Source organism: Triturus cristatus, chromosome 6 (assembly GCF_964204655.1).
Source record: "Triturus cristatus chromosome 6, aTriCri1.1, whole genome shotgun sequence".
In the NCBI taxonomy this organism is placed as follows: domain Eukaryota; kingdom Metazoa; phylum Chordata; class Amphibia; order Caudata; family Salamandridae; genus Triturus; species Triturus cristatus.
In genome coordinates, this window is record NC_140589.1 from 1012220850 (window position 1) to 1013249216 (window position 1028367).

General features: G+C 44.1%; 2 protein-coding genes across 8 annotated transcripts in view; one reads left to right on the forward strand and one right to left on the reverse strand.

The window, feature by feature from the left end:
* Positions 1–379055, forward strand: part of RASGRP3 (RAS guanyl releasing protein 3) — a 540454-nt gene extending 161399 nt beyond the window's left edge. For 3 of the 4 annotated variants that reach the window (XM_085611793.1, XM_085611795.1, XM_085611796.1), the window contains 15 exons: positions 24851–24953; positions 26495–26557; positions 47176–47307; positions 102354–102501; positions 120412–120585; positions 120959–121075; positions 201620–201895; positions 228151–228228; positions 249095–249208; positions 258061–258176; positions 262867–263014; positions 320766–320802; positions 333796–333921; positions 365533–365900; positions 377936–379055. In XM_085611793.1, the coding sequence (XP_085467919.1) occupies positions 24851–24953; positions 26495–26557; positions 47176–47307; positions 102354–102501; positions 120412–120585; positions 120959–121075; positions 201620–201895; positions 228151–228228; positions 249095–249208; positions 258061–258176; positions 262867–263014; positions 320766–320802; positions 333796–333921; positions 365533–365900; positions 377936–377944 (2009 nt within the window). In that variant the 3' untranslated portion in view covers positions 377945–379055. The remainder of the gene's footprint in view (positions 1–24850; positions 24954–26494; positions 26558–47175; positions 47308–102353; positions 102502–120411; positions 120586–120958; positions 121076–201619; positions 201896–228150; positions 228229–249094; positions 249209–258060; positions 258177–262866; positions 263015–320765; positions 320803–333795; positions 333922–365532; positions 365901–377935) is intronic. The other variant, XM_085611797.1, reaches the window with a different exon arrangement.
* A 48849-nt stretch (positions 379056–427904) lies between these two features.
* On the reverse strand, positions 427905–945530 carry LOC146820926 (zinc finger protein PLAGL1-like). Of its 4 annotated transcripts, XM_085611798.1 has the most exons (7): positions 945310–945530; positions 621734–621889; positions 548868–548980; positions 533193–533342; positions 526017–526139; positions 439693–440183; positions 427905–437466 (listed from the first exon to the last, which is right to left on the reverse strand). In XM_085611798.1, exons 1-7 carry the CDS (start codon positions 945326–945328, stop codon positions 436191–436193), a joined length of 2328 nt encoding a protein of 775 aa, XP_085467924.1. In that variant the 5' UTR covers positions 945329–945530; the 3' UTR covers positions 427905–436190. The 4 variants fall into 4 exon arrangements, with proteins under 4 accessions (XP_085467924.1, XP_085467925.1, XP_085467927.1 ...); XM_085611799.1 differs by lacking the exon at positions 548868–548980; XM_085611801.1 differs by lacking the exons at positions 526017–526139; positions 533193–533342; positions 548868–548980; positions 621734–621889; positions 945310–945530 and adding exons at positions 461349–461457; positions 463617–463716; positions 465803–465824.
* Positions 945531–1028367: the final 82837 nt, after the last annotated feature.

Below are 1028367 nucleotides of genomic sequence, written 5' to 3' on the forward strand. Positions count from 1 at the left end.
ATGAGTGTTGATTAGAATGACAAATCGTGTGCCTCAAAGAGCATTGTCTGTACACAGGGAGGGACTGACGGACGTATTTCACATGGAGTGAGTCCCTATTGACAGCTCCACCTCTGTGAGCCAGACATTGTGATTGGGATAGTTGCTGGTAGACCTGTGTTCTTACGTGTCTTCAGCAATGAGAGTATGGTGTCCAACTTCTTACCATGTGGATCAATGTGATCCATCAAAACAGGCTGTGTCCGCACAGTTGAGTGTGAGTAGGTATGCGAACAGATGTCATGTTGTCACATGATGGGGCACACTACTTTGGGCCTGCTATCGAATTTAACATTTTTACACACATCCCTATTTAATACATGGACGTGGGGCTACGTTGGGGGGTTGCGAGATTGTTGTTCATGAGCAATGAGGCCACAGCTAGTTCACACCTTCACAGTCATCTGATTGGCCATGTGGGTCAAGGTCAAACATGCGCATTGATGTCATTTCCCAGTGTGTACCTTCTTGTGCAATCAATGTCCCTACATTCATCCATACTTTTATACTTGATTGAACATAGACATGACACATCTGTGTGATTTGGAATGTTTTATTCACATTGTGTGGAGTGTCGGCGCTGGAGCTGGAGCAGTACATGGCCATGCAAACCCCACATTACATGGTTGCCCAGTGGAGGGCCAACCAGAGTTCTTTGGGGAATAATACGTTAATCGGAAGAGGAAGAGTTCAGTAACCAGCCTGATTGCTGTGTCATTGGTAACCTGAGCAGATATGGCTGTCCATGTCGGGGTCCAGGTGAATGTCGCAGAGTTTTTCGGGGGACAGTGGAAGGTGTTGTTCCAGGGCATGATGCAGGGGGCTGAACCAAGCAGGAACAGGCCATATGGTGGGGATGAATGCTACAACCTCCTTTCACACACAGAGACATTGCTATCCACATCTTAGTCCTCTGATATGTCTTCTGTGTCAGGTGTGTGTGGTGGTGTTATGGCTGCATCACTGTGTGCCACTGACACATCAGGGGGCGGAAGTGGCATGGCTGCATCACTGTGTGCCACTGACACATGTGAGTTGAAGTTCCTGCAGTAGTCATCTGGATCAGGCTCTGTAGCAGCAATGGCAAGATGAGAATCTGCAGGGCATGGAAGATTCCAGCTATATCTCGCTGGTGTTCAGCCGTGGCAGCCATCCTTCCAGCCTGCATCCGCTACATGTTCTCCATTGTCCTCCGCAGCTGTGCCAACTTTGTGCTGTCATCGCTGGAGCCTGTCTGACTAGACAGTTCTTGTATCCGAGTAATAACTCCAGCGTGGTCAGCCAAGGATTGTTGTAGAGCATGGAACGGACTGTGGGTGTCTGTTAGGGACTGTAAGTGGTCCCTGATGGGACTTATACACCCATGTTTGGCATCTAGTTTGGCTGCCATGAGGTCAAAACCCACCCGCACCTGTTCAGCCAGCTCCTTCTGGCAGTCTAACACACGGCGTTGGAATGCCATGTGTCTTTCCGTGAGGTTGTGGGAGCCAGCCATGGTGGTGGGTGCTGTGTGGTCTGAGCAGGGGTTGGGGTCACCTCGATGCAGCTGTGCTGCACTTCTCCTGAGGTGGGGTACGGAGGCTGTCTGCAAGCTGTTGGAGGATGTTGGAGCAGATGGCCAGGGGGTCCTCTTCATCATCACTGATGAGATGACTGGTCTGCTCTGCAGGAGGTGTTGATTGTACCTCTACAATGTAAAGGGGAGATGCAGGTTAACAGTGTCTTCCATGTATGTTGACGCATTGTACATGTTTACAGACAAACAGCATGACAATGCACATTGTGACTGCTTTGGAGGAGCTGGCTTTTTGATGGGAGACAGTGGACATTTTGACTACATGATGGATATGAGGTTGTACTCGTACATTATCATCTCACAGTTTCCTGCTATGCCAGATGTGATTGGCCAGTTTCTACGCACAAGCGGCACCAGTTGTGTCCTCTGTTCTGTAGTGAAAGTGTTGCACTTTGTACCACATTGTCATCAATGTTGATGTGCTGTGATTGCTATGTGTGTGTGCTGTATTGTCAGAGAGTCTCCCCTGCAGCCCTGATTTAGTGGCCCCTTATCCCTTTGAGGTAGTGTGCCTTTGACTTGTGTGCTTTTACGGTGCTAAGATGTTGGTGACTTGGGTCATTTGCGCTGTTGGACGGTTTTTGTACTCTTGTGCATTGTTTGCCTGCAGTTGTGTTGTTGACGTCAGGGGTTGTATCTTGTATGTGCACGTGGATGTGTCAGAGTTAGGGTGACTAGGTGTCCCAGATTTGCCAGGACAGTCCCCGTTTTTCACCAGCTGTCCGGGCAGATTTCGAGAAATTTAGCTCATGTCCCGGTTTTTGGAGAGGGTTGACTAAAAACGGGGGGAGGTGTTTTTTATGTTTTACAATGCAGGGATAGTTAACAGTTGTTCCAAGAAAGCAATTTAGTTCACAGGCAAGCTACTGGGTTTAAAAATTGCATCCCATGTATGTTCTTACTGCCTGTTTTGTAATTCTCTGCTGAGGAGCGCTGTCATTCTGTGCGCTTGCTTGACGTACAATTATAGTCCTTCTTCTATTTTTGTGAAATGTCCAGTTTTTTTGCTTTAAAATTCTGGTCACCCTAGTCAGAGTGTGACCTGCTCCTTTGAGGATGTGATCCACACTGGGCCACCTCAGTGTCGTGTTGTGCACCATGTCATGTATTTTTACTGCAGCATGCTATCGGTCATGCAGTGTCACTTGCATTGTCAGTGTGGCTCACAGAGCATGGGTAGGTTGTGAGATTGGTAGTATAGAGGGGGCCCCTTTGTGCACATAGTGGATGGGGGCCTACTTGGTGTTTCTATGTGTGCTGCAGTGTGCCAAGGGTATCAGGGACATGTTCCACAATCATTCTGGGTGTGCAGTGTGCTACCCATAATTGTGCATGTGTGTCATTGTGCCCATCTCCCCCTGTCCCCCTAGTCCCTGGTCGTTACTCACCCTGTTGCTGTTGGATCAGGTCATATCGAGCTGTGTCCGGACTCCCAACTCCTTGCACCGTCTCCACACTGATGTCTGTGGCCACCATTTCCTCCAGCTCATCCAGCTCCTCCTGTGGTGCAGGACTCCCACCCCCAGTCGCCATTGCTGCCTTCCTGTTAGCAGCAAGTTTCTGCTTGGTTTGGCTTTTCACATCATGCCAGGGCCTCTTGACCTTCTCCATTGACCTCCTCAACACTTCGACTGCATTCACGTTGTTCACGATGGACTGACATATTTCTGTTTGTGTTGCCAATGACACAGTGAAGGTGACGAACAGTTGTTGGTAGTGTTCTATCACCTCCGTGACGATGATCTGGTTTTCCTGCCGACTGAACCCCGTCTTCCTCTTCCTCTTCTCCTTGCCCTTCCACGACCACAGGGTTCCTGGCTGGTCCTCATTGGGGCTTGTGGGGTTCGAGTTATCCTCTGCACTCGGTCCAGGTGCATCCATGGTGCTACGCAGTTTCTTTTGACTCTGGTGTGTTTTTTGTTGCTTTTATAGTGCATTTTCCCACATGACGCATTGGGAATTGCAGGCCTGTCGCTGGTTATCGCTGATTTTTGTATCGTGATTTGGGGCATCGCAAATTTTTTCGCATTTGTGTTTCGCATGTTTTTCGGCGTCGCAATAATTTTAATGTGGTCATTTGTCGTGTTATCGTTAGACTATCGCATGGTGCCGCCGGGTTGGGAATACAACGTTAACACGGTGTTATTTTGTCGCATTAGACTGCGATATGCAAAGTTGCGTTAAGCTAATTTTGCAATAATTATCACACGTTCTTGAGAATATGCCCCTATGTTCATTAGTAATTCATTATCAGATTAATTTGTATTTGTATTGTTGGCTATAATGGATTAAATAAAGCCTTTTAAACACACAAAACTCTATACCAAATGTCTTTACGGACAGTTTGGAAGATTCTCTACGATGGAGCTGGAAGTCATACATAGATCTGCCCTGGTTTGAATATATTAACATCTCCTTCTATGTCTTGCACTTCCCCCCACCTTGGACTGCTCAAGATGCAACAACAAAGGGATATTAAATACTTGTTAGGAAGATGATAAACGTGTTATACAAATGAACAAAATCATGATGACAGTGCAATACATGGGCTTTGAGTTTTTCAGTGGAGGGCGTGTATTTGAAAGTTACTTCACCCATATTTGAACTCACTCTATACCACACAGAGAGTGTATGATTCATCACTTGACCGTTAGTGAAATTGGATAAAAGTCACAACACAGATAATCCTATTCTTGTGTTGATCTAATATTTTTTCTTTAGGGAAAACAACCAATACTTCGTTGTTTTAACTCAGTTAGAGGCACGAGTATTTCGATAAGAGTTTACAGCACCAGAATGTCTTCACGGGAAATCACGCGCTTCAGAATTAGAATAAATAATTACATTATTTAATGAATTCATGAAAATTCATCAATGCAGAACACCTTGTTGCGCCTTTTTCGATCGGGCATTAGCCAAGACATTACTGGTGACAGCTTTGGAAGAGGATTGGTGTTGAAATGCTGTCTGATATAGCAGGAGTCTATATTGTGGGAGGTACATGTGTCTTCTTACACATCCACTATACATGGATGGATTTTGAGTCTAGGATTTACCAAAACCTTTTGATTTTACTAAAATGGTATGGATAATATAATTTGGAGCGTACAGCCCGCCCTCTTCATCTATTGGTGTGTTATTGTGTTTTTCACATTTTTCTTCCAACTACAATGGAAAACAGCTTGGGGGAAAGGGGCAACCCATTGAGCCATTGGCTAACTTCACTGTGTGGGAGGGCGTTCTGCCCTTTCACATGTGGCACATCAACACACAAAGTAGTTGCATTCAATGCAGGGACTACTACTGGAATGTGTGCTTTATGCAGCCAAAATATATATAGTCGTGCTGCTTCCTCAGGACTAATATGTTGCAAAAACCACGAAAAAACAAGCACTGACAAAACCAAAATGTTGGTTCCCAATGCCAGCTCAATTAGCTTTCTCAATGCTTGCTAAGGATTTTTGAAAGAAATCCGTTGATGCCATCTCCTGAAGTATAAAATATTACTGAAGTGATCGTCACCTTGTGCTTCAGCAGGATAGCATATAATACGAAAATTCGGTTTACCATCGCTATATCCAACTGGAAAGTATGAGGCAGCTGAAGGTAATTATGAACCTCAGATTAAAATAGGCAGAAAAAGATTAAATAAGTGCATTCTTCTGTTGAGAACAGGTGGACGAAAAATGAGGTTGGATCGTTTTTTGTCAGAAGTATTTGAATTTGCTATTGGTATTGGCAGTTCATATAACCTGATTTATTCTCCTGGTGTTCTCTTGGTGTTTGAATTTTTCGAAACTGCCTGATGTGCAGCCTTTTAAACTGCGTCTGCATTCACTAAAGGTCTGATGGAGTGGCATGAGATCTGGTGTTGTGCGCCTAATCTTTTTCTGGTCGAATAAAGGCCTAGCAGTCTGTTTTTTGTATTAGTTCGTAGGTCTCTCCTAGGCAGCGCGCATGTGCTGCCTAGGAGGACCTTTAGCCATCGGGCTTCACTTTTCAAGCACTGCACTCGTGCTTGTGGCGGCATCCACATTGCGGGAGCGAGCAGCGGCGTGCCACAAGCACAAGTGCAGTGCTTGAAAAGTGAAGACAGCTCTCCCAAGGGCACGGGCGCGCACCACTCGCGGGCTCACCTCCTGCTCCCCTTCTCTCTCACAACCTGGGCATCCGGTGCAGAGAACCGGCTCCTGTCCGCAGCCCATTTCCTAAATCTCTTGTTAGGCCCCTCCCTGTGTTTGGGGATACTGTCCCTCTCTTCCATCGACTTCCCACCCAAAGGGATGCTCCCTTACAAATCCCATCCAGGCAGGCTTAACGAGCAACCAGCTTCCCTGTGCTCCCATCCCCGAAGTGCTGACAGGCCCCGCCTCTGTGGGGTCAGATTAGTGGACACCCCCCCTCCCCCAAATAACTGCTGCAGCTGCTGACAGATCTACTGGGATTTCCTCCAGGCCCGGAGCTGCAGACTTGAAATAGCTTCAACTGATAGGTAAATCCCCTACTTACGGCAAATCCTGATTCCAGGGCCTGGTCTCACTGTGGGTGCCCCCTGCACACCGCAACACGACTTTACTAGCCAGACCCAGGCTGTGCCTGCAACTACTGATCACACTGTGACTATACTAGTCAGGTCACTCTATGAAGACAATACCCAGGCCAACCCGCATCTACACCAGTCAAAGCACACTGTGCACACAATACACAGCCAATGTTGCGCATGCAATGCAACTAAAGACCACACTGTGATTACAGCGTCCATACCCAACCTGAACCTATGTGTCCTGACCACACAGTTTACATTATGCAGGTCAAACTGTACATACAATAGCAAGACCAACCTGCACCTATACCACATAGAACACATTATGTATGCATTACACAGACTGGATCATTCTTACAAAATCCAAAACCACTCAGACCTCACTTAGACCAGACCGCTGTGCTTTTACGCTCTTACACAAACTAGCCATAGAGCAACTACACCACCCAGACTGCACAACTTTAGACTACTCTGGTCGCTTAGTGCCCACAAAAGTCATTTAACTGTACACCTGTAGAGTACAACATGCGCAGCTTTTCACCTGCACCACCCTAACCGCGCAGTGCCACACCTGCCAGGTCCCACTCCATCCCTTACCCTAGCACCACACTCCGTACACTAGCCAGCACTCTGTAAATACAACATTCAGACCAACCTGTATATACACCTTCCATACCATACCGAGTCCAAACCACCTGCACCACACTAATCAGGCCACTCTGAACAAATAATTGAGACCCACATGCACCTACATTTTCCATACCACACCAAAATCCCTACAAAACTGCTTTAGGTTACCCAAATCTAACTCGTTTCAACTACTCATAGACCACAGTGTGCCTGCACTGCCCATACTACACTGTTTCAAGACTTGTACCATTCTGCACTAAATACCACAACACACACCTAATTCCACTCACACGGCATTGCAACTATACCACACTTCGCCCACAGCAATAACACCACACTGCATTTACAATACACCATTTGGTGCCTACACACATAGTCTACACCGCACCTACAACACATTGTATCTTCATCACCAACCCCTCAGTGTGCCTGCAAAACAGATCACTAGGTGGTCAGAATACACAACTTTACAACACGCAGGTCACACTGCCCTTACAAAGCTAGGACTATTGTTCATTTGTACACCACAATTGCCCCACTGTGCACGTAGCTCACCCACTCCACAATGCTTTACTACCCATTTGACGCTATACCTACACTGAAGGCACTAAACTAAAATCAAAGTGTGTCTACAACACAAATTACAGTTTATACTTACGACAGAGACCATAGCGCCTACATGGAGGGAGGGATGAAGGAGTTATGTGGCAGTGCAGGACCCAATTATGCTACAGGGTTGATCGGCAAGAAAAAGCAAGTTATGCCAAAAGGAAAGACAAATTATGCAGTTTGTTTGAATACAATTGAAGGCAAATAATGCCGCACATTTTTTAGTCATTATAATCTGGTAAATGTTTAAATTTTAACATGCCCTGATAAACAAGCATTGGCATAGCCAAAAGGTCTCGCTTTTGGGACCTTGTATGTATTTAGTTATGCAGCACAATATCCTTGGTGCAACAACATCAACTGTTGCATGGCTAAACACTTATAAGGTCCCAAAGGCGAGACCTATTGGCCATGCCAATGCTTGTTTCATCTAGTTATCGAGTAAGCACTTACCAGACCCATGTTAAACATATTACAGTAATTTAAATGGACAATGAGGCAAGATGGCGGCTGAGTAGAGGCTGTCAGTGCGTCTCTCTCCCTCTCTCCCTCCTCCCAGACAGCCCTACAGTCCTACAGCCTAAACGGACCCAATAACCCGGAATGCCCGAGATGCCCATCAGCACGGTCGGGTGATTGAACTGAGAAGACTGGGAGCTGAGTGGTATCGAGTGGCCAGGGTCCCTCATGGGTCTCAATGAAGGAGAAACGGAACACAGCCCGACGGCCCAGCAGCCCAGCAGCCCAGCAGCCCAGCGGCCCGGCTCAACCTAGTCCAGCCCGCCCCGAGAGGATCGATGTCAGGCTGGTGAGCGTGCCAGGGTGTACACCGATTGTAGACAGTAAGAGGCGGTAGAAGACAGAGGAAGAGAACTAACGAGAGCATGCGAGAGCCAGTGTGAACATTAAGTTAAGTTCGTGTTGCACTTAATACATGTTTAAGATGCGTGTTTTTTTTGTTAAAGACGCCGATTAATGAAACAGAAACAAGAACAAGAAAGCACTATTCTGGTGACTGGAAAAGGGGGTAGCGAAGATCGAGTAAATATCGAGAGACACGCAAGTAGAGTAGTAAAATTGGTATAAGCAGATCTAGTTCTAGTCTCTTAACTGCTCCGCACGTCTGCCTGCCCACCCGCCCGCCATTGGGTATGCCGGGTATGCTTCATGCGCTGATGCCGGAATTCAAGCAGCAGTCTAAGCAACCCGTACAGATAGCGAAACCCCTCTATACTCTCTGGATTTTCTCAAATCCCCAGTTCTATTCCAGTAGCCAGGAACAATCTCTACATACTTACTGGACGCGGACGCGGACACGGAGACAGAAGCAGTGCCTACGTGCTCGTTTACTCGATCCACGAAACGGCTTGACTGTCACCATAGTAACCAGCGAGAAAGGCGGAAGAGAACGAAGAGCAAAAAAAAACGGCAGAGAACTTAATCGTGCCTTCAGTCTCAGTCTCAATGGGGGATATGAAGTGGCAAGATTAACTGGACCGTGCTTCACTGGGGAAATCAGAGCCTGGTTACCCTGTTACAGGGGTGTGACACAGAGAGAGCGCCGATTGGTCATGACGGGAAAAGAGCCAGGAAAGGCAGGCAAGCCTAAACCACAAGTGGGGGCCAGCCAATATTTACAGGAAGAGCAATCAACACACCTTGAGCCTGAATCATATTCACAACAGCCACAACAGCCACAACAGCCACGGCTACAACGGCAAACACAACAACCACAACAACCACAGTCAGATCCAGAGCTAGAGACAGAGTCAGAGTCCAGGCGACCTGAGACACGTGCCTCAAAGAGCAGAAGGGGAAATGATGGTCTGGACAGGAATAAAGCAGACGACAAAGAAGATCTAACGATCAAAAGAGCGAAGAGAGTGGAGATTATAAAGAACATGAAAAGTGCAACCCCCCGATCTACTACCGAACAGGGAAAGGTCAGACAAACCCTGATAACCAACATGTTTACACCACTGCATGGGAGGGAAACTTTGGCCCCTGAAGCTGGATCTAAAACCTGTAATAAGATAGCGGCTCAAGAGAGAGATACTAGTGAGGATCAATCGGCCTTAGCCATGGGAAGCGGTATAGACATCTCAAAGGGGACTGACAAGGATAGAGCCGCGCCGGCCACATCAAAGAAATCAAAGATAACTTCAAAGACTTCAAAGACAACATCAAAAATAACATCTACACGACCTGTACTACCTGAGGAGCTACAAGCAATAAACCAATCACACGGAGAGGAATCCTCTATCACCACTCCCAAGATACACGAGAGTTGTACTGGGACAGGAAAAAACACATCTATCAAGGCTGGAGAGGCTGGAGAGACCATTAACAGGATATCATCTAACTTAGAAATGAAGAGAAAAGATGAGGATGACAATGAAGATGACAATAAAGATGAGGGTGAGGATGAAGATGAGGATGGCACGGTCCTCTCTGTTAGTCCATCTGCTGATTCGCTAGCCCTTGATTTCGCCACAGTAATTGCCATATCAACCGATGACTCTGATTCTGAGAGATACGAGACAGGGATCTCCACGTCAAGTAACAGCCTCAATCACCACCATAACAACACGGACATAATTGCTAAAAATGATGGTTTAAGGTGGGAATCAAAACCTGAGGAGAGAGGCAGGAAATTGAAGAACAAGAATAAACGGAGGAAACAGAAAAAAAATAAGCACTGTCGGACAGAAGGGTCTGTTGGCAAAGAAAGCGAGAGTGAGAGCGATAGTAATAGAGATCATAGCCCTATATGGAATCACTCATCAACATCAACATCACAAATTATCACTACTACTCCCTCAGATCGGACCTTGTGCTCACAAAATAACTCAACCATAGAGAGACATCTAAGAGAAGAGAAAGAAGATCACACCAAAAAAAATGAACCCTCTATGACAGATATCTTGAATTCTATAAAAAGCCTTCATGGAGATATCAAATCTGATAGCAGGAAAAATCAGGAAGCAATTCGTAAAGTACAGGCTGAACTAAAGAAAGTGGGCAGTACTTGCACTGAAATATCGGAACGTATGGCTTTGATGGAAGAACGCACAGAGTCCATAGAAAAAGATGTTTCATCCCTTCAATCACAAAGTCAAGAACACGATGGCATAATTAAGGACATCATGCTCAAAGTGGAAGATCAGGAAAACAGGGCACGGCGGAACAATCTACGCCTGCTGGGAATCCCTGAAGGAGTAGAAGGGAACGACCCACGGACATATATTGTGACACTTCTTAAAGCAACATTCCCAGAGCTGCAAACATGGGAATGGGATCGGGAGATCCAACGGGCACATCGCTTCCCTCTAAATCTTCCAAAACGCCGACAAACATCAGAACAATATCCGCGAGCCATGCTAATTTATTTTGGCAATTTTTTATTACGCCAATCAGTTTTTGATCTTGCAAGACCAAATAAAAAGAGGGAATACAATGGCTATTCCTTCTTCAGTCGACCGGACTTTGCCCACGCATAGTTGAACGAAGGTGGCGGATGCGTCAGCTGTTTTCACCATTTCAACAAATAGGTGCGACAGTGTACCTACAAAATCCAGCACGACTAAAGATTATTATCAATGGCACCACACGGACATTTACTTCGGAAATCCAGGCTCAAACCTATTTAAACGAACTGAAAGATATCCACAAGGGTAACTATAAAGGTCCAACCAAAAATTGAAAAATACAGAACTATAATCCTAGAATGGACCTTGTAGACTGTTTATAGCGATATTCTATTAACACGTAAATTGATATATGTAAAACCTTGACCTAAATTGGAAGATATAGCTCAAAAGAATGAGAGGGTTAAGAAAAACGCTCTATATTATGTATACTTCAAACAAATCTAGTTGGGTTGATTGGGATTGAGGGGGGGAACGAGACGCGGGCTCGCGTCTGCACAGTCGTCATCACACTGGTTCCTTCTGAACCAGATTGCCACCATGGGTGGTGGGGGAGGTATGGGTGGGGGGGGGGATACGGGTGGAGGAGAATAATCTCAGACAGAATTGGGAAGTTAACTCTAAAGAGGGAAATAATACAAAGGTTTAAAGATGAACTATGCATTTTTATACATAAGCTTCTGAATACACAACTGAATATTACACCAGACAAATTACTAAAAAGGGAAAAAAGGAAACCATGTATATATGGCTAGGCTAAAGATTCTTTCTATGAATGTATGCGGTCTTAATGACCAAAATAAAAGACAAAGGGTGGCGATAGGACTACAAGCAACCGGGGCCAATATTATATGTCTTCAAGAGACACATATCGAAGGTTCACAACAGCACCTCCTAAATACACTAGGTTACAAATTAATCGTAGCCTCAATGCAAGGATCAAAAACACGAGGAGTGGCAATCCTATATAAAGGGGGCGAGATTCAGTTTTCCAAATCGATAGCTGATAATCTAGGATGCTGGGCAATTACAGAATGTACACAGGGGAATGGTAATAAAATAACTCTGTGTACTATTTATGGTAATATTAGTGACGATCCAAGTGTTTTGGAAACTGTCTCTAATGAATTGGTACAATGGCCACTGCCAATAATCATCTGTGGGGATTTCAACCTGAACCTTCCATGCAATTGGTCAACGGATCCCAGATATATCTATAAGGGTAGGAAACCGAAAGTATATAAGGCCTTTAATGAGATGTGTGAAACACATGGCTTAATAGACTGTTGGCAAATCAAACATCCAGATGACCCTGGCTTCACTTTTTTTTCTAATCCCCATCTAAAACATTCTAGATTAGATTATATGCTGATGTCTGGCTCTTTGATAGAAAATTGCCAAATAGACAAACTACCAAGAGTCCTGTCAGACCATAACCCCCTAATGCTTAAATTAGAGAAAGGAGAAATGGGTAGGGAGATACAAAAATGGACATTCGAAAGAGCACTGCTACTGAACAAAGAGTTTTGCCAGCATATGAACAGATGGATACCCGAATTTTTGGAGGACAACATTGGTAGTACCACGATTGAGGTAGTGTGGGATGCCCTGAAGGCTGGAATCAGGGGGGAAACTATTCGTTTTTCATTCAATAACAATAGGAGGGCAAAAGAACATATGGAGACTCTCCATAATATTCTAGCAAATGCTGAGGAACACCTAATAATGGCAGTACAAATAGGAGAAGATATTGAAGAGCAAATAAGAAGGGTAGCAATAGCTAAAAATGCTATCATAGATATTTATACCGAGAAAGCAATGATCAAAGCATCACTAAATAGAGAATCAGTATATGAATTAAGTGAGCAAGTAGGGCACCAATTGGCGATACAAGCCAGACAAAAAAACTCTGCCAATATAATAAAAGAAATAAATGATCCAAGAGAGGGACTCACAACGAATATAAATAAAATAAAACATGCATTGCAAATATATTATCAAGAGCTATATAAGGAAGAGGGTAAACAACAAGATAAGATCGATGAATATTTAGATCAACTCTCTATTACTAAGATAGAACAAGAGGATTTAGATAGCCTTAGTCACTTACCATTTTGGGATGAAATACTATTATCTATGAACAACTTGAAAAAAGGAAAGGCAGCTGGAACTGATGGAATCCCTACAGAATTCTACGTCACCTTTAGTGCACCCCTAAAGAAAATCTTAACCGATCTATTTATTCACGTCTTTCAAGGTGAACGGCCCCCTGAATCATGGTCCAATGCAAAAATTGTCGTTTTTTTGAAAAAAAATAAGGAGGCCCAAGAACTCGGATCATATCGCCCTATCACCTTGATCAATGGCGACTCCAAAATATACTCAAAGCTACTAGCTAGTCGCTTAGCTCCAATCATCAATAAGATTGTGTCCCTCCAACAGCATGGGTTTATACCCGGAAGATCCACCGTGGATCACATTCAAAGAGTAATTACCTTGTTTGACATGACCGAGGTATTGGGAGACCCTATGGCGCTCATACTGCTAGACGCTGAGAAGGCATTTGATAGGGTCTCCTGGACCTACCTCTGGTCAGTCATGTCAAGAGCTGGACTCGGGGCAACCTTTATCAAGGCAATCCAAATGATGTATATCAAACCCTGTGGGGTAGTCATGGTAAACGGATCTGCCTCTGGAAAATTCAATATAACTAGAGGGACAAGACAGGGGTGCCCATGCTCTCCGTTACTATTCGCACTATTTATCGATCCGTTTATCAACAAACTCGAAAATAACATTATAATCAACCCAATCAAGATAAGAGATATAGAAACTAAAACACTTGTCTTTGCAGATGACATAGCGGTGGTAACGACAAACCCTACAGCCTCTATTCAGGCCATAGAAAGGGAGGCGGAAATGTTTGGCAAGATCTCGGGATATAAGCTGAATCAAAACAAAACACAGATAGTACTGAACAATAATCTTAAAATAAATGATATTCGAGTAGTGGATAATGCCATATACTTAGGGGTTAATATTACAGCGAAACTAGACAATCTTGTTCAAATTAATCTTGAACCACTAATACAACAAACAGATAAAGATTTAAGAAGATTAAATAATCTTCATCTATCTATTATAGGTAGGTGCAACATGATTAAAATGATTTATCTGCCTAAATTCCTATATCTATTTAGAACCATCTGTCTTGATTTTCAACCACAATGGTTTAAATGCATTGAAAGTATGTTTTCGCAATTTATCTGGGGTTACAAGCGATCCCGTAGATCATCCAAATTTCTATCACTTTCAAAGGACAGGGGGGGACTTTCCCTGCCTAATATCCAACTCTACTATTGGACAACTATAATGACATACTGTAGAGAGCTACTATCCATTACCCAAGGGAATAGACCAACAAACGGAATTCCTACACCACAAGAATTAATATTAGGGGAAAAAACTAGAGGGTATCTCTGGCGACACTTATACGACAGCTACTATAAAAAAGTACGATTTAAAACTCTCTTAGGAATACATAAAGCATGGAGTAATATTCGTAAAATATTGGGGATCGGAAGGCTTTCCTACTATACATTATTATTTGATAACAATAACCTACCGGAGCTATTTAGAGACATATATACGAAAAGGTGGATAGAAGCAGGGATTACACACCTGGGTTGTTTTTTTACATCTACAGGAATAAAATCCTTCGAAGAAATTAGAAAAGAATATATGATGAGCTATAGAGACTTTTTCAAATATCTTCAAATCAGGGATTTTATTTCTAGAAAAGGAGGTGGCAGATCGAAATTTGAAAAAGTTCAATGTATAGAATTTGTGAATCAAGGAAAGTGGACTAAAATAGGAGAAATATATAACCACCTCCTGGGCCTATGTCCAGATGATATGGATAAATACTATACAAAATGGCAAGAAACCTTAGATATGCCGGTCTCCACAGTGATTAAATCATTCGAACTTTCTCAAATATTATTAATCTCCACCAGACTACAAGCACAATACTATAAAACATTTTTTATGTTATACTATACACCTAGTAGAATATCAAAATGGTGGACCGGAATGGGAACACGATGCCCTAGATGCAATCTTTACAAAGCAGACATTGTACATATATTTGCTACATGTAACACCCTACAGGGGTTGATCAAAGATATCTCTGATTTTTTATCTGAAATTCTTCATACTAAAATTGAAATCTCCGTGGGGGAAATCTTGCTGGGCATTGACGATAACAATCGACCAAATGAAACAAAAGGGCTAATATTTATCTCAATGTCAATTTTAAGACTATGTATTGCCTCGGCATGGTTAGACCCAACACCACCAGTGTTTCAACAATGGCGATATCGAATGTTAGCGACACATAGCCTTGAATTAGCTATATATAAAAGAAAGGGTAAAAATAAGAGATTAAAAGGATTAGAGATATGGGATCCTTTAACCCAATGGACAAAACTCTAACAACATTGAATTTAGTATTTAATATATATATGTATGTATAACACAATGAACTATTTTGTCTGAGAAGGGGTGGGGGGTGGGTTGGGGATATTTTTGTTTTAAAACAATAAAGAACTTTGAAAAAAAAAAAAGTAATTTAAATGGACATGGGTCATGATCTTTTAACCACAACTCAGTGATGAAATTTAAAAAATGGGGTCGGCATGGTTTATTTTATATGTGTTTGATTCCTGCGAATCCTTCGAAACTACAAGTACTTATCATCACCATTAAGTGGATACACAAAAACACATCTTATCTGCTATACGCCAGAAACCATTGCTCCTCTTAGTCCATCGAGGGGGACCCTTGGGAGGTTGAGAAACTTCAAATGCCATAATGGTATGGAAATACGTGTTTAAAAAATCACCCTTTTTCCATTTGTGGTTAATAAATGTTTCTGCTACCTGTTATCAATGGTACTAGCCATGCTGAAAACATTCTCTGAACTGGCACAGGTTGTGGGGATGCCAAGGGCTTCATTAGCAATTACTGGCAATTCACACTTTTTGGTCCTACTGAGGTTGTATTACAAATATAATGATGTGCCTACAAAACCAGATGTGCCATGCCCACTTCGCTAAGACATTCTTCCACCATGCCAAAGTCTGGACATGAAGTCTTTAAAGAAACACACATTTCAATTTCAATTCCTGCGAACATCTGCCTGAAGATGATGACCTGACATGCATTGTCAAGCCTATTTACTGAAGCAAGAGCCCATATTTGTGTGCAAGAATTGTTCATAAATAAATCTTCATGAAGTCTTAGTCGTTACCATGGATAAGCATGCCTATGTTCAACATATCCTGTAGATGATTCCCAATTTTACCAAAATCAACCACTCACCTATATTGATCAATGATGTGTTGCCCAATATCTCTATTACAAAACAGCAATTTTTTATTATATTAATTTTACAACAATGTTCGGTTAAAAGAAAACACAAAATCACTCTGAAAAGCAGACTCTGCTGGCACACCCAGGTCCAGCAGACTCAGGTGCAACTTTTGGCCTTCGAGGATCGGTATCTTAGGTTGCTCAGCGGTGGCCAGCAGTGATTCGAAGAATGTGGCAACTGACTTGCAGGAGTGGGCTTATTCAGCATTGATGGCCCTGGTGCTGGGTCCGGGGGGTCAGACGAATGACCCTTCGAGTGACTTTTTTTATCTGGGGCGCAGGAGTTACTTTTCCATGAGCCAGGAGCCATAGGAGCCAGAGTCCTCTCTTTGCTAGCCCAAGATGCAGCAGGTCTAGTACAGCAGATGATGAAGCGATTTACCAGGTCCAGGGGTTAGCAGGGCAGTCCTTCTTCTCTCCTTTCTCCAGTTCTACTGCGATATGAAGTTAAGGGTACCAAGGGCGCCATATTTATGCCCAGAAAGGGTCTTGGGGGGGATGATGTGGTCACGAGACAATAGGCTACCAGGATCCCTCCTGCCCTGTGACGATCTCTGACTATGTGCGGCATCTAGCTAGTGATCCCAGAGTACACTATTCTGCCCACTCCCAAGATGTCTGAACCCTTCCTTGGATGTTAGGAGCTTGGTAGCCCACACTATAGGTAAAACTGGTTTGGGCACTGGTCTCCCGTCTCTGTTCCCACTGCCAGCCTGGCTACCTGAACAAAGGGGTAGCCCTCCAGGAGTGCGATTGACATTTGCCCACCAAATGTGGCTTCACCTTTTAAGCTCCCCTTTTGAGCCAACTCCCTGAGAAGCTTCCTGCAAGGGGAGGCAATCCCTACCTCTGTAGCAGGCTACTATTGTTCCTGAGCGTTGGACTCATTCACACTCCTCCACTGGAGGACAGAAGGCTATCTGGTAGCCAGAAACCATGAGAGGCTCCTGAACAAACTGGACAAAAGAGTGGCAACTTTCTAAAATTTGTCTTTCTTTAAAAGTGACATTAAATTCGACTTGGGCATCAAATCGGGTCTAATGCCACAATTATTTTTGATACCTTGAAGTGTTGTGTAGTTCCTAAAATACATTGGCTTTGCGCGTTTAGACAACATAAACTAAGGGATTGGGGCTAGACTGATTCTAGACACCCCGAAAAGATAGGTTAGCTTTTAGACCAGCTAGCTCACAGTGCCACCATAAGCCCCTTAACCTTAACAAGGAGCGAATAGTTTTTGACAACTATTGAACATGACAACCCTTGATCCTGCAGGGATCGTGGAAACAGTGCAGTGCTTTTCACTCAGTCAATTGTGCTCACTTAGTCTCAAACAGATACACAGAATAAACGTTCAATAAGCTTTTATTGAACCAGCGTCATTCTAGTATAAAAAAATTTGCAGCGACAACCCTTAGACAGAAATAAATGTATAATGAGATTACAAGAACCAACAGAGTAAATAAAAGGTAGAATTCTAACATGGTGCTAAAACAGTGACTATATGCAGGCATATATATGCATGACAGTACTCAAGTGTACTCCTACGATGCAAACCCTACCTAAGTGTACATACGTGTCCCTAGCATGTATGTGGGTGGAAAACCAAGAATCCCCTAGGAAAGAGCGAACCCCATTAACTGATGGGAGAGAACAAAGGACCCCGTCTTGGTCTCGAGTTGGACACCCTGAAAGGGATGTCAGACCGCTGCGTGTTTTAGTTTCTGCTGGCAGGGACCTCAGCATCTTGTGTCAGCATGGAAGCTTCTCCTCTGTCTATCTAGTGTTTGTATGGTTCTTTTATACCATAAAGATAGCCTCAGGGTTCCCAACACAATCAATATGTTGTGAGTACAATTATGTAAATGAGCCTAAATCAATACTTGCAATTATGCAAAGTAGTTCTTTCGCCCTAGGAGGAAGATGACCATGACTTTTACACAGAGTATGTTAATCCTGTTATGTACACCATGTGCATGGACTTTTCTAAGAATACTCATGCATAGTAAATGAGGCTAGTTTCAAGGAAACCGATCAACATTTATTCAGCACATAACTGGGTAAAAGGTCAGTGCTAGAACTGTTATGCAGAGCAAGGTAGGACAAATGTAGGTGCAAAGTTGTGTAGCTACTTAGACCTAGATTGGGGTACACTGAGGCATATAACACCCGCTCCTCATCCAAATGTCGATATGGTAAAATAATGCTAAGAAATTGTCAAAAAGACCGCAGCAACAGTCCAAAACTGTAGGGGTGATCATGCAAAAAGAGGTATTTCCTTACATATGTGCAATAGTGATTGGTTTCACACGACACAGAAAAAAAATTAAGAGAAGTTGATGACTGCCAACACAAATCCAGTTCAGAAAAGTGGCAGGATATAGATGATGGGTTCTGATTTGTATTTTATGCCGCCTGATATTTCAGGAGCTAATAGAGTACATCTCATTCAATGTGTAAGAATGGGAAATGAGACGATGCAGATATAACGTCATGGTAAAGGAGTTATGAATAATTGTGGTGTAAATGCAAATATTAATTTTCTGAAGAGCTCTGCTTTTTTTTCTGTGGCACTGGAAGCACTAGTGTAGACAGCATCAAGACCAAATACAGATTGATTTTGTTCCCTAGATGCAGTGAAATGTGAATCAGATGCAGACCCAGTCAGTGACCCCAGCTCCTGTGCAAAATCAAAGGCAATTTCATATGAATGTGCCTGTAGCACCACTGCTGCAGCTAAGCATGAGGAAAAAAATGTCTTACAGTTCAGGGTACCAGCAGAATCCATTGATTCTAAATAATGACCCTTACGTAGATGATGAGGCGAATACCCACTCCATATTGTTTCTGATATACACTGGTGCTACCACTCTGGTTAGATCTGTGGAGGTTCTAAACGCACCCCTCTAAGGAAGAGAAGTCCAGGTTGTAGGCATCAGCAGTAAGCAGATTGTTAACCATGTTATAGCAGATGTTCCTTTTGAAATATGCCTAACAATCTCTATCAAGACAGACTGAGGGACTCATTTTAAAAATGAGACTCTTAACTTGATCTGTACAGCTCTCCGGATTAATCATAGGTTCCATATAGATATCATCCTCAGTATTCTGGTTTAGTGGAGAAGATGACTGGAGCCATTAAAAATAAAGTGGCTACAATACGCACATCCATTAGTCTGAAATGGCCAGATGCTCTTGTTCTGATGAGCATTAGAAGCACTGCTGACAAAAAGACTGGTCTCTCCCCCATGAAGTGCTAATGAGCAGAACAGCACTAGGAAATTGAACTACATTTCTTTAGCTTCACTTGTTTCAATAACTGATTACATTATTCTAGATTACTGCAAAGGTCTGGCTGATGTGGTAACATTTGCACCTCATCAGGTGAATTTTGGCAACAGCATAGTCAAAAGAAACTCAGTTTCATCCATTGCAGCCAGGTGACTGGATCCTCGTAAAGAAACATGTTGATAAAACCTGCCTGGAACACGTTTGGAAGGGTCCTTACCAGGTTGTACTTGTGATTAACACTGCTGTGAAGTGTGCCCGAGTCCCTCAGTGGATTCACGCTGCTCACATAAGAAGAGTGAAGGTAGCGGATGAAAAAGTAAAGCTTAAGTTCACAGCGTGGTTCCTGAGGGCGGTAGGATATTTTTTGAAACTGGTGAAGTTAATGAAAGTGAAGGTGAAGATCCGGGTGAAGGTACCAGTGGTATCCAGTTTTAAATTGTGGATCATATTGAAGACCTGCTGCAAAGGCATGAGTGACAGCAAGAAGTACTAGTCACTGATTCATCCACTGAATGGCTCAAGTGGAACATTCCAGTCTTGAGAATTCCCAGAGGGTAAAAGTGGTACACTGTAAGTTTAGTTGCTAATGCTGATCGAAGCACAAGTTCATCATTGAGTGACGAAGATTCAGCAGTAGTCACAATGGAAGATGCAAGAACTGAAACTCCCAAGGCAGTGAAAAGAGCCTGAAAGAGAAAGCGCATCCATAATGAAAGGTTATAAGAGATCAAGGAAGAACCAGACGTAGTTGAAATCAACAGTGAGAATAAATTGCCTGTTGCTAAAAGACCAGCAAGAAATAGAATTCCAAACAGAAAGTACACTTCACCTGAATGGGCGTCTCTTGCATATGTGTCTGAAGAAGAAGAAGAGCTAGATACAGAAATCTATAGTCCAATAAACTGTTGCCAATTTATCTCTGGAAATGAGTTGGAAGAAGAAGAGCCATCTTGAACTTTTGAGAATCCTGACAGCAGTGAAATAACTATGACCTTTGCAAAGAAACCACATGAAGAAATAAAGCTTGGAGATTGAGAGTATGGACTGAAAAAAGAGAGTTTAACTTTGAAGTTGAGTTTTGATTAATGTTTAAAAGAAGAAGATAAGATGATCTATTATTGTTTTATTGGTTTTTTGGTGTTCCACATCCCTTTTGATTTTGGTTTTGATCTCAATTGAGATGGTCTGCAGCAGATGCTGTAAAAATGTTAGCTTGATCTCCTGAATATTGATATTAGTAGTCTTAGTTGGTCTACTGTTTTGCATTATTTCTCCACAGAGGTTTGACTAACTACCGTACAAAGTGGGGTTGAACCTAACACACAGACACAAATGAATAGTTTAGTAAGTGAATTTAGTAGTTATATTTATATAAACATGTTGTGTGAATACATTGACATTATGGGGGGTTACAAATTGCATGGTGTGTACTTTTCTTCCTACTTCCGAAGGTAAGGGCATAACTTATGTACAGCTATGTTTCATGTGGACTATCATGCATTGCGTTTAGAGATATATTTAATAAACAGGAGTTTCTGTTTGAGAAACATGTAGGAATAGAATAACCTATGGTCAATATTTAAATACAGTTGAACAACCTAACCATAACACTGAAAAGATTAAACAGAAGTATGTGTGTAGTTTTAGTAAAGAGGAGCTTGCATTTGTTATGGAATACAATGGGAGGAGAGTGAACATTTTGAAGAGATTAGAAGGATGAGCAGAAAATAGGAGAGCAAATTGATATTGAAGAAAGATTTGGGTTTTTAAATATGCATTCAAGATTGACAATGCAGCATGAGAGAAAGGGAGAATTGTGGGTGGTGCACCACAAATCTACAGAAGTGAGGTCAACAAAATTTGTGGGTGAGTGTGAAAGAAGTTATGTTGTTAGTGGTGATTTTCTGATTGGTGTAGAACCAATTCTGAGAGGAATCTATTTTGTGTGTGGTAAGACTACGTATTTCAACCTAGCTCGCAATTGGTTGGGTTCTTGCTATTTAGCCTTAGTATTTCTTAGAGTATCATGTGAATGGAATAAATGAATGAATGCTTAAAGCTTATCTCAGAAAAAACAGAGGTCCTCTTCTTTGGAAAGGATACGTTATTTTGAAATCAAGTCTGGTGGCTACAGACCTTACGTTCCCCCCTCCAACAGTATCCAAAGTCAAGAGCCTCAGGGTAATTTTTGATGCTAAATTGTCCATCAAGGATCAGAATAGTAGATCACCTTGTTTCTTTCTGTTGAGAACGTTGAGGAAGGTTATACTGTTTTCCCTTTGACAAGAAAAAATTGGTAGTCATTGCACTGGTGTTATCCAGACTGGATTATTGCAACACCCTTTATCTAGTTATCTCTCAATGTCTCGAATTAAGCTTCAGATATTGAAGAATGCAGCTGGCCACCTTTTGAAAAAGCTGGCTAAATTGAAATCTGTCTCAGGTGCCCTGATGGAGCTCCATTGGCTCCCAATTAAAAAAATGGTGGCCTTTAATTCTTTATGCTTGGCACATAAAGTCCTGTATGGTAACGGACCAGATTATTTGAGAAGGAAAAGAGTATGGAATACTCTGAGTAGACTGTTGTGCTCAGCAGTGCCAAAATCAATAAAGCTTTTTGGGGCAGTAAAAGCTTTGTTCACCTAACCTGTCAGCTCTGGAACAAAATGCCTATGAACCTTAAATGTCAGGCCAACCTGTTGAATATCAGCAAGAAACTGATATCTCTGCTGTTTTCCCTTTTGTATTAGTTCTTCCCCTGAATACAGCAACATCATAACTAGATGAATGCTAGCGCCAAGACACCGTAGGGCATTTGTGCGCTCTAGAAATTCAACTTCATATTAAAATTCAATTGATGCTGTTGGTTTGAAAAGAGCCATGTGTGGGTTGGGGCAAATAGTATTAGATATTTTAGAAGCTATGATTCCATATATAGAAGTTGCTGTGTATGATTTGAAAATTAAAAGATTATCTAAGCTTGTGGACCGGCTTACTCCTAATACTGCTGAAACCCTAACACACATTAACTCTGAGATAATAGCTATGCTCACAATCATTATGCATAACCACTTAGCGCTAGATATCTTTTTCATGAAGGAGGGTAGCGTTTCCATGGTTCTGAAGGTGAGACACTGCTGTACCCTCATTCCCGAGAACAGTAGGGTTATTAATAGCAATTCCAATAATATCACTAATATATCTCTTGACCTCCAAGCTTTAGAAGAGCATGGCTTGTGAAAAGCAGAAGGTTCCTTGGTTATTATGACAGGAAAGGGGTTTCGTAAGGTTGGTGAATGGATCAATAGTTTGCGAAGTGGTATGTTTAGGTGGCTGAGAACCCCTGTAATTATTGTGTTGATTTGTGCAATTTTCATGTTTCTCTTATTCAAATTCTCAGAAATTATGTTTCTAAATTGTTGGTGTAAGGCAAAAAGAGATTTGTCAAAGAAATAATGAGATGACATTGAGACAGAGGATGGCAGAGATTGAGTTTATAATCAACCGAAGCTGTTGTATGAATCGAATCATATGAAGCAGAAAGTGATGCAGACTGTGTTATAACTGTTAGATTAATGGTGAGGTTTTAGTTATTATAGAATATTTGGGGGTTGTTGAAGTTTCTTTGCATTTTACATTTTTGTTTATTATTAAAAACGGGCAGAATGTGAATTTACTCTCTAATTCACATGTAAACACAGATTTAGTGCTAATGCATTTGAAACAATTTTGCTATGACATATAAAAGTGTGATCTTCAGTCTTGCACTAACTAGGCCTCAATTTAGGCCCTGACACCATCTGTTCAAAATGGATGTCTCCTTCTGCAGGTTTACTGTTGATTATTTCTGCAGCACTCAATCAAGCAGTCATGTTTGTTTATTTCCATTGACGTTGTGTTTACTGTTTTTGAAGAAAACTTTCCAGCATAGTCACAATAATGTTTCTTTTGTGAAAGCCCTCTGCTAGCTCCTGTACCCCATAATAGTTTGCTGTTGTTGTTCACATGACAAGTTTGACCTTCCATCTACGGATGACGTTAGCAGACAGTGGGTAGAATCTGTATTCATATAAAGGGATAGTGCTTAGATGCTAAAGCAATATGAATTTTTTAGAAACTGTGCTTTAATTTGCTAAGATGATGTCATTCTTTTGCTCACACCATAATGTTTTAGCAGAAATTGATTTTTTTTTTGCACGAAATTGATATATAAACCCTTCGTTTTTGGGGTGAGGCAAAACTTTCCTGAAGACTTTCCTGTACTACTAGGGATGCTGGCCATTTCTCTATTGGTTTTGCTGCTCGTTTGAGACTTGGAAATATTCTAATTTTGTATTTTATTTATTATATTCTATTGACTGGGAGTATTCAGGTCAGTGCCTTTATACATTTGCTTTTATGATTCTAGTACTGCACCTTTTGAATTGTTGTAATAAATCCTTACTATGTATTCCTGTTCTACACCTCAGGTATTGAATCTGTCCTTACTTTGACTGTATTTTTGATTTATTGTGAGGTGCCTTATCTGGGGGACACATTGCTTCATGAAATTGAGGTTTCATTAACAATGTCTCCGGTTCATTGATCTGTGGATGTACAGTTGAGATAATATTTTGGGTGTAAAAGGTTAAGGGGTTCCCCGCGCCCACATAGCTGATGTTAAGATTATTGATAGTCTGCAGTTCCTTAAAGTCAATTGTGAGGAGTGACACATTGTTTTTAGTGAATGACATGAAGGACTTCATTGTAACATGAGACCATTTCTAATGATCCTCATTTTTTTGCAGGGTGTTCTGTGTTATGGATGGATAAATGATGGACTTCTATATTATCAGGAAATGTACTTAATTTTCTGGTGCACTCTTTGAAGAATAGCTGTGCAAAAGTTTTAACGGTCTGTCATCTTCCTTGTACGAGGCATTTTTTGCCATCTCCAGATTTGCTTAGCCCGTGACCAATATTTTGGCCATCACTATGATGATGCCGCAAACCTATGACATGTGTGACGGAAACATATGAAATGTGTGTCAACACTTTTAATGCCACATTTTAGGGCAAAACTCGTAATAAATTATAGTTATCGTGCATGATCAATTCTGGACACGTCAGTATCGGTTTTTATTTGAACGATTTAACAAATTCCGGGTGTGTTATGTACTGTAGCTTAAAAAATGTTTTTCACATACACATGTGTGAATATCAATGACGATTTCTGGTTTTCTATTGAGTCCCCCCAGAACAATGAGTAAATTCTTCCCCAGCTGTTTATTTACAGGCTGTTTTTTTATCTGTTTTTCACAGATCACAAGGGGAAATTAGGCAGCAGCCAGTTGCCAAGAATAGTCCTGCTAATGCACAGATGGTATCTGTCTTCCAGTGAACTTGCAAGCAAACTTCTCTTCATATATCCTTTTGCACCTTGTGAACTTTAGTTCTTTAGCTGCTCGATATGAAATATCTCGAATACCATGAAAGTGTTTATTAAAGCATTAGGCCACATTCGATTGGTTAATGTCACGATGCCCCCACACAGTGCGGAAAACAGGCCCGAAGAGCTTGAGCTCTTTGTAATAGATTTTATTACAACAATGTTTTCGCTCATGTTCTGTTTTATGCCTGTAAATATTTTTAGCTCGGATGAAGTCAACATGTCTGCTGGGCATGATGCCTCTCATGCTATCCTCAGGCGATTCAAAGGCAGTTACGATGCCCTGACATCTAATCTCAGATCACAAATCTTTCAGTTGAATAGAAATATTTCGGGGCATATTTACAAGCTGGCGATAAAAAATTAGCGCCGCTTTTGCGGCCGTTTTCGGCCGAAAAGCGGCGATAATTTTATCGCCTAATTAGCAAGGCCTCGCTAACGCGTGAAACCTAGCTTTAGCGTGGGGATTCCTAACGTCCAGCTTTGCATCTCTAATGAGATGCAAAGTGGGCGTTCCTGACCTAACATGACAGGAGAAATGTCGCTAAGCGACATTTCTCCTATCATCAAGACCCACGCTATGAAGCATAGCGGCAGAAAAAGTGCGATAACCCCTGTTATCGCTACTTTCCTTACGCCTGCTTCAAGACTGACTTAGCCATGATATCCTATGGAAGGTGGATATCATGGCTAAGTTTGTGAGTCCCTGTCAGCAAGCTAACGCCACACTATGTGATATTATCACTGGGTTTCCAGCAATAATCTCACGTTAGGCTGTTAGCGTGAGGATTTTTATCGCTGAGGAGATAAGCGTTGCTAATAGCACGCTATCTCAGCGATAAAAATCCACGTTACCCGACGATAATTATCCTCACGCTAAGAGCGCTGAGCGATAATTATCGCCGGGTGTTGCTGATATGCCCCTTAGAGAGTCGTTCAAGAGGGCGTGATCTTTGCATGGCCAGTGTATTTAAGGAGCAAATGCTAGTGATCACAGTAGTTTTACTGTAATTGACACAGGCATTTCAAAGGTTGCCAGATTTGTTCTTGAAACATAAGTTGCAATGGTTAAATCAGTGGTCCTTTTCACCAATAAAAACATAAAAGTTGCGGGGGAAAGATTTAATCTCAGCCTGAACACATTTTGATGATTTTAGGTATTTCCAACATTCTGAGTAGTATGCTTGGACAGCTGCAGGCTTCAACATCAGGTGACTATTCCTGCAGGCTTCTATTCTGTTTGCAACATTTTGGGGCCCAACTGTGGAGAGTGCACTAACTGGTTTGAAAATGTTTGGAATACATGGGGACCAAAAATGTTAACTCCGCGGAAGCAGAGTTTTATGTCATAAACTACATAAAACACCTGATTTACATATTTCTCAACAACAAAACTGTTTGCATACAAAGTTAAATCTTCTGTGTAACACAAATGGCACAAAAACGACAAATACAACAGGTAAACTCCAGCGAGAACTTGTTATAAAAAAATATACATTTTTCTTAACACTTTACACTTATCAGAATGCCAGCGGGGAAAACTGTAGCGACCTTCGTCTGAAAATCTGTCACTTTATGAGGTATGGAATCCGATAATCTAATTCTTGTAGACTTTTTATTTTATTTAGAGATGACTGTGCGTGACAGGCGGTGCAGCAAAAGTTGTATTTTAATGTACATATAATTTACTGAAGGGTTAGACCATCTAGGTTGATTGAGAAAAGTGAAGGACTCTGTAGCCCACTGCCTAATACTCCCTTAAAAGACTTGTCACAAAGATCAGACACATACAACATTTTTAGAAATAGAAAGGCTTTATGTGTGGAACGCCAACAACATAACAAAACAACTTGAGGTAATGCATTGGAATTGATACCACTTACATTTCTGAATGCGGCTACCTGGTTGGCTCTAGATATGGCTGTCTCTTAAGGGGAAATGTTTCTGGCTACTTACTGGTAATCGTAATTATTCTTAAACTTGATTTGTAAAAAAAAAAAAGAGTAGGTGCCAGGGCCCTCATCAGGAGGCCACTGCAGCTTGCACCGCTCAATGCCCGTGCCAGTGCTGCCAATGACAGTACCTGTGTGTAAGCATGACAAATCAGACAATTCAAGGCCCTCAAAACTATTAGAATGGCATGGGTGGCAGTAAATTGTTGTTTTTATTGTTTAATGAATCAATAAATAACTGTTGTTCTGCTCATCTCCAAATGCTACTAACAGCGCCACCATGTGGCAACCCTAATAAGTGCTGGTGTTGACAATCAAGTGCCGGTGGCGACCACAGGAAACCACTGGCTCAAATTAAGCACTGCTACTTCCAGCATCCTCATACCATTCAATACTTCGGTGGTAATTACCTCAAGACAGGAGAAACAACCAGGAAAATGCTGTGAAACAAGTCCTTCCTATTTACTGCCCAACCAGGGCCAAGGGTGGTGGGCATTGTTCCTTTTTGCATTTGAGCCTATGTAACTCTTACTACGCCACTTTTTATTTGCCACCTAACTATGTCAAAACTTTACACATTTGGGGACATATAACATCGGAAGGATATCATATAAAACAACGGTGTTAAGTTTATAAGGATTAGTAGCAGGTAATTAATGTATCCTGGTTTATTTATGTATTACAGCAATATATTTGCCACACATTAAAATTGTTCCAAGGCAATTTAACTTTGACACTTATGGCATTTTACCTTTGAATTAATTCTTTAGATTAATTCCAGAGAGAAAATCTTGCCTAGCAACCTAGTGCAAAACGTAACTAGCAGCAAAGAATGCATAAGTGGAAATTGTGTGATATTTGTAAATTTAAAGTGCAATTTCTGTGAAATTCCACAATTTACGCTTGTATCCTCTTCCCGTTGTCATCATGTACACATTTGTGCACGACAAGTACCACTGTAATGCAAAACTCGGCTGTTTCTCTGTGGTGCAATGCTTAGCGTCACAGTAAAATGTCACATTTTGCACAAGCACAGTCTTTACCATCATCAACACTTTGTTATATAAAGCGCTGCATCTTTTTTTTACAGTTTAGCCAATAAAGTGCTACAGATTTTCACCCAGACCTGAGTAGCCTTTTAGTATAATCTGGAAAAAAGTTTTAGATTCATGGTTAAACCTTTCCCACTGGGTAGTTAAAGTTAGGTCGGCATTTCCATGGGAAAAGCCTTTTTGTTTTGCTTCTAACTTTAGCACTGTTTGATGAATCTTTACAAAACTTTCCACATAAGCACTTTTTTTTGCCTAGTTTGCACGTGGAATTTTGTAGGGTGATCTGTCAAGCAGGGGCTTATAAAAGGGGGACCCCAAAACACAAACTCCCCATTCATTTTCCATAGACTTCTTAAGGCAGGGCTGCAGGAAAAAATATGAATGTAATTACAACAAATTTAGCAAGAAGCTAGATCTTGGTCTGCAGATTGTGCTTTTTGTGATTGGGTGTAAATCTGTTTCGTAGTTTTTGAGAAATAAAGAAAAAAATAATTGCATATCTGGATAGTTGGGTCCTTGAGAGTCTCTCAAGACTTTACCAGGAGAGGCAATTTCTAAATTAGAGCATTCTGATTGGCCCAGAGTGCTTTTTCTTACCTTGGGCCATCCTGCTCCTGCAGGAGTCTGAATCCTGCGGGAGAAAGTGCTCTGATTGGCTGCAAGCAACATGAAAAAATGATGCAGGCAGTGATTAGAGGACTCAGGGACTTAATCCCCTGTCCTGAAGTAAAAAAAAACATAAGGGAGCAGGGTAGGAATACATTGGCCCCCAAGGCCCCATGGGGAGGACCTAGAAGAACCCCTCCTGTGGCCAAAATGCAAAAATATCAGCCGTTTTTGCAGTGATCCCAAGGGACTCCCGTGGGATCGCAGCAAAAAACTAAAAAACAAGATGGTGGCCATGGGCTGCATTCTGCAATTAAGGGACAGGGGGCACTCCCTGAGACATTATAGGCCACATGGAGCCCACTCCGGGAGCCGCATTCCTCCCTGAACTATTATTGTTAAAAAAAGAGGAAGGGGGCAGTGCAGCCCCCCCCATGAGCCTTCAAAGACCATGGGACCCCATTCCCCATGGTTTAATTAAGGGTACGGAGCACACGGCCCCCCTCCCTGAGCCTTCAGTAGCCCCGGGGACCCTATCCCCTGGGGCCGGCTCATATGGTGTGTCCCAGGGAGCTCACCCCTAGGACACAATGGTTTACCTGCCCGGCCCGGCGTGGGCAGGGAAACTTGTGTATGACCCCATCTGGCAGGAGCATTTCTGAATTTCCCAACAAATGGGAGCTAACACAAAGTCTGTTTCCAGCGAGTCAGAGCTTTAAAAAATGTTCCTGCTGGCTGGGAACAGTCTACAAATTTGTTTCCCTGCCCGCACTGTTGCGGGCAGGTATACAGATCAATAGATTGTTCCTGCCTGGAAGCATAAATAGCTGCTCCCTCCTGGCTGGAGCAATGCTGGCTCCTGCAGCATGTGGGGAGCCGGCTGGGGCTGGGGCTGAGTATGCAAAGGTGCCAAATTTTGCCCACCCCTTTTACGTTAGTAGTATGCAAAGATGCTCCCGCCATATTCCAGGCCATATTCCAGGCTAATGGACAGCTCAACTTACCAAAGTAACCCGAGGGCATTTCTCACTGTTTTTGATGGTGAGTTTGGCCCATTTAGTCCTGGCCCTTCCACTTTACTAATATGCAACAGTGGTTCTGCCATTTTTGAGGCTGATGAAGAGCTCAACTTACCAAAGTGACCCAAGTGCATTCCTGCCAATTTTGAAGGCGCGCTCTTAATGCAGAGGACTATGAGGACATTTCTACCAAACAAAGAAGCACTTACTCCATACAATGAAAAGGTGGAGATTCAACTGGTTGTTTGTAGTTTTGTAGCCTTCTCTATTCGAGGATTAATTTTGTCACTGATTTCTGTATATATACGCTTGAGTAACAATCACATTGCGAAAATTACATGTACACAAGGTCACTGGAGGCAATACCTTGTGGTCTTATACACAGCTGTAGTGTAGAGTATGCACTACACATTCAACCAACTAGGTAGCACTCACTAATTAACCTGTAGAAAGAATTCCAGTTGGGTAGCCCTTTTATTTAAATTTTGGCCCCAGGCAATGGGGTCTCCGGGGTCTAATTAGAGTCAGGGAGAGGAGGATGCAGGCTGCTCTTCCCCTATTTTTATTAGATTTGGCCCTAGGGAATGGAGTCCCCGGAATCCAAATAGGCTCAGAGAGGGGGGTGCATACCCCTCCCCCCTTTAATTACATTTTGGCACCAGGGGATGTGAACCATGGGGCCAAATTAGGGTACTCGGCTGCAGGGATGAGGTTCGCAAGGCCTACAAAGGCTCAGAAAGGTGGGCCTCACGCCCCTCCCCTTTTTCTTAAAACTGGACCTGGGGGATGGCACCCCCAGGGCGAATTAAGGGTTGGGGAGGGAGCTGAATGCCTCCTTCCCTTAATATATATTTTCTTGCCCCGGCGGATAGGGTGCCTGAGGCCCGAAGGCGAATCCCATGCTCGGCTTGCCAAAGGCTGTGCACGGTCTGGGGTTTGCAGCCTGCTAGGGGTTTGGGCACAGGCCCTGGCAGAAGGCCAAACCCTGTGGCCACCTCCCTGCTGGGCACAGCCAAAGGATGCGCACAGCATGGGGTCAGCTGTCTCCAGGGAGTTGGGAGCAGGGCCTAGCTGCAATTCTAACCCCACACCATGCACAACCAAAGGCAGTGCACAGCATGGTGGTGGCTGCCTCTGGGTGGCTGCTTGCAGCGAGTTGAACGCAGGTCCTGGCTGTAATTATGTGGCGAAAGGCTCTGTGCATCGTGGGATTGGCTGCCTGCAGGAGTGTTGGCTGCCTCTGGGTGGCTTACGCTCAGGGCAAGGACTGAAAAAACCATAGGTTTCAGGGGCTTTATAGTTAGTTGGACATTTCACTCGTACAAAACCATAGAAATTCCCCCGTTATAGTTAGTTCAGCTAACTATAACTCGCCCGCCCGCAATGCACTGCTGATGATATCACATATTACATCACTCATGACATGGTCAGTGACATCACTCATGACATCACTGATGACCTCTCAAATGACATCACTGATGATATCATCCTTGTGATTGTGAGTGGCAGACCTCCTCTCACCCTAATATAACCTTTGATACACACACTCAAAAATACAAACTAACATTTTCAAAACAATGGGCATACCAATACCAGTTACAACACACCTATTCAGTAATTCCAAGATCTACACACACATCCACTCCTTCACCAACAGTACCTATACAGTCACTCATACATGTACTCACTCATCATATGTACTCATACACCTATACATCCTGTTACACACTGCCACTCATCCATAGAGTTACTCACACACAAAGTCACACATGCAAACAAAGTATCAAACATCCATTTACTTGCATATACAGTTATACACACACTACCACACTTACCTCTACAGAAACTTACACATACTTACTCTCTTAAACAATCACTTATAGAAACACCTACTTATTTGTACAGGAACACTTTCAATCTCTCACTCTCACATAAACTCACTTATATACACCAATAGTCACATAAACTAGTTTAAAACATATGTAGTTACTCATAAAGACACTATTGAGACAGTCATTCACTCACTAACACACCCATGCACACACTCATCCACCCATACAGTCCTGCACACATGCTGTCTTCAACACATACAAACAGTGAGTCACTCATTCATGCACCTATGCACTACGTAATACCCCCACCGAACCATACAGACACTCAGACACTCATACTGATACTCAAAAAACCAACTAATAACCTATATAGACACTCATGTAGCTACTCACCAACCCATGCAGCCACTTATACACAAAGTGAGAGATTGATACAGATATTTACATATTTAAACATTACTCACTAATCCATGTATTCACTAAGATACACTTAATCAGTCAGTTATACAATCAATAAAATAAATCATCCATTTAGACACTTATATACCCATTTATTCTTTCATCGACATTGAGATATATATATATATATATAAAACATATTTAATTTTCAGAAAAACACACATTCACTGGATGATGTCATCAGTGATGTCATTTGAGATGTCATCAGTGATGTCATCAGTGATGTCACTGACCATGTCATGAGTGATGTAATATGTGACGTCATCAGCAGTGCATTGCGGTCGTGCAAGTTATAGTTAGCGGAACTAACTATAACAGGGGAATTTCTATGGTTTTGTACGAGTGAAATCTCCAACTAACTATAATGCCCCTGAAACCTATGGTTTTTTCAGTGAATTTCTAAGGTTTTTTATAATGCTAATTTCTAACTATAACATGCCTGAAACCTATGGTTTTTTCAGTGAATATATATATATTTATTATACTATGTATACATGTGAAAATGCCTCGGTCCGCCTGTTTGCCTCGGTGGCACAGTAAAAATGGGTGGAACTGACGTCATCACGCCGACGAGGTCCTCTTATGGCTCCAATGACGTCATACGGTGTTGCGAGTGGAGCTGTGCTATTATGACGTCCTCGTCAACGTGGGAGAGCTAGGAAAGAATTTCCGTGGAATGCTGGTGCAGGGGATATTCACCTATGTGTTCAGGCTAGTCCTTTGGGAGCAACTGTTTATGTTGCCACTCCAGAAACCGAAACCAGTGATCTGAGGGCAGAGGCCCTGCAGATGGCACTCAAGGTGGGATGCCCAGTTGTGTGCACCGGTGGGGTGGTGTTTGGGTAGTGTAGGGAGTCATGCTGGGGGTAGTGTTTTAGGGTAGAGGGTAGTGCAGCGGTGTTTGTGTAGTGTAGGGGGTTGTGCTGGGGTAGTGTTTTAGGGTTTATGGTAGTGCAGTGGTGTTTGTGAAGTGTAGGGGGTAGTGCTGGGGGTAGTGTTTTAGGGTTTAGGGTAGTGCAGTGGTGTTTGTGTAGTGTAGGGTGTAGTGTTTTAGGGTTTAGGGTAGTGCAGTGGTGTTTGTGTACTGTAGGGGGTCATGCTGGGTTCTAGTATTTTAGGGTTTAGGGTAGTGCAGTGGTGTTTGTGTAGTGTAGGGGGTTGTGTTTTAGGGTTTAGGGTCGTGCAGTGGTGTTTGGGTAGTGAAGGGGTCGTGCTGGGGGTAGTGTTTTAGGGTTTAGGGTAGTGCAGTTGTGTTTAGGTAGTGAAGGGGGTTGTGCTGGTGGTAGTGTTTTAGGGTTTAGGGTAGTGCAATGGTGTTTGTGTAGTGTAGGGGTTATGCTGGGGTAGATTTAGTGTTCAGGGTAGTGCAGTGGTGTTTGTGTAGTGAAGGGGTCGTGCTGGGGTATGTTTTATGTTTTAAGGCAGTGCAGTGGTGTTTGTGTAGTGAAGGGGGTCGTGCTGGGGGTAGATTTAGGGTTTAGGGTAGTGCAGTGGTGTTTGGGTAGTGTAGGGAGTTGTGCTGGTGGTAGTGTTTTAGGGTTTAGGGTAGTGCAGTTATGTTTGGGTAGTGTAGGGTGTTGTGCTGTGGTAGTGTTTTAGGGTTTAGGGTAGTGCACCCGTCCAGCCACAATATCCGTGGACAAAGGAGATTCTGACTCTTTTGAACGCTCCGCCAATTGAATAATTTGGGTCAAGGGCCCTACCACGTCCAAGACCTATCAATTCCTTTCTTGGAATCCCTCATATACTTGGAGAAAAAGGTACATCGTTTCTTATCAATTTCAGGCGTGTGTGCCACCTTCCCCTTCAGTGAGGGCCTGGGGTATTCTCCCCTCATCCTATTCCTGACCTCCCTTTCAAGGGGTTGATGGATTTTTCCCACCGCATACTCTGCCACTTTGGTGTTAGGGGTCCACTCCGCCGACCTAGGATGGTAAATTTGGGTAGGCTCAAACATGTCCGAGTAGACCCCGTCCCCAACCCGGGACTGAGAGGAGTGGGACTCTGGATGCCAGGGACGCCCGAGTCCTTATCCTCATCGGAGGAGAAATCGTCCTCCGATACACCCTCTCCCTCTAAGGGAAAACTGCCGTCGGGGTCTACAATAGTGGTGACAGTGTCGCAATTTTCTCCGGACTCCTCCTCCCCCCGGCAGGGTGCATGTTTTAGCGTTCATGCATTCTTGAGGAAGGTCTCTGTAAGTTTATCAAATCTTTCCAAGTGCCCCGTGTTATGCTTAACGGCCCTTTTATTCCACATCTGGGAGCTACTGGGACACACCACCACCAGATCTTGGTCACTGAACACCCCAGGGATGCTTTTTGCCAGCTTATCAACCTGATCCCTAAGAGGAGCCAGCGCCCTAGAAATAGCCAGATAGAGGGCTTGGCCCACTGCTGGAGAGAGAAATTGGGGGGCCATTCCTCCTCCACTTCCTGGTAGGAGGAGTAAAAATGGTCTTCTGGAGAAGACATGATAGCAGTGGGTGTGAGTACAGAACAAATGCCCTTAAAATCCTTAAGGCAGGCTCCGCACCGGTGCTCCAACAGCTGGGCTTTCCCCAAAGCTGTTATAAGAATAGACTGAGGCGCAAAACCAATCACCACCTCCAGGTGGTGCTGGTCACTAACGTGGCTGTGTGAGGAAATCACCGCGTAGCGGTGTCAAAATCAGGCATGGGTTGGTCGGGAATTAAGCGGACACTAAAGGAGTGACCGGATTCCCAAACGCGCGTAAAGACCAGCGGGAGCGCTCGACAGAGCTGCCTCGCTCGGACCAGACGCGCCTGACAGGATCTCACCGTGCGCAGAGCGCACAGCAGGAGAAACTGCGAGGGGGAGAACGCTCTCGGGCAAGAGCCTGCTGCGCAGGGAATATGAAACAATACCAAGGCAATAATGCTAATAACGTGCACAAGAAACTGCTATACAAACAGCAACAACATCAGATTGTAAGGCATGCACTTAACTGACGAGCAGTGAAGAAAGAGGAAGCGGAAGGGACATCACGATATTATATACGATGGACTGTGATATGATTGGACTATAGTTGCCTTGGAGACTACCCCCCCCTAATGGTTTATGGGTTGTGTAGACTTTTGTTTAGTGATTGTTGTGTTATGTTTTCTTTGAACTGCTATGCAAATAAAGTGAGGAAAGATATGCATAATCCTCGCCTCCGTCCTGCCATAGAATTCATTAAAATTTATTCGATCTGATTTAGAAACATAGATTATAAAAGTGCACATAAAAACAGTAAATTCTCTTTCCTAATACAATACAGTGAGAATTAATTAAAACCAGTAGGTAAAAACGGGTGTTACAAAGCCCGGTTCAGAGCAACTTCAGGTTAACAGAATCGTAAAGTTCAATGTTTCGCAAGATCAATCTCATGTACTTCGTGCAAAATATGCAATAAGGGGTCCAACTAAGATGTAACGCTCCAATACCTGACCAGTCTGCACCATATAAAACTGCAGAAAAAATAAAAATAAAAAGTGTCTTACACACTTCTGTCATTGGGCTATATGTGGGCTACATCTGGGTGATATTTTTGCTACATTTGGGCTCTTTTTTCTCTGGTGACCATCTTGGGAGACTTATTTGTTATGAAGTTTCCTAATTTCCTCATTTACTGCAGTCTCCTCAGTAGGAAATGCTTTCAGTTTTTTACTTTGATTCCATCAAGAAGGCATTCAGATGTGTCACACATTTGCTATAAATTCAGAATGTTAGCACTCTAGTTGTTCATTAGATCACTGTAGTAAAGCTACTGCTCACCAGAGAGTTAACTGGAAATCTACTGCTGGCATTGAAAGTGATTGTTTCAGTCCGCATGTCAGAATTTTCTAATGAAATAGAAGAGGAATTGAGATCTCACTTAAAACATGCCCTACATTTTCTTTCTGCGGCACTAACCATAATTGCTATGGCAAAATGAAAATGAACCCCCTAATTTTGTTCCTTTTTAAATTAAATGTTTTAAGTGTTACCAGTCTATTCCAATCAAGATGGCTTCAGGTGTGCCATAATTTTGTCATAAGTAAGACTGTTAGCTCTCTAGTTGTTCTTTAGAACACTCTGGGAAGCTGCAGTAGAACACAAAGGCATCAACTGACAGGCTGCTCCTGTTGAAATATAAAAGGAAGATATTTGAGATATCACTTAAAACATGTCCTAATTTTTCTTTCTAAAGCACTAACCATAATTTCTATGGCAAAATGAACCCTCTCATTTTGTTCCTTTTTAAATTAAATGTTTTAAGTGTCACCAGTTTATCCCAATCAAGATGGCTTCAGGTGTGCGATATTTTTGTCATAAGTAAGACTGTTAGCACTCTAGTTGTTCTTTAGAACACTCTGGGAAGCTGCAGTAGAACACAAAGGCATCAACTGACAGGCTGCTCCTGTTGAAATATAACAGGAAGATATTTGAGATCACACTTGAAACATGTCCTAATGTTTCTTTCTACAGCACAAACCATATTTCTATGACAAAATGAACGCCATCATTTTGTTCCTTTTTAAATTAAATGTTTTAAGTGTTACCAGTGTATTCCAATCAAGATGGCTTCAGGTGTGCCATACTTTTGTCATAAGTAAGGCTGTTAGCGCTCTAGTTGTTCTTTAGAACACTCTGGGAAGCTGCAGTAGAAGACAAAGGCATCAACTGACAGGCTGCTCCTGTTGAAATATATCAGGAAGATATTTGAGATCACACTTGAAACATGTCCTAATTTTTCTTTCTACAGCACTAACCATAATTGCTATGACAAAATGAACCCCATCATTTTGTTCCTTTTTAAATTAAATGTTTTAAGTGTTACCAGTTTATTCCAATCAAGATGGCTTCAGGTGTGCCGCACTTTTGTCATAAGTAAGGCTGTTAGCGCTCTAGTTGTTCTTTAGAACACTCTGGGAAGCTGCAGTAGAACACAAAGGAATCAACTGACAGTTTCTGCCCTTGTTGGATGTACATGATTTACTGAGAATGACAGACTTCATTCTCACATGACTGAGAAATATAATGTGAATTTACAGAAAATATGCTCTCATTTTAACTTCAGTTTTCTCTCAAACATGATATATGATATCTCAGCAGAAGGTTTTTCACAGGATAAAATCACCTTAGAACACACCACAATTCCTAAAATTAGTATGATACCATCAACAAATGAATTCTAATGTAACTAAAGTCTGTTATCACCCTTTATAGTTCTCCTTTTGGTAACCCTCAAAATCTTTGATTCACTACAATGCATTTCAATGGAGTACTATCATGTATATTGGTCCCAAGATGGCTGCCAGCAATTCCAGGATGAAGTGCTGACAGCCAATCAGAACTCACGATGAGATGTGTCGTTAGGCTCCAGATATTGAAACTTTTTCTTTTTCTAATTTCTCATGAACTACTGAACGGATTTACACAATTTAACAACAAGCATTTGCAATGCAATAGGTCTCGCATTTACGTGAGTTTGAGCTATTCACAATGCAAATGACAATGCCTTTTATATTTGTTTGCATTTTAAAAACATAAATTAAAGGCATTGTCATTTACAATGCCAATAGCTTTAACTTGTGTAACTGCGAGACCTATTGCATTGCAAATGCTTGTTTCTTGTGTACTGTTAGTGAGAGACCAAAAGCCGAACCGAACTCTGTAACATTATCCACCTTGTCCAAAAGGATATAGGTTTATTTTGCACAGCAAATGAAATCATAACTTTTGCACGTACCATACAAAAGCATGGTTACATTTAAAAACATTTAAGGAACCCCTTGCTAACTTACAAAAAAATCCTCTTATAACACTGGAGCATGTCTGTCTGCATGATGTTAATCTGCTCCTCGTTTCTTGAATCCACTTGGCAACCCCCCTTTCTGTGTCGTTCATATTAGGAATACTATGCTACATAACGTACTGCTGCACTCCATTGTTATGTATTCAAAATTAATAAAAAGATTTTCAACAAGAACAACAAAACTTTTCTTATGTGATCTTCACTAGTTGCAAATCCGTTCCTATATGAAACTTTGTATCAACTGTTTATATGTTAACCGCTTTGTGCAGGTTGGTAAAGATCTTTTGTTACAGTGCTCAAATACCGATTGATACAATGATCCTGATAAAAAGTAAGCTGTAGGAATTTGAAAAGCAGAAGCGTAACAACAACTGGAACCTGAAGCCTTTCTGTCAACTGTGCCCAACGACACAAGGAAGGTCATTTAGCAGGTCAGCTGTGACTTCAGTTAACCACGGAACAGCAAGAGAGTAAACCCATGGGTGAGGTTGTAGCTTCATTGGTGATATTAACCAGTAAATTGGAGAAATAGCTGACATTTTGAACACGTTCTAGTTTGAGGGCTGCTCTTAATGGTGACAGTAGTATTAGGACTCCAGTTGAGAACAATTAGTAACACCAACCAGACCACACTGCTGTCAAGTCTCATCCATTTAACATGCGGTCAGTGCAGTATGGATGAAGACTGTAGACCATATCACATTTCCTTACCAATCAGCAGATGCGAAAACGTTCATATGAATTTTTGGATGAAGTGGAAGATGCGTAAATGCATGGAACGTCTTATGCATTGCTGCTGCACTGTCCTACTACCTACTCAAGCCAAAACACATTCCTGCCTATTGCCAGGCCGCTCACCCACAGTAACACATAACCCAGAAAGCCGATATGAAAGGCCTGGAACACCGTTTACATTTCAGCTCTCTCAGGCAACCAGGCCTTCGCCTTCATAAGATATCAGGCTGCTCGTGCCACTCCCTTTACCTTGATGCCCACTGTCTCCTTGCCAAAATAAATTCACGTTCTGTCCATTTAGCAATGTTACTCCTCTTATGGCTTCTTCACGTCTGACCGCTCTACCTTAATAGCAAACCACACACACAGTATCCACCACGCTCGTGCCAGCTTCCTTCTCCTCACCTGTTGCTCATGGGCTCAACACGGGTCTCCCCAACCGTTCACAATTTCCTGCGGCTGCTGCTGTTGCTGATGGTAGCAGAGGACGGGAACCTGCTGCCCCCAGTGCTGAAGAGGATCTTGCACCCCGGCCTGGTGCTTGGCTGCCTAATGGCTCCACTTCATAATATCCGTAGCTGAGCCTGGCCTCTCCGCCACAAGCTCCCGGCCTCCGCAGCACAAACATGAAGTACCACGCAGTGCCCAGCTAACTGCACTCGCAGCCTCCGCCTCTTTAATATTTTCTTAGGCACTCTGCAGCCAACACTGGGAGGACAGACCGCATCTGCATTACCTGCCTGGGCACGTACACTCGGAGATGACATCCACCCACACTTCAGCAAATCGGCACTCATTCAGTTCTTGTGCATGCGTTCCAAGCCTCGACACAAGGTGAAAGAAAATTAACCTGGAAACAGTAACTGGCCTAACGTTCCCGTCTCCTACTTTCCTCCATTGCAGGCAGTCATGCCAAGGTCAGGCACAGCAATTAGGCTGGTAAATTGTTAATTTCGTGAACCATCTATCATTCCATGTCAGGTAATTATGCTTCTCTTTCTTTACTTCAAGAAACTACAGCAGTTGATCAAGTTATTATAAACAAAACAAGTGGCACTGAAAGCGATCGCGAAAGTGATCGCTATTGTAAAAGAAAAAACACACCCGCTAGTGGTGCGTGTGCCACAGTGAGCCATATGTTTTTAATTATCGTGCTCGTGTCTGGGCACGATAATCGAAACCACATGGGTTTTGGTGCACGTAACAGACACCAATAGGCCATGGGTGGAGCAATGCGCCCGCCATTGGCCTATTGCGTGCTCTGTTTTAAAAAAACACCCACTCAAAGCCCAATAACAAAAGCCAAAACTAAAAACGCACGCACAGGCGTGTACGATTCCAGGGTCCGTTTCGAAACCCCGGACAAGAGGTCTCTCGCTGCGCGAGCAGTGCTGCGCACTGCATCTCTAGGCGTGAGACCTAAAAAGGGATCTTTCTGAACCAAAGGCTACCTTTTAGCCAAATTTGGTGTAATTCCGTTCAGCAGTTCGGGCTGTAGCCGTGCCTAAAGTTTCCTATGGTAATTACCATGGAGAAAACATGTTTTGGGACCCTCCTTTTTTCTCGGCCCCTGCTTGCCGAATCACCCCGTAACTTTTAAGATAGAAGCTGGCCAGAGCATCCCAAAGTTATTGTGTAAAGAATGTTACGATTTTCCTATGGATAATAGGTCATAGCTATAACTACCTACTGGCGCCCATTCCCAATTCAACTCCGAATTAGGTATCCACGCCGGCAAAGACACCACTCCACTTTTCTTGTGATTTGCGTTTTTTATTAATTGCTTCTGTAACGCGTTTTGGCGACAAGCGCCTTGCACACATCAAGCGCCAATTTCAATAGCCATTATTTAAATAAAACAATACTCAGTTTCTTCCGGTCACAAGGTTCACAGTCCACAATGCCTCTGAGGAAAGACTCTATTTACATCCCCCTGGTTTTGTTTGAAGTACAACTCATGCAGCAAATGTTCTGCGCTTGACCATTTGCAACTGTTTTATAGCATTAATTCATTTTGTTAAATGTCACAAATTTTAAAATTAATTTGCAGTTGACTTCAAGCTGATTCAAGAAATTAACCACAGTGGCCTATGTTGTAACATGATTATTCATTTTTTTTTTTAAATTAACCATAATTTGTGGTGAGCAGTGATACATATTATGGTGTCATGCAATTCTTTAATTTCCTCAATTCTTTACATATTAACAGAGGCAGCAAAATTGGAAAACTTGATGTGTTTATATAAATTCATCTGTATGTGCACACATGTCTGGTACAGGTAGGGTAACTACTTAACTTTTTGCTCATGCTCTGGGCATCCTGCCCCTGTGGGCTTGTGATGTCATATCTATTTCACAGGTTTTTTCACTGTAATTCAGTAGTTGCCCCCGACCAATTGGCTGTCAACAACCATTACTTAGCACCGTTATCTCATTGTACCCACTTTTATGGCTAATTGTGTGAAAAGGGCTAGTGCCCCATATTTCAACACTTCTTATGCCTCTTTGTTGCTTTTTTTATACTGCTTATTACCACAACTCTTGTTTTATATAAGTGACCTACTCTTTTCCACCACATTAAAAGCATCAAAAATACCGAGGGTTCCTACTATGATGGATTACATTCATAAATGCACAGACAAATCCTCATTGGAATTAAGACCAAACGGGATTTTGGTGTTAAAAAGGATTATGTACCTGGATTCGAGTTGGTGTAGCCTTCTCTCATGATTTCCACCTCTCCTACTCTTTGGTATCTGGTCAATTACAAAATAAGATAGATCCTGAATGTTACCATTATGTATCTCATTGATGTGCCTTGCCCCTGGGTAACTCTTGTCATTATTAGTCACAGCCCTCATATGCTGCAAAATTCGGACATACACCATATGGATGGTGCTGCCCACATAGTATTTCTGGCAGGTACATTGGAGCATATAAATTGCAAAGTCGTTTCTGCAGGTTAGATGGTTTCGGATCGTCCAAGGGCTCTTGAGTAATGGGGACTTAACTCGCTTGGTGTTCTGTCCTATAGTGCAGGCCTTGCATTTTATGCATCTAAAAAGTCTCGCACTTGCCCGCAACCATTCTTCTGTCGTCTTCAGTTCTGGAGTTTTGTTAACCAAGTCCTGCCTCATCGACTGGGCTTACCTGAAAGTTACTAGCGGTTTTCGTGTAACCACTTCTCTCATAATCGGATCCCTCCTTACCAAATACCAATGTCTATTCAGGCAGTCTTTCACCCTGCTCTGATAGGCATTGTAGGTGGTAATCATCCTTATTTCATTCTTGTTTTTACTTGTCTTCCTCCCTTTTGCCATTTCATTTGGGTGTAGAAGGATAGATCTAACTATTGTATTTTCTTTGCTTAGTGCTTGGTCCAACACAGACGGTTGGTATCCTCTCTGCCTGAATCTTTCATTTAGATCTTTCTGTGCAATTTCTAGGACACATGGTTTGCTGCAATTCCTTTTTATCTTTAGATGTTCACCATAGTGAATACAGTTTTTCATATATATATATATATATATATATATATATATATATATCCACCAAAGAAGAAAGCCAAAATGTGGAGACGCCACACAACAGAAGGTTAACAGCCTTTAATCTGAGGAAACTTGTTGCGAAAATGACAGTCCCTTCTCAATTCATGCAGAGCCCAACGCGTTTCGAGCACTCCTGTGCTCTTGATCATGGGCAGAGAATGCGACAAACACCACAGCGATGAAAGGTACCCATGATAAGTTGTAGCAAGTCCCGCCCAGGTGGGTGTGCGCTTCAAGCATGCTGGTACTTGATGTTCCTTTCAGCATAATGTCACAGTGGATGCCATGGTGTGCCCAAATTATGAAACAAAGTGTTCCCCCAGTGGGTCGAGTACAGGCTGCCAATTCCATCAAACAGTCCATAAAGCTTAACTCACACTGGCCCTTCTGTTCCACGGTGCTTGAAACTTCAAAGCACCCGGTCCGCACCACTCGCGGCAGGGCGTCTCCGCGACCTAGGCTAGGCCGCTAAACATCCATCAAAGAAGAAATATATATATGTAGTTTCCATAGAAAGTTCTTTTTTTCATCTGCCAATAACTTTGACTTCATTTAACAAATCCTTCTGAAATTTTCACCAATTTTACCACTCACTTCAACTGCTGTCTTGAAAATTTCAGGGTGATCCGTCCAGCAGGGGCTGAGAAAAAGGGGAGTTCCTAAACATTTTTTTCCCATGTTAAATTTTCATAGGAAACTTTAGACACAGCTGCAGCCCGAACTGCTAAACGGAATTGCACCAAATTTGTCAGAAAGGTAGCTGTTGGTCCAGAAAGTGCTCTTTTTGTTAAATGGTGTAAATCCGTTCAGCAGTGGAGAAATTTGCTGAAATTTTCAGTTGTATATCTTAGGACACGGAGGATCTGCGACCTCATCCTATCTCGTGCTGAGATCTGAATGGCTGCCAACATTTCCAACCAGGAAGTGTTGGCAGCCATCTTGTGACTAGGGTGAACCGAGTCACAGGAAAAAAACTAAAAAAAAGAAAAGGGGGCAGGGTAGAAACACCCCTACCCCCTAGGCCTCTTTGGGGGTCCCACAGGGACCAGAGAGGCAAAAAGCATTTTTGTAAAGAAATTTCAGCTGGACTCATGCTGGATCCGTGAATCCCATCTGAAAAAAAAGTGAAGCTCGGTCTCTCATTCTTTGTTAATTATTTACCCCCGGGTGGCCCAGGTCCCGGGGATATTATGCAAAAAGAAAGGAGGGGAGACACATGGGCCCCCCTCCTGTGGCTTATTATGCCCCGGGGGCCACCACCTCCCAGGGGCTTCTTTACTAATTAATGTGGGGGAGTCCCATACGGCACCTCCTCCCAGGGGCAAAATTGAAGCCACAAGGGGTGCCTTGCGGCCACCCTCCTGGAGCCATAGATGGCCCTGGGGACTGCCCCCTTCCAGGACCAGCTCCTGTTGTGTCCCAGGGATGATATGGCTTGGCAGGAGCTTTACCGCTCCTACCAATCCAAATCAAACTGTGCTCCGCTTGCTCAAAGCGGAGCCCAATTGCTTTGATAGAAAGGAGCTGCATGTTAGCAGCTCCCTCTTTGTCAAAGCAATTCCAACTTCCGTTGGAGGCGGGGACCAGCAAGGACTGTGGGGGCCTTGAGGCTACCCCACAGTCCCCAACATTGCTGAGTGGGTGGGTGGGTCAAACCAGGGCACCCACACTAGAGGCCAGGCCCCAGGGGGTGCCCAGGGCCGAAATAGGCCTGCGGAGGGGGCAACGCGGCCCTCCTCCCCAAATAAATAAATCGTTAAAAAAAGACAAAATGACCGGCATGTCTCCAGAGGCCACGTCCCCTTTCTCCATCACTCTGCAAATGCACCTCCTAGCACAGTGCTGGTGGAGGATGAAGTCCCTTTGGCTCCAGAGGGTCCTTGGGGGCAAACAAGCCCTCCTGTTACCTTCAGAATGTCCCACACTGTATGACTGCTGAAAGCTCTTCAGAGGCCACATCCCCATTCTCCACCACTCTGCAAACGCGCCTCCTGGAGGGGTGATGAAGTCCCTTTGTATGTTCAGGATCCTTGGGGGCCAACAAGTCCTCCTGTTACCTCCAGTAAGTCCCCAAAGCGCAATTGCTGAGAGGACTTTGGAGGCCACACCTCTTTCTTCACCACTCTGCAAACGCTCTTCCTGGTGCTCTGCTGGTTGGGGGATGAAGTACCCTTGGATGCTAAGCGTCCTTGGGGGCCAACACGTCCTCCTGTTCCCTCCAGTAAGCACCCCAGAGCGCGATAGCTGAGAGGACTTTGGAAGCCACACCCCTTTCTCCACCACTCTGCAAGCATCCCTCCTGGTGCACTGCTGGTTGGGGTATGAAGTCCCCTTGGCTCTAGAGTGTCCTTAGGGGCCAACAAGGCCTCCTGTTATCTTCAGCAAGTCCCACACAGCAGAATTGCTGAGGGGTCTTCGGAGGCTACGCCCCCTTTCTCCAACACTCTGAAAATGCACCTCCTGGTGCACTCCTGGTTTGGGGATCGAATCCTCTTGTATGCTGAGGTTTCTTGGGGGCTCAGAAGCCCTCCTTTTACCTCCAGTAAGTCAGACACAGCAGAATTCCTGAGAGCTGGTCAGAGGCCCTGCCCCCTTTCTCCACCACTCTGCAAATGCGACAACTATTTTTTTTAAAACATAGAAATACACTTGGAAAAAACAAAGGTTACAGGGTTGTTATAGTTAGGACATAGAATTTAAAAAAACCTTAGAAATTATCTGAAAAAACCAAAGGTTACAAGAAGGTAGTTAGGATCAGATTTGACTTGTACAAAACCAATGAAATTTGGCAGTTATAGTTACCTGACTTAACTATAACATATGCCCTTGCAATGCACTCCTTATGACCTCAAATATTACGTCACTCATGATTGCTGAAAAGTCACAAAAGCCTTTTACCACTCCAGGCACAGTAATACAACTTTGAATTGGCATAATACAATCCAAGCGAGCCTGAAATTAATAAATGCAGTCTCCGACACATGTTTCACTCTCATTAGAGCTCATCAGAAAGACGTAGCTTTGTCCAGACACAAGGAAGCACCAAATATAAGTCTAAGCAATTCCCTTTCAGGCTGAGAGTAGGGGTGGATGACTGTGGTAAGTGAAGTTGCAGGGTAGCCAGTAGTTTAGGTGAAACAGGATCAGGTTAATTCTTAACGTAGGAGTCACAAATAACAGGTAAAGTAGGTATGGAGGAAGCCATACCTGAACAGCATCCTTGCTGGTCAGCCCAAGCACTCAACTGACACTCTCTCAAACCATGCACACACCAGCATTCTAATTACATCATATTCCCTCTGTCAGAGCAGCAGGGGACAAAACACTAAGCGAAGACTGCATGGCATAGATGAAGATACCCCAGCGGCACTTGCAGAATTTGACTCCGCAGTTACATAAAAACTACGCAAGATTTTGCAGAGTTCCACCGACAGGTGGAAAGAAGTATGTTGCACTGCTCATGCAGGGATTTAGAGCCAGTAGCACATTCTGCACTTGAAAATCGGCACAAATGGCACCATGTTGTGCCATTATAATTGATTTTGGTGCCACTCGAGTAGATTTTCTACTCAAGCGGCTGCCTTCTGACTGCAAACGGTTGGGACCACATATGACTGCCCGCAGTAGAAAAATCTCACCGGATGTCCTCCAAACTACTTGAAATTGGGCTTGGGGATGCCAAATCTCACTCATGCTTGCCAACTTCCCTTACAGGAGCTGCGTGTGAGAAACAATTCTGCCACGCAGTGATTGGCGGGATTCGGTCAGGACTCCCCATTGCAAGATTAACGCAGAGTCACCAAAATTCCGTCAATTTCACTGCCAGAAGGGAGCCCTGGATAGTTGCCTTGTTTTAGGTACAGAACAACTCTTTTCATAGGGAGTGCTCTACAACACCACTGACACTCTAAAACTGCTCAACTCAAACACCTGATTTTCTAGCAGAATTTTAAGCACAGGATTAGCCTAGTGCCATCCACGCCAAGTTAGAAAAGCGACAAAGTATTTTGCCATTTTTACAGCAAACATTTTAAGCATTGGATTACCTAGTGCCATCCATGCTGAGCTGAAGAATGACCAAAACCGTTAACCTCCTTCAGGCAAGGTTTCACAGCTTAGGATTGCTAAAATATCATCCAAGCCAGCATGTAATAAATAAAATCAGACCCTGACTCGTGTTTCGCTCTTTATAGTGTGTCTCATTTAGGTGTCTTCTTTAGGGAAATCTCTTAAACCTGATTTTACCAAATATCATTCATGCGGTATGTCGGAAAACAAACAGAGTTTGAGATTCCTTAACTAATACTGCAGGGAAAAAAATATGTTGTGATAAGAAGTAAATACTGCTACTTATCACTTAGTCTCATTTACAATAAGCAGAGATCTCTTAAGCTAAGAAGATGAGCCTCCAATGTAGCTCATTAGTTTGAAGACTTTGGACCTGATTTATAGTTTGGCAGACAGGTTACTCCATCACAAATGTAACAGACATCCCTTCCACCAAATTTAAATGTGCATTATATCCTATGACATTTGTAATAAGGTAGATGGGGTATTCATCACATTTGTGACAGAGTAACCATGTCAGCAAATGCTAAATCAGGCTCTTATTTCTTTATATTTTCAAAACTCACAAAATGTACTCAATGAAAGGCCCCAAGATACCTACTTCAAATTGATGAGTGAGTACTGGCAGGAAACGCATGATGTTAGTTCCAGAGTTTTATATACTATTTCTTCCAGAACTGCTAGAGAGCATATTCCCACCCAGAAGAAAAGGTGAAATGGCCATAATATTCCTCATCTACCACCTTGGATAATCGTACTAAGCATTCTATAAGTTATCATTAATTAGAGGCCAAGGTTACAGTTTGAGTAATGACAAGGAATCTAAAAATAAATTAAATACATTTGAAATGTGATGCCTTGGTTTTAAATATAAAAAGTATTTTTATGTTAATTAAGTATGCAGTATGCATGAATGTGGAGGAGGGTGTGGCCCCTAGGTGGAGAAAATGTGTTCCTTAAGGTGAAATTCACAGGCGGCTATACATAGGAGAGTTGTCTCCTGTTAAAGCTAACACTATGAAAATTGACTAAATATCTGCACCAAATCATCTTTGACCTGAACACACTCCAGTTTTTACAGCTTTTAATATTTTGTTAATATTTTGGGTATTGTTTGGATTTTAGATACTGGATACTGGAGTTCCCAGCTGAATTCAATCTGGACCTTGGTTTAATAGGCCTGACTGAAGAGTTTCGTGAAGTGGCCAGCCAGCTGGGATGTGAAGAACATATCAAGCTGATTGACATCTCAAGCATGTAAGCTCTCAGCTTGTTATGTTGTGGTATGAAAGCCTGATGAACTATAAAGAAGGGTCCCCATTCCTTACCTGTTTTGTACTCCAAACTATGCCTGTGAATCATATAACCATCCCAAAAACATTAATTCATCTTGTTTTTTGACACTCCATGAACACATCACAGAGCCAATATTACAGTTGACTATTTAATGGCACTGGATGGTGCAAGTCTATGGTGAGAGCCTAATTGAGGTGTTCAAATAAAGCTAAATAAACTGCTTACTTCTTCCGTTCAACTATTTTGGAATACTTACTTACAGATGGGTAATCACTTAATTTGAAGGCATAAGCCACTTCTAACATTTTCTGTTTTGTGTATTCATAAAGCATTGAATTCATAACAGTGTTACTGAGCAAACACTATAACAAGATCAGTGTGCAGCTTTTTGACTCAGTCTGTTGAATTTAGAGGCAGCTATGATTTCTCGTGAAGGCATGTATTGCATTCTTATTATCAAAAGGAATGTAGGAGTATGCCATTGACCACATATTGTTCTATAAAAACGAACCTGTACAAATAGGGTCTTTCATGGACCCTTTAATTTACTCAGAATCCAGCCTCATTGCTATCTTTCTATTTGTGATTATTTTGTTGATGCAAATATGCCACATGCCTTCAGTCACATGCAGCAGCTTGCTACCCTCATGGGTGACAAACAGCGCTCTACAAATTGACTGATTGATTTATTGATTTTATTATAATACCGTTTGTATATGTGGGTTACTATCTCCACCTTTACTTCAATGAGTGCTGGTGGAACAATGGCCACTGGCAGAGAAGGCTAGTGTGGTCCCACCACCTAAAGGTCGCTTCTGTGGTCTGTGTCAACATCCCAAGGGAGGATTGAGTTTTCTGGAAAATGCAGAAACTCCAATTGACTGCTCCCTGAGTGCAAACTCAAGATAATGATTTCTCATGTTTGTGGTTTAATTTAATGTTTCTCACCACCGGTAAAATAATGTGTTACCAGCAATTATCACAGCCTATGTGTGACATGGCCTAAACGATCTTGCATATGCATTCCCCCATGCAAATTTGGGCAAATCTGAATGACAACCAACTAGCAAATGGCGATGGGTAGAGAACCCCAGCGGTGAGAACTTTCTGCTGGGAGAAGTGCATACTCGTCACAACAGGCCTTTGTGTATAGGGTAATAGCTCTCATCCAATTGTAGCCCCGCCTGCTGTCAGTAGGGAGATACTTCCTCTTGCTTTTTTAAGGACCATGAATTCACCTGCAATATACAGGCACACTGCACAGTCAAACTGAAATTCTTGTGGAACGATCAGGTAAGGTTTTACATTTGCAGATGTTCCTGGCATTATTATTCAATTTACGCCGATATTCCAAATCATAGCACATCTGTTTACTCGCCCCTTGTCCTCAAGGAGCATAGGCAAAGGTTCAGGCTGTTATTTCTGCACCACAGTTATGCATTCTGGGAATGGCAGGTTCACCTTTGCTTTATAAAATAAATATTGACCGACATACCCAAGCTTGCAATTGAAAGAAAACTAGCAGTAGCTGCATTTTACATTTTGAAAATATTTCATTTCATTTATTTTATTTATTAAGCGCACCATTGCCACAGAGGGTCCAAGGCACTGGGGCCAGCCTGACATGAAGCCAGAAGTTTGAGAAAGATTCTTGATTTAAGAGAAGATAAATATATTTAAATGATCAGAAGGGCAATATTTATAGAACCAAGTAAGAGCTCTGAAAATGTACAATTTCTATCACTCTGTTATAAATTGTTCCCTTTGCTCACTAAAGTAGCATATTCATCTGGCAAATTTATGTAGAGATAACAATAACAAAACAAAATGATCTTTCTAAAAAAGAGCTCTACTCACTGGGGCACTTCAAAAAAGTGTATGCATTTTATTCTTAGCATCAATACACCGTATCTAACACCTATAAATATATGTTTTAAAACTCATGTTGTGCAATTTGTTACCTCCTACCCTATTTTCCCTATCTTTACACTGTAATTTTAATGATCTTACTGGAATATTGTTATGGTTTTTATTAACTTAAACAATAAAGTGTTGATTGATTGATTGACTATCTTTACACTCTTGTCAAGTGAGCACTACATTTTATTTTCGTTTCTAAAAACCTTCCATTTGAAATTCTTGGTTGTAATGCCTTTATCAAACGCGTTTGTTCAACATGATGTCACTAGTAAAGTCTGTTGATGATTGTCTATGTAGCAGTTTGGCTACATATCAACTGTATATATATCCTTCTTCAGAACAAAATCTTTTCACCTCCATTATGTTTTTCCCTGGGGTGGGTTTATCACCTAATGTACATAGAATAGCCAATTGATCTACAATATTTACTTATGTACATGTTAACCTACAATTCTCCATTTCTTTCAAATACGCTGTTACAAAAATCTTGTGGAGACCTCATGGTATATATACATTTTTGATAAGACACTGTATTCTGACATATCTTACTTAAGGATAAACTTGGATTATCATAATAGCTCTAGTAGATTTAAAATAATCCCTCCAACAGATGAGTGCTAATTAGAGCCACAGAAGAAAAAAGATGAGGCGTAGGTGTAGAATTAAGGAGCCAAATAAACGTGTCCACTCTTAAGAAACATTTACAGCATTCCTTATCTTAGATACCTTTCATGAGCATCTTCCAATATCTGTCATGATGTTACATTCTATCAGCATCTCAAATATCTATCATGATGTTTGACCAAGCCATCATACTGGAATTGCTGATCGCTTGAAAAGCTTCCTAACGGCACTGCATGAAAGGGAATTTTAAATCAATTCCACCACTCTCTATAGCATGCCATTAGATTAAAACTTTATAGAGAAATGGGCATTGGTAACTCCTGTTTCTGTGTCATGCACAGCGGATTCAAAACGCATCTCTGATTCTATTTCTCATAACTCTACACAACGGGAGATTCAGTGCCTTTTCATCCAATCATTTCCAATCATGTAAGTCCTCTTTGTACTGGCTCTTTTTCTTTGAACCTTCTACTTCACATATCAGGCAATAAGACATCATTTTCAACACTATTCCACTGTTTACACAGCTTCTTTTCAGAGCACTGTATAACAAAGTAAAGATATGAATTATATATGCCAAATAGGGGTTCTGAAAATCCAGAGCGCCTACTACATTTCTTACCATTCTCATCATGTCATTCACTTCAGCTGGTATTTGATTAGATTTCTTTCACCAGCTCTATTGAGTTATGAGTGAATTAGCGGGACAAGGGTATAATCTGGTATTATTGCCATCATCTATTGTATCTCCAACTTGAATATATTTGTGAAATCTGTCTTTTCTAAAATGTATAAATACATCTCCCATCAGCTCAAATGCATTGAGATGTTCATTGGAATTGAAAGTAAAACATTCTCTTGGAATGGCTCTTTTCTGGTTGGAGACTATGTTTAGAGATATCAACTAATTGAAATGTTTGTACCTGTTCTGCTGTGCCTTTGCCTCCTTGTTAGTAGCTATTTCCTCGAAGGTTCCTGGAGTTAATTCTAGTTATCACCACATCCCCTCCTTCTTTTCCTGTATTTAACCCTTTTTGACCATTTAAATGTAGTAATCTTTGTTCCATACTTTAAATTGTCTTGCTGTGTCTCCATCAGAGTTGTTGCTGCTTATAGAGGATTCAGAGATGCTGCAAATTTTCTTGGTCTAAACCATTTCTCTGATTGTCAATGCCAGGCTCCAAATTGATTAAACATCTTATAATGATCTTATTTTGTACATAGTATGCTCTCTCTTTTGAAAAGATGTTTACATTCTCTTTTAACTTCTATATTTCTTTTGTTTAGCAAATCTTCCTCCAATGCTGATATTTCACAATATAATGTTTCTAATTTCCTTCTACTATCTCTTAATGTAGTGTTGCTGAGTATTTTCTTTTCCAGTTTTTCTGTCTCTTTTATAAGCACTGCTAGAATCTCTTCTTTTGTTTCATTTATTGAGACCATCCAATCTCTAGAGCATTTATTGGCTATGTATGTACACCACTCTTTAAACCGTCTATTCTCCACAATCAGACCTGGATCATGTTTAACTGGTAAACCTAAATGCTTCTGCCCTGCAGTACTCTGTCAGATATATTAGCTAAGATTAGGTTCTTCCCTTTTTTCTTTTTTTTAGATTGACAAATTCTTTCCATTGTTCGTTTTTTTTTAAATTCTCTGAACCCTTATCATCTAATAGTGATAGACAACCCATCTGTTTTTCAAACTCTTCATCGTGAATGCAAAATATTTGTCTACATAACACCTAAATACATACTATTCTGAAAACCATGACATCCTTTTACATCAAATCACTAATCTTTCTAAAAGCTTTCCCAGCAGCAAAGCTGTAAAATTATATATATGGCAGACATTATGCCTGTGTAATCCTGTGGTTCATTTGGGATTAAACTGCACTGCTTTTTCCACGACATTTCGTCAAAAACCTTTCTTGAGTCTGGTCTAGGTCCGTGCCTGTTGGTTCTGCCGCGGATTGGCAGACAGGAAGTCTACGTGAATATATATATATTCACTGAAAAAACCAAAGGTTCAGGGGCGTTATAGTTAGGAATTAGCATTTAAAAAACCTTAGAAATTCACTGAAAAAACCATAGGTTTCATGGGTGTTATAGATAGCTGGACATTTCCTTCGTACAATACCCTAGAAATTCCCCTGTTATAGTTAGTTCAGCGAACTATAACTCGCGCCCCCACAATGCACTGCTGATGACATCACATATTACATCACTCATGACATGGTCAGTGACATCACTGATGACATCACTGATGACATCTCAAATGACATCACTGATGACATCACTGATGACGTCATCCAGTGAGTACGTGTTTCTGTAAAGTTTTAATATGTTTACTATATATAGGGAAAGACCTGTTGAAGAATGAATGGGTGTACAAGTGTGTGAATGGATGATTTTGTAGGTGTGTAACTGACTCTATAAGTGAGTCATTAAATGTATCTTACTACAGACTAGTGACTAAACTGTGTGAATGTCTGTATGTGTCTGTGTGTTGTTGTATAAGTGGCTGCATGGTTTTGTGAATAGCTATATGAGTGTCTATATGGGTTATTGATTGGTTGTCTGAGTATCTGTATGGGTGCCTGAGTGTTTGTGTGCGTAGGCTGTGTGTGACTCTGTGCATAGATGTGTGAGTGGGTGATTCTATGGGTGCATGGTTTTAAGAGTGCATCTGTGATGAACTGTGTGGTTGAGTGAGTGTACGTATGGGTGTGTTAGGGATTGAATGTATATCTCAGTGGTACATTTGTGACTAACTACATATGTGAAAGGCAGTATATATGCGTGTAAGAGTATATAAGTGGTTATATGTGAGAGTGTGTGATTGTGAGAGTGGCTGTATGGATGAGTGTGTGCTTGTATCAATGATTGTATAAGAGCATAAGAATGTGGTACTATTTTTATGAGTAAGTGAACTTGAGTGTGTATAACTGTATAGGTGAGTAAATGGGAGTGTAAATAATTATTTGCATGACTGACTAGGTGTGAGAGTACCTCTATGGATGATTGGTGGTGTGTGAGTGTCTATGTAGGTGTATAAATGCATATGATAGTCTTGTACGGAGTGACTGTAAGTATGAGTGACTGTACAAGTGAATGAGTGGAGGTGTATGTAGACCTAAGAGTTAATAAGTTGGTATGTAGTTATTGGTATTGGAGTATCTATGGTTTTGAGAATGGACGTCTGAAATTTTGAGTTGGTGTATCAACGGTTAAATTAGGGTGTGAGAAGATGCAGTAATTTATCACATGGAGGACGTCATCAGTAATGTCATCTGTGATGTCATTTGAGATATCATCAGTGATGTCATCAGTGATGTCACTGACCATGTCATGAGTGATGTAATATGTGACGTCATCAGCAGTGCATTGCGGGGGCGCGAGTTGTAGTTAGCTGAACTAACTATAACAGGGGAATTTCTAGGGTTTTGTACGAGGGAAATGTCCAGCTAACTATAACACCCCTGAAACCTATGGTTTTTTCAGTGAATTTCTAAGGTTTTTTAAATTCCAATTCCTAACGATAACGCCCCTGAAACCTTTGGTTTTTTCAGTGAATTTCAAAGGTTTTTTAAATGCCAATTCCTAACTATAATGTGCATGAAACCTATGGTTTTTTCAGTGAATTGCAAAGGTTTTTTAAATGCTAATTCCTATCTATAACTTATCTCTGAAGATATCATGTTTAATGATTTTGATTGGATTTGTATATTTTTCAAATTCAGTGTGTCAATTTTATTAATTAATTTTTTTTTAAAATACTTTTTTATCACCATTTCTTAAACTTATTTTTTCAATTAATTCTTTTAAAAATTAAAAAATATTATTTGAACTTAATGTGTTTTTCAAACATATTTTTTTATATTTTTCAAAATATTTTTTTAACTATATGTGCAAAATTTTATTTTATATATTTTTTCAATGTTTTTGGATCCGCGCACCCTAAGCGCACCGTTCCCGATCCCTACGCGATAGCATCCGCGAATGGTATGTGTTGGGTACGTGTTTAGTGCGCGATCGCAATGCGACCGGTACGCGACTCCCAGCGTATACGCGACACGTTCGATGTACGTAATGCGACGTTTACGTGCTTCCGCGATGCGTCATCTGCGTCTATGACGCAGTAGGTGCGCGGATCCCGCAAAATATTTAACATTTAAAAACATATATATATATGTATTTCATGTGAATATTAATTGAAGACAAACTCTAAACTAGTCTTAAAACTGATATATTTTTACATCTAATCCTATAATTTTTTTTAATTCAATTTCGCGGATGCGCGCTGGGTGCGTGCTGCGTAAGCGCAGGGTGCGCAGATCCCATGTGACCTGCAAAAAAAGAGATTTGATTGGTTCATTACACTTCCTCTTCTAACTATTGAAAGACCCCACCCATTTCAATCATTCTTCTTTGACCTTCTTTTGAGCACCATCTCTTTGGAGAGAAGAATATTTTTTAGACTAAGTTTACACTTAGCAACCAAAAATGGCTTCAGGGCAGCAGGCATCACCTGCATCACCTCATTCTTCTGAGGATGAATTTTTGGCGGAGGCACCACCCAAAGAACGTTTTTCTTCAGTGGTGTGGAATTTTTTTTTACTTTTCCCGAGGGGTAGAATAAGACCAATGCCACCTTGGTCACGTGCAAGATTTGCAAAAGAGTCCTGTCGCGAGGGGATCCTAACATGAAATACTCTTGCGGCACGGCAAGTATGATGAAGCACATGAGGACCCTTCATCCAAACAATCTTGCACGAGAAGAGTGCCGATGGATGAGAAACACTCCTGCTCCTGCGCCATCCACCTCATCGCAGCTGAGCACATCAAGAGTGCATCCGTCAGCCCAAACCTTGGACATCCGTCCTCAATTTCAATTTTTAAAAGTGCTCTGCACTAAGTGCAATGCGACTTTGTGCTATGGTGAGCAGTCGATCGATCTGATCTGCCGCCGCCGCCAAGAAAGTCACATTTGCAAGGTTTTTTTTTTTTTTTTTTTATTGTTCCCTGAAGTTCATTGTTTGGTTTCTCCTGTTTTGTTTTTTTTTTTTTTTTTTTGCAGAAAAACCCCCCAAATTTAAAAATTGTTCAGAAAACCCCAAAAAAATTATAAAAGAAGAAAGAAGAAAAAAAAAAGTTCTTGTAAGAACTAACTTTCCTGGTTTAAAAAAAGAGCTACATTTCTTTGTTAGTGTTAGTTTAGATGAATCTATGTGTGGTACGTAATTGACTGAATGAATGCATTAGTAACGTATGGTGAATGTATAAGTGCAGAAGTATGAGGAAGTGCTGCAGCATCCCACAGTAACCTCTTTAACTGCAGTGTGCTGTTGTACATCCGAAGCACAGGGATGCAACATATGTACATAAATATGTTGCAAATCTATGCTTCTGTCTGCACGGCTACTTAAACTGCAGCCATCTGGTGACCCAGGCACCCTTGCACCATAGTGGAAGGATATCTGTGTCATGTGCTGTTTGTTTTTCTGCACAAAAACAATGAGAAAATGCATTTTTCTCCTTCAATGTATGCTGAACACACATTGCAGAGAGGTACCTGGTGGGCTAGTTGGCCCCCAGGGACCCTCAGGATTGACAAGGAATTAATTCCCCAACTTACAACTCGCCAGGGGGCACGTTTTCACAGTGGTGAAGGAAGGGGGTGGGTCCTGAGGTGACATGTGTGCAAACACGCCCTATGGCGCGTTTTAAGTTGAGGAATTAATTCCTCTTCAATCCTGAGGGTCCCTTGGGCCAACTAGCTCACCAGGTACCTCCAGTATGCACCAGGGAGCAGCGTTGCAGAGAGGTGTTCAGAGGGTACGCCCCTTTCTACACCTCTCTGCAACGCAGCTCTGTGGCGCTTCTCAGGGCTATCACAGGCTCCAGGTGGGGCCGCGCGGCCCCCTCCCAATCTGTGCAAAGCCCCGGGGAGGTGGTGGTCCCCGGGGCTCCTTAACAGACCCCCAAATTTACATATTAGTGCCCCGGGGGGGGGTGGCAGTCCCCAGGGCTGCGGTGGGGCAGTGTACCCCCCACAAATAATTAAAGCCCCAGGGGGTGGCAGTCCCCAGGGCTGCAGGGGTCCCCCTGGGCCCAGCAATAATTTTTTGTGCATGCCCACCCGGGGGCTAACTAATAACGAAGCACGGGAGTCCACGCTTCGTTTTTTATATTTTTGCGGCCGGATCTGCGGATCCTCCATGCATCTCACAATTTATTTATTTTTAAATGCTTTTTTGGGCCCTGAGCAGGCCTAGGGGGTCAGGGGGTTTCTACCCTGCCCCCTTTTCTTGTTTTGCACCTTATTTTTTCTGTTTTCTTGTGCCTCGGTTACCGAGGCACAAGATGGCTGCCAACACTTCCTGGTTTGGAGTGTTGACAGCCAATTAGAATAAACTTAAATTTTTTGATTTTCTCAGCAACTACTGAACGGATTTACACCATTTAAAAAGAGCACTTTCTGAACCAAGCACTACCTTTTTGCCAAATTTGGTGTAAATCCGTTCAGCAGTTTTGGCTGTAACCGTGTCTAAAGTTTCCTATGGGAAATTGATTTTTTACCTTTATTTTTTTATTTTCTCCGCAACTACTGAACGGATTTACACCATTTAAAAATAAAGGGCGCTTTCTGAACCAAGCACTACCATTTTCCCAAATTTGGTGTCATTCCGTTCAACAGTTCGGGCTGCAGCCGTGTCTAAAGTTTCCTATGGGAATTAACATGGAGAAAACATGTTTTGGGACCCCCCTTTTTTCTCGGCCCCCGCTTGCCGAATCTCCCCGAAACTTTCAAGATAGGAGCTGACCATAACTGGCCATAAGTTTTAAAAATTTCGCAAAGATTCGTCCAATCGGCCAAAGTTATTGCAAAAACAAAAAACAAGTTTCTTATGGAAGCTAGGTTCTAACTATAACTACCTACTGGCGACCGCCAGTAGGTAATACAAATATATATATATTCATTTGTAAACTTTAAGGGCTTCTCATGGTGAGGGTGAAAAAGAGAAAAAAAGTAAAAAAGAGAATGAAAAGGAAAGAAGAACAGGATGAATAAAAGTAAAAAAGAAAAAAGAAAATTATCAATATATGCAAATGAAAAAGAAGGAATGGTAGGAAAGAATTATGAAAGCTTAAAACAGAAAAGGAGGAAAATGATAAACGAGCGTGAGTTCGAATCTGGCCTCCGATAAAGAAAGGTGTTAAAATACAGGACAGAAGAAGTAACAAATGGATTATTTCCTACTGGAGGAAAAAGAAACAAACAAAAGGATAAAGGGCCATATGTAGGTAGCTAAATACCGGTCGGTAACGGCCGAAATTCGGTAAATATCCCGTTACCGACCGGTATTTAGTCAAGTGAGATGTAGGAGGCCAAAAACCAATTTTCGGTAAATATGAAGCGGTAAATACCGATTCATATTTACCGATTTCTAAAATACCTATTCATATTTACCGAATACATATTTTCCGATTCGGTAAATATGAAGTGGTAAATATGAAGTGGTAAATATGAAGTGGTAAATATGAAGTGGTAAAACGGAAAAAGACATGTAGGTAAATTCGGTAATTAAGAAATCCATGAAATTCGGTAATTAAGAGTCAGTAATTAACACAGATTGAAAGCAGGTGGTAAGCATCAACAGTGCATATAAGCAATCCCAAAATGCAACAGCGTGGACAACATGGCCGCTCTGTATGTCATTGCAAGGCGCCTACGTCTACAGGCAGCAGGTCTGAGGATTTGGAGACGGGAGGAACGCATCTACAGACAGCGCATCACACTCTTTCAACAGACTGACGCAGAGATACATGAAAGGTACAGGCTACACCCACAAACCATCATGGACCTGATAAGGGACCTGCACCCACTCCTGGACCAGCCAACAAGAAGGGCGCATGCCATACCACCACATGTGCAGGTGCTCTGCAGCCTACATCTACTCGCATCTGGCAGTTACCAGGGGGTGATAGCTGCGGTGGGCTGTGTATCCCAGAGTTGCCTGTCCCGTTTCTTCAGGAAGTTCCTGGATGCCATGATGCAGAGAATGCACCACTACATCAGCTTCCCAAACACACAGGCTGAACTGCAGAAAACTAAAACTGACTTTTATCACATGGCACAGTTCCCCCATGTCATTGGCTGTATTGATGGCACACACATCCCAATCTGCCCACCAGCTGCCACTGAGCACATCTACAGGAACAGAAAGTCCACCCACTCCATCAATGTGCAGGTAATCTGCGATGCAGGGAACATCATCACTGATATTGTTGCGAAGTTTCCTGGGAGCACCCACGACTCCTACATCTTCCAGAACAGTGGGATCTACACACGACTGCTTGCCGGAGAATTTGGAGAAGGATACCTGCTAGGTAAGTAACAGTGACGCCCCATGATACTTGCAAATCATAGTGTATTGAGGCATGTGACTGATGGTTCCCTTTTACTCACCTAGGCGACAGTGCATATGCCGTGCGGTCATTCATCCTCACTCCCTACCTACACCCATCAACCCAGAGTGAGAGACGATATAACGTGGCACACAAATCTACACGCAACGTGGTGGAGCGCACGTTTGGACTATTGAAAAGCAGGTTCCGCTGCCTCCACAAGAGCGGAGGCGCACACCAGTACACACCCATCATCTGTTGCAAGATCAATGCCACTTGTGCAATGCTGCACAACCTTGCCACGAAGAGAGGTACAGAGGTGGAACTAACAGATTTTGAGGACAATGAGGATGAGTCAGGTCAGCCAGAGGCCAACGCAGCTGGAGTGCCAACAGCAACAGATGGGAGAGAGAGACGGGCAGAGATCACATGCAACTATTTCTGAGTAAGTAAGGGGACACAGCCAGTTGTTGGATGTCATGACGTAGTTTAATAATGCGGCACTACGCCACAACACCAAGAAAATGCCATTCTGGCAACATTGCGTAATGACTGCTAGCAAGTCCAGGGTTACTTCACCCAATTGTCTTAGGCTATGCCGTGCAGCATTACTGTTTGCGGCCACGCGCTACAGTGTGGGATGCCACGGATTGTGCCTCCTCACTAGTGGCAGCCCCATGCCGCCTGCTGCTCCTGCCGGGGGGGTTATGCTGCTCCTGCTGCTGGTTTCGATGCTTTCCGCAGCATCCCCAGCACCAGTTGTGGCCGCCTGGCTTGTCAATAGCACTTCCAGTGCACTGGTGACCTGCACCATCCCCCTAGAAACGTCGCTGCTGCAGTGTGTCAGGCCCTCCTGCATAGCCACTGAGCGCCTGCAGAGTAGTGACGTGGCAGTTGCCAGCCGGTTGAGTGCCCTGGTGTGACTGTCTCTCCTCTGCCGTTCCCGGCGCCGTGCAGCTCTGTCTGCATCATACTTGCTGCACAACAGCTTGATGGACTGGGACATGTCCCGCATGCCCGCTGCCATGTCACTCATCCCCACCGCCATAGCGCTGATGCCCCTGTCCATGTTGACAAAAGTGGCTTTCAGTCCCCGCATTTGCCGCTGAACTGACATCACTGCCTTTGTTTGTAGGTGCTGGATTTTCAACATGTTGCCCTCGAGCCCCGAGAACACCCCATGGCTGTCAACGTGTGCTGGTGGACTCTGCACCCGCGACCTGCGGCGCCGTCTGGCACCCGTGTGTGCTCCCTCTGAGGTGGAGGGCACAGTGGCATGGCTCATATCCTGGGGCATGGTGTTTGGATCCGGGCCCCTGCTGTCGTCAGATGAGGTCTCCAACACTCGCAACCTGGCAGCTGCACGCCTCCTCGACCTCACAAATGCAGGCGGTGATGTGGCCTGTGACTCAAGCATGAGTGGTGATGCTGGCTGTGGTAGTGGTGATGCTGGCTGTGGTAGTGGTGATGCTGGCTGTGGCAATGATATCTGGGCAGAACTTGTGCTGGCCAGCCCTGTACTGTCTTGCCGGTGTGCCCTCTCTCCTGTTGCATGTGCAGTCCTGCGCGATGTTACATCTGTGGACAGAAATGCAACATCAGCTCAGTGTACCTGAAGGCCTGCATTGCAAGCATCACAATACATTTCTGTAACACTCTCACATTGTCCTCTGCCTGCTTTTGGCTAATGTGTGTACCATGCCTTGTTGTTCTGTGCTATTCAGTTCATGGTTGGGGTTTCCCTGACTACATCTCCCATAATGCATTGCAAGTCTGCACTAACACATGGACTGGAGTGGGATACTCATTTCACAATGGGGGATGTGGGATAGGGGTAGGGGGGGCTACATTGCTGTGCATTCGTCTTACCTTGTTGGGTGGCGGCTCTGGCAGAGCTGTCGGCATCCCCAAGACCCACGACACTCTTGTGCTCTATTGTGGACTGCACCAGCTCCTCCAGTTCGGTAAGGGCAGGTGCCCTGTTACTCCCACCTCCTTCTGCAGTTCCCCCATCTTCCTCTTTGTGACGATCCTCAGGTCGTACCAGCGCTTTTTAAGTACCTCAATGTCCCTGGGGGTCACTCCAACAGCATTGACCTGCGCCTGGATTCCCAGCCATATATTCCGCTTCTCCGACTCTGGCACTTGCAGGGACTGCCTCCCAAACAGCTTCTGGTGCTGCTTCACCACCTCCTCCACTAGTACCTGGAGTTCCTTGGGGCTAAATGTTTGCTTTCTCCTCCTTTCCCCTCCATCTCTCTGTGTCTCCTGGCTGGACATTGTGATTTTGAGCTGCACAATCAGGCACTGGCTCCCTGAATCTCCTCTGCACTCCCAGCCTCTCCAGAGTCTGTTGATTGTGTGCACCTGCCTGGGTGTGGCCACTTCCTGGGTGGGTGGGGTTTGGTTGCACAGGATTGGCTGTTTCATCCAGTCATGTGATTTCGTTTTTCCGATTCGGTAAATACCGATTCGGTATTTACCGAATCGGTAAATGCCACTTCGAAATTTACCGATTCGGTAAATACCACCTCGGAATTCACCGATTCGGTAAATACCACCTCGGTATTTACCGATTCGGTAAATTCCGATTCTTGTATACCGAATGTTACCGAATCGGTAAATATTACCGAATGATTACCTACATATAACTTTCCGATTCATAAATACCGATTCGGTAAAGTTCGGTATTTAAGAATCGGTAAATTATATTTACCTACATATGGCCCTAAGTGTCTTCGTTTCTAGAAAGAAAAAGAAATGGATCGAAACTGTATAAATAATCATCCGTGTAAACTTTTTTGACTTTAAAAATATGCATTATTTTGTTTATTTAATGTCACCTTCATGTTTTAATATAAAAAGGACAAAAAACTACATCCTCCAGAAGGCATAGGGGCACATTGAATTGTGGCAGAAATGATGTAACAGCTTGTTTGAATATATGTATGGGTGTGCCCAAAAGCCAGGTTGATTGTGAGCAAGGAATCATGGCATTCCGAAACACGTAGATCTTGCTTTGCCTAAAACAGCTCGCTATTTTGAAGGAATAAAAAAAGTGCAAAAGAAATGAATACGAGAGTTCATCCCATCTGTACCTCTCCGGCTGGAGAGATCATTGTATGTATATTGAGCGGCATGGTTCTGCCACAGGGAAACAAACCCATGAGGAGCGCTGCATGTCCTGGTAAAAGTGGAACCAAGGAAAAGATTAAATGGACCGGGAGCAGTGGCCGCTGGAAGTAATAATAGATAATTGGCATTGCACACCGCTCGAAGAAACAGATCGAGGTAAGCGTGTGAATACGGAAGTTAACAGTGTGGCAAAATAATCGCATGAAAGTGAACAGCCAGTTAAGTGTCGGGTGTGTAACTACAGTCTTGGAAACCGCAATAGTGTTTCAATGAGGGAACAAGCAGTATATAAATACTGATTAGAAAAAGTAACATAAATCCACGGTCGTATTCCAGCACACTCTAAAGGACATTGGGATATATAACCAAGGGGCTTGTTTGAAAGGCAAAGAGGATGCAGAAACGAGAAGCTAAACGGAATGAACTGTTAAGCTCGATGTTTGAGAAAGGCAATGGAGAAAAAAACGCAGGACCAGTCAACTCTACAGCAAAACAGATACTAAGTCGAAATTACGCACATGGGAGAAGTTAAGTCGCAAAGAAATAAATAAATCTTGGGAACTTATAACACTCAAAAAATACTTTGAAGTACAAAGGGTACCTAGGGGGCTGAGAATCATGCTAATGCCCAGTCACCAAGATACATCAAATGAGTTATTGCAGGAATGGGGCGACTTCCTTCTGAAATCTTCTTTAGGTTTAATTGAAATCCTGGTAAAACATATTGAGATTGGTTTGGATAAAATAAAAGAACAGTTACATGAAACGGAAAAGGAACTTTCAACAATAAAAATGACGAGCGAGATGACTAAATTCAAGGAAGATCTAGAAAAACAAATAGAAAAACATGAGGATGTGGTCAGGGGACGAAAGCATTCGAAGTTTATACGAGATTCAAATGACTATGCGGAAGGTCGCATATTTACGTTTGCGCGGAAATTTGACGCAGTCAAAGAACACATAACATGGAGCAGCACCACAAGTATTTCGAGTAACGCATCGTCCCTGATATCCAATGAGGCAGCGGACAAGGAATGGGAGGCAATAAGTGAAAGCTATCTTTTTTAGGGGACATGCAACAGAGACAGTGGGAGCAGAACCGGCCCACATATCAACAACAAGGACGAAGAGGAAAAGGGCGCCAATGGACACCAAAAAACCAAAGAGAAGGGGAAACAGCCGCAAACGTAAATACGGAGAAGACAGGAACAAAAACGAGAAGCATGCGTCGGAGGAACAAATAACGGATGAATTGCAAGTAGTGAATCTATCAAACAGACCCATTTCGGAAATTGAAACATCATTATTAAAAAGAGGCATACATTTTTACCCAATGAGAAATATGGATATGGCACAAGTAAGGATAGATTTATACCTTTACATCCGCAAAATAAAACTGGCTAAATTCTTCCTGGAAAAACAGCAAAAAATTAAAATGACCACACCAGGGGAACAAACAAGGGGTTTGAAAGTTAAAGACTCAGAACGTTTCCTGACATTATTGAACTTAGACACTGAAGATGGTGAAGAGATTCCCCTCAACAAAGCCTGTGAACAGGGAGGTGCAGGGTTAAGTGGAAAAAAATCGAAGTCTAAATTTTATCCGCAGTTGGCGCCTGGTAACAAAATAGATCTGTTTCAGGAAGCCGTCATTGAAGATCTATACAAAGTGAAAAGCCTGAATTTCAAAGATAACCTGACAAAACAGGAGAGAGACGCATTGACAAACCTAACAACTGACACCCAGATTGAAATTAAAATGGCGGATAAGGGTGGGAACGTAGTTATATTGGAAAAAGGAGCATATGTCCTGGAAGCACACCGTCAATTACGGAATACCATTTACTAGGAGAAGTTAAAGAAAAATCCAACTTTGGAAATAAAAGAAATAGTTGATGCTAAACTACAAGAATGGACTGGAAAAGGTCTTATAAGTGAAGAGGAACGTAAATATTTGACAGTGTCCCACCCAATAACAGCCACAATATATTTCTTACCTAAACTGCATAAAGATCATAAAAGGCCACCTGGCAGACTAATTATAGCTGCAAAAGGATCTTTATTAGAACCCATGGCAAATTTTATTGACTATTTCCTAATGCCTTACGTGACACAATTGAGCTCATATATAAAGGACACAGCGAATTTACTAAGGCTAATACAAAATACTCCTTGGCAAGAGACATACTTATTGATAACGATGGATGTCATATCCTTATACACCACCATAGGAAATGATTTCGGCCTGGAGGCTTGTAATTTTTTCTTACAAGAACGTAACATGGAATATAGTGAACATAACATCATGCTCCTGGAAATGATAACAATCTGCCTCAATAAAAACATTTCTTTCTTTGGTGAAGAAGTTTATCGACAAAGAAACGGTACTGCTATGGGCTTTCCTTTTAGTCCACGTTATGCCTGTTTGGCTATGGGATACTGGGAGAAAGCAGTAGCGTGGAGCGTGGGAAATGACAGAATGCTGAATAAAGTAGTCAGTTGGAAACAATTCATCGATGACCTACTGATTATATGGGACGGCACAGTAGAGGAATTCCAGGAATACTTTGAAATTTTAAACAACAGTACAACACATTTGAAATTTACTTATGAGATAAGTAATAAACGAGTAATTTTCCTGGATACGGAAATTTATATATAAGATAATCAGATTCATACCACCCTTCACAGAAAAAATACAGCAACTAATGCAACTTTGGAAGCGTCAAACTTCCATCAGAAATCTCTGATCTCAAGTATCCCATATGGGGAATTTTTGAGGATCAGACGAATTTGCAGTGAGGAGACAGAATGGAAGAAACATGGGAGCAACACAATTGAACGTTTCAAGAGAAGAAATTACAATGTCAAGACAGTCCAGAAATGCTGGGAAAGACCAAACAGCAAATCACAAGAAGAATGTTTGGCTGTGAAACAAAAAGGTGTAGAGGCAGAAAAAGAACCAATCCGGCTGATAACAGATTACTCGCTGGAAAATAAACAAATAACGAGAATCCTTAGAAAAACTGGAAAATTTTACAGCTGGACAGCACAGTGAAACAAATAGTGGGGAAACATCCAACAGTGACGTACAGAAGAGCCAAAAATCTAAAAGATCATTTGATCCATAGCCATTTCAAAGGGAAGAAAAAGGAAGGTACGTGGCTCAATACGAAAGGCTTTGTGAAATGTCACATGTGTAAAGCTTGCCAAATTGCAAAACAGACAAAGGAAATAAAGATGACTAACAACAGAGCATGGCAAATTCGTTAACTAATAACATGTAAAACTCAATACACAGTATACATTGTGGAATGTCCGTGCCCCCTAAGATATGTGGGGAGCACCATATTTCAACTAAAAAAGCGAATTTTGGAACACGTAAGGGCGACAATACATAAGGATAGAACAAATGCTGTAGCAAAACATATGGAGGACCATCACAATGGAGACTGGAAAAAACTAAGATTTTATGGCATTGATACAATCCCAAAGAAAGAACGGGGTGGAGATCGTCCAAAGCAACTACGCCAGAAAGAATCGCGTTACATTTTACAACTGCGAACATTGCATCCACATGGGCTTAATCAGTCGGAAGAACTTTACATTCATTTGTAAACTTTAAGGGCTTCTCATGGTGAGGGTGAAAAAAAGAAAAAAAGTAAAAAAGAGAATGAAAAGGAAAAAAGAACAGGATGAATAAAAGTAAAAAAGAAAAAAAGAAAATTATCAATATATACAAATGAAAAAGAAGGAATGGTAGGAAAGAATCATGAAAGCTTAAAACAGAAAAGGAGGTAAATGATAAACGAGCGTGAGTTCGAATCTGGCCTCCGATAAAGAAAGGTGTTAAAATACAGGACAGAAGAAGTAACAAATGGATTATTTCCTACTGGAGGGAAAAGAAACAAACAAAAGGATTAAGTGTCTTCGTTTCTAGAAAGAAAAGGAAATGGATCGAAACTGTATAAATAATCATCCGTGTAAACTTTTTTGACTTTAAAAATATGCATTATTTTGTTTATTTAATGTCACCTTCATGTTTTAATATAAAAAGGACAAAAAACGACATCCTCCAGAAGGCATAGGGGCACATTGAACTGTGGCAGGAAATGATGTAACAGCTTGTTTGAATATATGTATGGGTGTGCCCAAAAGCCAGGTTGATCGTGAGCAAGGAATCATGGCATTCTGAAACGCGTAGATCTTGCTTTGCCTAAAACAGCTCGCTATTTTGAAGGAATAAAAAAAGTGCAAAAGAAACGAAAACGAGAGTTTGTCCCATCTGTATCTCTCCGGCTGGAGAGATCATTGTATGTATATATACATATATTATCTACTGGCGGTCGCCAGTAGATAGTTATAGTTAGGACCGAGTTTCCATAGGAAATCTCAAAATTCTATTTTGAATAACTTTGGCGCCGGTTGACGAATCTTCGCGAAATTTTCAAAACTAATGGGTTGCTCTGCTCAGCTCCTACCCTGAAAGTCTCGGGGTGATTCGTCAAGCAGGGGCCGAGAAAAAAGGGGGTCCCAAAACTCGTTTTCCCCATGCATTTTCCCATAGGACCTTTAGTCGAAGGTACAGCCCGAACGGCTGAACAGAATTACTTGAAATTTGGCAAAGAGGTAGTACTCAGGTCAGGCATATGCCTTTTGCATCTATGGTGTCAATTTGTTCAGTAGTTCCTGAGAAAATTACAGTTAAAAGTACATAAATATCTATAGGCGCGCACCGTGCGCGCACCGTGCACCCACCGTGCCGTGCGCGAGCGTAATTCTGATTGGTGGTTACATGTCAGTCAACTTTCGAATCGGTCGAAATCAGGAATTGTCGGCCGCCATTTTGTGTGTTGTGTGTGTGACAGGGAAAAAGAAAAGTTAAAAACACAAGTGGAGAACGTTAAAAGGGGGCAGGGTAGAAAGTTCCTGACCCCCTAGGCCTTCTCAGGGGGACCATGAAAGACCCCTTAGGTCCCCCCCAAATTTTTTTATATTTTTTAAATATCGCGGGGTGCGCGAACGGCGGCAAAAAAACATAAAAATTAAAAATCAAGTTTAAGTGTTAAGATGTTGGTTGGCTCTAAAAAGAGCCGTTGTGTTCATTGAGTGTTTTTTTGTACCTACAAGTAAGTACCATTGCAGAGTCTAAAGTTCAAGAGGAAGACTCTGTTGCCTTCATCTGTGAAATGTACACCGTCTCCTCTATAAATGCCTTGCATGTTGTAACGCAAGTTGTTGTGGTATATAGAACCCATACCATAGTCTTTGAGGAAAGCAGATACAGACTTTTTGACGTGCTTTCTTGCTTTGTCAATCTGCGGACAATATTGGTTGGACCAGTTCCACTTTTGCCTTTGGCATATATTAGAATATACAAAGGTAGTTTGTGGAAAAAGTGACATCAATTGCACAAAGGTGTCCTTAACAAGCATTTCCAGACCTACCCCAGTTAAAGTGCCTAGGTAATTTCCACCACAGTGCACAATTATAGGGTCAGGCTGTGGGAGATGTAGAAAGGATTTCACCAAAGGCATTAATTGGTGCCACTTTAACCCTCTCTGACCAATCCATTTAATGTCTACATTGGCAAAGCAAGGTCTTTCACAATACCTCTTTTTTCTGCATACTTTTCACTCCAGAAGACATAGCTATGACCTACAATCCAAACTGTGAACATCTTTCAAGGAGATCTGGATGCTCTCAGAAGGTGTCTTTCAGTAGAATGGCAATATGAAAAGAAAGATAATTGTAAAATGGAGGCTTACATACTTTTTTTTTTAATAAAAAGAACTCATTGGCTGTTTCAGATCATTCAACACTAAAAACTAGGCTGTATGTTTAAATTTTTAAAAGCATGTTTTGTATTGGTTCAGAAAAATGTGTTGCCACAGAACATGACTTTGGATTTGCTGTTAGGTTTGAAAAGTCAAGCACTCTTGCTCTTTGGATTAGAAACATTGTGTGCTGAACTTCTGACCTCTCTGCTCACACCAGTGTTCCATGACCTGTTGCTATGGTAGCAGGCAGAAGTCATGTTGGGGGTAGGGATCATTTGGAAAGGATTGAAATTTGCAACCAATAGAAATGTGTGTTTCCATTTGAAAAAATGTGGGAAGCACTGTGATTTGAAGTTAACATGTATATGTGTGGAAAAAAAAAGGGAAAGATTGCCATTTACTGGTTCTGGTGAGAGGTGTACAGCTCAGAGATTCTGGCTCTGATAATCTGCTGTGTGAGTACCACATTTCTTTCTCAACTAACTACTTTTAAAGGTGAGTTATGAATTTGAGAGGGGATGTATGTAGTGCATTTTGATATAAATAATAGAAATGTGATTCTTGTTTTAAAGTTGTGTTTTACATTTTATGTTTTGGAAGATATTTAACTGCCTTGAACTTGTAAGATATTATGGAGTATGTCTTCACCATAAGTTAAGGTGTACTGGTATCACCCAGGAATACTGTTTTCTGCCTAGAATCACACCATGAGTCTGTGTGCACAAAGGAATTGTTGTCAGAGATTTAATTTGTGGTGGACTGGTTCTGTAAGACTTGCGTTCGTAGGAAAGAGGCAGCTGGTTTTCTTGAACTGTGATGGCTATCATTCAGCACAAATCAATATTTCACAAATGAGAGGCAAATGCTTACACATTTGAAATCAACATGGTAGATTTTCCTTCCACTCCTGCCATGGGTGAGGTAGATCCTACATGTTCAAAACTCCAATTAACCCTTACCATACATGTACTTTTATATACATCTCTGCAGTCTTCATGCAGTTGTGGAAGCATCCATGCAGATCTCTCTTGCACCTGACAATACACAGTCTCCAGAAACACACTTTTAGCACACAGGCAGTTGCTTCTCCTGCAGTCCCATGCTAAGTATTCAGCACTGTGTGGTATATCAGATAGCAGTGTGTAACACTAACACATTCAATGTCACCAAGGCTAATTTCCTTTGCTCTAATCACTCACCCAGGTTCCACATGCTCATGGTCTCAAGAAGCTGTTGCATGTGCTCTTTTCTACCTCTCTCAACTATAAGGAAAATGTGTCAGGCTGTTACAGTAATTATCACTTGCTCTACCACAGTAGTAAATGTGCTTTGAAATTGCCAATCAAATATTGTTTTCTGCCTAGAATCACACCATGAGTCTGTGTGCACACAGGAATTGTTGTCAGAGATTTAATTTGTGTAGCTTTTATTGTGTAAAACTTGCAGTCGTAGGAAAGGGACAGCTCATATGATAGGATTTGAAAAGCTCATAAAAAATATAGTAATATATTTAAATTACTTTAAGGTATTTTTTTTTAGTTTCTTTCAGGTATTGCTGAACAACACTGAAATAAATTAAAGATGCCTATAAAATCAAGAAAGAGAAAAGAACAGCAACAACATCTATATTTGAAGACAATTGGACAACAAAAAGTAGTTGAAGAACCTCATGTTGGAAAAAAGAAAAAGTCTTCTGGTAAGCAGACTAAGGATTTTATAAAAAAATATCCTCATGCAAAGAAAAAATGTAACAAATATATCCACTGCAAATAGTGTTTCAAGTAGAAAACAACAAGACAATCGACAGAATATACTAAATGCTAATGTACAATCAGAAGTAAGAAAGACTTAAAAAGAAAAATAGATTTTAAAAACATTCGTAGAAAAATGTTTCAGAGAAGAGTGATGTTCAATTTGCTAAAGGATGTGAAAAAATATAGGAAGAAAGCCAAATTTTATAAGAAAAAGAAACATATTGACTCAATTGTTGCAAAGGCTTTGGAATTAAAAAGAAAACTATTCATTTAAATTTTGAACAGGATCCGTACATTAGATAAATTAGTGAATGTAATGAAGTCAAAAAGCAAAAGAAAAAGATAAGTGAAAAAAAAAACTTTTGTAAAGTGTTCTTAGGAGAATGGAAGCATAGTTCAAGTACTGAACCATTTTTTAATGAAGAGAGTTATCTTCAAAGTAATAGTTTGCTGCATGCAGTTGACACCAGTGGTCGAGCATATGAAGTTAAAGATGGTTGTGTAATGGAAAAGGAGAAAATGGTTCCAAGAAATGAGGAAGAAGTGTTAGCTGATGAGGTTATGGGGAGACGTCCTAAAGCCCCAGTGTACACTTGGAATTGTAGTAGTATTTGTACTGTACGACAGGAATCTATTGATAAATTACGTGACTTTCTAAGAGAATATAGTAAAAAAAGTGTTAAACAGAAGATTAAGGTGCTTCAAAGACTAGATCCATGCAGAGTGAGAGAGAATACTGGTTTGCAAGGAAATTCTCTGGCTTGTCTTTCTAGGAAAGTTTGTCAAAGTGTTTTTCACCATTTTAGGATGCTGGCAGTTCATCATACTGAAATGAGAAAATTTGTGAGAAGATTGTATTTTGCTAAAAGTCCAGCACTAAAGTTAAATGAGTTGAATAGTGCTCTGTTCCGTGGATCTGTATCAGATGTGAAGAAGGTTTGTGAGGATATTGAGTTTTGTTACTTTGGTCCAGAGCAAGAAAGTGCAGGAAATGACACAGTTATTGAAGAAAATGTGGAAAAGAATGGAGAACTCATTGTTAGTAAAGATTTTGAAGATCAAATGACAAAATTTACTATCATCTCTAATGAAAGACCAAATATTACTTGTATTTGATGCCGGAGAAGCCATTATAAAACTCAAACAAGGAATGTTGATCTCTATAAAAATTGTTTTGATTTGGGTGAAGATCAGCGTATTTGTAAATACTGTTATAACAAGTTAGAAGAAAATAAAATGCCAGCTAGAGCTGTACATAATAATTTAGAATTGGTTGATATTCCTGCAGAACTTTCTGATTTAAATATGTATGAGTCTATACTCATTCAATGTGTCCATCCGTTTCAGACTATAGTTCGTATGGAGCCCAAAACAGGTAAATTACCTCCTTCAGATTTTCAAAGAGGTTTAAAAGGAAGAGTTGTCTATTTGCCATTAGATTTGAAAAAAAATATTGAAACTATTGATGCAGATAGTTTGGAAACTGAACCATTTGTTATTCTGGTTAATGGTGTACCTACAAAGAATAAGAAAATTTGGCAGGAGCTGGGAGATGTAAGAAAAGTACAAAGAGCAAATTTATATCTGAAAAGAAATAATAAATGGTATGAATCAATTTATATGGATGAAGATGAAGAAGTTTTACTAGCAGACACAGGAATACCAACTGGGCAAATTGAAAAAGTGGATAAGTCAAAAGAAGAAGAAATTTATGAACATTTCAGCATACATCCTGTTCATTCTAAAGAAGTTATGGGAAACACTATTGATCTGTTTCAGATGAAAAAAGCAAAAGGAACTCCCGTGAGTGTATGGGAGGAGAGCTTGGAAGCTCGTTGTTTTCCCCAGCTGTTTCCTACAGGAAAAGGTGGACGATATGATGAACGTCCAGTACAGATTCCTGCTTCTGAGTATTGGACTACAAGATTATATGCAGAAGATCCAAGATTTCGTCAAAGTATTCCTTATTTGTTCCATCTTTTATTTGAAAGTGACTTGTCTGCACTATCTTATGCAGTAAATCACATTTTAAAAACTGGAGTACATCTACATCTACATCTAATGTGTCTGCAAAGGATTTTCTGAACAAAGTGCAACAGCGAGATGATCATTTGAATCTCAATTGATTAATCTGATGGCTTGTCAGCGTGGGACTAATGGTACCGACGCCATGGAGAATTGAAATGTATGTTACGGAATTTAGGAACTCCTACATGGCTCCTTACCCTAAGCTGTGCTGAGTACGCTTGGGATGATTTACTGGATTTTCTTCGAGAGGCAAATTCAAATATTGAAAACATACAATACAAGACAGCAGGAGAATTGTGCTCATTGGATCCGGTTAATGTTTGCAGATATTTCAATCATAGATTTGAGGCTATGATGTCCTTCATCTGCAATAAAAAAAATCCACCTCTTGGAGAAGTTGTGGATTTCTTTTGGAGAAAAGAGTATGAAGCAAGAGGTGCTCCTCATATTCATATGCTGTTGTGGATCAAGGATGCCCCAAAATTTGGAACAGATTCTGATGATGCAGTTTTATCTTTCATTGAAGGATATGCAACATGTGCTATACCTAAAAGCACAGAAGAAAAAAACTTTAAAGCGCAAGTTTTACGTTTTCAAAGTCATCGGTGTGGAAAATACTGTCGACGAAAGTACAAGAGTAAAGATAAATTCTACACAAAATGTCGATTTGGATTTCCACGACCTGTTCTTTCAAAAGGAAGAGTAAACAGTTTTATGTCTTTTGTGCGACATACTATTACAAGAAAATCGCCTAAAAATACCTACAACCTAAGAAGAAAAAAAGAGTCAAAATATATAAATGACTACAACCCAGTCATTTTATCCATGTGGAATGCTAACATGGATATTCAGTATGTAGCTGACAATTCTATTGCTGTTGCTCGGTATGTCACATCTTACATCACTAAATCTGAGAAAACGGAATTGAAAGAAATGTGGGAAGAGATTTCTCACGAGAAGACTGTCAGTAAAAAGCTATACAGTTTCAGTTTAAAGATGTTATCGCATCGAGAAATTGGGTCATACGAATGCTCAGATAGGTTATCACCTGCAAGTCTGTACTCCAAATCCAGAAGAATAATTTGGGTAAGTTTAGGCCTTGCAGGAATGCGAAATCGGGTATTGAAATCTATTCGAGAAATTGAATATTTAGCAGAGTACGAACCAGAAAGTACAGACATTTTAAGAACAAACATGTTGGACACAGAGAGAAGTTCGCACCAGAAAGTACAGACATTTTAAGAACAAACATGTTGGACACAGAGAGAAGTCATCATCTTGAGAACATGTGTCTCTATGAAGTGCTGCAGAACTACATTTTTAAACGGAATACCACAGAAGACATCAACAATGGAAAATATAAAGTCATGGGTGAGGAAGGATTTTTGGTAAAACAAACAAAAGGAAGTTTGATTAATCACAGAAAGCTGAGTTGCGACACTACTGACAAGAAGGAATTTTACTACTTAGCACTTTTACAGTTGTTTAAACCATGGCGTTCAGAGGATGAATTACTTGGACATTTTCAAAGCTATGAAGATTCCTTTAATGCATGCAAAGATACCATAGAATGCAGTACTTTCACAACTTATGTACAAATGTTAAATGAAGAAATTGAACAAGAAGCAACAATTGCAGCTGAAGTAGCTAGAGACAGTTCTCAAGACAGTCAAAGTTCTGGGACGCTCAGTTAAGATCCTCTAGGACAACCAATCGTAGAAAATGAAGCTGCAATAGCCATGACTGAAGTGGAAACAGCTATGAATCAAGCTCAGGAAGATTTAATAAACTTACCAAATTTGGAACAACAACTGTATGATGAACAACAACAAATTTATGAGGAAGTCACAAAACAAATTGATCATGGATTACTACATGAAAATAAAGAATGCTCATGCACATCATTTGAACCAATCAGAATGTATGTGAGTGGACAAGCTGGAACTGGAAAAAGTTTCTTAATTAAAGTAATTAGAAGCTACCTACAGAAAAAAACTGATTCAACTTTGTCTTGTGTTGTTACTGCTCCAACTGGGTTAGCAGCATATAACATAAAAGGAATTACCCTCCATCGTTTGCTAATGTTACCAGTAGAGCATGAGAACAAAATACAATACCACAAGCTAACAGGAGAAGCATGTTTTGAAGTTTCAAGAGTATTGAAAAAAATGAAAGTTCTCATTATTGATGAAGTAAGCATGGTATCAAACTTAATGCTTGCCTTTGTGCATTTAAGAATGCAGCATATTCTAAAGACAGACTATGACGTGCTATTTGGAGGAAAACATGTTATAGTTTTTGGGGATCTACTGCAGCTCACTCCAGTTAAAGGACAACCAGTATTTCATACTCTTACACATGAAGACACGAAAAAGTCGTTAGGAAGTATAGGTACTGTGAATATTTGGACATACTTTGAGTACAAAGAACTCATTACCAATATGCGGCAAGCAAATGATGATGATTATGCAAGTATTCTCAAAGATATCAGAATTGGACTACTCACAGAACATGGCAGAAAAGCTTTACAGAGTCGATTGCTATGTAATTTGTTTCCAACAGAACAAATAGTTCCAGAGAAAATATACAAGAAAATTGCAGGAAAAAATACTGTAATCTGCTTAATGCCAACACTACATGAATCCTCTATATTCAATCAAGAACTTTTGAAATTGGAAAATGAAGAGATTATAAAACTGGAAGCTGTGGATAAAATACAGCATGAAGGAATAACTATTATATTGACAAGCAAATTGACAACTACATTGGATTCTCTAGAGAAAAACATATTAAAAACAGCTGGTTTAAAAAAGAATCTTTATGTATGTATGAACTGTCGAGTAATTTTAAGACGTAATTTGGATGTAGAAAAAGGTTTAGTGAATGAAGCTATGGGTAAAGTTGTGGGTTTTGTTAATTACCAGAAAAAAGATGGAATTGAATTTTTAAAAATAAAATTTGATCAGATTGAAGAGGTTAAAGACATTAGTCGTTGTTCAGTTCGTTTCTTGCTTGTGAAAGACTTATATGTACGTAGGAAGCAGTTTCCGTTTTCTCTAGCATATGCTGTAACTATTCACAAATCTCAAGGATTAACTGTAGATAGTGCTTTTGTAAACATTGGATCTAGTGTGTTTAAAGAAGGTATGGCATATGTTGCTTTGTCACGCGTGAAAAAAATATCTGGTTTATTCATGATAGACTTTGATGTGTCAAAAGTTAGTGCTGATGCAAACTGTGTAAAGGAGTATAATAGATTAAGAAGAAGCTATGCTCCTCATTTAGGTCAGTATCCTGTGTTTGAAAAACGTGTTGTTTGTCGGAAAAGGAGAATTGAGAATATCTGTAATGAGGATGTACAGAAGAGTAAACAAATAGAGACTGATGTGATTGCAAGCAAAAAGAAAAAGGACAATGCTGAAGAGGTTGTTGGTTGTCATTTTGAAAATAACTCTGGTGTTAACTGCTACGCTAATGTAGTGCTGAATGTTGTATTTTATCTTGTAAGTTTGAAAGAGCAGATAATACTAAATCATGAAAAAAGATTCTGTTCTCTGCTGAGTTTCCTTTATGAGAAGCTGAGTAATGATAAAACTAAAATAGAAAGTGCTTCTGATGTTAGAAATCTTTTAGATGTATGTTCTGGATGTACACAGTTTACTCAAAATGTCCAGCAAGATGCACAGGAATTCTTAATGTATATGCTTATGGTACTGGAAGATGAAGGGGTAGAAATAGAAAATATGTTTGGTCTCTCTTATAAATGGGAACATTGTTGTGAAAACTGTTTGAACACATGCAGCTCCAATGTTGATTCTGAAAGGTCCATATATTTAACATTACCAGAGAGTAAATCAGTGACTTTTAGTAAATTAGTTAAAGATGCAAATCACAACATGGAATGTTCTCAATGTAAATCAGAAATGTTATCAACGTTATTTTTAAAGAAATATGGACAGTATGTAATTTTAATGATGCAACGTTGTAGAGCTGATGGAACAAAATTGGACACTTTAATAAAGAAGTTTACAGGAAATCAATTATCAATATCAGGAAAGACTTTTGTTGCAGTTGCAATAATTTTCCATTATGGACCTTGTATAACTTCTGGTCATTACACAGTTTATCTACAATGTGAAAAAGGCTGGACACTGTGTAATGATTCACAATTGATTTCCAAGCAACGTTTGCCTGCAGAATTACCAAATTCCTACTTAATTTTTCTAAAACCAAAATTTTAGATACAAATTGCAGCATCTGAAGAAACCATTATTTCGATTTTATTGGATTACCATTGGATATTTCACCAAAAAAGAATTTAACAATTACCATTTGGCCTCATGGAAAGGTAACTGTTTCTATTGTGGACTTCTTAAACAGATATTATTTTGGTGTACAAGATTTGCAGACGATATTTATTGCAAATAGTTATTGTTCTTAGAAGATATTTTTAATATATATGTTACATTTCTATCAAGGTATGTTTTACTGAGGATAGATTCAGGGCTTTTTTTAAACAATCTTTCAGATTGTTAATTTTTTTGCCCGCTGTTAAGTGATGAATGCAATTGATATCACTATTTTCAGTGAAATTCAATATATTCTGAAAACAGCAAAAAAAGGGCAAAAAATTACTTTGTTAAATATGAAAATATGTGTACTGTATTCTAAAATGTATTGTTAAATATTAATACTTTTTTTCTTTTTTTTCAGATCGAGAAAGAAAATTTAGGAAATGTAATCCTTTTTTCTAGCAAGTAAAAAAAAACATTTATTTCTAATTAAGTTATTTTGTTGGTCAGGTAAGTTTAAAATATCTGTATTTCTCACCTCTTCACTTTCATGCTCCATTTTCTTCACTTCTCCTCACTCTGCTTTTCTCATTCCCCTTCCCTCTCTCTTCTTCCTCTACTGCTCTTTTGTAACTCCCCCACTCCTTCTCTACTACTCCCCTAGGTTTACTGCCTCCATCACTATTTTTTCAACCATGTTACTCTCCCTGTTTCCATATGTCTCAGTCATTCTAACTGCTTTACTCCTTCTCAGTTCCTTGCTCTCTGTCTCTGTTTCTGTCTCTCTCCCTTTGTCTGTCTTACCCTTAATTTCCATAACATCTCTGGGGCAGATTTAGAAGCCCCCTGCGCCACCACTACGTCACTTTTCATGCTTCTAAACTAACGCAGCACGGCACAGCAAAATTACTTGCTGCACCGTGCTGCATTAGTTTGTTATAAATCTGCCCCTCTGTTTCTACCACTCCTTCCCTCTCCATCACTCATTTTCCATCTATGTAAATTATTCTTCCCTCACCTTCCCTAACTATCACTATCCTTTACTCATAGTCACTCCTATTCTCCTACTTCATTTCATCCTGTTTGTATCTCACACCTCTTCACCTTTTCGCATTGTTTCCTTCACTCTCCCTCACTCTGCTTTGCTCATTGAAATCCTGACTCCCTTTCTCTCACTCCAGTTTCCTAAATCTCTCCATCCCCTCGCTCCCCATCTCTCACTTTCCCTTACCACCTTTTCTAATCCTCATACCCCTTATCTCACCATCACTCCACTTCTCTTACTTTCAATCCCTTTACCCTGCTGTACTTCATCCGCTTCGTCTGTTACTCCCTTTTCCTATCTCCATCCCTTACTCCCCTTTTCTCACTCCCCCTCCCTCACTCTCCATTACTCACTGCCATTCCCTTACTCATTCACTCTTCTTACCTGTATCCTCTACCCTTTGTCCTTTTATTGCAGTCAGTCTCTCACTTCCCTTTCATGACTGATCATACTTTCCTTGTCACTCTCATTCTCTCAGTCCTTTCCTCCTCTTCACTCAGTCATTTCATTCATTTCAATCATTCATGTATACACTACACATTCATTCAATTAATTTACAACACAGTATATATATTAAGAATATAGCTCTTCTTGGAGAAGTGAAGTGAGTTCTGAAAAGAACTTTTTGTTTTGTTTTGTATTTTTTTATTTTTAACAATTTTGTATTTTTTTGTGGATTTTTTAGAGCAACAAAAAAAAACTGTTCAACAGGAACAGAAATTATAAATAAAAAAAAAAATTAACAGGGGAGCAAGTGTGCCGCTGGATCTTCTGTTCTATAAGATTGATGCTGGTCTCTCCATAACAGAGTGTGACATTGCACATGTTGCAATGAATGTGGACGTTTTTGAAGAGAGGACGGATGTCCAGAGATCTGGAGCATGGTGATTCTGCAGCCGCAGATGAAGTGCTCGGCTGAGCAGATTCAGGATTCTCCCTCGTGGACCGTGTTGAATCCTTAGCATATGCTACAGGGTGCATTTTTTTAAAGTGTCGAATCATTGAAAAAATACTGAAAGAGTATTTTTTGGTTGGGTCTCCACGTGATAAGACTGTCCCACATACAGTGCAAGTAACTTTTGGTGCGTTTACCGTTTTTTGTCCATCAGGAAATGTAAAAAATTTCCAAATGAAGGAGTGTTTCTGTTTCTTTTTTGTTGCTGGTTCAAAAAGGTCTCTTCCTCACTTTCTGAAGTGGAGTGGTGCTCTGCCATTTTCAATTGAAGTTTTTGCTTCAAAAGGTTGTTTTGCTCCTTCTCCCAGGAAATTAGTAGAAAAAGTGAGGGGAGTGGGTGTGGTGTTTCAAGATTCTGAAACTGAAACTAATATGAACCAATGAAAAGTGTTGTTTGGTAATCACATGACTTGCGCACGGAGCACGCACACATGCGCACTCGGAGCACGCACGGAGCACGCACACATGCGCACTCAGAGCACGCCAGTACGTGCACCGTACACGCACGGTGCACGCACGCATACGCGTACGGAGCACACGCATAGGGACTACACGCGCATGCGCATACGGAGCATGCGTGCATGGAGCACGCACAACGTACGCATGCACACTCGGAGCACACAGGTGCGCACACCGTATGCGCACGGTGCACGCACGCATGCACCTACGGAGCACGCGCATAGGGAGCATGCGCGCATGCGCGTACGGAGCACGCGCGCACGGAGCACGCCCGACGTACGCATGCGCACGTGGAGCGCACACCGTGCACGCACGGTGCACACACGGTCAAAAACCCTTAAAAAAAAAAAAACATTATTAAAGTGTTTATAAGTTTATAGAAGATATTAACTATGCTGTTCAACTTTATCCAAATAAAAAAAAAAGAGCTGAGCCATTCAATATTACAGGATACAGTCAATCTATAACTATATACATAGGTAGTTTATTGTAAAATAAATATATAAAAAATATAATAATACATAGACATTTAAAAAACCTTACAAATTCACTAAAAAAACCATAGGTTTCACACACGTTATAGTTAGGAATTAGCATTTAAAAAACCTTTGAAATTCACTGAAAAAACCATAGGTTTCACACATATTATAGTTAGGAATTAGCATTTAAAAAACCTTGCAAATTCACTGAAAAGACCACAGGTTTCACACATGTTATAGTTAGCTGGACATTTCACTCGTAAAAAACCAATGAAATTCCCCCGTTATAGTTAGTTCAGCTAACTATAACTCACGCGCCCGCAATCCACTGCTGATGACGTCACATATTACATCACTCATGACATGGTCAGTGACATCACTCATGACATCACTGATGACATCTCAAATGACATCACTGATGACATCACTGATGACGTCATCCATGTGATAAATTACCACATCTTCTCACACCCTAATATAACCTTTGATACACCGACTCAAAATTTCAGAGTTCCATTCTCAAAACCATACATACTCCAATACCAATAACTACATACCCACTTATTAACTGTTAGGTCTACATACACCTCCACTCATTCACCTGTACAGTCACTCATACTTACAATCACTCCATACAAGACTATCATATGCATTTATACACCTATATAGGCACTCACACACCACCAATCATCCATAGAGGTACTCTCACACCTAGTCAGTCATGCAAATAATTACACTCCCATTTACTCACCTATGCGGTTATACACACTCAAGTTCACTTAATCACAAAAATAGTACCACATTCTTACGCTCTTATAGAATCATTGATACAAGCACACACTCATCCATACAGTCACTCTCACAATCACACACTAGCACATCTACCCACTTATATACTCTTACACACATATATACTGCCTTTCACATATGTAGTTAGTCACAAATGTACCACTGAGATATACATTCAATCCCTAACACACCCACACATACACTCACTCAACCATACAGTCCATCACAGATGCACTCTTAAAACCATGCACCCATAGAATCACCCACTCACACATCTATGCATAGAGTCACACACACCCTACCCACACAAACACTCAGGAACCCATACAGATACTGAGACAAGCAATCAATAACTCATATAGACACTCACATAGGTATTCACAAAACCATGCAGCCACTTATACACCAACATACAGAAACATACAGATATTTACACAGTTTAGTCACTAGTCTGCAGTAAGATACATTTAATGACTCACTTATAGAGTTAGTTACGCACCACAGAAAATCATCCATTTACACACTTGTACACCCACTCATTCTTCAACAGGCCTTTCCCTATATATATTAAACATATTAAAATTGTTAAGAAACACATACTCAATGGATGATGTCATCAGTGATGTAATCAGTGATGTAATTTGAGATGTCATCAGTGATGTCACTGACCATGTCATGAGTGATGTAATATGTGACGTCATCAGCAGTGGATTGCGGGCACGCGAGTTATAGTTAGCTGAACTAACTATAACGGGGGAATTTCATTGGTTTTTTACGAGTGAAATGTCCAGCTAACTATAACATGTGTGAAACCTATGGTTTTTTCAGTGAATCTGCAAGGTTTTTTAAATGCTAATTCCTAACTACAACGTGTGTGAAACCTATGGTTTTTTCAGTGAATATATATATATATATATATATATATATATATATATATATTCACTGAAAAAAACATAGGTTTCAGGGGTGTTATAGTTAGCTGGACTTTTCACTTGTACAAAACCATTGAAATTCCCCCGTTATAGTTAGTTCAGCTAACTATAACTCGCGCGCCCGCAATGCACTGCTGATGACGTCACATATTACATCACTCATGACATGGTCAGTGACATCACTCATGACATCACTGATGACATCTCAAATGACATCACTGATGACATCACTGATGACATCATCCAGTGAATGTGTGTTTTTCTGAAAATTAAATATGTTTTATATATGTATATCTCAAGGTCGATGGAAGAATAAATGGGTATATAAGTGTCTAAATGGATGATTTGTTTTTGAAAAATTGATTGTGTAACTGACTGATTAAGTGTATCATAGTGAATACATGGCTTAGTGAGTAATGTTTAAATATGTAAATATCTGTATCAGTCTCTCACTTTGTGTATAAGTGGCTGCATGGGTTGGTGAGTAGCTACATGGGTGTCTATATAGGTTATTAGTTGGTTTTTTGAGTATCAGTCTGAGTGTCTGCATGGTTCGGTGGGGGGTATTATGTAGTGCATAGGTGCATGAATGAGTGACTCACTGTTTGTATGGGTTGAACACAGCATGTGTGCAGGACTGTATGGGTGGATGAGTGTGTGTATGGGTGTGTTAGTGAGTGAATGACTGTCTCAATAGTGTCTTTATGAGTAACTACATATGTTTTAAACTAGTATATGTGACTATTGGTGTATATATGTGAGTATATGTGAGAGTGAGAGATTGAAAGAGTTCCTGTATGAATAAGTATGTGTTTCTTTAAGTGATTGTTTAAAAGACTAAGTATGTGTAAGTTTCCGTAGAAGTAAGTATGGTGGTGTGTGTATAACTGTATATGCAAGTAAATGTATGTTTGATTCTTTATTAGCATGAGTGACTATGTGTGTGAGTAACTCTATGGATGAGTGGCATTGTGTAACAGGATGTATAGGTGTATGAGTACATATGATGAGTGAGTACATGTATGAGTGACTGTATAGGACTGTTGGTGAATGAGTGGATGTGTATGTGGATCTTAGAATTACTGAAGAGGTTGTTGTAACTGGTATTGGTATGTCCATTGTTTTGAAAATTTTAGTCTCTATTTTTGAATGTGTGTATCAAAGGTTATATTAGGGTGAGAGGAGGTCTGCCACTCTATCACAAGGATGATGTCATCAGTGATGTCATCAGTGATGTCATTTGAGATGTCATCAGTGATGTCATGAGTGATGTCACTGACCATGTCATGAGTGATGTAATATGTGACGTCATCAGCAGTGCATTGCGGGCGCGCGAGTTATAGTTAGCTGAACTAACTATAACGGGGGAATTTCAATGGTTTTGTACAAGTGAAAAGTCCAGCTAACTATAACACCCCTGAAACCTATGGTTTTTTCAGTGAATTTCTGAGGTTTTTTAAATGCTAATTCCTAACTATAACGTGCCTGAAACCTATGGTTTTTTCTGTGAATTTCAAAGGTTTTTTAAATGCTAATTTCTAACTATGCCTACAGAGATAGGACATGTGAAGAAAGAAGAAAAAATGCACAGAAAGAAACAAAAGAAGTGCAGAAAGAAGCAACAGAAGTCCTCAAATACGAAGATAAGTGCAGGAAGAAGGATAACGTGCAGAAAGAACAAAAAGAAGAGCAGAAAGAAGCCTTGTTGCAAAATCATCCTGTACCCTCAACTTTTTCAGACGGATACTGGTGGTAACTGAGTCTGACTAACCAGTCCTAGAGCCAGTGCTATGTTAAAAGACACTTAGAATACAGTGAAAACACCTACATACACTAGGGAACATTATGCGTTGGGGTCCCCCTGTGATTAGCATGACCTCCTCTGTAAGCCCCTAGTATATAATAGGGCATGGGGATTAAAACTACCTCTTAAAACAGGCCACAGGGCGTTTTTGCACACGTTAACTCAGGCCCCGTCCCCTCCATTCACCACTGTGTAAACACGCCCTGTGTCCATTTTTAGTTGGGAGATTAAGTTCATTTGAATCCTGAGGGTCCCTAGGGTCCAACTAGCCCACTAGGTACCTCCAGTAAGTGCCACAGAGCTGCGTTGCAGAGAGGTGTAAAAAGTGGCACGGCCTGGACCACCTCTCTGCAATGCAGCTCAGTGGCGCTTACTGGAAGCACTTGGTGGGCTAGTTAGCCCCCAGGGGCCAGTTAGCCCCCAGGGGCCCTCAGTATTGAAGGGAAATTATATCCCCAATTTAAAACGTGCCATAGTGCGTGTTTGCACACGTCACCTCAGGCCCCGTCCCCTCCCTTCACCACTGTGCAAACGCGCCCTGTGGCTGTTCTAAGTTGAGAGATTAAGTCCCCTTGAATCCTAAGGGTCCCTAGGGTCAAACTAGACCACTAGGTACCTCCAGTAAGCGCCACAGAGCTGCGTTGCAGAGAGGTGTAAAAAGGGGCTTGGCCTCAGAACACCTGGCTGCAGCGCAGCTCCCTGGCGCATACTGGAGATGCCTGTTGGGGGCGCGTTTGCAGAGTGCTGCACGGAGGGGGCATGGCCTCCGGCACGATGCCAGTCTTTTATTTATTTTAGTTTTTTAAGAAGGGGGGCTGTTTGGTTCCCCTTCCTATTCTAATTTATTGGCCCTGATGACCCCATCCCCCAGGGCCAGTCTCCTAATTATATTTTTTTGACCCCAATCCCCAGGGCCGGCCACTGTTTTTTATTATTTTTAAAAAATATATATTTATAGACACACCTAGGACATGCTGGACAAACCGTATGTACCTATCACCATGACGATTTGCGTGATATTCATTAAAAGGCGACTATGCATGCAATGAATCCACGTGGAATGTATTTACACCACTAGTGAAGCTCTGACATGTCTGATGCCCTACCGTGCCTAATCCTGGTAGACACCCTTGTCGTTTATTTATACAAACATGGGTAGCTATTGACGGGCACATTTAATACACATGCACACCAAGCCATTCAAAGGGGATTCGACAAAAATTCGACCAAAACTATGCAAGAAACCCCCCTCACGGTTAATAAAACACACATCCACTGCCGGATGTGTAATACTTTTTATTTTACTCTCTGGAAAGGGGACGAACATCACTTGAGAGTCACAGCGTGCTCCTGACAGCATAAAACCCCTGTGTAGGCCCTTCTGTTCAATATGTAGGCCTCTTTGTTAAATTGACCATAGCTCTGCAATTTTAGTGTATAGCAGTCTGAAGGCAGGTCTGCGAGGCCTTCTGATCCAAACTAGTAGCCCCCACCCTACCCGAGTGCTCCGTGCTCGGTATCAAAGTTCAACATCCCCCTGAAGCTGTCGACATACAGTAGGCTGCATCCTGGACTGGTACTTGCTTCCTGGGCAGGTTTCCCGCTTTTAAGGAAGTGGCAACCGCAGAGCGTCAAGTTAGGAGAACTGAGGAGATTTTATACATGAATATATTGAATTCCCGTACAATACCCATTATTTTCTGCTTGCTCTATGGAACTTACGATAAGCGATTGGCCTGAGAGACTGACCTTTTCACCCAGTCCATTGTCAGCATTAAGTGGGTAAATGACGAAATGTCTGGTAAAATCTGCAGACGAAGCTTTTGGGTAGCATACGTAGGTAGATGTAGCGTGCAAAGGAGCCCACAAAATGATATAAAAAGGGAGCACCCACAGATATCGACGGACTACCTCGCCGTCTGTATGTTGGTTAACAGGCAGTGCAGGTTTTCCCCAAGAGCTGGGAGCTCTTGTCTTCCTTTGCTTAAAATGTCTTGCTCTGCTTTGCTTGAAGTATCTTATTCTATTTAACCTATATGAAATGTCATGTTATGTTTAACCATTGTTCTCTTTACTTTTGCATTTAAAAGATTTTGTATTGTAATTGCAGGAATGCTTGCTCTAAGAGTAAACGTGAGTGTTCCTAGGTAACATTTTCCTTGGTGTAACTTGTTTCTCATGATGCATTTATAGATGTGTTTTCTCTCTCTCTCTGTCAGTACATTAATTGAGATACAGAGAATATTATGACAGCTGTATGATTATCTGGATTCTGTATTTTGTACTTTATGTCTCTATTCTGCGGTTTCTTTGAAGTTGCATCTTCTCATTAAACTGCCATTGTATTCTGCCTCCAATTCCATGTCTCATATGTCTGTTTTCTTCATTTTTGGAGCAAGCGTTCCTAGGCACCCCGGCTCAAATTAAGGTGCCCCTTTTGTCCCTGACTCACTCTCCTGCTCAGTTCTGTGGTGGCTCCCGGGGATCTGGGGACCGCCCCTAGCTTCCTTGACCCGTAATAGATCTTCCCTCCAACAGCCTCTCTTGCAAGTCCTGTATTGTTGGTTTGTTGCCCCTGCCCCCCTTTCCACTGCCCTCCATAGTCTGTTGTGCTTCCACGGCCCTTCCTGCCTGCTCAGTGTGGTTAAATTGTTGCCTTTGCACCCTCCTACCTGCCTTCAATTTTCAGAGTCCGTGCCCCTGGCCTCTGCCTCTCAACAGTATCCTAATGAACAACTAGATTGCTAACATTCTATATTTATTACAAAAGTGTGGAACGCCTGACATCATCTTGATGTAATCAAAACTGTAATACCTAGAGCATTTCCTTTAGAAATTACATATATGAGAGGGTCTTATTGGCATCAAAATTATGGTTAGTGCTCTAAAAGACTAAAATAAGGACATATTTTCTGAGTTTTCAAATAGCGACAAAGCACTTTTAAATTATTTGTTATCTTTATGTTTTTTTATCCAGTTGACCACTTGATTAAATGTTGCACTTAGGGGAGAGGATGTGGTGTTACTTCCAGAACTGCAGACTTTGCAACTGGGGAACCAGGTTGAAGTTTCTGCTTCAGCTCGACATTCTGTGATTCTGGTCAAATCACTTAGTCTCCCCATGTCTACAACCAAAATGAATTTGTTCTTGTGTGATGTAACCAATGCTCATGTAAAGCACTCCAATACCTGACAAGTCTGCACTATATAACACTGCAAAAACACAAAATAATAAGTGTTTTGCACACTTCTGTCATTGGGCTATATTTGGGCTACATCTGGGTGATTTTGGGCTACATTTGGGCTCTTTTGTCTCCGGTGGCCATCTTGGGAGATTTATTTGTTATGAAGTTTCCTAATTTCCTCATGTACTGCAGTCTCCTCAGTAGGAAATGCTTTCAGTTTTTTACTTTGATTCCATCATGAAGGTATCCAGATATGTCACACATTTGCCATAAATTCTGAATGTTAGCACTCTAGTTGCTCATTAGATCACTGTAGTAAAACTACTGCACCATGGAAGTCTGCTCCTGGTATTAAAAGTGCATGTTTCAGTCTGCATGTCAGAATGTTTTAATGAAATAGAAGAGGATTTGAGAAGTCACTCAAAATGTGCCCTCATTTTCTTTCTTCAGCATTAATCATAATTTCTATGGCAAAATGAACCTCCTCATTGTGTTCCTTTTTAAATTAAATGTTTTAAGTGTTACCAGTTTATTCCAATCAAGATGGCTTCAGGTGTGCCATACTTTTGTCATAATGAAGACAGTAAGCGCTCTAGTTGTTTTTAAGAACATTCTGGGACATTCTGTCATTGGGCTATTCTTGGGCTACATCTGGGTGATATTTGGGCTACATTTGGGCTCTTTTGTCTCTGGTGGCCATCTTGGGAGACTTATTTGTTATGAAGTTTCCTAATTTCCTTATTTACTGCAGTCTCCTCAGTAGGAAATACTTTCAGTTTTTTACTTTGATTCCATCAAGAAGGCATTCAGATGTGTCACACATTTGCCATAAATTCAGAATGTTAGCACTCTTTTTGCTCATTAGATCACTGTAGTAAAGCTACTGCTCACCAGGGAAAACTGCTGCTGGTATTGAAAGTGCATGTTTCAGTCTGCATGTCAGAATGTTTTAATGAAATAGAAGAGGATTTGAGAAGTCACTCAAAATGTGCCCTAATTTTTCTTTCTGCAGCACTAATCATACTTTTTATGGAAAAATGAACCCCCTCATTTTGTTCCTTTTTAAATTAAATGTTTTAAGAGTTACCACTTTAATCCAAGCAAGATGGCTTCAGGTGTGCCATACGTTTATCATAAGTAGGACTGTTAGCGCTCTAGTAGTTCTTTGGAACACTCTGGGAAGCTGCAGTAGAACACAAAGGAATCAACTGACAGTCTCTGCCCTTGTTGGATGTACATGTTTTACTGAGAATGTCAGACTTCATTCTCACATGACTGAGAAAGATAATGTGAATTTACAGAAAATAAGCTCTCAGTTTAGCCTATAGATCACCTTCCAAACCTCTGTGGTAAAAGCATGAGAAAATATTTTTCTCTCAATCATGATATCCCAGCAGAAGGCTTTTTCACATGGTGAAATCACCTTAGAACATACCACAATTCCTAAAATGAGTATGGTACCATCAACAAATGATTTATAATGTAACTAAAGTCTTAAAACCTTCTATTAACTGCAATGCTTTTTAATGAGGTGCTATCATGTATATTGGTCCCAAGATGGCTGCCAACACTTCTTGGATGAAGTGCTGACAGCCAATCAGATCTCAGGATGAGATGTGTGGTTAGGCTCCGCCCACATATATATATGCTTTTAAATGCTATTTTCTCAGGAAATACTGAACAGATTTACACCAGACCTGCAAAAGGCACAAATAGAATGTTGCGGATTTCCTATGGAAACAGGGTCCTAACTATAACTACCTACTGGCGACCGCCAGTAGGTAATATATATATATATATATATATATATATATATATTACCTACTGGCGGTCGCCAGTAGGTAGTTATAGTTAGGACCACGTTTCCATAGGAAAACCTCAACATTCTATTTTGAATAACTTTGGCGCCGGTCGACGAATCCTCGCGAATTTCTCAAAATAGGTGGGGCGCTACGCTCCGCTCCTACCCTGAAAGTCTTGGGGGGATCCGTCAAGCGGGGGCTGAGATAAAAGGGGGGTCCCAAAACGCGTTTTTCCCATGCATTTTTCCATAGGACCTTTAGAACGAGCTACAGCCCGAACGGCTGAAAAGAATTACTCAAAATTTGGCAGAGAGGTAGTCCCTAGGTCAAGGAAGTGCCTTTTGTAGGTTTGGTGTAAATCTGTTCAGTAGAATCTGAGAAAATAGCCTTTGAATCAATATATATATTTGTAAGCGCGCAGCGTGCGCGCTGGGTGCGCGCACCTTGCCGTGCGCGAGCGCAATTCTGATTGGTTGTTAGATCTTAGTAAACATTCGAATCGGTGGAAGTCAGGAAGTGGCGGCAGCCATTTTGTCTATCGCATAAAGAGGGGGTGATAAACAAAGGGGGAGCACTTGAAAAGGGGGCAGAGTGGGTAGAAATAGACCCAGTAGGCATTGTAAGGGGGACAAAGTAGGACCTTGTAGGGCAAAAAAAAAGAATAATATTTTGTAAAAAAATATCGCCGGGTGCGCGCACCCTGCGCGCACCCGGAAAAAAAAAAAAAGAAATTTAAAAAAAATTGCATTTAAGTGTTTAGATATAAGGTGGCTCTAAAAAGAGCCCTTGTGTTTATTGTTTGTTTTTCGGTACCTACAAGTAAGTACCGACGCAGAGTCTGAGGTTCAAGAGGAAGACTCTGTTCCCTTCATCATTGAAGTGCACACCATCTCCTCTATAAATGTCTTGCATGTCGTAACGCAAGTTGTTGTGGTAAATGGAACCCATACCATAGTCTCTGAGGAAAGCAGAAATAGATTTGTTGACGTGCTTCCTTGCTTTGTCAATCTGCGGACAAAATTGGTTGGACCAGTTCCACTTTTGCCTTTGGCATATGTTAGAATATACAAAGGCAGTTTGTGGAAAAAGCGACATCAATTGCACAAAGGTGTCCTTAATAAGCATTTCCAAACCTACCCCAGTTAAAGTGCCTAGATCATTACCACCACAGTGCACAATAATAAGGTTAGGCTGTGGGAGATGTTGAAAGGTTTTCACCAAAGGCATTAATTGGTGCCACTTTAACCCTCTCTGACCAATCCACTTGATGTCTACATTTGGCAAAGCAAGGTCTCTCACCATACCTCTTTTCTCTTCAAATTTTTCACTCCAGAAGACATAGCTGTGTCCTACAATCCACACTGTGAACATCTTCAAAGGAGATCTGGATGCACTCAGGAGGTGTAATTCAGTAGAATGGTAAAAAGAAATGAAAGACAGTTTGGAAATGGAGGCATACATATTTTTTATTAAAAAAAAAAGAACTGATTGGCTGTTTCATAGCATTCTACACTAAAAACTAGGCTGTATGTGTAAAAAAATAGAAGCATGTTTTGTATTGGTTCAGAAAAATGTGTTACCAAAGAACAGTACTATGGATTTGCTGTAAGGTTTGAAAAGTCAAGCACTCTTGCTCTGTGGAATTGAAACGTTGTGTGGCGAACTTCTGACCTAACTCCACACAGCAGTGTTCCATGAGCTGTTGCTATGGTAGCAGGCAGAAGTCAAGTTGGGGGAAGGGAACTAGGCAGAAGTGAAGTAGGGGGAAGGGTACTTTTGGAAAAGGGTTGGTTTTCAAGCAATAGAAATGTGTGATTACATTTGAAAAAAAGGGGGAAGCAGTGAGATTTGAAATTAACATGTATATGTGTGGAAAAATAGAGGGAAAGATTGCCATTATCTGGTTCTGCTGAGTGGAGAGAGGTGTAGAGAACAGAGGTCCTGGCTCTGATAATGTGCTGTGGGGTTTTGAGGTTTCAGTCTGTAATGCAAATACATTCAGCATCACTAAGGCTGGTTGCCCTTGCTGGAGTGTAGGCAGTCACCCAGCATACACATGGTTTGTCGTCTGAAAAAGCAGTCTGGACATGTGCATTTAAAAAAATCTGAAAAGTGGATTCATAATGTGTCAGTCTGTAAAAGTGATTTTCACTTGCCAACAAAAAAGAGCAGTAAGTGTGCATTCTAATTGGCAAAGATTTTTCGTTTTGGGACTAATGTGAAAACATGACTCTGTGTGCAAAGAGGAATTACAGGAAGAGATTTGTTGCGTTTTGCTCTGGTGATGTCACAGTTGCATTAGTAGGAAAAAGGGGGAGTCTCTCAAAAAAAAAAAAAAAACCTTGGGTGCGCGCAGGGTGCGCGCACCTCAAAAAAATTTCCAAAAAAATTTTCAAAAAAAAAATTTGTTTGGTTAAGTTTATAAGTGGCTCTTAAAAGAGCCCTTGAGTTAATGGAGGGAAACAGGAAGAGAAAAACGCAAAAAAAGAAAAAACATCTATGGCCTAGTGCATGAATGCGCATCAAATTTGAGCTGAAGGAGATCAAGACTGGTCTCCCCCACAGAAATAAGAGAACCGCAATCAGTGCACCGTGTAGACAACCTCGCCAAACAAGGTGGACCAACAAGAGGTGTAGAAACAGGTGAAGGCACCATCGCAGCTGAAGTGCTCCCCTGAGCTGCCGAAGATGTGCTCGGCTGAGCTGCTGCTGATGTCGTCGGCTGAGCAGGTGGAGGGTTTTCTCCAGAAGCTCGACGATAAGATACTGGGTGCATTTTGTAAACATGTCTCAACATAGTGTGAATGCTAAAAGAATATTTCTTGTTAGGATTCCCACGAGATAAGACTTTTTTACAAAGTACACATGTAACTTTTGGTGCATTTACCTTTTTCTCATCCTTGGGAAAAGTAAAAAACTGCCATACAAAGCTGTCTTTCTGCTTCCTGTTCCTCTGCCTCTCAAGAGTGTCCTGCTCACTGTCTGAAGTAGGTTGCTGTTCAGCCATTGTCTCTCAACAACAGAATAGCTCCTTCTCCAAAGGAATCAGAACTAATAATGAGGGGAGTAGGTGTGGTTTGGGAAGAATCTGGAACAGAAAGTACTTCAAACCAATCATAAGTGATGATTCTTGATCACATGACTTGCCATGAGGGGATTGGGTGTGGTATTGAAACAATTAGAAACTGAAAGTAATAAAAACCAATAAGAAATGTTGTTTTATTATGTATAAACCCGAGGTGCGCGCACTGCGCAAGCTCCGTGCGCGCACCCCGTGATGACGTATGCACGAACGCGTAAACGCGCAGGTGCATACGTCATATACGCGCACCTAGCGCGCATACGTTTAACACGCGTATACGCGACCGTTATTGCGCGTAATTTTAGCGTATGCGGAAGTAAACCGCGTCGAGGGCGTAGGACGCATGCGTACGTACGTACGCATACGTACTGGGTGCGCGCACCCAGCGCGCACCAATAAGTATATTTGCGTACGTAAATAACGTACGCCGGAATTCATAAAAAACATACGAAATAGTACTAGGTGCGCGCTCAGAGCACGCACCCCAAAAATTTATAAATAAAAAAAAAAAAAAAAAAAAAAAGAGGACATTAAAAAATTAAAAAAATTATAAAAAAAAATATCCAAATTGAATTATTTTAAAAAATTTTTATTAAAAAATACAGATAATATATAAATGAATATAAAGTAATTTTATTTAAATTAAAAAAAAAATCTTACATTAAAAATACATAACTCAGCATATAAAAAACCATACAAATTCTCAGAAAAAAACATAGGTTTCAACAACAAAATATTTAGGGATTAGCATTTAAAAAACCTTGCAAATTCACTGAAAAAACCATAGGTTTCACACAGGTTATAGTTAGGAATTAGCATTTAAAAAACCTTGCAAATTCACTGAAAAAACCAAGGGTTTCACACACGTTATAGTTAGGAATTAGCATTTAAAAAACCTTAGAAATTCAGTGAAAAAACCATAGGTTTCACACATGTTATAGTTAGCTGGACATTTTACTCGTAAAAAACCAATGAAATTGCCCCGTTATAGTTAGTTCAGCTAACTATAACTCGCACGCCCGCAATGCACTGCTGATGACGTCACATATTACATCACTCATGACATGGTCAGTGACATCACTCATGACATCACTGATGACATCTCAAATGACATCACTGATGACATCACTGATGACATCATCCTTGTGATAGAGTGGCAGACCTCCTCTCACCCTAATATAACCTTTGATACACACATTCAAAAATAGAGACTAAACTTTTCAAAACAATGGACATACCAATACCAGTTACAACAACCTCTTCAGTAATTCTAAGATCCACATACACATCCACTCATTCACCAACAGTCCTATACAGTCACTCATACATGTAATAACTCATCATATGTACTCATACACCTATACATCCTGTTACACAATGCCACTCATCCATAGAGTTACTCACACACATAGTCACTCATGCTAATAAAGAATCAAACATACATTTACTTGCATATACAGTTATACACACACCACCACACTTACTTGTATGGAAACTTACACATACTTAGTCTTTTAATCAATCACTTATAGAAACACATACTTATTCATACAGGAACTCTTTCAATCTCTCACTCTCACATATACTCACTTATATACACCAATAGTCACATATACTAGTTTAAAACATATGTAGAAATTCAGTGAAAAAACCATAGGTTTCACACATGTTATAGTTAGCTGGACATTTTACTCGTAAAAAACCAATGAAATTGCCCCGTTATAGTTAGTTCAGCTAACTATAACTCGCACGCCCGCAATGCACTGCTGATGACGTCACATATTACATCACTCATGACATGGTCAGTGACATCACTCATGACATCACTGATGACATCTCAAATGACATCACTGATGACACCATCCAGTGAATGTGTGTTTTTCTGAAAATTAAATATGTTTTATATATGTATATCTCAAGGTCGATGGAAGAATAAATGGGTATATTACTGTCTAAATGGATGATTTCTTTTTGAAAAATTGATTGTGTAACTGACTGATTAAGTGTATCATAGTGAATACATAGCTTAGTGAGTAATGTTTAAATATATAAATATCTGTATCAGTCTCTCACTTTGTGTTTAAGTGGCTGCATGGGTTGGTGAGTAGCTACATGGGTGTCTATATAGGATATTAGTTGCTTTTTTGAGTATCAGTCTGAGTGTCTGCATGGTTCGCTGGGGGGTATTACGTAGTGCATAGGTGCATGAATGATTGACTCACTGTTTGTATGTGTTGGTCAGAGCATGTGTGCAGGACTGCATGGGTGGATGAGTGTGTGTATGGGTGTGTTAGTGAGTGAATGACTGTCTCTATAGTGTCTTTATGAGTATCTACATATGTTTTAAACTAGTATATGTGACTATTGGTGTATATAAGTGAGTATATGTGAGAGTGAGAGATTGAAAGAGTTCCTGTATGAATAAGTATGTGTTTCTATAAGTGATTGATTAAAAGACTAAGTATGTGTAAGTTTCCATACAAGTAAGTGTGGTGGTGTGTGTATAACTGTATATGCAAGTAAATGTATGTTTGATTCTTTATTAGCATGAGTGACTATGTGTGTGAGTAACTCTATGGATGAGTGGCATTGTGTAACAGGATGTATAGGTGTATGAGTACATATGATGAGTTATTACATGTATGAGTGACTGTATAGGACTGTTGGTGAATGAGTGGATGTGTATGTGGATCTTAGAATTACTGAAGAGGTTGTTGTAACTGGTATTGGTATGTCCATTGTTTTGAAAAGTTTAGTCTCTATTTTTGAATGTGTGTATCAAAGGTTATATTAGGGTGAGAGGAGGTCTGCCACTCTATCACAAGGATGATGTCATGAGTGATGTCATCAGTGATGTCATTTGAGATGTCATCAGTGATGTCATGAGTGATGTCACTGACCATGTCATGAGTGATGTAATATGTGACGTCATCAGCAGTGCATTGCGGGCGTGCGAGTTATAGTTAGCTGAACTAACTATAACGGGGCAATTTCATTGGTTTTTTACGAGTAAAATGTCCAGCTAACTATAACATGTGTGAAACCTATGGTTTTTTCACTGAATTTCTAAGGTTTTTTAAATGCTAATTCCTAACTATAACGTGTGTGAAACCCTTGGTTTTTTCAGTGAATTTGCAAGGTTTTTTAAATGCTAATTCCTAACTATAACCTGTGTGAAACCTATGTTTTTTTCAGTGAATTTGCAAGGTTTTTTAAATGCTAATCCCTAAATATTTTGTTGTTGAAACCTATGTTTTTTTCTGAGAATTTGTATGGTTTTTTATATGCTAAGTTATGTATTTTTAATGTAAGATTTTTTTTTTATTTAAATAAAATTACTTTATATTCATTTATATATTATCTGTATTTTTTAATAAAATTTTTTTAAAATAATTCAATTTGGATATTTTTTTTTATAATTTTTTAAATTATTTAATGTCCTCTTTTTTTTTTTTTTTTTTTTTTTTATTTATAAATTTTTGGGGTGCGCGCTCTGAGCGCGCACCTAGTACTATTTCGTATGTTTTTTATGAATTCCGGCGTACGTTATTTACGTACGCAAATATACTTATTGGTGCGCGCTGGGTGCGCGCACCCAGTACGTATGCGTACGTACGTACGCATGCGTCCTACGCCCTCGACGCGGTTTACTTCCGCATACGCTAAAATTACGCGCAATAACGGTCGCGTATACGCGTGTTAAACGTATGCGCGCTAGGTGCGCGTATATGACGTATGCACCTGCGCGTTTACGCGTTCGTGCATACGTCATCACGGGGTGCGCGCACGGAGCTTGCGCAGTGCGCGCACCTCGGGTTTATACATAATAAAACAACATTTCTTATTGGTTTTCATTACTTTCAGTTTCTAATTGTTTCAATACCACACCCAATCCCCTCATGGCAAGTCATGTGATCAAGAATCATCACTTATGATTGGTTTGAAGTACTTTCTGTTCCAGATTCTTCCCAAACCACACCTACTCCCCTCATTATTAGTTCTGATTCCTTTGGAGAAGGAGCTATTCTGTTGTTGAGAGACAATGGCTGAACAGCAACCTACTTCAGACAGTGAGCAGGACACTCTTGAGAGGCAGAGGAACAGGAAGCAGAAAGACAGCTTTGTATGGCAGTTTTTTACTTTTCCCAAGGATGAGAAAAAGGTAAATGCACCAAAAGTTACATGTGTACTTTGTAAAAAAGTCTTATCTCGTGGGAATCCTAACAAGAAATATTCTTTTAGCATTCACACTATGTTGAGACATGTTTACAAAATGCACCCAGTATCTTATCGTCGAGCTTCTGGAGAAAACCCTCCACCTGCTCAGCCGACGACATCAGCAGCAGCTCAGCCGAGCACATCTTCGGCAGCTCAGGGGAGCACTTCAGCTGCGATGGTGCCTTCACCTGTTTCTACACCTCTTGTTGGTCCACCTTGTTTGGCGAGGTTGTCTACACGGTGCACTGATTGCGGTTCTCTTATTTCTGTGGGGGAGACCAGTCTTGATCTCCTTCAGCTCAAATTTGATGCGCATTCATGCACTAGGCCATAGATGTTTTTTCTTTTTTTGCGTTTTTCTCTTCCTGTTTCCCTCCATTAACTCAAGGGCTCTTTTAAGAGCCACTTATAAACTTAACCAAACAAATTTTTTTTTTGAAAATTTTTTTTGAAATTTTTTTGAGGTGCGCGCACCCTGCGCGCACCCAAGGTTTTTTTTTTTTTTTTGAGAGACTCCCCCTTTTTCCTACTAATGCAACTGTGACATCACCAGAGCAAAACGCAACAAATCTCTTCCTGTAATTCCTCTTTGCACACAGAGTCATGTTTTCACATTAGTCCCAAAACGAAAAATCTTTGCCAATTAGAATGCACACTTACTGCTCTTTTTTGTTGGCAAGTGAAAATCACTTTTACAGACTGACACATTATGAATCCACTTTTCAGATTTTTTTAAATGCACATGTCCAGACTGCTTTTTCAGACCACAAACCATGTGTATGCTGGGTGACTGCCTACACTCCAGCAAGGGCAACTAGCCTTAGTGATGCTGAATGTATTTGCATTACAGACTGAAACCTCAAAACCCCACAGCACATTATCAGAGCCAGGACCTCTGTTCTCTACACCTCTCTCCACTCAGCAGAACCAGATAATGGCAATCTTTCCCTCTATTTTTCCACACATATACATGTTAATTTCAAATCTCACTGCTTCCCCCTTTTTTTCAAATGTAATCACACATTTCTATTGCTTGAAAACCAACCCTTTTCCAAAAGTACCCTTCCCCCTACTTCACTTCTGCCTAGTTCCCTTCCCCCAACTTGACTTCTGCCTGCTACCATAGCAACAGCTCATGGAACACTGCTGTGTGGAGTTAGGTCAGAAGTTCGCCACACAATGTTTCAATTCCACAGAGCAAGAGTGCTTGGCTTTTCAAACCTTACAGCAAATCCATAGTACTGTTCTTTGGTAACACATTTTTCTGAACCAATACAAAACATGCTTCTATTTTTTTACACATACAGCCTAGTTTTTAGTGTAGAATGCTATGAAACAGCCAATCAGTTCTTTTTTTTTTTTATAAAAAATATGTATGCCTCCATTTCCAAACTGTCTTTCATTTCTTTTTACCATTCTACTGAATTACACCTCCTGAGTGCATCCAGATCTCCTTTGAAGATGTTCACAGTGTGGATTGTAGGACACAGCTATGTCTTCTGGAGTGAAAAATTTGCAGAGAAAAGAGGTATGGTGAGAGACCTTGCTTTGCCAAATGTAGACATCAAGTGGATTGGTCAGAGAGGGTTAAAGTGGCACCAATTAATGCCTTTGGTGAAAACCTTTCAACATCTCCCACAGCCTAACCTTATTATTGTGCACTGTGGTGGTAATGATCTAGGCACTTTAACTGGGGTAGGTTTGGAAATGCTTATTAAGGACACCTTTGTGCAATTGATGTCGCTTTTTCCACAAACTGCCTTTGTATATTCTAACATATGCCAAAGGCAAAAGTGGAACTGGTCCAACCAATTTTGTCCGCAGATTGACAAAGCAAGGAAGCACGTCAACAAATCTATTTCTGCTTTCCTCAGAGACTATGGTATGGGTTCCATTTACCACAACAACTTGCGTTACGACATGCAAGACATTTATAGAGGAGATGGTGTGCACTTCAATGATGAAGGGAACAGAGTCTTCCTCTTGAACCTCAGACTCTGCGTCGGTACTTACTTGTAGGTACCGAAAAACAAACAATAAACACAAGGGCTCTTTTTAGAGCCACCTTATATCTAAACACTTAAATGCAATTTTTTTTAAATTTCTTTTTTTTTTTTCCGGGTGCGCGCAGGGTGCGCGCACCCGGCGATATTTTTTTACAAAATATTATTCTTTTTTTTGCCCTACAAGGTCCTACTTTGTCCCCCTTACAATGCCTACTGGGTCTATTTCTACCCACTCTGCCCCCTTTTCAAGTGCTCCCCCTTTGTTTATCACCCCCTCTTTATGCGATAGACAAAATGGCTGCCGCCGCTTCCTGACTTCCACCGATTCGAATGTTTACTAAGATCTAACAACCAATCAGAATTGCGCTCGCACACGGCAAGGTGCGCGCACCCAGCGCGCACGCTGCGCGCTTACAAATATATATATTGATTCAAAGGCTATTTTCTCAGATTCTACTGAACAGATTTACACCAAACCTACAAAAGGCACTTCCTTGACCTAGGGACTACCTCTCTGCCAAATTTTGAGTAATTCTTTTCAGCCGTTCGGGCTGTAGCTCGTTCTAAAGGTCCTATGGAAAAATGCATGGGAAAAACGCGTTTTGGGACCCCCCTTTTATCTCAGCCCCCGCTTGACGGATCCCCCCAAGACTTTCAGGGTAGGAGCGGAGCGTAGCGCCCCACCTATTTTGAGAAATTCGCGAGGATTCGTCGACCGGCGCCAAAGTTATTCAAAATAGAATGTTGAGGTTTTCCTATGGAAACGTGGTCCTAACTATAACTACCTACTGGCGACCGCCAGTAGGTAATATATATACATATACATATATATATATCACGCTCCGTTGCTGCACCGATAATCGGATCACTCTTGGACGGGTGCTTCTTGCCGTGGTGGTGCCCCATGTAATATCACCGCTTCAGACTCTCAAAATCTCCTTTTCGAAAGAGTACAGCACTTTGTTAGACGCTTTGATTTTATTATCACAACATGATTTTGAGAGTCTTAAGCGATGATATATAATTTAGAATGAAGGTTAGTGGATGCAATAGTAGAATATAAAACAAAGTGACCTCAATAAAAAGAGAAACAACCACATAGGTTTTATACAAATATACATTTTATTCTTTGCATCATTAATCCACTCTTCTCAAATGAGCACTACATTTTATTTCATTTTCTAAAAGCTTTGATGAGAACAAAATCCGATCATCAACAAGCATAGCCAACTAAAAGTCACAAAGATTGTCACTTTGAAGATTGTACACTAGTGACTATATACTCGCAGAGCAGATGTTACTGAGGAGGTAGCATTTTGACAAATCCAATATATATCTCAATGCTGAAGGAACATAGGTTATAACGTTTAGGTGTACCTTAAATGGAAACTATTAGGGACTTCCTATCTGTACAAAGACAAGAGTCAAATACGACTGTTGTCAAATGCACCTTGCCTACATATGGCTACATCGGCAGCCATATTAAAATTATGGAACTCAATATATTAATTTTGAAGTTATGGAACTCAATATTGTCATAATTGCTACATAACAAACAAAGGGAATTGTCACCAATAAAAAACATAAACGTTCCAAAACTGACAGATGGAAGGAAATATCTCCATCTATGGCCTTACCACCTAATATGTCAAATAGCCATATTAAAATTATGGAACTTAATATATTAATTTTGAAGTTATGGAACTCAATATTGTGATAATTGCTACATAACAAACAAAGGGAATTGTCACCAACAAAAAACCTAAACGTTCCAAAACTGACAGATGGAAGGAAATATCTCCATCTATGGCCTTACCACCTAATATGTCAAATAGCCAGAAGTTTTTTTTTTTAGAAAATGTACTGCTCATGGTGCAGGAAAATAAAGTTAAGAACGATAGGGTAGGAGATATTGACAGAAACAATATGCATTTTCAAAAGTAGATTATATTCATCAGCGTGAGATGCAGATTAATTGTGCAAATAATTACATTTAAAAACATCTTTGTATTAATACCCCTGTGTGTATATATATTTTTTATGAAGGTCATTTTGTTCTATTTGTTATTGTTGCACCTGCGTTCAAACATTTGTGTTAAGAGACAGATCAACAGCAACAATAACAGATCAATGTATGTGTATTGCTAGGTATTGAATTGTTAAATTGCTTTCGATTTTACAATGCTGTGAGATAAATTGGAACCAAAAAGATCAAGGTGTGTCCTTTTACTCTGTACCAAAATGTGGAATTGTGCTCCCATTCATGCATTTTTAATGCAAGTCCAGGAACTAGTTTCAGGACCGAGGTTTGTGCCAAAAGACTCTCTGAACAAGAAAGGTGCTGCTGTATTACACAATAGAAAACAAATTGAATTCATGGATAACAAAGCATATTTGTTACATTTTTGCTGCTCATTTAGGTACAATATGTGAAAAGTGGCAGATAAGACTATGGACCCCATTGCATAAAACGCACCCCCACATGATGTGCTGTATATAATGCAAGAGCCACAGTTTGGTATTATGCAAGGGTTGCAAGACCACAAATCATTTAAGTCTGATGCAGAGGTGTTGTTGCACCTAATGTGAGTTCAAAATGGTGAATACCTTGGTCTGATCCCCATGCACAGCAGTGAAATCTTCTCGGCTTGTACATTTCAATTGTGAAACATGCACTAAGCCAAGCTGCCACCCAAAGAAGGAGAAAAATGTTCCTCAATAGTCTATATTTTGCTCCTCTCCCCATGAAGGGATGTATTTATTACCAACTCAATCTCCAAGTAGGTAAGTAGTCTTGCATCACAATTAAGCTGATCTGTAGCTTTCTTGGTGCAGAAGCAATCAGCATGGCCAGCCAGGCCTCTACTACGGTCCTTTGGTGTGGGTCTTAGCGCACCCAACACATTAGAGTGATATTGAACATTCGCTTGTAAGCCCCTACTCTTGTTAGACCTACTTTCAAAGGGATCGTGTTATCATGCAGTGATTTTCTGTTCATAGTACACAGTGCAGTTTCTAACTATGAAAAAGCTACATGATATGGATCCCAGAGTCAGGCGAAATCAATGTTCTCTACTCCTTCCTGCATAAGCATAAAAAACAAAGCTTCAAGAATTTTTTTTCTGGTTCTCTTTTCTAAATTGTTCCCTAACTACTGTTAGCTAAACACATAGAAATCCTTACATATCCTCCCTGTATTAGTGGTTTAAGGAAACAAAACGACTTTATGGACCAAACGATATAAAGACTAGGATTTATAATTTTACTTCAACATGACCCAGATGTGATGATAGCTTTATTAGAAACATCTAGTGCCACAGGCTTGTTCAAATGCTACTTAATGCAACATTAAATTACACTCCTCTCCCCCCTTCACCCCTCTCTCTCTCTCTCTCTCTCTCTCTCTCTCTCTCTCTCTCTATCTGTCTCTTTCTCCCTTCTTACACATTTTTTCTGCACTCTTTGTGTGACAAACTTAATGGCGATCGCTGTGAGACTACTCTGAGCAGGTGGCTGGGTCCAGTCACTCCAACCGTGCCCAGCATCACAAACCCTGGTCCAATCACCCCCAGCAATTCGCCAGAGCACTCCTTCAGTCGCTCAACCCGGAACACCTCTCCTCCCGCTGCTGCTGCACCTCACACCAAGGTAGGAGACTTTGCCTGCTCCCACTTCTGATTAACCTGCAGGAACCTTCTATAAACATCCCATGCAAGTCACATGACTGAAATCTGAGACCTCCTGAGCAGCGACACACCAGACTGCCTCTTTCTCATGGAAACCTGGCTCAACTCCACATCTGCACCCAACATCGCCATGGCAATTCCAGCAGACTACAAGATTCCACAACAGTACCGTCCTTACAAGCCAGGAGGCGAACTCACAGTCATATAAAAAGACTCCATCAAGTGCTCAACTACCACAGAAAGTGCCACCAGATTCAAGGAACATCCACACTTCGAATTATAAAACTCTGAAAATGTACCCTAAACAGAACCCTTGCCTACCGACCACCAGAAACGCAAGCTACCTTCCCCAGCCTTATCACTGACTTCATCACCCCTCTCACCATTGCCTCCAAAGCCTTCATACTCCTCAGTGACTTCAACTTCCACCCAGAAAACAGAACAGACCCCTGCTCCGCGGCCCTCATCGAAAACCTGAACATTAGACAAACCCCTTGTGGCAGAACCAACACACATCATCAGACACATGCTGGGCCACATATTCACCACCAGCAACAGCATCAAATACAACTCAACCTCACCCCTCAAATGGACTGACCCCTCCATAAGCCATTACCAAATCAACACACTGCAAGCCAATGCACCCACCAACGTCAGCCTACCCAATCGCAGCCTGGGCAAAATCTCAGAAGCAAACTCACTCAAAGCCCTCAGTATGGATCACTAATGAGGAAATCATCAACTTCAACAACTGGATCAAGATCTGCTCTCTCGCACTCATCAAACTCAACAAGCATAGGAGAACCAACAAGCAGGTCAACCTGTACACAGAGGACCTTCAAGACTCCAAACGCAAAAATGGAGAGCCAGACACAAAATCACCAACAGAACCACCTACAAACTGGTACTCAGACTACCACCAGCAACTGAGAGACACCAAAAATAGAGTGCTAACTGAACGCATCAAAGAGATCTCCAACAGCTGCAAGGACATTTTCTTGATCATCAAGGACTTCACCACTCCCACAGCCTTCTTCAACAGCATTACCCTATGCCAAGAACTTTGCAATGTGCTATCCATCTTTTTCTACAGAAAGTAATACACATTTAAAGCAACTTCGCTCACCAACCGGACCCTAGCGATTTCATCACCAACCTGCCCATCATTAAGCAAGATGACTACGTGACAGTAAGGAATACACTCATCACAGAGTAAACAATGGCTCAACATGACAGCACAAGACAACGCAGTGAGCTCTGCCTGCTTCCACTGGCTACCTTTGCTGCACACAATTTTCAAGTCGCTGCCACAGAGAACCAAACGAAACATCCCACAAGCCCTTGTCACAAGCAGACTCAACTACAGCAACACACTCTACGCTGGAATCTCCCAACAGCTCCTGCACTGACTTCATGCCATTCAGAATGCCACCGCAAGACTCATATTCAACCCTCCATGCTGCACCATCTTCCCACCTCACCTGAGAGAGCTCTACTGGTGCCCCATTCACATAAGCAGCCCATTTAAACTCATCACGCACAACTACAAAGTCCTAGACAACACTGGACTAACGTACCTGACCAGCCACATACACCTTCACTAGCCTGCCAGACCACTACACTCAGTTGCACTCTCACTCTCACACACCCCCTGCATTCACAAAAGCAGAGGAGAAGGTTGCTTGTTCTCCTACATTGCACCCAAAACATGGAACGACCTCCCACAATACATCAGAGCATCTTCATCACAGTTTGAGTTCAACAAGAAGTTGAAGACATGGCTCTTTTAACAAGTCTGCTTGGACCACACACCGACACACTACCTCAAGCACTTGGATAACCTCACAGGTGATTAGTGCGATATACAAACCAACATAACAAATATGGGCATAGATTTCAGAGACTATTGCTTCTCTTTCTGCTCTGGTACTAGATGGTAAGACTTTTTGGGTGTTTCTCAAAATTGCTATCCAAATCCTTGATAACTGCATTGTATAAAAATTATCTCTTGAGTTACACAGATGTATAGTCGTGTGAATGTAAATTTAGGGTTGAGTGTACTTGCAAAGTTGCATAGTATGAATCCTGAGTGAGTTTCATTGCTGTTTTGTAGAGTTCTACCATAAAGCAACATGAGGGCAGACACAACACTGTGCTGTTATTGTTCTGCCCGGCTTTCTTGAAAAACCTTTGAATCAACCCCAGACTACCAACATATCAGTCCATCCTTTATATCCTGAAAAACAGACTGACTGGTAACAGAGTAAAAGTTCATAACTTGTATATAATATATATTTAGGGTGCAAAATCCTTTTTTGACAAAAGATGTGCCAGGAATGGACCAATTCACCCTAATGGCATTTTCAGCACGTTGTGCAAATCTCAAATATCTCTATGATTTGTATTTTAACTTACTGTAATGAAGTTCATTTATATATGCTGTGCAGTGATTTAGGCTGCCTCTTTCCTATTTTTGTAGCAGAAGTGAAAGCACTTAGGCAAGAGTACAGCATGTGCATCCTTTCGTTCCATGTGATGTACTAATGCCACCAGGAAACTGGTAACTAGAATGTACAGAGGCACTTACAATGTTGATCATGTCTGCTTCTCTGTTGCAGCCCCTCATACGACTGGATGAGGAGAGTCACCCAGAGAAAGCGGTCTTCAAAGAAGGGGAAGGTTTGCCTGCTGTTTGACCATCTAGAGCCCAGGGAGCTGGCTGAACATCTAACCTTCCTTGAATATAAAGCCTTTAGAAGAATCTCTGTAAGGAGTCCACCATTTTTTTTCAATGCAGCTATGTTTTAGTTGGATTGTAGTGGTAGAAATTATTTAATGAAAAATTCAGAACGTAACCTTTTCCCTAAGTAATAGTACTTTGGCTGATGGAGGGGAGTGTACTTTGTCCAGTCAACAATGCCTAGCAGCTACCTCTAATTTACCAGCCTTCTTAATTCTCTGCTTCCTACCTACTCATTTGGCTCCCATTTTCTACTGCCAAGGTCGAAATTAGTTTTACAAGACACCTCAATAAGTTCTAGCATAACTGCATTTGCTGATATTACTTTGTAGGGATATATTATTACCTATGCTCCATATGCTCAAGGTAACCAGTGCGAATTTCATGAAGAATATTAATTAGAATTATTGCCTTGAAAAATCATACTAAGACATTATTTACATAAAAGAACATCAGTAAAATCACGTGGCCCACCACGGAAAAAGGATTTGATCTTCTAGCACTATATTATGCACCAACCATGATTTGGCACCCTCCCAGCAATAGTGGACATTTACACCTTCCTATGTCTCTCACAATCCAAGATGCCAGTGGTTTTGGATAACGTAAAAGGACCAGACTGTCAATAGGTTTGGGGAGAAGGGAAGGGGAAAACATCCTTTACAGCAAAGTCTACCGTGCAGCCTTTACCCCAGAGGTAAGTAACACAGAGGTAAGTATTTTCACCTTTACACATATGCCTTTACCACGCAAGTTAAAGTACTTTTTTACAATAACACAATTATTATGTTATTGAAAAAATGGGTTCAGGGGAAGGGAGGTAAGGGTATTTTTATGGTTTAGGAGCAGTTAATGGAGGTAAGGGTAATTTTAGAGTTATGGGGTGCTAGTGGTAAAGGAAGGTAAGTGTAATTTTAGGGTTTAGGGGAGGGTAGTGGTAAAGGAATGTAATGGTAATGTTAGGGTTTTGAGGGTTGGTAGTGCTAAAGGGAGGTAAGAGTAATTATAGGCTTTAGGGGTGGGTATTAGTAAAAGGAAGTGAGGGTAATTTTAAAGGTTTACCGGGGTTGTGGTAAAGGGAGGTAAACCTTTGGTAAGGGTAATTATAGGGTTTAGTGGTTGACTGTGGTAAATGGTAGGAAGAGTAATTTTAGGGTTTATGGGTGGGCAGTGTGCAGTGGTATAGGGAGGTAAGGGTAATTTTAGGATTTAGGGGTGAGTAGTGGTAAAGGGAGGTATGGAGTAAATTTAAAAAGTGGTGTCACCGCTGGGAAGTTATAGTTAGGACAACTTTCAAATAGAAATTGATTTTCTAGTTTGCGAATACCTGACCATGAACCAGACAAATGAAAAGATATGATCTGATTGCCTGCCACAACATCAACAAAGAAGTTGCGAACACCATTTTATGATGCGGGAATCAGTCTCCGTGTCCTTGAAAATATATAAAAATGAAGCATATAGGGGGACAAGGTAGGCACACCTAACCCATAGGCCTGATGGGCCACACGGGGCCTCACTGAGCCCCCGCCCGTGGCCAAAATACATACATTTTTTAGCAGTACCGTGGATCTGCAGAGGATCTGTGGTAAAATTTAAAAAGGTCGGCCTCCCACCCATATCAAATAAAAGCCCCCTGAAGTGGGCTAGGGCCCTGTTGGGGTTGGTGGAATGTAAATCTATAGGAGGGGGCTGTGTGGCCCCCTTCCTCGACCCATTCCAAGGCCCTGGGGTCCACGTAGCCCAGGGATGACCTCTTTTTTTCTGGGGAGGGGGGCATGTAGCCCCTCCCCTAGCCTTTTGAAGGCCCCAGGGACGACATTCCCTCAGGGTTTGCTGAGGAATAGTGTTCAGTGAAACCCATCCGTTTGAAGGCCCCAGGGACCTCCTACCCGAGCCTTTTAAAGGCCCCAGAGACCCCATCCTCTTCAGGGACAATGTTTTTTTTATGGGGAGGGGCATGGGGCCTCCTCCCCATGCCTTTTGAAGTCTCTGGGGACCCATTCATTTCGGGCCCACTGAGAAACAGTGTGCTGGGGAAACCATCCCCAAGACACTGTGGATTTCTCTTTTTTGGCAGGAGCAAAAGAAAAGCTGCTCCAGCAGGGCGGTAGCAAAATAGTGATGTCAGCTCCCACTGGCACCATGAATGGGGGTTGAGTGTGCAGCCGGAGGAGCCATGGGGGCCATGGGACTCCACTTGTGGCCCCTGGACTGTAATTATAACTCATAGCCTTGTTATGCTCTGCTTATGACGTCACATATTTTAACACTCATGACAAGTTCCATAACATAATTGATCCCATCACTGAAGACATCTGAAATGACACCATTGATGACACTATGGTGCAATGTGAGGGTGAGTTACTTCAGTTAACTAAACTTGGTGAATTTCTGTGTATGTTTTAGTTACAACGTTTTAATGCAAATTTTTGCCTAACTATAAAGTCACTTTAACCTTTGTTTTTTCAATGAATATATAGATATTTGGGGGTTAAATCAAGTTATACTTACCTCACATTTACTCACCATGCGTGGTTAAGGTAAACGTGGTAAAGACAAGTGTTGGGAAGGTATCTGCATGGTAAAGGCTGCATGGAAAAGGCATGCACTGTAATTGCAAGTATTCTAGAGATATACATGCATTGGGAAGTGCTTTGCAGATCAGTTCCCTACTTCTCTGTAAGTTTGGTCCTGGTCCTTACTCTTAACTTGCTGACATCTAGGAGGGAGAGGAGAATGATCTGGTTGTCAGTAGTTCATGTAGTGTCCCTCCTTTTGTGCCTCATTATTAGTTGTGGCAGGAGGAATGCTGAATTCTTGCATAACATCAGGGAGAGTATGCCTTGCAGAAGCAAGGGAAATGGGTGCTGAGCTTTACTCATATAGGAAGCAATGTCAAAATGACAGTGTTTGTTGGGTTGTCTCAGGGGGGTATGGGCCTCAGAAGATCTCCTCCAACACTAAGAGACGTCATTGTAAAATATAAATAATTTTACAAAATTGTTTTCTAAAATTAATTACACTTTGACCCAACAAAAGTAAATACCATTAGATTCAAAAGAAGACCTTTTTTGCAAACATAACATGAAGGTGATTGCAATACAAAACAAGCATTTGCAATGCAATAAGTCTCGCTTTTGTTGCAGTTAGAGCTGTTGGCGTTGAAAATGACAATGTTTTTTCTTTAGTTTTTTAATTTGAAGTGGAGTAATTATATTTGCATAGCGCTACTGCAATTGGTATAAAAATGAAAAGTAAAAATAAATTGTCATTTTCAACGTAGGCGTAGAGAGCAGTGCAGAGACGCAGAGTAGAATAGAGTGCGTCGAGTGCAGTGATGTAGAGAATTGTGGAATAGCTTGATTTTGTGCAGATTAGATTGGTGTAGAGTGTATTGGTTTTGAATAAAGTGGCAGAGTGCACTGGAATAGAGTACAGTGTTGCAGAGTAGGACTGCACAGAATGTAGTGGTGCAAAGTAGAGAGGAGTGGAGTGGGGCAGAGAAAGAGTGCAGTGACGCAGAGTGTAATGGAGTTGAGTATTAGTGAAGTGGTGCAGAGTAGAGTGCAGTGGTGTGGAGTGGTACTGAGTAAAATGGAGAGGGGTAACGTGGAGTATGTATGGATTGGTAGCGTACTGCTATTACAGTCGAATCGGAGCAGGGTTGAGCCAGTTGTGATGAATGCTGGGATTTTTGTTACAGATCATGGTTGTATGCATGAAAAAGAATTGTTGCTTTGTTTTTTTCTTAAATTTGTTTTGCCTTCAGTCAGTAAACAGTAAGTACTGCACATCAAACGCATGAAGCAGCAAAAATGAGACACACGTGAGACAGATGTTATAGTCACTGTGGTTCTTAAGTACCAACATGGGGATTTATAGGCCACAAATTAAGGCGGGGAGGGCAAACAGAAAAGCTGCTGAGTAGCACATACTAAACTCACCCACAAGTACACCTGGGGACATGGACATCCTAGGGATTTTGGGGGCCCTGGGCCTAACGTATTTTGTGGGCCCCTGTTAAGAACAACTTTGAATGTATTATACAGATTCAACTCTTTCATCCTGTCTTTGGCCAGCTCACTGACAGTCGGCAGACACACTTATCTAAATTCTAAATGTGTTTACATCTAACTAATGTTCAGAGATAGTTATGCGTGTTTTCGATACACAGCTCCAACTCAGTAATTTTACTGTAAATAATGTCTGTGACAGTGTCACATTTCGCATATGTGAGGTCCTGTTTTGCTATAAAAAAAAGTTATGGCTATTACATGAATCAAACACAAAACATTGTTCTGAAAAATGTCTGTAATAGACTCTTAAACAGCACCCACAATAAAATAAATTAAAGGATAACGACAATTAAAACAACCTGTTCAAGGTCATTAGGGAAAGACTCTCTGTAGAACAGAGTTGGCACTATCAATAAGCCCCTTGAAAGGCTGGGGCCCTGGGTCACAGCCCACTTTGCCCATGCCTTAAAACGCCTCTGCCTGTGGGACACCAACTCTTTTTTTGGGGGGAATATTTTTTTTTTGCATTTCTATACAGTAAACATCTCACACAGCAATATATTCCAATAGGTATCGTTACATACACCTCAACATTTGTATATGCAGCTGCCTGTCCAGTAGAATGTGTGTCCCATACAAAGCATGGTCACTGTCATATATTTTCATATTGTTGTGTATGTCTTTCCCCGTAGAAATGAATCTCCTTCCCATCTCCTACCGGTGTACCAACTACCAGTTGTGGTGCAGACCTATTAACTGGGGGGCGAAGCTAGGGTAATGCGTGCGGGTTCTAAGATGTGTCTGTCGGGTGAAGTACCGGGGATACACATTGTTATATTCGCGGGCACTATTAAGTGTATTGACGTGAAATCTGTTTGGTGGTCGCTATCCATCAGACTGATTTTATTAGCGCATGCTTCAGTGAACAAGTGCCTTTCCATGCCTACCGCTATTAAGAGATTAGTGAGTGCTTTTAGCTGCTAGGTCCGTGTATGCGAGTCTGCTGGGGCCTGTGAAATTGTTTGAGATGCCTCTGGCACTGTCTGTTGTTTGAATTGGTGTAGTAATAGGGTCCATTCCATGGAGATGTGGCGTGTACCTATTCCTTTATTTCCTCCTCCCGGATTGCCTCTTCTTCTGCTGCCGCCCATTTGCCCACTACACCCTTCCAGGCTGCTATTGGGGGTCCCATTGGGGCCATCCAGTGCATGGCAATCCCTCTTTTGGCTAGTAGTAGGGCTAGTGACGCAAAGCAAATCTGTACTTTGTGTTGTTTTCACCTTTGGAAGATACCGAGAGCACAGGCTTCCCATGTGTGCATGTCCGTGAGGCCCGTAAGGTCTCACTGAGTCTCATGAACCATGCTCCCATATGACTGTATTGTGAGGCATAACCAAAACATGTGATTCAAGTTGGCGTCTAGTGATTGACAGCGGGGGCATAAAAATTGAGTGGACGGGTAATATCGTTGGAGTCATGCTGGTGTTTGGTATGCTCTATGTAAAATATAGAATTGAATATTTTTTAAACGTGCATCGCTGGGTACCTTTTTGGGAAACTCAAGCGCTGTCTCCCATTCTTTGTCATGTAGCTGGCGCCCTAGTTCCTCCTCCCATGTCTCCCGCAACGCTACTAGCGGTTTATTTATGAGCTCCCGGATGGCCCTATATATCCAGGTAACCAAGTGACGGCCCGCTCCTATGTGAATAACTGCATGTATGACTAGGTGTTTGCCAGTCTCTCCCTCTGACATGTCATGAAATGGAAGATAACTCGCTACAATCTGCCTATGAGGCAAGAACTGTCCAGGGAGAAGGTTAAATTCCTCCATTATCTGGTGAAATGGCTTGAGTTGCCCATCCTGAAATAGAGACTCAATCTCTGTCAACGAGTGTTCCGTCCATACTCGGAGCATATGAGTCGTGTAGTACGTCTCTTGTTTAGGCCATCCTATTAGGGGTAGCAGCGGGGAATAGGGGGGCATCCCTGCAGATTTCTGCATACATTTGCGAGCTATGGACACCTGCAATGGGTAAGTGCGCTGTGGTTTAGAGCCTGGCATTAACATACGGCGAAGTTCTGGGATGGGTATGGGGCCTGCTGCCATGCAGGTTTCCCCTGTATGTCTGCCTGCCGTCCAGTAGGACAACCACTGTAATTGCGCAGCTAAGTAATATGACTCGAAGGATGGTGCACCTAGCCCTCCCTGATCGGTGGGCAGTTGTAACTTAGTCAATGCGATTCTGTGTCTACCCGCCCCCCAGAGGAGTGAGCTAAGCAGCGAGTCCAGTTCCTGGAAGAAATCATGGGGTGGGATCACAGGCAAATTTGTAAAGTAATATAATAATCGCGGAACTATTATCATTTTTGCCAGAGCTACCCTTCCTATCGGGGCCAGGGGGAGCCTCTTCCAAAAGCCTACTGCAGATCTGATCCCCGCCAGTGCACTACGAGGATTCCCCTCAAACATATCAGAAGGGGAGTGATACAAATGAACTCCCAGATATCGGGGGGGCGACGCTCCATGCCATGCCCTGTTCTCCTATCCTAATGTCTCGGGGAACAAGGTCAGGATGCAAGGGATAAACCGTAGATTTGTCCCAGTTCACTCTGAGTCCTGCAGCTTCCGGGAAGTCTGCAAGTGTTGTCCATATGGATATCAGATCTGCCGCAATATCCTTAATATATATCAATAAGTTATCTGCGTACATAGAGACGCTGTGTGTCGTATCTGCTACCGGGATGCCCCAGGCCTCTCCTTCCTGATGTAGTAATATTGCCAGCGGCTCCACCGGGAGGGCAAACAATAGCGGTGAGAATGGGGACCCTTGCCGTGTGCCTCTCTCCACTTTAAAAGGGGAAGATATGTATCACCCCATACGGACTCTCGAGGTGAGGTTTGTGTACAATAGCCGCATGTAGACAATGAGGATTGGACCGATTCCTATCTTTTGGGGGACTGCAAAAAGGTAAGGCCACAGGAGGGTGTCAAATGCCTTCTCAAGATCTAAGATAAGACAGGCTGCTCTAGGAAAGGCGGCGCCCACCTGGTCCTGCCCATGAAATAGTCGACGTAGATTTTGGGAGGTGTTCCTTCCCGGAACAAACCCGCATCGGTGCGGGTGGACCAGCGAACGTAGTATCTGTACAATCGTGATCCGCCAAAATTTTCCCCAAGATCTTACAATCCACTGATAACAGCGTAATACGTCGATACGAAGCCAACAGTTTCGAATCCCGATTTGGCTTCGGGAATGTTATTAAAACCGATTCCCGAAGAGGGACCCTGGAAGCTCTCCCCTTTCCAGGGCGTCTGCAAACATTTCCGTGAGGCGGGGAACTAGTAAAGAGGAGAAGGTAGTGTAGTATTCCGAGGGGAAACCATCCATCCCCGGTGCCTTACCACGTGCCAGGGCTCGAACTGCTTGAGAAACATCTGTGAGCTGTATCTCCGCGTCTAATTCTGTTTTTTCTGCTATTTCAATTTGGGGTATAGGCAACGGATCTAGGAAAAAGTCTATTGCGTCATGTCGGGCCCATTCCGGACCACTATATACCTGGAAGAGTATTGGCAAAATAGCCGTAAAATGTCTGTCTGAGACCGCATTGTGTTACCATGTGAGTCTAACACCTCTGTATCTCGTCTAGCTATGCAGGCAAGCAGGGTCCCTGTCTTATCCCTCTCCTTATGTACCCTAATTGCATATGCTTTAAAGTTGTACCTACAGAGATCCAGGGCAGCTGCTCTGCCAGTGGGACACCAACTTTAGGCACTTGAAGAGGGTCTAGTAACAGTGTCTGCGGTTAATGGACACAACAGTAAATTAAGAACACAGCAGGCCGCAAATGAGGTACACTGAGGGTTCAAATGAGTTGCACTGTGAATACACTAAACTCAGTCACAAGTACACGAGGGACACAGGGACACCAACATTGAAAACATTAAAAATGAGTGGCATATGAAGAACACACATGGGAAAGTGCAAGATTTAGTTACTCTGAGCCAAAGAAGCAAGATTCACAGATGCATACAAAGTAAGGAGTTTAGACCGGGAGTAATTCTGAAACACAAGAAAGTACACATATCACAAGCATTAAATGAATAAATGGTGGGCACCCAGGAAACCCGATAATCATCATGGGGCAATAAGGACGATAGCATAAAGTCAAATTGAGAAGCATGTGAACCAAAAGAGAATAATACTAAATGAACTGAGAGTTCCACCTAGAGTCCACGTAGGTGGCCAGCAGAATTGTTTTTAGCGTGTGACTTTTTTTAATATTGCCTATTGTATTTTTAAAGCTCACTGCTCACCGTTTTTCTGCTTGATTCACCTCATTGGTGTCCCCCAGTCCGCCGCGGCTTGTGTCGTTTGAGCGGCGGGGCTGACCCGGAGATTACAATCCTCACTTCCGGTGAGAGAGGAAGTTAGCGCTCCACACCTGTGCGGTCCCGCCCACTCCCCACTTATAACCGAGTGCGCAGAGCGGACGCACACTACAGATCGTTCCACCTAGAGTCCACGTAGGTGGCCAGCAGAATTGTTTTTAGCGTGTGACTTTTTTAATATTGCCTATTGTATTTTTAAAGCTCACTGCTCACCGTTTTTCTGCTTGATTCACCTCATTGGTGTCCCCCAGTCCGCCGCGGCTTGTGTCGTTTGAGCGGCGTGGCTGACCCGGAGATTACAATCCTCACTTCCGGTGAGAGAGGAAGTTAGCGCTCCACACCTGTGCGGTCCCGCCCACTCCCCACTTATAACCGAGTGCGCAGAGCGGACGCACACTACAGATCGTTCCACCTAGAGTCCACGTAGGTGGCCAGCAGAATTGTTTTTAGCGTGTGACTTTTTTAATATTGCCTATTGTATTTTTAAAGCTCACTGCTCACCGTTTTTCTGCTTGATTCACCTCATTGGTGTCCCCCAGTCCGCCGCGGCTTGTGTCGTTTGAGCGGCGGGGCTGACCCGGAGATTACAATCCTCACTTCCGGTGAGAGAGGAAGTTAGCGCTCCACACCTGTGCGGTCCCGCCCACTCCCCACTTATAACCGAGTGCGCAGAGCGGACGCACACTACAGATCGTTCCACCTAGAGTCCACGTAGGTGGCCAGCAGAATTGTTTTTAGCGTGTGACTTTTTTAATATTGCCTATTGTATTTTTAAAGCTCACTGCTCACCGTTTTTCTGCTTGATTCACCTCATTGGTGTCCCCCAGTCCGCCGCGGCTTGTGTCGTTTGAGCGGCGGGGCTGACCCGGAGATTACAATCCTCACTTCCGGTGAGAGAGGAAGTTAGCGCTCCACACCTGTGCGGTCCCGCCCACTCCCCACTTATAACCGAGTGCGCAGAGCGGACGCACACTACAGATCGTTCCACCTTGAGTCCACGTAGGTGGCCAGCAGAATTGTTTTTAGCGTGTGACTTTTTTAATATTGCCTATTGTATTTTTAAAGCTCACTGCTCACCGTTTTTCTGCTTGATTCACCTCATTGGTGTCCCCCAGTCCGCCGCGGCTTGTGTCGTTTGAGCGGCGGGGCTGACCCGGAGATTACAATCCTCACTTCCGGTGAGAGAGGAAGTTAGCGCTCCACACCTGTGCGGTCCCGCCCACTCCCCACTTATAACCGAGTGCGCAGAGCGGACGCGCGCAGCGGGCGCGCCAGCGGCGCGCCGAAGGCGCGCCAAAGGCAAGCCCGTCTGCGCCCGTCCGCGCCTGATCGCCGCCAGACGCCAGAACCCCTGCCCATTTACATCTTCTCTTCCATGGCTCCTATTACATACTCCCGCCGGGATCTACTGGCCATGAACACCAGCAGCCCACTCACAAGCACTGCCGGTCATGCCTCCCCTGCTTCCAGCAACATAGAACCGGCCGGACTATCGTCTCGGGGAAAACGCCCTGTAAACGCTCTTACCACCAGGATACCCCTTCCTGTCACACCGATGTACCTCTCCTGTTTATACTGCAATGTTCGATCCCTTCCCAAACACGCCCTGGAAATCTGGTCACTCCTAGACTCTGATAAGCCCGACCTTTTCTTTATTACAGAAACTTGGCTGTCAGAGTCCTCACTGCCAGATATTGCAACCGCCCTCCCCCAGGAATATAAAATCTCCAGACTGGATAGGCCAGACAAAAGAGGCGGTGGAATCGCCATCGTATACAGAGACAACATCAAGCTTCACCTAGTCAATTCACTTACCGCCGAATGGGGTGAAATCTGTACTTTTACGGTAACGCTCGGGAACAAAGAAGCCTGGAAAGGAGCCCTCCTCTACAGACCTCCAATAACTAAAGCTAATTTCGTAAATAAACTTACGGAAACTATCGCCTCTCATGCTCTATCCTCGACCAACTTCTTCCTATTAGGCGATTTTAACCATCACACTGAACTTGCACAAGACCCTTACACAGTCGAGCTCATCTCCAGTATGAATGCGTTAGGCCTTGACCAGCTAGTAACTGGCCCCACCCATTCTGCCGGGCACACACTAGACCTCCTTTTCACTAACTCCAGTAAAATAACGATTGTCTGTTCTGAACCCGTCCTTTGGTCTGATCATTTTCAAATTCATTTTCAGATTCAACTTACCTCACCTATTCCCCAACCCAGCAAAAACTCTATCCTGAGTAGACCTTGGAACAGGATTAACTCCGCAGCATTTTCCTCCCATTTTTCCCCCCCTCCCACGGAAATGCTCAATGACCCTAACCTGGCAGCCATCGAGTTAGAACAAGCCATCACTGCTACTCTCGACATAATCGCCCCCAATAAACTTAAGAGATGTCCTAATAAAATGTCCCCGTGGTTTACTGCTGAACTGAAGACCATGAAACTGGCTGTTAGAGCCCACGAACGCAAGTGGCGCCGCACCAAAGACCCCAGTGACAGGTCTCATTATAAAAAATTTCACCACCAATATATGAGCGGTATAGCGCTAGCCAAAAAAGCCTATCTGGGGAATAGGATAGACCAGGCCGCTAATTCGCACAAAGAACTCCATAAAATAGTCAAAGAGTTCTCCAACCCCTTAACCTGTCAACCTGTCACAAATGAGTCCCGGGAATGGGCTAACACCCTTTCGTCTTTTTTCCACAATAAAATAAACGATATTTACAAATCATTCACTAACCCCAATGTTTCTACTTCCTCACCTGACTCACCCGTCAATATATCCTTGCCGGTTCCCATCACAACCCTTAGCCAATTCCACTTATTTACGGATGAAGAAGTCGCTAACACCCTGAACAGAATTAAGTCAGGCTCCCCTGCTGATCCAGCCTCTTCTCTCCTCCTATCTAAAATTGCGCCCATCTTGGTACCTCACTTAACTAAAATTTTTAATCTTTCACTTGCTCACTCAACGGTCCCCTCACACTGGAAAGAAGCCATCGTCAGACCTATCCTGAAGAAGCCCTCTGCCGATCCGTCCCTTCCTATGAATTACAGGCCCATCTCGCTGCTTCCGCTGTTTGGCAAGGTCATGGAATCCCTAATTAATACTCAGCTCATTAAACACCTTGAGTCCAACAAAATTCTAGATCCTTCCCAGTCTGGCTTTAGGGCATTCCATAGCACCGAAACAGCCCTACTTGAAACAGTCGATAACATCAGGTTGGCACTGGATGCCAAACAATCAGCCATTTTAATATTACTAGACCTATCCGCAGCCTTCGACACCATCTCACACAGCATTCTGATAGAACGGCTGACTGAGGTTGGTGTCGAGGGCTCAGCCCTGGCATGGATCAAAAGCTACTTAACCGGACGTACCTCAAAGGTTCAGATTGGCAAATTTTCATCTGCCAATCAGGAAGCAGACAAAGGTGTGCCCCAGGGCTCTATTTTGAGCCCCACGCTTTTTAATCTTTATGTCTCTCCCATTGCAAGATTAATTAAAGCCTACGGATTTGAGACCGTGTCTTATGCAGACGACACTCAAATCCTTATTACCCTGGGACCAAACGCAACCGACACCAAATCGAGATTCCAAAATTGCATGCTAGCAGTTAAGGACTGGATGACAGAGAACTATCTTCTACTGAATGCGTCTAAGACGGAGATCATGCTCTTTGGCAATGCTCACAAGCATTGGTCCGACGAATGGTGGCCAGCACCGTTGGGTGCCTGTCCTCCTCCTAAACCAGCAGCCCGCAACTTGGGCATAATGCTAGACAATAAACTTACCTTGACAGAACACATTAATAACATCTCTCATACCAGCTTCGGTCTCCTGCGCAACCTAAAGAAAATCTTTAAGTGGATTCCTCTGTCCTCTCGCCTACCATTAATCCAGGGACTAATCATTAGTCGCTTGGATTATGGCAATGCTCTTTTTGCCTCCATCAATGAGAACCTCCTAAATAAATTACAGGTTCTTCAGAATACAGTAGCCAGAATGGCCCTCGATCTACCCGCCCGCACCTCCTCTGCCCCCTGTCTGAAGACGCTTCACTGGCTCCCCATCAAAAAACGTATTAAGTTTAAAATGTGCTGCCTAGTCCATAAATCCCTGAACGGCAATGGTCCTGCCTACCTAGCAAAAAAATTGATGAACTACCGCCCTGCTAGAACACTTAGATCGTCCAGTCTTCACCTCCTAGCGGTCCCCAAAGTAAGAACCGTCAAAAATGGAGACAGATCCTTCTCCAAAATTGCCCCAGAAAGCTGGAATACTCTACCTTTGCACATAAAACTTGAACCCAGCCATCAGAAATTCCGCAAACTTTTAAAGACATGGCTATTTTAACTCTGCTTGCCTCCTACCTTACCATCTGAACATCTGTCGGCGCTATGAGACCTTTGGGTGATATGCGCGCCTTACAAAAACCAATACATAGACATAGACATAGAGTTCTGAATGCAGAAAAACTTTAAATCAGACGTGTAAAGTGTGCTTCCTTTCAGCATTTGCAGGCCGTCACTCTGCCCCCATTTAACATTAGCCTCTTTTCATCGACTCGCCTCGTAAGTGCACAACCGTACCACAATGCCACCTTCTCCTACCTTAAAGCAGCTGGGCATTTTGTGTCTTGCGTTCAAAAGGTGGCCCCAAGACAGCCCCCACCAACAAAACAGCCACAAATAAGAGTAGAGAGGACAAACAGACACCCAAGGACAGCAGCAGGCAGATGTCAAAGCCTTCAAGGGCGGGCTTGTTATCTCTCTGGTTTATGTAGAAATGTCACAGCGTCCCATAGCATAATTTGTTGCGTCTATTTAAAACAAAATGATGGTCCAACCGAAAAAAAGAGAGGCAGAGGCATTCCATAGCAGGTGGTGATCGCAGTCTGCATTCTTCCCCTCATCAGCAGACGGGATGGGACAGGCGTCTGGGCAATATCTGAGCGGGGCAGGGTATTGAGGTGAAGCATGGTAGCCAGGTCTGCTGTGCCTCGCGCCACCTGGCTGGGAGGGGGAGCGCTGTTCTGCTGAGAGGCGGAAGAGGGGGTTGTTAGCTGCTAGAGACTAGTTATTCAAAATCTCACTTAGCGAGTGATTGTTACAATTTCTTTTTCAAACGAGCCGTGCTGAAAGAAAGGCGAGTGTCGCCTTTATTAAACTGAAACATAAGAAGCTGTCAACAAGCGTTATGGGTGCCTTATGAAATAAATACATTAAAAGCCACGGCGATAGCGAGTGACTGGTACAAATTTTTAAAAACCTGAGCCGTGTTGAAAAAAGGCACATGTCGCCTTCGTTAAACTGAAACACAAGAACCTGTCAACAAGAGTTACTGGTGCCTTATTAAATAAAGTAATTAAAAGCACGGCGATTGCGAGCGACTGTTAAAATTTTTTTAAAACCCGAGCCATGTTGAAAGAAAGGCCCGTGTCGCCATTGTTAAACTGAAACATAAGAAGCTGTCAACAAGCGTTACGAGCGCCTTATTAAATAAATACATTAAAAGCCATGGTAATTGCTCTTCAATGCTGTTTGAGAGGTGAGAGGGATATTCTTTACAGGAAAGCATTACGGCCTATGGGTGCTATACTTATTTAAAAAAAAAAAAAAAGATAGTCTCTAAACATAAAGATAAAAGCCAAAAGTGTAAGGATACTGTAGTTGGCCGGTGCTCCTCGCTTACAAACGGAAGTGATGGATCGGAAGCACCGGCCAATAAGGAGCCAGAAAACAAGAGCACTAGAGTTTTTAACCAATGGAAAGAAGCAGCTGTAATAGCACTCAGTAGAGTGATTACAGCAGGTCTTGCATACAGCGCATGCGCGGTGATGCTCGACCTAAAAATGCAGAAACATGATGTCTCTAGAGTTTTGGAGTAAAACCTTGCCGGTTCTTCCCCCATGGAATTCTCATTCTCTGTCTCTTGCACTGAACAGTGATTTCAAAAGTGTAGAAAAATACTTTAATCTATCTTTTCTAGCAAATTTTGGTCATCTTCGTAGCAGTTCATCTCAACGTTGCAGTGTGGTCATTGCGTTCGAGACATAAACACCTTTTTTAAACACAATGCTCTCAAGCAGTGTACTGCACTTTATAAAAGCAAAATAAATACAACTGTTGAGAAGTGTCTGAACAAATGAAATGTCTATGGGCAAGAAATACAAATAAATATTCTGATTGTTTGTACAAAGGTGCTTCTGCCAAGCATATCCATATATAGAATTTCTTAATCCCATTGTATGTTTCTTGATTTCATTATAAATTTGCTGCAATTAAATTTCGGTGTCTATTTCTTTACTCGAATAAGGCTTATCCATTCCTTCAAATTATATCAATGCAGTATTTTTAAAATGTCATATTAATACTGATAATATTAATGCTTAAAAGAATAGTGGGTATGACATACAATATCATCAGGACTATGTGCTCATTTTGTTCTTGAATGTCTGTACTAAGGGACATTTTGGATCGAAAACTTTAAAATTTAAGGCACATTAGTTATCCACCAAACCTGCATCTGTGCCTAATATACTATACTGAAACACTACAAACAGTGGAATCCTCTTGATTTGAAAAAAAAAATGTTATTCACCTAAGGTAATTTGGAATTCCGGGTGCACAAGGGAACATCTTTTCACTGATAAATAGGAAATCAGAAAAAAGTTATTTCCAAAGTGGCAACTATGTCCGCTTGGGTAAATCCAAATTATATATCATTATACGTTTCATTATTGAAAAACTACTAATGAGTCCCAAAATGGGTGAGAGTAAATGTGTTAGCATGAGTATGAGGAGAAAAAGGAAGGATTGTATATATAACCCTGAGGTCTGTGTTAAATGGCTACATTAAGACACCCTAACGTTCCCTTATCGACATTTACAGCTAAAGGATCGTGGTTTAGTATGTTAGACATTCTAGTTATGCTCTACATTTAAATTTTTAATACTTTATTGGTAATGATATAATAACGTCACTCTACATACAGTCGGCAAAGGCAAATCAATTATCCAAAAAATTATTCATAAAGCAGATTTGCGAAAAAAGCAAGTAATGTTGCTTTCTAATGGTTGTCACAGCTGAATGTTGTACAGTGCTGTCTTTGTATCAGAATCATAGTAAAATAATAAAAAAATGTAATCCGCTGGTTCCCATGGAAGTTTCGAATCAAATGCAAAATTCTGTAAACCATGTTAATAAGTTAATGATTAGTCAAGGCAAAACTAAACCCTTGCAGTATGGTGGGAAGAAAGTTAAATACTCCTAGTGGGCAAGTGGCACTAAATTGAAAGTGGGTAGATAGATACAAACATTTGGGAATGCTACTCACGGAAACACTATCTTTCAGTTCTCTGGCAAATAGCGATAAATAGAACCGTAAATGAGACTGCAGGCCTGCTGACATTTAATGCTTCATATGGAGGTTTCCCAAATGCTCCTGTACTTTCAGTATATGACGGAGATTTAGAACGAATAGCTCTGCATGTAAGTGAGGAAATGGTATTGGGTGAGAAAATTAAATTCGAGACTTTAGAGGGGAAGGTTTTAAAACAAAGTCTCTATCTTCGCAGGTTGGTTGGTTATGGTGCAAGGCACACATCTTGATCTGTGGATTGTTGTTGGGTAAAGGTAGATGTATTCATTTTCTGACCTCATTTGAAAAGGATACAGTGACAAAACTGCCCTTAGAAATCTGAAGAATAGTTCCCTAGCAGACTCAGGCCCCTATGTAGACTCTGGAAGGCAGGGTACGTCATCACAAATGCAAATGCGATCACAAATGCAAGGGAGTACCATCTGTACTCACTAAACCCTCAGTCACTCCCCCTCAGGAGCCTCAAGTCTTCTGTTTCGGAACCCCCATTGGCTCTGTCGATGGAATAATTTTTCCAATGGCCCAATGGGCTAGGGCACACTGGAGGAAGTACATTACACCATCCAACCTACGTCAGGTGAGCAGTGTAATGCATTTTCTCCTGGCCAGCACTGTCAGGAAATACCTGGTGGTGATAGACAGAAAAAACAGTAATGACTCCCACACCATGGTAGGAAACTCCAGAGTTATGCGGGGGTTCTTTATTTTTTTTGTTTTTCCAACTCTAACTCCCGCTTTGGGAGTTTGTTTTTGAAAAACAATAAATATGAAAAGTTTGGTGTACAGGTGTCAAATCTGTCAGTAGCCGTACACCAAACTTTAGACCACCATGAAGGCGGTTCCTTTGAATATATAGAGATGACTGCAGGATGGGCTGTCATCTGTATAATTTGGTGAGCGGAGTACCAGCGGCATTACAGAGGTAATGTCCACTTCCATCCCGAAGGACACTACTCAGCTCGCTAAACCAAGCCCTTAGTTATCTTGAGTACTAAAATGGATGAACTAGTCCCGTTATTCAACTCCTAAGAGGGAATTCTTTTTATTTCAGTAAAATGACTAGCTAAAACTGAAATACATGAACGTTTGTCTGTGTATTTAGTAAAAGCCTTCTGTCAAACTCACTGCACTGTATTTGTGAAGCAAGGGTGGTTTTAATTATTTGGATGGATTTCCAGACACAAGATTAAGAACGGAACCACTCAAGTAGTGGTTGCGCTTTAACTACGTTAGGACATTGACAGGTTGTAAAGGTACTGTAAGATGGAACAAAGGTACATTTATTTGAATGGATGCATGGATGGATGCATGCATAGATGTTAGATGTGTGAACGGGTGGATGGATGAAATGGCGAATAGGTGCATGGAATGGTGAAAGAGAGAATAAACAAATGACAGAATGTAAAGGTGGAACAGTGCATATCAACTATAAATGAAAGGGTGAAAAAATTAATCGATAGATGCTTGGATGGAAGAGAAAGGGGAGCTCTTCTTGGGAGATTGAGGCTCACTTGCTTCACTTGTTTAGTGCCAGTATAGCTTTGGTTCCAAGTAGGGGGTATTATAATTTTTTGGCTACTCCCTTGCAGGTAAACCCCTGTATGCACAGGGCGTCAATTCTGAGTGCCCCGGTAATTACGGCAAGTTTAGGCAGACAAACCAGCTGAAATGCTCCAGGTCCAGCATATGGCGCATACTTTGACATATGTACAATTTGTGGTGATTTTACCTGTTTTAATATTGAATGTTTCTGTTTACTTTAGGGCTTTTATTAAGACAGTGGTAATGCTCCTGGAAAAGAAATTTAAGAACATGTAATTTATAGTTTATTTCATTTGTTTAATGACAATGATACCTGTTTATGGTGATTGTATAGTTTCAAACAATATAAACTGAGATTGTATTGACTGATTGATTGAATGCACATTGCAGGCAAACCTTTTCCTGATGACTTGTGTTGTGGGTTAGGGTTCTCTTGCATTATCTTATTTTTTGGTATCTGATCATGCATCTATTCCTCCAGGAGAGTAAAAGTGACCCTGTTGATTCCTCTTTTGTTTCATCTTCTTGAATAAGTACTTTAGTTGCCCACTCATGTGTTGTACATTCCTGTATTTGACCTTCGTCTTCTTCCAGCTCACAGATTACCAAAGCTATGTGATACACGGCTGTCTGGAGGACAACCCAACCTTAGAGAGGTCCATTGCTCTCTTTAATGGCATCTCCAAATGGGTGCAGTTGATGGTACTCAGCAAACCGACACCACAGCAACGTGCAGAAGTTATCACAAAATATATCCATGTTGCACAGGTGAGGGCAACTATTTTAACATCTTGAATACAATCAGGAAAGCAATGTTGTTTGCAGTCAAGTTCACAGTGCCCCAATTCATTTATAGCAGTTTGGCAACATAGCGTGATAGATGTGACCTGAAGCCAAGACAATCTGTATAGAAACAGCTGAGAAATATTATCACGAGGAGGCAGTAGGGCCACAACACCCACTAGTTTAAGATTATAGTGGAAGTACTTATTCAGTTCTTTGCAATGTTTAAATTTTACATAGAATTTATATGGTTCACCCGTAATATTGAATGGGTTAATATCCTATTGCAGTTGTTTTCTATCAGTCTTAACACCAACAAAGCCTTACATGTTTTTTGTGTGTATTTATTTTAATACAGAAGCTTCTTCACCTCCAGACATTTAATACACTGATGGCCGTGGTGGGTGGACTAAGCCACAGCTCAATTTCTCGTCTCAAAGAAACCCATTCTTATCTATCAGCAGAGGTAACAAAGGTGAGAGAAAGATGTGTCAAAGCCAAATTAGGACCACAGAGAATTAACTACCAAAGGCTTTATTTTAACCCTTAAATATGGGTATTTACAATTGGAGCCATAATTAAATCTGCATTTCTGCCAGCAGTTGATATATAAGGAGTCAAGACCAATTTCCTTTTTTGCACCCCTTTCTTCCATCTTTGAAAACTGATAAGAATACATGTTTGACATACAACTTTAGTTAAAGAAAAAACACATTTAAATTCCAGTGTGGCATGGACATTATGAAGACCATTCTCTTGACAATGCCAAATCCAAAATGTTGGTAAAGTTGTTCCATGGTTAGACCTATAATCTATCATGTAGAGACTGGGGCTTACAGCTGTATGGAAGATAGTTATTATAGCCCACTCAATATAAATTTGGACAAATATTTAATTTTTGGGAATTTCATATTATGAGTGCACAAAACGGTAATGTTAGTGAACATGTCTATGGAGTGATAGATAGTTGAGAGCAAAGGGATTTAGCAGTCTGCTTATGACATTAAAAAAGTTCTTAGTTCAATACTCAAATAGGTCAAGAAGATATTTCAATAATAAGCATGATTTGGAGTGATGGTTAGACATCTTAATTTACATTTTGATATTTTAAATTGAAAGGTTCCATAGTTTTCAAAGGTACAGCAATTGAGTATGTCAGCATTCAGCATGTTTGAGAATGACTCTTTAATTTCGTTGAGAAATTACCATTTTTGAGTTAGTGGGGTATATTTTTTGAATGATCTCTTTAATTAAATCGTTAAATGCTTACCAGGTACATAGCCAGTGGCGGAGTTAGGGAGCAATAGTGTATTAAATCTATCCTACCCCTCATATTAAAACTGAGTTATAGTTCTGGCTCAGAAGTGTAAAATACCCAAATTCACCACTTAATCATAGCAGTGCACAAACTACACGTAATAACCCACGCCACTCGACATGCTCATAACACCAATTTGCCAACAGCATTGGCAGCGCGAGGATTTTTGTATCTCAGTCTTTGAGAGCAATCATTAAATAACCCCACCATAGGTCATATGGACCTTTGTTTGTTTGAAAGGAGGATTGAGAAGGAACAATCATTTACTTCAAACCACATAAACAGTGAATTCCTTTTGAGACCTCACAAGAATTACTAGAGAGATAGTGTAAGTTAAAGGGTTTTATTAACCACCCTGATAAGTTTAAATTATTTTACTCAGTAAAATATTATTCTTTCCCTCATTCTTATTACAAATTCAACTAATTCATTAGTCGGTGCTTCAAAACCAGGTAAAATACCATGTTAGTAAGTATTACAAACACAATAGCGATAATACAGCAAACATGTTCCATAAAGGAATTCCCAATTCCCTAATCCCGCATAAGCATGAGAATGGGAATGTCTTCAATAAGCATGAAAAGGTTTCAGTTCAGAAACCCAAATGAAGAGTTCTGATGAGAGAAAAGGAATATTGTGCCATGAAGCTTTAACATTCAAGCAATAGATAATTTTGCTAGTTGGAAAGTATTCTAAGCTATAAATCAACAGACATATACATAACAAATGCCTATTCACTAACAGAAGCCTTCTGGAAAATTACAGCATTTGCAGCAGATGAGTGAAAACATCTGTTGCAAAACAACAGTCAATATGAAAAACAGGCCTTTCAAACCTAATATATAAATCAATGGTAATATGGCATCAGTAGTTAGACTAACTTAGTATAGTGCATTAATATTTTTTATATGCTTGCAATGCCTATTTATGAGTACCGACCAATTTTTTTATTAAATATACGTAGTATAAACTTTTATACTTTCCATTTAAATGCATTTTTTCCGCTCCATCGCGCTCCCCATCTGACAGTAAGAACAGCCATCACTTTTTATCACAAATGAATTTCTGAGGAGCACCTTCCCTTTTTGCTGAGTCATATATTTTATTTATTTAAGTTTCCCCCTCGTTCAAATTCTTATAAGCCTTATTCTTTCTTTATTCCATTTCTGTTTCTTCCCTTTTTCTTTATTTCTTCTGACTGTTAGGTAAACCTAGCTACATATCAAATAATCATATTAAGCAAATGCAAAGAATCAATATAGACTTTAATATGACCCCTAAAAATCAACTACCAATATTTCCAAACCAGTTACTTATAGGTTAGCTCCTTTGCCTATGGTTTCTAACACACTAGTTGTCTATAAAGTCTTTAGTTTAAGTTTTAGGTCAAAAAAGTTATTTGTGCAATTATCTTACTGTCTTCAGATTTGTTTGAAAAACAGTGTTGCGCCATGAACATCTTACAGACTCCACCCTTCTCTGCCAGCAATATATTCAAAGCTAATCAATCCTATAAAACCATTGGCCTAATAGCTACTAATTCTCTATTGACTGCTAGTAAAGCACCAGATGTACTAATGGCTAACTTATCGACTGCTGCAGAAACATTTCTAATTTTCTCATCATTTAGAACTACTCCTACTGGGGGAATGATTGCCCCAAAAATATCTCCCACTAATTGTGTCTCATCAATGGTACTGTGTTTATGTCTGTAAGATTGATTCATTGTTATAGCATCTATACTGTGTATATGATGTGTTATAGAGATTAATAATGCTAAATAACAAACACTCTCCCAATCAGCAGGCAATTGGAAAAATGCATCTTGCTCATTCATAAAATGTACTCCAGTGATAACTGGGTGATCCCCAGTTCATATTTTAACAGTCTCCAAGATCTTGAAATGTATGTTCACAGCTACTTATCCTCATGTTTCTGATTCTGATTTGATCTCTTCTCTTATAAATACATCATTTCCCTCTCTGTTGTCTGTCTAACTTCAATTTGAGGTATGTTATTTTCTTTTTATACTCATCTTTCATATGCTTTAAAATTGGCTATCTTTGTAGGGGATCTAAAGAAATGTCAAGCTACCTCCATTACTTAGCTTGTGGATGAGGGTTCATTATTTTGTGAAGGGGAACAATAGAAAGGATAAAATCATAACTAGAAACATAATATTCAAAATGATTCTGTGTATAAAATAAGCTAAGTAATATACTACATGTAACTGTATGTGAAAGTGGATTATGATGGTAAGTTACATCCTCAGCAGCTGAAGAAGGTAGATATGCACAAACATAACAATTATTAGTATCTAAGCGTTTGTGCATTCCAAAACTAACAACTTCGTATGTGAAATCTCCATTTGTAGTATCTTTAAATTAAGCTTTTACTTTTCTCTCATCTATTGTATGTACAGGTGATATAGGTGCCCATCTAAGGTGTCTGTCTCTGGGTAAAACTCATACTAATTAAAAGAATTATAAAGACTATCATAACAGCTATTAGTGTGACAACTATTACTAGTGCACACTAAGCATTGGCAAGAGAACACAAGTTTGTCTACAGTCAGGCCTTTAGTACAATGTAGCAGCAGGCAGATTTAAATGTTCTGCGTTGTCTTTTACCTGTGCAAGTTGAGCCAAACCTTTGATGGTTAACTTGTGGTTATGTCATTCAGCTTATTGACAATAGCCTTCTTGTGGTATCCATAGCCCTACTCCTTTTTATTCTAAGTATGTTAGCCTTACCCTTCTACTGTAAACTTGGCCCCAGGGAATTTTTCTTAACTCTTTTTATTTGTCTTTGTTAGAATATATTGGTCATGTTAATTTATCACAGTCTTTATAGTTCAATTTAGACACAGTTCATTTTTGTAGAATCAGATACCAGTGATTTGAATCAATTAGGTATCAATTGCTAAGTTATATTTTATAATTTAGTTTCCCGTGTTTTAATCAAAGGCTGTCTTAGTATGGCTTGTAAAGTGAACTCTCCTCCTGGGAAGCCATCAATCCACAAATATTCAACGATCACACCTCAAGCACCCTGAGGGCCAAAATTACCAATTCCATTCAATCTATAGAACCAGTACCACATCAGTATTAAAAGACACCAAATTTTAATCAGATATTTTCATATAGCTTTTTTCCATTGTGGATTTGAAAATGCTCAAGGTATACATCAAAAATATCACACTTGTGATTATAATAAATATGTCAGGTAAAAATAATTATTACAAGAAAGACATATACATGTATGTTTTGCAATTAAAACCTTACAAAACAGCACTGTAGGGATAGACAAAGAGGACAGCAGCAATTGTCTATGCAAACATAATGATCCTTTTGACCTATAAATGTAATAATTGGTATGGTGTAGCAATCATCATCTCTTGTACACACAATATTTCACAGATTCAGTACTGCCAATTTTGTCGACGCGTTTCAGTGGGTCTCACTATTTTGGCCAACTTCTTCAGGACACACGCAAACAGTCTACAACATATAATAAATCAACATAAATAAAACCTGTAAGGGAATGACATTCATATTATAACCTTCATAATAAATTATATACTAATTCATGGCAATTAAAATTGTTACATAGTAGTAACTCCACTACAATTACCCTTCAGTTTTTCACATACTGCCATGGTACTGTAAATACTACACCATCTCATATCCTCCTTAAGTAGTAGCTCCCATTCTTCCATGACTAAAATCTTCATCAGGAGATATTTCTATACCAATTTGCGAGACTTCAGCAACTTGCACAGGTAAGGAATTCTGTTGAACATCACCCCCCTCTGGTCCTTCACGACATATGGGCTCATAAGGTCTCTGACTTGGCTCAACTGCCACCACCTCATCCAGCGGATGCCTCAAATTTCTGGGTGTGGGATGCAGTGTTAGTAATTGCACAGTGTTAGTAATTACTGTCAATTAATAAGCCCCTCTCCACCTTGGCACCCAGAAGGCTTTTCAAATGTGCTTTTTACAAGGGCCCTGATGCTGGGATAGAGATCGTGACACCGCTTCTGGCTAGTAGTGGCAGTGGCAGCTCAATCTGGTGAGGGATAGGGTGCACCACATCAGCTAAACCTTAGCAATAGTCAGGAGTCATGTCATCTGTGATATTTACAAGCTTATTTGCAAGTACAGCAGCCAGTTGCATAGCACGTCTCATGAGTATCGTATTTGGCGAAAATCTTGTCCTGTCAGTGGTGCTTTGGAGACTCATCAATACTAATGGCAAAGCATCTGGCCAGTTGAGGGAAGCAGATGCACTAAGCCTTGGCCAAACGTGATTTCAGTGTTCCATTAAGCTTCTCAACTAAACCGAAAGGTTCTGGACAGTAGCTTCAATGCATTCTCTGTTCCACTTGAAGTGTCATATACTAAGAACTTCCTTATTAAAATGGGTCCCTCTGTATGACTCCGGAAAAACCAGAAGTCCAAACCTAGGTATGAGTTTCAGCAACAGCAGTTTGGCTACAGCAAGGCTGTCATTCGACCCAATGGAAGAAAATGCCCACTATAACCAGGATACTTCTCAGCCTGTTAGAAACAGACATTTTGATACAACCCGATTGCATCCTGTTAACCGGCTCCTCCTGATCTTTCTATGTGGCTCAATGTTACGGGAGTTGTTATCCCTACATTCACCTGCTATGGCATAGTTCTTCAGCTAGTACTCTAAATTGAGGCTTAATCCAGTTCTGCCTAAGTGATCTCACCATTGCATTCCTTCCAATGTGTACAGGGACATGAATATGTCTCATCAGGAAAAACACAAGCTATCTAGCAACAAGGGTCTTCCATCAAGTGAAACCCAAATGACATTTACATTTTTAAAACATCCTTCTACATTTTCTTGTGGCAATTGTAATGCCTCCAACAATCTTATCACATATTCACCATTCCAGATTAGAGATCCAGATGTAGTCATCAATCCTCTTTGTGATTACAACTGTCTAAAATCATGAACCACACCAAAGCCATACATACTATTTTTAAATTTAGTTACCCTCAGTTACGCTGAAAGATAGCAAGCTCGGCTAAGAGCAATCTATTCCACCATTTGTGCAGAGATAACACCTTGAAGCCAGGACGTGTCTACCACGTCCTGAATTGTACAAAAAGCATAAGCTCCCTTCAAAGTCCCCTCATTATTTCTTGGACATGAGCCGTCAACAAGGATTACATGATCGGACTCATCAAGGGGTTCATACTTAATGTTAGCTCTTGGCTTGGTGCATAGATTCGTAACATCAAGAAAGTTATGTTCAACCTCTTCCCCATCAATTTTATTTTTGGCAATGATAACTCCCTTAAGTACAATGTTTTCCACTGCAAGAATCAATTGTTCGTATTTTGTAAGTCTACTGTTTATCAATTGTTGGGTCTCAATAGTAATGAGCAAAATCCCGATGGAGGCAGGGACCCTCACTGTAAGAGAATGTCCCATGACTATGCTCTCACTTCTTTCAATACTAACACTAACTGACACAACTGCTTTAAGGCAGCCGGGCAGTCCTGCAACAATAGGATCAAGATTAGTTGAACAATATCCCACAGGTCATTTTAGAGTTTCCATGCAATTGAATAAGTACTGAGAGAGTGCAGCCTTCCCTCTCACTGCAAAACAAAGTGAACATTCAATGTAATCAGGCATTCCCAGTGCCGAGGCATGAAAGAGACTTGCCCTCAGCTCTAGGAACCCTTTTAAGCAGTTAATATCCCGTGGAGGCAGATCAAGCGCATCTATTGCTTCAGCCTCAGTAAAGGCTTGGCCACTAGGGAAAAGTTGGGCCTCCACTGTCTACAGTAGCCCACTATTCCCAAAAACATTTTGACCTCACTCAATGTTTTGGGTGAATTCATTTTCAAAATTGTTGTGATTTTCTCTTGTGGCGCCTTTTTTATTCCCTTTTCAATAGGATGTCCTAAAACCATGACTTCTATTGGAGGTATTGTTAACTTATTCAGGAACATTTATGCCCATTTTCAGCCAAATGTATCAGCAAAGCAATCGTATCCTCTTTACAAGCTTTTTGTGTACTTGACCCTGCAAGTCGGTTGTCAATTTACTGTACAAGAACAGAGTTAAAAGGCATATTTGAAGTCTCAAGTTTCTTCTTTAAGATCTGATTAAAAGTAAAAGAGCTCTCTGTATACCCTCATGGATCTCAGCACCATGCCAAAACACAGGGCCTGATTTAGATCTTGGCGGATGGGTTACTCATTCATAATGGTGACGGATATCCCGCCTGCCGAAATATAAATCCCGTTATATCCTATTGGATTTATATTTTGGGAGATGGGATATATGTCACCATTGTGACAGAGAAACCCATCCGCAAAGATCTAATTCAGGCCCTCTATCTTTGAACACAAATGAGAACAGGAATTGACTGTCTTCATGTAATGGAATAGTGAAGAAGATCTAGCAGAGATCCATAACAGTAAACCAATTTGCATCACAGGGAATTTGAAATAATATTTTAGCTGGATTCGGTACTATGGGACAACATGGAATGACTCTGATGATCATTTTTTGCAAGTCCTGCACAATCCAATACTTGCTGTTTGACTTCTGTAAGCCCATAATCGGTGAGTTGCCAGGACGTCCACCTATTTCCTTCAAATATTTTGTTTTAACATTGATTCGGTCATTGGAGTGATTCCAGCCAATATCTCAGGCATAAAATTATACAGTGGCGTTCTTGGAAATACTGCATTCAGTTTTATTATTTGGACAGGTTCTACACCTTTGATAAGTCAGATTTTACAGTATCACGTAGTTGAAGAGGAATATCCCTGACTGTTCTTACCGGGTACAACCCCTTAGCTGTTTCTTGTCTACCCATTTTAAATTCTACATCTTCATCATGTGTTTGAAATTCAATGCCATCCAGTGTACAGTAATAAGTGCAATTTAATTTGCAGAAAGTCAGATTTATAGGATTTGAGTCCCACACAACAAATTGGTGATTTTCCTCTAATGAGCCTATTTTTGCAAGAACCTTCTGTGAAACAGGGTTAGTTGTTTGCTCATTTGTAACACCTACAACTTGGATCTGCACCTGAGAGGTGTAGGTCTGGGACTTCAGTTGTTCTAACAGTGGAACTGGGAGCACCTGTGAAAATTAAAATTACACTTTGTGGCTATTTACCTCTCCTTTGACAAATGGTCCCCTCTGGTCTACCGCTAAGACTGTGTCAAGTACGCAATGTTCCTCCCCACTCAAGCATGGTCATTGTGAATTGTCAGAGACAAAGCTCTTTTTATCAAATATGGGAAAGTGCTGAAATGCGTTCTGATTCTGGAAAGAATTTGATTTTGCTCTTGGTGTTTGATTCATATGAAACATGTGGCTACCCATATTTTGTGGGGCCATTGGAGCTTGTGGGACCTGCGTCATAGTGGCTTGTGACTAATTTGGTGTCAGTTTTTGCTGAACTGTGGCCTGAAGTGGAATATTTTATATCTGTATTAGAGTCTCACATTACAATTGCCCATCACCACTTAGTCCATTAGGATTCTGCCTATACACCCTATTCTAATGCCCAAGATTGTTACAATAGTGGCAAGGAGACTACTTCTTCAACATCACAATATCTACCACTGGATTTGGATCAATCAGAACACCTCAACTTCTTCCTTGTGGAACACAAACTCCAACTTGTGCCATTTGACCTCCATTCCGAAAACCTACATCTTGCATTACACCAACATTCCCTATTTTTGAAAGCCTTTCAAAGCCAGCTTCATCTGGGCTAGCATAAATTTCTCTTTAAAGCATAGTATTCTTCATTGCTTGTTCATCACTTCAGTATTTAACATACCTCCTCGACAAAATTGGCAGGACATTCTGTTGTGTGCGCATACTGATCTCTGGTCGCAGCCCAAGAATGCACTGTGACACAAAGCTCCGTATATCTCCCTTTTTGGGATTTTCTTGTCCACTGTGCTGTTTGAACACCTATAACAATCGTTCAAATTAAGCATTCACTGATGATTTAGCTTCCTGAGTTGTGCTGTTAATTTTCAACCAATCAATGTTTCTTACTGGTACCGTTTCCTTCAAAAAGGTAATCACTTCATTGTATTGTGTCATCACCATAGTTGAGAGTGCACAGGTACGCACACCTCTTGTGGGTTCTGTACATGGCCATTGCACAGCTATCATAAACTCAGCCATAAACCGGTATCACAATGTCGAAAGTATTCAAATCTATCCACAGAACCTTCAAAATGTTCATGAACCTATCAACTTTTCTGTAGGATTCTTTCACAATTTCGGAAAGATGTTCTTGAATGTTGCAAGATCACCTCGACACCTTGGTACATGAACATACCCTCGACCTGGTATCCCTCTCATAAGGAAAGTTAGAGCCTCATCTAGGGTACTGGTGGCTGCTTACCATTTACCTCTGTAGTATCGGATTGTCTCTTTTTCTTACCTTGTTTCGTCACTCATTTGCTCTATAATCTGTTATAATCGCTCCATTTCCTAATATACTTTACCAATCTAGTAATGTGCAATCTCATTTCTGAAGATTTTTCAGTCACAATCACTTCATCATCTAACTGTGCCCAAAAGTTTTTCTGTAAAGGAATGTTTTTGGAGAGGTGTACTTCTGCCAATGTATCTCGTGTGGCAGCTGCATGCCAAGCAGTTTGCTTACTCACATATATCAGCCCTTTATCCTGGTATTGATTCAAATGTGAGATATCTAAACATCCCCTAACAATTTCTTCCAATTTCACCTTCAATTCTGGTACGCTTAAAGGTCACGCCTTATTTTGGATCATAGTTGGTCTCTCTGTATTTACTGTTCGTATATACTCACAGGTTTCCTCAAACCATGGGAGCAGAATCTCATTATTGGATGGTCCTGTTACTCCCTGTGCAATTGGAGTTATAGAAACAATTCTCCCTTTCCTCAAAGTGTGGACATTCTGTAGTGGGGTCCAAGCAGCAATTTGCGAATTTTCTGATATCGGGGTAAACCCTGTTACGGCTATTTCTCCAACAACTTCTGGAGTAACAGTATTTAGAGCAATGTTTATTGGTGCAGTTGTAACATGAATTGCTAACATCTGAGATGATACAACCTGTTACATTGGTGCCGTAACAATCACATTAGAAGCTGTAACACCTGGAACAATTACAGTAGTGGATGCTTCAGCAGGTGCAGCTGTAATCAAGAGTGCTGGGGAAGGTCCCCCAATCAGCATTCCATTCGGGTCAACAGGGGCTCTAGCCACTGTACCACTAGAAGATGCAGTATTCTCTGGACTTAAAGATGGAGCACTATAAGGTGGCAGACATGTGGATAACAGAGAATCTAAAATGTAATCCCCAGAATCACTCCCAGTATCAGTCTTTCTTGTGGTCTACTAATCTTCATTTCCCTGCTTTCAATTCCTTTTTGGCTTTGCTGTTGTTAATACAAGGAACATTCTAGTTTCCTCTACTACACATTTCCTCCATCTCTGCTGTTCTTCATACCATTTAGCAGCAGCCTAATTACGCACTGCTGTCTTTGCTCTATCATGATCCCATTCTTTTTCTTTGGTATGAGCTGCTGGCTCCCAAGCATTTAATGCTTCCTACTGTATGGGTCTAGGTAGCAGCTTCATCTCATATAAATTTTCCCTTAAATTTTCAATAATCTTTCAATTAAATGTACCATATTGTGGAAAAATTCATGCTCCCTCTTTTTCCGTGATCTTGTGCCATTGGCGGAGCAACAAACATGTATGAACCCTACATTTGTCGCCCCTTAATGACCTGGTACACCTTCCAGTGAATCCTCCTCGCACTCATGGATGGGAACTCGCACATCACTTCTCTTTAAATCTCTAAGGGCTTCAAAGCATTTCATCATTACAACAATTCAGCAAATAATGAGCAAAATCAATTCAATTAAACTCAATGTTATTGTTCAATTCACAGTTCTGTACAAGTCAAAATTTGCTTCCATTCCCAATACAATCCTCTCTTTGTGAACGTTCACAATATGGTACCTACTCCTACCAACCAATCCCAGCATGACACTGCACACCAGCTGACCTATCCCAGCGTGGCCCACTCTGATGCAATTCTCACTCCTTCTAGCAGTTCCCCTCCTTTGCAATTTTCCTGTACACTAAATATCAAAATGTTTAAGCAAGCACAATAAACAACTTACTCTTGTCTGGTCCACTCAAGAATTCAAAGTAGTTAATTCATCCAAGAAACAATCAGAAATAACCTCTTTTGACTTCTTCACACACACACACACACACAAACAGATGTCTCAACCTGTGGGAAGTCACCATAACTGATATGGTTCCCCTTGTGCAATAGGTTCCATTAACATCAGTAACTATTATTACAATCACAACAATGTATTATGGTATTTATCCCAATTGTGCAGTCATGGTACCTCATAAATCCACACCACACAACCTTAGCAGACAAGTAATGACACAATATCTCTTACTTATCTGTTTTATCCCAGGATTTTTCAAATTTTTCAAAACAAAGTTCATCCATCTCAACTCCCTTCTAAAAAGTTTCCTGGTGATCCATCAAGCAGGGGCCAAGTGGGGTCCCCCGCCAAAACACCCTTTCCCCATGCAATTTCCCATAGGAATTTTAGGAAGCATTGCAACTATTTAATATGCCCATTTGTCCACATATCAACTTCAGCTTTTGTGAATAGGTTTGGGCTTTCTCATAAATTCTTTGGAACAGGCTTTGGATTTAAGCCTCAACCTACTTTCAAATATGCCTCTGCAACCTCCATTAGGTGCACTGAGCTCTTTTTATGTTTATCAGGGAGTAATGCTTGCACCCCAAACTTTAGTGATGTCAAGTGCAGCACTAATCTTTCAATACACACAATCATGCTAGCGTCTAGCTCGTATGCTATTTCCATGCTATTGAGCCACACATGCACTGAGTAACTTTATGCTGCATACGACTATGGTGTTATCAATTAATTTTGTCAATTTCGTCAGTGATATTATCAATGATGTCATTTAACATGTCATGAGGTATGTAATATGTGAGGTCATAAACAGTGCATGGAGGAATCACAAGTTATAGTAAGCTCAGTAAACTATAACTGCTACATTTCAGTGTTTTTTCAAACAGATATTATTGCCATACCAAATGACCTTTGTTTTTTTCAGCGAAAATGTATATATGTGAATATACATATAGATATACATATATATATATGTGTGTATAGACATATGTGTGTGTGTGTGTGTGTGTGTGTATATCAAGCATACAGAAAATACAAAGACTACAGGGCGTTATACTTAGGAAGTAGAATTAAAAAAACTCAGAAATTCACTGGAAAAAAACAAAAGTTATAGAGATATTATATAGTTAGGCTCACATTTAACTCATACCAAACCAGTGAAATTCAGCAGTTATAGTTACCTGAGCTAACTATAACTTAACCCCCCGCAATGCACTGCTCATGACCTCACATACTACATCACTCATAAAATGTCAGTGACATCACTGATGACATCGCAAATGACATCACTGATAACATCATCCAGTGAGTGTGCATGTTTTCTAAACGTTTATGTGCGTTAAACATATACACCAAGGTACTACATAAGTCAAACTAGTATACTTTCTATATTTTTCATGAGTGATACTATTTCTAACATATCTTATGTGAGTAGCTGTGTGACTGTGTGTATATCCATGTGTGAATGTATGTCTGAGTGCTGGTGTGGGAGTGTGAGTGGTTGTGTGAGTGGCTGTATGGGTGCATACGTAGGTATGTGAGTGACTATGTAGGTGAGTGAGTAGTTGCATCAGTGGCTGTATGGGTGAGTGAATAGCTGTGTGAGTGGCTTTATGTGTACGTGAGGTGGTGTGTACATAACTACATGGGTGAGTGAGTGAGTGTCTGAATGGCTGTATAAAAGTGAGTGACTCGCTATGTAAGTGGTTGTATGGGTGAGTGAGTGGTTGTTTGGTTAAGTGAGTTGGTGTGTGAGTGACTGTATTGTAAAGTAAGTGTCTGTGTGAGCGAATGTATGAGTGCTTTTATGGATGTGGGAATGGGTGTGTAAGTGTTTGTGTGGGTGGGAGTGTGAGTCCATGTATAACATGTGTATTTGTAAAGTGCTTGTTCACCCATAAATATCTTGGCGCTGAATAACAGATTTTTATTGTTACCCAACTCAATGGTACTTATTTTATCGACCTTCGATGGATGAAAGGCTGAGTGGACCCACCAGGATTTGAACCTGTGACCATGAGATCGAACACAGGCCCCTGCAGTGGATGCATTAGTCCACTGAGCCACCAGACCCAGCTGTATGGGTGGGTGAGTGACTGTGTTGAGAGGCTGGATGGGTGAGTGGGTGTGTGAGTGGATGTATAGGTGAATAAGTGCGTGGGTGAATAGCTGTTCGGGTGAGTCTGTGAGTGGCTGCATGGGTAAGTGACTGGTTGTATGAGTAGCTTTATGAGTGAGTGGTTGTATGAGTGCCTGCATGAGTGAGTGAGTGGGTATCAGAGTGGCTCTATGGATGAGTGAGCGGTCGTGTGAGTACTTGTATGGGTCTGTGAAAGGGTGTGTGAGTGGTTATGTAGGTGTGTGAGAGGATGTATGAGAGGTTGTATAGGGGTATGCATGGGTGTGAGTGCTTCTGTGAGTGAAGTAATCAGTGATATCATCAGTGATGTCATTTGAGATGTCATCAGTAATGTCATCAGGAATGTCACTGGCCATGTCATGAGTGATGTAATATGTAAGGTTATAAGCAGCGTAAGTTAAAGTTGGATCAGGTAACTGTAACTACTGAATTTCACTGGTTTTGTATGAGTGAAAAGTAAACCTAACTATAACGTCTTTGAAACCCTTCTTTTTTTATTGAATTTCTACATTTTTTTATTCCTATTTTCTAACTATAACATCCCTGTAACCTTTGTTTTTGTCAGTGAATTTCTAAGGTTTTTTAAATTCAGTTTCTTAACTATAATGTCCCTGCAACTTTTGGTTTTTTTGAGTGAATTTATAAGATTTTTTTAAAAATCTATTTCCTAACTGTAACCGGTAACCTTTGAAAATGACTGTGTGAGTGAGTGTAACAGTGTTTCAGTAGGTGTATGACAGAGTGATTAAGTGTCTCAATGGGTGTGTGACTGGGTATGTGAGTTTCTGAGTGGGTCTGGGTGTACATGCATAAGTGTCTCACTGGTTGTATGAGTGTGGTTATATGAGTTTGAGTCTTTGAGTGAGTTTGTGAGTGGGTGCATGAGCCTCTGAGAGTCTCTGTGAGTGGGTGTGTGAGTCTCTGAGTGGGTCTGTGAGTCAGTGCTGAGTATCTGAGTATGTCTGTGAGTAGGTGAGACAGAGTATGAGTAAATGGGTGCATCAAAGTCTGACTGGGCCTGTTAGTGGGTTTATGTGTCTCAGTTCATCTGTGAGTGGGTGCATCAGTGTCTGAATGGTTCTGTGAGTGGCTGTGAGAGTGTCAAAGTTGTTCTGGGAGTGGGTGTATGAGTGCCTGAGTAGATTTTGCTCGTTCTCTGCTGGTTTTCTGCCTTTTTTCTGCTGAATTCTGACCTTTATTTTCCCTCTTTCTGCATATTTCTGACCTCAATTTTGCCTCTTTCTGCTTGTTTCTCACCTTTTTTGCCTCTTTATTCTCATTTCTCACCTTTATTTTGCCTCTTTCTACTCGTTGCTGACTTTCATTCTGCTTCTTTCTGTTCCTTTCTGACCTTTATTTAGCCTCTTTCTGCTCCCTTCTGATCTTTATTGTCTAGTTTTTATTAGGGGAAGGGGACCGCACAGTCCCCCTCCCGAGCTGTTTTTAGCCCCGTCCCCCGAGGTCTGGCCATTATACTATGAGGAGGAGGGCTGCATGACCCCCATCCCTGGGCCATTTTGGTCCCGGGGACCCCATCCCCCGGGGTCCAGCAATGTCACCTGTGTGCCCATAGAGAGCCGGAATTGCTTTGACAGACAGGGGGCTGCTGAAAGGCAGCTCCCTGTCTGTCACAGCAATTCGTATGTTTCCCTGCAAGCATATTTGTGTGTATGAAAACAGACGAAGACTCTACTTTCTGCAAGCCGTACCAATATGACAGCTCCGGCTGACAGAAAGCAGAGCCATGTTTGCTTTTGGCCTCGTGGGAGCTGTCACCTCCCATCAAGCAAAAGTAAAGAGCTACCTCCAGAGGGTGGGTACCTCAGGAGGTGGCAGGAGCTGGCCCTGGGGGTTGGTGGTACACAGGGCCATAAATGGGTCCATAAGTGGGGCCATGCAGGCCTTCCTTCTTCGTAAAGCTTTGGACCGGGGAGGTTGCGGTCATTGATGGACCCCCTACATTAATTTATTTTAGCCCTGGGGAGGTGGCATTTCCGAGGCTGCAGGGGTCCGTGCAGGCCCCCTGCATTGGTTTTATGTTTTGCCCCAGGGTATTGGCGCTCCCCGTGTTGTGGGCGTATATATTTTCATAGTACCCTGGGGAGGTGGCAGTTCCTGGGGCTGTGTGGGGGGCATGTGGGCCCCCTCACTTTAATTTAACTTCATTGCCCTTGTGAGGTGGCAGTCCCCGGGACGAGGTCGGGCCCAGTGAGCCTGCCTGCATATTTTAAAGAGCCCCAAGGAGGTGGCGTCCCTTGGCTTTCATAATACAAAGGAGGGGGCCCGTACACCCCCTTCCTTTATATATCTGCTCATGCTTCTGGGACCTGGCCCACCCAGGGGCTCAACATTACAGAAGCACAGGAGCCCCGCTTCTTTTTTGTATTTTTTCGCCTGGAGCCACAGATCCACTGTGACTCCCACTGAATTATAAAAAAATGCTTTTTGCCCCAGGAACCCCCTATGAGACCTAGGGGATCATGGTATTCCTACCATGCCCCCTTATCTTTTTTTAACATTTTTTTTAACTTGGCTGAAGCCAAGTCCAAAGATGGCTACCAAAACTTCCTGATTTGAAGTATTGTCAGCCAATCAGATTTGAACATGGTGACTGTCGGATTATTGGATGATCCACATCCCTATAAATACAAATTTGGTTTTCCTATAAGATTTTTAGAACTACTGAATGGATTTATGCCACTTTACAAAAAGTTCGCTTTCTGGGCCAACAGCCACCTTTCTCCCAAATTTGGTGTAATTCCGTTCGGCAGTTTGGGCTATAGTCCTGTCCAAAATCTCTATGGGAATTAACATTGGGAAAATGCGTTTTGGGACCCCCCCTTTTTCTCAGACCCTGCTTGACGAATTGCCACAAAACTTTCACGACAGCAGCTGAAGTGGGCAAGTTATTTGCAAAACAATAAACCCTCTTCCTATGGAAACTCGGTCCTGACTATATATAATATGATTATATATATGTATATTGGATATTTTGTATGCTGATTTGATAAAGCAATGGCAGTTGGACACTAATGAGTGCTCATTCAAGTTTATGACAACACTAATAGTACATGTGGAAAGGAAACTGGAAAAATTAACAAATGTGATCAAAGATCTGGAACAAGAACTAGCCAAGTATCCCACAACAGAAGAAAATAAGGAAATGATTGAGAGCATGGAGAAGAAAATCAACAAACATGAAGCGGATGTTGAAAAAAGAAAAGCAAATAAATTTAACAGGGATAGAATTGACTATGCCAATGGGCGCATGTATACCCTCACAAGAAAGTATGATATGTTCAGAAATAGAGCCGTGATGGGCAAATGTGCGGGAAATGAAACATCAGAAACAGTTGATATCTTTGATCTAAGCTCTGCTGATGAAGAAACAAGTGCAGCGCACCTGGATTTTTTCAGGGAAATGTGCCTAGCACAGATGATATCGCGGCAAAGAGGAAGTGGAAGAGGAGCAACGTGGGGAAGAGGACAAACCAAAACACCATCAGAAGGAGAAGAAGATGGAACAAAACCAAAGAAAGGAAGAGGAAAGCAAAAGTAAAATTAATAAAGAGTCTCACCAAAAATAACTTAGTAATCAACATCTCAAACAAAATATTAAGTGATACTCAGATTCAACTGCTCAATAAAGGTCTGCTTTCTGTCCCAATAAAGACATTGACGTACCGAATGTATGCATCGACCTCTACAAATTTTAACGCAAAATCAAACTTAAAAAATACTTTGCAGAAAAGACACACAGATCAAACTGTCCCACATCTGACAAGCATGAAACATCGCAGATTGACAAAAAGATTTACCAGCACTAAGAACGTTGACATCACTGGAAGAAGGAGAAGAGTCTGCAATTGGGAATCAACAACAAACCCTTGAATCTGACAAATAATTTTGTCACAGCCTTGGGATAGTTACGGCTTATGAATAGAGGGGGTGACAGTGGTTTTAAAAAACAATCTACATTTTGTCTGCAAATCCCATCTGGGAATAAAATTGATTTATTTCATGAAATCATGGTGGAAGAAATCAACAAAATTTCAACAAATTCCATAAAAAATAAATCTAAGAATAGAAAGAAAAATTGGAATTTAACAGCAGGCGAGTACAAAGCGCTCAAAGAACTAAGAGAAGACCCCGCGATAATTATCAACGCCTCTGAGAAAGATGGTAACATCGTGGTCCAGAACATGAGTGATTATATAGCCGAAGCAAATAGGCAATTGGGGAATGAAGACCACTATGAGAAACTTGTGGATAACCCAAGAGAGATCTGGACCAAAGAATATCATCAGATGTTACTAGGATGGAAAGAGGGTGGCCTAATTGACCTTGAGGAATATCTATACATGAAAACAGACCACCCCACAACAGCAACGATCTACTTTCTACCAAAGGTACACAAAGCAACCCACAATCCACCGGGTCGACCAATAGTCAGTTCTATTGGATCGTTATTAGAATCTACATTCAGATTTGTGGACATTTTCTTAATGAATTATGTGACCTCCTTACCCTCATACCTAAGGGACACTATGGATTTTTTTAACAAAATTCAAATGATTGATTGGAAAGCTGGCTTTTTATGGCAACAATAGATGTCTCATCACTTTATACATCAATCCGTCATACTGATGGATTACAAGCTGTCAAAAAATTCCTGCAAACAAGGTCAATAAGTCATCTGGAACACTCCGCAATTTTGATAGAAATGCTGACCTATTGCTTACATCACAACATCTTCCTCTTTGAAGGTAACCTGTACAGGCAGAGACAGGGTACAGCGATGGGGACATCATTTGCCCCCACAAATGCTAACCTGTTGATGGCAGTGTGGGAAACTGAGACTCCGGAAAAACAAAATCACTCGAAAATTAAGACTTGATGTCGATTTATCGACAATCTCTTTGTCGTATGGGAAGGAGGTTGTGCCGACTTACAGAATTTCATTGACTCTCTCAATGCAAACGATTACAATCTAACCTTCACATCGACAATTAGTGAGTCAAATATCGTTTTCCTAGACGTTGAAGTTTTTATCAGAGAACATAGGGTATGCACCAAAATGCATCGAAAACCCACCTCATACAACAGCATCTTGCATGCAAATAGTGGGCACCCACAAAATCTAAAATGGAGCATACCGTATGGCGATATGCTTCAAGCAAAGAGGAATTGCTCTGAAACCTCTGATTTGCATTGTGAACTTAATTAAATGAGCTGTCGCTTCATGGAGAGGGGTTATCCGTTGAAAGTCATTGAGAATGCAAAGTCCAGAGTCAAATTAAAAGCAAGAACTGATCTCCTAACACCGTCAAAAAGAAGATACCAAGAGGAAAAAGGTCAGAAAGAAACAACTTCACGATTGATCATGGATTTTAATCATCAAAGTGGAGAAATAAAACACATTATTAGCAGGAATTGGGAGATTTTAATTCTGGATAAAACATTAAGAAAAACCTTGACGTCATATACGAGCATTACCTATCGAAAAACAACTTCCTTTGCAGATATCTTGACACAGGGCCATTTAGATATATGAGAACCAAAAACAATCTCATGGCTCAATACACAAGGATTCTGGAAATGTCGAGCTTGTGAGCATGATCTGAATGCCACGACCTATGAACTTCAGAATGGAAGAACAGAAAGTATATTTGACCACATCATGTGCAAATCAAAATATGTGGTCTACAGATTAACCTGTCCTTGTAAAAAACACTAAGTAGGAAGCACAATCAACAAATAAAAGCTACGAATCCTACAGCACCCACGTGCCATAAAGAACAAGGATTTCAGTTATCCCATAGCAAAACACTTTCACGAATACAATTCTAGTGACTGTAAACAACTGAAATACTCTGAGATAAAAATTGTGAAACCTACAGAAAGGGGCGGGGACAGAACTCTGAAGTTACGTAGAATGGAATCCAGACTCATCCTTGCGATTGGCACTGAATACCCATATGGACACAATCAGGATGCAGAACTTCATGTACATTTGTAACTAGTGGACAATCTACAGAACTAATTGCGGAGCTAAATCCCATGTATAAATGTTTTTTACACAAAATCTTTTTTTTAATTTTATTTTTTATTTCTCTCATTAACTCCCCGTACTGTCTATAGAACTTTGCACAATTTTGCACATACAACCCTCACTCAAATACTCTTAAAAAATTGTACAACATAAGCAGACCAGAGCTAACCTTACTATTTCAGGAATAGGATTACGAAGGTAGATGAACTTTATTCAGGTTTTTCTATCTTCTCCCTATGTGAACAACTGGTGGATTCATGAACATTAGATCTCTAATGAAGGGTCACCTTTATGATGTTTCAAATTAATCTTGGTTTTGGAATTGTACTTTACATCTTTACTCTGATTAATTGCAAACACAGGAAAATGATAATGGATTTAAAAAAAAGAATGTTGAGTTTAATTTGTACTTTACATTTTAAATATCAGTACCTGGTGAAACCCTTAACCACGATATGAATTAGTGAAATATGACTTATAGCGGACCCCTTATGAAGGTTATATTTTTATAACTGACTATGAATTCCGGAATAATATGGAGAATACAAAACTAGATGTACCCATCCACCTAGGGGCTTTGCCCTCTCTTGCTCCCACTGCCCTTCTTTCAAAATGATATAAAATGTTGGCTCTGTGTTTTAAATGTACAATTGTAGAAAGATAATTTTATCCTGCACCCGCACTTTTCTCTTGACATAAAAATGTACTTTACAAGTAATGTCAAAATGGCGATTGAATTGATCCATGTTTGTTAAAGAGGGCTAGCAGTATACTCATCAATAAATAGTAAACACAAACAAGGGGTTAAGCACTAAGCGCTTTATAAACACTAGACGTGAGTGACTCTATGGTCCAGAAGAAGGCTAGTGGTAGCCGAAAAGCGTAGACCGTCCTATCTTTGCTCACTTTGCACAATGGTGTGGAAATAAATCATGTTTTAAAACAATATCTTGCTGTGGTGCTGTGACTTTCGCCGTGCGATAAACTTCACACGGGAGGCGAAGGAATTTATATATATATATTTTTAAAAAACGCAAAATGCCTTGAGCATCTAGAAAGCACTTGACAGTGCTGTACCCTCCGGTTCTGTAATGTTGCCTGCCTCCGCGCTCCAAATTTAAATTGCCGACGCGTTTCAAGGTCGAAACCTCTTCTTCCTGGGCTGCAAGGATGACTCTTGAGAAACGTATTGCTCATTTCCGGTAAATGTATTTATTTCAAGCCCCCCGGTGGACGTATGCTGAGTGCAACGGCACTGTAGTGTATGCTGGGACATGAGGTCCTCAATAGGAACAGGCATGTTCACTTTGAGTAAGTTCAAAAGTTCATCTTGAATATTGCTTAATTAAATAGCTATTGTAGGTCGTGTCGCAGTTCAGCAGGTTTTAGGAATTGTGGTGTGGTCTAAGCCTTCTGCTGTGATATCATGAATCATGTTTGAGAGAAATCTATTTTCTCATGCTTTTGCCACAGAGGTTTGGAAGGTGATCTATAAGCTAAACTGAGAGCATATTTTCTGTAAATTCACATTATCTTTCTCAGTCATGTGAGAATGAAGTCTGACATTCTCAGTAAAACATGTACATCCAACAAGGGCAGAGACTGTCAGTTGATTCCTTTGTGTTCTACTGCAGCTTCCCAGAGTGTTCTAAAGAACAACTAGAGCGCTAACAGTCCTACTTATGACAAACGTATAGCATACCTGAAGCCATCTTGGTTGGCATAAAGTGGTAACTCTTAAAACATTTAATTTAAAAAGGAACAAAATGAGGGGGTTCATTTTGCCATAGAAAGTATGATTAGTGCTGCAGAAAGAAAAATTAGGGCACATTTTGAGTGACTGCTCAAATCCTCTTCTATTTCATTAAAAAATTCTGACATGCAGACTGAAACATGGACTTTCAATACCAGCAGGAGACTTCCCTGGTGAGCAGTAGCTTTACTACAGTGATCTAATAAGCAACTAGAGTGCTAACATTCTGAATTTATGGCAAATGTGTGACACATCTGAATGCCTTCTTGATGGAATCAAAGTAAAAAACAGAAAGTATTTCCTACTGAGGAGACTGTAGTAAATGAGGAAATTAGGAAACATCATAACAAATAAGTCTCCCAAAATGGCCACCAGAGACAAAAGAGCCCAAATGTAGCCCAAATATCACCCAGATGTAGCCCAAGTATAGCCCAATGACAGAATGTCCCAGAGTGTTCTAACGAACAACTAGAGCGCTAACAGTCTTACTTATGACAAAAGTATGGCACACCTGAAGCCATCTTGATTGGAATAAAGTGGTAACACTTAAAACATTTAATTTACAAAGGAACAAAATGAGGGGGTTCATTTTGCCATAGAAATTATGATTAGTGCTTTAGAAAGAAAAAATAGGGCACATTTTGACTTCTCAAATCCTCTTCTATTTCATAAAAAAATTCTGACATGCAGACTGAAACATGCACTTTGAATACCAGAAGCAGACTTCCCTGGTGAGCAGTAGCTTTACTACAGTGATCTAATGAGCAAGTAGAGGGCTAACATTCAGAATTTATAGCAAATGTGTGACACATCTGAATGCCTTCTTGATGGAGCCAAAGTAAAAAACTGAAAGTATTTCCTACTGAGGAGACTGCAGGAAATTAGGAAACTTCATAACAAATAAATCTCCCAAAATGGCCACCAGAGACAAAAGAGCCCAAATGTAGCCCAAATATCACCCAGATGTAGCCCAAGTATAGCTCAATGACAGAATGTCCCAGATTGTTCTAACGAACAACTAGAGCGCTAACAGTCTTACTTATGACAAAAGTATGGCACACCTGAAGCCATCTTGATTGGAATAAAGTGGTAACGCTTAAAACAATTATTTTACAAAGGAACAAAAGGAGGGGGTTCATTTTGCCATAGAAATTATGATTAGTTCTGCAGAAAGACAAATTAGGGCGCATTTTGACTTCTCAAATCCTCTTTTATTTCATAAAAGAATTCTGACATGCAGACTGAAACATGCACTTTGAATACCAGCAGCAGACTTCCCTGGTGAGCAGTAGTTTTACTACAGTGATCTAATGAGCAACTAGAGCGCTAACATTCAGAATTTATGGCAAATGTGTGACACATCTGAATGCCTTCTTGATTGAACCAAAATAAAAAACTGAAAGTATTCCCACTGAGGAGACTGCAGTAAATGAGGAAATTAGGAAACTTCATAACAAATAAATCTCCCAAGATGGCCACTAGCGACAAAAGAGCTCAAATGTAGGCCAAATATCACCCAGATGTAGCCCAAGTATAGCCCAATGACAGAATGTCACAGAGTGTTCTTAAGAACAACTAGAGCGCTTACTGTCTTACTTATGACAAAAGTATGGCACACCTGAAGCCATCTTGATTGGAAAAAACTGGTAACACTTAAAACATTTAATTTAAAAAGGAACACAATGAGGGGGTTCATTATGCCATAGAAATAATGATTAGTGCTGAAGAAAGAAAAATTAGGGCACATTTTGAGTGACTTCTCAAATCCTCTTCTATTTCATTAAAAACTTCTGATATGCAGACTGAAACATGCTCTTTTAATACCAGCAGCAGACTTCCGTGGTGAGCAGTAGCTTTACTACAGTGATCTAAAGAGCAACTAGAGTGCTAACATTCAGAATTTATGGCAAATGTGTGACATATCTGAATACCTTCTTGATGGAATCAAAGTAAAAAACTGAAAGTATTCCCACTGAGGAGACTGCAGTAAATGAGGAAATTAGGAAACTTCATAACAAATAAATCTCCCAAGATGGCCACTAGCGACAAAAGAGCTCAAATGTAGGCCAAATATCACCCAGATGTAGCCCAAGTATAGCCCAATGACAGAATGTCACAGAGTGTTCTTAAGAACAACTAGAGCGCTTACTGTCTTACTTATGACAAAAGTATGGCACACCTGAAGCCATCTTGATTGGAAAAAACTGGTAACACTTAAAACATTTAATTTAAAAAGGAACACAATGAGGGGGTTCATTATGCCATAGAAATAATGATTAGTGCTGAAGAAAGAAAAATTAGGGCACATTTTGAGTGACTTCTCAAATCCTCTTCTATTTCATTAAAAACTTCTGATATGCAGACTGAAACATGCTCTTTTAATACCAGCAGCAGACTTCCGTGGTGAGCAGTAGCTTTACTACAGTGATCTAAAGAGCAACTAGAGTGCTAACATTCAGAATTTATGGCAAATGTGTGACATATCTGAATACCTTCTTGATGGAATCAAAGTAAAAAACTGAAAGCATTTCCTACTGAGGAGACTGCCGTAAATGCGGAAATTAGGAAACTTCATAACAAATAAATCTCCCAAGATGGCCACCAGAGACAAAAGAGCCCAAATGCAGCACAAATATCACCCAGGTGTAGCCCACATGTAGCCCAATGACAGAAGTGTGCAAAACACTTATTTTTTGAGTATTTGCAGTTTTATATAGTGCAGACTTGTCAGGTATTGGAGTGCTTTACATGAGCATTGGTTACATCACACAAGACCAAATTCATTTTGGTTGTAGACATGGGGAGATTAAGTGATTTGACCAGAATTACAGAATGTTGAGCTGAAGCAGAAACTCCAACCTGGTTCCCCAGTTGCAAAGTCTGCAGCTCTGGAAGTAACACCACATCCTCTCCCCTAGGTGCAACATTTAATCAAGTGGTCAACTGGATAAAAAACATAAAGAATACAAATAATGTAAAAGTTCTTTGTCGCTATTTGAAAACTCAGAAAATATGTCCTCATTTTAGTTTTTTAGAGCACTAACCATAATTTTGATGCAAATAAGACCCTCTCATATATGTAATTTCTAAAGGAAATACTCTAGGTATTACAGTTTTGATTACATCAAGATGACGTCAGGCGTTCCACACTTTTGTAATAAATATAGAATGTTAGCAATCTAGTTGTTCATTGGGATACTGTTGAGAGGCAGAGGCCAGGGGCACGGACTCTGAAAATTGAAGGCAGGTAGGAGAGTGCAGATGCAATAATTTGAACACACTGGGCAGGCAGGAAGGGCAGTGGCAGCACAACAGACTATGGAGGGCAGTGGAAAGGGGGGCAGGGGCAACAAACCAACAATACAGGACTGGCAAGAGAGGCTGTGGTAATATAATACACCATTGTGTGCAGAAGGAAGAGGCAGTGGTAGTACAACCATACATGCCAACAGACCCGTTTCAGCCAGGAAACGTCCAATGTTTTTAAGCTCAAATGGGCTTTATTTGATCTCTCTCCTGTCTACAATCTCTTTTTCAATGTAACTCAAAGGGGAAATTCAATACCCCAGTTTTTTTTCAAAATCTCCCTCTTACCAAGTTCAAAATGTTCGCAAGTATGGTACATTGGATCATGGTAGGCAGGAGGAATTGGGGTAGGGACATGGACTCGGATAACAGAGGACAGGAGGGACATGGAGAGGTGCACCAAACTGACCCTACAGGGCAGGCATCAGGGTTTGCAGCAGTACAATACACCACACAGCGCATGCGGGACAGGAGTGCAGCACAACAATCCATAGAAAGCAATAGGGAGGGGACAGGACCATGCACATGGACAACAGAGAACAGAGGGGAAAGAGGCAATGGTAGCTAGCTGACCATAATGGGCACACAGGAGAGAAAGCTGCAGCATAACAGACCATAAAGGGCAGGAGGGACGGATCAGGGGCATTACAATGGAACAGACAAGCCAGGAGGGAGGGAATAGGGGTCTGCACATGGAAACAGAGGGCTGGGGGCAAGGGGGCAAGGCAGGAGCAGCAAGATGACCATGGAGGTCAGGCAGGTTGGGCACTAGAAGCAAAACACACCATGGAGAGCAACAATGAGACTATGATGGCATACACACAGACCATGGAGGGAAGGTGGGAGGGGGTCAGGGGCAGCTAGCTGACCACACAGGGAAGGTGGGAGGGGCCATGGCAGCACAGAAGACCATGCATGGCAAGCAGGAGGGTTAGTGGCAGCACAATGGCTATGATGGGCAAGAAGGAGGGTGCAGGTGCATGCACAAAGGACCATGGAGGATAGAAGGGAGGGTCAGGACCTGGGCACAGACAAGAGAGTTCAGGGGAAGGGGCCTCACAACAGACCGCGCAGGCAGGCAGGAGGAGCAGTTGCAGCACAACAGACCAGGGAGGGCAGAAGGGTGTGGCAGTAAAATGGACCATGGAGGACAGGAGGAAGGGGATAGGGGCATAGCATGTGGACAGGCAGAGTGGAGGTGGCAGGGACAGGTTACAGTCATCTGACAATGCTAGGCAGGTGGGAGGGGAGTGGCAGCTCAACAGAACACTCAGAGTAGATAGGAGTGGCAGGTCCATGGAACATGGTGGGCAAAAAGGATGGAGCAGGGGCATGCACAAAGACATCGGAGGGCAGGGGGAAGGAGAATAGGGGCAGCAAGCTAAGCGCAGAGGCTAATCAGGAGGTTAATGATGGGCCATAGATTTGGGCAATGGAGGGCAGGAGGAGTGGACTGGTACATCATGCTAAATGGAGGGCAGTGGCAGTCCTCCAGCGCGGAGTGCAAAATCCCTCCCTACCGTTGCGGACCAAAAGATCTCACACACGCACACTATCCATACATTCGCTGGTGGGGCCCATAACACCAACACACACTCACCATCAGTCCGTACGAGAGGCGATTATCCTTCCAAGTGCTGGATAATGAGGGAGGAAGATACCACTTTACCCTAATGAGCAACAAACCTACAAATCCTTCTTATACTCATTAGGCCCTAGAGTCTACATTTGGTATTCCCCTCATGACCGGGATGGATCTGTTAGTTGTAGATTTAAGTGAATTTCTAATACTCTAATTAACCTTTTCATTAACACATTTCAATGAATAAACAACCCAACTTATTTCTGTAGATGTTCAAATCCAAATGTATATTAATATTGCAGATTAAATCATTCATTTGATCAAGTTGCCATTCATATTTACCTATTCTGGCTAAAGTCATCCTCTATGTCAAATCTGGCAATCTCGCAAATCTATGCCCATCAATTTAGCAGGTTAAGTTCATCAGGATTTTGGGCATTAATTCAGTCCGTCAAAGATTCAGGCTAACAGCTGTCCTGCAGTGTCACCGTCTTATTCGTCAGCATATCATCAGGAAATCGAAGGAGCGACCCTCCAACCTCTCTATTCTATGGGTTTTATAATAATTTCAATAGCAAAATGTAACAATATTGAGTTTTAAACTGTTCTGATTGGCTGATCAGGGGTCAACCTCTCCGTTCCCATAAGGTTTAGTCCATGTTGTCAGCATACTTGCTGGTTCCGGTTCTTTAATAAAGCCTTTTGTCTGTAGCGCTGGCACCTTTCCCAGTGGCCTTGATAAGTACAGCTTGCCTGGGGTCAAGAGAGGGCCATTGTTGCTCATCTTTTAGCGCAGGCGCACTTCACCCAAGCCTGGTTCAGCATCGGCAGCTGGGTTAGGCATCAAAAGCAGCCATCATTTGATAGGCCAGAATAGTCAACTTAAGCAAAGAAACACAAAAACGTAATTAATACATAGAAATGACTAATTAAATGTTATTCCCTCTCTAATACCCATATGTGTGTGTATTTATCTAGCCAAAAGCAACACTCAATGCGGTTTATACTTACTAAATAAAGCATGAATCACAATTTCATCACCAAAGCGACATATATCATGCAATGTTCTAATTATCTATCATTAATATGTATACGAAATTTAGTTCACGTCATTAATTAGGCCATGCAGATGCAAATCCCACGTGTATTTCAGTCATTAATAAGGTTGAATAGTTATTTCCACATCACTCCAAACCATTAGTACGATTATGGTTAATTAATTAATCTAATTAATAAAACCACATGCAAAATGGGATGGGTATACAAAAATTTTGCATAACCCGCTCCAGCAGCAGCACATCAGACCATGCATGGCAGGACGGAGGAGGCTAGTCCATGGATTCAGACAACAGAGGATAGGGAGGAGGTGGATGGGGCAGCAAGCTAACTGTTCAGAGAAGGTGGGTATTAGGAACTTTGTTTTTAAAATGTGTGTCTGTGCAAACTACTTAAAATATGAACAAGTATGCAGCATAATCTCACTTTTATTCAGGAAGAAGAGGACGTTTGTGACTGTGACTCCGGGCTCACTTGGCAGAAACACCCCCTGACCCTCCACCCCCCATCGCAAAATGTAATGCCCGTGAAAAGAGTAGGTGGATGCAGTGTTATATAGAACATAGTCCTGAGAGCACGATTGAAAATGAAAACTAGATATAGTATATGGTATAAACTATGCACCAAAAAGTGTGATATAAGATGAACCGGGGTGTGAAATATAATATGCAATACATTGTGCGGAATGACAGATTCATTGGAGAGCGCGAGATAGCAGAGGCACTAGCGCGTGCTATGCGATATGCGCCTTGGAGTGTAATATGCACAGGGTAGTGTTGTGTAACCTAACTAGTCTCTAAAGTTGTAATATAAAATATGTGCTGGGGAGTGTAACGTTGCATATGCACTGTGACAAAGATATGGATCCCAGATTGTAATATGTATGGCATAACGCTGTGCATTATAACATGGGCATCGAGGAAGGCACGTTAGATGGGGCAATATAACCCGTGCGAAGGCAAGTGTGGCATGACATATTCACGGGGTGGTGTTACAGTGCACATGGGCTAGAGAGTGTCATAGCATACGCACTAGCTGGTGGAATACAACACAGAGGTGTGAGGCACTCGGCGGGCACTGGTGGGTGTAACATAGCATTGGGCTCAGCCAGGAGCACGCTGTGACTCTCAAGTGAGGTTCATCTCCTTTCCAGAGAGTAAAATCAAAAGTATTACACATACGGCGTTGGATGTGTGTTTTATTAACCGTGAGGGGGATTTCTTGCATAGTTTGGTCGAATTTTTGTCGATTCCCCTTAGAATGGCTTGGTGTGCGTGTATATTAAATGTGCCTGTCAATATCTACCCATGTTTGTATAAATAAACGACAAGGGTGTCTACTTGTAGAGTAGCAACCGGCGGGGGTGCCGAGAATAGGCACGGTTGGGCGTCAGACACGTCAGAGCTTCACTAGCAGTGTAAATACATTCCATGTGGATTCATTCTATGCATAGTCGCCTTTTAATGAATATCACGCAAATCGTCATGGTGATAGGTACATACGGTTTGTCCAGCATGTCCTAGGTGTTTCTATAAATATATATTTTTTAAAAATAATAAAAAACAAAGGCCGGCCCTGGGGGATGGGGTCCCCGGGGCCATAAGTGACCTGAGGAGGGGGGCAACGCAGCCCCCTCCTAAAGATTTTTTTTTTAAAAAGTTCATGACCCGGGGGTTGGGGTCCCCGGGGCCGATTAAGGCCTTGAGAGGGCCAAATTTATTTTTTACGACCAAAAAAATTAGGGTGCAGGCCCTGGGGGATGGGGTCCCCAGGGCCAGTAAATTAGAAAAAGAAGGGGGGCCACACAGCCCTCCTTCTTAAAAAAATTAAATAAATAAAAGACCGGCATCGCGCCAGAGGCCACGCCCCCTTCTTGCAGAACTCTGCAAACGCGCCCCCTGGCCAGTTGTAAGTTGGGGAATTAATTCCTCTTCAATACTGAGGGTCCCTGAGGGCAAACTAGCCCAACAGGTATCTCCAGTATGCGCCAGGGAGCTGCGTTGCAGACAGGTGTTCTGAGGCCATGCCCCTTTTTACACCTCTATGCAACGCAGCTCTGTGGCGCTTACTGGAAGTACCTAGTGGGCTAGTTTGACCCTAGGGACCCTTAGGATTCAAGGGGACTTAATCTCTCAACTTAGAACGGCCAGAGGGCACATTTACACAGTGGTAAAGGGAGGGGATGGGGCCTGAGGTGACGTGTGCAAACACGCCCTGTGGCGCGTTTTAGGTTGGGGAAATAATTCCCCTTCAATCCTGAGGGCCCCTGGGGGCTAACTAGCCCACCAGGTGCTTCCAGTAAGCGCCACTGAGCTGCGTTGCAGAGAGGTGGTCCAGGCCGTGCCACTTTTTACACCTCTCTGCAACGCAGCTCTGTGGTGCTTACTGGAGGTACCTAGTGGGCTAGTTGGACCCCAGGGACCCTTAGGATTCAAATGAACTTAATCTTCCAACTAAAAACGGCCACAGGGCGTGTTTACACAGTGGTGAAGAAAGGGGACGGGCCTGAGTTAACATGTGCAAACAAGCCCTGTGGCACGTTTTAAATTGGGGAAATAATTCCCCTTCAATCCTGAGGGACCCTGGGGGCCAACTAGCCCACCAGGTGCTTCCAGTAAGCGCCACTGCGCTGCGTTGCAGAGAGGTGGTCTAGGCCGTGCCCCTTTTTACATCTCTCTGCAACACAGCTCTGTGGCGCTTACTGGAGGTACCTAGTGGTCTAGTTGGACCCTAGGGACCCTCAGGATTCAAGGGGATTTAATCTCCCAACTTAAAACGGCCACAGTGCGTGTTTACACAGTGGGGAAGTGAGGGGACGGGGCCTGAGGTGACGTGTGCAAACACGCCCTGTGGCGCGTTTTAAGAGGTAGTTTTAATCCACTGCCCTATTATATACTAGGGGCTTACAGAGGAGGTCATGCTGATCACAGGGGGACCCCAACGCATAGTGTTCCCTAGTGTATGTAGGTGTTTTCACTGTATTCTGAGTGTCTTTTAACATAGCACTGGCTCTAGGACTGGTTAGTCAGACTCAGTTACCACCAGTATCCGTCTGAAAAAGTTGCGGGTACAGGATGATTTTGCAACAAGGCTTCTTTCTGCTCTTCTGTTTGTTCTTTCTGCACGTTATCCTTCTTCCTGCACTTTTCTTCGTCTTTGAGGACTTCTGTTGCTTCTTTCTGCATTTCTTTTTTTTCTTTCTGTGCGATTTTTCCTCTTTCTTCACATGTCCTATCTCTGTAGGCATAGTTAGAAATTAGCATTTAAAAATCCTTTGAAATTCACTGAAAAAACCATAGGTTTCAGGCATGTTATAGTTAGGAATTAGCATTTAAAAAACCTTAGAAATTCACTGAAAAAACCATAGGTTTCAGGGGCGTTATAGTTAGCTGGACTTTTCACTAGTACAAAACCATTGAAATTCCCCCGTTATAGTTAGTTCAGCTAAATATAACTTGCGCGCCCGCAATGCACTGCTGATGACGTCACATATTACATATTACATCACGCATGACATCTCAAATGACATCACTGATGACATCATCCTTGTGATAGAGTGGCAGACCTCCTCTCCCCCTAATATAATCTTTGATACATACATTCAAAAATAGAAACTACCATTTTCAAAACAATGGACATACCAATATCAGTTACAACAACCTATTCAGTAATTCTAAGATCCACATACACATCCGCTAATTCACCAACAGTCCTATACAGTCACTCATACATGTACTCACTCATCATATGTACTCATATACCTATACATCCTGTTACACAACGCCACTCATCCATAGAGTTACTCACACACATAGTCACTCATGCTAATAAAGAATCAAACATCCATTTACTTGCATATACAGTTATACACACACCACCACTCTTACTTCTACAGAAACTTACACATACTTAGTCTTTTAAACAATCACTTATAGAAACACATACTTATTCATACAGGAACTCTTTCAATCTCTCACTCTCACATATACTCACTTATATACACCAATAGTCACATATACTAGTTTAAAACATATGTAGTTACTCATAAAGACACTATTGAGACAGTCATTCACTCACTAACACACCCATGCACACACTCATCCACCCATACAGTCCTGCACACATGCTGTCTTCAACACATACAAACAGTGAGTCACTCATTCATGCACCTATGCACTACGTAATACCCCCCACCGAACCATACAGACACTCAGACACTCATACTGATACTGAAAAAACTAACTAATAACCTATATAGACACTCATGTAGCTACTCACCAACCCATGCAGCCACTTATACACAAAGTGAGAGACTGATACAGATATTTACATATTTAAACATTACTCACTAAGCCATGTATTCACTAAGATACACTTAATCAGTCAGTTATACAATCAATTTTTAAAAAACAAATCATCCATTTAGACACTTATATAACCATTTATTCTTCCATCGACCTTGAGATATACATATATAAAACATATGTAATTTTCAGAAAAACACACATTCAGTGGATGATGTCATCAGTAATGTCATTTGAGATGTCATGAGTGATGTCATGAGTGATGTCACTGACCATGTCATGAGTGATGTAATATGTGACGTCATCAGCAGTGCATTGCGGGCGCGCGAGTTATAGTTAGCTGAACTAACTATAACGGGGGAATTTCAATGGTTTTGTACGAGTGAAAAGTCCAGCTTACTATAACGCCCCTGAAACCTATGTTTTTTTCAGTGAATATTATATATATGTATTACCTACTGGCGCCAGTAGGTAGTTATAATTAGGACCTATTTTCCATAGGAAAAGCATTTTTTGCTTTCCTAATAACTATGGCGTTGTTTGACGAATCTTTGCGAAATTTACAAAACTAGTGGGGCGCTCCGGTCAGCTCCTGTCTTGAAGGTTTCGGGGGTGATTTGTGAAGTGGGGGCTGAGAAAAAAGAGGGGGGTCCAAAACGTGTTTTCCACATGTTATTTTCCATAGGAAACTTTAGACATGGCTACAGCCCGAACTGCTGAACGGAATTATACCTAGTTTGGCAAAAAGGTAGCCCTTGGTTCAGAAAGAGTCCTTTTTGTTAAATGGTGTATATCCGTTCAGTAGTTCCTGAGAAATTCAAAAAATAGAGGTCGGAAAATCAATTTTATATATATATATATACATATCCTTTGCCACGTTGCTTAGAACAGCCACCGCAAACTCCAGATCAGCGGGTGCGTCGTCAGGCGGACCTCCAAGCTCGGTCCGCTAAATATAAACGGCACTCCTCTCGTAACAAAAGGACACGACGCTGTGTCTTTGACAATTCCAGCCAGGGTTTATTCAGTGGCTCTGTCGGACGCGTTTCGCCTGAACCAGCAGGCTTGTTCACCAACAAAGTTTTGCCAAACAATTTTCACCATTTAAACTGTGCACGTGATACGAGTATAAAACATCAAGATGGCCTAAATGCCATAAAATACTATCTAGGAACAAGACCTATTTCACTGTGGGCTCATAGTCAAATGTTATGCTCCATGGTAGAATATTGCCTGAAGAATAATTTCTTTCTTTTCAATGGGGAATTGTTCCACCAAGAGGATCAAGATGTGATCAGAAAATACAAAAAAGATATGACAGACCGTCTGCATAAATTAGAAGTCTCAATCAAAGAGAGAAAAGCAACTAAATTCTTGCGAGATAAGGGTGATTATGAACGAGGACAAATATACACATTCGCTAAGAAATTCGAAAATGTCCGTAGACAGAAAATGAACCCCGGAATGCAACAAACAGGAGGAGCCCAGTCAGAACTTGGCAGCTTATTAAGCTCCGAAATTGATAAATCTGCAGATGAGGGCCCCAGCAATGCCACTAACAATCAAATCCCTTCGGTATTAGACGAATTCGGTTTTTTACAAGAAGAACGGAGATTCAATCTCCGTCCAAGAACTGCAACCAGCTATGCAGGACCCGGAAGGGGAAGAGGCAGAGGAAACAAAGGCGCAAAGGGGCCAAACAGCGGCACAACCAGTGGGAAGAACAAGAGGAAGTAAATGATACAATCCTTTCCACAAATACCACTGCAGTCATTAATCTAACCACAACTCCATTATCAGCCAAAGAAGAAGAAATACTCCAACTTGGTCTTTCATTTTGCCCTCCTGCGGAATTTAATTATGTTTCCACCAGAATTGACACATTCAAATACACCAGAATGTTGAAATTAAAAAAACATTTCGCAATGTATCCTAACAAATATAAAGTACCAGCAGTTCAAAGGGGCACTGGGCTCCAGAATGACCTTCGGAATCTACAGGTCAACGATATGAACTTAATATTGGAACTAGGACAAATGGGCAATGAAGAGGAGCTTGAACAGGCAGATACTGCAGAAGTACCATTCCAACACGCGGAATCAACTGCATCAGAACAGGGTTTGGTGATTGGGGAAAGTGTGTCGACAGGTTTTAGACCTCGGTCTAAATTTATTCCCACTACTGCAAAGGATTCAGTGGACATTTTTCACGAATTGGTGACTAATGATTTAAAGAATTTGGAGAAATGTACAGGTTCCCTGCATAAAAAATGGTCACAGCAACAAAAAAATTGCATGGATCTTATTAAGAAACTATCTTCAAATAACGATTGTATTGTTCAGAATGCTGATAAGGGTGGCAATGTAGTTTTGTGGGGTAGACAGAAATACCTTGATGAAGCGCATAAACAACTAAACAATAGAAACAACTATGCAAGAATTTCACCCAATATGATGCAAAATAGCAATTCAGTGTTTAATACCAAACTACAGCAATGGTACGATCAAGGTCTGTTATCACATGACGAATTTCGATATTTGGAGATTAAAAATCCAGTGACCCCAGTCTTTTATCTCATACCAAAAGTTCACAAAGATCTCAATAATCCCCCAGGAAGAGCGATTATTTCGGCCATTGGCAGTAGTTTGGAGAACACGTCTAGATTTGTCGATTCATTTTTATGCCCCATGGTAAAACTACTCCCGTCATTTATTCAAGACACAGGCGATTTCCTAAAAAGCATTTATGATGTACCATGGGAAAATGACATGTTGTTAATGACGATTGATGTCACCACACTCTATACGAGTATAAAACATCAAGATGGCCTAAATGCCATAAAATACTATCTAGGAACAAGACCTATTTCACTGTGGGCTCATAGTCAAATGTTATGCTCCATGGTAGAATATTGCCTGAAGAATAATTTCTTTCTTTTCAATGGGGAATTGTTCCACCAACTCTGTGGCACTGCGATGGGTACCTGCTTCGCCCCCAGTTATGCCAATCTACACATGGGCTGGTGGGAGGAGCAGGTGGTCCGTCAGCAGTGTCATGATGAATGGGACAATAATATCCTCCATTGGAGTCGTTTTATTGATGATTTGTTTATTATTTGGAGGGGAACAGAAACATCAGCCAATGATTTTGTTAAAAAACTTCAGACGAACAATCTTAATCTAAAGTTTACCAGTACCATAAGTAAAAATGAAGTAAATTTTTTAGACCTCACAGTCTATGTGAAGAATGGCCACTTACAGACACAGATATTTCGGAAACCAACAGCAGGAAATACGTTGCTACATGCAACAAGTTTCCATCCCAGTAATCTCATTAAGAGCATCCCCTATGGGGAGTGTCTAAGAACAATGCGTAATTGTAGCGAAGTTGACACTAGGGAAAAAGAACTCCAGACCTTACGCTCCCGCTTTAAATCTAGAGGGTATGGAGCTGAATGCATTCAGAGTGCAATCCATAAGGTAAAACTCAAAACAAGAGAAGACATTTTATTTGAGACCTCCGAAACAAATAAACGCAAACAGAAACAATCACAAGATTCTAATGAATGTAGATTGGTGACTTCATATAACAAACAACATGGGCAAGTACGTAAAATTCTGTCGAAACATTGGCATCTGATACTCAATGACCCTATTTTAGGCAAAATTGTGTCAAACAAACCCCTAATAACATTCAGAAGAGCCAAATCATTTAAACAATTGCTGGTCAGCAATATGGCACCGAAATCTTGCAAACAACCCCTCAAAACTTCATGGTTAAGACGACAAGATGGATTCCTGAGATGCGTGAAGTGTAAGGCATGCCAGCATGGTGTGAACACCAAGAAGTTTACAACAGGCTGCTCAAAATCTGAGAAAAACATCAGAGGACAGTTTGACTGTAAAACGGATTTTGCTGTCTACGTGCTGAGTTGCCCATGCAATCTTCAGTACGTGGGCAGTACAATTCTCCCTGTTCACAAAAGAATATTGCAACATCTAAGGGCCATCAAAAACGTGGATAAAACATACCCGGTAGCACGCCACTTCGCGATTTGCCATGATAGTAATGTGACAGGCTTATCGTACTTTGTCATTGATGCGATCCCACCCAATGTGAGAGGTGGTGACAGACAGAAAGCTTTAGGAAAATTAGAATCACGGTATATTGTGGAACTAAATAGTAAAGCACCAATGGGCCTTAACATTGAAGAAGATTTGTATACACATTTATAGGGCCTTTGTAGAGCTTGCTATACCCTTTCTGGATTTTCCGTTTTTATTTATTTGTGAATAGTACATTGTAGTATTTATAAATGTATGGATTATTAGTTTTGTTAAGTAGGAATTAATGAATTAGGTTATTTCACTTTAATTTTGATTCATGTGAGGTATCTAGTAACTAGATAAGCCAGAAAAATCAGGTATGCCCACTGGGGCTGAATTAGAGGAAAGTGTCAAAACAATGTGGCAAACCCACATGGGTGAATGGTCTCTTCTTGGCAATTGCCACTGTTTGTATGGCGCTTTTTAGAAAATGGACCGTGGTTTATAAAAATGTTATAACATATGTGTAAATAGAGATCTATTAATGTGGATCAATTCTGAATGTGTTATACTTTACTTAAAGTTGCATCCTGTTATCGTTTTATTAATTGTAATAGGTAAAAACTACGAGTCTTTTTTCTCGCACACTCAATTTGTAGTCCTCACATGACCGTATCACGTGCACAGTTTAAATGGTGGAAATTGTTTGGCAAAACTTTGTTGGTGAACAAGCCTGCTGGTTCAGGCGAAACGCGTCCGACAGAGCCACTGAATAAACCCTGGCTGGAATTGTCAAAGACACAGCGTCGTGTCCTTTTGTTACGAGAGGAGTGCCGTTTATATATATACATATATATAACTATCCAACAAACTTCAATGAACCATTCCAGCGTTGACAGGAAAGCACACAGGTATCCAATTTTAAAATTGCTTTATTGCAGACCCCCTACCCCCCTAACAAATGCGTATTGCCTTACGGCTTCGTCAGTAGATAGTTATAGTTAGAACCTAGTTTCCATAGGAAAAGCATTTATTGATGTGCTTATAACTTTGGCGTAGTTTAAAGAACCTTTACGAAATTTTCCAAAAAGTTCCTCTTTTCAGATCAGCTCCTAACCTAAAAGTTTGGGGGTGATTCATCAAGGGGGGCTGAGAAAAAAGGGGGGTCCCAAAACGTGTTTTCTCCATGCAATTTCTATAGGAAAGTTTAGACAAGGCTACAGGTAAACTGCTGATCGGAATTACGCCAAATTTGGCAGGGAGAAAGGTTTTGGTCTAGAAAGCACGCTTTTGTTGAAATGGTGAAAAATCCTTTCAGTAGTTTTTGAGATATTAAAGGAAAATATATATACATATCTGGGCGGAGCCTAACACCCGAGCACAAGCTTGCCTCTGATTGGCTGCTAACGCTTCAAACCAGGAAGTGTTAGCAGCCATATTGTGCCTTGCATTGAGTGAAAATAAAACAAAGGTCCCAGGGGCAGTTTAATATACCGGAGCTCTGTCTGTGCGAGATCCCCCTTTTCATGCCCCCCTCCCCACATCACCAGCTCGCAGCTATGCCTTTAGAAGCCAGTCCGTCGGCTCGCAGCTCTCAACCTCTGCGTGCCAGTACGCTGCTGCGTCAGCTCACATACCTCTGTGAGCCAGTATGCTGCTGTGCCTTTGCGAGCAGACGTCCCGTAGCTCTCCCTCTGTGAGTCGAGCCCACGGGCAGCAGCTCTCCCTCTGCGAGCCTGGGTGCGAACTGTTGAAACTAGGAACTATTGGTAGCCATTTTGTAATTCAGTCCACATCAGCTCGCATCTCTCTGTCTACAAGAGATCGAGCCCGTAGTTCGACCTCTGCAAGGCAACTCTGAAAACATACCGGAGCTCTGTCTGTGCGAGATACCCCTTTCACGCTCCCTGTCCCCACATTACCAGCTAGCAGCTATGCCTTTAGAAGCTAGCAGCTCGCAGCTCTGCATCAGCGAGCCGTCGGGCCCGCAACTCTATCTCTGTGAGCCAGCCCATTAGCTCATAGCTGTGTGTCTGCTAGCAGGCCCGTCGGCCCATTGCTCTCTCTGTACGAGTTAGACCACAGCTCTCTGAAGCATAGCCCCCAACAACCTTCTCGGGCCGCAACTCTGCCTCTTCAAACCACCAGTCGGCTCACAGCTCTTCGTGTGCGAGTCCTCTGGCCCGCAGTTGTACCTCTGCAAGCCAAGACTGGAAATATATTGCAGCTCTCTCTCTGCGAGATATCCCCTTCACGCTCCCTCTGCCCACTTCACCGTCCCGCAGCTATCCCTTTACAAGCGGTCGGCTCGCACCTTTCCCTATACCAGTCGGCCTGCAGCTATTCCTCTGCAAGCTGGCCCCTAGCTCTCCCTGTGCGAGCTGACGGGCCGCAGCTCTCTCTCTACGAACCAGCCAGATTTAAAAATTGGAAATAGTATTGAATGTGTTATTTGTGTTGATTTCGTATTGTGGTTGCAAGAACTAGTCATTTGGTTTTTTTTAACAATCTAGTTGATGGTTTTTTTTCCCAGCTGTTTATGATGATACTACACTGACATCACTGTGAATAGTGAAGTTAAGTAGAATCTGAAAACATCAGAAAAAGGGAGAAAAATATGTATTCAAAAGGTTAAATTATGTTGTATTCTTTGATAAGTAACACTGTAATTTCTGAAATATATTACATTACACAACAGTTTTGCAGATTATTTTCTTTTCTGTACTGGAAAAGTTAGAAAAAACAGTACTAATGACAAATAGCAGAATAGTAGTTCAATATTTAAAAAACCTTTTTTACAGACGCTACAGTTAGAAATTAGCATTTAAAAAACCTTTGAAATTCACTGAAAAAAACATAGGTTTCAGGGATGTTATAGTTAGAAATCAGCATTTAAAAAACCTTTGAGATTCACTGAGAAAACCATAGGTTTTACAGATGTTATAGTTAGAAATTAGCATTTAAAAAAGCATTGAAATTCACTGAAAAAAACATAGGTTTCATGGATGTTATAGTTAGTTGGACATTTGCCTCGTACAAAACCAGAGAAATTCCACCATTATAGTTAGTTCAGCTAACTATAACTCGTGCCCCCGTAATGCACTGCTGATGACGTCACATATTACATCATTCATGACATGGTCAGTGACATCACTGATGTCATCACTGATGACATCTCAAATGACATCACTGATAACATCATCCACATAATCTCTGATAGCAAATTGCAATGTCCCGGGGAGGTGCACCCCAGGACATTGCTGGAGCCAGCCCTGGGGGTTGGTGGTCCCCAGGGCCATTTACGGGTCCAGGAGGGCCCATTCGGGAAGTAGCCCCAGGGAGGTGGTGGTCCCTGGGGCTGTGGAGCCCCCACACATTATTTCAAACATTGCCCTGGGGAAGGTGTCGGTCCCCAGGGCTGCGGGGGGAGCCATATGCCCCCCTGTATTTCACATACATTACCCCAGGGAGGTGGCAGTACCGGGGGCTGTGTGGGGGTCAGGAGCTCCCCATGTTTTATCTACATAGTCCTGGGGAGTTGGCGATTCACGGGGCTGCAGGGGGGCCACATGACCCCCCTGCTTTTTATGTACATAGGAGGTGACGGTCCCTGCAGCTGCATGGGGGCAGGTGCCCCCCAAGCATTTTTTAATCACTTTAGCCCTGGAAAGTGGTGGTACTGAGGGCTGTGGGTGGCCCTCATAGCCCCCTGCATTCAATGAATGAGCCCCAGGGTGGTGGCAGCCCCAGGGGCTACAGGGCCCATGTAGACCCCTGCATTTTATTTTTTCATTGCCCCCACAACCAGGCCCATCCGGGGGCTTAAGAGGAACGAAGTGCGGGAGGCCTCGCTTTGTTTTTTTGTTTACTGCGGGATGCCCTGAGCAAGCTTTAGGGGTCAGGGTGTTTCTAGACTGCACCCTTTTCTTGTTTTTTTAACTCTTGTTTACGTTTTTTCTTGTGACTCAGTTCAACCGAGTCACAAGACGGCTGTCAACACTTCCTGGTTTGAAGTGTTGTCAGCCAATCAGATTGCCGGCACAAGATCGGAAGGGTTCACGGATCCTCTGCGGCCACAGTTGTATATCTGAGAAATCTTCAAATTCTCAGGAACTACTGAACAGATTTACACCATTTAACAAAAAGAGTGCACTCTGGACCAAGAGCTACCTTTCTGCCAAATTGTAATTCCGTGAAGAAGTTCGGGCAACAGTTTCCTATGGAAATCAACATGGAGAAAAAGCTTTTTGGGACCCCCTTTTTCTCGGCCCCCGCTTGATGAATCACCCCGACGTTTTCAACACATCAGCTGATGTGAGTGGGCAATTAGTTTTAAACATTCGTGAAGATTCGTCAAACGGTACCAAAGATATTGGCAAAAGAAACATGCTTTTTGAATAGAAACAAGTTCCAAACTATAACTACCTACTGGCGACTGCCGGGAAGGTAGGTCGCAACTGTGCAAATAACTTCAAATAACTTTGGCGTCATTTGAAGAATCTTCACAAAACTACCCAAAATATGTTCATCTACCTCAGCTCCTTCCTGGAAAGTTTCAAGATCATCAGTCAAGACAGGGCAGAGAAAAAGGGTGTCCCAAATGGCAGAAAACTAGATATCTATCCAGAAAGCATACTTCTTGTGATCTGGTGTAATTCTGTTGGGTTGTTTTAGAGGAATTGAGGTTCAGAATTTATAGATATTGTTGCCATGGAAGACTCATGGATGTTCCAGTGGGGCTACTCCAGAAAATAAATCGTTCTGATTGACTGGACTCATGGGACTCTTGCGGAACCCATAAAGTGATTGGTGGCCACAACATGTTGAAACATGTTGAAACATGTTGTGCCCACTATTATAGGCCACAGAGACTTGGTTCCTGTGTCCCGAATCTTACAGTATAAAACATGCATGGGGCAGAGTAGATGGAATCTGACCCTGTCATCTGCAGATACCTCCGAGTCGATTTGATGCTCAACTATAGGTCCACCTCTTGATCGTCTCAATTCTGCCAATAAGCAACACAGAATCTTGATCGGATCAAGTGAGGGAAGGAAGGAAGGGAAGGGAAAAGCTGGGAAGGAGACCTAAAAGAGAAATACACACATTATATACCTCAACCAGCACCAATGTTATGTAAACTTAAGTATAAAGCACCTAATACCTGTAAAGGAAAATAAATGCAGGCTTAATGGTAATACATCCTCGTTGACAAAGATAAGAAAAGTACTAGTATAATTCCTATAATACTTAAAAGGTATAACAATTGATCAAGAACACAAAACTCTCAATAAAGTCTCGCTAGCAACCAGGAGAGCACACAGAAGAACTTCCAATACCTACCCAAGGTATCTATTGCCCAGCATCACAGGGGAAGATAAGGAAATGTCATAAGTGTTCCTCCCCTGTCAAATGGCAATAGAAAATATATAACTATTATCTCCACCATTAGGACTAGTCTTAGTCACAAAAATAAATTAAACAGGCCAAACAAATGTACACCTGCAGGGTTGTTCCCACCCATACACAAGATGAATTTGCAAGTCGCAATATTAGGGATTCAGCAAATAATCCAAGGATAAACAAATGTACCACCTGCTAGGATTCCCAAAGAAACACAAAGGTAACAACTGCAGGGATTGCAAAAGATCGATAATTGAATGAATAATATCCAGACTCCTCTGAGACTTAAACGAGAGACTGAGACTTCTCCTTGAATTCAGGGAAGTCAATATCCACATTGCACCAGGAACAATAACACACTAACGAGCCACCAGATATGAGACATAATGAGCAATTAGGAACAGTGGCAGGCAAACTACCGATAGCAATTCGAGAACCAGAAGCATTTGTGTAGCCACACGCACACCAACAAATACGTTACCCTTTCAGACACAGTACTCCGGGTAACAGGAACTGCTCATGGCTCCGCAACATTCTACCGGCAGGTTTGAATAATCTGCCTCGAGTCGTCCGTGTTGCTGACTTTTGAGGATTTCCGGCCAGACATCCTCCCAGCGGTCTTTGAAATGAAACAGGAAGCAGCTCATAGACTCATGGGAATTATAGTCCGGAACACTCCACGGTCCCTGTCTGTCTAGGGCCGAGGAAGAGAGTGTTCACACAGGACATAAGGTAAATCATGACAGACCCCTTGCAGTTATGAGGGAGTCCTAAAAATCATTCTGATGGCTGCCCCCGCAGTACTCTTGCGTGACACCTTACACCTTGTACAAAAGACCTCTGAGAGACCCCTCTTTCCAGACACGTATGTCTCATTAGGTGGGATAGAAGCTACAATGCACACTCCATGCCTTCTAGAGAAGACCTCATATATAATTCATTCCCTTTAGCGAGCTATGCTCCATAAAATGTGGTAGCCCATATAACACACACTTTACGCCTTGCACACAATTTGTTACAAAAATCCCACTCGCTCTTCACTACTACTACTACTATATACAGCCAGCACCTTGTACAAATGTCTTCATGGAGAACCCACTCCATTCATATACTCATGTCCCCTTATTTGGCTAGGGCACTACAATGCACCGTCTACTACTTGTACAAAAGGCTTCACAGAGAGCCCGCTCCCTCCACACATATATGTCCCATTAGGTGGCTATGCCACTACTATGCACACCTTACATCAGAAGATCCCAAGTATAGCCTACTCCCTTCAAAAAGCTGCACTGAATTAGATGTGTTAGCCGCTACTACACACACACTGTACATCTTTAACAAAAGTTATTATGGAGAGCTCACTCCCCTCCTGACATGTACACCCCATGCCTTGTACACATTTTGTTACAAAGAGCCTACTTGCTCCTGACACCTTCACCCAATTAGATGTGCTAGCCTCTACTACATGAACTCAACTCCATGTATAGAAGTCTTTAGGGAGAGCACACTCCCATCATACTTTTGCCCTCTTAGTTGGTTAAGGCAATGCAATACACAGTATATGCTTTGTACATAAGACTTCATGGAGAGCCTACTCCCTCCGCACACATGTCTCATTAAGTGAGTACACAGCTCCTGTGCACACCCTACTCCTTTTGCAGATCTCAATGTATAGCTCACTCATTTCAGAAAGCTATGACCCATTAGGTTTCATAGCCCCCTACTACGCAAATCTATCTTATGTACACATTGTTTTGCAGAAGGCCCTATCCCTCCTCACACCTAGACCCAATTAGATGTGTTAACCTCTTCTATGCACACTCATTGCCTTCCACATAAGACCTTATTTATAATCCAGTCCCTTCAGAGAGCCATGGTGTTTTAGGTTTGCTAGAAACTTGCACACACACCCTATACCTTGTACACAAGTTTTTTTATGAAAAGCCCTCTTGCTCCCCTCATTTACACCCAATTAAATGTGTTAGTCTCTACTATGTACACCCAATACCTTATATAGAAGTGTTCACGGAGAGATCTCTCCCACCAGATATGTGCACACCTTTAATTGGCTATGCCCCTACTGTGCATACACTTTGCCTTCTATAGAGGTCTTAATGGAGGGCCTTTAGGGACCCATGCCCATGAGGGGGCCAAGTCCTACTACTCACACCATAGATCTTATATAAAAATGTAACTAAGAGTATGCTCTATCAACATACATATGCAGCATTAGGTGACTAAGCCTGTACTATGCACAGTCTTCATCCTGTACAGAGCTGTTTAAAGGAAGGAATGTTCTTTACCATAAAGAAGCCCCATTACATAGACATGTTCCAATTATGCACAGGTATTGTTCTTTTGAGGGAGAGGCTAGGGTGCTTTACATTTTTTTAATGTGAAATTGGTCCCACAGTACTTCTGCAGTACTAGGTAAACACCTGTAAAAGTTGGTTATTTTGCACGAGTCCCACTGGATAAGTGAAATTTTGTAAAAAAATATTTCCTTAAAATAATTTCAATGATTGGGTCACTGGGCAACACCAGACATGTGAAAGTAGATGTTGTGGTTTATTGAGCCCGTTCCATGGTCATGATAATGCCAAAATTACTTTGTTGACATGCTTCCTGGATTTCTCAATCTTTGCACAAAATTGGAATTATCACATGTTGATATACAAAGGTAGTGTGAGGAAAGAAAGCCATCTGTGACAAGGTCTCCTTCCTTTGAATTTTAGCAACAACCCCTGTCACTGTGCACAAATTGTTGTCACCAAAGTGGACAATCATCAGATCAGGGAGCTCACAATTGGAAATGCTTTCAACCATATGTAGCAGTTGAGGTCATTTCATACCTATGTGGCTAAGCCAAGCAATGGGCACTTGGGGAAATCATAGATCCTTGTCAATTCCACAATTGTTGGCATGCTCTGTAGCCCAAACGACAATACTATGGCCCACAATCCACAGTGGAAAATGATCTCAGTATGCTGGAGCTAGTCCCAGAGTCAGCAGCAAAATGAGTAATATTCACGATGAGCTTGCTGTGAGTAAGAAAACGTTTTTAATCGGTACTTTCTGATTAATTGCTGTTAGTGGCTTAAGACAGTTAGGTGGTCAGTAACTGCTATTTGTATTGTGACTTGTGTTTGGAAAACAGAGAGTCCTATGTGTAGTGCTTTCTGCTATTGTGTTGCAGTGTCTAACAGCACATGTGGACTGCCAATGAAAATGTTTAATAGTGTTGTACAGGAGACAATGCTCTGTGAACTGCTGCCCTGCTTGTATTCAGTTCTAAATTAGTTGCCCAGGACACTAATCATGAGAATTGGCAGAGGTGGAAGTGTTTAATGTTTGATATAAGTGAAGATATCTGTACCAGTTAATATGTGCATTTTCCTCAATATGATTACTTGAATTTTAAGGCCAGATTTACAAAGCCTTTTTACTGTCGAACATCGTTTGCCACTACAATTTTTAGATTCAATATTTAGAAGGAGCGTGTTAAAGGCATCCATTCAAATTACTGATTTGCAGTGGTATGTATTCTTGTTTTGCAACCAAATTGGGGTCGCAAAACATTAATATTTTACTATCTCCTCAGAGCAGGTGGTAAGCCATTTCCCCATAGCACCCATTCCCCTTTGAAAATATAAAATAATGAAAACTAAACATGTCATTTTTTCAATTGAATGGGTTGCATTTTTAAAACAAGATTGCTTTATATAAAAGCAATTACAAACATGGTGATCTGCTGACCCCACCGGACCACTATCCCTGTGAGGGCTTTCATTCTTAAACGGTTGCAAACTGTGAACTACCTCATTAACATTCATGAGGCAGATTGATTTGCGACCCAATAAGAATCACAAATTAAAAAAAAACAGTTTAATACATTAGGAATAGCGATTTGTTTATTCCAATTCTGAGAAAATCGCAATTTAGAAATCGCTGTTCCCAATGTTAGTATTCCTGGCCCTTAGTTTGAAAAATCTCATTAGCAAACAATTCTCTGTGTGCAAGGAGCCAATTATACAAGTATACATGGATATCCTCCTTTGAAAAATATGTGATATGGGAGGGCAAGCATATCCTAAGCATACTTAACAACTTTGTTAAATGTTATCACAGTTCACTCTGTCCAAACACCCAAGCCCCCATTAGGGGATGTGACCCTATATTATATCCTATAACATGTACAGCAGATTTTTTAGAGAGAAGCTACTCTCTCCAGACTCCCAAGACCCATTAGGCGGCTGAAACGCTACTACACACCCTACAGAAGTCCTTATGAAGAGTCCACTCCCTCCAGACATTGACATTCTATTAGGTGTGCAAGTGACAACTATGCACGCTCTTCACTCTGTGCTAGATATTTTCAAGTAGGTGATCTCTTGGATGGAATCAAAGAGATGTGAATGGACCAGCTCCTACAACACACAGCCTACACCTTGTATGGATATCTTGTCAGAGAGCCCACTCCCTCAAAACTCTCATTCCGCTTTAGATGGACAATCTTTTACTGCGCACACCCTATGCCTTCTACAGATGTCTGCATAGAAAAGCCACTTTGTAAGAACAGCTAAGTCACATTATGTAGAAAAGCTCCTACTTTGCACATTATACCTTGTTCAGGAATCCTCGTGCACAGTCAATTCTCTCCAGACATCTAAGCCCCCTAAGATGGCCTAGCCTCTGATACACTTAGTCCATGCCTTGTTCAAACATTGTTATGGACAGTCATCTTCTTGAAGACATCCAATGCCCTTGGGTATCCAAGAGTCCCCTATGCACACACGACACCATGAAGAAAGTTCCTCATGGTGAATCGCAACCAAATGACCCTGCCTTTCCTATTGATCCTGTGGGACTCTCGCAGGAGTTCTGTAAACCAAGCCATAAGCTTTACCGCTTGATGCTTGCGACTTGGTTTAGTAGGACTCTTGCAGGAGTACACAGGTCTGCGCTGAGGCCCAAGGGACCTAAGTGGGTGACAAAAGCAAATGCTCTAGATAGTTGGGTAAATATCACCAGCTTCCCCCCATAATCAAAAGGGTACAGGCTATTGATACTTTGTCAGAAAGAAATCCCCTTTGGGAAACTAGTTAATCAAAACCATACATTCAAACACATAGTCATATCACCAGAACCTAACCCCACCACCATTAAAGGTCAAAACTAAAAGAATACAATTATTTTATTTGGTATTAGTAAAACATATAAAAAGGTTAAAAACAATGATTTACAAAATTCATAAGCACATTGTAGAAACCACACACCTTAATGGGAGAAAACTGCAAGAACAATTATTTCTAATCTTCTAAACAGGCCAATACATCAGACAGAATTAATTATAATGAAATTTGAATTTCATATAATTAATCTGAACAATAATAAGATGTCTTTTCACAGTCTACAGTATGCCCGTTGTCAAAGGGCATCGACACGTTTCGGTGGGTATCACTGCTTAAACACCACTTTCATCAGGACTATAAACGATGTCTCCCAGAGCACAATAATAATCTGTACATGTGCACACAAAGACATAAAAGAGAATAAAACAATTTTATAAAGATAATCAACCATTGGTAGGGTAATAATATACAGGGTTTATATCCTGGTGATACAACAAACAATCTTTCCATTCAACCTCGCAACCTCAATTCTACATGTCACAGTAAAAGATCGGGGACACTACCCTCTTTAACCTCGAGTTGTGCATGCCATTTGTACCCCGTGTGTATACAGGCTACCCTTCCCTTATCATTCATGCATTCAAGAATAGTATACAGGTACCTGTTCTGGATCCAAGGTATATATACCTTATCAACTGTGAGTAACATCTTGAGGGGTTGTAGAACCTCACTCTTAGTTTAGTCACCCTTATTATATTGTTGAGATATTCTGAAAAATAAACCCAGATTTTCTTTATGTATGGACCCCCAATTAAAAAGTCCCTGTTTAAATCGGTTAGTCTAAAGAACATTTAAACAAACATTACCTCCAAATATTATGTATCTCACATCTAGTGATGAAAGGAGATGGGACCGATATATATCTCTCTGTTGGAAAATATGAACAATATTATCAAAACTTCTAGCTAATGTCAACAGAGACGGGCAGCTATTTGCTAATATTTTATTTCATTTACCTTTCTTATGTATGCCTCGAACTCAATTATAGTGCCACTTCCTTTTTTCCGTTTAGTGGGACTTAATGCATTTCCCTCAGAAATTATTCCCGCGACATGGATCTTTGAAATAAATCTGGAACATAGAGTTGAATATCATGATTTTATCGCTAGAGTAACACCTAAATTGCTTTGCCTAAAAATTCAGTGATGTTTAACAACATTTTAGATAAACATTATGGTTTTATCGCTAGAGTTACACTTATTTCGCTTTGCCATCAAGCACTTTCTCTACAAATTCAGTGATGTTTAACAATATTTTATATAAACATAATCAATCTAAAACAAAGAATGCATAGTTCTTAGTTATTATTACCAGGGACATGCTCACATTATTCAGACCAAGGTAGACTCTCTATCTTTTTGACTAGTATTCATCTAAAAATATTATCTGTAGTACTACAATATGTTAAAAAAAATGCCTAAAATGGCATTCTCTCTCCTAAAGTCATAAACATCTAAATGGAGAAAGGGCTGCGGTCCTTTTTGTTTTAGTTGCTACTCATGAATATGAAAGACTAGAATGTGGTTCCAAAGAATAGAGTGCAGAATCTTAGCGTTTAGACCCGCGGTGTCCTTATGAGATCTAGTTAGAAGAGGACTCTTCCTTTATATATGAGACCGATTAGGTACTGTTGATTGTTAAAACAACGTATTGGTCGATAAGATTCCCATTTAGAAGTTACTCTGCACTCATTACTAGCAGACTGGACTACGGAAACGCCCTCTATGCGGAAATGAACAAATCCCTGATACACAAACTCCAGACCATCCAGAACTTTGCAGCCAGACTAGTCCTCGGCATGAGCACATGACCCAACACCTGTGAGACCTCCATTGGCTCCCTATCAAGAAGAGAGTAACTTTCAAACTACTCACCCATGCATACAAATCCCTCCACAACTTTGGACCCACATACCTCAATGAAAGAATCTCTTTCCACGCACCCAAATGAAAACTCTGCTCCGCCATCCTCACCCTGGCTGCAACCCCGCGCATCCGCAGAACCAGAGGTGGAGAAAGAGCCTTCTCCTACGTCGCAGCCAAAGCCTGGAACAAGCTCCCCGCCACCATCAGACGCTCCCCCACCCTGCACACCTTCAGGAAGAGCCTCAAGACCTGGCTTTTTGGCTGATCAGGAGCTGCACCCCTCCCCCCAGCGCCTTGAGACCCTGACAGGTGAGTAGCACGCTTAAAAAAAACCCTGATTGATTGATTGATTGAAGTTGTGCGCAAGTACTGTATAAGCAAACTTTATGACAATTAAATGCCAGCAAGGGGCATTCACAGTAACTTAGAAATCTCACCAATTCCTGCAGAGCTTCAGCAGCTGAATGTGTATCAGAATATTGTTATTCAGACTGTGCACCCTTTCCAAGATATAGTACGAAAGCATCCAAATGTTACCACCAACAGAGATGCTAAAAGGCCTAAAAGGGAAAGTTGTATATCATTCATTAGATTTGAATGAGAACATTGAAACTTTTGACTTAGACCGATAAGCTGAAGAACCACTAAAAGTCTTATTGAATGGTGTGCCAAAAATTTGGCAGGAACTCTTTCAGATAAATAGGGTGTAAAAAGCATTACAATATCGGAAAGTAGAAAGCAAATTATACAAAGTTATAGATGTTGAGCGAAATTTGAGTTCACTGGCACACATCCTTCAAACTCTAAAAAAAGAAGTCAATTTGAGAGAGTAAATTCTAAAAAAACAGAAGAAATGATTGAACATTATATTATTCACCCTCAACACCCTAGAGATTGGATGGGTACTGTGTTATATCAAATGAGGCAAGTAAAAGGGGAGCTCAATAGTGTATGGGAAAATCATTTGACAATAATTTGTTTTCTGCTTCTCATCCCACAGGGTAGGGAGGTCGGTATGACGAATGTCAAGTGCAGATTCATGCTTCAGAGTACAGTTCAACCAGACTGTAGTCTGAAGATCCATGTTTCAGGCAGAATTTTGCATACATTTTTCATCTTCTGTTGAAAATGTAACTGGCTGTTGTGAGCTCTGCTGTAGCACATGTACTCAACACAGGTGCACAACTTCTGAACATTATCGAAAAGCAGAAATTCTTAAGTTCAGCCTCATGAATCTTATGGTATGTCAACATGGAACAAACAATGCTTCTGTTGGCATGCTGAGCTAAAGTGTATGTTGCATAGCTTGGGCATACCTGTCTGGTTTGTAAATCTGAGTTGTACGGATTATGCTTGGAATAATCTGCATACCTTCCTAAGGGAAGATAACTAAAATATTGTTAGTATCAGTTTTAAAATGCCTGAACACTTGTGTTCGATTGATCCAGTAAATGTTGGTAGGTGTTTAACTATAGATTTTAAGCCATATTTCACTTCATCTGCAAAAATAACAAATCTTCCTCTAGGTGAGGTCATCGAATACTTTTAGAGTAAAGAATACCAAGCTAGAGGTGCTCCACATGTTACTGGGGGTAAAAGCACCAAAATTTAGGTAGGATACCAATGAGTCAGTATTGTCATTTTTGAGCAGTACATTAAATGTGAGATTCCAAATGAGTCTCAGAACAGAACTCCTAGGCTGCCAGTGTTGCGATTCCAGTCCCATAAATGTGGAAAGTGCTGTCATCACAAATACTGAGCTATGGAGAAATACTACACAAAGCTTTGCTTTGGACTCCCTAGGCCTGTTATCTCTAAATGAAGAGTAAATAGTTTCATGTCCGCAGTCAAACATATAGTCTCTTCTAAATCTCATAAGAACATATATAACCTTAAGACTAGTGAGACTTACAAACTTATCAATGACTACAACCCAGTTATTTTAACTTTGTGGAATCAGTTTGGGGCAGTCAGTTGCATTTATGCTGCTATATACGTCAGAAAAGACTGAAATGAAAGACATAAAAAGAAATCTCAAAAGAGAATTCATTAACTAAAAAGCTGCTGAGCTTCAATTTAGAGATGCTTTAACAATGGGAGACTGGCTCAAATGAGGCTGTGACAGGTTGCGGTCTTTCTAGCTTATATGGAAAGAGCTAATTCATCCTTTGGATTAGTGTTGGCCCAGCTTCTCCCCACAAAGGAGTGTTGAAGTCATTTCCTGAGAATCAATCTCTTGCTCACTCTGATCCTGTTAGCACTCACATTGTGAAAACTAATATGATGGCTACTTACTATCATTTAGAAAACCTGTGTCTGTATGGAGAAGTTCATTTCAACATAATACAGCAACAATGTCAAAAAATCTTTGAAGGTGACAGTTTGCTGTCTCTCGCTATAAAGGGTGGTTAGTGAAACACAATACAGCGAGTCTCATCAACCAGCACAAACTCAGTAGCCAAACTACAGGTAGGAAAGAGGTCTTCTATGTGTCTCTTCTGCAACTCTTCAAACCTTGGCATACTGAGGAAAAACTGTGAGGTCAATATGACTGCTATAACGATGCTTTCACTGTAATTAAAGAAAAAAAACAATGTCCTGCGTTTTCTACCTATCTGAAAATGTTAAATGACAAAATTCGACAAGAGGAAACAATAAAAGCTGAGGTTGCCAATGTAGTCAAAGATCAACTTGCTAAAGATCAAGTAAGGACTCATTTATTGACAAAGAAAATTTAGTAGCTCAGCTTGCTGAGGAGCAACTACATATTTACCAGCAAATAACAACATCAGTTGACTAGGGAATTTTATACACACAATCTGCATGTGCATGCACTACATTCTAGACTACATGTTTGTATGTTAGTGGTCAGGCAGGCTCTGGGAAATGTTTCCTGATAAAACTGCTTATTGCATATGTCCATAAAAAGACAGATTATAACCTTTCAACAACCTTGAGTACCTTTAGTTATTCAGTGATGCCTGTTTTGAAGTCTTGAACTTAAAAAAATTGAAGGTCATTAGTAAGGTTAGAATTATTTAGAATTTATTGCTAGCCTTTGTTCATCTCAGATTACAAGAGGTTCTCAGAATTGGCTATGATGTTTTTTTTTGGGCAAACATGTCATAGTCTTTGGTGACCTTCTTCAGCTGACCCCTGCAAAATGTCAGCCAGTATTTTACAAACTGCTCTATGAAAAAACAAGAAACTCTTTAGGCCATATTGAAGATGTTAACATATGAATGACTGTCAAGTTTTCAGTTTGCTTATGTGTGGCATTCCCATGTTTGCAGTGCCTCTATGTGTGACATTCAAGGACTTTTGAATGACACTTTACTTTGAGTGAAACAAGGCAGCTGCATCCGTGTCAAGAGATACTTTTCAGAAATGACACCCTTTTCTCATATGTGAATGTCTAAAAGGTGCTTTATAACAGTTGCAACAGCATTAGACGCAGGTGAGAAACACATCAGCATATCAAACCTTTTCCGTGAGTTGTGGTGCATTCATAATCTGAAACGGAACCTTTCCTTCTGCATCTCTGTCTGTAATAATTTAGACACAGGGGAAAGCACAGAGACAGTTTAGAGGATGAGGGCAGAACAGTGTGGCTAACAGCACAAATGACAGTCAGTGAATACACTGCACCTCAACCCTGCTCCCTTTACTCCCTCCTCCCCAATCACAATACATTTTTCTCCCAATTATTTTGACTTTCTGTCCTTCCACTCGCCTTTCTGTTGTTTTACTTCTTCACCCTTTTCCCTCCATTCACTTCTTCCTTCATCCCAACTTCTTTCTGTGCTTCACTATTTTCCTCCTTCCTATTCTTTTTTCTTCTCTCTCCTCTCTTCTGTCTCTATCTCCTCCTACAACTTTCAACCTGTTTGTTTCTCTTTGCCCAACTTTCACATGTCCTTACTCCTTGTCTCACTTGACCCTCAATACACGTCTTTCCCTCTAACTTTTGCCTACACATTTCCTTAATTTAAGAAATTAGATCTTGTCTCTCCTCTCAATTCCTTCCTTCCTTATCCCTACAGTTGTACATACCTGCTTCCATCTAATCACTCTCCTTAGTAATTCTATCTACTCCCTTTAAACACTTTTTCTACCCCCTCTGTTTCTTCCTCTCTAGCCTGTCTCCTCTCCGAATCTCATCTCCAACTCTTCTTCTCACACTCTCTTGCTCCAACTTCCTTTTGTCCCCTTTCCTTCAGCATTGCTCCACTTTTCTACCTCTTTCTGTCTCTTCCACTCTCCCAAGCCATTGACCTGTTTAATGCTTCTGCCTCTTTAAGTGTAGAAGGCCCTCTAGTATATGTTTATTTGCTAAGCGACTCTTTATCATTCATGATACCTTATTCTAAATATCACTTTTCAACCTATATCATGTTAAATTTTGGGACTCATTGTTTCAAAGCAACACTGAGGACTGGCTCAAAGTGTCGAACATGACTTAGCCACTTGGCAGCTATGGCAACTGATGGAGCTAACCTGGTGCTGTGAGAGAGGTTAGCTGAGCTCCTTACCATAAGGTGCTTCTGCAGCCTCCCATGGTCTCCTTCCCAAATGCAGCTATCGACAGATCAGAAGATGTGCTGTCCATTTGGACATGATCATCATGAGGCCCACTGCAGGTGCTGACATTTTAACTTCAGAGACTGGAAAATGCAGGCGAGAGGGGCTCTGCTGGGTGAGAGAGAGGCATTTACAATCACTAACTGAGTGGTAGTGGATAACATGACTTGGAGTGCCTTCTTTTAAGTGCTGCTTTTAGACTCGAGGGAAAGACCAGAGTCTGAGAGGGGGACAGCAAAGGTTGAAACTGTGACACTGCTGAAAGCTTTCCAAGTCTATGAAACAGAGAGCTCAATTCAGCACATCCAAGGCATTGAGAGGAAAACCTGGAGCCATACATAGACCTGGGGACCGCAATCCCCAGGGCTGGCTCCTGCTGTGTCCCCAGGTGCCCACCCCGGGACATAGCTGTTTGCTATGGCTTGGCGGGAGCTCTAGTGCTCCCGCTAACCCATAGCAAACTGTTCTTCTCTTTGAGCAAGTAAGAGCAAGACCAGGGCACCAACACTAGACGTCGGGGCCCAGGGTATGGGGTTCATTAGGCCAAATTTGGCCCCCTCCCCTTATTATTATTTTTTTTTATCCAAAGGTCTGCTCCTGTTAATGGTGTCACTGGGCCAAAATTGGCCAAGGGAAGGGTGTGGCCATGCAGCCCCCCACCCGAAAAAATTAAAAATCTAATACAAAAAAAGAGGCCCTGCCCCCTTGCATTACCTCTCGGCAAATGCACCTCCTGGCACACTGCTGGTTGTGGGATGTTGTCCCCTTAGATCCAGGGGTCCTTGGGGGCCAACAAGCCCTCCTGTTACTTTCAGTAAGTCCCTCCCAGTGGGATTGCTGAGAGGTCTTCAGAGGCCACGCCCCCTTTCTTCACCAGTCTGCAAATGTGCCTTATGGTGCACTTCTGGTTGAGGGGTGAAGTCCCCTTGGATGCTGTGGGTCCTTCGGGCCCAACAAGCCCTCCTGCTACTCCCAGAAAGTCCCATACAGCCTGATTGCTGAAAGGTCTTTGGAGGCCATGCCCCCTTTCTCCATCACTCTACAAATATGCTTTCTGGTGCACTGCTGGTTGGGGGATGAAGTCTCCTTGGCTCCAGAGGGACCTTGGGGGGCCAACGAGCCCTCCTGTTACTGCCAGTAAGTCCCACACTGTGGGATTGCTGAGAGGTCTTCGGAGGCCATACCCATTTTCTCTACCACTCAGCAAACGTGCCTCCTGGCACACTGCTGGTGGGGGGATGAAGTGTCCTGGGGGCCAACTACCCCTTCTGTTACCTCCAGTAAGATCCACAAAGTGGAATTGGTGTGAGGACTTTGGAGGACACACAACCTTTCTCCATTACTCTGAAACGCGCCTCCTGGCGAAATACTGGTTGGGGGATGAAGTCCTCTTGGATGCTGAGGGACCTTGGGGGCCAAGAAGCCCTCCTGTTACCTCCAGTAAGTCTCTTATAGCAGGGTTCCTGAAGGCTGGTCGCAGGCCCTGCCCCCTTCTCCACTACTCTGCAAATGCGACTACCAATAAAAAAAACCCAGAGAAATTGACTTTCCAAAAAAGGCTACAGGGACGTTATAGTTAGGAAAATGATTTTGAAAAACCTTAGAAATTCACTGAAAAAAAAAAGGTTACAGGGACATTATAGGTAAGCTTGGATTTTCCTCACACAAGACCAGTCAAATTCAGCAGTTCTAGTTACCTGAGCTAACTATAACTTATGCCCCACAATGTACTGCTTATGACCTTACATATTACATCACTAATGACATGTTCAATGACATCACTGAAGTTGTAAGGCAACAGAAATTCTATGATTGCTATGATTGATCAACTGTAACCTGAATAGAAGGTTGCAGTCACCATTTTATGGCTCAGGGAATGGTTCTCAGGGCTGAAAATGTACCTGTAAGGTGATATAAGGGATCAGGGTGGAGGTACTCGACTAATGTTTTAGAAATGGAGGTGTTAATGACACGTTATATGTGCAGAAATAAATGTTTTAATTATGCGTGATATTCACGAAGACGCTGCAACTGCCAGTGCAGCCCCACAGTGTAATACCAAAAAAAGAATTTAAAGGTAGTCTTCTTTTAAACTGATCACAGAAACAAAACTTTCAGGACTATGGTTGTGAACACCTATATTTCAAGTTCTTCGAAATATATGTATATATGTGTTTTAGACTTCGCCAAAAACACTCGCTCTTTGCGATTAGAGACATCATCACAGCTTCCGGCGTCAGAAAAGACCAAGTAAAAGGGGTTTCTTAAAAAATCCTTACACAGGCACAACTTTTAAGACCATATTACTAAACAACTAGTGTCACAGTTTGATTAAAATATGTCTATACATCTGTTTCAGATGTTGTCAAAAACACGTGCTGTTCGCGATTGGTGAAGTCATCGCGACCTCCGGTGTCACCGCAAAAACCGAAAAAAACAAGTAAAAGTGGTTATCTTAAAAAATCATTGACAGGAGCAACTTTTAAGACCATATTACTAAACAACTAGTGTAAAAGTTTGATAAAAAATATGTCTATATATCTGTTTCAGACTTTCTCAAAGACATGCGCTCATCGCGGTGTTGTCGCGGGGATTAGGAAGACGTTGCAAAGATTAAAATAATTCTGAAAAAAAATCACAGCAATTAATCCAGTGAAATAATTGATACCTAAATAAAAAAAAACTCCTCCAGCGTGTTTCCCAAAAGGTTTGGATAGGGGTTCTTCATACCTGGGAATACAGTCAGTTCAGCACCACACAAACAAGTACTTAATTTTGCAAAGTAGAAATCACCAAGTGTGTTTTCATTCCAATACGACTTTGTACAGTTATCTGTTGAAGATGGTCAAGCAACAATCACAGTGGTAACTCCAGTTGGATAGAGGTGTTCTTCAATCAGTACACAGGCAGGGTTCATTCAGAAACAATACTCATTTCACATAAATTAAATCTCAATAGTTTACACTTAAAATATAAAATGTATAAAATTGGTGAAATTCACTCCAAAAAACTAAGATTTACAGGGATGTCATAATATGGAAAAAGTATTTTTTTAAAAACCCTTAAAAATTCACACACAAAAAACAAAGGTTACAGGGATGTTACAGTTAGGAAATTTAATTTTTGTTAAACCTTAAGAATTCACTCACTGAAAAAAACAAAGGTTACAGGGATGTTATAGTAAGGAAATGGAATTTAAAAAAACCTTAGATATTCACTGAAAAAACACAGGTTACAAGGACATTATAGTTAGGTTCGCATTTCACTCGTACAAAACAAGAGAAATTCAGCAGTTATAGTTAGCTGAGCTAATTATATCTCAAACCCCTGCAATGCACTGCTTATAGGCTCCCATATGACATCACTCATGACATGGTCAGTGACATCACTGATTATATCACTGATGACATCTCAAATTACATCCCTGATGACGTCACTGATGACATTATCCACAGAACCACTCACACACCCATTTACAACACTATACAACATCTTATACACCCAATTCCACAGAACCACACACATATCCTTTCACATAGCCATACAAACACACACACAGTTCGTCACTGCTCTATAGAGGCTCACAAAGATCAACTCATCTATGCAGCCACTAATGCAACCACTAACTTATATATAAAACCACTGATTGATCTAGTATGACCAATGCAACTACTCAGACATCCAGTCATGCACACATACAGACATTTACACACCCACTCATACATCCATGCATTCACACACACACTGAACCAGTCACCCATACAGCTACTCACACACCTACCCACTTACCAATACCGTTACTCACACACCCTCTCAATTTCTCATTGGTATACTAACACATACAGTCAGACTTATATACAGTCACTGACACAAGCATATACTGTCCCATACAATCTCTCTTACTTACTTACTCAACTATACAACCACTCACATAGCCATTCACTCAGCATACACACACTCATACACCAACTCAATCACCCGTCCATCCACTTCCACAACCATTGACATATCTATACAGACATTCATATTCCCTCTCACTCACCCATACAGACATTTATATACCTGTTCACTCACCCATACACTGACTCATGCACTCTATCATTAACCATTAACAGCCACTGATACATTCGCTCAATCACACATACAGCCACTTATCCATCCACTCATTCACCATTGCAGCCACATACATACCCACTCACTGAGCCATACAAATGCTCACACAGCTATTCACTTACTCATACTCACAAACAATCACTCATGTATACAGTCTCTCACATACCCACTAACTCTTCTACATACCATATACCCACCCACTGACTAACCCATACAGCCACTCCATCAGCACATTACCTTACTGTATATGTGTATCAATAACTTTTAGAAACACTCACAATCAATGGAAGATGGCATTACTGATTTCATCAGTGATGTCATTTGAGATGCCATCAGTGATGTCACTGACCATGCAATGAGCGATGTAATATGTGAAGTCATTAGCAGTGTCTTGCGGGGGTTTGAGTTACAGTTATCTCCACTAACTATAACTGCTGAATTTCTCTGGTTTTTTATGAGTGAAATGTCAGCCTATCAATAACGTCCTTGTAACCTTTGTTTTTGACATCTCAAATGACATCACTGATGACATCATTTAGTTATTATGAGTGTTTTCTGAAGGTTTTTGAGTGTTAAACATATATACTAAGGTACCATGAAAGTTAATAGTGATAGTATTTCTAATATATGGCAAGTGAGTGGCTGTGTGACTGTCTGTGTCAGTGTCTGAGTGGGTTTTGAGTGCCTGTATGTGTCTGTGAATGGCTGTGTTAGTGGCTGTATAATTGTGTTAGTGTTTGTGTGTGTGAGCAGCTGTATGGGTGAGTTAGTGGCTGTGTGACTGTCTGTATTAGAGAGTGAGTGGGTGTGTGAATTGCTACATGGGTGACTGAGTGGATGTGTGGCTGGCTGCATAGGTTTATGAGTGGGTGCATGCATGGCTGTTTGAGTAACTGATTGGCTTTGTGAGTGACTGTGTAGGTTAGGGAATGGATGTGAAAGTTGATGAATGGGTGAGTGAGTAGATGTATAGGTAAGTGAGTGGGTGTCAGAGGCTGTATTAGAGAGTGACAGTGTGTGTGAGTGGCTGTAAAGGTGAGTGACTGGGTGAGTGAGTGATTGTATGCATGTGTGAATGGGTATGTAAGTGGTTCTGTGGATATCCATGGGTGTGTGAATAGTTGTATGGATGAGTGAGCACCTGAATGAATGGCTGGGTTGCGGTGGTACTGGCTATATGAGTGAGTGAGTGGTTGTATGAGTGGCTGTATGCATGAGTGACTGGGCATGCAAGTAGTTTCATGGATCTGTGAATGAGTATGTAAGTGAATGTGTGGGTTGTGTGAATGAGTGTATGAGAAGCTGTATGTGGGTATGAGTGGGTATGAAATTGATTATGTGGATGATGTCATCAGTGATGTCATTTGAGATATCATCAGTGATGTCACTGACCAAGTCATGAGTGATGTAATATGTGAGGTCATAAGCAGTGCATTGGAGGGGCATATTTTATAGTTAACTCATAGTTGCAGAATTTCTATGGCATTGTACGCATGAAATCTGAGCCTAACTATAACGTCCCAGTAACCTTTGGCTTATTTAGTGAATTTCTACAGTGTTTAAAATCAATTTCCCAACTATAATTTCCCTGTAATCTTTTTTTAGTAAATTTCTATGTTTTAAAAAACAAATCCTAGCTGTAAACAGTAACCTTTGACAGTGAGTATGTGAATGAGTGCTGGCGTGTCTCAGTAGGTCTATGAGTGGGTGTGAGAGTTCTGAGAGGGTCTTTCAGTGGGTGTGTGAGTGTCTGACAGGGTCTTGGAGTGGTTGCATAAGTGTCTCACTGAGTGTGTGCGTGGGTGCTTGAGTGTCTGAGTAGGTTTGTGAGTGACTCCATCAGTGTGTCAGTCGGTCTATGATCTAATGTTAATGTTAACTGGATTTATAGAGCACATTGTTACCCTGAGGTGTCCTGGCACTAGCTCTCTGATCTTGGCTTGGTGGAGTGAATGTATGAGTGTCTTAGTGGGCCTATAAGTGGGTGCATACGTTTCTGAGTGAGTCTGTGAGTGGGTGAGTGGCTCTTTGAGTGGGTATGTAAGTGAGTACATGAGTATCTGAGTAGATTTGTGAGTGAGTGCATGAGTCTCTGAGTGGGTCTGTGTCTAAGTACATGAGTGCTTTATTGGATCTGTGAGTGAGTGCATGAGTCTCTGAGTGGGTCTGTGAGTAGGTGCCTGAGTGTCTAGTTGGGTCTGTGAGTGGTTGTTTGAGTGTCTGAGTGGGTCTGTGAGTATGTGCATGAGTCTCTGAGTGGGTCTGTTTGTAAGTGCATGTGTTTCTCACTGGGTCTGTGAGTGAGTGCATGAGTCTCTGAGTGGGGCTGTGACTGTGTGAGTCTCTGAGTGGGTCTGTGAGAGAGTGTGAGTCTGGGTCTATGAGTGGGATGCGTGAGTCTGTGAGTAGGTGCATGAGTGTCTACGTGGGTCTGTGAGTGGGTTAATGAGTATGTGAATGGGTTTGTGAGTGGCTGCATGAGCCTCTGAGTAGGGCCGTGAGTGAGTGCATGAGTCTCTGAGTAGGTCGGAGTGTGTGAGTCTGATTGGGTCTGTGAGTTGGTGCACAAATCCGTGAGTGGGTGTGTGAGAGTCTAAGTGGGTCTGTGAGTGGCTGCATGAGTCTCTGAGTGGGATTGTGAGTGGGTATATGAGTGTCTCAGTGGGTCTGTAAGTGAGTATATGAGTCTCTGTGTGGATCTGTGAGTGAGTGTGTATGTCTGACTGCTCCTTTTTTTCTGTTTTGCCTTTTCTGATTGTTTTCTGCCCTTTGTTTTGCCTTTCCTGCTCGTTTTTCTGCCTGTTTTGTCTTTCTGGCATGCTTTGCTGTCCTCTGGTTTGCCCTCTACTGCTCTGTTTTGACTTTCCTGCTAGTTTTTCTGTCCTATGTTTTGCCCCTTTCTGCTTGATTTTCTACCCTCCATTTTGCCTTGTTCTGCCCTTTGTTTTGCCCTCTTCTGCCCTGTTTTGCCATTTCTGCTATTTTTTCTGCACTCTATTTCCCCTCTCTGGGCCAATTTCAGTTACAGGGACCCCGGTGCCTGGCCACAATTCAATAGGGGAGGGGGGCTGCATGGCCTCCCTCAGCAGGACATTTTTGGCCCGGGGACTCCATCCCCCGGGACCAGCCTTAATTGAATATGGAAGGGGGTTATGCGGCCCCCCAGCCAAGCTGATTTAGATCCCAGGAACCCCATCCCCCAGATCTCAGCCACAATTTAATGGGGGAGGAGGGCTACATGGCTCACCCCCGCCAATTTTGGTCCTAGGAACCCAAAGCCCTGGGGTCCAGCCACAATTGAAAGGGGGAGGATGGCTGTGCGTCCCCCGTCCCCAGGTTGTTTTCAGCCCCAGGAACCCCAGTCCCTAGGGCCCAGCCGTAGCTAAATTTGGGAAGTGGACCAAATGGCCCTCTCCCTGGGCTGATTTTGGCCCCAGGGATCCCATCCCCCAGGGCTCAGCCATGTTTCTCTGGGTGGCCTAGTCCCACCTATGGTACCCAGTCTGCAGGATAGGTACTGCAGGGGGAGCCTCAAGGCCACCACGGTCCCAGCTGGCTCACTGCCTCCTGCAGGAGTTGGTATTGCTCTTGCATGCAGGGTGCTGCTGGAAATGCGGCCCCCTGCATGTGAGAGCAATCTTTATTCTCTTCACCTGCCCACATAAAGCCCCAGGGAGGAGAGGGGCCCCTAGATCACAAAGAGCCTAATGAGGGTGTCGGTGCACCCCCTCCTTTTTTTAACAAATGCCCCTAGGACCTGACCTACCTGGGGCTCTTTTTAAAACAAGCGCAGAAGTCAGTGCTTGGTTCTTTTTTTGGTTTTGTTTACCGGAATTGCGGATCCACAATGATTTTTAGTGAGAATTTTAAAAAACAATATGCTTTTTTGTCTTGGCTAAAATCGAGTCCTAAGAGGGCTGCCAACACTTACTGCTTGAAGTGTTGGCAGCCAATTAGATCTCAGCACAAGATTGGGAGGGTTCCCTAGCTATACAAATTTGGATTTCTGTAAATAACTCATAAACCACTGAACAGATTTAAATCAAATAACATAAAGTACTCTTTCTGGAACTAGAGATAGCTTCCAAGCAAATTTAGTGTAATTCCATCCAGCGGTTCAGGCTATAGCCGTGTTCAAAATCCCTATGGGAATTAACATGGGAAGGGCAATTGTTTTGACCCCACCCCTTTTTTTCAGCCCCCGCTTGACGGATCGCCTCCAAAACGTAGCATGCACAACAAAAATCACTTGTGCACTTTTTTTGAAAATGTCATGAAGATTCATCAAACGGCACAAACGATATAGGCAAGTCAAAAAATGCTTTTTTCTATTGAAACATGGTCCTAACTATAACTACCTAATCCCAGCCATTAAAGATAAGGTTAAAGTAACATTATAGTTAGGTGGATTTCTCAGTGAACACATTAATGTCTAGAACTAAGAAAAACACAAAAGTTCAGCAGTTATTGTTAATAGCACTAACTATAACTTGCCATGCACTGTCTGACATACAGGCCATAAAAGCACATAAAACAAAACAATACATTATAGCAAAATATAAGCACGTCATGCAAAAGACTATATATATATATTTTTTTAAAAACACTATAAATATACATTCATAACTGCATTCTTGAGTTAGCTCCCCCAGGCCTGCTCAGTATTCTTTAGTAGGAAATTGTGCAATATGCATAAAATACATAATTTCTACATTGGCTACAAGGTGAGGAGCAATAACAAGTGCTGTAACAGATGACTTTTTCATTAAGAATTAGAACACCTATTTGATGCTAAAAAATGTGTTCTTATCTAAGAAATACTAAAAGAAGAAGAATATGGATACCAATTTAAGATAGATAAAATTATAAAAGTTGTAAAACACCTTGGCAATAGGTCAATTGTGGTAGGGATAAACATACAATACAATGATTACATACAACCATTATTCTAAATCAAAGGTGCATAACATAGCGTGACTGACAGTTGTTATAAATCTAATGATTTCCTATAGGGACTTTCTTTAGAATAGCTCAACGAATGAATCGAATAGAATTTAAAAACCGCGAGATGGAGAACACAATAGGCATATCGGTATCATACTTAAAAAGTCTAAACACCTCAGAACAATGTCTATTCCCCTATATTCCTACACAGTTGTAGCAACCACCGAGACCTTGACTTCCCGTAGGCAGGGCAGAAGAAAAGTACATGCATTTCAGTTTCCTCTGCTTGGTCACACCCTAGGCAATCTAGAGTATGGGTGCCCTGCCACTTATTGGTAAATGATCAAAGCGGGAGCACCCCATGTCTAAATTGGAGAAAGAGCTTTTTCGCTAGAAGTGGATGAATATAATCTAGCGCCGGTTCTAGCCTATATTTCTGTTTTAATTCCAAGAACCTAGAAGTTAGGCAACCAAGCTTGGTCCCCTGCCATAATTGGGCCAATTTAAATTCTCTATAGGTCTCGAGGAGTGCCTTTCTGGGGATCTTAGGACAGATTTCTCCAGCAGAAGTCCACATGTTGACCCTCCCCAGAGCCTGGCAAGTGTGCCTCATATAGGCTAGCCAGGGAGTTTCCACGCACCTTGTAGCCTTAAAACATCCTTCACCTCTTCTTTGTATTTGGCTAGTTCGGGGGTACTCCAAAGGCATTGCCAATATAGGAGAGGTCTAGAAGAGGCTACATCTGCTATAGGGCTAATCCCTAGGTTCATCCTGAGGGGTGTTAATGGAGAGCTAGTGAGAAGACCCAACAAATGCCTGAGAAATGAATTCTCTGTCAATGATAAAGGGGTAGATGAACAGTGGCCCCATAATTCTACCCCATACAAGGCCGCACCACTTGCCTGTGTCTTATAAATTTCTGCTACAGGGCCTATCACTTTGTGCTTGCAGCTCTTATATACCTTTATAATACCCCCCGTAGACTGGGTCAGTTTTAGACTAGGTTTCTTAATTTGTGTCCCCCATTCCATTTTTTCAGTTAGTGTAATCCCTAAATATTCAAAAATAGACACCCTCTATAGGACCCTTCCATCTAGTCGGGGATTTGGGCAGTTCGTAGTGTTCGCGTTGAAAACCATATACTTGTTTTTTTGTAAATTTATCTCCAATCCCCAGCTTCCACAAAAAGTGCTAATTACATCAAGGACCCTTTGCATGCCCATAGGAGATTTGGAAAGTAAAAGCGTATCATCCGCAAACATAAGTGTAGAAATGTTGCGGTTCACTAACCTAGGTGCATCAATATCTTTTCCAGCCAGCAAGGATTCTATTAGGCCGTTTATAAAAAGGGAAAAGAGTGTCGGGGGTCAGGACACATCCTTGGCGCATCCCTTTCTCTACAGGGAAGGGGGTAGAAAGTTCACATCATATATGACATCACTTATGACATCTCAAAAGAAATAATTGATACGATCACTGATGACATCACTGATGACATCATCCAAGCTTTGTTTTCCCATATTTTGCTCTATAATTTAGATGGCATTAGATGCCTGACAGTAAGCACAAAATAGCTCAGTAGAATATCAGCTATCATTACTACTATCAGAGGTAGAACTCTCGTAGGTGCTAAAAACAAGCATTATGTGCAACATTGACCTTATACCACATACTTTACAGCTAGCATAGCCAATAATAACAATCAACCACAGATGTATAAGAACCTTCATTGACCTCAATGTTCAATCTCTAAACAAATGTTCACTGAAAGCCAAATTCCTAAAAATAGTGAATGTCAGTTCCAAAACAAATGACCTATTATGGGCAGCTTTTATCTATATCAATGCTCTGAGACTTACCAAAACTACATTGAGAAATGAGGTTGACATCAGAAGAAAACTGGGTCCTGTAAACAGTGCTTACTCTATGGATAGAGTTTACGTTATACCACATTGTAAGCACAAAATAAAAACATTCATGGAAAAGCAGAGTAATAAAAAGTATCTACTAGGAACAGTGTATACTGTATGCAACACTTGTCAGAAAATACAATATTTGCTCAAAATAAACAAGATCTGAAGGTGGTAAACATCATACTACCTGTACCTCTCATACTGTGGTGAAATCTTTAGAGACAGCCCATCTTCTCAAGCAAAACAAGCATCTGTACATAGCTTAGTACTTGGTGCATACAGTCTTGGATGTTAAGTAGAAACTGATATGCTGACTGAATTCTGTCTAAAAACTCAAAGTTGCTTACAAATGTTAGTATCTACTGTGTATAATCTCACCCCTGTTGAAAAGTACCAAAACATTTGTGTGGAACATAATGAACACAAGTCATCAACTTTTCCCCTGCACACAGAGTTACTCTTACAAAGATTTATAACATGTTCAATACCTCTACACAAGTATGGTGCAGCAGGAGCAAATATGTTTTGTAAACACTTACATCCATTAGCTGGACTCAGGCTGTACAAAACAGGATAGACAAATAATACTGTACTTACACACAACTTTGTATACTATAAGACAAACTAGCACACTCATTGGATAATGTCAGTGATGCCATCAATTATTCCATTTTAGAAGCATGATTGATGTCATAAATGATGTCATATAACATGTAATGAGTGATGTCATATGTGAGGTCATAAGCAGTGTATGGTGGGGGCACAAGTTATAGTTAGCACCGCTAACTGTAAGTGCTGAATTTCAGTGTTTTTTATTTCAAAATGTTAATCTTGTCACTGAGAAATTCACCTAACTATAACTTTACTTTAACCTTTAGATTTTTCAATGACTTTCTAAGGTTTTTCTAAAACAAAAATAGATGTTTTGTCACACCAAACTATAACGTTAATTTAACCTTTGTTTTTCTTAGTGAATCTCTAGGGTTTTCTTTTAAAGTAAATGAATAATTTTTTTTTGTGTATATATGGTAGAAAAACTGAAGAATATATCCTGTGTGCGGAAAGGGAACGCCTTTGTATTGTAATATAACGGGTGTGTGTGTAGCAGTGAGTGGAAATGGACTATCCTTACCTTTCAGACCTCTCTTGTTACTCAAATATGAATTTACCTTGACAAACCAATAGACAAGAGGCGTTTTGTAAAACGGGAACAGTTGGTTTAATGAAACACTTTCACCGGGAGCACAGTTAAAGAAGCTGTTCTGAGGACTATCTCAAGGTACAATTAATTTGAAAGAGTCATTATACAGTTTTAGAGTGTCATAAAGTACTCCTGATGATCCTTTCTTGGTAAAAGATTGAGGGTCTTGTCTGTGGAGTCATAAATAAGGCGCCTGATAACAAATGAAGATGGGCCTCAACCTTGCGTGGACACAATGGGGGCCAGTGGATAGCGTGACTAATATCGGGAGCAATTGTATCAATATTAACACTCTCTAAGATGACGGGTGTGTGTAGTTCGGTGTGTGGATGGACTGGCCTCTCCTTTCAGACCTCACTTTCAGATGATAGGTGTGTGTAGTAGGGCATGTGGATTGACTGACCTCTCATTTGAGATCTCTCTCTCAGATGACGGGTATGCATAGTAGGGTGCATGGGGAAGGACTATCCTCTCCTTTGAGACCTCTTTTACAGATGATGGGTGTGCGTTGTAGTGTGTGCACATAGACTAGCCTCTCCTTTGAGACCTCTCTCTCAAATGAACAGTGTGTGTAGAAGTGAGTGGGGAGGGACTGGCCTCTCCTTTCACATCTCTCTCTCACATGATTGGTGTGTGTAGTAGTGAGTGGGGAGGGACTGGCTCCTCGTTTTAGCCCCCTCTCTCAGGTGGCAGGTGTGCATAGTAGGGTGTAAGGAGGGACTGGCCTCTCATTTCAGACTTCTCTCTCAGATAATGGGTATCTGTAGTAGGGTATATGGGGAGTGACAGGTCTCTCCTTTCAGACCTCTCTCTCAGATGATGGGTGTGCGTAGTAGGGTGTGAGGAGGAACTGGCCTCTACATTTAGACTCCTCTCTCAGATGACGGGTGTGCATAGTAGCGTGTGTGGAGGAACTAGCCTCTCAGCTGAGACCTCTCTTTTGAATGACAGGTGTGCATAGTAGTGTGCTTGGATGGACATGTACCTCCTTCAAGACTTCCCTTTCAGATGTTGGGTGTGTGGAGGAGAGTGTATCGGGAGCGGCTGGTCTCTCCTTTGAGACCCCTCTTTCAGATGATAGGTCTGTGTAGTAGCAGCCTTCAACTGCTACGTTATGTGGCCTCCCCAAATATACCTTGGCTCCACTAAGGGCATCATTGAACACTGCGGCTAGACTGGTTACAGGTACCAAAAGAAATGCACAACGATCCCCAGTCCTAAAATCCCTTAAAGGGTTGCCCTACGAACCTCGAATTGAGCTAAAGATTCCTTGTCTGGCGCACAAAGCCCTCCATTTCAAAAACCCCAGTTACTTAGTGCAAAAGCTTGACTTATCCAGGGGTGGTAGACCCTCAAGAAGTACGAACTCTTTCCTCTTGAAACCACACATTTTTAGCAAAAAGAGAACCTGCCACCTAGCCTTCTCCGGCGCTGCCCCGAAGATCTGGAACTCTCTTCCACCGGAAGTACACATAAATTCCTCCATGGTTGCTTTCAAATTGGAAGCCAAAAGATTCCTAATGAACAAGTTCTTACCTTAAAAGGGTTAGGATGAACTGCTTTAAGTCCCTGATCCTACAACCGTTAGACCTTCATTGGATGCTGCTCTTCTTTACCTCATTGTTTGCCCCCCTCTTAGCTCGCCATGTATCATTTAATGTATTATTCTCCTGTAACCCCTTTGTCCTGTAATTATTCCTGCTTCTTATTTGTTTTTTGATGTTGATATTGCATTTATCGCCTTCCTTCCATCCTTTTGTAAAGCGCTCTGATATCCTCCGGGATCTTGTTCGTGGTATATAAAACTTTATAAATAAATAAATAGGGTGTGTGGATTGACTGGCCTCTCATTTGAGATCTCTCTCTCAGATGATGGGTGTGTATAGTAGGGTGTATTGGGAAGGACTGTCCTCTCCTTTGAGACCTCTCTTACAGATGATGGGTGTGCGTAGAAGTGAGTGGGGAGGGACTGGCCTCTCCTTTCACATCTCTCACTCAAATGACAGGTGTGCATAGTAGTGAGTGGGGAGAGACTAGCCTTTCCTTCCAGACCTCTCACTCAGATGATGGGTGTGTATAGTAGGGTATGTGGATGGACTGACCTCTCCTTTGAGACCTCTCTCTCACATGACAGGTGGTTGTAGTAGGGTACATGGGGAGTGACAGGCCTCTCATTTCAGACCTCTCTCTCATATGAAAGGTGTGCATAGTTAGGTTTGGGGAGAGACTAGTCTCTCCTCATAGACCTCTCTCTCAGATGACAGGTGTGTGCAGTACGATGTGAGGATGGACTGCCCTCTCCTTTCAGACCCCTCTCCCAGATGACAGGTGTATATAGTAGTGTGTGTGAAGGGACCAGCCTCTCAGCTGAGACCTCTCTTTTGAATGAAGGGTGTGCTTCTTTGGGTTCTGGGAGGGACGGGTCTCTCTTTTCAGAACCCTCTCTCCTATGATAGGTGTGCATAGTTGACTGTGTGGAGGGACTGTCCTCTGCGCTGAGACCCCTCTCTTGAATAAATGATGTGCATAGTAGGCTGTGGGGAGGGACTGCCTCTCCCTTCATACCCCCCCTTATTGATGATGGGTGTGTGTAGTAGGGTGCAGGGAGGGACTTGCCTCTCCTCTCAAACTTCTCTCTCAGATGACGGATGGATATGCTAGGGTGGTTGGAGGGACTGGCCTCTCTGCTTAGACTCCTCTCTTGGACGATAGGTGTGCATAGTAGGGTGTGAGAAGAGCCTTAACTCTGCACACAACTCTTCTCAAGCCGATTGGAATTCTCTGATAAATACAATCTCCACTAAGACTTCTTTCTACAGTAAAGAGTGTGTATGCCAGAATGTAGTCAAAGAACACCTACTCCTTCCTATTTTTCACAATCCCACAAGTGTCGAGAGACTGTAACATTTAAAAAAAAAAAGAATTAACATTCTACTCATCACAGTACTTATGTCTTACACATTACCTCACAATAACAAGGGCTGCAATATACATTTCTGTTTTTTTTTAAAACTTTTTTTATTGAATTTTGCAATCAAAAAAGACAGGACAAATAATATCAATTAGAACTGAGGGGAAAAACAATAAAGGAACAATCACAGTATGTAGATATAATGGTTCCAGGAACATCCCCTTACAAAATACACAATATCACAAGGCATTACAGTAGGGGATGGCGAGCTATACAAGAAGACAATTACAATAATTGTCAGGAAACTATAATGGCATTTTATAAAGGAGAAATGTGTGGCAAGAGATCCCAAGGGAGAACCCCAAAAATAGCCCACAAGTGCAATACATCAAGAAGCCGCACGAAGACAATTCCCATAAGGGAAACCAGTAATATCCCACCATTGCCCCCTGCCGGACCTCTGCAGGGTGAGAGGGAAAGATTCCACATTTATCTGGTTTACACTTTATCCGCCGGATAATCTTGATATAGGCTCCAAAAATTATTGGGACAACTCTGGGGAGGGGGAGTAATTCACTATATAATTCACTTTGTGCGTTACAATATAACATATCACGGGACCATTGCGCTATGTTGGGGGGGACCTCAGGCCCAGTGCATTGCAACTACGTGCTTAGCTATCAGTAGTCCTATGTCGACCAAGCACCTAATACCTTTGCGAATATGTTTGGAGAAGCCAAGCAGAGCTAACAATGGGTCAGGATTCAGAGTCTCTCCAGTAATATCACTAAGTTTACGGAAAATGGCCTCAGGGCATAGCCAAGCCATGTGGATAAACCCTGCAGGGTCAATACCACACCTTTCACATTTCGCGGAATCACGGAGACCATATTTGTGTAGGCGGAACAGTGTGTAATATACTCTATTGATTAATTTAAAAAGTAAAAGGCGGTGCCGCCCATTCAGGGAGACGCGCCATGTATCATCGTCTAGTGCTCTTTCTAGATCGATTTGCCAGTCGAGCCTGGATTTAGTGAAGTGATGTTTTCGATAATCTTGAGTGAGAGAGTGAATGTTTGAGACAACCTTTTGAGGGGATTCTGCCCGCAGTAAGCGAAAGGGGCAACTTCCGGCGGTTCGGACAGTTCATCGCCCAACATGTCACGGAGCACTTGCCTAACCCTATAATAGTGAAACGTCGTCAGAGGGGTAACGACCCGCCCGTCCGAGACAAGGTCCTTACATCCCCAGCCAACTCCGTCATCAAAGAGGTCACCAATATGGGTTATGTCAAGTGATGTTAGTGCATGTTTCATCTCTGGCTCAATGAGGGCCGGCAACCAAAAGCACAGTTCTACTGGACCAAGTGGAGAGTATAGAATAGTAGCTGCCTGCCTCTTAAGTATATTGTACCATGCATGCGTAGCGGCATTGATTGAATCAAGTGTACCCAAGCGTCTATAAGGGGTGCGGAAGAGAAATTAAGCTAGTGAGGAGGGTGCAGCTGCAACCCTGTCTATGTGCAAATTAGGAGGAGGGGCCTGCTGGTGCAGCCAGTAGAAAGCAGCCAAACATTGTGCCCCATAATAATAAAGTTCCAAGTCCGGAGCGCCTAGTCCACCCATGGATTAAGGAAGCGTTAGAATGTCCCATCTGACCCGGGGTTGTTTACTGGCCCAGGCTAGTTGAATCAGTAGCGACTTGATGCGCTTAAAGAAAGGAGCAGGAAGTATCATCGATATGTTGCAGAATAGAAATAAAAAACGAGGGAGGACCACCATTTTCATTAAAGAGACTCTGCTCATGAGGGATAAAGGCAAGTGCACCCATCTGCTGATGTCATCTTCGAGTCTGGACACCGCCCTGCCATAGTTCTCGTTAAACACCACTTCTGAGTTAGTGTGAACATGCATACCCAGACATCGCACAGAATCGATAGTCCACTGCAGCGGGAACTCCAGCTCCATAGGTTCCAGAGCGGGCGTGAGTGGGAAAATGGCAGACTTAGTCCAGTAATCTGGAGGCCGATGGGGAGTTTTATAGGACAGACACTAGCCTGGAGAAGAGGTCGCCAACGCCCATTCGCCTCAGAACCAACATCATAAATTCCCACTCAACCGAATCGAAAGCCTTTTCGGCATCTAAGAATATCGCACCTGCTTTGACCTCCAGATTAGTATGTGGGATGGCACTGAAGACTGTATGCAGATTGTGGGTCAGAGTGCATCCCAGTACAAAGCCAGCTTGCTCGGGACTAACCAGCATCAGTACCAATGGAGCTAAGCAATTGGCGAGTACTTTAGTGAACAGTTTAGTATTAACATTCAGTAAGGAAAGCGGTCTATAAGATGAGCACTCGCCCGGAGGCTTACCTGGCTTCGGGACAGTGACCAGGAGGGCCTCCCGCATCGACATTGGCATCATACCACTCTCGCCCATTTCTTCGAATAAGGTAATCAGATCGGGGTCCAGAAGTTCTCTGAACTCCTTGTCAAAGGCCACAGTTAGGCCGTCTTGTCCGGAAGCGCTCCCCGCTCGCATGGATTTGAGCGCCTCTTGTATTTCCCAGGCCTCAAGTGGCCTCATCAAGTATTACCTGTGCTCGTCAACCAGCCAGGGGAGCTTAATATGTTCCAGGTTCTTCACAGCTCCTTCATTCCCTCCCGATAGTCTGGAATGATAAAGTTCATAATAATAATACACTAAACCTGTCAGCAATGGCGTCAGGGTTAAGTAAGATCTCGCTGTTGACTGCATGGAGTTCTGTAATTCCAGTTGTCTCCCGTCTACCCTTCAGGATCGCTGCTAGTGTGGTGCCCGGATGCTCTCCCTCACCATATGATTTGGCGACAGCATATTTGCCAAGAACTTTAACCTCCCTGTCAGCAGTCTCATGATACTCTTCCATTGTATCTTTTAATTCCGCGGCCACCTGTTCGGCTCCCACCCCTAGGGCCTTCCATTCAAGAGCAGCAAGTTTCTTTTCCAGGACTTTCAGATGATCCCTGATAGAGCGGAGAACTCCTGAGTGTTTGGACATAGCAATCCCTCTTATTTAAACTTTAAAGGCTTCCCATGTTGTGACAAATAGGGGAACTATTAGTGTTGAAGAAGACCTCGATGGTTTATGCCATTTCCGCCTTGAACACGCTATCCAGCAAGGCATAAGGCGGGAAACACCAGGTAAAAGGAGCTGGCTTTTTCAATGGTGTGTTAAACCATAATTGAACTGGTGAATGGTGTGAGTATGAGCGTGGGTGAACCTCACAGATGCGGATATCAGCGGCTAGTAGATAGGAGACAAAGCAGTAATCGATCCTGGTATATAGGTAATGCGGGGCCGAATAGTGCTTAAATCCCCCCCGGGCCATTATTTCTGGAGCACCAAACCTCTATCATGTTCAGCTCTGCTATGGCATCCTCGACAGCTTTAACGGCCATTGACTGCCTGCACGCTGGTCCCCCAGAGCGGTCTAGTGCAGGATTGAGGTTACAATTGAAATCTCCTCCCCAAACTAATGGAAAAGATGCCCAGCACCACAGGTGTACCAGCAGGTCCCTATCGAAATTGGGGCCGTATACATTAATAGTAATAAACTCCATCCCCTTCCCTTTGATCTTCAAGATTACAAACCTTCCCTCTTTATCGGTCTAACGGCCTCTAGGGATATACTGCCTTTAGTGTTAACCCATGTCAGCAGCCCGCAGGCATATGTAGAGAAGCCAGCAGAGTGAAAGGCGCCATGTAGAAGCCTATGGGTAAGCATCTGGGAGTCGGTGGGTAAATGGGTCTCTTGCAGGAGCGCAAAATCTATATTATGTCTATTGACACTTTCCTAGTTTTCTGGAAGTCAGTTATGCCCCTAATATTCCAGGTTAACAGCTTCAGCCCATTGCCTGGTGGACTACATAAGAAATTGTGGCAGCATGAGTCTCTCTCCCACATCTAGACAGAAAAATCCTCAAATCCTCCACCCATCTTATGGACGTTCTGCATTAATGAAGCACCATGTACATACTGTGTCAGGAAAAAAACAATAGAAAAACAAACATTTCTTATCAAATCCCTCCCCCCACCCATGACATGCAAGCCACAACTTAGCATTGACGACACCCTCCTGCCCCCCCACCCTCCCCAACAAGACCCATACTCCAGTAAGACTAATACGATGAGTTACCTTCCTACCAAACTGCAAAGTAGAAATCATAATACTGCCATCAAATGCTAGTCCGTTGCATCCATGCTTAACAAAAACAACGCAGGTAGTTCGGCTGCGACAACCCAACACCCCGCCCTCATATTCAGGGTGTGTAGTCAACCAATGGCACATAGAGTCAAAAAGGTCAAACCAATCCCAGTCACGCCTAATAACATGAAAAGCTGAACAATACTCGCTGTATACTGGATTCATGAATAATATAGAGCAGGAACAGAGACCCAGTCACAGGATCGTGGTCCGATGAGATCAAAAGAGGAGGGGGGAGACTGGGCAGACCCAGACCTAGCGTCACAAAGAGTCCCACTCCAATGGAACATGGCGGGTGTCACTTTAATCCTCGTCTGCAGCAGCACCACTGGCCTCCTCATCCAGTCCCTCAGATTCCTGACTGCGGCCAGCTGTCTTGGGAAGGTCTTTCAAAGCTTTCTGGAGTGATTTGGGGTCAAGAAAAATTCTGAAGTGCTCATTTATGTTGACTCTCAGTCTAGAAGGGTACAGCATAGCGTAGTTGATGTTTTGGTTGCCGCTTCAAAGGTGCAAATTGACGCCTGGCTCCTGCACCGTCATCATAAAGTATGGGAACAGGGAGATCGTGGAACCTTTGAACTGGAGGGTACCTTTTGCTCTTGCTTGCTTCAGGGCGGCGACCCTATCCCTGTAATTCAAGAGCCTAGCTATTACTGGATGTGGCGGTGCCTGAGAACATCTCTCGACCCAGAAGTGTGATCAACAATTCTTCAGTACGTACCCCCATGTTACCGGTAGAGGTAGTTTCCGGTAGCCCCGTGATGGGTAAGTTACTCCTCCTGGACCTCGCCTCCAATTTCTCTACTTTCTCCTGCTGGGCGATTAACGTCTTAGCAAACTGTTTTTGTGTTGCACTAACCTCCGTCTGTGCCTCCTCAACCTCGGTGACTCTCCTTTCAGTAATATTAATGCATCCGCCATGTTTGTCAAGGCACTCTGACATTCTTTCCATCCGGTATGCAAGAGTGTCAATCTTGCCATCGATGGTGGAGAGACTTTTCTGCATTGCCGCGATGATCTGTTTTAGATCCCCGTTGTCTCCTCCGAGAAGTTGTCCTAGTCACCAGTGGAAGGGGCACCCTCTGCGTCCCTAGATCTCGACTTGCGCTGCTCAAACTGCAGCTTAAACTGGGTTTTGTCCACCTTGCCCATAGTAGGTTGGTGGGTTAGCGGGGACCCTGTTCTTCACCAACCAGCTGTGGTCCGTCTCAGGCCACAAGAATAGGATGTAGCACTATCTTCACTACTTTGCAGACCACGGACCGCTATCTCAGTGGGGTTTCCAGAACACCGGGCGCCCCCTGCTCGCAAGAATGGGCCGCACTAACCAGGGTTGCTTCAATGTACCTGAGGTGTGGAATCCACCAGAGCTTCCCCTTGTAAAACACTCAGGTAATGTAGTCCGGACGCTCAAGATGAAAGGGCTGACAGCAGGCAGAAAGAGTGCCTCGTGGGCAACAAAATCAGGCTGAGCACAATTCAATAGGCCAGGAGTCCATGCACTACAGCAGATGAGGAGAATGCCTCATGGGCGGCAATGTCAGGGCGAGCACAATTCAATGAACCAGGAGCCCATGCATCACAACAGGTGAAGGTAGTGCCTCGCGGGCAGCAATGCAGGGCGAGCACAATTCAGTAGGCTAGGAGACAAGGCGCCACCAGGAGAGCCTCTAGCTCGGGCCACTTTGCTTTTGTAGAAAGTCTATGGGTTCCCACCTCCAGCCGCTAGTGAACACCGCTCTGCCAGCTCTGCCCTAGCGTTTCTCCACGTTCCAAAATCAAGGGCAAAGCAGGTTATTGAAGGCAGGCCAGAGGGCATCTAGGGGCAGCGGCAGTCAGGGCCAGGGATGTAACAGCCCCACCACGCGCCGCCCAGAGTCGCCACCTCACCTCCGTGATCCTAATATATCCGGAAGGCTCCTCCCGTTCCGCGATCAGCAGCATGGCCCACACAGCGCTCCCCGAGGCCAAGCCGTCCAGTGTTATTCCGTGATGTACGGCCTCGGATCTAAGGCCCGCAGCTCGTCTGACAAGGCCGCCGCGTCTCACCGCATTCACGGCCTCGTCGAGCCACGCACTCGGGTGCAGTCACTGGGAGGCAGCAGGTCGGATCGGCGCACAGAGCGTATGTAGGCCCCAGCAATTCGGGCCAGTGCTCTGATCTCGGTGGAACTCGCCTCAAACGTTACCGCTGTCACCAGCTGTCTCCCACTGCAATTCAGGGATAACTTATTGGGCATGGACGTAGGATAAATGAAGGATAGGAGTGAAGACTCACGGAGCTCGCTCAAAGCACGGCCATATTAGGCTCCGGCAAGCTCCGCCCCCACAATATAAATTTCTACGAGTAGAATGTATTGAGAACTCACCTACTCCTTTTTAATATTCGCTATACCGCAAAAGTCCAACAAGATCGTACATTTAAAAAAATATTTTTTTTCATCACAGCAGTTATGGCTTAGAAGCCTCCTCTCCAAATCTAGGGAGACAGGATGCCTTTCTTCTGCTCCTTTATACATCTTTTTTACTTCATTTTCACAACCCCTGCAATTTTTCACAGTAAATAGTAATGGCGGCTATTTCATTTCTTAAACTCTAACAGCCAATCAGAATAATCACTCCCATGAGAGTGTGAAGGGTCATGGAAAAACGGGCGTCCCTAGTCCATTCACAGGGCTCCATTTCTGAATTCACAAAACCAACCATCCAAATATCTATATTTTCTTACCCTTATTATCTCAAAAACTACTGAGCGGATTTACAGCAAATCACAAAAAGCACAATCTGCGGAGCAAGATCTAGCTTCCTCATGCATTTGGTGTAATTACGTTTGGCAGTTTTTGCTGTACCTTTGTCTAAAGAAGAGTATGAAAAATGCATAGGGATTTTGCCTTTTAAGACCCCCTTTTTTCTTGCTCCAGCTTTCTGGATTACCCAAAACTTTCCAGGGATGAGCTGTGGTGGATTGACTTTTGGGGGGGGAGGGGGAATCGGTGAGGAATCATCAAACTGAGCCAAAGTTATTAGCAAACCAAAATCACTCTGTCTATGGAAAAGCAGACCTAACTGTAACTACCTAGTGAAGACTCATATTCACTAGTATTCACACACAGGTATATATATATATGACTTCTTCCTACAAAAATATGTCCAAGAACTCCCATCTTTTATTAAAGATACTGGGGATTTTCTCACCAAGATTTATGACTTGCAATGGAAAGATGATTATATTCTGATGACACTCGACGTCAACATGCTGTACACAAGCATCAGGCATAAAGATGGACTCAATGCCTTGAAACACTTCTTGGGCAAGAGATCGATTGACTTATATACTCATACTGTAATGTTGCTTGAAATGTCAGAATGGTGCCTAGAGAACAATATGTTCATATTCGATAAATTGTTCTACAAACAATTGCGCGGCACATCCATGGGTACCTGCTTCGCCCCCAGTTATGCTAATTTGCATATGGGCTGGTGGGAGGAGCAGGTACTCATGAATAAGTACAACAAAGTGATGAAAGAAAATGTGGTGATATACGCAAGATACATTGATGACCTTTCATTCTCTGGCAAGGTTCGGAAGAATCTGCTCTTGCATTCCAGTGAGATCAATGAAAATTCTCGGAACCTCACCTTTACCTGCCACACAAGCATGTCACTCATTCAATTCCTAGATCTTGAGGTTTTTGTAGAAGATTCTAAAATCGAAACTAGAACATACAGGAAGCCCACATCAGGGAACTCAATTTTGCATTATAGTAGCTTTCATCCCACCACACTAAAGGAAAGCATTCCATTTGCAGAGTGCCTTCGCATGAAGCGCAATTATAGTACAGAAAACAGTCTTATTAAGGCCACTGACACACTGTTTAATAGGCTGGAATCCAGGGGCTATAGTGCGAACACCTTAGGTAAAGCCAATGCTAAAGCCAAGAATATCAGTAGGAATGAATTATTGTTCCCTAATACTGAAAGAGTCAAAATGAAAGAAGAAGCAAAAAAGAAAAATTGTGAAACAGGAACTCCCAGATTGATAACAGGCTTTAACCCATACCATGGGTTATTTCGCAAAATGCTATATAAACATTGGAAAATTGTGCGCAATGACCCGGTTTTGGGTCAGAAAATACCTAAGACACCATCTATTTCATTCAGACACGCCAAATCAATGAGACAAGAACTAGTGTGCAATGCCCCGAGTGCCAGCAGAGGCTCGGACTGGCTCAGAACCAATAAGGGATTTACTAAATGCGCCAAATGTAAATCTTGCCGATATGGCACCAACACCAAAGAAATCATCACCCCGCTAAGACACTCCCCCTTTATTATAAGGGGAAGTTTCACATGCAAAAGTGAGTTTGCTGTATATTTGTTGCAATGTACGTGCAACAAACGCTACATAGGGAGTACCATACATCCTGTTCATGTTTGCATTCTTCAACACTTGCGGGCAATCAACAATGACGACCCCAACTACAAAGTAGCTAGACACATTAACCAATACCATTGTGGGAATGTAAGTGATCTCTCATATTGTGTAATCGATACTGTACCTAAAAATCAGAGAGAAGGAAATAGACAACAGGCACTCCGCAGACTTGAATCCAAATACATAATCTTGTTTAATACCAAAATTCCTAATGGTATGAATGCTGATGAAGCATTGTCCGTACATCTGTAGTCCCTTTCTGCCTGTCCTGTTCCGTACCCAGCTCCAAGTTTTTACTTCAGGCTCACTTGTTATCCTTTTGGAGTATTTCTGGAGTTACTTAGTTTAGTTGTATACCCAGATTTTCACTGACACGTTATGTCTTAATTATCTTTCTCACACTTTTCTTCTTCGTTTTTATTTACTCTTTCTATGTATAGACTACATATATTTTTCTCAATATTTTTCTTTTAAATTTATCTTTTTTTCTCTTTCCCCCTTTTTTTCTCTGTCTTGTATGCATTTTTTCTTTTCGATTTCTCTTCTCATTTTGTAGTCATTTAAGTTTGAATATTGCTAAGATAACTTTCCGCTCTTTGTTGTAAATAAGATAAAACATCGTCCAGCCACAAAAAGACTATCATTGCCCACTTGGGCTTTATGTGATGGAATGACTGCGTATCGATTTTTAATCTGATTTCCAACTTGGTTTGCACACATGTATTGATTTATTTACTGCAACTATATTTATATGTTATTCAATAGTCATCCAAAAATGTGATTTATTCTTGTTTCTGGACATCGTTCATTTATCATCACGGTATTTCCTTTTTTTGAGTGGAAGAATCATGTAGTTTTCTATTTTAGATATACAAACAGTATTCACTGGTACATATATTAAGAGCAATATGAAAAGTAATAATGTAGATATATGCATTGACAATAGGAAAAAAGAAAATTAGTCTTTTTTCTTTACAGAAATCTGGGTATACCCGATTTTGAGGCATTTGGAATTAAGAAATGTATCTTTCCCCTACAATACATACATTATTATATTTTTTCTGTATGTTTTACATAGAATTTTGCATTTCTTTTGCCTATTTACAATGTATTGTATTTATGCAAGGTTATTCTAAATGTTTTCTTCTATGTTTATGCTTTCTTTGTTGTCATGACAACCTTTGAAGTAACTCGGCATATAATGGCTGCCGAAGGTGAAGCCCGTCGTTGTAATAAAGGCGGCTTGCCGTCGAAATGCGTCGTGGCCCTCTTTGTGAAATAAACCCGTTTTTTGCCTTATCCTCACGGAGTCTACGCCTGTCATCAATTGTTTTTGGCAGGACTGGTTGCATATATATATATATACATATATATATTTCAACAAACATATGTAGGGATGTTATACTTAGGAAATAGAATTAGAAAAACCTTGGAAATTCACTAAAAGAAACAAAGGTTACAGGGACATTATAGTTAGGTTCAGATTTTACACACACAGCAATAGAAATTTAGTAGTTATAATTAATTATCTCAAGTAAGTATAACTTGTGCCCTAAGGTAACTATTACTTGCGCCCCTACCCGGTTCCCAGCCATATTGTAAATGGGGAATGGGCACATAGCCCCCCCTCTGGCGATTCCTGGCCGTGGGGACCCATCCCTCATGCCCAGCCATATTATAAAGGGGGAGAGGGGCATTCAGCCTCCCTCCCTGGGCCAATTTGCCCCCAGGAATCCAGCCTCCAGGGCCCTCCACCTTTTCACATGGGGAGGGGAGCACACAGCCTCTCTCTTTCGTCCAATATTGGCCCTGAGGACAACATCCCTTAGGGCCTGGGCAATTATAAATGGGGGAGAGGGGCCACGTGGCCCCTCTCACCAGTCTGATTTCAGCCTCAGGGACCAAACCCCCAGGGGTCTGGCCAATAAAGGGTGGATGCCTTGGAGCCCACCCAGGGCACCCACTGCATCTTTATTGGGAGCTGCCAGGGGTGCAGCCCCCGCAGGCCTTCCAACTCCCCACTTCCAGCAGGAGCTGGCATTGCTACCACCCACAAGGAGCAGCTAAAAATGCTGCTCCCTGTGGGTTGGAGCAATATTTACATCTGTTTCCCTGCCTGGTTTAGTGAGGGCAGGGAAACAGATGAAAGGGAAACAGTGTTTACAATGCTGTTTCCACAATGCATAGCCTTACAACGTGGTCATTACATCGCAAGTCGTAACAACGACTTGCTGTAGGAGGCGTGCAACACCAGGGAATGTGTTGGATTTCAAATCCAACACCTTCCCTGCTGTTGCACAAACTGGAGTAGGAAAAGTAATTAATACTATTCCTAAGTCCAGCACGCCCCTTACAGCAAGTCGATGTAATGGCACGTGTGGTAACAACACAGTCATTGTAATGACTGTGTTGTAAAGCCATGTGTGGCAAATGTTTGCATAGTAACGTCATACATTCCAGATGAAAAGTTCACTCCCAGTGGGCTTGGCGGGAGATATTTACATTTCTCTCTCCAAGCAAGAGCAAACACAGGTTTCCCTGCTCCCCCCAGGACATACCTGGAGCTGGCCCTGGGGGAAAAGGATGCCAGGGCCATTAATGGCTCTGGGAGGAGGGCCACATGTCCCCGCTCCCCCTTTTTTCACATTCGGGCCCCAGGGGTGGTGGTCCCTGGGCCTACAATCGGCCCGGGAAGCGGGCCACATGCCCCCCTTCCCTTCATATTTCACAGCCGGGTCCCAGGGGTGTGGCGGCCCCAGGGGCCAAAATCTGCCCGGGAGGGGGGCCACGTGCCCACTCCCACTATGAAATGAGGCTGGGCCCCTGAAGATGGGGTTCCCAGGTCTGAAATCAGCTCGGGGAGGGGGCTCTGTGGGCCCCTTCCACTTCTATTCAGCCAGGCCCCAGGGGATGGGGTTCCCGGGGCCGAAAGTGACCCATGGAGTGGGGCTGCAAACATCCCCCTCCCCTATATATTAAATAATGAATTGCCCCTGGGACCTGGCCCACCCGGAGGGCTAAGAAAACACAAGCGCTGGAAACCACCCTTGTGTTTTTTTTTTTTTACATTTTCCTGTGGATCCTCTGCCAATTTGCTGGGAATGAAAAAACTTCGAGTCCCAAGATGGCTGCCACCACTTCCGTCTTGAAATGGTGGTACCCAATCAGATCTCACCATGAGATTTGCTAGATCTGCAAAGGGTCCGTGTCCTAAGATATACATAAATCTTTTTTCTTTAATGACTCCAAAACTACTGAACCGATTTACACCAAATTACAAATAGGCTCTCCCTGGACCAAGAGCTAGCTTTATGCCAAATGTGGTGTAGTTCTATTCTGTGGTTCGGGCTGTAGTTGTATCTAAAATCCATATGTGAAATTGCATGGGGAAAACGCTTTTTGGGACCCCCCTTTTTCTTGGCCCCTTCTTGATGAATTGCCCCTAAACTTTTCAGACAGCAGCTGAAATGATTGTCATCCTAGTTTTAAAAATAGCGTGAAGATTCGTCAAACGTCATCAAAGTTATTAACAAAAAAAACCCACTTTGTCTATGGAAACTAGGTACTAAATATCACTACTTACTGGCGATATATAAAGACCCCCCAGCCATAAAAAGTACCTCGACCCTCCCTGAGCGCTAAAATGACGCCGATCCCCCCAAGCCCCTAAAAACTACCTTGCCCCACCCTGAAATCTAAAAATTACCCTGACTCCCCCCAGAGCCCTTAAAACTTCCCAGAGCCCTGAAAACTACCCTGAACCAAACTGAGCACTAAAAACAACCCAGACCCCGCCTTAGCCCTAAAAACAGCCCTGACCCCAAGTTCTAAAAACGATCCCAACCCTTGAAACCCAGCCTTAGCCCCAGCCCCGCTTAACTTAATGCGTCCTCTTCCGATCTTTCCTGTGCCTAAGCCAGCCCATTCCAGCATCTAGACCCCGCATATACCTTAACAACGGATATTCGTGGTAAAGGCATATACTTGGTTAAGGCAAGTGATGTTGCGCTTGCAGGGAAACGGTATGCGTGGCTTAGCCCACTTTGTGCATGAGCAAAGCAAGGAGTTAAAGAGTATTACATAAACACTGCTTGATCCTACAAGCAATTAAGACAAATACTTATGAGTACCTCAGTTATTGGTATCAGCATAATAAACAGGGTAAACAGTTGAGCAGTATACATCGGTTTTAGTTTTTCTATATGTATCTGCCACATTACAGGGTGGGATCATGGGTATTACATTCAGTGTGTGAGTTCTGTTTTGCATAGCTTTTGGTCTATCCAGAGCAGTGCATATTTGTATGTCAGAGTTAATGAAAAGCATTACCTATTTCTGTTTTTTGTGCCCAGTTTTAATATATGTTGCCCTGTACTTTCTTGCCATAGGACTGGAATGAAATGACTGAGCTGGTCTCATCCAATGGAAACTACTGCAACTATCGAAAAGCTTTTGCCGATTGTGAGGGCTTTAAAATCCCAATTTTAGGGGTTCACCTAAAAGACTTAATAGCCGTTCATGTCGTCTTTCCAGATTTTATAGATGAGGACAAGGTGAACATTGTGAAAATGCAGCAACTATATGTAACTCTCAATGAACTGGTTTCCCTACAGAGCGCATCTCACAACTTAGAACCCAATATGGATTTGATCAACCTTTTGACGGTAAGAGCTACAGCCGTTTCTGTCACATGGGCACACACTGGCTGTCATCATTATGGGTTATGCTAACATGATACACTGTTATACCATACACTTGTGAAGGATGTCTCTAGCACCAGGGGCCAATCTGTGCGGACCATAAATAGAGCAGTAACTATTGAAGAACCTAAGGGGCATATCAGCAAGGGCCGGCGAAAATTATCGCTCAGCGCTCTTAGCGTGAGGATAATTATCGCCGGCCAACTCTGAATTTTATCGCAGAGATAGCGTGCTATTAGCAACGATTATGTCCAAAACGATAAAGTTCAGAGCGCAAGCTGCCAAATGTGCGATTATCACTGGAAATCCAGCGATAATCACACAACTTTTGGCAATAGCTTGCTGAAAGGGCCTCACATACTTAGCCATGATAGCCACCTTCCATAGGATATCATGGCTACGTCAGTTTCAAAGCAGGCGCTACTTTTCTTGTCGCTATGCTGCTTTGCGTGAGGCTTGGTAATAGGATAAATGTCGCTTTCTTCTGTTATCCTGGGGAGGAACGCCCACTTTGCATCTCATTAGAGATGGGCGTTAAGGGAAATGGCGATAAGGCAAGGTTTCACGCGATAGCGTGACCTTGCTGATAAGGCGATAAAATTATCGCCGCTTTTCGTCTGAAAACGGACGCAAAAGCGGCGATAATTTTTTATCGCCTGCTTGCTGATATGCCCCTTAGATAGCGAAATGGTTGAAAGCACCACCGGCTATCCATTATATTCAGTTTCCAGGTATACCTTTTTGTCCTTTGCATATATCCACCCTCACACCCTATCCCCCTCTCCTTCACCTGATATCCCGCTTTATGATGTTCATAGAAACGCTAAAAACTTGCCTGTTCCACATGGCCTAGGGGCAGTTTTAGCTTCTGCACGGATGTTTCCACCTCTATACGCACATATCTGTTTCTATCCTGTCCAACCAGCTCTGGAAGCCTTTCAATACGTACAGAACCTTCCTCTCCACTGTCTATAAGACAAGTTCAGCTTGAGACTGGGCTCTCAATTGATTGCATACCATTAGATCCTTGTGGCTCTAGCATCTTCGGCCACTACGGATGGGTGGTTTTATTTCCACCCCACCAAATAATAACATGTTGGATTGTGATATAACATATGGTGGACCGCCACAGAATACTTTGAAACAAGTATGGAAACCCAATTGCACAGTATCAGGAATTTGGTGCTGCAAGAAGGTGCAAGAAATGTTTGTTACAAAGACAGTAATTGAAGATTTTAGATACTGAAAATATTTTAAATCTGTTTAAATCTTTTTACTTCAGAGGTCACTGTAAACCAATAATTGTCTGGTTGCAGTCTCTCTCCATTCTGTTGTGGTTTTATTGACATCCAGAAGACTGTTGCACAAAGTGACTCGATAATGAATATTCATAGGCCTGCTTTGAACCTTTGATGCAGAATTATTTTTCAGGTAGACCAAAATAACCCTCTCTTAAATAAAACTGCCCAAAGACGTTGCCTGTCTTGTTCAAAATCAAACCTAATGTCCATAACAGAACATTTATGTCCAAACACCGAGTTAGACCTCGGCTCAAAATGTAATGACAGCGGAGATCAGCATTACTATTAAAGATGTGTACCAGAACTGCTTTCCCATACTGCATCACTGGGCCAGGGAAGGATACCCCAGACAGATTTTCAAGTTATTTTCATGAGATAAAATGACATGCTATTAATCTAATTCAAAATAATGTACGCCATGAGTGGCTAGCATGTAAATGTGAAATAGAAGGCCTCACACGTACTGATGTTGGGGTTTACGCATGGGCTAGTCATTCTTGGGTTTGTCAATTAATATTATTTTGCAATGTAGTGGAATAAGTCAAAACAGCCACAATAGATGGTGCTTATGGGAAAACCTAGATGGACGTGCTTAACCCCTTTGCTTGGGGTAGTGCGCACTTAGGCCCCTGTAACTTTTTGACCACATAAGGTATCCATGCCAAATTTGCGTCCTTTTCTTCCAACATCATGGGGATTCTAAAGGTACCCAGGGTTTGTTTATTCCCCTGGAGGGGTCCCAGAAATTAGCCAAAATGCAGCAACATTTTGGTTTTTTGGTGAAAAATGGGAAAAACGAGCTGCAAATGAAAGCGTCTGGGTTTTTCTCTGCAAATGGTATCAAAAAAGGGTTTGTGGGGCTGAAATCACAATTTTCCCAGCTTTTAGGGAATGACAGACTTTAGTCAGAAAACCAACATTTTTTACACAGTTTTGGCATGTTTCTGGGACATAGCCTATTTTTGCTATTTTTTGTGCTTTCGACCTCCTTCCAGTTAATGGTAGAAATGGGTGTGAAAGCAATAATGAATCCTGGAAAGCTATACATTTTCGAAAAGTAGACATAATTTTGAATTCAGCAAGGGGTAAGTTGTGTAGATCCATCAAGGTTTCTTTATAGAAAGTAACAGTTAAATATAGGAAAAATTGAAAATTAGTTGAATAAACAGCCTTTTGTGTCAACGTTTTCAACTGTAACTTCTTCTAATTATGACAGCTCTTTGAAAGCAATATACCGTTACATCCGCTGGACCTTCCTGGTTGTGGGGATATATAGTACTTGTAGGTTCACCAAGAACCCGATGAACCCAGAGTCAAAAACTGAGCAGCAATTTGCAATGGTTTTTTTATTATGTTCCGGGTATATTGCAATTATTGTGGGAAAATGTATACATGGAAAAATCGGTATGAAAGACACCTATGTATTTCTGAAATGGGAACAAATTATAGATTTTAGAAACAGTACATATTTGCACATTTTCGAAATTGGGAATACTCATACTAGCATGAGAATTATCGGTCATTTTTCAAAATGACTTTTTTTTAACACAATGTCTTTCATTTGGAAGGCAGAAATGCATCAAACATCAATAGGTAATAACAGTTGCTTTACAAATCTGAATTAGCCTAAGACTCTCAATAAAAATGGTACCTCACTTGTGTGGGTAGGCATAGTGCCCATGACAGGAAATGGCTCATAACCCAACGTGAACACACCACATTTTCACAATGAAAATTTACCCTTTTTTTGCGAAGTGTCTAGCTGTAGTTTTTTAACACTAGCTCTGCCGGCACCTAGGGAAACCTAGCAAACATATACATTTTTTAAATCTAGACACCCAGGGGAATCCAGGATGGGGTGACTTGACTGCCTCCCACCAGGTTCTGTTACCCAGAATTAATTTTTAAACCTAAAGAATTGTCAAAAAACCCAGTTTTTCCCAACATTTCTGTGGTGGAAAGTTCTGGAATCTGCGTGGATCCACAAATTTCCACCCACCCTGCGTTCCCCAAAGTCTTCCAAGAAAAATGGTACCTTACTTGTGTGAGTCGGCCGAGTGCCCACGACAGGAAACGGCGCAAAACGCAACGTGGACACACCTGAATTTCGCAGTGAAAAATGACCCTTTTTTGGCAAAGTGCCTAGCTGTAGTTTGTGAACCCTAGCTCTGCCGACAGCTAAGGAAACCTACCAAACCCACACATTTCTGAAAACTAGACACCCGGGGGCTTCCAGTGAGGTATGGCTTGCGTGGATCCCCCAACGTTTCCTTACCCAGAATCCCCTGCAAAGTGCCTTGCTGTTGTTTTTTTAACCCTAGCTCTGCCGGCACCTAGGGAAACCTAGCAAACCTATACATTTTTGAAAACTAGACTCACAGGGGAATCCAGGATGGGGTGACTTAGCTGCCTCCCACCAGGTTCTGTTACCCAGAATCCTTTGCAAACCTAAATAATTGTCAAAAAAAACAAATTTTCCTCGCATTTCTGTGGAAGGAAAGTTCTGGAATCTGCGTGGATCCCCAAATTTCCACCCACCCCGTGTTCCCCAAAGTCTTCCGAGAAAAATGGTACCTCACTTGTGCGGATCGGCAAAGTGCCCGCGACAGGAAAAGGCGCAAAACGCAACATGATCACACCTCAATTTCGCAGTGAAAAATGACCCTTTGTTGGCAAAGTGCCTAGCTGTTGTTTTTTAATCCTAGCTCTGCCGGCACCTAGGGAAACCTAGCAAACCTATACATTTTTGAACACTAGACACAGGGGATTTCAGGATGGGGTGACTTGATTGCATTCATTCTAAACAATAACACATGGTTACAGCATTTGACACTGTATAAAAGGTACATTGACGACATCTTTATACTCTGGCAAGGATCTACAACAACATTGCAAAACTTAATAGATGATCTAAATCAGGTGGACAATCACATTCAATTTACATCCTCTATCAGTAAACAATGTATCTCATTTCTAGATGTTACCATCGAAAACATCAATGGAATTCTAACTACACAAGTATACACAAAAGCCACCGACCGCAATAACTTACTCCATTACCACAGTTTTCACCAACCATCTCTAAAAGATCACCTACCATATTCTCAATTATTACGACTCAAAAGAATATCAAGTACCGAAACATCATATACAGAAAGCAGTAAAATATGCATGGAGAAATTCAGACAAAGAAAATATCCCGAGACCATTCTCAATAAAGCACAAGAGAAAGCTAATAAAACTACCAGACCCTCCTTGCTAATCAGCAAAACAAAAAAGCCAACAGAGAACAGAAGTGTTTTTGTATCTAAATATTCTGTACAAAGTTACACTTTCAAGAAAACGATCCTTCGATTTTGGCCCATGTTGGCAACTGAAGCAGACTTCAGACAAATATTCAACGATCCTCCAATATTTGCATACCAAAGATCAAGGAATTTAAAAGAAATATTAACCTCTCCAAAAATCGCAATCGAATCTCAATACAGAGGAACTACCCCATGTCTCAATTGCGGCAACTGTAATTCAATAATAAAAGGCAACATCATTCAACATCCACATAAGGGAGTCAACATTAAACTCAAAGTATCCGCCACTTGCAACAGTCAAAACGTTATTTACATGTTGAAATGCCCGTGCGCACTGGTGTACATTGGAAAAACTGAACGCAAAATGCGTATCAGACTCAACGAGCACAAAAGCAACATTCGAACCAGAAACGCCAAATCATCCATCGCTCAACATTTTGAAATCGCGAAACACAACATCAGCCAATTGAGATTTCTAATCCTGGAGCAAGTCACCATACAAAAAGGACGAAACAACACTCAACACCTGCTACAGAGGGAGGTATATTGGATAAATAGAATGGATCCCATCAGCCCCAAAGGACTGAATGAACGTTGTGACCTTAGTTGCTTCCTATGAAACACACGCCGTGCAGTTTCCATCGCACTTTGTACTGTATTTTGATGATCATTTCTAATGATTTACCAGATTATCATACGAGTATGTCGCATTTCAATGAACATGATCATTGTTTTTTGCTTAAATATGCATGTATTATTTTGTGTCTATGCTTGTAGCATTATTTCACTGATTACACTTTTTTATTTGCCTCCCAGTATAAGTTTGGATTTCGTAGCACCTCCAACCCTTTTTGCACCATTTCGTACTCTTCCCGCACCCCTCCCGATTCTATTCCACGCTTTTTACTATCCCGAGTCTTTGTCCTACTTTTAGAGCTTGACCTTTTGTAGTCCGCCCCATCTGGAATTAACACCTCTCGGGCAACCTTAGCGCACATCGCGTTCACAGAACCCGATTCACTTCACCTCGTGTTCATTCTAATCTGCATTTCAACTCCCGTAACGCGTCTTGTACCGCTTTGTACACAAGGTTGTTCCCAGCCTAGAAATTACGCTTCCCCCTGTTGGGTCAAACCCAGACATACATTTTTTCACCCCACTTCATCGTTTTTTACATTACGGACTAACACTTCACACAAGTCGCAGAGTACATTGCTATTCTTTAGATTCCCTCACCCGTTAACATCGGGACTACGAGTCTTTCTTCATTGTAGTTCTTCACACGCGCATTACCAATCAAACGTGCGTGTGAATATTTAAACCAATGAAATTCCACTTCATTGATTCTCCGATTCAGAACCCGGAAATTCATCGTCTACACTCGAGGACGAGCACTTTGTAAACCTGTACACGCTTCTTTATCAAGTAAGTGGATGCTCCATAGCATTTTAGGACTCTATATCCACCTTTCCATCTCACGCTGTAATCTCCGCCATTAACACGGATGTTCTACTTTTTTTAGGAACAATTCCGAGTTCGTTCTCGGACCAAGACTCACACAAGCGCTCAGGACGTCTCTTTTAAGTGAGTTTGTTGACGCGAGTTTTACAAACTTTATTTACACGTGTTGGAACACAGTTTGAGCAATTTCTTACGGTTTCATCACTCCTTCGGGTGTGTGCACCACACGTTCTCTACTCGGTTGCCTTTATTAAGTTTTAACCACTACCTTATTAAGTTCTGCATCACCCACCACCCACAAACTTTCATTTTTTCGTGTTATTTTTTTCACCTTGGTCACTACCTATTCACATACACTCCTGATAATAACGTTACTATGACTTTGGGCCAGATGTAACAAAGGGTTTTACCCATTCTGTGTCTATGGGATAATGTGTTCATACATATGGCCCTTTGTGATTTACGAGCATGTCACAGACTTTTTGATACCCTGTTTCCTCATTTTCAGCTTGACAGCCCCTGATGAAGGGCTCATAAGCCCGAAATGCATTGGGCAGTATGAATCGCATCAAGTTAATTGTATTTACTTGGAAATAATGAAAGTTTTCTTTTTTAACGACTTAACCATGAAGAATCAATGGATTTAAGCGTATGGTCAAATAAAGGATCAAGCAACAAAGAAAGACTGTTGACTTGTTATCACATTTCTCACGAGTGCAAAAGGGAGACATTCTTTACGATTTAAGGAGTGCAGTCAATACCGTGACTTGATTGCCTCCCACCAGGTTCTATTACCCAGAATTCCTTGCAAACCTAAACAATTGTCCAAAAAAACCCATTTTCCCCACATTTCTGTGGTGGAAAGTTCTGGAATCTGCGTGGATCCACAAATTTGCACCCACCCCGCGTTCCCCAAAGTCTTACGAGAAAAATGGTACCTCACTTGTGCGGGTCGGCCTAGTGCCCGCGACAGGAAACGGTGCAAAACGCAACGTGGTCACTCCTCAATTTCGCAGTGAAAAATGACCCTTTTTTGGCAAAGTGCCTAGCTGTCGTATGTGAGCCCTAGCTCTGCCAGCACCTAGGGAAACCTAGCAAACCTATACATTTTTTAAAACTAGACACCCAGGGGAATCCAGGATGGGGTGACTTGACTACCTCCCACCAGGTTCTGTTACCCAGAATCCCTTGCAAACCTAAACAATTGTCCAAAAAAACACATTTTCCCCACATTTCTGTGGTGGAAAGTTCTGGAATCTGCGTGGATCCACAAATTTCCACCCACCCCACGTTCCCCAAAGTCTTATGAGAAAAATGGTACCCCACTTGCGCGGGTCGGCCTAGTGCCCGCGACAGGAAACAGCACAAAACGCAACATGGTCACACCTCAATTTCGCAGTGAAAAATGACCCTTTTTGGCAAAGTGCCTAGCTGTAGTTTTTTAACCCTAGCTCTGCCGGCACCTAGGGTAACCTAGCAAACCTATACATTTTTGAACACTAGACACACAGGGGACTCCAGGATGGGGTGACTTGACTGCCTCCCACCAGGTTCTATTACCCAGAATCCCTTGCAAACCTAAACAATTGTCAAAAAAAACACATTTTCCCCACATTTCTGTGGTGGAAAGTTCTGGAATCTGCGTGGATCCACAAATTTGCACCCACCCCGCGTTCCCCAAAGTCTTACGAGAAAAATGGTACCTCAATTGTACGGGTCGGCCTAGTGCCCGCAACAGGAAACGGCGCAAAACGGAAAGTGGTCACTCCTCAATTTCGCAGTGAAAAATGACCCTTTTTTGGCAAAGTGCCTAGCTGTAGTTTTTTAACCCTAGCTCTGCCGGCACCTAGGGTAACCTAGCAAACCTATACATTTTTGAACACTAGACACACAGGGGACTCCAGGATGGGGTGACTTGACTGCCTCCCACCAGGTTCTATTACCCAGAATCCCTTGCAAACCTAAACAATTGTCAAAAAAAACACATTTTCCCCACATTTCTGTGGTGGAAAGTTCTGGAATCTGCGTGGATCCACAAATTTGCACCCACCCCGCGTTCCCCAAAGTCTTACGAGAAAAATGGTACCTCAATTGTACGGGTCGGCCTAGTGCCCGCAACAGGAAACGGCGCAAAATGGAAAGTGGTCACTCCTCAATTTCGCAGTGAAAAATTACCCTTTTTTGGCAAAGTGCCTAGCTGTCGTTTGTGAGCCCTAGCTCTGCCGGCACCTAGGGAAACCTAGCAAACCTATACATGTTTGAAAACTAGACACCCAGGGGAATCCAGGATGGGGTGACTTAGCTGCATCCCACCAGGTTCTGTTACCCAGAATCCCTTGCAAACCTAAAGAATTGTCAAAAAAACACATTTTCCCCACATTTCTGTGGTGGAAAGTTCTGGAATCTGTGTGGATCCACAAATTTCCACCCACCCTGCGTTCCCCAAAGTCTTATGAGAAATATCGTACCTCACTTGTGTGGGTTGGCGTAGTGCCCGCGACAGGAAACGGCACAAAACGCAACGTGGTCACACCTGAATTTAGCAGTGAAAAATGACCCTTTTTTGGCAAAGTGCCTAGCTGTAGTTTTTTAACCCTAGCTCTGCCGGCACCTAGGGAAACCTAGCAAACCTATGCATTTTTGAAAACTAGACACACAGGGGAATCCAGGATGGAGTGACTTAGCTGCATCCCACCAGGTTCTGTTACCCAGAATCCCTTGCAAACCTAAAGAATTGTCAAAAAAACACATTTTCCCCACATTTCTGTGGTGGAAAGTTCTGGAATCTGTGTGGATCCACAAATTTCCACCCACCCTGCGTTCCCCAAAGTCTTATGAGAAATATCGTACCTCACTTGCCTATCTCAAAACCACCTGGTTTTGCAAGGGGGGTCACCTGGGTTTTTGGCCCCGTGCTCGGCGGCCATCTAGGGAAACCTACCAAACCCACACATTTCTGCAAACTAGACACCCGGGGGCTTCCAGGGAGGTATGGCTCGCGTGGATCTCCCAAAGTTTCCTCACCCAGAATCCCCTGCAAACCTCAATTTTAGCTGAAAAAATCACTTTTTTCACACATTATTATGTGGGAAAGTTGTGGCATCACCGGGCTCACACAAATTTCCCACCACCCAGCATTCCCCCAGGTCTCCCGGTAAAAATAGTGCCTCACTTGTGTGGGAGGCCCAAGTACCCACGACAAGCAAGGGCCCAAAACTTAGTGAGGCGACATCAAAATTGCCTATCTCAAAACCACCTGGTTTTGCAAGGGAGGTCACCTGGGTTTTTGGCCCCGTGCTCGGCGGCCATCTAGGGAAACCTACCAAACCCAAACATTTCTGAAAACTAGATACCCGGGGGCCTCCAGGGAGGTATGGCTTGCGTGGATCCCCCAACGTTTCCTTACCCAGAATCCCCTGCAAACCTCAATTTTAGCTGAAAAAATCACTTTTTTTCACATATTATTGTGTGGGAAAGTTGTGGCATCAGCGGGCTCACAAAAATTTCCCACCACCCAGCGTTCCCCCAGATCTCCCAATAAAAATGGTACCTCACTTGTGTGGGAGGCCCAAGTACCCGCGACAAGCAAGGGCCCAAAACGTAGTGAGGCGACATCAAAATTGCTTATCTCAAAACCACCTGGTTTTGCAAGTGCGGTCACCTGGGTTTTTGGCCCGTGCTCGGCGGCCATCTAGGGAAACCTACCAAGCCCACACATTTCTGAAAACGAGACAACTGGGGGCTTCCAGGGAGGTATGGCTTGCGTGGATCCCCCAACATTTCCATACCCAGAATCCCCTGCAAACCTCAAGTTCAGCTGAAAAAATCACTTTTTTCACACTTTATTGTGTGCGAAAGTTGTGGCATCACCAGGCTCACACAAATTTCCCACCACCCAGCGTTCCCTCAGGTCTCCCGGTAAAAATGGTGCCTCACTTGTGTGGGAGGCCCAAGTACCCACGACAGGCAAGGGCCCAAAACATAGTGAGGCGACATCAAAATTGCCTCTCTCAAAACCTCCTGGTTTTGCAAGGGAGGTCACCTGGGTTTTTGGCCCCGTGCTCGTGGCCATCTAGGGAAACCTACCAAACCCACACATTTCTGAAAACTAGACACCCGGGGGCATCCAGGGAGGTATGGCTTGTGTGGATCCCCCAACGTTTCCTTATCCAGAATCCTCTGCAAACCTCAATTTTAGCTGAAAAAATTACTTTTTTCACTCATTTTTGTATGGGAAAGTTGTGGCATCACCGGGCTCACACATATTTCCCACCACCCAGCGTTCCCCCAGGTCTCCCGGTAAAAATGGTGCCTCACTTGTGTGGGAGGCCCAAGTACCCACGACAGGCAAGGGCCCAAAAAGTAGTGAGGCGACATCAAAATTGCCTATCTCAAAACCACCTGGTTTTGCAAGGGAGGTCACCTGGGTTTTTGGCCCCGTGCTTGGCGGCCATCTAGGGAAACCTACCAAACCCACACATTTCTGAAATCTAGACACCCGGGGGCTGCCAGGGAGGTATGGCTTGCGTGGTTCCCCCAACGTTTCCTTACCCAGAATCCTCTGCAAACCTCAATTTTAGCTAAAAAAATCACTTTTTTCACACACTTTTGTGTGGGAAAGTTGTGGCATCACCGGGCTCACACATATTTCCCACCACCCAGCGTTCCCCCAGGTCTCCTGGTGAAAATGGTGCCTCACTTGTGTGGGAGACCCAAGTACCCGCTACAGGCAAGGGCCCAAAACGTAGTGAGACGACATCAAAATTGCCTATCTCAAAACCACCTGGTTTTGCAAGGGGGGTCACCTGGATTTTGGCCCCGTGCTCTGCGGCCATCTAGGGAAACCTACCAAACCCACACATTTCTGAAAACTAGACACCCAGTGGCTTCCAGGGAGGTTTGGCTTGCGTGGATCCCCCAAGGTTTCCTTACCCAGAATCCCCTGCAAACCTCAATTTTAGCTGAAAAAATCACTTTTTTCACACATTTTTGTATGGGAAAGTTGTGGCATCACCGGGCTCACACAAATTTCCCACCACCCAGCGTTCCCCCAGGTCTCCCGGTAAAAATGGTGCCTCACTTGTGTGGGAGGCCCAAGTACCCGCGACAGGCAAGCGCCCAAAACGTAGTGAGGCGACATCAAAATTGCCAATCAAAAAATGTTTTGGGCCATTGCTAGCTAGCAGTGTGTTTAGTGACCAGCAGCAAGTCACTACTCACACATCGCCAGCCGAGCACCAGTCCAAGCATACCGCCAGCCAAGCACCAGTCCACGCACACCACCAGCCAAGCGCCAATCCACGCACAACACCAGCCAAGCGCCAGTCCACGCACACCGCCAGCCAAGCGCCAGTCCACGCACACCGCCAGCCAAGCGCCAGTCCACGCACACCGCCAGCCAAGAACCAGTCCATGCACAACGCCAGCAATGTGCCAGTCCACGCACACCGCCAGCCTTGCGCCAATCGACGCAAACCGCCAGCCAAGCGCTAGTCCATGCATACCGCCAGCCAAGCGCCAGTCCACACACACCGCCAGCCAAGCGCCAATCCACGCACACCGCCAGCCAAGCGCCAGTCCACGCACACCGCCAGCCAAGCGCCAGTCCATGCACACCACCAGCCAAGCGCCAGTCCACGCACACCGCCAGCCAAGAACCAGTCCATGCACACCGCCAGCCACGTGCCAGTCCACGCACACCGCCAGCCTTGCGCCAATCCATGCACACCGCCAGCCAAGCGCTAGTCCATGCACACCGCCAGCCAAGCGCCAGTCCACACACACCGCCAGCCAAGCTCCAGCCTACACACACCGCCATCACATTTAGGTTTTTTTTATACAAAAAAAACACAAACAAATTGCAAACAGATACAAATCTACTAACACAAAATCTGAAACTAAATACATTGCACTAATGCCAACCTTGAAACAGAATAAAAAATGTTAAACAATACAGGCCAGGCAGTTCACTTTACCACTCGTGGATGCTCCCAAAAATTCTTATGTGTGTGGTACGATTTACAACAAGCAGACACACACAGTCCAGGGTTAGAAGGACAATCGGGGCAGTACATACGAGTCTCCTTCCGCACACCTCTTCTTCAACAGACTCTACATCTCCTAGTGGGAAAGTCTTTTGAGGTTGTGGGAGGAAGGTATTCAGGAAAGTTGAAATCTTTCAATCTAGTCACATCCTCCACCACTCCAACTCTAGGAACACTTGCCTGTTCCACTAGAACAAGGCTGCCTTTTACAGACTCCTGAAACTTAGCGAATTTCATCTTTGACTCAGGACAAGAATCCTTGAACACAACAAAAGCATTAAAGGTTGCCAAGTGGAAAAGATGGATAGCCAACTTCTTATACCAAATGAAAGCCTTACGAAGAGCAGCGTAAGGTTCCAACCTCTGATCTACTCTGTCAACACCACCCATGTGCCTATTATAGTCTAAAATGCACACAGGTTTGTGCACTTCAGCAACCTGACCCCAAACAGTCACAGGTGCAGTGCTTTCATCATGGATGGTAGTCAGCATGTAGACATCTCTCCTGTCTGAAAACTTCACAGCTAGATGCTCCTCGCAACGCACTGCACTGTCCCTGCACAAGCTTTTGACAAACAAGTTCTTTTGGGAAACCTTTACGGTTAGAGTGGATTGTGCCACAAGCAACAGTGCCCACTTTCGCCAATTCCCTGAACAACCGCAACCAGTGTAGAAGTTATCTACATATAAATGGTGGCCTTTGTTAAATAATCCTCTACCAAGTTCCCACACAATTTTCTCAGTCACTCCAAAAGTGGACGGACAACCAGGGGGGTTAATGCTGGATTCCTTACCAGTGTACACCCTGAAATTACAGACATATCCAGTCCCACTGTCACACAGCATATACAGCTTAATTCCATAGCGTGCCCTCTTACTAGGAATGTATTGCCTAAAAACCAAGCGGCCCTTGAACAACACCAAAGACTCCTTTACTGCTATTTCTTTTCCTGAAGCATAGATCTCAGAAAATCGATCAACAAAGTGATCAAGGACAGGCCGAATCTTAAAAAGACGGTCACAATCAGAGTGATCTCATGGAAACGCTAAACCATTATCGACAAAATGCAGCATCCAAAGCAGAAGCAAATACCTATCACGACTCATCACTGCCGGAAATATAGCCGTTGCCATAAAGGGACTAGTAGACCAATATGAAGACATTGATGGCTTCCTTAGCAAACCCATCAAAAAAGTTAATCCCAAGAACTTCTTCATCTCTTCAAGATTTGTGAGAGTCCACCGGGTAGCTCTAGAATGGGGCTTAAGGCTGGCACTGTTGTCCGTCAAAAACTGTTCAGCATACAAATTAGTGTGCGCAACAATCTCTGCCAAAAACACTATCCATAAACAACTGAAAAAAATGTATCGGCAAAAAGTTCTCAGTATTAACTCTACACCCTGGAACACCAGTAAAGTCCGGCAATGTCGGCTGCACCATGCCAGGGGCAACCCAGACGTCATCACTTTCAATGGGAAGCCTTGCAGCCCCAGCCTGCAGCCCAGATGCCTCTTGCCGCACTACACCAACGGGATGCCTAGCAGCCCCAGATGCCTCTTGCCGCACTACATGAATGTGAAGCCTTGCTGCCGCAGGCTGCAGCCCCGATGCCTCTTGCCGCACTATCGGCACATCAATGTCCTCCTCTAACACAGGCACTTCATCCGCACTGAGAGAAGCTTCATCATCCGATGATTCCATGTGGAGAGAAAACTCACTGCCTGAATCATCCCCTCCCATCTCTGCCTCAGAATCAGAGTCAGTCTCCGAACCAAGGTCAGAGGAAGAGTCAAAAAGCATACCAACAACCTGCTGAGCAGTAATCCTGCGGCTAGCTATTATCCTTACTAAGAAAAGAGACTGCACAAACAAGTCAACAACAACCAACACTGTGCAAAGTAAGTAGTAAACAAAGTGTGGCTTTAACACAAAGATCTATATACTCAAAAACAATATAACTCTTACCAAAAATAGCTACACTCTGGGAGGAGGAGCCAAGATGGCGACCGGGACGGCAGCGTAGACTCCCGGCTCCGTGAACCTCTGCATCCCGCACGGATATCCTGCCTGAGATCCTTAACCTGTGCTACGTGGTCGTGTTTCTGCAGGAGAGGGGCTCCCGACTGTCTGACTCCGAGGTTTCTAGCTGCGGGATCACCGGAGAAAACTGCATCTGAACTTTGCGGCCTGTGCGGCCCTGGAGCCGGGACATCGAGTGGACGCCGTGGCCGGGTGGCAGTGCGACAACAGCGGCCAGTGGTGACTGGGTGGAGTCGGCCCACCGGAGCGGTGCCACACTCGGCCTACATTTTGGCATGGTCACTTCTACTACCCAGCGTAGCGGATCGAGTGCATGACCGGGGGTGCAAATCTTAGATCCTCCGGTGACTGCCCCTGCCTTGCTGGTGAGCTGCCCGGCCGCCGTCCGTATCCTGCCCCGATCGCCGCGGGCCGCCCCCGGATTTCCACGGGGGCTGGTCCGTGGCGGGGACGACTGTTGCCCGTGACCACGGATAGTTTTTTGCCTGCCCCCAGAACCCGGTCACCCGCGACGTGGACATCGCGACGCTTGTCCCGGCCCCGGTGAGGGTCGGGCATACTTGGCGGCCATCTTTGGGCGATGAAGCCTACCATCCTGTCCGCTGGGCCGCGGCAGGCCTGTGAGCGTACGACTTCTGGGAGTATGGCGGCGAGATCGCAGAGAGCTGAGCTGGGGTACGGCGACCTCCTCGAGGCTCTTGGTACTCTTCACTCCTCCTTGGTTCATGGTTTCGTGATCTTGGGGAGTAGGCTCGATGGTGTGGCGTCGGAGTTGGGGCAGTGGCGGCCCGCCTGTCCGCACGAATACAGAGACTACCCACACTGCGCACAGGAGGATGCTGTGGTGGCCACCCCTGAGGTTAGTGCACGACTGGACGCCCCGGCCAGTATGCTACAGTGTGTTCGACCTTCGGAGGGCCTGATCTGTCCCGGAGGCGTTGGACCTGAGTGTGATGTGGTGGCCTCATCCCGTACATGCCCTCCTACGACCCAGAGACAACTCCAGCAACTAATGTCCGCTTTGGCTGCTTCTGCCTCCCTGAACCTTGCATGCAGTGCAGATCCTAGGGCAGCACTGGGAAGCCTGTTTCCTCACGCGGCGGACTGTGTTGATGTTCAGAGACTTCCTTTCCACCTGTGTGCGTCGCTTCTCTGTCGTTGTTGGACATTTCTCCGCCTAGGAACATTGGGTATGGTGCTGGGTCGAGGGGTTGGCATGGGCAGAATTCCAAAGAGTGGTCAGGGATGAGGCTGGCCCCTCGGGGGTGGTCGCCTAATGGACGGGCGGGCATAGAGGTGGCGTGCTCTCCTGACATGGCTACTGGCACAATAGGTGCATAATGCTCCCCATCGTGGTTTGAGAAGATTGTCTTTGTGCTGTTCCTTGTTCACTTTAGGGGAACCTTACCGTGCGGGAGGGAGAACGCCGGGGGTCTGTTATGAAGGCCCTCCTCCAGTTTATAAATACTTTCTCTACCCCCCGCCTGGTGGGGGTCTTTTCTTACTTCTTTTCCCTACTCTTCTATATTTCGGGTCTGGTTCCAGGGCGACAGGCACACTGCTGGGGGGGGGGGCCGTACTCATTTGCAGAGGTGCAGGGTGGGAGGTTGGGGGAGGGGACTCTGTATTCTTTCATCTCTTTTTCCATGGCCTCCTTTTTCTTCTCTGATTCTTTTTGTTTTTTCTTTTTCTGGGATCAGCGTGATACACTCCCTTTTGCTAGGCCTCGTTGCCATTCCATGTATTCACAACTTCCGAGGTGTTCTTGGGGAGTTTTGGCGGGGGACTGCGGGCGCAACTGTATATTATGTTCTTCCCCATCCTGATGTTCTTGTGTTTGCGCCATCGTCCTAATAGATTGCTGTAAATCGCTAACGTTCATTACCCTGCAGCTCCGTGATCGTTGTTTTAAAATTGATTGTCACCTGATCCTACTGCCTTGTCTCATCATAAAATGAAAACCTTTTTCTCCTGGTGCCCTACTTACGCTGTTCACAGTATTAGCAGTACGATTTTGCTCCCCGAAGTGCTGCCTGTGTTTGTACTTGTCGTTGTTGATCTGATTGCTTAGCGGCCGGCCCTGGGGGGTTGTAGGCCCATACTTGTTCTTCTTGAACTGTTAATAAAGGTTTTCAAAAAAAAAAAAAAAAAAAAAAAAACAAATAGCTACACTCACCAGCAACTACTCTGCAGAGACACAGCAAAAAGCAACGATATCCCACTAGAAAGAAAAAACAAAACCAATTACTCATAAGACAACAAAGTACACATCAAGCACTAATGCAAAAAGATTTTGACACTCAAAACACAGAAGCCAAACATACTGCTATTACTACACCATTTGCAAAAAACACATTCATGTATGGAAATTAAACTAATTTAGAGTAAATAGTACAAAATAAATTCGCTTACCAAGCACATGCAACTAAACAAGCTGCAAAACCAGCAGTAACAAAACCGCAACCTGGAACAGTCTAAACTGCAAAAGCCTTGAACTAGAATAAAATAGAGAAATAAAAAAAATTACTATCACATTTCGCAAACAATATGACAATTAAAATTATAACACACAATGTCGCTACGCAAATGGTCATTCGGCCAGATGGGCCTTCAAATAGGGCTGAGAAAAATGGGGATTAGGTGAGGTTTTCCACCAAGCCACTCTATCTCCCAGGTGGGGCAGAAAACAGACAGATTTTTGTCGCCCCTTGGAGAAAAAAAAATAGATCCCTGGTGCCTCGTAGGATTTTCTGCCTTACCCTCCCACCTAGGGCAGAAAGACCTAACAATGGGGCAGATCTGTCGGGGGCAGAAAATACACAAACATATTTTAACCCCCTTGGAAGCGACCCTTGGCCAAGGGGTCACTTCCATCCAAATTTAAATGCCCCCAAATGGAAACTCTGGTGGCTAATGGCGTTTTCTGCCCCCCTGGGGGCAAAACGGCCAAAAAAATGGGCAGATTTGCCCCTGGGGGGGCAGGAAAACATTACAAAACACATGCCCCCTTTAGGAAGCGAGCCTTGCCCAAGGGGTCACTTCCATACAAATGAATTGCCCCCAAAGTAGTCCCTGGTGCCTAGTGGTGTTTTCTGCGCCCCCTGGGGGCAAAACACCCGAAAAAATGGGCCGATGTTCTCCCAGGGGGGCAGAAAAACATTGGAATATTGATGGGCCTCAAGAAAGCGACCCTTGCCCAAGGGGTCGCTTCCATTAAAAACATTGGCCCACAAAGTAGTCCCTGGTGCCTAGTGGCATTTTCTGCACCCCCTGGGGGCAAAACGGCTGGCCAATTTACCCCCAGGGGGAGCAGAAAAACATTCCTTAAAATTTGTCCCCTCTAGAAGCGACCCTTGCCCAAGGGGTCGCTTCCAAAAAATGATATGCCCCAAAAGTAGTTCCTGGTGCCTAGTGGCATTTTCTAGCCCCCCTCCCCGCCCGGGTCAAAACGGCCAAAACGGCCAAAAAAGCGCGCCGATTTGCCCCGAAAAACAATCGATTAATAATGGGCCTTAAGGAAGCGACCCTTGCCCAAGGGGTCGCTTCACTAACACAAAAAAAAGTCCCTGGTGCTAGTGGGGGCATTTCCGCTGCACAATCGTGACACTGTGCGCGATCGTGAAGCAGAAATGCCCTGCAAAGAGACATCAGGGGAAAGGAAAATCTCTTTCCTCTACTCCGATGCTTCGATGCATTCCCCAAACCCCCCCAGGAACAAGGAAACCTACCTGGTTTCTCTGACGCTCAGGAAGCAAATGGCTTCCCGAGCGTCTGGGACTTCCTGATGACGTCAGCGTCTGCATGCGCCTGTGCGAGCTGACGTCATGGGATTTCCCTGGGGGGGTCGGGGGTGGCCGCGGAAACTCTTCCGCTGCCATCCCCCTTTGTGGGGGCGAAATTGGACACCTGTGGGGGGAGCGCCAGCACTTTCCCCATGGGTGGGTCCCATGACGAGCTGGACTCGTCATGAGCAAACGTCTACTGTGTGCCATAACGAGTCCAGCTCGTCATGAGCAGGGAAGGGGTTAACACTTTTACAACTGGAGTCAGGCAGGGGTTATTGTGGTGTGTTACCTGGATGCAAGAATGTTCTAAGCCATCAGCATGTTTAAACTGTACACTTATCAAGAAGGGTAGCTCTCCTGGATTTGCGGAATTTGCTAAATGAACCTTTACAGCGGAGGATGAGGGGGAGAAAGTTCCATTTTGCAGAGACTTGGTGAGAAGCGTATAGTTTCTGATGTCCAGCACCTAATCTGTACTGCAGTTTACCAGTGAGCCCCAGCAGCACTTGTTTCAGAGGATCAGGACTGTTTTGCACCTTTTGCAGTATCCCACTCCCGGTCTGCACTTCATTTACTTAGAAAGAGACTCCGAGAAATAGAAGGACAGACAATACACAGATCATTCACCATTCAGTGTGCAGGAAGACATTTTCTATGTCCTCAAAACAATGGATTTGAAATATGGACAGTTACTCTTCTTACCTGAGGTTGTGCACACTGCTCTCCGCCCAGTCTGACTGCAGAAATTAAGGGGCATATTTACAAGGGCCTTATCTCCGCATTTTTGGCTTACAAAGCCAAAAAAGCGGAGATAAAACCAGCGCCCTATTTACAAGAGGGTGCTAACATGCATAATCGCATGTTAGCATCCTTTTTTCCAACTCCTCACTTTGCATATCCCATGAGATGCAAAGTGGACGTTACTGGGCATACCCAAGATGGACTACCTTGCAAATATATCTGATGTTTGCATCGCGATATTTACAAGGCAGCCCACATGATTTTAGCACACATTCGATTTTGGCGAAAACTCCAGTTTTCGCCAAAACCTAACGTCTGCTAAAATCCTGACTTAGCTATCCCTAACATAGGGGGTGGATTATGCTGATACGACCCTGTGGTCGTATCAGCAAGGTTATCACCCTTTTGCAGGGAACATCGCTGGAAAACCAGCGATGTTCCCTGCAAAAGGGCGATAACCTCGTTATCTCTGGAATTTGTATCGCCCTGAAGTAACGCGTTGTTAATAACGCACTACCAGGGCGATAAATACCAGAGATAGCCTGCGATAATATAATTATCGCTAAGCGGTGGTCAGGAGTTCCTTGTCGGTAGAGGGACAGCAGGTGCTACAGGGAAACTGCAAAACCAAAACAAATGGCAAGTTTTGCCACCCTGGCCCACATCAACTACTTTCTGATCCTCCCAAGAAACATTTTGGGGACAGCACTTGTTTATTTCCAAAAATTGAGCAATACCTTTAAATTACAAACTTGCAATACACAAGGTTTTAGGCAACACCCTTCTTTAATGCACATTTTTCCAAGTTTTTTATGGGCATTTGCACTCATGAAGGTTTTCTCATTCCAAGGTAACTAACATTGAAACACAAGTGCAAAAGAAAAGATTTTGTGTATGACAGTTCAGTCAGTCAAGTATCTTTATTTGGCTGACTTGCAGCCATAAAAGAGTACATCCAAAAATGTTAAAAACAATTACATTATGATACAGATAATATATAATAAACTTCATGACAATAGAAATTCATATTCAGAAATGTAACAGTGATAATTAAGTTAATGTTTCAACAAATAGCAGCATGACATACAGACAACATATATTGAACTTTATGACAACCAAATGTCCCTAAAATCATTAAATCCAAAAATAATTCATTAAAATCATGAGTACAAAAAATAATTTCCCAGCCAAATTCCGTAAACGGACAGCTGTGGAAATATATCTATAGACTATTAAACATGTATATTCGTCATTTGAAAGCTGGAGATGATATAGGGCCGGCCGGCACTTCCTGATATTTAAGAATTTTAATAAGGGGATGATAAAATCCCACCTCGGCTTAGTATAGAGTTGACATAAAAACAGGAAATGCAGCATGTTCTGCTTAGATTTGGAGTCACATGGGCCTAGATCCAATTTAGCATCACAGTAGGCTTTGTGAGGATAGGAGACCAAGAGGTGCGCAATGCCAAACCTGAATCTGATAGGATAAAACATTTTAACATGACAAAAATAAAAAGAGATAGGGCTCAACTCTTGGAGAGCGTACTAAAAGTAGATATTCAGAGACTCTCTTCTTCCCTATCTCCAGGCGCTCACTAGACAAACTTTAGACAAGATAAAAACTTATTTTTCCGCTGGAGTTTTGGGATCTTTGCAATGCACTTTGGGTTATAAAAACAGTCCACCATCCTCCTGGCTCCAACTGCCTTTTTATGTAGTTAAACCCTTGAGATGGCCACCCAAAGCTGTGCCTTCCGGAGTATGTATGGGGAGCGTAACCATCAATGTGAACTACCTCTCTCATCCAGGTTTCTTGGAAGCATATGATACTATAATCTTTTATGAGGTTGTGCCAGGTCTCATTTCTCAACTAATTTCATAAACCTGCAATGTTCCAGAACAAGCCTCCATAAACAATTGTACTATTATAACCAGAAGGTGCACCCCAGCCACTTGCATGACCAACTATCTGACAATCATCCCGAGATTTCTGGGCTATATTTGGAGATATCATATATTGGTCCTTGTCTACTAATGGAGTGTTTACAGTTTCCACTGAAACTGCAGATGCCAAATCAGGCTTGACAAAATTACCTACATGTGCTGGACCATCAGTCAGGGCCGGCTTTAGCGCTGGTGGCGCCCTGTGCTACAATGTCTGTTGGCGCCCCCCCCAAATGACCACCTTTGCCACATATTCCCTCTCTAGCACCCTTTAACAGTGCCTCTCAAGTTTCCATAACCGCTGTCTCACTGTTAGTTTTATAGCACCACTCATACCAGTGTAAGGTGTCAGACCACTTTATCCCACACACACATTACACAGAGACAATCATGTGTGTAAATCAGTGTATAGTAAATGTTACATCAGACAGTTCTACAAGGTGTAGCGTAGGACTGGCATGTCATCGATACTGTAAGGCAAAATAGTTAAAGTTCTTATTTAGGAAAGGCACATATTCAGAATTTAAAACGCAACATAATTGTTAAGGGTTCTCTTTCATAATAAGAATTGTTTTCTACCCAAATGAACCCTTTTCACAAGATTAGGATAATAAAAGACCGGTTAAAAAAATATATAACTCTAACATATACCTTGCAGTTTGCATGCAGCTCTAGGGTGACAGTGAATAGCTCAATGTTCTATATTAGGATTTTGACTTAAATAAGGCTCACTGTTTTCTGTTTTTTCTGATTTTTTACAGATAAATACAGACAGAAAACTTTAATTTTCTTGTCTGTATTTATTTTTAAATGTGGATAAAAACGGAAATTGGGTTGTTTTTTGAGTAATTCTAAATACTGTCTGCCATGACTGTCAGGCCAGTAGATGTGTGGATTGATAGATAAGGAGGTTCAAAATTAAAGAAATATTAGTAAAGAGGCTTTAACAGCAGTAGATGTGCACAAGGTTGACACTGAAATTTGCATATTTTCAGATAAGTGCACTGATGTGCACTTCTGTGGGTGTTCACAGCACAGAAACCTGGCAGACATTCAAGCTTGACTGCATATTTTTCGGTTAAATAAATGTGGAAATATACTCATTTCAGCTTAATTTTCTCATTAAACCCAACATAAATATGGATAAATACAGACAAAAGTAGCAAAAATTAAATATGGATAAATACAGACGGAAATGGCAAGAAAATAAATACCATAAAACCGGAGCCCTACTTATAAACGACCAGTAACAAAAGGAGCTCTCTGACAGAAGCAGTAACCCACCGACCTATTTACATTATATTCACTTCTTTATCTGCATGGTACACTTTCTTAGCAGCAGGCATTTTAACCCTCTGCACTACCTTAGGATGAGCCACAAATCCCACTAGACAAACCTCCCCCCTTACAGGAAGATGATTAATCACGGGACTTCTCTTAACATTTTAATAGATGTCTGAATGTTGCTGGAGGCCAGGAACAAGGCAGCAAGTGCTTTTAAAATGATGATACACATTTTCAAAAATTAGGGCCCCACCCCAAGGCAACGCCTGGTGTGGTCGCACCGATCGCACCGCTCTAAGCCAGCCCTGCCATTAGTCACTCGCATATCAGTGCTACCCTCAGCATCTATCGTGACTGGGTCACGGTTAGAAACCAATATAGTTCCCAGCACCCTTTGATGTAGTCAATCCACACTGTTCTAGGGGAGGAAAACGATTAAAAGTTGGAATAGCAAAATGCTGTGGGGCACTGTGATTTACATAATATGACCTCGACTCTACCTGTAGGCGAGGCTTATAAAAATAACCAAGGGGTACTGCCACAATAGAGCCACTGGCACTTCTACACCTAGAAAGCCTTTCCATGAGGGAGTGTACCAGAAACATGTTTTTAAAATTAATAGCAACACAATCACCAACATCGGTTTTAGGTTGTGAGCCCACCCATGATACTCACTCAACATTAGTTATATTCCTAAATAATTCTTCACTATTCGTCGAGTCTGTGGCTTGTGCTAACCAGTGAACAGTTTTATTCCTTAACTGCAGCAAGTCTTCCTCCTTGTTAGGTGATAAAGGTGAAACATTTCTGAGTATTCTAACCAACGGGGAAGATGAAGGACTCTATCATGATTTTTCCCTATTTTAAAGTGGCATTTTAAGACTTGTTCAGAATTTCCAGCATCATTTGACCAATTTGAGATTGTTGGATAACCCCCACCGCCCACTAAAGTGGATGCAACATGTGCTCTGCATTGAGAAGAGCAAGTTAGAATGTTATTAGTTATGATGTTAGTCTGGCGACCAGATGTCGGGTGCTGGGCTGGCATAACTGGCCTCTGGTGGGGGGCAAAGAAGTGCAACGCATGGGCAAAGGGTTGGAGTCTGTTACATTATTAGTCCCAGTAGTTAAGCTCGACAGGCAAGAGCCAATCAACCTTTTCAGCGAGGTGTCAATGTTGTTAAAGATACTTAAAAAAAGGGTTGAGAAGAGTTTTCACAGTTATTTCCAGAGAACTAACAAACTGAGCATACGATAGTGAGTCTCCCTTGCCATGGAGTCCTGGTTCAACTTCCAAATCAAGTTACCTTGCACTCTTCCTTGCAGTTAGGACCAAGTTTTTTTCCGGGCTTCAGGAGGCAATAACTCTCTCTTGGATTTGCTGCAAGCCTTTGTCTTTTTGGAGGGGGAGCATGAGATATCAAATAAGGGAACTTGCTGTATATTGTTGGAAACTTCTGGATCACTGGATTTTACATCTTCCGTAGGGGGCTTAGAACCCATAGATTGCTGTCTTTGTAATAGGCTAGAGGGTTCTGCCAAAGAGCTTGTATGTAGTGCCCGCTTTGTGGCCCCCAATCTCTCCTCCACGCATTCGATCTCGCTGGTTATGGCTCCCCAGAACGTAGTGAGGAAGCTAGTAATGCTGGAGGTTAGTGGGCGGTCCTTAGTAAATGGCATGGCTAATTTACGCTTCCCCATCCTCTTACCTGATTTATTAGGTAGATCTCCAGAGGGTGATCAAGGCCGCAACATAAAACCAAGAGATGGGACTCGGCCCAGCCTTATACGGCCACGAGCTCTGAGTGACCTTTAGGCACTTTCTGGCACTGCCGAAGTGGCGTTGGCGACTGGGGCTTGAAGTCCAGCCCCCGCAGCAGAACAGTGAACTAGCTCGTGTGCTGCAGGAGCCCTGAGTGACCTTTATGCGCCTCCTGGCGCTGCGGAAGTGGCGTTGGCAGCTGGGGCTTGAAGTTCAGCCCCCGCAGCAGAACAGTGAACTAGCTCCTGTGCTGCAGGAGCCCTGAGTGACCTTTATGCGCCTCCTGGCGTTGGCAGCTGGGGCTTGAAGCCTGGGCCCCGCGGCAGAACAAACAGTGAACAACTGTTCAAACCTGGTCTAGCAATATGAGCAAACATCAGTCCTCATACACGGGAACTCTCGGTGGAATATATATTGCAGGGTCGTCTTTACGGTCATGTGTACTTCCAAGACAACACGATCTATATGAACTCAATCAAGAATGCGATTTATGAAAACGAAGGTTAAATGTTGTATTGGTAGGAGTAATAAAGAGTTTCAAGCAAATAAGTGAATGTTAAGTTAAGGAAAGAGAAATTATGTATGAAAAGAGAATGCCAAGATTGGGAGTAGTGATGGGTGCCATTAATTTTAAGCTTATATAACTTTGTAAGACTAGAATGCAATCATGTTTTCTTTTCATTAACTTTATGCATCAAATTTTTTTCATGCATAATACCAAAATTTGACTAAATGAGTTCTAGGTGAACCATTGTTTTGTTTTTTAATTATATGCACAGGTTCTCATCGGGTAAGGGCTGCTCTTGTGAACCACAGTGTACACAAATCAGCAGTGGCCCTTCTCAGAGCTATCCTACGTAGTATTCTCCATCTTGTCAAAGGCTCAAAGAAACCAGCCCTCATTACCCCCATCATGAAAGACCTCAACTTGTTATCTGTAGAGGTCAGCATCTCACATCAAATGGTATGCATTAACCACACATAACCTACACCTCAGCCTTCCACCACCCACCCCCCCCAACATACACACATATCACATTCACATTTAAGGGACACATTTATGATCACCAAATGAAACACGAATACAGGGGGATATTAGCAAGGGCCTTATCGCCGCTTTAGCGACACTTTTTGCTGCTAAAGCGGCAATATTTCTATTGCCCTATTAGCAAGCTGTTGCTAACAGCTGTTATCGACCACTTTTTGGCGAAAGCGACCGTTTTGGTGCCGCTTTGCATGTCAGCGCTATATATCGCTAATGACATGCAAAGTAGGCGTTCCCAACTTAAAGCGACTGAAAACAGTCGCAAACACAGCTTCCCCCTATTAGCAATGCCCGCGAAGCGATAAAAAAATGTACGCTAACCGCGACTATCGCTGGAATCTAACACCTGCTAGAATCCTGACTTAACCGTTCTAGTCAATGGGAGGTGGATTGCAAGGTTAAGTCCTCACATGCCTATTAGCAAGCTTTTCATTAGCACGTTGAATTTATCGCTGGATTTCTCGCGCTATTGCTGGGTTTCGCCGCTATCGCTGGACTTTCTATCACCTTGGAGATAAGCGTTGATAATAACGTGAAATCAAGCTTTGCGATAATTATCGCAATTTATAGGTAATATCCCCCACAATCCCTAAAGAAGAAAAACTAAAAAGGCCAAACCTTCTCATGTGTAGCTCCAAGAATCTGGAAACACCTGTCAGAGTACATCTGGCGTAACACAAACTCCTATTCTTCAAGAGAAGCTTCGAGACACACCAATTGACAACCTATCTGAAAGACTGAACACTCCACATTAACCCTCAAAACGCTGATACCCTATCTTTCATTATTGGCATTACTGGCCCACTTCGTGTGTCCTTGTTGCTTTTTCTAGTTGCAGCACTTTGTTGCCCATGTGACTAGGCCAACGATATAGACATATCTTTAATGAAAAAATACCGAGTGTTGCTGAGTTTCCTAAATATTAACACAACGTTAAGTGAATTGCTTCATATCATCACAACGAAGAGGTGGAATTCAAATATAAGAAAGGTAAACCTGCAGTGATCAGTATATGCAAAGTCTTTTCAGACAGACAACATCTGAAGCAATGTGTGCAATCTACTGAATCTACGCCATTGCATCGGACTTCTTGCAAATGAGGCATGAATGCAGCCCTCGCCGTTGGACTGTTCAGATAGTCCAAGATGGCTGATTTTTTAAACTCTCTCAGTCCTACCCCTCATAATCAAACCAATTAGCACAAGCCTAGAGAAGGAATGCATCACATATATCAGCCCTGAGGCAGTTGGAAGATGGAGCCCTATTATGGAGTTTCTCTAAAAGTCACAGCTGAATAACATGTATTAACTTCTCTCACCCATAAAAATAATGCCCTTGTAAGATCTAGCGCACAAGGAGGCTGAATCTCCTAGATGCATACGCCAATTACTGTCATTGCCCCTGAATTAGAAACCTACATGGGGGAATGTGTTTACCACTAGAAGTCTAGTTGATCCTCATTTCTCTGTGATTTTTCTTATACATTCTTTCTTTACGCAGCTTTCCCTGGACCTGTATCACACGGAGGATGACATCTACAAGCTTTCATTGGTGCTGGAGCCAAGAAATCCAAGATCGGTGAGACATTACACCTTCCTTCATAAACTTACAAAATATGCAACGTTCATGGACATTAAGTGGGAGGAGAGGTACAGGAGTATTACTGTTCTACCAGGAAGCTAACATGTTGGCGAAGGTGAAATGTACGTGAATGTGGCTCCCAGAACCTTTTCGCACAGTTTCCTAGTAAGTATGTGTATTTCTCTATTTACTGCTTCAGATAGCATTAGGACATATCTAGAAACCTAGAAGTCTAAACAATAATGCTTCCTTAATGCTCAAGGCCAAGGAGGTAGCCATTTTATTTTCAATCCCAATCTATTGATACTGGTGCAATGTTGGTAATTCTTGCCAAAATGTTTCCCTCTCCTGGTAAAATATTGGCCATGAAATAATCGTGGGAACCCTTTGTATAATGTAGGCTTTTATCATATAGTGGTGCCTCTTTCTGGCAATGTGTTGTAGTCTTGACAGAAGGGTGGTTATTACTGACATTGGGTACACCCATGGCACTGAGGTGCCCACCCATGACACAACAGTGCACTTACAGTATAGTTGCTATTCTTCACATATTGTGGGCATCCATTGCACAATAGGACCCATCCGTGGCATATCATTCAGTCTGGCACAGTAGTGGTATTTCCTTTATTATTTTAAGCATCCATGGAACAATGATGCTTTTGACATTATGATGATAATTCCTGTAATATTGTGGGCACATATTGTGCAACTGGAGAAATTCTTGACATATTGTGGGCATCGATGTCACCCACACACGCGATAAATGCTGGCCTATCTAAGCATTGCCACCATTATGCCAGAGTCTGATATTTACTATTTGTCAGGATTACCCCCATTCTGACAGGGCTGGCACTTTCCCGGGGTGGAAATGGGCAGCATCCCATGAACATTCACAAACTGCCTAGAATTGCGATCATTGTGCCAGGGCCACCTTTTTTACCGTGATGTGTAATTGGCATCATCCCATGGATGCCCTTAAGCTGTTAAGAACTATGGCCACTATGTGTGGGTCAGAATTGTACCTGTGGTGAGAAATTCATATAATCACATGCTCACAAGTTTATAATACATACACATATGCACACAAGCGAACACCCTCAGACACACACAGACTTGCACTCAGCTGCGGCCCGTACAGGTAAGAGCGGTGGGGCCCAGTGGAGGGGGGGGGGGGGGGGGAATTTCGACCGACGATGACGAGGGAAAATTAAATAAATCATTAATTTTCCATCGTCCGTCGAACCACCCCCCAACCCCCCCCCCCAGACCCCCCCACCCCCACTGGGAACCACTGCTCTCACCTGCACAGGCCGCGGCTGCTTGCACTCGTGCACAGACAGCAACGCACAACATCAACAGGTTTTTAAAAAAAAATACTTTCGACTCAGCCCTGTAGTTACAACCTTTGGTTTTGTACAGGATTAATGCTCTCTAAGGAGAAAATAGGTATGAATAGAGCACCAGAGCTACCCTGGGGTCAGGGTAAGTGGGAGTACCTGGGATAGCTGGAAAGAGTACTGTGTGGGGGTAAAGGAACAAGCAGAAGAACCTGTGGTGGTGGGGCAGGGGAGCAAGTGGTAGTCCCTGAAGCGAAGAACAGGTCAAATGGAAACTCCCAGGTAGTAGGAAGAGTGGGGAGCCATCGGGTGTGATTTTGCAGTCAGGGTAGGGAGACTTTCCACCCTTAGAAGCGTCAGCATTTTAAATTAGATTTTTTTCCATTTCCCACATATAGTGGATACATTTAATATGTATTACAGAAGTGAAATCAACTCAGAGTAAAGTGGGTTAGTAGGCTGTGTACTTTAAGCAATGTTTTGTATTGGAATTTTTTTTGCTATAAAAATAAAAATATCTAAAGATTACGAGTTAATGGTTGAAAGTGGACTGGAAAGGCCAGTTTGTGGTGAGTCCACTGTATTCAAGAGATGTGCATGAATACTGAACCTTGAAAACAATATTGGGCTCACAAATATGGGATGATCAGAGTCGGATGGGTCACTTACTGACAGAGTTCCAGAATCAAAATCTGTATGTGCGAAGGTAAAAACGCAGGGCTGAGAAATCAACCCACTTTTCCGTAAATGCAAAAAGAACAATTGATGGACAGAATGCAGAACAACATCATACATTCACCCCAGTACAGAGATCTGGGCCTAAATCCATCGTTTTTTTGCTCACCATGCCATCCCAGTGTGGTCCCAGCCATTTGCAAATCAGTCTTGATCCTGCGCCCAATGGGAACAGTCCAGCCCGAACTGTCAGGCCAGGTCCTCACTGGACTGGAAACAAGCATTCTAGGATCGGTTTCAGGCTTTCAGCCCTCATCAGCCAGGAAAGCTTGACTCCAGTGGCATGGAGAGCACAGGACCCACGTCTGGGCATACCCGTCCCACTCGGGGTGACAAATGCAAAAAGATGCTTGTTTCCGGTCCAGGGAGGACCTGGCTTGGCAGTTCGGTCTAGACTGTTCACATGAAGCACAGGGTCAAGACTGATTTGCATATGGCTAGGTCTCAACTGGGGTGGCATGGTGAGCAAAAGAACAATGGTTTTAACCCAGATCTCTTGATTGGGGGTGGACGTATGATTCATTCAGCATTCCATCCATCATTTGTTTGCGTAGCACTTTTTACCCTATGTGGGATGGGTATGTCCAGACGTGGGTCCCTTGCTCACTGTGCCACTGCATTCAAGCTAGCCTGGCTGATGAAGGGGGACATCCCCTGAAACCGGTCCCAGGATTCTTGTTTGTGGTGCAGGGAGGACCTGGCTTGGCAGTTCGTTCTGGACTGTTCCCATGAGGCACAGGGTCAAGACTGATTTGTATATGGCTGGGTCTAAACTGGGGTGGCATGGTGAGCAAACGAAGGATGGATTTAACCCAGATCTCTTGACTGGGGTGAATGTATGATTCATTTGTTTGCGTAGCACTCTTCTCTGTGAAAGCACCAACAAGAGTCTTATCAGTCTGTTCTCCAGATGAAAGACTTTGATGCAGTTTGGTCAGCCTGAGTGCATAGAGGTCTGCGTATAGAAAATGATCAAGATTCTTATGTAATCAAACTTCTGATTAGAGTTCATTTCACACTAATCTTCAACATCCCCTCCTACTCCACACACTCTAATACTTAAACCATCAAACACAGCTCCTTGACCGAAGCTGAGGCTTATAACTGGGTTATAATTCTGATGTTGTCATAGAAATGCCGTTCCCATTTCAAGTCTGCATGTGATTTACCCACCACCTGTGTTTAATTACTGCTTATGGTGATAGATGTATGGTGCACGAGGGGCAACTTGGTGCATTGTGTCAACTGAACTAACAAAAGTCTTACATTTCATGTTAGGAAGTTAGGGAAGTTTTTATTTATTTGATTTGGATTTTTTTTATAACATGCTAATTTCTAACAGTGTGTGATTTCCTGCAAGGCTGATCAGATATGAAATAGTTTAAGATGAATGCTCATGGTCAGTGTTATGACAATATATTAACAATTAACAAGTTGATGAGAGGAAAACTAGCAGCTTATGTCCAAGAAGAGAAAAGGTGTTGAGATTGTTTGTCAGATTCTGTTTGCTTGACCTCATCCAATGGGCCGAGTCCTTTGTGGAAATGAAAGGGAGGTGGTCCGCATTCACGGATCTTGATTCAAAGTTTTCCTGAACAGTGGTATTAGGTCTCTCCTGAGTCTGTTAAAGTTTGTCTGAACTCTCGGGACTCAATCAAGTTTGCTTCAGAGTTCTCCAAGAGTTTTAATCGTGCTGCCGTCTTTTTCCTTATTCACATTTGTTAAGAAAATCACGATGGTCTGGCTGTACTGCAGGGCTATGGCAGGGATGGAGTGGAAGACATTTAACGTGATGCACAGGGTCTTGAATTCATTTATTTGCTCTATTGAGAGATTGTGGCTTGCAACAGGAAAGGTTTTGCACAGTATTGGTTTCTGAGGTTAAAGTACAATTTTGCTGCTCTACTTATGTTCTCTGAAATTTCACATTCTCATTCTTGAATAGGCCTGCTTAGAAGGTTTTGTAGTGTTGCAATCATTAGAGTATTAAAGACCTTAATAGGTGATTGTAGGGTTTAAAACCTTTAACAAAAGGCTTTGGATCTGCTAGATTCCTGAAATACAAAATGAAGTGCTGGAGGTTCACAGAGGAGTCAGCTTCCATATGACCAGCCACCTATGCAGTGACACTATCAGAATGCTGTCTTAGTTAAGGTACATATGGAATGCCTCTCGTTGTCTGCCATCCTTGGATTCTAATATACACTGTAGTTCTTGCAGAGTGAGCCCTAATGAAATTGCTACAGGGATGGAAATCGATATAGGAGCTTTCACTTGGGCAGAAGAACCCAATTATAAATTTGAATGAGTGTGACAAAGCCTAACAGGCTGAAGTTTAATATTCTGATGCTCCATCTAAACTCATGCACCCTGTATCTTTTACTTTCGTGAAACATCATTAAACCAATACATAAGAAAAAAAAATATATATATATATATATATATATATATATATATATATATATATATATATATATATATATATATATATATATATATATATATATATTCCATAATTTGCCTTTTCGTGCTATGTCCCTTACTGGGCATTCCAGCAAGACCATTCAACTATGGTGCTATAACTGTAGATCAATGCACATATTTATTTATTTACAAGTTTGTTTTATTGAGGATGGCTACCTTGAATGCCAGTTTCGATGCTTTAGCTGTGACACTGCAGATTTTATGCCAGCATGTGCAGACACATTAACCCTGTTGTGAATAAATCTAATGTAGTTTGCTAATCCAAGAGCATGTTTTCTGCCACTTGCGGTTCATTAGAGTGTTATCTGAATGGAGAATTTAGGAGTGGTCCAAAGACTCTTCTCCTTCTGATGTTCCTTCAATCACTGTTAAAATATCTATGCCAATCTTGGTCTGCGATCGGGTTACCTGCAGATTCCTTAGAAGGGTATGATCTGCAGCACAGCAAAGTTTGCTGCACAGTTCCTTTTAATGTGAATTACTTCACTTTTATGGTCCATGGTGCTTGGCACAGACCAATGGAAGCTTGTTTCAGAAAGACAGCCACCTTCCCAGAACTTAAATTCATTTATTGACTTTCCTTCTAAATCTCTGAATCCATTTAGGCACTAATATTTGCTGTGTAAATTGTAGGCTGAAAAAGGCATTAAAACTGAATCCTACACTGCTTTAGTGCGGGAACTGAAGGATCAGCTTTACATAATGAAAGTAACAGGGATTGGGTATTGCTGTGCAGGGGAGTCACCTAAACAACTTATGTGTGTATTTAACACTTCGAAGTTGCTAGGTGCAAAGTGCTGCACTGCAACACAAGCCAGCTACCGGCTGTGGAGCCATTCACAGGGAACAGCTCTGTTGTACTTGTGTGGGTAAAACATTTAGGAGTTGATAATGATGTGTAATGATTTACTAATATTAGCGTTGTAAAGGCACTCCAAGAAACATTTCTTCTTGCACTACATGAAATGAGATACAAACTTTATATCGAACAACATTTAAAAGAAGTAACTTGCTGCACCACAGAATTCTCTGTGAAAGAGTGAAGTTTACTTTCAGCTGTAAAAATGTGATTAGAACACGAATCGAATGTTGTTGTTAAATATGTTCATGTAGCCTAAAAGTGCTGAGAGAAACCCATCCCTAGGTTTGTTTTGTCTCAAACGTGTCAATTTCCAGTCCATTTGAGATATCTGTACATGTTTTCGTCCAAGGTATTTCAGAACACATGAGAAAAAACAAACCACTATAAAGGTTTCACTTGCTCAACCTAATGTAGCAAGTAAACTCTCAAAGGTATGAACTCCGCAGCAAGGATTATATTTTTTAGTATGGATTGTGAAACAATCACCTAGTCCAGTGCTATATAAATCACAGCCTAGCAATATTACATTAAAATGCACAATTTTGCATATTTCTAAGTTAATTTTAAATTGTGTGTGTTCAGTAATGTTCTACCCTGGTCAGGTGATTAGAAAAGCCAATTATATTTTGTGATGGGAAGTGAGATATCTATTGTTTCACCTGTCTCACAGTCTTTTAGCAGCTGTGCGCATTCCTCTGCTTTTGAGCTAAGGGGTCTAAAGGTTGATTCAACAGGGTAAGATCCCTACTCTCACCTACGGGGACTTCACTACCTTATTCTTGTCTATGTCATATGTTGTACTTCTTTAATACATGTTTAGAACACATATGGCCTGCTGTATATAGGAACTCTTACCACTTTACGGCTACGTTTTAGTACCTTTAAAGCATGAGTATGTCTACCATGAGGAGACTTGAGAAACCAGTGTGCTACACTAAGCAGCATCTACTTACAAATGTTATGAAGCCTGCATTTATTATGTCTTTCTACTTCTTCTATCTAGGTTGGACAATCCTATACTGAGGTATTTTCCTATTAGGGGAGTACCTGACAACACACATCACTCTCTAGGTATAGGGTAGGGATCTTCTAGGTCCTGAAGAAATGCCAAGGATCCAGTTGGACTAACAGGCATGAAACATGTCAAACTCACATACACATTAAGGCTATACTGGTTCATTGGGCCATCAATGATAGCCCATTTTTCATTGTTTTTATCTCTGCCAAGGGATCTACCATATTAAAATTAATTTGATATCCCTAAGACAAAGTTAATTAGTTTGACACTTTATTTGTACCATCTCCTCTATACACATTCCGCATCCTCACACTCACCATTATTATTAACTTGATCTCCAATAAAAAGCCCTCTTGTGGGGCCCGTAGGGCATTGCAAGGCCGGCCCAACAAGGAGCACGCCCTATGATGAAGTATGACATCCATTTGGATGTGTGAGGGCGCCAAGGAATAATCACAAGGATTCCCTGGGATTATCCACTTCCAACCTAGCTTTCTTACTTCTTCTACAGGAACAGTACCTTCTCGATTTCCTGGTATGGGGCAATTGACCACCAAACCATGTCTGGTGTTCATGATGTCTCAAAGAGACTTCTAGGTCTTAGTAGAGTACCTATGTAACTACAAATTGTGTTACTCTGTATGTCTAAAAACTCCCACTGTTGGAAACTATATAATCAAGCTCCACAACTCCACCCATAAGTGACAATATTTGCAAGAGGAATGCAGCAAATCAATTTACAAATATTTCAAAGAGATATGCAGCAAGTCCCTTCACCCTCTCTTCCTATTCAGAACACATCCAGCAAAAAGATATGTGTGTGCAGTGATATAATTCCTTTCGCAATAGAAATTACTTGCGCAATGTTAGGAAACAGAGTCAATAAACATGAGCTTTATACTCAGAAGTCAAATGGGGAATAACCTTTTAACAGTGAAGTGCTTAAGAAACCTTTGTTGAATGGTGCTCCCTATTTAACAATTAGAAGGTAACATGTAAAATTGGTCTTTTCAGTGTGCAATCAGAAACTACTAAAAAGTCTAGAAAAGTCAAATATTGAAGTACCAATGTTGCGTAAACTGAGTCTTTGGCTCAGCTCTACATGGTTTGTTTTCACAACCACGGGGGACAAAAGTGAACTTAGGTCAATGCACCAGCTCTGAATGTGTAAGACAGGTTATTTTAGTCCCGCAGAACCCCACCCAGTACATAGGTGAGGTCGTGTCAATGCTTTTGGGTTACTAATAGAGAGAAGTTTTAATCTAAACAATCGTTCATTAATGATTTACACACTCAAGATCACAAGAAAAGGAATATGTATTTCAATGTATTTATTTTAAAATAGTTCTAGGAAAATGACCCGATCTAGTGCACATAATATAGACAACATCGCAGAAGATAAAAATCAGCTGAGCTTTTCTATATAGTGAAAACAGGGAATGCAGTAACAACATAATTGATATTGCTTAACACTCTCACTATGCTATTTCTAAGCACTGTGCTAGATCAAGCAGATAAATAAAAAATAAGCCTGAGTATTGAAGGTGGTGCACATGCCTGGACAACAGGGTTTGTTGCCTGCATGAAATAGCTTGTCGCCCATTTCGAGCACAAGGCTGAGGGCTAGGAGATTGCATCCACGCAGAAATACAATCTGGCCACCAGTTCATGAAGGCAGAATGGAATGCTTCACAGAGTCTCAGGAGACTTCTTCAGTCAAGATAGAATCTGGTGTGTTAGCTGGATCTGCCATTTACGTCTTCGATGTGGGTGAAGTTTCTCTCCTAAGTGGTCTAATGGCAGTCCTGATATACTGTATCTTATCTGAGATGGAATTTGCAATGTCACGTTTGGAATGTTGTGACATAATCATATACATCAGTGAATGTACTAATAAGGTAAAAATATATCAATATAGACGTCAACATACACTACATTCTTGTGGTTATGGTTGTTTTTTGACCTTGAAAAAGGCAACTGCCCCAGACTGATGTTGCACTGGTTTTTTTCTATTTCATGATGGGAGGATATGACATATTTAGAGGTCGAAAGGACAGGACTAAGACAAAATGAAGTCTTGGCCTGAACACATGGAGTCTAAATTTATGTGTTCAAGAACCTAAAAAAAAATTAAAGAATTATGGAGGGAAATTGTCATAACATGTATGACATATCTGGAATAATGTCTAAACTAAATAATCACTAAATTATCATTGAACGTGTTTTTGAAATTCTTTATACATTTATAGAATAAAAGCACATGCCAAAAATTTGCATTTTATGAAATAGTAATTTATCACGTGTTACATGTACAGTAAATTATGTCTTCAAACTGAAATGAAAAGGGGTCTCTGAGCTGGAAGACATGATCCATATACATCATCCTGTCTACCTTAATGTAGTAGATAGGGCTTTGTGTCAAAACCCCTGGGTGGTCACATTACAACAGCCATCTACCACCCATAGAATGCCCCCTTGCTGCAAAATAGTGCAAAGTAGTGTATATTACTACTTTGTATTACTTTAGGACACTGCAACACAGATCAGGAGTTTCATTGGGAGCTAAATCCCAACACAACACTTTGCGCTGGGCTTGCGTCACTTTTGTGATACAAACCTGGATCAGAGTGTCAGTAAATTTCCTCTAAAGTAGCCAATTTATAATTTCGAGAGCCCAGTGTCCATTACTTTAGTCTCCTTGTGGTATTTTTCCAAGATTATATAGTTATACAGTTATTTTTCGGATTTATAACATGGGAAGTTTCATTCACTCAACCACAACACTCTTATTGCTATTTCCAAATCAGTAATTGGGAAGAGACTTTCCTCATAAAATCAATAGTCCTAAAGTCAGTTGAGTGGGGATGGTAGGGTAGGGATGATAGTCAATATAGAATGTAAAATATATATGCTAAAATCCTAGAGAGAAGAATAGATAAAAATCCTACCAAACTTAATCCACCCATTACAAACAGGTTTCATGCAAGCGGCAGGTTTCAAGGAACAGCACAGGGTTATTATGCCAGATCACAGAATAATTGTAATTGTTAAAATTACCCACAGCAGCCGTGCCACAGTGCTACTTAAAGTTGCTTCAAAAACAAGTTTCATCAGAATGATATTAGTCCTATATGACAAGCCAGTGGTGAGAGTGAGGGTTCAACGTATTTCTAATGAATTCTTTTGGGTTGGGACAAAATACATGACAGGAATATAGTCTTAGCCCCTATTATTCTTACTGGCCTCAGAACCCTTCCTGTTGTCAATTAGAGATGAGAAGAGAATTGTGAGTATTAAATTCAATAAGTACACAAATAAAGTGGTAGTTTTTCCATATAATGCCCTCATTATTAATGCAGATGCCCAGACCGTAGTTCCTGTAATGCTGGACATTATTATGAATTGAATATACCCTTAAAAACAAAGTTGAAGTTAGACTATTGGATATTACTTGCATATCAGATGTAATATACAACAAAGGCTTTTGATGGCAAACATTGTACTTAAAACACTTTTGAGTTTGGTTCAATGCTCAGTTAATAGAAACAGCCAAATTCTATGAAAATACATTTCAAACGAGTTAAATCAACCACAAGGAAAGTTTTAGCACCATCAGCACCACGTCACATATTTATCGTAATAATAATTTTTGTATAAAAACTCTGAAATTTGTGGATCTATTTTCCTGGATACTTCAGTGTTGTCGTCTTTTCAGGCCAGTCATCTCTATATTTTCCCTAAGTGGTAGAAGTTGAGGTTTTCCCTCTCTTCTTGATTGGATAAGGATTGTACAATCTCTCGTTCTCTTTCTAGCACCAAGTTGGTAACATGCTTACTTTTAATACTTACTAAAGTAAGAAGTTATGGTTTTACTATGACCACAATTATATTGGTGGCCACTATCTTTATCCCAGCTCCTCAGTTCTTTTGATATATTTCCTGTTTTTCGTCTAAGCACATTTTTGAGAATTGCCACCAGGGCGCGTAAGACAATGTCTAATCACTGAGTTTTATTCACGTACAGACAGTTCTTAGCCATCGATTGGATTGGTTTTATATATTAGTGATTTATTTATTATTGAGGACTCTTGTTTTATTCTGCATCCGAATTATATGATATTCTGTTTATACAACTGTAATTCTAACTATTATGTATTGTTACTTTTTTCCCTGTCATTTTTAAGCATTGTCGTACTTTTATGGATACTATGTTTATCCGAATAAAGTTTTGCGAATTATATTTCCTGTTTCATACAAAACTTTTCGTGCCCAGTGTCTCTGACACTGTCCCGATAAAAACCCTGAAACAAATCTTATACTGGGGTCAAAATATCAATAGTTCCAATACTTTGAACAGTGTTTACACTCTTAGAGAGGGACCTTCAGGAGTTAATTATTATTGGATTCACCCGAATTTCATTTTATTTACAACTCTTTCTGGTAGCACCATCACTTTTTCTTATTAGGTTGTATTTCATAAAATCTATGGCAATATCGATTTGCAGGGGTGTGGCCTAACATAGAAGTGAGTAGAATGTACTCCAACATTTGTCCCCAGAGGCCCCATGGAATCGCCACATATCTTGCAGCAAATAGCGGCAACTGTGCCCACAAGCTCACCTGGGACCAGAGTGCTGCAGAAACCAGATTTTGGCTTGATGGTTGGCCTGGGCTCAGCACAGTGAATGAGGTGGAGGACCTGAATGGCATCCATGCCCCCAGGCAAGATGGCAACAGAGAGGCCTAGAGGCAGGGAGTGACAGACAGGGGGAAGAAGATCGTAGTGGGCTATGACTCACCTTCTGCCAGACAATTGTTTCAGAAAGAGGATGATTTTCACTCTATTAGAACCCAATGCTGTACCATCTTATTAGGCATGATTCGTTCAGTAGGTACACAGTTGATGTTTCACTGATTGTGGTGCTCTTGTATAACTAACATATGAGCATATAGTGAGTTGTGTTGGACCTTTTACCAATGGTAGGAGTAACGCATTCACATTTCGCATACAAGAGGAGGAGTTTCACTGTATTGTTGTGACACGCTGTGCCTTCATGAATCGAGGTCCCACTGTCTCACCCTTTCTGATTGAGTCACCTTGCATGCACACTATTGGTGCCCGGTCTTTTATTATGCCATTAAACCACCAACATATATATGGGCAATGAGATGTGATGAACTCGGATGATGATTTTCATTGCTTTTTTCTTATGAACAGGTTGAATTCCTGGTAGTTCTTCCTGTTACACATGTGAACTCACTATTAGGTGGTGAGGTACTAATTGATTGCTTAATGGAGGCTTACAGTAGGTAAAAGCACAGGACTTAGAAATTTTGTTTTTTATTTCTGTTTCTCTTATGTGTAGGCATGGTAGTCACATGGGGTAAAACAAAAGTTGATGAACCCACCCTCTTGGTTCTTACATGCAATTTAACTTCAAGGGATTCCACACTGACTTATACAAACCCTGTTATTCATTTTTTCAATCAATGCATGCACACATTGGGAATTTTACCGTGTCTTTTCTCTGTGTTCTTTGGGGAACTGCGTTTTCTGCACTATGGTCACTTATTTTCTTGAATGTTACACTTGATTGGAGTCAAAACATAATAAGATGCAAACTATATCATTCCTGTGTTTTGGCTTATTTGTAATTAATTTTGGTCCAATGAATAAGTCTGGGTTCCCTCTAAGACACATAGGAAGGTACCACTTTTGAATGTCCCACCGGACAATTGTTATATTATTACATACCTACCCTGGTCCACCTGGGCAGATAGGGTTGTCCTTCCTATGTAAACACGCGTCTATGTCAACAATGGCATGAATGGCTAATGCCAAAATGATTGCCTAACCTCATCTTTTTTACCTCTTTGTGGCCATTCCTGTAATTCTGAAACAACACCTAATCACTGAGCTGAGCAGCTTCCATAGAGAGTTGATCTTGGCAGCAGATAGTGCGCCGCTGCAGTGAGAGAGCAGGAATGTGCTGTATATATTGGTAAATATGGTGCATTCCTGCTTTCTCCATTTGATACAGCACAGCGCTACAAGTTGTATTTCTGCGTTGCGCTGCATAAAATATTGATAAATCTGGACCTTGAAATTGTTGCAGTGCTATATTTTTATCATGATATTGTGCTCTACCAAATAGAAAATAAAGGCTATCCTGAAACTGTATACAAATAAGTTTGAATGCAGAATGGGATGGTCCCTGTAGCCCAGTTCCCAACCCTGTATATAGATAAGAGAAAGGCACAACCCTAGAGTCACCCTGTGAAGGTGAACTTAAATTGAACAAATATGTCCATCCAGCATGGTATGTGATCTAATTGCTGCTGCCATCATGCCAGTGGACTTTTCCTTTCCTGTTCTGCGCTGAAAAAAACCATTATAAGTGGTGTGGAAGGGTAAGGAAAAAGGGCAGAAACAGTGGTAAGTGGCACATTTTGTTAATAGGAAAAAAGAATAACAAGTGCACGGATAGCAGCCTTTGCCATAAAAATAAGCACCTTAAGAGAAAGCAGGCCATAGAATAGCCTTCACATGCCCCACTCCTTCCAGCTCTTTCCCAAGGGACAGTTGTTCCCCTAAAGCATGTTAAAGTACCATTTAAGAGTGACAAATATAAGAAGATGAAGAGGGAATTGGGGTGTTGGGGGCCACTGATACTTTGGGAGATTTCACCACTAAAGACTCACTGGTGCATAGCCTGTGGTGGTGACTGACCTACGGTGAAAAGCCTTACAACTTCCTTCACTAACAGTTCAGACACGCCACCTGTCACAACATCAATGTCCATATCACGGACAAAATGAAATGTTGCGCTAGCTCAAGAAGAACTGAATAGACTCGAAGTCATTGGGTGCATTCCAAATGTCAGAATAAGTGATCCAGTCGGTTTGGTAGTCCTGGTGATTGTTTGGGAGAAAACATGAATCAATGTAGTGTAGCACTGGAGTAATTACTTTGTGAGAGCGTGGTTTATTAATTAAAAGATGTACTTTTCAACTACAGAAGTTATCTTAAACAATGTGTTTATTTTTGCTGGGAAGGGATGTCTTGTTATAGTGGTAACATTTCAAAATGATTTAACATTTTTACGAAAATTGCTTAATAACTACTGATTTAAGGATTCATATAGAGGATGCAGGTCTCACCTTAATGTCAACAGAAATGGGAATGCTATAATACAGAGTTTACTTCTTTCAATAGACCCAGGAGCAGCATCACGACCATCTGCTAGTGATACCATCAGTACGAATAGGTTGTAGGTGGCTCATGGTAGGTGTAGAGAGCAAAGGTATTTCAAAGTCAAAATACAGATATCAAACCCAAAACATTCTGAAACTACTGAGAAAAACCATATTGCCTATGATCAAAGTTGCAAAAGGAAAGGAGGTCAGACTAACCGCTTTCCATATTACGCTGTTTTCTTTAGGGTGCAGCCCTGTTTCAGGGAGACATGTGACCTTCTGCTGCCCCCTTGTAGCTTAAAAGCAGCAGCAGAAAGACTCTTCCTAGGAACAGATAAATACGTTTCCAAAGTTTATTAAATTTATTTTGTGCTACGCATACTTTTTGTTTTCTGTGAATCAAAGTGGATTAGAGCCAAATGGGTGTGGTGGCACTTGATGGACCCACACATATAATAAATAGAGCAGAAGAACCACATTTTGCAGTTACTTTTATACATTTCTTATAGGTTTAGTATTTCTGAAGTCTAGAATTAGAACATAATTAGATAAGTGGCGCATTTTATAATTGATTGTATTTTTATCAGTAGCAATTTTCTTGCGTATAAATGGCTCAATTCAAATCTTGGTAGGTGCCCCGTTTCTTCACAATGGCCACAAAGTAAATTGCTCAGTTACCCTGATGAAGGAGCCGCCTGCCAAGTTTATAGACGTCCGCCAGCCCAGTGCACATTTCTACCATTGTCAGAAAATGCCGTCAAGATGGTTCCTGCCAATGAATTGTAAGTTTGACAGACGGCTCCGTCAACATGACAGAGCCATGTGGCAAACTTTCAATGTTTTTTTTATTATAAAAAAATAGTTACTAATTCAATTTCTTTTTTAAATCAAAAAAACAATGCTCCCCTCACCATGAAAGTTTCCTCCCATGAGGAGGGGGCAATGAGCACTTTGCAATGCTACTTTCCTCCAGGATTTTCCTAGCAGTAGCGGGCCTTGAAGATCAGCTGTATGTCTGCCCATGTAAATTAGGTGGGAGGACATACAGCCTAACCTCTGACGGCCCTTACTCCATTGGGCCGTTAAAGGGGTTTCACCATGGTGGAGACAGAATACTTTCTTACATAATCAAACCTATGGCTTTCCCGGACAGGCGGACCATAGTGTTGGCAGGTAGAGAATGCTGTCACCATTGTGATGGAATATCCTTTCCGCCAATATTTAAGTCAGGCCAATTGTATTTTCAGTATGTATTTAGAACTCAATGATTGGGTAAAATCTCCCAAAAAATTATAAAACTTTTTATATGTATAAATTACATAAGTCCCTGGATTCACAACTGTATCATATATTTATTTTATTTATTAAATTTCCGTTTCTATAGTGCAAACTTTGCCTACGTTTGTGAGTGTATTTTATAGTGGGAATCCATATACAGGATACAGTAAAAGATATTAATGTAAATACAAAATAAAGTGGTACAAATTACAAATCACAGTAAAGAAGTGTACAGTAAAAACAGATGTGGTGGGCATTAACCACAGGTTGGGGATCAGGGGATCAGGGTCAAAGCAGGAAGAGGCCCTTCAGCAGTCATTAAAGCTAAAGAATAGTGGTAAAAGCAACTCAGAACATGCACTGCAAACCTAAGCACACATGAGGGATTAGTGGTGATCAAAAAGGCTCACACTGGGATAATGTAAGGTAAGATAGGGAAATGACTTTTGCAAAGAATAAGGAAGTGTGTTCTGAACTCTAGTGGGACAGCCAGAGAAAGGTTGCACTGTGGTGCTATGCTGGACATTTCAGTAGGAGTGAATGTATCCTGCAAAGAGATGGCTGACCTCCACAGAGTGTCTTTTGTGGGTCAGGTAGAAGGGGTATGTATATTTACCACTTTGTGACTCTTGAAGATGCCGCTAGCCTAGATGGACAGCCATTGTAGAGGTTGTAAGATATAATATGTTCATAATATATATTACCATTGACAAAGTGAGCTGCAAAACTGTTCTCTGTGGAACAAGGTGCATTTTTGGTAAACCAGTAAAGAGTCATTGGCCTGGTCAGGTCTTGAAAGAACAAGGGATTGTTCGAAAGTCTTAAGGTCGTTCTATTGAATGAATTGTCTTCTTCCCCACAACAGTTTCAGATGGAAAATTGCAATGTTAGCATTAATGTGTGATTGTAGGATAAGTCTTAACTCCTAAAGATAGAAAAAAGTCAATAATCACCGGATTGCAGCCCAAGACATTGAAGGAGTCAATGCTAAATTGCATCTTTGATTGTGTGAGAGATAAGGAGAACTTGATGATGAATTGCAGTTCACTCATAAATTATTTGCCGGATATGAGTGAGGTGAGCACTGCTCTCAGATTAAAGATCTTCAGATACATCTGAGTTTCATCTGCACATCTGAGGTGAAGGATCTCTGAGTTCTTTGACAGGGCACCGAGAGTGTGAGATCAGGGTTTATAATGGTCAGAACTAAACTGAAACTATGTGGTAATCCCAAAAGACACTTTACAGATAAAGGAGTTGGATATATTAATCTGCTGGGTTTGATTTTTCAGATGTGATGAAAGCCACTCAAAGAGTATGACATAAAGGCTTATATGTTATTTTACAATGCCTAAAAGAGTAGGAATATTCATGTTTTTGAAAGCGGAAGATAAATGAAGGAGAACAAGAAGGAATTCACTGAAGAGATTGTACAACCGATGTGTAATTTGAAAAACCTTTACAAGGAACAAAGTGTAGAGACAGGGCAGAAGCTACTAAGATCCTCTGTTTCTTCCACAGAGGGAAGATCTCACCAATTTTAAGGAACTTCAGTAAGACTCCTTGTATTGAAGATTCAAATACAAGCTTGGTAAAATAGGGTTATAGCTGTTAATAATAAGACTTTAGTGATGTGACTAGGGAGGAGAGTTTCACCTTACTTATGGTTTTCAACTAATCACTGTGAGAGATGCCTTTAACCTGCAGCCTATTATCCCCAGATTTGTAACAGTTAGGAAGGAAATGGTGAGAGTTTGACGGCTTTGACTTTCTCAACAGAGAGCAAAGAAAATTATTTGTATATGGACCCTTGATCTTTAACTATAAAAAGCAGGTGGCGGATTATTGGTCAATTTTGCAACTTCAGAAAATTGTCTCTGTTGGTTGTTCACAGCATTGATTACAGACTTGGTGTGACAAGTCTGTGTGCTCAAAATGTCTTTAGCCACCCTAAGAATATTGTGATTTGAATTTGATGGCAAGTATCTCCACATTTTCTCCATTACTCGTACCCATAATGAGAAGTGCCAACACCGACATCACCAGTGGAAGAAATAAAAGGTCTTTATACCAATAAAGTGATGTTAATATTTTTGGTATTGGGAAACCATGTTATCACTTTCTTGACCAAATGTTTTGCTATTGGTGAACACTGAGAATAAAACGAACTTGAAATGGCTTCGCCAGGCAGCTGTGATTTGGTCTTCAATACTGACAAAATCTTTTTTGTGTACTATTATAAGATAAATAGAGTTTTCATGTAAAATCGGGTTATAGCAATGTTGTCTACATTCATTGTCAACTAAAAAAGAGGAAAATAAGTTGACTGCAGTGTCATTAACATGTTCACTGCAGTGTCATTAGTTTGCACATTTTTACTACTATCTGTGTGGACGTCTGTTCTTCCCTGATTTTAATGCTATGTCAGCAGGTGCACAAAACTGTGCTTCTTCTCATTTTTGATATCTCTGGGGCTTCAGTGAAAACAATTCTTGCTTATATATGTTGAGCATGATTCACATAAACTCAGGGGTAAAAACCATAAATGTACTCCCAAAAGCTTATGCCTCCATCTGAAGCACATCACCAGCGCTTTTGGAGAATCCAGGGAATTACTGGGGTGCTGGTACTGTTGTGGATCACCTAAAACACTCAAATGCTTTCTTTTTTACTCATATGAACATGTAACGTGTACTTCTCCGCAAGCAAAGTTTGCACTTATTGAATCGGGAAGATAGTTTCCCTATGTAAAAATCGCTTTACAACCCCAACAATTCCCATCATTTTTAGAGGCTGATTTACCTCCCTCCGCCTTCCTTGGCAGGAGTGCGGTGTATTAGGTTTCAGGGCAGGAAATTTGTGATTCATTTACAGAGGTAAGAAAATACTTAATCTGAGGGAAAAACAATTTGTGATTCACAACCTTTTTTTCTGTGAGTAAGCATGTCTTACTCCTGGAATTACAATAAAATAGCACAAGTGCCCTGGAGTGAAGCATAACTGCTCACAGGAAATGCCTAGTGAATTATAGCATGAAATTGTGAAGCTGTTCACATATCAAGCAGCAATAAGAGACATCCCCTCTTACATAAAATTTTCTTAATCTGTACCAGAATATTTAGTATCATAATCACTCATAATTGAATTCAACTATAATCACATAAGTACAAAATACCGGTTTTTGCAAGAGTGTCATGGACATGTGAAAAACATGATTTGTCAGCTTGGCCTTAAGAATTGTAAATAACAATGCAGAGAGTGAATTGCAGGTCCTTGAACTGTTACATCATCACTCCCTACAGAGGTTCTCTGTTGTTAATCAATAAATACTCACTGGCATTCCACATCGTCAGAATGCTGCAAGTGATGAGAATGTGTGTGGCGAAACATTGATTTCATGTCATAATTCAGATGTGCAGTCACTCAGGAGGAAAGAAGAAGGCAGAATAACAGATTATGCATCTTTGCATGTTTTATACGGCTAATTGTGCGAGTCTGCATGCATGAGTTCACACCACAAAGAAAGAGGAAAGTGTATTTTAAATGTACAGTTCAAATTTGTGTTACTTATATAAGGCTTCCTCTTGGTTGGCATTAGTTGCCAAAACACCACGGTGGTCTAGTCTACTAGCTATTCAATTAATCTGTGTGTCACACTGAAGTCTAAAAGTGTGAGGCCGAATAATACTTAAAACCACAGAAGAGGAAGTGTTTTCTTTTTTTTAAACAAATCATGGGAGAATTTTCGCTTATTACAAACTCTGGCCTTAAAATCGTGCATAATGCGTATTCCTGTGCTTACAATAAAAAACAATCATGTCCCAGTATTTATCGGGCATTTTACCTCCATTGAATTCAAAAAGAACTTGTCTTGCTGAAATTTAATAAGGGTGTGAATTGTAATGCACCTGGTAACAACCCGGTGCAATAAAAATTGCAGCATTAATAATTGTGATAAATTGAGATCACAGTTCACCGAGCCACTTATAACTAGCCCATAGAGGATGATTAAGGCTAAATCTTGAGGGCCCCTATTGCGAATCCTGGGTTCTAGGACACAGGTCGGCAGGGTTTGGGTTCCTAAGCCACAGGTTTAAGATCTTAGTTCACTGCCTCATCACTGAGTAAGAAAGTCAATTTTTTTAACCTGTGCCCCATACAACCCACTGAGCATTCCTGCGGGCATGGTGTTTGTGTTTCCTGGCTTATTAAGAATCCCATAAAGGATTCGTGACACAGATTTATAAACTAGCCGACGCCAGCATGGCACTAAGAAAGACATTATGTATTTTATAGTGTTTATTTTAACAGTTTCATTCTGTTGATTACACAAATAATAACCTCACAGAATATAAGTAAAACAGCACTTGTGCATGGTATTAGCAGCGAGAATAAAATAAACAATTCTAACATATTTTTAAGAATGTACCTACCAGCCAACCACCCTACTGATACTTCTGTGTTCTATACTATGAGAGCATGGCATATTTAGCTCACCTCTATAGGTTCTTGGGGTCTTGTGCACTGCATACCTGTTCACAGTGAATCAGCTGTGCTTTCAGACAGAGTGTTCCTTCAGAAAGAAAACACAAATAAACTGGGCACAACTCCTCTTATGGCTGGATCAACTCTTGGCATAAGAGTGAATGCTCCAGCAGACAAGCAGGACCTCTTGTGACAACATGGTGTGAATGCCTCTCCAACTCGGAGTTCAAATGCAATGGTTTATATAGGACATTGACCACTGACTTTTAGCCTGAAGTGCAAAATGGAATCAGACTTTTCCAAATCCAAGATGCAACCGGTCTAAAAGAGCAAGATAAAAATAAGTCAACTCTGACAAAAAGTTTACTTCTCATGTCTACTGTGAAACCTTGAGATGTACATACTGAGGAGTTTGTGTCAGATTTGTGTTGTCCAATGTAATACCAAATCAGTGTTTAAATTAAATGACATATTCACAAGTTCTGCAAAAGATAATGACATGCTAAATTTGGACCAAAGGCAGAAAGCCTAACTTAACTTTTTGAAAATGGAGTCTGACTTGGGAGTTCATGACATCGAGGTTGGACAGGGATGTGACCCACAGTTTGTAGGATCTAAGTGGATTGCCTATTCAGCACATTCTGCATTGCCATACCAATCATATAGGCAGTAAGAAGTGGATTGGTGCTGTGGGTGACCTCAGATGCTTGTGACTGTGTGTAGCTCATGCCCTCGGCACAAGCACCTCAAGTGGTCCACCCTCACTCCCGAGGTTTAAAGGGCTCTGTGTTTTTTGCATGCCATAGAGGCTGTGTCTCTCTATACCGTGGGTTTCCATGTGAACTGATGAAGATGGTCTGAGTGGTGGGAGATATGCTTAATGTGTTCTTTGTTGCTCTCGCTGGAAGGTTATAAATGTTGAGTTTTTTTAAGGTGGGATTGTACAGAAGCAAGTTTTATACCTGGTTCAATGCAGCCAGTCACTATAGGCTGTTAGATGGATCTGAAGATGCGAGGAAAATGAGGAGCTCAAGAAGAACAATTATGTTAGCTAATAGGGCTTCATTGGGTTCTCACTATGACAGATCAAAAGAAGGTGGATGGCTCCTTAGGCCTGAGATGGTGGGTTACATTTGCTGTCAGGAGACCATGCAATCTTATGCTTGATGCAATGTTTGTGAGCTGACAGCTATTATATTAAAGTAACTTTTCTTATCATCTAAAGAAATGTTAGTGATCTGCTGGGCAATTGTTGGCCAAGGGTGTTAGTCAGTAGATGGGTCTTCCAACTGAAGATGCTGATAATTGATCATTTTAAATAGTTTAAATATAATAATTAGTTCTGTTGTCTCTGATTAATCCCTGTGACTGCTAAAATTATGGACCCTTCTCGAGGTACAGATGGGGAAACTGCCAGGTACATCATGAATGATTTAAAAATGATTTCATTTAACTTTTTGTCAACAGCCAACATCACCAACAACTCCTAACAAGCCAGTGGAGCCGTTAGACTGGGCCTCAGCAGTGACTCCTAAGCCAGACCCAACGATCCTCAACAAACACATCAGGAAATTGGTTGATGTAAGTATTAGGAGATATGGTGCCCATAACGAGAACTTGTTAAAAAAAAATCCTCACAGACAATATGAGTCGAAAAATAGTTGGCATATCTAGTGCCAACCATTCTGGAGGGGCATTTGCAACTGTGATTTTTAAATAATTGTTGATTAGATTTCCAACAGCTGTTTTATGATGACGCCTCCTACCTCCTTAAAGTGCCAGCACAAGTTACCAGTTAACACTATTGCCCCTTGTCACTGTCAAGGTGTCTGCATATTTGGTTAACCTCATTCCTTAATTTAATAACTTGAAGATTACTTTGTTGAAGGCCTCATCCACATAGACCATTCATCTTTCTCAGATGTGTCGATAAAGGCCTAGGGGCATATTACAAAGATGTCATGGAATGCAGGGCAGCAAGTAGAGTTGCTGCGCGGCACTGGGTTGCATGAATGGGAGAGAGCAGAAAAGCGCATATCTACTTGGAAGTGGTGCAGTTCTGCTCTCTGCCTGAGCAGGCACACGAGTGGCTGCCATGCACCCTTGCATCATAGTGCAAGGGTATCTGCATTGTAGTCAGTATAGCTGACTATGGGCCATATGTAGGAAGCCAAATACCGGTCGGTAACGGCCGATTTTCGGTAAATATCCCGTTACCGACCGGTATTTAGGCATTTGCTATGTAGGGGGCATATTTCAGGATTCGGTAATTTAACGAATCGGTAAAATTACCGATTCGGTAAATACCGAATCCTGAAATGAGATGTAGGAAACACTCTAATGAGTGTTGTGTAGGAATTAGAATTCGGTATTTACCACCAAATATGGTGATAAATACCGAATACATTGCAAAAAGCAATATTTTGTTGAAATAAGAGTGCCATGTGGCAGACATACATGCCCTTAGGGCATGTATGTCCGCCACATATGCACACATGCAGGAATCAGGGGTGCAACAGGGTGTCAATGTGACACCCTGCCACCCTTGAATGTGCTCCCCCCATTACCGAATCGGTATTTACCGATTCGGTAAAATATGGTCCAGGCCCATAGGAATCAATGGGAAGGTATGCCTCATTACCGAATCGGTAAATACCGATTCGGTAATTACAGAATTTCTCCGAATCGGTAACATTTACCGAATTATTACCTATATACAATTTACCGATTCTTAAATACCGAATCGGTAAAATTCGGTATTTAAGAATCGGTAAATTGTATGCCACCTACATATGGCCCTATGCCTTAAGGCATTTTCCTCTTTGCATGTGTGCTGCAGAATACAGAGAAATCTCATCTCACTTAGGCAGGATATTAAGCCAACCATATCATTAACTAGGTGTGATGGTTCTTAAATAAATATATTGGGGATCATGATAGAATAAAGCTGATGTAGGGACGCCAGACGATTGCATATCGGCAATTACATTTATTGTTGATAAATGCCCAGCAACAGATGAGCAGTTTTTCAAAGAAAGCCGGGGAGCAACTGACTTCTCAACCGAAAGAGCTACAATTTATAAATAAGCACATGTGTACACTGTTGGCAATGAGCATATGCGCGCAGTAAAAATAAGCAATGTAAATTCCACACAAAAACATGCCTCAGGAAGCATGTAAAAGAAACTGACAAAAACCATCACAGTGGCTGTAGGTATTAAAATAAACAAGGAGAAGGGATAACACTTCACCAGAATGGCTTTATAGCCCGATGTCAAGGGCTATACCGCTTGTTAAAGACCCTTACGCAGAGTTATAGGACCGTTCTGCAGGCGAGGACCTATGAGATCGAAGGCATTTAACAAGCAACATCACCCAAGCCAGAAGGGTTAAAAGCTATTAGAAGATTCAACCTTCTGAGGATACAATGTCCTAAATTAAAAATCGGAGGAGAAAGCCCATTCTTGCCATTACTGGTCCTGAGTTATTTCATTGTGTTAAATGGGGATCATAAAATTAAAATGTTGTAATACGAAATCTAGAATGTGAGCAAGCTACCTCAATGAACTGTGATTTCATAGGAAGTCAGTATTAGGTGTATCTTCAAATCCCAAGCAGTCACTTGCAGAAAGGGAAGCTGTGATGGAGATTAATAGAGGAAAGTATGTAACGGTGTTCAAAATGTTACTATTTTTGATATGTCTTGCAGCTTCAAAGATGTTGTCTTTACTTTGTTTTGTAACACTAGAGAGAGTGAGAGAAAAGCAAGGCAGTTGCAATCTCCCAAAGATATGATATCACAGAAGAAACTGCTGGTACCTATGTCCCCGATTACGGTTCAATAGGTGTTTGGAGTCAATTGTAAAAACAATAAATTGACCCAAATTGTCCTATATAACAGATGTTGTCATTAGACATAACCATGGGAAGTGTTGGGATATCCACAGATATTGGAGAAGACGCCTCACTCACTGATAGTGACATGCTTCATCATTGGCGTCTTTCCACACCCAGGTAAGATGGTAATACCTGGGCGGACTCAACCAAAAGATGTGATGGGAGTTCTTATATAAATTTTCTCTGGTTATGCAGGGAACCAGTTCAGTGGTAGATACTAAAAATACCTCCAGGTATACCCCTAATTCGAAACTTTATTCTTGGGGTACCTGGGGTTGTTTTGAAATTATTGTTTCAAATGTACCCACTTCTTATGCCAACATGTTTCGGCCCGTGCACAGAGCCCACAAGGGTCTGGGGCCTTCTTCAGGGCTGTCTTTTCTAGTAGTTGGTTTCCCTGACTCAAGTTTGATCATGTACTACATGCAAACCCAGGTAAAAAATGAGGCCTATTGCACTCACCTATAGTTTGGAATCCAGTAGATTTTCTAGAAGGAGAAAATAGTGTCAAAATCGTGTTAGAACTCTATTTTGGACTCACACCCATAGTGACATCTATGACTCAACTCTGTGTGGCTATATCACTCCACCCGTGATTGGTGCGATATCATCTACTCCATTGTGTCTGTTAGTGTCATATTCCGCACATCTAACTTGAGTGTGACTATTTAAAAACTCTCTACCCTTAACCATACGGAATTCAACTCTCAAAATCGATCTCCAAATAACCTTGGGGTAATAACATTGTAATTTCCTGTGTACCCCGTGTTTAATTTCAAAAAGGTGGGGGCAAAACTGAGGAATATTTAATCGGTGCACGGTGTGTGAACCAGATATCCTTTCCAAACCTACACCTTCTTGTCACATGCTAAAGCTGTGTTCGTCAGATATCCATTCTCACCTACTGATCGGTGCTAGATTGCACCATGCGGGTCACGTGATTTTTGGTGCCGTCTTGTAGTCACACACTAAGGGTATAAAACAAATCATGAAGGATAAAAATGGTGATCGTGTGATTACAACTTCAGAACATCACGTGCTTTCACCAGTTTATGTGGAAAGCTACACGTTTGCTTGCTGCATCACCCGTAATATGGAAGTTAATACTGAGCCCTTCCATATATGTGATAGTATTTCTCACGTTCTCAAGTGTAGACCTCTGCATTATTTTCTCAAACCGTAACATGGGGCAGGCTCCGGTTATTTATGCTCGGACCTATTGACCGTGAGGCCATGTTAAATTAACCAGATCCCCGTCATTATTCAATTATACAGGACACTGATGGTAGCGTAAAGTTACAGTAGGTAGTTTAAATGTTACGCGTTCTCATACCAACCGCACAATATTGTATAGCAGTACTTAGAAACACCGACACACACGCGCTTCATTAGGCAGACACACAATCGAATCAGCTGCATCTTACTTCGTCAAAGATCGGTCACCGTGGATACACCTATAGTGTTCACTGCCCGCCGCCGTGTGAATCTAGTGTGTGTGTTGTGGTTTTAAATAATTAGTGAGCTTCCGTCCGTCTTCCGTGTGGCGTGAACAGCGTATTGTGTGATTGGATACGGTCTGTCACGTGGCTAGATGATTGGACGTGCATACGTCAAGGTTGCTCTGGTGTCTGCTGTGTGACACGTCCATGGTGAATTTCTGGGAGATGTAGGCTGCAGGGCCGGTATTGCCGTGTTTGCACCTTATTATGGACAAAGAAGGAACCTACTCCGCGCTAACTGGAATCATGTTCACAATCCCTCACATCCAGATGCACAGTGCGGAACTGCCAATGTAGGATAACATTGGGAAACCATATCCCATTTACATGTGTGTCGCAGGCTTGTTCTCGTGTGCATATGTAAGGGGCAACTACCCCCACATCCAACAATTATTGTATTAAGAAATTGCTAACAATGAGTGGAAGAGTGACCCCCAGATCTACCTAGGGATTACCCTTGGACAAGAACCGATCATTGGTTACCTCGATGTAATCCGCGTTTCGTGTGGTCTGTGGTTGTTAACCCCTTCAGTGCCCTTCTCCCTCCTGTGCCGGGCATTGTATTAGCGGGCGGGGTCCATGATGAGATAGTCTCGTCATGGGCACAGCGCAACCGCGCTCCATGACGAGACTATCTCGTCATGGGCATAGAAGAGGTTAAAGACACACGTGTCAGTGCAACATCTAAAACCCGGCTAGTGTCCATTCGTGTAAAACATGTTTACACTGTAAATCTCCATCTCAAATATTAGTTGATTTTTTGTCGATTAATGTGTTGGTACTTTTTTGTTGAGAGTAGATACTAATCAATACTAATCAATATCAGTGGTGTTCAAACTGTGTGTAGGGCCCTGCTCATGTTAACATAGACCACGGAATTTCCTCATTTAACCCATTGCTGACACTTGACAATCGGTAGAACCATCGTTGTTCTGCTTTCAACAGTTGTTTATCATTGCATTGGTTGGGCAGTTTTTCAATAATTGACCAAGTGAAATCATTCTCACTATGTCCCAGCGTTTGGAAAGGGCGCATCATCTTTGTGACCTTTTTTCCACATCGGAAGGTGCTGCGGTGTTCATTCAATCGTGTTTTGACTTTACGTGAATTCATACCAATGTACCTCAGATTACATTTACAGGTCATGATGTACACCACATTCTGGGTGTTACAATTCGAAAACGACCTCTGTTCCCATGGTGTTTGTAGCCCCAGATCGATGGTTTTACTTGCTTTTGTTAGGGTACACACATTACAGCTCCCACATGGAAAGTGTCCTACAACTACGGGTAAGTCCCATAGTGTATTTGTGTTATCTCTGGTTCCTGTCTTCTTCTTGGGGCGAATGTGTACTATTGAGGCCCGTAGGGATTTGCCGCGTTTGAATGCAAAGAGGGGTTTGGGTAAATTAAGGGTTCCTGAGTTTAGGGTCTTCCAGTGTCTTGATATGATCCCCTTTAGTTTGTTGGATTCAGTGCCAAAGGTGGTAACGGACACTATTCTCTTATTCTCAGGTTTGAGATGAGATTCCAGTAATGCTTCCCTTGGGTTGTTAATTGCCCTCTTGTTAGCTTGTTTTACTAGCCGTGGTGGATACAGCTTAGAGTGTAACTTTTGTGATAATTTCTTTGCGTGTACCATGTATGTTTCCTTCTCTGTACAATTCCTGCGTAGTCTCAGAAATTGTCCTACTGGTAGGTTATCTTTCAAGGTTTTCGGATGAAAGCTGTCGTATCTCAGTAAGTTGTTCACATCTGTAGGTTTATAAAAAACCTCCGTTTTCAATTTGCCTTTATCGGGCCAGATTTTTAGGTCGAGGAAGGTAATCCAGTCTCTTTTTACAGTCATTGTGAACTTGAGATATTGGTCTCTTGAATTTAACCAGTTCAGAAAGTCTTCTGCTGTTGCTTCGTTCCCTTTCCATATAAGGAAGATGTCGTCAATGTATCGCTTCCACACCGACATGTTGTCAACATACGGGTTAGTGTCTTTACTTTGTTGACAACAAAATTTCCGAATAATGATGATATCAAGTTGACACAATAGGCTGAGATTATGTGGGGAGAACAAAATGCAAGGGAAATAAACACAGTAACTGAACAAATAGAAAATAAATCAGCCTAGTAGTGTCAAATGAACCACTCTCTCACAGTGTGTCACTTCTGGTGAAAGGGAATATGCTGTGTATAGATTGCATGTGATTCTGAGGTGCAGCGTTTAAATAGCATGTGATGATTGCGAGTGGGGCATGGGAAATTAGTTAGATGTGGCTTTTTAAGGCAAGCCTGTTTTTAAAAGGAAGGGTTGTGTGCCATTTTTGCAAGTGAGAATTTTACCATTGACCATAGGTAAATGTGCCAGGTTCATCAGAGAAGTTAATATATATTTCTAGCAGATTTCTTGTAGAATTGGCAGTAGAGCAGTGGTCTTGGTTCTATTGCTATGACAAAAGTATCTCCAAGGTACTAATTTAGATCTTGGTGGATGGGTTATTCCATCACAACGGTGATGGATATCCTGTCCGCAGAACTACAAAATCCCAATAAACACATCTCCTGAATCACACACAATCTGTCCCGCATTTCCCCTCTCTCACCCTTGCAATGAGTTTAAGCATATTACTCCTTGCCTTTTTGTTGTTCTGGTCAGAAATTCCAGATAAAGCTGCCCTCTATTACCCCTTCTTATCACACTTTTTATCGAGCCATTAGGAATCAGAGCCAAAAGTGACTCTACTTAGGTTAACTGTGTCCTTGATGGAGCTAAAGCCAGCTTTTATGTTGACGAGATTGTGCTTTATTTAGATAACTAACATAACAGAATAGAAAGGGCACTGAGTCCTATTTCTGAATTTGTAATTGTTGGAGGATATAGAATAAATCAAAATAAGACTGAAGGCCTCATATTTAATTCTGACCCAGCTACTCTACCAAGAGCTTGAAGGCCATTTACTTGATTATTGTAACATTATGGCCCAATATTGAGAATCAATTAATATGTCGAACGCAATCTCATTTACCTTAGTGGGTACAGTCAACGTGTTTAAAATGACAGCACTACTGCTGTGTCTCTTTCTGTTACAAGTGAGTTCTTGCCAAGAGGTTCTTGAGCTCTTTGAATAGTATGAAAAATAAATTCATCTAGGCAGATGAATGCAACGAGATGAGGTGGAAAAATGTGCTTGTCATTGTTTCTTGTGAGTCATGGCTCTTTCCCACACTCAACAGTGGTAAGGAATTAGAATATTACACTCTGAACATCTGCAAATGTTCAATGTCCATGGTTCAACTTTGGTCCGCACAGGTTAGATGTAGGCAAAGAATCCCACTGGCCTGTTGGGCGATCAGAGAGTGCCCAACATGCTGGTTTGGCATGTCAGAGTGTGGGCCACTTAATTACTGTTTGAGGGCCAGTGTTATGGTCTGAGGGCTGGATGTTACTAATGTTTTCCTTGTTATTACCATAAACATCGCTTGCAGCAAGCACAAATGCTTGAAGCCTTCCACTCCTTACAAAGCATTTATACAACAAGCGTTAAGAAGTTCAAAAATACACCAACATGGAAACAAGGCCTACATTTTTAACTTTCTAATTCACTTTTAATTTGGTGCCCAGGCTTATTTTCTGTTTTTGTCCCTGTCCGACACTGTGCGTGCTACAATGTGAGGAAAGCCACATCAGATATTTGTATAGAGAATTAATATAAATAGGAACTGGTTACGCTAATCGCAGGGCCTCGGGCACTTTATAGACATCTATGGATAGGCCAAGCTTCTCCATCTGAGGCAAAGAAGAGGCGTTACTTTTTAGTACTTAGAGTTAAGAGTTAATTTAGAAGTTCAAAAAAGCGATCATGCCTCAATATATTATTTATAAAAATGTGTGTCTGTTTATTTATACCCATGCCTCATCATAATATATAAATGTATGCACAATTTAATTCGATAATGCTAAGAAAACACAGGTAAAGCATGTTGTTAAAAAGTGCTTGTCTATCTACACTCATACTACTAATTCATTGAACCATGTATCCAGTGCTGGAGTACATTCCACTATCTTGCATTAATCATATGAGATATAGATGATGGAACAAATACATTCCTGTCCTCATTTATTATCAATGCTATTTCTTGATAACATCATCAGCCTTGAGGACAAGGTTTTGCCTACTGTGTTATTTCTTTGCCTCTGGACTCGTGGTGAGATCCTGACGCGATAAAAATAATTAATACAGTTATAAAATGAAGGTTGTGTATTTTTATAACCTGGCTTCCTCACTTTAGTTGCGCTTCAGAAATATTGTTGTGGATAGGCAAGATAGTTAAAATTAAGAACACAGCCATCTATGATTAGTCAGGAAATCTGCCATGGCTCTTCCATTGCTCTGGGGCAAATTATTCCATTGATAACCCAGCACTTTTTAAGGCAAGCCTGTTTATAAAAGGAAGGGTTGTGTTCCATTTTTGCAAGTGAGAATGTTACCATTGACCATAGGTAGATGTGCCAGGTTCATCAGAGAAGGTAATATATATTTCTAGCAGATTTCTTGTAGAATTGACAGTACAGCAGTGGTCTTGGTTCTATTGCTACGACAAAAGTATCTCCAAGGGACTAATTTAGATCTTGGTGGACGGGTTACTCCATCACAACGGTGACGGATATCCCGTCCGCTGAACTACAAAATCCCAAAGGATGGTCCACCAGGATCTAAATCAGGCACCAAGTCTAGAGGACTACAGTCTTCATATTGCCACAACATAATGGACATTAGTGACACTCAAGTCCAGAGTTTACTCTGCGGTCAACAAAGATGCAAAGTGCAACTTTCACAAGAGGGAATCTCCATCTTTGCACTTGATTCAGTTATCATTTACATGGTCTTGAAATTCCTAACTACATCTAGTTGCCCAGGTATACTAATATTTCATGAAGTGACCGTCCTACTTGAAATTGAACTTTGATAGCCTTTCTGAATATATTGGCTAGAACCTTCATTAGCCAGGAAGATACAACCCACATTTCTTTCTGTTTTCGCAGTCTGTTTTTAGGAACTACGACCATGACCACGATGGTTACATCTCTCAAGAAGACTTTGAAAGTATTGCGGCTAACTTCCCTTTCTTGGATTCCTTCTGTGTTCTGGATATGGACCAGTAAGTTAACCAAACTATTAGACATTTAATATATGTGACTGAAAAACATATTACCCATATTCACCATATTTCCCCACTACTCAGCATTCTTTGGATCTTTCATATCAATTGTGAAATATATGAAGTTTTAAAGAAAATGTAGTGCTGAGTTGCTTTGACTTACATCAATGCATCTGCTTCCCACTGGCTTGAACATTTTTGTTAATTTGTGATTACTTAACAACAATCTCCATCCTGTTGATTCTCTAATCTTCATCCCACTGGTTATAATGTGAGCAACTCGTGAGATGGGTCCGCCATTGCCTCAGTGGAAGGAAATGACAACTTCTAAGCTCCTCCCTCTAAGTGGCAGTGAGTATAATGTGTCCTGCCATGTTAGCAAAATCACAGGGGTTGATTCAGAAGAATATTCTAAGAAGAAACATGCGTGGCTTGGAAAGTCTGGGATTAGAAATGGAGTATCGGTGCAATGAACATTATAGTTGGAGACATTACTTCATGACCTTGTTCCTTGTTATTATTGTTACTAATGTGAGGGTAAACCAAAACAGTGTGTTTTCGCTTCCCTCAGACCTAAACAAAAAGCCATGCCAAATCAGGAGCTGCATGCTACACACAGGTATATTTATTTTCCCTGAAGCATGTGATCAGGCATGTAGCACGAAAGAAAGTAAACTTTAACTCACACTCACTGATTCTGGCTCCCCCATGTCAAGACTGTAATAGGAAATAAAGATAGAGGAATAGCTTCTTGTCCACCAGATATCCTAACCAGAGGTATTCTTGTACCTGCTTGAGATATTATTTTATTTTTTATTTGGGGAGTTTGGTTGGGCTACTAACCACCTTACCGTGTGTTCACTCCTGTATGTTCCTTTAAGTAAAAGCACATACAGGAGTGAACGTTTTCAATCTAGAATCGTTTCAGAAAGTCATTCAACATGGAAGGAGAGGTTTGGTAGGTATCCACTATCAAATATGCCCTCAAAAATGGTGGTGGACTCTTGGGAGGAGTGAAAGTGCTGAAAGCCACAATGAGGAGAAATAGTAGATCTAAGGCATCTGATGAGTCAAAAATTCGGAATTGAACTGGAAAGGGGGTCATTTACATGCTTAGTCAAATGTTGATGTGAAGAAGTGGATCTTTAAGGATCTTTTAAATCAGAGATGATCATATTCCAGTCTCAGTTATGACAGTAGAGAATTTAACAGGAAGGATTCCTTGGTGTGAAGGGTTGAACGACCGTAGCACTTGTGCATAAGGGGTAGATTTGTCAGTACACCTGATTGGTCGATCAGAGACTTCTCGGCAGATAGCAGGGGTCAAATAAGTTAGCAAAATAATATGAAGAGTTGCCATATTGTGATCTGTGCATGAGGCAGAGTGTTTTGAAGCTATTGGAGGTCTTACGGGCTAGTGTGATGCAAAATCGTTGTTTCAGCCCCAAACAACAGCAGATAACATAATTATCGCCTCTCAAGAGTTTTGAGAGTGATATACTGGGAAGACTTGTGCATAGGCTATTGCAGAAGGCCACAAGGGACATGACTGTTCTCATAGTACGTGGATTTTGAAGGAGTAGTGGAGAATCATCAGAACTCATTTTAGCAAAGTGGTAGAATGCTGATTTGGAAGCCACCTTTATTTGAGAGGTAAAAAATAGATCTGAGTCAAAAAGTGTTTTCAATTTTCACACTTGTTAAATTGGGATGGAGGTATTAATGTGGACCAGAATACTTCCTTTCTACCATGACTAACCACACAAGGTTATCTGGTTCTGGGATGATAGTGGAGTATTAATTATAAACTGTCTGGATGTGAGATTTTTGCGGGATTTTTCCTAAAAAGGATGAAGATCCTCCCCGTCGAATTGGCATAACACAGGTCCCTGCAGCCCCCGTGGTGCGGGATCCCCCAGCTGCAGGTGCCCCACTCAGCACAGTACTCTGGCCTGAGAGCTCCTGATTGAATCCGGAGTATTTGCCCCTCCGTTTACCTTGCAGAGGGGCCCCTCAAGTTTCGTTACGCCACTGCCCCGTCGAGGTGGTATGCTTCATCATCTGGCCCTCCTCACCCCAGGCCCCAAATGTTTGGAAGATGTGATGGCCCTCACTTGGGGCTCTTTACGAGGTTATTATTTTTTGATTGTTTAATTAGTTTAATTATTTAATTACTTCTAACTTGTTAGCAGCCCTAGGACACTAACTTAAAAGGAGGGTTAAAAATTTGACTGAGAAGCACATAGCTAATGTCCACATAAATGACAATCTCCTCTTACACTAAGCTAAAACCCTTATTACATGTCAGCCAGAGCCAGGGAATAACCTAGTTTTACCAGGTCGATTTCCGTACTCAGTAAAATCAGCCGAGGGGTGGGGTGACATTTCAACATGCTTAGAGCTCATCAAAAATGTGACGTCCTCAGAATCGGTAATCTACAGGTGGCGAAGGACCCTGTACTCTTGGGCACGCATGTTATTCCCCATTACCTTCACATTGGTAATTCTTCTGTAAGGATCCATATTCCTGCTTTTTTATTCCTAAATTAAAGGCTGCAGACTATCCGCCATCCAGGCTGATTTTCTTTGGTTCTGATGGTGCAAATGTACCCTATTCTTCGAATTATGATCCGGAAACAATAGTTTTGAAGACATTTTTAGTTTACCTAAATTGAATGTAGATGCACAAAAAAATGTGAGTTGCCTAGTGCTTAATTTGAACCGGTGGTTTCCGGTGCTTCACACTGGCACTTAATTGTTAACACCAGCACTTGTGACAGCTGCCACATGAGGGCACCGGTTTTGCAATTTAAAAAAATGATCAGCGCAACAGTTGTTTTTTTAATTCATTATACATTCAAAACAACTAATACCTGCCACCGAAGCCATTCTTATAGCTTTGGGGTCCTCAAACAGTCTGAAGTGTCACACTTGTAGTCGTGTGATGGTTAGTAGTTGTGTAGGTACTGTTACTGGCCGTGCTGGGAGAGGCAATGGGAGGTGCAAGCCGCCATAGCCTCCTGAGGAGTGCCCTGGCACTTATTTTATTTGATAAATTAAGCAGTGGCGTTAACTCTTTGTTTTAAGCAACCAAGGGGCATATCATCGAGGCCATGCGATAATTATCGCTCAGCGCTCTTAGCGCGAGGATAATTATCGCCGGCCAACTCTGAATTTTATCGCGGAGATAGCTTGCTATCAGCAACGCTTATCTCCAAAGCGATAAAATTCAGAGCGCAATCTGCCAATTGTGCGATTATTGCTGGAAATCCAGCGATAATCGCACAAGGTATGGCGAAAGTTTGCTGATAGGGCAAGGCATACTTAGCCATGACATTCACCTTACATAGGATATCATGGCTAAGTCAGTTTTGAAGCTTAAGGCGTAAGGAAAGTAGCGATAACAGAGGTTATCGCTACTTTGCTTGTCGCTCTGCAGGTTAGCGTGCCCATTGATCATTGGAGAGATGTCGCTTAGCGACATTTCTCCAGTTATGTCAGGGCAGGAACGCCCACTTTGCATCTCATTAGAGATGCAAAGATGGGCGTTGGGGGAAAGGGCGATAATGCAAGGATAGCGTGACCTTGCTGATTAGGTGATAAAATTATCGCCGCTTTCCGTCCGAAAACGGACGCTAAAGCGGCGATCATTTTATCTGCAGGGCTTGATGATATGCCCCCAATATAGTCAATATTCGCAGCACTACTAAAATACCAATAGTTTCTAACTTCTCTCCGTCTGTATGATCAGCTTGGGCATTTTCAGATGAATGTTTGATTTCTGCCAAAGCAGGCCATGAAGCCATTTCTACTTCAAGAACACCCAAGCTCAAATGAGAAGTTGTAGTAACTGCACAACATTCCTAGGACATTGGGACTTTCGAGTAATGTCTGTCTTTATTTGTCAAACTGAAGACGGCTGAAATGCCAGAAACCGGTCCTAGGAAGCTTGTTTCCGGTCCAGGGAAGACATGGCTTGGCAGTTCGGGCTGGACTGTTCCCATGAGGCACAGGGTCAGACTGATTTGCATATGGCCATGTCTGAACTGGGGTGGCAGAGTGGGCTAAAGAACGGTGATGGATCAAACCCGGATCTGTTGACTGGGTGTGAGTGTTTGATTGGTTCTGATGCTCCGTCCATCACCACCCCCTTTCGTTCCACTTTATTTGTCAAACTCACATTTAATGTTACACTGCCGTAAAAACTGTCACATAATTCTGAGCATTGCAGCGCCTTCTTTATGGGGTGAAATCATTTGTCTACATTTGGTGAGTAGTATATATAAATAGGGCGTCGCGGGGCGTCCCTGGGGAGTTTTTCGATTTAAATAAAAGACTTGAACAGTTTGACTGGAGCCAGAAAAGCAAGGACCACTCCTGAAGCCGTGAGTGGTCATGACTTCTGATGCCGTAGGACATGTCAATCTGGATGCTTTTGTGAGCCATTTTAGGAACAAGTCATGCTTTTTGGAGAACACATAAAAATGAAGATTAGAATGCCAAACATCCACCAGCGTGTCGTCATGAGGTTATCAGGAGACAGTCGCACATGCTGCCAGACAGCGTGCTCGGCTGCCCAGCACAGAGGCCTCCTGTTCCTCTGCTGCAGACGCGTCCAATGCTCTCATTGTCAGTGATGTCATCTTTTTAACCTCCAATCCCACACTCTGTTACTGCCTTCTTTCTACAGGGATGGCCGTATCAGCAAAGATGAAATGATGGCTTACTTCCTGAGAGCAAAAACTCAACTACAGTGCAAAATGGGACCCGGCTTCCTCCATAACTTTCAAGAGATGACCTACCTGAAGCCAACTTTCTGCGAGCACTGTGCTGGATTCGTAAGTCTGAACGCCATGCTCGTAACTTTTCAAGCGTTCATTTCGTTTTCAAGGAAAGAGGTCTTCTCCTCGGCACCTAAAATGTGCTGGATATAAAGTTGTGCCATCCCTTTCCTTTGCTCTGGTTCTGAACATTGAATTGAAAACAAGCATTGAAAGTGCCAATTGTTCTGGGTTTAGACCACTATAGTGCAAAAATAGGGGGCATACACACGCACACCGTAATCTAGTAGGTGTTAATATACTCTACACACGTCTCGATACTGAGGTAGACTATAACGTGTCCCAAAGCAAATATAACTGTGTTTTTTAAAGTTTTTTTTTTATGCACTCCCACGAAAGTTGTTAAACACACTATGGGGACGGTCCCATAGTGCGGTGGCCTTTACACAAATGATGTTGGTCTAGCATTGTCAGTGTTATGTCCGGTACCGGACGGATAGTGACAGCGGTATGCAGGAGGGTAGCAGATGCTCCGGGATCCGGAGCAATGAAAATAACACACACCTACGCTTGCTAATGCGCTTCGGTGCACTGACCCGGATCATCCGGTCCAGCCCCCATTTATTTGTTTAGGCCCTTCCGGGTCACAGACGGGACCACCCTCGCGTAGGCGTGGGGGTGTTCCCTTGAACATAACATTCCTCCTTTATCATGGCACAACAAACGAAAACACAATACCGCTTGGCAGAATGCTCCAGTTCAAAAATGAGAGAGAGAGAGAGAGAGAGAGAGGGAGAGAGAGAGAGAGAGAGAGAGAGAGAGAGAGAGAGAGAGAGAGAGAGAGAGAGAGAGAGAGAGAGAGAGGGAGAGAGAATATAGAGAGAGAGGGAGAGAGGGAAAAGTAGAGAAACAAAAGGAAAATGGGAAAACATTGCATTACTGTTCTCTAGTCCATTACAAAACCTCTCAGTCGAGACGACACCGTTGGATTGGCTCTAAGATGATATCTGTGTCCACCTCGACCTTCACTCGCTCCTCTCCGGCTTTCTGCTCCAGCCGCCCCTGGCGAATGTTCCACAACTGCCCCAGGCAGAGGGGGGGCTGGCCCTGGTGACTCACTCTCCTCGTCAATATCGTCGCCCGTCGGATCGCCACCCTCAGGCTCTGGCACCACCTCCCGGGGTGGGGCCGGGCACCGGTATTTTTTGAATTGGGAAATGTTCCTGGTGACTGTCTCATGGCCCCTCTGGGCAGTGACCATCGTGCCCTTAACTGTCTGGACCACCCAGGGCTCCGGTTCGAACGGAAGGGAGAACTTCCCTCGTGGATGTCGATTTCTCACCAGCACCCGTTCGCCAGCCACCAACACACTGCTCCTGGCATGGCGCCTCTGGGACATTCGGTCGTTCTTGGCCCGCCTCTGTTGGAGGCGTACGGATACTTGACGATACGCAGGCAAAGGCGGTGTCACTTGGGGAAAAACATCATTCAGCACCCGTTGATTGCACAGAGAACCAGGGCTGGCCATGGTGGTTGAGTGAGGCGTAAGTCTGTATTCCTTCACGAAGTTGTACAGGGCGCACTCCATGTTCTGCTCTCGAGACATAGCTATCCGGAGCACTTTGTTCAGGGTGCGCATGAAACGCTCGGCCTCACCATTAGCCTGTGGCCACCGTGGTGTGATCTTTACATGACGGATGCCTCTTGATCGGAGGTATTCAGAGAACTCATGGCTGGCGAACGGCGGGCCGTTGTCCGTACGTAGCTCCTTGATTAGCCCATGGCTGGCCATGATTTTCTCGAATCGAGGTATGGTGTTGCTCGCCGTGATGGAGTCCAGTACCTCAACCTCAGGGTATTTTGAGAAATCGTCAATGACGACAAGCATGTGTCGGCCATCGGGTAGGCTCCCAAAGTCGGCACTCGCCCGGTGCCACGGGTGAGGAGGGATATCTTCCGTCACGATTGGGGCCGGCGGATCTGCTGGGCCTACCGCTTGGCAGAGTGCGCAAGACCGGACAGTCCTCTCCACCACACTGTCCAGATCAGGGAACCACACCTTGCTCCTCAGACGGGACTTTGTCTTGACTACCCCTTGGTGCGCAATGTGAGCTAAGTCCACCACTCGCTGTTGTAAGGACCTGGGGATAACCAGACGCGTGCCTCTCATCAGACACCCCTCGGGGGACACGGCCAATTCAGACCGGACGTTGTGAAGAGCCCTTAACGCCAGTTGTGCATCATCCGTGCGGTGCGTTAGGTTCTCCAACAGGGAGTGCCACCTTCCTGATCCAATCGCGGAGATCACCAACTCCCAGCAGTCATCCTGTTTGGTCGCCTCCAGGATGTCCTCGAGCCTGATGGGCAGGGGTCGGGAGCGTTCCACCACCAACCTGACATACTCCTCCGTCTCCTGCGCTTCAGATTCTTCTTCTCGGGTAACTGGCCGGGCATGCCTGGAGAGGAAGTCTGCAGGATTTTGCGTCCCCGGGCGGTAGACCACTTTGAATTGATATTCCTGCAGCTGCAGGATCCACTTTTCGATTCTTGGGGGTGGTTTCGACGACACGCCCATGAAGAGAGGAATCAGCGGTTTGTGATCAGTATGGACCGTGAACGGCTGCCCATAGAGGTAGAGGTGGAAGTGGCGACACCCCCAATGTATCGCAATCGCCTCCTTTTCTATGTGGGAGTACCGTTGCTCAGTGTCTGTCAGGGCCCGGCTCGCGTAGGCAACCGGGGCCCACTCCCCGTCCAGTTGCTTCTGGGACAATACAGCACCCAAACCGATGGGACTGGCATCCACCGACAGTTCAGACTCCCGGGTGGGGTCAAAGTACGCTAGGGTGGTTTCGGCGGACAGAGCCTGTTTGGTGTCTTGAAAAGCCTTCTCTTGACACGGGCCCCATTCCCAGGTTGCGGCGTTCTTGGTGAGGTCCCGTAGAGGTGCTGTTAGATTCGTGAGATTCCGGATGAAGCGACCACAGTAGGTGACCATGCCCAGGAAGCTTCTCACTCCGGTGACTGTGGTCGGGGCTGGAGCCGTCTGGATGTCTCGAACCTTGGCCGGGTCGGGCGACACTCCTTGTTGCGAAAAGTGATAGCCAAAGAACGCTATCTCCTTTTTCAGGAACTCGCACTTCTCGCGATGTAGCGTGAGACCACTGTCCTGGAGTCTCCGGAACACGCATCGTAGGCAGTTCATGTGTTCCTCCAGAGTCGGTGCATGTACAAGAATGTCATCACTGACGTTTATGACTCCACTGAGGCCAGCCAACACCCCTCTGATGGTGTCCTGGAACACTTCCGCCGCGCTGGACACCCCGAAACTGAGGCGCTTGTAGCGGCGCAGGCCCACATGGGTGGAGAAAGTGGTTATGGCTCTTGACTCGGGGTCCAGCAGGAGTTGATGGTAGCCCGCCCGAAGGTCCATCTTCGAGAACCAGCGCGATCCGCTGACCTCCGCAACGATGTCGTCGACAGTGGGCGTCAGATGGCGTTCCCGCTTGATGGCGTGGTTCGGCAGACGCATGTCCACGCATATCCGGACTTCACCTGGTTGCTTTGGTTTCCGGGCAATCACAATGGGGGAGACCCAAGGGGTTGGTCCGTCCACTTTCTCGATGATGTCAGCGGCCTCCAATTTCCTTAGTTCCTCTTCCACCTTGGGCCGCAGATGAAACGCTACTCTCCGATGCTTGAGAGCAACCGGTTGCACTGATTGGTCTATGTGCAGCCGCACCAGGTGGTCCTTCAGGCATCCAATGCCGTTGAACAGGTCCCGAAATTCTTCCACCAATGACTCGACATCCTCCCGGTGCACAGCGAACGCAAAAACCACCAGTTGCAGGTGTTCCGCCGTACGACAGCCCAACAGCATTCCCGTACCCTCCTTGGTGACGTACACCTTGGTACGGACGGAGTTGGTCTCGTGAGCAATGTCGGTGGTGAAAACGCCTACCACCGTGAGTGGTGTGCCGGAGCCATAAGCAAACACCTGTATGGACGTTGGCTTCAGGACGGGCTGAGTTGGGAAGGATTTCAGCATGGACTGGGCCATTATGTTGATGGACGCACCTGTGTCGATCAGCACCGGCGTTAGATGCCCTGCAATCTTGACGTGACACTTCGGTGCCCTCCGTCTCGGGCATCCATCAGGCTGTAGAGCGTGAATTACATGGACCGTGCCTTCGTCCTCATCGTCATCCATGTCGTCTTCCTCAGTTTCGGGCGGAGGGGCATCCACCGCATTGACCTGCCGACTTTGTTGCCGCTGACGTCCCGCCGATCGGCACACTTTGGCTAGATGGTTCAGGCGACGACATGCCGAACATCTTTTCCCTTGCGCCGGGCATACACCTTGGTGTGGGTACGAGCCGCCGCACATGTAGCAGGTGCGGGATGATGGTGGTGGAGTTCCGTGGTCCGGCTTCTTTTTAGACGCTTTCTTCGGGGTAGTCGCCACCACCGCGTTGACTGGCTCTGTTTTTACCTGACGTTGGAGGGCCGTTTCCATATGTGCGGCTCGCACTTTGGACAACTCCTTAGACCGGCCCATGGTGAGGATATCTGTCATGGAGATCCCGGGCAGTTCGAGGACTCTTTCTCTCAGCTTCACGGACGAACAGCCTTGGATGAATTGCGCCCGCAATTCGTCATCAGTGTCCGGTAGAGTACAGGTGATAGCCAGTTCTTTCAGACGAGCATAGAAGGTGTCAACAGACTCCTCGGGTTGTTGCCTTGCTTGGCGCAGGAGAAAACGTTCGTAATCTGGATTCGCTAAGGGCTCAAAATGTGCGGTCAGGGCCGCCTTGAGTGTGGCATAGGTGAAGGGAGGACCGGTTTCCACCACGGACTTGGCCAAACGGTGAATTGCAGCACCACCCAGATGCAGGAGCATGGGCCGATGGCGTTCAGGCTTGAGGCCGACTGCGGCAAAATAATTCTCCAGGCGCTCCAGCCACTCTTTCCACTTGGCCGCCTGGGCGGAAGGCGGGCCATCCACAACGAACGCTTCCACCGGGGACACCGTCGTCATCTCGGCGCTGACTGGTGAATGCAGATTTTAAGAACGTCAGATGAGGCGCTTCAGGGGTTAGACACAGTCACAGCAGCCAAGACGCAGTACTTCTGGCGCAGGCCGCGGTAAAATTCGGCCTCCAGGCACCCAGCAGCCAGGCCACAGGGACCAGGCGTCGAGCGTCGATGGAGCGCACACCACGTGGCACCAGGCGGCAGCAGGTAAGACCCCCGGGAAGGAATCAGCAGCCACGGGCCCCCTCCGTCTCACAGCAGCCTCAAAACGCCACCCCGAAGCCACCACCACAGCCAGCAACACCCCAGCAGGGACACAGACAGGCACTGACCGGGAGGGGCAAACTGCAGGTGCGCGTCCTCCACAGCAGCTCACGAGGGTGCAGAACCAGGCAGCAGGCCGGTCGAAGGGGGCGTGTCCTCCTGAGCAGCGCACGATGGTGCAGACCAGGCAGCAGGCCGGTCGATGAAGGGCGCTCCCACGCGCAGGATGGCAGCTGTGACGCGGGCCGGGGACCGGGAGACAGCAGGAAGGCGGCCGGGACAGGCCGCGCGTAGACGCACGTGCGTGTGAAGATGAGCGCTCCGTGTGGCGGCCGCCACCGGAGCGGGTCAGGCAGCGAGGATCCAGCCGTCGAAGAAGCGAGAGTCCGGAAGAGACCCCCTCGTCGCCAGTTGTTATGTCCGGTACCGGACGGATAGTGACAGCGGTATGCAGGAGGGTAGCAGATGCTCCGGGATCCGGAGCAATGAAAATAACACACACCTACGCTTGCTAATGCGCTTCGGTGCACTGACCCGGATCATCCGGTCCAGCCCCCATTTATTTGTTTAGGCCCTTCCGGGTCACAGACGGGACCACCCTCGCGTAGGCGTGGGGGTGTTCCCTTGAACATAACAGTCAGGGTTTACCAACACTTCAAGGATCCACAGTGTGCGCCAATCATGCACACACAAAAGATGGGTGCTGAATTGTCATCCTACGTGAGAATTTGTGTACAGCTCAAAGCAAAACTGTGTTGAATCTGTGTTGTGCCTGTATGCGGTTCTTGCACACAGCCAATTATATTCTTTTTAACATTGTATACCACTTGTGAGTACGAAGATTTCATTTTCAGCTGCTGTAAAACTCAACGAAGGAAACTGCCTTTTTTCATCTACTCACCCCAGCTCTGCCTTCCTTCTGTTATGGTACAGAGTGACTGTGTAACACTAAATCGACAGGGGCAGATTTACAAGAAAGTGACGCATCTGTAGAGATGCGTCACTTGCCCTGCGCCAAAATGCAAAACCCTTGCGTCACAATGGATGCGCCGTATTTACAATACGGCGCACCATGGCGCAAGGATTGACAGATGCGTCAGAAATTCTGACGCATCTGTTGACGGAAAAGTCATGCATTGCTGGAGTCGTGTCACAAGCAGGACGCAACTCCAGCAATGCTCAGGGGTGCCTTATACCTAACATGCTGCATCACTCCTTACGCCTGCTTCAAGCAGGCGCAGGGTTTTGACGCAGCATGGACGTAAAAGTGACTCAGTGAAATCTTGTAGATTTCACTGCATCATTTTTACGGGGCTTCCTGCGAAGGAACGCCCACCCTGCATACATTAAACCTGACGCAGGTTTGTGCCGCGAGGCTTCACAACGTGACGCATCTCCCTAGATGCGTCATGTTGTAAATGGGCCGCAACTTTTACGCTGCCGCTGCGTGACGCAACGACGGGGCAAAAGTGACGCAAGGGGCTTGTAAATCTGCCCCACAGTTTCCAAAGACTCATTGAAACCTTGGTACTATTGAGCATGGTAGTGGAAGTGGAAGGACGGCGCCCGTGTGTGTGCGTGTCTGTGTGGGCCCATCCCTACTTTACAACTGCAGTCTGCGCTTGGCATTGACACAATTATTTTTACATATATCATTTCTTCTGTTCAACTACACTTATTTACCCCTCCCTCTCAAAGGATGATAATAGTGGCTGGTGCACTCATGGCCATTCCAACAAGAACAAGGTTTAACATAATCAACCATTTTGGCTTCCAGAGCGCCAAACTCTTTTACCAATCTTTACTCAAATCACACAGCATGAGCAGCTGCAGTGCAAGCTTGCCTACCACATGGAACAGTTTCAGTTTAAGGACACAGACACACACACACACACACAGACACACACATGTGCAGCAGTGTAAGCATCCCTCACATTCCAAGAATGGTGACAGCACAGACAACAGCACAGCAAGCATCCTGTACACACTTCTTTATCTGTACCAAGGCTTTCCATTATTTAGCGGCAGCCCCTGGACATTTTTGGGAGGTATGGCTAAGCACAAACACTTCACAAAGGGTCAGAAGGAGAGCAGCAAAGTAGGAGCTCTTTCAGACTCCCTTTCAGAATCTTTAAACATATGACTCAACGTCTAATGGTTTGAAACATTAGAATTAGACTCACATGGTGCCCCAACCAAAAGAGCTTCTGGGTAAAGGAAAGTGTAAAGACCTTTTTAGAGCACAGTGAAGAGACATCTGCGTGAGTGGATGTATGAGTAGGTGGATAGGTGAGTGGATTAGTGGATTAGTGTAGTCATGTTCCAGTGGGTCGAGCAGTAGGTGAATGGGGAAATGGATTGGTGAATTGGTAGATTGAATAGATGGATGAGTGAATAGCTTGATGGGTTGCAACATGGATCCGTTAGTGACTGAGTCAGTGGATGAGTGGGTGGTTGTATATATGGGTAGGTGGTTAAAAGAATTGGCTAGTATATAGGTGTCTGTATGAATGTCTAGGTCATTAAATGTATGGGTAGGTGGATGGGCAAATGGATTGGTGAATTGGTGGATGAATATGATTATGTTGGCAGTTGGGTAGGTGAGTGACGAATGAGTTAAAGTTCTTGAGCGGGTATGGATGAGTGATGATTGAATAGATGATTGAGTGAATAGCTTGATGGGTAACTAAATGGATCAGTTAGTGACTGAGTCAGTGGATGAGTAGGTGGTTGTATATATGGGTAGGTGGTTAAAATAATTGGTTAGTAAATAGGTGTGTGGATGGATGTCAAGGTCAATAAATGTATGGGTGGTTGAATGGATGAGTGAACCGACGATGGTCAGTAAGGAAGTGGATGTAGATGTGTAGGTGAATTAGTTGGTGAGCAGCAAATAAATAGCTGGGAGGTCACTGTAATTGATTGAGGTGAAGGATGGAAGAGAAGTGCCTGGTAAATGAGTAGATGGACAATGGGTTGGTAGGTAGATTTTAGAAGAGTACATGGATGGTGGCAGTACTTGTAGGTGAATAAACAAGTGAGTAAGTTTATGAGCGTGGAGGGTTTGAGACTAACAACACAGATCAGCCTCAACACTCTGCAGACATGTAGTCTGGAAAAATGAAAATGTGTCAAACAAAGTTTTACATATCAGGCATATGAACAACTGTATAGAAAGAATTGAAAATGTCCCTAAAAAATAAATTATATATATATATACACACACACACACACACACATACACACACATATATATGTGTGTGTATATATATATATTCACTGAAAAAACCATAGGTTTCAGGGGCGTTATAGTTAGCTGGACTTTTCACTCGTACAAAACCATTGAAATTCCCCCGTTATAGTTAGTTCAGCTAAGTATAACTCGCGCTCCCGCAATGCACTGCTGATGACGTCACATATTACATCACTCATGACATGGTCAGTGACATCACTGATGACATCTCAAATGACATCACTGATGACATCATCCAGTGAATGTGTGTTTTTCTGAAAATTACATATGTTTTATATATGTATATCTCAAGGTCGATGGAAGAATAAATGGGTATATAACTGTTTAAATGGATGATTTGTTTTTGAAAAATTGATTGTATAACTGACTGATTAAGTGTATCTTAGTGAATACATGGCTTAGTGAGTAATGTTTAAATGTGTAAATATCTGTATCAGTCTATCACTATGTGTATAAGTGGCTGCATGGGTTGGTGAGTAGCTACATGAGTGTTTATATAGGTTATTAGTTGGTTTTTTGAGTATCAGTATGAGTGTCTGAGTGTCTGTATGGTTCGGTGGGGGGTATTACGTAGTGCATAGGTGCATGAATGAGTGACTCACTGTTTGTATTTGTTGAAGACAGCATGTGTGCAGAACTGTATGGGTGGATGAGTGTGTGCATGGGTGTGTTAGTGGGTGAATGACTGTCTCAATAGTGTCTTTATGAGAAACTACATATGTTTTAAACTAGTATATGTGACTATTGGTGTATATAAGTAAGTATATGTGAGAGTGAGAGATTGAAAGAGTTCCTGTATGAATAAGTATGTGTTTCTATAAGTGATTGTTTAAAAGACTAAGTTGAAGTGACCTGGTTCCATAGGTTGATGTGACACAGCAGACGTAGCCAGGATATGTCTTAAGTGTATTTATTAAGATAGTTAAGTCCATAGTATAGCCCCACCAGGAGCAGCCTGCTAGCTGCTCAGCCCATCCTCTCAACTGTCTCACACCACACCAACCTCCAACATTCCAGTCACGTCAACATTCCACATGGAACACTCACACTGGCTGAGCAGCTAGTTACAAGATACAGGAGAACAGTAATGACCTTGCATGAAGATACTACAATATCTCCCTTCTTTACCATTGAAGATACAACAAACAATACTAAAAGTTAAAAGCAACTATACACAAAATATAAACAAAAGATAAATAGTCCAAAGCCCAAGGGTAATATGAATAAACTATACCACGAAAGGGACCCAGACTATAAACGGCAAACAAGGATAAGAAAAAGGATGAAAAGATAAGAATAAACTATCACCATCCTCCTCTTATAATAAAACAGAAAAGAAAACATTAAACTCACTTACTAACACCAACCTCCTCTTTTAATAAAACACAGAAAAGAACGGTAAAATCCCAAACAGAAATTGAGTAGACACCACACAAGATACTAAATAAAAACGCAGAGAATCAGAATAGAAAACAACTACAATTACTCTAGAAATTGAAGAAACATACCGGAAGAATGACTCCCAGAACAAATATACAATGGGTGGACCTCACCCATCACTAAAACGTAGGTGGGACTAACACCCCCCAATCTCTGAATATATGGGTCTAACACGTGACCAAGGCGGGACTCACACCCCCTTTAAGTTTAGTAAAAAGGACAAATACCCATTACTAATAACATAGGTAGGGCTCTCACCCCCTAAAACCAAGTAAACGGGACAGACACCCATTACAATGACATAGGTGGGACTAACACCCCCTAAACACAAAGAATGTGGGAGTAACACCCATTAAGAATGACCTAGGTGGGACTGACACCCCCTAAACACGAAGTATATGGGACTAACACCCATTAACCATAAGCTAGGTGGGACTAACACCCCATAAACTCTAAGTATATGGGACTAATGCCCATAAACAATAACACAGGTGGGACTAACACCCCCTAAACACTAAGTATATGGGACTAACACCCATTACTAATCTAATAGGTGGAACTAACACCCCCTATACAGCAAGTGAATCACAGCATGACCAACCCACAAAAAAAAATTAACAACGTGAAGCACAAAGTGACTGATACACGCTACACGACCAATGCCAGAATGAAAGTGGTACTAAATCAGAACATTAATACATAAATATGCACAAACATTCGCACTAGTAATGCAAAAATAAACTGTGACCCACCGGTGAGCGATCTCTCACCCGAGTAGTGAGATACTGTGTACACTCTCACATAGTGCACCCCAACTATAACCAATAGTGTGGAAATTTCAGCTAAAAAAAAAATAAAGCAAAAAAACATTTCAAAAATATGTTATCATGAGTAAAATAACTCATTCCCCTGTAAAATAAGACATTTTGCAAAAAATCTTTAAACATGCACCACAAACTCATATTTCAAAAGGTCAATGGTGTGCCTGTCACCGCAAAGATGAAGGACAGGCGTTCCTAGCAAGAGGACTTGAGGCTCTCCAGACAGTATGCCAGCAAAACTTTGTGACAAAGAACTGTACCAACAAAAAGCATGGACTCACCACGGAAGTACAGGTACAGTCCAGTCTGTTCGGAATGTCCCAAGACCCTTTAAAACCTGCACACACCGTCCATACATAGAATCAGCCAATGCGCCTACTTGTAGAACATTGCAGCGATGTGGAGAGAAACGATCCTCAAACTGCGATGATGGTGCTGACTTGACAAGGGAATAACTTTATTTAAACATAACACCGTGGCTGGCAGATTACAGCAGGACAACCAGATCCCGGCCCGTAACAGGCAACTGTAAGATCCAACTTCAAGATGGCGGCACGCTGAGCATGCCAGAACAGGATGGCTCATGGCGTGTGCGTGCGCCCACGGTCTTGCACAAAGAGGAATGTGTATGACGAAGACACGAAGGCCAGGTCCGTCACAGACTAAGATAGTCAGAAGTGCAAGAGGTGAGAGCGCGCGCTCACTTTTAAGTTTTTAAATGCTGCGCAACAGTTTCTACCGGCCTCAATGTAGGGAAGACAATATGCTCTAAAGAAAACATTGAACTTTACTCACGCTGATGGCCTCTTCTTGCAGCAAGCAGGGAGAGCAGGCCATAAAAGTATCATCCGGCTGTGCAACGATACAAAAGCCAGTAGTTACAAGTAAAATGGCATATGCGGAGTTCCCAGCGGTGGTGTGCTGACACGGCGACACGCTGAATAGCAAACCTCCATCAAATCCCAGGCAAAGAAAAGTCTTGAGTTTGTACAGAGTCACCAATGAGGATCTTGTACAAATTAAGCCTTTCACCAAATAGAATTACTTCACTCCGCACTGAAGCATAAACACAGTCAGTCACTCAATACCTTGGTTCCATAGGCGCAGTATACATTGGTAGTGGCAGCCTTGACATTGGTTGTGGCGTAATGTAGATTAAAACAGTCACGAGTGAGCCTTACTGTCACTAAAAACACTGCACTTCGCACTAAGGCAAAAACAAAGGCAGTCACTAAATACCTTGGTTCAAGTTGCACAAAATCATTGGTTGTGGCACAGTAAACGTTATTGTGGTACTGCAGACATTTGTTGTGGAATAATTTCTTCTCCAAGGTGTAAGCAGGATTCACAGTACCACACAGGGATCTGGGGTTAGCAGCACTCCTCACAAGAAACACCTCTTCCGGTGACAGCTCCCCAAACACTCACTTCACGATCCTCAAGTGGCCCTCAACAGTCCAACACAAAGAGATTGCAGGTACCACTGCTACACGACTGTCACAGGGGGCCAACAGCCTTCAAAAGACACCAAACTTGGTCGCGGAGACATCCACAAAAAGGCTCTGGGACACAACACCTTGAAGTAGACACAGTGCTGCACTCAGGAACAACTTGCAGCTCCACTCCTCACTCCACCTGGTACACAGAGGTTTGGGCGACCGGTGTTGTGGTCACTGGTGGGGCTCACGTTGCCAGTTTATGAGGAGTTTCTTTTCTTTAAGTCAAATTTCTTCAAGTCACACTAGATCAGTTACAGACCAGTTCAGGTTACACGCACGGTTTCTTTAGTCCAACTCGTCGCCAATTGAGATGACCTGGTTCCATAGGTTGATGTGACACAGCAGACGTAGCCAGGATATGTCTTAAGTGTATTTATTAAGATAGTTAAGTCCATAGTATAGCCCCACCAGGAGCAGCCTGCTAGCTGCTCAGCCCATCCTCTCAACTGTCTCACACCACACCAACCTCCAACATTCCAGTCACGTCAACATTCCACATGGAACACTCACACTGGCTGAGCAGCTAGTTACAAGATACAGGAGAACAGTAATGACCTTGCATGAAGATACTACATAAGTATGTGTAAGTTTCTGTAGAAGTAAGTGTGGTGGTGTGTGTATAACTGTATATGCAAGTAAATGGATGTTTGATTCTTTATTAGCATGAGTGACTATGTGTGTGAGTAACTCTATGGATGAGTGGCGTTGTGTAACAGGATGTATAGGTATGTGAGTACATATGATGAGTGAGTACATGTATGAGTGACTGTATAGGACTGTTGGTGAATGAGTGGATGTGTATGTGGATCTTAGAATTACTGAATAGGTTGTTGTAACTGGTATTGGTATGTCCATTGTTCTGAAAATTGTAGTTTCTATTTTTGAATGTGTGTATCAAAGGTTATATTAGGGGAAGAGGAGGTCTGCCACTCTATCACAAGGATGATGTCATCAGTGATGTGATGTCATTAGTGATGTCATTTGAGATGTCATCAGTGATGTCATGAGTGATGTCACTGACCATGTCATGAGTGATGTAATATGTGACGTCATCAGCAGTGCATTGCGGGCGCGCGAGTTATAGCTAGCTGAACTAACTATAACGGGGGAATTTCAATGGTTTTGTACGAGTGAAAAGTCCAGCTAACTATAACGCCCCTGTTTTTTTCAGTAAATTTCTAAGGTTTTTTCAATGCTAATTCCTAACTATAACGTGCCTGAAACCTATGGTTTTTTCAGTGAATTTCAAAGGTTTTTTTAAATGCTAATTTCTAACTATGCCTACAGAGATAGGACATGTGAAGAAAGAAGAAAAAACGCACAGAAAGAAAAAAAAAGAAATGCAGAAAGAAGCAACAGAAGTCCTCAAAGACGAAGAAAAGTGCAGGAAGAAGGATAACGTGCAGAAAGAACAAACAGAAGAGCAGAAAGAAGCCTTGTTGCAAAATCATCCTGCACCCTCAACTTTTTCAGACGGATACTGGTGGTAACTGAGTCTGACTAACCAGTCCTAGAGCCAGTGCTATGTTAAAAGACACTCAGAATATAGTGAAAACACCTACATACACTAGGGAACACTATGCGTTGGGGTCCCCCTGTGATCAGCATGACCTCCTCTGTAAGCCCCTAGTATATAATAGGGCAGGGGATTAAAACTACCTCTTAAAACGCGCCACGTCACCTCAGGCCCCGTCCCCTCACTTCCCCACTGTGTAAACACACCCTTTGGCCGTTTTAAGTAGGGAGATTAAGTCCCCTTGAATCCTGAGGGTCCCTAGGGTCCCACTAGACCACTAGGTACCTCCAGTAAGCGCCACAGAGCTGCGTTGCAGAGAGATGTAAAAAGGGGCACAGCCTAGACCACCTCTCTGCAACGCAGCGGAGTGGTGCTTACTGGAAGCACCTGGTGGGCTAGTTGGCCCCCAGGGCCCCTCAGGATTGAAGGGGAATTATTTCCCCAACTTAAAACGCGCCACAGGGCTTGTTTGCACACGTTAACTCAGGCCCCGTCCCCTCCCTTCACCACTGTGTAAACACGCCCTGTGGCCGTTTTTAGTTGGGAGATTAAGTTCATTTGAATCCTGAGGGTCCCTAGGGTCCAACTAGCCCACTAGGTACCTCCAGTATGCGCCACAGAGCTGCGTTGCAGAGTGGTGTAAAAAGTGGCACGGCCTGGACCACCTCTCTGCAACGCAGCTCAGTGGTGCTTACTGGAAGCACCTGGTGGGCTAGTTAGCCCCCAGGGGCCCTCAGGATTGAAGGGGAATTATTTCCCCAACTTAAAACGCGCCACAGGGCTTGTTTGCACACGTTAACTCAGGCCCCGTCCCCTCCCTGCACCACTGTGTAAACAAGCCCTGTGGCCGTTTTTAGTTGGGAGATTAAGTTAATTTGAATCCTGAGGGTCCCTAGGGTCCAACTAGCCCACTAGGTACCTCCAGTATGCGCCACAGAGCTGCGTTGCAGAGAGGTGTAAAAAGTGGCACGGCCTGGACCACCTCTCTGCAACTCAGCTCAGTGGTGCTTACTGGAAGCACCTGGTCGGGCTAGTTAGTCCCCAGGGGCCCTCAGGATTGAAGGGGAATTATTTCCCCAACTTAAAATGCGCCATAGGGCATGTTTGCACACGTCACCTCAGTCCCCGTCCCCTTCCTTCCCCACTGTGTAAACATGCCCTGTGGCCGTTTTTTAAAGTTGGGAGATTAAGTCCCCTTGAATCCTGAGGATCCCTAGGGGCAAAATAGCCCACTAGGTACGTCCAGTAAGCGCCATTGCAGAGAGGTTTGAAAAGGGGCACGGCCTGCACCACCTCTCTGCAACGCAGAGCAGTGGCACTTACTGGAAGCACCTGGTGGGCTAGTTGGCCCCCAGGGTCCCTCAGGATTGAAAGGGAATTATTTCCCCAACTTAAAACGCGCCACAGGGCGTGTTTGCACACGTCACCTCAGGCCCCATCCCCTCCCTTCACCACTGTGTAAACGCGCCCTGTGGCCGTTCCAAGTTGAGAGATTAAGTCCCCTTGAATCCTAAGGGTCCCTAGGGTCAAACTATCCCACTAGGAACCTCCAGTAAGCGCCACAGAGCTGCGTTGCATAGAGGTGTAAAAAGGGGCGTGGCCTCAGAACACCTGTCTGCAACGCAGCTCCCTGGCGCACACTGGAGATACCTGTTGGGCTAGTTGGCCCTCAGGGACCCTCAGTATTGAAGGGGAATTAATTCCCCAACTTACAACTGGCCAGGGGGCGCGTTTGCAGAGCGCTGCAAGGAGGGGGCGTGGGCTCCACCGCGATGCTGGTCTTTTATTTATTTTATTTTTTTAAGAAGAAGGGCTGTGTGGCCCCCCTTCTTTTTCTAATTTACTGGCCCTGGGGACCCCATCCCCCAGGGCCTGCACCCTAATTTTTTGTTGTTGAAAAAAATAAATTTGGCCCTCCTAAGGCCTTAATGGGGCCCGGGGACCCCAACCCCCGGGTCATGGCCTCTTTTTTATTTAAATTCTTTAGGAGGGGGCTGCGTTGCCCCTCTCCTCAGGCCACTTATGGCTCCGGGGACCCCCATCACCCCTTTGTTTTTTATTATTTTAAAAATATATATATTTATAGAAACACCTAGGACATGCTGGACAAACCGTATGTACCTATCACCATGACGATTTGCGTGATATTCATTAAAAGGCGACTATGCATAGAATGAATCCACATGGAATGTATTTACACCGCTAGTGAAGCTCTGACGTGTCTGACGCCCTACCGTGCCTAATCCCGGCGCCCCCGTCGGTGGGTACTCTCCAAGTAGACACCCTTGTCGTTAATTTATACAAACATGGGTAGCTATTGACGGGCACATTTAATATACACGCACACCAAGCCATTCAAAGGGGATTCGACAAAAATTCGACCAAACTATGCAAGAAACCCCCCTCACGGTTAATAAAAAACACATCCACCGCCGGATGTGTAATACTTTTTATTTTACTCTCTGGAAAGAAGACGAACCTCACTTGAGAGTCACAGCGTGCCCCTGGCTGAGCCCACTGCTGTGTTACACCCACCAGTGCCCGCCGATTGCCTCACACCTCTGTGTTGTATTCCACCAGCTAGTGCGTATGCTATGACACTCTCTAGCCCATGTGCACTGTAACACCACCCCGTGAATATGTCATGCCACACTAATTGCCCCATCTAACGTGCCTTCCTCGATGTGTATGTTATAACGCACAGCGCTATGCCATACATATTACAATCTGGGATCCATATCTTTGTCACAGTGCATATGCAACGTTACACTCCCCAGCACATATTTTATATTACAACTTTAGAGACTAGTTATGTTACACAACACTGCCCTGTGCATATTACACTCCAAGGCGCATATCGCATAGCACGCGCTAGTGCCTGTGCTATCTCGCGCTCTCCAATGAATCTGTCATTGTGCATATTATATTTCACGCCCCGGTTCATCTTATATCACACTTTTTGGTGCATAGTTTATACCATATACTACATCTAGTTTTCATTTTCAATCGTGCTCTCAGGACTATGTTCTATATAACACTGCGTCCACCTACCCTTTTCACGGGCATTACATTTTGCGATGGGGGTGGAGGGTCAGGGGGTGTTTCTGCCAAGTGAGCCCGGAGTCACAGTCACAAACGTCCTCTTCTTCCTGAATAAAAGTGAGATTATGCTGCATACTTGTTCATACGCACAGACACACATTTTAAAAACAATAAAAATCCTAATACCCACCTTCTCTGAACAGTTAGCTTGCTGCCCCATCCACCTCCTCCCTATCCTCTGTTGTCTGAATCCATGGACTTGCCTCCTCCCTCCTGCCATGCATGATCTGATGTGCTGCCACTGCCCTTCATTTAGCATGATGTACCAGTCCACTCCTCCTGCCCTCCATTGCCCAATTCTATGGCCCATCATTGACCTCCTGCTTAGCCTCTGTGCTTAGCTTGCTGCCCCTATTCTCCTTCCCCCTGCCCTCCGATGTCTTTGTGCACACCCCTGCTCCATCCTTTTTGCCCACTATGCTCCATGGACCTGCCACTCCTATCTACTCTGAGTGTTCTGTTGAGCTGCCACTCCCCTCCCACCTGCCTATCATTGTTAGATGACTGTAACCTTTCCCTGCCACCTCCACCCTGCCTGTCCACATGCCATGCCCCTATCCCCTTCCTCCTGTCCTCCATGGTCCATTTTACTGCCACACCCTTCTGCCCTCCCTGATCTGTTGTGCTGCAACTGCTCCTCCTGCCTGCCCCGCACGGTCTGTTGTGAGGCCCCTTCCCCTGAACTCTCTTGTCTGTGTCCAGGTCCTGACCCTCCCTTCTATCCTCCATGGTCCTTTGTGCATGCCCCTGCACCCTCCTTCTTGCCCATCATAGCCATTGTGCTGCCACTAACCCTCCCGCTTGCCATGCATGGTCTTCTGTGCTGCCATGGCCCCTCCCACCTTCCCTGTGTGGTCAGATAGCTGCCCCTGACCCCCTCCCACCATCCCTCCATGGTCTGTGTGTATGCCACCATAGTCTCATTGTTGCTCTCCATGGTGTGTCTTGTTTCTAGTGCCCATCCTGCCTGACCTCCATGGTCATCTTGCTGCTCCTGCCCTGCCACCTTGCCCCCAGCCCTCTGTTTCCATGTGCAGACCCCCTATTCCCTCCCTCCTGGCTTGTCTGTTCCATTGTAATGCCCCTGATCCGTCCCTCCTGCCCTTTATGGTCTGTTATGCTGCAGCTTTCTCTCCTGTCTGTCCATTATGGTCAGCTAGCTACCATTGCCTCTTTCCCATCTGTTCTCTGTTGTCCATGTGCATGGTCCTGTCCCCTCCCTATTGCTTTCTATGGATTGTTGTGCTGCACTCCCGTCCCGCATGCGCTGTGTGGGGTATTGTGCTGCTGCAAACCCTGATGCCTGCCCTGTAGGGTCAGTTTGGTGCACCTCTCCATGTCCCTCCTGTCCTCTGTTATCCAAGTCCATGTCCCTACTCCAATTCCTCCTGCCTACCATGATTCAATGTACCATACTTGCGAACATTTTGAACTTGGTAAGAGGGAGATTTTGAAAAAAAGCTGGGGTATTGATTTTCCCCTTTGAGTTACATTGAAAAAAAGGAGATTGTAGACAGGAGACAGATCAAATAAAGCCCATTTGAGCTTAAAAACATTGGACGTTTCCTGGCTGAAACGGGTCTGTTGGCATGTATGGTTATACTACCACTACCTCTTCCTTCTGCCCACAATGGTCTATTATATTGCCACAGCCTCTCTTGCCAGTCCTGTATTGTTGGTTTGTTGCCCCTGCCCCCCTTTCCACTGCCCTCCATAGTCTGTTGTGCTGCCACTGCCCTTCCTGCCTGCCCAGTGTGGTCAAATTGTTGCCTCTGCACTCTACTACCTGTCTTCAATTTTCAGAGTCCGTGCTCCTGGCCTCTGCCTCTCAACAGTATCCCAATGAACAACTAGATTGCTAACATTCTATATTTATTACAAAAGTGTGGAACGCCTGACGTCATCTTGATGTAATCAAAACTGTAATACCTAGAGTATTTCCTTTAGAAATTACATATATGAGAGGGTCTTATTTGCATCAAAATTATGGTTAGTGCTCTAAAAAACTAAAATGAGGACATATTTCCTGAGTTTTCAAATAGCGACAAAGAACCTTTTAAATTATTTGTAATCTTTATGTTTTTTTATCCAGTTGACCACTTGATTAAATGTTGCACCTTGGCGAGAGGATGTGGTGTTACTTCCAGAGCTGCAGACTTTGCAACTGGGGAACCAGGTTGGAGTTTCTGCTTCAGCTCAACATTCTGTGATTGTGGTCAAATCACTTAATCTCCCCATGTCTACAACCAAAATGAATTTGATCTTGTGTGATGTAACCAATGCTCATGTAAAGCATTCCAATACCTGACAAGTCTGCACTATATAAAACTGCAAATACACAAAAAATAAGTGTTTTGCACACTTCTGTCATTGGGCTACATGTGGGCTACATCTGGGTGATATTTGTGCTGCATTTAGGCTCTTTTGTGTCTGGTGGCCATCTTGGGAGATTTATTTGTTATGAAGTTTCCTAATTTCCTCATTTACTGTAGTCTCCTCAGTAGGAAATGCTTTCAGTTTTTTACTTTGATTCCATCAAGAAGGTATTCAGATATGTCACACATTTGCCATAAATTCTGAATGTTAGCACTCTAGTTGCTAATTAGATCACTGTAGTAAAGCTACTGCTCACCACGGAAGTCTGCTGCTGGTATTAAAAGTGCATGGTTCAGTCTGCATATCAGAATGTTTTAATGAAATAGAAGAGGATTTGAGAAGTCACTCAAAATGTGCCCTAATTTTTCTTTCTTCAGCACTAATCATAATTTCTATGGCAAAATGAACCCCCTCATTGTGTTCCTTTTTAAATTAAATGTTTTAAGTGTTACCAGTTTAGTCCAATCAAGATGGCTTCAGATGTGCCATACTTTTGTCATAAGTAAGACAGTACACACTCTAGTTGTTCTTAAGAACACTCTGGGACATTCTGTCATTAGGCTATACTTGGGCTACATCTGGGTGATATTTGTGCTACATTTGGGCTCTTTTGTCTCTGGTGGCCATCTTGGGAGATTTATTTCTTATGAAGTTTCCTAATTTCCTCATTTACTGCAGTCTCCTCAGTGGGAATACTTTCAATTTTTTATTTTGGTTCCATCAAGAAGGCATTCAGATATGTCACACATTTGCCATAAATTCTGAATGTTAGCACACTAGTTGCTCATTAGATCACTGTAGTAAAACTACTGCTCACCAGGGAAGTCTGCTGCTGGTATTCAAAGTGCATGTTTCAGTCTGCATGTCAGAATTTGTTTATGAAATAGAAGAGGATTTGAGAAGTCAAAATGTGCCCTAATTTTTCTTTCTGCAGAACTAATCATAATTTCTATGGCAAAATGAACCCCCTCATTTTGCTCCTTTGTAAATTAAATGTTTTAAGTGATACCACTTTATTCCAATCAAGATGGCTTCAGGTGTGCCATACTTTTGTCATAAGTAAGACTGTTAGCGCTCTAGTTGTTCGTTAGAACACTCTGGGACATTCTGTCATTGGGCTATACTTGGGCTACATCTGGGTGATATTTGGGCTACATTTGGGCTCTTTTGTCTCTGGTGGCCATCTTGGGAGATTTATTTGTTATGAAGTTTCCTAATTTCCTCATTTACAGCAGTCTCCTCAGTAGGAAATACTTTCAGTTTTTTACTTGGTTCCATCAAGAAGGCATTCAGATGTGTCACACATTTGCCATAAATTCTGAATGTGAGCACTCTAGTTGCTCATTAGATCACTGTAGTAAAGCTACTGCTCACCAGGGAAGTCTGCTGCTGGTATTCAAAGTGCATGTTTCAGTCAGCATGTCAGATTATTTTTATGACATAGAAGAGGATTTGAGAAGTCAAAATGTGCCCTAATTTTTCTTTCTGCAGCACTAATCATAATTTCTATGGCAAAATGAATCCCCTCATTGTGTTCCTTTGTAAATTAAATGTTTTAAGTGTTACCACTCTATTCCATTCAAGATGGCTTTAGGTATGCCATACTTTTGTCATAAGTAAGACTGTTAGCGCTCTAGTTGTTCGTTAGAACACTCTGGGACATTCTGTCATTGGGCTATACTTGGGCTACATCTGGGTGATATTTGGGCTACATTTGGGCTCTTTTGTCTCTGGTGGCCATTTTGGGAGACTTATTTGTTATGATGTTTCCTAATTTCCTCATTTACTACAGTCTCCTCAGTAGGAAATACTTTCAGTTGTTTTTTACTTTGATTCCATCATGAAGGCATTCAGATGTGTCACAAATTTGCCCTAAAATCAGAATGTTAGCACTCTAGTTGCTTATTAGATCACTGTAGTAAAGCTACTGCTCACCAGGGAAGTCTGCTGCTGGTATTGAAAGTGAATGTTTAAGTCTGCATGTCAGAATTTTTTAATCAAATAGAAGAGGATTTGAGAAGTCACTCAAAATGTGCCCTAATTTTTCTTTCTGCAGCACTAATCATACTTTCTATGGCAAAATGAACCCCCTCATTTTGTTCCTTTTTAAATTAAATGTTTTAAGAAGTACCACTTTATTCCAACCAAGATGGCTTCAGGTGTGCCATACATATTTCATAAGTAGGACTGTTAGCGCTCTAGTTGTTCTTTAGAACACTCTGGGAAGCTGCAGTAGAACACAAAGGAATCAACTGACAGTCTCTGCCCTTGTTGGATGTACATGTTTTACTGAGAATGTCAGACTTCATTCTCACATGACTGAGAAAGATAATGTGAATTTACAGAAAATATGCTCTCAGTTAGCTTATAGATCACCTTCCAAACCTCTGTGGGAAAAGCATGAGAAAATGGTTTTCTCTCAAACATGATTCATGATATCACAGCAGAAGGCTTTTTCACATGGTAAAATCACCTTAGAACACACCACAATTCCTAAAATGAGTATGGTACCATCAACAAATGATTTATAATGTAACTAAAGTCTTAAAACCTTCTATTAACTGCACTGCTTTTTAATGAGGTGCTATCATGTATATTGGTCCCAAGATGGCTGCCAACACTTCTTGAATGAAGTGCTGACAGCCAATCAGATCTCACGATGAGATGTGTGGTTAGGCTCCGCCCAGATATATATGTGATTTTACTTTTGATTTTCTCAGGAACTACTGAACGGATTTACACCATTTAAGCAAAAGGCACAAGTCTGAACTGAGGACTACCTCTTGGCCAAATTTGGTGTAATTCCGTTCAGCACTTCGGGCTGTACCTTCGACTAAAGGTCCTATGGGAAAATGCATGGGGAAAACGTGTTTTGGGACCCCCCTTTTTTCTCAGCCCCCGCTTTACGAATCGCCCCGAGACTTTCAGGGTAGGAGCTGAGCAGAGCGCCCCATTAGTTTTGAAAATTTCACGAAGATAAGTCAACCAGCGCCAAAGTTATTCAAAATAGAATTTTCAGATTTCCTATGGGAACTCTGTCCGAACTATAACTATCAACTGGCGACCGCCAGTAGATAATATATATATATATATATATATCCATCCAAGTAGACAAGGGGGCACGGCGGGGTTTAAAATTTCATTTACCAAAAGGAATGGCATAACGCGTTTCAGCTTTTGCCTTCATCAGATGCAGTTCCTTTCCAAATGCCACTAACGCTGGAGTCCTGAGTGTGTTTTATATACTGGCCCATCTAAAGTAGGATGTTGCCCTGGCCATTGGATAGCTCCATGTGTTGGCCCCTATGCCCTCTCCCCCATAAAATAGAGAATGGAGTTCCTGGGCCCGCTATATGCCTGTGGGAGGGGGTCCTGGGAATGGAGTCCCTGGGCCAATTATGTGCCTCTGGGAGGAGGACCCAATACCCCTCCAAACAAAAGCTAATTTGGCCCCAGGGATATAGTCCCCAGGGCTCTTTGGTGCCTTCAAGAGAGATGGCCCATGCCCCACTTCCCCAAAAAAAAAGCATAGGCCCCTGGGATGGGGCTGCTGTGATCCATCGAGGCTCGGGGACACCCCTCTTCCAAAATGAAATATACATCAGCCCCAGAGATGGGGGTCCTTGGAGCCTCAAAAAAACTCGGTAAGGTAGGGCCTCACGCCCCGCCCCCAATTAAAAAAGGAAATCGGGCCCTCTGGAATGGGGTCCCTGGGGCCATGAAATGGCTGGGTGAGGGAAAATTTACTCCACCCTCCCCAAATTAGAAACAAATAAAGCAGCGAATGTGAAATTAGCAACGTAGCAGCTCTTTTCACATTCACTACTCCAGTTGGGAAGTGCCCCATAATGCCCTGCAAGAGTTTTATTTTTTACATATTTTTGATGCTGGTGGTGCCCCTAGAAGCTTCTTTTAAATGTTGTGGTGGATGCTGGGAGCACATCAGCCCCTGCAAACAACATTAAATAAAATGCAGTAAGTCTCTTAAGTCATTCTCACCATGACCCCAAGAAAGCTAATCATTATTTTTAAAGCACTCTGAGCTGGAGCTGTATGCTCTACTCCGAGCTCAAGCTGTCTGCTCTACAACTGGAGTGGAGGGATCCTTTGTGGTTGGTTCTATGGAAAAGATTCAAAGACATGTTAATGTATTTTCAAAAAAGCTTTATTGTAAATATTTAGTGACAATCACTATTATTAAACATAGTAAATGTATAAAATATATTTTGGTTACAGTTATTAGTGACTTTTTGACAAAACCAATATGTCTGCTTTATATATGTTGATTCTACTGACACCTTAATAAAGCCAATTGGCCTGCTTTTTATATTTTGCTGTTCTGACACTTTTGACAAAGCTAGTGGCTCTGCCTTACTTAAAATAACACCCTTTATATTGTAGTAGGACATAGTCAGTCGTGCGCAGTCGAGGGGTTTTGGCACCTAACCCAAAGCCACGCACGGCCAAGGACAATCTTAATTTATGTTAAAGAAATATGGAAATTCACTGAAAAAGCCAAATGTTAAAACGATGGTATAGTTAGGAATTGTATTAATATCTTACTGTACATTAAAAACAACATTTTAAATTCACTGTAAAAAACAAATGCGAAAGGGACATTATAGTTGGGTGAAAATGTCTGTTTAAACATACCTTTTAAAGTAACAAAATTCCCCAGGGATTGTTATCTCAAGTAACTATAAATTGTGCACTAAAATAACTATAGCTCGCACCCTTGCCATGCACTAATTATCTCACCTATTACATTACTCACGACATGTTCTGTGACAATATCAGTGCAACATTTGAAACGAAATAATTGATCATATATATATATATGCATATATAAATATATGCATATATATGTATGTATATAAATATTACCTACTGGCTAGAGCCAGTAGGTAGTTATAGTTAGGACCTAGTTTCCAAAGGAAAAGTGTTTTTTGTTTTCCCAATAACTTTGGCGCCGGTTGACGAATCTTCGTGAAATTCTCAAAACTAGTGATTAGCTCAGGTCAGCTCCTGTCTTGAAAGTTTCGGGGTGGTTCACTAAGCGGGGGCAGAGAAAAAAGGGGGTCCCAAAACGCATTATCCCCATGTTATTTTCCATAGGAAAGTTTAGACAAAGCTACAGCCCGAACTGCTGAACGGAATTACACCAAATTTGGCAAAAAGGTAGCCCTTGGTTCAGAAAGAGTCCTTTTTGTTAAATGGTGTAAATCCGTTCAGTAGTTTCTGAGAAATTGAAAAAAAAAGTTTCAAAATCAATTTTCCATAGGAAACTTAAGCCAAGGTTACATCCCGAACTGCTGAACGGAATTACACCAAATTTGGCAAAAAGGTGGTGCTTGGTTCGGAAAGTGACCTTTTTTTTAAATTGTGTAAATCCGTTCAGTAGTTGCTGAGAAATTAAAAAAATAAAAGTTTCGATATCTAGGGCAGCGGTGGATTCGCAAACCCTCCCAACCCCAAGTTTCACTGTGATTGGCTGCCAACACTCCAAACCAGGAAGTGTTGGCAGCCATGCCCCGTGCCCCAGGGACCATCACCCCCCAGTGGTCGTTTAAAAAAAATAATTAAACCTGTGTGGGGGGCTCGAGTCCCCCCACACGCCCCGGGGACAGCCACCTCCCGGGGCACTTTCACAAAGGGAGGGGGCTGCATGACCCCCTCCAGGAGCCCTCGATGGCCCTGGGGACCGCCACCCCCCTTCTAAAAAAGAAATTTAAAAAAAGCCAGCATAGGCCCGCCCCCTCCCAGCAACACTCTGCAAACGTGCCTGTGGCGCGTTTTAAGGTGGGGAATTAATTCCCCTTCAATCCTGAGGGTCCCTGGGGGCCAACTAGCCCACCAGGTACCTCCAGTATGCTCCACAGTGCTGCATTGCAGAGAGGTACCTGGTGGGCTAGTTGGCCCCCAGTGACCCTCAGGATTCAAGGGGACTTAATCCCCCAACTTAAAACGCGCCACTGGTGTTTCCACACTTGTCACATCAGGCCCCACCCCCTGCTTTCACCACTGTGCAAACGAGCCCCGTGGCATGTTTTAAGTTGGGGGATTAAGTCCCCTTGAATCCCGAGGGTCCCTGTTGTAGTGTTCTGCAAATGATCCTCACCGAGACAGGTAGGTGGCTATATCGTTCTTTATTCTTGTATTGTCTCCGTGCCCACATGCACGTCTGGTCTCTCTGCCCTCCTGTCCAGAACTGCTCGCCCCACTCCCTGACCAGAAGTGGTGTCCAGTCTCTGTCTCCTCCCTTGGGTCGTGTGCAGGGTCCTAGTGTCCCTGACTCAGGTCACTACATCTCCTTCTTTGTCAGGAAGAGACTGCGACGGGAGATAGAGAGATAGATCAATGTGAGGTAAAGGGGAGATAGAGAGAGAGAGAGAGGGAGAGAGAGAGAGAGAAATGGGAGGAATGGCGAAACATTCGTCCCCATCACTACATTTCTTCAATTTGTCTTTTTGCTCACTCTTCTTGGACGAATCCCTTCTTGTTCCTCCTGTAGGTCCTCTTCTTGTCCTTCACTCTTGTCCGTACCTCTTCCTTCATTATCTATGACTCTGTTCCTCTCCTGTGTGCCAATGTTCTCTCCGTCTTCATCGATGGTCTTCACTCCTTTGAAGTGAGAACTATTTCTTATTATTCGTTAGGGGCCTGACTCCGCCGTGATGATTGGCTTTTTTACTTCCGTTATTGTTAGCTGGTCTTTTGAAAATGGACTGTCAGACTTTCTCCGTTGTTGCTGACACACCACCACTTGGGCCCCTTGCTTGAGGTGCGCTGGGGTGGCATGTTGCCGGGCGTCCCCGTACGCTTTTGTCTGCTGCTGTGATCTGGTGACTTCTTTGCCTCTAGCTGTGGTAGTCTCATTCTGCTTGTCCTCCCCAGCACTAGTTCAGCTGGACATCGTCCTGTGGAGCTGTGGGGGGTGTTTCTATAGTCTCATAGTACTTGACAGAGTGCTTGTCCTATGTAAATCTGTGCTAGCTTTGCTTTTTGGACAGCCTTCTTTATGTTGCCCATGAACCTCTCCACCATGTTATTCGCTTGTGGCCACAGAGATATTATCTTCCTGTGATGAATGCCTAGGTAGCTCATTAATTTTTCTAACTCCTCCCCTGAAAAAGGAGGATCGTTATCTGTCTTTAGGGTCTCTGGTGATCCCCAGGCTGCAAATATGTCATAGAGTATTGGTAGTGTCGCAGTTGATGATGTCGAGGAGGTGCGACGTACTATGGGAAACCTCGAGTATTCGTCAATGATCACGAGCAGGTAGTTACCCGTGTCTAGCAGCCCATAGAAGTCTGCTGCCAACGTTGTCCACACTGCCCTAGGCAGTTCTGACATTTGCAGTGGTTCCGGCTTGGCTGGCGGGCCCTTTGTTTGACAGAGGTGACAGCTCATGATGGTATCTTCCACCATTCTGTCTAGGCCAGGGATCCATACCTTCTCCCGTAGCATCTTCTTTGTTGCGACTATGCCTCTGTGTGCCTCATGTGCTAAGTTAACAGTCTGTTGACGTAGCCCTTTTGGTATTACTATCCTTGTCCCTCGCATGAATATGCCATTTTCAGTCTCTGATAGTTCGTCATGTATCCTTTTGAATGCTATCATTTCCTCCTTGTTTACTCCGTCCTCCATTGTGCAGTTGTTGTTGACATGTCTCCATCTATACTGTCTTGTTGTTGCTTTCACTGCTTGCATTGTGTCATCCTTTGCTGTCTCCTGCTCTAGTTCAGCCAGTGTTATAGGCGCCGGCATGCTCTGTTTTAGTACAAAGTTGAGATATTCTTCTGCCATTGAGGTCTTTTCTGGTGCCTGTGGTAAGGGGTGCCGAGATATGTAGTCAGCCGGGTTGTAATTTTTACCCGGCTTGTGCACTATCTTGAAGTCGTAGTCCAGCAGTCTTATGCCCCAGCGCTCAATGCGAGGCGGCATCTTTGCATTCGGGTTACCATATATTGTCACCAGGGCCTGATGGTCAGTGACGATGGTGAATGGTTTTCCGTAGATGAACATGTGATAGTGTTCACACGCCCAGACCACCACTAAGCTCTCCTTCTCAGGTTGGGAGTATGCTCTTTCAACGTCAGACAGACTTTTGCTTGCTTATGCAACAATTTTTCTTGGTGAGTCTCTAACTGGCAGGTGTTGTGCTAGGATTGCCCCTAATCCTACCGGGCTGGCGTCTACGGTCATCTCGGTGCATAGTAGCGGATCGATGTAGGCAAGATGATCTACGGCCATCACGACCTGTCTGATGGCTTCAAATGCCCAACTGCACTCATGTGATCAGATGAACTTCTGACCCTGCTTTGTTAGGTCCCACAGTGGTGTGCTTACTGTGGCGAAGTCTTTTATGTAGTGGGCACAGTAACTGGCAAGACCAAGAAACGACCTTACTTCTGCAACGTCTATCGGAGGATTAGCCTTTTTAAGGTCTCTACTTTGCTGGGGTCCGGCCTCATACCTTTTTTGGAGAATATGTGCCCAAAGAATACCAGTTCACTTCTTCCCAACTCATATTTGTCAGCGTTCAATGTTAGTCCTGCATGTTCCAACTGCAGGCATACTTCACGTAGGGCATTGTCATGTGCTTCATCGGACCGGCCAATCACCAGGATGTCGTCGCTGTAGTTAAAACTGTTTTTCACCAGCCTTATTACCTGCCTTATTGTTTCCATAAATATCTCCACAGCAGATGATATGCCGAATCTCAGCCGCTTGTAGCGGAACAGTCCCATGTGCATGGCCAATGTGGTAATGTATCTTGATTGCTCATCGAGTTCCAGTTGATGGTATCCTTTGCACAGGTGCAGCTTCGAGAATCGGCATGCACCAGTGAGACAGCTTATCATGTCGTTGAGGTGAGGCCCACGGTGTCGTTCTCTTTCAATGGCTGTGTTTGGTATCCTCATGTCCAGGCATATGCGAATCTTTGACGTGTTCTTTTTCGGAACCGCCACTATTGGAGACACCCAGGGAGTCGGTCCTTCCGGTCTTGTGCCAGCAGACTCTGTATTTCTTCTTCGACCTGAGTTTGTAGATGTATGGGCACTCGGCGGTGATGCTGCGCCACAGGTCTGACTGCCTCGTTGATGTGCAGTGTTATTTGTTTCCCTTTTAGTTTTCCTAGGCCTTGTAGTATGGCTGGATGTTCTTGTAGAATGTTCCCTTTCTCAGACATGTGGTATGTAATCGCTAGGAGGCCCATTACCTGTGCCGTGACATTGCTCAGCAGTCATGGTGCTGGAATGTCTCCCCGCAGAACATGTACCTCTTCTCTGCATGACCTATCTTTGTACGTCAGTGTCTCTGTGAATTTTACCATGTTTTCCACCGGCTTCTTCAAGCCCCAAGTGAAAACATCAACGGTCCATGGTGATAGTGGTGGTCTTATCTTCATCTTCTCGTATTCCGACGTGCACATGATGTAGCAAGTAGCCCCACTATCCAGCACGAAATGTGTGCTGTGGCATCCATAGTTGCTATTTTCTTTATTTGATGCTTCTCCACAGTGTTTATGTGCTCTGGCCTTCGTTCTTCCGTGGGTGCATCTGACATTAGATACCGTCTTTACGCCCTTTCCGACGCGACTGTTCCTTCGGATTCATCTGAGGAGCTGCGATTTGCCATCTCCATGTGCCTGACATGGCTGCTCATTCCTGCTCGGGGTCTTGCCGGTCTTCCTCGTTCACTTTTAAACTGTCTACTTATGCAGGCACATGCAAAGTTATTGTCTCTGTTCCACTTTCTGCATTTCTGGCCCATTGCTGGGCATGCACTGACATGTGGGAAGTCAAGGCTGCACCGGTAGCACGTTCTTTCTTGTCCTTTTGTTGGCGGTGGCGGTGTGCTGTCTTTTTTCTTGCTGCTTCTCATTATGCGGTTCGCTTGTTCAGCCCTTCTATCTTTACCCTGCTCCATCTGTTTGGCGTGTGTCGTTGCTCTTGCTTCTACTCGGGCCATCGTCAGTATCTTCTGCAGCGTTGTTGGTTCCTTCAAAATACGTGTGCGGAACTCTACGGACTGGCAACCTTATATGATGTGTAGTCGTATCGCTTGTTCATTGTCTAACTTGTCAAACTCACAATACGTTACTAGTTTACACAGTCTGGTTGTGAAATCGTCAAGGGACTCCTCTGCTCATTGACACGCAGTGTTAAATGTGCACCTCTCGAAGTCGATGTGTCTTTGCGGGTCGAACTTCTCTGTGAGGCACTGTATCAGTCCCTTATACATCGCTACTTTATCGCTGGGGAACGTTGTGAGCAGGTCTTCCACTCCATCTCCTACAAGGTTCAAGAAGAGGTCAACATGTTTGGCCTCTGCGATGTCTGTGGCGCGCATGTAGTGTTCAAATTGCCGAATCCAGCATTCCCACCTGATGCCTGTCTGTGGTTCCGATAGGCTGAATGGTAGTGGTCTGCGAAATATTGCCTGTGCGCTGGTCTTGTCACTTTTGTTGGCCATTTTTCCCTCCTTCCTTTATTTTTTGTCTTCTTTTGTTGTGCTTTGTTCCTTATTTCCTTTTCTGTGTTGCAATGCCCCGTTATTTCCTTCTTTTCCTATGGCTTTTTGTTAATGCCTGACTTAAAAATGGCCGCCTGGCATTCTACTGTCCCTTATTGGCTGTCCCGCCTGACTCTAACATGGCTGCCGGGAATTCTGTGGGCGAGACTTGCTTTGCCTGACTTTCAAATGGCCGCCAGGCTTTCCTCAGCTCTTCATTGGCTCTCCTGCCTGACTTCAAGATGGCCACCAGGTCTCGCAAGATTTCAGGTTGAATGCTCAGGCTCTTGTCAGTCAGTGGGCGGCTCTCCACGATCGGGTGCCTTTAATTTGACTTCTCTCACCTCGCTTTTCTTGATGCGGCCGGGGTGGGTTCCCAATGTCGCTGTAGCCGCTGCACACAGACCAGGGTGGGCTCCTGACTCCGTTTATTTCGCAATCGGGGTGGGCTCCCAATTTCGCGACTTCTTCCTTTTGGGGCCCAACGGACCAGGGTGGGCTCCTGGTTTCATTTTCTTCTGCGATCAGGCGTACTCCCGTCGTCGTCACGTCTGTCAGCGGACCAGGGTGGGCTCCTGGCTCCATGTGGACATCGTGGGTGAGGCACGCTTCTTGTCGCATCTGGTGGTTGTTCTAGATCCCACCTTTCGTCGCCAGTTGTAGTGTTCTGCAAATGATCCTCACCGAGACAGGTAGGTGGGTATATCGTTCTTTATTCTTGTATTGGCTCCGTGCCCACATGCACGTCTGGTCCCTCTGCCCTCGTGTCCAGAACTGCCCGCCCCACTCCCTGACCGGAAGTGGTGTCCGGTCTCTGTCCCCTCCCTTGGGTCAAGTGCAGGGTCCTAGTGCCCCTGACTCAGGTCACTACACCTGGGGGCCAACTAGCCCACCAGGTACCATCAGTAAGCGCCAGGGAGCTGCCTTGCAGAGAGGTGGTCCAAGGCCACACCCCCTTTTTACACCACTCTGCAACGCAGATCTGTGGCGCTTAGTGGAGGTAGCTGGTGGGCTAATTGGCCCCCAGGGACCCTCAGGACTCAAGGGGGCCAATTCGGATTAGTTCAGCTAACTATAACTCGCGCCCCCGCAATGCACTGCTGATGACGTCACATATTACATAATTCATGACATGGTCAGTGTCTTCACTGATGAACTCACTGATGACATCTCAAATGACATCTCTGATGACATCACTGATGGCATCATCCAAGTGAAAATCTGATGCACCTCCTCACGCTATATTATAACCTTTGATACACCCACTGTAAAATACAGACTACCATTTTTGAAACCATCTACACACCCGTAACAGTTACTACATACGCACTCACTGATTCCTAGGTCTACACACACATCCACTCGTTCACCCATACAATCACTCATACATGCAGTCACTTGTCAATACAACACTATCATATGCACTCATACATCTATACAGACACTCACACACCACCACTCATCCATGGAGTTACTCACACACCTAGTCAGTCATGCAAAGAATCAATCACACTCCCATTTCCTCACCTATACAGTTATACACACACCACCTCACTTATTCATACAGATACTAATGCATACTTACTCTCTTATATAATCACTGATACAAGTACACACTCATCCATACAGCCACTATCACAATCACTGACTCTCACGTATAGTCATTTATATACTCCAACTCTCACATACAATGCCTTTTACATATGTAGTTACTTGGACATGTACCACTGAGACATCCATTCACTCACCAACACACCCATACACACACTCACCCACCCATACAGCTGTTTTCACATGCACTCTTGAACCCATACACCCAGTGATTCAACCACTCACACATATATGCTCAGAGTCACACACCTCCCACCCACCCATACACACACTCAGACTCCCATACAAAAACTCAGGCAACCAATCAATAACCCATATAGACACTCATGTAGCTACTGACCAACCCATGCAGCAGCTTACACAACAACAGACAGACTGATACAGACATTCACACAGTTTAGTCACTAACCCATGCATTCAGTAAGACACATTTAATCACTCACTTATACAGTCAGTCACGCACCTACTAAATCCTCCATCCAGACACTTATACACCCACTCATTCTTCAATACACCTTGGCATATTTATAAAACATATTTAAACTTTACAGAAACACACAGTCACTGGATGATGTCATCAGTGATGTCATTTGAAATGTCATCAGTGATGTCACCGACCATGTCATGAATGATGTAATATGTGACATCCTCAGCAGTGCATTGCGGGCGCACGAGTTATAGTTAGCTGAACTAACTATAACGGCGGAATTTCTCTGGTTTTGTATGAGTGAAATGTCCAACTAACATTACGTCCCAGAAACCGAGGGTTTTTTCAATGAATATATATAATATATATATATATATATATATATATATATATATATATATATATATATATATATATATATTCCCAAATTCGTAGAACAGATAACACGCACACTCAGGAGATAACGCCAAGTTTACAGGTTTAATCGGTAACGCGTTTCGACAGCAGCGGCTGTCTTGATCACACAATTGCCAATAATGTTTTGAAACCATAAGTAGCCAAACAATTGACACAAAAGAAAGTTATTAGCAGTGTAAATGCTGATCCACTGTGACTAACATCGCGGCCATATTGGAATGGTGAAATTTGCCGGTCGTGTTAATAGTAATTCAATATACGGTGTTCTGAACAAGAGTATACAAAGCAATTACACTGGATAATCATCTAAATAATCAAATATCAAATAGAGATACGTTCTAACATATATTTGTTAGAAACCAATATGACATATAAACCTTGCAAATGTATATTATCGCACCAATAGTGGTTCATGATAGAAGGTTAATGCCTGTTCGTCTTGTGTAATATATTGACAAGGGACAAGTACTAATGTATACAGCTAAACAATGATATACTGAGTTAATTTCAATACACCATAGTGGTTTTTTGGTATATCCTGTCAGGAACTACATGTATCAGAACCATTACAATCATGTTTGTAAAACGACCTAGCTTACAGTGAGTTTCTGATTAAAAAACACATCTAACAGATACTATATACTATTTCTATAATTTGAAAATTCATTAGCATACTTAATCATGAGACAATAATCAAATTTATAGTAGATGTGTATATACTACATGAGATCTCAATAATCCTAGGCATAGTAGATGTAGTTACAATAAGTCCGATTGGTCAGAGTTTGGCATAGTTATCAATTTAACAAATAGTGAATGAAAAAATACTGTGAATGAAAAAAGAACAGAACAAAAAAGATGAAAAATCTTATCTTACTAAAGTGTAGACCCAAAAGTGGAAAAAAAAGGGTAGGGACCCATATCGGAATAGCCATCCCAGGATACCGGGAATCCCTTCCTTTCTTCCTGTGATAGAAATGAGAAAAAATGATGATTAAAATTATTCTTCAAGTTCTACTGTATAGGGAATATTTACACAGATAGAACTAATTAAAAAATGCACTTCAATAATGGATGGTACAGTTTACGGAGTAAAGATTGATCTTAATTTAGGTTTAGAAGAGGAGTTAATCTTCATACAAATGGGTACTTATTTCTTCATCAAGATTATGACCTGCTGGATATTTAGTTTCGAGGTTCAATATCCACTTAGATTCTTGTTTACGCAACTTGAGCACTCTGTTACCTCCTCTAGCATGGTTGTGTACCTGTTCTATAATAAAGTAGCTAAGAAGCGAGCTATTTGACAGGTGAAATTCCTTGAAGTGTCTCGCTATGGGGTAGTGAAAATCTTTTTTGTTTATGGCACGTAGATGTTCCTGTATCCGTTTTTTGGCCATAAATGTAGTGCTCCCCACATATCTAAGTTTGCATGGCCATTCTAAGACATATATGCTGAACGGGGTGCTACAAGTGAGAAATTGATTAATGCGTTTGGGTTTGTCCTGACCAGGTATGGTGAATTCTTGTACCATGTGACTATTGTAGCAGGCTCGGCAGTGCCCACAGGGAAAGAAACCTTTCAAATTATGTTCCCCTCTAGATGGTGTCTGAGTTATGTCGTTGTGCACTAAAATGTCTCTGAAATTCCGGCTTTTGCGGTAGGTTATACTGGGTCTCTTTTTCATTGTTTGTCCTATAATGGGATCACTTGTGAGGATGTCCCATTTGTCAGCTAATATCTTCTGTACCTGTCTGGAACTGTTGTTAAAAGTCAAAATGACTCTAGTTTCTAGATCAGTAAGATCCTCATCGGTACACTTATCTTCACGTGATGTTAGTGTGGATAGCCTATCAACTGAGGCGATTTTGGTCAATGCTTTGTTTAGTACCCATTTAGGATAGCCTCTGTTAAGAAATCTTTCAATCATGATGTTTTTTTCATTTGTAAATGTCGCTTCTGTGCTGCAATTTCTTCTTGCTCTCAGCAGCTCACCGTATGGAATACTCCATTTTAAATTGTCAGGGTGGCTGCTGAGGGCATGAAGCAGAGTATTACCAGCCGTTGTTTTTCGAAAGAGACTAGTGTGAAGGGTACCGTCTTCAGCTGTTATCATTAGATCGAGAAATTCAATCTGATGGCGGTTCATGTTGACTGTCAAGTGGATGTTATAGTTGTTGTTGTTAAGTTTCTCTACAAACTGAATAGCTGAATCCTCACTGCCTGACCAGATTATAAAAAGATCGTCAATGTATCTGAGCCAAACTTTAACCTTGGAAAATTCCGCGGTCAAGTTGGCATCAGATTGAATGTCCTCTTCCCATTTGCCTAGGAACAAGTTGGCAAAACTTGGGGCAAAACAAGTTCCCATCGCCGTACCCCGTGTTTGTCTAAAGATGGTACCATTGAACATAAAAATATTCCGTTCTAGACATTGTCTCATCATTTTGGTAATCATTTTTGTATGTTCCAGATATTTTATCGGTCTATTTTTTAAGAAATGAAAACATGCTTCTATGCCTTGTTCATGTTCAATTATGGTGTATAAAGAGTTCACATCAAGAGTTATCATCAGGTCGGTGTTGTTCCACGTTATATCACTAAGTTTACACAAAAAATCTTTTGTATCTTTAACATGAGATGGTAAAGCAGAAACATAATCTCTTAAAAAATAATTCACATATTTTGACACATTTTCTAAAGTACTGCCAATGGAAGAAACGATAGGTCTCCCTGGTGGATTAGTGGAGTCTTTATTTACTTTGGGCAATAGATACAAAATGGGCATCTTAGGGTAATCACGTTTGAGAAAACAATATTCCTCCCAAGTTAAGAGACCATCTTGTTCCCATTTTTTTAGATCTTGCCATGTGTCAATGATACTCTGATTGTATATGTCAAAGTTGATCTTGGCATAAAATTCGATATCATTTAGTTGTCGTAATGCCTCGTGAATATACGATTCTCTTTTCCATAGAACAATGTTCCCTCCTTTGTCAGCTGGACGGATAACAATGTCAGTATCATCGGCTAGAGACTTAATTACTTCTTTTTCATTTTTCGATAGATTAAATTCTGATGGGATGAACTTTTGATGTTTGAGTTTTTGCAATGACTTGGTTACTACATCATGAAAACTGTCTATGTTGTCATGAGGCAAGTTAGGATAGAAAATAGATTTGGGCTTACATTTGGTATGTGCCGCTTGATCGATGGTTATATCCAAATCATGACCAATATCTTGAGTAGCTCTCAAGGACAGATCATTATTTGCTAGATCATGCATAGTTTGTAGAGTTGTGACATCAGATATTATCAATTCATCATGTATGTTACTTGTTGAGTCAAGAGTTGAGTCAAGAGTAATGTCACTTCTCGTGTTAGATCCTTTCAGTCTATGCCATTTTTTCAATTTGATTTTTCTTATAAACTTATATAGATCTACACGAGTTTCTGAGTAGTTAAAAATCTGGGTTGGGCAAAAGGTTAAGCCTAGACATAACGTTTTCTTTTCAAAGAAGGATAGTGGGCGTTCTGTGAGATTAATGATAGTTTTATTTACCATTTCTGGATCCATCATAGTTGCTTTCTGGAGTCTGCCAATTTGTTTCCCATGGACTCCTTGATGTTGTCGTTTCTGTTCCTGTTGTTTCTTTCGTTTCCTCCTCTGTTTGCTCCTCCCCTGCCTCTTCCTCTTCCTCTGCCTCTGCCTCTCTGTGCTCGTCCTCGTCCTTGAACTGGCGGAGTTGGTGTCTCTCTCGATGTTTGTCGACCTCTTCTGAGGACGCAACCTAAAGAACATGGAGAAGATACTGCAGCCCAGATAAGAACTGAATCTATCATTACAGAAACTAGCGGATCTGACAGTGATGTATCTATTAACACTACCAGTTCAATTCCGGAAAGACAAGCAACTCTGAAAACGGCAACTTTTTTAGACGAGTTCCGTGTCCTCAGAAGAGGTCGACAAACATCGAGAGAGACACCAACTCCGCCAGTTCAAGGACGAGGACGAGCACAGAGAGGCAGAGGCAGAGGAAGAGGAAGAGGCAGGGGAGGAGCAAACAGAGGAGGAAACGAAAGAAACAACAGGAACAGAAACGACAACATCAAGGAGTCCATGGGAAACAAATTGGCAGACTCCAGAAAACAACTATGATGGATCCAGAAATGGTAAATAAAACTATCATTAATCTCACAGAATGCCCACTATCCTTCTTTGAAAAGAAAACGTTATGTCTAGGCTTAACCTTTTGCCCAACCCAGATTTTTAACTACTCAGAAACTCGTGTAGATCTATATAAGTTTATAAGAAAAATCAAATTGAAAAAATGGCATAGACTGAAAGGATCTAACACGAGAAGTGACATTACTCTTGACTCAACTCTTGACTCAACAAGTAACATACATGATGAATTGATAATATCTGATGTCACAACTCTACAAACTATGCATGATCTAGCAAATAATGATCTGTCCTTGAGAGCTACTCAAGATATTGGTCATGATTTGGATATAACCATCGATCAAGCGGCACATACCAAATATAAGCCCAAATCTATTTTCTATCCTAACTTGCCTCATGACAACATAGACAGTTTTCATGATGTAGTAACCAAGTCATTGCAAAAACTCAAACATCAAAAGTTCATCCCATCAGAATTTAATCTATCGAAAAATGAAAAAGAAGTAATTGAGTCTCTAGCCGATGATACTGACATTGTTATCCGTCCAGCTGACAAAGGAGGGAACATTGTTCTATGGAAAAGAGAATCGTATATTCACGAGGCATTACGACAACTAAATGATATCGAATTTTATGCCAAGATCAACTTTGACATATACAATCAGAGTATCATTGACACATGGCAAGATCTAAAAAAATGGGAACAAGATGGTCTCTTAACTTGGGAGGAATATTGTTTTCTCAAACGTGATTACCCTAAGATGCCCATTTTGTATCTATTGCCCAAAGTACATAAAGACTCCACTAATCCACCAGGGAGACCTATCGTTTCTTCCATTGGCAGTACTTTAGAAAATGTGTCAAAATATGTGGATCATTTTTTAAGAGATTATGTTTCTGCTTTACCATCTCATGTTAAAGATACAAAAGATTTTTTGTGTAAACTTAGTGATATAACGTGGAACAACACCGACCTGATGATAACTCTTGATGTGAACTCTTTATACACCATAATTGAACATGAACAAGGCATAGAAGCATGTTTTCATTTCTTAAAAAATAGACCGATAAAATATCTGGAACATACAAAAATGATTACCAAAATGATGAGACAATGTCTAGAACGGAATATTTTTAATATTCAATGGTACCATCTTTAGACAAACACGGGGTACGGCGATGGGAACTTGTTTTGCCCCAAGTTTTGCCAACTTGTTCCTAGGCAAATGGGAAGAGGACATTCAATCTGATGCCAACTTGACCGCGGAATTTTCCAAGGTTAAAGTTTGGCTCAGATACATTGACGATCTTTTTATAATCTGGTCAGGCAGTGAGGATTCAGCTATTCAGTTTGTAGAGAAACTTAACAACAACAACTATAACATCCACTTGACAGTCAACATGAACCGCCATCAGATTGAATTTCTCGATCTAATGATAACAGCTGAAGACGGTACCCTTCACACTAGTCTCTTTCGAAAAACAACGGCTGGTAATACTCTGCTTCATGCCCTCAGCAGCCACCCTGACAATTTAAAATGGAGTATTCCATACGGTGAGCTGCTGAGAGTAAGAAGAAATTGCAGCACAGAAGCGGCATTTACAAATGAAAAAAACATCATGATTGAAAGATTTCTTAACAGAGGCTATCCTAAATGGGTACTAAACAAAGCATTGACCAAAATCGCCTCAGTTGATAGGCTATCCACACTAACATCACGTGAAGATAAGTGTACCGATGAGGATCTTACTGATCTAGAAACTAGAGTCATTTTGACTTTTAACAACAGTTCCAGACAGGTACAGAAGATATTAGCTGACAAATGGGACATCCTCACAAGTGATCCCATTATAGGACAAACAATGAAAAAGAGACCCAGTATAACCTACCGCAAAAGCCGGAATTTCAGAGACATTTTAGTGCACAACGACATAACTCAGACACCATCTAAAGGGGAACATAATTTGAAAGGTTTCTTTCCCTGTGGGCACTGCCGAGCCTGCTACAATAGTCACATGGTACAAGAATTCACCATACCTGGTCAGGACAAACCCAAACGCATTAATCAATTTCTCACTTGTAGCACCCCGTTCAGCATATATGTCTTAGAATGCCCATGCAAACTTAGATATGTGGGGAGCACTACATTTATGGCCAAAAAACGGATACAGGAACATCTACGTGCCATAAACAAAAAAGATTTTCACTACCCCATAGCGAGACACTTCAAGGAATTTCACCTGTCAAATAGCTCGCTACTTAGCTACTTTATTATAGAACAGGTACACAACCATGCTAGAGGAGGTAACAGAGTGCTCAAGTTGCGTAAACAAGAATCTAAGTGGATATTGAACCTCGAAACTAAATATCCAGCAGGTCATAATCTTGATGAAGAATTAAGTACCCATTTGTATGAAGATTAACTCCTCTTCTAAACCTAGATTAAGATCAATCTTTCCTCCGTAAACTGTACCATCCATTATTGAAGTGCATTCTTTAATTGGTTCTATCTGTGTAAATATTCCCTATACAGTAGAACTTGAAGAATAATTTTAATCATCATTTTTTCTCATTTCTATCACAGGAAGAAAGGAAGGGATTCCCGGTATCCTGGGATGGCTATTCCGATATGGGTCCCTACCCTTTTTTTCCACTTTTGGGTCTACACTTTAGTAAGATAAGATTTTTCATCTTTTTTGTTCTGTTCTTTTTTCATTCACAGTATTTTTTCATTCACTATTTGTTAAATTGATAACTATGCCAAACTCTGACCAATCGGACTTATTGTAACTACATCTACTATGCCTAGGATTATTGAGATCTCATGTAGTATATACACATCTACTATAAATTTGATTATTGTCTCATGATTAAGTATGCTAATGAATTTTCAAATTATAGAAATAGTATATAGTATCTGTTAGATGTGTTTTTTAATCAGAAACTCACTGTAAGCTAGGTCGTTTTACAAACATGATTGTAATGGTTCTGATACATGTAGTTCCTGACAGGATATACCAAAAAACCACTATGGTGCATTGAAATTAACTCAGTATATCATTGTTTAGCTGTATACATTAGTACTTGTCCCTTGTCAATATATTACACAAGACGAACAGGCATTAACCTTCTATCATGAACCACTATTGGTGCGATAATATACATTTGCAAGGTTTATATGTCATATTGGTTTCTAACAAATATATGTTAGAACGTATCTCTATTTGATATTTGATTATTTAGATGATTATCCAGTGTAATTGCTTTGTATACTCTTGTTCAGAACACCGTATATTGTATTACTATTAACACGACCGGCAAATTTCACCATTCCAATATGGCCGCGATGTTAGTCACAGTGGATCAGCATTTACACTGCTTATAACTTTCTTTTGTGTCAATTGTTTGGCTACTTATGGTTTCAAAACTTTATTGGCAATTGTGTGATCAAGACAGCCGCTGCTGTCGAAACGCGTTACCGATTAAACCTGTAAACTTGGCGTTATCTCCTGAGTGTGCGTGTTATCTGTTCTACGAATTTGGGATTATTACGGCCGGAGGCTTCGCCGGCATCACGCACCAGCTGTCTATGGGCCTGGGTATCCAGTAAGAAGCAAATTTTGGTAAACATATATATATATATATATATATAAATTCACTTAAAAAACCATAGGTTTCACACATGTTATAGTTAGCTGGACATTTCGTTCATAAAAAACCAATGAAATTCCCCCGTTATAGTTAGGTCAGATAACTATAACTCGCGCACCCGCAATCCAGTGCTCATGATGTCACATATTTCATCACTCATGACATGGTCAGTGGCATCACTCATGACATCACTGATGACATCATCCTTGTGATAGAGTGCTGGTCGCGTGAGTTATAGTTATCTGACCTAACTGTAACGGGGGAATTTCATTGTTTTTTTACGAACGAAATGTCCAGCTAACTTTAACATGTGTGAAACCTATGGTTTTTTAAGCGAATTTGCAAGGTTTTTTAAATGCTAATTCCTAACTATAACGTGTGTGAAACCTATGGTTTTTTCAGTGAATTTGTACGGTTTTTTAAATGCTTAGTAATGTATGTATTATTATTTTTTTTATATATTTATTTTACAATAACCTACGTATTAAAAAAAAAAAAAATTCTTTTTGGGTTTTTCACCGTGCGCACACGGTGCGCGCACCCCCGCGATTTAAAACATTTTTTTTAAAAAAATGTTCTGCCTTCGGGGTCCTTCAGGGACCCCCTGACAAAGGCTAGGGGGTCAAGAACTCTCTACCCTGCCCCCTTTTCATGTTCGCCACCTTCCTTTTTCACTCTCGCACTGAAAACAAACAAAATGGCGGCCGACACTTCCTGATTTCGACCGATTCGAACGTTGACTAACATGTAACCACCAATCAGAATTACGCTCGCGCACGTTAGGGTGCTCGCACGGTGCGTGCACGGTGCGCGCACGTGCGCGGCTATAGATATGTATGTGCTTTTAACTGCAATTTTCTCAGGAACTACTGAACAGATTGACTCCATATATGCAAAAGGCACATCCCTGACCTGAGGACTACCTCTCTGCCAAATTTCAAGTAATTCTGTTCAGCCGCTCGGGCTGTACCTTCGACTAAAGGTCCTATGGGAAAATGCATGGGGAAAACGCGTTTTTGGACCCCCCTTTTTTCTCGGCCCCCGCTTGACGAATCCCCCGAGACTTTCAGGGTAGGAGCTGAGCGGAGCGCCCCATTAGTTTTGAAAATTTCGCGAGGATTCATCAACCGGCGCCAAAGTTATTCAAAATAGAATTTTCAGATTTCCTATGGAAACACGGTCCTAACTATAACTATCTACTGGCGACCGCCAGTAGATAATATATATATATATATATGCAGATATCTCGCGCTGCAAGCAATGTAGAAAAAGGTCGCACTCAGGATCTTATTTTAAACAGGAAAGGTATTTATTGACTTGACGCGTTTCAACACACAGTCTTTGTCAAAAAGTCATACATTCGGTCATGGGCGGCCGTGTCTTTTAAAGAAGCCTTTCCTGTTTACCATCAATGGACATAGAAGACATTTCATACTATTGTTAACGAGTCCTGTGCACTTTTTGTTAGAAGACAGACTGTCAAATGTCACATAAAAAACGTTATCAACACAAGTTGAAGAAACAATTGCATAGATATTTCTAAATTAATGGAAATCATAAGTAAAATAACTGACATTCCATGGTCGAAATTTTGAACATGAACTTGTGGATATGATAACATAATTGGAAACTGCCCAGTGGCAAAAGAATGTAAGGTGATTTTATCTCATCGCTGCACTTGATAGCCCTGCAATTGGTGAGCCAGAGAGAAGGCAGTGAATATATACATGTACACACATATACATATATATAGTGGTGGTAGCTGTCTGAAGTTATATTTAAGGTTACCCAGAGATATGAATTGCTCAGATTTATGCCCCACAATTACTTTGAACCTGTTTGACAAATCTCCACGAAACTTTGCAGGGCTATTGCGCCCATTACATTGGTGGAGGATTGAAAGTTTTACAGTTGTTGGTCAAGGGAGTGCAAAGAAAAAAGAGGGGTCCCAAAACACACTTGCATTCCAATACATTTTACATAGACTTGTATATCACGTGGCATAAAAATGACTGAATGGATTTACATGAAATTTGGCAATATTAGACATTATGGTGGGCAGATAATTCTTTTGGGTACTACAAGTAAGCAGACTAAGTATTTTTATGTTATAATACATTTTAACTTAGTAATATCTGTTGCTGCAGTATTTTTGTGAAATTTTGTGGTATTCCATGGCAGTACCACGGTATATAGCAATGGCAAGTCATTTGGTGATTGGCTAATGACTGCCTTTGCAAAAGTTAAAGGCAGCCATTATATTTTTAGGTACAGTTTGTCTGTGTTCTGCGCAATGCCTTCAGATCTAGGTATGTATTAGGCTTGGTATTATCCCCTATTACCACTTTGGAAAGTGGTAATAGGCAGGGAAAAATATTTATAATTTTCCACCTATTTAAAAAAAGAATATATCGAGTACCACTGTACTACCTCTGAATTACCATTGTACCAAAAGAAGTTTTTTTTTTTAATAATTAGAAATACACTGTAATACACTATACTTTACAAATATAGTGTACAAAAGTCTAATTTCTATTTTTAACCTATTTACACATGCAGAAAAAAGTCTACGGAGTAGCACCTTAATGCCTTCAAATTACTGTGCTACTTCAAAAAATGTGCTGTTCTCCCTAGACTGCTATAAAAACAAAAAATCTCTACCTATACCACTCAAATAAACTGGTAATAGGTAGTGAACAACCATAAAACCTAATACTTACCTATATCTAAGACCCTAACCCAGAACGCAGTGAAACGCAGACCCAAGCATAACTGTGATAAAAACTGCATGGCTGCCCTTTACCTTTGGTAAACACTGCCATTAGACAACCACATACTCCCCTCTCACCACTATGTACCATGGAATACTGCAAACCTACCACGGTATACCGCAGCACAATATAGAACTAGGGGATCTATCGCCGAGTTAACGGCACATTATCGCAGCCAAAGTTGCGATAAACTTATCGCCCCAATCACAAGCTGGTGTTAACAGCCCACAGCACCAGTTAACCCATGATAGCAGCCGCAAAAAACATCGCCACAGATAACACCCGCAACTACCACTAATGAGATGCAGAGTATGCGTTCCCGTGCCAAAAGCCGCAACAACACCACTCCACAACATTCAAAATGACCAGCCAGAACTGCGATAAGAACACAAAACAGGCGATAAGGCGCGTTAGCAGCAGGAAAATAACACCTGCTCTGACTTGTGCAAAGTCGGACCACAGCCTGCACCACAAAAGGGAGCCCAGCCCAGACCCACACCTGAAGAGTAGATGCACCCAGGCAACTGAACATGCAGCCCGGAGGGCCAAAAGGGCAACAACACCTGCAGCCACCACCCCCAGGAACCCCCCTCCCTGGCACCCCCCCCTCGACCAAAGACATGCCACATCAGCTACGCCTAAACATGTACAAAATAATCCGCTTGATGTCGCACAATCACAACTGGTGATATGCATGTGTCGTCACAAAAATGAGCATCACACATTCACTTTTGAAGCAACAAATGAAACTTTATTAAAATGAACACTGAAATGAAATGAAGACACCTGGTGGCTCCCCGCAGGACAAGGTGTGTCCTGCGCACATCAAAGGAGAGAGAGAGAAAGAGAGAGGGGAGAGAGAGAGAAGAAGAAAAGGGGAGAGAGAGAGAGAAGAAGAGAGGGGAAGAGCGAGAGAGAAGAAGAGAGGGGGAGAGAGAGAGAGAGTTTCGCCCCTGCGCACCCAGGCCTCACTGCTCACCTGCTGCCACCAATGTGTCTCCAACCACTTGCCGGTATGTATAGCAGTACACCAGATCACACATCTGAGACAGAGCCGTCATCTGAAACAGAGTCCAGATACATGATTGGCACAGTACACACTTGCACAAGCCGACATCGCCTGCCAGCCCATGCACACCCAGGCAGAGGCACCCAAGCCCCTACGGCCGCCTTTCGGAGCCTGCTCGCCCATGCACACCCAGGCCTCACTGCTCAACTTCCGCCACCGGCGTGTAGAAAGGAAGTCCCACCACGTGCCTCTGCAAGCCACAAGCCCAGGGCCTGCCGCCATGGCACCCTCTACACCATGCAGCCCCGCTCCGCAGGCCACCAGGTCTCATGTTTGGTGCTGGGTCTTAATTACTCCATGGCATAGGACATACCAGTGCACCCGTGGCCCATCTATGATTGAGAACTGTGGAGCGTCCGTCATCCAGTCACCACCGGCAGAATGTGACGTCGTCGCCCCCTTATGTTGGCGGAGTCACATGGCTGTGACATGCTGACAACTAGACCAGTGACCTGCACACCAGCGAGTATGCCTGCGACGGATAGCAATGAGGGCCCCCCCTCAGAGCGTAAGGGGGGTGGTCTAGCCTGCCGTTCGCCGGACCAGTGCAGAGCTTGTAACAATGACTCGTGGGCTCTGGGCATGGTTCAGTCCATGTCCGGACATCGAAGTGACTGATGCGTGTGTCCCTGTTGTAGTGGTCACGGGACCCGGTACACAATACGCAATGTAGCATCCTGTCATTGATGCATAGGAAATCACTGTCCCTACATTCATCCACACATTCATACATGAATGATGTAAGACATGACTCAGCAGTGCGTCACTGGATGTTTATTGCACATCCAGTGCAGTTCTGCAGCTGGAGCGGTACAAGGCAATGCAGATCACTCTACACAATATGAGCCTGTGGAGGGCCAGCCAGAGTCCATCCAGGGATGACAAGTACTGCGGAAGAGGAAGAGTACAGTCCGCAGTCTGGTTGCCGTGTCATTGGTCATCAAACAGGATATGGCAGTCCATGTCACTGTCCAAGGTGAGTGCATCGGAGTGTATCGAGGGTCAGTGGAAGGTCAAGAGGCCATGTGCGGCACCAAGCAGAAACAGGTTAGGTGGTGGAAAGGAATGCTAGTGCCTCCTGATCATCCATGTCCTCGTCCCCGGATGTGTGCTCTGCCCCACCTGTGGGTGTTGCAGTACCGGCTGAGGCACTGTGTGCCACTGACACATCAGGTGCCCGGAGTGGATATGTCTGCCGCACTGTGAAGCAATGGCACACCAGGGGGCGGAAATGTGGATGGTGTGGGGGCAGCAGCATTCATCTGCACCACGCCTTGTGGTAGCAATGCCATGATGATGATCTTCAGGGCACGGTAGATCCCAGCTACATTTCGCTGATGTGCAGCGGTGGCTGCCATCCTTTTCACCTCCATCCACACCATGTCCTCCATGAACCTCCGCATGTGTGCCAGCTCCTCACGGCTGGTATCGCTAGTGCCCCTCTGAGCGGACATGTGTTCTTCTCTCTGCATCAGGACTCCAGCGATGTCAGTCAGGGCTGGTTGGAGACCATGGAGCGGGCCTAGACACACATGAATGGCATCCAGTTTGGTGGCCATGATGTCGAACCCCACCAGCACCTGCTCAGCCATCTCCCTCTGGGCCTCCAGCACACAGTGTTGAAAGGCCGTGTGTTGGTCCTGGGGGTCTTGGGAGACTGCTGGTGCCGTGGGTGGCTCCTGCTGGGTGGGGTCTCCTCGATGCAGCTGGTCAGCCCTGATCCTGGTGGTGAGTCGCGGATGATGTCAATGATATCTAGGAGGGCTTGTGCGTCGATGCTGGGGTTGTCCTCCTCGTCATCAGTGAAGAGGGTCTGGGACTGCTCTGCAGGGGGTGTTGACGGTGGCCCTGCAATGTGAAGGGGAGATGGTGTATTGCAATGTGTCCACATGTATGTAGCCGCATGGTACATGTTGATATTCAGAAGAGCATGGCATTGTACATTGTGACAGTCTTTAGATCTGGGCGATGACCCAGAGTCATTGAGGGTGTGCACTGTGCTCTGCTTGATTGTGCATGTGTGCCATCATGGCCATCTCCACCTGTCCCCCCAGTACCTGGTGGTCACTCACCCTGTTGCGGTTGTGTTGTGTGCTGTCGAGCAGTGTCCGGTCCTCTAACTCCGGCCACAGTATCCACACTGATGACTGTCGACACCAGCTCCTCCATGTCATCCAGCACGAGCTGTAGTGCTGGGCCCCCAACTTGGTCCGTTTGTGTTTGTGTGCTTTTTCTACTTTTATGGTGATTTTTCCTGCCTGGCCTGGCGCTGCTTATCACTGATTTCCTCATTGCGCTTTGGCCTATCGCAGGTTTTTTTGTAATGTGGTTTATGTTTTTATCACCGTCGAGGTGGTTGTATCGTGGGCAATAGCCGCAGTTTCGGGAAACTATTGCATGGGGCCGCCTTGCTGTGAATTCCACGTTGACACAGGGTTATTTTCCCGCGATAGGCTGCAATGTTGAGAGTTGCCTTAAGCTACTCTTTCGGTAGTTATCACACGTTCTTGTGAAAATACCCCTAGATTTTTTTAAACTTATAAGTTTAAAAAAAGTTTAACAGTACTTATACTATTTTAACATACTACCAAAAATTTACATTACACATCATAATTTATATTCCTGCCACATAACATTTACAACGGTTCACACACTTTCACGCTATGTCTGTTTCAATTAACACACTCCAATGTACACCACTCCAGTCTATGCCACTCCACTTTACGCCTCGCCACTCTGCACTACTCAACTCTATGCCACTCCACTTTACATCACTCCACTATACGTCAAATACACTGTAAGCTAGTCCACTGTATGCCACTCCACACCACTCCACTCTGTGCCACTCTACTCTATACTATTTTGCTGTACATCACTCTATTCTATGATACTGCAGTCAATCAATCAAAATAAGCTTTATTCGAATTCACAAATGAATCATAAAAGCTGCATGAAAACATCCATAAAATAGTTAAAAACAATATGAAATTTGAACAAGTTAAAAAAGTGTAAAAGACTACAGTACGTAAATGCAAGTGCAAGTGCGATCATCAAAAGCACACTCAGTGCATTTCCAGGTTTCACTATAGCTGCTGCCTAAAATTAACAACGGCCCATAGGAATCCAACCATTACAGTACATATATAAATGGTAAGTAACATTTGCAAATACAAAAAGCTGGTCGGCATTGCACAGAGCCCAATTGTCTTAACAAGGGTTTAACATATTTTTGTCTAGCCTCAAAGAAATGTTTACAAGACAAGACAGTATGCATGGTGCTCTGCAGAGAGATTTTGTCACAGGTACATTTCCCCATGTCGGTGGACCAGTTATTAGTAATGGGGAAGCTGATTAAATGATGGAAGATATCCAAACAGAATCGGGTCAGCACGAACCTATGACGTGCATTAAACACATTGACTAAATAAAACTGTACATTAAAACTGGTCAAGATCATCTGATTCCTCTGGACAGACGGTCTCGATAATTCTGATGCTAGTATTGTTTCCTCTAATAGAGTTAAACATTTTATTTTGAGTACTTTTCTTGGAATGAGAGCCAGGTTTTTGGGGTGATTGAAATATTCATGGTGGCCAATGTCTGCCAAAAAGTTGTGTACGAATTTGAGCCAAGGAATTTTAAGGGCTGATTTGGATCCGAGACAATCGATAATAATCGATCGGTTGAGTGTAGTGTGTTCAGATGACCACATTTTGTGCCATAATAACACTGTCTGTATCCTAATCAGGTCAGCAATATAGGGGACTCCTAATTCTGTGTGACAGACATAAGTTGCACTGCTTTTTGGAACTGCTAAAAGGTTTCTCAAAAAAGCATTTTCTTCAAGTTCAAAACTATCGGTCTGCCCATATCCCCATAGTTCGGCCCCATACATAGCAGTAGGTCTACGTTTAGTCTTGCAAATGGTCAACATTTCCCTCAGATGTTTGATTCCTTGGGTACTAGTAAACTGCAGCAGAGCCCTTGTAGTTTTAACAAATTGAAGTAAACTAAATTTTATAGCCCGTTGCCACTTCCCAGTACGACTAAATAATATCCCCAGGTAAGAGAAAGTTGTGGTGCACTCGATTTTTTCATGGTTCCAATATTCATGGCAAACGTTTTACCAATGTTAATTTTCAGTCCATGATCCCGCATAAAAATGGTAAATTCATCCACTAAGCGCTGAAGACCAAGGGGGGTACGAGCCATTAAAACGGCGTCATTGGCATAAAAAAGGGCCAGGATTGGACGATGACCTATTTGGGGTACATCAGCGCACTTGCTTGCCAAAGTGTTCCATACACTGTTAAGATAAATATTACACAGGAAGGGGGCAAGGACGGATCCTTAACTTACCCCATTTCTTATATTAAAAGGCTTGGTACAGCTGCCATTAATACTGTAGCGTACTCTGTCACTGCCCAGTACATACAGATCTCTAAGGAAGTTTACAATGGCACAATCCACTCCCAGGCTAGTCATAATGGACCACAGTTTCTCGTGGACCACAGAATCAAAAGCAGAAGACAAGTCCACGAACACTAAAAACAAATTCCCTTCCTTGATATGCGTATATTTGCCAATAAAAAATCCAAATGAATAGCCTGTTCGGTAGTCCCCAGCCCAGGTCTGAGAGGATGTTATTAGATTCTGCCCAATCTTGCTAATGATCCAAAAAAATACGCCCAGCCACCTTCACTATAAAAGAGAAATTGGTCTATATTGTGTTGGACTGTTACTGTCATCCTTTTTGTATATGGGAACGATAACAGACTCGGGCAAGGTGTGAAAAAGACCCTTCTCCCAGCAGGCTCCAATGAGCAAAGTAATAATGGGGCCCCACAGATCAATATTAGACCTGAACAAGTCAATGGGGATCCCATCCGGATCCAGGGCCTTGCCGCCCTTACTAAGCTTCAATGCTGCGACTATTTCATTTAAAGTGTAGACCGGATAATTCCTTTGAATAGAAGGTAAGGTTGAGGGGGACGTACTAAGGGAGGGTAAGGAGATCTGAAAGGTCTCAGTGTCATTCGTGGGGGAATATAAGTCTGAAAAGTGCGCTAACCAAGTAGCCTCGGTGATGGCAATCTTGGCTCGTGGGCGATCAGCAGGGTCATAAGAAGGGGAATTGATAATACGCCAGAACACAGTATTGTTCTTAGACAAACTGGCTTTGAGTAAACTATTCCAAGTGTCCTCTTTTAAAGATTTTTTCCGTGGCTTGATGGCCATGTTATATGCAGCTCTGCATTCCAGGACCTGTCGCGACTTTCTAGCTAGGGCAAGGTTTAGCATTTTTTGTGTTTTAGAGCTTGTCGCGTCAAACCAACCAGGATGGGGTGTCCTAGTGTTGCTCTGCGTGATGAAGAGCCCTTCGTCAATGCCCTTTTTTATAAGATTAAAAGCTTGGATAAACTCATCTGCCTCAATGTTTTCGTCAAGGCATTGTTCGAAAGCCTCCCTATTTTCTCGAATTAATATCGCTAGAAAGTTAGACGGATCCACCAGAGACCATCTTAAAATATACCCATTGCGACGTGGGATATTAAAGTTCTTCAAAGTAATGGCTTGATGTGTATCCTCCCTCTGGGCCCAAAAATTAATATTCAACAAAACGCTTTGGGGAAAGTGGTCGGTAATAGCAATGTCATGTAAAGTAAAACCATGTACTAAATTAGAATGGCGCTGGGAGAAGAGTAGAAAATCTATCACACTATTCTCACCATTCTGCCATTGTAAGTACAACGCTCTAGAACCGGAGTACTACTAAGCCTGTTACAGAAAGACAAATTAAGTTTAAAAAGCATGTCATTTAGATGGTCTCCATATCCTGTGTGGGAAAAATGGGTAATATCACTATTATCTGAGAACATCATGCCATAAATCTTCTTAGACGAGTGCGGGCATGCACGTATGTTAAAATCGCCGCCCCAGAGAAATAAGGAGTTCTCACAGTTGTCTGGGAAGGCTATCTCTAAGTCATGGTCTAAACAATTGAGAACAGGAATAGTTACCTGGCTGCAGGCGTTGTTATAGAAATTTACAATAGCAATAAAAGAGTGTGCAGACATTTGTGAAATGACAATCTGATAAAATGCACTGGTAGCAATTACAATTATATTCAAGGGAGACAGCAAGTTTGATACATAAATACACAAGCCCCCTTTAGGACGTCCGCTATTGGATTGGATCTCCGGACAATGATATGTTTTAGAACCATTTAAGTGTATCGGGTCCACTGACCACGTTTCCTGTAAACATAAAATGTGAAATTCAGTAATAAAATCAAGCCACTCGCTCATGATACTTTTATTGCGTAGACCAGCAACGTTCCAATATAAAACTGTGTTAGCTTCCATAGTCTCAGTGATGGTGTGAGGTGATGTCAATAAAATAGGGGAAACAGTACTGCAGTCTATGCCACTTCACTGTACACCCCAATACTGTATGCTATTCATCTGTATGCAACTCCACTTCACTCTACTCTTTCGCACTATATGCAACTCCACTGTTCTCAACTACAGTATACGCCACTCCACTGTACAACAATCCACTGTATGCTATTATACTGTACAATGCTACATTCCACACCACTCCACTAAACGCCACTCCAATGTACGTATCTACACTCTAGGCTTCTGCAGTCTATGCTATTCCTCTGTATGACACCGTACTCCACTATATGCCACGCCACTGTTCGTCACTAGAATGAACGACATTAAACTCAATGTTATTCCCCTCAACACTACTCCACTGAATGGCACTCCACTGTACACCACTCCACTCTATGCTACTCCACTGTATGCCACTGCACTCTACATTAGTCCACTCTATGCTACTACACTCTATGCCACTCTACCCCACTGCATTGTACACTATTCTGCTGTATACACTCCACTCAATGCCACTCCATTATATGCTATTCAAATTTACCCCACTATACTGTACCTCACTCCACTCTATGCAAATCCACTCTACACCACTCCACTGTACACCACTGCACTCTATGCCACTCCACTTTAAGCCACTCCACTCAACGCTATTCCACTGCACACCATTCCACTCTATGCCACTGTATTGTATGCCATTTCAGTATTCTCTATTCCATTGTATGCCTCCACACTGTGTGACTCTCTAGTCTATGGCAGTATACTGTATGTCACTACACTATAAGCCGATCCACTGTACCCTATTCTACTGTATGCCACTCCAGTGTATGCTACTCTACTATACGCTATTCCTTTGTACTGCACTCGACTGTATGCCACTCCACTGCACACTGCTCTACTCTGTCCCACTTCACTCTACTCCACTTCAATCTATGCCACTCATCTGTACCCTACTCAGCTCTATGTCACTCCAGTGCACCTCATTCCAGTCCACTCCATTCCACAATACTATACTGTACAACAGTACACCTTACAACACTATCCTCCACTGTACTGTACCATACTTCACTAAAAGACACTCCACTGGACAAAAGTATATTGTACAATTAAAAAATATTTTATTCGAAATTTAAAAACCATTCAAATTCCATGTAAAAAAAAAAAAGGTTAAGAGTAAGTTATAGTAAACTACACAAACATTAGAAAACCTAAAGCTAAATTATAACTCAAATTTATACTTAAGAACCACCTTCAAATTATCTGTACACATACTTGTCACCTCACTCACCACACTACATTAACTATTACTCACCCCTTATCCATGCAATTGTAATATCCTTGCATATTACATAAGTTATAGCATGTGAAATCATAGCATTGATAACAACACTTAGAATATCTGAAATCACATGATTTTCCAGAACACTGTGCATGGTAGAATGGCAAGTAATAGTTAATGTAGTTTGACGAGTGAGGTGACAAGATTGTGTATGGAGGAGCATGACTCATAGTAATTTGAAGGTGGTGCGTAAGTATAGCTTTGAGTTATAACTCCAATCCCTTGTGAGCAGCTAATCCATGGCCATGCTCGGCCTTCTGGCATGTGCATTGTCCAGTTGTTCTTGCAGGTCATGGCAGTACTCAGGCAGACTTACTGACTTTGTCACATTACCAAAATATAAAAAAGTGAGCCGATTGGCTTTATCAAGGGATGAACATATTAATACATATAAAAAAACACCAATCATCTTTCTCCAACAATCACCAATATTTTTAATCAAAGATATATTTCAGTAATTGACACAATGCAATGTTTAATACTAGGGATTATTATAACAATGTTTAGCAAACTCCCTACAGCCCCATCCCCCCACAACAATAAATGAATATGGGGTGGTGCTCTGTCTCTTCTAGGTGTACCACAATCATGAAAATGTATTTTGTTAAAATGCCGTATGGCATTAGGGGGCGCTCCTTACTAGGAGCAGTGAATAATGAATGAGCAGCTCTTGCTGCTGATATATTACTCTCTTTTTTGTTTTGTTTTTTAATAATTTGGGTGTCCCAGTGCCCACCCGGAAAACCCAGATTTTTTTTTCTTAGGGGGGATAGGGAGAGTCCCAGGGCCGCAGCTGCCCTGCCGGCTCACCCGCTAGCATCCAACTGCAATTCCACAATTATTTTTCTCTTTAAGGAGATAAGCCAGTGTGGGCCCCCTACATGAACCTTTACAGGCCTGGGGACAGTATCCCCCCAGGGAAATTTTGTTGTTTAAGGGGAAGGGGCATGCTGTCCCTCTCGTAAGGCTTTACAGGCCCTGAGGACATCATTCCTGCGCACCATATTGTTTTTAAAGGAGAGTGGGGCGCACAGCTCCCTCTCCAAACCTTTAAAAGCCCTGGTGAACCCATCCCCTGTGGCAATATTATCTTAAAAGGAAGGGCATGCAGCACCCCTCCCTGATCCCTTGCAGACACCAGGGACCCCATCCACCAGGGTCTTTTTTTAAGGAGAGGGTGCACGGCGAATCCCACAGTGCCCCGCTCTCCCTAAACCCCAAATTAGGGAATTCATATCCCATTATGCAGAGCCTGTGTGCCCACCCCAAAGGTGTGGCTAGGGAAATTAGTGACCTCTCCTCTGTGGTCAGTTTAAACCAGTTCAGGGGGCAACTCTTTCTGTATAGGGATTGGAGCCTGTCTGATGAGGGAACAAAGAAGGGGCCTGTCCAATGTAATTTGACATCTGTCTATGACACAGAAGCCTTGAAGTTAATTGGGTTCCTGGGCACTGACCAAATGATCATCCTGCCAGAGAAAGCAAGAACAGTTTTCACACCAGGGCTTGAGCACTCTGAGGGATGCAGCTGTAGGTTAATGTACATTAGCCTGCAGAGCATTTAGGCAGGGAAAATAAATTCCTTAATATTTATTAGAAACCTGTATTCACTAGTGAATTGGGCTTTTAATACATATCACAAAGGGCCCAAGAATGACATTTCAAAGTGTTTCCTAGCTTAAGATTTCGTAATTAAATTCAATAGTGCATCTCAGTGTTTCTCAGCCATCCTTGCTACAATGAATATAGCATTTAGGTGTTAGTCACTGCAAGGACATGTTTAATATTAACTATCTACATCTCCTTCTTTTAAATACCATGCACCTTGCCCTATTGGCTACAAGACCTACTTAGGGATGACATTAATATTTAAAGGGAAGGGTTTATTTTAACATATAAAAATGCAGTTTTTAAACTGCCACAGTCAGGCTACAGTGGTAAGTCTGAGGCCATGTGTACACAATACGTAGTGGATGGCACAATAAATGCAGCAGTCCACTAATGAAATTTAACTCACGGGCCCTGGGTACACTTTCTATCTTATACTAGGGACTTATAAGTTAAATATATTTAGTGGTCATGCACATGCACTAAGGCCTGGTTAGCAGAATCCCAGTGCACAGTCAAAAACCAGCATCAGCCCACAGAAAAATGGGGGTTCCACACAAAAAGAGGCTCTCTCCTATAGAAACGGACACTTATCCAGTCCATTCTCTCAAAATTAGTACAATATAACAATCAATCGCAAATACAGAAAATAGACAAAAGGCCGAATCTAAAACCCCTTTACAAGGCTTGATTGTAATAGCTGTGTTATTTTGCAGTCATTTAAAGTTTTTTTACATGTGGCGTCTGCTGTATTTTTTGTATTTTCAGGTGATGCTGTGCCGATTTCGAGACAATAGACTAAGTGTTGGGAAAGGGTGTACATCCAAAAACGGTTGTGCTTCTGTTTTCTAATTTGTTATCATGGAATACCGACTTTTCAGTATAAATAAAGATTTTCTTAAGTTGCATGCATACTTTGATGTAAGATCCTAGCTTGTTCATTGCAGTATTATTGTGTTGAAGCTCCACCAAGTAAAATATGTTATTATTTGTGCCTTCTCTGATGCATTGCGCATTGGAGTTGGTGATGTTGTTTGGGAGTATTTGCATGGTGTATATTGGCAAAATTAATGAGCAGGCAGACTTTGCAAGGGCTCCATAACAATACAAGAAATAACAAAGGAGGCAAATCAGTATGGAGTAAAAATTCTCCTATTGGTAGCAATCCAGCCGGTCTTGCAACAAGTCAACAGGTAGCCAACAATCAGCCAGCACGTGTGCAGTAGGCAGGCGTGTGTACGCTGCTATGTATGCAAGTATGTGTTGTTGTATTTAGCCAGCAAAACATTACAGAAAGAGCAACAGCTTGAGATCCCAATTTAACTGAAAGAGCAGCAAATACAGGAAGTGGTGTGGTTCAGGACAGCTTTTTGTAATAAGCACTTAACATGGAAATAGTGGAGAGGAAAGACACTAACGTGGTAGCTGCTACACAGGTCTATGGGCCAATACCGACTAATTAAAGAAAACTTCAATAGTAATATTAGATTGAACAGCAGCATCACGTTGCATAAGGGGAAATAGAAATGGCAATTATTGAACGAATGTCCAGTAAGCACCAATATGAACACAATCAGAGTCTCAGTCTCACAAAGACTTTTTCTTTCCAAGAGCAGTCTGATTTAGGAGCGAGTAAAGGTGGAGACTAAGAAGACTCTCCTGGCTCTACAACTAGGCAAAAAAAGGGCAGATTTAATTGAACTCGCAATTGCTTTTGCGCTATGATTATAGATAGTAAACAGGACTGAAATATACTGGTCTGAATTTTTGGGTTCTACTTCTCTTGCCATATGTTCTGTGGCAGTCCAAATCCCAGCATGGTGGCATCTTTTTGGATAATAGAAAGGTCTGGACTTACTGTGCACCCAAGCCCTTAGGCAAAATATCAGTGTGCCGCAGTTAGCAAATTGAGTGTGTGTTGATTTGGGAAAAAGGGGACATGCTGATGTATGTGTCTCACGATCCTGGTACTTCTATTAGGGGGGAAGATGTGCATATCATAGAGTGCTCCCCATGATATGACTGTGTGTGGATGGTGCTGCTGTGGATTGTGGTGTGCAGTCGCGCACGGCATGACTCGCAGATGGGGGGGCGCGTGTGGAGGCGTCAGTTAAAAAAAAAAATTTCAACTTACCTTCAATTCCGGTCCCGCGTTGCATCTCATCTCTCAGGCAGCTTCCCTCCCCTACCCTAAGCCAATCACAACGCTGCAATGGCAGCGCTGTGATTGGCTCGGACGCCGACCAGACAGGCGTCTATGGGGAGGCCATTTTCTCTATGTAAGCTGCATGCAGCCTACATAGAGAAAATGAAGAGTGCGTATGACAGGTTTGGTAAGCCTTGGGGCCGACCAAACAGTCAGCGCACTCAGAGTGGGCAAGCCACTCCTCCCCTGGACTCCTGCAGGACTGCCCACCTGCCCGCCGCCAACCAGGCAAACCCTTCTGCTTTCTCGCAGTGCGAGAAGCAGAAACATAAAATGGTATTTAAAATACCATTTTATGTTTCTGCTTCTCGCACTGCGAGAAAGCAGTGGGGCGACATTGCTCCACCAACGTGGAGGAGCCGCCCCTGGTGGTCTGTGAGTACAGTGTGGCGTTGATGCATGGTGGTTGAAGCTGGCAGTGCATAGAAGCCAGCTCCCACTGGGGTGTGCCAGATGGGTCCTGCATTTACATGTAAGGATGTGTTTATAGTTATACTGCCTAGTTTCTGGCAAGAGGCTAATGACTGTGTGGTCTAGAAGCAACTAACAAAAATTTATTTTGACGATTGCTCACTTTATTAATTGCTGTAATTATCTCTATTCAGACCCTTCAATGGTTATCATGCAGCGTGAATGTAGCTTGATAAAATAAAAAATATTGGTAATGAATAATTAAACAATATGAATAAAATTAAGAGAGGTCAAGAACATTGTTATTAGGCATATTGAGTAAAAAGAACATCCCTACAATGGGAAAATGCACTTGACACAGAAATAGTTGATTTAAGACCTCAGCTTTCTTCCAAAGCAGTGGCTACGGATGTCAGACAACTGAAGAAACATATAAAAGATGAAGATAGGATGAATTCATAGCACTTTTATTGTACGTGTTTTTCCTTTCACTTTGTGTTTTTATCTAAAACACTTTCATGTGCTCTTTTCCAAAGTCTGGCACCCAGAGTAGCACTTCTATTAACAACAGCAAATCTATTTCGGTTTTAGAAATGTGTTTCAAGTAATAATGTACCCAAGAGTGTTCTTTGAAGGATTTTGACACTCTGGCAAGTTGCTAAAAGCTCGCTGACAACCCGGGTATAACTATGGGAAGGCTTTGCGGTGTGTCTGCACAGCTGGCAGTCAAACTGGTTGAAGGAAGGGAGCCAAGAGTCTTGTGTTTGGATGTAAGTCACTTTCTTACGGTCCAGTCACTGTCGATTGGCCTCCGCTGTTTCGAAAACCCTTCTGTTTACCTGACCCTATACCATGAATCTATATGTTTTCGCTTGATTCACTGTCTCAAGTCGCTAAAGAAGCAAGAATATTTTATCTGGTCCATTTAGCAGCTCTGCCAGTGAACATCACTTTGTGTGACTTATGTCCCATGAGTCCTGCTACTCTCTTACTGAGCATGTTTACAAACAAATCTGAAGGACATTCGCATGGATGGTGCCTGTTACCCAAGTCCACACTGGCAAACAAGTAAAGCAAAAAAATAATCCTGCACTGCTTCACCTGCGGCAGAAACAGGCATTAAACTGAACTTCACTTATAGGATCTACTCAGGGTTTGATGATTTTCACTCTGTATATCATCAATAATATATTTTCCTCTATCGTATCATATTTTATCTTGATATTGTAAAATTAAAATACAAATAATTACTTATATTATTGGTCATCTTCATCAAACAATGTGGAATACTTTTATTTATATGTTATGTCTCTCAAGCTATTGGGGGGAGAAGTGTAACTTCACTTTGTCCTACTTTTTGAAGTTCATTTTCATAACTTTGCAAACTCCACAAAGTTCCTTCAATGTTTTTTCCAGACATAGCACCTTGTATTGAAACGATAGTCTTCCAGTAGAAAGCTTATGTTTGATAGCGAGGTGGCGCGTCATGCAAGGCAGCCTTTTAGAGCGCAGCAGATGACAGCAGCAGCAGGCAAATCTTAGTGAATGTGCTTCTGCAGTGTGCTCTCCCCTTATGCAATGCAGCGCAGCGAATCTTTTTATAAGCTGTGCTGTTTTGTGTGAAAGAGTAGTACAATTGCCCCTCATTGTTGACCATATTTTGAGGTACAATGTACCTTTGCTTTTGCATTCCACAGCATGCTGATATTTTTGTTGTATGACGACACGTGTCTGCTTTATAGCTGGGTTTATCGTGGCTGCATGGTTCCCTTCCACAGGAAGGGTGTTGAGCTGTTGCATCCTGTTTGTACTTGTGACGCTATTGCTACTTCCTGCCTAACGACCCTTATTTTCCTTCGGCTCCCCCTGACATTCTTTTGTCTTTCCCTGCAGCTCTGGGGCATAATCAAACAAGGATACAAGTGCAAAGGTAAATAACAATCACAGCTTGTTTCTAAAGCCTGAGCTCGGCTCTGTTTTGTAAAACACTTATGTCATCAAAGACTCAAATGCGTCAATCCTAATTTGGGATCATTCAGGCAGAAGCGGGGTTGAGTAACCGTGCCACGCAGTTGCAAAATGTTATTATTAGTTGCATGAACGGAAAGAACTGGAGCATTAAATGTACTAAGATACTTACTGTGCTGTGAGCCAAAGAAATCTCAAATGCGTTGAAGATATATTTTAAGACACTATGCAGTAGAATTACTGCTACACTCTATTATTGTCTGCTAGGTTGCACTGTAATACTTCGTTATCTAGTGCTATGTTATGCTATGTTGTTAACTTATGTTATGCTGTTGTGTTATATTGTGTTATGTAATTTATGGCATGGTCTGTTATGCTATGTTGGTAGGCTGTTATGTTATGCGGTTATGTTTTGTTATGGTATGTATCCTATGCATGTCAAATCTGTACTTCTTTTCTTTATTTGATACACTAACATAACTTGTCTTAAACCTTGAATTTATTGCTGTTGAAATTTCGAAAGTATAAATGCATCACTTAAAAGAATATACATGAGGGATCACCATGATGGAAAGTAACACCATCTAAGACTCTCACGCAAAAATAAAGCAAGTTTCCACCATCATCTCGTAGTAGAGAACTGCATTGTCAATAAACACTTGAAAGTAGTATAGACCAGTGCTGGTAAGGCCCTAGTAATTATGCATTCACTCCAGCAGAACCTCCTCATCCCTGCTGGTTGAAGGTTGAGCAGTAAATTTGCAATCTAAGGATTTCCTCGTAGCCGTCTTATCAACAGGTGGTTAGAAGATGTCCCCGATAATTCACTGGGTTCTCCTTGCTGCTGAATGAGATTCCTATTCCTTTTGGTGACAGATGAGCAGGTGACAGCTCATTCTTAACTTTTCAGGTGCATGATGCTGAGGGTTAGGGAGCATGTCATTGTAGCAGGGCTATGCATTGTGCAATTACTTCAACTGCATCCTCATCCCTATGAATACATTCAGAGTATGACCAGTAGGGGCAGAATGATATTTGTGCATTTCAATAAACCTACCTCTACTCACCGGCACCGCCCCTCCTACAGGGGTCACTAGACTTTAAAGGAAAGCTGTATTCTGGCCAATGGCGAATGACAGAAAAACACAAACAGAATTCGGCTGAAGTAATATTTGAATGGATCAGCTATACTTTCATAAATGTGGACGACACAGAAACATCCAGCAAACAGAAAACAAAAAGACCTAAAAGAGTAGAAGAAACTGGAGCCCCAAAAATCTGTCAGCACTAATAAAAGATGCACAGGGGACAGCATAACAAATGCAAACATATTATTGCTTGGGGTTTGATCATCGTTAACCCCTTCCCCGCTCATGACGGAACCGTTCCGTCATGAGCCACGGTTGAGCTGTGCTCATGACGGAACGGTTCCGTCATGACACGCCCGTTGGCGGCCGCTCCGCCTGCGCGGTGCTGTTTCCCCGCCTCTGTGGGGGGACAACGCAAATGGGCGGAGTCATGACGGAACCGTTCCGTCATGAGCACAGCTCAACTGTGGCTCATGACGGAGCGGCTCCGTCATGAGCACAGGCCCACCGCGCTGCCCCCCCCCAGTGCTGCAGCGGAATGTCCGCAGCAGCGAAGGGGTTAATGAACTTACGCATTACAGGAATACGTTATGTGAGAATATGACAAAAAATTGCAAAGATCACAGCTATGATTATATTTCTTTAACACATAATCTTTTCATTATTTATATAGCCATTCACAGAAAAAAACTTAAATAGCTGGCATTTTCAAACATGACAATTCTCCAAGTCAATCCTGGGGTGTAGTGACCTACATGGGAGAAGCTAGAGGTGTGTGAGCCACTAAAGGCTGCTGGTCTTTGGCTCGGCTCAAGGACCTGTCTCTCGAGCCCAGAATGACTCTAGACTGGCCACTCCCAATTCAAAGCTACAGAGCACTTGGAGGTGTGTGAGTGCATTTGTGTTTGTGTGGATCAGTGTGAGAGTCAATGTGAGTGAAAAAACACGGCTATGTGTGAATGTGAGTGCTGGAGCAGGGTTTTCTATATTTCAGGATTTGAGTGTAGTCATTAAATAAATCCCAATACTGGTTATATAGACCTTTGTTGGTTGACAAAGAGAATTGAGGAGCAATCATCTACATAATCAATAAATAATTAAAGACTTTTACAAATAGTCAAAAAAAAGAATTGGTGTGAGTTAAAGGGTTCTATTTTCAAATCTTTTAGTTTTTCATCTATGTATTCATTAGACATTAATCTTTAGATTTCAGCATTAAAAGTTAATATAATCCATCAATCGATATTTGATTATAAAATAGTACAAAATATTTGGTAATATCGCGTACAGTATATTAATAATACTACAAGTCCGTTCCATAAAGGAAAATTCATAATCTAAATTAGCCAGTATAATGAGAGAAAAAGGTTTCAGTTCAGAAACCCAATGAAGAGTTCTGATGAGAGGGATCAATGCACAAGCATAAAGCTCTTCCAAATAAGGCTGGAAAATATGCATAGTCATAAATAAGCAGACATCTAGAATTAGCCTAAATAACCTCTCATGTAGAAAAGCCAAGAATATCAGAGATGAGAATCTAGTCAGAATGTCGGGGAAAGGAATCCGGCTTACTCTCGGAACATGCACTAATATAAACACACAAATTCTATGGTGAAACATTATTTTCTTTCGTCTTCCTCATCCTCCAATAGAATATCAGCAGACAAATGGAAACAAGTTCACTCCCCATCCTCTCACCATAGCATAATAAACTTTCAGACATTAGTCATTGAATAGGTACAACGTTATTTCCTTGTGGTCCTAAAACCTCTTCCCATGAATCGTTCTTTCTGACATTTTATCTCCTGCGATGAGAACCTTTCTATCAGTTGTTTAATACAAAATACGTGTCTATTCACTAATCAACAGTAGGCTTCTGTAGTTGCAAAATCTGCTCCAAAGAGTCGAAAAACATCATGCACAAACAACTTATTCAATGTGAAAAACAGGCCTTTCCATGTTAATGCATCATTTTCCCATTTAACAAGGCATCAACAGTTAGGCTAACTTAATTCAGCACTTTATTTATGTGCAGGCCTATAACATTTAGATATGATTACCCACTACATAATTTGCATTTAGCATAAGTTCTATTTAAACACAAGCTTGAGCTATTTATTAATATAAATGTTTTTTTTAAAAGCAAATAAGATTTGCGGCAACATAAGTCTTTAACGCTCACAGTCCTTATCTGTGCACACATTATTACAAATCTTCCCTCCTGTTGGCAGTGAACATAGTAGCATAAAGTTTACCTTACTTGCAGGACAGTGCACACGTAATAACGAAGGGCCACATGCACAAAGCATTTCTGCAATTGGAAATGGACGATCAGGCCATTTCTGACCACAAAAATTATTTTACAAATTTACAAAACGCATATTGCGATTCGGTTACACGTTACTGAATCGCTATTTGTGTTTCTGATTCGGTATTTGGAAGGGGCATGTTTAGGGCATCCCTCCCAAATATCGAATCTGAATGGGATGTATGAATATTTTGTGACCGAATTACGGTCACAAAGCATTCCTATTTTACTGACTCCTTGAAGAAGCTGGTAATCCATTCGCAAATAGGAAGGGGTCCACAGGGGGCATCTTCCCCTTTGAGAATAGAAAATAAATATTTTTTAAGAGCTGGCAGTCCCACAGATCACTGCCTATTCTTCGAAAATAAAACTGCAAAGTTAAATGCATCCCATTTTTCTTTAAGGAAAACGGACTTCATTTAAAAAATAAAAAAGATTGCCTTATTTAAAAGCAATCACAGACATGGTTGTCTGCTGACCTCAGAAGACCACAATCCCTGTGATGGCAGTGATTCCAAATGGGTGGCAAATTGCGACCTACCTCATTAATATGCATGAGATAGGTCTTTTTGCGAGCTACTAGTTATTTATCCATAATGTAACTCAAATGAGTTTCATACATAAGGAATACCGATTTCCTAGTTGTGATTCGGAGAGAATCGTAATTAGGCAATCGGTATTACTAATGTTAGTACATCTGGCCCATAATTTTTCCTCCGGTGGGCCGATGCATAAAACATCACGAAATCTTTCATCTTGCAGGACAGTGGAAATACGATCACACATATTGTGCCATCAAATATTACTGCACAGAGAACCAAGAATGTGTAACCTGATAAGAATGTCATTTCTGCATCTGGAGGCGGTGGTAATTACGACCCTTCAAACAAGAGAATAAAAAAACGTACTTCAACTCTTCAAAAGAGACTTCCAGGATACTTATGGTACGGCTGGCACAGTTCTCTGTGTAGGGGTGGGCGGGTGGGGCTTTGGCCACGGGCTACATTAACCCCTTCCCTGCTCATGACGGAACCACTCCGTCATGAGCCACGGTCGCGCTGTGCTCATGACAGAGTGGTTCCGTCATGCCGCGGCCGTTGGCTGCCGCTCTGCCCACGCGGCGCCTTTTCCCCGCCTGTGCGGGCGTCTAACGTAAGTGGGCGGCGCCGTGACAGAACCACTCCGTCATGAGCACAGCTCACCCGTGACTCATGACGGCATGGTTCCGTCATGAGCATGGCGGCGCCGCGCACACTTAAAACACCCCCAGCGCTGCGGCGGAATTCATGCCGCAGTGAAGGGGTTAAAAAAAGAATAATAAATAAAACACTGGACTTGCCGCCGCAGGGTCCCAAGTCTTCCCTCGTGCTGACTGTGTCCGACTCCAGGTCGAAACAGGAAGAAGGCAACCAGGTTCCCACCCCTAAGCTAAGTGTCACGGCGCTCAGCCAGGGGCTGGAGGGGTGGGCATGTTCTCCATGCAGCTGCAATGCAGCCTGCATTGAGAAGGGGAAAGTGCGCATGACTGGTTTGGGCAGCCCAAGAGAACTGACCAAACAGTCATTGCGCACTCAGGAGTGGGCAACTCAATCCTCCCCTGCCCTGCTCAATAAGCAGAGCATTCCCGCTCACACCCCCCATTAAAAAAAACCCCATAAAATGGTAATAACTAAAAGTTATTACCATTTTATGTTTTTGCTTCTAGCACTGCAAGAAAGCAGTGGAGCAACACTCCTCTGCCATAGCAGAGGAGCTGCTACTGATCAAGTGCAGATATAACATGGCACAGCAGTTTCTCCGTTAACTATATTTGCCCTTTCTCCATCTTTTTACGACAACACCTTGCTGTCTGAGCCACCAAAGCAGCTCTTACTATAGTATTTATCCTCCTATGAAATCGAGGATTTCTCTCCTCAGTCAGCATGAACATTAAATGCTGTTTAAAAACTCTTCAAACAAGATATCTTGTAATACCCCGGGGACCAGCGGTATTCACGGATAAACCCAAGCACACGCAGGACAGATAAAAAAGGACATGTACCTTCTACTAGGGAGGATAGAATTTTCAATAAGTGCCTTTTTTACAACCTCCACATTCTTTCCCTGATTGAGATGCAGGTTAGTATCACCCTGAAGGAGTTTTACATTTCAATCACCTACTAAACTGAGCTTCATTTAAAATCCACTCACCCTCCTCCAAGAGGCCAGCAGAGGGGTTGTATTCATTTTTCTTTTTTTTATAACTCTGTTTATTGAAACAATTAAACATGATGGTCAATGCATGCAGAAAATCATTTCTTTGCACAGTGTCACATTATCAGGATCACACGGTGGTGTCACAACTTTCGATGGTACATAGTACAAGATGTTCACAGTAAATATCAATTTAAGGTGTTAACGGTTCGTCAAGGGATGGGAGCAGAGGAGGCTAACACAAATTGCCGCGGTACATATCTTCCATTTTGTCCAGATTGCTATCCATTTCTTGGGGCAGCCCCAGGCAATGTATACTGTCTTATCCTGCAACATGCACCAGTCCATGTCCTTCTTCCATGCACTAAGTGTCGGAGGTGTTACTTTCCCCCAAAGGCATGCTATGTTGCGTTTTGCAATAGTCAGATCAAGATTCGCCCATAGTCTGCCCTTTGCTGTCAGATCAGTGGGCTCCCAGATGTTCAAGAGGCACCTTTTGGCTTCAAGCCGCATTTCTACCCCCCAAACTGTACGCATACATGCATGAACCTGTTTCCAGTGGGTTTGTATCAGGGGGCACTCCCATAGTATATGTATAAATGTTCCCGCCAGACCACATTGTCTCCTACAGTGCCCCTCCTCACTTCTGCCCATCAGCACAAGTCGGTTACCTGAGAGGTATATTCGATGTAGTATTTTCAATTGAATCAGCCGTAGTTTTGCTGATATTGCCACTTCCTTAGGGGAAGAAAGCGCCTCCCTCCATTCCTCCTCATCTATCACCAGACCGTCGCTCTCCCATTTCCTATTAAGTGCGATTAGGGGGTCGGGGTGTGGTGTATGAGTTTTTTGTACGTAAGGGAGATGGCCTTTTCTGGCAGGCAACCATCTAGCAGTCTGTCCTCAAGGGGGGAGGACTCCGGTAGGAGCGTTCCGGCCGGGATGTTTGCCTGGGGTGAGTGTTTGACCTGCGCATATCGAAAGAATTCCGTATGCGCCAGTTCATATGTCTGCTGCAGTGACGCGAACGACACCACACCACCTCCCCAAAGGTCTTTTCTGCGGGAGATCCCTATCAAGTCCCATTTATTGAACCCTTTATTTCGACCCCGTCTGCCCAGCCTTTCAGAGACCCAAAGTGGGGTAGCCAATGCAAGTTTCTCCACCCATCCCAGGTTGCGGCTTAAGATGTGCCAAAGTTGGACCGAATGCCGTGTGGGCCCCGTAAGTGGGTACTTGATGGCCTAGAGTAGAGCGCTACTTCGAAGTTCCCTCCCGGGAGAAGCCACCTATCCATCCCGTAACCGGGATCGTCGCCACTACAGTATGTACCTTGGTTAATGGCTGAGAGATGGGCTGCCCAGTAGTATTTCCTAATGACTGGAAGCGCTATACTCCCATCGTACCATCCAAGTGTAAGTTTATGGAGTGAGATACGTGGTGTCCCAGCCCATGGTAGGTCCCTCTGGGTAGCCTTGATTTCTTTAAAATACTTCTGTGGGACTAGGTCCGGGTAGTTCTGGAGAGCGTATAGGAAACGTGGCAGTGTCATCATTTTGAAAAGTGCCGCCCATCCCAACAGGGACAACGGGAGCCTCTTCCAAGTGGTGGTGACCCTCTTGAATCTCTGCAGAGGTGGCAAGAGGTTCCTCTCATATCTGGCTGTCGGATCTGTGGTGATAAAAATACCGAGATATGTGAACCCTTCTGTAACAACTTGGATAGGGCAGCCGTGTGGCATCGAAGGGGGGTGCCATGTAAGACATATAGCAGCGATTTCTCCCAGTTGATCCTGTAGCCGGAGTTTCTCCCAAAATTGGAGAATATATCTAATGCCACTCTCAGGGATTTATAAGGGGAAGCGAGGTATAGGAGGATATCGTCTGCATGGAGCGAGATACGATCTTCCCACCCCTCAGCCCATTTGAGCCCTCGTATTGAAAGGTCCTGCCTTATCCAAGCCGCAAGTGGCTCAAGGGAGAGAGCAAAAAGCAGGGGAGAGAGGGGGCAGCCTTGTCGCGTCCCCCTTTCCAGGGTGAACACCTCGGTTATTTTATTGTTTACAACTACTTGCACCAGCGGTTCTGTATAAAGGAGTCGTATCCACCCAATGAAGTTAGGGCCAAAGCCCAACTTGTTGAGGACCGCCAACAAGCATGGCCATTCGAGCGTGTCAAACACCATTGTGGAATCCAACGAAACCACAAACGCATCTTCTTGTATTTTGTGGCAGCGTCCCAATACTCCGTGGAGGCGTCGTAAATTTTGTGCGGTGTTACATTGTGGCATAAAGCCCGATTGGTCGGGGTGGACCAGTTTGGTGATTATCGGCTTGAGTCTGTTTGCAAGTAGTTTTGCAATGATTTTGGGTTTGGTGTTTAATAATGAAATCGGCCTATAGGAGGTACACATATCTCTCTGGGTTTCCCCTCTTTCAGGATGGCCACCAGTGTGGCGATGCGTTGGTCTCTCGGCAGTTTCCCCATAGCTTTACTATCTTCAAACATACGCTTGAGGTATGGGCCCAGTCTGTCAGGCTTTAGCTTGTACAGCTCAATCAGGAGGCCGTTCGGTCCTAGGGCTTTCCCAGACCGGAGGTCGTTGATCGCTGTGGCCAGTTCCTCTGCAGTGAGTGCAACCTCCAGGGCCTCACGCTCGGCGTCTGAGAGGGTAGGTAGCTTAATGTCAGCCAAGAGCGCGGAGGAGTCCTCCTCCGGGAGTTCAGATCCCTTATGGTACACTCACGTGAAGTGCTCTGCAAACTCACGGACTATTTCCTGAGGTTTGGTTGTATTCATTTTTTACTCTCCCCTCCACCCTCACCGACAGGCCTGCCCAGGGAGTGCTTTAAAATAAGTGTTGCACCTCAGCATTTACCTATTTTACCTAAAGGAACTGGCAGGCACTCAGCAAAACAGTAAACACAATTGGGTGAAACAAGTAATCCATTCCCTTGTTTATCTCACAATCACAGGCTTTTAGGATTAACATAACATTTTTTTTTGGTACGCTCAGCTGGCGATTTGGCTCTTAATGCAATGCCAAGCCGGCCCCTGGCTTCACTTTGGTTTGACTCTTCTCCTGAATTCTCTAGCTCGCCCACCTCGAGTATAAGCTAGAGAACAGTCCTTTACAATAAGAAAAGGAACAAACAAACTTCTTGCAGACATATTTAGTAGGGCCAGCATCCACTCACTCCACTACTGGACTGCCGTTCAACCGAGAACAGTCCAGAAAAAGTAACCTGAAAAAGCCCATCCAGTGATCTTAATGAAGTAGTACCCACTACTCAGAACACAGAGGTGTACCAGTCAGTGGTATCTAAACAATCTTCCTCAATCCAATCACTTTTGAAATGCCTCAACCTTTCTCTTGTTCATCATTACTCTATAGCCTATCCTTACTCCTACTGCAACTTCGTCTCCTGCATAACTCTCCTGCTTTTGCTCCTGCAAAGAATACAAAAATGCCTTTGCATTCTCGTGATTCCAGAAGACATATCATGTCATATCCTTAATGGCCTTCAGATTCATGAGGAACAGGAATCATGATAATTGCCCCTTCCATCGAAATCCTACTTCCAGGTACTCGAGCCTCTAATGAATCCGTTTTGTCCATTGGCTAAAGTCGGCAAACAGAAGAATTACAAACTGTTGAAAGTGCAACATCCCCCTCCTCCTTGCTGTCTTCATAATCACCTCTCATAATGAACAGAGGTGCCGCTTGAGGAGAACCTTCCCTCAAGCCTGCTTCTAAATCAAGGGTTTCCAACCTTTTCTGTGATAGGAGCTACTTATGTTCAATGAAAATCATCCTGAGCTACTAATTATATTGGTGTTGTAATAGTGACTACATCAGACAAAAACTGCAATAGTAGCCACGGAACGTGGGATTGCTAGCAGTGATCACCTCAGTGTCTCAGGTAGGGCTGCCAGCAGTAAGGAAAATTTAAAAAATCTTTGTCAATTTGGAATGTGTTTATATATAATAGCTGCAATGCCACCAGTGCCAAGGTAATAATATTAGTAATAAATCTCCCCAAAGCCACATATGTTTTCACTGAAACATCAGCTTGAAATACATTTTGGTCACTTTTCAAACATCAGCTCACACGTTCTAAAAATACACACATACTTGTCTTAAATACAGACTCTCAGTTTTGGTATATATATTAATTCAACCAAGCAAAAGCAACTAATTAAGTAGGCTGCACTGCACACAGGACAGCTACATACAGGTAGCAGGAGAGCTACCAGTAGCTAATGAGCTACTTGTTGGAGACAGCTGACCAAAATATTCTGAAACATTTCAGCAAAGTTACATACAGGTCAGGAGCGAGGTTTTTGAAGCACCATCTCATGACAAAAAATGCCCTTCTATATCCAAGAGGAATCTGAGGCACCTCAATATATAGCTGTGCTTGCAATTTTCCAGGGACTCCAATTTGTGTTCAGAATGACAATTCTGCACTAGAAAAGTTTGAAGCATTCATTTTGATCTCTACGGTCTTCTGGGTGTTTCACAGAATAGATTTGAGAAAGCAAATCTCCTCTTCAACATAGCTGACTGAATCCAGTTTGTGAACCGCCTCATGTATTATACCTAGCTCTTCTTCCATCTTTTCTGTAGATGTATTAATGCTCCTAAGTATGGTCATTATTGCACCTCTAGTACCTTTGAGATTTGATCTAGCACTTAACTGTATTCATTTGTCTGCTCTTTTAAAACCATTGTTATACTGGAAGATGGTATAATCCACCCTGGAGCTAACTCCTTTTAAAGAGGCCCTTAGGGACCTGATCAATTATGATAAACAGGTTCAAATCCCCTGGTTGAACCATGCAAAAGCCGTTTTATCTGTTGAACTTGGGGAATCTGTGGCAAACCCCTGAAGAAGCCACTAAAGGTGTAAAAAAGTTCTTTAAAAAAAGTATTGGGAATAGGTGATGACTAAAATATGGTCCAAGCATAGGGTGGGCTCCCTAACAGGGCTAGTTTGGTCCAATAAATACTCACCTAGATTTGAAACGTATATGGTCAGGATTTATCCCCCTGTGTCTAAACACCTGTTTATCCAGTTTAGAAGTTGTACCCTACCTTTAAGATCTTTTACCACGAGCTTAAGTAAAATTGTTTGTGGACAGCAGCGGCCGGCATGGCTCACAAGTGGGGGGGCGGGCGCGTGGGTCACATGGGGTGGCCACGGTGGGCGAAAGAAAAAAAACATAAACTTACCTTGAGGCCGGACCCACATCGCTGCTCCTGATCTCCTATCTCCGACTACAGGAAGCAGGCAGCCAGGCTCCCTCTCCTAAGCCAATCGCAACCCTGCAATGCAGCGTTGTGATTGGTCTCAGTGCCATGACACGGTGCTCAGCCACAGGCTGGAGGGGTGGGCATGTTCTCCATGCAGGCTGTAATGCGGCCTGTATGGAGAATTGAAAAGTGCACATGAATGGTTTGGGTGGCCAGATAGGGCCGACCTAACAGTCATTGCGCACTTAGGAGTGGGAAAACCACTCCTTCCCTGCCCTGCTCCATGAGCAGAACAGCCCCGGCCACCCGCCTGCCCGCAAAGCAGCAGGACAAATCACAAAGCATAAAATGATGATAACTTAAAGTTATTATCATTTTATGTTTCTCTTCTTCACACTGCTTAAAAGCTGTGGGTCGACGCCCCTCTGCCATAGCAGAGGAGCCATCCCTGTGTGTGGACCAGAGTCTTGTCCTTTTTGCCCGCTGATAAAGGAAATAGAAGAGCATTTTCTTCTTTCTTGCTCTAGATACTCAACCTTATGTAACAAACAAATAATTGCAGTGTGGAACCTCAAAGGTATGAGGCATTATTGGGAAGCATTACAAATGTTTAATCTGACCTGAAAAAGTCAATACTGTTTGCGGTCTCACACTTCCGTCAGAGGACTTGGGCCTTACGAATGAATAGACTATAAGTTCGTAATTTGTAACTGTCTTGAATATTTATTGGTGCCTAGGTATTTAAAGGGTATGTCATTAGAAAAGTACTTTTTAATAGTTGATATTGACTGATATTTGACTCAAAGAGTTGCTTATTATGATGTTTATGTTATTTGCTTTTAATTATTTATGAGCAGATTGTGGTAATTTTAAACAGTCATGAGTCTTAAAATTAAGATATCTCTAGATTGGTATGGACTAGAGATTCAACATGGTGGACCCCTTTAGTCTAGTTTTAGGATTTCTGGAGGTTTATGTTGCTTTGAGTTTACTGGCCCATCAGAGGTTATTTTATGAGACTAATTTGTTATTTATTGAATATGGGACTGTGTTTGTATCATGGCTGCTATTTTTATGTATTGAAAGTATTTATTGCATTTGCACTTTATGGTTACATGACTGAAATGACGTACTTTGATGATGATGATGATGGTCATCATTTCACCCTATGATGGGGAGAGATATCCTAAAGAAAGTTTACAGTAGGGATCCCTAGATCCTGCTATATGTTTATGCTCGAAGAGGTCTTTCCCTTCTCAGTTCTTGCGTTTCTTCGATTCAGGGTATGCTGACCAGTTTCCTTAAGGAATGAATGTAGTATCCAGCAACTACCTTCCCCTGTAATAAAAATAAATAGGCAACTGCCAATGCACACAATGAGGTTGGTGAACACCGACACAAACAAAAGATTGATGCCTGAGCTGGAATACTTAATGCAGTGTCATGGGTCTTTGCCATGTTTTGCTGCACAAAGCCAATTCGCCTTCAATCACCAGTGGGCCTCCCATTACATCCAGAATCCCCCAGCCAACAATCCACAGGTAGGGAAAGGGAGACAATAGGCTGCCACACGGAAAAGTGGGACAGAAGATATAGACACAGATTCAGAAAATGACAGGTCAGTCACCATTGCAGATGCCCTAGGAAAAGCAAAACAAACTGGCATCTGGAGGCTGGTTGATATACAACTCGCCCCCTTCCCTGTGTCAGTGGCTCACTGACTAGGAAGATCAAAGAATAAGCTTTACCATCTGCCTTACTAAAGCTGTGCTAGCATTTTGATCAGCTTTATACACACACACACACACACACACACACGCACACACACACACAGCAATGCATTATTAAGTAATGGATGAGCATTGGTATAATACAATACTTTACAACCTAAAAGGGTGGAAAGAAAAGTGAAGGGGAAAACAGAGGATAAAAACAGCCTAGCCGGGTCTCTGCTTGCCCAATGCTCCTACTCCGCTTCACCTTCTCATTTCTTTGCCTTCAGCTGTGTTAGAAGCCATTTCCTTTGTACTTCTTTACATTTATGTTTATTCTGCTGCTATAGTGCACACACCAGAACTATTGTTTCAGTTTGTACTGTCATTTTTTACAGATTGTGGTGTAAATTGCCATAAACAATGCAAAGACCTGCTGGTGCTGGCATGCAGAAGGTTCTCCAGAGGAATGTCATTTGGCAGTAGCCATGGTTCTTTGCCCAGCAGTCCATCCCTGCCTCCAGGTAAGAATTCAGCAGATGAAAGGCGCACTGCTGTTTGTAAAGCAGAGCTTTGCCATTTCGTACAACAGTACCAATAACATGTAATAAACCTATTATTTTTTCCAATCATAGTAAATGTTTACAAAGGGCCACTTTTTGTCTGGACTGGAGCTCACCCCCGGGTCCGTTGGGACACTTTACTCTCCCCTATGAGCGTGGTGGTCTTAGGGTTCCCAATTTTTTACTATATTATTTAGCCGCTCAATACCAATACACTCATCGCTGGTATCACCCAGATGCCCGCATCCCATATCTCCGTCCTGAACGAGCTCAACTGGATGGACTTCTACACTCATAGAGACTGCCAAGGGCATGTTGCTAGATGTCAAGGACATTCAGACTGTATCTACAACATGCTGTGCTGATGCAGGCTACGACGCATCCTGGGCAGAGGTCCCCGTTACTCAAGTGCCCTCCCCCTTCATGATAACCTATGGCGTCCACTCACATGTGAAACATTTATCCAATGAACACTACGCCGGCATAATCTATCCAGCATGGGTGACCTGTTCCCAGATGGACACGTTCTACAATTGGCTGAAGACCCACAGGCACGGGACACCCCATATATTTACCTTTTTGTTTTCCGGCAACTCTAGAACACCTTGTGATCACTAATGCCCTCCTATCCACTGCCCCTGAGGATTTCACACCTCTGGAGATAGCAATCACCGACATAGACAGAGACCATATGACATCCAGACTATACCATTCATTTATTGCCCTGAAACCAGACACCACTGCACGGGTGAATGAGATCTGGCGGCAGAACTGGGGGTGCCACTAACTAATAAGATCTGGACATATTTCTGTATGCAAATCCAACGTATCTCTATCAGCCACTCAGCCACATGCACAAGCATCTACATTTTAAATTCATACACTGCTGCTACCTCTCCCCACTCGATATTGTCAAATTTTACCATACCAGATCTGATCGATGTATGAAGCTTCAGGCTCTAGGGGTAGACTTTGCACATTTAACTTGGACATGCCCGGTTGTGGCCACTTACAGGGTAGCTGTCTTAGCACACATATCTGCCATGATTGAAACTGAGCTGTCTCCTGACCCACTAGTAGCACTCCTGGGCTACACCCAAAATGTTCCCCTCTCTTCCTGTTGCCTCACTTCCCTGGCACTATTGCTGGGCAAGTGGGAAATTGCTCTGCACTGGGGTAGTGCCAGGTCTCCTACTCCCTCGAAGTGGCTTTGGAGCATGAGTCGGTGTGAGAGTATTGGCAAAGACTATTTCTGCCTCCAGCCCCTCACCTCTCGTCCCAAGGATATTTGGCTACCTTCCCGTTCATATCTTCACACTCTTGAACAAGATACTACCAACTAACATCTCTTTCCATTACATCCATCGGTAGATATCCTATGTCTTGGTCACCACCCATTCATGCTACCAAATCTCCAGCCATGTTGTTTGGCTATCTTCATGCAATGACAAACTAACTCTGTAACAATGTTTATTCAGTGTGACTTGGTGATCTGATTTTTGACAGCAGGCAATTGTTAATTGTTCATTGCTAACTGAAAATCAAATAAAGACAATTTAAAAAAGGCCACTTTAATAGTGAAAATACTAAGTGGTGTACCTTTTGTTCACTTAGAATTTGGGTGGTGCACTGGAAACATTGAAGTTTCTGGCATTGCTTGTATCACCCAAGTCTCTGAAACTGTCAGTAAATATTTCTAGCTGAGGTCCAGAAGGAAAAAATACAACACACACTGTAGGGTTCTACCCAGTCCAATTAGAGCTCTTCAATGAGTCTTTGTGGTGCTTGGATCACACATCCCGACCTTGTCTTCGGAAACTAGGGAAAGGCAGTAGAAATGTCCATGACTGACATTGGTGATGTAGAAATAGCAGCAGTCAGGGGTTCTGCACTTGTCCTTTTCAACCCAGTCTCTGCAATGACATCAGGGCCTAATGAGTGATGAGCCACATGTTGGAAGTGCAAGGAGTCTCGCTTAATGGACTTCCCAGGAGACAAGGCAGTCACCATGTGACCTATGCTGGTCATAACATGAAATGGTTCTGCATTGAAAGGAGCATTAAACTTTCATTTTATATGCTGATGAACAAGCACTCGATCTCCTCTAGTGAATATGATATATTTAGCATTTCGACGCTTGACATGTTTAATATGTGTTGAGTGATTTTCGATGACAGGAAGTTGCATAGATGGCAGGCCTTTAATTCTCTTTATACACTCTTGTTGAGATGTGGAAACCAGACTCGGTCTCTGACAACTTATCTGGTGGCAACAATTTTGCGATGTCCTTCATGGGGCACTTTAATTATCTGTTGTCGCAAACTCTCTGGAATGACAATCTCGGACCTCTTAGATTAATACATTTCTGAGTAACGGACAGCTCATCTTTGACATTCTTAAACTTTTGATATTCAGTGCCAGTGGTCAGAGGTCGAGGATGCTGGCACCAAGGCTGATGTGTTATAATGTCTTTCAGTTTCAACATATCACATCTTGACTTGTGGCAGTGACAATGGCAGCTGGGATTCTTGATTTCACTAGGAAATATATGTAAGTTTCAGCAGCCTTAGAATGCGTACCATGTTTTTTTAGAGGCACTCTTGAGTAGTAGTCAGCAGGGTTCTGATCTTTCCTTGGACAATGCACAATGGTGTAGTTGTAATCTTGCAATCGCAGTCCCCAACGTTAAATGTGAGGATGCATTTTTGATTTTGGATTGCCAAAGATAGCCAATAATGCTTGCCGATCAGTCACAAGTGTGAAGGCTTCCCATATAAGAATACGTGAATATGTTCACAAGCCCACACCAATGCCAAGCTTTCTTTCTCTGGTTGGGAATAAGTATGTTCAGTTTGGGGCAAACTTCGGCGTGTATACACCACAATACGCCTTCGAAAATGTGGGTGTCTGTTGTGCTGGGCAAGGATTGCACCCAACCTGACAGGGCTACCGTCAACAACAACCTCAGTATAAAGCATTGGATCACAGTATGCCATTTCAGTAGCGTTCTCAATAGCTTGTTTGATATTCTTGAAGCTTTGCTCGCATTCAGGTGACCTATGAGAAGAAAAGTTATTTTTCGTCTAATCTCTTAATGACGCACTGACAGTGGCAAAGTCTGGTATGTATCAAGAAAGCTGTAATTCTCCTTGAGTTCCAACTGATCATATTCTTTATTCTGATCCAATCAAGAGAATATATTTGCGCCATTAAATTGTGTTATCATATCGACAATGTGGATGTCCTCCTCTTTCAATTGACTTGTTTGCTTGACGCATATCCACGCAGATGCGAACAGCTCATTCACTGTCCTTTTAGAGTACTACCACTATGAGAGAAACCCATGGAGTTGGACCAGTGGAACGCTCAATGATATTGTGTTTGAGTAAGGATTCAAGTTCTTTTTCGACAGCTTCCTGTAAGTGAAAGGCAATATGTTTGTGTCTTTGAGCAATAGAGCTAACATCCTCATTAAAGTACTTTCATAGTCTTGAGTTTTCCCAAAAAATGAAACAATGAAGGGAATTGACTTACTATTTCGTGAAGAGCATTCATGTTATAGTTCATGGATATCAGTTCCATATAAGCAGCTAGCTGAAGCTAAGTAAACAGGTGCTTGACGCCGTAACTTGAAGAACATGAATGGGTGCTTGTACTTTTGTTTTCTTATGCTTCATCATTGCTAAAAATAAACCTTGACCTTTTAGTGTTGTTGATTCGGCCCACGTATACACTTTAGTTTTTTTTTTTTTTTTTTTTTTTTTTTAAATAAATATTTTATTATTTTCCATTTCCATCTCCACATCATCTCTTACACAGTTGTTGTAGGCATCATTCAGGAAGATTGTGCTCCACCCTTCATCCCCACGTAGTTGTCAGATTATGCAATCACAATGATTTACATTAGTACCCACAGTCTCGTTGCCTATTATTCGCCAACTTCCGCCCTACTATCCTCCTTACGCCCTTTCCCCCACGACCCTCCCAAAATCCAGAACTACTATTTCTACCCACCCCTACCCTCCCCACCAGTGTGCTCCCCCCCCCCAGTCGTTAATCTCAATGTGCCTTGATCTATAGGTGTGTGTTCTCTGCGCACTCTTGCAATTGCTCGGCTTCTCTCCCCCTGCCCCCGATCTTCCTCTCCTACGGTTGTCTTACGATCCCCTCATTCTCCCTTGTGCTGTTAACCACCCGTGGTCTAACTGTGGGCCGGCTCATCGTCTTGGTCTCCTCCAGAACCGCGTAACGCTTCAATTAGCGCCTCCCAGGCTCGCGCCACTTCCAACATCGTCTCTTTCTGGGACCTATGCGCCAGTCGTAGCTTGATCACACTCTCACTCGCCGCCCACTTAAGGAATTCGTGTTTCCACCTCTGCACTCTAGGTCCCTGACTATGCTTCCAGTGGCTGGTTATTTCCCTTTTGGCTAGTATCAGTCCCAAATCTACGAATTTGCTGGTTACTTTATTGCGTTTCGTCCGCGGGAACCAGTGCAGTAAACCCACCGCCATATCTTTATTAAGTGTACGCTCTGTTGCCAGCTCCAACGCCCCGATCACGTCTTCCCAATACGCCGTCAGCTTCGGGCAGGACCACAGCATATGCTGGAAATCCGCCTCCTCTAGTCCACATCTAGGGCAGCGAGCCTCGTCCGCCCCGAAGATCCGTTTGATATGGCTCGGGGTCATGTATGCCCTGTGCAGCACATAAATCTGTGTGAGCTGGAACCTGGCATTTCTCGTGCTCTTCCATGCCCTTTCTACTAGCTTGGGCAAAGTAGTGTCCGGGATGTCCCTACCTAAGTCCCTTTCCCACTTCTCCTTAAGACGACCCAGCGGCTGCCTGCCCTCCTGTTCCATTCTCCTATTAAGGCATGTGACAGCCCTAAAGGTTCCGGCCGTCATAGCCACATATTGGCAGATTAGCGATGTCGCTGGCTCTGACAGCCCCGTCTTCCACCTGCGTTGTATCGCCGCTACTAGCGCCGCATGCATCAGGTAGTGCCTCTGCGGTAAATCAAACCGGTCCCGCAGACTCGAGAACGGCAGCAAGACACCATCGTCATAGAGATCGCCCATCATAAATAATCCCTGCTCTTCCCACATCCCCAATGCCGACCAATCGCCGCCATGGGGTAGCGCTGTACACGCCCCTATCGGGATCTCAGGCGCGTAAGGGCACTCCACTCCATGCTTTCTGTTACTTCGGATCGAACAACGTTGCATTGTTCTCTCCTCGTTCGTGATGGTATCTCTGCGCAGGCGTTGTCCCATTAATATATAAGAAATCACGTGTCTCGGTACCCAACAGTCCCGGCCCAGATTGGGCCCTCTGAACGTCTCCGCCACCGCCTGCGTGAGCCATTGGAGCTGAGCTGCTAGATAATATCATTCAAAGTCCGGCACTGCCCAGCCCCCTGCCTCCCTCGGGCGCATCATTGTATCTAGTGCTACCCGCCTCCTACCGGATCCCCACAAGAAGTCCCCCACCATCGTTTTCAACTGTCGGAACATCACCCCGGGTATCCAGACTGGGAGAGTCCTGAAGAAATATAACAACCGTGGCAATACTATCATTTTGAGCAGGGCCACCCTTCCTGCCACCGACAGCTTCAGAGCAGCCCAGAACTCCATACTCCCTTTAATTCCACGGAGTGCCCGACTAATATTTCCTTCGAGGAGCCCTTCCTGTGTGTGGTAAACAAGAACTCCCAAGTAGGGCAGGCAATGCGCCTCCCATCTGATCTCTTGCACCTGGGGTAGTGCTGAGAAGCTCGAGTTCACCGGAAACAGGCAGGTCTTTGACCAGTTAACCCGCAACCCCGACCTAATCCCAAATCCAGTCAACAAATGCTTCGCCGCTGTCACCGCCTCTCCCGCGTTCTCCCAAAACATTAAGAGGTCGTCCGCATACAGCGAGATGGAATGCGCGTTCTCCCGCAGCACTAGTCCCCGATACTGCTCCCCTGTGCGAGCCAGCATCGCCAGTGGCTCTATAGCGATCGCAAAGAGTAGCGGGGAGAGGGAGCAGCCCTGTCGAGTCCCCTGTTCTACGTTGTATGCCCGTGAAAGTGTTGCACCCGTCCTCACCCTGGCCGTGGCCCCATTGTAGAGAATCCGGGTCCATATCACATAGGCGCCCCCTATTCCCATTTTCCCCATCACATATTGTAAGAAAGACCATTCTAGGCTATCAAAGGCCTTTTCGATGTCTACCGCCAGTACCACCGCTCCCGGTGTAGCGTCTCAGTGTTCCTCCAATATGCGCAACAGGCGTCTGATATTACCAGCCGTATTCCACTTGGGGATAAACCCCCCTGGTCATTGTGAACTAAGGAGGTCATGTATGGGAGCAGGCGGGTCGCCAGTATCTTACTTAGTATTTTATAATCCACTGTCAGCATTGAGAGCGGTCTATACGCTGCCAATGCAGCGGAGTCCTTGCCTGGTTTTAGAATGGGGATGATAATGGCCTCCCGCGTAGAAGGCGGCAATATTCCCGCCGTCCAGGCCCGCTTGTACAGCGCCTGCAGCCGGGGGGCCAGTATATCTACATATGTGGCGTAGAACTCGACTGGTAGCCCATCTACCCCCGGAGTCTTATTTCGGGCCATATGCTGAATGGCTGACTAAATTTCCCCTAGCGAGATCTCCTGCCCCAGTGCCAACGCTTGGTCCTCCTCCAGCTGGGGCCAGTCCAGCTCCCCAAAATACTCCTCCAGTTCCTCAACATCGACTTCTCCTAAGCTACTATACAATGTTGCGTAATAGTGCGCGAACATGTCATTAATTCCCCGCTGGGTGTAGTCCATAGATGCCTCCGGCGATCCCCCAATATCAGGACCGACTAGCCTCGCCAAGAGCCTACCTGTTTTGTCCCCCTCATCATACATGCGTGCTCTATATGCCTTATAGTCAAACGCTCTGAGTCTTTCCACTTGCCGCGCAACCTCTTCCCTTGCTCCTGCCACCTCTGTTTGGTCTCTGCCTCTGATATGATTACGCCTTTCCATTTCCCGCAGCCTCTCATCCGCTCTCTGAACCTCCTCCAATAAGAGTTTCTGCACCCCCACCTTCTTAGAGATGCATATCACACTTTAGTTTTTGATGGTGTTGGAGACAGTTCATTATATTTCTCCTCAAGCAAAATATTTATTGGCAAACCACTATTGATAATGAAAGGCATTGAACAACCATCGACTTTTAGTGTGATCTTCGGACAATAATTGAATGACTTTGGTGGTTTCTTGTGTTGAGTTCTCTTGGACCGGTGTTTTTCCTCACAGGCAGCCAGTCCAACATATGCATGCCTCTCTGAGGTAAACATCAGCATGGCACTGCCATCTGCTTAATTTCACTTGATATTGATACGGAAGAACTGTTTGATGAAGATTTAGACGTTGATCGACTTTGTTTGGTGTTGATTTGCCTCAGCTGATGTGCGCTTAGCCTTAGGGGCGTGCATCCAACATCGCTTCTGGAACGTTCGGGCTGCCATTCTGTCTTCACTCCGTAACGTACTTAGTTTTTCCTCTCCCTTGCAAACCGCCACAAAATGGTATTCCTTTTCCCAGCCTTTTCAGATTTGCCCAGTGGCAGGACATTTACCTTTGTATGGAAATGAAAATCCACAACTGAAGCACAACTTATTTTGCTGTGGAGAATTCACTCAATCAATCAAAAACTCTTTATTTCGGCCACCAGGGCCTTAAAAGAACAATTCATCACACAGCCAAATGCACAATAAAACAATTACAAATACATACATTTTCCATAAAATCATTTGGATATCTGTCTATATACAGTTTTGAATGGATATTTATAAATAAGACATATCATTAAAATTGGGGTATTGAAAAAAAGGAACCCAGAGGGCACAAATAAGACAAACTGAGAGTTAAGTCATTAGACAGGTGATCAACCTAGGGCTTTCTTGCGTAGCACCCACATTGCACCCAAAGGTTTTGCAACAGAGATGACCTGTGGTACAGAGGAGTCTGATCTGAGAATACGGGGGGCATCCTGGTGATTCCAAGAAATCACTCGGTGTCTCTCTGCCTTGTGCTTTGGCTAACTTTTCATATTCATGTCTGACCCACTCTGGGGACCTCCGGCCTCCATGTCAGCAGCTCTTCAGCTCTGGCAGCCATGAGAACTTGCTCCAGACTAAGATTTCTCTCAGCATTCGTTGTCAAAACAAATCTGACAAGCATCCGTCAATCACTCTGAGGCGTATGGCTTCCTCATCATTATGTTCATTGAACTTACAGTGTTTGATGAGCGTATCCAGTATCTCAACACATTTGTTGATGGTCTCTCCATCTTTCTGTCGTCCTTGACTGAAGATGTACCTTTTGTAATCTATTTGGCATTGGATTGAACTTGAGATTCAAGGCTGCTTTGATTTGACAGTATATAATTTCCTCAGCCCACAGCATTTTCGTTATGACTTCTTTTACACCTTCACAAGCAAGATATTTAAGGTACTTGATCATTTTCTTGTTATCTGCTTCTCAGGTCACATCAATGAAATCATCAAATGTCTCTATCAAGGCAGTCCATCTGCCATCAATATTCAGCTTTTTGGTGGTATTGAATGGTGGTGGTGGTTTAAAGAAGGCGGCAGAATTGTACCCATTGGTGGAACTTAGTAACGTGGAGACTAAAATTCGCTCCAATGCTGCTCCATCTCTGAGGTCTTTCGATGTGCTAGCCTCTGGATCATGACATAAAACGGGACCCCTATCTTGGTCTCTATTGGAGAAGCAAACTGTCATGATTCCGATCGCCGTTCTCGGCTTTCTGCACTTCGGAAACCTTTGGAGTTGTTCTGAGCCACACTCGTTATGCCACTGATAGCAGCTTTACAACACTTCTCTCAGACTCAGTAGCTGCTCTTTTCCCATAGCTGATGCTGCAAGGGCTCTACAGTAGCTAAGTAAAAGAAACTCTGATAGCATTTTATCAATAGGCCCACAAATGGCACAAATGTTACATTGGTAGGTAGCCTAGATACCTGGGATTACAGTCTTGTCCAGATATGCAGTCTGTTGTCAGTCATCTGATATACACAAAATACAGGCAACAATCTTGAACTGATCCCTTATCAGTGAAAATATGTGATTCATCGTTATTGTGTTTTTGACTGATGTTCTTTCACTTACTTACTTCTACCTCATATTTCTGTAAATGCTCCACCACATTATGTGCTGGAATACTTAAAAATGACAAGCAATGCTTATCTGTACCAAGGGACCCTTTAGCAGTATACTATGTGTTATAGTGGTGTGCAATGTTGCTGTATTTCTCACTTCAGTTGAAAGTGACATTTTGAGTCATCAGCAAAAAGCATTCTTTGCATTTTGTCAGTGAGACCAAATACAAGCACTGATTTTTGATGGTGCAAAGAAACAGTAGGTAATGCAAAAATATTTGCAGCAGACTAGCACAGAGTTGCTATTTCTTACTATTCCATATTTCCATGGTGGTCTGTTTTGGAGCTGTTAGAATTGGTATCTTTGGCGTGGTTTCTCCTGATTTTTTGCCTCTACCTCGTGTGTTTTTGATGGTGTGCTGGATTTTGTTTTTGCTGGCTTAGATGCTTTGGGCACTTTGCCACTGCTGATCAGTGTCAAAGTGCGAGTGCTCCCTGTGTAAATTGGTATTTCCATTGGTTCTCCCTGATTGGCATATTTGATTTACTGGTAAGTCTAAAGTGCACTTAGTGTGCCAGAACCTGTAAATCAAATGCTACTAGTGGTCCTGCAGCACTGATTGTGCCACCATATGAGTAGCCTTGCAAAGATATCTCAGACCTGCCACTGCAATGTCTGTGCGCAGTTTTGAAATGCCATGTCGACCTGGCAAGTGCACCCACTTGCAGGCCCTAACCTTTCATTTTTTTACATGTAAGACACCCCTATGGTAAGCCCAGGGTGCCCCCATGGGCAGAGTGCAGTGTATGTGAAGGGTAGGACATATAATGGTGTGTGTGACATGTCCTGATCGTGAAATACTGCCAATTTCTTTTTTCACTATTAGAAGGCTATCTGCCCCATAGGATTGAATGGGAAATACTTTGTAACATCTTACAAGTATAACTTCCCATTAAAAGCTTAGGATCTCTGAACTCAGAATTTAATAACACATCTTTTAGTAAAGATAGTTTTTAAATTGTATGTTTGAAAATCTCACTTTTAGAAAGTAGCCATTTTCTTGTTTAACCATTCTGTGTGCCTCTGCCTGTTTGTGGATTGATTGTCTGGTTTTGGAGTGACAGAGGCTGAGGATGTGAATTCACTCTAGACAGCCACTGGGGGGGGGGGGGTTGAGGTGTGCCTGGCCCTTCCTGGATGACTCACAGCAGAGCTGGATGGGGCTTGGCTGCATTTAGAGTAATGGGAGGAGATTTCCTTGCACCCGAATAGGGCCTGTCTCCCTTGCACATTGCTGTCTCCACTCCCTGTGGTTATACTGCACCAGCGAAGACAGAACTGGGTTGGACTGGGCTCAGAGACCCTTGAAAAGATAAAATTGGGTATAAGTAGTAGACCTGAAACTCCAGAACTTAAGATCACTTCTGGACTCAAAAAGAACCTTTGCCAAGGAGAAGAGCTGAAGAGCTGTGAGGAACAGTACTTCCCCCTTGCTGTGTGCTGCGTGGGTTTGGCCTGCAGCTGCTGTTCCTGCCAAGGAAAGGACAAAGACTAGAACTTTGCTGTGCACTGCTTGAAGAAGATCTCCAAGGGCCTGTGAGTGCAGGCCCCCTATACTTAAGTCTCAGAGACACAAATACTCCACCCCCAGCTCCCCTGAACTCTGCTGCTGAGAGTTCTGACCTGCCAGAAGGTGCCTATTTCAGTTGTGGGCCTCTGGAGGTTGTTCCTGCTGTTGGGAGCTGGAAGAAACCTGAAGAAATGAAGAAATCAGCGTATCACTCTTCTTGTGGCTGTTGTCCCTGACGCAGCACCGTTGTGCGAGAAGAATCTCCACGCATCGCTGCGCCACTGCAGATACGATGCACCACCTCTTGCGGCTGCAAGAACTGATGCATCGCTGCACAAAACTGCTGCATCAATCGTCGCCGCATCTCGGATTTCCAAGCATCTCACCTGTGCAGCATGTCTTCCCAATGCATCGCCCGTGGACTAGAACCGTCTTCGATGCATCACTTCTCCTGCGTGAAGCAGAAGTGTTGCATCGCCTCCCTAAGGTCTCAGAAACTGATGCATCTCTTTGTTTCTAGACGCTTCCCCTCTCTGCGGCTGTGTGGCTTTGTGAATTTTTACGCATATGCAGGTAATTTCTTGAGGATCACGCATCCATAGTTTTCTATGGACCAAGTTGCTTGAAACCTTTTTTAAAGTCATATTCTTATTACAGGTATGTTGGAATTTTGTTGTTTTGGTCTTTTTGAGTTTAGATAAAGATACTCTACTTTTATAAACTGGTGTGGTTGTCACAATGCTCAAGTTTCCGCAGGAGCGTCAGGTCGAGATGATAGGTCCAGACCTCCCGAAACCACTGGATTGCGCAACAACGTTAAAGCAATGCAGTGAAGTTTGGGGAAGAAAGGGAATAGGGAAGAGAGACAAATAAACATCCCTCGTTGTAGTAACCTCTTCAAGGGCAGGACCACTTAATCAGGAAAGCTCTGTATATAGTCCCTTCTTCCCTTAAATTAAATGATTTGCGTAAATGAAGCTCCAACATAAATCGCGATCTCACACGCTCTCCTGCACATCAAAGTGCCGACTCAACACCCGACCAAACTTCGGTAAATGCGGCAGGAGAGGAGGACGCCAACCACCGGCGAGGCTTTGGCGAGGAGCGAGACCCAGGGGAAGGCGGAGGAAGAAGTCGAGAACTCTCCGAGCAGCGTCCGAGACAGGAAAATCAGAACGCCAGCTGGAACACGAACCGAGGAGACACAGGAACAGGAAGTCCGACGATAATGCAGGTGCACCATGGGATGACCGGAAGTGAGGTCAGACCTAACAACTAGAACGCGAAGCAGTCTAGTGTGTTGCCTGATGAACTTTATAAGCTTACGTGACGGAGTACGCTCGCGCATTCCGACAGACCTGACAGTGGTGTCTATTTGTGGTGCTATCACTGTATTACTGTGTGTTTTGAGTACAAATACTTTACACATTACCTTTGGGATAAGCCTGTCTGCTTGTGACAAGCTACCCAGAGGGTGAACAGGGGTAATCTAAAGTGTGTATCTCCATTACCCTGACTACAAGCAAGGGTCCCTATTTGGACACAAGTACCTACCTCTGCCAAACCACAGACTGCCAGTTCTTACAGGGACATCAGGAGTTCAGAATAATTATGTAAGTCGGTATCTGTGCACCTGTTTGCATATTTTATGAATGACTCTTAAGGAGCAGGGAATAAATGTATGGACCCGGATTACTTTTGTGGAATTCTTCATGGAATTCCTGATTCCGTGGAGTTTAACACACATATTTCCTGTCTTCTCTGCGCAGTTGGTAACTTTGTTTGAAGAGGTCATTGCAGTGGTGGAACAGTGCAAGAGAAGGACCTATAGGTGCCAACTTAAAAATCTTCTTGGCAGGGAGAACCATCCTACTACCTCTAGTAACAACCTCAGGGCCCAGGATAGAACAGAGCACTGAAGGTAACACTGGAAGTCAATACGTGTAAGGAACGGGAAAAATAACGAGTGCACAGAAAAATCTTCCAGCTACTTCAGGACAATGAACAGGACGAGCTGAAATATGCTCGTCACACTGGACAAGAGGCAAGGAAATAGCTGGACAACGAAGATAGAACCAAATGAGTCCAATGAGCGAGCATGTCAAGCTAAAATGCAACACAAGCTCAAGTAATCCTCCTTATATCTAAATTTTGCAGGAAATTAACCTGCGAGGACCAGGAAGTAGAAACCCACTGTATTGACTGGAATATAATACACAGAATAAGGAAATAATAGCAATTATACAAATTAACAAAATTGTAGACTGGGCTTCCTAAAACAGGAATGTGAAAAAGAATTCCATCCAGGCATCTGTGTCTTTACAGAGAGGCGGTAGATACTGAGTCATCTGAGTCCCCCGTGTGTGGCATTACAGGGATGCAGCGCTTGAAGGGAGCCTATAATCACCTTATAATGCAGAGTGTAGAAGGCCACCCAACGTCCAATAGCGTTCAGATGTACGCTGCAGTGGAAGGCCAGCAAGAGAAAGCCAGCATGCAGCAGGGACCTACCCATGGAGTTGCAGCACCAACGCTGTGGTGTTTCTGTAGCAGCTAAGGAAAGCGAGAGCCTAATGGAAGGTGGGCAAGGGAGGGATGATGCTGCCTGGCAGGTGGAGCATTGCGTGCTCCACTTATGCCTTGGATGTGGAACCAGGCCCGGATTGTATGGTAGCCCATTCTCAAGTCATTTTTCTTGGCTGGATTTTCCACCCGGTAAAATCGGGTCTGATGCTCCCACGCTTGTAAGATCACCGGCTCATTCATAATTTAGCAGAGTGGAAATCCAACGTGGAAATCTGCTGCTCTCCAGATGTTCATTGGGATTCTTTCTATTTTCTTTGATTTTTTTTTTACATGTGGACAGTGATCCTCTCTTACTTAAATCTATGCAAAAAGAACAATTGATAGACAGAATGCAGAACAATGTCATACATTCACTCCAGTACAGAGTTCTGGGCCTAAATCCATAGTTTTTTTGCTCACCAGGCCATTCCAGTTTGGACCCAGCCATATGCAAATCAGTCATGACCCTGCGCCCAATGGCAACAGTCCAGCCCGAACTGCCAGGCCAGGTCCTCCCTGGACTGGAAACAAGCATCCTAGGACCGGTTTTGGGTTTCACCCCTCATCAGGCAGGATAGCTTGACTCCAGTGGCATGGAGAGCACGGGACGCACGTCTGGGTATACCCGTCCCACTCGGGGTGACAAATGCAAAAAGAACAATTGATGGACAGAATGCAGAACAATGTCATACATTTACCCCAGTACAGAGATCTGGGCCTAAATCCATTGTTTTTTTGCTCACCATGCGATTCCAGTTTGGACCCAGCCATATGCAAATCAGTCTTGACCCTGCGCCCAAAGTGAACAATCCAGCCCGAACTGCCAGGCCAGGTCCTCCCCGGACTGGAAACAAGCATCCTAGGACCGGTTTCGGGCTTTCAGCCCTCATCAGCCAGGACAGCTTGACTCCAGTGGCATGGAGAGCACGGGACCCACGTCTGAGCAAACCCGTCCCACTCGGGGTGACAAATGCGAAAAGAAAAATTGATGGACAGAATGCAGAACAATGTCATACATTCACCCCAGTACAGAGATCTCGGGCTAAATCCATTGTTTTTTTGCTCACCATGCCATTCCAGTTTGGACCCAGCCATATGCAATCAGTCTTGACCCTGCGCCCAATGCGATCAGTCCAGCCCAAACTGCCAGGCCAGGTCCTCCCTGGACTGGAAACAAGCATCCTATGACCGGTTTTGGGCTTTAAGCCCTCATCAGCCAGGATAGCTTGACACCAGTGGCTTGGAGAGCAAGGGACCCACGTCTGGGCATACCCGCCCCACTCGGGGTGACAAATGCAAAAAGAACAATTGAGGGACAGAATGCAGAACAATGTCATACATTCACTCCAGTACAGAGATCTGGGCCTAAATCCATCGGTTTTTTTGCTCACCATGCCATTCCAGTTTGGACCCAGCCATATGCAAATCGGTCTTGACCCTGCGCCCAATGGGGACAGTCCAGCCCGAACTGCCAGGCCAGGTCCTTCCTGGAGTGGAAACAAGCATCCTAGGACTAGTTTTGGGCTTTCAGCCCTCATCAGCCAGGATAGCTTGACTCCAGTGGCATCGAGAGCACGGGACCCACGTCTGGGCATACCCGTCCTGCTCGGGGTGACAAATGCAAAAAGAAAAATTGATGGACAGAATGCAGAACAATGTCATACATTCACCCCAGTACAGAGATATCGGGCTAAATCCATTGTTTTTTTGCTCACCATGCCATTCCAGTTTGGACCCAGCCATATGCAAATCAGTCTTGACCCTGCGCCCAATGTGATCAGTCCAGCCCAAATTGCCAGGCCAGGTCCTCCCTGGACTGGAAACAAGCATCCTAGGACCGGTTTCGGGCTTTAAGCCCTCATCAGCCAGGATAGCTTGACTCCAGTGGCATGGAGAGCAGGGGATCCACGTCTGGGCATACCCGCCCCACTCGGGGTGACAAATGCAAAAAGAACAATTGATGGACAGAATGCAGAACAATGTCATACATTCACTCCAGTACAGAGATCTGGGCCTAAATCCATCGTTTTTTTTGCTCACCATGCCATTCCAGTTTGGACCTAGCCATATGCAAATCAGTCTTGACCCTGCGCCCACTGCGATCAGTCCAGCCCAAACTGCCAGGCCAGGTCCTCCCTGGACTGGAAACAAGCATCCTAGGACCGGTTTCGGGCTTTAAGCCCTCATCAGCCAGGATAGCTTGACTCCAGTGGCATGGAGAGCAGGGGACCCACGTCTGAGCATACCCGCCCCACTCGGGGTGACAAATGCAAAAAGAACAATTGATGGACAGAATGCAGAACAATGTCATACATTCACTCCAGTACAGTGATCTGGGCCTAAATCCATCGTTTTTTTTGCTCACCATGCCATTCCAGTTTGGACCCAGCCATATGCAAATTGGTCTTGACCCTGCGCCTAATGGGGACAGTCCAGCCCGAACTGCCAGGCCAGGTCCTTCCTGGAGTGGAAACAAGCATCCTAGGACTAGTTTTGGGCTTTCAGCCCTCATCAGCCAGGATAGCTTGACTCCAGTGGCAAGGAGAGCACGGGATCCACGTCTGGGCATACCCGTCCTGCTCGGGGTGACAAATGCAAAAAGAAAAATTGATGGACAGAATGCAGAACAATGTCATACATTCACCCCAGTACAGAGATATCGGGCTAAATCCATTGTTTTTTTGCTCACCATGCCATTCCAGTTTGGACCCAGCCATATGCAAATCAGTCTTGACCCTGCGACCAATGCGATCAGTCCAGCCCAAACTGCCAGGCCAGGTCCTCCCTGGACTGGAAACAAGCATCCTAGGACCGGTTTCGGGCTTTAAGCCCTCATCAGCCAGGATAGCTTGACTCCAGTGGCATGGAGAGCAGGGGACCCACGTCTGGGCATACCCGCCCCACTCGGGGTGACAAAAGCAAAAAGAACAATTGATGAACAGAATGCAGAACAATGTCATACATTCACAGCACCACTGGAGTCAAGCTATCCTGGCTGATGACGGCTGATAGCCAGAAACCGGTCCTAGGATGCTTGATTCCGGTCCAGGGAAGACATGGCTTGGCAGTTCGGGCTGGACTGTTCCCATGAGGCACAGGGTCAAGACTGATTTGCATATGGCCATGTCTAAACTGGGGTGGTGTAGTGGGCAAAAGAACGATGGATTTAACCCAGATCTCTTGACTGGGGGAGAATGTATGCATTGTCAGCATTCCGTCCATCATTTGTTTGTTGTAACGCTTTTCGCCCTAAGTGGGATGGGTATTCCCAGACGTGGGACCCGTGCTCACTACGCCACTGGAGTCAAGCTATCCTGGCTGATGACGGCTGATAGCCAGAAACCGGTCCTAGGATGCTTGATTCCGGTCCAGGGAAGACATGGCTTGGCAGTTCGGGCTGGACTGTTCCCATGAGGCACAGGGTCAAGACTGATTTGCATATGGCCATGTCTAAACTGGGGTGGTGTAGTGGGCAAAAGAACGATGGATTTAACCCAGATCTCTTGACTGGGGGAGAATGTATGCATTGTCAGCATTCCGTCCATCATTTGTTTGTTGTAACGCTTTTCGCCCTAAGTGGGATGGGTATTCCCAGACGTGGGACCCGTGCTCACTACGCCACTGGAGTCAAGCTATCCTGGCTGATGACGGCTGATAGCCAGAAACCGGTCCTAGGATGCTTGATTCCGGTCCAGGGAAGACATGGCTTGGCAGTTCGGGCTGGACTGTTCCCATGAGGCACAGGGTCAAGACTGATTTGCATATGGCCATGTCTAAACTGGGGTGGTGTAGTGGGCAAAAGAACGATGGATTTAACCCAGATCTCTTGACTGGGGGAGAATGTATGCATTGTCAGCATTCCGTCCATCATTTGTTTGTTGTAACGCTTTTCGCCCTAAGTGGGATGGGTATTCCCAGACGTGGGACCCGTGCTCACTACGCCACTGGAGTCAAGCTATCCTGGCTGATGACGGCTGATAGCCAGAAACCGGTCCTAGGATGCTTGATTCCGGTCCAGGGAAGACATGGCTTGGCAGTTCGGGCTGGACTGTTCCCATGAGGCACAGGGTCAAGACTGATTTGCATATGGCCATGTCTAAACTGGGGTGGTGTAGTGGGCAAAAGAACGATGGATTTAACCCAGATCTCTTGACTGGGGGAGAATGTATGCATTGTCAGCATTCCGTCCATCATTTGTTTGTTGTAACGTACATTCACAGCAGGGCATAGATCTGGCCCTAAATCCATAGTTTTCTTGCTCACCATGCTATTCTAGTTTGGACCCAGCCATGTGCAAATCGGTCTTGACCCTGCGCCCAATGGGGACAGTCCAGCTCGAACTGCCAGGCCAGGTCCTTCCTGGAGTGGAAACAAGCATCCTAGGACTTGTTTTGGGCTTTCAGCCCTCATCAGCCAGGATAGCTTGACTCCAATGGCATGGAGAGCACGGGACCCACGTCTGGGCATACCCGCCCCACTCGGGGGTGACAAAAACCAAAAGAACCATTGATAGACACAATGCAGAACAAAGTCATACATTCACCCCAGTACAGAGAACTGGGCCTAAATCCATCGTTTTTTTTGCTCACCATAACATTCCAGTTTAGACCCAGCCATATGCAAATCAGTTTTGACCCTGTGCCCAATGGGAACAGTCCAGCCCGAACTGCCAGGCTGTGACTGGGGGTGAGTGTCTGAAAAGTTTCAGCGCTCTGTCCATCATCTCCTTTTGTTTGCTTTGTTCGCCTTAAGTTGGCAGGGTATGCCCAGACGTGGGTCCCTTGCTCACTTTGCCACTGGTTTCAATCTAGCCTGGCTGATGAAGGGTGTTACCCAGATACATCCCAGGATGCTTGTTTCTGGTTCAGGGAAGACCTGGCTTGGCAGTTCAGGCTGGATTGTTCCCATGGGGCACAGGGTCAAGACTGATTTGCATATAGCTGGGTCTGAACTGAGGTTGCAAAGTGAGCTAAAGAATGATGATGGATTCAACCCAGATCTGTGACTGGGGTGAATGTCTAAAAAGTTTCAGCGCTCCGTCCATCATCTCTTTGTGTTTCCTTTGTTCGCCCTAAGTTGGTAGGGTATGCACAGATGTGGGTCCCTTGCTCACTTTGCCACTGGATTTAAGCTAGCCTGGCTGATGAAGGGTGTTACCCAGAAACCGGTCCCAGGATGCTTGTTTCCTGTTCAGGGAAGACCTGGCATGGCAGTTCGGGCTGGACTGTTACCATGAGGCACAGGGTCAAGACTGATTTGCATATAGCTGGCTCTGAGCTGAGGTGGCAAAGTGAGCTGAAGAATGATGATGGATTCAACCCAGATCTGTGACTGGGGGTGAGTGCCTGAAAAGTTTCAGCGCTCCGTCCATCATCTCCTTGTGTGTGCTTTGTTTGCCCTACGTTGGCAGGGAATGCCCGGATGTGGGTTCCTTGCTCACTTTGCTACTGGATTCAAGCTAGCCTGGCTGATGAAGGGTGCTACTCAGAAACCGGTCCCACTATGCCTGTTTCCGGTTCAGGGAAGACCTGGCTTGGCAGTTCAGGCTGGACTGTTTCCATGAGGCACAGGGTCAAGACTGATTTCCATATAGCTGGGTCTGAACTGAGGTGGCAAAGTGAGCTAAAGAATGATGATGTTTTCAACCCAGATCTGTGACTGGGGGCGAGTGTCTGAAAAGTTTCAGCGCTCCATCCATCATCTCCATGTGTTTGCTTTGTTCGCCCTAAGTTGGCAGGGTATGCCCAGATGTGGGTCCCTTGCTCAGTTTGCCACTGGATTCAAGCTAGCCTGGCTGATGAAGGGTGTTACCCAAAAACCGGTCCCAGGATGCTTGTTTCCGGTTCAGGGAAGACCTGGCTTGGCAGATCAGGCTGTACTGTTCCCATGAGGCACAGGGTCAAGACTGATTTGCATATAGTAGGGTCTGAACTGAGATGGCAAAGTGAGCTAAAGAATGATGATGTTTTCAACCCAGATCTGTGACTGGGGGTGAGTGTCTGAAACGTTTCACCACTCTGTCCATCATCTCCTTGTGTTTGCTTACTTTAATCTATGACGACAAAAACACACATTCGTTCTTCCTACCGCAATATAGCACTCGTCAACACACAAAAAGAAAAATAGCACGCTTTGCTAAAAATTTAACATCCTGTTGAAAAGCAATAAAGTGCAAACTAAAACAATCTGTAGGGTTTATATATAGCAGCCCCGTAAGATATGCGCTTGTTACGAGTGCCATTCAGGAACCAGCTTTTCGAAATTTGGAAAATAAAGATTTGGCAAAGGCCTGCTACATTGTACCTTGCGAGGATGTGTGAGCACAGGCCAACTTAACACTAGCTGGGTATCAGGCTCGTGCCCATTACTCAAACCAAGGTTGGAAAATGTCCCCGGCAAGCGAGCCATCTTGAAGATTTATGTACATTATATACATTAGTCGCTTCGTTTGGACCTGCTGAGTAAAGGAAACAACATAGCGAAATGTGTAAGCCATTAATTGTTACCTATTATGAAAACAGGGCCTGTTGAGATAAGTGCAAAAATGTAATTTGTTTTTGAGAGCATATATGAACTTTCCCAAAATGGCAATATGGCATAGTTGTCATAGTATAATGACAAATTACATTATTGGTCCATATTTTCAACTTCCATTGGCTGTCAATGTCCTGTGGATATATTTCAAACATGGAGCCCACATCTGGTCTACATATTGAAAAACGGTGGCAGGTTGACTGAAACCTTTATTGGCACTTTTTCAAGAAGAAATGGATGTTATTACAGTGGTGCTGAACAGAACTGACGGTAAACACACAGACAACATTCTTGATCACCTGACCCAAAACACAAATGCACTGAGGAACCACTTTGGTTTTCTATGAAACACTTCATCGTACCAACCCCGTACTTTTCTCCTTATCGAACGTGTCCTCTATGCCCTATTCCACCTTCAACATAGGTAGACATCGCCTGGTTTAACAAAACAGGCTAAAGAAAAAGTAAAAAGGTATTGGTGTTGGTTCCTTTCTTAGGGGTTAGTGAGTACTACATATCACACAAGTCAACTCACGGCCAGTAAAACAGCACGCTAATGCAATTTCCTTACACAATGGTGGAAGTTCTCCACTCAGACTTCTGATCCTAGGCAGGCATGGGACTTTGAAACCAGGAATAGGAATGTTCGGTGTCATCAGCAGCTCTTGCCTGATCCTGATACTGCCATGAGGACCCCTCGGGCAGTTGACCCGCTGCCTGATGAATAACAGACTGACGCCACTAGCGGTTTGTTCTTGTGTGATCTGAAGTTCTGTTATAAATGCACATATTTAGCATTCATAAAACCTGACCACAACATTCCACTTCTGGCAAACCCCGGAAGTCCATCCTGCTGTAACGGGGCGTGTTCTTCAAACGTGTTTCCCTGCCGTGTATATTTCTTCTTTAACTTTATACTATCTTTACTTATCTCTTGTAGTATTATTGATCACTTAATCTTTCTTGTGACTTTTATTCATTAGCTATAGACAGGTTCCTATCAAACGTAAATGCAAACATTGGATGAGAACACCAATGGCACAAGCTTTGTGTAGAAAATGAAAAATCAGGTGCAGAGTTCTTGCTGTGAGTTTTCCACTTTACAGACGTTATGGAAATAGAAATAATTCCGCTCATTTTTTTTATTTTTACACAGGAAAAGTTAGATAGACAAAACAGTGTAGCAGGGGCAATAGCACCCGCAAAAATGGGCAAAACAGAAGTTCAAACAAGCACGCTATTTATTCTACAATGATTACTAACGAGATTGCAGTTTGTTATAATACTTTACTCAAGCGGAATTTGTTTCAGGGGTTTTTTTTTCACCAATTACTGCCTCGAACCTTCCAATGAAATTATTTATGTCCAGTCCATTCAAGGTGGTTATCTTTAGTCCTTCTTCTAAAAGAAAGGGTAGAGTCACTTCTCGATATAAGCTTCAGTTGACAATTGGAGTCCGGGAGGTTCCTTACTTGAAAAAATATCAAACTGATGATAAATATATGCAGAGTTAAGATTTCTTTTCACCCTGATTGTGAGGGAAAAAATGGAGAGCCCAATAGGGACCTGACTCAGCCCCTGCTTATGAGAAAGCCCTGGTGGTGCCCTCATAGTTCATTGGATAGGATTGTTGAGCGATCCAGTCTAGGATATATAATATTCCTGGTTACAAGATGGTGGAAGAGTTTTCAATGATTGCCAAGCCCCATACCCACCAACCCCCACCCGCAACCCCCATCATTCCTATTGGTGAAACTGGGGCAGATTTACAAGCCCCTTGCGACTCTTTTACGCTGCTGTTGCGTCACTTTTGTGGCACAACAGTGTCATAAACAATGCGCCACGTTGGAACACATTTACAACGTGACGCATCTAGGGAGATTGTCACGTTGTAAAGCCCTGCTCTACATTATACCTGCGTCAGGTATAATGTATGCAGGGTGGGCGTTCCGACGCAAGAAAGCCTTGTAAAAGTGACGCCACTGCGTCAAAACCTTATGCCTGCTTGAAGCAGGCGTAAGGATAAGGAGTGACGCAGCACAATAAGTATAGGCATTCCTGAGCTTTGCTGGAGTTGCGTCGTGCTTGCGACACGACTCCAGCAATGCGTTGCCTTGACGCCAACAGATGTGTCATGCATCTGACAATCCTTGCGCCACGGTGCGCCACATTGCAAATGCGATGCATCCATGGTGGCGCAAGGGTTTTTTTTGCGTGACGCAATTGCTGACACATCTCTGTTAATATGCAGAGATGCGTCAGTTCTTGTAAATCTGTCCCTGTGTTTTAGGGTTGTGTTTAACGTGTATAAGAGAGAGCTAAGGAAGTGTTTGGCTGTCTTTTCTGCATGACAGCTCTCGGAAGGAAAAATAAGTCACTTCCATTTCGTCAGTCTGCTACTGCTGATGAAAGGGTCATCAAGTTGTCCGTGATTAATTCTTTTTGACGGAAACAGTGAAACAAATTGATTTCTAACTGAGCCTTGGACTCCTTTCTTATTTAATGTTTTTTTTATTCTGTTTGTCTTGAGACTTGAACTCGCCCTGCTGAAAAAATATAGCAACAGATTAGGAGAAACCGTTACATAAAATACTTCATTCGTAAGTGGAAACATCGTACAAAAAGTGGCAAGAGATTTTTTCAAAATATATTTCTTTAGACTTAGAGATATAAAGGTGCTGCACAGATAAGCAGGAATACACTTTATAATTTAAAGATGTAATCATAGATGACTGATGACTCGTTGCATCTACTCATTGTAGGCTACTTGGTATAATGAAATATTTGGGTTACAAAAGGTCCAGTAAATATTGTCACTGTGTCTTGTGTCCCTCTAGCTCCTAGGTCATCTTTCTATATGTGGGTGAATGGTGTCCGCAAAGGCTTGGTCTTTAGCCTTTATTCTGTTGCCCAGATTCTCCTTCTACAATACAATCTTCGCATTTGGGGGCATATTATCAAGCACGGCGTTAAAATTTTCGCCGCTTTAGTGGCAGAAAACCGCCGCTAAAGCAGCGATAGTGGGCTTGATAATATGCCCTTGAGAATTCCAATAGAAGCCCCTGTTGACAGAACAAGGGCATATTATCAAGCCCATTATCGCCGCTTTAGCGGCAGTTTTCTGCCGCTAAAGCGGCGATTATTTTAACGCCGTTTCTTGATAATATGCCCGTTGGTTTATCCCACCAATGCTTGCAGATGAAACTCATATCTTTCTCTCCATCATCCCGTTTCAGACTCATTATGACTGGCTACCTCTTTGCCAGAGGGCCACATATTGCTTTGTGCCCAATTGCACGTTGCACAGTACGAGAGGGGTGGAAACCCCACACCCATAAACACAGGTTCCATGCAGTAAAACCACACCAATATCCTAAAATGTACAAGTTAATCCCTATGAAGTGGGGAATAACTGTGCAGACGAGTTTCTTTTTTCAGGGTGAAATTTTGCATGTAATGCTTATTTCCATGGGAATCAAGGTTGCCATTTACCTCCTGCTCGTGGTAAACCCAACCTTATATGTACCCAAGCACATTTCACAAACAATTAGGAAGAATGCAATGGCCACTTATGACGAACTATGCAAGTTTTTGAAGTCACCACTGGCACGGAAGTAGGAAACAAAAACGTTACTGCCCTGTTATAATCAGGGGCCACCTACTTTTGTGGCCTTGTCGGAAAGGTAGTAGAACACACAATAAAAAGGAGTAACTGTTCTCTTGGACCCATATCAACCAACAATGAATCAATCTGTAGTGTGCGAGAAACATACTATTTTCATAGAGACCACTTGTCAAGAGAAAATACATCACGGGAAGACATATTGGGTCTACTGGAATAGTAAAATGATGAAAAGGTTGTCACATGGATTGAGCACCAGATCCTATAAACTAGAAATTGACTAATAATCCAAAATTATCACAGAGATTTTTCTATCCCCACTATTTCAGAAGCTAATCTTTATGGGTATACTGTTCTGTGAACTGTGACAGAGCACATCTGGTGGGAGAGTAATTACTGAATATAAAAGTTGGTTTATGTAATAAAGAGAATGATTAATTGGGGTAGATGGAAGTCACCCAAGAGTAATAAAGTTGCTAACTTGTTAGGTCCAGTCAAAGGTTTCAGTAATTTAAACCTGAGCACACTGGCACACAGCAGACAGGCTTAATTTAAAATATCGAAAGCATCTCGAATTACAAAAACAGTTAAAAATTCAAAATCCACAACAAGATAAAAACCCATCCCAATTTCTAAAATGCAGAAAAGTCTAATAAACAAGTTGACACCAAAATGACAAATTCCAATAAGGGGAACCTGAGATATAAATTTCCTAACATATACGTGAAAAAGCACTATGAAAAATGAAAGCTGTAATGATAGTATGTCGTCGGATTAGCTTGGGTGGTTGGTCCCGGTCATCCAGAGGTATGAAATCCAAAAATCTAACATTTTAGAAGAAGTCCAGTTAGACACAGACAAGTGTCCCAGGACCTCATTAATAGCACAAGACTCACTCCAGCAGAGGTCACCCGCATGGTCCAGTCCAGGTCCAGTCTCTATCGGTCAGAAGGGCAATTCAGGGAAAGGCTTCTTGCAGCTTGTTGCCTCCCTGTGGCCACACAGAAGGTCAGCCACCTGACCCCTGGAATCCACTTCTTAATCCTGGGTACAAGGAGCGTGCCCAGCCCTTCAGGTCTCATCACAGGTCACAAACAGCAGGTGCAATCCTTCAGTTTTTACACAGGTCCATAAAGTGTTCTCAGGATGCTTCCTTGAGTTGCCATATTTATGGTTGGCACCAGCTAGTGGTTAGAGGAGACTCCCTGCTCTTCCATAATCAATGGGGTAAAAGATCCCAGGGGCAACCCTACCCACTTTTACAGAAGTTCCTTTGTAAAATTCTGCAAGCAATCCCATGTTGCACCTTACTCCCAAAAATCCAAGGTGTGCAAACCCTTCTCCTGTTTTGCAGAGACTGTGTGCCCACCCAAAAGAGTGGCCACAGTAATGAGCAGTCCCCTCTTCTGTGGTCGCTCAAAACTAGTTCTGTATTAGCTCTCCTCTCACTGGTTTGCAACGTCCTGACTAGAGGGACAAAGGCTGCTCTTTCCCAGGTGTCACCTGAAATTTACTTGTGACTGGGCAGGTGTATTTGAAGCTAAATGAACTGTTGGGCCCACCCTAAATGGTCTTCTTGCCAGGGGAAGAAAAACATCTTCCAACACCCCAGCCATTCCCCCTACTAGGGTGGCAATGTTCACAACTCCTTTCAGCCAAGCACTTGCTGGACAGCTGCTGGGAATGAGCCACCAGGAGCTTCAGGAAGCGAAAAAGTAACTTTCTAAAAGTTACATTTCCTAAATATTTCTTAGAAATCCAACTTCACAATTGAATTGGGTTTAATTCAATATTAAAGAGTGTATTAAATTCCTAGCTGGTATCAAATTTGAGATAGCAGAATTAATATTTAAATCTGTACTCTAGTTTTCTAATATAACATCCATGGCCTTCCCCAGCAAAAATTGTTTTTGGGTGTATCTCACTGCAAAAGCATGGTAACATTACATTTCTATAGGCCTGATTCACAAAGTTAAGGCACATTTTAAAGTATGTTTATACTTTATAATAAGTTTACCACTTTTGATATTTACAATCTCTTGAGTGTAAATGTAAAGCCTTTAGCAAAAACAACACAATTAATTTTAAAATATCCAATAGCATGGAATGTTTTTCAGGAAAGAAAGCTTTGGCTATGAAAATAAACATGTCGTAATTATGAATTTGATGTGTACCCTCGTGGGCTGTTGGACACTTATTACATATAAGGAGTGAAGGATCGTCTTGTTAACATTCTTAATTACCATGGAGAGTGTAGTGTTCATTGTGGACCGGAAGAGCAGGCCCTGGGCATCAGATCAATGAAGGACTGGGAGGAGGATGATGCGTAACAACACCGGAACGCGTGAAATGGAAAAAGGAAGTTTATGTTAACGGGGGTTTTTTTCTGGACTCTCTCATCTGAACAGAAATAACGCTCCTCCCCGCGCACTCTATTTGTACAACAAAAAGCTAACTTCCCTGTGTGCGGGGTCATTAAGACTCAGTGCTGAAACACTAGCTATGGAAATGCCTTTGGGTTACAATTCTTCCATGAGCTCCTGGGGCAGGTTGGGAAGCCTACAGCAAAGCTGCTTCCTCTTCCTGCAGACTTTAACGGAAACAAGCTCAATATAATTTGGCTGTCCGAATGCGCGCAGTTTGCACAGTGCAGATGATGGCTTGGGCGGTCCGGAGGCCCCCTGCTTGTCATGATAACAATGGGGTTAACCCTGCCTTGAGGCGAGAGGAAGGAACCCGTCTCTGTATCTGCAGCCTGCGCTCTGGAAGCCCTCACTCTGTATGGTTCCTGTCATTGTGAATGCCCGAAGGCTGGCCTGTATTAATACAGATAATGAGTGACTCACGGGCTCCAGCCCCGATACCCGCTGCTACGAAGGACCAAGCACCATTAAAGGGCTCCCCAGCCTACCAAAGCGCTACTGAAGAGCAGGATGGCAGGCAGAGTGCCCCAGCGCAACTACTGGAATGTACTATTTAGCAGGGGAGGGGCACGTGTCACGGAGGGGTCACCCGGACCACTTAAAAGGAGTGATCCCACCCCTTTATACTCGACCACCTAAATGTGATTTTAGGACTACAATAATTTATACAGGAGGCAAACTTCGAATTTCGAAATGCTTGTGTACTTCGACATAAGAGGGTGGGGTGGATAAGGTTGACCAGCCGGTGATGTACACAGGGTCAGGGTGAGAGAAAAAATAGACCAGAGACACCAAAATAAAAGACCACCACACCCACAATTAGCGAATCAGATTGCTAAAAAAAAAGCTTGTAGATTTGCAACTCAACAGTTTTCAACATGTAAAGGCATGCTATATTGGTGTTTTGCAAAGTATGGGCGACTGCATACATTTGCACCTCCTGCAGGTAATATGTGAGGTAATATTAGGGAAGCTGGCAGTAAACAGCCTAACAGACCATAAACAGGCACACAAGCAGTAAAAAAAAAGAAAAAGAAACAAGCAAAAGCGTAAGCACGGCGCGTTCCATGTAACCTGACCCACCAGGAATGCAGCTGCCACACTGCGTGCCCCTGCTCGCTCCCAAGAACAAAACGCCATGGGAGTGACACATTGGAAAGGAGGTGGGACATGCCTTTGGCCATTTGCGTGCTTTCATTATTGAAAGACACATGCAAAGGCCAATCCAATGTGTGGGAGGAGTCAGACTCACACAAAGAAGTTTAGAGTGCTTACAAGAAGCCTACCCATAGGGCAGCGCATGCGCGCTGTGCTAGGCCCGACCTAAAAATGGCGGTGACCAAGCGAAAAGGGGCACTTTCTCAAATATTATGAGTGTTCCCCTCCCCATTTTCACCGCAAAGGGAGAGTGAAATCAATGTCATAATAGCACTAACGCCATTCATCTGACCTAAAATATAGTAAGTCAATCTGTACGTGTGTGAGGAAAAATAATAAATATACTGGCCACTACAGGAACAGGGCAGTCAGGTAGTCAGTGTCCCGGGACGTCCATTGGCTGTGCACCACACTTAGAAAACTGGGCACTATGAGGTTTACCTAGAGCATGGAGAGTGGGCTTTTCACTTCAACTCATAGACAGACAAACCTCTACAAGCAGACGGGTCGCTGACTACCTGACCGCCCTCTTCCTGTGGTGGCCAGTCTATCTATTATTTTTCCTCACACACGCATGTAGAGTGACTTACTACATTTTAGGTCCTGATGAATGCCACTGGATTCCTTTAGGGGACCTACTTCAGGCAGAAACATGTTACCTTCTATCAGGGATATATTTGGTTTAATCCCTAGTCCTCTCTTTTAATCTTTGTCCCTGAGACCACCCAATAAAGATATAGTGGATCCACAGAGACAATTTTATTACCACTTTACCACAATTTTTGCACTCTACCTCCCACTCATCTTTTTCCATCGTTCATCTATGAGAAAACACCTCGGCTCCTCCCCTCAGGGAGTTATAGACAACACATCAGTGTGAGGAGTGAACCCATATGATGAAGCATGTCACCTAACAATGAGTGAGGGTTCTCGTCCTAAAAGGATTTCTCCTTCCTGCTCTCCTTGACATTACATTTCTTCCTTTTTTCTTCCTCCTTCTCTTTATTCCACACCCAGCCAGCGTACCTTATGTGTTGCTAACTATTCTAGGGGATCAGTACTGACCTGGCTTCCCAAGATCCCTGTAGATCCACTGTGTGCATAACGTATATGGGTGTTTCCAAGCCACCACCCATTCCTTTTGACGGAAGACCCTATCTACAAACAATTGTAGACAGGGTTTATGGCCAAAAGTTAAGTCATTAAGATGGCATGAAGATGAGAAATGTTTTTATTTCTACTTTCTTTTCCGACTTTGCACACATGCAAAGTAGGAAAAGTTTTAAAGTGTGTCTACGCACAGTATTTTGTACAGGCAGAGTTCCCTTCCTGTAAAACACCTGTGGTAGAATCTGGCACATACCCTATTATGGCGCTAAGGTGTGTGCCTGGCACACATCAGCTGAAATCAACGCCAGCGCTAGGGAGAGGGGAGGAGAGAACCACGGGGCATATCACCAACAACCGGCAATAATTATCCCTAAGCGCACTTAGCGCTAGGATAATTATCGCCGGCTATCGCTGAGATAGCGCGCTATCAGCGACACTTATCTCAAAAGCGATAGAAATACCAGCGATAGCTACATATTGTGCGATTATCGCTGGAAATCCAGCGATAATCGTACAACGATCGGCGAAACGTTGGTGATAGGGGAGGGCAGACTTAACCATTATATCCACCTTCCATTGGATATAATGGCTAAGTCAGATTAAAAGCAGGCGTAAGAAAAGTAGCGATAAGCGTGGTTAGCGCGACTTTTCTTATCGCCATGCCAGTTAGCGAGAGGTTTGATAATAGGAGAAATGTCGGTTACCGACATTTCTCCCGTTATTTGGGAGAGCAACGCCCACTTTGCATCTGATTAGAGATGCACAGCTGGACGTTCAGGGAAAGGGTGAAAATGCATGGAAACACGCGCTAACATGTTCATGCTGATAGGACGTTAAGATTATCGCCGCTTTAGCTGCAAAAAGTGCCGCTAAAGCGGTGATAATGCCCTTGATGATATGCCCCTTAATCTCTGTAGATATGGCACTCTCCTTCTCCCTCCCTATCATCAACGCAGCGCTGCACTTTTGGCTGCTGTGCAGCGTTCCTGACTTTTATGGGAAATCTGGAACAAGATATCCTACAAACTGCATACCCAGTAACCACTGGACCGTGTGTTAATGCTGTTTTACCACATGTGCAATTTGCACCTGAAACTGCACCGTCATCAGAACGGTGTTCTTACTGGAAAACAAATGTTTCCAAAAAGTTTCGGAAAGGGGCAAAGTAAAAAAAACTATTCATCATTATAATTTTCTTTCAATGTTCCCCTTTTAGATATTCTATCTTTGTTGATATGGAAGCACATTGTCCTTGCTCTATTTGGTGGCATGAATTATCAGTTATACATGCAGTAGATTACCCTGTCTCTGAGTCTAAGCTCTTGAATGTTCTTATTGCTGCCTGATTGAGACGACTTCTTACTTGATGAAAATTGATTGGAGGAGGCGAGTCATGTGACTGAACGGCAGCACCTTCTCTGATCACGTAAAATGGGACAATGGTACAGGTGTTGCCAGTGGCGCAGCAAGAGGATGATGGGCTCTAATGCCAGGAGGGAAAATGGTCCTCCTGTCCCAGTCTGGAACGGAAAAACGACCCTCATTTGGATGTAGAGGGGCCCTCACACCACTGTGCCACGGTACTTGCAGCACTGTTGAAAGATACGCCCCTGGGTCATTTCTAAAAAGTCCAACTAGCCAGGGCCCGCGAGAGGTTGGTTTTAGTGAGTCGAACGTCACCTGCAGTTGTAATTGGAGAAAAAAAGTTATCACTGCCTCACTTGTATGCAATTAATGAGTTCTTTCTAAATGCAAAAGGCAGTAATTGTTTGTTTAAAAAAACAGAAACGTAAACTGGGGAACCATGGCTGTCAAGGCCTGCATTCAACGCCTCGCCTCGCAGGGGTAGTAAGTGCTGTATATATTCTTTTGGTCTGTTTTCGATCTTAGACTATACGATGCTCTGAAACGCAGTGGTTGGCGTCCACGCAATATAAGACAATATATAAAGAAATACAAGCTAGTTCAACTGCAGCACTTCTTTCTAATGAACTACCCAAGTTTACATAAATTCAAAAAATGTTCAATGTCAGAAGCTTCTCAAACAATCTTATCCCCCTTATATGTAACAATACCCCAATGCTCCAACTTACCAGTTAAAATTAAAATGTCAATGCTGTATATTGTTTGTTTTTTTAGCAATTTAAAGTATTTCATAAATTGTGCATTTGATTGGTGTATACTTGTTTCTCTATTTTGTGTTGTTTTGAGGTTCAACTCGCAGAAATTGCTTAGTTTGGGGTATCAGAGTTCCTGTAGTGATTTTGCGGTTTACATAGAAGTAAAAAGGTTAAGATAAGAACCACTGGACTCAGGAACATACCCTTAATGATTAAGCAAATTGAGTATTTGCTAGACATTTGGGAATTAAAGCAAGACAGAGTGCCTGCTTCTTACTTCAGTCCAATGACATAACTGGAAGTTTCTTTCATATAAATATAGAAAAACTACAAAATATCACTACAACAGATACACACATCCAAAAGCACGAGTGGATATAATTTATTTAGGATTTTACTGGATATGAACAATTACTCTGGTCTCTCAGAAATGATTATCATCACCCCAGTCTCGCTGAACGTTTCCAGAAGTAGATCAGATCCTCAGGGGTGACGTTGCTTACTTATGCCTACATCAAGGATGCATGAAGCGGCCATCCACCAGGTCATGCCCCAATACTAGAGCCACTACAGATGGGAAATCGGACCAGTATGATCCATATAACAAACATTGCTGTATAGTGTATACCGAGTCTAACCTGTAAGGCTTCTGAAAGTTTCGCGGTACATTGTAAGCTGTAAAATGAATGCCTGTGTAAATCGATATACATGACCTGTATCACTCTAACCTGTGTGTTTTCTGAAATGATAAAATGCAATAAAAGAAATTTAAACAAAAAAAAATCAAGGCTGCATCAAGCTTCTTTTACGAGTAGAGACCTGCCCCCGTGAGTTCGCCCTGAATATCCAGGTCTGGTTCACAAAACATTTTCTATGAGACACCCAACGAGTATTAATGAATAGCCAAACAACAATAAATTCCAATAGTGTTGGTTTATTGCTCTCAACCGCTATTTTAAAATCCGCAAATGGTGCACATTCTAATTGAAATTAACGTTGAGATGGGTTCAAACACTTGAAAACATGTGCTTTGATTGTTGATAGCATATTTTACCTTTTGAAATAATAAATTCCTGTACTGTGTTTCTTGAGCTGTGAATATGAATTAAGAATCTAGCAAAACAAACTGTATGCAAACGAGAGTTTAATAACTAACAGCAAGCAATACCTACAAAAAAGAGCTAATGTATGTTTTGTTTAATACTTAGTTGTGATTCCATTCATGCTTGAGCAAGTTGCATTGTATAAATAAAAGAAGTTAAAAAATATATAGAACTCTGAAAACTAACCGCTCTCCCGCCCCTTTGCCTGCAGCTCAAGATGGAGTCTTTGAATTTCCCACTGTGACGACAGAGAGCCGGGGCCTGGACAGTCGCGGCATCACCCTGGTCACAGGTTCCTCCAAGAAGATCTCTGTGCGCCTCCAGCGGGCCACCACAAGCCAGGCAACGCAGACTGAGCCTCTGTGGCATGAGCCAGGCTGGAGCGACTCTGGATCCCACACCTTTCCCAAAATGAAGAGCAAGTTCTCTGGAAAACTGGGCAAAAGTAAAGGTTTCGCCAAATGGGAAAATGAGAAGTCCAACATGCAAGCCAATGCCGACTTTGCTGAGATGCAGATTATAGACTGTGGTGTTGATCAGAATGTAACAGAATCAGGACAAGAGAAGCAGGAAGCTGAGGTTTGTTAAAAACACAAATTAAAACGTTTGCAGAACAGTAAAACATAACCAGGGTTTTGCAGACTTAGAGATAGTTGGTTGTTAGAGGTTATTTTCCATGTGTATGTCTGGAGATTAAGGTGTTTAAAGAGTAATAAACACAGCAAGGGATAGAGATGGCTGCATGGCTTTGGGGAAGGCTGGGAGGATGGTGTAGAGTACCTTGACTATGTCAATGGTTTTTACTCATACAGGTCCCGGTATATGTCCTTTCACAGTGCTTTGCTAGGTCAATCAATCAATCAATCAATCAGGGATCTCTGAAGCGCGCTCCTCACCCGTGTGGGTCTCAAGGCGCGGGGGCATGCAGCTCCGAATCAGCCAAAGAGCCAGGTCTTGAGGCTCTTCCTGAAGGTGTGCAGAGTGGAGGAACGTCTGATGTTGAGCAGGAGCTTGTTGCAGGTCTTTACCGCAATGTAGGAGTAGGCACTTCCACCCGTTCTGGCTCTGCAGATGCGTAGGCTTTGGCAAGGGCGAGGTCGGTGATGTGAAGGTCTCTCTTGGGTACGTGGAAGGAGACTCTTTCGTTGAGGTATGGGGTCCGGTGTTGTGTAGGGATTTGTAGGCGTAAGTGAGTAGCTTGAAGGTTCCTCTCTTCTCAAGGGTGAGTCAGTGGCGGTCTCGAAGGTGTTGGGTGATGTGTTCATGTCGTGGGATGCCGAGGATGAGTCTGGCAGCAGTGTTCTGGATGGTTCTGGATTTTCTAGGTGCTTTCCTTCTTTTATTTTGATGCCTAAGTTTTCTTCACTCTGTTGATCTAATCAATCCCCAAATAAACCTGCTGCTTCTCTGTGGTACTTTGTTTGAGGACAGACGGCTGAGCACTCTGGGGAATCGTGGGAGGAGTCTTCAGCTACCATACACCATATTGTAGGAGTGCATAACAAATAATTTTGGAGGTTAGTCAGGTGAAAATTGCAGTATAGAAAGGTCTATGTGTTAGGGTTACTATATAGACATATAAATGCAATAGCGGACGTTGTAGCGCCTCCTTTCAGTTTGCAGGGCAAGAGTACCATTCCGCATGCAATCTCAACCAAGAGGCCCCACTTACAAGTGGCTAGGTGCCATTCTCCAGAGAGTTTATTTAAAGGGTAACTATTGCAACTAGGTAGAAATGTAATAAAACAACCAAGGTTTGCTGGGAATCCAGGTGGCCAATACATTTGGGGAGTATATCAACGTCCCTCCTGCACCTCATTCTCTTGGCCCTATGGCTCACACACATTAATAAGGGAATGTATCATCTTTACTGCCATCTGAAGAGGCACATAGACCCGTCCTGGGGTTTTTGTAACTGCCAGGCTTCCACCTAGTTGAGACAGTGGCTCGGTAAGCAATAAGGCGAAAACTAATCATGTATGCAGATATTGGTGTCAGACACCCATCATGCCAAATATTTAGGTAGATCCTCAAGGGTCTATATTGGTTCAATCTAGACTTGCTGGTTGGGGAATGTATGGCATTTGGTAATGACAGTAACCAACTCTTTGCAAGAAAACAATCCCTCAGGAATCCAACACTTTCCCTGTGCCCTGAGTATTGGTAGTAGCCATTATTGTTGTCTCAGTGTGTATCATTCACTTGTTGCCCACCATGGATCTGCTAGCTTAACTTTTAATTTTATACAGCGCTCGAATGACCTGAGGCGTCTTGGTGCCGCTGCTATCATGACCGAGGAATGGAGGGTTTGCCAGATCTCCTGGTTCAGATCTGCCAAGCCCTCACCTTCCTTTTCTCTTCAATTCAACTTAAAGAATGGGCAGCACGATGCAGAGAGCCCAAGGGCATCTGGCTGCTGGCGAACAGCAAGGCCTGGCGGTCCAGCTTCTGGTTCCCATGGATCCTCCTGTCCTCGTGTCCTTCTGCCAGCCTGAGGGTGCTGCAATACTAGGCTTTCACCCTTCATGGACGATGACAATCCCCTGCCCATCTTTACTGGCATGGTGGGCAGAGGTCGAATAGGTCTGGCCAAGGCACAGAACCCATGAACGCTGCTACGTTCTCTTGAGAGACCAGATCTTGACTTCAGCTACCAACTAACTACATTACACATACCCTCACACTCAAACGACCACCAGTCAGGTTGCAGTTGTACTCCAAGTCATCCAAATATGCCACATCGCAGTAGCTCTTACATCATCCTTCCTTCATGTAGGAGCTACATTATCAGCTTCATCCTAGGCCTGAAAACACTTGCCTTTTCTGGCGCTCAGCAAGCAGTGCACCTGCTGCTGTCCTCACTCCAATATGCACACACAAACATGCCTGCTGGGAAGGTGAAACTTCATCACGATCTACCTACATGACAAATGTTTGAACCACTTACCATCACGCTATATGGCATTGGCATTTGTTCTACTGTCAAACAGCATTAATGGGACCTGCCTAACCTCCATAATTTTGTTATGTACTCCCAAAATATCGTGTATGCCAGGTGAAGATCGCACCACCATCCTCCAGAGTGCTCAGCCATCTGTCCTCCAATACCCGATGCCATCTACCTTAACATAAAGAATCTTAGGGGCATATTCTCAAGAATCTATCGCCGAGTTATCAGCACTTTATCGCAGCCAAAGTCGCGATAAATTTATCACCAAATTCACAAGCTGGTGCAAACAGCCGATATCACCAGTTTACCTGCGATACGATAGCATCCGCAAAAAACATCGCCACAGATGACCCCGGCAACTATCGCTAATGAGATGCAGAGTAGGCGTTCCCGAGCAAAAAGCCGCGACAACACCACTTCGCTACATTCTCAACGACCAGCCAGATCGGCGATAAGATCTCAAAACATGCGATAAGGCGTGTTAGCAGCAGGAAATTAACACCTGCTCTGACCTGGTGCAATGTCGAACGACAACCAGCACCAGAAATGGTAGCCCAACCCACAGTCACATCTGAAGACCAACAGATGCCATGGAGCCACTGATCATGCAGCTCGGAGCCCCAATAGGGCCACAACACCCACCGCCAACACCCCCATCGCCACCCCCACCCCCGGACCACCACAGAGGCAGCATGTACAAAGACAGCGGATCCTCAGGAAATGCACCAGCCTCACAGACCTAACACCAGACAATGTCATTGTCCACTACAGGCTCAAAAGGACAACCATCCTACACATCCTGACCATCATTGCCCACAAACTGACGGTACCAACACAGCGGACAAGCAACATCCCACCTCAGACAAAGCTGCTGGCTGTGCTGCGCCTATTGGCCTCTGGTACCTCCCAACCAACAATTGCCAGAGTCAGATGAGTCTCACAGCCAGCCCCATCCAAGTTCCTCACACCTGTTCTGGATGCCATCATCAGCTTGGAACCCTAATATCTATACATCCCCCACAATGCCCAGGAACAGCTGGAGACCAAGCAAGGACTATACACCATAGCTGGATTCCAGCACGTTTTGGGGGCAAGAGACAGCACACATGTCCTACTTGTGCCCCCTGACGACACTGCACACAACCACCGCAACAGAAAGCACACACATTCCATCAATGTGCAGGCAATAGTGGACCACCGGGGACACTTCACCCATGTCGTCACCAACTAGCCAGGCAATGTGCATGATTCCATCATCTTCCGACAGTCTATCATCAACCAGTGCTTCCAGGATGCCACCCATGGGAATGCACTGCTCGTTGGGAAGTACCAAATGAACACACCACACACCTCAACTCCACAATCATGCAACTCACAACTCTGGCAATGTACACATTACAAAATCACATACAACATGCCAAACAACATGCCCACCCACCAGACACTACAGCACAACTTACTGTGGCAACCTGGGCTAGCCATGTACATGAGCCTTCAACGGCATGGCACCTCAGCCACACAATAGTGGAATGTGGGGAGAGGTGGGAACCAGGCATATGTGAAGGAGGCAAGTGACCCATGAATGAGAATGTACACAATGCCAACTGTGGCAGAGATGTGCTGGACAGACTGCAGTATGCATACCAAAGACATGTCCATGTCTACATGCGCTGCTGGTGTTTGGAGTGTAGTGGACAGTGGACGCAACCATGTCACCCCAGCCAGTGGGGAAGATCGCAGAAATGTAGCTTGTGACGTCCCCCCTGTAGGCGTGTGCGGAGTGGGCTGGCCCGGCGTACGCCAGGCCAGCGTAGGGGTGATAATAAAAAGCACAGAGCTCTGGGTGTGGTTCTCTTCCGGAATGCCTAACGTGTCTGCCAGGGCGGGGCCTCCCACCCCGCCACGAGGCCGATGCCATCGCCATCGCCATGAGCGGTGTTGCCTGCGATCCTGTGCGCCTGCTACACCCCGGGCCGCTGGTCCCCGAACCTGTCTTGTCCGCCCCTGTGCAGCCAGACCTCAATGCTCACCTGCCGACACCACATGTGTCATAGAGGGCACACCACGTGCCGGCGCAAGCTCCAAGCCCAAGGCCCGCGACCTTGGCAGCCTCCTCAGACCATCACGGCCTCCGCAACACCGGCCCGCTGTACTCCTTTCTCGTTGACGTACTCTATAGCTGTCTCCGGCCTACACTACAGTCACGTAGGTCACACATTTGGAACTGAGTCTTAATTATACAATGGCTGTGAGAAGTTGGCCTGGCATATGCTGTTCCTAGTTATAGGGACACCTTGCACCAGTCCAATTCGACTCTTATTGATGATAGGTTTAAGACAACCTTTAAAGAAAGCTATCCTAGTGGTAGCTGTGGAGAGCAGCCTTCAGGCTAAGTCTTGAAGGAGTGTTAAGCTTATTGTTTTACCATAATAACCTCTTGAATAACCAAATGAAAGAGTAGCCCACACAGGTATATATATAAAATATATGTATTTATTCTAGACAGAATCCCACAGTCACTTTATGTGGCTAGTGGCAAAGTTACACTTCAAACAAGCATTTATAAACACAATAAATAGCACAGAAATCAATGGGCCCCAGGGGGGGACCAAACCATATACTAAAATAGTGGTATAAGAACCACGACAATTCTACAGGCAATGCCTAGGGCATTCAGGATCGCTTGCCCCTTCAGAATCCACCCACAGTTAAGAGGAAGGGGACCCACAGGAGACGCGTGCAGTGCAAAGAGCTGCTATCGGGATCGCAATGTTAGCCTATGGAGAATGTCGCGGTTGAATATTTAAAGTTTAAAGACACTTCTAGCAGTAGTACAAAGTTAAGGCTTGAGACTTAAGGCTTTGGAGAGCCCACCACCACGGGAGTACCGAAGTACCCCTGTTACCTGCCCCAGGGAAGCCGGGTGCATAGGTCGATTCAGGTGTCGGGTCGCGGGCTGATTTTCTATGGAAAAGTAGTCCAAACTGCTGCTAGCTGAAAGCGTCGTTGAAGTCGTGAAGATTGAAGATGTAGAAAAGGTAAAGATGAACCTGAAAGCAGAGGGGACAGAGTCTGGGTCACAGCACAGTGACCAGGGGGCTCACAGCAAGGAGCCTGTCGATGTCGGGTGCTTCAGGTGAGGAAGGTGCAGCTGGGCTCTGCAGTCACGGGCTCCGGGAGGCTTCAAGGAAGGCCAGCTTCTGGAGGGCGACTGTCCTACGTCGGATGAGGGTCGCTGCGGTGTTAGTGTCCCGATTGGATCCACTAAGCCTTGGCAACCGCAACCCACGCAGGACGGACAAAGCAGCTGCTGGTGCAGACCCACGAGGTCTGAGGGTGCTCTCCTTTGCATGGAGCGCAGAGCAGGCCTGGAACAACCAGGGGAACTCTTGGAAAGGTAGATTGTCCTCCGTCGGGGCCCACAAGTCGAGAGACAAGGGACTGCGGAAGGCAGCTAAATGGAGTGCGTAAAAGGGCTCCCACGGGCCACCGGAGCGGACTAGGGAGCTGAGCTTTGGCACGGATGCTGCTTGAAGGTTGACTCAGAAATGGGCCAAAGCACAACTTCCCCACTGGTCGGGGTCGTGTGCTATGCAAGAGGTGGCCGGGGACTTGGGGTATGCAGGGATCTCGGCACCCACGTGGTCCACGGTGCTCAGATTTGCTGGGCACGCTCCCAGGACTCTAGGATGCACTGGAGACCCACCTCAAGGTTGTTGGAAGGCGTCGAAGTTCGTGAGAGCAGCGAAGTTCCAACCGGGTATCTTGCAGTCTTTTAGGTGCCTGCCAAGCAGGGGGATAACTCCTTTATCCCAAGGGAGATTTCTTCAGTCAGCTGGGCAGCAGCTCGTCGAAGGTCAGTTCTGTTAAGTTCTGGACGAATCTGAGGCTCTGGGGCCAGGTTATTCACATATATCCCCAAGATTAGGGGATGGTCCCAACAAGAGCCTACCAATCAGAGTAGAGGCAGGAAAGGGTGGCTACACCCACTCCCCTTTGTGTGTTTCCCGCCTGGGCGAGGGGCAGGATGCCCCTGAACCGGTTCCAGGCGGTGTATGCAGAATTGGGGCTCTGCAGCTGCCTACGTGCAACTCTGAAAGGACATTTGGTGCACCCACCCTGTTCCAATCCACATATCCTGTCTGGGGAGGTGCTGGCACCTCCCTGCCACAGGAGCCCTATTGTCCAGATGGCGAGGCTGGGGTTTTCCCCAGCAACAGCCAGCCAGAGTCGTGTAGGTGGCGGACAGTAGCCATTTTGTGATACATGTGCACTTTTAAATTGGTGTCTAAATTCTACCGCTTTTCCCATATCACCCTCCTAGCAAGGGGGAATCGTACCCTCATGCCCATGGCTGGTCTGGGGGTATGATTCCTTCATGTTTGACACCAAACACGATATGGTTCTGTGTAGCCATTCCCAAGTTACAGCGATGACGCGATAACTTATAATGCGGTTAAGAGTATATGGTATGGCTACACTACAAACAACCCAGTAACGGTTTTACGAAGGTTGCAGAGAGGCCCTACTCACGTAGGGGTCCCCCCCTCACACATACCTCAGCACCCAGCCCTGTAGGATTACCAGGGCCTGCCATAGGGGTGACCTATGAGAGTATATGTGTTGTAATAGCATTGGATATAGTGTACCTACATCCCTGTAAGGGGTGCTAGCACCACCTTACCCAGACTACAGTAGTGGTCTGGTGGTGTCAGTTTGTGTGGCTGTCCCAGGGTGGCACAATAAGTGCTGCAGCCCTGGTAGGCCTACTGGGGGACCCATGCCCTGGGTACCTAGGGTACCATCTACAAGGGACTGGTAGGGCATGCCCAGCATCCAATTAGGTTTGTACCTAGAGTACTCACATCAGTTTTAGGGAGAAAGCAGATAGGCTGGGGTCCTAGATAGCAGGATCCCAGCCAGACTAGTCAAAAACCACTCAAATACCAGGCAAAAAGTTGGGGCAACCATTAGTCAGATTCCACCTTCCTACAATGGCCAAGTACACATCTCAATGCAGGTATAAAATCTCTATACTCCCTTCAATGTGGTGACACCAAGTCTGTGCATAGCATCCCAACCACACGTGTCTGTGAGCCCTTGATGACCACGCCTTCGGCCTACACTGCGGTCCAGCAGGCCTCACACCAATCCAATCCAGTCCGTACCAGGCAGGACACGGCATCGTCGCTGGCTGAACACCCGCTCAGCTCTGGTGCTTCTACCTCTGTCAACCACAAGACATCCCCACATGCCATTTCAACGTCGTGTGTTAGAGTTCCAGGAGGAGCATGTTGAAGAGTGGTTGGCCCGCGCTGACCGCTGCCTCCGGTCTACACAGCGGTCACATAGGTCACAAATGGGGAACTGGGTCCTGATTTGTGTATGGCAGAGTTCATATCATTGCACGCAAGGAGAGGTGTAAGTGGAAAGACGCGTTTGGGTCTGGAGGAAATAAGAATAATCATTACGGAGGTGATCGAACACTGCCAACAACTGCTCTGGTGTCACTAACTCTGTGCATCGCGAGCCAATGACACGTGGCTATGGGCCCCTGCTGACTGCTGCCTCGGACCTACACTGCGGTCGAGTAGGTCACACTTTGGGTACTCAGTCTTGATTTATTTATGGCAGATTTTATATCATTGTACAGGCCTCATCACAGACTGCATCCCCTTTCAGCTCCGGTGCCACTAAGTCTTTTCCCCGACATCCATGGACACTTTCTGTTTGAACTTTGGTGGCGACTGAGTCTATGGACTGGGGGTTGTCTTCATCATCATGTTGGTGATACAGACTTTGTGGCAAAAACAAGGCTGTAGCATTCCACTCCTCCATTTGCCGCTTCCGTCCGGCTTCTGCCCTCTACATCATGCCCTGGAGGACACCTTCCAATGTCCCCCGTAACCCTCTGCTATATCCACCTTCAACATCGATGAAGACCCGCTCAGCTCGCGTGGCCCTATCTCACTGCACCACAAGTCACTGTCCTGTGGCGTTGTTCCTGTGCCGGCCGCAGTGTATCCAGGGCCACTAACTCTGTGCAGCTCAAGACATGGACCCTTCTGGTTGCATATTGGGTGAACACTGTACTTTCTCCGGCTACCACCATGATGCTTCACAGTTGTTTATGTTTTGCTGGTGTTTTCTGTTTCCGCTTTAATTGTAATCACTGTTCAAGTTGTTGCCAGCACCAACGACTCCATGAGGGCTGGCTTACACTCTCCCCACACACATCCAGCACAGGCATCACTGTACATGTGACCCAGGCAATAAAGGTGTCGAGCGCACGTGCCCGTAGCCAGTTCAACTAACTATCTGAGTGGGTCCGTGTGCTCATGATGTATGCATTAGGGCCCCGGGTCCTACAACATTACCTTGTGCCGTGTACAGCGAACGCAGCCATGTCACCGCAGGTAGCGGGTGAGACCTTGCACATGTAGCTTTGTCGTCCCCCACTCAATACGTAAGAGGAGTGAACTGGGCCGGCATACGCCAGTCCAGCGTGGGGGTGTGGATGATTATCCCGTGGCTCTGGGTGTGGTTCATTAGTGGAAATGTGCAAAGGCATGTGTCTCTGTCGCAGTGTGGCCTCTGTTGTGGAGTGTAGGTGGTCCCTGATGGGACTTAGACACCCACATATGTGATCTAGTTCGGCTTCCATGAGGTCAAACTCCACCCACACCTGTTCGGCCACCCCCTTCTGGCAGTCTGACACCTGGCCTGGGAATGCGATGTGTGCTTCAGTGGGCTGCTGGGAGCCAGCCGTGGTAGTGTGTGCTGCCCTGCTCCTGGAGGTCGATGTCCACGAACTGTTGTAGGGCGTCGGTGTCGAAAGTGTGGAGGTCCTCTTCAGCATCACTGTAGAGTTGTCTGGTCTACTCTGCTGGAGTTGTTGTTTGTCCCTCTGCAATGTGAAGGGGAGATGCTTGTTGACATTGTGTTGGCATGTATGTTGACGCATTGTTCAAGTTTACATACAGACTGCATGACAGTGTACATTGTGACTGTTTGGGTGATGCGGGACAGTGGACATTTGGACTACATGACGTAGGTGAGGTTGTACATGTACATTTTCATCTCACAGTATCCTACTATGTCAGATGTGATTGGCCATTTTCTACACACAAGCGGACCCAGTTGTGTCCTCTGTTCTGCAGTGTAAGTGTTGCATGTTTACCACATTGTGTACCACATGTGTGTGTGCTGCATTGTGGGAGAGTCGACCCTGCAGCTGTGACTTTCCTGCCCCTTATCCCTTGAAGACGGTGTGCCTTTGACTTTTGTGCTTTTAAGGTGCTGTGATGTTGGTGACTTGGGTCATTTATGCTCTTGGACGTTTTTTGTACTCTTGTGCATTGTTTATCTGCAGATGAATTGTTGACGTCAGTGGTTGTTTGTGCACGTGGATGTGTCAGAGTGTGACCTGCTCCTTTACGGATGTGGTTCACACTCAGCCACCTCAGTGTTGTGGCGTGCACGATGTCATGGTGATTGTACTCCAGCCATGCTGCTCGTCATGTAGTGTCACTTGCATTGTCAGTGTGGCTCACAAATACGCATCTTTACTGTGTTTCACACGGATGCATGTGTGTGTTGTGGAATTGGTGATGTGTGGTGAGGGACCCCTTTGGGCATATGTTGGACGGGGGCCTACTTGATGTTTGTATGTGTGCTGCAGTGTGCCACGGGGATCAAGGACATGGCCCAGGGCCATTGTGGGTGTGTGATGTGCTACAAGTCGTTATGCATGTGTGCCATTGTGCCTGTCACCCCTTGTCACCCCAGTCCCTGTTCGTTACTCACCCTGTTGATGTTGTGTCAGGTCATGTCGAGCAGTGTCCAGACTCCCGACTCCTTACACCGTCTCCACACTGATGACTGTGGCCACCATTTGCTCCAGCTCGCCGTTGCTGCCTTCCTTTTGGCAGTGGGTTTCTGCTTGGTTTGGCTTTTCACATCATGCCAGCGCATCTTGGCCTCCTCGACACTCTGACTTCATTCAGGAATGCCATTTTTCCGTCTGTGTTGCCAATGGCACGGTGGAGGTGACAGACAGTTGTTGGTGCTCTGTCACCTCCGTGACGACGATCCGGTTGTCATGCGGACTGAACCGCTTCTTCATCTTCCTCTGATCCTTGGCTTTCCTCGACCCCGAGGTTCCTTGCTGGTGGTCTGTGGGGCTTGTGGGGATCGCGTTGACCTGGGCACTCTGTCCGGGTGCATCCATGTTGCTACGCAGTTTATTTTGTTTTTGGTGTGTTTTTATTGTTCTGCTTTTATAGTGCATTTTCCCGCAAGATGTGTGGGAATTGCATGCCTGTCGCTGGTTATCGCAGATTTTTGCATCGTGATTGGCCTCATCGCAACTTTTTTCACGTTCGTGTTTCGCATTTTTGCAGCGTCGCGTTGATTTTAACGCGGTCATTGACTCGCTATCGTGATACTATCGCATGTTGCCGCCGGGTTGAGAATACTACGTTAACACGGCGTTGTTTTCCCGCAATAGACTGCGATATGCAAAGTTGCGTTCTGCTAATTTTGCGATGATTAGCACACGTTCTTGAGAATATTCCCCATAATCTGTGCCGATAAATTACCGCTCTCTGCACTTTTACATCTTAAAGATCGCAAATGTGTTGACCTGTGTGTGTGTGTTTTTTTGTAATGTTATCAGCGGGGTATTTCCATCTCAGGCCGTATTTATGTCATTCATGCAGCACTTTTTAAGAAACGTTGAGGAGGCAAAGACAGGCTCGAGTTTGTTTCTTAGGTATCTCTATTTACCTTTTTGCATGCCTTAATCGCATCTTTAGCTGGTGCGAAGGCAGTAGTGCGTCTACAAAAACAAAAAATGATCAAACCAAAGAAAACAATCAGAGATACCAAAAAAACACACAAAGACGGCTCATCTGCAGCCGCACCCGTGTGTCACATGAAAAACACTTGAGACAAATGCTAGAAGTTTTTGTCCGAGGATGTTCGATATGAAGTTATATTTTATAGAGTAATGCTGCCATCTAGTGGTTCAGTTGCAGAAATGTTGTATAAAAATATTAGTTATGAGCCACAAAATATGTATTGCCTTCGTGTTTCGCGACTTCTAGTTGAAATATATGCTGAATTGTATGTTTTTTTAGGAATTAATTCCTCGTGTTTGCATGCGAGTGTGTTCGTTCTTGTATCCTAGCGTTGCTCTTGTTCGTAAGGGGTTGCTTCCCACTGAATAGGAGATGTCTGCGGTCTATACTTTTACGTCCAGTTGTTGTTTGCTATTTAATTCATTTCATACATATATATGATCAAGGTCTGAGTGGACACCAAAACGCGATGGGTAACGTGTGTGCTGTAAATAAAATGCAAATTTCGTAAAGCTGACTTCCTGGGAGTGCACCCATTTATAGTGTCTTTCACACTGCTTTGGGAAAATATAGATGTATAAACAGAGAGAGAGAGAATATTAATGTGGCTTAACAACACTTTACTTAGAAGAAACTAATCGTAAACGAACAGGGAGCATTGACAGCTGAACTAGTGACAGCAAGCTGCAACAAGAACATAGGTGTAACCATCACACTTAAGCTTAGACGTGTTATTTTGCTAACATCAGAAGATGTTGACTGAAAAAGTGAAGTTGATGTATTAAAGTGAACTTTTCTTGCAGGACAGCTGAACTCGGCGAGACAAGAGCAGTCCCCCCTGAAGAAAACACTGGAAATCCTGAGACTTTCTTCCGAGTAGAGACGGCGCAGCATTTCACCACAATGCACTTTTTGGCGGGTGGCCTGTTCACTGAAGAGAATGCTTGTAGGTCTCGCTTTCAGGGACAGAAGACATGATCGACCAAATGAAAGAGAAACAGAGTGCACTGGTCCCAACATCTAGATCCAGAAAATATTCATGGCCGCTGTTACTGCTTGATGGAGATGATGTGATGAACTATCTTCCTACAAAACAGAGTGGGCTCCATTACAGACACAGTGGAAGAGGTATTTTTAATCTGCACTTCTACAAGGACCTGGGCTCTCTTGGACTTAGACTTTCATGGGAATGATGAGGATTTGCAACAGGATGAATATCAGATGCCAGCTTTGCGTGAGCGATGCATTGGCAAGATGTTTGTGAAGGGCCTTGTGGTTTTGGACAAGCTGTTTATGAGTGGTTACCTCTGTAGTCCCTTCAGAGCATTTGATAAAAGGCCTATTGACTTAACTTCTGCTTGACGGGATCAAACTCTCTAGATCTTGCCACATGATATAGCCTTGTCTTCGGACGCCTACTACACCTACACGCAAGACGTGTATGGGCTGCCATCTTCACAACTACTCTCCAGTGCTGAAGGCTTCCAAAAACCCTCAGGCTTCAAAAAGACAATGTAGCAGTCTCTAGCAATGGGCAGAGACTACAGCAAGGCCTGTAATTAAGCTATAACCCCAACTTATGCACTGCTAACCTATTTGGTGAGACTTGTGCCTAATGCTAAAATGTTTTCCAGCAACTATGTATCAACTATTGATCAATGTTATCTTAACAGTTTCAATAATTTTCTTTATTGGTTGCTAATGTAATATTTTGTATGCCTGTCATCAAAATTCAGCTTGTGGGTGCACACCCTCTACATGCTTGCATTCGAGATGCAATTTGAACACTGGCCAATTCAAACAAAAATACTACAAGAGAAAAGACACGTTGTGCAAACTTTGAAACAGTTTCTGTCCTTGTAAAACTGCTTGTCTTCATTAAACACAGTAGGCTCGATTCTAGTAAAGCTACGCCCATAGACATATGCCTATGATTGAAACAGTTTTCAAATCATTTTGGGATTCAGAGGATTCTAGAGGTGCCTTTCGGGAAGTTGCAACAGTCACAGGTTCCTAGGAGTAGTTCTTTTGCGTATGGTTTTGTGAACTCCAGATTACAGTGGAAGAAGTTGTGCATTCATAAATGAAGGTGGTGCGTACTTACACATGCGTAACTATGGTACCCAGGTTTAAGTATACTTCAAACATTCTTTTTTTTTTCAACATAATTTATTTTTTCCTTTTGGGGGAAAACCCTTCCCCTACACCACCAACTATGGGGAAGTATTTCCTCTCCATTCCCACCCTGGGTTCACATGGCCTTGACAGATGAACATCTTCAACCACATCCAGGATGCAATGTGCCTGGCAAATGTTTCTGAATACCCCCAAGTTTATATTTTGTGGATGCCCCTACTCAGGCAGACATCATTGCCATGGAATGTCACACAGTCCATCCCTGGGAACAAATGTACTCACAAGTAACACTAACACATACTGCTCTGATATTACAGGGGAGCAAATTCATTTAAAAGAGTAAAATGAGTTATCTGCACACCTAAGTTCCACTTAGCTCTGCAAATTAATGAATTCAGCCCAAGAAAGCTAACTGCCACTCAAGAACTTTATATATTTGTTGGATGTATGTAAGTCTGTGTGTGCATATATACATATATGTGTGTGTATGTGTGTGTATATATATGTATAACACAAAGCCATTTTGAATCTGGGCAAGTGCTGGGTTGGTACTGAAGTAACGAGGATGGTGGAGCTTGTCGAAGCCAAGCACCACCATCATTGCAATGTTTCATGCCTCCACAAACGGAATAAATATATATATTTTTAAAATATATATATATATATATATATATATATATATATATACACACACACATATATTACCGTGTAAAGAGAAAGCAAGTGAGAAAGATAGAGTGGGGAGAAGAACATGAGAAGTGAGAGGGAGTAATGGAAAGAAACAGTGCATAATGGGCAACCAGGTAAAATCTTGTTAAATAGGATTTGTATGCATGGGCCCAGCTCGGTCTGTAACATGGAAAGGTTAGTAGGTGAGGCAATGATTTCTCTAGTTAGACTATACTACGGTAACAACTTTGATATTTGCACTGCAGCGATAATTGTATGAATGCAGATGAGTTATTACACTGTATTTATTGCGGCACATATACTTTCACTGGCATGGAATAAATACTATTCAATTTGTATATTAATTGTCTTAGTGTCTAATGGGCATCTAAAAAATTATGGACTTAACTGTACGGTTAGTAGGATGGCCAAGCAATAGAGGCGGTCATTTTATTTAGCTTTATCAGATTTATGATTGGTATTTATTTACACAATACACCTTGAGTAGCAGGCTCTACTCTAAGGTGATTGTCAGAATTAGAATGCTGGAAGTTTAACATTAATAATAAAGAGTGGTGCTAGGATTGGTGACTGAATCAGTCTTTTTTTAGATTAAAAAAAAACCGAGACAAGGACATAAGATGTGCCCAAAAACAGCATGCAATGAGTGTGAGGCGATTACAAAAACAAATACTGCCTGCACAACCTGTGCCTTAGCCATACGACCATTGCCCCTGTCAATGACATTCTCCCACTTCTGTATGTTAAAGTCTGCTTCGATGACTGTTGAATGCATCACTCTTACTTGTATTGTCTTCTTGTTTTTATCTCCTTGATTGTGTTTAATGATCATGCTTTAGGTCAAATTCATTTCGTAATAAAAACTGAAGCGCCAAACAAAGCAATAAAGTGTGAGTGCCAGTCAGTGTGTCTTTGGATAAGCTTTGGGGACAGTGTTATTTTTATTTATGTTGTGTTTGTTTTATGAAAACAATGTGGGATGCCAAGAATTCATCAAGGGATGGGTTTAACCATTCCCACACAAAGAGGTTACAAAGCGGTTACACAACTCAAAGGCCATCAATTGATCAACACCAAGACCTTTCCTGAGCAGATGTTTCAATATTCTCACTTACAGGGACTTTATCACCATATTTGAGTTAATTTTACCACTAATGGCCTTTTCTTGGTGGATGAGTCGGTGGAATGTTATAATTGAATATTCATATACTGAAAATTAAAACCAAATCTCGCCGCTCAGACCGGTCTTAAATACTGGATGTCAGAAAATTGTATTTATCTAATGCGCTGAATCCACACGTCATGAAAATAAACAATCCCATCAGTACTTATATTTGTCAATTTTGTAAGGGATGTAGTTCTGTGTTTTTATTGTCATGTCTGCGGTGCTGCTTTCTTATGATTGTATGTTTAAAAATGACTATGGGCCCTATTCATGAAGGTATTTTCGGTCATAAACGTACAGTTGTGATCAAAAACAACTCCATTTACGCCTGCTAAAAATTCATTGAAGGATTCCTGGCAGGTGTAAATTAATTTATTCAAGTAACTTAGTTACTGATCCTGAGGATGCCCTTTACAAAATATACCGGTCGCCAACTTCTCATGGTGCCATGCTTCTTTATCAAGTTATGATCTTTGCTGGGTGGGTTGTGCAATACCCAACAGGCTCCATAAATTTAGCTCTTTTTTTGGAGATCTTTCTTGAGATCAAATGACCCCCCCACTGCTGCGGTGTTGTGAGATCTGTGTTTTTTAACAGGGCTTGATTAAAGATAAAAGATTAAAGGATAAAGGTTAAGGATAAAGGTTAAAAAAACAAAAGCGGACTTGCAGTAAACAATCCATAAAGTCCTTAATTAGAAGGTGGTCGACATGTTTCAGCCATACCAACCAGTCAGACTTTAATCAGGAGCCATTTCAGGATATGCTCTAATCTAAGTCAAACACTTTTAAATATTAGAGATTTTTATAAGTAGTGCACAACATATGTAAACATACACACAAAAGACATAAATAGCCAGTCAATCAGTCAGTCAAAATTTCTTTATTTCGGCTGTTAAGGCGATAAAAGCACAGCTAAAAAATACAGTACAATTCATTCTATCGAATATCCCAATATGACCATTATTCGAGATACGAATAGCTTAATAAAGTGCATGTGCATTACAATATTATTTGTAAAAAATCCTATAAAAATAAAGAATAAAATAGAATGGATAAATACAAAATGCATGCTTACACCATTAAAATATTACAGAATGGAATTAAAAGAGACCAGTCACAGTGGGGAATAGAATAATCAAATTGAGCAGGACCTAACTTTAAAATAGCTTGACGTGTACACCACATGGAAAATAAATAACGAGAAACTGAATACGCAATGGGCATTCTAGTGTCATATTTCAGTTTCCTGAAAGCCGTGCGCAATGGTTCGTTCCGCGATAAATAGCAAACACAAGAAGATGATGGATGGAGCACTGAAACTTTTCAGACACTCACCCCCAGTCACAGATCTGAGTTGAATCCATCATCATTCTTTAGCTCACTTTGCCAGCTCAGCTCAGACCCCGCTAATGGCAAACCAGTCTTGACCCTGTGCCTCATGGAAACAGTCCAGCCCGAACTGCCAAGCTAAGTCTTCCCTGAAACGGAAACAAGCATCCTGGGACCGGTTTCTGGGTAACACCCTTCATCAGCCAGGCTAGCTTGAATCCAGTGGCTAAGTGAGCAAGGGACCCATGTCTGGGCATACCCTGCGGACTTAGGGCGATCAAAGCAAACACAAGGAGATGATGGACGGAGCACTGAAACTTTTCAGACACTCACCCCCAGTCACATATCTGGGTTGCATCCATCATCATTCTTTAGCTCACTTTGCCACCTCAGTTCAGACCCAGCTATGTGCAAATCAGTCACTACCCTGTTCCTCATGGGAACAGTCCAGCCCAAACTGCCAAGCCAGGCCTTCCCTGAAACGGAAACAAGCATCCTGGGACCGGTTTCTGGGTAACACCCTTTATCAGCCAGCCTAGTTTGAATCCAATTGCAAAAACAACAGTTGATGGACAGAATGCAGGACAATGTCATACTTTCACCTCAGTACAGAGATCTGGGCCTAAATCCATCGTTTTTTTGCTCATGGGAACATTCCAGCCCGAACTGCCAAGCCAGGTTCTCCCTGGACTGGAAACAAGCATCCTAGGACCGGTTTCGTGGTTTCACCCCTCTTCAGCCAGGATAGCTTAATTCCACTGGCATGGAGAGCACGGGACTCACGACTGAACATACCCGTCCCACTCGGGGGTGACAAATGCAAAAACAACAGTTGATGGACAGAATGCAGAACAATGTCATACATTCACCCCAGTACAGAGATCTGGGTCTAAATCCATCGTTTTTTTGCTCACCATGCCATTCCAGTTTGAACCCAGCCATATGCAAATCAGTCTTGACCATGTGCCTCATGGGAACAGTCCAGCCCGAACTGCCAAGCCAGGTTCTTCCGGGACTGGAAACAAGCATCCTAGGACCGGTTTCGGGGTTTCACCCCTCTTCAGCCAGGATAGCTTGATTCCACTGGCATGGAGAGCACGGAACTCACGTCTGAACATACCCGTCCCACTCGGTGTGACAAATGCAAAAACAACAGTTGATGGACAGAATGCAGAACAATGTCATACATTCACCCCAGTACAGAGATCTAGGCCTAAATCCATCGTTTTTTTTTTGCTCACCATGCCATTCCAGTTTGAACCCAGCCAAATGTAAATCAGTCTTGATCCTGTGCCTCATGGGAACAGTCCAGCCCGGACTGCCAAGCCAGGTTCTCCCTGGACTGGAAACAAGCATCCTAGGACCGGTTTCGGGATTTCACCGCTGTTCAGCCAGGATAGCTTGATTCCACTGGCATGGAGAGCACGGGACTCACGTCTGAGCATACCCGTCCCACTCGGGGTGACAAATGCAAAAACAACAGTTGATGGGCCGAATGCAGAACATTGTCATACATTCACTTCAGTACAGAGATCTGGGCCTAAATCCATCGTTTTTACCCCGAAACCGGTCCTAGGATGCTTGTTTCCAGTTCAGGGAGGACCTGGCCTGGCAGATTGGGCTGGACTGTTCCCATTGGGCGCAGGGTCAAGACCGATTTACATATGGCTGGGTCCAAACTGGAATGGCATGGTGAGCAAAAAAACAATGGATTTAGGCCCAGATCTCTGTACTGGGGTGAATGTATGACATTGTTCTGCATTCTGTTCATCAATTGTTCTTTTTGCATTTGTCACCCTGAGTGGGACGGGTATGCCCAGACGTGCTCTCCATGCCACTGGAATCAAGCTATCCTGGCTGATGAGGGCTGAAAGACCAAAACCGGTCCTAGGATGCTTGTTTCCAGTCCAGGGAGGACCTGTCCTGGCAGTTCGGGCTGGACGGTTCCCATTGGGCGCAGGGTCAAGACTGATTTGCATATGGCTGGGTCCAAACTGGAATGGCATGGTGAGCAACAAATCAATGGATTTAGGCCCAGATCTCTGCACTGGGGTGAATGTATGACATTGTTCTCTGCATTCTGTCCATCAATTGTTCTTTTTGCATTTGTCACCCCGAGCAGGACGGGTATGCCCAGACGTGGGTCCCGTGCTCTCCATGCCACTGGAATCAAGATATCCTGGCTGATGAGGGCTGAAAGCCTGAAACCGGTCCTAGGATGCTTGTTAACAGTCCAGGGAGGACCTGTCCTGGCAGTTCGGGCTGGACTGTTCCCATTGGGTGCAGGGTCAAGACTGATTTGCATATGGCTGGGTCCAAACTGGAATGGCATGGTAAGCAAAAAAACAATGGATTTAGCCCCAGATCTCTGTACTTGGGTGAATGTATGACAGTGTTCTGCATTCTGTCCATCAATTGTTCTTTTTACATTTGGACAGAAAAATAGTACATGCTGATCCATCCGGTGTATTATTACATGCCGGGCATCTCTGTGTTGATGTACCCCCCCCCCCAGTTGTTTGTAAAAGCACGTAATGGAAGTACCCCATATCTAAACTGTAAATAAAGCTTTTTGGCAAGGCTGGCTGAATGTCATCAAGTGCAAGTTCAATCCTGTATTGGTGTTTTATCTCTAAGAATGCTGCGGTCAGTGCACCTATCGCAGAGCTCCCTTGTAATTGAGTGAGTTTGTACTCCCTGAAGCTCTTTGTCAAGGCCTTCCTAGATGTTGTCAGACAACTTTCTTCAGCACTAGGCCACAGGTCACCCAATCCCATTGCTGCTAAAGAGTTTATAAAGTAGACCAGCCATGAGATTTTGCTCTCTCCCTTTAAGCTTAGCACTTCCTTCTGCTCTTCCCTGTAAGCAGCTAATTCTGGAGTGCTCCATAGGCGTCACCAGAATAGAAGGGGTCTGAGGGCAACGTCCTCTGCAATTGGTCCAACCTCAAGATCCATTTGGAGCGGTGTGAGCGGTGTGCTTATGGAAAGACACAAAAGTTGCCTAACAAAGGAATTCTCAATTTTGGATAGAGAATCAGGTGGCTGGTGGCCCCAGATTTCTGCCCCGTACAAGGCCGCACCCCTGGCTTGTGCTTTATAAATTTCCACCACCGGTCCAACTATTTTATAGGTGCACTTCCTGTGCATCTTAGCTAACCCCCTGTTGTCTGTGCCAGCTTCAGACTTGTTTTCTTTAATTGAACACCCCAGTCCATTTTTTCGGTTAGGGTGATTACCAGGTATTCAAAAACAGTCACTCTCTCTAATGGTTTTCTATCTAACTGGGGATTTGTCAGTGTGCTGTTAACTGCATTAAATACCATATATTTGGTTTTCTGTAGATTGATCTCTAGCCCTCTACTTATACATAAAGAATAAAAGGTGTCTAAGGCCCTCTGTTTTCCCATAGGAGACCTTGATAGCAGGAGGGTATCATCGGCGAATATTGAGGCTGGTACCTTGCGGTTCGCCAGCCTGGGTGCATCTATGTCCCTCCCCGCAATCAGGGCCTCCACTAGACTATTGATAAAAAGGCAAAAGAGGGTCGGGGCCTGCACACAGCCTTGTCGTACACCTCTGTCTATAGGTATGGAATCTGTAAGCTCACCATTTTTTCCATGCCTGATTTGGGCAAAATTATGTTAATGGAGCCATTTCAACTGATAACAAAGATACAGAGGGGCCCCCAGATTTAATAAAATGGTCCACAATTTGTCCCTGGGCACTAGATCAAATGCAGATTTTAGGTCCTCAAAGATCAAATAAAGGCTGCCACCCTCCAAATACACTGTCTTCCAATACAATAGTTGCAATCTAATAATTTGATCAATTGTGGACATTCTTGCTCTAAAACCGGCCTGGTAGGGGCTAAAAATAGTGTACTCCTCCATCCAACTCTGCAGTTGGCCCAGCAGCACTCGAGCATATATTTTCTGACTGACATCTATGAGTCTGATGGGACGATAATTGGCAGGTAGGAGTGGTGAGTTCTTTTTATAAATCGGTATGATTTCCGCCCCCAGCCAAGTAGGAGGAATCAACATTCCCTGCAGGACAGCATTAAACAGAGTCCTTAGGTAAGGGGCCCAGATGATAGGTTAATTACGAAAGAGGTCACCAGGGATCTTATCTGAGCCTGGAGCCTTGGATGGAGTTACCCTGCTTAAGGCGTCCACTATCTCTTTTAGAGTAATTGTGGGAGCGTCATGGCAAATTAGTTGGGAACGGGAACACTCATTTGTGACTTGCCAAGCATCACCCTCTTCCCTTATGTATAGGGACTCGAAATGGGTCTTCCAGACTTCTGCCCCTATGTTTGGATTTATTGCCATTTTACCCTCTAGGCAGCCAGTATTTACTAGATTCCAGAAGGTTCCTCATGTTCCGCGTGGTTAAGGCACTTCTAAGCCTCTCCCACTTGTCACCTTCTCAGCTTCTTTTTGCCAATTTAGTGATGTTTTTGTAAGCTATCCTATTATCTTTTATTAGTGACCTGTCGTTGGATTTAATGGCTAAGATAAGTGCTTGCTTAGCCTTGCGACAAACATCACTGTATCAATCGTGCCCGGAGAGTCCTTTCTCTCTTGTTCTTTTGATAGGGAAAAAGATGTTTGCCATGGAAGATATTAAACCTTGGTGATTATCAGCAAGTTCGGGAAGGGCACTAGAAGGGTCAACAGTTTTGCTAAGTTGATTTGCGGCCTTGAGGAATGGGATAGCGGTTTGGTACAGGGAAGCTAACTTTTCCTGTGATTGGCAAATTACCCCCATCTGACTCTCCTCCTGCAGCTAGTCAGGATTATCCTAGGAATGGATAGGGATTGGACTTCGAGTGGGCTCTTGGGACATGGTGGAACTGTCTCAAGAATCAGGGCGTTATGGTCAACATTGTGTCGAGGCACGATCTTGAAGTCTATTACCCTGTGCCAAGATTTTGTGTCCACCAGGATATAATCTACAATGGAGGCACATCCCAGTCTGTTATAAGTATTATTTGCCGGGGAGTCAGATTTTGTGCGCCGATTACACGCCCTAAGTGAATGATTCAGTGTGAGGGTATTCTTTTGGAGTAGCAGTGGGGTCCAAGCCTGGGTTGGCAGAGTATTAGGCTCTGGAATGGCCCATTGCTGGTCGTCCTCAGTGGGGTTACCCGCATTCAGGCCATTTAGAGGTTCATACTGACAATTGAAATCACCGCCAAGAACCACAAAACTATTATCCGGAATAGTAAGCAGGAAGGTTGTCAGTTGATCAAGAGTTGAAGACTCCTGACTGGAGCCAACTGGACGGGAATAAACATTGATCAGGGCAACTCTGATTTTTGCCGGGAAACTCAGAAAAACACAAAGAATATCACTGGAAGATGTCTCTATCTGTTTTGCTGTGCACCCCAAGTGTACGGCAACCCAGGTGCAGAGTCCCCCTGAGGGCCTTCCCCTACCCCCATGTGTGGCTGCTAGGCTAAAGGTTGCAAAGCCTAGTCTGTGTGTATCCACCCTAGCCCAGGCTTCCTGAAACATACAGATTTCATTTAGATAAATACATGCTCCCCACTCTGGATTGTCCTGTTTGGAGATAAGGCCAGCGATGTTCCATGATAATACCTGGAACTTAGGGGTGCCATTGATTTGCTGAGGGGGGCAGCTGGGCTGCTTTGCCGAGGACCCTTTGCCATTCCCGACAGTGGAGTGTTCGGCTGCGTGGCTTGAAGGTTCTAAAATCACCCTCTGTTGTCCATTAAATGCCTGTGTGTGCCTAGGGGATAAACCAGATGTGATTCGAATATTAAAAGCCCCTTGTACTCCCTTGCTTTGGACACTTCCCAGTCCATCAGCCCCCTCTGTGTCCTGTTCTATTTCCTATCTAGGATGAACAGGACTCCAAGACCGCGCCCTCATTTCTGTGGGATCCCCCCAGGACTCCCTCTACATAAGTTCAGTTGTACTGAGGCTTGTACTCTCGACTCTTTTCAGAGTTGTATAAAGGTAATAGGACATGGAATCCTTTTAAAACAGCCCATAAATAAACATCATACTTACTGTAGGTAGCATAAGCGAAAATGTTAAATCTCTTTAACCTAACCACAGGTAATTTTAAACAGTAATCAAGACTCATCTAAAAAGATATGAAGACAGCGAAGCAGTATGGGCCTTTGATCTAAAAAAAGATCTCTAAAAAAGGAGCTCTGTTATGGAGCCCATTGTGTATTGCACAAACTACCCCACATGACACACGACCCATTGATGAAGCATGTCACGTAGGTGGGTGACATTGATGAAGCATGTCACGTGGGTGGGTGACAGTCTGTTTATCTGATAAAGGAAATCTTCAGGAGTTGTAACTAAATTACTTACGTAAAGAATTGCCTGAGGAACTTTGCACGGAATGTCACAACTGTCGGTCTAGTTCCACTCATTTGGGAGGACATGTGACGGACCACAAAAGCCCTGCCACTCACCTTCTGTGTTATGTATATGAATCTACTCCTGTAGATAGCTAGGCTGCAAGTATAGATACTTCCACAGAAGAAAATCCCACTCAAGGGCTGGTATGGGTGTGTTTAAAGGCATGGTTTGCATGGGACTTCGGGAACGCCCACAAATATTTGGTGGGGTGTAAGGGAAGTTTACTCCTTTTCCCCAGTGTTGAATTCTGTGCTATGTACAGTTCCACACAGGGTGTCTAAAACCCCACAGGGGATGTCCCAGAAGTGTGCCTGGAAACCTGCACCTGGCACAGATTTCCAATCATACTTAAGGGGATATTTTTACAATGAAAGAACTAAAAGTGAACTCAAGCACAGATGTAGCTCTCCCCTGTAATTTTATATTTTTTTCTTGAGTAGAACCCTATAAAGTTTGGAGGCCATGGCATCAATAGACTAAAATGGAAGGGCTGGTGAAAGCACAAACTCACTGATTCCAATGATGAAAGAGGAAGTAATGGTATGTAGTACAGCACAACATCAACATCTCAAAGTGAGGTGAGATAACCCTTAAAGTGACATGATATAACGCTTAATCTTGATGGCATCACACTAAATGAGATGGTGTGGAATAGTACTACTGAGGCTTACCCCCCCCCCCCTTAAGTCCCCATTATCCCCGACCAATGCTGACCCTTTTCTGTGATGTTTGAGGCCCTTTGTGCCTAAGTCTGCATAACTTATTCCCCCAAAGGTATTCAGGCCAAACTTGCAACCCTTTTCCCTATTGTTAGGGCTCTAAAGGTACCCAGGTATTTTTGGGAAATATGTGGTGTGCAAGAAAGTGCACGTTTTTATTTTCTAAAAATGGCATCTTCTCATCTTTCAGAAACAGGTAGAGTTGTAAATGTTCCTGTAGTTGTTTCATTTCTTTGAGTGGTAGTTGATTTCTTCTATGTTTGTAGCTTCTACCTACTTACAGTTTGTGGTGGAAACTGGAGAAGAGCCGTTTGTGAACCCAGAAACCTATATATTTCTGAAAAGTAAGCAAAATTCAGAATTTCAGCAAGGGGTCATTTGTTTGGATCACTTGTGTTTTTCGCCAAAGTGAATAATCATTGAAATATAAAGATATTGAAAATATTTGGAAAAAATAGATATAGGAAATATTTTCATCTGTAATTATTTGCTTTGATGACCAATTCATAAAAGCAAAACACTGATATATTGAGCAAACTTTTCTGGTTGCAGGGCTATAGAGTGTTTGTGGTTTGTACATAAACACATCAGAGCCACCAACTACATTGCAGAAGTAATGATTGTGTTTTGACAATATATCAAATCATGTGGTAAAATCTAATGAATGAAACATGGGTATGAACAAAACCTTTGGGGTTTTTAATGGCATGTTCTATGCATCATTTATGACATCAGTGATGACATCTCAAATGACATAATTGATAACATCATCTAAGCTTATTTTGTAGACATTGGTCTATAAACAGGAATAGCATTAGAGCTCTGAAAGTAAGTAAAAAAATGCTTCGAAGAATATGAGGCATCATTAATGCCATCACAGAAACAACTTCCTTAGGTTTAAAAAGCATAGGTTATGTGCCACATTGACTCTATAACATGCACTTCACGGGTAGCATATTCCACATTAACATTCACCCACAGATATATGGGACACCCTCATTGAATAAAGTTTTCAATCTGTATACAAAACTGTCCATAGAGAGTCAAGTTCATAAAAATTCTAAACGTATTATATATATATTTTTATTTTTTTCAATTTTTTTTTAACAGAGTGGTGGCAGTTATAGTTAGGATTCCCAGGTATAGGACTTCTTCTGATTATGCTCTCTAATAACTTTGCCCCATATGACGAATCGCTACAAAACTTTACAGGCCTATATCTTTTTCTACATTGGCGGAGGATGGAAAGTTTTGTGGTGATTGGTTCAGGGGGGTGCAAAGATAAAAAGGGGGAGGGGGGCGAAAACAAATTTTTCTACAACTGCACTTTCCATAGACTTTTGAATCGGACGTAGCGCAAAAATGGCTGAACAGATTTCCATGAAATTTGGCAGGATTATACATTATGGTGTCCTGATGATCCTTTTGGGTACAACAGCTATGTAGGGAAAGTATTTTATAAGTTATGAGGAATTTTAACTCAGTGATAACCAAAGTCGCTGCAGTTTTGCAAAATTTTGTGGTATTTCACAAAACTACTGCGGTACATAGCGATGACAAGGCATTATGTGATTAGCTAATAATTGCCTTTACAAAAGTTGAAGGCAGCCATGTTGTTTTTAAGTGCACTCTGGCTGTGTTCTGTGTTACACACTTAGATATAGGTAAGAACTAGGTTATATTGTTTAGCTACCTATTACCACTTTATGAAAGTGGTAATAGGTAGGGAAAATTATTTATACATTTCTAAATATACATACATTTATTTTACATGTAAGTACTGCTGCTCCTACATTTTTTTTACTGAATACAAATTTGGGGGCATATCAACAACAACCGGCGATAATTATCGCTAAGCGCACTTAGCGCTAGGATAATTATCGCCGGCTAAGGTGGATTTTTATTGCTGAGATAGCGTGCTATTAGCAACGCTTATCTCAAAAGCGATAAAAATCCTAGCGCTAACTGCCTAACGTGAGATTATCGCTGGAAACCCAGTGATAATCTCATGAAATGTGGCGTTAGCTTGTTGATAGGGACTCACAAACTTAGCCATGATATCCTCCTTCTATAGGATATCATGGCTAAGTCAGTCCTGAAGCAGGCGTAAGGAAAGTAGCGATAACAGGGGTTATCGCTACTTTTCCTGCCACTATGCTTCATAGTGTGGGGCTTGATGATAGGAGATATGTCGCTTAGCGACATTTCTCCTGTCATGTCAGGTCAGGAACGCCCACTTTGCATCTCATTAGAGATGCAAAGCCAGGCGTTAAGATTTCGTACGCTAAAGCAAGGTTTCACGCGTTAGCGTGACCTTGCTAATTAGGCAATAAAATTATCGCCGCTTTTCGGCCGAAAACGGCTACAAAAGCAGCGATAATTTTCTATCTCCTCGTTGTTGATATGCCCCATAGTGTATTACATTGTGTTTTCAATTTTTTACATATTTAGTTCTTCATAAAAAAAGTCTATGAAGTACCACGGTAATACCTAAAAATTACTGGGCTTATTAAATTTTTTTTTTTTTTAAATAGCCCGGTTTTCTGTAAACTACTGCAAAATATATAGAATCATATAAATACATTTTCTATTTATTACACTTTTATTTAGTGGTTAAAGGTAGGGAACAACAATAAAACCTACTACTTACCCACAATGCAGCCAAACTGTGCTAATACCTACTTGGCTGCCTTTTATGTTTTGTAAAGACAGACATCAGCAATCCCATACTGTCTGCTCATAGGCATCTACTGCTGCATATCACTAAGTTACAGCATCAGAATATATAACTAAGTATTTTAGCACTTAGAACTTTAAAACCACTTACACAATTTACACCTACCAAAAATTACCATTTACACCTAATAATCTATATTCCTGCATCATTACATCTACATACATTACCTACTTTCATACTACAATTAGTAATATAATTATATATTATAATATGTATATGGCCGTCCGCAATGGAGCATGTCGGCGGTTACCTTCAGGCTTAGATGAAATTTCAACAAAAAGCGTCTGAGAAGTTAGACGATCAGCAGGGCAAGTCTGCAGGCGGAGTCCGAGGAGGAGGTGTTGTCGCCTGGAAGCTGCTGGATGAAGTCATGGTGAAGATTTCAGCACTCAGACTTATTTCGGAAGTCAAAAATCTCTAGTGGGATGAGGCTGGAGGCTGTAACCAACAGGAGCTCCACAAAGCTGGATACTCCTTCAGCAAAGGATCGCTGAACAGGCATTGCTGCTGAGGAGAAGAACGTAGTAGAAGCTGCCGCAAATTCATTCCAACTAGCGATGCACCTTGGGCAGAGAGACTAGCAAGTTTGTCTCCCCTCGGTTCTCAGTATAGCTTTTAGCCAACTTTTGGATATCTGCTATCTGGGCACCGTTAACAACACTGCCAAGAGTCTAGGTCTGGAGTGGCACCACTTGAGGGGATTAGGACTCGTTCAGGCTGGGTCCAGGTGCGAGCTCAAAATGGTTGAAACATTTTCTGTCCCTTAGGCTCTGATCTGGAGGCCAGCACACTAGCCCTTGGAGCCACTCTTCTAGCCCTGGGTTCAAATAGTACAATAGGCTTCAAGCAGCAGGGCAGACTTCTAAGGGTTCAAGGCAAGCTTCAGACAGCAAAGTAGTCCACCAGGTTCAGCTAACCAGTCGTCTGAAGTACACAGCAAGTCAAAGCCGTAGGCAGTCTTCTGAGATTCCTTCCACAGGTCGAGAAAGTGAACTTTGAAGTAGAAGTTTCTAGAGAATTTCCTTTAATGTTCTTGGAGTTTCCTGCCTTGCTTGCCCTGGCTCCAGCCTGACTGTATGAACAATGAGGTAAAGCGAAGTCCTTTGTATGAACGCAGGGCCCAGACTATTGACTTGTAAGTGGGGCTGGGCCCAGCTCCGACGCCCCAGCTTTCCACAGACGGCCCATCCAGGCACACCTAATCCCTCTTTTGTGCAGCTGTCTGGAAAACAAAATCCAACTGCCAACTACACTCAGTCATGTGACCCAGGAACAGGAAGGCACAAAATAGCTACAGCAGGAAAATGCCAACTTTCTAAAAGAGGAACTTTCAAAATTGTAATATAAAGTCCAACTTTACCTTTAAAGAGGATTTTAAATTACAATTTCTTAGACACCAAACATGAAATCCCTACCTCTTCTACATCAAATGTTGTCACTTATTGAATGTAATAAGGCAATCCAATGTTATTATATGGAAGAGGTATGCCTCATAGTAGTAAAAAAAAACTACTTTAAGAGTATTTCACTACCAGGACATGTTAAACATAGAGGTACATGCCCAACCTTTTAACTACAGAGCACCCTGTCCTATGGGCTACTTAGGGCCTACCTTAGGAGTGACTTATGTGCATTAAAAGGAGAGTTTATCCATTGTCCTAGGGGGTTATTATGCCAAGTCGATTTGCCAGTTTAAAACTGCATTCAGGCTGCAAAGGCAGACCTGGGTCATGTTGTAAGGGGCTACTTAAGTGGGTGGCACAATAAGTGTTGCACGTCCATTAGTAGCATTTCATTTATAGACCCTGGTTATATGGTATACCACTCTACTGGGGACTTATAAGTAAATTAAATATGCCAATCAGGTGTAAACCAATTTTACCATGTTTTATGGAGTGAGCACAGGCACTTTATCACTGGTTAATAGTGATAAAGTATGTGCACAGAATTCTAGTGCCAACTAAAACAAATTCAGAAAAAATAGGACAAAGAAGACAAAATGTTTCGGGTGATCCTTCAGAATGGGCCAAGTCCAAGTTTTGTTTTTTTCACAATTAGATAGACCAGATTATTGCTAATATAAATGAGGTTGGCAACCTCGTATTAAAGAAAGATCTGGAAATGAGGCTCAACTAGCAGTTTCCACCCTGAAAGTGATAATTTGGGTTTTCTTGGAGAGGGTGGAGCAGCTAAATGAGACAGATTTTAGGACCTTCACCTCATCAATCTCCTCGGGTTCTCCATTAGACCCTATTCCTACGGGTATGTGGAAGAAGAGAGCTGATGAACTTTATCTAGCGCTACAAAAGATTTGTAATCAGTCTAGTGATACAGGAATGGTAACAGCGGATTGGAAGATGGCACTGGTCATTCCACTATTAACAAAAACCTTCCGCTGACATTCACGAACCTAGTAATTACTGTCCAATCGCTTGACTTCCTTTTGCATTTAAGATGTTAAAAAAATACATCAGCAAAATATTTGCTACTTTTCTTGACTATAACAATTTGGTTGAGCCCACGCAAAATGGCTTTAGACCAGCTCATGGTATGAAGACCACCTTAGTTCTAGGAACAGATGAGTTGAGGATGAGGATTGACAGTGGTCAGAAGGCGGTCCTAGTCCTCCTAGATCTTAAGGCCGCCTTTGACACAGTCAATCACCAAATCCTGTTCACTCAGCTAAAAGAGATTGGGATAAGGGGTTCCCTTCTCGATTGGTTTGAGTCCTACCTCACAGAAAAACCTCAAGCAGTATCCCTTCCTCCTTTTGAATCAGAATTTGAAGAAATTCAACATGGGGTACCGCAGAGTTCAGCTTTGATACCCTATTCTGTTTAATGCCTATTTCTGATCACTGCTGACTCTGATCAAATCTTTTGGCGTCTCCTTCATAAATTACACGGATGACACACAACTAATTATAGAATTAGACAAAACTGATTCTACTAAGCAAGAAATCTTTCATGTCTGTCTATATGAAATTGCAAACTGGCTTAATAAAAGCACACTCAAATTCAATGGAAACAAAACTGAATGTATGTGCTGCTCTCCAGGGAAACTACAGTATTAGCTCACAGGGGGTTTCTGGCCCTGGTGAAAGGGTACAGATTTTATAGACAGCACAATCGGTTCCGAACCTGGGAATCCTAAATGATAATAAACATTCTATGGGGGCCTACATCAATAAAAACAGTGGCCACCTGTCACGGACATCTGAGGAACCTAAAAATAAATGTCCCCCTTTTACCACAACCAGCTAGGAAGCTGGTAGTGCAATATACTGTGCTGAGTAGATTGGATTATTGTAACGCTCTTCTTATAGGGATTCCAGAATATCTGCTTAAACGGCTGCGGAGAATACAAGTATTGACTGCTAAGTTATTGTTAAACAAAGGCAGATTTGAATCAGTGACTGGACCTTTAAGGGAACTTCACTGTTTGCCAGTGAAGGAAAGATGCATCTTCAAGACCATGTGCATAATGCACAGAGCCTTGAATGGTAGCGAACCTAGGTCTCTACAAGAAAAACTGTGCTACTACAAACCTGCTCAGTCCCTAAGATCATCCTCAGCATGTTTGGTATGTGGGCTCGCTTTAAAAAAGACAAGAATAGGTGGGAGATCCTTCCAAGTGAAAGCAGCACAAATCTGGAACACACTACCTACTACTTTGAGAGCAAATACAAACCCACTGGAGCCGATTCACAGAACTAATCTGAGATAAAATCCTAAACGTACTACTTTTGGTATTCACAGAAGGCATTTAGTAGCAGTAAAGTTAGGACTCCTAACTTGACTACTATTAAAATGAGACAAAATCTCACCAGGCGAACGGGCTCCACAAGGAGAAATACAAACCTTAGGAATGGACGTGAGACATGCAGGTTTACAGACTGACAGCACAGTGGAGTGTGGAAGACGAAGAAGAGGCGGCTCGCGAACGGAGGAGAAGGGAGCGAGAGAGGCAGGGCCAATCCCAGGAGGACGACCAACTGACTAGCCCATCAGCGGAGAACGGAGTGTCTGAGGTGATAGACAACCGGTAAGAGAGTGTGCTTGTGAGGTTTTGATTTACCTTGAACTCACCCGAGGGACCGCAACTGACGTGGAGCAATCTACCTCCTCCCTTCTCAGCTGACTGCCTGGCTGGTTCCCGCCTCCCGCCGCCGCAGCTACATCCATCGCGGCCGCGGAGTGGAGGTGGGGACTACAGATCACAGGCTCCTTAGCGGCCGGAAAGCCGCCAACGCCGTTCCCGCGCACTGTGGCGCTTTTAAAACTAAGTACACCCCCCGCGTCGCGGGACCGCACGTGGGCAGCACCGGGCTAAGCCCGGGCAAAGGGCGGGCCGTCTACTGCCGTCCGAGGCCGACCGCGGCTGGGCTGGGCCCCCCCCTTGGCTTGGTTGCTGAAGGCCCTATCAGACTCACTTGTGGGAGTTTCACTTGGACCATCTATGTGGACACCTGGTTGGACCTACTTCAAGTAACTTTCTTTTGATCTTTTATTCGCCACTTATTAATATCTGCTCACATTTTTTGTACTGCATATGAGACGATAGTGCATCAACTATATAGTTGCATTATGCCTACTCGCCTTAGCAAAGCCAGGAAATCCTTGGTGGGGGGTTCTGTCAGGGGGACACTAGATCATTTCATCACTAGGGCCGCAACAGTGCTGGAGCAATAGATAGCCATTACAGAGCGCCGCTTGTCTTTGGACCCTTTGTATCATAAGCGCTCGTCTTTAGGCCACATACAGCATGCACTTTCACCCTTAACGCCTAATATGAATACTGATCTTGCACATGATATGGGCTCCCCTCTGCAACTGCACGATTTAACAGACATATCTGATACATCAAGGGCTACTGACATACATACCCTAAATACACAATCAACATTAGACGTCTCCCCAGAGGATCCGATTCCAATGAAAACTGCTAATAAGAACAAGAGAAAGGTCGCAAGAAATAAAATCATCGTCTCGGAGCCCTTAGTAAAGAAAAGACTGCGCCAGAAAAAAGGGAGGAAAGACAGCCATCCTGAGACTTCCAAAGTCATTGCCCAAACTTCGCTGACTTCAATATCTGCGAAGTCCCTAAAGACCGTACCAAGTTACCAACATCGCCTCCCTCTAACTTATTGGGCGATATAGAGCAGTTAGTAAAATCACTACTTCTACCTTTGGTGGAGAGGGTCAAAAACATCGCAGCACAGTTAACGTCCTTAGAAGCCTCAACTGCTCTAATCATTGCATCAAATAGGAAATTGAATGCTTGCTTGCTGAAAAAGCCTACTCCCATCACTGATGTAGGGCCCCCCTCACTTAACCAAACAGCCAGTCAGGCCACGCCACCTGTCCGCTCGGAGAATACACACGCTGTCATGCCCACAACAGAGGAGAGTACCACTGGTGAAAGGGACAGAAGAGGCGACCAATCCCACAAGCCCGTAGAGCCCCATTGTAATAATGCCAATACGCAGTCACCCTTGAATAACAGAAAGGGATCGATCCATCATAGCGATTTACCCCCAGAAGCAGCTCCCTACGTAGTGATACTTATGGGCGTTCCGGAGCTTGCTCCTGGCAAAACAGAAAGACATCAGGAACTCAAAAATAAGGTAGTACATTGGCTAAGTCAAAACAGGCCACTTCCCCCCGACATCGATGGCGAAATACTCCATGTGAGAAGGTTAGGTTGGCTGGGATCTAGACCAAAGGATATCCAGGGAGATGTTATTATTATTAACTTCAGGGATCGCAGGGTATTATCTCACATAGTGGATTGGTATACCATGAGAAGGGGCGCGGGGATTTCGACGCATGACCTAAGCTATTTTTATCCCCGCTCCCTTTTGTCAAATCCCCCAAAATCCTATTTACCACACACGGTTAACATAGAGGGCCACCACTTTAATCTTCCTATTTCAAACAGATTTGCCACTCTTTCTGGTCTGGATGATTTAGACTGACTTTCAAACCTTGAGACTGAGGCTGGCAACCCCCATGAAATGAGTCCTCTGCAAACCATTTTAGCCTCTGATTATGTTAATCAGAAGACAAACCCTACGACCCCAGGCAAGCCAGAGATGAAGTTAAATTATGCCACTGATTGCCTCCCTCTAATTCCTGAAATTGATAGATCAATTGGTCGTCCAATAGCCAACATTCTTTCGATCCAACATCCATCTAGCGACATTTCGCTTTCATTAACACCCCCTCCATCGCAGGAAATTAATGAGATCTTGAAGGACACTAAGAATGGTAACACCTGTAAAAAAAAGCTTATACCGGGGGATAGTTTATTGTCCTGGAATGTGGCAGGTCTCCTTGACAAACTGACTAATCCCTTATGGGTCCAAACTGTATCTCACCATAGTATCATCTGCCTGCAGGAAACTTGGACCATTAACGAACTTCATCTCTTAGGGTATAAAACTTTACATACCCCAGCTTCTCCTAGCCTACACGGCAGAAATAAGGGGGGGCTCACGACATATATATCTGTCGAATGTGGGCTAACACAAGTACATTTTACTTGGGCTGAAAATTATCAGATTATTGCCCTAACAGGTGGAGCTCTCAAAAATATCATCTTGGTTAATTTTTACAATAACATTCCAAGCCCCCTTCATGAATCGGTCCTCAATAGTTTAAAGACCGATTTAATAAAAATAGAGGATCAGCTTAAAACAGACATGTTACTTATCTGGGTGGGGGACTTTAATTGCCCTCTGTGTTCACAGAGCAACAAAGGCATTTGTGGCCTGGATACCGGCAGGGATGATACACTCACCCATTTTTCGGATACTAAATTAGGAGACTTATTAAATGGACTAACATCTCATTTTAATTTATCATATGCGAATGAGTTGTGTAACCCACCAAAGTGTTTCAAATCAACTTATAACGGAAGAGGCTGCCACTCCATAATTGATTACACCTTATTATCCTCTAGGTATTCAGGGATTATATTTAACTGGGAGACTCTCGATATCGCTCTCAGTGATCATTACCCTATTGTGGTGACCTTAAAATTAAATCCATTTGTCATTCCCAACGTAAGGAAGAATCCTTCCCATACCCCGCCACACAAGTTGGCTACTACAAATGGGTTTCATTTAAAATGGGACAAAGTAGTCCCCATAGTTTTCCTCCAATCATCGGTTAAAAACACCTATGCCCATATTCAGACATGCCTGTCAACAACAGAAAATCCCCAGGCAATTAGCCATTCTTTCTCTATAGTTATGATGGAGATCAAAAGACTACTTGCACGAGCTCCAAGCAAAGCCCCACCACGCAGCCAAGGCTGGTTTAATAGGACCTGTACTAAAGCTTTGAAACTTTTAAAAACGGCCCTACAATCTAACCCAAGAAACCAGATAGAAATACGGCAAGCTAGACAAAACTATCGCGCAGTTCGCCTGGCTAGGAAAAACCAGTTGAAATCAGAGGCCTGGCTAGCTTTACAGGAAGCTTCTAGCAAAGGGGTCAATACAGCCTTCTGGAAGGCAGTAAATGCCCCTTTCTTGCAGTGTACCCAGCTCCCAAAGATTGATCTAGCCATACCTGCCGAAACCTGGGTCAGACACTTTGGCACCTTATATAATATATCAGACCCCAAAGAACCAGCGGGTGTATTGGAAAGTCATCTCAATCCCCAGCCAGAGTCAAATACTTCTAGTCTTTTTCCTCTGGACATCTTTTTTGAATGCGAAGAGGTACTTGTGGCACTGAAGGAAAGCCCTTCTGGGAAGGCTCCCGGCCCGGACTGCGTACCAATTGACGTATTTAAATCACAGCCGGACCTGTGGGCCCCTTTGCTCACCAACGTCCTAAATTCCCTGAATGTCACGGGCTTCATTCCTACCTTGCCTGAGGCGGTCGTAGTGCCGATTTTTAAAAAAGGCGACAGGAATAATCCCTCCAACTACCGCCCAATTTCGCTGCTCGACTCCCTGATGAAAGTCGCAGGGAGAATCATCTTAAATAAAATCCAGGACTGGATAAATGAGCGAAATATAATTTCCAACCTACAATATGACTTTAGACAGGGTAAAGGCACTATTGAACAAGGCTTGAACTTGGCCCTTATAATTGCCAAATACACCCAGGCAAAAAAGGGAAATCTCTTTGTGACCTTCGTAGATCTCAGCTCTGCATTCGACTGCGTTGATCATGAGCTGCTCTGGGAATCTCTTGCAGAGATTGGCCTAGAGCCCGCTATCCTTTCATTAATCAAAGAACTTTACAGGGGAGCTTCAGCCCGCGTTAAATATGGCAGATGTGGAGAATGTTCTGACAAGTTTTATATTAGGAGAGGTGTAAGACAGGGATGTATATTAGCCCCCTTACTTTTTACACTCTATATAAACTCTGTTGGTCACCATCTCAATAGAACTTACCACGACTACCCCACCATAAACGGGAAACCAATACCGATACTTCTTTACGCGGACGACGCAGCAATAATGTCACAGACTCGTATGGGGCTACAAAGGGCAGTAGGAGAATTCACCGACTTTATGTCACAAAGAGGATTAAATGTCAACGCCTCTAAAACCTTCACCATGTCCTGTGGCTTGGGGATCGGAAAGAAACAACGCTCCATTCTTTTAAACGGTAGAAAGTTGGAAAGCATTGATAGGTTCCCATATCTGGGCATTATCTTCGATAAGAGGGGCTCCTGGCGGGCTGCTGCCCAAGCTAGGGGAATCGCGTTCTCTAAAGCTATAGGTGCGTTGACTAACTTCTCAAAAAAGTTAGGGGGACGTCCGATTAACCCCTTATTACAGATCTATAAGGCCAAATGCACTTCGACTGGCACTTATGGATCTGGGATTTGGGGAATTGAGCCCGTTGACCATATACAACGCTCTGAGAACTCTTTTTTACGCTACCTCTTGGCTGTCCCACGCGGTACATCTACATTCGTGGTACATAATGAACTTGGTCTTACACATATCACGGACACCATAAATTCTTCCCCCATTATCCTTTGGCATAAAGTCTGGACCAACCAAGAGACCAACCTAAACAGGGAAATCATTACAGACTGCCTTAGGCTGAATGAGGCTGACAACATCAAGTGGCTGAAATATGTAAGAAACCTGTCATCTGACCTAGGGCATCCTGAATTTTTTTCAGATCCTTCAACTCTGAATAAAATCCCTAAGTTACACTAAAACGACTAGTCTTAAGCCATCTGACTAGCCGACGCTGGCTATCTGAAAAACATAAGAGCACGGTAGTTGACCACCAACATTCTACCATAAATCAAGGGACCCAGCAGTATCTACTGTTAATACCATCTCCTTTTACCCGTATGCTCGTAACTCGTTTTCGTCTGATACTTTCTTCAGACTACTAACATTCCCCAATCAAAATTGTTGGTCCAGAGATCTGGAGAAATGCCCTTGCGATGGTCTGTCAACACAATCTAACATCCATTGCATTTTGTTTTGTAGGTTTTACCAAATGCCGAGGGTAACCTATTTGAAACCCTTACTTAAATCATGGGGACTGCGATCGTGTAGGGCGGCCTATTACAAATTAAAAACATTGGACAATCCCCTAGCCATCGCTGTTGTTTCCTCTTATTTAAAAGTGATCGTGAGAGTGAGGGCTTCAATGCAACCTTAGATGATATAAGATCCAACGTTTGTTGTGTACTTCTTACTTAAATGACTGCATGATGGCTGTTAAATCACTGTAATTATGCCTACTGTACTCTTTCGAATATGTTTTTAACGTTTTTACGTGCCACAGCAGCATTTTATAATTCTATTTTACTTCTTTTTAATATATGTGTACTTTTGCGATATTGTTTTTACATATCGAATAAAGTTAATAATTGAATTGAATTGAGACAAAATCCTAACTTTACGACTTTTGGTATTCATAAAAGGCATTTAGTAAAGTTAGGAGTCCTAATTTTATTACTACTAAAGGCCTTCTGTGAATACCAAAGGTAATAAGTTTAGGATTTTATCTCAGTTTAGTAGTAGTAAAGTTAGAAGTCCTAACTTTACTACTACTAAATGCCTTCCGTGAATACCAAAAGTAGTACGTTTAGAATTTTATCTCAGATTAGTTCTGTGAATCGGCCCCACTGAGTTTAAGGATATGTTTAAAAACGTGGTTGTTTCCGAATTCGTGATAACATAATTACAGCCCTCCCCCTGTTGTAATGTGCTTGAAGGCTCTTTTGACACAAGCACCAAGATGCCCGCTGGCTGATAGTTGCGCTTTGTAAATGTCTCATAATAACAATAATAACATATATATATATATACACACACCTACATCTCCACTGAAATTGCACTTGCCAGTGTGCTCCTTACCATCAGTGGGGATCAACACACAACATGCCCGCATGCGCTTAACAAATTATGCTTCCCCTTTCCTTCATAGGAAAGAGACCAAATCTCATGGTTATTTAGGCTCAAGCATATCTCAATGCATTTCATTTGGATTCTGCGACCTCGATCATGTAAGGGACGCCATTTTGATACAGGCAGTAAGTACTTTCTGTTTAAAAGATAACATAAACAAAGGACTCATACCAGAACAGAGTGGTCGCCATCTTGTAACATGTAAAATACATCATGTATATGTGGTATGTCAACTTAATATAATATGAAACTCATCAAATAATATCAAGACAAAACAACAAATGTATAATTAATAATAGCCATTCAATATTCCTTAAAACATATCCTTCAAATTGAATATCAAACAGAACCTACAGTTTGAAAAATTAGATGTTATCGCATCTGCATCTCACAACATACTTCATAGAATCAATTTCTGGTGCTTACGGATGTATCATAACTAGTGGATATATATGAATTGCATCAATGGTATTCAATCAAATCACCACAATATCACAATTAAACTTAGATTCATATATAGAACCTGAATATGTTAAGTCACAAAGAAATTCAACAGAAACAATTTTCAAAAGAAGACTCTGGCTTAACTAAATCATTGTTGTGCTCGTCATCTTCCAAATTCAGGGCCTGGCACTGTCCATCATGCATGACCCATGAATTTCATGTTTTCAGATTTTCTATGTGCCGGGGCATAGGGAACCCTACCCCCACCATTGCCTTAGGAACTACAGCAAGAGTGAAATTCTTGATGGGCCTCTTCTGTCTGCAATTCTGCAGACACAGGCTCAGATCATTATTAATATGAAAAGGTGGGCGAGTGAGTAAATGAAGGGATGGGTGGATGGCTGGGTAGATTAGTGAAATGGTGAATGGATGGATAATGAGAGAAAGGATGTATGGATGAGTGAGTTGAAAGATGGATGAGAGAAACAGTAAAAATATGTATGTATGGGTGGAAGGGTAGATCGATGGGTAAAAGAGTGGATGGAAGAGTGAAAGGATGGATTGATGGATGAGTGAACGGGTGTGATGGGTGAGTTAATGGGTGGATGGATGAGTGAAATGATGGATTGATTGATAAATTGATAAGTAAAAGGGTGAATGGCTGAACAGATGAGTGAGCGGGTGGATGTAAGGATGGATGAGGGAGTGAAAGGGAGGGTAGATGGACAAATGGATGGATAGATGAGTGAAAGGGTGGATGGATGACTGATAGGGTCAATGGATGGATTCATGAGTGGATGAGTAGATGGATGGGTAGAAGGAAGGATGGCTAAGTGAAAGGTTCGATGGAGAGAGAAAGGGAGGATGGATTGATAACAAAGGGTGAATGGGTGGAAGGATGAGTGACTGGATGGATGGATGAGTGAGTGAAAGGATGGCAGGATGGGTGAAAAGATAAAAGGCTGGATGGATTAGTGAATGGATGGGTGGAAGAGTGGATGGATGAGTGTACTGATGGATAGGGTGAAAGGATGGATGGATGGATAATGGATGGATGAGTGAAAGGGTGGATGGAGGGATGGATGAGTGAAATGATGGATAGAAGGATACATGATGGATAGGTTTGCGAATGATTAGATGTGTTTGGATATGGATGGGCTTAATTATATTCTATTGCGCGACCTCCTCTGATGTGTCTGTAAAATGTATCTTTTGTCCCGAAGTTTTGTCCTGAATTTTGACCTCCTGTCCTGAATTTTTGTCCTGAATTTTGACCCTTTGTCCTGAATTTTTACACTCACCGTCCTGAATTTGCACCCATGTCAGTTGGTCACCCTATCCGGTATGCGACTTCCACCTCCCTGATGCTGAAGCGCCCCCGGTGGCTGGCGCCTTGATGCGTGGCAGCCGCAGTCGGAGGACGGCTGCGGACTGTACCCTCTATGGGGAAGATCTGTGCAGCGGGCGAGACGGGACCTGAGGTGGATCGGCGCTGGCGCTCCCAGTGCTTAGTTAGCGGTGTGGCAAACCAGAGCTACTGCCACAGCGGGACTGCCCTGTAATTACTGACTGTGCATTCCCCAATTGGAGCCTGGCTGACGTGATGTGGACAGAGCCACAGTAAGTGTGTGCGGGCACCCCCTGTCCTGGTGCAGCCACCGAGGTTGCCGTATATGCATTCCAGCTGCCACACATACAGCATTCCCTGCCTCTCTGCTGTGCCCCAGACACTCGGCACGATTGGTGTCCCTTGATGCCAATGTAGAAAGGACTGTGGAAACTGGTGGACATACTGTGCATTGACGGGGATGCAATTGGAATCAAAGGGAGACACATTAGGCACAGCGTGAACACACAAAAAGTGAGGCTCAAGGTTTGCCCCTGCTTCCTCACTCGAGCCTGAGTACATCTGGAGCCACCTCTGCCTGCTGGACACAGTGAACTCAGTAATACACAAGGCCTGTTGGACACATGTATGGGGTGTGGTTGAGAAGAGACTAGGACCCCCCCAGGCTGCAAGAACGTGATGTTTTGAGGTGGTTAGGGACTGGATCTCTGCAAATCTATGCGGGATGCCCCTGCCTGCACTAATACTCCCACGCGGACCTCCTGAGAAGCTGTACCTTGGGCACTGTGCATAGAGGGAAGATCCTTGATCTTCCCTCTATGAAACAAAAGGCAAGACATTGGAAATGCCACCTGCTGAACAACAAACCCAGGGGGAATCAGACCCTACTCACATAAGTCTATTGAACAACAAATATGCTACCTGTCTACTGGCTTTGCCCTTCTGAAGGCAGATCACGAGAAACTGTCTGCCAGAGTCAAAAACAATAAACAATCTTTGACGGAACTAATACCACAACACAAAGAGCACTCTGAACATATAACCCAAATAAAAAAACAGCTGGCTGACCTACAGGAAAGGACGGAAGATGCTGAAGGTAGGGCCCGATGCAATATTATACGCGTGCTGGGTTTGCCGGAACGTTCGGAGGGCCCAAATGTGACACAATTCATGGAGGGGGGCTGAGAGACCAGATAGCGCCAGAAGGACTGTCGCCTCTCTTCTGTGTGGAGAGGGTACATTGGATACCACCGGGGCAACCACAGCTGGAGCACAACTGAGAGCAATGATTGCCCACGTCCTCAATTATAAAGACCGCGACCTCCTCCTTCAAAGGGCCAGGGAGAAAGCGCCTATTTAATATGAGAACCACTGCATCTCCCTATACCCAGACTATACAGCTCTGGTTCAGAGACAATGGGCTTCCTATCTACCTTTGAAAAAGAAACTCCAAGCATTAAACCTTATGTACGCACTACTGTTCCCGGCTTGTTTGAAAATACTACATGAACAAAAGTCCCACTTATTTGAGAGCCCGGAGGCAGCAAACGATTGGCTGGAAATCACCCTTTCTCCCCGAGCTCTGGCCAATCTAGATCAAAGGACACAACAAACCCATCACTGGCCATCAGGACAGAGAACACGATGGACCAAATCGTCCCGCAGGGTTGCAGCGAGGAACCCATCCCAGGAGCAGGCCTTGTTGGGTCAGGAATCGCATTAGCTGCAGCGGCTGCCATAAGAGACACTAATCCGCCATCCTCTTTGGAACAATCGGACGATAATATGATACATTCTGATTCTGACAGTAATGATCCGCTGTTTCGATCGATCACCCCGCAAATAGTGCAGACACTATTTGGCTGATACTTTCCAGAATCGGATGGTGGCACCTAGTGCAACTTAACAAGAGTCCATGATGGAGGAAAGTAAGATGTTGGACACGTATTTTGAATTGTTTTTCTACCCCCTGGTGTCCCACATTTTTCCACATGCAATAAGGGTCCTGACAGGTGAGGAGCTTCATCTTGAATGTAGGTACTATGCTCCGAATAGGAACCACCCCCCCCTGCAGTCACTGCATTAGATAACCGATTGAACTTTCAAATTGTTTTGATTAATGTTTGGATCAGCAAAGTTTTAGTGCTTGTCCTAGTATTGGGAGTTTTAGGTCAGTTGTTTGTTCTGGGGATATGGCTCACTCAAAGTTGTGACACACAGGATCTACGTTGTACATACCGGGGCTGTTACAATATGAATAGACAAATACACTTATGGCTGTGTTGGGCAAATATAAAGTATTAACATGGAATGTTAGGGGGATGGCCTCAGTGCACAAACGCCATCGAATCCATGCCCAATTAAACAGATGGAAAATACAGATAGCCTTTCTCCAGGAAACCCATCTTACTGACTCTGAGGTAATCAAACTACATAAGAAATGGAGAGGGCAGATATTCACTACATCATACTCTGCATTCGCGAGAGGGACACTCATATGGGTAAGGCACGGGGTGCCGTTCGTGCACATAGAACAGCGTATAGATGCTCAGGGAAGATACACGGTAGTACATGGGACATTGGACGGGGCACATATAGTTATAGGTAGCGTTTACACTCCGAATTACGAGCAGGATAAATTCCTTACCAACCTGAACACAATATTAGCGGACTGGGCTGATATTACATGGGCACTGGGAGGGGACTATAACTCCACTCTTGATTTACACCTTGACCGCTCCCATCCACCGGTTCGAGGAGCTGCCTCCATCAGACACACAGAGTTCTTGAGGTCTTGGGCAGAAGGGTGGGCGATTAAAGATGTGTGGCGTCTCCAAAATTCTACAAATCGCAAATACTTTCTACTCTCCAACCCACCAACTACACACCCGACTAGATAGAATATTCTGTGCCTCATCCATCACACCTCATGTGTCCCAAACTACATACCTGGATAAAACTTTATTGGATCGCAATCCACTTCAAATTCTCCTACGATGGGGGAGGGAACCAACCCACCCTGGTCCCTACTTGGAGACTATGGCCACAGATGTTGGAAGATACGGTCTTCCGAGACAAATTAGATACGACTATTACTAATGACTTTACTGAAATTCGAACTCAGCCTCTTCTCGCCTGGTAGAGTGGGATGCATTTAAATCTGTGATAAGAGGGGTGTCTACAGGAGCGACAGTGGAGGCCCGACAGGAAATCAATAAGGCTCTTACGGCACTCGAAGACTCCCTACAGGAGCTGGAACGGGAAGCGAGTACCAATCCCTCCAATCCAACACAATTGCAAGAGGGGAGGATTAGACATGCTGAACTCCTCGAGGACCTTTGTTTCATTGATTACCGAGCATACACGCAACGTACACAAGCTGAAGCAGATAAATCGGGCACTCTAATGGCCCGTCTGCTTTGGGATACCCCCTCCCCATATCAATACCGGAAGTGGCATGGCACGATTGTGCATACCCTGGCAGAAATCAATACTGCATTCAGTAACTACTATGAGACGTTGTACAGCGCCCCAATTAATGCACTGCCAGAACATATTGAAACGTTCCTGGAGGGCTTGACATACCCTAAATTATCAGAAAACACAAAGGAGGAATTTGATGATCCAATCCAACGGCCAAAGTTAAAGAGGCCATCAGGGAACTCCCACATAATAAGACCCCTAGACTAGACAGCTTACCAGCGGAATTTTACTCCCTTCCATTAACTACCATGAAGGCACTAGTCATATCACTTCCCAAGCCAAATAGAGATCCACGTGACATGTCAGGTTATCGCCCTCTTTCCCTATTATCTACCGAATAAAAGATATTATGCAAAATCCTGTCCTGTCAGCTTCTCCCCTATCTTCCAAAACTCATACATACGGATCAATGTGGCTTTGTCCTGGGTCGCAATACATCAATGAACATAAGGTGTCTGCACTGTGTTATGGAGGCCGCTGCCAAGATCTCCTTTGAGACTGGCTGTATCTCCCTTGACCTCCAGCAGGTGTTTGATACACTGCATTGGGACTATATGTTCGCAATCACAGAAAAATTCAGCATACCTCCTGCTTATATGAAATAGGCCAAACTGCTATACACTGCACCTACTGCCCGGGTCCGTACTGGATCCCACATTTCTCGCCCCTATTCGGTGGCAAGAGGTACAAGGCAAGGCTGTCCCCTGTCTCCGATATTATTTGTACTGGCATTAGAACCTCTACTAATCAAACTTCAGAAGGACGCTGTAAACAAAGGGATCCCAGTAGGGGGGACAACACATATAGTTTCGGCATATGCTGATGATCTTATTCTATATATTAAAGGCCTAACCGTAGATCTGAATCCCATTCCTACCATAGTCTAGCAATTTGAGTATGTTTCAGGGCAGGCAATCAATGCTACAAAGTCACATGCATTCTTTATGCAATATAGAGAAGATCCAGATCCCGTCCACTTCGGTCAAGTAGACTTGATGGTAGAATCACAAACCTTCATGTATTTGGGTATACAAATATATAGAACACCTCAGGACCTACTGGAGGGGAACTTACTGAAAGCAATTAGATCACAACGTGCCCAGGTCTCCTTCTGGACATCATTGCCTCTTTCGGTCATGGGTAGAATAGCCATCTCTAAGATGGTGTTACTCCCACGACTGTTATATTACTTTACTAACATACCGATTCTGATCCCAGCCAGTGTCTTTCGGACACTGGACACCCTCCTCATGGAGTTGATATGGGGTAAAGGATGCAGGAGGGTGAGTCTGACAAAACTACAACTGAAGCCAGAGGAGCGGGGACTTGGAGCTCCTGATTTCCGAGCGTATTGCATGGCTAGCCAACTGCAATGGTTGTCTTATTGGCTAGCAGGATGCCATCTAAATGAAATTGGATACACCACACAAAAAGTAGACCAAGGAACGCTGCAAACATTACTATTGCCTGGCTCCAATCTACCACCAGAAACTCCCTCTTTGCTCAAAACAGCCCTCCTACATGGGGACGGGCATTACAATATACCAAACAATCTGCCTCTTATTCACCTAATGTTCCACTGCTTGGAATACCCACCAAAGAGGACTAATAACAAGACGCAGGATTTTACAATGGGCACAGGAGGGAGTGACGACAGTAGGTGCCCTATTTGTGGATGGCATGATAGCGGATCACGATAATTTCATCCATAGTCAGGGTGTTCCCAATACACTATTTATGGTACACGCTACTATAGTTCATTATATTAAGAAATATTGGACCCCGAACGGGAACGAACCCTCTACACATGGACTGGTGCATGCAGTTTATTTTATGGGTGAGGGACGTCATCTAACCCGCTGGTTGAACAGAGGAGCTAGAACACATGTTGGGACCTCTCTGGTGCCCCTACGGGAAAAATGGGTGAAGGATCTCGGCAGAGATATACCAGATAAAGAATGGGCGCATGCCCTAGAGTTCCCTAAAAAAGTGTCCCGGAATACTAAGTTTAAATATATTCTATACATGATTTTATATAGGGCATACCTTACCCCACACCGCCTCAACTGTATATATCCAGATTTTATATTGGGCATACCTTACCCCACACCGCCTCAACTGTATATATCCAGATGCACAGGTCTGCTGACCTAGGTGTAAGACAATGGATGCTGATATACTCCACATGCTATGGGAATGCCCAAGATTGAGGGGATTCTGGTCAATGATAGGGGATGTAATCCAGGACACGACCGGCAGCTCAGTATGGGACAAGGCAGATAGCTGCTTACTAGGACTACTTTCCAGTCCGAAAAGTCAAAGAATACAGTACAAATTTGCAGATATGGCTATCCTCATAGCGAAACATGCCATCACAATGAGGTGGAAATCAGCTTTTTCCTATCCGTTACACACTTGGCACACAGAGATGGTCCGATGGGGAGGAGCGGAAAGTGCCATCATAAGAAGGGAGGAATTACGGGGGGTACGCAAAATCCCCATTTTCATGGAGTGGGACCAGATGATGGAAACACTGAAGGCTAAACATGTGGTGGAATCCTCTGGGCCGTAGTGGGTGCCGCCTTCTCCTCCATAAATTGCTGGGTCCATGCAGTGCTAGCCCCCTATACAACACTCTTTATTGAGCAACTGCTTAATGAGTAGCTTAGTTCAGTAGTGGCATTGCAACGGGAATCTGTACAACCGAACCCTAAGGCGTAGAATGGGGGAGTGAGCCAGTCAGGCGGGTGGGGGGTGGAATAACGGGGAGTTGGGGACGTTTTCTCATGTTTCAGGCTGGATTGCTTATTACAGAAGTAATTACGAATGTGTATAGGCAAACACTTATAGGAATGGAATTAATTGCTCATGCAAAAATGGATTGATTATAACAAGTATAATGGAAACATGTGTATGATACTGGCTATGTTAACAGAAGACCAATTGTGTATTATGGAATGACTTCTGTAATGTATCACAAAGCCATATTCGTTTGTACTGTTTATGCAAACAAAATCAATAAAATTATGTTTAAAAAATAATATATATATAAAATAATATAGGTAATGGATCCTGGGCTCACTGAAAGAAAAAGTGCAGTGAATGTTAAAACTAGTTTAGCGGTATCTTTAGTAAACAATTTATTCCTAGATCCACTTACTAGGATTACAAACACGAAGAAAGGTGGTGACAGGAAAGTATTAGGAGTTCCTTCACCCCTCCTTACTGCCAGGTTGTCAACATGTATATACTGCTTGACACGTGCCCACAATTACATGTCACAACAGCATTCATCAGGACCTTTTAGCTCCCAGTGTCTTAAAATCCCTCAATACCCCGAGTTTTGAGTCCCCAGAACCAGTTGTTTGCAGAGAGAGGGACCCACTCAGTAACTTACTCCAGTTAATCGAGTTTTACATTAGCAATGTTTAAACTGGCGAGTAAGAGGAGGAGACCACCGGTAGTCACACTTACTCCAAGGGTGGTGCTCCGCCTGGACCTCCTGTCCCGTGCTCGCCGTGTAGAGATCAAGGACCTCACATAGGGGTGACTTATATGTAATAGAAAGGGGTTAAGGTTTGGCAAGGCGGTTATTATGCCAAGTCAGCTTGACAGTTTAAACCTGCAGTTAGGCAGCAGTGGCAGAGCTGGGACATGTTTTAAGGGGCTACTTAAGTGGGTGGCACAACAAGTGCTGAAGGTCCACTAGTAGCATTTAATTTATAGGCCCTGGATATATATTATACAATTTTACAAGGGACTTATAAGTACAAAAAATGCCAATCAAGTGTAAGCCAATTTTTAACATGTTTTACCGAGTGAAGGCAATATCTTTGGGGTGACTATATATATATATATATATATATATATATATATATATATATATATATATTCACAAACCTGCAATTCCTTAAGTCATCACTAGATGCGAAATCTTCAAAATTCTTCCCCAGAGCTGCAGTTCCCCAAGGCATTACTAGAGCTCACTCTTGAGTAGAATGCAAAAGCATTGATATTTTTTCATGTAGATGCAGTTCCACTAGTCGTTACTAGGCATCCCCTCACAAGTCAAGTGAAAAAGCATTGATATTCTTTCATGTAGCTGCATTTCCACTAGTCATTACTAGGAATCCCCTCACAAGTCAAGTGAAAAAGCATTGATATTCTTTCATAAAGCTGCAGTCTCACTTGTGAGTAAAGTTCCTGTTCACGTCAGATGCAACTGCTTTAAATGACTGGCACCAAGATGATGGAGTGAGTCTCTGATGACGAGCGAACGGCTCAGAAACGCGTCAGGCGAAGAACGACTGACAAGCTGACACTGGTATGCTGATGTGTCGTCTACCCGCTGGATTGCGGTGCTGCTCGAGTGCTGCCTTGCCTGAGGGCATGGTGTTTTGGAATTGATACGCGGCGGCCCTGCCGTGGAGGCATGCACCACCCCGATTTTTTGGGGGTCACGGACTTGAAATCATGAAAGTCTGAGGTGAAGCAGCATCAAGGGATTAATGGACACACAGTATTCTGGGGCCCATTCGGGGCTTTTCATTTTTCAGCTGGCGCTCCCATTCAGGGAATTAACACTTACTATGTATCCCACAATGCAGTGTTTCAAACTCAATTGAGTTTTAATTGAATAAATAGTGGGAGTGTTAAGCGCCAAGAACAGTCGAGCCTCTGATGACGAGCGAACGGCTCAGAAACGCGTCAGGCGAAGAACGACTGACAAGCTGACACTGGTATGCTGATGTGTCTTCTACCCGCTGGATTGCGGTGCTGCTCGAGTGCTGCCTTGCCTGAGGGCATGGTGTTTTGGAATTGATACGCGGCGGCCCTGCCGTGGAGGCATGCACCACCCCGATTTTTTGGGGGTCACGGACTTGAAATCATGAAAGTCTGAGGTGAAGCAGCATCAAGGGATTAATGGACACAGAGTATTCTGGGGCCCATTCGGGGCTTTTCATTTTTCAGCTGGCGCTCCCATTCAGGGAATTAACACTTACTATGTATCCCACAATGCAGCGTTTCAAACTCAATTGAGTTTTAATTGAATAAATAGTGGGAGTGTTAAGCGCCAAGAACAGTCGAGCCTCTGATGACGAGCGAACGGCTCAGAAACGCGTCAGGCGAAGAACGACTGACAAGCTGACACTGGTATGCTGATGTGTCTTCTACCCGCTGGATTGCGGTGCTGCTCGAGTGCTGCCTTGCCTGAGGGCATGGTGTTTTGGAATTGATACGCGGCGGCCCTGCCGTGGAGGCATGCACCACCCCGATTTTTTGGGGGTCACGGACTTGAAATCATGAAAGTCTGAGGTGAAGCAGCATCAAGGGATTAATGGACACACAGTATTCTGGGGCCCATTCGGGGCTTTTCATTTTTCAGCTGGCGCTCCCATTCAGGGAATTAACACTTACTATGTATCCCACAATGCAGCGTTTTAAACTCAATTGAGTTTTAATTGAATAAATAGTGGGAGTGTTAAGCGCCAAGAACAGTCGAGCCTCTGATGACGAGCGAACGGCTCAGAAACGCGTCAGGCGAAGAACGACTGACAAGCTGACACTGGTATGCTGATGTGTCTTCTACCCGCTGGATTGCGGTGCTGCTCGAGTGCTGCCTTGCCTGAGGGCATGGTGTTTTGGAATTGATACGCGGCGGCCCTGCCGTGGAGGCATGCACCACCCCGATTTTTTGGGGGTCACGGACTTGAAATCATGAAAGTCTGAGGTGAAGCAGCATCAAGGGATTAATGGACACACAGTATTCTGGGGCCCATTCGGGGCTTTTCATTTTTCAGCTGGCGCTCCCATTCAGGGAATTAACACTTACTATGTATCCCACAATGCAGCGTTTTAAACTCAATTGAGTTTTAATTGAATAAATAGTGGGAGTGTTAAGCGCCAAGAACAGTCGAGCCTCTGATGACGAGCGAACGGCTCAGAAACGCGTCAGGCGAAGAACGACTGACAAGCTGACACTGGTATGCTGATGTGTCTTCTACCCGCTGAATTGCGGTGCTGCTCGAGTGCTGCCTTGCCTGAGGGCATGGTGTTTTGGAATTGATACGCGGCGGCCCTGCCGTGGAGGCATGCACCACCCCGATTTTTTGGGGGTCACGGACTTGAAATCATGAAAGTCTGAGGTGAAGCAGCATCAAGGGATTAATGGACACACAGTATTCTGGGGCCCATTCGGGGCTTTTCATTTTTCAGCTGGCGCTCCCATTCAGGGAATTAACACTTACTATGTATCCCACAATGCAGCGTTTCAAACTCAATTGAGTTTTAATTGAATAAATAGTGGGAGTGTTAAGCGCCAAGAACAGTCGAGCCTCTGATGACGAGCGAACGGCTCAGAAACGCGTCAGGCGAAGAACGACTGACAAGCTGACACTGGTATGCTGATGTGTCTTCTACCCGCTGGATTGCGGTGCTGCTCGAGTGCTGCCTTGCCTGAGGGCATGGTGTTTTGGAATTGATACGCGGCGGCCCTGCCGTGGAGGCATGCACCACCCCGATTTTTTGGGGGTCACGGACTTGAAATCATGAAAGTCTGAGGTGAAGCAGCATCAAGGGATTAATGGACACACAGTATTCTGGGGCCCATTCGGGGCTTTTCATTTTTCAGCTGGCGCTCCCATTCAGGGAATTAACACTTACTATGTATCCCACAATGCAGCGTTTCAAACTCAATTGAGTTTTAATTGAATAAATAGTGGGAGTGTTAAGCGCCAAGAACAGTCGAGCCTCTGATGACGAGCGAACGGCTCAGAAACGCGTCAGGCGAAGAACGACTGACAAGCTGACACTGGTATGCTGATGTGTCTTCTACCCGCTGGATTGCGGTGCTGCTCGAGTGCTGCCTTGCCTGAGGGCATGGTGTTTTGGAATTGATACGCGGCGGCCCTGCCGTGGAGGCATGCACCACCCCGATTTTTTGGGGGTCACGGACTTGAAATCATGAAAGTCTGAGGTGAAGCAGCATCAAGGGATTAATGGACACACAGTATTCTGGGGCCCATTCGGGGCTTTTCATTTTTCAGCTGGCGCTCCCATTCAGGGAATTAACACTTACTATGTATCCCACAATGCAGCGTTTCAAACTCAATTGAGTTTTAATTGAATAAATAGTGGGAGTGTTAAGCGCCAAGAACAGTCGAGCCTCTGATGACGAGCGAACGGCTCAGAAACGCGTCAGGCGAAGAACGACTGACAAGCTGACACTGGTATGCTGATGTGTCTTCTACCCGCTGGATTGCGGTGCTGCTCGAGTGCTGCCTTGCCTGAGGGCATGGTGTTTTGGAATTGATACGCGGCGGCCCTGCCGTGGAGGCATGCACCACCCCGATTTTTTGGGGGTCACGGACTTGAAATCATGAAAGTCTGAGGTGAAGCAGCATCAAGGGATTAATGGACACACAGTATTCTGGGGCCCATTCGGGGCTTTTCATTTTTCAGCTGGCGCTCCCATTCAGGGAATTAACACTTACTATGTATCCCACAATGCAGTGTTTCAAACTCAATTGAGTTTTAATTGAATAAATAGTGGGAGTGTTAAGCGCCAAGAACAGTCGAGCCTCTGATGACGAGCGAACGGCTCAGAAACGCGTCAGGCGAAGAACGACTGACAAGCTGACACTGGTATGCTGATGTGTCTTCTACCCGCTGGATTGCGGTGCTGCTCGAGTGCTGCCTTGCCTGAGGGCATGGTGTTTTGGAATTGATACGCGGCGGCCCTGCCGTGGAGGCATGCACCACCCCGATTTTTTGGGGGTCACGGACTTGAAATCATGAAAGTCTGAGGTGAAGCAGCATCAAGGGATTAATGGACACAGAGTATTCTGGGGCCCATTCGGGGCTTTTCATTTTTCAGCTGGCGCTCCCATTCAGGGAATTAACACTTACTATGTATCCCACAATGCAGCGTTTCAAACTCAATTGAGTTTTAATTGAATAAATAGTGGGAGTGTTAAGCGCCAAGAACAGTCGAGCCTCTGATGACGAGCGAACGGCTCAGAAACGCGTCAGGCGAAGAACGACTGACAAGCTGACACTGGTATGCTGATGTGTCTTCTACCCGCTGGATTGCGGTGCTGCTCGAGTGCTGCCTTGCCTGAGGGCATGGTGTTTTGGAATTGATACGCGGCGGCCCTGCCGTGGAGGCATGCACCACCCCGATTTTTTGGGGGTCACGGACTTGAAATCATGAAAGTCTGAGGTGAAGCAGCATCAAGGGATTAATGGACACACAGTATTCTGGGGCCCATTCGGGGCTTTTCATTTTTCAGCTGGCGCTCCCATTCAGGGAATTAACACTTACTATGTATCCCACAATGCAGCGTTTCAAACTCAATTGAGTTTTAATTGAATAAATAGTGGGAGTGTTAAGCGCCAAGAACAGTCGAGCCTCTGATGACGAGCGAACGGCTCAGAAACGCGTCAGGCGAAGAACGACTGACAAGCTGACACTGGTATGCTGATGTGTCTTCTACCCGCTGGATTGCGGTGCTGCTCGAGTGCTGCCTTGCCTGAGGGCATGGTGTTTTGGAATATATATATATATATATATATATATATATATATATATATATATATATATATATATATATATATAAATATATATATATATATTCACAAACCTGCAATTCCTTAAGTCATCACTAGATGCGAAATCTTCAAAATTCTTCCCAAGGGCTGCAGTTCCCCAAGGCATTACTAGAGCTCACTCTTGAGTAGAATGCAAAAGCATTGATATTTTTTCATGTAGATGCAGTTCCACTAGTCGTTACTAGGCATCCCCTCACAAGTCAAGTGAAAAAGCATTGATATTCTTTCATGTAGCTGCATTTCCACTAGTCATTACTAGGAATCCCCTCACAAGTCAAGTGAAAAAGCATTGATATTCTTTCATAAAGCTGCAGTCTCACTTGTGAGTAAAGTTCCTGTTCACGTCAGATGCAACTGCTTTAAATGACTGGCACCAAGATGATGGAGTGAGTCTTTACACTATTTTCCTATTTTAATCATGTGTGCTTGTTTTCCAAAAGTTTAATTATTTGCCAAAGTTGGTTCATAATAATGAGTCACCATTACAGGTTACTATACATTTCTGGATTTCTATCAAAGTAATTGGTTCAACTCTACTATGTAGAGGAACTTATGTTCACTAATAAATACAAGGGTGTTAAGATAACTCATTTGGATCTTTATTTTTAGGTGGGTGTTAAGGCATTAGGTGGGTGTTAAGGCATGCAAAAACGAATGGGTTTTTCTTCCTGTCTTTGCAGTTGGAGTTAGGAAGAGTATTGTTCTCCATGAATACTTTGTGCACCCTTGCAGGTGGTGTTGGGAATTAGTATATTTGATTGGATGGATTTTATCCATCTTACATTGTGGGTCATTGGCCCAAGGGTACCAACAGCCAGGCAATGAACTTTTGTCAAACTATTGAAAACTCCAGTTCCACAAGTAGTTACTAGAGGTTTCTTAAGTCAGTGACATAAACAAAGATAACTGGTCAGTAAGACACATGAAAGTGACTAGGGTAGCAAATAACAACTGTAGCCACAGCTAGACAATGTTGGATAAGGAACAGTGTAATTCGCACAATGGTGGAAAGTTTGGAATCAAAGGATTCAGGACATCTGAATTACAACATTGAGCAAACTTATTGTAGTGGGTCTCCTGGATGCCAAGGTGTCGTATGCAACTTCAGGAAGAAAAAAGCACTCAAACATCGTTTCATCTTCATAAATGCAGCCACATCATTTGGAGATATGTGTGGAAGACCTGACCATCCTGCTGCAATAGTGTCTATCCTGTGTGGGAGAGGAAGAGAGGGCCAAATACTGGTTGCCCAAAGATTAGCATATTAGATCCTTCTAGCCCAATTTGGGGCAATTGGCATCAGTTGTGCTTGATCCTCTTGCAGGCCCGTCAACAGAAGCAGAATAAGTGAAAATTATTTACAGGCCCTGAGAACAACTAAATCAGAAGGAATCCCTCCTGGAATCATTCAGAAGGAAGTGTATCGCACAAAACAAACAGAGGAGACTTCATTTTCTGGGCATGGCAAAGAGACCCACTTAAGAAACCCCTTTCTGGAAATGATCAACTCAGTTTGGGGTGTAGGTCACACTCTTGGTTGTTCAGCGATAGGTCACCTAGAGAATTCAGTGTCATGGGGAGAAGGCATGCAAGTGGTACCCGCTGCCACAGCCACAGGCAACTACCACCCAACATAGGGTTCACAACACCACACTGCCTCATCTGTTAATATAATGGATGTTGATGGTATTATCTAACATAATCTGTATGGTACTTCCTAAAATGGAAGAGAGGAGGGCTGTCATGGCAAGGTGGTCTACCCGCAGGTCCCGCATGGTTATGTTATATGCAGGCTCTGCTCCAATGCAGACCAGGGGTGTGGAATTTAATAAAATATCTACTTGTCAATGGGGCAGGTTGCTTCATAAATCTACTTGTCTTGTAACAAAATCCACTTGTCTCTTTTGTGCATTGTAATGTGGCGTCAAATTAAGGTAGCAATCTCATTATATCGGAGTTCTGATATAGCATCTCTAATTATGCCAGGGCTCGTACCATATTAGGGTTTGACTACAAGCTATTCCCTTATGTTGCTTCGTTTCTGCAGGTATACATACTGGGGCTGAAGGTAGTGGTAAGCAATAGTTCAAGGGTTGTAATGCCCTTTTGAGTCTGTACAAACCTACTAACTTGCATGTTTTAAGGGGTTTCACCAACTCTTTTCTAATCTTCTCCCATACTGAAAAAGGTTGGAAATGTACTCCTGACAGCGGCAGACGTAAAAATTCCTCCAGGGTTGGGAAAAAAGTGGTTGGAGTAAACTGAACTGCAGGTATACATACTGGGGCTGAAGGTAGTGGTAAGCAATAGTTCAAGGGTTGTAATTGCCCTTTTGAGTCTGTACAAACCTACTAACTTGCATGTTTTAAGGGGTTTCACCAACTCTTTTCTAATCTTCTCCCATACTGAAAAAGGTTGGAAATTTACTCCTGACAGTTGCAGACGTAAAACTTCATCCAGGGTTGAGAAAAAAGTGGTCGGAGTAAATGGAACTTGAAACATTCAGATTTTCACATGAGCAAATCTACACATGCACATTTGCTCATGCTAAAACGCAGTTCACAAATATTTTCTAGGAGTACTATTTCTTGGCCTACTTCTGTAAATTCTTGGGAATTCACGGAAACTCTATATATGCACTTAATGCAAGGATACACTTTTGAGACTTTCTTTAATAATTGGGCCTCTATTTATGCCTGGCGTTAACCATGACCTTTAGTGTGTTTATAAAATTCAGTCTCTCTCTCCCCCCTCTTTCTCCCCCTCTCTCTCCCTCCCCCCTCTCTCTCCCCTCCCCTTCTCTCTCCCTCCCCCCTCTCTCTCCCCCTTCTCTCTCCCTCCCCCTCTCTCTCCCTCCCCCTCTCTCCCCTTCCCCCCTCTTTTCCCCTCTCTCTCCCTCCCCCCTTTCCCCCTCTCTCTCCCTCTCTCCCCTTCACTGTGAGTGGCAGTATTCTGCTCTTTTACAAGGAGCATATTGGCACACAAAGTAGTTCAGTGCCCGGAACTGCTGTGGCAATGTGTGCTTTTTGAGACCAAAAACTAATTTTGCTTTTGCCAATGCTTGTTAGAATGGTGAGGGCCAAGCAGCTTCCACACCGATAAGGTTTTAGAAAAACCATGCCTAAACAAGTCACACATTGACAAAACCAAAAGTCTGCCCACCAATTTCAGACTTACTGGCTTTGCCAATGCTTGTTTATTTTTGTTTCCCATAATCGTATTTATTATCAAAGTTACAAAGATTTTCCATTATGAATATTTTTGGGAAATACAAGCATACATCAACATGTTACTAAATGATGCTGCAAAGATATGGTACCTAAAATCTTACAGTAGTTTAGCAAAATGTTTTTTTTTCTACTTGTGTTTTTTTTTGGTGAACATTTTGTTTTGAAAGCAAAGAATCATCACTCTTGCTTTCAAGCTTCTGATAATATTTGCATATAATCAGAGAGCATTCTGGGAACATTATACATAGCCTCATATTACTAAACTTTGAAAACATGTGTACACATTTATACTGGAACCACTGTCCGTAGTGCAGGCCGAGCTTACAACATTTACTTTTAGTGCTCACGCTAACACAAGTCTGAACAGTATTAATACATGGACACACATATTACCTTAACTGTAGACAATGCCCATCCCAGATCCATATTGTGGTACTGTAAACTGGCAGGCAAAGGGTTTGTACTGCAGGGGGTTGAGCCTACGTGTCCCAAGGACAAAATACACATGAAAACATGTTGCCCTTGACCCCAAACAATATGTCCTGGGCGTCGGGCTATAAGAATTCCACATCCCTGGCAGACCAAAGTCCATATGCTTTTGTATGATGAAGTCGGGCACCACAGCCTGTAAGGGCTAAAAGGATGTTTAACCAAAAGGTTGGAGGAATCCATTTACCATTTAAAATTTAGATGAACTGACCTAACGATTTCTACCTAAGCTGAGGGCATTTTTGAGGCTGGAGGTGCGTTTCTTTCAGGTAGTACTGAAGGGCACTCTTCTGCTATATGGCACATGTCACCAACAAATCTCTGGTCCACATATTGGACCCTTGCCTGACCCTTAAACTGAAGAGATTGAGCCATTCATAAGCAGATGCAAAGAATTTTGTAAATATTTTATTGATCTGTCTGATTTTTCTGTACTTGGCATGGTGGACTATTCTAATATGTTTGTTAAAGTTCAAATTAGCAGAAGACAAAATTATCTTGAGGCGGGTTATGTCCAGTACTTCTTTGAAGATCAGCCTGTGGTGGGAGTGATATGAAATGACACACTTTTTCAGCACTATAAATCCCAAGTCACAGAGGAGAGTTTCAGTGCACTGAAGGAGTTCTTTGACCAGCACCCTGGGCTCTGTTTTCACTACCCATACATCCAAGAAAGCAGAAATACAAGGACCCCTGGCCATTGTAAAGAAGCCACCAAAACGTCTTGATAGTGAACTGAAAGTGCTAGGACCCCACTGTGAACCTCTGGTAACACCTGTGACCAGGAAGGATTGGTAGGAGGCAAAAAGCATCCTGATGGTCCAAGGATACCAGACAATCTCTCATATTGAAGGCCTGCAAAATGAGGCTAAGAAAAAGCATCTTGAATCTGTCCTGTTGAATTTATAGGTTCAAGAGGTGAAGGACGAGGATGGGCCTCCAACCCCTGTCCTTCTTTGGGACCATAAATGAAATCAGTTAAATCCTGTGCCTCTATGGCTCATTCCTTCAGCAGACTTCCACCTTGAAAGTCAAGGTGAGTGCTGGTAAGCACATCTCGGTGCAGAGGGCAAGAGAGAAAGGGTAGGGTTCAGCCCTTGTGGATTCACTGAACGATCTGCCATGAACATTTCTCAGTTGGTGGAAAAGCAGGAGTACCCTCCCAACCACCAGCTGGTGGTGACGTACTGGGGGATTAGGAGACTGAGGCAGGCAGAAGCTGAAGTGGAGTGGATCTGCTGCTACTGTTAGTGATGGTACCCCTAAATCATAACCTACATCTTTTGTGATATTTGGAGTGGCTGTGAAGGTTACCACTGCTGTGAGGGGTATAGCTTGAGGCAGCCTCTATACCGTTGGTAGAATTCATTAGTTAAGAAGGAAAAGCCCAGAGAGTGAGACGTAGCTCAGCTTCTTTATACGTATTCCAAGGACTTGCATCCTCCTGATTAGTGGCTCTACATTGAAGAGTAAGTACATAAGGGTTGCCTGAGCATTTACTGAGAAGGCAGTGGAAAGCATCCAAACATGAGGATTCTGTGAGACGACCATGCTCATGGATTGAACTGCGTTGAAATCCAGGCCACAGTTTGGGATCTGTATGAAGGTGTCCCAACTATCCTTGACCAAATTAGAAAATTGATTTATCATGTGTTTTTCTTTTCAATGGGTTTGTATTGATGCATTAAAAAAATTATCAGGCAGTACAGCATTCATTACAGAACCCAAAATGATACCCTCTCTGCCCCCCTCCCATAATGCCATCCCCAAACCGGACCAGTCACACAGTAAGCAATAGATACACATCGGATTATAGAGCTTCAGAGGATTCAAATCAAGGAAGCAGAGGTGTATTGAGCAGTCCCAGGGCTCACTGAGTTTGTGGGCATGTCTTACCCCGGAATCCTGCGTTCAAATATGAAACATTATATTTTGTAAAAGATCTTTGATTTGTCCACCAAGTCATATGCTATTTTGTCATGCCCCGAAAGGTGCCAAAACCTGTGGAGCCAAAGTACGTAGATTGGAGCTGTTGGTTTCCCCCAGAGAGACAGAATGGTATTCTTGGCAGCGAGGAGGAGATTAGATATTCTCTAGCTTGCCTTTTTTCATGTATTTTGCCTAGGTAATGATTAAGTTTTGTTAGCTCTCACAAGGCATGTCACATGTGTCAGAGGGTGTGTCTGCCACAAGCAAACACATTTTGGTCCATAGAGCTCAGCTTTTAAGACTATCTGGAGATGCCACGTAAAAGATATTCGAGTCCAGCTTTTAGGAAGAAGCTTGGACCACTAGACATTCTAGTGAAGGATGTGAAAACATAACATTTTTGTTAGCCAGGGCAGGTTTAAGCATTTTTTTTTTTTTTTTTTTGAAAACCTTTATTTCAAAATTCAGGACACATCTATTCAGCCGACAGCCCGAAGGTTCGGCAGCATTGAGAGTTAGATACAGTGATGTGTCCCCAATACAGTTGAAAGAGTAATGCAAAGGTCCAATTTTAAATAAACACAGAAAAAACTCACAACAAACCCCAGCAAGGCAGAACATTGAAAGCCCATGGCGAAAGCCCCCAGGGGAGGCCGGACCCCACTCATCTACTAGTTACAAGACTGTGTACGGAGGAAGAAGGGGGACAGCAGAGGCCCAAAATGGTTCCTAAAACCAAACTGTGCTGGAAAGTAGGTCAGGGGGAAAGCTGTTCCTCAGGAGGTTCCAGATCCGGGGCAAGACATATTCCCCCCCTGTATTGGTTCCACCGCCCCCAGATGGCGTGAACCTTCCGGGGGCGACCTCTAGAGCAGTAGACCGTCTTCTCCCTAAACATGCTCCAGTCCATGTTCTCCTTCCACGCGGTCAGTGTAGGGGGTCCCGAGGAGCCCCACAATCGCGCGATATCCCTTTTAGCTACCATGTTACCCAGAGTCACCCATTGGGTCTGCGCCTCATCGAGGTCAGTGGGCCCCCAGACGTTCAGGAGGCAACACCGCGCCTCCGGCTGTACCGCAGTGCCCGTCACCTCCCCCATAACTGCATGGACTCTCCTCCAGAACTCCACAATGACACCACATTCCCAAATGATGTGCAGGAAAGTACCCACCATACCACATCCCCTTCTGCACAGGCCGTCCTCCGAGAATCCCATGTGGACCAGCCTTGGCCCCGTCACATACACCCGGTGCAGTATTTTAAGCTGCACCAGCCGCAGACGCGACGGGATCGCAACCTCCTTAGGAGAAGAAACCGCTGACTGCCAGTCCTCATTATCCAACTCAAGGCCATCCCTAGTCCACTGTTCTCTCAGCCCCAAAAGCATATCTGCCCGGACGTTAATCAACTTCTTATATATGAGCGAGATCGTGCTCTCGGGCATATGACCATCAAGGACTCGGTCCTCAAGGGGAGAGGACTCCGGCACCTTCTCACCCTCCACGAGAACTGATCGGAGGGCGTGACGCAGCTGGATATACCTGAAATACTCTGAGGGCCCTAGCTCATACTCAGTCTGCAACTCCTCGAAGGACTTCACCCTCCCCTTATGCAGCACATCTCCCACCTTGGATATACCTATCAGGTCCCACTTATCAAAGCCCTTTGTATGCCAGAGTCTTCCCAATCTCTCCGATTCAAACAATGGGGTAGCGAGGGTGAGCCTATCCTTCCAGCCCAACGAATCAGTCGCCATCTTCCATACACGCACCGCCACACCTGTGGGCCCCGTGAGGGACGAGTCTAAGGACCGCGAATACAACGCCCTGTAGTAGTTGCCGCCACGAAGCAGCCACCTATCCAGGGCATACCCAGGGCTGAGGGCAGGGCCGTAAAACCCATGGTTGATCGCGCTCAGCTGCGTGGCCCAATAGTACCGTCGGATGTCTGGGAGCGCAATGCCCCCATCGTACCATGGGAGCGTCAACTTTGAAATAGCTATTCGCGGCCGCCCATCCCACAGCAACGTCCGTTGGAGGCCTTCGACCTCCCGAAAGTATTTGGCCGGTACCCAGTCCAAGGTGTTCTGGAGGGCATAGAGGAAGCGGGGAAGAGACATCATTTTGAACAGGGCCGCACGCCCAACAAGGGAGAGCGGCAGCCTCCGCCAACCTTCAACATCTCGCCTCAAGCGCGCCAAGGGGGGGAGCAGATTCCTCTCATAGCGCACAGCAGGATCCATGGATACAAAAATCCCCAAATACACGAAACCCTGCTGGGCAACCTGTATCGAACATGTTCTAGGGATCGGTGGGACCTCTCCACTAAGAACGTACAAGTACGATTTGCCCCAATTAATCACAAGCCCCGAGTTCCTACCAAACGATGCGAGTACGTCACAGACCACTATAAGTGACTTCTTAGGTGAGGCAAGATACAGTAGGATATCATCGGCATAAAGCGAAATACGGTCCTCGTGATCAGGCGACCACCGAAGGCCCCGTATATCCGGGTGCCAACGTATCCACGCAGCCAACGGTTCAAGGGCGAGGGCGAACAACAGAGGCGACAGGGGGCAACCCTGCCGAGTACCCCTACCAAGCTGAAACGGAGTAGATGCCCGACCATTCACCACAACATTCGCTAGTGGCCCCTCGTACAGCAACCGAACCCAACTCACAAAACCGCGACCGAAACCAAACTTGGCCAGCACGGCCCATAAGTATGCCCACTCCACCGTGTCAAAGGCCATCGTGGCATCGAGATGCCACAATAGCCGGTTCACGCAGCGTGCCCGCCCTGGCGATGACGCCATGAAGACGCCTAAGGTTTAATGCTGTGTTTCGGTGCGGGATGAAGCCAGATTGATCCGGGTGGACCAAATCGCCAAGCACCCTACTCAAACGGATAGCCAGGAGTTTGGCCAGAATTTTCGGCTCAGCGTTGAGGAGTGAAATGGGTCGATAGGAGGCGCACCTATCTCGGGGTTTACCCTCTTTATGTATTACCACGATCGACGCCAGCCGCTGATCCAACGGAAGGATCCCATCCCCCCGCGCCTCCAAAAACATGGCGCGCAGGTGAGGGGCGACCCTATCCGGGAACAGTTTATACAGGTCGATCGGCAGTCCATTCGGTCCAGAGGCCTTACCCGAGTTTAACGCGCGAACCGCCCCCGCCACCTCGTCAACCGTTATGTCACCATCCAAATCATCCCTATCTATGTCAGAGAGGCAGGGCAACTCGATATCACGGAGGAGCTCAGACGAGTCCTCGGGCGGCCTGTCCGACACAGGGGTATAAACCCTACGAAAATACTCGGCGAAACACTTCACAATCCCCTCAGGTTCCACAATCGCCTCTCCCCACTCTCCCGTCAACTCTGGCACCACTCTATTGACCCGTTCTTTCCTGTCCAACCACGCCGGGAGAGGTTTAAGCATTTTGGAATATCCCAGTGAACTACTGTCCAACAACAGGTTTCTCCCACATAGCCAGAGCCAGGTGGGGAAACAGGCTCATTTCAGGGAAGCAGGGGCTCCATAACTGTGGAGGATGACTGGAAGAATTAGGTTAAAGTGCAAGATGTTGCCTCCATACTGTGTAGGATTAACTCTGAAGGAGATCCAGGGGTGCTGGCAATATCTGCTCTTCGAAAAGATCCAGACTCCATCAGTATTACTAGTGGGTGGAAAATGGTTGTTTGCCTCTGAAGCATCTTCTGTGCTGTCAATATCTTTACCAGGCTTGTCATGGGCCTCAGAGTAGGAGCCAGGCAGTGCTTCCATCTTGGCAAACCATGGAGATAAACAAAGGAGCTGTCTTTCTAGCACACATTATCAAAACATGCTTTTACTTTTTCCTTCACTACCTGCATGAATTTAGCCGTATACGAAGGCAGTCCCATAGATGGCTCAGAAGGTGGAATCAGGGGAGGCATTCTAAAGCAATGTTGAATAAATGTTTGGCAGCGTGGCGGGTGTCAACTTTCTCTTAAGCGCCAGGGCTGCAGTGCATGGGGGCACATGGTTTGGAGGAGTTTGGGCTGGATCTACTGACCTCCGCACCCCTGGTCAATTAGGCCAGGACCTCCAGCTTCATATTCTTTAATGTCTGGATTTTTCTGACAAGAATTTATCTGGAATCGCGGACCGGTGTCAAGAAAAAGAGTGGTCCAGAAAGTGGGAGAATTTCCTTTAGGAATAAGATAATGTTTCAGTTCTGTGGTGCTTTTAGTGCTTTGGTTGCAAGATCATTCTATGAAAGGAGACTTAACTGAAGGAAAAGGAGAATTCTTTGGCAGTTCCTTGCTGGCCTTGTCCAAAAACAGCTTGGCCTCGCAATTCTTGATGGGTTTGGGAACCAGTACTGAATAGGAGACTCTTGCCGCAGAGTCACAGCCGTAGCCCATACACCACATTTACATGTCATCTGGATCCAACAAGGACGTTTCTGAGGCACCTGACAGGTTTTAAACCCTGAAACTATCAGGAGACATTTGACTTACTTGTTAAAAACAGAGGAATTTTGTCAGAAAAGCACTGAGCTTGCGGCCCACATCAATGAGGAATGGAAAAACAGGGATTGACATGGCAGCTAAATACACTCAAAATTGATTGTATCCTGTTCACTGATTCACAGATGAAGCTGCATGGCGATACCTGGCGGCACTGAATAGCTTGTGATGGAGATTAGTTTCCAGACCAATCTGGTGCCTGTATGGATATTCATAAGGTGAGGAATCTGCAGCAAGATGTATCAATCATAAACAACAATGTAATAAATATAGCAGTAAAACTGGTAATGAGTGTCGGGTATAGTATGCACTAGTTTGTTATGAGAATTCATACACAACACAACCAAGAAAAATTGATATATCAGGCAAATTGCAAAGAACTCATAACGCCCCTTACCCCACCATATTTGACAAAGCAAAACAGTCACCCTGTTCCAAACTGATCAACTAAGAACTAAAATGCTATTTCATAAGAAATGAGTTTGTGACAGAGAGACACACGTTGCTTCTTTAGGGCAGAAATGTACTTCACATAGGAGCAGAGATTTCTATTACTGTCTGCAAATTCTGCATCTTCTCAAGGTGGGGCGAGGCAAGATACTGCAGTAACTATTCAGCCTGCCCTTCTTTAGACACACAGAAAACGGTCATTTGGGTGTGCGGTAGTTAATAATTATTGGTATGTCTACAGAAAAAAATGAAAAATCTAACATATGATGAAACATTATAGAATGAGTTGCCAACATCAGTCTTGCACACAAAGATCTCATTCGCCTCTACAAAAGGCAATGGATGCTTCACAAAAAAAAAAAAATTAACAGTCAGAGAGGTAAGCTAGAACATATACACACACTAATGTCATGAACCGAAAGACAACAAATATACTTTCTTCTACAAAGACATGGAAAGTTGGTTGTCTATCAGGAGCAAAATATCTTCATTTTTTATTTTGGATATTTATTTCGGACATACAAAAATGTAGCAAAATAGACACATTACATCCCTTCTTAGACTTTGTTTATTAAGTAATGCTCATTTCAAAGATATAGGCAATCCTTTAATGTTATCACTTCTAATCACATTTGAGTAAATCTATTCACGAAGTTACATTTTATTTTGGAAAAAATAAATCAGAAAAACAGCTGATAATATTGTTTTATTGCTTTCACAAGTTAATTATACAGAAAATAAAACATTTTTTATATAAATCTTTCAGGTTTACATGTTTCAGCATTATAATGTATCATTACAAAACAAATGTTATCTCAGAAAAGCACATATTACAATGATGTGAGGTAACCAAGGTGAACGAGTTCCCTGATAATCAGGAGACTGGCCGAGCAGCACATGAGAATTTTCATATTGGCTTGAAAATCCTTTGAGAATAAGCAGCATTGTGTGGCAGAGAACGAATATCATCGATAACATGGCTGGTATACAGCAAGAATATAAAGGGGTTCATCCTGAATTGTAGAAAGGGGACAACCCACAGACCGATATACAGATATTATTAATATCTCAGAGCATGGGATGGATGGGGTGAATAAGTGACTCGCACAAAACATTCAGACTCATTTAAAGTAATTTTTACTGCTGTGTTATTTTCTGTCATGTACACATACATACACGCATAGATACACACATCATCCTTCCACACCTTTGTATTTAAACTGCACGTATGTACACCAAATGGAATCAACAAATATTTACTGTATCATTTAGACCCTGGTACATGGCTCCCTGGCCAATGAGATCAGCAGATGCTTTTGCCACAGCTCCTCGGAGGCAGGAAAGCCTGCATCCCCTATTTAAAGATCCCTATCTGCCTGGCAGGGATCTCCAAGCTATCAGAACAACTGCTGCTGCAAGAGGTGCAGTGAAGGATGAGGGGATTGATGAGAAGGGGCCATGTTTGTTGCATACTCTCAGCAAATCTTTAATAGCTCTCAAAAAATAAACTTACAAAGCGGGAGTTTATGTCGAAAAACAAAAAACATCAAAGGCTCTGATACACAGGGAGTTTCCTCCCTGTGTGTTGGGGCCACAGACTGATTTCACTGCCTCCAACTACCATGCCCCAAATTGTGATCACACGCATGAAAAACTAGCGACGATGGCTCCGCTCAATATATAGCACAGGGTGGCTGTCAGCATGACCCGACACACTGTGTTCGACTGGCTGTCAGGTTAGAGGTTTTTGATAGCAGAGACAAATTAGGCTTCAATATCGAAAACATAAATGGGGCAGGGAGGCAACAAATTTGCCGTAGGGGGCCATTCTCCATTTTTCTGTAGAGCCCTGCATCTGTGAGCCTCTAAATAGCAACCTGCAAGTGTATATACACCTCACTCTTGTCAATGGATTCCTCACACTCGAGGTCAAATAAAATGCCATCCATTGATTCTCACAAATGTCACATACTAACGTGTGACGAAATAGACCCACATTTTAAACCATCTGCATACCCATCCTGCACTTTATCTTCTGTAACCAACACATCAGTCAAATGCCTGCTGTAAATCACCCTCTTCGCAATAAATGCTTCGCCAAAGGTGATCATCCTTGCACTTCCTACTTCCTTCATCTTATGCTGTGAACCACCACCTTTAATTTAAGTATAGGTATTAAGCCTTCCAAACATAATATCTTCAACAAAAAATGAATTTCAAAATAAGACCAGTGAATTAACATGAAGTCTCCTAGTGATGGTTCATCGCTGCACAGATTTGGAATTAAGTGGTAAACTAATACAGTAGATTAGGATTATGTCGGTGTGTATTTTGGAAGCTACTGGCTTGAATACCACGCTCTCTCGTTTATCTGGATCTGGCGGCTCGTGTCAAATATACAACCAGAACAGCATAAGACTGCAGATGGAGAAGTGACAAAGTCCCACACAACACAACCTCACCGTCTATGCATCTCTTAATGACAGCCCTACTCCATCAGGATCCTTCTACCCCTGCTCCAAATTAAGAAAGAGCTGAAAAGATACATCTTTAATAAACACTACATCACAAAAAAGTAATAGTCCACTTCTGTTTTCACATCCCAGTTGCCCCTTTTTATCACTCTTTGACTATATCTCTGCCTTTGACTCTATAGAGCACTTCTTGCCTTTTAGATTGGTTGGCACTGTACAGATACCACATAAATATACGTATACATCATTTAGAATTCAACAAAAACAAGCACCTCTGAGTCTTTTCGTATTAACATGTTTTTTTCAGGACTTCTGGCTGAAATGGAAATCTGTATTATTAAGTGCCACACAAATTTCTGTTATTACTTTTGGCGTTGCTGCTCCAACTTAAAGGGATAACTTTAATTTTATCAGTTTCTCAGACATCTAAGGGATCCTTTATATGTGAATATAGACTGCAGAAGTGTGCCTTCTGGTAGTGAGTGAGAATGATATAAGCCAAATTCCATCCATAGGAAGTGCTTCCATGACATTTCCTTGAGGACAAAACAAGATGCAATATTTCTGGGATATGGTGTATTAAACATTACAACAAAGAATAAATGTTGCAAACCTTAAATTCACTCCCAAGGCTTTCAAAATAGATAAGCTAATACAGAATGCCTTGCGTGGGGCAAAATGACAAGGAGATCTTAGTGATCTCCTTGGTGCTCAAGTTACAACAAGCTTTTCAATCAGTTCTTCTTGCACATTGTATCAAAGGCAGTAGATCCAGCTGAACTATTCCTCACATTAATACGCAAACATTATGATGCAAAGTGAGGAGGCACACTCAGTTAAGATGATGATTCAATCAATACTCTACCTTTGTATTTGGCACTTAAGTAAAAACAAACTGTTAAAAAAGGGCATGGGACTAATGGTTCAGTGGACTTATTAATCCACCCTACGGATCTGTGTTTGACCTAATGGTCACAACTTTAGATTATGGTGCGTCACTTTCGCCTTTCAGCCGCCAGAGATTGATAAAACGAGTACTACTAAATTGGGTAACAATAAACGTCTCTTATTCATCACCAAGGTGTCTTTTGGGTTGATCGAGCTCTATACAAATACATGTTTACTCAGACTCTGGGTAGGTGTGTTTTTCACATTGGAAAACGTACACAATAAAGACACTCAGCAATTACCTCAGAACCTTATTCAGTGTTGGGTGCCAACATAAAATTATTTGTAGATAAAATTGTAACCTTTCCACTGAGAATTCTCCACCAGTGACAATCCACCCGCAGAACTTTCCCCACTATGGTGATAACACATCAGAGGTAATTTCTGAACACAGCCTCTCCATATGCAATGAATCCTCCAAATCAGAATTTATCACTTGTGCTACAAATTTGAGGATTTTCTGTTACGTCTCATCTTAAAATTGGCCTATTAGTCTGAGGAAATCCATCATTTAAAACACCAGTAACATAGCATGGCGGTGCCTTTTCATCTCGAAAGTAATACAATTAAAAACCAAACACAGACCTATATAATGAATAAGAGAGATGTAGTTTCCAAATAAAAGAAGATGCAGTTAGTAAAAGGGGCAGAGGAGCACAGCTTCCTGAATTTATCTTAACCTAGAAGCTGCTGAAGATGTATCCATAGGTTGTATTTAAAAATATGATATGATAGAAACAATATGGTTATTTCTTTAAGCATAGCACAGAAAGTTTTCACAAGGTGTGAACCAGACAAAAACACGTTATTAACAGCAAACACCACAACTGAGTTGATTTTTTCAACAACAAAAAAAAATTAGACTCTTGCTAAGTTCCATGTGTGTCATAAACCAATTCAAATGATGAACGGTTAAACTGACCATGAGTCACATATGTAAGCCATTTACTAAATAACTTCAATTAATGCATCTGAAATGGAAAACAAATAAAAACAAAACTATCAATGCAAAGGCAAACACATCAGCATTAACAATATAGACAGGAACACCTCCTGCTTCTGGAAATGTTTCCATAAATGAGACTATGGGCCAGATTTAGAGTTTGGCGGATGGGTTACTCTGTCACAAACGTGACGGATATCCCGTCTACCATATTACACGTGTCATAGAATATAATGCAGTTGTAATTAGGAGGACGGACCATCCCTCACATTTGTGATGGAGTAACTCATCCGCCAAACTCCGAATAAAGCCCTATATGAGGTATTAAGTGCAAGTGTGCAAAGTTTTCAAGCGAGTCAGTACCAAAGTTTTGCAAACTGTCTTGTTTGCAGTTTTTGTTCACCTTCTCCAGTGCAAAGTTTTGCTGTGCTTTGTGAGATAATTTCTTGGTGGAACTAAAGGCGTATATTGTGTTTTCTAGTTTGCCCCCGTTTTAATAGCAGTCAGAAATAACAAAATACTACATTTCCCATAATATTTTGACAAAGGACTACAAAAATGGGAAAGAGGTAAATCAGCCAAACAGAATCCATGGCACTCAATAAGGGGCCTACCTCTTGTGATGTCATCTTTTTTGCTGCTCAGGACAGATGATAATTATCTTTGCAGCATTATCACGTTACATGTTGTGATCATATGAGGTTCTGTAAATAGTTACCATGATTGTTATTGATGTATGGTTAACTTACGGAGTAGTATGAAAGCACTTTTCACCACTATCTATGGTTTTATTTTCGCTCCGCAATTCTCCTTGCTTCATTTTCCTTTACTTCTCACAAATATACATTTTATCTACTATGGTCATGGCACTGTCCTCCATTTGCAGGTCACTTCTTCTCAAGCAGGCCAACCCCAGGTTGAATCTGGCCGGGACCACCAGTTTGCTGACCCTGTATGCCTCAAAGGATGCCAGGGAGAAAGCCGTTCCGACGAGCAGTAGCTCATGCCTATGTGTGCAGATGCTTTGAAGCTCCTTGAACACCTTTTGCAAGGCGCTAAAACATACGGGCATCTCCAGTCCTTTTGTCTTTGTTGGAGGCGCCCCCATCCCTTCATGGCTGCCCTACAGTAAAGAGTACCAGCTGGGTCCGAGATGCCTGCTAGTTTTGCGTAGTAAGAAACTGCACAAATGTGGTTTTGCACCCAAGATCTAGTTTCGTTTTTGGAAAAGGCCCACTGTATAAATTCCTCCACATCCCTACTAGACGCTTTGTCAGTTCCCTGGGTGCCAGTTATAGCCTTAAAAGTCATCCAGCACTTACCGTACTTGGTCACTGTCTTGGGAGCTAGTGAACTGTTCACTAGCATGCTCAGGTCAGATGTATCATGTTTCACAGTTCTCTTGGTATCGCTGTCCCATCAAGGTCCGTGTGCTGCGCTAACTCCCTGAATCTCTGCCACTACAACCGAGACACTGCATCAGCCACTGCATGTTCAAAGCCAAGAATATGCATGCTCCTGACCGCAATATTAGCCCTAAGCCGGCAGCCTATCAAATTCCTCAGCAAGCGGACCACTATTGAGCAATGTGCCACCTGCAAATTCAAAGCTTGGACCACCGCATGGTTGTTTACCCATAATGTAATCTGCTTGTTGGCAAGACGCTCTTCTCATATAGAGAGGGCCACTATGACTAGGAATAGTTTCAGTACCGCAAAATTTTTGGGGATCCCTTTTTCATGCCAACTTGCCAGGCAGTGGGCTGCTGCCCATGTCGAGACGAAGATGGCCCTAAAGCCTTCGCTCCCAGCTGCATCAGAAACAGTTCCAGCTGCTCTGCCGTCACCCCAGATTCTCAACAGATCAGGGTCCCATTGAAGTCTGCTAGGAATGCTGCCCATTGCCCCAGATCCGCCTTTACCCCTTATGTCAGTCTGACCCTGTGCTGCCTCTTTGTCACTCCTCTTGTTAACCATCCCAGTCGCTTGGTAGAAAGCCTACCTGCTGGTATCACCCGGTTGGTAAAGTTAAGCTTGCCTAGAAGCTGTTGCATTTTACCTACTATAGCTTTCTTCTTCTCTAGTCCTACCCTTATTGTGTGCTTCAGGTCCTCCACCTTTGTTGCTGGCGTTCTGCACTGGTCCTGCATGGTGTGTAACTCAATGCCCAGGAAGGAGAGTTGTGTAGTAGGGCCTTCCGTCGTTTCCTGAGCCAGGGGCACCCTCAGCTCTTCAGCCAAATTCACAAACTGCCCCAATAGACCCACACACTCAGCAGAGCCCGGTTTGCTGATGAACAAAGTCATCCAGGTAATGAATCCTTCCCCCTGGTTTTGTGAGGCATAGCCTTATTAACCTTAGAACGCAAGGATACTACGAACCAGACGAGGTACATTTGTAAGACGTGGGTAAGGGCCTGTTCCTCCTCAACATTGTGGGGGCTCTCAAGTTACTATGATTCAGCAGGGGAGTATCAGGAGGCGAGCATGTGAGGGAGCTGCCTGAGTCCTTAAACCACAGGCAGCATGGCAAGACAACAGAAGGAGTGCAGTAGCCAAAGGTGGAGCTGCTCAAGCGTGTGCCATTGGGGTGCCTTATGGCAGGGGCACAGGGAGCAGGCTATAGGTTATCATGGAGTCAGCAGAGGGTGAAAACAGCAATAGCAGTTCGGGTCAGGCATGAGGGCTCCCCACAACCCTTGACAGCAAGGTGTAGCCTAGAGGCAGCAGGTGACGTGCTAGACCTTTGCTGAGAGGGGGCATTCGCTCAGGGCTCTGTCACAGGATGTTGTCATGGGCCATGGACTGGACTTGAACTTTAGACAATTGGGGCAATGATGAGGTTATGCTTTGTTTAATTTGAACTGTGTGATTTGTTCATTCAATATGTGAATAAAGAGAAGCTGCAGCCGTTTTGCACCATCAGAGGCTTGTTTCATTGGTTTTCACAGGGGAAGGTGGGGAGCATGTATCGTGCTGGGAGTTTGTGGGTACACGGCCATCTGAGAGGGGATTAGAGATCGTGTTGTCGAAATCTGATGTGGCGAGGGGTATGTCATGTTGCTAAGAGATGGGTACCGGTGCCAGTCATTATATCTTTCCTCTGGGGCTAGAGTGTAAACAAGTTAGGGGACTTGCCAATTTTAATTCACGTCACGGGACAAATTGTGCAATCTTCCATAGGATCCCTTCATCTACTTGCAGCAAAATACATAAAGGCAGTGCAACTGGGATTCAAATCCTGAACTGTAAAATGTGTTTTTCTCCTTCAACAACTTGGGGAAATTTATGGCTCAGCTACAGTTCTTTTCCCTTGGGCTTTAAGACTGTAATACCTTCTGGATAAAAGCAGCCTTGACAAAAAAAGACGCATAACATAAAGGAGGGACGGATGGTAATTCGAGCATGAAGGCTGATGGGCCACACACACACACATACTCACACTCACCCATGCACACTAACTTGTACCCATCAATTCACTAGCAGGCACATATACACCCACCATTCACAAGCACACACATATGTACGCACCCAACCTCAGCACGCATGCACAACTACACATATCTTCATACATACACACATGTACCAAACATTTTAAATGTTTTACCAGTCCGCAGCAGGGGTCTCAGGGTGTGGGAGTGAAGCCTCAATGCTTCCTAGATGATTGGACTGCCATCTTCTCTCATTGGCTGCCCTGGATATGGGTCAGCCAATGAGAGGAGGCAGTAGTCCCTTGTCAGGGTGGGATGGGGTCAGTGAAACTACTGACTCCACCCCACTGTATGAAGAGGCGTCACTGATAGCCAGTCATCCCTGGGCCCTTCAAGGCTTAAGACTGATGAGCCCAGGTCTGAGTCCATATGTGAGGTACCCGATCATAATGATGGGGAGGACCGCCAAGCACTTTGGTCACAAAGCTGTGAAATCTTCAGCCCGGCAAAGCTGAGCTGAGGAATCCAGGTGCCTGCTCATTTACAGCATGCACGGTGCCTGGCTGCCTGACCTGAACATGAAGAGTGTCTTTGCCCAGCCAGACTGACACTCTTCGTGTTTTCAAAAAAGTTGGAAGGCGGGGTGCCTCCACCCATAAGGAAGGGCTGCTACAGTCAAAAGGTTAACAGTACATAAAACATGTTTTTGACAATGAGGTCACAGAAATCTCAACAACTTATTAAATAGAAAACCCAAATTGATAACCTGGATTTTTCTATAACGCATGTTAACTTAAGTGCTTTCAGAATAAGCATACTGGACTGACTTCAATTTCCTACATACAATGCTAAAGTCAGTCACGCAAATTGCTTATGATGATGCATGGCTCAAACGGTCGCATTGTCATTTCTGTAGCAGCTGTAATTGACTGTGTAGAAATGTACAACTCATACATTTGTGATTGTGCGTTTCCACTGGATGAAAAGTACACATCTTAAGAAGTGGGTTTAGATACACAACGTGTGGAAAGCTATAATAGAACAAAAGACTATAAATCCACACAAATAAACACTATTTCAAATATAAATCTTATGTCATTCTCTAGGATTTCCTATTATAAAATTGTTCAGCAAAGGCTCAAACATTTTGTACACTGGTTGAACAAAAAAAAAAAGTAGTCACTTGAATGCATGATGAAAATGAGGCAGGGCTGGTGAAGTAGAGGCGAACGAGTGAAGATACCGTGGAAACTGGTGGGGGCTTGCTCCACCCAAGGGTATTTGCAGATCCTGTGACTGATGTCCAGGGAAGGTCCCTCCATGGAGAACCAGCTCATTTTCGAGATGCACGGGCATGTCCACACAAATATTCTCATTACCACCAAGAGGGAGCTGCCACAATCCCAAAATATGAGAGATCTCCTGGGAAGTCATGGCAACAGTATCTGAAACTGAGATTTCATCTTTCTGCACTGTGTATTCACCAGAATCATCTGTGGATGTGGAGGAAGCTTGCATACTAACCTCCAAGTCGGTTTTGTGAGGCGAGAGGGTTAATGGCAAAGGCAGTCCCTCATTCATATTCACATTATAAGCCTTTGCATCCAACAGGACTGGCTGCTCCTTGATAAGCGTTGAGGTAAGTGAGGTAGAAATTGACTCATACTTATTGATCCGGAGTTTCTGACTATTGGTGACAGGAAGTAAAGATGATGTGGAATGATTTGACAAATGCTTATCTATAGGACCTATCCTTGGTGCAAAAGCTGTAGATTGCATGGGATGTGTGAATTCCTGGCTAAGCCTACCATGAAAATGTGTGCCACTGTGCTCTTCTTGTAAACTACAAATGATGTCACTTTGTACAGGATTAACATCAGGAAAGGAACGCAGCATAGTATCATCTTCCTTGAGTCGAAATGTAGATATGGGATCCAAGAATACTTGAAAATCCCTACTCCCTAGCCTACCCTTGAGCAACTCCTGAGAATGGGTTTTCTTGGTGTGTCTAGTCAAGTGATCTTTGCGCCCAAACCTCTGGTCACAAAATTGGCAAACAAAGTCTTTGCAGCCTGTGTGGACCACCATGTGACGGCGCACATCCTTGCGAGTGTAGAAATGGCGATCACAGTGATCGCATTTATGGTTCTTTTCTTTAATGACTCCAGATGGTTTTCCTGCATGGGTTTTGAGGTGTTCTAGTAGGATGACGGTAGTTTCAAAATCCTTAGTGCAAACACGGCAAGTCAGGTCACCACTGGTGGCTGCATGAAGGGCCAAGTGCCTTTTGTAGCCCAACTTGGTGTTGTATTTCTTGCCACACTCTTCACAGCTCATGGACATCTTGTTGGGGTCATGAGTATGTAGGTGATTTTTTAGGTGGTCTTTTCTGTGGAAGGTTTTATCACAATAAGAACATGCGTGGGATTGCTGGGGGGAATGAGTTGCCATGTGCCTGTAACAAAACAAACAAAAAGTTGAAGTGGTTTGAGGGCACGGCAGAAAATACTTTTTTCCTACAAGACTATCCTGTAAGGACAAGCAAGGATAGCCGATTTAAGAGTTGCAGACACCAAAAGCTGGGATCATCCTAACAACCATGACAGGCTTCACTTGGAAAATTCTGCAGTTCAGTCCGTAGGTACAACAAAATATCTCTTTAAAACGTACGATCATCATTAAAAACATGGTATAAGGATTATTAATCTCACTTTTGGGAAAAGACAATTGTGGGGCAGTAAAGCACTTAGTGGTTGATTAGGATGGTGGGCGGATCGCCACCGCCGGTGGAGATCTGCCCGCCATCGCAACCCGATTTACCCCAGCCATATTATAATGGCGGCGGTATCGCGGTAGAGGCAAAGTGCGCATGCCACTTTTCCGCCGGTCGGCAATCGTTCTGATTGCCGGCCGGGCAGACTTGGGCCACAATATGGTGGTGGTGCCTAGCAGGCACCGTCATCCATATTAGGATGTACGGCATTCAAGGCCTAGGCTGGTGGGGATTGTCTTTGGGAGCCCGTTGCGGGGCCCCGGGGGTGAAGGGGTGGGGGCTGCATTTGGGGGTACCTATAGTACCCCCCTTCATTGCCATGCACAAGGTGGCAGGCACCCCGCGGTGCCTGCCACACAGTGCATGGCAATGCACAACGTGGTATTTCACCATTGCGGCGGATGCTGCAGCCAGCAGCACCCACTGCAATGTTTAAATGCCTGATGCGACAGCCGCGGTGGCGGTGGCATCATGATTGGGGTGTCGGGACTGCCGCAACGCTGGGGGTGGTCCCGGTACCGCCCGCCATCCTAATCAACCCCTTAGAGGTTGATTTAGAGTTCAGGGCACGGGTTACTCCATCACAAACATGACAGATATCCCGTCCACCATATTACAAATGCCATTGGATCTAATGCACTTGTAATACGGCAGACGGGATTTCCATCACGTTTCTGACAAAGTAACCTGTCTGCCAAGCTCTAAATCAGGCCCTTAATCTTGTAAATTCTTCTCAGGGTGAAGCTGCATTAGGGAACACAAACTATAATAGAAAAGGTTCTACTGAGACAAAAGTTACATCTTCAAAGTAGTAAAAAAAGAAAAGAATTTTTAAAAAACAAAATAGCAATAACACTGATTAATTCCCGTAAAAAAGGTCTGACTTATTATAAGTATCAAATGCAATATATTATTAATTACTGAAAGGAAGAGTGAGGGCTTATGGGTGACAGGAAAAAGTGTGATTCCCTCATTATTTTTGTCCAAATTCATAAAAAATAAACTAAAGGCATCTGGTAAGAGAATATATTTTTCACTTGTGAAAGGAGCTTTGTAACGACTATTTTCAGATGACTAATTTACCCTGGAGTGGAAGGAAACCAATGTTGACAATATGTTGTGCCACATCCCTTCTACATGCTACACAACATTAAAGGTAGGTCAAATACTCTGGAGTAATTCAATTGATTAATGCTATTATGATGCGACTTGACACTTTAGGATAATGAAAAACTTAGTAAAGGACTAAACCATTAGGCAGATTATAGAAAACAGCATCTCATAGACACCCATTCCACACTTACTGCAATACGTGTTCTAAGATTTCTCCATAGCACTCATGAGATTTCTGTTCTAAAACAGATTAGGCTTTCCCAATAAGGCTCTCATTTCAACTATATTGGGGAATGTGTGGTTTCCAATTCCAAGTAAAATGAAATTACTTTGCCACCAGAGTTTTTAATACACAAAATTTGTCAAAGTATAGCATTTGGAATTTGCATTAAAAAACAGATCCCTAATAAGGAAAATGTTCGAAGGTGAGAAATATTGCATCCGCAGCATGTAATTCCACATTCTTATGTTGTCAAACTCGCATTGTGGCGTAAAATTGCCCCACTGCAAAGCCACATGGTGCAGTAATGGAGTTACTCCTGACATGATGTTGACCACACTGTAAATATGACTAGTTCAACATACAAACCTAAACCTAACATACATCTGAAAAGAGTTGTCTGCTCTATTAACACTACATCCCTCTTCACTTAGCATTTGAACACAATTTAGTGGATTTGTAACAGCTTGCAATATTTACAGCATATTAAGTATGTTTTAAATAGAACAGGACATTGCTGCAGCACAAAGTACAAACTGAAAACTCACAAATTCTAGTGTATTAAAATGGTTTACCTTATTAATTTATATTTAGAAATGAAAGCTTTGGCACATTCCGGTTGTGGGCATCTGCACAGACGCTCTCCTGTGTGGGAGTAACTGTGAAAGGTTAGTTTTTCAAAACTGCTGAATATCTTTCCACAGACACGACAGGGTAAGGCCTCTAAATGAGTGGAGTCTCTTCCCTTTTTTCTGGGCATTGAAGACTTGGCATTTCTTCTCTCTGCAACCCTGGGAGAAGGAGCAGGCTCACTGGCTGAGCTGGAAGGGCTCAACTTTATGATGGAAGAACTTGAAACGCCCCCTTGACGAGGCACAGTGTGTGTTCCCAATTCAGGCTCCTTTAGTTTCACTTTGTTTTTCACCTTTGTTTTCATTGGCCCTAATAATTTTGGTGGTGTAAAGCTGATTTTTTTTTCATTGACACATTGGTGAGATTCCAGTGGCGCAGTACTGCTGAAAAGGATGGCACATCTGGGGCATTCCCACTCATCAATAAGCGCAGTCTGTGAATGCAAGAGGAAATAGATCATACACTTTTCCACAATTAAAATATTCAGAAATAACAGTAAATGTATTTTTATTTTATTAAACCGAACCTAGCCTGAGAGGGCTGCAGAGCCCAGAGCATGTCCACAGAATATGGAGCCTACATGATGACGAGGGAGACAAGCAGGTACCTTTACAATGAGAACTAAGGAAATTAACTTAAACTTTCTTTTACTGATGAGCAATCAAACCGCTTTGTGAAAAAATGCTTTAAATGTTTGGTTTTGAGAAGATCCATTTAGATGACTACAGGCACATGGTTGCTGATGTCTAGAATGAGAAGAGGTCCGTTTGGCCATATGAACTAAAAATATACTACACTAAGGGGCCTATTAGGATGCCACCACCCTAGCAGTGCTGGGACCGGTCGCCAGTGTTGCGTCAGTCCCACACCTGCAATTAGGAAGCCACCGCCACTGTGGCGGTGGCATCCTATATTTCCAGGATTGTGGTGGGCGGTGCCCACAGCACCGCCCGCCACAAAGCTGGGAATGCACGTTGTGCATTGTCATGCACAAGGTGACAGGCACCGCGTGGTGCCTGCCACCTTGTCCGGGACAATGTAGGGGGTACCATAAGTACCACCCATGTGCACCCCCCACACCCCCAATAGCCTGGGGGCCCGCAATGGGCCCGAAAGCAAAATCCGCATGCCTCGTTGCCGCCATGGAAAGGCTGCTTCCCGCACCCATGCTAATATGGATGGCGGTGTCTAGCAGACACCGCCACCATATCCAGACCCTTTTCCACCCGGTCGACTGGTCGACCGGCCGAAAACCTGCGAACGGTCTTTCTGTCCGCCAGGGTCCTCCCCAGCCATACTAATATGGTGGAGGGAAATGGGTGGCGGGCGGGGTATAATGTAGGGCGGATCGCCACCGCCATGCGGGCGGTGGCGATCCACCCTACATCATTATAGACCTCTTAGTTTTGTCGACTTTTATAGCTTCTAATTCATTTAGTTTATAAGGCTTTTACATCTAAGAAATATAGCCTTGATGATGGAATAGATGGTGAATTAGACACATCCCAGATTAAAAATATTGTGTGACATGAATATTGCCTCAAACATATCATGGAACAAAATATCAAGGCACGAATATACGTTTTAGATATATAATATTGTTGACAAGAACATAGTTTTAAATATTGTTTACTGCAATATAGTAACATAAATATTGTTTTTTGATTAATTAAATGTGTTTTAATATATTTATTTTAGAAGTTAGCATTGTTAGTACAACTGTTATTCATAGATTGGAATTTTAAGGGATTACATCTTTTTAACATTTAATTAGTCCTGTAGGATATAGTAGTATGTTATTCGGGTTTTAGTAGAAAATAGTGAAAATGTAATTAAATTATAATGAAATTAATTTTAATGTTAATTAGTTTTTTTATTGCAAATTAAATGTTTAGCTGAATAATAATGTTACCATTTTTTGTTTGATTGTTATATGTATCCAAGTGTAATTTATTCATCTTAATGTGTACATTATTTTTTATATTTTGATTATTTTGTTACATACTAGTAGAGAGTTGTTGGGTATGTATAGAAATAGAGTGGGGAGTTAAGGTATCATTAATTTAAATGTATTCCTAAATTTGTTATTGTGAATTTGACATTTAATACTAATTATGTACATTGTTTAATTGTTATTTTATGTGTTTAACTTTAATTTTTTTATTTTAATTAATTTATTTATATTTTAATTATTACATTTTTGTTAATTATTTATATTTTAGTAGCAAGTTTGGATTGTATTGTAAAGTGGGAAGTAAATTTAAAAGTATTTTTTTAAAGTAATGGTTCACAATATTTAATTGAGTAAGTGAGAATTATGACTATTTTTATTAGGTGACTTAATATGTCATATGTTTGGTTTCATTTTTTTATGTATTGCTTTTAATTGTTGTAAATTGTATTATTTTGTTTATTCTATTTGTTGTAGTTAAGTATTATTTTAAATTAAATACGGTGATATTTATTTGTTTATTGTGTGTTCCTGGTCGGTTTAGAAATGAATTTTATTTTTATTAAAGCAACGTTTTTTTATTTTTAGTCTTTTTCCTAAATTGTACAGTATTACTTATTTATATATTTTATAAGTTAATAAGATTTTTTTATATGTTTTTAAATGTTTTGTTAAAAAATGATTAGGAGTTGGAATGTCATGTGTAATCCCCCTGAAGTCTAATACTTTTCCTACTATTGCTTAGAATTGTGTTGGATTAGTGAAACTTATCCCCTCCAAAGTCCAACATCTTCCCTACTTTTGCTTAAAGTGGAGTGGCAATCATAAATGTAACCTCTACGGAGTCCAACACTTTCCCTACTGTTGCTTAGATTGGAGAGGGAATAGTAAATCTAAACCCTCTACAGTACAACACTTTCCCTGCTGTTGCTGAGACTGATAGTAAATGTAACCAATCCTGATGTAAACTATTATAATATTTTAAATAAATAACTAATACGTGCTTATTTATAAAAATAAAAACGATATACTTACCTTCTTTGGTGATATTATCTTCCACAATATTTGACACAATATTTTTGTTACTCCCATTGTAAGGATAGGAACACAATATTATGGTAAACCATATTTTGGACACAAGTTTTGAGACACAATATTCTGTCAGACAACCGGAACAGATAGGTAGTTAAGGAGGGACATTTGCTAGGTATGGAGAGGAACAGGTTTAACAAATTTAATGTTAGGTAATCCATTTCTCTACTTACCCCTTTCATTGACAAGTTCCATAAGTAACTAAGTAGCATTTTACTAAAGCACGCGTATGCCGAGGCGTCTTAGCGCCAAGAGTTCCTGGATTGAAAATACCTATATACTAGGAGTGAATAGAGAGAGACAGGTTTTTAACAATGCTCTAAAAGAGGATCTGTTGGACTGAGATCTTAGAATGAGAGGCAAAGAATTTCACAGCCTACAAGCCAAAAAATAAAAACTTCTCCCTCCGTATCTCACTTTCTTAATTTTGGGAACTGCCACTAATTTTGCAGTGGCAGATCTTAAATTACGTTTAGGAACATGCCAGAAAAAGACTTCCGAAAATATGCGGGGCCTCCACTATACAAGCCCTTGTGAACAATACAGAGGACCTTAAATTTGACCCATTCGGTCACCGGCAATCAATGAAGGTCACAAATGCTTTTGGAAATGGGATCAAATTTTGGGATCCTCAAGGGCAAACGGTAGCCGTATTCTGAAGTGACTGAAGCTTTTGCTGCGATCTTTTCTGGATGTTCAGATACAGTGCAATACAGTGGTCTATCCTAGATAGGATGAATGCAACAAAAAACAACTTCTGCATATTCACCGAATTGAAAGACCTTCATCAACACACTGAGGAAATACAAACAAGAGGATGTAACCTTATTTATTTGGTTAGAAAAACAAAGCTGCTCATCAAATCACAGCCCGAGATTTTTTACTTCCTGAACTGGACAAGGAGGGGTGCCTAAACAGGTATGCCACCAAGACGTGTCCCAGAAAGAGTTTTCGGAACCAAAGCGGATAACCTCAGTCTGTTCAGAATTCAATTTAAGGCAATTTTCTTGCATCCTGGTGACAATACTAGACAGGGTATCTTTACATTTACTATCAACAGTGCCCACGTCTGAGGAGATAGACACCACCATTTGTTTGTCATCTGTGTATGACACTACGGCAAAACCACAAGATCTAATACGTTTTGCTAAAGAAGTAATTTAGATGTTGAATATTGTAGGCGATAGTGAGGAGCCCTGGGGCACCCCACATTGTAAAGGGATCTGAAACAAAATTCCCAAAAGCCAGCTATGAACTAAGGATGGCAAGGGCTGTGCCTCTAATCCTAATCCCCTCTAGCCAGCTGATTAACAGTGAATGATTCACTGTATGAAACGCTGCAGAAGAGGTCGAGAGGATTCAGTGCAGCCTGCCACCTAAGTCCATCTGCCTACAAATCTCCTCAGTGCCGATCAACAACAGACTCCGTGCAATGTGATGGCCTAAATCTATGTTGTGAGGGCTCCTGATTTCTATGAATATTGAGGAAGGCCATGAAGTCGGCATTAAGTGCCTTCTCCAGTATTTTAGCTGGTAAGGGTAGTCTAGATATAGGTCTATCATTTTTAGCATCATCAGGGTCCAAGGTAGGCTTTTTCAGTAACGGGCAAACTTACGCCTGTTTCCATTCCACTGGAATGTAACCTAAGTCAGAACTCTATTGAGCAATATAGTAAGGTGTCTAGCCACTGTTCTGGAAACCATATGCAAAACAAAACTTAGACAGGGGTCCAACGGAGACCCTGATTTAATGGTCTGCAAGAGAACCTTTGTTCTATCTTCAGTTATGGGGGTAGGGGAACAACCTTTACAACGAAACTTTGACAACGCGTGCAGTTACATCGCGGATTTTACAACGAACGCGATGTAACCACGTGATGCCATTACAACGCAAGTCTATTCATCGACTTGTGCTAGATGGCGTGCTAACATTACAAATGGTGTAGTTTACTATCCCAACACCTTCCCTACTGTTAAGTGGACTGGAGTTGGAATAGTAAATTACGCTTTTCTAATGTTAGCACGCCATCTAGCGCAAGTCGATGTGAAGACTTGCGTTGTAATGGCATCGCGGGGTTACATCGCGTTCGTTGTAAAAACCGCAATGTAACTGCACGCGTTGTAAACACACGCGTTGTTACGTCATACATCCATGGGGGTAAAATGATCCAAAGTTGTCTGACTTAATCCAGAACCATCTCTGGATTCTTGAGATAAGGAAAAGGAGACAAATGTAATATCTGTGCTAATCCCTTTATATATTGGGAAGAATTCATCATAGACCCCAGACACCTTTGCCTGAAAGTACTCCGCCAACTTCTTGCAAAACATTTGTGTAGGTGGGATGAGTTGCGAGCTATTATAGTATGAAAGAGTAGTGACAGTCTTAAAAAGTTCTTTACTAGAGTCTTTAGCTGCACTTATTTTATCAATAAATCTCTAGATTTCTCCGAAATTATCAATGTTTTATACTCAACAATCACTGCTCTATGGGGAATATTCACAAGAATGTGTGCTAATCATCACAAAAAAATGTTAACGTCATTTTACACATCGCAGCCTATCACGGGAATATAACCCCGTTTCAACGTGGCATTCACAACAAGGTGGCCCCATGCGATAGTTTGCCGAAACCGCAGCCAATGCCTGCGATACAACCACCTCGACGGAGATAAAAACACAAACCCCAATGCGAAAAAACCTGCGATGGGCCAAAGCGCGATAAGGAAATCAGCGATAAGCAGGTGGGAAAAATCACCATAAAAGTAGAAAAAACACCCAAACACAAACTGACCAACACCCAAGCACCATGGAGGCAGCCGGAGCAGGCGCAGAGGACGAGCGCAACCCCACAACCACTGGACGACCAGCCCGGGACCTCGGGGACAGGGAAGGGCAAGGACAAGAAGAAGAGGAAGACGATGTTCAGTCCGCAGGCGAACAGGATCATAGTCACGGAGGTGATGGAACACCATCAACAACTGTTCGTCACCTCCAACGTGTCATTGGGCACTAAAAATGGAATATGGCAGGACATCATGGACAAGGTGAATGCCGTCGGAAAGCACAAGAGGACAATGGACGAGGTCAAGAGGCGATGGAATGACATCAAGCGAAAGGCCAAGGAGAAACTTGCAGCCAACCAAAAGGCAACAATGCAGACTGAAGGTGGGGGCCAGCGCCACAGCTCGTGCTGGATGACATGGAGGAGCTGGTATCGACAGTCATCTGTGTGGATACTGTGGCCGGAGTCGGGAGACCAGACACTGCTCGACAGGACACAGTACAACCACAACAGGGTGAGTGACCACCAGTTACTGGGGGGACCGGTGGAGATGGCCACGATGGCACACATGCACAATCAAGCAGAGCACAGTGCACACCCTCAAAAACTCTGGGTCATCGCCCAGATCTATAGACTGTCACAATGTACAATGCCATGCTGTCTGAATGTCAACATGTACCATGCGGCTACATACATGTGGACACATTGCAATAAACCATCTCCCCTTCACATAGCAGGGCCACCGTCAACACCCCCTGCAGAGCAGTCCCAGCCACTCTTCACTGATGACTAGGAGGACAACCCCAGCATCGACGCACAAGCCCTCCTAGACATCATTGACATCATCCTCGACTCACCTCCAGGATCAGGGCTGCCCAGCTGCATCAAGGAGACCCCAACCACCACCCAAACCACCCAGCAGGAGGCACCCACGGCCCCCGCAGTCTCCCAAGACCCCAGGAACAACACACGGCCTTACAATACCATGGGCTGAAGGGCCAGATGGAGACGGCTGAGCAGGTGCGGGTGGGGTTGGACCTCATGGCTACCAAACTGGACGCCATCCTTGGGTGTCTATGCCCGCTCCATGGTCTCCAAAAAGCCCTGACTGAAATCGCTGGAGTCATGATGTGGAGAGAACACCTGTCCGCTCAGAGGGGCTCCAGCGATACCAGCCGTGAGCTGCACACATGCAGAGGCTCATGGAGGACATGATGCAGATGGAGGCGGAAAGGATGGCAGCCACCGCTGCACACCAGCGAAATGTAGCTGGGATCTACCATGCCCTGCAGATCCTCATCATGGCATTGCTGCCACAAGGCATGGCGATTATGAATGCTGCTGCCCCCACACCATCCACATCTCTGCCCCCTGGTGTGCCATTGCCTCAAAGTGCGGCAGACGTATCCACTCCGGCACCTGATGTGTCAGTGGCACACAGTGCCTCAGCCGGTGCTGCAACACCTACAGGTGGGGCAGAGCACACATCCGGGGACGAGGACGTGGATAGGTTTGTGATCAGAAGGAGGCACTAGCATTCATTTCCGACACCTGGCCTGTTTCTGCTTGGTGCCGCACATTGCCTCATGACCTTCCACTGACCCCCGATACACTCTGATGCACTCACCTTGGACAGCGACATGGACTGCCATATCCTGTTTGATGACCAATGACACAGCGAGCAGACTGCGGACTGTACCCTTCCTCTCCCACAGTACTTGTCATCCCTGGATGGACTCTGGCTGGCCTTCCACGGGCACATATTGTGTGGTGTGCTTGGCATGGCCCTGTACCGCTCCAGCTGCGAAACTCCACTGTATGTGAAATAAACATCCAGTAACGCACTGCTGTGTTATGTCTTTTATCATTCATGTGTGAATGTGTGGATGAATGTAGGGACAGTGATTTCTCTTGCGTCAATGATGCTCATCCTGTGGGATGCCAGTCAGAGGGTGCTACATTGCCTATTGTGTTCTGGGTGGACACTACAACAGGGACACACGCATCAGTCACTTCCATGTCCTGGACTGAACCATGCCCAGAGCCCACGAGTCATTGTTGCAAGCCCTGCGCTGGTCCGGCATATGGTAGGCCAGACCACTCCGCTTACGCTCCAAAGGGGGGCCCTCATTACTACCCATTGCAGGCGTACTCGCTGGTGGTGTGCAGGTCACTGGTCTAGTTGTCAGCATGGCACAGCCACTCCCTGAGGGCAGGTTTGCACGGACACCACACCCATCTGGCACAGGCATCACAGGCCATGTGACTTCGCCAACATAAGGGGGCAACGACGTCACATTCCCCTCTGCCGGTGGTGACTGGATGACAGACGCTCCACGGTTCTCAATCATAAAGGGCCCATGAGTTGTTGCGCACAGGGTTAGTGGCACCCGAGGTCTTGCGGCCATCACAGGGCTACTACCACGTGGTGCTGACTGGGGTTGCACAGGGTTAGTGGCACCCAAAGCTTTGCGGACGGTACAGGCACCCCGCCACAGGACGGTGACTTTGGGTGCACTGAGGTAGGGGCACCTTAAGTGCTGAGCGGGTGTGCAGCCTGCGATGATGCCCTGTCCCGGCGGTCCGGACAGCTCAGGTTTTGTGTGCCCTGCTGGACCACAGTGTAGGCCAGAGCCAGCGGGCAGCGCGGGCCTATCCCCACGTGGCGTAGCTTCTGGGATCACTGAGTTAGTGGCACCAGTGGACTGAGCGGGTGTGCAGCTTGCAATGAGGCCGGGTGCACTGGTATGTCCTCTGCCATGGAGTAATCAAGATCAAGCACCAAATGTGAGACCTGGTGGCCTGCGGAGCCGGGCTGCAAGATGTGGAGCGTGCCATGTCCACGGGCCCCGGGCTTGTGGCTTGCAGCGGCACGTGGTGGGACCTCATGTCGGTGGTGGAAGGTGAGCAGTGAGGCCTGGGTGTGCATGGACGGGCATGCTCCGATGGGCGGCGGGAGGGGCTGGGATGCCTCTGCCTGGGTTTGCATGGGCGGGCATGCTCCAATGGGCGGTGGGAGGGGCTGGGGTGCCTCTGCCTGGGTGTGCATGGGCGGGCAGGCAATGTTGTCCTGTGCAATTGTGTGTACTGTGCCAATCATGTACCTGGACTCTGTTTCAGATGACGGGTCTGTCTCAGATGTGTGACCTGGTGAACTACCAAAAAACTACCTGAACAGGTCAAGTAGACAGGAACCTAACCAGGAAGAACAAATGGTGTCGGAAACAATTTGATCCTAAAGGACACCGATTAGAAAGAAAGGGAAGGATTATCTCTTTCTATAGTCCCCTCACTCACCAGGGTTTCCCCACGGTGACATGCTTCATCATAGGGGTCCTCCCAGTCCTCTACGGACTGAGGCGTGCTACGACTTGCGGTGTTACGTAGGAGCACTTAAAAATTGTGGACTATTTGTAGTGTAAGTGAAGAAGTGGTGGAGTGGGATAATTAAAATAATCAGCTAGTGGGCTAAAAATAGACTTTATTAGTGCTCTAAGCTAAAAAAATTAAAACGGGGTAATATGACAAGGAAACCTAACTATAATGGAAAGGTGTGCCTAGCATATGTTCTGGTCAACTAGTTTCGAGCTTCCCCAGCTATTCGAAGCCAAACCTCGCGGACCGCATTCTGAACTGCAATATATACCGGCAAGTGGTTGGAGACACACCGGTGGCAGCAGGTGAGCAGTGTGGCCTGGGTGGGCAGGTGCAGCACTCTCTCGATCTATCTCTCCCCCCTCTTCTTATCTCTCTCTCCCCCTCTCTTCTTCTCTCTCTCTCTCTCTCTCTCTCTCTCTCTCTCTCCCCCTCTCTTCTTCTCTCTCTCTCTCTCTCTCTCTCCCCCTCTCTTCTCTCTCTCTCTCTCTCCCTCTCTTCCTATCTCTCTCCTTCGCTCTCTCTTTGTCCTTTGATGTGCGCAGGACTCACCTTCTCATCATGATTTTTGTCTTGCAGGCTGTGACCTACGGATTGTCCCGAGGGGAGCAGCCATGTGTCTTCATTTCAGTTTAGTGTTTATTTTAATAAAGTTTCATTTGTTGCTTCGAAACTGAATGTGTGATGCTCATTTTTGTGACGACACATGCATGTCACCAGTTGTGATTGTGCGATATCATGTAGATTATTTTGTACATGTTTAGGTGTAGCTGATGTGGCATGTCTTTGGTCGGGGGGGTGCCGGGGAGGGGGGTCCTGGGGGTGGTGGCGGCAGGTGTTGTTGCCCTTTCGGCCCTCCGGGCTGCATGTTCAGTTGCCCGGGTGCATCTGTTGTTCTTCAGGTGTAGCTCTGGGATGGGCTCCCTTTTGTGGTGCAGGCTGTCGTCCGACTTTGCACCAGGACAGAGCAGGTGTTAGTTTCCTGCTGCTAACGCGCCTTATCGCCTGTTTTGTGTTCTTATCACAGATCTGGCTGGTCATTGAGAATGTTGTGGAGTGGTGTTGTTGCGGCTTTTGGCCCTTGAACGCCTACTCTGCATCTCATTAGCGATAGTTGCAGGGGTCATCTGTGGCAATATTTTTTGCGGCTGCTATCGTGGGTAAACTGGTGCTGTGGGATGTTAACACCAGCTTGTGATTGGGGCGATAAGTTTATCGCTACTTTGGCTGCGATAAAGTGCCGTTGACTCGTCGATAGATCCTTGTGATTATGCCCCTATATTTTTTATTATATCATCCTCATTGTAGTAAATTCTCCACCATCTTATACATGCCCTTCATTTTTGCTTAAGCATTTTGAATTTAGGTGTATACTATGGAGCAGTGGGAGTTTTCCTGAAACATTTGGGAGCTTTTTCAGGCGCATGCCTCATGGCAGTGGATTCCGAACCAGTTATTGAAGTTGCCTGTAGTTACATCAATATTACCGCTTAATTCTGTGAGTTCTGCATCTTGTCGAATTACACGCTATCAATTTTCCATCAATAGTGCCTCTTTATAAGTCTTGGGGAATTAGAGTAACAGCTGTCCTTATTGGGGACTACAAGGTTGAAGCAAACTGCACTGTGATCCGTCAAATTTGGCGGATTGACTTTATTAGTTGTAAGCCCAGGATTACTGGTGAATATGCTCTTTGAAGAGGAAACTACGTAAAATCTGTGATAACAATTGTATTGGAAAATTGCACCTGGACAAATATCCATTGGAGTTACAATTGATCTATGTTTGATTTAGTGGTTTCCCCCTTTGGATATAGGAATCCTTTTTCATCTCTTAGTTCCCAACTTTTAATATTGTGAATAGCACTGTGTACAAATATGCTTGGGTTTTTAGTCTTATGTATTATTTTGATGTTTTAATATTTTGGCACAGTTTCAGATACTGTTAAATTTCTTAAATTGATTTTGTTTTGTGATGTATATGGTATATATGATTTGTGAATAAATTGTATCCTTTTTTTTAAATTTTGATTTTTAATCATATCCTTTTTGTCCATTCTCATCCCACTGGTGTGAGGCTGTCTGGGTATAAGTGGTGTGGTAAGTGTGCATCTATTCAAAGGCGGTTTTCTTTGTGACTGAGGTTACTGGTGAATATGCCATGCAATGTATGGTTGGCTCTATGCGTCTGAAGATTCACTATTTGGTGCCGATCAAAACTATGAAGACAATCAATCAGGTATGCTGTTTCTCAATTATCACTAAGCTCCAAATGAAAATTAAAATCTCCTAATAATGTTAAATTTGCAAACTCATGGCTGGACTCCATAAACGTCCGAACAGTTGTTACAAAACTCTCTCTTGGACCAGGTGGACGATAAAGTAACGAACCATTAAAAATTGTAACTTTATTGAATTTAAAAGTGAAAAAGGCGGGGGCGTGGCTTGGACGCCGAACAAGATGTCCGCCTGAGACCGGAGCTCTCCCGCGCCGCGGCGGACTTTTCATCTCTTCGCCGCTATCCGCGACCATTTCGGCGGATTTCTTGTGGCTCCTGTAAGCGGATGACTTTGTGCTGAAGATGTGACTGCCAGACTTCGTTTTCCTGCAGTTTTTCGCCCATTCATGCCTCTCGATGTAAGTCCCTCAGCGCGACCGCCATTTTGTAATATGCGCGATGTGTGCGCATCGCTGAGGTGACTGCAGACATGCTCTTCCTGTTCTTCCTCCAGACACTGGACTTTATTCTTAGCAACTAAGGACCTCTCCTTTGTGTTTTGCGCCCTGCCAGTGCGCTATGTTTGCAAATTACTCCTCATGTCGACGCTGCTTCCTGAGTGACCTCTGCCTTCATGCTCCCCTCACAGGCTACCACATGCGCTGTGCTCTTCCTTGATAACTTACTTCAGTCTCAAGGCGTAAGACTCATACCATCCTCATTGCGTCTTCGTGCTGGTTTTTTGTTGCAATTTTGTTCACCAAGTCTTAGTGCGCATGGCTTTCGCGCCCACTGGTGATCTCCTTGTTATAACTGGAAACACTCTTTAACTCCTGTTTACATTACCTCTGGGTCCGGGGTTTCTTCATGATTTTTGCTGGTGTCCTTCACTGCTCCTGCTGACCGCTGGGTTCTTCAGACTGGACATATTGACATTCTTTGCTTTTTGAGTGCAGGTCGTTGTGTTGGTTTGCCTCTTTGCCTCCCTGTCACTGGCACGTTCAGGCTTCTATGGGCAAGCTACGCAACCCAAAGTTTGTCTTTGTGCCCTCGAAGACTCCACCTTCCTCCGCCTCTTCCTCAACGGCAGGTCATTCTTCTCATCCTCCTCCCACAGATCAAATGGCGACAATATCCTCCACCCGTTCTTCTCCATTACAACCTACCTCCAGCAAGTCTTCTCCTTCTGCCTCCTTACCTAAGCGCTTGAAGCAGGACTCCTCTCCTCCTCCATCTGAGTCATCTCCATCCCCTATATCTATGGAGTTGATACTTGAGGAGATTCGCGCTTTGCGCCCGTTCGTGGAGGAGACTAATACTAAGATGCAGCTTTTTGAGGCTAAATGGTCAACTATGGAAGCTCGTGTTTCTTCTGTGGAGCAGCAGGTTACAGAGATTCAGTCAAACTCTCAACGCATCTCCTCTCTGGAAAAGTCTCTTCTCGCCCTTCAACAGCACACTGAAGATTTGGAAAACAGGAATAGGAGGAACAACCTACGCGTTTATGGCCTGCCGGAATCCTTGGAAGGAGATGATCCTGTTACGTTTTTCTCCTCTTTCCTTCTGAAACTCCTGGACCTTCCCGCTACTACCTCTCTAATTATCCAACGAGCCCATAGACTTGGCCCTCGCTCCTCCTCCTCAACCAAACCGCGAGGGGTCATCATCCTCTTCCTCAAGTTTACTGATCTCCTTCTGGTCCTCTCTACAGCTCGAGCGAAGCGCCAAGTGTCCTGGATGGGTCAGAGAGTTTTTCTCTCTCAAGATGTCTCTAATGTCACTGCTGCCAGAAGAAAGGAATTCTTGTCTCTTTGTGCTCCTCTGCGCTCTATTGGAGCTAGATATGGCCTCTTTCACCCCTGTACCTTCAAAGTCACTCATCAAAACAACACCTGGACTTTCCAAGATCCAGCTGAACTCAAGAATTTTATTCACATTCAGACCAATGCTGGCATGGATACATCCAATCCTACTACTGGTTGATTATTTATCTGTTTTGTTTCTCTCCTTGCAGGTTTTTGCTGAAATATTCTCTCCTTGGTTTGATTCTTCTCCTGCTTGATGTGATTATATAGTGGTTGTTGTCTGGGTTTTCTGTTTTACATATAATGTCTGCTTTTGTGCTGTTTCTCTTACCATGACTTTTGTATAACACGTTTCTTTTTCCCTCCCTTAGATTATTCGATAAACCCTTTTGTATTCCTCTCCGTCTCATACGATTCGTCTTCCTCATATCCCGTCCTGGTGCGGTGTGTTGCTCTCCGGCTTAGGAGGCCGTTCTTGTCGAATCCTCCCATACCCCATCGTCATCTTGTCATCTCCCTTCCCCCTTCAGGTATGTTTTCCTCAGTCATCAGTTTTGGATATGTACTGTCTCTTCTTCTACTTCTTTTTTCTTCCCTCTTCCCCTCTTTCCTTTTTCTTTGCTCTTCTCTTACTGTATCTCCTGCCTTTGTTTGTCTTGCTCTTTTCTCTCATTCATTTGTTGTTGTCCTTTATGGCATTCTTGGTTTTATGCCTTTTCTGTGTTCCTTGCACATTTTATTGTTATTTAATTCAAAGTTATTTCATGGAATGTGAAAGGTTTTGTTAGCCCTATTAAACGACAGAGAGTGCTTTCCCATCTAGCCTCTTATACTCCTGATTTAGTTCTTTTACAGGAAACTCATCTTTCTGAGGCGGAGTCTCTTAAGCTAAAGAGAGGCTGGGTGGGAACGGTTTTATTCTCTCCTACATCTAATAAAAAGAATGGTGTGGCCATTTTGTGTCACAAGAAACTCAAATGTAAAGTTCTTTCTCAAGAGAATGATACTGATGGCAGTTGGGTCTTAGTTAAGCTGTTAATCAATTCTGTATCCTTGACTGTTTTTAATGTTTATGGTCCCACTCATCCCGATTGTAATTTTTGGCCTCTAATAACTTCTAAATGTTTTCAATACAGTGATTCCCTGTTCATTTTGGGGGGGGATTGTAATCAAATTGTTGACCCGTTTCTTGATCGCAAATCCTCTGCCCGCTTTACCCCCCCACAAATCACATACGCAATTCCTTGACACTATTTCTAAATCTCACCTTCTTGACTCATGGAGACGGTCCCATCCTGACTCTCTGGACTATTCCTTCTTTTCACCTCCTCATGCCTCTTTCTCTCGGATTGACTACATCTTCCTTTCTCAGTCTCTTTCTCAAAATCTTCTATCCTCGTCTATAGAGCCTATAGTTATCTCAGACCATGCTCCCATTGTCACAGTTCTTGATCTTCTCCCTCCTCATCCCAAATCTTCTCGTTGGCGTTTCAATAACTCTCTTCTCCTGGATCCCCTCTTTTCCTCTTCTTTTCTTTCTTTTGCTACGGAATTTTTTCTACTTAATTCTGATCCCTCTTTAGCCCCTCATGTTATTTGGGACTCTTTTAAGGCTACCGCTCGCGGTTTTGTGATTGATTTTGTCTCAAAGAAAAAGAAGTGTTACCTTAAGAAACAGAAAGACCTTCTCTCCCATATTAAATCCCTGGAGCATAAATTCTACACTTCTTCTACTAAAACGGTTTTACCAGACCTTATACGCGCCAAACTCGATTTTAACAAAACCACTACTGATAATGCTTCTTCAATATTACTTCGGAGCAGTGCCCGCTACTACGGAGGTCGCAACAAATCAGGTAAACTTTTGGCCAACTACCTTAAGTCTCGCAAGGAGCGTAACTCGATTGATTCGATTTATTCCACCGATAATCTTCTCTTGCATAAGGAGCAGGATATACTCACCCAATTTCAATGTTTCTACCAATCTCTTTATACTCCTGAGTCCCCCCCCTCGGCTTCTCTTATTCAATCCTACTTGGATAAAATTCCTGCCCCCTCCACTTCTCATCTTAACTTCCCTGGTCTTGAACTTGATCTCTCTATTACCGAACTGGATAGCGCCTTAACGTCTCTAACTAAAGGTAAATCTCCGGGTCCGGATGGTTTCTCTGTGGAATTTTATCTGCATTTTTCAGATCTTCTGCTTCCTAAACTTCTCTCCCTCTTCCAATCCTTCTTTACCTCTGGCACAGCTGCCGGTACTTTTCACGAGGCTACGATCTGCCTTATACCTAAAGAGGGTCGCGACCCCCAATTCTGTAAAAATTACCGCCCAATATCCCTTGTTAATGTAGACTATAAATTATTTGCTAAACTTCTTGCCCTGCGCTTGGATCCTCTCCTCCCGCATCTCATAGGTAAGGAACAGTGTGGATTTGTAAAGGGCAGGCTTACCTCGGATAATTCCCGCCTTTTCCTCAATGTTCTAAATAAAGTACCTTCTCTCAACATCTCTTTAGCCGCCATCTCGGTTGATGCTGAGAAAGCTTTTGATAGAGTAGACTGGTCCTTTCTGTTTGCCTCCTTGCGCTGGCACGGTTTTGGCCCTAATTTTATTTCTCTTGTCTCTTTACTTTATTCTGCCCATAAGGCGTCTGTTTTAGTTAATGGTCAACTATCCCCCTATTTTCCCTTACAGCGCGGCGTCCGTCAGGGTTGCCCTTTGTCCCCTCTACTTTTTGTTCTAGCCTTAGAGCCATTCCTTACGTCTATTAGAAATAACATTTCTATTTCTGGCTTCCCTTATGACAAGACTCATTTGAAACTCTCTGCGTATGCAGATGACATTCTTTTGTTTATTTCTGATCCTGACCAATCCATTCCGGCCTTACTGCTTGAGTTTAACTCCTTTTCCCAAGTTTCTGGTTACAAGATTAACTCTGATAAACCCGAGATCCTTCCTCTTACCAAATTTTGTCTCCCTCATCAGTTTTCGACCACTGGCTTTGCATGGAATTCCTCTAAAATTAAGTACCTTGGAATTTGGTTCTCTAGCTCCATCTCTTCATCTATTCGGTTGAACATGTCTGCTGTATTATCCCGTATTGATAAGTTGTTCTCTTCTTGGAATCCTCTCTTTCTCTCATGGTGGGGTCGGCTGGATTCGATCAAAATGATGATATCTCCCATTCTTATGTACATCTTTTCCATGCTCCCCATTCATATCCCTGATATCTATTTCAAACGCATCGATTCCTGTCTCTCTAAGTTTCTATGGAATCATAAAAAATCGAGAGTTGCTCTAGTTGCTCACCGTAAACCGAAATCCAATGGCGGAGTCAATTTTCCGGATTTCCGTCTCTATCATAAATCTTTTTCTCTCCGTCAGGCTTCTAATTGGCTTGTTCTCGCACCCTCCCCTCTTGCTCCTCTTTGGCTCTCTATTGAACGCTCACTCCTCTCTCCTTTCTCTCTATCTGAAATTGTACATTTCTTTGCGAAGAACTTAACCACTCCTCTACCCCTGTTCAAGCACACTTCCTCTCTTTTACATGCTCTGGTCCGTCCTGATCCGGTTTCTCGTGAATCCTTTTTGGCCTCCCCTATCTGGTACAATTCGCTTATTCTCCTCAATAATCGTCCTATTTGTTGGACTGTGTGGAGATCAAAGGGTCTGATGTGGGTTAACCAACTTTTCGATGGTCTTCTTCCATGTTCTTTTCCTCGATTCCGACTTCTGTTTCAATGCCCCCAGTCTTTTTTCCGCAGATTCACTGTCCTCATGGCCATCATACTTGATGTTTATTATTCACTTCCCTTGTCATCCTCTCCCGTATCTCATTCCTCACTTCTTCAGATCTTGTCTACTCTCCCTAAAGCCTCTCTTATCTATAAATTCTTCTCCTCCCCCAATCCGACCCGCCCGAAATCTAAATTGGAACTTGCTTGGGAGCTGGATCTGGGCTGTGACTGGCCTATAGCTGTTTGGGACAAAGTTTGGGCCAGGTCTTTAAAAATTTCCCGTTCCGCTTCACTAACTCAATCTATGTTCTTTCTATATCACAGACTCTATCTCTCTCCTGTTTCTATTTCTCGCTTTTCTCCTGATAAGGACTCTACCTGTTGGACCTGTTCTGCCCCTAATGCTGATCTTTTTCATCTACTTTTTCTGTGCCCTTCTGTTCTCGCACTTTGGGATCAGGTGTGGTCTTATGTCTCTCGTCTATTTTCTATCTCTATTCCATACTCTATCCCTCTTCTTTTTTTAGGTAGTATTTCTGACACTCTCGATATTTCTTCTCACTCCTCTGGTCTATTAGATCTTATGTTGGCTCTGGCTTTTCAACACATTTCTTCTAACTGGAAGGATCTCTCTAAGCTCTCTATACAATGTTGGTGGAATTCTCTCTGTCATTATCATAGGCTCGATGTCCGTTTTGCCGCTGCCTCCACTCCTACCCTCAATAGAGATTTATTCTGGTTGCCTCTCACAACATATCTTGACCGCATGGCTCTGAAATCTATCTCTCCTTTATCCTCTGAGAATTTTAAACCCCCATAAGTGACTCTTTCTTTGTCCTTCTTCTTCTTCTTCTCCTTTTACCCTTCTTGTATCTTTTACATTTGCATTTGTCTTTCCTGCCTTTCAACTATTCCCTATCCTTGGCTTTCTTGCTGTTTCTATTCTACCTAGTCTTTGTCTGATCTCGTTATCTATTCTTCTCCTAACGCCTCATATTTACCTTTTTCTTTCTCCTTTCCCTTCCTTCCCTTCTCCTCCTTTTTTCTCCTCTTTCCCCCTTTTCTTCCTGGTTGCCTTTAAAAAATTTTACAAAATGCTTTTTAATCTTCCTTCAGGTTTCTTATGTTAACACATGATGATCCTCCGTTTTTTCTCTTTTTGATTCTATATGGACAATGTTCTTTATATGATCTGTATTTTGTTGTTCACTATACTTTTCTTCAATAAAGCATTTCAAACATAAAAGTGAAAAAGGCCTCATCATACAAACGTGAAGTCAAACTGAAGGATTCCTTAAAATGAGTGTGATATACCACTCATTTGCCTTGTCTGTCTACTACGAATATTTAATATTCGTCCGATATAGTGACTTTTAAATCAGGGTCAGATGAGGGGTCCAGCCAAGTTCCTGTAAGGAAGACTAAGTCATAAAGAATTTACCAATTTGTGAGACAGTCAACAGGAAACTAAATGAATATTTTTACATGAAAAAATAACAGACATACACACAGGGCTGTATGATACCATCTCCAGGGCCGCCTTTGTGGCTACTCGGCTACATGAAGCAGAGAATATAGTGGATCCGCTAATAAACAAAAACTACTATGTTCATCAAGCAAACTTTATCCACTGCATTAAAGAAGATATGTTGCAGATTTAAGCACAATAGACCAGGGTTAAAACAATCTGTATAGGGCTTTCCAAAGTAACTTCTTTCTGAGTATAAATGTCAGGTCTTTCCAAATACATTTTAAAACTATGCCTCAAAAAGGACAGGTTTAATTACTAAACTAGCTCTGAAAATATACATTTTACAGGAAACAAATATTTGAAATTATGCCAATGTAAGAGTGATCGCACCATCTTTATAGATTGTGTGTTAAGTCACAAAGAAACTCAAAAGAAAACAGTAAAACTATGGAGTTTTCCCAAGGAGCAAGATATAGTAGACTGGTGCCTGGTTTCCTTTCTTAAGATGGATATGTGAATGCCTATGCCTCCCTGGGTCTAACTGCATGTGCTACCATGTCTCAAACCACCATTCGCACCATCCAGATTCTGATCTCTTCAGTTATCACCATTGGAACACACTGGGACCAGATCACAAAACATTTACGACCGGTTGATAATTCATGTGCTTGGTTGGGAGTTGATGCTGCGGCTACAAATGATGTATGAAATGCTGACTAAATCAAACATTCACCCCCAGTCAAGAGATCTGGGTTAAATCCATTGTTCTTTTGTTCACTACGTCACCTCAGTTTGGACCCAGCCATATGCAAATCAGCCTTACCCTGTTCCTCATGGGAACAGTCCAGCCCAAACAGCCAAACCGGGTCCTCCGGGGATGGGAAACAAGCATCCTGGGAATGGTTTCAGGGGATCACCCATCATCAGCCAGGCTAGCTTGATTCTAGTGGCACAACGAGCAAGGGACCCACGTCTGGGGATACCCATCCCAGTTAGGGTAAAAAATGTGGTGTCAGCAAATGATGGACGGAATGCTGAATAAATCAAACTTACACCACCAGTCAAGAGATCAGTGTTAAGTCCATTGTTCTTTTGCTCACTATGCCATTCCAGTATGGACCCAGCCATATGCAAATCAATCTTGACCCTGCTCCTCATGGATCAGTCCATCATTTGAATAATTCAGCATTCCGTCCATCATTTGTTGCCGCGGCATGGTTGTGTATTAAGGCAGTACTTGGTGCAAACACCTTTTACTACCATATTATGAAAACAGGAATCTGGAGGTGGTAATTTGTGACAAGAAAATGTGTGCTTCTTTATTGTGTGGCATTTGGTTATGGTAGTCATGTATTCTGCTGTTGTTTTGTGCTGCATTATCGCCATGTGGTTTTGTTGTGCTGCACTGCAGTTCTTGTGTTGTGTTCAGTTTTGACTGTTTTGTAACGATATGCCATGTTATGTTTTGACTGTTTTTTTATGGTGGTTTGTGTATGGTATTTTCTTCTGTTTACCTCAGATCGTCAACCAGTACAGCCTTATTTCTTGCCAAAAACAGCATATACTTTCATATATCTTCTGACAGCAACCATTTACCACTGTCTAAGGTGGAAAAAAGGCTCTGCCCCCAGTCTTTAACTACATAATAACACCTGTCATCTCAAAGATGGCAGAGACTGAGGGGTCTATGCCGGGCCGGCGACGGTCATCCAACCCTGTAAACTGCCGGGCCCATTAGCATGGTGGTGACGACCGCAGCGGTGAGATTTTCCGCCCGCCACTTTTCCGCCGGTAGCAGTCCGCATGCTTGCGTGGCGGGCAGAGCTGGACCGCTAAAATGGGGCCGGTGCATGGTCAGGCTCCGCTGGCATGATTATGATGCTGGTGGTAGCCAGCCTTTTCTGCAGCGGTGGAACCGCCATGGAAAGGCATGCGGAGAATGTCTCCGGGGGCCCATTGCGGGCCCCCAATATGTTAGGGGGGTTTGGGTGTACTGGGGGGGGGGGAGGTCTCCCTGTACCAGGTGACAGGCACTGTGCAGTGCCTGCCACGCAGTGCAGGGATATGCTGGACATGCTTTTTTGGAAATCGCTGCGGTGCTGCTTGCAACAGCAACCGCCGCAATGTTAAATGCCGCAATCGTACCGCCGCAGTCGGATTTCGACTGCGGAGCATACTAATTGGACCAGTGGTTGTGCGGCGGTCCTAGCCGGCAGTGTTTTCCTGCTACCATGGCGGTCAGAGTGATTTTCCAACCACCATCCTAATAGACCCCTAAGGCACTCTCAGTGTCTGCTCTATGCAATGTGGCACTATGGCCGGAGATCTTAACTTGCTGGAGTTTAAAACCACCCAGAAGAGCTATCTCATGAGGAAAAATAACTAAGAATCCACACTATATCTAAATTGCAAAAAGGTGAAAATATACCATGTAATGTGCATTTTGTGTTTGTTTTCACAGTTCAATCATCACAGAACGGCATCTTTGTAAATATCTCAAATACCCGCTCATATTCTGTTTCTCATCCAATTGGCATATTACATAATGTACCACCTTTGTCTATTTATGCAGCACTTCCGCTAGAAATGTCATGCTGCGTATGCCAAATAAGGAAACAAGTGAAGTGCAAAAATAGTTTATATTGTAAATAAATGTTCCTCCTAAACGCCAAAGTCTTTCCAGCAACACTAAATCACGCATTTGTGATGCCTTCAATCACTTCCAAGTTGATAATTCTAAGATTTTGGGCTCGCTATTATGGGATATGCCGCCCAGCTGAGGCAGAATTGTAGGTTATTTCTAAGGCAGTATCGCTAAGTGGAAGTGGAAGTGGGGCTATAACCTGGGAAAACAAGTTGTAAACTAAAGCAGACAATGACTTCATGAACATTACCGAAGTAAACAAAAGGCTGGTCTCCCATTAATTAGCTGTTAAATAATCGTCACAGTTAAGAACATTTATGTACAGAATTTAGAGTTCAGACATTCATAAAGGTTGGCATCACGCTGGAAAATGAAGTGATCAAGGCACTAATATCCCAAGAAACGTTTGGAGTAGGAAAATAGTAAGAGACAGGGATTTGTCGAATGCCTTAAAGCTTTGGGATTAAAGGATGCGCAGTCTCTATATTTATGTGAAAAGTTATGAATGTCACCAACCTTGATTTCCACAAGATTTTCGCCATAGTTTCCACATAGCCATCACACCAACAAACCAACAGAAGCCAAATATGGACTCTGTTGATGCAGTAAGCTGCCAACCCTTGCTCTGTAAGATCAAGGAAAGGGCAATAGGCAATTAACTCAAAGCCCACGTGAAAGTCTATAAACTATTCAATAAAAGCCAGATTGTGCCTAGGCCAAATCACAGCCTAGAGGTCCCGGCCATGAGCAAGCATTACATTACAGAGAAGCTGACAACAGTGGACATCCAGGGGTCACTGGGAAGAGGCAACCAAATAAATGTGAAATTTGAAAGTCTATAATCATCTTTAGCAGTCCTGAGAAAGCTCTACTGGCTTACCATGAGTATTCAATGTAACATAATAATACTACTACTATTAATAAAATATTGATATGTATAACAAAACATGCGTCATGTCGAGGGGATTCCTGGCCCTATTTGAGATGTTTGTAGAAACCCATCTAAATTGCTCTTATTTCATCAGCCTCACAAGGTTAAAAGACTTAGGGACAGATTTATGTTCCCTGGCGCATCCCTGCAAATCAGCAGGGATGCGCCAGGGAAGATGCGTCACGCAAGTTTGCCCTTGCGCCACCGCAGATGCGCCGCATTTACAATGCGACGCATCGTGGCGCAAGGACAAGCAGATACGTGACGCATCTGCTGGCGTAAGGTTGGCGCAGTGCTGAAGTTGCGTCGCAAGTGTGACGCAACTCCAGCACTGTTCCAACCTACCCTCTCCCTAACATGGTGTGTCAAGCCTTACGCCTGCTTCAAGCAGGTGCAGGGTTTTGACGCATCAGCGTTGGGAAAGTGACTCAGAGTCACTTTTCAGGGGCGTTCCTGCGACGGAACGCCCACCCTGAGTAGCAACGCCCACATGAAACCTGATGCAGGTTTCATGTGGCGCAGGGCTTTACACCGTGACGAATTTCCATAGATGCGTCACGATGTAAATGGGGCACAATATGGCGAAGGGTTTACGCCGCCGCTGCGTCACAAAAGTGACGCAACGGCGGCGTAAAAGGGGCGCAAGTCCCTCATAAATCTGCCCCTTAGTGTATCTACCAAATTTCAACAAGTGGTCATGGGGTCAAACACTGATCCCTATTGTCAATGTACTCGAATACTGAGCCATCAGGCCCTGGTCAAATCAGTTACCCACATAGGAATCCACAAGGAGGGTGCAAGAACCTTCAACGAAAGTCACAGGGTACATTCTTTCCTGTTCTCGGTGCTCAGTGTGAAATAGGAAAGCAGTTACTAAACCATGCAGATGTCAATAGAGTTATAGTAACTGCATGCTATTAACGGTGAAACCATTTACGGTGGAGGGTGCGGCATGAAAAAAACCTGAAACCCTTTGACAAGAAGACCAGCAGCCCCCGTGTAATGGTTGGTGTGAGAGTCATAGAACTGAGATATGGATTGAGATCCTGCTATGTGAGAAGATGCAGTGTGCCCACAAACGAAGATCATTCAAGGGAATGCAGTGAACATTATATAGCCACGAAAATCAGTCCTCTGAGCATAATTTCCTAATTCCTTGTAAGTGGCAAACAGAAGATTGGAAAGAAAGAGAAGCTTCTTTGCAAAGGACAGGAAATTCTGAAACAGAGTTGATACCAAGGGAAAGTGGGAACCACTAAGATTGAATTAGGAATAATTGAACAGTAGTTAAAGCACTGCATAAGATTAAATGTAACCAAATTGCAAATTCAGGCATTTGTGGAGAGAAATGCTGATGACCATTAAATGAAGGAGGAATGGGGTATTAACAGCTATCACACAGGAAAAGACAAATAGGGTTTTATCAATTAGGGTTGACATCAATGAGTCCAATTCACAAAACATTTCCGCTGAGTAAGCGTGTCTTACCTTCGGAATTCAAGAGGATGTTACAACTAGAGGTCTTATTTAGAGTTTGGCTGATGGCGGATAACTCATCCGCCATATCGAAAGTGCTTTATGGCCAAGGGCACTTTCAAAGCGGCGCTCAGGAATCCACCACTTTTTGATAGAGCATCCTTCATTTCAGGCTTTAAGTAAGACCTAAAGTCTGTAATAAGTCTCCCTTACTCAAGGAAACCCCACTGTGGGAATTAGGCCCAAGGATTGCAAACAGAGTGGAAGGCAGTAGGAAGACACTAGACAATGCTGAAGTAGATGCACAGTGAAAAGGTAAAATCAAGCGAATAGGGAAAGCTATATTAACATTATTTAAATCATTGCTGAGGGCTCACCTAGAGTATTTTGTCCAGTTCTCCCGGCCGCATCTCCAAATGGATGCAACTAGATAAGAGACAGTCCAGAGAAGATGGTGCAAAGTCTGCATCAGAAACCCTACGGAGAGAAATGCATGCTTTTAAATCTCTATCGCCTGAAAGAGAGATAGAAGAAGGGAGATGTGAAACACATTCAAAATAAATCAGGATATAAATACACTAGAGAATTTAAGGCGATTACAGCAGAGGAGCACCGTATAAGTGTCCTGTGTTGGGCTAAGATGACCACTATGTCAATCAGCTGCTTTTACATTTACTGTATATACATTTACCCAATGCTGATATCATAAAAAAGGGATGTCTCTTAGCCCTCGTAGAAGTAAAGTTCATGGCTTCAGGATGACATAAGGACATTTTAATATCTACTGAAAAGGTGGTAATGAAAGGACCACCTTAAAACAGGTTTGTATGGGGCAACATTAATCAATAGAATAGATACATAGATGTAAGGAAAGTGTAAACATAAAAGAAGGACTGGGTGTCATCTACCGCATAAAAGGAGATATAGAATTGACAAAGCAAGAGATTTTACAATACTTCACAATGATGCATCACCTGACCAATTACTAATTAACTATACAGAATGCATGGGCAACCGCTAACAGCCCACACCAGCTACAGGGATCCTCCATTGGGAATCCAGCACATGCTCACCTTTATTCTGAGCCTGTGGAAATACTCTCGAACGGGGATCCCAATGGAAAGATTGCCCCAAAATGGTACTCCTGTACAGAACAGTTAATAACAATACATATTCTATCAATGGTAAGGTTTTCCATTATATGTTTCACAGGAGGCACAAATGTCGCAGGTGGTGAAACTGCAAATTAAAACGTGTGCCCAAAGGCAGCATAATTAGCAGTCACAGATAACAGCAAGAAATGGGTCAGTCTCCTCCGCACAAAAGTGGATGGAAAAGAATGAACCTGGGATAATATCAACTCAACACAAACAAACATAAACATATAAACTGAAAGGACAGACAAGCAGCCACCCAGTATACATCAGTGTAGACCAATGCAACAGCTGTATCTAACATTAAAAATCACACATCAACGCCATAACATAGGCGTAATAAACAGCAAACAATCCATTCCTATGACAATGAAGGCATTCAATAAATGAGTGCAAACTGTCTAAGTCAAATAACTATAAAACAAGTCCAAACAGCAAAACCCACATACATCAACATTGAAGATGGTGCTGATGGACATTATCTTGTGCCCCTCCAGGATCCATGTTCTTTGAACACGACAATGAAGGAGCAAGAGAAACAGGCTGAAGAGTGACCAGGCCTCAGAGATGCTAAAGAAGGATTTTCAGGCCCTGGCTGAATCCTCACAATAAGATGCAGATCCAGGCACTTATCATGGTTGTCTAAACAGCAATGTATGCAAACAGAACCTGTTGCATATGGAAGGTGCACTTTTCACATGCCCTTACGATGCTGTATTTTATCTCAACGTGCTTTCATTGAATGTTGATTTTAGGATGTGTTCAAACCCAACTATACATAACCGTACACAAAACAATGTATGCTCATACAATTTCTTTTTAAATTGTAGCAGTAGTCGGTATTACAGTAACACAAATGGTAAAAAATGGTAATAAAAGCTCATTCATCAGATTGCAGTTATCATCTTCTTATTTATTTTCTTGTGCTTCACTGCTCCAGCAAAGTTGTTACAAATCCCAATGCATTTCAGGAAATCCCTTCATCAGGGGTATACTGTAAATAATACAATGTAATTTTTACAAACCAGATAATATCAAATACCAAATGTCAGCAACAAACCAACAAAGGGTATGCAGGACAAACACCTTGGTCCAACAATATATGTCGATACATAGGTTCGCCAAGCTTATCAGATACAGAAACAACCCACTGATGTGTGTGCTAATGTACAACCTTAAATGTGATCCCAGAAAAACCGTTAAAGAGTCCCTAAAAAAACCGTACCTAATGAGTCAGCGTCAACCAATGCAAAAAAGTGTAAAGGCAGGCCCACCTGTGTTAAAAACCAAACAAACAAGGAAACAAAGAAAACAAAGAAAACAAACCCGAATCGACCATCACCTCGTGTGCTCCCAAAATACTCCTTTAATTAAAGGAAAGACAATGTGCCGTAAGACAGAATGCTCACCTGTCCACTGTCAGGAGTTACGGTTCAGAATTTCAACAGCTAAAGGAATCTAAAGATAAACCAGCCAACATTCAATGTGGTGCTCACCCACAATATTATACCACCCACACAACCCAATAAGGAACAAGCATTGGCATAGCCAATAGGTCTCGCCTTTGGGACCTTATAAGTATTTAGTTATGCAGCACAATATCCTTGGTGCAACAACATAAACTGTTGGAGGGCTAAACACTTATAAGGTCCCAAAGGTGAGACTTATTGGCTATGCCAATGCTTGTTGAAGGAGGACACACAGCTTAGGTTGGCATTGCCACAAAGAATTACAGATTTGGCTGAGAAGGTATTTAAAGGGCACCCAAACTATAACCATAGCTCAGCTTTAAAACTGACACAAAGAAGTACACGTCAGCGTGGCCAACTTGCATTGATTGGCCCGTCACATCCTGTGATATACGCTTGTAACTATTACAGTCCTGTGGCATGGCAGCTGTGTCTATTAGCCCTTGAGATGTACAACCCAGGATTAGAGACAACTCCGAAAAGTAAAGCTCAGTCTAAGGGTCTAAAACGAACCTCGGTGTGACACATTTTTTTCCTCCATGATGTACGACTTATCATTTTGAGGTAAAAACCCCGTAGAAGAATACTAATCGGTCCGACACAGCCCTCACAACTACCCTCCTCTACGGCTCTCAATAAGTACAGCATAGACCAACTACGAGAATAGCCTCGTGAGGTACAGCTTGTGAAAACACAACCGTTTATCATAATCCTCATGAGGTAGAGCCACACACAGGAGACATCCGAGGTTCTGCGCAGGCTGTTTGCATAGCTTGCTTCCGGTGTCCTCTCTCCTCCCTCACAATAGAGACGGACAAGAAAAAGGCGGGGCCGGGATCGGCTCCGCCGCAAATATGGCCGGGCACCGACCCCCTCCCCCCCCTCGCCTGTGCACCCGGCGGCGCGTGCCACCGCGTCACCATGACGCGGTGGGCGCGCCATGTGCGGGATTGGCTCGCGACGGCGACCCCCATGGCCCGGAAGCGTTTAATGCGCTTCCGGGTCATGGGGGGGGGGGGCTGGGGTCAGGCCAGTTAGAGCTGGTCTGCCCCCAGTACTGAGATAAAAGGCCGGGGAGCGCGGGACTCGGTCTCTTTGTCCCGCGCTCTCCCGACACCCGGACGCAGCCCTAAGAGGCTGCTCACGCTTTTTGTTTTGTCTTACAGGTCATCGGAGGATCAGGCGGCTAGTTGGTTCGTGCGGTCTGGAGACGAAGAGCTGGGTGCGGAGAGACGGATGAAGTACGGGTTATCGGCGGTGTCAGGCGTCTGCATTAAGCTGAGGACGGGAGGGTCATCGCGGCAGGACACAAGGCGGCTGTTCACCGAATCGAGAGCAGAGCGGAGCACACGGGTATTCCGAGTTCCTCGGTGTTGGCAGTGGGTCATAAGCGCGCGCGCTTGGAAGGTATTTGCGTGGGGGGGCAGGGGCTCCGGTGCAGCGAGGCGGAGTCACTGGTGGCCGAATTTAATGTATGAGACTCTTACGCGCATGGTTAGAAAACTTTAATTCTCACTGGCGCTTTTGTTTTTTGGGTTGCGTTTTTAAGCAAAGGATAACAACACTTGCTGTTAGGTCTGAGGCTCTTACTCGTATTGCTTGTTACTTCACTTGGCATCACAGTGGCCTAATGGTTTAGGATTGAGGTTCTTACTCTCAAGGTTACAGGTTCAATACCTGTTGATTTTATTCAGCTTTGATCGCTTTGCGCAGAGGTTGCTCAGAGTAATCTTGTAGTCAGTGCCAGGTTGTACTAGCTAAGTGCTCTGTGGGTGCAATTGTGAGAAAACGTGAGCCTGGTGCTCGGAGAGGCACACAGGGGTGATTTGTGGACGTACAATTTTAACATGTTGCCGTTTTGTTGAATTTTTTCAGCACTTACGGGGTTAAAGGCCCGCATGTGTGATTAGGAGGGGGGGGCATTTACTGTGTATTGAAATACTGTGCTTTTAATATTGCTAAGCCTGTCTTACTTGTTTTTTCCTCTAGGTAACGAGTAAGTTCAATTGTGTGGACAGGGATATTGAGGTGTTAGGTGTGTGGGTCATATCATAGCATGGCAGGTAAGCGGGGAGCTAAGCATTCTCGCATGGAGCATATGCTTGAGGCAATGATGCGTAGGATGGCGACTATGGATAGGAGATGGGGCAAGGTAGAGCAAATGGGACATAGCCTAGCAGAACTCAGGCAGAAAGTGGAGGATCAGGGCGGGCCGTCCGGCAGGCCCAAGCGGACAATAGTACCCCCAAAACCGAGGGGGGAATTGGAGGCACTCCCCAAGCGGGATAGGCACAAGAAGGGGAAGAGTCAGGACCCTAAAATAGCAGAACCTTTAGAGACACCGGGAGGGGGTGGTCCTTCTGGGCTTCCAGTAGTGCCAGAACTCCCAAAAGGGACTCCTGGTTTAGTGCCCAACGCCCCAGGGTCAGCCCTGCCAGTATCTGCACCAGCTCCGGTGCCTCTAGCGGCTGAACCGATAGTGCCAAGTATCATACCGGTTTTGCCCCCATTACGCCCCATTGTTCCGGTATCGAACCCTGTGGCCCCGGCCCCTGTATTATCACCAGCAGGGGGTGGGCAGGTGCCCCTGGAATTAGCTACTCAAATAGCGGCAGTTCTTCCATGGTTAGGAAATGGGGGGATGTTGCCCTTGTCGGTGGGCGCCGATCCTTTGGCAGAAGCGCAAAGAATGGTGGCAAAGATCTTGGCGGCCCCGAGCGGGGAACAGAGCCTTGGCTCGGATAAGGCCCCACAATCACAGCCAGGGCTCCAGGAAAGCGATAGCGGAAAAGGCAAGACGGTGGAGTCAGTGGGTAAGGAGCTGGCTTTGCCATTGTTGGGCGCGGGAGTGTTACCTTCTAGGAAGGAATATTTAGCGCGACATGTTGCGCGAGATGTGAAGGAATTGATTTGGTCTGGGGCGTATGTAAACATGTTTTCTTTGCTGATGGACAACAGGGAAATGGAATATGCTAAGAGGCAGAAGGATTGGATGCTCCCCAGTGAGTGGCGGGCGGAAATGTCAAGATTCAGGGTAGAGGAGACACTGACAAACTGGATAAGGGCATTTTCTGTGTTTATGGCCATAGTGGCGGAACGTACACCTAATATGCAAGCAGAAATGGAATGTTATCAGAGCAGGGTGGCAGTGACTCATGATAAATATGGTGGCGTGGGTTGGAAGGAATATGATATGAACTTCAGGAAGGCAAAGGAGTTTGACCCTTCACTCACATGGGACCGGGTGGAATCTATCTCTTGGTTTGACCAGTTTGGCCCAGGGCAGCCGGGCAGTACAGGCCAGAATTGGGGCAAGGCACACATGCCGCCGCCACAGCAGCCCTTTCTGCCAGGACACAGCGGTGGCTCGGCACCGGGTACTGGAAAAGGGGGAAGGCGAAAAGGAGTATGCTGGGATTTTAATAGGAAGTCATGTACCAGAGCTCAGGGCACTTGTAAATTCAGGCATGCATGCGTCATATGTAATCACCCCTCACACACAGAGTCAAAATGCCTCAAGAAAGCGAATGCCTTTTCAGGGACTAGAGGGGGGAAGAAACAGGACTGAGGGGAAAGGAGAAAAGGTAACGCATTCACCCATTGATGTCTTTGCTATGAATCCCTGGTTAAATAGGTATCCAGATCATGCCACAGCTAGGATGCTGCAGGAAGGTTTTTTGTATGGTTTCAGAATTCCAGTTGGGGATTACATAGGGGCATCGGCTTGCAAAAATCAGTTGTCTGTCAGATCAAACCCAGGGGTTGTAGTACAAAAAATTAAGAAGGAATTGGGCTTAGGGAGAATAGCGGGTCCGTTTGATGTCACCCCTGTGCCAAACTTTGTCTGTTCCCCCCTAGGGGTGGTACCAAAAAAAGAAGAAGGGGAGTTTAGGTTGATTCACAATCTATCAGCGCCGAGAGGCAAGTCATTGAATGACGCCATCAATGAGGAACTTTGCAGTGTGAAATATGCTTCATTTGATCAGGCGGTGGAAATGTTGAGGGTTTTGGGACCAGGGGCCTTGCTGGCAAAATCAGACATTGAATCTGCATACCGACTGTTGCCGGTGCATCCTTTGGACCATCACCTGCTAGGGTTTTCATTCCAAGGACAATTTTACATGGATAGGTGCATGCCCATGGGTTGTTCGGTTTCCTGTGCTTACTTTGAAAAATTGAGTTCATTTCTGGAATGGGTTTTCAGACAAGTGACAGGGCACCATTTTGTGATGCATTATCTTGATGACTTTCTCTTTCTGGGACCGGCGGGCTCCCAGGAATGTTCTGTGGCGTTGGAGGAATTCTGTGTACTCATGCGGTCATTTGGGGTCCCCCTGGCTCAGGGGAAGACAGTGGGGCCAACAACCACAATTGAGTTCTTAGGCATTGAGGTGTATTCGGTACAAGGGTGTTTTAGGTTACCTGAACAAAAGATAATGAAATTCCGTGCTGCTTTGCAAAAGTGTTTGTCTAAGGAAAAAGTAACCTTACATCAGTTGCAGCAGGTTGTAGGCCAGTTGAATTTTGCGCTAAGGGTGATACCTATGGCTCGACCATTCTCTCGTTCCATCTCATAGGCCATGACGGGCTTACATGAAAAACACCACCACACACGACTGTCATCTGAGGTTCGCCAGGACATGCTGATTTGGATTGCATTTCTGGAGGGTTTCAATGGCAGAGTAGTGTGGCCCGGTCCCCCCACTACTTCGGCTGAGTTGGGGTTATGGACTGACGCAGCGGGTAGTTTGGGATTTGGTGCCATACTTGGGAACAAGTGGGTGGCCCGGCGGTGGCCGGGGTGGTGGGTCGAGGGTGGCTTAACAGCCAACATAGGTTTTTTGGAGCTGTTTCCCATTTGGGTTGCATTGACGGTCTGGCCCCATGATCTGAAGAATCAGTCTGTAATCTTTTGGTCGGATAACATGACAGTAGTAGAATCCATCAATCAACAGGCGGCAAGGTGTAAAATGATTCTGCGCCTGTTGAAAGAGATAGTGCTGCTATGTATGAAGCTGAATGTACAGTTTAAGGCTAAACATGTCCCGGGGGTGCGGAATAATGCTGCTGACGCACTCTCTCGCTTCAAGATGCAGGTTTTCAGGGCACATCTACCATCCGCAGAGACAACATCAGCACACTTTCCAGAAGTTCTTTGGCAGATTGGTGCCCCCAGCTACAGAGCCTCGTGGCTGCTAGCCTAGCTCCCAGGACCAGGAAAGCTTATGAAGGGGCGTTTTGGTCTTACTGTACTTTTTTGGGCCAGGACTGGGAGGGGAGATGGGATACGTCAGGCGCATTCCTTTTGTTTCTAGACAACCTACATAGGGAGGGGCGCACTGTGGCGGCAGCCAGGCGACATGTAGCGGCAGTTTCCTTCTTTGCGCAGATCAGAGACACAAATGATCCCACAAATAGTTTCATTGTGAGAAAGGCATTGAAGGGGTGGCGGCGCATCCAGGGTGCGGCGACTGACACCAGGCAGCCGATAGGGTTGGAGCGGCTGAGTGCGTTGCTGACGGCACTGGGCGCCATATGCAGTTCAGTGGGGGAGACACTGTTATTCAGAGCTGCCTTTGCATTGGCCTTTTATGGGGCATTCAGAGTAAGTGAATTGGTGGCACGCAACAAGCGGGATGGCCAGGGTGGTCTCCTAATGGAGTACGTTAAGATACAAGGTGACATTTTGCTTTTAACCATCAAAAAATCAAAAACAGATCAGGAAGCTCGGGGAGAAGGGGTGGTCCTGCATAGGGCGCAAGATAATCCGTGTTGCCCGGTAATGCATCTAGAAAATTACCTCAGACAGAGGAGCAGCGCGCTGGGTGATTCATTGTTATCACATGCGGACGGTACCCCACTTACCATGTACCAGTTTAAAAAGGTATTTGACATGGCAATCAGCAAGGCGGGCATGGATCCAAAGGTTTTTGGGACACATTCTTTCAGGAGAGGGGCTGCCACTGAGGCAATGGCTAGGGCGTTGCACTCCAGTAATGTGCAGAGGATTGGACGATGGGCTTCCAATAGTTACAAGCGTTATGTGCGGCTGCACATGTTGTGAATACACAATACGATTGTGTACTGATGCTTGCCTTGTTTGTCGTTTTCTTCACAGTTTCTCAATCCTGTCACGCAGGGGGGAACTGCCATCGTCTCAACAGCAACACTCTCCTCAGCAATCATCAAAACTACAGGTCATAGGGACGCAGAATGTGTGGATTGTGGGGCATTCATATGTACGGCGTATGAAATCCGTTTTCCTTGCAGGTAATTATGGCAAAAGAGCAGAGCAGAGGGGTTTCACGATATCTTTTCATGGAAAAGGGGGCCTTTGCCTTAGTCAGTTTAGGGGCTTTATGATGGATCTTCTGAAAAGACACAGTCCTCCTCCCACTATCATTATTTTACATCTGGGGGGCAATGACTTGGTGAAGTTAGGCAGGAGGGTCTTGTTTGAGAACATAATCTCTGAGATTGGTTGGTTAGCCAAGGCGTGCCCGGGTTGCTACATAGTTTGGTCGCATATGAAACCCAGATTTAAATGGAGAGGGGGGGACTCTGTGAGGGCTTTGAACCACTCGGTAAACAGGGTCAACAATAAAATAGGGAAACTGTTCAGATCTTCTAAATTACGGTGCATTGCACATGGGTGTGTCAGGGGGAACCGTGCTTCTTAAAAGACGGGGTCCACCTGACTAGGTTAGGTAATGACATAATGTTAGAGAATTTTATGGCTTGGTTAGAGGGTCTGAGAGAGGGGGCATGACCTTTCTGAGTGATAGGTTGGGGGGGGCCAGATAGTCGGGCAACTATGCAGGCCTGTGGCGGTAAGGTCATGACTAGTGAGCAGTAAATTTAAGGTCCTTAGGGGGCGGCCTCATTCTCGGATGGGGTCGCCCAGGGGCAGGGACAACGGTTCTCTCCTATAACTCCAGGGGCAGTACATCCGGTTGGCTGGATGGGTGCGGGGAAAGGGGGGAGACACGCTTTCTTTTAGGCTGGTTGGCCACCCCGCACTGGCATGGACGTCACTAAATGGCGCACAGTGCAAGACCCCCCAAATTTGCATGGAGTTCAGGGAACGTATGGGGGTAACCGGGGGAGGAAGTACCCTCTCGGTAAACGGGCCCTCTGCGCATGCGCAACCCTACGGGGGGCGTGGTAAATTGATATGGATTTGACACCAGTAGTGACCTTGCCGTAGGCCCAAATAGGATACGCAGAAAGTAATTAATGTATGATTATGATCATTATGTTAGATTCGGATAGGAGAACTATGTATTAGAGTTATGTTAAGGTTAGCCATCTGAAATCTGTGCATATGAATTGTAATCAAATGTCGTGTAATGTTTCTGCGTATAATTTTGAGTAAATAATGTTTATTTTCAAAATATTTAATTTTGTTTCATATTTTAATAAATACGGCCGGGGGTTTTTCGACCCCCGCCTCCAAAAAGTGATTACCTCTCATGTCCCTCATTAAAATGTGTTTATGCGCTGGGGGAGGGGGAAATTCGGTGGTCCCAGACCATAGAAAAAGGCGGGCCGGGATCGACCCCCTCCCCCCCTCGCCTGTGCACCCGGCGGCGCGTGCCACTTCGTCACCATGACGCGGTGGGCGCGCCAAGTCCGGGATTGGCTCGCGACGGCGACCCCCATGGCCCGGAAGCGTTTAATGCGCTTCCAGGTCATGGGGGGGGGGGCTGGGGTCAGGCCAGTTAGAACTGGTCTGCCCCCAGTACTGAGATAAAAGGCCGGGGAGCGCGGGACTCGGTCTCTTTGTCCCGCGCTCTCCTGACACCCGGACGCACCCCTAAGAGGCTGCTCACGCTTTTTGTTTTCCCACCCTCCATCCCCTGTTGCAATGGATTTATTGGTGTTTGAAATTGATGGTGTGGTTTTCTTCCTTAGGCTTTTTTCCTGTTTACAGGATCTTCAATCGTCGTATTTATTGCTATTCCTTGGTCAGGCGGTAAGGTCATGACTAGTGAGCAGTAAATTTAAGGTCCTTTGGGGGCGGCCTCATTCTCGGATGGGGTCGCCCACGGGGAGGGACAACGGGTCTCTCCTATAACTCCAGGGGCGGTACATCCGGTTGGCTGGCTGGGTGCGGGGAAAGGGGGGAGTCACGCTTTCTTTTAGGCTGGTTGGCCACCCCGCACTGGCTTGGACGTCACTAAATGGCGCACAGTGCAAGACCCCCCAAATTTGCATGGAGTTCAGGGAACGTATGGGGGTAACCGGGGGGGAGGTACCCTCTCGGTAAACGGGCCCTCTGCGCATGCACAACCCTACGGGGGGGCGTGGTAAATTGATAAGGATCTGACACCAGTAGTGACCTTGCCGTAGGCCCAAATAGGAGAGGCAGAAAGTAATTAATGTATGATGATGATCATTATGTTAGATTCGGATAGGAGAACTATGTATTAGAGTTATGTTAAGGTTAGCCATCTGAAATCTGTGCATATGAATTGTAATCAAATGTCGTGTTATGTTTCTGCGTATAATTTTGTGTAAATAATGTTTATTTTCAATTTTTTTAATTTTGTTTCATATTTTAATAAATACGGCCGGAAGTTGTTCGACCCCCGCCTCCAAAAAGTGATTACCTCTCATGTCCCTCATTAAAATGTGTTTATGCGCTGGGGGGAGGGGGAAATTCGGTGGTCCCAGACCATAACAGCCGCTGCCCAGTCTCGTGAGGTACAGGTAACTGGTGGCACATCCAGACCCCGTAAGACACAGTTCACTCATACCCAGATCGCATGAGTACAACTCCCAGGAGGCATAGCCCTGATGAGATGCGCCACGAGGCACAGCTCAGAAACAGGCGGAAATAATTCAGCCCCTTCACTGCATTGGGCCTTCCTTGCACGTGAGCACGCCGCTCCGGACGGGACGCTCAGCCAGAAAAGAAACGGTACTAAATTATTCTTATTATATTACATTGTTATTCTATTTGATATCGGGGTGGGGGTGAGGGGGCGCTGTTATTCCGGTGTCTCTACGAAGGGGGTAGAGGACTCCAAACCTTGATAGCGCTGGGAATGGCCCCAGTGCGTATTCATTACCCGAGCCCACTTCTTCCGTACAATTACATATTTAATTCACATGGCTTCGTGCCAGACCCACGGATACCCGTTTTCCAAGACCCCCCGAAGGCCGAAATGGTAATGGACGCTGAAGCCAGCTAGGAAGGTACAGTGATAAGAGGCTGTGGGGTGGGGGACAGGTTCAGTGGACTGGCCTTGGGTGAGGAGCACAAGAACGCCCGCCTCATATAAACCTAGAGACCGGGCTTCGGTGAAGACCGAACCTGCTGCTGCTGTTATGCTGGGCTTCTGTTGTTTTGCCTCTTTCTTTTTGTTGTTCTATGGATCTGTTTACATGTGGGCGGTGGTCCTGAGACCTATCAGTTTATCTTGCTTCGCACATGGGGGTGGCGTTTGATCCTGTGGTTCGCCGTACTCACAATTGGCGGGGACTCCTCTGAGTAACGGACTCATTGCCTGTGAGATGTTCCATTTATAACATGTGCTATGTCTATATTAACGAAATGCCAATAAACAGATTTCATAATAATAGAGACCGGGCTTCGGGTCAGATTCCATAGGCCCGATCTAGGTTGGAGGAGGGGTGCATTGAGGCTCAAAGTTGGGAAGTCCTTACTGAACGCCCTCCCTTTTGGGGAGGAGCCACTCAGGCGCAGTCGCAATTTCCATACGCGCACCGAGCATTGGGGGATGGGCTACTGCAATCGTTACACTGTCCAATCCTTTCAAAGAACTGGGAATCGGGTGGGGCCAAGGTGGGGGTGGTACATATCCTGAGGGGGAAGGGAGACTGTTGTGTGAGGTAATTTCAGGGGTAAAACCGGATGCAGTGACAGGCTTTTGATAAAACGTAACAAATAATTGAGGGTGGAGGGCAGAGGGCAGAGTAAGTGAAAGGAATGCAAGCACGCAGGGCTATATTTAGATCGAAGTGATTTTCATGGTTGGTTCACAAGAGGATGAGTGTCACACGGCCTCCTCACGCAAGGCCCGATATCCAAAACCCTGGGAACGAAGGCTGCGGGAACATGTTTGCATAAAACAGAGGGCTCCACAACAAGCTTTGACATTTGCATCTGATTATAGCTATACCAGTCCCGAGATTTTATGGAGTCATTCTTCCTGGTTCCAAAGAGCATTTACAAACTAAAAGTCTTATTTTTAATGCTTACGATTCTCACCGTACCCGCTGCCCACTGTCAGTGCCCTATTTCTCCCCAACTGCAAGTCTTTTGGTTTCTCCCAGTATCTCCACTACCTTACTCCTTTCCAATATAACGTTGGCATAGTTCTTAAACGGTTAAGATTAGTAGTCGCGAATGACTAGTCCATCCTCGTTCTGTTCTTCGAATTCTATAATTTGTGGTTTTATTTTTTTCCCATGTTGCTTTTTTCTTTTAATTCATTAATTATCAACACTAAATGAAGATTTAAAAAAGTGAAAGCGATCGCAAGCAAACAAGCCTGCGAGTGGTGCGGGCGCGCGCACCACAGCGAAACATGTGGTCTCAATTATCACGCCCGTATCTGGGCATGATAATTGGAAACATATGATGCTGCTGCGCGTAACAGACACCAATAGGCCATAGGCGGAGCAATGCGCCCGCCTTTGGCCTATTGCGTGCTGTCTTTGTGAAAAACACGCACGCAAAGGCCAATAGCATGACACAAAAGGAAAAGCCCACGCACAAGCGTGCGCTTTTCCTAGGTCAGTTTCCAAACCCCCACAAGGTCTCTCGCTGTGCACTAGGCGCGAGACCTAAAAAGGAACTTAATACGAAAAACTTACTCGTTGATCTGTGTTATTTCTCAACGTGCTTGAAACCACACCTGCTATAATCCCGTTCCGGTACCTGGGTAACGAAAAGGTTTGCTTAGTACCTAAACTGCACTATTACAGCGTCTATTCCAAGACCTACCCCCTAAAAACACCATAACCTGCTGGCCATAGGCTCACGTAGCGTCTCGCGTTTCAAAAAGACTCCCGAGTAACACCTGAACCACTCGATCTGATTTAAAAATCCCGCATGCCCACGTAACGTGAATCATGAATAATAAACAGTGAAAACAGACTTGCTAGTCAGAAAACAATCCCGATAGAGGTTTCAGAATACCCAGAGTGTTTCCCCTATATCTAATGGCCATGAGTGAAAGACGCCCGTGAACAATGAAAAAAGTGAAGAAAGACTTGCTTTCAAAATACCAATGAAAAAACGTTATGCCCGAATTTCTAAAGTTAAATAATGAGGTGTTGATAAAAAATGCAGTGTTGATAAAAAATAGAGAACGGGATCCTACCATATTTCCTTACATATGGTATAAGTAACCCACAACACAAGTGTGATATATGAAGTGACTCGCTTTTGTGAGCTTATGGTGAGCTTGGCAGAAATGGTAAACTTTTCAGAAAATGCAAAATCTCTAGACCATGTCAAGAAATACAGTCATGGAAAGATATCATCACAATCTTTGTAACATGCTCAAGGTTTAATACAACCCGATTTATCAGTTGTGCCTCCCTCTTTTAGTGAAGGCTTTTTGCGGCAGGGTCCCTAATCGAAGCATCAATATGCAATGTCTAACTCTATGGTTTAATGTGAATCTAAGATATTTATATTCCTTTTGTATTCTATACTAGCCATATAGGGCCCATAGTGGAATAACTGAGCGCAATGTGCCTTATCGAGTTCAAAACTCAGTCTCGGAGTTCGTTTTTTTCAGAAAAACTTCAAGTGCAGTTGACTAAGACCGAAAGAGTTTAGTGAAACATTGGAGATACTCCAGGGCAATCTCGAGATTTTCTTTAAAAGGGGTTTTCTTGAACCAACCTTAAAAGTTTCCGGATTTAAAAGCGCTCTCAAGGAGCCTTCAGACGTGTGAAGCCAATTATATGCCCATCTGATTAGGTTCGCCAAGTCTCCTGTGTACACACTAACTACTGTTAGTTCTAGTCATAATACTTGAACTGGAATCGCTTGGCCTGTGGAAGTGATCTTACGCAGTAGCTTCCCTTCATTAAGATTCACGGTATTCCACTTTTTATAGGGATGTACTCTAATGCGCAAGTTATAATAGGGGGGATCTTAGCACAATAGATTTCAGGAAGGGCAGAAAACGGCCGGCTCCCCGAGGATGAGTAAATTCTCTTAATTGCACTTAGATGGGCTATAAGTTCAGTGTGCTGAAAGTGGGGAGTAGTTCCAAGTGTCTGAGAAAAGACTCTTCCCAAGTTGGTGTATGATGTTACTGCCTCAACTGTTCTTCCTCCGAGCTTCCAGGCAAAGTGGCTGGAATTTCTCCTTCCCTTAAATGGTACTATTTTAGTTTTTGAGATGTTTACTTTTAAAAAGCTAATTTCTGTATATCTAGAGAGAGAATCCATGTAACGTTGAAGGCCAATTGATGTGAGGTCAAAAAGGACTATGTCGTCAGAGAATTTTAATATGTGAATGTTTTGTGAAACTATTTTTGGCGGGTAATTGTTGACTTCTAGAAAGCAATCAGGTAAGTCATTAAGAAATAATGAAAACAGAAGTGGAGCGAGTAGGCATCCCTGCTTAAGACCGTTCCAAATGGGAATCTTCTGTGCGAGTCCCTTATCCCCTCCCATCTGTACTCTACACCATGTAGATGAAGGGAGAGCTAGTATTAACCTGTGCAGAGTTGCTGGGGATCCTTTATTCGCTAATTTCTTCCACAAGTTGGGTCTATCTGCCCTGTTGAATGCTGTAAAAAGGTCAACGAATAAGCTATATAAAACCTGAGATTTACTAGTCACGTATTAGTCAATTATAGTTTGCAAAATTGCAATGTTATGAGTCACAGAGTGACATGCCAGAAACCTGCTTGAACCATGGGGATTGCTCTCCTGGATGAGGCCCAGTAAATTAGGTGGTCTAAGATGCTGGCTGCAAAGATCTTCCCCATTGTAAATGTAAATGTAAATGTAGTGCATTTATATAGTGCTCCGCACACCCCCGAAAGGGTCTCTCAGGCGCTGTGCACATACCGCTGTGGAACCCTTCATGGCCTTTCCCTGTGAAGCACCCACTCCTGGGCACCCCCAAGGTGAGGCCAGGCATCCTAGCGCTTTTGGGGCCGTTGTGGAGATTAAGCAAGCTATTGCCCAGAGTTGCAGAGTGGGACCCATAATTAGAATAGGCACCAAGGCGAGAATTATCGGGCCCGGGGAAATTGAGCCCAAGACCCGCCGAGGCGGGAATTGAACCCTGGTCCGGGCCAGACCTGTGCATCAGGGTCTGCCGCTTTAACCATTGAGCCACACTTCTCCACCATTGCATCCAGGAGCGCAATTTGGCAATGATTACTTGGAGAGAGGCGGGAGAATTTTTTCAGAAGTGGGACAACAGTGCTTACTGACCAAGATTTAGGAAAATGGACAGATGCCTATTGTTTTCTGTAGATGCATACAATGAGCAGTTATGTGCCTTAACCTGTATCTGAGAGATTATTTTGCTTATGGCTAGAAAGGACCAAACTAAATTGCACTCCGAATATCAAATGCTGATATTGTTATTTTATATCGCAGCTACAGATCTGCTTGTATGTATGATTCTTGTTTGCCTGAGCCTCTTTAGGAGGCTTGGCCTCCCTGTTCCCATACTATACCTAAATAGTCTTATTTCAAGAGTGATATACCGGAACCTGATCACTAATTTGTAATAAACACCCTTGAACTTAGCTGCCGATGACTGGTCCTCTTTGTTTAACCAAATGAGTTGCAGTTTTGATAAAAAATTGATTGGCTAAGTAATGCTAACTCTCTTTTCCCTCAGTGCAACTAAAGAGGTCTATCGGAGGACCAAGTTGACAAGTAGGTAGGTGATAGCCAATGATCCAGTGAAGGAGGTAAAACCTCAGTTCTGGTTGAGCCCAGTAGCACAAGATCAAATCAGCTGGATCACAATGAATGCCTTTTTACCACGCAATGTAAAGTATATTTAAGGTAAGTAAAACCTATATATCTATATCTATATCTATATATATATATATATTATCTACTGGCGGTCGCCAGTAGATAGTTATAGTTAGGACCTATTTTCCATAGGAAATCCGCAACATTCTATTCCCAATAAGTCTGGCGCCGGTTGACGAATCTCCGCGAAATTTTCCAAACTTTTGGCCAGCTCCGCTCCGCTCCTATCCTGAAAGTTTCGTGGTGATTCGTCAAGCGGGGGCCGAGAAAAAAGGCGTTTTCCCCAATCAATTTCCCGTAGGATCTGTTGTCGCAGCTACAGCCCGAACCGCTGAACGGAATTACACCAAATTTGGCAAAGAGGTAGTCCTCAATTCAGACTCGTGCCTTTTGCATAAATGGTGTGAATCCGTTCAGTGGTTCCTGAGAAAATTAGAGTTAAAAGTACATATATATCTATGGCTGGGGAGGATCGGCGCACCCTACCAGGACCGTAAGCGCACCCTCCCCGAACCGAGCGCGCACCCTCCCGATCGCGCGCTGAATGCTAATTGGCTGTCGAGTGTCTGTCTACATTCGAAACCAGGAACTGTTGGCGGCCATTTTCTGCCTCGGTAGAAGCGAGGCTGAAGAAGCAAGGGGAATAAGTGTGTCAAACATATAAAGGGGGCAGAGTGGAAATACGCTGACCCTCTAGAGGTGCTTAGGGGGTCCCAGAAGGACCCCCTGGGGCCCCCTTTTTCTTTTTTTTTTAATCGGCAAAATGCGCGCAGGGTGCGCGCATCCTATCGTGTTTGGTGCACGGATCCTCTTGTGTTGGGTGCGCGGATCCAAAAACATGGAAAAAAAATATATAAAATAAATTTTTGAACATAATATTTTGAAAAATATAATAAAATATGTTTGAAAAACCCATTAAATTCAAATAATATTTTTTAATTTTTAAAAGAATTAATTGAAAAAATAAGTTTAAAAAATGGTGATAAAAAAGTATTTGAAAAAAACATAATTAATGAAATTGACACACTGAATTGTAAAAATATAGAAATCCATTCAAAATAATTAAACATGATATCTTTAGAGATAAGTTATAGTTAGGAATTGGCATTTAAAAAACCTTTGAAATTCACTGAAAAAAACAAAGGTTTCAGGGGCGTTATAGTTAGGAATTGGCACTTAAAAAACCTTTGAAATTCACTGAAAAAAACATAGGTTTCAGTGGCGTTATAGTTAGCTGGACATTTCCCACATACAAAACCCTAGAAATTCCCCTGTTATAGTTAGTTCAGCTAAATATAACTTGCGCCCCCGCAATGCACTGCTGATGACATCACATTTTACATGACTCATGACATGGTCAGTGACATCACTGATGACATCACTGATGACATCTCAAATGACATCACTGATGACATCACTGATGACGTCATCCATGTGATAAATTAGTGCATCTTCTCACACCCTAATATAACCTTTGATACACCGACTCAAAATTTCAGACGGCCATTTTGAAAACCATAGATACTCCAATACCAATAACTACATACCCACTCATTGACTCTTAGGTCTACATACACCTCCACTCACTCACCTGTACAGTCACTCATACTTACAGTCACTCCGTACAAGACTATCATATGCATTTATACACCTATATAGACACTCACACACCGCCAATCATCCATTGAGGTACTGACACACCTAGTCAGTCGTGCAAATAATCAAACACAGTCCAATTTAATCAGCTATACAGTTAAACACACTCAAGTTCACTTACTCATAAAAATAGTACCACATTCTTACGCTCTTATACAATGATTGATACAAGCACACACTCATCCATACAGCCACTCTCACAATCACACACTCTCACATATACCCACTTATATACTCTTACACACATATATACTGCCTTTCACATATGTAGTTAGTCACACATGTACCACTGAGATATACATTCAATCCCTAACACACCCATACATACACTCACCCAACCATACAGTCCATCACAGATGCACTCTTAAAACCATGCACCCATAGAATCACCCACTCACACATCTATGCACACCCTACCCACACAAACACTCAGGCACCCATACAGATACTCAGACAACCAATCAATAACCCATATAGACACTCATATAGCTATTCACAAAACCATGCAGCCACTTATACACCAACACACAGACACATACAGACATTCACACAGTTTAGTCACTAGTCTGCAGTAAGATACATTTAATGACTCACTTATCGAGTCAGTTACGCACCTAGAAAATCATCCATGTACACACTTGTACACCCACTCATTCTTCAACAGACCTTTCCCTATATATATTAAACATATTAAAACTGTACAGAAACACATACTCACTGGATGATGTCATCAGTGATGTCACTGACCATGTCATGAGTGATGTAATATGTGACGTCATCAGCAGTGCATTGCAGGGGCACGAGTTATAGTTAGCTGAACTAACTATAACAGGGGAATTTCTAGGGTTTTGTACGAGGGAAATGTCCAGCTAACTATAATGCCACTGAAACCTATGATTTTTTCAGTGAATTTCTAAGGTTTTTAAAATGCCAATTCCTAACTATAACGCCCCTGAAACCTTTGGTTTTTTCAGTGAATATATATATATATATATATATATATATATATATATATATATATATATATATATATATATATATATATATATATATATATATATATATATATATATAGTTAGGAATTAGCATTTAAAAAACCTTTGAAATTCACTGAAAAAACCATAGGTTTCAGGCCTGATATAGTTAGGAATTAGCATTTAAAAAACCTTAGAAATTCACTGAAAAAACAATAGGTTTTAGGGGTGTTATAGTTAGCTGGACATTTCACTCAAACAAAACCATTGAAATTCCTCTGATATAGTTAGTTGTACTAACTAAATCTCGCGCGCCCGCAATCCACTGCTGATGATGTCACATATTACATCATTCATGACAGGGTCAGTGACATCACTGATGACATCTCAAATGACATCACTGATGACATCATCCAGTGAATGTGGTTTGGTTCGGTATTTAAATATGTATTATATATATATATATCAATTTGCATTGAAGAATGAGTGGATATATAAATATAAATATCTGGATGGAGGATTTAGTAGCAGTGTGATCTAATTTCTAGTGTCTCCCTAAATATATTGGATAGTGACTAAACTATGTGAATATCTGTATCACTTTGTCAGTTATTGTGTAAACTACTGCACTAGTTGGTTACTGGCTACGTGAAAGTCTATATTATTTATTGATTAGTTAACTGAGTATTTGTATGGGAGAGTGAATGTGTGTGTGGTTCGGTGGGGGGTGTGTGACTGCCCAAAGATGTGTGAATAGTTGATTCAGTAGGTATATGAAGTTAAAACTACATGTTATAACAGTTGTTTGGGTGAGTGAATATCTTTATGGGTGTGGCATGAGCAAATATATGTCTCAATGGTACATGTCCAACAAACTAGAAAAATAAAAGCCAGTGTATGTGTCAGTTGTTGTATATAAATAAGTATACGTAAGACTCAGTGATTGTATGAGTGACTGTATGGATAACAGTATAGTTGTAATAGTGATTTTATAACACACTAAGTATGAGCTATTATCTATATGAATAGATGAAGTGGTGTTTTTATAAGTGTATAGCTAAGCAAAAGTAAGTATGATCCATTGTTTGCATAAGTGAGTAGGATGACTTCATAAGTGATTAGGATGTGTGCTGGTGTGTAATGTCGATATAGGTGTATAAGTATATTTGATAGTGTTCTATTGATCATTGACAGCATGTATGAGTGAATCTAGAGGTAAGTGATTAGATGTGTGTATAGATCTAGGAATCACTGAGTGGGTGTTTAGAAACTTGTATTGGTGTGTCAATGGTTTTAAATCTGGCACTCTGTATTTTACAGTGAGTGATGAAAGGTTATTCTAGTGTATGATGAGGTGTATCTGATTGTCACGTGGATGATGTCATCAGTGATGTCATCAGTGATGTCATTTGAGATGTCATCAGTGATGTCACTGACCATGTCATGAATGATGTAATATGTGACATCATCAGCAGTGGATTGCGGGCGCGCGAGATGTAATTAGTACAACTAACTATATCGGAGGAATTTCAATGGTTTTGGTCGAGTGAAATGTCCAGCTAACTATAACATCCCTAAAACCTATTGTTTTTTCAGTGAATTTCTAAGGTTTTTTAAATGCTAATTCCTAACTATATCAGGCCCAAAACCTATGGTTTATTCAGTGAATTTCAAAGGTTTTTTAAATGCTAATTCCTAACTATATCAGGCCTGAAACCTATGGTTTTTTCAGTGAATTTCAAAGGTTTTGTAAATGACAATTTTTAATGTATTAATTGTTATACTGATTTTTTTTATAGTGATTTACTACATTGTTTAAACTGTTTATTTTTAGATATTTTATTTTTTTAATTACATTATACATTACAATACAAAATATACTTTCTCAGAATGAATTACTTTAGTTTAAATACTTTGCAAATAGGCAATAGACTTTTAAGTACAGTAGTTACAGTTGTTGCAATGGGCTACACAATTTCAAACACAAAGCAACATTGAGCTCAATGTGAATTTCTAGTCAAATGCAATTAGTTGCTTTATGGATTACTTTTCTAACGACAGGACTGGATCCTAGATTCAGTCCTTGGACATCTCCTGTAAACAGTTGAGTAAAAGCGTTTTGGTTACAGTAGTGATGTTTAAGGATTATTATTGTATTTTAAAAGTTGACACATTGAAACATTTTCACATAGAATCACCAATGTTATCCTATGGCAGAAAATTCACTTAGCAGGTAAGTAGTGTTATCGTTACTTTTTCTTACTCAGTGGTGGATCCTGGATCCAGCACTGGCCAATCTCCTGTAAACAGTTGAAAGAATGTGTTTAAGTCATACAGACGATTTTCTAGGAAAATTTTTAGTTTGTGAAAATAGACACAGAAACTTTTCTGCTCAAAACCACACAATGGATTCCTATGGAAGGAAATACAAGTTACTGGTAAGTACGATTAGATTTACTTTTCAGGGTCAGTGCTGGGCTAAAAGATGCAGCCCTGGGTTCTCTCCTGATAACAGGTGAGTAAATCAGAATTCGTCGTTCGGCTGATTTTAGAGGAATATTTGTACGTTTCAAAATTGGACACTTGGAAACTTTTCTGGTGAAAACCACACAATGGATTCCTATGGAAGGAAATACAAGTTACAGGTAAGTACGCTTAGAATTACTTTTCAGGGTCAGTGCTGTGCTAAAAGATGCAGCCCTGAGTTCTCTCCTGATAACAGGTGAGTAAATCAGAATTCGTAGTTCGGCTGATTTTAGAGGAATATTTGTACGTTTCAAAATTGGACACTTAGAAACTTTTCTGGTGAAAACCACACAATGGATTCCTATGGAAGGAAATACAAGTTACTGGTAAGTACGCTTAGAATTACTTTCCAGGGTCAGTGCTGGGCTAAAAGATGCAGCCCAGGGTTCTCCCCTGATAACAGGTGAGTAAATCAGAATTCGTAGTTCGGCTGATTTTAGAGGAATATTTGTATGTTTCAAAAATGGACACTTAGGAACTTTTCTGGTGAAAACCACACAATGGATTCCTATGGAAGGAAATACAAGTTACTGGTAAGTACGATTAGAATTACTTTTCAGGGTCAGTGCTGGGCTAAAAGATGCAGCCCTGGGTTCTCTCCTGATAACAGGTGAGTAAATCAGAATTCGTAGTTCGGCTGATTTTAGAGGAATATTTGTACGTTTCAAAATTGGACACTTAGAAACTTTTCTGGTGAAAACCACACAATGGATTCCTATGGAAGGAAATACAAGTTACTGGTAAGTACGCTTAGAATTACTTTCCAGGGTCAGTGCTGGGCTAAAAGATGCAGCCCTGGGTTCTCCCCTGATAACAGGTGAGTAAATCAGAATTCGTAGTTCGGCTGATTTTAGAGGAATATTTGTATGTTTCAAAAATGGACACTTAGAAACTTTTCTGGTGAAAACCACACAATGGATTCCTATGGAAGGAAATACAAGTTACTGGTAAGTACGATTAGAATCACTTTTCAGGGTCAGTGCTGGGCTAAAAGATGCAGCCCTGGGTTCTCTCCTGATAACAGGTGAGTAAATCAGAATTCGTAGTTCGGCTGATTTTAGAGGAATATTTGTACGTTTCAAAATTGGACACTTAGAAACTTTTCTGGTGAAAACCACGCAATGGATTCCTATGGAAGGAAATACAAGTTACAGGTAAGTACGCTTAGAATTACTTTCCAGGGTCAGTGCTGGGCTAAAAGATGCAGCCCTGGGTTCTCCCCTGATAACAGGTGAGTAAATCAGAATTCGTAGTTCGGCTGATTTTAGAGGAATATTTGTATGTTTCAAAAATGGACACTTAGAAACTTTTCTGGTGAAAACCACACAATGGATTCCTATGGAAGGAAATACAAGTTACCGGTAAGCACGCTCAGAATTACTTTTCAGGGTCAGTGCTGTGCTAAAAGATGCAGCCCTGGGTTCTCTCCTGATAACAGGTGAGTAAATCGGAATTCGTAGTTCGGCTGATTTTAGAGGAATATTTGTATGTTTCAAAAATGAACACTTAGAAACTTTTCTGGTGAAAACCACACAATGGATTCCTATGGAAGGAAATACAAGTAACTGGTAAGCATGCTTAGAATTACTTTTCAGGGTCAGTGCTGTGCTAAAAGATGCAGCCCTGGGTTCTATCCTGATAACAGGTGAGTAAATCGGAATTCGTAGTTCGGCTGATTTTAGAGGAATATTTGTACAATGGTGAAGGAAGGGGGCGGGGCGTGAGGTGACGTGTGCAAACACGCCCTGTGGCGCATTTTAAGTTGGGGAATTAATTCCTTTTCAATCCTGCGGTCCCCTGGGGGCCAACTAGCCCACCAGGTACCTCCAGTATGCGCCAGGGAGCTGCGTTGCAGAGAGGTGTTCAGAGGCCATGCCCCTTTTTACAACACTCTGCAACGCAGCTCCGTGGCGCTTACTGGAGGTACCTGGTGGGCTAGTTGGCCCCTAGGGGACATCTGGATTGAAGAGGAATGAATTCCCCAACTTAAAACACGCCACAGGGCGTGTTTGCACACATATCACCTCAGGCCCCGCCCCCTACCTTCACCACTGTGCAAACGCGCCACATGGCATGTTTAAAGTTGGGGGATTGAGTACCCTTGAATCCTGAGGTCCCCTGGTGGCCAACTAGCCCACCAGGTACCTCCAGTATGCGCCAGGGAGCTGCGTTGCAGAGAGGTGTTCTGAGTCCACGCCCCTTTTTACAACACTCTGCAACGCAGCGCTTACTGGAGGTACCTGGTGGGCTAGTTGGCCCCTAGGGGACCTCTGGATTGAAGAGGGATGAATACCCCAACTACAGTATCACCTCAGGCCCCGCCCCCTACCTTCACCACTGTGCAAATGCACCCCGTGGCGCGTTTTAAGTTGGGTGATTAAGTCCCCTGGAATCCTGAGGTCCCCTGGCGGCCAACTAGGCCACCAGGTACCTCCAGTAAGCGCCACGGAGCTGCGTTGCAGAGAGGTGTAAAAAGGGGTGTGGCGTCATTACACGTCTCTGCAACGCAGCCCCCTGGCGCATACTGGAGGTTCCTGGTGGGCCAGTTGGCCCCCAGGGACCCGCAGTATTCAAGGGGAATTAGTTCCCCCTGTGCAAACGCGCCAGGGGGCGCATTTGCAGAGTGGTGTAAGGAGGGGGCGTGGCCTCCGGCCCGATCCCGATTTTTTTTTTCTTCTTTTTTTTTTTTAGAAGGGGGGCTGTGTAGCCACCCTTATTTTTCAATTTTTTTGGCCCTGGGGACCCCATCCCCCAGGGCCTGCCCCCAATTTTTATTCATATAAAAAAAAATCGGGAAGGGGGCCGCGTGGCCCCCCTCCCGAGGCCATAATTTGCCCCGGGGTCCCCATCCCCCGGGGCATGGCCCTTTTGTTTAAAAAAATTTGTTTTTATGGAGGGGGCTGCGTAGCCCCCCTTCTGTGGCCATTTAAGGCCCTGGGGAGCCCATCCCCCGTGGCCGGCCATTGTTATATATATATATTTTTTTATTTTAATGGGGAAGGGGGGACGCGGGTCCCCAATCCGCCCACAGTCCCAGCCAGCTCCCCGCCTCCTGAGGGAGCCGGCATTGCTTTTCCACATGGGGAGCAGCTAACATGCTGCTCCCCATGTGGAAAAGCAATCTGCTTTGCTTCATTGAAGCGAGAGCAGGTTTCCCTGCTCTCGCTTCAATGAAGCAAAGCAGTTTGCAATGGCAGGGTGGGAGCTGCGAGGCTCCCGCCCTGCCATTGCAAACAGCAGTGTCCTGGGGTGGGCACCCCGGGACACTGCAGGAGCCGGCCCTGGGGGGTGGCGGTCCCCAGGGCCTATACAAGGCTCCAGGAGGGGGGGCCGCGTGGCCCCCCTCCCACATTTACAAGTTGCCCGGGGGGGTGGCGGTCCCCGGGGCTGGTGGGGCCTGAGAGCCCCCCCACACCAAATTGTTTTAAGCCCCGGGGGTGACGGTCCCCGGGGCTGAGGGGGGCTGAGAGCCCCCCCACCCATTTTCAAGAAGCCCCGGGGGTGGCGGTCCTCGGGGCTGCAGGTGGGGCCATGAGCCCCCCCGCATATACTATGTTAGAGCCCCGGGGAGTGGCGGTCCCCGGGGCAGTGTGGGGGGGATTGGGACCCCCCACACTTATTTATTTATTATGCCCTTCGGATTTGGCCCCCGTGGGCAAATTAGCATATTCAGCGTGGGAGCCCGCGCTGAATTTTTTTTCTTTTTTCGTCTGAAATTCGCACTGGGTGCGCGAATCTCGCAGATTTTTTTTTTAATTCTTTTTTTGGCCCTGGGGGTCCTTGTGGAACCCCCTGAGCAGGCCTAGGGGGTCAGGGTGTTTCTACCCTGCTCCCTTTTTGCGTTTTTCGCGTTTGTTTTTTAGGTTTCTTGTGCCTCGGTTCTACAGAGGCACAAGATGGCTGCCAACACTTCCTGATCTGCAGTGTTGACAGCCAATCAGAATACAGCTCGTGCAAGGCAGGGTGCGCGCTGGGTGCGGGGAGGGTCCGCGGAGCCTCCGAGGCCATAGATATATATGTACTTTTACCTCTAATTTACACCATTTAAGCAAGAGGCACGAGACTGAACTGAGGACTACCTCTTTGCCACATTTGGTGTAATTCCGTTCAGCAGGTCGGGCTGTAGCTGCGTCAAAAGGTCCTATGGGAAAATGCATGGGGAAAATGCGTTTTGGGTCCCCCCTTTTTTCTCGGCCCTCGCTTGAGGAATCACGGTGAAATTTTCAGGATAGGAGCAGACCGGAGCTGGCCAAAAGTTTGGAAACTTTTGCAAAGATTTGTCAATCGGCGTGAACGTTATTCCAAATAGAATGTTGCGGATTTCCTATGGAAAATAGGTCCTAACTAGATCTACCTACTGGCGACCTCCAGTAGGTAATATATATATATATATATATTCCATACAAGTGGATCCCAGCCAGAGCGCACAGTAGCGGGTGCGTGCGTGAGGCCGAATCCATGGCCTTAGTTAATTTTTTGAAGCAAAAGAGTACGCTGCACGCAGGAAATCAGATTCAGTTTCTTTATTTTAAATCCACCATTAAGTCTCCGTCTGTGAGTCACACCGATGCATTTCAGCCACAAAGGCCTTGCTCACGGTTGGAGGATTATTACCCATAATGCACTATATATACTTACACCCAATTAGGCCCATAATGAGGCATGTTGGGAATTGTAGTGTCAACCATTGCATTTAAAATTCATATCCTCATTTACACAGACAATTATATCTTGTGTTTACTATTAAGCAATTGTATGGCCAAAAACTCTGCATGCGCTTTTTATAACCAAACAATGTTGCGTTTAAACAAAAAAACAAAAACTAAATTAAATTCATTAATATGCGTTTGCACACTGTGTAGTACATAACTAACCATCAACCAGTTTAGTAACTGAATGAGATCCTATGTTTTTTTAAATATTAGTTGGAAGATTAACTAGACATATGTGTTTAGCCAATTCGATGTATTTAAATACAGTTGGGTGTCCTCTGTTAATTTAGGTCATAACAACAAGCATAATTCATGAGAAGTCTCATACGTATCTCATATACCCTTCTGATAGAGGTCCACGGCACATCTGACAATCTGACACCACATTGTATCTTAAAATACAGATTTAAATAATATTCATGTTTTATTTTAACACATACTAGAAAAAATAAGTGAAATAAATAAAAACAAAATAAAAAAATGTCAGTACAGAAAATAGCAAAGCGTGATACTCATTAGATTCATCAAATCAATAAGTAAATACTCTAGAATTGGATCATGTTAACAAACAACTACAGATGTCATAACATTAGATAGTTATAGGTGAGCATGAAGTTCTTCGTCATTATTAAGACCTCTTGGGGTCGTAGTTCGTAGCTTGATTATATATCTGGACTCTAATTGTCTCCGTTTTCTTTTTATCCCCTATCCTTTCATTTGGAGGGATAGTGTCCAGACCAAAAAATGCCATGCTTCTCCAGTCATTGTTTTGACAAACTCCCAAGTATCTGGCTGTTGCAAAGTTCATATCCTTGTTTTTTATAGCCCGAATGTGTTCAAGAATCCGTTTTTTCAGCATGCAGACAGTAGATCCTATATATCTCATTCCACAGGCACATTGAATGACTTAGACCACGAACTGTGTTGTACAGGTAATTCTACGATGGATTTTTATCGATTTCCCTTCAAAGTCTTCGTACTCTGTTTTGTTTACGGTGACTTTGCATGCCTTACATTTGTTACATTTAGTGTAACCCAGTTGTTTTTCGTCCAGCCAACATGTTTTTGCTTTAGTTTGGTAGTAGCTTTGGACAAGAGTGTCTTGTACCGAACGCACTTTCCTGTATGTTACCTGTCACCAATCAGACTGCCAATGTCCTGATCACTGCTCAAAACATGCCAATATTTCTGTACAATCTGAGTGATGCGTGGACTTTCCCAACTATAGGTACGGATAAGTCTCGGTTTCTCAGTCCCTGATGTAATTGGGACTTTCTGGTTTTTTGCTTTTGGTATAAGAGTATCGGTGCGAGTCACTGTTGCAATTTTTTGTAAGCTCCTATTCAAATCTCTAGATCTGTATCCTCTATTGTGTAGCCTATATGCACTTTCTGTGATCTTGTTATTGGCATCTCCATCCTTTGAACAGTTCCTTTTTATCTGTATGAACTGTCCATATGGGATACTATTTCTTAGGGACTTAGGATGGTAACTGGTGCCATGAAGGATACTATTGGTTGCCGTAGGTTTCCTGAATAACGTAGTTTGGATCTGTTCCTGGTCTATATAGACCGTTGTATCCAGTAAATCAATACTGGTATTCCTGTTAGAACACGTAAATGCCAGCCCAACATTATTGTGGTTAAGTTTGTTAAAATAAGACAAAAAGCCCTCTTCGCTACCATTCCAGATGACGAATAAATTGTCGATGTAGCGTAGCCACAATATGATTTTACCCAAATCCACTTGGTTTTCGGCACCCCAGGTAATTTCCTTCTCCCACCATCCCATGGTGAAATTAGCATAATTCGGTGAGAATGAAAAGCCCATGGCAGTCCCACAGTGCTGTTTGTACAGGTCCCGATCAAAAAGGAAGATGTTATTATTGAGGCATAAATCAATCATAGTGAGTAGCATGGCTGAATGTTGTAGATCTTTGATGCTCTGTTGTTTGAGAAACTATGCACATGCCTGTAGTCCAATTCTATGTTTTATCAAAGTGCAGAGTGATACAACATCGATTGTAACCAGGATATAATTTGCTTTCCAAGAAGTATGTGCTAGGATCCGTAGGAGATCGCCAGTGTCTTTCAGATATGAACTGAGATTCTGTACCATCGGTGCCAAGAAATGGTCCACATTTACAGACACATTTTCATATAGTGATTACCATGTGGAAACGATGGGGCGTCCCGGAGGGCTAGACAGAGTTCTGTGAATCTTTGGAAGAAAGTAAATTATTGGTATTGTTGGATACTCCTTCCTCATAAATTGGAATTCTGTTTCACTTAATAGGCCCCCATCTCTCCATGCTACAAGACTCTTCTCCAATTACGTCACTGAAACAAAGCTTTGTACAAATAGCGGCAATACAAAAGAGAACTAAATAAAAGTTGTGAAATTATAGCACTCAAAAAATATCTGAACATTGACAAGAGTACCAGGGGACTAAGGATTTTCACAATGCCCACACACCCAGAGATACGACCAGAAATTTTAGAAGAGTGGGGGCACAAAAACATGACATGTTCCAAAAAAAATCCTGATGAAATATGCAAACATGGATCTAGACGAGACACATGAACTTATTAAAGAACTTGAGGACAAAATTCTGCCTGAAAATGAGGAAGAAGTGACCAAATACAGAAAAGAAATGGAGGCAAGGTTGGAGAAATATGAAGATGATATCCAACAAAGAAAACATAGGAAATATATTAGAGATGAGATTGACTACCAAGAAGGAAGAATCCTTACTTGCGCAAAAAGATTTGATACTCTGAAAATGAACTACAGCAAAAACATCAAACCCATTACAGTGGAGACCAGGAGTAAATCAGATGTCAGCGAAAATGAAGCTGCAGGTGGTTCTAATCCACCCAAAACAATTTCTTTTTTAGAGGAAATGCGCCTCATGCACCTGGGCCAGACGTTAGCCAGGGGATGAGGGAGAGGAAAAGGCAGAGAGTGTGGAAGGGGAGATTCAAAATCTTCCGGAGCACAAGACCCCCAGGGACCCTCAGTATTGAAGGGGAATTAATTCCCCAACTTACAACGCGCCACTGGGCAGGGAGGGGGTGGGGCCTCCGGGAAATGCCGGCTTTTTTTCTTTATTTTATTTTATTTTATTTTTTAGAAGGGGGCTGTGTGGCCCCCGTTCTTTAACCATTTTTGGGGCCCTGGGGACCCCATCCACCAGGGCCTGACCCCTATTTATTAAAAAAAGAAATACAAAAATGGGAAGGGGCCGAGTGGCACCCCCTCTCGAGGCTGATTTTGGCCCCGGGGACCCCATCCCCCGGGGCATGGCCAGTCTTTTAAAAATATTTTTAATTTATTTGTTTGGAGGGGGGCCATGTGGCCCCCCTCCTCTGGCCAATTATGGCCCCGGGGACCCCATCCCCGGGGGCCGGCCTTTCCCTTTCTGTTTTTTTTCTGCAGGGGAGGGAGGCCGTGTGGCCCCCTCCCGGGCCACTTCTGACCACGGGGACCCCATCCCCCAGAGCCAGGCCTCTCCGTTGGGGACCGTGGGGGGAGCCCCAATGCCCCCACGGTCCCGCTGGCTCCCTGCTTCCTGCGGGAGCTGGCACTGCTTTTGAGCAAGGGGAGCTGCTGACATTCAGCTCCCCTTGCTCAAAAGCAATCCTGCTTTGCTTCATTAAAGCAAGAGCAGGTTTTCCTGCTCTCGCTTCAATGAAGTAAGGCAGATTTGCTCCCGCCCTGCCATAGCAAACAGCAATGTCTCAGGACATTGCAGGAGCCGGCCCTGGGGGGTGGTGGTCCCCAGGGCCATCAAGGGCTCCAGGAGGGGGGCCCAAGTGTTAAAGCCCCTGGGAGGTGGTGGTCCCCCGAATTTGAATATTCAGTTCCCCGGGGAGGTTATGGTCCCTGGGGCTGCGGGGGGGGGGCGCGTGTCCCCCACGTTTAAATTGGCAAAACCTCTGGGAGCTGGTGGTCCCTGGGGCACGTGGGGGGGGCTCGAGCCCCCCACGCGCATTTTATTTTTTTTAAAACAGAGCCCCGGGGATATGGCGGTCCCCGGGGCTGAGGCGGGGCTGTGTGCCCCGTGTTTATATTGGCAAAGCCCCGGGGAAGTGGTGGTCCTCGGGGCATGTGGGGGGCTCAAGCCCTCCCGCACACCCCGGATAAGGTGAGATTCATCACGACCTTCTCTAATCAAGCTTTTAAAATCAGAAAGATACTCACTCGTAATTGGCACATTCTCAAAACAGACAGGATTATCAATAAATTTGTCAATGAAACCCCACAAATAACATTCAGGAAGGGGAGATCCTTGAAAGATGAATTGAGTAAGAATGCAATTACCACTGATGGAGCAGGTAGTACAAAATGTTATATACCTCCTCTATTCTTGCATGAAAATACTAATTATAATCTATTAACTATAATATTACTAAATAAGTGTAGCATGTATACTAATCAACATTATTAATACTTAAATTACATGTGGGATTTGCTATTTGCATGGCTAAATAACTTTTATAACTAAGATCTGTACGCATATTAATAATAGTATATGTGGTAATAGAATACTGCACGATATATGTTGCTTTGTGATGTTGCATTCTCGAGGAGGATTGAAAAAGGTGAATATAATGGCTTTAAATGTCGCTATATGCTAGATAAATACAAGCACATAAAGGGATTAGTAAGGGGTTAACATTAGAATCACCATTTCTATGTATTAATTATTCTTTTGTGTTTGTTTCGCTTAAGTTGACATCTGGGCCTAAATCCAATATGCCCGCTAACACCGCAGGCAGAAGTAGCCACTGTCTTGTGAGGCGCGGTATCATCTGCGCAAGTGCGAGTATGTATCCTGAACCTCTTAGCGACCTTTGCTCATCGTGTCCCTGGTCAAGGATATGAAACTGGAGGTTCGCCAATATAGGGGAACAATCAATCTTACAGTAAACTGGAACAAGCCGACACTTTGGCTAACAAGTGACATCACCCCTCGAACTGTACTGAAAATCTGGGAATAAGAATCGGACGATCCCAATCAGCCAATCACGACTGTCCGAAAGCTTAAAATTGTATCTTCTTTAACTTGATTTTATTATAAAAAGGGTAGTAGAATAGGGAGGGATTATTATTATTCATCATTTTTTCACCTTTGTTCGTTCGTGACGTCTTTCCTGATGATCCAGATGCTGCCTGACCGTTTGATGGCTGCAAACTTTTTCCTAATCCACGGGCTATGATAGATGATTGCACGATTTCTGGCCCTTTGATAAAATTGGGGACTGTAACGTGCAGAGCAGAGGACTTTAAACTTTGAGCTCTGGCCTGCTTTATTCAGACAATTCACGACAAATTTGGTTATGCAGAGCTAATGAATTAAAGGACTCAAAAATAGCCAGATTAGGTAAATATGATGTTCTATGATTAACTTCGATTGATCTAGAACTTCTAAACTTTGACGAGACAAATGCAATTATAGATTATTATGAAAATTTAGATAAACAAATATTGATTAACAAGAAATATGAGTTTGTGGTTTTTCATAAAGAGAGTTAAGGATTCTGAGTCTTAAATGTGTTTTAGCTGGTTCTAAATCACCATCAACCAATCCAACTAATTTGGTCCATTCGACCAAGTGGGAGGAGTGCCTTGATGTTTAGGATTAGGGATCTATATGTGATAAATGCTAATGTATATTTTGTAAATTGACTTTTCTCTCCCTATAGGTTATAAGGTGTTTCCCCCCAGAATTACTCATACCTCCTGTGTGTGCAGATTCGTGAGTGGTGACGTGTGAGAGTTGGTGTTATGGGCCCCACCAATGATTGCGGGTATGAATGAGTGTGTGTGACGCCGGGTCTGCGACGCAGGGAGAATATTGGTATATGTTGTTCCCCATTTCCCAGTCTTGTGCTGGATCAGTTTTTCTGGTAGCAGTATGATGGTTTTATTGTTTTGGTTTGGAGATTATTGCTTGCAAATTGCTTATTGCTTATTGATTGTGGGAAAGTATTGGTTTATGTATTAACACTCTATGTTGAGTCACGTCGAGTTCTATGTTGTGGGACGGCTTCTGGGATGTAGGAAGTCGGAAGTTTGTAACGGTTCCGTAGTAGAGCAGAGGTAAGCGCTGCTCTCGGGAATGACAGAATTGTTGTTGCCCTGTAGGTACACGGGGAAAACGTGTGACGATTGGAGTTGCACGACGCATTAGGGACATTTTCTGTAAGAGAGAAATGTATGGTAGCGAAGGTCACCTGTGAAATTTTGGTCTCAGGTACCAGGAGTCCAAAAGGCACTCTGATTACGCTTCTCTCTGGAAAGGTAATAGGTGTTCCCTAAGCTTGCTAGAAGGATAAAGTAGAGGGAAGTGCTACTTTATTAACGAGTGTCATAATTCTGTAGTAGGGTAGACTGTTCGCTGCTCTCGGGAAAGACAGAATTCTGTGTGAATGAACTACATTTTCCGTATGAAAGTGCGTGAATGAAATAGCATACAGGTTAATTGTGAAACTCTGGTTTTATTTCTCAGGAGCAGAGCGTCTACAACTAAGTGTCTTAATTCTAGAGAAACAGTTAGCTGATGCTTGCTAGAAGGGTAAAGTAGAGGGATGTGCTACTTTATCAACGGAAGTAACGATTTCGTAGTAGGGCAGAGGTAAGCGCTGCTCTCTGGAAAGACGGAATTCTTGTAAGAAAGGTCATTAACTATTCTTTTGTTAGCAAAACAGATAATGGTGGTGTTTTATGTCGTTACTAACAGATTTGAAAGAAAGTCAGAAAGAACGTAAGAAAGTTTGCCGATAAATTTTGTAAAGGAGGGGTCAGCAGAAGCAGGAGTAGCGTGAAAAGCTGACGTCAGAAAGACCGCGCTGGGATTGGCCAGTCAGTAAGAAACATAGACGCTTCTGATTGGTGCGTTAGTGTAAACTGCGCTGAGAGTGGAGAATTACAGGGTGACGTAGACGCTCCTGATTGGTGCGTTAGTGTGAGTTGCCTGGGATTGGAGAATTACAGAAGTGACATAGACACTCCTGATTGGTGCGTTCGTGTAAGTCGCGCTACGATTGGTTAAAACAACAGAATAGTCGTAGGGAAATCTAGCGATACAGAAAAGACAAAATGATGTATTACGATCCACCAGAAAAAGAGAAAAAGTCCTGGTTTGGAAAGATCAAGAGTTTATTTAAAAAGGACAAACCGATTGTGACTAGAGAGGGACAGTTGCTTCCCCCACCAAAATCGCCCGCATTCTTTATGGTTGCGAAATACAGATATCATACATGTATTTGGCTGGACAATTGGGCAAAATATACAAAAGATGATGGAGTTTTAGCATTTCCGGAACATGGGTCATTCACTTTAGCGGTTTTAAGAAATTTGAGAGAAAGAATGATGAATCTAGAACCGAGACCTAGACCAACACAGTTTAAAGCATTGACAGAATGGGAAGATGAGATGCATGACAGAGAACGACAGAGGAGTGGCGGAAGGTACAAATATATGTTTGGTAGATCATATGGACAGGAGAATCATGATGATAGAATGAGGAGATGATGAAGCACAAATATGACTGATGGGTTGTTTCCTGTGAGAAATGCTGAAGAAATTAGCAATAGAAAATGTATGGAAAAGAGAAATAATACAGAGACAGGAGGGTATGGTGTGCATAAATAGGAGGATGATGTTCTTGATGACATGTTTTATCAAAATCCACCCCCATATCAATCAGATTCCACATTATTGACACCAAGTGCCCCAATGAGAGAGACACCACGAAGTATAACATTTGAAACAGAACCACAAGAAGTAGGAAGAAACAATCCTTTTAGGGAAATAGACAAAACACAACATATTAAAATGGGTAATGAAAATTCAGCTGAACTAGCGAAAACCACTTTAGAATTAACTGAAAAGATTAGGGAATTGACTAAAAATTTGGAAGCCGTAACTGTTCCTGTAACCAAAGGACCTGTAATGCCTATTTTTGATAAACAGAAGGATAGTAAGCATTGTCTGACGAATCCTTATAATAGTAAAAAACAAACCGAGAGGCCAGAAAAGAATGTAGATGAGAACCCATGGAGACAAACAGTAGGTATTTCAGAACATAGTACGCCTAAAAATTTGACAGTAGATCAAAGTTTAGTAGATAGAATAATAATGACGACAGAATCAGTCCCAGGATCACCAAAGAGTTTAGCACAATCAAATAATGAGAAAAATCCTGTAGGGCCTACTTCAGAAGAATTAAGTGAATGGCTGTGGAGTTTACAGCGGAAAGATACAGAATCACAATCTATAGATGTGGCCAAACTGAAGATTGTTCTGGAAGAATTAATAGTAGGGACTATCCCCACAGAGAAGTTAAAAGCTTATCAGAATGAAGAATTATTATTTTTATGTAAAAGTATAACCTGGAGAGCAAGGAATCTACACGAAAGACTAGAAGAAGTGCCAAATGAAATGGGTATAGACTTTGAAAGAGTAAAGGCTCTACAAAAGCCATACCGAGTAGATTTTTCTGAAAAGGATATTGAAAATCTGAACACCGCAGGAAGAACAACTCAGATTAAAGACAATCATTTTGTTAAGAAAATAGGGAGATGTAGATAAATGGAAAAGTAGGTGGTTTCGAAAACGAGATGATGTCTCAGACTAAACATTTGCAGCTTTCCCTGTAAGTGAAAAAGAAAAGGTAGTGACAGAATGTCCCATGAGAGAAATTTTTATGTTTTAAGTTTTATGAATTGATTTAAATAGTCTATTTGACATAATAGTACCAGCCGATTTATGGACAGAATGCAAGATTATGATAAACTGGCCTACACAAGAATACCCTAGAGACCCAAAAACAGGTGCCCCTGAACCGGAGGTTATGAAAAAATATGAACAGGTAATTACCTTTCTGAAAAACTAAGTACCTTCCAAGGAAACTGATTGGGTAAAAATAGACCGAACTCATTAGGAAGCTAAAGAATCGGTACACGCTTATTATGAGAGGTTAATCCTTGCCTTTAAGCAGTTTAGTGGTGATGAAAATTTGAGTGAAAAAAGATATGGGTTGCGTCCAGAAATAAGTGAAATGATTAAGCAGCATACAGTGGATTGGCAAAATAAGAAAATAGATGAAGTACTGAGACATGCAAAATATTTTAGTGATGAAATTGAAGCCAAACAACGAAAGTTAAAAGAAAAAACTATGTGGGCACAGGTAAAAGTGGCAGAAAGACAGGAAGCTCAATTAATTGAACAAGCAAATGGTACATTTATAAAACCCAAGTTTAATATTGGAAAAGGAATGGGACAATTTAATATAGAAGAAGCCAAAAAGAAGTGGCCATGTCATAATTGCGTAAGAGTAGGGCACTGGAAATCCGAGTGTAAATTTCCCCCAAGTACTAATGGTGATAATGCATCAATGAATTCGCAGGTGCAGAAAGAGGTGAGTTGTCAACCACAGCGACAGCAGCAGGTTGTTGCCCAACAGAATCAGGCGCCAAAACCGCCTTTTCCACAGAGCGTAAATCCTCAGAAATACAGTAATGAGTAACTAAGATGCCGCGCGCTAGTGCTGTTTCGCAGTATTGGCTACAACGCGATGAGAGTGAGTCGGAAGAAAGCTATTGACGGTGCAGAGGGGAGGAAAAGGAGTGCGCATTTGGTGCAACTCTAGAAGTAGACCAGACAGGTCCTTTTGTGGATGGAAAGGTAAATGATGAAAATATTACTTTCCTAGTAGATACTGATGCTACTCGATCCACTGTCAGGTCAGCTGATGTTAAAAATCTTCCTCTCTCGGACGAAACAATCCAAGTAGTTGGAGTATCCAACAGACAGATTAAAACGTATCTCACTGAACCAGTAAAAGTTCATATAGGGAAATTTTCTGAAATGCACCGCGTTGTCGTGTGCGATTCAAGCCCTGTAAATTTGTTAGGAGGAGATTTGTTGTGCAAAATGAATTGCACCATATTTTGCACTCCCGATGGTATAGCATTTGAGACCTTTGATGAAGATGTACTGTATAAAATGACTATGGCTAATATGGAAACCGTAATTACTGAGGCATTTGCTGTATTTAACCCTGAAGAACTACCAAAGGAACTGAAAAAGACAGTAAAAGCAGAAGTCTGGGATTTCACAGGAGAAGATGTGGGATTAATGAAAAATGTAGGTCCTGTAAAAGTGACAGTAAAGGAAGGAATAGGTTGCCCAAATATTCCACAGTACAAATTAACACCCGAAATAATCGAAGGAGTTACTCCCATAATAGAAAAAATGATTAAACAAGGTATTTTGAGAGAAATAATGAGTAGTTCATGTAATTCACCAATTATGTAACTGAAAAAGCCTAATGGAACATTTAGAATCGTGCAAGACTTGAGAAAAATAAACAAAATTGTTGTATCATGTTGTCCCATTGTACCAAATCCATCTGTGATATTGTATCAGATTCCTCATGATGCGGAATGGTATACGGTAATTGACCTGTGTCATGCTTAACTTTACTATTCCATTCCATCATGAAAGTCAACAGATTTTTGCGTTCCATTTGGACGAACGTATTTTGGCATGGTGCCGAATCCCACAGGGGTATACAGAGAGCCCCTCAATATTTAACCAGATATTGAAAAAGTCCTTAGAAGATCTAGAAATGTCCGAGAGCTCGGTACTGGTGCAGTACATTGATGACCTGCTTGTGGCGTCAAAAACTCGAGAAGCTTGTGTAGTGGATACCATAGCATTGCTAAATCATCAGGCAGATGGAAGACTTAAAGTATCCCCATCGAAATTGCAATTTTGTCAGAAAGAAGTACAATATTTAGGCCACAAAATTAAAAAGGACTGAGGAAAATAACTGCAGAGAGAATCAAGATAATAATTGCAAAACCTTTGGTACGTCTAACGAGAAGTGATGTAAAAGATCCCATTGAATTAAATAGGGAAGAATTATCAGCCTTTAAACAATTGAGAGACAGTTTGTGTGAGGCACCAGCACTTGGTATGCCTGATTATGAGAAAGAGTTTGAACTATACTGCAGCGAAAGGAATGGATGTGCACTCTCGGTATTAATACAGAAACATGGAAAACTGAGAAGACCAATTGCATATTTTTCAGCTATACTCGATCCTGTAGCTGTAGCATTGCCAGGTTGTTTGAAAGCGGTAGCAGCCACCTGTAAGAGCCTAGAACAGAGTGAAGGAATTGTGATGGGATATCCTGTGCGAGTGTTTGTACCTCATGATGTGGCAATCCTTTTAACAAGGAGCCGCACTCAGTTCATGACGCATAGTCGGCTGACTAAATATGAGAAAGTCATATTAGGTGCAACAAATGTAGGCCTTGTGAGATGTCTGAATGTGAATCCTTCAACGTTATTACCTGATGCTGAGAATGTGGAAGTCAGAGACGATGTGGATGATGATCGTTTGGATGTACTTGATTTCTGTACCAAACCACGTCCTGATATAAAAAATTTACCTTTGTCAGAAAGTGACAATTGTGATGTTTGTGGACGGGTCATGCTTGAGAATAGACGAAGGAATTCTGAGTGCAGCATATGCAGTATGCACAGTTGCAGCGGTAATGGAAGCATCTTACCTAAAAGGAGTAAAATCAGCCCAGGTTACTGAACTCTTTGCATTAACAAGAGCATGTAAGTTGGGAAAGAATGTGAGAGTGACTGTGATAACCGATAGTCAATATGGCTTCGGTGTCGTGCATGATTTTGGCCAAATTTGGTCACAGAGAGGGTTTTTTACTTCAAGTGGAACCCCTATAAGGAATGCTGAAGTGGTTGGGAAGTTGCTTGAGGTGATACAGCTGCCTAAGCAATGGGCTGTTGTGAAATGTGCTGCACATGCGAAGACTGGAGATTACATTGCAGCAGGGAACCAATATGCAAACGATATGTCTCAATATTGCGCGCGAAACCAGAATTCAGTCAATAGGGCAAAAGAAAAAGAAATGAATTCATGTCCCTTGTTGTTTACTAACATTGTGAATACATGGGAAGAAGTGAGGCAGTTACAGGAAGAAGCAGGAGATGAGGAAATGAGACAATGGGTAAAAGCAGGATGTGCACCAAGGGACACAGATCATGTGTGGGTTTATCGAGATGGAAGACCAGTTATGCCTGATAGCATGGTGTCCGCTATGGCACGGATGTATCATGGACAAGCACATGTAGGAAGAGATGCAATGATTAGATTATTTAGGCAGACATGGTATAATGCAAAATTCAGACTTGTAGCTGAGAGCCTATGTCAAAGATGTCTTATTTGTCAACAGTTCAATTCTGGAAGAAAAACAGTTGTAAGTCTAGGAACGATAGGTCGAGAAGGAGGGCCTATCACCAGCATGCAAATCGACTTCATTGAGATGCCTCCCTGTAACAGGTTGAGGTATGTTTTAGTGATGGTCTGCCTGTTTTCTAGATGGGTAGAAGTATATCCCACAAGAAGAAGTGATGGAATTACAGTAGCGAAATTACTTTTGAGGGAATTCATCCCTAGATTTGGGTTCCCAGTCACGATTGAGTCAGATAGAGGAAAACATTTCCATAATGAAATCATGAAATTAATTTGTGAAGCATTGAATGTACAACAGAAACTGCATTGTGCCTATCGCCAAGAGGCTTCTGGTGTGGTGGAACAGGTAAATGGCACTATTAAAAACAGATTAGGAAAAACATGTTTAGCCACAGGATTGAAATGGCCTGATGTCTTGCCTCTGGTACTCATGACTATTAGATCAATTCCAGATAGGAACACAGGTTTGAGTCCCCACGAGATTGTGATGGGCAGAGCAATGAGGCATGTATTCATACCAGTCAACAAGTTATTGCCTATCTCTGATGACTTGGTGTCGGATTACTGTAAGGGGTTGGCTGACTCCGTTCATTCTGTGTTTCATCAGGTTGGATCGGATGCCACCACTCTTGAAAAGAAGCCAGCTCATGATCTAAGCCCAGGTGACTGGGTGAGAATTAAAGTGCACAGACGAAGGAACTGTTTGGTCCCACGTTGGGGAAAACCACGACAAGTGATTCTAACTACGACCACAGCTGTGAAGTGTGCAGGAGTAAAGAACTGGATTCATGCTAGTCATACCTTGCGAATTCCAAACCCAGTGGATAACAAGGAAGGAGAGTACTTTGAAGAGTCAGAAACTAGTTCTGAATCTGATACTGAGGTCACTAGAACAAGACAAAATCCTGAAACGGGGGAGTCATTACAAAATTTGACCTTTGCCCCAGAGAACATTCCCTTGAGAAGGAAGTTGCAGATTTCTGACACCAGCTCAGACTCAGAGACTGAACAAGCACAGGTACATACGGGACAAGAGAAAAGCAGTGAAGTGACAATTAAAGAAATTTTCGATAAGGAAGTCCCTGAAAGTTGAGAGAAATTCCACCTGAGGTAACAGAAGCAGATGGTCAGGTGCCAGATACAGAGAGGAAGGGAAAGATTTTTGAGGAAGACCCCCGAGGAGTTGTAGGGAATTCAAACATCCAGTTAGAGGAAGGGACAGCTAGTCAGCAGGAAGATTGTGTGGAAGAACCACGAGGAGGGACAGAAGTAGGGAAAACAAAAGAAGTGGTGGAAAGAAAAATTGTCGAAAGTAAAAGACAAGTTGAAACAGAGTCAGAGGACAGTGATGAAGAAGTACCAGAAGGTCGAGTCCTGAAGAAAAGAGCATGGAGAACTGAGAAAAATGATAAGTGAAGTAAATTGAAAAGATCAGCAAAAGATGAAATTTGGACAAAAAAAATAAAGAGATTGAGATACAGATTGACACAAGTGAATTCACCTAGAGATGAACAAGTGAATGAAGTATCTAGTCAAGAAAAATTGAAAAATGAAGGAAAAACAAGAGCAGAGGAAAATAAGAGAACGAGAAAGCCTAACCAGAAGTATAAGTCGCCAGAATGGTCATATGTGGTGCTGCCTGAAATAAAAGAAGAGGCGGATAGCCAAGAAAATCCAGAGGTGACTGTACCAGAAGTGGTTGAGGAAAACGAAGAATCGGAAATCCTGAGATTTATCTTGTCCGACATTGGAGAAGAAACGGATGTTCAGGAAGTTCTGTATCAAGATTATGGAAGAAAAGTGAAAGATGATCAAATGCCAAACTGAAAAGACTAAAAGTGATTCCAATGGAAAGACAATAATTTACTGGAAAAATACATAACTGATAGAACCAAGTAGGTGCTTAGAGCCTTGGATTAGACAAAACTAGTTGTGAAGTAGAAGAGGCTAAGTCAAAAGAAACTGATCATTTTTCGAAATGGCAAACATAGAAAATAGAAAATCTAAATGTGTGTTCCTTAGAAGATGGTTCAAAATGTGTTGTTGTTGTACAGGATTACTAATGCTTCTGTGGAGTGCGTTAGCGCTAATGGTTTAATTTAAGGTTACACTAGAAATAATAGAAGGACATAGTAAGAATAAAACTAATGTAGAAAAGATTCAGAAGGTATATACGACTAAAATAGATAGAAATTACTTACATAAAGATAGGTCTATAACTGATTTTTCTAACAATGTATTTTCAAAATTACTATACGAATATGTGAAGACGATGGATGTGAGGGATTGCTACGTCTGCATGCAATTGCCGGCGTCTGTATCTGAGGGAGTGACTTACCATCACCTCCCAGTAACATATGGAATAACATGTAGTGTAATAGCAAGTTAGTTTTACAAAATAGGGAAATTAGAATATTATTTTTCAGATGTAGATAACACATTTTCACAAGTACCTGTAGTTAACAAATTGAATAAAGTGAAGCCTGCAAAGGTGTTAGGTGAATTTTTCTTGGAAACTAAAGAACTAACATTAGAATCTATATTTAAAAATAATCTAACTTGTAGCTTAAAGAAGGAGGAGAAGATTATTGGATATGGTTAAAGAAAGGAGATTAAAAATGCAAAGGAAAGTACCCGAGGGAAAGGAAGTCTGGGATGTTGAAAGAGAAAAACATTTGAAAGGAGAAGTTAGTCCAACAATGTCTCTAGATTGGCCTCCGAAAGGAAATTTGTGTATTAGAAGGAATCAAACTGCATATGATAATTATTTTGTAGGTAACAGTGATTGCCATGATACATATCGAATCATGGGTGGATGAGGATTTAAAGGAGGAAATGATCCAGTTTTTCCTGGATTATATTTTATTTGCAGCAATAAAGCATATTATAGGTTACCAGACCATTGGTTTGGTACCTGTTATGTAGGCCTGGTTTTCCCAAAAATATTTCATGTGGGAAGAGGAAGAGATGGTGTACATGAGTTAGGTAGTCAATTAACACGTAGAAAAAGAGAATCTTGGTCAGAAATTGTGGGAGACATTTTTGGAGCATTGATACCAGCAGTGGGAATATCTCTGAATGCACACAAAATTAGAAAATTATCAACAGTAGTGGATCGCTTGTCAACAAGCACCGCTGGAGGATTTTAATTGGTAAATATAGAAATGGTTGCCATGCGTGCCATGGTAATGCAAAATCGACTTGCCCTTGATATAATTTTGAAAAAAGAGGGTGGAGTCTGTGGAATGCTGAAAGTTCAACATTGTTGAACTTACATCCCTGACGAAAGTCAAGATCTAAAGTCATACATTAAAAATGTAACTGATTTGCATGAGGAAATTGCACCACTGGAGGTTGAAGGTGTTCGGGAAAAGATTGGAAAGAAACTAACTTCTATTTCCTACTAAAATTAGGAAGTACATTTATAGTTAAGATCCTATTTCCATTAACATGTGTGGTTTTTCTTGTATTAATTTTAAGACTAGGATGTTTATGTTGCAAAAGAAAGAAAATACAGAAACATTTTAAAAGAGAAACTTTGAAAAAGAGAGAATAAAAGACGAGAAAGAGAATTTGAACAAGTAGAATTAGAAGAAATGAAAGATAGTATGTATAGAAAAGCAAGGGAAGAAGAAATTGGGGAAACAGAAATGTGAACTAATAAAATGAATTCATTTTCTCTTCTTTTTGTAAATTTTACAACATTTTAGGTATTGTGGTGATATAATCACCAAAGGGGGGATTGATGGAGCAGGTAGTACAACATTTTGTATACCTCCTCTATTCTTGCATGAAAATACTAATTATAATCTATTAACTATAATATTACTAAATAAGTGTTGCTTGTATACTAATCAACATTATTAATACTTAAATTACATGTGGGATTTGCTATTTTCATGGCTAAATAACTCTTATAACTAAAATCTGTACGCATATTAATAATAGTATATGTGGTAATAGAATACTGCACGATATATGTTGCTTTGTGATGTTGCATCCTCGACGAGGATCGAAAAAGGTGAATATAATGGCTTTAAATGTCGCTATATACTAGATAAATACAAGCACATAAAGGGATTAGTAAGGGGTTAACATTAGAATCACCATTTCTATGTATTAATTATTCTTTTGTGTTTGTTTCGCTTTGTGTTTGTTTCGTATCTGGGCCTAAATCCAATATGGCCGCTAGGCAGAAGTGGCCACTGTCTCATGAGGCGCGGAATCAACTGCGCAAGTGCGAGTATGTATCCTGAACCTCTTAGCGACCTTTGCTCATCGTGTCCCTGGTCAAGGATATGAAACTGGAGGTTCGCCAAGATAGGGGAACAATCAACCTTACAGTAAACCGGAACAAGCCGACACTTTGGCTAACAAGTGACATCACCCCTCGAACTGTACTGAAAATCTGGGAATAAGAATCGGACGATCCCAACCAGCCAATCACGACTGTCCGAAAGCTTAAAATTGTATCTTCTTTAACTTGATTTTATTATAAAAAGGGTAGTAGAATAGGGAGGGATTATTATTATTCATCATTTTTTCACCTTCGTTCTTTCGTGAAGCCTTTCCTGATGATCCAGATGCTGCCCAACCGTTTGATGACTGCAAACTTTTTCCAAATCCATGGGCTATGATAGATGCTTGCACGATTTCTGGTCCTTTGATAAAATTGGGGACTGTAACGTGCAGAGCAGAGGACTTTGAAATTTAAGCTCTGGCCTGCTTTATTCGGACAATTCCCGACAAATTTGTTTATGCAGAGCTAATGAATTAGAGGACTGCAAAATAGCCAGATTAGGTAAATATGATGTTCTATGATTAACTTGGATTGATCTAGAAATTCTAAACTTTGATGAGACAAATGCAAATATAGATTATTATGAAAATTTAGATAAACAAATATTGATTAATAAGAAATATGAGTTTGTGGTTTTTCATAAAGAGAGTTAAGGATTTTGAGTCTTAAATGTGTTTTAGCTGGTTCTAAATCACCATCAACCAATCCAACTAATTTGGTCCATTCGACCAAATGGCAGGAGTGCCTTGATGTTTAGGATTAGGGATCTATAGGTGATAAATGCTAATGTATATTTTGTAAATTGACTTTTCTCTCCCTATAGGTTATAAGCTGCCCCCCCACATGTCCAGCGCTTGAATTACTCATCCCTCCTGTGTGTGCAGACTCGTGAGTGGTGATGTGTGAGAGTTGGTGTTATGGGCCCCACCAATGATTGCGTGTAGGAATGAGTGTGTGTCACGGCGGGTCTGCGACGCAGGGAGGATATTGGTATATGTTGTTCCCCATTTCCCAGTCTTGCGCTGGATCACCACTGATGTAGATGGTGGGAGCACACTCGATGTCACAGGCTTTAAATGCTGTAAGCGGTGTAAAGCTTGTGCTAAAAGTAAATACTGTGCCATAATTACGGTACCAAACAGCAATAGAATATTCTCAATCAAGGGCAATTTTAGCTGTAATACGGACTACTGTATTTATTGGTTGATCTGCCCGTGTGGTAAATACTATATTGGAAGTACCATCCACCGGGCGAGGAAAAGAATATTAGAACATCAGCGAGCAATCCGGAGGAATAATGTACAATACCCGGTGGCCAGGCATTTTAATGAAATGCATAACGTGATGACGAGCTGCTGTCCTTTGTAGTATTAGATTCCATTGAACTACAGGAACGGGGAGGAGACCGGGAGCACTAGCAAAGGATGAGTGAATCTAGATTTGTTATTGATTTTGAAACCTTGTCTCCTGTAGGTTTGAATTCGAGCGAAGAGATGGCGATACATTTGTAAAATGATCAAGTATAGATATGAAACTGTGATGATACTTCTTTTCAGTTAATTAGGTGTAGATAATTGTAAATGATTGTGTACAGTTTTAATGAAATTTTGTAGGCATAGAATTAGTAGGTAATTGATAAAAATCACTGAAGGCAATAGTATCAAATCCATAGAGACCAACAATGATAACGTCCAGGCCTTGATTTACACGCACGGAATTACGGTCTGTTTAATTAATTTTTATAACAATGATTTTATATCTATGCCTAACAAAAATTTTATTAGGTTATTCGAACTTATCGACACTCTAACGCAGGATGAAAAATATGGCAAATTAGATGGCATTTGTCTGGGGGGTGACTTCAATGCCCATCTGTATAACAGCATAGATACATCTGCCATAAGCAGTGCTGGGAAAACTCCTTGCAGAAGTGGTAATGAATTGTACAACTATCTACCCACCCACGATTTAGTCGATGTAATGGTAAAAGTTGGCCACGACCCAGTTAACCCCCCACTGCCTACTTACAGAGGACGTGGCTGCTCATCTACCATTGACTATATTTTTATTTCAGCTTCACTCGAAAAATTTTTAGTTAAGGCCGAAGTTCTAGGTACTAGCTATAGTGATCATAACCCAATTTTCACCACTATTAGATTTTTAAATAAATTCAGAAAACGTAAAGAAATAGGGGCCAAAGACCTGACACTATCCACTGACAAGTTGAAAGTCATGTGGAGAGGGATAGACAATAATGCCTTACTGGCCCGTATTATAAAATCCCACCGCCCACTTATAGAGACGTGTTTGTCCAGCACTTGCCCCGGAGCAGACATTATTAAGGCTTTTACTATGTTGTGTGCTGGAACAAAATCAGAAATCTCGAAACCAGTCACGACTCAGGGCAAGAGCCCCAGATGGTTTGACGACACTTGCTCTAGGGCAAATAGGTCCTTACGTGACGCCCTAAAAGCCGAACCCAGGGATATGGCATTAGTCAAGCTCTTGAGAGCGCGCTTTAAGAACGCGACTAAAACACGCGCAGAGGTGGTGTTAAAGGAACGGTGGGATTCCCTCGCCCGCGCTGCAGCTCTCAAAGACGTAACGGGGTTTTGGAGAGAGGTGAAAGCATTCAGATCCTCAGGATCAAACATCACTCCCATAGGCTGCAACATATCAAGCAACGTATGGGAGGAGCACTTCTCAAAAATGTATTTAGCTAATTCAATAAGCTCTGACTATCTCCCCTTACCTTCACACTTAACCATACTATTGTCTGAAGTTGAAGATGCCATACACGAAAGCGCAGGGAATAAAGCACCTGGCCCAGATGGTTTGTCTATCGACCTCATTAAATCTGAACCTGATCTCTGGTCCCCTCTTTTATGTAACGTTTTTAATAATTTGATAAATTCCCCCATGCCAGAAACGTGGACCACAAGCATAATAGTACCCATTTTCAAGAAAGGGGACAGATCCAACCCTTGTTGCTATCGCCCAATATCCCTGATCGACAACACCCTGAAGATCTTGGGCCGAGTCGTTTTCAATAAAATCCGGAACTGGGCTGAAGAGGAACAAATCTTAAACTGTTGCCAGCTGGGCTTTAGGAGCCACGTTGGCACAGTTGAACAGTGTCTAAACCTAAACCTCATATTGGGGAAATACACAGTAGCAAAAAAAGTACCCTTATATTTGGGTTTTATGGACCTAACTTCAGCGTTCGATTTTGTTAACCGTTCACGCCTATGGGAGATCCTCTTAAATTATGGATTGGACAATGCACTCGTACACTTTCTGGCATATTTGCACAGAGACCTGAAAGCACGGGTGAGGATTAACAATGAAGGCGAGGTCTCTAGGGACATTTTAATTGGCAGAGGGGTCAGACAAGGGTGTGTCTTGGCCCCTCTGCTTTTTATTCTTTACATTAATGAATTGAACAACTCTTTGATCGAACTATCTAGTGATGTACCTAAAATTAACGGCCAATTGTACCCTGCACTTTTATACGCAGACGATGCGGTCCTTATGGGCCGCACACCTAAAGTTTTACGTATTTTAATCTCCGGTTTTGTATCTTTTATGGGAGAGCTGGGATTATGTACCAATTTTAACAAATCATTTATAATGTCATGCGGACCCAAAAAATACTGTACAAAGAATATAAGGATCGGAACAGATCTCTTAAAAAGCACGAGTACTTTTCCCTATCTTGGTTTAGTCTTCTCTGACACGGGCTCATGGAAATCGCATGTAGCCAGAGGTAGAAATAAATTAGGTTTGGCAATTAACTCTATAATGAGCCTGGGACAACCAAACAAGGCAGATGTAGTGACCCCACTACTGCAGATCTACAGAACCCAATGCCTGCCTACTGCGACTTATGGCTCTGAAGTATGGGGGTTCGCGGACTGCAGTGGGATACAACTAGAAGAAAATAGATTCTGTAGAAGGTTACTAGGGGCACAAATTTCATCACCTACCTTCCTATGTCATAAAGAATTGAATCTACACTATGTAGAAGATTTTATTAAATCTCGCCCTGCCCTATTCTGGCTGAAGATATGGCGCAATCCTGCAGCCATCTTAACTCAACGAATTATAATGGATTGCTTGAGTTGCGATAGGGGCAAATATATACCCTGGCTTAATGCTGTTCACAAAAGCTTGACCAGCATACATCTAGAACATAGCTTTTCCTCCCCCCTTGCTGCCGAAAATATAATCTTAAAATCAGCAAGGGACGCACTATACGATCTATATCGCACTGACAGAGCAAAGGCTGAGTTTAGTAAGCCCTTTATTATTAGATACATGTCCATCCCGAGAACAGCTGATACCAACTATTCAAAACCACAGGAATATTTAAGAAAAAATATTGGGAGATGGAATAGGTGTCTGCTTTTCCGCCTTAGGGACAATAGCGTAAGATATCTGCTATGTTTCCCTATCGGCTTTAATAAAAATCTGGAGGATACAGTCTACCCATGTGGCAATGGCTGCAAACAAACCCTACTACATTTATTGTTCTCCTGCAGATTCTATGTAAGGTACACTAAACATTACCTCATCCCCCACTTTAAAGCATATGAGACGACTAATTATATCTCTGCATATGAAGAAATATTACAATTGGGCAGTGAGGATATGATCTTTCGTGTTAGCTCCTTCTTATCAGGAGCTGTTAAATCTCGAGCTTCCATGCTTACTTGCTGAAAAACGTTACTAACTATTAAAAGGTGCTGATCATGGCTAAGCCAAGACATGCTTATTCTGTTCAAAACAAGGTTATTGTAAATTGTCCATCTACACTATAACTATGTTTCCGTGCTTGCTATTTTGCACAGTAACATTGAGGTTATCTCTACAACTTACTCTAGATATAGTATTGCCTATCTACTATTTAATAAGATCATCATATACAGGGTTCTCAATGTACCCAATGACAAAATTTTTATTTATATAGTTGGATGTTTACAAATTGCCTATTTGCACAGCGCTCTAAAGTTCTTATTTTGCGTCTTTGCACAGTTAGATTGTTGGTCATTGTATGAACTACTGGTCAAACCCATTCCCCTTTTTAAATTGTCTTTTTTAGCTATGTACCTGTTTTATGATATTTACCTTATAATTCATTATATGTTTTATTTTTATCCCGAGAGAAGACTGTATGCTATATGCTTATAACGATGTTGTACTTTTATGGATCTTCATTGAATCTGAATAAAGTTATTAAAGAAAGAAAGAAGTAGGTAATTGTGTTATTTTGTGTTCTTCTTTTTTTACTAACACAGGTAGAAACTGTAATGGAAAGGGCAGAAATATGAGAAATCAGTGTCGTGAAGAAGACTGTCAAGTCCTAAGGTTTAAATAGCAATGATGATATTAGGAAATATTGCCCACTTGGGCAGGAATGTGACTATGAGGTTGAACATTATTGTGGTTTGGTATGTTCACTTTTTGGGGAATGGCAATAAACTCTCCCTCTTATCCCCTCTATTTTTGTACCTGTCTATACAAGGTACGATGTGCCTAATATGGCTGTTTATCAGCTTACAAGTTACCCATGCTGTGTGGGTTTTATAGCCCACTGGGGCTTAATATGAATTCCAATGCATATATGGATAAAAAGATTGTTTGGGGTGTCAATTTACTGATGACATATGTGTCTTTCTGAAAAATAAATATTTGTAATATATGTATAGCTAAAGATTAATGGAAGAAGACATGAGTAAATAAGTGTCTAAATACAGTGATGTAATATCTGATGTCATCAGCAGAGGATTGCGGTCGCGTGAGTTATAGTTGCCTGCACTAACTATAACGGGGGAATTTCATTGTTTTTTTACGAGTGAAATGTCCAGCTAACTATAACATGTGTGAAACCTATGGTTTTTTAAGTGAATTTGCAAGGTTTTTTAAATGCTAATTCGTAAGTATAACGTGTGTGAAACCTATGGTTTTTTCAGTGAATATAGATATATATAGATATATATATATATATATTCACTGAAAAAACCATAGGTTTCACACATGTTATAGTTAGCTGGACATTTTACTGATAAAAAACCAATGAAATTCCCCCGTTATAGTTACTGTAGGCAACTATAACTCACGCGACCGCAATCCTCTGCTGATGCTAATACTGTATTTAGACACTTATTTGCCCATATCTTCTTCCATTAAATTTTAGCTATACATATATTACAAATATTTTTTTTTCATAAAGACACATATGTCATCAGCAGAGGATTACGGTCGTGTGAGTTATAGTTGCCTACAGTAACTATAACGGGGGAATTTCATTGGTTTTTTATCAGTAAAATGTCCAGCTAACTATAACATGTGTGAAACCTATGGTTTTTTCAGTGAATTAGCAAGGTTTTTTAAATGCTATTTCCTAACTATAACGTGTGTGAAACCTATGGTTTTTTCAGTGAATTTGTACGGTTTTTTAAATGCTAAGTTACTTTACGCCATTTGTGGCGTGCGCGCCCACTTAACGCAGTTCGTTCCGTGCACGGTTTTTATCAACTTTAATAAGCCCTGTACATTTGGTGGCCTTCGGCCACCAAAAGCACAGGGGGTGAGGTCAATGTGGATAGTGTTTTTTTTATTTCGATTTTATAATTTCATGTTGCCAAAATTACGTTTTTTTTCTCTATTAATAAGCCCTGCACATTTGGTGGCCTGCGGCCACCAAAAGCACAGGGGGTGGGGTAAGTGCGGATAGTGTTTTTTTTATTTTTATTTTTTTACCGTAAGCGTACGGTAAGCTTACGGTAAGCGTACGGTAAGCGTACGGTAAGCGTACCCCGCGAAATTGCCGAAAAAAAAATAAAACCGTTTTTGCTCTTGGGGGATGTTTGGGGACTCCCTCAACATGACTATGTGGGAGGGAGTTGTCAAAACAGCCCCGTAACATGTTTTTGGCCATCATGTTTGATAAACAACACTCAGTGCGAGAGACAAAATGGCGGACGCCGCTTCCTGGTTTCGGCCGATTCGAATGTTTACTAAGATCTAAGAGCCAATCAGAATCGCGCTCGCGCACGCCACCGTAAGCTTACGGTAAGCGTACGGTAAGCGTACGGTAAGCGTACCGTAAGCGGGCTCAGATATATATATTGATTTAAAGGCTATTTTCTCAGAATCTACTGAACAGATTTACACCAAACCTACAAAAGGCACTTCCTTGACCTAGGGACTACCTCTCTGCCAAATTTCTAGTAATTCTGTTCAGCCGTTCGGGCTGTAGCTCGTTCTAAAGGTCCTATGGAAAAATGCATGGGAAAAACGCGTTTTGGGACCCCCCTTTTATCTCAGCCCCCGCTTGACGAATCCCCCCGAGACTTTCAGGGTAGGAGCGGAGCGTAGCGCCCCACCTATTTTGAGAAATTCGCGAGGATTCGTCGACCGGCGCCAAAGTTATTCAAAATAGAATGTTGAGGTTTTCCTATGGAAACGTGGTCCTAACTATAACTACCTACTGGCGACCGCCAGTAGGTAATATATATATATATATATATTATCTACTGGCGGTCGCCAGTAGATAGTTATAGTTAGGACCCTGTTTCCATAGGAAATCCGCAACATTCTATTTGGAATAACTTTGGCGCCGGTCGATGAATCCTCGCGAAATTTTCAAAATAGGTGGGGCGCTACGCTCCGCTCCTACCCTGAAAGTCTCGGGGGAATTCGTCAAGCAGGGGCTGAGAAAAAAGGGGGGTCCCAAAACGCGTTTTTCCCATGCATTTTTCCATAGGACCTTTAGACACAGCTACAGCCCGAACGGCTGAACAGAGTTACTTGAAATTTGGCAGAGAGGTAGTCCTCAGGTCAAGGAAGTGCCTTTTGTAGGTCTGGTGTAAATCTGTTCAGTAGTTCCTGAGAAAATAGCATTTAAATCAATATATATATGTGGGCGGAGCCTAACCACACATCTCATCCTGAGATCTGATTGGCTGTCAGCACTTCATCCAAGAAGTGTTGGCAGCCATCTTGGGACCAATATACATGATAGCACCTCATTAAAAAGCATTGCAGTTAATAGAAGGTTTTAAGACTTTAGTTACATTATAAATCATTTGTTGATGGTACCATACTCATTTTAGGAATTGTGGTATGTTCTAAGGTGATTTCACCATGTGAAAAAGCCTTCTGCTGGGATATCATGATTGAGAGAAAAATATTTTCTCATGCTTTTACCACAGAGGTTTGGAAGAATATCTATAAGCTAAACTGAGAGCTTATTTTCTGTAAATTCACATTATCTTTCTCAGTCATGTGAGAATGAAGTCTGACATTCTCAGTAAAACATGTACATCCAACAAGGGCAGAGACTGTCAGTTGATTCCTTTGTGTTCTACTGCAGCTTTCCAGAGTGTTCCAAAGAACTACTAGAGCGCTAACCGTCCTACTTATGATAAATGTATGGCACACCTGAAGCCATCTTGCTTGGATTAAAGTGGTAACTCTTAAAACATTTAATTTAAAAAGGAACAAAATGAGGGGGTTCATTTTTCCATAAAAAGTATGATTAGTGCTGCAGAAAGAAAAATTAGGGCACATTTTGAGTGACTTCTCAAATCCTCTTCTATTTCATTAAAAAATTCTGACATGCAGACTGAAACATGCACTTTCAATACCAGCAGCAGTTTTCCCTGGTGAGCAGTAGCTTTACTACAGTGATCTAATGAGCAAAAAGAGTGCTAACATTCTGATTTTATGGCAAATGTGTGACACATTTGAATGCCTTCTTGATGGAATGAAAGTAAAAAACTGAAAGTATTTCCTACTGAGGAGACTGCAGTAAATGAGGAAATTAGGAAACTTCATAACAAATAAGTCTCCCAAGATGGCCACCAGAGACAAAAGAGCCCAAATGTAGCCCAAATATCACCCAGATGTAGCCCAAGTATAGCCCAATGACAGAATGTCCAAGAATGTTCTTAAAAACAACTAGAGCACTTACTGTCTTCATTATGACAAAAGTATGGCACACCTGAAGCCATCTTGATTGGAATAAACTGGTAACACTTAAAACATTTAATTTAAAAAGGAACACAATGAGGGGGTTCATTTTGCCATAGAAATTATGATTAATGCTGAAGAAAGAAAATGAGGGCACATTTTGAGTGACTTCTCAAATCCTCTTCTATTTCATTAAAAAATTCTGACATGCAGACTGAAACATGCACTTTTAATACCAGGAGCAGACTTCCATGGTGAACAGTAGTTTTACTACAGTGATCTAATGAGCAACTAGAGTGCTAACATTCAGAATTTATGGCACATGTGTGACATATCTGAATACCTTCATGATGGAATCAAAGTAAAAAACTGAAAGCATTTCCGACTGAGGAGACTGCAGTACATGAGGAAATTAGGAAACTTCATAACAAATAAATCTCCCAAGATGGCCACCGGAGACAAAAGAGCCCAAATGTAGCCCAAAATCACCCAGATATAGCCCAAATATAGCCCAATGACAGAAGTGTGCAAAACACTTATTATTTTGTGTTTTTGCAGTGTTATATAGTGCAGACTTGTCAGGTATTGGAGTGCTTTACATGAGCATTGGTTACATCACACAAGAACAAATTCATTTTGGTTGTAGACATGGGGAGACTAAGTGATTTGACCAGAATCACAGAATGTCGAGCTGAAGCAGAAACTTCAACCTGGTTCCCCAGTTGCAAAGTCTGCAGTTCTGGAAGTAACACCACATCCTCTCCCCTAAGTGCAACATTTAATCAAGTTGTCAACTAGATAAAAAAACATAAAGATAACAAATAATTTAAAAGTGCTTTGTCGCTATTTGAAAACTCAGAAAATATGTCCTTATTTTAGTCTTTTAGAGCACTAACCATAATTTTGAAGCCAATAAGACCCTCTCATATATGTAATTTCTAAAGGAATGCTCTAGGTATTACAGTTTTGATTACATTAAGATGATGTCAGGCGTTCCACACTTTTGTAATAAATATAGAATGTTAGCAATCTAGTTGTTCATTAGGATACTGTTGAGAGGCAGAGGCCAGGGGCACGGACTCTGAAAATTGAAGGCAGGTAGGAGGGTGCAAAGGCAACAATTTAACCACACTGAGCAGGCAAGAAGGGCCGTGGAAGCACAACAGACTATGGAGGGCAGTGGAAAGGGGGGCAGGGGCAACAAACCAACAATACAGGACTTGCAAGAGAGGCTGTTGGAGGGAAGATCTATTACGGGTCAAGGAAGCTAGGGGCGGTCCCCAGAGCCCCGGGAGCCACCACAGAACTGAGCAGGAGAGTGAGTCAGGGACAAAAGGGGCACCTTAATTTGAGGCGGGGTGCCTAGGAACGCTTGCTCCAAAAATGAAGAAAACAGACATATGAGACATGGAATTGGAGGCAGAATACAATGGCAGTTTAATGAGAAGATGCAACTTCAAAGAAACCGCAGAATAGAGACATAAAGTACAAAATACAGAATCCAGATAATCATACAGCTGTCATGATATTCTCTGTATCTCAATTAATGGACTGACAGAGAGAGAGAGAAAACACATCTATAAATGCATCATGAGAAACAAGTTACACCAAGGAAAATGTTACCTAGGGACACTCACATTTACTCTTAGAGCAAGCATTCCTGCAATTACAATACAACATCTTTTAAATGCAAAAGTAAAGAGAACAATGGTTAAACATAACATGACATTTCATATAGGTAAAATAGAATAAGATACTTCAAGCAAAGCAGAGCAAGACATTTTAAGCAAAGGAAGACAAGAGCTCCCAGTTCTTGGGGAAAACCTGCACAGCCTGTTAACCTACATACAGACGGCGAGGTTGTCCGTCGATATCTGTGGGTGCTCCCTTTTTATATCATTTTGTGGGCTCCTTTGCACGCTACATCTACCTACGTATGCTACCCAAAAGCTTCGTCTGCAGATTTTACCAGACATTTCGTCATTTACCCACTTAATGCTGACAATGGACTGGGTGAAAAGGTCAGTCTCTCAGGCCAATCGCTTATCGTAAGTTCCATAGAGCAAGCAGAAAATAATGGGTGTTGTACAGGAATTCAATATATTCATGTATAAAATCTCCTCAGTTCTCCTAACTTGACGCTCTGCGGTTGCCACTTCCTTAAAAGCGGGAAACCTGCCCAGGAAGCAAGTACCAGTCCAGGATGCAGCCTACTGTATGTCGACAGCTTCAGGGGGATGTTGAACTTTGATACCGAGCACGGAGCACTCGGGTAGGGTGGGGGCTACTAGTTTGGAGCAGAAGGCCTCGCAGACCTGCCTTCAGACTGCTATACACTAAAATTGCAGAGCTATGGTCAATTTAACAAAGAGGCCTACATATTGAACAGAAGGGCCTACACAGGGGTTTTATGCTGGCTGAGTGGTAAGGATGTCTCAGGATAATTATATAGCAACACAGGACCCGCTGGTCAATTTAATACGGCCTACAAATGCGGCTGGCAGGGCAAGGACAAGGGTCTCATACTTCAGGTGTGGACAGAACGGGCCAGGGGCCCCCTGTGATACAAAATCTACCCTCCTTCAAGGCTGTGGCAATGTAATAGACCATTGTGGGCAGAAGGAAGAGGCAATGGTAGTACAACCATACATGCCAACAGACCCGATACAGCCAGGAAACGTCCAATGTTTTTAAGCTCAAATGGGCTTTATTTGATCTGTCTACTGTCTACAATATCCTCTTTTTCAATGTAACTCAAAGGGGAAAATCAATACCCCAGTTTTTTTTCAAAATCTCCCTCTTACCAAGTTCAAAATGTTCGCAAGTATGGTACATTGGATCATGGAAGGAAATGGGATAGGGACATGGACTTGGATAACAGAGGACAGGAGAGACATGGAGAGGTGCACCAAACTGACCCTGCAGGGCAGGCATCAGGGTTTGCAGCAGCACAATACACCACACAGGGCATGCAGGACGGGAGTGCAGCACAACAATCCATAGAAAGCAAGAGGGAGGGGACAGGACCATGCACATGGACAACAGAGAACAGAGGGGCAAGAGGCAATGGTAGCTAGCTGACCATAATGGACAGACAGGAGAAAAGGCTGCAGCATAACAGACCATAAAGGGCAGGAGGGACGGATCAGGGGCATTACAATGGAACAGACAAGCCAGGAGGGAGGGAGTAGGGGTCTGCACATGTAAACAGAGGGCTGGGGGCAAGGGGGCAGGGCAGGAGCAGCAAGATAGCCATGGAGGTCAGGCAGGATGGGCACTAGAAGCAAGACACAACATGAAGAGCAACAGTGAGACTGTGATGGCATACACACAGACCATGGAGGGGAGGTGGGAGGGGGTCAGGGGCAGCTAACTGACCACACAGGGAAGGTGGGAGGGGCCATGGCAGCACAGAAGACCATGCATGGCAAGTGGGAGGGTTAGTGGCAGCACAATGGCTATGATGGGCAAGAAGGAGGGTGCAGGGGCATGCACAAAGGACGATGGAGGATAGAAGGGAGGGTCAGGACCTGTGCACAGACAAGAAAGTTCAGGGGAAGGGGCCTCACAACAGACCACACGGGGCAGGCAGGAGGATCAGTTGCAGCACAACAGACCAGGGAGGGCAGAAGGGTGTGGCAGTACAATGGACCATGTAGGACAGGAGGAAGAGGATAGAGGCATGGCATGTGGACAGGCAGGGTGGAGGTGGCAGGGACAGGTTACAGTCATCTGACAATGCTAGGCAGGTGGGAGGGGAGTGGCAGCTCAACAGAACACTCAGAGTAGATAGGAGTGGCAGGTCCATGGGACATGGTGGGCAAAAAGGATGGAGCAGGGGCATGCACAAAGACATCGGAGGGCAGGGGGAAGGAGAATAGGGGCAGCAAGCTAAGCACAGAGTTTAAGCAGGAGGTCAATGATGGGGCATAGAATTGGGCAATGGAGGGCAGGAGGAGTGGACTGGTACATCATACTAAATTGAGGGCAGTGGCAGCACATCAGACCATGCATGGCAGGAGGGAGGAGGCTAGTCCATGGATTCACACAACAGAGGATAGGGAGGAGGGGGATGGGGCAGCAAGCTAACTGTTCAGAGAAGGCGGGTATTAGAAACTTTATTGTTTTTAAAACATTTTGTCTGTGCAAACTACTTAAAATATGAACAAGTATGCAGCATAATCTCACTTTTATTCAGGAAGAAGAAGACGTTAGTGACTGTGACTCCGGGCTCACTTGGCAAAAACACCCCCTGACCCTCCACCCCCTATCGCAAAATGTAATGCCCGTGAAAAGGGTAGGTGAACACAGTGTTATACAGAACATAGTCCTGAGAGCACGATTGAAAATGAAAACTAGATATAGTGTATGGTATAAACTATGCACCAAAAAGTGTGATATAAGATGAACCAGGCGTGAAATATAATATGCAATACATTGTGCGCAATGACAGATTCATTGGAGAGCGCGAGATAGCACAGGCACTAGCGCGTGCTATGCGATATGCGCCTTGGAGTGTAATATGCACAGGGCAGTGTTGTGTAACCTAACTAGTCTCTAAAGTTGTAATATAAAATATGTGCTGGGGAGTGTAACGTTGCATATGCACTGTGACAAAGATATGGATCCCAAATTGTAATATGTATGGCATAGCACTGTGCGTTATAACATAGGCATCGAGGAAGGCACGTTAGATGGGGCAATATAACCCGTGCGAAGACAAGTGTGGCATGACATTTTCACGGGGTGGTGTTACAGTGCACATGGGCTAGAGAGTGTCATAGCATATGCACTAGCTAGTGGAATACAATACAGAGGTGTGTGACACTCGGCAGGCAATGGTGGGTGTAACACAGCATTGGGCTCTGTCAGGAGCGCGCTGTGACTCGCAAGTGATGTTCGTCCCCTTTCCAGAGAGTAAAATAAAAAGTATTACACATCCGGCAGTGGATGTGTGTTTTATTAACTGTGAGGGGGGTTTCTTGCATAGTTTTGGTCGAATTTTTGTCGAATCCCCTTTGAATGGCTTGGTGTGTATGTGTATTAAATGTGCCCGTCAATAGCTACCCATGTTTGTATAAATAAACGACAAGGGTGTCTACCGGGATTAGGCACGGTAGAGCATCAGACATGTCAGAGCTTCACTAGTGGTGTAAATACATTCCACGTGGATTAATTGCATGCATAGTCGCCTTTTAATGAATATCACGCAAATCGTCATGGTGATAGGTACGTACGGTTTGTCCAGCATGTCCTAGGTGTGTCTATAAATATATATTTTTTAAAAATAATAAAAAACAGTGGCCGGCCCTGGGGATTGGGGTCAAAAAAATATAATTAGGAGACAGGCCCTGGGGGATGGGGTCATCAGGGCCAATAAATTAGAATAAGAAGGGGAACCACACAGCCCCCCTTCTTAAAAAAATAAAATAAATAAAAGACTGGCATCGTGCCGGAGGCCATGCCCCCTCCATGCAGCACTCTGCAAACGCGCCCCCAACAGGCATCTCCAGTATGCACCAGGGAGCTGCGCTGCAGACAGGTGTTCTGAGGCCAAGCCCCTTTTTACACCTCTCTGCAACGCAGCTCTGTGGCGCTTACTGGAGGTACCTAGTGGTCTAGTGTGACCCTAGGGACCCTTAGGATTCAAGGGGACTTAATCTCTCAACTTAGAACAGCCACAGGGCGCGTTTACACAGTGGTGAAGGGAGGGGACGGGGCCTGAGGTGACATGTGCAAACACGCACCATGGCACGTTTTAAATTGGGGATATAATTTCCCTTCAATACTGAGGGCCCCTGGGGGCTAACTAGCCCACCAAGTGCTTCCAGTAAGCGCCACTGAGCTGCATTGCAGAGAGGTGGTCCAGGCCGTGCCACTTTTTACACCTCTCTGCAACGCAGCTCTGTGGCACTTACTGGAGGTACCTAGTGGGCTAGTTGGACCCTAGGGACCCTCAGGACTCAAATGAACTTAATCTCCCAACTAAAAACGGACACAGGGCGTGTTTACACAATGGTGAAAGGAGGGGACAGGGCCTGAGTTAACGTGTGCAAAAACGCCCTGTGGCCTGTTTTAAGAGGTAGTTTTAATCCCCATGCCCTATTATATACTAGGGGCTTATAGAGGAGGTAAGGCTAATCACAGGGGGACCCCAACGCATAATGTTCCCTAGTGTATGTAGGTGTTTTCACTGTATTCTAAGTGTCTTTTAACATAGCACTGGCTCTAGGACTGGTTAGTCAGACTCAGTTACCACCAGTATCCGTCTGAAAAAGTTGAGGGTACAGGATGATTTTGCAACAAGGCTTCTTTCTGCTCTTCTTTTTGTTCTTTCTGCACGTTATCCTTCTTCCTGCACTTATCTTCGTATTTGAGGACTTCTGTTGCTTCTTTCTGCACTTCTTTTGTTTCTTTCTGTGCATTTTTTCTTCTTTCTTCACATGTCCTATCTCTGTAGGCATAGTTAGAAATTAGCATTTAAAAAACCTTTGAAATTAACAGAAAAAACCATAGGTTTCAGGCACGTTATAGTTAGGAATTTGCATTTAAAAAACCTCAGAAATTCACTGAAAAAACCATAGGTTTCAGGGGTGTTATAGTTAGCTGGACTTTTCACTTGTACAAAACCATTGAAATTCCCCCGTTATAGTTAGTTCAGCTAACTATAACTCGCGCGCCCGCAATGCACTGCTGATGACGTCACATATTACATCACTCATGACATGGTCAGTGACATCACTCATGACATCACTGATGACATCTCAAATGACATCACTGATGACATCACTGATGACATCATCCTTGTGATAGAGTGGCAGACCTCCTCTCACCCTAATATAACCTTTGATACACACATTCAAAAATAGAGACTAAAATTTTCAAAACAATGGACATACCAATACCAGTTACAACAACCTCTTCAGTAATTCTAAGATCCACATACACATCCACTCATTCACCAACAGTCCAATACAGTCACTCATACATGTACTCACTCATCATATGTACTCATACACCTATACATCCTGTTACACAATGCCACTCATCCATAGAGTTACTCACACACATAGTCACTCATGCTAATAAAGAATCAAACATACATTTACTTGCATATACAGTTATACACACACCACCACACTTACTTCTACGGCAACTTACACATACTTAGTCTTTTAAACAATCACTTATAGAAACACATACTTATTCATACAGGAACTCTTTCAATCTCTCACTCTCACATATACTCACATATATACACCAATAGTCACATATACTAGTTTAAAACATATGTAGTTACTCATAAAGACACTATTGAGACAGTCATTCACTCACTAACACACCCATACACACACTCATCCACCCATACAGTCCTGCACACATACTGTGTTCAACACATACAAACAGTGAGTCACTCATTCATGCACCTATGCACTACGTAATACCCCCACCGAACCATGCAGACACTCAGACTGATACTCAAAAAACCAACTAATAACCTATATAGACACCCATGTAGCTACTCACCAACCCATGCAGCCACTTATACACAAAGTGAGAGACTGATACAGATATTTACATATTTAAACATTACTCACTAAGCCATGTATTCACTATGATACACTTAATCAGTCAGTTACACAATCAATTTTTCAAAAACAAATCATCCATTTAGACACTTATATACCCATTTATTCTTCCATCGACCTTGAGATATACATATATAAAACATATTTAATTTTCAGAATAACACACATTCACTGGATGATGTCATCAGTGATGTCATCAGTGATGTCATTTGAGATGTCATCAGTGATGTCATGAGTGATGTCACTGACCATGTCATGAGTGATGTAATATGTGACGTCATCAGCAGTGCATTGCGGGCGCGCGAGTTATAGTTAGCTGAACTAACTATAACGGGGGAATTTCAATGGTTTTGTACAAGTGAAAAGTCCAGCTAACTATAACACCCCTGAAACCTATGGTTTTTTCAGTGAATATATATATAGATATATATTTCAATAGACCTGTTTACGACGAAACAAACAGGTCCCAATACGTTCAGGCTCACTTGAAACAGTTGATTGTGGCTTGGGGTAACGCATTTCGACCGTCTCCGTGGTCCTTTTCACACACATTTATATATATATATATATAATGCCGAAACGCGTAAGGTGCTCTTATAAATTGTTGAGATGGATTTAACTTTGATGTAATAAACCCCCTTATTCACCAACCTCCATGAGTTCAAATTTACTCGGCCTCAACTGAGTCCAGAGCCGTGCTGTTTATGTGTACAGGGTGCCTCTCCTGAATTTGCACCAATGCTGCAAGGAGTCAAGGGGCAACAAGGCCGAAGAAAATGTGGATGGATATGAATATGTATGTGTGTATATCTATACCTTGATCTTGATGTGACCAAGACCGAAGCAGGTCGAAACGTGCCTGTTTCTTTTGCTGAAATAAACATCTAGTGGCAAAATACGAGCTTGTTGGTGAGGCTGGAATTCTTTTTTCATGCCTGGAAAAGGAATGTTGTTGAAATATTGAGCAGTGGCGACCGCTGAACCAGCCCTGACTCGGGATGTGAGGCGACCTCACCACACGTCGTCATTTGAACTATATATATATATATATATATATATATATATATAAAACATTCAACTATGTCTAGGCAGCACTGTAGTCATCGCGCTAGTTGTCGCGTTTGAATTGGTGGCATTGCATTCAGACAATTATGCTTTTATATTTATTTTTATTCTTATGTTTGCACCATATCACATGACTTGGTATTGGGTTTTGAACCTTGATTATCGAAATAATTATATGTGGTGTATTATAACATAACGAAAAGAGATCTATTGCAGTTATACACATGAATCTCGTTGTTCAGGTTACATTCAGTAATGGCCGCCGTGGTCTCTACCACCACTTGTCAATCAATAGTCCTTTCTTTGTATCAGCACCTATGTAAGTTTTCCTGCAATCTGCATTACTTTGTGTGATCAAGACAGCTTGGCTGTCGAAACGTGTAACCTTCCTGAATAAACTCTGGTTTCATTCTGAACGTGAGTCCTTCTTTGAAGATTGTTGTGCGGTATATATATATCCCCGTGTACTTCAGTGACCCACCACATCCTAAGCGAAAGGCGCGTCGGTGTTTGTAGACCTCCGAAGCCTGGTCTGTGAATATGCTCACTTTTCCAAAAACGGAATGTCGACCCCGTGTCATTTGGTAAAATTCTTTATTGTCAGCTGAAAAGAGTTAGACGCGTTTCGCCTGCCCAGCAGGCTTGCTCACTAACGTTAGTCAAAAGGCTCAGCTCATTTTAGGCCCAAGGATCCAAGAGAACCTCGAGCTGAGCCAGAGCAAGGCACCTTTGGCTTGAGTCTTCATTGGTTCGTCCACCTCTATCACATAATAACTATTAAGGAGACATAGGCGTAGGAAGGATTTGGTTTGTCTATCATAAAACAATTTGGTGAAGTTGGAGTACAAACACCACAGTACAGGACTCCTTGTTTCAAGATTCATAAGTTTCTCACTAAATCATATTTTAGTGAGTAGACCGAGACTGGGTGTTTTCTGTCCCATGGGTAAAATAAAATGACTATTGGGTTACAGCCATGTTACGCTCTGACCTCAACTGCCAAAAATTAAGGACAAAACATTAACTTTTGATGTAAAATGAGTGAGTAAAATGGATACCCATCTAGTGGCTGAATCAATCCCGGCTTCCCTACTCAACCAAATTGTGTGATCCTAGGCAATTGTTTAATTTCACTCTGCCTCCTTTTTTCTTCACTATCACATATGTGAAGACCTTGAAACTTAGGGGATCAAGATTTGCAATGTAAAAACGTCTTGTATTAGATGTATTAAATTAGAATGTTGATCCATGTAAAATAATAACCTAGGCCACTTGAAGGGTGTTCACAACAACTAACTTGCTTCTTGGTTCACTGATGACATTGTTGTGGATGGGTGGACAGGTGGTAGGGACGGACAGCGGCATGAATGTTTCTAAGTGTACATTTGAGAACTATCACTTTTAATAGATGCCCTTCAGTGCAGTGATATAATTTGATGCACCAAGGTAAAAGTCTTCCCCATGTTTGTGAAATACAAAATGTTTACACATTGGGGCTTATTTACATGTGCACTGGCACAATTCCACGGGCGTGCACCCTCAATTGCCTTGGGGCATGCCTCAGGGAAATAAGGGAATCCATTGCCTTTATTTCTGCTATATTACAGATGTCCACGGAGACGCAAAGAAACCATCAGGACATGCACTGACTGTGCATCTCAAAGAGGTGGCATGCAGTCTGTGCAACCAAAGGGGCAGCTTCAAAGGGGGAATGAAGGACCTAGAGGCCCTCCAAGCATTCCTCTGCAGGCTTGTACTGTCAGTCACTGCACCCGCCTGAAAAGGGATCTCTGTCTCCCTAAGATACATATGCCGTGTCAGCTAGCTGCACAGTGAAAGGTAGACCATCTCTTCAATGCACTGTTCTCGGTGCAAGCCTGAGTTCACACCAGCACTCTGAGAGGACATATACTGTGATAGGTTACACTATCTTGCTCTGTGCCCGGTATCCCCAGTTAAAGATGCGATGTACCCTATAAATAATACGGACCAGGACTGGTTGGTTAATTTTTCACTAGAAGAAATATAGAATAAAGTAGGAAGATAAGGTAGCCAAACATAACTTACTGTGAAAGGAGGTGGTGAAACACAAACATCTGCTTCTTCTTTAATGACAACAGTGGAAATTTCCATGAACTTCAAATAATCTGCAGCATACCAGACCTTCAGTTCTGTATGTGGATCAATTGGCTGTGGACATAAAAGGTAAGTTTTAACCAAAGGAGAATGACTTCTAACTAGAAAACTTGAAATGTAATTGAAACATCTTTATTAGACTAATGGGATCATTCAGAGAGCGGCAAAGCAGGCGGACCTAGGTAAATTAGTAGTGCTCCTAGTCCACCAAACCTGTGACTCCCCCACTCTGTACAGAGTTGGGGGACACATTGGTTTCCAAAGGTGAAGCCTCTAAACTGACAACCTTTCTGCCAAAGGGTTGCTAAGTCATAATGCCAATCCTCTGATCCTTTTTAGGGCAGGGCGTCTCTCAATAAGTATTTCCAGTGTCAGAAGGCTATCCGCGGCAGGAAAGAAACTACCTGGGGGCAGGATCGGTAATCCCTTTGTTTTTGTGAAACAAACTCTTGCTTTGGAAGCTTATTCTGGAAAAACAAACTTTCCAAGCAAGATCAACAAATATAGCATCCACTTGATTTAGTGAGATTTCGTTCACTGCCCTCCAATAGTAGTTCTGGTCTATCCTATTTGTGTTCCGGTCCCTGCAATAGTTTTCCTCACATTTTACTCAGTCCATTATCTGGGCATGTCTGCAACAGTAAGAGGCTTCAGTTATGTTATTTGTTTAAGTTTTATAAAACGCAATTTTACACTGAAGGGAATCCTTTTGGTGATTAGCTAATTGAACCAGAATCGAGCTAGATCAATATACAATTTAACTCAAAATTAAATGTTTTTAAAGATTTTACAAAACTGAAGATGATTATGAGTTTCCTTTAGAAAGTGAGGAAGGGCATTCCAGTGCTTATCTGAAAGGAAGCAAAAAGCAGGGTAACCTTTTCTCACTTTTCTAAATTGATGGATCATCAGGGTATGATAATAAGATAAAGGAAGGGGTTGGTGAGGGACATATTTCTGAAATTTGCTGTGAAGAGATGGAGGAACTTATTTGTTACCTGCACCTAGAGTGAAACATAATGTTTTAAAAATATTTTTTTCCCGCTGGAAGCCAACACAATTGTTGTCTGTTGTGGAAAACATGTGCTCGATGGCCAAGGCTGAAAATCAAGCACACCGCAGTATTTTGGATCAGTTTAAGTTTCGCAGCCAAGTAGCCATGTCTTGAAATTATTAAAGCCTTTCAAAAATGTTTAAACATAAGAAAACAGGTGAAAGTAATCTTGTTGACCCATGGTAAAAGCTAAGATTTCTAACAGTGGTGTTAAGAGAAGGTGGTGCATCAAGATCTAAAGGCCACCAATCGTCTGATCAAATAGTATGGAGTGTCTTAAAACCAACACTTCCGTGTTGCCAGAGATGCAGAGTAAACATTTGACTACTCCTGAGGCAACACTTAAAGTTGGGTTGATTTAATTCAGCCATTAAAGTCATCAGCATACGTCGTGATCATTTTTTTTTAAATTGCCGATCTAATCATTTTGAGGCAACGCAAGGCTCAAAAAGGAGGTGGTTAGCCAGTTCAAAGCTGAGCCTCCAATACCAATCGAGTGCAGTCAATTTATAAGCACTACATGGAAAATAGGTCAAAGGCTGCAGACTAATCCAGAAGGGTTAATGCTGCTCAGTCACCATGCTCTGGAAACCCTGGCAGCTCATGAACCACTGTTAGAAGTACAGACTCTGAGCTAAAAGATGATCTGTAGAGCCCACGATGGAATTCAATTCAAGGAAAGAAGAAAAGGCATTGTTAATGAGTTGTTCAAATATTTTGATGGAAATTGAAAGCAATGTGATAGAACAATAGTTGCTTGGAATAATGGGGTCAGCTAAATATTTTAATTTTTTTATTTTATGAATTGGCGGAACCATGTCATGCCTCCAACTAGGAGGTACCAGAGCAGTATAAAGATAAGCATTGCACACAATTGTCAGAGCTGGGTTATGCTTTTCAGTGTTTAGATGGGGAATAGAGACAGGGCAGGCTTCCCGAGATGACCCAGATTTAACAGAGAGTGACCTCAGACAAGCGGTCAAAGGACAGAGAAGGAAAGTTAGCCAGTAGTTGGTTTAAATCATAAAATTTGAATAATTTAGAGTGTTACCATCATTCTCAGCCAAAGTAACTGAATGCTTGCTATAATAAAGTCATAATGTATCAATTTTCTCAAGGAAATATTAGCTATTTTTCAGCTCAATGCAAAAGAGCTAGAGATATTATGATCAGGCTTCAAGAAATTAACTCTCCCCCTCACTATTCACTATGGCGAGCCAGATTTTATCAGGGCGAGCAATTTTTGGGGCCTACTGCCCATTATGGCCAGCAGACAAACAGGTGTTCTGTTCATTCAGAAAGTAAATAAGCAGCAAAGATGCCTTTAAATCTTGTTTTTAATCTTTTCACATTTGCTCTGCATTCAGAGACAGAAGTCATATGTCAGCTTATGTCTTCTTACAATTTGCAAACTACAATTATGCAAAGTTAGAGGATTTTGTAAAGTGAACTGTCTGACAATCATGCTGTGCAAAGAGCGTGAACTGAAAGGCTGTAGGATGTCAGGTTTTTCCTGATACACAGCTTTTAAATAGCTTGCACATGAACTGTACAAACATTTCAAAATAAATTTCAGTACTTATACAAGCACAATTTGTATTACTCTTTGATAAGAAAAAAGATTTTAACAGGATAAAACAATTCAGAACACTACCTGGTGATGTTCAAACGATGAATATTTTTGCTGAAACCCAATTTCCACAGATTATTGGTTACAGACTTTTATAGTTTACATACTTTTATCAGTAAAGCTGAATGTTGGTAGAAAGGTCTGTGGTCATTTCAATGGGAAACGTGCTGTTTGTAAATGACAGTGCACAACCACATCATGCTTTAGTAATATATTTATTAAAAGTTAGTTTCTAAACATGAACATGCCTCCCGCCCTGATGTCGAAGCATCAGTGAACTAGGAGGCAAGTCAGGTATACTCTATATGGGCTAGATTCTTATTATGCATGGAGCAAAAGTTTAGTTTAATAAATCAAACAAAAGTGTTTTTGTATGCAGCAGAAATGCTGAACTCACATATTTGAAGATGCTCTCATATGTGATAATGAAGAAAAAGGTGGCACTGGAAAATACAATATTTAGCTAGGATCACACAATTTGAAACCAATTTAAGTACATTACAATTAGGTTGAGTAGATTATACAAGTCATTAAACCTGCAGGTCTGGTAACATTTTAATGATTTATTGAGTCCTGTGTATTATAGCTCAAATGAGTAAAACAAAAAAAGAGCAAATACAAAAATCACTTTCGAAGAATTTGTAGAAACTGGAGTCTTTTGGGAGACATAATTGGACCTGTTAGGTCTAACCTTTTGTTTATAGTGCCATGGAGCTGTAACGTAGCATAGCTTAGTCTCTGTGCAGTAATTACATCCCCATAATCACTCAAATATTTTACATTCCTTTTTAAGACAATTTAAATCAGCCAAAACTAGGGATCAGAGGGCTTAGGATGTTGAGAGATCCATGTCTTAATGGAGGCTAATACTTTAAGTAGCCAATCTTCCACTTTTGTTTTTATCACATTAACATTTTTGTCTTCACTATTAAAAATAGAAGGGGTGCCTATCCTCATGAGCAGGGTGTGGAATTTAATAAAATATCTACTTGTCCATGGGGCAGGTTGTTTCATAAATCTACTTGTCTTGTAACAGAAACCACTTGTCTCTGTGGTGCCATGTAGTGCAGTGACAAATTATGGCAGCAATCTCATAATATAAGAGCTCGGATATAGCCTCTCTGATTATGCCAGGGCTCATACCATAGTAGTGTTTGAATACTTGCAATTCCCTTATGTTGCCACGATCCGCAGATCTACATACTGGGGCTGAAGGTAGTGGTAAGCAACAGTTCCAGGGTTAGAATGCCCTTTTGAGTCTGTGCAAACCTACTAACTTGCATGTTTTAAGGGTTTTCAACAACTCTTCTGTAATCTTTTCCCATACTCAGAAATGTTGGAAATATTTGCTCCTGACAATTGCAGATGTAAACCTTCTTTCAGAGTTGGGAAAAAAGTGGTTGGATGGAAAGTGAACTTGTAAACACTCTGATTTTTGCATGAGCAAATCTACACATGCACATTTGCTCATGCTAAAATACAGTTCACTAATATTTTCTAGGAGTACTATTTCTTGTCCTACTTCAGTAAATTCTTGGGAATTCACGAAAGCCATATAGCTGCACTTAATGCAAGAACATATACCATAGGTGTACTTTTGAGACTTTCTTTAATAATTGGGCCCCTAATTTGGTCTGGCTTTTACCTTGACCATTTCAGTTTATTAAAATTCTGTCTCTCTCTCTGTATCAGCTGGCTTCACTGTGAGTGACAGCATTCTGTTCTTTCACAAGGAGCATATAGGCACACAAAGTAGTTTTGTTCAGTGCCAGTAACTACTGTGGCAGAACAAAAACAATGTTTGCTTTTGCCAATGTTTGTAATAATGGTGAGGGCCCAGCAGCTCCCACACTAACAAGGTTTTACAAAAACCATGCCAAAATAAGTCACACATTGACAAAACTAAAAAGCTGACCACCAATTTCAGACCTACTGGCTTTGCCAATCCTTGTTTATTTTTGATTCCCATAATCTCTTTGAAACTTGTTACAATAATTTTCCATTATGAATATTTTTGGGAAATACTAGCATGAATCAACACATGATGCAAAGGAATGGTACCTGAAATTTTACGGTACTTTAGTGAACGGATTATTTTCCTGGTTTAATTTTTTTATTAACATTTTATTTTGAAAGCAAGGAATCATCAATCTTGCTTTCAAGCTTCTGCAAATATTTGTATCAAATCAGAGAACATTCTGGGAGCATTATACATAGCCTCATTTTGCCAAACTCTGAAAACGTGTGTACACATTTTTCTACTGGAACCACTGTCAGTAGAGCAGTAAGAGCTTACAACATTTACTTAGACTGCTCACCCTAATAATAAAGGCTTTCAATTAATAAACTATGAATACAAGTTTGAACAGCATTAACATATGGCCAAAAATATTACCTTAACTGCACACAGTGCCCTTCCCTGATCCATAATGTGGGATGGAAAACTGGCAGTTAAAGGGTTTGTGCTGCAAGGGGTTGGGCCTACTTGTCCCAAGGATAAAATACTCATGAAATCTTGTTGCCCTTGCCCCCAAACAATATGTCCTGGGAGTCGGGCTATAAGAATTCCACATCCCTGCTTATGAGGTATGAGACTTTCCATGTGTTCAAAATGGCTTCATAAGCACAACTCCTATATATTGACAGCAACATCTGCATAGAAGTATTGGAGACTCCCACACACGTGCTGTGAAGAGAACCCTTCAACATCTACACAACTCAGTAAGGAACTAATAGGGTATGAACAGATCATCCTTACATTCAAGTAAATTCACTAACTCCCTCTACCTATCCGCATTATCTTTAATGTATGCTGTCACACTGAAGGCTGTGACCATCAACACACAGCAAATCTGAGAAAGAGCAGCCAAAGCAGGGGAATCATGAAGCTCAAAGCCATGACATGTAAGAAAAGAACTGGTCAAAAGCCATCCTACTGCTACAAACTCAGGATCAGGAACTACGCCACAACAACATAGATTTGACAATCTCTCTCCCTTCAACAAGTCAAGACAAACCTCTTGAAAGGGCAACTTTCTTGCAGAAATGAGACATACTACATGCCATCAGACAAGTCACAAACAGTAACTCCACAATTACAATGGGCTTGATGCACTTGATCCACACATCTTGTTCAATCAGCACACAACGTAGTGAGCTTCATGATTATTATGAACATATATAAATATAGACACATCCTGACCCAATGCCTTCTCTATAGTCCTCGCTCATGTGGTCATCAAAGGCCTGATGGAAGCAATGGAAGGACAGATGCGATGGCTTTGACCTTTTGTCTCCTTTTATCCATCCCCAATCAAGCCGTTTCAGGTCATTTTCCCTTTGCTAAGTTCACCGGGGTCAATATATCCACTTGTCTTCTTCAAATTATCAGTGCCCAAGTCACATAGCGTTTGATAGGTCATTATGGTCACCATGTTGGAAACAGAAAATAATACAGTACTCTGCTCAGTATAGCCAAAGGCTATTATCTGCTGAAAGGTTTTAAGAGACCATAAGACTTGTTGAGTGATGCATGAGCTAAAGTTTCTTCTACATAGGATTTTGGGCATAATGGGCACTCATCCTGAATGTCAAGAGTATAAGGGATTGCCAAAAGAGCTGTCTAAAAGTAAAACTACAAACAGAAGCACCATCTCAGTTACATCTCGAAGCACATTTATGATTTTGAAAATCCTGCCTAGACAATGCAAATGCAGGAACCAAAAACACACTGTGTGACCCCGAAGGACCTAACAAGACGGTAGGGAATGCCATTTGAATGTTAGGAGCCTGGTTTTCTATTCATAGAAACCAAGAAAACACCTACTTATATACTATCATCCAGCAGTTCATAGATCAACTTCAATAAAGAATCTCCAAATGTAATTCCCCTACTAGCCAGTTTGAGACCCTAACATCTAAACAATTTCTGCAATCTCTTTCAAAATTTGTCCTGAAAGATACACAGACATGGAAGATAGCTTTACTGGAAGCAGATAAGAATTTGGGAAGTTTCTTGTTTTGGTTTCAACCTATGACTGAGCAAGAAGTGCAAAAAAAAGGAGAGCACAAATGAAAATATAATGCAGAATATTTAAGAAAATAGGCACAATGTAAGGATCAGAGGAGTGGAACAATGGGGATGAAAAATACAAATTCCTTAAGTTGCAAAAAAAGCGGGAGGGCATTATATTTCACTGGTGAAATTGAACCTTTTAATTTGATTTTTCTGGGGCCCATCCAATAGATACAATTGAGAGCTAGCTCAGTGTGTGGCATTAACATGGGGTAGTTTTTGTTCTTTTTATATCCTGTCCTCTATCCATCTAAATGATGTCTTCTGTATTGAAGTTAACTGACAAGCCATGTACACTTCCCTCTAAATAGCCCTATGGTCGTTTTCAATTTTACAGGTTCCGGCTACCTTGACTGTAGTGAAGAAGACTTCTCCTTGACACTGATGAGCCACAAGGGTTTGTTCTTGTTCATTTCGTGCCGGCCGTACAAACATCATCCAGTTTCCAATCTCTTCATTCGCAGTGTTTAGAAAGTACTTTTTTCCATATTTCATAACCTACAAGGATGAAATTAAACACATAATGCTTTGAACTGTATCCCAAATCAAAGGCTGATAATATTTGCTGTCCTACAACATTGTACAAACATATTGTAAAGGTATCGCGTACTAACAATGCAGTCGTTGTAACGACCGTGTTGAAAAAGCACCGCGATGTAATGGCAGCGTGGTAAATGCTGTTTCACCTATAGTGTACCCCCCTAAAACTTTCAATATCTATTTGTTATTTTGACATTTTGTGCATATTGAAAATGCCTGGGAGAGAAAGTGCTTGTGCTTGTGCCTGTGAAAGGCAACACAATGTTTTACAAGGTTGTTTATTTTATTTTAATTGATATGAACATTAACAAACGCAATTACAAAAGAGTTAAGATTGAAACAATCTCATTGAAGGCCAAGAACCATGTCGGTAATATTTTGAACCCATTCATAACCAAAGAATGACTAATGCAGAATTCTACTTTTTTTCATATTTCAGGATTTAGAAAGTCATAGAAAACTCTGAAATGCCTTTCCTGCCCAAAGTCCAAAACTGAGCACTATATGTCTAGAAGGGAGTTATCAAAGTAGGCTTTTAACTAGGTCATTCTGTGTTATACCTTGTTGGGTATCAGTACACTTAACAGTAATAGTAGTAAAATATTTATGTATGAATCTTTACAAACAATTACATACATATACACACACAATTCGTTTCTGAATTTAACAATGAAATAAAAACTAAAAGACAGATTCTGCAATTCAATTACCTCTTATGGAAAAAATAATAAAAACAAATGTACGCCTTTTCCTTTAAATCATCTAATGCATTCTCGTTTACAGTATTCATCTGTACATCCAGCCAACAAGACGACATTTTCAAGAAAATAAGGCACTCTGGTTCCCCGCACAATTAAAATAAATTAGGACTTAATTTCAAATTTTTTATGCACTCGCCTCTTTATAACAATTCAGCTGAAAGTTATTGGTCATAATTAAAAGGAAATTAAATAATAGCATCTCTGAGATGCCAAATGTTTTGATATCTCGAATTGTTGAAATAACACTGTGCACATTTAAGAAGTTGACTAACTAGATAAATGAAGTATTTTATTACAAATAGTTGTATTATCCTGTATTAATTGTCAAATATTGTGATGGTTTTTATTAACTTATAACGATAAATATTGTTTATTGATTAACTCTTAAAAACTGCGCAAAAGGGCCTTTGAATGAAAAAAGAAATTAACTATTCAAATATTCATCTGTACATCTCAACATCTTTTATCTGTGTTTCCATTACCATGCTAAATAATTTGAATCACAGAAATTATTTTTGTCCTATGCTATGCCTATAAACAGCATTCAAGCTAATGGTTTCTTGGAAGAAGGCTACATCTGGTTCACTGACAAAATTGTTCCAGTGTTCTCCAATGCAGTTCCCACAGTATTAGATCCGGGACCACAGGAGTTATGCACTGCTGCAATGTTTTCCACATTATTCTGGATTTGCCGCATTTGCCAAATAATTTTGTAGCATAATCTGCAGACTTTAAAAGGAAAAAAACGGTATCTAGCTCAAACAGATCAAAAGTTACTAAAATGTCTCAATAGGTGTTCCTGCACAATGGATGGCCCTTTGAAAAAATTCACTAGTCATCTTTCAGTGACTTACTGAGGCAGTTGGGTGTTAAACAGGCATTCATGAGGTAAAATCTTTGCCCAGGCAGTGTTACCATGAATACACATTACAAAATAATGAAGTAATACTATCACAAACTGTGCTGTATTATGCTGCACAATTTGCATTTACTTGCCACTGAATTTAGTGAACCCTGATGAATATTTGGTTTTCCCCTAGCGCATAATTCCAGTGGTCCAGATTACACATCTTTAAGGGCAAGAAATACTAACCAAAATTTACAATTTAGTCTGGAAAGATTGAGCCAATCCACGTGATTGACTCAGTGTCGTGAATAAAGCTAGTATCCAAGATGTATCACTTGAAGATTTAATGTAAAAAACAGCACCACAAGAAAGCACGTCCACCAACCACAGGAGCCAGGTTCATAACTGTCTCCCAAGAACTCTCCCCGGCACGGACCCAGACTCTAGAACATCCATAGAGTCTAACAAGGGTCCGTGCCCCAACAAGTTTATATTTAAAACATAATGTGCTTGCGCTGCGCGCTATGATAAACACAACACTCAGTCAGTCAAAGTCATCAAGATTACCTATAGTTGTCACATCTTTCAAGGAGCTTAACTGACCAGTAGGTTGACCAGCAATCTTGGGCCACATAATGCTTGAAGACCTAGGTAGACTCATGGCACAACCTGGCACTTGCGCATGGACCAGCACCAGCAGCAAATTCACTGGGGAAGTGATTGGGTGATTGCTATCAAATGTGACCACATCCAAATTTCATTTTAGTGTTTATTATGAGTCTCTAAAGGTTTTAAACTAGGGTTCCTAGTACACAAGTTAGTTATCCTACTAGGCAGCCTTTTTAATTGCCTAGTGTAGTAATATATTTTGCTAGCCCTTCGTTTCGCATTGGGCCTTGGTGAAAACCGCCTCATGCCTGCCAGCGTTTGAAACAGGAAAATCCCCTAATGTAGTGCTTCCTAAACGTTTTAGAGCCATGACCCACTTTTTAGAACAAAAACATTTGCGACCAACCTAGCTTTTAATCACATAAGGTGGGCGATTTATTTATGAAACAAAAGCATTGTGTGGTAGTGCACTGTCATTTACATATAGGACATTTCCCAATAAAATGGCCACTACATTTTCACAGACTGGTAAAACTGTATGGCACACAAATGATAATGTGTGGAAATTGGGTTTCAGCACAGTGCTATCATTGTGCATCACCAAGTAAAGTGTCTTGATTTGTTTTGATCCTATGAACTGGGGGCATTTTTGTCATCACCGGAAGCACCGGGAGACCCGTTAACGAACCCGGGTGGCGAGGGCTCCTGATTATGCTCTTCTAAGACCCTTTGGGCATAGCCAGTAGTTTTTCTTCGAGTGTCCCTTCTGAAACGCGCTTGGCTTCAAAATGGCGCCCACTGCCGATCGTCGCTGGGGGTCAAAGCAAAACCCCAAGAGATGCCCCACGTCTGCTTCCTCAGCTTAAAGGCCGCAAAATTGATTGAAACAGCAATCATTGGCTTAGCCCTATTGGGTAGAACCAGATCAGCCTGAGGAATAAGCGAGAAGAACTCTGGAGGCGCCCCACCTGACCCGAAAATGGCGGCCTTCTCTCCTACTTGCAGATTTTACTCGACTACACTCGCCCACTAGGAGACTTACGGACACTGGCACTTCCCTCATGCCACACTTCTGCACAACAAGCACCCTCCTTTAATGAGTCATAGATAATAATTAGAACTAACTGTATTGGAACAGCAAAGACTTAACTTCCTTGCCTGACCACAAGATGGCCGCCACAGTGGACCTCACCACGATGTACTTCTACTCCTGGTCAATAAAACAACTGGTCATCGACCAGACCTTGGATCATAGACCTCATCCGACCTGGATCCTGCTCACCCTTCAGGACATTTACCCTGTGAACTTTCCCTCGACCGCTGAGACCTTGCTACCTGACTAATGCCCAGTGGAGCTACTTTGAAAGCTATAGGGAAGATGTGCTGTGGATTCCCTCCTCGGCTGTCACCTACCCAGCCGGTCATTGGGCAGACCTTCCTTCATCTCGCCTGCCGTTTCCTGCCACCTCCCCCTTTACCCTACCCCTAACCCTTCTCCGCACTATTTTCTTCTCATCTTACCAGACCCTGATCATAGCCCTCATCGACATTGATCAGAACCCCCACGCTGCTCACCCATCAGAACATTTATTCTGTGATCCTGCCCTCGACTGGTGAGACCTAGCTTTTTGACCGTTGCCCAGTGGAGCTACCTTGATAGCTACAGGGGTGATGAACTGTGGACCCCCTCCACGGCCGTCACCTACCCTGCCGGTCATTGGACAGACTTTCCTTCATCTCTCCTGCCGTTATCTCCCTCCTTCCCCCTACATCTACCGCCCTATTTATCCTTCCTCTATGCTCCTTTAATGTGTTTTGTATAATTGATGTAACCTGTAACTGTTCTAACTGTGTAATAATGTGAAACCTAATGTAAAGCGCTCTGATACCCACGGGTCTAGCTAGCGCTATATAAAACTCATTAAGTCAAGTCAGCTTTATTCAGAGTAATTTTACATCCATAAAAGCATTCTTCAAATACACTAATCAATTAAAAATGAGAATAAAATAAAATTCCAACTCTTTACAATGTTAAAAATATCAATGATTCCTGTCTTTCTCTTAATCAGATAAAAAATCACATTCTTAAAATTCCACGTAAGCAGAAGAATACATAATATACATTTATAAAAAGTCATTAAATTCAATCATTAAAATCTTCATATAATAAGGCATCTAGATAAGACAGATCTTTTCTAATCTTAATTGCCCTTTGTATAAAAGAAATTACAGAATACATTGTTTTTACATTTTCAAGTTTACGTAGATGGAAAAAAGCATACTTGTACTGATAAATTCTATTAGTCAGGATTAATGGTTTTAGCAGTTTTTTTCTGATCTCAGTATGGAAATTACAAAACAGTAAAAAATGCAAAGTAGTCTGTGGAGTTTTCCATCACATAGGCAATTTGGGAATTTATACGACCACTTTTCCCTACCTGGAAACGCTACTATATAGTGCAAAGTACCAAGTCTAAGTTGTGTTAAGTAAAATCTACATTAGGTCCTAATTACAAGAGACAGATATTTTTGGGCACCCAGTATTGAGGGGATTTCGCAATAGTTGATACACTTTGTTTGTGACTTATATTTTCCATTCTATCATGTTCCTTTTTGGTAGCATATCTCAACTTTAGATCACATTTACTAACATTCTGAATAATCTCGAGCTTTGCCTTATCAAAATCTATCTTACAGTATGCTAGAAGGTTGAGAATATATTCTATCCACGGAATTTTTCTGCCTTTGTCCAGAGACAGGCAGTCTCTTATTAGGTCCTTCGTCAACTTGGTTTCTTCTTTCATCCAGAGTCCTCTCCAGAATATGAGCCCCAGTGTATTATTAAAATCGCTTATGTATGGTACAGACAGCTCTTTATGCACTATAAAGTTGGCATTTGACTTTGGAACTGCCAACACTCACTTTAGGAATGTATTTTCTTTACTTTGTAAGGGTACAAAATTCGCCCTCCCCCATATGGCTACCCCATAGCAGGTTCCTGTCACACATTTACTTCTATATAAAGTAAGAATTTCCCTGATGGGCTTATTTCCTAACTTAGCTGAGAATCTGAAAATGCTCTCAACAATTCTTTAAAATTTTAGTTCACATGATTTAATATGAGTATCCCAGGTACCTTTTCTGTTAAAAAGTAGACCCAAATAACAAAAAGTAGGAACTCTACTTATCTCCGTTCCTCCCACGTGATGTGTTTTATGCTTCAGTTTGTTGTTACCACATGTTTTACTAAGGTTTAACTGGAGATTTCTATCAGTCATGTATTTATAAAAATTTTCTATTAAGAGTTGTAGCCCATTTGCTGTCCTCGACAGCAACACCGCGTCGTCTGCGTAGAGTAGTACTGGAGTTATGCGTGTTCAAATTTTAGGGGCATCTGCATTTTCTTTTTGTAAAGTAGTATCCACGTTGTTAATGTATAGTGAAAAAAGGAGGGGTGCCAACACACATCCTTGGCGTATTCCCCTAGTGACCCTAAAGTCCTGGGTACATTCCCCCATTTTTCCAAACCGTACTCTAGAGGTCAGTAAGGCGTAGATCTGGGATAGATATATTGTGATGTCTATGGGGGTTCCCAGCTATTTCAAGGTTTCCCACAATTTGGCGTGATTGACAAGGTCAAACGCACTTGTGAGGTCTACGAAGCATAGGTGTAGCACTCCATCCTTAGCTATAGTATACTTTCCTATTAATAACTCAAGGCTTAGGCACTGTTCCACTGTACCCATACCCCTCCTAAACCCGTACTGTGCTTCGGAGAGGATGTTATTTTCATCAGCACATTGCTCTAGTCTTCCCAACAGTATTCTCCCCATCAATTTGGAGGTGCAATCTAGGAGGGATATCGGTCGGTAAGAGTTCGCCTTCCCCGGTCCCCTTTTTTAAATATGGGAACAATAATACTTTCCACCCAGGAGGCTGGAAATACCCCCCTAGGGCAGCATTAAAAACAATTACTAAGATGGGGGTCCAGAAGTCAATGTTACATTTAAATACATCTATAGGTACCCCATCCGAGCCGGCTGCTTTTCCATTACTACTTTTTTGTAGGGCTGTTTTAATCTCCCCCAGTGTAATTACCGGTGTGTGTACTGGGTCTACTACAATAACATTTTTGTTCTTTACGGTCGTCACTAGAATAGCATCAGGGTTAAAGATACACTCAAAATGTACGATCCAGTCTACAGGGGGGACTGCATGTTCGATTTTTGCTGTTGAGTTTTCTTTAAAATAGGGGTGGTCAATTGTCCTCCAGAATAATGTTGCATTTCTTGTCTCTGCAGCCTGTACTAAATTCTCTCAAGCATCCTCACAGATCTCATTTTTTCTTTTTTTAGAGTGCTTTTATATTCTTTCCTCAGAATGCTAATTTTTTTGCTGTCTCTTGGTTTTACCTTTAATGCTATTTTCAATTCCCTATTCAGCCTGGTACATTCCTGATTAAACCATCTAGGATTATTATCCTGGGTGGGTTTTTTCCGCTGCACTGTTAGGTCCTCACTACTTGTTACCATGATATTGTTAAATGCACTTATAATTGATTGGTCTGTTAAGGAGCTGTCCATACAGCTATCAATATATTTTTGTTTATTTACTCTTAGTAGATCCATAAATGTTGTTGGATTTACTCCGGACCATTTAATGCTGACCCCATTAGCTCCCTTTAACTCATTAAATGAATAAATATGTTTCCATCACACTTCAGAATTATGAAAAAAGTGCTTAATTTTTGCTTTCCTAACTGCTGAATGTGTGCAGCTCATTTACAGATATTTACATTCTCTTGTGTGTTATAAAAAATTGCCTCATACAGCCTTTCCTTTCACACTCCCTGTACTCCAGCAAGCTTGACGCATGATTCCTTTTACTTTTCAATCTCTGACTGCAAAGTGAGAGGAATTTGTAAACACCAATCTCTGTGTTAAAAACTAAGCAGCAATTGGTCTGAAGACAGATTGGCATTGACATCTGTCTTTGAAGCGCAGCAAATGTAACAAGATAAATATAGAATTTAAATGCATATTTATTTATTGCTTGGACTTAGGCGACCATCCAAACTTCGGCTCGCGACCCACAGTTTGGGATACACTGAATGCCAGTGGAGAGGGACAAACATCATCTCAAGTCCAAATTTAAGAACTTATGTACTAGGTAGTGAGTTAACAATTGTATTTCAATGCCACTTTTTTCTCAATGGCTAGGAAAATTCGAAAACAAACTAATTCTTGCCAACACGGACCAAAACGGCTCCAAACAAGAGTATACCTGGCACGGCAAGGTCAGTGGATTACTTTATTCCTCAACGTTTGCACTTCAGAAAAGCCACAAGTAACTGGAAGGAAATTTTCAAAAACAAAGTAATCTCGGACTCATTCAGATGGTTAACATAGCTTTTATCATACAATTGATCCCTGCTCTGTTGCTGCTGGCTAGTTTTTTATTAGGAGCTAAAGTTGCTCTCTTTTATTACAAGACTAATGTTGATGCTAAACCAAAGGATTTGAGTTTTTCATAAGAGGGATGTAGCCTTACGGCTAGAGAGGTCGACCTCGAAGCTGGGGAACTAGGTACGAGACTCAGCAATGACGCTCAACATCCTGTGATTCTGGGCAAATTACTTAATCTCCCAATGCCTAACAAAAATTAATGTGTCCATCTGTAACGAAACTGGTGCTCATGTAAAGCGCTCTGATACCCGACGTCTCGGTTCTAGTTCGCACTATATAAAAATCTAAAAAACAAAATATCTTAGTGTGCATTCAAATCCTGGCTTTCTGCATTACGGACTTTAAACAATAAATCAACTGCTTCCAATATAAACATCTTCTGCTGTAGACTGCCAAAGCATAACTATTTAACATAATTCTGAGTTTCAATCAAACTAATTTTTGTCTTGCTTTTTGTGGACAAGACACAGAAAAACGACTGGGAGATTCGCAGAGATGTAACTTTACCTCAATCTATTTCAATATTTGTAATCTAAATTTACCCTGGATGAGTGAAAAGGCTACCCTAAGGAGCATAAATTGATGTTTAGTATTTTGTATTTTTTCTCTTCCCAATTCTAAAGTTTTTGGCTACATTAACCACTTATAGCTTTAAAGAATTGAAATAAACGAAAAACATGCATTGTTTTGATTGAAATGCTAGTCTTGAAAATATGCGTTTAATGGAATGCAATGCGCGCTGTCTGTTTTTAGAACCAGTGTATGAAACTCATCAGCTCACACAGAATAAAAGGAAAATTACCAAGAACCATATTGAGGATTTTTATCTTGTAGACGGAAAATATTTGACAAATTAATAGTACATACATTTCAGCTTAGCACCATGTTCTTTTTTTTTTTTTTTTTTTTAATTTTTTTATTTGTGCTTGTGGTTACAACAGAGAGAAAAGAAAAAGAAGAAAAGAAAAAACAATGAATAAAAAGAAAAGAAAAAACAAGAAAAGAACAGGCCTTAATTCAGGACAATGAGAGAGTACACAATAACTGTAAGCATAAGCGATACTAGCAACAACTTACTAAACAGTACTCGGCACAGTATAAATGAGCGAAAAAAAAAAAAGAAAAAAAAAAACAGAGAGAAGCACATAAATAAGGATTCTTCCATCATTAATCATTACATTACAGTTGGTCATTAGGGGGCATTATATAACATCTTGCAATACTATTAAAAGACTTACTACTTAACCTAGGTAGGGCAGCAGAACCAATGTTATTGACCTATCCATGCCTCGAGTGAAGCCCAGATCTTTCTACCAAAATCACGCCTGGATCTACCCCACCTAGCCCAGACTCCGGACTCCAGGTTATATAGTGCAAGAATCCTCCTTCTCCAGTCAAGGAAGGTAGGTGACCCGGAGCTTATCCACTCTGAGGTGATACAAAGGCGAACCATAGCCATAGCTATTAACAGGAAGGCTGACGAATATCGGGGCCGAGTATGCTCGCTATTACTTTGATACCCACAGATAACTAACTCGGGAGAGAGAACAGCTGGGATCCCAAGATTAACGTTGAGAAACTGCTCTACGTCCTTCAAAAAAATCTTCAGCTTATGGCATCCGAAAAACATATGGACATCGTCAGCCGCCATTAACCCACACCTTGGGCAACTGTGCCCCACACAACCCGCCCACTTAGATATCTTGGCTGGCGTATAATAAAGGTCAAATAGAGCCATATAGCACTGAGATCGTAGACTGCCAGAAATGAGGACCCTACCGGCTAATTCCAGGGAAGTGACTATATCTATTCCTGTTACACCAAATTTGGCTTCTAATTTTGATGTAGACGCAGAAATATCGTCAGGAAGCTTTGTAAGTAAATGACGGTAAATTACCCCTATTTTAGAACGCTTAGCAATAAGTTCAATCAGCATTATCTTCCCAAATAGTCCTTCAGACTCCAATTTATTTTTTTCTATAAAACTACGGAGCTGTAAATATTTAAAGAAGTCAGATGTATTAAGCAGATGCCTCTCCTTAAGACATGCGAAAGAGGCCAGCCTCCCTTCATACCCTAAGTTGCCAAGCAAAGTCAATCCTAAGGCTGACCAATTAAAGGTGACTTGATCCTGAAAGACTGCTGGCAATAACCGGGCTGCAGAAAAGGGTGTATAGAAGTTGATGTTGGGGACTAAGAACCTTACGCCACACCGAAAACATGGACCAAATGACCTTAAACCTAGTTCTTTTTATAATAACTTGGTTCTAAAACCCGAACTAAGACTCGCTTAACATCTTCACCCAGCCCGATTTCAAAAATTGAGGGCCTGCAGGCCAAAGAGGGGCCGGCGACGTCTCCCAACAATGGTAGCCCAAAGTATTGAATCATTGAAGACCAGAAATAAAATAACAAGCTAGGGACCCCCCAACCACCACGTGAGCGAGACTGGAGCATCCATTTAGCCGCCCTTCTGGGCTGCTTGTAACCCCAGAGAAACCTACTGCAAATTCTGTCTGCCAAAACTAAGCTGGAATGAGGCATCTCCAAAGGTATTGTTCAAAAAATATATAAAAATTTAGGAAGAATCAACATCTTAAGGACATTGCATCTGCCATAGAGGGAAAGATGGAGATTATCCAGCCTTGCCAATATTGTTTTTACAGAATTAATTATAGGCAAAATGTTTAAATCTGGGACAGTACTTACATGTGCTGTAATATATACACCGAGATATTTTGCAGACTGCACTATAGGGGCATCTGAGGGGCCCATAGCTGTGGATTGAATAACTTGGGTCTTAGCGGCATTAAGTTTGTAGCCTGAAAAGGCTCCATACTGATCTGCTATGATCTTAACAGCCGTATAGGCAGACGAGACATCTGAGGTCAGGACTACAATATCGTCAGCATAAGCTAATGCCTTATAATCCGTTGAATGGATAGTAACTGGACGAATGTCCTGCGCTTTCTCAATTAAATATAGAAAAGGTTCTATATACAGCGCAAAAAGAAGAGGGGAGCACGGGCATCCCTGGCGAGTACCCCTTCCTACTGTGAATGGCTTAGAAACTAGCCCAGCAACAGAGACAGTGGCTTTAGGAGAAATGTATAAAGATTGGACTGCATGGATAAATTCAGGGCCAAGGCCCTTCCAGCTGAGAACCTCCCATAGGAAGGGCCAGGCGACCCTGTCGAATGCTTTCTCAGCATCCAGCAGGATCGCCCCAACAGGTGATGATGTTGCCTGGGCCCAGTCCAATAATGCCACTACTCGAGATATATGATTTGCTGTATCTCTACCAGGGATAAAACCATGCTGGCGTAACGAAACCAAGGGAGTAATTATAGCAGCCAATCTAGATGATAGAATCTTGGCAAAGATTTTATTATCCGAATTAATGAGTGAGATAGGCCTAAATGAGGCAGGATCCAATTCAGGTTTGTCTTTTTTCTTAAAAAGAATAATATTAGTCAGGGTCCAGGACTCGGGAATGCTTCCCAATTGTGCAGCCCTCAAAACAGAGAGAAGAACCCGTCGAATCTCCTGGGTGAATACTTTATAAAACTCTAGTGGAACTGCATCAGGGCCTGATGCTTTGCCGTTGGCCAGTGCTCCAATTGCTGTCTCAACCTCTTCCCATTCGATGGGGGCCGAAAGGACGCTTTTCTGTTGATCGGTAGGTTGGGTAGTTGGAATACTGGCCAGAAAGGCTGCAGTGTACTGGCCTTGATTTGCAACGCAATTCCTGACTTCATTGTAAAGATTTTTATAAAACTGTTGAAACACCTCAAGGATCCCTTCTGAGGTTTCAATAAGCTGACCTTGTGGGTTCTGTATCTTAGTAACAGAATTGGCCAGCCCCTTCTGCTGAAGTCTCTTTGCCAGAACCCTACCTGACCGTTCTCCCATTTCAAACATCTCGGAGCGATATTGCAAGAATTTAGCGGCTAAATCCTGACCGAAAAACTCCAGCAAAGAGGCCCTCGTCTTAGCTATTTTGGCTTGAATTTGCGTAATACCTCTGCCTTCTCTTACAGCTTCAATCAATTCTGTCTCTACTGTGCTTAATACTGCCAGGCGCTCGTAAATTTGTTGCTGGGCTGCTTTTCGACGGAAGAAGGAAAAACTCCTAGTCTCACCCCTCATGGCCGCCTTGAATGAATCCCACACCACATTCTCAGAGGCTGTGCCAACATTGAAATCAAAGAATTCGCTAATCCAGCACTTCATATGGTCTATATAGGCCTGTTCTGTCAATAATTTTCTTTCAAACGTCCAAGCCCTAAATTCTAGTGCCTGCTGTGGGAGAGTATATTCCACCATAAGTAAGTTGTGGTCAGATAGTACCCTTGGATGCAGTGCAATGGAAGATGACAAAACCAACTGTTCAGATATAAAAAAATAATCTAGTCGGGACATTTTATTATGTGGGGCCGAATAATATGTGAATCCATCTAATAGTTGGTTATGGGCCTGCCAACAGTCTAACAGACAATGCTCTTGCACTAAAGCTTGTAATGCCCGAAACACCCTGGGCTTTTTCCCAAAGTATGTTTGGTCCGTAGATAGATCAATACTAACCGCTAAATTAATATTGAAATCTCCACAGAGAAACGTAGGGTTGGGATACAGAGCTAATTCAGTATTCAGGTGGTGCAGAACTGCCGGATCGTCTAAATTTGCCCCATACACCGTGCATATTGTATAAGACCTAAGGTTTAAAATTACCTCAACAATCGCCCACCTGCCTGCACCATCTTGACTAGTCCTTCTGCAAGTACAAAGACCTCGTCTTGCCAAGACTGCCACCCCCCTGATCTTAGAAGTTTGGCGAGAGCAGCCAATTAATTCAAATCCAGGTATCCGAAGCATACCCCGCTCATTCCAGGGAATGTGGGTCTCTTGAATACAAATCAAATCCAGCCGAAAAACTGACAAGAATTTTGAGAACAGAGCCCTTTTCCTTCCATTATTTAGCCCACAGATATTCCAGGAAGCTATCCTAATTTTTGCTTGCGGCATTCAATGTAAATACGTATACCTGCACTATGATAATAAGCTTCTAACTTTAAACGACTATCAGCAAATATCTTTTCTGTGTCAAATCCATCAAAAAATACTGAACTACACAAAGCTAAGTTGAACCACAAGCATTTTTTAATACTAAAAATAACCCCCCTCCACCCAAAACACCCCCCCACCCCACCACCCACACCCCCGCCAACCCCTACAAAGGGCAACAGGCCTTAGCCCTTGCGATGGAGGAGCCGGCAAGACTCACACTCCTGAGAGCCATCACCACACTACATGTAGCTAAATACCCCTGTAGTTTACTAGCTCCTGACTTCAACACCCTTTATTGATCTAATACAATAAGCAAAACTGGTGAGGGCCGATAATGGGTCATATAAGAGATTCAAGCATAGACGTTATCAGATTTCAGATTTCATTTAAGAGTCCGGGAAGGGGAGTCTTAAAGAAAAACCAGTATTGATGAACGCCAACCTTTTATCACCACAAATCGAGCCATGCTTTTCCTTATAATGAGTCCAAATAATCCTTAGCTTTCACTTCAGATTGAAAAAACTTAACTTGTCCCTTAAAAATGACCTTGAGCTTTGAAGGGAAAAGCAAAAATGCCTGAGCCCCCTTTGACTGAAAGGGGGTAATTAGTTGGCGGAGGTGCCACCTTCGCTCGACAGTAACAGGACAGAAATCAGGGCGCACAAAAAATTGACACCCCTTGGCCGACCTTTTTCTATCTGGGCGTGCCAGGTCGAAAAGTTTCTCCCTGGCCAGAAAATTATTTAAACAAATGAGGATAGCTCTTGGCTTATCCGAAGCATGGCTAGAACCCCCGTTAGAACCCCCGCTCTGCTTAAATGGATAGCGGTGAGCACGTAACACTTCTGTCCCCCAGTCCCATTGTTGAATCTCTGGGAATGATTCTGTGAATAATTCGACAATGAATCTGCGAGTGTCTGATCCTTCAATCCCTTCAGGAACACCAAGGACCCGGAGGTTGTTCCGACGTGCCCTGTTTTCAAGATCCGTGAGTTTCCATATAATGTCTTCCCGTTGTGACTGGATAGTCGCAGTTAAATTTTTTTGTGAGCTTAAATCGTCCTCTAACGTAGAAATTCTCTCTTCAGCCTCGCCTACCCTTGTGACAATTTCAGTACAGGTTTTTGCGACCCGCCGTATAGAATTTTGGAGGCGACGACAGGCCCCCTGTGTCCGAGCGCTTTCCTGCCTTGACTCTTCCCTGTGGGCCATTATGGATTGATAGATCACTGCCAATGTAATTTCCGTTGGAGGAGATCCTGGGATTGACCCATGGTTAGCAACGTCTATTGAAGGTAGCCCGGGTATAGGGGGATCAATAAATGGGGTCCGTCCAGAAAACGAGTAATCCCAAGTTAGGGAGCCTGCTTCCAAGCGCTCCTGATCTGGGGCTCTTACAGATTTCCGAACTGTTCCCCTAGCTGTGTGTACATGCTCGCTGCTATCCCAGTCCCCCGGGTCACTGGCATCAGACCAGTCCTTGCCTTCTACAAGATCGCCTTCCTCCTCTGAGGACATAGTGTGGTCTGAAAGAGAGTAAAACTTATCTGCAGGATCGGCCTCGACCCGTACAGCCTGGGGGCCATCCAGATTTGAGCTTGCCTCCCCAGCACCACTGAGCGCAATACCATCCGCTGGAACTACAGCTCCCAGAATCCCTTCTGACTGAATGGATCCCACCGAGACCAAAGCAGAAACAGAGGTAGCTGCTGAGGTAGACACAACTAAATGCTTAGGAGCAACACCCTCTGGGGCTGAAAGAACCACGGGAGCAGCAGAAACGTTGGGGCCATTTAAACCATTTGCGACAGGGTTCTTAGCGGTTTTAGCGGTAGTTTTAGTGATCAGCGCTGTTGCCGCCACCGCAGCTGCTCTTTCCCGTCTCCCCCCAGCAATTTGCGGCGTTTTTGGTTGCTCGCCTGCCTTGTGAAACATACTAGGAATAATCCGACCTGGTTTGTGAGTCCCGGTACTGACCGTAGAAACTGCAGCTGCTTCCTCGGCCAAGAGGTTACCTCCGGACGCAACCGCTGACTCCGAGGCTCCATCAGCTGCGGATACAGTCAAAGGCAAAGGCACTTTTGTGAGGCGAGTTGTTGCTGCCGCTGATGTTCCATTACCATCGCCAGCTCCTGTAATTGAGGCGGAGACCAGGGCAGTCCGCCCCTGTGCTTGAGATCTTAGGGTTTTTGGGGGCATTACTCCGATTCTCCGTAGGACGATCCCACCAAATGACGTGACAGAGCCGTGCAGCAGGAACGCAGCGCGAAGCGGCTGGAGGGAGCTTCTATCGAGAAACGTCGTGAGTCGCCACAACATACCGTCCCAGCACAGAGGAATACGACAAGAATCAGGTATGCATCCTAGTGTAGTGATGCTCAGCAGGAGCGAGTCTCAGCCCAGCTCAACCGGCCATCGGTGAGGCCGCCATCTTGCCCCTCCGCTTCACCATGTTCAAGATAACAATTATTTTATATTAATTTGTCATATGATGAAGAATTTTCAGGTGGATGGCACATGTTTCCAAGACACATTTTGTGAAACCGTTCCACCAGGTGCACATTGATATTCTGGCAAGTCAAGAATGAAAGTGCCATGGTCCACATCTTGTCTGAATTATTTTGTCGAAATTGCAATATTTGGTTTGCACGAGAGCAAATAGATGAGAGAATATAAAATGAAAATCGATCATTTTCCAGCATTTAATCTGGAATTTGTTTTTACTGGTCATTACCTGGAAAATCGGTTTGCCTTCCTCACACTGGGCCGGTTCTGTGGATAGGCTGCCAACATATGGACCAAACAGTGTTCGCTTTTGTATTGTCTTTTTAGCAAAAACTCCAAGAACTACAAACAAGAGAAGAAAGTCACACAAAATTACTGCCAAATATCAACACTTGTATTCAAAACCTGAATAGTATTCAGTTTGAAGCTTCATGATAATTACCAATGATTTTTCAGTACTCTGGAACACATTACAATTATTATATCATGCAGGCTCCTCAAAAATGATTTGATCCTATGCGTACTTTAGGAGTTTGGATGTCCTTTCCAAATCCTGCTAAACTGAAAGAGATGTTTAAAGAGAGCCTATTTCTGATTTTCACCAGCTGAGATACAGTCATTGCTGGAGAAATGTCAGTGCTCTCAAAATAAAATAAGGAAGGGCCTGGCAGCTCTCAAATCATAGGGAAATTATAGTGTAAGAAATTAATAAAGGATTACGTTTTTTATGATTTGTCGGTGGTGAACTGTAGAGCTTACTTAAGAGTATGGCGGACATAAATTCTCTGTCAAAACTTAGTGGATATCCTGTCTGCCATATTGCAACAGGGGTGTGGAATTTAATAAAATATCTACTTGTCCATGGGGGGGTTGTTTCATAAATCTACTTGTTCTGTAACAGAAACCACTTGTCTCTGTGGTGCCATGTAGTGCGGCAACAAATTATGGCAGCAATCTCATAATATAAGAGCTCGGATATAGCCTCTCTGATTATGCCAGGGCTCATACCATAGTAGTGTTTGAATACTTGCAATCCCCTTATGTTGCCACGTTTCCGCAGATCTACATACTGGGGCTGAAGGTAGTGGTAAGCAACAGTTCCAGGGTTAGAATGCCCTTTTGAGTCTCTGCAAACCTACTTACTTGCATCTTTTAAGGGTTTTCAACAACTCTTCTCTAATCTTTTCCCATACTGAGAAATGTTGGAAATTTGCTCCAGACAATTGCAGATGTAAACCTTCTTCCAGAGTTGGGAGAAAAGTGGTTGGATGGAAAGTGCACTCGCAAACACTCAGATTTTTGCATGAGCAAATCTACACATGCGTATTTGCTCATGCTAAAATACATTTCACTAATATTTTCTAGAAGTACTATTTCTTGTCCTACTTCTGTAAATTATTGGGAATTCACAAACACATATAGCTGCATAATGCAAGAACATATACCATGGGTGTACTTTTGAGACTTTCTTTAATAATTGGGCCCCTAATTTGGTCTGGCGTTTACCTTGACCTTTTGAGTTTATTAAAATTCTGTCTCTCTCTCTGTATCGGCTGGCTTCACTGGGAGTGACAGCATTCTGTCACTCCCAGTGAAGCCAGCCTTTCACAAGGAGCATATAGGCACACAACGTGGTTTTGTTCAGTGCCAATAACTACTTTGGCAGACCAAAAACAATGTTTACTTTTGCCAATGTTTGTTATAATGGTGAGGGCTTGGCAGCTGCCACACCAATAAGGTTTTACAAAAACCAGGCTAAAATAAGTCACACATCGACAAAACTAAAAAGCTGACCACCAATTTCAGACCTACTGGCTTTGCCAATGCTTGTTTATTTTTGATTCCCATAATCTCTTTGAAACTGGTTACAATAATTTTCCATTATGAATATATTTGGGAAATACTAGCATGAATCAACACATGATGCAAAGGAATGGTACCTGAAATTTTACGGTACTTTAGTGAACTGATTATTTGCCTGGTTTAATTTTTTAATGAACATTTTATTTTGAAAGCAAGGAATCATCAATCTTTCTTTCAAGCTTCTGCAAATATTTACATAAAATCAGAGAGCATTCTGGGGGCATTATACATAGCCTCATTTTGCCAAACTTTGAAAACGTGTGTACACATGTTTATACTGGAACCACTGTCAGTAGAGCAGTCAGAGCTTACAACATTTACTTAGGCCGCTCACCCTAATAATAAAGGCTTTCAATTAATGAACCATAAATACAAGTTTGAACAGCATTAACATATGGACACAAATATTACCTTAACTGCACACAGGGCCCGTCCCTGATCCATAATGTGGAATGGAAAACTGGCAGTTAAAGGGTTTGTGCTGCTGGGGGTTGGGCCTACTTGTGCCAAGGACAAAATACTCATGAAAACTTGTTGCCCTTGCCCCCAAACAATTTGTCCTGGGCGTCAGGCTATAGGAATTCCACATCCCTGCTCTTTGAAACTAGTTACAATAATTTTCCATTGGTAAATACTAGGATGCATCAACACATGTTACTAAATGATACTGCAAAGAAATGGTACCTGAAATTTTACAGTAGTTCAGCTAAATGATTTTTTTCCTGCTTTCATTTTTTATGAACATTTTATTTTGAAATGGTAAGGCAGTGGAGTAGGATTTAAAGAGGTGCCATGACAATTAGCAGCATGCAGGTATCTGGGCCTCCTGGATTTTGGTGGTGGCAGCATGAAGGTAGCACATCTTGACTGAGGGTTGTTGAGGAGGGGGTGTGGTGTCATCCATTGAAAAGGTAGTGGTGAAGTAGACGACGGCTCACAGGCGACTCATGTACAGGTGTACATGGTGTTTATCAGTATGCTATATATGATTTATTTGTAAATTATGGCAGCATGAAGCAAAACAAACGCTGGATTGCTAATGGGCGAAGCTCACCCAAGCAGGAACCACCAAGTGTCTATGGAATCTCTGCCCAGACAACTGTATCTCAAGCAAACTCAAATGTTGCATGGAAAATGATCACTTTTAAGGAACTTTGAGGCAAAAGGACACAGGGCAACCATTCAAGAAATAAACTGGAGGGGGCACATTATTTTGTAACCCAGTCAGTCTTTAGCTAGATTTAAATATCATAATAACGGCTGTTGGGTTGCATTGCTATGTAATCTGTAGAGGCGTAGGGTGATGGGAGGGAGACCATTTTTCTGACTGCTTGGTTTATGTTCCAAATGTTGAGGACAAAGATTTGGGAGTGTAGTTGATAGCCCCTGACCTGGGCCCTTCAGTTTTAAGCCCTGAAGTGACCCGGGCCAAGTGTCAATCAGTGACATCTCATCTCAGAGTGGGGAAGGGTCGGCAGTCTTAGTGACCACATCCCACTCTATGACAAGGTAGGGACTGCCGCCTCTTCTCAATTGCCGATTTAAGGTCAGCAAATGGGACGATTCAGAAGTCGGAACCCTCCTGGAACCTCCAAGGCTTACTTCCAGAGAAACTGTAGAAGGTAAGTGGTATGATTTTATCTAATGTTTGGTGTGATGTGAATGGGTGTGTGTACTTGTATAAACGCGTGGCTGTAAGTGAGCATGCATGTGTACGTGTGTAACCCCCTTTTCCCTGCTGTGCTCTAATTACGTCCGCCACTGACTACCATGTGCTACCTCTTCTGTGCAGAACTCCAGCTAGTAAACATGTTTGTTTTTAAATATACTAAAGCCACTTCTAGTGTTTAAGGCAGTGTCTGAGAGGCTACAGTAAACACTCAGTTCACCAAGGGCAGCACTAATCTTGCACCAACCAAGCATTTAATGCTGCTGCAGCCCTCTCACTGGATGCAGCATAGAGCATCTGTGCAGAACATGCCAGTCAGCTTTAACTTTAGGACCTATGGTTCCATTCTGGGAAGTTAGCAGAAATCTTTTAACATGTTAAACACAAAAAAGTATTTTTTACTAGTAGAACATTTTGGCGGGAAAGGAGAAGTAAGAAGTACAACATTTTCAAATAAATACACTGAGCAAACCAAGCAGACAAAAGTAACAAAACATATGTAACTAAGCAAAATGTCTCTAAATGAAGGCAGAAGGTTTTGGAGACTTGTGAGACAATATCCTCAAAGGGAACGAAGGTTCAGCTATTTATAGAGGGATCTTCCTGCTCTATTGAAATATTGTTTCATAGATGTGCTGTGGACAAAGCACAATTAATTAATTGCTCACAAAACGTAACCCTAAAAATGTGTATTCTGTTTTACCACGTCTGTTCCTATTGAGTTCTGCAGGAAATGCCGTTGCAGATTAGCTGGAATAGTACGCGGAGTCAAGAGGTTACAATTTGTTATTGCTTACAGAACAAGAGTTGGCAAAGCCAATAGGTCTCGCCTATGTGAGAGCTGTTGGCTTTGGCTGTGTGTTTTAGTCATGTTATACACCGGCGTAGCTGATGTTCAACATGGCTAAAGCTTAGTGGAGTGGATTGGGGTAGAGTGGAGTGGGGTAGATTGTAGTGGGGTAGAGTGAGGTATGTTGGAGTGGGGTAGAGTGGGGTAGATGAGAGTTGAGTATAGTGGGGTAGATTTGAGTAGTGGGAGGTAGATTGGACAGTAGTGTAGTGGGGTGGAGTGGGGTAGTTTGGAGTTGCATGGGGCAGATTGGTGTGGTGTGCAGTGGGGTAGATTGGAGTGGGGTAGATTGAGGTGGTAGATTGGAGTGGGGTATATTGGAGTGGGTAGATTGGAGTGGGGTAGGGTAGATTGGAGTGGAGTGAGGTGGGGTACATTGGGGTGAATTAGAGAGGATTGGGGTAGATTGGAGTGTGGCAGATTAGAATGGGGCAGGGTGGGGCAAATTGAATTGGGGCAGATTGAGGTGGAGTGGGGTCGAGTATATTGGGGTGGCTGGAGCAGGGTAGATTGGAGTGGAGTGGGGTAGATTGGACTGTAGTGGGGTAGAGTGCAGTATACTGGAGGGGGTGGGTATACTGGAGAGGAGTGGGGTATACTGGAGAGGAGTGGAGTACACTGGAGTGGATTGGATTGGAATGGAGCAGGTAGATTAGGGTAGATTTTAGTGAAGTGGGGTAGATTGGAGTGGGGTATAATGGAGTGGGGTGGGTAGAGTGGGATAGGGTATACAAAGATTGGGTAGACTGCGATGAAGTGGGGAGGATGGGCTTAGATTCTAATTGAGTAGGGTAGATTGGAGGGAAGAGAGGTAAAGTAGAGAGAAGTCAGGTAGAGTGGAGAGAAGTGGGGTAGATTGGGGTGGAGTGGAGGTAGAATAGGGTGGAGCCGGTTACATAGGGGTAGACTGGAGTGGGGTAGATTAGAATGGAGTGGATAGATTGGAATGGAGTGGGTAAGGTGGAGTGGAGCAGAGTAGAGTGAGGTAGGGTGGAGTGGAATGGGGTGCATTGGGGTGGTGTCGAGTGGGGTGGACGGAAGTGGAGTGAAGTAGATTGGAGTGGGATCAATTGGGGTAGATTGGAGAAGAGTGGCAGAGTGGAGTAGATTCGAGAGGACGGGTTAGCCTGGAGCAGTGGGAGGTAGATTGGAGCATAATGGGGTAGATTGGGGTAGAGTGGAGTTGGGTAGAATGGGGTGAATTGGGATAGGTTTTGGGAAAGTGGAATGGGGTATATTGGGTTAGAGTGGAATGGGGTAGATTGTAGTACAGTGGGGTAGATTGTAGTACAGTGGAGTAGATTGGGTGGATTGCAGTGGGGTAAACTGGCATAGATTGAAGAGGAATGAGGTATATTGGAGTGGAAATTGGAGAGAAGTGGGGCAGATTAGAGTTGGGTAGACTAGAGCAGGGCAGATTGGAGAAGGGTAGAGTATAGTGAGGTATATTAGAAAGGAGTGGGCTGGAATGGGGTAAAGTGCGTTTGATTGGCATAAACTGGAGTGGAATGAGGTAGATTGCGGTGGAGTGGTGTACATTGTGGTAGATTGCTGTGGTCTAACAAAACTTGAGGGGTCCCCCCATGCAAAATACATGGAGGGGCCCCCATGCTCCAGAGCCAGTCAGGAGTTCTCAGGCCTGTGGCCTGCCACCACTGGACAGTGCTATTGGGGACCTGTCGAGCTTGGGGGCCCCCACATTACAGGAGCTTAGGGGGCTATTGTTAAGCCACTGGTAGATTGGAGTGGAATGGGGTTGATTGAGGTAGAGTGGAGTTAGGTGGCGTAGATTGGAGTGATGTGGGGTAGAGTGGAGTTGGTCAGATTGAGTGGGGAAGATTGGAATGAAATAGGGAATATTTTGGGAGAGTGGAGTGGGGTAGACTGGGGTGGAGTGGGGTAGATTAGAGTGGAGTGGAGTAGATTGGAGTAGACTGGAGTGGGGTAGATTGGAATGGAGTGGGTTGATAGAAACAGAGTGGGATAGAGTGGAGAGGGGTGAAGTTGGACAGGATGGGGTGGATTGTGGTAGATTTGAGTGGAGTGAGGTAGATTGGGGATAGACTTGGGTGAAACCATGTAGATAGGGGTAGACTGTAGTGGGGTAGATTTGAATGGAGTGGGTACATTTGAATGGATTGTGGAAATTGGAATGGAGTGGAGTGGAGTGGGGTAGTGTATAGTGGAATAGAGTGGAGTGACGTGGGGTGAACTGGGGTAGATTAGAATGGAGTAGATTGGAATGGGGTAGATTGTGGGAGAGTGGAGTTGGGTAGATTGGGTGGATTGCAGTGCGGTAGATTGGAGAGGAGTGGGGTAGATTGTGGTAGACTACAGCAGGGTAGATTGGGGTGGAGTGGGTTAGATTGGGTTAGATTGGAGTATTTCAGGGGGTGGGGTTCATTGAAGTGGGGTGGGGTAGGCTGGAATGGGGTAGATTGGGTACAGTGGGATGGGGTAGATTGGAGTGGGGTGGACAGGAATGTAGTGGGGTGAAATGGGTAGATAGGAGTAGATTACAGTGGGGTAGGGTAGATTGGAGGGGGTAGATTGGGGTGGTAGATTGTAGTGGGGTAGATTGTAGTGGTGTTGATTGTAGTGGGGAAGATTGGGGTAGTAGATTGGAGTGAGGCAGATTGGAGTGGAATGAGGTAGATTTGAGTGGAGTGATGCAAATTGGAGTGGAGTGAGGTAAATTGGTTTGGAGTAAAGTGGAGTGGGGTAGACTGGAGCGGGTAGAGTGGAGAGGGGTAGAGTGGAGACAGTAGGGGTAGATTGGAGTGGGGTGGAGTAGACTGGAGTGGGGTGGGTGAGGTAGATTGGAGGGAATAGATCAAGGTGGATTGGAGTTTGGTAGACTGGAGTGGGGCAGAGTGGGGTGGGGTAAATTGGAGTGGAGTAGATGGGGTTGTGTACATTGGAATGGGGTAGGGTAAAGTGGACTAGGGTGGATTGGGTGGAGTTGGGTAGATTGGAGCAGGGTGGAGTGCAGTGGGGTGGGGAAGATTAGAGTGGAGTGAGGTAGACTGGAGTTGAATGGGGTAGTGTGAAGTGGGGTAAAGTGGAGAGGGGAGGGGTAGATTGGAGTGGGGTCGAGCAGATTGGAGTGGGGCAGAGTAGAGTGGGCAGGAGTGTGGTGGGGTAGAATAGAGTGGGGTACATTGGGTTAGATTGGCGTGTAGAAGACTGGAGTGGGGTTGAGTGGGTTTGAGTGAGGTAGATTGGGGTGGAGTCTGGTATATTGGGGTGGAATGGGATGGGGTAGATTGGAGTGGTTTGGTGTGTGGTAGATTGAAATGGAGCATGGTAGATTTGATCTGATTGGGGTAGATTGGGATGAAGTGGGGTAGATTGAGATGGAGTGGGGTAAATTGGGTTAGATTATCGTAGAGTGAAGTATACTGGATGGGAGTGAGGTGGGGTAGTTTGGAATATGCTAGAGTGGTGTACAATAGATTGGAGTATGGTAGATTGGAGTAAGGGAGTGGGGCAAATTGGGGTACATTTGATTAGAGTGGATTGGGGTAGATTTGTGTAGAGAGGGATTGATTTGAGTGAAGTAGATTAGGGTGACGTAGAGTAGAGTGGGATGGAGTGGGGTGGATGGGCAGATTGGAGTGGAGAGGGGTAGATTGGGGTGGACTGGAGCGGAATGGGGTAGACTTTGGTGGAGTTTGGTAGATTGAGTGGAGTCCGGTAGACTGGGGCATACTGGAGTGGGGTCGTTTGGAATGGAGTGGGGCAGATTGGAGTGGAGTGAGTTAGTTTGGGGTTGGAGTAGGGTAGATTGCAGTGGGGTAGGGTAGATTGGAGTGGAGTGGGGTGGACTAGAGTGTGGCAGATTGGAATAGAGCAGGTAGATTTGAGTGGGGTGGATTAGAGTGGATTGGGGTGGAGTGGGTTAGATTAAGTTGGATTGGAGTGGAGTGGAATATATTGGAGTGGGATACATTGGAGTGGGGACGATTGAAGTGGGGTGGATTGGAGTGTGGCACATTGCAAAGGAGTGGGGTAGATTTTTCTAGACTTGACAGGAGTAGGGTAGATTGGAGTGGAGTAGATTGGGGTAGAGTGGAGGAGATTGGGTCTATTGCAGTGGGGTAAACTGGGGTGGTGTGGAGTGAGGTAGATTGGAGAGGTGTCTGTAGATTTAAGTGGGGTAGAGAGGGGTATGGTAGCGGGGGATGGGCATGTGGTAGAGTGGAGTCGATTGGAATGGATTGGGATAGAGTGGAGTGGGGTAGATTGGGGTAAATTGAGTGGTGTGGGGTAGCTTGGATTCGAAAGAAGTGGAGTAGAGTGAGGTATATTGGGGTAGAGTGGAGTGGGATATATTGGAGTGTGGTAGATTGGGGACTGAAGCAAAGTGGAGAAGACTGGAATGAAGTGGGGTAGATTGGGATACACTGGAGTAGACTGGAGCAGATTTGAGTGGAGTAGGGTGGAGTGGAGTAGCATAGATTGTGGTAGATTGGAGTGAAGTAGCGTAGAGTAGAGTGGAGTGGAATGACATAGAGTTGCGTGGTGTGTCATATTTTCTTAGAGTAGAATGGTGTGGTGTGAAATGCCATGTTATACAGTGGAGCTGCGTGACATGGAGAGGATTGTGGTAGAACAGAGTGGGATGTTGTGGAGTGGTGTGGCGTAGAGTGAAGGAGAAAGAAAAGAAAACACCAAGCTCCCTCAGAATACAGAGCCTGACATTTGACTTGCACAGGGGGTTTAGTGTATCTCCCCGAAGTTGAAAAATGCTAGGAAGCCTTTATTATTCTTTTTGGGAATATTTGCTTCATTTGCAGTTAGAAATTCAGAATTTTATCCAACGTGATTTGTTCCACCAAATATTTACACATATTAGTGGTACTCTGTAGGCAGCCGGCAAGTGTTTCGGTCCCTGAAAGGCTGAATAGATGGGGCTTTCTCAAGGTTTTTTATATAGAAGTCATATATATATATATATATATATATATATATATATATATATATATATATATATTATCTACTGGCGGTCGCCAGTAGTTAGTTATAGTTAGGACCGTGTTTCCATAGGAAATCCGCAACATTCTATTTGGAATAACTTTGGCGCCGGTTGACTTATCTTCGTGAAATTTTCAAAACTAATGGGGCGCTCCGCTCAGCTCCTACCCTGAAAGTCTCGGGGTGATTCGTCAAGCGGGGGCTGAGAAAAAAGGGGGGTCCCAAAACGCGTTTTCCCCATGCATTTTCCCATAGGACCTTTAGTCGAAGGTACAGCCCGAACGGCTGAACAGAATTACTTGAAATTTGGCAAAGAGGTAGTCCTCAGGTCAGGCATGTGCCTTTTGCATATATGGTGTCAATCTGTTCAGTAGTTCCTGAGAAAATCAAAAGTAAAATCAGATATATATCTGGGCGGAGCCTAACCACACATCTCACCGTGAGATCTGATTGGCTGTCAGCACTTCATCCAAGAAGTGTTGGCAGCCATCTTGGGACCAATATACATGATAGCACCTCATTAAAAAGCATTGCAGTTAATAGAAGGTTTTAAGACTTTAGTTACATTATAAATCATTTGTTGATGGTACCATACTCATTTTTAGGAATTGTGATGTGTTCTATGGTGATTTTACCATGTGAAAAAGCCTTCTGCTGTGGTATCATGAATCATGTTTGAGAGAAAACTATTGTCTCATGCTTTTCCCACAGACGTTTGGAAGGTGATCTATAAGCTAAACTGAGAGCATATTTTCTGTAAATTCACATTATCTTTCTCAGTCATGTGAGAATGAAGTCTGACATTCTGAGTAAAACATGTACATCCAACAAGGGCAGAGACTGTCAGTTGATTCCTTTGTGTTCTACTGCAGCTTCCCAGAGTGTTCTAAAGAACAACTAGAGCGCTAACAGTCCTACTTATGACAAACTTATAGCACACCTGAAGCCATCTTGGTTGGAATAAAGTGGTAACTCTTAAAACATTTAATTTAAAAAGGAACAAAACGAGGGGGCCCATTTTGCCATAGAAAGTATGATTAGGGCTGCAGAAAGAAAAATTAGGGCACATTTTGAGTGACTTCTCAAATCCTCTTCTATTTCATTAAAAAATTCTGACATGCAGACTGAAACATGCATTTTCAATACCAGCAGCAGACTTCCCTGGGGAGCAGTAGCTTTACTACAGTGATCTAATAAGCAACTAGAGTGATAACATTCAGAATTTATGGCAAATGTGTGACACACCTGAATGCCTTCTTGATGGAATCAAAGTAAAAAACTGAAAGTATTTCCTACTGAGGAGACTGTAGTAAATGAGGAAATTAGGAAACATCATAACAAATAAGTCTCCCAAAATGGCCACCAGAGACAAAAGAGCTCAAATGTAGCCCAAATTTCACCCAGATGTAGCCCAAGTATAGCCCAATGACAGAATGTCCCAGAGTGTTCTAACGAACAACTAGAGCGCTAATAGTCTTACTTATGACAAAAGTATGGCACACCTGAAGCCATCTTGATTGGAATAAAGTGGTAACACTTAAAACATTTAATTTACAAAGGAACAAAATGAGGGGCTTCATTTTGCCATAGAAATTATGATTGGTGCTGCAGAAAGAAAAATTAGGGCACATTTTGACTTCTCAAACCCTCTTCTATTTCATAAAAAAATTCTGACATGCAGACTGAAACATGCACTTTGAATACCAGCAGCAGACTTCCCTGGTGAGCAGTAGTTTTACTACAGTGATCTAATGAGCAACTAGAGTGCTAACATTCAGAATTTATGGCAAATGTGTGACACATCTGAATGCCTTCTTGATGCAACCAAAGTAAAAAACTGAAAGTATTTCCTACTGAGGAGACTGCAGGAAATTAGGAAACTTCATAACAAATAAATCTCCCAAGATGGCCACCAGAGACAAAAGAGCCCAAATATAGCCCAAATATCACCCAGATGTAGCCCAAGTATAGCCCAATGACAGAATGTCCCAGAGTGTTCTAGCGAACAACTAGAGCGCTAACAGTCTTACTTATGACAAAATAATGGCACACCTGAAGCCATCTTGATTGGAATAAAGTGGTAACACTTAAAACATTTAATTTACAAAAGAACAAAATGAGGGGGTTCATTTTGCCATAGAATTTATGATTAGTTCTGCAGAAAGAAAAATCAGGGCACATTTTGACTTCTCAAATCCTCCTCTATTTCATAAACAAATTCTGACATGCAGACTGAAACATGCACTTTGAATACCAGCAGCAGACTTCCCTGGTGAGCAGTAGTTTTACTACACTGATCTAATGAGCAACTAGAGTGCTAACATTCAGAATTTATGGCAAATGTGTGACACATCTAAATGCCTTCTTGATGGAACCAAAATAAAAAAACTGAAAGTATTCCCACTGAGGAGAATGCAGTAAATAAGGAAATTATGAAACTTCATAACAAATAAATCTCCAAGATGGCCATAAGAGATAAAAGAGCCCAAATGTAGCCCAGATATCACCCAGATGTAGCCCAAGTATAGCCCAATGACAGAATGTCCCAGAGTGTTCTTAAGAACAACTAGAGCGCTTACTGTCTTACTTATGACAAAAGTATGGCACACCTGAAGCCATCTTGATTGGAATTAACTGGTAACACTTAAAACATTTAATTTAAAAAGGAACACAATGACGGGGTTGATTTTGCCATAGAAATTATGATTATGCTGAAGAAAGAAAAATTAGGGCACATTTTGAGTGACTTCTCAAATCCTCTTCTATTTCATAAAAAAAATTCTGATATGCAGACTGAAACATGCACTTTTAATACCAGCAGCAGACTTCCGTGGTGAGCAGTAGCTTTACTACAGTGATCTAATGAGCAACTAGAGTGCTAACATTCAAATGTGTGACATATCTGAATACCTTCTTGATGGAATCAAAGTAACAAAACTGAAAGCATTTCCTACTGAGGAGACTGCAGTAAATGAGGAAATTAGGAAACTTCATAACAAATAAATCTCCCAAGATGGCCACCAGAGACAAAAGAGCCCAAATGCAGCACAAATATCACCCAGATGTAGCCCACATGTAGCCCAATGACAAAAGTGTGCAAAACACTTATTTTTTGTGTATTTGCAGTTTTATATAGTGCAGACTTGTCAGGTATTGGAGTGCTTTACATGAGCATTGGTTACATCACACAAGATCAAATTCATTTTGGTTGTAGACATGGGGAGATTAAATGATTTGACCAGAATCACAGAATGTTGAGCTGAAGCAGAAATTCCAACCTGGTTCCCCAGTTGCAAAGTCTGCAGCTCTGGAAGTAACACCACATCCTCTCCCCTAGGTGCAACATTTAATCAAGTGGTCAACTGGATAAAAAAACATAAAGATTACAAATAATTTAAAAGTTCTTTGTCGCTATTTGAAAACTCAGAAAATATGTCCTCATTTTAGTTTTTTAGACCACTAACCCTAATTTTGATGCAAATAAGACCCTCTCATATATGTAATTTCTAAAGGAAATACTCTAGGTATTACAGTTTTGATTACATCAAGATGACGTCAGGCGTTCCACACTTTTGTAATAAATATAGAATGTTAGCAATCTAGTTGTTCATTGGGATAATGTTGAGAGGCAGAGGCCAGGGGCACGGACTCTGAAAATTGAAGGCAGGTAGGAGAGTGCAGATGCAACAATTTGACCACACTGGGCAGGCAGGAAGGGCACTGGCAGCACAACAGACTATGGAGGGCAGTGGAAAGGGGGGCAGGGGCAACAAACCAACAATACAGGACTGGCAAGAGAGGCTGAGGCAATATAATAGACCATTGTGGGCAGAAGGAAGAGGCAGTGGTAGTACAACCATACATGGCAACAGAACCGTTTCAGCCAGGAAACGTCCAATGTTTTTAAGCTCAAATGGTCTTTATTTGATCTGTCTCCTGTCTACAATCTCCTCTTTTTCAATGTAACTCAAAGGGGAAAATCAATATCCCAGTTTTTTTTCAAAATCTCCCTCTTACCAAGTTCAAAATGTTCGCAAGTATGGTACATTGGATCATGGTAGGCAGGAGGAATTGGGATAGGGACATGGACTTGGATAACAGAGGACAGGAGGGACATGGAGAGGTGCACCAAACTGACCCTACAGGGCAGGCATCAGGGTTTGCAGCAGCACAATACACCACACAGGGCATGCGGGACGGGAGTGCAGCACAACAATCCATAGAAAGCAATAGGGAGGGGACAGGACCATGCACATGGACAACAGAGAACAGAGAGGAAAGAGGCAATGGTAGCTAGCTGACCATAATGGACAGACAGGAGAGAAAGCTGCAGCATAACAGACCATAAAGGGCAGGAGGGACGTATCAGGGGCAATACTATGGAACAGACAAGCCAGGAGGGAGGGAATAGGGGTCTGCACATGGAAACAGAGGGCTGGGGGCAAGGGGGCAGGGCAGGAGCAGCAAGATGACCATGGAGGTCAGGCAGGTTGGGCACTAGAAACAAGACACACCATGGAGAGCAACAATGAGACTATGATGGCATACACACAGACCATGGAGGGAAGGTGGGAGGGGGTCAGGGGCAGCTAGCTGACCACACAGGGAAGGTGGGAGGGGCCATGGCAGCACAGAAGACCATGCATGGCAAGCGGAGGGTTAGTGGCAGCACAATGGCTATGATGGGCAAGAAGGAGGGTGCAGGGGCATGCATAAAGGACCATGGAGGATAGAAGGGAGGGTCAGGACCTGGGCACAGACAAGAGAGTTCAGGGGAAGGGGCCTCACAACAGACTGCATGGGGCAGGCAGGAGGAGCAGTTGCAGCACAACAGACCAGGGAGGGCAGAAGGGTGTGGCAGTAAAATGGACCATGGAGGACAAGAGGAAGGGGATAGGGGCATGGCATGTGGACAGGCAGGGTGGAGGTGGCAGGGACAGGTTACAGTCATCTGACAATGCTAGGCAGGTGGGAGGGGAGTGCAGCTCAACAGAACACTCAGAGTAGATAGGAGTGGCAGGTCCATGGAACATGGTGGGCAAAAAGGATGGAGCAGGGGCATGCACAAAGAGGGCAGGGGGAAGGAGAATAGGGGCCGCAAGCTAAGCACAGAGGCTAAGCAGGAGGTCAATGATGGGCCATAGAATTGGGCAATGGAGGGCAGGAGGAGTGGACTGGTACATCATGCTAAATGGAGGGCAGTGGCAGCACATCAGACCATGCATGGCAGGAAGGAGGAGGCTAGTCCGTGGATTCAGACAACAGAGGATAGGGAGGAGGTGGATGGGACAGCAAGCTAACTGTTCAGAGAAGGTGGGTATTAGGAACTTTATTGTTTTTAAAATGTGTGTCTATGCGAACTACTTAAAATATGAACAAGTATGCAGCATAATCTCACTTTTATTCAGGAAGAAGAGGACGTTTGTGAATGTGACTCCGGGCTCACTTGGCAGAAACACCCCCTGACCCTCCACCCCATCGCAAAATGTAATGCCCGTGAAAAGGGTAGGTGGACACAGTGTTATATAGAACATAGTCCTGGGAGCACGATTGAAAATGAAAACTAGATATAGTATATGGTATAAACTATGCACCAAAAAGTGTGATATAAGATGAACCGGGGCGTGAAATATAATATGCAATACATTGTGCGCAATGACAGATTCATTGGAGAGCGCGAGATAGCACAGGCACTAGCGTGTGCTATGCGATATGCGCCTTGGAGTGTAATATGCACAGGGCAGTGTTGTGTAACCTAATTAGTCTCTAAAGTTGTAATATAAAATATGTGCTGGGGAGTGTAACGTTGCATATGCACTTTGACAAAGATATGGATCCCAGATTGTAATATGTATGGCATAGCACTGTGCGTTATAACATAGGCATCGAGGAAGGCACGTTAGATGGGGCAATATAACCCGTGTGAAGGCAAGTGTGGCATGACAAATTCACGGGGTGGTGTTACAGTGCACATGGGCTAGAGATTGTCATAGCATACGCACTAGGTGGTGGAATACAGCACAGAGGTGTGTGGCACTCGGCGGGCACTGGTGGGTGTAACACAGCATTGGGCTCTGTCAGGAGCGCGCTGTGACTCGCAAGTGATGTTCGTCCCCTTTCCAGAGAGTAAAATAAAAAGTATTACACATCCGGCAGTGGATGTGTGTTTTATTAACCGTGAGGGGGGTTTCTTGCATAGTTTGGTCGAATTTTTGTCGAATCCCCTTTGAATGGCTTGGTGTGCGTGTATATTAAATGTGCCCGTCAATAGCTACCCATGTTTGTATAAATAAACGCAAAGGGTGTCTACTTGGAGAGTACCCACCGGCGGGGGCACCGGGATTAGGTACCGTAGGGCGTCAGACACGTCAGAGCTTCACTAGCGGTGTAAATACATTCCATGTGGATTCATTCTATGCATAGTCGCCTTTTAATATCACGCAAATCGTCATGGTGATAGGTACATACGGTTTGTCCAGCATGTCCTAGGTGTTTCTATAAATATATATTTTTTTTAAATAATAAAAAACAAAGGCCGGCCCCGGGGGATGGGGTCCCCGGGGCCATAAGTGGCCTGAGGAGGGGGGCATCGCAGCCCCCTCCTAAAGAATTAAAAAAAAAAAAAGGCCATGACCCGGGTGTTGGGGTCCCCGGGGCCGATTAAGGCCTTGGGAGGGCCAAATGTATTTTTTTCAACAAAAAAAGTTAGGGTGCAGGCCCTGGGGATGGGGTCTCCAGGGCCAGTAACTTAGAAAAACAAGGGGGGGCCACACAGCCCTCCTTCTTAAAAAAATAAAAAAAATAAAAGACCAGCATTGCGCCGGAGGCCACGCCCCCTCCTTGCAGCACTCTGCAAACGCGCCCCCTGGCCAGTTGTAAGTTGGGGAATGAATTCCCCTTCAATACTGAGGGTCCCTGAGGGCCAACTAGCCCAACAGGTATCTCCAGTATGCGCCAGGGAGCTGCGTTGCAGACAGGTGTTCTGAGGCCACGGCCCTTTTGTCACCTCTATGCAACGCAGCTCTGTGGCGCTTACTGGAGGTAACTAGTGGGCTAGTTTGACCCTAGGAACCCTTAGGATTCAAGGGGACTTAATCTGTGTGATTTAATGGTGAAGGGAGGGGACGGGGCCTAAGGTGACGTGTGCAAACACGCCCTGTGGTGCATTTTAAGTTGGGGAAATAATTCCCTTTCAATCCTGATGGACCCTGGGGGCCAACTAGCCCACCAGGTGCTTCCAGTAAGCGCAACTGCTCTGCGTTGCAGAGAGGTGGTGCAGGCTGTACCCCTTTTTACACCTCTCTGCAATGGCGCTTACTGGACGTACCTAGTGGGCTATTTTGCCCCTAGGGATCCTCAGGATTCAAGGGGACTTAATCTCCCAACTTAAAAAACGGCCACAGGGCGTGTTTACACAGTGGGGAAGGGAGGGGACGGGGCCTGAGGTGACGTGTGCAAACACGCCCTATGGCGCGTTTTAAGTTGGGGAAATAATTCCTCTTCAATCCTGAGGGCCCCTGGGGGCTAACTAGCCCACCAGGTGCTTCCAGTAAGCGCCACTGATCTGCGTTGCAGAGAGGTGGTCCAGGCCGTGCCACTTTTTACACCTCTCTGCAACGCAGCTCTGTGGCGCTTACTGGAGGTACCTAGTGGGCTAGTTGGACCCTAGGGACCCTCAGGAATCAAATGAACTTAATCTCCCAACAAAAAACAGCCACAGGGCGTGTTTACACAGTGTTAAAGGGAGGGGACGGGGCCTGAGTTAACGTGTGCAAACAAGCCCTGTGGTGAGTTTTAAGTTGGGGAAATAATTCCCCTTCAATCCTGAGGGACCTTGGGGGCCAACTAGCCCACCAGATGCTTCCAGTAAGCGCCACTGCGCTGCGTTGCAGAGAGGTGGTCTAGGCCGTGCCCCTTTTTACATCTCTCTGCAACACAGCTCTGTGGCACTTACTGGAGGTACCTAGTGGTCTAGTTGGACCCTAGGGACCCTCAGGATTCAAGGGGACTTAATCTCCCAACTTAAAACGGCCACAGGGCGTGTTTACACAGTGGGGAAGTGAGGGGATGGGTCCTGAGGTGATGTGTGCAAACACGCCCTGTGGCGCGTTTTAAGTAGGCCTGGGCAAAAATTGTGTTCCGTTCGTGGAAATTGCGATAATTTGGCATTTCTGCGTTCCGCGGAGAGCGCGAAAATGTCAAAATTTCCGCTTTCCGCAGCTTGGCGATAATTTGTTTCTTGCTCGCGCTGTAAAATAATACATTCTCGCGCGCGCGCGATCGCCTTACCTGAATCCCTGCGTTCGCCGACAAGTTTTCTTGATCCGGTCGCGTTCTCCATGAGATGTTGGATTGTTTTTAGCCATTTGCGCTGTCTCGCGACAGTTCGCGCCCGCAGTGACGTCATGCATCGCGCGATCACGTCTTTCTTCTCGCGATCATGCACCGCGAGACAACTCAAAACAAGATGGCCGCGCCCGCGAGCAACCACATGGGTAAGTTGGCGACCCGCAACCATGCAGAAAAGTTCGCGAACATGCGGGAAAAAAAATTCCGCATCTTCGCGATATTTCCGCTTGTTTGCGATAATTTTAAACATTTTTGCGATAATTTGCAAAAGTGGATTTCGCAAATTCCGCCCACCCCTAGTTTTAAGAGGTAGTTTTAATCCCCTGCCCAATTATATACTAGGGGCTTACAGAGGAGGTCATGCTGATCACAGGGGGACCCCAACACATAGTGTTCCCTAGTGTATGTAGGTGTTTTCACTGTATTCTGAGTGTCTTTTAACATAGCACTGGCTCTAGGACTGGTTAGTCAGACTCAGTTACCACCAGTATCCATCTGAAAAAGTTGAGGGTACAGGATGATTTTGCAACAAGGCTTCTTTCTGCTCTTCTGTTTGTTCTTTCTGCATGTTATCCTTCTTCCTGCACTTTTCTTCATCTTTGAGGACTTCTGTTGCTTCTTTCTGCATTTCTTTTTTTTCTTTCTGTGCGTTTTTTCTTCTTTCTTTACATGTCCTATCTCTGTAGGCATAGTTAGAAATTAGCATTTAAAAACCTTTGAAATTCACTGAAAAAACCATAGGTTTCAGGCACGTTATAGTTAGGAATTAGCATTTAAAAAACCTTAGAAATTCACTGAAAAAACCATAGTTTTCAGGGGCGTTCTAGTTAGCTGGACTTTTCACTCGTAGAAAACCATTGAAATTCCCCCGTTATAGTTAGTTCAGCTAACTATAACTCGCGCGCCCACAATGCACTGCTGATGACGTCACATATTACATCACTCATGACATGGTCAGTGACATCACTCATGACATCACTGATGACATCTCAAATGACATCACTGATGACATCATCCTTGCTGATAGAGTGGCAGACCTCCCCCTAATATAACCTTTGATACACACATTCAAAAATAGAAACTAAAATTTTCAAAACAATGGACATACCAATATCAGTTACAACAACCTATTCAGTAATTCTAAGATCCACAAACACATCCACTCATTCACCAACAGTCCTATACAGTCATTCATACATGTACTCACTCATCATATGTACTCATACATCTATACATCCTGTTACACAATGCCACTCATCCATAGAGTTACTCACACACATAGTCACTCATGCTAATAAAGAATCAAACATCCATTTACTTGCATATACAGTTATAAACACACCACCACACTTACTTCTACAGAAACTTACACATACTTAGTCTTTTAAACAATGACTTATAGAAACACATACTTATTCATACAGGAACTCTTTCAATCTCTCACTCTCACATATACTCACTTATATACACCAATATTCACATATACTAGTTTAAAACATATGTAGTTACTCATAAAGACACTATTGAGAGAGTAATTCACTCACTAACACACCCATGCACACACTCATCCGCCCATACAGTCCTGCACACATGCGGTCTTCAACACAAACAGTGAGTCACTCATTCATGCACCTATGCACTACGTAATACCCCCCACCGAACCATACAGACACTCAGACACTCATACTGATACTCAAAAAACCAACTAATAACCTATATAGACACTCATGTAGCTACTCACCAACCCATGCAGCCACTTATACACAAAGTGAGAGACTGATACAGATATTTACATATTTAAACATTACTCACTAAGCAATGTATTCACTAAGATACACTTAATCAGTCAGTTATACAATCAATTTTTCAAAAACAAATCATCCATTTAGACACTTATATACCCATTTATTCTTCCATCGACCTTGAGATATACATATATAAAACATATGTAATTTTCAGAAAAACACACATTCACTGGATGATGTCATCAGTGATGTCATCAGTGATGTCATTTGAGATGTCATCAGTGATGTCATGAGTGATGTCATTGACCATGTCATGAGTGATGTAATATGTGACGTCATCAGCAGTGCATTGTGGGCGCGCGAGTTATAGTTAGCTGAACTAACTATAACGGGGGAATTTCAATGGTTTTGTACGAGTGAAAAGTCCAGCTAACTATAACGCCCCTGAAACCTATGGTTTTTTCAGTGAATATATATATATATATATATATATATATATATATATCCACAATTGCCTATTCCACAATAAAAAATTCAATATGTCTTTGAAATTCTTGATGCAGTTCGGTAGCGGGTCAAATCCGGGAACGACACTTTCTGATGGCTGACATTTGACCCCTTTTACGTCAAATGTGACAAGATAATAGAAAGATTTAAAGGCCTGTTTACAGAAAACGAGCACTCAGAAGGATACAATAAACAAGAGATGCTCCACAGGAGGGGCAAACTCAAGTAGACAGTTATAAAGCAAACAAAGCCAGCAAGTAGAACGCAAGTAACTGAGTTACAAACAACAAAGCCAATAGTAAGCAATGATAAAAATGCATTCCCACTGAAGCTTTCAGAATGCCCACAAGAAGTCACTAGCAAACCAGAAAGTTGCACTGTCTGGTAGGCTACGACATTAAAATTAAATCTTGCATTTTGTTTCTGCCCTAAAACACCCTTGGGTGTTCTCTGTGGCTGTTATTTAAACCAAGCAAAACATTCAGATTAAAACAAGAAAGCAATTTGATATACATTCTAGACACAAACATGTGTTGCATGCACAGAGCTATTTACAAGCAAATCTCTCTTGTTTACCTTGGAGGTTTGTGTACTCTTTCACAAACTCCAGAAAAAAACCGAGGGGGGCAAGGGGGAGTAATTGGGACTTAGCAGGTGAATTGGATCCAGAATTACTGATTCACCCTGTGATTTCCCATTTCTTAATGGCACCACTGGATTCTACTCAGAATACCGGCTAACTCTGCACCCCTGGTGTTAATAAGACCCCAGGTAACTCTGGGTATAGGTCAGCGCTAGTCTGGACTGGCCGTACCAGGCATCGGGCATTTCCCTACGTGATTATATAGGGTGGTGACTGGTTTTGCTGCTGGGGGCCGGTTTTATAGCAGCGCCTAGACCGGTTTTTCAAGTGTGAGACTCATAATTAAGGTCCAGCATAAGCCCTATGACATAGTCTTTACAGACTCGAGCAGCTGGCGGGGTCATAGGTTGACGGTAACGTGAGTCCAACGCAACCGACACTAACAATTAGTGTGTTCCTACCCTGACCACATTATCTCCACAGCCTAATGGGGTTGTGTGTTCTTGATTTACACGGCACCACACTTTTTTAGGGTGCTGTACGTGTGGCTACCATTGATACCTCTTAGAGGTTGTGGCCACCACCATAAAGGTGCAGGTAGCCGTATCCATTGGTCCTGAAGAATTGCCATTTAATTAATATCCAGGCAAGAAACATGTTGACCTTTTTTATTATTGTTGTAGCACATATCACTCATACACCTAATGGTGAGAGATGTGCAGATTGCTTTTAATCAGGGTGGTGACCATACTTTATTAAATCGGTTTGAAGTGGATCACCTACCCTGTTTTAGTACACTTACCTTTCACTCCACTTGCACCTACACTAGTTATATCAACTAACTGTTTCCCCACACACCTCACTCACCGGCGTTTGGAAATAAAGATCTCCGATAGGAAGGCCCCCTCGGGGTGCCTGATCGGGCATTGCACCGCCGGCCCGATAAGGAGCAAAGACCCGGTGATGAAGCAAGACACCCGCTTGTTGGGTGTGTGAGGGTCTTCATTTCCAGTAGGAGTACCTTTTACTCCGCCTAACTAGACCGTGTTCACACCATCACCCTGGGACCTAGTGATTCTAACACACACTACGTTATTATTAGGAACTGCATACCCTTTTGTTAAAGATTGATTGTTGGGCATGTATGCTGGACCTGCAATATCATTTAGTTAGGTTTTTATTGCAAAAGCCCCGCCTTTCCCTCTTTTTGTTTGATAGTCTTTACAGGTCCCACTATACTTAGGGTGACTCGATGAGAAAAACAAAACAAACATTAGCAAAGAGAACAGGTCTGGCTTTATTGTACTAATCTATGTAAACAAAGGCATGCACAAATGTGCATAGCCTCTTTGAGCCTCATCTCTGTACAACCGGTCTCTTTCTGTGCCACATATATCTGTGCCTTGTTTTTTATTCCGCCAACTTGCAGCGTCATGCAGCAAATTACAATGTGGCACAGAGCAAATAGACTATGCATTTGTGCATACCTGTGTTCATACATATTGGCACATTGGTAAAGCCTTTTGGCTTTGACAATTATTTTTCCAATTTGCTTATGTAAATGAAAATTTGTACTCTTTTCGAGCTGTATGTGTGGTTGGACAATAGTATATATCAGATGTTGCTACTATATTTTACACTTTCTGAGTTCAGGTAAACATTGAATACTCCGTTACAGTATCCTTTGTATATACAAGACCTAAACACTACTACTTACATATTTATTAAAGCATTTATAAAAAGCAGTCTGGCCATCTGTATCGGGGCACTGTACAAGTGACTCCGAGATAGCTTTCATAGTATTATAGGGAAGAGAGTCTTTAAAGTTAAATGAGCTGTAGGTGACAATACACTGTATTAATGTACAGTGCCAATCACGGATACTCCTTCAAACAGGCGATTCTTTACAGACTCTGTAAACATGAATTAGGTGTTTTAAGTGTTAGAAGTTTTAGCAGAATGTTTTGTCATTTAGAAGCTTTTTGCTATGGTGAATCTTTAGAGAGGTTGCCATACGATTTTACATTATATATTATGCACAGGGTCTTAACCAATAATTGTTGTTCCAAAGACAGTCAATGAGGCTACATTACTGTTCAGTGACATGGTCAACTTTCCTTACTCCAGAAACTCACCTTGCTGCAGAGTGAAGAGTTCTTTTAGGGCAGTTGTCATGGTTTGGATTATCCAATAGAGGGTAGTGTTCCTCACATTCCGACGTGACAGCACTGGTGTCTGGGTTACTGAATAGAAATCACCCAGAGAAACTGCTGCGTTTAATGGTTGGAGTTGGAATAATGTTGCTTTGGATATTTTTTGGCGGGAGGCTGCAGGTTAAGATTCTGAATGCTGGGGTTCAACTCAGAGAAAAGTTGAACATCCATTCTTCCAAATGAATGAGAAAGGTGTTCAGTTCTTTAATGCCAAAGGCAAAACATCAGGTGGTATACATGGGCATCATCTGCATACTAATGAAGGATGCCACAGTCCTCTTAAACTAAGACTTCAAGTGCTTCCACAAAAAGGAAGCTAATTGTGGGAGAAAGAGTTGATCCCTAGAACACTACAGAAGTCAACAACTGAGCATGTGATTTGGCTGATTTTATCTGTACAAAGATGACCATCCTCTTTGGGAGAAGAAAACCTCTCCAGGGCCAAGTCTCTGAAACTATGCATGCCAAACGAGTATTTAGAAGGATGTTTAGATCAACAATATAAAAAGTCGCTCAAAAATAAAACAAGATGAGGAGGTAGGGATCTACATCATTCAGAATATGCAGTATGTTGTCTAAGTCTTGCGGTTGGTGATTTCCCATGTGATATATGTAGCTGCTTGTTGACCAAGATCTCCAGGATTTTTGTATCAGGAATGAGATTCTGTGAACCAGTCTGAGATCTGGAAGATTTCATCAGTGCCAGCGTAGCAGAAACTTGATTGATCAATAATTGTTCTGGGAATTTTTCATCTGCAAGTAAGAAAGTTCACAATTAAGAATGGTATGGTTGAGGGGGGAGGAGCCTAGTGCGCAACCAAGATGGCCGCGTAGGTGCGAGGCTCCCGAGGACCTCCGCAACCTCCTACGTTTATCCTGTCTTCATCCTGCATCGGTTGAGGGGACTGTGTCGGTGAGCCTGAGCCGAGGTGGTACCCGTTTCCCGTTTTCGAATCGGACCTCGGGTGCCGGAGTGAGCACCGATTGAAGTTTGCGGCCTACTTCTCTCCTGACCCCGGACTCGCGTATGGGGGCGACCCGGTGGCAAAGTGAACAACAACGGCGGGCTGGGCCTGGCGAGTCGCGTACCCCGCACTTTCACTTTCACTTTCGCGCCCCCTTGCTGTCTTTGCAAGTGGGATCGCGGTGCTCTTTGTGTTGGGGTGGCTTCGCTGGGAGACCCTGCCTGCCTGCCTGCTGTGGCCCGCTCCGCCATCCTGAGGTGGCCCCCCGGAGCTCGTGGCCTTGATTGCTTGCTTTTTACTGCGTGGCTGGTGAGGGTGTGAGACCCGCGACGATGACCACGAAACAAGATGGAGATCGGTTGAAGGCCAAGTCGACCCGGCGTGGCGCCGCACATCAGGCCAACATCATGGACCGCTACACCCTCCCGAAGGGATCTCCCGGTGGACCGCACAAGTCCTCTGAGTGCCCCCCGGATGCCCCGGATTTGCCCACAGATCTGACTCTGCAAGACGTCATGGGCGCCATTGCTGAGATGAAGGCCTCGGTGGGCCAGCGGTTTGACACTTTAGCGCATAAAATCGACGCGGTCCTCGTTGATGTCAACCTGGTGAGAGCTGATCTCTCGAAGACTAACGACCGGGTCGATTCTTTGGCCCACACCGCGTCGGGCCTCACGACTGAGGTGGCGGCCCTTCAAACGGAGGTACACCGGCTTCGTCAGGCGAGTGCGCTCATGGATCGGCGCCCCGAGGATTCCGAGAGCCGGGCCCGGAGGAATAATATCCGCATCATCGGAGTACCTGAGGGACGGGAGGAGTCGGCGGCGGATCTTTTTGTGGAGGACCTGATCACTACCCATCTCCAGCCTCGGGGACTGAGTAAATTTTTTGCCGTGGAGAGGGCTCATAGAGTTCCCGGGGGAAGGCCGAAGGTCGGAGCCCCTCCGCGGCCTCTTATTGCCCGTATTTTTAATTTTCGGGACAGGGATGCGATTCTGCAAGCCTCCAGACTGCAAGGGCCGATTAAGCTGGAGAACATGGAGGTGAACTTTTATCCTGACTTCACCCAAGCGGTCCAGAAGCAGAGACTGAGCTTCTTGGGCGTCAAGCGGCGGCTTCGGGACATGAACTTAAAATACGCCATGCTCTTCCCGGCCAGGCTGCGGGTGGAGGTGGATGGTCGCACTCACTTTTTTGACCGTCCTGAAGCGGCCGGGGACTGGCTGGACACTTTGTCTGGGGGTCGGGATCGGGATGGCGGGGGGGGGCTGCGGGAGGAGAAGGCCCACTGGACCGGGACTGAGGTGCGGATACTGGGACTCACTCTGGACGAAGATGCTGCCGCTTTCGGCCACGCTTAGGGTCTCTCGTTTTTTGTACTCGTTCTCCCTCCTTTGTAGGTGGTGCGGGGTCTCGAAGGGGTACTCTTTCCTCCTCTAGGGGGTTTACCTAGTTTCAACTATATAGGGGCGACAGGCACACTGCAAGTTGGGGGGGCTGTTTGGGCTCATGCAGGGGTGCAGGGAGGGGGGAGTTTTGTTGGGGCGGTTGGGTTGGGGTGGGGTGTTGTTCATTTGTACCACAAGGCAAAAGTATCGTTGTGCTATTCCCAAAGTGCTCTCGGGGGGACGAGTTATTGCTTTTGTTTATGATGGGGGGTAGGGGACTGAGTCTTTTGTCCTGGAACGTTAATGGACTGGGGGACAGGATAAAACGAGGTGTGGTCCTGCAGTTCTTGAAACGAATTTCACCTGACATCGTTTTTCTGCAGGAGACGCACCTCATTGGCAACTCCTTTCGTGCTATGAACCGACGGGGCTACCGCCTCCTGGCCCATTCGTGCTTCACGTCTGGTTCAAGGGGTGTGGGCATCATGGCCAAGACCTCGCTCCCGTTGGAAGTTGATGAGGTGCTCCATAATGACAGGGGATGTTACACGGTTCTGGTGGGTAGAATGGAGGGCAGAGTGATTATTTTTGTTTCTGTCTATGTCCCGCCAGGGTTGCAGACGACCACCTTTGCGGATCTGGGGCGCCTCCTCCTTGGCCTTCCGGAGGGGATTCTGGTGGTTGTGGGGGATTTTAACGCTGTGGTTTCCGGAACTGAGGACCATCACCCCCCTAGGGATCTCCCCCGTGCCCAAGCGTGGTTGTCTGGCCTCTTGGACACCTTGGGGCTGGTGGATTGTTGGCGTTTGAAACATCCTACGCAGAAACAGTACACCTTTCATTCCGGGGCCCATGGCAGTCTCTCAAGGCTAGACTATGTCCTGGTGCCGGCGGCGCATGCGGGGAGGATCGGGGAGGTGCGCCATTTGGCGCGGGGTATTTCAGACCACTCCCCGCTCTTATTGCACTTCGATATTCTCCCGAGGGGAGAGGGTAGGGTGGTCCCGATTAATCCCTGGTACCTGCGTGACCCCACCATTCGCGCAGAGTTGGTTAAGTCCCTTAAGCGATATTTTGACGATAATGTGGGGTCGGTGTCATCGGCGGTCTCGCTATGGGAGGCATTCAAGACGGTGATTCGGGGGGATGCCCTGTCCCTTATTTCCCATTCCCGGAGGCGCGAGCGGGAGGAGGTGACCCGTGTTGAAACTGAAATAACTGAGTTGGAGGGCGACCTCGAATGTGGGGTGACGGATGACAAATTACATGTTCTCCGACTCAAGCAGGCGGCCTATAAGGCCCTCGTCACGGAGGCGGCCAGGGGCCTCAGTAGAGAGCAACAGGGGAGACTGTATGATGTGGGTGATAAGGCTGGGAAATTGATTGCGTGGCTGGATAAAAAGGAGAGAGCGAGTCGAGTTGTCCCGTCGATTGAGAAACTGGATGGTGTGTGTGTCACTGAACCGGAAGAAATTGTCGATTGCTTTGCAGAATATTTCCGTGGGGTGTATTCCCGGGTGTCCTCCCGCTCGGAAGAGGATTCCCATGCCCTGCTTAGGGATATCGCGCTGCCTTCCCTTTCGGAGGAGGACAGAGTGTTGTTGGACGCCGCCCCAACCTCTGAGGAAATTGCCCTCGCCATACGCTCGGTCGCTTCCGGCAAGGCCATGGGTCCTAATGGTCTTCCCATCGAATTGTACAAGCTGCGACCGGATACGCTGGCACCGCATCTCCGTGCGATGTTCCTCGCGGCCCGTTCGGCGGGTTCCCTCCCGCTAGACCAGCGTCTGGCTACTATCGTGGTTATTCACAAGGAGGGGAGGCCGCGGGACCGGGTCACGTCCTACCGGCCTATTTCGCTGCTGAATGCGGAGCCCAAAATTCTCGCCAAGGTGTTGGCTAATCGGCTGGTTGGCATGGTGTGCGATTTGATTCACCAGGATCAGTCCGGCTTTATCCCTCATCGCAACACTGCGCTTAACCTGCGGCACTTGCATGGGGTGCTCGCGCGTGTCCCGTTTATACGGGAACCGGCCATTTTGGCATCCCTGGACGCCACTATGGTGTTTGACACACTTGAATGGCCATATATTTGGGCGACACTGGCGAAGTTTGGGTTTGGCCCGGGATTCATCGGTTGGGTGAAATTGTTGTACTCTGGACCGCTGGCGCAGGTGGTTGTGAACGGTAGAGTGTCGGCTCCGTTTGAGCTGGGCAGGGGCACGCGGCAGGGCTGCCCATTATCACCGCTCCTCTTCGTGCTTGCCTTGGAGCCCCTGGCGGAGTGGCTGCGGTGGCATCCTTCTATTCGTGGTCTCCGTTGGACCCCCGAGTATGAGGACCGCGTATCTCTTTACGCTGATGATATCCTTCTGTACCTGGCTTCCCCACGTAAATCACTGATAGTACTGGTTGATGTATTACACTCATTTGGCCTCAACTCCGGCCTGGTCATCAACTGGGCTAAATCGTGTGTGTATGTCCTCTCTGGGGAGGATCCTATCCTTCCGCTGGGTTGTCCTATCCAGATCGCCCCGCGGGGATTAAGGTACCTGGGTGTCTTCATTACCCTGGACGCGGAGGCCCGATATAAACAGAACTTGCTTCCCCCCTCCAGCGCCTGAAGGAGGACGTCGCGCGTTGGAGGCGCTTGCCGCTCTCGCCGCTCGGCCGGGCGGCATTGTTTAAGATGATGTCGCTGCCACGTTTCCTGTACGCTTTGCAGAATACAATGGACGTTGTCCCGGCGCGCTACTTTCGCGAGGTGGAGAGTTTGCAGCGCCGACTGTTCTGGGAGGGTAGGCCGCGTATCGCCCTGGCGAAGCTGACGCTCCCGTGGTACGACGGGGGGTTGCCCTCCCAGATATCAAGCGATATTACTGGGCCTCCCAGCTGGCTGCGATCAATCACGGCCTTTACGGGCCCGCCCTAAACCCGGCCTTTGAGATGGATAAAATGTTACTGCCGGGTGGTGACTATAATCGGGCGCTTTATTCTAGCTCGCATGACGCGTGGCTGACGGGCCCCACGAGGGTCATGGTACGGGTGTGGCACACGGCTAACGTGGCGATGGGGTGGAAGGATCGCTTGACCCGGGCGACGCCACTATACGCATCTGAGCGGCTGGGCTCCCTGTGGACCTCGAAGGGCTTTGAGAAGTGGGACATGATAGGCATCAGCAGGGTGGGCGATCTCTGGACGAGGGGGGGATTCAAAACGTTCGATGTGCTGCAGACAGAATTCCAGCTGCAGGACAGGGAGTACTTTCGATATATGCAGATCCGTCATGCGTTGTGCTCCGTATTTCCGGACGTTGCCTCCATCCCGGAGTACTCCCCTCTGGAGGATAGAGTGCTAGATGGGCATGTCCCGGACGGCACGATTTCATTAATTTACAAAAAGCTCATCAATGACCGTTCGGAACTGCTGACCGGCCTTCGTGAGGCGTGGGGGGCTGATGGATTGGAGCTGGATGACGAGGACTGGGTGTCTGCGGTGGCCTCCCCGAAAGAGGTGGCCATACCGGCCCGCCTTCGCTTCGTCCAGCTCAAGATACTCCATAGGGTCTATGTTACGGGCCGAGGCTGATGCGTATGGGCTATGCTGTGGACGGGTTGTGTAAGCGTGGGTGTGGTTCTTTGGGGACCTTTCTCCATATTTTGTGGGAATCCCCGGAGGTGGTGCGATTCTGGCGTGGTGTGCATGAGGTTTTGCAGGTAGTTACGCATGTGCCGCTGTTGCCTGAGGCGAGGAGATGTCTTTTGAATGTATGGGAGCCAACCGACTACTCAGTGCCGCAGACGTGGTGGGAGACTCTGGGATATATGGTGGCCAAACGTGACATTGCGCAACTGTGGGGTTCCCAGAGGTCGCCGACTGTCTCGGCGTGGAAGGACAACATGGATTGGTGTATGTTTCGGGAAAAGGTGGTGTATGTTGCGAGAGGTAAGCCTGGGACATGGGTGAAAGTATGGGGCCCCTGGAACGCCTACCGTGGGGAAATCTGTACCCCGCCGCTACTGCCTGATCCGTCACCGGCCCCGTCTCCTTAGCCTGTTTGTCTTCCCGGTTCTGGGCAATGAGTCTACTTAGTCCCCGTCCTGACCTATTCCCCCCCTCGATATTCCTATGGATCGGTGGGGTCCCCCCCCTAGGGGAGCACATGCTGTTGTTTCCGACTGTGGGTTGCCTTGTGGACTTGTTTTTTGTTGTTATTTATATAAAAATGAAACCGTCGTGTGGGGTCCGGATGGTGTGGCTGCCAACGCCTCTTTCAACTCCTGTGAATTCCCTTCTGCCGCAGCGTGCGTTCTACTGTCTGTATTATATGCTCCTTCTGTTTGCTAGCGGCCGGCCTGAAGGTTGTAGGCCCATCTTTGTATATTTTTTGGATTCTGTAATAAACGGTTTCAAAAAAAAAAAAAAAAAGAATGGTATGGTTTGATTCAAGAGCACATTTATGGAACCGCTAAATTGGGATGGCATCGGCTAACAAGGATGAAGGTTTAAGAACTGGCTTGATATTTAGTAAGGGATCTTCATCAATGGTAAGTGTCTGACATTTTGTGGACATAAAAGTATAAGCTTTGATTGCTATTGAAGTTTGATTTTCTTTTATGTTGGTTATCTTATCTCTAAACGATTATCACATTTTAAGCTGTGTTTATGATGAGTAAAGGATTGTTGGTTTTGATACTGGATCAGCAGAATGCTAGATAGTACTGAACTGTGGCAATTGGCTGTTGGTGTATAGCACCAGGTATTTTGGTGTTATTTTTGTAATATGAGGTTAGCTAGGGTAGTAAAGCCATGAGAAGCACCAATATTTTTCTAATTTTAACACTAGACTTGTTTATGATGATAGTTTGTGAGTACCGGGTTTTTGATGATGTCAAATTTTGGTTCTCAGACTAAAGAGTCCTAAGGTGTGATGATGTCATTGTCTACCAGGTTAATTTAAGGGAGCATATATATTTTTGGTTTTTGTTGGTTATTTTTATGGTGAGGGCTTAATTCTCTTCGATCAGATTTTTATACGCATTCAAGTGATATCCCGTCTTTTAATTTGTTTATGTGTTATCAGACTCTCTTGCTCTTTTTGGGGCTGTGGACCCAGTAATAAGGAAGGATATTACTGCATGGTCGACCAATCTAGTGTCATTGTATTTTGTGAGGGTTTAAGTAAGTTTTCCTCTATGGCTAACCCTAAGGTATTTCTTCCCGCAACGTGTTCACATACTGCAATTTTGTGACCTAAGGACAAATTTGCAGATGCTCCTAAATGCCCAGGAAGATAGATTAGATATTTCAATTAATATTAAACACTCCAATACATACTTTGTACATTGGAGGTTAAAAGGGCAAAGGAGTCTGCAAATTGCTCACTGAAGTTATGTGCTTTCCCTGAACATGGATGGTCTTAGTGGAACTGAAGCCTTATTAACTTATTTAATCATGCTGCAAGCTATTTCCCCCCCAAATAAAATGTCGATGCAAAGGGCCAATGGCGATGTCTAGCACAATACGCTAAACTAAAACCAAAACGAGTTTGATGTCATGTAGGATGGTGTTGTGTAACTGATGACCACGGAAAATAAAACCTTTAGAGAAGGCTCATTGTATAATTTCAAGGGTGACATTTACAGTTCTGATACATGTGTATTTTCATTTGTTCCCTCCTTTTGATTGAATAAAACTGCACTTAAAGATAGATTCAAACTCACTGAATGGGGGGGGCAACCTAGGATCTGTGGTGCCTGACATAGGGGTGCAGCAACAGCTGTAGCACCCGCAGATTACCAAGAGAGATTTTAGCAACATTTTGCATACTAAACAGGCATGAACATTATTTCCGTCTGCAGCATTTGGTCTGTTTTCAAAACTTAAGTGTAATTAAATCATGAAGAAACTGTCTTCTGTGGAAAAACACACGTTTATGAAGCCATCTTTAACTGAGTACAAATTTTAAAATTCAAGTTTATTTTATTCAGATGTTGATAACGAACTGCGTAATGACGAGTCTTTTAAACTTCAAAATTATAAAAAGCATTTGCTAGCTTCCTTTCTAAAGCCTTGAATTATTTCAAAATATTCAACCAGCATTTAAATTCCAAATCACACAGGTTGCCCCTTAATGCTGGAGTGCAACAGGAAAAAAATATTTTGGGCTGAATTAAAAAAACAAAATGTCCATTTTACTTTATGTGACAAGGACAGGACCGAAATCACTTGTTTTGTCTATTAAAATATCGCCTTTTTCAGTTGACAGAAGCACCCTTGCAGACCAGCAACTCAGTATATTTTATAACACAAAATAAATGTTAAATGCTATGTTATGTTACCGGATTTTGAGTTTTGCTACTCATGTTGCAATCTGCGGCTGTTCTGTGCATGTGTGGGTGGGAGATGAACCAGTGAACCCAGTAACTGACCGCACTTTTAAATACAAACCAACTGCTAATTTGCTGTCTGCTGTCCATGGTCCAATATGGACCAAGTACATTTATATGCCATACACTTCCAAGGAAATGTACTATTTTTAGGGAACGGTGAGTGAGCCTCTTTCGTCAAGAGCAGATTTCCCGGTTACTCCTTTGCCGTTAGTTAAGTGTGCCCTATAGAATGAACACATACACACTTCATACATGCATACATACTAAAAACAAAGGGGCAGATTTATGAAACCCGTTGCGCCATCGGAACGTCACTTTTTATGACGTTCCGTGGCCCAGAAGCCTGCGTGATATTTATCAGGCAGCACTGAGCCACTTTTTTTGGCTTAATGCTGCCTCATACATATCAGTCCCTTTAACGCAGTGTTCTGCGTTAAAGGGGCGTGCAATGGGTGTTGCTGGGGGCGTTCCCAGCAACACCCATGGCCTTTTGACACTGCCCCAGATTTACGAGAAATCGTAAATCTGAGGCAGCGCCAAAAGCTTACGCCTCCCAGGAGAGGCGTAAGGGAGGCGCAACGGGGAGAAATATATTTATTTCTCCTCGTTTTTCCTTTTTCTATGTGTGCTGCATTCTGCAGCACCCATACAAAGAGGAAAAACCTCTTGTGATTATTTTTGTACAGAAAGGTTTCCCTTCCTGTACAAAAATATTCATCTCCGCAACGCAGGCACCCTTGCACCATGGTGCAGAGGTGCCTGCGTTGGCGCAGGCACCCTTGCACCATGGTGCAGAGGGGAAAAGGACAGGAATGCGCCGCATTTTATAGATACGGCGCATCCCTGCCCTTTTCTTTTGCGGTAGGGAAGCGCAGCAGGAAGGCCTGCTGCACTTCCCTACGGCAAAACCTCATAAATCTGCCCCAAAGTTCATTATGACCCTTGGAATTACATGGGACAAAGACTGGACTTTTTTGTTATTTTTTTATATATAGCGCTTACTCGACCCGAAGGTATTGGAGCGCTTTACATGAGCACGAGTTATGTTACAGAGGGATACATATATTTTGTGTTAGGCACATGGAATTAAGTGATTTGCCCAGAATCACAGGATGTTGAGCCGACGCCGAGACTCGTCAATATTATTATTTAGCAAAAAAGAACAATAGCACATCAGTATGCTCACATGCAGAACATTCACGTTTCTTTCGTTCCTATGTGAAATAAAAAGTACCAAAAAAAATAAAATTGTTTCACAGAAAATGGCAGGCTTAAACAAATGCAATGAGGTAACAAGAATGTCTGTTGAGATTAATGTTGCCAAAATGGTCTTTATTTGATTTGACAATCCTGAAAGGTGCAATTGAACCATACCAAGTTCTGAGACCACATTCTGTCACTAGGTACCCAATGGGCACGATCTTCTAGGCCGAATATGTTGAAGAGAATTACAGAGTATTCTGCTACATATATGTTTAGATAAATATCAATCACTGGCAGCTATGTCAGTCTTTGCCCTAGACTTTCAGACTATACTTTCATGAATTTAACTATTAAGTTCTTGATTTTACCACCCTGGTCCCTTCTTAAATTCCATATACATATTTACATAATGCAAAACATTCTGAGGGATATTTTCCTTGGCATAGTACTACTTTGGGGTATTTTTTAATTAGTGTAAGATATCAGTTGGAATATATGTACTACCTATTGGTGTTTTTGAACCACAGCACAATGTTTCTGATGCTCATTATTTACCAGGTAATTGCAATTCTCATAAGCATTACTCAAGCTGTGGCTCCGTACTTTAGGATGACCATGTTTTGCTGTTATACATACAGCAAAACATGGTTTTTCACATAATTCTGTGGAACACCCAAAGGGCTCTTACATCTTGATAGTGTTGCAATGTGTGCAGCGTAAGATTAATTCACAAGGTCCTTACCTGACTACCTTAACCTCAATTAAGATCTTGCTCTCCTGAAGATAGGACACCTTCTTGGGGACCAGAAAGCAGTGGGAATAACAACCACTCCCTACTTCCGGCCCAGGAACGCACTTGATGGCCCCCTTGGCCAAGAGGGCCGTGACTTCCTGCTGGAGAAGTACCAAGTGATACCCCCGACATGCGGTGGCACCGAGGTGGCATGGCAGAAGGGGAGGACTGAAAGGGAAGGGAGTAACCCCTGCGGCTGATCTGCAACACCCACTTGCCCGATGTGATATCGTGCCAGTGAAGTAGTTGGTGGAGGATCCTGTCACCCACCGGTGTGGGGTGCTCCACAAAGCTTGGATTAGGAAAGTTTGGAGGCAGAAGCAGCGGGCGCGGAAGTAGACTGACCCCCACGCTGATTCCCAGACCCGTTCCTGCGTCCGCGCTGAGGCTGGTTCTGCACAGGCTTGCTGAAAGAACGTGCCTGGGCGTCCCTTTCATGGCCACGAAAGGAACGAAAACCAGGAGTGGCCGGGCTCTTTGCAGAAAGACCCGAGGACTTGGCCGTGGATCGCGAGTCCTTAAAACGCTCCAGTGCACTGTCGGTCTTATCGCCAAACAGGCGGGTGCCATCAAAGGGCATGTCCATGAGCGAGCTCTGGACATCGGGCGAGAACCTGGTAGATCGCAACCAGGCGTGGCGACGCAGCGCCACAGTCGTAGAAATCGTCCTACCCAGTGAGTCCGTGGTGTCCAAACCACACCGAATGGCGATTTTAACCGCATCTTTACCTTCAGCAACAGCTTGGGACAGCACAGCGTGGATCTCCTCAGGACACTGAGGCAAACCTGTGCAACCGTATCCCATACCGCGTGGGAATAATGGCCCAATAAGCAGGTGGTGTTCACTGACCACAGCCCCAAGCTGGCCGAAGAGAACAACCGCTTGCCAAACTGCTCCAGCTTCTTAGAGTCCTTATCCAGCAGAGCCATGGGAAAGGCACTCTGTGACGTCGAAGCTTGATGACCAGGCTCTCAGTTGGCGACGCCTGGTGACATTCTTATCCACAGGGGCCCCCGTGGCTGGCCGCAACCAAGTGCCCAACAAGACGTCAGTGAGGGTATCGTTAAAAGGGAGCAGGGGCTCCGACGAAGTGGACGCTGTCTGGAGCACCTCAGTAAGGAGATTCGTTTTTTTAGGGCCACCATAGGGAGATCAAGGTTGAGGACCTCAGCTGCCCGACGGAGCACCATCGTGTAGGAGGTGCCCTCCTCCATGGTAGGCGGGGGAGAGGCAAACCCCGGGTCAGAAGAGACATCGAGGTCGCCAGCATCCTCCAAGTCATCCACCCAGTCCTGCTTGGAGTCACACTGACGGGCAAGAAGCTCCTCAGACCCCTCCTAGTCATCCTCCACCTCTGTCGCATGGGGAACAGACCACGGCGGCAGAGCTGGAGTCGAAGAAGGAACATACGGTGTCGGAAATGGCGCCGCGTCCCAATGCGGATCCCAGGTAGGAACAAAATGGTCCTGGAACCAGGGCAAGGGCGGGACAAATGGCACCCACCGCGGCACCGGAGGCAAAGCCGAGGGTGTCGCTGGGGCTGGAGCCAGCAGCGCTGGACCTTGTGGCGCCGGGGCCAGAGCCAATGGTGCAGGATCATGTGGCGCTGAAGCTGGATCCGCCTGCGGCGCCGGCGGCCCAACTGGATCCGGACACGGGACTGCGGGCCCCGAAGGCACGCCGGCGGGAGCCCGAGGCCTAAAGAGGCGGTCCAAGGTAGCAAGCAATTCTTGCACCTGTTCGGGAGTCGCCGATGGACCCGGATAAGGTGGGTAGGCCGCGGAACTCTCCGACTCCAAAGAAGCTGCAGGGGCAGAACCCCTGTCCCCCTCATCCGCATCCGAGGACCGTCTGGGAGACGTTGGAGAGCGAACTCGCTTCTTCGACTTCTTTTTGTGTCGTTGCTTACCCGAATCCAAGGGCGAAGACTTAGAGCCTGAGGTGCGACGACTGTGGTCCCATGAGCATTCCCGGGAACGGTCCCTGGACCTGGAACGGCGCTGGGACGAGTGCCGGACCTCCAGCAGCTTCCAAAGCCGCTCCCTCAAGGCCTTTGGTGCCATGGCCCGACAGTCCCGACAGGACCGGGAGTCGTGGTCAGTCTCCAGGCAGTAGAGGCAAACATCGTGGGGGTCCGCCACCGACATATTGCGACGGCAGGCCCCACAAGACTTAAATCCAAGCATCCCTACGTGCACCAAGGAGAAAAGGAGACAAAGTCTCAAAAAGGGTAGTCAAAAGGTGACTAAGGTACGTGCTCTAACCGGATCTGCGCTTGCTGACACGGAAAAAGAAAGAACTGACGTCAGCGCGCATGGGTGGCGCCTAAGTAGTCTCCGTGATGTCATCTCTGCGCTTACGACGCCAGCGACGGACGCAGAACCACACAACGCCACCTACTGACGCGCAGGGGTACTGCTAGCAAAACTTTCCGGATCCAGTCTGATGCCTGGGGATATTCTAAGGTAAGGAATCTATCACTAACGTGTCTCTTTCAGATGATGGTTTTTGTCAGTTTTGAGTGAGCCAGAAAATTAGAAGTCAGCACTTTTGGTAGGGTGTTGGCAAAGTGGACATCTTCGTTAAATTATGGAGACAGATGGTTTTGTAATTTGCTGAATTGTGTTTCTTTTCCTGAGATTTATAACTGAACTGGGGTGTCCTGTTTTGGGCCGGCAAAGCTGCTCTCCAGAATGAATGAGTGGGAGGGTAAATGAAAAAGGGCATGGAAAGTACTTGATCAGTGTAACCCATTAGCTAACCATGATAGTCCCTGGTTTCTGATCTCTAACTAAATATTACTTATATAATAGATATGGATTTAAATTTCACAGGACACATGCCTGAGGTTTAGAAGTCAAGGGATCAAAGACGAGTTCCTTGTCGGTATGGAATCAGTATCAGCTAACAAATGAGAGATTATCATTTAACAAAGAGAATTCTCAGCATTTGAGCAGACCTGTTTTCCTTTAAAGAAAGATTTGCTATAGTCTCAGAGTAGATTTTTTGGGTTATGTGGGTCGTGCATTGGTACTCCAGCTGGGCTAGCTAATCATAAAATTATTCAAAGCCAGAGTAACCTCTACTGGGAATCAGTGTGTTTTTACATTACATGATCACATATTCTCCAGCGTGCCATTATCACGTGTATGGTCCTGTGGCTAGGGTGCACTTTCCATGTGAATCTGGGATGTTCTTTCACTAGCTTGGTTTATTATTATTTCATTAGTGATACTGGTTTGTCCAAAGTGTTAATAATGACTGCTCGTGGTTAAGATGAGAACCTAAAATATATGCGAGTCCATTAGTGATTTTCATAATCTGCTAAGTGTTTCAATGCATGTGCCAAAGGCATTGCAATTTTTTCGTTTCATTATACTGAACGTGTTCCCTTTGCCTGGCCTGAAAAGGCTGTTTCAATGATATAGATTATTTACCTCTGTGTCGCTGGTCTCCGCAATATCTAGAGGACCATGGGGATTTTCTGTTTGGATTTCTCTTGACTATAGCATTCAATGTTACCCTTGTTTCATTCTGTTAAGTCTTGATGGATTTGGTGGCTAGGGATGACTATGTGGGCAGCCTTGGCATTAACTAGTTCTTGGTAATGCCCTAGGGTAAGCATGCCTTGTCAATGGCAATCTGGCAACCCAGAACATGTCCTTTCTCAGTTGTGAGGAGGAACACCCTTGAATTATATGAGCTCCGATCTCGTAGCAGTGCTGGTAAATTTACAAGTAATTTCTAGGCCGATTAGCCGGGCATAAAAAGTGATGATACGCAAATGGTTTTGCTTGATTTGGCACAGCATGAATTGCTTCTAGTCTGATTTCATTCAGAGTACTGAATTGGCCAGTCTGTGTCGAAGCGCGAATTATGTAATGGTAGGAACATCTTATGTACTTCTTCACCAACTAAAAGAAAGAGGATTGACCTCTTCATTGCTGGGTTGGTCTTTTTTAAGGTGATGATGTAATTCTCAAAGTCGATCACCGACGTTTTCCAGCTTGCAGCAAACTATTATGGTGCAGGTAGCCTATCAAATAGATGGGTTGCACAGGCAAATTGTGAAGCACGATTTCTCTTGTTGTTGACTTCAATTGAGGATAAGGAGGAGGTAGAGTGCAGGGTGCCAGCATAGGGTGCTCTTCGGCAGGTATTGCTTCAATACACAAAAAGATTCTGGGATAATGCTTCTAATCACAAAAAGATTTTGCAGTGCTGGGTTTATCTTGCTGCTCCACCACCTTTATGCCTTTCTTTTGTGCAATGCTCGATTTTCTGCTTAAAGTAAATGTTGTTTGTGGGAAGAATTATTCCATGCCACAGACCACCTTTTTTATGAAAACAATTAAGACAGAAACTGACTGATTTAGACATTACCTCATCACTCAACCTAAACCAGATCATCTAGAGCATGATATGGGATCCAGTTCTTGGACAAACCACCTCAATCTTAGGGCCTCATTATGAGACCTTCAATAACTACCTTGGGTTCAGTAATGTATCGTATAGCCCGCACCAGAATTGTGAGATCTGAGGAAACCTGCAGGATTAGACCGGTAATTATTGATTCCCCAGGTAATTCTTCACTTCCAAGGGAATCCTGAAGGTCTTATCTGCAATCCCCAGTAAATCTGCCAATGGACTTGCCAGTATAATTGTATCTTTAAATCCAGGGTGTGTGGAAAGCAAAGTTACTGGGACTCGCAACCGGGAACTGGCAATGAGGCCCTTAAACTAGTTAGCATAGTATTTTATTTTTTTCATTTTAATGTCTCATTCTAATTGCATACCATGAATCTTTCAATAAAGACTAAAGTATAAGACGTGACTCAAAAATATTCATTCTGAGATGCTAAGCGCAGCTAGTTATTCACTGACAGCCAACTATATGGGGTGACTCAACTACATTGGAAACATGTCACAGGTGTAGAGCCTCAAAGCCACTCAGGATCATGAATTCCAACGCATCTATGAGACTGGGTCTCCTTTCTAGTCCATATGAATCTCTGAACGACCAGGTTAAATCCTAAACAAAATCCAGATCTCTCGAACCATCAGGCCCTTCTGAGCCTCCCTAAGAGATTGTCTCTTTTCCATCAGCAGGTCTTGAAAAAAAGATACATTGTGGTTTCCAATACAGGATGCCATTTTTATCAATGTTTCTGTATAGCTATGGAGATGTATACTATGGGGCAAATCAACAACAATCTTCATAAGGGGCAGTGCATTATGTGAAGCTCACACTCGGGTAGACTGAATAGTTGAGTACTTATGCTACAAGTCACATCACATTGTAAAGCAACCTTTCCTCCCCCTTAGCAATTCCTATAATTTAAATGCTGTTCTTTCATTCTCGACATTCCACATTGTATATGTTGCCTTGCAGCACTTGATATATATATATTATATATATATATTTTATATATATATATATATATATATATATATATATATATATATATATATATATATATATATATATATAGGCGGTCGCCAGTATGTAGTTATAATTAGGACCTTGTTTGCATAGGAAAAGAGTATTTTGACTCGCCTATCTTTGCCGCCGTTTGACGAATCTTCACAACATTTTCCAAAATAAGTGGGCCTGTGAGTCTTATTGTGCATGGAAAGATTCAAGGTGATCCGTCATGCAGGATTTGAGAAAAAGGGAAGGGTAAAAAAAGTGTGTTTCCTATGTTAATTTCCATAGAGATTTTAGACACAGCAGCCCAAACCACTGGATGGAATTACATCAAATTTTGAAGAAAGGCAGCTCTTGATCCAGGATGTGTGCTTTTAGTTATTCAGTGTAAATCCGTTCAGTAATTTTGGAGCTATTAAAGAAAATCCAAATTTGTTTCTCAAGGGTCGCAAATTATTCGCAAATATTGATGATCACGTGCAGAGTTCTGATTGGCTGCCAACATTTCAACCAGGAAAAGTTGGCAGCCGAGTTATAAACAGAAACGGAAAAATAAAGAAAAGGGGTCAGAGTAGGAATACCCTGAACCCTAGTCGTGGGGCTGGGATGCCACAGCAACCCCACCATGGTAAAAAGCATTTTTTTTACATTTTTGCTGAAAAATAGCAAGGATTTGCAAATTTGCTGCAAAAATTGAAAATTGAAAAAACACTTGTTTCTTTTTTAGCCCCCAGGTGGGCCAGTTCCCGGGGGCATTCATTTTTATTAACTAAAGGGGAGGGGGGGTGCATGTGTCCCCTCTTCCCCAAGTCCAGTTTGACCACCTCCCGGGGCTAATTTAATAATTAGTAGGGGGCCCACAGAGCCCCTCCTCCTCGTGCCTTTAATAGAAGAGAACGGCGTGGACTCCCTCCTCCTACTTCATTATTGTCCCGGAGACTGCCACCTCCCCAGGGCACAAAAGTACAGCAAATAATGCAGCGTGGTCCTCCTCCCAGGCCATATTTGGTCCCGGGACCATCACCTCCCCAGGGCATTAGCAAATGTAAAAGAAGAGGCAGGCTGCGTGGCCTCCCTCCCGGGCCATATACAAGCCCAGTGACCACAACCTCCCCAGGGTCAGCCCGTGGAATCTGCCCTGGGAGAGGACTTTTTATCTGTTTTCCTGCTCGCTGTCAAGCAGGCAGGAAAAGAGATAATAGAATTGCTCTTGCATGCAGGGAGCAGCATTTTCTACTTTCTGCTGGAGGCGGGGAGCCGGTTGGGGCAGTTGGGGTAATGGTGCTCCCCCCGCAGTCCACAACAGTATTCACTCGGTGCCCTGGGTGCGCACCAGGGTACCCAGCCTTAGTATGCCAGACCCTGGGGATTGGGTCCCTGGGGACAAAATTGGCCCGGGGAGGGGGCCACACGGTCTGCTAACAATAGTTGGCCAGGTCCCAGAGGACTCCCCCCTCCTACTTCATTATTGCCCCGGGGACTGCAACCTCCACAGGGCACAAAAGTACAGCAAATAATGCAGTGTGGTCCTCCTCCCAGGCCATATTTGGTCCCGGGACCATCACCTCCCCAGGGCATGAGCAGATGTAAAAGAAGAGGCGGGCTGCGTGGCATCAGTCCCGGGCCATAAAAGGACCCAGTGACAACAACCTTCCCAGGGTCGGCCCATGGAATCTGCCCTTAATGGCCCTGGGGACTGCCACCCCCCCCCCAACCACCCCAGGGCCTGCACCCTATATTCCGGGGGGCTCAACCCTGAGACATAGCCGTTTGTTCTTGCTTGGCAGGAGCTATGACAGCTTCCGCCAAGCTAGAGCAAACAGTAAGTCTGCTACCAGCGGGCGGGAGCAAGAAAACTGTTCCCGCTCGATGGGAGCGGACTTTCTATCTATTTTCCTGCTCGCTGTAAAGCAGATAAGAAAAGAGATGCTAGAATTGCTCTTGCATGCAGGGAGCAGCATTTTTTACTGTTCCCTACGTGGAGGAGCAGTGCCGGCTTCTGCTGGAGGCGGGGATCCGGTTGGGGCAGTGGGGGCACTGGTGTTCCCCCCGCAGTCCCCAACAGTGTTCACTCGGTGCCCTGGGTGGGCATCTGGGCACCCAGCCTTAGTTTGCCAGGCCCTGGGGATTGGGTCCCTGGGGACATAATCAGCCCAGGGAGGGGGCCACACGGTCGCCTCCCAATAGTTGGCCAGATCCCAGGAATAGGGTCCCTGGGGCCAAAATTGGCCCAGAGTGGGGGGCATTATGCTGCCCTCCTCCCCCATTGAGATCAGGCTGGGCCCTGGGGGATGGGGTCACCGGGGCAGCCACTGGCTGGGGAGGGGGCCACATGGCCCCCTCCCATTCCAATAACTGGCCAGGGACCCGGGAATGGGGTCCCTGGGGCCAAAATAAACCCTTGGAGTGGGGTCACGCTGCCCTTCTCCCCTATTAATTTTAGGCTGGGCCCTGGGGGATGGAGTCCACAGGGCCAATATCCACCCAGGGAGGGCCGCGCGGCCTCCCTTCTCAATTTAAAAATGTGCAAAACTGTGCACACTTGTTGGATAAAGGGGCAGATGAAGTTGAGTTCTGACCCAGATTCTCATTTCAGAGAAATTAAACCTCAAGGGGGCGCACGTACAAATATAGACATAGCAGGTGCCCCAATTGAAGCTGATGGAGACTTACCTCTTTGTAGTCTTTTTGCCTTATCTATAGGAAGATATATGTTATCACAGATTTCTAGATAAAGATGCACGAGGAGCAATCACATTGTTGAAACTCACACAAGCTCACTGCAGACATTTACTCATGGTCCGTTATGCAGCTGTAGTGTAGAATACAGACTAGACATTTATCCAACAAGATAGCACTTACGTATTAACTAGTAGAAAGTACTTCAATTGGGTTGACATTTTGTGCAAAATTGTGGAATCTTGTTGTATCAACGGGCAGGTGAAGTTCCTTTCTGGCCCTGAGGCTCATTTTGCAGAAATAAAAACTCAGCCGAAAGCACTTACATTTATAAACTTAGCAGGTGCCCCAGTTGAAGCTTCACTTCTGTAAAGGATAAATGATCCTGACTTCCTGGGCTTGGCAAAGGCAAAGCAAGTGTGTTTTCTCGGCAATTCCTCATTGGAAAACGACCTGAAATCCTTGGTGAAGGTAAATGCACCATTGATCTATCAGAGCGCAATCTGCAGTGAGGAGTAGGTTCTTTCTTGGCCTCTGCTGGTGAGAGTAGAGTCCATGGTTCTTCCTTTAAATTAACATGAGTATGCAAAAGTGCAAAATCACCTGGAGGTATCGCCTGTTTGGACCTGCCCCAACCACCTTAGTAGTATGCAACTCACAGACCCATACAGTCACTCACATACCCACAAAACATCTCACACAGCCACTCACAGACCCATACAACTACTCACACACCCACTCAATAAGATAACAGCTTAAAGTTAGGAAATACAATTTAAAACATCTTCAAAATTCACCCAAAAAAACAAAGGTACAGGGACATTATTGTTAAGAAATAACATTAAAAAATCTGAGAAATGTACTGAAAAAAACAATGGTTACAGGGGCGTTATAGTTAGGCTCAGATTTTACTTGTACAAAACCAATAAATTCAGCAGTTATAGTTACCTGAGCTAACTATAACATATGCCCCCCAAAACACTGCTTATGACCTCACATATTACATTACTCCCGACATGGTCAGTGACATCACTGATGACATCTCAAATGACATCAATGATGACTTCATCCACAGAGCCACTCATATACCCACCCACATACAACCTCTCATACATCACTCATGACATGGTCAGTGACATCACTGACGACATCTCAAATTACATCACTGATGACTTCATCCACAGAACCACTCACATAACCATTAACAGACCCATACAACTACTGGCACTCACTCATACAGCCATTCACACAACCACTCACTCACCCATACAGCCACTTACACCCATTTACTCACCCATAGAGCCATTCACAGCTACTCAGTCACTCGCATAGACACTCACCCACCCATAGAACCACTCAGTCACTCAGTCACCCATGCAGCCACTCCCACACACACTCACCAATCCAACAGCCACTGTCACCAACACTCACCCGCCCGTACAGTCACTCACAGTGCCACTCAGATGACTTATATTAGAAACAGAATCACATATTAGTAGTACAAAGAGAAAAGTAATGTTACTTGTGCAGTAGCTTAGTATATATCTTTATATCGCAGAAACGTTTATGAAACACACTCACTGGATGATGACATCAGTGATGTCACTGGCCATGTCATGAGCGATGTAGTATGTGAGGTCATAAGCAGTGCATTACAGGGGCTTAAGTTATAGTTAGCTCAGGTAACTATAACTGCTGAATTTCAATGGTTTTGTATGAGTGAAATCTGAGCCTAACTGTAACGTCCACGTAACCTTTGGTTTTTTTCAGTGAATTTCTAACTAGAGTGTCCCTCTAACCTTTTGCTTTTCCAGTGAATTTCTAAGTTTTTGTATTTTTTATTTATTTTAATAGTAACATTTGCGGGTATCAGAATGCTTTACAGATTTCCAGCTAGCAGAATAGTAAAGAAAGAAATATCAAATTCCCTACAAATTGACTAAACAACTGAATATCATAGATCTGTCATTAATAACAGCATATTGACTTGGTTCAAACCACTGCAAGTACCAGGCAGTATTGAAAAGCATGGGGGTAAAGTCTGAACTGCTCGGAAGAGCCCTTTAGGTAGCCAGAGATAGGTAGTCATGTGAGCAACAACTGAGGAGACTAGTTTCAGGGGATCTAGGGAAGAAATTTGTTCATAAGGAATTCTTGGACTTCTTTCTTGAAGGATATGATCAAGGGATTAATTCTGTTTTCAGGAGGTAATGAGTTCAAGATTCTTGGGGCAATCCCAGAGAAGGCACGGTTGTAGGTTTTCTTCTTGGGGAATCTCTGAGGTTTCAGAAGAAAGGTGTTGGAGCTTCTGGATGATCTGAAACCACCAGAAAGTTTGAGCTTCTGGACGACATAGTTAGGAGTATTGTGGTAGAGGACTTTATACATCATGCAGGCAATTTTTAGCGAAATTCTTGCTTCCTAAAGGGGCCAGTTGAGGGATTTGAGATCTGGGGTGACAAAGTTGTATCTTTCTGAGCCAGTGATGAGTCTGGTGGCAGAGTTAAACATGGCCCTCAGAGGAGCCGGTTTGGACCTGGGCAGTCCAGATAGGATTGTACTACCATAGTCCAACCTGGGAATCACTATGGCTTCTACTCTATGCTTGAAGTCGGGGGTAATTTATTTCTAACATTCATTTGGTGATTTTCTGCTTTGATCGAGGCACTGTTGTTCTTCTGCATGTTGAAATTCTTGTCAAGAGTTACACCCAGTGATTTTGCAGAGTCAATGATTTGTGGAATGCAGTTATGGGCTGTGTAAGCTGTTTCAGCCATTCTTCAATGACTGGTGCCTGGTTATGGCAGGGGAATAGAAGAAGCTCAGTTTTTTTAGTATTTAGTTTGAGGTGATTGGTTGCTAGCCAGTTTAGAGTTTCCATTAATGTTGTGTTGAAGGAACTGATGTTTTCTGGGGGGGAGACTTTTACGTATAGCTGGGTATGGTCGGCGTACATGTGATAGTGGATGTTGGATGAGCTCAGAATTCCTGTTAGGGGCTCCATGAATAGGTTGAAGAGGGTGGGCGAAAGAGATGATCCCTGTGGGATCCCTGGTGTGATCAGCGTGGTCTGAGATAGAAAGAGATTAAGCTTGATTCTTCGGGATCTGTTTAGGAAATAGGAGGCGAACCAGTTAAGGACTGGCCCTGTTAGGCCCATACAGTGTTCCAAAAGGTCTAGTAGATTTATGTGCTTAACGGTATCGAATGCCAATGATAGGCCAAAGAGGACTAATAGACAAGCTTGGTTCTGATCCAGCATTTTTAGTGCATCATCCACAATGTGTGTCATGGCAGATTCGGTGGCAGATTGATGTCATGGCAGATTCGGTGCTGCCCTGCACGGAAGCCAGATTGAAATTGGACTAAGAGATGGAAATGATCAATGTGGTACAGAGTTGAATGTGAACACATTTTTCCAGAAGTTTCATCAGGGTAGGGATATTGGAAATAGGTCGGAAATTATTAAGGTCAGTTTGGTCCGCTTTTGTTTTTTTCAGAATGGGGGTAACTTGACCGGGCTTTAGGCAGTCCAGGATGGAGCCTTGAAGGAGGGAGATATTAACAATCTTGGTCCAGAATGGGAGTATTGAAGGTAAGATTTCATTGAAGAATTTGGAGGTAAGAGGGTCATTGAAATTGTTTAAAGGTTTCAGCCTAATTAAGATTTTATGAATGGTGTCCTCATCAAAGGTTCTGAAAGAGTTCCATGAGGTGCTGTTTTGGGGGAAAAGCCTGGAAGAGCACACTGGAATGAAAGGCTTGAGAACAGAGGGGCAGGGTTGAGGGGGGATAGGACATTGTTCCAAGGCCATCTGCAGGTCATTTCTCATGGTTTCTGCTTTCTGCAGAAAGAAGGAGGCAAATTCCTTACAATTTGCAAGCAAATTGAATCCCGTCAGTGACTGATTGGGTGCGTAGTTCGATTGTGTTTTTATGAGATCAAACAGTTTTTTGGGTCAGTTACTGGCTTGAGCTAGTTTGTTTCTGAAGAAATGTGCTTTAGATGTTCTGATGTTTTTGTAGTATCTGTTCTTCAATTATCTCAGGTGCTTGAGGTGCTCAATGGATGGGTCAGATCTCCATTGACATTCGGCTAGTCTCAGGTTGCGTCTGTGTTGAGGCTACCATTGTACCATGGTTTAGAGATTTTAGTGGGCCTTCTTTTTAGTTGGAATGAGTGATCAAGTCAAGAACAGATTCCATGGAGCGAGTGTAGTGATTTGTAAGATTAAGGACATCTGAGAGCTCTTCAGTGGGAGTCAAGATGTAACTGAGAGAAGTCAGAGCATTCCCGTCTATGTTGTACATGTTCCTTTTCCAGATTCTGGGCTGGATTGCTGTGTTGTTTATCAAAATGTCCGTGATGAGCAATGTGATGCAGTGGTGGTCGGTCTAATCACAGGGTAGGATAGATTCCATCTGAAATGAGTTGGGCTTTGCAATGATAAGTGATGTGAAGTGAATGTTGATCCTTTGTTGTGAGTGAGTTTGTCACAGAACTGAGTCTGGTTCAGGTCTGCATAGAAGATATTGAAGCTGTTGACTGCTGGATCATTCAGGTCATTCCAATGTAGATTGAAGTCTCCGAAGAAGAATTGAGGGCAATGCTGATCAACGTTTGTTCCAATGGTTTCCATGATTTGTTAAATAAAATCCAGGTTGTCACCTGGATGGTGGTATATCATGTGCAACTGGCAAAGGGATCTGTTGTTGCATGAGATATCAAGGCAAAGGTTTTCACAGGTGGGTAAGACAGGAGTATGTGTGTGTGTGACTGATAGGTTGAGGCTGAGAATGCAAGTGATGCCTCTACCTGGTCTATAGGGTCTATCCAGTCTGGTAATACCATGGTTAGGGGGGACTACAATGTCCATGACAGGTGCTGAGGAGTCATTTAGCCAGGTTTCCAATTAGGAGGTCAAGAACATGTGCAAGAATCAGGTCAGCAATATCTCCAGCATGTTTTGAGGCAGATCTGCAGTTGATTAGTATGCATTTCAGTTGTGTTTTGATGAGTGCTGGGGTTCAATGTGTGAGGTTAACTTATCTGAGGTTATTTTTGTTGACAGCTCTATGGTTCAGTCTAGTAGCACTGAGACGGTTAGTCGTAATGACCTGGATAGTTTCCTGACTACCTGTTTTCGGAGGGTGAGAGGAACTGTATAATATGAGTACGGTTTAGAGATGGGTGTCGGATAGGGAGCTGTACATCTAGATGGTCGTGATGGTGCGTTGGGGTAGGGTCTCGTCCTCAGAATCCAATGGGTGGGCAGAGTGGAAGGAGAGGTCCGGTAGGCGTTCTGGTTTTGGTGGGGTGGTTGATGGGTCAGTCACGTGTGGGGGTATGCAACATGTGGTTCTTATTATATGTTATTTCTTAACTATAAACTGTAACCATGGGTGTTTTTGTGATTGTATAGGTTGGTGAGTGGGCGCGTGAGTGCCTTAGTGGATCTGTGAGTGACTGTGTGAGTGGCTTTATGGGTTAGTGAGTGGCTGTGTGAGTGTCTGCATGGATACGAACAGAAAGAAACCACTAGTCACAGACACTGCAGATGAGATTCCACTCCAAAAGATTAACAATGAATTGATATTCATTAGGATTTCAGATTGTTTTTCAACATGCAATTGTATTAGCTAAGCCCAAGAAATTAGAATCATTTGTACTTTACAGAAGTGCCGATTCATCTGGGGCACCAGCTAAGTGTTTATTTGTAACTGCTTCTGATGGACATTTAATTTGTGTGAAATGAGCAGCAGGAGCATAATAAAAGCACTTTTTCTCCAAAGAGAGTGTACAATTTCTTCATAAATGTAAACGTAATTGCGGTACTTTCTATTACTTAATTAGTAACTACTACTGTGATGGGCAAATACCTAGTCCATACTCTACACTACTGGTGCATTTATGGACCACGAGATAATGCCTGCAGTGACCTTGTGTGGTTTTTATTTTTGTAGAATTTTATTTTAATTTGTGTGACCTTAAAATTTTCTGGATCTGTTTTTTTAACATCTTATTTTTATATTTGTGAATCCTTCTCGAACTGTTCCAATATGTACTTTCCGGTACCAAGGGAACTGCACGAAACCAGTGTGATGTTTTCAAACACTTAAAATGACATATAAACATTAAAAGGTATATTTGAGGTATGTGGTCTACCTATACTATGTATTAGTTTATGTAGGCATAAGTGATTTCATGTTATATGCATGTTTTATTAAGTATTCATGGTGACGTCACAATATCATTGCGACGTATTCGCATATCCCATGTGACACATGACTAAAGGAATATGATTGGTTGAAATAGTTTTCATGTTTATGCAGAGGAAGTACCCTGCCACTTTCTTTTTTACTCCTCTGTAGCTGTATTGGATGACACCTGTTACTGTAGTAGATCCTTCATTTTCATTGTTTGGCATATTTGCGATTTGAAAGATGGCAGCTTCCTCCAGCTCAAGTCAGGCTCCAGATCTAGAGGGCCAGTATTCATTCACTTAAAAGGAGCATCTTCCCAAAATAAAGCAGAGCATCACGTGGCAGTTTTTAAAAATCCCTTCTGGGGGGAGAAAAAGGAGTGGCATGGGTAGTGGAGTGCAAAGTCTGCAAAAAAATTTATCACGAGGTACAAGCAAGATATACAGCCATGGAACCACCACAAAGCTCAAGCATTTGGAAACCATACATCCGCAAGATTTGTTTGGAGCAGAAAAGGAAAGAGAGGCAACATTAATATCTGCTATGGGGCAGCTGGCTGCTGGATGTATATCTCCTGTGCCAGGAACCATCATGATTCAAGCCATTATACCAGGCCTGGCTGATATGGGCACTTTTTGCAGTAAACGCAATAAGGTGTTGACGTGTCTGTAGGAGAACAATCCTCTGCAGCAATTATTGAGACAAAGAAGGGCCACCAATGTTGATTTTTTTCTCTTCTGTTGAACCTGTTGTAGATTTTGTGCATGTTGTTTTCTTTAATTACACTTTTGTAGTTCCTGTTTTAGATATTAGAAACAAAATAAAACAAAAAAATTCAGAAACATAAAAAAATAACTGTTCCAAAAAAAAAAAAAGATTATTTTTAGAAGCGCCTTATCTGGTTTAAAGAAAATTAACTATATATGTTTGTTGGTATGTCATTGTAAACACCATATGTCAGTATATGTCTATATGTGTATTAGTTTAAATTGGTTTTTGATAAATTTTATATGGGTGAGCGGGAGGGTGCATGAGGGGCTGTTTGGCTGAGTGAGTGGGTATGTGACTGGGTGTATGTTTGGGTGAATAAGTGTGTGAGTGGCTGCAGGGACGAGTGAGTGGGTTTGTGAGTGGCTGCATGGGTGAGGGAGTAGGTGTGTGAGTGGCTGTATGGGTGGTTGAGTTACTGTGTGAGTACATGTATGGGTGACTGAGTGGATGTTTGAGTAGTTGTATCAGTGGGTGAGATGGTGCATGAGTGCCTGTACGAGTGAGTGGCTCCATGACAGGCTGCAAGGGTAAGTGTGTAGGTGTGAGTGTCTCTATGGGTGAGTTAGTGACTATGTGAGTGAATTTATGAGCAAGTAAGTGACTGAGTGGCTATATGAACGAGTGGGTTTGTGAGTGGCTGTATGGGGGTGTGAGTAGGTGTGTGAGTGGTTCTGTGGATGATGTCATACGTGATGTCAGTTGAGATGTCATCAGTAATGTCATTGACCATGTCATTAGTGATGTAATATGTGAGGTCATAAGCAGTACATTGCGGGGCGTAAGTTATAGTTAGCACAGCTAACTATACCTGCGGAATTTCAATGGTTTTGTATGAGTGAAATCTGAGCCTAACAATAACGTCCCTGTAACCTTTAGTTTCTTCAGTAAATTTCTAAGGTTTTTTAAATACAATGTCCTAAATTTAACGTCCCTGTAACCTTTGGTCTTTTACGTGAATTTCTAAGGTGTTTCAAATTCTTTTTCCTAACTATAATGTCCCTGTAACCTTTGGTTTCTTAAAGTGAATTTCTATGTTTTTTTAACTAGTAGTCGTGTTTGAAGAGTAGTGGATACGCGTCTCTCTGGGGGTCCTATCACCATGTTGAATGACTGAATAAACAGGATGTAATTCTTTTACTTCGAGTGCCGGCTGCCTCTCTAATGATTTAGTGGAAGCTTCTGTGTGACATTTCCAGAGCACGCAGAGGTACTGCTCGCCGTGCACCACCAGCGATCTGGCAGCATGTCAGCATACCGCACAGTTTTTCCAGATATATATACACACACACACATTACCTGCTGGTGGTCACCATTATGTAATTATGGTTAGGACCTAGTTTCCACAGGAAAAGCATTTTTCGACTTACCTGGTACTTTGGCGACTTTTGACCAATCTTCATGAAATTTTCAAACAAAAGTGTCAAAGTAGGTTCTGTGTGTCATGGAAAGTTTGGGGTTGATCCGTGCAGTGGGGACCGAGATATAGGGGCATGAAAAAAGGGAGCATTTGTAATGTTCATTCCCATAGGAACATGTTGTCGAACCTACAGCCCGTACCGCTGGACGGGAACTTTGGCAGAAAGGTAGATGTCGTTATGCAGATTGGGCTTTTTGTTATTTGGTGCAAATCCTTCCAGTAGTTTTTAGAGAAATTTAAGTTGCAAATTACAGCTATAGCTCTGGCTGCGGATATTTTGCTGTGGTTACATGATTAATCGCAGATGAGCACGCCAACGGGAATGCTCTGATTGGCTGGATGCAACCTGAATAGAGAACTGTGGCTGCCATTTTATTGTCTGGAATGGTTCCTGGGGTGAAAATGTGTGTGAAAGCTAACATAAGGGGTCGGGGTGGAGATACTCTGACCCCGTGTTTGAGAATTGGATGAGTTAGTGGCACAAGTTATGTGTCCGAAATAGATTTTTTTAATCGCATGCGATATTTGGCGATGACCACGCGATAACCAGCGTGGCCCCCGTGTACCATTGCGGGGATGTCGCTACTATTGCGAAGTCAACGTGAATATTGGTGGAAATAGAATGATAAATATATATACATTTTTACACAATTGCCGGTCACTGGCACAGACTCATGTATCTACTGAAATATCCACTTAGACACTCATACAACCACACATACCCACTAACACACTTAAATATCCAGTCAGTGATGTAATTTGAGATGAAATGTCATGAGTGATGTAATATGTGAGGTCATAAGCAGTGCATTGAGGGGGTGCGAATTATAATTAGCTCAGCTATCTATAACTGCTGAATTTCTCTGATTTTGTAAGAGTGAAATGTCAGCCTAACTATAACGTCCCTGTAACCTTTGGTCTTTACAGTGAATATATATATATATATTACCTACTGGCAGTCGCCAGTAGGTAGTTATAGTTAGGACCTATTTTCCATAGGAAATCCGCAACATTCTAGTTGGAATAACGTTGGCGCCGATTGATGAATCTTCGCAAAATTTTCGAAACTTTTGGCCAGCTCCGGTCTGCTCCCATCCTGAAAATAGTGATTGGTCAAGCGGGGGCCGAGAAAAAAGGGGGGTCCCAAAACACGTTTTCCACATGCATTTTCCCATAGGACCTGTTGACGCCGCTACAGCCCGAACAGCTGAACGGACTTACACCAAATTTGGCAAAGAGGTAGTCCTCAGTTCAGACTCGTTCCTTTTGCTTAAATGGTGCAAATCCGTTCAGTAGTTCCTGAGAAAATTAGAGTTAAAAAGATAGATATATCTGGGCGGAGCCTAACCACACATCTCATCGTGAGATCTGATTGGCTGTCAGTACTTCATCCAAGAAGTGTTGGCAGCCATCTTGGGACCAATATACATGATAGCACCTCATTAAAAAGCATTGCAGTTAATAGAAGGTTTTGAGACTTTAGTTACATTATAAATCATTTGTTGATGGTACCATACAAATTTTAGGAATTGTGGTGTGTTCTAAGGTGATTTTACCATGTGAAAAAGCCTTCTGCTGTGATATCATGAATCATGTTTGAGAGAAAACTATTTTCTCATGCTTTTCCCACAGAGGTTTGGAAGGTGATCTATAAGCTAAACTGAGAGCATATTTTCTGTAAATTCACATTATCTTTCTCAGTCATGTGAGAATGAAGTCTGACATTCTGAGTAAAACATGTACATCCAACAAGGGCAGAGACTATCAGTTGATTCCTTTGTTTTCTACTGCAGCTTCCCAGAGTGTTCTACAGAACAACTAGAGCGGTAACAGTCCTACTTATGACAAACGTATTTTACACCTGAAGCCATCTTGATTGGAATTAAGTGGTAACTCTTAAAACATTTAATTTAAAAAGGAACAAAATGAGGGGGTTCATTTTGCCATAGAAAGTATGATTAGTGCTGCAGAAAGAAAAATTAGGGCACATTTTGAGTGACTTCTCAAATCCTCTTCTATTTCATAAAAACATTCTGACATGCAGACTGAAACATGCACTTTCAATACCAGCAGCTGACTTCCCTGGTGAGCAGTAGCTTTACTACAGTGATCTCAGAAGCAAGTAGAGTGCTAACATTCTGAATTTACGGCAAATGTGTGACACATCTGAATGCCTTCTTGATGGAACCAAAGTAAAAAACTGAAAGTATTTCCTACTGAGGAGACTGCAGTAAATGAGGAAATTAGGAAACTTCATAACAAATAAATCTCCCAAGATGGCCACCAGAGACAAAAGAGCCCAAATGTAGCCCAAATATCACCCAGATGTAGCCCAAGTATAGCCCAATGACAGAATGTCCCAGAGTGTTCTAACGAACAACTAGAGCGCTAACAGCCTTACTTATGACAAAAGTATGGCACACCTGAAGCCATCTTGATTGAAATAAAGTAGTAACACTTAAAACATTTAATTTACAAAGGAACAAAATGAGGGGGTTCATTTTGCCATAGAAATTATGATTAGTGCTGCAGAAAGAAACATTAGGGCACATTTTCACTTCTCAAATCCTCTTCTATTTCATAAACAAATTCTGACATGTAGACTGAAACATGCACTTTGAATACCAGCAGCAGACTTCCCTGGTGAGCAGTAGCTTTACTACAGTGATCTAATGAGCAACTACAGTGCTAACATTCAGAATTTATGGCAAATGTGTGACACATCTGAAGGCCTTCTTCATGGAACCAAAGTAAAAAACGGAAGGCATTTCCTACTGAGGAGACTGCAGTAAATGAGGAAATTAGGAAACTTCATAACAAATAAATCTCCCAAGATGGCCACCAGAGACAAAAGAGCCCAAATGTAGCCCAAAAATCACCCAGATGTAGCCCAAGTATAGCACAATGACAGAATGTCCCAGAGTGTTCTTAAAAACAACTAGAGCGCTTACTGTCTTACTTATGACAAAAGTATGGCACACCTGAATCCATCTTGATTGGAATGAACTGGTAACACTTAAAACATTTAATTTAAAAAGGAACGCAATGAGGGGGTTCATTTTGCCATAGAAATTATTATTAGTGCTGAAAAAAGAAAAATGAGGGCACATTTTGAGTGACTTCTCAAATCCTCTTCTATTTCATAAAAAATTCTGATATGCGGACTGACACATGCACTTTAAATACCAGAAGCAGACTTCCGTGGTGAGCTGTAGCTTTACTACAGTGATCTAATGAGCAACTAGAGCGCTAATATTTAGAATTTATGGCAAATGTGTGACATATCTGAATACCTTCTTGATAGAATCAAAGTAAAAAACTGAAAGCATTTCCTACTGAGGAGACTGCAGTAAATGAGGAAATTAGGAAACTTCATAACAAATAAATCTCCCAAGATGGCCACCAGAGACAAAAGAGCCCAAATGCAGCACAAATATCACCCAGATGTAGCCCACATGTAGCCCAATGACAGAAGTGTGCAAAACACTTATTTTTGTGTATTTGCAGTTTCATATAGTGCAGACTTGTCAGGTATTGGAGTGCTTTACATGAGCATTGGTTACATCACACAAGATCAAATTCATTTTGGTTGTAGACATGGGGAGATTAAGTGATTTGACCAGAATCACAGAATGTTGAGCTGAAGTAGAAACTCCAACCTGGTTCCCCAGTTGCAAAGTCTGCAGCTCTGGAAGTAACACCACATCTTCTCCCCTTAGTGTAACATTTAATCAAGTGGTCAACTGGATAAAAAAACATAAAGATTACAAATAATTTAAAAGTTCTTTGTCGCTATTTGAAAACTCAGAAAATATGTCCTCATTTTAGTTTTTTAGAGCACTAACCATAATTTTAATGCAACTAAGACCCTCTCATATATGTAATTTCTAAAGGAAATGCTCTAGGTATTACAGTTTTGATTACATCAAGATGACGTCAGGCGTGCCACACTTTTGTTATAAATATAGAATGTTAGCAATCTAGTTGTTCATTGGGCTACTGGTGAGAGGCAGAGGCCAGGGGTACGGACTCTGAAAATTGAAGGCAGGTAGGAGAGTGCAGAGGCAACAATTTGACCACAATGGGCAGGCAGGAAGGGCAGTGGCAGCACAACAGACTATGGAGGGCAGTGGAAAGGGGGGCAGGGGCAACAAACCAACAATACAGGACTGGCAAGAGAGGCTGTGGCAATATGATAGACCATTGTGGGCAGAAGGAAGAGGCAGTGGTAGTACAACCATACATGCCAACAGACCCGTTTCAGCCAGGAAACGTCCAATGTTTTTAAGCTCAAATGGGCTTTATTTGATCTGTCTCCTGTCTACAATCTCCTCTTTTTCAATGTAACTCAATGGGGAAAATCAATATCCCAGATTTTTTTTCAAAATCTCCCTCTTTCCAAGTTCAAAATGTTCGCAAGTATGGTACATTGGATCATGGTAGGCAGGAGGAATTGGGGTAGGGACATAGACTCGGATAACAGAGGACAGAAGGGACATGGAGAGGTGCACCAAACTGACCCTACAGGGCAGGCATCAGGGTTTGCAGCAGCACAATACACCACACAGGGCATGCGGGACGGGAGTGCAGCACAACAATCCATAGAAAGCAATAGGGAGGGGACAGGACCATGCACATGGACAACAGAGAACAGAGGGGAAAGAGGCAATGATAGCTAGTTGACCAAATGGACAGACAGGAGAGAAAGCTGCAGCATAACAGACCATAAAGGGCAGGAGGGACGGATCAGGGGCATTACAATGGAACAGACAAGCCAGGAGGGAGGGAATAGGGGTCTGCACATGACAACAAAGGGCTGGGGGCAAGGGGGCAGGGCAGGAGCAGCAATATGACCATGGAGGTCAGGCAGGATGGGCACTAGAAACAAGACACACCATGGAGAGCAACAGTGAGACTATGATGGCATAGACACAGACCATGGAGGGAAGGTGGGAGGGGGTCAGGGGCAGCTAGCTGACCACACAGGGAAGGTGGGAGGGGCCATGGCAGCACAGAAGACCATGCATTTCAAGCGGGAGGGTTAGTGGCAGCACAATGGCTATGATGGGCAAGAAGGAGGGTGCAGGGGCATGCACGAAGGACCATGGAGGATAGAAGGGAGGGTCAGGACCTGGGCACAGACAAGAGAGTTCAGGGGAAGGGGCCTCACAACAGACCGCATGGGGCAGGCAGGAGGAGCAGTTGCAGCACAACAAACCAGGGAGGGGAGAAGGGTGTGGCTGTAAAATGGACCATGGAGGACAGGAGGAAAGGGATAGAGGCATGGCATGTGGACAGGCAGGGTGGAGGTGGCAGCAACAGGTTACAGTCATCTGACAATGCTAGGCAGGTGGGAGGGGAGTGGCAGCTCAACAGAACACTCAGTAGATAGGAGTGGCAGGTCCATGGATATGGTGGGCAAAAAGGATGGAGTAGGGGCATGCACAAAGACATCGGAGGGCAGGGGGAAGGAGAATAGGGGCAGCAAGCTAAGCACAGAGGCTAAGCAGGAGGTCAATGATGGGCCATAGAATTGGGCAATGGAGGGCAGGAGGAGTGGACTGGTACATCATGCTAATGGAGGGCAGTGGCAGCACATCAGACAATGCATGGCAGGAGGGAGAAGGCTAGTCCATGGATTCAGACAACAGAGGATAGGGAGGAGGTGGATGGGGCAGCAAGCTAACTGTTCAGAGAAGGTGGGTATTAGGAACTTTATTGTTTTTAAAATGTGTGTCTGTGCGAACTACTTAAAATATGAACAAGTATGCAGCATATTCTCACTTTTATTCAGGAGGAAGAGGACGTTTGTGACTGTGACTCCGGGCTCACTTGGCAGAAACACCCCCTGACCCTCCACCCCCCCATCAGAAAATGTAATGCCCGTGAAAAGGGTAGGTGGACGCAGTGTTATATAGAACATAGTCCTGAGAGCACGATTGAAAATGAAAACTAGATATAGTACATGGTATAAACTATGCACCAAAAAGTGTGATATAAGATGAACCGGGCGTGAAATATAATATGCAATACATTGTGCGCAATGAGAGATTCATTGGAGAGCGCGAGATAACACAGGCACTAGCGCGTCTTATGCGATATGCGCCTTGGAGTGTAATATGCACAGGGCAGTGTTGTGTAACCTAACTAGTCTCTAAAGTTGTAATATAAAATATGTGCTGGGGAGTGTAACGTTGCATATCCACTGTGACAAAGATATGGATCCCAGATTGTAATATGTATGGCATAGCGCTGTGCGTTATAACATAGGCATCGAGGAAGGCACGTTAGATGGGGCAATATAACCCGTGCAAAGGCAAGTGTAGCATGACATATTCACGGGGTGGTGTTACAGTGCACATGGGCTAGAGAGTGACATAGCATACGCACTAGCTGGTGGAATACAACACAGAGGTGTGTGGCACTCGGCGGGCACTGGTGGGTGTAACACAGCATTGGGCTCAGCCAGGAGCACGCTGTGACTCTCAAGTGAGGTTTGTCTCCTTTCCAGAGAGTTAAATAAAAAGTATTACACATTCGGCGGTGGATGTGTGTTTTATTAACCGTTTGGGGGGTTTCTTGCATAGTTTGGTCGAATTTTTGTCAAATCCCCTTTGAATGGCTTGGTGTGCGTGTGTATTAAATGTGCCCGACAATAGCTACCCATGTTTGTAGAAATAAACGACAAGGGTGTCTACTTGGAGAGTCCCCACAGGCGGGGGCGCCGGGATTAGGCACGGTAGGGCGTCAGATACGTCAGAGCTTCACTAGCGGTGTAAATACATTCCATGTGGATTCATTGTATGCATAGTCGCCTTTTAATGAATATCACGCAAATCGTCATGGTGATAGGTACATACGGTTTGTCCAGCATGTCCTAGGTGTTTCTATAAATATATATTTTTTTTAAATAATAAAAAACAAAGGCCGGCCCCGGGGGATGGGTCCCCGGGGCCATAAGTGGCCTGAGGAGGGGGGCAACGCAGCCCCCCTCCTAAAGATTTTTTTTTTTTAAAGACAATGACCCGGGGGTTGGGGTTCCCGGGGCCGATTAATAGTTCTGCAATACATGTGTTCCCTCCTTTTGAATCAAGTTTTGCACTAGGAAAACAGCAAAGCAAGTCAAGTCTTGCCAAAATCGACATTGAAAACCAATAAAAGAAAGGTAAAGGGCGGTTATGAAGCATTTTGGGAGCTGCAGTCCATATCATTTTGAGAATAAAAACAAATGAATGTTTCAACGAGGGAACACATGTATTGCAGAACTATTTGGGGGTTAACTGAATAACCTGAAGTATGATATTGTACTCACCCTCGCTGTATTGACAATATGTACATAAGATACGACTTTAAAATCAACAACTGACTGTCCCTTTAAAACCAATATTGGAAGAATAGACGATTGTCCTTTTTCAATGTCTAATAAGTTATGTTTTAAAAGCTAACGAACCCACTGACGTAACAGGTTGGCATATGACTAAGAGTCGTTAGACTCGAAATGCGTAATGCCTGTTGGTTTGGCATTAAAGAACTTTCTTTTAAAGCATTGTTGGTGTGGTCCGTAATACGTTGCTGTAAGAGCGCGTGTTGCTTTGGATTGTAAAGAGGTGTCTGACACACCTGAAAACGGGCCTCGATCCGTGAGGAAGTCGCGCTCCTATCTGTCAGGATGCTGTTCTGAAGCTTGGAGCTTTTTTGAAAGGAGTGCCCTCCGGCTGGGATATTGTGCAGGAACGAAGTTTCAACGGAAGGGCCACGTTGAGAGGCCCGCCTCAACTTGGGGAATAAACTTTACAACAGTTAGGATTTGCGAGTGGATTGTCCCTGCGCACTTCATGCTTGGAATAATCATTTTCAAAGGCAAACTACAAGCTGTAAAAGGACTCGGTGGTAGCGGGACTTTCATGTGGAATACTGTGACCGAGTAATGGATTATCCTTTTGAAGCAAGTTTTGCACTCGGAAAACAGCAAAGCAAGTCAAGTCTTGCCAAAATCGACATCGAAAACAATAAAAGAAAGGTAAAGGGCGGTTATGAAGCATTTTGGGAGCTGCAGTCCATATAATTTTGAGAATAAAAATGAATGAATTTTTCAATGAGGGAACACATTTCCCATTACTTTCACATATATATATATATATATATAATCAACAGTTAAAAGGACATTATTGCTAGGTAACAATGTCAGTCAAATATAATGTTTTAAACTCAAAAATTCACTGAGCTAACAATAACTTGCACCTCCCATTAAGACACACTTGTTATGTAGAGTATATAACTTTCTACCATAAGCAGGTCATCTTGGTGTTTTATTAATTTTGGCGCATTTTTCGGACAGTTAATGCCTACTACATAAAAGTCTCTGAAACATGGACTCCTTGACAATTGGTTGAAATCTACAACATCTTTTGAATACATTTCTCTGTGATTGCAAAAAGCCCTGAAGAAGTCTCTTTGTGAGACGAAACGCGCCGGCTATCTTCTTCTGATTTTTAAATGAACTCAATAAAAAAATCCTTTTAAGATATCAACATCTAGGATCTGGACAACTTCTTGTATGCTCACTGTTTCTTTGATATTGATATTGGTTGTTATAATTGTTGAATAGTGCTGAACCTTTTGTGTTTAATGTTGATATAGGATTTCATTCCTAGATAAGGAGCATAGAGGGGAGTGCTCCGTGGTTCTTTGCACTACTACGATAAATAGAGACACTTTACATTTGTTAGGTGCGGACCTCTATAGCCTCTACCCTTAATTCAATTGTATTAACTTTGCAAATCATAAGATTGATGTAAGTTTTTATCATAACCAACCTTACGGCTGGATAAAAAGTGGTCTCATCAGCATAATATCAATTTCTAAGAAATAACTTTCCAACCACACAGATGATCTATTTATCTATTACCTTCCAAAGATCCATAAAGGCAAGACCAACCCACCGGGACAACCAATTGTATCTTCAATAGGAAGTTACCTAGAATTTGTAGCTTATTTCTTGCACCTCAGATGTCTCTCTAACCTAAAGCGGACTGGCACCATTGAAGACAAATACATTCATTTTATTTACAAAGTGAGGTGGCTGATGTCCAGTTACACACAGATTTTTCATAAATCACAAACTAATAGATCACACGTAGGAAATTTGATTTGGAGAATTGATGCAGATCAAAAAAAATAAGTAGACCCCAAAACTTTGAAAAAGAAACAATGGAATGGTGGTTATGATTCAAAGAAAGTGAATTTTGCAACCATTTTTAAAGGGAGCTATCACCAAAGTAAACAAGAAGACATGTGAATGCAAAGCACTATTAACTGCAAAGCACAGAGTTCAAAATAAAGCTTTTGAACACATCAGGATGATAATGGACTACAACTCTGAACCAAAGCTAAAAAAAATGATAGAAAAAAATTGGAATATGTTACAAAATGACTAAGAGATGAAAACTCTTTGGGGCACAAAGATTAATATCATCTTTAGGAAATCATGCTGCTGGAAAGACAAAATGGGCATTTGGAAAACAAACATCAAACTTAGGCTTTCTTTTTTACATGCAAACACTGCAAGGCATGTTAAACTTCAATTACCAGAAAAAGTATATAATTCCAAAAAATACCTAGAATCTTTAATTCTTTCATTACATATAAAACTGAACTTATGATGTGCTGCCAATGTATTTCTTTCAACATGGACAGTCAATGACTTATAAGTGGACCCGTGAAAGAGCGCATCTGACAACATATATGTGCATCCACTAATGATGATGCTGAATATCCAGTAGCACGTCCTTTCAACCAAGAACACATTGACAACCTGGGACTGTTGAGATATTTTGGCATAGACCTAATATCACATAACAGAGCACTCAAATTGCGAAAACTGGAGTCTGGGTATTTATTTTTTCCCATTAGAGACAAAACATCTGGGAAGTTTGAACTCTGAACAAGAACTCAATGTACATTTAAAAGTTGACACCTAATATTAATAAAATGTCATATTATAAACCAAGGGATTATCTAGTCATATAGTTACAAGTTATGTCCTTGTGACATGTATCGATCTGATCGCTCAAACTACACATACTCTCTTTAACTATCAATAGATATTTCCCATTTTTGATCCCAAAACCAATTGTTATGGGAATCACGAATAGATATAATTTAGTACACTTTTTCTTTCTTCTTTTTTAGAGGTAGGTGGGCAAAAGTTAGCCAAAAGCACAATTAAAGAGTGACCGTAGAGGGCAATGAAAATGCATTTTGAATCAAAGTAAGTTGTCAATCTATTTAGGTTACCTGTAAGATAGCCTATAAGGTCCATATATATCACACATTGATATTTGTTTGTTATTGTTTTTTTTAATTTACATGTTTTCTCATATTTTTCTAGCACGTAAAAACCAGAATCAGACTTTTATGATACTTAAAGATTAGCTTTACCTCTCATTAAAAAATCAAATGTGAACTGAAAAGCAATATGGGTAAACTAATTTAAAGTTGTTATTCTCGTCCAACCTTTGATTAAATGTGACAAACTATAATGCTGTTACAAATGTTTTGATCAGGCAATTATTTAAAGGAATAATATATTTATTTGTAAAACTACAAGAATCAAAATACCCACTTTGCTAATACATACATGTTTCTCAATAAATAACTGCTCACTACAATGATGTATTCATATTTCAAATGAGGGCAAGGCAGTAGATTTTTGTACCAAACAAATTATGGAAGAACGATCTCAGATCACCAACATGACTAAAAGATATACATCTCCCATATTGCACTATGCCAGCCACCAAGATCATCAGTTAGATATTAAATCTAAATCCAACCAATAATATTTGATTCTAATTGACAGATAGGCCAGCGGAGGAGACACCTCTTTGTTCTTTTTAGACTTAAAATCTATTATGTTACTGTTTTTGATTTTATGTACATTCATTTTTTGGGCTTTCATGTCATGCCGATTCTTAGTATGAGTTCTATGCTCATGGGCAATGATGTGCACACACTTTCTATTTTTATGATTTACAATGCTAAGGACTTCATGTTTGAGGAAGGACGATTTCACTGAAACACTTAAACCGCTACAATGTTGCAGCATAATCCTTGTGTGTTGGACATTATCGACTTTTCCAGATAGAAAGTCTTTCATTGGAAGATGAAAAAAAGTATATATATATAATATATATATACACACGTAATAGATATATACACTGTTTAATCTAACTGATGTTTAAGAAAAATTCCTCCAGATTGCTGTAAAAGGAAATTAATAATGTCTTTAAGAACTAGCACCTTCATGTGCAACAACTTGCACTTTAAAAGAACATTGGTACCTTCTGGTACAATCCATAATCTGGATGGAGGATGTATTCTTGTCCTCGTACGCTCCAAGATGGGGCAGTCAAATGGTCTCTCAATTGATAACCCTCGAGCACGAAATCCATGTTAGGGCACATAACAGCATTCGTACTTTGAACCAAGAGCATGCATAAGCACTTTAGCATCACGGACTGGACCGTAACAGTGGGGCAAAAGATTCTAAACAAATTGCACTAATGTACTTGCACTTTATATGTTATGGATTTGAATATAACTGAAGGGCGAAGGACCCAGGTTTAAGTTGCACTAATGCGCTTGCACTGTATCTTGTGAAATTGAACATAGGGCATTTTATGAGTAGGACATAGGGGATGAGATATAGAGAGTGATATGGACCTTCCCGTGAAAGAGCCTGTGGCCAGATATGTGTTTAATTGGTTAACTTTGAGAATATAGAGAACACACCCACCAGTGGAAAAAAATTGGAAAAGGGCTATTGCCACTGTAAGGCCAACAGCATAAGATGCACAATAATGACTAATGGGTACAGAATTGTTTTCACTTTCATTTGTGTTTAGGTACTGGCAAAGTGTAGGTTCAAATGAACTACAGTACAAAAGTCACCCCCTTTAGTTTTGGTTTTGATTAACAATAAGTAATACATTAAAAAAAATCCACAAATTGAAAAATTAACAATAAAGAAAATGAAAAAAGTAGAAAAAAAGGAAACATATCAATTGTAATATTCATGTTTAAATGAAATGAAATTAAGCAATTGTAAGTGAAAAATGAGATATTTGTGAAACATTCCATTAGAGATGTATTTTTACATTGGAAATGCATTGATTGTAGGTTAATAGTATGTTGTTTAGCAACCAAGTGAATAAAAAGTAAAAACCTGAACTGAATTTGCGGAGTCGGTGTCTGGTTTCATGACAAGAACTGGTGTTTGTTTTGGAGATATATATATATATATATATACACACATATTTTTTTCCACGATAGTTAGGTTCAGATTTTACACACACAAAACCATAAAAATGTAGCAGTTTTAGTTATCTCAAGTAACTGTAACTTGTGCCCTGAGGTAACTATAACTCACACACACCATGCACAGTTGGGGTAATTAGCTATTCATGGCAAGGTTGTGAGTTATAGTTACCTTAGGGCACAAGTTTTAGTTATTTGACATAACTATAACTGCTGAATTTCTGTGTCCCATGAGAGCACTCATCTCAATATAAATGGGTGTCATTTTAAATAATGCCGGTCTACTGACTTTCTCAAGGGGTCACCACATCAACATATGAAAGGCAGGACAAGAGATTTCCTCATCAATATACATGGCAATCCTATTGGCTTCGTCAAGGGATGACCACATTAATATAGAAGCGAAGTCTACTGTTTTTGACAAAGGGTGACCACATCATTATATGAAGACAAGCCTGTTGGCTTTGTCAGGAGGTGAATAAATGGATATACAAGGTAAGCTCTTTGGCTTTGTCAAGGGGTGACCACATCACTATACAAGACAAGCATATCAGCTTTGTCAAACGGTGACCACATCAATGTACAAGGCAAGCCTATTGGCTCTGTCAAGGGGTCACACCATCATTATATGAAGGCTAGACTACTGGCTTTGTCAAGGGGTGACCGCATCATTATACAAGACAGGTCTATTGGCTTTGTCAAAGGTTGGTCGCATCAATGTAAAAGGCAAGTCTATCAGCTTTGTCAAGGGGTCACCATATACTTATATGAAGACAAACATATTTGCTTTAAGAAGTGGACAGCATCATTATACAAGACAGGCGTATTGAATATGTGCAAGGGTGTCCACATCAATATACAAGGCAAGCCTTTTGGCTTTGTCAATGGTTGACTGCATCAATGTATAAGGCAAGCCTATTGGCTTTGTCAAGGGGTCACCACATTATTATATGAAGAAAAGCCTATCAGCTATGTCAAGGAGATATGTATCAATACATAAAGTCAGGCCTATTTGACTTTTTCAATGGTGACCATAGCATTGTACAAGGCAAGCCTATTGGCTTTGTCAATGGGTCACCATATTGTTAAATAGAGGCAAGCATATTAGCTTTTTTTTTTATTTTTATTTTTATTTCATATCCAGAAAACACCAATTACAAAAAAAACAAAATATTAGTTAATCTGGTCATACAGCAGGTTATACATTACACAAGAATAAATATCAGTTAAACAGTTCATAAAAGTGGTTCATACAGTACATAACAGATATAAGAAACAGGGTCATCCTTTAGCACCTTTTCAATATTGAGAACAATTGCTCAGATATTAATTGATCATGTTATAAAATTCCACCTGTTAAAAGCAAGATGTAAATCGGTTCATACAGTACATAGCAGATAAAAGATACAAAGTCATCCTTTAGCACCTTTTTAATATTAAGAACAATTGCTAAGATATTATTTGATCATGTTATAAAATTCTAACGGTTAAAACCAAGGTGTAAATCATGTATTTTTACATTTCATTCTTACTTTATCAACCTCAGGAAACTGTGCAAATTTGCGAAAGCAGGTACTACCATTAGAACAGTACTCACCATGTAAACCTAAATCAGCATACATTAACGTTTTATAATTACTAGGTTAAACCCTGATCAAAGAGTATTAAGCTCCACTGGCTTAAGGTGGAAAACAGAATTCGCTTCAAAGCTTTGACCGTGATGTTTAAAATCAAGGCGGGCACGGCTCCTAACTATCTTTTATCTCTGGCCCAGCTCTACCATCCTAATCGTAGTCTTCGTTCCCAATCACTTGCAAATTTTTGTATTCCAAGATTTAAACTGGCAAGAATGGGTGGCAGATCTTTTGCCTTCCTTGGGCCCTCGTACTGGAACGCCCTCCCCCTCTTCATTCGCAAGGAGGAAAACTATGACAGGTTCCGTAAACATCTTAAAACCTGGCTTTTTGACCTATAATCTCAATCAGCTTGTTCTGGTCATATATATTGTTTTCTGCTGTATCTTCGGCGCCGGGAAACCCTTTTTGGGTAGCTGTTGCGCCTTATAAGTTCTAATAAATAAATAAATAAATAAAATAAATAAGCTACAACCCTTTAGAACACATCTTCTTACTTACAACCCCCTAGTTTCTCTATTCCATTCAGAAATGAGTGCCCATATTTTCCTCCCCCGGATTCCAGCCTGCCTGCCCTTACAAGCATACAAAGCCATCTCTTGGTTATATATTCCGAGAAGTCTGGCAAGCCACATCTAAAAAGTTGAAGGTTCTACATCTTTCCACCTGGCGGCCAACAATATTCTAAATATCGCTGTACCCAGAAATAAGCAATATTCCTGTGCGGTGTTGAGGGCGAAAGAGCTATTGCATCCTAAAATCAGCAATATAGGGGTCAGTTTGAATCTAATACCGAGCAATTTCTCCCAGAAACCAAGCAACCCCTTTTTTAATAAAGATAATTTGTCACAATCGTAAAACATATGAATCAAAGTTGCTGGTCCTACCCCGCATCTGGGACATTTATCATCCTGCCTTTTCCCCACATAAATAATTTAGAGGGTGTAAAATATAAATTAAATATAGTTTTATAAAGTTGTGCTTTTAAATTTGTGGATAGGAGTATTTTGGCAGTCAAGGATAAGCTCATGTAAATATCCACCTCTGGATTATCCAGTTTCAATGCCGAGGATGTCTCAGTTTTTTTTAAAAATCATCTGGAAATTTTTCAAGTAATAAACTGTAGATATTCCTAAATCTATTTGTTCTCCTAGTGATAACTTCCAACAATGGTATCCTTTCTAATTTTATCGTTGGCCTACATAGAGTAAGAATACTCCTAATCTGCACAAATTTAAAATATTGATTTGCTAGAATTCCAAAATCACGCTTGAGCCTTGAGAATTGTAGAGCTTGTTCCCCCCATAGAGATCACCAATTGTACCTACACCAAGCTCTTCCCATCTTCTCCCCATAACATCATACACCTGAGGAGGGAATAGCGAGGAGCACCAGAGGGGAGTACATCCGCTGATTTTCGGAATCGCCATGAATTTTGAAACTTGTTTCCAGATCTTCCATGAGCTATATATTACTTTGAAGCGAACTTTTTTATAATAGTTTGGCTCCATTTGTCTCAGACCCTCCTCCAATTCATTATTTCTATTTCTATTTCCAATAAACAGGGAAATCATCTGACGAAGAAGGACAGCCCAGTAATATAATGTAATATTGGGAACTGTAATCCCACCTCTATTTTGCGGCAGGGTTAAATATTTTAAAGCCCTCCTCATTTTCCCATACTGCCAAATAAAATTAGAAAAAATAGAGTCCAGAGTTTTCAATAAATGATCATCCACCGCAAGAGGTATTGAACGAAACAAATAAAGTATTTTAGGCAGCATTGTCATTTTCAAGTAGTTCCCTCTCCCTATAATAGATAGATGTAGCCCATTAACTCTCTTTAACTCCGTGGCTATTGATTTAACCAAAGGATTGAAATTGAGTTTAACAATTTCATCTACTTTTGCGCTAACTCGGACCCCCAAGTAGACTACAGAATCCGCTAATCTAGGATCGTTAAATTCAATATTGTCTGTGCAAATAACAATGGTCTTCCTTTATTCAGAGCATAACCTGAAAGAAGCCCAAAACCCTCAGCTATCTGGATAATTTCCTCAATTGCCTATGTTGGATCCGTAGTTAATATGGCAATGTCATCGGCATAAGCCAGGACATTTGTCTCATATCCCCTGGTTACTACTGGCGTAATCTTCTCGGATTGTAAAAGTATAACCAAAAGAGGGTTAATATACATAGCAAATAGTATGGGGGAACAGGGACACCCTTGCTTGTTCCCCCTGGTTATTACAATATTGCTAGACTCCTTCCCCATTATTTGTAGCCGGGCTTTTGGTTCACAATACATAGCTTTAACTGCCCTAATAAATTGTGGCCCAAACCCATTTAGGTCCAATATCCCCATAAAAACTTCCAAGACACCCGATCGAATGCCTTCTTGGCGTGGAGAAGGATCATAACCATCTGGCCCCCAGTCCCGGTCATGATATCAAATAATGAAATAACCCTTTGAAAATGATCAGTTGTTTCTTTTCCAGGGATGAAACCATGTTGCTAGGGGGAGACCAGACGTCCTATAACCCTCCCCAGCTGATTAGCCAATATCTTTGAATACATTTTTGTATCTGAGTTAATAAGAGAGATCGGCCGATATGATGATGGATTATCTATTGGTTTTCCTTTCTTTAGGAAGATTATCGTATCAGTCTCTCTCCATGATTCAGGAGGTCATCCACTATATTGAACACCCCTGAACAGGTCCAATAAAAGAGAGGTTATCACTACTCCTAATATCTTATATATCTCTGGCGGAATCTTACCGGGACCAGCAGCTTTCCCTGATGCCATTCCTTACAATGCTACCTGGACTTCCTCTAATGAAATTTCTTTGTCTGAATCTTCTTTAGTTAAGGTATTCAGCCCTTCTCCAAGTTCGGTATTACTCATCAAGGGGCATATTATCAAGACAGGCGATAAAATTATCGCCGTTTTAGCGGCAGAAAACTGCCGCTAAAACGGCGCTAATGGGCTTGATGATATGCTCTATGGAATTCCAATTCAAGCCCATGTTAGATGTGAAGGACATCTACCATGGGCTTCAATTGGAATTCCATAGAGCATATTATCTCATTATCGCTGTTTTAGCGGCTGTTTTCTGCCGCTAAAACGGCGATAATTTTATCGCCTGTCTTGATAATATGCCCCTAAGTGTGATATATTCTGTAGTACTCCGGCTGTATCCTTATCATTATCACTATCATCTTGATATAATATTTGATAGTAATCCTTAAATCCCATGATAATATCATCTGGATCTGTATATCTATGTCCATTTATTTAAATAGAGGGTATTAGATTCAATGATGTATTCTGCCTAGTACGAAGAGCTAACCTCCTCCTAACTAGTTCTCCATTTTCATAGGAATTATTCCGCTGGGATTGGTATTCCTCTGCAGATTTTTGCGTTAACCAGCTATTGTTTTCCGCTTTAAGAGCAATTATTTGATACTGGATTTGAACCCCTTCCTGCCCCAGTTCTATTAAAGAGACATGTTCCTCTTCAGCCTCCTCTAGTTCCCGCATTAATTGTTGATTCTTAATCTTACGCGAGGTCCTCGCCATTGCAGAAAAGATGATGGTTTTCCCTCTAAGACGAGCTTTAAAGGAATCCCACCTCCTACCAGCACTATATCTATTCATGTCAAAAAATTATTGTAACCAGTTCTTAATGTATTCAATATATTCATTATACACAAGGAGTTTCCTATCAAACGTCCATTTCCTTTGAGTTCTCTTAAAGCTTGCAATTTCGATCTCCAAGATTAGAGGGTTATGATCGGAAATCAGCTTTGGGAATTTCTAAATACCTGCTACATTTAGTACATCCCTTGTGCCATAAAAATAATCAATCCTAACATATTTCTTGTACAGACAGGAATAATATGTATAGCCAGAGTTAGTCGGATTGTTCAATGCCCAGATATCCACTAAACCATGGCTATTATTAAGGGAGGTTAGTGCCCTATAAACTCTAGGCTTCCGACCATGATATCCACCTTGAATATACTGTTTCTTGTCTCAGATCAAGTGAGACATTAAAATCACCACACAGAATTAATGGGCTATGCCATGCCGCGAGCTCCAACTCCAGATCTTCAAATATCTGAGGATCATCCTGGTTTGACCCATAGATTGATCATAGGGTAAACCTTGCCCCTAATTCTACTATAGCCCACCACCCCAATGTGTCCGCTCCCTTTCGTTTAGCCTGTCCCAAATTAGTCTTTGCTAATATAGCCACTCCTCGAATGTTTGAAGTTTGGGAAGTACATGCTAGTATGTTATATCCTCCAATACCCAACAGTTCTTTTTTCCCCAGGGGATATGGGTTTCTTGTAGACACGCTCTATCATTCAACCCTGCTACATTCAGAGAGCAAAGAATTATCTTCCCCATCTACATTTATGTTTAGGTACTACTAGTAAACGTCTACCTCTTTTTCTTTTCTCTCCCATCTTTAATATAATGACCTGTTTGCTCTCTTCTTCTTTTAATAATACACAATTTACATCATCAGTTCGGGATATGTTTTTCCCCCAGAGTTTTCACCCCCAACCCATCCCCACTCACTCTCCACCCGCCCGCCCATTCTTCCCCCCTCCCATCCCCTCATCCAACACCCTCCGCAAGAGGCACTCAGACTTGAGTCTGGGTACGTCGCACAGACCCGAAAGCCCTAAATACGTGACCCTTAAGTTTCAAACAAATGCTATTTTCCAATCCAAAACCCAAAACCCACAGACCCTTCCAGAACACCCCCCACTAATGCACCCTACATGTATTTCTTAAACACCTTCATTTTATTCTCCCTCCTTTTTTTTTTTTTTTAATAGCCCCTATATATTTATATCTGGGTTTTCTTTTTAAACCCAATTTCTCAGGATTCCCACGATTCCCTAGATTCCACCTAATGGTCATTAAAATTACCCATGAACTTTATTATCTTATCTACATTAACCGTTAATCTATATCTAGCCTGTCAGACTATCCAGGCATTCTTTTGTTTTAATTTCTGAGAGAAAGACTCGTGTTTGCCCTCTCCAAATTACTTTAAGTCGAGCTGGGTTGTTCAAGAAGGCTTGTGCATTTTTGTCCTGAAATGGTTTGATCAGCTGCCGCAGCCTCCACCGCCTTTCAACGGTAGAGTGGTAGAAATCTGGTCGGACAAAATTAGAAACCTCGTTCCTGGTTCTCTTTGCTTCTGGCCGGGCCTTTTCAAAAATAGCTTGGCGTAACAAAAAATTGCCAAAGTAGACCAGAATCGCTCGTGGTAAAGCTCCTGCCCTCACAGGCTGCTTCTGCACAAAAGGGATGCGGTGGGCACGTTGCACCTCTTGAGCCCAGTTCCAGTCCGTAAGTTCTGGGAGCGTATCTCTAAATAAGTTCACTACATACGAGCGAATATCTGCCCCTTCAACTCCCTCAGGAACCCCGAGCACCCGCAGGTTGTTCCTCCTGTGGCGGTTTTCATACTCTTCTAGCTTCCATTGTATATCTACTAACTGAGCCTCATGAGATCTGATTTTGTTGAAACAACCCTTGATTCAAGGTCAGTCAGTCGTTCCCCAAATACACTACAAGTTTTGGTTAGTTTTCGAACCACTCCCTGCACCTTTTGCATCGCTGCCTGGGCTTTGCGTCCATCCTGTCGTGTCTCATCGCGATGCAGCGATATGGCCTGAAACGGGATGTCCACTAGACAATTGGTTGGTAAGTTGATTTATAGGGGTATAATCCCAAGTGAGATCTTTAGCTCCCTGCCTTCTTTTTTTCCTCCTCAGGACAGTTTTTGTTTTACCACCATCAGCCTCATCCATGTCACTGTTACTCAGATTTGTGGAGGTAGCTGTTAGATCCTCCGACCACTCACCCCCGTCTGATACCGAGAAAATATAATCACTGGGCTCCTTGTCTGACTCTTTCCCAAGTCCTTTTCCATATTTCCATTATTAGCATAGCGTGCTCCTTGAAGCTCTTCTGTCTGGGTAATACAAGTTGTATTTAAAGGACTGAAACTGGCTAATGTCTGAGAGTCCTGGGAAGGGGTTGTTGTTGCATCAGCCTGAGAGGCAGCCTGTCCTCCCACCCGTATTCGCCTCACCTGGGTTCTCCTCAGTAATGACTTAATTGAAACTGGAATCAGGAGCGTGCACGTTGTTTCCCCCCCCCCGTTCACAGTCGCTTGGAGTGGGGGGTTATCTCCAGGCCTACCTTTTAATCCAACTGCCTTAGCATTCTGAAGATCAGCCTTCGATGTGGGGAGCCTTCATCTTCGTCCCTCAGTTCCTCCAAGCCACGCTCCTGGCTCTGATTGCTCGGACTGTTCTGGCTCACCTCACCGTGAACCAGAGCTGCTTCCCCACTGAGGGGCCTGGCCGGGCGAACCTTCGCGGCTGCCCCGCCTCTTCTTCTTTTATGCAGGCATGGATCGACAGGCTGCCCGCGACGCCCCTGCTTGGGAGTCTATGCCTCCGACTGACCCCTCAGGACGAGTAGCACCACCCTGGTCTTGGAGGTACCTCCTGCTGGCTTTGGCCCCATTTCCTCCGCCTCAGCCCCGGCCTCTACGAACGTGGATTCCCGGTAAGGATCGCTGACGCAGACGTGGACTTTAACCACCGCAGTACTAAAATGTCTCTGTACCACCAGCCCAATAAGGGTCCCTATTAAATGCAGATAGTGTCCGTATGTCCTAGAGGTGTTTGGTGATTCCTCGTTACAGATCTCTGGGGTCATTATTGCATCGCATCGCTATTGCAGCATAAACTGTTGTGGCTCTCTGCTGGTCTGCGTGCAAGTACGGTCTTAGACGACCGCCATCTTGCATCTCACTGTACATACTGACACCTACATATTAGCTTTGTCAAGTGGGTACGTCATCATTATATAAGACAAGCCTGTTGGCTTTGTATAGGGGCTCTGTATAGGGGTGACCACATCAATGTAAAAGGCAAGCCTAATGGCTTTCTCAAGGGTTCACCATATTATTATATGAAGACAAGCCTATCAGCTTTATCAAGGAGTTATGTATCAATATGTGAAGGCAAGCCTATTGGCTTTGTAAACAATAGAAAACATTTTAGACTCTTTCTTTGACACTCTCTAGGACACATAGTGCAGCCATAAGACCAACTACAAGGGGCCCTGCAAACCATAGTCAAAGAGCAAACACCCCAGTAAACATAGGGTTACTTTTAAGAAATTGTTTTTGGTGGGCTGGTGTTCTCCCTGCTGCCCCCCACAACCCTTTAGGGGGCACCATAAATCAAACAAAATACCGAATTAGCCCATGAATTGCATTATGGGGTTCTCCTGGCAAGGAGCAGTAAATAATAAATTAAAAGAAAATAATTTTGGAACCAGTAGGGTCTTTCTGGGACCCCCTCTTACAAAAGGGGTAGGAGGTCAAGGTTTCCCTACACCGCCCCCTTATTTCCTTTTTAATAAAAAAAACATTTTTAGGACGAGGGACCAAGTCCCTGAGTCTTGTGGTGGCCGCCGCAACATTGCTGTTCATGTTGAGGCATGGCAATCAAAGGGCTAGCCATGAAAAAGTGCCCTCAGCCAATCAGAAAAACTTGCATTTTTTAACTTCAGTCCAATGAAACAGAGATCTATAAATTTTGATCCTCAATTTCTCCAAAACTACTCAACGGAATTACACTAAATCACAAAAAGCATACTTTTTGGGTAAAGATCTAGCTTTCTCACACATTTGGTGTAATTCCGTTCAGCCATTTGGGCTGTAGCACTGTTCGAAATTCCCTTTGGAAATTGCGTGGGGAAATTGCATTGGGGACCCCTCTGATGGATACCCTGAAACTTTCCAGGAAGGAGCTGAGAGGGATGATTTTCTTTTGAGAACGTTTTGTGAAAACTTTGTCAAACAGCACCAAAATTTTTAGCAAAGTAAAATGCATTCTTCCTAGGGAAAGTTTGTCCAACTATAACTACACAGTGATGCATATTCGAATGCAGACCTTCCAACAACCGAGAAGCAAGCAGGACTCGAGGTAGTTCAAAGATTCAATAATATTTTTTAAAGTCTGGACAAACTCTGTCACAAAGGTGATGGACATCTGGTCTGCCTTATAACAAGAGAATGATATCCTAATACACTTATAATAAGGCTGACTGGTACCAGTCATGTTTGTGATGGAGAATCCATTAGCCAAACTTTAAATCAGGCCCTAATTCTGCAAAGAAGCAAAAAAATGAGTCTAGGTTCTAAATTGTGTTTTGTGGATTTGTGCACTCAAACTTCTGACTTCAGCTGTGATCTTCAACATAGTCGATAGCTGTCCATTAACTTCCTCTGTATTATTACATCATGAATTCTATTTTAGTCTAATTGATTTTATACTCTGGAATGTTCTGAAAGTCTTCAAGAGTTTCCATAACTCTTCTTGCTACCACAGGATCAGTTCTAATAACTAACAGATGATCTACATAAACTGTGACTTTCACAGGAGATAAACACAATTCATATCCTGGGATCTGTAGATTGTTTTAGTGAGCATCAAGTGGTTCAATAAAAGGAGAAAACAACAGGGATAGAGGACAACCCTGTCTTCTTCTATGTATTTGAAATTGCTTGCTACACAAACCATTAATAATTACAGATGTATGAGGATTTTGGTACAGTGCTTCGACTGATTTTATAAATAAGTCTGTGTAACAAAATAATCGAATACCTTCCCAAAAGTACCCCGAGCTTACCAAGTCAAAAGCTTTTTCTACATCAGGCAGACTGGCTTATATTGGCTGAGTTGTGACATTCGCAATATCTATTCAGTCAAGCAGTTCAGTGATATTTTTGCAATCTTTCGACCTTTGATGAATAAATGGTGATCTGTATGCATTATGAAGCTCAACTTATCTTGTAATCTTTTGATGCTACTTTTTGCATACATTTTGTATTAAAAAAATAGTAGCAAAAGTTATGGAAAATTTCAATTCTATGATGTTCACAAGGTGGATATTGTCTTGGTCCCATCCTATCTGCCCTATTCTGGCACTCACTGATTAGTAACATGAAATTAATAAAGCAGAGAGAAAGGAAACATTTCATGGTATGCTTCACCATATAAGAGGCACCACAAGGAAATGGCTGAAAGTGAACTTACCCTGATTATTAACAGCTTGTATCTCCAATACGCGTAAAGTGAGGTAGTGAGGTAGAGTAAGTCGAGCGCGGCTGGGAATGATCCTGTCTTTAACTCTAATGAGCGGGCCATGAAGTTCACATTCCCCCTGCAGGCTTTTTCCACAGTCTTCACACCCTGTAAACCAAGTCACAACTGTGAACACACTATAGACAGGATACACATGTTGATGGTCACTGTAAAGAAATTGGTATATTATGAAATTACTAGGCAAAGAGAATGGTTTGAGACAAAAGTGAAACACAATTCTGTCCATAGACAAAATGTGCTGCCATTTATAGATATCAACACCACCTAGTGGCAGGGTTAGAAATAGTGCACTATATGCTTGTCACACGTAAAGATTGTATTCCCAATGTTCGTGCAATGGACATGCTGACCGACCACTTTAATCACCCTTAAGTGCGTAATGTAATAACCCAGAAAAAATATAAGGTGGGCTGTAACAGATCTGGAGCTGGTAGGTGGACAATAGTAAAAATTGCAATATATGGAAAAAGTGCACTAACTAGTAACTTCTTTACTTAGACATCCGGCATTCTGCACTGACAAATTCCGGAAATAGATTACCAAGCAGAAAAAGACGGACAGAAATGATATTGTAGTCCAAGTGTTGACCAAGTGTTGACCTAAATCATAAAATCAGTGCCTTGTAATCTATTTGGTAAACAGGCACCTTTGGTCCTGCTGGATATTTGAGATTAACATATACAGTATGCATGTATACAGCAGCTCTGGTTGCAATACATCAACAAATACATTTAAGACATATGGTCAGAAGGCGAAAGTCAACTTTTCACTTTGGTTGTAGGCATTATGTCTCGACAGGAGAGGTCCCTTGAACATCCTAGCAATTAAAGATGCAATAGAATTCAATAGTAAATGCCTGGATTACTAACTGATAATATTTATTATCCTGCATGATCTCTTTGATGTCCCTGTCCTTTGTTATGGAGGGCGGGTGTTCAAAAATAAGTTGCACTTGCTTTTACAAAACATTTTCTCTACAAAAAGTCCTGCCAAGGTAAGAATATACGTCAAATTAACTCTCTGTGTCCTTAGAAACGGGACAATGGGGCAATCCTTATTCCAGGGGCTTATAAAAAGATCCTTGAAACCTCAAGAACCAGATATTATTAAGAGAACACTAAATGCAAAGCATCTACTTTTTAGGTTCTGATTTTTAAGGGATAGCAATGGTGAGCACTGAAGGCTCACTCAAGAGGGATGGTGTGGGATATAGTGCTCTGGTAGAGATGAGATGTGAACGAAGAACAATAACTATGCTGGTCAGGACGGATGTATGATGTAACAACGCGAGTCATTACAACACGTGCAGTTACATCGCAGTCGTTACAACGACTGTGATGTTACTACGCTATGCCATTACCACGCAAGTCTTTACATCGACTTGAGCTAGATGGCGTGCTAACATTAGAAAAGCGTAATTTACTATTCCAACTCCAGTCCACTTAACAGTAGGGAAGGTGTTGGGATGGTAAACTACACTATTTGTAATGTTAGCACGCCATCTAGCGCAAGTCGATGTAAAGACTTGCGTTGTAAATCCACTTGCGTTGTAAAAGTTTCGTTATAATGGTAGTGCGTTGTAAAGATTGTTTACCGGTCAGGACACATTCTGTCAAAACACTGCTCATAACATTGTATGACTTTTTACAACGTAGAAGACTTACGCACAGTTAAGGTTCACAGCAAATGTCTTCAGCTCTATGACTGCAGACAACCTGGCTTTTGCAAAGTAACTGCAGACCATAGACACATTTACACTAGGTAAGAATGAAGAACTTAGACGCATAAGCAAATGTGCGCAAGTGCATTGTCTGCCAAGCAGTTGAAAATATGAATTCTTGCGCAAGCATTGTGGCTGTCCTTGGAATCTTAGAAGCCAACTTCAACTGCAAACTCACTGAATAGTCAAGCACCACCTCTTTTGAATTTGGTGTTCAGAAAGCAGTGAGGTTGAATAGTTGAGGTTTAGTCCTGGAGGGTGGTGTGTGAGACAACGCTAGGTTCAGATAGCATATGCATCTCTCACAATAAATATGCTGTCCAAATAGTGATATTCTTTTTATAAATCATAAAAAAATCACGTAGCATTAATAAGATCTGTACCATAGCTACAGAAATCCTATGGAAATTCACTCTCCTCAGAACTGCTAACTCGCATCGATCCATTCAATACCAGCTCCCTTCACACCTCTTTACCAGGTGATTTCGCAAAGCGAAATGGAAGGTGAGTAGGAGAGCACTAAGTGGGTTTCTAGTTTGCCTTTGGAGGCTTTGAGCACCTGATATCCTTTATTTTTTTTTAAAACACTCAAGAGAATGGGGAAAGCCTTGGCAAGTTTTTGTTTTGGGGGGGGGGGGGGGAATGGTGGTGAAGGTGGCAGTTCATCTAGCTGCCTCTCTCCACCAACTGTGTTTTTCTAAGTTGCCAGGTCAATATCCTTAAGGATCTCTCTTGCTCTGTAACCAGTTGTACATTTTCTAAGTACCTGCCACACTTAGGATTCAGGATCAGCCTGTAATGCCACAGTCAGAAATGCACACAGGATGCAAAGGGAGCACACCCAGCTGTCAAAGGTGACATCAGATTGCCACACCCTTTGCCACTTCCTCCATGCAAATGTTGTTTCTTGCATTCCAGAGGCTACCCTTTTCAAACTTGCTCAGACTTGATTTCAACACAAACAAACGCAATCTCTCCATTAATGAGTTTGTTTATCACTGTAGCACATAATAAAGTGGGTACAATGACCAGTGTAAAGAAGAGGTGAGTAAGAGTAGGATATGCAGGGGGTCTGTGGAGGTTACTGAAAGAAAGCCTGCAAGGTCTAATATGGCAAGTTATCTACTGTAGGCTAGTAAGTCAGCGACACCATGTTAGAAATTCGGTTGTTGGTTGACTTGGGTGCAAACCTTAGTCAAACAGCAATCAAAATCCTAGTTAGGGTAATAGTCGGGCAAACCCTGAATTAACCTTTGCTCATCCTCTGGTAGCTTGGCACAGAGCGTTCAGGCTCAACTTAGAGGCAGTGTGTAAAGTATTTGTGCAACACTAAAAAGGGTAAAACCATGAAAACACCACACAAAACGATACCACACCAGGTAAGAAAAGTGTTTCAGACTATAATAAATAAAACAAGACCAAAATGACAAAAATTAGTACTTGAGATATTGATTTTTACAGGTTTTAAGCAAATCTTAATCCGAGGTTGCAAAGCGTTGCGTGGGTTCAGGTCCAGGATGCGTCGTGCAGCAGAGACGATGTGCCAGTTCTGAGATGCAGTAAGGGTGCAGTGAGAGAACCGATTTATCGATGTCCATGATCCTGTAGACGGGGCTTGCGATGCGAATACCGGTGTTGAGGATGCATTCGCAGTCGAGGAAATGTGGCAGCTCTGATGAACAGGGAAGCTGCAATGTTTTGCCGTCGTTGTCGAGGCTGCTGTCAACAGGGATGGGAGGACCTTGTGCTGGGGAGAGCACTGCACAGTGGCAATTCCGAAGGCGATGTGTTGAGTCCGATCCATGCAGCAGCAGCGATGTGTCTATGCTGCTCCATGCAGCAGAGGCGATGTGCCGGTTCTGATCAAGTCAGCAGAGGTAATGCAGTAGTTTCGATCCATGCGTCAAGTCAATTCATTCAGTCCGGCAGAAGATGTGCAGTTCTGCTGGAGCAACACTGTAGGCCCACTTTCTAGGGTCCAGGACTTGGGGTGGCACCACTTGGTAGCACAAACTCACAGATGGCAGGTTCAAGTGCAGAAGCAGGGTGGTTGGAAGTCTTGTGTCCCTGAGACTTCAGATCAGGAGGCCAATCAGCTAGCCCTTGGAGCCACTGTGGGTTCAATGATGCAAGTCCAGTCCTTCTCACCCAGGCAGGAGAACAGAACGCACAGAGTAGCACAGCAAAGCAGGGTTCCAGCAAAGCGGCAGTCCAGCAGAGTGGCAGTCCCGTCAGTTGCACAGTAGTCCTTCCTGGCAGAGTGGTCAGAAGTCCAGAAGTGTACTGAAATAGTGGCATCAGAGGTCCAGTACTTATAACCAGTTTGGCCTTTGAAGAGGGGGAGACTTAAAAGGTCTATGAAGTGCACAGAGGCCCTGCCCCGTTTCCAGGCTCACAACATGAGGATATGCAGCCCATTGTATGGGGCATGCCACAGACAATTTAGGTGTAATTGATGCTGGGTCGAGCTCTTCACTCCCATCCTCCTAGTCGGCAAATCAAGTCACACTTAAGCACTCATTAGATGTGGCTGTCTAGGGGAGCAACACATAGCTCAGCTATCACCCAGCCCAGACAAGTGATGAGAGACAGACAGCAGGCACTAAATGGCTAAAGTAAGAAACTGGCAACTTTCTAAAAGTGGCATTTTCTGAATTTCAATTTAAAATCTATCTCTACCATAAGCTGCGATTTCAAATTGACTCCAGAGACACAAAACTTAAAAAGTTTATCTCTTCCAGATTGTGAATTACACTTGATGTAATAAGGTAATCGAAAGGGAGAGATAGGCCCTGTTGTAGTGAAAGTGACTTTGGGTGTTTTTTACTCCCAGGACATGTAAAGTTTAAAAGTGCATGTCCTTCCTTTTAAATACACTAATACACTGCACCCTGCCCTCTGGGTTGTCCAGGGCCTACCTTAGAGGTGAAATATATGTGTAAAAACGTTAAGGTAAGGACCTGGCAAAAGGATTAACTTGTCTAGTCGGCATGGCAGTTTAAACGGCAAACACAGGCTCTACAATGGCAGGCCTGACTCATGGTTAGAAGGTTGCTTACATAGGTGGTACAATAAGTGCTGCAGGCTCACTAGTAGTATTTAATGTACGGACCCTGAGCACATGTAGTGCACTTTACTAGGGACTTATAAGTAAGGCTCCCTGTTTTCCGTTTTTACGTATTTTTACAGATAAATACAGACAGAAAATATTGTGTTTTCTGTCTGCATATATTTTGAAAAGTAGATAAATACAGAAAACTGTGCTCCTTTTAAGTGACTCCCCATGCTGTCTTTGATGGATTATAGGCCAGCAGCTGAGCATATGGTCAGCATGGGAAATTAATTAAAAAACAGGATGAAATGTATTTCAATACCTGCATATGTCATCATACATTTATGGTATAATGCTAGTATTTACTAGTGGATGTATTGTTATGTAATATTTGACAGCTTAAATAGCTAAATCACAACAGACATCAAAGTATGAGTGTGCGTACATCAGATGAATTTTTCAACTTCATTTATTTGCAAAACACAAGAAAAATATGGATAAATACAGAAAAAATGGCCAAAACATGAATATGGATAAATACAGACGGAAATGTTAAAAAAATAAATACCATAAAGCTGGGAGCCCTACTTATAAGTAAATTAATATGCCAATTGGTGATCAGTCAATATTACCATTTTTAGGCGAGAGAGCACAAGCACTTTAGCACTGGTTAGCAGTGAGTGGTAAAGTGCACAGAGTCCTAAAGCCATCATAAACAAGGTCAGATAAGTGGAGGAGGTAGGCAAAAAGTTGGAGGGAAGACCACCCTCAGGCTGCCAAGTCCAACAAAACCCCAGACTAGACTAGACCTTAATCTCTAGTATATCACAACCAAATTGCACATTCAACTCTCACATTTGCTGTGAAGTTAAGGGTCCTAGTTACAAACTCAGAAACAGGCACGCAAACGGTGACTATGCGAGGGACTTTGGACCATATGACGAGTAACATCTATCCTCTTAACATAACTTATCATGGTGGTATAAGCTTTATTCGATATAAAAAATATCATAAAAGCAATACATTTCCAAGTATACACATTATTTACATAAATAAAATAGGTTAAAAAGTCATTAAATCATCCTCTGGAAAGCTTATATAATACAAATTCCACAATTAGTTAAAAATTCATGGTTCGATTGTTAAAAGAAAAAAGACTGAATCTAAAGTATGTAGACTAAAATCCAATATATGAGAGGGACAGGTGTTCGCCATCAGCGTCTACAGGCTTCCTGGCTAATAACTTGCTTCTAATTAGCCAGGCGGATCCCAAGAATTTAGCTACCCCACATATCAGAGTGAGGGAGGAGGTATCAGTGCAGAGGATGCGGAGAGCGTTACGATGGCACATTGGGCCCAATAGTTTGCAGACCGGTTTTAGCCACCTCATCCTGGGGAGCCTATACGCCGGACAGGCAAACAAGAGGTGAGCCGGCGTCTCGTTATGGTAGGCACAACCCGGACAGGGTAAAGATGGCATAGTTGGCCCTTTCCAACGCGAAACAAAGCTGTTGGTCGGCAAGGTCCCGAACCTTAGCTTCATATATAGTACCCTGTGGCTGGGGGTCTGAATAAAATCCAGATAAGTTTCTAGTGAGCGAGTGTGTTTGTGTTGGAAGAATCCCTCCGTCAGTTTCCCCAATCTGGGATTTTGGATAACCAGCTTCTGGACCCATTCCCAGTACAATTTTTTGATAACCTGTTTTGTGGGTGGTGATTGGGTGCGCCAGGCCTCCTTTAGACCAATAGAAATTAGAAGTTTTCGAAGGTCAGTTAGCCATATTATCTTGCTCCCAGAGTCCGCTGCAACTAGTTCGTCAAAAGCTGCAGCGTAATGGGAGAGTTCTGGAGTCCTTTTTATGCGGGCCCAGAACAAAAGGGGGCGCAAGCGTACTATATCCTGGAGTGAGTGTCTCCCTAGATCAAAAAATAGGGGCTTCAAGGGCGTCGAGGAAGGTAGGGAAAGCATGTCTCTCATAAACTTATTTTCCGTCAAGACAAGATCACTCACATTCTGAAAGCCCCAGAGCTCGGAGCAATACAAGGCTGAGGACAATGCTTTGCCGGCGTAGACCACAAGGACAGGGGCCACAGGCCTACACCCAGTAAGACGCTGCTCTCTCAAAATAACACCAGACGTCCTCTTGTGATTTAGGAGCATCTTAGCAAGGTGTGGGCCCCATTTCATGTCTTTTGCAAGAGAGATTCCCAAGTATTCAAAACCCTCCACGTTGTCCAACGTTACCCCATCTAGGGTGAAGTGGTTTTTAAAACGATTGGACGGGTTGATGCACATGGTCTTAGTTTTGGTGGTATTAACTATCAGACCATGTGAATCACAGAAAGAGGCAAAGTTGTTCAAAAGTTTCTGGAGCCCCCCCGGGGATTTTGAAATCAAGAGAGTATCGTCTGCGAACAGGAGAGTCGGGATCTTCTCCCCGGCCAGTGATGGAGCATCGGCCGGGTCCTGGCTTAAAAAGTCAACCACCCCGTTGATGTAAAGAGAAAACAGGGTGGGTGCCAGCACACATCCCTGTCGAACTCCCCTGTTCACGGCGATTCTCTCAGTCAATTGCCCCTGGGACCCCCATCTAACCTTGGCGTAATTGCCTTGGTGTAGACGCTGGATCATGTCTAGGACCAAAGGGGGAGCACCAAGTTGTTGTAGGGTAAGCCAAAGTTTCCCCCGGGGAACTAAATTGAAAGCGGTCTTCAGATCTATGAAGGCAAGGTACAAGCTGCCCCTGCCCAGAAGTACTATCTTCCAATAAATCATGAAAAGTCTGAAGACTTGGTCGATTGTTCCCATCTTGGTCCTAAAACCTGCTTGAAAGTGGGAAAGAATGTTGTTGTCTTCCATCCAATTGCCTAACCTAGCTAGTAAGACCCTGCCAACAACTTTCTGAATAACGTCAATTAGACTGATTGGCCGGTAGTTGGCAGGGTCTTCCCTATTCCCCTTTTTAAAAATGGGGACCACCTCGGCGCCCTTCCAAGAATCAGGTACTGGTGCACCTCTGGCTATCAAATTCAGAATCAGAAGGATAAGGGCTGCCCAAGGCTCAGCGAAGTGTAAAAGCAAGTCTCCAGGGAGGCCATCAGGACCTGCCGCCTTGCCAGGGGCTATGCTTTTGATTGCTGTCGTTACCTCGCTTAAGGCAAAGAGATCCCGGTGGTGACTGGGGGCTCTGGTAGGGGATGAATGAGCCATATCAAGGGAAGAGGGAGCATTAACGTCCTCTGTGTATAGTTTAGAAAAATGGAGCAGCCATTGGTTGGCGGTGATATGATTGGCCAGTGGGGGATTAATGGTGCTAGCCCTCTTGTTAATTAAATCCCAGAAGCCTTTCGAGTCTTTCTCAGATGAAGCATGTTTTAGTTTAGCCCAGTGATCCTCCTCCCAGCTTTTCTTTGCCTCCCTTTGTGCCTTGGCATACTCCTTCCTAGCTCTAATGACTGCGGCGGAGTCTTTTTTCTTAACTTTCAGAATGAGTGCCGCCCTTTTTTCCTTACAAGTAACAGAATACCAGGGGTTCGAAGCCTTGGCCTGTAGGCCTCCAGTGATGACCTTGCCTCTAGTTGTAAAGAAGGCGCTCAGATTCAAAATAAAATCTTGATAGATTTTATGGAAATTAGATAGGGACAAAGCGGAATTGGCATAAGATGTAAAATTGCTAATCTCTACTTCTAGATTGCCCTTTATGCTTGCCAATTTGTGTTCCTTAATCACAACTTTCTGCCATTTGAGGCGTCTACAACAATTACTAGGGACCACTTCTCTAGTAGACAGGAACGCTCGGCTAGTTGCGTCGGCACCAGGTACTTGCCAGACATTATTTAATTTTAAGCATAAGGGGTTGTGATCACTATCTGTGGAGGGTTTAACTTCCATGTCTAGCAGATCACACCATAGCCTGACATCTAAGAGAATATAATCTATCCTAGATGGAGAACAAATCCTATTAAAGGTGAATGCCCCATGGAGGTCTGAAATGGATCTTCCATTTACGGCTCTAAGGTTGAACTCTTGGACGAGGGCGTTTAATTGGATAACCCTCTGGGACCACTTTCTGATCGGAGGGAGATTGAGGGTCGGGATACTCCATTTAGCATCTAGTTCAGCGGTACCCAAAAAATCCTCCGCACCAAGCGGTTCGAAAGTGCAATTTAAATCACCCCCTATAAGAATGTACGAAGACGGGGAGATGCCGGAAAGAATACTTTCCAGCGTTGATATAGTAGCGGATCCCAGGGTGCCCTTGGTTCCCCTAGCATAGATGTTAAAAAGATCCAATGAGGGTTTATTGTGTGCTCCACCTACTGTTAAGTGCAAGATGTCATGAGAGATGCAATTGTGAGAGGAAATTGACCAATTCAGTGAAGCACTAACCCATATATGCAGGCCTCCAGAGGGACGTCCCTTTCTTGATCTGACTGCCGGGCAGAAATAGGTGGTATAACCTGACTTGTGTAGGGGTTTCAAGCTCCAAGTTTCCTGGAATAGGCAAATTTCGTATTTTTCAACCTGGGCATTCCATTCGGGGATGGCTAGTTTCTTTTCCAGGCCCGCTATATTCCAAGACATAATATGGAGTGTGGAAGTATTTGGAGCATGGGGTGTCGAATTAGAAAGAGTGTCCACAGTCTCGAATTCGTCTTGGGGAATGAGGATATTTGAGATTCTAGGACCGGGGCTGGGTAATGTTGGCAGTCAGTCCACCTTGTTCAAGCCAGATTCCCCCCCTATTTCCCCCGATGGCATGTGGGGTATAACTCCTATTGGGGGCCATAATGGTGATCGTCTAATTTGAATGGATGAAAAATCGGGAGAAGAAGAGCGAAATTCAAGAGCCACTAAATTCTCCGCCAGATTTTCGTCCACAAGTTCCAACTCTAAGCAGTCAAACGGGGAATTATGGGTCGATAGCCTTTTTACCCTGATTATATCCTCCCTAATGATAGATCTGCAGCCCCGGACCTGGCGCAACCAGTGTATAGCCTTATTACAAAGTGATACACTCCCTTCCAGACCCCGATTGGGGGGAAGTTTGGGAACTTTGACCAAGAAAACTGACTTCTTATGATTTAGGCCCAAATGATATGCGCCAGGTGCCTTATGAGTAGATACCGGGGCGTCCTGCTTAGCGGCGGGGTGGGTTTCAAAGTCCCTGGGAGTGCCCCCTCTACAGGTTCCAATAGGACGAGTGGAACTAATTACACTAGCTTTCTTCGCATAGCTAGACGTAGAGATAGAGCTGGATGGCAAGGGGGAAGACGTGCTTGGAGGGTGGGGCAAAACACCAGGTCGTCTAGGCGGGACCAATTGGGAAGAAACGGTCTGCAAGCTAGCAGTGTGTGCAACTACAGGGGGAATAGTTGGGGAGGGTTGGGCGATATCAAGAGGCAGGGAAAGATTTAGCTTTACATTGAGAGCCTCAATGATCTTGCTGAGAGTGGTCACTGTACCCTGGAGTGAGTCAACTTTCTCCATAAGGCTCTCAAGAAGTTCTTTGCAGCTACATGGGGGCGACAGAAGAGCCTTTTGCTCGGTGTGTCCACATCTACTGGGAAGGAGGCAAGCTACAGTCTCAGCTATATCTAATGCAGGTTCTAGCACTGAGAAGCGGTTGGAGCAGGGGATAGATTGAAAGGAATCATCTAAAGCTTTCTTGGGATCGTGATCGCCTTTAACTGGAGACTTAGGGTGGGAGACCGAGGTATCCAAAGCTAAGGTAAGTCTAGTGTCCTCCATTAGTGAGCTGTGGGGAATTGGATTCAGGTGTGAAGCAGTTGTGTTAGAAGTTTTTTTCTTTTTTAAGAACATAGAAGGTATACCCTTTTGGGGAGTTTTATCCAACCTCTCCACATTATCCCCAACAGGCCCAGTAGAGTTCCCACTCAGAATGTCCTCACAATCCAAAACTATGTTCTCGATTCTGGCCATAACACAGTTGCTAGCAGCATGCTTTAAAACCTTAGATTTTTTCCCCTTCTTGCTTCCTGTGGGGCCCCCGCTCTCCATTGCCTTTCTCTTGCCCATTTCCCAGCAACTGCAGGAATCGCTGTGTTTTCTCTAGACACTGCAACAGTGATACAGCACTGTGACCAATCGGCTATAGCAACAGCGGAAGGTGTATTAAAGGTGTATTAAAGCAATAAAACAGTTACATAACCAAACCCTCAAAATAAACCAGTCTCAGGAGTTGGCTGATGCGCAAGACACAGTACCTTGTGGCTCGTGGCCTCTGAAGTTAGAGGGGATGCCCTGTCCTGTCTCTTCCTGGCTCCGACGGGCAAGGACGGGCCCGCCATTGGCCCGGGCTTCGCCCGGGCACAGCCCGCGCGCGTCCCGCGCTGCGGGAGGCGTCCCGGCCAGATGAGGCCCACCAGCTATGTCACGTGATGCGTGACGGCGACGGATGCACTAAGGCTGCTGGGGAGTGTAGTTGGAGCCTCACACTTTGGACTTTGGACTTTGGACTTTGGACCATATGACGAGTAACATCTATCCTCTTAACATAACTTATCCTGAAGCGGTAGCTTTAGACATTTGTGATGAGTGAACTAAGCATTAGACATTTGTGATGAGTGGACTATATGGCTGCCCGACAGATCACACAAACTGGCAGTCCTCTGTAGTGGGATCATGTTCCTTTCAACACCCCTCGATGATATCAAATGGTAGAAAGGATCGGATCTTGTTCATATGCTTCTTAAGTGGTTTGGCTAATCAAATGGCTCATGGGCACAGAACAAGGCTCAATGCCCTTGTTGTGTGCCTCAAATACACCAAACAAAATGCCTAAAAGATGCAGATCTGTCTAGATAATGAAAATCCATTTCCGTGAGGTGCTCATCATTTTACTGCTCTAGGCCCTGAAGGAATACTTCATGATCACAGTGCAAGTCGAATATCATCTTGGAGCTAAAATCCAGTTCTAGACAAAGAACCAGAGTGTCAAGGAGTAAACAGAGAAATTACTAGCAGCAAATGAGGGTTCCAGTGGGCCATAAACTTCTTGCCAAAGTGATGGTGACTAAGAGGAGTGTTCTGAAAGAAAGGAAATTCCACAGACAAGGGTTGAAAGGAGGTTTCTAAAAAATATGGAGGCCTAAAGGCAGGTAGCATGTTGGGTGGAATTTCCAAATGAGAGAGCAGAATAAGAGGTAAATGCTGAGATAGGATGCCTCAAGTGTCACAATATCACTCCAGGTTCTCAGCTGTTATATACAGCCGCTAGCTGAGCTCACAGCATGGAGACAGGTAAACCTAAAGAAAAGAAAATGACATGAAATAAATCTATAACTTTTATTTGTTCACATGACAGGCTTTTGGATACCTCTGACCATGCACAATGCTGAAACACAATTCCAGAGCTTTCCAAGGGACGTAATAATCAAGGATGTATAGATATATATATAGGGGTCTACATACAAAGGTTAACTTACAGGTGAGTATATCTACAAGTGTACATTTTTTCCGGACACTTTTCTATAGCTTTACTACTTTTGGCTATTCATTGTTTTGAGTGTAAAGTTGCCACACAGTGTAGGCTTACAGGTCTACACCTCGAAAAATAGGGAGGGGCAGATGGAGCCAAGTTAACATGCAAAAGGTTACTACTAGTAGCTTTTCACATATACGGGCGGGGGGGGGGGGGGGTCCGCCACTGAGATTTTAAACATTTAATTATTTTAAATATCTTAAATTAAATTGCATTTTTTTTTAAAGATGTGTTATAGAATTCCCACCTAAAGTAATGTTTGTATTAAAATTACAAAAATGTATATATAGAATCATTTAAATGAATGTAATTATTATTTGAAGAATACATTTACATGTAATTTACAATTTAAAAAAGTGTATTCAAATGTTTTATAATAAAGGTTTTTTAATTTATATCTAATTTTGTTACCATTGAATTAAATGGATATATATTTTCTAAAAGTCACAAATAATTAATTCATTTTAACATTATTCCCTATGGGGTTTTATTTCAAGTTTCAGTCTCCATTATTTTTAATGGGTGAGTGTTACAGTACCAGTGGTTGGTCGTGTGTGGTGCTGGACGTACTCCAGGTCTGAGCTGTGGTACATTTAAAATTGTCTTGTTGGCTGTTGTAACTTAAGTGCAGTGTGTGAATATGAATGGGTTTACTCTTTAGTGGGTAGATGCATGTTGCTACTTAAACCCCTCTTTAGCACTGCATTAACTGCTCCTTCTTCCTCCCCTAACCCCTCCAATTTAGTCATACATATTCACCATTTTCCAACAACTCCCCCATTCATTTCCACATTTACCATTAAAATGTATACATATGTGGGTGAAGAGCTCCACAGTCGAGACGAAGATCTCGGCACACAAAACATAGGAAAGATGGAGCCACAGGCTTCCCAATATAGGTTAGTGAATAGCATTTTATAGTGCATGATTAGTACTACTGGAATACTGCTAAACTTATTACAAGATGCAGTTTGTGAATAGGCCTGATGGATTCCAAATGGTATCTCTGTCCGCCTATGTCTTTAGGTCAACCCTTGCCTTTCAGCCTCTATACTGCAAGTCTCATCTGAATTTGGTGAGGAAGACTAAGACATCCACAAATGGGTAGAGCCAGAGAAAGGATCTACTCACAGGTCTCCGATTGCTAGTGCTATAGAGGGAACTATAGAAATCTGAGTCAGGATGGGAGGACCGTGATCACCCAGGGCCCCTCCTTAATGATAAGACTTGGGTGATATCAGGGTCCGGAGAAAAAGTGAAAAACATCTGTGGACATGAAAAGGCAGAAATTATCACATATGTCTGTACAGCCCTGTTCTTGCAACAGAGGAGGAGAGCATTCATCCTGGATCAATAAAGGTCTTGCCAAAAAAGGAAACAAACCTCTAGAGGATGCTGATATACAACTTCACACTAAGAGGTAAATCTGGTAAGCTGGAAGGGCCTTGTCAACTATTGGCACAAACATTATTCACCCTTGAGATGTAGTGGTACCCATTCAGATCAAGAACATTTGCTTCCATTGACTGGCAAACCTGGAGTGATAGAATACCAAGGGACATCAAACATGTTCCCTCAGGCTGCTGACATAGCTTTTCATCACGGTCTTGTCTCTTGATCACATTGCAACAACCTGCCCTTATAACCGAAGCGTAAAAGCAATGAGGCCCAAAAATTTCTACATTTTCTCCCGCAAGTGAATCGCCAGACGTGAACGCGTTGCCATTGGAAGCAATGCAACGCGTGCACGATTTTGCCGGGAAAGCTGTGCCGATTGCTAAAGGTCTCTTTCCTATGCAGCGCATGCGCGCTGCGTAGGCGAGACCTAAAAATGCTTACAATAACATCTAATCTCAAAGTAAAAACATAACTTTAGAAAACTCTTTCAAAACGTAGGAGAATAAATAGCTAAAATTTACAGTCCATAATCTCTTTTTTGGTGTACAGAATAAAGAATGTGTTGCTGATTTTTCTAAAAAAACAAATATGGCAAATTTTCTGCAGTCATGCGTTATGAGGCACATGCTGGAAAGAGCAAACTTAGGAGTGTGTCAGGGGATGCAAGCTAAGAGCCTGCGTGGCCCCCAAAGTCTGAACTGTTTGCTTGTTTACAAGCAGCTTGCATGCTCACTCCTAGCCTGGAACCCCATGCAGATCTACTCCTAGAAAAGTCAGGAGTAAGCACCTTTCAAGCATAGGAAAACTAATGGAATGCCTGTAACATTTCCAGGAGCGTGCAAGGTAGAACGTTGGAGGAAAGTAGAAGATTTCACGCACTAAAGCAAATTTATGTAGATGCCCATGCATATACTCCTGGGATGTTTGTGAATTCAATTAAGTCATCAGTCTAATAAAATCATTGCATACGTGATGACGTTTTTCAAATTCTTGAGCTAGACGGCCCTGAACAGGCTCTATGTAAAAACTGTTAAAAACTCGACTACGGGTAATACATTTTTTCAAGGTAGCTGCACTCAAACGTCAGTTGTTTCACACAGATAACAGTTTTCTGGTCTCCACATCTGCAGAGACGTAGGGGACCTGACGTCTCATATTTCCCCGGACAGTCCTCTTTTTTTTAGCACTGCCCGGGTGTCCCCACACTTTTCTTAGTTTTAAAATACATTGTCAAAGGTTGGGTCATCTTGCAAAGCAGAATAGAAAAGTATGCTCTCCTTTCACAGGGGCCTCTGCAGTCTCATTTAATTAAAGTAATGCATTTCTTTCTGTCAAGCAGCACAAGAGATCCACTGGCTGCTCCCAGCAGTGGAGAGACAGACTTTGCAGAAGAGTTATTTTTGCATTTGCCACCCCGAGTGGGATGGGTATGCCCAGACGTGGGTCCCGTGCTCTTCATGCCACTGGAGTCAAGCTATCCTAGCTGATGAGGGCTGAAAGCCCGAAACCAGTCCTAGGATGCTTGTTTCCAGTCCAGGGAGGACCTGGCCTAGCAGTTCGGGCTGGACTGTTCCCATTGGGGCGCAGGGTCAATACTGATTTGAAATATGGCTGGGTCCAAACTGGAAAGGCGAGCAAAAAAAACGATGGATTTAGGCCCAGATCTCTGTACTGGGGTGAATGTATGACATTGTTCTGCCATCTGTCCATCAATTGTTCTTTTTGCATTTGTCACCCTGAGTGGGACGGGTATGCCCAGACGTGGGTCCCGTGCTCTCCATGCCACTGGAGTCAAGCTATCCTGGCTGATGAAGGCCAAAAGCCCATAACCGGTCCTAGGATGCTTGTTTCCAGTCCACGGAGGACCTGGCCTGGCAGATCAGACTGGGCTGTTCCAATTGGGGCGCAGGGTCACAACTGATTTGCATATGGCTGGTCCAAACTGGACTGGCATGGTGAGCAAAAAAACGATGGATTTAGGCCCAGATCTCTGTACTGGGGTGAATGTATGACATTGTTCTGCATTCTGTCCAGCAAGTTGTTCTTATTGCAGAAGAGCAGGGGTGCGCAGGGTGGGGGTCCTGCCCTACCTTATGTTCAGTGCCACTGGGATTATGCTGCAGGAGAAGGCCAAATTATGTGGCAGTGTTGTTAATTATGCCGCAAGAAAAAACTCAAATTATGCGGCACATTTTGTAATAGTATTACTCCATTATATCATCACTTTTAAACTTGGTAACACTGTTAGAGCATTGGTTGCACCTCATTAGTACCAGTTTAATACTCAAATATAGCAATAGGTAACAGAAAGGTGACCAGTCCAGCTTTGCAAAGGGTCTTCCACTGTGCAGCAACACGTGTTATTTTTAGTAACTTTTGAACCGTTTGAGCAAGTACCTACATTGTTTTTGGTAAAATATGAAGATTATGTGGCGGCAGATTATGTATTATGTGACAAAAGTGGCCAATCTATAATTATGCAAAAATCGCTTTGGCCGCACAATCGCATAATTCCAGTGGCTCAGTTTATGTTATGCTATATAATAACATAAGCAGGATCACTGGAATTATGCGATTGTACGGCCAAAGAAAGAGACAGGACAGATATAGAAGTAAGACTAAGGGGTTAGTCCTACTTGTATGGCAGGCCTATCCCTGTTTTTGCTTATCACCGACAAACTACCGCGATCACGCTCATTAGTTTTGCCTCAAACACAGCTCAGGAAGGCTCAGGAACTGCAGACGGCCAGCGTTTCGGCTTTAAGGGTCATTAGGTTGACACGCGGGCATTAGGTTACCATTATGGAATCTCTGCACTCTGAGCTCCGTCAAGGGTAAACCACGCTCGAAGAGACCCCACAGGCGAAAGTGATCCGTCAACTTCTGAGCCGTGTTGAAGTCTGCCCTTTATTCGCGGTACTTTTCCTTTGGACGGGGAAAGCAAGCAGGCCGATGAAAGCCAGGAAATCTGGTTCGGTTTATCTCCACTCTAAACACATGGAAAGGCTAATTTCCAGGCGAAGGCTGGAGTAATAGCTACTATAGAGTGAGGTGGTTTTACATTATAGTGCTGTGACTATCATATGTCGCCTTTTTAGTTACCAACTCTGTTCGCCAGAAACACGTCTAATCTTCCAGCCCCAGGTCTTGATGTTCAGGTTATAAATTGCTTTGAGCCAAGGGTAATTAACTCTTTTGTAAACGCTGTTTCCATTTCACTCTTTCTAGGGGTCTTTCAGAGGGCGACGTACTAGGTCCACCCCAAAAAAATCCCCCCAAAAATCAGCAATAACGTGTGAGTTCTTTGATGAAGTGTGTGGCACTGGTCTGACGTTGACAAAAATGTAAATTGACCAAAGTCACTCCCGTGTGCAGAGGGCCAAAGAAAACATTGCCAGTGGCAAAATGGAGACAAAGACTGGCTGTTAGAGGGCAGGATGTTTCCAATCACAGTCACTGACCCCGTCAAACTTTGCCGTTTCCGAAATAATCCATCAAGCCACCCACCACAGACGCAAGCACTGCAGCTTTTTCCTGCAGAGTTTTGTAAAGAATTGGCGTTTACTCTTAAAATAAGTCGCCAGTTTGTCTAAAAAAAAAAAAAAAAACAGGTATTGGCAATGCCAATATGTCTGCCTTATGAATGAAAGTGCCTTTTGTTTCGCTGGTGATTGATGGGTTTATGCACTCAATAATTCACCAGACATGCACTTTCCCTCATGCATCCATTCATTCATCCATCCATCCGCTGACTCATTAATCCATTCACCTTCTTTCGCAACTGCAATAAAACACAAAAACTCAACAATATATGCAAGATAAATTAAAAGAGCACAAGTAGAAAAAAGATAATGTGCTGCCATCTAAACATGGTGAGCATATGCTTGCAATAACAAAAACCAAACACTGCAGAGGATTTCGGTCTTGCAGAGGTATTGTAACTAGTCTATCACTAGTTTGAATGTTCAGCATGGCTGCTACATTTAGAAACAACACGTTCGCCATCTTGGAATGGTAAAACTATCACATACTAGGGATATCGCTTAGCTGTGGCAGCCTCTTTAGCAACATTATTATAAAAAGAGTAGAAGCAAAGAAATTAAAGGAGAACTATAAAACAAGAAAATATAAAACTAAAGGACCGGCCAACCAGCCCTGACTGACACTGAAGGGCACTCAATTTTCAAGGGGATGTACACTTGTGATCAGAAAATGCTACCTTTTACTGGGCAAGCAAGCACATGACAGAACAGAGCTGAGCAAAAGGCCCTCTATATGGACATATATTCATATAAATGGATGTGTGCATTATTTATTGATTTTTTAATTATAAGATTCTGACAGACAGCTAAGAAGAGATTCTTGCAAGAGTTACCAGAGTGCAAATCATCTCCAACTAGGGTTTGTGAGAGGCTGTAACCTACACCAAAATCTGTCCTCTTAAGGGTAATATATGACATATCATGTAACAAAATACCTGTTTGAAGGGTTTATTACAGAGAGATTACAAACCACTCTTAAATGTCTATTAACTTTACACATGCTTTTTACATTCAATGTTATACCAACTCCCTTTGACGTAACTTTACATTTAAACAGATCAGATCTATGACATAAGAAATATCTTTTCCAACGTGAACCGATTATCCCTCCAGCTGTTACCACTGGAACGTCAACATAACCAACTGAGGCCTCCTGTATTGAGCTTCAGTTTTCCTACAAGCCAACCAACAGCCATACAGTCATACAATTATATTGTATACACAATTACAGTTAGCAAAGCAACATACGGTCCCTCCTAATAGGGCATAACAAGGATTCTGTCAGTGCAAATATTCCATACCTAAGCATTGGCAGACAGGGTAACCAGCACCAAAACTCATATCTAAGACAATTCGTGAGATTCCATGTAACCAAATACCTATTTGTAGGCTTTAAAACCAGGAAGATCAGTATCGGTGGACTCCAAGCCGATATTGAACACGATGCGGAAACCACCGATATTGATCAGCATACGCGCCTTCAGGACAGAATAGGATTAATACGGACCACAAACGGCGTCTCATACCAGACCTTATAACAGTCGGGTGAAACGCCAGTCCATGACACAGGATATTGTTTAAAAGAAAATCTGTTTTCTCAAAATGAGGAAGCATATGTACATTAGCTTTTCATTTTACAACTTTATTCGACAATAAGCCATAAAAGTATCACAAATATACATGAAACATATTACATATAATTAAAAACAATTTTATAAATATTTAAAGAAAAGAAATAAAAAACGATTAAACTACATGTAATTAATGTCGAATGTTATTTAAAAATAAGGGTATAGAAAACGGGTCATCATGGCTCAGTCAATTATACCTGGAGCAAAACCTCATATCCTAGTATGATGCGGTTTTCATATACCTAGCGGACTTCCTTTAGTCGAATTAGCTATGCCCATTTTAAAAAATTAGCCATGGCTATTGCGATTGTGAGGCAGGGATCAGTGCATAAGATTCTCAATGCCTCCTCATGCTTCCGTGAGCCAATTAGGCGGCATATTGGTTTTACCCATTTATCTCTTGGGGTTACATATAAAGGGCAAAAAAACAAAAAGTGGCTCATCATCTCTTTCTTATCCTTACACTTAGGGCATTTATCACAATCAGTCCCTGCCCATCTTGACGTAAATGCCCTAATGGGAAGGGTTCCTATCCTAAATTGGAAATAGAGCTTCCGGTCTATTGGTTTCTCAATTGCATCCCAATAAGGTTCCAATGCTGGGTAGGATTTGAATTCGAGGAAACGCCCTGTGAGATGGTTAGAGGAACTCACTGCACATTTTTCCGAAAACATCATCTCCCAGAATAACCTCTTAATTTCTACCTTAGAGGGAAAAGTAGTATTTATAGGGTCATCCCACAAATCCCTCAACCCCATTCTCCCTAAAAGAGATCTGATTGATTTCAGCCACTTAATTTTGTGAAAGCGATCCTTCTCTATTACTTCTTTGAGGCCCCTAGCATAATTATATAATTCCTCCGTTGTCCATAGCCTACGCCAATATAATACTGGACGCAGCATGGCTAGATCATGCACAGATTTCTTACCAAGATCACAAAACAGAGGAACTAAAGGGGTACTTTGGGGAACATGAGTAACTTTCCTCAAGAATTCGTTTTCAAGTGCAGTGAGCTGCTTAACATTTGAGAACCCCCACAGCTCGGCACCATATAGAACGGAACCCAAAACTTTCATCCCGTAGATCTCTAATACTGTTTTAATCGGTTTGGTAAAAGAGGACTTGAATCTTTTAAGTAATACCCCCACTTGCTGTTTAAACCTCAATATACTTGTATCTAGCTGGGAATTCCAACACATATCACTCTGTAGGTTGACCCCTAAATATGTAAAGGCTTCAACCCGCACCAACCGACAGTTGCTCATATATATGCTACCCTTAAAGCGTTTTGTTGACTTGTGGCATTTAGGGTCAGTAAGGACCATGAATTTTGTTTTTACACTATTTATTTCTAGCCCTCGCATGTCACAAAAATCCATGAAACGCTGGAGTGCCCTTTGAAGGCCACTAGGGGTTTTTGAGATTATTAAAGTATTGTCCGCGAACATAAGGATCGGGACGCTCTCTCCTGCCAACATAGGGGCATCAGTTGGAACCCGGGAGAGGTATTCTGCCACACCATTTACGAAGAGTGAGAACAGGGTTGGCGCCATAACGCAACCCTGCCTCACTCCCCTCCCCACCGGGAAAGTATCTGTAACCTCTCCCTGCCTACCCCATCTAACTCTGGCATAAGTATCCTCATGTAGGCGAGCAATCAGAGTTAACAATTCCAGTGGCCTGCCTAATTCCTCTAATACTTGCCAAAGCTTCCCTCGTGGGACTGGATTAAACGCAGCCCTTAAATCAACAAATACTGCATATAATACCCCTTTTTCTAAAATCACTGCACGCCAATATAAAACAATGAATCTAAAAACCTGATATCGTACTAGTCCTGGGACGGAACCCAGCTTGAAGCGGGCTGAGGATGTCCCCCTCATCCATCCAGTCCTGCATCTTTCCTAGGACCAGTCGCCCCATTATTTTTTGTAATGAATCGATCAGGCTAATCGGCCTATAGTTGCCCGCTAGGGACTTATCTCCTTTTTTATAAATGGGCACAATTTCTGCACCTTTTCATGTGTGGGGGACGGCCATCCCCTGGGCAATAGCATTAGATAGATGACCAATATACAGTCTCCTTCTCTTTTTATCACTCAGAAATAAGTCTACCGGTATACAATCCATCCCTGGAGCTCGCCCCGCAGTTACAGTATTCAGGGCCCTATCCACATCCCCTAAGCTAAAAACAGTCCCTTCATAAAACTTAAAACCAAGAGCCGCCCCGCTTAAATTACCTTCAGTACTAGCATACTGAGGGTTGAAATATTCAACCCAAGAATTTTGAGGAACGTTATTTTGTGGCCTAACCGCATGCCCGCCTCCTTTCCATTTATAGATATCCCAAAATAGTGCCTGGTTCTTTGTTTGACATGCACTTTTAAGGTCCTGCCACATTTGGTCATCCCAATCTCTTCTTGCCCCACTAAACACTTTTCTATAGTTGCAACGGGCAGCTCTTATTATCTCCACATTCCTAGTTTTTAATGCTAGGCTCAAGCCAGCCCGGGCTTCCCTACAGGATTTGTTGTACCACTTCTCTGGTTTTTTCCTGACCCTTATCTTAGCAGTACAAGGTTTGCAGAAATGGGCTTTGAGATTAGTAAGCAGATCATTATGGTCGTCCTCAATTGGGCAATACTTCGTTTCAGTACTCGCCCTTGCTCCAATTTTTACTAATACCTTGTCTAGCTGATCTTTAATAGCGCTAAGTATATCAGGCTGATTATACACTCTACACCACTTAAGATGACGCTCATCATTTGATAAGAGAGTCCTGGGGGCTAATAGATCTTCATTCGGGTTTACCATCCCATCCTGCCCTAGCCTAAATATTGCTAGAAGAGGATTATGATCACTCTCGACGCGAGTCTTAACCTCCATATCCACCAAGGTATGCCAGAGCTTCAAGTGGACGAGTATGTAGTCGATGTTACTTGACCTTATACCGTTATCATAGGTTTTTTCTCTCTTCCTGTCGGATAATGTCCGACCGTTTGCAGCCCTTAGTTGATTACCGAGACAAAGCCCGTTTAAATACAACGCAGCCTCAGTCCATTTAGCTGACGGCATTGCCTCAAGTTCGGGGACACCCCATCTTGCGTCCTCCTCTTCCATCATATTTACATATTCCAGACCTAGCAGTTCGAAAGATATATTAAAATCGCCCGCAATTAGCGGCAGAACCCCTTCTGGCAAGGATTCAATCAGGGATTCTAATACCATTAGTACCTCAGATTTGTTTCCACCAGGAACTCCTCTGGCATACACATTAATAATAGCAATTTTTGGGCAACCCAAGATACTAAGCCTAACAGCAATAACATCGCAGTGCCCAGATGGGAGAAGTTGGATACTACAACTTAAGTACTGTTTGACCCAAATTATCAATCCACCCATTGGACGTCCCCTTTGCCCTCTCACTGCAGGGACATAAAAATTCAGAAAACCTGGATTAAAAACTGGTTCAACAGACCAGGTCTCTTGAAAGAGACAAATATCAAATGTATTAATAAAATCTAACCAACATGGTGAGACAACCTTAGTCCCAATACCTGACAAGTTCCACGATACCATTGAAGTCAAGCTTGCTATAGTTTGTATTCCCTTTAACGTTACCTTCCTATCCACAGTAGGGTTCGCATGTGACATCATGTATACAGCTATAGTTTGTGGTCCCTTATTTAATATGTTCCTACCTAAGGTGGAACTAAAATGTGGCAGCACATATTCAGCTATGGTTTGAGGTCCCGCTTTTGGTGTATTCCTATTTAAAGTAGTACAAGAGTGTGTCCTCGTGAGCTTAACAGGGGTCAATACATAGCTTGTCCCTGGTAAGCAAGTTTGGGGGGAACAGATTGCGCCTGATCGTAAGATTATGCTGATATTTTGAATTCCCCTGGGCCTTATCCCCCCTCAACTCTTATTATACCATCATTCATTTGGTCCTCACTTCCAACTGTATTTACGTTAGGTAATCTTATTATACTTCTACCGCTTGTGCATTTACCCACTACCTGCATTTGCTGTCAGTCACACTCGTCAAGTCCTGACAAAGCAGAAAACCTATTATGTAGTCTTAAGCTCCGTGTAATAGGATAGCTAGGTCGATCATTCCATGAAAACATTTCTCTACAAGGGTCTTGCACAGGAGCATAAAAATAGGTTAATGAGAGTGATTGGATTTGTGATCTGGCATCTATTTGCGGCCAATTGCAAATGTGTTCGACACATCTCCTATCTCTAAAGTTGACAATAACACAATCCCCCCCAACTGTCTTAACGCTTCTGCCTACCCAGTTCACTCTTCTTACGGACAAAATCTCTGCCCTGATATGCATGGGCAGGGGCCTATTAGCATTAAGCCAAAATGTACACGTGTTTTTTAATTCTATATGTGTCTCTCTCTTTCGCGGCTCTAGTGGAGGTACCCCAGCCAGTATAACCACATAGGGGGCAGATTCGGGGGGAGTTCCACAGTAGATGGTATCACATAATCTAGGGGGTTAGTTAGTGTAAGACCCACATTAGTTACTGTATTACTAGTCACCACACTTTTATCCTTGGCTACCTGGTCAGGTTGCCTAACCCCTACAGCTTTAGCTTGTGGGATAATAGTTTTAGTAGTTTCAGACATAGTTGTTACAGTGCCGCTACTACTGATTGACAATCCATTCAGAGTTTTACCCGCAACATTTTGGCATGGAGATGTTGGTGACAACTGTTTTCTTGGTGGCTCACTATTCCGATTACCCATCATCTTCTGGACTGATACTAACGAGAGTTCAAGACATGCCAATCTAGACTCAATGAGGTCCAGTCTTCCATGGATTGGGTAAATTGTCTTCTTTAGTGTAGTTTCCAGCTTATTCCAAAACCGGGCACCAAGCTCCTCTGAAGGATCTCTCTCAACACTTGGTATGGAGATTATTTCTTTACTTACTGGGCAGGATAGGCCATGGCAGTTTTTATTTGTGGCACTCTCTTTGGTTACCCGATCTTTTCCCAACTTCCCTTTTTTGCCCGTAGGTTGTGCCTGTGTTTGTATTTTACCCCCCGAACATTTGCTTTCAGTAAACATACCCTTTGTTTGGTTCCCCATACCCTTTTTAGCTATGATCGCTGATCTAGTCTTAATATTAGGAGAACTCAAAATTTTCCGGGAAGTGTTTTTGGAATTCTTCGCCGTAGTAACTGTAGGCTGTTGGTCCAGAGCATCGGCAAGATCTTTTATAGAAACAATGGGACTACTTGTCACATCCTCCACAGAACATAATGTATCGTCTGGGTCAACTTCGTCTGGAACAGGAGATTTAATCCCTGCCAGACTTCCCATAGATGACCGTTTGTCAAAAAGAGAATCTAGTGATAGCCTTTTTTCAGTCAATTCAATATCTTTAGCCAGTGCTGACGACACCCTTATAAGAAAATTGTCTAAAGTACCCATCATTGTCCCACCAGCACTAGCACTAATCACATTGTGATCTCTTAAAGTAGTTGTAGTTACGGTTGCCATGGTGGACAGTTTATATCCTATACTATGGCTGCTTCAGATGTTGCGAAACTTTCCGTTTACTTATAACAAGCACTCTGTAGCTGAACACAATAACACTGGCGCTCACCTTACAATAGGCGTTAGGGAGGTTGCCCATCCCGTCCTTTTCCGGTCTTGAACGGGCTTAAACGGGCCCGCCCGGCGCGCGTCTGTGCGCGTCCGCACAGCGGAAGGGATGATACGCTATGTAGGCAACCAACGATGCGGCTATGTACATTAGACCAGCCAGTTCGGAAGTAGAACCGGCAGAGAGGATAAAAATGATAAGAGGAAAGAGAGCCTGACAGCCCTGAAAAAGTTGTGGGGTCTTCTCCTATCCACGAAACAAGTGTTGGCTGGGTGATTCGAATTAAAGACAAAGAAAAGATCATAATGAACTACTGTGTGCACTGTTTCATAATGAAGACATGTTAATTTTGTATTAGATATGTGCGTGCGCAGAGGATAAGAATTATGCTTTTCATAATCAATTTGTCAAGCCGTCTGCCTTTAGCTTAAAGTTTCATTATAAACATTTAAGCCTATAACCTTTATCACTGGCTTGTCTCCATAGCCAACTCGGACCTTCAGTGTTGGTCATAAGCGTTCCCGCAAGGCAACCATCAGGTATATCATAATAACATTACAAATATGTACAAAATACAGTTGTCAAAACAATATAAAATCCCCCTACCGATAGAGCCTAATAAGGATTATCCTGCTGCAAATGGTCTATCCCCTGCGAGATTCCATATATCAAAATACCTGCCTACAGATTTTAGCACAATGTAATAATCAATTTTTAAAAGCCTATTGTATTTAATGCATGCTTTCCACAATAAGTAGCTCAGGCCTACTGGCTTTGTTGTAACATTTCAAACAAAACCGTTCAAAATTACAAAATCTGGCATGACTTTTCCCAATGAACCAACCAAGCCTTTACCTGTTACACCTTACCCAACACCGGCCTAAGTGCACATAAAGTGGAAACCACAAAGCATACAGTTATTAAAAGTACACACATGTACGAAAAATATAGCTTGAAAAACAATATACAACCCTCTCAGATTGGACACTTGGGCATTATTCTGGTCCAACCCCTCTCAGACTGGCACATTACACTGGGTGTGGCTTTGCTTGCACCAACCAGATGGATAACGTGCAACTTCATAGATTTTCAATATTATTGAACGACTTCTCCCCTCAAAATTAAATGTGACTCCAGTACATTTGTGGTGTACCACTGTTAAAAATAGAAAATTCCCTTTTGTGTCATTATATGTTTCCTACGTTTAAGTCACAATCAGTTTGCACGGAACCAAAAGAATACAGTTAATGATTAAACAATGTAGCACAACGTAAACAAACTTTATGTTCTTGGCATTTTATTAACCGCATCCAAATCAAGTTTAAAATAATATTTACCATATAAAATCCATTAATTACACCTTCTTGTACATATTGATATCCAAACAATTGCAAACTTTTAGCCACTTTTATAATGTGTTTTCATATTCTGATACTCCTTTCAACAATTATTGACACAGTCACTACAATTCATATACAATTCTGAATGTAATATGTTCTACTACAATATTTAAAATACATCTAAATATGTTAAAAACAATACAAATTCTTTATGTCCTTTTCTCGACGCGTTTCGGTGTATCTTGTGGTTTGTACACACCATCTTCAGGACTCAACATTTAAAAACAAGATTTTTTCCTTAAAACCAGACCAATATTATCTAGAAATAAATAATACATACAATTAGATACGAAACATTACGTGTGCGCACAGCTTATAATTTCTTTGGTTCAATGCATACTCAAACTCATTACAATGTGACAAAGCAAAAATAATCAGGACAATTATGTTCTTAATTTGTGTGTTATTGGGACCAGTCTAGAAGCTTACACCACTGGATACTTTTGATAAAGGCTGTCAATGTAAGAATCTAGTGTGTAGGGTATCCATTAGTATAAACTTCTAGACTGGTCCCAATAACACACAAATTAAGAACATAATTGTCCTGATTATTTTTGCTTTGTCACATTGTAATGAGTTTGAGTATGCATGTGACATGTAACATAAAGTTTGTTTACGTTGTGCTACATTGTTTAATAATTAACTGTATTCTTTTGGTTCAGTGCAAACTGATTGTGACTTAAACGTAGGAAATATATAATGACACAAAAGGGAATTTTCTATTTTTAACAGTGTTACATAACCCGGTCCCTTTTGGTCTAACCTGGGTAACTCTCTTTTTTCGGACATTTGTGGTGTACCTCCATTTTAGATAATACAGAGGAATCATATTCTTGAGCAACAACTATCTCTGGTAACATGTTGTTGGACTTGGCCCTTTTGGCATGTTCATCCCTAAACTTTTTGCCTTTTCTCTGACATGGTGTTGGTGGTTTTAGGCCTCTGGGCACTTTAGGACTGTGGTCCAGTGTAAAGTGCATGCGCTCTCTGTGTTACATTTGGTAAGGTTGGCCTGCCCTCCCATAGGAATGCATGGGGGATTCTCTGATCAGTGTGTCAGTGGTAATTCCGGGGATGAGAGGACCAGTGTGGTCGAGTTTAGTATGTATGAAATTGTAATAATGAATGCTGCGCAATGGTGTGCGCAGATTTATGATGATTATTTGAGAAATGCCACTTTTAGTAGTTGGCATTTCTGTGTGCTACGTGTCTGCCTGCCTGCTGTGAATTGCATGTCTTGCTTGTGAGTGACAGGGGTATAGAATAGAGGTGTGTGTGGATCCAGGAGGGGCAGGGTGAATCAGTGCTTGGCTGAATGGGACATCTGCCTTGGGAGTAGTGGGAGGAGTAATCCTCTGATTCTGAATAGGACTGTGCCCAGCCTGGACAATGCTGGCTCCGTCCCCTGTAGTGTGTCTGATCACCTAGCCCCCACCTGACAAGGAGAAGAGGAGCTTGGAAAATAAAGTGCTCTAATTTCCCCCTGAACCAGTTGCATCTGGTTCCCCCATGCCCTGTACTGCAGACAAAGAGACTGTGGAATATAAATACAGGGGCTGTGACCCCATGTTTTCAGTGCTTGTGTGCTGGTTCCTGAACCTTGCTGGGGCATGCTGCTGCTGGGGCCCAGGAGGAACCGCCATGAGGGCTTGCCTCCCTGGGCCCAGCCATGCCCCCTTGATTTCTGAGGACTTTTGCTGTGGAGCTGTGGCTCCTAGTGCCTGGTGAGCGCTATATTTTAATTCCCCTAGCAGAGAGGAGCGTTGGAGCTTCGCAGCGCCATGCTGCACATCACTCCTGAGGGAATGCCCAGTGTAGGGATTCCCCCGGATTGCTGAGAACAAGCGGGAGCCCACCCCGCTTATTGAGTATTTAAGTATGCGGGTGCCCACCCCGCTTATGCGTATGTTGAACTTGCGGGTGCCCACCCCGTATCATGGTACCTTTTGGCGGGTGCCCACCCCATACTATCACCAAAGAAAATCACCGCCGCAGCCCGGGGAAGAGGAGCGCCGAAGGAGGAAGCCAGGCGCGTCCGCCTGACTGTGGGCGGGGCCTCGCGGGTGTCACTTCCTTCTTCCTCTCATCCAGGAGAAAGCGACCCGGAAGACATTCAATGCCTAGTGGGGCTCCCGTGAGCTGAGGGAAACCCCGCGTATGCCAAGAGAAGTCCCGGCCCCAGGAGAGGGACCGGGTGAAGACGGGCAGAGTCGTCTGCCCGGAGACGAGCGGAGTGCGGGACCAGACCCGGCACCTTGTCGGTGCCGGTCCCAGCAGTGAGAAGAGGCTGAAACAGAGTCCTGCCCCCAGAGCCGGTGAGTGGGGGCTCGAGGTTACACCAGGTTGGTGCCAATTGAGGCACAGTGTCGGTGCTTGGTCTGGGTGGTCCCGCAAGAGAGCGGGCCGCCCCAACGATGGTGGCCTATTTGTTTTTAGAGCCGTGGGGGTCCTGAGGGCATAGTGGTGCCGGCCCCTCCCCCTTTGGGGGATATTGTCACAGCTGCCCTGCCTGACAGTGGGCAGCTGCAACATGGCGCATGTTCCTGCAGAGAGCCCCAGAGCAGGGCCTCATGGTGATTTCTCAATTGCGCTGCCGAAGTGGGCAACTGCAACGTTTGGCACATATGTTTTAGAAGTCCCTGAGTGGGACAAGAGAGGGCACAGTGGTGCCAGGTCTTCTTCGCTTCACAGCTGCACGACAAGTAGCATCAGCTGCAAGGTCAAGGCCAACATTTCTTTGGCGGCATTGTGAATGAGATAGGAGTGAGGTGCACTCCTCTGCCGAAGCGTAATTGTGCTCTTGTGAATTCTGCTGCATTGGCAGCCGCCCCGACATTTGGGACATTGGGCATTTGAGCCCTCTGAGAAGGCCAGGGGGACTGTGTGAGATTGATAGGGTGCCAGGCCCTACTGTGATTTATATGGTGCTAGGAAATGTGATTTACACACTATGATTTATGCCTCTATGATTTATGTTTAGGAGGTTATTCCCTAATCTAAGAGTTCTGCTTATGAAGTTACTGCATAATGTATTTATGCTTGTGAGGTTATTGTCTAATGCGTTTAGACTTATGAGATGATTGCATAATATATTTATGCTTGTGAGGTTATTGTCTAATGCGTTTAGACTTATGAGATGATTGCATAATGTGTTTATGCTGGTGAGTTTATGGCATAATGTGTTTATGCTTATGAGGATTGCAAAAACAACAATTGATGGACAGAATGCAGAACAATGTCATACATTCACCCCAGTACAGAGATCTGGGCCTAAATCCATCGTTTTTTTGCTCACCATGCCATTCCAGTTTGAACCCAGCCATATGCAAATCAGTCTTGACCCTGTGCCCCATGGGAACAGTCCAGCCCAAACTGCCAAGCCAGGTCCTCCCTGGACTGGAAACAAGCATCCTAGGACCGGTTTCGGGCTTTCAGCCCTCGTCAGCCAGGATAGCTTGATTCCAGTGGCATGGAGAGCAAGGGACTCACGTCTGAGCATACCCTTCCCACTCGGGGTGACAAATGCAAAAACAACAATTGATGGACAGAATGCAGAACAATGTCATACATTCACCCCAGTACAGAGATCTGGGCCTAAATACATCGTTTTTTTGCTCACCATGCCATTCCAGTTTGAACCCAGCCATATGCAAATCAGTCTTGACCCTGTGCCCCATGGGAACAGTCCAGCCCGAACTGCCAAGCCAGGTCCTCCCTGGACTGGAAACAAGCATCCTAGGACCGGTTTCGGGCTTTCAGCCCTCGTCAGCCAGGATAGCTTGATTCCAGTGGCATGGAGAGCAAGGGACTCACGTCTGAGCATACCCTTCCCACTCAGGGTGATAAATGCAAAAACAACAATTGATGGACAGAATGCAGAACAATGTCATACATTCACCCCAGTACAGAGATCTGGGCCTAAATCCATCGTTTTTTTGCTCACCATGCCATTCCAGTTTGAACCCAGCCATATGCAAATCAGTCTTGACCCTGTGCCCCATGGGAACAGTCCAGCCCGAACTGCCAAGCCAGGTCCTCCCTGGACTGGAAACAAGCATCCTAGGACCGGTTTCGGGCTTTCAGCCCTCGTCAGCCAGGATAGCTTGATTCCAGTGGCATGGAGAGCAAGGGACTCACGTCTGAGCATACCCTTCCCACTCGGGGTGACAAATGCAAAAACAACAATTGATGGACAGAATGCAGAACAATGTCATACATTCACCCCAGTACAGAGATCTGGGCCTAAATCCATCGTTTTTTTGCTCACCATGCCATTCCATGAGGCACAGGGTCAAGACTGATTTGCATATGGCCATGTCTAAACTGGGGTGGCGTAGTGGGCAAAAGAACGATGGATTTAACCCAGATCTCTTGACTGGGGGAGAATGTCTGCATTGTCAGCATTCCGTCCATCATTTGTTTGTTGTTATGCTTATGAGGATGGCACAGAATGTATTTCACGCCAAATGTGAAGCTGCTTGCATAATGTGATGTATGTTGCAGGAGATGATGCTGATTACAGTATTTTGCCAGTAGTTACTAGTTGTGTTCTACATTTATTATTGGTTCTACATTTATTATGTGTACTTGTGATGGTTCTGACAGTGGCCCAATTGGCCCTATCAGGTGTATATAATCCCCTGTAGATATGGCCCAGTGCCAGTTGGTACAGTGTAAATATGTGATTATGTCTCTAATGAGTTTGTGAGAATACAAAGGCTATTTTTGATATAACCTTGTGTGGAGTCCCTTTTGTCGTGTGCCTAGTGGGTTGCTGCTGTGTGTGTGTGGTGTGCAAACGCTTTGCACATTGCCTTCAGAATAAGCCTGACTGCTCATGCCAAGCTTCCAAGGGGGTGAGTAGGGGTTATCTTCGGCGTGTAACTCCTTCGCCCTTACTAGAGTGGTGGTCTCTGCCTGGCTTTGGCACAAGCCTTAGCCAACCAGAGATCCCATTTCTAACACATGTCATTTACAACTATGAACAGGATATCTACTACAAGTTCAGACGGCAGATTCAATGCCTCCTACTGATGGAAACTTTTGACAAAGACTTACAATCAGCACAACCAGCTAAGCAATCGTCAACAATTATCAGAAAAAAACATGACCACTTAGCATTAAACTGTATAATATCATGCCTTATTTTCACCACTAGTCATCTATGTTGGTAAACATACAGTCAATTTGACTATAATTTTCAGAGTGCCAGTCATCATCTGTGTTTAGCAGCCATAACATTTGGTGCAAAAGTTTTGGAAGTCACTCCACTCTTAAGTCCATACCTAACATTTTAGGGTGAAATAGGTTCAATGATACAATAAATTCCATGTTAGGGGTTTTCCCCTGGAACAAAAGCAAGCACTGCATGGTGTTGTGCAAGATACAGCTGCAGGTGCAGGAGGGGGGCCTTGGGCCCCCAACTTCGAACACTACTATCTGTCAGCACAGTTGCAGTGGCATGCTCCCTTGTTTGTGGGGTGACTGGTAGAGGAACTGGGTGCACCCACAAGGGATAAGGCACAGCGTCTGGTGAGGGAGGTCTTTCTGCTGTGAGGAGACATACCACAGGGGACTAACAGCCTCTTGCAAGTTGCACATGCCAGCTTCCTTAGAGGCCGCGCATCATGCCGACCATGCCCCAGTACACGCCTGAGATTCGACTGGACTCCCTCCAACACTTTAGAGATCTGATCGGGAAGAATGGCTTGGAGATATGGGAAGCAGCTGGTGTTGGGACACTGTGTGCCTTGTTCTGAGATGGAGTACTCATCCCCTTTGAACAACTGCAAATTGAAAATGATCTCCTGGTGAGCCAGTGTAGGAAAGTGCCCTTTTTGGAGGTCACCCCCCACTTTTTGCACTGGATGATATGGTAATGGATCTGAAAGTGAACTGGGAGCTGCTTGCCAGGCCCCAGTGCCAGTGATCTTTCCCTCAAAGGTAATGTGAATTGGTACACCCTATTAGCAAGATGCGTTATCTCCCCCTTATAATTCCCTAGTAGATGGTACCAGTGGTACTCAGGGCAAGGGTGTTAAAGGGGTCATCAAGGCTGCAGCACTATTTGTGCCACCCTGAATGACCGAGTAAAAGCAATGCCTGAAGTCTGCCATTGCATCCTGCATGAGCAGCTTTCCTTCTCGAGACAGACTCAGCACATAAAATGTGTGACAGGGTCCCCTCACTGCCAGTAATGTACATAACTCACCCCTAAGGTAGGCCTCCTATAGCCCAGGAGGCAGAGTGCAGTATATTAATGGTGCAGACATATATGGGCAAGCATATATGTCTCTACAGTAACCTTACAATTCAAGATTACTATAAGTAAACAGCGTTCCATAGGTTAACATGGACTGGCTACCGGGTGACCCCGAGATAGCAAGCTCCATTATGATACTACCGAACTCCACCATGTTTGATATCAAATACTGTGCTTTTTTTTTCTGAGTAGCCAGGCGGCATCCTTAGAGGTTGCTACCGAGATGCCTCAGTCTTCTCATGCCTTGGCAGGCTTTTTGAGCCAACTGCAGGTAAGACAGAAGTCGGACCTCCTATGGGGAAGTGCTATCACTCCCAGTGGACATAGAGAAAAGGCCTAAACAGGAAGAAAGTAACACCTCCGCCCCTCCAGAACAGCTAGTGAATGGCACAGAGGCAGAGAGCTTCAAAAGCTACACCACCTATGATATGCAAGTGACTTGTCCCCAGCTGTAGACAAAGACCCTGCCCCTCACCCTAAGGAACTCGTCTCTGCGAGCAGGCAGGAAATTAGCCAGAAAAGAGACATACACTCCCTAAAGGCTGGCAACACCTCTGGGATGGGATACCTGGACTGTACAGCCGAAGATGCATTGTGCCACCTTGGAAAGACCCACAAATATTGGGATCTAGGTAGAAAAGAGACCTACACCCACCAGGGGCGGATTAGCTGCAGGACCAGTGGCCCATTGGCTAGTGGTCCTCACACCCCTAACACCCCCTGAATCCAGGATTTAGCAGGCAGCCCTGACATCAGAACTCCAGATGTGCTTTCAAGAAGAAAAGGACAAAGAAGAGATGCCTGTATGCAAAAGGCGGGACTCCACGAAGACAATGTGTGAAGTTCTGCACCTGTGGCAGCCCACCTGCACCCGTTGGACTACAACTTGTTCCAGACCAGAGACCAATTCCAAGAAGAAGGTGGACCCTACTGCAACACAAAGACGTCACCAGAACTAGTCCCTTGCAGTTGGGAGGCACCAACTGCACTTCAAAGACCAAAGTAGGACTGTCTGCTGGGCTCTGTCAAGAACGAGACCGAACGTAACTGGCCAGGTGCCTTCTCAGCCTTCTACAGTGTTCCCAGGACTTCTGGAAGAAGATTTGCTACATTTGCTGTGGCCAAGGTTTGTTGGTGGTCTGGCTGACTACTGACTGCTTTACTCGGCGCTTCAAGATGAGGGAAACATCCTGCATCGTCGACCCTCAAATTTTGTGGCGCAGTTGCAGAGTCCTTGCATCTCAAAACTGCCTGAGCTGGCACGCCTTGTAAAGACAGCCCCTGCACCTCCGGTTCTGCCCCACAGATAGCCAGGTACATCCCTCAGCATCCGAGACGCCCAAGCAGGGTAGAGCCATTCTGCCTAGTGATTCTTGGTCCTGGGGCCCCTCCAAGCTTTGCATACAAGGGGATCCCCTGAACTCAACCTGCAAGTGACTGAGTGTCACAAGTGTGTTTTTGACAGCTACCGCGGCTCCTGGTTTAGCACAAAAGACAGCCAAGTCACCTCTGCATACGGACATCCAGGGCAAGATAAAATTGTCCTAACTGTTGAGGCTTAGTCTGTGGACACGCAAGACCTTAACTCTCAGTGGGTTCTGTAGAACTCATCCTGCAAGTGACCGAGTGTCACTTAATGTTTTCTCCATTGACTGCAATGGTAAAGTTTGACAGCTCTGCAAAGAACTGACTTTCTGAACACTTTAAAATCTATTACTCCGGTTATACGCCTTGAATTGATTTCGTTTTGGTTTCTACATTTATATAAAAATAAGCTCTATTTTTATAAATTGGTGTTGGATTTCTTTTGAGTCGTGCCAATTAGTTATCGTCCATGTTGGTGCTCTGAAATGCTTAACACATGTTCCTCTACGTACACCTGACTGCTCTTTGCCATTCTATTAGGACTGAGCTAGGGATTACTAGTGCGAATCTGAGGTTCACTTTTGGGTATTGTGTTAATATTACATGGTAAGTCCCCCCAGCCATACCACATAATATTTCCACCTTGCTACAGCTACGTCCTAGCTCTTGGCTGATTAGTGGCTTAACCCGGCCACCTGTGGTGCATCACTGACACTGAGCCCGAGCAACATCCTTTCATGCACACGTTGTATTCCATACGTGACTGCCGTCGCTTGAGCACGTGGCTCACGCGAGCACTATCGCACACATCACAAGACCCAGTGCTGACACTTTGCAGGACCAGGGAGAGAGACATAAGCCAAGATTTGGCACAGAACGACTGGGACAGGGCCCGCGCAAAGTTTTCCGTAATACTAAATTCCAGTATATCCAGCACAACATATTACATAGGGCTTATCTCACCCATCCAGATTTCACAACATTTTTGGTTCTCCCTCAAGCTGCCCACAATGACATGCCCCAGAAGCTGACATGGCACACATGTTCTGGCTTTGTTCAGTAGCTGTGAACTTGTGACGCAAAGTAGCACACACTTTAGCTGGCCTAAATGGGAGAGGTGACCATAACACCGTGGCAAGCGATCTCTTGGGGCTGTTTGGACATAGGAAAGTGGGGAGCGCTGCAAATCTTTTGGTCGGACAACATGTCAGTAGTGCATGCGATTAACAACCAGACAGCAAAATGCCCCATCCTTCTAGGCCTGATCAGAGAACTGGTAAAGGCTTGCCTTTACAGCAACGCTGACTTCAACAAGTGCCATGTGCAAGGCATAAAGAACACTGATGCACCTTCTCGTTTCCAGTGGGAGAGGTTCAGCTGGGCATGCCCAGTGGAATCTCAAGTGATGACGCCTGTCCAAGAGGACTGGTGGAGACTGGTGCAGTGGACCCCAGACTAATGGCCCTAGGTGAGCAGGCACTAGTACACAGCACCAGGGAAAGGTACAAAAATGCTTTACAACCTTCATGTCGGTAACAACTGAACAGAATGGTAGAAACCCAGCAGAGATGGAGGCCAAGGTCCATTGTGTTATGGGCAAAGGACAACAAGAAATCCCATGCCTGGGTATCCGGGCATATGGCAGCGATCGTTTATTTCACCAAACTAGCAGGCCAGGCGGATCCCACAAACAATTTCCCACTGAGGGCAGCTTTAAAAGGGTGGGGACGGGAAAAGCCCCGGGCAGCGGAAAGCAGGCTTCCAATAGAGGTTGGAATGCTAACGAAGATACTGGACGAGCTGGGGGGCAAGTACGAAGAAACACTGTTCCGGCAGCTTTTGCGCTAGCATTCTTTGGCACCCTAAGAGGCAGCGAGCTAGAGGCACACTCAAAAGGGGACACATTGATGAAAGCACTGGTAGCACAGGATGTGGAGGCTATGGAGACACAGCTGCAAATAACGGTGAGGAGCTCCAGAACGGATCAGGCAGAAAAAGGTGCAACCATCCTTCTACAGCAGCTAGAGGGGTGCAGGCACTGCCCAGTCACAATAGTGCAGCTCTACATGCAAGCACGCCCATTACCTGCAGGTTACTTTCTTATACATGCAGACGGCACACCACTCACTAGATTCTAGTTGAGCAGAATCTTGGCTCAAACCCTGGAAAAGGCAGGTTACACCAAGGGAGCCTAATCCACACATTCCTTTAGGATAGGGGCAGCGACAACATCATTCCGGGAAGGCCTATCCTGTGACAGATTAAAACATATTGGTCGTTGGACAGCAGACAAATACAAGCTTTACATTCGACCAGTGGCAGGGATGGAGAACACAGGGCACACGCCAGTCACTAGGAAAGTAGGGAAGCTAGGACACATGGCACTTCACCTGCAGGCAAGCCGGCACAACTGCAAAACAACAAAGGTGGCCGCAAAGTTACGATGCGACAAAGATGTGAATTACAATTGTCATGAGACTGCAATGTAGAGGTAGATGTTTTAGTGTGTGCGATAACAAATAAAGCTTTTAAACAGAAAGTGTTATAAATGACATACCAAAGCGCCACAAGTCAAGCTCGATTGGAGGAGTTAAGGGGAAAAAAACACAGTAAACATGAGTGCAGCACAGAGAAGGAAGGGATATAGGGTTGTTATACCCGGTGTGGCGCACTAAGCATCCATTTTCATTGCATGCAGGTACAAGAGTCTGGGTGATCGGCCAATCACTCGCGGTTAGGGCAGCAAGATGGGCAAGCACGAATGGGTGGAGTGGACCCGCTAGTACGCAAGTGACATAGATCGGCACCCTGGGCATGAAGTGGGCTATGCTCAAACCCAAAATAAGGCATACCATGGAGGCAGGAGCACAAGGGTCAGACATACTGGTGATACACCTACTGGGTAATGATCTTCCCACACTTGGCAGGGGCCAACTGCTGCACAACAGGAGGGTGACAATGACTAGAGGGGCAGCGGAATTGGCCCCCTGAGACATAATCTGGTCAAAGATAATACGGAGGGGTAATTGGCAGGGGGCTCGCTAACACTCAGCAGTAGAAGCCTCAAGGAGAAGGCTGAATGCCGCAATGCAGAACTTCACGAGGAACTCAGGATTTGGCTTTGTGAAACACGATCCGCTATGCACAAGGACACCTGGCTACTTTGCGCTCGATGGAGATTACCTATCCGACGGGGCAATGAGGTGTTTGTGAGGAACATTTGGTGGGCCCTGAAAGCGTTTGGATGTGGTTATTGAACACTAGAGCTACACAGGTGGGGGGTTCAGGGTCGCGGTTGGCCACCCTGAGCCTTGGATGGTCTTACGGGTGATCTTTATGCAAAAAGGCGATTAATACCCCATCAGAGGGTGATGGGGCCGCTAGAAATAATGAGATCCTCAGGCCATAGGGGGCCATGAGAAGAAATCAACGGCGACCCCTACTTCCCGGAAGGGACAGTTGGTATCCTGACAGCTGTGGGTTGGCCTTACCTCGCTCCGTGGCGGCATGGGTGCAGCAAACACATAAAAAGCATTGGACCACAGCCCCAATTCGTAATATACAGCACCGGATAAATAATGAGATGGCAACGCAATGCCCATTGGCTGGAGATTGTTTCAGGAGGGGTGTCAGCGATCAGTCCCTAATGGCGCTGCACTCGGATGATTACCCGTAAGCCTATATATATCTGGGTATATCTATGTATAACAGATTGTGAATAAACTTGCAACAGTTTTGCCACAAGAAAAGGTGTTGGTCTGTTTTGTTATCGATAATGCAACTGTATAACTGTGTTTCTTCACAAGAGAGGACGCTTATATCGACATGTGAGATAACAGCGGGCTAGCCCTCCTTGGAACACTGGCGTGCAGTGACACTTCAGTTGGGTAGGGCTGAGAAAGTGCCGCTGCATCTGGAAGAGGTGTGGGGTTCGCATAAGACACCAACTGCAGCAGACTGAGAGGGCTTTTTGAACGAGTTACAGATGACCCGGGAGGGATCCCCTGATCGCGAGTGAAGCGTCCAGTTGGCCATCTACAGGGCAGAACCCTCTTCGACGTCGCCGGTCTGCCCCTGTTCCTGTGATTGTAAGACCGGCAATGAGGGACGGTCTGCATGGGGTTAATGGGGAGTGAGATCGAGCTCCCTGACTATGGGGTGGGAGCCTGAGGCTGGTGGCAGTTGAAATGGGAGAGGCTGTGGCCCTTTCGAGTATAGAAGTAGCTGGCATGGCTTGTTTCTATGTTCATTTCATTTACCTATTTCCTTAATTAACTAATGACTCCTGCTACCCCTGATATCACCTGACATGTGCTTAGTGCCTATAGTGGGATCGAATTACAGTGATATGTATAAAACGTACGCATAAACCTGTACTTTGCTGTAATAAACTTCATAAAAATGGTTAAAAAATGATAAAATCAGTTAATACCAATGGTTAGGTGGAGTGCAAGGTGAAAACATATTTTTTTTATTTGAGGAGCAGAATGGGAGAGAGAGGTGCCAATAAGAAGAGGTGAGTTTCTATTTCTGTGCAGGGTTTTAAGGGATATCATGAAAGGGAAAAAATGATACCAGTCAGTTTATAAGGACTTCGGAGTCTTCGAAACTGGAAGTTAGTTTTTACAAAATGCCTTAGTATTCGACTACATTGGCTTGGAGGTTGTCTTCAAAGTATTCCTGCATTACAGTTTGTAATCTACAGCACTGCTGGAAGGATGGCTCAAAACTACAATTCCAGCCCATGTCAGGTCTGTAAATCCCCCTAGTATAGAAGATGTGTAGTAAGATTTAAATCTGCCTATTGGTAGATTTTTGAAAAATCCAGTCCTGCATTGCAATAACTCCATAGCACTAGGGTGGCAGAAAGAGATTTTTTTCAAGTTGAAAGGCGCTTTGTCCACTCCTCACACTTTTCACCCTACTCCTTTCACTCACCTCACTCTTTTTAGAAGGAAAAATACATTGGCAATATCCCATGCCTCTAAAATATAAAACCTTTCACAAGAACAGTGACTATGTATAAAAAAGAAAACATGTTTATCAATTCCTACCGACTAAACATCATGAAAACATCAATCAGGGAGACTGTTCCATGATCTGAAGGGAGGCATTTATTGTTGGATTAATTCCAAAACACTTCTCAGGGAAAGCCCAAAGTGTTATTTCTTAAGATTGCATTCTGGAATCTGTTTACAAACTTTCTTAATTTAATAGATTTTCTCGTTAAATGAGGAAGATACCAACCAGTACTTGATTCGTACAGGAGGTTGCTGGTGGTGGTCACTGGCGCCCCTTTTTGGGGATCATGACCTATTTGTCATCATCAGACTTTGACAAAGAGCAAATAATGCAGAACTGGCTGAAGGAAGAAGGAAGTTTAAGACAGGAAAACAGTTATAGAAGGAGAAGGTATGGATAAAAAAGAACCTGCAAGAATGAGATTGAGAAAGAAAGTCTGGGCTGGTGAAAGAGTCATGAGGAGGCAGTCTTGTTATGCTGCTCAGCCAGCAGAACTGATAACATGGGCTCCTGATGGGAGCCTGCACATTACTAAGTTGTATTCTTTTGTTTTGTTTTTACACACATCAAGCACTTGTACCACTAATTCAGACATAGAAGTAGGAGTCTAGGAGAAAGGAAATGTTGATAAATCCAACAACACTTGGGGGTGATGTAAAAAAGTAAATATATTGAGTCACCAAACACTAAGACCCCGAATCGCAATGAGCCTCCTCACTTGTGGAAGAGGTCCGTAGTTGTGGCGGGGGCAGGGGGGGAGATCCGGGGGAGGGGGGGGTGGTCCAACTCGTAGTGGAGCCCCTACATTGCAGTCCCCAGCACGAGTGTAGGCCTCCGTCAAAACTGTGGGGTCTCTGTCACAAATGCGAAGGCCCCTTGAGCATCAGGCCCTCAGACAGAGAAGCATAGGAAATTGCATCACAATTTACATATAAATCAGTTATCACATAAGAAAACAGATTAAAGTTTGATTTACCAGAGGACACTGAACAACAACTGCATTTAAGACATCTAAAAGTCTAGAAAAATTATTACACAATAAGCAAAACAGAGAAGCGAGTGTGAAGACTTTTTATGGGCTTCGAAAAGAGCAGATTTTGAATTTCTTCATTATAACTACAAGTTGGGTAACACAGAGAAAGGGTATTTCAAATCATTTATTCAATTTTTCTGAGGTTTAATCCTGTGGAGCCACATTATGACTTAGGGCACTATTATAAGTTTGGTAGTCCGTGGACTGCCGAACCGGCGGTCCGACCGCGGCGAGCTCTGCGGTCTGTCCGCCGTATTACAAGTTGGGAGTGGTGGCTGTAAAGAGACCGCGACTGGACCGCCGGCACACTGCCAACCGCCGGTACGGCAGTCGGAGAAGGAAGCCTCTACAGTGCGGGACAGAGGAGCATCACTGCCATTCGTATTACAAGTTGGCTTTTCCACGAGCCGACCGCGGCAGTAGGGCTGCTGTCTAAAGGTCAGAGGAAACAAAGGATCTGGGGTGCATACCCACCCCTTTTCAGTTCTTCCCAGCAGATTTTGACATGGATCCCTTTCTACAAGTACCCTCTACACAGGAGCATCTTCACACCGATGAATACAACCCCGTCTACAGCGAAACACACGTAAGTGCTCTTTCTACCATATACTCATTACCGGTACTGCCCACATATGGGTCGAACTTTGGCAATGGGTAGGTGGTATTTTTCCATATGTATCATGCGTATGTGTACATTCGACACATATGCAGTTAAAATGCACACACAGACATCGATATATATGGAAATACAATACCCACCGCTCAAGACCGCAGCAGCCACACTGCAAAACCTGCAGTCAACTCGTAATACGGCGGTCGGAAGACTGCCAGCGCTGCGGTCTTGTCCCAGTCTAATCAGCGGTCCTTTGGCAGTCGGACCACCGAACGTGTAGAACAAGTTACTTACCTTCGGTAACGATGTATCTGTAAGAAACATTAGTTAGTTAGATTCCTCACCTTAGAATATCCCCAGGCGTCAGACTGGATCCGGAAGATTTTTCGTCAGCAATACCCCTTGCGCGTCGCTAGGCGTCGTCTGCGGCTCCGCGTCCGTCGTCGGCGTCGTGCGCCGGGATGACGTCGTCGGAGTACATAGACGCCGCCCTCGCGCGCTGACGTCAGTTCTTGTACATAGCCTTCCGCGCCAGGAACGCAGAGCCATGCAAAGACCGACACTGGTGCCAAAAATAAAATCTAGGGACCTGAAAGGACAACCTTAACCCTAGATGTCAGTTCGCAGAACGGGGAGGATGGGTGGGTCGGTGAGGAATCTAACTAACTAATGTTTCTTACAGATACATCGTTACCGAAGGTAAGTAACTTGTTCATCTGAAAGAAACACGTTAGTTAGATTCCTCACCTTAGAATAGATACCCAAGCAATACCATCCTCGGTGGTGGGTCTGCGAACCAAGATCACACCAGAAAGTCCTGGAGGACAGAACGGCCAAAGAAGCCATCCCTCCGGACTTGGCTGTCAAGGCAATAGTGCCTGGCAAACGTGTGTAGCGAAGCCCACGTCGCCGCCTGACAGATGTCCTGCAAAGGGACTCCCCGTCCCAAGGCAGTAGTAGCCGCCGTGGCCCGAGTAGAATGGGCGCGCAGCCCAACAGGAGGGTCCTTTTTAGCCAAGGAATAGCAAATTTTTATACACAAAACGACCCACCGAGAGATGGTCCGTTTGTGCACAGCTTTCCCCCTCTTAGCGCCCACGTACCCAACAAAAAGCTGGTCGTCCACCCGGAACTGTTTTGTGCGGTCCAGATAAAAGGAGAGCGCACGTTTTGGGTCCAGACGGTGGAGCCTCTCTTCCTCTTTGGAAGGATGCGGAGGCGGAAAGAAGGTGGGCAAGGTGACAGACTGCCCAAGGTGAAAAGGAGTCACCACTTTAGGAAGAAAGGAAGGACGAGGCCGAAGGACAACCTTGTCCGGATGAACAGACAGAAAAGGAGGCTTTGAAGATAAAGCCTGGAGCTCACTCACCCGTCTAGCCGAGGTGATGGCTACTAGAAAAGCAGTCTTAAGAGTCAGAAGACGAAGGGGACAATTGTGAAGAGGCTCGAAGGGAGCGTCAAGACCAGATTCAAGTCCCACTGAGGCATTACAAAAGGGACAGGAGGGAACGTGTGTGTAATGCCTTTGAGAAAGCGTGTAACCACAGGGGACTTGAAAAGAGAAGGCTGATCAGGAAGCCGCAAGAAGGCGGAGATGGCAGCAAGATAACCTTTCAGGGTGCCCAGGGCAGAGCCCTGCCGGGCCAGAGAAAGAAGAAAGAGGAGAACCTCAGAAAGAGGGGCGGAAAGGGGATCCACAGCCTTTGCTGTGCACCATGCCACAAATTTGTTCCACCGGCAGGCGTATACCGACTTTGTGGAGGGACGCCTGGCTGCCAGAATGATATCACAGACTTCAGGAGGCAAGTCAAATGGCATCAACTGCCGCCGCTCAATCTCCACGCATGGAGGTGGAGGCTGGACAGGTTCGGGTGGAGGACCGTCCCCTGCTGCTGCGACAGAAGATCCTCCCGAAGGGGCAGACGAATCGGGGGGTCGGTCAACATACTGAGTAGCTCGGGATACCAGTATCTTCGTGCCCAATCCGGAGCCACCAAGATGACTTGGGCCCGGTCGTGCCTGATCTTCTTCAGCACTCTGGGCAGAAGTGGTATAGGCGGAAAGGCGTACAACAGACCGCAACTCCACTCGTGACGAAAAGCGTCGCCGAGCGAGTGCCGCCTTGGAAATTCCAACGCGCAGAACTGCTGACATTGCACGTTCTCTTCGGTGGCGAATAGATCTAACCAAGGCTCTCCCCACTGCTGAAAGAGACCTTGCGCCACTTCGGAGTTCAGACGCCATTCGTGATCCATCATGCACCGGCGGCTGAGTTCGTCTGCTCTGGCGTTCAGAGAGCCCGCCAGATGTTGAACCACCAGGGTGACGCCCTGGTGTTCCAGCCATGTCCAGAGGCGCAGAGCCTCCTGACAAAGGGTCCACGACCCCACCCCGCCCTGTTTGTTGCAATACCACATGGCGGTGGTGTTGTCCGTGAAAACCTGCACGACACTTCCCCTGACAGAGGGAAGGAAGGCTTTCAGTGCAAGCCGGATCGCTCTCAACTCCAACAGGTTGATGTGGAGACGAGACTCCGCCGGAGACCAGAGGCCTCTGATCTCCGCCTCTCCCATATGGCCACCCCATCCCAGGAGGGACGCATCCGTCACTACGACATGCTCCGGTTGGGGAAGGGAGAGGCTCTTGCCCTTGACCCACTCGCGGTCCGTGAGCCACCACTGCAACTGCTGTGCAGTGCCCTCCGAGATCAAGACATGGTCGGACAGGTTGCCGTGATGCTGGGCCCACTGAAACTTCAGGTCCCACTGCAGAGCCCGCATGCGCCGCCTGGCGTGATGCACTAGTAGGATGCAGGAGGCCATCAGCCCCAGAAGCCGCAACACTAGCCTGACCGAAACCCAGGATAGAGGCCGAAAGATGGGAATCAGGGCCTGTATATCCCGGACCCGCTGTTCCGGTGGATGGACCCGGAACTGCGCCGAATCGAGAACCGCTCCGATGAAGAGGAGCTTCTGAGAGGGACTCAGGTGTGACTTCGGCACGTTGATGGAAAACCCCAGCAAATGCAGGAGATCCGCCGTAGTCTGGAGGTGGGAGACGACAGCCTGGGGCGAGCCCGCCTTCAACAACCAGTCGTCGAGATAGGGGAAGACTGGAACCCCTGATCTGCGCAGATGAGCTGCGACCACCGCCATCACTTTCGTGAACACCCGAGGGGCACTGGTGAGGCCGAAGGGGAGCACGGTAAACTGAAAGTGCTCTTGGCCCACCGTGAACCGCAGGTAACGCCGGTGGGCTGGCAGGACGGGGATATGGAAATATGCGTCCTGCAAGTCCAACGCTACCATCCAGTCTCCGGGGTCTAGGGCAGCTAGAACCTGAGCCAACGTTAGCATCTTGAACCTTTCCTTTCGGAGGAAGGCATTGACGTTCCGGAGGTCCAAGATAGGGCGTAGGCTCCCCTTTCCCTTCTTGGGAACCAGAAAGTAGTGGGAATAACAACCACGACCTACTTCTGGACTCGGAACGCGCTCGACGGCCCCCTTGGCCAAGAGAGCCGAAACTTCCTCGCGGAGAAGATTCAAATGATCCCCCGAGATACGGTGGTGCTGCGGTGGCATGGCTGGAGGGGTCGTCTCGAAGGGGAGGGAGTAGCCCCTTCGGACGATTTGCAGCACCCACCTGTCCGATGTAATGGACCGCCAGTGGAGCACGTGATGGCGAACTCTGCCGCCCACTGGCGTGGTATGGGCCTGAAAGCTCGGACTAGGAGGGCTTTGAGGCGGATGCTGCCGGGGTGGAGGTGGGCTGACCACGTCGTCCTACATTTCCGCCACGGCGGAAACCACGTCCGCGACCGCGCGCAGGTTGGTTCTGCGGCTGGTGGCTTTGCGTACGTGAGGAGGCGCCCCTTCCTTGGCCACGAAAGGGGCGAAAAGCGGAGGTGTGCGCCCGCGGAGCCGAGAGGCCCAAGGACTTGGCCGTAGCCCGGGAGTCCTTAAAGCGGTTCAGCGCACTGTCCGCCTTCTCACCAAACAGGCGAGTGCCATCAAAGGGCATGTCCATGAGGGTGTTCTGGACATCCCCGGAAAATGACGTGGACCGCATCCAGGCGTGGCGGCGGAGCGCCACCGTGGTGTCAAGCCCACATCGTATGGCGTGCCGTGCTGCATCCCTCCCATCGGCCAAAGCCTGGTTAAGACGTGTCCGGACCTCCTCCGGACACAGGGGCAGCACGTCCTCCACCGTATCCCACAGGGAATGGGAATAACGGTCCAAGAGACAGGCGGTATTCAAGGACCGCAGGCCCAAACTAAGGGACGAGAACAGTTTCTTGCCAAACTGCTCGAGTCTCTTGGAATCCCGGTCCGGCGGAGCGGTCGGGAAGGAGGATTGGGAGGTAGAGGCCTGGATAACCAGACTCTCGGGGGTGGGGTGTTGGGACAGGAAACTGGGGTCGCCCGGAGCAGGGCGGTGGCGCCTGGCAACGTTCCTATCCACAGGAGGAACTGTGGAGGGCTTGGACCAGGTGCCCTGCAGAACGTCAGTGAGGGCCTCATTGAACGGCAGCAGAGGCTCAGTGGAGCTTGCTGAGGTTTGAAGCACCTCAGTGAGGATGTTAGTCCTCACAGCCACGGCAGGCAGCTCGAGCCCAAGGGCCGCGGCCGCCTTGCGCAGCACCACAGAAAATGCTGCACCCTCCTCCGAAGCCACAGTCGGAGGAGAAGTGAATCCAGTGTCTGGCGAGGTGTCCAGCCCACTGGCCTCCCCCAGTTCATCTGCCCAGTCCTGAGAAAGCTGTGACTGAACAGCCATAGGGTCCTCGAACCCCTCCCAGTCGCCCCCTTCTTCCGATTCCTGATAAACAGGAGAAACGATCGGAACCGGACTGTAGAGATGGTAGGACTCAAGCGGCGCCGGATGCGGCGTCGGTCGACGCCGTTGCGGCGCCGGGTCCGGAGGAGGGCTAAACTGGGGCGGAGTCGGCGCCAAAGGCGTCGGCGGCGCCGGAGGTGTAGGCGTGTGCGCCGGCGGCGCCGAAGGCGGCGTCGGTGGTTCAGTCGCCGGCGCCGGTGGAGGAGTGACTAGGTCAACCGGCGTCGACGGGGGCCCAGGCATGGGCCCCGCGGGGACCTGCGGCGTCGAGACCGGAGTCGTCGACGGCGCCGGGGCCGGAGCCGCCGGCAGGCAAGGTCGCCCAGTCGAGTCCGCGGGGCCCGAAGGCGCGCCAGCGGGCGTCGACGGCGGGGCCAGGCTCCTCATGGCCGAGAGGAAGGCACTGACCTCCGCCGGCGTCGCGTTAGTCCCAGGGACCGGAGGGTATGGGGACGGGCGCGGCGCCTGCGGCTCCGCCGGAGCCGCGGGGGTGGAACCACCCTGACCCTCGGCCGAGTCGCGCGACCGGCGAGGGGAGTCCGAAGAGCGGTGTCGCCTCTTGGACTTCTTTGAGCGTTTGGACTTACCCGACGACTTGGAGCCGGACGATCGATGGCGTCGGCTAGGGCTCCGCGAGCGATCCTTGGACCTCCTCCTGGACCGGGATCGCGCACGACGCGGAGCCGAGTGGCGAAGCTCGAGAAGCTTGCGGGACCGCTCCCGCCTAGCCTTCGAAGTCAGGGCCTGGCAGTCGTTGCACGACTCCGCGTCGTGGTCGGGGCCTAAGCAGTAGAGGCACCGGCGGTGGTGATCGGTCACCGACATCAGTCGATGGCAATCCTCGCAAGCCTTGAACCCAGGCATCCTACCGGCACCAGATGTCGACAGACAAGGATCAAAAATGATCAAAAGGATTTAGTCAAAAAAGACTAAAAGGGGTAGCTCTCCCGGATCTGCGCTTACTGGCGCGGAAAAAAGAAGAACTGACGTCAGCGCGCGAGGGCGGCGTCTAAGTACTCCGACGACGTCATCCCGGCGCACGACGCCGACGACGGACGCGGAGCCGCAGACGACGCCTAGCGACGCGCAAGGGGTATTGCTGACGAAAAATCTTCCGGATCCAGTCTGACGCCTGGGGATATTCTAAGGTGAGGAATCTAACTAACGTGTTTCTTTCAGATATAAGCCCTTAGTGCAGGGGCCGTTATACCATGCAGCGGTTTTATAAAAAATGCCTAGCAAGTTGTAATAAGGCAATGGAAAGAGGTGAAAATTTGACTTTGTCACCAATCATTGGGGTATGGGTAAAGGGCGAGGATTTTACCACACGTACTGCATAAATACTGATTCCCAAGTATCTGGTAGTTACAGAGAGGGGTAAATACATCAAATTACACGTTTCCACACAAAAAAGTGGGAAATTACTTGAAAAAGTTAGTGTTTTCTTCAACTAATTCTCCTCTATAGATCAGAGGCATTGTCAGCCACCTGATTTAGCCGCTACAGCAGGGGAGGGGTTCTTTATGGGCCTCATTCATCTGCAACTTGGCAGATACAAGCTCAGAATGAACAATAAAAGGAAAAATGAAGCATAGGTTGATAGAAAAGTGAAAGAATGGTGGACCAGTGGATGCATGAGGGGATAAAGTATAAATGGACGAGTGGGTAAAAAGGATGGGTGAGTGGGAGAAAGGAAGGATGGATGTGTGGGTGAAAGAATGGATGGGTGAAAGGAAGGGTGGGTGGGAGAAAGGAAGGATGGATGAGTGGGTGAAAAGATGGATGGGTGAAAGGGTGGGTGGGTGAAAGGATGGGTGGGTGGGAAAAAAAGGAAGGATGGATGAGTGGGTGAAAGGATGGGTGAGTGAAAGGATGGGTAGGCAAAAGGTTGGGTGGGTGGGTGACAGGATATATGGATAGATGGATGGATGGATGGGTTGGTGAATAGATATGCGATTGAAAGGATAGGTGGATGAGTAGTTAAACATATGGGTGGGTGAAATGATGGATGAGTGGGTGGGACAATGAGTAGATAGGTGGATGAAAGGATGGCAGTGAAAATGAACATTTGAGAGGATGGATGGATGAATGGGTGGATGGATGGGTAGATGGGTGGTTGGGTGAAAAGATGGCTGAGTAAATGGAAATCTAATAGGATGGATGGAAGCGGTGAAATATGGCAGAATGAATGGAAAACTCAGCTGATAGATGATGGATGAATGAATGGCAGAGTAAATGGAAATCTGTGAGGATGGATGGATGGCTGGATGGATGGCAGGGAGGCAAGGTAAATGGAAATCTAAAAGGATGGATGTCTGGCAAAGTGATTAAACATCTAAGAGGATAGATGGATGGACGGATGGACAAAAGGATCAATTGATGAATGAAAGTCTTTATTGATGGATGAGTAAGGCAAATGATGGATGTATGAGTGGATGGATACATGCATAGATGATGGATGTATGAATGGGTGGATAAAATGGCTAATGGATGGAATGGTGCATCACTGTATGATAGATGGAAAGAATGAATGAATGACAGAATGTAAAGATTAAATAATGGACATCAGTGGGTACATGGAAAGGTGAGGGTATGAATGAATAGATGCTTGATTGAAAGAGCAAAGGGAACACTACTAGAGAGGTTCAGGCACACGTAATTCGCTTGCTTGGTGCCATCAGAGCTTTGGCTTGAAGTGGGGGGTTATTACATTTTCTAGCTTCTGCCTCATACATGGTCCGTTTTTAAAGTAAAGTATGCTTAGGGCAAAAGGAGATGAATGTCTATTTGTTGTGGCATGTCTTGTGTTTGTGAGCCTTCCCCCAGGTTGTTTTTAAAGAAATAAAAATATGTCTGTTTTATATTAGCTTTGTAGGGACAGTTGTGATCGGTCTTGTTAAGTTTGTCCCTCTTTTTCACAGGCATAACGTTCTAGTACTGTTTTCTTTTGTTTGACTTAAAACGCTTCTGACCCATAAAAATGGGGAATGTCTACAGCACCTTTGTACCAGCTTTAAGAAAGAATATATGCATTTATGTAACAAAATTGTTAGGGGCGTGGTGGTGTGGTGTTGGGCCCTACACAAATATAAATAGCGCACATATTTAGCTTTGTAACTTACTGAAACTCATAGCTGCCATAAGCACAGTTGGTGAAATCGCTCAAAAGAGATATACCACTGCCTTCAAGTGAGAACAATGAAATTGCCTTCAGCTCAACCAAGAAACTGGGCCCACAATAAGAATTACCGTCCCTCATGTTAAAAAATAAACACATTAGACTGAGTTTCCAAAAATGCGCTAAAAGATTCACAACATGAGCACCTCCAAGTATCATTAACAGTTCAAAAAGAAATAGTGCATCTTTGTGTGGCGAAATGTGGTGACTGCACCAGCCCTTTCACACGACCATAGATCAGAGGGACATCTTTCTTCAGCTCAGTTCCTCAAAGTAAATAAAACCCTACACAGTGGCAGGACGGGCGCGATTCCTCAACCCTCCGAAATCGGAGCAAGGTTCTGAATTTAACACAGGCGCAGTAGACTGAAATGAGCACGCGAGGGTCTCAGACCACTGTGAAGTGCAGGGGACTTGTCCAAGCAGGCAGTTCGAGGCGATGAAAGGTCCACTTCAGATTAAAGAAAACAACAGGGTGATCCGATTTCAAAGACTTCTATGTTCAGCTCATAAAGAGTAAGGGAGTAAGAGAGTTCGCATAATTAGCAAGGGACCAATTGCTCATTTTTAATTTATATTGGTGCATTCTGGGAATTGTAGTCTTGGTTCACTGTAATTGAGCCAAGCGGACCAACATGCGGAACACTGTTTTGGGGGTGCAGCTGTTGAATGGTGGAGTTCAACCTGCCTGGAGCCAGCTGGTTACCCTGTCAATTTATGCCCTGGACTGAATCCAAGCAGCATGTTCCGTTGACCCTTCTGTTGCCGGATCATGATTTGTTTTGGTTTACAGGGGCACCCGATGACTGGGAATATAACGGACAAGCAAAGGGTGCAGTTTCTTACAGGGTACAGATGTTTGTGTGTATATGTTGAGGTGTTCTGTGTATACGGAAATGGCCATGAAGTGATTGGTGGGAATTTTAATTAAATTTAGTGCTGGAGCACTTGGGGGCATATCAACAACAACCGGCGATAATTATCTCTAAGCGCACTTAGAATAGGATAATTATCGCCGGCTAGCGTGAATTTTTATCGCTGAGATAGCGTGCTATTAGCAACGCTTATCTCAAAAGCGATAAAAATCGTCACGCTAACAGGCTAACGTGAGATTATCGCTGGAAACCCAGCTGCTTTTTTTGTCTCTAACAGGGTTAGCGACATTCTTGATAATAGGAGAAATGTTGCTTAGCGACATTTCTCCTATTATTTTACTCTGGAATGCCCCCTTTGCATCTCATTAGAGATGCAAGGGGAAGCGTAGAGTAAAAGGGTGCTAACATACAAATTTGCGTATTAGCACCCTGTTGTTGATAGGGTGCTAGTTTTACCTCTGCTTTTTTGGCTTTTAAAGCCAAAAAAGCAGAGATAAAGCCCTTGTTGATATGCCCCTAAGTATGTAATGCAGGAGGTGATCATTCACAAAATCTGCTTTTGCCTGCTATATATTACCCCTTCCACTTGTAGGTATGAGTATTTTAACTCACATCTTTTCTTGCTTGGCAGTTACATTTGTGCCAAGACTGCCCATTTGCTAAGGTAGAATTGCACCGTTTGATGTACAAGAGGACTCAGTGGTCTCAGTGTGATTCTTGGCTGCCGCGAAGAATGTCTTTACACAGTCTCATTCAATTTCTGCTGTGTTGCTTTAGGAGGTCTCTTTCTTAACAGTTAACCAGTGATTATCTATTTTCTGCACTGAGGGTTCAGTTTCCATATGTTAGTGGCCGCCGTAATTTTGCTGAACTCTCCAAATACCAGAGGTTAACCAGGCATCCCTTCTCTTTCTGTTGTCACACTTGTTTCATAGACTGAATCTGTTCATCATTCTCATTGTTTGTTTGATGCCGGAGGGACACTAGGCCCATACGCCTGCTTCCAAGTTCCCCCTTCGGTACAGAGGTCTAGCTGGTAATGGAAACCACGAGCTAGACTTACCAGTCAATCCACTGCAGCCACAAGGTCAGCTCTCAGTCAAGATGGAAGAGGTAGCACCCAGAAAAAAACAGCCATAAAAAAGGTCATGATGACACCACCAAGGAGGAAACCTAGAAATGATGGCGGGAGGGACCAAGTATACCAAAGAGCATTCAGCTGCAAGGCAGTGTATGGATAGGGAGTGGTATGGCCATATGGTTGGTCAAAGTGAAGGTGAGTGAAGCACGGCCGCCCGGGCATGGGAAGCGCTAGTGGTAGATCTCCAGGGGTGGGGACTACAGGAGGAGGGGGACCCTGAGGCACTGGAACACCCGGCAGGAACCTAGGGGTGAGGAGAGGCTAGCTGATTTGATCATGGGGGCCAGGGGCTTTCCCCTTCCTTTTCCATTCTGCTGGGGGCCTGATTGTGGTGGTGGGGGGGGGGGGGGGGTTTGTGGCTCCTAACACAGCTACCTCTGAAAGAGGTTTATCCTGGTATCGGGCGTCTCGGCACACTGACATGTGGGAGGGGGGTGAGTTCGTTTTGGGGAAGGTTTGGGGACAGTGCATTGGTAGTTGGAAGTGGCCCAGATTGAACTTGGACATAGCACTATTTGCCGATGGCGGCCACTGACCTGATTTACATTGTGTATGTCATTTGTGATTGAGTAATGCAATAAAAATTGTTTTTGCAAAAAAAGAGTGAAGCACGGCCACTGGTAGTGGAGGTCCACCCAGCATGCGCGAGTGCCAGAAGGTGAATTAAACATGCCTGTAAGAGTATGACTCTTGAGGCATGACCACCGGTAGGGAATGGTCCCCAGAGTACCTGACTGGCAGAGGCAGGTGTACAGGAAGTTGACAGCCACCCGGTATGCCAGGTGGACTGAAGGTAATGAAATATGGCTTCTGTAACATGATGAGCGTTAAAACGCAGCAACCAGAAGTGAAGGTTCACCCAGTGTGCCTGACTGACTTTGTTTCAATTGCAACTAATTCATGTTAATATGCACATTTGATTGTAATAGGGTATAGCTCCCACAAATTCCCCCCCCCAATGATTATTTGATCATCAATATCCAATTAGTACATTCGTAATTACAGTCTGCGTCTACGTTTGGTGTATGGATTTGTCCAACATTTGAATGCTATTGTAAACTTATACTTTGTTACCTTTTAACTCAATCAGGTTGCATTCCTTCTTAGACGCTACTGAAATCTTCTCACATCATCAATTTAATCCCATTTTACAAAAGATTACTTCAAACAATTCAAACAAAAGATTAAGAACAACTGCACAAATTATTATAATAGTTACATGGCTAGTATTGAACGCAAAACACTCCCTCCCACTGACCTAGCTTTCTAAATCCAATTACAATTTTATTGAACTAAGAACCGACGGATTCCCACAAACCAGATTCCTCAAGACCTTTTGCTTCACAACAAATACTATAAAAGTGTTAATAAGCTTACTGTTTTAGCAGATGAAGGTACAGCAATGTTATAGCTTCAGCACAGGATAGACTCCGTCCTCCGTTATGTGATTGATATCTAATATAACATGCATAAACATTAACTCCTCATTAATTTTAGTTAGTGCTCTAGCAGTGTTGATAGCAAGGTGATCCACAAGATTTGACAAACATCGAATTTTTCCATCATTCTTTGCTGCACCAATATTTGGAATTATAGCTCCTAGCACATCCAACACAATTTGTCAAAATCCTTATTTCACTCTTTTCAAACTAATAGAATTGGACCGGACATCCTTGGAATGGTTTTCCTCCAATTCTGTGCCTTCCAACCTCCTTTTTTGCTAGCTTCAGAACTCTTACCACTTTACCACTGCAAACCAGTGCTAAAGTACCTGTGCTCTCTCCTTTAAACATGGTGAAATTGGCATACACCTAATTGCTACATTTAATTAACTTGTAATTCCCTTGTATAGTGGTACTACTTGTACACAGGGCCTGTATATTAAATTCTAGTAGTGGGTCTCAAGTACTGAATGTGCCACCCACTTAAGTAGCCTTTTAAACATGTCTCAGGCCTGCCATTGCAGCCTGCAAACGTCTTTTTAAACTACCATTTCGATCTGTCAAAGTAAACCTTTTGACATGAAAACTAGAACAGATGTCCTAGGACCAGCATTCACTGCTTCGCCCAATGGCTTTCAAGTACTCAAAAGTAATTAGACATAAATCAGAGTCCAAACTCCAATTAATTGCTTGTATTCCAAACAAGCACTATTTTAATCCGGCTGATTGTAGAAATCACAATAATTCACAAATGTTGACAGCACACTTGTAACTCTTGTTGGAAGAACATATTTTTCAAAACCGTGTCTCCACAGTAGCCTTTCAAAAAACCCAACGCATTTCGGGTATGGTACCCTTCATCAGGGTTAACTCACGAATGGCTGAGAAACCATGAGGCTAGTCAAAATGCTATCAATGAGCTTTGGTGTTGTTCTGACAATACTGCCTTAAGCCGGTTTAGCATCCACAAGGGGAACAACCATGTCTCAACTTGTTATCAATACTCCGGTCTTCGATCTGTTTGGCTGTCACAATAGATGATTTGGGTATTGTAAGAAGTTCGGCACCAGAACGCTCCTCTGTAGCATTTTGACTGGCCTCACAACTTCTCAGCCATTCGTGAGTTACGCCTGAAAAAGGGTACCATATCCGAAATGCATTGGTTTTTTGTGATTCCTGCACCAGTATCATGTGGTGGTGGTCTTGCAGTCCGAACATTATCTGTGTAAGGGGGAAGTCTAGACTCTAACAGGCCAATTAAGAAGTTATCCTGCTCATCATTATCATTTTCTTTATCTCTTTTTCACTTTTCAGCATTAAAATCACCATATGTATTCTCAGTTTTTTTATTGGTTTCAATATTTAATTCTGAGCAGGTGAAGTCCTGGTACCCATTTAGGTCTTGACGTCACTTTTCGTGAAGCCCTCTACATTCAGACTTAGTGACCTTTCAGAAAGTCAGATTTCCTTCAGTAGTGCAAATCAGCAAGTTGAATCTGACTAGTTTGTCAATGGCTTTGGCTCAATGATGGTACTGGTCTCCCACCAGTTCTCAGAGAAAAAATTGGCAAAAAGTTTCCAACTCCCACTTTGTGCAGTTTGGGCAGGAGGATTACATGGTGTACACTTATCTAAGGGCCCCAGGACTTTAGAGGCACAACTTAGGGGCCAGGACTCACTTTAGTAGAAGTCACTACAAGATACAGCTGGAAATGGTCAGCTGGGCTTCAGGAAAGGAAGCTTCCAGCATCTTGTGTCCCTGTAGCTTAACAGGAGGCCATCTAAGTTGCCCTTGGACTCCACTTCTTGGTCCTGGGTACTTGTGGAAGCCATTGGGGTTCTACTCACAGGTCACAACAGTAGTGCAGTCCTTTGTCTGTCTTCCACAGGTCCAGCAGTGTTCTGGCAAGGGTACTAGGGTGCCATATTTATGCCCAGTACCAGTCTGAAGGTGCAAACTTCTTGGCTACTACCTAACCAATATGCAGAAAGACCAACTGCTTTTGCAGCATTTTCTGGAAGTTTTAATGTATACTTTCCCACAGTGTCCCACTCAACACTAAAACCAACATGGCATAACCTTTCTTTCCCTGTGCAGAGCATCCTGTGCCCGCTGAGAGATTTGGCTATAATAGGCAAACCCCTCCTTTTTGTCATTCAAAGTCAGTTCTTGGGACAGCTCTTCTCCCCTTGGGAGTGGTGCCTGGCTGCCTAACAGGACAGAGAGAGCAAGCCGAAGTGTCAGCTAAATCTACAAATGAAAAGGCAGGCCTCCTTTGAAGTAAGTTCCTGGGCAGAGTCCAGATGGCCATCCTGTCAGGGGAAGGTCCACCCCTCTCCTGCTATTTCTACCCTGGGAGTCACTTCACACCTAATCAATGAGCTATTCGGCTCTTGTGTGACTGAAAGGCTGATTTGGCACAGGAAGGAAAATTAAAACTTTCTAAAAGTGTCATTTTCACTTGGGCCTGGTTAGTAGTCTCCCACTGCACAGAGTCAAAAAATCAGCAGCATCAGGGTGGAAAAAATGGGGCTGACCATACAAAAAGAGACATTGTTTTACAACCCCCCTACTCTTTTATTGCTCTCTTTCACAATGCCTCATTGTATCCCTCCATTCCTTCATTATTGTTCCTTTCTTCATCCCTCTGTCTCTCTTCAACTCTCCATTTTTTCCTCCCCCCTCATTTATCCCTTCTTGGTGCTATTCATGCTTTCTGCACTTGTTCCATTAACCACATCCATTATTTGTACCTACTATAGTTCCTTCTCTGGGCATCCAGACCTTCCTTTCATTGCTTTCCTGCTGGGTCTTTCTCTTTTATTGTATTGCCGCTCCCTTATTTTCCTCCTTTTTCATTTCCGCCTTACCAGATACCACACGAACAACAATGGCCATTGACAATCCATAGGACATTGTGAAGATTTAGTGCTTTTTAGGTCTCGCCTGACCCAGCGCATGCGCTGGTCTGGCAAGACTTTTTGAGAGGGCTCAAAAAAGTGCTACCAGGCCAGCCTAGAGCTACAGTGCACGTGTGCATGTTTGATCACGATCGCGATCACTTTCGCGGCCGCACGGCCGCTTGGCATAGCCAATACATCTCACTTTTGGGACCTTATAAGTATTTGGTTATGCAACTGTTGCATGGCTAAACACTTATAAGGTCCCAAAGGTGAGACCTATTGGCTATGCCAATGCTTGTTTAAAGATGGGTACGTATCTCTTCTAAATGTAGATACTGTGTTGGAACCTTAAAACCGCGATACACTAGGCGCACCTCTAGGTCGAGATAGCCACACATTGTCTTGTTCAGTTTTGTACTTTTTTTGCAAGCATTCAGCCACGTTTATGGGGTTAACAGGGTTGGCTAGCTAGTGCAACTGTTTGCTGTTTGCAGAAATAAAACGCCTTGTAATCATAGTCTCTCCTCATTGTAATGGCTTTTTCGTGCACTTTTATATAGGGCAAACTTGGCACAAGAGCATTAGAGCACCATTCAAAAGAATCAAACGACGCTGCACATTTTTTTAAGGCGCAGGAACATAAAATGTTTAGTCCAGAGTGATGATGTGCTGAGACCGGGTTTCAAACCTGGTTCCAAAGTTGGCAGCACTAGCCGCTAAGCCAATTTTGATCCATTTGAGGGTTCCAATATGCCTATTTGAAACTGGACTTGACTAGTAACTTCTGTTAGCATCAAAAGCTAATAATATGTGCAATAAACATTAGTACATTTCGAAATAAAGTAACAATTTTCAAAGCAATCAGTCAATTGATGATGACAAAGTTACACAGACTGAAGTGGCAGAACTGACTGAGGCCTTCCTACACAGAGGAGTGTGGTCTAGAGGGAGGTGGAAAAGCATGAGTACCAATTCATATACATGCACTGATTGGATGACCAAGGGCGGCTCCTCCGCTAAAGATGTAGGCGCGTCGCCCCACTGCTTTAAAGCTGTGCAAATGGAAAAAAAATCATAATAACAAAACTTTATTATCATTTTATTTTTAGTATTGCAGTTGCACTGCAGCCAGCCAGGATGTTAGGGCGGGGCTAGGCCAGGCTCCCCTGATGTCCGTCGAGGGAGAAGTGGTGGCTGCACCTGAGGTGCGCAGGAAGGTTTAGCCGGCTGTTTTGGGCAGGCAAAACCGCAATGTGTACTGTCCCGTTATGCCTATGCGAACTGCATGTTCGGCAAGGCTGTGTTATACAGCCTAGGTGGAGAACATGCCCAGCCTCCAAGCCCCTGTCTGAGTAACAAACCACGGCGCTCAGACCAATCACAACACTGTTGTAAAACAGCGTTCTGATTGGTCAGGGGATTCTGGGAGGCTGTGTTCTTCCTGGTTCCTGCTTGAAGGAGAGGGCGCGGTTCGCGACCCCAGGTACGTTTTATTTAACCCCTTCGCCGCGGCACGAATTCCGCCGCGGCGCTGGGGGGGCTTGGGAGCACTGCGGCGCCGCCGTGCTCGTGACGGAACCACTCCGTCATGAGTCACGGGTAAGCTGTGCTCATGACGGAGTGGTTCCGTCACGACTCCGCCCACTGCGCTAATCGCCCGCACAGGCGGGGAATTAGCACCGCGTGGGCAGAGCGGCCGCCAACGGCCACAGCATGACGGAACCACTCCGTCATGAGCACACGGCGCCCGTGGCTCATGACGAAGTGGTTCCGTCATGAGCACGGAACGGGTTAAAAAATATATATTTCGTAACCGTCCCCCACCTTCCACTGCCACGGTTTCCTACTAGTCGCCACTATGGATGACCCAAGTACCTCTATGATTGGGCAGGCAACTGGCTCAATCAATTCCCAAAGCTGTTGAAAGTGACTTGTTTTCTTGACATACTAGAACAGTTTGGAGAGCAGTGCTGTGAGAAGGAGACGTAGGAGACTGCCAGATTCAGCACTGTTCGCCTCAGGTACTGGTACCTACTGCAGTTTCCGGCATGTGAGGATTACTGTCCCAGAACTGGAAACATCCTGAGGCTGTTCCCCAGCCCGTCATAATAGAACAGCGCTTAAGTGGATTATGAATGAGAATGAGGTGCTTAATTAATCTAAACATTTCAGAGACGTTATCTGATAGCAAGTAACAGTTCAATTGCAATTAACTGAAGCATCACTTTACTCTGCTTTACTGCGTATAATTTATGAGATCATGGATGTTATTTTCTCATTTTATGGCAGACCAGTGAAATCTAAAACAGACTTGTGCAAAGTTTCTCCTAATTTCCGTGCGCACTGCTCATAAAAACAACTTACGGTAGAACCCATTGGGGGGGTCGGCAGGAGTGATGTCACAGCTTTGTTTATGCCCCTCCATGCACGAGGAATGCAAATTTGCCATTCAACCCTACATTAAAACGCAGACCAAGCGTCGGACACACGAGTGTCTATTGAGCGGTAACAGGAGCTACCAGCCCAATTGGGATTACGAGATGCACATGAAAATAAGCCCCAGCGTTCACCAGCTGCAAGCACCAGCACAAGTTAAGAACTGAAATGACCAGTAAATTGTCAGATGCTGGGGATGGAGAAAGAAGGAGCTTGGGCATTTGCAGCTAAAAATATTTGGGCATAACGGGACAAGGCCCTGAACAGTGTGACACCTTAGTGTAGAAGCATTAATGCAGTTATGTAAAAACAGAAGGCAGGAAAAGGTGAAAGGACAGCATTTTGTGTATAGGTTGCGAGAGTCCAAGAAATAGACGCCACAATGGAACAGACAGCTTGTGGCAGCTTGGGTGAAAAATGTCACGCAAATTATCAGAATGAGTTGAGGTTTCCTGGTCTCCGAGATGAATTTAAAATGTAAAATAAGGCAGGGCTAGGGCTAAAAAGATTACACAAAAATGAAAAGTTTGACAAAGACGGTTATGTGGGGGCTTCACCGACCCTCAAGCAGACTACACTTCCCAGCAGCCACTGCCACTAGGAGGGACTTGCTGCCTGGTTTTTCTGGCCACCGCCAGACTTAACGGTTTGTGCATAATCCTGCATCGCGAGACGTGAGCGAGCGGTGCCCGGGCAAAGCCCGGACCAAGGGCAGTTCCTTCCACGCCTATCTGAGCCCGTAAAAGGCTGGGCTTGGCCACCCCTTTTTTGCCATATTTCTTAGATAAGTCACTTGTCCTCCTCTCTTCTCTGGGCCCTCGCTCTGCTTCTGCCAGTCTGGCACTGCTCTATTCTGAGCTGCCCTGCAGAGCTGCCCTCCACGGCCCCTGGCAGCCTTGGCCAGCTATGTGTGCCCTTCTCTGTCTGCCTGCCCTTCCTGTGGGTCGGCCTTGCCTGCTTTGCCCCCTGTCCTGTCTCCTGCCTCGCTGCACAACAATGGTGCTCCATTCATCTGACCCCTCGAGCAAGTAGTCCACCGCCCTCTCACCTCCTGCTCCAATTTCCACCATGCCAGGTATCTCCCCCAGCGGAGGTCCACTACCACTCCTCCTGTTCCCTCCACCCAGTGCCCAGATTCCCTCCGGCATGGAGACAGCAGTGCGACCATGCGGAGGGCTCGCCGCGCATGCACCTAGACCACGCCCAACACCAGGATCCCAATTCTACGGACTGCCACAGCTTCACCTCGGATGAACTTCGAGCCCTAAACCCAGGATGCCAGGACAAGAACAACTGTGCCCATGCCTCCTCCAGGACCACTGATGTCCCTTTTTTCCTGTTGAAACTGACGCTTCACCTGCATCATCAAGGATACCAACCACATCACCCACACCCACCAACAAGGCCAATTGCAACACCTCCAGAATGATCTACTGCTTGCTGATAAATGCAAGCTCACTCTAAAAACATGCCACGGAAATCTGGGACACCATCATGACCCACGCCCCGGATGCAGTCTTCGTCACAGAGACTTGGCTGAATCCTGCTTCCGCTCCAGACATTGCCACAGCCACTACCGATGGATACGAGATCACACACCGAGACTGATTCAACAGAAACGGCGGAACCATCGCCATAATCTACAAAGAGAACCTCAAATGCTTTACCACCACAGATGACTCAGCCCCCTTCATGCAGCACTTCAACATCCACCTCCGATCAAACAGCAAAACCACCATCAGATGCACCCTCACCTACAGACCTCCAGGACCCCGTCATTCCTTCAGCAACACTATGACTTCAACGTCCCTATTGTCTTCGAATCAAATCTGTACATCTTCCTAGGAGACCTCAACTTCCACCTTGAGAACACCAATGATAACAACACGGCAAACCTCCTAGAAAGTATGGCCAACCTCGGGCTCAAACAGCTGGTCACCGACCCCAGCCCCACTGCAGGGCACACGCTCGACCCTATCTTCTCAGCCAGAAACAGAATAAAGAACACCCACACGGAGGAGCTCACCTGGATAGGCCACTACTGGATCCACATTGTCAACTCGGAAACCCCCAAAACCCCAGCCTCCACCGCCAGCGAGACACGGTGCAGCTCGGCAAAGGTATCAGAGCAACGATTGACAATGCCCTCAACTCCTGCGTACCTACCTCCACCAATGACACAGAGCAAGTGGCGGACAACTTTGTGAACTGGATCACGGCAAGCGCTGACAAAGTTGCACCGAAGAAACTCACCGACCCCATGAAATGAACATGACACCTCAACTGGTTCACACCAGAAACAAAAACCCAGAAACGTGATTGCAGACAGAAAGAAAAAAGATGGCTTGCCAGCAAGGCCCTTGAGGACCAAAAACTCTTCAAAGAAGCCTTCGACCGATACCACCACCTCATGAAAAACACCAAGAAGACCAGCCTAGCCACCCACATCAAGGTCAGCCCCAACAATAGCAAGGAACTTTTCAAACAGTCAAGGGGATCACCAACCCCTCGGCAACCGAAAACAACATCACACCGTTGCAAGCTCTCTGAGTCACACTTGCAGACTTTTTTCACAACAAAATCATCACCATCTACCAATACTTCACACCCCAACCCCCACCGAGAACAGCATCAACCGCATCATGTGAACTGATGCTCACCTCGTGGAACACCCTCACCAAGAAGGAAACAGCGTCCATCATGAGATCCATCCACTCCAGAGACCATCAGAATCCTCAGAAAGGTCTTCAGATGGCTCCCACCCAACACCAGGCAAACAATCACGCATGCTCTCATCATCAGCAAACTAGACTACGGCAATTCCCTCTACATAGGAATCATGACCCAACTCATGACGAAACTCCAGACTATCCTAAACACAGCAGCTAGACTTATCCTCGTCCTTCCCAGTCAGACGCACATCACTCCTCACCTCAGGAAACTCCACTGGCTACCAGTCGCAAAGAGATGCCAGTTCAAACTGCTCGCCCACGCTTACAAGGCACTACACAACAAAGGATCAGCCTACATCAAATGTCGAATGAACTTACACCACCTACCACAAAACTCCGCTCCAAATCCCTCTCCCTAGCAGTCACCCAACGCCTCGACCGGGCAAACAGTGGATGCCACTTCTTCTTCCACCTGGCGGCAAAGGCCTGAAACAACCTCCCTCTGCTCCTCACAGCCTCACCATCGCTCCAGGAGTTCATGAAGAACCTCAATACCTGGCTGTCCAACCAACAGGAGAACAGGCAGCATGATCTCCCAGTGCCTCGAGACCCTCATGGGTGATGCAGTCACGCTCCACAAATTCTGATTGATTGATTGAACGGTCCATGATGGAGAATTTTCTAAGGTGAAGTATTGACTCAAGAGTGTGCTGATTGTAAGAGTACAGTGGTTCAGAAATTAAAAAGGACTTTTTTGGAAGTGCATATAAGGGAAAATTGTCATAAAAAGGCGTTTTCAAGTTTAGAGTGCCACATAAATTATGCAAAAAGGAAGTAGGGAACACTGGAAAGTTCCCAAGTTTTAAATGGAGAGCAGCTAGGCTACATTACAGCCCGCATGGAGAACATGCCCACCCCTACAGTCCATGTCTGAGCGCTGTGTCACAGCACTCAGACCAATCACAATGCTGCATTGCAGCATTGTGATTGGCTGCGGGGAGGGAGCCAGGCTGCCTGCTTCCTATTCCTGTTGGAGGAAGGAGAGCAGGAGAGCAGCAGCAGAGACGACGCGGGACTGGGCCTCGAGGTAAGTTTAGATTTTCTTTTATTATTTCGCCCCCCCCACGCGACACCACTCACAACCCAATCACAAACCCCCACTTGTGAACCCTTCACCCGCCCCTCCCCCACATGCGAGCCACACTGGCTGCCGCTGGAGAATAGATTACATTTTAGCAGTATCAGGAGTATTAATAAGCAGTTCCTCTATTGATTCTCAAATCCAGAGGATTTCCAAATCTAGATTAAAAAAGAAGACACACCATTGGACTAGGTAGCTTCTTCTGCAGTGTTCTATTGCTAATTCTTTAACTAGCCTGAAAATTCATGAATCCACCTAGCTCTGACTGGCTGGCCAGCAGAGAAAAACTTTGATTGTGGCCACCATTACTCAACTGTGCTGTGTTGGGATAAATACAAATAAAAAGGATAAGGGGATAGAGTAAGTCTACGTTCACCCGCAGGCCTGGGTGGGGAGGTGACCATAGAGACCCTCCCTGGTTCCCATGGACCTTCCTGGGATCTCACGATTTGTCAGCTGTGAAAGAGGATTTATTTATGATTTTGACTAACTTACAGCTAAATTTGTATGTGTTGCGTAGTTGTCTTATTTTGATATTATGCACTAGTCAATTAAAGAGCCACCAAGTCACCAGTGCCCTGTTCCTTTCCTCCAAAATTGTATTGTTGTAAGACAAAAAAGTCTAGATCCAAGCACAAAAAGAAATGGCTTTATCAATGCTTGCTCAAGCATTTGTCACTGTTAGTCTGGAAAATGCACAGCAGCTGGAACTTTCGGCTGTTTGGTTTTACCCAGTTTTTGAAAGTTTTACAAATATTCCAAAAGGTTAGCATCATAACTGGGCGCTCCTCCCTTGACCAGCCTGTGATTGGGGCCCCGCGCTGCACGCCCTGCGCCCCGCGAAGTGGACGGCGCTCTCCCCTCGCTTCCCTGCTGCTGGCTGCCCCAGCCTGGCTTGCCTCTCCTGCGACTCTCTACACAATCCCTCCTGACACAGGCGCGCGGACTTCACCTGCTCAGGTGCCCCACCGCAGCACATCTTCCACCTTCCTGGGCTGAGCTGGGCCTATCGTCCACCCGACTGCCGGCAAACCCCTGCTGACCTGCATGATCTCCCCGATCCTCGCACTGCGCTTGGAGGCTCAGTGGGGTTGTTCAGCTGCCCGGCTGCAGAGTGGCGGCCAGCTTCGACAACTCCCAGACTGTTCTGGGCCTGCGCGCGCCGGGGATCCTGTCGTGGGACGCAGCGGGGAGGTGGTGTCTTGCTCGACGGACCGCATCTGCAACCTACAACCCCTGGCCGGGACTGGAGCTGCTGCTGAATGCCTCTACAGCCACGGTGGTGCAGCGCTGTGGTGTTGGGGGGTCCGTGGCTGGGAGTGAGCACGCTCGTCGGACTGCGGTGTTTGGGACAGCACGGCCTACTTTGGGCACTCCCCCTTTGGCCTGCTCGTGAGTGGGGCCCTGCGCCGCGAGACCTGCGCCTTGCGAAGTGGGCGAAGCGTTCCCCTTGCTTCCCTTCTGCCGGCCCTCACCACCTGGCGTGCCCTTCCTGTGGCCTTCCCCTTCTGGTACCGCCGAGGAGCACCATCCATCTGCCTGGGCCATGCTGGACCCACCGCACCTCCATCTGCTCAGTGGTCTGGTCTCCCCTCATTACTGGCTGTGTGCTGCCCTGTGGGTGAGGCACCCTCGTAGGTTCACACTCTGGGGTCTCTGGGGCAAGCTCACCGTCCGGTCTACCACCTGTAATTTGCACTGTCATATCTGCGCAATCCAACGACGTTGTCTAGGCATTCACACCTTCATTGCTGCTGCCCGTGGCCGTGGCTCCAGGCGACTCATTACTCCTGCTGGAGGGGGGTCATGCTCCCTCACTCTCCCTACAGTTTCTGCCGCCTCAGTGCCTCTCAACTTCATCTCTTTTGCTGCTCCGGGCGCGCTTTTTGGCCTGTCAAATCTGGACAGTTTGCGCCCTCTTACTCTGGGCCCCGCTCCTTCCCTCATTTGGGTGCCCGTGTGCTGAGTGACTGACCCACCAAACAGTGGTGGTTTCATCATGGGCAAGGTAGACGCCAAGCAGACCAAAATTGCCTTCGACCAGCACAGGTAGACTAGTCAGGAGGGGCTGCTGCCGGGGACAGAAGAACCTGCTGCTCAGGTAGACTCTGGCGCCACTCGTGAAGACGATCTGAAAGCTATCATGCTACACGTTAAGGCTAGCGTCAGCGGCATTGCAACCCAACTGGAGCAGCTGTCCGCTAGCCTTGCTGTTGTGAGAACTAGGGTGTACTCGCACGATACGCAGATCAGACTTAGAAACCAGGGTCTCCGATGTTGAGGACTCCATGACCAGAGATAAACAAAAGTTACTCCAAATGGACAGAATTCTGGAACTCATAAAGAACAAAAATGAGGATTTGGAGGCACGCTCCCGCAGAAGCAACCTCCGTATTACCGGGGTGACGAAATCCTCCAACATCACGAAAATGGAGGACTTTGTTGAGCGGCTTCTTCGTGATCTTTTTGGAGAGGTCCTTTCCCCGGTCTTCATAGTGGAGAGGGCGCACCATTTCCTGGGGCCCAGGCCCACTCCACCCGATCATTGCCAAACTGTTGAATTTCTGGGATCGAGATTCAATTTTGCGGGCTGCCCGGTAGCGGGGAGAAGTGCGCCACCAAGGTAATTCCCTTGTCTTCTACCCGACTTTACTCTGGCAGTGCAGGCTGCTCAGCGGGAATTCCTTCCAGTAAAGAGGCTTCTCCAAAAACGTGACGTCCCCTACTCTCTGGTCTACCCGGCCAAACTTAGGGTCAAGACTGGGACACAAATGCAGCTTTTCAGTGACCCGAAAGGTGCCATGGCCTTTGCGAGGAAACTGGACAAGCAGCAGCGTCAAACAGCACCCAATTTGCAGCGGGAGATTGGGGGTGGCTCAAGTGACAATGACTGACAATGACTCATGCTCCTCTGATATTGCCACCCTCTTGATTGGCCTAGTCGCCCACCAGGTCCACTGTCCAGTCACCTGATCCTGTTATTTTCATCTTTGTGTCTCGCACTGTCCCTTGTATTCATCAATGCCTGGCTGTTTATGCAACCCCGCACCTTGGCTGGTCACCGTATTCTATAGGCCACTCTGGGGTACTTTTTGAATTCACCCTGTACTGGTTATGCCACGTTTTGATTGACTCGACCCCTGGGTCCAACTGCCTATTCTAGTCCTGCATTCCTTGCATTTCCTCCCTAATGCCTGGGACCTTTTTGTTTTCACCCGCTCTGCCATAGAGTTGCCTGCTCTCCATTGTGGCTGGCCACCCTGTTCCATGTGACAGGGGTGTATGCCAGGTGGAACCATGCCCCATTCGGGATGATTCCCTCGATATCCTCCTTTGCTCCCTTTCCTAGTTGGGGTTCCCCGGGAGGGCTGGGTTTGGATTCTCAACCTAATTGCGGGGTTGGAGTGGGTGGTGGGGGGGTTGAGGTGTTATCCATGGGACTGTTGCCTCCCTAACGAGGTTTGTTATTACTTTTGCTTGTTTTAACCTTGTGCATGTCATTGTGCACTCTGATTCGCTACATGTTGCTGGATTGGTTGCCTCTCTTCAGAGGCTTGTTACTTCCTTTATTTAATTTTGTCTTCTACATCATGTTGCATGCTATACCAGATTCGATACCCCATGACACATCATTAGCACCTGTCACTCACCCTTCACATTGGCCTCTATCCGCCACCCAGCGTCAATGCACCCCAACATGACAGACACCACATTCTGGACTTGGAACATCAGGGACCTTAATGCCCACCACAAGGCCCGCCTTATGCACCCCATCTCATACGGCACAAGGTAGACATATGCTTCCTTTAGGAAACCCACCTCCTACCTGCCACCTCCTCAAGGCTCCTTTCCAAACACTGGGGCGAAATTCACTCTTCCTTCTATTCTAATTAGTCACGCCGAGTGTCCATCCTTCTCCGTAGAGGGCTTCCCTGGCGCATCTCCCAGACCATTGCCGACCTGGAAGGTCGATTTCTCATCCTACATGGCACTCTCCTTCCTCAGCCCTGTATCCTAGCGGCAATATATGGCCACAACTCAGACAATCTGGGGTTTTTCACTCAAGTTTGGCAGCACATTTCTTCCTTGGGACCCACCACTCCCCTTTCAGGAGGCGACTTTAACATTGCACCTTCACATTCGCTTGACTGCTCCGGGCCGCATGCACAGCACCCCCGCGGTCCCTCACTTCTACAATCCATCCTGTCCGACAACATCCCTGTTGGAGGCCTGGTGGCACGTCCACCCAGATGTACATGAGGGCACCTTTGTGACGAGGTCCCAGGGTTGTTGGTCCCGGCTGGACCTTTGGGTCACTACCCGTGATGCCTTCACATGGGTCACCTACGTGGAACACATGGCCGGCACCCTCACCGACCATGCTCCTGTGCGCTTATGCCTACAAGCCCCGCATACTCCGTGGCGCATGTTCGCTTGGCGGCTGCCTCCAAAATCGCTCCGTGACTCTGTCTTCAGCAGGGAGATACAAATGGCAATTGTCAATTATTTCAAACTCAACTCCGGTTCGGTTGATTCCCTCTCAACACTTTGGGAAGGTTTCAAGGCTGTAATCCGGGGTGAGTGTATTTCCAAACAATCTGGAGTTCTGCTCTCCATCCGAGGTGTACTAGAGCATCTGGAGGAGGAGATCAGGGCCCTTGACTCCCAACAGTCCCAAAACCCCAATCCCGACACCGTGGCGCTGATCAGGGGCATAATTACTGAATTACATGACGAAGCTAACAGGGAGATTTATTTTCCTCCCACTCTCCACAAGGCTCTGCTCACACTCCTTTTAAAGCCCGACAAATCCCCTGAACTTTTCGACTCCTATCGCCCTTTATCCCTCATTAATACTGACAACAAAATTTTCGCTCAATTGTTGGCCTCGCGCCTTCTTCCTCTCTTGCCTCTGATAGCTCACCCGGATCAGTCCGGTTTCATTCCCGGACGCCCACATCGCATAACCTTCGGACAATATTTGCTGTCCTCCATCATCAGATCAACCCCTCCCTACCGGCCGTGGCGGCTCTCCTAGACGCCACCAATGTCTTCGATACCTTTGAATGGCCCTTCCTCTTCTATTTCTTCCACATCTGGGACTCAGTCCAGTCTTGCTGCGTAAGGTCCAGCTTTTATACACCCTTCCCGTCGCCCGCATAAGGATAAACGGTCAGATTACGGAGCTCATTCCTATCGCGAGGGGTACTAGGCAGGGGTGCCCTCTCTCCCCATGCTCTTTGCCATCGCCATGGAGCCTCTCGCTGCCAGGCTCTGACAGCACCACACCCAAAGGGGCATTGGCTTCGCCGCTCGGGCCCTGGTTGTCTCCATGTACGCGAACGATGTCACACTGTACATCCACAAACCACAGGAAAACCTCGCCCCCATGATCAGAGAGGTTGTGAGGTATGGGGGCCTGTCTGGCATCCAGGTAAACTGGAGTAGGTCCATTCTCTTCCCTCTCACGGATGCCATAATACCCTTTGCCCCGGACTATCCCTTCATCTTGGCGTCGGGCCCCACCAGATATCTGAGCATCTGGCTAAGCAGGGACGTGGACGAGCTGTGGAAGGTCAATTTCGGCCGCGCGATGGACTGGTTGGAAACCAAGATTCCGTTGTGGCAGAAACTTCCCCTATCGCTGGCGGGGCGCATCGCCATTGCCAAAATGGTGGTTCTCCCAGACTTTTTATATCTCTTCTCAAACGTTCCTGTCCCCCTCACAGCGCATTTTTTCTGCAAATTACGCTCTCTCATCATCACCCTTGTCCGGGCCGGGTGGTAGCCCCGAATTGCATATCCGCCATTCTTACACTCCCTCTGTCCCGAGGTGGCATGGGCGCCCCAGACTTCAAGTTATATGCGCTAAGTGCCCAGGCAAGCTTTCTTCACTTCTGGGTACACCCCACACCTTTCCAATGGTGGAGGCCGATCTCGCTGTTTCTTGGCTGCTACAGACCACTCTCTTTGTTCCTCTCAAACCCCCACATGGAGAGATCGACACAGTGGAGAACCTGCGCTGGGCTTGGGATGGTCTCCGGAAGCACTCTGGCACCAGCACACTCCCTGCTCATGCCATGCCCCTCGCCAATAACCCAGTATCCCCTCCCTTGCAGACTGCCGGCATGGCCAAGCATGCTGCGCATATGGGGCTCACCACTTTGGCGGACCTCGATCCCGATAATACCTTTCTCACCATCAATGACGTGGTAGGCCCAATGGACACGCTGCTATATTATCAAATTAGAGCGTTCTGTCGAGAAACCCACCCTACATTCCCTCAACCCCCTCCTGCGCTTGCTGCCCTTGACTTGGTCTATGCTTTCAGCTCCCTGAACAAAATGGTCACCAGAATTTATGGTCTCACGCTTGCTGCATCCCCTGTCACAACTGATCGCGCCTGCACTGCCTGGAGCGAGGACCTGGGCACAGACCTCTCCCAGGAGGTCTGGCTGTACTGCTGCAACCAGATTAAACGCCTGTCCCCTAGCTATCGTTTGCGGCTCATCCACTTCAAATATTTGCATAGATTATACAGCACACCTGTAACACTGCATAGAATGTGTCTCATCGCTAGTGACGGATGCATGCGGTGCTCCGCCCCGGCAGCCGACTGTTCTCACTTGGCCTACCTGTGCCCTAACGTTTCTGCTTATTGGCAGGATGTGTGCGCTGTCATCACTGAGATCACCTACACGCCCATCGCTCCCGACCCTCTAGTGTGCCTCCTGGGTTATGTGAAACAGTTCCCAGTCGCAAGCTCATCGCCATGCTACTGGTTCTTGCCAGGTGCAGGGTGTCCATGCACTGGGGTCAGAGACCGGCACCCAAGGTCCGGGCCTGGTTGAAGGATTCCGCACACTGTCAGACGCTACTGGGGGAATTTTAGGATCTGATGCCAGCTAACAGCCAACCGTCAGATATCTAGCCCCCTCATTTCCTATCTACAAAGTCAAGATGCCCTGTCTAGTCCATTGCCCAACTCGCCCAACCGAACAACCTTTCCCGACACAGACAGCGCGGCTACTCAGCCACATATATCATTGTCGTCCCCACAACACTACGCACTAACTCCTACACACACTTTGGCTCCATAGGATGTTTCATCTCAGTTCAGCGCTAAGTCTGTATAATCATGTCCACGTCCGATGTGAATTTAAAAGGTGGTTAAGTTAAAGGTCGCAGTAGAGGCATTGAACAGAAAGGATTCAGAAAGAGGGCTTTTTTTTCTCTGGTTGTAACCCTCACTGATTAGGACAGTTTAGCATCGTGAGATGATGGTGGTCAAGATGTTGATGCAAAAAAAGAGAGGCCTGGTAACAGGAGCGGAATAAGGTAGGTCTGTGGAGCTGTCCGATACTGGGGGAAGTCTCGACAGAATTGGGGGAGAAGCGGCTTCTACAATATATCAGCAGACTCTAAATGTGAAAACGAAGGGGAAGTCTCGAATGAGCCAAAAGAGGGCAAGAAGAGGGGTTAGAGCAAAGGTGCTGGAGGAAAATGCCTCAAGGAGAGTTTTTCATTGTAGGCAATTTTCTGACATGTTTGTCGGATTACAGGCAGGTTGGCTTAGATCTTTGAACTGACGCCAGTTTGATGTGTGGGTAGAAGGTGTTGATGATTTTCATTTAAGACAGAGAAGATATGGGGTGATAAGTGAGGCAAGCATGGGGCACATACTAGAAAGGAAAAGGCAATATGACACCAATTTGATAAGGGAACAGTGAGATATTAAAAGGTTTGCCGGACAGGGTTGTTTCAGGGTGGTAGATATTTAAGGCTAGTTGTGCGGGTTCATCTTGTATTAGAGAGGCCTTTGGGTTAGTCTGTAAGGCATTGTCAGGGTATTATTATTCTTAACAAACACTGGTCTCATTAAGTGGCTTTTTTCACTCTATCGCAGCAGTCTGTCGTGATTGCGCCATCCTGTCCAAGCATATTTTTCCAAATGGTTGTGGTGTTCCCTTCAAATGTTTCTCATTGACCTAAACCGTACTCATCTGTCAGTGAACATTCCATCTTACCTCAAATCACACAATACCTAATCAACCAAGAGGTGTGACAAACAGGTTATGGCAACCCAAGTTATCATAACAAAACACAAACACAAAAATCAGACCCAGACATTACTTTTGAACAAGTTTTAGCTCTTCATGCTCCGAGGCTCTTAAGGGGAAAAAGTAAAAAAAAACTTGAGAGGAAAAAATTGACACCGAGGCAAAAATCTATAGAGTAACGAATGCATACCTTGTGGTTGACTGTGCATGTCCATGAGAATGAGGCCGCTGTTGCTGTTCATGAACTCTGAAACCGCGATGGCGTTTACATGGAATACAGATCTATCTTGCTAGGAAACAATACTTTACCAGTGTAAACACCCTTCTGACAAATATTCCAGTTAAGGTCATATCAACAAAAGAATAAATCTCTGACAAAAGGATGGTTTTACCTTGTCATCAACAATACATTCACACATTTATTTTTCCTTCTAATAATGTTTTTCTATATAGCTCAAACATTTTTATAGCCCAGCAACGCTATCCCCACTGCACACATCTTTTTTTGTTTGTTTTAAAAAAAAAAAGGAAATTAAATGAGAAACAAATAGATGAAAACGGACCAGGGTACACCTGTTATCCTGAAGATGGCTAGGCGTCTTTTTAGAAAATGGGCTTAAGCACTTTCCACAAAATAATGTAAGATGAACTGAGTGAGATAAATGTGAACAGGGAACTGAGCATGACAATGTTGTATACATTAGGACCCAGGAACAGCCGGTCTCCTAACATCCTGGGTGATGCCCAGTAACGTCTGGAAAGATACAATTTCCGAGACTCCATTTTTATTGAGGGCAGCACACCCAGCCCTGGAGAGGAAATCCTTAGGATTAGCAGTGAGTGCATGTCGATATGAAGAGGGTGATGAGGTCTGTATCTCCTTGGGGCTCAAGGAATCAATGATTGCCCCCGCCCCCAGTCTATCACGCATGTACTTAGGACCAGTTTGGTAATGTAACTAAAGGGATACAAAGTCACGATTTTCAAACCACTGTTGCAAAGCAAAAAACTTTAACAAACTTTCCACAGAGCTTTGCAAACAAAACAAGCATTGGCATAGCCAATAGGTCTCGCCTTTGGGACCTTATAAGTGTTTAGCCAAAGGCGAGACCTATTGACTATTGACTATGCCAATGCTTGTTTCTATTTGTTTACTTTTGCTACAATCGCGGCACCCGCGCTTTACTTTAACGATTGCTACAAAAGTAAAGCAATAGAAAAAAACACCTATTTCTTTACTTTTGCAGCGATTGCAGCACCCGCACTAAGTAAAGCGCGGTTGCAACAATTGCTGCAAAAGTAAAGAAATAGATTCTAATGTTTTGTTACAGATAGCTGTTGTTGCCTCCATTACTGCTCCCAAACATCCGAGAACAAGTAAAAGCTCAATGAAACTCTTCTGTGTAAATGTAGCAGAAATATTCTAGATTTTAGTAATATATTAATCTGTTTCTTGGTGGAGAGATATGCTTCCATCCTACCACAGAGGGCGCACTCCCTTGAAGTCAGTTAATATCACATACACTTGGCAAGAAGTAAAATATCTATAGAGCAGAGGTGTCCACCATTCATTCTTGTGTTTATGAGACTCGTGTTTTTAAAACAGGAAATGTATGCATTGCAACACAGAAGTGAGATAGCCTAAATAACAAGCATAGCTAGAGGCAGTAGATCCAGATTTAATATGGTAACACATGAAAACCGCATTATTGCACACTAGGAGTTGCGTGAGACCCACCATAGACAAGGAAGAAAAAAGTATAAAATACAGATGGAGAAAACAACGGGAAATTTCAAATAGAGAAAAAATAATGGGAAATTAACATACATGATAATGAGATGAGCGATTGAGAAAAATACACACATGATTCCCGACTATAACATTTGAAACAGACTGTCTGCTGCAGTGAAAAGCAAATTAAGAAAGATGTGCTATTGTATGCAATGAGAATGTAATGTGTGATGATTCAGTGTTCTTTTGAGATGTGAAATAGTTCCTCATGCTATGCAATGCAGGCACTTCATAGGCGGCTGAATTATATATGAAGCGGCCAATAGCATAAGGTGAGAGGAAGGGCGGATCCAAAGCCCCCTCTATGTTCATTTAAAAGAATTTGTAAAAAATAAAATGTTTTAAAAAATCGGCTGTGCAAACGTCTGTCGTGTTAAGCGATACCTAAAAAAGTAAAGGAAGAAACTATTGGAAGACAGGAGCACAAACCAATGAATCCTTAGCAGGAATGTTTTTTTAGGAATAATAAAATAAACGGTGTTAACTAGACGCGATGTAGCTTTCAACACGCCACTTGGGATTTCTTACAATTAAAACAGGCTTCAGCTGATGAGGCCTGTAATTAGTGAAGACGTGTTGTGGTTTTACTGCTCACGTTAAAAGTTTGCTAGAGTGCGCAGACCAGAGATACGTGTAATACTGCTAAATGCCTAATTAGCATGGCAGCGCGATCGCGCTAAATAAACACACGGGAGCCGGTATCATCAGATTGCACACGCGGCTCTGACTGCTTAGCCGAGGCCACGCCTCTTTATTATAACTAGCTAGCGTCTGACGTCACGCGTCAGCGCTAGCGCACCTCGGCAGCGCGGAAGGCTAGAACGCCTCACGCATGCCGAACATTACACTCCTTCCAACCTTCATAAAACATCAAGCACAACATGAAAACAAAACGATGGATCTGTTACCAGTTCGCCAGTCCTTACAGGTCACACCATATAGTCCGCCAGCTGGGATGATGGTGCCGGGTTCTTCATCAGGTTGTAGCGGGACGGACCGCCTCTGGAAGGGACCACCTCGGGGGTTCTGCGCCTTGGGGTGTTCGGCTCGACCCGGGCTGGGGAGCTGCCAGGCGGGTTACCCCCTGGGGTGGTTGGGACGGGCTGTGCACCCCCATCCTCGCTCCGACCGTCCTCCACCTCCTGATCTTCTCTCAGCTGGTCGGGATCCGGCCTCTCAGACTCGGCCCCGGGACGCGGCGGTGTTCCTGGGTGGACTTTCTTAAAGAAGGACACATCTCGCGTGACCGTTTCCGCACCTCTTTGAGCGGTCACCATCGTGCCTGTCCGGCGGGTGACCACCCATGGTTGTGGTTCAAAAGGAAGTCTGAACTTGCTGCCTGGGTAGCGGTCCTTCACGTACACTCGTTCTTGCTGCTGTATCCTGGACTCCTTAGCTCCCCTTCGCAGGCTGGCGTGGTCGTTTGAGCGCCTCCGGTTGGCTAATGTCCTCTCATTGGTGGCTTGTGCCGGAACCCAAGTAGGGTGGTGAGGGATTGTGTCGCTTACGATTCTCCCCATGGTGGCTGACCCGGGCGCTGCCTCGGTTGTGACATGGGGGGTCAGACGGTATTCCCGCAGGAAGCTGTAAATTGCTCTCTCTAGTGGAGATCCCTCAGCCATAGCGATGCGAATGGTTTTATTGAGCGTCCTCATGAACCTCTCCACCTCTCCATTGGCCTGGGGCCACCGTGGTGTTATCTTGCGGTGAGCGATCCCCCAGCTCTTGAGATACTCTGCGAACTCCTGCCCCTGGAAAGGCGGTCCATTGTCGGTCTTAACCACCCCGAATATGCCATGAGTGGCGATGGTTTTTTCAAACTTCGCGATCACCTCCGTGGCTGTCTGGCTCCCCACGATTTCGACCTCTGGGTATTTGGTGAAATCATCGATGATGACCAACGCATACCGCCCATCGGGGAGATGTCCGAAGTCGGCACTCACGCACTCCCATGGTCGCAGCGGATTGTCTTCGGTTGCCACTGGGCGAGGGCGCTCCGGCGGTCCTGCGGCTTGGCACCACGTGCAGGTTCTCACCGTCTGTTCCACCATCGCATCCATTCCTGGGAACCATACTTTGGCTCGGAGCCTGCCCTTTGTCTTCACCACTCCTTGATGTCCCCTGTGGGCGAGGTCCACCGCTTGTTGAGCGAGGCTGGCCGGCATGATTAGTCTCGGACCCCGCAGAAGACATCCCTGGGCGTCAACGGACAGCTCACTTCTTACCTTCAGGAACGACTCTAGTGTTAGCTTGGCTTGGGGCGTCCGTCTGTTGAGCGAGGCTTGAATTGTCCTCCAATCTCCCGATCTGACAGCCTCCACTGCCGCTCTCACACACTCATCGCCTTCTGAGGCTTCTCTTATTGCGGCCAGGCTCATTGGGAGGGGCCGTGACCGCTCTGTCACATACCGGACGTACTCCTCTGTATCCTCGGCCTCCTCTTTCTCCTCCGTCGTGATGTCCATACACATACACGTGAAAATACCGGCATGCCCAGTGGATGGCGATGGCTTCTCGTTCAATTTGAGAGTACCGCTGCTCTGTTTCGGTCAGGGACCGGCTGGCGTAGGCGATGGGGGCCCACTCCTCATTGTCCTGGAGTTGTGTCAGGACCGCTCCCAGCCAAAACGGACTCGCGTCCACTGCCACGTTGGTGAGCTTGGCCGGGTCGAAATATGAAAGGGTAGTGTCTGCGGACAGGGCCGCCTTCGTCGCTTGGAACGCCTGCTCTTGTTCCGGCCCCACTGCCACGTGGTGGACGACTTGGTCAGCTCCCTGAGGGGTTTGGTGAGGTTGGAGAGGTCCGGAATGAAACGGCCGCAGAAATTGACCATGCCCAGGAAACTCCGGGCCTCCGAGATGTTCGTCGGAGCTGGGGCGTCTTGTACATCCTTCACCTTGTCCGGGTCTGGGGCCACCCCTTGGTCCGAGAATGTATACCCGAAGAAACTGATTTTATTCTGCAGGAACTGGCACTTCTCCCGGTGCAGGGTCAGGCCTGACTCCTGGATCCTCTTGAGGACCCCCCTCAACCGCTGATGGTGTTCCTCTATGGTTGACGCATATATGAGCAGATCGTCACTCACGTTGAGCACGCCCGGGAGCCCACTGAGCACCTCTCTGATAGTATTTTGGAATACCTCGGCGGCACTTGAAATGCCAAAGTTCAGGCGCCGATACCGTCTGAGGCCCACATGGGTGGAAAAAGTGGTGGTGTACCTCGAGTCCGGATGGAGGGGTAGCTGGTGGTAGCCTGACCATAGGTCCATTTTCGAGAACCACCTGGCCCCGTTCAGCTCTCCCAGGATGTCATCAATGGTGGGCGTCAGGTGTCGCTCTCTTTTGACCGCGGCGTTGGGGAGGCGCATATCTACACAGATGCGGACTTGTCCTGGCTGCTTCGGCTTCCTGGCGATGACGATCGGGGATACCCACGGGGTTGGCCCACTGACCTTTTCAATGATGCCTTGTCTCTCCAGGGCCTCTAGCTCCTCCTCGACCCTCTGCCGCAGGTGGAAAGCAATTCGTCGGTGCCTCAGGGCCACTGGCTGGACCGACGGGTCGATGTGTAGGGATACTTCCTTTCCTTTCAGGCATCCAATGCCGTTGAAGACTTCTCCAAACTCTTCTAGGACGGTGTCCAGTTCCTCCTCCAGGACTGCCATGGCGAACGATATCAACCTCAATTCTTCGGCCGATTGCCCGCTCAGCAGTATCCCGCTGCCCTCTTCCGTGACATAGACGGTGGTGCTGATGCTACTCTCGCCATGTTGTATCTCTGTTTGGAAGCACCCAATGAGGGGGATGGGCGTCTTCTGGCCATATGCGAACACTCTAATCTTCGCCCCTCTAAGCGGGGGTTTGGCCCGCAGTTGGTGGTAGACATTGGCGGCCATCAGCTCGATGGAGGCCCCAGTGTCAATCGTCGCCTTTACCTCTTGTTGTTGGACTATTATGCGACATTTCGGAAGTCTGCGCTTCTTCTTCTGTGGTTGGTGGATTGCAAACACATAATGGACTGGGTATTCTTCGGTGTCGTCGTCCATGTCTTCGCTGTCTGCCTCTTCGCGTACCACATGGGCCGCCTCCTTCTTGGCTCTGGTGGACCGGCAGACCGCCGCAAAGTGGTTCATCCACCCGCAGGCGCCGCACCTTTTCCCTCTGGCCGGGCAGTCTTGCATGCGGTGGGGTTGGCCGCCACAGTACCCACAGTCTTTCTTCTTTGCCTCCGGCTGCCGTTTCCCTCCGGTTTGCCTCCCTTTTGGCCGCACTACGTTCACCGCTTCCGCCACTTGCACTTGCTCCGTCTTCACAGGGCGATGTAGGGCTGCCTCCATGTGCGAGGCTCTCGCTTGCGACAGCTCCTTTGGCCGTCCGAGGGTGAGGATGTCCGCCAGGGGCTTTCCTTCTTCCTGGAGGACGGTGACACGAAGCTTAGACGAGTAGCACCCCTGTATGATCTGCCCTCGGATCTCCTCCTGCTCATCACGGAACCCACACGTGCTGGCTAGCTCCTTCAGCCTGCCATGGAACGTATCCAGAGACTCCTCCGCCTCTTGCTTGGCCTGACGGAAGATGAACCTCTCATAGTCTCTGTTCGCCATGGGCTCAAAATGGGCGTTGAGCGCGTTCAGCAGCGTGTGGTACGTCTTCAGCGTGGCTTCCACGAGCGTTTTGTAGATGCGATGGATGTCTTTACCTCCTAGGTGGAGCAGCAGTGCTCTGCGCCTTTCCCTCGCGATGCCAGCCCCTTCGAAGTAGAATTGCAGGCGGTCTGTCCAATCCTTCCATCGCGGGGCGAGGGACGACGGGGCACCATCAACGACAAACGGCTCAATGGCGGGAATCGACGCCATCTTGGCACGTGCGCAGCACGCGGTGAACGCTGGCTTCCTCTCCTCTGCGTCGACGCCACCTGGCCTGCACTCCCTCCGGGCGTTGTTTGGTGACCTCCCTCGCGCTGCTGCACCAGCCGGGGGCGCGCCTACCTCCGGACGTCGTCCGCGGGACTCTCCGGCGCTTCTGGGTCACGGCGATCACACCTTGCATGGGCCTGGATCGGAGGAGGGCACGGTGGTCTGCAGACACCTCGTGGGGGCATGTGCGGCAGCACCTGGGCGAGACATATCCCTTCCAGGCCGTGGATTGGGGCTCCAGGGCACGCACAGCAGATCTTTGGAAGGGCCCTCCTGGCACCTGCAGTGATCTTCACCAGGCCTCCCAGCAGGCTCAACCGAGACACCATGAGGGAAGCAGCATGCACAGGCTCAGGCAACCTGAGAGGACACCAGAAGCATTGTGGGGCGCCAAAATAGCACAGCAGGGCTCACTTGACCCCTCGTCGCCAGTGTAATACTGCTAAATGCCTAATTAGCATGGCAGCGCGATCGCGCTAAATAAACACACGGGAGCCGGTATCATCAGATTGCACACGCGGCTCCGACTGCTTAGCCGAGGCCACGCCTCTTTATTATAACTAGCTAGCGTCTGACGTCACGCGTCAGCGCTAGCGCACCTCGGCAGCGCGGAAGGCTAGAACGCCTCGCGCATGCCGAACATTACAATACGAACCGGGTTGCCTCGGGGATGCGCAGACCTGGTGTGGGGTTGTCGCTGTGTGCACTTAGCACCTCATGGGAGAATCACGGCATCCTTGCAGCCTCATTCTCGCGGGCTTTGTAAAAATAGACCAACGTGAGAGATGCAGCTTTATTGAGGTACACGACGTGTCGCACCAGCCCACACATACCATGGTGCCACTATGCAAACGCTCACAGAATTTAAACAGGAAACGCAAATTCGGTTAAGTATTGCTGTGAATGCTGCTAACATGTCAACGTGTTGGCAGAGTATGTCGTGTTAAGCGATACCTAAAAATGTAAAGGAAGGAACTATTGGAAGACAGGATCTTGGTAGCAAGCGCAACTCACACTGAACAGACACAAGGGTGTGGGTATTATGCTTGAGGCGCTAAAACCGCGTTGACCAGTGGTATGAAGTGACGTAATTATTTACAAGGAAGCAAAAAAAATTACGGGGTATTGTGAGAGTTGATGTGGTTAGGGTATATTGCAGCACTGAAGCCTTATACGAGGACCTGATGAGTTTTTGCCACTGGATTCAAGCAAGCCTGGCTGAAGACAAACCGGTCCTAGGAAGCTTGTTTCCGGTCCAGGGAAGGCATGGCTTGAAAGTTCGGGCTGGACTGTTCCCATGAGGCACAGGGTCAGACTGATTTGCATATGGCCATGTCTGAACTGGGGTGGTAGAGTGAGCTAAAGAACGGTGATGGATCAAACCAAGATCTGTTGACTGGGTGTGAGTGTTTGATTGGTTCTGATGCTCCGTCCATCACCACCCCCTTTTGTACCGCTTTGTTCGCCAAAAGTTGGCAGGGTATGCTCAGACGTGAGTCCCTTGCTCACTTTGCCACTGGATTCAAGCAAGCCTGGCTGAAGACGGCTGAAATGCCAGAAACCGGTCCTAGGAAACTTGTTTCCGGTCCAGGGAAGGCATGGCTTGGCAGTTCGTGCTGGACTGTTCCCATGAGGCACAGGGTCAGACTGATTTGCATATGGCCATGTCTGAACTGGGGTGGTAGAGTGGGCTAAAGAACGGTGATGGATCAAACCCAGATCTGTTGACTGGGTGTGAGTGTTTGATTGGTTCTGATGCTCCGTCCATCACCACCCCCTTTTGTACCGCTTTGTTTGCCAAAAGTTGGCAGGGTATGCTCAGACGTGAGTCCCTTGCTCACTTTGCCACTGGATTCAAGCAAGCCTGGCTGAAGAAGGCTGAAATGCCAGAAACCGGTCCTAGGAAGCTTGTTTCCGGTCCAGGGAAGGCATGGCTTGAAAGTTCGGGCTGGACTGTTCCCATGAGGCACAGGGTCAGACTGATTTGCATATGGCCATGTCTGAACTGGGGTGGTAGAGTGAGCTAAAGAACGGTGATGGATCAAACCAAGATCTGTTGACTGGGTGTGAGTGTTTGATTGGTTCTGATGCTCCGTCCATCACCACCCCCTTTTGTACCGCTTTGTTCGCCAAAAGTTGGCAGGGTATGCTCAGACGTGAGTCCCTTGCTCACTTTGCCACTGGATTCAAGCAAGCCTGGCTGAAGACGGCTGAAATGCCAGAAACCGGTCCTAGGAAGCTTGTTTCCGGTCCAGGGAAGGCATGGCTTGGCAGTTCGGTCTGGACTGTTCCCATGAGGCACAGGGTCAGACTGATTTGCATATGGCCATGTCTGAACTGGGGTGGTAGAGTGGGCTAAAGAACGGTGATGGATCAAACCCAGATCTGTTGACTGGGTGTGAGTGTTTGATTGGTTCTGATGCTCCGTCCATCACCACCCCCTTTTGTACCGCTTTGTTTGCCAAAAGTTGGCAGGGTATGCTCAGACATGAGTCCCTTGCTCACTTTGCCACTGGATTCAAGCAAGCCTGGCTGAAGACGGCTGAAATGCCAGAAACCGGTCCTAGGAAACTTGTTTCCGGTCCAGGGAAGGCATGGCTTGGCAGTTCGTGCTGGACTGTTCCCATGAGGCACAGGGTCAGACTGATTTGCATATGGCCATGTCTGAACTGGGGTGGTAGAGTGGGCTAAAGAACGGTGATGGATCAAACCCAGATCTGTTGACTGGGTGTGAGTGTTTGATTGGTTCTGATGCTCCGTCCATCACCACCCCCTTTTGTACCGCTTTGTTCGCCAAAAGTTGGCAGGGTATGCTCAGACGTGAGTCCCTTGCTCACTTTGCCACTGGATTCAAGCAAGCCTGGCTGAAGAAGGCTGAAATGCCAGAAACCGGTCCTAGGAAGCTTGTTTCCGGTCCAGGGAAGGCATGGCTTGGCAGTTCGGGCTGGACTGTTCCCATGAGGCACAGGGTCAGACTGATTTGCATATGGCCATGTCTGAACTGGGGTGGTAGAGTGAGCTAAAGAACGGTGATGGATCAAACCCAGATCTGTTGACCGGGTGTGAGTGTTTGATTGGTTCTGATGCTCCGTCCATCACCACCCCCTTTTGTACCGCTTTGTTCGCCAAAAGTTGGCAGGGTATGCTCAGACGTGAGTCCCTTGCTCACTTTGCCACTGGATTCAAGCAAGCCTGGCTGAAGACGGCTGAAATGCCAGAAACCGGTCTTAGGAAGCTTGTTTCCGGTCCAGGGAAGGCATGGCTTGGCAGTTCGGGCTGGACTGTTCCCATGAGGCACAGGGTCAGACTGATTTGCATATGGCCATGTCTGAACTGGGGTGGTAGAGTGGGCTAAAGAACGGTGATGGATCAAACCCAGATCTGTTGACTGGATGTGAGTGTTTGATTGGTTCTGATGCTCCGTCCATCACCACCCCCTTTTGTACCGCTTTGTTCGCCAAAAGTTGGCAGGGTATGCTCAGACGTGAGTCCCTTGCTCACTTTGCCACTGGATTCAAGCAAGCCTGGCTGAAGACAGCTGAAATGCCAGAAACCGGTCTTAGGAAGCTTATTTCCGGTCCAGGGAAGGCATGGCTTGGCAGTTCGGGCTGGACTGTTCCCATGAGGCACACGGTCAGACTGATTTGCATATGGCCATGTCTGAACTGGGGTGGTAGAGTGGGCTAAAGAACGGTGATGGATCAAACCCAGATCTGTTGACTGGGTGTGAGTGTTTGATTGGTTCTGATGCTCCGTCCATCACCACCCCCTTTTGTACCGCTTTGTTCGCCAAAAGTTGGCAGGGTATGCTCAGACATGAGTCCCTTGCTCACTTTGCCACTGGATTCAAGCAAGCCTGGCTGAAGACGGCTGAAATGCCAGAAACCGGTCCTAGGAAACTTGTTTCCGGTCCAGGGAAGGCATGGCTTGGCAGTTCGGGCTGGATTATTCCCATGAGGCACAGGGTCAGACTGATTTGCATATGGCCATGTCTGAACTGGGGTGGTAGAGTGGGCTAAAGAAAGGTGATGGATCAAACCCAGATCTGTTGACTGGGTGTGAGTGTTTGATTGGTTCTGATGCTCCGTCCATCACCACCCCCTTTTGTACCGCTTTGTTCGCCAAAAGTTGGCAGGGTATGCTCAGACGTGAGTCCCTTGCTCACTTTGCCACTGGATTCAAGCAAGCCTGGCTGAAGAAGGCTGAAATGCCAGAAACCGGTCCTAGGAAGCTTGTTTCCGGTCCAGGGAAGGCATGGCTTGAAAGTTCGGGCTGGACTGTTCCCATGAGGCACAGGGTCAGACTGATTTGCATATGGCCATGTCTGAACTGGGGTGGTAGAGTGAGCTAAAGAACGGTGATGGATCAAACCAAGATCTGTTGACTGGGTGTGAGTGTTTGATTGGTTCTGATGCTCCGTCCATCACCACCCCCTTTTGTACCGCTTTGTTCGACAAAAGTTGGCAGGGTATGCTCAGACGTGAGTCCCTTGCTCACTTTGCCACTGGATTCAAGCAAGCCTGGCTGAAGACGGCTGAAATGCCAGAAACCGGTCCTAGGAAGCTTGTTTCCGGTCCAGGGAAGGCATGGATTGGCAGTTCGGTCTGGACTGTTCCCATGAGGCACAGGGTCAGACTGATTTGCATATGGCCATGTCTGAACTGTGGTGGTAGAGTGGGCTAAAGAACGGTGATGGATCAAACCCAGATCTGTTGACTGGGTGTGAGTGTTTGATTGGTTCTGATGCTCCGTCCATCACCACCCCCTTTTGTACCGCTTTGTTTGCCAAAAGTTGGCAGGGTATGCTCAGACATGAGTCCCTTGCTCACTTTGCCACTGGATTCAAGCAAGCCTGGCTGAAGACGGCTGAAATGCCAGAAACCGGTCCTAGGAAACTTGTTTCCGGTCCAGGGAAGGCATGGCTTGGCAGTTCGTGCTGGACTGTTCCCATGAGGCACAGGGTCAGACTGATTTGCATATGGCCATGTCTGAACTGGGGTGGTAGAGTGGGCTAAAGAACGGTGATGGATCAAACCCAGATCTGTTGACTGGGTGTGAGTGTTTGATTGGTTCTGATACTCCGTCCATCACCACCCCCTTTTGTACCGCTTTGTTCGCCAAAAGTTGGCAGGGTATGCTCAGACGTGAGTCCCTTGCTCACTTTGCCACTGGATTCAAGCAAGCCTGGCTGAAGACGGCTGAAATGCCAGAAACCGGTCCTAGGAAACTTGTTTCCGGTCCAGGGAAGGCATGGCTTGGCAGTTCGGGCTGGACTGTTCCCATGAGGCACAGGGTCAGACTGATTTGCATATGGCCATGTCTGAACTGGGGTGGTAGAGTGGGCTAAAGAACGGTGATGGATCAAACCCAGATCTGTTGACTGGGTGTGAGTGTTTGATTGGTTCTGATGCTCCGTCCATCACCACCCCCTTTGGTACCGCTTTGTTCGCCAAAAGTTGGCAGGGTATGCTCAGACGTGAGTCCCTTGCTCACTTTGCCACTGGATTCAAGCAAGCCTGGCTGAAGACGGCTGAAATGCCAGAAACCGGTCCTAGGAAGCTTGTTTCCGGTCCAGGGAAGGCATGGCTTGGCAGTTCGGTCTGGACTGTTCCCATGAGGCACAGGGTCAGACTGATTTGCATATGGCCATGTCTGAACTGGGGTGGTAGAGTGGGCTAAAGAACGGTGATGGATCAAACCCAGATCTGTTGACTGGGTGTGAGTGTTTGATTGGTTCTGATGCTCCGTCCATCACCACCCCCTTTTGTACCGCTTTGTTTGCCAAAAGTTGGCAGGGTATGCTCAGACATGAGTCCCTTGCTCACTTTGCCACTGGATTCAAGCAAGCCTGGCTGAAGACGGCTGAAATGCCAGAAACCGGTCCTAGGAAACTTGTTTCCGGTCCAGGGAAGGCATGGCTTGGCAGTTCGTGCTGGACTGTTCCCATGAGGCACAGGGTCAGACTGATTTGCATATGGCCATGTCTGAACTGGGGTGGTAGAGTGGGCTAAAGAACGGTGATGGATCAAACCCAGATCTGTTGACTGGGTGTGAGTGTTTGATTGGTTCTGATGCTCCGTCCATCACCACCCCCTTTTGTACCGCTTTGTTCGCCAAAAGTTGGCAGGGTATGCTCAGACGTGAGTCCCTTGCTCACTTTGCCACTGGATTCAAGCAAGCCTGGCTGAAGAAGGCTGAAATGCCAGAAACCGGTCCTAGGAAGCTTGTTTCCGGTCCAGGGAAGGCATGGCTTGGCAGTTCGGGCTGGACTGTTCCCATGAGGCACAGGGTCAGACTGATTTGCATATGGCCATGTCTGAACTGGGGTGGTAGAGTGAGCTAAAGAACGGTGATGGATCAAACCCAGATCTGTTGACCGGGTGTGAGTGTTTGATTGGTTCTGATGCTCCGTCCATCACCACCCCCTTTTGTACCGCTTTGTTCGCCAAAAGTTGGCAGGGTATGCTCAGACGTGAGTCTCTTGCTCACTTTGCCACTGGATTCAAGCAAGCCTGGCTGAAGACGGCTGAAATGCCAGAAACCGGTCTTAGGAAGCTTGTTTCCGGTCCAGGGAAGGCATGGCTTGGCAGTTCGGGCTGGACTGTTCCCATGAGGCACAGGGTCAGACTGATTTGCATATGGCCATGTCTGAACTGGGGTGGTAGAGTGGGCTAAAGAACGGTGATGGATCAAACCCAGATCTGTTGACTGGGTGTGAGTGTTTGATTGGTTCTGATGCTCCGTCCATCACCACCCCCTTTTGTACCGCTTTGTTCGCCAAAAGTTGGCAGGGTATGCTCAGACGTGAGTCCCTTGCTCACTTTGCCACTGGATTCAAGCAAGCCTGGCTGAAGACGGCTAAAATGCCAGAAACCGGTCTTAGGAAGCTTATTTCCGGTCCAGGGAAGGCATGGCTTGGCATTTCGGGCTGGACTGTTCCCATGAGGCACAGGGTCAGACTGATTTGCATATGGCCATGTCTGAACTGGGGTGGTAGAGTGGGCTAAAGAACGGTGATGGATCAAACCCAGATCTGTTGACTGGGTGTGAGTGTTTGATTGGTTCTGATGCTCTGTCCATCACCACCCCCTTTTGTACCGCTTTGTTCGCCAAAAGTTGGCAGGGTATGCTCAGACATGAGTCCCTTGCTCACTTTGCCACTGGATTCAAGCAAGCCTGGCTGAAGACGGCTGAAATGCCAGAAACCGGTCCTAGGAAACTTGTTTCCGGTCCAGGGAAGGCATGGCTTTGCAGTTCGGGCTGGACTATTCCCATGAGGCACAGGGTCAGACTGATTTGCATATGGCCATGTCTGAACTGGGGTGGTAGAGTGGGCTAAAGAACGGTGATGGATCAAACCCAGATCTGTTGACTGGGTGTGAGTGTTTGATTGGTTCTGATGCTCCGTCCATCACCACCCCCTTTTGTACCGCTTTGTTTGCCAAAAGTTTGCAGGGTATGCTCAGACGTGAGTCCCTTGCTCACTTTGCCACTGGATTCAAGCAAGCCTGGCTGAAGAAGGCGGAAATGCCAGAAACCGGTCCTAGGAAGCTTGTTTCCGGTCCAGGGAAGGCATGGCTTGAAAGTTCGGGCTGGACTGTTCCCATGAGGCACAGGGTCAGACTGATTTACATATGGCCATGTCTGAACTGGGGTGGTAGGGTGAGCTAAAGAACGGTGATGGATCAAACCAAGATCTGTTGACTGGGTGTGAGTGTTTGATTGGTTCTAATGCTCCGTCCATCACCACCCCCTTTTGTACCGCTTTGTTCGCCAAAAGTTGGCAGGGTATGCTCAGACGTGAGTCCCTTGCTCACTTTGCCACTGGATTCAAGCAAGCCTGTCTGAAGACGGCTGAAATGCCAGAAACCGGTCCTAGGAAGCTTGTTTCCGGTCCAGGGAAGGCATGGCTTGGCAGTTCGGTCTGGACTGTTCCCATGAGGCACAGGGTCAGACTGATTTGCATATGGCCATGTCTGAACTGGGGTGGTAGAGTGGGCTAAAGAACGGTGATGGATCAAACCCAGATCTGTTGACTGGGTGTGAGTGTTTGATTGGTTCTGATGCTCCGTCCATCACCACCCCCTTTTGTACCGCTTTGTTCGCCAAAAGTTGGCAGGGTATGCTCAGACATGAGTCCCTTTGAGGAAATATGAATTTTTATGGTCAGTTGTGTCCCCTATCTAGACCCCAACAGCTCCATGTACATGCTACAAGTACATGTATGTTCCCTCCACTTCAAGCTATGAAGACGCAAATACAATTGTGTCCAACGTTAATATGTACTCTTTCATATCTGCCATGAATGGGCCAGATATTCCGTTCCTAAGTATGCCTTGCCACCGTCTTTATATGGTATACTTTTCACGTTTTCCAGCTCCGGCAAGGTAGGCCCTGAATTCTGCCATCGAGCTTTTCCTGCTTCTGCCTCTGAATGCTCCAGCCTGGACCTGCATATGTATCCATGAACTTTGTCTTACTTCCTGCGCGGCTAACGGTGCCTAAGCCCGGCCTGTTGCCTGCCAAAACTAAATTCGGCCTTCAAGTTATCTGTTCCGCTCCTCAAGAAATGCATTCCTGTCTAAGTAGCTTAGGTAAACATCCCTCTAGCTGCAGAGCAAAGGGCCCGGCCTTACTATCTCTGTGCAAGTAATTCATGACTCTCGTTACCATGGTAGGCCCATGCCCCCTCGCATCTCATGTAGACACTTAGACGCTTGTACACGCACTAGCAGTCAGTATAGAATAGGATCTGTCCGAGAAGACCTTTCCTTCTAGATAATATAGTTCTTTAAACACAAGATATTAGATATGATTTAGGACTAGGTTGTCCTGACACCCCAGACTTCTGTCTCCACATGTAGGGCTAAATGTCAAGTTCCCTTCACCCTTTAGTTACACGTCAATCACACGTCATGCGGCTGCGCGTGCATCTCTGCCATGTATTTTCGCTGACTTTGCAGGATTCTCTTATGGATCCACCCATTTGTGTCATCATCATAATGACGTTTTTAGTATACGCCTCTATGCACGCCTACTGTAATACCTCTCTATTACGTATGTGTATTCTTATCAGTTGTTACGCCTCCTGCATCTGTCTTAATGTAATGCATTTCTTATATATACTATTACTTGTCAATAATCTATTGCTGATCCCTTCCTGAACCTTCGTGGTAACGGAACCCGATTGCCTGGTTCGAACCATCATTCCTTTGTAAGGAATAAATACCCTATTATACCCTCGAATACCACGGATTCTGCCTCTTATTTTTACTGAGTTATTCATATTGTATTTTACCGCATAAAAATAGTACAGGTAATTTAAATATTTACCACATAATTGGCGCCCGAACAGGGACACCTCTCACACCCCACGCGCCGGAGGTGCGTTGCAGACCCGGTCTCCTGCCACAGCCGGACGGACAATTACGCGTACCCGCAGGATTTCCTGTATCTCCCTCAGGCCAACGGGGGCGACTGAGGCTGCGATCAACACCCAGACGAGGCGGTGAGGAGTGCGGAGAATCCCGACCAGAGCCTAGCTGAGAGAGCAAGATCCGAGGTATACAGAGGCCCACCAGATTCCGAAGTATCTAAGTCATGAGTCGAGTCCAGTCCAGTTTGGTCTAGTCCAGTCCAGACTTCCGAGGCCTTCCGTTCCGTGCTTCCCGGTGAGTACCGTTGCTAGGGGACGCATCTAGACGTGCGCATTAGTTTGTGCCGGTCAAGACGGGTCTGGGTACACAGACCTGGTCTGCACTGTTTTAGCAGTGTATCTGTACTGTTTAGCAGTACATATAGTATATTTAGTATTATGCAGTTAACTAGTTTTATTCTAATTATTATTGTTCGTTCTGAAATGTTTTGATATGTTTTAAATGTCGTGGTATGAGTGATTGTTCGATCTTCATTATTGTGTTTATTGTATAAGTTGTGTTCAGGTCCAAGTAAAAATAAGAATTAAGTAATAAAGTTCAAGATGCCGTTATTTTCAAAATTAAGACAGATAAAAACTAGAAAAGGGATACTCGAGGAAGCTGTTCCTATCCCACCCAGGGACACCCCAGGGTACTTTATGTACCATAAACATGGCCTAGATGCCGTATTATATCTTGATCTATGGGTGGACTACACCAAGGATTTGGCAGAGAGTCAGAGATGGCCCGCTGCTGGAACATGGGATGCAGATTGCATCATGAGAATAGAAGAAGCGTTATGGAAAAAGAAAGCCAGACAGTCACAGAAAGATGCCATTGAACTATGGCGTAAAGAATCGCATAAGGCGCACAGAGAAAGCGCTCAGAAAAGAAGAGAAAAGTAGGGAAGATTCAGAAAAGGCCCGAGAAAACATATTAATTGACGAAGGTACCCGAATAAAAACAGAACAAGTAGACAGACAACGAAACACTCTTATGAATGGTATGTATCCTCTTCTGGCCGAGGGTTTGCCTAAGGCCACTTTGGAGGTACCAGAAGACCTGCCACCTCCGTTACTCCCGATTAAAGTACATCCCAAGACCGCAAAAGACATTTTCCTTTCTTCCTATTTAGACGATGCAGCCCCCGAATATGCTAGTGGTGTGCAGCCACGCACACCACCCGTTAACGACACTCAACCCCAAAACCAGCTGCACTCACCTCCGCAGCAACAAACTCCTACTCAAGTTCTAACAATCCCATCTGTTTCTACAGTCCTTCCTGCACCGACACTCTCTACCCTGCACCCAACAAACCCTTTTGGACTTGGCACCTCAGGGAGTGCGACAGGAGGTTTTTCCACGCCACCGCCAACAACTAGATTAACTTATAGAGATTTAGCATATCGACGTACACCCCAAAGAATATCAGACAATATATTAAACGAGCCTCTTTCCGATTGTAGATATGATCCAGTACCAGGAAAACACGACAGAATGTTGCTGTCTTCAGTACGTTTGCGACGAGCTGCAAACTATTTAATGACGTTACCAGGAATGGATGAACATCTAGACAAAATATACCGCTTTATCCAATCAGGGCAAGGTCCTGAAAGTATTGCCGAAGCCATGGAATACCAGAAAGTAGACATACAAAAATTACTGTTACGTTTTTTTATAAACTGTTTGATCAGAAATAGAGATAGGCCAGAGGTAGATTCGGAGGAAATGCAAGCACTTACCAGATGGGGTCAGAATATAACAGACGGGAGACATGATAAACAGAAGTGTATAGAAGCAATGTGCCGAAGGATCAGAAAAGAAGTAGAAGGAATACATGAAAACAGAGTAGAAGCAGACAAAACTGAATCAGAGGAAGAGGAGGAGGAACAGTCAGAAATGAACACAGGACAATTTGAATTACCAGCTAGACAAACGATAGCTTATGTAGGAAAAGGAAGATCCTTTAATAAAACAATACGTCCGATACGTCCAGAATGTAACAGAATTTTTCAAACAGTTATTACAAATCCAAGGACCCCTGAACACTTATTCCAGGCTACCGATAAATTACTTCGAGAACGAAGGGGGTACCATGTGCTCGATTCTATGGATGAACAAGAATTAGCCAGGTCAGCAGTACAATGGGCTGACAGCCCTGAAAAATATAGTGATGATGCGCTAGCAAACACGTTTCTGAATCTCGCCCCAGACGAACAACGTTTGGCTAGTATATACATGATACAACATCTCCTTATAATATATAAAGGCCGACACTCCGATCCTGGTCCCCTACCTGATATATTGATAGATCTACTCACGAATAAATGGAGAGGTCTAGGTACCGATCTAATTAAAGTAATTCTAGAATACCGACATAGATATAGTGCCTTTTTGGGCCCAGAACATGATCCAGCTCCTTCCATGGAGAGAAACCAATATTACATAGACAGACAGAATCCCTTACGCGAAGTACACCCAGTCAGGAATGATGACAATACGTTTAGACGCGTGTTTGTGTACACGCCCATAACCAAAATAGAACTATTGGAAATGAAAAAATTAGTGCCCAGCCATGACAAAGATCCAGCAGGTTTCCACCGTGAACTAAAGGACATGTTACTCATGGGTGATTATACCTATCCTGACATTATGAAAATATTGAAAGTATTATTGCCTGCCGGTATTTATGAGAAACTCAAGGAAAAAGAATGGGAGGTGGGAGACCAAAAGATTGATTGGACCGCATTAGAAAATGAAGAAAATAACCGAACTGCAGGCGTAGGGCTTGGGGACAAAACAAAAGCATTGCCAGGTCTATTAGTACAAGTATTGCCACGTTTATTAACTACGAAAAAGGAAGATTGGGGAGCAATCTCAGCCTGTAAACAGAAACCCGAAGAAGACACCAGTGATTTTTATTCCCGATTTGAAAAATGTTTTGGTATTAATAGCGGCCTGAAAGCAAATAGTGAGTCATATCCACATCTTTTTGTAACTAAACTAGTCGAGAATTCTCTGCCGCAGGTTAAAAACAGAGTATTGAAAGTCGAGAGCACTTGGCAAGCTAACACTCCTCCACAAATGTTACAAATGTTACAGTATCACCAGAATAGAATTAGAGAAGAACAAGAACACGAAACAAGGCGTATGAAAGACACGAAAATGAAAATGCTTGTCGCTCAGTCAGTTCCAGCTGACGGTCATAAAAAGGGTGCGACACAGTCCAGTAACTCAGCGGTTCCCGTTAAAGGGACATGCAACTATTGTAAACAGCCAGGTCATTATATAAACGATTGTGCAGTTCTGAAACATAATATCGCTACGGGTAAAACCAAGGAGAGACCACGTCTGCCTAGACAGGATCAGATCCAACAACAAGCACCTCAGAATGTACAGCCTATGCAAGCTGCACAACAGACCGTACCACAACAACAGCCACAGCCTATTGCTGCAACACAGAATACGACACAACAGATGTACCAGTATGCACAAAATGACTATCCAGAGTATCAGCGATACACATGAAATAGCCTAGAGAGGGAAGTTGGCTTACCCCTTATTGAGGTTCCTGTAGATCAAGAGGGTCCCTATGTGCAGAGTCAAGTATTAGGGAAAGACAGAAAATTTCTACTCGATACAGGGGCAAGCAGAACAACTATAAGTCACGATGAAGTCCCAGGGGCACCCCTCTCAGGCTCACAAAATATTTCCCTTGGTTTTTCAGGAAAGCCCACTATTAACGAAGTATCACAACCACTTGCATTTACAGTTGGTCCATTAACACGGACTACAGATCTATTGCTTACGAAATCATGTCCAGAAAACTTGTTAGGTATAAAAACATTGAAAGCTCTAGGAGCTATAATATGTTGTTCTCCGGACGGAGTACGACTATTTTTGCGTGACTTTAAAGGTCACTACGTGTCTAGAGACATGGATCACCGGTTACAGAATCTACCTGCACACTTATGGGCACAAGGCCCCACTGATGTAGGTTGTATGCACATTACACCATATCGAGTCACACTCAAAACAGGAGTGGTATTACCACGAATGCGACAATACAAATTACCTCCAGATGCTGTAGTGGCTTTACTGCAAATCATTGACGAGCTCATCTCACAAGGAGTGGTTGTAGAAACCGACTCCAATATATGTAATTCTCCGATTATTCCGATTCTTAAACGAACTGACCCAAAAGCACCCCCAGTATATCGATTAGTTATTGATCTACGCGAATTAAATAAATGCATTATACCACAATATCCCGTGGTCCCGGATATTTCTTCATTACTGACAGCTATTGATTCAGAGGCAACGTTCTTTACTGTAATTGACCTCAAGAACGCCTTCTTCAGCGTCCCAATCGATCCGGAAAGCCAATATTTGTTCGGATTCAGTTTAAATGGACGAAGTTTTAAATTCGCACGCGCACCTCAAGGATTTACAGAAAGTCCTAGCATCTACAGCCAAGCACTGAAAAGACAACTTGACAGTATACACATGCCTGTTAACACTGCACTGCTTCAGTATGTCGATGATCTGCTGATCACCGCCCGAAGCGAACCCGAATGTGAAAAAGCATCACTGACGGTTTTACATTTCTTAGCCGACAAGGGGCACAAGGTGTCCCCTTCAAAGCTGCAATTTTGTGCCCAGCAAGTTGTGTACCTAGGGCACTTGCTGTCCAAATGGGGGAGACAGCTCACACCTGATCGCATCCAGTTAATTGTAAACATGCCACCACCCAAGACACAAAAGGAGGTACGGGCCTTCATAGGCCTCACTTCGTACTGCAGGCAGTGGATCCCCCAATATGCATTTTTAGCTAAACCACTCATTCAGTTGACAACCCAGGAGGCAGCGACATCGACTGTCCTTCCTTGGACTCCAGAACATACACAAGCTTTTGAAGACTTAAAGAAAGCTTTATGCCAAGCACCTGTCTTAGCGACACCATGTTACAGTAAGCCTTTTACACTCTTTGTTACAGAACGTGAAGGTACTGCTTTGTCAGTACTCACGCAGGAACAAGCAGGATCACACAAGCCATGCGCTTACTTTTCTAGCACATTAGATCCCGTAGCTCAGGCTCTTCCTGCGTGTCTGAAATCAGTTGCAGCGACAGCTCTAGCGATTAGACAAAGCGATTCCATAGTATTAGGACATCAATTAACAGTACAAGTACCACACGCAGTAGAGGTTCTCTTGAACCGGACACAGACACAACACTTGACTATAGCACGACTGACTGGTTACGAACTTACATTGTTTCAGCCCCACATAGAAATCAGACGTTGTAGTACATTAAATCCTGCCACACTTTTGCCATTAAGTGGAACAGACCCACTGACACATGATTGTATTGAAGTCATTACTATTACGACGAAACCCAGACAAGACTTGACAGATGTCCCATTACCAGATCCAGACCTGACACTTTATGTAGATGGTTCATGTATGAGAACAAGTACAGGAAAGTTAGTGGCCGCCTATGCAGTCACGACAGACACCGAAGTCATTGAAACAAATTGTATCGACACATTATCAGCTCAAGCAGCAGAACTTATTGCTCTGACACAAGCCTGTATTCAAGCCAAGAATAGAAAAGTTAACATGTACACAGATTCACGTTATGCTTTCGGAGTCGTACACGACTTCGGAGTCCTTTGGCGAGAGAGAGGTTATTTGACTTCTCACGGTGCCAACATTCAACACGGTTCCCTCATTCAAGCTCTATTAGATGCTATACATCTACCTATTTCAATATCTATCATGAAGTGTAAAGCTCATACAAAAGTCACCGATATTATTTCCCAGGGTAACGACCTAGCTGACAGAACAGCTAAACAGACTGCTCAGAATCAGACTCATATAACTGACACGACAAAAACAATAGTTCCGACGCCGACACACTGCATGACAGTTAAGGATCCCGCTCTTGATGTAATTGACATACAGACACATGCCACACCAGAGGAAATAAAGAAATGGACTGAATTAGGAGGGATCCAAACCGATCAGGGATGGATGACGAAGGGAAAATCTATATGGTTTCTCCCCGACTCAATGGTTCAAGTTATCATTAATACAATACATAGTCCAGCACATCTAGGAGAAAAAGCTATGTTAGACAGTATTCAACACATTTGGTTCAACAAGAACTTACGAGCCGCAGCCAAACAAAGTCCGAACTTGTATGATTTGTTGTCAGTTCAACCCAGGTAAAGGTGTACCTGTAGAGCAGGGTGGATTTCAACCTCCCGATCATCCTTTTGAAGTCCTCCAGATGGATTATATCCAGATGGAACGATGTCGAGGATTCAAATATGTCCTCGTAGTTGTATGCGCTCTTTCCCGTTGGACAGAGGCGTATCCCGTTTCAGATTACACTGCCCCGACTACTGCCAAACAATTAGTTCGTGAATTCTTCCCACGGTATGGTTTGCCCCGTATCGTGTACTCAGATAATGGCCAGCCGTTCTCATCCGAGCTAATGAAACACATTTCACTCTTGTTAGGCTATCAATGGAAATTCCATTGTGTCCGACATCCCGAGGCAGCAGGTCTCGTGGAACGCCATAATCAGACCCTGAAAATACGACTCTCCAAAATCTGTAGAGAGAAAGGTGTCGACTGGATAGTAGCCTTACCGGTTGCACTATTTTTCATGAGAATGGTAGCACATTCTCGCACAGGGCTATCCCCGTACGAGGTGGTCTTCGGTAGGCCACCAAATATGTGGGGGACGCCCATACCTCGTAAAATAACTGATGTTGATTGTAATATGCTGACAGATTACCTTGCTTCCTTGATGTCTGCACTACAATCTTGCCGTTCACAGGTAGCTGCAGCCTTTCCCGACAATACCGAGGTAAAGCCCCATGAAGTGGTTCCTGGAGACCTAGTGCTTGTAAGAAACTTCGACAGGAGGAGCCCGCTGGAGCCTCGTTGGCAGTCACCCAAGCTCGTTCTTCTCACCACAAGGACAGCCGTGAAGATTGAGGGTCGCAAGGGGTGGTTACACTCGAGTCATATCAAGAAATTTCATGGACTACCATCGGATTTAAACGTTCAGCCCTGCATTCCCTCACCGACTGACTCAAAACTCCCCCTGGTTGAAAAGACAGAAAAAGAGAACTATAAACTGAAACTAAGGTCTAGCAAGTCAGACAATTCGATTGTTTAAGTCCTCTCCAAGGTGAATCGGTTGAATTAAGTCTTTGACATGTATCCTCTAGACCGAATGAGAGAGAAAAATAGACAGAAGCAGCTTAAGAAACATGCATACTGTAAATCACTTCATAGTCACTGTATAGTGACATTGTTGATTATGTTTTTTCTAAATCTTTTTATTATTATTGCAAGTATACTGTTACATATGTACTATCCTATTTTCAAGCGTGCTTACAATGTTACTGCCGAACATTCTTTTAGTGAACTACCTCCACATGAGTTGTCCTATAGATTTGCGCTGCGCAACAACACATTCATTAGTATGTTACATCATTCCCATCAGACCAGCAATGCTACAAATTGTTGGATATGTGGCCGACTCCCTCCCTATCAGAAATACAAAGGAGTTCTGCCTCTCTTTCCATATCCGTTCACACACAATGGTTCCTGTGGAGCATGGTTTAGTTTGATTAACTCTTTAGATTCAAACACTGTGGTATACCAGAGCAACTGGGTAGGGGGAAACCTGAACTTAGTTTTGCTTAAAGCCTGTTATCCTAACCAGGAGGGACTTCCCAAAAGAACAGGAACTGATCTAGAAAATGAAGTATATGGATTAGGTAATTTTACACTTAACCTCATGATTCTAAATGTTGAATCTGAAGCTACACTAGTCTTGCCTGCTATGTCAGTATTACCAGTCAAAGGTGAATTCTGTGTAAGGAAGAATGGTTCAGTACACCTGGGTCATAGTAAATGTACTACTGTGATCGAATTCAGTGATAAAGGCAAGTCTACATTTAGAGCTTCCCGTCATTCCTACTTCATATGTGGGCATACCGCATATATACGTCTACCTCCAGACTGGGATGGTACCTGTTACATTGCATTCCTTTTGCCACCTGTTTTTCTAGCCCCTCCTGATTATCATAGAAATACCAATCTAGTACACCATAGGCCCCAGAGAGATATCCCGATTGTTGACTACACCGAAACAGCATGGGAACAATATACAGACTTCAATAAAGGTCTCTTTCCTTACATAGGTGTTGTCTCAAACAGTAAACTGATACGTAGATTAACTAGAACCCTTGAAGCAGTAGTGAATGAAACTACCTCTGCCCTAGGCAACTTAACAGAGGAGCAGTCTGCGATGCGGATTGTTGTTCTTCAAAATCGTCTTGTCCTTGACGTCATCCTAGCAGATAGGGGCGGAGCTTGTAGGGTCATCGGATCAAGTTGCTGTGTTTTCATCCCAGAAAACGCGCCATCCGTATATAAAGCCATAACTCGTCTTCATAAGATTGCAAACCAGATACATCAGAATGCAGGCACCTGGACATGGTCCGGTTGGTTCTGGAGTGTATTGTCAGCCTGGGGATGGAAGGTCCTATCCTTCCTAGGTATTGGCCTTCTCATAGTATTCAGTTGTTGCCTGTGTCTACAATGTGGACCAGCGATTTGCGGCCTGTGTGCCACATCGTGTATTCCACGTTCAAGTTTTCGTTCAAGATCCCGGAAGAAGAAAGAAGAGCAAATGATATTACATGAACAGATTGATGGATTCCTGAGGATCGATATTTCATAAGGGTCCGTAGGGGACAAGGAGGGAATGAGGAAATATGAATTTTTATGGTCAGTTGTGTCCCCTATCTAGACCCCAACAGATCCATGTACATGCTACAAGTACATGTATGTTCCCTCCACTTCAAGCTATGAAGACGCAAATACAATTGTGTCCAACGTTAATATGTACTCTTTCATATCTGCCATGAATGGGCCAGATATTCCGTTCCTAAGTATGCCTTGTCACCGTCTTTATATGGTATACTTTTCACGTTTTCCAGCTCCGGCAAGGTAGGCCCTGAATTCTGCCATCGAGCTTTTCCTGCTTCTGCCTCTGAATGCTCCAGCCTGGACCTGCATATGTATCCATGAACTTTGTCTTACTTCCTGCGCGGCTAACGGTGCCTAAGCCCGGCCTGTTGCCTGCCAAAACTAAATTCGGCCTTCAAGTTATCTGTTCCGCTCCTCAAGAAATGCATTCCTGTCTAAGTAGCTTAGGTAAACATCCCTCTAGCTGCAGAGCAAAGGGCCCGGCCTTACTATCTCTGTGCAAGTAATTCATGACTCTCGTTACCATGGTAGGCCCATGCCCCCTCGCATCTCATGTAGACACTTAGACGCTTGTACACGCACTAGCAGTCAGTATAGAATAGGATCTGTCCGAGAAGACCTTTCCTTCTAGATAATATAGTTCTTTAAACACAAGATATTAGATATGATTTAGGACTAGGTTGTCCTGACACCCCAGACTTCTGTCTCCACATGTAGGGCTAAATGTCAAGTTCCCTTCACCCTTTAGTTACACGTCAATCACACGTCATGCGGCTGCGCGTGCATCTCTGCCATGTATTTTCGCTGACTTTGCAGGATTCTCTTATGGATCCACCCATTTGTGTCATCATCATAATGACGTTTTTAGTATACGCCTCTATGCACGCCTACTGTAATACCTCTCTATTACGTATGTGTATTCTTATCAGTTGTTACGCCTCCTGCATCTGTCTTAATGTAATGCATTTCTTATATATACTATTACTTGTCAATAATCTATTGCTGATCCCTTCCTGAACCTTCGTGGTAACGGAACCCGATTGCCTGGTTCGAACCATCATTCCTTTGTAAGGAATAAATACCCTATTATACCCTCGAATACCACGGATTCTGCCTCTTATTTTTACTGAGTTATTCATATTGTATTTTACCGCATAAAAATAGTACAGGTAATTTAAATATTTACCACACCTTGCTCACTTTGCCACTGGATTCAAGCAAGCCTGGCTGAAGACGGCTGAAATGCCAGAATCCGGTCCTAGGAAGCTTGTTTCCGGTCCAGGGAAGGCATGGCTTGGCAGTTTGGGCTGGACTGTTCCCATGAGGCACAGGGTCAGACTGATTTGCATATGGCCATGTCTGAACTGGGGTGGTAGAGTGGGCTAAAGAACGGTGATGGATCAAACCCAGAGCTGTTGACTGGGTGTGAGTGTTTGATTGGTTCTGATGCTCCGTCCATCACTACCCCCTTTTGTACCGCTTTGTTTGCCAAAAGTTGGCAGGGTATGCTCAGACGTGAGTCCCTTGCTCACTTTGCCACTGGATTCAAGCAAGCCTGGCTGAAGATGGCTGAAATGCCAGAAACCGGTCCCAGGAAGCTTGTTTCCGGTCCAGGGAAGGCATGGCTTGGCAGTTCGGGCTGGACTGTTCACATGAGGCACAGGGTCAGACTGATTTGCATATGGCCATGTCTGAACTGGGGTGGTAGAGTGGGCTAAAGAACGGTGATGGATCAAACCCAGATCTGTTGACTGGGTGTGAGTGTTTGATTAGTTCTGATGCTCCGTCCATCACCACCCCCTTTTGTACCGACGAGAGAGGAAAGGCAGATGGCGCTGGAATGCAGCATCCCACGAGTGGCGCGCTGACGAGAGAGGAAAGCCAGATGGCACCTGTGCACGTAACCGCACGCTTTAGGCCACACAAAAAGCGTGTGGTAGGATTTTAAAAGCCCACTTACTAAACGTCTCACCAGAGCAGCACATGCGCTGGCTCGGGCGAGACCTATAGAGTGGAGTTTTGCAGTTTTAACCCCATTACTATTTAATGGGCAAAGTAGTTACCTGACAGATTCAGAGGTGTAAACCCTTGCAAAAGAGAAGAATCTGAAGAGAATTCCTCAAACAAAGTAGACATACAGTAGGGTATGGGCAATTGTTGAGACATTTTAATGCACTCCCACTTACTGGAAAGGACGGAAAAGAATAAAAAAGATGCTTTGCTTATATTTATATATCCACTCATTCTTCAATGCAAATTGCTATATATATATAATACATATTTAAATAACGAACCAAACCACATTCACTGGATGATGTCATCAGTGATGTCATTTGAGATGTCATCAGTGATGTCACTGACCATGTCATGAATGATGTAATATGTGACATCATCAGCAGTGGATTGCGGACGCGCGAGATGTAGTTAGTACAACTAACTATATCGGAGGAATTTCAATGGTTTTGTTCGAGTGAAATGTCCAGCTAACTATAACACCCCTAAAACCTATTGTTTTTTCAGTGAATTTCTAAGGTTTTTTTAAATGCTAATTCCTAACTATATCAGGCCTGAAACCTATGGTTTTTTCAGTGAATATATATATATATATATCTATATCTATATAAACTTGAAAAATATTATGAGGAGAAACCATCAAATCAAGATCCTAAAATCTCACCCTCAATTGAGATCTCCCCGTTCAATCTTAGGGATGTTACCAAATTGAGAACATTGAATACTCTTGAGAAATCCTGGCAAACATCAAGCCAATCGACTACTCAGCGAGGGGAAAATGACCTACAATTTTGTCAGAGTTTGGGCATCTCTACTAGGAAGGGGGCGAAAGTGGACTCAAGGTTCAATCAACATTCTGCCCCCAACTCCCACCGGGAAACAAAATTGATATTTTTCAAGAACTCATGGTAGAAGATATAAACAAATTACTGTCTCCCAGGTCTAAATCGAGAACAGTCCAAAAAATAAAATGGAATTTGACAGTAGGGGAACAAAAGGCCCTTAAAGAACTAAGAGATGACCTGCAAATCATCATAAAAGCCTCTGACAAAGGTGGTAATATAGTGGTACAGGATGTCAAAGACTACATAGATGAGACCATCAGACAAATCTCAAATAAGGATCACTATGAGCGTCTGTACAAAAGTCCAATAGAAACCTGGACACAAGAATACCATCACAAAGTAGAAGAATGGAATGAGCTGGGATTGATTGACTTTGAGGAGTATATGTACTTAAAGGTAAACCATCCCGTCATCGCAATAATATACTTCCTTCCAAAAGTTCATAAGTCAATCAATAATCCACCAGGAAGACCAATTGTGAGCTCGATTGGATCACTTTTAGAAAAAACATCACGCTTCATTGACACATTTCTGATAGAAAACGTGACATCACTGCCATCTTATTTAAAGGATGTACAGACTTCCTTAAAAAGATCCAGAATATCCATTGGAGTGACCGACTCATCATGGCTACAATAAATGCGTGTTCCCTATATACTTCAATCTTACATTCTGATGGAATTAATGCTGTACAATAATTCCTCAAGATTAGATCAGTAAGTTTCTTGGAACATTCAAACCCGCTCATGGAAATGTTATCCTACTGCCTCACCCACTATAGCTTCCTCTTCAATGGTGAACTCTTCCTACAGAAACAGGGAACAGCAATGGGTACATCCTTTGCTTCCAGGTACGCAAATTTATTTATGGGGGCGTGGGAGAGGGATGTACTGGCGACCATAAATCCAAGATAAATATCTGGACCAGGTTTATCGAGGACCTGTTCATAATCTGGGAGGGTGAACAGAGTGAACTGGAGAACTTCACTGAATCACTGAGCAGGAATGAACTAAACTTAACTTTCACGTCCTCTATTAGTAAGAACAGCATAATCTTTTTGGATGTGGAAGTATTCATTAAGAACAATAAAATCTGTAGCAAGATACATCGGAAATCTACTGCCTGTAACAGTATGCTCCACGCAAACAGTGGGCATCCACAACATCTAAAATGGAGCATACCGTATAAGCAGATGCTATGGGTAAAAAGAAACTGCTTAGAAGAAGACGATGTCGAAGAACAACTAGAAAAGATGAGTACATGAAAGAGGATACCCACTTGAAGTAATTCTAACTGCGAGAACAAAAGTCAATCTGAAAACAAGAGAGTGTTTATTGACTTGTCAACAAGAAGATTGTAAAAAGAACTGGAATATACTGATGGTGGATGAAACACTAAAGAAAAAATTACCATCATCTCCCAGTATAATATACAGGAAAACAGCATCCTTGGGGGACATTTTAACACATAGTCACTTTGAGATCAAAGCTCCATTAAAAACAACTTGGTTGACCACTCCGGGATATTGGCGATGTCCCATATGTAGGGCATGCGAATATGGCCAGAACACTTCAACGTTCACACTACGAAATGGAAGAACTGAACAAATTATGGACCATATAACATGTGAGTCAAAATATGTAGTTTACATATTGGAATGTCCGTTCAAAAAACAATATGTTGGGAGTACGATCAACAAGCTAAAGTTAAGAATACTTCAACATCTGAGAGCCATCAAAAATAAAGACTTTACCTATCCCATTGCGAAACACTTTTTTGAACACCACTCTAGTAACGACCGTGACCTGAGATATTTTGGCATAGAGATGGTGGGAAATAGAGGAGGTAATGGAACTAAGAAAAATAGAGTCCAGATACATCCTAGCGATAGGCACGGAACTACCCTTTGGGCATAACCTGGATACGGAACTCCACATACATTTACAATGATGGCTCCAACAGTCTCAACAGAAATCTTAAACTGAATTCTGGACAAAACCACAGGTTTAGAATAGGAACTAGTGGAGTGATTTTCGAATGAGAAACCAAGTCAAATCACAGAGAACAGTGTGAAGAAAAAGATTAGGATTGTGTATTTATTCACTGAATCATGCACATTGTCACTTTCAGATTGCTGATGTACTTTACATATAGATATATGTGTGTATATATATACATATTCATGTATTTAATTATTCTATCTATATTATATGCACAATTGTTTCAATGAGAGGCGTAACTTTTAAGCTTTTTTACAATTTGTACTTTATATTAGTTGCAATTTTTAGATTTTTTACAATTTGTACTTTACCATAGCTTTCATAATCTCACTGATAGAACTGAATGAATTAGTTGCATGATATATATACATATGTATATATATATATATTCACAGAAAAAAACATAGGTTTCAGGGGTGTTCTAGTTAGCTGCCCATTTCACTCGTACAAAACCATAGAAATTCCTCCGTTATAGTTAGTTCTGCTAACTATAACTCACGTGCCCGCAATGCACTGCTGATGATGTCACAAATTGCATCATGCATTACATGGTCAGTGACATCACTGATGACATCACTGATGACATCATCCACTGAATGTGGTTTAGTTTGAAATATAAATATGTATTATATATATATACCAATCTGTATTGAAGATTGAGTGGATATATAACTGTCTGGATGGAGGATTTAGTAGCTGTCTGACTGTCTTTTTAAGTGAGTAATTAAAAGTGTCTCACTTAATACATGGATTAGTAACTAAATTATATGAATGTGTGCAGCACTGTCTCTGTTGTTGTATAACATGCTGCCTCAGTTGGTCACTAACTACATGAGTGTGTATATTAGTTATTGATTAGTTGGGTGAGTATTTGTATGGGACACTGCGTTTGTGTGTGGTTGGATGGGGTGTGTGTAACTCTATGCATAGGTGTGTGAATGGTTGATTGACTAGGTGTATGGGTTTAAGACTGCATGTGGAAACAGTTGTTTCGGTGACTGAGTGTATTTATTTGTGTGTTGGTGAGCGAATATATGTTTTAGTTGTACATCTTCAACAAAGTAAAAAAATAAAAGGCATTGTATGTGAGAGTTGGTGTATATAAATAAGTTTGTGTAAGAGTCAGTGATTGTGAGAGTAAATATATGAATGAGTGTATAATTGTAATGGTGCTTTTTTAACATATTAACGATGAGTTACTATGTGTTTGAATAAATGAGGTGTCGTTGGATAATTGTATAAGTGAGTAAATTTAAGTGCGATACATTTTTTCATGAGTGAGTAGGATGACTGCATAACCGACTAAGATGACTGCTGATGTGTCAATGTCTATATATGTGTATAAGTGCATTTGATAGTGTTCTATTAATTAATGACTGCATGTATAGATGATTGTGTTGTTGAATGGGTAGTTGTGTGTGTAGACTTAGGAATCAGTGAGTGTGTATGTAGTAACTGGTATTGGTGTGTCAATGGTTTCAAATATGGTACTCTGTATTTTACAGTGAGTGATGAAATGTTATACTAGTGTATGATGTTGTGTATCGGATTGTCAAGTGGATGATGTCATCAGTGATGTCATTTGAGATGTCATCAGTGATGTCATCAGTGATGTCAATGACCATGTCATGAATGATGCAATATGTGACATCATCGGCAGTGCATTGCGGGAGCGTGAGTTATACTTAGCAGTTAGTGAAATGGGCAGCTAACTATAACACCCCTGAAACCTATGGTTTTTTCTGTGAATTTCTAAGGTTTTTTAAATGCTAATTTCTAACTATAACGTCTCTGAAACCTATGTTTTTTTTCAGTGAATTTCAAAGGTTTTTTAAATGCTAACTTTTAAGTGTGATAGTAGTTATATCTATTTTTTTGTACTGATTTTCTACAGTTTTTTAACTGTTTATTTATAAATATTTTATTCATTAAATAACATTATATATTTTTCTGAAAATTGCAAAAAACATTTTTTAATTAAAACTGAAATATTGATTAATTTTCTTATTTTCATTTTTTATTTTAATATATTTATATCATTTTCTTTGAAAAAAAAATCAAATTTTTTTCGCAGTCGTGCACATCACGGTGGGTGTGCGCATTCTAGCCGCCCTTTTAGAAAAGTCATGAAGGATCCGCGTATGGTGTGCGACGGCTGCGTGTTTTTCAGTTACATCATATACATTTAATATCACGTGATATGCGCGATTGGTATGCGACCAGTCTGCGACTCCTGCTCCCACGCATTCGCGACACATGCGCATTACGGTACGAGATGTTTGCGCGCTTGCGGGTCCCGCGTGACATCATATACGTGCTGGGGCGCGCTGGGTGCGCAACTCCCGCAAAAAAAATTTATGTTCCAAAATGATATGTATGTGTCTTTAATATACATATTAAGGCAAGAGATTATGTAAGATATTCATCAAAATAATATATTTGTACTTATAAGAAACTTATATTATTTTTAAATATATTTTCGCGAAGTCGGGTGCGTGCGTCGTGAGTGCAGAAAACCAGATCAGCAGAGCTGCTTTAGAGCCATAGAACGAGGTCAGCAGAGCTGCTTTAGAGCCAGAGAACCAGGTCAGTAGAGCTGCTCTAGAGCCTAAGAACCAGGTCAACAGAGCTGCTGCAGAGCCAGGGAAACCAGGTCAGTAGAGCTGCTTTCGAGGGAGAGAACCAGGTCAGCAGAGCTTCTATAGAGCCAGAGAACCATGTCAGCAGAACTGCTTCAGACCCATAGAACTGGGTCAACGGAGCTGCTTTAGAGCCAGAGAACCAGGTCTGCAGAGCTGCTGTAGAGCCACAGAACTAGATCAGCAGAGCTGCTCTGTAGCATAAGAACTAGGTCAGCAGAGCTGTTCTAGAGCCAGAGAACCAGGTCAGCAGACCTGCTGTAGAGCCAGAGAAACCAGGTCAGCAGAGCTGCTTTAGAGAGAGAGAACCAGGTCAGCAGAGCTGCTTTAGAGCCAGAGAACCAGGTCAGCAGAGCTGCTCTAGCTGATACTGACTGACTGACACTGATTGACTGACACTGACTGACACTGATTGACTGACACTGACTGACTGACACTGACTGACTGACACTGACTGACTGACACTGATTGACTGACACTGACTGACACTGATTGACTGACACTGACAGACTGACTGACACTGACTGACTGACATTGACTGACTCCTCTCTACTACTCTACTACTGACTCTCTACTACTCTCTCTCTACTACTCACTCTCTACTACTCACTCTCTACTACTCACTCTCTACTACTCTACTCTACTACTCTCTACTACTCACTCTCTACTGCTCAAGTACTCACTCGCTACTACTCTCTACTACTCTCTACTACTCACTCTCTACTACTTGCTCTCTACTACTCACTCTACTACTCCCTACTACTCACTCTCTACTACTCCACTACTCTCTACTACTCACTCTGTACTACTCTCTACTACTCACTCTCTACTACTCTCTACTACTCTCTCTCTACTGCTCATTCTCTACTACTCTCTCTACTACTCTCTACTACTCTATACTACTCACTCTCTACTACTCTCTACTACTCACTCTCTACTACTCTCTCTACTACTCACTCTACAACTCATTCTCTACTACTCATTCTCTACTACTCAGTCTCCACTACTCACTCTCTACTACTCACTCTCTAATACTCACTCTCTACTACTACCTACTACTCACTCTCTACTACTCCCTCTACTACTAACTCTCTACTACTCTCTACTACTCTCTACTTCTCACTCTCTACTACTCTCTACTACTCACTCTCTACTACTCACTCTACTACTCTCTCCTACTCACTCTCTGCTACTCTCTCTACTACTCTCTCTCTACTCTCTATTACTCATCCTCTACTCTCTACCTCTCTACTTTTCTCCACCTCTCTCTCTACTACTCTCTACCTCTCTACCTCTACCTCTCTACCTCTACGTCTCTACCTCTACACCTCTCTCTACATGCACACATATGCACATATATGCATATGCATTTATATATATGTATGTGTATATATATATATATACATACATATATAAACATATATATAATCTGCATATCTATATAAATACAAATCTAAATGCGTGCATACATATACATATATGCATGTTATGTACATGAAATTTTGAAAAACACTAATAAAAGCAAAGCTAAAAAGCCACCTAATTACAAACAGAATTGCTTTAACTTAAACGAGTTTTCAATGCTTGTTTACTTTGGTTCCATCAAGAAGGCATTCAGATGTGACACATTTGCCATAAATTCTGAATGGTAGCACTCTAGTTCCTCATTAGATCACTGTAGTAAAGCTACTGCTCACCAGGGAAGTCTGCTGCTGGTATTCAAAGTGCATGTTTCAGTCTGCATGTCAGAACTTTTTAATGAAATAGAAGAGGATTTGAGAAGTCAAAATGTGCCCTAATTTTTCTTTCTGCAGCACTAATCATAATTTCTATGGCAAAATGACCCCCTCATTTTTTCCTTTGCAAATTAAATGTTTTAAGTGTTACCACTTTATTCCAATCAAGATGGCTTCAGGTGTGCCATACTTTTGTCATAAGTAAGACTGTTAGCGCTCTAGTTGTTCTTTAGAACACTCTGGGATTTCTGTCATTGGGCTATACTTGGGCTACATCTCGGTGATATTTGTGCTACATTTGGGCTCTTTTGTCTCAGGTGGCCATCTTGGGAGACTTGTTATGAAGTTTCCTAATTTCCTCATTTACTACAGTCTCCTCAGTAGGCATACTGTCAGTTTTTTACTTTGATTCAATGAAGAAGGCATACAGATGTGTCACACATTTGCCATAAATTCAGAATGTTAGCACTCTAGTTGCTCATTAGATCACTGTAGTAAAGCTACTGCTCACCAGGGAAGTCTGCTGCTGGTATTGAAAGTGCATGTTTCAGTCTGCATGTCAGAGTTCTTTAATGAAATAGAAGAGGATTCGAGAAGTCACTCAAAATGTGCCCTAATTTTTCTTTCTGCAGCACTAATCATACATTCTATGGCAAAATGAACCCTCTCATGTTGTTCCTTTTTAAATTAAATGTTTTAAGAGTTACCACTTTATTCCAATCAAGATGGCTTCAGGTGTACCATACGTTTATCATAAGTAGGAGTGGTAGCGCTCTAGTTGTTCTTTGGAACACTCTGGGAAGCTGCAGTAGAACACAAAGGAATCAACTGACAGTCTCTGCCCTTGTTGGATGTACATGTTTTACTGAGAATGTCAGACTTCATTCTCACATGACTGAGAAAGATAATGTGAATTTACAGAAAATATGCTCTCAGTTTAGCTTATAGATCACCTTCCAAACCTCTGTGGGAAAAGCATGTGAAAATAGTTTTCTCTCAAACATGATTCATGATATCCCAGCAGAAGGCTTTTTCACGTGGTAAAATCACCTTAGAACATACCACAATTCCTAAAATGAGTATGGTACCATCAACAAATGATTTATAATGTAACTAAAGTCTTAAAACCTTCTATTAACTACAATGCTTTTTATTGAGGTGCTATCATGTATATTAGTCCCAAGATGGCTGCCAACACTTCTTGGATGAAGTGCTGACAGCCAATCAGATCTCACAATGAGATGTGTGGTTAGGCTCCGCCCAGATATATATGTGATTTTACTATTGATTTTCTCAGGAACTACTGAACGGATTTACACCATATATGCAAAAGGCACATGCCTGATCTGAGGACTACTTCTTTGCCAAATTTCAAGTAATTCTGTTCAGTCGTTCGGGCTGTACCTTCGACTAAAGGTCCTATGGGAAAATGAATGGGGAAAACGCGTTTTGGGACCCCCCTTTTTTCTCAGCCCCCGCTTGACGACTCACCCCGAGACTTTCAGGGTAGGAGCTGAGCAGAGCGCCCCATTAGTTTTGTTAGTTTTGAAAAATTCACGAAGATAAGTCAACCGGCGCCAAAGTTATTCAAAATAGAATTTTCAGATTTCCTATGGGAACTCGGTCCTAACTATAACTATCTACTGGCTATATATATATATATATATATATATATATATATATATATATATATATATATATATGTATAAATATATCCGTTAACATCTCCAAAAGTCCAAATCACCACAGTGAAAAGATGACGACGCCATGTCTTGCTGACTAACAAAATGTCGTTGGTGAACAAGCCTGCAGGACAGGCGAAACGCGTCCAGCAGCTGACGATTAAAATTTTGTTATTCAGCAAGACATGGCGTTGTCATCTTTTCACTGTGGTGATTTGGACTTTTGGAGATGTTAACGGATCTTGCCTGGTTGATCCGCACAGTAACATAACTTACTAAATGCATGGGTTAGTGACTAAACTGTGTGAATGTCTGTATCCGCCTATCTGTTGGTGTGTAAGCAGCTACATGGGTTTGCGAATAGCTGCATGAGTGTTGATATGGGTTATTGATTGGTTGTCTGAGTATCTTTATGGGTGCCTGAGTGTTTGTGTGGGTGGGTTGTGTATGACTCTGTGCATGGATGTGTGAGTCGGTGATTCACTGGGTGCATGGTTTTAAGAGTGCATCTGTGATGGACTGTATGGGTGGGTGAGTGTATGTATGGGTGTGTTAGTGATTGAATGTATATCTCAGTGGTACAAGTGTGAGTAACTACATATATGAAAGGCAGTATATATGTGTGTTAGAGTATATAAATGGCTATATGTGAGAGTGTGTGATTGTGAGAGTGACTGTATGGATGAGTGTGTGCTTGTATCAGTGATTGTATAAGAGCGTAAGAATTTGGTAGTATTTTTATGAGTAAGTGAGCTGGTGAGTGTGTAACTGTATAGGTGAGTAAATGGGAGTGTGATTAATTATTTGCATGACTGACTAGGTGTGTGAGTACCTCTATGAATGAGTGGCGGTGTGCGTGTGTCTATATAGGTGTATAAATGCATGATAGTCCTGTACTGAGTGACTGTAAGTATGAGTGACTGTACAGGTGAGTGAGTGGATGTGTGTATAGACCTAAGAATCAATGAGTGGGTATGTAGTTATTGGTATTGGAGTATCTATGGTTTTGAGAATGGCCGCCTTTAATTTTGAGTGGGTATATCAAAGGTTATATCAGGGTGTGAAAAGATGCATCAAATTATCACATGGATGATGTCATCAGTGATGTCATCAGTGATGTCACTGACCATGTCATGAGTGATGTAATATGTGACGTCAGCAGCAGTGCATTGCGGGGGCGTGAGTTATAGTTAGCTGAACTGACTATAATGGGGGAATTTCACGGGTTTTGTACGAGTGAAATGTCCAGCTAACTATAACTTTCTCTAAAACCTATGGTTTTTTCAGTGAATATATATATATATATATATATCTCTCTCTATATATATATATATATATATATTATTATTTTATTCTTTTAAAATATTTTATATTTTTATATATATATATATATATATATATATATATGATTCAAATCCCTTTATTCTTAGCAATTCAGTGAATAAGAGGACAGCACACCAGGAAACCGCACAAAAGTTTATTGTGCACTAGCTTTAGAAGGACGACGCGTTTCGGCGTTTGCCTTTGTCAAGTTACTTCCTGCATGCCAATCGACCATAGAAATACATGGCATGGTTCACAGACATAGAGAAAATACTTCCGTATCGTACTCTGAGGCTAGCGACATATAAGCTAAACTTCAAAATATACTCGATAATAATACATAAATTATATGAAGTGACAGCAATCATGAGAATTTATCCATTGCAGCAAAGGCATAATAATCATATTAGATACTGCATCCCCGTATTCGATGATCGTCATACAACAATTGTCAGGGAACAATAAAGATAAAAAATATACTGTGAGCAAAAAACAGGTAGCTTATATTTGTGCATATCCTGATTGTGCAATATTATGCGTGAGTGCGCCATCCACTAATAATTAGGTTCTATAAAGGCTAAAATAGCCCTGCATTTCAAGCTACTATCTATCGTGCCAACATACACGAATTAAATAAAGTAGCAACAATTGCAAAGAAAAACAACATAATACTTTGCAGTAGGAGGCACAGTTATCGCAATAAATATTACATCCTCGTATTTGATGATCGTCATACATTCACAGTCAAGGAACAGTAGAATTAAACAATAAGATATGTGCAAAAAACAGGTAGTTTAAAATTATGCATGTCCTAATTATGCAATATTATGCGCAAGTGCGCCATCCAGTATTAGTTCAAGTTTATGTAGGCTAAATAGCCCTGTATTCCAACATAATGTCCATATATGGGACCCTAAGATCATTATTTCAAATCGGACATTATAAGATGGGACAGGTTAGTTGGGAATGGCTCCTGCTATACGTTTACAGAATTCAAATTTATGAAAAAACAGGACTGTTCCTTTTTGATAGCATAGTATGATGGCATAAATAGGAAGTATCCATTACTAAGTGCTAGGTGTTAGGGAAGTGATGGGAAATAATGAGTGTGACAAATAATATGATAAAATGTATTTATGTATAATATGCGGGGGGCACACACTCCCCCCACGCAGGCCCGGGGACCGTCACCTCCCAGGGGTTTGTAAAATAATGCATGGGGGGCTTCTTCCCCCCATGCTGCCCCGGGGACCGCCAACTCCCCGGGACATTCATTATTATAGGCGTGGTTGCCTCGCGGTCCCCCCAAACCCCAGGCACCGTCAACCCCCTTGGTGCTTAAATTAATATGAAAAAGTGGGGGGGCTCCTGCCCCCCCACTGCCCCAGGAACCACCCCCTCCCCAGGACATACACTCATTTAAAAGTGGGGGTCTGTAGTGGCCCCCCCGGCCCCGGGGACCACCACCTCCACAGGGTTTATGAAAATGTAGGGAGGGGGCCGCGCATCCCCCCTCCCTCGATGAACCTGTGGACCGCCACACCCTAGGGCTGGCTCCTGCAATGTCAGAGGGGCCCACCCCAGGACATTGCCGTTTGCTATGGCAGGGCGGGAGCTGCTCTCGCTTCTACAAAGCAAAGCAGAATTGCTTTTGGGCAAGGGGAGCTGCATGTCAGCAGCTCCCCTTGCCCAAAAGCAATGTTGGCTCCCGCAGGAGGCGGGGAGCCAGCAGGAACCGTGGGGGCATTGGGGCTCCCCCCACGGTCCCCAACGCTGAGGGCCAATCCTGGGGGATGGGGTCCTTGGGGCCAGAAGTGGCCTGGGAGGGGGGCCACTCTGCCTCCTCCCATTTAATTAAAAAAATTAAAAAACTGAAGGTCACCCCCGGGCGATGGGTATCTAGGGGCCATAATCAGCCTCAGGAGGGGGGCCAAGCAGACCTCAAAAAGATTTTCTTAAATAAAAGAAAGCTGGTCATGCCCCGGGGAATGTGGTCCCAGGCGCCAGAAGTGGCCTGGGAGGGGGGCCACTTGGCCCCCTCCCCTTTAATTTAAATATATATTTTTTTAAATACGGAAGGCCGGCCCCGGGGGATGGGGTCCCTGGGGCCATAATAAGCCTCTGGAGGGAGGCCAAGCGTCTCCCCTCCAAATTTTTTTTTTTTTAAAGTAAAGGCTGGGCAGGTCCCCGGGTGATGGGGTCCCCAGGGCCAGAAGTCACCCAGGGAAGGGAGACCACATAGCCCTCCTCCCATAAAATAAAAAATTAACAAAAAGAAAAAGAAACCAGCAACTTGCCAGAGACCCCGCCTCCTCCCTGCATGACTCTGCAAACACGCCTCCTGGCGCACTCTGCGTGGTGGGATTAAGTCCCTGTTGCTAGTGAGGGTCCCTGAGGGCCAACTAGGCCACCAGAAACCTTCAGTAAGCCCCACACAGTGGAATTGCTGAGCGGTGGTGCGAGACCACGCCCCTTTTGACACCACTATGCAAACGCGCCTCTTGGCGCACTGCTGGTGAGGTGATGAGGTCCCCTTGTGTCCTGAGGACCTCAGGACTGAAGTGGACTTCATCCCCCGAGCAGCAGTGTCAGGAGGTGCGTTTGCAGAGTGGTGTAAAAAGGGGGCGTGGCCTCGGACCACTCTCAGCAATCCAGCTGTGTGGGGTTTACTGGATGTAACAGTAGGGTGAGTTGGCCCCCAAGGACCCTTAGGAGGCAAGGGGAACTTCACCCCCAACCAAGAGCGTGCCAGGAGGCACATTTGCAGAGTGCTGGACAAAGGGGGCGTGGCCTGTGTCCACCTCTCAGCAATCCCACTGTGTGGGGCTTGCTGGAGGCAACAGGTAGGCTAGCTGGCCCCTAAGGACCCCCACCAGCGTAGTGGACTTTAATCCCCATGCAAGAGCATGCCAGTGAGCACGTTTGCAGAGTGGTGGGAAAAAGGTACATGGCCTGCTATGACAACTTAGCAATCCGTTGTGTGGGACTTACAGGGATACTTTTAAACTGACCTCAGGCTCAGCAGGGCACACATGCAAGTGCAGAAAACGGCTACTGGCCTCTAAACTGCCATGCCCTATTATATGCTAGGGACTTAGAGGAAGTTTTAATTCCCCTGCCCTATTATGTAATAGGGCCTTACAGGGGAGGTCATACCAATCACAGAGGTCTCCCAACTCATAGTGTACCCTAGTGTATGTAGGTGTTTTCACTGTATTATAAGTGTCTTTCAGCATAGCACTGGCTCCGGGCCTGGTTATGCAGAGCCCACGGTCAGTCAGAGTCAGTTACTACCAGAACCAGTCAGCAAAAAGTTGGGGGGTGCCCAGGGCACAGGATGACTTTGCAACAAGGCGTCTTTCTGCATGTCTGTTGGTTTTTTATACATATCTCTTGCTTTTTTCTGCACCTTTCTTCCTCTTTCTGGACTTCTGTTGCCTCCTTCTGCATTTCTCTTGCCTCTTTCTGCGCCTTTCTTCCTGTTTCTGCACATGTCCTAACTCTGTAGGCATAGTTAGAAATTAGCATTTAAAAAAAACTTAGAAATTCACTGAAAAAAACTTAGGTTTCAGGGATGTTATAGCTAGTTGGACATTTCAGTCAGCCAAAACCATTGAAAATCGTCTGTTATAGTTAGTTTGGCTAACTATAACTTGCACCCCCACAATGCACTGCTGATGAGATCACATATATCACATCATTCATGACATGGTCAGTGACATCACTGATGACATCTCAAATGACATCACTGATGACATCATCACGTGTTAATCTGATGCACCTCCTCACACGCTAATATAACCTTTGATACACCCACTCTAAAATACAGACTACCATTTTCGAAACCAGAGACACACCAATACCAGTTACTACATACCCACTCACTGATTCCTAGGTCTACATACACATCCACTTATTCACCCATACAGTCACTCATACATGCAGTCACTCATCAATACAGCACTATCATATGCACTCATACATATATACAGACACTCACACATTGCCATTCACCCATCGAGTTAGTAACACACCTAGTCAGTCATGCAAAGAATCAATCACACTCCCATTTACTCACCTATACAGTTATACACACACCACCTCACATATTCATACAGATACTAGCACATACTTACTCTCTTATACAATCACTTATACAAGCACACACTCATCCATACAGCCACTCTCACAATCACTCAATCTCATATGTAGTCATTTATATAGTGCAACACTCACATATTCTGTCTTTTACAAATGTAGTTTCTCACACATGTACCACTGACACATCCATTCACTCACCAACACACCCATGCACACACTCACCCACCCACCCATACAGTCCATCACAGATGCACTCTTGAACCCATGCACCCAGTGAACTACCCACCCACACATCGATGCACAGAGTCACACACCCCCCAGCCACCCACACAGACAATCAGGCACCCATACAGATACTCTGACAAACAATCAATAACCCATATAGACACTCATTTAGCTACTCACCAACCCATGCAACCGCTTACACACCAACTGACAGACTGATACAGACATTTACACAGTTTAGTCACTAACCCATGCATTCAGTAAGACACGTTTAATCACTCACTTATACAGACAGGCACACACCTACTAAATCATCCATTCAGACACGTATTCACTCTTTAATACACCTTGGTATGCATATATATATAACATGTTCAGAATTTGGCTTTCTACATCCGCGATACCAGTGACTTTTTATCAAAACTGATTGACTATCCATGGCACGACAATGATCTTTTAATTACATTAGATGTAACCTCCCTATACACCTCTATGAACCACAGGGATGGAATGAGAGCCCTTGAATGCTATCTATCTAAGAGAGGAGTAGAATACACTCAACATAGTCAGATGCTTTTAAATATGGTAGAGTTTTGTTTATGTAATAATTATTTTATGTTTCAAAACACCCTTTACCATCAACTATGAGGAGTAGCGATGGGGGCCAGCTTCTCCCCCAGCTATGCCTGTTTACATATGGGCTGGTGGGAGGAGCCGGTCCTGGCAAAAGAACACGAATCAAGCATTAAGTTCAATATAAAAACCTGGTGGAGGTATATAGATGACCTTTTTCTAATATGGCATGGGCCTATTAGTCAAGCAGGGAAATTTGTTCAGTTACTAAACGTTAATTCTCTAAACTTACATTTCACGGCCTGTATTAGTGCAACCAGCGTTAACTTCTTAGATGTAGAGGTCTGCGTTGCAAACAACAAACTGACAACCAGATTACACAGAAAACCAACAGCAGGCAACTCAGTACTATATGCTGGCAGTGCACACCCTAAGCATCTCATCCGAAGTATTCCTTACGGTGAGATACTTAGGCTCAGACGTATTTGCAGTAATAAAAATGATCTTATTAGAGAACAAGAAAGCAGTAAGCAGCGTTTCATGGAAAGGAGATATACAACACAGTGTATTGATTCGGCTATCCACAAGAGTAAAGCTCTGTCTAGAGAAACTCTATTGAAAAAAGTTAGCGAAACACCCCGTCCTGTTACAATAGAAATGCTCCAGTCCACTGAAAATGACACTTTTAGATTTATTTTACAGTACAATGAACAAGCAAGACAAATCAAAAAACTATTGACCAAAAAATGGCCCTTAGTCCTCAGTGACCCCATGATTGGACATCTACTCCCTAGGAAACCGGCCATTACCTACAGCAGAGCAACATCCATGAAGGATATTTTGGTCCAAAATGATCCCATAGAGGTCAGTAAAAGCTCTTGGCTGACACAAAGGAAGGGTTTTTTCAAATGCCAGGTCTGCAAAGCCTGCCAATAAGGCAGCAATAAAACTACATACACAACACTTTTTAGCAACAATGAAACTGAGATAGGAAAGTCACTCAACTGCAGGACCGATCATGCCGTCTATGTGCTGGAGTGCCCTTGTGAGCTTCGCTACATTGGTAGCTCCATTCTCCAAGCCCATAAAAGGGTACTCCAGCACATTAGGGCAATCAAAAATCAAGACTTGACCTATCCGGTTGCACGGCATTTCAGTGAAATGCATCAAGCAGACCCCAGTAGTCTCAGACATCACTGATGACATCTGAAATGACATCACAGATGACATCATCCAGTGAGTGTGTGTTTCTGTAAATTTTAAATATGTTTAATATATATATAGGGAAAAACCTATGGAAGAATGAGTGGGTGTATAAGTGTGTGAATGGATGATTTAGTAAGTGCGTGACTGACTCTATAAGTGAGTCATTAAACGTATCTTACTGCAGACTAGTGACTAAACTGTGTGAATGTCTGTATCTGTCTGTCTGTTGGTGTATAAGCGGCTGCATGGTTTTGTGAATAGCTATATGAGTGTCTCTATGGGTTATTGATTGGTTGTCTGAGTATCTGTATGGGTGCCTGAGTGTTTGTGTGGGTGGGGTGTGTGTGACTCTGTGCATACATGTGTGAGTGGGTGATTCTATGGGTGCATGGTTTTAAGAGTCCATCTGTGATGGATTGTATGGTTGGGCGAGTGTATATATGGGTGTGTTAGGGATTGAATGTATATCTCAGTGGTTCATGTGTGACTAACTACATATGTGAAAGGCAGTATATATGTGTGTAAGAGTATATAAGTGGGTATATGTGAGAGTGGCTGTATGGATGAGTGTGTGCTTGTATCAGTGATAGTATAAGAGCGTAAGAATGTGGTACTATTTTTATGAGTAAGTGAACTTGTGTGTGTTTAACTGCATAGGTAAGTAAATTGGACTGTGATTAATTATTTGCATGACTGACTAGGTGTGAGAGTACCTCTATGGATGATTGGTGGTGTGTGAGTGTCTATATAGGTGTATAAATGCATATGTTAGTCTTGTACGGAGTGATCCTTGACCTCCTGGTAGGTCGCTCCCCTCTCCGCTGCAGCTCCGCCTGCACCCCCGCTGTCGCTGCTCACTGACCGCTGCTGCTGCCACCGCTGGTGAAATCGAGGCCCTCCTCCATCCTCAGGCTTCCACCTGCGCCTCATACCTGGTGGCCAGTGGTGGCCCTTAGGTTCGTTGTTCACTGTTCGTTTTGCTCTGTTTCCTTTTGCTGCCGTTGCTCTGTTCCTGAATCTGTCCGTGCCCCCTGCCCCCGCTCGCCGCTCTGCTATGCGCCCCCTGTATTTTATACCCTGATCGCCGCTTTGCTCAGTGCCCCATGCCCCCCACTCCGCTTGTACCCCCTGTAGTTTGCTTTCTGTATCCCACTCGCCGCTCCGCTTTGTGCCCCTTGTACTTTGCTTTCTGTATCCCGCTCGCCGCTCTGCTTCTGCCCCTGTATTTCTGTATTGTCTAACCAGATCACCGCTCTGCTTGTACCCCCGTATTTCTGTATTGTGTAATCGGATCGCCGCCTGCTCTGTGCCCCTTGCTTTTGTTCTCCTTTCGCTCCTCGGTGCCCCGCACCGGTCTCGCATCCTCCGTCCCCGCCGCTGCCTCCCCTGCGGCCCCTCCCCCTCCGCACCCATTCGCCACTCCCGTCCCTTGCCTCCTGCCTCCCAGCTGCTCCTCCCTCCCCACCTCCCCATATATGGCGGTCGCACAGCGGGCGCGCCGCTGCCGCGCCGCTGCCGCGCCTCGCCCCGAGGCGCACCCACGGCCCCTTCTCCTGCCGGAACTGCAACTTCTCCTGCCACTAAAGCGCCAAGACACCCACCACAACGGAAGCCAACCAGCTCAGATGCATCCTGATCATCACCCGCTCCGCACACAAACACACCGTCGAACCCTGGGACCTACTCGACACCACATCACCGGACGTCGTCTTCCTGACCGAAACCTGGATGAACAAAGCCTCCACGCCAGACATCGCCATAGCCATCCCAGACGGGTACAAGATCACCCGCAGAGACCGCGCAAACAGAGCCGGAGGAGGAATCGCCATCATCCACAAAAACACCTTCAAGACCTCTACAAACACCAACGACAACCTCACCACCGCCGAACACATGCACTTCCAGATCCACACAGACCCTAAGACCACCCTAAGAGGCACCCTCGTCTACAGACCACCAGGACCCCGGCCTCAATTCTGCGACTCCATCGCCGACCTCATCAGCACGCACGCCTGAACCTGAACTATCACCTGGAGAACAACAACGACAGCAACTCCTCCACCATGATCGACAATCTCGCCATCCTCGGACTCAAACAGCTCGTCACAACGCCAACCCACATCGCCGGCCACACACTTGACGCAATCTTCTCATCAAGCCCCCACGTCACCTTCAGCCACGCCTCCGAACTCACCTGGACTGACCACCACTGCATCCATTTCTCCTTCCGAAAACCACTCACACACCACCGCACCCTAAAGACCCCCCGCCGCCGCTGGGGAAAAATCACTGAAGAACAACTACAGACAAGCCTCGCACTCAACCCTCCGACAAACCCCACCAACCCGGATGATGGTGCACTCTCCCTCGAACGCTGGATGAACGATTGCGCCAACACCATCGCGGCGCTTAAAAACCCCACCAACAGTGACACCAGCAGAAGAGTCAGCTGGTTCACCCCGGAACTCCTCGACTCCAAACGCACCTGCCGGAAACTGGAAAACATACGGAACAGCAACAAGACGCCAGAAAGCCACACTGCCTACAAAGACGCCATCCGCAACCACCACCACCTCATCAGGACCGCCAAAAAGACCGCCTTCACAGACCGCCTTGACAACAACGCACACAACAGCAAGGAGCTCTTCACCAACGTGAAGGAACTCTCCAACCCCAGCTCCAACGCCAACGACATCCCACCATCACAAGCCCTGTGAGACTCACTTGTCACCTTCTTTCACCGGAAAATCACTGACATCCATGACCGCTTCAGACCCCGGAGGACCCCTACCGACCACACCGCAACAAACCCACCGCACCTCACCGTCCACGACACCCTGACAACCTGGGCCAACGTGAGCATCGAGGACACAATCAAGACCATGGGATCAATCCACTCCGGTTCCCCATCCGACCCCCTACCACACCACATCTTCAACAAAGCCAGCAAGTCCATCGCACCCCACCTGCACAAAATCATCAACCTCTCCTTTGAGACCGCCACCTTTCCTGAGAGCTGGAAGTAAGCTGAGATCAACGCCCTACTGAAGAAACCCAAGGCAGACCCGAGCGACCTCAAGAACTTCCGTCCCATCTCCTTGCTCCCGTTCCCAGCTAAAGTCATCGAGAAGATAGTAAACACCCAGCTCACGCGACACCTCGAAGACAACAGCATCCTAGACCCATCAAAATCAGGATTCCTCAGCAACCACAGCACCGAGACCGCCTTCATTGCCGCCACAGACGACATCAGGATCCTGCTTGAGACCGGTGAGACGGTGGCCCTCATCCTCCTAGACCTCTCCGCCGCCTTCGACACCGTCTGCCACCGCACACTACGCACGCTCCTCCACGACGCAGGGATCCGAAACAAGTCCCTGGACTGGACCACCTCCTTCCTCTCCGGCAGAGCTCAGAGAGTCCGCCTCCCCGTTCCGCTCCGAGGCCTCCAAGATCATCTGCGGCATCCCACAGGGATCCTCCCTCAGCCCGACGCTGTTCAACGTCTACATGGCACCACTAGCACGCATCGCCCGACAATACGACCTCAACATAATCTCCTACGCCGACGACACTCAGCTGATCCTCTCTCTCACCAAGGACCCCTCACCGCCAAATCCAACCTTCACCGGGGAATGAAGGCCGTCGCTGACTGGATGGAAGACAGCCACCTCAAACTGCACACAGACAAAACGAAAATCCTCATCCTCGGGTCCAACCCCTCCGCTTGGGCTGACTCTTGGTGGCCCACATCACTGGGGTCCCCCCGGCCCCCACCGACCACGCACGCAACCTGGGAGTCATCCTCGACTCGAAACTCTCCATGACCAAACAAGTCAACGCAGTCTCCTCCAACTGTTTCAACACCCTCCGCATGCTCCGCAAGATCTTCAGATGGATCCCGACAAACACGAAGAAAACAGTCACCCAGGCCCTGGTCAGCAGCAGGCTCGACTACGGAAACGCCCTCTACGCCGGATCCTCGTCCAAGCTCATCAGCAGACTACAGAGAATCCAGAATGCCTCTGCACGCCTGATCCTCGACATCCCACGCCGCGACCACATCACCCCCCCACCTGAAGAACCTGCACTGGCTCCCCGTCGACAAAAGAATCTCCTTCAAGCTCCTGATCCACACACACAAGGCACTCCACAAAACCGGCCCAGCCTATCTTAACAGCCGACTCTCCTTCTACGTACCCAACAGAAAACTCTGCTCCGCTGACCACACCCTGGCCACGGTCCCACGTATCCGGAGAACTACTCCTGGAGGCAGATCCTTCTCCCACTGTGCCGCCAAGACCTGGAACACCCTCCCCCTCCACCTACGCCAAACCGAAGACCTGCTGACCTTCAGGAGTCAACTCAAGACCTGGCTCTTCGAACAGTAACAGCCTCCCCCCCAGCGCCTTGAAACCCGCCCGGGTATGTAGTGCGCTTTACAAGTTACTTGATTGATTGATTGATTGACTGTAAGTATGAGTGACTGTACAGGTGAGTGAGTGGAGGTGTATGTAGACCTAAGAGTTAATGAGTGGGTATGTAGTTATTGGTATTGGAGTATCTATGGTTTTCAAAATGGCCGTCTGAAATTTTGAGTTGGTGTATCAAAGGTTATATTAGGGTGTGAGAAGATGCACTAATTTATCACATGGATGACGTCATCAGTGATATCATCAGTGATATCATTTGAGATGTCATCAGTGATGTCATCAGTGATGTCACTGACCATGTCATGAGTGATGTAATATGTGACGTCATCAGCAGTGCATTGCGGGTGCGCGAGTTACAGTTAGCTGAATTAACTATAACAGGGGAATTTCTAGGGTTTTGTACGAGGGAAATGTCCAGCTAACTATAACACCCCTGAAACCTATGGTTTTTCAGTGAATTTCTAAGGTTTTTTAAATGCCAATTCCTAACTATAACGCCCCTGAAACCTTTGGTTTTTTCAGTGAATTTCAAAGGTTTTTTAAATGCTAATTCCTATCTATAACCTATCTCTAAAGATATCATGTTTAATGATTTTGATTGGATTTCTATATTTTTCCAATTCAGTGTGTCAATTTAATTAATTAGGTTTTGTTTTAAAATACTTTTATATCACCATTTTTTTAAACTTATTTTTTCAATTAATTCTTTTAAAAATTAAAAAACTTTATTTTATATACTTTTTTTCCATGTTTTTGGATCCCCGCACCGTTCTCGATCCCGACGCGTTAGCATCCGCGCATGGTAAGAGTTGGGTACGTGTTTAGTGCGCGATCGTAATACGACTGGTACGCGACTCCCAGCCTATACGCGACACATTCGATGTACGTAACGCGACGATTACGCGCTTCTGGAATGCGTCATCTGCGTCTATGACGCGGTAGGTGTGCGGATCCCGCAAAATATTTAACATTTAAAAAAACATATATATATGTATTTCATGTGAATATTAATTGAAGACAAACTCTAAACTAGCCTTAAAACTAATATATTTTACATCTAATCCTATAATTTTTTTTTATTCAATTTCGCGGATGCGCGCTGGGTGCGTGCTGCGTAAGCGCAGGGTGTGCGGATCCCATGTGATCTGCAAAAAAAGAGATTTGATTGGTTCATTACATTTCCTGTTCTAACTATTGAAAGACCCCACCCAATTCAATCATTCTTCTTTGACCTTCTTTGGAGGAGCATCTCTTTGCAGAGAAGAAGATTTTTTAGACTAAGTTTACACTTAGCTCTAAATTTTTTCAACTAAAAATGGCTTCAGGGCAGCAGGCATCACCTGCATCTCCTCATACATCTGAGGATGAATTTTTGGAGGAGGCACCACGCAAAGAACGTTTTTCTTCAGTGGTGTGGAAATTTTTTACTTTTCCCGAGGGGCAGAATAAGACCAATGCCACCTTGGTCACGTGCAAGATTTGCAAAAGAGTGCTGTCGCGAGGGGATCCTAACAAGAAATACTCGTGCGGCACGGCAAGTATGATGAAGCACCTGAGGACCCTTCATCTAAACAATCTTGCACAAGAAGAGTGCCGACGGATGAGAAACACTCCTGCTCCTGCGCCTTCCACCTCATCGCAGCCGAGCACTTCAAGGGTGCATCCATCAGCCCAAACCTTGGGCATCCATCCTCAATTTCAATATTTAAAAGTGCTCTGCACTAAGTGCAATGCGACTTTGTGCTACGGTGAGCAGTCGATCGATCTGATCTGCCGCCGGCAAGAAAGTCAGATTTGCTAGTTGTTGTTTTCTTTTTGTTTTTTTGTTCCCTGAAGTTTATTGTTTGGTTCCTCCTGATTTGTTTTGTTTTTTTTTTGCAGAAAAACCAAAACAATTTAAAAATTGTTCAGAAACCCCCCAAAAAAATATAAAAGAAAGAAGAAAAAAAAAATTCTTGTAAGAACTAACTTTCCTGGTTTAAAAAAAGAGCTAAATTTCTTTCTTAGTGTGTGAAAGTTTAGATGAATGTATGTGTAGTACGTAACTGACTGAATGAATGCATTAGTAGCGTATGGTGAATGTATAAGTGCAGAACTATGAGGAAGTGCTGGAGCATCACACAGTAACCTCTTTAACTACAGTGTGCTGTAGTACTTCCGAAGCACAGGGATGCAACATATGTACATAAATTTGTTGCAAATCTATGCTTCTCTCTGCACAGCTGCTTAAACTGCAGCCATGTGGTGACACAGGCACTCTTGCACCATAGTGCAAGGATATCTGTGTCATGTGCTGTTTGTTTTTGTGCAGGAAGACACACCTTCCTGCACAAAAACAATCAGTAAAGTCATTTTTCTCCTTCAATGTATGCTGAGCATTGTAGCATGCATTGAAGATTTAAAAATGTGGAGAAATGAAAACAATTCTCCTTGTTGTGCTTTCCTACACCAATTTTAGAATGGTGCAGCATTCACACACATATCGAGATTTGTGATTTCTGACAAATCTAGACATGTGTCTTGTTCTATGAGTATTCAGTGCAATCATGCACAACAACACTTATAGAACACCCTTTCTTTTTTTTTTTTTTTCCAATTCAGGTAACATATAAAATGCATAAAATGACATACAAAACAGGTATAGATGTATTACAGTACCTCTAGGAACATTGGTAGCAGCAAAGATGATTTTAACCACAATTGAGAAAGTGCAAAATATAAAATTGATAGATCGCCATCCGGTCAAAAACCAGCTATGAGTGTGACCTTAAAACGAGAGGTAATTTACTTTAGTCATTCATATAATCCTTCACAATACCCCATATTTCTAAACCCCATTTTTTCTCCTTTATACCTTTCAGAGTATACAAGCTATATTCCAGTTGAAATATACTAAAAAATCTAGCTCTCCATTGTTCAAAAGTCGGGGCCTCTTTTTGCAACCACATAGATGCGATACATAGTCTAGCAATCGCTGTTATTAAAAAGATTAGGTACCGTATTTTATATCTTGCCATTACATTTGTTACTCCAAAATCCATTCCTAATAAAATGTCACTCATTGAAAATTTAACATGAATCTTGGAAATTTCATAGATAAACCTTTCAATATGTAGAAAGAGGTTAGTTAGTTCTTTACATGAGTAAAACATATGGACAATATCTGCATCTTCACTATTACATCGAAAACATTTTCCATCATTTCCAACTCCCCATTTAGCCAACATAGCCGGAGTATGATATAAGATGAACATTGTCTTATAATATTGTGCCTTCAAGTTAGCAGACAAAAACACTTTAGCGGCCACCTCAATACAATCTTCGAGATTAATATCTGTAGTCCCCAGCCTATTATTCCATTTCTGATTATGTTTTTCTAGGTCGTTTAGCTGTGGGAGTTGTAATAGACTATAAATCGTCCCAATACGTCCATTCTTCCTTATTACTTCTACCAAGGGGTTAGATTCGAATTCCAACTTCTGTTTCACGAGAAAAGCGCGTATTTGTAAATATTTAAATAATTCCCTACTAGCCAGACCATATTTTTCCACTAATATCAGTTACAATGACATTACACAACACATATAAAAATCCCCAATAAATACTATTCCTTTCCTGCGCCAGCTATCTACCACACTGTCCCAAAATATCACTGGGAGTAGTGTAGTTGCTGCCGTTGGTGTATAAGTTGTAATTCTCCCAAGCATATGAGATTTCCTTACTATTCTCCAAATTTTATAAGCAGCATTCAATACCTTGAATTTGGTTATTTTATAGTAATTAAGATCAAATGACAAAAAGAGGCGTTTTGTAACCTCAAAACCAAGCAGAATTTGATAAATGGATGGAAACTCCGCTCTATTCATAACCTCCTCTCCAGATAAAAGTATTCTCATGTTTTGCAGCATACAAGCATAATAATACAGGGTGAAGTCTGGAACGGCCCAGCCACCTTTTTCTCGAGGGAGCGTCATGTATCGCATGGCTCTACGAGGTTTCCCTTGTGCCCATATAAATTGTGCGCATATGGATTGTAGCTTTTGTAGTTGGACCCGGGTTACTTCCAGTGGTACTGATCTAAAAAAATATAACACTTTTGGCAAAATTACCATTTTTATAATATTGCAACGGCCCACCAAAGATAAATGAAGACACTCATAGCGATCTAGCTGTTCTTTAACACTGCTGGTAATGCCTACCCAGTTAGTGTCTACTAATGATTTCAAACAAGTACTAACTATTCCATAATTTGTTCCCAGGTGTTCTATCTCATGCATAGCTACCATTGGGTTAGATGTTACAACAGCGATGTCGTCTGCGTAAGCTAATACCTGACATCGTTCTTGCCCACATACCATAGGATCAATCCTAGGGGTGTCTTCTAGCATATTTAAAAACGGATTTATATATAATGCAAAGAGCAGTGGTGAACAGGGACATCCCTGCCTGGTGCCTCTGGCTATAGAGATCGGCTTTGATTCAGAACCTGATATACATACTTTGGCTGTAGGAAGTAGATAGAAAGCCTGAATTGCTCTAATAAAACCTGGATTGAAGCCTAGATTGATAAGGACCGCCCAAAGAAAGTCCCATCCCACCCGATCGAAAGCCTTCTCGGCATTCAACAGGATAAGGCCAAATTTAGAGTGTTTTGCATTGGCCCAATCGATCATTGTAACTACCCTGTTTATATGGTTAGTAGTACCACGACCGGGTATAAACCTGTGTTGCCTAATTGATACCAGTGATGAGATGACTTTCGACAGCCGATTGGCCAGTATCTTTGCATATACTTTGCTATCGGCATTTAACAGTGAGATTGGCCTGTAAGATCCTGGAAGATTGGAGGGTTTATCTTTCTTTCTAAAAACTATAATGTTTGCCTCTTTCCAGGATAGGGTAGGTGTCCCCTGTTGAGCACAGAGCATTGTGTCCAGTAAATCTCTTTTTATTTCATTAAAGAAGATTTTATAAAACTCCAGAGGCAAACTATCTGGCCCGGCAGCCTTGCCACTAGGCAAACTATTGACCGCACTTTCTAGCTCTTCCATAGTTATGTGTCTATCCAGATCCAAGGCCGTTTGCATATCCAGTTTAGCAGTACAGTATTCTTGTAATAATACATCCCCTCTGAGCCTATCTGTAGTTTCAGCTGAATAGAGTTTGCTAAAAAAATCATAGAAGGGGGGAGGAGCCTAGCGCGCAACCAAGATGGCCGCGTAGGTGCGAGGCTCCCGAGGACCTCCGCGACCTCCTGAATTAATCCTGGCGATATCCTGTCCTTGTTGAGGGGACTGTGTCGGTGAACCCGAGCTGAGGCGCCACCCGTTTTTTGGGCTCGAATCGGACCCCGAACACCGGTGGGAGCATCGATTGAAGGTTGCGGCCTTCTCCTCGCCGGCCCCCCGGATTGGAGTAGTGGGGCGATCCGGGGACGAAGTGAATAACAGCGGCGAGCGGGGCTGGGCGACTCGCGTACCCCGCACTTTCACTTTCGCTTTTGCGCCCTCCTTGCCTCAGGCGGGGTCGGGCTGCGGAGCGGGGTGCGGTGGTGTTGCCTTGTCTAGGTGCCCGGCTGACCCGCCGGCGGTGGGTTGACCCGCGGCCCGGTGGTCGCCCCCGCCCCCCCCCTGACACCCGTGATTTGGTGTGGCGGTCCGTTTGGAGATCTTGGCACGACGGTGGAAGGGCCAGCATGTCCACCAAACAAGATGGCGACCGGGCGAAGATGAAGACAACCCGCCGTGGCACGGCGCACCAGGCCAATAGTATGGATCGCTACACGCTCCAGAAGGGTTCTCCGGAGACATCGCGGTCATCCCTGGTGGGCCCAACGGAGGCGCCTGCCCAACCGGTGGATCTGACCCTCCGGGACGTCATGGGCGCCATCGCAGAGATGAAGGCCTCAGTGGACCAGCGTTTCGATACCTTGGCGCAAAAAATTGACTCGGTCCTGGTGGATGTGGGCCTTGTGAGGGCAGACTTGTCAAAAACGAACGACCGAGTTGACTCCCTGGCCCACACCACAACGAGCCTCACTACGGACGTGGTGGCCCTCCAGAAGGAGGTGCGCCGGCTTGGCCAGGCGAGCGCCCTGATGGACCGGCGACTGGAGGATTCCGAGGGTCGGGCCCGGAGGAACAATGTTCGCATTATTGGTGTGCCGGAGGGCCGAGAGGCGGAGGCGGCAGATCTCTTCGTGGAAGAACTGATCCTGACCCATCTCCAGCCCCGGGGGCTGAGTAAGCTTTTTGCGGTGGAGCGTGCCCACCGGGTCCCTGGGGGCCGCCCTAAGACCGGTGCACCGCCGCGGCCTATTATTGCCCGGATTTTTAATTTCCGGGACAGAGACGCCATCCTCCAGACCTCCAGGCAACAGGGACCGGTCAGGCTGGATAACATGGATGTACACTTCTACCCAGACTTTACTCCGGCGGTCCAGAAGCAGCGACAGAGCTTTCTTGGTATTAAACGTCGCCTAAGGGACCTACACCTCAAGTACTCAATGCTCTTTCCGGCTAAGCTGAGGGTGGAGGTGGATGGCCGTACGCACTTCTTCGACCGGCCCGAGGCGGCTGGGGACTGGTTAGATACTTTGCCTGGAGATCGGGGTGGGGGGGGCGCGGCTGGCGGGGAGGGCCCGCCGGATCAGAATTGAGGGGTGACTGTATAGGCCTTGCTCTGGATATTGTTCCTTTACCATATATTGCTTTCGTATGTTCCCCTCCCATGGAGGTCGGGTGGGGTCTGCTGGGGGCTTCCCTCCTCCTCGGGGGGACTAGTTAGTACTTAGCTATGGGGCGACAGGCACACTGCACTTTGGGGGGGCTGTCTGGGCTCATGCAGGGGTGCAGGGAGGGGGGAGTTCTGTTGGGACCGGGGGGTGGGGGGGGTGTGTTGTTTGTTAGCACCGCAAGGCAAACCCGCAACTGTTTTGTTGTTTTTAAGATGCTCGGTGGGGGGCGACCGATTGTTTTGACGTATGATGGGGGGTAGGGATTTGATTGTGTTGTCATGGAATGTTAACGGCCTGGGGGATAGGATTAAGCGTGGTGTGGTCCTGCAGTATTTAAAACGTATTTCTCCAGATGTTGTCTTCCTGCAGGAGACACACCTTATAGGTAACACCTTCCATGCAATGAATAGGCGGGGATATCGTTTGGCGGCCCACTCCGGCTTCACTTCGGGCTCGCGGGGGGTGGGTATTATGGTCAAGAACTCGCTCCCGTTGGAGATTGACGAGGTGCGCCATGATGAGAGGGGACGCTACACTGTTCTGGTGGGGCGAATGGAGGGTAGAGTGTTTATCTTTATATCAGTGTACGTCCCGCCTGGGTTACAAGCCACTACATTTGCGGACCTGGGGCGCCTCCTTCTGGACCTTCCGGGTGGCCTGTTGGTGGTTGGAGGGGACTTTAACGCGGTTGCCTCTGGGTCTATGGATCGCCATCCCCCTAGGGACCTCCCCCGGGCACAGGCGTGGCTGCCCGGCCTTTTAGACACGCTGGGCCTGGTGGATTGCTGGCGCTTAAAGCATCCCGTATTGCAACAGTACACCTTCCACTCGGGGGCCCATGGTAGCCTCTCGCGGCTTGATTACATCCTTGTCCCGGCGGCCCAGGCAGGGAGGGTGGGGGAGGTGCGCCATTTGGCACGGGGTATCTCAGACCACTCCCCATTGTTGTTGCATTTCGATGTCTTCCCGAGGGGGGATGGCAGGGTGGCCCCGATCAATGCATGGTATTTGCGCGACCCCACCATTCGTGCCGACTTGATCAAATCCTTACAGCGCTATTTCGATGAGAATGTGGGGTCGGTCCCGTCTGCCATCTCCCTGTGGGAGGCTTTCAAGGTGGTTCTTAGAGGGGAGGCCCTCTCCTTTATTTCCAATGCCCGGCGGCGCGAGCGGGAGGAGGTGACCCGGGTTGAGGCCGAGATTGCAGAACTGGAGGGTGACCTGGGGAGCGGGGTAACAGACGCCAAGTTGCATGCTTTGCACTTAAAGCAGGCGGCCTATCGGGCCCTCGTCACGGAGGCGGCCAGGGGCCTCAGTAGAGAGCAGCAGGGGCGATTGTATGATGTGGGTGACAAGGCTGGCAAATTGATTGCGTGGTTGGACAAGAGGGAAAGAGCGAGCCGCGTGGTGCCTCTGATTGAGAGCGTGGATGGTGTGTGCGTCACTGAGCCGGAAGCCATTGTCTCCTGCTTCGCGGATTATTTCCGCGAAGTCTACTCCCCGGTTTCTCCCTGCTCGGAGGAAGATTCCCATGCCTTGCTTCGGGACATCGCACTGCCCTCCCTTACGGTGGAGGACAGGGATTCGCTGGATGCCCCGCCCACCTCGGACGAAATTGCCTCGGCTATTCGCTCGGTTGCATCCGGCAAGGCCATGGGCCCCAATGGTATTCCCATTGAGCTATACAAGCTACGCCCGGATGTGTTGGCGCCCCACCTGCGCGCGATGTTCCTTGCGGCCCACTCGCAGGGCTCCCTCCCGCCGGACCAGCGTCTGGCTACAATTGTGGTGATCCATAAGGAGGGGAAGCCCCGTGAGCGGGTCACATCCTATAGGCCGATTTCGCTTCTGAACGCGGAGCCCAAAATCCTCGCCAAGGTGTTGGCCAACCGGTTGGTTGGCGTGGTGGGCGATTTGGTCCACCAAGACCAATCGGGCTTTATACCACACCGCAACACGGCGCTTAATCTGCGGCGCTTACACGGGGTGCTCGCGCGTGTCCCATTTGTGCGGGAGCCGGCCATCTTGGCGTCCTTGGACGCCACCATGGCGTTTGATACGCTCGAATGGCCATATATTTGGGCGATGCTGGCGAAGTTTGGGTTCGGCCCGGGTTTCGTCAGCTGGGTCAAATTGCTATATTCGGGCCCGTTGGCGCAGGTGGTGGTGAATGGGCGAGTATCTGCCCCATTTGCGCTGGGGCGGGGCACGCGACAGGGTTGTCCCCTGTCGCCTCTCCTGTTCGCCCTGGCCATGGAGCCCCTGGCGGAGTGGTTGCGGTGGCACCCTTCTATCCGTGGTCTCCGCTGGACCCCCGAGCATGAGGACCGCGTGTCCCTCTATGCTGACGATATCCTTTTGTATCTCGCCTCCCCGCGCAAGTCACTGATCGTCCTGGTTGATGTTTTGCGCTCCTTCGGTCGCAACTCAGGCCTGGTCATCAACTGGGCGAAATCCTGTGTCTATGTGCTCTCCGGGGAGGCCCCGGTCTTGCCACGGGACTGTCCGATCCAGATTGCCTCCCAGGGTTTCCGGTACCTGGGTATATATATCACTCTTGACCCGGAGGCCCGCTATGAGCGGAACTTGCTGCCCCCCCTCCAGCGTCTGAGGGAGGACGTGGTGCGCTGGCGGCGTCTGCCGCTCTTGCCGCTCGGCCGAGCGGCCTTATTTAAAATGATGTCCCTGCCGCGCTTCCTCTACGCCCTCCAGAATACCATGGACCTGGTCCCGGCACGCTACTTTCGCGAGGTGGAGGGCCTCCAGCGGCGCCTGTTCTGGGACGGGAGGCCGCGTATTGCTCTGGCTAAATTGACGCTCCCGTGGTACGATGGAGGGGTCGCCCTTCCGGACATCAAACGGTATTACTGGGCCTCCCAACTAGCTGCAATTAATCATGGCCTTTACGGGCCCGCCTTGAACCCGGCATTTGAGATGGACAGGACGCTTCTGCCCGGTGGCGATTATAATCGAGCGCTCTACTCTGGCGCGCCCGACTCCCGTTTGACGGGACCGACGCGTGTCATGGTGCGTGTCTGGCACGCGGCTAATGCAGCTATGGGGTGGAAGGACCGTTTGACCCGAGCGTCTCCGCTGTATGCATCTGAGAGGTTGGGCTCCCTGTGGACGTCGAAGGGCTTCGAGAAGTGGGACACGATCGGAATCAGCACGGTGGGAGATCTCTGGACGAGGGGGGGATTCAAAACTTTTGAGACGCTGCAGGCGGAGTTTCAGCTGCAGGGCAGTGAGTACTTTCGGTACCTACAGGTCCGCCATGCGCTGGGCTCCGTCTTCCCGGATGTTGCCTCCATTCCGGAGTCTTCCCCCCTGGAGGACAGAGTGCTAGATGGCCATGTCCCGGACAGCACGATCTCCCTCATATACAAAAAATTGATTAACGATAGATCGTGTCTGCTGACTAGTCTCCGCGAGGCTTGGGTTGCCGACGGGCTGGAGCTGGACGACGAGGATTGGATCTCCGCGGTGGCCTCTCCGAAAGAGGTGGCCATCCCGGCTCGCCTTCGTTTCGTCCAGCTCAAGATCCTTCACCGGGTCTACGTGACGGGGCCAAGGCTTTTACGTATGGGTTTTGCCGGTGATGGAATGTGTAAGCGTGGCTGTGGTGCGTTGGCGACTTTCATGCATATACTGTGGGAGTGCCCGAAGGTGGAGCGATTCTGGCGTGGTGTGCATGAGGTTCTACGAATGGTTACGCGTGTCGCGCTGCTGCCTGAAGCGAGGAGATGCTTGCTGAATGTCTGGGAACCAAATGACTACTCGGTCCCGCAGGCGCGGTGGGTGACTCTGGGATACATGATAGCCAAGCGTGATATTGCCCAATTGTGGGGATCCCAGAGGCCCCCTGCGGTGTCGGCCTGGAAAGAGCATATGGATTGGTGTATGTTTCGTGAAAAGGTGGTGTATGTGGCGAGGGGTAAGCCTGGGGCGTGGATGAAACTCTGGGGCCCCTGGAACGCCTACCGCGGGGGTATTTGTGAGCCGCCGCTGCTACCGGCGGCCTCGCCGGCTCCGTCTCCCTAGATGGCGCCCCTCCCTTGGCCGCGGGCGCGCGGTCCCCCAGTCCCTGATCTACTCCCGTCCCCCTCTTCAGAATTTTGCTGCTGGTTTGGATCCCCCACTTATGGAGCACGTGTTGTCACGTTGGATCGAGGGTTGCCTTGCGGTTGTGGTTTGTTTACGTTGTTTTGCGTTAAGAAAATGGAACCGTACTGTGGGCATGGAGCTGTGAGGCCTGCACCATTGATCACTCCTGTCTTCCTACTGTGCACCGCTGAGAAAGCTTTTTGCTGTATGTATGTAATATGCTTTTGATGCTCTAGCGGCCGGCCGTGTGGTTGTAGGCCCATACCTGTAACTTCTATAAACTGCAATAAACGGTTTCAAAAAAAAAAAAAAAAAAATCATAGAACACCATAAGGATTTCTGCGGGAGTTTCCCTGGAGATGCCTTGATTATCGATCATGTGGTCTATCCGTTGTGCTCCTTCCTTGGCACGTAATCTTTGCGCCAGACGACGCCCCACAGCCTCCCCATATTCATAGCTATTCTCGCGATTTAACCTATGTTTAACAGCTATATCCTTACTCCAGTGGTAATTCATTTTAGCTTTGCATCGAGCAACTTCTGTTTGTAAAGCCGTTATATCGAGCAAGACGCGTTTGTGAGCGGAGGCAAGATGGCGGCCGTAGGAACGGCCGTGTGAGCTTGCAGCTCCCAGGCTTCCCAGAGGCAGAATGACGGCGGAATGACGGTGGCGCTATTTCAGATCGTTTAAGCACCGGGATACGCTGTAACTTACCGACGGGTGTGCCGATATGCTCTGGCTTCTTGTACGTCAGATTCCACTGCTGCTGGTGGCAAGGAGGCTTTGGACGCAGGCTTGGGCTATAGGGCAGCCGCGACGTGTTAGTGGTGAGCCCGCAACGGCTCTGAGGATGCCGCAGAAGGCCGGGCGTGGCAGAGCCCGTGGAACAGCTGAGAATGAGACAACCGGTGGCGCAGGCGCTAGCAACACATTGCTGGGAGGAAACGCCAAGGGGAAAGTTATGACTCCGGTGGAGAGGAAGACTGAAGGGGGTAAGCGCTCTATCCCCATCGTGCCTACAATCTTTACAAGTAAATCTAAGAAAAACGCTGTGCCATTACAGGTTGTTATAGAAAAAAGTAAGACAGGAGGATTTAAGCTTCTCTCTCAAGAGCCACAGAGTAAAGATGCAATTTTTGAAAAAATGCCAGAGCATGTGGTCGGGGATAAGCTACAGACTGAACTAATAAATACAGATCAATCAGCGCTAAACTATTTTTGAAAATCCAGCACCAGGAGCACCATTGACTGATGGAAATGGGGTAATTAAAGCTGGTTGTGATAAGAGTAAAAGGGATGGAGCACTCGCTGATGCAGTCAATATAATGAGTGCTCAGGCACCTATCGCTAACCAAACATTAAAATACCCAGTTAAGGCGCCACACCACGAGGGTGTTAATGACATGGACTCTGGCGATTTTTTTTCTCTTTCGGATTCGTCAGATGCCGCTGATGAGGAGCTCGATCTATCAGACAGCGAGAGCCTAGTGGCGAAGATAAACGATCACCGGGCTAGTGAGAGCCAAGGGGAAAAAAAAATTGAATGATGAAATAGATACAAGTCCCCAGACTGTACGGAAAAAGGATAGCCACAGGGGGCCAACAACTCACGTCACCTCTGATGATGAAGTAGAGAAATTACAATGGGATTATTCATTTACCTCGCAATTTGGAGCAGCAGGTGCCACGGTCATGAGCCCTTTAGATGGTGCTGAAAATGTTTCTTTGGTGGATATATTCCAAAGCATAAAGGCACACAGGGAAGAAACCAGGGAGGAAGGCCAAAGGGTGCAGGGGGCCTGCCGTAAACTACAGAATACGTGAGGCGCATATAAAAATCCTGCACGGAGTTCACGGCTCGCTTTACGGAGGCTGAAGCAAGAATTTCCAGCTTAGAAGATGAGCTAGCTGCCCAGAAAATCACTACAGAGACTCTAAGCTCAGCAAAAAATGACACCTTGTGGAAACTAACTGATTTGGAAAATCGGTTGCGCAGGAATAACTTACGTGTGATTGTTATTCCGGAGGGGTTGGAAGGGACTGATGTGCGACAATTTATTATAGATCTGTTTATAGAAGCCTTTCCCAACCTAACCCAATGGGACTGGAAAACAGAGGTACAGCGAGCTCACAGATCTACCTTTATTCAATGAGTTAGACCTAGTCAAACTCAAGGTGCCCCTCGCCCCAGAGCTATTCTAATCTTTGTTAACAATTTCCTAGCAAGAGAGGCTCTGTATGATCTAGCCCGTCCTGACCGAAAAAAATCTGGTAAAGGTATTGAGTTTTTCATACGCCCGGATTACTGTCTGCTTACAGTTGAAACTAGATGGCAGTTACGACAGCTTATTACACCTTTTCATAACAAAGGCGCCCGAGCATATCTATTAAATCCCACCAAATTTAAGATAGTGACTAAGAATCAAACAAGGTTCTTTACCTCAGAAGCGGCAGCTAAGACATTCTTGCATTCACTATAAGGGCTATAAAGATAGGAACTTTGTGGCCTGTTTCTGGCACTTTAACCCCTTCCATGCCCATGACGGAACGGTTCCGTCATGAGCATCGGTTGCGCTGTGCTCATGACGGAACCGTTCCGTCATGGCCCCGCTCGCGCTCGAACCCTTCAGCACCGCGGGGGAATTCCCGCCGCGCTGAAGGGGTTAATTGGGTTCTTAGAGTTTCTTTTTTTTTTTTTTTGCCAACATAATTGGTAATGTGCTAAATGGTGCTTATAACTGTTTAATCATTCTGTCTCTGGTGGTCCAGCCGGGGGTAGCTGGGCTCAGCGTATCCCTGGGACCATTGGTCCTAATGCCTCACTGAAGGGGAAAGAGGGTTGGGGGTATGGGATCTCGGCTGAGGCCTCATTGGGGATGGGCATGGGTGGGTGTTAAGGGATGGGGGTGGGGTGTGCATGGGAGTGGGGGAGGGGATTGAGGTTTCGGCTGAAGCCTCATTGGGGTTGGGTTGGTTTTATGGGAGGGTGTGGTTATGGGGGTTTATGGGTAAAAACGAAAAAAACTATTCAAGGTAAATTCAAAGCAGGACGCAACTTAATGATGTTAAATAGGCTCAAGGTAAGGATTAGTTATGGCAAGTAGTTTTAGGAACCCAGGACTGCGGCTTTGCACATTAAACGTATGTGGCCTTAATAATTATGGGAAGCGTCAGAGGGTAGCCGCTGAGATTAGAATGTTGCAGCCCGACATATTATGTATACAGGAAACTCACATTACCTGGGGCAAGAAACATTTGCTATCAGAGCTGGGATTGCCCCTTCTGGCTTGCACACAACAATCCATCACAAACAGGGGGGTGGCTATTTTGGTTAAGGACACAATACAAGGTACTGGTAGAGTATTGTCTGACAAACAAGGGCGTTGGGTTATAGCCGGTGTTTCAATAGAATCGAAGATTTTTACAATTCGTTCAATATATGGGTCCAATTTAGATGAGGTTGGAGCTTTGGAGGAGATCAATGTTGAACTTGCCTCATGGCCGACTCCCTTGATACTCTGTGGGGATTTCAATATCCATTTGGAGCCACAAGGGTTACAAGCAGGGATAAATAACTATATGGGAAGGAAGCCAAAAGTTTTTAAAGCATTATCCAATCTAACTTTAGACCATGGTCTTGTGGACGCGTGGGGTGTATTACATCAATCGGAACCAGGCTATACGTACTTCTCACACCCCCATCAGAAACTGGTTAGATTGGATTATTTCTTTCTTCCCCATTTATTGTTAAATCAGGCTTCAATGAAAGTAGCGCCAAGGATCTCAGCGGACCATGGCCCAGTAGTGCTAAATATCCCAGCAGTGAGAACAGTGGTTAAAGTTAGAAACTTCACATTTGATAGAAAGCTCCTGTTAGACGATGCATTTGTATTACTTATGAAGGAATGGATTTTACAATATCTGTCCATTAATCGCAACTCCGCTCCAGCTGGAATGGTCTGGGATTCGCTGAAAGCGGGTATACGAGGGGAATGCGTGAGCGTAGGGTTGTATAAACAAAAACAGATTAGACAAATAGCGCAGGAGCTTTATGCCAAGTTAGTATTGGCAGAAGAGGCACATGGGATCGGGGCTGGATTCGATATAACGGCTTTAGAGAACACCCTTTCAACGCAAACTGGTGTGCATAATGAGGTTGTATTTACATGGAGTATAAAAAGTGCAGAGAGTGCATTTTCCTCTCTTTGTACATATGAAAGAGTGTCTTGCACAATAACTATGTTACAAAAAGTGACATATTTCCAGTTTTAAAATTCCTTGCGAATGATAGAAGGTAAGAACAGAGTTTTGTCTGCAAAGATGTTCAAAGAAGAATGATTGAAATGATTGCGGTCCTTCAATAGCTACAATGGGAAATATTATGAACCCCTCAAATCTCTTTTTTTGCAGGTCACATGATATCTGATTATGGTCAGATTTCGAAATTACATTGGTATAAACAGAGTGTTTTTAGAAACGTGTTTCAACTTTGTAGCTTCTTGCAGACCTCCTCATTCTGCATATTGAGACTTAGTTAAACTTACCTTCACAGTAATAGCAATAAAAAATGGTATACATTTTTTTCAGATTTTCATTGAAATCTAAATTCATATAAATTGCTTATTTTTAAATTTGGATCTGTGAAAGAAAAGAGAAAAAAATTATAACATGTAATAATAAATTTTTTACAACACAGCATCATTTCCACAAAGTAATTTGTTTGCCTTTTTTGCTGTTCTCAGAATATATTGAATTTCACTAAAAATAGTGATTTCAATCGTACTCATCACTTAGCAGCGGGCAAAAAAAAAAACAATCAGAAAGATTGTTAAAAAAAAACCAACATGCTATTTTCAGCAAAATACCACAAGATACAAATCACAGATATATAAAATGCTTACGGCTAACAAAATTTTATAAGTTTAACTTACAAAAACTGTAAATGTTGTCGCTTTAGAATATTCACCGCATCTAAGGATGAATTTTTGGAGGAGGCACCACGCCCACAACGTTTTTCTTCAGTGGTGTGGAAATGTTTTACTTTTCCCGAGGGGCAAACAAAGATCAATGCCACCTTGGTCACGTTCAAGATTTGCTAAAGAGTTCTGTTGCGAGGGATCCTAACAAGAAATACTCGTACAGCACGGCAAGTATGATGAAACACCTAAGGACCCTTCATCCAAACAATCTTGCACGAGAAGAGTGCAAAAGGATGAGAAACACTCCTGCACCTGCGCCTTTCAGAGTTTCTTTTCTTTTTCTTTTTTTTTCTGGCATGATTTCTATATTTTTATGTTGAAAAACAGTATCTGTAAAAAAGAATCACAAATAAATGTATATTAATAACTTTCAAATTTATACTATTCCATTACTGTACAAACACATTTTATATAAAAACTGACTGAGAAACTATAGCCCTGAGCCACAAGTGTGACGATGGTTAAAACACTACATGCATTGTGCATACTACTTTGAAGCAGTTCATGCCCTAATGCCTACCTCACTAAAAGACTACATGCTAACTGACTGAATGATTACAGTACTATAAGGAGACACACTGGGTGAGTAACAGGGTGTTTGCTAGAAGTGTATGAATACTGACTGGGGAATTGAAGGTGTGAAAGACAACTGTGTAGGTGGTTAGAGGCCTGCATGCATAGTGAATAGGCATTTGAAGCAGCCTATGTGCTAAGGCCTGGCTCACTGCATGAGTACTTGGGAACTGACGGAATGATTAGAGTACAGCAAAGAGAGTGCCTGGGTGAATTTATAAGTGGTTGGCTTTTGACACAGTGAATGGATTAGTACTGGGTACTGAATGGGTCACTAGAGGAGTGCAAAGGGAGTGACAGGATGTTTGCTGGACTGTATGGATACTGACTAGGGAATTGAAGATGTGAAAGACAAGTGTATAGTATGTTAGAAGACTGCATGCATACTGCATAGACATTTGAAGCAGTCTATGTGGTAATGTATGGTTCACAACATGAGTACTTGGAAACTGACTAAATCATCAGACTACTGCTAGGACAGTGCCTGGGTAAAACTTTTGAATTTTCAGTTCTGGCAGTGAAGAGAATAGTACATGGTACTGCACTGTAGTGTCAAACCCTGACTCATTTTATCAATGCATAACCAAAGAATAGCTTCTAAAGCTACTAAAACTTGACAACATGACCAGTTTTAAAACAGTTATCTGTCAGCAAATACACGATGTTACCAAATGCTTCTATCACAATCCTTACCCAAATGTACACAGACTCACAGTGTGATTTTAGACAAGCAACACTATCCTAGGAGTTTACCAAAACTCATTCACTAGTCTAGAAGAGGTAATGGTACTGCACACAATCTACATATTTAAGTACAGCACATTAGTGTCAAAGCATGACTCATTTAATCAACGCATAAGCAAAGACTGACTTCTAATGCTACTAAAACTTGACAACATGACAGGTTTTAAAAGAGTTATCTGCCAGAAAATACAAGATGTTACCAAATGCTTCTCTCACAGTGGTTCCCAAATGCACACAGACTCACAGTGTGATTCTAGACAACAACCACTATACCTAGGAGTTTAACAAAAATCATTCACTACTGTGGAAGTGATAAGGGAACTGCACACAATCTACATATTTCAGGACTGCACTTTTGTGTCAAAGCCTGACTCATTTAATCAAAGCATAAGTAAAAACTGCCTTCTAATGCTACTAAAACTTGACAACAAGACAGGTTTTAAAACAGTTATCTGTCAGCAAATACACGATGTTACCAAATGCTTCTCTCACAGTGGTTCCTAAAAGCACGCAGACTCACAGTGTGATTCTAGACAAGCAACACTATCCCTAGCAGCTTACCAAAACTCATTCACTACTGTGCAAGGGGTAAGGAGACTATACACAATCTACATATTAAAGTACAGCACATTAGTGTCAAAGCATGAATCATTTTATCAATGCATAAGCAAAGACTGGCTTCTAATGCTACTAAAACTTGACAACATGACAGGTTTTAAAACAGTTATCTGACACCAAATACACAATGTTACCAAATGCTTCTCTCACAGTGGTTCCCAAATGCACACAGACTCACAGTGTGATTCTAGACAACAACCACTATACCTAGGAGTTTACCAAAAATCATTCACTACTGTGGAAGTGGTAAGGGAACTGCACACAATCTACATATTTCAGGACTGCACTTTTGTGTCAAAGCCTAACTCATTTAATCAACGCATAAGCAAAGACTGGCTTCTAATGCTACTAAAACTTGACAACATGACAGGTTTTAAAAAAGTTATCTGTCAGAAAATACACGATGTTACCAAATGCTTCTCTCACAGTGGTTCCCAGATGCACACACACACACTCACAGTGTGATTCTAGACAAGCACCACTATCCCTAGGAGTTTACCAAAACTCATTCACTACAGTGGAAGTGGTAAGGGAACTGCACACAATCTACATATTTCAGGACTGCACTTTTGTGTCAAAGCCTAACTCATTTAATCAAAGCATAAGCAAAAACTGTCTTTCAATGCTACTAAAACTTGACAACAAGACAGGTTTTAAAACAGTTATCTGTCAGCAAATACACAATGTTACCAAATACTTCTCTCACAGTGGTTCCCAAATGCACACAGATTCACAGTGTGATTCTAGACAAGCAACACTGTCCCTAGCAGCTTACAAAAACTCATTCACTACTGTGCAAGGGGTAAGGAGACTACACACAATCTACATATTAAAGTACAGCACATTAGTGTCAAAGCATGACTTATTTTATCAATGCATAAGCAAAGACTGGCTTCTAATGCTACTAAAACTTGACAACATGACAAATAACCAAATGCTTCTCTCACAGTGGTTTCCAAATGCACACATACTCACTGTGTGATTCTAGACAAACAACACTATCCCCTGCACTATACCAAAACACATTTCTTCATTTAGGAGTACTACATTTTAGTATAGAAACATAACTCATTTCACAAATTCATACACAATGACTGGTTTCTAATTCTACCAAAATATAAAAACAGCACAGTTATCTGTCTCCAAACACATGAAAAACACAAATGCGTATCACAGAATGGTTTCTACATGCACACACACTGTCAATAAGATTGTAGAGAAAAAAGTACTCCCTACACTTTAGCAGGAGAAATACATTAGTCTGATTAAAATCAAAATAGTCTACATACATCCCCTCACAATTAAATAACTCACCTTTCAAGTTATTTTGTAGATTAAGAAGTATATCAGTCACACACCAGATTTTCTTATACAGAATCTCTGCACTGTGCACCTCTCAGCAAAAACAAAGAATGGCAAAGTTTCCCTTTCATTTTCCACACATATACATGTAAACATCAAATCACAATCCTTCACACATTAATTCAAAAGCAATCACACATTTCTATTGGTTAAACATTTCAACCCTTTCCAAATGAAATACATTTCAACCCTTCCCCCAATCTGCCTTCTGCCTATTACCATAGAAACAGGTCATGGAACACTGTGCTGAGCACGCAGGTCACAAGTTCAGCACACAATGTTGCTAAACAAGACAGCAAGTGTGCTTGACTTTTCAACATATCAGCTTATCATATATAATGTTCCTTACAATCAGTTTTTGTTAACCAATAAAAATCATGCATTTAAAAAAAACAGAAATATACACCCTACCTTTCAGTGTAGAAAGTTGTCATACAACCAATGATTTCTTGTCTTTTTTCATTTTTTTTTTCCTTGGATCCGCGCACCCAACGCGAGAGGATCCATGCACCAAACGCGATAGGATGCGCGCACCCTGCACGCATTTCGCCGTTTTTTTTTAAAAAAGAGAGCCCCAGGGGGTCCTTCTGGGACCCCCTAAGCACCTCTAGAGAGTCAGAGTATTTCCACTCTGCCCCCTTTATATGTTTTACACGGGGAACAACCTTTACAACGCAACTATTACAACGCACTACACTTACAACGCAATTTTTACAACGCAACATCCACTACAAAACATTCCATTACATCGCATGATACTACAACGCATTTTTAAAAACTACCTTTACAACGCATTCCATTACATCGCATACTACCTTTACAACGCATACCATTACAACGCATAATATTACATTGCATTTAAGGTAAGTATTTGATAGTATAGGGGTAAAACCCCTACACTATCCAACACTTACCCTACTGTTGCACCCCTTGGAGTTAGAATAGTAATTTTTACCCCTACACTATCCAACACTTACCCTACTGTTGCACCCCCTGGAGTTAGAATAGTAATTTTTACCCCTACACTATCCAACACTTACCCTACTGTTGCACCCCCTGGAGTTAGAATAGTAATTTTTACCCCTACACTATCCCACAGTTACCCTACTGTTGCACCCCCTGGAGTTAGAATAGTAATTTTTACCCCTATACTATCCAACATTTACCCTACTGTTGCACCCCCTGGAGTTAGAATAGTAATTTTTACCCCTATACTATCCAACACTTACCTTAAATGCAATGTAATATTATGCGTTGTAATGGTATGCGTTGTAAAGGTAGTATGCGATGTAATGGAATGCGTTGTAAAGGTAGTTTTTAAAAATGCGTTGTAGTGTCATGCAATGTAATGGAATGCGTTGTAGTGGATGTTGCGTTGTAAAAATTGAGTTGTAAGTGCATGCGTTGTAAAAGTATGCGTTGTAACGTCATACATCCGTTTTACACACTTATTCCCCTTGCTTCTTCAGCCTCGCTTCTACCGAGGCAGAAAATGGCCGCCAACAGTTCCTGGTTTCGAATGTAGACAGACACTCGACAGCCAATTAGCATTCAGAGCGCGATCGGGAGGGTGCGCGCTCGGTTCGGGGAGGGTGCTCTTACGGTGCGGGTAGGGTGCGCGGATCCTCCCCGGCCATAGATATATATGTAATTTTAACTCTAATTTTCTCAGGAACTACTGAACGGATTCACACCATTTATGCAAAAGGCACGAGTCTGAACTGAGGACTACCTCTTTGCCAAATTTGGTGTCATTCCGTTCAGCGGTTCGGGCTGTAGCTGCGACAACAGATCCTATGGGAAATTGCATGGGGAAAACGCGTTTTGGGACCCCCCCTTTTTTCTCGGCCCCCGCTTGACGAATTACCACAAAACTTTCAGGGTAGGAGCGGAGAGGAGCTGTCCAAAAGTTTGGAAAAGTTCGCGAAGATTCGTCAACCGGCGCCAGACTTATTGGGAATAGAATGTTGCGGATTTCCTATGGAAAATAGGTCCTAACTATAACTATCTACTGGCGACCGCCAGTAGATAATATATATTATCTACTGGCGGTCGCCAGTAGATAGTTATAGTTAGGACCACGTTTCCATAGGAAAAGCATTTTTCATGTGCTTATAACTTTGGCGTCGTTTGACAAATCTTTACGACATTTTCCAAAAAGTTTCTCTTCTTTGAAAGTGTGGGGGTGATTGGTCAACGGGGGGCAGAGAAAAAGGGGGTTCCCAAAACGTGTTTTCTCAATGCATTTTCCATAGGAAACTTTATACAAGGCCACAGGTCAAACTGCTGAACGGAATTACGCAAGATTTGGCAGGGAGAAAGGTCTTGCTCCAGAAAGCACGCTTTTGTTTAAATGGTGTAAATCCGTCCGCTAGGACATGCTTGACAAACCGTACGTACCTATCACCATGACGATTTGCGTGATATTCATTAAAAGGCGACTATGCATACAATGAATCCACGTGGAATGTATTTACACCACTAGTGAAGCTCTGACATGTCTGATGCCCTACCGTGCCTAATCCCGGTAGACACCCTTGTCGTTTATTTATACAAACATGGGTAGCTATTGACGGGCACATTTAATACACATGCACACCAAGCCATTCAAAGGGGATTCGACAAAAATTTGACCAAAACTATGCAAGAAACCCCCCTCACGGTTAATAAAACACACATCCACTGCCGGATGTGTAATACTTTTTATTTTACTCTCTGGAAAGGGGACAAACATCACTTGAGAGTCACAGCGCGCTCCTGGCAGAGCCCAATGCTGTGTTACACCCACCATTGCCTGCTGAGTGCCACACACCTCTGTGTTGTATTCCACCAGCAAGTGCATATGCTATGACACTCTCTAGCCCATGTGCACTGTAACACCACCCCGTGAATATGTCATGCCACACTTGTCTTCGCACGGGTTATATTGCCCCATCTAACGTGCCTTCCTCGATGCCTATGTTATAACGCACAGTGCTATGCCATACATATTACAATCTGGGATCCATATCTTTGTCACAGTGCATATGCAACGTTACACTCCCCAGCACAAATTTTATATTACAACTTTAGAGACTAGTTAGGGTACACAACACTGCCCTGTGCATATTACACTCCAAGGTGCATATCGCATAGCACACGCTAGTGCCTGTGCTATCTCGCGCTCTCCAATGAATCTGTCATTGCGCACAATGTATTGCATATTATATTTCACGCCCGTTTCATCTTATATCACACTTTTTGGTGCATAGTTTATACCATACACTATATCTAGTTTTCATTTTCAATCATGCTCTCAGGACTATGTTCTATATAACACTGTGTTCACCTACCCTTTTCACGGGCATTACATTTTGCGATAGGGGGTGAAGGGTCAGGGGGTGTTTTTGCCAAGTGAGCCCGGAGTCACAGTCACAAACGTCCTCTTCTTCCTGAATAAAAGTGAGATTATGCTGCATATTTGTTCATATTTTAAGTAGTTCGCACAGACACACGTTTTAAAAACAATCAAGTTCCTAATACCCGCCTTCTCTGAACAGTTAGCTTGCTGCCCCATCCCCCAGCTCCCTATCCTCTGTTGTGTGAATCCATGGACTAGCCTCCTCCCTCCTGCCATGCATTGTCTGATGTGCTGCCACTGCCCTCAATTTAGTATGATGTACCAGTCCACTCCTCCTGCCCTCCATTGCCCAATTCTATGCACCATCATTGACCTCCTGCTTAAACTCTGTGCTTAGCTTGCTGCCCCTATTCTCCTTCCCCCTGCCCTCCGATGTCTTTGTGCATGCCCCTGCTCCATCCTTTTTGCCCACCATGTTCCATGGAACTGCCACTCTTATCTACTCTGAGTGTTCTGTTGAGCTGCCACTACCCTCCCACCTGCCTAGCATTGTCGGATGACTGTAACCTGTCCCTGCCACCTCCACCCTGCCTGTCCACATTCCATACCCCTATCCTCTTCCTCCTGTCCTACATGGTCCATTGTACTGCCACACCCTTCTGCCCTCCCTGGTCTGTTGTGCTGCAACTGCTCCTCCTGCCTGCCCCGTGCGGTCTGATGTGAGGCCCCTTCCCCTGAACTTTCTTGTCTGTGCACAGGTCCTGACCCTCCCTTCTATCCTCCATCGTCCTTTGTGCATGCCCCTGCACCCTCCTTCTTGCCCATCATAGCCATTGTGCTGCCACTAACCCTCCCACTTGCCATGCATGGTCTTCTGTGCTGCCATGGCCCCGCCCACCTTCCCTGTGTGGTCAGTTAGCTGCCCCTGACCGCCTCCCACCTTCCCTCCATGGTCTGTGTGTATTCCATCACAGTCTCACTGTTGCTCTTCATGGTGTGTCTTGCTTCTAGTGCCCATCCTGCCTGACCTCCATGGCTATCTTGCTGCTCCTGCCCTGCCCCCTTGCCCCCAGCCCTCTGTTTACATGTGCAGACCCCTACTTCCTCCCTGCTGGCTTGTCTGTTCCATTGTAATGCCCCTGATCCGTCCCTCCTGCCCTTTATGGTCTGTTATGCTGCAGCTTTCTCTCCTGTCCATTATGGTCAGCTAGCTACCATTGCCTCTTGCCCCTCTGTTCTCTGTTGTCCATGTGCATGGTCCTGTCCCCTCCCTCTTGCTTTCTATGGATTGTTGTGCTGCACTCCCGTCCCGCATGCCCTGTGTGGTGTATTGTGTTGCTGCAAACCCTGATGCCTGCCCTGCAGGGTCAGTTTGGTGCATCTCTCCATGTCCCTCCTGTCCTCTGTTATCCAAGTCCATGTCCCTACCCCATTTCCTTCCATGATCCAATGTACCATACTTGCGAACATTTTGAACTTGGTAAGAGGGAGATTTTGAAAAAAAACTGGGGTATTGATTTTCCCCTTTGAGTTACATTGAAAAAGAGGAGATTGTAGACAGGAGACAGATCAAATAAAGCCCATTTGAGCTTAAAAACATTGGACGTTTCCTGGCTGAATCTGGTCTGTTGGCATGTATGGTTGTACTACCATTGCCTCTTCCTTCTGCCCACAATGGTCTATTACATTGCCACAGCCTCTCTTGCAAGTCCTGTATTGTTGGTTTGTTGCCCCTGCCCCCCTTTCCACTGCCCTCCATAGTCTGTTGTGCTGCCACGGCCCTTCCTGCCTGCTCAGTGTGGTTAAATTGTTGCCTTTGCACCCTCCTACCTGCCTTCAATTTTCAGAGTCCGTGCCCCTGGCCTCTGCCTCTCAACAGTATCCTAATGAACAACTAGATTGCTAACATTCTATATTTATTACAAAAGTGTGGAACGCCTGACGTCATCTTGATGTAATCAAAACTGTAATACCTAGAGCATTTTCTTTAGAAATTACATATATGAGAGCGTCTTATTGGCATCAAAATTATGGTTAGTGCTCTAAAAGACTAAAATAAGGACATATTTTCTGAGTTTTCAAATAGCGACAAAGCACTTTTAAATTATTTGTTAACTTTATGTTTTTTTATCCAGTTGACCACTTGATTAAATGTTGCACTTAGGGGAGAAGATGTGGTATTACTTCCAGAACTGCAGACTTTGCAACTGGGGAACCAGGTTGGAGTTTCTGCTTCAGCTCGACATTCTGTGATTCTGGTCAAATCACTTAGTCTCCCCATGTCTACAACCAAAATGAATTTGTTCTTGTGTGATGTAACCAATACTCATGTAAAGCACTCCAATATCTGACAAGTCTGCACTAAATAACACTGCAAAAACACAAAATAATAAGTGTTTTGCACACTTCTGTCATTGGGCTATATTTGGGCTACATCTGGGTGATTTTGGGCTACATTTGGGCTCTTTTGTCTCCGGTGGCCATCTTGGGAGATTTATTTGTTATGAAGTTTCCTAATTTCCTCATGTACTGCAGTCTCCTCAGTAGGAAATGCTTTCAGTTTTTTACTTTGATTCCATCATGAAGGTATTCAGATATGTCACACATTTGCCATAAATTCTGAATGTTAGCACTCTAGTTGCTCATTAGATCACTGTAGTAAAACTACTGTTCACCATGGAAGTCTGCTCCTGGTATTAAAAGTGCATGTTTCAGTCTGCATGTCAGAATTTTTTAATGAAATAGAAGAGGATTTGAGAAGTCACTCAAAATGTGCCCTCATTTTCTTTCAGCATTAATCATAATTTCTATGGCAAAATTAACCCCCTCATTGTGTTCCTTTTTAAATTAAATGTTTTAAGTGTTACCAGTTTATTCCAATCAAGATGGCTTCAGGTGTGCCATACTTTTGTCATAATGAAGACAGTAAGCGCTCTAGTTGTTTTTTTTTTTTTTTTCTTTTGAAACCGTTTATTACAAGACTCAAAAAATTATACAAATATGGGCCTACAACCTTCCGGCCGGCCGCTAGCAATAAAAGTAGCATACGGTATACATTTATAAAACACATGGTGCTGCGGCCGAGCATTTACAGGAGATAACATCGTTGCGTGCCACACTATTCAGACCCCATTATACGGTTCCATTTTAAATTTAAAGAACAACAAACACAAACAAACCCACAAGGCAATCCTCAATCGGAATAGCAACACGTGCTCCCCTAGAGGGGGGATTCTAGCCATCCATAGGAATCTCAAGAGGGGGGGGAGAGATCAGAACTAGGGTTGGGGACACCTAATGCCCAGGTACCGGGGGGATGAGTTGGCTAAGGGGACGGGGCCGGCGACGGATCAGGCAATAGGGGTGGAGCACAGATTCCCCCGCGGTAGGCGTTCCAGGGGCCCCACACTTTCACCCATGTCGCAGGCTTACCTCTCGCCACATACACCACCTTTTCCCGAAACATGCACCAATCCATATGTTCCTTCCAGGCCGAGACAGTCGGGGGGCTCTGGGATCCCCACAGCTGGGCAATATCACGCTTGGCAACCATATACCCCAGAGTCACCCACCACGTCTGCGGCACTGAGTAATCGGTAGGCTCCCACACATTCAACAGGCATCTCCTCGCTTCGGGCAACAGCGCCACATGCGTGACCACTCGCAGCACCTCATGCACACCTCGCCAGAACCCCTCCACTTGCGGGCATTCCCACAGGATATGCAGAAAAGTCCCCAGCGCACCACACCCACGCTTACACAAACCGTCCTCAGCATAGCCCATACGCAGGAGCTTTGGCCCCGTCATGTAGACCCTGTGGAGTATCTTGAGCTGGACGAAACGAAGGCGAGCCGGTATGGCCACCTCTTTCGGGGAGGCCACCGCGGAGATCCAGTCCTCGTCGTCCAGCTCCAGCCCATCGGCTACCCAAGCCTCACGAAGGGCAGTCAGCAAGTCTGAGCGATCGTTGATCAGTTTTTTGTAGATCAGTGAGATCGTGCTGTCAGGGACGTGTCCATCCAGCACTCTATCCTCCAGAGGGGAGCACTCCGGGATGGAGGCAACGTCTGGAAAGACGGAGCCCAGCGCATGCCGGACCTGCAAGTACCGAAAGTACTCGCTGCCCTGCAACTGAAATTCCGTCTGCAGCATCTCGAATGTTTTAAATCCTCCCCTCGTCCAGAGATCCCCCACTTTGCTGATGCCTATTAAATCCCACTTCTCAAAGCCCTTCGAGGTCCACAAGGAGCCCAACTGCTCAGATGCGTATAGTGGTGACGCCCGGGTCAAACGGTCCTTCCACCCCATTGCAGCATTGGCCGCGTGCCACACTCGCACCATGACACGCGTGGGGCCCGTCAGGCGAGCGTCGGGCGCGCTAGAGTAGAGCGCTCGATTATAGTCACCACCTGGAAGTAGCATCCTATCCATTTCAAACGCCGGATTTAAGGCTGGCCCATATAGGCCCTGATTAATTGCAGCTAGCTGGGAGGCCCAATAATACCGTTTAATATCCGGGAGGGAAATCCCCCCATCATACCAGGGGAGCGTCAGCTTAGCCAGGGCAATACGTGGCCTCCCGTCCCAGAACAGGCGGCGCTGCAAACTCTCCACTTCGCGGAAGTAGCGCGCTGGGACGAGGTCCATCGTGTTCTGCAACGCGTATAGGAAACGCGGCAGCGACATCATTTTAAACAATGCCGCCCGGCCGAGCGGCGAAAGCGGCAAACGCCGCCAGCGCGCGACATCCTCTTTCAGACGCTGGAGGGGGGGAAGCAAGTTCCGATCATACCGAGCCTCCGGGTCCAGAGTAATGAAGACACCCAGGTACCTAAATCCCTGCGGGGCGACCTGGATCGGACAGCCCCGCGGGAGGATAGGAGCCTCCCCAGAGAGAACATACACACACGATTTAGCCCAGTTGATGACCAGACCGGAGTTACGACCGAATGAATGCAGAACATCAACTAGTACTATGAGTGATTTACGTGGGGAAGCTAGGTACAAGAGGATGTCATCAGCGTATAGGGATACGCGGTCCTCATACTCGGGGGTCCAGCGGAGACCACGGATGGAAGGCTCCCACCGCAGCCACTCCGCCAGGGGCTCCAAGGCAAGTGCAAAGAGGAGCGGCGATAAGGGGCAGCCCTGTCGAGTGCCCCGGCCCAGCTCAAACGGAGCCGATACTCTTCCGTTCACCACCACCTGCGCCAATGGGCCCGAATATAGCAATTTGACCCAACTGATGAACCCTGGGCCAAATCCAAACTTCGCAAGCATCGCCCAGATATATGGCCATTCAAGCGTGTCAAACGCCATGGTGGCGTCTAAGGACGCCAAAATGGCCGGCTCCCGTATGAACGGGGCACGTGCGAGCACACCGTGCAAACGCCGCAGATTAAGGGCTGTGTTGCGATGAGGAATAAAGCCAGACTGGTCCTGATGAACCAAATCGCCCACCACGCCGACCAGCCGATTGGCCAGTACCTTAGCGAGAATCTTGGGCTCCGCATTCAGCAGCGAAATGGGCCGATAGGATGTAACCCGGTCCCGAGGTCTCCCCTCCTTGTGAATGACCACGATTGTAGCCAGACGCTGGTCCGGCGGGAGGGAGCCCACCGAGTGTGCCGCCAGGAACATAGCCCGGAGGTGGGGTGCCAGCGTATCCGGTCGTAACTTGTACAACTCGATAGGGAGACCATTCGGACCCATGGCCTTACCGGAAGCGACCGAGCGTATGGCGAGGGCGATCTCGTCGGAGGTGGGAGCGGCGTCCAACGACACCCTGTCCTCCCCGGAAAGGGACGGCAGCGCGATATCACTGAGCAAGGCAAGGGAATCCTCTTCCGAGCAGGGAGACACCGGGGAATACACCCCATGGAAATAATCCGCGAAGCAGGAGACAATTTCTTCTGGCTCAGTCACACACACACCATCCGTTTTCTCAATCAGCGGGACCACACGATTCGCTCTCTCTTTTTTGTCCAACCACGCTATAAGTTTACCAGCCTTATCACCCACATCATACAGACGCCCCTGTTGCTCTCTACTGAGGCCCCTGGCCGCTTCCGTGACGAGGGCCCTGTAGGCCGCCTGCTTGAGTTGGAGGACATGTAATGCAGCAATCGTCACCCCACCTTCTAAATTCCCCTCCAACTCGGCTATTTCAGCCTCCATTCGGGTCACCTCCTCCCGCTCGCGCCTCCGGGCATGGGAAATAAGGGATAGGGCCTCCCCTCGGAGTACTGTCTTGAAGGCCTCCCATAGCGGTATGGCCGAAGGCACAGACCCCACAGTCTCATCAAAATATCGCTGAAGGGATTTAATCAATGCAGCGCGAATGGAGGGGTCGCGCAGGTACCAAGGATTGATTGGGACCACCCTACCCTCACCCCTCGGAAAGACATCAAAGTGCAGTAGGAGCGGGGAGTGGTCCGAAATACCCCGTGGCAAATGGCGTACCTCTCCCACCCTCCCAACATAGGCCGCCGGGACAAGGACATAGTCTAGTCGTGAGAGACTACCATGGGCTCCCGAGTGGAAAGTATACTGCAGCTGCGCGGGGTGTTTTAAACGCCAGCAGTCCACTAATCCAAATGTATCTAAGAGGCCGGGTAGCCACGCCTGTGCCCGGGGGAGGTCCCTAGGGGGGTGACGATCCAAAGATCCAGATACCACCGCATTGAAATCCCCCCCCACAACTAAAAGCCCCCCCGGAAGGCCAAGGAGAAGGCGCCCAAGGTCCGCAAAGGTGGTCGACTGCAGCCCCGGTGGGATGTATACTGACACAAAGACAACCACTTTGCCCTCCAGTCTTCCCACCAAGACCGTATAACGTCCCCTATCATCGTGGAGCACCTCATCAATCTCCAACGGGAGCGAGTTCTTCACCATGATGCCCACACCCCATGAGCCGGACGTAAAGCCCGAGTGAACCACGAGGCGATAGCCACGCCGATTCATGGCGCAGAAGGAGTTACCAATGAGGTGTGTCTCCTGCAGAAAGACTACATCGGGCGAGATTCGCTTCAAAAACTGCAGGACCACACCCCGTTTGATCCTGTCCCCCAGTCCATTCACATTCCAGGATAACAAAGTTAGTTCCCTACCCCCCATCATATACAAAAGCCATCATTCGTACCCCGGAGAGCACTTTAAAACCAACACAATAATACGTTTGCCTTGTGATAAAAACGAACAACACCCCATCCCTACCCACCCACCCCAACAGAACTCCCCCCTCCCTGCACCCCTGCATGAGCCCAAACAGCCCCCCCAACGTGCAGTGTGCCTGTCGCCCCATATGTAGTTAGACTAACTAAACCCCCTAGAGGAGGAGGGAGAACCCCCAAGAGACCCAACACAACCTCCATAGGAGGGGAACTTACAAAAAACTGACGCAGAATCAAAAGTGGCATCATTTTCGTCCAGAGTGAGGCCCATTATTAGACCCTCAGTCCTGATCCAGCGTGCCGTCTCCCCCCGCCGCCCCCCCCCCGCCCCCCCGATCACGATCCCCGGGCAGAGTATCCAGCCAGTCCCCGGCCGCCTCGGGACGATCAAAGAAATGCGTGCGACCATCCACCTCCACACGCAGCTTGGCCGGGAAAAGCATGGCATATTGAGGTTTAGGTCCCGAAGACGGCGTTTGACGCCTAGGAAGCTCAGTCTCTGCTTCTGGACCGCTGGGGTGAAATCAGGATAGAAATTAACCTCCATATTGTCAAGCTTGACCGGTCCATGCAGTCTGGAGGTTTGCAGGATAGCGTCTCTATCCCGAAAATTGAAAATCCGGGCGATGAGAGGTCTCGGAGGGGCTCCGACATTCGGCCTTCCCCCGGGAACCCTGTGAGCCCTCTCCACAGCGAAGAATTTGCTCAGCCCCCGTGGCTGGAGATGGGTAGCAATCAGGTCCTCCACAAAAAGATCCGTCGCCGCCTCCTCGCGTCCCTCGGGCACCCCGATAATGCGGATGTTGTTCCTCCGTGCCCGACTCTCGGAGTCCTCCAGGCGTCGATCCATTAGCGCAGTCGCCCGACTAAGCCGGCGCAGCTCTGTTTGCAAGGCCGCCACATCTGTCGTTAGGCCCGATGCGGTGTGGGCCAAAGACTCTACTCGGTCATTGGTTTTGGAAAGATCGGCCCTCACCAGGCCAACATCCACGAGGACCGAGTCAATCTTCTGCGCCAGTGTATCAAACCGCTGGCCCACCGAGGCCTTCATCTCGGCAATGGCGCCCATAACATCTCGCAGAGTCAAATCTGCGGGCAGGTCTGGGGCATCAGGAGGGCTCTCAGGGGACTTGCGCGTTCCATCGGGCGATCCCTTCTGGAGGGTATAGCGGTCCATACTGTTGGCCTGATGGACGGCGCCGCGCCGGGTCGATTTGGTCTTTGCCCGGTCTCCATCTTGTTTCGTGGCCATGGCCACCAGTCTCCCAGTCGCACCAGCCACGTCGTGTAGGGCAGGAAAGCAGACACGAGCTCCGGGGGGGCCCCCTCAGGGCAGCGGGGTGGATCACAGCCTGCAGGCAGGCAGGGTCTCCCAGCAAGGCCACACCACACCAACACCAAGGGCTCCGCGACCCAACCTCGCAGAGACGACAAGGTGGTGCGAAAGCGAAAGCGAAAGTGCGGGGCACGCGAGTCGCCAGGCCCTGCCTGCCGCTGTTGTTCACTTTGTCACTGGATCACCCCACAGCGCAAATCCGGGGTCCGGCGAGGGGAAGGCCGCACACTTCAATCGGTGCTCACTCCGGTGTCCGAGGTCCGATTCGGAAGCGGGAAACGGGTGCCACCTCAGCTCAGGTTCACCAACCTAGCCCCCTCATCCAGGGCAGGATAATGTCAGGATAATCGTAGGAGGTTGCGGAGGTCCTCGGGAGCCTCGCACCTACGCGGCCATCTTGGTTGCGCGCTAGGCTCCTCCCCGCTCTAGTTGTTTTTAAGAACACTCTGGGACATTCTGTCATTGGGCTATACTTGGGCTACATCTTGGTGATATTTGGGCTACATTTGGGCTCTTTTGTCTCCGGTGGCCATCTTGGGAGATTTATTTGTTATGAAGTTTCCTAATTTCCTCATTTACTGCAGTCTCCTCAGTAGGAAATGCTTTCAGTTTTTTACTTTGATTCCATCATGAAGGTATTCAGATATGTCACACATTTGCCATAAATTCAGAATGTTAGCACTCTTTTGCTCATCAGATCACTGTAGTAAAGCTACTGCTCACCAGGGAAAACTGCTGCTGGTATTGAAAGTGCATCTTTCAGTCTGCATGTCAGAATTTTTTCATGAAATAGAAGAGGATTTGAGAAGTCACTCAAAATGTGCCCTAATTTTTCTTTCTGCAGCACTAATCATACTTTTTATGGAAAAATGAACCCCCTCATTTTGTTCCTTTTTAAATTAAATGTTTTAAGAGGTACCACTTTAATCCAAGCAAGATGGCTTCAGGTGTGCCATACGTTTATCATAAGTAGGACTGTTAGCGCTCTAGTTGTTCTTTGGAACACTCTGGGAAGCTGCAGTAGAAAACAAAGGAATCAACTGACAGTCTCTGCCCTTGTTGGATGTACATGTTTTACTGAGAATGTCAGACTTCATTCTCACATGACTGAGAAAGATAATGTGAATTTACAGAAAATAAGCTCTCAGTTTAGCTTATAGATCACCTTCCAAACCTCTGTGGGAAAAGCATGAGAAAATATTTTTCTCTCAATCATGATATCCCAGCAGAAGGCTTTTTCACATGGTGAAATCACCTTAGAACATACCACAATTCCTAAAATGAGTATGATACCATCAACAAATGATTTATAATGTAACTAAAGTCTTAAAACCTTCTATTAACTGCAATGCTTTTTAATGAGGTGCTATCATGTATATTGGTCCCAAGATGGCTGCCAACACTTCTTGGATGAAGTGCTGACAGCCAATCAGATCTCAGGATGAGATGTGTCGTTAGGCTCCGCCCACATATATATATGATTTTACTTTTGATTTTCTCAGGAACTACTGAACAGATTGACACCATATATGCAAAAGGCACATCCCTGAGCTGAGGACTACCTCTCTGCCAAATTTCAAGTAATTCTGTTCAGCCGTTCGAGCTGTACCTTGGACTAAAGGTCCCTATGGAAAATTGCATGGGAAAAACGCGTTTTGGGACCCCCCTTTTTTCTCAGCCCCCGCTTGACGAAACCCCCCGAGACTTTCAGGGTAGGAGCGGAGCGGAGCGCCCCACCTATTTTGACAATTTCGCGAGGATTCGTCAACCGGCGCCAAAGTTATTCCAAATAGAATGTTGCGGATTTCCTATGGAAACACGATCCTAACTATAACTATCTACTGGCGACCGCCAGTAGGTAATATATATATATATTACCTACTGGCGGTCGCCAGTAGGTAGTTATAGTTAGGACCACGTTTCCATAGGAAATCTGCAACATTCTATTTTGAATAACTTTGGCGCCGGTCGACGAATCCTCGCGCATTTTTCAAAATAGGTGGGGCGCTACGCTCCGCTCCTTCCCTGAAAGTCTCGGGGGGATTCGTCAAGCGGGGGCTGAGATAAAAGGGGGGTCCCAAAACGCGTTTTTCCCATGCATTTTTCCATAGGACCTTTAGACAGGGCTACAGCCCGAACGGCTGAACAGAATTACTAGAAATTTGGCAGAGAGGTAGTCCTCAGGTCAAGGAAGTGCCTTTTGTAGGTTTGGTGTAAATCTGTTCAGTAGATTCTGAGAAAATAGCCTTTAAATCAATATATATATCTGAGCCAGCTTACGGTGCGCTTACGGTACGCTTACCGTATGCGTACGGTGGCGTGCGCGAGCGCGATTCTGATTGGCTCTTAGATCTTAGTAAACATTCGAATCGGTCGAAACCAGGAAGCGGCGGCCGCCATTTCGTGTGTTTCACTCAGAAAAAAAAGAGTGATAACAAGAAAAGGGGGCAAGGAAGAGAGTTACAGACCCCCTAACATTTGTAAGGGGGTCAAAGGACAGAAAAGTACAAAGAAAACATTTATTGATTTAAAAAAAAATCGCGGGGTACGCGTACGGTAAGCGTACGGTAAAAAAAAAAAAAAAAAGAAATGAAAATCAGATTTAAGTGTTTAGATATTAGGGGGCTCTAAAAAGAGCCGTTGTGTTTATGAAGTGATTTTTTAGTGGTACCTACAAGTAAGTACCGATGCAGAGTCTAAGGTTCAAGAGGAAGACTCTGTTCCCTTCATCATTGAAGTGCACACCATCTCCTCTATAAATGTCTTGCATGTCATAACGCAAGTTGTTGTGGTAAATGGAACCCATACCATAGTCACGGAGGAAAGCAGAAACAGATTTGTTGACGTGCTTTCTTGCTTTGTCAATCTGCGGACAGAAATGATTGGACCAGTTCCATTTTTGCCTTTGGCATATGTTAGAAAACACAAAGGCAGTTTTAGGGAAAAGTGAAAACAGTTGTGCAAAGGTGTCCTTCATAAGCATTTCCAGACCTACCCCAGTCAAAGTGCCTAGGTCATTGCCACCACAGTGCACTATTATGAGGTCAGGGTGTTGGATGTGCATGAAGGATTTCACCAATGGCATCAATTGGTGCCACTTTAACCCTCTCTGACCAATCCATTTAATGTCTACATTTGGCAAAGCAAGGTCTCTCACCATACCTGTTTTCTCTGCAAACTTTTCACTCCAGAAGACATAGCTGTGCCCTACAATCCACACTGTGAACATCTTCAAAGGAGAACTGGATGCACTCAGGAGGTGTAATTCAGTAGAATGGCAATATGAAAAGAAAGACAGTTTGGAAATGGAGGCATACATATTTTTTTCATAAAAAAAAGAACTGATTGGGTGTTTCATACCATTCTAGAATAAAAACTAGGCTGTATGTGTAAATTAATAGAAGCATGTTTTGTATTGGTACAGAAAAATGTGTTACCAAAGAACAGTACTATGGATTTGCTGTTAGGTTTGAAAAGTCAAGCACTCTTGCTCTGTGGAATTGAAACATTGTTTGGCGAACTTCTGACCTGACTCCACACAGCAGTGTTCCATGAGCAGTTGCTATGGTAGCAGGCAGAAGTCAAGTTGGGGGAAGGGTACTAGGCAGAAGTCAAGTTGGGGGAAGGGTACTTTTGGAAAAGGGTTGGTTTTCAACCAATAGAAATGTGTGATTACATTTGAAAAAAAGGGGCAAGCACTGAGATTTGAAACTAACATGTATATGTGTGGAAAAAGAGAGGGAAAGTTTGCCATTATCTGGTTCTGCTGAGAGGAGAGAGGTGTAAAGAACAGAGATCCTGGCTCTGATAATCTGCTGTTTGAGTGCCACATTTCTTTCACAACTAACTAATTTTAAAGGTGAGTTTGGAGTTTGAGAGGGGATGTATATGGTAAATTAAGAAATGAATAATAGAAATGCAATTCTTTTTGTTGAAGTTGTGTTTATTATTTTCTGTTTTGGGAGAAATTTAAATGTGAGGAACAAGTAAAATAATATGGACTATGTTTTCACAATAAATGAAGGTGCACTGGTATAATAAAAGAATAGTTTAAGGGTTTGAGGTTGGACTCAGTAATGCAAATACATTCAGCATCACTAAGGCTGGTTGCCCTTGCTGGAGTGTAGGCAGACACCCAGGTTACAAATGGTGCTGGTCTGAAAAAGCAGTTTGGACATGTGCTTTTTAAAAAATCTGAAAAGTGGATTCATAATGTGTCAGTCTGTAAAAGTGTTTATCACTTGCCAAAAAAAAGAGCAGTAAGTGTGCTTTCAAATTGGCAAAGAAATTTCGTTTTGTGACTAATGTGAAAACATGACTCTGTGTGCAAATAGGAATTACAGGCAGAGATTTATTGCGTATTGCTCTGGTGATTTCACAGTTGCATTAGATGGAAAGGGGGAGCCATTTTTTGGTGCAGAAGCTGACTCTTAGCACACAGGTAGCTGCTTACCATGTGGAATCATGCACAGTATTCACAAGCGAGTGGGGTTTGAGGTTTCAGTCAGTAATGCAAATACATTCAGCATCACTAAGGCTGGTTGCCCTTGCTGGAGTGTAGGCAGACACCCAGGTTACAAATGGTGCTGCTCTGAAAAAGCAGTTTGGACATGTGCTTTTTAAAAAATCTGAAAAGTGGATTCATAATGTGTCAGTCTGTAAAAGTGTTTATCACTTGCCAAAAAAAAGAGCAGTAAGTGTGCTTTCAAATTGGCAAAGAAATTTCGTTTTGTGACTAATGTGAAAACATGACTCTGTGTGCAAATAGGAATTACAGGCAGAGATTTATTGCGTATTGCTCTGGTGATTTCACAGTTGCATTAGATGGAAAGGGGGAGCCATTTGTTGGTGCAGAAGCTGACTCTTAGCACACAGCCAGCTACTTACCATGTGGAATCATGCACAGTATTCACAAGCGAGTGGGGTTTGAGGTTTCAGTCAGTAATGCAAATACATTCAGCATCACTAAGGCTGGTTGCCCTTGCTGGAGTGTAGGCAGACACCCAGGTTACAAATGGTGCTGGTCTGAAAAAGCAGTTTGGACATGTGCTTTTTAAAAAATCTGAAAAGTGGATTCATAATGTGTCAGTCTGTAAAAGTGTTTATCACTTGCCAAAAAAAAGAGCAGTAAGTGTGCTTTCAAATTGGCAAAGAAATTTCGTTTTGTGACTAATGTGAAAACATGACTCTGTGTGCAAATAGGAATTACAGGCAGAGATTTATTGCGTATTGCTCTGGTGATTTCACAGTTGCATTAGATGGAAAGGGGGAGCCATTTTTTGGTGCAGAAGCTGACTCTTAGCACACAGGTAGCTGCTTACCATGTGGAATCATGCACAGTATTCACAAGCGAGTGGGGTTTGAGGTTTCAGTCAGTAATGCAAATACATTCAGCATCACTAAGGCTGGTTGCCCTTGCTGGAGTGTAGGCAGACACCCAGGTTACAAATGGTGCTGCTCTGAAAAAGCAGTTTGGACATGTGCTTTTTAAAAAATCTGAAAAGTGGATTCATAATGTGTCAGTCTGTAAAAGTGTTTATCACTTGCCAAAAAAAAGAGCAGTAAGTGTGCTTTCAAATTGGCAAAGAAATTTCGTTTTGTGACTAATGTGAAAACATGACTCTGTGTGCAAATAGGAATTACAGGCAGAGATTTATTGCGTATTGCTCTGGTGATTTCACAGTTGCATTAGATGGAAAGGGGGAGCCATTTGTTAGTGCAGAAGCTGACTCTTAGCACACAGCCAGCTACTTACCATGTGGAATCATGCACAGTATTCACAAGCGAGTGGGGTTTGAGGTTTCAGTCAGTAATGCAAATACATTCAGCATCACTAAGGCTGGTTGCCCTTGCTGGAGTGTAGGCAGACACCCAGGTTACAAATGGTGCTGGTCTGAAAAAGCAGTTTGGACATGTGCTTTTTAAAAAATCTGAAAAGTGGATTCATAATGTGTCAGTCTGTAAAAGTGTTTATCACTTGCCAAAAAAAAGAGCAGTAAGTGTGCTTTCAAATTGGCAAAGAAATTTCGTTTTGTGACTAATGTGAAAACATGACTCTGTGTGCAAATAGGAATTACAGGCAGAGATTTATTGCGTATTGCTCTGGTGATTTCCCAGTTGCATTAGATGGAAAGGGGGAGCCATTTTTTGGTGCAGAAGCTGACTCTTAGCACACAGGTAGCTGCTTACCATGTGGAATCATGCACAGTATTCACAAGCGAGTGGGGTTTGAGGTTTCAGTCAGTAATGCAAATACATTCAGCATCACTAAGGCTGGTTGCCCTTGCTGGAGTGTAGGCAGACACCCAGGTTACAAATGGTGCTGGTCTGAAAAAGCAGTTTGGACATGTGCTTTTTAAAAAATCTGAAAAGTGGATTCATAATGTGTCAGTCTGTAAAAGTGTTTATCACTTGCCAAAAAAAAGAGCAGTAAGTGTGCTTTCAAATTGGCAAAGAAATTTCGTTTTGTGACTAATGTGAAAACATGACTCTGTGTGCAAATAGGAATTACAGGCAGATATTTATTGCGTATTGCTCTGGTGATTTCACAGTTGCATTAGATGGAAAGGGGGAGCCATTTTTTGGTGCAGAAGCTGACTCTTAGCACACAGCCAGCTACTTACCATGTGGAATCATGCACAGTATTCACAAGCGAGTGGGGTTTGAGGTTTCAGTCAGTAATGCAAATACATTCAGCATCACTAAGGCTGGTTGCCCTTGCTGGAGTGTAGGCAGACACCCAGGTTACAAATGGTGCTGGTCTGAAAAAGCAGTTTGGACATGTGCTTTTTAAAAAATATGAAAAGTGGATTCATAATGTGTCAGTCTGTAAAAGTGTTTATCACTTGCCAGAAAAAAGAGCAGTAAGTGTGCTTTCAAATTGGCAAAGAAATTTCGTTTTGTGACTAATGTGAAAACATGACTCTGTGTGCAAATAGGAATTACAGGCAGAGATTTATTGCATATTGCTCTGGTGATTTCACAGTTACATTAGATGGAAAGGGGGAGCCATTTTTTGGTGCAGAAGCAGACTCTTAGCACACAGCCAGCTACTTACCATGTGGAATCATGCACAGTATTCACAAGCGAGTGGGGTTTGAGGTTTCAGTCAGTAATGCAAACACATTCAGCATCACTAAGGCTGGTTGCCCTTGCTGGAGTGTAGGCAGTCACCCAGGTTACAAATGGTGCTGGTCTGAAAAAGCAGTTTGGACATGTGCTTTTTAAAAAATATGAAAAGTGGATTCATAATGTGTCAGTCTGTAAAAGTGTTTATCACTTGCCAAAAAAAAGAGCAGTAAGTGTGCTTTCAAATTTGCAAAGAAATTTCGTTTTGTGACTAATGTGAAAACATGACTCTGTGTGCAAAGAGGAATTATAGGCAGAGATTTATTGCGTATTGCTCTGGTGATTTCACAGTTGCATTAGATGGAAAGGGGGAGCCATTTTTTGGTGCAGAAGCAGACTCTTAGCACACACCCAGCTGCTTACTATGTGGAATCATGCACAGTATTCACAAGCGAGTGGGGTTTGAGGTTTCAGTCAGTAATGCAAATACATTCAGCATCACTAAGGCTGGTTGCCCTTGCTGGAGTGTAGGCAGTCACCCAGGTTACAAATGGTGATGGTCTGAAAAAGCAGTTTGGACATGTGCTTTTTAAAAAATCTGAAAAGTGGATTCATAATGTGTCAGTCTGTAAAAGTGTTTATCACTTGCCAAAAAAAAGAGCAGTAAGTGTGCTTTCAAATTGGCAAAGAAATTTCGTTTTGTGACTAATGTGAAAACATGACTCTGTGTGCAAATAGGAATTACAGGCAGAGATTTATTGCGTATTGCTCTGGTGATTTCACAGTTGCATTAGATGGAAAGGGGGAGCCATTTTTTGGTGCAGAAGCAGACTCTTAGCACACAGCCAGCTACTTACCATGTGGAATCATGCACAGTATTCACAAGCGAGTGGGGTTTGAGGTTTCAGTCAGTAATGCAAACACATTCAGCATCACTAAGGCTGGTTGCCCTTGCTGGAGTGTAGGCAGACACCCAGGTTACAAATGGTGCTGGTCTGAAAAAGCAGTTTGGACATGTGCTTTTTAAAAAATCTGAAAAGTGGATTCATAATGTGTCAGTCTGTAAAAGTGTTTATCACTTGCCAAAAAAAAGAGCAGTAAGTGTGCTTTCAAATTGGCAAAGAAATTTTGTTTTGTGACTAATGTGAAAACATGACTCTGTGTGCAAATAGGAATTACAGGCAGAGATTTATTGCGTATTGCTCTGGTGATTTCACAGTTGCATTAGAAGGAAAGGGGGAGCCTTTTTTTGGTGCAGAAGCTGACTCTTAGCACACAGCCAGCTACTTACCATGTGGAATCATGCACAGTATTCACAAGCGAGTGGGGTTTGAGGTTTCAGTCAGTAATGCAAATACATTCAGCATCACTAAGGCTGGTTGCCCTTGCTGGAGTGTAGGCAGTCACCCAGGTTACAAATGGCGCTGGTCTGAAAAAGCAGTTTGGACATGTGCTTTTTAAAAAATCTGAAAAGTGGATTCATAATGTGTCAGTCTGTAAAAGTGATTATCACTTGTCAAAAAAAAGAGCAGTAAGTGTGCTTTCAAATTGGCAAAGAAATTTTGTTTTGTGACTAATGTGAAAACATGACTCTGTGTGCAAATAGGAATTACAGGCAGAGATTTATTGTGTATTGCTCTGGTGATTTCACAGTTGCATTAGAAGGAAAGGGGGAGCCATTTTTTGGTGCAGAAGCAGACTCTTAGCACACACCCAGCTGCTTACCATGTGGAATCATGCACAGTATTCACAAGCGAGTGGGGTTTGAGGTTTCAGTCAGTAATGCAAATACATTCAGCATCACTAAGGCTGGTTGCCCTTGCTGGAGTGTAGGCAGTCACCCAGGTTACAAATGGTGATGGTCTGAAAAAGCAGTTTGGACATGTGCTTTTTAAAAAATCTGAAAAGTAGATTCATAATGTGTCAGTCTGTAAAAGTGTTTATCACTTGCCAAAAAAAAGAGCAGTAAGTGTGCTTTCAAATTGGCAAAGAAATTTCGTTTTGTGACTAATGTGAAAACAAATGTAGTAATATATTTAAATAAAATAAAGGAATTTTTTTTTAGTTTTTTTCAGGTATTGCTGAAGAGCAGTGAACAAAATTTAAGATGCCTACAAAATCCAGAGTAAAAAAAGACCACAAAAAAACCTATATTTGAAGACAACTGGAGGACCTAAGTTAGTTGAAGATGCTCATGTTGGGAAGAAGAAAAAATCTTCTGGTAAGCAAACAAAAGATTTTCTAAGGAACATATTCAAAAAAAGGAAAAATGTACAAAATGTCTGTACTGGAAAGAATGATTTCAATCGAAAAGGACAGGAAAAATTGAGAATTTAGTTAATGCAAATATACCTTCTGCAACTAAAAAGATAAACTTAAACAGAAAAACAGCGTTTAAAGAGATACGTAGAAAAATGTTTCAGAGAAGAGTTATGTCCAATTTGATAAAGGATGTGAAGAAATATAAGCAAAAGGCAAAGTTTTATAAGAGAAAAAAAGAAATTGAAGCCATTGCAGCAAAGGCATTAGAATTAAAAAGGAAACTATTCATTTTAATTTTGAATAGGATGCGTACATTAGACAAAATGGTTAATGTACTGAAATCACATAGCAAAAGGAAAAGAGTAGTGAACAGAACAAACTTTTGTAAAGTGTTTTTAGGAAAATGGATGCATAGTTCAAGTAGTGAACCTTTTTTTAATGAAGAGAGTTATTTTCAAAGTAATAGTTTGCTGCAGTGAAAAATGGTTGCATAATGGAGAAGGAGATAATGGTTCCAAGAGATGAGGTACAAGTGATGGCGGATGAGGCTATGGGGAGACGTCCTAAAGCCCCAGTGTACACTTGGAATTGTAGTAGTATTTGCACTGTGCGTCAGGAATCTATTGATAAATTTCGTGAGTTTCTAAGAGAATATAGCAAAAAAAGTGTGAAACAGAAGATTAAGGTGCTTCAAAGTCTAGATCCATGCAGAGTGAGAGAGAATACTGGTTTGCAGGGTCATTCTCTGGCTTGTCTATCTAGAAAAGTGTGTAATAGTGTTTTCCATCATTTTAGGATGCTGGCTGTTCATCATACTGAAATGAGAAAGTTTGTGAGACGGTTGTATTTTGCTAAAAGTCCAGCAATAAAGTTAGATGAATTGAATAGGGCTCTGTTCCGTGGAACGGTATCAGATGTAGAGAAGGTTGTTGATGAAATTCAGTTTTGTTACTTTGGTCCTGAACAAAACAGTGCAGAGAAGGACACAGTAAATGAGGAAGAAGTGGAAGAAAATGTAGAACCCTCTGTAAGTAAGACATTTAATGATCACATAACAAAATTTGCAATAATCTCTAATGAAAGACCAAATATTACTTGTATTTGTTGCCGCAGAACTCATTATAGAAAACAAACCAGGTATGTTGATCTCTACAGAAAGAGTGAAAATGAAGATAATTATAAGTGGAAGGATTTTGCCACATATATATTTCTTGAAAATTGTTTTGAATTGGGTGAAGTTCAGCGTATTTGTAAATACTGTTACAACAAGTTAGAGGAAAATAGAATGCCGACCAGAGCTGTACATAATAATTTAGAATTGGATGCTATTCCTGCTGAACTTTCTGAATTAAATACATATGAGTCTATACTCATTCAATGTGTTCATCCGTTCCAGACCATAGTACGTATGGAGCCCAAAACTGGTAAATTACCTCCTTCAGATTTACTGAGAGGTTTAAAAGGTAGAGTGGTGTATTTGCCCTTGGATTTGAAAAAAAATATGGAAACTATTGATGCGGATACTTTGGAAACTGAACCATTAATTATTCTGGTTAATGGTGTACCTACAAAGAATAAGAAGATTTGGCAGGAGCTGGTAGATGTACGGAAAGTACAAAGAGCAAATTTGTATTTGAAAAGGAATAACACATGGTATGAATCAATTTATATAGAAGAAGAAGAAGAAGAAGATTTACAAGAAGACACAGAAACACCAACTGGACAAATTGAAAAAGTGGACAAGTCAAAGGAAGAAGAAATTTATGAACATTTTAGCATACATCCTCTTCATTCAAAAGAAGTTATGGGAGACAATATTGATCTATTTCAGATGAAGAAAGCAAAAGGAACTCCCGTGAGTGTATGGGAGGAGAGCTTGGAAGCTCGATGTTTTCCCCAGCTGTTTCCTAAAGGAAAAGGAGGACGATACGATGAACGTCCGGAACAGATTCCAGCTTCTGAGTATCGGACTACAAGACTATATGCTGAAGATCCCAGATTTCGACAAAGTATTCCTTATTTGTTCCATCTTTTATTTGAAAGCGACTTGTCTGCACTGTCTTATGCAGTAAATCACATTTTAAAAAGTGGAGTACATTTACAAAATGTGTCTGCTAAGGATTTTATGGAGAAAGTGCAGCACCGAGATGATCATTTGGAAACACAACTGATCAATCTGATGGCTTGTCAGCGTGGGACAAATGAATATTGGTACCGACGCCATGGTGAATTAAAATGCATGTTACGGAATTTAGGAACACCAACATGGTTCGTTACCCTAAGCTGTGCCGAGTACGCTTGGGATGATTTACTGGATTTTCTACGAGAGGCAAATTCAAACATTAAAAACATCGAATACAAGACAGCAGGAGAACTGTGCTCATTGGATCCAGTTAATGTTTGCAGATATTTCAATCATAGATTTGAGGCTATGATGTCCTTCATCTGCAATAAAAAAAATCCACCTCTAGGAGAAGTAGTGGATTTCTTTTGGAGAAAAGAGTACCAGGCAAGAGGTGCTCCTCATATTCATATGCTGTTGTGGATCAAGGAAGCCCCAAAGTTTGGAACAGATACTGATGAAACAGTGTTATCTTACATTGAAGAATATGCAACATGTGCTATACCAAAAAGCACAGAAGAGAAAAAGTTAAAGGAGCAAGTTTTACGTTTCCAAAGTCATCGGTGTGGAAAATACTGTCGACGGAAATACAAGAGCAAAGATAAATACTACACTAAATGTCGATTTGGATTTCCTAGACCTGTTCTTTCAAATGGAAGAGTTAACAGTTTTATGTCATCTGTGAGACATACTATCACAAGAAAATCACCTAAGAATACCTACAACCTTAAAAGAAAAGAAGAATCAAAAAATATAAATGACTACAACCCAGTGATTTTATCCATGTGGAACGCTAACATGGATATACAGTATGTAGCTGACAATTCCATTGCTGTTGCTCGATATGTAACGTCTTACATTACGAAATCAGAAAAAACAGAATTGAAGGAAATGTGGGAAGAGATTTCTCACGAGAAAACTGTCAGTAAGAAGCTGTACAGTTTCAGTTTGAAGATGTTATCGCATCGAGAAATTGGATCCTACGAATGTTCAGATAGGTTATCTTCTGCAAGTCTCTACTCGAAATCAAGAAGAATAATTTGGGCAAGTTTAGGCCTTGCAGCAATGAGAAATCGGGTACTGAAATCTGTTGGATAAATTGAATATTTGGCCGAGAATGACCCAGAAAGTACAGATATTTTGAAATCAAACATGTTGGACACATATTACCCAAAGAGAAGTCATCATCTGGAGAACATGTGTCTCTATGAAGTGCTGCAGAACTACATTTATTCACGGAAAGCCGCAGAAGACATCAACAATGGAAAATATAAAGTCATTGGTGAGGAAGGATGTTTGGTGAAGCAAACAAAAGGAAGTTTGATAAATCACCGGAAGCTGAGTTGCGACACTACTGACAAAAAGGAATTTTACTACTTGGCTCTTTTACAGCTGTTTAAGCCATGGCGTACAGAGGATGAACTACTGGGAGAATTTCAAAGCTATGAAGATTCTTTTAATGCTTGCAAAGACAGCATACAATGCAATACATTCACAACTTATCTGCAAATGTTAAATGAAGAAATTGAACAGGAAACTACAATTGCAGCAGAAATAGCTAGAGACAGTTCTCAGGACAGCCAAAGTTCAGGAACACTCAGTCAAGATCCCCTAGGACAACCAATCGTTGAAAATGAAGCATCAATAGCCATGAATGAAGTGGAAACGGCTATGAATCAAGCTCAAGGAGAATTTATAGACTTACAAAATTTGGAAAGACAACTGAACGAAGAGCAGCAACAAATTTATGAAGAGATCAGAAACAAAATTGATCACGGATTTCTACATGAAAAAAAAGAGTGCTCATGCACATCATTTCATCCAATCAGGATGTATGTAAGCGGACAAGCTGGAACTGGAAAAAGTTTCCTAATAAAAGTAATCAGAAGCTACCTACAGCAAAAAACGGATTCTACTTTGTCTTGTGTGGTTACTGCTCCAACTGGGTTAGCAGCATATAACATAAAAGGAATCACTTTACATCGTTTGCTAATGTTACCAGTGGAGCATGAGAACAAAATACAATACAACAAGCTAACTGGAGAAGCATGCTTGGAAGTTTCAAGAGTATTGAAGAAGATGCAAGTTCTCATTATTGATGAGGTGAGCATGGTATCGAACTTAATGCTTGCCTTTGTGCATTTAAGAATGCAGCAAATTCTGAAGTCAGACTATGACGTGTTATTTGGAGGAAAACACGTCATAGTTTTTGGAGATCTTTTGCAACTTACTCCAGTTAAAGAACAGCCAGTGTTTAATACTGTGACACATGAAGACACGAAGAAGTCATTGGGAAGCATCGGTAATACAAATATTTGGTCCTTCTTTGAGTACAAGGAACTTACAACTAATATGAGGCAAGCAAACGATGAAGAATATGGAAGTATTCTGAAAGATATCAGGATTGGACTACTCACAGAAGCTGGCAAAAAAGCATTACAGACTCGGCTGCTACATAATTTATTTCCAAAGGAAGAAATAGTTGCAGAGAAGATATACAAGAACATTGCAGAAAACAAAAGTGTCATCTGCTTAATGCCAACTCTACGTGAATGCTCAATATTCAATGAGGAGCTTTTGAAATTGGAAAAGGAAGATATCAGGAAATTGGAAGCAGTGGACAAAATTGAGGATGGAAGAATTACTGTCACATTAACAGGCACACTGAAAAATAAATTGGATTCACTAGAGAAGAAGATTTCCAAAACAGCTGGATTAGAAAAAAATCTATATGTTTGCATGAACTGTAGAGTATTTTTAAGGAGAAATTTGGATGTTGAAAAAGGTTTAGTTAATAGAGCTATGGGAAGAGTTGTGGGTTTTATTAATTATCAGAAAAAAGATGGAATTGAATGTTTAAAAATAAAATTTGATCAGATAGAAGAAGTTAAAGACATTTGTCGTTGTACAGTTCGTTTCATGCTTGTGAAAGACTTATATGTACGTAGGAAGCAGTTTCCGTTTTCGCTAGCATATGCTGTAACTATTCACAAGTCTCAAGGATTGACTGTAGATTGTGCATTTGTGAACATTGGTTCAACTGTGTTCAAAGAAGGTATGGCATATGTTGCTTTGTCACGAGTGAAAACATTATCAGGTTTATTCATGATAGACTTTGATGATTCAAAAGTTAGTGCTGATACAAATTGTGTAAAGGAGTATAATAGATTAAGAAGAAGCTATGCTCCTCATTTAGGTCAGTATCCTGTGTTGGAGAAACGTGTAGTTTCTCGTAAAAGGAGAAATGAGAATATCTGTAATGAAGATGTAGAGAGGAGGAAAAAAAAGAGGAGTGATGTAATTGCAAGCAAAAAGAATAAGGAAAATGAAGAACAGGTTGTAGGATGTTATTTTGAAAATAGCTCTGGTGTCAACTGCTACGCTAATGTAGTGCTGAATGTTGCATTTTATCTGGAAAGTTTGCAAGAGCAGATAATAGTAAATCAGGGAAAAAGATTCTGTTCTGTGCTGAGTCTCCTTTTTGAAAAGCTGAGTAATGATAAAACTCAAATAGAAAGTGCTACTGAAATTAGAAAAGTTTTAGATGTATGTTCAGGACGAACACAGTTTTCTCAAAATGTACAGCAAGACGCACAGGAATTCTTGATTTATTTTCTTCAGGTACTGGAAGAAGAAGGGGTTAACATTGAAAATGTATTTGGTCTCTCTTATAAATGGGAACATAGTTGTGAAAACTGTTATAATATATGTGGCTCTAATGTTGATTCTGAAAGGTTTATTTATTTAACATTGCCAGAGAGTAAAACAGTCACTTTTGCTAAATTAGTTAAAGATGCTAATCATAGCATGCAATGTGGTGAGTGTAAATCTGACATGTTTTCAACATTAATTTTAAAGGAATACAGACAGTATGTAATTTTAATGATGCAACGATGTAGAGCTGATGGTTCAAAATTGGATACTTTAATAAAGAAGTTTACAGGACAGCAATTATCAATTTCAGGAAAAACTTTTGTAACAGTTGCAATAATTTTCCATGATGGACCTACTGTAACTTCTGGTCATTACACAGTTTATCTTAAATGTGAAAAAGGCTGGACACTGTGTAATGATTCCCAATTGATTTTTAAGCAACGTTTGCCTTTTGATTTAGCAAATTCCTATCTAATCTTCCTGAAACCTAAATTTTAGAGAGATTTGACAACATCTGGACAAAACAAGTTTACCATTTTATTGGATTACCATTTGGAATTTACAAATAAAAAGATTTAACAAATTATCATTTGGCCTAATGGAAAGGTAACCAATTGTAATGTGGAATTTTTCCATTTTTTAAGGAAACTTTGGAAAACCAAAAATTTAGAAAAAATCGGTAACATCTGCACAATTTAAATTTTGGAATGTTATTGGATTGCCATTGGAAATTTTTTCAAAAAAGATTTTTAAAATTACTATTTGGCCATGCGGAAACGTAAACAATTCTATTGTGGACTTATTTAATTATTAATTAATCTTTCGGAAACCAAAATGTTACAGAGAATCGGTGACATCTGTACAATTTAAACTTTTGTTTTTTATTGGATTACCATTGGAAATTAAACAAAAAAAGAATTTTAAAATTACTATTTGGCCTAAAGGAAATGGAACCAGATGTATTGTGGAGTTATTTGACATATATTATTGTGATTATACTTCTGAAACAAAAATATCAGACGGTATTTTAAAGAAATAAGTATTGATATTAGATGATATTTTTAAGAATATTATGCATTTCTATAAAGTTATGTTTATGCAAAAAGAGACTGTGGGCTTTTTTAAAAACAATCTTTGAGATTGTTAATTTTTTTTTTGCCTGCTGTTAAATGATGAATGCAATTGCTTTCACAATTTATAGTGAAATGCAATATTTTCTGAAAACAGCAACAAAAAAGGCAAAAATATTTTTTGAAAAATATGTAAATATGTGTACTGTATTATTAAATGTTTTATTAAATATTAATACTTTTTTCTTTTTTTTCAGATTGAGATAGAACATTTTCGAAAACTAGAACAATTTTTAAAGCAATTAAAAAAAAATTAAATGAATAAATCTTTTTTTGAGTGGGTATGGTAAGTCAATAATGTCATGGTCCCTTTTTTCCACTTCTCTACAATCACATTTGCAGTTTTTAATTGTAGTCTCTCAAGGACCTTGTAATGTGATAATTGATTTTTAGTGTTTTTTAAAAAAAAAAAAAAATTACGCGTACCGTACGCGTATGGTAAAAAAAAAAAAAAAAAAAGTTTTAAAAAAATATATAAAAAATAGATGAAAGGTAAGGTTGGCGGTTGGCTCTTAAAAGAGCCGTTGTGTTCATGCAGGGACAGAGGAAAGAAAGATTGGGAATATTAGACGGTACGACAAGTGTGCTGATCTATTTTAATGTTCACTAGGGAAATACTGGTCTCCCTATAAGTAATTAGATCGTGACAATTGGCGCACCATACTTCAACCCTCGCAAACCGAGGGTTAATTTCCAGAGGACCAGAAAAAGGAGATGCTCCCCCCACAGATGAAGGGCTCACCTGACCTGCAGAAGAAGGACTCGGCTCTGCAGATGATGGTCCAGGCTGAGCTGCTGTGGATGTGCTTGGTTGATTTACTGAAGGGTTACCTTCAGTAAGTCGAGCATGTGTCCTTCTGTGTACATCCTTAAGGTGTCTCATCATGGTGTGATTCCCAAAGGAATACTTCCTGTCAGGATTACCTCTTGAAAGTACACGCTTACACAGCTTGCAAGTCACTAAGGGTGCATTTACCTTTTGCTGGCCTTCTGGAAAAGTAAAATACTCCCATACGTAAGAGATCTTTTGTTTCCTCGCTCTCTGCCTCAAGGTAGTGCTGCTAGCCTCACTCTCAGAAGAGCTCTGCTGTTCTGCCATCGTATCACAAAGACAACCCAGCTCCTTCTCCTAAGGGATCACAAGCAGAAATGAGGGGAATGGGTGTGGTGTAGGAGAGTTCTAGAACTGAAAGTAGTTTCAACCAATCAAAAGTTGTGTTTCATGATCACATGACCTACCGTACGCTTACGGTACGCTTACGGCAAAAGTACGCATGCGCGTAAAAAAGACACGCGCTCGCGCGCATGTGCATAACAGTCACTCCCCGACACTTCCGCGTAACGTGCGCGTGTAGCGTACACGCGTACGCGCCCCACGCGGAGTACGCGCGGCTACGCAAATTGCCTAACTATACGCAAACAGCGTAGATAAATTACGGACATTGCGTAAACCGTACGCTTACCGTAAGCTTACGGTACGCGTACTAAAAAAAAATTTTTAAAAAAGGAAAAAATGTATTGCTAATAAATTTTACCTGTTTATTTTATAAAAAATGTTTAAAAAAACATATTGTAGAATTTTAAAAATTTAACCATAGTCTTTAAAAAAGGATAGAAAATTAAAATAAAAATATGTAAAAAAAAAAAGAAGAAAAAAAACAAAATTAGCATTTAAAAAACCTTGCAAATTCACTGAAAAAACCATGCGTTTCACACACGTTATAGTTAGGAATTAGCATTTAAAAAACCTTTGAAATTCACTGAAAAAACCATGGGTTTCACACACGTTATAGTTAGGAATTAGCATTTAAAAAACCTTAGAAATTCAATGAAAAAACCAAAGGTTTCACACATGTTATAGTTAGCTGGACATTTCACTCGTAAAAAACCAATGAAATTCCCCCGTTATAGTTAGTTCAGCTAACTATAACTCGCGCGCCCGCAATGCACTACTGATGACGTCACATATTACATCACTCATGACATGGTCAGTGATATAACTCATGACATCACTGATGACATCTCAAATGACATCACTGATGACATTATCCTTGTGACAGAGTGGTAGACCTCCTCTCACCCTAATATAACCTTTGATACAAACATTCAAAAATAGAGACTAAAATTTTCAAAAAAATGGACATACCAATAACAGTTACAACAACCTATTCAGTAATTCTAAGATCCACATACACATCCACTCATCCACCAACAATCCTATACAGTCACTCATACATGTACTCACACATCATATGTACTCATACACCTAAACATCCTGTAACACAATCCCACTCATCCATAGAGTTACTCACACACAGTCACTCATGCTAATAAAGAATCAAACATCCATTTACTTTCATATACAGTTATACACACACCAGCACACTTACTTTTACAGAAACTTACACATACTTAGTCTTTTTAACAATCACTTATAGAAACACATACTTATTCATACAGGAACTCTTCCAATCTCTCACTCTCACATATACTCACTTATAAACACCAATAGTCACATATACTAGTTTAAAACATATGTAGTTACTTATGAAGACACTATTGAGACAGTCATTCACTCACTAACACACCCATGCACACACTCATCCACCCATACAGTCCTGCACACATGCTGTCTTCAACACATACAAACAGTGAGTCACTCATTCATGCATCTATGCACTACGTAATACCCCCCACCGCACCATGAAGACACTCAGACACTCATACTGATACTCAAAAAACCAACTATTAACCTATATAGACACTCATGTAGCTACTCACCAACCCATGCAGCCACTTATATACAAAGTGAGAGACTGATACAGGTATTTACACATTTAAACATTACTCACTAAGCCATGTATTTAAAAAGATACACTTAATCAGTCAGTTATACAATCAATTTTTCAGAAACAAATCATCAATTTAGACACTTATATACTCATTTATTCTTCCATCGACCTTGAGATATACATATATAAAACATATTTAATTTTCAGAAAAACACACATTCACTGGATGATGTCATCAGTGATGTCATTTGAGATGTCATCAGTGATGTCATGAGTGATGTCACTGACCATGTCATGAGTGATGTAATATGTGACGTCATCAGTAGTGCATTGCGGGCGCGCGAGTTATAGTTAGCTGAACTAACTATAACGGGGGAATTTCATTGGTTTTTTACGAGTGAAATGTCCAGCTAACTATAACATGTGTGAAACCTTTGGTTTTTTCATTGAATTTCTAAGGTTTTTTAAATGCTAATTCCTAACTATAACGTGTGTGAAACCCATGGTTTTTTCAGTGAATATATATATATATATATATATATATATATATATATAAATATATATATATAAATATATATATATATATATATATATATATATATATATATATATATATATATATTACCTACTGGCGGTTGCCAGTAGGTAGTTATAGTTAGGACCCCTTTTCCATAGGAAAACCGCAACATTCTATTTGGAATAACTTTGGCGCCGGTCGACGAATCCTCGCGAACTTCTCAAAATAGGTGGGGCGCTACGCTCCGCTCCTACCCTGAAAATCTCGGGGGGATTCGTCAAGCGGGGGCTGAGATATAAGGGGGGTCCCAAAATGCGTTTTTCCCATGCATTTTTCCATAGGACCTTTAGACAGGGCTACAGCCCGAACGGCTGAACAGAATTACTAGAAATTTGGCAGAGAGGTAGTCCTCAGGTCAAGGAAGTGCCTTTTGTAGGTTTGGTGTAAATCTGTTCAGTAGATTTTGAGAAAATAGCCTTTAAATCAATATATATATCTGAGCCAGCTTACGGTACGCTTACCGTAAGCTTACCGTACGCGTACGGTGGCGTGCGCGAGCGCGATTCTGATTGGCTCTTAGATCTTAGTAAACATTCGAATCGGCCGAAACCAGGAAGCGGCGGCCGCCATTTTCTCTCTCGCACTGAGAGTTAGGTTGTTAAATAAAACCAATAAACATGTAATGGGGCTGTTTAGACAGCTCCCACACACATAGCCATGATGAGGGAGTCCCCAAAGACCCCCCAAGGCCAAAAATTGAATTTTTATTTTTTCGCTAATTTCGCCGATTACGCTTACCGTACGCGTACGGTAAAAAATGTAATAAAAAAAAACACTATCCACACTCTCCCCACCCCCTGTGTTTTTGGTGGCCGCAGGCCACCAAATGTGCAGGGCGTATTAGAGGTGTGAAAAACCACAATATTTTAAACAAAAATAATAAAAGAAAAAATTATCCACACTCTCTCCACCCCGTGTGCAAATGGTGCCCGAAGGGCACCATTTGTGCATGGCTTATAAAACTTACGAAAAATTAAAATATTACCTTTCAAAACGAAGTGCATCATATGTCCTCCATGTGCGCACGGTGCGCGAAGCGCATCGTGCGTACATGGCCCATCTAGCGTAACGTGGGCACGCGGTGTGCGTAGCGCACCGCGTGCCCACCGTGCGTGCACGGCACTAACTGCGTAAAGTGGGCGCGCGGTGCGCGAAGCGCACCGCGTGCTCACTGTGTGCGCACGGTGCGCGAAGCGCACCGTGCACGCACGGAACGAACTGCGTTAAGTGGGCGCGCACGCCACGAATGGCGTAAAGTAACTTAGCATTTAAAAAACCGTACAAATTCACTGAAAAAACCATAGGTTTCACACACGTTATAGTTAGGAATTAGCATTTAAAAAACCTTGCAAATTCACTGAAAAAACCATAGGTTTCACACATGTTATAGTTAGCGGAAATTTTACTGATAAAAAACCAATGAAATTCCCCCGTTATAGTTAGTGCAGGCAACTATAACTCACGCGACCGCAATCTTCTGCTGATGACATATGTGTCTTTATGAAAAAAAAATATTTGTAATATATGTATAGCTAAAAATGTATGGAAGAAGACATGGGCAAATAAGTGTCTAAATACAGTATTAGCATCAGCAGAGGATTGCGGTCGCGTGAGTTATAGTTGCCTGCACTAACTATAACGGGGGAATTTCATTGGTTTTTTATCAGTAAAATTTCCGCTAACTATAACATGTGTGAAACCTATGGTTTTTTCAGTGAATTTGCAAGGTTTTTTAAATGCTAATTCCTAACTATAACGTGTGTGAAACCTATGGTTTTTTCAGTGAATTTGTACGGTTTTTTAAATGCTAAGTTACTTTACGCCATTCGTGGCGTGCGCGCCCACTTAACGCAGTTCGTTCCGTGCGTGCACGGTGCGCTTCGCGCACCGTGCGCACACAGTGAGCACGCGGTGCGCTTCGCGCACCGCGCGCCCACTTTACGCAGTTAGTGCCGTGCACGCACGGTGGGCACGCGGTGCGCTACGCGCACCGCGTGCCCACGTTACACTAGATGGGCCATGTACGCACGATGCGCTTCGCGCACCGTGCGCACATGGAGGACATATGATGCACTTTGTTTTGAAAGGTAATATTTTAATTTTTCGTAATTTTTATAAGCCATGCACTAATGGTGCCCTTCGGGCACCATTTGCACACGGGGTGGAGAGAGTGTGGATAATTTTTTCTTTTATTATTTTTGTTTAAAATATTCTAGTTTATCACACCTCTTATAAGCCATGCACAATTGGTGCCCTACGGCCACCAATTGCACACGGGGTGGGGAGAGTGTGGATAGTTTTTTTTTTTTTATAATTTTTTACCGTACGCGTACGGTAAGCATTATCGGCGTAATTAGCGAAAAAATAAAAATTGCATTTTTGGCCTTGGGGGGTCTTTGGGGACTCCCTCAACATGGCTATGTGTGTGGGAGCTGTCTAAACTGCCCCTTTACTTGTTTTTTGGCTTTATTTTACAACCTAACTCTCAGTGCGAGAGAGAAAATGGCGGCCGCCGCTTCCTGGTTTCGGCCGATTCGAATGTTTACTAAGATCTAAGAGCCAATCAGAATCGCGCTCGCGCACGCAACCGTACGCGTACGGTAAGCGTACCGTAAGCGCACCGTAAGCTGGCTCAGATATATATATTGATTTAAAGGCTATTTTCTCAGAATCTACTGAACAGATTTACACCAAACCTACAAAAGGCACTTCCTTGACCTGAGGACTACCTCTCTGCCAAATTTCTAGTAATTCTGTTCAGCCGTTCGGGCTGTATCCCTGTCTAAAGGTCCTATGGAAAAATGCATGGGAAAAACGCGTTTTGGGACCCCCCTTTTATCTCAGCCCCCGCTTGACGAATCCCCCCGAGACTTTCAGGGTAGGAGCGGAGCGGAGCGCCCCACCTATTTTGAAAAATTCGCGAGGATTCGTCGACCGGCGCCAAAGTTATTCAAAATAGAATGTTGAGGATTTCCTATGGAAACGTGGTCCTAACTATAACTACCTACTGGCGACCGCCAGTAGGTAATATATATATATATATATATATATATATATATATATATATATATATATATATATATAACTATCTATCTGGCTATCTAGCTCTCTATCTCTCTCTATACATATATCTATATATATCTATCTATATCTATATTACCTACTGGCGGTCGCCAGTAGGTAGTTATAGTTAGGACCCTGTTTCCATAGGAAATCCGCAACATTCTATTTGGAATAACTTTGGCGCCGGTCGACGAATCCTCGCGAAATTTTCAAAATAGGTGGGGGCGCTACGCTCCGCTCCTACCCTGAAAGTCTCGGGGGGATTCGTCAAGCGGGGGCTGAGAAAAAAGTGGGGTCCCAAAACGCGTTTTTCCCATGCATTTTTCCATAGGACCTTTAGACACAGCTACAGCCCGAACGGCCGAACAGAGTTACTTGAAATTTGGCAGAGAGGTAGTCCTCAGGTCAAGGAAGTGCCTTTTGTAGGTCTGGTGTAAATCTGTTCAGTAGATCCTGAGAAAATAGCATTTAAATCAATATATATATCTGAGCCAGCTTACGGTGCGCTTACCGTGCGCTTACGGTAAGTTTACCGTACGCGTACGGTGACGTGCGCGAGCGCGATTCTGATTGGCTGTTAGATCTTAGTAAACATTCTAATCGGTCGAAACCAGGAAGCGGCGGCCGCCATTTTCTCTCTCGCACTCTGAGGGGGGGAGGAAAAACAAAGGCAAAAAACATGTAAAGGGTCTGTTTGGACAGCTCCTAACCACCTAGCCTTGATGAAGGTGTCCCCAAAGAACCCCCAAGGCCAAAAAGTCAATTTTTTTTTTTTTTTTTAAATCGCCGATTCCGCTTACCGTACGCGTACGGTAAAAATAATAAAAAAAAAAAAAACATCCATACTCTCCCCACCCCGTGTGCAAATGGTGCCCGAAGGGCACAATTTGCGCATGCCATATGAATCTTACAGAAAATTTAAAAGATTACCTTTCACAACGAAGCGCATAATATGTCCTCCATGTGCGCACGGTGCGCGAAGCGCATCGTGCGTACATGGCCCATCCAGCGTAACGTGGGCACGCGGTGCGCGTAGCGCACCGCGTGCCCACCGTGCGTGCACGGCACTAACTGCGTTAAGTGGGCGCGCACGCCACGAATGGCGTAAAGTAACTTAGCATTTAAAAAACTGTACAAATTCACTGAAAAAACCATAGGTTTCACACACGTTATAGTTAGGAATTAGCATTTAAAAAACCTTGCAAATTCACTGAAAAAAACATAGGTTTCACACATGTTATAGTTAGCTGGACATTTTACTGATAAAAAACCAATGAAATTCCCCCGTTATAGTTAGTGCAGGCAACTATAACTCACGCGACCGCAATCCTCTGCTGATGACATATGTGTCTTTATGAAAAAAAAATATTTGTAATATATGTATAGCTAAAATTTAATGGAAGAAGACATGGGCAAATAAGTGTCTAAATACAGTATTAGCATCAGCAGAGGATTGCGGTCGCGTGAGTTATAGTTGCCTGCACTAACTATAACGGGGGAATTTCATTGGTTTTTTATCAGTAAAATGTCCAGCTAACTATAACATGTGTGAAACCTATGGTTTTTTCAGTGAATATATATATATATATATATATATATATTCCAATCGCAATTGCCCCGCAATTGAAGACACCCACACAACGCTCGATTTTTCCTTGGTTTATTCGGGAGACAGCAGCGGAGTCAGGGAGAATCCCACAGCATGGTAAAGCGCCTTCAGCCTACGCGTTTCGAGAGTTTTCCCTTCATCATGGCACGGCGTTTGGTGGGGAGAATGAAAGCAAGCATGAGTTTCACAGGTGATATAGTTTGTTTGGTCCCGCCTTAGTGGGCGTATTCTTGCAAAGCACTCTGGTTCGTGTAGTCCAGGGCAGTTTCTAAGATCCAAAATTGGTGCTGTTTCCCATAGTCCCTCTGTAGTTTTCACCCAGTGGGTTGCTGGCGATCCCCTTCTGTTCCCGTTGCTTTAGTGATGCTCCTCGAACAGGCACGTTGTTCCGCATAAGGTGCCCCAGCCTGAGACACACGGACCTGCAAGAAGCAGTGGGGTTGTCTTCGTGACCCTGGCTGGCCACCACATATTCCAATCGCAATTGCCCCGCAATTGAAGACACCCACACAACGCACAATCGAGCGTTGTGTGGGTGTCTTCAATTGCGGGGCAATTGCGATTGGAATATGTGGTGGCCAGCCAGGGTCACGAAGACAACCCCACTGCTTCTTGCAGGTCCGTGTGTCTCAGGCTGGGGCACCTTATGCGGAACAACGTGCCTGTTCGAGGAGCATCACTAAAGCAACGGGAACAGAAGGGGATCGCCAGCAACCCACTGGGTGAAAACTACAGAGGGACTATGGGAAACAGCACCAATTTTGGATCTTAGAAACTGCCCTGGACTACACGAACCAGAGTGCTTTGCAAGAACACGCCCACTAAGGGGGGACCAAACAAACTATATCACCTGTGAAACTCATGCTTGCTTTCATTCTCCCCATCAAACGCAGTGCCATGATGAAGGGAAAACTCTCGAAACGCGTAGGCTGAAGGCGCTTTACCATGCTGTGGGATTCTCCCTGACTCCGCTGCTGTCTCCCGAATAAACCAAGGAAAAATCGAGCGTTGTGTGGGTGTCTTCAATTGCGGGGCAATTGCGATTGGAATATGTGGTGGCCAGCCAGGGTCACGAAGACAACCCCACTGCTTCTTGCAGGTCCGTGTGTCTCAGGCTGGGGCACCTTATGCGGAACAACGTGCCTGTTCGAGGAGCATCACTAAAGCAACGGGAACAGAAGGGGATCGCCAGCAACCCACTGGGTGAAAACTACAGAGGGACTATGGGAAACAGCACCAATTTTGGATCTTAGAAACTGCCCTGGACTACACGAACCAGAGTGCTTTGCAAGAACACGCCCACTAAGGCGGGACCAAACAAACTATATCACCTGTGAAACTCATGCTTGCTTTCATTCTCCCCACCAAACGCCGTGCCATGATGAAGGGAAAACTCTCGAAACGCGTAGGCTGAAGGCGCTTTACCATGCTGTGGGATTCTCCCTGACTCCGCTGCTGTCTCCCGAATAAACCAAGGAAAAATCGAGCGTTGTGTGGGTGTCTTCAATTGCGGGGCAATTGCGATTGGAATATGTGGTGGCCAGCCAGGGTCACGAAGACAACCCCACTGCTTCTTGCAGGTCCGTGTGTCTCAGGCTGGGGCACCTTATGCGGAACAACGTGCCTGTTCGAGGAGCATCACTAAAGCAACGGGAACAGAAGGGGATCGCCAGCAACCCACTGGGTGAAAACTACAGAGGGACTATGGGAAACAGCACCAATTTTGGATCTTAGAAACTGCCCTGGACTACACGAACCAGAGTGCTTTGCAAGAACACGCCCACTAAGGCGGGACCAAACAAACTATATCACCTGTGAAACTCATGCTTGCTTTCATTCTCCCCACCAAACGCCGTGCCATGATGAAGGGAAAACTCTCGAAACGCGTAGGCTGAAGGCGCTTTACCATGCTGTGGGATTCTCCCTGACTCCGCTGCTGTCTCCCGAATAAACCAAGGAAAAATCGAGCGTTGTGTGGGTGTCTTCAATTGCGGGGCAATTGCGATTGGAATATGTGGTGGCCAGCCAGGGTCACGAAGACAACCCCACTGCTTCTTGCAGGTCCGTGTGTCTCAGGCTGGGGCACCTTATGCGGAACAACGTGCCTGTTCGAGGAGCATCACTAAAGCAACGGGAACAGAAGGGGATCGCCAGCAACCCACTGGGTGAAAACTACAGAGGGACTATGGGAAACAGCACCAATTTTGGATCTTAGAAACTGCCCTGGACTACACGAACCAGAGTGCTTTGCAAGAACACGCCCACTAAGGCGGGACCAAACAAACTATATCACCTGTGAAACTCATGCTTGCTTTCATTCTCCCCACCAAACGCCGTGCCATGATGAAGGGAAAACTCTCGAAACGCGTAGGCTGAAGGCGCTTTACCATGCTGTGGGATTCTCCCTGACTCCGCTGCTGTCTCCCGAATAAACCAAGGAAAAATCGAGCGTTGTGTGGGTGTCTTCAATTGCGGGGCAATTGCGATTGGAATATGTGGTGGCCAGCCAGGGTCACGAAGACAACCCCACTGCTTCTTGCAGGTCCGTGTGTCTCAGGCTGGGGCACCTTATGCGGAACAACGTGCCTGTTCGAGGAGCATCACTAAAGCAACGGGAACAGAAGGGGATCGCCAGCAACCCACTGGGTGAAAACTACAGAGGGACTATGGGAAACAGCACCAATTTTGGATCTTAGAAACTGCCCTGGACTACACGAACCAGAGTGCTTTGCAAGAACACGCCCACTAAGGCGGGACCAAACAAACTATATCACCTGTGAAACTCATGCTTGCTTTCATTCTCCCCACCAAACGCCGTGCCATGATGAAGGGAAAACTCTCGAAACGCGTAGGCTGAAGGCGCTTTACCATGCTGTGGGATTCTCCCTGACTCCGCTGCTGTCTCCCGAATAAACCAAGGAAAAATCGAGCGTTGTGTGGGTGTCTTCAATTGCGGGGCAATTGCGATTGGAATATATATATATATATATATATATATGAAAAAACCATAGGCTTCACACACGTTATAGTTAGCTGGACATTTCTCTTGTAAAAAACCATTGAAATTCCCCCGTCATAGTTAGTTCAGCTAACTATAACTCGCACGACCGCAATCCACTGCTGATGACGTCACATATTACATCACTCATGACATTGTCAGTGACATCACTCATGACATCACTGATGACATCTCAAATGACATCACTGATGACGTCATCAATGTGATAAATTACCACATCTTCTCACACCCTTATAAAACCTTTGATATACCAACTGAAAATTACAGAGGTCCATTCTCAAATCCATAAATAATGCAATACCGATAACTGCATACCCACATATTAACTTTTAGGTCTTCATACACCTCCACACACTCACCTGTACAGTCACTCATAGTTACAGTCACTCCATAAAAAAGTATCATATGAATTTATACACACACCTATATGGACACTCACACACTACCAATCATCCATAGATGTACTCTCACACCTAGTCATTCATACAAATAATCACACTGCCAGTTACTCACCTATGCAGTTATACACACTCAAGTTCCCTTGGTCACAAAAATAGTATCACATTCTTATTCTCTATTAGAATCATTGACACAAGCACACACTAATCCATACAGTCATTGTCACAATCAGACACTTTCACATCTAGCCACTTATATACTCGTACACACATATATACTACCTTTCACATATGTAGTTAGTCACAAATGTACCACTGAGATATACATTCAATCCATAACACAGCCATACATACACTCACTCAACCATACAGTCCATCACAGATGCACTTTTAAAAACATCCAGTCATAGAATCACCCACTCACTCATCTATGCACAGAGTCACACACACCTTACCCACACAAACACTCAGGAACTCATACAGATACTGAGACAAGCAATCAATAACTCATATAGACACTTATATAGCTATTCACAAAACCATGCCGCCACTTATACACCAACACACAGACACATACAAACATTTATACTGTTTAGTCACTAGTCTGAAGTAAGATGCAGTTAAACGACTCACTTATCGAGTCAGTTACGCAACACAGAAAATCATCCCTTTACACACTTGTACACCCACTCATTCTTTAACAGGCCTTTCCCTATATATATAAAAGATATTGAACATTTTTAGAAAATCACACATTCACTGGATGACGTCATCGGTGATGTCATCAGTGATGTCATTTGAGATGTCATCAGTGATGTCATGAGTGATGTCACTGACCATGTCATGAGTGATGTAATATGTGACGTCATCAGCAGCGGATTGCGGTCGCGCGAGTTATAGTGAGCTGAACTAACTATAACGGGGGAATTTCAATGTTTTTTTACGAGAGAAATGTCCAGCTAACTATAACGTGTGTGAAACCTATGGTTTTTTCAGTGAATTTGCAAGGTTTTTTAAATGCTAATTCCTAACTATAACTTGTGTGAAACCTATGGTTTTTTCAGTGAATTTGCAAGGTTTTTTAATTGCTAATTCCTAAATAGAACGTGTGTGAAACCTATGTTTTTTTCTGTGAATATATATATATATATAACGCGTCCTTTTTGCATGTGTTCTTGTCCTCGAGTTCATTAAAGTAATGAACACCTGATCGCCTTGAGTGCTGGGACAGGAGGGATATTTATATTAACACACATAAGAAAGGCGCTCACGCCTTTCCTTGTGCACGTCGTTATCACACTTTCCCTTTCACGTTCAATTCACTACTCACTGTTGCTGAGTCACTAATATCACTTATAAAACATGTGTCTTGTGCCCCCAAATTCCCGATAAGGGGGTTCGACATTGAACATTTGGAACTGTAAAACAAGTTTGCAATGCAACATAAACTACCACGTGCCCCCAGCTGACAGCAGCCTTTGCACGAGGTGGTAGGTCCTTTCTAGATATAAAAGGCTCTGTATTTCATAGCGCCCACTATGGGATCCCGCCCCCAAGAGCGCCTTGTGAGTCGTAGACTAGTAACAGGGCGCTGTGGCCGTGTCCGCCTGTATGCTCTGGGTTTAGGTGTCTGAGAGAATGTTAGGATTGTGGGTGTCGAATACTGTGTTTACGGGTGTCAGGCAAAATTTTATAATTGTGGGTGTTTGACATAACTGTGTGTTTGCTCGTGTCTGACAAAAGTTGTGTTTGTTGGTTTCTGACGCAATGTTGTGATGGGGGTGTCTGCCACACTGTTGTGGCTGCCACACTGTTACGGATGCATGTGTCTGGCTGAACGTTGTGATCATTGCGGTGTCTGCCACACTGTTGTGGCTGCCATACTGTTACGGATGCATGTGTCTGCAGAATGTTGTAATCATTGCGGTGTTGTGGCTGCCACACTGTTACGGATGCATGTGTCTGCGGAATGTTGTGATCATTGCGGTGCCTGCCACATTGTTGTGACGGCAGATGTCTGCCAAAATGTTGTGATTGCGGTGTCTGCCACACTGTTGTTGCTGCAGGAGGCTGCCAGAATATTGTGATTGCGGTGTCTGTCACACTGTTGTGGCTGCAGGAGTCTGCCAGAATGTTGTGATTGTGGTGTCTGCCACACTGTTGTGGCTTCAGGAGTCTGCCAGAATGTTGTGATTGCGGTGTCTGCCACACTGTTGTGGCTGCAGGTGTAGCCTTAATGTTACAGTTGGGTTGCCAGGCATCAAGCTATGTTAGTGGGTTTCAGCAAGATAGGTGGGGGTGTGTTTCCCTGACATAATGTTATCATTGCGGGTGTCTGACAGACTGGGGTTCGTTATCTGTGACGTACCACTGTGGGCTCGCCATAACAGGAACGCGATGTGTTTCCCAGGTGTGTTGTATGCAATATGAGGCCGGGTGTCTGATAAATACATCGTGGGCTCTGTATTTCTGCAGTAGTGTTTCCGGGTGTCTGACAGGGTATATTGATGAGATGTCCGTGTGCTGACTGTACAATGTCACCTTACGTGGGTTAGGGATGTCTGGCTGTAGATTGTGGTTTCTCGAAGAGGGTGTACAGTGTCTGGAGTGCATGGTGGGTGGGGGTAACTCCCACAGCACATGCCCCCCCCTCCATACAAACTCAGCTACACAAATAACAAACGTTTCTCCTGCGCGACGCGTCACACCGCACCAGGTTTGTTTCCAGGAATAAAGGTTTGATTATATTTAACACCTGTCTCTGTGCTGTGCACAGATCCCCAGTGTCTGTAAAGTCAGTAATATTTTGGCAAGAACTTACATACAACAAAAAGCAACAGAATATGTGTGTGATGTATGCATCTGCGCTCTTATCGATATATCCTTTAAAAACGAGAAATATGGCAAAACTATTATACTTATGGATCCTTTAAAAAGGTATTTTAGAGTATTTAAAATGCAAACCAATACATCGCCCCCACCCCACCTCACAGAATACACACCAAGGTGACGTGGGTTCTGCTCCAACGACAAAGGTGTACGGACCCAGCAGGCTGAAGACAGACTCGTTTGCACATTTCAACACATCCCCGAATTAGCATTTCATGGTTTTTACATATTAGTGTGATATGTGATATGTTTATTTGGGCGCCAATAGTATTTAAGTTGCGTGTTTCCTCAAACAAGAAAAGTTTTGTTTTTTTAAAAATAGAAAGTGAGATCCTGCACAGACTGTTCTGCTATCTGTATAAACAGAACATGCAACATTTCAGCGTGTACTTTTCAGTCATCATGCCAGGACACTACAAACAGCATAGTTTGACTGCAGAACTCGGAGAGTCTGCAGGGTTCAGGGGCCCCAGACATCACTGGGGTTCAAAGCTTGTTTACATGGGATGCACATGACACTTCTTGAACAAATGGTGTGAAGTGGAGCCAGCATCATGTATGACATCTGTGTTTCATCACAATGACGTCACACGCTCAATAACATGAAACCACCGTGGAATTTGGCCTTTCAAACCGCTGCTTTTATGAGAAACAAATCTACCCACGCGTCGCCCACTCTCTTCCTACAAATAAGCACAGGTGTGTACTTACATGTACATGTGTGTGCATTGCATGATTATAGACATTCCTTCTTAGGCAAGTATAAACACCTACACGAGTACTGATGTGCACGCGCTTTGAAAAGAGGTGCTTGACGGCCCCGCCTTCTGAGCCCCCGCCCCTTCCGCTGCCCCCCGCCCCTCCCGCCGCCCCCCCGCCCCCCACCACCACCTCCTCCGTAAAGTCGACTTTCTCTTAGGTCTCCCCGATATATCTCTGGCCTTCTCTTTCCTAGCCCAATGTTCAGGATTCCCCGAGCTCTAAAATGACAGAATCAACTGTTTTTGTCTCACCGCTCTTCTGGAAGTTTTTTCTATGGTGCCCGCTTGAAGTAACAAAAAATGGTTAAAAAAATCAAAGTTTAATTCCGAACAGGGGCCCCTAAAATATGTGTTGCCCGGCCCCATAAATCCTAAAGATGAGGCTGGCTTTGAATACTTGTCGCTGACCTTTGTATCTTGTACACTTGTGCACGGCACTCTGGATCTGTCCAACGTTTGTCTGCTCTAGACTCCCCTTTACTAGGGAGAGACACATTCCTCCACGTAGCACCTCTCCCGTTTCTAAGCGCTTTAAATACCAGCCGTCCCTCTTACTCACTGTAATGGTGTTCAGTTTACCGACCTCAGAAGGATGTACGGCTAGATGCGAGCTCGGGAGCGGGGAGGGGGCACCATCTCACTGAGCCACCCTGACCATTGCCTTATCTGGTCCCACGGACTAAAGAAGGAAAACTGTTTATAAAAGTGAGCAGTCTGATAATACAAGTGAGCAGTCTTTCAAGTGAGCAGTCTGTTAATACAAGTGAGCAGTGCAGCGATGGGTGGAGGGCGGTAACTCTGCTGACACGCGCGGTATCCGAGGACACACCGCGTTGTATCGGAGGACACACCCCGCGGTATCCGAGGACACACCGTCTGGTAACCACCGCCAGGAGGCTCCATCCTACAGAGCCGTCCCAAGGACGAGCACAGCCCACGTGTCCGACGGGCTGGGAGAGGGCTGTGGGGGCGGGCGCCCCTCTGACACTCACTCCAAACTTTGTCACACTTGTGCGGACCCCTCCCCCTGTACCCTCTGCTGGCACGGCCCCTTTAAGTCAGCACAGCAGTGTGGTAAGTGGCCGCCTGCCATTAATTCATCAGCGCCCAATCAACACAGGCACTCGTTAGCAGGCTGCACTTGGGAGGGGGTGTGACTGAGGCCCCCCAGACCCCTCCCCAGCAGCAGCAAAGGGGCTGCCCCTTCCTGCCTGTTTATTCTGCATTCATGCTAAGTGCAGGGCACTGCGGGCCGCATCTGCGCTCCCTCCTGACTGGGGTGGTGAGCCGGGGGCGAGCTGGACTCATCTCTCTGTGAGTGGACTGACTGTCCTCTCCCCGGCCACTCTGCCTGTCCACTTTGCGATTGGATTCCCTGTCCTCTCTCCGGACACTCTGCCTGTCCACTTTGCGATTGGACTTCCTTTCCTCTCTCCGGACACTCTGCCTGCTCTCTCATCGGACAGTCTGCCTGTCCACTTTGTGATCGAACTGCCTGTCCCCGGACACTTTGCCTGCCTCCTCTGTGGGTGGACAGCCTGTCTTCTCTCCGGACACTCTGCCTGCCTGTTCACTGAGAGGGGTGCCTGCCCTCGCTCCGGACATTTTGCCTGCCTCCTTTGTTAGTGGACAGCCTGCCTTTCATACGGATACCCTGCTTTCCTCCTCTCTGTGGGTGGACAGCCTGCCCTCGCTTGGATACTGCCTGTCCCTCTGTGGGTGGACTGCCTGCCGTTTCTCCGGACACTTTGCCTTCCTCCTCTCTAAGTGGACAGTCTGCTCTCTCTTGGATGCTGCCTGCCCTTTCGAAGGGTCCTTCCTGTCCACTCTGAGGTGCGCCCTGGACAGACTGTGGCTACCCGTGCCGGTCCTAGCTCCTAGAAGACCACCCCTGGCCGCAGCACTGCAGCTTCATGGAGAGGCCCCGGGGAGAGGAGCCACGCCTCGGACCCTGACATGAGACTCAAGGCACCCTCGGCTTCCGGAATCTGCATTTTTGTTTCTGGGGGGCATCGCAGGATGCCCTGGGCAGAATGAGGTTTCGGGGGGCTTGCTGAGGGGCCTCTCGCCGCTGGACAGAGAGGGCTGCACACAGCGCGCTGCTCCTCGACGCACAAGCCTCCCCTGCCCTGCCCTGGCTTTGGAGAGGGGCTGTCAGGCTTCAGAAGGGTGGGGGGCCCTTGGCTATGACCTCCACCAAAGAAATGAAGCCCGGGACCCTCCTGCACCCCAGGAGTGAGGAGAGGAGACGGAGCCCCCTAGACCAGCTTCCGCCCCCCGCCAACTCCAACAAGCCGCTCACCCCCTTCAGCATCGAAGACATTCTCAGCAAACCCTCAGTGAAAAAGCTGCTGGGCAGTCACGGGGCCCCCAGGGGCCAGGAGAAGGGCCCCAGCCCCGTAGGGCCCAGGAACGGAGTGACCGCCCCTTCCTCCCCCCTCTGCTCCCTGGAAGAGCTGGCGAGCAAGACCTTCGAAGGCCTGGAAGTGAGTGTGCTGCAGGCAGCCGAAGGTGAGTCCGGGGCTGGGGCTGGACTCTGACACCTAGAACCTGGCAGGGACTTACGCTGACACCTAGAACCTGGTAGGGACTTACGCTGACACCTAGGAACTGTCCACCCTGCCCCCTTTTCACTGTTCGCCACCTTCCTTTTCCACTCTCGCACTGAAAAAAACAAAATGGCGGCCGACACTTCCTGGTTTCCACCAATTCGAATGTTTACGAAGACACGGCAGGGTGCGCTCACGGTGCGCGCTTATAGATATATATATGCTTTTAACTGCAATTTTCTCAGGAAATACTGAACAGATTTACACGAGACCTTCAAAAGGCACATCCCTGACCTGAGGACTACCTCTCTGCCAAATTTCAAGTAATTCTGTTCAGCCGTTTGGGCTGTAGCTTGGACTAAAGGTCCCTATGGAAAAATGCATGGGAAAAATGCGTTTTGGGACCCCCCCTTTTTCTCAGCCCCCGCTTGACGAATCCCCCCGAGACTTTCAGGGTAGGAGCGGAGTGGAGCGCCCCACCTATTTTGAAAATTTCGCGAGGATTCGTCAATCGGCGCCAAAGTTATTCCAAATAGAATGTTGCGGATTTCCTATGGAAACACAATCCTAACTATAACTATCTACTGGCGACCGCCAGTAGATAATATATATATATATATATATATATATATATATATATATATATATATATTATATTTGCTGCAACTCTCCTTCTCACAACCACCATCCAAAAGAGAAAGACAGCACTCGCGGGGGCCGTTTCCAAAATTTATTAAGTGGAAACTTTCACGAAAATAAACAGACGCGTTTCGGTAACAACCTTCTAGGTTGTTACCGAAACGCGTCTGTTTATTTTCGTGAAAGTTTCCACTTAATAAATTTTGGAAACGGCCCCCGCGAGTGCTGTCTTTCTCTTTTGGATGGTGGTTGTGAGAAGGAGAGTTGCAGCAAATATTAATTGCGGGTACACCCCCGCATGAAGAAGCACCCGCCTGAGAGTGCACCGGATTGGTGTTTTGTAGCAGTGATATATATATATATATATATATATATATGTTGCGTTCGTAACGAGTAAGTCTCAGCTACCATGAAATGCAACTGTAGGCATAAAATTGTCATGTTACTTCAGCCAAAATTTATAATAACGATTACGCCTTTTGATTGTTAAATATGTTTTCGGAGGAAATACCCCCAGATTTTCCTGTGCACACCCGTCTTCAGATCCTCTGCTGCCCCTACTCCTCCCTCTTTTTCTGCAGGGCACCTCATACATTTTTTTTAAGGATTTAACACCTGGCATGCCACTCCAGCCCATGAAACCACATCAGGAAGCCCCTCATTCATACTCTTATTGCTTTCCTGGTGAATCCACTTCTCATCTTACTTCACCTCATTCGAGTTCTTTTCACACAACTTCTCACCTAATGATCAATTATATTTGCAATTTTTTGTAATCTATAAAAGACTTTCACAGTCAATACATTTACAGAAAACTACAACTTGACAAATTTTGTACTTTTATTGGTTTTACTACAAACCATTAGTTAAATGCTGGCTGTCACCATATTACTCAACATCTATGAGCTCAACTCTCGCCCTTCCTAGGACACCTACTATGCAATGCAGCTGTGCTGTATAATCTCTCAAAATCTGGGTACTGGTACACGTCTTCTTTCATAAGAAGCCTAAAGAGTTTGACAGCAGCTTTTGGTGGTTGACTGCTTCAAAACAAGTTATTAAGGAATCCAGTGACCTAAAGCAGAGGGTCCCAATTAATTTCAGCACCCTTCTAATGATTTTTGCAGCTTCTTAACAGCACGAACATGACCTGAGGGCATTACAACACTTTACGACCCACTTCACGACAGAGCCAACCTGCACTACACATCCTTTTTAGATACAGGGAGGTTAAGCGGTTTGCCCAGAAGAACAGGCTGTTTATCCAAGGACCGTATCGAACTTGGTTCCCCTCTTTCTAAATCCATCAGCTCTAACCACTAGGCCACATCTCGTTTCTTGGAACACATAGAGCTGCTTGGGCATGGGTAGGCCATTCTAAAGTTCTACCAGTGAATGCAAGCTTGACTGCAGACCATCCACAATTAAAGTGGGAATCATTGCCTTATCTATATGTATCAGTACTGCAGGTTTCTACATGATTATCTAGATGAAGTTGGGCTCAACTCAGAGGCACTACCCTTTTATCTTTATGACAAAAAAATAACTCTTAAAAAATTACACAGAGCATGTATAAAATGCCAAAATTCTCAAGGAGTACTAGCTAATTCTGGATATTAGCTACTAGTTCTTTAAAACAAAGCAAAATAGTGTCATTCAAACAAAGGGATTGAACATGAAGGGATTCTACCACTTTTATCCCCTCATTTGAGAATCCCACGCCCGTTGTAACCAGTGACCTCATTACCAAATATTAAGGGAGAAAGGAGGCAGCAAAGTTGAATTCTCCATAGTGTAGGCCAAGCACTCAAAACAGCATTGCCAAATGTAACCTCCACAGAGTATAGGGCCTTCAACAAGTTTATATGTAAAGAAACATGACCAATGTGATCATAATGCCACTGCCATATACACCCAATGTATGAAGGGAAAATTACTTCTTCAGTATCTAAACTTAATATTGCACCATTACCACAGAGGTGGGGGAGCTCCTCTAATTCCAAGAACAAACTTGTGCAATTTGAAGCTTATATTTCCATTGGTTACAAATCCTGTCAGACCCTTCCTCCCCATCTCTGGCAATTATCCCAAAGAGACACCCTGCTGCATGTGGGTTAAGGCTGGAATTTCCTCACAAGGCCAAGAAGCAAAATGATAGTGTGGGAAAAATAGGAACCCACTCACTAAAGGAATAACTATGCTCACCCAAAGTTAACCACCATTGGGAGATTTATGCCATTACTTTATTATAATAAGGAAGGGACTTGCCACAATCAGACGAGGTACATATTACTACATATTCCATTATGAATACAAATTATGAATAAAATGTGCATAGAACTTTGGGATACAAACAAACATTATGCAATTATTTACATAGTCTTAAATTTTAATATAACCACTGTAACTTTTTAAATTGTGGTTTTATTTCTAAAAGATGAAGTGATATGCTAGACTCTAGAAAATTCCAATGCATGTCCTCTTTTAGTCGGTGCATACCAATACATCAGTTTAGGCCAGCGATCAAACATATTAGATTCTCTTTGCAGTTCTTGTGCTACTCTCACAAATCAAATGACAGATACCAACACAACATTTAGTCCCCAATTTCAAATTCCTTCTAATGTAGAGAGTCCTAATTTGGAAACATGGGACACTTTTTCTAGCTAACTAATTCACTAATGGGGGCCACTTTTATTTTGGTGCAGGGGACCATTCCCTGACCCAGTCTCACACTGCATGATAAGGTAATCCATGGCAGAAATGACCAGAATACATGGTCATTTAATACATGGCCTCTATGCAAAGCACACAGAGAAACTGTCCCGTGTTCCAGTTGCAGTTGGTATTCTGTGCAAATGTGTGTGAAGGAGGTACTCATTGGTCAAAACAGTGACAGGGTGAACGTAAAATAATTTATTATTGTTACTTATTTATCTTAAACAGCCATTGACAAAACCAATACCGCTGGCTGTATTTAGATGTAAGTCAGTTGTTGTCGTATATTTCTAGATTCTATTGAGGGGAAGATTGATTTAAAAGGATCAGGATTAACCAGAAAAGATAAGATGTTCCAGGAGGATGGAAAGGGAGAGGTGGATGTAAATGAAGCAGAACAAGGATAGAAGTAACGAGGTTGGGGGAGAGATGAGAGTTGAAGGGGAGTGTATCGATAAGATGTGGGGATATGAGGGAGACAGAACCAGCAAGAGAACATAAGCAGAGTGGAGAGAGAAAGTATTGGTGAGAGATGGTTGGAAGAAAGCAGGACAACTGAAAGATGTCAGAGGTTGGGCGGGATGAGACAGGAGGGGAGTGGTGGAAGTTAGAAGGTTCAGAATCAGAAAGAAAAACTTGAATCCTAGAAACAAAAAGTCAACTTCCAAATCTCTTTCATAAAATGTAATTTACTCATTGACAATGTGCCGGCTTCTGACAACTCTAGGAGTTTGAAGTAGCATCTGTGCTGTATCAGATGATTTGTGGCTAACTCTTGATCGTAGAGATAGAGCAGCCTTAATACTACTAAAACTTAGCGTCACATTTGACACTGTTTCCCAGCCAGTGCTTATAAATCAACTAGTACAACCTGGAATTTAAGTATTCCCCTGGTATGGTTCACCTCTATCAGATTTGAGAAATCTGAAACAATTTACTCACCACCTATTTTTATTATGTTCAAACCTATGACTTGTGGAATTTATTGGGTCTCCACTGTTCAATCAATATAATTCCCAGTTAGTCTTACTCATACAGTAGTTTGGTTTCTTGCTGATATCTTGTGCATATTGATCCCCAAACATCACTTTCCTCAGTGGCAATCTGCTCTTTGCCCTAGAATATGTTTGGATGTTGATTTCTGAATAAAGACAAATTCGGTAAAACCTTAAAGTGACAAATCAAGGGTTCTTATTTTTAAAGGATCTCATACCATATGGTGTTCTCTTTGCTGGCTGGTAGAACTGGGTCAATCGACCACATTGGTGGAGTCAGCAAAAAAATCTTAGATTCATTTTCAAGCATCTTCTCTTTTTTATTCAGAACAGATTAACCATGTTTCATCCACTTGCTTTTACTAAATCCATAAACAACACAAAATCATCCCTTTTCTACCCTCTCACTACAGTGAAGCTGCTGTGCAGTCAGTTATCTTCTCACTAGATTGTGCAAAGGCCTGCTCTTTTGTCCTTCCCGCCTTTTAGCATTCAGTACCCTTCACATCATTCAGGACAGTGCTAAGCTCCTCATCTGAGAATGCTGCATCGCAATGCTATTTCTTCTCGCCTTTCTGCTGTCTGCTGTGTTTTTGGTTTGATACCCTACATCTGCAAGGCACTTTCCATTTGTCATTGTGCATTGCATTAAAAAGGTTCTCTCTTTCAATAGCACTCCATACTGTTAATTCCAGAATCCTATAGTCTGTGCCATCCAAACTCCTGTGCCATCCTAACATTTAGATGGCCCTGATTGGAGACAGATTCTTCTCCTTTCTTGTTGTGCTGGACTGGGACTCTCTCCCTCTTGAGCTATGGTGTGACTCCAACTTTTTGGAAAAACACTTAAAACTGTCTTCTCCACATTAGTAAAGTCTACACCTCTCCTTTGGAGCTCTCTTAGTGCCAGAATGCCCAATTTGCATATCATTTTCAATCATCACATTCAAGAGAACAATAACTTAGTTAAATTCATTTAATGTATTTCCACTTATTAGAGATTTCAAATTTATGTACGTATTTTATGAGGATTATTAATGCTATTTCGAACCATTTTACTTATATCCAAACTAGGTAAGTAGTTTTTTCACTTAGGGCAGGTTAAATCTTATGCAAATTATAGGGGCCTCGCATGTTCCTATCCTGCCCGGGGCCCCACAAATCCTAGGACCTGCCCTGACTATAGAGTACGGTAAATGTAATTATTTAGGCCTTTCCAGTCCACAACATACTTGGATTTCTTAGAGAGTTGGCACTGTGTATCTGTATGGTGGTGGTTATCTTGCATGGGGAATTATGCCCTGATATATGTCATTTATATCACCTGTATCGATTCCTGATCTCTGTATTATGTAGAATGTGTAATTGCTATGACGCTCCCGGCATATAGCCAATTGTACTTTGTAATCCATTGCAAGAATGTACTGTTAATAAAATAAAAAGAGATAAATAAAACAAAAATTAAAAGGAGTTCCCACAAAGCAGCAGCAACAAGAAAATGTCTCTCACACTGTGCTTCGCATCAGTGAGTGCAAAATTAGACCAGTATTTATCACAAAGTAAGAAGCCTTCTCCTTGGGCTTTTTGACACTATTTTAGGTCATCTGATATGATCACGAAAAGCGTCTACGAAGGATTAATGATGGTGTTGTCCTCAAGAAAATGTATCATATTGCCTTATGGATGCATATCGTTCATTCTATGGCACTGATCACTGTATAACTATTAACAAGCAGCGCTTTCACTACAGGTAATCACTCTGACACGTATCACATTTGTCAGATCTGTTTTCCAACAGAGTGTGCATTAATCGGGCACCAATTGGAAAAACGTATGGTTGCCGAAGGTTATACCCATCATCAGACCGATATGGGTATAGTCCTACACTACTCAACTGATCTCTGGGTGATAAATACGCTGCGAACCATTTAGTGGTTTGTTTCAGGTACGACTCTTTTTTGCACTCGGGTGTTTCGGCATGGTTCTTCTACTACTTGTCAAGGTGAGCAGCCAAAATATCGAAACTAAAATATCTACTTACACAAATATCGAGTTTTAAATATCGAAGGGACAGAATATCGATGTCAATAATATCTATGGACAGAATATCGATCCTAAGGTAAGTATTTTAATATCGATGTTAGTAATATCGAAGTTAGTAATATCGACATCAAATATATCGATTTTACTAATATTGATGTTACTAATATCGATATTTATATTATTGTTATGTATTTTATTATGTATTTAATATGTATGTGTTATATGTTTTTAGTTAAGTGTTCTACTGGTTTTAACATATATGTATACAATTTTTATATGTTAACAATGGTTTTTTAAGTCAATTTTGTGTTTTAGTACCGTAGCGGGTTGTGGGTTTATAGGGGAATAGGGTGGGAAGTAATTTAATTATATGGAATTAATTATACATTTTTAGGAATTATAAATTTATTTTAATTAATTTTTGCGTTTAAGTTCTGTAGCGGGTTGTGGGTTTATAGGGGAATAGGGTGGGAAGTAATTTAATTATATGGAATTAATTATACATTTTTAGGAATTATAAATTGATTTTAATAAATTTTTGCTTTTAAGTTCTGTAGCGGGTTGTGGGTTTATAGGGGAATAGGGTGGGAAGTAATTTAATTGTAATTAATTAATAATTTATTTTCATTTATTGGTATTGATAATTATATTATTGTTAATTAAGTATTAATTGGTAATTAATGTTTATTAATTGGCAATTAGTTCTAATTAGTTGATTAATTGATAATTATGTTAAGTGTATTATTTTATTAGTGGAGTGTGTGGTGCGTTTATAGGGGAATAGTGTTGGAAGTAATTGAAATCTAATTAAGTAATTATTAAATTAGTTGTTGGGTATTGATAATTAATTAATTGGACAGTAATTATTAATTGGTTAATATTTTAAATTATAATATTTTAGTTATGAAAAATAATTAATTGTTGATTAATCATTAATTGTGAATTAAATATAATTAAATATTATGCATTGATATTTCTAATTAATATATTAATAAGTAATTATTAATTGGTAATTAATGTGTAATATTTATTATTTTGGCGTATGAAAAATATTTAATAGTTCAATATTTTTTAATTGGTAATTAATGTTTCATAATTATTATTTTGCGGTATATATTTTTTTAAATGGTTAAATATATTTTAATTGGTATTTACTTTTTAATAATTTATATGTTTTTGGTTATGAAAAATATTTTATCGTTTAATATTTATTATTTGGTAATTATTATTTATTAATTATTATTTATTGGTATTTATTATTAATGTATTGTTAATTAATTATTCTTTGGTAGTTATGTTTGTAATAATTATTTATTGGTATTTGTAAATAATTTTGAGTTATTTAATAATTAAATCACTAATTATTTTAAATAATTATTTTATTTATAACTATGTTATTTTTAACTTCTACGCTATCCAACACTTTCCCTACTGTTGCACCCTCTGGAGTTGGAATAGTACATTTTATCCCTACGCTATCCAACACTTTCCGTACTGTTGCATTCTCTGGAGTTGGAATAGTAATTTTTACCCCTACGCTATCCAACACTCTCCCTACTGTTGCACTCTCTGGAGTGGGAATAGTAATTTTTACCTATACGCTATCCAACACTTTCCCTACTGTTGCACTCTCTGGAGTTGGAATAGTAATTTTTACCCTTACGCTATCCAACACTTTCCCTACTGTTGCACTCTCTGGAGTTGGAATAGTAATTTGTACCCTCTACGCTATCCAACACTTTCCCTACTGTTGCACTCTCTGGAGTTGGAATAGTAATTTGTACCCCTACTCTATCCAGCACTTTCCCTACTGTTGCACTCTCTGGAGTGGGAATAGTAAGTTTTTCCCCTTCGCTATCCAACATTTTCCCTACTGTTGCACTCTCTGGAGTTGGAATAGTAATTTTTACCCCTACACTATCCAACACTTTCCCTACTGTTGCACTCCCTGGAGTGGGAATAGTAATTTTTACCCCTACGCTATCCAACACTTTCCCTACTGTTGCACTCTCTGGAGTGGGAATAGTAATTTTTACCCCTACGCTATCCAACACTTTCCCTACTGTTGCACTCTGTGGAGTTGGAATAGTAATTTTTACCCCTATGCTATCCAACACTTTCCCTACTGTTGCACTCTCTGGGGTTGGAATAGTAATTTTTACCCCTCCGCTATCCAACACTTTCCCTACTGTTGCACTCTCTGGAGTGGGAATAGTAATTTTTACCCCTACGCTATCCAACACTTTCCCTATTGTTACACTCCCTGGAATGGAAATAGTAATTTTTAGCTCTACGCTATCCAACATTTTCTTTACTGTTTTTTTTTGGAGCTGGAGTAGTAGTTTTATTGGCGGTGCTATTTAATATTTTTTGTATTATTTTAGCTAATGTAATATATAATTAATTCTAACAATATTCAAATTAAATGTAATTTTTTTAATGTGTTATATATAATTATTTAATTTTTATTCATGTTATTGTTTTATGTGTATGATGTATTTGTAATTTATAATAATTAACAAGTTATAAGTTATTAAAATAATTATTAAAATGTATTATTAAGTAAGTATATATATTATATAATATATGTATATGTTTAATTAATGTTTTATTACATTATATATATTAATTATTCATTTTAAACATTATAACATATATTTAATTATGTTTATTTTATTTATAAGTATTATTTGGTTTATTTTACATATTTTTTTTAAACTAAAAAATACTTTATATTTTGAATAACGATATTTTTGACATTCTATATTTTATTTGCGATATTTTTGTACTTACCATGTTGTAGATAGGATCTCGATATTCTTGTCATCGATATTTTTGTGTCGATATTTTTGTAGGTCGATTTTCTGTCCGTCGATATTCTGTCAGACATTCACTTGTCAATCACAGTTTGTTTACTTTGCAGTTCAGCCTATGCATATGAAGAACATCACATACATATGCACAGGGTTGAAGCTATTTATAGAGAATTGTACCGTGTTTAGTTGTGCTTCTGCATTGCGTGATGCATGTTGGCTCATGAAGTCTTTCTCGATACTGAATACACGGGCACGCTTAGATTCTCTTCTTTATGTACCTTTGCACATACCAGGAGGTGATGGGTTTTCAATCAAGGCCACGTGGTGTGACACATTTTGTATTCTTCGGTATAACTGGACCCACAAATGATTGAATATACAACTCTTGTTCATGGCTTTTGTTACTTTGGTTCTGTGTAAGGCACACAGCAGCATGCTCCTAATTACGGGGAACGTTTTCTTGTCCTTTTCCATCCAGTGGAAATATCATTATTACGCAACTCAATATATACATACCTTTTTTCCTTTCGATTCCCTACATAGTGCCCGTTTTTGACCTTCATGTTTCTTGTTTCATCTATAGTTACCCCAAAATGAAGGGTGTTTACCGGAAATGCATTGGGTTTTGTCGTCAAATGTTTTTCATGAGAAGATTGTTTAAGTGACATGCTCCGTTACCCTATTTCTACAAGTGTGGAGCAACATTTGTATCTACATCACAAAAACTAAGAACGTCATTTTTCTACAATAAACCGTTTAGTACAGTGGAAAAGCTTTTAGTTTCATTTTAAAGAGTGATTTGATTACTCAGGAAAAAGCATCAGACACTCATTACATTGGAAGCTGCAAGCCCAATATATTAGTGCGCTTTGGGTCTGGCCTATGTACGTTGACCAGCTCTTCAGAAAATAAACCTTTTGCCAGGCCTAAACATTTCTTTTTAATACATACAAGTCAACCCTAGGGTAGGCCCTAAACAGCCCAGAGGGCTGGGCGCGGGGTATTTGAAAAGTAGGACATGTACTTTTAACTTTTACATGTCCTGGTAGCGTAAAACTCTTAAATTCATTTCCCCTACAGCAAGGCCTACCTCTCCCATTGGATAACATTGGTTTAACGTATTACATTTATTAAGTGCTAACTTTCAATTGGGAGCAGGTAGAATGTCGAGTTTGGTGTCTAAAGAATTGTAATTAAAAGCAGTCATTGATGGTGAAGTCGGATTTATGTCACAGTTTTGAAAATGCAAGTTTTCAAAAGTTAGCATTTTCTTGTCCCAACCATTTGATATCCTGGGTCCCATGACTAGGTGTAGCTGGCAGTTGGTCTTTGTGTATTGCTCTCGGACAGTGAAGAAAATTAGAATAGGTGTTGGCAGGATGGGCCATTTCTGATTTGATGAAGGGGAGGAGCTGTCACCTACCACACTTTCACACCACAAGGGCTCCGTCCAACACACTCAAAAAGGGTTTTGACACTAGTCTTCTGTGACCCCAGACAAGCTGGGGCCAGGGCAGGGAGGCAGAAAATTCCAAGCACCTCTGGGTGTGGAAACCTCCAGAACCTTCTCCTTCATCAAAGTAGGCACCAGGTATAAAAAGTGGACCCTCAGACCCAGCTCTTCAATACACCTCTGGTACTATGGAAGACTCAGAAGGACTGCTGTGCTGCTCTACCAGAAGGAATGCTACTGCCCTGATGTCTGAGTAAGAAAGACTGGGCCTGCATCTTGATCCCAGGACCATCAGAGTGACTCCAGGGGCTAGTTGGCTGGCCTCCTGATCAGAGCCTCAGAGATGGAAAAGGGCTCCAACCACCTTGAACCCAGAACTTAGACTCTCGCTGCTGTGAGTCTTACCCTACCCCTGAGTGCCTTCCCAATCCTGGACCCTTGGAACTGGGCCTGAAGGTGCTTTGTCAACCCAGTTGTGGGTTTGTGACCTGAATCACGGCAATGCGATGCATCCCCGACGCAGAACCTTGCATCACAAGCCACTGGTCAACAGCCTTCTCAATGACAACACAGGACTTTGCAATGCTGCCACACAGCTCCTCGGCACAGCTGCTGCGTGATGCATCTTCGACATGAGATCTCGCAATGGTCTGCAACTAGGATTTAAGGTACTTTGCTCAGCAAGCCTAACTTGGTCCCTCTAGCCAGCCAGTGATTCATTGCGGTCAGCCGAACTTGTGACTTTGTCTCGGTCTGGTGTGATGGTGCTTCATGCTTCTAGACACTATTTTCACTTACATCTTTAAAACTGCATAGCTCCAGTTCTACTGACTGGATTTTTGATGGTTTGGTCTCAAATTATTTATAAACTTTTGCTCTATTTTTTTTAATTGATGTGGGATTTTTCTTGTGTTGTTTTTTCACTTTATTACTGTTTGAAGTGCTGCAAAAATACTTTACACATTGTCTTGGGTTAAGCCTGGATGCTCTTGTACAAGTTACCATAGGGTTTAGCACAGATTAAATTGGTGTTTGCTTGTGACTCACCCTAACTCAAATTGTGGTTGATGCTGGAGTAGAACCCCCCTCAACCAGTAACCCAATTTACAACAATATGCATATAATATACACGCACTGCACATTACTACATCCTTTGTGTACTCTACCAATCAGACAGACACGTACCAGGCACAGGAATATAACATAGTGCAGTTCTGTACAGTGCGTATATATCTGTAGCGTGCCATTCACAGGCACATATACACCCAGCACATGTATAGCACACACGTAATGTGCAGTACCTCATACCAAACGAATGCAGGCAAAGGGTGTATTAAGCACACAGCAGTATGAACTCTAAATGAGTGAGCCTGTACGCCGCTCTCCAGTGATACAGGTAGAAAGGATGTATTCAGTCCTACTGATCACTACACGGTATGCTGCCACCACCACACTTGTGCTTTATAACTCCTGCCAAACGAAGTAGCCCTCCACCACAATGAAGGTAGTGCTTTAGGCACCCCTTTCCTGTCCAAAAGGACCGCAATCCATATGTCAGACCTATAGTATGGTGAACATGCATGGTCCGTGTTCGCTCATGAAAACAAAATCAGCATCAGGGATCCAGACATCATTACAGTTAGGGCACTCAGGGTGCATGTCCACCACCATGGAGGGATTTTTCCGTCCCAACAGCCTTCTTTCACTGAATCTTCTACGTCACTGTACTTTCTATAACTCTGCATTAGCCTCTCAGAATCAGAATCAGAATAAGCTTTATTCGATTTCAAGCAAGTAAAATCATAAAATCAGACATAAACAGTTAAAAATCCAGTTAAACACTTTTTTAAAATTCCAGAATACAAATTCATCATATGTTCTATAAACTCAGCCATATAAGAAATGCACATAGTCCTAGGGATAAAAGAAAAAACTGATCATGTTGTAAATTAAATATTACAGGCAAGCGGGTATAGTGTTGATACTTTTCCTCACTCTAAATATGCTTTTTAGGAAACAAGCCACAGCCCAGATACAGTAATCACTCTCTAGCAGTTATAAATACAGAAAGGCTGGTCGACATTGCCTCCATCGTCCCATTGTTAAGAGGCAAAATCCACCTTGATCTCTCCTTTATATAAAACTTACAAAAAAGAACAGCATGAATTGTTGATTGTGGTGACAAACCATCGCAGGGATAACAACATAAATCTCTAGACCAGTTATTCATTTCTGGATAGCTAATTAGTCGATCAAAAATCCCTAATCTAAAACGGGTTAAAACATATCTTTCATATCCACTTAAGCTACACGAAAGATATGGTTGTATATCATATGTAGTTAAAATCAGTTGATGCTGTACTACTCTTGGTTTATTTATTTCCAGAGTCTAATTGACTCCAAATGGCTCATACATTTTATTTTAAATTCCTTCCTAGAGATGGAATTCATTGTCTCTGGGCAGTTATAATATTCTGGATGCCCAAGATCGTAAACTCAATTTTTTTATGTACTTCAGCCAAGTAATCTTGGTGGCATGATCTAGCTTCATTGAGTCTCTAATTATTTCTTTATTCAAGACTGTGCTATTGGAAGTCCATATTCTGTACCAGAGTAGCACTGGTTGGGCTTTAATAACATCAGCAATATGTGCAATGCCCAGCTCGCTATGGCAATTAAAAACAGGAGTACTTGCAGGTACAGCTAAAATAAACCTTAAAAAAGCATTTTCAACACGCTGAATGGGAGATGAATCGTAAAAACCCCACACACCTGCCCCAAAGGTAGCAATGCCCACACATTTTGCCTGGTAAATGTTAAGGAGTATGTCAGGAGGCATTTTTCCCATCTTTTTAGCAAAATTAACCACAGTAGCAGTTGACTTCATGAAAAGAAGGCTCCTATTTTTCACAGCCTTGCTCCATGAGCCAGTATAATCAATTAAAATACCCAAACATGTGAACTTATTAGTGGATTCAACCCTGCTTCCCCCAAGTGGTAAGTTCCTGCATTTCTGTCTCCCTTTACCACAGGTCATTACATATGTTTTTTTAGCCTCTCATAATAAGCATGCAGTGACTATTTTGAGTTCAAACGTTTTTATTGGTTGTTTTCATAAAAAAATAAAAAATGACATTTAAAGATAATAAAATCAAACAAATTATTGGAATAAAGTCAATTATAGAGACAAAACAAAAACAAAAGGAACATTACAATGATGGGTAATAATAAAGTGGCAACATTATTTCCGAACATTGTCTCATAAAATCTGCAATAACACACGTTAAAAAGATCATTGATGGGACGTACAGGCCCCCCAAGACAAAACTCATAACTTATAAGGTCCCACCATACATATATGCAGTTAACAGTGTGCAACTATTAATATGGTTTAATGACAATGATCTATTACATCACTTTGGAGGGAATGTTTGAGCAGTACAGTTACTCCAAGGGTGCGGCCAGAGGGATGGCCAACCCCCACCTTAATTCTGTGGATCATGCACTGACTATTTTGAATCCAGTGTAGCTTTCAGGATTGTGCCCAATTCACCTTTTCTCCGGCACTTTCTGATTCAAAAGCACTATCACTTCTTAGCATTTCTCCATCACAAGAGAAGCTTGACCATTATTAGGAAGGGTACTTTGAGGCTGTTCCTTTGACCATGTTTACATTCAGCCCACAAGTCTTTGGGATCAATAATTTCAAACCACATATTCAAAATCACCCACTGCACCTTTGACATTGTCACTAGTCTCTCAACCTCTGTATATCACTAATCTGGTTCCTCTCTAACGTTTGGAAAATTTGACATAAATTCATAGAGATCAGACTTGGTCCAAGCAACATGCACATATGCTCTTCCATGAACTTCTCGCAAAGGGAATTTCGACTTAACCATTTCCATTGCAGGATCTCTTGTAACCATTCTCTTTTCTTTCGTAGTATCAATCCTTTTCTTTTGCTTGGCTCCACAATTTCTTCTCCCCTTGTCTCTGTATTTTCTTTAATTTCCCCAATCGATTGTGCAATTAATCCTCTGCTATGCACTCGCAGTCAGTATGCCCATTTGCCTCACTTCATCTTCACCTAAGTCCATCCTAAAAGTTCTGTGCGAGTTTTCCTTTTTATGCAAAATTAAATTCGTATTTTTCTATAATTCTTCAAGTCTCTCATTTGGGCCCATACACATCTAGTTGCTGCCTTACCCGAATATCTCAATGCCACCACATTATAAGGAGTTAATCTATCCAAATCAACCATAGACTGTAACATTTCTGCAAATTTAAATTTTAATTGACCAATATTGATTCCTCTCCTTTCCAGTTCCCTTGACTAAACTGTAATAATAGCACCAGCCGCAGAAGAAACAAAAGCGGAAGCCTCAATAATGGGAACAACTGTATCAGCAGTAGCTGTGGGTGTACTAACACTAATATTAGTAATCGGAATGCCACTAGAACCTGCTTCACTATTAGGTGATGCCATTGACACTCCCAATGCATGTGTTCATATGCTTGGTGCTCATTCATCTATATCATAGGCTTATGGTCTCAGTGCTCGTGAATCATCAGTATAAGGAGGAGGTCTCGAGTCTAATAAGTCAGCTCGGAAATCATCCTTCTCTTCCGAATCATGCTGTTTGACTTTTTTTTCCTTTATCGTTATAAGTTTCATTAGTTTTATTCACAAACGTCTTTTTTATTTGCCTCATTGACGATTGCTTCAAAAACACCCACATCTAATATTGTATCTAACCACGAAAAGCAACCAAAGCAAAGGAAACAAAGCGTGACTTCTCAGTGACAGTCAACCATCTGTAGCATAGCTCTCCAAGACTGTGCACACAAGCCAATCCCTTCACGATTAACTACAATGCACTGCGTTTGCAAATGAAAAATCCTCAAAACAAAGACATTTGTCTGCCCTACCCAAATAAAAAGGAAGGAAAGGAAGTCAATCACACTAAGACAGGTACTCAACAAGGAAAAACCCACACTTGTTCAGCGTGTTTACTCCTGTGAATTAAAGAATAAGCAAATACCGATCCAGGTTAGAATCCATTCAACTAAACATTTAGCAACTCAATAATTCCATAGCCCAGCGTGCATGCAGCGCCTCTCAAAACACACTGCCACTTTGCACACAAATTCATACTGAATATCGAGATCTTCGATTTTAAAGAATCCGTTCACGTAAACCAATAACTCAACATTCAATATTTTCAACACATACAAAACTTCAACCTTTCTATCATAACACACAAATAATTCCGAAATTGAATATTGACTTTCCAACTCACAAATGTGACAAAAGCAAAATCACAGAAATCAAACTCCTTTATGAACTGTAACTGAAAAGCACACAACCAAAAAGCTCACACAGTGTAATTCATGTCCACACTAATCTGCACTCTCAAACTGCAAATCGCACAATTCACGAGCAGGATGCCACTTCTGTCACAACTCATTTTGCCTTACTAATACTTGCACTCCTTCATTCTGGAGCATCTCAGAAAAACCGAAAATCTGCAAATATTCCAATTCGCCCAGATCATGGGACATCAAGGATGCAGACAGATTGTAGAATGGGGAAAAATGTATCTCTAGACAGATTGCTTATCTTTACTTTGCTTGCATATCCACCAAAACTGTTGCCGCTATCTCAGATAATCTGATATGACCGAGATAAACTTCCTACGTATGGTCGGGGACAGTGTTTTCCTCAAGAATAGATGATAAAGAAGGGCGTGGCCGGCAGCCGAACATGGCGGTCGTCTTTTAGACGAGCTCCCGACCTGGGCGAATGATATCCTGCTTTACACCCGCCAACCGCCGCTGGGCAGCCTCCACAGACGGTGGGAAGTGCTGCAGAGAGGCCCGGAGAGACTCGGAGCGGTCTGGGCATTGGAGGGGCCGAGATCAGCGGAGGACCCGTCCTCGGAGGCCGGGCGGAGCGCGGAGAGGCCGAGTGCGGTGAGCTGTGTAGCGGAGCCGGACTGAGACTGGTGGGGCTGCCGCGCTTCCCGGTAAGGTGGGGCGAGACCAAGTGGCCTCGTGAGCTTACCGGTGCAAGCGAGACACGAAAGGAGAAGAAGAGGCGGCGACGGCCAACACCCGAGAGATACGCAGGAGGCGGAAGCCGACCTGCGGGGACAGACATCACGCGAGGCCGGGGATTTGGGCGGCCTGCTGCCTTAAGGCGCTGGTGCGCAGTGAATCGGCGCTCGGCTGGGACGCGGCAGGATCAGCCGAGCGCCCTGCAGTGAGACGCCGGCCCGAAGGCGGGGTGCTGGGAGCGAACCGGCATGTCAAAGACGTAACGAACACTACCTCCCAAAGGATGGCACATGAGGCCCTGGCATGGCAGAGAGAGCATCTGGGGCACCGCTAAGTATGGATGAGAGCAACCTTGGCCTGTGGTGAGGGCAGAGGACAAGAAATAAAAACATTTGGGGCAGATTCCTGATTACAGGGCGACAACGCCACAACCCGGTCGGCGCTTAGAGATTGAGCAATGGCGGTGAGGCACAGACCGGTAAGAGACTGTATGTGGAGAGATACACGGCGTGTTTTGGATGACAGCTTGATGCTTGGTAACTGCGGCGAAGGCGGAGCGTGACCGCTGTGCCGGCACCTTGCGTGGATCGCCGCGGGGATTCAGGTGCCCTCAACTGCCACGTGGCGAAGAACGCCGACTCGGGGCCCACTAGTCTGTGGGAGTGACGGCAAGGCGTGCAGGAGACGCCTGGGAGTGGGGGACAAGTGAAGCTGGTGCTGGGCCCACGTGGCAGCACCAACGCTACAGTGGAACGCTATGCGGGAGGTTGCGGAGTGAGCTGGCACCGCAGAGAAAACACGCCGAAGCGCGGGATCGCAGACAATTCACCGACCTGCTGCTGCATCGGTCTGCAAGATGGGGCGCAAGGGAACACGACAGCATGACCAGGGCAGACCGGATTATGTCCCAGAAACGGCGGATCCCACTGTTAACAAAACCGGACCTGGGAGTGTGGCACCGCCGGTGATGCCCGACCCAGTGGATAAACTAGATCTCATCCTGCAAGAAGTGCGAGACTCCAGAAAGGCGCTAGAGCTGCAAATAGGACACTGTCTACTGGCCTTGGCTTGCTTCGGGCGGATCATCATAAACTGGCAGACATGGTGAAGACACACTCTGCGACACTGAAAGATGTCGTGCCACAACAAGCCCAAAACGAAGCTAAAGGCACGCAGCTGCAGGCACAAGTGGCCACCCTGCTGGATCGAGTGGAGAATGAGGAGGGAAGGGCCCGGAGGAACAACATAAGGGTCATTGGCTTGCCGGAAAAAAGTGAAGGGGCCGACGCGTCAACATATATGGAACAGTGGTTCAGGGACCATGTCACCAATGAAGGACTCTCCACGCAATACTGTATAGAGCGCGCGCACAGAATACCCATGGGGCGCCCAAAACCGGGAGCTACACCTCGACCGCTAATAGTGAAACTGCTGAACTTTCGGAATAGGGACCTTCTATTGTAGAAAGCCAGTGAATCAATCCCGATCACTTTTGAAAACACAAAAATCTCACTATATCCGGACTACACAATGTTGGTGCAGAGGCAACGCTCCTCCTTTCTGACCGTCAAGAAAAAACTTGAAAGAAAGAACTGGGTATGAAATTTGCGCTGCTATTTCCGGCGAGGTTTAAAATCCTGCATGACCAAAAATCCTATTTTTTTGAAAGCCCGGGACACGTAGAAGACTGGCTGGAAGTGATGGAATTAACGAGGGCTGCACCGAATGGATCACAAATATCGGTGAAAAGCGGGACCAGCGCGGCGACCCCAACCGGGAAAAGACGGAGAAGAGTTGATAGAGCTCCTGTAAGACAGTACATCGCGAAACAACAGATAGAGCAGACTAAAGCACGGGCACTGGTGGCTGCGGCCGCCCTCACGAGCAGCCCGGAGGCTGCGGCCCGGCTCTCCTCGGAGGGGGAGACCACGCATGGGTCGGACTCTGAGAGCAGCGTCGCACTTTTCCCGTCTGCGACCCCGCAAGTCATCAAAGACCTATATGGCTGATTGTACCCGCAAGTATATATTCTCTTGTAACTGTGGAACGGTTACTGTAATGCGCCCGCGAAGTTGGCGGGACTATTCACAGTATCCTCTAAACAGCTACCCCAGGTTCCGTAGTAAGCTTATCAATATTACTGTACGAGAGTACGCCACATGTGAAGCGCTAGCGATGTCCCCCATATGGCAAAGGCGCTATGCACGACCACTTAGTTTTCTTTTCTTGTTTCAGTTAAGTTGTATGGTCCGGTACAGTTGGGCGACCAGACCGAGTATTGGGTTGACAAGGGGGTGGGACGGTCTCACGGTGCGGGAAAAATTTTGTAGGCTGTTGCATTTGAGAGCTGTGTTAATCCTCCCGTAGGCACAAGGGTATCAAAATGACATCGCAAGGTAATTACACTATAATAACGTGGAACATAAGGGGCATGGGTACAGTGCAGAAGAGGCATAGGATACATGCGCAGCTACAACGACGCAAAGCACAAATAGTGTACCTGCAAGAATCCCATATGACGGATAGCGAAGCGGTAAAGCTACGCAAAAAATGGAGGGAACAAATCTTCTCCACTTCCTATTCCAGCTACGCCAGAGGAACCACGATATGGATGAGGCACGGAGTACCATTTCTAGCTCTGCAGCATACTAGGCAGATACATATTTGTGAAAGGCACGCTAGACGGTCAATCAGTAGTGCTAGGCACAATGTATGCTCCGAATATGGAACAAGACAAATACTGGGATGTGGTGAGTGGAGCGCTGGCGGGCTGGGAATCACAGCTTTGGTTGCTAGGGGGAGACTGTAATGCGGTGATGGATGTGGAACTGGATAGGTCGCACCCGCCAAAACATGGAGCAGGTGTGTTTAAGCAAGCTGAGGCACTGGACAGATGGGCAAGAGGCTGGGAACTGTGTGATGTGTGGAGAATGAGACACCCCACACACCGAGAATACTCCTATTACTCCGCAGTACACGACTTGCACACGAGAATAGACAGGTTATACTGCTCCACTAGAATATCAATGCAGACACTTCATGCCACACACTTACCCAAAACCTTCTGGGACCATAATCCATTAGAGATCACGATAGCCTGGGGGAGGGTACCCACGCCAATCCCCACATGGCGGCTATGGCCGCAGATGCTAGAGGACCAGGTGTTCCGCAGTGACCTTTCTGGGACCATTGACAACTACTTTGCGACCAACAGAAACACGGCGTCAAGCAGACTGATAGAATGGGATGCTTTTAAAACGGTGATAAGGAGGAAAGCAATCAGCTCAACAGTGGGGGTCAGGCAGGAAATAAATAAGAAACTAAAGGAGGTAGAAGATGTAATGGGAAGGCTAGAGCAAGAAGCAGTCACGTGCGCCGACCGTAAGGGCCCGCTGCAAGAAGCGAGAATAACACACGCAGAAACACTAGAGACATTGCGTGTCTTCGACTACCAGACATATACGAAGAGGGCCCATGCGGAAGCGGACAGGTCAGGTGCGTTGCTAGCCAAGCTGATCCGGGATGCCCCCCCGGCAGTGGTCATACACGAGATAGTGACGTTGGGAGGAGATAAGGTACATACCCAAGCGGACATTAATGCAGCTTTCTGTCATTATTACACTGCACTATACAGCGCTACCGACCGTGACCTGGGGTCCCGCACAGCAGACTTCCTCTCCAATCTGACATACCCACAGCTCACAGCGGAGGCGCAGAAAGGCCTCACCGGACCCATTACACAAGCCGAGATAAGGACTGCCATGAAGAGCCTCCCACGAAACAAAACCCCTGGTATGGACGGGCTCCCAATAGAGTTTTATACTACATATGCAGATTCCCTAGTCCCACACCTGGAACTGTTGTACAAATCTGTGTGGACAGAGAGAGCCCTACCACCCACGACAGCGCAAGCGCTAGTTATATCACTTCCAAAGGCGGGAAGGGACTCTACAGATATGGCAAACTATCGGCCACTGTCCCTACTAAACTCGGAATACAAGATCTTAAGCAAAGTGCTGGCTAATAGGCTACTGCCCTCCCTGCCTAAGCTCATAAACATGGATCAAACCGGGTTCTTACCATCCCGTAGTACATCCTTGAATATCAGGAAATTGCATCACCTGATGTCGGAAGCCCCAGGCCAGTATCCACACGCGGGCTGTCTCTCGCTTGACCTCAAACAAGCTTTTGACTCCATAAACTGGGAATACACGTTCCAAGCCCTGGGGAGGTTCGGGATACCGGAGGGATACATTGCGTGGCTACGTTTACTATATAAGGCCCCTGTGGCTAGAGCCCGCACGGGTAACCACATCTCAAAAGAATACAAGATACACAAGGGGACCAGGCAGGGCTGTCCTTTGTCGCCTCTTATATTCATACTAGCTTTGGAACCACTGGCCATGACTCTGCGGGAGAAATTCCTAACATGCGGCATATTACTGGGGCGCACACAACACCTCTTTTCGGCATACGCAGATGACATTCTTCTATACCTGCATGACCTTAACATGCTTCTAACTGCAATACACGACACGTTCCGTCGCTTCGCCATGGTTTCAGGGTTAGCTATTAACATAAGTAAATCACACGCCTTCTTTTTTACAGAGCATGCGGGGACCACACACGTGGCCTTTGGTGACACGCACATAGAAGTAGCCCCGGACACCTTCAAGTACCTAGGCATACAAATATATAGAACGCATGCAAATCTGCTAGACGGTAACCTGCACAAGGCAATTCGCGCCCTGCGTTCCAGCATTGAGTTCTGGACGGCATTGCCGTTGTCTATGATGGGAAGGGTGGCCCTTGCAAAAATGGTGGTCTTACCGAGACTTCTATACTATTTTGCTAACTGTCAATTGCAATGGCTGTCTTACTGGACTGCGAGCCGAAACTTACAGGAGATTGGGTACACAGAGGCGGACATAGATAGTGGTAAACTACATGCTCTGCTGCTGCCAGATAGTAGACCTCCGAGAGACCCCCCCCCCGTTATTGGCCACAGAACTTAGATGCTGGAAGGCGGCTCTGCAATACACAAAACCGACTAAGGCATACGCAGGTAATATCCCTTTAGTGGGGATCCCCCTGCCGTGCGGTAGACTTACGAAGCGCAGACTGTTGCCGTGGATCAACGAGGGGATCACTACAGTGTTGTATTTGTTTAGGGACGGGATCCTATTAGATCACGACACATTCGGCAACGAAACCGGGGCGCCGACACAGTTGTACCTAGTGCATGCTGCATTGACACAATACGTTAAAAGGCACTGGGCCCCGGATAGACAGGAGCCCCCCACTAACGACCTGGTTAAAATGGTACACTACATGGGCAGAGGTCGGCACCTTATTAGATGGCTCTACACAGGCATAAGCACGCACACTGCGGCCCCTTCGGCCGCGCTGCAGGCTACATGGGAGAGGGATACAGGCAGGAACCTCACAGACAAAGAATGGATAAGGGTATTAGAACACCCAAGGAAGACATCGAGGAATACGAAATTTAAATTTATACAGACCATGGTATTGCACAGAGCCTACCTCACTCCACACAGACTAGACAGAATGTTCCCCCAAACACAGCATCATTGCCGGAGATGTTTGTTAGAAGGCGCTGACTTAATACATATGTTGTGGGCCTGCCCAAGACTACGGGCATACTGGGACACTAAGACATAGGATAGGGAAGGCGGCACACCGTGAGGTGAAGGATACAGTAGAGGAGTGCATATTAGGGCTACATGCAGGAACGTCCAAATACAAAGTGCAACACCGTTTTATGGATTTAGCACTTATATTAGCTATACGAAATATTACAATGAGATGGAAGTCGCGGAGACCCCCGGATGTACTGACATGGCATACGGAAATAATACGCTGGGGCACCGCAGAGAGTGCAGCATTGCGCAGGGAAGAGCTTAAAGGGTTACGGAAAGTGCCAATAGCACTTGAATGGGACGCTCTGCTGGAAGCTATAAAATCCATAGCCAATGACGAAGCCCCGCCTTAAATGTTATCAACTAGTACACAAAAGGATAACCATGCCCCGCTGACAAAGCGTACGCAAGAGGTACCGAAACAAATACCAATAAATATACACTCAGCCTAGATGGATCCTTACACATACAAGGCTGAAAAGAGCAGTACGCGTGAGACCGGGGTGGGAGGGGAGTTGGGGAAAGTTAGAAATATTATCGTGGAAACGTGAATATCGTAAATGTGCATGCTCATTTAGTTCCTTAACAACCAATTCGACAGCTGTATTATGATGTCATATGTAAGTGGGCTGCAGTGGAGTACTGCAGCGGACTTATGTGTTCATATTTGGGTGTAAACAATGGTGCATGCTGTGCAGATCATAATGTTGTAAATGAAAAATAAGAAACCCAATAAAATATGTTTAAAAAAAAAAGCATAGATGATAAAATGTGGCCCTAAAGAGAAGTTTCAAAACAGCATTTCTAATAGCAATCAAAAAGATTTGAGACTCAAAAAGACTCAAGATCAGTAAGTAAGAAACCGTAAAGCAATGGTTCCCAAACTCTTTCGACCCGAGGCTCCCTTGACCTATTGGCCACTGGCCGCGGCTCTCCAATATGCTTCTGTTTTTTGGCGGGCGGGGGAATGTAATTCTGGCGTTGGGAGTACTTTAATTTTTCTCCCTGGAATTAATTGGGATGAAGCCAACAGAGGCATTGTAATCATAAATGTAATCCTGTTGCGACCTGAAAGCTAAGTATCATGTCCATTGCCCATACGCCCACAAATGTAAGACCACGCCTAAAGGGAACTAGCAACAAGATCTGGTTCTCAGGCTGGAGTAGAAGCCAACAGCGCCCACTCCGTGGCTAATCGGATAGCAGTCCACCTCGGGCGCCTCCTCTTACATGTACCATCTTTTCAAAATCATTGTTTACTTTGTAGTAACTGTAATGTAAATACTATAGTGCTTGCTGTCATTGACAAGGCTTTGAAGCATTTTTCCGGTGGGCAGTAAAAATCTGGCTTAGTGGCCAGGCTTGTTAAAGGCTAAAACAGACTAGAGCAGATGTGAAACCGAGGAGAAGAAACGTTGTAACAAAACTAGAGGAGGAAACGTTGAGGGACTATGTGGTGTAACTGCCAGAGCTGCCGACTGTGGAACTGGGGAACCATGTGTGAGTCACCATCCTGTGATTCTGGCCAAATCACTTAATCTCCCCGTGCCTGCCAAAAAAGTGAACGTGCCCTTGTTTAACGTAACTGGTGCTCGTGTAAAACACCTCGGGTGGAGTTTGTGCTGTATAAACCTACTAAAAAATAATGCAATACAACAGGAGTCCTGTGACGCTCGCAACTGCTGCAGCAGCACCCAAAGCTACTCCAGCGACAAGAAACCATCTGGGAGAAAAATGGGTCAGGAATGAAGTTAAAGGCTCATTAACTTATCTTCCTTATAAAGGCACCCAGGCGGTAAGTGAAAGTTGCATACCTCAGTCTCTGCAGAGGGAAACAAAGGGAGATTTCCCACCATGAGAGAATGCTAGAAAACATACAGCTTTGACAAGCAAGAGTGCCCGTCACGATGGTGGAGGCAGGAAAATATTCCTTGCACAGTGCTGACAAAAGCCTGAAAAAGGAGGTTGACTGTAGAGGACTAGAGTAGGGTTGCGCTTTTTAGTTGCGACGATACATGACAGGGAACGAGAGAACAGAGTAAAATTTGAATAGTAGGACCCCATGTTAGCTAACGTTTTACACAAATATCTGTGCCAGCAATGAATCATTATGCCCCTGAATCTGTGGGTGAACTCCACTAAATGTAAAGGTCCCCCCTCCTCCTTTTCTATAAGTTCTCCTGGATTTTATTACCCTATTCATGTTTGAAACCCACCTAAGGACCTGCAAACTACACATCCCTGTTTGACAGTATGGCATAGTGACAACATAGTTCCCATCACAGCTAGGAAACACACTGGTGCCACTCGTTCCAAGAGCTCATCGGGGGCACTCCCTCCAAGGTGCCACAATAACATTTTCACGAGAAAGTGAATGCAGCCAAAGGGCTGGAAAAAAACCTTTGATCCAAAATTGCAATCTTATGTATCAGAGCCCCAAACAGGGATAGTAAACGCTACATAAATACAGCAGTACAATACAATACATGCACAGATTTTGACCCGGGCAACGGCCGTGTAATTTGTGCATTGGCTTTTAGGTCTATACAATCTCCATATTTATGGGTGCTCCTGTTTAAGAAAATTCGTTAATACATCACCAAAGCGCTAAAGTTGTCTTATGTTAAGGATGAGTAGCTCGCAATCTTGAATTCATGAAATGAAACATAAAAACACAGGTCTCCAAATAAAATTGTGACTGGATATTTAGCTAATTCCTGATGTAACAGTCCTGGTTTGCTCTCAATTTCATTATAATGAACTCATATCACGACAAATTAAGACTTTGAAGTCCCCTCCAAGGAACCGCTAACACTTTTTATGGCCAAGAAGCGCAACGTATAGTATATGTGACATGCCACACGACACTAAAGTTCCAGCAGCCAAATGATCTCAAAGGCAGCGTTGTGTTAAGAGTGCCTCTGAACTAGTTGGCATGTTTGACTTCACATATATTAACCCAGACATGCAGGCAGGTGCAGGATAAAGAGCCTTTCTTTTGTACCATAAGTGTTTTGGGAGTTACAAAGCTATAACACGGTCACCTTTCTCTGGAGCCCCACCCTCTATAACCTCAGAGATTATTTGGACAGCCTTCATTCTCTTCTCATCCTCCACCTTGTAAGTAAAAGTGCCTGAAAGCCCCCTCACAGAAGAGAACACGCCTGATGATGATCAATTGTGGAAGGGAGCTTGCTGTCTATCACTCTCAATCCAGTATCTTCAAAAACTAAGGCCAGAAATAACCTGGATGTCATATTACCATGATGGTCAAGCCTGCTGGGCACTTACCGGCGAGGGGGCCCAAGAAAGGAACTGAAATGTACTTTTTGGAACTGGAGCAGTAAGGGAATAGGTTAACCCCTTACATGCTCATGACAGAATGGTTCCGCCATGAGCCACAGTGCATGTGTGCTCATGATGGAACCATTCTGTCATGTGTACATGAGCAGAAAATCTCTCTGCTGTAAAAAGCAATTGATTTCCTATTTTTTTGCCTCAGGAGGTGGGGGAAGAGCTTTCCCAACCTCCCATGGCAATTCTTTTTCAAACGTGCATGGTGCGCTGACGTCATTACATTGAAACTGAAATGAGCTGAACTGCTCAGTTCAGTTTCAGTGCTTCCGTGCTCGTGGGTCTATCTTAGTCCCCAAGCAACGAAACACACGGGAGAGGTATAATTGGAAAGATGAGAATTTCCCCATTCCAGTGGTACCCCTCCCTAGTGGATCCCTGCTTGGGGGTTACCACAGGAGGGCGATCCCCAAGCAGGGGTCCACCACTAGACACCAGGGAAGGGGGAAGAGACCCCTTGGTTTGTGGTCCATATTTAAAACAAATGGCAATCTCCACAGTAAGAGTTTAAAATGGTGCACTACCCACAAACATGCCAATGCTTATCGTTCAACCACGGAATATCTCTCTTTAGACCCTCTTGGGGAACGAAAAGCATATGCAACCACTCTTTCCTCCCAATGTTCATTTGGGACCACACCGCACCCAATCCATCTATACTCGCATCGGTGGTAAGGATGGTCTTCCTAGTAGACTCAAAATGTCCCAAGAGCGGCAACTTGGCTAGGCTGCTCTTTACCAAACAAACGCATTCTCGCAGCTATCAGACCATTCAAAACTTGTCCCTTTCTTGAGAATAAGCCTGATAGGTTTTATCACACTTGCAAAATTTGGGATAAACGTAGCATAGTACTCCGAGAGACCCATAAAAGACCTGACTTGTTCCTTCCAGTTGGGAGTAGGAGCATCCAAAATGGACTTTACTAGATCTAACTTGGGACTTATCCCATCCCTGGAGATGGTATGGCCCAGGTAAGAGACTGAACTCACACCAAATCTACATTTCTCTCTTTTGAATGTAAGATCTCTGTCTCTCAACCTCACCGGTACTTGCCTCAAAACAAGATCATGACTCTGTGTACCTTATCAGTATACCAAGATGTCTTCCTGGAATAACATCACAGAATTAATTCCTTACAGCACATTCTTCATGAGACGTTGAAAACATGCCGCAGCCGAGGCTAAACCAAACAGCAATCTCACAAATCTGAATTCGCCTAGCAGTGTCCTAAATTATGTCAGTGCCCTAGAATCTCAATGCAACTAACTGCACTTCCTGATACACAGGCGATAAATCCATTACACTAAAGACACGTGCATCCTTGATTAGAGCTAGGTCCTGCGCTATGATGGGTAGAGGCTGGTGATCAGCCCAAATACATTGGTTTATGTACCTCAGATCCACACACATTCTGCTTTTGGTCCCATTATCCTTAGGAGCCAACGCAATGGGAGCCAACCACTCTGACAACTCTCCTCAATCACACCCAATGATAACAGTTTATCAATCTCTTCTTGCAGTGGCTTCAACATAAGGTTAGGCACCCTTCTCATTTTATGCACAATAAGCTTGGTATTATTTTCAAAACAATTTTGTACTAAAAATCTTTCAGTAAACCCAACTCTTCTCTAAACAGATCCTGGAATTCTTGAAATTCATCCAAACTCTCCCCCACCATGGCATCTAATTGGACCTGTTCTTGCGAAGTGGTATTAAAAATAATACCTAGGCCCCTCTGGTGTCACCACCCCAAGAGACTGTCCCCTGGTTTGGCTACAAAAACTTTGCAAACTGTCTGTCTTTCCTTGAATTCAATTTCTATGACCGTATATCCAATGAGATAAATGCTCACACCCCCATACAACTCCGGGTTAATTTCAGGAGGTAACAACTCAATATTTCCCTTCCCATAAATCTTATTCCAATTCCTGTCTGCTATGAGTATATGAGGAGAACCTGATTTAGCAAGGACTGAGTTTTTTCCCCACCCATGATCATCTCATATTCAGGCATTCTGATTTGACCCTCATCAACTTCCCCTTTCACCTTATTAACACCTTCTAATTAATCATTTACTTGGAATGTAACTTTTTGACAACCTTCTTGTACCTCATAAACGTCATGCACCTTGCTATTTTTACAAATGCAGGCATAATGCCCTTTCTTATCACAATTCCAAAAGACTGCATTGCGTGCAAAACAATTAGTGCTATTAGAGAAGTGATTAGGGATTCCACATTTGAAACATTTAAATCTAGAATTTGTATCTAACACAGACCTTTTGATTCTGGAATCTTTATCGTGGACAGCCCCTTTAGACTATGCAGGTTGTTGAAAGGGTTTTTTACTGTCCTCATATGTCTCCTTCTATACAGTACCTGGATACTCTCTCCACCATGTTAGGAAGCTTGTTGCTCATTTCCTTGACCCAACAAGAAGTGCTCTCCATACCTTCCACAATGTCTACTGCCTCCCACAATGAAGGGTTCTTAGCCAAAAGTTTTTTTTCTGAATTCTAGTCTCATTCGGACAACATGCAAATTGGTCCCTGATAAGCTAGTCTGACAAATCGACAAATTTGCATGATCTGACCAAACTATTCAAAGAGGCTTTGTAATTGCCCATCCTTTCACTCTTTGCTTGAGTTCTAGAAACTAACTTGTGCATCTCCATGATAATAATAATGCAAGGACCAAAATGTTTTTCCAACATCATCAGTAACATGTGAAAAATGTCTCTCGGTTGGCCCTTCTCTTGGCCAAGTTCAATTTCATCCAGACTTTTTATACACATTGCGACCCTCAATACCCAAGTTGTGCAACAAGACCCCTTGCTTCCTGGCTGCTGAAAACATTTCCCCTCCTATAGCTATCATATAGGAATCAAACACTTTTTTCCACTTCTTCCAGAGTAAAAGTGGTTCCCCACAGTCTGATCATAATTGTGGCAGCTGTGAAATCGCTGTTGCTGCCATTCTTCCCTGCAAAGCAAGTCTAAATAATTAACTAAAATAAAAGATTGAAGCAACCGGCTAAAATAAGAACTCAACAAATATTAAGCTAAAATAGCAATTCTGCAATTAATTAGCTGAAATAAAAAACTCCTGCAAAAGCAGAGTCTTTTAGTATCCCAAACTGAAATAACAGTGCCTGACTGTGCTAAAATCACTAGAAGTCTGACCATGAAGTGACAGTGTGCTTTGATTGTGGGAGTCTCTAGTCTCTACATTCTCTCATCCGTGCTTTATATCCAAGCATAGTAAAACTATTGCTTCACCATCAACTAATTCTACTTTCCGTTTCAGTTTTCCAACACACTAATATACAGATTCAACCCCATTGGCTGTTACAGGGTAAAACCTGTTCCCTGTTTGGATGCGGGTAACAAACCAATCAGAAACCTACAATCTCTTCACACGCTGAACACATAACAGACTCAAGATTACTTCCTGGAAAATTGTGCTGTCTTCCGCGCTGCTACCGATATGCTTTCACTTTCTCTGCAGCCGTCCCAAGGGGGGCTTGGGGGGGGTGGCGACCGTAGGGAGTCCCCGCCCCCGGGCAGTTTGGGAGGGGGCGTGTGGGGGGGGCGTGGCTGGCTCCGCGCGGCCTTTTTCGAATTTGGGCTCCTTTTTCTAACCAAATCAGCCCAGGTATAAATGCCTTGGGCGCCCGCTCCCGGCCACCATTTTAGGTTTGGTGACCTGGTGGCTGGGAGCTTGGCTAGTCTGGTGTTTTTTGTCAGGGATAGTTAGTTTGGTTACTGCTAATTTTGCTGTTAGTAATGGCGGAAGGTGATTACCGTGTGTTGGAAGCCCTCAGGCTCCTGAGTGAGGCGGGCCGGATGGACCTCGTCGTGGGTGAGGTGGCTGGGCCGTCGCGCCCTATGCGACGGGCCTCGGCCGGCGTGGCAGCGGCGGTGGCGGCGTGTACTTCGCCGAAGCGCATGAAGCCCATGGTGGTGAGTGAACGGGGCCGTCAGCGTGCTCGGAAGGCGGCACCGGCTATAAGCGTACAGCGGAGTGCGCCTGTGCCGGTTGGGGAGTTTGGAGGGGTGAGTGAGGAGTGTAGGGAGGACTGGGGCGCGGAAGAGATGGTTTTTAAGGGGCCGGCGTCAGCGGGGCGCTCGTATACTTCCCCCGCGGTGAGGGGTAGGCGCGGGGGCGGTCGCGTATATGAAAGGCGTTCCTCTTCTTTGCCTGAGGCGCCGGCACAGTGTAAGTCGGAGGCGGTGGGCGGTGACGGGCGCGGAGCGGGTCGAGAGGTTGCGCATGTGGCGCGTGCCGGGTTTTCTCCTCGCGCGTATGCTGTTCGGGAGGGGGGTGCCAGAGTCGGCGGCGCGGGGGGCGAGAGGGCCCGGCAGGGGGCCTCGCGTGCTTTCCAGGATGCTTTTGTGGAACGGGACAGCGTGGGGCAGGGCATTGGTTTTTTCGAGGGATCTAGGGATGAGGGGGAGCGAGTTGTGGCGGGGGCATCGGGAGGGGGGAGCCCGCTATTGTTTTCCCCCCCTATATCTACAAGGGGTGGGCCGGGGTCGGTAGGGGCGAGTTCTTTGGGGGAAGGGGAGTGGGCCCAGGTGGGGGGGTGGGGCTCTCCGCAGGATTTCCTTTTTTCGGGGGATTTGGGGGTTTCGCGGGCCCCTATGCCATCGTGTGGGGGGGTTTCATTCTCTGGGGGTTCAGGAAGGTAGGGGTGGGGCAGGATTGAGTGTTGGGGAGGGTGAGGAGGAGGGGATGGCGTTTGGGGAGTTGGAGCCAGCTGGGGGAGAGCGGGCTTGGGATGGCCTGGATATTTTTCCCTCCTGGTCTGAGGGGATACGGGGGTGTGGAGGGGAAGCGGCGTCGGGCTCGTGCCAGGTCCGGGGGCGTGGGGGAGTTTTGGAGTCGGGGGTAGGGGCACGGGTCAGTTCGCGTGTTGGCGGTGTTTTGCGGGCGTCGGTAGACGCGTCTGCGGTGGTTCAGGCAATGCTGGATTGGAGTGGGGATGAGGAGGGTTTGTCGCCGGCGTTTGTAGACGGTAGGGTCCAGGCGGGTTGTTCTGGGAGTCGACAGTCTAGAGAGGTTTTGTCAGGTGAGCTTAGGGCGGGCAGCGTGGGCAGATTGCAGGGACCCAGCACACCAGTCCAAACTTTTTCTTTTCAGGTCAAGAAGAGTAGCAGCGCAGCGGACTCGGTAGGGCGAGGTGCGGCCCAGTATCGCCGAGGAGAAGGGAGGATGAGGCCTGGCGCGGCACATTCCGTACCGCCGGGGGAGCCCGTCACGGCCAGCTCACGAAGGTCCGGCGCGGCCTCGCTGGCCCCACCTGCACGGCGTTCCAGATGGTCGGATTTTTCAAATGTGGTGGATGGTTATGTTGCTCAAGGCAGAGGGGAGGACCGGCGTGTACAGTCGGCTCCCCCGCAAGCTGGTTTTAAGGCCGCGGAGGCCAGTTGGCATAAATCTGGGTCCGGTAAGGCCCGTGTGGTGGATTTTGCTGCAGAGGATCTGATGGTGGATGAGCCACTCTTGCTTGATTATGAGGAGGACAGCCCTGAGGAGGGGGAAATAAGGGGCTTTGAGGAGGGGGGGCACTCTAACGTTTCTCGCAGTATGTTACAGGTGTCTGGTGCGGCACACATTGCACAGCCAGTGGTGGCGAAATCCAAAGGAGTGCACGGCCCGCAGGCGAGGGCGCATCCTCCGAGGGATCATTCTGAGAGGTCGGCGAGGCGGTCGGAGTCGGTCCGCACACCCTCTTTAGAGCCAGGTGAGAGTTCTAAACCACGGGCCAAACCAATTATGGTGTCTGTGGGGTCGGGGGAAGATGGGGATGGGAGTGTGTTAGAGGGGAGGTTATACAAAGGAAAATATGTGAAAGACGCAGGTGTTGGTACGGGGTCGGAGGGAGCGGCTCTGGGGGCGAAGGTAGAGGCAGGGTCCAATACAGAGGTAAGTGAGGTTAAGGATAAGCCTCAGAGCAAGGAGTTGAAGATTAAGAAGCTCCCTTATATGGGGGTGACGAAGCCTCTTGGGGCCCATTTAATGTTAGCGACCAAGGAGCGGATCTGGAAGGGCGAATATGTGGAACTTCTTAAGCTATTACATAGGGAGGTGAGATCTAAGGAGGGCTCTAAGGAGGAGGAGTATGAATTGGCAAAGCGCCTTAAGGTGCCGCTGACGATTGAGAACTGGACGGCGGCATTTTTGATCTATGCCAGCGTATATTGCGAGAAATTTCCCGAGCGCTGTGTGGCCATATTTAAGTATATGGACGTCATACGGAAGGCCCAGATTACGGGCAATGGGTATGCTTGGGCACAGTATGATGAGGAGTTTCGGGCCCGTATGGCTTGGGACTCGGAGGCGAAGTGGGGTGAGCTTGATAATGATTTATGGCAGCATACTATGGGGGCTGCACCAGGGGGCAAGACCATCTTCACGGCTAGTGGTTTGCCTCTAGTTTACCGGCCCTTTCAGGGCAAGCCCACCCGGGGAGGGGTGGGAGGCTCAGCCGCGTCACAATCTGGGGTCGGAGCTTGTTGGGATTTCAACAAGGGCTTGTGTACACGGGAGTACTGCAAATATAAGCACGAGTGTTCCAAGTGCGGCAAGCGCCACTCTCTTGTCAACTACTGGGGTGTTAGGCCATCAGGTGGGCAGCAAGGGCAGCAGACAGGCGCAGGAATGTCTGGCAATGCGCAGCAGTCACAGGGTGGTCGGGGTGGTAGGGGTGCACAGGGTTCTGGGCCGAAGGGCTCCTACGCCAGTTAAATTGGCTCAGCTTGAGAAAGCATTGCAGGGTTACGGGGATTTGGTGGCAAAGAGGACAATTCTTGATAGTTTCAGGTGGGGTTTTCGTTTGGGGTACCACGGGCCCCGGCAGAGAAGGTGGGCGGATAATCTGAAATCCGCCTCAGAACACGCCCTGGTGGTGCGTGAGAAACTGTGTAAAGAAGTGCAGGAGGGGAGGATGGCTGGCCCGTTTGGTGAGTGGCCAGTTCATAACCTGATCATTTCCCCGATTGGTGTAGTGCCCAAGAAGGAGGAAGGGCAGTTTCGGCTGATTCAACATTTGTCATGGCCGGAGGGGTCGTCAGTCAATGATTTTATCGATGAGGACGCTGCTTCGGTGTCATACTCCTCAGTTGACGTCGCCATGTCACTTGTTGTGACCGCGGGCGCAGCTGCAGGCATGGCAAAATGCGATATCAAGTCGGCTTTCAGGCTGCTCCCGGTTCATCCGGACGACTGGCCGTTGTTGGGTATACAGTTTGAGGGGCAATGGTATGTGGACAAGGCCTTACCAATGGGCTGTTCGGTGTCATGTGCTCTGTTTGAAATGTTCAGCACTTTTTTGCAATGGGTTTTCACTCACCGCACTGGTCACAGCTTGGTCACACATTATTTGGATGATTTCTTTTTTGTGGGCTCGCCGGGCTCTTCGGAATGTCAACAGGCTCTGGGGTCGTTCCAGGAGATTATGGAGGAATTGGGGGTGCCTTTGGCGCCGGAGAAAACGATGGGACCCGATACTGTTATCTCCTTTTTGGGTATTGAGCTGGACTCAGTGGCGAGGCAGGCCCGTTTGCCCGAGGATAAGAAATCTAAAATGTTGGCGTTGTTGGATTTGATGTTGGCTCGGCCGAAGGTGACAGTGAAGGAAATCCAGGTGCTGTTAGGCCACTTGAATTTTGCTTGCAGAGTGGTACGGGCGGGTCGGACGTTTTGTAGGCGTCTGGGCCGGGCTTTGGCGGGGCGGCATTTGCCTCACCATCACGTGCGTCTGTCAGCAGGTGTGAAGGAAGATTTGCGGATGTGGTCCTTTTTCCTACACTCCTTTAACGGAGTTCCACTGGCAAGAGATGAGGATGTGCACTGGGATGTGCAAATGTTTTCTGATGCAGCGGGCAGTGATGGTTTTGGCATTTACTGGCAGGGGCGTTGGTGTGCAGAGAAATGGCCGCAGGAGTGGAGGAATGGTGGGCGGAGCATTGCCTTTTTGGAACTCTTTCCGTTGCTGGTGGCTCTGACCGTGTGGGGCAAGGAGCTAGAACATAAGAAGGTCCTTTTCCGTGTGGATAACATGGCTGTGGTGCAAATCGTCAACAGGCAGTCGGCCAGGGACGAGCAGATATTGAAATTGATGAGAGTGTTTGTGTTGGGCTGTTTGCGTTACGATATTGCATTCAGGGCTTTGCACGTGCCAGGTGTGGACAATGACATCGCGGATGCTTTGTCTCGTTCGCAGTGGGAGAGGTTCCGTGGGCTGGCCAAGGAGGCGGACAGGACACCGACCCCGATGCCGGAGCACCTCTGGTCTGTCGGCAACGTAGGGTATTTCAGCTGGTGGTAGGTTCTTTATCTGCTTCAACTCGTGCAGCGTATGCCCTGGCATGGAAGAAATTTTTGGCTTCAGGAGCGCGTAGGAGGGAAGAAGGGTGGCGAAGTTCAGAGGATGTTGTTCATTTCATCCTGGACCTCATCGATAAGGGTTTGTCTAGAGTCACCATTGCAGGGAAGTTAGCGGGGATTTCCTTCATGGGTAAGCTCTTTTGGGGCTATTCCCCGTCTGCTGGGGAACTAGGACGTAGGATGCTCGAGGGCTGGGCTAGGGAGCGGGGGGGAACTGTGATGTCCCGGTTACCCATCTCCTGGCAGATGTTAGCGCGTTTGTTGTCAGTTTTGCCTGAAGTTTGCAGAGATGATTTTGAGGCTTCGTTATTCGCCACCCTTATGGTTTTCATGTTTTTTGGGGCTTTTCGGGTTTCCGAGCTCCTAGGGACTAAGATTAAGAGGGGCATTCGTTGGCAGGACGTGTTCTTTTCGGACACGGGTGTGAACATCTGGTTGGCAAGCTCGAAAACTGATCAGAGAGGGATGGGTACGGGGGTGTGGGTAGAGGCAGGAGCTCCCAGCTGCACGTGTCCGCTGCGTTTGGCACGTCAATGGAAGATATTATCAGGGGGCGATGGGGGTGATTTGGTTTTCAGGCATATGAATGGGGCGCGTGTCACGGACTAGCATATGAATGGGGCGCGTGTCACGGACTATCAGCTGCGCATGGTGCTGCGTAAGGGTTTGCAGTGCTTGGGTCTGGACGGGGCCCAGTTTGGGACGCACTCTTTTCGTATTGGGGCGGCAACCGAAGCGCATAATCGGGGTTGGTCTCAGGGCGACATAATGCGCTTAGGGCGCTGGTCATCTGCCTGTTTTAACAAATATGTGCGAGAACCTGCAGCGAAGGCGCTTGCGTCCACCTCTTTTTCGTGAAGTTTCATCCTTGTTTTTCTTTTTAGGTTCGGTGGCTGGGCCAAGTACACAGGAGTTGACGGTGTGGATTGTGGGGCATTCCTTCGTAAAGTGGGCCCACGTCCAAGCTTGCAAGAGTTATTTTGGGGGGAGATTGGGTTTTAATGAGAGTCGGTTTCGATTGATTTGGAAAGGTAAGGGAGGTATGCTTTGGAGGGAGCTGATTCCGTGTTTGAACAAAGCCATGGTGAAGGGGCAATGCCCGGATATTCTTCTGTTACATTTGGGGGAGAATGATCTTTGCAGTGTAAAAGGGGTGGTATTATTGCGTGCCATGAAGCGGGATCTGGCTTTGTTGAAGGAGAGATGGTCGGGTTGTCACGTGTTGTGGACAGAATTGGTTCCGCGGAGGGTGTGGAGAGGGGCAAAGAATCCCAGGGCGATTGACAGGTCCCGGAGGAAGTTGAATTTGGAAATCTCCAGGTTTTGCAGAGATCTGGGTTTTGGGAGGGTGACGCACAAGGATATTCGTTTTGAGGCGGTGGAATTTTTTCGGGGGGATGGGGTTCATTTGTCGCGGTTGGGAATGGATTTGTATTTGTTGGAGCTTCGGGAGGTCTTGTCTCGGTGTGTGAATGTGCGGAATTAGGCTTGTTGTGTTTCAAGCCCCTCTTTTGGGGGGGGGGCAGAAAGAGGGGAGGGTAGTTGCACCGCCCCCCTCTTTCTGGGTGGCGGGGGTTATGGTCAATTTTCGATAGTTTTACCGGAGGTTGGTGGAGTTATGTTGTTGAGTTGGGTTATCGACAGGGAAAGGATAGGTTGGTAAGTTTAGTTCGGTTACACAGTTTGGGGGCCGATAGCTGTAAAGGGGCAGGCAGGGGAGTTGGTTTAACCGAAGGTTTGTATTTAGAGATTGTTGGGGGGGTTATACAGGATTGTAATGTTTGATATTGTTGTAATGTTGTATTGTACGGGCGGGGGCGGGCTCGAAGGAATTTAGGGGAGGGGGTGGTGGGCGGGGTTAGTTATGTTATATTTAGTGAGGTTTAGTTTTGGAAGGCGTTTCGGCCAAGGTTGTTAAAAAATTGTAATGTGCACCTGTCTCCAATAAAGCGGCCTTTTACACACACATTCCTTGGTCAGCAGTCTGCTTTGCCCCCCCCACCCCTCCCTCCCAAGGGGGGCTTGGGGGGGGTGGCGACCGTAGGGAGTCCCCGCCAACGGGCAGTTTGGGAGGGGGCGTGTGGGGGGGCGTGGCTGGCTCCGCGCGGCCTTTTTCGAATTTGGGCTCCTTTTTCTAACCAAATCAGCCCAGGTATAAATGCCTTGGGCGCCCGCTCCCGGCCACCATTTTAGGTTTGGTGACCTGGTGGGTGGGAGCTTGGCTAGTCTGGTGTTTTTTGTCCCCTCCCTCCCTCCCTCAAAATACACTTTTGTTGGGTTTTTTATGTTCCCCCTTTTTTCCTTGTTTTATTTTCGGCGGTTTCTGGGGACAGGTGTGCAGGGGTTGGTATTCGCTTGTATTCTGTCGCTTGGAGCAGGTGCTGTGCGGGGGTTATGGTCAATTTTCGATAGTTTTACCGGAGGTTGGTGGAGTTATGTTGTTGAGTTGGGTTATCGACAGGGAAAGGATAGGTTGGTAAGTTTAGTTCGGTTACACAGTTTGGGGGCCGATAGCTGTAAAGGGGCAGGCTGGGGAGTTGGTTTAACCGAAGGTTTGTATTTAGAGATTGTTGGGGGGGTTATACAGGATTGTAATGTTTGATATTGTTGTAATGTTGTATTGTACGGGCGGGGGCGGGCTCGAAGGAATTTAGGGGAGGGGGTGGTGGGCGGGGTTAGTTATGTTATATTTAGTGAGGTTTAGTTTTGGAAGGCGTTTCGGCCAAGGTTGTTAAAAAATTGTAATGTGCACCTGTCTCCAATAAAGCGGCCTTTTACACACACATTCCTTGGTCAGCGGTCTGCTTTGCCCCCCCCACCCCTCCCTCCCAACGAGTGTTTGCTCTCTCCTGCACATGACTCGTCAGCATGCGGCCACAACAAGGTAACTACTGTGGCTACTGTGGCCTCCCTTGCTAGGTCGCGCTCACTGAAAGACGCGTGCGAAACAATGGCCTGGACGTGGCCTGTTCTTTACATAATCTCTGGCATACAATGATAGCGCACGATCAGATAAATGCCATTGTGCTCCCTTTTAGTTAACAATCCATTTTACATATTTTAAAAGCACTACTCTTGCCTAATTTTCACATTAGTCATGGTACCAATACGAGTTATACCACAAACCTTTCATAACGAAATATAGTGTTCAAACACGCTGTTTCGAACGAGGCAAGGATCAGTCAGAAACATCTGAGGGGTGTTGGTGGATGACCTGCCCCTCACAGGTAACTCTTTGCCAGTGTTAAGAAGAACTTATGGAGTCTTGTGAAGTTAAAATCTTCTTTTCTCCACCAACATGCAGCACAATAAGCACAGATCAATTCCTTTCAACTGCCTTTCCTCTTCTCCCCTACTTTGTATTCTGTTATCACCATGATAGAATCATGGCAACTCGTAGAATCTCCGTTAATCCTGACTCGCTGGCAAAACAAGTTACAACAATTTTTGAAACCTTAAGCAAAGAAATCCCTAATGAACAAAGAAAATCACTCTTAGCTTGACTTAGCTCAATACTATGTGTAGAGATAGATTTAGCACAGAACTTTAAATAGGTGTTCATTAATGGTCATGGAATAAGGACTGCATCGTAGTAGCTGGGGCAAATGAAGAATAATAAATCCCCCTTATCATCAATTAGTAGATCCCAATGAAATAAAATACACGGCCACTAGCAGAAAACACCTCTGACGCACCAGCCATATTCACTGGTGGTCTCCGCGGCTGTGTGTTACTCCCTACCCTACACACCAGAGGAAATGTCTGCAGACACCTCTATTATGGAAATTACCCCAATGTCCATTTGGCATGGTCTAGTAGCTGTCATGATAGATGGGCACTTCGACTGTATCCGCAAAAGAGGGACACAGCAATATCCACATGAAATGCTGGGAGTCTTTAGACAGCATGCTAGGGACATCTTTAAGCATTCACAAGAAAGACTACAGTAAACTGCATGGCACTTTTTGTCAGTGCAGAAGCACCGAAAATGGTGGATAACAGATCACTCTAATTCGGGTGGCTGATCTGCAACCATTTCAGGAGTCAATACTACCCAATACCAAATCTTATACGGAAGAGAGTGAAGACTCTACCTCTGCTTCATTTAGTCTTGTGAAACTCATGCAATAGGGCATAATGTAATGGGTGCACAGGGCTAGCCCCACTTTATGGCCAAAAATCATGTTACTGCGCACCTTTAAATAAGGTCTTAAGTGCCAGAAAATTACAAAAGACCAAAGAAATGAAATCAATGTACTTACTCGTGCTAACTGTACTTGCTTGGAAGCCATGATTTCTAAAATTGGCCTAACTTGTAACCAGGCCCGAGTTGCATGCATGTTTATAAAATGTTCTGCAAATCCATGTTTTTTCCCTCTGCAGGTCTCTTATCATCAGACGCTTGAGCTAGAATAGACTTATTTTTAATGTACTGAAATGTTAGATAGTTGAAACTTTGCTTTGGAAACACAGACCTTGGTGGTGGAAAAGATCCTTCTGCACCAGTCAAACCTGACCTGTTATACATCCAAGGTCGCACAGATGTATGTTTTATTGTCCAGTGCTGGGAAACTACGGAGTCCACCTGCTCCCAGACATCGACAGCCGCTGATTGGAGAGTTTGGTGGGAAATGAAGTGGATACATTTCAAGGAACATTCCTGCACGTATTATTTATGTGTTTTGTAGCATAGTTTAACAGACCCTGTCCTGACTTCGTTTAGAAAAGATCTCTTCTCAAATCTGCTGACTTCCCCTGCCCAGGGCATTGCGCTTCATGCTTGAACACTCATGCCTATCTCCTGAACCTCAAACTTGGTTAATTTGATTCAGACACTTTCCTCTTAGAAATCCCCTGTTCCCCTTTCTACCCTTATTTAGAATAGGGAAGTCCTTCGATGGAACCAGTCTACCTAATATTCTATCTGCTGTACATCATCATAGTTTCTATCTTTTTCTTGATAATATACAAATTTAGATTGCACCAGCATCTGAATATAAATACTTGTGGAACCAAATTGATTTCATTAAAATTCATATGTATTGCTGAAGCTAGCTCCTTTCTTACACTTCAAGACAACAATTAAAGGTTCATATGACCAGTGAAGGATCCTATCAAACTTTTCCTCAGCACACATAAAAAATCTTTTCATCAATGTGCGCAAAAAGCACAGCAGGACAATAGCCAGGAAGAGTGCGGAGTTAACCTTCAGGCTTCATTATTAGGCCCAGCACTTTACTTACAGTTTATTGTAGATGAAAGACAGACATTTCTACTCACAAGGTTTCAACTACAAACCAAACACTATGGGGCCTATTACGATGTCCGCCCGCCACCGTACCGGTAAACGGGACTGACCGACAGGGGTGCAGCGGTCCTGCAATAGCAATTAGGATGCGACCGCCACCCTGGCGGTCGCATCCCGGATATTCAGCATTGTGGCGGGCCGTGCTGTAAGCAGCACCCGCCACAATGTTGAATATGCACGTTTTGCATTCGCATGCACAACGTGATAGGCACCTTGAGTATGCCAATGCCATGTGCACCCCCCACCCCCCCCAAACACCCAGGGGGCCCGCAACGGGCCCCCACAGCCAAAGCCTGCATGCCTGTCCATGGTGGCATCGCCGCCATTGAAAGGCCAAAATCCACACATATCCTAATATGGTGGGCGGTGCCTGCTAGGCACCGCCACCATATTAAGGCCCAGGACCGCACGGCTGGCAATCGTACAATTGCCTGCCTGCGGTAAAGCGGCGGATGGTCTTTCCGTCCGCCGCTGTATCCCCCGCCATTGTAATATGGCGGGGGGTAATTGAAGTGCGGGCGGGCAAAGATGTCGGGTGGATTGCCACCCCGGTTCGGGCGGTGGCGATCCGCCCCACATCATAATGGGCCCCTTTTTTTGCCAAAGGTACTCTGTTTTCATCTTTACCTCTCTGTCAATGTGAGATCCCTGCTCGATAGAGCACTTTGCAATCTACATTATTTTGCACATTTTATCTAAATCAAGGAAGGCAGTTCCTGCGCCCCATATTGCTTTCACTGGACTCAAGATCTCACATAGCAGCCTTTTCTTACTTGCAGTGCCTGGGAAATAAAACTGTTATTATTGCTGTTTTAAATTACATCTTAAGTTCCCTGACACTACGATCTAAATATTGAAACCCGCCCTGGTCATGATATTAAAACCAGAAAGCTGGGGTTTGACCGAGGCCATTGTTGTACCACAACCTCTCATTCTGCATAACAACAGACGGAGAGTAAAATGGCCACGTATCCTTGCTTGCTCAAACAAGATGGCAGAAATCTATAGACTGGCTTTGCCCCACCTTAGTGAAATGGCTGGAGAAGGGTTAAATTGCCTTTCCACTGGGAGGGAAACAAGGCCGGCAGACATCCATAGCCAGCTCGCCTCTAAACTTTCGGAGGTGTTTTTTCCGGTTGGGAGCTCTAGGGCCAAATTGGCTAAAAGCCAATTTTGGTATACCGCTGAGTGCCGGAAGTTGAAAAGTGAATTGATCCAAGCAATTAAGGCTAAGTACAAAGTAAAGACTAAAATACTACGAGCACAGTACAAACAAAAGATTGAAAGGGCAAGAAAGACTTGGGAGGACGACAAGTGGGAGGAGTTAAGATTAGCCTTACAGTACAAAGATTTTAAATCCTTCTGGGCTATTGTTAGCAATGGTAGAAAAGAAACCGTGACTACTATATTTTCTAACATAGACCCAGCAGCTTGGGAAGACCACTTTGGGAGCTTATACTCATGCACAAACTCCAACTCAATAGTCTCAACTGCTCTATCTTCCACCTCTGAGTGCCGAGCAGAGGATGTCCCGGTGATTACGATAATTACGATAATGGAGGTGGAAACCGCTATTCACAAACTCCTACCCAATAAAGCGCCCGGCCTAGATAAGATCCCAGGCGATCTTTATCGGTCAGAACCCAAGGTATGGGCTCCGTATCTTTGTGTCTTGTTTAATTCTATCTTACTTGGTGCAGAGCCCCCAGAGACCTGGCGTGGCGCAGAGATCGTGCCAATATTTAAAAGAAGAGGCCCACTACAACCTTCAAACTATAGGCCCATTAGTTTGATTGATATTACTCAAAAGCTACTTGGACGTATAGTCCTGGACAGAATCCAGACGTGGGAGGTAGATAACGACATCCTTAGTACCCTGCAGGCGGGTTTTAGAAAGGGCACCCCAACTATTGATCAGTTATTTCGACTTCAGGTCATTTATTGGAAAACTGTGAGTGTGGAGGGTGGCAGCCTCTACCTTATTTTTGTTGACCTGAGGTCTGCATTTGACTTGATGCCGCAAGAAAATCTGTGGAGAGTTCTCCAGGAACTTAACGTCCCCCTGTATCTTCTGGATGTCTTGAGAAGACTTCATACAGAAAACTTTACACAGGTCAGGTGTGGGAAACACGGAGAACTGTCTGCACGTTTCTCTGTAAACCGAGGAGCGCGCCAAGCTTGCGTGTTAGCACCGACGCTATTTTGCTTATATATTAATGGGCTTATTAAACATCTGGAAGGCATTAAGGACACTGATGTCCCAAGACTTGGCACGGGCAGGGTACCGGCTCTGATGTTCGCTGACGACACTTTGTTGTTGTCTCGAACATCTACCGGCATCTAGCGCATTTTAGATGGCTTTGTGGACTTCTGTGGGGAAAGAGGTCTGGAGATTAACCTAGCAAAAACGAAGTTCATGACCCTCAATCCCCCCAAGCACACACGCCCGATCCCAGTGTTATGTTATGTTATGTTATTCGCAATTTATAAAGCGCACGGGCACCCAGAGGTTTCATGGCGCTAGAGAAGAGTGAAGATGGTAAGCAGTATCCTAGCCGTGTGCTTGTTTGAACAACCAGAATTGTTGAATGTTGAATGGCATTCCTCTCGAGCAGGTAAAGACGTTTGGATATCTAGGGATCACTCTCCAAGAACATCTTGGGTGGGGGTTCAAGTCGCTAATTCAGCATTAAAGCTGTCCCAAATTACAGGAGGAATGTCTAAACTTTTTAGAGGTTCGGTTTTCAAGCCTGTAGCACCAGTGGTAGAAATCTATAAGACTCAAGCTAGAGCAGCGTCCACCTATGGAGCTGAACTATAGGGACAATGCAAGCCCTCTAGCCTAATAAGGATCGAAAATTCCTTTATGAGAAATTTGTTGGGCTTGCCGTCAAGTACCCCGTTGGTTCCCATTAGGTTTGACCTAGGGTTGTTACCCGTGGAGGAGGAGGTGGCGCTGCGGCCAGTGACATACTGGAAGAGACTTTGGTCTAATCCGGAGTTGGGTTCCTACCGAGAAGAATTTAAGGGGGTTTGGCCCCTAATCAATAATAAGAAGATCCCCTGGTTAAATCATATCAGGGATACATGTGATAAGATTGGCCTCCCAGAATTATGGGGTTCCCCGGAGGTCTCATGCTTAGCTCTATCTAGGGTAAATTTGGTTTTATCGGTTCAGACATTATCATCTTATTAGCCTCCACGTGAATTTTGGTGTTGGCAGATTGACTGCCCAGTTTCTTCAGATCAAAGTTGATTACAGGAAGGAGGAATTCTTAGATCTGATTTTTCCTGCTGTTGCAAGGAAGTTGTACTTCCAGCTGAGAATAGGCAGTTTACCACTTAGGTCTTTAACCTCGAGTTGGGAGCCTAATAAAAACACCATTTGCCCTGCTTGTGGTTATCGAATGGAAGATGAAAAACATGTTTTTTTCTTTTGCCCAACGTATTATCAGTCCCGAAATCGCTGGATAAAACCCATTTGCAAAAATCTGGGATTTGGAGAGTGTGAAAATGCCCTAAGAGTTCTGAAATACGACACCCACCCGTTTTCTAAATGCTATGTGGATCAAACGTAGAAATTTCTGCAATTAATTATCTAGTTCAAATGTAGTTTTGTACTTTCTGTACTTTCTATTTTTATGAATAATTTTGATTTTATTCTGCTGTATTTTAAGAATTGTTTGCTGTTATATTTTATTGGTACTTTTATGGCCTTTGCGGCCGAAATAAAGTTTTATGATGATGATGATGATGAAACTCTTTGGGATCGTGCTGCTATCATATTATTTAATGGATATTACCTGATGTTTTTATGGTGTATTATTTGTACTGTGTATTCTATAGACAATGGAGTGCTCCCTGCTTCTACGGGCAGGTAAATGCCCGCAGAGCAACATTCCAATGTTTTACAAAGGCTTCTCAGAGCTTGAGGGGATTTAAATCCCCTCGAGCTTCGAGAGGCCTTTGTTTTATTTGTTAGAACATTCTGCCCTCTAGTGGCAGAATGTTCTAATAGCCTTATAGCCCTTTGTAGCAGGGCTATACCAGCTATTAAAGTCCCGGTCCCTTGTTAAAGTCCCTCGCCTTCGGCCTTTAACGCGGGAGCTGACCTTTAATTGAAGGTATAACCCGCTACGGTGGGCTATAAGGCTATAATATAACTTTTATGGCTCGTTAGAGCCGAATAAAGAATTTGATGATGACAACATTAAGAGATTAAGATTTAAGGATCTCCACTCCTTCATTGCCAAAGAAAATACATTTATTTTCAAACTAGCACATTATGTAAAAATCAAGATTGAGGTGAGGGCCTGGTGCTTTTCAGGTCTAAAACACAGTTTGTGTATTCAGAAGAGAATGAGGATTGTTATTATTGTTATTATTATTACTGTTATAGTTAAACAATTAATTATGATATCGTACAGAGAGGATGGCAGAACAAAGCAGGCTTTGAGGAGCACTTCTTCATTAGAAGCTCAGATGGTAATGTCACTCTATGGGCACCTCTCAGCCTTCCAAAACAAATGAAGAGTCGGTCAAACAGTAGAGAATACAAACCAAAGTATTTATTAGTAATACACTGGAGTGGAGCCCAGTCTGACCAGCCCCCTTGCATTGTTGCAGATGGACTGAGTTCTACTCCCAGGACAACGTATAATGTACATTTTCAGGATCACTAAAGACACGCCCAGACTGGAAATTTCCACTTGGTAGCTAGTGAACAATGGAGATACAGAACGATGAGTTGCCTTTCTAGGACCGGGTACATGTTATCACAACGTCAAGGTTACTTTGCCTGCACCCGCCGCTCTAAGAGTGCGAGCAGGCCTATCTAGTGAGAAAGGTATGTGATGACTAAAACAGTCTATTAATTAGCACAGCAAAGCTCAACTTTGGAGAAATTCAAACAGGAGGGAAAGGATTTTTAAGAAAATACAGTAGCTGCTCTCACTGAGGGGAAACAGGAGTAATAGAGCTCTCTGAGGTGTTGTAAAAATGTCGACGGTGCTGCTTTGAAACAATTTTGGATCACTGTGGGGTTAGATCCATGTAGGTAAGTCCCTCTGTCTTTGCAGTGATGAAATCAGCAAAGGGTTCTGTCCGCAGTTTAGTAACCTAGGATGCTTGTTTCCAGTCCAGGGAGGACTTGGCTTGGCAGTTCAGGCTGAACTGTTTCCATGAGGCACAGGGTCAAGACTGCTTTGCATATGGCTGGGTTCAAACTGGAATGGCATGGTGAGCAAAATACGATGGATTTAGGCCCAGATCTCTGTACTGGGGTGAATGTATGACATTGTTCTGCATTCTGTCCATCAACTGTTGTTTTTGCATTTCTCATTTGCCATCAAACCAGAAAACTATGCCTTTGGGGTGTAGAGCTTACTTGTGCTATTAGGACCTGCATGGCTTAATTTGTTAGGAGCCATCCAGGAACTACAGGCTTCAAGAAGATTTGTATCTGGAGGTCAAATCAGAAAGCAATAAAGTTATATGTTTTGGAGTACTTGCTCCCTTGAGCTAAAACCAGCTTACCCTAAAATAATAGTGAGTATATGCCTAATCATACAAAATTATTCCTTTTAGACTAATAAAAGTGTTAGCCAGAATAGTCATTACAATAACTAATCTGAACAGGAATTTTGTTGAAATACTTTTTTGACTCCAAAAGATGTTTCAACACCTTCTTCCAAAATCCTACTATCAAGAGCTATTCATGGTGCCAGATCTGCACTCCACAGTAACACTGGGATGGGGGCACCACTTTCCCCTTCAGTGGTGGATTGAAACCGTAAAGCATCCCTAGGAAATGTGTTCCTACTAGTCTCCTAGCGTACTCAGTGACCGCAGTGAGTGACTGTGCCCATCTTCAGGTGGATTTTACAGGATGGGATATAATATATATATATATATGTCTACAAAAACATTGTGTGTGTTTCCTCTGGGCTGTTTGCCAACCTGATGATTCCTCTGCCCATCCACTTCTGAAAACATACCCTAATTCCTCCACCTCACAGGAGAATTCCCAGTGTCCCATACGGTCAGTCCAGACTTGCACCTCTTTTAAGAGGTTTAATGGATCTGGCTGAGGCAAATAGAGATGGTTTGGACTCAGTTACTGGGTTTGTAATTTGATATGAATTTGTGTGTTGTCCGCATACGTCTGGTTGCTAAATTGGTAGGTGCAAGGAATAAGCAATGGGTAGTTGAGTATGCAAGCATGGTCTTGGTCTCTAGGTAGCTTATCGCTGACATTCATGGCGGCATTTTCAGTATTATGGTGTAGACAAAATCCTGATTCAGAGCCAATGACAAGCCGCATTAACATTAATTTTAGATATATTCACACAGGCTCCTATTTTAGCTTCAGTGAGCCACCGCAAGTGCATTATCAAAAAATGCTTCAGTATAATTGTTGATTTAAATGAATACATCTTCCCACATTAATGTTGTTACAGCAGATAAACTAACAATGTAAGTGGCCAAACCCTCAGGTAACTTCGGACTAGAACATGATCCTTCCAACAATCCAACGATAATGTATTGCATTATAAAATTTGTCTAGCGCTTCATACCCACGACAATGCCACAAAGTGCTCCAACTTGCATCAGGCTTGTGGGGCGATTTCGAAGTGTGCGGCTGAAACTATGTTGGATGGACTATTTCCTATGTAGTATTGGATCAGGTGCCCAAGGGTGAAAGATATGTTGCAAACATTTTGCAGCATTTACCTCTGCGTGCAAGCATGAAGGGTTGCGACGAGTGTGGGAACAGATGCATTCATGCACACTCTCCTTATTCCCCCACTTATATAATCAGTGATCTGCAACATGTGATTCCTGGGTGGGAGGGGCAACGTTTTCAGTGCTCGACAGAAATCTAGGTAATATTACGTTCTTCATATTCTTGGTGGGATCAAGTTCCAGAGCATGGGGTCCTGGACGGAGAACAAGCTTCCACCGGTTTCTGACTTTTTGAACAATGGGATGATCAAGAGTCAGCTTGGAACACAATGGTCCTGTTTGAGAATAACTGTGTAATCTGCATTGAAGGAAGAATGATCCAATTACATGGATTGCTCGATGTGCAATGAGCTTTGCTTTCAAGGTGATGCCTCTATCTCTAGGCAGCCAGAATAAGAATATGATGTCTGGTGCAATGTGCATCCAGAGCAGGAGGTGGAGGAGTAGTCTAGCAGCTGCATTTTAATTTGCCTATATTTTTTTAAGTACTCAGAGAGGTAATCAACTTGGAAAAATCCTAGGTAATTGCCACTTAACCTTTTTGAAGGAAGGCAAGACACTTGAAGATTCGCTGCAAGATTCTCATCTTGCAGAAAAAAAAATTGAAACTTGATTTGAGGTACAAGCAAAAGATTGGAATCTATAGTCAACCATAAATTCCTCACTTCTGCCGAAAGGAATGATGGAGGCCTAGTTCTTCTGGACAGATGTTTGAAAGGTGATAGCCGGCACTAATCTACCACTTTTTCGCATCTCATTTTCTGAAGTATTTAACATGAGGTGGTTCATTAGCATCGAATGATCAAGTATTCATAGGCACTGTCCAGTGGTAAAGATATGATGGCTCGATAGATTGTCAAGCTTAAGTAGCGCTTGCATGTCATCGGCACACGTAGCGAGGCTGAATGAGGAGAACAGCTCAGGTAGATGACTATGGTAAACATTTAACAGGAGTGAAGCGATGGTTGAGTGCTGATGTACACTAGCTGTGGATTTAAATGGTACCACAGAGAAGGAGGGTAGAGAGATTATGAGCGAACTATTACTGAAGAGGTGACTCGTTTCAGGACAAAATCTTGAGCTCACATGATGTCAAGTTTCTGCAGCAAATCAGGGTGATTAACCACACCAAAAGCAGTTGAAATGTCATGTAGGAGAGGCGTGCTACTACTACTACTCCATTTAAGTCGATTGTAGTTTTGATATCAGCTTAACCAGTGATCAGTGCTTATTCAGTGTCGCAGCAACAATGGATTTCATTTGAATAGTTCATGAATAGTTCACAAACGCAGATATTTGATTAAAAACACCTTGTCACACAAGATTGCCCAAGAGTGGGCCATTAGATTTTGGGTGATCTGAAATGACATTGGGTGATCAGAAATAATTTTTCAGATTAAGGTCACATGTTTTTTAATCGAGTTTACGTAAGATATTTTTAAGTTTCAGTATACAGAGAGCAGTTGATGATGGTGGGGCCACGATGGTAGTAGAAGTTACGTTGGATTTCTTGAATATATCGAACAGGACAAATATCTGCTGGTACTTCATCCAAGCCATTGTTTTTTTGTGACACTGGTAAACCTTCAGGGGCCAAGGGGTTGAAAAAGTGAGTCCAAGGGCCCGGAATTCTTTGGTAAGTTTGAGGTGAGAGTGGAGAGTTAGATTCTTCTTCAGAGCACTTTCCCAGGGCTTAGGCTTTTGCAACAACGCGATCAGACACAGAGTTACATTGCTCCTGGTAGGAAGCCCCTTTTGAAGCGATTTCATTGGGTTTATGGAACTCAATAATAGGTTTAATGCTCTTGACGGGCACGCTGCTTCTGAAACATGCTACAACCAAGTAGCAGATTTTTACCCCATGTGGTTAGTGGCATGACAGATTCCAGAATGGCTCTGGAGTACAAGTTTGTCATTGCCACTTCCTCCAGAGTTTTATCACGATTCTGTTTTTTAATTTAATGAATAGATTGATACATTTACCTGATTGTATGTAAGAGTTGGTGAGTTTGTTGTCCCCTTTTTAATTTAAGCTTATTAGGAAAGTCTGCAAAGTAGCATATAATACAATAAAGATAAACGTAATTAAACAAATTTGGTGACATATCGGAGCAAAGTACAATCTGCTCTCCAATTCGAATTGGAACTAATTTGCATAGCTCAGGGTTACACCTAAAATAGGGCATGGAGCCAGCCCACCCTGACATACGCTGGACGCACCTGGAATTAAACAACCCCAACAATAAACTGCAGACAAGCACACAAAAATCTGTAACATTTCCACAATGTTAGTGTGGTAATGTGCACGGTGCGATTCACAGAAATCAGACAAAAAATGTGTTAGAATGTACCATGTCTCCACAAACTGGTGATGGTTAGAGACCTGGATAAACGATTGAGTCCTGCCACGGTCTGTCTGCAAATCATAAGCGCGACAAGTCGGGATATTTTCCCAGTAAGTGCTTCCACATTAGCGAATGATGAATATTTAAACCAACATCCTGGTACTTCATCTCCCCTTTGGAGACCCTGCACTTGGCTATTAAAATAAAAAAAAGCACAGGCCACTTCCCGCGAGAGGCGCCATGATGTACGCCTTTTCAGCCGTCAAAAAACTGAGGCACTGAATTCCCCTCTGCCAAGCAGTGCGAGCCCTGCCTGGCCACTCACTCCTTCGAGCCCTTTTCCGAGGGCCCGCAAAGCTGTCACTCACAAAGGCTTCAAAGTCCCAACCTCCTAGAAGGCTTTCATTCCGCCCGGCAGGGGTGAACAGAGACAGGATTCTACGGGAAGGGAGGGGCGCTGCACATCACCCGCCTCATTCAAGTTCCTCCACTCAGCATTCCAGCCACAGCGCCGAGCGCTAACCGTTACAAACCTGGGCGCATTGGGAAGCAATGACGTGCGCTGGTTCACCCGAGGTTAGCAACGAAAACAAGTTTCGAGGGGAAGTTGCTGGCTTTCACTGCCCACCAAGCTTTCAGCTTTCTTTAAATAAATTTATGACATGCAGTGGCCCAATTGTTGAGTCGAACCGGCCGTGTGTGAGAGGGGACACTGCATCTGCATTTGTTACAGGGGGCAATATTGAAGCAATGCTGCAAAACAGCCCCCCGTAACAAAAATGGCCCCACAGGGGTTCAGAACCGGCCCCCACCCAGGGCGGCCCACGGGAAACGCTACAGCCAGTCCGGCCCTGATCCTGACTCAATCAAGGCATTGCCACTTCAGAGTCACGTCCCCTCCTCACATTAAACAATGGTTAAAAATACCACACTACCATCTGCATACATAGTGACCACACCGTCATCCGCTCCACTCAACACGCATGCACAGACGTCACCCAAGGATTACACTGACACTTTCATTGTGGGTGAAGAACTGCTGCAGGTTTATTTCATACAACATAAGTATGACGATAAGTGGGTTATCTTACGGGCGATCCAGGGCAAGCAGCCCCTCGCTGCTCCGCCCGCCTGGCGAGCCAGCACGCACGGTGGGTCGATGCCCGGCAGTGCGGCACATATTTTCAGATCATCCACTGGATCACGTGATCTGTTTACTACTCCCGCCCCTTTTGACAGGGGCGGAGCGTGTTGTGGCACACCCCCGGTTGGTCAGGCCCCCCAACCGCCCGAAGGACTAACGGGGCGCCGTCGCGGTCTTCCCAGAACCTCCTTCGGCTCCCGGACCTTGGCTCGGGCACCCTTACTGTGCCTGACAGGGGTACCCTTACTGTACCGCCTGTCGCAGAGGTACCCTTACTGTACCCTTCTGCCTCCAGATCGCCCTGTAACTCCGCCTGCAACGCAAGGAAAAACATTAAAACATTCCAATAGCGCGCTGCCTCCGCCGCGCAGGGTAAGCGGAAAGGGTGGAAATTCGCGTGGCCAGGAGGAGCAGCGCAGGAAGCAGAGGCAGAACTGCGGGGGTGAGGCGCCTAAAAGGGGGGTCTAGCCTCGCCCACCCTATTGGCACGCCTCCCTAAGGCAAACCCATTGGGGGCCTCCCCTCCCCGAGGCGCGGCCTCGCTACGAGGCGAAGCAAGGGGGGGGGGGAGGCTCCGACGGGCGGCCACTAGAAGGCTGCCCTGCTGATGTCCCTCTGCGTGGGACGCGGGCAGTGGCATAGTGACCACACAGTCATCCGCTCCACTCAACACGCATGCACAGACGTCACCCAAGGATTACACTGACACTTTCATTGTGGGTGAAGAACTGCTGCAGGTTTATTTCATACAACATAAGTATGACGATAAGTGGGTTATCTTACGGGCGATCCAGGGCAAGCAGCCCCTCGCTGCTCCGCCCACCGGGCGAGCCAGCACGCACGGTGGGTCGATACCCGGCAGTGCGGCACATATTTTCAGATCATCCACTGAATCACGTGATCTGTTTACTACTCCCGCCCCTTTTGACAGGGGCGGAGCGTGTTGTGGCACACCCCCGGTTGGTCAGGCCCCCCAACCGCCCGAAGGACTAACGGGGCGCCGTCGCGGTCTTCCCAGAACCTCCTTCGGCTCCCGGACCTTGGCTCGGGCACCCTTACTGTGCCTGACAGGGGTACCCTTACTGTACCGCCTGTCGCAGAGGTACCCTTACTGTACCCTTCTGCCTCCAGATCGCCCTGTAACTCCGCCACAGCTCTGGGGAGGCTTCCGTCGCTGCCAGAGCCCCCCTTTCTCCCTTCGCTGTTATAGGTGCCCTGCCCCTGCGAGCCAGCTTTAAGTGGGCTAAATTATGGGTCCTGTTCTGTAACCCGTAAATGACGGCATTAATTTGCAACATTACTCAGAAGCCCAGGGCAGACTAACAAAGGATGTCTTTTGGCCCCACTGCCGTTCAGCTTAGACGTGAATGGTGTTCCTAACTTTCTTAGCGATGCCACTGCAGATCTTCCTAACGTAATTATGGGAAGATCTGGCACCTACATATGGAGCCAGAATTGAACCATAGCTGAAATGCTTCATTCCATCGCTTCCCTTCATATCGTAGCACGAAGAAAGTTTAATTTCCACTTTGTCTACAAAGGTGATGTATTGATAATTCCCGATAAAGCCAATATGACTGACTGAGCTGCCGAAGAATACATCTCTCAGCTCGAGGACCCAAATTTGTGAACGTTTCCCAACTCCCTGGCTCCAGGAAAGGCTGAGCGAGAAGAGCAACACCTAAATCTGTTTCTCAGGCTGGAAAATATGGCATCGGTAACAAGGCATTGGTGAACTAGGCGCTTATGGACCTGCAATCCTGTTAAGAATTTTCAATTGGCCAAATATGGGGCCAGCGGCGCAGGAAGCAGAGGCAGAACTGAGGGAGTGAGGCGCCTAAAAGGGGGGTCTAGCCTCGCCCACCCTATTGGCACGCCTCCCTAAGGCAAACCCATTGGGGGCCTCGCCTCCCGAGGCGCGGCCTCGCTACGAGGCGAAGCAAGGGGGGGGGAGGCTCCGACGGGCGGCCACTAGAAGGCTGCCCTGCTGATGTCCCTCTGCGTGGGACGCGGGCAGCGGGCAGCGGGATTCTATGGGAATTATTTAAAGACTGCCCTTTGCAGAATGTTTATAGTACTACATTAGCACTACAAACGTCCTGTAAAATGCTACTCACAAACTTGAGTGCAGAGGTTTCGCCTCCTCCTTCTTTTTTTTTATGTCCGCAGTTCACCACCCCCACACAACTGCAGAGTCTCCGCATACATATACCTTTTAGTGGTAAATGTGGGCAGGACAGAGGGTAGAGGATAAAAAATTGGGAATATTTACACGTAAAGGGGAGGGAATTAGGGAAGAGTACGGTTAGGGAGGGATCTGCACCTACCCACATAAGAGTAGAACATTGCTATTCACAAACTGCACTTCTAACGTTTCTGCAGCCAAAAAGTGAGCTTAAACAGTAGTAAATTACTTGAGCACAAAGCTGGAGTAAGTCCAGCACCACACATGTCCAAACACTGGTACTGCAACATCTCACCGCAGAAAATAATGGTAGCCGGGACTTAAAATAAAATCCATAGGAAAAATGTTAAGTTAAATTATTTAAATTAGATAAAAATATAAATAAATATAATTTAATATTAACAAATATAAAAATAGAACATATTATATCAAATGTTTTAACAACTATTTTGAATTTAAAAATTAATGTAAGTAATATAATGTTGAATCGTCCTTACGGTAAAGTACAGGGAAAACTAAAGTATATTAACTCAGACATGTTAGTAAAAAATATTTTATGTTAAATTCATTTTATGTATTTTAAATGTAGAACAAAAGAAAATATTTAGAACAAACACCCAAAATATACAACTGCAAAAAGCTAAAGCACTATTGACTTAATACTAAATGAACTCTTTGATTTGAATATATTAAATCAAATACATTTTTCTGAAGTTTAAACAAAAAAATTAATTCATAACTAAAGTAAAAAGTATTAATCATTAATTATGAAAAGTGATGTACAGAACTAAAAATAACTTAATATTTTATTCAAATGAAAACCTACATTAATTCTTAAATTAAAAAAGGTTGATACAATATTGTATAATTAAATAATACATATGTTATGTGTATTTGTGTAACGCACAACTTATCCAGAATATATGTAATACATTTTAACATTAAAATATATCGATTTTTATTTTTAACCATTTTAAATAGATTAATTTAACATTACTACTTAACGGTTTTAATCTTAAGGTGCAATCTTAATTATTTTCTATTGGAGGGTACTGAAGTACCAGTGGTTGACCAAGTGTGATACATGACTTTGTACTGTTTCTCTTTTGGCAGTAATTGTTACTTATTAATGTTGCATTCCCCAAATCAATGGCATGGTCACCAAACCTACCTATGTTCCCATGGGATCTAAAAGCGCAGCAATCTACAATGCACTTTGTTGTTCTGCAAATTCTATAAAGATATTAGATTAAGTGTCCTTTGACCCCTATTTTTAACACAGGGTCTTATTTAACATCAGGCGGTCTTAGACTTTCTACGAAACCTGACAGATGTTTATACTTTTATGTTATTGTGATCTACAATAAGAATGCAATTAGGAGGCATAAATAACTGAGCTACCTAAAAAGGCTGTGTCATGAAGAAGAATAAATGAGGGCTTGTATTGTTACCTCCAAACATAAAGTATACCCCTGAGTGAATTAAAGCGTGAGGTCCTGTGCCCAGTCTTAAATGAGTATTGGATTTATATGAAGCTTTTTTTAATCTATCAGATTGCCCCATTATTCATACTGATGTATTTTAACAACTGTTTTTATTAGGATCAAAAGTACCGATTTAATCTTTTTATTATGTAGTCAAGTGGTTTTATTATATACATTTTGATTTGTACCAAATACGTTTATAAACCAAATTGTGTATTTTTCAAGTTGCACTAATGAATGCTATTTATTATTTTCATGCTGGCAAATTGCAGTAACAATATTTTTATGCTGGCCATGGGTGAAACTTTTAAATATATCTACTTGGTTTTGTTGTGCTTTTATGGATTTTCTGTAAAAATCTGAATAAAGTTACTTTTGACTTCGCATAATAATTATACTTGTAAGTTTGGCTCCAGCCCTTTTTTCAGAGTGTGGAGACGTGTAAGCCTTCACTGTTGTGTGTAACTTTACATGCCAAGTTTTGTAAATAGCTTAAAGTGGTAAAGGTACTCAAAAGTGTAAGCATACATTGCAGGTGTAAATTACTCACAATTTTATGTTACCTTTGTGAATACCCCAAAAGCAATTATTTATCAAGGAGTTTAATAAATGCAACATCTCACCTTTTGGTTACTTCAGAGAGCAGAGAGTAGAAGATAAATACAGCAAAGGGATCATAGAATCATAATCGCTAAGGGTGAATTTATCATATCAGATATTCTTCTGTGCAAAAATGAAATTGTTAAGGTGGGTTAAAAACAAATCAGCATATTTTGGATCTCTAAAGTTTCTTTAACAGTTCGTAGTTGAGTGTAGATCTCCAGTTAAGGGTATTTAACCGTCTTACCCCTGTACATCCAGAGATCACTATATGCTATTGCTTTGTTTTCAAAATGTGCTCATGAATCATCATTTTTGAAGATGTTTGTGGCATCAATGATAACATAAGTACTACCCCAGAGAGCCAAAAAAGTGTGTTTCTGTGGGAATATTTAAAAATGTGCTCAGGCTATCACAGAAGGCTTAGTGCACATGGACATGGTAGGAAAGCAGGAGATTCTCTGCAAATTTAAAGTTCATTTACATGCAATTCAATTCTTGCTACTATATGTATTGCTTTTCTAGATGGAAAATGAAGGTCTCACCAAAGTGGGAATCCCAAGAAATGAAATACTCCTTCCCATAACTTAACTGTAGTGCATAGTCCGAATTTCAGAAGTAACAAAAACAAACCAGGAAATGCAAGGAATGTAACGTGACCGAGGTTAACCCAATTGCATGACCATTACGGCACGCAATGGATATAGGTCCTTCATAGTTCTATGGGGGCACTTTACATAACCAGTAAGAAAATAAGCATGTCTACAAAAAATAGAAATGGGTCTGTGTCACGTCAGCTCTTAGGGGCCTGAGAAACTCAAGGGCAGCTAGGTCAATCCAGGTGCTGAGAATCATCACTGTCCCAGAAACAGAATCTGGATACATCTGCGAGCTCACAATGGCCAAGTATCTCCTATTTAATTCTGTGACATTCAAGGATTATTGTGGTCAAAAAATTGAGGATTACTTCTTAAGGTTGCTTATGGGGTATAATATTAACTTCAAACAACAAATGTATCACTCACAATTAATCAATGTTCTGGTAATGTTTAAGAAAAAGAGAAGACATTTCTAATAAATATAATTTGCTAAATAATATAGAGCATAAACATGTTCTCAAGATGGGACAGTAGATACTTTGTTCCATCTTCTCTGCTACTGGTCTACGCGTAATCCGAGTCTCTATGAAGCGGGGATACACTCTTTAAAGTAACCACAACCATGGGTTCAACAAGATAGAAAAGTGTCTGTGGCATAAAGGTCTGACACAGTTCTTGACAGGCTCACTTTAGTCATATAGATTACATTTGGTGGGGATTCCATAGCACACCAGCATGGTTCTGTATGGTTCTCAGTCACTGTTCAGCAGGTCAGATAGGGACACATCTGTGTTCAAATCCAAGTAACCACTTAACTCTTATGATTTAGGGCCAGAGGTACGACCAGTAAAATTGTGCCTTCCAAATTGTGACTCATTTGGGAGTCGCAATTTGCGAGGTGCAATTTGCCATGTACAACAGTGTGTTTAACACTGTTTGCAATTCCCAATGGGGTCGCAAATTGCGAGTCTCATTAATATTAATGAGCCTCTCGCAATTTGCGAGCCCATTGGGAATGACAGGCCCTCCCAGGTATGGTGGCTTGCTGGGGTCAACAGACCACCATGTCTGGGACTGCTTTTAAATAAAGCAGGTTTTTTTTTTTAATGCAGCCCGTTTTCCTTAAAGGAAAACAGGATGCATTAAAAAACACAAAGATGAAATGTTTTCGTTTCATAATTTAAGGACAGGTAGTGGTCCTTGGGACCACGGCCTGCCCTTAAAAAAATATTTAAAAAAAATATTTTTAGAGACAGTCACAAAGTGGAAGGGGTCCCCAAATTGAAAATGCATTACCACCCTCTTGATGAGGGTGGAAATTTGCGAGTGTTTTGCTATTGCTGTCACAAAACATTTGTACATTGATTTGCAGATGCAAGTAGGAAGGGAACGCCCTTTCCTAATTGCAACTCGCAATTCATAAATAGCGAGTCGCAAATAAATTGCGACTCGCTATTTAGCAATTGTTCATGCTAGGGTAATGATGAGGGTGCAAACAGCAGGAAGAGGGAACCTAGCGAGTGTTATCTCAAGCAATTGGATAAAGGATGGGAGCCATTAAGCAATGTAGGGGGATAGTCATGGAAGCACATATGGCCTCGGGGGGCATCAGTAGAGATGTCTAGCCGTAAAGGAAAAATAGGGAGATCTTGAACAGGCCGCACCGTTCTCATGATTGGCCCCAACAGCTTCCTATGTCTCTCCTGCTAAGTGCTCATGGCACTGCAAGCAATTTTGGGCATGTTGGGCACTGGTAACAGGCCTCCGATTTCAAAAGTCTCATTTACACAGAGCTCATCCTTGGAGATGCACAAAATTCCTAGCCTCTGGGCTGAAGCACGGCAAATTGTACACAGTCAAGCAGCCTGTCTCCTTACCTTCTTTAAGGTGCAGCAGTAAGAGCAAACACTTTGTCAGTCCTTCAAGTTGTTTTATGTGTTACGTGTTATGTGCATTTTTGTCTTTCCTTACAGTGTCTTCTGTTAGTGTTGTCTTTGTGCATCATTCCCCATGTAGGTTTCATGTCCAGGTCCTTGTGTTGCATCAGCTGTACACCAACCTTGTTTACCTGCAAGGTGTGAAACCATGAACGTTACAGCTGGCATTAGTTGGGAGCTGAAAAAAGAGCGTTCTTAGGCTCCCCTGTGAGCATATCTTCTTTCTACAATCTTGCAACAGAAAATGTAGGGATTTGAGACTCTGTGCTAATTTACTGGCACATGCATCAAGCAAAATCAACTCGCAAAAATACCGAATCGCTAAAATCACCCGTTAGCGAGTGGCAAACAACGAATCCCAATGTATCAACACCAATAGCGTAAAAATAAAGAATCGCAAAATAAATCCCCGTTAAAATAAAGAATCGCAAAAAACTTCCCCGTTAAAATAAAGAATCGCAAAATAAAGAATCGGAAATACCGAAATTACAAATAGCGCCTGGCATTAGCTAATTGCAAATAAAGAATCGCTAATGAATGCATCAAAAGTCGCAAATACCGAAAATCCCAAAAATCGCTATTTAGCATGAGCAGATTAAGGGGAATCAGAACCAGGAGGTAAAGTTGCAGAAAAAATAAAAAAAATCCTGAAAAACTCACAAGTGTTCCACAGATGCAATCAATCAGAAAGCCATACAAATTGGGCCTGAAGACCCTGTTTCCTTTCACAAAATGGCAGCCCTCTATGTGCTTGCAAGGAGGATGAGAATAAATGCAGCAGCACAGCGCAGGAGAAGGATCCAGGAGAGAGTATTCAGAGTGCGCATCACATTGCTTGGCCAAAATGAGGATGAGGTATACAACAAGTACCGTCTCAATCGTGCAATGATAATGCGCCTAATTTCTGACCTGCAACCACTACTGCAGCACCAGACACGTCGGACCAATGCCATTCCTGCGCACGTCCAGGTCCTATGCAGCCTGCACCTACTGGCGTCTGGAAGTTTCCAGGGGGTCATAGCGGCAGCGGGAGGCGTATCACAAAGCGCACTATCACACTTCTTCCGTAAATTCATTGATGCCATGCTGACAATGATACATACCCACATCAGCTTCCACACAACCCCCCAGCAGATGGACCACACCAAACAGGAATTCTACCAGGTGACCCAATTCCCCCATGTCATAGGATGCATTGACTGCATGCATGTCCCCATCTGTCCACCCTCAGCCAATGAGTACATCTTCCGTAACAGGAAGTCCTATCACTCCATCAACGTGCAGGTCGTGTGGGATGCCAAGCACATCATCACGGACATAGTGGCACAATTTCCAGGGAGCACACACGACTCCTATATATTCAGACACAGTGGCATCCACAGGAGTCTGCTCAATGGAGAATTCGGAGAGGGACTCCTGCTTGGTACGTAAAACATACCTATTCATAACATCTGCATCACACATGTATCATCATGACTGACGCTAAGCCTTTGCTTCCATCCTGTAGGTGACCGTGCATACGCCCTGCGGGAATATATCCTCACCCCCTACATCAACCCAGCAACACCACAGGAGCAACGCTACAACGTGGCCCACCTAAGCACCAGAAATGTGATTGAGAGGACATTCGGGATCCTGAAGAGTCGCTTCCGGATCTTACATAGGACTGATGGTGCTTTGCAATATAAACCAGACACCTGCTGCAGGATTGTAGCAGTATGTGCCATGCTGCACAACATTGCAACCAGAAGGGGGATACCCATAGAGGTGGACAGGAATGACAACTACCGGGATGACCAACCACCCGCACAACACCGACAGTCACACATTCCAAACACAGCTGAAGGTCAAAGGAGGCGGACAAACATCACACAACATCATTTCAGAGCCAGGTAAGAATGAGCCATGACGATATCATTAGTAGTGCTACTGTTCACAGAAGCACTGATGTATGTAATGTTACATTGAAATGCAAATTAGAGTTCCCTCACACATTGTGGGCAAAAACATGACCGTTGGATTCACGGGAGTGCAAAAGTAAAATTAAAGTGGGCCATGGTTACCCCACCATGGTCAGGGATGCAGAACAGAATGTCTAGTGGCGCTTCCCACGAACGCCCAGCCTCCTATCGCGTGTCTCCTCCACCTCACCACGCTGTGTCTCTGTGGCTGTGGAGCAGCGTGAACTGCGCCTCCTGGTGCAGGTCTCCATCACCGAGACACTGCTTACACTGGATGCAGCCTCACTGCCATCCTCCCCTCCCAAGTTGCTGCCACTGAATGTCCCTGACTGCAAGTGTTCCACTGCAGTGGTCACCTGGCCTAAGGCCTTCGCCACGTCACCACAGTAATGTCCGAGGTCCACCTGCAGTGACACGGAGTGGCGGGACAACACAGCAGTGCTGTTGCAGAGCTTTGTGATGGCCCTGGTCGATGCTGTGGAACGGAGCAAGCGCTGCCTATGCCTCCGGCGCTCGCTGTGTTGTCCTGCTCGGATGGCACGGGTGAGCTTCTGGAGGTTTTCACTGATGTCCTTATTGCCCTCTGCCACAACTGTGGTCATGTGCCACACTGCGTCAGTTAGAATGCACATATGTTTTGCGAGACATGAAATGTTGAGGTTCATTGTCCCCATGTGGCTGAACACGCAGCATCTGAGCTTCGACTCCACCATAAATGTTCCTTGCCTGGTCGGCTTCCTCGGCAGTACTGCGCATGGACCTGCGCCGCTGCGTGACTCTGCCATGTGCTGGTGGTGGTGCTGGCGGTGTGACACCTATAGGACTTGGCCCCCTTGTGGGTGCAGGACTCGGGCATGCATCCATCACCTGCAGGGAGGGGACATGTGCCCTGCATCTTGGTGGTTTTGTCGCAGGTGTTGGTGGTGGTGGTATTGTTGCTGGTGCTGGTATTGTTGCTGGTGAAGGTGGGGATTGACCCTCCTGCGGAGTGTCGCCATCGGAATCTGCCGGTGTTTCGGAGATGATGAGGCGCTCACTATCATGTGAATCCCCAGGAGATGCATCTGTGTATGAAACAGTGCATGGTTAGTTTATTTTGTGACTACATCTGTTTGTCATTCTGCATTTATGTCCTACAATGAATTACATTATTTTATTCTATGTTGGCCCTGTACTGCTGATCTCATTTATTTTGCATTTGTGACTATACATGCACACTTTGAAGACATGACTACGACTCCCATGATGCAATATGATGTGAGGGCATATGTGTTATGCACTTCTGCCTGCACACTGTGATTGACCTGGGGGGATGGGGATGGGTATACGATGCGCAGCGTATGGGCGCAGGCATGCATCTTACCTTGTTCAGTGGTGGCTGCGCCGGAGGTGTCCATCTGCGTTACTCCGACAACCGCTTCTGGCTCAATGGTCCCCTCGACGAGCTCCTCCAGGGCAGTGTTTGCAGGTACTGTGGATGGCCCCCCTCCTGTGCCAGCTGCTTCCTTGACCCTTTCTGCAATTCTTTCCTTTGCCCTCTTCCTGAGGTCATACCACCTCTTCTTGAGGTCGTCGATGCTGCGGTGCGTCACTCCCACATTCACCCTCACCCTGATGCGAAGCCAAATTTTCCTCTTCTCAGCTTCGGGCACCTTGAGTGACAGCATGCCAAACAGCTTGTCATGCTTGCTGCTCACCCCCTCGATCAAGTGCTCCAGTTCCCTGTCACAGAACTTTCTCTTCCTCTTCCTGGGCGAGTCTGTGATGGAGCAGGGTTTTTACTTTAAAACCGAATACCTGTTTCATTTTCGCATGTTATAACTAAAAGTACTACTGATTAATTATTAAGTATTAAAAGTTTGTCAAATGTTGTCTAATCAACCTTATTAACAAGAGAATTACACGTGGGAATGCTATTGCATGGCTACAATAATAAGTGAACTAAGTTGGTGAGCAAACTGACAGAAATCGATGTTGCTTATATGATGTTATTGTGTTTGCGCTTATAATTAATATGCATTAATGGCTTTTGATGTCGCAAATGGCTAGATAAATACACACACATAAGGGTATTAGCAGGGGAATAACACTGTATAATCATTTCCGTGCAGTAATTCTGTTTTATGTTTATTTTTGCTTAAGTTGACTGATGTGGCCTACTACAAAATGGCTACCACCCGCAGCCTGCATTCGAGTAGATGGAAAATTTACAAATAGGCTTCGCGTTGCCTGTGACCTTGCACCTCCGATGAACTGAAAAGCCATGAGCATGATGACAAGTCCGGGAAATCTGCCAAGTGCCCCTGGAAGATGGAGATGTTGCAAAATTTGAAATATTAACTACATGAACTTATTATGATCCCACCATTTGATACAAATTCACCCAGTAGAGACATCCGTAGATGTATCGAAATTAGTCATGAACATTCAAATTTCTATTAATTATTTGGGACAATCTATGTGTGAGAAAATCTCGCACAATATCGAAAATGTACCAAGATGACATTATTTCCGCCATTCATCTGTTCTGAACAAAGAATTGTAACTTTATAGAATGTAAATTTTAGTATAAATATTAGCAGACTAGAGAGGTCTAGCGCCACTTCTTCCCGAGCTGATGATCCGAGGTCCCTATGCTGACAGAGAGGACGATGACTCTACATGACTGCAGAAAACTCTGTTTCTTCTACAGAGGACCGGTTCTGACTTAGGTTCTGACATTTAGACAGAATAGGTAAATATGAGAGAAATGAATTTGCATTTAATTGGCTTTTCCTACAATTTTAGATAAATGAACATTCTGTTTGAATTTCTGTCTTGGGTGGTTATTTCTTGTCATGTTTATTGAATTTATTTGCATATTGTGTGAAATGTTCTCGCTAGTTTTATAAGCAAATAGCTGGTCGCATTGACCTCAAAGTACAGGCAGATCGGATAGGTATTATATTGAAAAGTGTTTCCCCTATGCAAGGCACGGATAAGGTGGTTTAGGTTTGAAAGTTGGTGTAATGGGCCCCACCAGCGTGTGATGTGTGTGTGCGTGTGTGACTGTGAAATCACTCCGTCCGTGGAAGTAGAGGGGATTCGGAAGCTCCGATCTGCACCAGTTTCTTGGTAGCAGAATGATGGTTAGCTATTGTCTTGATCTGGCGAAATTGCGTGTATATAGGCTTGTTGATTATTGATTGATATTTGTACTAACACTATATGTTGAAGTTGTGTTGAGTTTTATGTATTGTGAACGGCTTCTGGGACGTAGGGAGTCGGTGACAGTTCCGTAGTAGAGCAGAGGGAGTGTTGCTCTCGGAAAAAGGCGGGATTGTTAGCCCTGTATGCAGACAGAGGAAAAACGTGTGACAATTGAAGTTGCACGTCGCATTGTCTGGGTTCGATAAGGTAGCATCGCCGTGTGTTACCATTAGAAACGTTTATTCGGTGTGAGAGAAGTGTGTATGATAGCGAAGGTTATCTGTGAAACTCTTGTCTTAGGTCTCAGGGATCCGTATGGCATTCCGTTAAAGCTTACCACTGGAGAGGTAATAGGTATTCTCGGAGCATGTTAGAAGGACAGGGCAGAGGTAAGCGCTGTAGTAGGACAGACTGTTCGCTGTTCTCGGGAAAGACAGAATTCTGTGTGAATGTACTACATTTTCTGGTGTGAAAGTGTGTGAATGAAGGCATTCTGGTTAATTGTAAAACTCTTAGGAGCATTCCGGAGAAAAACAGTTGATTGGTGCTTGTTAGAAGGGTAAAGTAGAGGGATGTGCTACTTTATCAACGGAAGTAACGATTCTGTAGTAGGGCAGAGGTAAGCGCTGCACTCGGGAAAGGCAGAATTCTCGTGGGAAAGGTCTTTTGCTATTCTATGGCTAGCGAAGCAGACAATGGAGATGTTTGTATGTTGTAACTAACAGACTCGTAGAAGTTGAAACAAAGTCTACCAAGTAGTCTTGTAAAGGAGGGGTAGACAAGAAGGACAGGAGACAGGAGCAGAAGCGACTGCAGCGACTGTTGACGTCAGGGAGACCGCGCTGTGATCGGACAGTGGGTTAGAACAGTGGAAACACGGTGATTGGTATGTTAGTGTGAGTCGCGCTGGGATTCGCGGACTGAGTCAGTGACGTAGACGCTCCAGGATTGGTGCGTTGGTGTGAGTCGCGCTGGGATTCGCGGACTGAGTCAGTGACGTAGATGCTCCAGGATTGGTGCGTTAGTGTGAGTCGCGCTGCAATTGGACAAGAGATCGTACAGTTGTAGAAAGAGCAAACAGCTTGTGGAAAATAAGAAAGATGTATTATCACGCTGAGGAAAAGAAGAAGAAATCCTTGCTTAGTAAAGTAAAGAACTGGTTCGACAAGGATAAAGATATAGTGACTAGAGAAGGACAGTTATTGCCCCCGATAAGAACCCCGGCATCCTTCATGGTTGCGAAGCATGGGTATCATACCTGTATTTGGTTAGATAACTGGGTGAAGTATACAAAGGACGATGGAGAGTTAGCGTTCCCAGAACATGGTTCATTCAATCTGGCCATACTGAGGAACTTACGGGAACAGATGATGAATCTAGAGCCTCGGCCTAGGCCAACGCAGTTTGAGGCGTTGACTGAATGGGAAGATGAAATGCATGAACGAGAAAAGCAGAGGAGTGGGGGTAACTACAGGTACATGTTTGGGTGAAAGTATGATCGCGAAACCCATCATGACCGGATGAGAAGGTGGCGTGATGCCAGCATGACCGAGGGGTTATATCCTGTGAGAACGGCAGAGGAATCAGGAGGGAGAAAGTGTACAGAGAAAGAACATAATGTAGAACCCAGGAGATATGGGGCAAATGAGTCTGATGATGATGTCTTAGAGGACATGATCTATAAAAGACCACCCCCGTATAGACGAGAACCAGAGGTAGGAACCGCAGTGACCCCGATGAGTGACACCCTGCGGATTATTAAGACAGAGGGTACCACCCCTGGGTTGAAAGGCAGTTGTTCTCTGGCGGAAAGAGAAAGAGAGAGAGATAGAGAGAGAGAGAAAGAGAGAGAGAGAGAAAGAGAGAGAGAGAGAGAGAGAAAGAGAGATAGAAAGAGAAAACGAACTTGAGGATGAAAAGACCAGAGAACTAGCAAGAACTACTTTTGAACTGACAGAGAAAATCAGAGAACTGACTAAAAATCTTGAGGCTGTTACAGTGCCTGTGACAATAGGCCCGGTTATGCCAATTTTTGACAAGCAGAGGATGGGCGAAAGTGGTTTGACGGTACCATATGTGGGCAATAGATTGATTGTTCCTCCGGAGCAGGCAGAAATGAGAGCGGGAGAAACACTGTGGAGGACAGGAGAAAATCAGTGGAGACATACCATATGTGGAGGAGAATTGAGTGTGCAGACTAACTCAAGTTTGAATTCTGGATGTGTGCAAGGGAACAGAGGATCGATCTTAGAACCACAAAGAATGACAGAACCAGGGGGTGCAGAAAAATCTGTGATAACTGCTGAAGATTTGAATGATTGGCTGAAAACTTTACAAAGGAAAGAAAAAGAATCACAGGGAATTGATGTAGCTAGGCTACATATGGAGATGGAGGAGATGATTGTAGGGACACTCCCTACAGAAACGCTGAAGAATTATCAGGAAGGGGAGATCCTCTTCCTGTGCAAAAGCATTACATGGAGAGCAAAGAACATACATGACAGGTTGAAAGGAATAGCCAGTGAATTGGGAATTGACATGGACAAGGTAAAAGCTTTACAAAAGCCTTACCGAGTGGATTTTACAGATAAAGATATTGAGAATCTGAACAATGCAGGCCGTACAGGACAGATTAAGGAAATGATTGCTTTGCTAAAGAAATGGGGAGATGTAGAGAAATGGAAAGACAGATGGTACCGGAAGTGAGAGGATGGGGCAGATAGAACTTACTCAGCATTCCCTCTGAAAGAAAAAGAGAAGGCAGTGACAGCTTACCCCATGAGAGAGATTCCAGGAGGTGGGTACGTACATGTCCCATGGACCAGACAGGATATTTTATCATTTACGAATGATTTCCCTCGAATAAGGGAAAAGCCCGTTGAGTGGTACAGACAGGTCGACAGATTTGTAAAGCTGTCAAAAGTACTGTGGATTGACCTGAACAGTCTGTTTAATATAATTGTACCAGCAGACCTGTGGGCAGAATGTAAAATAGTCATAGACTGGCCCACTAAGGATACCCAAGAGATCCAAAAACAGGAGCTCCAGACCCGGAGGTAATGAAGAAGTATGAGCAGGTTATGGCCTTCTTGAAAAATAAGGTGCCTCCTAAGGAAACAGACTGGGTTAAAATAGATCGAACACACCAAGAAATGAAAGAATCAGTCCATGCTTACTATGAAAGACTAATACTAGCTTTTAAGCAGTTCAGTGGAGATGAACACCTGGGTGACAAGGATCTGAGTCATTTTGTGTATAGATTTGTGTATGGTTTGCGACCTGAAATCAGTGAAATGATACGTCAGCACACCGTAGACTGGCAGAGTAAGAAGATTGATGAGATTCTGAGACATGCAAAATACTTCAGTGATGAGATTGAGGCAAAACAGAGAAAGCTAAAGAAAAAGGCAATGTGGGCACAGGTGAAAGTTGCAGAAAGACAGGAAGCTCAGTTGGTTGAACAGGCAAAACACCCAGGAAATAAACCCAGGTTTGGTCCAGGAAAAGGAAAGGGGAACATCGAAGAAGCCAAGAAAAAATTCCCATGCCACAACTGTGGAAAATTGGGACACTGGAAATCCGAGTGTAAGAACCCACCGTCTACTAATGATGATAATCCATCATTGAATTCACAGGTGCAGAGTGAGGGGTGTGGTCAGCATCGGCAACAGCAGAAGGCTGATAAGCAGCAGAATCAGGTGCCAAAACCACCCTTGCCACAGAGAAGAGGATCTCAGAAGTACAGCCAAGAATCGGGGTTCTACGATGAAGAGCAGGTAATCAAACCAAAACGCGCATGCGCTGTTTCTCAGTACTGGCTGGAAAATGAAGGAAGTGACTCTGAGGGAGACTTCTGACGTTGCCGAAGAGAGGAAGAGGAGTGCGTACTTGGCGCAACTCTAGAAATAGACCAGGCAGGGCCTTTTGTAGATGGAAAAATTAATGGCGAAAGTGTCACTTTTCTAGTTGACACAGGGGCCACGAGATCAACAGTCAGGTCAGCTGATATAAAGAACCTTCCTCTCTCGGACGAAGCAATCCAAGTAGTTGGTGTGTCCAACACACAGATTAAAACTCTACTTACCCAACCAGTAAGGGTTAGAATAGGGAAATTTTCAGACATGCACCGATTCGTGGTGTGTGACACAAGTCCTGTGAACTTGCTAGGCAGGGATCTGCTGTGTAAGATGAATTGCACTATTTTCTGTACACCAGATGGAATAACCTTTGAGACACCTGATGAGGATGTTCTGTACAGAATGACCATGGATAACAGAGAATGTGAGGCTTTGGGAACATATGCAATATTTAATCCAGATGCATTACCCCCAGAATTAAAACAGACAGTGAAAGCAGCAGTTTGGGATTTTACTGGAGAAGATGTGGGTCTGATGAGAAATGTAGATCCAGTAAAGATTACTGTAAAAGAGGGAGTGGTTTACCCAAACATACCGCAATACAGATTGACACCTGAAATAATTGAAGGAATAACACCCATAATTGAAAAGATGATTTAGCAAGGGGTGTTAAGAGAAATATTGAGCAGCCCATGTAATTCACCGATAATGGGACTGAAGAAACCTAATGGAAAGTTCAGAATAGTACAGGATTTGAGAAAAATTAACAAGATTGTTGTGCCATGTTGTCCTATTGTGCCAAAACCATCAGTGATTTTGTATCAGATTCCCCATGATGCAGAATGGTATACTGTAATTGATTTATGTCATGCTTTCTTTTCAATTCCTTTGCATCATGACAGCCAGCCAATATTTTCTTTTAGATTTGGAGAACGGATTTTGGCATGGTGCCGAATTCCACAGGGGTATACAGAGAGCCCTTCAATCTTTAATCAATTGCTAAAGAAATCTCTGGAAAGTCTGACAATGCCTGAAAATTCGGTCTTGGTCCAGTATATTGATGACCTACTTGTGGCATCAAAAACACATGAAGCTTGTGAAGCAGACACCATTGCATTACTGAATCATTTGGCAGATGGAGGATTAAAGGTATCTCCAGCCAAACTGCAGTTCTGTAAAAAAGAAGTCCAGTATCTGGGACACAATATTGAGAAAGGCCTAAGAAAAGTTACCATTGACCGGATCAAAATCATTAGAGGAATGAGAGCCCCAATGACACAAAGAGAGGTGAGAATGTTCCTGGGAATGGTGGGTTACTGTCGTCAGTGGATAAGTAACTTTTCCCTGATTGCCAAACCATTGATTAAGTTGACCAAAAGTGAGGTGAAAGACCCATTAGAGCTAAACCCAGAAGAAATGGCTGCATTCAGAGAGCTAAAAGACAGACTATGTGAAGCTCCTGCCCTAGGAATGCCTGATTATGAAAAGGAATTTGAGCTGTACTGTAGTGAGAGAAATGGATGTGCACTTTCAGTGTTAATCCAGAAACATGGACGTCTGAGGAGGCCAATTGCCTATTTCTCAGCAACCCTTGATCCAGTAGCTGTGGGTTTACCAGGTTGCCTGAAAGCAGTAGCTGCTACCTGCAAAAATCTGGAACAAAGTGAGGGAATCATAATGGGATACCCTGTAAGGGTATTTGTACCTCATGATGTGGCAATCCTTTTGACAAGGAGCCGGACACAGTTCATGTCTCATAGTCGGCTGACTAAATATGAGAAAGTCATTCTTGGTGCAACCAATGTAAGCTTGGAGAGATGAGTGAATGTAAATCCAGCGACACTGTTGCCTGATGCTGAATGTGTAGGAGTGAGAAATGATGTTGATCATGATTGCCTGGATGTACTTGATTACTGTACAAAGCCAAGGCCAGACATAAGAGATCTGACACTGCCTGAAAGTGATCATGTGTTGTTTGTGGATGGATCTTGTCTAAGAACAGATGAAGGAGCGTTGAGTGCTGCATATGCTGTGTGCAAAGTTTTGGAAGTTGTGGAAGCTTCACCCTTGAAAGGAGTTAAATCTGCTCAGGTGGCAGAATTGGTGGCACTGACAAAAGCATGCAAGATTGGGAGAAGTGTGAGAGTGACTGTGATGACTGACAGCCAATATGGCTTCGGAGTTGTCCATGATTTTGGCCAGCTATGGCTACAAAGAGGTTTCCTGACCTCAAGTGGAACTCCCATAAAGAATGCTGAAGTGGTTGGAAAACTGATAGAGGCGATACAGCTGCCTAAAGAACTAGCAGTTGTAAAATGTGCTGCTGCTGTACAGGTTTATTAATGCTGCTTTGGAGCGTACTTGCTCTACTGATTTCATTTAGAGTCACTATAGACACTTTAGAAGGTCATACAGAGAACAGAACTAATATAGGGAAAAGTTCACAGAAAATAGTACCGACTAGAACTAGCAATATACATATACATAAGGATAGGTCAATTAATGATTTTTCTAGCAATGTTTTTTCAAAATTGTTGTATGAGTATGTAAAGACAATGGAAGTAAGGGATTGCTACGTCTGCATGCAATTACCTGCCTCTATTTCGGAAGGAGTAACTTATCATCATCTTCCGGCTACGTATGGAATTTCCTGTAGTGTGTTGATTAGTATTTTTTATCAGTTAGGGAAATTAGATTATAATATGTCTAATGTAGATAATATTCTTGGGCAGTTGCCTATGAATAAAGCACTGAATCCTGCAAAAGAAGCTAACACTTTATGTGAGATTTTTTTAGAAACCAAAGAATTAACATTAGAATATGTTTTTAGAAATAATCTAACTTGCAGTTTGAAAGAAGAAGAGAAGAATTTTCTAGACATGGTTGAGAGAAGAAGATTGAACATGCACAAGAAAGCAGAAGGGCATAAAATAAGTGAGACGATGTGGGATATTGAGAAAGAAAAGGAGTTGAAAAATGGAGCCAGTCCAAATATGGCTATAGATGCCCCACAGAAGGGAAAACTGTGCATTACCAGGAAGAGATCCCAGTATGATTATTATTTCATAGGGACTAGTGAGTGCCATGATACATACTTTATTGCAACTGGATGGGGATTTAGAGGAGGAGAAGATCCAGTTTTTCCGGGAGTGTATTATATTTGTGGGAACAAGGCTTATTACCGTTTGCCTGACCATTGGTTTGGTACATGTTATATTGGCCTGGTCTTTCCAAAGATTTTTCACATGGATAGAGTAGATAATGCTGAACAAACTAATTTATTAACACGCTATAGAAGAGAAACATGGACAGAAATTGTAGCAGAGAAGACTGCTACTCCTGAGGCGGAAGCCGGGAGATTGTTTGTTTGTCTGTGTTCATTTTAAAAACTTGCAACTTGTGCTTTGTGCATATTTTACTCACCTGCCGCCACCCAGATCACTCCCACGCAGCGGACCTAGCGCTGACGGAGGGAAATTGACGACGCCTTCGGCGAGCACTGAGGCCACGCCCACTCCTCAGGCCACGCCCCCCGCTCATAGTTTAAAAGGCGCGCTGACCAATACGCGCTCAGAAGACTGCTACTCCTGAGGCGGAAGCCGGGAGATTGTTTGTTTGTCTGTGTTCATTTTTAAAAACTTGCAACTTGTGCTTTGTGCATATTTTACTCACCTGCCGCCCCCCTGATCACTCCCACGCAGCGGACCTAGCGCTGACGGAGGGAAATTGACGACGCCTTCGGCGAGCACTGAGGCCACGCCCACTCCTCAGGCCACGCCCCCCGCTCATAGTTTAAAAGGCGCGCTGACCAATACGCGCTCAGAAGACTGCTACTCCTGAGGCGGAAGCCGGGAGATTGTTTGTTTGTCTGTGTTCATTTTAAAAACTTGCAACTTGTGCTTTGTGCATATTTTACTCACCTGCCGCCCCCCTGATCACTCCCACGCAGCGGACCTAGCGCTGACGGAGGGAAATTGACGACGCCTTCGGCGAGCACTGAGGCCACGCCCACTCCTCAGGCCACGCCCCCCGCTCATAGTTTAAAAGGCGCGCTGACCAATACGCGCTCAGAAGACTGCTACTCCTGAGGCGGAAGCCGGGAGATTGTTTGTTTGTCTGAGTTCATTTTAAAAACTTGCAACTTGTGCTTTGTGCATATTTTACTCACCTGCCGCCCCCCTGATCACTCCCACGCAGCGGACCTAGCGCTGACGGAGGGAAATTGACGACGCCTTCGGCACGCACTGAGGCCACGCCCACTCCTCAGGCCACGCCCTTCCTCTCTACTTAAAATGTGTCAACACAGGAAGCGCAGCCAAAGGTAAGCCCGTCTGGGCCCGTCCGGGCCCAGCCGGCCCCAGGCCCAGCCACTCTGCCCATCTCAGCCAGGAACCACCAGACCTACTCCCGTGAGGAGCTTCTAGCCTTAAATAACCAAAAACATCCCTCCTGCACGCGCATCCTGAAGGGTGACAACCAATTCACAAGATGCACTACCTGTAACCCCGCAGACCAAGACCCGGCACACAATGGCCTGCACCTAGGCCTACTCAACTGCAGGTCGCTTGTGAAGCACTCGCACGAAATTAACCTTTTAATCACAAACCAAGCCTTAGACATCTTGCTCCTCACGGAGACCTGGCTCACCCCTAGCAGTGGCCCCGATATCGTCCTCGCACTCCCCCCCGGGTACCTTATGTGCTCGCTGAATAGACCAGAGGGTAGAGGAGGTGGATTAGCAATAATCCTCAAGGACGACTTTACCTGCAGAATATCTGACGGCAACATCAAGGGACACGAAAGCTGTCACTTCGCTATTCAAATTTCCCCAGTTACCTCGCTGTCTGGAACGCTGGTATATCGCCCCCCGGGCAATCTAGCAGACTTTCCGAACAAAATCATCGAGCAGACCTCCATTAAATGCTCGTCTTCCACCAACTACCTACTACTGGGAGACTTCAATGTACACTTCTTGGACCCGGTCGACAAGCAGGCCTGTGAATTGCTACAGGACATCACCTCCATCGGCCTTGACCTAAAAAACCCACAGGCCACTCATGAAAGAGGGCAACTGCTCGATCCCATCTTCTCAAACATCCCAGACCTGAAAACCCTTGATCATATCCCCCTCCCCTGGACTGACCACTTCCTGGTCCCCTTCGTATGAGACATCAACATTCCGCCCCCTCAACCTCCCAAAACCAGAACTCATACCAGACGATGGCAGAAATTGGAACCAGACGTATGGGCAGCCAAACTAAGGGAACACGTTCCCTACCCCTCTCAAGACACCATAGCAGCGGACAAGGAATTTAACACCTGGGTCACCCAATCGCTTGACGCAACCCTGCCTAAAATCAACTCTCTGAAACACACCAAGAGAGTTAACCCCTCACCCTGGTATACCCCTGAACTCAACCTTTTGCGTAAGGTTTGCAAAAGGAATGAACGTCTCTGGAGGAAGGAAAAAACAGAGGAGAAAAAAGAAACATTTCGTACCTCCGTAAAATCTTACAAAAAGGAGCTACGCAACACCAAAATCGGTTTCTACGAAAGCAGAATCATAAATGCTGCCTGCTCGGCCCACGAAACCTACTCCGTTCTTAAAGAACTCCTCCACGCCCCTGATCCCCCACTCAAACCTCTCGATCCTAAAGAAGCAGAAAGCAAATGCTCCAATCTCGCCACCTTCTTTGACGAGAAGATTAAAAAAATTCTCCTGGCTATACCCCCCCCGAACCGGCTCACACGGATCGGGATCTTACCATCTCTACCACTAACCCCCCCCATCCGTCTGACATCCCTCGACCCTCCCTGGATGTCTTTGGCCCAGTGACAACGGAAGAAGTAGGGGCAACTTTGGCCTCAATTAAAAGTGGTTCCCCCCTCGACCCCGCACCCCTCCGCTCCCTGAAAAAAGTGTCTAGCACCATCATCCCCCCCCTCACGGCTCTGATTAACTCCTCCCTTTCGGAGGGCACAGTTCCCCCTAGCTGGAAAGCGGCAGCAGTTAAAGGTCTACTAAAAAAACCCTCTCTAGACCCTCAGGACCTCTCCAATTACAGGCCCATCTCCCTTCTCCCAGGAAACAGTAAGATCGCTGAGAAGTTAGTGAACAAACAACTGTCATTTTTCCTGGAGAGCAATAACCTATTAGGGGTCTCCCAGACAGGGTTCCGTCCAGGTCAGGGCACTGACATCGCCCTCCTGGCAGCAGTGGACAAGGCCAGAAGCACTTTGGACACGGGAGGATCAGTGGCAGTGATCCTCCTGGACCTCAGTGCGGCCTTCGACACTGTAGACCATCCCACCCTAATCCAATGACTGGGAGAAATTGGATTAAGGGGTATGGCCCTGAAGTGGCTAAAATCTTTCTTATCAGGCCGTTCCTTCCAGGTTTGGGAGAACGACAGCCACTCACCTATCATCCCCCTCCGCTGTGGAGTGCCGCAGGGCTCATCTTTGAGCCCTACGTTATTCAACGTGTACATGGCCCCACTGGAGAAGAGAGTTAGTTCGTTCGGCGTTTCAATTATCAACTACGCCGACGACACCCAGTTGGTGGTAACTCTCTCACATCCCCATCACGCCCCCTCTGATCTCCACAGCTGCCTCTCCGAAGTCCACCGATGGATGAATCTCTCATCGTTAAAGCTGAACGGGTCAAAGACCGAGATACTCATGCTAGGTCATAAGGGCCCTTCCCTGCCACCTCACCTCTGGCCCAATTGCTTGGGTGACCCTCCCGCTCCCAAGGACGAGGTCAAAAGCCTAGGCGTGTGGATCGAGAAGGACCTGAGCTTCAAAACCCAGGCAAAAAAGACGGCAGGGACATGCTTCGGTCTCCTCAGAGCCTGTAGGAAGATCTTCCCCCTGCTCCCCGCTAACGCAAGGAAGCTCCTCATTCAGGGCCTCATCCTGGCGAGATTGGACTACTGCAACGCTATCTATCTGGGAGCTCCTGAAGCCACCCTTAACACGTTGCAGAAAGTCCAAAACGCCGCTGCCCGCCTACTTACGGGCACACCGGCTAGATCCTCTGCCAAGCCAGCTCTCAAATCTCTACACTGGCTTCCAGTCAGAGAAAGGGTCGCCTTCAAAGCCCTCTGTCTGGCCCACAAAACCCTCAACAATAACGGCCCCCCCCTTCTCAAGGAACTCTTAATCCCCTACAAGGTGGAAAGGGATCTCCAGTCCAGCGGAGAAAATTTCATCTCAGTCCCCAGAGTAAAAAAAGCCAAGACCGGTGGCCGTCGTTTCTCGGTCCACACGGCCAAATACTGGAATCACCTCCCACGAAGACTGAGGACAGAATCGAATCACCTCCAGTTCAGGAGATCATTAAAGACTCTCCTCTTCCCTCAAACATAATTCTTTAGACGGCTGAAACCCTTGGAGATGCAGGCTAGCGCTGGGATGCTCATTGGGTTACTAAGCGCTTTACAAAACCTTTAAATAAATAAATAAATAAATATTTTTGGAGCTTTAATTCCAGCAGTGGGAATTTCTTTAAATGCATTTGGCATTCGGAAGCTGTCAACTGTGGTGGATCGCTTGTCAACAAGCACCGCTGGAGGCTTTCTTTTGGTTAATACAGAAATGGTTGCTTTGCGTGCTATGGCGATGCAAAATCGACTTGCCCTTGACATTCTTTTGGCAAAAGAGGGTGGAGTCTGTGGAATGCTGAAAGTTCAACATTGTTGCACTTACATTCCTGACGAAAGTAAAGATCTAAAAGTCTATATCAAAAATATTACTGATTTGCATGAAGAATTAGTACCACTGGAAGCTGAAAGTATCTGGACTAAAATGGCTAAGATGATTGCTATTAAGAATTTTATAGCTAAAATAGGTAGTACCATTTTTGGTAAGATATTATTTCCATTAACCTGTGTAATTTTTGCATTATTGATCCTTAGATTAGGATGTATGTGTTGTAGATATAGAAGAAATAAAAAGAAAATCACAAAAGAAAATGTTAAAAGGAGACAAAAGAAACCAGAAAGAGATCCACAAGAAATAGAATTAGAAGAGCTAAGAGAAAGCATGTATATAGAAACTAAAAAGGAAGATGAGATGGAAACAAGGGTTTAAAACACGAACAAGAAAAGATTTTGAATTCTTCCAAAAGGGGAAACTAAATTGATTTTGGGGTTTTGATTTTTGTGGTGATTAGTTATCACCAAAGGGGGGATTGATGGAGCAGGTTTTTTACTTTAAAACCGAATACCTGTTTCATTTTCGCATGTTATAACTAAAAGTACTACTGATTAATTATTAAGTATTAAAAGTTTGTCAAATGTTGTCTAATCAACCTTATTAACAAGAGAATTACATGTGGGAATGCTATTGCATGGCTACAATAATAAGTGAACTAAGTTGGTGAGCAAACTGACGATGTTGCTTATATGATGTTATTGTGTTTGCGCTTATAATTAATATGCATTAATGGCTTTTGATGTCGCAAATGGCTAGATAAATACACACACATAAGGGTATTAGCAGGGGAATAACACTGTATAATCATTTCCGTGCAGTAATTCTGTTTTATGTTCATTTTTGCTTAAGTTGACTGATGTGGCCTACTACAAAATGGCTACTACCCGCAGCCTGCATTCGAGTAGATGGAACATTTACAAATAGGCTTCGCGTTGCCTGTGACCTTGCACCTCCGATGAACTGAAAAGCCATGAGCATGATGACAAGTCCGGGAAATCTGCCAAGTGCCCCTGGAAGATGGAGATGTTGCAAAATTTGAAATATTAACTACATGAACTTATTATGATCCCACCATTTGATACAAATTCACCCAGTAGAGACATCCGTAGATGTATCGAAATTAGTCATGAACATTCAAATTTCTATTCATTATTTGGGACAATCTATGTGTGAGAAAATCTCGCACAATATCGAAAATGTACCAAGATAATAGAGTAGTGCCGGAGTTGACGGGTGAGGGGGGAGAGGTGATTGTGGAACCTGAGAGGATTGTACAGTGTTTCTCGGACTATTTCCGTATGGTTTATGCCTCAGTGTCGGATAGGCCGCCCGAGGACTCGCGTGACCTCTTGCGTGATATCGCTTTGCCCTGTCTCTCTGACGTAGATAGGGATGATCTTGATGGTGACATAACGGTCGATGAGGTGGCGGGAGCTATCCGCGCGTTGAACTCGGGCAAGGCCTCGGGCCCGAACGGCTTGCCGGTTGACCTGTATAAGCTGTTTCCGGATAGGGTCGCCCCTCCCCTGCGCGCCATGTTCATGGAGGCGCGGGGGAGGGGGACCCTCCCGTTGGATCAGCGACTGGCGACAATTGTTGTTATACATAAAGATGGTAAACCCCGAGATAAGTGTACCTCGTATAGGCCTATCTCACTCCTTAACGCCGAGCCGAAGATTCTGGCTAAAATCCTGGCGGCCCGATTGATCAGGGTACTGGGAGACTTGGTCCACCCGGATCAATCCGGTTTTATTCCGGATCGTAACACTGCGTTAAACCTTCGGCGCCTTCATGGCGTAATCGCCAGGGCGGGCACGCTGCGTGAACCAGCTATTGTGGCGTCTCTCGATGCCACGATGGCCTTTGATACGGTGGAATGGGCATATTTGTGGGCTGTGCTTGCCAAGTTCGGCTTTGGCCATGGTTTTGTGAGCTGGGTTAGGTTGCTGTATGAGGGACCCCTTGCGAGTGTGGTGGTAAATGGCCGGGCGTCGACTCCGTTTCAGCTTGGGAGGGGTACTCGGCAAGGTTGCCCCCTGTCGCCATTGTTGTTCGCCCTCGCCCTTGAGCCGCTGGCAGCGTGGATACGCTGGCACCCGGATATACGGGGACTTAGATGGTCGCCCGAACACGAGGACCGTATTTCGCTCTATGCTGATGACATCCTGTTGTATCTTGCCTCACCCAAGAAATCACTTATAGTGGTCTGTGACGTACTCACATCTTTCGGTAGGAACTCGGGTCTCGTTATCAACTGGAGTAAATCGTACTTATATGTTCTGAGTGGCGAGGTTCCACCGATCCCGCGAACTTGTTCGATCCAGATCGCTCAGCAGGGCTTCGTGTATCTGGGGATCTTTATCTCCATGGACTCCGCTTTGCGGTATGAGAGAAACCTGCTCCCCCCCCTAGCGCGCCTGAGGCGGGATGTGGAGGGCTGGCGGAGGCTGCCGCTCTCCCTCGTTGGGCGCGCGGCCTTGTTCAAAATGATGTCTCTTCCCCGGTTCCTCTACGCATTGCAGAATACTCTGGATTGGGTACCGGCCAACTACTTTCGGGAGGTCGAAAGCCTCCAACGAACGTTGTTGTGGGATGGGCGGCCGCGAATAGCGATTGCTAAGTTGACGCTTCCATGGTATGATGGGGGTATTGCGCTTCCAGACATCCGACGTTACTATTGGGCCACCCAGCTGAGTGCGATTAATCATGGGTTTTATGGCCCTGCACTCAGCCCTGGTTATGCCATGGACAGGTGGTTGCTGCGTGGTGGTAACTATCACAGGGCGTTGTACTCGCGGTCCCTGGACTCGTCCCTCACGGGGCCCACTGGGGTGGTGGTGCGTGTGTGGAAGATGGCAACTGACTCGCTGGGCTGGAAGGATAGGCTCACCCTCGCTACCCCGCTGTTTGAATCTGAAAGACTGGGTAGGCTTTGGCACACAAAAGGGTTTGATAAATGGGACTTGATCGGCATCTCCAGGGTCGGAGATGTGCTGATTAAGGGGAGGGTGAAGTCCTTTGAAGAGTTGCAGAAGGAGTATGAGCTGGGGACATCCGAGTTTTTCCGCTATGTTCAGGTGCGTCACGCCCTCCGGTCAGTCCTCGTAGAGGGTGAGAAGGTGCCTGAGTCCTCTCCTTTGGAGGACCGGATCCTTGATGGCCATATGCCTGAGAGCACGATCTCGCTCATCTACAAGAAGTTAATCAATGTCCGGGCGGATATGCTTCTGGGGCTGCGGGACCAGTGGACTAGGGATGGACTCGAGTTGGATGACGAGGATTGGCAGTCTGCTGTTTCCTCTCCCAAGGAGGTTGTGATCCCGTTGCGTCTGAGGCTGGTGCAGCTCAAAATACTGCATCGAGTGTATGTGACGGGGCCAAGGCTGGTTCATATGGGATTCTCTGAGGAAGGCCTATGTAGGAGGGGATGTGGTATGGTGGGTACTTTCCTGCATATCATTTGGGAATGTGGTGTCATCATGGAATTTTGGAGGAGAGTCCATGCAGTGATGGGGGAGGTGACGGGCATTGTTATGCAGCCGGAGGCGCGGTGTTGTCTCCTGAATGTTTGGGGGCCCACTGATCACGATGAGGCACAGACCCAGTGGGTGACTCTGGGTAACATGGTAGCTAAGAGAGACATCGCGCGCTTGTGGGGCTCCGTGGGGCCCCCCACATTGACGGCGTGGAAGGAAAATATGGACTGGAGTATGCTCAGGGAAAAGACAGTATATTGCGCTAGAGGGTGCCCTCGGAAGTGGCATGCCATCTGGGGGCGGTGGAACCAATACAGAGGGGGAATATGTCTTGCCCCTGATCTGGATCCCCCCGAGGAACAACTTTCTTCTTAACATTCTTTCCAGCCCTGTATACAGATGTGATTGTTAATTGACTTCTTGGGCCTCTGCTGCCCCCCTCCTTCCCCTTATCACAGTACTGTGACTGTTAGATGATTGGGGCCCGGCCTCCCCTGGGGGGGCTATCACCATGGGCATTCAACGTTCTTGCCTTGCTGGGGTTTGTTGTGTGTTGGTGTTTACTTAAAAATGGAATCTTTTCACTGCTCCTTTAATGCAATGTGGACACTTATCTGTTCTTCTCTACCGAAGCTGCCGAACCTCCGGGTTGTCGGCTGAATAGCTGTGTCCAGACTCTTGAAGAAATAAAGGTTTTTTAAAAAAAAAAAAAAGAAAATGTACCAAGATTACATTTTTTCCGCCATTCATCCGTTCTGAACAAAGAATTGTAACTTTATAGAATGTAAATTTTAGTATAAATATTAGCAGACTAGAGAGGTCTAGCGCCACTTCTTCCCGAGCTGATGATCCGAGGTCCCTATGCTGACAGAGAGGACGATGACTCTACATGACTGCAGAAAACTCTGTTTCTTCTACTGAGGACCGGTTCTGACTTAGGATCTGACATTTAGACAGAATAGGTAAATATGAGAGAAATGAATTTGCATTTAATTGGCTTTTCCTACAATTTTAGATAAATGAACATTCTGTTTGAATTTCTGTCTCGGGTGGTTATTTCTTGTCATGTTTATTGAATTTATTTGCATATTGTGTGAAATGTTCTCGCTAGATTTATAAGCAACTAGCTGGTCGCATTGACCTCAAAGTACAGGCAGATCGGATAGGTATTATATTGAAAAGTGTTTCCCCTATGCAAGGCACGGATAAGGTGGTTTAGGTTTGAAAGTTGGTGTAATGGGCCCCACCAGCGTGTGATGTGTGTGTGCGTGTGTGACTGTGAAATCACTCCGTCCGTGGAAGTAGAGGGGATTCGGAAGCTCCGATCTGCACCATCTGCAGTGCCTGGTGCATCCTTGTCCATCCTGGACGAGGGTAGGGTGGATGGTTTCAGAGAGAGGATTCTCTTGCCTCAGCCTGTGTGCTCTGCCTCCTCCTATGAGCTCCTCAGGCCAGTGAATGAGGGTGGGGCTGCTTGACTTCCTGGTTGTGATGTTATCAGCCCGCTCCTGGAGCGACCCGTTTTTACGAATTCGCTAATACCAAACTCGCTAATACCGATTTCGGTAATACCGAACTCGCTAATTGCTAATCGTTATTTTCAGTACTCGCTGTTGTGTAACCGGTAATTATTCGCGATTTTTAAGGAATCGCTGAAATTTACCGAATCTGTTCATGCATTCCGAAATGCGATTCCTTATTACCGATTCTTTATTTCTCGCTATTAAGGAATCGATTTTCGGGATGTTGATGCATGTGCACCATAGTCACTTAAAAGACACCCAAGAAGTATTCACTACATTGCACCAAGCTAAGGGCCTAATGGCCTTTGGCGGAAGAAGTTTGCTCTATCAGGCTGTAAGAGGACAATACCTCCACCAGCCAAATTTAGAGTTGTCCACCAGCCTTTCAATCATCTCTACATTGACAGGAACCACCATCACCATGGCAACTCCAGTGCCCCTACACAGTCAGCCCCTTGAATGGTCCACAAATTCTAAATGAGGAGGCCAGCCAAAGGTTTGGCGGGCAGGGTACTCCATCACGTTTGCGAAGATGTCCCGTGTCCACCAAACACTAAATCAGGCCCCCCCTCATTTTTTTTCCACATTGAACTTGCAAGCAGAATCTCATCATATTTCCTTGTCAGACACCTACAAACACCCTATCTCTTTTACAACTCATAATAGTGCTTTCTGTTACCGCTCTATACCTCTTGGGTTAACTTCAGTTTCAAAGAATCATGGATATGTTATTCTGGAACTCGAACCGAAGTCAAGCATTCCAAGATGAAGGGGCGTGGCTTCGGCGCCTGTGAAGATGGCTGCTCTGCCATGAGGCTCCGTGACGACGTGAGGGGGCGAGCTCTCCCATAGCGGTGTTTCCTGCTTCCTGGACCATGCAGCCGCCTACTTCGTCCTACAATGCGCAGCTGCACTTTTTGGGTTGGCTTTTTATATAAATGGTGAGCTCTAACTCCCTTTTTTCATTGCCGGATTGACGCCCCATCGCCACTCGCGGCCGCCATTTTGTTTTAGCTCTGCAGAACGGACTTTCTCCTCATGTCAGTTTTACGACCGGAATTTCCCTTCATGTTGTTTTGACGACTGGAACTTCCCCTCATGGTTTTTTTTATGGCCAGCCATATATCTTCACCATTTGTGCTCTTTTAGAGCTCATTTTCCTGCAGTTTCTGGCCCATATGCCTCTGCCTTTGCTAATTAGCAAATGTGAAATTTTCTTCTCCTGTTTCTCTCATGCATGACTTATAATTTCTTAGTGTTTTCTGAGGGAATTCTCTGTCACAGTGATTTATTTTCTTTTTTCACGACTTCTGACAGCTTTAATCAATATTTTTTACCTCAGTTAGCCTCTTTTTGATGCGGGGTGCACCTGCTTGGCTTGTCATATGGCAAAAGCGCGCTTTTCTTGTGGTGGTGTAGTCTCCTCTAATTCTTCTTCGTTGGAGGATCACAACCCCTTTAGTATTTTGCAAGAAAACATGGAAGAGCTGGCTTCTGGTCCTACTGCCATAGGAGGTTTGATGCCCACTATGCCTTGTAATGCATCTAATCAAGCCTCTAAAATACCTGCTGCCTCATCGTCTGTAACAGGCAAACGTGTAAAAAAAGAACCACCTTCTCCTTCTAATTCGTCGTCAGCACTATCTATGGAGCTGCTTTTAGAGGAAATTTGTGCTCTTAAACCTTATATGGAGGACACACATACTCGTCTGCAAAGTCTTGAGAACAAATGGTCTGACAAAGATCAAACATTTACTCACTTGGAACAACGAGTGGACTCTATTCAAGGTGTTACTAATCAAGTCCCTTCTTTGCATTTGGAGATTTCGCATCTTAAACAGCAAGTAGAAAATTTGGAAAACCGTAACAGGCGTAATAACCTACGCATTTATTGCCTTGCGAAGGTTTTTGAAAGTGCGGATCCTCTCTCCTTTTTTTCAATATTTTCTTTCGACCTGGGTCTTCCGAAGTCTCCAAAACTGAATATTCAAGGAGCTCGTGGCTTCGGGCAAACCCCAAGATTATCTTCTTCCTCAACCAAGCCAAGAGGCATTATCCTGTATTTTTTGGAATACAGTGACTTACTTAAAGTTCTACAAGCTGTTCGACTTAAAGGGAAAATCTCATGGCAAGGTTCCAATCTGTTCTTCACTCAGGATTATGCTAAAGCAACAGTAGATCAACAGAAGAAATTTCTGGACATGAGACCTGCTCTTCGAAGCCTAAATGCTAGATATGGCCTATTTCATCCTAGTCTTATGAAAGTAACTTATAATAACAAAACCACTACCTATGAAGATCCGGCCCGCCTACAGCATTTCTTGGCTACCTGCAGAGAAGAGAACATGGAGATTCCTCGTTCATCGATGTTGTGAATGCTTTTTCTTGTTGTCTGTTATATGTCTGCATTTTACACATTTTTATTCAGATTGATGTTTTGTTCTTATTGCCGTTTGTTGTATCTCTTATAATCAGTTCCTTTGCTTTAATGTCAGGTGCAGTTTATGGTGGTCCCCTGCTATTTGATCCTATTCGATTCCCTTTGCCCGCCTGGAGGATGTCTTCCTTCCTCGTCTTCGTCCTTGAGTTTCCCGCTTGATCATACCGTCATCCTTATGTGGTTCCATATTCGTGGTATGTCTTTTTGTTTTTGTTCTTGTTTTTCTATTATTCTCTTTCTGTACTGCCGTTTTCCAGTGTATTTCCCTTGTCCTTTTTTCCTTACTTGCTTTGCTTTCTCCTCTTCTTTCTCTTCACTTCTTTTCATACTGATTCTATGCTTCTCCTTTCCTCTATTTCTTCCTCTCTATGTCTCCCACTGGTCTTTTCCCTTTCTTTCCATTATTATTAATTTTTTGTTTTACTATGATATTCTTTCCTACTTTATCTCTCCTTTACATAAGACTTTTCTTTTTTGGTTCTTCTTACTGGGAGTTCTCTTATGATGCATTCTTGTATTTTAATATTTGCTGTTCATATTAAGTTTTCTTAAATATCTTGCTTGAATAGATGTCGTTGAAAGTTATAACCTGGAATGTTAAAGTATTAGGCTCCTCCATAAAATGCCATCGAGTTTTATCTCATATCGCTGGATTAAAAGGTGATATAGCTTTATTACAAGAAATTCACATAACAAGTACAGAAATTAACAAACTCCTGCATCAATGGGTGCTTCTCCTGGTTCAGGCAAGCGTAATGGTGTAGCTATCCTCTGTCATAAACGTTTAGGTATTCAACTTCTTCATCAAGATGCGGATTCTAATGGTAGATGGGTTTCAGTTTCGTTACTTGTCAATAAAATTCCCCTAACTATTTTTAATTTATATGCACCTACCACCCCAGATAAGCTCTTTTGGCCTCAGATTTTGTCTAAATTGATGTTATACACTGATGATTATTTAATATTGGGTGGAGATTGTAATATGGTTATGGACCCCTTCATAGATGGATGCTCTAAGTCTAAATGTATCCCCTCTTCCATACACAATCAATTTACAGCTACTATAACTCAAAGATCCCTTGTGGATACTTGGATATTATGTCACCCCACTCTCCAGGAATATACGTTCTTTTCACCAGTTCACTCCTCACAATCCCGTATAGATTACTTATTTATTTCGAAACCTCCTACTCAACATATTTCCCATTCTGACATAGGATCTATATTAATCTCTGACCACTCCCCTGTATCCTTGGATTTAGATTTACTCCCCCCCCATTGAAGGAACTAGGCGATGGATATTTAATAATGCCCTTCTATTAGATCCTAAATTTACACCTGCTTTTCAGAAATTTGCAGACACTTTCCTTTTAGAAAATTAATCTCCCCATACCTCTCCTCCTGTTATTTGGGACACTTTAAAAGCTGCTTCTAGAGACTTCATTATTTCACTTGTGGCTCAAAAGTGGAGAGCATCCGCCCAAATCATACGCTCTCTTGATTCACGTATTAAACAGTTGGAGCATTCCTACTATTCCACAAAGGCCCCTGCTGACTTGAGTGAACTTATTAAAGCCAAATTTACTTTTAATACATTCTCCACTGAATCTGCTAATTTATACTTACCTAAATCTAGTGCTAAATAGTATAGCACACAAAATAAAGCTGGTAATCTCCTTAACAACTATCTCAAGATCAAAAAAGAACGCAACAAAATTGAATCTATTTTAACATCAACTAATACTACAGTCCATAAAAATGAAGATATTCTTTTGGAATTTTCAAACTTCTTTCAACAGTTTTATACTCCTGAATCTCCTTCTCAGCAATCTGATATTACTCAATATCTGTCCTCTATCCCTCCTCCTTCGTTTCTTAATGTAGATTTTTCTTCTTTGGAAGAAGATATCCAAACTACTGATATTCTTACTGCTATTTGAGCTATTAAAAAAAAGGGAAAGCTCCAGGACCTGATGGTTTTACCATTGAATTCTATTTGCACTTTTCCCCTCTTCTTCTTCAAAAATTACATCACTTATTTACATATTTTATTTCTACTCGAAAATGGGAAGGATCTTTTCAGGAAGTGTTGATTTGTCTACTCCCAAAAGAAAACAAAGACCACACGCTCTGTAAAAATTATAGACCCATTTCTTTAATTCATTTAGATTATAAAATATTTACAAAAATCCTTGCCTTCCATTTGGATTCCTTCTTGCCCCAATTGATTGGAAAGAAACAATGTGGTTTCATTAAGGGTTGTCACTTATCAGATAATACTAGATTGTTTTTTAATGTCCTAAGTAAATCTAAATCATATAAAAAATCGTTAGCAGCAGTCTCATTATATGCCGAAAAAGCCTTCGATAGAGTTAGTTGGTCTTTCATTTTTTCAACCCTTGCTTGGTTTGGTTTTTGCCCAAAATTCATTAATTATGTCTCTTTACTATATTCCTCTCCCAGGTCCTTTATTTTAGCTAATGGTCTTGTATCCCCATCTTTCCCTCTTCATCGAGGAGTTTGGCAAGGCTGCCCACTATCTCCACTTTTATTTATCCTTTCTTTAGAGCCTTTTTTAATAAAAATTCGGTCAAACACGAACATTACTGGTTTCTCATTTGGAACCAATCAATTAAAGCTCTCAGTATATGCGGATGATATTTTATTATTTATCTCAATCCTGCATTCCTCCCTACCAGCATTTTTATCAGAAGTGTCTGACTTTGCTCTTGTTTCAGGTTATAAACTCAATGCAGACAAATGTGAGATCCTTCTGCTGAACAAACTTTGTTTTCATGCTGATTTCTTACCCTCTTCGTTACATTGGAACCCAGTAAAAATAAAATACCTTGGAATTTGGTTTACTTCCTCTATTAAAGATACTGTTACTTTAAACCTAAAAGAGCTACAATCATCTTTAACCACTTCTACCTCACGCTGGCATCCTTTATTTCTATCCTGGTGGGGCAGGCTAGATTCTATAAAAATGATGCTTGTTCCAGTCATATTGTTCTATTTATCCAATATTCCCATTAATATTCCTAAGTCGTTCTATAAAACTATTTATACTATTCTTTCAAATATTTTATGGCAAAACAAACTACCCAGGATGTCTCTTTGTAAACTTAAAAAGCCTAAACACTTGGGTGGCGTTAATTTTCTGGATTTGTATTCTTACCGCACCTCATTTTTTCTTAAACACTCCTCCTTTTTAGGTCGAGGACTACCGGTCTGCCGAAGGCAGAACCGGAAGTCGGGAGATTTAATGACTTGGAGAAGAGGGGCTTGAACCGGCCCCTCTTCTCCCCTGTTCTCCATTGGCTGGCCTCTTGAATGCTGGCCAGCCACTGGAGAAGAGGTCAGTCACTCCGATCAGGCCCCGTCTTTTTCGGATCGGGGAGCGTGTTTTTTGCAGAAAGTCTCTTTATCTCCTCCAGCCAATGGCTGGAGGAGATAACAGCAAATCACGCCCCCGAATCCGAAAACGACGCTGCGTTTCTCCGAGGCATTTCTGCTCTGCCTCGGAGAAAGGCGGTGGTGTGCCTTTTGCTCTGCCTTGTTTTTAACATGCCGATCGCAGTTCAGAACCCCAAATCAGACTTTCATGCGTTACAGGAGGATGACATATAACCTATTTTACCTGTGATTTGGGGGGCAAATGCCAAACAGTAAGGTGCACAAAAAACGCCTCCCCACCCCAGATAACCGCTCCCTCCTCTTTTCAAGCGGCCAGCCCGACCCGGTTAGGATTGTGTTACACAGGAAAGTTTGGCTCTCAGGTTTCAGGGCAGCTGGCTTTTGATGGAAACGGGGGAGAGGGTGGGGGGGGGTGAAACAGATGAGGCCCAGACAGCCACCGTCCCCATCTGGGGCCCAGATGTTGCCACCATGTCCAGGAGTGGCTTCTCACGGAGTTTGTTGCATATCCGGTAGTGGGGCGGGGGTACAGGAAGGGCAGGGAAACCCCACAGCTGTCACCTTCATGTTACGTAGGGATGGGGGGGTCAGAGGGCACACCTGGAGATACTTTCACGCTCTTCTGCACGAGATGTGTGTTCTCGTGCTGGCGGCGACCCCCGGAGGTGGCACACACATGTGCAGTGTGCGATTCTGCGTCATCAGCCTGGCAGAGAAGCCCTTCCGGTTCAATTCCTGCTGCACCCCAGTCTTTAACTGGAAGCGGTGTGGAGGTTCGGTCAGTGGTATGAGTAAAAATAAAATAAAAGTGGGAGTCTCTTAAAGGGGCGTTGCCAAAGAAGTGTAACTAGGAATCCTTTCCGAGAGACAAGGTCTTTGTAATTAAGGGTGTGGCTTAAATTATGTGAACTAGAGTCCTGTGCTTCACACGACACCTAATCAGTACATAGGTTGCTCCCTGCGACCTTTCGGTTACTGAATTCAAATTAATCGCACAACAAAGAACATAACCTAAAAGAGACCTGGCATTGTCAGTGACTGTTAGCCGTATCATGTAAATACGTTTAAAAAAATGATAATCTTGCAAAAAATTATAACTGAAAAGGTTTACATTCTGACAATATGAAACGATTAATTCAATAGTACTGAGGTCTATGGAAGGGATAGTTTTCTTCATGGAGCATCAGTCACTCCCGTGCTGTCATTAACAACAATTTACTCTGAAGTCTATCGCTCGGTATCACCCTTTTGCTCCTCTCATCTTTCTGAAATCCTCCCTCTGAACAGGGAAGCGGGATGAAAACAATAGATGGTCTCCAAAAGGGGTGTGGCCTAGGATGCGTAACTAAGAATCCCGTGCAAGGGGTGTTGCCTAAGTAACAGTGTGGCTTAGCATATGTAAAGTAAAATACTATGCTTTCCATAGTACCACCCCACCAGTATTTTGGTGCCTCACTTTAAGCTTTTGTCAGACATATCACACAGTAATGGATATGCACCTAAACCAAGCCAAACCTGTTGCCTTTGCCAGTGCTTGTTACCAGTAACAGATAAATGAGTGACAGCAATGATTGTGTAGTAATTAGAACTGAAAACCTTTCAATTTGGAAAATATGAGTGAATTAAACATTTAAAGATCGGTGAAAGGTGTGGTAGTCTTGGGATCTCAAGCACCCCCTTTCTTACAGTCACTACTTTCCTCTGCAGACCACACAACCCACCCTCCTTTACTCCCCACATATATGTAAAATCCCCCATTTGCATATCTCACACCTCATCTCTTTCCTCTTAAACACCCTCTTTTCACTCATTTTTGCATGTATTTCTTTGTATCTGCTTCACTTCACTGTCCCCACCACAGAATGCACCCACTTTCTTTTACGTTCGCACTGTCAGTATTTTAATAGCTGTGTACCCCCTTCCAGAAACTTTGCATACAATCACAATTCCAATTGGCAAACATGACCATTCCACTGTGAGATCTGCAGAGAGGCCAAGGATTGGATGTACATGTACTTTGAATCCCTTTATAGCCCACTGAAAGGCGCTAGCACTGCCTTCAAACTCAAATGGCCTGCTATGTATGCTTACACACAGCCTGAACTCACAGAGACAGCTAGGGAGGGCGTTAATATACAAAAACACAACTTCTTGAAACAGCAACCACTCTATGGGAAGGCGAGGTTGATTAAAACATGTCAAATGCAAGCGGAGCTACAACGCTGACATGGATTGTTTTTTAGAGCGATTGATCACCCCATCAGGGTGGTTGGTCTATAAAGTTAAGGGCATAATTATATGGCCCGATATAGACCCGTGTCAGCGTCTGTTTTTAATTACTGCCGGATCTGAGACCCGGAGGGACCCGGCCCAATTCATGGCCTGCCTCTGAATATCTAACACATTATCTTCCTCACTGTCTCGCTGGAGACAGCAGTTTCTTTCCTCTGGCACTGTCAATATTTTAACAGCTGTATAAACCACCTTCAGACACTTTCACATAAAACAGTAAATAGCACGTGTGACCATCTCTCTGTGCACGCTGCCGAGAGGCCAGTGACCGGATGGGCTTGTAGCCAGAACCACCGGCAGGCACTCTGAGAACCTCTCACTAACTACCCTCAGCCCCAGCTCTCTCTTAGAAGCTCTCAGTAACGCCCTGCCATGAATCCCCCCCTCATTCCTGAAAATCACTAAGACACATACAGGAGTCTAAAGTAATGCACAAACAAAAAACTACAGAAACACAACATATGGAAAAAAGTAATGCAAGATGAAGTAAATATGTAAAGTGTAAACATGGAGGTCATCGCTGACATGTTGATTACCGTGACGTTGTTTAGACATGACCAGTGTTTTTGGCCGTCAAACTTAAGGATGTGACTATAAGGCCTGGTTGAAACCCGTTGGAGCCTCAACTGCGAGAGAAGAGGTCTCCAGCTTTTAATTGGACGAGGAAGGGGGTCTCCAGTGTTATACTGGGAGAGAGCAGGGGGTCTCCAGTTTTCAATAAGGAGAAAGGATTTGCGCGGCCTAAGTTACATAGAAGAATATTTAATAAGGGGTACCCACAGACTCATGTGGGAGACAGGCGTGCCACCCCCCATTGTACTGGTAGAGAAGGGCACTCGGACGTCGCCTGCAGGATGAGGGTGGACTTTCACTGGAAAGTTGTGGGTCGCTTCCTGTTTTAAGTGTGACAGAAGGTGTGTCATTTAACGTTTTACTTGAGGAGTTAAGCGGTGCATTCAGCCTTTTAAATAAGAAGGGAGCTGTTCCCGCAGCTATCGAGAGAGGAGGGGTCCCTGGCAGGTACGTAGCGGTTACTTAGCGGTTCTGTTCGAGGTGTTTGAAAAATAAATACGCATTTATTTACATGTTCTGTTGACGAGCCTACCCACAGCATGTTTTTAATTAAACCTCAGGAAACAGCTACATACTGCTTTTGACGGGGCCTTTGAACAACTTTTCCTTTTGTTATACTGATTAGGAACAGAGATATAGGGGACATTGACCCCTAGTTCAACAAGCATTTACAATGCAATGGTCTCGGCATTGGTAAAATTAGAGCTATTGGCATTGCTCATGACATTATTTTTGTTTATGTTTTTGTTTTTAAAACATTTAAAGAAACGGCATTGTCATGAGCAATGCCAATAGCTCTAACTTTAACAATGCCGAGACCGTTGCATTGTAAATGCTTGTTACTGTCTGAAAGTGGAATTGATTCTAATTCTTACCCATTATGGGTAGACATTGAAAAAAACTTTTTTCACCCCTTTTCTTTCGAAGAGTATATTTCTCTTTCCTATGTTCTCTCATCATTATCTCTTCCTATCCTTAAAAATGCTCGAAAATAATGCAACCTCTTTTCTCTCCTGTTTTAGATGAACGTTCACAATTTTTAAAATTCATCACTTTGGTATAATAATCTTATTAAACTTAACAATAAATATATTTTCTGGAAAGACTGGTTATCTTATGGTCTCAAATGGACTCACCAACTTTTTCAAGATGATACTTGTATACACTTCTCAACATTGCAGTCTCTTTTTTCCCTTCCGTTTTCATATCACTCTAAGAAAAAATCTTTAACGGCAGCTGCCCAAACTTCCTACAATTCTTTACTTTCCTCTCATGCTCCTACACCCTCGACTCCTATTTCCACATCATTTTTAAATAGCTCTCCTTCTGCTTCTCTAATATACAAAAAATTAATGGACATTCCTATTTCTCGTGACAAATCTGACGTGGAACGTTGTTGGGAATCTGATTTGGGTGCATCTTTTCCTATTCCAATGTGGAATAAAATCTGGACTAAATTAAGAAAGTCTCCTAGGGCGGCTAATACTACTCAAACTTTATTCTTTATTTATAACAGACTCTTAATCACTCCAGCTAAACTACATAAGATCGACCCTAACATCCCCTCTACCTGTTGGGTCATGTAACACCCTGTTAGCAGATCTCAAACATATGCTTTTTGAATGCCCAGCAATTCATGCATTCTGGGCCCAAGTTTGACGACAAATTAATACTATAGGGGACGCGCGCCAAGAATCTTACAATCACCGTGAGGGAAACGGCCGACTTGCTGAACTCTCCCTGATTCCTTTCTTACCTGTCACTTTCCTCAGCAACGCCGTGAGGGGAACGGCTGAGTGAGGTCCAAAACTACAATCCCCAGAAGCCATAGCGCGCCTGACGCCGTCGCGCATCACGTGGAGCAGTGGAGCAGCTGAGCCCTTATCTGGCCGGGGCGCCTCTCGCAGCGCGGGACGCGCGCCAAGAATCTTACAATCGCCGTGAGGGAAACGGCCGACTTGCTGAACTCTCCCTGATTCCTTTCTTACCGGTCACTTTCCTCAGCAACGCCGTGAGGGGAACGGCTGAGTGAGGTCCAAAACTACAATCCCCAGAAGACATAGCGCGCCTGACGCCGTCGCGCATCACGTGGAGCAGCTGAGCCCTTATCTGGCCGGGGCACCTCCCGCAGCGCGGGACGCGCGCCAAGAATCTTACAATCGCCGTGAGGGAAACGGCCGACTTGCTGAACTCTCCCTGATTCCTTTCTTACCTGTCACTTTCCTCAGCAACGCCGTGAGGGGAACGGCTGAGTGAGGTCCAAAACTACAATCCCCAGAAGCCATAGCCCGCCTGACGCCGTCGCGCATCACGTGGAGCAGCTGAGCCCTTATCTGGCCGGGGCGCCTCCCGCAGCGCGGGACGCGCGCCAAGAATCTTACAATCGCCGTGAGGGAAACGGCCGACTTGCTGAACTCTCCCTGATTCCTTTCTTACCTGTCACTTTCCTCAGCAACGCCGTGAGGGGAACGGCTGAGTGAGGTCCAAAACTACAATCCCCAGAAGCCATAGCGCGCCTGACGCCGTCGCGCATCACGTGGAGCAGCTGAGCCCTTATCTGGCCGGGGCGCCTCCCGAGGCGCGGGATGCGCGCGGGCAGCGCCCGTGCGAAGCCCGGGCCAAGGGCGAGCCCGTCCTTGCCCGTCGGAGCCAGGAGGAGACAGGGCAGGGCTCCCCCTTTAACATCTGAGGCCACGAGCCACAAGGTACTGTGTGTTTGCACCCCTGACAATTCACGAGACTGGATTACTCTGAGGGTTGTGTTATGTAACTGTTACTTCGCTTGGACACTCCGCTCTCTCTTGGTATAGCTTAATGGTCACGGCGCTGTATCAGTGTTCACAGAGTTTATAGTTATAATTGCTACTGATAGAGAATGGGCAAGAGAAAGGCAATGGAGGGCGGGGGCCCCACAGGAAATAAAAGGGGCAAAAAATCGAAGTTTATAAAGCATGCTGCTAGTAACTGTGTTATGGACAGAATTGAGAACATAGTTACGGATTGTGAGGACATCCTGGGTGGGAATCTTGTTGGGCCTGTTGTGGGCAGTGTGGAGGAGTTGTGTAAAATTCCCCAAAAGGGCATACCTTCTATGTTTTTAAAAAAGAAAAAAAATTCTAATAAAACTGCCACACACCCCAACCCAATTTCCCACAGTTCACTAATGGAGGATACTAGATACTAGATTTACTTCAGCTTTGGATTCCCCCGCTCCTCGGCCTAAGCCTACAGCCAAAGGGGACCCTGAACCCATGAAAGTTTTGAATGATTCTCTACAATCTATCCCCTGCTCCAATCGCTTCTCAGTGTTAGAACTTGCACCAGAGATAGTTGAGACTGTAGTTTGCCCTCTTCTTAGCAGATGTGATCATGCCGACCAAGTGGCCCCTCTGTCGTCTCCTTGTACTTGTCTCCTTGTACTTGTAAAGCACTCCTCGAGAGCCTCATGGAGAAAGTTGATTCACTTCAGGGCATAGTGATCGTACTTAGCAAGACCATTGAGACGCTTAATGCTAAGTTAAGCTCTCCCTTGCCTCTTGATATCTCTCGACCCTCTCTAACTATTGCTCCCGTAGCTGCACATACTGCTAGTTTGCGGACCGTTGCCCCGCAATTGGTTCCTTCTAGAGGACCTTGCGGCCCGCTCCACCTCTTAAGCACTCCTTCCTTCATGCCCCCCTGTCCTACCCCCAAGACTAGCTATGCGGAGAAGACAAGTGCAACTAGATCTCCTCGTCCTATTGAAATCTGCAGGGGGGGCATTCCAAGGGTTCCTCAAACCTATCTCCCCGCTAAGCAGGATGCCCCGGTAAATGCCATCAAGACATCTGGTGCACATCACTTGGCCCCAAATACAGAATTCTTGGTCAAAGTCCGCAAACTTTCCCCCAATCAGGGATTTGAAGGGAGCGTATCACTTTGTAATAAGGCTATACATTGGTTGCGCCAGGTCCGGGGCTGCAGATCTATCATTAGGGAGGATATCAGAATTGCAAAGAGATTATCGACCCCCAACTCCCAGTTTGATTGTTTAGAGCTGGATCTCGTGGATGCAAATCTGGCTGAGAACCTGGTAGCCCTTGAATTTCGTTCCTCATCTCCCGACTTTTCATCCATCCAAATTAGGCGAACTCCGCTATGGCCCCCACTAGGAGTTAAACCCCTTATGACATCGGGGGAAACCGGGGGGGAATCTGGCCTGAATAGGGTGGACTGACTGCTAACACCATCTAGTATTGGTCTTAGTACCTTAAACACTCCCTTTTCCCAAGACCACCACGTGATTGGGGATATTCCTCCCAACCTGACACCTCACGCTTCTACAAACGTCCCTGGAATTTTGGCTGCTCCAAATACTTCCATACTGCACATTATTTCTTGGAATATAGCGGGCCTGGAGAAGAAGCTAGCCATCCCTGAATGGAATGCCCAGGTTGAAAAATACGAAATCTGCCTATTCCAGGAAACCTGGAGCCTGAAACCCCTACACAAGTCAGGCTACACTACCTATTTCTGCCCGGCTGTTAGATCAAGAAAGGGACGCCCCTCTGGAGGCCTCCACATATGGGTCAGGACTTCACTGAATTGGTCAATCTCTTCTCACAACTGCATTTCTTACGACATCTTGCATTTAACAATAGGTAGAGCACATAACAAACCCATATTGGATCTGTTTAACATCTACGCTAGAGGATCCAAGGGTGCCCTGGGATCTGTAACCATATCAACATTGGAAAATATGCTTCGTATATCTTTATAGGGGGTGATTTTAATTGTACTTTTGAACCGCTCGGTGAGGAGGACTTTCTGGGTACAGCTGAAGTAGATGCCAAATGGAACATCCCCACCCTCAACCTACCTCCCATTAGAAAGTGGTCGCAGAGGGCTATTCAAATAAATGCCCTCGTACAAGAGTTCAACCTCAGAGCTGTAAATGGAAGATCTATTTCAGATCTCCATGGGGCACCTACTTTTAATAGGATCTGTTCTCCATCTAGGATTGATTACATCCTTTTAGATGTCAGGCTATGGTGCGACCTATTAGATATGGAAGTTAAACCCTCAACAGATAGTGACCACAATCCCTTATGCTTAAATTTAAATAATCTCTGGCAAGCATCTGGTGTTGATGCAATTACCCGACCGATCCTGTCCACAAGAGAAGTCGCCCCTACCAATTGTCGTAGCACCTCAAATGGCAGAAAGTTGCCGTCAAGGAACATAAATTGGCAAGTATTAAGGGTACCTTAGAAGATGAGATTAGCAATTTCACAAACTATGCCAATTCCGCTTTGCCTCTATCTAATTTTTACAAAATCTATCACGATTTTATTTGTAACTTGGGTGCCTTTTTTACAACTAGAGGCAAGGTTAGCACTGGAGGCCCACAGGTAAAGGCTGGGAATCCCTGGTACACTACTAAATGTAAGGAAAAAAGGGCGGCACTTATCCTTGAAGTTAAGAAAAAAGACTCCTCCGCAGTTATTAGAGCAAGGAAGGAGTATACTAAGGCCCAGAGGGAGGCTAAGAAAAGCTGGGATGAGGACCATTGGGCCAAACTAAAACATGCATCAACCGAGAAAGACTCGAAAGGCTTTTGGGATTTAATTAACAAGAGGGCCAGTAGCACCAACTCCCCATTGTCCAATCATATAACTGCCACCCAATGGTCGCTCCACTTTTCCAAACTATACACAGAGGATGTTAATTCGCCCTCTACTCCCGAATTGGCTTATTCATCCCCCACTAGAGCTCCCGGTCACCACCGGGATCCCTTTGCCTTACATGAGGTGACGCAAGCAATTAAAAGTATAGCCCCTGGCAAGGCAGCAGGTCCAGATGGTCTCCCTGGCGATTTGCTTTTACATTTTGCTGAGCCTTGGGCAGTCCTTATCCTTCTGACCATGAATTTGATAGCTAGAGGATCACCAGTGCCTGACTCTTGGAAGGGTGCCGAGGTGGTCCCCATCTTTAAAAAGGGGAAATGGGAAGACCCTGCCAACTACCGACCGATTAGCTTAATCGATGTGATCCAGAAAGTGGTTGGCAGGGTCTTACTAGCTAGGTTGGGCATTTGGATGGAAGACAACAACATTCTCTCCCACTTCCAAGCAGGCTTTAGGTCTAAAATGGGAACAATCGACCAGGTTTTCAGATTCCTTATGATCTATTGGAAGATAGTACTTCTGGGTAGGGGCAGTTTGTATCTCGCTTTCATAGATCTGAAGACCGCTTTTGATCTAGTGCCCCGGAAGAAACTTTGGCTTACCTTACAACGACTTGGCGCTCCCCCTTTGGTCGTAGACATGATCCAGCGCCTACACCAAGGCAACTATGCCAAGGTCAGATGGGGATCCCAGGGGCAACTGACTGAGAGAATCGCTGTGAACAGGGGAGTCCGACAGGGATGCGTTCTGGCACCCACCCTGTTCTCTCTCTACATCAACGGGGTGGTTGATGTTTTACGCCAGGACCCGGCCGATGCTCCATCACTGGCCGGGGGAGAAGATCCCGACTCTCCTGTTCGCAGACGATACTCTCCTGATCTCAAAATCCCCGGGGGGGCTACAAAAACTCCTGAACAACTTTGCCACTTTTTGTGATTCACATGGCCTGACAGTTAATACTTCCAAAACTAAGACCATGTGCATTAATCCGTCCAAACGCTTCAGAAACCATTTCACCTTAGATGCTGTCCCGTTGGACAATGTGGAGGGTTTTGACTATTTGGGAAGGTTTTGACTATTTGGGAATTTCTCTTGCTAAAGACATGAATTGGGGCCCCCACCTCGCCAAGATGCTCTCAAATCACAAGAGGTCATCCGGCGCTATCTTGAGAGAGCAGCGCCTTGCTGGGTGCAGGCCTGTGGGCCCAGTTCTTGCGGTCTACGCCGGCACGGCACTCTCTTCAGCCCTGTACGGGTCTGAGCTCTGGGGCTTTCAGAACGTGAGCGATCTTGTTGTGGCGGAAAACAAGTTCATGAGAGATATGCTTTCCTTACCTTCCTCGACGCCCTTGAAGCCCCTATTTTTTGACTTAGGGAGACACTCATTCCAAGACATAGTACGGCTGCGTCCCCTTTTGTTCTGGGCCTGTATAAAAAGGACTGCCGAACTCTCCCATTATGCTGCAGCTTTTAATGAACTAGTTGCAGCGGACTCGGGGAGCAAGATAAAATGGCTAACAGACCTCCGAAAACTCCTAACCGCCATCGGTCTAAACGAGGCCTGGAGCTCCCAGACCCCACCTACAAAACAGGTTATAAAAAATTGTGTTGGGAATGGGTTCAGTCACAGGCCATTCAAAACCCTAGACTGGGGAAACTGGCGGAGGGCTTCTTTCAACATAAACACAGTTGCACATTGGAACCCTATTTGGATTTCATCCAGATCCCTAGTCATAGGGTATTATATATGAAGCTGAGATTCGGGATGCTGCCGACTAACAGCTTTGTTACACGTTGGAAAGGGCCAACTATGACACCTTTACCCTGCCCGGGTTGTGCCTATCACAATGAGTCAACGGCACACCTCTTGTTTGCTTGCCCGGCGTATAGGCTCTCTAGAAAGAGGTGGTTTAAACCGGTCTGCAAACTATTGGGCCCAATGTGCCATCGCAACGCTCTCCGCATCCTTTGCACTGATACCTCTTCCCTTACCCTGATATGTGGGGTGGCCATATTTTTGGGAGCAGCCTGGCTAATTAGAAGCAAGTTACTGGCCAGGAAGCCCCTTTGCCTAACTAGTGCAGACACCGATGGCGACCAACACCCACTTAGCTAAGGCCTGAGGCTGGGGTCCCTTCCTTTTACAGGGTTTATACATTCTAGACTTAGTTTCTTTTTTAAGGCTCTTTTAAAAACAACAATCGAATTATGAATTTTAACTTGTTGTGGATAATGTACTATATAAGCTGCGCCAGATGATGATTTAATGACTTTTTAAATTATTTTTATTTATGTAAATAATGTGTATATTTGGAAATGTATGCTTTTATGATATTTTTTATATCGAATAAAGCTTATATACTATACTATTTGGCATTTCCATAGCCCTTTTTCTTTTTTACATATTTTTCTAGGTAGAGTCTCCAAAGTGTGGTCCCCTTTCCCTACCAATTTTCATATTATTGTTCTGCTCATAGCTGTTGCATTTCAACAGATCACTAAGTCATGGAATGACACCTCTGCAGTGTCTTTTCAAGCAAGGTGGTATGGCGTTTGCTATTACCATAGATTGGATAGAGCTTATGTACACCCAGTCACACTTGATATTAAACAAGAGATACTTTGGTTGCCCGTTAGTGAGTTTTTAAATGTTTCAGCTAAAAAGCTAACTACACACAAACCCTGCATTGAAGTAGTACCCAACCCCCCTTCATTTTACAATTATTGCTGCTATAATTACTGTTTACCTTATAGTTATACAATATTTCAATATAAGTACGAACTTTTTTGCATAATTGTTACCTTTTTGCATAGAATGATTAATATAGTTGTTCTACCCCCTTCCCTCTCTTTTCTTTCTTTTTATCCCCCTATCTTTTCATTCTTTTCCTCCTTCCCCCCTTTTCAGATAGTTAAGCGGTATTATTCTGTACGTATGTATTATTCTTTGATTACTGTATTATGTCTTATTTTTTCGCAAATAAACTTCTTTAAACCAAAAAAAAAAGCATTCCAAGATGCGATTTTTGATATTTGCAAAGTCCCCCAAGAACATTACAAAATGTTAGTAAAGGTTTTAAGTATGACCTAAAGCAAAGGCATGACGTTATAGCGACAACATTTTTTAGGTTTTTAAGGACGGACATAGAATACCTGGGTCATTGTACATCTGCAGAGGGAATCAAATCTAACAATTCACTCATTAGAGCCATCAAAGAGACCGGGGTTCCTAAAGCTTGGGAATAACTATCATCATACCAGGGTTTATTGGAGTATTACTCGAGGTTTGCTGAGGGTTTCTCTTCCATAACTGCATCTATGAGAAACACGATGAAAAACAAAAAGGCTAATTTATCTGATCTCAACATAGGACATCAGATTGTCGTAGGATTAAAGATAGGATTGTAATGCCACAGCCCTCACACCTTTTGATTTAAGCAGGTAGTGCATAGTTACAGTGGATGCTAGTGGTGTGGCGTTAGGTGCAGTATTTACACAATCGTCTCAGGAACTGAGAAGAACGGGATGTCATACCATTGCTATTGCCTTAAGAGCATTAAATGATACCAAGAAGTATGCTACATCTGAGAAAGATAGTTGTACATGGGCAGAAGAACACTTTAAAATATTTCTTTTGAGAAGATATTTTATCCATAGAGCAAATCACAAGCCACTTTTTTAGGTCTCGGGACCATCCGGTCTGCCGAAGGCAGAACCGGAAGTCGAGAGATTTAATGACTTGGAGAAGAGGGGCTTGAACCCGCCCCTCTTCTCCCCTGTTCTCCATTGGCTGGCCTCTTGAATGCTGGCCAGCCATTGGAGAAGAGGTCAGTCATTCCGATCAGGCCCCGTGCTTTTCGGATCGGGGGGCGTGTTTTTTGCAAGAAGTCTCATTCTCTCCTCCAGCCAATGGCTGGAGGAGAGAAAAGACAAACACGCCCCCGAATCCGAAAAGGACGCTGCGTTTCTCCGAGGCATTTCTGCTCTGCCTCGGAGAAAGGCGGTGGTGTGTTTGTTAGCAGGATGTCTCCTACCGCTACACCTCTCGCACTGCTTCTCACTGCCCCCTCGTATGTAGATTCCCCCTTGGGCCCTCCGCAGATGCCAGTGAAAGACACCCGCTCTGCCGATATTCTCAGGCACCCCCAACAGGTCGTAATGGCTCCCAGGGCCCTCTGATGGCCACGTACATTCGCAGCGCACACTGCGCGATCCTCAGCACAGCCTCACCTCATATAGGTAGCAATGGCGGTGTCCCAACCAGAGCGGGTCAAGGTGGGCGGGGACTCCCGTGCAGGCGCCTGGCCTCACCTCCGCTCCGTGCCCAAAGCCGCCTGAGTGCTCGGGACACCTTGCCGCCATCCACACCTTCTGTCGCTGAAGCGTGGATGTGCCACTCCCCGCAGCCGCCCTGTCATCCACCGATCTCACGGATGGAGGGACGCAGCAGCGCCAACCGGTGTGAGTGGCGGCTACAGGCCCAATTTCAGCGGAAGGCAGACCTCCGCACAGCGTGCACCCAAAGAGAGCAAGGAAAAGCATCAATCGCGAGCTTCTGTACTCCTGACAAGAGTTGGCTCTGTCTTATCTGCTGATACAATTACCAGAATGTAAAGATAAAACCGGGAGGGACTACGTGATTATGAATCGCTGACAGACGGACTTCTGAGCTATGGGAAGGTGGCGTCATTTGTACAGGGCCTCGGGTGAAGCAATAGAGATGAAATGAAATGAGCAGGGCACAGTCAGTAGACAGGAAGTTGGAGCTCTGCATTGGCTTGTCCGTGGGGCTGGGCCTCCGCCCCTCCCCCTCCCCCAGGCTGCCGCGCGGCTGTAGGAGGTGTATTTTGGCCGCAGGCAGCGTGAGATAAGAAAGTGATGTAACCGTGGGGATCATGAGATTGCGCAAGAAAGAGTTCACAGGCCCAACAATACCTCACCTGGGCGCGGCTTTTATAAGGCACACAGGAACGAGCGTTTTGGAAAAAAAACTCTATTTAGCGCTAATTACCCATGACGAGGCGTTGTTCCTCAACAGGAATTCCGGCAGGGCTGTGGTAGGTTCAGTGGCTAAACCCTGCCACACAGTTGACCCTGCTCCGGACCTCCGTATTCAGAAGTGAACCTGCCCTAAAAATTATTCTGCCAAAGTCCACGCCACGTTTAGAAACGCCGGTTTGTGTGTCACCAACTCTGCATCGATGACTCTGACGCAGAGGGCTCCAGTGATACGGGGGGAGGGGGGTCGACAGGCTCTGGCAAAAATAACTATTTTTGCTGATAACTGTGTGTTTTCAGCCCAAAAATGCGTGGCACTAAGCCACTCTGTCAATGGCTATCACTAACATCTTTAATCATTTATATCCGGGGTAGGGGAAGGTGTCAAAAGGGAAGGGACTTCAAATCCCTCACCCCCATTTCTAATAATCACACTGTAGATACTTTTACATGTTAATAAGGCCTGCCTGTCCAGAACAGTATATTTGGCAAGCATGCATTTGAATGCGTTTTTTAAAATGATGATAGAACCTAAGTACAATATTTAAATAAGTCTAGACCTATTTGGGGCGCGATGATTTTTTTTTATCACGGATGGGGAGGGGCGTGCATTAAAATGTCTGAAGTGCACTGCTCTGACGTTTCAGAGACTCTGTCAAAGCTGATGTGACAGAATCTGCCCTAATGCAAATAAATGGCGTTTCAAAAAACACACCACTCCATGAAACTGACTCTCCCCGGCCCAATAGGCCGTTTCAATGTGAGGCCGACACACAGAACTGATTCTGCCAGTCCCGCTGGCCCTTCAGAGGCCCATACTCGGCAGACACTGGCCTGCCGTATGACCGCCTCTGCCCTCGTCGCACTGTCCTTTCAGAGGCACTGGCGCGGCGTGGCTGAACCAGCCCTGTCGCCCCGGACCTTCGCCCTGCTTGAAATAGAAATCCATCCGAGAGTGACTGTTTGCTCGTGATAAGGCCAGTACTCGTCCGCTAAAAGTTGGCACCCTTGCTGAAAAAGTGCGGACCCCCTTTAAAACAAGCATTTACAATGCAATGGTCTCGGCATTGGTAAAGTTAGAGCTATTGGCATTGCTCATGACATTATTTTTGTTTATGTTTTTGTTTTTAAAACATTTAAAGAAACGGCATTGTCATGAGCAATGCCAATAGCTCTAACTTTAACAATGCCGAGACCGTTGCATTGTAAATGCTTGTTTCTTATTGACAGGAAGTGGTACTGGGAAGGCCTCTGTAATTGGTGAGGATTTTAACTAAGCTCTTCAATTTTAATGTTGAGTATATAACAGGAAAGAGGAGTTGTAGAGCTGTTTGTAAAGATTACCTTGTGCAGCAAAAGAGCATGAAGATTTACGTGAAGAACCTGTTTTTGAAAGACTGTGTAGTTGTATTTATTGGTGATTCAATTGATATTTTGGCAAACTCTGAACAAAGAGGTATGGATCAAGATCATGGATAAGGTTGTAAAGTTACTAAAAGTAAATGATTTCATAACTAAACGGTTGCAGAGAAGGATTGTCATTCAAGAATCTCCAGGTATTTAGGAATGTCAAAGACGATATGGCATTTGAAAATGGAGTTTTGTTCAGCGGTGATAAATTTGTTCCATCAGAGAATGTGAGAGGTAAAATCATTAAGACTCCCCCACTAGAACATTTGGATGATAGTTCCACAAAGAAATTAGTTACATCTATATATTGGTGGCTGTACATGAGATGATTGCTAATTATGTTAAAAACTGCTGCCTTTGATAAAGCTCTTGTTTGTTGGAAATCTCCATTGGTTTCAACGCCATATCCTATTCACTACAGAGTAATGGTTTGGTGAAAACAATCAATGGGCTACTTATGAAAGCGGTACAACTAACTATTACAAACAGGTGAGATATCAAAACATTCTTACAGAAAAGATTTAGATCATATCACCGCACCACACACACTTCTACTGGCTTTTCTCCTTTTGAGTTACTGAGGAATCACATTCCATTTCAGTTCAGTATAGTTGTCCAAGATTATGGAAAGTAAGATGTGATATGCCTGAGGGTGCAAGTGAGGACATCTGTGTAAAGGAGGATGAAAGTCAGATACAAAGCAAATCGAGTATTAAAAGAAAGTAATACTATAGATGGCGATTTTGTTAAGGTTAAGAATGCTAAATGCAAAGCTAATGACTTGTCATGGTTTTACGCTCCCAAGAAAGTTTTGGTCAAAACCAATTCTGCTGTCAAACTTTAATGTGGGAACCGGTAGAGTTTTGAGAGGGCTGCCAAGTGCCCGATTGTACATTCTGATATTTGATTTGATGACGTATGATGAAGCCTGATGGGTTCCATGAGGTTAGACAGGATTTTCAGGGACCTAATATGGAAAACCAAGAAGCACATGCTGGCTCCCAAAATGTTGATTTCCAAAATGTTGATTAGAATTTGTCTTACAATTCTTCTAGGTCAAAACAAAGTTCCAGACCAAGCAGAAGACCTTCACATCTGAATGACTATTTAGCTAGTTATTCTTTTCCACACTGTTTATGAAGATATGCATTACATTTGCTCCATTCATTTTACGAGTTGCATGTTCTGTGCCTTTTCCCTTCTCTGCCTGTCTCTCAACTAACACTGTCCTTGTTCCTCGTTCCCTATGTGTATCTCCCGCAAAAGTCCTGGTGTTGGGTCAGATGTTATCCAAGGTTGTTTCCTTGCATGTTTTGAACCTGTGTACGTTAGAGTGGCCATTGATGGGAGACTGAATAAAGAGAGTTCATACCTGCTCCCGTGAAAATGTCTTCTTTCCCCAGACATCCAAAGTTTCTTGCCTCTAGTCTTAGTCTTTCACAGCACAAGTGTACAGAGCCCTTCCAACTAAAAAGGTGAATTCTGAATAAGCAAAAATTGTCAGCTAATTTTGAAACAGTGGGAGCCGAGTTCCAGACTCTGGACTGCTCAGATTTACAATTGTCCCCAAATATCTGGTTTGAACTAATCCTGCCTTCAAAAGTGTATTTCCTTCAGGTGTGATACAGCTCCATTACAACCACCGAAGTGAACTGACACTCTGGAATTGCCGTTTGTCCTATCACGGCCAGAGCAGGACACTGGATGTAGTTTGTGCAAGTGTGGAGCTTCTGCCCTTGGCCGTAGCCTTTTTTTCGGGTGTTGCATTTATCAAGCCATGTGTTCTCATGTTGGAACTGTCATGGTCCAGGGAAGGTAAACATAAAGGACCCTTCATGCTGCATTCAGGTTTCCAAGATTTTAACAGCAATCAAATAAGGAGTAAGAGAGAGAACATAACCAGGTAGCCCTCCACTCACGTATTTCACACAAAAATAACAAGCATTTGCAATGCAACAGGTCTCGCATTTACGTGAGTTTGAGCTGTTGGCATTGTAAATGACAATGCCTTTTATTTATGTTTTGGTTTTGGAACATAAATAAAACACATTGTCATTTATAATGCCAATAGCTTAAACTCGAGTAAATGCGAGACCTATTGCATTGCAAATGCTTGTTTACAGTGTGTATATAAAGCGCTCTGATACTTTCGGGTCAAGCTAGCGCTATATAAAACTTTTAAAATAAAAATAAAATAAATAAATGGTGAAAAGGAAAGTGGTGGTGAAACCTGGGGATTTGCAGTGTTTAAAGGCAGCCACTGATGCACTCAATATGTACAGCTGTGTCAAAAACTAACGCTCGCTGCGGGAGTCAGAGGGCTCAGCCAAGCGCGAAAAGCACTGAGGACACGGGTGGGTGGAGGGGCAGAGGGAGGGAGCCTGGCAGAGAGGGCGAGCAGACTGGGAGTGGGAGAGAGATGACAGTGTCCATAGGGGACGGACGAAAGTCATTAAGGATTTAGGTGAGGTCTGGAGACAAGAGAGGCCTGGAGAGAGAGAGAGGGTGGGGAGAGAACATGCTGGCAGGGGGAAGAGGCGGATATAAAGGCACTAGTAAGGAAGGGGAGGCGTCGGCGGGGGAAGCAGATGCTCAGAGAGGCATACAGGGCATAGTAGAGGCAGCGGTCACAGCAAGAGGTACAAGAGGGCCGAAAAGGAAGGTGACGTAACGGCCAGGACTGCCGACTGTGGCGCTGGGGAACCAGATTCTAGTATGGGCGTCCTCTGCTCAACATCCTGTGATTCCAAGCAAATTACTTAATCTCCCCCTTTCTACCAAAGAATGAATGTGTCCTTGTGTAACATAACTGATGATCATGTGCAAAAACAAGAAAAGAAAGGAGGCGGAAACATCATCAGGCGGTAGAACGGAAATGCTGAATCAGAAGAAAAGTTGGAAGCAGTGTACCGAGAAAGGAAACAACCAGGTGTAGTGGATAACAAGGAAATATGGATTGATTATGCAGAGGGAAGAGTAGGTTACTGGGTGCAGTGAAGGAGAGTAGGTAACGGGGTGCAGTGAAGGATCGAGGAAATGTTGGGGTGTAGAGAAACGTATGGGTACCATTTTAAAAGGCACGTACAGTGTATGAAGACTGAGGTGGTGAACTTGCATGTAAAAGGAGGACACACAATGTGCAGCGGAAGGGTGGGTGGAGTGTGTATGGAAAAAAGACGCCAGGATCAGGGGGCAGGGTGGGGTGAAGAGGGAGGGTCCACTCATTGTGCAGCTGTGGCAGAGTGAGACTGAGAGTTGTGCTGCGCAGGGAGTGAAGAGGAGTGGGTGTGAAGAGCGCACGATGGGGGGCAGTGCAAATGGAGGGGCGGTGTTTCAGGGAGGTAGGGGCACAATGGGCCAGTCACGCAGGCTGCCAAATGCTGCGCGCGCCTGTGTGAAAGTGATCACGATCGCGATCACACATCAAAGCGGCCGTGCGGCCGCGAAAGTGAAAGTGAAAGCAAAGGTGAAAGCAAATGAGTGCCTCCAAATGGTGCGCGCGCCCGGCCGACGCACATGCACTGTATTTGGAGGCCTGAAAAGCCACTGTTTGCACTGCCAAAACTCGCTTACTATAAGTCTCGCCAGAGCAGCGCTAAAGCGCTGTCTCAGGCGAGACCTAAAAACTGTTTATAGAGAACACATTGTAATCTTTGAAAAATCTGTTAGACGGGTATTATAATTTACTCCTAGGTATGTCTTTGCTTAATTATCTAATCACGCCCACCTATAAGTGTTCCTCATTTAAAACAAAATGATCAAGCATCCACAGCTGTTCTCGCACCCACAAAAGAAAAATTGTCAGAAAAGTCAGATAGTGCTTCAAGTAAGCACCATCCATGCAGCTACTGGTTGGTACTCACCAGTTTGTTCGTTCTGTCATCATCGGCACTTTCTTGAAAAATAAATAGCAGAGCCATACCTAGGAGTAAATTATAATACCCGTCTAACAGATTTTTCAAAGATTACAATGTGTTCTCCATAACCAGGTTTTGTTTTTGTGTGAATTATGTGATTTTAGAACAGACATATACACTTGCCTTCCAATGTTTTTGGCAGGGAGGGGTAAAAACAAGGGGCAGAGTAGAGGAACAGGTAGGGAGACAGATGCTCTCACTGCCACCAAACCCTATGAAACAGCTTACAAACGTAGCAGCTACATACATACCTTAAAGTGTCACATACTCAAACACTACTCTTATATGTCTCATATTGTCAGGGAGGCTCAAGGGACCCAGTCATGGCAGAGTATACACATTTACACTAGCACTATCCACACTGGCGTGCATATAAAAAGGCCTATACCCGCGACTATTAATAATCGCTACTATCCTTTAGCAATGCCACAGCCTAGTTAGGCTGGTGGCAGTCACCTATGAAACAAGCATTGGCAAATCAACAAGGGAAGAAAGGTACCCCCTAAATAATTTAAGGTCAAAGAGGAGGAGGAAACAAAAACGTAGAAAACAAATCTCTAAACTGACCTATATTCCTTTTCTTGCCGCCAATGTTGGCTCTAAGCTAACCCTTTCCTGAGTGAATGAGAAAGTATGATTAATGAGTGAGTTTTGTGGATGGTGATTGTGGGGTTATTTATCTATTCATCTTTCAATGTACTGGAGTTTATTCCTGAGTTACCCTATGTTGCTTTCAACAAATATTTTGTACATTACTTAGTTTGTGTGTAAAGAACAATATGTAATAATCTGATTGATAACTGATAACCCAAGAGATAGAATGATATGTGACTATAGCACATTTGAACTCTTGTGAATATACACTTTTTATATACTTATTTGTTGCATTCAACAGCTGTGTACATGTATGTAAAATGTTGTATTTGTCTTTTGTTTTAATATGTGGAATAATAGAACAATTTTATCATATATAAAAAACGTATAAAATAATTTTGCATTATGAAAAATAAAAAAATTCAAATTTGTAATCAATTGTGTCACATGACATGAATTTGGGGAAGGGTTAGCTTAGAGCCAACATTGGCCGCATGAAAAGGAACATAGGTCAGTTTAGAGGTTTGTTTTCACAAGCATTGGGAAAGCCAATAGGTCTTGTCTATGCAAGATCTATTGGCTTTGTCACTGTTATTTTTAGCAAAGTTAATCAACTTCTGTACAAAAGGATTATCATATTATAATATATTATATCATAATAGAATAGAAATAATATATAATACAATAATATTATAATAGGATTGTATGATAACTTTTGTACACTATTGTATGGCCTGTGATTGTATAGTATGGTAGGGTATCGCCTTCCATTGTACAGTATGGTCTGATTTCTCATTGGATAGTATGGCATGTTATGGCCTGTTATTCTATAGTATGGTCAGGGCCACATGAATTATGCGGGAGGAGAGGGACAAATTATGCAGCAGGGTTGACTAAATTATGCAGCAACAAAACGTCAATTTATGTGGCTCAATGCGGCACATTTCTTAATAGTATTACTTCATTATTTTGTTCTTTTCACACTTATTAACACTGGCTGGGCATTGGGCGCAGCTCATTAGTACCAGTTTAATACCCAAATACAGCAATAAAACAACAGAAAGGTGACCAGTCAAGCTTTGCAAAAGGCCTTCCCCTGTGCGGCAACATGTGCTGCTGCATTTTTAGTAACATTTAAAAAGTTTGAGCTAGAAACAATTTTTTGTGGTTAAAATCTGCATATTATGCAGCAGATTATGGATTAGGCGAGAAATGCGGCAAGTCTATACCTATGCGAAAATCGCAGCAGTCGCACAATCGCATAATTCCAGTGGCGCTGAGTATGGTATGGTCTGTCACTGTATAGTATGGTATAGTATGACTATGTTATGGCTGTCATGGTAAAGTATGCTATGTATGATATGGCTTGTTATTGTATAGTGGGAAATGATACGCCCTGCCATTTTATTGTATGGTATGATATGACTTGTCATTTTATGGTATGGTATAGTATGGTATTGTATTGTATGGCATGGTATGGCCCATCATTGTATTGAATGGTATGGTGTGACCTGTCATTGTATAGGATTGTATGGTACAGCCTGTCATTGTATAGTATGGTATGACCTGTCAGTGTATAGTATGGTATGCAGCTCTGCAAAGTACCATGGGGTTCAAGCTAAAGCATTTTAGTGCATGTGACCGCATCATCGCACTAAAATAAATTAATCTGGCATAACAACCCCTTTGGGCCACCTGACGAAGAGGCACACGCTCAATGAGCGAGTTGTATTATTAGAAAGCCTACGTGCTAAAACTGGCTTGTTCTGCATGCTGCTGCGCTGTTGGTGCTGCCCAGAGCTTGAAAAAATGAATTATCTCACTGTGCCGCCAAATTCATTTATTTATGACACAAAACCACGCTAGCAGCCCGTGTGGTTTAACCCCTTCGATGCTCATGACGGAACGGTTCCGTCATGAGCATCGGTTGAGCTGTGCTCATGACGGAACCGTTCCGTCATGGCCCCGCCCGCGCTAGAACCCTTCAGCACCGCGGGGGAATCCGCGCAGCGCTGAAGGGGTTAAAGTAATACTGACAAGTAAAGTTGGGCCAGGGCTTCAGACCAATCAAGCCCAGCCCAGTGTGCCTTTGAGTCTCTCAGTGAGGACAGCCGCCCGCGTGGTGTCTCAGCGACACTCTCTACTTACATTTTTTTAAAACACACACACACCCCTCCCACCCCCTCCTCCCCCCAAAGGTAGCAGATTGGCCCATGCAGATACTGAAGCGATGGAAGGCAGCTTTGTTTTTTCATTGCCATGTCTACTATCATCAGACAAGTGTGACTCCGTCGGTCCTGAGAACCCTCGCAGTGCTCTCTATACTGTGGGGAACATCCTGTTCATAGGGTTCTGGGCCCTATGTCACATGCAGAGGAAAGGATGACACGGACACATATGTGCTGTGCATACAACTAGCCCAGGGCAGGTGCACCCAGTTACTTTTATTGGCAGGCACCAAGTCACTTGTGAAGCCTGTGTTTGATGGGGTGTTTGATGGGTGTGGGTGTGGGGTGAGTGGGAGACTCCTCAGGTTGGGGCTGGATACAGTGACGTGTCCAGCCGGGCACTATATCCCTCCCAAAATGTATGGAAAAAAAGACAAACTAGTCCAACCTGTGGGAATGAGTAAAACAACAAACCAAAACACCACTGAGTCTCTCAGTCTCTTCAGGCAGTCCGTAGGGCAGTACTGGATAAGTGGACAGGTGCAGCTGGGAGCACCCGGACATCACAGCTCGCATTCATGGTTTAACGAGATGATTCTGGGCACGAACACTATGTAGATGGAGTTAGGATCCTTTAATAGCATGGCTGTTGGGTTACCTATGTGATGTTCGTCAGTCCCGCCTGCTCTCGTAGTGTTGGAGTCTATATTAACAGGTCAAACTGGGCAGGGGCACATCAGGAGCACTGTTGCAGTCCGCTGCAGAGGTTTCTTTTGAGGCAACCTGGGTCCGTGAAGAACAACTTATATACCAAAAACAAGAGATAAACACATTTAGTAAAAATGGGAAATTGTAAGTCTTGAATGATGGTGCAGAATTTTTCCTTATGATATATTTTCAAGATAGCGCAGCCAACACGTTTCACCTTACAAAGGCTTATTAATCAGGGCCAGATATCTGAACCACTGGAAACGCTAAAAACCTACAGGTAAGAAAAAAGCTGTATCCGTGTTCTAAAAGCACATGTGATTCGATATTAAAGTCTGCTGAGAGATACTTTATGTCTCATTCAGTAATCGCCGCGTGAAACTCTTGATCAAAACATGTGTGGCGTACATGCAAGTTGTGTAATCATAACACCTTCCAGTGGTTCTCAAATACATAATTTCTGCTAAGAGGTAGTATCCACTACTTGTTCCTTTACAGCAATATTCACACGAGGAACAGCAGAAGGCACCTCATATCGATACCAAGCCAGGTCCTCCCTAGACCAGAAACAAGCATCCTGGGACTGGTTTTGGGGCATCACCCCGTATGAGCCAGGCTAGCTTGTTTCCAGTGGTACAGTGAGCCTGAGACCCACATCTGGGCATACCCGGCACACTTAGGGTGAGAAAGCAAAAGACACACAAATGATGGATGGCTAATGAGGGTCCAGAGGACCAGCCTGGCAGCTCGAGCAGGACTGTTCCCATGAGGAGCAGGATCAAGACTGATTTGGATATGGCTGGACCTAAACTGGAGCAACATAGTGTGCAAAAGAACAATGGATTTAACCCAGATCTCTTGACAGGGGGTGAATGTTTGATTTGTTCAGCATTCCATCCATCATTTGTTTGTCTTTTGCTTTCTTGCCCTAAGTGCGCGGGTATGCACAGATGTGGGTCCCGGGCTCACTGTGCCACTGGATTCAAGCTAGCCTGGTTGATGAGGGGTGATTCGGTCCCAGAATGCTTGTTTCTGGTCCAGGGAGAACCTGGCTTGACAGTTCGGCCTGGACTGTTCCCATGAGAAGCAGAGTAAAGACTGATTTGGTGCAGAGACAGAATATCGAGTACAAAATATTGAGTTGCACAAATATCAAGTCATTAATATCGTGGGCCAGAAATATCGACAGCAAGAATGTCGTTGTCAAGAATATCTACTTAAGGTAAGTAATATTGATTTTAAAAATATCAAAGTGTTTAATATCGTTTGCAAAAATATAGTTGTTAAAAATATCATTTTTTATTATTTTTATGTATTTTAGTATATATTTTATCTGTATGTGATGTATGTTTTTTAAATAAGATTTGATTGTATTTTTAATATATGTGTTACATTTTTAGACGTTATTGAAAAAAATTATTTGAATTTTGCACTTTTAGTTCAGTAGCAGGTTGTGAGTTTATAGGGGAATAGGATGGGAAGTAATTTGATTATATTAAATTTATTTTAAATATTTTATTTGAATTTTGTGTTTTTAGTTCCGTAGCAGGTTGTGTGTTTATAGGGGACTAGGGTAGGAAGTAACTTAATTATATAAAATGTATTGATTAATTTGTATTTATTATTATTTGTTTAATTGAGATGTTAAATGTGTAATCTATTATTAATAATTGGTTTTTAATTAATTTTAATTAATTGGTAATTATGTTAATTGTGTAGTTAATTTTAGGTGTGTGTTGTGGTGTTTATAGGTGGGATGGGGGAAGTAATTTAGTTTTAATTTCTGAATTAATAATTGGTTGGTAATTAATTTTAATTAATTAATTGGTAATTAATTATGGTAATTGTGTGATTATTTTTAGGTGTGTGTTGTAGTGTTTATAGGAGTAAAGGGTGGGAAGTAGTTTGTGTTTAATTAAGTAATATATAGTTGCTAATTAATGTTAATTATTTGATATTTATTTTGGGTAAATGTTTATTTTGTGTGTGTTGATTTTACTTTTAAAGGGGTAAAGGGTGGGTATTAAATAAAACGTAATTATTTAATTATTAGTTGTTAATGGTAATAGTTTTTAATTTTAATATAAGTTTTAATTCTGTTATTTTTTTATAGTTTAATTTAGGTGTATGTTGTGGATATTATAGTGGTAAAGTGTGTGTAGTCAATTAATATTTTTTTAATCAATAATTTTTTTTACTGATTATTAATTATGTTAATTATGTAAATACATTTAATTAAAAATGTTGAAGTGTTTTGTTATTGGTGTGGTGTTATACGGTAGGAAATAAAATATGCAAAGTTGTCTTCAAATTGTCACACCAAGGCCTAATGGGAAGACAAGTAACACCCCCTGATAAGGGATAGGCCCAGTGTAATAAATAAAACCGCAACACCTACAATGTATCTGGACCGAGCACACGTCCCATCACGCACACCATAATAATTGCAACCCACTAAGGCAGGAAAACAACAGCCAAAGTAAAGTTGTGGCAATCAACAGGGGCACTGTGGGACGTGACAGCTGCGAGTAGGATTCACACTGAGCCTGTATACTATACATATTGGCGGAGCTGGACATTATTAAAGTGGGACGGGCTTTGTCTACTTATCGAATGATCGTTACCTCTATATAAACGGCGCTACTACCTGATACAATATTTTACTGGACGGGGAGCAGCTTTCCTTGAGAGAATCCTAGAACCAAAATAAACTTTATGGAGAGGTTTTGACTCCACCTATTTTTATTGCCCTGAAGAAGTCCTACAATGGGACGAAACGCGTCGGCTGTTCTGTGTTTTGAACACTGTGTTTCATCTACGTGAAATGAAAATGAAACAATAAAAGAGAAAAAAAAGAATAAATTCAAGAACTCTCTTTATTAGATATGGACATTAAAATTGTCCTTTTTGATAAAGTTTTTTCTGAGTGGTGCACCTGTGCTTTTGTTTTCAATACTTACACAGGCTCCCATAGTAAAAAGGGATGGGTGGGGAAAAGCGTACACCCTGTGGCACACTGTGCGTGCATGGATCCGGGGGACCCATGGGCACCCCCTGTGACAGATTTGGGGAGACCGAGTCGATGCGGCTGTCTGAATCGTGCATCGTACTCGCTCGGTCAGAATACGGCTCCATTGCGCTGCACGATTTGGCTACGAATGAGTCATACGGACAGGATCGGGTTCGGAAACAATTTCGTTGGCGCGTACGCGATCTTAGCTTCATACTTGGTCTTTCGGACTTGTGTACGGTTCGGTCTGAAACAAGGGCTACGAATCGGATCCGGAAAAGCCAAATCTGATTTGTAGGCCTTCCGAACGACATCGAAATCGTGGCCTAAGTCGGAATCTCCAAGCAGCATCTAGACAGACTGCAGACCATCCAGAATGCCGCCAAAAGACTCGTGCTCGACTTCCCGCGCAGAACCCACATCTCACCCCACTTCAGAGAGCTGCATTAGCTCCCCATTGACAAACGAAGCCAATTCAAACTCCTCACAAACACATACCAAGTCTTACACAACACTTGTCCACCGTACCTCAACAGCCGGATATACTTTCACTCACACTTGCACACATTGCTTGCATTGACAAGAGCAAAACAGAATGTTGTTAGTTCTCATACATTGCACCAAAAACTTGGAACGGCCTACCACAACACATCAGAGCATCCTCCTCCTCAGTTCTTGAGCTACGCAAGAAGCTGAAGACCTGCCTCTTCAAATTACTCTAAGTGGACACTCAACTATGCACCTGCTCAAGTGCCTGGATATCCTCACGCAGATTAGTGCACTATACAAATAGACATAATATAACACTCCAATGCTCTTGGTCAAAAAGAAAATCTCACTTGGCTGGTTTTAGTCTAGTTTAGTCTTGTGAATTCTCAACCAGCAAGGTCTTTCTATTAAAATGGCTAATGACAATGTCAATTAAAGACATTATGGGTGCTTTAATTATTACAGGGGGACCTACAGAAATATCAGAGGTCAACAACCTTTAGGGTGTCAAATCCTGGTTACTCCATTTAAAGTTTGTAGCTACTGCAAACAAATACACAGCAGAGACATCTGAGTTAAATTGACATACCTTCAAATTACACTGCAGAGACCCTTTCCAGGACACTGCAAGGTATCACATAATCTATACAGACCTCTCTGAGACAGGATAATTTAGTAGACCGAGTTCTCTACAGCAGAATACTAAAGCAGAGACTGATATTATAGAAGCATCTTTGGAACAAAGCATCATAGCACATACACATACTAGTCACTTACGACAGAACAATATAGTAGAGACAGACCATACAAACAAAGGCTATGTTAGAAAATAGTATGAGACCATAGACAGACCAAAAAGAAAAAGCTCTGAGCCACAGTGTTAGACATTAGAGGGACCTCTCTAGGACACAATAGTGTAGGAGAAATAACAGAAGAGAAACCTCTGTGGTGCAGCTGCCTTCAGAGAAAGACACTAGAGAGATGGCTCTGAAGCAAACTACCATACCACAGACACACACTAGAGGCATTTTCCAGGGATTACCAAGTCAAGACATCTCACATAAACCTCTCAATTAAAATACTAGTATACAGGCTCTCCAGCAAACTCTCTGACTCTCAGTGTGTTACAGACAGACCTGGGCAGGTTTTATGCTTTTAAAGAATCTCTACTTGCAGTCACGCTCTGGGTCCAATTCCGATCCGGGTCGGAAGGGCACTGAACGCGATCCGGCCAGAAAAACTACGAGCCGTGACCATGTTTGCCGCCCGACTCGTACAGCTGTACGAGCGAGCAAGTACGATGCGAGCTACGTGAAATTCACCGACCGAGTCGTTTCCGGGTCCGAACCGCTCCGTACGTCTCAGCCGTAAGCTAACCGTGGCGTGCAATGGATGCGATTTATGATGAGCCAGTACAATGTACGCGGACAGCCGGTGCGAGCCGGAGTGTTCGGCTCGCAAAATGTCCGGGAAGTTGTCTTTGGGGGTCTGCGTCGGACCCCCTGTCACCCTCAGACCTACGACTCGGACACAGGGGGAGACCCAAGGGTCTCCCCAACACAGTCATGTACGGTGAGGATGGCACCGACGCTTACCCACTGTAGGGGGCACCCTTGTGCGAGAAGTACCCATTCAGTCAATGGGAGCCCATGTACGTGTCGTACGACCGGCTCCCATTGACTTCTATGGGAGTCCGACCGTAACCGAGTCCGGCAGCATACGACCGCATCGTACTCGCTCGGTCGGACTGCAGGACTCTGGTTCGGTCGGAGAGCTTTCCGACCCGGAACGGAATCGGCCCCTCTATGTTGTGATTCCTTTTCACATTATCCGATGCATGCATTTTACAGGGCTAAAAATGGATTGTAGTTCCTATGGGTGGGAGACAATGGGGAGTCTGGGGAGGAGGTCTGCAGAGCTTGACTGCCTCTTGTGCACACTGCAGCAGATGCCTTAAAGCACTAAGCCTCTGGCTGGATAATTAAAATGGGTTAAATGTACTGCTGAATAGCCATCATAATGACCTCCTAGGTTAGATCACTGGAGGATGGCAGATGATGGATCTCCTCTCCCTCTGCATCCTTCACTCCAGGCTGTACTGTGGGCTACACGAGTGTTACACTTTTCAGCACACAGACTAAGTAGTAAGCAAAAGCCATGCCTTCGTGCATAAGCACTTTTAGGAGTGTTGCAGAGGTTTGTAGAATATGTCTAGACCACCGCCATTGCAGCAAAGGGTGTAGTTTACGACATGTTCTTCATTACTTACACATAGCTGTGTTTTCTGCCCACAATTAAGTGTCACTCAAAGTGTAGCACACAAGGCTTGAAATGTCACACATAAGCACACTGAAAACGTGGAAATGTCACACGAGTGCACTGAAAACTTGGCAGCTCTGGATATGGTCTGTCACTGTATAGCATGGTATGGCCTATCATTGAATGGTAAAGTATAGCCTGTCATTGTATACTATAGTATGACATGGCCTGTCATTGTCTAGGATGGCTTTTCAATGTGTATAGGATGGTACGATATAGTCTGTCACTGTATGGTATGGTACAGTCTGTCACTGTATGGTATGGTACCGTCTGTCACTGTATGGTATGGTAAGCTTTGTTACAAGCTACACATCAAAGTATGGGAAGAAGCTTAATAGGAGCAGGCAACCAGGCAAAAAGCACTTTACAATATGATGTTATTTTCACACTAGAATATTATAACAACCCATGATCATGCAAACATAAACCAACTCAAATTTCACCCTGTCTTTTGCATAAAATATTTTAATCATGTCCAAGACGTACTATGAATCATGAAGCACATGCCATCAAAGCAATGTGTTTCAAACTAAATGAATGATTACTTAAAAGCGATAGCGCAAAGCCATTAATATATTTTGAAATCATTGTAAAAAGCAACACTAATAAGGTGTGGCCTGCTGGTGTGGTTATGCTGCATGAAAAAGTAAAAAGGGAAAGGATGAAAAGTTAAAAAACGGAACAAACATGAAAACGAGAAATGAGTGGTGATGCAACAGTGCAGAGAAAAACTAGGTGCAAGACAACTACACATATACTCCTATGAAATGCATCAAGTGGAAGACAAAAATACAGGCCAAGATAAAAAGTAGGAGCAGCAGAAGGACCCATCCAAAAAAAAAAAAGCAGTACATATCCAAGCTCCAGTGATGAGCGAAACACTCATCCAGAAAGTGAAGCCAACACAAGCTGACCAATCAGGAGCCACCAAATAAGACTGACGATGCAGCCAACAGATGGTAAGCAATGGGTGGGCTCTAAGCAGCCTGTACATAAAGAAAATGTCTCGCGAGGACAGCGCATGCCCTGTCTCAAGCAAGACCTAGAAAGGAGTACAGATTTGGGTGTGCCCTTATTGTCTAAAAGAGTAGGACACTGTTGGTGAGCAAACATCCACAACCTGTGGAGTAGCTGTCAATGAACTTGTGAAATGAGTCTGCGGCACATGAAAGCATATCTTCTGTTGGCCACAATGAGTAAACAAAGGCAGCAAAGCACAGAGCTGCAGCACTAGAAACTTTGAAATTTAAGGTTTACTCAGCAAGAAAATAGTGGAAAGTAGGACTTAACAGAGCTGTAAAAGAAATACACAGAGCCCAAAAACGAAAGTTTTTATGTAAGTACCTAGAACTTAAGTGCACAAAGGCCTAATCTGCAAGCACCAATTCCCTGGTCCATAGAATCGTGAAAACAGGTTAGACTTACTGCTGAAGACACTCTGCTAATACAGCAAGGAGGGATGACTATGCAAAATATGCAGAAGGCCCACTTAAAATTTCACAAAGAATTTGTGGGTCATTTCCACCCTCAAAAGGTATGCGAAAATTGTTCATGTAAAATGCTGGAGCTATTTATTTCCAATGAAGGGGAAGTAAAGAGTATACCTCCATGTTTCATGTGAGTGTAAGGGAAGATGTTTCTCCGTATGTTATTCCGGGAAGAAAACAAACTGAACTTTTGATTGTTTATGCCCTGCCTGCTCTGGTATGCTATGCATGGGGAAGTTGAAGGAGGCGTGGAAATGTAGTTTGCATAAAGATAGGTGCATATTCCTAATGGATCCTGCGACTCTGAAAAATGCGTAAATCTGCAACATAAACATGGCTACGATTCATTAAGTTGCACATTTTTTTGTGAATGGGGCCATAGTTCCTGAATTGAAGGAGAGCACTTTCAACTTTTCTATGTGTTGAGCTACTCTAAAGGCTGGAGTGGGCTGGCTGCTCTCCCAGCAGGAGTCAAGGGGTTACTGAGTTTAGAGAGCAAAATGCTAATGTGATTTTACCTTTAAGCCTTAAAAAGAAACATTGGAGAAAATCCAAGAAAATGTCATGTTCAGGGGAGAATATCACATAACACAACACAAGCTCTGAATTGATCAATTTTCCAAAGCACGGCCAGCCTAAATGATTTCCTGCCTGGAATCTAAAGTAATGTGTTCCAGCTTTAAAAAAAAACCCTTTTAAATTTGAGTGACCCGGGCACAGGAAAACTCAAACACAAGCATTTCATTCCGACTCAATTACCATGAGGGCAGGCCACCCCTCGCACTCATGAATGTATATTTTTAATGTGCGAATACACTTTCCCTAGGCATTTAAATAGCAGGGGCGTGTAATAACGATTTTAAAGAGTGCCATGCATTTTTTTAGACAAAACTTTCAACATTTTCACAAGAAGGCACAGTTATTTACACCACAACGTCTCCTTAAATAAAACCTAACAAAATAATCTCCCCCACCAGGTCTCAAGACAAAAACCCTGCAGATCATATGCATGCAACTCACCAGATGTAAAGTACCGTGAATGCAAAACCTATTATATTCAGTAAGTTAACTTAAAACGGTTAAGCCCAACAAACAAAGGCATCTTTAAAATCACGAGCAAAACATAATCAGAGCCCTCATAAATACAGCACAATTAAAGTCTTTAGGGCAAACCAACCATAGCAACACATGAAAACATTCCCATGTAACACCCATAGACAATACAACAGATAGCTATATAGTCCACTTTATCCCAATAAAGCACCTACTTTGCAAATCACAACCATTTATAGTTTAAGATTTTGAGGGGGTATTCAGAGTTTAAAGGACAAGGGACCTCTGCAAAAAAATGGTAAACGTCCCATCCGCAAATGTAGTGTATATCTATGTATACAGTCTAAACAGAGCAGACCAGACATCTGCCAATTTGTGGCAGATGTTCTGTATCCAGGGAACTCTAAATAACCCACTTAAGGCCCTTTTGGGGGTTTGGTGGTGCAGGAGAAATCCCATAAAACCAGCATTCCTCCCACTCTGCCAAACCTGTGGTTTCCCCTGCTCTATTTAGAGTTGGAGAAACGGATACAGCATGATTATAAATTTTTTTACAAAATCGCAAATCATGACACACTTGCCAAATGAAAGCATGAAAAACGTAAAGTACAACTTTAACCTATAACGATGGAATTATTGATGTTAAATTGAAGAGGCCTACTGATTCAAACGCTTTTTGTTGTGACTGACCCCTTTAGAAAAGTTGGTGCAAAAGCTTGTAGAAGTGAAGTTTAGGCTTGAAAGTTTATACAGTGATACTAGAGCTTCTAAAGTTTATGAAATTATGTAAACGATATTTGAATAATGAAATTGGAAAAACGGGCACTTATATGAATGTTGTGACAATTGTGGTAGTAGGCTATTCTTAAAGTTAGCTATTTCTATTTAATAATGATTGGTGAACGTTCTACATATTCTTTATTTGAATTGTTTTAATTTCATTACATTTGATGTTGGTTTAAAGTTCATTTCATTTAAATGTGTGATGCTAACTTAAATGGTCTTTTGAAATGCTTTTCTCTAGTGCTGACCTTTACCCTGATTTAATACAATGGTTCATTTTGTGATAGTGAAATGTTGCTTTATTTGTTCTGTAAATGAGTTCCCCCTGACATTCCTGAATATTTTTTCAACATTCACAGTGAAATATTCCTGTGGGAACACAATTTCAGCTATTGCTATAAGTCGCAACTTTGTATTTCCTTTCTACCAATGTTTGGCCTATGATGACTCACAAATGTTTCGTTTCTCATGACTAACATGGAGACCAGCTAGACGTTTCAAACATCTCAGGTGACATGGTGTGAATATAGACATGTGATGGTCTTTCCATGGTGGTGTGATGCGAATATGGACATGTGATGGTCTTTCCATGATGGTGAGATGCCACGCCACTGGACATAGCTGAAAACTATTCAAAAGAAGAAACCCCAAAGGAGAGGTACCAAACACCATACTTTTTCTTTCCCCTTGCAAGAGGATGCTATCCTGATCGATTTTTTACTTTGGACTGCTTGTCGATGCTACGATCGGAAGCTGATCGACTGAGGCATTCTATTTTTCAATTTTCCATTATATCTCTAGCTCTAAACTAATGGACTCGCCCCTAATGTACTTTAAGACTGAGCCTTCCCCTTTTTATCGTAGGACCTGAGCTGTTAGAAATTTGAACCATCCTTCTGCCTTAAATGGTAGTGGGACTCTGTAACTCTGCAAACTGAATTTTAAAACTACTCGATAAGGATTTGCCTAAATGTTTGGTGCTTTAATGTAAGCTGTGATATTCTTGACCAAAGTTCTTCAGAAATGTCTTATTTTAATTCTTTAATACAATAAGCAAATTAAGCTAAACCTTGTCTGAGTCTATTATTGAGTCCAGTTGGTTCTTCCATTTAAACAGTGGCGGCTCCTCTGCTTAGGCGGAGGAGCGTCGCCCCACTGCCAGCCAAAGAAAGGAAAAAATAAAATGTTTTTATCATTTTATTTTGTCCTTCTGCTGTGGCAGCCTACGTGAGGGGTGGGACTGCAGAGCAGAGGAGGAGTGGTAGAACACTCCTGTGCGCAACAACTGTTTGGTCGGCCCGCACTTCCCTGTTCTCCATGTAAGCTGCATTACATCCTGCATGGAGAACATGCCCCCCTCTCCAGTCACGGCGCTCAGACCAATTACAACGCTACAATGCAAATCACCTTCTTTCTGCTGGAAGGTAATGTAAGGTAAAGAGCCGTAAGCCCATAAGCCCATGTGTGACACCCAGCACCTTCATTCTTCCACACCCAATTTGGTACACAGCCCCAAGAGATTTTGCTGTGGTACACAATTCCCAAACTGGGGTATAGGGTAGAGGAGACTCTCAAATTTGTATGCCTCATTACGTCTCATTTTACAGCGCGACTGCTAGCAAGATGTATTGTTACCAATTCTTTCAAATATAAATGGCTAATTTCTGGCTTTTGGCTCCACCTAAAGTATGACCCTCTCACCTCTGACCTCGTGCTATGGACTATTTGATGTAACGTTACGCCTCTCAGGAAAGGCGTCAACTGGAAAGCAAGAGGGACTATGTTTCATCTGAAAAGTAGTACACTCAGTTATCACGTTATTTGCCACATTCAATTCCTTGTTTACTGTATGTATTCTAGAAAGAAAGCCGTCTTTTTGTAGCTACTTTTTCACCAGACTAAAACACTAAAAATGCAATTTACTTCGTCAGGAGACACATGGGAAATGCTGGATGGGGCTTATTTTCATTAGCTATTTTACCAGGCAAGCAAGAGGTGTGTGTTCTGTTATATATGCATTTTGCAATGATAGATTTACATTTGAAAAGGGATGAACATGAAAGATGGGTTACCATGAACGAAATTAGTTTGTAGGTATGTCAAAGTTTCAATATATTCTATTCAAATTGCGATGCTCCAGATTTCTTCCACCAATTGATGCTTGAGATGACAAACACGAAAGAGAACCCTAGCCTCATTTAAAAGATTTCAAGAGTACATTTCAGCGAAGAAATACCTCAAATGTAAGGGCCTACTGAATGAAGAGTGCGATTAGTGGGGCATGAAGAAAGCGTAGCAGCACAGGCAAGGTTAAACAAGCATTGGCATAGCCAATAGGTCTCGCCTTTGGGACCTAATAAGTGTTTAGCCATGCAACAGTTGCATAACTAAATACTTATAAGGTCCCGAAAGCGAGACCTATTTGCTATGCAAAGCGGCCGTGAAAGCGAAAGTGATCGCGATCACAATCAAACATCAAAGCGGCCCGTGCACTGTAGCTCTAGGCTGGCCTGGTAGCACTTTTTGGAGCACTCTCAATAAGTCTCGCCAGACCAGCGCATGCGCTGGGTCAGGCGAGACCTAAAAAGAGCATACTCTCAGTGTTCGACATTTCATAAAGTGTAAACTGTAACAGTTTATCCGGTGGTTAGGAATTCTGACAATAGTTTAACAAATCTTATCAAACTTGGACTTGCAATTCTGATAACTCACCCCTCCTATAGATGCAAGTGATTTAAAAAAGAGAGTTGAATTAAAAAAGCCTCTGCCGAGGTTCCATACATTCTAACAATCTGCTCACCAACTTTACACACGTTTAAAGACCAAATATGATTTTCTAAACCAATATAGTCAGTCACACATAACTTTATTTCGCCGGTAAAAACTGGCATAAAAAGTATTCTACAAAAAACAAATTCATCAATAATTAACACAGTCTATTACATAAAATCAGACTAAAAACAAGAGTTAACAATAAAAAGATAAAAATTGCAAAATAGTTGCTCTTGGTTCATAAAGAGTTGCTCATAATTTATATACAAAAACCCCTTTACTTGTACCTGAGCAAACAAGTTTAAGCAGATAATCTCCTCCTGTTTAGAGCACATAAAAAAAACCGATGTCAAGCAAAAGCATATAAAAGGGTCCGGTAGTGCCCTAAGGAAATAGAGGGCTGGGCGACATTGTCTAAAATTCAATTTGCATATAAGAGGAAGAATATATCTGTTTCTTTCATAAGTATACAATGTACAGAAAAATATAAAATGCAGGTGATTCTGTGTAGACTGCATGTCACAAGGACAGAGTGGAAGTGAATCGATCACATATGTTTTTGAAGGGTGACCTAGCATTAAAGGGATGTAATATAAACAAAATCTCAATAATATGTATCTGTGTTTTAAATTTGTAAGAAATGATAAGTAAGATTCATTAAAATTGATCATACTAGGTACCATGGAATATTGTCTACCATTACAAAGATAAAAATTAGTGTCAAATCTCTTCTCATCAAGGTGGGCTAGTGGCCGAGCCTTTAGATCTTTTTTTCAACCAATATAGGATCTTAAATCAACATTTCAGTTATGCAGGAAGTCTCTTTATTTGAGATGTAGCTATCTACGTGGGCCTACGTGTAACCTTTCAATGTGCCCAAGCCGACGCTTAACTACTTTCTGCCACCTACTTCACAATCTTCCTGTTTTAGCACAATGAGAACATGTGGGTGAGAGTACGCTTTATAAAGCTTCTATAACACAACATAGCATGTGGATCAGGAGCTAAGAAATTTAGTCACTGGAATCCCAATGGCTGACACAGATGGTAGATTAGTTGACAGAAAGGACTTTGAGGAAGATGCATTATGTTTATGGGACATTAATGGGCACACTCTGGAAGCATTGTTACACCAAAAACAAAGATAATGTATACTTGGCATGGAAGGTTAGCCAGACTGACTAGCAAAGAGAGACTTATGCATACTTTTCAAACAAAGACAAAAAAGTGGGGGAAAGTGCCACTGAACAGAGTCATAAATAATGTTTGCCACTCATGCTATACAAACTCCTAGGGAAAGAACGTACTGGAATAAAAGATCAAAATGACTGATGTTAGACTGAGTACAATAGTGTGGCACAAATTCAGGAACTAGATCATGGTGGCATGAGCATAACATTTTATCAGGATTATGCATATTTTTTGTATTGCATATATGAATGTTGCATCTAGAAGTCCTGAAGGATGGCATACTCCCACCCACAGCTACATACCTGGACATTGTGCTGCTTCAACCCGATACCGATTTGCCATTAAGCAAGTCGTACAGAAGACTTTCCTGTTAATCGTAACAGGTGTATTTGCAAAGCGCTTGCTCACTCACCAGAGAGGCCACTTCTTACTACTGACAGATTACCAATGTTTTTTACCCAACTCAGTAGACCAACTAGGATCGCAGTGGATAGATTAGCCTATTGATCAACCCAAAAAACAACATATGAAAACGTTAGCACTAATTCTATTTGAAAGGGAGTCAGTTATATTTGGAGTGGTGCATCTTCCACAGACATGATTTATTCTGGTCTAGAATATTCAACACAATTTATAGTGACTAAATGTAATCATGGAAGAAGGAACAAGAGATTAAGAATAAAAAGAAAATGTGCCCCTCTATGTCAAGAAAGTATTGAAGTCCCTTAGTTCGGAGTTGTTTTTAGTGGTATTGCAGTATGTGTTTGTAGAAAAGTGCCTAGCGAGCATCAAGCCAATTTTTTTAGATTTTGGACAAACACTGATCTCTCAAATGGTTCTTAGGAGCACCTAGGAGCGCTGGGCATGGCTCCCTCCTTTTGTCAACGCTGTATACTTTGGGATCTGAATCTTTAGCAAGATTGATTACAAATTGACAAATGGAATAGGTGATAAGTGGGCAGAGTTATGCAATGCAACTCGCAACAACCCCAGCGATGCGGCACGCTAAGTACTACCCATTATGCAATACTTTCGACCAGCAACTGAAATTAAAATAAATTGATCAAAGTTTGCACAATGTCGAGAGTATAGTGCTCACTAAACCTTTTCGCTGCACACAAAATGGTTTCACTTACCAAGCAACATACAACATGACAAATATGAGATTACACCAAATCTTTACTGCCAAGAGAACGTATAGGAACAATTTCCATAAGGAATGATGGGTGAAGCTCCACCATCACTGAATAGCACTGATTTTTATTACAGCAGAAAAGTCTCTAATCTTTACAGGGCACCACTAGCTTGGATGTGAGCCCGAGAAGAGAGACAAGCTGGGACAGAGACCCCTGATATAGGCTCATCTTCAAAATGGTTGTGGTGCTGTAAACTTACAAAAAGCCTGTTAACTAATGCAACATGTGCATTAATAATGCAACTTCTAAATGAACTCTGCTTATAACCTGCCTAGATGAACAAGGTAACATTTTAATGAAGGTTTGTGCATCAAGCTAGATCTCCTACAGGGAGATCATGTAGTCATTATAGGGGTTTAAGGTACGGAAATATTTGAAAAAAACTAAGGGGCCCATTATGATAACGGGCGGAATGCCACCGCCGGGTCGGCGGTGGCCACCACCGGGTCGGCGGTGGCCACCGCCGGCCCGGCTGTGGCGATCCGCCTGCCAAATGCCCCTGGTGCACCCCCCCCGCCATATTAGTATGGCGAAGAGTACCGCGGCAGACGGTAAGACCATTCGCCGCTTTTCCGCCGGTCGGATTGCCGGCCGGGCGGAAGAGGCATACAATATGGTGGCGGTGCCTTGTAGGCACCGCCATCCATATTACAATGCCTGCGGTTAGATGCCTTTCCATGGTGGAGACTCCACCATGGAAAGGCATGCGGTGAAAACTTTGGGGGGGCGTTGCTGGCCCCCGGGGGGTGGGGGGCTGCACTTGGATTGGCATACACAAGGTGGCAGGCACAGCGCGGTGCCTGCCACCTTGTAAATGCCAATGCACAACATGCATCTTTTACATTGTGGCGGGTGCTGCTTACAGCACCGCCCGCAGCAATGTAAAATATGCTGGATGCGACCGCCAGGGTGGTGGACGCATCCTAATGAGTCTAGCGGGACCGCTGCACCTAGGCGGTCGGTCCTGTTTACCGTTACGGTGGCAGGCGGACATCATAATGGGGCCCATAGTTCTTTAAAACGATGTTGGAAAAATATAAGCTTTTACATTTTGGTAAACAAAGCCACTATCACAAGGATGGGGGTATTTTTATATGTTATACAGACACTTAAAAAAACATGACCTGCAAGCATCAGAATACAACATGTGATGTCAGAGCCCAACAGACTAGGACAAAACACACAGTGGGAAAAAAGAATTATCTCAAAGGCTATTACCATTTTAAAAGTAATTGCTTGCAGGCACTTTGTGCTCATATCCCCAAGGATACTTTTTTATGGTAATTTTTAAGCCAAACAATTTCTGTAAATATAGGCACATCAGCCTGGGTAGTGCCAGGCCACACACATTGTACAAATGTAACTGGCACAGGACTTAAGAAGTTGATAAATGTAGCAGAAGTACATGGCGGCTGAAGCAAATACATAGACCTCAGTAAAGGCAAAAATATCGAGGTCCGCAAAATAGCGGGGGGAAAAACATTGGGTTTTCATCCAAGGGTAACTGAGAATACAAGAAAAGATTTCTAACCAAAGCAAAACTAATGTATTGGGATTCTATTCTATTTTTAAAGTATTTTTTTGTATTAACTAAAGTATTTTGCAAAATTTAAAATGTCATCAGGCTGCAGAGGCAGGTGTACCATACTTTACAGAAAAGTAAAACATGTGTTAGAAGCAGAGGTGATTCCGCAAGCACGATTCATCACATTTATATCAAATTAAATAAGCTGATTGCAAATATCCACTGGGTGCCAGAATATAGCATTTGCAATGCATTATTTCTACTTACAGTCTTGCATTTTAGAACTAGCTGTTTGGTAAATCTCAGCAATACAACAGTAAATGAAGGACATCCATTTCCAAATGTAAATCACTGTCTCACATATTAGTATTGTTGTCCTATGTTAGAGAACCGACTATAACGGGTTTTCCTGGGTTTTGGTCAACAGGACTCCTTCATCCCCATAATGTAGAAGGTGGATACTTTCGGCCCCCTACCTGTGAAGTTGGCGCGCAAGCTAATACAAACAGGCGACAGGGCGACAAACAGGGTGAATGAGTCAGAGCCACAGGGCAACCTTGCTTCAAATCCCTGTGTCTATCAACATATTGTTCCTTTCGAGCAAGGGTCTGTATGGAGACACCTATCGGGACACTGGTGCCTTAGTTTCCACAATAGTAGTCTACCATCTAGGAGATCAAATGCAGTCTTTTGTCCATAAATGGTCCATACAAACATTTCATAACAATTTTGCAATTAACCACTTAAGAGTATGACAATTGTCCATTAAAGTTATAACCCCTATTTGGGGCAATATTTTCTTATTTTTTAGTCCATTCTATATACAACGGAGCATCATTTTAGCCAGAATTTAACTACAGGTATCTAAAATAATTAGCAATAGGCAAATCTGATCTCATGGAGAGCCTGTATGGTTCACTCGATATGCCTCTTTTCAAATTTGTTATCATTTACATGGTTTCATTCCCTTCTCCGGCTATCTTCAAGCCAGTTTGGCTAATGTCTGCTAGTTCCTCTTAGCATAAGGAGTAGATAGAAAAGATAAAAACCTGCTTTCTTCCTTCTAAAACCCTTAGTGACTGTCATAGATTGTTATTGTTGTTGAGAAATTGATGTGTATCTCTTAACTATCTCCTACTTTGCATTAGGAACTTTCAACTATACATTAATTTCTTATATGCCGTTTTTGTGTCTTTTAGCCTCTCATACTTTTGACTCAGTTGAGCGTCCTGTTCAATTCAATTCAAGAGCAGATTGAGCCTAGTTTTACAAGATATGAAACCTATGTGAGCCAAATCTAACCTGGTGCATTTGCAAATGAGGCAATTTGCAGCATGTGCAACCAAACATACAATGAGCTGGGAGTCTAAATACCAGTAGGACGTGAAGTGAATTGGCACTCGCATGTTTAGTTTATTCCAGTCTTCTCATCTCTCTAGTCACCCCCAAATTAAGTAGTAAGAACCATTTTCAAATTGACCCTAAAAGACAAAATTCTATAATGACTTCTAATATTGTCCTGTCCAAAGAAAAAAATGCAAGAAAGAAAAAAAATACAAGGTATAGATCTATCAAAAACTGACCAGACCATGCCTGTCCGAAATGTCTATAGGATCACTGCTTAAGAGAAGGGTGGGTTTTAGAGAAAGGTGGGCCTACAATTGTTTAGATGGTGTTAAATATTTCATAGCTTTGACAGCCACATCATGATTTAGGTGTGTTGCTTTAAAAGAAGGACTGCAAGGTCGTGATCTGCTTTAACGATAATGAAGCCAAATAGAGAGATACGGTGAGCAAATGCATGATGTCTTTTATTATTATTTTTTTTTAGGAATTGTTCATTACAAATCTAGGTTTGTTAGTATCCCAAAGGTGACCTTCATCTAGGTGTGCGCACTATTTGTCATCAATCATTTATGTCTTGCAAGTGCTTTTGGCTAAGAGGAAGAGGAGAGCAATATATGGGGAGGGGCTGATGAATGCTGGAATGTGAACTAAAATTAAACTAGCTGTGAGAAGGTGGTAGCGGATTTGTCTACCAAAGGCGATGGTGACATCATTTTCAACTAAGGATTTTCGACAGAGAAATAACCTCTTTCTCAGGCCTTAATCTATTTGGGGATAGTTTACACAGTAGGGAGGGTTACTGTCAAATGGGTTTTCAGTGTATGCACACAGGTAAAACAAGATAATACATTTATACAAAAGATATTTTACATTTCAGCAAATTAGTTATATATCTCAGTATACAAATCTCCGAAACAAAAAAGGCAAAAATGAAACTTGAATTCCAGTGGACAAACTCAACTTTTTATTTAATAAAGGTCTTTAAAATGAGTGGATATAATTAGGCAATAACAGCCCATTTCGTAAAAAGTGGTCTGGTTTTTTAAGAGTTTTATATAGCACAAACTAGACCCGAGACATCGGGTATCAGAGCGCTTTACATAGCACCAGTTTTGTCACAGAAGGACATATTCATTTTTGTTAGGCACAGGGAGATTAAGTGATTTGCCAAGAATTACAGGATGTTGGCGGTCGTTGCGGAGACTCGAACCCAGTTCCCAAGCTTTAAAGTCGACCGCTCTAGCCTTACGGCTACATCCTCTCCCCAATCATCTATCATTCATGCTGCACGGTAGAAACGATTGATGTGAACTAAATTACATTTGTTAATATATATTTCTGTAAGATGCTCTGGCTTTAAGTGCCATAAAAATGTGGCCTTCTCATACAACCGTGCTGAGCTCTAATTTTTCTCTTCCTGGTGTCAGGAATCATGCTCTCTGGGGTTCGTGCCCAGTGTTGCAGGGACTAAGTCACATTTCTCCGAGTCTACGATACCAACTTGTTATGGGTCGGCCTTGCAGACTGTTGCAGACACTCATGATAAATGGTGAAGTGAAGCGAGGTGAAGTCAGCACTTCCAGGGAAAAGTGAGAAGAAACAGGACATTCTGGAAGAGCTGGAACATTCCAGAAAAGATGGATCAATCTGGAAAGAGTCTGAAATTCCAAACACTTCCAGATCAGTAGGAGCTGAGAAGGTAAAAGCACCAGCATTACACTTTGCCTGGCAACAGTGGTTGATGGGTTCTGCATTCCTGTAGCATATTTCAAAAGGATTGCGTTCCCTGCACCTTTTTTGTTTTGCTCCCCTTCGGTTCCCTCAGCTGGTTAGGGCAGCTCAGGTTAACCCTTTCTTTCACAGATACTAAGAACTTTGGTTGCTGCCATTCCAGAAATCTTGTTCCAACTTCTACCACTCCAAAGTTATCCTCAAATCCTTGTCCATGTCCCTTCAAAGCCACAGCTGCCATCACACAAACACGCTGAATGACTGCCCACACTTTGCGTAGGACATCACCTAAATTGAATGAATTGTATTTCCTCTCTTCACTACCCTGCTCAACCAGTTAAGTAAAATGCAGTGATAGCGATTTCATAGACATTAAGTTTAAATTCATCGAACAATTTTGGGAAGAGTTTTGTACCACTCTCACCAGTATTTTCTCGATCTACTTCCTGTCGGAACCAACTCTAGCAAGCCTGGAAACTAAAATGAGTCCCAAGTCTTCGGTCCATGACCTAAACGATTTTCTCCCTCTTGAACTGCTCCTATTATTAACTACAAAAACCATCATATCACACCGGAACATGGTAAAATAATCTCAAAACATCCACAGTAAATGTGAATATCTATATTTGGGTATGAGATATTATAGTTATGGGCAACAAGGATCTGATAGACAGCCGCAAGCCACTGTGTGATACCTGAATTCACTTCAACCAGGGTACACATAATTCCCATATGTCAGTATTCCTCACAGATGTGGGTCCGCGGACATCTGGACTATTGAACAGTAGTCGTCCTCCATGCTGGTGGTTACTTCACAATGTGCAACTTATTTGACCTTTGCTCTAAAAACATATACTTGCATCTAACTACAAAAAATTGGACTATGATAACAGAGACTGAAAGGCAACTTGGAGGTGTAACTATAAGGTCATGTATCCACACGTTGAAACTTATTGAGATGGAAAAGAAATCTGCATTTTCTTTAGGAATCAATTATTTTGCTGTTGCTATAGTTTATAAAGGAACAAGAAAATGCCGCCTCTGTTAGGATCAATAAAATGTTTTTGAGCACACTCGAATTTCAATCTGAATATGCAAAATGCCTTAGTCATCTGAAATGATTTAGTTTGTAGGACTGCAATAATTTGTTATCACTCCCAATCGAGGAGCACCTTATATTGGCAACATTTGATTACATAAACATTCATTCGGTCACAATATTAGTTCATTTAGTCACGAAGATGGCAGGAGTTCAAATAAAACTAAAAATGTCAATGGTAACAGCAACCCATGCTGTGGTGTTGCAAATGAGAAATAGAATCTTAAAAACAGACAAATTCACTTGCTTCAATATTTATTCTGTATACACCATTTCAGTCATTTAGATTCAGGGTGGGAATCACTTTTTCTTCCTTTTTTAACAGTGTTCATTTTGTCCCACTGTGAATGGTCATTTCTAAGAGTAAGGACAATTAGTAAGTCCATGTTTCGCCGTCAGAATGCCCATCTTTCCCTGGGAAGATTTTTGAGGAGTTTCGAACCCCAATTGTTGGGGGTTCCCAGGACAGGGAACTATTGGTGGTGTTTCTGGAACTTGTGGCAAGACTCTGGAGCCTAGGATAGTCTTTCTGCTGATACATCTCGTCTAGGGTTGGGTTGTACCTTTTCATACACTAGGGGTCAGATGTACAAAGATTGTTTGCAAGCGCAAATGGGTTTTAGACCCGTTTGTGCCCGCACAAAACCTGTGGTCCATGTACAAATCCTATTTTGCGAATTGCAAATCAATTTGCGTCTCGCAAAATAGGATAAGCAACTTGTTATTAGGAAGGGGCATTCCAATGGCGTCTCTTCCGAATAGCGACTCCTTAAGCTATGTAAGAATGTTATGCAACCGCTATTGCTGTCGCAAAACACTCAGTTTTCCACCCTTCTCAGAAGGGTGGTAAAGCACTCGCAAATGGGAAGGGACCCCTTCCCCTTTGTGAATGCATCCGCAAATATTTTTTAAGGGTAGGCAGTGGTCCCAGGGACCAATACGTACACTTAAAAAATAAAACTGAAAAGTTTCATTTCTTCCCGTTTTCGTGTATTTTTTTTTTTTAAAAGCTGTTTTATTTAAAAGCAGTTCCAGACATGGAGGTCTGCTGTTCCCAGCAGGCCACCATCCCTGGGAGTGCCAGCCATTCCCAATGAGGTTGCAAATTGCAACAGCCTCAATAATAGGCATGAGGCATGCAATTTGCGACCCCATTGGGAATGGCAAACAGTGTCTCAGACACTGTTGTGCGTCCCAATTAGCGAGTCGCAAATTGCGAGTCGCATATGCGACGCAATTTGCGAATCGCTAATTGGCAGGTCGTACTTCTGGCCCTCGGTCTTTTGTTATAAATATCCCGGCCTGGACCTTTCATTCAGGTGGTGGTTTAAATGTCGTTCACTGGGCATTGGCATGACACACAGCAATGGGGATGTATGACGTTACAACGCACACTTTTACAACGCATGCACTTACAACGCATTTTTTACAACGCATAATCCATTACAACGCACTACACTTACAACGCATGACACTACAACGCATTTTTAAAAACTACCATTGCAACGCATACCATTACAACGCATAATATTTAATTGCATTTAAGGTAAGTATTAGATAGTATAGGGGTAAAAATTACTTTTCTAACTCCAGGGGGTGCAACAGTAGGGTAAGTGTTGGATAGTATAGGGGTAAAAATTACTATTCTAACTCCAGGGGGTGCAACAGTAGGGTAAGTGTTGGATAGTATAGGGGTAAAAATTGCTATTCTAACTCCAGGGGGTGCAACAGTAGGGTAAGTGTTGGATAGTATAGGGGTAAAAATTGCTATTCTAACTCCAGGGGGTGCAACAGTAGGGTAAGTGTTGGATAGTATAGGGGTAAAAATTGCTATTCTAACTCCAGGGGGTGCAACAGTAGGGTAAGTGTTGGATAGTATAGGGGTAAAAATTGCTATTCTAACTCCAGGGGATGCAACAGTAGGGTAAGTGTTGGATAGTATAGGGGTAAAAATTGCTATTCTAACTCCAGGGGGTGCAACAGTAGGGTAAGTGTTGGATAGTATAGGGGTAAAAATTACTATTCTAACTCCAGGGGGTGCAACAGTAGGGTAAGTGTTGGATAGTATAGGGGTAAAAATTACTATTCAAACTCCAGGGGGTGCAACAGTAGGGTAAGTGTTGGATAGTATAGGTGTAAAAATTACTATTCTAACTCCAGGGGGTGCAACAGTAGGGTAAGTGTTGGATAGTATAGGGGTAAAAATTACTATTCTAACTCCAGGGGGTGCAACAGTAGGGTAAGTGTTGGATAGTATAGGGGTAAAAATTACTATTCTAACTCCAGGGGGTGCAACAGTAGGGTAAGTGTTGGATAGTATAGGGGTAAAAATTACTATTCTAACTCCAGGGGGTGCAACAGTAGGGTAAGTGTTGGATAGTGTAGTGTAATATTATGCGTTGTAATGGTAGGCGTTGTAATGGTATGCGTTGTAAAGGTATTTTTAAAAAATGCGTTGTAGTGTCATGCGTTGTAAGTGTAGTGCGTTGTAATGGATTATGCGTTGTAAAAAATGCGTTGTAAGTGTAGTGCGTTGTAACAGTTGCGTTGTAAAGGTTGTTCCCCCAGCAATGGTGTTAGTGGGGCTCCCTTAAAGGCTAACTAACAATTCAGGAGATGGACCGAGCACACAATGGTAGCCACCCACTGCATTACTTTTATTTTTTCCACTCCCTTTTCTTCACAGTGCTACGACTAATTAGTGGTTTACTTTGTAAAGTGCCATTCCAGTGCTATGAAGAATAATGTCTTTGGTTGTGAGCAGAACTTAAAAGAAATTACTGCTAGAATTCGAGAGGCAGATCTTGTATGTGTAAGCCTAAACTTAAGAAAGCTGTGAAGCAAAGGCATATTTTTGAGAGCGCCCAACAAAAAACAGAAAACAGCTAAAACAATGTCAAACAGACAAAATCTTTCAAAAGACAATTTACAATCCATCACAAAAATAAATGGAGTGATGTTCACCTATAACCAAATACAAACTGGCCTCTATCCATGGTCATGTTTTTCGCAACTAGTTGTCACAATTATTGAAAGACTGTCGCTGACAACAGAGCATGGCTATTTAAGGCTTACATGTGACCAAAAAGTTGTGTTCTCTCACCGCCTAAACATACATTCTAAGAATGCAAACCATTCCTGTTGTAACCCCCTCTTCCCTTGCAAACACTCTGGTTTCAGATCAAGAAGTGAGCCGTGGTATGCCGACAGCAGAGTTGAAGTTCAAGTTTCACATGATCTAAGTGGTCACAGGGCCTGCAACATTCCTCCTCCTGTGATGTAAAAATACTTCCAACTTCTAAGACTATTACTTTGTTAAGCTGTCGAGTCTACGCCTAGGGGTCCTATGAAAGACGATAGCTGTGTGCTCGTGTGTGTTTTTCAGTCAACCCCTAATCCCTTGCTATGGATACACAACTGTTAACAAATTGAACAAAAAACTATTTACTTCAACGCGAAATCAATCCATTCTAATTGTGTCATTCGAGTATTACCAGCATTAGCATTAGTAAATGACAAACTGTAGACAATGAACAACTGATGGAAATGTTACCCACCAGTCCATGGAGCACTCATAATAAATAAGCACTCTTTTTACAAGGAGGCTGGCTATCAGAAATCTTGTTGGACTTGGCCGCCATGTGTTTTGTCGGAGGACTAAAAATTGTCTGGACAGTGATTAATTTGAATATTTCAATGTTGTTTCTCACTTACTGAAGCATGTGGCTCAGAGTTATCACATCTGATTTTTAGGTCTCGGCTGCGAAAGGCTGCGCTTGCGCAGTCTCGCTCCGAGATTTAATGAGTTGGAGTGACTTTGAGAAGAGGGGCTTGCACCCGCCCCTCTTCTATCCTGTTCTCCATTGGCTGGCCTCTTAAATGCTGGCCAGCCACTGGAGAAGAGGTCCAGTCACTCCGTTGAAGCCCCGTCTTTTTCGGATCGGGGGGCGTGTTTTTTGCGAGAAGTCTCAGGGAGGAGACAACAGCAAAACACGCCCCCAAATCCGAAAATGAGGCTCCCTTTCTCCGAGGCATTTTTGCTGTGCCTCGGAGAAAGGCGGTGGTGTGCTTGCCTTTTGCTCTGCCTTGTTTATGATTCCGCCGATTAATAGGTTTTCGTAGACAATGTAGGTTTTCGTAGACAATGTATTTCCCAATTCCAGCACTGGCAGTAAAATAATCTAATGATCTACTGTCAAACGCTTCCGCATGTTAAAAAAATAACGCTTTATTTTTAAGGAGACTCCTATCAGATTTGTATTCTTATTTGGAATTAGTATGTCAGCGGTGCCCCTGGGGCACGGAGATTCTTTTAGCTTCCCGGGGTTTTCAACCAGAGCACAGTCTAGCCCTCAAACGCCGGAACCACGCCGTCTTTCTGGTTACCCAGGGTGCCCCCCTCGCGCTCAGTGGCAGCGGTCGGAGGAAGATGGCGGCCGCTGGAAAGACGGAGGAGCTGCTTTTGTTATAGAGGCCGCAGAACACAGGAGAGGGACAGGTTGCGGCATCCGGCGGCGGGGGTGCAGGCACCAGCGGCCCGGTAAGCGGTCGAGGGGACCTGGGAGGCGGCAGTCTACCTCACAAGGCCTTCCAGCTCTCTCGCAACTCGCGAGAGTATCCGGCAAAGGGAGGCGGCCTGTAAGTGGGCCACAGGGACAAATCTTCGGCTAACTCGCCGATCTACGGTCGGGCTTTCCTTCAGATGTACCGACATCGGTCATAGATCGCATTATGTGAGGTCAGAATCCTAATCGCATAACAAAAGCTGCGGGGCGAAGGGTGTACGCAAGCTTTGCAGAGGAGATCTCTGAGCCGGTTGTGTGACAGGGCTGCCGAGGTGCGCTTTGCTGAGGCACACTTTGTTAACATTGCCTCATCATTTTCCTTTAGTTTTTGGTGTGTGTTTATTTATGAATTTTGGGATCAGTTTCTATTTTGTGCACGATAAATTGGTGAAGAGAATTTTGCATCTGATTAACATTCTACGTTCTTTATGAATGCAAGCACATATATCTCAACTTCCTGTTCTCATAGATACAGCTTCTATAAACAGATCTTTCATGGCCAAATCGGTTGAAAATGTACATGCAAAAAATGTTGTGAAGTAAACAAACGATCCTTTAATGGCGCTATTGAAGATAAAAAGTAACAAATAATTCCCCCTTTCTGAGGGGCTATGTTTTTTTTAAAGTCGATTTGTGATACTGACCATATATAAGTGAACATGTTTTAAAAGCATTTCAAGGTGTGCACAGTTTTGCGTGTTTTACTGAGAAATTATTAAATGTTTTGTATTGAATCTTAAAAAGGGGCTGCAGGTTTTTTATCGTCGTTGGCTGAACAGTATCACTTTTGTTTACTATTCTATTTTCCAGATTGATTCAAAATGAGGTCTAAGGTTGATTGTAAAATAGAAGCGAGAGTAGGTACCTCGTATCAGTTGTGCACTCACAATTGCTATGGTGCAGCCATTACGTATTTGGTACAACGTTCAGCATTCAGATGCTCCGATTTTGCGTATACCTGCTTTGCATCTTTGGCTATCATTTATGATCGAGAGAGATTTCCCATTTACTTCTTCTACTACTGCTTTCAGTTTACAACTGCTGGCTGCCCTTCTTGTCTTTGATTATTACCTGCAGACTGGGAGGGTGTTTCTTTTGGAAGGTGAAATGGTGATTTAGTGTGATGTGACTAATGGGTTCTCGTTCGGAATTATGTTATTCACGTATGGAGGGATGGATACACCCCCAGGATAAATCACAGAGCAAGTGGTAGGTGAAAATGTTAATAATTGAGAGAATGCATTTTCGAGGAGCACACTAGCACTGATGTATGCATGAGTGATTTATTACGAGAGGCATGTCTGTGCCAAGACCGGAACACAGAAGAGGCTCTGCACACGGGGGCAACAGGAAGGGTTGTGATTTCAATACAGCACCACCGTAGTAACAGGATGGGTTAGTCATGCGTAGGATCCCACAATCCAGTCAAGTGAGGACAGCCAGGATAACAACACAGGTCTTCTTAATCCTACAGGTGACATATCCACTAAACCCCATCATAGATTTTACAACCATCTGAAAGGGAAAAACTGTACACACTCAAGAACACTGCCTGAACACAAAATGAAGGCTGCTTGTATTTTCCTCTGCGGAACATGTTTTATTTCGTTTTTAGGTCTCGGCTAGCGAACAAGCATTTACAATGCAACGGTCTCGTCATTGTTAAAGTTAGAGCTATTGGCATTGCTCATGACATTTATTTTTGTTTATGTTTTTGTTTTTAAAACATGTAAAGAAACGGCATTGTTATTTACAATGTCAATAGCTTAATCAGTGTGTGTGTAGGTGGCTCTGTGTGTGGGTGCAAATGCAATAGGTCTCGCATTTGAGAGTGATTAAGCTATTGACATTGTAAATAACAATGCCGTTTCTTTAAATGTTTTAATAACAAAAACATAAACAAAAATAATGTCATGAGCAATGCCAATAGCTCTAACTTTACCAATGCCGAGACCATTGCATTGTAAATGCTTGTTACTAACTGCATGGCAGGCCTACAGGGACCCTGAGGGGATTAACAGAGGTGTACTTGCCCACTACTCTATCTCCAAACTGATGTCCCAGGTGTAACAATGAGGAGTCAAGTCTCAAATCTAACCACAACAGTTATGAGGGTGTGTAGGGACCAATGCTTCTTTCCATCTAACACACCTATCTAAAGCTCGCATGGTTTGCTCCAGTGAGTGGTTTGCTGCAATATGATCAGTGCCATCTCGGATCTTCACTTGACTTTTTGCAACTAGGATAGCTTCAACGAAACGCTTCTTCATCCGTACAAACAACAGCAACTTCCACTCCTTTATCTTACTTTTTGCCATTAGGCTGAGGCTACAGCGTCAACAAATCCTGGCACAACTAGAGAAGACACTTGGCCCTCACATGCAAGAGCAAGCGTTTCCCATATAGGACACATTTGCAAGATCTGATTTAAAAATCAATCCAATGGGGTGGGGGGGCACACAAAAGGCAGCTGTGTGCTGCACAAATGGCAGTGACAAAAAGTAGATTTTGGATAAGCTCTGTTCATAGCAGAGCATGAACAGCTTTTAGATACTTGCTCGGGGGCTTTTAACAGCACACATGAGGATGTCGGCAGAGTGCCTGCTGTTGTGAGGAGTCAGTATGTGCAGCTCAGTAGGATGAAAAAGGACATGTGTGTGGCTTAAAAAACATATCTAATAAATCTCCTCTAGAAACGTGGCATATGTAACTTTGTCTGCAAACTAAAACATGTGAAACAGATTCATGTGCTTGACAAATTCAGAAATTGATTCTTATGCGTTTAGTAATAACCAAAATCAATAAACAAAAAGACATTTGTTTACCTGTACAGACAGCAGCATTATATTGGGCCACAGGTAATATAACACTCAGCAAGGTAAATTTAAAGTCACGTGTGCAAAGGGGATAATTATACAATACAACTAAAATTAAATCTTGAGCTCTAGGACACCAACGGTAAACAGCAGCATCCATTTGAGTCCCTTCGTTCCTAAGTCACAAGGAAGGCTTCAGGAGATGCTGATTTGCATTACAAGCAAGTAGGTCCAACTTTTTTATTCTGGCAACGAAGGACAGAAGTGCAGTCCACTTAGGGTACTGGTTCAATATAGTTGCTTTATGTATTGCCAGGGTTCAGCCCTAGTATGCATGGGTCCGCTTAGACACTGACGCTCATGATAGCAGGGGAGCCTGAAGGCTCAGCACAAGTGGCATAATGCAAAATGATGTGGCCAACCTGGAGAATATGATGAAGGAGCCCTGAGACTCCAATATCTCACGGATATTCACTGACCTTCGCCTGAATGGGTACCCTAAAGAGTGTGGGGGCCATGAATGTGTGGCGGCCCACCTGCGCTGCAGTGGCTTGTGTTGCACTCTTGCGCTGCACACCCAAGAACGTGGAGAAATTGAGACAGTTTGAGGTGCTCCTACAAGGTAATAAATCCTCACAATTCACTCGCTGAAGGTGACCAAAGGGAGAGGGCCTTTAGATGTTTGTGGTAACAACAACGGTATCCCATATAAACAGCTCAAAAATAAAACACCATCTATTCATAAACCGAGGCAGGTCACAGACGTTTGCCACATGAGGGTGGTCTTGTTAAGATCTTTCACCCTAAAATCTTGTATGGATCACACAAGGACCCATCAGGTGATTGTACGTGATGGGGTGTAAGCTAAGATGCGAATGGTGGATTGACAACAACTACATCTTCAGGTGTATGATGAATATGCATGCATCTTTAAATACAAAGAAACAGCAAGGAAGTTTATTTGAAAGGCACAAAAACAGGATTCGAAAAGCCAAAACCCTTATGTCAAGCCCCAACAGGCATTGGAGCTGAGAGGAGGATGCTGTCAGCAGATCTCAAGGACCTGCCTCTCACACACAAACACACACACACCAGGAGTTTCTGGCACAGGATCTAGAGTCTATGAGGAAAGAAAGGTATAGAAGCTCACATTTATAGAAGTGAGTGCCAAGAAATACAGGAAACACAGTACCGGACTGATGTAGTTTCTGCAACTCATGAGAAAAAGGATCTGGGCGAACATACTGTATAGGTGCCACAATTGTGTGAAATGAAAGCCCCCATCCTGAGAAAGAAGTTGTTAGTGTTATGAAGGAGTGATAGATTTTATGTGCACTCTTATGGTGAGGTGAATACTATAGCCTTATAGCCCGCCGTAGCGGGCTATACCGGCTGTTAATGGCCCGCTGCAGCGTTAAAGGCCCGAGCCGAAGGCGAGGGACTTTAACAACAGCAGCGGGCCATTAACAGCGGTATAGCCCTGCTACGAAGGGCTATAAGGCTATTAGAACATTCTGCCACTAGAGGGCAGAATGTTCTACCAAAACAAAGCCCTTCAGGGAGCGCGAGGGGATTGAAATCCCCTCAGGCTTCCTGAAGTCTTTGTTCACAGCCAGAGCTGTGAACAATGACAATCATTGGAATGTTGGAGCTCCGGGCTTATACCGGCCAGTATTAGCCCGGAGCGCTCCATTGTCTTCAATGGAGCTGCCAACGTTCTGATGTTCTAATGACAATTAGAACATTGGAATGTTGGAAGCTCCATTGAAAACAATGGAGCGCTCCGGGCTTATAATGGCTGGTATAAGCCCGGAGCACCAACATTCCAATGTGTCTTTGTTCACAGCTCTGGCTGTGAACAAAGACTTCAGGGAGCCTGAGGGGATTTGAATCCCCGCGCGCTCCCTGAAGGCTTTGTTTTGTTAGAACATTCTACCCTCTAGTGGCAGAATGTTCTAATAGCCTTATAGCCCTTCGTAGCAGGGCTATACCGGCTTTTAAAGTCCCTCTGCTTTGTTAAAGGCACTCGCCTTCGGCTCGGGCCTTTAACACTGCAGCGGGCCTTTAACAGCCGGTATAGCCCGCTACGGCGGGCTATAAGGCTATAATATTATCCCACGCTCTGTGGAGAAAGAATACAGCTTGTACTACCAATCAGATGTTGGCATTAGGTGAGATCTACATTCGTCACCAATCTGGCTGCAGGAGGGCACTGGATAGGCACAGTCTGAGTATTAGACTTAAGAGTTATGATGCAGGCCTGTAACCAGGATTGCCGATGGATTTTAGTTTACTGTATCCATCCAGGTGTTGATGGCACTCCAACGTCTAGCAAATTCCTGAAAGTTGCCACGTGATCAACAGAATTTGATCACCATGGATTAATACTTCTCATGCCTAAATTACACTTTTTTTTTTCCTTCACTGGAATTACTAAGCAGGGGAGGAACAATTTATACAGAATGGTAATTTAAATTATGCAGCAAGAAAAGGCAAATTGTGCAGCGTAATGTGGCACATGGTGGAGGTACTGCTTCACAATTTTCTCATTTTTACAATGATAATACAGTCATCATAGTATCATTATAGCACTTAAATGCAGCAATCAGCAAAAGAAAGATGACCTGTCACTGCGCGGTAAAGGGTCTGCCACTGTGCTGAAAAAGGTGTTTTTACTACCTTTTGATCTGCATTGGACTAGAAACTATTTTTTAAGTAAAATCTGCAAATGATGTAGAAGATGATGGATTATGTAGCAGGTGTGGCAAATAGCTATTTATGCAAAAAAACGCTGGAGAAGCACATAATTCCAGTGGCCCTGCCCAATGTGCATCTCTCGCCCTTCATTATCTTTGCTCAGACCTATTGAACAGTGCCAGTCAGGAATCTACACCTCTTATTCTCATACTGTAATCGTTTGCTGGGACACTGATGTATTTTCAGCCCTTGACAGGAATGTTCCTACTTTCTTACCTTCTTCAACATTCCAATACGGAACAGAGAGGTCAAAGGGTGTACTTCCTTTAACTGCTAAGGCTAGCCACAAGTTCCGTTATCAGAGCCTTCCGATGTTTCACTCCCCGCGCGTATGTAGACTTGAATACCACCACATATTTATTTGCTGTCAAACAGCAGTATCTTTGTCCAGTCAATGTTTCCTATAAAGCTCACTGATGTATCCAGAAACTATCTTTAAATGCTCTATCTGGAAACTGAAAATATTTTCAGCCAAAGGAGCTGATGCATTTTTAATCTAGGGACATTAACTTGTCCGGATAATATCATATTAATATTTGTCTGCCTCGGTGCAGCTCTACTCACTGCAGCTCAGAGATTCAATTGAAACCCTGCTCAGGACTGAAAGCCATCGCTGCTGAATAGTTTAAATAGATGATGCTCCTCTGAAAACACCTTGGGCCTCCATTAGCCCCTGATGCTTCCAGAAAAGCATTACTGTTAACTTTTCCCAACCAAAGGTGGGAGAACACATCTGTCCTTTTAAATGCAGACAGCCTCCGACCAAAAAGACTCAGACTGGCTCAGATCTTAAGAGCACTTAGAGCTGCCGATGCCTAGTGTGTGGAAGATCAGCTTTCAATTAACCATTGTTAAGACCAAGGTCCTGCAGGGTTAAGAAACATAGGCGTAGGGTAGGTTATTCTTTTTGATGTGGGGGTCTCAGTGGTCCTCTATCCCAAAGAAAGAGTTTAGGTGACTGATGCTGCTGTAATTGACGAAAGTCTACCACGCAGAAATCATGTCCGCACTGCGGTGCAGCTATGCGGTTACTTAATGTCTAAGAGTGGTTCCAGTGTACACGCGTTTTTAGGTGTGCCATTAGCAAGACCTTCTAGGGGTTTAGCCAGCTCTCTTCCTCAATTGGTCTGTAGATGTACCAATCTCATTTTAATTCCGTTCTCCGCAGCATACATCATAGGGCAATGGGTCAGCCCACTTTAGCTATTGGCAGGCTTAAATGTGACAGCATTTTGCTCTTTCACAAGCAATACATAGCAGGTCCCTATGGCAGTGTGTACTTTTTGAAACAAGAAATAGCCTTATTCTTAGACAATTTTTATAATATTGGCAAGGGTCCCAACACTAATGTTTTGCAAACACTATGATAAAACAAAACCCCTGAGATAATCAAAATACTGGCAGCCGACACCAGACGTACTGAATAATTCTGATGTCCGACACTCCCCTGTGAAGACAATAATTCATGTGAATAATCATCAAAACTCAACCTTCCAACTCGTGTTTCATCGGAGTAAGTGACAACCGACCACGCAAGGGGGTACCATTCCCCAAAACACTAATAGAGACCATATATGGTTTTGTTATGTACAGATATTACTATAGGCTATACAAGCCCTTATGAAATCAATGGTCATACACTTACTGTGACAAAACATGTGCTGACTGGTTGTGCTTGGAGATCTGAAGCACGAATAAAACAAAGGACTGCATTGGATTAACGTGAATTGTCTTCAATGGCTCCCAATCAGCACCCAGAAAACCATCATGCATGCATTTGTCACAAGGAAGCTGGACTACGGGAACACCCTTTATGCTGGGATCAACAAAAAAGTCACCAGAAGACTTCAGACAATTCAGAACACCAGCCATGGCTCGTATAGGGCGTACTACCGGGGCGGTGACGTGGGGCGGGGGAGAGGCAGGGTGGGGGGTTGTAAAATGCAGCATACGGCCGATTTCAGGTAAGTTACGAGAAAAAAAAATACGAATTTCGTTGCGTGCGCTACATCGCCAAATGCGATGCAGTGCGCGCAACAAAATTCGTTTTTTTTTTTCGTAACTTACCCGCCCCACGTCACCGCCCCGGTAGCACGCCCTATACTGGCCGTGGCTGCGGAACACATGTCCAGAATCACTCTCAGCCTCCACGCAGCACTCGCATCACATCACACCACAACTGAAGAAGCTCCACCGGCTCACCTTACACAAAAGAGCATACGTCAACAAATGCAACAAATGCATCTGCTATCATAAACCTTCTAGACAAATCTGCTAGCCCAGACTCCTACTTACACACATTCCATGCATACAGAAAACCAAAACCAGAGGTCAAGATATCTTCTACGGCGCTCCTAAAGAATGGAATGACCTGCGGCTGTACATCAGAGCCTCCTCCTCACTCCTTGAATTCAGAACGACGCTGAAGAGCTGGCTTTTCAAGTAGTCCCACTAGGCACTAGTTTGGGCTAGTCTCATACCTGCTCAGCACCAGGATGCCCTCCTAGGTGAAAGTGTGCTCTACACATCTGCATAACAGAGCATAATATAATGGGGGAGTGCCAGCAATCGTCATGATTAAAGAAGCTGGAATTTATCCAGATTTGCAAGGTGCAGAAGTGGCTACCTTCCCCCTTTGCCGTGCACCCATCTTACATAATAATTTTAACTCATTTATCTTACAACACAAGCTATAGGCAAGCACCGATTTCCTGCTTACCATTCCACAATTGAAATACCAGGCTCATTGGCTTTGTAAATGCTTGTTGTTCTAGAAGCTGCCACCTGCAGGGAGACAATATTATTGGAACTGGGTCTATTTTTAGCAAAAGGGCAGGCAATGTGCTTGATTATTTCCTTTTTCAAATAGTAAATGCTAAAGATTCTTCACAACTTGAGGTAGTCACCTAGGATCTCCCACAAGAGAAGGCTATACTTGCTGCCGTGCGTGGGCAAAAACAGGCTTTTAGAAGGCCAAGAGATAAAAATATCTTGGTGTGGTTGAAAAGGGCAGAGCGGTTAAATACATATTCTTTTTTAGGTGGGTGGATGAAATTCCCTATATTTGAAGGGACCTTTTTAGGGAGAACTTGCTGTTAAGAACCAAGCCAACTTTTTATGCAGCATCACTTTACTCAAGTCTTGACTTTGGATGTGGGAGGAGCATGGGCCTCTCTGCATAAGGAGGAATGATAATGTTGATTGTGTCCGGTTAATACAAACTAAAATGCGCTCACTGCGTGATTGTTGAAATTGAAAATTCTGTGAATTTATTCTACATTGTTGCCCCGTTTGAATGTAATACTTACATGAAAAGATTGTTCAAAATTGAACCATGAGTATTCTGGGAATTAAAGGGTTTGTCTACTTTTCATCCTTTTAATTGGGGATTTACAATTAATAAAGTTTGTTATAAATTTCTAGATGTTAAAGAATAGTTTTGATAGGAACAAAATGCTATCAGTGAATAAAATAATACATTTTATTTTTGAGAATATGAAGTTATTACTATAAATCAAAATATGCTTCAGTTCTTTGTGACTTGTTTCTAAACCAACATAAACTTAAAAATTGAGTTTTAAAGCCACTCAAATGCTGGGTTTCTCGCACATGCAAGCCTTTAAAAACTGTGATTGGAGTTGCCAAAAAATTGACTAATTAATGAAAATAGCCACCTTCAAATTGTTCAAAATCAATTATCAAATGTGTTTCAGTGCCAGAAGAGTTTTTCTAAGCATACCTACAATCCTGCAGCAAGAAAAGACGAATCTTCTTGTGCTGAAAGAAATCTTTCTTTAGCTTTGAATGTGTTTGTCCTGATGGAATACACCCAAAATAATTCTTACACATAATGAAGAATTGGTCAAGCTTGCTTTAAATTTGCACCTTTATCAAGTGTCTTGAAATAATGCAGAATATGAAATTATTAACCAAATAACTTTAGACCTATTACAATTGTGCAATTAACAATTAAAACAAAATACATCTCAAAGAAGCTATAAATTTAGAAAGTAGTAAACAGCAAAACGTAATAACAGGTACAGTATTTTTGGTAGTGTGGATAACAAACCTTAAAGCTACAAATAAAGAAAGCTACTCCGTACATTTGTAGCAACCAGCAAATAATGAAACCCTGCGTGAACCTTTGACTTTCGTATTCAACTCAGATTCCTTGAAGTGGTGCATAACGCCCCTATCTATTTTACAGGCAACAAATCAAGTTGTAAACAACGGTAAAGTTTACTTAGTAAACTTTACACATAAAATCTAATTGCTTGGGGCTAGTAAAGACACCAGAAAAGTCAGTCTAATAAAAACGGGAGGGGTGGTTAGCTTGTTAACGATCAAAACTCATAACGAGAATGTTGACACTTCAAACTAAAAGTTTTCAAATTATATTTTTGTATACGCAATACTTTTTTACATGTAAACAAAATGCGTTCTAGAATATATATTTTCAAAAAAGGAGTTATTCTGATATGAATCGCAAAGATTGTTCATGTTTATAACAGTGTCTAAAATGCAGTCCACAATGCTTTCAACACGGCTCTGATAACCACACCACACATCAAATGCCCAGACTGTAACAGCTTCATCTAAACTTGTGGCGTCGTAACAAACGTGCTATATATACAATCGCTCCTCCCCGTGTTGGTGAAATAAATAAAATGAATGAAAACCAAGTAAAAGACTGGGATAACATTCTGTTTCAAATTCACACCGGCACAGTTACCCTTTATGCACAAGACTTCGTCACACAATGCGCGCAGAATTTTGGGGATCGAATACTGCTTCTGCAAATTACCCGTGCAATGCACACACTACTTCCCTTTACACTAGGATTAGCAAATAGGTTCAGAAACAGACGCGGCTCGACGGTTTTTGCAACTCAATACTTATTCTTTTAATGCAATTCTTTATTATGAAAACTATATAGCTAAACTTTACGCTTATTCGTTGTTTACGCGCGGCCATATTTTTTTTCAGAATTCTTAATTTCCACCGATCAATTCAGAATTCGTTTCATAATATTTATAACTGAAAATGGTTTATGCACGCTAAACGCTAAATTTAAAATTATTTTCAGTGTTACGAATTTCGTAAAGAGTAAAGGAATTACAATCTTCAGATCTAAAACAAAGTCAATGACATTCAGCAGCCACCTCTAATAAGATTTTTTTTACGGGGGGGGGAGGGGACGAGGACAAGTATGCTTTACCACCATTAACAAACAAAATAAAATTAAATACAGGTTCGTCAAACGGTGGCGTTTTGGGTTGGCTGAAGGTATGAGGCAAACCAAAAGCTTTCATGTACTTTAGTTCGTATGCGGGTGGGAACGGGGTGCGGGGGCAGGAGTGGCATGATCTGATGGGCAGCTGGCTTAGAAGGGTAATCCAAATCAGAGGGTGGCTAAAAGATCAAACGGGCAGCAGTTTCAAAGACAGGGGTGGGGGTCAGGGCATTTCAAAAGTGCAAAAAGGTCAGGCGGAGGAAGCAACTCGGAAAGCGGCAGCTGGACTGCACTGTGACCCGCAGGATGCGGCTATCGCACGGTTCCTTACACACTTGCACTTACACAGCGACTCTGTGGACATGTTTGGGGACTCGCGGCAGGGGCAGCGGAGGGTGGAGCGCGGTGCGTGGCTGGATTCCCCTCGCCATTCTTCACCGCTGTCCGGCAGCGCTGCCTGGCCTCCACCGGAGCTGAGAGCCCATGGGGATCTGACTGCAGGCAGGCTCTGGCTGGTGCTGCTCCGTAATCTTGCAGAAGTTTCCTAGTTGTTTCTGCGCCTGCGATAGCTCCTTTACTCGTTTACTAGGAGCTGCGCATGCGTCAAACTCTACTACCGCTTGGCGGGAAGTGGGGGGGGGAGGGGCTATTTCTAGCCATTGATATTTCTAATTTATAGTTTTAGTCGAAGGATGCACACTAACAAAAAGAGTGGATTAATGTTGGCAGGGGCGCCGTTAACCCATTGCTTCAGCAGCTGCATCAGGGGCGGGGTTTTTGATGGACCTCTTATGTCTGCAGCTCGACTGACAAACGCTCATAATTAACGCAAAAGGGTAGGAATATGAGTGGATGAATGAATGGAAGGATGGATGGATGAGTGAAGGGGAGAATGGATGGATGTCTAAAAGGGTAGATGGATGGATAGATGAAGAGAAAAAGGGTAAATGGATGGTGAATTAGTGGATGGATGAGTGGGTGTGGATGGATGGGCGAGTTGAAAGGATGGGTGGATGGATGAGTGAAAGGATGGATGGATGGGTAAAAAGATTAATGTAAGGACAGGTGAGTGAAACATGAATGAATGAGTGAGAAGGAGGATAGGTGGATGGCTGGATGAAAGTTTAGGTGGAAGGTTGGATGGATGGGTAAGTGAGTGAAAGGACGGATGTAAAGATTAATGATAGAGAGATGAGTGAAAGAATGGATGGATGATGGGAGAATGGATGGATGAGCGAGTGTAAGGATGGATTGATGAGTGGGAAGGTAAATGGATGGCTCAATTTGTGAATGGTTGGATGGATTGAGTGAAAGGGTACATGAATGATGAGTAACAGGATGGATGAAATGATGGATGAGTGAAAGAATGGATGGCTGGATGAAAGGGTGAATGGATGGACAAATTAGTGAAAGGATGGATTGATGAGAAAAAAAGTAAATGGATGGATGGATGAGTGAAAAAGTAAATGGAGGGATGGGTCAAATGGTAGATGGATGAGTGAGAGGATGGATGGCAGAGAGAAAGGGACGAGTGAAACGGAGGATGGATGAGCGAAAGGATGGATGGATGAAAGGGGGATGGATAAGTGAAAGGATGGATGACTGAGAGAAACAATGGATATGTTTGATGGATAGGTTTGAAAGCAGATGGATAGGTTTGAATCTGGATGGTCTAAGAGAATGGTGACAGACTGAATGTTGGATGAAAAACTGAATGGATGACAGAATGTAAAGGTGACATGGTGATTATTTGTGGGTGGATGGAAGGATGAAAAGATGAATAGATAGATGCTTGGATGGAAGAGACAAGCAAGATCTTCTGGGAAGGGTCACAATGACTTGCTTCACTTGCTTGGAGTCATAAGAGCTTTAGTTCAAAGTGTGGTGCATTGACATTTTCTGGCTACTACCTTGAATGGTTGTGGTGTGTAGGGAACTGCAATGCTCAAGAGGGGGTTCCTTCTTCAATCTAGAAAAACAAGCATGACCCTCTTTGGAAAGGTGGACGGAAGAAGTCACCACGAATAGCTTATGATAACAACCAAAATATGTCATGCTTAGATATTTCATGCTTTTTTACATAGGAGTAGAACAAGAAGAAACGTGTAAACTATCCTCTATTCTTAGTTGCTCACTTAGGGCTCATTTACGAGTCTGCAGTCCAAGGACCGCCAGACTCATTGTGTCTCGGCTGTGGCAGTCCAGCCACCGCTGCACGGGTGGTCTAATCGCCCCATTACTACCTAGGCCATTGGACTGCCTTAGGACCGCCACCGCCAGAGAATCACCATTCCCTGGAGGTCGCGCGGCGGTCCGGAGGCCGCAATAATCTTAACGGGATTGCCGTGGTCCCACCAAGCTTATTACGAGTTTCCTCTCTGCCAGGGTTTTCATGGCGGTAACCGCCGTGAAAACGCTGGCGGAGAGGAAAAAATGGGCCCTACAGAGCCCTCTGTGCCTCCACCGCACAAGGATGCACACAGGGGGGCATAACGTGCGCCCCTGTGTGTATGCACATAGGTTCCTGTACAGCATGGACATGCCAAGTAGGAACCTTATTGTGTGGTCCCATGGCAGTGCCGTTTTCAAAGGCACCGCCGCCTTTCAAAGAGGCACCGCTGGAGGACTGCCACACCGCCCGCCTGGCAGACCACTTATAAGTCGTAATCTGGCTGGCAGGTGGGCGGCGGCAATCTTCGGTAGAGGGCAGCATGGCAGTTTGCACCGCCGCACCACTGTTCCGCCAAAAGTTGTAAGCAGGGCCTACGTTTTTGAAGGGGGAATCTAACCAGTTGTCTGCCGTTTTCTTGAAATTTCTAATAGTAGCCATTTCAGCCCTTTTTGCTGCCCAGTAGTGCCATGTGCCTTAGGAGTCTCGAATCCTTTTGCGCTACGGATTACCCGTGACACAGGGGTAACTGATAATGATCATAAATACTTTTCTCACTGGTGTCGGATTTCTTTGGTGTTGTGTCGATTTCATCTTCAATTATATAGGTATTGTTTAAATGCTTTACACTTGTTCCTTTGTGTAAGCCTTGCTGCTCAGACCACAGCTAACCAGGGTTGAGCTGAAGGTTTGCAAACTATACCTCAGGATCCTAAAGGGGTTGGTAAGTGTATTACATGGTGAGGCCCCAAAACCACACTATATAATATACCCCATTTCCTCACATTGGTGCCTAGCGATAGGATCCAAAACTTGTATTTAACAATACCATGCAACTGTTGAAGTTGAGACACTGAAAATACACATAGGTAGCCTCATAGAAAAGAAGTCTCTTACCTCCCAAGTAATTGTTGAGTGAGTGAAACTCCAGGCGACTGTTTCCAAGGATTACAAAAACTTTTTCAAGGAGTTGGTAAACGTTTGAGAAAGTTATGGCAAAGTTTCCTGCAAGCTCAAAAGTTTGAGAACGTTTTCAAAAAGTTTTGAAACAGTTTCAAGAGCCACTTTTTCAACAAGGAAACATGGAGCTCAACATGGCACACCTGTCGTCCCTTACGAAAGACGAGTTGAGGGCATTTTGTACACACAGTAAGATCAACACGGGTGCCAAGGATAGGTTAAAATGAGTTGAACAAGACACTCAGAGCTGGGAGAGAGCTCTCAAGATGAGGAAAGTGAGCACACTACAATAGGGGACACTACTCTGGGAATTAGTGCCAGTAATTGGTAGGGATAGACTGCTTACACTTGAGAATGAGGTAGCAGAATCCTACTCACACATGAAGGCAGCACTTCTCAATTTGTTTGGCCTCACTCCTGAGGAGTATAGACATAAATATAGGACAACCAAGGCCGGCTTTAGCACTTGTGGTGCCCTGTGCAACAATGATTTTTGGCGCCCCCCCCCCCTCTTCCCCAATGACCACCTCCGCAATGGATTCGCTCCCTACCACCCTTTAACTGTCTTCATAACCACTCTCTCTCAGATTCATTTAATTAGCTTTATAGTGTCACTCATAAAAGTAAAGGGTGTTCAGAGCACTTTACATTGCGCACACATTACAGAGACAATCATGTGTTACTCAATGTATAGGAAACGTTACATAAAATGTAGGACCACAAGGGGTAGGATTTATACGTCAACCATAATGGTAGGCAGTATAGTGTATGGGGCTTGATCTGGAGAAGCACAAACTCAGAATTTGAAACGTAACACCATGGTTGGGGGTTCGCTTTAATAAACAGAAATGATTTCTACCCAAATAAACCCTTTGTGCAACATTAAAATAATGAAAGTCTGGGGGGAAAAATCCATACGCTTTAATCTATACTTGACATCTGCATTTCAGTTCTTTAATGACAGTTAGTAGCTCACTGTTTTACATTAGGAGTTTAACTTGTAAACTGCAAGTAACAAAAGGATGTCTCTGAGGAAAGCAGTAACCCACTGACCTACTTATGTTATATTCACTTTGTGACTTGCATGGCACACATTCTTTGCAGCAGGCATATTAACCCTCTGCACTACCTTATGAGGAATCAAAACTTCCACCAGACAAAACTACGTCTCTCTCCGGGAAGAACATTAATCACCAGAGTTAAATTGACATTTTTATTATTGGCTCAACATTGCCGGAGGCCAGGAACGCGGCAGCGTGTGCTTTAAAGAACAAAATTAAGTAGCAAACAGGCGCCCCCACGCGAGGTCTGCACCAGGTGCGGTGGCACCGGTCGCACCGCCCTAGAGCCTGAGGACAACACAGAAGGAGGCAACACAGACACGGGTTGACTTTGTTGACACTTCATTTAAGGCACTAGATTGTGGGATTAAAGGCAACAAAGTAGACACATTTGAAGAGCTCTACAAATTGGTTGCTAAGGAGCACAATTTGATAAATTGTCACTCAGAGAGGTTGCACCAACATCCGATGGACTCAAAGCTGTCTAGCCTAAGGAACTGGGCAAGACAGCTAAGGAGTGGGTTCGTACTAGGGTCCCCAAAAAGTCCCTGGGAGGTAACCAGAAGAAAGGTGATCAAGTCCCTCTTGAGGGGGAAAGAGGGGAGTAAAGATAAAAGGAAGGAAGTCCCAAAAATAGCTCTGAGGCACTTCCCAAACCAAGGGGTGTGGATATCAGGGGAAGAAGTTTGACCCCTTGAAGGCTGGCGTGTATTTTAAATGCACTTTTCCAGGACACAAGAGGGATTCAAAAAGGCACACACCAGTGACCGCTGCAAGAGATTGGCAAGTGTAGGAATGGGGTGGGAGATTGCTCCTAAAGATTGCAAAAGTTACGCAGAGGCCATCTTAGTGTCCCTGGGTAGGGGGGACATTGAACCTTTGACTCACTGGCCTTCAAGATGGAGAAATACCAACAGTGGTAAAAAAACAATGATGTGGAAGGGAAGGCTTAGAGGGATACAGTTGCTAGTGTATCCATGGTCATGGCCAAGCTGGTTTCCCAGACCAGATCCTACCAGAGGAGGTGCATGAGACTGTCAATGCTGACAATGTCACAATACGGGCCCAAAGAAAGTAGCTGTCCTTCCTATAGTCTCTGTAGAGTGTTTGTTGGGGAATTACTGAGAGACCTCTGCTTGGGCAGAAGTAAAGAGGAGGACTAATGCAGCCATGATGGGCCAACTTGAATGGCTGAAGACCCTACTGTAAGGACCCTATTTGCCTACAAACAATCCCAGGGTCGAAACGTCAACTGCTTTATTTTGTGCAATAGTGATAGATTCACCGTGTCCCCTCCCTATTATGGTTTTGTAAATAGGTTATCCTTGGATAAGGCTGGATTGACTTCTGACGATTTGGATGTGTATATTGTTCACTGCCCTCCCTTTATGAAATGAAATGAAATGAAATGAATGAAATGAAATGAATGAAATGAAAAGAGATTTGTAAAGCGCATGGCTGCCCTTGAGCGTCCCAGCGCTGAAACAAAACACAGGACCACCACCCAAACACAACTAAAGCAAAGCCTAACGGAGGAAGAGATAAGTTTTCAGTGCCTTGCGGAAACGCACTAGATTGGGTTCTTTCCGCAGGGCCGTCGGCAGAGCATTCCATAGTTGGCCTGCATTAATAGAGAACCGGCGACCGCCGGACTTCACCTTTTTGGCTCTGGGTATCACCACAAAATTACCATCATCCGAGCGAAGGGCTCGCGTAGGTTTGTAAGGGCGCACCAGGTCTCTAAGGATTGGAGGGCCTGATCCTTGCAAAGCTTTGAACACGATGCAAAGGGATTTAAATTTTATGCGAGCTCGGATTGGAAGCCAATGCAAGGCCTTGAGAGCAGGCTTAGCTGATGATCTTTTGGCAGTACCAGTGAGCATTCTAGCAGCCGCATTCTGAGCTCTTTGGAGCACATTCAGGGTGGATTCTGGTGAGCCAAGGAATAAGGCATTGCTATAATCCAGCCTTGACAAGACTAATCCTTGAACCAGAAGTTTTCGGGAGTTTTCCGGGAGTAGCGGGAGGATCTTCCGTACTGACCTGAGCAGTCCATAGCAGGTCCCTGCCACTCGTTTAGCTTGAGTGGTCATTGACAGTTCAGGTTCAAGCCAAACCCCCAAACTTTTTATTGCTTCTTTGGGAACTGGGGGGGCACCTAGACTGTCCGGCCACATGGATTTGGGGAGAGTTGAACATAGATTGCCAAGAAGCATCAGCTCCGTTTTCGTCCCATTTAGTTTGAGCCGGGACTCCGACATCCATGACATGATGTTAACAAGACATGATGCGAACTTTTCCCCCTGGCTTTCCGAGAGGGACAGCGAGACGATCAATTGAGTGTCGTCTGCGTAGGTTGCGATTTTCACCCCGAAGGGTGAAACCACCTCCTCCAGTGGGGTCATGTAGATGTTAAAAAGCGTAGGGCTCAGTGAGGAGCCCTGCGGTACTCCACACTGAAGGGGGGTAGGCAGAGATCGAAGATTGCCTTCGCAGACCTGATAAGTCCGGCCACTCAAGTACGACGCGAGCCATTTGAGGGCCGACCCTCTCACTCCAATCTTCCCCAAACGGTTGATCAGGATATTATGATCAACCGTATCAAATGCAGCGCTTAGATCCAGGAGGACCACCGCAGCGGATCCTCCCGAATCCAAGATGCATCTGCCTTCCTCCACCATCGAAATCAAGGCCGAATCGGTTCCCTGGCCAGGCCGAAAGCCCGTCTGAGTACGACCCAGTAGATCATTAGATTCCAGGAAATGCGAAAGGTGGCGGTTGGCAAACTTCTCGGCAATCTTATTCAGCCCGGGCAGAAGCGAGATGGGACGGTAATTGGCCAAATCGGCCGGATCAAGGCCTGGCTTTTTCAGAAGGGCCTTGACAATGGCTTGCTTCCAGCTAGGTGGAACAATGCCGTGGGTGAATGAGGCATTCAGCAGGTCGATAGCTGGGCCTGCAATGGTGTTCGTAAATTGCTTGAGGATCCGAATGGGCATGGGGTCCGAAGGGGAGCCGCTCTTCAGGGCTGAAAGCTCCTCACAAAAAGCCTCCTTTGAGATGGAGGGGAAGCTATCAAACACCTTTTCAGCCTCTGGAACTGCTTTGTCTACCCTACCTGTACTCAGAGGAAGGCTGGCTAAGATGTTCTGTATTTTGACATCAAAAAACTGGGCCAGTTGATTGCATTTATCAGAATTTACCTCATGGGTTACCGGGGGAGTAGGGACAGTGAGAAGCTCTTTAAGGATCTGATAAGTTTCTCTAGAAGAGTTACCTGCCATTCTGATTCTTTCCTCAAAATGGGCGGCTTTGGTCAAATTGCAAGCCACCTTGTATGCTCTCATGGCTTCACGATAGTTATCTTTTTTGGTGGTCGCCCAATTCTTCCGCCATTCTCGCTCCAGCTTTTTACATTTCTTTCTCATACATCCCAGTTCAGGGGTGTACCAGGAGGACTTGGGGCGGCTCCCTTTAATTGGAGATGGCTTTGAGAGGTAGTTCAATATCTAATGCTTGGCGGAGCCAGTCATGGAAAGCAACATCGGCTACCAGGGGATCGCATCCAGATGGGGGGACTGATTGTTCAAGAATAAGGGAGAGATTCTCAGTTGATAGTCGTGACCAAATTCTCTTAAAAGTACGGGGTGCCCTAGGACCGAGGGGAGGAGGAGGGTCCCTCATAAAGTTCAATTCAAACGGCACCAGGAAGTGATCCGACCAGGGCATAGGGAGAGGAGGGCTCGTCTGAAGATGTGAGATATTGGAGAACACACAGTCTAACAAGTGTCCCTTCACATGTGTAGGTTCTCGATTGTGGAGCCTGAGGTTAGCTGTCATAAGTTCCGATCTCAGGTCAGATGCTATTTTATCCTCCTGTAGGTCAAAATGAAGATTCAGATCCCCCAATAGAATGAAATTGGGAGAGGATGCGGCTAAGACGGGAACGTGGTCCAGAATGGAGGAGGAAAACTGTTTTATTGTCCCCGGGGGGCGATAAACCAAAATGCCCGAAAGGGAATGATTCGGCGATGACTGGATCCGAAAATAACAGCTTTCTGCATCTTGGATGGGCCCTTTATCCATTCTGCAAGACAGCTTCTCCCTGTGAATTATAGCTAAGCCACCTCCCTTTCCCAATGGTCTATGGAGGGACTGAATGAGATAGCCAGATGGAAGGACACTGACTAAATCAGAATCAGAGTCAGCTGACGTCCATGTTTCAGTAAGAAACAGGATGTCTAAGTTAGTGTCTTCAATCAAATGTAGGATTTGTAGTGCGTGTTTAGGCAGGGACCTACAATTCAGAAGCCCTAACCTAAGGGGGTCTTTAGTAGGAGCTTTATTTCCCCCAGCCTGGTCCTTAAATGGACAATAGACACATGGCATGAAAAGGGCATCAGCTCCTAATCCATGATGACAATAACGCGAGTTTGATGGCTTTAAAAGGACTAATTCCTCTTTCGTGTATATGATGGGAGTGGCTTCAGACACGGGCAGGGTCTCTGGCCCTAGGTCCGTCCTGGCCCGGACGGGCACAGACGGGCTTGCCTCTGGCGCGCCTCCGGCGCGCCATCGGCGCGCCCGCTGCGCCCGCCCGCTGCGCGGGCGACGAATGGTCGCCATTTATGAAGCGCGAGGTGCAGGAGACGCCCTCGCACTAGACCGCTACCCGTCTGAAAGCCTACCCAAGATGGCGGCCGCAGTCGGCAAAGCCAGTGGTCAGCCCGACGTGACAACAGAGGCCCAAAGAACCGCTCTGAGATGCCCCCAAGCCCCCACAAGTAAGAGCAGAGAACAAATTACCAAAATTAAAATTCTAGTAATTAAAATTAAAATTGCGGCACTTTTCACTTCCTCCCCTCTGGGGCCCGGCTTTATGATTGTATCTAACAAATGTGATTTTTTTTAACATGAGAATCCAATGTTCAAATATGAATAAATATGTTTAGAATGAACATTATCATTTATAATTGATTTAACAGGTGTTGTTGTGTATATGTCTTTTCCAAGTTTGTGTCCACTGGGGCCATTTTTTCTTGTACCGTACTTTACCCAGGTCCTAGTGACGTGTCTGGGGTTACCCCTTTTATTTGTAACTCTTAGGACTCGGTAAGCCTGCCATAGAGGTGACTGACACATATATCCAGGGCTTTGCCATCACTGTAAACGGCAAAGTCGGGCCAGCAGTTTAAACTACTCTTCCAGCCTGCAGTGGTGGGCTGCGAGTCTCAATTTACTTAGGTCATCTCCATTGTGGCACAACCAGTGTTGCAATCCCTGGGGGGACCCTCTTATTTACAAGCCCTGGGTGCCCTTGTTACCATTTTCTAGGTACTTACAGGTAAGTTAGCTTAGCCAATTGGGCATGAGCCAATCCACTACTGCTTTTTAAGGATAAGGACACAGGCACTAAGGTCTGGTAAACAGGCCTCCATGCACTCTCAGAGTTTAAAAAACCAGTAGCATCAGTCAAAAACTTGGGGTGACTATACAAAAGAGGCATTTCCTTACATGACCTCACTCCAGACAAAAGGTGATAAGCAACAAAAATGTATCCTGGTAGTTCCCATCATCTAAGTGCAAGAACCTGGAAAGGCCATCTACATTGCCATGGTCAATCCCAGTTCTGTGTTCCACTCTAACGCCCATACCCTGTAGGGAAATGGACCAAACTCATCAATTTGGGGTTCTCTCCTCTCATCTGCATCAGCCACCAGAGAGGTCTGTGGTCCGTTTGAACTTTTAAGTGAGTCCCAAACAGGTAAGGTCTCAGATTCTTCAGGGACCAAACCACAGCAAAGACTTCCCTGTCAATGGCACTCCAATGCTGCTCTCTGTGGAGGATTCGCCTGCTAATTAAGTCAACTGACTGATGTTGGCCCAAATCATTGGCTTGTGATAACACTGCCCCAATCCCATGTTCAGAGGCATCTGTCTGCACAATAAATTCCTTACTGAAATCAGGAGGCTTCAGGACAGGTGCTGAGCACTGAGCTTCAATCATGGTGTCAAAAGCTGTGGCGGCTCCTCCGCTAAGGCGGAGAAGCGTCACCCCACTGCTTTGCAGCAGTGCAACAAAACAAACATAAAATGATATTAACTCAATCTTATTATCATTTTATGTCTTCCTGCTGTGGCTGCTTTGTGGGCGAGGCGGGCCGAGCTGCTCACACAGGAGCAGAGGAGGAGTGGTTTGCCCATTCCAAGTGCGCATTAATGTTTGGCCGAATCGGGCCAGTTAAACATTCATGCGTACTTTGGATGTTCTCCACCCAGGCTGTATTACAGCCTGGGTGGAGAACATGCCCAGGCTCCCACTGCCTCTCTGAGCACCGAGCCATGGCGCTCAGCCCAATCACAACGCTGCATTGCAGCATTGTGATTGGCTATGGGGAGCCGAGTGCTTCTTGATTCCTGTTCTGGCCAGGAGAGACGACGGAGGAGAGACGCAGCAATCAGGTAAGTTTTTTCACTTTTTTATTACACCACCTCACCCCCACCCCTGATCAGTGTCGGCCACCACTGGCCAAAAACCTTCTGACACTGCTCAGTCCAGATACATTTTTTGGTCTGTTTCTTGGATGTCAATTCAGTTATTGCTGCCACTATGGTACCAAAACCCTTTACAAACCTTCTGTAGTATCCAGTCAGGCCAAGGAAGGCTCTGACTTGGGTTTGGGTCTTAGGAGCTTCCCAGGCCAGAATTATCTGGATCTTGGGCTGCAGAGGTTGTACATGACCTTAAGTGGCAAATCATTTGTCGCATGGAACTGTCTGGGTGACCTGGGTTGTTATTAGACATGGACAGCATTATAGTTTGTTAAATCTAACACAAGAGAAGGTTTTGTACAGTGTATATCTTGAACTTGTGTATTTCAAGGTGCTCTTATATGTCATAATGAAGAAAAAGAAGGCAAAATGAAATTAGATAGTTGCCTAAGAACACACAATTTAGTAAACTAGGGTCGCTGGGTTTGATACTATTTTCTCTGGTTTTAGATTGTGCAAGTCTATTTCATTCAGATTCAATAATTAAGTTACTTCTTTTTTACACTTGCCTCTCTCTCTCGAGGTAACGATAGCAAGCAGAGAAGGCTTACCCCAAGGTGCAGTAGAGGGAATGGCAATTCAGAGACAGCATAACACAGTATTGTCAAACCTATAACTTATTAGAGACTAGGGGCTTCATTTAGAGGACAGTATGGAATGCAACACTGAAAATAACTCCATGACTCACTGACCACACCATGATTTGCTTCCCCTACGACCATGTAAACCCCTCCCCCCTCACAAAGCCCCACTCCCACCATGCCGGCATTAATGTGACCCTCTGGAAAATGACAGATCATACTTTGTGGCCCCTGAGAGAATGTTTGCGAGTACCCATGCCGTAGAACATGGCCTTCCTCCAGGACAATTCCTCACCCACAGACAACTCCAATACATTTGCCAGATACTTTGGGGCCTGCGAGATTCAGAGCAGGTTACACACCTGGTCCTAGTCCTGCAAGCTATCCTCACCATGGGAGAGTGGCAACACCTGATCACTTGGATATACAAAGTATCCCAGAAATCACTGGAACGTCCCCTAAAGGCAATAAGGACCAAGTGGGAGGATACGTTTGAGAGGGCACTGAATGACAAGGAATGGGACCAGGTATTAGAATTTCCCTAACGTATCTCCCGAAATACTTGCTTTAAAGACATATAGTTCTTTATGCTCCACTGGCCCTACCTGACCCCAGCACAATTAAATCTCAACTGCCTGCGATGCCACGCACTGGACTTGGACCTCAACCACATGCTATGGTCTTGCCCGGCCCTACAGGGCTACTCGCAATTGATCCACACCCCACTACCAGAGATCACAGAACTACAGGACACTCACACCTGGGAGGCATGCGACCGAGGCATATTTAAGTGCATGAAGGAGCATAGGGTGCACACGCTATTCACAGCTCTGGAGCATCTTCTGGCCAAGCGAGCACTTACAACCTTCCAATGGAGATCCATGGAAGTGCCGCCAATAGCAGCTTGGCATGGAGCAATACCAAAATGAGTGTGGGCAGAGGAGGAGGCCCCCCAATACGAGGAGGTTCACCACCTGCAGAAGCGCCCTATCTTTCCTGAGTAGGCTACCCTTCTCACCCACTTTCTACAGCACTTGGAAAATTATGGTCTACCCCTGTGACTTGCACAGGTCAGCACTTCAAACTGACTGTGTAAGCCTGTACCACCCACAGCACACCTAGCCCCACACCTTAATCTCAACTCCCCAGCACTCAGCGCCCCTCTCAGTAAACTGGTGAATCCTCCCCTGATGACCTTTTCACCTGTGTACGCTTTTGACCCTGGAATTAGACGCGCAACACTGTAACCTCCGCTTATGCCACTTACTCCCCTGCAAACAGGGGTCTCTTGCCCATTAGAACCTCCTGCTGCCATTCCCCATTGTTGCCCTCTTCCCCAGTTCCACCCTGCACCAGAGTTAGGTGCCATCCAACCTCCTGCAGGAAACACCTACCCATGTATACCTGATGAAGCTTCGGGCGTGGAGAAGTGTGGCTCAATGATTAGAGCAGCAGACCCTGATGCAGAGATCTTGCCCGGGACCAGGGTTCAATTCCCTGCCTTGCCGGGTCTTGGGCTCAAAAATTCCACAGACCTGATAATTCTCGCCTCGGTGCCTATTCCAATCATGGAGTGCAACTCTGGGCAATAGCTTGCTTAATCTTCACAACGGCCCCCACAACACTAAGGATGCCTGGCCCTCACCTTGGGGGTGCCCAGGAGTGGACGCCTCACAGGGAAAGCCAGGATGGGTTCTACAGCGGTATTCGTACAAGTGCCTTGAGACCCTTGCGGGTGAGTAGTGCGCTATACAAGTATCAAATTTACAATTTATTTATTTTTAATACTTTTGGATCCAACACTTTATGTAAGTGTCACATTTCTATTTTTCATAGCTTGTTCCTGGATATACTTATCCAATGTGATGTATAAAACAGCATAACTCGTTACTAGTATAACCCTTGTTGTTAAACTTAATAAAAACAGTTTACAAAAATATATAGTGGATGCAATATTATTGTAGGTTGACACTGTTTACCATGATATAGTGTCATAAAATCATTAATGGAGAAATTAATTTCGTTTTCCTAGTTTATCTAAATCAGGATATACTTGTTCCCAAATATTGGGATGTATACATTCCCTTTACTGAACAATAGAGTATTCAAACAACTGCAAACAGTCAAACACTAAATTAGAAAAAAGTCAGTTTGAAGAAACAATCTACATTTACCATTTGAATACATATTTGTATGGCTAAGTAAGTTGTCAGCAATTGCAGAGGTGCAAGAAATGTAGTCTGACAAATTGCAGTATTATATTTATGACTACAGTTTTCATATTCACAAGGAAAAACATTTTAGCATCACCCAACCTACATTTCTCTAGTCCAGCACTTAAAATTCCACTTTCAACACAATGTACATTTATGTACGAAAGAATGAATAGTAAGCAATTCTTTTTCATGTAAAAATTGACTTTAATCACAAATTGCGAAATTATTTATGGTAAAAAATATTTATTTCACTAATCTTTCATATTTCGTTTGAATGCCCCCCTCAAATGTGGTGGATGGTGGTAGGTCTAAAAAAAATACCCACCATTTTATTAGGACTCACACCCTAAGAGCGTCGTAGGAAACGTTGAAGGAATGCTTGTCCACCACTGTCTACCAAACGAGAGCTGCAGGCTGAGAAGCAGGCATCTCCACCCTACATGTTCTTGAGAGGGAAGATGAGGCTGGGAAAAAAAAGAGAAACACTCTCAAGTTGGATGACTCATCTCGCAGAGGTTCAAGCTGTTAGCACTTCTCTTTTGTTTAGCGGTCTTGAAGGGACCAACTGTCACCGGCACTGCTAGTCTGACCATAACGACAAGGGTATAGGATTAGACATGGAAGGTACCCAACAGTGGAGAAGGTGTGACTCAATGGCTAGGTGATGGACCTTAAATCTGAGGAACCGGGTTCGTGTCTCGGCAGTGACGCTCAACATCTTCAGATTCTGGGCAAATCACTTAATCTCCCTGTGCGTAACAAAAACGAATGTGTACTCGTGTAACACACCGGGTGCTCTTGTAAAGCGCTATGATACCTTCGGGTCAAGTTCGCGCTATATAAAACTTCTGGAATAAAAGTGCAATGTCTCTCTCCAGAAGATCCTTCAGTGATGGCAGTGAATGAGCCCAGAAAGGCACACAGAGGCTTGCACCGAGCTTGGGAGCGCCAAGAGACACGAGTGACGTAGTGGTGAGTAGCAATCAGGGGACTGACACCCCAAGCATTATGTGAAGTACCAACCGCAAAGAAAAGATACAGAAGGGAAATTCGAAACACAAAATACAGGTGCAAGAGATGCCAAATACGGTGAGTGAGCTGAGCATACGGGAACCATACATCCAAACAGTTGTGAGGCAATTAGTTCCCACTACTCAGCTGAGTAAATTGTCCTTAATGCAGTCCTTCGGCAGACCTGATTAAGAAGACCCCGGTTGTCCCTCACTGTCCGGCCTTCAACATTCTTTCCATCTCTGACCTCACTCTCTTTTGCATGTGCTTATGGTTCTTTCACATGGTCTGCTGCAACGTCGACTACTATTGGGACGAGTCATAACATTAGGTAAACAGTGATACCTGGAAACTCAGCACTTCTATATAATCCATGTGGATTTAACCCGAGCTAAGCAAAACGTCTCATAGAGTCAGGCACCAAATACACCGGCTTGCGTTCACTGTAGTTCAAAAGTGTTATTTACCGATATGTCCTATTCTTTTCCTTATGAAAATCAACTTCGATCATACATCTTCACACTCATATGAATACAAAAGAAACACTTCGACAATATTTATGAGTTCAGTCAGAGCCATGCATGATTTGTACGGACATGTCACCAAATGCATTCCTGTGGGGTTACAGGATCTAGCAGGCCTACATGGTATTCTAGCAGTCCAGAAGGGTTGATGTGACAGGTTAGTGTATGAGGCATTTTTGGCTGTTTGTGGGCCTGTTTTATGGTATTGTGGGCCATTTTTTACTGCTGATTTTCGTGCTCTTACTATGAATATTGCCTGCAGCAAGCACAAATGCCTGCAGTCTCCCATACCTTCCAATCCACTTCCACAGCATGTCAAAACCGCCCGATTTGCAGATGTGCAAACCATATTTGCTCTCTGATTCGCTAATGGATGCCTCTTAATTTTGATGCTAAGGCCTATTTTCTGTCCCAGTCAGACCCTGTAGAGTTACATTCATAACCCCCATTGGATGGCAGCGTAGGGCCTGGTGGGATGTATGACGGCACCTCACAAGCCATTACCACACATGGCTTTAAAACATGGTCATTACAAGGACTGCAACACTACCATTCAAGTCTTTACCATGCTTGCCTTCACAACGAATCTATATATATATATATATATATATATTCACTTAAAAAACCATAGGTTTCACACATGTTATAGTTAGGTGGATATTTCACTCGTAAAAAAACAATGAAATTCCCCCGTTATAGTTAGTTCAGATAACTATAAATCGCACACCCGCAATCCTGCTCATGACGTCACATATTACATCACTCATGACATGGTTAGTGGCATCACTCATGACATTACTGATGACATCATCCTTGTGATAGAGTGGCGGTCGCGCGAGTTATAGTTATCTGCACTAACTATAACGGGGGAATTTCATTGTTTTTTTTTTAGTGAAATGTCCAGCTAACTATAACATGTGTGAAACCTATGGTTTTTTAAGTGAATATATATATATATACATATATATATCGACTTCAAAGCATTCAGAATCTTCCAGAACACGGCGAAAATGAATGCACAAACTCCTCTTCGTTGGTGAATAGAGATTTTTATTACTCCCTTCTGCCTGCTATGACGCGTTTCGGCTGGTAAAATATATATATTACCTACTGGCGTTCGCCAATAGGTAGTTATAGTTAGGACCCATTATCCATAGGAAATCCGCAACATTCTATTTGGAATTGTCAGGCTCACCTGAGGTCTGTGCAGGGGCAGGAAGCAGGAAACAGACGACTAATCCCAACTTCCCCTCGCCACAAGTCCGCCCAACAAGGTCAAAGCAGAACAAGTGAATAAGGGGAAGAGGGGAGACAAGGGAGTGAGAAAACAAGGCAGGTCCAGTGCACCTCCAGTACCTCCAGACCCTCACCGAGATCCAATGAAGTCCTGCAATCAAAAGGCTACGTTAGCAGACAGCCAGCCTAATAGGCACAATGACAATGAGTAGACAAATATCCTATTTTCTACCTGTACTTCTCCCCTCTTCCGCTGTTGTCCAAATAAAAAAGATCCCAACAAAAATGATCAGGGTGATGATCCTAAGCATAAAGAAAACAAGAACGTTACATATAAACATACCATGTGGTGTAAGCAATGTATAGGGTCTGTAGCTACTCTTCTTACCCTCTTGAAGCAAGAGGCACTCTGGACTGCTATGTGACAGCCCGTCCCCTTTAGTTATTAAGAGCACAACCAAGTTATGTTCACTCGTGCTCCCACGCGTAGGTTGTTGTCGTCACAACCCTATGAAATGCCTATTAGTGGCTATTCACTAAGGCATATGCGTTCCTTATCATATAGAAACGTCTAACATAATACAACAGAGAGAAAACATAAACTAGCAGAACTGGAGATGCAGTTTTGTGTGTAGCGGAGTAAAGAAGAGGCAGATGTCACAACGCCCTGACAAAAAGCCCCTGTTCACCCTTCCCCATAGGAGCCTGGGATAATAGGAACTCAAAGGGCTGCTGAAGAGTTTCCAGAGCGGTCGTCAGAGGAAAGCTCCGGATAGAGGGACCAACCCTTTCTACTACATGCAAGCGCGTTACCGCCTTAATGAAGAGAAGGTCCCTCGTAGGACCGAACCCCCGGAGTTTTCCAGAGGCTTCAGGTAGAATGGCTCTTCCTCTACAACACGAGATAGGAGGTCCGGAATAGCCGCAATGCTTCTTCACCGGCTCGCAAGTCCTGGAAGCGGAAAGGGAAGCCCCGGAAGTGACGTGCAAACCCGAACACTAGAACGCGAAGCATCCGTCGTTCTTACGCGATGTGCTTCATACGGAGAAATGCGGAAGTTCAGACGCCGCCTCGATACTCTCTTGAGCACAGGTATGACAGGAATAACTTTGGCGCTGGTTGACAAATTTTCGCCAAATTGTCAAAACTGGTGGGGCACTCCGGTCCGCTCCTATCCTGAAAGTCTCGGGGTGATTCATCAAGCGGGGGCCGAGAAAAAAGGGGGGTCTCAAAACATGTTTTCCCCATGCAATTTTCCAGAGGAACCTTTAATCGCAGCTACAGCCCGAACTGCTGAACGGAATTACACCAAAATTGGCAAAGAGGAAGCCCTTGGTTCACAGTCATGCCTTTTGGTTACATGGTGAAAATCCGTTCAGTAGTTGCTGAGAAAATCAAAAGTAAAATCACATATATATCTATGGCCTCGGAGGGTCCACGCACCCTCCCGATCATGAGCTGTAATTGTCTCTCAAAACTCCAACCAGGAAGTGTTGGCAGCCATCTTGTGCCTCGGTAGAACCAAGGCACAAGAAAGCAGTGAAAAAAATGCGCAAAGCACGAAAAGGGGGCAGGATCAAAAAAACACCCTGACACCCAAGGCCTGCTTAGGGGGTCCCACAAGGACCCCCAGCGCCCAAAAAAGCATTTCTTTTTTTAAAATCGGTGAGATTCACGCACCCAGCTAGAATTTCGGCCGAAAATTTAAAAAAAGAGTTGTGCCATTACTCGGTGAGGTCACACAACCCCCTATATTTGAATCCAAAGTACATGCATGATGATGAAGTCCCATCCATCTGGCAAGAGGGGCAGAGATCTCAACAATATTGATAACATCAAACTCACCAGACAGAATGGATACGTACTAAGTTGGGAACGAGTTAATCCTGAAGAATTTCTGGGTACATTAGTCAGAGATTGTTATAGTAACATTATAAACTGTCTACAAGATACAGGTGATTATAGAGCCATTTTGGAGAATTTCTTAATAATAGGACAATCTATTAAAAAGGCTCTTTTTGTTGAATCTAATAAAAGTAAGGCTACAAAGTCTGGGTGGTTTGACCACATATGCACTAAAGCATATTCAAAGCTGAAGCAAGTGCTACATGCCAATCCCAAAAACCCAATCGATGTTTCTAATGCTAGGAGGGAATATAAAATCGCTTTGAAAAATAGGAAATTGGAAGTAAAAAAGATACTGTGGTCCACTCTTCAGGAAGCGGCCTTATCGAAAGACTCGGCGGCCTTCTGGAAAGCCGTCAATGCTCCATTCCTAATTAACCAGAATAGGGCCACCATTGAGATTGCAATACCTGAAAAAGAATGGATTAGTCATTATATGCAGCTTTATAGTTGTCCTATTGACACTGAAAACGCCCCAGGCCTAGTGGATTTTGAGAAGCCCCCGCCGGGTGCAGAATCCGCAACTCATCTGGTATTTGAGCCCCATGAGGTAAATGAGGCCATTTTGGCTTGCCAACGGGGCAAGGCACCAGGTCCGGATGGCATCCCTGCGGACCTTTTTAAATGTAATCCTGATTTATGGGGACCTCTTTTAACCTTACTTTTTAATGCTTCTAGTGCGTTAAGTCTTCCTCCTACCTGGTTAGTCTCTATTTTAGTTCCCATTTTTAAAAAAGGCGATAGAGCTAACCCGGCATGCTATCGTCCAATTTCCCTGTTAGACTCTTCGATGAAAATTGCTGGTCGAGTGGTTTTAAACAGATTACAAGAATGGGCTGAAGACACTGGGATTTTAAGTGACACTCAATATGGATTTCGCAAGGGTATGGGGACAGTGGATCAGAGCCTTAATTTAAATCTTTTAATTAATAAGTATACGACAGCGAAAAGGGGCAATTTATACTTAGCCTTCGTCGATTTATCTTCAGCATTCGACTGTGTCGTCCATGATAAGCTATGGGCAATCCTAGAAGATTTAGGTGTGGATATTCCCCTAATTTCTTTTCTCAAACAGCTCTACGCAGGGGCCAAGGCAAGGGTGAGGTACGGGACTGAGGGTCAATGTACTACTGATTTTAGGATAGGTAAGGGAGTGAGACAGGGTTGTGTTCTCGCTCCCTTCCTTTTTAATCTTTATATTAATGGTTTAGGTAAACACTTAGTACTTAATTGTATTGACCTTCCTCAAATAGATTCTAGACCCATTCCGGCTTTACTATATGCTGATGATGCCGTGTTAATGGCCCGTACTCCCCTTGCCCTACAACGTGTTGTCACTGCTTTTGAGAATTTTATGACCAATTTGGGACTCACTATTAATGTTACCAAAACATTTGCTATGTCTTGCGGTACTAGACAGAGTAGAACCCCGAAGACCATGTTTGTATACGACAAACCTATAGAGTACACCAAATCATTTGCATACTTGGGCATTTTATTTGATAATAAATTGAGTTGGCATCAAGCTGTGAAAGCTAGGAGGATCCTGTTCGTTAGAACAGTGACTGCCCTACATAATTTTAGCAAAAAGTTGGGCAAAAGGCCCCCCTACGAATTGTTAAAAATATATAACGCAAAATGCGTCTCTGTTGCTACTTATGGAGCAGGTGTCCGGGGGGTCGTTGATGTCACTACCTTACAGACGGTGGAAAATAAATTTTTAAGGTTTTTATTGGCGGTTCCAGAGTCCACCTCAACTTACTCATGCCACGTAGAATTAGGAATTGGTTATTTAGAAGACATTATCAAAACACAACCAATACTCGAGTGGCACAGGATTTGGACCTCGGATAATCTGGCTCTGAACCGCTCTATAATCCTTGACCTTTTAAAATTGGAAGGGGTCTTAAAGATTAGATGGCTAACATACGTCAAATCATTCTGTGGCAAATTAGATCATTGTGAGTTTTACGATAACCCCACAACCTTGGCCGGGATAGCGAGAAAAGATCTGAAAAAAATGTGTTTGGATTACCTAAATGATCGCAGATTGGCCATTGAACTGAAGAAAACATCAGTCCAGAGCCACCAGTTGATTTCTACTCATTTATCAATTCAACCATATATAAAACTAGTAGATGGTGACTTTAATAGGTTTCTGTTAGTTCGATTTCGCCTGGGAATTATTCACAGGCTATTAAGTTTCCCGGAACGGAACGACTGGTCCAAACAATTATGCAATTGTCCCTGCGACGATATCTCGACTCAATCGACGTTGCATGTTGTACTTCTGTGTAAATTCTATTCCATTCCTAGGAAAAGATGGATTTTGCCAGTCTTGAAATTGTTTGGCCTCAGGCACTGTCGACCTGCACTTATTGCTCTACAAATGTTAGATACTGTCTTTGCTGTTGCTTCAGTCAATGCTTTTTTAAAATTTATCTTCAAATCAAGGAACCAGTTGTTAATGTAGTCATATTTGTTTGTGTTTTTAACTTGAACTGTGATATCCATGCTTTTATGATTATTGATTTTAATCGAATAAAGCTGTATTTGATTGATTTGATTTGATTTGAATCCACAGTGACGCAGTACCTTTTCCATATTTCGACACACATATATTTCACACGCAGTTGTGTGATTTTAGTTTATCTATTTTAGTGAGGTGGGTGTTGTTATTATATTAATTTTTTTTAGCTTCACTATTGTCTCTTCCTCTGATGTTACCAAGTCAAATGTTAAATGACGGCATTTTCTGTGATGTCACAGCGATCTTTATCTGCAGCCTCTGGACTTGAGCTGCTGCTCACCTATCCCGGATCAGAGTTTCCGGGGGCGGGGAGTGAGTCCTGAGGTATGTAAGCACATGTGACACGGTCACAACACAAGCTAGTGTGACACTTCCGCTAATGACTGTTTCCCTCCAGTCGTGCGCGCCGCTCGAGGTGCACCAGCGGACAGTGGCGGTGCGTCCATTGGGGCGGTGGGGCGATGCCCCACTAACCCAGACAGCCAGCACAATGATGAGCACAGAGTCAACTCAATCAAAAAAAGAGAAATCCTCGAGAGTCTGCGCGCTGCGCATTATGCGTTCGCGGTCGCGGATTCAATCGCGGCGCTGATGGGTGGGGGCAGGGCCAGGCTGAGTGACAGCAGAGGTAGCTGACAGGTGCTGCAATACTAATACCAGTGCGGGTAAGTGCGCATGCTCGATTTTGAGAGCTGACCATCCCGAACAAGCCACTCAACCAGGGAAGCGAGTTGAGGAGGGGGGGGGGGGGAGAAATCAGAGCCGAGGGTTGCTTCATGCAGCAGCCCCCGGTCTCCAAATGGGCGAGCCGTCATCAGTGCTCTAGCCAATCCAATCCGGGCGCTGCTAATGCAGCATCTGGATTGGCAGAGACACCGCGCAGCCTGAGCCTGAGGGCAGGCATTTGCCGCATTGGGTGCCGCGCGTGGGTGGGGTGGCCCTGCCGCTGTGCCGCACTGTGATTGGCTGGCATACATTCGTGACGTGACCGGAGCTTGCGCAGGCTCCGTCACGGTCACCGCGTCGTCGTTACTCAGTGCCACGAGGAGACTGACTGCGGCTGTGACCACGAGACCTCGTGCGGTGCAGGCGCAGCCACAGGCCTACTACTTTTCTGGCGAGTGGTGATTCATGTCGAATCGAAGACGTGTGTGTGATTGTGAACTTAACTTAACTACTTAGTCCGAGTCGACAGCACTCTGCAAAATTGTGTGCGGTAAGGGCCTCCAGTTGCCGCCGCGGCTGCAGTGCACTCCTATAATAGAATAGTCAAGCTCCCTGAGAGTATGACATTGCGGCACTTGGAAAATATACTTTTTTGTTGCATGACTTGTTGTGCCCTTCGAATGAATGTATGATATGTAGCCTTGTGTAACGTAACCGGTGCTCCGACTTCGAGTCGAGTTCGCGCTATATAAATCTGCAGCAAAAAAAAAAAAATAAACTAAATCCAGCCGACCAAAACACAGAAAAAGGCCGCAAAACTATTAAACTGTCAAATGACATTCACGGACGTTCCTATTATATGACGGCTGTTTCAAAATCATGCGCAACGTTGTACCAAGTCTATTATCAGGCAAAAAATCATAATATTGAAGACATATATTTTGGATTCTTAAATGGTGGAATTATTTAATGATTGCGAGAGAGGGTGTGTTCATGCGCAGCGTTGCTTATAAACCTGTGGGGGTATACCATGGTTTCGGTTCGTAGTGCAAGCTGCAGTGGCCTCCGGACGAGGGCCCTGGCAATTATGTATTTTTTTTGTTTTTACAAATTAAGCACTGAACAGCACTCAGCAGCCAATGAATGACCCAGAATGCAGGGGTATGCCCTCACAGAATGTGAGTAGCATATTTTGAGGATGTCAAATGACTAATCAAGGAGACTAAGGCCAATGAAGTAGATCGTTTAACGATTTCTTAATTAATTACATTTTGAGAACCACAATAAAGCAATGTACTGTATTTTTCTTTTGCTATAGGGTTTATACAGTAGTTATCATGTCTAGGAAGCGTATTTTGTTTCCATGTCGAAACCACAAGAACCACATTTTTTAATGCAATCAGAGTTTTGGGTGGGTTTTTGTTAACAAAGGGATTGTGCTTAAGGACTCTGCACAGTGACGTAAGGAGCGCAGGGTCACTCTCTGGCACGCGTGCGAAACCTCACCACGCGCCTTTATAAGTAGGCCTCTCGGGGGTGTACCCTCTGCCCCTCGGGCTGTGGAACCGTGGGGCTGCGCCTGTTTAGATACTAGTGAGCATCCTGTGTTTACCCTACTTTTTAAACAAGAATCTGGGTTCAACCTTAATGTCAACCTAGGTAGTGGGACGAATTGCGGAGGGCCAACCCAAAACAGGCAAGCAAACATTACGTGCCAAAAACAATAAGGCGCACTGGACAATAAAAACACCCTGCGAAGGTTTTAACATCAAACACAAAGCAACATATCTCAACAGTTTGGGAGCCTCGTGCAGAAGTGTTCCTGATGATTCATTTCACTTAAAAGGTGAGCCGAGTCGGCTCACCTTTGTGACAGGCCTACTACTTTTCTGGCGATTCATGTCGAATCGAAGTGCGAACTTTACTTAGTCTACTACTGTGCACAGCACTCTGCAAAATTGTGTGCGGTAAGGGCCTCCAGTTGCCGCGGCGGCTGCAGTGCACTCCTTATATTTAAATAATAGAATAGTCAAGCTCCCTGAGAGTATGAGACTGCGGCACTTGGAAAATATCTTTTTTGTTGCATGACTTCATTTTCTTTTTATTTTGCCAAAGTTACCATGTTTTTCAAATATGGCCTTTACTTATGGGAAAGCAAAGCCATCCTATGAAAAGTAAGTTTTTTTCATGTCGGTGGGCATTTTGAGACAGCCAAGAGCAGCCCCTGCTCCTGGGGTTCCTCCGCATCCTTCCACAGTACAGCAGACACCTGCAGGTTCAAAACCCTTCCCGCTTGGAGTTAGAAAAGGCCACCAGACAAAAACTAAACTGGCCCTGTGCAGATTATATAACATCAGCAGTTGAATCTCTCCCTTAATCCTTCAGGAACTGATTAATTTTCCATCTAGAAGCACGTTTCTCACTGCCAGCATATGGAGGTTGTACATTGGAACGCCCATGAAAAAGCTTTTGTTTGCCCCCACAGGGAGTGAGACATTTAGATGATAGTTCTTCAGCTTTTATCATTTGAAAATACACTCACTAAAACATGTGCAGACGTGGTTGGGAATAGATTGGAAGTGCTGCAGTACTTTGCAAATGGCAAAGTAATTGTTTTGCACCTCTCCCCCTCACATGTGCTGCAAAGAATATGTACCTGATGCAGATCACAAAATGCACATGATGTAATAGGTCAGTGAGTCACTGCTTTTGTCAGAGATCCTTTTGTCACTTGCAGTTTTTGGTAAGTTAAAATCCTAACATAGAACAGTGAGATATTAACTGTCGTCTAAGAGCTGCATGCAAACTGCAGGGTAAAAATTGGAGCGTTGTGTTTTTTCTCCCAGTCTTTGTTTGATTTCCCTAATGTTTCAATAATAAATTGTTATATTTTTATTTTCAGCACCTCCTAAAGGCTGACAACAACCTGAACCATTACCCAATTTTTGGGCAATTTTTCTGCAAAGAACAAGAGGCCCCAGCCGCCCCAACCTCCTTTGCTGCAGCAAACACCAGTGTTAAAGGTAAGGAAACTGATGCTATATTTTGTACATTGAAGTTAGGGATATGTATCCTGGTGGCCACTCTACATGGTGTTTGGGTGCACATTCTGAACATTGTACCCTCAGTGGATGGAATTTACTAATAGCCTTAGCCCTGTGCTTTGCGCAATAACGGTTGTTAAAGGCACTCTCTATCAGCGGCGGTGCGTCCATTGGGGCGCAGGGGCGGAGCCTCACTTACCGTCCGACACGCACGCAAATCAATCCCAGACCGGCAGCAATGGCAATGCAAAGATGCGTTGCGTCGGACATGAAGGGGGTGGGGCTGGGGGGCGAGCACTGACACAGTTGACAGGCTGCACTTCTTAATGTATTGATTAAAGGATCATTTGAATTTAAAATTGTGATCTATTATATTCCATAAAGATACTGAAAGCTAAAAATCATATCATTATTACATTTAAATGTAAGCAGGTTCCAATGGATAATTTTAACGTAGCAGACTAAAAAAAGTCTGGTTTCCCCAAACATCAAACAAAATAAATATTTTAAGAACACTGTAGTTATTTTATGTTAACTTGAAGAACTGACGCTGGTAAAATTCATTGGGATTACTTGTATTTGAAAAGCAATGCTTGTCTAGTTACAGCACGTTATTTTTATTTTCAGCACCTTCTAAAGCTTGACAACCCTTACCAAATTTTTGGTCATATTTCCGGCGAAGAACAAGACCTCCTTTGCTGCTCTTTCACCCCCCGGCTACGACCCAGCAAACACCAGAGTTAAAGGTAAGGAAACTGATGCTATTTTTAGATTGGAGTTAGAGCTATGTGTGTGGTCACTGTACATGGTGGTTGGGGTAGGCACACATTCTGAACATTCTACCCTCAGTGGATGGAATTTACTAACAGCCTTAGCCCTGTGATTTGGGCAATAACGGTTGTTAACAGCACTATTTATCCCTTGCCTTGTTCAAGGCCCTCAAGCAGTGTCTGTTTCAGTGCCTTCAGCAACCACTATGGCACACAGAGGCAGCAGGAAGTAAGGCTGTATTTTTAGCAGTCATGTTGTGCAAAGGGGAGCTGTTGGAGATTTATTGCGATACTGCACAAGATATATGTATTTATACTGAAATTTGATATTATTGCACCGCACCTTATATGTTGTACTTTGATTATTGGCAGGTTTCTTTAATATATATTGGTAAGGCCAGCATCGGCATCATGAATACAGTACAAGAGCTGATTACAAGGTCATTCCAGGCACGGCCACTTCAAGAGAAAATAGATTTAAAGCAATTGGGACCTCATCGGCCTGACCTAAAACTACAGCAAACTTCCCAGGACAGAGGAAAAATGTCCACACGTACATTCTCAAACGCCTGGTACACAAAAGCTGATTGGCTTACAGGGTGCCCTTTAAGAAATTCTCTGTTCTGCTTCCCCTGCTTGCTGTTTGGTGGTGAGTTTTCTTGGACAAATCAAGGAGTAACAGACTTGAAGCATTTGTCTGAAAAAATAAAGAGGCATTCACGCACAAGAAAGCATATGGAAAACCTGACTAGACTGGGAATGTTGGGGGAAGATGCTCCGATTGAGCAGCAGATAAGTGATGCATACCGCAAAGCAATACAGAAACACAATGAAGCAGTTGATAGGAACAGACAGATTCTATCCAAAATAATTGATTGCATTCGTTTCTGTGGTGCTTTTGAACTGGCATTGCGAGGCCATGATGAATCGGTAGGTTCCCCAAATCCTGGAATATTCAAAGGCCTTGTGGATTTAATAGCAAGCATAGACAAGGATATGGAAGCACATTTAGCACGTGCTACAGTCTTTAAGGGCACCTCTAAAACAATACAAAAGGAACTTCTTGAGTGTATGCTCGAAATTATGAGAAGCCATATTGTGCAAGAATTGCAAAACACAGACTTTGTGGCTATTCAGACTGATGACACCACTGATGTGGCCACTAAAACACAGTCCGTATTAGTGTTTCGATACATTGACAATGACAGACAAGTTGTGGAGAGGTTCTATGGTTTCACACATTTAAGAGACTCTAGTGCAGAAACCATTACTGCAGCTATACTGCGTCAACTGAGCTTAATTTTTCCAGAGCTGCCTCAAAAAAAAAAACTTATTGCGCAAAGCTATGATGGTGCGAGGCAGAACGATGTTTTTCAGCCTTAAAGAGGATTAAGACATTCCTGAGAAACACCATGCTTGAGGAAAGACTCAATGCTTTGGCAATGCTCTCTGTAGAGAGCAAGCTAGTTCAGAAAATCCCGGACTTTAACACTAAAGTTATTGAAAAGTTTGCTGCTCTTAGAGAGAGACGTGCTGATTTCATTTACAAAAAGTAAACAATTTTCAATGCTGCTACTTTGCAACCAGTTTAGTTTGTTAAATAAAAAACATCTGTGAGTGAGGTACTCAGAAATGCATTGTATCTCGAAGTCTGTTATGAAGCTCTGTGGTTATACACTGAATAAGCAGCTACCTATGTTATATGACATCTCTTTATTAATGTTATAACTGCACTTTCACAATTGCTTTATTAACCTTCCTGCTTTCTCAAATTTGCTTGAAAATGCACCATTTCTCTTCTCTTTTTTCAAAATTTTATCGGGGGGAGAACCCCCCCGAACCCTCCTTATAGAGGTTCGGGCTCGCTCGCTACGCTCGCTTGCAACGGTGAAGTATACCAATCATTTTACGCCCCACCACTTTAAAATGTCACCAGCCGCCCCTGCCAGCGTACCCCAAAGCTTGCATTCACTAACAAAGCCAATGCTTGTTTCTGCTGCTGCGGCTCTCCGATCAGACAACGGGAGATGTACTGCAAGATTCATGAAGGTTATTCATGAAGCAGCATCGATGCGACGACGCTCTGACTTCATTATCCACGAATGAGGCGCCGAGGACTTTGCTGTTAGGGCTTGTAGGCGCTGAGTGAGCTCCTCCCTTTCGCCGTAGCGCCTTCTGTCTCACGCTCTCGCTCAAGGTGCTGAAAGGAGATGGGGTGGCGGAATCTGTCGCCGTGAGCGGGGGTTGATCAAAGCCCCCAACTTTCCTGTGGCTATATCGCTGTCCTGCTGGGATAGTAAGGAACCGCCTGGCGCCCCCTTGTGCCCATTGAGCGCTCTCGCTTTCTCTTAGATCCCCTATTAGGGAGGGGGCGCAGACCTCAAAGGAACAAGAAGAAAGTTCCATTTGTAAAGCGCAGGGTTCCTTGGATGTCTGATTATTGCACGGTTTGTCCTCATGAATACTGAAAATCCAAACATTTCTTTGGAATGGAAAGCATTTAGAGGTGGGCAAGCCACTTAAAGCTCAAGACAGGCGCCTGGCGGGCTCAGCTCGAAGTCCTCCTGCACGCTGGAGCCTGAAACGAGCCGAGCTTTCACGCGCTTCTGCCACCTGCTCCCTAACCTCATGTGACCAAAGTGTAAGACAAGCGTTACAACAAGACGTGGGACCCGTGCTCACTACGCCACTGGAGTCAAGCTATCCTGGCTGATGACGGCTGATAGCCAGAAACCGGTCCTAGGAGGCTTGATTCCGGTCCAAGGAAGACATGGCTTGGCAGTTCGGGCTGGACTGTTCCCATGAGGCACAGGGTCAAGACTGATTTGCATATGGCCATGTCTGAACTGGGGTGGCGTAGTGGGCAAAAGAACGATGGATTTAACCCAGATCTCTTGACTGGGGGAGAATGTCTGCATTGTCAGCATTCCGTCCATCAATTGTTTGTTGTAACGCATTTCGCCCTAAGTGGGATGGGTATTCCCAGACGTGGGACCCGTGCTCACTACGCCACTGGAGTCAAGCTATCCTGGCTGATGACGGCTGATAGCCAGAAACCGGTCCTAGGATGCTTGATTCCGGTCCAAGGAAGACATGGCTTGGCAGTTCGGGCTGGACTGATCCCATGAGGCACAGGGTCAAGACTGATTTGCATATGGCCATGTCTGAACTGGGGTGGCGTAGTGGGCAAAAGAACGATGGATTTAACCCAGATCTCTTGACTGGGGGAGAATGTCTGCATTGTCAGCATTCCGTCCATCAATTGTTTGTTGTAACGCAAAGTGTAAGACAAAGCATTCATCTTTGATGTAAATAGGGGATTAAAGATGACACCCATTTCGATTTCCCGGCTTCCCTATTGGACCAATTTATGTGACCCTACGCAAATGTTTTATTTTACAGGGTCACTTTTTTAATTTTGAAGAAATGTTATCATGTTTTTACATGATTGCTGCCTGATTTAAATGCCAAAGGCTTTCTTAGCTTTGTTAGTGCAAACGCCTATACAGCCAAGTCAAACCCTTTGGCTCGGCTTTGGCTCAGCTCTCTTTGCTACTTGGCCCGCCCACTCTAGTCTGAAAGCATCTGAGTAAAACGATGAGGACTGCTGTGACAATAGCAGTGCATCCTGTCACCACTGCGCTCAAGGATGACATTTTCCAAGAGATTCTATTACAGGACCGGAGGCTTCGTATTATGCTTCTCTTTCTATTTATTGCTACTCACAGCAGCCAATGAAAACTTTGTTTATATAAAAAACAACAACATATCCCAAGATGCATATACCACATCACTTCCTGCAGGGCCCCATAAGAGCCAGTAACACCGGAACCAGTCCTCTTTCTTTGCTGCTCACGCAGACAAATAAGTTGACAGCTCCGATTTCATTGGAATTGATTTGTGTTGCAATGCTTTATACTTGATATGCAATTGTGGTAGCGATTGAAATGCCTATATTGTGTTCGTTGACAGCCGCGAGTGTGCGGTAGTATCGGCGAGAGCGCCGGATCTCTTCTGCAACCTTCGGGTTGAAGTGTACGGGAATTGCGCTGCGGCGCTTGTGACCACCGCGGAAGAGCGCGGTGGCGTTGGGGGCACTGCAAGCGATGAGCGGCCAAGGCGCGAAAGCGCATGTTTTAAACTTGACGATATTAGACGCGGCGCTCGGCCGCTTTGCATGCCCCAGGTAGCGCGCTGCGCTTCACTCCCTTCAGCACCCGGTACCGCCCCGCCTTCGGCGGGTGCAGGAATTTATGACTTGTGGGCGCTGAGGCTTCCCTTGTATGCCCTGACGCCAGGAGCCTGGTAGTTTTGGTTCCGTTAGTGTTCCCACGTGCGTAGCCCAATCTGGTTGTTTTTTAGTAGGATTTGGGCTACACACGTCGAAACAACCCTGTTACTTTCACTTTTAGGCATTTGAGCTGTCATTTCACTCGAAGAGCACTGCTGACGCCTGGCTGGCTGCAAGAACGACCTGGGCCTGGAGGGAGCACACCTCCTTGTATCTGATTTTGCTCTTGGGCTCCACTATGCCCGGTGGGCTGTAATAATTGTCTACAGCTGCTGCTGAGGAGCTAGGTACCTGTGCTGCTGTGCTGTGGGTTGGCTCCCCCCTTGGATTTTTCCTCCCTGCTCTTACCTTATGAGCAAATACCGCTACAAGTGTGGTTCCACTATGGATACGTGGGTGAATTATGAGTAGGATGACACCTTGTATGAAGAGGAGGTAGGAGGACCTGCCATTGAAGATAATATTGTTGAGGCCCTGGATGCTTCTGTCCAGGAGTCGGTCAACAAGGCCCTAGAAAAAACAGTTCCGGGAACTGTACAGCAAGCCCTGGCGACGGCTTTAAAGCCCATCACTAAGCAGCTGGAGAGGTTTGCAAAGAAGCATGGCTTCCCTAAACAAACAGAAGGGATGTCAGGTGACTCCCGGGATAAGTCTTGGCCGCATTCGGAGTCCTACGAGGCGCTTCCGCGCCCGGTTAGAGAGCGTGAGAAGGTTCAGGGCACTGACACAGAGTCTACGTCCACCTCTTCTGACACCCCGGAGGACTCCCCTCCTAAAAAGAAGGCCAGGAAGACTAAGCATGCGGAGCCCTCCCCGCCGGCTCCTACACCCTTTACCTTCAACCCCGCAGATATTGTGCACCCCAGATCATCGGACTGGTTACCGGCTCCTGAAGTGACCGCGTACTTACACGAGAACTTGCGCAAAGGGTTTGATAAAGAGGTGCGCAACAGGTTAAAGGTCAGAATGCCCAAGACCAGACCTCTCCGACAAAGTGGCAGAGACGCCAGACATTGACCCCAGCATACTGACTTTTCTGAAAAAGTTCGCCAAAGACCCCAAGAAAGGGATTGATCGCGCTTGGCGGGGTTGCCAAGACAAGCTCCTGGACGTGGCCGGGCCCCTAGCAAAGATCTTGGAGATGGCCCTGGAGGCACAGGAATCGGGGAGCACTATTGACTCCCACGTGCTGGCAGGCTGGACCCAACGGGCTATCTGCCTGCTTGGGAATGCCAACTGCGCGATATCTACGGAGCGCAGGAAGTCGATATTAATGCGCATGGACGCCAATCTTACCGAGTTAGCTGCGGCGGAACCTGGGCCACTGGCGGACGGCAACCTCTTCGGTGACCGGTTTGTTAAGGACGTTGAGAAGTACGTGGGCACGTTCACGACCCTAGACAAGGCTCAGGCCGGGATCAAGCGCGTTTTCCACGCTGGTGTTTTCAATAGGGCCAGACGAGGGCGGGGACGCTTGTTTGGCCGTCAGCATTCTCAAGGTCCCCAGCGAGGTGATTTCGGTCGAGGCAGAGGTGATTGGGACTCCACCCGTGGCGGCACCTTTTATCCCACCAGGCAGCGCTTCAACAAGCGACGCTTCAACAAAGGATCCTATCGTGGAGGATTCCAGCCCGCCGAGTCCACAGGTGAGCACTCCAGACTTACTTCCTCTTCCATTGGGGGGGCGTATTCGGTATTTCTATCACAATTGGGCTCAGATATCACACGACGCTTGGGTACTACAGACAGTTCAGGGCTTCCACCTAGAGTTTTTTCAGACGCCCCGTTAGATACAGCGCCCCAGGCAGCTTTCTTTTTCCCAACTCGAGTGCGATTTTATAGATTCAGAAATAGAAGGATTGCTGCAGAAACGCGCGATAGCTCCTTGCGAAGAGGGCCCTCGCGGTTTCTGCAGCAATATTTTTCTGGTGCAGAAGAAAGGAGGCGGTTACAGGTTGGTACTCAATTTGAAAGATTTCAATCACTTTCTAACTTACAAACATTTCAAGATGGAGGGCATCCATCTGTTGGCGGATCTATTGAAACAAGGGGACTGGTTGGTCCGTCTGGACCTAAAGGACGCCTATCTGTCCGTTCCCATATATAGTCCCCATCGCAGATTCCTTCAATTTCAATGGCGGAACCGGTGGTACGAGTATTTGGTCCTTCCTTTTGGACTTTCCTCAGCACCGTGGTGCTTCACCAAGGTACTGAAACCGGTCGTGGCCTACCTCAGGGAGCAAGGGGTTCGCATGATTGTCTACTTGGACGACATGCTCATTATGGCGCAATCTCCGGAGCTAGTGACTCAAAACTTACGCAAGACCATTCATATTTTGCAAAATCTGGGGTTCGTGATCAACAAACCGAAATCGGTCCTTTCTCCCGCACAGACGATAGATTTTCTGGGGTTCGTCGTAAATTCTCAGACGGCCCAACTCTGCCTTCCGAAATCCAAATTACGGGATATCAAGAAGGAGCTACGCTCGTTCCTGACCAAGCAGATGGTCTCGCTCAGGGGGATTGCCCGAATGGTAGGCCTCCTTGCGTCATCCATTCAGGCGATATTCCCGGGGCCCCTGCATTACAGGGCCCTTCAACGACTAAAGATCCAGCACTTACAGAAGGGCCTTTCTTACACGGATGTGGTCCCTCTCTCCCAAGAAGTGAGAGAGGAAATGCAATGGTGGTTGGCCCACGTCGAGGCATGGAACGGCAGAGCAATCTTCGGCTCTTTACCAGAGGTGGTCATAGAATCCAACGCCAGCCGTTGGGGTTGGGGAGCGCGCTGCGGAAATATTTCCACAGGGGGACGGTGGTCCCTAGAGGAGTTAAATCTTCACATAAATTGTCTCGAGCTCCTAGCAGGATCCTTTGCGATCCGGACATTGGCTCCCAGGCAGATCTCGTGTTGCATCCTTCTTCGGATCATCAACAAATTGGGGGGCACGAGGTCCTCAATGTTGGTGGAGATAGCGAAAGCCTTTTGGCATTATTGCCTGACCAACCAGATATCGTTGATAGCGGAGTATATTCCGGGTCAGTCCAATGTGGTGGCGGATTGGAACTCTCGCCACCTCAGGGACTACAGCGACTGGCAACTTTGCCCACACGTGGTTCATTGGTTACAGGAAGTTTGGTGACGTTGCGAGATCGACCTCTTTGCCTCCCGGCTGAACCGTCAGATGACGCAGTTTTTCAGCTGGAGGCCGGACCCTCTGGCACTGGCGACAGATGCCTTGGCACAGGAGTGGACTCAGAAGTTGAATTACGCGTTTCCGCCGTTCATCCTCATTCCCCGAGTGTTCACTCAGGTGATGCGCCAGAGAGCAGAAGTGATATTGGTGACTCCCTTGTGGAAGTCGCAGCCTTGGTTCCCGTTGCTGATGGAGGCGAGTTGCGACTTCCCCAGGAGAATTCCCTGGTCCTCGACCATGCTCCAGGGCCCTCAGGGGGAGACACACCCGATGGTTCTATCGGGGCATCTGTCCCTGATGGCCTGGAGACTTTCAGGCAGCGTTGGCAAATGCCAGGCTTTTCGGACCAGGCTGCGAGCTTTATCAATCAAGCGTGGGCCCCCTCTACCAGGAAGCGATATTCTTCAGCCTGGGGATGCTGGGTTCGTTGGTGCATGGGACAACATGTGGATCCCGTGGGGGCAGGATTACCCTATATTGTAAATTTTCTTTCGGAGAAGGCGTCGCAAGGCTTAGCCTACCGCTCGGTCAATAACTTCCGCTCCGCCATCTCGGCAGGCCACTCTCAAATCGAGGGCAAGCCTGTCGGGATGCATCCTTTAATCTGTAAACTCCTGAAGGGCATTAGAGTAGCCAATCCACCCAAACCAAAGTATTCCTCTTTGTGGGACGTCTCACTGGTTCTGTCTCTCTTCAATAGTTGGCCAGACAACAATAGGTTGTCCAGGAAACAGTTGTCGGCCAAACTGGCCATGTTACTTTGCCTAGCAGCTTGCAGACGTTCTTCGGATGTTAAAGCGCTCGATATTACAGGTAGAGTATTTACTCCAGAGGGAGTATCATTCTCGATCACTTCCAGAACAAAGACAATGTCACGTAGTGTGGATTATCATGCTTTTCCAGATAATGCTAAACTGTGTGTGGTTCAATGCCTCAAGGCTTATGGGGAATGTACCAGGTCCCTCAGACCTGATGGTGTGGTACAGTTGTTAATAGCTCTACAGAAACTGTATAACCCTGTTACTGCAGCTACCATAGCCCGATGGCTAAAAAATGTTATGCAGGAGGCAGGGGTGGATACCCAAGTGTTTGGTGCACATTCTGTTTGAGGCGCCATGGCCTCTAAAACTTTCATGCTGGGTTCTACGGTGCAAGATATCATGCATTCTGCAGACTGGTCGTCTGAATCCATGTTTAAACAATTTTATTATAAACCGGTGGGTGATATATCCTCTGTGGTTTTTACTCAGCGTTAAACTAGCATAATATGAAGCCTCCGGTCCTGTAATAGAATCAAAAATTAGCTAGCATTCGCGCCAAGAATTTTCAATTCTATTAAGGACACGGAGGCGAGGATTATCCCACCCGGTTAAATTACTGTAATGTAATTTTTGCCCACCCGTGTTGTATATACTCTGTTTTACAGAAGTTACGGGTTGTTTATTTCTGTTCTTTCAGGATCTGACAAGAAGATGGATTAATCCGGTGTACGGAGTGGCGTTTTTCCCAGCTGGTCTGGTGTTCTTCCACGTTGGAAGCTGCTGTTGTTGAACTTTAATACTTGTTGAACTTTAATACTTATTGGACTTCTGTTCGGAGCAAAAAAAGAGGACTAGTTCCGGTGTTACTGGCTCTTATGGGGCCCTGCAGGAAGTGATGTGGTATATGCATCATGGGATATGTTGTTGTTTTTTATATAACATAAGTTTTCATTGGCTGCTGTGAGTAGCAATAAATAGAAAGAGAAGCATAATTCTCGCCTCCGTGTCCTTAATAGAATTGAAAATTATTGGCGCGGATGCTAGCTAATTTTTGATTCTTCTGGAACAATAGCTTGTGCCTGAGTGGGCAGGTGGGTGTCCGTCTGTGTGTGTGTGTTTGCGTGCACGTGCGTGTGCGTATGTGTGTGGTAAATGGGGGAGGGGAAGAACTAATTCTTATGCTGTTTAGTGCAAGTCACAGACAGTTAACTAATACATGTCGCTAGAAAAGGAGGAAAACACAGAATGTCTCCCAGGCACTGAAAAACAAACATTGGCACAGTCATTTTATCAACTATTTTATAAGTGAAATGGATTCTTCATTGCTTGGGGAGTTTCTGTGTGTGGCCATGTGAAGAGGTGAATGAGAGAATCTCGCACGAGTCAAAGGCTGCACGGATTAGTTAGTTCAGCATGGATGAAGGCCTGAATGAATGTGTAAGTGCATGATGGATGAATGAGTATGTGACTGTATTGATGAACTGAAAATGTAGACCGATCTTACAGGTACAGGCCTCATAGAGCAGGGGTCATGATGTTATAAAACTGCCAAAAATGAGATATTTTGCCAGTGCAAGCATTAATAGAGGTGGGCGCTGCCATGCATAAGTCATGTATCGCTACCGATATGAATGTTCAGATCTGCCTCGTCACTCAGTAGTCTTGGTGTATCCTGAGCGCATGGCCAGACTTGCCTTATCACTCAGTAATCCTGAGTGTGCGTTTATATTTGAGCCATCACTCATTAATCTTGAATGTGTGTTCCAGTTTGCATTCTAATATTTTAAGATTTGCACCATAACTTAGATGTCTTGGCTGCTTGGACACAAGTGCAACATTCATTTGTTCCGTAGCGCTCAATACTCAGTGCGTGTTTAGATCTGCGCCATCATGATCTAATCCTCAGTACATACCCAGGGCCTCATTTAAGAACAAGCATTTGCAATGCAATAGTTCTCGCAATTAGGCTAGTTTGAGCTATTGACATAGTAAATGGCAATGCCTTTCATTTATGTGTTGGTTTTTAAAACATAAATAAAAGGCATTGTCATTTACAATGCTAATAGCTTAAACTCACAAATGCGAGACCTATTTGCATTGCAAATGCTTTTTTACAACCTTGTTGGTGCCATTGCTAAGGCAGTGTCATCTTTTTTTTTTAAACCTTGATAGTGCCATTGGGAAGACACAGTAAGTTGGAAGTGTGGATTTGTTTAAGTACTATACTCCTTTCAATTGACCAATGATATTTTGAACTTTTCGTGGTTCTGCAAATCATTGCAGGGAATGTAGAAGTGGGTCTCAGCCAGGCCTACCAGTGCTAGGGGTACGCCCTTCTCTGCACGCAAGTCCTCAGACAAGTAAATAGAAGTTGGCACGGAAGCCGAAAGGTTAAAGGAAAGATTTACTAAACCTCATGAGGTGGAACTACATTCACGCAACACTCTTCGGTAGTGTAGGAAGTAGCACAAGGAGTAGAAGAACCATGGGTCTTCTATATCCACACAGGGGTTCAAAAGAGGGCGGTACAAGCACACATAGGAGAATTACATACATAGATGGTCATACAGAAATGCACAGTGAACAGTAAAGGAGGAGCTAGCAGTTGCTGACTCCGGTAGAAACAACCTGACAGTTATAGACTAAAAACAGATGTTTGGACAGTTACAGATTCCTCTGCGCATGTGCAGAGTAGCAGAGTCTAAGTATAGCCAGTCCTTTAAACAGAGCACAAGGGTAAACAACAGTGAAGAAGGAAACAGCACGTGGTGAGCACATGGCAGACAAAATGGCTGCCGGAAACAAGATGACTTCAGCTAAATGCTAACACCGATCGCAGTCAATTTTCCACAGCCGACCCTTTTAGCATTAGCTGAAGACATTTATGATCTAGGATAGTCCTTGTATACATCTTGTACATCAATTTGCATCATATTACTAATTTCCTTATCTAATATTTTCTGGCCATTCATTTGTGCAACATTACGTTTAGCGGGTATACAGGCAGTAATACTGGTGGAGCAAAGCATTGGACCTCATTGTATACAGAAGCAGCATGTCAATAAAATTATAGATATTACACACAGGACAGTTAATAACTTCCAGCCCCAGGTAGCAAGTAGCATCCAGAACCAACTGGCGAAAGTCCATGTGCCAGTATTTGGATGGATTTCAGCAGCAATTTTGTGTAGTTTGGAGATCGCATCAAAAACTGAAGGAGAAGGATCTGGAATGTAAACACAACAACTACATCCGATGATACGACATGCACCACCTCGATCAGCCAAGATTACATCGAGGACCATACGATTTTGAAGCACCACAATCCTTGCAATTTGTAGTTCCTCTGTAATGTTCCCAAGTGCCATGGTTGTCTGGTTGGTAACAGCTTCCACAACACGAGTCAACCGTCTGATTTTCCTGCTGTTTAGAGCAGCACCGACAAAGAACAGTCCCAAATTGAAATCGACATATTGCTGTAATGCAGTATCAGTTTGGTCCACCTCCTCATTGCTTACTGTCCTCTTATATATGTTCTTAGAGATATCACTAAACAGTCGATAGTCTTTGTGATATGACGCTGGTGCCAAAAACACAGGAGGTAACAAAAATGACACGTAGCATACTCCGGACCATCCAACAGGTAGATGGTAGTATCCCTTGTTACCGCAGACAAAGTAAGTGTTATGTGAGGACATGAAACTACTATTGTTGACACCTTCAATAGTCAAAACCAGAGTACATTCACTTCTTCCTACTGGGATTCTCCCAACACTGCTTATACACAAGTCTACTCGGGCTCTAGTAACGGATATTACAAATGGTCCATTACCCTTGGTAGTTCGCATATTTGGGAAAACATAAGGCGTAGAAACATTTCCGGGTCAGTACTCCTCCCACTCCCATTTAGTTCCTTTAGCTTGTGGATTGCCATCTTCATCTGGGTAACACACTTTATTGAGATGATAATTTATTCTTCCTACAGCCATACTACTAATGTTAGCATTTTGAGAAGCGATTAGAAGGGCAAACCAGGCTTGACAAGAACCACTATGGGAGAAGGGAAGAGGAATGAAAGGTGTTCATCCCTTCTTCTGGTGAGCAGGTATCATCCCACACACCCAACAGTCAGTATTGTTTGTAGCATTGTGGGTGTGGTATAACATCTGGATGGACGTGTTGTTCAGATAAGATTGTCTATGCTTCTGCTCATGATATGGGAGAGCGAAGTAATGGTGTTCAGCTGGTACTGGAGTAGTGGCAATCAACAGTTGTCGAGCAGGAGTCACTTCCTCTACAACCCAAGTTATCACTGCCATAGCAACCACATTGACAACAAATCCTGCAATGCATATTGCTTTTTTATTACACATCCTCACAGCAATTGATTTCTCCACAGGCATAATCACTTCTTTACTGAAATAATCGTTGGAGCTCTAAAGTCCTGGGCAGCAGTTGATTTCTTCACTGAGGGTCAAGATGGGTGTCACTATGTAGGACTGATCCCCCTCCCCCCCTTGCCACATCAGCTCCTTTTCACAAACCCAGGACGGTAGCTCAACCAGTCTTTTTCAACAATGAAGGTTCTTTCCGGGGTCTCAGTTGGTATCGGGATACACCAGGGATCGTGTGGTCCGAGAAGACTTCCTCAGGTTCGTCAGGTGATATGGCTTGGCCTCTCTCTGTATCCAGGATGTCCCGATGGTCGATCAGGGCAGCAGGATCCACCAAGGTAAACGGCACTTTCTTGCAGAGGGTGGAGTGCACCCAGTTCCTCCTGTTCATCACTCGAACCGCAGTTCTCATCGAAAGGAGCACCTGCTCCGGGCCGCGCCTCCTCGGGTCCAAGCTGCTCGACCTCTGGAATGATCGGATCATCACCTGGTCTCCAGGCCGAAGTTCATGGCCTTCACCTGCAGACCTATCAGGAAGAGCTTCTCGAACCTGTTGATGAATAGAAATCAAACTGTCAATCAATTGTGATAGGTAGTCACTCATCAATACACATGGTACATCATGTATGGGACGTGGTTTAGGAATTCCCCAAATGTTCATAGGCCTTCCGAATACCACCTCATATGGTGTAAGACCAGATCGCGAATGTGGCACTGATCTAATGGACAACAGTGCTAAGGGTAGTGCATCAGGCCATTTCAAAGACGTGGAAGCCTGTATTTTAGCCAGTTTCAATTTAAGTGTGGCGTTATACCTTTCCACTAGCCCTGCTGATTGTGGATGGAAAGCAGCATGAAATTTCTGCTTGATCTCTAATCCCTTCAGGACATACTCAACAACTTGCCCAATAAAATGGGGTCCGTTATCACTCCACAAAAGTTTACAAACACCAAATCTAGGGAAGAATTCCTTCAAAAGTACCTTTGCTGTAGTGAGAGCTGTATTGTCCTTCGTAGGGTATGCCTCTATCCATTTACTGAAGGCACATACCACTACCAAAACGTACTTTAAGTTGTTACAGCGCTCAAGCTGGATGTAATCCATTTGCAAAACTTCAAAAGGTACGGTTGGTGTAGCAAACCCTCCTGTAGGAGTTTGTGTCCCTTTACCAGGATTATGCTGAAGACAAATCAGACAAGACTGCACCATCTTTTTAGCTGTGCCGGCAATTTCTGGATGCTCCTAAACTTGCGTGAGCAATTTCGTTATCGAGGAGGCTCCAACATGTGCCGGCCCATGTGTCATATGAATCATAGGTTGTAAATAGGCTGTAGGCAATCTCCACTTGTTCATCTCTTTATTCCTCCAACAGCCCTCATCGTCCAATGTTCCCTCCTTAGACCATTGTTCAATTTCTTCTGCAGAAGCAGATCTCTGCATATCTAGCACTTCCTGTCTGGTATCATGCCAGCATTCAGCCTGTGACTTCACTATGAACATAGATGTGGTGCTTCGCTGCATAGCAGTTTCACTGACTGTATGGTCTGCAAAAGCATTGCCTTGTCCTATCTTATCCGTTACTTTCTTGTGTGCGCTACATTTAACAATTGCTATTCTCTTCGGGTATGTTAAAGCAGTCAAGAGGTTATGTACTAATGCTCCATGCATTATTTGCATCCCGTGGGATGTAAGAAAGCCCCTCTCCTTCCAGAGTAGCCCAAAATCATGAGCCACTCCGAAAGCATAGCGGCTATCTGTATAAATGTTCACAGACAAGTCAGTACTAAGTTCACACGCTCGTGTCAAAGCTATTAGCTCAGCTGCCTGAGCTGACTTCTGTGGAATACGAGCTGTCTCAGCTACCGTCTGAAGTGTTGTAATTGCATATGCAGCTGACGTTGTACCATTTGGTAACTTCAAACAGGACCCATCAACCCATAGTTCCCCATCAACACTTGAAAGGGGCGTGTCTTACAAATCGACACGACCCTTTGTCTGTTCCTCAGTAAGGAATATACAATCATGAGACTCCTGTGGCTGAGACTGAGTCACTGGGTACGGCAACAAAGTAGCTGGATTTAAGGTTGAACACCTTTTTAAAGTGATATGAGGGGCCAAGAGTGTTAATTCATATCCTGTCAATCGAGCACTAGTTAAGTGCTGCGTTTTGGTTTGGTTCAGAAGGACGTCAACTGCATGGGGTACTAACACCAATAGCCCGTGTGACAAAACTATCCCTTCACTCTGACGTATAGACACAGCTGCCGCAGCAACAGAGCGAAAACACCCAGGCAATGCACGGGCAACTGGATCGAGAACAGCTGAAAAATACTCACAAGGACGCTGCTTATCACCTTGTGTCTGTACTAACACTGAAAGTGCGCAACCATCTCTTTCGTGTACATAGAGTGTAAAAGCCTTGGTGTAATCTGGAGTGCCTAATACTGGTGCAGAACAAAGGGCTTGTTGTAATTTTTGGAAAGCATTCTGGCATTCAGTCGTCCATGGAAGGGGCATTGGAGTATCTTTAGTCAAAAGAGCCAACAGGGGTTTAACAAACGTGAAAACCCTAATATCCATTGCCTACAAAAAGAAGTAAGACCAATGAATGCACGGACATCTTTCTGAGAACAGGGCACTGGTGTGTCTAAAATAACTTGAATGCGATCTGGTGTGAGGGCACGTCCCTCCTTAGACAGATGGTGTCCTAAATAAGTCACCTTCGGTCTACAATACTGCAATTTCTTTCGTGATACTTTATGATGGTGTGATGCAAGAAATGAAAGCAGAGACAGTGTACCTTCTTCACACTGTTCAGGCGTATCAGCTGCCAACAAGATGTCATCGACATATTGTATGAGAGCCATTCCCGTGGCCAAGGAGAAAGAATCAAGCTGTCTTTTTAATGCTTGGCTGTAAATACTAGGACTCTCTGTGTATCCCTGGGGAACTCTACAGAATCTGTACGATCGATTATTCAAAGTGAAACCAAACAAATATCGTCTGTCAGGATGAATAGGAATTGAAAAGACAGCGTTCTTTAAATCGACCACGGAAAAGGTGGTCGCTGTTGGAGGAACCATGGTAAGGAGTGTCGTAATATCAGAAACACCGGGTATTGTGGTACTACAATCTTGTTAACCTTTCGTAAATCAATGATGAACCTGTAAATCTTAGTATCAGTGTCTTTCTTCAAGATTGGCAGAATAAGACTATTGCAAACATTGTAAGGGACTTCTTCCACAACTCCTACTTCAATCAGATCATGAACAACGCGTACAAGTGTTTCTTCACCTTCTCGAGAAAGTTTGTATTGAGGCAATCGTGGCAACAAAGCACCCTCATTGACACTAATATGCACTGGTGGAATAACCATTTGCCCTACATCAGTGTCCGAAGTGGCCCACAAAGTACTAGGGAGTGAAGCCAATGCAATATCCTCTCTAATAAGACAGGTTTTCTCAATCACTGGATAGTTATCATTCAAAATAACACGCACACCTTCTGGGGAACAACGTATCGTAGCCCTAAAATACTTAAGCATATCAAGACCCACAATATTGTCCGGTGTGTTAGAGGAAAGCAGAAATGGGCATGGAGCAGTGAATTTATCAACATGGAATGCAAGTGGTTGTGACAGTGGGCTAAGGGAAGGTGTCCCATCGAAACCTATCGATGTAATGGTTAAGCCAGGCAGAGGAGCCCTTGGAACAAATTGTTTAGACAAGGCGCTATGAGTAGCTCCAGTATCAACCAGAAACAGATCAGTAGAACCCAAGACATGTGTGTGGACATAGGGACCCTTCTGATCTACTGGGACTTCAACTGATTCCTAACCCCATCCTAGGCAGTCCTATGTATAAGCGGAGCCCTGCAAATCCGGATTCAAATAGTCAGATATTTGATATTGATTACGCCTATCAAACGTATTTGAAGGAGTCAGAGGACGCCCACCAGCCTCAAATCTTGCACGATCATCCATACCTCCCCTACGTCCTGGGGTCCCTGGGCGGCCTTTCATTTGTCCCCGACCACACTGATACTGTAAAGGACACCGATGAGGACACTCATAAGCCCAATGCCCAATCTCCCTGCAATAAGCGCACTGATCAGCAGACAAAGTAACTCTGGAAAAAGGGGGTACACCAGGGCAGTACAGTGCACGGCCGCCTCGACCACTATTATCATAAGAGGGACCATAAACCTGAGCAATCATAACCTTTGTTTTCAGCTCCTTGATTTTCTTATCTTCATTACCCTTAGCTTCTAATTCCTGCAGTTCGTAATACTGAGCCATACTCAGGAGAGAAACAGGGGAGGACGTAGTCCACAAACTTTTGCTGGCCTTTAGGCAACTAGCTATTCCTTGCAACATGTTCGCGACAAATTTGTCAACAAACAGATGCCTGCCCGTGTCATCTGTCAATGACTGGCCACTAAAGTCGTGGAATGCCTCCTCAAAACGTGTAAAGAAATCGGAGACCGATTCATCTGCCTTTTGCTTACAGGATGCTAAAACAGTCCATTCTATCTTTTTAGGAGGAATGAGGGTTTCAATTTAACTAAGATGGCTTTTGGAAGATCTAAAATCAGTTTGTGTGGTTTCTGCACAGCGTCATCATCGACTTTACGAATAGTTCTCCACATATCAGGGGGTAAAATAAGCCCAAAAACATGTCAATATCAGCTAAGGTCATAATACAAGAACTAATAGCTCCTTCAACTTCCTCATAAAAAGCAGCTGGATTTTTGCGCGGATCGGGCAAAGCAGCTTTAAGAGCCATGACATCTGCTCGACTTCATGGAGTATAAACCCAGTTATAAATAAAGTAACCCTTCGCATCAATGGAATCTTTTTCATCACTTGTCCCCGCACCTTTAGGAGGAACATACAAAGGAGCGTCTTCCCGCATGGGCTTTGCATGAACTACAACATTCTTATCTGTCCTTGAAGCGTCAGACTGCATCATGGTGGTCTGAAGTGTTTGTGCAGTTGCAGCAGCTGCCTTTTGCTCTTCTCACAAACTGAGTGACTCAGCACGCAGTTTAACCAAACATCTAATTAAGTCAGCCATCTGAGAGGAGAGAAAAAGACCATCACGCAACTGCTTACAATCCGTTACTATATCATCAGGCTCTAACTCTTTGGATTGTTTCCTAAACCATTCAATTACGTCTATGGCAAATACTTCCGCAAAATATACTTGTTCCCTGTCTTGCCATTTTTCTATATCCTGTAAAATTTCGGGAATGGAAAGAGTATCACAAGCAACTTTACGGGCAGCAGATCTAAGTTCAGCCGCATGCTCAGCGGTCAACATAGAGCGAGTCTCTCGTGCAGAATCAGATCCTAACTTATCCTGATCCGTAGAAGGATCATTACCATCAGAGTCAGTAGGAGCAGAAGGAAAAGGAGATGGAGGTGGAGGACGATCCAACAGAATTGAATCATCCTGTGGTTTATTAAGGAGGGGGTAGAGGGGACGGCGAATAGAGTATTGGCCATTTACCTGCAAATGGCGCTCCCTAGTCTCCCTCTCCTTTATTTTCTGCATTTCTTTATTTTAAAGTTCCAGTGCTTTCGCGTGAATGCTTTTGCGTTGTTCTTTTTCTATTAAAGCTTGGTCCCTTCTCACTCTCTCACGCGCTTCTTTCTCCCACATTCGTACACAGTCAAACATGTCTTGTCTACTTTTACGTTTAAACATACATTGTTCCACATACTGAATCTTTTTATGATCAAATGACCCATGTAAAGGCCATCGCAACTCAGGATCCTTACTAGTATATTTATTCCATAACGTGCTGTACATTATAGAAGAAAGACCATTTTTAATATACATGTCCCTATTAAGCGTACCCTCGGGAGGAGCCAACTGATTCTTCTCTAAACTCATGTCGGTACCATTACAGCAGCAACACATTCTACGAAGTGTGCTTAAAACAGGCATGTCCAAGAGTATTTTAAGATATACAACACTAAATAGCAGTGGCACTTTAACACAAAATGTGCCATTACATATAATTCACAAATGAGAGAAAAATCTCTGCATTACCTGCCTATATAAATTGCAATTTATATATATTTCTCCTTTATATTCTCATATATTGGCCAATTTTCATTTCCATATTACTGTAGCTCACTATATCACGTTGTATCAATTTATATTGCTCTATATCCCGTTTCATATCTCACTTTATATCTCATGTTATATCACTTAATATCTCACGTTATATCACTTTATATCTCACTGTTATGTCACAATATATCTCAATGTTGTATCTCACGTTTATATCACTTTATATCTCATGTTTTGCAGCCGGCGCACTTTCCTCACTGTCTCATAAATGACCTTACCGAGCATAGGTCTCCAGATTCCAACTGCCAAGTTCTGAATTAACCAAATGGTCTCTGCATGGCGAACACCAGAAGAGATCTCAGTCGAGGACCGGCACCACCGGAGAGTCAGATCAGAAAGAGAGGAAAAAACACCATGGTTGCCAAGATGCGGATCTCCTCGGGCACCGATCGTCCGCAGCGAGATTCCAATCCTCCATTTCGACCACTCCTTTGGGCATCCGAGTCGCCGATGAGCCCCACTTAGTTGGGCGGCAATTTGTAGAAGTGGGCCTCAGCCAGGCCTACCAGTGCTAGGGGTTCGCCCTTCTCAGCACGCAAGTCCTCAGACAAGTAAATAGAAGTTGGCGCGGAAGCTGAAAGATTTATTAAACCTCATGAGGTGGAACTACATTCACACAACACCCTTCGGTAGTGTAGGAAGTAGCACAGGGAGTAGAAGAACCATGGGTCTTTTATACCCACACAGGGGCTCAAAAGAGGGTGGTACAAGCACACATAGGAAAATGGCACATTTACACTGTTTGAGTCCTATCTTATATTGTGTGTATTACACTGTTAATCTAACGTCGTGCTTATTCATAGTGCTTTGTCATAGGCTTAGACCTCTTAGCACTATACATACACCTCACTTTTTCCCCAGTGCACCGACCAGGAATCAAATTAGGGGACCACTGGTTACACCCACAGAGATCTGAAGTGATTGCATTAAACAAGACAAGGTTTTCCACCAGAAAAACATATTTCCCACTGATAACTGTATCTGTAGGTGAAAGGCCAACGAAAATTGTCTAAGACAAATAAATAATTAAAATGAATAAAGTCCCCTCAGGAGGACCGCATCTTGTCTTCAAGACGATATGCCTTCGCGAGGCTAAGGCTCTCATTTCCAGAGGCTTGGGTACCGCCATCCATGTGCAGGAAGCGTGTGCTGGGTGGAGATCTGGTAGCAGGAGCTGGGCGGGGCCCTTTATTGATGAACAGCCTGGGAATTAGTTAATTATGCACCCAGAGGGGGGTTTGGCGCCTGCCAGGCTCTGCGTGTGATAGGGACGGTACTTTCAGTCAGATATCAGCATCGAAGTCCATGACAGCAGCTGTGAGGCGAAGAGCAGACATGTGAAATCTGCCCAGAGAGCCCTCCTCAGGAATGAATGACGAGCGAACACGCGCAATTAGCGTCAGTGAGAACAGCAACCTGGGCATGTCAACATATGTGTATGACACGCATGTCAACATTTTACATTCTACGGAAGAGTCGGGCACCCGCAAAGCGTATGCTCGTGTTTGAGGTGATTCAAGCTTTAGTATCACAGCATATCAGAGCGGACCAGACAAAATGCGATCGCAACGAACAGCATCAAGGCACGTCGCCATTGTTCGCGCCGAGATGGTGAAATAAGCATTGTGGAGGAGCATCTCATGCCTGCTGACATTGAAACCATTAATGGCGCGGCGTTCATGACGAGTGCCGTGCTGATTATGTATAATTAACAGCGCAGCGCTTGTCACGAGCGCCGCACAGATTATGTATGGAAGTGGGGCATTACAAAGAAAGTTTCCCTCGGACACACTTTAACCACAGCGGACGAAAATTGTAGTTAGGCGGGGCTGCTTCCGGGATGAATGGAAGTGACGCATGGAATCGACATCCAATATTAAACACTTTAAGAAAAGCAATGCCAGTGTTATCTAATGGCAAGTGGCAGGAGAAATTCCCCAGCAATAGGCGGAGTTGCACCCCCTGATACAGATTACTTCAGGTCTCGGAGAGACAGCGCATGTCACTGACCATGTCATGAATTATGTAATATGTGACATCATCAGCAGTGGATTGCGGGCGCGTGAGTTATAGTTAGTGGAACTAACTATAATGGTGAAATGTCCAGCTAACTATAACACCCCTGAAACCTATGGTTTTTGCAGTGAATATATATATATATATATATATATTCAAAGCTCCAAAGCTCCAAGGTGCCCGCTGGCAGGCTCACACTCAAACAGTGGTATCATCTTAGCGGGTAGAGGACCCCTGTGCACGCCGGCAGCTGCAGCTCCCCTGTCACGGATGGAACACTGACGCTTTTCTGAGCCGTGTTGCTCGTCTTCAGAGGCTCGATATAGGAAAGCATTTTTAAGACACTCCCTTTAATTTATAATTAGCAGCCCTCAGATGGGCGACTCGAATGAGCTTCACCCGATGGATTCTGGGTAATGTAGTTTGTGTCAATGTCCCTTTTGGGTGCAGTTCCATTTTAAAGCCCTCAGATGGGCTCTGGCGAGCAAAAGGTCCATTAATCCCTTGCCACTGTTTCAAAAATGGACTCTGTGTTTGCAGAGCCCGTGACCCCCTCCTTTGGGGTGGTGCAAGCCTCGCGGCCGGACTGCCGCGTTAATATTCAAAGCTCCAAGGTGCCCGCTGGCAGGCTGGCACTCAAACAGTGGTATCATTTTAGCCGATAGAGGACCCCTGTGCGCGCCGGCAGCTGCAGCTCCCCTGTCACGGATGGAAGCCTGACGGGTTTCTGAGCCGCGTTGCTCGTCTTCAGAAGCTCGACATAGGAAAGCATTTTTAAGACACTCCCTTTAATTTATAATTAACAGCCCTCAGATGGGCGACTCAAATGAGCTTCACCCGATGGATTCTGGGTAATGTAATTTGTGTCGATGTCCCATTTGGGTGCAGTTCCATTTTAAAGCCCTCAGATGGGCTACGGCGAGCAAAAGGTCCATTAATCCCTTGCCACTGTTTCACAAATGGACTCTGTGTTTGCAGAGCCCGTGACCCCCTCCTTTGGGGTGGTGCAAGCCTCGCGGTCGGACTGCAGCGTTAATATTCAAAGCTCCAAGGTGCCCGCTGGCAGGCTCGCACTCAAACAGTGGTATCATTTTAGCGGGTAGAGGACCCCTGTGCGCGCCGGCAGTTTCAGCTCCCCTGTTACGGATGGAAGCCTGACGGGTTTCTGAGCCGTGTTGCTCGTCTTCAGAGGCTCGACATAGGAAAGCATTTTTAAGACACTCCCTTTAATTTATAATTAACAGCCCTCAGATTGGCGACTCAAATGAGCTTCACCCGATGGATTCTGGGTAATGTAGTTTGTGTCAATGTCCCTTTTGGGTGCAGTTCCATTTTAAAGCCCTCAGATGGGCTCCGGCGAGCAAAAGGTCCATTAATCACTTGCCACTGTTTCCCAAATGGACTCGGTGTTTGCAGAGCCCGTGACCCCCTCCTTTGGGGTGATGCAAGCCTCGCGGTCGGACTGCAGCGTTAATATTCAAAGCTCCAAGGTGCCGGCGCGCACAGGGGTCCTCTGCCCGCTAAAATGATACCACTGTTTGAGTGCGAGCCTGCCAGCAGGCACCTTGGAGCTTTGAATATATATTTATATATATATTCACTGAAAAAACCATAGGTTTCAGGGACGTTATAGTTAGAAATTGTTATTTAAAAAACCTTTGAAATTCACTGAAAAAAACCATAGGTTTCAGGGACGTTATAGTTAGAAATTAGCATTTAAAAAACCTTAGAAATTCACTTAAAAAAACCATAGGTTTCAGGGACGTTATAGTTAGCTGGAGATTTCGCTCATACAAAACCATAGAAATTCAACCGTTATAGTTAGTAGACCTAACTATAACTCGCGCCCCCGCAATGCATTTGCTGATGATGTCACATATTACTTCACTCATGACATGCACAGTGACATCACTGATGACATCATCCAGTGAATGTGTGTTTCTGTAAAGTATAAAAATATGTTTTATATATATATAAATATATACTCCACACAATCCGCTGCGTCTCACTTTCCCATCACAGGACGAAAGAACACTGGAGCCGGGGCCACAATCAAAATGCGTGTTTATTTTAACACCAGGTCCGACGCGTTTCGGAGTTAAATGGCACTCCTTTCTCACGGGCAACAGACTGTGTTTTTTTCACAATATTAAAGTGCAAGTGCCGGTCACGTGCTATAAACATAGAAAACATACTCGAATTCATGTTGTTTTAAATCAGTTCAAAATCGGATGGCAACTAATGCGTTTTTTAAAATATTAGCACAAAAGTATTAGCACAAAAATATGTGGAACTCAAGCAACATTATGCATTTACATGATCATGCTGTGATGCGATAGATGAAATTCAAACATGTGAAAACTTTATCAAATTGTCAGTGCGCGCAGAGACATGCCGGGAGTACAGTACCACCCTCGTGTGCTGGTATCATGGCTATTCATATAACAGTTTAAAGCCCAAGTGGGCTAAATCAATGGTCTAATCAAAAGACCTGGGGCAGATCATATCCACTTGTTTTAAGCACACGTCCGCTTGATATTAAATCAATAAGATCATCTCTTGCTACTGGGGCACCAGCACGCTCCTGCCTGTACTCACGATTTCGATGAGGCTTCATATTTATATTCAAAATATGTGGGTCAATGAAAAAATGGAACCATCACAATTCCTAAAGTTATGCAGGTTCAAAACTTCATGCCCCAGTGGGCTTACTCGAATATCACGCGCAGTTTTATCAAAACAACGACCACTTGTACAACAAATTCAAAAAGAACCCTTATCAGTGAGCAATTTTCTTCGGCACTGTCGAAAGTTTTATGAGGTTATCCAGCAACGACTCAAACTCTGGAAATTGGAACAATAGTGAGGTAAGGTTGGCTCTTATAAGAGCCGTTGGGTTCATACAGGGATAGAGGAAAGAAAGAATGGGAATATTATGAGCGTCTACAAACATGCTGGTCTATCTTATTGTTAATAAGGGGAAGACTGACCTCCCCAAAAACAATAAGACCACTACATTTTGTACACCTCATTTCAACACTCCCAAATCGAGGGTTGATGTCCAAAGGAAAAGAAGAAGGTGATGCTCCAACAACAGAGGAAGGGCTCAGCTGAGCTGCCGATGATGTACTCGGCTGAGCATCTGAGGCTGGGCTCTGGTGACTTACTGAAGAGTTTTCTCCAGTATGTCGAGCAAAGGTCCTTGGGTGTCTGTCCTGAAGGTGTCTCTTCATAGAGTGATTTCCAAAGGAATATTTCTTCCTTGGATTTCCTCTTGATAAAACACGATCACAAAGTATGCAAGTGTCCAATTGAGCATTCACCTTTTTCTCCCCCTCTGGAAAAGTGAAATACTCCCATACAAAAGAAGTCTTTTGTTTCCTCCTTCTCTGGATCATGGTGGTGCTGCTGGCCTCACTCTCAGAAGAGGTGTGCTGTTCTGCCATTGTATCCCAATGTCAATCCAGCTCCTGCTCCTAGAGAATCACAAGCAGAAATGAGGGGAATGGGTGTGGTGTGGGAAGAATCTGGAACTGAAAGTAGTTTCAACCAATGAAAAGTGTTCTTTCAAGCAGTAATGAGGGGAATGGGTGTGGTGTGGGAAGTTTCTGGAAGTGAAAGTAATTTCAACCAATAAAAAGTGATCTTTGTAAGTCACATGACCTGCCGTGCGCGCACGTGACGCTTACGGTGCGCTTACGCAGCGCTTACGTCACTTTCGCGCATGCGCATTACACGCCCCTGCGTAACCGCGACGTTGCTTCCGGGTATACGCGTACGGCACGCACGTATCACGTAGGCGCGCTGCACTAATGACGTCCAGAGCGCGTAGCGTCAGCTTACCGTACGCGTATCCTACAAGCGCGTAGCGTCAGCTAACCGTACGCGCACGGAAAAAAATGCATAAAAAAAAAAAACCTTTCCATAATGCAGGATATAGTACATAAATTATTATATAAAAAGGCTTACAAAAAATGACATAAAAAAAATTTGCATTTAAAAAACCATACAAATTAAATGAATTTGGGAATCAGACACATTATAGTTAGAAATTACCATTTTAAAAATCTTGCAAAGACACTGGAAAAACCATAGGTATCAAACATATTATAGTTAGGAATTAGCATTTAAAAAACCTTGCAAATTCACTGAAAAAACCATAGGTTTCACACACGTTATAGTTAGGAATTAGCATTTAAAAAACCTTGCAAATTCACTGAAAAAACCATAGGTTTCACACATGTTATAGTTAGCGGAAATTTTACTGATAAAAAACCAGTGAAATTGCCCCGTTATAGTTAGTGCTGGCAACTATAACTCACGCGACCGCAATCTTCTGCTGATGACATATGTGTCTTTATGAAAAAAAAATATTTGTAATATATGTATAGCTAAAAATGTATGGAAGAAGACATGGGCAAATAAGTGTCTAAATAAACTATTAGCATCAGCAGAGGATTGCGGTCGCGTGAGTTATAGTTGCCAGCACTAACTATAACGGGGCAATTTCACTGGTTTTTTATCAGTAAAATTTCCGCTAACTATAACATGTGTGAAACCTATGGTTTTTTCAGTGAATATATATATATATATATATATATATAGATATATATATATATATATTATCTACTGGTGGTCGCTAGTAGATAGTTATAGCTAGGACCTATTTTCCATAGGAAATCCGCAACATTTTATTCCCAATAAATCTGGCGCCGGTTGACGAATCTTCGCGAAATTTTCCAAACTTTTGGCCAGCTCCGCTCCGCTCCGCTCCGCTCCTACCCTGAAAGTTTCGTGGTGATTCGTCAAGCGGGGGCCGAGACAAAAGGGGGGTCCCAAAACGCGTTTTCCCCATGCAATTTCCCATAGGATCTGTTGTCGCAGCTACAGCCCGAACCGCTGAACGGAATTACAGCAAATTTGGCAAAGAGGGAGTCCTCAGTTCAGACTCGTGCCTTTTGCATAAATGGTGTGAATCCGTTCAGTAGTTCCTGAGAAAATTAGAGTTAAAAGTACATATATATCTATGGCCGGGGAGGATCCGCGCACCCTACCCGCACCGTAAACGCACCCTCCCCGAACCGAGCGCGCACCCTCCCGATCGCGTGCTGAATGCTAATTGGCTGTCGAGTGTCTGTCTACATTCGAAACCAGGAACTGTTGGCGGCCATTTTCTGCCTCGGTAGAAGCGAGGCTGAAGAAGCAAGGGGAATAAGTGTGTAAAACATATAAAGGGGGCAGAGTGGAAATACTCTGACCCTCTAGAGTTGCTTAGGGGGTCCCAGAAGAACCCCCACTTTTTCTTTTTTTTTTAACCGCCAAATGCGCGCAGGGTGCGCGCATCCTATCGCGTTTGGTGCACGGATCCTCTCGCGTTGGGTGCGCGGATCCAAAAACATGGAAAAAATATATATAAAATAAAGTTTTGAACATATAGTTAAAAAAAAAAATGGGAAAAATATTAAAAAATATGTTTGAAAAACCTATTAAATTCAAATAATGTTTTTTAATTTTTTTAATAATTAATTGAAAAAATAAGTTTAAAAAATGGTGATAAAAAAGTATTTTAAAATAAACATAATTAATGAAACACACTGAATTGGAAAAATATAGAAATCCAATCAAAACCATTAAACATGATATCTTTAGAGATAAGTTATAGATAGGAATTAGCATTTAAAAAACCTTTGAAATTCACTGAAAAAACCATAGGTTTCATGCATGTTATAGTTAGGAATTGGCATTTAGAAAACCTTTGAAATTCACTGAAAAAAACAAAGGTTTCAGCGGCGTTATAGTTAGGAATTGGCATTTAAAAAACCTTAGAAATTCACTGAAAAAACCATAGGTTTCAGGGGCGTTTCAGCTGGACATTTCCCTCGTACAAAACCCTAGAAATTTCCATGTTATAGTTAGTTCAGCTAACTATAACTCGCGCCCCCGCAATGCACTGCTGATGACGTCACATATTACATCACTCATGACATGGTCAGTGACATCACTGATGACACCACTGATGACATCTCAAATGACATCACTGATGACATCACTGATGACATCATCCATGTGCTAAATTAGTGCATCTTATCACACCCTAATATAACCTTTGATACACCGACTCAAAATTTCAGACGGCCATTTCGAAAACCATAGATACTCCAATACCAATAACTACATACCAACTCATTAACTCTTAGGTCTACATACACCTCCACTCACTCACCTCTACAGTCACTCATACTTACAGTCACTCCGTACAAGACTATCATATGCATTTATACACCTATATAAACACTCACACACCGCCAATCATCCATTGAGGTACTGACACACCTAGTCAGTCGTGCAAATAATTAAACACAGTCCAATTTACTCACCTATACAATTAAACACACTCAAGTTCTCTTACTCATAAAAATAGTACCACATTCTTACGCTCTTATACAATCATTGATACAAGCACACACTCATCTATACAGCCACTCTCACAATCACACACTCTCACATATACCCACTTATATACTCTTACACACATATATACTGCCTTTCACATATGTAGTTAGTCACACATGTACCACTGAGATATACATTCAATCCCTAACACACCCATACATACACTCACCCAACCATACAGTCCATCACAGATGCACTCTTAAAACCATGCACCCATAGAGTCACACACACCCTACCTACACAAACACTCAGGCACCCATACAGATACTCAGACAACCAATCAATAACCCATATAGACACTCATATAGCTATTCACAAAACCATGCAGCCACTTATACACCAACACACAGACACATACAGACATTCACACAGTTCAGTCACTAGTCTGCAGTAAGATACATTTAATGACTCACTTATAGAGTCAGTTACGCACCTAGAAAATCATCCATTCACACACTTGTACACCCACTCATTCTTCAACAGACCTTTCCCTATATATATTAAACATATTAAAACTGTACAGAAACACATACTCACTGGATGATGTCATCAGTGATGTCACTGACCATGTCATGAGTGATGTAATATGTGACGTCATCAGCAGTGCATTGTGGGGGCGCGAGTTATAGTTAGTTGAACTAACTATAACAGGGGAATTTCAAGGGTTTTGTACGAGGGAAATGTCCAGCTAACTATAACGCCCCTGAAACCTATGTTTTTTTCTGTGAATATATATATATATATATATTCAATCCAAACGCTGTCTCCCACTTCCAAACGGCGAGGAAGAATGCACACGGACACCAGCTCGTGCTTCAAGGATTTTAATGAGCGTTCGCACCCACACAGCACGCCATTACGCGTTTCGGCCACAAGGTGGCCTTGATCACACATATATATATATATATATATATATATATATATATATATATATATATATATATATATATATATATATATATATATATATATATATATATATATATATATATATATATATATAATCTACTGGCGGTCGCCAGTAGATAGTAATAGTTAGGACCGTGTTTCCATAGGAAATCTGAAAATTATATTTTGAATAACTTTGGCGCTGGTTGACGAATCCTCGCGAATTTTTCAAAATAGGTGGGGCGCTCCGCTCCGCTCCTACCCTGAAAGTCTCGGGGTGATTAGTCAAGCGGGGGCCGAGAAAAAAGGGGGTCCCAAAACACGTTTTCCCCATCCATTTTTCCATAGGGACCTTTAGTCCAAGGTACAGCCCGAACGGCTGAACAGAATTATTTGAATTTTTGGCAAAGAGAAAGTCCTCAGGTCAGGGATGTGCCTTTTGAATATCTGGAGTCAATCTGTTCAGTAGTTCCTGAGAAAATTTCAGTTAAAAGTACATATATATCTATAGGCGCGCACCGTGCGCGTACGGTAAGCATACCGTACGCGCACGCTGACGTGCGCGAGTGTAATTCTGATTGGTGGTTACATGACAGTAAATATTCCAGTCGGTCGAAATCAGGAAGTGTCGGCCGCCATTTTGTCTCTCGCAGTCTGAGGCAGTGATAAACAAAGGTGGAGAATGTGAAAAGGGGGCAGGGTGGACAGTTCCTGACCCCCTAGCCTTTGTCAGGGGGTCACTGAAGGACCCCCAAGGATGAAAAAAACATTTTTTTATTTTTTTTAAAAAGCGCGGCGTGCGCGCACTGCGTGCGCACGGCATAGACAACGCTTTGTGGGTGCTCGGTGCGCGAAGCGCACCGAGTGACCACAGCACGGTGCCCGCACGGTGAAGAACCTGAAAAAAATATATATTAATAAATACATAACTTAGCATTTAAAAAAACGTACAAATTCACTTAAAAAACCATAGGTTTCACACACGTTATAGTTAGGAATTAGCATTTAAAAAACCTTGCAAATTCACTTAAAAAACCATAGGTTTCACACATGTTATAGTTAGCTGGACATTTCCCTCGTAAAAAAACAATGAAATTCCCCCGTTATAGTTAGTGCAGGCAACTATAACTCACGCGACCGCAATCCTCTGCTGATAACGTCAGATATTACATCACTGATTAATTATGTGTCTTTCTGAAAAATAAATATTTGTAATATATGTATAGCTAAAGATTAATGGAAGAAGACATGGGTAAATAGGTGTCTAAATACAGTGATGTAATATCTGACGTCATCAGCAGAGGATTGAGGTCGCGTGAGTTATAGTTGCCTGCACTAACTATAACGGGGGAATTTCATTGGTTTTTTACGAGGGAAATGTCTAGCTAACTATAACATGTGTGAAACCTATGGTTTTTTAAGTGAATATATATATATATATATATATATATATATATATATATATATATATATATATATATATATTATCTACTGGCGGTTGCCAGTAGATAGTTATAGTTAGGACCGAGTTCCCATAGGAAATCTGAAAATTCTATTTTGAATAACTTTGGCGCCGGTTGACTTATCTTCGTGAAATTTTCAAAACTAATGGGGCGCTCCGCTCAGCTCCTACCCTGAAAGTCTCGTGGGTGATTCGTCAAGCGGGGGCTGAGAAAAAAGGGGGGTCCCAAAACGTGTTTTCCCCTATGCATTTTCCCATAGGACCTTTAGTCGAAGGTACAGCCCGAACAGCTGAACAGAATAACTTGAAATTTGGCAAAGAGGTAGTCCTCAGGCCAGGCATGTGCCTTTTGCTTAAATGGTGTAAATCCGTTCAGTAGTTCCTGAGAAAATCAAAAGTAAAATCACATATATATCTGGGCGGAGCCTAACCACACACCTCATCGTGAGATCTGATTGGCTGTCAGCACTTCATCCAAGAAGTGTTGGCAGCCATCTTGGGACCAATATACATGATAGCACTTCATTAAAAAGCATTGCAGTTAATAGAAGGTTTTAAGACTTTAGTTACATTATAAATCATTTGTTGATGGTACCATACTCATTTTAGGAATTGTGGTGTGTTCTAAGGTGATTTTACCATGTGAAAAAGCCTTCTGCTGTGATATCATGAATCATGTTTGAGAGAAAACTATTTTATATATTTTATTTTATTTTATTTTAATATTTAATATTTGAGAGAAAACTATTTTGGAAGGTGATCTATAAGCCAACTAAGAGCATATTTTCTGTAAATTCACATTATCTTTCTCAGTCATCTGAGAATGAAGTCTGACATTCTCAGTAAAACATGTACATCCAACAAGGGCAGAGACTGTCAGTTGATTCCTTTGTGCTCTACTGTAGCTTCCCAGAGTGTTCTAAAGAACAACTAGAGCGCTAACAGTCCTACTTATGACAAACATATGGCACACCTGAAGCCATCTTGGTTGGAATAAAATTAAAACATTTAATTTAAAAAGGAACAAAATGAGGGGGTTCATTTTGCCATAGAAAGTATGATTAGTGCTGAAGAAAGAAAAATTAGGGCACATTTTGAGTGACTTCTCAAATCCTCTTCTATTTCATTAAAACATTCTGACATGCAGACTGAAACATGCACTTTCAATACCAGCAGCAGACTTCCCTGGTGAGCAGTAGCTTTACTACAGTGATCTAATAAGCAACTAGAGTGCTAACATTCTGAATTTATGGCAAATTTGTGACACATCTGAATGCCTTCTTGATGGAATCAAAGTAAAAAACTGAAAGTATTTCCTACTGAGGAGACTGTAGTAAATGAGGAAATTAGGAAACATCATAACAAATAAGTCTCCCAAAATGGCCACCAGAGACAAAAGAGCCCAAATGTAGCCCAAATATCACCCAGATGTAGCCCAAGTATAGCCCAATGACAGAATGTCCCAGAGTGTTCTAACGAACAACTAGAGTGCTAACAGTCTTACTTATGACAAAAGTATGGCACACCTGAAGCCATCTTGAATGGAATAAAGTGGTAACACTTAAAACATTTAATTTACAAAGGAACACAATGAGGGGATTCATTTTGCCATAGAAATTATGATTAGTTCTGCAGAAAGAGAAATTAGGGCACATTTTGACTTCTCAAATCCTCTTCTATGTCATAAAAACAATTCTGACATGCAGACTGAAACATGCACTTTGAATACCAGCAGCAGACTTCCCTGGTGAGCAGTAGCTTTACTACAGTGATCTAATGAGCAACTAGAGTGCTAACATTCAGAATTTATGGCAAATGTGTGACACATCTGAATGCCTTCTTGATGGAACCAAGTAAAAAACTGAAAGTATTTCCTACTGAGGAGACTGCAGTAAATGAGGAAATTAGGAAACTTCATAACAAATAAATCTCCCAAGATGGCCACCAGAGACAAAAGAGCCCAAATGTAGCCCAAATATCCCCCAGATGTAGCCCAAGTATAGCCCAATGACAGAATGTCCCAGAGTGTTCTAACGAACTAGAGCGCTAACAGTCTTACTTATGACAAAAGTATGGCACACCTGAAGCCATCTTGATTGGAATAAAGTGGTAACACTTAAAACATTTAATTTACAAAGGAACAAAATGAGGGGGTTCATTTTGCCATAGAAATTATGATTAGTGCTGAAGAAAGAAAAATTAGGGCACATTGTGAGTGACTTCTCAAATCCTCTTCTATTTCATTAAAAAATTCTGATATGCAGACTGAAACATGCACTTTTAATACCAGCAGCAGACTTCCGTGGTGAGCAGTAGCTTTACTACAGTGATCTAATGAGCAACTAGAGTGATAACATTCAGAATTTATGGCAAATGTGTGACATATCTGAATACCTTCTTGATGGAATAAAAGTAAAAAACTGAAAGCATTTCCTACTGCGGAGACTGCAGTAAATGAGGAAATTAGGAAACTTCATAACAAATAAATCTCCCAAGATGGCCACCAGACACAAAAGAGCCTAAATGCAGCACAAATATCACCCAGATGTAGCCCACATGTAGCCCAATGACAGAAGTGTGCAAAACACTTATTTTTTGTGTATTTACAGTTTTATATAGTGCAGACTTGTCAGGTATTGGAATGCTTTACACGAGCATTGGTTACATCACACAAGATCAAATTCATTTTGGTTGTAGACATGGGGAGATTAAGTGATTTGACCACAATCACAGAATGTTGAGCTGAAGCAGAAACTCCAACCTGGTTTCCCAGTTGCAAAGTCTGCAGCTCTGGAAGTAACACCACATCCTCTCGCCAAGGTGCAACATTTAATCAAGTGGTCAACTGGATAAAAAAACATAAAGATTACAAATAATTTAAAAGTTCTTTGTCGCTATTTGAAAACTCAGAAAATATGTCCTCATTTTAGTTTTTTAGAGCACTAACCATAATTATGATGCAAATATGACCCTCTCATATATGTAATTTCTAAAGGAAATACTCTAGGTATTACAGTTTTGATTACATCAAGATGACGTCAGGCATTCCACACTTTTGTAATAAATATAGAATGTTAGCAATCTAGTTGTTCATTGGGATACTGTTGAGAGGCAGAGGCCAGGGGCACGGACTCTGAAAATTGAAGGCAGGTAGGAGAGTGCAGAGGCAACAATTTGACCACACTGGGCAGGCAGGAAGGGCAGTGGCAACACAACAGACTATGGAGGGCAATGGAAAGGGGGGCAGGGGCAACAAACCAACAATACAGGACTGGCAAGAGAGGCTGTGGCAATATAATAGACCATTGTGGGCAGAAGGAAGAGGCAGTGGTAGTACAACCATACATGCCAACAGACCCGTTTCAGCCAGGAAACGTCCAATGTTTTTAAGCTCAAATGGGCTTTATTTGATCTGTCTCCTGTCTACAATCTCCTCTTTTTCAATGTAACTCAAAGGGGAAAATCAATACCCCAGTTTTTTTTCAAAATCTCCCTCTTACCAAGTTCAAAATGTTCGCAAGTATGGTACATTGAATCATGGTAGGCAGGAGGAATTGGGGTAGGGACATGGACTCGGATAACAGAGGACAGGAGGGACATGGAGAGGTGCACCAAACTGACCCTACAGGGCAGGCATCAGAGTTAGCAGCAGCACAATACACCACACAGCGCATGCGGGACGGGAGTGCAGCACAACAATCCATAGAAAGCAATAGGGAGGGGACAGGACCATGCACATGGACAACAGAGAACAGATGGGAAAGAGGCAATGGTAGCTAGCTGACCATAATGGACAGACAGGAGAGAAAGCTGCAGCATAACAGACCATAAAGGGCAGGAGGGACGGATCAGGGGCATTACAATGGAACAGACAAGCCAGGAGGGAGGGAATAGGGGGTCTGCACATGGAAACAGAGGGCTGGGGGCAAGGTGGCAGGGCAGGAGCAGCAAGATGACCATGGAGGTCAGGCAGGATGGGCACTAGAAACAAGACACACCATGGAGAGCAACAATGAGACTATGGTGGCATTCACACAGACCATGGAGGGAAGGTGGGAGGGGGTCAGGGGCAGCTAGCTGACCACACAGGGAAGGTGGGAGGGGCCATGGCAGCACAGAAGACCATGCATGGCAAGCGGGAGGGTTAGTGGCAGCACAATGGCTATGATGGGCAAGAAGGAGGGTGCAGGGGCCATGGAGGATAGAAGGGAGGGTCAGGACCTGGGCACAGACAAGAGAGTTCAGGGGAAGGGGCCTCACAACAGACCGTGCGGGGCAGACAGGAGGAGCAGTTGCAGCACAACAGATCAGGGAGGGCAGAAGGGTGTGGCAGTAAAATGGACCATGGAGGACAGGAGGAAGGGGATAGGGGCATGGCATGGGGACAGGCAGGGTGGAGGTGGCAGGGACAGGTTACAGTCATCTGACAATGCTAGGCAGGTGGGAGGGGAGTGGCAGCTCAACAGAACACTCAGAGTAGATAGGAGTGGCAGGTCCATGGAACATAGTGGGCAAAAAGGATGGAGCAGGGGCATGCACAAAGACATCGGAGGGCAGGGGGAAGGAGAATAGGGGCAGTAAGGTAAGCACAGAGGCAGGAGGTCAATGATGGGCCATAGAATTGGGCAATGGAGGGCAGGAGGAGTGGACTGGTACATCATGCTAAATGGAGGGCAGTGGCATCACATCAGACCATGCATGGCAGGAGGGAGGAGGCTAGTCCATGGATTCAGACAACAGAGGATAGGGAGGAGGTGGATGGGGCAGCAAGCTAACTGTTCAGAGAAGGTGGATATTAGGAACTTTATTGTTTTTAAAATGTGTGTCTGTGCGAACTACTTAAAATATGAACAAGTATGCAGCATAATCTCACTTTTATTCAGGAAGAAGAGGACGTTTGCGACTGTGACTCCGGGCTCACTTGGCAGAAACACCCCCTGACCCTCCACCCCCATCACAAAATGTAATGCCCGTGAAAAGGGTAGGTGGACGCAGTGTTATATAGAACATAGTCCTAAGAGCACGATTGAAAATGAAAACTAGATGTAGTATATGGTATAAACTATGCACCAAAAAGTGTGATATAAGATGAACCGGGGCGTGAAATATAATATGCAATACATTGTGCGCGATGACAGATTCATTGGAGAGCGCGAGATAGCACAGGCACTAGTGCGTGCTATGCGATATGCGCCTTGGAGTGTAATATGCACAGGGCAATGTTGTGTAACATAACTAGTCTCTACAGTTGTAATATAAAATATGTGCTGGGGAGTGTAACGTTGCATATGCACTGTGACAAAGATATGGATCCCAGATTGTAATATGTATGGCATAGCGCTGTGCGTTATAACATACACATCGAGGAAGGCATGTTAGATGGGGCAATATAACCCATGCGAAGGCAAGTGTGGCATGACATATTCACGGGGTGGTGTTACAGTGCACATGGGCTAGAGAGTGTCATAGCATACGCACTAGCTGGTGGAATACAACACAGAGGTGTGAGGCAATCGGCGGGCACTGGTGGGTGTAACACAGCATTGGGCTCAGCCAGGAGCACGATGTGACTCTCAAGTGAGGTTCGTCTCCTTTCCAGAGAGTAAAATAAAAAGTATTACACATCCGGCGGTGGATGTGTTTTTTATTAACCGTGAGGGGGGTTTCTTGCATAGTTTCGTCCAATTTTTGTTGAATCCCCTTTGAATGGCTTGGTGTGCGTGTATATTAAATGTGCCCGTCAATAGCTACCCATGTTTGTATAAATAGACGACAAGGGTGTCTACTTGGAGAGTACCCACCGGGGGGGGCGCCGGGATTAGGCACGGTAGGGCGTCAGACACGTCAGAGCTTCACTAGCGGTGTAAATACATTCCATGTGGATTCGTTCTATGCATAGTCGCCTTTTAATGAATATCACGCAAATCGTCATGGTGATAGGTACATACGGTTTGTCCAGCATGTCCTAGGTATTTCTATAAATATATATATTGTTAAAATATTAAAAAACAAAGGCCGGCCCCGGGGGATGGGGTCTCCGGAGCCATAAGTGGCCTGAGGAGGGGGGCAACGCAGCCCCCTCCTAAAGAATTTAAATAAAAAGAAGGCCATGACCCAGGGCCGATTAAGTCCTTGGGAGGGCCAAATTAATTTTTTTCAACAAAAAAAATGAGGGTGCAGGCCCTGGGGGATGGGGTCCCCAGGGCCAGTAAATTAGAAAAAGAAGGGGGGCCACGCAGCCCTCCTTCTTAAAAAAATAAAATAAATAAAAGACCGGCATCGCGCTGGAGGCCACGCCCCCTCCTTGCAGCACTCTGCAAACGCGCCCCCTGGCCAGTTGTAAGTTGGGGAATGAATTCCCCTTCAATACTGAGGGTCCCTGAGGGCCAACTAGCCCATTAGGTATCTCCAGTGTGCGCCAGGGAGCTGCGTTGCAGACAGGTGTTCTGAGGCCACGCCCCTTTTTACACCTCTATGCAACGCAGCTCTGTGGCGCTTACTGGAGGTACCTAGTGGGCTAGTTTGACCCTAGGGACCCTTAGGATTCAAGGGGACTTAATCTCTCAACTTAAAACGGCCACAGGGCACGTTTACACAGTGGTGAAGGGAGGGGACGGGGCCTGAGGTGACGTGTGCAAACACGCCCTGTGGCGCGTTTTAAATTGGGGAAATAATTCCCTTTCAATCCTAAGGGAACCTGGGGGCCACTAGCCCACCAGGTGCTTCCAGTAAGTGCCACTGCTCTGCGTTGCAGAGAGGTGGTGCAGGCCGTGCCCCTTTTTACACCACTCTGCAATGGCGCTTACTGGACGTACCTAGTGGGCTATTTTGCCCCTAGGGATCCTCAGGATTCAAGGGGACTTAATCTTCCAACTTAAAAAACGGCCACAGGGCATGTTTACACAGTGGGGAAGGAAGGGGACGGGGCCTGAGGTGACGTGTGCAAACACGCCCTATGGCGCGTGTTAAGTTGGGGAAATAATTCCCCTTCAATCCTGAGGGCTCCTGGGGGATAACTAGCCCACTAGGTGCTTCCAGTAAGCGCCACTGAGCTGCGTTGCAGAGAGGTGGTCCAGGCCGTGCCACTTTTTACACCTCTCTGCAACGCAGCTCTGTGGCGCATACTGGAGGTACCTAGTGGGCTAGTTGGACCCTAGGGACCCTCAGGATTCAAATTAACTTAATCTCCCAACTAAAAACGGCCACAGGGTGTGTTTACACAGTGGTGAAAGGAGGGGACGGGCCTGAGTTAACGTTTGCAAACAAGTCCTGTGGCGCATTTTAAGTTGGGGAAATAATTTCCCTTCAATCCTGAGGGACCCTGGGGGCCAACTAGCCCACCAGGTGCTTCCAGTAAGCACCACTCCGCTGCGTTGCAGAGAGGTGGTCTAAGCCGTGCCCCTTTTACATCTCTCTGCAACGCAGCTCTGTGGCGCTTACTGGAGGTACCTAGTGGTCTAGTTGGACCCTAGGGACCCTCAGGATTCAAGGGGACTTAATCTCCCAACTTAAAACGGCCACAGGGCGTGTTTACACAGTGGGGAAGTGAGGGGACGGGACCTGAGGTGACGTGTGCAAACACGCCCTGTGGCGCGTTTTAAGAGGTAGTTTTAATCCCCTGCCCTATTATATACTAGGGGCTTACAGAGGAGGTCATGCTGATCACAGGGGGACCCCAACGCATAGTGTTCCCTAGTGTATGTAGGTGTTTTCACTGTATTCTGAGTGTCTTTTAACATAGCACTGGCTCTAGGACTGGTTAGTCAGACTCAGTTACCACCAGTATCCGTCTGAAAAAGTTGAGGGTACAGGATGATTTTGCAACAAGGCTTCTTTCTGCTCTTCTGTTTGTTCTTTCTGCACGTTATCCTTCTTTCTGCACTTTTCTTCGTCTTTTAGGACTTCTGTTGCTTCTTTCTGCATTTCTTTTTTTTCTTTCTGTGCGGTTTTTCTTCTTTCTTCATATGTCCTATCTCTGTAGGCATAGTTAGAAATTAGCATTTAAAAAACCTTTGAAATTCACTGAAAAAACCATAGGTTTCAGGCACGTTATAATTAACATTTAAAAAACCTTAGAAATTCACTGAAAAAACCATAGGTTTCAGGGGCGTTATAGTTAGCTGGACTTTTCACTCATACAAAACCATTGAAATTCCCCCGTTATAGTTAGTTCAGCTAACTATAACTCGCGCGCCCGCAATGCACTACTGATGACGTCACATATTACATCACTCATGACATGCTCAGTGACATCACTCATGACATCACTGATGACATCTCAAATGACATCACTAATGACATCACTGATGACATCATCCTTGTGATAGAGTGGCAGACCTCCTCTTCCCCTAATATAACCTTTGATACACACATTCAAAAATAGAAACTACAATGTTCAAAACAATGGACATACCAATACCAGTTACAACAACCTATTCAGTAATTCTAAGATCCACATACACATCCACTCATTCACCAACAGTCCTATACAGTCACTCATACATGTACTCACTCATCATATGTACTCACACACCTATACATCCTGTTACACAACGCCACTCATCCATAGAGTTACTCACACACCTAGTCACTCATGCTAATAAAGAATCAAACATCCATTTACTTGCATATACAGTTATACACACACCACCACACTTACTTCTACAGAAACTTACACATACTTAGTCTTTTAAACAATCACTTATAGAAACACATACTTATTCATACAGGAACTCTTTCAATCTCTCACTCTCACATATACTCACTTATATACACCAATAGTCACATATATGTAGTATCCTGGTTTGTTATGGTTCATGATGTGCCAGTGGAATGCTGCCTAAATGATGCAAGATGGAATGTTGGGAGTGGGAACTCACAGCTGGAGAAGGGCTGAGCGCTTTGCTGGCTGCTCCTGGTGGGGCTGAATACTACTGTACTTCTGATCTGTAACCAACTTGAATAAATCCTCTTGAAACATCACAATCAGCCTGGACTTGATTATTACATTTTATTGGCGACGAGTTGAACCAAAGAACCTGCGTCTGCTACCTCTGAGACCTTCAACTTCATGTCTGGAGTACTTACTCTCAATCTAAAGCAACTCTTGTAACTACGGCTGCGGTTACTCAACTACTGGCAAATTTCAGCCCCACCAGTGACCTCTACAACGGTTGCCCTCTACGCTACAGTGCCAGCTCCTGTCTCAACTGCAGCTCAAGTCTCTGCTGACTCTACAGCGTCTGTTTAGATGCAGCCCAAGCCAGTTCCTACAACCTATTCAGTAATTCTAAGATCCACATACACATCCACTCATTCACCAACAGTCCTATACAGTCACTCATACATGTATTCACTCATCATATGTACTCACACACCTCTACATCCTGTTACACAACGCCACTCATCCATAGAGTTACTCACACACATAGTCACTCATGCTAATAAAGAATCAAACATCCATTTACTTGCATATACAGTTATACACACACCACCACACTTACTTCTACAGAAACTTACACATACCTAGTCTTTTAAACAATCACTTATAGAAACACATACTTATTTATACAGGAACTCTTTCAATCCCTCACTCTCACATATACTCACTTATATACACCAATAGTGACATATCCTCGTTTAAAACATAGGTGCTTACTCATAAATACACTATTGAGACAGTCTATCACTCACTAACACACCCATGCACACACTCATCCTCCCATATAGTCCTGCACACATGCTGTCTTCAACACATATAAACAGTGATTGTGGTCGGGCATTACTTGTTGATAATATATCACTCAGCTAGTGCTGTTTCGCTGAGTACTATAATTTGATTAGATAGGGTAAATGAATATGTAGCGATGGGTCTTTAAACAAGCATTTGCAATGCAATAGGTCTCGTATTTACGCAAGTTTAAGCTATTGGAATTGTAAATGACACTGCCTTTTATTTATGTTTTAAAAACGAAAACAAAAATAAAAGGCATTGTTATTTGCAATATCAATAGCTCAAACTTGCGTAAATGCGAGACCTATTGCATTGCAAATGCTTGTTATGGCGTGTCCTGTGGGCAACGCGGGCAGGTGGGGGCAAAGGAACACGTACAGCAGACAGGGACAGTGAGGTCAAAGCAACACAGACAGAGAGACAGGGGCAAAACAACACAGACAACACCCATGGAGGAGCTAAACAGACGACATTTGAGGAGTGTGGGGCAAAGCAACACACACAGCAGGGAGGGAGAGCATAAAACAATAAGTACGGTGGAGCAAAGCAACTCGGACAGCGGTCAGGGAGGGCGGGGCCAAAACAGCAAGACACTGCTTAGGAATAATTCAATTTTTATTTCGTTTAAACTGCATGCAGGCACGGCGCCCTTTACATGTTTGTCCCATGTGCCTTAGATCCAACTACGGCTCCTCAGTGCAGTGGTGTAATGTACACCACTACACCGAGGAGCCAGTTTAATGGGGCAGTCACTGTAGTTCGATGTACTCGAACTACAGAGACAACCTCGTTAAAATCATGGGTCTGCGCTCTGTGGGGAGTATGAAGGTGTGACAGTAATCCGTCGCTGCGCTCGATACTACAGCCCTGATCTATCACTGCGAAGGCGGAGTGAGCCTGCGGGTAGGGCAGAGGGAATGGAGGGAAATGGCTCGTTAGCATATTCGTCCCCCTTCACTGCTTACCATTGCCTCTTTCCTCGCAAGCACCAAGGTTAGGATAAAGCTCCTCCCCTCTTTCCTTATCGCGGCACAAACAACAAACAAAGACATACAGGCCCACGCTTGGGTTCAAGCAGTCACAAACACACACACAGGCGCATGCAGTCACAAACATACAAAGACATATGTGGGGTAGAGGAGCTGAGCCCCTATGGAAGGAGGGGCAGACACAATATGTCAGGAGCACACATGTACTTTATTTGTACTCTTTAGGAGAGAGCCGGTCTGCTCGTTTCCACGTCGCGGTCGGAATACCTCCGGCGTCACGTCACTCCCACCATGCCTTGCGGTTGGTCATGTGACTGCCGGGAGGCTAAACTGCGACACTACACATCTTCCTCCTTAATAACAATGGCAATAACTGTAACTGAGAACCCCGAAGATGGGGGAAGGGGAGAAGTAAAGAAAGAGAGAGAGAGAGAGAGAGAGAGAGAGAGAGATAGAGAGAGAGAGAGAGAGAGAGAGAGAGAGAGAGAGATAGAGAGAGAGAGAGAGAGAGAGAGAGAGAGAGAGAGAGAATGAGAGAGTCACAACTGAAAGTCACTGAAATGTTTCGGTAGCTTCACCGCACGGCCCTTGGGGGTGTGCGTTCTGATCCCTTGCTCTCTTCCTGGCCTCCCCCAAGGGTGTTAGATGTCTCACACAGGCTACCCGCATCGTCTGTGTCCTGGCTGGGCATATACGGCGTTGGCCGCCTGGCTGACTGTCCTTCCGCATTGGCTGAGGTTCTGGCCTCACTCCTGTTGCACATCTCCATCCCCTCGCTTGTTGGGTCAGTAGATGGTGCTGCCACTCCTGCGACGTTGGTGCTTTCTTCTAGATCGCTGTTGTTCATGCCCCACTGCAAGATCTTATTGCATTTGGCCATCCTGGATTGTGACCACACCTTGCCATCCCTCAACAAGGCAGAGCGGGTGAATACGTCTACGACTCGCAGGAGCTCACTGAATTTGCTGTCTCCTTTTAGCCCTGGGTGGCCCTTTTTGACTCAGACCCAGTCACCCTCCACCAGTGAGGCTTCGAGGACGTTATGGCGTTTGTCATAATGTGCCTTGTAGATGCATTGTGCCTTTTCCATGTTGCTGCGGACGATGGCCGGGGACCACTTGCTTTGGAGTCGCATGTTCATCCAGGCTGTGTTGTCTCTGGTGAAGGGTTCTCTGCCTCTGAGGATCTTAAACGGGCTGTAACCCGTCAAGGTGGGTGTGATGCAGTAGGCCCATACCGTGTTCCTGACTTCGGACCCAAGTTCTTCCCGGCGCTGATGGCTGCCTGGATCGAGCCCATTATCACCTGGTTAAAGCGTTCCACTTGGCTGTTGCCCGCTGGGTGGTGGACCGGAGTGCATTTTGTCCGGATTCCGTTGCGGTTGGTGAAAGCTGTCCACTTGGCTGACATGAACTAGGGTACATTGTCACTCGTGATGGTCTTGGGGATGTCGTCCCTCAGGAAGATGTTGGTGAGACGGCTGATGACGGCGTTGGAATCTACTGTTTCGCTGATTTCGACTTCTGGCCACTTTGAGTAGCAGTCCACAACTACGATGAGGTGTTTGGGCGTGCCCCAGGTGTCCAGGACAGGACCTACAATGTCAATGGATAAGTCCTCTCAAGGGCTGTTGGGAGTGGAGAACTCGCCCATGGGGGGTCTCAGTGTGACGAGAGTTTTATCAGCTCTGACACAATGGTCGCATGTTCTCATGAACCTCTCTACTTGGATGTCTATGGCGGGCGACCAGTACAGCAATTTCATTCGTGTTTTCGCTTTTACGGTGCCCAGATGGTCTTCGTGGTTGATGTGGAGAATGCGGTCATATAGGGCCTTCGGGGGCACCACTTTGTTTCCCCGCAGCAGAAATATGGAGTCCTCACCAATGGAGAGTTCATCGGGGACCTCCCAGTATTTTCTGAGGTTGTTTTGGGTGTGCTTCTTCTCTGGCCAGCCCTGTGTGACGTACAACTTGACCTGGGAGAGTTCCGTGTCCTGCGTGTAGGCTTCTGTCCAGTCCTGGGCACTGATGGTGTGTTCGTGATCCGTCATACTGTACACTGTAGTCTTCCCAGTCCAAGGGCGGGACCAATTCTTCCATGGCTGCTGCCCTGCTGAGGAAATCCGCCACTCTGTTCTGTGGTCCAGGAATGTATTCCACATTGTAGACAAAGTCCAAAACATGGAGTGTCATCTTTGCGATGCGTGGGGTTGCTGTCACGTTGCCACTGGATGTGAGGACTTTGATCAGGGGCTTGTGGTCCGTACGGAGCGTGAATCGTGACCCCCACAGATATTGTCAGAATTTCTCCATCGCCCAGATGGATGCTAACATTTCCTTCTCAATTACGCTGTACTTTTCTTCACTGAAGGTGAGGGATCGCGAGGCGAACCCCACTGTTGTCTCAGTGCCATCTATGGCTCTCTGGGAGAGGGCTGCTCCCAGTCCTTTGTCACTGGCGTCCGTGGCCAGGATGCTGTGCGCAGCACCGTCAAATCCATGTAAGGGAACAGCCTTGCAAATATCTTTTTTGATGGCAGAGAATTCTGCTTCTGCCTCCTCTGGCCAGGAAAAGGCATTCTTCTCCTTGAGCAGTTGGCGTAGGCTATGTGTTTTGGTCGCAAAGTTCCTGACAAATGTACTGTAGAACTCTGCCAGCCCCAGGAAAGAGTGGACATCATCCTTGGTTTTGGGGGAGGGCGCGGACATGATGGCCTCCACGTTTGCTGATTTGGGAGTGATTCCAGTGTCGCTGATTTCATGTCCCAGATAGGTCACTTTGCGAAGACCAAATTTGCATATCTCTAATTCCGCCGTGAGACCGTTGGCTGCTAGTGTGTGTAGAACGGTGTGCAGGATGTTATCATGTTCAGCCTTGGATTTCCCCATGACGAGGTTATCATCTTGAAAGTAGAGGACACTGTGGACCCCTTCGAACAGTTTATGCATCAGTTTTTGATTGACGCTTGCTGCGGATGCGAGCCCAAAAGCAGACATCTGAATCTGTAGCATCCGAAGGGCGTGATGATGAATGTAAGTTTTCGGCATGACGGGTGGAGTGATACCTGGTGGTAGGCGGCTTTGAGGTCAATGGTGGAGAACCACTTCATACCTTTGGTCTGGGCTAGCAGTTCGTTTATTTTAGGCAATGGAAACTTGTCCACGATGATGTTCTTGTTAAGTTCGCGAAGATCGATGCAAAGGCGTATCTTCCTGCTCTGTTTGCGCACCAGCACCAAAGGTGCGAGCCACTCGGCGCATTCGATTGGTACAATGATGTCGCTGTCTTCTAAGCGTTTAAGTTCCAGCGGCACCGCCTCTCAGCAGTTGAACGGGATGTTCCTGACTTTATGGTAGACTGGTACTGCTCCTTCTTTAAGCACAATCTTGTGGGAGAACTTGGACTTCTTCCTGATTTGGTCCCTGAAAACCGTGGGGAACTCTGCTTGGAGCGAGGCAGGCGTGGATGTGTCTTCCATCAGGAGCACTTGTGTGTCGCCACCAGGGTTGAGTTGGATGCTGAGCGCTCCCTGGTCCGCCCATCCCAGGACCGATGGGCCTTTCCATGCCACGTACAATTTCGCTGTTGTGTGCCTGCCCTTGAATTCGAACAGGAGTTGCCGGAATCCCACCATGGGAATCCGTTTCCCCCGTGTTAGTGACTGGATGGACGTCCGTGGGGTGAAGATGGTCCCACCGCGTGGGCGAAGTCGCGGTCCCAAATCTGCTTCCGGATGATGGTGTATGGCGTACCGGAGTCAGCTACCTTGGTGACGTGAACGCCCCCGATTAAAAACTTGCATGAAGGCTTTTTGGTTGCAACACCACCAATACCCAGGATGTGGTCTACGATGCAAAGAATGCTGTCTTGGTCAGAAAGATCTGCTCCATCTTGATCGTCGGAGGCATTCTGGATGTACTTGATGGCAGCGTTTCTGGGCCTCCGTCTGCAGACCATCCCGAAATGTCCTGTGATGCCACAGAATGAGCACTTGACGTGGAACGCTGGGCATTTCTTGTCATTCCCCATGTGGGAGTGGCTGCCGCATCGGTAACAGGAGCTTTGTTTGCCCTGAGGGGCGCGACTGGGGCCTCTACCTTTGGACGTAGATTGCCTGGTGGAGACGGAGTCTGTCGTGGGTTTTGAGGGTGGAACCGTCCGGTCGGTGATCTTGCACACTGTGGCTTGTTGTGCCGTGTCTTTCTTGGCTGCGAGAACTCAGTGTTTGGATAACTCAGCTCGCTTGACTATCGCGATGATCTCCAGAAGGGGCGCTTCACCACTTACCCAGAGCTTCTCCTGGATGCTCGAGTGGGTAGAGTGCATCATGATTTTGTCCCATATAAGGTCGTTGTGCAGGATGCCAAATTTGCAGTTGACGGCCAGTTTCTTGAGGGACGCAACATAGTCCTCCACTGTTTCAGATTTCGCCTGTTTTCATTGGAAGAAATTGTAACGGTCGATGGCCGTGCATATCACCGGCTGGTAATGGCTGTCCAGGTCGTGAAGGGCGTGTTGGAGGATGTCGTCATCGGGCGACGCCCTGGGCTTCTTCACCATTTGGTCGTAAACGCGCAAACCCTCCGGCCCCAGATTATGTAATAGGATTTTCTTCCGACGTTTGCTGGAGAATTCCTCCTCGCCTTCATACTCCAAGGCTGAAAAGCAGTTCAAGAAATACCCCTTCCAGTCAGCCCATTTCATTGCTGGTTCCCCGGGCTTAGGCAGGAAGGGCACCGAATTGGTCAAGGAAAAGGTTTGGGTGCACATGGTGCGTGAGGCATGGAAGGCAGTGGATCCTCACGGTGTGCGTACAGCCATAGGGGTGCTCATGCCGGCGTGGAGGGGTGCAACCCCTACGTGGGCTGGGAGGACACCGCGTGCTGAGATGCAGATTGCAGGGTGCTGCAACGAGGCGCCCCTCGTGCTGGTTGGCAGGCAGCAGAGTGGCCTTTTGGTGGCGGTGAGACCGCAGGAGGCCAGCACTGGGCCCTTTGCAGAAGTGGATTGTGGGACACACGGCCCGCCAGATGCACTGCGAGCATGGGTGGTGCACGCCAAGGTACGCACCGAGATTATCACGGTGCTGTAGGTGGCTCCCCTTGTACTCAAGCCCATGGGTGGCTTCCCTGGTATGCAGGCTTGTAGGTGGCTCCCTTTGGACACAGGCCTCGCAGTATCGAGTTGGGACGTGGGCCTCGTGCCGAAATGCGCGCTGATTGAGCAAGGCGGGATCAGCCGCCACCCATGTAAGCAGGCCCGGCAGAGCGCGGTAAGCAGTGCGCACCCGCCACAGAACATGCGCTGGCTCTCCCCTACCTGGAAGGCGGTCGGACCGGTGCACGGGTTCCTCTGCCTCATCGCCACTGTTGGGTAGAAGAGCTGAGCAACTATGGAAGGAGGGGCGTACACAATATGTCAGGTTGCACACAGGTACTTTATTTGTACTCTTTAGGGGAGAGCCGATATGCTCGTTTCCACATCGCGGTCGGAATGCCTCCGGCATCATGTCACTCCCACCATGCCTTGTGGCGGGTCACGTGACTTCCGGGAGGCTAGACCGCGACACTACAACACACAGGTGCATGCATGAGTTCACGCAGTCACAAACACACAGAGGCGCATGCAGTCACTAACGTACAAAGATGTACAGACACACGCTTGGGTTCAAGCAGTCACAAACACACACTGGCGCATGCAGTCACAAATACATAGAGGCGCACACACACGGGTTCAGGTAGTGACAATCCTGTCAAATCTCATACAAAAGCGCACATCCGGGGGGCGTGGTCTCGCCGTGGACGATGTGAGTCGCACATCGCTGAGGCTCCGGGCCGCCGCCGAGGAAAACAGCCTTCAAAGCAGGGCAGTGGCTGCGGAGACGATCCAGCTGGGGGGGACCGGCTGGACAATGAGAGCGGGCAGCTGCCGGGCGCCTTGGAGACCCCTGGCTTGGGCTGTGGCGAGTAGGGGCGACATCTGAGGCGAGGCACCGGCGGGAGAGACCGCGACCGCCATCTTTGATGCCCTGACCCGCCGCGCTGCGGTGGGACTGTGCCTGGCTGACCCGGGAAGATTATCGCCGGAGAAGCAGCGCGGACGTGTGGCAGAGCAGCGGCGGCGCCGAGGCGTGCGGGGCCGACGACGAGGAGGATCGGGCTCTGTGGGTGGGGACGGTCGCGGCCGCCATCTTGTGGTCCGCGGCTGGCCCTGGCCCGTAGCTATGGCTGCCCGCCTCGTGGTGCCGCGGAGGAGGCAGGCCACGCTGAGGCCTTGATCTTGGAGCGGACTGCTGAGGCTGACCTGGGGGCACCTGGCGCCATAAACTACACCCCGCTGCACACGTGGAGCTGCTGTCGCGTGGTGGCGCTGCTGGCCCTGCTGCTGGTGCCCGGGGCCCCTGGATTGGCCCGGCTGGGCCTAGACCGGAGCGTCGTACTGCTGGCTAGTGAGGAGACTGTGCCTGGGGGCGCCGGCCATCTGTGGAGCGCGGAAGCGGAGAGCCACCGAGAAGCCATGAGCAGTGCAGCGGACGACACCTGCAACGCCCAGAGCTGGTAGGCCGGGACCTCCCGGACGAGCTGTGTGACCGCTGGGGATCGGATCGGAGGCGGGGGCCCGAAGGTAGCGGCGAACGACGCGGGGTGTGCGTGTGGCTGTGGCCTGGCGGGCGCGGGCGGCGCCGGGGGCTGAGAGAGGCCAGCCGCCACCTTGACTAACCACGTGGGAGAGGCCTAGCCCGCACGGCGACTGGACCGGGGAGGCGCTTTAGAGTGAAACGCACCAGGGGGACGACTGGCCCCGGCGACCTGATGCCTGTGTCCTACTGCTTGCGCCCGCAAACCTAGAGACGGTGGACTAGCGTTGGGCTGGGTGAGGTCCGTTGCCGCGCCTTGGCCTGGGAGCCTGCTGGTGGCGTGCGTTGCAGGCGCGATGGCCATTCCTCGCACTGGGAGTCCCCTCCGGAGTTGCATCGCGGCCCTCGCCGGGGCCTTGGACGGCGTGGGAGCTTAAACCTGGAGTTGGCGGTGGATCCCGTGGTGGGGGGCAGTTTAGCGGCCGCATCGCTTCGTGGTGCTGGGCCTCGAGAACCTTTTGCATTGCGGCGCCCTGCGCCACGACACTGTCGTCTGCGCTCATCCTTGCGCCCCTGTGGTTCCGAGACTGGACGGTCGGGGCTGAACGTTCGCCACACGACTGCGGGACTTTGAGCTGCTGGGGGCTGCTACTCCCATTCACTGTGAGGCTGATCCTAGGCGCGGCCACACCATGACCCGTACGAAGCCGGGGAAAGAGCCGCCGGCAACCCCCAAAGACGCCTCTGTCAAGGACTTGTGGAACAAGCCTACCACAGCATCACAGAGCGCAGAGCCTTCGGGGGCAGGTGTCTCGACGGCCCCCGTCACGCAATCCTTCATGACGGCGTTCATGCAAGAACTTAAGTCAGAAATTGGGTCCCTCCGCACAGAAGTCCAGGCATGCGTGAAGGACCTTCGGAAGGACGTGGGGGAGCTGGGCGGCCGAGTAGATGACTTAGAAAAGACCCTGGATGCACGTACGGAAGACCAGGAACACCTATGGCAAAGATTGGCGACCTTGGAAGAACAGCATGTTGAGCTCCAGATCAAACAGGAGGATTTGGAAAATAGGGGGCGCCGGAACAACATACGCATCCGGGGGGTGCCGCCTGGGGCAGAAGGGGCAGATATTATGTCCTTCGTGGCGGACTTACTCCATGACATCCGAGGGGATGATGATACTTCGCCGCCCACCCTGGACCGCGCCCATAGGGTTTCAGGGCCGATGGGGAGGCCGGGTCTCATCCCTGACATCTTGACACGGGTTCATTTCTTTGTTGAAAAGGAAGCCATTCTAAAGGCGGCCAGAGGCAAATCCGAAATCCTTTGCGGGGGAAAGCCCATCCAATTGTTTCAGGACTTGGCCTCCACCACTCTCCGGCGACGTCGGGACTTCAAACCCATCACGGACAAATTGAGGGAGCTCAACATCCGCTACCAATGGGCCCATCCCTTCGCCCTCATGTTTCAGTGGGAGTCCAAGCGGCGGGTGCTGCGCTCATACCGTGAGGCGGCTCAACTACTGCAGATTCCCGATTCGCCGCCGGCCAGCCCCTCGCGGCGCCCCCCCAAACTTAAAGTCCCGGTGAAGCCGCAGTGGTCCACAGTGCGACGCCCTAGACACCCATCGTCGCCGGAGGGCAGCAGGGCCTCCCGGGACAAGCAGGACATTATCGAACATATTAAATCCCTGGAGGGCTCCTCCTCGCCGCTGGGCTCACAGGCCTCTGCCCTTAAATGACCGACGCCATTGCGGAACATCTCACCTGATTGCAGCTATACAACTGAGACAACTGAGACGACTGGAAGTGCGGCCGGCTGTGGGCTGCATCTCTCCCCCATTGCTCGACGCCTTGGACGCCTCACTCGGAGGCGCACCGCCGTCTCCTCTACGGGGCGCAGCCTCCCAGGCTTGGGCGGCGGCCCGGGATGGACTCTTGACACCATAACTTAGCGGTTCAGCGATGGCGCACCCCCCCTCCTATTTCTGGGAGAGTGACATCTCCGAGACAGCCTGTGCCGTGGTGCCTGGCTACTCTCTTGACTGGAATAGGCTCTTCCGGCCCTGTTGGCCGACTACAGGTTTACATGGTTGTATTTGTTCTTATTTGTTCCCCTCAGTACCCTCTTTCATTCATTCCCCTTGGCGGGGGGGACATGTGTATGGGTGGGATGCTCATGCGGGAGGTGCCCTACTAGGGATTTTACGACAATGACTACCACCTCTCCCTGGAAGATTCTCTCTCTCAATGTGAAAGGGCTCAACTCTCCCAACAAACGACGCCTAATCTGGCGCTACCTGCTCCTACAGAACCCCGATATCATCCTCCTCCAAGAGACACACCTCCTCAAGTCAGACGTGGGCCGGATGGCGCACCCGCGCTTCCCCCTTCAGATCTGGTCCTCGGCTCCCTCGAAGACGGCGGGAGTGGCGATCCTGTGCAGGGCGGGGATATCCCGGGGGGATGCCAAGGTACATAGGGATGCGGAGGGGCGGTTTCTGCGGGTGGAGATCAGGCGGGGCTCCCGCGCTCTGACACTGTGTAATTTGTATGCCCCCAACCAGGGTCAGGATCTCTTCTTGCGTAGGATAATCAGGGAACACCTTGAGCCAGTGACCACGGACCTCATAGTCGGAGGGGACTTCAATTGGGTGTGGGACGCGGAGCTTGACCGCTGTGGGGGCGCTTTCCACGGGGTGGGGGCCATGTCTGCGGCGGTGAAACGCTCCCTAACCGCCTTAACCTTAGTAGATGTCTGGAGGTACCACTCCCCGGGGTTGCGAGACTACACCTTTTACTCCCATGTCCACCGCACTTACTCCCGCATTGACCTCCTCCTCGTATCGCACTCACTGCTCAAGGACTCCGTCTCGGTGTCCCATTCCACCATCTCGGTCTCGGATCACGCCCATGTTGAGCTGCTTCTACGGGAGGGTCCTCCCCACCCGCTGCGGCCGCACCGCTGGCGATTCCCGGACCACGTCCTCCGTGACCCAGTAGATAGAGAGGAGATCCAGACAGCCATCCTGGCATATTTCGAAGACAACGACCTGCCGGGGACCCCTCTCCCCCTTCTCTGGGACGCCTTCAAAGCCACTATACGGGGCACTCTCACAGCCTTGGCGGTCGCTCGAGTGCGTGAGGCCCAGCTTTACGAGACAAAACTTACGAGGGAGCTACAGGTGCTCGAGCAGATGGACAAAGAGCGCCCGCTGGCGACGCACACGCGCCGCTTGGCCGTCCTTCGGGGGCAGCTCCGCGCGCACAGGGTCAACAAGGCTGAGCGCGCTCTGCTTGCACTCAAGCAGCGCTACTATGCGGGGGGCGACAAGGTGGGCGCTGTTCTGGCGCGACGTTTGCGGACGCGGGCAGCTACGGCGCATGTCGCGAAACTACAGAAGGTGGACGGGTCCTGGGCCGTTGCGGAACCGGCGAAGCTCCAAACGTTTCACGACTACTATGCAGCCCTCTATACTGGCGACTCCCCTGCGGCAGAGCTGGTTGCGGAGGCCTTAGACTCTTGCCACTGGGACCCGTTGAGTGAGCATCAATCCGGGCTTCTAGAGGACTCTATCACTCCGGCAGAGCTGGCTGGCGCCCTGCGCGACCTCCCGCTTGGCAAAGCGCCCGGCCCGGACGGGCTCCCGGTGTCGTTCTTCCGCGCCTTTTTACCGCAATTGCAGCCGTACCTTTTGCGCCTCTTTAATTCCTTCGAGGAGTCGGTAGGGCCCTCAGCAGATATGGCAATGGCCGACATAACTCTCATCCCGAAACCCGGGAAGGACCATACGCTGTGCTCCTCCTACCGGCCCATTGCCTTGCTGAACACCGATTTAAAACTTTACACCAAAATCCTAGCTAAGAACCTTGGCCCTCACCTACCTAACCTCATCGAGCCCGACCAGGTGGGGTTTATCCATCAACCACAATCAAATGAAGGAAAAATAAAAGCGGGTGGGCTATATTTAACGAGGTCCAGTATACAAGCCCTGAAGTAGTTATACGAGAAGGGTATACAGTTCCTCTAGTTGTACAGGAGTGTGAAGAATACACTCATCCTTGGGATCGAGACAAAGTGGGGAGCAATGTCTAGTTGGCCTGGGAGTGTACTAGCATGTGTTGGATGGGGGAACCCACATTGGTGGAACTAAAACCCTCACACACCTAGCAAGCTAGGTGTCATGCTTCATCATCTGGGTTTTGCTCCTCGTCGGGTCGGCGCTGCAATTCCCGACGGGCACCCAAAGATGGGGCTCTTTAGCGGAGATCTTTTGTTCCTTGCCGAAGGTGAGTGCAAGTGAGGGCCAGGTAGGTGTAGACGTTAGTGAGTGTGTTTTAAAACGGGGTTGGTTAGTCTGAATAATGGATTTTATTCGGTCAGTAAACCACCCTATTAAAAACGAAATGAGAGGCGGTGGTCTAGACACAATGGGTCAGGGACTACTCTGCTCTACTCAGATGGTCAACATGTTTCTTGCCTCAAGGTCAGGGGGATCCAGCGGCAATTCATCAGGACCGGTAAAATTGAACTATCTACAAAATTGTGAGGGTGTGCAAACAATTATTTACAGTGGTGTCTGGATAAAAACTACCCTAGGGAAGTGTCAGGAAAACTAAACACTTCCGTTATGGATTGGCCTAGAGGAAAAGGAGAGAGGAAGCAAAACAGGCCAACACAGTACATTAAAAACACACACTTAGTCATGTATATACAATTCGTAGTATGGAGCCAAGGACTCCTCATATGCATGTCCACTATAAAAGCAGTTGCGCTAAACAGGAGTGATCATGCATAGGTGGATGCAGTGTGCAGGTACGTGTCAAGTGATAAACATCCAAACCACTCAAAATCTTACGTTATGAAATCTAGTAATGCTCACCTAACGTTATAGAAAGTGCCGCTCCAGTCGGTACATGGCGAGCCTCTTGGGGTGGCGTGTTAGCCTACTGTAGATAGTAGTAAAAAAATGTAAAGCAAGAGGCTCACACAGGTAGGTGTGTCCGAGTAACACACCCACTGGTGCTAGGTATAGTCAGGACAAAGTTAGCAAGGTCCCCCGGCACCAAGGTAACCGGAAGCCGCCGCCCGAGGAGCGACTTGACCCCCGGCCCCGAGCGTCTCCCAAGAGAGAACACGAGGTAGCCTAAGGATCGGTTCGCTGCAACAGCCGAGGTCAGCCGTCCACCGGAGCAGAGGGGATCTCTGCTCGTTCAGTCTAACGATTTTAATCGGAAGTAGCTACTTACAGTTCTGTCGCCCAAGGGTGGTCTGCAAACCTACCCCGCTCCGCCGAAACCGGGAAGTGTGGTTTGATTTCCACTGTTCAGTTAAGAACCAATCTGGTAAGGTGTAAGCGAGTTCTGATTGGGCGTCTGTAATCTGACGAATTAGTTCGGAAACAACCCCGTCTACATAGAGTGACTATGGGCGCCATCTTGGAATGGGGTGTTACGGTAGGTAACAGATGGTGTTAGTGCATCTAAGAGGTCAGGAGGGGGTTCTTTGGAGTGATAATGAACTTCATAAAGTCCTCGTCTAGTGTATCCCTGTCTAATCCAGAAAAGCAACGCATTGTGTGCATAATGCCATGAATCAGAAATCATATATATATATGAATGGGTAGTTGGTGTTAAAACAGGCATAACGGGAACACTCGCAATGTCAGTGGATGTCAGTGATATCCTGTAGGGGTTACAGGGTATGTCCGATCACTGTCAGTACTGTGAATCTAAGTCCATCCCTTGTATCCCTCGTGAGGACAGGACTGGTGGTTAAACTCGGGCATGCATCCGGATCTCAATGTGTCAAGGTACCCCATGGTATGTCGTCATTCAGACCTCTTGTGTCAGATGCCAATATGTGTACCCATCTTTGTTCTAATCTAAACAAGGCTTGTGATGTAATGCCTGGATGTGATTCAAGAACGACCCATTTTAAGGAGTCTGCTGTGTGATGGAGACTTTTAAAATGGCAGTACAGTTTCGTGGTCTCCTTTAAGCATCTGATGTTACTTTTGTGCTCTGTAATACGTGTCTTGATGGGTCGTGTCGTCATCCCTATGTAATTCAATGTACAAGGGCACTGTAACAGATAGATACAATTCGTAGAGTTACAATTTGTATGACGTACCAATGTCCAGGTTAAGCTGTCGGACAGAATCAATTCCTTGGTAGTCATCGTCTGTTTGCAGGATGTGCAATTTCCACACGGGAAATGTCCAGTGACTGGTGGAAGCCCCCATAGAGTGCCCTGGGGGTTCTGCGTTACTTTTTTAGGTCTGGTGTGGATCAAAATATCTTTCAGATTTTGCGTTCTTTTAAAAGCAAACCTGGGTTGGGGCAGAGACAGGTTCCCAGCAGCTAGGATGCCCCAATGTTTTTTAATTACTTTTTTCATGTTATTAGAGGAAGGGGTGAACGAAGTGACACAGGTCAAGGTATCGGTTTGTTCCCGGGTCTTGGTCTCAAGTAAAACCTCTCTGGGGTTATTCCTAGCACGTTTCATGGCTTTTGTGATAGTAACGGTTGGGTACCCTCTCTCTTTTAAATTATTTGCCAAAATGTCTGCCTCTTTTTTGTAGTCTGACACAGAGCTGCAATTTCTCCTCACACGGAGAAACTGACCAAAAGGTAGGTTGTCCCTCAGTGCTTTGGGGTGGTGACTACTATACAGCAGAAGGCTGTTCCTGTCTGTTGGTTTTTTGTAGAGGCTAGTTGTCAACACCCCGGACTCTAATCTGATGTCTAGGTCCAAGAAGGCAATGTGGGAAGGAGAAATGTGGTTGGTAAATTTTAAATAGGGGTTCTGGATATTGATCCATCGACAGAACTCTTCACATCTGCTCAATGAACCCTTCCAAAGGATGAGGACATCGTCAATAAAACGCCTCCACATAATCAGATTCTCATCAAAGGGGTTGGTGGGGCACTGAATGACCTCTTCCTCGAAAGCTGCCATATAGAGGCAGGCTAGACTAGGGGCAAATGTGCTGCCCATAGAAGTCCCTTGGCATTGGTGGAACAGTTCGTTCCTGAATTCAAAGAAATTCTCCGTTAATGCTAGGGATGCTAGGTCCATGATGAAAGACACAGGAGTGGGTGATGTCCAGTCTTCCTTACGAAGGGCCTCTTCGATCACAGTTAGGGTGGCTTGTTGTGGGATATTTGTGTATAACGCCTCCACGTCTAAGGTGACCAGAAGGCTGATCTCCCCATTAGGTTCAAACCCTTCTACTGTTCTTAGGATGTCACTGGTATCTTTGATATAGGACGGTATTCTTTGGACCAGGGGTTGTAAAAAGTGATCCACAAATCTGGACAGTGGCTCTAGAACGGAACCGATCCCGGACACAATGGGCCTGCCTGGGGTCGGAAAAGTTCCTTTATGGACTTTTGGCAAAGTGTAAAAGTATGGTGTTACGGGATTACGTGTATTAAGGTAATCGGCCTCTTTCTTTGTGATCCACCCATTAGTCTCTGCCTCCAGGGTAAGGCTATTGATAGCGTTCTTCAACCTAGGAGTGGGGTCTAATGTTATAGGTGTATAGTATTTCCGATCACCTAGTTGTCTCCGACACTCTCTCTCATAGTCAAGGGTGGACTGGATGACTGTAGCCCCACCCTTGTCTGCTTGTTTAATTGTGATTGTGTGGTCGTCAGCCAGAGCCCTGGCTGCATTCATTTCCTCTTTTGAGAGGTTATAGAAAGTGTTAGACCTGTCTCGTGTCACGGCAAGATCTTTGAGTATCGCTTTTTCAAAGGTTAGGACTTCTGGGGGAACCATGCCAGCGCTGGGGGTAAAGGTTGATGGATTATGTAGCCCAGTATCTGTGTTATCTGCATCTATAAAAGATTCGTTATGAAAAAAGGCTTTTAGGCGAATCTTTCTAAAGAAACTATGCAGTTCGCATGCTTCCCTGAATTTGTCTATCCTTGGTGTGGGTACAAAACCCAGTCCTTTGCGAATCACTCGCAGTTCAACGTTGTTGAGTGGTCTTTCAGAAAGGTTGATTACTAGGTCCTTCTGCCCCTGCGTTGGCTCCGGGTCTCCATCGGGGGCTGGACTTGGTCCTGCCACTGGACATGCTGTGTTCCTCGCCTTCGCCCTCTTCCTCTGCCCCAGCCTCTGCCTAAAAAAGGTTGGGGGTTGGCTCCTGGATAGAATTGGGGAGGGCACGGGGGAAACATAGGATATTGCCAAAAGTGAGTTTGTGGTGGACCGGGGAACATTGATTCCCCTCGATTATAGAAGGTTCGGTTGTTCTTTCTTCTCTGGTTCGGAGTGTCCCAACTGCCAGAGCTCGAGTTGCTATTATTGGAGTCCCTCCTGCTATTGTTACTCGATTCCTCGTCGCTGGAATAATTATTCCTATTAGGTGTGAAATCTGGTTTCAGGTAGGGGAAGATCTTTTCTTTGTCAAATCTCGAGATGTCCTTCTGTAGCTTCGCTATCTTCTGTTTGAGAAGATACTCTCTACTCTCCGTTATTTCTGAGTTAATCTCAGCCAACTTGGTTTTGAAGGTGCTGTTGGGTACTGACGATTTCATAGTAGACTCAGCGGCTTGTATCCGTAATAGCAAAGCATCAGCGAGTCTTTTGGCAGTGTTAATTATAAGGACTAGGAGATCACGGGTACATTTCCAAGAGACTGAGGACCAATCCTTCTTGAATGGAGGATCCTCCAGAAATAATCTGGGGAAGATATTCACGATCAATCCATTGGGGGCAATGTTAGCCCTCAAATACTCAGTCATAACAGCTCCGTGCATCGTTATTCTGAGCCATTCTTTTTTAAGGGATACTAAGTTAGACCAGTCATCCGAGTTGGACACGCTTGCTGTTGTTCCGTCTGCTCCTAGGAGTGACGGTGTTCTAAGGATGTCAGTGACTGCATCCTCGCCATAACTAATCCCTAATTCTCCATCCATTGTGTGGAAAATGGGGAACAATGGCCACTAACCCAACGTGAGGGATTAGTCTGTTGCAGAGTGGGCCTAACAGTGTGAGTTGACACTGTAGGTAACCTCAATACTTTCCTACGGTTTTCCAACCGCGCAAGAAATCACAATCAAATGAAGGAAAAATAAAAGCGGGTGGGCTATATTTAACGAGGTCCAGTATACAAGCCCTGAAGTAGTTATACGAGAAGGGTATACAGTTCCTCTAGTTGTACAGGAGTGTGAAGAATACACTCATCCTTGGGATCGAGACAAAGTGGGGAGCAATGTCTAGTTGGCCTGGGAGTGTACTAGCATGTGTTGGATGGGGGAACCCACATTGGTGGAACTAAAACCCTCACACACCCAGCAAGCTAGGTGTCATGCTTCATCATCTGGGTTTTGCTCCTCGTCGGGTCGGCGCTGCAATTCCCGACGGGCACCCAAAGATGGGGCTCTTTAGCGGAGATCTTTTGTTCCTTGCAGAAGGTGAGTGCAAGTGAGGGCCAGGTAGGTGTAGACGTTAGTGAGTGTGTTTTAAAACGGGGTTGGTTAGTCTGAATAATGGATTTTATTCGGTCAGTAAACCACCCTATTAAAAACGAAATGAGAGGCGGTGGTCTAGACACAATGGGTCAGGGACTACTCTGCTCTACTCAGATGGTCAACATGTTTCTTGCCTCAAGGTCAGGGGGATCCAGCGGCAATTCATCAGGACCGGTGAAATTGAACTATCTACAAAATTGTGAGGGTGTGCAAACAATTATTTACAGTGGTGTCTGGATAAAAACTACCCTAGGGAAGTGTCAGGAAAACTAAACACTTCCGTTATGGATTGGCCTAGAGGAAAAGGAGAGAGGAAGCAAAACAGGCCAACACAGTACATTAAAAACACACACTTAGTCATGTATATACAATTCGTAGTATGGAGCCAAGGACTCCTCATATGCATGTCCACTATAAAAGCAGTTGCGCTAAACAGGAGTGATCATGCATAGGTGGATGCAGTGTGCAGGTACGTGTCAAGTGATAAACATCCAAACCACTTAAAATCTTACGTTATGAAGTCTAGTAATGCTCACCTAACGTTATAGAAAGTGCCGCTCCAGTCGGTACATGGCGAGCCTCTTGGGGTGGCGTGTTAGCCTACTGTAGATAGTAGTACAAAAATGTAAAGCAAGAGGCTCACACAGGTAGGTGTGTCCGAGTAACACACTCACTGGTGCTAGGTATAGTCAGGACAAAGTTAGCAAGGTCCCCCGGCACCAAGGTAACCGGAAGCCGCCGCCCGAGGAGCGACTCGACCCCCGGCCCCGATCGTCTCCCAAGAGAGAACACGAGGTAGCCTAAGGATCGGTTCGCTGCAACAGCCGAGGTCAGCCGTCCACCGGAGCAGAGGGGATCTCTGCTCGTTCAGTCTAACGATTTTAATCGGAAGTAGCTACTTACAGTTCTGTCGCCCAAGGGTGGTCTGCAAACCTACCCCGGTCCGCCGAAACCGGGAAGTGTGGTTTGATTTCCACTGTTCAGTTAAGAACCAATCCGGTAAGGTGTAAGCGAGTTCTGATTGGGCGTCTGTAATCTGACGAATTAGTTCGGAAACAACCCCGTCTACATAGAGTGACTATGGGCGCCATCTTGGAATGGGGTGTTACGGTAGGTAACAGATGGTGTTAGTGCATCTAAGAGGTCAGGAGGGGGTTCTTGGGAGTGATAATGAACTTCATAAAGTCCTCGTCTAGTGTATCCCTGTCTAATCCAGAAAAGCAACGCATTGTGTGCATAATGCCATGAATCAGAAATCATATATATATATGAATGGGTAGTTGGTGTTAAAACAGGCATAACGGGAACACTCGCAATGTCAGTGGATGTCAGTGATATCCTGTAGGGGTTACAGGGTATGTCCGATCACTGTCAGTACTGTGAATCTAAGTCCATCCCTTGTATCCCTCGTGAGGACAGGACTGGTGGTTAAACTCGGGCATGCATCCGGATCTCAATGTGTCAAGGTACCCCATGGTATGTCGTCATTCAGACCTCTTGTGTCAGATGCCAATCTGTGTACCCATCTTTGTTCTAATCTAAACAAGGCTTGTGATGTAATGCCTGG

What these genes read in the sequence shown, in the direction of transcription:
- LOC146820926 (XM_085611798.1), bottom strand. An exon ending in ACAAGCTGTTAATAATCAGG is followed by an intron (nt 548,981 to 621,733) that starts GTAAGTTCACTT and finishes TCTTGTTTGTAG; the next exon opens with TTCTTGGAGTTTTTGCTAAA. An exon ending in TCTAAATATAAATTAATAAG is followed by an intron (nt 437,467 to 439,692) that starts GTAAACCATTTT and finishes GTTTTGTTACAG; the next exon opens with GCACATGGCAACTCATTCCC.